Genomic DNA, 1103424 nt, shown 5'->3' with positions numbered 1-1103424 from the left:
CATGCAAGCAAAACAGTTTGCATTTAAAACGGACATCACACGAAATCAAGACAGACTAGAATGCTCGATCATGATTTTGACTTTTTGATTTTTCTTTACTCAGAACATTAAATAGCAAATTAAAAACACCATGACAAGAAGAAAGGAATGGGACAAGGCCCTATTAAGCCCCCCAGGCCCTGTGTCCAGGCATCCCAGCGGGCAGGGAGACTGCTCTCCTCCTGACAATTGGCCTATGTCACACATAACTGACCCACAGCGTGTCTGCAGTCATTTCTTCTGACACTGGTTCATTCGATCATTCACTGCCCACCTTCAGCGTGCCTGGGATGGGACACGGAGGAGCCTGAGACCCAGGTTAAGGGCACCGCAGGCGAGGAAGCCGTAAGTGAAGGTCAGGGGTGGGGTCACAGCTTCGACAGTGCACAGCTATCAAAACCCACATGTTTGTAGCATGGACGGCGCCGGGAGAAGATGGTGTGCGCCCCCTAGAGGACTCCAGGGGAAGTGGCCAGACTGGGTCCCTCACTTCTCTCCCTGGGAATAGTTTCTGCCTGTCACTTGCAGCACCTCTGGGGCTGACGGGAGCAACCTCTAGGGCAGGTCACGTAGCAACATCTGCCATCTACTCCTAGAATGTATCCTACAGGACCCTGGTACACACATGAGAACTGACAGCTGGCAAATGGAGGTCACCTGCTAAGTAGATAAATGAAGGCCTAGCAAGACATGGAAATAAGGGAATGTGGTGAGTCACAAAACGTGAGCAAGTTCTTTTTTTTTTTTTTTTCCCCTCAATACAGGGTCTCATGTTGCCCAAGCTGTCTTCCACTCCCGGGGCTCAAGCAATCCTCCTGCCTTGGCCTCTGAAGTAGCTGAGACTACAGGGAGCCACCACCATGCCTGGCTTGTGAGAAAGATTTTTCTGAACTGAAATGAACCACACCAACTGGCTGTCTGAAGTGGGCTCCTACCTCATTCCCTAGAGGAAGATCGTGGGGCAGGGGTGCAGGGCAGGGAGGACCCCAACAGGGATTGCAGGAAGAAGCTGAGCCTGACCCCAAGCAGTGTTCCAGTCAGGAAGGAAGCAGGGCTTCCGCTGTGCCCCACTGCTTAGTCTTCAGCTCAGGCTGCCAGGCAGATGTGAAGACCCAGGCACTTCTGATTCATGCATGTGCGCACAAAGTAGGCCCCGGGTCAGTCCTCCTAACAACAGGTCTCCAGCCCTGGACAGAGAAAGCACACCGAAGGCAGGGGAGGGAAGAAGCAGAGTGAGTGACCAGGCAGACCGCCTTCCTGTCCAGTACTGCCTGCTGCAATTGTTCAGTGAAAAAGGCATGCACGTGGGTGTACGATTTGACCCAGTCAAGGTTGGAGAACACAGATTTTTTTTTTTGGCTGTGCATACTGTGACTGGAGTGGTAGAAGGGCAAATTACTTACTTTTTCCTTGTCTCCCTTCTGTACGTTCTTTTTTCATTGTCACCTACTCAAAGAGAAATAAAATTACATTAAAAACACATCTTGAGGGTTGAGCATGGTAGTACACACCTGTAATCACAGCCACTAAGGAGATGAAGGTAGGAGGATTGCGGTCCAAGGCTGGCCCTGGGCAAAATATCTTCATCCTATCTGAAAAACCACCAAAAGCAAAAGGACTGAGGGCATGGTCCAAGTAGAAGAGTGCTCGCCCAGCAAGCATGAGGCCCTGAGTTCAATCCCCAGTACTGTGCACACACACACACACACAGAGGGAGAAATCTAAACAACTTAAAATTAAAAAAGCAAATAATCCAATTTAAATATGGGCAAAAAAGTTGGATGGCCGTGACTCACGCCTGTAATCATAGCTACTCAAGAGGCAGAGATCAGGAGGATTGCAGTTCGAAGCCAGCCAGGGCAAATAATTCACAAGACCCTATCTTGACAATACCCAACACAAATAGGGCTGGTGGAGTGGTTCAAGGTGTAGGACCTGAGTTCAAACCCCAGTACCACAAAAAAAAAAAAGAAAAAACTTAGGCAAAGAAACTGAATAGCTATTTCTTCAGAGAAGAAATGCACAGTACCTAGCACGTGGAAAGACTCGCTCAACGCCATTAGCCAAGAGGGAAAGCAAATGGAAAGAAATGATTGTCCCCGGACTGCAGGTCACACAGCTCTGTGACTATCCCTGGCACTGCTGAAATGCACACTTTAATGGGTGGACTGTGTGGTATCTGAATTCCCTCTCAACAGAGCTGCTCAAACAAACCCAAAAATCTGGGATGGAGGATTCAACTCATCTTATTTTGTTTCTGTTTCTGTTTCGTTTTGGGGTTAGTGAACAATTGCATTTGGTTCTTTGTTTGTTTGTTTGTTTGTGAGACAATTTCTCACTATGTAGCCCAGGCTGGCCCAGAACTCAAGATCCTCCTGAGTGCTGGGACTACAGTCATGCGTCACCACGCTTGGCTCTCACTTTATTTTGCTTTGCACATCAGGGTCATGGCTGTGGGATTTAGAAGCTGAGGGACCTCAGAGGCCACAGACTCTGACTGATAGATGGCTGTCCACACAATGTGCTGCTTAAAAACACTATGCAAAACCACACCTACACTAACACGGCTTATTTGTGCCCACAGAACATGGGACCCATCTTCCGGAGTCTGCTGGGCTGGCTAGGCGGGGACACCGCTTCTCACAGTGATGGCAGCAGCACAGGAGGCAATCCCAGCACACATACCCATCAAAAGCCTTTGTTCTGTCACCTCTGCTGGCATTCCCCTAGCCAAAGCAAGGCACATGGCCAAACCAAAGACGATGGTCAGGAAGATACATCAAGTGACGTGGCAAAGTCCCCTAGCACCAGGAGAGGTGACAAACTGGGGACAAAATGCAACCTGTCCCAGTTAAGAAGGCCTGGCCTGCCATGTGCCGGTGACTCACGCCTGTAATCCTAGCTACTTGAGAGGCAGAGATCAGGAAGATCAAGATTTGAAGCCAGCCAGGCAAATAGTTCAGGAGACCCTATCTCAAAAAATACCCAACACAAAAAGAGGCTGGGGAGAGGCTCAAGTGGCAGAGCACCTGCCCAGCAAGTGTGAGGCCCTGAGTTCAAACCCCAGTACCACAAAGAAAAAAAAAATAGGCCTGGCATCACAGACTCAGGAAACGTCCGTGTAAGGTAAGTTGTTGCAGTCCTACAATCTTTTGAAATCATTGTGGTCAGACATGAACAGGCTGATCAGGAGAAGCACAGTTCAAGGCCTGGGTAAATAGTTCAAGAGACCCCAACTCAACCAATAAAAGCTGAGCATGGTGGTCCCAGCTATGTGAGAAGCGTAAGTAGAAGAATGAGGTCCCAGACGGCCTGGGTATAAACATGAGACCTAATCCCCAAATCTTAAAGCACAAAGGGCTGGGGTATGGCTCAAGTGACATAGTGCCTGCGTGGCCCTGTGTTCAACTCCAAGACCACCAAAAATTTTTTTAACCCATAAGACTTACTATTTTTGCCATTTTCTTTTACTTTTTTTGTTTGTTTTTTGCGGTACTGGGGTTTGAACTCAGGACCTCACACTTGCTAGGCAGGTATTCTACTGCTTGAGCCACTCCACCAGCCCTTTTTTTGTGATGTGTTTTTTTGAGATAGGGTCTGTGAACTATTTGCAAAGACTGGCTTTGAACCAAGATCCTCCTGATCTCTGCCTCCTGAGTAGCTAGGATTACAGGCGTGAGCCACCAGTGCCCAACCTGCCAGTTTTTGGTATAAGGTTCAGTGACATTAGTAAAGTCATTTTGCCACAGAGCCACTTATCTTCTGCTCGGAGCACTAGCTACCCAGCACCCTCCCAGCCCCAGGCAGTCCCCATCCTACTTCCCATTTCTAGGAAGCTGACTTCTCTAGGGACCTCAGGTGAGTGAAATCCCACCGTATTTGGCCTTTTGTGACGGACCTAGATCACAGCAGCATGTCCTCAGTTTCATCCCTGGGGGAGCGGATGTCGGAATCTCCCTTTTTGAGGCTGAGAAGCCTTTCCAAGCACGGATTCGGCTGCCCGAACTTGGGTGGCCGTCCCTTTTGGCCATTGTGAATAGTGCTGCTACTAATACAGGTGTGCGCCTACGTGGTGACACACACCTGTGACCCCAGCCCTCGGGAGGCTGAGGCAGGAGGATCCAGAGTTCCATGCCAACCTGGGCTTTGTTGGTAGACTCCGTCTCCAAAAGAACAGAAACAACAAAAGTGCAAATATCTCTAAGATCCTGCCTTCAATTCTTTTGCTTGAGTGTAAGTCACAAGTTGGATGGCTGGGCCCCAGGACAACGAATAACGAATGTTTTCAGAATAGCCATATTGTCTTCCACACAGAAATCCGCAGATCTTAAGGCCTTCACAAACAGCACAGCTCTCCCCGGAAACTCCCAGGGCTCTGCTGCGCTGGCCTCACCTGGTCACAGACAGGGAACATGGCTTTAACATGCAACAGAGCTTGGTACACATCTGTCCGTGTCCCCTGGTGATGGGAGCTGTTGGGCCATGGTGACCCCAGATGCTCGGGATGGCTTCAAGGGGACTGTGTATAGGGGCCTTAGCTGTCACTCCCTCCCTTCATACACCAGAACCATGGCCTAGTGTGTTGAGTGTCCTTCAAAATTCAGCCAGCAGGACAAACCAATGCCCCCAAAGCAGAAAGCTTAAAAATCAGCAGCCTGTGTGTGACACCTGACAGTCATGAGACAAAAGCGGCCACTGTTCCCTGCACTGCCTCCAGGTCTGCAACACAAGATGCCCAAGAAGCCCGGGCTGTGACAGTGCACAGGCCCCCAAATTAAACACAGAGCCTGTAGCATCCACAGGCCACTGCACAACACGAGCACACTGGTTTAGCTGCCCAGGCTATGGAGGCCTGAGTTCAAACCTCGGCTCGCTACCTTAGCAGCTGGGTTCCCCTGAGCCAACGGCGTTGCCTATGGGCTTCCTCATCTGCAGCCTGGGTCTGGTGACACCTGCCCTGGAAGCTGCCAGGAGGAGCAAAGGAGGAGAGGCCAAGCCTGCATTGACCCACGGCACTACCCACGTCCCCAACCCAGAACCCTCTGTGGCCACCCCGTTCATTTCCCCAGCACTTTTTTTTTTTATGCACTGGGGTTTGAATCAGGGCCCCATGCTTGCTAGGCAGGCGCTCTACCACTTGAGCCACTTTCCCAGCCTCCCCCACCACACCCCAGCACCTTTGAGGCAAACTGAGGCATGGGAAACAGCAGGAGAAATTTACAAATAAGCACTGTACTAATAAATGCTAGATTAAACACATAGACACCGCTTTCTTTGCTTTAAGGCTTCCACTCCCTCAACAAGCAGCAACATTTAGTAAAAAGAAAAAACAAAAGGAAAGAGAGCAGTTCTCTCCCTCTGGCCTTGCCCACGTGCCCAAAAATAATTGTGTACTTTTGAGAATCGAGCAAAAATAGCTTAAAGAAAGACACGTATCCTGGGACAGAACTTGGGAGAAGTGACTCTTCTGGGCACAAAAAGTGTCTACAAAGAAAAATACTTATGCTGTCCTGAAGGGAGCATCTGGCAGGGTCCATTCTTTGTTTAAAGGGATGTCCAAACGCCTATGTCTTTGGGTCCAACTGACAAGACAATGTAACAGCAAAAGCCGCTAATTATAGCAGGTGTCAAAACAAAGAGGAACACTTTTTCCTAAGGCAAATTTGAGCCAAACCCCCAACTCACTTTTTCACCATAAGTACCCCTGACGTTAGGGCACTCGTGGCACCTGTTCCCAGATGTGCCCGCACCCCTGTCTGGGCTGTGTACTAGCTTCCTAGCTTTCCTTTGCTTTGCTTTATTAATAAACTTCTTGGGCTGTACTTCCATGTGTCCTAAAATTTCCTTTTTGTGACATCATGAACTCAGTGCCCAAGGGCCAGGTAGAGGCCTCCTCCCTTTTGGCGAGCTCCTCCCTGGTGACGCCTTCACCCACTTGCTCCCTCTGCCAGGCTCCCTGAGCTGGAGCCCATGCACCTCCCCACTTCTCAGATGTGAATGAGTTGGCCCAACCTGTACCTCTCTACTGGTGTGGGTTGAATTGTGCTCCCCAAACGATAGGCTCGAACCCCAGCCACCAGCCCAGTCCCTGTGTCTGTGACCGTACTTAGAAATGGCACCTTCACAGTTCTCATCAAACTAGTACGAGGCTGTGTTCGGGTGGGGCAGGCTTATTTCTGTGACTGCTGTACTCATGGGAAGAGGGGACTTTAGACCCTGAAACACAGAGGGGCAAATGCCATTAAGACCTAGGGAACCAGGGAGAGGGAGGGCACGTGACACGGAGGCTGAGATTAGAGCAACATCTAGAAGCCAAGGAAGGCCAGGAAGCCCACAAACTGGAACCTGCAGAGACGTACAGCCCAAACACCTGCCTTTCAGACCCTGCCCTTGTTATACAGCCCAGGACATGCGTGGCTGCCATCCTGTTCCCTTTCCCCTGTCCCAGGATCACCGCCATCCTCCAGGAAGTCTTCCCAGACTGGCCTTGCCCCTCTCCCTCCCTCTGCCAATTCTGCAGTGTCTGTCCCCATCCCTAGCATCCTGCTCTGCCCTGAAGTGAAATGTGCTAGGTGAGCATCTGGCAGGGGTTCTGGAAGGCTTGACCCTGCACAAGGTCTGGAAGGACGGTAAGTCTGCCAAGTGGCCAAGGGTTTGACAGCTTTGTCTCAGTCACTCACTTCACTTACTTGGTTATATATTCATTCACCAAGCATTTATTGAGGGACTTCTGCACTGACTCAGTCACCAGAATGTGGCCTCTGGGGGTCACCCTAGCCCAACCTTAGCCTGCAAATCCCAGGGATTTGTGGAGGGGGTGGCAGTAGGAAGGGAAAGGCAGAGAGACACCTGGGTCAGTGACAGTGGACACTGTGCTGTGTTCGAGGTGCATGGCTGCGAATACAGCGCTCATTCCAAGTCCTAGTTCTGCTTCTTCCCCAATGGAGTGGCTGGCAAACCCAAGGCACTCTCTCCCACCACCCTCCTTGCAGTGGCAGCGCCAGCCAGCAGGGGGCATGGTGCGGCTGCCTGGGGTCCTTCTCACACAGGACCACGGCAGTACAGTGTGGGGTGAAAAGTGTAGCTTTGCCCGTGGTCAGAGCCTGGGGACTTGAACCTGGTGATGTGCCAGCTCTCACATCACACTCTTACCACCATGCCTTATAGTCAGTTAGTGGAGCTGCTGGTCTTCCTGGACAGGTGGGGGTGACAGACAAGGGCAAATTCCCCAGGTGAAAAGCAGAACAGAGGCCAGAGGCAGGAACGAATGGGCAGAGGAACAAGTCATCCCAAAGGGCTGTCCTGGGGGAAGAGGCCCAGCCAGGAGGGTGGTGAGGCTGGCAGGGGCCAGGTCACAGGGGAATGACATGGTCGGGTCACTGGAGCCTGGAGTTGGAGAAGCCTGGAGGGGGCCTAATGGGAGGAAGGAGACAGTGTGGAGGCCTGAGTACAGAAGGCTCGGACTCTCTGGCCTGCTGGACAAGTGACAGACCCAAAAGCAAGAGCCTCACCCCACTCTCAGTCTGTCTGTCTTGGTGAGCCGGCTGTCTGTCTTGCAAAGAGCAAAATAGTGGGAATATCTGAGCATCCCCCTCGAGCATGGCCACGCAGCCAGCCCTGAGGAAATGGAAGCTGGTTATGAGGGGCCCTGGAGCTCGTCTCTGTCCCCATGTCCCTCTCAGCCACACAGATGGCTACCAGGCCATTCGAATAAGACTAGGGAAGAACCTCACCCCTGTTAGAATAGCCATCATCAGCAACACCACCAACAACAGGTGTTGGCGAGGATGCGGGGAAAAAGGAACCCTCTTACACTGTTGGTGGGAATGTAGACTAGTACAACCACTCTGGAAAAAAATTTGGAGGCTACTTAAAAAGCTGGACATCGATCTACCATTTGATCCAGCAATACCACTCTTGGGGATATACCCAAAAGACTGTTACTCCAGAGGCACCTGCACATCCATGTTTATTGCGGCACTACTCACAATAGCCAAGTTATGGAAACAGCCAAGATGCCCCAGCACTGACGAATGGATTAAGAAAATGTGGTATCTATACACAATGGAATTTTATGCAGCCATGAAGAAGAACGAAATGTTATCATTCGCTGGTAAATGGATGGAATTGGAGAACATCATTCTGAGTGAGGTTAGCCTGGCTCAAAAGACCAAAAATCGTATGTTCTCCCTCATATGTGGACATTAGATCAAGGGCAAACACAACAAGGGGATTGGACTTTGAGCACATGATAAAAGCGAGAGCACACAAGGGAGGGGTGAGGATAGGTAAGACACCTAAAAAACTAGGTAGCATTTGTTGCCCTTAATGCAGAGAAACTAAAGCAGATACCTTAAAGCAACTGAGGCCAATAGGAAAAGGGGACCAGGAACTAGAGAAAAGGTTAGATCAAAAAGAATTAACCTAGAAGGTAACACCCACGCACAGGAAATCAATGTGAGTTAATGCCCTGTATAGCTATCCTTATCTCAACCAGCAAAACCCCTTGTTCCTTCCTATTATTGCTTATACTCTCTCTACAACAAAATTAGAGATAAGGGCAAAATAGTTTCTGCTGGGTATTGAGGGGGGGAGCGGGAGGGGGTGGAGTGGGGGGTAAGGGAGGGGGTGGGGGCAGGGGGGAGAAATAAACCAAGCCTTGTATGCACATATGAATAATAAAAGAAAAATGAAAAAAAAAATAAATAAATAAATGCATAAAGTGTTCAGTGTAAAAAAAAAGACTAGGGAAGAGTTGGGCCTGGCAAGCACAGGGATGGAACAGGGGTGAGTGGCTTCCTGAGGAAGAAACTCTGAGCCCAACAGAAACTTCCCTCCCCTGCCCCGGCCGTGGGACATCCCCTGGTTTATGGGAATGCTTGTGGGATGACCCACCCCGTGGGACAGGATGGTCCTGAGCATTCTGGCCCTCCCTGGCCTTCCCAGTGGCCCTGCACGAGGGACTTGGAGGCTCAAGAAGAAGGGCCTGGGTTCAGTGGCAGATCAGAGACAGCCACAGGTTCTCCACACCCTTCATGGAGGTGGTCGAATGACCAGCAGAACATAGTGGAACGGGTGCCCCTGGTCTCTGGTGTGTGCCTCTCAGAGCGTTTGCCATGGAGAACAGGCTGCCAAAGCCCCGGAGAGGACCTGTGACAGCCCCAGAGCCGGGCTCTCAGTGACAGTAGCCAAGCAGGTACAGGAAGACTTGCTGCCTCAAGCCATCATAGCAGATGTCACACACGGTACAGGTGAGTCATCCTCCCTGCATCCTGCCCAACCTTCAGGCTTGGGAACAGAATTGAATAATGGGTGAAAAGCCATAGGGCGCTGAGTTTTGAGCAGCTTGTTACTCACCAGAACACGCATCGCCCTGCAGCCTGGGCAAAATGCTAAGGTTTTCTGAAACTCGTCTCCTCATTTGAAAAGTGGGGAGTAGGAACCGTGGTGGTGCACATCTGTTATCCCAGCATTTGGGAGGCTGAGCCAGGAGGATCAAGAATTCAAGGCCAGGCCTGGTAGAGTGGCTCAAGTAGTAGTACCAGTGTCTGCCTAGCAGGTGTGAGAACCTGAGTTCAAACCCTATAGAGCTAAGAAATAGAATTCAAGGCCAGCCTGGACTGCATAGCAAGACCCTGTCTCAAGCAAATAAAAAGTGGGCAGAGTCCACCTGGCAGCCCCTGCTGAGGACCAGCAGTGACCCTGAGCCATTCTCGCTCCTGGAGCATGGCCGGGTCTGCTGTGCTCCTGCCCACGGCTGCAGCTAACTCCTAACATAAAGGAGCCCACACTTCCTGGGCAGGAAACAAAGAGGACAGGCCCTAAGGTCTCACACTAGCAAGCTGGCACAGTGTTCAAGGCCAGTTGCTGACTCTACAAAACACACTTCCCCAGGTGGTCTTCCTCCTTTTGTCCCCTTGGGGCACCTGGCAAAGATGAATTTGCTTCCTTTTCCAGAAGCTTCCTTCGGGGATTTCCTTTTCAGGAAATCCCATTTCCCCAAGAATAGCTAAAGCAACCACTCCATCCCCACACTGAAGGGCGAGTGGACAGAACTAATAGCACAGCGCCTCAGCCCAGCTTCCTGTCTGTGAGCCTGCTCCATGGCCCTGCCTCTGCTGGCCTGGGCAGCAGCCCCTCCCCAGTTCGATCTGGACCCTCCAGCACTGTCCTCGCCTGTGGAGGGAGTGTGAGGTTTTGGTGTCAGGACCTGGGCCCTGAAGTGCCTTAGCACTGAGTCCTGCCTGGCAGAACCTGCCGGGCCCACAACCCACTCATCATCTCTCAGACAGGCTACCAGGCTGCGGGCGCACATGTCAGCTGGGGTGAAATCAGCTTGACTCCACGCACCAAAGGCTCTCCTGGGGCTGAGTGCCCACTTGGCCCCTTCACCCTGTGTGACCTGCCCCTCGCTGGCTGGCTTGTAGACATGGGGCTGCAGGCGGAGTTGGGGTGGCAGGATGGGTTTCAGGGTTCCACGTTCACTAGGGCTGCAGGGAGAAACGTGTGGGTGCTGTGCTGGGGACTATGGGGGACAGATGAAGCCACTGTAGGGCTGGGTGGCCTCAGGGAGTAGCAGACAGGCCACAGATCCATTTCTCCAGTGGATGCAGGAAGCCAGACTTGAATCAATTTTCTTTTCAAGGTGAAAAACAGAAATCCTGTGGGGAAGGCAGGCAGGCAGGAAGGAGCCAGACAAAGGATGAGTGATGGTTTTGTAATCAAACTCACAAACAGATGGCAGAAGAAGGCCAGAGCGCTCCATGTAAGGCCCAGCCCCGATCCAGCACGACCCAAGGTCACAGCCGTGAGGGGCAGGAGGGACACAGAGTGGTGCCCAGATGTCAGGGCAAGAGGGCCGTCCCCTTGCTGGGCCCAGGAGGCCTGCTGTGGTGCAGACCATCCTGAGCCTCATGAACCTGCTCCAGAGCTTCCAGCCCCCGATCACCAGTGGCTTCCCTGTCCTTCTCTTGACCTGGGGGAGGGGGAGGGGACACAGTGGAGGGCCTCCCTCTGGACCTCTCCACCCACTCGGGACCAGGCCCTTGCTGTGCTCGGCTCCTGTCCAAATGTGTCTGTCACTGTCTCAGCAGGAAACAGATGGCATGTGCAAACGAGTTTCTGGAAGGCCTTTGGCAAAGCAACTGTTGACAGGTCGAAGAACCGATCTAAGAACCAACGGGGGAGGTGGCACCCTGGAAACAAAGGCCGTCCAGGGTCACCCAGGCCATCAGTGGGGAGCCCCAGAGGGCTTCATCTTGTGTATGACGACACCTGCTGCCGGCGGACATTTTTCAGCTAACATTTTTTCTTCTTCTGGAAAACATACAGGTTGTCCACACCTTGCATACAGTAGGTGCTTCAGGAATGTGGACAGAATGCTGAGCAGATGCCTCACCGGGGGAAGGAGAGACAGATGTGAGCTGAAACCCCCCCATGACTGCATTGGAGTAAAGAGGAAATTCAGGCCAATGGGGTCCTGGGGGGGACGCTGCTCTGATAGGACGAGTGACCTTATGAGATGCTGGAGAGTTCATCCATGCTCCACCACGTGAGGGCACAGTGACAAGGCCACCACCCACCAGCCTCCCAGGAGCCAAGTCAGCCAGCACCTTGACCTTGGATTTCCACCTCCAGAACTGTGAGAGGCAGGCAGTCACCCAGTCCATGCATTTCCTGCACCACGCAGGCTTCTGCATGGGTGCTCACAGCATGGCGGCTGCACCAGCAAAGCAGTGATCCCAGAGCAATGGCATCACAAGGCACAATGTTTTTGGGGGCGGTGTGTGTGTGTGTGTGTGTGTGTGGTGCTGGGATTTGAACTTGGGGCCTTCGCCTTGAGCCACTCCTTTTATGTGATTTTTTTTTTTTTTTTGAGACAGGGTCTCATGGAGCCATTTGCCTGGACTGGCTTCCAACCATGATCCTCTGATCTCGATCTCCTGAGCAGCTGGAATTACAGGTGTGAGCCACCAGCACCTGGCAAGCTACAGTGTCTTGATGTCCTCATGTCATAGGTCACACTCTGTCATTTCCTTAATGTCTTGTTGGTTACGTCGATCAGCCTATTCCGTAAGGGAAGAAACAACCAGGACATGCGCTCAGAGCCAACTGCCACAACGCAACAGTGACATGCAGATGGCCTGGACGTCCCGATCAAGCGAGACGCAAGTTGTTCTGGAGCAGCTGCATTTCATCCGCGTGGCTCCTCTTCGTGACTTCCAGGTCGGCACCTTCTCAGTGGAGACCTCAGGGAGAGCTCTGGAGAGGAGGGAGGGAGTCCTGCCCGGGGGAAGCCACAGGCGGCAGAGGGCACATGTAGAAAATCAGCAAATGCCCAAATATATTGGCCACATTGTCGGAAGATGCTCCTGGCAGGTCGCTGGATTCTGTGAGGGGGTGCAAGGCGAGGGGAGGGGGTGTGAGGCGAGGGAAGGGGGTATGAGGTACAGAAGGGGGTGCCAGGAGAGGAAAAGGCTTTTCAAGGAACTGACATTGAGGCCGAGACCTGGAGACCTAGGAGGTGTTGGGGGGAACAGAGTACCTACAGAGGGGAGAGCATGTGCAAAGGCCCTGAGGTTAAAAGACCTGGTCTTGCCAGCCATGGTGAGGGCTGGGGGAGGGAGGGTTTGAAGTGTAATTAGAGTTTAAATAGAGAAATCTAATTGGAATCCCAGTTCTCACCCCAACCATACATGTTACTAGTGTACTTGGCTATAATGGAAATCCTACAGAGCATAATCTCTGACCCCATAGCACTAGAAAGCAATTATGGATTGGATGCCAGCAACCCATGTCTATAATCCTGTCTATAGAGATTGGAAGAATCACAATTTGAGGCCAACCCAGGCCAAACGTTAGCAAGACCCCATCGCAACCAATGGCTGGGCATGGTGGTGTACACCTGTCATCACAGCTACAGAAGGAAGCACAAATAGGAGAATCACAGACTGGACCAAGCATAAAGCACAAATAGGAGGATCACAGACTGGCTCGAGCATAAAGTGAGACCTTAGGTCAAAAATAACCAGTGCAAAAAGACTGATGGGATGGCTCACGTGGTAGAGCGCATGTCTGGCAAGTGCAAGGTCCTGAGTTCAAATCCTAGTACCATAAAAAAAAGCAACTATAAGATAATACCTCCCAAAAGTCCTGTTTGGAAATTTCAAACGCTGTATTCTCTTACAATTATTTCCATGTCCTTTGTGTATATTCATCTATTTACTCATCCGCTTACCTGTGCATCTGCTATTCATCCCTTTGCTAGTCAGCTTTTTTGTTACTATAACAAAATACCTGAAACAGGTTTTTATAAAAAAGGAGATATTTATTTTGGCTCATGGATTGGAAGGTACAGGTCTAAACAGCACAGCTCTGGTGAGGATTCACCACCCTTGGCTGCATCACCATGGATGACAGGAGCATGCGTGTTTTCCTGTATCTCTGTCAGTGTCTCTCTCCCGTTCCTTACAAAGCCGCTGGGATTTGATCATGAAGGCCTCTTGCTCCTGCTGTTGCAGGCTGGTCTGCCTGCTCCTCACTGTCTGAGAAGCAGCTACTCATGCTTTAGTTGAAGCTCAATTGTGTGCCCCTCCGAGAGGTATGCGTAACCTCCACGGCAATGCAGGAGCTTCCTGCCGGTCACTACAGCTGGAACACCTGCCTCTGTCTTGCTGTTGTTATTGCCTTGCCACAGCTCATTCACAGCACTTCCTCTTCTCTGTGCTGCTGGGATACAGCCTTTCTTATTCAATTTGAGATCATCAGCCTCCAGAAACAGCCTGGCACACAGTAGCTGGTCAGGGATTCTATGAAAGAAGGAATGGGATGGATTGATAGTGCATGGGAGTTGGTTGGATGGATAGATGGAGAAGTGAATGGATGGAGGGATGATGAAGTACAGGTGGGTGGATGGAGGATGATGGATGGACAGATGGATGGCCAGGTGGATGGATGGATGAGTGGATGGGTGAATAGGTTGGTAGGTAGGTGATGAGAGGGTGGATTGCATATAGATAGGTAGAGAATTGCTATAGTTTGGATATGGTTTGTCCCCCTGAACTCATGAAGGAGAATAATCCTCAAGAGGATAGGAAATAGCAGCAAGGGGCACGTGTATGACAGCCCTGGGAACAGCAGGAGTGGGTGGAGGGTGCAGGTGACATTTGGAGTACTGGGGAAATTTCTCTAGCTGGAAGGTATGAGAGGCAGTGAGGAGGATTGGAAAGAAGGTAGGCTTAGGTCTGACCATGAAGGGCTGAGAGCATGGCCATGAGCAGCTAGTCAGCCTCACAGGCAGCAGCCAGAACAGGTAAATTGGGGATTGTTAAGGTCACACCTCACACCTGAGCTTGCCCTGGAGAACCTTTCTTGCTCCTCACAGAACCTTTCTGGAAAGGCCTGGAAAAGGAGGAAAACAGCAGTGGGGTGGGTCCAAACCCCTGAAAACTGGGGCAGGAGAGGAGAGACAGGAAGGCAACAGGAAGAGTCAATGGTGAGAAAGAGGGAGGAAGGGACTGCCATGAGTGGCTCCAAGGAGTGGTCAGTGTGCACACGATCACTATGGTGAGTGTGAAAGAGTGTTTTCAAGACTGCATAAGAGTGAATGTGTGTGACAGAATATGTGTACACTCAAGTGCCCAAGTGCACAAGAGGCCTGTGTGCAGGAAGGAGTGAGTTTGTGAGTGTGCCTGAGCACCTGTGAGGGGAGCGCCTGGCCCCTAAGCTGGAAGGGCAAGGAGGTGACTTGGCTATGAGCCCCGCCTTTCCTGAGCCCTCTGCTGGGTTGCACACGCTGTTCCCCCTGCTGAAGTGCTCTGGGCTGCATCCCACCTGTGACACTGCTCACTTCTGAGTCTTTCCCTCCCCTCAGAAAGGCTTTGCCAGCCCACAACAAATTAGGTCCCTCAGTTGGTGCCCTTTCTCTTTAAGACAGGATGGGTTGGCTAACCCTAACCCTAACCCTAACCTGACAAGCGCAGAGCCAAGCCTCTGTTGCCTTCCTCTGACCCCCAGGAGGGCAGTGTGAGGTGTCATCCTCCAGGACCTAGAGTCAGAGGGACGTGAAGGGAAGGCACTTTTGGGGTCACTCATAACTAGTGAGACCTGGGTTATGTCTTCAGAGCCCCTGCAGCCCTTGACCCTAAACGAACTGTGAAAATACCAATGCTGAGGTCTTCCCAGGTTCTGATTCCACAGTCCAGTGTGGCCACTGCCTGGGCCTGGATTTCAAAGCTGCCTGGGTGATGGGCAGTGGAAAGACCTCCCACTCAGTCCTCTTCGGGAGCCAAAGGGCCCATCCCACTATCTGCCTACCTCTGCCTCCACGTGAAGAACACACGTCTGCTCTGCCCAGTGCTGGCTCAGACTCTGTGACCCTATGAGGAAATCATCGTGTAACAGGAACTTAAACTCCTTTTTCTGAAAGGCACTGACTCCCTACTTGGCCCCAGGAATTAACCATAAGCAGGAGAAAAGCTTGGCATCCCTGCCTCCATTTTGTATTTGTCTTTGCTCTAAGTCATTCTCTCTGCAGTCACCTTGGGTTCAAGGAAGGACAGGACTTACGGACAACATCTTTATGACAAGTGACTGTGAGCCTTGCAGGACATGACAGGTCATCCCTGAAATGACAGTGAGCACCCAGAGCTGGAGTAATCGCCAGCACCCTGGAGCAGGAGTGACTCTCCCCTGAGATAACAGCATCTCCAGCGATAATAGCAACAACAACCTCCCCGGAACCCACCGAGAGCCAGAACTGAGACCACAATCAATCAGGCCACGCTGTGACCAGGGCTGTTTAATTATGCATGCCTTTCTTCCTCTGCCCCTAATCCTTTGTCTATTTAGCCTCACACTCCTGTCTGTACCCGAAGATGGCTGAAGATGGATTGAAGGGCTGTCTCCCTATGATTGCTGGTGTCACATATGCAATAAATCTCCTTTCTCTGCCAAACTGAAGCAGGAGATTTGTGTAGAACCTAGATCGGGTCCTTGTCCTACCAAGCCAGAGAATGAACTTCATGGAGAGTTTATTGAGATGGAAAAGTGTAAAGTGGGACTGTAGAGCCCCCAGAGTTGGGGGGGGAGCCCCAAGAGAGGGTGTCTAAACGACATGATCTGAGGTCTTTAGTCCTTCTCTCCAGGGGTTCTCAATCTCTGTGTTAATTAGGTGTGCAAAAGCAGCCTTTTGGTTGGCTGTTCTTGCAACATTTTGATTGGTCAGTTCTGATCCTCACAGCTTCTGTCCAGCCTTTCCTTCTTTCCACCCTTTAAGGTCACAAGGAGGTCATAATAGCGGTTTCCAGGGGCCTTTCCTTCTCACTTCACAGGTCTCTTAAAAGCAGGCTACACTTAGGGAAAGTTCGGGACTCTTAGGACATATATGACTTACTGCTGTATTTCAGGGTGAACACTCTCATTCTCTGAACCTTTTTGTTATTGGCATTATTTGTTTTGTGGCACTGGGGTTTGAACTCAAGGCCTACACCTTAAGCCACTCCACCAGCCCTTTTTTGTGAAGAGGTTTTTCAAAATAGGATCTCCCAGGCTGGCTTCTAGCCATGATCCTCCTGACCTCTGTCCCCTGAGTAGCTGGGATCATCGATGCTGGCTCACTTCCATGCCCTCCCCACTCATGGATTTTTGCTGGTTGGGAATCATCAGGTTCTTCCCTTCCTATAGGTTGGTGTAGGTTTAAAAGTGCCTGGAGAGAGAAAGGCCTGCCCTTTGTTACCGGCTCCCGCCTGGCTCTTCATGGCCTTATGTAACTCCTGACAGCCCAACCTTTACAAAATCTTGTTATCACCCTTGCTATGTGTCTGTATCCTGCCTGGATGCATCCGTGTGGGGTACAAGAATGTGGGTTTTCTATCTATCAGTGACTATTGCATCTTTATTCGGGGCAAGTGGTCCCATACACCAGTGACCTACAGCATCCCAGGAGTTTGGGCCCAGGGTCTAAAACACTTGCTTCAATTCCATCTGTAAGAAAATGATCTTTTCTATCAAAGTATTTGTTACCCTCTTAGATTACTTAAAAATTCCTCAGGTCACCATCTTAGGTGACCTGCATGTTTTAAGGGTCCTTGGTTCTTCTTCCAGATTCCTGTACAACTCCATTGCCCACCAAACTGCATACCCTAACCCACCCCACAAGCCTTTTAGCTAATCGAGGAAGACTGCGAACCTCTGACCTGGACAAATCCCAGGTGAGGGGCAGGTACGACTGCATCAGGGATGTAAGGAGGAGCCACCGTCAGCCGTTTTGTGCTTGCGTGATGCTTAGCGGGAGTGAGCATGTGCTTGCACCCTCTTGATCAAGAGAAAATTGCCTTGTCAAGATTTGCTGTCTCTTGTGTGTCTGTTTTCAGCACCGGAGGGTTATCAATTCCAACACATCTTCTACTTCTGCTGAGTGCTAGCCCAGCTCTCCACCACCCTGTCCAAAAGGGGTTTGTCGTAGGTTGATGGTATCGCCAGTATTCTGGTCTACTTGGGACCTTAGAATGTGACCTTATTTGGGAAGAGATTTTTTAGATGCAATGAGTTAAGATGAGGTCACACTAGATTATAGAGGCCCTAAATCCAATAGCTGGTGTCCTTATGAAAACCGGAGAGGCACTGACTGACACACAGAGAGGCCACGTATAAAGAGCGGAAGGATGCAGTCAAAGCCAAAGAATGCCTGGGACCATCAGTAGCTGAAAGAGGCAGGAAGGACCCTCCTCTAGCGCCTGTGAATGAAGTACACCTTGACCTCAGGCTCCTGGCTCCCCAGAACTGAGAGAATAAACTTCGGATGTTTTAAGCAAGTTTAGGCAATTTTTTAAAAGACAGCCTTGGGAAATGTAGGGCTTTGTCTGGGTTCTAGAAGTTCTGAGACCTGGTTCTTTGTGGGGTTTTGTTCTTTGTGGGGTTGTGCAGTGGAAGCCATGAGAACAACAGAGGCTTATACTTCCAACTCCTCCCTGCCTGCTTCCTGTGGTGCTCCTAGCCAGGACTGAGTACAACAAGACCGCGAGGCAGGTTCATTCCTGAGAGGCTCAGGGTAATTCTGATGCCTTGCAGAGTCTCCAGGATTGCAGAACTGTCCGGGGTCTCCCATAGTCCCCTTCATCTCTCCCTCCTTCTCCATCTCCTAATAGTTTTACCCACCTAATCTTGCCTCCTGTGAGGACTGCTTTCAGTCCTGCCCCTGCTGTGTCACAGCCACCTGTCCATATGGTTATCCTACTACTGATGCCCAAACAGGCTCAGAGAGGGGATGCAATTTGCCCAGGGCCCCAGAGCTGTCCTCTGCCTCCCTGGGCCAAGGTGTGAGTGGGAGCATGAGGTCTGCACCCCTAAGCTGCAGCTGCCCCACCCCAGACAAGCAGCCCAGGGGCCTCCCGGTTGCCATGGTGCTGGGGAGAGGAGGAGGAGGAGGAGGAGGAGGAACAGATTCTCCAGATACATCCAAAAATACCCCAGCCTCCCTCCTTCCTCATACCCTCCTCTGAATGTCAAAGCCTCCTTTTGTGCAGCCCCAACCAAGGCCACTTCTTCCCAAAGCAGCAGGCAACAGAGGAGGTCAGCAGTCAGAGGGTCCAGGAAATGAGTCAGGTGACCCCACCCCAGTTGGGGGCCCTGACTTCCTGGGCCAAGGGCTTCAGACCCTTCAGGGTCTTTCACAGCCCACAGTGAGCAGCCTGCACCACATATCCAGGGCCCTGCTACTGTGTACTGGACATCCCTCCTCTCCTCTTCCAAGCTGGTGTCCCCTGGCTCCCCCTGAACTCTGCAACTAGCTGCAGTGCGGCCATTCTGGTGGTACCTTGGGGTTATCAGTGAGGACAATCAACCTGCTCTCCTGGGTCAGAGGAAGGAGATAGAGGCTGATGAGATGTAAAACAACCCCCAGTCACCCCCATCTTCTCATACCTCCTTCCACACCTGACTCAGGCACCTTCACTGGTCCTACTTGACTAGCTCCTGACAAATCTCAGCCCTCTGTGGCCTATCAGGTCCCTGACCTAACACAGGTTTCTCCCCTGGTGTCTCAGTCACTTGGCTCCATCGTCCAAGGGTCCAGTGTGGACACTCAGAATGAAGGAATGAATGCCCGCAAGGCCTGTGTTCAAGAGGCCCTCACAGAGGCACACAGGAATCCGAACCTCCCAGGAAAGCCCAATGCAAAGCTTGCGACTTGCTAAGGAATGAAGAATAAGTACTTATCAAGGTCTCACGCTGGACCAGCTCCTCAGTCAGCCCTCAAGGCCACCATGGCAATTAGACTAAAGACTTACAATGAAGAGCCTGAGGGGAGAGAGAGCTGAGGGTTCTGGGGCCTGAGGAGCAGGTGAGACCATGGCTCCAGGTCACAGAGAGCAAGCAGGGGCCCCAGCTTGAGTCGGGTAGAGCCAGTCAGACCAGTCAGGCCCTGGAAACTGTCCACTGCAAACAAGTTTCCCTGTAGGCCCCTCCCTTCCCATAGGTTAGGGTAAATTTTAAAAGCACCTGGGGAAGAGAGGCAACTCTCTCTGCCTCCAGATTCCGCCTGCGCCCACCATGCTCCCTTTGTAATTCCCTCCCTAACTTTTAATAAACTCCATTTCACCCACGTGTTCTGCTTGGATTTTTCCCACAGGACACAAAGAATTTGAAAGTCTTCTGATCACAACACCACCGCAACCACTAACATATGGCAAAGCCAGCCAGGAGAAATGGTGAGTCCCCAGACTCTGCATTTTAGAGAACATTGCTACTCTTTTTTTAATCTTTTCTGCCTTCTGCACAGCCAAGGGAATGGGCTGAGCTCTGCCTTCAGGAACTACAGCTGGGAGACGTGGGTCTTGGAGACCTGAGTTTGGGTCATTGTCTTGTTAAGAGAGACATTGAGTAATCTGCTAGTTCCTGCTCTAATTGATAGACAATTTCTGTTTCAAATTCCCAACTTTTGCTCTGTGAAGCTCATAGGTTTGGGTCTTTGTTTTGTTAAGTTCACTCGCGAAAACCTCCCTGCTCCAGACACAGTTGGTGTTTAGGATGTAGATCACGCTTGGGTAGAGAGTGAGTTAAGCTTCAGAGTGGTGGCTGACTTCACAGCATCCCGCGATGCGACCTGATCTTAAATAGAGATTAGTGGAGTTGGGAAGTTGAATTAAAATGATTTCTTCTTGTTTTCCTCTTGTGGCCACTGCTTATGCCTACCTGCTACCTATCGGGGGACCAGGAACGCATGCCCACTGGAGCTTAGAAGTACCCAGGCACGGGGAGAGACATGAGCCCCCACGAGCCTGCAACCTGAGTCTCTGGCCCCGTCTATCGGCACTAGCCTGAGAGTGTCAGCTCAGCACCTGGGAGGTTTGCAACCCCCGGGGCCGGTGGGAAGGGCTCAAGGGCTGGGATGCTTGTGGCACTGGAGGTAAGGCAGCTGACAGCCCAGATCCTGCCAGCAGCAGTATCAGCAGTGCCCATGCACCCGTGCCCCAGGTCTCTAGCTCTACCTCTCAGAGTGGGTCCAGGAGCCTGCTGCCGCTGTTGGTTGCCATGCAGCCTAGCAGGGCAGAGGACTGGTGCAGAGAAAAAGCAGTGCCAGCACCAGGCACACCCAAGACCTGCCACCTGCTTGGCCCAGGCTCCATTTCCACCGCTCCACTGCTGCCAGTGCATGCACCCAGGAAAGCTAAAGGTGCCACCTCTGGCAGCCACTGTTCCAGGCCTCAGGCTGGACCCCTCTTTCCTGCAGTGGCCATGTGTCCACAGCCTTAATCCTCTTCCTCCCTGTGCTGCTCCCTTGCCTGTCTACCCACCATGCCTCTGTTTTCTCTAGACACTTAGTCTCAACTCTTGCCCATACTCTCCTTGTCCCCTTGTCCCCATGCAGGGGTTGCAGAAGTGCTCACCCTGAGGTCATAGCCCCCTGTCCCAGGAACATCCATAAGCAGCTGGCACCCTTCACTGATGGGATTAATGGGATTATTTGCAAAATTCTGAAGATAGTTTCTAAGTCTCCTTTCCTTAAGGACGCTAACAAGGACTCACAGAATGGCTCAAGTGGTAGAACACCTACCGCAAGTATAAGGCCAGGAGTTCAAATCCCATCTTTGGTTTGATTCAAACCAAATCCCATGCTTTGATTATTTGGTCTCTTCATTGGGGTAACAGTCCGGTTAGCATTCAGGATCAGCATCCAATTTAGGAACCTTCATGCAGGGCTGCAAGAGACTGGCCTTTTGGAAAATGGTAGGAAGTCAGGGTACCCCACTGCTCATTCACACAGAAACATCTGCTGAGCGCCATTAGGGCAAACCAGGTCAGAAGAACCTGCAACTGAGGCTTTCTTGATATAAGAGGGACGCCTTGAGGACCTTGGAAAGCTCGCTCTCTCTCTCTCTCTCTCAAAGGGCAATTTTACTCCTTCCCTTTCCCTCTGTCTCTCCACCAGCCAGCATAGGGAATCCATTCAGGAGCCCTCATGCAGGGGTGGAGGGGTGACCCTTAGGAGAACGGGTCTCTTTCTTAAAGAGTAGTTTACCCCTTCCCTGTCCCTCTTTCTCTCTCTCCACCAGCCAGCATACGGGAAGCACTTTGATCCTGTTAACCTGAAAAAGATGACTAACTCATATGGGCAGTAACACCTGTCTCTCAGGGAAAGTGTCTTATTTCTATAACAGATTGCTAGTCTGAGCCTGCATGTTGCATGTAACATGTCTCTTGAGAGACCCTTTGGAGAGACCATGTGGTCACACAAAGTGGTGCCACCATGATAAAGCCTCCATGTGTCCAGTGCCATCTTGCCACTCTCTCTGCTTCCAGATTCCATCTGGGTCACACCGTGCTCCCTTTGTAATTCCCCTCCCTAACTTTTAATAAACTCCATGTACACCCACGTGTCCTGCCATGGATTCTTCCCCGAGGGACACATGGAATTTGGAAGTCTTCTGATCACAGACTCCACCACCACTGCCAACAGATCCAGTTACAGCAAAGCCCTAGGGGTTGTCTTCCCTCAGCCCTCAACCACATTGGGAAGGCTTCCCACAAGTCAGGTCTGCACCTAAAGGTGACCACCCATCCATCCACTTGCTCACCCACTCCCTGTGCCTGGGTACCGTGCAGAGTCAGGCCACTGCCCCTCCAAAGTTGCCAGTGTACTAGGGAGATAGGCACAGGGACCACACACCACAAAACAACATAGTAAGTACTAAGAGGAATGCAGTGTGGGAGTGTGGCCGAGCCAGCAATCAGGTGCAGGATATATAGAGGAGTGACCTTTGTGTGGGGCCTTGGAGAGTGAGTAGGAGTTTGCCAGAAAGATAATGGCTGGTAAATAGGAAAAGAAGCTGTGGGACTTTAGACTTTCAGGCATCATAAAACTTTGCCAGAGTATTTCATGTTAAGCCCCTTCTCTCCCAATTCCAGTGCTATCCTTTTCAGTTGCAAATTTCTTTTCAATTATAAATCCTTTGTAGTTGTAAGATAGGAAGTCTTGGGGGAATTCTGCCCCATTACCTCTGAGGTAAAAGCTTAAAACGTAAATATTTGTCACACTTCACACATGCAATTAAAATACCCGAGAGCTAGCTGAAGTGCATGCAGAATGCCCATGTTGTATGACAAGACCTTGTCAATCAAACCTGTCAATCACCCTAGCCCAGCCTACAAAGACCGCCCAGATTTTTCCTGCCATTTGCCCTTTCCATTTATGAAGGTCCGTCAAAACAGAGGCTGCACTTCTGTCCCACCTGATAGGAGCCACCGCTGCTTTTTCTTGCGGGGCCTCTCCTCACTTCAACTGTACTGTCAAACTTCACTGTCACTTTCCCTGCATTTAGCGTCTTGCCTGAATTCTCTTGTGGGACCCAAGTGCCTAGGAGTCTTCTGACCGGAGTCTTCAGAGACCTCCCATCCGGTAACAGCAGCAGCAAAAAGAGCCACCACACGGTTATGTGATCCAGGCACCTGGAGGAATTTGGAGTACAGGGAGACGGAAGATTAGGCTTCTCCTTTGGCAATGACTTCGGACTTGCTTGCCTCTGTCAGGACTTTTGGCCTAGGATTCTGATCTGGCAGGCCAGGGTTGTTCTGGACTTCTAGGTTCTCCCTGCCCACACTGGAGATCGAACCCAGGGCCTCACTCGTGGCTGCTAGGCAAGCACTCTGCCACTTGAGCCTCTCCCCCAGTCCAACTTCAAGGCTCTTTAAAAGCTCCCAGCAGATTCTGAGGGCCCCCAGTGTGGGTGTCCACTGCCATATCAAGGACCATTGCATAAGAGAGCAGGAAAGTGACTGTCAGGCAAGATCAGGGCCAAACTGGGACAGGGGCAGTGGGGGTGAACAGAAACTCTGGATCTAGAAATATGGAGGAGGTGAACACAGCGATAACCCTAAGGTCTGGGCTGGGGACAGGGAAGGCACAGGGACAGGCACTTTGCACCTGCAGACTGAGCCCTCAGTTCCTCAGCATGCCAGATCAAAGAAGCCACTGCGGACCCCAGGCCACTGTCTGCAGATGCAGGGCTTCAGAGAATTCTTGGGAGGGTGGCTGCAGGATGGGGTGTCATCACCCAATCCCCCCTTTCCCTTGTCAGAGGCCTGGGCCAGGTGTGTGCAGTTACCTGCATGACCAAGTCCCCAACTCCACAGGGCCCCCACCCCACCCAGGTCAGCCCGGGGTTCAGCCTACCCTGGCTACGGCCCAGCTGTGGGTCCAGATGCCCTCTCTCTTGCACTATGTCCTCCTTGTCCCTCTTCCCTACATGTCTTGTGGTCTCAGGGCTTCAGCATGAGGCTCGGGACTTAGCCTCACAGCAAGCTAGCTCCTACCACGTGTGAGGTCAAATCCCATGTGTGTGCACGCGTGTGTGAGTGTGCCCAAGTCCACGGACACCCATATGAGGGGGTCTGCTTCTTAGATGGAGTCCTGCCTCACAGCCTTTTCCCCTTCCTCACACACCTGGGGGAGACAGGTGAGTTATTCCTCTCCAACACACACACAGCTTTGAGACAGAAGGGTTAAAAGCAGCCCGACTTACTGTTTCCAGACTCACAAATGACAGATGTGGCCACTGGTTGAGTCCCTTCTGGGGCACTCGTGCACCTCCTAATCACACGACCTAGATGAGGTAGCAGGCCAACATCTGTTGAAGCCAAAGGGAAAAGGGGTGGAGCTGAGACTTGAACCCTGGTCACTCTGTCTCCCAGGCCCACTGCCTGCTATCGTGCCCCAGGGCCTCTCTGTCCACACCAGCTGGGGTACGTTCTCCCCAAGCCCCCTTTCAGTCTGTTGGGAGCCATGAGCTGCAATCTGACAAGGTCGTTGTGTCTTAGCAGGATCCTGACAAGGTCAGGGACTGCAAGTGCACCACGTCTCTCACTGGGGTTTTGAGGAAACATGGAGAGGCTCCCTTTGTCTGGAGAAAAGAAACATTAACCTAAAGGCACTTGTTTATGAAAGGTTAGGAAACAGGGCACATGCCCTTCCCAACCAGGCCCGAGTTTTATGTATGTGAAACCAAGTGAAGCTAGGTGAAAACAGGGAGGTTTGGGTGTTGACATTGAAACTAGGAGGGTCCGAGTGTTGCTTGTGAAACTAGGAGATTGGAGCAAGAACGTTGTTTTTCAGGTGGAGGGCATTGTTTCCCAGGCATGGAAACTCTCCTTGCGTTGTGTAACTTCCTACTTTGTACTGTTTAAAAAGCCTGATGCAAAAATAAAAATTTGCCAGTTAGGTCACCAGCCTTCTGGTCACATGTCTCGTCATTCCCTTCCTGAGTGAGTCCTTTCGTGTCTCCTGTCTTCAGACCTTCCTTAGGTCCATTTGGGTCAGGGACCCTTGAGTTCCCAGCATCAGTCCATTCAGCACACCTGGTGCCCTGCTAGTGGGGGTGAGAGGCCCTGGCAGTGCTTGGGGTGCTTCTCTCCAAAGGCTTGGGAACCCCAATTTCCAGTCCCTCCTCACTTCTGTTGCCACCACAGTGAGCAGTGAGACTTAGCACAGGACCTCTGAGTTTCCATCCAGGTGGCCCCTCAGTCCTGTGGGGAAAGACAAGGGGAGGGGTGCTCAGGCAAGGACACACTTCTGAGAGCCTTAGTTTCCTCTTCTGTAAGCAGGAGGGAGGGCCACAATCCTCCTGGATGCTGAGGCTCTGGCCCAAGAGGCAGCTCCCTCACTCAATCCCTTCCAGCAGTTTCTGTGTGCCTATCTGGCACCTTCTGCCAGCTCACTGTGGACTTTCCATACCCACAGGCCTGCCCTACTGCCAAGTAGGAAGAAGGTAATTACACCACGATTACAGACTGCCCTCTCTGACTGCATAGGCTAAGGTGGTTAGGTGAACTGGGACATGCAGGCTGAAGGGCCTAAGGGCTAATCCTGAGCAATGGTTCTCAAACTGGTTTTACCCCCTTGGCTGCTGAATTCTTTGCCTCCTGTAGACACTGAATATAGAAAACAGGTAAGAACTGGGGTCCTTTGGTTGCCATAGTATTGAAGGGTGAGGGTTGGATGTGTAGTTCTGGATCCTGGAGAGAGTGGGGTTGGATTGGGCCTTGCAGTGGGCAAAGGAAGCAGAATGGGGGGCTCTGGGACCCAGCAGCTCTTCACCAGCTGGTAAGGAAGGGCTCTGCTGGCTTAGGAAATGTATGGAGGTGCCACTTAGCACTTCCACATCTTTCACAGTGAGAGGTCAGTCTTTGCAAACAATAGATCCATCCTTAAAAATGTTCCTAGTGAAGGGCTAGTGGAGTGACTCAAGTGGTAGAATGCCTGCCTAGCAAGTGAGAGGCCCTGAGTTCAAGTCCCAGAACCACCAAAACCCAAAAATCTTAGCAACTTGAAGGACTGCCAAAACAAACAAACAAAAAAAACAAGTCATAATAACTTCAACCTGCAAATGTTTCCACAGATTTCTTGTTCTTTTTTTCTTTTGGTAGTGCTGGGGTTTGAACTCAGGGGTTCACACTTGCTAGGCAGGTGCTCTACCACTTGAGCCACTCTGCTAGCCCCTGTTTATGTTGGGTGTTTTCAGAGATAGGGTTTCGCAAACTATGTTCCCAGATCTCTGCTTAGAACCATGATCCTCCTGATCTCTGCCTCCAGAGTAGCTAGGATTACAGGCATGAGCCACCAGCACCCAGCTCAGATTTCTTTCTTAAACATAAAGGGATATTTCTGGGGAATTCTCATATAGAAGAAATATTTTATGTGAATTCAATGATTCCATCAACTCCCCTTTCTTTTCCTTCTATTAAATTCAAATAAATTAAATTAAAATTAGTATCCAAAATATGACTCCTCTGATTTTATAAAAGTGTTTCTCTCCATCTGTTCCTTCATCCACCTTGTTTGTGTGTTTGAGGAGCAAATTGTCTAAAACACTGTTTTCCTAATGCTCGTGGTTATTTCTGGCTGGATTTGGGTGGAGTTTTCACTTCCATCTTTGGGATCTTCTGCATGTCTTGAATGTGCTATAATGAACAGGTCGTGTGAAAAAGAATTTCTGAAGGGTGGAGGTTCATTTTCCTGGCGGTCCTAGAGGCTGCACAGTCTGACAGTGTGATGCTGGTGAGGGCCACCCTGAGGGTGTTACACGATGACACAGAGCGAGCATCCGGCTATCGCTTTTACTTTAAACAGTGATTTGGGGGGATGTTAGGTGTGGTGGCTCACACCTGTAATCCTACCTACTTGGGAAGCAGAGATCAGGAGGTTCAAGGTTCAAGACCAGCCTAGGCAAAAAGTTAGCAAGACTCATCTCAATCAGTAACCAGGCGTGGTGTTGTGTGCTTGTGCCATAGGTAGGAGGATCACACTCTAGGCTGGCCTGGGCCAAAACGTGAAACTCTTTCTAAAACCTAAGCAAAAGCAAAAATGTCTGGATGGCGTGGCTCAAGTGGTAGAGCACTTGCCTAGCAAGCACAATACCCTGAATTCAATCCCTAATACTGCCCTCCCAAAATCGTGATTTTCTTTAAAAAAAAAAAAAATTAAGACTTCTGATTTTTTTCTAATACAGAAAAACTGGAAGCAAACAAAATTATTGACCAGAATTAATTCTGAAAACTGAGTCCTGGGATGATGAATGATGCTTTTTCTTTCTTATTTTTTTACTTGGCATAACTAGGGATTGAATTGATGGCTTCACACTTCCTAGACAGGTGCTTTGCCACTTGAGCCACTCCACCAGCCTTTCTGCTCCGATTATTTTTTAGATAGGGGCTTGCTTTATGCCTGGGCTGGCCTGGACTGCAATCCTCCTCTTTGTGCTTCCACACATGGCTAGATACAGGCACCTGCCACCATGCCTACCTAGTGACTGAGATGGGGTCTCTTGAACTTTTTGTCTGGACTGGCCTAAAACCACAATCCTCCCAATCTCCTCCTCCCAAGTAAGCCACTGACACTCAGCTTACTATTTCTTTTAAACTTTTTTGGGGGAGGGTTGTATGTTTAAAAATTCTAAAAGCAAGAGAAAAGTATTTTACTTTTAAGAGAAAGGCAAAAAAGGAGTCATGGAGATTGTGAAACCAAAGCAGCTGAAAGAACAGCTTGGCAATGAATTATTCATTCAACAAATATTTATTGAACAACTTGATGACAGGTTCCAGTACTTACTGTCATTTTACTACGGTAGGTATTTGGTTGCTACTCCCTAAAACTTTTTTTTCCTTTTCTCTACGCTGGGCCTGCAATTATCCTATCTTGCCACTAGGTGGCAGTAGGCATACTGATATGCTGGGAGGTGACAGGCCTCAGATAAGACTCAGCAAACTACCAGTCACAAATTTATAAGCTCCCATTAATAACATTTTTGCAGTCTAGTTTTTTTCTAAAGATCGGGAATATTATAACTGGTAACATAATCAAGGCTTCCTCAAATAAATACTCAAGACCAAGTCGGGATGAGGAGGAACTCCAGAGATGAAGCCCCCCTCCCTCCAGCCCTCCCCCCAGCTTTGGATGAAGACAGAGCTGAGTCTGAATCTGGTTCCATCGTCATTTCAGCAAACATCTTCAGTTCTTTTGGCCTCTGAATCCTAATCTAGTTACTGGGGCGTTGAATAGAGCATCGAATTGTGTCAAGAACTGAGGAGGTTTCAGCGAAGAAGTCAGGAAATAGCAGTTCTTATAAATTCCTGTTGCTGTGTCCAATGGAGAAGGATGGCCAGGCTGGTCATGGAAGACCCATGTCTCAGTTTAGGCTGTCATAGCAAAGAACCAGCTACTCGTCTTCACTGTTCTGGAAGCAGCAGCCCAAGATGAAAGTGCCAGCAGACCGCTGTCTGGTGAGGCCCCCTCCTGGTGTGCCTGGTATGCCATCTTCTTGTCACCTCCTCTGGGACAGCAGCCTCTATCTTCTCTCTTCTCTCCTCTCTTGTCTCTGTTTTGTTTTGTTTTTTAAGGCAGGATTTCACTATGTAGCCCAGGCTTTTGATCCTCCCACCTCAGCTTTGTTTCTTCTTGTAGGAACTCTAGTCCCATTTATACAGGCCCCACTGCATGGTCTAATAACCTCCCCAGCCTTCACTTCCTAATAAACATCACACTGGGGATTGGGATTTCAACACAGCAATGCTGGGAGATGCAGAGGTCAGTCCATAACAACCAAGCCCAAGTGTCTCCTCCTCCATGAAGCATCCATCAGTGTTCTAGCAACAATGAGTTGTGACTCTTCTGTCCTATTACATACTTACCCATTAGGTTGTCAGTTTTTACGTTATATCTTTTTTTTTTTTTTTTGGTGGTGGTCCTAGGGTTTCAACTTAGGGCCTTTTGCTTGCTAAGCAGGCGCTCTACCATTTGAGCCAGGCCCCTGCCCTTTTTGCTTTAGCTATTTTTCAGAGCGGATCTCACACCTTTTGCCTTAGCTGGCTTCAGACCTCGGTCCTCTAACCTCTATTCCTCCTGTGTAGCTGGGATTATACACCCGTGCCACTGTGCTCAACTTTCCTTTTTTGTCTTTTGAGGTGAATGCAAATCTTTTGTTAAAATGAACCTTTTATTATTTCAAAATATCCCTCTTCATCTTTTAAGGCCAATTTTGTCTGATATTAGTTTAAATCAGTTTCTCCCTGCCTCTCACCTTCCTTTTTTCCATTGTTTCACTTTCGATCTTTCTATCCTGTTTTTTCTAGTATTCTTTTTTCTTTTTTTTTCAATTCAGGATCTCATCATTTGTAGCTCAGGCTAACCCATAAGATGTCACTATTATTACTATTTTTTACTTTTTTTTTTTGGTGGCACTGGGGTTTGAACTCAAGGCCTCACGCAGGTGCTCTTACCACTTGAGCCACTCCATCAGCCCATTTTTGTGATGGTTTTTTTCAAGGTGGGGGTCTCATGAATTATTTTCCTAGGGCTGGCTTTGAACAGTGATCCTCCTGATCTCTGCCTCCTGAGTAGCTAGGATTACAGGCGTGAGCCACAGGCACCCGGCTACTATTATTACTATACATAGTTAATGTTTAGGATTTTTTGTTTGTTTTTTCATTTTTAAGAGTCTTGCTATGTGGCCTCAAACTCTCCACCCTCCTATCTTAGTTTCACAAGTATTTAGTTACTTCTATCTACACATTTACTTTTCTGGGACTCTATTCCTTTCAAAATTATTTTCTTGGGATAATTTTCCTTTTGCCAGACAAACTACCTTTAGAGTTCCTTTTAGTGTAAGTTTCTTAGTGAGAAATCCTGAGGGTTTTTGTTTATCCAAATATATCTTTATTTCATAATCAGTTTGAAGCTTACTTTAGCCTAGTGTGTTAGTTCATTTTTTTGTCAGAGGACAGAGTTATTTGGCTCAGTTTTAGGGTTTCAGTCCCTTGTGGCCCCGTTCCACTGTCTCTGGCCCTGGGTAAAGCAGAGCATCATGGCAGAAGGATGTGGTGGAGTGGAGCTGCTCAGCGACTGGCAGCTGAGACACACAGGGAGAGACAGGAAGGGGTCAGGGACAAGATGACCCTTGTCCTGCAAAGCCATGCCCCCAGAGACCTGCTCCCTCCAACCAGGCTCCATTTCCTGCCACCTCCCAATCATGCCATCAAATCATGACTCCATCAGTGGATCAATTCATCAGTGAGGGCAGAGTCCTAACTGGATCCACCAGCTGCAGACCAACTCTCCAGCAAATGAACCTTCTAGGGAACCTTCATCTCCAAACCATAACAGCTTGTTTAGAATTCTAGGTTGGCAGTGGTTTCAGTACTTTGAAGATACCCTACCCTACTGCCTTCCATCGTCTCTTCGAGAAGTCAGCTGTCAGCTCTATTTCTGCCCCATTAAAGTCTTTTTCACTAGCTGGTTAAGGATGTTCTCTTTGAGCCTGTTTTTTACTAGTTTGGCAATTGTTACCTAGGTGGGATCTTTTTATTCACCTTGATTGGAGTTCTTAAAGTTTCTTGCATTTGTAGCTTAATGTCTTCTTAATTGAGAACTGCATGAGCATTATTTCTTCAAATTTTTCTCTCACTTGTCCTTCAGTGTAGATACCACCACCACCAGGAAGTCTTCTCTGAGCTCAAGGCTGGGTTAGGCACCTTCCTGCACTTCCACAGCCCCCTTGCAGCAACCCTGGATTGAGCACACATCCCACTGACTGCTGCTGCTCCTCTAATTGTTGGTCTCCTGTTTAGAAGCCAGGCAGGGGCTGAGAGCAAAAGCAAGCTGACTGCACACTGACTTGGGGCTCTACATGGACCTCCACACCCATAGGGCCCACTCAGCACGGATGCCCATGGTCCATGGAGCACAAGCTCCTGGGAATGAGCAGAAGCAAAGCATCAGGGCAAGAGGGCACTGGGAAACAGGGAGCTGCGCCAGGCCCTTGCATTGTTTATGAATGACTCTGGGAAGCAAGCTTGAAGGGCATCCTGGCCAGGTGCCAGCTGGCTGCTCAATTTCAGAGCAGCTGCTCAGGAATGCCCAGGCCTGAGGGCTCTGCGGGCCTCCATGCAGGAGGGAGAGCATGTGAACTCGTCTGTGCAGCCAGCATGCACAGAAGCCTGCACAGGCACACACAGGACAGCCCTGTACAGGATCCTGGATAAGCCCTCTGTGAAACTGGAGCCTTTTGCATCTGTATCATGGTCATAGTCGCTACCATTCACTCGGCACTCACACACCGTCTCTTTGCTCAAGTAACCTCATTCCCACCTCCTGGGTGCTGGCAAAACAATCCCCTCCTATGCACATGTACACAGAAAGAGGCGCAGGGAGTTTAATGACTGACCATGGATGAAGTGGCAGAGCTGGGATTTGAACCAGGCAGTCTGATTCTGATCAGTTAGACCTACTCCCAGCTCAGCTGTAGAGAAGGTGCCTAAGTTTTGCTATGTGGGCTGAATTTCTGGAAATAGCAGCTTTTAGACTGGCTCTGAGCTGCCCCTCCTAACAGCCCACCCTCCCCTCCTGCTGCTGGGCTCCTCTCCCATCTCCATCACACTGCTGGTCACCAGGTCACTGCCTGGGGACCCGACATGGAATCAGTCCAAACTTCTCAAAGCCTTCGCCACAGACTGCATACCTCATCCACCACTATAATCACCACTCTTCCGAGCAACACACATGCACAGCGCACACTGACACGTATGTGTCACATTCACACATGTGAAGACATGCATGCGTGGACATGTGCACACACAGGTGGGCATACGTGTACAACAGGCTAGATGGGATGAAGTAACTGGCTAAAGCTATGTGGCTTGGAAGTGGTATGACCAGGTCTTGGGACTTCCTCTAATAAGCCTCCCTGGATTCCTCCTCGGGTTTAATCTGGTGCTGGGTTCTTATCACACGTGGCTGGTTCTTCATCATCACAGCTCATGCATTGTGTGTCCAGGTCATCTGGTATACCTGTCCATCACCCACAATCAGACATGAAGTTCCTGTGCAGAGCCCATCCTGCTTATCCAGGTGTCCCCCATAGTTCTCAGCCCAGTGCCTGGCAAATACTTCTCTGTGACATGGAAGAAAGCACAGAGGAGTCAGTCGTGGAGTGTGGGTTCAAGTCCTGGTTCCCATGTCCTAGCTCTGTGACAATGAGTTACTTCTCTAAGCTGTGGTTTTTCCATCTGAAAAACTACAATAACACTCATCACCTGCATGTGGTAATGTTCAAATGAGATAATCAATAAGAAAAAAATCTGGAGGCAGCAAAGCACTACTAGACAAATGGAAATACCACCTACGTCAGTGTCTGGGAAGGCCTACTGAATCAGAGCCCTCACTAGGGATGAGAGAGAGAGAGAGAGAGAGAGAGAGAGAGAGAGAGAGAGAGAGAGAGAGAGAGAAGCATATCTCTTAAGCCAAAACAACTTGAACATGCCTTGGAAGGCACCCAAAGCAACCTTAACCACAAGATAGCCCACACTCAATGACATGGCTAACAGAGAGCTGGCCAGGATTCTCTGCGTTGTTTTCTTTGGGCCAAACACTGTGTCACCATATTATATATATTAGTGCTTGGTAATCCTTTCTTCCACCGAGGCATGCAGGAGACCTTGTATGGCCTAACAAGTGAAAGACCTGGAAATAAGAGAACCTTCCAACCACGACCATCTAGCTGGGGATTCGCACAAACTTGCTGAAAGAGGACTTGGTTCCAGGCCTGTGTCCTGGCTGGCAGAAGCTAGAAAACCAAGCCTAGCTCAGGGCTGCCTTGAGGTGGGTGAATAGGGACTAACCACAGGTCCAAGGGTCCCAGCCCTCTCTCCACTAGAAATGGCCAGTGTCAAGGCCACCTGTTCATTCACTGCTTGAACACCAACTGTGTGTCAGCATCAGGCTCGTCCAGGAGCACAGAATGGACTCCAGGTCTAGGACGCGCCCAAGACTGCAGAAGCTCTGGGAAGGGAGAAAAGGACATAACCTCTGCCAGCCCTGTGTTGCACACTGTGCCAGCCTATCATGTGGATAGGCTTGATCAGTGTTACCAGTTTAAGGCACAGTAAGATGGCATCAGCAGAGAGCTGCCCTCTTTCCTGACAGGGAGACCCAGTGGGATGGGATCCAATGAGGCAGGAAAGGGTGGGCTGTGGGGCCCTGGTCAAGGCGAGCACAGGCACATGTGCCAACACAGAGACAGAAGAGCCTAGAGCAAGTGCTTGGCACTGGGGTGAGGCCTAAGGTTGGTTAAGAAGGTGCTCAGGTACAAAGGGCCTGAGTATTGGTGACCTGAACAGTGTGGGGCTCACACTTGACACGGGCTCTGAGAGCAGAGTGGTGTCCCAGCCTCAGCAGCATTACACTGTGGGCTGACACCTAGTCTCCTCCTGGCCCTTGTTCTAGAGGCAGTAAGATCGCTCGTGTTGGGCGTGGTGACACATGACTGCAATTCTAGCACTTGGGAGAGGAGGCAGGATTGTGAGTTCCAGGCCAGCCTGGGCTACCTCGTGAGATCCTGTCTCAAAACAAAACAAACAAGAAAAGACTACTGCTGCCCCAGCCGCCACACCAGGTTCAAGGGAGACAGAAAGCAACAGGTCCTGCCAGCCTCTGAAGGTTCCCTGGCAAGGGTTCTGCTCACTGGCTAGACTTGAATCCTAGGGCCACGTGGCTGGGAATCCCAAGAAACAAAAAGTGGAGTGATAATGGTGAAGCAGCCAGAGAGGAGGCTGAGAGGGGTTCCAGGCAGGGGACAGCCAAGGCGAGCATCGAGGACACTTACTCTGGGCTTCCCCATGTGTCCACTGCAAGGGCCCAATGGGGCTCAAGACAAAAGGTACTTCCTCAAGTGCCCAGGAAGAGCTCCTTATTAACCACATGCAGCCTAGTGACTTAAAACAACAGCAAACACATGAGAGCAAAGTAACCCCACTCAAAAACGGGCAAAGGATTTTGTGGGGAGGAGGACTGGGGTTTGAACTCATGCTTTGCACTTGCAAAGCAGGCGCTCTACCACTTAAGCCACACCTCCAGTCCATTTTTCTCTGGTTATTTAGAGATGGGTTATTGAAACTATTTGTCCAGGCTGGCCTTAAACCACAATCCCCCTGCTCTCAGCCTCCTAAGTAGCTAGGATTACAGGTGTGAGCCACTGGCGCTGGTTGGGCAAAGCATATGAGCAGACATTTTTTCCAAAGAAGTGCAGATGGTCAACAAGGGGCTAAAAGGAGGCTCAACATCATTAGTTACAACTTGTAAATCAAGTCCGTGATGACATGCTGCCTCACACCCATTAGCATGCTACTTCCAAAAGAACAGAAAGTAACAAGTGCTAGCAAGGATGGAGAGGAAGTGGAGCCCTTGAAACATGGTTGCAGGTAAGTAAAATGGGGCAGCCTCTGTGAGTATGTGACAGGTCCTAAAAAAAAAAAAAGTTGAGCTGAGTGCTGATGGCTCATGCCTGAAATCCTAGCTACTGGGGAGGCAGAGATCAATCAGGAAGATGGTGGTTCAAAGCCAGCCCCAGGCACATAGTTCATGAGACTCTATCTTGAAAAAAATCACAAAAAAAGGCTGGCAGAGTGGCTCAAGCGATAAGAGCACCTGCCTAGCAAGTGTGAAGCCCTGAGTTCAAGCCCCAGTGCTGCAAAAAAAAAAATCAAGAAGTAGATATATCCTATGACCCAGCAATCCTGCTTCTTTGTTTATGCCCCAATAATTGAAAGCAGGCACTCTAACTCGTGGGAAGCAGCCATCAAGGGGAGCGACCCAGCTGTCCATCTATGGAAGAATGATAGACACAATGTAGAAATGTCCATACTATGGAATATTACTGAGCCTTAAAAAGGCAGGAAATTCTGATACAGGCTGCAAAAAGGGTGAACCTAGAGGATATGGTAAGTGAAATAAGCCAGTCACAAAAGGACAAGTATTGTGGAGTCCCCCTCCTGTGAGGTCCTAGAGGAGTCAGATTCTTAGCAACAGGAAGTAGGATGGGAATTGCCTGGGACTTGAGGGAAGAACCGAGAGTTAGCACTGAGTGGTGCAGTTTGAGAAGATGAAATGGTCCTGTGGATGGATGGTTGTGATGTGGGAATGTACCTAAGCTGACTTGTACGTGTGAAATGGTTAAAATGGCAAATTTCAGGTTCTGCGCATGTTATCACAATTACAAATACTTTGGGGCTGGGGGTGGGGATGTGGCTCAGTGGCGGAGCACCATCTTACATGCTCAAGGCCTTGGGTTCCATCCCCAGCACCACAAAAAAGGAAGGAAGGAAGAAAGACTACAGTCATGGTGTTATCTCCCAGTCTTGTGTGAGGAATTTAGAAAGTGCTTGGCTGGGTGGTTCTGGATGGTTCTGGGAGGTTCCAAATTAAGGTCTTCTGTTGTGCCCTTATGTCCTGGAGGGCAGGAACCAAGTCCTGGTTATCTGACTGACTAACACTGCTGTGGTAGTGCTCTTCTGTCAGGCCCTGGACAACCAGGCAGCAGAGAGGCCCAGGAGCCCAAGGCCAACTGCCAAGAAGGAAGTGCCAAACAATCGCCCCCAAGAAGCCTGTTCTCTCACTGCCAGATTTTCACTTCCAGGGACAAAGGAGATTTCCTTTGCAGGAAATGATACGAAGGGAGGGCTTCCTGTGGGAGCAGACGCAGAAGGGGCTGGGGGGACCACGCTGGAGGCAGGGAGTCCTGGATCCCATCATCCCCATCAGCCTTTTGGGCCTAAGGGCTGTGAAGGGTGGCTAGATACAAGACCACCAACACCTGGCCCATTCTAATCAATCACTGAGTCCTTAAGCCTGGAGGTCAGAAGCCATGACACTGATGAGCTGTGCAACCTTGAACCCTGGTGCATTTGCTTCCCTTTCTGTAAAAGGGGAAGAGCACGAACCTAATGTCCGTAGTGCACTTAGGTGCCAAGTCTGGACCCAGGCCCAGGCTTACCCTAGGTAGCTCCTTGGTCTCCTGGGGCAAACAGACAAAAATAAACTGAGACAAAAAGTAACCACCAATCCCAAGAGTGGGAGTCTACCTCCCTCTGCCCCGTTTCTGCCCTGAGTCAACCAGGAAAGTTGCCAGGCTCTGCCACTGGACAGTGGAAAGAAGCTGTTGAATAGTAGTCACACTGACTCAGGACCAGCAGGACCCGTGCAGCTCCCTCTAAACGAAAGTTTGCTACCACAGGGGAGAGCCTACCCGGCGACAGCCGAGGGAAGCCACCCTGAGGGCCACAAGGGAAGAGAGCCTTGGGGCCTCAGGATCCTTTTTGGGAGTGAGGATGGGCACTGCTGACCCCCTAAGAGTGGGGTCAACCAGCCTCAATGCAAACCAGAGAAGGGGCTAAGATACACCAAGTGGGGGGCTACATGTGGAGTGGGGGGCTAGGGTAGGTGGTAATCAAACTGGTGGGGGCAGGAAGGTGGAAATAGTGGGAAGTGTTTCTGGGTATGGGGAGGGTCTTTTCCAGAGAGAAGGACCAACTGTGTAGACAGAGGGAGGAGGTGGTGGCACACACCTGGCAGAGATGGCAGAGGAGGCAGAGCCATAGACTGCACAAGGAGACAGTGAACACTCAGAAGTGAGTGTCTCCCACCACCCTTCCTTGCAGTCACCCTCTGCTTGGAGCAAGGTGCACAGCCAGCCATGTAGAAGTGAGGACAGGTCAGCAGAAGTGACGGGAAGGAGGGATGTGGAGCCCAGAAAGGAGGGGCAAGCCCAGGGTTTTCCAAAGGGGGCAGATGAGGACAGGAAGCACAGGGGAGCAAGTGTGGAGTTACTGCACAGCTGCAGAACAATGTCCTGAACTAGGAGGAAGACACCCTCATCTCAGGAGTTTGTGATCTCACCACATGAAGAGAAGAGAAGCAGAGAACCCTCCAGGGGAGGCCGCACCAGGGACCTGTGAGACCCTGAGACCCAGTGCTTCCTGGGGTGGGGACTGTCGCTGCTAGTAGGGGTGAGGCAGACCCCTCCATTTGCAGGGGGCTAGCAGCTTCCTGCCTCTCTCACTTCTCTCAGCCTTTCCCCCCACCCCCCAGAGATCTGGTCAGATCATTGTCCCAAGGCAGATTGGGTTGGATGGTGCTCCCCAAAAAGGGGACTTGTTTTCAATTCCTCATCCATGCCTCCTTATAAATATGACCTTATTTGGAAAAAGGGCATCCCAGAGGCAAGTGAAGAATAATCCCACTGGGTTTAGGGTGAGGCTGAAATCCAGTAACAGGTATCCTAGTAAGAGGGTAGGAGGCAGAGGGAAGGTTGTGTGAAGCAAGGAAGGCCAGCTGCCACCAGAGGCTGGAAAAAACAGGAAGGGTCCTCTCCTAGCACCTTCAGAGAGAGTGCTGCCCTGTCACACCTTGATCTCAGACTTCCGGCCTCTGGAATTGTGGGAATAAATTTCTGTCCTGTTAAGTCACCTGTTCGTGGTAATTTGTTCAGAAATGTGTACACCACAGGATGCCACAGCCTACTTACTCCTTGGCCACAGTCATGAGTGAAAGAAAAACAGTTTTCTTAATTCTACCTTGGCTTCCTGGGCCTGGATCTGCATCTGGACAAGTCACAGGGAGTTTCGTGGCAAAGCAGCAGGGCTGGGATGGGAGCAAGGTGACAGCTAAGGCAGCTCCTCAAACCTGCAGACCTCAAGGGGAAGCAATCTGGGTGAAAGCACTCCCTGTGGTTAGGCGGTCGGTGAGGAGGAAGTGGTTGCCTGTGACAGCTGCGAGCAGAGCCATGGCCCTTGACAGAGCTGTGGCCATCGGATGCCCTTCTTCCCAGCCCCACAAGCAGCAGGAGTGAATGTGCCTCAGTCACCAAAGCTGAAGCTTCAGGCTCCCTCTATGCACAGACCCCTTCTAAAGCCCTGTATCCAATATTGTTTTTCTTATAGGGAATCCCCCCAATCGTGGAAGCATTGACCCCACACATCCTGAATCCTAGGGCCACCAGGGTCCTATGCTCGCATAGAGCCAGGACTGTGGAAGCTTCTCTGGGCTTCTGTTGTCTGATCATCCAGCATCCTATTCTTTATGCAGCCATCCACTCTATGTGCATCCATCCTACCAGATGGTAGGATGTCTGCCATGGGCCACACTCCTGCTCTGCAGCACCTCAGTCTTAAGGGCAGGAGAAAAGGGCACACAGGCCAGCAGCAAACCGGCTCTCACACAATGAGATTGCAAGAGGCAAGCTAAGGAAGCACTGCAAAGGAAGTGTCACCCTACCTGGAAGGCACAGCCCCACTAAGGCTGACCTCCTTGCTTGTAAGCATGAGTGGGAATTTCTCATGGGGGGTGCGCATAGCCTGGGCATGGGAACATCTTGGGGAAAGACCTAGGGCAGTGCAGGGTCCTTGGGCACACCAAGATAAAGCTATCTTGGCCAAAAGGGACAGTTGGATGAAAAGGAAATAGTGAGGGCAGAGCCTGGGCTAGACAGCAGAGAGGACTGGGACAGGGAGAGGGAATAATTCAGGGCCCTCTGGGAGCATCAGTTTCTAGGTTGTTTTAACAAAGCACCAGACTGGGTGGCTTAAACAACAGATAGTTATTGCCTCACAGTTCTGGAGGCCAGCAATCTGCAGTAAGGTGTGGCAGGGTCACTAAAAGTCACAGGAGGAGGATCCTCCCACCTCTTGCAGCTTACAATCATGGCGCTCCCAGGGTTGTAGCCACACATGCCACTTTCTGCTCCTTTGTCACAGGTGTTCACGTGTGGCCAATCAGACTAACTTGATCACATCTGTAGAGACTCTATTTCCAAGTGAAGATTCATGGATACTGGGAGTTAGAACTTCAGTGAATCTTTTTGGGGGCACACAATTCAACTCTCAACAGGGAAGAACTGATGGGACTTGCTACTGACTGGATGATGTGGGGGTGGGGTAAGTGGGAAGCAGAGGAAAGAGGAGTCTGTGGCTCACACATGCTGGCACTGAATGGTTGCAGCCAGGAACTAAGTTTCTGACCTGAACTCAACACAGTCCATGGCCTCCAGGAGCTCTCAGTTAAGCAGGGAGGCAGGAAGGAAGACTGTCCCTAGCAGGTACAGTCATTAGCATACCTCGGGGACATAGGGCAGAGACTGTGCCCCAAGTCCCAAGGGGGCAGGACAGGTTCCAGAGAGGTGCCAATACAACCGAGCCAAGAATGCCCGTCATCGCCTGCCTAGCAAACGAGGCCCTGAATTCAAACGCCAGTACCACTGTAACACAGGCTTAAAAGCTGCTTTTGCTGAGGGGCACAAACTCCTTACTTGGGCCCAGAATTAACTATGGGCAGGAAACAGATGACTACTGTGCCCCTTTTCCACAGAAATGGAAAGAATAAACTGAGAGCGGGGAAATGTAACAAGGACCACAAGAGAGGGAGGAAAAAACAAAAACTTTTTGTATAGCCAGCTTGCCTACTGCCCAGTTTATTCTGCTTGCTAATTAGACTGACAATCCTCTTTGTCTACAAGCTGGAGAATCCAAAACTCCCTTTGCTCTTCAAGTAGACCAGGCAGTCTTCTACCCCTTATCTCTCTCTGACTACCAGAGAAGTCACCCTGTCAGTCAAGACTTACAGCTTGGCCGGGTACCAGTGGCTCATGCCTGTAATCCTAGCTACTCAGGAGGCAGAGATCAGGAGGATCTCAGTTCAAAGCCAGTCCAGGCAAACAGTTCACGAGACCCTATTTTGAAAAAACCCCATCACAAAAAAGGGCTGGCAGAGTGGCTCAAGGTGTAGGCCATGAGTTCAAACCCCCAGTACCGCAAAAAAAAAAAAAGAGAAGACTGACAACTTCAGGGACGTGGCACCTGACACCTGGAGAATCAAGGCCAGCAGCCATGGTGAACTGGTTGCGCAGGCAGACATTTTGTCTCAGACAGAGCTTTGTCCTCTTCTTCATCTGACTAATAATACACCTTACTTCCTTTCCCTCAAAACTCTGCTGCCATTATTTGTAAACTACGAATTGCCACTGAGGCCAGAGGACGAATCTTCCAGTAACACCACCACCACAAAAAACAAAAGAATCCTTGTTAGGGTCTCTGACCAACAGCTCCTAGGCATGCCTGTCCAGCCTGGCCTCTCCTCTGAGTTCTTGGCCCACATGTATGCCCACCAACTCAGGCCTCTCAGCCTGCTCAAATTCCACACGTCGTTGCTACATTCATGAGTTCTCCAAATGGCTCTACCTATCCTGGTCCCTGGCCTCTTCTACCACAGCCCTCCCTAAGTCCTGCCACCTGCCATTTGGGCAGTTCCATCTCAGCCTGAGCCTTACAGTGCCCCCTCAAAGCTCCCACAAATCTGGCAGTAGGCAAAAGAAAGCAACCCTAAACTGGCATGGTGGTATACTGCTGTAATCCCAGCACTTGGGAGGCTGAGGCAGGAGAGTAAGTTTGAGGCCAAGCTGGGTTATACAGTGGGATCCTGGCTCAAAAAAATACAAAAGGAAATAAAAATCCTTACAGCTAGTGTGCCTGTGCCAGGCCTCTGCCTGCTCTGAGCCTTTGATTCCCACAGCCCTCCCCTGAGCCTGGGGTTACCTCAGCCCAGAGCTTGTGATCAGCAACTGCACCCCTAGTCCCCTACCCTGCCAGACCCTCCCCACTCCCCTGCCCTGGTCAGCCCCCAGCTGTCCATGAGGGCCCAGGTGAGATACTGGCCCCTCTGTCCATCTCTCTCATCCATTGTGTGCAAGAGCTAAGCAGGGACCCAGCTGCCTGCTGCCTCCTCTTCCTTCTCTCTCTTCTCATTCTGGCAGCTGGGAGCAGACTTGTGCTGGAGAAAGAAGAAGGAAGATGCCCCAAGTCGGCCCTGCACCTGGGCATTGGGCCCAGGGCTTCAGGACAGCTACATGGGAGGGGGGAGAGGGAGGGGCAAATCCCTGGTGCCATTAGCAAGCACATCCCCATAACTCCATTCATAGCAACCTTCCTCCAACTGCAGTGTGTGGGCCTTGTGACCTGTAGGGTGGACTTCATCCTCCAGGACCACTGGTCCCTGACCATGGCAGGGCCCAATACAGACAACTGGGCAACATCTCAGGCTACCTTGACCCCTTAATGGAAGGTCAAGCGTTCACACCAGCTTCAGTTCCTTCTTTTCCATTAGCTGATGCCCTGGGGCACTGGGCATCTCCTCAGCATGTCTTCCCATCTTCAGAAAGAAGGAAGTTGTCCTCTTCACTTTCTTGCAAAGAGTAAATGAGGCAACACATGTGAAGGGCTTAACACCGTTCTGGAAGATGTTACATATTCCACAGGAAAACTATTGTTATTGGCAGGAAAAGCTGCCTCATGGAAACCTACACTCCAGAGGGTTAGATTTATGGGGGCCATTGATTAAAATACACACAGATTTTTGCCGCTGTGGGAGTGGACTTCTTAAAGATTGATGGGCTGAGAAATGGAATCGCAGACATAAACAAACCAGACCATTTGTTACATGAAGCGTTCCTCCCCTTACGATGATCTAAATTTCCTATCACTAAAACCTACTGTGCTGGCTCTCAAATCTAGCCCTCTTTTTGCTTCCTTCTCTCACAGCCTCCATTAGAGTGGGGTAGAAAAACACACACTTAGTGGGGTTTCATGTGCATTGCTGAATCTCATGACACTTACCGTCACCTCTGTTGCCTACAAAGGCTCGGCTGAGATGAGTACTTAGAACAGGCAACATTTGGAGGGTTTGGCCTCACAGATGGTCTGCTCGCTGGATTGGCAAGTTCCAGTCTAGCTTCCTGTGCTGTTGTCACGGAGTTGCCGTTGCCATGGCGTTTGTGTGTGTGAGAGGGAGATGATCACTGAACACTCATCCAGAGCCTCTGAAGAAGGTGGTGGGAAGACTGTGTGCAGAGAGAAGAAAAGAGACTGCAGAGTGTGGGAGAGTGCCTTTCTGGGTGCCCACACCTTGTACAGTGGAGGCTGGGAATAGGGAAATGCCCAGGCCATCTCCAAACCAAAAAAGACATCGACAAATGTGGGCAAGTGCGGCTGCACAGCATGCTGGGGCCTCAGTAGCACAGGCCAGTGGGGCAAGGGGAGTCAGACTGAGAGCATCCACTTGGCTTTCGCCTGACTCTATGCCTGCACACACTCATACACACACACCACCTCCCCGCTAGCCTGTTCCCCATATAGCAGCCCAGATGACATTTTGTTGTTGTTATGGGTACTAGAGTTTGAATTCAGGACCTGGAGATAGCTAGGCAGGCTAGATGACATTTTTAAAACATAAATTACACCATTCTTCTGTCCAACTCCCTTCAGAAAGCCCTACTTGCCTTCAAAATAGAATCTCAACTCTCTTTACAGCATATAGCGCATCACCTGAAGTGAACGCCGCCTCTCTGCTCTCATCTCTTCTGTCCCCCAGCTTCCCTCACTGCGCCCTAGCCAGGCAGACCTTCCATTGTTCCTCACAGATGGCAAGCTCACTATGGCTCACCTCAGGGCCTTTACACTCATGGCCCCTTCTGCCTGGAAAGCTCTTCAAGCCTCCTTCTGGAGCTCCTCCTTGCCTGTCAGCTCTTGGATCCACATGGCCCCCTCAGAAAACTCACAGCCCATACAAAATGCACAGCACGCCCTCCCCTGACCTTACTGCATTTTCTTCACCTCTCCCACAGCTGCCAGTTGTTTGCTTATTACCTACCTCACCTGATGATCACAGCCCACTGGGGTAGGTTTATCTTCTCCATTACTGTCCCCAAGAACCTAAGTTTAAGACACAGAGAGGACATTCAGCCAGCATTCATTAATGGGTTTTGTATGAATGAATGACCACCAGAATTGGACCAAAGTTCTCTTTGTCTCAAAGTCCATGCCCTGTACTCTGGAATGAACAAGATATGAGGGCCTGAGTAGGCTTGCCTAGTCCTCTGAGCAGAAGTGGACAGTTCCATGGGAGTCCTCTGCCATGGTCACCATCTTCTATATTGCCCTAGGCCATGGCCACTTTCCAAGGAGACTTCATTTCTGAGATAAACTCTTTGCTGCTTAGAGTGGCTGAAATCATTGAGCTGGCAGTCAAAAGGAGAATCTTCTAGAACCCTGGCCTTGTTCTTGACAGCAAACACCAAATTTTAAGTTTCTCTGAGAAAGAGACTGTCTTGCAAGCCTGTAACCTCCATCTCTGACCCTCACCTGCTCTTGTCTCTCTATACACTTCTCCACTGTCCAGACTTTGAGACCCAGATTCAGCTATATTCCATAAGAGGGCAGGACTCAGTGGACCCTGGGGAACTAGGGTATTCCATGAGCTGAACTCCAAATCTATACAAGGTGGTCTGTTTGCACTGGGGTACTCAAACTGGTGGTGGCATCCAGGAAACTGCTTTTTAACATGCAGCCTCGGTACCTGATGTGGGTGGGCAAAAGTCCCAGCATCTCAGGCAGTACCAACTGGCATGCTGGCTGAAGAAAAGCCCAGGAAGTGTGGTGGGGTCCCAAGTGAACAACTAGCTGCCAGAAATTGATCAAGAAAAATATTAAGTATAAGCCATGCACTGTGACTCACTGGTAATCCTAGCTCAGTGGGAGGCAGAGAGTGGCAGAACTGAGGTTCAAAACCAGCTCTGGCAAAAGCTCAAGAGACCCCCACATCAACCAATAAAAGCTGAACATAAATAGGAGGATGGTGGTCCAGACCTACCAGGTCATAAATGTAACCCTATTGGAAAAATACCTAAAGCAAAAAGAGCTGGGGGATAGATATTAAAATCTCTGACCTATAAAATTTCTATTGCATGAAAAATATTGTAACTTCTTTTTCTATACCATTACTCCTAAAGGATAAAAAATAACATGCTATCAAAATAAGGGGAGTGGCTGGGGGGCATGGCTTGTAGAGCACCAGCCTAGCAAGTGTGAGGCCCTGAGTTAAAACACCAGTACCACCAGAGAAAGAGAGAGAGAAAATACTAAGTATAACACTATGCCAAGGGAAGGATGTGGGTGCTCTGTACTCAAGTCCAAGGGGTGGGTGTGGAGTGGAAAATTTGAGAAGAGAGGAGATGGAGGAGGCAGGAAGAGAGGTGCAAAGTAGGAGATGAAGGGGTCCGCAGTGGGTTGTGTATACTGGATGGCAGACAAGGATTAGGGCTGGCACCAAGAAGACAACCTCTCTTGCTCACAGAAGTGCACATTTCTTCCCTACTTACTGTTTTCCAGCCTGATGCGCTAAAGACTAGGGAGTCTCAGTCAATGGTAGCATCAGTTCGGAGAGGCAGGTGTGACTGGCTATTCCCATCTGTAAGACAGGAAAGATGAGGCACAAAAAGGCAGGTATGTGTCAAAGATTTCTCAGGGACGTATGTCAGAGCCAGGATTGCAGCCTACATCCATCTGACCCTTCCCCTCTCCCCCAACAAGTAACACTACTGGGATACAAGGATGAACAAGGCAGGAGCCCTTGCCTTCCAGGGGACTTGGGTCCAGTGCTGGTAGCAGGCCAGATGGCACGTGGCACTGCAGGCAGTGGGCAGCGGCTGGCTCAGCTGGGCCTGGAAGGTGGAGGAAATGCGCGCTGCCTGGTGGGCTGAGGCTTCCAGGCAGTTCCTACCCTCCCCAGACCCCAGACCCTGCGGAAGGCCACTTCTGCTGTGCAATCTGGCTTCTTCTCCCCACCTTGTGCTCGGTCCTACACACAGCAGCCTCCGACAGCTAGGTCTCGTCCTGGACCATGGGCTGCAAGGTGGGATCCCCAGGGATCCCAGCCGACAGCAGGGAGAACTCCAAGCAGGGCTAAGGCGGGAGATGTCAGGTGGGGTCACTACGGAGGCCGGGGAGGGGCTCGGCCTGTGGCCCAGGGCCCACCGCGGAGGTAGGAGACCTGCGGAAGGTGCAGCTCGGCTCCCCGGGACGGCACCTCCTCTGGCGTCGCCCACGAGAGCGCCTCGCAAGCTTTCCCAGCCTCCCCTGCGGCTCCCGCAGTGGTCAGGTGACCAGTTCCGGCCAATGGGGGCTGCGGAAGGCCTGGGGGGGGGGGCCTCTGGGAAAGGCGGAGTCGCCGTGGCTAGACAATCCGGGCTGCACGTGGCGTGGGCGTGCGACAAGGAGGCTCGAGCCCCGGGACCAAGGCACAGCGCTGAGGTTAGAGCGGAGAAGAGGGGAAGAGCCTGCGCGGAGCATGCAGGCGTGTGAGGATGGAGACCTGCCCTGGAGTGAGGTCGTCAAGCATCCTGGCTGCGCAGGCTCACCAGCTGGGGCTGGGAGTAGCCTGTGCCTTGGTGCTTGGTGGGGACCAAGCACAGGAAAGCTCTCAGATAGACCCCCCCTGTTGTTTCGATCACCTGTGCATCTCACCAACCCTCGCTGGCACATTTCCTCCAGTGAGGCAGTGGGCATCTTTTAAGAATGGTCAAGGGCTGGCGGAGTGGCTCAAATGTTAGCGTACCTGCCTAGCAAATGGGAGGCCCTGTGTTCAAATCCCACTGCCACCAAAAAAAAAAAAATGGCGGAAAGTCACCACTCTGGGAAAACAACTCTGGCTTTCCTTTCCCTCCACCCAAACTGTACCACTGTTCATCCATCCTCGGCTTCAGGAAGTTAGTTCCAAGCAACAAGGCAGCAAACAGCCCTGCCCTATGTTTGAGGGCAGCTGAGGAACCTGACCCTGAAGTTTTCTCCTTAAATACAGAACAGAAACCTTGACTGGAGGCCCCTCACTGCTCAGCTTCCTACTTACCTGATTTTTAAATCAAACCCAACTAGTCCCCAGTGAAGTATAATGGTGACACCTGATGTGAGGAAAGGAAGGAAGCACTTTCCATAAACCTCAAATGCATTCTTGTTCTTACCACCTCCACTTGAGGCCAGGGACTGCATAGGTCATTGGGACTGCCATTTAATTTGTGAGGGGAGCATTAACTCTATATTTTTACTTTTCAGCTATAAAAGACAAGTGTTTATGTCCTGGGTTAAGATTAAATGTGTAAAGGTCTCTGTCTGGGAATCCATCCCTTTTGCTTCTTATCCCTTTTGTTTCTTATCCCTTTTGTTATATCCCTATTAAGTGCAGGGTTCTGTGCCAAAATCCAGGAAGGTTTTAAATAAAGGAGAAGCAATTAATGCTTGGCTGAAATACAGTCAATCAAATACAGCCACTCGTGGTATAACAATAGGGACATTTTCTAAGAAATGTGTCTTTAGGCAATTTCATTGTTTGCACACATGATAGAGTGTAGTTCCACAGAGTAAGACAGCTGTGACATCACCAGGCAATATTGTCTTACAGGACCACAGTTGTAGACGTGGTTCGTTTGTGACTGAAACATCATTATTTGGCACATGACTGTATTAACAGTAATTGTGTGGTAAGTTTCTATTAGGCGCCATAGTTATTTCATGTAATCTTCTTGTGGACTTTATAGCAGTATGCCTTTGGCTGAAAATAATGGAAAACACACCCTCTGGCTTACTAACAGATCACTTCCTCACCTGACAAGTTCTTCAGAGATCTGTTCTCTAGGACTGTTGTAGTGACTCAGTGACCCAGGACCCAGGCTCCTTCTGCCTTTCTACTCTGCCATCTGTGGTGTGTTGGCTTTTTGAGTGGTTGCTTCAAGGTCACAAGATAGAAGCGTCTCCAAGTTCATGTCTCCCTTATAAATAAGAACAACATCCCCAGCTACTACTAGCAGCAAAGAGATTTTGGAGAAGCATGTATCTTTAGTTGGTCACATTGCCATCCTGCATAGAATTAGAATCAGTTCACAATGAAAAAAGGAAGAATGAATTCTGGGGGAAAAAAAAAACAGTAGTTTTAGCCAACCTATGCAATGAAGATAATCCTCTTACAAATGAAGCTCAGTGATATTAAGTCCCCTGGGCAGGGGACACATAGCCAACAAGGGAATGAGCCCAAACTGGAAAGTGGAGTTGAATAATTCCAGACCCCATGCTTTGTACATTGTGAATTTGGATAACAAAACCATAAAATATATCCCACCAAAGACAGTAGGCGACATGTGTGTCAGGATTTCAATCAGGAATGTCCCTTCAAAGGTTCATGAGAGTACTTAGCACCATTGATGGGTTAATAATCTGATGACATTATTGGGAGGTGGTGGGAACTAGGAGTGGAGCTTAGTTGGAGGAAGTAGGGGCTGAGGGGGGCTCTGGAGAGGCATATCTTGTCCCCAGCCTATTCTCCTACTCTCTCTGCTTCCTGGCAGCCGTGAGGCGAGCAGTTTTCCTCCATCATGCCCTTCCACCATTACATTTCTGCTTTGCTACAGGCTTGAAGTGGTAGGGTCAAGTGACCATGGACTGAAACTCTGAAACTGAGTCAAAAAATCTTTCCTCCTTTAAGTTGATTTCCTCAGGTAACAAACTGATTAATACAGTGTATAGATGCAATACTTGAAAAGGTGTGATCCACATGATCCAGTCCCAGAGTTGTGTCATGACCAGTTGTCCCTTCCCAGAAAGGTGACAGAGTTCATAGACATGTTTGCAAAAGTCCCTGTTTTTTTCCTCCTGTTTATTGCCCTCATCCGTAACAGTTGTTGCATTCATTTTCCAACCATTCCCTACTTCTTCTCTCTCTTCCCTTATCCTTTTTTACCTGAACGTAAAATCTTCAAAGAGCTATCTGGTCAGAGAGGGTCTGCCTTGAAGGGCGAAGAAGAACAATGAACATGCACCAAGTTATAATTCTTCATGAGATGGAGAAAGTGGACAGCTAGGATGACTCATGTCAGTAATCCTGGTCTTCTGATTGCATATATATATATTTTGTGTCCTTATGTTTAGTGTAATTCACTGCAAAACATTTCTAGTCATTTTCCACCACTGTCTTGATTCTACTATAAATGCTGTCCAGGAATTAAATCCTGCTAACTTAATACTGTGACGCTAATAAGTAAATGAATATGTATTTAACAGTCCTTACAGAGTCTTACATGGCTGACTCCTCCACTGCATTCTGGGTTTTGCTCAGAAGTTATCTTTTCAGAGAGGCCTTTCCTGACTTCCTATCCCCCCTGCACCAAGTTTGTTGCCATTACAAGGACCTGTTTTATTTTCTTTGTAGCACTTTAGAATGTCTGAAGAGGTCTACATGGTCTCCAATAGTGCCTATGTAATATGTCTATATCTCCACAGCTAGCGCCATCCCTGGTTCATTGTCAGTACTAGTAATATTGGATGTATACATCAGTGAATTGATTTGTTCTGAAATTATGATAGAGTTTCAGAGCAGGATGGTTAGAGAGACTTTGGAATGTCACCTAGCCTGACTCCTCGTCTGTATAATGGGCATAGAGTTAGTTATCCAGAGAAGGTGACTTTAGGATCCAGGGAGTCCCTGCCCATTCTCACTTCATTCGGGGAAAGCTGAGTCAGCTGGGCCATAGCATCGCTTAACCCCAGGGTACTGCTCACAGTTCACAGAGATGGGAGCGGAGACAAAGGGGTGGGCAGGGAGGCTGTTGGGGTTCATGGGGTGGAACTGGTGAAGGCTATGTCTGGGGGGATTGCTGGGAGGTGAGTTGGGGCTGGGTCTGCCTGTGTCTAATCCCTGCCCTTTCTCTGGGCCTGGTCTGTTTTCCTTGGCTCTGGGCTTATTGGGTTCCCTGGATTGCCAGAACCAGGCCACAGGACAGCCAGGAGACTCATGGCAAGGATGGAAACCAGAGCCTGGGTTGTCCAGGACTGTTTAGCTCCATGGACTTCCTGGTGACTCAGAGTCTCTCCATCTCCCCGCAGCGTCTGCTCCTTCTGCCATCAGCTGGCTTACTCACAGCTGGGTTTCCTATACCTCCTACTTATTCATGGCTTCCTCTTGCTTACTCATAACTTTATCTTCATGTGGCTGTCCTGGCCTGTCCTGCCTCACAGCTTGCTTTCTATGCATCGTTTTAACTCCAGTTTCCACTGCCGATCCCAGGATTCTCTCCATACCTTCCAGTCCAAATTCCTGAGGATGGGCAGCTGGCCAGCTGGTCTGGTTTGGGCAGCTTCTCAGGTGCAGCCTGGTGGCTGGCCATGCTGGCCTATGGGCATATTTCCAAGGGTGGGCCATCCCCACTCTGCTCTCCCCAGCTGGGCCTTTGGTGAGGTCAAAGCCATCCTGCTTGAGGAGCACCTGACAGAGCCCTTCAGAAGAGAAGGACCATGCAGTCAACATAATGGATGAGCCTAGTACCTGCCTTCCGCCGCCTGCTGCTGCAGTCAGCACCCAGCCTGCCTCAGCGCCTTTGCTCAGCTGCTGCTCTTAGAGGCTCTGTCATCTCAGCTCAGGTGCCACCTCCTTAGTGGGATCCTCCCAATTCGCAGTCAAATGCCATCTCTCCCTTCTTGAAGCCACTAAGTCCCTTTATCCCAGTTCCCTGAGCATATCTCATGATACTATTTTTTATTGTTGTGCTGGGTGGGGGTACATTGTGGCATTTACAAAAGTTCTTACAATGTATCTCACTTGAATTCATGCCCTCCACCATTCTCCTTTATCCTCCCCTCCCGCCTGGAATAGTTTCAACAGGTCTCATTTTTCCATTTACATACATGTGTACATACATGTGTATACAGTATTTGCACCATATGCACCCTCCTGCACACTTTCCCACTTCCTACACACTTTCCCACTTCCTCCTCACTTCCACTGGTATCAACACCCCCCCAAGACCTGTTCTGCCCTCCTGTTCTCCAATTTTGTAAAAGAAAGAAAAAAAATGACACTTTTGCTTGTTTGAGAAAGCTACACAGGAAGTTTCTTTGAAAAATGTGGGCCACTTCACGAGTTTGCATGTCATTTTTACACAGGGGCCATGCTAATCTTCTCGGTATCATTCCAGTTTTTGTATCTGTGCTGCTGAAGCAAGTACTCTCATCACACTTTTTCTTGTAGTCATTTTCACGGGTAGATAAAGTAATGGGCCCCCTGCCCTTGAACCCGGACTGCATGGACTACAGATGGCAAAAGAAACTTTGCAACTGTTGCTAATATCTTGAGTGGGGGAGATTACCCTGGATCATCTAGCGCACCCAATATAACTAAAAGCGACCTTCTAAGAGCAAGGCAAAAGGCTCAAAGTCAGTAAAGGAGACACAGTGATAAGCAGAGGCGAGAGTGATAAAAGTTTAAAGATGGAAAAGGGCCCACGAGCAGATCTTCCCTATTTTAGGCTCCCAAGTAGCTAGGATGACAGGCATGAGCCACTGGCACCCAGCAAAACATGTTTCTTTAATGCAGTACAATTTGTGTGTACTGCAAGGAAATGTTACAAAACTTTAAGGAAGTGCCTTGCTTCAATCACACCAAGGCAGTGGTGCTGCCAGCCAAGGGTGGGGACAGCAGCCCACCAGGGTAAGGGTGGGAAGGCCGAAGCTAGACATGGCCCAGACACTAGGAAACAGAGAGACAGGGAGGGCATATATAAGCTGAGGCTCTACTGCTCCCCGAGACTTCACTTACAAAACACAGATCGGAAGATAAAATTAAGAATTTCAAGACGGTTTCTGCCAAGCATTTAGCCCCGATCTTGAACCTGCTGCTGAGTACACATTCCTCTGTGACTGTACTGGCCCCATGCCCAGGAGTCCAGCCCTGCAACCAACTTTGCCCTGACACACAGTCTGTCCAGCTTGATTGCCTGCTTCCTGTGGCTGCCCTGCCCATCCGTCAGGGTGGCAGCAGTGGCCATGCCTGGCCATCCTCCAGAGAGCTCACAATCATCTCTAAGGGCAGCCAATGTTTCCTTGAGCCAACCTGGCCTCAAGAGAACAACCAGGAAGTTTGGGGCCTGGCAGAAACACTCCACGGCTCCAGGTTGAACACATCCCATCTCCACCCCCCCCCACACCAGTTTCCTGGCTGTAACCCTGCACACCTAAAGAATAACTGTGGCCTCGAAGATGGCTAGTCTCCACCCAGAGCTGCTGCAGTGGTCCAGCAGGTCCTCTATCCAGATGGGGGTGTGAACTCAAAGTCTCAGGGCCTCAAAGCTGGAGGTGACTGACCTGGGCCACACCCCAGAGCGGTGGACCTGCAGTGCTGCGCTGGCTCTCCATAGTCCCTTCCCCCTTTCTGTGCTCACAAGGCCATAGCCCAGCTTCCTTCCTGGTTAGGCTGCTGTCGCTGCTATTTTTCCCTTTGCCATATGTACCCGCTCACTAAATTTACATTAATTATACAAGAGAAAAATGAGCATGTGTTTCTGAATAGGTGACACGTGTGCGCATGCTCTACGACATCTGCGCCAGCGCTTTCCTGTGAGGCCCGTTGCTGCACTTGGCCTGCCTTGCTTCAATTTGTAGCTGCATTCTCCCCCTTTCCTCTTTCAGTAGGTTTCCATGTGTTTATTAAATTTATTTGCCATGGCCCATATATTTTCATGTCGTTACTGATTTCCGCCTCCAGCATCCAGACCAGTACAGAGCTGCCCCAGCCCTCCTGGCCTCCCTCAGGCTGCACCCATCTCCCGCTCACCATCACCCTGATCCACAGCGATGGAAGGTTCAGCCGAACCCCGAGCTCCGGAAAGCATAACCTCCTTATCTGTTTCCTCCCAGCCATTGCTTTGCCTTAAAATAGCAATAGGAGGCTAGCACATTGTACAGGCCCCATGCTTGGTGGATTGAAGGCATATTAGGGAACACACAGACGAAGCTAGAAAGAGTGTACAGTGCTGAGGAGTAGGGCATCAGGAGCCAGGACACCTGGCTTCAAACCTTGGCTCTGCCACCTCTTAGTTAGCTGTGGGGCCTGGGGCCAGTTACCCTCTCCAGCCTCAGTGTCCTCATCTGTAACAGGGTTTTAGAACTAACTACGTCACAGGACTGGAGGTAGTTCATAGGTCAAGACTGGGAAAGTGTGTAGCACTTGCTAGTGCTATGCAAAGATTTGCTAAATGAACATCACTTTCTTTTTCTCTCCTGAGTTCTGAACCACATAGGACCAGCCAAATCATGTACCCCAGGAAGAATTAGACTTCCCTCCTGCCCTGGGAATCTCCCTGCATTGCCCCTCACTCTCTGCCAAGGCCAGTGACCAGAGGGTAGAATGGGCCACCAAGGTAAGGAATGGGTGGAGGCAAGGGTGGTCAATGCCACCCTCCTCTCCCCCATTTTATGGTTCTTCCCAAGAAGGGGTGGAAGAGATGCAAAGCTGCCCTGGCCGTCCTTTCAAGGCCTCTTGCGGGGGGCAGAGGAATGTGGGGGAGCATTCCTACCTACCAGGGACCACTAATGGTTGACACTTAGCACATCTCCTGTGGATCTTGCATGTAGCACAGGCTTGGTCCTCACAGTGGTCTTTCAAGGAAGTGTCACTAATCTGCTCTTTCAGATAGGGCAACTGGGACTCAGGTAAGTCAGGTGACTTGTCCAAGGCCACACAGCAGGAAGCACAGAGGAAGCTACAGCCAGCTAGCTGGGACTCTGAGCATGTGCTGTCCCTTACCAGCCTAGCTCTGCTACCCCTGGAGCAAAGGGCAAGTCAGCTATGGCTCTGGCAGAGAGCAGAGGCTGCTGACAGGCAGCAAGTACTGGCCCTTTGCTCTGGAAGAAAGTATGCCTTCATGACACTATCAAGGATCCAGACTGAACCAGGTGCTGGTGGCTCATGCCTGTAATCCTAGCTACTCTGGAGACAGAGATCAGAGGATCACCATTCAAAGCCAGCCCTGTCTCAAAAAAAAAAAAAATCACTAAAAAGGGCTGCAGAGTGGTTCAAAGTAGACCCTGAGTTCAAATGCCATACTTCAGGAAAAAAAAAAAAAAAAAGGATCCAGACCATGCGGTGGAGGGGGTGGTGTCTGAGTGCTGGCTAGAGTAGGCATCCTCACAGGGCCCTGGTCCCAAACAAGCAGGAGAGACAGAGTCCCCACCACCAAGTCCAGCAGGCCCAGGGTGGCAGAAATCTTCTGCCTCTGAGCCCCAGATAGTGGGGCTGTCCCTATTTGAGAGAAAAGGCTAAGGACTCTTGAATCTGTTCACCTTGTGACTTTGCAAGACAAGGTCAGGGGGTGCACACCACACAGAAAACCAGCATGCAGAAGGATAGGCAACAGGAGAGGGGACGGCCAGGGTTGTCTGGTGCCAGTGACAGAATCAGGCTCCGAATGGCTCTAATTCAAAGGCAGGGGTGTATGGGCAGCAGCTGTAGGTCACCTGTCAGAGCACGGTTGGGAGGAGTGCTGGATCATGGCCACCTCCTGCCCCTGCAGTGCCACTGTGGTTTCCACAGACCTTCAGGGCCCCTCAGCACCTCCTTAAAGCCCCTGGGCATCTGGAACCTAAGTGACTCCTGCTTGTTTGCAGGGTAGGTGATTGGTGAATACTTACAGTTTCACTTTTCAGTTGGAAGCAGGCAGCTGCACGTGCAAGGGCTCAGCACGCCAGGATATGTGTGATGACACGGAAGGCGGTGCCCACAGCTGCACTCTCTCTGCCTCCTACCCCTTTAAGGCAACCTGTGTTTATTTGAAGGCGACCTCTCTTCTGGGCACGTGGGAGGAAGGAAAGGACATGAGCTGACACACCCTGGCAGCCCACTGTTGTGGTGACAAGCACACCCACCCACACACTTCAACACAGGCTGCCCCGTTCGCACCAAAGGAATGCTGATGAGCACCCCGGTGCTGGCTGAGCTGTAGCACCACAACACCTGTTCTGGTCCTAACTCAGCGTCCTTTATCACAGGTGCCCTTGCCAGGCCTGCTTTTCACAGAGTATCTGGGGGCCCTGGCTAACCTACAGAAGACCTCAGCTGGTCTATAGCAGCTGGTGGTTTGCAACTTGTTTGCCCTCAAAACTGCCTGCTGCTGAAAGTCAGTCTGTGGGGGCGGGGGTTTCGGAAACCATTGTTCTAAGGCAGACAACGATTTGTTTATTGAGCACCCACTGCTGGCTCTGCGATTGTGTGAGCACAAGGTCCCAGACTCGCCCGTGCCCTTGGAGAGCTGTCTGTGGGGACTGCTGATCACCTGTCACAGACTAAATGTCACCCTTCTGTGAATTCAGTCAACAGAACAGAAAGCAAGACGAGGACAGTAGAGTGATGGCAGGGTGGGTAAGGCTGGGCACAGCTCCATTCCAAGTCTTTTCCCACAAAGGGAGGAGAACTCACCTGGACTTTGGGCAGGGAGCCAAAGAACTGCTGCCCCATGAGGGCTGGCTGAGGTCCAGTTCTTTTCCTGTCCTGGAGGCATAGGTGGCATTTCCACCCAGCTGAGTCACCTGGGATTTTTCCAAGTGGAGATGGTAACTGCCAGCAGGGCGAACCCAGAGCTTCTTAGTCCCCAGTGGAGGCAGCTCTGGGATACCAGTTTAGAAATGAGTCTCTCTCTGTCTGTCCACAAAGACCATTTATAGAACATTGAGAGTCCTGGGCATTCTAGCAGACAGGCTGGATGGATTGCAGACTCTGGACAGGTATTTCTATAAGAATGATGACCACTAACCCACATTTTGCCTGTCTCTTACCAGAGGCATGTCTGTGCAAAGGGGAAGGAATAGGACCTCAGCTCTTTCCTATGCTCATTTTATGCATCTCTCCTGACAACCCTGTGAGACAGGTGTTACAATGATCTCCATCCATGATTCTCATTTTAGGGAGCCCAAGTCATTTGTTTCTTATCCTAAGGTGTTTATAATTTAGATAAGTCAAGAAATACAAAATAGAGCCAAAAGGTCAAAGGTCACACATGTATGTATAACTATGGGTTGAAATGGGTGTTAGTCATTCATCAAACACTACGCCTGGCATAAGATAACCTCACCATATTCTGCCCAGGCATATTGTGTCCCCACCTGCCTCTGTCTAATTTGCTGAATGCCCCAAAACATTTATCTTGCTGTGCCTCAGTTTTCAACTTAGTGTGATACACTGGCTATAACACTGAACACAGCAGTTGTAAGGACAGCTAGATGCTGTCTGCAGATGTTTCTGTCTTCAGGAGAGTGGACATCAGGCTTGTCATGCTAGGTGCAAATGACCCGGAGACAACACAGTGCCTGTCTTCAGGACCGCTCTGGCTGGTGGGGGTAGAGGAGCAGGCAGATCTTGAAAACACAGCTTGATAGAGCACTTCAGGAGCACAGGCCAAGGGCTGAAGAGTGGCTCAAGTGGTAGAGCTTCTGCCTAGCAAGTGTATGGCCCTGAGTTTAAATCCCAGTACCACAAAAAAAATAAAAATAAAAAAATTAAAAAAATAAAAATAGTAGAGACCAGTGTAGAGACCAGACTGGGGAACCTGGGCTGGGAGTTTCTTGGAGGAAGTTATACTGAGCTGGTTAGAGGACTGGCCAGGCCTGGACATTGTTGCAGAGAGGCAGCTGGAAAAGGGGAGAAGTCAGACTTAGGTGGGGGAGTTGAAGGCTGGGGGACAGGAGTCCAGCCTCAGAAGGGCCCCGGTGATAGGTAAGTGGGCACTGGCACTCATGGCAGCTGCTGAATGAAGATTGTGTCCAGGACTGAGGGACTCAAGCCTAGGACAACTCCTGATATTCCTGGACTGGCTGTGGAAAGCCATATGGACACTGGACCAGCCGAAGTAATTTCCGGTCTTCTCTGGACTCTGCCCAGAACCCTGGGTCTGACACATCTCTGGTACTAATTTGCTGAATACTACAGATGAGTCATGTCCCTTGCCTCAGTGGCCCTGTCTGGGTGACCATCCTGGCTACCAGCACTGTTGGCAAGGCTGCTGTGGGACCTTGAGCTGTTGTCTGTAGAGTACTGGCTGTGGGAAGGGGGGGGCAGACCTCACCCTTGTAATTGACTTGCAGCTCAGAGCCTATGAGCCCTGCCCTGTCCCCTTGCTGCAGGATGCACCAAGCCTGTGGGCGATCACACACATTAATTATCTGGTGAAGGATCACTTACTTTGGCTAGATAGCTCTTCAAAGAAGGGCTTTCTCACTGTCATAGTTAAATGCAACAGCATAAGGCTAGAGAAGGGGAAAAAGAAAGTCGCCAAAGTCAAACAATAAATGACATTATAGAAGGAGATATAGAGACCAATGGTTACTTAAACCGACAGCATGTCAGGTGCCATAACTGCTGGCTTCTGTGTCATTGCAGGTTGAGAAGAGGTAGGTGCACAACAAGCCAGATAAGAGGCCTTGAGGCAGGAAGCAAAAGGGTTGGCCCTGGGTGGTCTCTTACAAGACCTCTTTGTGCCTCAGTTTTCTCTTCAATGAAATGGGATAATAATAACATCCACCTGGAAAGTGGTGGTGAGTGAATATGAACTCACAGGCCTGGAATCCAACAGGTGCTCAAAAATTGTAGCTACAATCATTAAGACTCATGGCAAAGGAAGCAAAAAAAAAGTAGGCACAGAATTGACATCCACTTAGAATGAGCTCGTTTGTGGGACTAAAATGGAGCTTTGATTTGAATGTCCCCTCTTGTTTCCCAGGCCTGATTCTGTCATCTCATCAAATGAAACAGCATGTAGGTGACAGTGGTGGACCGGTAAGTATTTAACAGTAGGATCCTGAGGGGAGAGGGAGAAACCCTGATTTGCAGCGTTTCCCAACTCTTGAGCTGTAAACATTCTACCATGGCTGATCTGTAGCTCCCGTGTGACAGTGCTGAATGCAGGGTCAGGAGGGGACTTGTGGTCACTCATCATTGCATAGCTTCTCCACCATATACTGGCAATGGCCAAGAGCATAGACAGAGGCCGGGTGTGGTGGTGTGTGCCTGTAATCCCAGCTCTGCAGGAGGCATAGGTACGAGGATCATGGTCTGAGACAGCTTGGGGCAAAAAAGTGAGACCCTACCTGAAAAATAACTAAAGCAAGAAAGGGCTGGCTTTAGTGGCTCTAGTGATAGAGCACCTACCTAGCAAGCCAAAGGCCCTAGGTTCAAACCCCAGTACTGCCCCCCAAAAATAACTAACACAGATAATAGCAATAAATAGCAAAATAATGAGGAAGTGGTGAGCACGAGTTGTTTATTGTGTTACAAGCATAGAAAATTCTAGAGAGGTGAAGAGGAAAGAGGGGAAGAGACAATGGGAAGATGGAGCTGGAGCTGGGTCTAGAAGGCTGTGGACCCTGCCATATGAAGATGTTCTAGAAGAGGAATCCAAGCTTGGATCCACAGTGAGGTTTGTCTTTCATGACTGCCCTACACCAATCCCTCCTCAAGCTGAGACCTGGACAGGATTTCACCTCCCAACATAGAGACCGAACAAGAGTCTCCCATGCTCCCATACCAGGGTGGAGTCATGAGGCCTCAGCCAGCCAACTGGACGCTCCTGTCTGGGAGTTTCCATCTTTAGCAGGATGGGAAGAGAGGTCTGGTGGTGTGGGTGGGGCAGCGGGTCCTTCCCTAGCCATTCTCCTGCCCGCTGTCTGATCTGCTCCTCCAGCTTCCCTTTGGCTCACTGCGATCCTTTGGAGCCCATGCTTTGGGGTGCCTCCTTAACTTCATTCTTCCCAGTGTTTTTCAGACTTGTGATTTGCTGACTAAAAGGCTTCATTTCCTAGCCTGTCTTGAAGCTGGTATGGCCATATGAGTAATCCCTGCCAAAGGAGTGTATACAGAGGTCTTGGGTGGGACTTTTAGGACAGTGTACCATTAAATCCTCCTCTTCTTCCTTCTTGCTGCATGGCAGGTGGAAGTAATAGCATATCTTGAGAACGGAAGCTGTGCATAGTGGAGCAGGAATATAGGAAGAGGCCAGAGCACTGATAAGCTTGTGGGGTCTTCCTAACAGTTGTCTTCTTTTTACCTCGGGGCTTTGTTTACATGAACAAATAAGCTCCTGTGTGTTTCCCTCTTGAAGTAGGGATGCAAATCCTGTGGAAACGCTTTCCAGTAAAGCCCTTTTTGGCTTAACACTGGCAGGTTGGTTTCTATTGCTAGGGCCTCAGGGAGTCACATTCTTACCTGTTCTCTCATCACGATCTCAAGCCTCACCCACAGGTGCACAAGGTCTGACGCTTTTTGTGGACAGAGAGTTTCATGTGTCACCAGAGCTAATTTCCTTCCACCAGGCAGCGCTGCCCCCAGTGTGTACCAAATACAGGCCTGATCATTAATGGATCATGTCAGACTCGAAGGAGTTTGAATGTTAATGTTGTCTGCAAAATAAACAAATAAATTTATAAATGGGAGAAGAGAGAAATCTGCCATGCAGAAGTGTGCCAATGATGTCCCTAGAGTCCCTGCCCTCACAGTGGGGAGTGTAACTCTCTGTGCCTATGTGTGGTCACAGAGTGACTTCGTCCCAAAGGTTCAGCTTGGAAGGGGCAGTGGGGAGTGGAACGTTGCAGTGTAGAACCCAACAGACGGGACCACAGACATGTGACCATCATGAGTCATGTTAGCATATGTGTCCTCAGTATGATGGGATGACAGTGACATTTATCTCTGGGGTCTTCTTCCCGGTGACCTATAACCTTCATCTTATCATGGGAAGGTCATCAGACAGATTCCATTCATAGATCATCATAGAAAATACCTAACCAGGACTTCTCAAAAACTCACCCACCAAAAACCAAGGACAATCTGAAAAATGGTCAGGGCCAAGAAGAGCCTTGAGGACAAGGTGACGTAAGGTGGCATGCTGGATGGGACCCAGAACAGAAAAAGGATATTGGATAAAGATGAAGGCAAGGCCAGTGCAGGTCACTTACTCCTGTAATCCTAGTTACTTGGGAGGCAGAGATCAGGAGGATCATGGTTTGAGGCCAGCTCAGGCAAATAGTTCACAAGATCCTATCTTAAAGAATACCCAACACAAAAAAGGGCTGTTGGAGTGGCTCAAGCAGAGTTCAACCCTCAGTACAATAAAAAAAAACATGATGGCGATGTGACTACACTCTGCACTTCAGTTAAGGATAACGTATATGTATTTGTTAATTATAGGAAACATGTCACACTAATGACTAATGTAAGATGCTAATAACAGGGGAACTGGGCAGTGATGAGGGGTTTTTCTGTAAACCTAAAAGTGTTCTATAAAATAAAGTTTCTTTAAAGAAAAAAATAATATCCCCAGACCACACAGAGCAGAAGCACATCTCGGAGGGAGGACTTAGCAATGAGCTGTGTGGCCCACTTTTGCACGCGTCGCCAATGACTCCTGGGTTGGGGCAGTTAGCCCCAGTTGCCAGCTCTGGAAGCTGTGGGGGGAGGCAGCACAGTCCCCAGAAGTGAAGCAAGAGGTGGGCCCCAGAGATGCCATGCTGGGATGCAGGGAAAGGCCCCAGTGTCTCTGTAACGCCTCTGTGGGACTCAGTCAGCTGTTGAGGAAGGGGACCATCCCAGCCACTTGGGCCCAATTGTGGGCCCATAGTTACCAATCCCTTTGGCACCCTGTGAAATGTGGGCAGGTGCAGTCCTGGGGGGGAAAGCGGGGTCCTGTTTCCAGAAGGAGGGGTAGGGAGGGATTCTGCTCTTTGTGCTGTTCTGTACTCCTTGTCCCTAGGTCACTAACAGTGACCTCTCCATTTTGTATCACAGTAGTGTGAGGAGAATATTGGTCCCCAGCTCTAGGCTAAGCGTGGCACTGAAGTCGGAGGTCACAGCACATGAGACTTTGGCCAAAGCTACTGGAAAATAGGCAAATCCTGCTCAGGCGGTGCAGGATACAGTGTGTGTGGGCCCAGGATGTTTAGGGTATGTTGCCATCAGCTGGGGAGAACTGGGTAAGCCTGGAACGCGGGGCCAGAGGAAGGAGAGGCCTCACCAGCATGCGTCAGTCCCCCTGCCTGAAGGTCCACACCAAGTTCGTGACGCCTTCTTTTTGGTAAGAATGTATGATTCAGTGATTTCCAGTATACTCAGAGTTGTGCAGTGGCTCGAAGAGCCACTGCTCTTCGATCTCATTTGAAATGGTATTCCTAATAGCTGCATGTGGCAGGTAAAAGATATTTTGTAATATTTAATAACCCCCTTGACTCTAAATTTGCATATATGTTTGTGTGCACAAATTGTGTACATCGTATATGTGTAAAAGTACCCTGTAAGAAGAGGCGGGCCATTTCTCTATGTTGCTACCTGGAAAAACATTGGATACTAGAATGGAAATAATCTTATTATAAAAATTTGAGCAAGATTTAATTATAACTTTAGAACATTGTTATTATTTTTTTTGTGACTGGCAAACTTTTAAAATTCAGTGTTCTGGCTGGGCGCTGGTGGCTCATGCCTATAATCCTAGCTATTCAGGAGGCAGAGATCAGGAAGATTGTGGTTTGAAGCCAGCCCCGGCAGGCAGGTGCTCTACCACTTGAGCCACTCCACCAGCCCTTACAGTTAATTTTTTATTGCATTTTACAAAAGTACGAGTCTACACTGGGTGTGGTGACTCACACCTGTAATCTGAATTTAAAATGGGTTAGAAGAAAAAAGAACTGCTCTCTGGGTACAGATGGATTGAGAGCGTCGCTCTTCACATAAGTTAAGATGATGACCAAAATAGAGAGCATGAAAATGGAGCTCAAAAAAACGCCAAAAAACAAAAAAAAACGAGACAAAGAAATGACAATCTAAAGCCAGTGCTCGTGGCTCTCGCCTGTAATCCTAGCTACTCAGGAGGCAGAGATCAGAATTGCAGTTTGAAGCCAGACCTGGGCAAATAATTCCAGAGGGCCTAGCTCAAAAGAAAACCATCACAAAAAAGGGCTTGCAGAGTGGCTCAAGAAGTAAGAGTAACTGCTTACTAAGTATGAGCCCTGAGTTCAAACCCCAGTACCCCAAAAAAGAAAGAAAGAAAAAGACATGGTAATCTAAGCGCAGTCTGCTTAAATTCCAAAACCTGGAAGCAATCAAAGTGCAAAGGATTCTGCTGAACGTGAACCCCACAGAATTCTCAAGGAAGAACCTCCTCTAAGTGGTATTTAATACTGACCAAAGCTGTGACATTATTCAGAAAGTAGGTTCCAGCAGTGCTGTGAGTGGAGCAGGTGTACAGTGTCTGCTAATTGAAGATGCAGTCCTGACTTGGTCCTCTAGGGTCAGGCACACAGCTGCCCTGCAGGAGTGGAAGGTGAAACAGCTGGGAGCCAGACACCTGCAGTGCGAATCCTCACTCTGCTAGATGTCTGCTTGCTGGGTAGACAACCCACTGGCCTCCGTTTGCCCATTTACAAAATGTGTTTGGTCAGACTTGTGCAGGGGACTGTGAAAGTTAAATGAGATAGTGAATGTTTTGGGGTAGATTTCCCCAGAAAAAGTGGCAACTGTGGACAAACTGTGATTTGAGCCCCTGCTGCAAGTTCCAGACCAAGGACTCATTCAGTCTGTTGCTGGCCTGGACCTGCTGAGCCCTGTGGAGGGGCTGGTTTCCCATGTCTACTGTGTGTGCATGTGGCCCCAGCCAGGGAGCAGTAAGTATCCCAGGACACACTGCAGGTGAGCTCCTTTTGCAGGCCCTTGCCTGCAGGCAGGAGCATGGCACTTCCACTTTAGCTGGGTTTGGAGGAACTGTGCAAAGGGGAGACTCAGAAGAGGCCAGTTAGTGCTCTTATCTCAGAGGGACCTGGAGCACCCTGGTGGGAGATCCATGTGAGCAGGAGGGGCTGGGTGCCCCTTCTTCAGCTGACGGTGTTTCCCCACCTGGGTGGATTGCTCTTGGGACCCCACAAGAGAGGGACAGCCACTGCAGGCTCTGAGGGCACAGCCTCTGTCTCCACACAGAAGGGTTAATAGCCTCACAGCTCTACACTCCCATGCCACATTTCCATGGGGAGCGTAATTTCAGACTTGTAAAACTCACATAAGCAGTCTAGCTACCCTGCAGGCCCAGAACATTCCTGAATTGCGGTGTGTGTCCTCCTTCCCGGGCAGCTGGATCTAGTCTTCGAATTTGAGGGAAGGAGTCTGTCCTCAGATCCTTTACACCGGCCCTCCTTGGGCCCTGCTTTCCCTTGGGCATCTTTCCTGAGTCATCTTTGGCCCTGTTCTTACAGCCTCCCCTTCTCATTCTCCCCATTTCACAAGTGACACTCAGGTTAAGCAGACTGCTTAGGGTCACTGTGTTGTCATATGTGGGGGTGGAACTGGAACCCAGGTCTCTCGGACTCCCTTCTGCCTTCTGCTGCTCTCTGTGCTCTCCTCCCTGGGTTCTTAACATGCAGGCCCAGCATCCCTGCCACTGTCTCCTGGCTCTAACTTCCTCTTGTTCAAGCTTCTCCAGCCAGGAACAGGCTTCCTGGTGCTATCATGTGTGTAGTACACAATATGCATAGGAATGGGGCCCCATGTGTCCTGGGTGACATCAACTTTCCAGCTTCTTTACTGTGAGTCTACCCCAGCCTCAAATGTGTTTCTGCTTCCCCTCCACTAGCAAGCCTTTCTTAAGAGGGGCCCGCCCGGTCCAGGAGGAGCTGCCCAAGGCTGGGTGCAGAGGCTCCACCAGCAGTCAGGACAGCCCTCCTGGGCACTGTCTAGAAGGGCCGACAGTCCATCTGGCCATGCAGGAAGGTGAGAGGCCAAGGGGCAGCTCTCTGCTTGTTTTCATGTAGGGTGACAGCAGCAGGGGCTGTGTGGGGCAGAGGAAGGGGTATGCACTTGAATTTCAGCCCTGCTACCTGACTCACTCCTTTTGTCCTGAGCCACGCTGTCATATCCAAAATAGGGGTCACGACAACAGGGTCTCCATGGCTGGGTTGACATGAGTTCAGAGACAGGATCCATAGGGCGGCCTTCCTGACTGTGCCTTGGTGGTCCTCCAAATATCTCCTCTGCCGTCATGGAAATTATCAGAATCCATGCAGTAAACCCACAGCTAATCGGTCACATGTGCATGCCGAGCTCTCTGCTGGTTTGTGAGGCTGTTGTGTGCTGCTTTTCTTCTACGGCAATCTGATTCTATGCATGTCCTGCAGATGTGAAGAATGGAGGCTTACAGAGTGCGTACCACCTGTCCAGGGCTCAACAGCTGGTGAATGGTGAACTTGAGCCTGGATCTGTACCAGTATTCTTGAGTCCTAAATCTAACTTTTAGCCATGGAAACTACGTCCAGAGATAAGGTTACATTATGCCACTGCGGCCCGGATTGGGGTTCCCTCCTGTTTGTTTCCATGTACCTGTCTCATTTGCATCACTTTCCTGCTTTTCCCCATTCTCTTTATTTATCAAGCCTGGCAGCAGTGGTTCACACCTGTAATCCTAGCTACTCAGGAGGAAGAAATCAGGAGGATTGTGGTTTCGAAGCCAGGCCTGGGCAAATAGTTCAAGAGACCCTATCTTGAAAATACCCATGACAAAAATGGCCAAGTGCCTGCCTGCCTAGCAAGCGTGAGGCTCTGAGTTCAAGCCCCAGTACCACCCAAAAGAAAAAAAAAATCATCAAAGGTGTCCTTCAAGAACAAAAATTTCAAAGGAGTCCAGGAAAAGGGTTGTGTCAGTCATTTCTCCAAAGCCTAGAGGCTTAAAACCACCTGGATTTGATTTGCTCACAATTCTGAGGTTTGGAAATTTGGCTGGATTCAGCTGGACAGTTCTTCACCGGCCTTTGCTGCTGCATGTGGCTGCAATTGGCTGATGGCCCGGCTGGGACTGGGTAGCCTAGTGTAGCATCACTCACATGCCTGAGGCTGGCAGCTTGTTGCCAGGGTGCTCAGTTCTTTTTTAAATTTTTAGCACAAATTAATTGTACAAAGGGGTTTCATTGATATTTCCACATATGCACACAATGTGCTTTGATCAAATTCACCTACCCCCGCCCCCCCCTTGCCCTTTTCCCCTCCCCCCACTTTTTAAACTTTTTTTTATGGGTTTCATTATTCTATTTTCATACATATGTATGAAGTACTTTGATCATATCCCCCCCCACCCTTTCATCTTCTCCCCTACCACTGGTTCCTTCCCCAGAGTACCTCAGATCTCTCCCATGTGGCTTGCTCTTGAGGCTAGCTGGGGCTTGGGTGATGGGGCGCAGAGAAGAGCCACCCGGCCTCTAGTGGCCTGGGCTCTATCTGTACGTTACTAGCGTTCTATGGTCAAAGCTGATCTGTCCTGACTCCAGGGTGTGTTGTTTGGATATGAAGTGTCCCCCCAAGAGGGTCCTTTGTTGAAGGCTTGGTCCCAGCTGGTGGATCCAGTATTGAGAGGTGCTCTGAGCTAATCAATGGGTCAATCACGGATGGATTTGTCATCTGTGGCGTTACTGGGAAGCGAAGTGATAGAAACCTTTGGAGATGGGGCTAGTTGGAGGGAGGAGGTAATTGGGAAATCGTTCTAGGGAGAGATTACCTCTGCTTCCTGGCCACCATGAAGTGAGTAACTCTGCTCCTCCAGACCCTTCCACCATGATGTACTGCTTCACCATGGCCCTGCAACAGGGACTGAAACTTGTACTCCTTCGAGCTGAGTCTCAGATATTTGTCACATTGTTGAAATGTCTGACTAGCACAGAGTGAATAACCAGTTGCCATGTCTCATTGCAACGTGTCAGAGAATTGGTGGCTCTTGTTAGTCTAGCACACTGCAACCCCTTCTCTCAAACAGGTCCTCCACACAATCCCTTTTGTGCCTCCCTCACACCCCATCCTCTTCTGACACTTGGAATTAACAATCTCCCACTTCACATCAGCCAAAGCTTCATTCACTCACTCACAACTATTTATTGTGTGCCAGGAAGCCCCCTAGTGAACGAGACAAAGTCCTGGCTCTGTGAATCTGATAGTCTAGTGGAGGGGACAATGGAGATGCAAACAAGCACACAGTGTTGGGCTGGGGTGAACAATACTTGAGTTTTGGAGAACAGCAGAGCAGAGCAAGGGGGTGGGGAGCATGTATGAGAGGACAGCAGGGTAGTCAATAATACATAGAGTGGTCAGCTGACCTCAGGGGTGAAGTTCCAGGCAGAGCACAAAGCAAGTGCAAAGGCCCTGAGGCTGATGCTGAGACACAACTTTTTTCAATTTTAAATGCAGTACAATACAACAAACAAAACCCCTCAACCTTTATAGTTTCATTAAAGAACAATAAAGCAGAATTTAAATATGGCAAAACCTCGCTAAACAAAAAGATTCTATTGTACCCGATTCCTTTTTATCAAGAGTCAAATCACAGATCTTGAGAATGTAATGGCCAGCGAGCTTCCCCTTCACCTTTCAAAAGGACTGTGTGCTGTCATGCTCCCTGGCTTGTGGTTAGGATCACAACACCATAAAAACGAAAGTTGCCCTGCTTCTGGTTTCACTTCCTACCGCAAGGATGTGAGGGATTTTTTTTTTTTTTTAAAAAGAGGACAGAAATCAGTTATCACTTCCTGCTTAAAACCCTCGGATGGCTCCCCGCTGCCCGAAGAACAACTCCAGGCCTGGAGTCGCGACCTGGAGGACTGCTCATCAAACCATTCTCAGTTTTCAAGACCTCACCTACTGTGGTTCCTCCATCCCAACCCCGCAATGTCGGGTTGTGACCCATGGGTTTGCCAAACCTGCTCTCATCTAGGAGCCCTTTGCTTGGCGCTTGTGAGGCTGGGAAGTCCCTGCTTCCCCTATGACTGCCCGACCTTCTCCAGTCTCAAGGCTGGGGTGGGGGAAGGACAGGGGATCATCCTCTATCTGGTCCCCTTCAAAAGCCCTTTCAGACCACGCCCCAAATCTTGGCACAGCTTAACAGCCTAGCATTAGTTATGATGCTAGTAGAACAATCCTCCAGCCTCAGTTTCCTTATATGCAAAGAGGGCCCAAGAATCCATCTTTCCCCACCCCCCACAGGGCGGCGAAGCTTGGGGAGGCCCGGGCAAGGTGAGGCGTCCAGCTTTCGGAACCCACGCCGGACACCAAGTGGGGTCCTGGGCAGGAAGGGTGGCCAGAGTGTCCGCCGGTAGTCGCTCCGCGGACCACCCAGTGCCGCATCCAGGCGCTGGGCGGTCCGATGGGGGCGAAGTCTGGGTCCGTGGGAGTCTCAGTGCGCACGCGCGGAGCTCGGGGGCGGGGCCTGGCGTCGCGCGGCGAGGGGCGCGCGCTCACTGCCACGGCGCACGCGCAGACCCGCGTCGACTCAGCACGGCCCGAGGGCGCGAGCCCGCCGCTGCCGCCGCCGCCGCCGCCGCCGCCGCCGGCCGGACCGCCGTGCGCCAGGCGTGCGCGTGGGAGGAGCGCGGCCGCCGTCGCCGGCGCCGCCCCGCCGCTGTTCGCCTGCTTCTGCCTCGCGTGCCCAGCCGCGGCCCGGTGAGTGCGGAACGTGGGTCCGGGCTGGCCCCTGTGGAGCGGGGTGCGGGCGGGGCCGCGGTCGGAGGGCAAAGCGGGGCCCGGCCGGCGACGGAGGCGGCCCCTCCCGTGTCCCCGGACGCCCGCGGGAGGAGGGAGAGCCGGGGCTTGGGAAGATGAGGAGGCCGAGGACGTGGGGAGGCCCAAGGAGCTAGAAGCGCCGGGAGGCCGGGGGTTTGGGGAGGCGAAGACGACGGCGAGCCTGGGGCCGGGGAACCCGAGGAGCCGGGGCCGCGGGGAAGGCGGCGAGGCCGGGAGGTCCGGGGAGGCCGGGGGCGCTGGGCGCACGGGGAGGCCCTGGCCGGCGGACCGAAAGCCTGAAAAACAAAAGGGGAGAGGAAGAAGGAAATCCGCGGGGACGGCGCAGCGGCCCGGGCAGCGCTCCGGCCCCGGCCCCGGGGCGCCCGACTTCGGTGGCGGAGGCTGTCTTGGCGACAGCCCGGGGTCCTGGAGTCATTGTGCCGCCCAAGTTTCCTCCTGCCTCAGTCCCCACCCCCCACCTCCCCGGTGCCGCAGCCGGGGCGCTGCCGGCCCGCCTGCTCCCGGGGCTCCGGTTGTACCCCCCTTAGAAGATGGGTGCGCGCTCGGTTTCCTGTAATTGCAAGATTTCGTAGAGAAAGGCACTGAAGATAAAGTTTTTTTTTTGTTTTGAAAGCCATTTCAACAGTGTTGCATTCTTGCATAGTTAGCCTGCAGCTGGGTGTCGGCAGTGAGACTAAGATAATAGTAATACTGTAATAATAACGAGAGCGGCTTGAAATAGGTTCAAGCTGAAGGCATTGTAAGAACTTGGGATTTGTAGTTAACACTGACCGACGCTGAGATCTTTACAGCGTGTAAGCATTTTCACGGTTGTGATAATAGGTCGTTACTATTTAAAGAGAAATTCCTGAGCCCCACCCTTACTATTTCGTTTGTAAAACGGCTAATAAAAATCTCTTGGAAAGACATGAGTACTCTGATCTGTGAAACCTTTGAAACAGGCCAAAGTATGTACACGCTGTAATTAAAAGATGAATGAACATTCAACTTATTTTTTGTTGAGGTACAGTATAGGTATTTTTATACAGTTGTACTATGGAGATAATTTTTAAAAACCTGATATTTAAGCAGTAAACTTTCTGGGGCTGGAACTTGGGGCCTCCCTGAAGCTAGGTCATCACTCTGCCACTGAGCCACACCCCCAGCTCTAACCGGAAACTTTTAAGGACATTTGTGTTCCAGGGTCCTCGTGAATGTAATTGTTTTTAATTTGTGGCCGTTCTGGGTGTGGGACAGCCTAGCTGAATCCATCGTCAGTCTCCTGTGCGCACTTTAGTAAGTGCTCAAGATGAGGATTACATTTTCCTCCCAGAGAATTTCAGGTCACTATCATACAATGCAATTTAATAATGAATGCAGATAAAGAGTTCCTGTCTGAAAGAGACCACGGTTACATTAGTCTTCAGCATAGCACACATCATGCAGAGGCCACACGAGAAGCAAGTGCTCCCACTGTCCTTATGTTTGGGGTTAATACTGGGCCAAACCCCCTAGAGCTGACCCGATCCGCCAGCCTCAGACAGCCACTGCTGAGTAGTGAGAGTTAAGAGTGAAGTTCCCTGCGGCTGCGGTGGAGTGTCGGGAAAAGCGGAAGTTAGGAGGCAGCAGTGAGGACCATTCTCATATCCTTAACTGAGGCAGTTTCTGTAAAGCTCATGCCTGTTGTTGGGAATTGCATAACTTAATCCCCAGGCTTCAAAACCTTGTTCTTGAGCGGACAGATCATGTCTCATTAGGGAGTTGGAGAAATGGTCTCAATGAGACAGTTGTATTGTTAAAGCTAGCCTCTGAAAAATGTTGGTTGATCCTGCAGAAGAAATGATTTTATTGTGTTGTATTTTATAATATAAAAATAATTGAAAAATCCTTTAACACTGGTCAATAACACTGGTTGAAATCCTTTCAACACTGTTAAAAATCCTTTAACAGTGGCATAAAAATAATTTTAAAAGCTGCCCTTTCTTGGGATCCTAATTTGAGTTACAGAGTTAGTATCTTTGTTTTATGGAGATTTTTTTTCCTCCTCTATGCTGTCTTAATTTTGAGGAAATAATTAAAGTTGTCTTAAGAGTTACAAAAGATGCAATTCAAAGTGTTAATGTATAAATCTTTTCAGTTTTGGATGAAACATTTTCAACTTAGGCCAATATTTACCTAGATCATTTCTTGTTTTAAATTTCCATAACATTAAAAATTCTACTATTTTAATATTTGTGAACTTTTTTCTAGTAAAATTGAGAAAATTTTGGTTTCTGTATTTTTTAAATGCTGATACTTTTTTTTTTTTTTTTTAAAGAGACAGAGACTCATTATGTAGCCCAGGCTGGCCTGGAACTTGTGATCCTCTTTGTCTGCCGAATGCTGGGATTACAGGAGTGCCACCACACCCACCCAAAGCTCTATATTTTTAAGAACATATTTTCATTACTGTTTTCCCTACTGAGATTCCTTAAATAATTAGGAATAAATTGCTGTGGAAGTCTTTGATTGTTTTTACTGATGCCTATATAAGTTATTTTATTTATTTATTTAGTGGTACTGGGGTTTAAACTCTGCCTTTACATTGAGCCACTCCACCAGCCCTATTTATTTATTTATTTTTTGCTGTTAGTGGTTCTGGGGTTTGAACTCAGGACTTCTCATGTGCAAGGCAGAGGCTCTACCACTTGAACCACTCAACCAGCCACCAGCTCTTTTTTTGTGATGGGTTTTTTCAAGGTAGGGTCTCCAGAACTGTTTGCCCAGGCTGGCTTCGAACCATGATCCTCCTGAGTAGCTAGGATTATTGGCACGAGCCACCGGCGCCCAACTTTTATAAATTATTTGAAATAAATTTTTTTGGTTAGTATTGGAGTTTGAATTCAGGGCCTTGCAATTACTATTGCTAGCACACTACCACTTAAGCTCGCCTGCCCCTAGCCCTGAAATGCAAAAATTTTAAGTTTGGGCAAAGTAAGTGACCTTATTTGTATTCATAGAAATGTACTCCAGGCAGTGCATCCAGCATTCAGATGTTATAAGGTGCTTACCAGTCCTGAGACTGAAATGTTATTGGTGAGGTGTGATGGGAAGGGCAGGTCAGGCTCTCGGGGTGCTTTTTGGCTTACTGATCTCACCAATCTTCATTGAGAGGTTGTTGTTTGACCTCTCTTCTCAAACTCTGTTTGATGGTGGATTATTTGAGCCCTGTTTTGCTTTCTTTCTCTACCATTATTTTGGCAAAAGTTTGTTTTATGACTATTGGAAAGTACCCTAATGTAAGAGAAATGAAATTTAAATCTCCTAGCATTAATTTCTAGGAATTGTGGCAGATTTTATTTAGTGTTCTTTAAATGTGTTTCTTATCTTAAAGGCTGCATGTTATTATAATACTTTTTTTTTTTTAACTTTTTACTTGTTTATACTAGGTTCTATGATGGAAATAAAATTCAGATAAGCCTATTAGTTCACCTTTCAATTTAAATGGAATTTTAGGAAATGTTTGATCTGCATAAACACTAATGAAGTGGTTTATAGACAAAAGTGGGAAGGAAATACAGGTTCCTGCCTGACTGGCTCTGTTCCCATCTTGAGCAGCTGGAAGCCTCAGAGAAAAACAGTAGCATCATCCACAGTTCACCTCTTTTTAAGAACATGAAGGTGTTTCCAATATAATCCTGAATTAAAATTCACTTAGAGCAGTCTTATCTAAATCTTGTGGTGTACATTTCCATTTACTATGATGTTTCAGAAACAGAAAAATGACTAAAATCATAAGTTGAGTATGACTCGAAGATGGAGAAGAGGAGTTATGGTCCTGGGCTCCATATGTGTACCCTGACTTTTGTTGGTTGCCACTGCCTTTGTGTGATCAGTGAAATATGGGCGAGGCCCTGGACCATAAATTAGGTTTTCTGCCCATCCTATGCCAGACCCCAGCCAGGGGTTCAGCTTTGCCTCCTCTGCTCCCTGAGAACTGTTCAGCTGCAGGTGCTGTTCCCAGCCTCACTGTACACAGGAAGCCCAAGTCACTCACCCAGTCTTTCACAACTTAACCACTCTTCTGAAGTAGGAGTAAATAGGTCACAAGTATGAACTGCCACCTCTGGAAAGTTTAGATAATTACATTTTCTGTTTGAAGCTGACATTTTTAGTACTTGAACTTCTGACCAACACAATATAGGTGTTTTATTGAATGTATCATAATTGTTTAATTATTTGGAATTAATTTAGAATAAATGTAATGTGTGGAGCAGTGATTGATGTGTCTTATTTGCCAAAAGATGTGCTTTAATATTCTATACATTTACAGGTGTTTTGGAGTGGGTATTTATTTATTTATTTATGTAGTGGGGGGGCACTGTTGTAGGAAGCAAGGGAAAAAATTGCATATTTTCTCCTCACACAGACTTGAGCCCCTTGTAGAAAACCCTCTAACACATTGCTAGTCTGTCAGTGTTTCTGAAATGGATGTATTTATTCTCACCACTGGAGACTTTAGACTTTTAAGAGTTGAATATTCTCTACTTCACTATTCGGAACCAGTGGAACCAAAGCAAGCCTCAGAAGAACCTCCGAAGTCCTGTTTGTGGGTTGTGTATTTCTGCCTCTGAATTCTTTGTTAAAATTTCTGTCATTGTGTGGTTTGGTCTCTGCTGTCAGTGTAGGTTCTTGATGTGTTACTACTTTCTTGACCAAAGTACCATGTTTGTATTTGGTGGACTGGTGATGAAAGAGCTTAATTTTATATGATATATTGATTGCATATCTTCTGTGAGGGTATAAATTTTGTTTCTTACACTGTTGCAGTTATGACTGTGTATATTTCAATGTCTGACACAATAGTGCTCGTTGATTGAGTAAATGAAAGAATCCAGATGTATTAATTATTGGAGAACTGTTAATTTCGTTACTCAATTGTCCACTGTTTTATCTCCCTCAGTTAAAAATCTCATTTAAAAAGCTGTCTGGGGGTGTGTGACTCAGGTGGTAGAGCTCTTGGCTTAGCAAATGTGAGATGGCTCAATTCCCAGTGTTGCAAACAAAACAAAACAAAAACCAAAAAAACCCCTAAAAGTTAGGATTGTCCTGTTAACTATTTGAGTGATTAGACTAAACAAACAAACAAAACCCCAACATAGACCCTGTCTCAAAAAAAACACCACCTCTCAAAACCAAAACCATGTAGGGACTTGATACTCTTGATACCAGGGAGAACTTGGAATTATACTCATTTTCAATTTTGTCTTTTTCATTTTATAACTAGAATCAAACTTGGGTCAGGAAAAAAAGTATTGCTATTTCCATTTACAGTTTTGAAATTTTCTTCTTGAAATTGATCTTATATTCATTAGGACTCAAACCAAGGGCTTTTTTTTTTTTTTTTCGGCAGTGCTGGGGCTACACAGGCACTCTACCTCTTGAGCCACTCCACCACCCCAGTTTTGTGTTGAGTATTTTTGAAATGGTAGGGTTCTGTGAACAGCCATCCTCGTGATCTCTGCCTCCTGAGTAGCTAGGGTTACAGGTGTCAGCCACCAGTGCCCAGCTGCCAGGGTTTCACCCTTGCAAAGTAGGCACTCTACTACTTGAGCCACACCTCCAGCCTTCAACCCAAGTTTTGCAGTCAGCATTTACTCAAGGTCTCACAAAACGAGTAGGATTTAAAAGGATCCATAAGCTCTGGATTTATTGGATGCTTCACCAGGGTTTAACTTACGTCCTGAAGCTCTGTAAAAGAACAGCTGCTTCTCCAATACTGTAGCGCCAGTTATACACTGCCATCTCATCCTTGGCCTTGCTGCTGCCTTCAGGTAAACGTTTTGAAATGAACAGGTGAGGGACGTTAGCACCTGAGTACACAGTCTGTCTCTGAGATTTTTCAGATTACTCTTGGTTTTCAGTGGTTATCAAAGTAGAAACAGGACCAGAGGCATTCCTTCAGCTAGCAAAGAAATGCAGGTGCTCAACCCCATCTCTGACTTGTGTTAGACTTTGGGGATAGGGCCGGGTAAGCTGTTTGAACTTGCTGTCTGGAACTGCTGAATGCCTTCTAATGTTTGTGAGCCACCACTTGAGAGGGTTTCAAATGTGCCTCATGATTTGAGATATGTGTATGTTCTGCTTTTGACCACTTAGGTTTGCTAATGAGTTTGCCCTCATTTCAGGAATCTTAAATGTTTTTTAGGACTTTCAGAATCTTGGGAAGAATCTCATAACTGCTTTCATTTAAGGGTTTTATGTTGAGGCTGCTTAATTATTGTTTTGGAGCTTAAATGGACAATTTTGTGTTGAAAGAGCAATGTGTATGGCTTTTGGACATGGGGCTTTTGCAAATAAGAGAGTGTACATGCTGGTGCTTAATGCAAAGTTAAGTTCTCTAATGGTTTTGTTTTGGTGCTGAAAATTTGGCTGGCATAGACTAGAGTCGTCCCAGCTCTTGGCATGACTAATGAAGCAGTATTGTATAAACTGATTTTAGTCCTATGAATTTATTGATAACTAAATTTAATCTGTCTATCCATCTATCTGTCGATCTATCTATCAGTCTACTTTTGGTGTGCATTTGAGACAGGGTCTTGAATGTAGCTCAGGCTGTCCTTGAACTCAAGATCCTCTTGTCTCAGCTTCCCTAGTGCTGGGATTACAGGCATGTACCACCATGGTTTAATATGTTTTCTTTTGTCCTTTTCTTTTTTAAGAGAAAGGTTAAATAAAAATTAAAGAATTTGCAAAGATGAAATTGGTGATCTCTCTTATTTCTTTCATGCATTATGCAGAACTAGGTGCATCTGTGAGCAGATAGAATATTGTAAGCTCAGCAACAAGGATTCTATATTGTTCTTTAGATATCGTTGTGTATTCTATAGCTTCCTCATGCTGCTGTGGTCAGTGGTCAACGAGTAATTTGTTTAATCAGTGAAGAGAAAACAAAAATAACAGAATCGAGACATTCAGAACAAGTTCTTTCTCCCTAAAATTAGTCAAGTAGAGTTAAAGTTTCAACTTCCTGTCAGTTATAGACTGTGACTCTATTGAATGTTCTTCAAAGTACCTGGCTTAGAGAGTTTTTCATCAGTACTAGTACATGGTACTGCTGTGCTTGCGCCAAGAAGCTAGGCTGCCACCCTTGGCCATTCTCTGATCACGTCTTCAGCTCCACCACCCCTTCTCTGCCTGTGTAGTCTGCCTCCTTTCTTACCCTTTCTGGTGGTTTCTGTGGTGTTGCTGTTGTGGTTTTAAACAGCTTTGTCCTGACAAGAATGAGGTTGCATTTACTGTTTCACAAAGTGTCAGTGTTTTTCCATTGGGGCTTCTGTTTTTGTTTCTCCATTGATGTGTACCTTCCTTACTGTATTCAGCAAACAAGTTCTTTGTTGGTTCTGTGTTTTCCCACTGTCTGCTTGCATTCTAGAATGTGCAGTTTTACTGACTTTCTGTGGTGGTTGTGGGCTGTACTGGGGACTGAACTCTGCCTCATGTTCTTTGGCCTGAGCCACACCCCGTCCTTCTACTTCCTAGTCTGTTTTTCAGATAGGGTCTATGCTTTTGCCTGAGCTGGCCTCACACTACGATCCTCTGACCTCCGGATCTCAGGCAGTGACCACCACACTCAGTTTATTTTGGAGATAGAGACTCACTAACTTTTTTTGCCTGGATTGGCCTCAAACTGAAACCGATCCTCCCAAGTAGTTGAGATTACAGCTGTGTGGCACCACACCAGACTCTGTGTTTTTTTTTTTTTTTTTTTTGTGGTACTGGGGTTTGAGCTCAGGGCCTGCACTGTGAACCACTCCATTAGCCCTCTGTGTGATGGGTTTTTGCTGGGCTGGCTTCTCTTAATCTCTGCCTTTTGAGGATTATAGATATGAGCCACCAGCGAAGCTGTTTTTGATGAATAGAAGTTAGGTTTCACTTGGACTTTGTTTATTTGTTTTTTTTTTTTTTTTGGTGGGACTGGAGTTTGAATTAAGGGCTTCGTGCTTGCAAAGCAGGCACTTGAGCCACACCTCCAGAAGTTAGTTTTCATATAGTCCGGTTTCTCAGTCTTTCTGTTAGAGTTTGTGCTTTTTGTGTTTTTCCCTATCCAAAGGTCATAAACTACAGTAAGCCTGCCTTGTTTTCAGATTTATTATCTGTGATTTTTACCATGCATGATGAAAAAATTAAAAAAAAATCAAAAGAAATTAAAAAAAACCAAAAATTTTAAGTACACACATTATATAGTTCAGTTGATGCAGAGAAGCTCTCAGTCAGTCCTGCGTTATTATCAGTTGTGTTTAAATTCGTTGTGTGCTGTGTTGAATGTTTCCCTGCCCTTAATTTTGTGAAAATCTGCCTCCTAAAAGTACATGTTGTCCAAAAAGCAAGGTCAAACTGAAGCGGGAGATTTGTGTAGGACCTAGATTGGGTCCTTGTCCTACCAAGCCAGAGAATGAACTTCATGGAGAGTTTATTGAGATGGAAAAGTGTAAAGTGGGACTGTAGAGCCCCCAGAGTTGGGGGGGGGGAGCCCCAAGAGAGGGTGTCTAAACGACATGATCTGAGGTCTTTAGTCCTTCTCTCCAGGGGTTCTCAATCTCTGTGTTAATTAGGTGTGCAAAAGCAGCCTTTTGGTTGGCTGTTCTTGCAACATTTTGATTGGTCAGTTCTGATCCTCACAGCTTCTGTCCAGCCTTTCCTTCTTTCCACCCTTTAAGGTCACAAGGAGGTCATAATAGCGGTTTCCAGGGGCCTTTCCTTCTGTCTTAAAAGTTACTGTGCTTAATTGAAGGTATAAGGTGACAGTTCTCAATTTGTTGAAAGGCAGTATGTCTTTAACAGAAGTTGGGTGGCATTGTGGGGTGGGGATAATGAATCAAGCATCCATAGTGCGTTGTTGAACTATATGCATCCTGAGCGTTTGTGTTTTTTCCTTAACAGAAGTCTTCTTGGAAGCAAGTACCTGAAATACCAAGGGTTACTGTAATTCATCTTTCTAAATGCTTTATAATTTTGTCTTTCACCTTTAAATTTATAATTAATTTGTAATTGTTTTTTGTGTATAGCATAAAGAAGGGACTTGATTTCTGGGGGTTGAATTCAGGGCCTCACATGCTAGGCAGGCACTGTACTACTGAGCCGCATCCTCCGCCCTTTGTGTCTTTTGTCTTGCTGAGTTGCCTGGGCTCTGGAGTAGCTGGGATTACAGGTGCATGCCACCGTAATTTTGTTTTTTTGACATGTGTATATTTAGTCATCCCAACACCATTTATTGAAAAGAGCGTCATTTTCTGTAATGCTCTGTAGTGCCTGCCACCTTTGTTGTAAGCAGAGGGTCTATATATGAGTTTCTGTTTTAGATTGTATTTAATTCTGTTGGTACTAAGCTCTTAGGTGATCACATTTACATGTCTTTTCTTGTTTTCAGCTCTTCTCATTTGGCTTGCCCAAGGGTGCGTTGACTGTTCTTGAGCCTTTGCAGCACTGTAGATATTGCAGACCTATGTATGTTTTAAAATTAGCTGTCACCTTTCAAGAAAACCCTTCCTGATGTGGTTTGGGACTATGCTGAAGGAATAGATCTATTTGTGGAGAATCGTTTCTAGTTTTGGGTGATGAAATCCCTATGAACATTTTGTCCAAGTCTTTGTGTAGACATAGACTTTCATTTCTTTGGGAGTGATTGGGCAGGCTCCAATGGCTGCATCATATGTATGGTGGGTGTATGTTTAACTTTTTTCTAGAGTGGATGCACAATTGGCATTTCTTGAGTGTTCCTTGCTTTACATTACTGGGATGGTACTTGGTATGCTCAGTCTTGTAGGTTTTAGCCATTTGAACAGGTGTGTAGTGATTTTTCATTGAGGTTTTTAATTTGCATTTCCCAAAAGAGTAGTAGTGTTGAACTTTTATTTTTTTTCCTGTACTGGGGTTTGAACTTAGGGCCTTGTGCTTGCTAGGCAGGTGCTCTACTGCCTGAGTCACACCCCAGTCTGCATCTTTTTCATGTTTACCTGCCATCCATATGTGTTCTTTGGTGAATTATTCACATCACTTGCCCATTTTTAAAGCTAGTTCTTTTATGTGTTGTGGATACAAGTCCATTGTTAGGTACATACTGTGCTTTTCTACCAGGTTGTGGGTTTTTTTTTTTTTTTTCCCTTTCATTAATATCTTGAAAAGCAGAAGTTACAGATTTTTAATTTTAATTTTTTTATAGGACTGGGGTTTGAACTCAGGGCTTCATGCTTAGAAAGCAGGTGCTCTACAGCTTAAGCACCTCCAGTCCATTTTGCTTTGGTTATTTTGAAGATGGGGGTCTCTAAAGCTGTTTGTCTGGGCTGGCCTCAATCTGTAATCCTCCCCATTGCAGCCTCCCAAGTAGCTAGGATTACATGCGTGAGCCACTTATGTTTTGGCTACAAGTTATAGATTTTGGTAATGTCCCATTTAGGGTTTTGTTTTATGGATTTTTTAAAAAAATCATATTTAAGGATTGCCTAATATTAGCCCACAAAGATTTTCTCCTGTTTTGTTTTTTTAAATTCCCCTTCCTAGAAGTTTTAGATTTTTACATTTAGGTATATGATTCCTTTTGAGTCAAGTTTTGTTCATAAGGTACAGGTCAAAATGACTCATAGGACTTGTGAGGCCTAGAATGAAGGTGTCTTCTTTTAGAGAACATTTGTTTTTGCTTTAACCTGTCAGGGGTCACCCTGAACAAATTCAAGGCTTGAGGTTATTTGGACCACCCAGAGCTGTAGTTCTTCTGAAGAGATGATTCATCCTGAGATGGGTGGCCTTTGGAAACCCTGCTTACTGTGGTAGGGTTTCACTTACAGTTGGCCCTCCATATCCATGGATTCCATATTGGTCAAGTCAGCCAACTGTAGGTCAAAAATATTTGTGAAAAAGAATTGCTTTTGTACTGAACATGGACACTTTTTTGATCATTATTTCCTAACAATAGATGAAGGACTCTATAGCATTTACATTAGATGAGAAATCTAGAGATGATTTAAAGTGTAAGGGAGGATGTGCACAGGTTGTATGCAAAACACTTTGCCATTTTATGTCAGGGGCTGAACAGCTGCAGATCTTGGTATCTGTAAGGGGGTCCTGAAGCCAACCCCTAAAGATACTGAGGGACGATTGTGTATATGTGGGAGGACCCAGCCATTGGTTCCTTTCCCTCTCCCTGCTCTTGTAAAAATGAAAGTTGAGAATTTTCAGAACTGGCAGATGTCTTCAGGGCAAAGATGATTTCTGTGTTTGTTAATCTCTTTAGGCTCCTAGTTTTCCTTAATTAAGGCCTAGTATTTCCTTCTTACAGTTTCTGGTTGCTTTTAAGATTTTAAAAATAATATATCCATCTTAGTCTTTTTTAGGGGGAAGAGTTGGACATTTAGGAGAGCCTGGAGTTAAGAAACTTAGAAAAATTCTGTTCTTTTTTGCTTCACTTCAGAGTATAGAGTCTAATTCTTTTTTTTTTTTGTGGTAACTGGGGTTTGAACTCAGGACCTCATGCTTGCTAGGCAAGTGCTTTGCTACTTGAGCCATGGCCCCAGCCCCAGCGTATAGAGTCTAGACCTGGACCTGATGTCTAATATAGCTACCAGTTACATGTGGCTATTTACATGAAATTAATTAAAATTAAACAGAATTTAACTTCCTGTTCCTCAGTCACACTAGCTGTATTTCAGGTGCTCAGTAGTCATGTGTGTCCAGTCTGCCACACTGGACAGCACAAATACAGAACATTTTAGTCATCACAGACAGTTCTAGAGGGTAGATCTGGCTGGATTATAAAAACCTCTACAGGACCTCACTGGTACCTGGCTTTGTGTTTGAGTATCTCTGGTTCCAGTGGTATTTCTGTTTGAAGCTTGGAGTTCTGGGCACTTGTCTGTGGAACAGCAGGACAGACGGTTGCGCCTCTTGATTTTGTAATTGTGAACCTCTTCATCAACTATGGTATGTGTCATCAGATGGCTTTGGTGGTGATGTGAAGCTGTGGTGCACCAAGTAGCAAGTCATTAAGTTTTGATATTTTAACTTAGAAGTAATGGTCAGGTTGAAGTTCCTGATTTAGTGATAGAGTTTATCCTGGGATGATCTGTGTCCCAGACCCAGCAGCTTCCTCCTCTGTCCCTGTACTTGGGTGGTCCTAGTGCTGAGCAAAGCTGCAGAGCACTCTGCACAGCAGGACAGCAATATACCACCTACTCTGAAGAGATAGTAGGAATTAGCTTGGTCAGGGGAAGGATGGGGAGAAGGTCTGGGTAGGAGAAAGCATGGGCCCCTTCCATGTATTGATGGGAACATGCAAAGATTGCTTTGCTGCATCTTCAGTTTGGTTTCCAGTATCTAGGCAGCAGAGCCATGGGAAGAATACCTAAGTCAGGATATCCTGTCCCTTCACGCTGTTTCCTGTTGCTTGGTAGTAGAGAGTTGTGTTAGGGATGTATTGGAACCCCTTTCTAGCTCGAAGATCACCAGTTTTGAGGATATGTCCACAATTGTTAGGAGCAGAGGACATGCCTCAAGTCCCCACTGTACCTTTTGCTTTGGGTCAGCCCAGCAGTTTCTGGGATGTTCTTGGAGCCATTGCCTGTTTGTCTTTCACTCTGGAAGGTTCAGGCTGATCAAGAAGCTGGGTTGGAATTAAGGCTTCTACAGGAAGGGAGGTAAAGACACAGAGCAGACACACATCGTGGCTGCTCAGGGAGTGGTTGTCGGCACTGGTCTACACAGGTTTGGGATCTCAGCAAGCAGAAAGCACTAAGCCTCGCTTGAACTGTACCATGATACGAATTTGAACTGGAAAAACTACCTTAAAATGGTTGGTGCAAGCACCATAGCAGGGCGTTTATAGCTTTAATGCTCATGTACATCACCTATGAGTCTTGTTACAGATATACTTTAGCCCTTCTAGGGAAGGCTTAGATTTGCGTTTCCAGCAAGTTTTTAGGAGATGCCATTGCTGGTGCTTTGTGAGTACCAAGGCAGTGGTCTTCACATTAAGCATGGTAAGGTGGTACCAACTCTTCCTTTGACTGGATAACCTTTGTGTAATGCAGGGGTTAAGGGCACTGGCTTTGGGGCAGAATTCTGGCCCTGTGATCTTGGGTTCATTTGTTAAATTCTCTAATCTGGCTTTCCTTGTCAGTTAAATGGTCCAAATAATAGAACTTTAGGCTGTTGAGAGAATTAACTGATACCTGGCTTTGTTAGCTGCTTCACAAAAGATAACAATTACTAAAAGTAAATGCTTACATGAAAAATGTGCTAGTTTTCAAAGTACTTAATCCTTGTCCATCTTTGCTCAATTTGTAAAGTTGCAGCTCAAAGGGAGTAGGATATTTGCATTCATTTGCCACCTCATACAAAGAGAAAATAGAGGTACAGCTCTCTATCCTTCCTCTCCTCCTGTGAGGGCTGGGACTGTGAGAGCCAGAGGTCAGAGCCAGCCTTCTTACATGAGATGAGTCTAGCCGCTGTCCTTTTTCATCAAACCTGACTGGCACAGGACATGTGTGGTGTTTATAATGCATTTCTTATACACCAAATTTGAGAACTAGGGATGTGGGGCCTCAGTATAGACTTGGAGGACTCAAAAATAAATAACTGATTTCCTTTAGAGGAATTCTCCTTCCCTTCATTCTCCTTCATCACTTTCATTGATGAAAACCTTGGTGTGGGCTTTTAGAGGAGCATTTGTGTTTAGTTGCCAGTAGTAAGGGTGGTGGAAAACTGTATTTTGTAGGAACTTTAAAAGCTACATAACTGAGAAATGATGTGACTTTTCTGTCGAATGGATGTTATATTTAATAATTAAAGTGAAATGATTCTTCAGTTTTATTTTAAAATTTGTGAAATTTTAAAAATCAGAGTGTTGTAATGAACTCATTGTGTGTTCTTCACTTTATTATTACTGCTTAAGTAATATTGCTGACTTCTCAGAGATGAGGGTTGATAATTGAAATTTGACAATACTTGCTTTGGGAACATATGTGCTAACATTGGGCTGATACTGATGGTCCTGCTGAAGTGAGGCAGAACAGTTCATGATGTGTTTCTTTAAAAAGGATAGGGAAGGAATGGTATGTAGCTACTCTGCTTCTCTAAGGTCCTGCCATGAGTAGGTGATGCAGTGAGAGGGGACTGCAGCTGTCTTGTAGTGTCTTAAGTGACCCTGTAAGCTGAACAAGACAGTGGGTCTCTTCACAGACTTGGAACTCTCGGCTAGAAGGTTTTTTAGGTTCTTCCTCCTTCTTGCCTTTTCTCCTCTCTTTTATGCTTGCTTTCCTATATGGGTTCAAGTACTCCTGATTGAGGTATCTGTTTTTTAACTGAGTCAGTAGAATGGAGGAGAAGTGTGGAGGTTTAGCAGAGCAAGATTTAATATGAAGAGGGCTGGGAGTGTAGCTTAAGTGCTAAGACCCAAAGTTCAAACCCTCAGTTTAAACTTAAAAGAAATAAAGGAAGCCGGGTGCCTGTGGCTCATGTCTGTAATCCTAGCTACTCAGGAGGGAGAGATCAGGAGGGTCACATTCGAAGTCAGCCCAGGTAATTAGTTCTTGAGACCCTATCTTAAAAATAACAGAAAACAGGGCTGGCAGAGTGACTCAAGTGATGAGTGCCTGCCTGCCTAGCAAATGTGAGGCCTTGAGTTAGAAACCCCAGTATCACCCTCTACCCAAACCGCCTCCCCCTGCCCCCCCCCAAAAAAAAGGGTATGAAATGTGGAAGGCTATAGATGAATGCTCTGAGAACCTGGAGGAAGGAAGCCCATGTCAGCCTGGCTCAGTCCCCCCAGTTAACACTCTTGGTCAGGGCTAGCAGACCGTATGAAGGGCCACATGGTGAATACTTCAGGATTTGCAGGCCTCATGTGTGGCCTCTGTCACCATGTTTAGCTGTTGTGGTGCAGAAGGAGCCATGGACACAATGCAAAGACATGAACTGGCCATGAGCTAGCTCTGGATTCTGAAATTTAAGTCATGTATAACTTTCATATGCTGTGAAAGATCACTCTTCTGGTTATTCTTTTAATCATATAAAATCTAGAAAACAGCTTGGTTTCTACTCTGTAATAGAGGGCAGAAACTAGGCATTTGTGCACCTCTGTGCAGCTTACAGAGGGCATTCTCCTTACCTTGAAGCCCTGTGTGGTTCCTGGGCATGTCTTCTTTCCTCCTTCCTCAGGGGTGGCTGGGATGACACCACCCCATCTTCACACCAGAGCACTTTGTGAAACCTTAACTGACCTTCCTACAGCCTCCTGAGCTCCTTGTTCTTCGTCTTTTTGCCTTCTGATGTTATTTGTATTTTCCTTATTTGTAATTTCTTTTTCACTTGGCTATGATATAAACTATGAGGACCAAATGTCCTGCTGTTCATTGCTGTACCACCATCATTTACAATAGCAGTCAGACCTGGACATGTAGTTCAATGGTGTAATACCTGGTTTCAATACCAGGACTGAAAAGAGAAAAAAAGCAGTCATTGAATGATTGTAGCATTTATCATTTTCTGACTTTGTATTAACTTTGCCTGTTTTGAACTTTACATGTGTTCTTACATGGCTTGCTTTTTCTCCACTTAGCACAGTGCTTCAAAGACTCATCTGAGAGCTGTATGTTAGTGTTTATTCATTTTCACTGTTGTTTACTTGTCTGTAGTTGATGGGCATTTGGGTTTGTTAGCAGTGTGCTGTCCTGCTGCACAGTGTGACACTGCTGTGAACATGCTCCAACATTTCTATTGCCCATGAACGTGGGCAAGAGAAACTCCTGTTTCTAGGAGTTTCTCTTGCCCATGAACGTGGGCAAGAGAAACTCCTGTTTCTAGGAGTGTGGTTGCTGGGTTATGGGGCCAGTCAGTCTTCAGCCTGACTAGTTACTGCAAAATTACTTTCTAGGTAGTTGAAACAATTTCTGTCCCCACCAATATAATGACTCCTGGTTGCTTTATATCTTGTCAATATTTTGTTTTGTCTGACCTTTTTAGTTTTGCCATTCTGGTGGATATGCCATAATGTTTTATTGTGACTTTACTTTGAATTCTCCTTATTACTAATTACGTTGAGCCTGTTTTGATTTATTTGCCCTATCTGTTTTGCCTTCTGTGAAGGACCTATGACTCTTTGCTTAGTTTTCCCTTTCTTGTTTCTGGGTGTGCGTGTGTGTGTGTGTGTGTGTGTGTGTTTGAATTGACTTACAGCTGTTTTTTGTGTGAATTATAATTCTGTATCATTATGTGTTGTGAATGTTTTGTTTTGGTTTGTGTTTTTTTTTTTTTTTTTTTTAATTCCGTCCCCCCTCCAACCTTTGTGATGTCTTGAAACTAAAGTCCTTTTTTGGCAGTACTGGAGTTTGAACTTAGGCCTCATGCTTGCTAGGCAGGTGTTCTACCACTTGAGCCACTCTACCAGCCCCTATAACTCTTCTTTTGATAACTATTTTATGTATTTCTGTTAAGGAATCTTTCTTTACTAAAGAATTAAGTTTTGAAGCATTTTTGATACTTAGTCCCCTAAAGTGTTACTCTATTCAATAAATATGTTCAATATTTAGACATTTTATAACTTTTATTGAGACTGGGTGATTCATGTCTTGTTTTAACGTTGCTGATTAATGCCACACAAATGAAACTTTTTCAAGATGGATTTATCTCTAGAATTGGATTGTAGCCAGAAAGTGTAGCAATTCTTAAATAGACCCATATTTAAATTTGGCTAAGACCTTCCCTAAGAAATTTTGGATACCTAAAGTGACTTAAACTCCAGCTATACATAGTTGATACCTTGGTTATGAAAACAAGATTTTTTTTTTAAGTTAATAGATTTTCTTATATTTCTTTTCTGTCTTTGGAAATGCTTGTGTTAATTCCTGGCTGAAACTGAGGTGTTACTGTAAATTATCAGCTTTTTAAAAAATTTATTATTTATTTATTTTTTGCAGTACTGGGTTTGAATTCATGGTCTCATGCTTGCTAGGCAGGCGCTCTACCATTTGAACCATTTCACCTGTCCCATTATCAGCTTATGGACTCTGTTCTACCCACGCTGAAGCTTATAGACAAAGACTCCCTTAACTGGCATATTTTAGTCATGCTGTGATCACAGTTGCCTTCCTTTCAGTGGTGTTTGTTAATTAAGCTTTTTATTTTTGTGTTGCCTTCTCAAGGACTGACTCTTAAAAAAAAAAAAAAAAAAAGCCAGAGAGAAAATGTTTAGTTTGTAGTTAATCATAGGCCTTTTTAGACTAGTGGCATTTTGGGTGTCCATTTTATTATTTTCTCCCCAAGGAGTAGTGTTAACTTGAAAATTATCAAAGTTAAATAATGGGCCCGAGAGTAAGTTTTACCCCTCCCCTAGTCTCAGACATTAGTAATTGAAGGTGTCTAGATATTGTAGTTTGTGTAGAGAAGTAGGTCTGTTTAACAGTAAAAGCATTTTATGTAAGAATCAGGAGACCTGAATTTATAAATTCTGGTGCTCTGCCTTGAGTCATGTGGCTTTTGGCAAGCTACTTAGTTTCTGTACTTCTCAATGGCCTTATCTATAAAATACAGTATTTCTGATCTCAGCCTTTGCAGTTAATGTGTAGTTACTATGTAACCCGGTATACAAGTGTGATGGTGTGCCTGTCTTTGACTTACATAGTGTTTTACTATTAAAGCAAAGCACTTGGTGTGTTTCACTAGTGCTTCATTCTGCTAATATATTTGTGCAGCATTTAAAATGCTGTTTTGTTCCTGGCACAGTAGTAAGGCCTAGAGGTATGGATATGGGGGGAGGGTGAAACTGGCACAGCTCAGTGGCTTGCGATAGGGTGTGTGTGGTGGTCATGTTGCAGAAGCTCCGGGGGGCCCACCAAGCAAGTCCCCAATGATGCCTTGGAAGACTTTGTGTTGAAGGCTAGATAGCAAACATTTCAGTCCTTGTAGGCTGCATGAGGTCTGTTCCTATTCTGTTTTTTCCACCTCCTTTAAAAATGTAAAAACATTTTTGGCTTGGGAACCATAAGGAAACTGGCTGTGAACCAGATGTGGTGATGTTTTCTTAGGAGTTAGGTTAGTGGGGTGGTGGAAAGTGGCTCCCGTGCGACATCATGGGGATACGAGAAGCTGGGGTACTGTGGAACTGGGTGTTTTGGTAATTTCTGGAGTAGTACAGGTTGGGGTGGATAGAGGAAAAGATGAGGTTGATACTCGGCAGGATTAAAGCAGTTTGCACTTGCTTCTAATGTGAACTTCATGACCTGGAATGGAGGCAGGAGCAGTTTTCTAGGGCAGGAGGATGGTTGGACTAGAGCTACAAGGCACAGAAGAGAAAGGGGAAGTTGACTGCTGTTGCCTAGGTAGTAAGGCAAAAGGGGTAAAGGTCAGAAGTTGATTAACAGTCCATGTGTTCTTGTGATTATGTAATTATATTGTGCAGATAAACGAAGAAGGCCTTAATTAAGGGCACAGTGGAGGCAATGGAGAGAAGGGATTGCTTTGAAACCTATTTCTGAGTTAATCTACAGGCTTTGACCATGAAAATGAAAAGGTAGGGCTTAGGAGGCTAGGGTAATTCCAGGGTGGCTGCTAGGTTTCTCCTTTAGATACTAGTTTATGAAGTTCTTTTGGCTCTTTTTCACACCTTGGAATATAGCTGTTGTCAAACAATTGCTGTAACTGGGCATGGTAGTGCATATCTGTAGTCCCAGCTACCAGGGAGCATCGAGAGCTCAAGGCCAGTTGGGCTGTGGATGTTGCTTAGTGGTAGAGAGCTTGACCACAAGCCCCTGAAACTATAAGCAGAATTGTGTATGTGTGTGTATGTGTTTTTCCATGGTATGAGATTTCTAGAATGCTCATCAGATCATGATGAGGGAGGGAGGGAGGCCAGCAAAGAGGTGGAGCTGTTTCTTGTTAGATAGTACACTTCTGGTGCACTGTAAAGGTGTGGTGTAAGGGAAAGCCAGTCATACAAATCACAGGAATCTGACTTTAAATGCAGTGTACCCCAAACTGCTAGGTAAAATGCAAACACATGCATCTGTTTCTCAGGTTGAACTGTGTCAGCTGGCAATTAAAGTGTGTTTCCCTGGTGTTCTCTCCTCCTCCCTAAAGGTAAAATAAGACACAGGGTGCCTAGAAGGCCAGCCAGATGTTTGTGACTCCATCTGACGTGGAGTGTCTTCAACATGGTGCTGTTTAACATTAGACAGAGCTAAAGTTTATAGACTGTTAAGTGCATCTTAAAATTCACATGGCTATGAGAGATTGTGTCACCACCAAAAAATGAGTATAGTTGGATCAGGTTAGAAATGTGTAATAGTGAGATGTAAAACAATACCTAGTATAGTTGTGGCTGGAGAAATAGGTTGAGATGGGAGCATCAGGCAGGTTTAATCTGATGTGCTAGAGTCTGTATTGGATTGGCTCATGTTTGATGTTGGCTTTATTATATATAATTTAGGAATTGTAGACTACCGTTAATGGCAGTCACTGCAGAGATGTGAACCTGGTAAGACAGGACTATACCATATAGGTAGAATTTAGGGAGAGATTGGTGATGGGGTTATTCTGAGGTTTCTTCTTTCCTGTTGAGAAAAAATTGTGACTTCCATTAAGGACAGTGTTACAAAATGGCAAAGTATAAGAACTTACGGGTATCTGTGATGATATGGAAGTCAAAAGTGAAAACTTGCCAGGTGCCGGTGGCTCACACCTATAATCCTAGCTACTCAGGAGACAGAGATCAGGAGGATCATGGTTTGAAGCTAGCCCCAGCAAATAGTTCACGAAATCTGATCGCAAAAAAACCCATCACAAAAAAGGGCTGTTGGAGTGGCTCAGGGTGTAGGCCCTGAGTTCAAACCCCAGTACCACCAAAAAAAAAAAAAAAAAAAAAAAAAAAAAAAAAAAAGAAAAGAAAAGCCTGTATGGTTTCAGATTTCAGATATCCACCTCAGATTTCAGGTTGAGGTAGTTGTGATTCCCATGTGGGCAGAAATTTGGAAACTACTTTGCTTAGGTCCTGGGAAAGTTTAACTAGTATTCTGTCTTGAAAAGTAACTTTAGTTGTATCTTAAGGAATTGACTTCAAAAATCAGGTAGTCAGGGAAACTTCGTTTAAATCAGAGTTGTCTATGTGTTAATTTTTTTTTTTTTTTTTTTTTTGGAAATGGGGTCTTGTGAACTAGTTGTCCAGGCTTGTCTCAAACCATGATCCTCCTGATCGCAGTCTCCCATATACCTAGGATTATAGGTGTGGGCTGCAGTGACCACTTTTGTTTTTTTTTGGGGGGTAATATTGGGGATTAAATTCAGGACCTTGCACTTGCTAGGCAGGTGCCTTATCACTTGAGCCATGTCTTTCTTGTTAGTTATTTTGGGTATAAGGTCTTGTGTTTATGCCTGACCAGCCTGAACTATGATCCTCCTCTATTTATGCTTCCCGTGTAGCTGGAATGACAGGTGTGCATTACTGTGCCCGGCTATTTATTGAGATGAAGTCTTGTGAACTCCTATGAGTCTGCCTTTTTTTTTTTTTTTTTTTTTTGGTGGGGCTAGGGTTTGCACTTAGGGCTTCATGCTTGCAAAGTAGGTGCTCTGCTGGGTGAGCCACACCTCCACCCTGAGTCTGCCTATTTTGACTCTGTCATTGGAAAATATGCACACTTTTCCAGTGGGGTTTTGCCCCCTTTATTCTAATTGCTGTACGTAAGCTGGTTTTTTGGGGGTAGATATAAATTTGGGGAACAGAGCTCTTACTTGATTGGTGAGGAGGAACTAGAAGTTATAGATGACCATGTGATGGTGAATTATGCTTGAGAGCTTTCAAAGGAATGTTGATTGTCATGACTTACAGCCCAGCATGAACCTTTTAGCCAGTGAGAAGAGTGCCACACAGTTTATGAAACATAATTTTCCTGTAAATTGGTAGAGAGGAGATTGAAACAATTGACACTATTAACTATAGAGGTGAAAAACAGATATAATTGAGTTTGATGCTTAGAAATTGAAAAGCAAGATACATATATTTTAAAATAAATACTGCCAGTTCTGTCCTTCCAATCAGATTTAAAGGGCTTTCTTGAGGGGCTCTTGTGCTAGTTGATGGAGATTCATTGAGTAAGTGATATGGGGCCCCTACCCCCAGGAAGCTTTCAGGCTCATTAGTGGTTCCGAAAAATAGAATACAGAGGCTTACTAAGGAGAATATTAAAAAAATGCACATACCTGGGGTGATCTCATGAATTATGCCTGGTGTAGGGTTCAGTCACCTGAACTTTAAACTAATGGTTCCTGAGTTTGAGAAACATTGCTATAGTGTTAGTGAAAACTTGTTGTGAATTGTAAAGTTTGGGAGGTCCCCAAGACTACCATAGGTTCAGTGATTTGCAGGAAGAACTCACAGAACTAGAAAAGCCCTTGTCCTCAGGGGTACAGTTCATTGCAGCAAGAGGATACTGACTAAAATCAAGGAGGAGAAGCTCACAGGGTGAGTCCAGGTGAGACTAGCTGTGAGCTTCCCTTTGTTCTCTCAATGGAGCTGTGTGGACAGCACTTATTTATCCAGCATCCAAATGACAGCCTGCACAGACCATTGCCAACCTGGGAAGCTCACTGAGATATGCTGTCCAGCGTTCTATTGGGGGTTGTCATGCAAGCATGGTTGACCACTTGAATAGCTGATGTTAGTCTTCAGCCCCTGCAGAGGCTAGGCTTGGTATTCTGTGCTTCAAGATTCCTAGGTAAATAAGGACAGGCTGGTGAGGCAGGAGATTACAAGGGCTCAGTGGTTCCCTCCGAGGAGTTTGGGCAAAGGGTCCAGCCTTTGTTTGGCCTAGAAGATATAATTTATTTTGTCATTACTAGGGCAATCATGCTCTTTTTGGTAGAAGATACGTTGTGACCACATGCAGTATCATTTACCAGTGAAGTAAAAAATTAAATTGTACATGATGGTACATACCTGTAGTCCCAGCTGCTTAGAAGCTGAGGCAAGAGGATCCCTGGAGTCCAGAAGCTTGAGGCCAGACGAAACAACATAGCAAAACAAAACAACCCTCCGCTCAAACCAAAAACCAAAACATCAGACTTTCTATACACAACTGAGGATGTCTCTAGAAAGAAGTGTGTCCTGTTTGACCCCTGTCCTAACATTTTTGTTAGGGATATGAATAAAGAACAAGAATCACTCCGGGAAACAGCTTATTTTTAGAATTATAATTTTAAAATATTTTGACAAGTTATAATGAAGTGCTAAAATCAATAAAGGAAGACTTGGGAATAAATGTAAAATAGCAACTGAGGAAGTTAAAGGTGATGAAACTTGTCTTAACTCTACCTGTGTGAAAAACACTAGGGTTTATTTGACTAAACCAGTGATTGATGAGCTTTTCTGTAAAGGACCAGAGGTAAATATTTTGTGGACTAGTAGGAAGAACAAGGGTATTATGTGAGTACTTACATAATGAGAGATAACAGATTTTCATTGAGAGGATTCAAAACATACTAATATTGAATGTATATTTTTTGAACATAGGTCTAATGAGAAGAATGGAATTCTCTTTTGGGGGAAGAGGTGGATCACATTTTGTTTAACTGGAGTTCAGAGTTGGGGAGTTAGGGTTCTCTGCCGTCAATGTTACAGGAATATATTGTCTTTTTTTTTTTTTGTGGAACTGGAATTTGAACTCAGGGCTTTTTGCTTTCAAAATAGGCACTTTACTCCTTAAGTCACACCTTTAGCCCATTTTGCTCTGGTTATTTTGGAAATGCAGTCTTACAAACTATTTGCTCAGATGGCCTCAAACCATGATCTTCCTGATCTCAGCCTCCCAGGTAGCTAGGATTATAGATGTGAGCCACATCTATGCACTTGGCGAATCTTTAGTTTTGTTAGATTTATCTTGATATTTGCCTTTTAGCATGTCATTACATTGTAGATGAATCTCTTCCTTTGATGATTAGATGGACCATTTAAAAGGTTTTTGAAATATGTCAGTTTTCTTTGAACATGTGTCAGGGTTTGAAAAATGCTTCTGAAATTGTACTTTTTTCCTCTCTTTAGTAGTACTGGGGTTTGAACTCAGGGTCTCATAATTGCTAGGCAGGTGTCCTACCTCTTGAGCCATGCCACTAGCTCTGGAACTGCTCTTTGACTCAGAAAATATATGTGCTGCAGATTTGCACGGGAATGGAAATCTTCCTTCTTGCTTAACTTTCAACAGCATGACAAGTGTGTAAGGAGTGTGAAGTAAATGTCATGGCGCTATCACCTACCTGACTGCAGTGCAGTATTAATTCCTAATGTAAGCTCTGCTGTGTTTTGTAAATTTAGGTTGAATTCATTAAGAAATGTTATCAAGTCTAGCAAAAACTGATTTCCAAGGCTTTTCAAGTCTTTGCTAACACTGATAACAGGGATTCTTCAGCAAAACTTGGCTCTGAGGTCAGAAGTTCATAATTAAACCTAGTAGAAGTCATTTAACTGGTGTGTGGTAAGACAAAGTCAAGATAGTCAGCTTCTGCCAGGTGCTGGTGGCTCATGCCTGTAATCCTAGCTACTACCCTAGCTACTCTAGAGGCAGAGATCAGGAGGATCGCGGTTTGAAGCCAGCCTGGGCAAATAAGTTTGCGAGGCCTTATCTTGAAAAAAAACCCTTCATTAAAAAAACGCTGGTTTTTCTTCAGATCATATAAATCTTTTGCCCTTTACTAAAGATTTCTGTGAAGAGGAACAATTCTGAGTCTTAAGCCAATTTTTTGAGGCCTTGTCTCGGCAAGGCTAATTAAAAAAAAAAGGGGGTTGGTGGAGTGGTTCAAGATGTAGATTCTGAGTTCAAGTCCCAGTATCAGGAAAAAAAGATACTCAGCTTCCGTTTCTGGTAAAAATTCAAGGAATCAATGATGATTAAGAACAAGAGCTAATGAAGTTCACAGTTGATGCTACTGCCTTGATTACATGAGTTGGGTAGAAGCACTTTCCTCAAAGAACTGATGATAGACTGATGGATAATACAATGAATAACCAGGCTTTAGATATGCTCCCCTTTCATAATCTAGAGATTGTCCAGTTCATCCTTTTTCTGCTCTCCATATATTTTCACTGTCATCAGTGAGGAGATAGCACCTTCCACTAAAGCTAGTGTTTTCTCACCTTCTTTGAAAATGTTCTGCCTGTACATAGTTGCACACAGATTATTCTTACAAGCTAATTTTCGCATCTTTTCAAATTCAGCATTGACTCCTCAAATGAACACCGAGCAAAGTTGGAAACATCTGTTGATTCTCTAACAGCCAAGGAAAACCACTAAAAAGCATTTGACTTGTTCTTTTAACTTACAGTGGATGTCCTCAACTCTTTGAGTGGTTATTCTTAGTGAAAGACTAATGATCTTAAGCAAGTTCATTCTTTTTTTTTTTTTTTTAATTCTTGTGCTGGATGTACATTGTGGCATTTACAAAAGTTCTTACAATATATTAAATATATCATACTTGAATTCACCCTCTTAGAAGTTCATCCTTGATACACTTCTGGCTGTTGTGGTCAAATCTGGTTTAATTAAGTCATCATCATCCATGCAAAGTGAGGGGCATTTAAAGTTTTGAGTGGAGGAGAGGTGATATCTGATTTACACCTGACTGTGGGTTGATGCAGGTACTAGGCCAGCAAGGGTAGACAAGGGCACTGGTCAGCCACGGGCAGCGGGTGGCTGTTGCATTTATTTGGACGAACAGTGGTTGTAGCTCAAGTCAACTTGGGCTTGGTGGATGTTGAGCAAAGTGAAGAGTTGCTGGGCCGATTTGGTAGGAAGAGGGACATTATTTGCTGACAAGATTGGATAGGGAGTGTGGGAGGAAGAGGAGTCGAGGACGACATCTGTTGGTTTTTTTGCCTGAGCATCTAGAAGGGGAGAGTCATTGTAAACTGTGGTATGGAAGACTAAAGAAGATTTGAAGGGGAGGATCAGTGCCAAGGTTTGAGATGTCTGTTAGACTTCTGCCCACTTATCTTTGGAGATGCTGCACTTCTAAGGGATCTGGAGGCTAGTCTAAGTACAGAGTGTGTCCTTCAGAGTTTGGTCAGAAAAATAGAAGCCATACAGACACATTTTAGATACAAAGTATTAGGATCCCTCACCACGAGCTGAATGGCTAGTGAAGGCAAGGTCAGGAAGCAGCTAGGATGTTGAGTGCTACCCAGGAGTGCCCTTGGAATGAGCCTGTGATTGGGACGTTTGGAGTCAACTGCTGCTGGTCTCAGTGGTTCCTCAGGTCACTCAGGCCACTGGGAGGTCTCAGAAGAAGGGTACAGCAGGTCTTAGTTGCCAGAACTTGGTTGAATTCTTTTTTTTTTCTTCCTGCATATTTTCATCTAACCAGTCTTGCAGAAGTGCCTTTTTAAAGAGTCAACTTGGACCCTGAGTTGTAGCTGGTCAAGGTTTCTGGGATGTGGCTCTGGCTTTTCTGTGACAGATGGCAGCCTAGGTAACTGGATTTTCAAGGTGAGAGTTGGGAGAGATCTGAGCTAGCCCTAACAAGGAGACAGCATGTGCAGTGATATTCCTTAGGGAGCAGAGATAAGGGATGGAAGGACAGAACCTTGGGGGATTCTGGAAATAACGTGTATGAAAGTAGGGGAAGGACAGATGAGGGACCAAAAAGGCCTCTCCTGTGAGGTAAGAAAACTGGGAGAAAATGGGATCTGGAAACCAAGAAGGGAAGTAGACGTGATCCTCCCTGTCAGTTGCTGCTGACGGGTCAAGTAGTGTCTGACTCCTTACTGATGGATTTAGCCCTGTGGAGGTTGTTGGTAATCTTGTAGAAAGTTGGGTTGAAAAGAGAACAGAGAATTTGCAATATTGAGTACATTATGTGCTTGTTTATAGGATCATTTGTGTAATAGCTGCTTTAAAGTCTTTGTGGGATAATTCTAACATTTGCGTCATCTTACTATTTGCTTGACTTGATTTTCTTTTTCCATGGGAACTGAGCTTTTCTTGATTCTTCCTGTGCTTAGTATATTTGGATTGTTTTGCATAGTGTGGTAGGAGACTCTGGGTCATGTTTAAATCTGCTGACTTGGTGGTTTGAATTCTAGTTTTTCCCCCTGATTTACTTGCCTGCTGTTTGCTCTTCAACAGCTTCAGCAGTTACTCTGTCCAGGTTTTCTTTTACGTTCCAGGTTGAATGCGCTTGTGTCTCATCACTTCCACCTGTAGCCTTTCACTTTGCAGGCTGCTTCTACTACTCAGGTGGGCCATCACGCCCAAATGACTTTGTGTCCTTGTTGCTACAGGAGATGCCCCTCTGAGTGACTTCTTGAATTGATTCATAGGTAGATGCTTCTTTTGATGTCTCATTCCATAGTGCTTCATTTGAACCCCTTCTCAGGTAGACAGTGTGACCCTTATGTTATATCATGACAACCATTATTTCTTAGTATGATTGATTGAAGGGTGGTCTTGTCTTGAAACGCATTGACTTTGCCCATTGACAAGTAGTTCCGGTAGGATAATGTTCTTTAATATTTTAAGCCTTCTATGCAGTAGCATTTTTGGGGGATATAATTTGCAGTACAGAGTAGAACAGTGATGAAGGGCACTAACTTTGGACGCATTTTGCTTTTAATTTCAGGTGTTTTCTTTGAATCCTATATGGTATTCTCCAAGTTACTTAACCTCTTTAAGTCTGTTTCTTCCCCCATCTGCCCAATCATCTATTAAGTTGAGATTACCATAGCTCTTTTATAAATTGATACATTTAGTTCTTAGTACATGGATAGTCATAAATAATTGCAAACTCTTATTTTTAAGGCTGGATCAGCCTGATATCAGCAAGTGTAGTTCCTAGTCTTGATCATTCCCTGACTCTTATCAATCTGAAAGACTGGAAAGTAGTTTGTCATTTTTCTCTGCATATAAAATGGGCAGCATATTGTTACTGTTAATATTATTTGATTTTCAAAATTCAGTAACTTTTCAGCCTCTTTTTCTTTTAGTGCATTCATTTAGTTAGTGGCTTTGTGGCAGTTGGTGACAAACCCTGTACCAAGCACTGGCACACAAAGAATAAGACACAGTATTATAGTGTCTAGGGCTCCATGAGCGGCCCTAGAATCTAGTTTTAGAATATTTTTGGTTAGGAAATTATTTTGGAGCATAAAGGTTTTTTGTTCACCCAGATGATTTTTATAACCATATTCACATTCAGAAAGTTCCTTCTGACCTGTGTTCTTTGAGAATGCAGGTTATAGCTTATCTAAGTGCAGAGCTCCTGGTAGACTAAGCCTAGAAAGGAAAGCCATATTTTGGAACATTGGAGAACTTCACAGATGACTTAAATTGCTAAGATGTTGCTGGTTAAGAAGCAGTCAGCTTGGGTCTTACTTAGCAGTGAGCATCAAACATACATTTCCTTTTCTGGGGCTTCTCTCCAGCCAGGTAGCTTATGACCTGTGTGTGGTGTAGAGTGCAGTTTAGCTTTGAAAGAGCTCTGCTGTCACCAGTACTCTGGGACTCCCAGATTGTGATGAGCCAGGATTTGCATATCTTTGCATTTCAGATTGCTCCCTTGTTTGCTGTGGACTTTGGGGAACTTAATAACTTTTTTTTTGGGTACAGGAGTTTGAATTCTGTACCTCTTACTTGCTAGGCAGGCACTTTACAGCTTGAGCCACGTCCCCAGCCCATTTTGATTTAGCTGTTTCTCAAATAGTCACATAGGTCCCTGTTGTTCAAATAGGGTCTCTTTGGGCTATTTTTCTCTGAGCTGGCCTGAATTGCTGATCTTCCTATTTTTGTCTCCTGCATAGCTAGAATGACAGGCATGCACCACCATGTCCAGCTTATTGGTTAAGATGGGGTCTGATTAACTTTTGCCTGGCTGGTTTTGAAGTTTGATTCTCTTGATCTCTGCCTTCAGAATAGCTAGGATTATAGGTGTGAGCCACCATGCCTGGTAAGAATTTTAACTTTTTAAAGAGTCTGTTTCCTTGTGTATAAAATATAAATAGTAATTAGAGGATTAATAAGCTAAACATACCAAGCACTCTAGAAATAGGAAGTATTACCATTAGGATTTCTAGGACTGCTATTCATAATAATGAGAGGTGGGTGATAGGAGGCTGTCTGAGTTGAATTGTGCATTGAAGTGGAAGCATTATAAGCGGGGTGGGGTGGGGGGCGCAAGGACATAGTCCATCTGGTAATGAAGCACAGATTTAGTGTGTGAAGAGTAGGAAATTTCACTGTTCAGCTTAGAAAAGGAAAAGAGTTCTGAGCAGCCCAAGCATATATTTCTACCTATCTTAAGACATGCCCACTCATGCAAAAACAGCAGGGAGGGCGCATGTTGCAAGTATCTTTTGAGAGTTGAGAATGTGCTTCATTGAATAGTAAGTCAAGTTTAATTGTTCTTTATCCATCTGGAGTAAAAGAATTTAAACTCAAGTTTACACAAGTTGTAAACTGTCTACTTTAGGCCACATTTGAACTAGTTCATGCTTGTATTTTACTACATGCATAGTTAAAATGCATTGGTTTGTGTTCTTAACAAGGATGTATTAAGGAAGAGTTGGAACATAACGTACATTAAGTTGTCCATTGCTAAAATAGCACACTCTGTTACTAGAATAGAGTGCTGTCACTTGCTTAAATTCTACTTAAGATATACAGTAAAGCAAAAGGCAGTTATCAAAATGCAAGGAAGACACTCAGAATCGATATGTGTGTTTACTTCATTCATTGCCTCATCCCTGCACCAGGTAGATGCTTATTGATTGTCATGTGCTATAGGCATTGTTTCAGATGGAGTGCATGCTACTGGGAATATAGTGGTGAACAAAAACCAGGCTTAGGCCAAGCATAGTAGTGCATGCCTGTAATCCTAGCTATGTGGAAAACAGAGATAGGAAGATCATGGTTTGAGGCTAATCCTGGGAAAAAGACCCTGTGTCTATCAAAAAAAACAAGTCAGGTGTGGTAGTGAACTGCTGTAATCCCAGTTACTCAGGAGTCAAAATTAGGAGAATTGTGGGCCCTGTCTGAAACTGGCTGGGGCAAAAGTATGAGACCCTATCTGAAAAATAAACCAGAAAAACAAAAGGATTGGGGACATGGCTCAAGTCCTAGCAAGCATGAGGCCCTGAGTTCATTCTCCAGGAACACCAAACAAAACAAAATGCCAGGCATGGGAAGTAGCTGGGATAGGTTTTGGGGTGTGTGGTGTGTGTGTGTATACAGTAGCCTTTCTATCCTCCCTCCTTCTCCCCCAGAATGTTCTAGTTGGAATGAGTAGGGGTGAGGAATGGCAGGGAGAGTAAAGGCTTAGAAGGTGTGTTTTGGGCCCCAGATAAATATCTACAGAACAGGGAACACAGTTGGAAAACTGCTGTTCTAAGCAGAGAATTTCTGGTTTCCTCAGGTGGGAGCTATTGAAGACTTAGCAGTTGGCATAGTTCATTTTTGGAAAAGCCATTCTGCTACTGGTGAGGAAGATGAATTGAAGGGGGCTCGGTTTAGAGTTTGTTGAAACAGTATGTCTTGAACTAAGTCCATGACAGTGGGATTGAGAGGAAAGGTGACTTCCAGCATTACTAGAGGTCATGGTTGTGAGAGGTCTAAGAGGTGGAAGAGCTGTGGATAAGAACTCGATTGGTTGCCTGGTTGTGGTTAAGGACAGGAGTTTTGGGGTCTTACCTCAATTTGACTCTCCTGTGAATTTGGACAGTCAGATAACTTTTGTAAGTCTGAACTTCCTGAAATGTGTAGCAGGAATAGTTGAGAGGTTGTTTTGAGGAACAAGTACTCCTAAGAGTCTTAGCCCAGAGCCCAGCACATGGAAGGAGTCCGCTAAGATGCTGCTGTTGTTGACTATTGTGAGGTGTGCGCTCATCATAGGAGGAACAAATGTGGAGTCTATTGGAAGGAGGGATGGGGCTTAAGTTTTGTGCATATTGGTGTCAGTGTGGTATGGTAGAGCTCCTGAGTTAAAGCTGCTCCTCCCACCCCCACTGCTTTTTAAAGTACTATTTTATTGAATGGAGCCACACTGAATAGTTTACGTTGCCAATGGCTGCTTTTGTGCTACAACAGGGAAGCTGAGTAGTAGTGGCAAAGACCATGTAGCCCACAAAATCTCACTAATTACCATCTGGCCCTTTACAGAAGTTTGCTGACCTCTAGCTTGTAGGATTTTCTGATGGACCCGTCCAGTATAGTTAGACATACGTGTTTACAGTTCAATGAGAAGCGTGGCTAAGACATTTAAATTTGGTATTCCTCAGGAGACAAGTAATACTGCAGATATGGAGGTGAGAGGTTACCGGACATACTTAGAGCAAAGAAAAGGGTGCCCTGGAAAGCACTTGCAGGAAAAGCTGGGCAAAAACCCCAAAATGTCACAAACACAAGGAAAGGAGTGTAGACATAAGTGGCATTGGTATACAAGTAAGATAAGGGCAGAAATGTCCCATGCACACTGGTTGCATAAGGCAGTGCTTCCAAGCATTTAACTTGCCTCAGTTCTCAGGGGTTGGAGAGGTGTTTAGTAATTACCTTTTTTTTTTTTTTTTTTGGTGGGGTGCTGGTGGCTCATGCCTACAATCCTAGCACCTTGGGAGGTAGAGATCAAGAGGATCGCTGTTCAAAGGCAGCTCAGGCAAATACATTGTAAGACCCTATCTGGAAAAGACCCAACCAAAAGAGCTGGCTGGGTGGCTCAAGCGGTAGAGTGCCTACCTAGCAAGCATGAGGCCATGACTGCAAACCCCAGTACCACCAAAAAAAAAAAAAAGTTTCCATTTTGTCCCCAGGCAAGTTTAGTAATTGTTTTAGTTCGTGTTTCTTTCTTTTTTTTTTTTAAATCTTCAAACAGCTTACATTATGTCCAAGATTATTTTAGTGAGTATGGAACTTTAGTTGGACAGTTATTTCAGTTTTTTTTTCGAATATTGTTTTATAGTTCTTAAGATTTCTGTTGTGAAATCCTTGGCAAATCTTCCTGATTCTCCTCCCTTAGCTGTCTAACATAACCATAATTCTGATTTAAACCATTATTTGGAGATTTCATTATTCTCATGCATGTGTTCATTGGTAACAGGGTCTTGCTCTGTAGCACTTGACTGGTTTTGAACTCTACATCCTTTTGCTTCACCCTCTTCAGTGATAGGATTACATGTATGTGTTATCATGCCTGGCTATGACATTTTCTTACTTTGTTTTTAAAGTTAATCTCCCTCATCCTTGGTAATCTTAGTTCTTTTTATACCTGTTGTTTATTTTTCTCATGCTTACTAGTAGCATTTTAGTAGATTTTCTACGAAGCCGGTCACATGAACTCAGGTATTTGTGACACTTTAGTTCCAAGACATACGTTCCTTAGATGTGTTCTCTTTGAAGCTGGTTTGCTTCTTAAGCCTCGTGCTGTTCTGCTGTCTGTTTTGTCTTTCTGGTATCCTGGGTCTGAGTTTTCTTGGCTGATAGCTTCATTTTTTTGTGGAGTACATCAGCCAGAGGGTCATCATTTTAAAAGGTGATACCGCATCTTTGGCAACAAGAAGACAGCCGTCAGCATTCTCCTCTTTAGCACACTGCTCCACCCTGGCACTGAGCCCTCATTTTGGCAGCGCCTTTATTCTCCTGGAGAGTCCCTGTCGTCTTCATTAAAGCTCATGTTTTCTGTATATCATGCCTTCATTTTTGTTTATGCTCACATTTTGATGGAGGTCTTTCTCCAGTGGCTTAGGTAAAATTTTTCAAGAGTGTGTTTTACTGGAAACTGGATTGGTTTTCAGTTTGGACATAGAATTCTCAGTTGCCATTCATTTTTTCATGACTGCAGAGATACTGCTCCATTACCTTCTGAACTGAACCTAATTTCGTATCCTTTTTTTTTTCTTTTTTTTTTGGCAATACTGGAGTTTGCACCCAGGGCCTAGCACTTGGTAGGCAGGCACTCTGTTGTTTGAGTCATGCCTCTAGTCCTTTTTGCTCTGGTTATTTTGGTGACAGGGTCTCACTTTTTGCCCAGGTTCTTCTGCACCATAATCCATTTTAGGGTTCTTGACATTGCTGGGATGACAGGAGTATGTCAACCACACTCAGCTTTTTTTCACATTGAGATAGGGGTCTTGCACACTTTTTTGTCTTGGCTGGCCTGGAATCATCATTCTCCTGATCTCATCCTCCCTGTCATTTTGGATGATAGGCATGTGGCATTGTTCCCAGCTATTGGTTAAGATAGGATCTCGAGAACTCTTTGCACAGGCTGGCCTTGAACCCCAATCCTCTCCATGTCAGCCTCTCACGTAGCTAGGATTATAGCCATGAGCTACCAGCACTTGGCCTACTTTCTTATCCTTTCTAAGTAACCCCTCCTCTCCCAATCTTTAGAATTTAGGTTTTATTTTATTTTATTTTTTGGTTTGTTTTTATCCACAGTACTGAACATTGATTCCAGGGTCTCTAGCATGCTAGGCAAGTGCTGTACCCACTTGGGCCACACCCCTTGTTTTTTGAGATAGGGTCTTGTTAATTTTGCCCAGGCTTGGCCTTGATCCTATAGCTTCAGTTCTGAGAGCGTTGTAGAACTTGTCTCAGTCACGATGGTGTGCCATAGTGTAGACCTGCTTTCGTCTAGTGTTCTGCATATTCGGTAGGCCTTTCACTGTGGTAACTCGTATTCTTCAGTTCCAGGAAAAAGTTTGTGATGATTTTGCTTACTCCCACCTTTTGGAAGTCTCAGTATTCAGAGCTTGTCAAGGAGATATTTTCTTTTACTTGCACTCTAGTATATTTTTATTGTCTCTTTCCTTCCTTCCTTTTTTCTTTTTAAATCTACCTTTGGGGAGATGACTTCACTTGTTAGAGTAAAACCCTTGGTTTTTTACTTCACCTATTAGGCTTTTTCATTTCCAAGAAGGAGTGCTTTTTGTTCTTTTTAAAGAGTATTTTATATTTGTTTCATGATTGCAGTGTTGTCTTATCCTAGGTTATTAAAAATTTATATGGCTTGTTTCTTCCAGGTTGCTTTTCCCCCTTTCCCCTCTCCTGTTGTCTGTGTTGGTCTGTCTTCTGTGTTAGAGACTTTTCTCACATGTCTGGTATTATTTCCTTGGGGTGAATCAAAAAATTCTTGAAAAGCTTTAAGCATTTGGGTGGGACCTTTACACTCTGAGTTTTGTGTCAGAATATTCTGGATGAGCCATTTGTTGGGGAATCCCAAATTGGTATCTTAAGTCTTTTTCTTTTAGGTTGATCAGATTCCCCCAAACATTCTAATAGTCGCTTTCCTGCAGTATAAAGATGTGAATACCAGAGTTTTGGGAGCTGAGTGTGTGTGATGGGGAGCTGGAGTTTGTATTTAGTGACTAAATCCTCCTCTGTATAGTACAGTTGGCTAGGTTGACTTCAATTCAGTGATGCTCTGCTTTTTCTGGAGAATGGCCCTCCAGTCTTCGCTTAGGTTGGGGAGAGGGGTCCACATAGACACATGACATTGGGACTCTTGCTACATCATGGACAATCATCACCTTGTCCTCATCTTCCTTGGGCCTCAACCTTCTTCACCTGTGTGTTTGGTTTTCAATTTTTTTTTATATCCCATTGCTATAATTTTAGTGGGAGTGAGTGAAATAGGTGTATATATTCTGTTTGCTATCTTATCCTGAATTTATTAGCTAACTTTATTTTATGTTAGATTAATTTATGCTCATTGTTTTAATAGTTTTCAGGTATTTCATTTGTGTTCTCTTCATTAGCTGTGGTTTGGAGATAGTGATGATGAACGTTTTATTCTTCATTCAAGCTCTAGCAGTCTGCCTTGTAGGCATGAAGATGACCGTAAGGTGCTGAGCCTGCTAGAACTTTAAAAAAGGAGTGAAATAAAGGTGCTTATGTATATATGCATCTTGTTTCTTTCAGGTCTCTTGGACTACTATGGAAAGAGGAAAGAGATTCTAGGAATATTTTTAAAAATGTTACTTGATTTCTTCACAGTTATTGTTGTCCTTTGAGATGTGAGTATAATTCTCTTTCTGTACTGCATTTTGGCTTTTTTCTTTTTACCTTTCACCTTAGAGTCTCTAACATTCAATAGCAACAAAACAGCTGATTTCATAGAGCAGGTGAGGGGAGAACTATAAGTTCTAGATAATTCGTATACTTTTCTGACATGTAATGGTATTGGTTGTTAATAACAATGCTTAGAATATAGTCTGGGTATTAAAAACACTCTAAGATGCAGTTTCTGATTGAATCTTCCCATTAACCTTGTGAGTGAGGCTTATTATTCTTCCCCATTTCACATTTGCCAAAATGAAATACAGAGAGGTTAAAGTTAAAGGTTACTCAGTAGTAAACAACCAGTCTGGCTTTAGAGTGTGGGCTCTACTAGTATCTTATTCTCATGAGTGCTCAATTCAGATTAGCTGCTTATGTAGAGAAGTCGCTCAATTCTCTGTGGGGATACATTCTAAGATGACCCCCCCACAACCCCGCCGTGGATGCTTGAAACTGCAGACAGTACCAGACCTCATATATATACTATGTTTTTTTCCTATACACATAGTTCTGTGACAAAGCTTAACTTAGAAATTAGGTATAGGACGAGACTAATAAACAAGAATAACCAATAATAGAATAGAACAGTGTTATAACTGGTTGTTATAATTATATACTTTAATAAAGGTTATGTGGTTGCAGTTTTTCTCTCTTTCAGAATATCTTACTGTACATTCAGCTCTTCACTTAAAGGAAGCCCTTTACGGCTTCCCTTTGGCATACCTGAATTGTCAGCATCACTACTTATATGCTGTATGCCTCATGAACTTGAATTTCATGGATTCAGAATTTCTGATAGCTTATATATCTATACATTTTTCTTTTAAGATAAAAGCTTTATTTTTTGTGGTACTGGGGTTTGAACTTGGCTTTGCACTTGATAGGCTCTGTTGTTGGAGCCACACCTCCAATCCTTATTTTATAATTTTGTAAAGCAAATTTATAGTAAGCACAATTCATTTACTTTGTATAGAAACAAAATACCTTTCCATCTGCAAAAATTTAAGTTTTACTCTGTATAAAACTGATATGTGCATATTGTGCTTCAACTTTCAAGTCTGTGCAGCTTTACAAAGGACTGTCCTTCAGAAAGGCATCCAGTGTTTACTTCATTGCGTATTTGACACATGACATGTAACCTACATGTACAGTGGAGGGAAGCAAGCTGATACTTTTCATCAAATTTGACTCTGGCAAGTGTTTTGAGTAGGAAACCTGGATCTTTTTTTCCTTTTTTCCATTTTCATGTGAGAGCAGATTCACTTTCTTCTTTTGTTCTCCTTTCTCACGAAATCTACTTTTATTTCTAGGTATTAGGGCAATTATGTTGTGCAGTTTCCATTTATTAGCAAGACCTAGGGGTCTTGCTTCTGTTTCTCCAGTTTCCTCTGCCTGTTGTGGGCTAAGGGGAGGAGGCTGTTCTGTGCCTGTGCTTTTGCCAGGTGTGATTACTGTGTCACAGTTGAGAGGCAGTCACAGCCTGCCCTTCGTTTCTCTTGTGTACCTCTTCTGTCTGTATTGCAATTTTCTTTCTATAAGTAGAACAGTGTGTTCTACTTACTTGAGTACAAGTCTGTGTATAAGGGACCTTGAGTCCAAAGTTGTTACTGCATCTCTGCAATAACTAACTCACAGTTTTCACTAAATGCTGAATGAAGAGTATTTAATTCTTGTCACAAAATACATTCTTTTTTCTAGCAGAACCAAGCAAGAGGGAGAATATCATGTGTAACTGTTTGGCATTAGCAACATTGTCTCTAAAGATGCTGCCCCTTGGTATAGCATTAGATGGTTTCAAGTAGACAGGCAGAATTTTATTTTTACTGTAATGTGCAACATAACACAAGCCTCATGGGAGAGGTGACAAGCCAACACTTTTTTTTTTTTAATTGCGGGACCAGGGTTTGAACTCGGCTTCGTGCTTGCAAAGCAGGTGCTCTGCTGCTTCAGCTGTACCTCCAGTCCAGCAAGTCAGCTCTTGATGTCCCAGGAGCTGCTCATCAGCTTATGGGAACTTTGTAGCACCAGGACAAAACTTACTCATCTGGGTTTGGCATTTTATTTTTCAACATTTGAAAATACATAAACCTAGGAAAATAACCTCATGACCAGTGTTTCATCTTTACCCTACCCCCACACCTTTCTGGACATGATAAGCCATATGGGTAAGTCTAGCTTCCCAACTGGTGAGGTTGTGCCGAGATCCAGGTGTCTGGATTCTACTGAACACCCCATCATGCACTCTCAGTCTAGATGAACTCCTGAAGGATGGCTCTGGTTTTGATCCAGCCAGCCCTGACATAGTTGGCTCTGGGTCCCCACTTTGTTTTCAGGTCTTATATGGAGGGCAGGTGTTTGGGATGGAAGTATTTTAGAACCTCCTTCTTGTAGGAAGCAAATAAGTTTGGGAGCATTTGAGTTGCTATAATCTGTATACAGATCATTTTCAGGTTAATGGGCTGTGGGGAGGGTGGTGGACAAAGGGAAGAATATACTGAAACTCTTTTGTAAAACCCTGTATTTGTGAGTAGAGGCTTTATTTATTTATTTATTTATTTATTTTTAAAGCACCAGGGTGGATGAGCACAGTTGAGATAGATTGGACCTCTGAGGTCTGGAGCTTTTATGTAAAGGGCTGTTTAAGTGTCTAGAATTCCAGGAACTATTCTAGGCCATGACTTTCTCTTATGAATAAAGTAGACATGAGCCTGTACTTAGAAAATCTTTTTTTGGTGGTATGAGCAGTTTATGCAGGCAGTGAGGAGAGAGTATTGAGTTGGTCTGGAAGTATTCATGGGGCTTCATAACCCAGAAAAATCAGCAGAGGCTTCCCAACCCTGAAGAATACGTAGGCACTGGCTCATGTTGAGGAGATAGGCAGAGCAGATGTCACTTGTAAAGAAGGCTTAGAGGTAGGAAAGTTTGAATGTAGCTTACTGAAGTCAGAGCAGTGACCAAACTGGGGAAGATGTTAAGAGTGAAGCTGGAGGACCAGCTGTGGACTGACTGCAAAGGGTTTCTAACCGTGAAGGAGTGTGTGCACTGGCTGAGAACTAAAGGGTGTATTTGTACCTACTGATATAGTTAAGAATTGGGAGACAGAATAGACAAGATTAGGATCAAAAGTGACTTTTTGTCCCCTCACTAACCCCTAGTTCCACTCCATAGTCATGTTTTGGTCTGTTTTTTGTTTTAGGTTTTCTTATCTCCCAGACATGGTGAAACCTTGTCATTTGTGACTTCCCCACATCTCTTCCTGCATCTTTCATTGTTTACAGTTGATGAATATATTTCTTTTAAAAAAGCCTTCTGTGGTGGGTTGGAGGTGTGGCTCAAGTGATAAGTTGGTACTTGCCTAACAAGTACAAGACCCTGAGTTCATACCCTAGAAGCCACCCTTCCCAAAGTCTTCTGTCATTTTAACAATATCTTTCTTTGGTTTGAGTTGTTACTTTATTTTAGAATCTTGATTCCTTTGTTTGCAAGATACAGTATTGCTTTAATGATCACCTCTTCCCTCTCAGCCCGTCTTTTTATTTTTTTTATGGAACTGGAATTTGAACTCAGGGCTTCGTGCACTCTACCACTTGAGCTGTGCTTCCAGTCCATTTTGCTCCAGTTATTTTGGAGATGGGGGAGGCTCACAAATGTATTTGCCCAGCTTGGACTCGTATCTCAGTTCTCCTGATCTCAGCCTCCCAAGTAACTAGGATTACATGCATAAGCCACCAGCACCTGGCCATTTTACTTTTCTGTTGGTCAGTTGCCTCATTTGTTCAACAAATATTTACTGAGCCTTGCTATAAACAATAGCAGGAAAGTGGGGGCATAGTTGAGGTAGTTCTTAGGTATAGGGCTATGTTTTGCTAAGGTAGGGTGTGAGGCCGTCTCCCAGAGTGAGTGGAGAAGGCAGTGCGGGAGTTGAAAATGCACTGGCAGTGGTGAGGGAGGGGAGAGCCGACCAGGATAGAGAGGCTTGTCCTGAGTGTCTTGGTGCAGCTGTGGTTGGTGAGAATTAAAGTGGAATGTGCCTGTTTTGTCTGAGAGTTTTGTCTAGTGCTAGCTCAGGCGTAGTCTGGAAGTAGTCTTAATACATGTATTGAACCAGGGAGCTGATTCTTTCCAGGCTGAGTTATTGGACGACAATAGGAGCTGGTAAAATATTGGTAATTCTAGCTTCTTGAGGTGGAGATGGGGAGGATTGTGGTCTGATAAGATCCCATTTCAGCAAAGCTGGGTGTGGTGGTTCACATCTATAATCTCAGCTATCATGGGAGAGGTATAGGTAGGAGGATCGTGGTCTGAGGCCAGCCCCAGCAAAAGGCTTTAGCTATCTGAAAAATAGCTAAAGCAGAAAGGGCTGGGACATGGCTCAAGTCATAGAAGACTTTCCTAGAAAACACAAGGCCCTGAGCTCAAACCCCAGTAATAGTACCACTACCAACACACACACACACACACACACACACACACACACACACACACACGGTTTGGTTTTGGTTTGAGCTATGGACTTCATGGTTCAATTCAGGAAATATTTGCTGAATTCCTATTAAGTGCCAGCCATGGTTTTAATTGCTTTAAGTAAATAAAACAGGTCAGTTTACACTGAGGAAACCAAATAAATAATAAACATAATAACTACGTTATGTTACGTGTGTATTGGAAGGTCCAGGAAGTGCAATGGGAAAAATAGTGCCACAGCATAGAGTGGGTTTGAGGAGTTTGTTGTTGGCATTTATTTTCAGTGCTACTGGACCTCATGAACTATGCCCCGAACCCTTGAGTTCTAAGTAGAATGGTCACTGTAAGCCTCATTGCCAGTGAAATGTGAGTTAAATATGGTAGATGAGTGTATTATGATTTTGATATGTCTCTTAAGGCCCCTAGAGGTGTCATGCAGGCAGGTGATAGTATGAGCTTGGATGAGAAGACTAAGCAGGAAATAGAAATGAAAGCTGGGGGCAACAGGGGACCACGGAAGTGAGCATAGAAAAAGAGGACTGAGACTGGACTTGTGGGTTCCTTTACTTTGTGAAATGCAGCTGAAAAGTCAAGGTGAAGGTTGGGGTTTCACCTTTGGATTTAGCAAGGTCATTTTGGTGGTGTTTAGAGCAGTTTTGGGAGGACGTAAAAAGCCTGATTAAACTATGGGTTGATGTGGCAGGTTCCTTGTCTGATGAAGGAAGACAGTAGTGACATGACGATTCGTTAGCCACCATCATACTCTCCCACACTTGGGTGCTTAGTCATTCTTAGTGTGCCCTAGGTGCTGTACAGCCAGCCCAGTGTGTAAAGGTACATGATGTTATCATTGTCACTTTGTAGGTGAGAAAACTCAGGTCTTTTTTTACGTGTGGCCTCTGTTGGAGCTGGGAAGTGGAATGTCTAGATCTTAGCTCTCTTTGAGCATGTGTTCTGTTCTTTGCCATTCTGCTGTCTCAGGTGGGCTCTGGTACTTCATTTCCTAAGAGACCTAAAAATTGCAAAGAGAATAGTGCTGTTTAGTTCTGGGGAAGCAGCACTCGGAGCTGTTTGGAGTGCTTCTGCTGTGGGTTCTGTTTTGCTCCTTCATTACAAATCACTCTCGGCGTGGGCTTGTGATTGGAAGTAAAATTGTGCTGAAGGCTCACACCGGAAACAGCAGGCTCTCATCCCTGCCACTGGCTGCTTCCAGACACTCCAGGAAGCTCCTCTGAGCTAGTGCTTCCAGCATTTCCATCCGCATTCCAACAGGACTTGTGTGCTAGTCATTGATGTATCATCAGTCTTAGAAAAGTTATATTCTGAATTCCTGTCAGGGTAAGTGGGGATTTCCTCTCTTACACCTTCTTTTCTCTTACCTGTCTTCCCATTTGAGTCTATAATAATTTTTGTTTAGAACTGTATTTTGTTTCAAATTTTCTTTTTTAAATATTTTAATTTTTTTGGTGGTTCTAGGGTTTGAACTCAGGACCTCACACTTGCTAGGCAAGTACTGTACTACTCTGCCAGCCTTTGTATTTTGTATTCAGTGATTGTGACTGTAAACATTGCTTACTGTTGAACAGTTGCTTACAGTTAATGTAGTAGGATTACCTCTCCATTCTTGTTTGTTTGCATTTTTCATATTTTCTTGGAGTTACAGTTGCCTCATTTTTCTCCCTTTTTGCTTAATATTATTAGATCTTGCTCTTCCTGTAAGCTCTTTCTGGATGTTGTGAGGCCTTCCAAGTGAATGTGTCCATGCCATTTTCCAGGCAACCCCTCCTGTGTCCCCATTCCCTGTTTGCCCTGAGAGCTGCTCTGGAGGCCTGTGAGCATGGAGTGGGAAGAGTCTGAAGGGCTGAATAGATGAGACTGGAGAAGGTGAGACAGGGGAGAATGCTGATTCAGCAGGAGAGGTGATTTCTTCCTGGGAAGCTTATCAGGAGCAGGCCGTCACTGAGGAGGGTCTTCTGGGTAGAGAACAGATGCAAAGAAAAGCATGGCCTTGTGGTGGAGGAGGCCTGTTACTTTGGTAATTTGAAAGGCCTGTGTTCCTGTGACTTGGTAGATTGTGCATACTGTCTTGGAACAGACTTTGTTCTAAACCATTTTAAATAAGATAATGTGGGAAAAGGGACATTCAGGATGCTAAACACTGATGGTGATTTTGTATTGTCCTAAAACCTGAATATAGAGTATATTAGGAACACCTGAATCTATGTGATAATCTTAAAGTGTGTTTCATGTCTTGCTTTGTGAAAATAATCCTTTTAGTACACCTGTCCCAAAAACCTAATTACCTTGGCCTTTGGCTGTCCAAGCCAGCTCACCAGTGCAGGAATCTGTGTTGTAGTGCCACTTCAGACTTCCAACAAGAATAAGGCAAACAACTGGAAACTTAAGGAATTGCTCTGTTATTAGCTCATTTGAGGAGAGGCAATCCTTGGGGTTGGGAAAATGTTGAGGTGTGCAGGCACAGCTTCCATCTACATGGCACACCTAAAGAATCCCAGAGGAAAATCAGCTCAGATACTGAGTTAGTGAAAAGCAAGAGCAAATGGTTTGTTGCCTTTGGAAAAAAGCATTGCTTACTTTGAAATACGGAGGCAGGGTGATTAGAAATAAGACCTGTAAATGGCCTTCCCAACTGTAGACTCCAAGGTACTTTCCTAAAGGTCTGTCATAGATGGTCAGGACCCTCATTCAGTTCAGTGGGGCCACTGTGTGCAGATGTTACCTGCTGTTTGAAGTTTCACCTTTACATTCAGGTTTGTGAGGAGTACCTCTTTCAGTCTTCCTTAACACTTGTGATTCAGGAATTATGGGTGAAAGATAATAGTCATAATCATGGCAGTTATACTTAGGTGTCAGTCATGTGAATTCTAAATTTTTCTGTACAGTAGCCCAATAAAGTGATTTCTGTTCCCATTTTAGAGATAAGAACAGGGCTTAGAGAAGTTTTAAGAAATTTGTCCAAGTTGCCATGAGGTGGTATCTTTTCTCCTATTCTTTTCATCAGAGCTTGGCCCATGGTCTTAGCCAGTGTGTAGGTTGACAGAACAGTGCCATCTGCTGAGCTTCCAATGACCTTCCCTCCTTGCTTGCACTTCCTCTTGAAATGTGTTAACCATGGCACAGGGTTACCATTATTTCTGTAAAGTGCTGCAAGTAGTGCTCATCACTTGTGTTCCTGACTCATGATGAAGGAAAATTGTGGTTTCCTCAGATACTTGGGAAAACACAAAGAAATTTGTGTTCTTGATCCTAGAAGTAAGCAGATAACTTTCCCTAGGATTCAAATGTCTAGAGTAAAGAAGAAGCAGGGCTGAGAGGTTGTGAGTTTTTTTTTTTTTCCTACCTGTCTTTGTACATGGTGGCTTTTAGGGAGCAGACAGTCTTAGGGTAGCAAGAGGCATTTTAGATTTTTGTCTGTTCCTCATGAATTCTAAGTGGCTAATAAAATATACTGACTTTCCCATGTCATCATTGATAAACTATTAAAAAGCATAGGCTGATAAAAATTTCATTTAAAAAATGGCCAAAAGATTTGAAGAGCTATTTCCTCCATTTCATGTGGATGACAGTAAGCACACATAAAGGATGCTCAGTTAGTTGTCGTTAGGAAACGTAAGTCTCAACCTGAGTGAGACAACTGTTGCGGCCTGTTGGACTGGCTGATGTTAAAACCAGCAGGTGACACTGCCAAGCATGTGGAATGGTGAGAACGCTCACGCTTTGCTGGTGGGCGTACAGAATGTTCTAATGATTTTGGAAACAGATTTGGCAGTTATTTATAAAATTGAACATACACTTACCATGCAACCTAGCAACCCTATACCTGTGTATTTACCCAAGATAAATGGAAACGAGTGTCCACAAAGGCCTTTGTGTGAATATTGCTGGAAACAACTTAAACGTTCATCACTTGGTAGATGGATATACAGATTTTGGTACACTTCTACATTGGAACCTTGTCTAGCAATAGAATTAAGTGTTGATGCAGATAACAAAATGGTTGAATCTCAAAAAAAAACAAAAACCCAAAATGGTTGAATCTCGAAAGCAGTTTGGTAAGTGGAAGCACAAAACTGCACTGCACTGTATAACTATGATTCTGTTTATGTAATACTTGGTAAAGGCAAATCTGTAAGAACAGAAGTCTGTGGTTGCCTGGTTCAGGGTAGTGAAGAGACTAGAGACAAAAGTACACAGGGGCACTGTTGGGGTGAGGAAGGAATCTGTCCTTAGTGTGATGGTTACTCCTTATCCAAGCATGCTTGTCATGTGCACAGAACTGATTGGTTTTTTTTTTTTTTTTTGGGTGGGAGGGCAGTACTGGGGCTTGAACTCAGGGCCTTGTATTTGCTAGGTGGGTACTCTGCTACTTGAGTTACCCCTCCACCTGCATAGAATTGATTCTACCTCAAGAAGCTAAACTTTTCTAAAGGGAAGAATGCTGTTTATGTGTACACAAACAGATATACAGACACACAAGCATTCACATAGACACAATCATTTGAGCTTAGTTTTCCTTTCCAGTTGGATTAAGTTTTGTTTTTCTGTATTTAGTATCATGGAATTTGTGTTGAGTACCTTTCAGCATAGATAATACAACTTGCAAAAACATAATCTTGGAGTATTTGCTTGGTTTATGTAATCTGATTTTTTTGTGCCTTTCTTCACATACTAAATGTTATGGAGTCATAACATTTTGTACTCTCACCAGCAAAGGCATTTCTCTTATAATGAAACTGAATATTGGAGAGGTTGATGATTTACACAAATTGTAGGTGTTTCAGAAGTTAAATTTTTAGGGTTCTCCCATGTCATTTCAGCTCTTATAGCTCTGGAGAAGTTTTACCAGCTTTGTAAGTTAATAAAAAATTAACTTTTGTGGTATTGATGAGACAAATTTAATTACATAGTTATAATTGTAGAGTACAATTGTATTTTAACCTGCTAGGAATAAGAAAATGGACGGTAAATAACGGAAAATACTTCTTACTGAATTTAAGGCTTAATTATCATTGTAGATTGAGTTTCTTAAGATTATGTTTGAGAGTTGCTTATTTTCGTTACTTGTTTGTTGTTGCTGTATTGGGGATTGACTTGGCTACTCACCCCAAGTCCTTTTTGTTTTTAGTTTTTCACACAGTTGTCCTGCATTAACTTTGCCCACCTGGCCTTGAGTTGATCCTTCTGTCTTCACCTCTTGAATAGCTGGGATTACAATGTTCACCACCATGCCTGGCTTTTTGGAACCCTTTGATCGTCCGTGGAGTTGTTAGCAAATTTTCCCAATAAACTGTGTCTTAAATTGCCACATCAGTAGGTGGGAGGGGAATTAAAGTACAAAATGTGTGCGTATAATGCAGTTTTCTTTTAAAAATCAATTCTTTGACTTTAGGAGATCAGAAGGCCATTATTTTAAATAGTGAGCCCTTCCTCCCTCTGTAATCTGTGGAAGCACTGTAATGTGTGGTGATAAGAGGGCTGATGAGGTGCCCTGAGAGGGTTTCCTGGGCGGGTTGTATTTCCCCAGTGTACGTGCTCCTCTGGGTTTGCAGCCTGCTTTACTGTCTCCCGCAGCGCATTTCTGATGGCAGCTTTGACATAGTACGTTTATATGGTGAGCACATGTCTGAGAGTCTTCTGAACAGTTGGTGTTTGGGAACAGAAGAGGGATTTGGGGATGATCTGCATTATACTTTTTTATTGTCTTTTCCCACTGAGATACTTTTCTCTAGGAATCTTTTCATTGACCTTTGTTTTGAAGGCTTAAGAGTGCTGGTGGGCTTCTTAGAATTGATGGCCTTCCTAATATCTTTTTCAGGTGGTGGTCATGCTGCAGTAACTGTAGCTGCATGGCACAGGGTGGCTGGGCACACTGCCTTCATTCTAGTTGGATTGGGTGTCACTGTTGCACTGCACATACTGAGTTAACGGCATTAAAATGTCTTCTGCTCTGTTTAATCGAGAAGTTACTGCATATGCAGAATAGCATGGAAATAGAGGTGGAACATACATTAAAAAGAATTTAGTTTTGCTTATTTTTCTGTATTCTTAGAAAGGATATTTAATAGGCCTTAAAACAGAATGTATTAAAAGATACAGTACAGTGCTTGCCTACCATGTGGAGGCCTCCAACTCCAGCATTATAAAACAAACCAAAAAGATACTAAACTCACTTGTAGTTTTTCTATGCCTCAGGACCCTTAGTGTGAATAGTTGTGATTTCAGTATGCAGGCTACACAGCCTGTGTCTTTTCCTCAGTGCTGGTCCTCAGACTTCCAGCATTCTTTGAAAACTGTTTTCGTTTGTGGAAAGGCACAGGAACTAGAATAACAGTAATTCATCAGTCATCATGTTTTGTCATCAAAACAGATCTGTGCATGCAGTCTGTCTTTCCCCCGTTCATTTGTTGTATAGGTGGGATTCTTCCACCTTCTTTTTAAATTATTATTTTTTTCTTTTATTTATATGTGCATACAATGTTTGGGTCATTTCTCCCCCTTCCCCCCACCCCCTCTTACCCCCCCATCCCCTCCCTTTCCCTTCTTCCACCTTCTTGATAGTTATTTTTTACTTCTAGCATTTACATGTGTGTCTTACATCTCTTATACCTAAAATTTTGGTTCCTAACATTAGCACTATTATGTAGTTGCTTCATTATTCATACATTTAAAGCTATGCGTAGTTTCAGCATAGTAGTACCATACCACCAGCCACTAGACCTGAATACATTTGAACACAGCTTCTTTGCTTCACCTTGGTATTATTTCTATAATAATTACAAACAGTTTGGATTTCTGTACAGTTCCTTGTGTTCATATGGGATGTCTTGTACCCAACCATGTACAGTCCAGTTGCCCTGATGGCTTTTAATGGGCTTGTTTGCTTCACTTTTGCTTTCGTCTATTAGGGTGCAATGAGGATCTCATACCATTGGTAGGAGTATTAATTTGGACACCTGCTTTGGACAGTACCTTTTCAGTGCTCAGAGTCTGTGACCTGATAATTCCCAGGGCATACACAGTAGACAAGTGTGTGTACGTGTACCAGGAGACATGCGGTGGAGATTGGCCTATGCCATGTGTGGGCTTCTCCTGTCACTCCCTGCAGAGCTGGGAGTGGCCTGCCTGTGGATATGGCTGTCTTTCCACACATACCCTTGTATTCAGGTTGTTTAGAACAGAGCTTGGTGTATCGTCAGTGCTCCCTAAATAATTCTCACTTGAATGAATGGAAGAATAACCTTTTCCAGCTGGCTTTTGGATGATTGGGAATGGTGCTGGACTTAGGTGTACAAATTTTATTAATCAAGGAATTTGGGTTTGCAGATGCCAAAACTCACTGTAGCTAATGTAAGAAAAAAAAAAAAAGATCACTTTATATAAATCGGGATTCCAGGGGTTGTTGAATTCTGCTGTGCCGGAGATCAAGGTTTCAGATATTTCCCTTTTTCTCCTCCCTGAGACATGCTTTCCTCCCTTCTTCTCCCCCTTGCCTTGGGAGGATTTTCCATTCCTCTCCGATTTACTGAGGCTTCAGGACTAAGTCTCTCCAGCTGAACCACGTGCAGGGTGTGATGGGGAGGAGAGGTGCACTGTAATGAAATGCCCCACTGCCATTATGCTGCAGAGAGGTCCTTTGTAGGAGTGGAGTGTTGTTCCTGGACAGAGAGACCAGACACTGTGCAGGCCTCGTCAAGCCTGCCAGGATGCACAGTGTGTCACTTAGGTGCCTGGCTTTTTACTCTTAGGAAAAGAAAATCCCTTGTATGCAGGGTATATGCCCCTTCTACAGAAAATGCTTAAGGAGTTGAGGCAGCTTAGTTGCAGGTCACACTGTAAGTTTAGAAGCTACATTTGAATAAAATCATCTTAACTCTAGGAAACATGGGTTTTCAGTTATACAAGTTACTTATTTCAAATGTTATGTCAAATTATGCACTGTAATTTTAGGAGGGATTATCATTATGGCTTATCTTAACAATTATTGTTGTTAAGAAAAGGGTAAGATTTTTGTCCAAGGAAGACCTTGTTATTTGCCAATGTTTGATTTGAGGGCGGTAATACAAGAAATTATTAGAAACTAGTACAAAAGAAAACATCTTTCTAAAGAGAGAGTTGTTTTTAGAAGTGAACTTTACATGCAGAAAATAAGAATCAGTCTGTAACAGATGGTCTAAAAATTTCACCAGTATTGTAGCAGAGACTTAACAGAATAAAGACATGGCAAATGCTGTGGGTTTAGAACTTGGAGAGCTCAGCCGGGAAGTTGGAGAAGTGCCTTCCTGTGGGAGGTTCCAGAGCCCTTTGGGCATGGCAGGCCATTGTAAGGACACTGTGTCCTAAGTGAGGTGAGGGCTATGGGATGTTCTTGAGCTGAAGAGTGCCTCAGTCTTTAGAGAAACTTGGAGGATGGAGTTGCTAGTTACTGATTTGGGAACCCTGTCTGAAGCTTAGCTTTTTTTTTTTTTTCCTTTTTTGTAGAAAACTAATGGTGTATTTACATTAAAAAAATTTTTTAAGTAAGGTTGAAACAATTATTAGACACAGTTTCTTTTCTATAGTACTTGTAGCTCTTTTAGGAATTTTATTTATTTGTGTCTTTTTCTTGGTTGATTTTCTAGAAACTTGTTTTCATATACCAAATGATGGCTTTTAAAAACTACATATGTGCCTGGTGCTGGTGACTCACACCTGTAATCCTAGCTACTTGGGAGGCTGAGATTGGGAAGATTGCAGTTTGAGACCAGCCTGGGCAAATAGTTTCAGACACCCTGTCTTCAAAAAAAAAAGAAAGAAAAAGCTAAACCTGCAGCATAACAAGGTGCCAAGGTTGATTACAGTGCCCACTGCACAAGAAAAGCCTAAAGGACAGAACATATGTGTGTATGTGTATACATATGCCTTTGTGGGACTGGGGTTTGAACTCAGGGCTTCGCACTTGAGCCACACTTACAGTTCGTTTTGCTCTGGCTGTTTTGGAGATGAGGTCTGGCCTTGAACCGCAATCCTCCTGATCTCTGCCTCCCAAGTAGCTGGTATATATGTGTGAGCCACTGGTGCCTGGTTATCCTTTAGCTTTAATCCATGTATTTTATGTTTAACTTATCCTTTGCCACTGCTTTTTAGAAGTTTTGCTCTTAGGTTATTTATTTCTGCTTAAAAAATTTTGTTTTGCAGTGTTGGGTATCAAATGTCAGTACTCACACATGCTAAAGCACATACTGTACCACTGAGTTACACCCTGAGCTGGATTTAGTTATTTTTTTAAATACTATACAAATCATCTTTAAAATGGTATAATTGCCACTATCTACTATGGAATGTTTCCATCACCTCAGAAGGAAACTCCATACCCACCAGCCGTCACTCTTATTCCTAGCTCCAGCCCAGGGAGATCAGTAATCTACTTTGTCTTATTACAGATCTGTTTGTTCTGCATGTTTCAGAGAAAAGCAGTCGCATGGTCTTTTGGGTCTGGCTTCTTAAATTTAGCTTGTTGTCTTCAAGGTTCATTCTTCTTCATTCCTTTTTATTGCTGAATAATATTTGCCATAAATATCCTATATTGCTTTTAGGCTTAGCTGGCCAAAACCTTGCGTGGCTTTTCTGTCCTCTGAAAGCAATTTTTTGTGGTTGCAGAGTCCAGATTCTCAGCCTCCCTCTTGTTTCTAGACTTGGCAAGTGAATACCAAAGGTAAAGAAGCTGCAGAGGATTCTGTGGTTCTTCCCAAGTCTTCTCACCTCTTCTTCTCACTGCCTTAGCATCTCTCTGCTTCCTTCCGTCAAATGACGTTAGTATTTTATTCACTCTTCTAACTTTTCTAGAGGAAGTGCTGTTCTACTGCCAGCTGTTGCCTCTGCTTGGATTCAGAAATCTCAAGACTATTTTTTCATTACAGTTGCTAGAGGTGAATTCCTGACTAAAAAGGGGCAAGGTGGTGGAAAGGAGGGCTCTTTTAATAAGGCAGTCATTTACCAACCCTCTGGCTCTTCATGCCCCAGAGCGTGGATTGAGCCACTGCTTTTAGTTGGTCATCTTGGACAGAACAACAGATTAAAGATGCGTGATACCCGCTGTATCACAGGGCATGCAAATATCTGTAATTTGAGCACTAATTTTACTAGCAGGTTTTTACAGCCTTTCTTCTGTAAGTCCAGTTTTTAAGTCCAATTGACTGGACTGGTATAAAAAAGTGCATTATAGGTTCAGGGTCACAGGGGGCATGGGGGCATAGCTCAAGTGGTAGAACATCTACCCAGCAAGGTCCAGTTCAAATCCAATTCCACAAAAAAAAGTACATTTTAATTGTTTTACTTAAAATGCTAAGTTGAGGTTACTGAGGTCCTCGGTCCGTGAACAAAGCAATGTTAAATATCTTTATTTTACTCAGTATAGGGTGATTTATGTTTAGTATACACAGGACAAGAATGTTTTTGGATTCACAGACACCCTAGGGACATGCCCTGGGTGTGTGTGGGGGTCATGGGATTGAGGAGGATGAGGCCGTTGAGGGAAGAGTGGAGTGTGGGCAAAGCTGGGATTAGGGGGTGAGGCATTTGTTGCCAAAAAGACACCTCAGTGATTAGCATAAGAATAGTTTAACACAGTGGACTTAAAAATCAATGAAAACAATTCATGATGAACAAGATCCCAATATTTGAAGTGTATCAGGACCAGGATTACTTATCTTTCCTTCTGCCTCATTGTCCAGCATACAGCACTGTCCCTGTTTCTGTCTTTACTTCTGATTACTTTGGGGTTGATTTGTTCATGTGTTTCTGGCTTCTTAAGGTCAAAAAATAGACACTTGCTGGTTTTCTTTTTAATTATATGAACAGTTATCAGTTCCTCGCAAGTGCTCTTTCAGGTGCATGATAAAAATGATGTTGGTATATATTTATCATTCTGTCCCAAGCATTTCCTAATTTCTTCTTGAATTTGTATTTTTGACCCATGTGTTATTTAGAAAGGCATTGTTTCACTCCTAAATACTCCGTATTATTTCTTTTCACATAGTTGCCTCTTGTGTTAATTTGTTGTTTTGAACAGAAAGTACAGCCACATTGTATAAAACTCACATGGATAGGCATTAAATCATGACTCCCCGTCTCTTAACCTGACCTTTCCCCACCACATTCTCTCTAGATGGAATTGTTCTTCATCATGGGTTCTTTGCATATGCCACACAAAGAGGATGTGGATGTAGTTTTCTTTTGCTTTATGTCAGCACACCACACTCTGCACTTTTCTACACCCGTTTAAAAATTACCTAAAATTTTATCTTAGAAATGATTGTGGCTTGGGATGTAGCTCAGTGATAAAAACACATATGCCTAGCATGCACCAGCTTGTGGGTTTGATTTCCTGCACTACAAACACACACACAAACACATACACACCCCCTTGCATTTTAGGATCGGGAGCTAGCTTATTCTTTTATATGTTACTTTTTTCATTCATGAGCATTTTCTAATATCAATAAAAAGTTTTAGAAAACACCACTTTTTTTTAGATTTTGTTTATTTTATTTTTTTCTCTTCCCTCATTTTTTTTTCTTTTTTTAAAATTTTTATTGTTTTATTATTCATATGTGCATACAATGCTTGGGTCATTTCTCCCCCCTGCCCCCACCCCCTGCCTTACCACCCAATCCACCCCCTCCCTCTCGCCCCCCCCCACCCCCCTCGATACCTGGCAGAAACTATTTTGCCCTTATCTCTAATTTTGTTGAAGAGAGAGTATAAGCAATAATAGGAAGGAACAAGGGCTTTTGCTAGTTGAGATAAGGATAGCTATACAGGGAGTTGACTCACATTAATTTCTTGTACATGTGAGAAAACACCACTTTTTACTGCTTGTGTGTTTACTTGCTTTGATGTTCTAGGCTGTATTTTTTCCCCTCCTGTTGAACCTGCAGGCTGCTCCCAGTTTCTCTTATAATAGCCTGTGAATTAGGTAAGCCTCATACTGTCTTAAAGCTTAAGGGTGATTTGTTGGGAGGTTTACTAGGCCAATGCAACAGAATCTATAATCTGGGGGCGCTCTCTGTGTCTGCTTCTGATAAACTGTGAATGCCTCAGGGGATAGGACTCTGTTTCATGGTTTGAGGTCCCTAGTGCCTAGTTCATTACAGAAGCACAGAGGATGCAATCAGCAGTGCACTCACACGGAGCCTTATCAGGTACCTCACAGCCCTTAAGTCCATAGTTAGGTGTTTGGGGCCCAATGAGAAAACTGTTAAGAGTTTTAAAAAGAAAAAGAAAAGTGCCTAAAGTCACTCATCTCCTTGTGGCTAAGTTTGGTATTAGATGAATACTTGAAGTCAACTGCATGGATCTTTTAGATTTAAGGAGGAAGAAAGGTAACGGTTGTATGATTTTTCTACTTCACCAAGCCCAATGCTGTCACAAGACTGACATTCCTAAGCTTCAGTTTTCTCTTTCTTGGGAATGATGATGTTTACTAATATCTTACAGGTCTTTGGGGAATTAAAAAATTTAAATGCTGTACACAGAGCACCTCTTGTACAGTGCTGGGTCAGCATCAAGTGCTCAGTCAGGGCCTGGCCAGGGCCTCTTTCGTGCCTCTTCTCTGTGTATCTTTCCCTCATGAAAGTAAATGTGATGTCAGATTATAGGCTTCTTGTATAAATGAAACTAATTCTTGTAAAATGGCTCAACACTATGAAATTTTAAATTGTGATAAAAATAAACACAGTACCACAAACAGAGTTCTCCAGGCTTAGTATGCAGTGTCTTAGTGTTAAGTACCTTACATTTTGTGACCAGATTTTCAGAATTTGTTCGTAGTGAGAAGTAGCGGTGCTCTCTCATTGACCAAGTACTGTTTCCCTGCTCCAGCTTTGCTAGCCAGTCTTGTGCTTCATCTTTAAGATTTTGGCTCCTAGCCGGATGCCGGTGGCTCAGCCTGGAATCCCAGCTGCTCAGGAGGCAGAAATCAGGAGGATTGTGGTTCCAAGTCAGCACGGGCAAACAGTTCACGAGACCCTATCTCAAAAAAAGGGATGGTGGAGTGGCTCAAGGTAAAGGCCCTGAATTCAAGCCCCAGTATCTCAGGAAAAAAAAAAAAAATTGACTCTTAAGGAATACCTTGTATACATGGAATTATGTAGTATTTGTCCTCTTTCACTTTGTAGTGCATCCTTAGGATTCAGTCATGTTGTAATACATGTCACGATTTTCTGTCTTTGTGAGGCTAGATAATAGTTCATGGAGTGTGTACACAATATTGTGTTTATCTGTTCTTCTGTGGGTGGAGACTTTGGTACTTCCTCTTTTTCATTATTATGAACATGGATGTGCAAACACCTCTTCCAGGCCTGGATGTATGCCCACAAGTGGGATTGGTGGGTCTAATAGTGGGTCTAGTTTTGTTTTCTTATTTATTTATCCCATTACTGGGGATTAAACTCAGGGCTTCTTGCTTGTAGACATGTGCTCTACCACTTGAGCCATGCCACTAACCCTTCTTTGCCTTTAGGCTTTTTTTTTTTTTTGGGAGAGGGTTCCATGTTTTGTTCTGTTTTTTTTTTTTCCTTAGGCTGACTGTGATCCTGATCCTCCTGCTATGTCTCCCATGCACCTGGGATTATAGGCATGTGCTGCCATACCTAGCTTATTTTTTTGAGATGGGAGTCATGCTAACTTTTTGCCTAGACTGGCTTTGAATGATTAGTCTCCCAATCTCTGCTTCTTGAGTAGCTCAGATTAAAGGTGTGAGTACTGTGCCCAGCCTCGTTTTAATTGTTTGAGGAACCTCCATATTTTTTTCTATAACAGCTGCACCATTTTACATTCCCAGCAACAGGGTGTGCAAAGACTCCAGTTTCTTCACATCCTCGTCAACCTTTACTGTTAAAAGAATAGTAGCCATCACCAGTGGGTATGAAATTGGTCCTAACGTTTTTATTTTTTTTGCTGGTACTGGGGTTTGAATTCACTGCCTCCTACTTGCTAGGCAAGCACTCTACCACTTGAGTCACTCCCCCAGCCTGGTCCTTACATGTTATAATGAGAAAAGATTTTAGGTAAAATTGGACAAGTGAGTCCATCAATTTCTTGGTAAACTGGAGTCCTGTCTATTCATACCAGTGTGAAAAAGTGAAAGCACAGAGAGGGGGAAGGGACAGAGCCACCCAACTACTGTGCAGCTGTGTTGGGAAGGAGGGATGCAGCCCACCTGAGCTTCTGTGCCTATGGCAGGGCTTCACCTGTGCTGGGTGGTGCTGATCAGTCCAGATCCCAGCATGAGCTTGTTTCCCCGGGTGATTTACAGTGAATGATGGTTTCTCAGTCTTCAGAGCTGAAAGACGTAGGTGAGAGGGATTGACATTCACCACAAGAGGTCCTCCTGACTCCACTGGGCCTTCTTGCTGTGGCAGTGCCTTTGCAGCTGCAAAGCCGTTTCCAGTCTTAGTGTTTCTCATGCTTCCGTTTCCTGACTTGGAACAGTACAGTTGTTCTTATTTGCCCAATAAGTGGGTAATCAAACTCTGGATTAATTAGATTTATAGGATTAAAAAACTCTTGGTGATGAAGTAAGTTGGATGTTTCAGTGCACTTGTTTTGAGCAGTGTTAACATGAAGTAGCTACTTGCTTGCCTTTTGATATTTTATGTTAAATATAAGCAAAAAATCCCTCTGTTTTAGGACATGAATGGTTGAAATTTTCATGTTTTGGTGGCCAGCTTTTGTAACATCATGTTTCAGATTTCAGGAGCCTTTTACAAATTGATTGCAATTAACTTTCCATCAGTTTCTAAATCTGGAATTTCACTTTGATCTCCTGTATGGCAAAACAAAAATAAAAAATAGCCATTAATCAGTTGAGCCTGTGGAAATACTGTATCTAGTTTAATATTCCATAGGTTAGTATTAAATTTAGTATTAGTTCAAAGGTTTTTTTCCCTTTTTAGATAATGAAAAGAAATGGTTATTATATCATGCATTTTTGGAGATACTTGAAAATACACATTTTGAAGACAGTGTCTTAATGGACAGAAATATTGAATAAGATTTTCTTGGTAAGAGTTGAATTCCCCCTCTATTTTATATATTTCAGTGATGCTTACTTTGGTGGTTATATTTTACTTATTTTCTGGTGATTCCGATGCAGCCCTCAAGTCCCAGCTGCATGCTTCTTGAGGACTGTGTTGGCTTTCATCTGAGTTGTTCTGGGCAGGACTGCTGACTTCCACGAGAGGGTTGTCCCACGAGCCTCCAGGTGCCGTGAACTTGGATGTTGCAAGGCTGAAGCAGGGTAAGCCCTGGTCCTTTTGGTCTTCACAGTGATTCATTCACCCTGGGCAGGCCAGATGGGACTGCTTCCTCTGGAAACGTTTGCACTTCGGGAGGTAGGTGATGTTCCAGGTGGTGGTTTCAGTGTGTTCTGCCTGGTGCTGAGTGCCTGGTGCAGATCACAACTCTGCCGTTGACCAGTCAATTGCCATAGGAGGTGTGTTTCCCTCCTAATTTCCCTGTTCAGTTCACATGTCACAGGTGGGTTGTAACATCATCTTTGTTGTAGGAGGTACTCAGTGAGAAGACAGGCATAAAGCAGTGCCGCAAATTGATGAAGAACACAGACGCTGGAGCCAGATTGCCTGGGTTTGGTTTCCAACTTTGCTGCTTAAAAACTGTGTGGCCATAAGTTACCTGGCCTCTCTGCTTCAGTTTCTTCATCTGTAAGATGGGGTAATAGTATCTGCCTCCTGGAATGGGTTGCTAGTGAAAACTAGGTGGGTCAACATTTTACAAATATTTGGAGCAGAGTTTGGCACACAGAAGCATTAACTTGGTGCTGCATTAATGTTGCTGTTGGACTCTTTTGTGGCTGGCTGATGGTCAGTACTTACCAGATGGGTATTTGGTGTCATTGTCTTTGTTCTACAGATACAGAAACTGTGGTCTTTCTTTGTTTCACAGGTAAGTGGGGCTCCTTTTCATCTTCCAGTCACCAATTCAGTGCCTTCCTCAGCCTCTCCCCTCCCCCCAGGTTCCTCCAGCTACACGAAGGGAGGTACAGGAATTGTTACAAAACTCCACAGATAAAGTGAACAGCAACAATACTGCCACCTTTGGGAGTTTGTTGTAGTGTGAGACCTGTTGTCTCTTTCAGAAGGCGATTATATCCTGTATTACCACTCATTACCTTAAAACCTCTATCAAGCCGTTGTTTTTGTATATAGACTAAAATTTTCCTAAAAATTATTTGTTTTTATGGTGGAAGCAGTGAGATGATGACAGAAATGAAAATTAGTAATCTTGCTGGAAGTAAGTTTACTGTAGGGTACCTAACATTCCAAAGTTAGTGTGTGTTATAATTATCGGTTGTTAGAGTTACCATATTGTAAAAGTGTTATAGTCCTTTAAATTTGTAATTCCTGATTAATGCAGCATAAGAAAAATAAGAGAATTGGAAGTATACATGTATACTATGAATAATATTTTTCTTTTATATTCCTCCTACTGACTACATAAAAGCATTTCTCAGTGCTTTACTGTTATATTGCCTTTGTATTTGGGATTAAGATAAACAAAAACCACGGTAGATATGTGACAAATGGGAAAGTCAGTGTCAAATTTTCCTGAACTACTTTTGGTGAGCATTTCACTTCTTAAGAGTTGATTCCCAGTGACCTCACCATTTAAGACCAGTTTTCTTTCTCTTCTTAAATCAGTACTGGGGATCAAACCCAGGGCCTTGGGCATGCCATGCAAACACTTAACTGCTGAGCTACTTCCCCAATCCTTAAGACCAGGTTTCTGTAGGTAAACCAAATGGGTAAAATGGTATGTGGCATTTGAAGGGTTTGAAATCTCTGCTTCCTGATCCTGCTCACAGCAGGGAGGGTTGGTGTTAAGGAAACCAGGGGATTTGAGTTGATCAGACTGAGAAGAGGGCGTTACACACGGGAGCTGTATCACGAGGGGCCTTATAGACCATGCTAAGTATGTTGGCTCCTCTTCTGGGAAAATTGAAGAACTCTTGGTGTGGTCTGAGCAGGGGTGTGGAATGGTGTGATTGCTGTTTTGAGAGCATCAGTACCGGATTGAGAATAGACTCAGAGCAGATCAGAGGCTGGTAGCTGGGCCAGGATGTGGGCGGTAGAGGGATGAGAAGTATGTGGACACTGGCTGTGTTCTGAAGGCTGGAATCATGGGCTTTGCTGATAGATTTCATTGAAGTAGGAGGCAGAGACAAAAGATAAAAGAGTGACTAGGGAATAAGATTTCAGGTTTCAGCAAATAGTAATACCTTCCTTATAAATTGTAATTGAATGAGCTCACTTGTTAAGTAGGACCTAACCAGAGTTACTTTTAATTGTGCTGATACTGAAAGAATTTGATTTGAATATCACACGTTTTAATGATTGTTGGCTTTTATATTAATACAGCATTTCATAAATAAGAGAGCATAGAGGATTTTAAAAAATCTTCACTTATGTTGTCTTTAACTGTGGTCTTTTCAAGAAGTCACTGGATTAGAAATTTAAAAACATAATGTTTTTTAATATTTAGCAAGAAGAAAATAGGAGTAATTATAATCAGCAGCTAGCTAGTACAAAGCAAGTTACTTGATGTCTCTCAATCTCATTTTCCTCTTCAGTCAGCCCGAGGAAACAGCGACTTCTTTGGGATTGGGTTAGGGATTAAATGCAACCAACTTTAGGTATAACTAGTTTATTCCAGTTGCTCTGTACAGTTACAGGTTATTCCTTGTTGCTTCATCCCCTCCTGCTCTCCCCAGCTGTCCTCTGGTCTTGCTTCTCAGCAGCCTGATGGTGCCTTAGGCTTCTGTAGCTGCTGCTTCAGTCCAAGTGAGCACTTAGTGGCCTACTATCAGTCACCTTGCTCTCTGGCCTGTAGGAGTTCGTGCTCTTTCATATCTGGCCTTTCAGTATCCTCAGGATCTTGCATATTTGGTAAGGATATTTGATTATTGAATAAATTACAAGTTACTGGGAGGATGGCAGAGAAAGCCTAATCCATAGGTTAACGTCAGAAACTGGGCTCATCCCCCTTCCCCACCCCAGTCCACAGCCTCTCCTTTCAAAGTTGTCCTGAGCCCTTCATTCACTGCCATTGTCCTCTCTCCAGCCACATTATCCTCTGTCCAGGTGGTCTCAAGGCAGTTATTTATTCTGACTCAAAAATACTTCATGGCTGGGGTATGGTGCTGTGGTGTGGACTCTTTGTTCTGCCAGGATACTGTCTCCAGTCTTAGTTTTCTCATCATCAAAGGGATGGAGTGAAGATCACTGCAGCCAGCTTAAAGTGCAGCATGTAGTAGGTGACTAGGAAGGGCAGCTTCATTTGTTTAGCTTTTGAGAACCATAAGCTCCAGAGACTCACAGTTGGCTTGGATTATTTATTGGTGGGTGGCTCAGGTTGAACTCCACACTGTGCTCCTGGGGTGAGGCAGATGGCAGTCTTGCTTGGTGTTCTTACTCCTCCTAGGACGGCAGTAGTCCTCCATGGTCCTGCCTTTCTGGGCATAATAGAGCCGGGGATGTTTTCTGTGAGTTCTGATTGCTCTTTGTGTGGGTCTCTGTCTTCTAGCTTGTTTGCTTGTGTTTTTCTGGAGCTCCTTTCTTCCCAGTGTTGCCTGGGGTCAGAGCTCACGCTGGGGAAAGATGTGTTTTCAGTGAGGCTCAGCAGAACTCACTGGAGCTCTGGCTGCAGCTGTGGCTGGAGCTGGAGCCCAGAGACAAAGGCATCCATCGTCAAGAGTGGCGCTGGACTGGAAGCCCACTGTCCTGAGCATTGCTGGGCACAAACGTGCCTCTTACTCTCCTCAACCTTTGTTCATCTCTTTTCATCATTTGGATAGGCAAGGGAAGTACTTGAGTTTATGCTTAGTTTATGGGATAAAGTCACTCATATATTAGGAGAGCTAGAACTGTTTTGAGCCTCAGTGTGTATTACATGTGCTCAAAGAACAAGGCTCCAGGAGCCTAGTTACTTGTCCTGGTGCGAAAGTGCAGTGTGTTCAGATAGCTGAATTTTTGTCATGACCTTGACTCTTTCTCAGTTTGAATGGAAAAAGTAAGTAGTTTTGCATTTTTTTTTTAAAGTTGCTGATGCAGACTGTGAGGGTATTTTTCTGTCCTACTTCTTCAACCTGAGTTTATTACTCACTTATCTTTAGAAGCTAGAACAAGAAATCACACATCTTGGATCTCGCAGTGTTCCTTAAGTGAATTTAAAAAGAAACCAGCCATCTCAGATACTTAATTTTATGTTTTCTAGATAGTTTTATAAATCTATAGACTTATTATCAAAGAATCATCAGGAAAAACATTTTACTTCAGAGGTATTTTGGTTCCTCTAGACCTTTTAAAGAACTTATTTTTATTGTCAATCAGGATTTTGAACTCTAAGGTTAGAATTAGGTTGGAAAATTGCCAAAGGCATAAGTTTGAAGGCAGAAATGGTTTAGGAACCATCTATAGACATGATCTGGGTCAGACCTGATTTGCAACTCACTCAGTTTTGGAGTCAACTGTCATTTTGTAAACAGAAGTCTGCCGGATGAATTGAACAGAAGGGCGAGATTAGCATATTCATAAGGTGCTGGCTACTGGCTTTCTTTTCTCCTCCCTCCTCTCCTTCCCTTTCTCTCTCCTTCCCTGAATGAGTCTAGGAACACAGACCTACAGGGTCGCATGACTAGCTGGTTTCATTATGTTCAGCGGCTTAATCTGGCCAGGACGGTCTGTGTTTCAGATTGCGGAAGCAGAAGATTCGGTAACTGAGAGGCATCTTTCGAGCTGCTGGAGTCTATTACAGAAGGAACATCTCCCAAATTCGGCTTCAAGCTCTGAAAAGGAGCACACAGGGGAAGCTTAGTCTTGCTTTGGATCAAGCAAATGCTGTGGGAGCGGTGAACGGGGACTTTGTGTGCGGACTCCTGGCTTGATCTTGATAGGATTGGGTGTATGTTGGTGGAACTGGCAGGCCAAGAGGCCCTGAAACCAGCAGGTGCCATCTGTATGGAGAAAAGCGGCTGTAGTCCATTTCCAGTCTGTTGGGCTAAAGGTATAAATAATTTGAAAATCTTTTCAGTTTATATTTTAATTTCATGTTTTTCATTAAAAATGTAGAAAAGGGTTTCTTCAGAATTTATTTTAAGTGGATTTATAATTAAATTTGAGGAAAAATGGAAAGTGATGTATAGATTTAAACTATTACATAAAACTTTTTGAATAGTAAAAATATTTTTTGCATTTTAAATGAGTTAAGCCATCTTTCTGTGCTCTGTCCTGTGTCTCTTAAGAGGTTTTTTGTTATATGTTTTCTTTTACTCCCTACCCCTTCTGTGCTATAGAGGTATTCAAAGAATAAAGCGACTAATTTTAACTTTATAGGACTGTAGGAAAAAAGTAACATGGATTTTCTTACTTAAAAGTTGGTTTCCTTTACTCTCTATAAAAATTGTATATTTAATTTAAAGCTCTATATTATTTTAAGATGGGTTTGTCACCAGCAGTCAGGAATGCTGTGAATAAACAGTTTCCATTTTGGTGTTAGTATTTTTATTCATATAAAATGCAAATATAACATACAACATTTTCATGGTGACATTCAAGTTGGTATTTGGAAAGCATATTGAGATGTTAAAAATGCCTTACTATTAGTGCATGACCTGAAACCAAATTCAGCTATAAGTAGTTTTGCTTAAAGTAGTCGTAAATATTTAAGCCAATTAATGTCCTTAATGAAGAGTGCAATGAAATGTCATTATGTACACATATTCACATACTATGCTAATCGACTTAGGAAGGGTTTTAAGAGGAGGAACCTGCACTTGGTAAAGTCAGAGCTACAGGGCTTACTCAGTTTAGTTCTAGGTAAAAATTCCAGTCAGTAGGGTACTGAATATGTTAACACAAAGTTGCAGTTTCAACATTAAATTTGTTTTCATTGGTTGAACCGTCTTTGTCATCTGTAACTTCTTTTTTAGTTTTATACATAAAGCGTGTGATATACAAGAACTGTTTTAGTATGAAGGAAACACCTGTCACTTTATTATGTAATGGGATATTCAGAGGAAAGATTTTGCCAAGTTAAATTGGAGCTCTTGAATTTTAAAGGACATTGACTTATTAAAATTGCAGGTTCTTGGCATCAAGGTCATATAATTGTGAGCATAACTAATTACTATCCTTATTGAAAATGACGATCTTTTTGTAGATATGCTGGGGTTTGCTTGCCTTCACTGTCTGATAGCACTGATCATTAACAATAAGGCTCTCTGATTTCCCTCACAAAGTCTAGCTAGATCTAAGATCTAGAAAACCCAGTAACAACAGGATATTAACTAGCTACTGGATTTCTTACTCAAAGTGACTTTAGAAAGGTGAGCTTTGACAGAAAAGAGGCAGTACTGTTTTGGTTCCCCACAAAGCATTTGATCAAAGCAACTTATTTTTTGAATATGATTTCAGGCTGTCAGAGAAAAGGAATACAACTCTTTAAAACTGAAACATGCATTTTGATACAAGGTGGCGCTGGGCAAGGGGAGCAGATCTCTCAGTGCAGAGGACAGGAAGCAGTAGGAATTGTCAAGGGCCATAGTCAGTCCATCTCTACGGATCCCCTTAGGAGGTTGGGTGATTTTGCTCTGGGCTTGTTCCCACTCAGAGCTTGTCCTTGCCCATTTAGAGTTGAGCACCCGCCTCCACAGTGATCGCTCAGTGCAGCTATCTTTAAACTTTCTCTCTGCCTGCTCATTTTACTCTCTTGTATCAGAACTGAAAGGAAGGAGACCTGCTTTATGCTTGTTAATTTTTGTCTTTGTGATAAGGACAAAGACGCTGGTGTGAATTGCTGGAATTGTCTGAATTGGTTATTTCAAGTATGAGAGTTACAACTTGTAGATAAAAACAAAGTAAAAAGCTCAAATTCAAAGAATATACAAATCTTTAGCTGCAGCTAGACATTTTAAACCATGCATTTGATTATATCAACCACATTAACCTCAAAAAACATACCAATGTCCCAGTTTTAAGAAGACATACATTTCTTACCAGGACAGGCTGAAAATAGAAAAACAGACCTATATTTGTATGCTTTGAAATGAAGCCTTTAAGATATCCTTAAAACACTTGAGGTCTTTTCGTTATATAACAGTTACTGTATTGGTGTACAGAATCTTCTCACCTGAGAATATTGCATTTTAGAGTATTTAAGAAAGATTTTGATGTAACATGTTTAATTATTTAATAATTGCATAGACTTAAAGATAGTTTTATGGTTCAGAGTGTTAAATGTTTGCAGTACTGTTAGGTTAAGTGTTGATTGTGGGAAGCCGTACTTGTGGAGTCTTTGTATCATACGTATATTGTTTGTTCAGTCTGTTTGAAAGGCTAGGAAGCGTTAAAGAGGTGTTAGAGATTTGGTTTTTAGGGATAAATGTTTTCTGATTTCTTCTATTTCTTTCAGTAGTCGATCAAGATTAAATATACTAGTAATAGTTTGTGTAATTCTGGCTTTTGTGGTTAAAGTCATGTTTATTCTATATTAGAATTTTAAGTTCTGTCTTTCCATCTGTCTATGCAGGTAGCTTTCTGCATGGGTCATCTTTTTTTTTTTTTTTTTTTTTCTGTTTTAGACTGTAACGGTCAGCTGCTTCATGGTATCTGCATTTGTATTATTCCTCTCTTCCCTAGCTTAGTAAGCACACTGGACCCTGTCCACTGAGTTCGTGCTCCAGATCCAGTACACCTCTTTGACACTTCCTTCCCTACATAATGAACCAGTTGTCTAACCCTGATGACTCACTCTCCCTCCAGCAAGCATCTTAAATTACTTGTCTCTTGTTCTGTCCACTCCTGGTCCATGGAACCCTGGATTATGGGAATAACCTCCTGTTTGGGCTTCCTGTCTTCACACATGTTAATTCTCCAGCTGTCTGTTAGAGTGATTTTTGTAAAAATACAGATCTGATGTTAAAACTCCTCAGTAGCTTCTCATTAGACTTGGCTAAAATCCCACATCCCTATCATGGCCTGATCTAGTCTATCCCTTTCTCCTCCAGCTTTGGACTGTCATCCTCCTGCTCATTAACACGCAGTTATTTTGGCTGGTTAGTGCCTTGAGCACTGGACACTTCCTTGCATGTCTGCTGTTGACCTTCTTGGAACTGTCTTCTCTGCATTCTCTTCCTCCCCCATCCTACTTACTTTTTAGGGCTTTGGTTAAAATAGCTCTCCTCTGTCAGTCTGAGTCTTCTCCAGGGTTCCCACCATAGCTAGTGCTTCTGCTTTTGCACAGTGTCCACTGTGCTTGATTTTACTTGGATGATTTCTGTTCTCGTCACTAGCCAAACTTGACAGGGATGATGACAGGCTTTTTTTCTGCTTGGCAAATAGTTGGCATAATGGATATTACTTTAATGAATGAATAAATTCTGTATTGGGTTAACTTTATTTTTAAAATAAAAATAAAAGAAAAATGAATGCATACTGTTTTATAGACAAACAGCTATTGTCAGTTCCTATAGATTTGCTTCAGTATGTCACAAAATGTTTTGAATAGTGCTTTACCTCAGTTGGTGGCATTTGAAGAGAGAGCGAACGAGCTGTGCTTCTTGTAATGAGTTAAACTTGATTCTGCAGGCACTGCATCTATTCACTGTTCTGAACTTATTGTGCACACAAGCACGTGCATATTGGCCCATTTATTTCTCACAAAAGTCCTTGAGGTAAGAATTAACCAGCACCTAGTTTTGCAGATGAGCTAATGAGGCACTTAGAGTTAAGGAACATGGCAGCATTTGCCTTGCCCATAAAAGGCATAGCCAGTTCTGAGCCATTTAGGAATCTGACTCCAAAGTATGTGTGTGTGCGATGCACATGCATGTGTCTGTATTTTTTAGGGTCTTGTGGTTTTGCCTGGGGCCAACCTTAGACCACAATTCTAACTACAACCTCCCATGGTGGTGACAGGCGTGCACCACCGTGCCTTGCTTATTGGTTGAGGTGGAGTCTTGCTAACTTTTTTGCCTCTGCTGGTCTGGAACCTCCCAGTCTCCACCTCCTGAGTAGGTGGGATTACTTGGTGTGATCCATTGTGCCCAGCCAATGTGTATATTCTTGTGTTAAATACGTCGAAATGGAAAAGCAATAAGATAAAGAAGATAGACTTGTTTTCTTTATGTGATTTTTGTGAGTTCATATAAGAATCTTGCCTCAGTTTTGTTTGAGCACCATTCATTCATTCAACAGAATATCTACTGAGCACTCAGTGTGTGCTGAGCCCACTGTCAATACATGGCAGATGCTGAGTAAAGACAAAGATTCCTACTCCACGATTCAGTTTTCTGGTGAATAATAAAAAGGATGAGTCAGTAAATTGCCTGGTGTGGTTGAAGATGCTAAATTATGGTGAGGGTGCAGTCAGGTGGACGCACGGTGAAGCTAGAGTTCATCAGCAACCTGAAGGAAATGGAATTGGTGTAATAGGAATCTGGAGGAGGAAGGTTCCAAGCAGAATGCATGGGGAGAACTGCAACCTGGTGGGAACAGGGTGACTGGGTGAGGGCTTCCTTCCCAACCCTTGCCTGCATAGTTGCTGTTCACCAGAGACACAGGCATGGGATGAAAGGCTCACCAGAAGTGAGCCACAGTTGTAGGTCATTTCTAATCCACTTTCCTTAAAAGTAGATTAGTGAGAGTTTCCCTTGAGGAAGTTTCCCCTGAGGAAGCACGTGGATTTTGAAGACTATGATGTGTTTTCCCTTCTCATTTTTATTTTGAACATTACTGATGTCAAGCCCTCACGCAGAATTGTGTGGTGGGCATTAGTGTTTCTCCATATCATGTTCCTTCCCTTCTCCTCATTATTAGTGCCTGCAGAACAGGGTGTTAGTTTCTCTCACCCATCTCCTGCTGACCTTCTTTGGCAGGTACAGTAACCTCATGCCCCAGTGTGTGCTTACTGTCCCAGTGTTCCACCTGCTCGCACCCCCACTCTCAACCAGTTAGTGTCCTGCTTTGGAAAATAAACTATATGGAAGCCCAAACTGTATTGTTCTTTGACTACCCTACTTAAAGTGGGTCCACCCTCCTGCTATTACCACATTCCCCATCTCTACTTTGTGATCATCTAATGAACACTGCTGTTTACTTGCTAGTTTGGGTTGTTTCCTGTCCCTCAAGTGAAGTGCACACTTACAAGGCCAGGAACCTGTTTTACCTGCTAAAGGCTGCATTCCCAATGCCTAGCACATGGTGGACTTTGGTTGAACCATTGAGAGGCTAAAGTTTCTTGCCTACGAGGAGCAGCAGAGGTTCAAGTCATGAGAAGCAAGTGAGGATAATGGAGATGTTCTGGAAATTTAAGAAAATGCTTTTGAATGCTTTATTAGCCAATGACACTGACTTTTAAAAAAGTGTTTACAAACCTTTGATTTCAGATTTATTTATAGTTTAAAAAGTAAGGCATTTATTGTAAATTCAACAGTTTTGTGTATTCTTATTTTTATTTTTTGGCAGTACTTGGGTTTGAACTCAGGGCTAGCCTCACGCTTGCTAGGCAGGTGCTCAACTACTGGAGCCCCTCCCCCAGCCCTGTATTTCTTAATTTACCACTTTTCCATTAGAAGAGAGAAATCTAACTTTAAAGCAGTTATCACAGGATATTTGCATTTAAGTGATATTTGTGTAGGTTTTTATAATGTGGCTTCTGGAATTTTAGATTTGACTGAAGGTGTATATTCTTCAAGGTAGAAAATTAATATATATTTGTATTTTTCTTTTAAATTGTACCTTTTTCCTGGTTGTATAAAATGAGTCATTCTGAGTTTTTATGACTTTAATGCCGAAAAAAAACCAATGGTAGCATTTTTCTTTGAGTAAGAAGTAGTCAGAACTTTATTCCATTTTGTAGTTTGTGTAGCTTAGGTTTCTTTTCTTCGTTCAGGTTCTTACAGATAGAGGTTGGCTTGTTGCCTCCTGTTTACAGTACTGAGTTGACCTTGTAGGCATATGGGCAGGAAGTCTTAACAGTCACAGCAGTTTCTAGAGTGGAATCTCTCCTCACTGTTTAGAAATTGGGTTTGCATTGAATCTTATGGTCAGTTTGGGAGAACTGACTTGAGAACAACCGGCATTGAGATCTTTGATTCCCGAACATGGTCTGTCTTTCATATTATTTCAGTTGTCTTGTCTTTAATTTCTCTTAGAGATGTGTAGTAGATGTTTTTGGTAGTACCAGGGATTAAGTTCAAGGCCTTACGAGATAAGTCCTCTACCACGTGAGCTCTGCCCTCAGCCTTTGTTTACGTTTTTTGTTTTGTTTTTGAGATAGGGGCTCGTTAACTTTTGCCTGGACTGGTCTTGAACTTGTGATCCTCCTGCATCTACATCCCTGTTACCTCAGATAATAGGCCTGGGCCATGACAGCAAGTCTCTGTAGGATGTCTTTTGGTAATATAACAAATGATATTTGTGGGCTTAAATTTTCAAGTTTTTGGCCTAGTATATAGAAATTGATTTCCTTATCTCTTGGCCTTAAATTCACTTAAGGGTTCTGGTGGTTTATTCAAGTAAATGGAAAATGGCAAGAAGTCTATTACTTATAATCTTTAGATAACTGTTCTCCTTTCCAGTATATCTTTACATGTCTTTGCCTTGTCTGAGACCTCCGCTACACTGTTGGGAAGTATAAGGGAAGATGTCCTTGTCTTGTTTTGATCTCAGGAAGAAAGTGTTCAGTGTTACATATGATCTTCTAGTTCTGTCTGGTTTTTGTTTTTGTAGATAACCTTCATCAAATTGAAAATGTTTCCTTTTAACTCTTCATTTCTGTATTTTTGATTTCTTATTTTACCATGAGAGTCTTACATTTTGTCAAATGGTTTTTGTTCATCTATTCTTCTGTTTCATCTTTTATAATGTGATGTATTATTATTACTTTATAATGCCGGGAATTGCACCCAGGGCCTTGTGCGTGCTAGGCAAGTGCACTGCACACTGAGCTGTGCTCCCAGCCTCTCTCTCACAACCGTGAATTCCTTTTTATATTGCCAGCTAGAGTATTGCTAGTGTTTTGTTTAGATCATCTGTGTGTCTGTGTCCATGAAGGATATCAACTTGAAGTTTTTTCTTGTAATCATTTTGCCAGGTTTTTGTTATCAAAGTGTTGGTGTGTTCATTAAAGTTGGGAAATGTTTCCATGTTACCAGAGTATTGAAAGTTTCCAAGTAGTGGTGCCCATTGTTCTCTAGCTTCCTCCTTGGACCCTCTCTCTCACCCGCCAGCACTCACTAGCTGCTACCTGTTCTTTGTAACCTTTAATGCAGATGTGATGTCATAATTGTTTTATTGGGGAAGGGGGTACTGGGGTTTGAACTCAGGGCTACACCTTGACTCACTCCACCAGCCCTTTTTTTGTGAAGGGTTTTTGTTCGAGATAGGATCTCACGAACTATATGCTGGAGCTGGTTTCGAACTGTGATCCTCCTTCTCTCTGTCTCCTGAGTAGCTAGGATTACAGGCATGAGCCACTGGCACCCGGCTTATAATTGTTCTTTACAGCTCCTATTGCATTGTTGCTTGTCTGTCTTTCCTAACCCCAGGCTGAAAACTCTTTTAGCATAGGACTACATCCCTTCCTTCCTCCCTTTCTCCTTCTCCTTCTCCTTCCTTCCCCACCTGTTGCTGGCCTGGACTGTGATCCTATCTGAGGCCTCCTGAGTAGCTCAGATTATAGGCATGCCCTACCATGCATGGCTTATTTGTTGAGATGAACTTTTCTCCCTGGCTGGCCTTGAACCACAATCCGTTCATCTTGCCTCCAAAGTAGCTGGGATGTCAAGCATGAGCCACTGTGCCCAGCAGGATTTTATCCTTTTTTTTTAAAATTGGGACTAGGAGTAAAGCTCAGTGGTAGAGCATTTGCCTTTCATGTGCAAAGCCCTGGAATGTATTCTCAGCTCTACACACAAAAAATTTTACCTTCTGTATATACTTACCTGTTATAGTACCTAGCATAGTAGTGGCTCAGTACATACTTTTAGGATGAATCTGAGGGTGGTGTGGTACATTCTTTTTTTGCCTACAAGGAAGAAGCAAGAATTAGTAAATGAGACTGTAGTAACACCTGTGGCTGGCCTTTGGCGGAGGCAGTTGGAGTGGTGCGGGTTGTGAGGGCGGGAGTCTTACCCCGCTGCATGTTGCTCGTCAGCCTTGGGGAGTGCTGGTGACAGACGGTGTCTTGGAAAGCCAGCAGGGCATAGTGGGCAAGAGCAAGGGTTATGGAGCCAGGCTTCCTGTGGCAAGACTGATCTGCGTTCAAGGGGTGCAGTCCCTTTTCTGTTCCCGAGTCTAAGGTGACAAAAATAAGGTCCTCATAAGGTTTGGATCAGTTTTCAGTGCTCAGAACACTGCAGCATAAACCATTATTTGTTTGCACACCTGTAGAAGTCCAGGTCCAAACTTGAAGCTTCTTTTCTCCTGTGCAGCCTTCTGTAGAGTGCACTCTCAGCACTGAAGGCAGAGTCCTCAAGTTCACGTGCAATCTTTGTCTTTGATATTGTAATGTGTTCCCACCAAAGCGTGAACCACGCGAGTATTTTTCCAGTGACTTCTCAGGTAATTTTTCTTCAAAGGCTTTAAGAGCTCCCCCCAGCAGATGTGCACCTCCTCTTTGCTGAGAAAGCTTGTGCAATTCCAGGCTGCTTTCTCCCCTGCCCTCCTTCACTGTGGTGAAGTCCCCCTTCCAGATCAGCTAGCTCAGGCAGTAAGGCCTGTACAATTCATGTGGAACAGCGCTTGCTCTTTGCTCACCCACCTTTCCCACTGAGTTGCCTAGATAAGATGGCTGCTGACTCTCTCTCCCTTGGCCTTATTTATGCAGTTAAATCAGTCCCTGTCCTCTTGGCTTTTTTTCTAGTTCTCAAATCTCACTACTTCTCAGATCGCAGTTAGTCCTTTGGATCATGGCAGAAGCCTTCTTATTAGACTTCTTGCTAGTCCTTGACTTGCTTTCCTGCCATTTGAATTAAAGCCATGTTGGCTTTTTTATTTGTGTCCTGGCTTGTTCTCACCATACCTGTAACCATGCCTTTTTGGGTATGACTTTTCTTCATTCTTAAAAATACCTTTCCCCAGCTTTGCACCCTTGCATCATGCTTGGAAGTCTTTTGTGGGTGCCAAGGATCAGAGATGACTCCTTTTTCCCTGTATGCCCCGATGGCCTGCTAACACCTTGTACATACTACCTGAGAGCTTTAATAGGCCATGGGGAACAAATCAGCAGACAGAAAATAAACAAATGTAGCAAAGGTGATGGTAATAAAGCCTAATCGTTACAATACAAGTCACCCAGTGCAGTGGTTTTCAGATTTGTGATTTTCAGATGTGGTGCCTGTGTTGCTGGGCTGTGGACCATACTTGGAGGAGCAGAGATCTAGTGTGGGGCTGAAATGGACTTTGGAAACAACACAAGTAGAGTTCATTAGCTGTGTAAACTTGAATGAGTTACTCAGCCCCTCAGTGCTTCAGTGTCCTTATTTATAAATGAGGCTACTAATAGGACCTACCACATGGCCTTGGTGTGTGGATCAGATGAACGAAATGAAAATTAATAAAACAGTTGTGCCATACAGTGTTTGCTGCTGAGACATTGGTGATACGGTACCCAAACATATTTTTACAGCTAATCCTTGTGATAGTCCTATGAGATCAGGGACACAACTGCTGTGCAGGCAGATTCATAGAGTCGGGAAATGACTTGTTGAAAATGTGAACGGTGAATACTTGTGGACTGACTGATATCTTCAGTATCACAATACCACTGTTATTCCTAACTTAATTTTTAAAGGCTAAGCGCTAGGAATTAATTTCAAGAGACTAAAATGTTAAGACTACCATCATTTTTCTTGTTAATCATGAGCCATCAAACAAGACTAGTTTAAAGAACAAATGAATTAAATTACCTAAATGCCCACAAAGAGCTCCATAGATAACGTAGAACTTTTTTTTTTTTTTCTTTTTTTGGTTGGGCTGGGATTTGAACTCAGATTCATGTTTGCAAAGGAGGTGCTCTGCCACTTGAGCCACACCTCTAGCTCATTTTGCTCTGGTTAGTTTGGAGATAGGGTCTCAAGAACTATTTGCCTAGAGTTGCCTTGAATCTTCATCCTCCCAATGTCAGTCTTCCAAGTAGCTAGGATTGTAAGTGTGAGCCATAGATGCCTGACCCATAACTGTGGACGCCTGCAGTCCTGGCAGGGTCTAGTTGTCTGACTTTCTTGTCCTCCTGGGTCACTCAGCTTTTCTGGGTTGCTCTCTCTGTCCTACAATCCAGGATTTCCTCCTGTCAGAAAGCCTGGACATGGTCGGTCTTCACTTGGTCTCTTTCCCTGCTTCAGTGGCCCTGGTGTCTGAAAGTAGCTGCTCCTCTTCCCCAGTTGTTCTGTTGAGATTTCTAGTTTTTTGTACTGTTGGATTGGTCCAGACCTGTTCCTCCCTCACTTTTTAGCCTCTGTTCTCCCCTCTTGTATAGTGGGGCTAAGTGAGATAATGTATATAACACATCTGTTTTAGGTGCCTAATATGCTATCACTCTTCCATAAAAGGCTTCTTGTTTTGTATGGTTGTAGTACTTGACTTACTTTTGCCTTATTTAATAGAGTTAAATGTATTCTGTCTTTGGTTAAAGTAGTATCTCCCCTCCTTACATTTGGAAAGAAGAGAGGTTAGCAGAGAACATGGCAGAAAGGACCAGTTCAGTACAAAATAAAGTAAGACTGTGTCAGGATGTCTGATATCTGTGTCTTTGGGAGGGCTAGTTAGATTATCTGATTCTATCCTCTGGACTCAGTAAATTAAACAGTTAGTTGCCTTTAGAATAACGGAAGTAGCAGAAAATATAAAATCTACTTATTGTGTGTAATTCCTCCTGGAATATTCCCTTATCTTCAACGGTATTTTTAATAGAGGCCTCAATCCTAATAACGTAATCTTTTTAAGATGTTATTTCACATAAATCGGTATTATTTTGCTATGCTGGATATCAAACACAGGGCCTTGCCCATTCCAGGTAAGCACTTTACTACCCTGAGCCCCACCCCAGCCTGCCGTCCATTCTCAGTGTTAGTTAAGGGTGTCTGAAGAAAAATACCTTTTGGTTTTTACAGCATGCTGCAATTTGTACATAAATGAAGAAGGACCTTGTGACAAAAGGATGAATGAAATGTCCCTGGGAAGGAACATAGCAAAAACATTTCACCTTAGAGGACCTCTTGGCAATATCTTGCAGCAAGACAAGTACAGCCGTAGAGCAGTGGGAGCCAGCACAAACTGAGGAAGGGCATGGCAGTTTCTAAGGCATAGGGAAGATGTGCACACCATATGAGAAGGACAAGAGATCAAGTGTGCTTCGAACTACTTTCAGTGAATTGTCTTATGGTCCTACGCCACTGTGTAGAGTGAAGTCTACTTGTCTTTTGTGTAGTTTCATGATGTATCAATTTTCTATTGCTCTGTACCAAGTCATCCCAACATGGAGTGACTTAAAATGACAAGAACTATTATTTTTTTCCTCGAATCTGCTGGGTTTTTTTGGTTTTTTTGCCTCTGTGATAAATTACTTGTCAGAAACAACTTAAGGGAGGGAAGATTATTTTTGACTCATATTATTGGAAGCTTCACTCCATGGCTAATTGGTTCTGTTGTTCCTGGGCCACGGTGAAGCAGAACATCATGGGAGAAGGGTGTGGAAGAGCATTGTTGCTCTCCTCAAGTGGCCAGGAATGAGAGGGAGAGGGAAAGGGAGAACGCTAGGAAGAAGTCGTGGATAAGGATATCTTTCCAAGGCACACACTTTGCGATCTGCTTTTTCCAACTAGGCTGCACCTCTGAAAGTCTCCATCTCCCCCCAATAATGACATAAAAATATAAATCCATCAGTGAATTAATTTAGTTATTAGATCAGAGCCCTCATGAGCCAGTCACCTTTAAATGATTGGATCTACAACTGGGAATGAAACCTTCAACACAGAAGCCTTTTTTGGGGACACCTCTTATCTAAACCATAACACCTGCCATGTGGCACGGCTTGATAAGGACACCCAATTTTACTTCAGATATTCCCACTTTTTATTTTAATTCTATCTTTTATCTTTTCTCTCCATGTGGTATTTGCTGTGTAACACAATTGAGAGCCAAAGATTCACATTCAAAATGGTGCCCTCACCTGCCAGCAAGTCAGTGTTGATGTCAGCTGGAAGCCCAGCTCAGCCTTTGGGTGTTTGGCCTCAGTTATTCTTGAGTTGCCTGTGCTTCCTTATAGGAGTGTGGTTGGCACACTGGTGTTGGTGCTGCAGCTAGGTTAACAGCCTAGGATAAGGTAAAGGTGGGAATTTACTGTAAGCAACTATAAACCTTCATAGTAGTTTTCCAGTAAGTTTATGTTTACTGACTCTAATGATAGAAGTTTGGTTCTTGGCTTTTATATCTTCTTAAACTTAATTTTTCTATAAATTATTTTTCATTGTATACAAGAATCAGTCTTACATGCTTGGAATTGAAACAGAACTGATCCTTCATCACAGTTTGAGGAATATTGGCATAAGCCATGGAAAACTAGTTTCAGGTTTTTAAATCTTTCATTTCCTCTGAGAAATTTTTGAAAAAGATACACTGTAGTGGGCAAAAGTAGAAGATATCTGTGATTGGTTAATCTCTCAAAGTTGTAAAGGATAGAATTTGAGGTGTATACTGGAGGGCCACAGGCATACACAGAACCCTGTAAAGGACTGCCTCAGGTGGGGAAGGTGGAAGGAGATATTTGGAGACTTAGCAGCCCTAGTTCAGCTTTAGAAGAGGTTCAGAAACCAATGCAGAACCACAACACAAGACAGAGTGGCCTGTTAATTAGTAGATACAGACTAGCAGAAAGCAGCAGGGACTTCTCATTCTATAACTGAGAGCATCCCTCCAATTGATTATACAACAGTGCCTACCCAGCGAGGGAACCCAGATGCCCAGATAGGGCCCCCAGACCTGCAGAAAGAGACATGAATGGGAGGTCTGGTAGCTGTAACAAAATCAGGCCCAGAACCATCCAAAAGATTTGATGGCAAAAATGTTGCCTTTTTGACAATTTATAGCACAAATAGGACTTTGTCAAGCAGGTAAGTCATTAAAGTGCAAAACGAAGTTACATTCTGTTGTGGAAAATGGTTTCACCCTAGTAACATTGTAACAGAGGTTCATCTTTTTTAAAAAAAAAAAATGTTCTGGCCTACTTTTTGAAGACCATGCAGGATTTTGCTGTGGAGTTTTGGGCCACAAAGGTGTATTCAGATTGAATCATTTTTGGTCTAGCTTCTTTCAGGATTGCTCAGTATTATATGCAGTGCTTTTTGATTGCTAGTGTATCTATATCTCTGACCATGCTTTTTTTGTTGTTGTTGTTTTGAAATGGGGTCTCACTGTATTGCCCAGGTTTCAAACTCTTGGACTCAAGCAATGTCCCTACCTTGGCCTCCTGAGCCTCTGGGACTATAGGCGTACTACCATGCCCAGCTTCTCTGACCACTCTGGGGCTGCAGTACTTTTTGTTTCAGTGGTATATATTATGCTTTGTTTAGTTGTCCTTAGCAGTACAGTGGGGAAGCAAAAGAGATAGCTAAAATGATCAGAAATATACTTGGTTTTGCTAAATTCATTTATTCCAATCATTTATCTATACATTCTTTTAGATCTTCTTCATAAATAATCATGTTGTCTGTGAATAATGATAGTTTTATATTTGTCCTTCTCACCCTTTATGTCCTACTACTTCCCCTTTTTACCTATGACATTAGCAGTGACTTTCAAAATAATGTCATTTAGAGGAGTTAATGGTATGCCAAGCATGGTGACTCGTGCCTGTAATCTCAGCTACTTAGGAGACAGAGATCAGGAGGAACACAGGTTGAGGCCATCTTGAGCAAAAGGTTAGAAAGACTCCATCTCAACAACAACAAAAAATTGTATGCCTGTAATCTCAGCTGCAGGAGGCATAGATAGGTAGGAATATCATGGTTTTGAAGCCAGCCCCAGGCACAAATTACATCCAAAAATAACTAAAGCAAAAAAGGGCTCGAGTGATAAAAGCACCTGTCTAGCAAGCACAAGGCCCTAAATTCAAACTTCAGCTATAACACCCCATCCCAACCCCCGCTCGAAAAAAATGCAGTTTCGATGCAAACATGTTATTTTTAGTCTAGGGAAGGGGAGTTTTTCCCCCACTGGCAATTGAGTTTCATGTTGATATTCTTCATCACATTAAGGAAATTCATTCCCATTTCTGCTTTGCTAAAAGTTTTTATCATGAGTGGTTGGCAAATTTTATTAGTGGCTTTTCTGCATGTATCAAGATAATGACGACTGTCCCCTTTCTGAAAATGTGAATTATATTGATCTTTGAATTTATAATCACCTGTGCATTCCTGGAATAAACTCCTTTCAGTCATGACTTACTTGCTGTAATACTTTGGTAGAATTTTTGCATTTTAAGAAAGAGTGACTTGCATCCTTCTTTATATTGTCTTTGTCAGGTTTGGGATCACCGTTTTACTGGTCTTATCAAATAAATTGGGTAGTAGTTCTTCTTTGAATTTCTGTAAGATTAATTTGATTTCTTTAATTTGTTAAGTTAAAAGGTTTCCCCAAGGGTGTGTAGAAGTACTACCCCAACACTTCCTGCCCTTTCCATCTTGGTCTCCCCACCCCCGTGTGTCTAACCTCACTTCCCTCCCCCCCACTTCTACTTTTGAGGAGAAATGTTTTGCACATGCAGCAGATTCATCTATATTTACTTATTTCTTTTTCTTTGATATGAAGGATGCTCTTCAGGTATCACTTACACTTTGAGTTTTGAATTTAATTGGTTATAGGAATTTCCTTTTTCTTCCCCTGCCCTCTCCCCAACAGATTCCTAATACATCACTGTGGAAATGTACTGCAGTCTACTCAGTTACTGTCCTATGCATGAGCATTTAAATGTTTTCCCAGACCGCACCAGATTCATGCATATGTGTTGTTTTAAGTACATGTCTTAATCAGCTTGTGCTGCTGTAACAAAATATGTGAACTGGGTGGCTTACCAACAATAAGCTGAGTCCTCAGTCCAGGAGCCAGCATGGGTGAATTTTGATGACAGTGCTCTTTCTGTTGCAGACTTAGTAACCGACATGGTGGAGAATAGAGGGAGGAAGCAAGGCCATTGAACTCATAATGGGGCCCCACTCTTAAGATATCTGATTTCCTCCCAAAGACTCCCCATGGAGTACTGTCACACTGGGGAGTAGACACCAACATAGGAATTTCCATAGGAGGACATGTTCGGCATACTTCCTAGCAGTGGAATTGCTGGGTCAGTAATGGTAGTTTTGTTTTTTTTTTAAAACACATGTAGTTTTGTTAGGTTTTGCCAAATTTCCCTCCAGAAAAATCATATTAATTTGCATACCCACCAGCAATGTATGCCATTCCCTGTTTCCTCACACCCTTGCCAACAGACAGAGTGGTGTTAGGTCATTTTGTTTTTGTTCTTAAAATCATCATACAGGTTTTTTATATGCCTGTGTAAAAGTCATTTAAACCACTTTAGAGTGTACAGTTGAGTTCTTTTCATTCACAGTGTGTGTGGCCATCACCACGGTTTCATACCAGAACATTGTCTCTATCCATCGCCTGGCAGCTGGTAATGCACTTTGTCTTTCTAGAGTTGCATACACTGAACTTTCCTATAAGTATAACCATACAATTTGTGGACTTTTATGTCTTGCTTCCAAGGAATAATGTTCTTTAGGTTCATTGTGTTAAGGCACGTATCAGTATTTCATTCCTCTTTTTGTGATCAGTGTTTCGTTTTGTCTGTGCAGCTCATCGGTGATGGGCATTGGGATTATTTGTATGTTGTGGCTGCTGTGAGTTATGTTGCCAAGTACACAGGTGGTGAAACCGGCTCATAGGGTGGTTCAGTTCAGCCTTTTGTGGACCGCAGAACTTCTTCCATCCTGGCTGTGTCACTGTACTTTCCACCAGCATACCTCGTGTTCCACATCCTTGTTGCCACATTACGTCTTGTTAGTGAATTCTTTATTTGTGTCTTTTGCCCACGTTTCTGTTATTTTCCTCACATTTTAAAGGGTTTCCAAATACATTAAGAATATCAGCTTTTTTTTTCTTGCTCTGATAGATGTATGGTGAATGAATTTTTTTCTATTTATTAGCGTAAAATAATTTTATGGGGGGATACATATGTGCTTACAATATATCTTCACTAGATTTACCCTCTCCATCATTCTTCCTCAACCCTCCCCCTTCTTAGAACAATTTTAAGAAGTTTTCATTGTTCTATTTTCATACAGAAATACAAAATAAACCCACCATATGTGCCCTCCTTTACCCTCTCCATTTACCTTTACCTCTCCCACTGGTACCCATACACAGACAGGAGTTGTTTTATCTTCATGTACTTCATTTTTAAGAACTGTATATTGATTTTAAAGGGAGTTTCATCTTGATATTTTTGACGTGTGTATCATGCTTTAATCAGATCAATCCCTCGATTACTTTCTCTTCTCTGTTGCTCTGATCCCTAGTTATTCAACAGCTTTCATTGCATTTCGTTATGCTGTCTTCATATAGAGATGTATTGCATTTCAGTATTATTTACTGTCATTCTCTCTTCCTCTTCCATCTCCCCATAGTTCCCTCAGACAGACCCACTAGTACAATCATGTGCTCTCTTTCTCTGTGTATGTGTGCTCATTTGTCTTATATATTTTCCACAAGGGAAAACATACGATATTTGTCCTTTTGAGCCCGGCTTACTTTGCTTAACATGATGATCTCCAGTTCCATCCATTTACCTGCAAACAACATAATTCCATTCTTCTTCTTTATGACTAAATAATACTCGATTGTGTATATACCACATTTTCTTAATGCATTCAGCAGTTGTAAAGGAGCTCACCTGTTTGCAGAGCTTGACTATTGTGTGTGGTGCTGCAGTAAACATGGTGTGCAAGTGGCGCTCTTGTATTGTAGCTTACATTTCTTAGGGTCATATCTTGTATTGTAGCTTACATTTCTAGGGACATATCACTGAATCATATGGTATAGGTCTATTTTTAGTCTTTTGAGTAACCTACACATTGCTTTCCATAGTGGTTGTACTAATTTACATTCCCACCAACAGTGTAGAAGTGTTCCTTTTCCCCGAATCCTCGCCGGCATTGGTTGTCTGTGTTACTAATGCTAGCCATTCTGTTGAGTGAGGTGAAATCTCAGTATTGTTCTGACTTCCATTTCCTTTATTCCTGAGAATGTTGAGCATTTTTTCATGTGTTTATTGGCCATTTGTACTTCTTCTTTTGAGAACTGTCTGGTCAGTTCATTCACCCATTTATTCAATGGCTTGGTCATTCTTTGCCTGGTTACTTTTTTGAGCTCCCTTTGTGTTGTGGTTATTAATCCCTTGTTAGATATGTAGCTGGTGAAGATTTTCTCCCATGCTGTAAGCTGTCTCATCAGTCTAGTGTTGTCGAGCATAAGCCTTTTGGTTTGATGTTGTCCTGTTTGTCAACCCTTTTTCTTAACTGCTGAGCTATTGGAGTTCTGTTCATAAAATTATTACCTACTGCAATTTGTTCCAGTGTATTCCCTGTTGTTTCCTGTAGTAGTTTGATATCTTATAGTATGACCTTTGATCCACTTTGAATTGATGCTAGTATAGGTGAGAGACTGGAATCTAGTTTCAGTCTTCTGCAGGTGGATATCCAGGTTTCCCAGCCCCATTTGAAGATTTTTGAAGTCAAAAATCAAATGGCTGTAGCTGCTTGGGTTTGTGACTGGGTGTTCTGTTCTGTTCTGTTCCATTGGGCTTTGTGTCTGTTTTTATGCCAGTACCATGCTGTTTTTACTGCAATGGCTCTGTACTGTAGTTTGAAGTCAGGTATTGTGATACCTCCCGCATTGCTCTTTTGTCTCAGGATTGCTTTGGCTAGTTGAGGTTTTTTGTGCTTGCATATGAACATGAGGATTGATTTTTCTATCTCTGTGAAGAATGACATTGGAATTTTGGTGGGGATTGCATTGTAGATTGCTTTCTGTAGCATAGCCATTTTCACAATATTGATTCTGATGATCCATGAGTGTGGGATGTTCTTGCATTTTCTAACGTCTTTGTTGAGTTCTTTCTTCAGCGATTTATACATGTTGAATTTTGTCAGAGGCTTTTTCTGCATCTATTGAGATGATGAGGTTTTTGTGTCCTTGATGTATGTGCTGTATTACCTTTATTGATTTGGGTATGTTACACCATCCTTGCATCCCTGGGATGAAACCTGCTTGATCATGGCATATGAGCTTTTTAATATGTCGTTGGATTCTGTTAGCAGGTAATTTTATTGAGGGTTTTTACATCTGTGTTCATCAGTTGATATTGGCCTATAACTAACTTTCTCTCTCTTTCTCTCTCTCTCTCTCTCTCGATGCATCTTTACCTGGGTTTGGTATTTTGGTATTAGGGTAATACTGGCTTAATAGAATGGGTTTTAGCGTTCCTTCTTTTTGTATTTTATGGAATAATTTAAGGAACATTGGTGTTAGTTCTTTAAATGCCTGGTAGAATTCAGCAGTGAATCCACCCTGACCTGGGGCCTTTCTTGAATGAGAAGTTTTTGTTTTTAATTACTGTTTCATTCTCATTACTTGTTATAGATCTATTTAAGTTGTTAATGTCCTCTTGGTTCAATTTTGATGGGTCACGTGAATTGAGAAGTTTATTTCTTCTCGATTTTCCAGTTTGGTAGAGTTTAGGTTTTCACAACTCTCCTGCATGATCCTCTAAATTTCATTGGTGTCTGTTGCAATATACCCTTTTTCATCTGATTTTTATTAATTTGGATCTTCTCATTTCTTTTGGTTAATTTGCTTAAAGCTTTGTGCATTTTGTTTTTTGTTTTTTTTTTCCAAAGAACCAACCTTTTTTTTTTTCCCCCCAGTGATTTGTTGTACTATTATTTTGGTCTCCAATTCATTGATTTCTACCCTAAGCTTTAGCATTTCTTTCCATCTACTACTTTTTACTACTTTTTTTCTTCCCATGGTTCTGGACTTTGAATGCAAGGCTTCATGCTTACAGGTACTTTACCACTTGAGCCACTACCCCAGCCTACTTCTACTACTTTTGAGATTTGCTTGTTCTTGTTTTTCTAAGCGTTTGAGTTGCATCCTCAGATTGTTTGAGATCTCTCATTTTCTGATGTGGCCCCTTAGGCTATAAGCTTCTTTCTTACCACTGCCTTTGTTGTGTGCCACAGGTTCTGGTAAGTTGTGCCCTCATTTTCCTTTGAATGTAGGAATTCCTTAATTTCTATCCTAATTTCTTCAGTGACCCACTGATTATTCAAAAGTGTGCTGTTCAGTCTCCATGAGTTTGAATGGTTTTTGTAGTTTTTCTCGCCATTGATTTCCAATTTTATTCTATTATGGTCTGTTAGGATCCAGGGGATTATTATTATTGTTGTTGTTGTTATTATTACTGTTATTTGTTAAGATTTACTTTATGATTTAGGATGTGATCTTTTTGGAGAAAGTTCCATGGGATGGTGAGAAAAATGTGTAAATCTGCTGCTGTAGGATGGAATACTCTCTAAATGTCTAAGTCCATTTTGCCATGATATTGTTTAGTTCTAGGGCATCTTTGTTAATTTTTTTGTCTGGAAAGTCTATTGAGTTGTGGAGGGTGTTGAGATCTCCCACTATTATTATATCTGGATCTATCTGTGCCTTTAATAATCTCAGCAAAGTGTTTGTTTTATGAATGTGGGACCACTGGTGTTCAGTGCATACCTATTTAGAATTATTGTATCTTCTTGCTGGATTGTGCCTTTATTAGTATGTAGTGATCTTCTCTATCTCTTCTGACTGATTTTTACTTAATATCCTCATCTGATATGAGAATAGCTACTGCTGCTTGCTTTTAATTTGCACATGCCTGGTATGTCATTTTCTAACCTTTCACTTTTAGTTTATATGTGTCTTTGGTTGTAAGGTTGTTCTTGTAGACAACTCTTGTGTCTTTTGATTAGAGTTACATCCATTTACATTTAGAATTATGACTGAGCTAGTCACTGATTTCTGTGTTGCTTTTTTTTTCCAGGTTGAATCTCATGTTTATTGTTCTTTCATTTTAGAATTATTCATTGTCAGGTTTTGCTGGTTTACTCAGCTGATAATGCTTGCTACTTGCCAAGCTCTCATGGGTTCTTCACTTCCCCCTTTGAGTTTTATTCTTTCTTGACTTCTTGTGTTTGTGATTATTGTTCTTCCTCTTTGGTATGAATTGTTTGCTTGAGTATCTTTTGATTGTGACCCAGAGTTTTTGTATATTATAATCATATGTATTCTTTTTTTTTTTTAATTTGTGATTGTTTGCATGTGATATCTCCTCGATCTTGTCCTCCATCTCTGATACTTTCTTCTTTTTGGTCTTATCTGATGATAATGCTATCCACTGTGCTTTTTGTTTGATTTATTGACGGTTTCATTTCTCACATCTGTACTTGGTTATTTTTATAGTTTCCATTTCTTTGCTGAATTTCTCTGCCATTTTGCTGACTTCTTGTCTAGGTCTTGGATTGATTTCCTAACTTCATTTACCTGTTTATTTTAATCCTCTTTGAGGCCACTGATTTTTTGGGGGAGAAGGGGTGGGACTGGGGTTTGTAATTACAAACCAGGTACTCTACCACTTGACCACACCTCCAGTCCATTTGCTCTTGTTATTTTGGAGATGGGGTCTCTTTAATTATTTGCCCGAGCTGGTCTTGAACTGTGATCCTCCTGATCTCAGTGTCCCAAGTAGCTAGAATTCTAGGTGTGAGGCACCATGCCCAGCTTGTATGTTCCTGAATTTTTAAGACATTTTGGCCAATTTATTATCTTTGGATTCAAATGTTGAGTTGTTGGGGGTGGGGTTTTATAGGAGAGACCTTGCCTTGAGTTTTCACATTTTAATTTCTATGCTGTGATTTGCACATCTGTTGGAGTAAGTTTCTCTTTAACTTTCCTTGCATAAGCCAAGAACCTATTGAGATGGAGGCTTTGACCTACCCCCCTAGTTTTGTTTTTTTACTGTTAGACCATGAGGAGCCTGGTCCCTGAATCCAGCTCATCAGATGCCATGCTCCAAGTGTGGGAGGCCTCTTCTCTGTCCCCAGCTATTCTTCCTGTAAGCCACGGAATCCTGGAGGCTGATTTCTGTGTCCTAAGCACCTGTGCTGTTCGAGGCTTCCTCTCAGTTATTTCCCTAAGTGGACACCCAACAGAGTGTGACTCAGTCTACACCACCTGTCTTGCCAGGGTCCCAGGTGTCTCCTGAGGAAACTCTACTAGTGTCTCTCTGGCTGTGGGCTGCCAAGGGCCCTGTGGGAAGAGGTGACTGTTAGGACTCAGTTTCTGTTTCATCTGTGTCACTACATTGCCCTAGGTGCCCCAGAACATCTTTTGAGCTTTTCTTTTTAAACTGGATTTTTGGACTTTCTTGATGGAAGTTTTAGTCTTACTGAACTACTATTATCCATCACACTTGAAGAAATGTAGTTGTTTATGCTTCTTAAGGGGTTTTGGTACCAGATGTTATGTGTCTGACTTGACTAAGTGGGGGACCTGGTTTTGATTATTGTTTTTAATCTCCGTTGTCTGATATGTATAAAGTCTACTCAATTGAATTTTTTTTCTATGAAGAAAGACCTTTTCTCTCAGGAAAACGTTCTCAGAACTAGGCAGCAAATTAACATTTAGCTTTGCTATGAGTTTTTCCACAAAAGTAAAAACTGAATAAAAAAGGGGAGGATTGTTAAGTGGCATTGTTTATAGATAACACAGTGAATTTTTGACATAGTTAAAATAGGAGGGCTGGTCTTTTAACACATATGTATTTATGGTGGTGTAAGACAGATGCTTTCCTGGGTCTGGAGGGACACAGTAATCGTTTTGGTGGGTTAGTTCCTATATATACCTCCTTGGTGTATATGCTGTATCTGAAGAGAGGCTGGAGAATAGTGTTGACAACATAAATGTTAACATCATATTGTCAATAGTAAATTCCAAATAGTGTACAGTGAAAATTTTTTTTTCTTAACAGAATATGACAGATACCTAGCATCTAGCAAAAGAATGGCAGCTGCTTACCTTGATCCAAACTTGAATCATACACCAAGTTCGAGTGCTAAGGCTCACCTGGGTATTGGCATGGAACGTTCCCCTGGTGCAATGGAGCGAGTATTAAAGGTCTTTCATTATTTTGAAAGCAATAGTGAGCCAACCACCTGGGCCAGTATTATCAGGCATGGAGATGCTACTGATGTCAGGGTGAGTACCTCTTCCATGTTATGTCTTTAATGCATATTTAGGTTGTTTTAATGGCATATATGAATTTTAATTAATTTATGAGTTCCTTTCATATTACAGAGAAAAACCTTTTTTAAATTATGGTTCATTTATTCAATATATGACCGAAGGGCTTGAGACTATAGCTTCATGGTAGGGCCCTTGCCGCTCATGTGTGAAGCCTTGCTTCCATCCCTAGCCCTTAGTGGGGAGGAAGGACATTGGTAATATGTGACTGACCAGAGTTTTAACTATAAAATTTCTTAGGAAAATGATAGCTTAATCTCATTTTGGTCATAAAATTCCATTTACTCGCCCTTCTCCACTAATTTTTTTTTTTAAACTTGGAAGACTACAGGGAACCAAAGTAATTAAAATACCCTCTAATACTTTTAAAATGAGAAAGTAATTTTTAGAAGGCATAATTTTGCCTTCTAGTTTGAATAACTACAGATGTGATAATTTCTATAGAAGCTATTGAATATACGATGTATATCAAACACTATGTTAGGATGTAAGGATACGAAAGGTCTGTATTAGTCAGCTTTCCGTCATGGTAATGAAATTCTTGGACCAGTTAACTTAGAAAAGGTTTATTTTGGCTTACGGTTTTGGAAGTTCCAGTTCGTGATAGAGTGGTCTCATTGTTCTAGACCTCTGGTAAGACAACATAAGAATAGCAGGAGTGCATGGAAGAATAAACCATTTACTCTCTGAGCCAGGAAACAAAGGAAGAGACTGGTGTCCCACAGCTCCCTTCAAGGGCAGGCCAGTTACTGGAAGGACCTTCCACTAGGTGTCATTTCCTAAAGGCCTACAGTTCCTCCCAGAAGTACCATCTTTGGACCAAACCTTTAACATATGGCCCTTTGGGGGACATTGAACATCTAAACCATAGCAAGGTCCTTTGAAAGTCCTAAATTCTTACTTTTACAGCTTAGAGTCTGTTAGGAGGAGAGATAGCCATGGCTTCACTGGCCACACAGTACAGAGCACTGCTCTGGAGATTGACCCACATGCTGGGAAGCTTGAAGGCATAGCAGCTAAATGGAGGAGGTAGCCATTGTGAGAGTCCTTGGGTTTGCAAGGGGAGTGAGAGCCAGTGATAGAGACTTGTGGGGAAGAGCAGGCAAGGCAGAGGCGATTGGGTGTTTCCAGAAATCAGGCGTAAGCAGGTTTCACTGGATCTCAGAAAACCGAATTCCATGTGGATCTCTGGGAAATGCTGGCTTTTGTGAAGTGTTGAAGGAGCGTTTCCTTCTCCCTGCTGTGCACATATCTGTTGTATTCAGCTTTAGGGAGCAAAGAGGTCCAGTGATTAGGAAACTTAGCTATGTCAGTTTACCTTACAAAGATTATAGAATGGTGTGTCATGGTTTTAGTATCACACTTTCTACACCTGAAAGGCTTACCACTCTACAGAGGGCCAGGGTTCACTACAGACACACTAGCCTTTAGTCAGCATTAAAAACTTACATCAAATATAAGTACATAGATTATGTGAACACATATATCAAACTTTTGTGAAGGTCAGCATGAACAAATTTATTTGGCCAAAAGGCAGCTTGTTATATTTCACAGTAATTGCTAAATGTTTGAAATTATTTATATCAGTTGATTTGCACCAGAGGCAGAAGAAACATGACTAGCATTGAATTCACACCGCCCTTTCCTGGGGTAGCATGAAGTCTGCAAGACACCAGGTCACTGTGGCGGAAGATTGTGTATTCTTCATATCCCATTTTCATGAAATGTTTTCAAGCTGTGACATTTGAAAATATACAGCATTGTGGTTGCAAATTAATGGGTGGCTCTGCACATCTGAACAAATAGCACTGAAGAGTGTGTCCATGACATCTTAAGCTTATGAGCGCAGAGACTAATGTATTGGTAGGAACAAATATGAGGCATTGAGGGCCTGGTTACTTAGAACAGAAATGTAAAATGGTCAGTTAAGAATGGAAGTGTAGTCTCTTTGCAGAAGAAAACAGGCAATATTAGCAAAGGGAAAGCTATGCCAGCCATCTTCTGAAACAGTATGACTTTGTGATGTCCAAAGTTACTGAATAATTGAATCAGTATCTATAGCTACAGTGTCCGTTCTGCTAGCCTTGTCTGTTGTTGAGCACTTGAATGTAGCTAGTATGAATTGACATGGGAAGAAAATGTAAAAAACATACTCCAGACTACAAAGACTCTGTAAAAACGGCGCAACTGTCTTAACGATAGTTGCTTAAGATTGCACGCTGAAGTAATAATACTTTCGTATGCATTTGGCTAAATTGTACAAGTTGCCCCAGGCTGCTCTGGAGGTAAGTGTGGGATCAGTACAGAATAGCTAAGATTGACCCATGTTGGTCAGTAATAGAATTGGTCATCCAGAAACATTGTAGTGATACTGGAGAATATAGTGACATAAGGAAAATTCCAGATCATACCCAATAAAGAAACCCCTGCCTAGGAGAAGGATGCCATTTACATCAGTTTTTTTTAATAACTGATACCAAATGCAAGAAAAATCTCACAGTGTCTTCAAAGGGTTCAGGAGAATAACTGGTAACTCATAAGCCAAAAACCAGATAAATAATCAGTGATGGAAATACACAATGAAGGTGCTTGCAAAGAAAGAGTGATGTAGAAAGTAAATACCACAGGCTCTTTGGAATAACATTTAACTGATGTATTGGAGTATAGAAAAAGTGAGTCCAGGAGAAGAGCGACATCCTGAGGCCTTGAGTGTGCTCTCCCTTGTGCCTTACAGTGTCTTAAAGTGGCAGTCATGCCATAGGCCAGTGCTCTGTCTGTTCCTTACCTGTGCTGGGCTCTGATTGGCTTCCTTCTAAGTTAAAAATCTTGGTGCTGCCTAGCTGTCATGCTGCGTCTTGTCTTATTGCCTCCTCTTACTGTATCTTGTCTTATTGCAGCCTGCCTCCCCTTTTCCCTTCACCTCCCTTTTTTTTCTTTTTTTTGGAGACAGGTTCTCACTATGGTATAGTCAGGCCTGCCCAGAACTTGCTCTGTAGCCCAGACTGGCCTTGATCTCATGATTCGCCTGCCTGTACCTCCTAAATGCTGGGATTATAGGCACGACCCACCATGCCTGATTGTGTGTGTTCTGATCGTTCTACCAACTGACCATTTCCTGTCTTTCTCCCTCTCTCTGGCTTCCCTGTTCTGAAGTGCATTAATACTGAAATTATATCAGTTAATAATCCTACAGTGTTCTGTAAGTATTCACGTGAAAGCAAGAATTATATATCTCTCACTTTAAGTAAAAAACTGGAAACGATTAAGCTTTGTGAAGAAGGCATGTCAAAAGTCAAGATAGGCTGAAACTAGGCCTTCTGTGCCAAATAGTTGTGTTACACATGCAAGGAAATGAAAAAATGCTACTCCAGTGAACACATGAATGATAAGAAAGAACAACAGCCTTATTGCTGATATCAAGAAGGTTTTAGTGGTCTGTATACAAGATTAAACGTTACATTATATTCATATTCAGATAGATTGAGTATTTTTCATTCTCTTCTATTTTCTTCCCTCTCCTGTCTCCTGTAGTCATCTCAGATAGACCCACTAGAACAATCTTGTTCTCTTACTGTGTATTATGTGTGTGTACATATATGGTCATTTTTATATATACATTTAACTTACAGGTCTAGCTTCCACATACAAGGGAAAACATGCGACCTTTGACCTTTTGAGCCTGGATCATTTTCCTTAACATGATGTTCTCCAGTTCCATCCATTTACCTGCAAACAGCATAATTTCATTCTTCATGGCTGAATAAAACTTCGCTGGGCATATATATCACATTTTCTTAATCTGTTCTTCAGTGTGGAGGCATCTGGGCTGCTTCCAAAGCTTGGCTATTTGTAAATAGTGATACAGTAAGCATGGGTGTGCAAGTGGCTCTACCATATCCTGGAGCACATTCCTTTGGCTATATGGCCAGGGACAGTGTGGGTAGATCATATGGTAGGTCTATTTTTAGTCTCTTAAAGAACCTCCATATTACTTTCCACAGTGGTTGCACTAATTTACATTCCCATTAACCATGTAGAAGTGTTCCTCCCTCCCTCCCAGCAACCTCACCGTATTTTTTGTTGCTGTTTGTGTTATTGATGAGAGCATTTTGACCAGGGTTAGGTGGAATCTCAATGTAGTTTGACTTGCGTTTCCTTTGTGGCCACGGATGTTGAACATTTCACATGTTTATTGGCCCTTTGTACTTCTTTTGAGAACTGTCTGTTCAGTTCATTTGCTTGTTTATTCAGTGCATTGTTGATTGTTTGAGGGGTTAGGATTTTGAGCTCCCTCTATACCCTGGTTGTTAATCCCTTGTCAGATGTATAGCCAGCAAAGATCTTCCATTCCTTAGGCCGCCTCTTCAGTTTGGTGACCATTTCCTTTGCTATGCAGAAGCTGTTTACTTTCATGCAGTCCCGTTTTCAATCCTTTCTCTTAATTGCTGAGCTATTAGAGTTTTATTCATTAAGTTATTACTTATTCCTGTGTGGTCCAGTGTGTTCACTATTTTTTCCTATTATTTCACCATTTTAAATCTTATATTGAGATCTTGAATTGGTGCTAGTACAAGGTGAAACTCTGGAATCTAGTCTCAGATTTCGGCAGGTGGAAACCCAGTTTTCTCATCATTTTTTGAAGAGGCTGTCTTCTCCCCAGTGCATATTTTGGGCACCTTTGTCTAAATCAGATGACTGTAGTTGCATGGATTTGTGTCTGGGTCTTCTAGTCCGTTGGTCTTCATGTCTGTTTTTGTGTCAGTATCATGCTGCTTTTATTGCTATGGCTCTGTAGTATAGTTTTTTTTGGGGGTGGGGTACCGAGGTTTGAACTCAGGGCCTCATGCTTGCTAGGCAGGTGCTCTACCTCTTGAGCCATTTCATTAGCCCTTTTTTGTGTTGAGTATTTTCAAGATAGAGTCTCACAAACTATCTGCCTTGGAACTGTAACCCTTCTGATTTCTGTCTCCCAAGTAGCTAAGATTACAGACATGAGCCATTAGCACCCAACTTGTAGTGTAGTTTGATGTCAGGTGTTGTGATACCTCCAGCATTGCTCATTTGGGGCAGGATTGCTTTGGCTATTCAAGGTCCTTTGTGCTTCCATATGAACTTTAAAGATTGACTTTTCTAGCTCAGTGAAGAATGTCATTGAATTTTTGATAGCTATTGCATTTAACATATAGATTGCTTTCAGTAGTATAGCCATTTTCACTATATTGATTCTATTTGTTATTTTTTTTTGGGGGGGGGTGGCCCTGGGGCTTGAACTCAGGGCCACTCCACCAGCTCTTTGGCATGTTTTTTTTTCTTTTTGAGATAATCTGCTTTGAAGATGTGTATATTATTGAAATGCCAAGGATTTAGAATATTACATAAACTTAGTTGATAATGCAGTAAAAGGGTTTGAGAAGATTAACTACCATTTCAAAAGAAGTTCTCGAAGGTAAAATGCTGTCAGACAGCATTGAGTGCTCCAGAGGAATCTTGTGTGAAAGAAAGAGTGACCTGCTCTGATGACTTTATTGTCTTTACTTTAAATTTTTACAACCACCCCATCCTTCAGCAGTTCCCATCCTGAGCAGTGTGCACAGTGGGCCTGCCTCCCAGCAGCCCTAAATATTAGGATTCACTGAAGGCTCAGATAATTACCACATGTTTTAGCAATAAACTATCTTATAAATTAAGGTATACAGGACTGGATATATAGCTCCATGGTAGAACGCTTGCCTAACGTGCACAGGGTCCTGGGTTTAATACCTAGTACCACAAAAATAAGACAAATAATGGCATATGCATTGTGTGTTTTAGACATAATGCTGTTGCACATTCATAGATTATAGTGTAGTGTAGACATTACTTTCATATGCACTACGAGACCAGGACATCTCAGAGACTTGATTTATTGTGGCATTGCTTTTATTACAGTGGTTTGAAACTGATCCCACAGTGTCTCTGAGGGATGCCTGTCTTTCCCAGTTCTGTACTCTTAGAGAGCTGTTCCACACATTCTCCATTTTCTCTGTTCTCCAATACTTGAGAGCTCTCATATGTTCTGCCTTCCCTTTCCTCACTGATCTATAGTTATTTCTATAACTATATGTATTCCTATATATAAAATATGTGTAATATTACATATTTATAATATATATAGCTATATATATATTTTCTATAACTATATGTATATTTCTATAAGTGGCTCCAAAAGAACCTCTCAATGCTTCAGACTAAGTCCCCCATCTTTTAGTCACTTAGGTCCCCTGGAATCATCTTTCAGTCCTCTCTGCTCACAGCCTGTATCCAGTATGTTAGCTAACTTACTGAACATCATCCTCAGTTCATCCTTTTTTGGGACCTCTGCTGCTGCAGTTTTCTTTGACCACTTTAAAAATGTGTCTAACCTTAGAAGTTACAGCTTCAATTAAATTTTAAAAACGAGTGATGATTTTCTTTCATAGACTTTTTTTGGTGATACCATTATCATTTAAAAGAGCTTTTCTTGGGTGCTTTTCCTGGTATCTACAAGGCCCTAGGTTCAGTCACCAGCACTACAAAAAATAAATACATTAAAAAAAAAAAAAAAAAACTTAGTCACTTGAAAGACTGAGAGCAGTGGGTTGTGCTTCTCACTGCTCCACGTTAAAGGCAGCATGTGACCTGTCATTCCTATGTGACTTTCCCACACAGCTGCCATTGGATGACATTCTCTTAGGGTCTTCCTCAGCAGGCCAGGTGCAGGGCCAGAGTCAGTTCTGAGACTTACCTCCCACAGTCTCAGGAAGGAACTCCACCTTCCCAGGTCACCTGTTCCAAGGTGCTTTTGTCTGAATTCTTGGGGCACATGAATTAGAAGCAGTAGATACGGGTATATTTTAGGTTGCTGTGTACTAATCTATAGAAAACAGACAGTAGAAACGTGGTCAATTGTATGTTCCTGACTGTATGCTTTTGGAAGAAAAAGTGATGTTAATGTTGCACCTGGTGTTGCATAATATGACCTCGTGGGTCTAGTGCTCAGCCACTGGAGGACGGCTGATTGCGCCCACAGCTGGGGAATGATGTGATTGGAGGGTGATGGGAATGGCTTTTGAAGTTTATTATATATCTGGTATATAATATAGAATTCTCATATCAGTAAAGAATTGGGAACAGCATCTTTTCTGTATTTTTTTTCTAAAGCTTTTCCTTATTCATAAAAATACTACTGAGATTCCTCTATATGGTTAAGTAACTTGTTTAACTCAATGCTCTTTTATCAAAGATTTCTGATAATTAACTGGAGACACAGTTTTTCTGTCTGTAACAGTCATCTCTGTGGGGGTGTGTTCTAGGGCATCATTCAGAAGATAGTGGACAGCCACAAGGTAAAGCACGTGGCCTGCTATGGATTTCGCCTCAGTCACCTGCGGTCGGAGGAGGTGCACTGGCTCCACGTGGACATGGGTGTCTCCAGTGTGAGGGAGAAGTATGAGCTTGCCCACCCACCAGAGGAATGGAAGTAAGATGCCAACCCAGCATGGGGTGACCACGCTCGATTTGCTTTGCATATTAAAAATGTGTATGCTTATTTCCCCACTGCGTGTCAGTGTGACTCCTATACAGGGAAGTAGACAGTAATTATTGCGGTCACCTCACCGAACTTCTGCCCTGTCTCCTTATGGGGCAGTAGTGACTTTCCATCCCTTCAGCCATCTGGCTTCCTTCTGTTGTGATGGCCTTGCTAGTCACTTTTTTCTTCAGTGCTGCTTGTTTCCACCTCTTCTCTATCTTGAACTCTAAGTTCTTACTCTTCTTGCTTTCTAATCCATTATTGACCTTTCACGTAACAGGGCTTGATGTGCCCACAAGGAGACCATACCTGATTACCTTATTAATGGATTACATAGCTGACTTCCTGTGTCCAGTAATCTACCACTCAAAAATAGAATGGGTGTATGATATTCGCATATTACATTATAATTAGCTAGTTATCTCTTAGTCTTTTAGAAACATTAATGAAACCGAAATTGTTTCAAGGAGAATTAAACAAATTCCCTGTGATTGTCCTGTTTCTGGTTCTCTGCTAATAATTTTTTTTTTTTTTTTTTTTTTGGCTATTAAGTAAATCAGAATGTTAGTTGGGAATTAAACATCTAGAATATTTTTGCAAGAACTATGCCTGTAAAAATGGGCTTTGTCCACAGGGTTCCTGTTCACATATGTTTCAGAAATGAAGATAGAGGCTGAAGAGTGCACATAGGGTACCAGTAGCTTTTAGTCAAGGATCTACATCAGTTGGGTAGACATTTTAAAAGAAAAATAGGCATGTTTAGTGGAATAAATCTGAAGTTGAATAAAATCTTGTCTCAGAGAAATATAGTTATATTTTCAGATTTGTCAATTTGATTGTTTTACATCAATAGCCAGGGAAGATTTGACTTAAGGTTAGCAATTAAGTGTTTAAAAACTAAGAATATCTAAAAATCAGATAAAAACCTACAGATATTTTATTTAACAAGTTCTGTTATCTTCTTCATGTCACAGGAAAACATCATTCTAATGATATCCTTAGTGTTCAATAAAATACTCCGTGAATCTAAATCTCTTGAGGATAATAGTTTTTTTAAAGCCAATTAATTTAACCTTATTTCCAGTAAAGTTGAATGTGATTTGCTGTTGATAGCAGATTAGATGGAGTAGAAAGCTAGTAACTATATAGGTGGAGAGTGTTGAAAATACTGTTTGAAACATGGCCCAGAGAGATGTGCAGAAGAAATGTGAAAGTAAGTTGACAGAACATGGAGAATAATGCCCAACACGTTTCTAATAGTAACTCTACAAGAAGCCAATATCCCAAGAGTTAATGGCTGTGAGAGTATTGTAGACTGGACAAACGACACGAATCCTCAAATACAGACTGACATAAAATCCCAGAGTTAAGTAAGACCTGACCTTATGCTTTCACGGGTTGTAATAAAGTAGCTTTGTAATGGTAAACAAGACAGGATGTTAAGAATATCCAGAGAAAAATTCAGACTTCCCAACAGTAACAATAAATGTTTGGGCAATAGTGGAAAAAATGTGGTCAAAGGCAGTAAGAAAAACCAAGTGGTAACCCGTAATCATTTGGCCACTCAAATTGCCATTTAAGAAACAGGTGACATTTACCTCAAGAGCATTTGCCACTGAGGGAGAAAGGAAAACGATCTTTGAAGGAGAGTTTAAAATGTAAGAACAAAAAATTGGTTAGAGCTAAACATGCATTGGCTCCAAAAAATGAAAGTCATGAGAAGAACTGATTTTCAATGGGAAGATCTGTAGCCTAAAACATAAGTAGAATGGGAGCAAAGTATACCAGCATATAATAACCAGGAAAAAGCAATTGGCATTGTCTTGTTAATTTCATTATTAGAGATAGAGGGCAGCGATGTAATAAAAAAATAAAGCTACTTCACCATATATTTAATAATTAATCTTCACTTGGCTTCCCTGATGATGGCTGTTCTGATTTTCCTCCTGCATCAGTGACCTTTCTGCTCTTCCCTACTTAGCCTTCACAGTTTGGGGTGCTCTAGTAACTTCTCTAGTTCTTCCCCAGACTCGCCTTTGTCATTAAGTCCACATTGGATGGAGATAGGAAAATCAGTAAGCAAGCTTTCAGTCACCTGGGCAAACCAACTAAAGGTGAGAGGGTAGGGAGCAGAGGGAATGGTGGGAAGTGGAAGACTGGGGGAAGAGGGGATCTCTCTATCTTAGAAAATGCTGAGGGATGTGCTGGGAATCCTTTAGAGTATCCAGTTATATGTGTGAATTATTTCTGTATAGAAACTTCCAGTAGCTTCTCAGCACACAGGGCAAACTCCAGAAGTTCTCTTGCCCTCCTCCCTCCTAGTCCTGCTGTTGTAGCTCTCCTTCCCCAGCTCTAGTGAAGTTGGTCCCTTTGAAGTTTCACTTTTCATTTAAGTCTCTAATGTAGCCCAGAGCTGTTTTTATAAATACCGGATTGGCATCTGTGTAGGTAGTCTTTTGTATCTTGTTCCCTTTGTTAATTTATTAATTGGTGTATTGTATAGCCCTCTTTCTCAGCTCAGGCTTCCTCTGTCTCACTTCTGTTTTGGCCTTTGCCTTTTACAGCTTTTCACTTACTGACTCCAGTTCCCTGGCTTTGTCATTGCTCTTGGCCATGCTCCTCCTGCTGCCCTTGGTGTGACAGCAAGTATGTTCTTTTATACTTACCAGCCAGGCTTAGGCCTCTTTTATTCAGGGCAGGTACTCAATCATCAACACTTCCCCATGGCCTTTATATTTGTTCATCTTTCTCCCTCAGGGACTTTTTCTTATTCATCACTCTAATCCTGGTATAGAATAGTATCCAGTAAGACTTTTTAGGAAAATGGAATAAGTTAATACATTGAAATTGTAATTATTTTCATTATCAAAAATAATATGATGGTGTAGAACCATGTATTCAACTAGGAACCAAGCAGTTTTAGTTTAAGGTAATGAAAATGAACTTGCTTCCATTCATTCATATTTGCGGATGAATTTATTTGACCTAAAAACTGCCATGTAAATTTTGCTTTGGCTGTGCTCCATAATTTTGATAGTCTTCCTCATCAGTGGGTGTGTTGTAAATGCTCTAAGATTTCCCCTTTCAACCACAGGATTATTTAGTGGTATGTAGTTGAGGCTTCAAATATGTGTATGCACTTATAAGATATTACTGGTTATTGATTTGTTTTCTTGCATTGTAGGAGAACTTTTTATGATGGTTTTTTTTTTCCTTTTTTTTAATTTAAACCATTGAGGTGATTCTTTGAGCCTTAAGTTTTTGATCCCTTTTTGATTGAATGTGTGTTCTGTGATTATAAAGAGGTTAAGTATGCTTCTGTACATTTTCAAGCTGGTTTTATTATTTGAAGGATTTATATTGTTTATGTTTTTCCTGGTTAAAATATGACATGTTGCTGGGTGCCAGTGGTTTATGCTTGTAATCCTAGCTATTTGGGAGTCAGATCCCCCTGGTATCTGGGTAGAAGGCAGCCCAGGCAAGTAGTTTGAGAGACCCTATCTTCAAAATACCCAACCCAAAAAACAAGGCTGGCAGAGTGACTCCAGTGGTAGAGCTCCTGTCTAGCTAAGCCTGAGGCCATGAGTTTAAACTCCAGTATTGCAAAACAAACAAACAAAAACTGACATGTTAATCTATCCAACTATAATTTTTGATTTACTTATTTTTTGAGTGATTCTCTTCTAACTCTTTGTATTTAAGGCTATAAGTTAAGTACATCAAGGTTTATGATCATAATATCCTCTCCTATACTTCTTGTTACCAGTACACACATTCTTAAATGCATCTTGTCAAGAACATACTGTATTTGAATTAATGAATTATGGCCCACTTAGAGGTGTTCTGAGAATGTGATTCCTGTTGATGCCTCCACAGGCAGCCAGACTCCTTACTTTAACATCATCATTTTCTTGCTTTTTAATGGAAATGTTCTACTTACGTTGTCTAAGTCTGAGATCATGATCATTCATTACTGGACTCTTACTGGACAGCCTTGGCAATCAGTGATAGTCTTCCTGAGCAGAACACACTATTGATAGTATATGAAGTTCTTGAAAGCATCCAGTGTAGCTGTTGGTCAGCTCCAAGAGGCTGCAGTGACTTGGCATTAGGTGCAGAAGCATGGTGAGATTGGGCTGCTTGGAACTGGTTGGCATTTGGAATCATGTTCTTTGGAGTCTGTTTATGTTTGGCTGAACTGGAGAAGGAGCCAAACTAAGAAGAAGCCCTACTTAGTTGACCTAGAAGTGCACATCCATTGAGGAACATTACCAGTTGATTGATTAAAGATGCTGTAGAATCAGTGTCTGTTGAGCCAGTGGCTTTATAACTGATATTTATTGACCTAGTTGGTTTAGAACTTATTTTGATGGGTATTTACTACCACACCAGACAGTTACCTTTCTGAGTGTGGGATTTTTAAGAGTCACAGTATGTATCTAAAGTAGCAAATAATAGTACCCAGAAGTCCTCTGTACTCTTTACAAAGCTTCTGTAAACGTGTAAATCTTGTATAAACCTAGTACAGCTGTTAAAGCCAGAAAATTAGCATTGATGCAAGTACTTGATCTACTCTACAGGCCACTTCCACGTACCGTGGTTGTCCCACTTGCTGCCCTGAGAGTACACAGAGCCAGTTCACTGTCATATTTCCTTTAGTCTTCTCCAGTCTGGGACATTTGCTCAGTCTGCCTGTGGTATTCATGACTTTGACACTTTGAAGAGTACTGACTAGTTTTTTATGCTGTGCTCCTCGACTTGGTTTTGTCTGCTGTCTTTTTTCATGATTTTATTAAGGTTATGTATTTTTGGCAAAACTACAATCAAGATGCTGCACCCTTCCCCCATCCCCCAAAAAATTAAAAATTAAAAAAAAAGATGTTGCACCATTGTTGTATCATATCAAGAAGGCTATAATGCCAGTGACTCAGTTTGCAGGCGATTGTAGCTGGCCTCATTTGGTTATGGTGATGGTAGCTGGCTTTCTCCACTGTGAAGGTAGTTTCCCCTTTGTAATTAAGAAATAACTTCTGGGGGAGATACATTGAGATTGTGCAGATACCCTGGTTCTCATTATGCTTTCCCCCACTAATCTTCATATTAATTGGTGGCTCTGTCTTGGAGTGATGTATTTCCTTTTCCATCCTTCTCAGTTTTAAAAAAAGATTTATTTATTTAGTTGATGGAATTAGGGTTTGAACTCAGGGCTTCACATTTGCAAAGCAGGCCCCCTACCACTTGAGCCATGCCTCCTGTCCATTTTGCTGTGGTTATTTTCAGAGGTGTGTGTGGGGGGGGTCTCATGAACTATTTCCCATCCTCCCGATTTCAGGCTCCCAAGTAGCTGGGATTACAGGAGTGAACCACGGGTGCCCGGCCCATCTCAGTTTTTTAAAATGTGAAGTTTATCATGAGAATGAGCTTGTCCACACTGTGTTGTTCATGAGCATCATTTGTGTTGCTTTGTGAAATTGTACTTTACTTCGTTACACAGACTGGCAGGTAATCCATCTTAGCACCAGGGTTACTGGATTTTTAGTTCACCTTGGCTTTTCTGAAACGCTCTACTGCTCCTACCACAAGCTGTCTAGCTGGTGAGTATCTGAGTGCTTGTAATTGGCCATGAGCTCAAGGAAGCTAGATGACAGTGGTACTTACAGGAATGGCATGCTCAGAGCAGGAGTAGCGGGTGATTTTATTTGCAGCATGTTCTGTTTGGCTGCTTTTTGAGACTTGCATTGTATATCATGATACTACCAGACTCTTACTGCAGTAAACACGTAAAGACGAGGGTGTGCCTCATGAAAGAGAGGGTATGACAGGGCTCTTGTGGGCAGTGGAATGTGCATGTTAAGGAATAAAGACAAGTGATTCACCTGGAATTAAATCAAGCCACTTTGAGCAAAGTTCCAGAATGGGTTTGTATAAAATATGCTGGACTCCAGTGTGTTGAAGCAGGGATGGGAAACCTTACCATGGTCTAAAGGCCTTACCTACCTACACATACCAAGCTTGATTTAAGTTCTCCCATGTTTTAAGTCACAGGTGCAATCTTTTCATTTCATTCCCCCTTTGGATGTTTGTGCATGTTCTTGCTGAAGAGGAATCCTGTGTTTACTCCTTTTTTTCTTTATCTTTTTTTTTTGTTTGTTTTTGTGTGGTACTGGGGTTTGAACTCAGGGCTTCATGCTTGCTAGGCAGACACTCTACCACTTGAGCCACTCTTCCAGCCCCCTGTGTTTACTCCTTAATAGGTGGGAACCTTGGGAAAATTAGATAATTCCCTACAGCTCTTTTATTGGGAAAACAGGATGAATGTATACCTGTTATTGTCACTGAGCCTTTGCTGTTGGCTCCTAACAGCACCCTGCTTCCTCCTTTTGCTCTTGTTGTTGTCTGTTCCCTGTAGTTTAGTCTAGTTGAGAGAAACATGAATTCTGTGATGTCACTGCTCTGCTCAGCCACACTCCACTGGCTTCCTTTCTGACTGAGAAAGAGCCCCATGGTCATAACTTTCGAGGTGACTTGCCACCTCCTAACCTTACCTTCTCTGAAGTCTCATTTCTACTCATATCCTTGCTCGATCTACTCCAGCTTGGTTTGTCTTCTTGTATCCTCTAGCCCCAGGTCTTTACATAGCCTGTTCCATTCAGTTGGAATTCTTTTCCCTATGTGTTACTGCACAGCTCCCTTCTTAAATCTTTGTTCGAAGATCACTGTGTTGGAATGCCCTTCATCTACTGCTCTTTGTGAAACACTGCTTTCTCACTTGTCACTTACATATTTGTCTTTTTAACATTTATTCCCGCCTTACTTAAATTCCTATTTGCTCTGACCTGAATCACAAAAGCAAGCTTTTCAAGAGCTAGCAGCTTGCCTCTTTTAGAAGTATTTGATGAGTAATGACTAGCTTAATTAACTTTCCAGGCCATTTATTATGCTAGTGACTATTCTAGGTATCTTCTGTTTACACTCAGTTATTTCTCCCAACTTTCTTATGAGGAAATTGAATCTCAGAAGGGTGATGGCCGACGGTGACATGAACACAATTGGAATATAGGCAGAGAACCCACATTCTCCTCATGAAAAGAAGCATTGTAAAATGCTTATTGAAATTTCTGTCAGGTGCTACGTGTACACTAAATACTTGGTTGATATCCTTTACTGCATGCTTGATATGGCACCAGGCTGACCATGTTTGATTTTGGACCTCAGTGTCCTCATCTTTAAAATGGGTACAACATTACAGTGTGTCCTGAACATGGAGCCCTGGCACCGACTCCTCATTTTTTCTGAGCATTGACTCCTAGTGTGCAAAACTCCAGATGAAAAGAAGTAATTAAGTACCTGCTAAGTCCTAAATTCAGACTAGATGAAATCTGTTATGCTTCTGTAAATAGTTGAACACATGTGGTAGCCAAAGTGAAATGAACCCAATTGTGCAGAGAATGAACCGGCGTTTGTGTATTAGTCGGTGGGCCAGCGTGATCCTTGGGCTGCAGGCCCTGAGTTCTCATCATGCTGGCCTCCTTCTACAGCTCCTGGGCTGTAACACTCCAGAGACGTATACATGTTTTGTGCTGAAGAGTAATCTCAAAGATTGCACTTGATCTTATTTTTAAAATCATAATTTGGAGACGTAGTATTACACTTGTAGACCATAAATTGAGAAAATCACTTTTTTGTAATTATTCTATTTTGTGAATTATTTTTTAGATATGAATTGAGAATTCGTTATTTGCCAAAAGGATTTCTAAGCCAGTTTACTGAAGACAAGCCAACTCTGAATTTCTTCTACCAACAGGTATAAAATGCTTTAATATACTTTTTTGCATCTTATATGTTACAAATTTCTAATTAGAACTAGATTAAATACAAATTGATCAGTGTAACGTAGTGAGAATCTTTAGCCAATGAAAAATTATGAGTTTTTGTACTTTGTGAACTTTTATAAGCTCAAACAATTCCTAAAAGATGCTTGTTTTATGTGGAGTCGCTAAGTCCACAGCTCTTGTTCTGTTTTTACTTCAAGTACAATTATACCTGATTATAATAAATGTTTCTTACGTAGAAATTTTGTCAAAGTGCACTTTACCTATATAATCTTGGTAATAATTTGCTTATTAAAGCTATAATGGACTCTTTTTGTGAAGGGTTTTTTTCAAGATGGGGTCTCATGGAACTACTTGCCCAGGCTGGCTTTGAACCGTGATCCTCCTCAGTGGCTAGGATTACAGGCGTGAGCCACCAGGGCCCAGCTAGTAGATTGTTTTTTCTTCCTTAGTCAACAGATATATGTGGCATACTAAGGTACTAAGATGATAGCATAACCAAATAAATGTTACTTGTTAATAATGCTGAATACCCCCAAAAAAGACTGATGAATATCAAGGCATTTACGTATATAATTTTGTCTTCAATGTACATATGCATTGAGTGTCTATTATGAATCAGGAATGCCAAAATTATAATTTGCACTTCCCTCTGTCTTGGGGAAAATTCTTAGTTTCCCTGTGTTGGATCCAGTCATGACTGACAGGACTGCGTGTAGAAAGGCCTGCTAGCCCAGAAGTCCACCTTTAGATCAGGAAGAGTTGCACTTTCTCTGTAGGAACAGGAAGGGGAGAGAGAAAACATGTTTAAGTGTGAGCTAAAATTCTATGCTAAGAAACAAGAGAGATGTAAATAGAGTAACAGAGGTTTTCTCCTGCAGGTTATTGGGAGCCATTTAAACCATGTAATGAGGCAGTGCCTTAATCAGAATTTTCACATTTTTAAATGAGACTGCCCTGCTTTGAGAGTGACGGAGTGGATTTGTAAAAGGCTGCACACATGTTTGGAGGCTCTTTAACTATTCCAACAAGAATTGTAGTGGATTGATTTGATACGATCTAGCTGTTAAGCTAACATGGATCATGCAAATGAAGAAATACCCTTGTGTAAATCTAGGCATCTAGTACCAGGATAAAGCAATAATGGATTACATTCAGTAGAGGAGATAAGACGGTAAACATGTTTTTCTTTATATGGTAGATAGCAGTAGATGTTTCTAAGGTTTCACAGTGAGAGAGCAGGAAGCTAAGGAAGTTTCCAGCTATTGGGAGTGGGTTGGTCTCTGCTCTCTTATCTGTGAGATAGAATTGTATATACAAAATTTAAGATGCTAGGGAAGGGACTCATGGGAATTTGGGGCGGTTTGTAGTAATACAAAGTTGAATGAGAGAGGGAGTCAAGTTGGGCAGAGTGAATAGAGAAGGCACATTTAGATTCCACTTGAGATTGTTGGAGTTTTACCCAAGGTGAGGAAGTGATTTCCAGTTTATAAACAGGTTCTTAATTATTATATGTAATCCATTAGCTATCTGCTGAATTTCATACTGTGGTGAAGGTGGTGGCAAGAGAGTTTAATTAACTGGCATGTTTTTATGGCTTATGCATCCCTCATCTGAAGTGTTCCTATCTAACCAGAATTGTATTTTGATCTTGGAGTATTTTCAGGTATATACCAAGATATCTTGGGATGGAACACAAGTGCACACACAGAATCATTTATATTTCATGTATACTTTTGTACATAGGCCAGAGGTGATCTTATGTAGCATTTTGAAATACTTTATTTTCTTCTTATGTCATCATGTTGGTACTCAAAAAGTTTTGGGGTTTTGGAGCACTTTGGATTTCAAATTGTCGGATTAGGGTGCGCAACCTATATTGTGTTTTTCTCCCTGCTAGATCACCTATATTGTTATTGGCATAGTTTCTTTGAAAGAATCTATGTACTAAGGAAATGCATGGCTAACTTGGTGACATTAATTTCCAGAATGCATCATACAGGTCTGAATAGCTCACTGTAACTCCTTTTATAATTTCTAGGCTAACCTAAAAGTTGACAACCTTTTGTTCCTTCACCCTAGTTCTGGGCTGTCCTAGTTTTTCCTTTTTGATAAACTTTGTGCTCAGCAGTTCCCAGTGTGAATGACAGTGGGTCCAGATCTCCTTTCCCAAGAAGAATCCAGTTGAATAGTCTATAAAACCCAGAGAAAGCAAAGCACAACACACACTGAATACTCTTGTGTGCCTGCTGTGCAGATGGCAGCTCTGTGACCTGAGGTACTTTTGATTCTCTCCTGCTTGTTGTCACATCTACTGCCATAGAGTCAGATGGCACCTACCCATAGGATTGTTATGTTGATTAAATAAGATAAAGTTGTCTGCAATGTAATTGTCCAATCATCTTTTGAAGTTTGCTCTGCAGACAGTGCCAGGCAGCTGAAGATTGAGCATTTACTATTTGCAATCAAGATGCAAGTGTGAACCACACACTTGGGATGGCACATGCCTCTGTGTCTCCTCCCCATGCCCTCTAGGACCCTGCCAGCTCTCCTCAACAAATCTGTTATCCATTTCTGTTTCTCTTCTTTACCCATTTCCTTTTTAAAAATCTGTTAAATCACATAGCACATTTTTAGAAAGGCCAGAAAATATGCCAAAATACCACGTAAATCATCTCTGCTATCACATTTCTTTTGTGTGTGCTTTTATAGTAGTTTCACAAGTGCACACCTTTTATAAGAAGTGCAGATGTAGTTAGAGTCCTGCCCTGTCCGTGTTGATTGCTAGGGTCTTAGGCTCAGGTGACAATAAGTAGAAATTTTTGAGGGCAAGATGATGCTGCAGCCACAAAGAAGAGGGGAAGAAGGGAAATGTATGAGTTCTCAGCACAGACGCATCACCATGTCTCCTGAGTCTTCAGCCTAGGCCTGCCCTGCGAAGCACCCAGATCAACATCGGTATTTTGAAGTTTATTCTAAAGAAGTGACAAGACTCACACATTGGTCTGTCTGTAACAAGGGCACTTAGGGACATTACAGAAACAAGGAGATTGGACACATTGCACATGTCTGTCAGGAGGGAAGTTATGCTGAGTTTCAAATCTGTGTATCTATCATAGGCTGTTGTTTAAATCAGGCCATGAGTGAAACTTGGAATTCCATTTGTGTGAAAAAGTGTATATATTTTTTATTTGTGATCTAACAAAGTTTTGAGAATATTTCAGCTTTTCATTGCTAGTTTGGCAATTTATTAGGTATTTTGGGTTCTTGTGTTAACATCTCAGTGCAGATTTAGGCCTGGGACGGGCTTTCCAATTCCACAGCCATTACAGAAAAGCAATCCATATGCTGCCCTATAAGGCAGTTCCCAACTCGAGTACAGGCTTAATTGTAAAGTTGAAAACCTGTTAAGAATTGAAAATGTTCTATTTAAACAGATACACGCACAGGTGCACACATGGAATAAATGAATAGGCCCCTTAAGCTCTTTGTATCCAGTGAGAATGCAGCTGGAATACTGTGTGAGAACTTGCTGCAGAAAGTGTCACTAAACACTGAGATGAGACAAATCATGACGAAAACATAGATGTATGTATATACACACATACTTTCACTGAATTAACTGAGCTAACTCAGTCCATTTTTAAGGAGCCCAGAATTTGATGACATTAACTATTTTTAATTATTTACACTTTGTAATATCCAAAATGTGTTTTCTTTTGTAAGAATGTCCTGATGCTTCCTAGTCCCATGTTCCCCCTCCCCATGTCTCCCCCTCCCCCACCCTCACATTTTATTTATTATTCCCCTGCTTACTTTTGTTGACCACTTGTCACGTTTTATTCTATGTGTGTTTCATTCCTACCTCTAAAGTAAAAGTTGACTCAACAGGGCTCTGCATTTCTATCATTGGCATGAGCTTACTCTTGGCTTTGTTTGTCTCCAATTGATCGAAGCACTGGAGAAGATTAAACAAACACTCTGTTCAGCATTTCCAGTTGCTTTCAGTGAGCAGATTGGTTAGGACACCTGATTGGTAGAAATAGAAGTGAATATCCAGGAACTTAAAATTTTATCCCTTTTGGTTCATTTAAAAAATAACTCTGCATTGTGATTAGAGACTGTAGTTCATTTCATACTGATAGTTTTAATTTTGTTTAGATTTGTTTCATCATCCGGTATGTATTTAGTTTTTGCAAAAGTTCTGGTTTTGCTTAAATGGAATGTTTCCTCTAGTTATTCAGTGTGGGCAGTTAACACCTGTTCATTCTGTTGTTCAGATCTTCTTTGTCTCTAATACCCCTTTTCTTGCCTGAAGAGAGCTCTGCTGGCTGTGCACGTGAGATAGTCAGTGATTTTCTCTTGGTGCTCCAGCAGTATGTCTTACTGTCTTTGATTTCTGTTCTGGCCATGGAGAAGTTGGCTCTGATTCTGTTACTTTGTAGGTGATCTGTCTTTCCTCTCTGGCTGGGTCTAAGCTCTTCTTTTGTTTTGGACTGTGTGCAGTTCCATTACAAAGCAGTTGTGAATTTCCATTTTCTGCTTGATCTCTGTTGTGCTCTTCATGCCTTAGGTTCAAGTGTTTCTCATTACCTCTAGATATGCCTTGATATGGTTCAGATATGACCTCAGTTCTTTGTTATTCCTTCTGGGGTTTCGGTTGCCATCTGCATTGGAACTCTCAGTTTATCTCTCCATACTTATTAATTTCTTTTTCATATTTATAGGTCCTGTCTTTTCTGGGATGTATAATTCAAATGTATCTGGCAGATTACCAGCTCTCCCCGGTTGTGACACATTTTGGTTTTATTTTACTTATTTTTTAACCTTTTATTACCGTTCAAAAATTATCAGACTATGTTTTATCACCCTTATTATTTGCAGTCTGCCACGTTTCCTTTTCTCCCTCTCTTCCTTCCTCCATCCAGGCTTGTGCTTACTTGCAGGCACTCTATCCAGCCCCAGCCCTTTTTTTTGCTTTAGTCATTTTTCAGATAGAATCTCACATCTTTGCCCAGGGCTGGCCTTGGACTGTGATCTTCCTACTTATTATCTCCCATGTAGCTGGATTATAGGTGTGCACCACCATGACTGGATTCATTCATTGAGTCTCACTAACTTTTTCCTCTGGGCTGTCCTTGAATTGTGATCGTCCCCATCTGTGCCTCCTGAGTAGCTAGGATTACGAGTGTGAACCCCTTCACCTGGCCCTAGGATTCATATAATCTGTTGGAGAATGTGAGCAATTTTTATATTAAAACTTTAATTCTACTGCAGAGTAAGATGAAAAAACTCCTATAAATACAACATTTGCACAAAGGAGAAAACCCAACTCCATCCTGGGATTTCCCCATTGGTGCTGATGATCCATCGTAGGGCCTTGCTCTTGCTAGGCAGATGCTCTTACCACTGGGCTACCTCCACAGCCACTCCCTTACTTTTTAAGCAGAAAATTGACATGGAAAAAATTAATTAAAAACAAAATACTTTCGGGGGGAGTTGCGCACATGCACGCATGTATGTGCGTGTGTGTTTGTGCGTGCACGCATGTGTGGTGTCCTAGAGATGGAACCCATGCTAACCAAGTGTTCTCTACCACCAAGCCACATCTGAGCCCTCAGAGGTCTTTTCTTAAAAGGATCTTGCAAATTTGCTGAATGTGGAGTGATTCCAGTTGAAAAGTGAAAACAACATGATGCCATGAACCAGGAGATTGATGGGAAACCATTGGGCTATGTCGTGAGGGTGCAAGGGTAGATAAGGTGTTGGTCCTGCTACTCCATTGCAAATGCCCATACTGTGAAAGTTCTTGAGAAGATGTAGGTACAACCGAAGCCCAAATTTTAAGGGACTAGTAAATCTGGGTTTTAAGTCTTGTCTTTACCGCTTGCTTATGAGACTCCATGTGAATTTAAAAAAAAATTCTGATCTTGTATATACAATAGTACTAGTAAATTCTTACCTTGAAGAATTGCCATAAAGGTCAGAAATGATGGGTGTAAACATTTGGGGTAGGGCCTGGCCCCAGGTAGATGCTTCTCAGGTGTCAGTAGTTGCTCTACTATTGTCTGGAGCCTTCTCTCCATGCTTGTTCTTAGGCTCTACAATAGGGATGGCAATAGTTCCCTGCTCACAGTAACGGTGCAAGGATTCAATAAGATGCTACTTCTTAATTGCCTTAATGTGGTATATATACTTCAAAGTATATACGCTTTAAAGTATAATACAGTCACATGTCATTCATTTGTAGCTATAGGACACGTTCTCAGTAATGCTTTGTGAGGTGAGTTTGTCATTGTGCAAACTTCATCGAGTGTACATGAACAAAGTAAGATGGCTACAGCATAACCAGACGATTCAGTCTTTGGGATCATTGACATACATGTGGTCACATCATTGATGAAGTGTCATTATGTGGTGTGAAAATAATTCTGGGAGTATAGGAGAGACAAGTCATGAAATATTTGATAAGGAAAATGAACACAGTGTGGAGAACCCTGAGTTGTACAGCTCTAACTGTGGCTGTGCTTAGTGGCTGCAGAGAGCCATTAAGGGAAGCTAGAGGACAGGCAGCCCTGTGACACTTGAGTGGATGTGTTTTCTCACCATAGTAGAGGGACAGGGGGTTACAAGTTCTGTTTTATTGGCCTGTTTCATATAGGGTCAGTGCCCTTTGCAGAATGCAAGGATCGCTTTAGACCACGACTGGATTTCAGACTGTGGCTATGACGCACTGTCAACAGTAGCAGATTGGAACTGTAGGAAGTCACTTGGAAGTCATTATCCCTTCATGCAACTAATTTGAATTTGGTTTTGTTGATGAAGTAGAACACTTGATTCTGTTTTCCCAACTGTGAATAGTGTTTCAAATTCACAGCAACTAATCTTTCAGATATTTTCACAATGTATGCTTCCTTCTGCAAGTCCTTAAGGGTCTGCAGTGGCTCCTCTGAAATCTGCCTCAGGTGACAGAGCCACTGTCGACTTTCGTGCTCCTCTGTCTGCCCAGATACCTGTCTCTTGTGTTCAGTGAGAAAGCTGCTTATGATAACAAAAACTGAGTTTTAAAATTTGGACCTATTACTTGTTTTGTAGAAGATAGAACCAACATAGGTGTAAATAAAATGACTCTAGAGCTAAAGCTTTTTATTTAACCGCCTGAATCTAATTTGTAACCCAGCTCCAGTCAGTCAGTGCTGAGTGGCCACTGTGTGCCAGAAATAAAAACTTTTGTTGCTTCTAAGTTTGTTCTATGAAGAATAACACTTACATACAGAGATACCCAAACCCTGACATGATGGCTGTTTATCTGTTCTCCCATTTGCCTTCTCATCCATTTAATAAATATGTATTGACCACCTAGGTCTAGGTGTCAGTGCAGAAATTAAAGCAAAGATATTGAGAGGAAGTAGTGGTCAGGTCAGGAACGGCACATGTTGTCCCCTGCTGGAGAGGGGACAGTTCTCCTGTTGTAAGAGAACAGAACGAGTAGATGACAGCATGTGCACTTCAGGTGCTCCTGGTAGGTTGATGAGAATACTCCCATCTCATGTCTTCCGTCTTCTCTGTGAGAAAGATGTATGGTACGCTGACTGCAAAATTGGTGTGTTAGGAGAACGCCATAGGCAAGCATTGTTGAATTTCCAGGCAGGGTTAGCTGAGGTTTTTCATAAAGTGTTTAAGGTGAACTGCTGATTTCTGTATTTCTTCAGCTGTTTAGCAATATGCAAGGGAGGAAGGGTGGCTGGCTCAGTTTGGGTTAGGTTTACTGAGCAATTAAAATAGACGGGTAATGGGATATAGGGTACTTGCGGGGGTCTTTGTAAGGCAAGCTCATAATGATAGACCATCCATGATAAGGTTGATGTAGATTGGTGTGAAAGTAAGTGGTTAATTAACAGAGTGGAAATTCTTGAGCAAGGAGCTGGATGGCTAGAAGATAGAAGATAAAGGTGTTTGAAATTTTTTCTTGGGCAGACTTTTTTGTGTAAAGGGAGCTGGAGAGTTAATGAGTTACACTTTGAAGACCAAGAAACAATTTGAAGGCATTATGAAAGTAGTTACATAGCAAGAGAGGAAACAAATTTACATACATTCTGTATTTATGACATTCATAATGCATTTGAGTATAGTTTTCAGTCATAGATGTGGTATGAGGAAGGCAAATAACACTTCACTTGAGGTTCACATTGAGTGCCCCCATCCTCAAAATTAATTGCAAATGTCGCTCTCTTAATGCTGAATCTGTAATGGGATGTGGTACGGATGTTAACTCTGAAAATGTCGTCACGCTGATGGGTACTCACAAGTGTTAATGTCATTCATCAGCAGTTTTGGTTGATTTATGTTCATTGAGTAAAGGTCTTTCTTGTATTAGCTTCCTTTCTTTGTATTAGACTTTAAGCGTGTTACTGCTTTTCAGATTAATCACTTACAATCAGTGTTTAGGTGGAAGCACTTTGGATTTTGAAGTTTATAAATTTTCTTGGCCTTTGTATTTGGGTCCCCAAAATACTTTGGGAACAGTTCTTGGTGCTCAGAAAACACATCTACTGCAAGTGTTCGAGGAAATGGAACTGTCTCTGCTTGTTTTCACTTCTGACCACCTGGGAAAAGTATGAAACAGCTTAGCATTGCTATAATGCAATGTGTGAGCTGTTCCTAAATTCCCATGTAAAAGATTATAGAGCTTTTCTTGGTGGCAGACTTACTTGTTTGGTTATTATGGTATTACTCATATTCTGCATAATTACTAACACAGTATAAACATATTTGCCAGGTACTCAGCAGGCATTGACTGACTGGCTGCATTGCAGAGCTTTGTCTTTAAAACAGCACTGTTTCCTTCTCGTGGCAGGTGAAGAGTGACTACATGCTGGAGATAGCTGACCAAGTGGACCAGGAAATTGCCTTGAAGTTGGGTTGTCTGGAAATACGGTAAGTGACAACTGTACACTTAAGTCTTCGTTCACCCATATTTTTCATTATCTTTGAAAAATATCCCTGTGTTTTCCTTTCCCTGTAATGTTATCAGTGAACTCTTAAGTGGACTGTGAGAAAATTATGAATTATTTGTTTATTGTTGGGGTAGTCCTCCTGTCCACACACACACCTAATGTCTTCCCTGATTTAGGCGGTCGTACTGGGAGATGCGGGGCAATGCACTGGAGAAGAAGTCCAACTATGAAGTATTAGAGTGAGTATCCGCTCGAGCTCCACCTGCCCATAGTCACGGGCAGTTTCCTGCCTTGTCTTCACTTAGAACTAAATGTTGCTGTCTCTAAAACTTTCTTATTTTGACAATTCCTGATGGCATTAATTTTGTTAGCAGACCTTCAGATTTCTTGATAAATTTCTTGTGAGGAAGAGAGAACACATGATACATATAACATGTTTCTGTCTATAGACTTATTTACACTGGAATGACATTCTATTTTACATTGAATTCCAGAATTGCATATAAATTACTCAAATCAGTAGTTTTCTCTAGTTTATTAGGGATCTTCCCCCCACAAATTGACGTACGGTGGTTACTCATTGCACCCGTATCAGAACATTTAGACTATCTAAGGGTCTGGGCATGTCCTGCCTGTGATTCCGCCTACCTAGGAGGTAGACTGTGGTCCAGAGCCAGCCACAAGCAAAATTGTGAGGCCCTGTCTGGAGTGCATGGCTCAAGTAGTAGAGAACCTGCCTAGCAATTGTAAGGCCCTGCATTAAATTCCCAGTACTGTCCCATCCATCTTCCCCCCACCCCCCAAAAAAAGAAATTCAGATTATCTAAAACTTGTTTGGTAATGAAATTAGTTCACGTATTAGTGTGTTACATTAGATTGTTTAAAATACATTTGAGCCAAGCTGGAGCTTATGTCTTAGTATCCTAAGAAATCTTACTTCATCTTTTTCAGTAATTAATTTAGCAAAATATAATTGCTATTTGTTATAACCTAGTAAAGATCTGATTTACTTTTATGTTTTTCCAACACTTCCTCTGGCTGTATTATTATTGAAGTTCTTATGTGAGAGATGGTTCTAAAACAAAGGGAAAGGTTCCCCATAGCTGCTCTGCTGTGATAAAGACTCACATGGCTTTAATTTTGTGTGGGCTTTCTAGGTCAGCCCACTACTTTCACACTGAGATTTAACATCCCCCATTTTGAAAATAGGATCTTGTAGCAGAGGCACGGTCACTTAAAAATAAGAGTAGCAATAAACATTTTTGGAAAACATTTACAAAGCCAGGAGAATCATTTCAAATCAGGACTGATGGTAGTAGATGGTAGAGAGTAGTAAGCCTCCTTGAGGCCAGATTGTGAAGTGTGAATTTGTGTATCCTCACTTCAGAGTGCTGAAAGCTTAATGCCACTCTGTTGCATTGGCTTCTGACACTCTGTGAACAAGGTAGGCACTTAGCAGTTATTTGTGATTGTGTTTATGAAGTTATCTGTCACCTATGTTGAGCCTCTTAACAGATTAGATAAAGACAAAAGAAACGTTTTTGTTTAAATCAAAACTGTTAGCAGCCACGCTTCAGTGTAATTCTAGCTACTCAGAGATCAGGAGGATCGGTTTGAAGCCAGCTCAGGCACATAGTTGCAAGACATTATCTGGAAAGCATCCAACACAAAAAAGGAGTGGCTCAAGGGTAGAGCACCTGCTTAGCAAGTCTGAGGCCCTGAATTCAAAACCCTAGTGTCACCCCCCCAAAAAGAAAATTAGGTAGCAATTTGGTGGACACTGTGGCTCAAACCTGTAATCGCACCTTCTCTGGATTGGGAAGAGTGCAGTTTCAGGTCAAAAATTGTTAGAACCCCATCTCAAATAATAGCTGCATGTAGTGGTATGTGTCTGTCACCCCTGCTATGCGGGGGGGAAACATAAAGAAGATGATCATGGTTCAAAAAGTGAGACCCTACCTCAAAAACAAACAATGCAAAAGGGCAAGTGGAGTGGTTCAAGAGGTGCAGCACTTGAATAGCAAGTGCAAGGCCCCGAGTTCAAACCTCAGTTGGGGATTTAGAGATCAACTAGGGTATCTTACTAGGCGGAGTTGTTCTTAGTAGAATCTTTCCTGTCCTTCAGTGGTAATGGTGACACCATTACTTACATTAAAAATTCAGATTCACTCACTGTGGCTTAGAAGTTTTATTTAAAAACTGCCGTATTGTTTAGACTGAAAGACTCTCCTTGGTGCTTAAGATGCAAATTGCCTGAGCCTCGGGAATCACTGAAGTTCTCTTATCTTAGTACTGTTTTTGTCCTCATTTCAGGAGGAGGTTCAAGAAGAATAAGAGTAGTTTCAGTCTGTTTGGTGATTTGCTTGACTATCTGTTTCTTTATCCATAATCTCTTTGCTTATTCATTAACTCATTTAACAGTCATCATTGAATACCTGTTGACTTCTTGGTAGTTAATTGCTAGAGATTAAGAAATTAATAATTAACTGGAGGCCTGGCTCAAGCAGTAGAGTGCTTGTTTTACAAGCATGAAGCCCTGAGTTCAAGCCCCAGTCCCACAAAAAAAGAAAGAAAGAAAGAAAAAGAAATTAATAATCTTCCTTAGAAAGTTATGGCTAATAGGCAGGATCTTAATAAGTATACAAAATTATAAAACAGTGTGCTAGAAACTAGCATGGAGTCTCTCAGTGGTTTCACAGGAAAATGCTGTTCAGCTCAAGGCTCAGCGTGTGCAGGTGGGCTGGGCCAGAGAAAGGAAGCAGCCTCTGCAGAGGGCAGGTGAGGGGGAGCTGATAGATAAAGTTAAGAAGCTGTTGCTGTGGTGGGAAGAACACCAGGCCTATGGGAAAGAGCTGTACTTGTAGGCCATGCCGTTAACTCTGCAAGGGTGTCTGGCCTGGGCTCTTGAGTATTGCTGACTCCTTGAACCATTTTAAGCAGGACAGTGATACCAGGAGATTTGTGCTTTGGAATATTCCATGCTCATTAAAGTGGATTTCTTTAAAGGAAGGTTAAAAACAGAATCAGGAAACCAAATAACCATTGACTTCATTCCATGTGAGCGGTATGGAGGCTCTGAACACGATGGAGCAGCGGAGTAAGAGTCTGTGTGACCTGTGCTGGTCACCGTGAGCCACAACTGGAGGGAACGCATTCAAGGTGCCTCTTTGTTCTCTAAATGGAACCACTAGGAGCACAGTTACAGAAACGGAGCATGCTTGAGGGGAAAGAGGATAAATTGTTTTGGGAGCATGTGGATTTTTAGTTCTGAGGGAACATTCATGCTTTTCAAAATACTTTTGTTTTCAGAAAGAACAATGTTGGCTTCTCTTATGTGTTACAGAGTCACTAATCACAGCAGCATTAACAAGCTCTGATGGTACCTCGTGTACAGATCATACTTTCTAACATCATTTTTTAATAAAAGAAACTAGGGACTGGGCTTGGTGACAGGTCTGTAATCCCAGCACTGGAGAGGCAGAGGTAGGAGATCAAGAGTTTGAAACCAGCCTGGGCTACATAGTAAGAATGCCATCTCACCCCACCCCTACCCCCCAAAAGAAACCATGGCTCCTTCCTGCTTCTCAGGAAGGAAGAGGAGCTATGAGGTGAGCCTGGAGCATCTTACAGTGCCAAAAAGAAGGAAAGCAAACCAGAAAGCAAAAATAATGCAGCTGTGTCAAAAAGACACATGAGCCAACTGAAAAATCCTCCCAGTAATGAAAGCTGGACCAATTCAAGCAACAAAATAAATAACAGACTTGTGGCCCAGTGTTCAAAGTAAATACCCACAAATCCATACTAATGTGCACTGGTACCTTCTAGACAGAAGAATTCCAAATGATTTATGTAGCTATTTGCCCACCAAAGGTGATGAAGTGTAAACCCAACCCCGCCCCCGTGTGGCTCCTTTCTTCAGAGTATAGTATGGAAAGGGAGTGTGGGCAGAAAGTAAGGTTGCTGTGTTTGCCAGTCAGATCTCCATGGTCAGCGTCAGTAGTGGCACATCCTGCTGATAGTATGCATCGTTGGTATGATGTGTCAAGAAGGGCACTTCACCATCTGGTTTTCCTCCCCAAAATCCATAACCCAAGTCTAATCATGAAGGAAACAGCAGACAAATCCCAGTGCAAGGACATTTTACAGAATACTTCAGCATTGCTCCTCGAAACTGCCAAAGTCGCCAAAGAACCGAGGGAAGTCTGGGAAACTGATACAGCCAGGAGGAGCCTAAAGAGATAAAGTGTCTAAGCCTAAGGTCTCCTAGATAAAGTCTGGAGCAGAAAACACATGAGGGGAAGTGATGATGTTAGAATAACACGGTTTGTTAATATACCAAATATTCATGGTAAAACACAGTATGAATAGCAGGTGCACCTGGGTGTGGGGTATATGAGGTACTGTTTGAAACTGTTTTATAAATCTATAATTACTCTAAGAAGCTTAACCCAATTAAAAAAATCTGGTGGGAGAATCGAGGAGGGAAAAGCCAGGAAATGTTAGAGATGACAGTCTGCCAAAGTACAATGATGTGAGTAGTGATTTGGGATCAGGAACCTAGCAGGGAGGGTCACTGGTGAAGCCTGCACTAGTGCAGTGACAGGGACAAGAATCATGGAAATTGTCTTCTTCCCTGTCTCTCTGAAGTCAAGATAAGAAAGTGGAAGATAGCCAGAGGTATCCAAAATGCTATGAAAAGGATGCAGAGACCCAGGAAGGTAGAAGCCTAAAACCATCTTTGAGGGTGCTGTGTGGACATATGTTTATAGCATCCAGAACAACCACTGAAAAGAATGATAGAGCATCATTTGTATCATACAACAGAAGATCTGTGAAGGTAGAGGATAAGGATGTATATTGAAAGCTGTTGAAAAATGGGGGGTGGGGAGGTAAAGAGGTGAGGGAGAATGGAAGGAGTTGAATGGACCAGAGTAAAGTTCACCCATAGTAGGCATACATTGAGAAACTCCTCTGAACGTAGGAGGAGGAATATAAAGTAGGTATAGTAATGTGTGTGTGTGGGGGGGGTACTTGTGGGAAGGGGAAGGTGAATGAAGGAGATTAAGGTGAGGGAGTATTGTAGATAGACTTCATATATCCATATGAAACAGAACTAAGAAACCTCTTGCAATTGCTTTAAGTGGGGCGGGGAGGGGGTTGGAGGGGAGAGACTATGGGGGCAATGTAACTAATGTACAATTTAATCGTAATTGTCACTATGACTCACCCCTCCTGTATAAGGAATATATTTTAATTTAAAAAAAAAGAAAGTGAAGAAGCAGGTGTTCATCAGGTGAAATGGCAAATGGTGTGCTTGGTTTGGTACAGTATGTTTGGAGAGAAAAGTTTTAAGTTCCTAAGTTTAAGATCTAAGTTTCCAAGAATGTTAATTTGAAGTGAGGGTCAAAGTCTTCCCTACAGTTGTGTAAATTTGGCTTCTAGAAATTATAGAAATTCAGGTAATGGGAGAATGGATGAATAGAAGTGGAAGAATTGGGGTTTTAATCAGTGCCTTCAAACCTCAGTGTTTTTGTCAGTGGTTAGCAAAATGGGCAGCATGGAGATAAGGACCTGCTGTTCCTGTCACCTGAAAGCAGAAGAGATAGACAGCATGTGGTTGCAAACCAGCTCCTCCTTGAAGGATGTGGCTGAGGGGTGGAATGAGCTGTTGTTTTGAAGAGGCTGTTTTAGGTCAGCTTGTGTATTGGTAACAAGTAAGTGAATGCGGTAGTTAACAGCTGAGGAAGGGGAACGTGCAGGTCCTGGCAGTTGTGGGATTGTGCTGTGCTTATGTTACTGCATGTTCTCTGTAAACCACTGTGCTGTTGCCCACCAGTGAGTCTTTGCAGTTATGTCACTATGAGTTCCCTCCCTCCCTCTATGAGAGGTGGCGGACAAGTGGGCTTCTGCCTCAGAGGGCCTGGCTTCAGGCCTAGCTCCTGCATGATAGCTCTTCCACATGTTGCTGGGGTTCGAAATGCTCTTGGTGTCTGTTTCCAAATCAGCACAGTAGTGATCATGCTGATACCATGGTGATAAGTATAATGATCCATGTCAAGAGCTTTACATCCTGCCCAGCACTGAGTACATGTGGACTGTAATTATCACTATCCCTAGGGCACATGGTCAGTTAGCACAGAATCAAACTCTGTAGCATTCTTTCCAGGTTCCTCTATTGACATAATTTCAATCCCTTTTAAGGGGATTTTAGCTCGTTTTAAAGGTAGTAATACATTCTAGTTAGAGAAAATTGAAACTACGTTGGGAAGAGCATCTTCAAATCCCACTACCTGAAAACCCCATGGTTTCAGTTTTGTTCTGTATGTGCTCTCCCTGCACATAAAGGAAATGTGTTGCCTTCTTTAGATTAGTGGTGTTTATATTTTTCACATTCAACTTTTTGTCCTTAAACTTTTTAGATGTATCTCTTGTAAATACCATAGAGCTGGATTGTTTGGATCTGGTTTGTCAAATCTCTTTAAAGTGATAGGTTTAATATATTTATGTTTCTTGGGGTAGACAATACATGTATACTTGCTTGTTGTATTTGTCTTCATTTCTGGTGTACTAGAAGTAAATATATGTGTATGCACTGTTTATTTCTTAGTTGGTCTTCTTGTTTCAGTTTTCATCTCTAATGAGTTGGAAATGTATGAACTGCCGGCACTCTTTTATTAGTTACCCTTACATTTAACCTTGTGTATTACCATAGCAGCATCTAGCTGTTAAAATTAGCTGCCTGTCAAGCAGTGCCAGGCTTAGAACCCTTAATTTTGCAGAGCTTCTTTCTCAACATGCCTTTTCCCTGCTCTTTCAGTTCTGCCTTTTCCTGTTTAACCCACAAATAACAAGACATTCTTAGACTTCCTCTATACAGACATTGTTATTTGGCTGTCCTGCATGTGAACCAGTTCATTTCTAGAGTGTCTTTATTTGTGCCTCAGACTACCCTCTGGCATACTGTTCTTCAAATATATTGTCCAGACTGTTGTATCTTCTCAACATTGTTAAGACAACATTCTGTTTTGACTGTGGACAGTCTTTTAGCATTTCTCATTTCTTCCTTGCTGCTCTTTTAATTGTCTTTATTTTTCATCTTTTCTAGTTTTACGCATGTCTTGGGCTTGGATTTCTTTTTATAAATCTACTTGGAAGAAGATATGCCTTGTAACTCTGTGGATTCATGGTCTCATCTGGGAAACGTCTGCCATTATGTCTTTGTGTCTTACCACTTCTCTTTCTGTCTGCTGTTCTCAGTAGCAGTGTGTGTCATTTTTTGGCTTTGTCTTCTAATTCCTTCTCTCTTAAAGTACTCTCTTTCTGTTAAACCTTGTCCTGAGTTTTTCATTTTACTACATGCACTTTTCACTGGTAGAAGTCTGTTTCCTGTGACTCCGTGTTTTCATTCCTAGTACCCGTGTGCTCATCTGTGTGCTTGTGTGGCTGATTTCTGCATGCTTTTGTGCAGAGCTCTTTTATGCTCTGTATTTACAGTTACCTTGGAGTGCCAGAGTTAGTCGGGGTCTTTACTTCAGCCCCTGTGTGGGCCATGACCGGGCCTGCTGGGCTCAGGGGCTTTGTTTCTGCTGCAGCATGGGTTTCTGAGGAGAGCCAGGGCGTGGTGCCACTTCAGCCTCCCTCAGGTCCTGGCTCATTGTCCCCGCCTTGCAGGTGAACAGCACCCCTACAGCCTCTCACATGCTTTGTGTGTATATGTGGGCATCCTGCAGACCTGCGTGCTTAGCACTGCATCAGTTAAACATTCTTTTGAGGGGTGGAATTGGGGTTGAACTCAGATCCTTGCCCTTGCTAGGCTAGCTGTCTGCCACTCCAGCCATGCTCCTAGTCCCACTTAATCATTCTTTGCTGTATCTTTTTTGTTTGTCCTTGTGACAGAGTCTTGCTCTGTTGCCCAGGCTGGCCTTGAACTTGCCATTCTCCTCCCTCAGCCTCCCAAGTAGCTGAGGTTATGGGCATGGGTCACCTTCATGGGCCTCATTCCTCTCTCATGCCCTCCCTTTTTGCTTTAGTTTGTTTTTGAGAGGGCTCTTGCACTTCTGCCCAGGCCACCCTCAGACTGAGTTCTTTCTACCTTCATCTTCCAAGTAACTAGGATTATAGAAGTAAACCACCACTTTTGACTTATGTTTTGAGATGGGGTCTTGCTAACTGAATGTCTCAAACTGACTGTCTCCACTTCCCAAGTAACTGGGATTACAGACATGTACTAACATGCTAGCCTGTTTCTCTTTCTTCTTCCTTTTTTTTTTCTTTTTTTTTTTTTGGTGGCACTGGGGTTTGAACTCAGGGCCTCACAATTTGCTAGACAGCTGCTCTTAATGCTTGAGCCAACCCACCAGCCCTTTTTTTGTGATGGGTTTCATGAACTGTTTGCCTGGGACGGGCTTCGAACCACGATCTTCCTAGGGTTACAGGCGTGAGCCACCCTGGCTCCATTTCTCTTAAATTATATTATTTGTATGTTTTTAAATACGTAGTTATTGTTGGTAAAATTGTATTTTTGTAATGGTTTTGGATTTCTCACTTCTTTTCAAGGTAGCTTTATTCTGTTAAAGATAAGCCACTTGGTTCTGTCTTTCACTGTGGATGTGACCGAGCCTGAGCCTGGCAGTGGGAGTGGTGCTGGCTGGAGTGACTCCGCTTGCCCTTCCGGCCTGTTCAGGACTTAGGGATTGGGAATCAGGGCCTGGGCCACCCTCAGCCCAGGGGCAGACTTGCCATTACTTTCGTCTCTTTTTTTGCTGGTAACCTTGAAACCATTTAGAAATTTACTTAGTTTTTCAGAACAGAAAACAGTTACACATGAACACAGAGCATTTCTTGTTCCTTACCAGTTTCAAGGTTCGCCTTCTCTTTGGCCACATGAAGAAAGGCCATTGCATAATCCAGTAATCGATTAAATTTTAGCAGAGAATTAAAGACAAGTTTGATGACTCACAGCCTGCTGAAGAATACCTTCACCTTGACCATATTTCAAAAGAACTGCTTCGAAGTATGTTTCACGTAATGAGGCCCAACTTCTTATGGCGGGAGAAGCATTATCTAGAAACAAACTAAAGAGTCCATTGGTCTTTCCTATGTTCTCCCAAGCCTGGTAGAGTGAAGATGCCTCTTTTGTGGCAAAGGGCAGGTGACATGGCAATGAGGCCCAGCCCTCCCCTGATACTTTACACTTCAAAGGATCAGACTGGATAGGAAACAGGTAGTATAGTGAGAGAAGACAAGCACCAAAAGAGGTCAGATGTTTTACAAAAATACTACTGTTTGGGTTTTTTTGTTTGTTTTTTGGTGGGATTGGGGTTTTAACTCAGGGCTTGGCATTTGCAAAGCAGGCGCTTTACTACTTGAGACATATATCCAGTCCAGAAAGTAATTTTTTTTTTCAGCCTTTAAAACAGCATTGCTAACTAGGCCCAGTGGTTCAGTCCTGTAATCCCAGCTACTTGGGAGGATCTTGGTGTAAGATCAGCCGAGGCAGAAAGTTAGTGAGACCCCCTTCAATAAGCAAGCTGTGCACAATGGCATACACTTGTAATCCTGGCTACCTCAGAGTCATAGGTAGGAGTATCACCACTGAGGTTGGCCTGGGCAGGAAGTTTAAGACTCAATCTGAAAAATAAATAACCCAAACTGAGAAAAGGGCTGGGGGTAGGGTTCAAGTGGTAGAGTACTTGAAAGAATCAGTCTCTGAGTTCAAACTCCAGTACCACCCACCCTCCAAAAAATAAGTAAATAAATAAGGTGGCATTGGTGATAGTGACAGATAGACCAGTGCAGTACTGGGATGGAGGTTCCTCGCAGGCATTCTACAAGGGAAAACCTCACTGATGGTTAGTGTCCAAACAGAGAAATACAGTGTGAAACAGTGCTCAACCAGCCACTGAACTTTTTAGCTCTGCTCATTTCTTCAGTGAGTGGTTTCCCCTTTTTTAAAAATTTGATTTTAATCACCTTTGCCTGTAGTTTGTTTGTGTAGTTGTCGCTCCTCCCTAATAGGTTGTGTGGTGTAGTGATCTACTGGTATTTACCACACTTGACAGAGTATCTGACATCTGTTAGGCATCCCCCAAGATACTTCTTGAATGAGGTGTAGGGGCTACAGTGTAGCTCAGTGCTAAGAGTACTTCACAGCATGTGTGAGGCCCTGGGTTCCATCCCCAGCACCACAGAAAAAAATCTAAAAATTTCAAAAAAATCAACTGAGGTTAGTCATATCTGTGCTTTGTCTTCCTTTCATTTTTTTCCACTGCCTTTCCTGAGCAGATAATCCAGTGCTGTCCTTAGTTGCCTGTAATACTCAGAAGAAAGGAAGCTGATGATGTGGCTGCAGTTGGTGGTGCCCACAGAGACTCACTAGAGCAAGTCCTAGACAGTTTGTGGTCCTCGGTCACTGAGCCCAGTCTCCTTCCATCTTGCCTCCTTAAGGCCTAGGATGTCTGCCAGACTTCACCCATCCCATGGACATCTACACACTCACTCTCTCTCTCTCTCTCTCTCTCTCTCTCTCTCTCTCTCTCTCACATTCTCTCTCTCTCTCTCTCTCTCTCTCTCACATTCTCTCTCTCTCTCTCTCTCTCTCTCTCTCTCCCCTTTAAGAGATCTTGCTCACCTCGCTGTAGGAGAGCTGCAAGTACAGTGCTGTCTGGACCAGCAGATAGTTTTCACTGCCTAGCACAGCAGGAGAGTGCAGCTGGAGGAGTGGCTCAAGTGGTAGAGCACCTGCCTAGCAAGGGTGAGGTCATGAGTTCAAACCCTAGTATGGCAAAATAAAAGATTTTAAATATTTGTCCTTTCTAAGAAGCTTCTGCTATAATTTTGAAGTTTTAAGTCTTTCAAACTAAAGACTCCATTTTGAGAGTTTTGGAGAGAGGATAGGATATGGATGCTGTTTGACAGTGCACACTTCAGTTAAATCTTGGAAGTTGGTTTTTGTTGCGTTTCTGCCCAGGCTTTAAATACTGGAAGAATTATGTTCACAGAGTCTCTCGGCCTCAGACTAGGCCAGAGTTTTCTCAGAAGTGCTGCCAAAGGGCAGGTAGATTTATCCTTGACATAAAAATTCATTGACGTGCTTAGTTCCTTTTTAATATCTACGCAGTGTGTCTTTTAGTCTGAGGCCTATAAAAGCCTGCTGCGTTGTGGTTTGTGGTCATGGACACACATGTGTAGGATTAGGCGACAGGCTGCAGATAGCCCAACAGTCCTCCAGAGCACTGTGAGGGGATGTAGGTGGAGGAGGAGCCCTTGCACGCTGCCTCTCTGTCCAGACCATACTGGGTCAGTGTGATGTCGCTGGGGAAGGTGGGGAACGTGGGAGGGCCTGGCTGTCCCAGCATGAGTGCACTGAATGCCAAAGATAAATGGGATTTTGACATATAACAATAGGAAAGAGAAAGTAGACCCCATCTGTCAGGAGTGTTCTAGATATTTTCCTTAAAGGACCAAATTAAATAATAAGAGAGCTTTAGTTTAAAATTGGTCACAAAAATAATTTTAAGTCCCAGAGACTCTAAATCTCAAGTGCTAAATTTGTTGGTTTTGAGCACTTGTTACCTTATAGTACCTTTTGTGCTATAGTATAGTTGTTTATCTTACCATGTCCCTTGGGGAAAGGGAAAGTACAGGACAGACATGGTGGTGTACTTCTGTAATCCTATATTGACAAGGCTAAGGCAGGAGGATTGAGCATTTGACACTAGTTTGAGTTACATAGTGATTTCCAGGCCAAGCAGCCTCATGGAGAAGACCCTGTATTAAAAAACAAAAACACCTTTTTTTTTTTAAAGGAAAGTGTTAGAGTGATTTTTCTGCCCTTTGGTGTGCCTTGGTGCTATCTTATCAGACTCAGTGAATAACCAGATGAACACAGGCTCTTCTGTGGGTTCAAGTCAAAATAATCTGAAAGTTGGAGAACAAATTCTTGGAGCTTTCTCCACTAGTCCTGGCAGAAACACAGAGAGCATAGCACTCAGAGACTCCCTGCTGTGCAGTTCAGGTGGCTCTGGTGAAAGGTCCTGACCTGGGACAGCTCCTGTTCTGCTGCTGCACCGTGCTGGTGGGTGCCTTCCTCACCTTGCCCACCATGCCTGCTTCTTGCAGCCTGCAGACGAGTGCAGGATTCTTGTGTACTCGTCCCCATGGTAGTTGCCTCTCCAACTCAGGTCCACCACCCAGAGCCTCGAGAGCCTCCAGAGTTCTGGAATTTGTCAACATGACTCTCCACTTAGGGTGATGGGAACACTCTGGGTCTGCCCTGTCCAGCTTGGCAGCCATTACCCACATGGGACTTCTGAGCGCTTGGGAGGTAACTTACAGACCAGGAACAGAATTTTACATTCAAAGTCAACTAGTTAACTACAAAGTAGACAGCACAGTTGTAACTTGTCATTTGTCCAGGTCTCTTTGGACTGAAGTGGGAACCTAGTAAACTAAGGTTTGGCACTATTCTAAAAGCTTCCTCTGAGCTAGTTGGTTTCTTTATGAGTCTAAATGCATTAAGGGTGAACAAAGGATTCACCCTTTGGCAGTTAAGAATAAGGAACTAGAATGAAGAATAGTAGTTAATTTATGATGTGCAAGTAGCATTTATTGTTTTAGTCATGTGAGAACAGCTGGTAGAGTTTGGGCTCAGAGAAACCTGATACTGCACAGGGAGACTGCTGCAGAGTGACTAGTCCCGCTAAGCCAGGGCCAGATGCAGCTCGGAGAGGGGCAGCCTCTATTAAAAGTGGGACGACCTACATGTCCCTGCATGGTCTCCTGAGAGAAGTTTAAATTTAGTTACCTATAATAGGCTCTTCCAAAACTTTGAACATGACACCACTCGCTTCTCAGAGGGCCTGACTGCAGAGCCTATAGCAGGTTGGCTCGCTTAAGGTAGTGCTGTGGAATTTGTCCCGTGCTTTTCTGTGTGTTAGCCTCATTTTAATTTTTTCACCTGACAAATATCTAAGAGTTCTAAGAGCCAAATAAATGTTACAAAACTCCTTATTAGTCAGAAGGATCTGGAAAACAAATTGCATGTGTACTGTGAGCATTGGCCTCTAGCTTTTTAGATGAAGTCATCTCCATCTTGGAAGTACCAGTAACATTAACAGTCACTTTCATAAAGAAATACACTCTCTGTCATTTTTCTGGAAACAGAATCCTCTTGGTCCATCTTTAGTTTTTTACTGTGACAAAAATAAGTATGATGAATTCTTTCTCCCCACCTGGTTCTGGGAAAAATAGATGTATGACTGACTGGACTAATGGAAGTTGACAACCTCACTGTGAGGAGAGGCCATCACTGCCCTGTCATTCCATCCATCAAAGCCAGACATGGCCAGCTGCCTTGTGGGTTCCCAGCAGGAGGTCACATGCCTGGCCCAGGCTAACATGTCCAAATTGGATCTGTTGGTACCACCAACCTTCTCCACCTTAGGCAGAATGTCAGCAGTCCAGCCCTGCTCTCTGTTCCACAGTGTCTCTTGAGTCACACCCCTTCTCACCACCTATGCAGCCCACTCTCTGCCAACAGCGCACATGCAAGTTCACCCACACACAAGTCTTTCTTTGCTGTCACAGTACTCTCTGCTAAACAGGCGTAAAGATTGTACAAACCCAAAACTCTCTTAAGAAGAAGGACTTCAAGGGAAGAAAGGAAATTGCCCCACAGAGTCCTTTTAACTGTGTGTGTGTGTGTGTGTGTGTGTGTGTGTGTGTGTGTGTGTGTGTGTGTGTGGTGGGGGGTCAGGGCCTCGTGCTTGCTAGGCTGGTGCTTTGCTATATGAACCATACCTCTATCCCTTATAAGCACATTCTTACTTAATCCTCAGCGCTGCTACAGTGCAGTGGGAATTGGCAGCCCCAATTTGAAAGTGGATCACCAAGGTGCTCAGGTATTAATACCTAGACTCAGCCTATGGCAGAGTCAGATCCAAATCCACAACTCTGATGTGAAAATATGTGCTTTTTATTATGGAATAGAAGTCAGGAATAATTTCCTAGAGATTCTAGAGTGTTTGTTTTTCTTTTATATGCAGTACTTACCTTTTCCTCCCCAGTACTACATAACATCAAAATTCTTAACATGCAAAGATCCTAGGCCAGGTACAGTGACTGACTACTGTAATCCCAGCTACCCTGGAGGCAGTGATCAAGAGGATCACAGTTCAAGGCCAGGTGGGGCAAAGTTAGTGAGATGATCTCAACCATCATAATAAGCTGGATCTTGTTTTGTATACTTTTAAGTGTACAGATGTCATTCCAGCTATGAGGGTAGTATAGGCTGGAGGATATGGGTTCAGGTTGGCCCTGGGCAAAAACATGAGATCCTATCTGAAAAATAAAACAAAAAGGACTCGGGGGGTGTGTGGCTTAAGTGGTAATAGAACACCTGTCTAGTAAGCATGAGGCCCTGAGTTCAAATCCCAGTACCATCACACATAAAGCAAAGACCCTGTGTTGTGGGGTATTTTTTTGTGGGGGAGAGGTACTGGGTTTGAACTCAGGGCTTTGTGCTTCCTAGGCAGGTGCTCTAGTGTTTGAGCCCTTTTTGCCCTGGTTATTTTGGAGATAGGTTCTTGCTTTTTGCTCAGGCTGGCCTGGACCATGAGCTCTTTATTTTATACTCCTGCCATTGCTGGATGATAGATGCACACTACCATACTCAGCTTTTTTTTGTTTTTTTGACTGAGATGGGGTCTCATGAAATTTTTGCCTGGGTTGGATTCCTCCCGATCTCTGCCCCTGCGTAGCTTGGGCTGGGATGACAGGTGCACACCCCTGTGCTAAGCTATTGGTTGAGATGAGGTCTCACTAGCTTTTTGTCCTTGCTGACGTCAAACTGTGATCCTCCCAATCTCAACTTCCCCAAAATCAGGATTACAGGTATGAACCACCAGCATCCAGTTTGACTCTTTGTGTTTTTTTTTTTTTTAAAGGAGGAAACAAAAGGAACAACTTGTGTAGACATTTTTCCTCTTGGTATTCAATAATCAAATTAAATAATACCAGTTCTGAAAAGGTTAAGAATGGAAGTGACAAATCAAAGTGGTTAAAGAGAAATGGAAAAACCAGGAGTTGTGTGATGGGTAGAACCAGTGAACAGTGTATCACAGAGCCAAGAAAGAGATGTGTAGGTTGTAGTGAACATAATAACAACAATAAAAAAGAGGAGAACTGAGACAACTGTGGGTTTAGCAAGGAGTTCATTTTTTTAGATACTGCCAGTTAGACTAAGGAATTAAAATGTAGAATCAGCCATATCACCTCTGACATGATCTCTATGTTGTTTGTGAATAAGCTATCTTAATTATGGCAGAATTGATTTTTCCTGATGTCTCATGTTCATCTTATTGTTTCTTTATGTGACGGAAAACTGAGCTCTGTTTTGCTTTTCTCTTTATTTTCTATTTTCCCTGGTCTGACTGCTTATGTCCTCAGAGTGTTTTGTCTTCCTGGTTCATAGGGCCATCTAGTGGCCCAGGCTGGGTGAGTGAATGCCCAAGGTGGTCAGAAAGCAAGAATGAGCTGTTCTTTCAATCTGTGATCTTGGTCAAGTATTTCAAGGCTCTTACTAATAATGACTAATTTGATTTTGTAACTTGACTTAGAAAATTGCTGAGATTTCTCCTGTTTGAACACAGTCAACTTTTTACCAGGACCAATTGTTTTCCTTATTTGAAAATTAGATGATGAACTGATGAGGTAGAGTTCCTTAATTTAAAAAATTTGAAGAAAGTCAACGTTTAAGATAAATCCAAGGAGCTTGTTTTATTTTAAACTTCAGGACAGTACCCTGCATCTTGTCTTAATCAGGCCAACTCCTTTCTCTCAAAATACAGTATACCCAGTTGGGACTGATTTGTGTAAGGATAACCTGAAACAGTTTTGTTATCTGGAAACAGTTTTGTTATCTGAAAACAGTTTTGTTATACATCATGAGTTACAAGTAGGCAAGATATTAGAAGGGTTTTCAACAGCGAGGGTGGAAAAAACTGAAGGCTTCTGTTTAAACCAGTTGTGTTCATGTTTTTATACTAACTAGAAAACAACTCACCTGGCTCCCTCCATGAATGTGTTGGTAAATTGGAGTCTTGTTTCTTTTCTACTTCTGATAAGAAGTTCTTGCAAGTATGTCATTAATTAATTTGGTGATGTTAATTGTTAATATGCTTCTTTTTATATTTCAGAAAAGATGTTGGTTTAAAGCGGTTTTTTCCTAAGAGTTTACTGGATTCTGTCAAGGTAATTAGAGTCTCCTTTATCATAATCGAACAATGAAATAATGATGATGCCTTTTCCCCAATGATAAGTTACTTTTTGGGAAAATAAAATGATACAGTTTTCTTCCTTATATGTAAAAGTTATATTGTAAAAATCTGACAGTTATTCTGTTCATATTAATGGCAAGTACTTTTATATGTTCAGCTTTCTCCCATAAAACCATGACCTCACTTCCTAATTATATTCGATACTTAAGTACAAAATGAAGAAAAATCATATGGTTTCCCTGCCGCGTAAGTCTTTTAAAGTATTTCGTATGCAGAAGCAAAGGAATATTGTCAAAAGAATTGTGTAGGGCCGGATGCAGTGGGAGATAGAGATAGGAGGATCATGTTTAAGATCAGCTCTTACAGAAAGTTAAGGAGGTCAAGGACAAACTGGGTTTGGTAGTTTGTGCCTGTTTTACCAGCCACACAGGATGTGGAGGTAGGAGGATCACAGTCCAGGGCCATCTCTAGGCAAAAAGCATGAGGCCCTATTTGAAAAATGACTAAAGCAAAAAGTGGTAGAGCGCCTCCTAGCATTCTCAAGTCCCTCAGTTCAAATTCCAGTGCCATCACCCCCAAAAGAATTGTAGTAGAGTCACGAGGGGGGGTGTGTACGTATGCTCATGTATGCGCATATTGGGGGACTCGTGTACCAGTGTGTACTCTGTGTGCAGAGCAGTGTGTTTTGTGTTTGTGTATATTAGTGCATTCTCCTGACTCGTGTTCCTTTCAGTGGATTCTGTGTATGTACATGTGTGCACATCAGCGCATTCTGAAGGCTTGTCTTCTGATTCTTGTTGTGGGTGATTTCCGTGTTAGTAACTTTGGCATCTTAGTTCTCTTTCCCCATAGTTCCCATCACAGAGGGCAGATCACTCTGGACAGGTAGAAGAACTCTGAAGTGTGTCCCAGACATTAGGTGCAGTGGGAAGACACAGATTTGGGGGTCAGGACAGGTCCAGTTCAAATGAACTCTGCCATTTCCAAATTCCCAGTGTGTGGCCCTGTCTTCTTATTTCCACAATGAAGAAAATATTTTGTAGGATTGGTGTAAACATTTAACAGAAAAACAAATAGATTTTACTTACCACAGTACCGGTCACATAGCAGTTTAGAAACAAAGGCCATTACTCTCTGGGTTTTTTGTTTTGTTCTGTTTTAATTACTATAGCATCCTGTCTGTGAGGCACACACAGGATAAGTTGTGCACATAAGAGAATGTAGCATAACCATTCAGAAACCTGACCCCAAAGCTAAAATTGCCTTGGTAAGAACCCTGGCTTCAGTGGAAATTGCCTGTGACTTTGGACAAGTGGCTTCATCTCTCTGTATGTCAGTTTCCACACCTCTAATGTGGCTAAAACCAGTTTCTGACACAGAGGGTTCATGTGAGGAGTAAGCGGGTCAATACAGGTGAGGTCTTAGAGCCTTGCACAGAGAACGAGCACAGTAGACGTGTAACATGGGAGGAAGAGCAGCACTCTCAACTTCCACCCATGGTGGAAGGCGAAGGGCTGCACTTCGTAGCACGTGACTGAGATTCGTGCCTACAGGTTTCCTGGCACAGTGCAGTGTGCTCTCTCAATGTGGTCAGTGCTGCTTGTGGGCTGTCGCCAGGTCACAGTGTTGATGGGGTTTATCGAGAGCAGTCTGTGACAGCCCTGTGTTCAGACCTGGGTCCTGCCAGTGTGAAGCTCATTGAAGTAGGACTGTGAGGTCTAATCTCTGCTCTGTCCCTAAAGCCTGGGTGGGAGGGTGGGGGCAACTTGTTACCCTTCCTTACCCAGCTGCTGGGGATGCTGTAAAGAGAGCTCACCGAAGTGCCTGTTTAAACTGTCAAGGACTCTACAAATCCAGTAAGACATGCACTTAAGAGGAAAGAAAAACTCACCTTGTTTCAGGCTCTTTTTCTTTTAATACTATTCTACTTCTTCAGAGCTCATCTGTGTTTCTGATCCATTAGTGAGATGCCGGGACAGGTTATTAGGGATCCAGCTCTTTCTGAGTCCCTCTGCTTAGAGTCCACTCCCTTCGGTGTGGAAGAGGTTGAGAGTGCAGACACTGTCTTCAACTGCACATCGGCTGCAGAACCCGAAGGCATGTTGAGTTGGTGCTAAGGGAAGTTTAGCATGGTAGAAGTGGCTTAAGACAAAGTCCAGGATCCCCAGGGTCACCACAGAACGCCTCCTGTGTCCCCCAGAAGGGTTGGCAGCTAGGGGCTGGCCACACTCCTGGAGTTGGGAGAATGGAGACTCGGCTTGACTGGGATGTCTCAGGTGTGAGAACCGAGGCAAGGTGAGAAGACCTGGAGTAGGAGAGGCCCATATACAACAGCCTACTGAGTGGCCCTGGAAGGAGACCTTTCAACAAGAGCAAGCCAAAGCTCAAGTGACTTCATATTGCTAAGGGATAGAAGAGTGCTCTATCCATTATTCAGTAAATAGCTGAATCATACTAGTAATGTCAACCAGTGATTCTCAGTGAAGCCTCCTCCATGGCCTCAGAGTTACTGCAAGATGTCTCACATCACAAGAAGTATGACTGCAATTATACCCAGAACAGGGAAGTGTGGGCACAGGCGTGTGATGTGAGTGGGAGGCAGTTGTCCACAGAGACTCAGTAGAAGCCTGACCCTGCCCTCTGTGCCTCATTCTTCAGACCTCAGCTCCAGTCTTCCTCACTACCCTCAGTAGAAATGGAAAAAACACTTTTTTCTGTCCTAGGACCCTGCTCACTGTCTTAAGCACTAATTTTTCTCTCTCGATTTGTAATTAGATGTATTTACTTGTTTGCATTTGCCTGCCTGTCTCCACTGTATTCTGAGCTCCATGAGGGCAAAGTGTCTGGGATGTCCTCCACACTGTACGCTGGGCTTGGGTAGCACCTGCCACATAGTGATATTTGGTACATCTTACTTAAATGAAAGATTGAAAATCTTTAACAGCAACTTGAAAGAGGAATAAAACTAGAGAAGAGTCCAGAGAGAGAGTAAAATGTGAAAAAAGGCATGAAGGTAGTTAAGCAGGACATCGAGAAGATGGTAGATTGAAAGTTGGTGAAGTTTGTTGCCTTGGGTATGCTGGCTCCCCTGCTGCCATTCCCAAAGAGAGCCTTGCCTTGTGCAGTCTCCAAATCCACTCTACATGGCCTCCCTCCTCCTGGCAGACTCCCTGTACTTTGTACTGTAATTATGAGGTGCACCTGGCAGTGTGGAGCAGAGTTCAGGCTGGAGTGGGTGGTTGTGTTGAGTAGTCAGTCTATGATCACTATGGCCATTGCTCTGTGTAAGAGGCTGGCAGGTCTTACAGCAGGGAAGAGAGATGATCACTGTTTGATTTTGGAATATAAATCTGATAGCACCTGGAGGACACATGGGAAGCCAAAGGACCGGAAGCAGAAAGACACAAGAGTGACAAGGTAGATGAGATGGCACTGGTCAGGGCCTGCCGGCAATAGGGACACCTGGGGGATTTGAAAAAGACTTTGTAAGAAACAGAGTGGTTGTGCTTCTTCAGCAGTCCTATTGCTGCTGATTTTGATGTAAAAAAAAATTAGATACTGTTAGTTACATATTCATCAGATTCATGGAGTATCTCATAAAATTCTCCGAACTGATTTCTCACATGCCTGCTTTTGGGAGGAGGCATTACTGGGGTTTGAACTCGGGGCCTTGTACTTGCTAGGCAGGTGCTTTACTGTTGAGCCATATCCCCCATCCCTATTACATGGCCCCCACTATTATTTTTATAAAAAGTAAATCATTGTAACTTCATAAGCCAAGTAATGTTTATTTGACCTCTTACGTAGCATAATCAACAATTTATATGCTTAGGACAAGGTTTCTTTACCTTGCATGTAAATTCTTTCAACTGCAGGAGAACTGCTTGCCATCAGACTTTTGTGAATATGGCACTGTTGTCAGGCCACAGGGCATGCACAACTCCCAACACAGATTAGCTATTCAGATAGCCTTCTCCAAGAATTTTGTTAGTAAAACTTACAACAGATTCACATCTGGTTTCTAATTTCTTCTGGAATGTTCATAGTTAGGTCAGTTAATATTTGTTTTTCTATAAACAGGCTTTATCTATACACATTGGTACTTTCCTTTATATGCCTTTTCTCATTGTATTTAAATGTGGAAAAGATTATTTGTAGTTAACATTCACATTTGAATTGTTGAAAGATTATCATAGTTGGTAGAACTCGAATTAGCTGTGATGAATGCCAAAAACAGAAATCCAAATATATGCCAAGAATAATTTGCAAGATATTTAAAATTTCTATCTCTAGTATTAGTATACCAAAGAGACCTCTTTCAAATCACTATGCCTGTAACATCAGTAAATCAAATCCAAATCCATGAGCACCATACAAATTCAGATCATTCCTCATCAAAAGCATCAAGGTCATGAACCATAGGGAGAGACTAGGGGTTGTCTCTGCTGTAGGAGGCTAAGGAAATGTGAAGCTTGCATCAGGTTCAGAGAGTCGTGTCCTAACGACGCCAGCACCTTGGTTGTCACAAGTGTGTGCCACTCTGTGATGGGCAGGGATAGTAAGTTACCATCTTGGCACCCTTACTGTAGTCCTAAAATTAGATAGCAAGACAAAGCATCCAGATTTTAATTTATGTTAATACAAGTAATGGTAGAATCTAGTTTTAGAACTAGCAATGTTAGGCAGTAGTAATTCAGTTTTTCAAAGAATCTGTCCAGATTCCAAGAAATGAAGTAAAATGGTTTCCTAGAGTACCATGAGGAATTCTTAAAGCAAGCAGCTTGGTACAGCACTGGGCAAGGTGTTCCTGGCATCTGCAGTGGAGGGTCAGGGAGAGTGAAGGCAATAATAATATGTGTGTACTGAGTAGGGGGAGGGGAGTAAGTTATTCCTTAATAATATTTTCTCAGCATCTTACTGCTTTGTGTCACGTTCTCTTTAGTCTTACATTACAACTCCCTCATCTGAAAGCCCTCGAGTCTGCTAATTGCTTGCAACATCTGATCTTAGTTTGACTAATATGAAATTACTTGTTCAGTGTGGCTGAGCAGTAGCACTCTCTGATGGTTCATCTACTAATACTGCTCATTTTGAAGAAGCACTACATTTTTAGTAATTTTCACTCTGAGAATTGTATTAAATTTTAAGTGTACATAGATTAGGTGACTTACTTCCTGAATCTGGACAAATACAAAACAGATGCTGTAATGCACAATGCTTGAAATGCACTATAAAATAGTCTTAATGCTCCTGTTGGCTCTACAAGTGTATTGATTAGCGTCCAGAAACTCTGGATATCATTTCCCTTCTCACTGCCTGAGCGGACTGATTTTACTGTTGTCTGTCATTGTGACTTCTTGGTTTTTAGCTTGGAAATGTGAACACGCAAGATGAGCCAGTTCAACCAACCTGCAGAAAACTTATACTTTTTTCTCCACATGCAGTGGAATGAGACAAACAATACACTTGGAGCTCAGCCCATCCATTTTAACTGCATCGTTATTATTTTCAAACACACTTGCCATTACTCAGGAATTTTTTAGTAGGTTAAATGATCAAGATGAGCAGTGTAGTTCTTCACCACTATACATATTTTTTTCCCAAACATGTTCTAGATAGAAAAAGGATCAAATGGATTCACTTTGGCCAAAGGCTGATAGCTTCAGGCTCCATTATAGGAAAACTGCACACAACCGTACTTGTATTTCTTAGTCATCAGGAGACACAACACTGTTCCAAAGAGACTCTATGAAAGCTGAATTTAAAGGAGGCAGAGAGGAGAGAGTTGGTGGCTGCATTTGAAGGTAGAACATCTGAAGGACTCAGCTGTCCATCTCATGGAGGATGGTGATGGAGGAGAACAGGTCCTGGCCTCAGACTCCTGCCTCAGACACTGAAGTGCTCATTAGTGATATGTCAAGATATAGACTATTGAGTTTGGAGCACAGTTGGGTGGGACTGACATTGTTGCATATGTTGAGCCACATAAACGCTGAGCTGGAGATTTCTCAAGGCCATGGAGGTCAAGAGGAAGAGTGAGGAGGGTGACTGGGCTCGGCGTGGTGGAGTGCACTGGACTGGACATAGCGAGTGTCAGGTCTGGTCAGGGAAGGCTGTCAGCACGTCAGATTTTAAAAGTGTGGGAAATACATGTACAGCTGTCAGGGGCTCAAGGAGATAAATGAGTCTGATACTTCCTTGACTTCTGTCCTACTATACCATAAGTAATGCAGTTTAGATAGTGAATTTTTAAAGGCATTAAGCGGGTAAGTGCATGGTGCTGTTGCCAGTAGTTTATAAACAAGCAGCTGTTTGGGAATTAGGCTTGTTTACATAGCTTTAGTCTCTGCATTTCATTGCTCATCTGAGCTAAAATGCTTCTCGGTGTCATGAATGAACATACTAGGTATTAATGAGAATAAGAGTGATGTGTCATTAATGAGAATAAGAGTGATGTGTCATTGTGCTCTGGTCTCTTTGCTCATATGACCTCCCCCCCCCCCACCCCATATTTTCTGATCTGTTACTTCACACTTACCAGGAAGGAGTGGCTAGGTACTCAGGGCCTTTGCTGGACTCTTTCCTGCTTGCTGATGGAGATGTTTCTAAACATTGGAGGAGCAGCCTGTTGGGGCAGCATGCTCTGTGACAACATGCTGACACTGAAGAAATCCCCACCACCTTCCCACTTACATGTTGGAAAGCGAAGCGGCATTCACTTCACTTACAAGATTTTATCCAGTTGGTCTTAAGGTTACCAGAGTTCAAGTTGTTGTAGATTATGTTCCTCCCCACACATAAGCATGTAGTTGAGTTTCAGCTTTGCCTCGCTGTCCTTTCTCAGAGGAAGTGAGATAACTCAGGCGCCCTCTTACCCACAAGGATCTTACACCTAAGTGCCTTGTTGAAGACCGTAGAATGTAGAGGTCATTAGAGGAGACGGTGCTTGTGCCGATTTAAAACCTGTGAAAAGACTTATGCAGTCTGGGTCCGAATCCCAGCTCTTCCCCAACCCCCTCACCTCCTGACCTAATCTTTCTGAGTCTGTTTGCTCACAATCTATGAAAAGTAGTGTCTGTTTTGCTCAGGTCACTGTGGAGACATGGAGTTCATGTCCCTGGAAGATCTTCAGATGTTTTTTCAGGTGCCATTTTTATGTGTGTGCATCAGTGCTACCCAGCACTGTGCCCACAGAGTCTTCAGCGCTTTCTGTAGCTATGGCTGCAGGTCAAAAAACTCTTTCTCTAGTTGCACTGAGTTTCTGTGGGACAAAGTATCTGCTCAGTTCTTTAGTATATTACGCTGTCTTCAGAAAGGCATATCAGTTCCCCCTCAGCAGTGCCAAGTATAAGCACTTAGGTGCCTTTGCCCTTGCCCCTTCTGGTCCAAGTGCATCCATGGCACATGTTTAACGCATGACTTTGTGCCATGTATTCTAAATGCAAATTGTTGCCTTCAGAAAATAAACTCTATACTACTGAACTGTACACTTAAAAATGGTTAAGATGGCAAATTTTACCATGTATATTTTACCGCAATTATAATAACTAATGCTCTGTTAGTTACTTGGCAAGTACGATTTTGTAGTAATGTGTAGGTAGTATTAAATGGGTAGGAAATAAATCTTGTCATTATTGCTGTTGTCTTTTTTTTTTGCCAACTCTAAAAACATTTTTTTTGTAATTTTATCATGTAGGCCAAAACACTAAGAAAACTGATCCAACAAACATTTAGACAGTTTGCCAACCTTAATAGAGAAGAAAGTATCCTAAAGTTCTTTGAGATCCTCTCTCCAGTGTACCGGTTTGACAAAGAGTGCTTCAAGTGTGCCCTTGGGGTAAGTATAGGATCATGAGCATGGAGACTACTTTGAGTTCTCTGCTTTTTCTTAGTCTGTATGTATCTACATTTCTGACTGAAGGAAAACTAATGTGTCACATTTTTAAACAAATGAGAATATTGTCATTCTAAAATGGGAAAAATGTAAAAAAGAAAATTTATTAATATAAGAATAAAGCCACCTTTTTAAACTTCGTGCCTGTGTTCATAAGTAATGTCTTCATTGTGTAGCTGTTCTGGATTCAAGGGCTAGTTTGCCTATTCAGATAATCTTCCAACATGTTGGAATGACCAAAGTGTATCTCTGTGTTCAGTGGATTGTAGGTCAATGAAGTTAGAAATATCTTATTTTACCACCCCCTCCCCTATGCACCTTGGTCTTTTAATATATCCATGGCTTTTATTCTAAAATCTTTCTTTTTCTTTCCGGTACCTCTGTCCTCACATGTTTGATCTTCCAAAGTCAAGCTGGATTATATCAGTGGAGCTGGCAATCGGCCCAGAAGAAGGGATCAGCTACCTGACAGACAAGGGCTGCAATGTAAGTCTGCTCTTGTGATGGCTCTCGAATTTGACAGTAGGCGAAGAGGAGTCAGATTAAGACATGATTCTGCAGTTAAACCTTCTCAGTGCCTGGTGCTTGGAGACCTCAGTTGAGAGTCTTTGGAATTCTTTAGTCTTGGAAGGAAATGAATCATACAGAGTGTGTTTGTGTGTTAGTGAGACCTGGATAGTACTGTTTATCTGGAGAGGATTTACTTATTTATTTTATTACTTATTATTTACCTTTATTATTTTACTTTTTACAGTGTTGGGGCTTGAACCCAAGGCCTGACACATGCCAGGCAAGTGCTCTGCCACTAAGCTACATACCCAGCCTTAAGTGTAGTTTTTACTATGTTCTGTATGTAATTTGAGTATATTTAAACTGATTTCTTATCCTTTAAGATAGACTCTTCAGAGTATTTTTTTAGAAAAACTTTTTCCCTCCATTTATAAATCCCTATTGTCCTTTACTGAGGAAAATGCCCATTAGAGGGAAGTCCACGCTTGTCCCCTTCAGCCTGTTCTTTCTTGGGAATATAGGCTTTTTCCCTTGTGCTCCTGTCTCCTGCTTGCAATAAGTATTGCTGCACACCTGCTTGTGCCAGGCCCTGTCTGGAGGTGTGCAGTATAGCAAGGAGTAAGGAAGACAGCAGCCCCTCCTGTGAGGTATCACACAGGCAGGCATGCACAGGAGGTGTGGAATGCACTGTGCCACGTGATAATGAGAGGTACTGGGATGAACAGCAGAGCTGTGCAAGGGTTGGCATGCTGAGAAGGCAGGCTCCTGTAGGCCTACCCGAGCAGAAATGCTTTTCCGCTTCTTTAGTTTTGTGATGTAAGCTTTTATACCTTTATCCATACAATTAATTTTGCATAAATGCGACCAAACATTATCAGGTCACACTGCTCTTCCATGTGCACACCTTGGTGTCTGTTCCCACTTTGCTTGGCTCCTGTCCCACAGTTTTTTTTTCCTTCACCCATCCCTGCTCCCTGATACTTACATGTTAATGACCCAGCAACTGTTCTGTGCTTTTCTCCGTACTCTTGTCTGTTATTTGATGAAGTAGGTCTCACTGAGCACTTCATTTGCATATCTTTCTATGTGCCTGGAGGGTAGAGGCCTCATCCAGTCCATTCCACACTGCCCATTTTCTCACCAAGTGGGGTCACTCACTAAACTTTCATATTTCTACTCCAAGACAATGACAAAGTAAGGATTCTTTCACATAAGTTTTCATGCACTGCTGTTTTCTTCTGATGAAAGAGATTCATAGGGATAGAACTGGAGAACCAAATCAGATCATTTTAACTTTAAAAGAAGCTGCCAGGTTCCATCTCAGAAAGGTTGTGAATCTTCTCACTGTTGCTGGAGAGTCCTGTTTTCCACTCATTGACATCAGTACTTTTCATAGCTCTTTAATTCTTCATCTAAGAAGTGCTTCTTTTTACTCTGGCAATTTGCCGTGCAGCAGCATCTAGTAAATATAAGCATATAGTCCTGCTTATACCAGCACTGTTGTCTTTTCTCTTCAGTTGTCTCTTTATGCATCCAGCAAGTCAGTGTTTTCTTCATGTTTGTTAAAATTGTCTTATCTCCAAATCTCATATTGGCTGTTGGTTTCAAACAGACCAGTCTTGAAGCCCCTGAGTTCCCTCCTGCCCCACTCTAGTCACTACTAATGCACCCCACAGGTGACTCTCCTGGCTTCTGCCATCATTGACTTGCTTTTCAATAAGCATGCTGGGTCAGCTGAGTATTCACAAAGGAAAACAAAATGGATTTTGACCCCTCTTTCCACTATGACAAGAATCAATTCCAGATAGAGTATAGATCTTCACCTGAGAGGTAAAAATGATAAACGTTTATAGGAAAGTAAAAGAGAATGTCTTTGTAACTTTGGCATGGGCAGATATTCTTCAAGTGAGACATAAAAAATGCTAACTCTACATGGAAATTTGATAAATTGGACTACACTGAGATCAAGAATTTCTTTCATCAAAAGATGGAGGGAAAGTAAGCCAGGTGTTTGCAATAAATATATATGACAAAAGCTTATGGTAAAGAATGATTACAAAGAATTAGTTCAGTAGATGATAGCTAGGGGATCAATAAATAAATGCAAAAGTATCTTCAGAAAAATGCAGTGTGAGTGATAATGATATCACCTCCTAGCATGGCAAAAAAGGAAAAGACAAAGTACCAAGTGTTGGTGAGACTGTTCTGCTAGTGAGCATGTCAGGAGGTGTAGCCTCTTTAGTAAACCCTAGCGCTAGCCATTATGTAGTACTTAGCACTTTTTGAGTCACTGTCCTTGTATTCAGTCTGTCGTTACTTATGTTTTCTTACAGGGGAAATACAATTCTCTTGCAAGAGAATTAAGTACACTAAGAAACTGAAGTGTTTAGATCATGGCCTGTTGCAAAGTAAGCATTTAGAAAATATTAGCTGTTAGAGTTATATTGCCCATATTGCAGGTAGGTGGCTAGTTCTGTCAGCTAACTACTTGCAACATCACTTTGCTTGTCTGCTCCTGGTTCTCTCTCTGGTGCTCTGATCCCAGTCTTTCTGCATCAGCACTGTACTGGTGTAATTAGTATAGTTGGTGCATCGTAGCAGTATGTTATTCGTATATCATTCTTCTTTCAGTTCTTGGTCACTTAGTTCTTCAAAACCAAAAAGTTGTTTACAGTTTTGCAGCTTATTGTGAATAAATTTTTTTCGGGGGAAGGGGGAATTTCCAGTTTAAAATACGTGTATGTCTTTTTCAACAACCTTATATTCATTAATAGATCTTTTTTATTAGGATATTAGATTTCCAAGGTTTATAATCACGTAACCAGCAAAAAACAAGCAACAACAAAAAAGCCAAAGAATTGTTTTAATTCTTCCTCCCCACCTATACACATTTTTCCTGTGTCCACAAGAACCTTAAAGATCACATTTCATAATGAGGTGGTAGAGGATATCCCTATTTCATTTTGGTTTTTAATTTTTCAATTAAAAGCGTTTTGTTAGGTTTGCAGGTATGACTCTCAGTGGTGGAGGCCGGGCTGGCTTTGAGCCTTGGTCCTCCTGATCTCTGCCTTCCAAACAGCTGGGGTTACAGGCAGGAGCCACTGCCACTCAGCTTTGTTGGTGAACTTCACTAGTGTTTTTACTGCTTTAAAATTACTCTGTTTGATCTTTTACTGAGATCCTTACTACAAACACATCCTAAATCTAATGAAGGAACTTTCAGCCTATGTAGATGACATGGGGTGGGCAGGTAGAAAGCGAAAACAGGTGCAGCACAGTATCTGGGTACATTTCACCAAACATCCCACTATACCAATGGCTTGGATCCGTTGAATACGATTGAGGCTACTTCTTGGTAGAGTTGTCAGGAGTCCCCAGCAATGACCCTAGCAAAGACCCTCCCAACTCAAGAGGTTAGTCAAAGGCCTCATCTGTATCTCATTGTAGTTGTGGTTTCATACATGTACCTCCCCTCAAATCCCCATCTTGGCTACAGGGGTTCTTGGAAATGCCACAGTTATGTCTGTACCTTGGCACAGTCATTAAACCCTATCCATAAGAGTGCCGAAGACTGCTTGGTCCTGCTGCCTGCCCTCAGTTTCCTGTGGTGGAGACAGCACTTCATGATCACTCCTGCTTTAATACATGTGCTCTGCAGGAAAGTAATGTGAGTCAACTCCCTGTATAGCTATCCTTATCTCAACCAGCAAAACCCCTTGTTCCTTCCTATTATTGCTTATACTCTCTCTACAACAAAATTAGAAATAAGGGCAAAATAGTTTCTGCCGGGTATCGAGGGGGTGGGGGAGAGGGGAGTGGGTGGTAAGGGAGGGGGGTGGGAGCAGGGGGGAGAAATGACCCAAGCATTGTATGCACATATGAATAATAATAAAAAAAATGTGCTCTGTTAATGACTCCTGTGTGTCCACTGTGGAATTCTTTTTTGGGTAAGACCAAGAACTTGCCATCCGTCTCTCCTGACAGATAGGATCCTGGTTTTCCCCCTTCCATTTCTTACTATAATACATTGTGTTAGCTTATATCCTAATAATGAGACACAAAATAACTCCTTGTTGTACTATATTATTCTCAGGAAATTCTAATTTGCTATATGTGTATATTTTTTTTTTGGCATGATCATGACTATATTTACTATCACCATTTCAAGGTTTTTAAATTATCATTATTATTATTATTATTATTATTTTATTCACATGTGCATACATTGTTTGGGTCATTTCTCCACCCTGCTCCCCTCCCCCCTTCCCCACCCTCTCCATGTATTTGTTAATTTGTCTAAATTTTGCAACTATTTGTGAGATTAGACTTTTATTTAACGTCATAAGGATATGGTATTAAGTAGTTAATCAGGTGAATTAGAGTCTTTTCTTGACTTTTTAACCCCCATGATGCTGAGGATTGAACTTTTCATAACTTTTAATGGCCTTTCATATTTTATTTGAATGGAATTGTGTGTTCTTTAAAAGTTACGTAGAACTGATATATGCAACAATGCTGCATTTTACTCTCTTCAGTAGAGATAAATATATTCAGTTTCTCAACTACTTGTATTAGTTTTGATAAGTCATATTTTGTTAACATGTTTTTTCCTTCTTTACACCTTCAAATTGCTACTGTAGAGTCACATTTCATATTTCTTGTAATGTTTTTCTAGTAAATTTGTGTCTATTTGGGTTGGCTCTTTTTCCAGACTCAGAGTGTCTGCTGTTCTAGTTGTCTTTTGAAGGACAAGCTAAGAGACATATTTCTGCATTTATATTCATTTTCACTATTTTCTTTATTATCTCCTTTTCTGTAGTGTCTGTTATTCTTGTCCTTTTATAATGCTCTTCCTTTTAAGTACGTCTTCAAAGTTCATTCTTGTTTAATTTGGAGGCATTTTCTTTTTGTACATCTTCTCATTTCTCTTCCTGATTCAGGTGTGTGGCATTCTCCTTAATCCGTTTCTATATAGTTTGATATTTCAGTTGTCCTTCATTGTAGTGTTATTTAGGTGAATGCTACTCAATTTTTAAGTTGCTTTGTGGGGTTTTTGTTGTTTTGCTGTTAACATTTATTTCAAACCAATTTCATATTGATTTATGGGCAGATAATGTAATTTAAAAATATGTTAACTATTTGAAATGTGTTAAAGTCTGGAATGGCCAAGCAAATAATTGATTTTTGTAAGCATTCCATGAGAAATGTGTGTGTTTTCTACTTGGCTCTGAGCATCTCTGTGTGTGTGAAGTAAGAACTATTTCCAGCTGTGTAGAGTAGAAGGTAAGGCAGGAGCAGTCCTGCAGAATCTCTCAGCCCACAGCAGATGTCCTTCTGCTTGCCTCTCTGCTGGCACATCATGCTCCTTGTCTCCTTGTGCCCTGCCTTGTGGCTAAGACCAACCCTCAGCACGTGCAGTGGCTCTTGTCCAGCTTGCTGATCCCGTCATTCTTTCATTTTCTCCTTCTGATTTGCATCAACCAACATTTCCAATGCATTGAGCCATTCCTTTCAGCATAGAAAAATAGATAATTTCATCCTAAAAATGCCCTTTCTCACTCCCATTCCCCTTTTTCTCTCCCTCTCCACATACTTCCTGCTTTAACTCTTTGCAGTATTGCAGATTTTTCTTGACAGACTGTTTAATTGCACTGCCTACAGTTCTTCCCATTCTCCTTCAACTTACTCCACCCAGACTTTCCTTGCCTACAACCGCCAGTCACTTTCCACAGTGACCCACATAGGTCCAGGCCGGCTTGGTGCTTCTGAGTCCTTTTTTACTTTACTTGCCTTCTCTGGCACTGTCCAGTAGCATCATGGCTAATACAAGCTTCACAGGTCATTTAAAATTTTTAGTTATTTCATTTTAAAAAGTAGACAGGTAAAATTAGTTTTAATACCACTTAATCCAATACATCCAAAATATCATTTCACTATATAATCAATATAAAAATGACTGAGCTGTGTATCATTCCAAGTCTTTGAAATCTGGATGGCATTTTACATTTCTCCGCGCTTCAGATTGGATGAGCCACAGACCACCAGCCGGTGCTTAAGAGCCAAGAATGGTTCCTACCCCGCACTGGGCGGTGCGGCCCTGAGCTCTCTTCTCCTGTGCCTTGCCTTATGTGTCACCCCATCAATTTGCAAGTGTGCTTTGTGCAGCAGCTTGGCGCTACGCAAGGGCTCATCTGGTATTCACATCTTAAGATGATCTCTGTGACCCTGACTATGATGCCCAAGTCTTAATCTCTTTCCTTAGTGAAGCATTTCCTAAGGTCCTGTTTTTGTTAGAGATTTTAACATGACCCCATCTATTACTTTGTCATAATCCTTATTGTAATGGTAATTTAGTGTTTACTTGCACAGTTATTTACTTAATGTATAATCCATGCTCACCACTGTATCCCTAATACTTGGCACAGAGCCTTGCACCTAATAAGTTCTCAAAGTTCACTCAGTCTCATGCCAGGTGTGGTCCTGCTTCCTTTGACATTGTGGTGGACAAGATGAGCATGGTATTCCCACCTTCGTGGGGCCTTCCTTCTGGTGTATGTAGAATGGATGAAAGGAAATAAGCAACAAAACTGATCTGTGATAAAAGGCTATAGTAGGGTGATGTGTGAGACAGTGTCTGAGGGTCTGATTTAGAGTGGATAGTCAACCCTTCTGAAGTCTGTCCTTTTTATATGAGATATTTGTTAATATCCTTTTGCTGTCCTAAAATTCAAATTACATATAATTTCAAAAAACCTTTCAAACGCTAATGTTCATCAAAATACATTGGAAGGCATTATCGTCAGGTGCACTTCTTTAAAAATTACTTAATTTCAGAGAAGATAACCAGAGTCTTTCCATACAAGAAGTATAAGAAAGTGATAGGGAAGAGAAGTTGTGTGACTAACCTTGGGGAGTATCAGAGACAAGCAAAACAACAGGTTAAAAAAAAAGAGTAAAAAGATAAGTTCAGCTGTAATTTCTATAACCAAAACTTCTTATTGTACTTTGGAAATGTTTTTAAAATTTGATGGACTGGGAATGTATTTCAGTGGTAGAGCACTTGTGCAAGACCCTGAGTTTGATCCTCAGGGAAAAAAAAAGAGAGAGGTAGCAGTAGCAGGAGCTGAGCTCCTCCTCTTTTCCTCTTACCTGGAACTGCCACTAACTTAACAGTGCTTGGCTGTGCACCTGTTAGGAGTCTCAGGGTTCTGCTACACATGCACATGCAGTTGCTACAAATTTGAGCTGTCAGTGGCTAGAATATCACAGCTAGCCTTGCCCTCCATGATGTCATGTGCCATGGAATGCCACAGATAGCACAGTGTGTCATAGTAAACTATGCTTCACTTTGAATTTGAATGCTTCCTAAACTGGAAACATGTTCTTTGGTGATGGGGTTTGAACTCATGGCCTTGGACATGCTAGACAAGCACTCTGCCACTGAGCTACATCCACAGGCACCCCCACCCCCACCCCCACTTTCTTTCTTTTTTTTTTTTTTTGTTGTTGAGCCAAGTTGGCCTAAGATTTGCAATCCTCCTGCCCCAGCCTCCTGAGTTTTGGAAATTACAGGCATTCACCATCACACCCTTCAGTTACACATAAATTGCATTCCTGGAAAATAAGTACCGACCATGCTTTGTTTTAAATGTTTTAAATTCTAGGGTCATATCTCTCACTAACATCTACTTACCAAGGGATGGGAAAGACATTTAGGACAGCTCCTCACGCATTGTGAGGGAACTTCACACATAGTGACCTTTAGCCACTCTAGCCATCTTTCATTCTTTGCTCTTCTAGTAGTTGGTCACCCACTGTGATGATTTTGCCCAGCAAGACTAGAGCACATCTCGGGGAAAGATCACAGTAGGGAATGAGGTCAGAGAGACAGGGAGAGGATGTCTCGCCACACAAAACACATAAGATATTGTGCTTGCTTTGTAGCTTTTAATGTAGGGAAACTGGCTGGACTTGGTAACTTGCCACTGTAATCGTAGCTACTGGCGAGGCAGAGATTGGGAGGTACACATTACAAGACCTCCTGGACAAAAAGTTAGCAAGATACCATCTCAGTCAATAAACTGAGTGTGGTGGTATGTGCTTGTAATCTCAGCTACTCGCAGGAGGCCATAGGTAGGAGAATTGAGGTCTGAAGCTGACAGAAGTTTGAGAGCCTACCTGTAAAATAGCTTAAAAGCAAAAATTGCCAGGAGTGTGGCTCAAGAGGAATAAAGCAGAGAAATAATATGATCTGACTGTTTTGGGTTTTTTGCAGGGGTTGTTTATTTTTGGGCCAGCCTGGACCACTATCTTCCAGGTAGCTGAGATGACAGGTACACACCACCAAGCCCAGCCACTTGTTGAAATAAGGTCTCATGAACTTTTGTTTTTGACTAGGCTGACCTCGAACCATAATCCTCTTGATCTCCACCTCCCAACTAGCTAGGATTACAGGCTTGAACCACTGTGCCCGGCTCTCGTGTACATTTAAAGTATCTCCATAGCTGGGCTCCAGTGGCTCACGCCTGTAATCCCAGCTACTCAGGAGGCAGAGATCAGGAAGATTGCGGTTTGAAGCCAGCCTGGGCAAATAGTTCAAAAGACTCTATCTTGAAAAAACCTTCACAAAAGAAAAAGTGGTGTGTGGGGGCTGGTGGAGTGGCTCAAGGTATGGGCCCTGAATTCAAGCCCTAGCACCACAAAAAAAAAAACGAAAAAAAAAAATCTTCCTGCCTGTAGGTAGGGTGGTGAATTATAAGGGTCAAGCACAGGTGATAAGAAACCAGATGGAAAGCATTGCAGTTTTCTCAACATGATGTATGCGTGGCACTGGGTGAGAGCGACACCTGTGTTGGTGAAGTGAGTGCATCCTGGGCATCTTTGCACTGAGGGTGTGAGGACTTGTTGAGAGCTGCGTAGATGTGCATGTGAAAGAGAGGAATCGTGACTACACGGTCAGCAATCTGGTTAAATATGATGTTTTTTACCAAGTGGGGAATCCTGGAGGCAGAACATGGCTCGACTGTGTTAAGTTTGTAATTTTTTTGTTTAGAGCTGTCTTGTAGGTTGTTGGGTGTGTGAGTCCAAGTTCCAGGGAGATGTCAAGGCTAGAGAGGTCACCTAACTCTGTCAGACTAGATGGTATGGGGCAGCTGGAGGGGAATGGAGAAGCCGGGCAGAGGAACAGTGAAAAGGGACCAGTATAGTAAGCGGACACCTCAAGTGCGAAAGATGGCCTGCCTGGAGGTCAGGAGAGTTGAATGTGCAGAGCATCCATGCTGCAGAGAAGCCTAGGACCTAGAAACTACCTGTGGTCTGGGGAAGGTAGATGGCGCCTGAAAACAAGGAAGGCGCTTTGCTGGGAAGGACACTGGTTCTGAGCCCAGACAGGCCCAGTGGCATCTTCTGTCTTCTGTGGGACGTGGACATGCTAATACCTTGTACAATGCTAAGAAAGGGCTTTAGGCTGGCAGTGTGGTTCAAGGGGTAATGGTAGAGCACCTGCCTAGCAAGTGCAAAGCCCTGAGTTCAAATCCCAGTACTCTCTCCCCCCAACAAAAAAAAAAGTGGCTTTAAGTAAACTCATTGTTTTGGAAGAAGTGGGTGGGAATCAGCACATGCAGAATGATTTGTGGTGGTAAAACCCAGGAAGATGGAAGACACATGTATTTTTTTTTTCTAAGAAGAAAAAGTGGCATTTAATCTAATGGAAAAAATGACCGTAGCCTCTCCAGGCAGGTCCAGAGTTCAGTCTGTGCAGGATGGGGCCTGTGCATACCTCCTGCCTCCCTAGCTCCATCGTAGTGTGAAGCTTCAGTCCACTTGAGAATTTAGTCAAGCACAGTGCAGGGTCTGTGAGAACGGGAACAGTGTGTCCACTACAACCATGAGTTGCAGACCTGGCTGGCAAGTGGGTCACAGTAAGGGTTCTTTCTGCTTCCCTTCTTCTTCCCCCTCTCTGGAGAAATTGTGCTTTGCCTACCCCCGGAGACGGTTGCACAACTGCTCCTTTGTGCGCTGTGTGGAGACCCTCCAGTTTGGGGAGGGTGCCTTCAAGAGAATTTTTGGGGTCGGGACCTCAAGCATCTCAAAGAACAGTTAACAGAGCCAGCGCAGCAAGACTTCCACCTGTGCTCTGAGCATCTTGTCTCTCCTTTCCAAAGCCCACACATCTGGCCGACTTCAACCAAGTGCAGACCATTCAGTATTCAAGCAGCGAAGACAAGGACAGGAAAGGAATGCTGCAGCTCAAAATTGCAGGCGCGCCTGAGGTAAGGGGACCCACAGCCACGCAGAAGGGAAGACCAGAAGGTGGTAGAGTTTCTCATACATGAAAGGGCTACATTGCAGACAGTAGTCCATGTGCTCCCAAATAGGATAGGAGACCCATTATAAGAATCAGCATTACTGTGAAGATGAAGAGGTTGTTATGAATGCTGCTTCCCGAGCTCTGCTGTGTGCGTGGGCAGTAATACTTGTGATAGGCCATGTGACACTCTCACAACCAAGCAAAGTAGGGACTTTGATCTATTTTGGTTAACTCCATTGTGTAGGTGAGGACTGTGGTAAGGCCGTGGTCATTGGTAGAGAGGAAGTTCACACGCTAGCAGTCTGGATCCATAGACTGTATTTTCAGTCACTGGGCAACAGTACTAACAGTGCACACCTGTAATCCCAGAACTCAGAGGCTGAGGCAGGAGGATCATGAGTTCAAATCTAGCCTGGGTTACATAGTAAGACCCTGTCTTAAAAAAAAAAAACCATCAACTACAATGAAAAGAGAGACAGACAGAAAAAGAAAGAAGTGGCACGAAAAATTCCCACTTGGTGAGTATGTCGTAGCAAAGGAGGCCCACCTTCCTTACTTGCAGATTTATTACCTGCGGTCTTGACCAAGCCCAGTCAAAATAATAAATACATACATACCAAAGACATTTCTAAAACAAACATTTTTAATTCTCTTGCTTGCATCAGACCTCTTAGCATGCAGAGAAGCTCTCAGTCTTGCATTACCGTCAGTTGTGTTTGAATTGTGTGCTCTGCTGAGTGTTTTCCTGCTCTTGATTTCATTAAAATCTGCCTCTGAAAAAGCACATGTTGCCCAAAGAGCAAGGTCAAAGTTACTGTGCTTAATGAAGTGAGAATTTAAATTTGTTGAAAGTGGCATGTCTTTAGTGGAAGTTGGGTAGTGTTTTGGGAAATTAATCGAGCATCCATAGGACAGTGGTGAACTCTAGGCCTCCTGAGCATGTATGGCTTTTCCACGGTGGGTCTCCTGTATGGCCACTCTGGAAGCAGGATAGAGCACACTGACAAGGAAGCCTTGGGTGGCACAGTTTTGTGACCATAAAGCACCCTGTCTGGAGTTCCTGTCCCATAGCAGTTGCAGCATTTCTCACTTTGTCACTTGGTCTGCTCTGTGATCCTGTGACTTCGGTGATGTCTGAGGCTCTAGGAAATGTGTTATTGATCACTACATAATATGGAAAACTTGTTACAAATCTAAATTTCCTATACCAGTTTCAGTAATGAGGTTCCACCTTCATTTTAAGTTGTGCTTTTATTTTATTTATTTATTTATTTATTCTGGAGGTAGGGTCTTGCTATGTAGCCCAGGCTGGCCTTGAATTCAGAATCTTCTTGCCTCTGTGACCCGAGTGCTGTGATTAACAGATCTGAAGCACTACACCTGGTTTATTCTTTCACTTTCGTATTCACAAAATAACACTTAGGGTGACACAGGTGCGAGAAGTCATTCATATGAAAGGAGATTAGGGATAGACACATGAGTTAGGACATACATGTTTATATTTGAAAATAAAATCGTTTTTACTGTCTCTTGGTTAACAGACATATCTCATAGAAGAACATGCTTGATGCTGAGAGAGTAACGTTTAAGCTTCTGGCCAGAACATGCTATGCATGCTAAAAATAATGAAATTTTATCATTGTTCTTTAATGCTGTTTTAAAAAATAGTGATGGATAGTTGATAAAGATTTACTCCACGTTAGTCTCACTCCTAAAACAACTTGGGCCTTAACTTACTGATTAAATTCTTCTCTTAGAGTGTGTTAAAGGGTGAGACTTTTTAATGAAAATAAAAATCTCTTTCCTACCTCCTTTTGTTTAAGTGGCTTTCTTTTTTCTCTGAGTTTGTCTTTCATATGTCCTGGAAGTAATGTTCTTGAACATCAAACTTCCTTCCCTCAAATCTTCTGACAGATCTTGTTTCACTCCCACTTTGTTTCCAAGTGTTTTTAGAAGTCTGATGTCATGGCACAGCTGTCCTTTTGATTACTGGGAAGAACAATAATGTCTCTTTCTTGGTCTTTCCCATTTAGCCTCTGACAGTGACAGCACCGTCCTTAACTATAGCAGAGAACATGGCTGACCTGATAGATGGATACTGCCGACTGGTGAACAGAGCCACGCAGTCCTTCATCATCAGACCCCAGAAAGGTGAGGCTCTGTTCTTCATTTCTGTAATGGTGTAAATGTGAAAGCTGGGTGATTTGCTCAGCCCCTATCATCTGGATGCTTGTTTTTCTGGGGACAGTGAACGAGGACATCCAAACCAAACACTGGCTAGAATAGAGTGCAAAGACAACCTTGTCTGTGTTTATAGTATCATGTTTTGAGCAACTTAAGAGTGTTTTTTAAGTTGCCATTAGTAGTTTTAAATAAACTTTTGAGATTATAGTCTGAGTTTTAAAAGGTGCCCCTTGTAATTTACATTAAATAAGGTCTCCTTATTTTTCCTATATATTTCAAAAGCTTAGAATAGTAGAAGAAAATAATTTTAAGTCATTATGTGAAATCAAAGACTAGTGTGAGTAAATATCCTAGAAACAAGACTGTGTCACTGCAGAGCAGACGTGAGGGAAGCTTGCCAGCATAGAGCAGAGGGTGTCACTGACAACCTGGAGTTCTGAAATAATCAAGTGAAGGTGTCCTGGCAGGACACGTGTGTGGTGGGAAACAAGAAGAGCGTGGAAATTGGATTTGATCAGTTCATAAGCTTATATTGTGAACCTATTGGTGCTCCTGTCTGTAAACTCCATAAAGTAGAGATCAGCACTTGTCTTTTGTGGAACCAGAATACTTAAAGTACAGAAAGGTGCTGGCAGCGCAGGGCTCAAGCTCATCTGTGCTATATTGTTGTTGTTCCCCTTGTGTCTCCTGGTGGTGGTGAGATCGTGACACACTCCATCAACCTTGACTTTGAGTCAGCTCTCACTGTGCAGGTGGACCCTGTGTACATGCAGTTTGCCTCCATTGCTGAGGCCCCTTCTTGAGCTGACCTCGGTGACCAGGGTGATCATAAAGATCCTCATACCCTGGGTGATGTGTGTCCAGCAAGCTGATGACCAGGGCAGAGAGCTACATGAGGTGAAACAGATGACAAGGGCTGGAAGCCCCTACCAGGCAGGGAAGTGCTGTGGGGATGGACAGGGTATGGAGTAGGGCGTGTGCACATGAGTGTGGGTGAGTGTTTCAACCTGAGTCGTAGGCCCCTGTGTTTAAAAGGTGGTGACGTTGTGCTCTGAAACCACAGCCACAAGTAACTCATTGACCACCTTCTGCATGGTGCCAGGAGATGGAGCATCAGGCAGAGTGTTTTCCCAGTAATGCCTATTTGGTTTTTTCTAAAATGTACATGTACATTTTTGTTGAAGTTTTCTTTATCTGAAATGTCATGATGAAATCGCTTTCAGAAATGTCTGAAGCTCCCCTCAGTAAAGCCTTTGAGCTGTGAGCACTTGATTTTTCACTTCATGCTTTAAACAGGAGTACCTTGCAAATGTCACTTAAATGTTTAGAGAATTCCTACAGAAAGATAATGCTTTGGGGCCCATGTTAATGTAGCAGATTGCCTGTCTCCTTCTTAATAAATAATTCTCTGAATGTCATTCTAATTTGCCAGTGTCCTGTATCAGTATATTTTGTGTGCTCTGAGCCATTCCAAGACTAAAGCTCAGCCTCCCCTTGTGCTGATTTCACAGTTCTTTAGCTTTCTGCCCCTTAGGGAGAATCATTTTACAAGTTCCTTTCCCATGGAAGAACATGAGTGCGAATGTGCTGGTCACGAAGTCCAGGCATTGATTGCTACCAATTTTATACTGTTTTTATACAATGAGTTATTATGCTTGATAGATAGCTTATTCTGAATCATAGCAATTTTGTATATTACATGACTTTTTTTGTGGTACTGGGGATGAAACCTTGGACATTATGCATGCTAAGTAAGCTTTTTACCCCTGAATTACATACTTCGCCCTGTTTTTTTTTTTGGTTTTTTGGGGGTTTTTTAGCACGACTACTTAAGAAAATATTAGAGTGAAATATTCAAAACATTAAAAAGTATAGAATAATGCAACAAAACTTCCCCTGCCCTCCCTCATAGCCTCTGTCTTTCTTTCTCCTTCCAATAAAGAGTTTTAGTAGAACTGTGGGTATATTTTTAAAAGTTTGATACATAACATACTTGAGATTTCATTTAGGGTGTTTCACAGTCTCATGTATAGGATACTTACTTTGTGGAAGTTTGCTGTCTCACAATCCTTCAGTTGGTTGTTCCTCATTTACAGTCTCCTTTTGCCCACGTCTGGCTACTTAGGAAGGCTGCGCTATCCACAGTGAAATAGCCGGTTTCTTTCTCTCTCATAGGAAGTAGAAATTTCAACAAAGAGTAATTATCAGTGTTAGGTGTCAGATGGTGGTGATAGTGTTGGAGGGATAATAAACTTCACAATCAGGCTTTTTCCATTATGTAAATTTGGTGTTTGTGGTGGGGTTTGGTTATGTTCCTTTTGTAAACTGGGAGTCTCAACAGCGAGCAGATGCACTGGCTTACACGCCTGCAGCGTTATCTAGGCCTTGCAGTGACACCTGCACATTTAGTAGTAGGACCTGAGTTGTATGTGAGTAAACTGTGATCCAGAAAGAGTAAGTCACCTGGGAGCCCCAGGCTGATTGGTACTTGGTAGTGAAGGAAGAAGATGCTTCTCAATGGACTGTGAGCCATCTTAGGGACAATGCTGAGCAGATGAGCAGTTTGTAATAGTCTTCTGTGGCTAAATGCCACAGATAGGGCCCCTGTAGATGGTGCGCTTGAATTAAGGTTCAGAGTATTGCTAAGAAGGAATGATGTTTCCACATTTCAAAAAGCTACTTTCAAGGTAAGGAGGGTACCTTCAGGGAGGTGTGGTGTCCAGTAGGACCTGGGACTAGCAGAAAGTGGGGCTTGGAGGGAAGGTTCTCAGCCAGATGCCTCATGGGCTCATAAGGTGGTTGTTGAGCACCTGCCCCTTTCCGGGCTCAACTGTACAGAGGCCAGGTTGAAGCAGCCAGCAGAAGGGAAATGCCACGGGGGTATAAATAGATTTACAATAAACAGAATAAGTAAACTAGTAGACAAATATATATGTGTGTGTATATGTGCAACAAAGTATATATTGTATCAAGAGGTACTCAGATGTATTGAGAAAATCAAATAGCATTTGAAATGTTAGAAACCAGGGAGGGCTCAGTGTTTACTGGTTCACAGAGAGAGAGATGGAGAACACAGCTTTCTAGTCATTGAGCAAAATCCTGAGATTTTCTGGGATTGAGCCCACAAGACCTAGTCACTGTGGCCAAAGGGATGGAGCTGTCCTCAGCTAGAAGCCACCTGCACCTTCCATGGATGACTGCCTGCCATACTCTGCTGCCTGGTTTTGCCTGATACATTAGTTCCTCTGGCAGCCCCCACACCTGTGCTTCCTGCATAGGTTTTGATGGTGTTGGTAGTGAATGGGTTTTTTTTGGGTTTTTTTTTTTTTTCAAACCATAGTTTGTTAGGGCCTTTGGCAAGGCATGTTGCTTGGGTTTTAAGAAATCCTTCATGTTTTAGTCTCCTGGGAAAGAGATCTTTGCTCTGTTTGCCAGTTCTTTATTATGATTCTACAGTACCTTTTAAACAATATGTACCTAACAGCTAATGTTTTCTGTGAGTATTGGACATAGAGCCATAAAGGGCAAGACAGAAACCGTGCTGTGGCTTCTATAAGTGATTTTCACTAAAGTACCAGAGCAAGGCTCATCCTTCCTACTGGACTTACATGCATAGTCTTCTCAGAAGAAATACGAGGAGCCTCACCTCTCTTTCTCCTTTCTTTCCCCCAGAAGGTGAACGGGCATTGCCATCAATACCAAAGTAAGTGTTACTTCATGCATATATTACTCAGTTTGTTTGGAAATTTTAAGGATGCCATTGTACTTTATCATTCACTATTCTGAAAAAAAAATTTCTCTATCAATGATTAAAGACTTAGAAAAATAAATAATTCTAGAAAGAAGTCAAAACAGTTATAAATGAAGGATTTAATTTCAATTAAAACATTTTAGGGTGGGCATAGTGGCTCATGCCTGTAATCCTCACTACACAGGATTCAGAGATCAGCCCAGGTAAAAAAGTTAACACAATCTCATGTCAACCAATAAGCCAGGTGCAGTGATACATGCCTGTGGTCCCAGCTATAAGCGGGGGCTGTTGTAGGAGAATTGCAGTTCAGGCCATCCCAAACAAAAACCCTACCTCTAAAATAACTAAAGCAAAAAAGGGGGGAGGGGCAGCCTGGATGCTTGGCTTAGGTAGTAGAGTGCCTAGCTAGCAAGCATAAGGCTCTGGGTTCAGGCCTTAGTACTGCCAAAACAATTCCTTTTATATCATTAACACGGACCTTTATAGGAACCTGAAAATAGGTACCATTCTGGCTATTTTCACAAGTAGGAAAATTAAATAAAAGTAATTTAGGTGATGATTTTACTTGTTTATGTCACAAATTCATAGTAGGCATGTTAGTCTACAAAGTTAAGTCAAACAGTAATGCTGAAAATTTGTGCTGTTGTTTCTGTGTTCTTTGCCAGCGTGCTAGGATCTGAGGGGCTAAGATAAAGAAGTTAAACTCTAGCCATTCAGGCACACAGGTGAGGAAATCATGTGGGAGGTGCTCACAGGTGCTCTGAGTGCTCGAGGCACTCGAGGAGGAATGGTGACGTGGAGGCATAGGGTTGAAAAGAATCAGCTGTGTTTGGTGGCACACACCTGTGATCCTCACTGTTCATGAGAGGAGGCACGAAGGTCACAGTCTGAGACCTCCTAAAGGATCAGTGCCCTAACTCAGAAACAAAACACAAAAACTGAAAAGGACCTGGAGTGTAGCATAGCTTATGAGGTAGAGCACTTGTCTAGTGTAGGTGAAATCCTGGGTTCAATACCCAATACCAAAAAAAAAAGGCTGTCAAACTGGGGCTCATCTTTGTACTCTCTCCCTTCTCCAAGGTCCACTTTTGCTGCCTTTTTTTTTCCTTGTGGGACTGAGGTTTGAACTCGGGGTTTTGTGCTTGCAAAGCAGGCACTCTACCATTTGAGCCACACCTCCAGTCCCGTTTTGCTCTTGTTAGGTTGGAGATGGAGGTCTCACAAACTGTTTGCCTGGGCTGGCCTTAAACCTCAATCCTCCCTATCTCAGCTGCCCAAGTAGCTGGAATTAGAATAGTGAGCCACTGAACTCGGCTCACTTCCACATCTTAAATGCACCAGATCATGCACATCACCACCTTCTCGTTGTCACCTCATGGGGCCACTCTAGTATATCCCATTTTGGGGACCCCCAAGACCACCTAGGTCCAGCAGTTCTCTAGAATTCCAAACTGAGTGTGTGGTCATGTGCACAATTGTGATTTATTACAGCCAAGGGCAAGAATATGTCCTTGGAGTCCAAGGAAGCCAAGAAGCAAGCTTTTGAGGGCCCATTGCAGTGGCGTCCCACAGGCATGCTGAGGTCTCCAGCATGAGTTAGGGACAGAAGCATGAAGTTGTTTCCCATCCAGACTTGGTGACCGAGGGTTTTAGAGAGGCCGGTTGCATGCGCACCTGTACCTGGCATGTACTGGAAGGCCAGCCTCCCAGAAAAATAGCAGGAGCCCAGCATAAGCCACATTGTATGTGAGCAGTTTAAGCCCATCGAGCCACCCTTACCAGCCAGGGGATGGTGGAAACTCCTCCTCAAATCCAAGTCCCCAGGCCCTTGCTAAAGCCAACCTTGTAAGCAGGTTGTCAATTCATGTCTGCGTACCTCCTGCTATACCTGGAGGCTGTCTAGTTCTGTTCATCATTCTGTCCTTTCTTGATACAGTTCCAGGGACTGTTTGAGTTAAAACTCTTGGCTGACTTGCTGTGCTCTTTGGACAAGTTCCAGCATCCTTCACCTAGCTTGCAGGGGCTTGCCCAGCTGTTCTCTGCTCACTCATCTTGCCTTGAGCAGTTGTTTTTTTTGTTCCTGTAACATAACATCTGCTCAGTACTTACCACGCTTTGAAAATGTCCTCTTGGTCTGCACACCCTCCACTCTTATGGCCATGGAGCTCCTGTGCAACTCATGCAGGCATTAGCAGGATGCGTACCTGATCAGTGTGCCAGAGATGTGAGGGAGAGGAAGGGATGGGCACAGCAGTTTCTCCTGGCTCTGAGGAAGTGAGTCACACTCAGCACTGTCGGAGAGACACTGAATGGTGTCTCACGTCTGGCCAGCACCTTGTGCTTGCTTATGGTATCTTCAGTTGAACAAGTTAGGAATGATTTGGGAAATTATGACACAGGAATCATAAGCCTAGATCTAAAAATGAGTGAAGAAGGCAGTAAGTTACAAGTTGTTAACACACTGGAAAAACTAAGTAATAAAGTAAACTTTAAAAGAATGGTAGTTTCACAATCTTTGAGCGGCAGTCAAGCTACTGATGAGCTCAAGCCAGCTGGGAAGACTGGTGGTAGTGACAGCAAGAATTCTGTGTGGCCAGGAAGACCCAGTGTTTAGGCTACAGTATACAGAAGCAATCAATGTAGTCCCCTTATAAGGGGGCACCATGACAACTCAGTGAATACACCTCAGTGGTGGCTGTGCTAAATCTTATAGCCACAATAGGAGAGAAACTAACTTGTTAGAAAATAACCTCAGTTAAATTTTTAAAGATAAAAGATTTCAGATATTTGCAGGATTTATTAAAGTACTTAATTCTATGCTTTATGTTATTATTAATTATAGAGGTTTAGTAGTTTCATGTAGAATATTTCTAGTTCTCAAACAAATCTAGTATTTCAAGTTCAGATATTTCCTATTATCAATTCTGTGTTTTAGGAAGAATTTCCATTCAGTACTTCTATGGTAAATGCTGTGGACCTAGGTGAGGGTTTTTTTTTTTTTTTTGAACTCAGGACCTTGTGCTTGCTAGGCAGGCACTTTACCACTTGAGCCACTCTGACAGCCCCTTAAGTGAGGTTTTTTTAATAAAAAAGACCAAGACAATTAACATTGAAAGCTTACGATGTTCCTTTTCAGTGTGTTTGTGCTTTCCAAAAAAAAATTTAAACTCTGCTTGCATTTTTTTAAATGTCACCAAAATTTTTACCCAAAATTATTTTATGCAAGTAAATACATAAAATAATAATATCTTTGACTCATTTCATTAACCAGCTATATTAAGATTACTTTTTTCAGTCCGTAAACAATAATACATATTAATGTACTTCCTGACTTTTTTTTTTACATGCTATAAGTTTAAGAAGGACCACTCATGCTATATGGCTTCCATATGTTTTAGAGAACAAAATTCAGTTCCAGGTGTATGGCTTTTTCTTTTAACTTGTGTGCAGTCTCTTTCAGCCTAGCATTTAGAAGCAAAATTTTGTATAACCTATATACACCATTGCATGGTTTAAGTGACTGTTGTGAGTAGCTTTCTCAGAGCACTTCATCAGCTCTTCAGTTGTCTTATTTTTGTAATTAATTGATTAGCTTCATTTCTTTTGCTAGTGTGGAGCCCCGTGCTTTGCACACGTTAGGCAAGTGGTCTTCCACTGAACTGCACTGCACCCACATCCCAGTTGCATATTTTAATTTCTGATCTTTGAAGCATTAAAGCAGCCTGTCATGTTAAGTACCTCAGGAAGTAGAATCCAAATTTAAAAATATCACATATGGGCTGACAGGATGGCTCATGTGGCAGAGCACCTGCCTAGCAACTGTAAGACCCTGAGTTCAAACTCCAGTACTGCCAAAAAAACTAAAAAACTAGCTAGCATTTGTTGCCCTTAACGCAGAGAAACTAAAGCAGATACCTTAAAGCAACTGAGGCCAATAGGAAAAGGGGAACAGGTACTAGAGAAAAGGTGAGATCAAAAGGAATTAACCTAGAAGGTAACACCCACGCACAGGAAATCAATGTGAGTCAATACCCTGTATAGCTATCCTTATCTCAACCAGCAAAAACCCTTGTTCCTTCCTATTATTGCTTATACTCTCTCTACAACAAAATTAGAAATAAGGGCAAAATAGTTTCTGCTGGGTATTGATGGGGTGGGGGGAAGAGGGAGGGGGCGGAGTGGGTGGTAAGGGAGGGGGTGGGGGCAGGGGGGAGAAATGACCCAAGCCTTGTATGCACATATGAATAATAAAAGAAAAATGAAAAAAAAGAAAATAAACCATATCTCCAGTGTAATTTTTGCGGGTGATGGCATTGGTGTCCTAGTCCAAGGTTGTCATCCTTGCGAGGATGGTCCTTGGAAGGGCAGCACTTACTTTCTCTCATCTGTTGCAGGTTGGCCAACAGCGAAAAGCAAGGCGTGCGGACACACACAGTCTCTGTATCAGGTAAGGGCTCGGAATAGAGATCTGGAGCACAGGGACAGGAACGTCACGGATGTCCCTCCATTTTAGTATGATTGCTTCATTCTAGAGCAGCTTATAAAAGATTTGCATGATTTACCATCAGATAGTTTTTGAGTAAATTTTAATTTTAGAAGAGACATATGTGAAATGCCAGATTACTCACCAGTAAATTATGTAGAATTTCAAGTTATTTTTTAATTTAACTGTCATGTTAGTCATATTTAGAATGAAAATTTTAACTTTTGAATTGCCATTATCATTTGTCTTTGTAATTTAGCCAGATTTAACAGTGTATACTTTGTTTATTGGTTTTTGTAGTTCAAGTGTAAAACATTTTTAAATGGTGTTTGGATATTATTTTTTAATATAGTTAAGATACTTACATAAGCTTTTGTCTTAACTATTTTACTTTTCTTGGTATGCTTTCAAAATATATGTGCCTTTTTTCCATCTAAAAATGTTGAAGATGGAGGAAAGGAAGGTTGAGGAGAAAGCATCTTCCAGGGGCCCAAGCTGGGTATCTTAACATACATATACTCTGCTGTTTATACACGCACATGTGTCCCCATGTACGTCTGTACTCACACATGTACGTCCTCTGTTCTTAGGTACATATGTGAATATGTAAGTTGTGTTTCTAAAATAATACCTTCTAGGTAATTTTGTATCTGACTTAGAAAGGATTCAATTCCTGTTTGAGTCAGCTTTTGCTGAAATTTAGTTTTGTGCTTTGTTTGGCCTCATTGATACTAGATTCTCTTTTAGTGTCCAACATAAAAACATAACTACTTGTTTGTTTGTCATGTACAAACATCCCACAGATCCGTTCTGCAGAAGTGTTTATGCTTGTATTTACACACCTAGCAGTCACACTTAGCCGTGCATGGTGTGCAATAGTGTGACAGCTTAAGGAGTCATTGTTTGCTTCCTGAGACAAGCTTGCTGGTCTGACCAGACAGCATCAGGGTTGCTGCTTGTTCTCCAGTACGTATTAATCATCCACAAGTATAGCCCATAACTTATGGAGTAACCTGAGCTTCTAGAAGAGATGCTGGGCACCTGTAGCCCTCTGTGTTTGTACTTGTTCAGTCCACAGCAGGTACATGTACAGATTTACAGAGTTTATAATCTTGTGGAGAGACCAGCCACCACATCTCACAATGGGAATCTAGAGTCGTTCACAGGCAGTGCAGTTTATCCTTAACACCAGCCTGAAAGGTAGCTTTGGGGATGAGCCCGGGAACTAGTGACTGCCCTAGCTATGTACATGCCACATACATTCCCCACATCACCCCAGGCATGAGAATGAGCTGGAACGTCCTTCTGAAGCCCTATTTCTGGCATCTATCTTTAGGTGGCACAGCAAGCCCTAGTGAAGCCTTCAGACTTCATCCATCTGTTTTGCTAATTTGTATTCATCAGCATCCGCCATTCCTCAGGTTTCTTTAGCAGTTGGTCATCATCAGAGCTCTGCATTTTCCTTTCCCACACAGCCCTTCCTTGCTGTTTCCCCATTTCCATCTTATCTCAGAAGCCCAGGGCTGGCAGAGTAGCTCAGGTGATGAGTGTGCTTGCCTAGCAAGGTGAGGCCCTGAGTTCAAACCCCAATTCCACCCAAAAAAAAAAAAAAATTTATTTCAGAAGAAAGTGGCTGGTCTTTAACGAGCACTGTGAGGAGGCACCATTCCCAGCTCTGTAGATTATTAACTCCTGTTGTCCTTACAGCAGACTGACGAGATTGTTTCTCTTAATGGGTAGAGAAAGAGACTAAACCCCAGAGAGGTTATAATTTGCTCATGGTTGCACAGTTAGCAAAGGCAGAATTGTTGCTCCAACCGTGGTATCTGACTTCAGCCCCTGTCTTCTCTTCTCATGATTCTTCCCAAAGCACCTTAATGAGGAGGTCATACTCCTTCTCTCTGTCACTTCTTTGATGGCTCTACGCTAATTTATATAAGTAATCCTCTGGTCAGAAACTTTCAGTAATAATTTAGTACCCATCAAACTGATTCTCAGGCTGTAGTTTAGCCATCCAAGGCCATCACCTGCTTACAGCCCACCTCCTGTTTCCCACTCTTCCCTCATCCACATGAAGCTTGTCCCCCTCCCCTCCTCTCCTCTTCCCTCCCCTCCCCCAGGCTCCCTTACATCTCTGCTGGAGCTGTCCCATCAGCCCCATTCGTTCTTTCCCTCATATGTCCTAGTCTCTTTGTTCTCCAGAACTGATGATACTTTGATACATAAGTGTGGCTGGGTGATTTACAGACTCAGGCATAGAGGAATTATCAGTGTCCAGTGCACAGTTAAGATGTTTCTAATGTTGAGAATCCTGTTGATCCTTAGTCATGCCACCCACAGCTTGTTCACCTAGATAGAGTCAGGCTAGCAAGAAAGGTCTGTTCTGTCTTCAACAAAGACTGTGAGACATCATACCTGACTGACCTGTGCATTTAGTCTAAGAGCTGCTATTTGACATTTCTAGGAAGGTCTTTGTTAAGCCTAGAAGTCCAGTACTATTAACATATCCTGAGGTTATTTCTCTCTCCTGGGGGTGGGGTGCTGACACTATGGTTAGGACCCAGTAGACCCTGTAGAATTCTGCATCTGTTCCCCACAGTAAACCTGTTCTGTCTGCAAGCTGATAGGAAGAGTTTGCAGCCCTGTCGGCTGCACAGATTCTCTGCTTCATTTAATCGTTACAGACTCTATAAGAATGACATCATTCCAGTTTACATTAACCCATGCAACTAAGACCACCCAATGCTTGTTGTGTATCTAGCACTCTCCAGCCTCTATTTGGAGGGTTTGCCTTTGAAATTTGGGCAATTTCTCCATAAAAAGGAAATGAACAGAGTTTTACAAAAATATGTAATAGAATGATGTTTTCCTGAGGATTTAAAATATTTTTTAGGACTAATTATTAAGCCTATCGTGTCACTTGGGTAGAGCATCCACCATGTCAGGGGCCAGGGTTGCAGGCTTATCTGGGAGATCCTTATGTGGCCACTGTGGTTGGGGTGTGTCTGAACGGCATAGATGTGGAGAAATGGCCCAAACAGGAGGAAAAGTGCATTTCATAACAAGCAGTGAGAAGTACATGTTGGTTTGCTATTCCATTATGCCCACAGTGCCTGTTCAATGTCTGTGTTATACATCAAAAGAACCCTAGATTATCATTGATCTCTTTTTCTTTAATCCGTGTCATGAAAATGAATGCAGTCACATTTTTTACTAGAACTGTTTGGCTTGCTTATCTCTGCTGAGTGCTTTGTGCTAAAAGACAAAGGTATCACTTTGGGATACTTTTGAAGTATTACTACTAATTTAAAACATGAACACATTATTTTAATTTGGTTGTTTGATGCAGCATACTTTTCTTTATATAAGAATACCTTTAGGTATTTCAATTTAGTGACTGAAAATTATTGTAAACTACTAATAAAACATTTGACAAAATAAATGTCAATTGTACCATTCTGCTTTACTACAAATTTTTAAAAATTCATACATGCAAAAGAGGATTATATACCATAGGGGTCTGTAAAATATGAGGTGAGGTGTACAATACTCATTCTTTTTCTGCTGGACTCTCACTATTAGGCCTGTTGATCCAGTGCTCTGCCACTGCTGTGAAACTGCAAGTCACTTTGCATTCTCTTGCTTAAGCCTTGGGGCAGTCTTCATGATACTTCCACTGTAGATGGGCTGAAGTGGCTAGTGAGTAATGGGGTCCCAGACTGTGGACTCTGAGCTTCTCTTTTCACTGGAAAAGATGCATTCCAAAGCTTGATGTGTGTGGAGGGGGGCAGGGGCACTTCATTGTAAGTGTGGTTCCATTACAGTTTTTTTTTTTTCCCATTTAGCAAGAATAATATAGTACTGACTTTTCTGTTAAAGTGCAGAAGTCTGCCCATTGTTCAGGTTTGAAAGACGTACTCATGTCTGATTTTACACTCAAGCTTCAATTTTGATAATGCCATGTTTTCCAGGTAGTCTCTTCAAGTACTTGACCCAACTGCTAGCTTTTCAGAATTTAAAGGAAATAAAAACAAAACCTTGTCCTAGTTTTGAAGTATTGTTACCTAGTACATAAGAAGTTCTCTCTTGTAAATTGCATGTGTTGTGAGGTAATCAGAATGCTACTAATAATTGTTAGGGGCACAAAGTCGCATGGACTGAATATTACAGATATGCTATGAGTAGCTGGAATAGTGGAGCTTCTAGGTCCAACAGTCATGGCGAGTGTTTTGTGAGCCATCTGCTGTTAGGAGAGACTGAGCTATCTGACATCTTACAGACCCTGGCTGGTACAAGCAGATGTGAGTGATTGAAGTAGCCTTACTCGTGGCCCTCCCTCCTCCACCTTGGCATCATTTGAATCCCACTGGCCACTAGTGAGATTTGAGGGTGTTACTCTTCTCTCAAGTTTCTGAAGGAGTTGAATACTTCGAAGACACAGGCATTAAACCACCAATATCACAAGATGTCAAGTAGACTTCTAAGAGGGCCCAGAACCAGAATTACCTCCTCTTCCTCTTTCCCCTAAAATTGAACTTCAGCTCTGTACAGATAGTACAGATGAACTTTCAGGCCTGCCTTGGGAGGTGGGGAAAAGGACAAAGGAAAAGCTAAGCAATGAGGACTTTTGTTTCTGCAGGCTATAGTGTCTGCAGATCTGTAACTTCAGTCCTGTGGATTTTGCTTCCAGAGTAGACAGTATTTGGGTACACTTGGCTTATGGACATTCTAAACTAATGATAAACACAGTAATCAATAAATTTGAATAATCTTTTTAAAAATTATTGACTAAAATGCAGGAAGCCCAAGCATCATCATAATAAATATTGCTCACATCAGAGGGCCTTGTTGTTTTTCTGTTGGCAGAGGAAAACTGTTTGGAACTTTAGAATGTGGCTCTAGAATTTAACCAAGTGAAGAGTTGGTTGTAGCATATGGTGACTGTGCAGTCACTTTGGGTTAAATTTAATCTGTGTGAATTGAGACAACTACAGAAATGGGCAAATACTACCAGTTCTCACTGTGGGTTATGCTTTTGAGTTTCTCTCTCTCTTTCCCCTCCCCCCCTTGCTTTCTGTTTATTTGTTTGTTTATTTATTTTGGTTACGCAGGCACTCTCCAACTTTAGCCACTCTGCCAGCCCTCTTTAATTTTTTTAATTATAGAAAATTTCAAACATACGCAGAAAAGAGAGCAGAATTGTATAATAATTTTCACATACTCATTACTGAAATTCAGTGGCCAAAAACTTACCATCAATTTTATTTTAGCTTTGCTTCCAGCCACTTACACAGATACATAATCCCTACTGATTCTCTTAAACCAACTCTAAGGTGTATTTACTTATAATGATTTCTAAAAAATAAAACGTTTTATAAAACAGTATCAGTCAGTGTTCAAATTTTCCTGATTGCTCCACTTTCAATTTTGATTTTGTTAAGATAAACGAGTTAAACAAGTAATACTGTTGAATTTACTTACTACCTCTCCTGTGTCTGTTAGCTAGGCTGTCCTGTTTTGTTTGCTTGCAATTACAGTTTATCTGTAGAAGAAATGCTGGCACTTACCTTGTAGTTCCTATATGGTGGATTTGGCTGATTACATCTCTATAACATTGTTTTTTCTTAATCTTTTCATCTCTGACCCCTTTATTGTGTGCTAGATGTCAGGATCTAATGAAGTTAATCTAATTCAGGGTTGATACTTACCCCTGCAAAAACACTTCAAGACAATGTGCATCAGATTGTGTCTTTCTGAAATTATGAGTGCTCAGTGAGGCTGGAGTCCTTGGTCCATCCTTTTGTAATTCCCCATGAGCATCTCACCTGTTTCTTTAGCAGCCATTGACGTGCATGCCTCGCTTTCATCAGAGGCACAAAGTTGGAGGCATGCAAAGTCTGTCATCTCCTCCATTCTTTGGAGGGAATATTTCTAAAAGATACTGGACCTTATCAGCTGCTTGGTTACTCTAGAGAACCATTGCTGTTGGACAGAAAAGAGAACTAGTAACTGAGGAGAGATGTAGCTCAGAGGGAACTAGTGATCCTCTTGATGTATCGTGTTCTGCCTTTATCCTCACTTGTGCTGGTTCCTGCAGAGGCCCCAGACCCTTGTTGCCTCTGCACATCCCCTGCTCTTGCCCACATCTAACGCCCTTCACCTGAGCCTTCCAGGACTCCTCTTCTCTCAATCTGCAGACTGGCCTTGGCCCTGAGGACATTGGTGCCCTGTAGTGCCCCTGCAAACCATGGGTGATGGCTCTGGGAGACATTGAAGCCCTAAGACTGGAGGTGAGGATAGTGTCTTTTTCTTTTCATTGTCACTCTCTCAAAAACACTAGCTTTGAGTCCTATGTATTAGTTAGACCCTCCTATATTCCTCAAAGTTCTGAACCTCCAGCTTGGTGTTGACTTCCCAACACCCACGCCAGTTTTGGAGGATCCCAGTTTCATTGTCAGCGATTCATCTAGTGGCCTTGCCTCTACTTTCCATAGCCACTTACTGCTGTGGTGTCTCCACTGGGTCTGGAGAGCTAGCCCCACTGCAGTTTTACTACTAGGAAACCCTCTCTGACCACACCTGTCAACTTGTTCCTTGAGTACCCACTTCCAACAACCCTTGAACTCAACCAGGGCCCATTCCAAGGGCCCTGTTACCATCCCATTGTCATATCATACTTCTCATATCCTCCCTGGCTAAGCCTCAAAGCCCTGCTGGGTGATCCCTGACTGAGCCCTCCTCCATTTATTCATGTCTGCTATAGCACAGCTGAACCTTGACAGCCAAACACACACAATGCTTTGGCCTCACTTGTAACTCCTGACCACATACCTTGCTCAGGTGCCACTGGCCTGTCCATTTGCTCTGCCACTGTCCTGCACTCACGTGACATCTTCCCTCCCTAAAAAAGGCACATCTGTGTGTCTGGCCTATGTGTCCCTTCCCAGATACCAGCATAGCTGCTGCCTCTCCTCCTGGACATCTTTGCAAATGACCTTTTCCTTCCACAATCACTCTAGAGTTGCAGCTACACATGGAACATCCCCTACTCCCTTCTGCTCTGCTTGCCCCTATGGCACTTGAATGGGGATATACCACATCAATTATTTTGTCTTTCTCCCATTCTAGAATCTAAGTTCAATAATAAATTCAGAGTTTAAGGGTCTCTTCTGCTCACTGCTATAACCCCAGCACCTGTGTGGTAGGCCTAATTTATGGTAGGTGTTCAAAAAATTGTAATTAAAATAACCTTGAAAAAAATGAGCGCCCTAAATACTTTTATGTTTGTTTTTCTGATGCAGGGTACTCATAGTATTACTCAAGAGAAGTTTTACTTCTGTTTTTAAAAGCTCATTTGGTTATAAGTCAATATAGATAATATTTAGCTGTTTAGAAACAAAGGTAGAGAAATGAGAATAGTTGGCATGTAAATGTGGTCACTGTGGCCACCGGTACAAGGGAATCCTCCCTCAGCTCTTTGAGGCATCTTCTGTCACTGCCCCATCGTACAAGTGAGAAAACTGAGAAATGGACCACAGGTAATGTTCCCAAGGTCAAGGTGAGTAGTGAAGCCAGTGTTTGAATACAGACTGTCTGGCTCCAGAGCCTCACATTCTTTGTGGTTTTTATTTCTTCATAGGGCCATTCTTAGAGAATGGCTGTAAGAATAGTAAGATATATTCTTACATCTTACCAAATCCACATCCTTTGTATTTAAGACTAACAATATCATCATATACAATCAGTAACTAAAAAACCAGGACATTTAATACTGACAGAATGCCCTTGTCCACAGTCCATATTCTTTTTTGTTGTTTTGGTTTGCAGTACTGGAGTTGAATTCAGAGCCTCGCGTTTGCTCGGCAAGCGCTCTACCGATTGAGCCACATTCCAGTTCCACAGTCCGTGCGCTTTCATCCCAGTAACATCCCACGTAGCTCTTGCCTTCCAGCCCAGCCCCACAGGCTACATTCACTTGTTGAGTTGGGCCATCTTCTTCCCCTATAAGCTATCTTGTAGGAAGTCCGGAAGTTTAATATGTAATAAAAGGAGCATTTCAAATCAAGCAGTAAGTTGAAGTAGTCAGTGTCATTGGACTCAAAATATGTCCTTTGAAAAATTACTAGCGTGTGCACTTCAGTTCTTCTCATGTCTGTACCTTCTGTGTTGATACTGTAACTGAGACAAGATTGTTGCCATTTCCATAGCCAAACAGTCCTGACCTTCATTCTCCTTGGACTTTTGACAGTGCCCTGTGTATCTGTGCATACCTGTAACATTCATGTTGCATCTTCTACATCAAGTCTCCATCCATTGGTAGAACTTTACTTTGACGTATGTCTACCACTTCCATTGCCATACTGTAATTGTCGCCTCTCAAATGAGTTTTGAGCAGAATGAACAAGGGAATAAGTATATGATTCAAGTTTTGAACCGGTGTATTAGAACATCCTCATTGCCAGTTTTTTATGTTAAGATACTCCAGGTCAGTGACTCTGTCTGCTTATGATTTGGAGTATATTGCCCATTAAACTCGTCCATTCGTCAAGGTCTGCTAGTTTTCTGCATTTTATTTTCTGTATGGTTGAATGTTAAGTGTTCATAAAGATATTGAATGTTCTTTTTTTGTTGGGTTTGTTGGTGGTGGTAGTTTGTTTGAGGCAGAGTCTCACTATCTAGCCCATGCTATCCTCAAACTCTCTGTCCTCATGCCTCAGCCTCTTTAGTGCTAGAATTTCCAGGCATGCACCACCACGCCTAGCTGAATGTTCTTAATTCTTAAATTATTTATTGGTCTTTGTTTTGTTGTTTGCTTCTTTTCAGTTTTGTTACTTACAGAAACATACTTTCAGTGGCTGGCTATGTAGAGCTGGGAGAGTTTCAGTATATCTTCTTTCTGTATCTAATGCTAATCTTTGCTAAAATAGAAAGTTACTTCTTAAAAATATTAATTTTTTAAAACAGTTAAGTCCATAGTAAGAGATAAGATATGCTAACTAGTCAAATAAAAGCATTGTAATTTTGTGTTTGTTCTTATAGATGTGTTTTAAAAATGTAACAGAGCTTGTTTTTCTGTTGAAATAATGTGTTTCTATTTTTCTCTTTCCTCTTCTTGCCTCTTTATAAAGGAGTCAGTCACTGCCAACATAAAGTTAAGAAAGCTAGGCGCTTTCTCCCTTTGGTCTTCTGTTCTCTTGAATCTCCTTCTACCGGTACTGCACAGTTTGCACAGGCTCTCCCATTAACCAGAGCACCCACAAAACTAACCAGTCAGATGCTTGTAGATTGTCCCATGCACATGACAGCCTCATTGAACGTGTGCGTGCTGTCTCCTATCCGAAGGTGGTGGTTCAGGGAAAGGTGTTGTGTCTCACGATCTTTGGGATGCGCTCTTGAAGAGAACACTTTTTGTTTGCCTAACTAGTTTTTAAATGCATGACAGGGCAAGATATAGCTTCCTGGTTTCATTTCTGTTGTCATGAGTGTTTTCCCACAGGGGTTGGCAGGACTATGTTTTTTAGATTATGGATTTCCTAATATAGTATGCAGCTGAATGAAGGAGATGATCAGAGTAAATCCTGGGTGTCTGTTTTCTGTACTTTGGGAACAGATAGATGTTCAGTGATGTTACAGAGATGAGACTGCCATGCCATTTGGAGAGTTTCCTAGGAAAGCAAACGATACTTGATAATATTGAAATTCAATACTTATTGAAATAATAATTTGTCCAAATGAATAAAATTTGTTGTTTCATACAAATTTAAATGTGAGCCTTATTGTCAGCAGAGCTTCAAGTACTGCCCACCCTACAATTTATAGTGAGGCGTGGCCTACTTCTACAAGTGGATCTCACTGTCTAGAACCCTTGCCTTGTGTGCACAAGGCCCTACACAGGCAGGGGTGGGAGAGGGGAGGATATAACAGGAATACCGAGGGCTTATTCCCCAGCTTACCATTTAATGTACACGTTAATGATGAGTTTGTTTTCAGTTTTATCTTAGGACACAGATTCTCTTTGAGAGAGAACCATTTGTAATATTTAAGTATGGTCAGAACTAATTTAAACTACAATATTGCTGTTTAACTTTGTATAATATGTTGATAGCTTAAAATTTGGCATAATAGGTTTCAATTCAAGCAAACATACTACTAGTCTTACCTTTTGAATTAGAGCTTGGGGTGATTTTGTTATTTTTCTTACACTTTGATTTGCTTGTCATTTTAATAGTGTGTTTCCCCTCTTTCCCTCTTCTCTTTCCTGTCTCTCCTTCCCTCTGTTCTCTACTCCCCCTTTCTTTGCATGCCACCTGGATCTGCAGATGAAATTAGTGGGGACGGTAATATTTATTTTCACATTTGTGTTATTGCTATGCGATTATTTATGTGATGTGTGTATAATAATTCTTAGTCTAAGAATGAGGTAGTAAAAGAAAAAATGAAAGTGGTTTTTAAGAGTCATACAACTAATTAGGGAGATATCAGCATTATTAGGATAATGATCTTTTTCTCAAACAATTAATAGCACTTAATAAGCTAGGAATTTTTAAATCTTGTCTAGTGTCTTATGCTTCACTTTTATATCATATGCTTCTTCATACCAGAGGAGTAAGATGTTTCAAACTAAAAATGAAGGAAGATGTGCGTTTTTTTTCTTGTGGTTAAGTAACAGTACTTTCACTGAAGCTTTCACCCTATTCATTTTGTGATATACCGTAGAATGATGGAAGCAGTTGCAGCTGCAGTCAGAGACCTTAACTAAACAGGACTTGAGGAAAGTGCATGTTCTTCTTGGGATTAGGAGCCAGACTGGAGCCTTGTGTCTAGGTCATTCCATGGTGGTAAATAAATGAGCGGTTGCCATTCCCAGGGAGCTGCTGTGTGCCAGTGACTGGCCTGTGTGAGTCCTGACACGCCCAAGTCATCCCAGATGTCACTAAGTGGCAGTTTGTTTTACAGATGAGGGAAGTGATGATCAGAGGCCAGTAGTCAGGTCTCAGGCTCCAATCTCACACTGTCCGCTGCCCCACCCTGCTACCAGTTGACTCCTGAGATCTCCAGCAGATTGCTTACTCCCAGTTACTGCAAATCAGACTGAACATCTCAAAACGAATTCTCCAGACGGACAGAATTCAGGCCCTTCTGTGTATTCTCCCACATTTGAGTTTCCCAGGGCTGAGTATGCTCACCACCTTACAGGTCAGCAGTCTTAAGGGTCCACTTGCTTGGTCTTGGGCAAGGGTCCATAAACTTAAAGACCAACTGTTCTTATTCTGCCATTGAAGTATCAATGTTTTTATGGCTTGAGGGGAAAATATCAGAAGAAAACCAGTATTTGTGATATCAGGACTATATGAACTTCAGATTTCAATGTCCATAAGTAAAGTTTTGTTGGAACATAGCCCTGTCAGCTTGTTGCCGTCTGAGTACCTATCGGCAATGATTTGAGTAGCAAAGTTGAGCAGCTGCCACAGAGACTGGATATCTAGCACAGCCTAGAACGTTTCCTGTCTAACCTATCATAGAAAATGTGCCAGTCCCTATCTAGGTCACATATCTCATTAACATTACAGAGCTATGTGGGCTCGTCTTACCGCCTAGAACGCTTTCTACTGCTTCACAGTTCATGGCACATGGTGTTATCCAGGTTGGATAAGAGGCTGAAATTGGTTAGTATTCCTGAATTGCCTAGATACCGTAGTCGTTATAAAGACGTTAGTGCATTGGATTGATACACTAACTTATCAAACTTCTAACACACCTCATCCCTCTGCACAGCAGCAGGGAACAAGTGGCCAGAATTGCTTGTACCCATGCCAGCACACATACCACCAGCAGGAAGGGGAGAGTTGTGGGAATAAAATCACACTGTCTGCCTCATACATGGGAAATTCCACGTATTTCAGTACCTATGAAGTTTTTGAGCTTAAGGCTTTTGTGCAGCTTCTTTTATTTACAAACTAAGGGATAGTAACCATTCTCCTCTAATACATCCCTCCCAAGTGCCACACTGACTCTCTTCAGCTCCAGAGCCATCAGGCCTTTTAAGTCACAGCAGTAGCCTATAACGTCACCTAAGAAAGTTGATCATTTCAGTAGTGACTTCATGTCATATCTCTAACATGAGAACATCTCATGTGGTAACGTGAGAACATAGAGTTTTTCTCTCCTGTTTTCTGAGCTATCAGTTTCTATATTTTTAACAGGTCTTCCCATCTTTCTAATTTTAACCACATATTTGTGATGCTGTACCATTCAAATTGCAGTATACAAATTTTAGAAGTCTCCTTTTTTAATATTTTATTTATTTATTTTTTTGAAACTGGGTCTCACTAAGTTGCCTAGACTATATTCCAGGCCCAACCAATCCTCCTGCCTTAATCTTCTAATTGCTGGGACTACATGCACACTATGACTTTTGATGGTTTTTTAAAAATCTTTCACTCATGGTCCAGGCATCCTGAAATGGTCTTCCAAGTTTGCACATCTAGATGAGCTTTCTTGAGAGTTCCTTGTAGCAAAATTGTGCCCACGTTAGAGAGAAAAAAAATCTGAAAATATCCCTAGTGGAACTTTTGATAGTCCAAAAGCAAAAGGTATCTCCTTTCACAAATACAAATTAAATAAATTTTGTGAAGAATGATAATGGATGGTGTAAGGTACTTCGAAGCCCAGGTCTGTGGCTTTGGAAGCTAGAAAAAGTTTTCTCTCTCCTTTGTGCCTCAGCTTCCTGCACATGATACAGAGATGGTAGTAGCAATGCCACCACGGGAGAGTCTGCTGAGGGAAAAATGATGGTGCACATGTGCACATAATTGTTGAGGACACCCTGACATCCTTAAACCTGCAGTCCTTGTCACCATCCTTATTTGCAGAGTATGTAGTTTCCTTTCCAGATCTTTGAGCCATTTTCTTTTTTTTTTAGATTTTCCTCTTGTAATACCATTATTTATGGGAAAGGGAGGCAGTTTCTAGCTGGGCTCTCATATTAGTGTCATAGTGTCCCACAGTCCTAAGGATAAATGAGCCTTCACAGTTGCGTGTACCTTCCACAGTGTCACTTTGCACTTTAAGAACCAACCCATGAAGTTCATTCTAGTTGCATCATAGTACATATTTTTACCCCAAATATTATAAGTGGTTCTCAATAACAAAGAGGTTTTATGTAAAATTCACATAGTTTTTTTTTGTTTTATTTTTTATTCATTTATTCGCATGTGCATACATTGTTTGCGTCATTTCTCCCCCCTGCCCCCTCCCCCACCCTCTCCCTCTCTCCCCTCCCCCCCACATAGCTTTTAAAAAAAATTATAGACCTATTCTTGTAATTGTGTGAATTAATTAATCAAAATGTATGCAGCATAATTTTTTACAAGTCAGTGTTGCATGCTAGCTTGCTGTATATTAGCCATTTTAATATACTTCTTTAGAATTATCCTGGGCTTCGATATCTGTCCTGGAGGTTTTGTAAGACAGTCCTTAAAGGAATTAGTCACATCAAGACTGACCAAAAGATTCAGCACACAGGGATGGCAGCCCCTCAGCTGCCAGGTCCTCTCACAAAGCACTCACACTTCACAAGCACAGCAGCAAGAGGAGCTTCCATTTTCCATCACCTGTTACGTGCAGGGCTACGCCTCACCTTTATGTGAATCTCCAGTGGTCCTCATACAGGTGTATGCTGCTTTCCTTGCACACATGAGGTCACAGCTGCATCATAGTCAGGTGAAGTGACACCCTGAAAGTCACATGTGCCTTGCACAGGTACGGCAGGCCTGCTGGTCACTGTCTATGCCACCCTGAACAAGTTTTCATGTCCTGTGCCTTGGGGTCGCAGGGATGCGTTGTCCCTCGCCGTGTTGGAGCAGTGCATCCAGCCTTGTTGCTTAGCAGTATCTCCTGAGCGCCTTCTGTGTATCAGGTTCAGCTCTGGAGAACCCAGGGATGAACTAGGTGCATGAGGGTTCTGCCCCAGTGGGCACTCTGTTCTGGAAAGGTGGGAAGACAGGTAATAAGGAAACAAACTAATGCTAGGCAGTTAGAGGTGATGATGACAATAAATTGGGGAATGTGATTAAGATCAGGGGAAAATTAGTTTGAGGAAAGGACTCAAAATGAGGCAGTGCTTTGGCTGAAAGCGTAATTGGCCTGAGCCCATGTGAACTTTAGCACCTGGTAGGCCTTCAGCAGAGATCCCTGCCATTGCTGTCATGATTGCTTTCATCATCATCATCCTCACTGGGACTGAGAGATTTGACTTCTGGACAGACTTGGTGTGGTCCCCTGCACCCCTGGGAGGCTGCGGTGCCTGTGGGGTGTTCCTGAAACAGCTGCCGAGTCCCAGGGCAGCATCCCCTTGGGTCAGTCAAAGGCATGTGCTGTGTCACTGGAGAGGAGGCCTGAGTGAGGGTCTGGGGCTGCTCTTAGTGGAAATGCACACTTGGTTGTATTCGATATCTGAGGGGGCCATAATATGGAGCATGCTAAATTATGGAATGCAAAGAGAAAGTGGTTGGCAGATGCCCTTCTGTGAGTTGCCTGAGCTGTCAGATTCCTTACCCCTTAGTCCTTGCTGTTAACAAGCATTCGAGCAGCTCCTGTGTCCCCAGTCTTCTTTCACAGGTCCTTTGATAAGCCATCTTACACAAAAGCAAAGTTCCAGGTCTTTGGACACCAATTTTCTGTTCTCAGGGTTCACTGAGAACAGGAGAAGAGGAAGTATGGAAATAGGAGAATGTAAGGTTTGGAATAGATTTTTTTTCTTTAATCATGTAAGTAGTAGTATAAACATCTAAGAATAAGAATAAGATAGCATACCTGCCTGTCATACAGGACTTAGGAATATTTTACATTTGATAAATGTCTTAAACAGAATCAATGTATTGACTTTGGATTCTGCCATACTTCAGTCACTTTTGGTGATTTACATATTAAATACAGTTGCAGCTTTAATGTCATTCCTTCATGTGGCACCGTGTGTCAATCCTTCCTGTGGCACCGTGTGCGCTGATTAACATCTTATTGTAAAGGACACACATTCTCTACTTTCCTTGGCTTCTGTGCTTTTAATCCCTGAGTGCGGCCCTAAGTGGGCCACACAGTAGAAAGCATTGCAGCTGTCAGCCTCCCTGGGGCTGAGTGCAGGTGTCAGCCAGCTCTCCCAGAGCTTTATCAGAAGTACTGCCTGTCCTTGTTGTGACTGTAGGAATGGACTGGCAGGCTCAGTGCTCACACATGGAGTGGTGGAGGTCTTTTTCCAGAAAGAGTAAAACAGACTCAGTGGGTTTTCAACATGTGTTATTCAGTGAGTGGTGGTTTTCTCCAGAGGAGTTTTTTCTTTATTTCCCAGTAATAGGGTGGTACATTTTTTAAGTTGGAATAAATAGAAAGATTGGAACTTCTTGACATATCTCACAAAAGAACCCATTTTAATATGCTCTTTGTTTTGTTTTGGTTTTTTTTGGCAGATATTTTGCCTTTGTAATATTAATGTATACTCTGCAAATATCTGGGTGAAAAAGCTAAATTCCTGGGTTCCGGTTTTCTACCAGTCCAGTTCATGTCCTCAAAAATTAGGCCTCCATTTATTCTCTGAAAGAGAAATTTGAGATCATGCTTTGAGTCTAGTCATTAATAAAATCAAGTACTGACTGGGCTTTGGAGATGTTGACTTTGTTCAAAGGATTTCTTTAGGGAAGTCTCAATAGACCACAGTGGTTTTAAACATGCCTTTGGTGTAGGTGAGGGAGAGTTCTGTGGGATAACATACAGAGCTATTTCACAAGGGTCTTCTGAGGTAAACAGGACTGTGGATTGTAACATGTTGAGCAGTGGTGTCACTTTTATTTCCATAAATTACTTGTGCGTGAGCAAAATTTGAATGACAGCATTTTAAGAGTATTTAAGCATAGTTGGGATTAGGCAGGTTATTTGCCTTTTCAGATTATCTTAAAGGACAAAAGGAAAACACTTAACCTCTGCCAACATCTGTTTGCTTTCATACAGAGACAGACGATTATGCGGAGATCATAGATGAAGAAGACACATATACCATGCCCTCAAGTAAGTAGACGTCCCCTTCTTCCCTCTCTCAAGTGCCTTGAGCTGACAAGTTGTTGATACTTATTATCACGGGGAGCCTTACTTACTGAGTACTTAACAAATACTCTTCTTCAGCTTCTGTATGTGCCCGTTCTAAGGTCAGAAGCCTGTAACGCAAATGGCTCTAATTTAGTTTAGTTACAGAATTACTATAATCTGTAATAATGCAACCTTCCATATTTCCTCTGTAGAAAATTTGTATTGTGTAAAGGTTAAATACACACATTCAGTCATGAGGGTGTAGACACACTCTCTCACAGACTCACAGTTCCCCTTTGAAATTGTTCCTTATTGCTGTTGACTGACCAATCTAAATGGCTTCTAGCCTTTAGTCCATTCAGCCCTGTGGAAGGTAGGGGACACAGAACCTTGGAGGAGCTCCTCAAAGCCTGGAAGTGTCAAGGCACTCTTCTTCACAGTGACTGTGTAGCTTGGTGTAGAAGAATCTAGAAACCCAGGTCTTGCCTTGGAGTATATTGTCGCCAGATTTTGAAATTTTGTTTTTGTACAAAATTTTTTTCCTCTGGCTCTTAAAGAGGCCTCAGAAGCCTTACTAATTTTCAGTCTGTTCTGATTTCAGTAGACTTCAACAGAGCTAAATATTTTAGCTACTTTACTGTATTGTGTAGTATTTAAGAGATGTTTTCATTTGGATTTTCTGTATACATTGAGAGACATTACCAAAATGAAGAGTTACAACCAAGCCTCTGAGGCATGCATTTTCTTGAGCATACCACTTTCTTTTTCGAATTCTTTTTATCAGAGTGTTGGGGGGTGGGGGACAGCCCCGGGATTTGAACTCAGGGGCTCACCATTGCAAGGCAGGCAGTCTTACTGCTTGAGCCACACCACCAGCCCCTTTATCACAGCGATTGAACCTGACCCAAGAGCAGAGACTTAGTGTGTACATTTTGACTGCCAGCAGCAATTTGGGAAGATTTATAATTTCACTTTTTTGTTTGTACATTCCTACAGAGAATTCACATCTGCAGTGGTCTATTTATAATTTGTGCATGAGTAGTAAATGTCTAACATGGCACCTTTTACCTAGACCCTACAAAAGTGAGGTATACATTAGAAATCTGTGAGGTAGAGATTTAAAGGCATTGCTTAAATAACACTGAGTTAACTTAGGGCTGTTTGTTACTTGCTCTTACTTAGTTCTGTTTTTTTACTCATTTGTGTTTAAAATACTTAATAAAGTAAATGTTAATGAGCGTATTCTCCAAGTTTGTTGTTGTTAACCTAATTGCTATTAGTTATTTCTAAGCAAGAAATAACTAATTTTTTCTCTCTTAATTGCAATACAGAAAGCTATGGAATAGATGAAGGTAAAGGATTCCTTTGACATACTGCATTTGCTTGCAATTGCAACCATGGAATGAGGCGGGATGTTTCATTTTCAGTTAACTTTTAAACTGTTGGACATTGTTTTACTCATACTGTTAAGTCAGTGAAATTATTAGCTAAAGTGATTTTAAAGAGGAAACAGCTACCTAAACTGTGAATGGGGTGTTCTGTATGACTTATACTTTGATCACCCAAGGGAACAATTTTAAATATTTGGCCGATGGCTTGTTCTACTGGTGATTACACTAATGGAATGCGTGCAAGTATGGGTTATGGGGATGTAGTCCACACTTGAAATAAAGCAGAGTACCAGGTAGTTGATTGAATTAGTACTCAATTTATTATGGTCCTAGTGGGCATTTTTTTTCTGTGTGCCTCAACAGCCTACTAAATCACTGCCTTTCCGTAACTCACAACTTAATGTGTTCATTTGTGGCACATACTCTCAGTTTATGTTGATGTGTTCAACCTTGATTCTAAGTCATCTAATTTTGAAATTAGTTTTTAGGAACTACCTCTTTAAACTCTTTTAGCTCTATGAATAATATAGAGATAAGATTATAATGAAGTGGAAAACTCTTAAACTTTCAAAACATAAGGTTTGGTCAGCGACACAATTTTTATGCTACCTCTGTATTTACAAACCAGCTATTTGTAAAATAATTACTTCAAATGTGTTTTATGATCTGCATATATTAATAGCTAAACTAATAAGCTGTTACCAATTAAACATATTATACTTGGAGCAATTATTTAGAAAACTATAGATACCAAATAAATCAGAGAGATTCAAAAACTCCTAGGAACAGCATGATTAAAAAGTCTACCTTTAATAGAGCTAATTGTTTTGGCACTTCTTCGATCCCATAACTCACACAGAAATTCCTTTTAAAGTAATGTTTAAGAGAATTCCACTCTATTTAAAACATTTTTATTATATTGTGCCTTGGGTGAAATTTGTGTTTGTAAGTGTTATTGAAATGGAATGTGTGTATCAAATGCTATATCCAGTTGTGAAGTATTGCACATAAGTATGTATGATGAATGGCTCATGTTTTGCAGCCAGGGATTATGAAATTCAAAGAGAAAGAATAGAACTTGGACGCTGTATTGGAGAAGGCCAGTTTGGAGATGTGCACCAAGGCGTTTACGTCAGTCCCGTAAGTCACTGTGATGCAGAATTGTGTGCTCGGTTTGACTGTTTAAATTGCCTCTTGTTTTCATGAGTCCTCAGTGCTTCTAGGCATTGTATTTTTGAAGCTTATTGTTTTTCATGTCACCTTACTTGGTGTATTCAGAAATCAAGAAAATTGGCAAAATTCGCTCATGTGGGTCCAGGTCCGTCTTGATTAATTTCAGCATTCTGCCTGTGTCATCAGCAGCAGAGTCCATAGGTGACTGATCAGTACCAACAACAGTTAGCTGGTACTCCCACTTACTACACGTCCAAGAAAAGGATGTTAATTTGCCACAATTTATCCCCAAAAGAGCTTAGAGAGTATGCATGACTTAGGACTGCTTAGTGTTTTCAGAGTCGCGCAGACATCACCACAGTTTTAGACCATTTTATTCACCTCAGAAACCTATTAGCTGAGCTGGGCGCAGGCGGCTTATGCCTGTAATTCTAGCTACTCAGGAGGCAGACATTAGGAGGATCATGGTGTGAAGCCAGCCTGGGCAAAATAGTTCACAAGACCCTATCTTGAAAAAAAATACCACAAAAAAGGGCTGGTGGAGTGGTTCAAGGTGTAGGCCCTGAGTGCAAGCCCCAGTACCACAAAAAAAAAAAAAAGTTAGCAGTTACAATCCATCTTCCAACCTCTCCATCTCCTTTCTGTCTCTTCAGTTTTCCTATTGTGGATATCTCATAGAAATGTAATCCTAATATGTGGTCTTTATGCCACTCTTTTAAAATCCATTCTTTAGGTGTAGAACATCTGGATTGTTTTTAATTATTAAAATGCTTCTGTGAACATCATATATAAGCATGTATTCATATGGTTCTTTTTTTTGTATATACGCCAATGTGGAGTTGCTTCCTCTTATAGTAGCTATGTTTAACTTTTTGACAAACTACCAAACTGATTTCCAAAGCAGCTGTTCAGTTTTACATTCCTAGCAGTCATCACTTTACCAGCACCTGCCATCATTTCTTTCTTTTTTTCTTTTAAATTAGATTGGTGGTTTTTAAAATGAAATTTTAAAATTACACTCTGCACTTGCTCAAGAAACCTTTCTAAAAACTAGAATAATGCTGGTGGTATGGCTCAAGTGTAGAGTACCTGCCTAGGAAGCATAAGGCCCTGAGTTCAAGCCCCAGTACCTCAAAAAAAAAAAAAAATCTGAATGATAACAGGTGCTCAAAGTTGTCTGTAAGTGAAGTTAGAACGTTGCAGAAAACTATAGCTCACTTGCTTCCCTGCTCTGGACACTGCAGGCAGTGTTCTCCCATGGTCTTCCCACTAGTGCATTGTAGTAGTGAGTGACTTTGCCATTACAGCTTTGTGCTTATATCAGATTACATGGTTTATTATTACTTATCTGTTGCTTTCCCTTTTCCCATTAAAAAAATATATATATCAGTATGTATCTTCCTCATTCTCTTAACTCTGCTTTTTGAGGCAAAATGCTTTAGAAAGAGCACTGAATCTAAATTTAAACATGGCTGTGTTCAGCCATGAGATGTAGAGCAGTGGGGCTTCTGGCCTCTGAATCATTGAACCAGATGACTTTAGCCTTTCCTTCCATCTCTACACTTCCTAATAGATCAGTGTTCTATGGTTCCCAGAGTTTAGTGGCTCACCTGGTTCATATAGCTATTAGCAGGACTGGTGGACTTTAGTTCATTCTTTCTTTCTTTCCTTCTTTTTTTTTTTTTTCTTTATTTTGTAATCTTGAGCGTCAAACCCAGGACCTTGCACCTGCTAGGAAGGTGCTCTATGACTGAGCTTGCCAGTCCTCGTTCACTTCTTTTAAATGAATCCATTTTAGCTGTGAAATCCTAGAGAGTTTTTAAAAATATTTAATGTTTACCAACTAGTTATTGAATGAGTCCCGGTCCCCAGAAAAATAGCACTCAGCATTTTGTTGAATGCCTTTCTGATGTCTTCTGTAACAGGAGAGAGTTGATAGCAGTAGATGAAGATAAGAGATGCAGACACCCTTAGGGAGAATTGGGCCCTATTAGATGAGCCAGTTAACATTTTAAAAATACCTCCCTTTTGCCACCTAGTTAGTGCAATCAGTAGAACATGAGACATGTCTTGTGAAGGCAGGTTAGGGTTGGAACAAGGAGGCAGTCACCACTCTGCCTGTGGGGCTTGTGGTAAAGTGATGCAATTACAGCAGGAGTGAGGAGGCCTCACTCTCCTGATTCCTTGCTTCTGATTAATTGCTGTAGTAGGAGCAGTAGGTCCCACTCCCAAACTATAGAGCGTAGAGGGCAAGTGAAGCAGAAGAAGCAAATACAGTGTCTAGATTGTCTTCCTTGAATAACTATGTGAACACTGTTTCATAAGAGAGGTGTTGAAGACTGTGGGGAAAAACAGCTTTCTTCAGAGGCAGACCACCAGGATCTGTGACAGACAGATTTGCTGTAAGGAATTGGCTCCTGTGGTGATGGAGACTGACAAGTCCAAGATCTCTGTTTGGCAAGCTATAGACCAGGAGAGCCTATGATCTAGTTTGGTCAAAATCCTAAAGCTGAGGAAATAGAGAGTGGTTTCAGCTGAAACCAGAAAAGATCAGCATCTCAGTTCCCTAATTCTTGTGGGAGGCCCATGGGTGAGGCCCACCTACTGAGGGCATTCTGCTGACTTAAATGTTAAACTCACTTGAGTGCCCAGAATGGTGGTGCACACCAGAGAATCATGAGCTCAAGTCCAGCCTGGGTTACATCGCAAGACCCTGTGTTAACAAACAAAAAGTTAAACGCATTCAAATATGCCCTCACAGAAACATCCAGAATAATGCTAGACTAAATAGCTGAGTACCTTGTAAACGCTGTCAAGTGGGCACATAAAATTCGTCTTTTTGGTTTGATGTCAGGAGTTATGTTTTGGTCAACTCACCTTTAAAGTAACTTTTCCAACCGGGTACCAGTGGCTCACACCTGTCATCCCAGCTACTCCAGAGGCAGAGGTCAACAGGATTAAAGTCTGAAGCCAGCACAGGCAAATAGCTTACGAGACCCTATCTCGAAATACCCATCACCAAAAAAAGGGTGGGTGGAGTGGCTCAAGATGTCAGCCCTGAGTTCAAACCCCAGTACCACAAAAAAAAAAAACAAAAAAAAACAAAACACAACTTTTCACATCCAGGTGAGGGCAAGAAATTGGTAGTTTCAGTATGTGAATCTTGGCTGAAAGGGAAGGTCAGGATAAAAGGTGCCAGTTTGGAAGTTGGCATTAAGTGTGCTTGAGTCCTTTTGCCCTATATGGGCTAGCGTACAGTAGAGGTGAGCCCAGGACTGAATTCTGGTGTCCCAAAACTGAGAAGATAAGAGGTAATGCCGTGTCTTCTGTAGTTCCCCAGTGCTAGTTTTTCCTGCCTGTGACTGACATTTATGGGAATGCCTCCCCTAGTTACAGAGCAGGAGGTCTTCAGAAAAAGCTCAGCATGACCAAGTTCATTCACACTCAGGTCATTAACTATGGACAGCGTTTCAGAACCAAATTCTGTGACAAGTAGACACTCCATCCTTGCTGGGGACAGTGCTTCCTGATCAGAATGAATACTGTGTTACCAAGCTGCGACCACTGTATGCTACTTGTCACAACTATGAATTGCCCTGATTCACTCTTAACAGCACCTGCTCCTCCTGGTAGCATGATGTGGGCTGCCACCCTTCCTTCAGCTTCTGTTGACTAATCTTTAGTACATACATCCTAGGTCCTGTGTACCCTTCATTCTCAAGAATAAGATAATGTAGCTGGGGCCAGTGACTCATGCCTGTAATCCTGACTACTTGAGAGGCTGAGATCAGGAGGATCATGGTTCCAGGCCAGCCTAGGCCTGTGCATGGTGGTGCACGCCTGTCATTCCAGCTATCATGGGAATCATAAGATAGGAGGGTGGAGGCAGAAAACAAGACCCTGTCTCCAAAATAACCAGAGCAAAATGGGCTAGAGGTGTGGTTCAAGTGGTAAAAGCACCTGCCTAGCAAATGCGAAGCACTGAGGTCAAACCCTACTGTTGCAAAAAAAAAAAAAATTAAGTAACATGGTCAGCCCAATGAGAAAACCTACATAAAGGGCTTAAAAATATTCAAAGCCTACTGAGAAAATGGAAAACAGATCATGTAGCCCTATCAGGGACCAAGTAGCTCAGCCCTTTTCAAGCTGTGTGATGATGCCACCTGGCAATTCCCAGGGAAGGAGAGGCGTACAGAGGTAGTAAAAAGGATTCAGAGCAGCACACCCACCATGCCTCTCCCTGCTGAGCTGTGCCCTGCCTGATTGATTCATCCACATTTCACAAGGAGACTTGGGAAATTTTCTTTGAAAGGAGTCTTAACAGTAGTGACAGCAGGCTTGCACCATGACTCAACACTTGCTAAGCTTTTACAAATTCCTCATCTACCCTTTTCTCTCCTTCCCTCCTCTTTCCCTCTGCTTTTTTGCCTTCATAACAGATTGTTAGGCACCTTAAAAATACACAGCATGAAATAAGTTGGATAGATGGTTCTGGCAAAGCTAACATTAAACCCAGGATAAGATAAGCACACACAGGACCTAAGATAGATAAGCTATCTAGGACCCATGGTATTCTGTTGATGAGCATATAGTGACAAATCATTTCTCATATGTTTCCCCGAGAAGTATTCTCAAGTATTTCTTGAACTCTATCTTTTAAGCTTGTTAAAGAAAAGACAGATTTTTTTAGTTATCATATTATTGTGTAATTATCCCCATATATACTGGAGATATCTTGTGACATTTATAGAAGTTCTTACATAATACCATAGTTAAATTTACCCACTCCATCAGAAAAGACAAACTTTTTGGCTTCTACGACAACTCATTTTGTTGGTTTTTCTCCTGCCTTACTGGTCACATCTTCCTAGTCTGCTTTGCCATTTTCTCCTTTTCTTCTTGACCTCTTCATTATTGCAGAGCTCTAAAGCCCAGTCCTTGGGCCTGTCTCCCTTGATGACTTCATGCAATTCACCCATCCAGCTCAGGCATCCCCCTGAACATAGATACACTGTCCTACTCTCCACTGCTCCTTGGCTGTCTCACCTACATCTCAAGCTTACCATGTCCAAAGATGAGCACAAGGTGTTCACCTGCCCATCTTCTTGCCAGTATCTCTGGCCATAGTCCTGAACTTTATTCTCATTCTCTACCCCCCACCCCAGCCCACTAGGAGCCACCTTTGTTCAACCTTCAGAACATACCCAGAAGCTCAGCCTTCCTCTACACTGCCACTGCTACCACATTTGCCAGAGCCACTGTCACCTGTCATGCAGGATTCAGTGGTAGCCACCTACAGAACTTCCCGTGCCTGACCTTGTCCCCTGCAGCCATCTCTCACACCTAACACTCCTTCTGACCCTTAGACCAGGCCACACCCTGACTCCCCATTCCACTTGGAGTATTAGCTATGCCTTTGTTTTGGCCTGGAAGGCCCCATTTGGTATGGCTCCTCCATTCCTCTCATGCCATCGTTCCCACCCCCATGCATTCTGCTTCAGCTTCACTGGCTCACACACACCCCATCCTGGGCCACATGGTTAAGCATGGGTGGTGTCCTTTTCTTGACACTTTCATACCGTCTACCAAGTGAGGTCTCCCATATCCTGTTCTACTTCTCTGTCTCCCATAGCATTATTCTTCTAACGCATTAAGAAACTGACTTTACTGGACAAGAGCAGGGACCACTGCTTCTGTTGTTCACTTGTATCCTGGGTACTGTTCTAGGCTGTTCTGAGTGGGGTCTGAGCAGGTACTCTGAACATTTGTAATTTCACATGCATGTCCATTTTTCTCTGGGGATTTTATGTAGCACATCTTTATGTATCTCTTATTCGTTAAGATTTTGTAGTTCTAATTCTGTCTGATCCAGAATCCACATAGTCGCAAAACGAACAGCTTTTCATGAATGTGCCTATTGACTAATATCAAGAACTTTTTTGCATGTGTGTGTGATTCTATAATTTCCCTAACAGGAGAATCCAGCTTTGGCAGTTGCAATTAAAACATGTAAGAACTGTACTTCAGACAGCGTGAGAGAGAAATTCCTTCAAGAAGCCTGTAAGTTTCTAGAATTTCTGTGGAACTCAATATAATTTTTACCTTGCAAATTAATGTCTGCATTTGAACAGGCACATGCATACATTTTTCTTAGGTAAATGTGGTGTTTGTAGTGTGAGGGTAGAGGAGAGGCTTTCCCTTTGTGGTTTTGCCAGTGGCTTCTGTCTCAACTCTTTCATTTGTACAGAGTGCCCAGGCCAAGGAAACAGAACACATCAGTCATCAGTACCTAGCATTCTGTCTACCTTATCTTTGGTGGGATTCTTGTGCATAATATATTTTCAAAATCACAAATTTTAAAAATGGTTGAATAGTCGATTGTGTTTTTATAGGACATTGTTAAAGAAACCGTTTGTATAGTTTTGGTTAACTAACTTATTTATGTATGTATTTAGTTTGGTAATGCTGGGGATTGAAGCCAGGATCCCACGATTGCCAGGCATGGGTTCTGTTACTTGAGCCATGTCCCTAGCCCACTTGTATCATTTTCTTGGAGTAATCATGTCAGACTGGCCTGGTTTTCTTCTTTGATAGGATTACTCAACTGCTACTTGAGGAAGTGTGCAGGTGTAGTAGTTGAACTTATGCAAGGCTTTAACAAGCAGCACGTAAGACAGGAAACCTGACTTAGCTGAGGGGTTGCTAAACTCCCCTGTAAAGGCCAGAAAATAAATATCTGGCTCTTTAGACCATGCAGTCTCTGTCCCGAATATCCATCTCTGCCATGGGGAAGGCATCCATAGACAGTGTATAAAGGGATGAGCAAGACTAGGTTCAGTAAGACTTCGCTTGTAAATTAGGTAGCAACCTTGTAGTTAAAGATTAGTCTGAGCTTCTCCTTGGGTTATTGGCTCAGCATTTACAGAGCTTCCAAAGGCCACAAACTCTTGCTCTTCGTCTTGTGCTGGGTAGTATTTGCTGTAATTATTTCAGAACAAATATAAAAGTCTTAAGTGCCATATGTGAGGATCACATAAAACCAGAAGTGGCAGTAAATAGTCACTAGCAGTAAATTGAAAATAAGACTAAATACACTGGGTGCCAGAATATTTATCCAAAAATAAGCCTACTTAAGCAAATGACATGAACCTGACAAGGTGAAATTTGATGGCACACTTTGGAGTATGTATTTTATGTAAAAACAAAAACTAGTAGTTCCTATTCTAACAGTATGTGGGGGAAATCCCCACAAACATTAGGGATTTATGTCAAATGAAGGTGAGGCAACTGTGCAGGAAACTAATAGGACCTCCTGGACATTGCTAGCCATGGTGGCTATACACTTCAGTGACTCTCTTGACAGAGCTAAGAACACCTCCTCTGACGGACAGTTGGCTGTTTAGTCTAGAGAAGACTCCAGAGGAATATGAGTGTAGGCTTTGGGGTTTTAATGGACTGTCCCTTGGATGTGATCATAAATATTTTTTTCCAAACAAAGTAGATAGGAAAAATTGAGTGGAAGGTAATGAAATCATTAATTAGTGAGGAACCATGGTGCACACCTATAATCCTGGCACTCCTGGGCTAGAAGTAGGAGATCCCATTCTGGGCTACATATTGAGACCCTGTCTCAAAAAACATCTGAGCAGTAGTTCAGTTAAAGAATGAGGTTAGCCCTGTGTTCAAGGCCATAGAGCAGACCTGCTCATAAGTGGGTACAAAAAGGCACATGACTTATTGAATAAGGAAATCAGCAAAAATTCTAAAAGGTATACGAGTATAGGGAATAGGAATTCCAAGGTGGATTTTATTTTCCCATAAGCAACTAAGTTACATTTTTATGGACAAGAATTAAGTATATATTATCAGTTTTCCATAACTTAGGAGTAGTAAAATATGTGAATGACCTAGGCAGAATCCACACTAATATTTTCTGGCTCGGTTCAAAGTCTTATACAATCTTTCCTAACAATATTTACATTGTCAGTTATTTCATAACATGTTGGTGACATTATATGTTGGCAATATTTTTAAAAATTACTTCTGTTTTTATAGTAATGTCCTAACTTGGCATCATAGTAAGCTGTTTTTCATGTTATAGTCTATGAAGTCTTGGGGTTTTCAGAGCCACTGGAGTAGGTCACCTTAAAGTTCCTTCCAGTTTTTTTAAAGCCCTGTGTTTTTCTGTGAAGTTGTTCTGTGTCTTCTGAGTCCTAGCATATGATAAAAGTGACTTAGAAATTATAAACAAACATGAGCTTCACCTAGACATGTTAATGTGCAGTGCCTTGGGATCCTGGTGAGTCAGGCAGGCAGGCAGGCAGGCAAGCCCAGGTGGCTTCCACGAACCACATTTTACATTGGACCTTTCTGACAGCAGTTTAGGGCTAAAATACAGCACAGCATCAGTCTCTTACAAATGTCTTACAGCCATCCAAGAGCTAGTCTTCCCATGCAGAGGGACAAGACCACAGTGGTAGATGCAGGAGCCACTCATGTCCAGTATAGAAGTCCATCTTGATAGCCCTGTGAGCATGCCTTCCAGGGCCCTTGCAAGGAACATGCCTAGTTAACCAAGGTCCGCATCCTCAAGGAAGTGTCTTTCTGTGGCTTTCTACCAGGGAATTGTAGTCCCTTCTGCAAGTGGTTTTCACCATAGGGGATGTTGCTTGATTAGATGGATTGCACAATTCTACTTTATCAGATTTCCAGAGGAAAATCTGGAAAGTTAGCCCAGGGTCAACTTTGTCCAAAGAAGGAAAGAACAGGCTTTCTTGACCCTTAATACACCTTGTATTCTCTCCAGTGTGGGTCTGCTGGGGTGGTTATCTTACGTCCCAGCAGCAGGATATGCCTGTTGGTGCCCATTTACGACAGGATTGTTCTATGGCATTTAGCCTTGCTTTCTGTCTGCATTGAACTTGTCTTTGGAAGAACTGAAAGGATTTTCAAATGAGTAACTGGGAACCACTTTTTCCCTAGTAACAATGCGTCAGTTTGACCACCCTCATATTGTGAAACTGATTGGAGTCATCACAGAGAATCCTGTCTGGATAATCATGGAGCTGTGCACACTTGGAGAGGTACCGAGATCCAGACCTGTCTGGGCCTTTGACAGACAGTAGTCTCATGCTTCATAATCATTTACTCTGTGCTTGGTGTTTGATAGCCTTTGCTTTTAAAATAGAAGTATGTAATTTACATCATGGATTTTCAAGAGCAGTCTCACTGGGCATTATGTGTGCATTTGATTTAGAGAATATGTGTATAAATATCTTCATCATTGAGCTGGGCACAGTGGTGCACACCTATAATCCAAGTTTATAGAAACAGTGGTGTCCTCCCCACCCCCCCAGCACTGGCTGCAGTGTCTTTCCCATCCAGATGTTTTATCAGGATAATGGCAACAGGTGACCAAGCATTTTTTTGTTTGTTTTCTTTTCCCCTCTTTGGTTCCAAGTGATTTGAGGGTAAAAGAAAGTGTGGATAAATTAATGATGAGGTTAGGTAAACAAACATTTCTTTTTTTGGTGTTTTCTTTTTTTGTAAACCTAAACATTTCTTAATCTTTTTAAGAATTCATTTGCCGTGGCTTTCAGACACTTTCAGACTGCTTTTGCTCACAGTTTCTTTGAAAAATATGAGTAACAGAGTATCCACTGCCCTGTCAGACATTCTCTAGAACACAGAAACTTACCAGTCATCCACCAGTAAGCTAAGATGGAAATCTGTGAGCCCCACCCCAGCCTGCTGAGTCAGACACTGGTGGGGAGGCTCCCAGATGTCAGCTTTCACCAGCTAAGTGGTACCTTCTCCCTCCATCCTGCATTGCCCAGTCAGATGGAGAGTTGGCGTAGACTTCTTGTTCACAGCTTTTTTCTGCTTTTGCTTTTAGAGAGTTTACTTAATTCTTCTAGCTTGAAAACTATTGCTGGGCTGGCAGAATGGCTCAAGTGGTAGAGTGCTTGCATAGCAAACTTGAGACCCTGAGTTGAGACCCAGTACTGCAAAACAGAAAACAACAACAACAAAAAAAAACCTACTGCTAAAATTTTTCTTTTGTGGTAGAATTAGGGTGTTAATAAATTCATGTGCCTTTCTTTCCCATGTTAGCATGTAGCTGAATTAATGGTGTCAGTGATAGTCGGGACTAAGTAAGTCCAGTGGGGTGAACACCCCTCATGTGACCATTTCACCCTTCTTCGTTCACATTGATCTTCACACCTTGCCTGAGACGCAGTGAGGTTTGCAATACAGGCAAATGAGCTGGGTTTGGGCGTTCAGGTGTGTGTTTGAACAGCAGCTACATCTTCTCATTCTCCAACTATTACTACTTATCAGTGCTTTATGCTATGCTTTTATTCATTCCCCTGAGGCATATCTTTATTTTTTAAGAAATTTGTCTATAGCCTGGCACCTATAACTTGCGCCTGAAATCCTAGCTACTTGGGAGGCAGAAATCAGGAGGATTGCAGTTCGAGGCCAGCCCTGGCAAAAAAGTAATACCTCCCAAAATTACCCAGCACACACACAGTAAAAGAGCTGGCGGAGTGACTCAAGTTATAGAGCACCTGCCTCACAAGAGTGAGGCCCTGAGTTCAAAGCCCAGTAATGCCAAAAAAGAAAGATATTTGTCTATAGTCATAAATTTTACAATAGGATTTCAAATTTGATTTCAAATAATGATTAGCTGTAATTTCTGTGTTAAAAATGTTTCATCTGTTAAACCTGTTTTTAATTAAAGGAGACTTGTCCTTGTATAATTAAAAATGCATTTGGAAATGCTCACATTGTTGAGTATGGCTTTCTTACTGTTGATTTCTATTCTCTGTTTTGATTATTTCTCTTTTTTGTCTTGACCATCATTCCAAAAGCTGAGGTCATTTTTGCAAGTGAGGAAGTACAGCTTAGATCTGGCATCTTTGATCCTGTATGCCTATCAGCTTAGTACAGCGCTTGCATATCTGGAGAGCAAAAGGTTTGTACACAGGTAAGATGCAGTCATGAAGCTGCTAAGTTGCCTTCCGAGCAAGGGCAGCAGGAGGTTGGAAACAGGGAGGGAAGAATTACTTACTGTGCCCCCTGGACACTTTTGTGCCATTTAAGTCTATTGTGCAGTCATTTGGAAAGTCATACTGTGTTACGTCCTCTCAGAGTGAATGGCAGTGGCATGTTATAGTCACTAAAGGATTTTTTGTGATGTTTTTGTGATATCTGTTCCTTCCATGAATACGATCAAGAGCCTGTACTTGTCACTAGAGCAGTAAATGTGTGGAGATAGTCCCCAAAGCAAGATAGCCGTCCTGGGGCTTGGCAGGACTCCACCTTGTTACGAATGACATGCATTGGCATTCTTTACAATTTCTGTTTGAAGTTTGCAGCTCTGTAGTTTGAATATAAGTTAAAATCTTTATGGTTTCTGTGAAGTATTATGTTAGTTACTATTTTATTTTCCAGTGTTGACCAAGCTGCAAAGTCTTTCACAAGTGTTTAGGAGATATCTTTGATTTCATTCAGTAAGATCCTTTAGTAATAGCAAAGTTACAATCACAGTTATGCTTTGCTATCAGTTTAGTGCAGATGATACAAGATTTTATGAAAGTGACAAGCATTTTCATTACTTGAGAATATATTTTGCCATCATTCAAAGTAATTTTCAATGTGTTCATGAGTGGATATGTACCAGAAGGAATGCATATCAGGTAAATCTGTTCTCGTTATATCTAAACTGTTTTTCAAAGTACCTGTTGGTACAACTTTATATAATACAGGTGAGTGTGGGATTGTTTTTATTATACTAAAATTTATTATTCCCAATTATTTTTTATCAGGGACATTGCTGCTCGGAATGTTCTGGTGTCCTCTAATGATTGTGTAAAATTAGGAGACTTTGGATTATCTCGATACATGGAGGACAGTACTTACTATAAAGGTAAGAAACCAGAATGATAACTAAGAAACTCCAAGCCTTGGATGCATTTTTTAAAAAGGAATGTTCAGTGTGCTTTCTTGAGGTGTAGAATCAATTCAGTGAAAGAAGTATAACCTTGTCAGCAAGTGGTGCTGGAAGGGGTGACCCCACCCCAATCCTCTCCCCACTATAACTCAAGATGGATCAGATTTAATTACAAAACATGCACCTATAGCACCTTTAGAAGAAGCAGTGTTGTAAATCTTTGTAACCTAGAGCTCAGCACAGGGTTTTGAGGCTTGTCACCAAAAACAGGATAAAGAGCTGATAGAATGACTCAGATGATAGAGCAGGTACTCTAGCAAGCACAAGGTCCAAGTTCAAGCCCTAGTACCACTGCCAAAAACAAGGATGAAAAAACTGGAAAGTCAGAACATATTAATCTTTTCTTTTGTTCTGCAAAAGATTCTTGAAAGGATGAAAAGACAAGGTACGGAGTAGGAAAAAATTGTTCCCAACCCCATAGAATGTACTTACAGTAAGAGCACAGATACAAACAGGCATTCACTGAAAAGTAATAGATGGATGGAGGTGAGCACATGAGGTTGGTCAATGTCTTTATCCACTAGGGAAATGCAAATTGAGACCACAATGAGTTAACACTACACACTCACCAGAATTTCTATGACTAAAAAAATAAGCAGGGGTTAGTGGCTCACACCTATTCCCCAGGTACAGTGGGAAGTGTAAACTAGGAGGACCATGTTCCAGGAGAGTGGGCAAAAAGACCCTATTTCCAAAATAACCAAAGCTAAAAAGGGCCAGAGGCAGACTCATATGTGTTAGACCTTCTGCCTAGCAAGTGTGAAGCCCTGAGTTCAAACCCCAGTATTGCAAAAAAAAAAGTAACAACATACAATGCTGGCAAAGACACTTAAGTTATTCATACATTGTTGACGAGGATTAAGCCAGGAGAGCCACTCTGGGAAGTATCTATCTTTTTAAAAATATTTTTAAAAATAGATATGCAGCTGCCATAGGACATAGTAATTGGATTCCTGGGCATTGATCCCAGAAAAATGAAGATTTGTGCCCTTATAAAATCTGTATTCAACTCTTATTGCTGTGTCATTTTTGATAGCCAAAAAGTGTAATTGGGCTGGAGGGATATCTCAGTGGTACAATGTTTGCCTGCTATGCATGAGGCCTTACCCCAACCCCAGCACTGCAAAAGACAAATAAAAAAAACCTTGCTGTTAGCCTAAGGTTCTTCAGCCAGTAGACAATGCCACCTCGTAACTATTCTCGTTCCATAGCCTTTGTGTATACTATAGCCTGAAACTATTTAAACCATGATTCTTTGATACATAAAAAGAAAAATTGTTCAGTTCTTTGTATTGGTTAGTCATTTAACTGAGAAAAGACCAAATTAGTTTTTCACTTGTTTTTGAAATTCATTTCATATCCAACTCAAATCTTAGCTTGTGCAAGTCCTAGAGTTCTAATAAAGAATTTAGTCCTTAGTATGATTGCCAGGGTTTCACATAATTTAAACAACATTTAAAATGGACTGTTGACAAATTCATGAAGATATTATCATCCCAAAGATCCTACTTATGTATAAATTCCTTCAGAATAAAGTCCAGAGTCCTCTCAGGGCGGCCCAGCCACTCCTACTCAGTCCTTTGAGCCTGTGTTCATTCCTGTGCCCACTCTTTGTTCTTCCCTGTAGCCTTCCTAGACTGTCCTCCCCAGTGTTTGCAGTCTACTCCTTGGGCATTTGGTACCTATTTTGTGTCTCTCTTAAACGTTGTACCATATTTGAATATGCTTTTGTCTCTACCTGGTAGAGTGAGAATCTCTTGAGTAAAGGTTCCCTGGATGCTCATGCTAGAAGCCCAGCAGGGAAAGGAATATTAGTGAGACTGTGGATTACTTGTTTCAGTGGCACAAACAAAAGTTTTTAGGGCTGATTTCAGGCTTTCCTGAAATCCTTTTTTACTCCTTTGCCCCTTCCTGCACATAATGGTGAGATGTAGTCAGTCCTGACTGTATGTGGGTTCCAGATTTGTGCTTTCACCCGTTTGCTAAAGTTTGTAGCCCCCAAAGTCAGTACTTGAAGTGCTTTTGTAATCATTCAAAGATATGCATAGGGCATTAAAAAACTTACACATGGCATGTACATCTGCAGCCAAAAGCCAACAAGGGCACACAATCCCTCTTGTCTCAACCAGAGGATGGGATCAGGAGGAACTGCTCATTGCAGAGCCAGCAGCTCTGGCTTGAGTCCAGCTGGATGGTTTTAAATTCCACCTCTGGCACCTGTTAGTGGGGCATCTTCGGGCAAGTCACTGAACAGATCTGATCCTCATTTTCTAAAGAAAATAGAACCTATGAGTTGTTTTAGGAATTAAGATTATAATCTGTATGAGATGCATTTATTTGTGTACACAGTTCCCCTAGAAGTACTGGTTTTTTATCTGTGGTAACATAGAGCATTTTTGGAACCAGTGAGAACCAACTGTTCATTCATTACTACCGGGACATTTGTAGAACAAGGGTCCCAACCTGTAGATAAGAATCTGTCCTAGTAAATTGTGAAACCTCACAAAATGGCGCTGCACACTGACACTGCTAAGTGGGTTCATTCTGCACCCCCTGCTCCCCGCCTCACTCTGTTGGGAAGGACATCAGTGTTTCATGTCCATACCACAGTCCCACTCCTCATCACCCCAAATAACCTCAAAGCTTCAGTGACGTGAAAACTTATTCTTCTAAAGAAACAAAAGTCCAAAGAGTTAAATAGCTGAAGGTTTTCGTTTTGATACTGTAAGTCTCAGCAAGCTCTGTTAGGTTCTCAAACAGATAAAAGGGAAAATTTATTTTATAAAATTAATCTTCTAGCTTCCAAAGGAAAATTACCTATTAAATGGATGGCTCCAGAGTCAATCAATTTTCGACGTTTTACCTCAGCTAGTGACGTGTGGATGTTTGGTGAGTATTTTTTTTAAGTTTTGTTTTTTAAAAATTATATATGATATTTCTACAAAATAAATAGCTTTAATCTCTTCAGCATATGTGAGATACTTTACCTTCCCTAACTTGACCCTTTCCTTTATCACACTTGTGTTGGGTCACTGCACAAGTAGCTTCAGAGCAAATGCTGCACACCAACCTTCAGGCACATTTCTGTAATGCTCCTTCCTTCTGCCGTACATCCTGCCTTCACTATTCCCTTCTAATCCCCTCCTCTGTCTCTTCTTACCCCACAGGGTGGTGTCATGTCTGTTTCTTCTTTCTCTCCTCCCTCCTTTGTCATCTCACTGCCTGCGAACACTTACGTTCTTCTGGCTCTGATGTGGCCCCTGCAGCCCAGAGGTCTGGACTTGTACTCTACCTCCTTAGTCTTCTTGTCTTGAGACTTGAGAACTGACCATTTGTTTTCTGTAGCTTCTCCTTTGATGTCTGGTCTGTCCCTCCTACTGCTCCAAGGTCAACCTGCTGCTGCTCTGTGGATTATTGTAATACCTCCCAGCTGGTGTAAAAGTTGTGACTCTAATTCGTCTACCTAATGTAGTACACTACTTTATCCGCATCATACAATGACTTACTCTTCTTGATATGGATTGCACTCCTGTCCCTCCTTCCTTGGTGGTTTTCCTTCTACCTGATCCTTATTCTTACACCCTCTACTCCAGCTGACCATCTAAGTTTAAAGGTCTCCTCTTCCACGAAGCCTCAGGTAGCAGGTATCCTGACAGGTACTGGCCATCTTTCCCTATACTCTCCATACTTTCTCCCTGTACAGGACACGTGTGGATCTGTGAGCAGTCTTGTATACACATTCTCTCTGTGAGGGTAGAAACTGCTTGAGAGGAGATACCCTGTTAAATTTATGTCACTTGTTCTACAAATACAAATACCTATATGTATACCAAATAAATATTCTTACTGTTTCCTGATAACGATTTAAAAAGTGCCATAATTGGTAATTATGGAAAGGAAGGAAAGGACTAGAAAGGGCCTGGAGCCACTCAATTGGGGGTGCAAATCTAAGCCTCTACCTGTGTAAACCACAAACAAGTTACTTATCCTCTAAGGAAACATCACATTTCCAAGATTAAAAAATGTCCCTTTTTTTTTCACATATTAACATGTCTAGAACCGGGAATATCTTAAAGACAATGGCATTTTGTAGTTGGTATTACCTAGGGGCACTTTTTTTTCTGCAGTTGTACTTGCCTGCATTCATGTGGACTTTATAGATTTTGTTCATATTCATGTCCAGACGTTTAAAAGAGCTCTTCTCTATGTGAACCTCTAATTGATAAGAAAGGATTATATCTTAATTAAGTTGGCAGCACCCTCTGTTTTGTCATATAAAATAATGACATTTCCTATAATCAGTGGCATAGTATTTGTTTTGGTAAAGTGCAGCATTTAAAGAAATACAGGGCTGAGGATGTGACTCAGCAGGACAGAGCACCTGCCTGGCAAGTGTTCAAACCCCAGTTCTGCCAAAAAATAAAGGGAAGGAGGAGGGGGTAGATTAAAGGTCATGCATGTAAATTTGAAAGAAAGGCACCAGGGACATATTCAGCTCTGGAGAAGTGAGAGCTAGTGGTGGTGGTGTGATTACTCAGCATGGTATTGTGACTCCTGGTGAAGAAAGCAGCACCAATGCATCATTTTGGTTTGTTTGTGTGTTTTTCCAAATATTCTTTGAAATTATGGAAATTACTGGATTTGAGTCTGATTTCAAAATGTAGTTCCTGTTAACATGTAATTCAGCTTGCCCCCTTCCAGGCAGATTTCATTCTACAAAATCACACAATTCCTTTCCTTAGGACACCATTTGTACAGTGTGCATTTTTGCAATTTTATGATAAAGTAAACTTGACAATTCACAGAAGAAAGTCAGGAAGTGCTTCATAGAAGAACTACAAAGGGCATAGCACACACAGTGTAATGCCAGCAAAGTTGAGCCATGGTACATCAGGAGGCAGAAGTCCAGAGTGGCCAGAGTGCAGAGTGTTGGTGCCAGGATGCTGGGAGAAGCCATCTACCCTACCACCAGCTTCATGGTTTCCCTTTCATTGCATTTCATTTCACTGTCCTCAGCATCATGGATGTTGTGTTTGTTCATCTGAAAGGTGAATACTTTGGGATCATCAGAACATGGTAGGACATTGTTTGAGTTCCCAAGGGTAGAGTGCAGGTGCATCTTCTGAGGTCAAGTTGCATTTGTGGACAAGATTGCTACAACCCAGGAAGTCCATCCATACTTTGCTGTGGGAAGGCAGCGAGTGGGTAGAGGGTAATGATTACAACAATAATGTCTTCATGAACCTAGGCAAGGAATCGGAGCTTTCTAAAGCCCAAGACTTAAACTGTAGGGTTTTTGTTGTTAGGTCTCACTCAGGTCAGCTACTCTAGTTATAACATGTTATTCCAAAGTTGGAGGTGGATCTAAAAGTCACTTGGGTTTCTTTGCACTGATTCATCAAACTAGGAAGTGTCACTGTAGCTGGTGAGCCATTTTGTAATATAACATTTTCAGAAATAAACCCCTGACAGAAATGATGACTTCAGGACCTTTTCCTGGTAATAATTCAGCACTTCCTTATTCGCACCATACAAGGATTGCTGTTGTCACTGTGCTGGAGTTAACTGAATGCTGCTGTGGCTAGATGAGCTGCCCCAGATCTCACAGATGGTTCTCTAGTCCTGGAACCTGCCGTACTCTCCTTGTGCTGAGCTCACTGCTCTGTTTTCATTCCCACTCCACAGGTGTATGTATGTGGGAGATACTGATGCATGGTGTGAAGCCTTTTCAAGGAGTGAAGAACAATGATGTGATCGGTCGAATTGAAAATGGGGAAAGATTACCAATGCCTCCAAATTGTCCTCCTACCCTCTACAGCCTTATGACGAAATGTTGGGCCTATGACCCCAGCAGGCGGCCCAGGTTTACTGAACTTAAAGCTCAGCTCAGGTAGGAGTGGGGCGGAGAGGGCCGGGGCGGGGGCAGGTTGTACTGCTTCTCCTCCTTAGCAGTTGTAGCATTCTGAGGTGGTTTTATCAGTGTCTAAGGCTGAATTTTTTTCTTCTGCAAACAGTTACTTTTTAAATTTGATTTGCTTTTCTTTGTACCTTACTAGTGCCTTTCATGAATTGTTTCTTAAAATCTCACTAATGTTCTGATTTTGATCAGATCTCCCGCTCCTTGCTTCTGACTTAGCGTGGCTGACATTTCGTCCTGCTTCCCTGTCCAACCTCATCTCATACAATCCTTCACCTCCCTGGCACTTTGTGCTCCAACAGTACCTAACTGGGGGTTAGTCTCCTAACCCAGCTCGCTGCTTTTCCACACTCCACATTCCTTCTCCACCTTTGCCACCCAGTGAGCTCCTGTCCAGTCTAGAATCCTGCTCAGATGTTCCTCCTTCGTGATCCTTCCCTAATCAACACTGTCGCCCAGTGAGATAGCCTCTCCTTTGGCACCTTTTGAGAACTTCTGCTGTCATATTGAAAACATCCATTGTTTATTCAGGTAACATTTTGTGGCTTCCACTTTGGGTCAGTCAATGATAGGTCCCAGACCTCTTGTAACTCCCAGTCCCAGGGAGGATTATGTAGGTACCATATTTGCAATGGTTACCTCAGAGAAAGGTCTGCACAATGTGCCTGCCACCTGGCCTAGAAAGACTTGGGTCGCTTGTCTGTGTTCCCAGCTCAGCTCAGAGTTCCTGATGGCCATCACTGTGCCCAGGCATGTCTGTGGTGCAGTGCGATGCTGAGCTTAGGCCTGGGCTGCATGTAACTGCCTAATGAAAACTTGGTGAACTGAATTAAATTAGTGTCTAATTTACATTAAGACCTAATACTTTTGTAAAGCAACATGAAGAGTTAACACCATCATTCAGTGTGTGCTGTGCCACCTGCTGTCACCTGGGTGACTTCCCTAAGTTTATGTGAGTTGCTTATTTGTTACTAGATGTATTTTGTTCTTTTTCAAAAATACTTCCAAATGGACTGGAACCCCCAGTAGGACTCAGCACACCTTTACATGCTCTGCCTGCTAGGGAAGCTCCTTGCAGGAGTCTCAAGGCAGGTCTGGACCCTCAAGAAGAAGTATGAAGTGTTTGCCAACTATGTTTATGTCCCTGCCCCAGATAGCTGAATCCACAGTTTGGGAGAAAGTGGGGTCACCAGAGATGGCCACCCTCATTTACAGTACAGTAAGACCTACACTTCTAAAGATCAGCTAATCTTGATCCCCCTCAGTCTTCCCCAATAGCCTGGCTCCCCCACCCTACAACAGTACTACACTGCCTTCCACGTGTAGGCCTTCAGCTACTTCAGAGACCATTCTTACCTCTTCTCAATTTTCTTCCAGTTGAAAATCTCCAGACTCTCCATTCATTCTGTTGTTATTTAATTATATTCTGTCACTGTTAAAGCTGAGTTTTGAATGTGCTTTATTTCAAATTTTGCTCAGAAAATTGTTTCACTCTTTTATGATCTTTCCTTAGAACTTGATAGATCCTGTCCTTGAAATCTCCCACCTTTTGGAAACTTTTCCATCACCCTACCTGTCTAGTACCCCCCTGCCCTGCCTACTTCAGCACTTTACCTGCTGATGGTTGCTGACTTGCTATCCCTCCACCATTTACTATGGATTAGGCAGGTCTCTGCCCTCTACCTCTTGTGTACTGTCAGTACTGTTCCTGATTCTCTTGCTCAATAATGGTCCCTGTCTGTCCTCTTTAGCTTTGGTCCTGCCTGCTCTTTTCTCACAAGTCTGAAACCTTCACTCTGAATGGCCAGCTGGACATCATGTTATTTCAAAAGCAAAGCTGTCACCTTCTCCCCTGAGCCAACTCACTTTCTCCTCAACCTGCTCCTCCCCATCTGTCTAGCCTAACTGCATAGACCATCTTCTTGGACCCTCACTGGAAGAAAGTAACTCTGCTGCTCAGAATAACTTCCATTGGCTTTCTTTCTGTGACCTTTCTTGTCCTGGAAAAGGCTAGCAGGGTACATTCAGCTCCCTTCCTTAGAGCCTGAGAGTGCTTTCCACCCCTTTGTCACATCAAGGTCAAAATCCTTTCCCCCACACTCCACCACGTACACCTGGGATATGTCTTCCACCTGCAGAGCCCATCCTATCTATCTTGACTTCTTTCCTGCACTGGCTTTTCTGTGACTTCACAGCTGCCAGCCTCAAGAGTCTCTGTGGCTCTGTGTTCTTGCATTTCCCCACGCTGGCACAGACAGCTGCAATCCACATTCAGTTCACTTCCACAAATGCTGTTGAGCCTGGTGCTGGTCATTGGGGCACAGATGACCGAAGCACTTTTCCTGCCCTCGAGGAGCTCACAGTCTAGTATGTCTCCTCCCTACTAGACTGAGGCTCCTTGAGGACAGGGATCGTCATACTCACCTTGGTGTTGCCCGACCTCCAGCCAGGAGCACTGGTGTACACACGTGCCTCTACTGTAGTCACAGTGTCTTGTGCACGTTGAGCACAGGTAATTGAGCATTCGTGTACCCCAAAGTGTTCTGCTTCCATCTAAAATGGAGTTTAACTGCATTTAGAATGTTAATAGTTTAGCTACCAAGTAGGTCAATGAAATTTAACTTAATAGTATAATCTCTTGCTTGGGTTGTACATGAACAATACATCACAATAATTAAGTAAGTTCTCTTGTTAAGGTTTATTTCATTTTTATTATACTCAGGGTTTTAACAAAGAAAAAATGAATATTGGGTAGCCCTTATCCACACCTAGGTATTCAAGTGTGTTGCCCAAACCCATTCCAGTGATGAGCACATTCCCCTCACTGCACCTCCACTCTTCCTAACCTGGTCTCTCATTGGTTGTGATTGCATGATTTGAGGAAAGTGACTTTGGCTTTTTAGCATAGGATAATTACTTGGTCAGACTTCCCTGAGTCACTAGCTCTCTTTACAAAGGAGCCTCCTTGCGTTCTATGTCCATACTCATGAGAGTGCATGAGCAGAATGAGGTTGGCCTGTAGATGGCTCACATTGAGTATAAAAAGATTCCTCAGGGGGAATATTTTAACATGGTCAGTACTGAGAATCATCATACACTCTACCATTTCCGTGCTTTGTGGTTGACAGATTATAAGAGTGCACTAAGTGTATTTTAACGCAAAATTATTTAATCCCCAGTTAAGTGTAGTTCATTCTTTCTTAGGACACATAATAAACAGCTTCTGGGACTTCTGTTCAAATATAGCATTTGCTGGCAGGAGTCTCCTTGTCTACAGTGTTTACGGCACTGCAGTGAAGAGCGTGAGCACGCATTCAGCTCACACTGAAGCTCTCAGCTCCGCCACGGAAGAGTGAGGGCAATGAACAAGCAACGTCTTGGGCCATAACTTTTTAGTGAAGCATAATAAGCACACCAACACTGAGTGAGCAGCTCAGTGGCTTTTCACAAAGTGGACACACTATTTAACCAGTATCTGAACAAGAAAACAGCAGCCCAGAAATCCACCAAGTAGGCCCTTGTCAGTCACTTCACCTCCTGTGCTGGCTGCAGATTGGGTCAGATTGTTTATGTACTTCATACATAATGAAGTATCAGCACCTACGTAATGCTTCATGTATGATTTACTGTGTTCGTCATTTGACTTGTGAGTGAGATTAATTGTCGTTCATGTAATTGTACTTCATTGTCATTGCTGTATAATGTTCCGTTCGTGAGCACGCCTTCTGCTGTTGGTGGAGATTTGGATGCTTTCCCGCTTGGGGCTGTTAAGAATGTTGCTCCATGAACATCACAGTAAGTGCCCCTGAGCACCTGTCTGCCTTTCAGTCGTGTGTGTACCACGAGTTTGGGGTGTGCATGCGTCTAGTTGATATTGACAGCTGCAAAGTAGATAGACCACTTTATGGTGCCTCATAGTGAGCTCAATTTCCAGTGGCTCAACAGTAATTTTTCAGGTTTTTTTGTTTTGTTTCTTCTGAGTTCAACCTTTAGAAATTACTACTTTTTTTGTTTTGTCTTGTTTTTGCGGTACTGGGGCTTGAACTCAGGGCTTCACACTTACTAGGCAGGCGCTCTACCACTTGAGCCATTCCGTCACCCCTTATTGCTTGTTTTTAAGCAACCCATGTTTCTCATGAAGCTGAAGTAAAAGGATACAAGTGTATGTACCTGAACTTTCATGTTCTAATGAGCACTCACCCCATTAGTATCATCTTAGAATTCTGACTGCTATGTTTTGAACTGGACTCTCTCACAGAGCTCTTTAGAAGCTCTTTAGAAGCGCCTGCTGCATTGACAACAAGTCTGTCTCCTCTGTAGTTAACTTTGCTAGTTACAATATGAAAAAGTAACAGTTACTGAGCACTTTTGTGTTTCCCAGAATTGTGCCATGAACTGTTGTAACAGTACTTGAGAGGTAGGTGGTATTGTATCTGTCAGTTGAGACCAGAAGTCAGACTGTCATGCCCACTGCACAGATGTCAGTGGCTAGAACACCAAGAGTGCCGTCTTCAGATTTGGACTGGAGAATATGTTGTTAATGTTGAAAGAAGAAAACTGTACTATGACACTGAATTTGCGCAACTGGCTTCCTTAATTGTTTGAGTAGCAAAAGGTATGGCAGCATCACCCAAGGGTTTTCTAGGTGTTATCTGGAAAGTATTGGTCCTACTGGCTGTACGGCAATTTTTGACAAGGTGATATCTCTGCCAGCGTAACTTCAGGCAGGCTTTAGAGCCAGATACACCAGCAGGTGTCATCTGGAGTCCTCTGTGGGCTCACACCATAGACAGGTCTTGGCTGCTGTAGATTGTGTTTTGAGGGTTTATGGTTTTGTGTGTGCATCCATAATTTTGTCTTGGGGGTTTAATTGTTTTAACTTTGTACTGTCATGCTTTGTTGCTTAACTCAGTCATACAACACTGGCGTTTGGGAAGATCTGTTTGGTTAGAGCTAAAGCTTAACTAAGTGGCTACAGACACAAATTTCTTACATTTTTAAATCTTGTATCTCATTGTCATGCCTAAGTGAAGTTACAAGGCATAGCAGGAAGACAAACTATGTTTCAGTTGATCTGTGAGGCTTCTGGTCAAAGCTAGCAATACCTTTAGAATTAATGGTGGGGGATGACCTTAGCAAGTTACTTAGCTTCCTTGAAAGAGCATGATCACAAACACTGCACACATGCTGGTTTTCAGGATTTAACAAATTTCATACAAAATGCCTTCTCTCGTACATGGCACACACCATTAGCTGGTCTAGTGGTAGTAATGACAAAGTAACAGCAAAGCTCTTTGTGGAGATCCAGAGTTACCCACAGTCTCCTTGTTTGAATTTAATTTTAAGGTAAGCAGAATCCGAACTGCATAAACATTATGAGCTTTGTCATCATACAGACCTGAGTTTGGGCCTGGCCCAACCACCGACTGTCCCTGAGCCTCCCCAGCAGCTTTTCCAAAACAGGGATGACAAGCAGCTGTTTTCCCGGGCAGTCTCAAGGTACACAGGAAGCAAAGTACGCAGCATCCTTGCATGCATGGAAGGCGCTTTAAAAGTGGTAGCAGTTCCTACCGTGCAGCTACCAGAATGCCAAGCCTGTTGTGTTGGTACTTCATAGAGGTTTTTCAGAGACATGGATTTTAACAGTGCAAACTTTAAATCAGAAGTTGCACATTTGATTGGTGACATGAGGTTGCTTGTACTTCTTTGTGTATGTGTGTGTGGTTTCTTAAGTAGTGTTGTATTTGCTTCCAAAATTCCTTTTGAAGGTAGTGTCTGAGTCTCCTTAGTCCAGTGTTTTCCTCCTGGTTGCCATCCTCTTGGCATCCTTAGCCTTTTTAGTAATTAAAAAGCAAATAGCAAATCTAAATTGAATGGGAATTTAATGTAAAGTTGTAAGGTGTTTCAATAAAAATTACGTTGTGACTATTTCTTAATGTAATTTCATTGGATCTGAGCTTTGTGTATACACATTGTTTCACTGTTATGGCTCCCCAGTGTGGTTTTGTGTGCAGCAAGCACGTCTCTGGTGAGAGTTGAACTTGGATTTCATAAAAATTACTTCCTCATACTTCCATGTCCTCACAGGTCACACTGTCATAGGTATTACCTTCTTGGGATTTCATAGCTGCTCCAAAAGATGAATACTGAAGCTTAGAAGTCACATGGCTTGCCCTAGGTTACACAGCTCACAAATGGCAGAGTTAAGGTTGTGGGTCCCTCCTTTGCCCCCAGAATCTGTTTCCTTTCTTGTCTTCCACAGTGTGCCCCTTCTCACTGGTGTCACCATCCCTTGTACTCCCTGCTCTGCTCACTTCCCCCCACCACCACACACCTGTCTTTATTTGTAAAGGGAGACCTCTGACCAGATGACGTTTATCTCCTAGCCAGCTGTAATGCACATATTTACTACTTAGGGCCTGAACCCATCCTCGGAACCCACAGTGAGGTCATCAGACTTCCCTGCCATAGCTACCGTTATTTTTCCATCAGTTTCATTTCTCTGGCTGTTTTCCTTCTCCTCCCATTGTGGGTTTTTGTTGTTGTTGTTGTTGTTGTTGTTAATTTCTACACGCTGGATTTTTGTCTCCACGTTAGTGCCACTAAACACATTAAGTATGAATGGAGTGGACATGAATGTCTCTTCCTCTCTGGAAAGTGAAGTGTCTGTGGTTTTAGGTGCCTCTTCTACTTCAGCTGCAGACAGACAGGTACAGAGAAGTGCAGGAAACAGGTGGAGCATTGACTCCACGTCAGAAACCAAACTAAGAGCTGGGCATGGTGGTACATGCCTATAATCCCAGCACTCAAGAGGAGACAGGAGAATCTCTTGTACAAGGCCAGCCCAAGCTACATAATGAGGCCCTGCCTCAAAAGAAAATAAAACAAAACAAGAAACCAGATTCACTGTACCTAAAGTTGAATAGAAGAGAAACATGCAAGTCCTCTGTAACCAGAGTACCAGTTCTTAGCCAAGAGGAGTTGACACCTTGAGGCCAACAGCTTCTTCCACCCTCTTTCTCTTTCTCACATTTGGGTTTTTTTAGTGCTCTCCCTGGGAACTACAATGTATATATATAAGTTTCCACTGTCTGCTTGAGGTTTCATGGACTTGATAAAATGTAAACTGCAGTCATCACCTCAGTCCTTCAGGCCGCAGGTGCCATTGGGTGCCATTGAGATCACTTTCACATATGCATTAACCACCCAGGTGTCACATTCGAAAGAAAGCAAGGAGAGTGCTCTGTCTTTATCTCCATACTGTGGCCTATGCCTCCTGAGGGTCTTACTCCATGTGACTCTTCATCAGCCTGAAGCACAACGTTAGCATTTCTTTTATAGATCTGTTGGTGGTGGATTTTATTAGTTTAATTTTATCCAAAAGTGAATTGAACTTAATTTCACTGAGTATAGAATTCTGGGTTGCCAAAGTGAGTTTATTTTTTCCCTTTACTCGTTTTAAAGATGTCCTTGCATTGCTGTCTACATTCGTATTTAACGGAAAGCCAAAGTTCGTTCAAATAACTGCTTCTGTTTGTGGAATGTGTCATTTTTCCTTAGCACCTTCTGTTATCTTCGTTCTGTCTTTGGTTTTCAGCACTTTAAGTAGGATGTACTGGGGTATGGTGTTCTCTGTATTAGTCATGCTTGGGGTTTAGTGACTCTCTTAAATCTGTAAAATTACATCTTTTGCAAAATTTGGAAAAACTTTCACCATTATGTCTTCAGGCATATTTTCTGTTTTAGTATTTCTCTTCTCCTGTGGAGACCGCAAAGGAGTCCTAGAGGCTCTGTTGCTGTTGGTAATGTCCTCATCCTCTCCTTTTTCCTCTCAACCACCATCCTATTTCCTGTGTCTTCAGATTTGACAGTTTTCATTGACTTATTGTCAAGTTCCTCAACTCTTTTGTCACCTCTGTTTTGCATTCATCTCATCATGTATAGTGATTTGTTTTTGTTTTTTTGGGTTTTGTTTTGGTGGTAGTTCTGGGGTTTGAGCTCAGGGCCTTGCACTTGCTAGGCAGGTGCCCTATCACTTGAGCCATGTCATCATCCCTTTTTGCTTTGGTTGTTTTTGAGATAGGGTCTCACATTTATGCCTGGGTATAATGGACCACAGCTCGGTTGACAGGAGTGTACCACTACATCCAGCTTTTATTGGTTGACATGGGGCCTCACAGACTTTTTGCCTGGGCTGACCTTGAACTGCAGTTCTCCTGATCTCTGCCTCCCAAGTAGCTAGGGTTATAGGCTTGAGCCACCACGCCTGGCCTCAAATACATTTTTCAGTAGCAGAATTACTATTTGTCTCTCTTGTGTATTCTATTTCTCTACTTAAATTTCCTATCATTTCATTTATTATGAACAATTTCTATTCTCTGTCTTTGGTTACAGCAGTTTCTTGGAAATCATTGCCTGCTTACTCCATCTAGGTCCTCTTTGGAGTCAGCTCCCTCTAGAAATTTTTCCCTGTTAAGAGTGGGTCACATTTTTCATGTTTATCATATCATGTTTATCAAATTATTTGTATTTCAAATAATTTTAGATTATATCCTAGACATTGTGACTAATAGGTTGCAAAAACTCTAGATTGAGTTACATTCCTCTCATAGTATTCAGAGCTAAAGAGAGAGAGTGTGAGAGAGAGAGAGAGAGAGAGAGAGTGTGTGTGTGTGTGTTAGCAAACAATTAACTCTGATCTCAGATTGCGAACTCTCCTGGTTATGGGCAGCAGGTCTGATCTCTTAGCTGGCATGCTTAGAGTTGACCCTATGTGTGCATAGTTCCATAGTCAGCCAGAGATTTGAGCAGAATTTATACTCTGAAACTGAGATGCTCCCTTGGTAGGATTTTCCCCTTTGTTTTCCACCATCTCTGGTTGCTCCAAAGTCAGTCCTCTGATTCCTCAAGCCAGGAAGGCTAGGGTCTGCTTTCTAGCTAATGGCCATTCTAAAGTGGGAATTCATCCTGTGCCGCTCTTCCTTCTCTGGCTGGTGGCTGTTCTCCTGAGCTACCACCCAGCTGATTTTTACATCCAGGGTTATAGTTCCAATCCGTAAGAGGACAGGTCAAAGAAGAGTTAGAAAACATGCCAGAAATCCGGAGAGGTCACAGTAAAAGTAAGATTTTAGTAGAAATCACTTAAAAAAATAATAATAATAATAATTTTGAGATGGTTAGCACAACAACCAAACAGCAGGGCTTGTTTCCTACAGTTTGAGATACACTCCTAAAAAGGAATGTGATTTCAACATATGTTTGGAGCTGGATGTCCAGAAGGCTGCATCTGTACACAGGGAGAGCAGAGGTGCCACTGTAGCTTGGTGACTGTGGCAAAGTGAGCCTCCAGTCCCCCCATCCCAGATCTGCCCCCTGGCTTACGCCTGCAGACTTGTTTTCTGCAGACACCAGGGAGCTTGTTAAAGGTCAATTCCATTCCTTTGTGGTGAGGCAATGTTGAGTAATTGTAAAGAGATCCTGTTTCAAAACCAGCATTCCCATGAACTTGCCAGATCAAGTTCTTCCCTCTAACTTTTTCCTTTAATCTATTGCTGTTCTCTCTCTAGGTATTTTCCAGATAAGTCCAAGTAACTACAAACCCACACCAACTTTTTTTCTCATAGGCCCCAATTTGTAGCTAACAGAACTTGTGTTCAAAAAAGTCATTTTTTGACTTTTTTGAGGAGTGTTGTGCTCCTTATGGAGAACACAGTCAAAATTAGAACTCAAGCCTTTTCCAAAGTGCATTCTTTTGTGTGTGTTCGGCGGGGGGGGAGGGGGGGGGGTGTTGAACTCAGCTTCACAATTGCTAGGCAAGAGCTCTACTACTTGAGCCACAGCCCCAGCTCTTTTTGCTTTAGCTATTTTTTGAATAGTGTCTTGTGTTTTTCCCCATCCAGCCTAGACTACAATCCTCCTGTTTATTCCTCCCACATAGCTTGGACCATAGGTTTGAGCCATCATACCCCAGCTTACTGGTTGAGATGGGGTCTCGCTAACTTTTTTCCTTGGCTGGCCTCTAAGCAGGATTCTCCCAGTCCACTTCCCAAGTAGCTGGAATCGCAGATGTGTGCCACTGTACTTGCCCCAAACTCAAGCGGATTTTATGTCCAAAGCAAATTTTGTGATATCATCCCTTTGTTTTGGTGATCAAAGTTCAATCTTTTTGTAAACATTTTTCCTGACATTAAATAAAGAGTGTTTTATTTAAAAAGATAAATGTTTTATAATTTCAAAGAGAAGAATTCATAGCACAGTCACTCTCAGAACAAATGCTACAGAAATAAGGATTTAGGGGTACAGCTCAGTGACAGAGTGCTTGCTAAACACGTGTGAGGCCCCGGGTTCCATCCCTAGCACTGCAAAAAAGAGAGAAGGGTGGAGGAGAGGGGGAGAAAGGAAATAGATACAGTTTCTTCCTTGTGGCAGTAAGGAAAGTAGAAGTACAGAACCAGTCTACATTTTCTTAAAGGTTGTTCTCTTTTTCACACCCTCTGTTTCTTCATGGACACAATATTCTCTTGCTGTTAGCAGAGGGACAGGATTGCTCAGCGAGGTCTTTTGTACTGCAGATCCCCACCAGGGTGCAGCTCCCCTGCAGGCCTTTGTTCTAGGGCCACCCCTCAGGGGCGGATACCAGATTTTGCACCTTATCTCCATCCTGAAAACAAGGGACCTGACAGAGCACCCTCTTGCTTGCCATCACACTCCATACCAGTAACTTCCATTTTGTTGCTCCAAAAGGAAATTTTGTATACCCTCCCCATGCCAGCCCGTGGGGTTTAGAGACTGAGTTTCACAGGGGATGTTGCAAGCCAAAAGGAGATAACAGCAGCTCTCACAAGTTTTGATGTCCTTTGACTGAGAATTGGCTAGTGTGGTGACTTTTCTTTTAAACTGGGTCAAAAATAAATTCAACATTAGACAAAGTCTCCCGTTCTTCATGATTCTCTTCCAAGCTGGGACCTGTGAGTAAACAGACTTACTTAATTGTCACGTGTGATCATGTTTGCGAAATGACAGGTCTCAACTTTTTCATTTCATCCTCTTGCAAGTTTAAAACTTGGAAACTACCATCCAAAGAAAAAGCATGAGGGCTCATTGCCAGTTCACATCAGGCAGCTAAGAGCTTTCAGATGGAATGTATTGCTACTAAAAATATTGGAAGTTTGGGAAAATATGCTTCAGCCTGACCTCCATGACCTTGTGCACATTCTCGTTTGCTGCCCTGGGTTCTTCAGCAGCTTCAGCAGAACAGCGCAGCTGGCTCTCCTGTACCTCCTCCTCCTCCATCTATGGACTAGCACCCATTGTAAAAACATATTTTATGAGTTATTTGTATTCCTGAGCTACAAACTGTGATTTCTCATAAGCATTTTGACACACTCTATCTGGTATCCAGTGAAGGTCTTGCATTGAAAGAGCTTGCTTCCTAATTGTCCTTGCTTTCTGTGAGGCACAGACTGGCTTACTCAGTCAGAGAAACGTGGGTGCTCCAGTGTGGGAAATTGCCAGCCATCAGAAGCTTACCCCTAAGTCCCCCAGCATTCCTATGTGTAACTCAAGGCCAAAAGGAAGATTCACGATACATTCAGAAGGTTGGGGTAACTGGGAGGAGTCCAGGCAAGTGGAGACTGAGAGGGTCTGGCTTATAATGAGGAAACCTCAGAGGACCTATTTTTAGGTTGAAGGGAGACATTAGCCTTAAGATCAGCATGTCTCATTTCACAAAAACCCATGTGAAATAAAATGGCCTAACAGAGTTCCCGCTACCTGAAAGAAATGTCCCACTTAGCCTCCTCATATCTCACCTGTGTTTTAGTTATTTCAAGAAGTAGAAAAAAGGATTGTTAAAATTAATTTTGTTGATTTCCCCTTAGTTTTATGAACTTTTCATTTAAGCAGTCATAAAGTGTGGACTTAGGGTCCATTAGTCATTTTCAGTATCAGGTTATTGACAGCAGGAATCTGAGAAATCATAGCCAGGATGTGTTCCTCTCTGAGGCCAGTAAGGGCTCCTTGCTGTGATCTCACACTTGACTCTGGTCCCCCCAGTGGCTACATTGAAGAAATGGGCCAGGTGTGAACCCTGGCTGCTTGTCAGTGTGCTCTTCTTCACTAGACTGCCAGCCCTCTCTACTCATGGCCTTCACTCAGCTCATCACCTGGCATTTATTCCTTCATGGTATCCTTCATGGCCTGTGCCAATTCTGGACATGGGAAAATGGGCATTTATGTGACAGAAGTCAAGCAAACAGACATTGCTTTTTTCTTTTGCGGTACTGGGGCTTGAACTCAGGGCCTTCACCTTGAGCCACTCCACCAGTCCTATTTTTGTGAAGTATTTTTCAAGATAGGGCTTCACAAACTATTTACCTGGGCTGGCTTCAAACTGCGATCCTCCTGATCTCCAACTCTTGAGTAGCTAGGATTACAGACGTGAGCCACCAGTGCCCAGCTGCAAACAGACATTTCGGATGAATTTCAACGGGATTTAAATCGAGTTAAGCACTAGTTCTTTGAGAACAGAGGAGAGAGCAAGATAACTCAGCCTCAAGAGAGCTGGGAGCATCAGGGAAGACTGTGGAGAAAGTGCAGTCGGGTACATGAAATACTTGCAGAGTGGGCCAGGTAAAGAAAAGAAAGGTTTTCCAGGCCAGGTGTAAGCATGGCAGGAACCAGGAGCTTCCTTGGGCACAGAGGAATAGGGGAAAGGAGGAAAGAATGCTTACTTTAGATGTGGGCCACTCTAGAGTATACCTTTTCTTGCCCTTCCTCAGCAGCCCTGGGGGTTCTGTGATCTAGAAACCTAAGAGGGGTCTTTATAAGCTCCCACCACTGGTGAATGAGCAGGACCTGATGACATACACTGTATCAGCTCATGCCAAAGTCTCCCTGTTGGTGAGAGTGGTAATAGGTTCAAAGGCATTGTGTATCAGTGACTGTGTTGTAGCACAATGTGTAATAGTTGTTTTGCAACCTTCAGTAGGCAATTGGATGAATTTGCCAAAAGATGTGACCTACTCTTTTGTACCTCAAACTCTAATTGAGTTTTAGCTCATTTGAAATACTTGCATTGCAGACCCTTGTAAGAATGGTAGCTGTTAGGTGGAGCAACGGGGCACGACATTATTTGATCGGGGAATTTGTCTCTCTTTACATTTTTAAAAGCTTATTGGGTTTTAGATCTCTTTATAGATTGTCTGTTTCATGTATTCTTTACAACAACTCTTCAAGGTAGGTGGTAGGGAAGCAGCCCATTTTGTAGGCGAAGCGTGGAGGGATAAACTTGTCTGTGGTCGCATAGCCTGTCTGGCAGAACTTGAACCTGACCTCAGCCTGACTCAGCCCATAAGCTTCTTCACTGTGCCTCACTGTTTTTCCCCACTTACTTTGTTCATCACTGATGAACTATGACTCTTCTCAGCTAAGCCACCTATTCAGTGGGTCATAGTAACGTGCGTATCTTACCCACATGCTGTAATGATTGCTCATTCAGCCAATAGTTAAGTGTCACCTGTGTGCCAGGCACTATTTTATCCTATGTCTGTAGAGTTATAAATTTAATAAAGACAATTTAAAGGCATTTATTTTCATGCAAAAAGTGGACAGGGAGCATTGTTCTACTTCTGGCATGTACTGCTTGTGTGTTGGAATGGGTTTGTTATTGCAGCCTGGTGGAGGCCTTCTTCCCTAGTTCCCTCCCTAGTGGCTGGTGGTGCTCCCCATGGAGCTACAGATGCCTCAGCAGAGCCCTTCTCTTCCCCTCTCTTGTTGACACTAAATCAGGTTTCAGGTTTTCAAGTCTTTGTTTGCCCTTAATCAGAGGGCCTTGAAGACCAGGCACCCTGCACCAAGCAGATAGTTGGCAAATGAATACCGAGTGGCTGTGTCTAAAGATCACATGACCACGGCCACAGCATGTGCGTCTCGAATATTCTCCTGGCTGACTGTAGAGCCTGTAGGTGTCTGCTGCCCCCCCATACCTCCCCAGGCACATCCGTGGCCTCCACCTGCACGAGTTCACCTCACCAAGCTCACCTGAACCTTACACATGGGCCAGGTGCCCAGCAGTGCTGTTGTTGAGCACATTCTTTCCTCTATGAGTCTGCCAAGAAATTCTTGGCTGTTCGTTTTTTGTGGTGTTTTGTTTTGTTTGAAGTGCTGAGGTTCGAACTCAGCCTCACTCATGTGAGGCAAGTACTCTACCATCCAAGAACTTTTTTTAGGTTTGTTTTGTTTATTTATTTTTTTGACAGTACTGAGGTTTGCACTCAGGGCTTTACCCTTGCTGGCAGGTGCTCTACCACTTGAACCACAGACCTCTAGCTCTTTTTGCTCTGGTTATTTTTGAGATACGGTTTCACTTTTTGCCTGGGCTATGATCCTCCTGTTATAAGCATCCCACTGTAACTGGGATGATGTACCCAGCATTCTCTGTTGAGATGGGATTTTATGAACTTTCTGCCCAGGCTGGCTCAGAAAGGTGGTCTCCTCTTCTCAATGGCTAGGATTACAGGCTGAGTAGCTAGGATTACAGGCATTAGCTGCTGGGCCCTGTCCCCCCCCCAAACACACACACAAGAAATTCTGTTTTTGAAGTAGTAGGGCTTGAACTCAGGGCCCTACACTTACTAGGCAGGTGCTCTACCACTTGAGCCACTCCACAAGCCCTGATAAATTCTTAAAAGTTATTAATTCATCTTGGTGTTTATTTCCTCTGCCATAATTATTTAACTGGAGCAAGAAGGAAACAAAGTCTTCTTTGTGGAGGGGATGGGCTCTCAAAACTGAAAGCTTTTCTTTAAAGCAGTAATGGAATTTTTTTTTTTTTTTTTGAGGCAAACCATCACTTTCCTTTCCCTGGAAAACATCCTTACCATTTGCAAGTGATGGCTTGCTGACTGGGAAGTTATGAAATGAATTTTGTCTGTCTTCCTGATTCAGAAAGTGACTGTACAAGGAGCAGGCTCCAGCCTCCAGCCAGCAGGAATGTCTTTTTAAACAGTCAAACAGATTCCCAGATTAGGAGTCAGTGATGTCACTGTTTCCTGAGTAATTCTGGGTGGTTATTTACTGCATCTGTCTGCCAGGGGCTACAAACTTTGAATGAGCCTCATTATCGGGAATGTAAGTTGCAAGCATGTAGGAAAGAGCCAGTTACTGCCATAGCTAGGAGGAAGGTTTCAAAGACCTTCTGCCCGCTGAGCCCCGGGAAGTCCGTGTGGAATGGGGAACTAGCTGAGTCTCGCTTGCCTGCGTTCTGAGGCGTTTACAGGATGGCAAACAGCCAGGACTGAGAAGCCGCCCAGGGTAGCTGTGGAGCCATGGCAGCCATAGCGACATTCAGGACTTCACTTAGCCGCTGAGCAGCCCAGCGGTGGTAAGTGCGGCATTTCCAGCTTAGAGCAGACAGTGTTTTCAGAAGTGCCTGTGAATGCTGTTGCATTCTTGTTTCTTCATCAGATAAGATGCAGACTTAGCTGAAAGTTGGTGCCAGCGCTATACTCAGCAAGTTGGGGAGATCATTGGCCCTGCTACTCAGCCACATAATGTGTGGTGAGGCAGGTCACACAGGAGCCTGTGCTCCTGCGAAGCTCTGCTGCTGACGTGCATGCTTGGTAGAGATCTGCTTGGGGCTTCAGGGTCATCCTGCTCTGCCCAACCTGTCCTTCCTTTTCACCAACTTTCTCTTAACCACTGTCTGTTTCTTACCTGTGCTACTGCTTTAAATGGACGTGCCCATTGAGACCACAACTATTTTAAATCATTTTGTGAAAAATCAGAAACCTGATCCTTCCCTCTCCCTGTGTCGCGGCTCCTTTCTCTATGGTTATCTTCTACTAGGAGCCAGCTGGTGTCCTTTGGATGAGTTGGGGTGGGGTCTAATGTGAGACTCTGGCTGTTGGCTTCCTTTCACATGATATGTTGTCTCTCTAGCACAATCCTGGAGGAGGAGAAGGTGCAGCAAGAAGAGCGGATGAGGATGGAGTCCAGAAGACAGGCCACTGTGTCGTGGGACTCTGGAGGGTCTGATGAAGCACCACCCAAGGTAGCCAATGTCCCCAACCCAACTTCAGGGTGGGTTCCTCTTAAACCAGCTCCTGAGCTCTGTGATGTAGACAGCACTTCCTATGAGGAGGAAATCGAGTTTCAGGTTAATCTAAGACTATAGTTAACAACACCAATTCTTGCTTGCTCCTCCTGTGCAATCATTTTCCTATTTGCATTTCACTAGACTTTATCTTAAAGTGTTCTTCCTTGTCCTCTTTGCTTTCCCTTCACCAAGACAGAGGCTTTAAAGAGTCCAGTTCCATCTGGCCATATTCCCTTTGTTTTTGTTCTGTTGGAACTGTCTGTGTATTTTCTGCCTTTTTTTGGTCTGTGGCTGTTTGCTGGATCGTTGTCAGGGAGAGAACACTTCTGGCACAGCAGTCTGACCCCTTGCCCTTCCTACTTAGTTCCAGGCCCTTCTGTGTTCTTTCCTGGGTGGCTGCAGCCTTTCACACCATCTGGGCTGGCCTACGCTGGGCAGTGGCTGGGGGTTTTGAACCAACATGGTCCTTGAACACTTTCTTTAGAGTAAGAAGTCTTTAAAAACCTTTTGCTTTTGACAGGGTAGTAGTTTTACACACTGGCTTACTTGCATGAATAATCCAATACACACTTTTCTGGAAAGCAGCTAAATGATATTTAATTAGCTAAAACTATAAGTTTGAAAAGCATTCATTTTCTTTTTAAAAAATATTCATCAAACTCTTAACACAAAGAACTATTGAGTATGGACCAATTTATTTATCATGATGCTTGAAAACTTTTCTTCTTGATCACCGTGTTAAGCCATGTAGCAGTAACCCTGTCACGCACTGGAAGTGAATGTAGGTAATGAGCACAGTTCTGCAGAAGAAAAGGTGCCTTAGCCAAGCCCTGCTACAGAGGAGGAAGACCACACCATCTACAGGTGTGTTGCTTTGAGCCAGGCAGTGAAAAACTAGAACATTCCTCTGTCATTCCTAGTTAAAGAAGAACAACAAAAACCTTAGTCACCCACAGAAGCATGAGCTCCTCGTTCTGGCACCTTGGGCCCTCTCTGTTGTGTTTACCTCTTTGCCTATGTGTTAATGTCATGAGAGCTGCAGACTTGTCTCAGAGTGGCGGGCAGCAGAACCTCACTGCTAATTTCTCAGGCCTTGAATGAAGCAGGTCTGTTCATCTCAGGTTCTGCTGTTCACAGTCTGATGACTATAGGCACCTCACGTCCCTCTTGTAGACTTCACTTTCCTCATTTGCAATAATATGACGACCTTAGTGTTCCTACGTCCTGGAGCTGTTGGGCAGTACTTCATCATACAGCACTTCACTTACTTCACAGGAGTGTGCTGCCCCTGCGTCAAACCGGCAGAGGCAAGAAAATGTAGCCAGCTGCCTGGTCCCATTAGCTGAAGTCTCACTGGGACACAGCTTCAAGTGTTCACATGAACATTGTTGAAGGGTGGTTCCACCCTACAAGGGCAGCACTAAATAGTTCCTGCAGGGACACTGTGGCCCACTAAGCTTGAAATGCTTCCTATTTGACCCTTAGAGAAAACATTTGGCAACACTTAGACCTGTAACCCCAGCCCTCAGGAGGCTGAGGCAGGAAAATCTTGACTCAAGGCTAGCCTGTGCTACACGGCAAGACCCTGTCTCTAAAAACCAAGAACTGGGGATATGACTCAGTGATACAGTGCTTACCTAGCATGTGCAGGGTCCTGGGTTCCATCCAAAGCACTGAAAGAAAGAAAAAAAGTAAAATAGATACTCAGATAAACAAGTAGCCTGTTGTTCACCTGTGCCAGTCAGTCAAGGCCTGAGTGCGGTTTTACCTTCCATTGTCACCTGTAGGACCAGATTCTGCATTTGAGGCCACAACAGTTGCCTGGTGTAAATGGGCCCATTCTTTCCACTGTGGTAAGCCAGAATTTCTTCAGGCAATTTAGTCCATGAAGTGGGAATTCTGTAGATTCTTGTGAATGTTCATAATTCCGTGTTTATATCCTGGGATTAATAAATTTCACTTTGATTTCTTAAATTCAAACAGAATCTTTTATAGATAAAGTAAGCTTTTGTAGATAAATTTTTGAACATAAATTTTATGTACTAATAAATGATGGGGGTGTACTTCACTGGTAGAGCACTTGTTTAGCATGCGAGAGGGAGAGAGAGATACACATAGGTCCTTCCCAAGTCCTATACTTGCTCTTCAAATGAGAACAGAGAGAGAGAAGAGAGATGAGAGAGAAAGGAAAGACACCTATGATTGATAGATAGATACATACGTACATAGAAATGCCTATAATCCCAGCTACTCAAAGTAGAGGCAGGAGGATCCCAGGCAAAGTTAGCAAGACCCTGTCTGAAAAGGGTGGTGGCGGGGGTGCTGCTGGCTGGGTAAGTGACTCAAGTGGTAGAGCACTTGCCTAGCCGGCACGAGGCCCTGGGTTCAATGCCTAGTACCTCTTAAATTTAAAGAGAGAGAGAGAGAAAGAAAAGAAAAGATGTTTAGTGTAGTTTCATTTGTTTTTTCAAATGAAAAAACTTTTATCTCTGCCATTCAAGACTCAAATTTAAACGTTTAGTTGTATTTTATGGTAAAGGATTATAACCATAAAACTAATTATTGAAAATAGTTTCCACCAAAGTCAGGCACAGTGTCCCATTCCTGTGCCCCAGCACTTGGGAGGCTGAGGCAGGAAGATGATGACTTCAAGGCCAGCCTGGCTACATAGGAAGACTCTGTCTCTCTCAGGAGACAGAGATCAGGAGGACTGTGGTTCAAAGCCAGTCTGAGCAAATGTTTTGCAAGATCCTATCTCAAAAAACCCATCATAAAAAAGGGCTGGTGTAGGCCCTGAGTTCAAACCCCAGTACCATGCTGACAGTGTGGCTCAGGGGTAAAAGCATGTGCTTACCATGCTTCAGGTCCTGGGTTTGATCCCCACCACCACCACCACCACAACAACAACAAGAAGAATTCATCACAGTATCATCTTTTTGTGCAGTAATAATCTTTGGGGCCATTTGACTAGAAAGTCTCATTGATGCTATTGTTACTATCCTGCAAATTACCATCTGGCCAATGCAGAGCCCTGGGGGAAAATGTCTTAGGATGACCACTCAGGATTCTTTTGATTCTGGGGTCCCCTAGACCATTTCACCAGCCTAGGAAATCAGAATTCGGCTCCTACTCATGGTAAAAGGTTATGGTCCCTTTCCACAGTGTCAGTGTTTACACTGAGAATTACTGTCACAAATCTAGCAATATCACCAGACTACACTAGTCGTTACCACATTCTTTATCCCATGCTCATGCAATAAGAAAAATGCCAATTCATGTAAGAATGACCATAAGATGTTTGAGCATGAGACGTGGGAAGGGCATGCGGAGACCCCATGTCTGTCATGAGAATGTGCCATGTAACTGAGGTGTGAGCTGAACTAGACACTTTTCATGAAGGACCAGCCTTCCTTGAAAAAACAGCTGGTAGGCATGCTGTTCAAGTTTGGTGAACTTTTTCTCAAAAAAAGAAAGAAGTGAAGCTGTTACTTCAATGAAAGCAACTGATAGTATTTGTTGCCAATGATGAAGTTTGAGTTTTCAAGCAACAGTTAGGATTTTGATAAGCTTATCACCATGACCTTGACAGCTTCCCAGTTCTTCAGCTGTTCTGCTAAACTAACGGTAACATCAATAAATGGATTTCTTAAAAGTACATACTGTTTACTCGTGTGTGCCCATACCACATTGGGAAGGTCTACATGACTCAGTGAGCCAGCGCTCTCTAGATGACCAACAGGATGTGACATAGTGGAAGAAAGAGCCAGGCGCTGGTGGCTCCTGCCTGTAATCCTGCCTACTCAGGTGGCATCAGGAGGATCACGGTTTAAAGCCAGCCTGGGCAAATTGTTTTATCTCAAAAAAACCCATCACCAAAAAAAAATAATAATAATAATGTGACACAGTGACTCAAGGTGTTCAAACCCCAGTTACCACAAAAAAAAAAAAAAAAAAAGAAAAGAAAAAGTGGAATAAAGAAGCCAGGCTCTGTAGGGCGCCTCACACCTGTAATCCTAGCTACTTACAAGGCAGAGATCAGGAAGATCACGGTTTGAAGCCAGCCTGGGCAGACGGTTCCCAGAACCCTATCTCGAAAAAATCAATCACAAAAATGGGACAGCACTGGTGGAATAGCTCAAGGTATACACCCTGAGTTCAAGTCCCAGTACCGCCAAAAAAAAAAAGAAGCCATGGTGGTACACATCTATAGCCCCAGCACTCTGGAGACTGAGGCAGGAGGGTCACAAATTTGAGGCCTACATGGACTACATAAACCCTATCTAAACATAAATAAACTCATAATGTATACCACACCACAAGATAAGAACAGTGGATTTTAGTATAGCAGATAATTATAGAGCCCAGATTCCACATTCCAACTCACCTTAAGAAACTACCATTTGGCTGGGCACCCATGGCTCACACCTGTAATCCTAGCTATTGGGGAGGCTGAGATCAGGAGGAAGAAGGTTCAAGGCCAGCCCTGGCAAATAGCTCACAAGATCCTATCTCTAAAATGACCAGAGCAGAATGGACTGGGGATGTGGTTCAAGAGGTAGAGTGCCTGTTTCATGTTTGTAAACATGAAGCCCTGAGTTCAAATTCCAGTCTTAACAAAAAAAATTACAGTTTGGGTGTAGTATCAAAAAACATTATTCTCAGTTGTGTCAAAAAAAAAATGTAAAAAGTACTTTTCACCAGACTCTAGTGGCTTACACCTGTAATCCTAGTTACTTAGGGGTCTAAGAGTGGGAGCACCACAGTTTGAGGCTAGCCCAGGCAAGAAGTTTGGTGAGATCCCACTTTAATCAGAAGCTGGGTGCAATGGCACAGGCCTATCATACCACGCCATTCAAAGCCAATCAAGACAAAAAAGTTTTCTTTCAAGACCCTATCTCAATAGAAAAAAGCTGGGTATGATGGTACACACCTGCCATTCCAGCTATGGTGGGAAGCCTAAAATAGAAGGATCTCAGTCCAAGCGAGCCTGGGCAAAAAGGGAGATCCTATCTACAAAATAACCAGAGAAAAAAGGGCTTGAAGCATCACTCAAATGGTAGAGGACCTGCATTGCAAGTGCGATGCTCTGAGATCAAACCCCTATACCACCAAAAGCAACAAAAACAAAACCTCCTCCCAGGCTGAGGATGGAACTCAGTAGCAGAGCATGTGTGAGGCCTGGGTTCCATACCCAGCCCTTGCTGATGATGCTCCATTTCCAGTTGCCTAGCTCTGTGAGGCCTGGTGTTCTTCACAGCAGCTCAGCAGTTGCTGTTCTTTACAGTTGACTGATAAGCTGTGATACACAAAATGTCATTTGTGTGTTAATATGCCAAACGGCCGGTTGGTCCTAGGCTCAGATGATGAGCCTAGGTTTTACCTACCTAAAGTTGAGAGAGGTGAGGAAGGAAGCGCTGTGGGGTGTAGCAGTGTCTTCTCATCACCCAGAGTCTCCCCAACCTGGCCTCCACCCTCCTGCCAACCAGTTCCACCACCTGCAGCAGCATCTCTCAAGGGAGCAGCGCCACCTAGCTGAGAACCTCAGGCTTTAACTGTCTCGTTTTCTTTCTTTCCCTCCTCACTTGGGAGGATTTGGCACAAGTTCACCTGGTTCCATGTTTGCTGTGTGGAAACCCAAGTTTGTGTTGGAGGAGGAGACACAGAGACCTGCTGACCACGGTGCTCAGTGGCAGTAACATATGTAGCAGGTGGCCCCCTCATGTCCCGTTTTCTCATTGGCAGTCAGGAAGCGTGGGGCATGTGGCCCGATCCTGCCTTGGCATCTGCTCTCCATAACACTGGGCGTGGGACTGCCTTTGTGTGCAGTTACTTTGTCTGTCCTATAACATAATTTTCACTTTTTTTTTTTTTTTTTGCAGTACTGTACCGACATTTGAACTTGGGGCCTCATGCTTGATTGGCAGGAGCTCTACCAGTTGAACCTACCTCCAGGCCTTTTTCTCTTAACTATTTTCAAGATAGGATCTCACTTTTTGCCCAGAGTAGCCTCAGTTCACAATCCACCTATACTCCTGAGTCGCTGGGATTACAGGGATGATCCCACTGCCATGCCTCACTTGTTCTTTGACATAGGATCTTGTTAACTTGCAGTCATCCTGTCTCTGCCTTCCACATAACTGAAATTACAGATGTGGGCCACCAAGTCCAGCAATATTTTCTCCTTTTTTCCTGTTACTTTTACTTTGAAATGGCAAATGGAGCATATCATTTGGAACAGCAGCATGACTAGAAGGAACGTGCTGTCATCCCACAGCCCCCCAAGGCAAGGGTCTGGCTCCATCCCAGCCCTTCCCACTACCCTGATGCTTGAAGTAACCACCTTCTTTTTCTGTGGGTTTTTCATACTTACTGACAGTGAAGTTTCATTTTGCCTATTTGGGAGCTTTTTTTCTTTTAAGACATGGTCTTTCTGTGTAGCCCCATACTGACCTTGAACACAAAATGTAGCCCAGCTATGTATGCTGTTTAATTGTATGATTTGTCATTTGATTTCTGGCCTGTAAAAAACTGTGTGTGTGTTGAATATGTACCTCATATCAGGTAATTGATTTGCAAGCATTTTCCTACATCCTTTAGCCGTTCTCTTCACTCTTTTGGTGGTATCACGTGGAACACAAAAAGTTTTAGTTTTGATAATATTCAGTTTATCTTTTTTTTTTTTTCCTGTTCCTTCTATTTTTGGTGTCATAGCTAAGAAACTGTTGCCTTACCCATGGTCGTTTCAAAGATTTACCCTTATGTTGCCTTTATTAGTCATAGTTATGGATTTGTTTTTAAGTTAATTATGTGTGTGTTCTGAGGAGGAGCCAGACTGTTTCATATGTGGAGACCCAGTTACTCAACCTGTTGAAAAGACTGTTCCTTCCCCAGAGAAATGTCTCAGCATCCTTTTATCAAAGCTGTATTAGAGAAACAGCTTGTAAGTTGTAGATTTACCAAAGTCTAAAAATTCATTCAAATGATGCTCTCCTGATTTGTTCACAGCCCAGCAGGCCTGGTTATCCTAGTCCGAGGTCCAGCGAAGGATTTTATCCCAGCCCACAGCACATGGTCCAGACCAATCATTACCAGGTAGGTGTACAGGTCCTTACAGATATAGATGTTTTATCTGACCTATCAAATAAGACATTGTGCTTATTTCTGTTTCCTTATTTGTTTATTTATGGTGGCAAGAAGAAAGTTACAGAAGCTTCATGGCTGTATCTCCACCCTGTGGAGAGAATAGTCACTGGTCACACCGTCTCAAAGTAGGCAGAACAGTGCAGCCCACAGTTCTGAGGCTCATTCTTTCCCTCCTGTTCTTGAAAGAGGCCAGGTGGAGCCAGTGACCCCACACTGCAGAGGTAATACCCAATTGCAGTTTCTCTAGAAGGCAAAAGGACTGGAACAGAAGCCAGCTGAGATGTGTAGATGAATGTGGAAGGGATGCTGGATGACTGGCAACCATCCTCTCCAATTAGAGCGAGCTGACCTTGAAGAAAGAACCTGAAGCAGAGATTATAACTTTGCTATTTAGGCTAAGGTATTAGAATGTTTCTTTTGAAGTATAATTCACTTGCAGTGAAATGCACTGGTCTTAGTTTTGACAAATGCAAGCACCATTGTCCCCATCCCACATCAGCCCAGGAAACTCTTGCGCCCTTCCCAGCTAGTCACCCCAGTCCCAGAGGGAACACCCCTTCTGATTCTTTTACCTACGGCGGGGGAGGGGGGTGGATGTTAACTTTTGCCTATTGCCAAGTCTAATACAATGGAATATGGTGGTGTGCCTTGGGGTTCGCTTTTTTGATTCATTATAAGGCACATGAAAGTCGAGTGCTCTTGAGGGCTCAGTCCTTTCCTTCCTGTTCTAAGGGTTACTGAGAACAAAGTTAATTTAAGACCTTTTAGGTATGAACAGAAATTCTTAGTTGTTGGTACCAGGGTAACAGGAGAGGAAGGTAGGCAGTATATCTTTCTAGAAAAGAAAAGATTGCAAGTTTGTGGTCATTTAGGACAGTGGAAATGGTTCTGTATCTACCAACTCCGGATTCCTGTATACTGTTTCTGAAGTGGAGCTCAGGAACTTTACATTGCTAACACACAGTCCCTGTGGTTCTCAGTGAATGACTTGGATCCTGTTTTTTTGGAGACACTGCTCTGGGATGACCACCTGCGTCAGGAAGAAGGGTAGATCCCTTGAGCTCACGTAGACTGTTTATTCATCCACTGTCCAGGCACTGGGCACGAGACCACTCCTCATGGACAGCACATGGGCCTTGTCCCAGACAATCAGTGGTCAATGTAATGACAGATGTGTGGCTGACACAAGAAACCCTAGGCTCTCGTAGGTAACGAGCCACCCAGGAGAGAGCCTCAGGGTTGGTGACTGGATGCACATGAAGTCAGCTGGCCCACCTCCTGAGACAGCTGTCAGCTGTTCTATGTGGCTTAGCAGGCTCACAGGAGGCCTGGCCAAGGCAGGGGTGCAACCCAGCCCTCTTACAACTTGGGGCTTGAGCACTTACATGTTAGTAGCTGGCTAACCCCACAACATTGGAATCCCCCGACAGTGAAGACGGCTTTCTACTTTGTTGAGTACTTAAATCAGTGTGGAAATAGAGAATAGTTAAAGTTTTTTCATTGACAAAATATATGATTCATCTCTCCAAGCCCCAATTTCCTAGCTTGTACATGAGACCAGCTATAGGAAATTTCCTGATGTTAACTCCAAGGTCCTTTTTAGCCTAAGCTGCCCACTGATCCTACCACATGCTTGCATTTTAGAAAGCTGCGATAGATTCTTCAACACCTCTTCACCAAAAGTTCTCTGACAGTATTGTGTCACTTTTCACAAATACAGTATTGGTTCAGCATTTTGTATTTAGTAGCATTTTATTAATATTTTCCATTCAAATAAACTCAGAGAGGTCTCCACATATATTCAAAATGTATTAATTAGATACTTCCCATATGGAATTTTATTATAAATCAATGACCAGAGACCCAATACACATGCAAAACCTTTGCTGAAGGTGTTTGATGTTGATGTTTGAAAATGTGGGTTGGCTGTGCTTTATCTCATTTAAAGAAGACCTGGAAATCCCAATGAATTCATGGGGTGGTGTGGAAACAAGCCCTGATTCTGCTCACTCAGCCTCTCAATTGAGGCTAAATGTTCCTCTGTGCATTAGTTACCGCTGTCATAAGCAGAAGGCATGCCTGTCCCACCATCAGCCCCTCACTCACTGGAGGACAACACTTGGGGTTTCTTGAGCAGAGATTGTTGTTTGCTTAAGACAGGGTCTCGCTATATAGGCCAGACTGGCCTCATACCTACCTCAGCTCTTGAGTGCGTGAGCTACCATGTCCAGTAGGGGTTTTGTGGGGTTTGTGGCTCTTGCTGGGAATGGTTGTAAGATGGGCAGGAAAGGAGTTCTGGAGCTGAGCATGGCACAGCTGTTTTTGTAGCTTCCTGTGGCTTTTGCATCCAGAGGTAGTCTGCTCCGAGTATCTCTGTAAATGTAAAATTCCTCAGTAAATGATTTCCTATCTTCTACTGTATACTTGCATTAGTTGTATAATGAAGTTATGTAATGATTGTCCTGAGGATTTTGTTGAGAATCTATTTCCTTTTCCTACCACCATTCCTTAGCTCCTACTTTCCTTAACCCAAGTTCAGAGCCATCAGTGTTGGATCTCTCTGACCATTCTGCTTAAACCCTGCACTTAAGACTCCTTGTCATGGTGTTGGACCCACTCAGATTTAGAGTCCTGTCTGCCAAGTCAGAAAACAAACTCGGATATTAAGGGAATTAGAACTTGACATGGGGCAAGGGTACTGTTCTGCCTACCACAATGTTCTCTGTAATTTGAATTACTTTGTGTCACTTGCAAAGCAGAACCTTGTGGCAGAACCTTACCTTGCCTCGTAACTCACTTGCAGGTCTCTGGCTACCCTGGTTCACATGGAATCACATCCATGGCTGGCAGCATCTACCCGAGCCAGGCATCTCTTCTGGACCAGACAGAATCATGGAATCATAGATCTCAGGAGATATCATTGTGGCAGCCTAGTGTGGAGGTAAATTGGGTGTTCTTGGGTTCCACTTGCTAACGTACGAAGTGTGGCTTAAGGCACCCTTTATTTGTAAATCTAGATTGCTTGATTTTGGTGACTTAATTCTAACATCAAGACACCTTTCTACTCAAATGTTTTCTGGCCTTGTGATTTTTTTTTTTTCTTTTTAAACGAAGAAAAATTCCCAAGGAGAAATGCTACAGTCATAATCTATTAATTTGAAAGACAGAGCCCTAGTCAGCATGCACATGAGATCAGAGTGTAAACGGCCATCGGTTCTGACCACCTTGACTTTTACGAAGTCTTCCAGTAAAACAGAGACCCAGTTTTATAGTATTAAAAATTACTTGAATGAAAGAGCATCTGAAGTAGTCTGTTACTCATGATCTTTTCCTTGGAGTACATGTTTAATGACTTTAACACTCTGTAATTATATTATGTATGTGGTATATTTAAATCTGCTAGTACTTTACTTACAGACTATTTCTATATTCCTACTATAAGTAATGTATTACTTGAACATCTTGGTTTTTTGTTTGTGTGCGGTGCTGGGGATTGAACCCTCTAGCTCTTGAGCTGCAGCCCCAGTCCTTTTGGGAGTTTCGGGTTTTGTTGTTTTTAATTGTTTCTTTTTTGGGGCGAGGTGGTGGCAGTGGGGTTTGAACTCAGGGCCCCATACTTGCTAAGCAGGAGCTCTTACCAGTTGAGCCACTCCTCCAGCCTTGCTGTTTGGCTTACCTGTTTTGAGTGGCACACAGTACAAGCAGAAGCTCATGAGACTGGACATGCTGTTGCCAATCCTCCTTCCAGGACTCAGCGGCCTTGGACCTGCGAGGGATTGGGCAGGTGTTGCCTGCCCACCTGATGGAAGAGCGGCTGATCCGACAGCAGCAGGAAATGGAAGAAGATCAGCGCTGGCTGGAGAAAGAAGAGAGATTTCTGGTAACCATGCTCCAGAGCAGTTTCTTCCATTTTTTTCAACACTATTAGAATCTACCATATTACGTGTGATTGCAAAATTTCCTATTTCCAAAGCAGGAGAGTTGGTTTTATATCTGGTCCCTAAAACTTACTTTTCTTAATTATTTTTTAGGGGTCATTTTCCAAGATTTTGTAGTGCATTAAGGCTCGGAGTGTTTTTGCGTATTTTTTCATTACCACATTGTGTACACAGAAAGGACTCCCTACTTAATTGTGAGCTTTTACTTAAAAGATTGCATCTTGGTCCCGTAGGACGTGTTATAAAACTGCCTTTCTGGTGTCACTATGCAGTGTGGGGTCCCCCAGGTACAAACACCCCCTCCCGCATCCGGATTCAGGGATGGGAAATATCTTCCTTCAGGCAACCGTTCAACAGCTCTCTTCAGACAGAAGTCCTTAGGGCACAGAGAGGAAGTGGCAGGACGGAGAAATCTTGTGTGTTCCTGCACCTAAAGGTCATTTTGAATTTATTTGTGTCATCAGCATCAGAACTGGAGCCTGTGAGAACTTGCAGCCTATTCCCCTCCAGACCTGGAAAGACCTGTGGCTGAAGGGAGTCAGGATTCACGCTGCTTTCACAGAATCTTAGTACATGGGGAGTCTACATGTGGTTCCCTGAGCTTTGGTTCAGTAGCCATTCACTGACACCAGTTCTGTGTCGCGTCACTCTTTGCTGAGAAACAACACCCCACAGAGGGCATGAACCAATCCCTGCTCCTAACCTTCTTCAGAGCCTTTTCAACAACAGTAGTAGTGTAAGTGGTTTCAAACTGCATTCTGCAGGATTCACTAAGGTGTGACTCTGACTTCATTCTTTGTATGCAGTTTTCACTTCTTACATTGTAGTTTAAATTAACCAAAGCAGTGTTTGTGCTTAAGGTGGAGGCCATGGAGTGCACATGTGGGGATGTGGAAGCAGTGGCACTGGGCAGCACTCTCTCAGTGTCCTTCTAATTTAAGCCTCCGCCTTCATTACTCCAGCCCCACAGAGCAGTGCACCCTCACTTAGCATCACCCTTTCACAGCGAAGGACAGCACAGTAAACAAGAGCAGCAACATTGCCGACAACCACGATATTTCCTACATGTTTTTCTCTATGAAGTCATTCCATCTTCACTACCACCCTGTGAGGAAGAGACAGGCTCGAAATCCTTTGTCCTGACCTGTAAGGACCTATGTGATACTTGCTATATATTATGTAATACTCCGATAGCATCCTAGAGTTAAAATGTTAATACTTCTACAGAAAAATATGAATGTTCACATTAATGAGGAAATAAAGACAATAATGCCTCACATCAGGTCAGGTTTTAGGGAGAAAGGCGGTTAACTTTTGGTTTTTGTGTGTGTGTGTTACTGAGGTTTGAACTGAGGGCCTTGTGCTTGCTAGGCAGGTGCTCTACCACTTGAGCCACTCCCCCAACCCTTTTGTGTGGGCATTTTTCAGATGGAGTCTTGCTTTATGCCCACACTATCCTGGACCACAGCCTCCGTTTTATACTTCCTTGTACCCATACAGGGCCTGTGAAGCAACCCCGCCACCCCGGGATGACAGCTTCTGGGTATTAGCAGGTCCAGCAGCACTAACCCTGTTGGTGTCATCCTCACATGGATTTCCTGAGGTTTTAGAAATATTTGGACATTGTTACTGATTCATCCTGGGAACAAGTTCCATCATATACTTTCAAAATTCTAAACTAATTGAAGAAAGGTAAATCTTGAAATTGTGAGGCAAGTTGCAAAAAAAACAGTTATTTACTACTATTCTGGATGAATCAATTTGGAGATTTTGACTCTGTTCTTAGTTAGAATACACCAGTTGTTCCCTTACTGTACATCTTAAGCTTTTTTTACATCCAGACAGCCTCTTTGCCCAGGCAGCATTTAAGAGTAGATGATATGAATTCTCCAAACTGGAACTGATACATTTCAGTCTGGTGTGGAGCATAGGTCTACACTTGAATAAAGAGGTGTGCTAATCATGGAGTGCCACTGCCATGTGGCCCTGACTGAGGGACATGCGGTGAGACAGAAGAGGAGTCTGGAGTGCGGTGGTGTCCGGGAGGCAGCAGAGTCCAGACAAGGTATGAACCAAGGCTCAGGGAAGAATGGATTTGCAGATCAGAAAGGCTCAAAAAGTCCATTCCTGGCAAGAGGGAAAGGCATGAGAGATGACATAGGTCATGAGATTGGCCAGGACGGACCTCATTTCTGGGGAGCTGGAGACTGAGTCCTGACTATGTTCTCTCCCAGTTTCTGGGGGACTCAGGTATTCCTGTCAATACACCTATGTTCTGCTCAGATTATTTACATGTGCTGGATCACACAAGTTGCACAAGTGCTTAAGTCCATGTTGTGGGCAGGGTGCATCCAGCCTCCACATAGCTTCTGGTGTGTGTGCACACCCATGTGTAAAACTGGATGACACATCCAAGGGCACTCTGCCCAGGGCTGCAGGAGTCCACCAGCACCCGACTGCCTTGCTGCCTTGATGTGCCTCCCTCCCTCCCTCAGGAGAAGGGGTCCCCAGAGCAACTCGACCTCTTTAATTTTCCCTGTACACCTTTGGTAATTCTCTTTAAGTACCTGACTTAACTCCCTTGTTACATTAGTACCCATTTGTGTAAAAGTTTCACGTGGGACAGTACCTCACCATCAGTGAGCTCTCCAGCTGTATATTCTGTATGTGCAAATGCAGTTGTTTTTAGGAATTTGTCTCATATTTTCTAATAACTTGTCATATGAAGGGTTTTTTGTATTGATTGGTTTCCTTGGATTTTGTGAAGGTGCAGCTGAGTTGCTTTTTCTTAATTTCTCCACCTTCATTTTCAGTTCTTATAAAACACATCTCTCTTGCCTGCTTCTGTGTTTCTTTCCTTGCCTTCTTTTCTTGCTTTTGTTTTATAGATGATGTTTGTTGCAAGTTATGAGGTAGCACCTTGTCTCTCCACATTTTAAACATACTGTGCATTTTGAGGAGGAAGCTCTGGGAGGATCCTCCTTCTAGAACTCTCAGGCTCTGTGGAGTGCTTCTTTTTCTTGGCCTCGAGCCAGATAATTCCCTACCTGGCTATGACTGGTGATTTTTTAAACTGTGGTTTGTTTTGTTTGTGTTATTTCATTCAGAATTTAGTATTGATGTGCGTTAGTGAGAATGGTTTATTCATTGTCATTGATGGTTTCAAGATCAAAGCCATGTTTGTTTTGTAAAATGATCTGAGTGTTCCCTGCCTGTCTTTTAAGGTGGGAATTTACCTTCTAGTCATCCTCATTTGGATGTTTTATTACACATCAAAGGCACCGAGTACAGAACTGAATTCATAATGCTCCCTACCAAACTTGACTCCCCATCATTTTCCTGGTACCCCACCCGCTGTGAGAAACTGAAGTATTGTCCCCCTGACACTTCCACTGTCCAAACACTCAGCCCAGCTGTCCCCGTGTTTCCCTGGGCACATCAGCCTCCTCACCCAGCCTCCTCCATTCCCAATGAGCACTGCTCATCAGACAAGAGTGAATAAGACTGGTGCAGCTCTCCCACCCCACTCACATGGCTTACCTACAATGGAGAAAGAATCAAAAACCAAGTCCCCTTCAAGGGTACTGTGAGGAAGCAGTGGATAGAGAGGGAGAGTAGTAGTCTGAAGAGAAGCTGAGGAAAGGAGTACATTCCACCCCAAGAGAGGCAGCCCTCAACCTGGTTCACTGGGCCAGAGACTTGGGTTTCATTCTCAACATGGTAGGAAACCATCAAAGCCTTTAAATAAGACAGCATGGACGTCTGCTGTTTTGAAAACCTACAGGAATATGTGGTTCTGTGTGGAGTATTCTGAGAGGCAGGAGCAGGATTGGAAGGTCATGTGGTAGGTGGGCAGAAGGGAAGGAGCAGTCAAGACTGGGGGCTTCTCCCATGAGCTCGGGTGGATGGTTATAACTGGCCTGAGGGAAACAATGAGGAGAGGAAAGTTGGATTGGAGACAAGAAAATGTAAGGATTCTGCTGGGGTATTTATTGGTAGTAAAGGAGGTAGAAAGAGTTTTGTAGAGATAAGGGAAAGGCATTACAAAAAGCAATGGTGGCTCCATCTGGCCAAGCGAGAAGCAGAGAGAGAAAGAATTCTCTCTTACAAAGTATTTTTAAAAGGTCACTCTATGGCTGGTGGAGTGGCTCAAGTGATAGCATGCCTGCCTAGCAAGCATGAGGCCCTGAGTTCAAACCACAATACCACAAAATAAATAAACAAATAGATAAAAGGTTGATATATACCCTTGTCAGAGAGGTAAAACCGGAGCAGTTTATGATCACCAATAATCTGTCAGTGGGAAGGGGTTTTGATGGTTCCTGGACTAGGGTGGGGATTCAAGCTGTCCTCAGGGCTAAGGTGTGGATATTCTGCACATATTTGCAATTGAAAAGAAGGGAGGGAGTGAGGAGAGGGGAGAGAGAGATGTTCAATTTGAAATGCAATATCAAGTCATATATTTTAATAGTCCCAATTTTGTTGAGGCCTGCCTCAACTTCCCCTCTAAGAGAGGGAAGATCTGCTTGAGGGTTGACCAGGGGCTGCAGATCATCCTTACAGGGATATTGTTCCTCCTACCACTATTTCTTCGGACTCATTTAGTCATCTGATGGCATCCATTGTAGAGATCTTTGTCCAGTTGGATCAAGATTATTCTTGGGAATCTTATCTATTTACAGAGATCTTGTACATCTGCAGAGATTGATAGCCTTGTTGCATTACGATTTGGATCCTAAAGGTTTTTTATTCTGGAAGAGATAAATCTGGTTGACAAGTTTATCACACATGACTAGAATATGAGCACTGATAGAAAAGCATCAGTAGGGGATTTTCCAGGTGCAGTAGCCAGGATGTACAATTTTTTAAGTCTTAAACCATTTAAACAAGATCATTTTTCTAGGAAAAAGATACAGCCCATCTTTTTTAGCTGTCAGAGGATCTTTTTTTTTTTTATTTTGAGAAGAGAATGCCATCAGAGAAAGTGGTTACTCCTTCTGTAAGTGTCTATACCTATAGTTATTGCTAATCCAATTAGGAGGGAGATGAGTTGGGTGCTCTTTGTCAGTGGGGCAGTTAATGGCTGATTGTTTGGAGTAATATCCACATTAGGGGCCAGGTTTACCAGGGGGCAGCAGCCAGTGCTTTGAGTGGCGGCCTGCAGCAGTCTGGGTGAGAGTACCTTTGACTCCTGGTGTGCCATCTCTCTAACAGGTTGTTCCCGAGCTATGTCCTGGACTCCCCCACCATCAGAGCTTCCAGAATATCCCAAGTAAGCGCAGCAGATCCATTCTCTCCTCTTTCCATGACAAATATAGCCGGCATTGTTCCCCTTACTCTGGGACTTCCAGTATCGCCTACCAGCAATCTCACAAACCTGAGGTGTATACAAGCTGATGTAACATCTGAGCTGTTGATGGGTGTATGATACAAAGTATGGCTGTGTGGAGGTCCCAACATTCAGTACATGGGGGGAACCTCACAAGGGCCAGTCCAAATAGTAAGAGTCCAAGTGTGTAGAGGAAAATGGGCACATCCCATTTTTGAGCTTCCACTGTACGTAGTCAGCTTCTGGAGTGTCTAGAGCAAGATTGTTGTCTCATTGTTCATGGTCCCCTGTTGTTTCCTGGGAAGTGGAGTCCTGCCAAGGGAGGGTGCCGATGTTCTGGAGGGTGGTCTTACACAGAAAAGCCAGATCGGGGATGCACTCCCACTCGAGAAGCTGGCTTGACTCGGCTGCAGTGGATCCAAGGATCTCTCTCTGCTACCTTGACTGTGATAGGGGTAGACAAAATAACAACAAAGGGCCTCTCCAATGAGGTTTAATGGTTGTGGACATTCCATTCCTTTACCCAGACATCATCCCCTGGCCTGTAAGGGTGCAAGGGAGTTGTCAGGCTGGCAAGAAGCCTCTCCTGGACCTAGTCATTGATCCTTGGGAGAGTAACTGATCATTGATCCAAGGGCCCACATCTGCTGCCTCAAGGTAAGGTGACCTATTTCCTTAAGGCCCCCTCTTATGCCCTTGATTAAGGGGGTTGGGTGTCCATAAAGGACTTCAAAGGGTGAGAGCCCTGTCCATTTCGTGGGACTAGACCTACTACTCATTAATAGTGTGGGGCAGTAATTGATCCCACTGCAGATGGGTTTCCTGACACAGTTTTCCTAACTATAACTTCAGGGTTCTATTCATGTGTTCCACTTCTCCTGAACTCCTGGGAGTGGTAGGCCGTGTGCAGCTTTCAGGTGAATCCTAAGCACTTAGCCATTAACTGTACTACCTCGGCTACAAAATCTGGCCCATTTTGCAACCCAATAGACACAGGTATGCCAAACCGAGGGATGATTTCCTTTAACAGACATCTGGCCACCTCCCGGGCCTCTTCAGTCAGTGTGGGCAAGGCTTCTACCCATCCTGAGAAGGTACAGACACCAACAGATATTTGCATCCTTGAGCTTGTGGCTTTTCAGTGAAGTTCACAATCAAGTTTTCAAGAGGAGTTCCACCAGCAAGAGGTGCTCTTAGCTCTTGTCTGGGGTTGTTTTTGGCCCATAAGGCACATCTCTCACATACTGCCTTACTTATGCTGGAGAGCTTGGGGACATAAAGATGATGGGCCAGGGTGGTCTCAAGGGCTGTTTGCCCTGAATGAGTTCCTCCATGGAACTGCTTGAGAAATGTCGGAGCCAGTGACTCAGGTATTGCAAACTTCCCCGTCGGTTTGGTAGAAAATTTCCCTCCTCGGTCTTAAACCAAGCCTGTTCTTGTGGAGTGTACCATGGGTCCCATTCAGCTAAGGGGCATGGGAACAAGGCAGCCGTCAGAACAGTTGGGGCTGGTCCCCTCATGAGGGCCACTTGTTTGTCCTCTTTGTCAGCTTTCTGGTTTCCCCCAGCAATTGTTTCATTTCCCTTCTGGTGTCCTCAGCAGTTTATGACTGCCACTGATTTAGGGGCCCACATAGCATCTCTGCCAGTGCCCTTCCTGACAACAGTAGGCACATTGATTGTGTCCTAGTTCCTCCCCAGTGCGGTGGTGTCCTGGGAGCATTTGTTGCCATCCTCAGGGATTGCCTCTGCCTCTACCTAGATTAGCTCACTGGGGCCCATCTGACTGTCCAGCAAGGGCTGCTGCAAGGAGGTCCACTTTTTTTCTTTCTGTTATCCTGTTTCCTAGCCTCCTGATCTTGATTGACAAAAATCTTTGGGGCCAACTCCAAATGCTGGCTAGTGTTCATTCCAGTGAACCCCTCCAGTTTCTGCAATTTTCATCTGGGCCTGGCCAACAAAAGTGGCGTTGATCATCCACTGGTTTTTAGTGGCTTCTGGGTCATAGGGGGTGTACAAGCAGAAGGCCTCACACAAGCACTCATAGAACTGGCTGGGACTCTCATCGGCCCTTGGAGGAGCTCTGATGTTTTGCTCACATTCATGGCCTTTCTCCCTCCTTCCGTCGTGCTTCCCAGTAATGCCCCCTGATATTGTCCAAGTCTCTGGTAATCTCGGCTCTTATTGGGGCCCCATGGGGGTCTTCCTCGGGGAACTGGGCCTGAGCATATGCTTGGCCTTTAGGGTGCCCTCAGGAGCATGATCTTCTAACCACTTTAGAGCTGCCAGTGTTACATGGCGTCGCTCTTCGGTATTAAACAGAGTCAGAAGAAGCTGTCAGCAGTCTGTCCAGGTGGGTTTGTGAGTCTGGATGATAGACTGCATCAAATCAATCAGGGCCTGGGGCTTTTCCATAAAGGAGGGGATGTGATGTTTCCAGTTGAGGAGGTCTGTGGTGATAAAGGGCTGATAGACAAATACCTGTCATCCTTGTATTTGACCATCCTGGTCATAATACATGGGGCTCTGGGCTTCCCTCAGGGGATCTGCAAGGGCAGCGGGAGTCTGAGGAGAGGAGGGGTCCTCACAGAGACTGGTTAGATGTTCCCGATTGAGTGGGGGGTATGGGGTGAGCACTGGCAGACTTGAAATGGATATGAAGTCCGTAGCACTTGGGGTTTAGAGGAGTCGAGGTTCCCAAGGCTTCCAAGTCAGATTTTACAGGTGTGACTGTCCCTCAGCTTCATTATCCTGGGTCAGAGGCAGGGGTGCAGAACTGGGCACTGGTGGCAGAGGTGGATAGAGTGGCACATGGGACATGGTACCTTCTCAGGTTCCTCAGCTAGTACAGGCTCCTTTGCTTTTTCTCTACACTTGGAAGTTGTGACCATTCCAGCTACCATAATTCTACAGGCCTCTTCCAGGTAAGGCCTTAGCCATGTGAGCCAGCTGAGGACAGCATCCTGCCAGCAGTCAGTATAGGGAAATTATTCTGAGTGCCCAGGCTTTCCTACAATTACCCTATAAACTTCATTAACCACAGTTTTATGTAGTGACCCTTCTGGGGGCCACCCTACACCAAGAGCAGACCAGTCTACTTCACAAAGGGCCTTAAGCTTGTTAGGCATTAACACCATAGTCTCCATTAAATCCCTTTTTAAAGTTTTTAACCATACACTCTGAAGGGAATGATTTACTCTGATTTCCACCCATCTCCTCCCATTACCAGACAGCAAGACAGACACAGGGGTAGGGGTTTTGGAAGAGAGATAAAAGGGGACCTCTTCTCTGACACACAAGGGAGAACCCCTTATGGGTGACTTGGGTGCAGTCGCCTGGCCAAGAATTGCACCTACACAGGGTCCCCACTTGCTTTGTCCTTCTCCAGCCGCTCCCCTTGTGAGGATTTAGGTGTCTCGTGGCCATAGTGAGTCCATATAGACCCCGGACCAGAGGCCCTTTTAGGGTTCACCCTTGACCATGTGAGTTCACCGTGGACCTGTGGATTGGGACTCCACACTTGCTTCTCAGCTAGGCTGCGTCTCAGGCTCACGCTTTCACACACACTTACACAGCACAGTATTTCCACTCTGCTCCCTGAACCTGAGAGGCATGATTTCACCCCAAAAGGTAGCTACTAGAGTGTTTCACTGGGAGTTGATCAGACCAGACTCTCCTTCTGCCTCCTTAGGCAGGCCTGCATTCAAACCCAGGCTCTTACAGGCAGTGCTCCCCTCACTGGTTCCCGCACCTTACCGGGTTCCATTGTTCATCCAGGGCCCTCACCCAGACTCACCAGGAGGACAAGTCCCTCCTCTGGGTCAAGCTGTCCATTGGCACCTGGTGGGAGCTTCTCTGGGTGGTCCAGGGGATGTACCCCAGGGACAAGGGAGGTGAGAAAATCAGTCTCTGCAATCCCAGCGTTGAGTCCCCAAGAAATGTTACAGGAAACTTGAACAGAGATACGAGACTCTGAGGCAAGGAAGCAATGCTTTATTGTGCCAGCACAGACTCAGTGGACTTGTGTCCAAAGGCTGAGCCCGAAGAACAAGGGGTCTCTACTTATATAACCTTGCAGGCAGGTTACAGAGGCAATAAAATAAAAAACAGGGTTTAACCCATGTATTTTTATATGCAATTCTATAGGCTACTTCACCGTAGTGCTAAGTGCCCTTCTACCCCTAGCGCTATGTGACCCTCCTCATGTTTGGATTCTTCAGATTTTATCTCTCTGCTGTGCCATCCCTTCCCCCCTGCCACTTTATCAGAACACAGGGCTGTCTGTTTCTCTTCAGTCCTCCTCCCTGCTACACTAGAAGCCTGGAAGGCTTTAATACCAGATAGTACATGCATAAGAACCCCTTCTTTAAACCTCGCAGCTTTGGTTACTTTTACAGGTCTGGCATAATTGACTCCATCTAGATTCAGAGTCTTCCCCTCTTTTGTGTAGTCCTTTTAAACTGTTTCTCTGAACAGTTGCTTCTGAAGATTTTGCCGATTGGGCATTTTGGTCCTCTGACACTGGGATTCGCTTTCTCCCAGAAAGTCTGATCTGGTTCCACATTGGAGGGGAGGTCTACTGGGGCATTTTAAATTGAAATGTTCTTGAAGTTTTATCCCCTCCAAGCTGTGTTGCACACCATCTTCACAGCAATATGTGTAAAAATGCAGTCTGGTCCTGCCTTTCTCTGAATTAAAGTACACCAGTGACTGCCATATAACTCCCAGCCTTGCTCAATCTTGTGAACCAATTCCCTCATTCTTCTCTCTCCTGGAAGCCATCGTGGCCCCATAGCCTCCTCCCTAGTGCTCCAGGCCAGCCCACCTTGCCTGCCCTCCATGTAGAGCATACCTGCCTGCCTAACCTGCCTATTGCCTCCTGGGCTTTCTGGTCTCACCCTGAACCCCATCTCCTGAAAGCCTATCCTTACACCGACACCACCAGAGTCTCAGGAAGGCTCTCCAGGTGTGTTTCCACAGCACTGTAAGGCACTTACACATTTTTGGGGGAGAACAGTTAATTCTGCTGTGGAAAACTAGAAGGCAAATAGAAAGTATGAGGTAGAGGTGTTTGTGAGACATGGAGTTTATGACGTGGATTAAATATAGGAAGATGAGCAAGCAAGAGTGTTACTTGGAGACCAGGATTCCCTGTGGACATTTGTGTTTTCTTGTCCTGTTCTCTGTAGGACAATCAGCAACATCCCTGGCCTCTACCTGTTAGGTGTGGAAGTGCCCTTCCCAAGTTGTGACAACTTAAAGTGTCCCACACTGTTCTCTGGGGGCAGAATAGTGAGCAGTGAGAGTGGCTGTTGTAAATGGGTATCACTGGGGAGCCGAGGCAGCAGAGAGAAGCCTGTATAACCCAAGCCTTGGCAGTTATGGCCCCTCCACTGTTTACCACCTGTTTTTGTTTGGTTCTTTTGGTTTGTTTATTGGGGAGAACAGACATTTGGCTTGTCTGTTTTTATGCTGGAGATAAAACCCAGCGTTTTCCTTTGGTCTTCAGGCTTTCTGTGGAGTGACTCGGAGACGGTCTGCCTGTGCCAAACATGGAGGCCATGGTCACATCAAGGCAGTTGCTCGCCGTAGTGCCTTTCTTTCTTAGCGCTTGTAGTGTGGCATTAGAGTTTTCAGATTGCTTTCCCTGCCAGACTGAGGGCTCCTGGGGCTGAGTCCGTGTCTTTCCTGTTCACCATTCAGTTCCCCCAAGCCCAACACAGAGAAGATGTTGGGTGGTGGAGTGGGTGAACGTCACTGGCCACATGCATTTTCTTGTACCCACTGCAGCTATCCCTCCTACTCGTACCCCATGAGTCTTTCTATAGAATGCCTGTTGTTCTTGACAGCTGTCTCTCGTCACTTTTCCGCACGCTGGATTCCTCAGGCTACATACAACTGGCATTTGGGGCTGAGTAGCTCTTTGTCGTGGGAACTGTTCTGTGAATAGCAAAAGATGCCAGCAACACCCTGATCTCTGCCCGCCGGCTGCCAGGAGCACCTTGCTAGGTGTGGAGCTGGATGCTCTCCCCCTCCTTCTCTCTCTTCCTAGAGTGAAGGCTGCTTGAGGGCAGTTGCTGGGACTTAACTATCTGTCCTACTTTATTTTCATCCTTGTATTTAATCGCTGGCAGCTTCTCATTTACTGTTCAGCATTTCTCCACTAGGCTGTCAGCATCATAAAGATGGGCACTTAGCCCAGTGTCCTCCCCTCGGCCCCTATGGTGGTGCTTGGCAGTGGTAAGGTTCAGTCAGTATTTGTTGAGTAAATGCATGTGTTCCTATACAGTGTCTCACATATCAGGCATCTAAACATTTAATGTAACATAAAAGCAAATGTTGCAAGAATCCTATGAACATAGACATCATAGTTAGTTTACAGATGAATAACTTAATTATGAGATGCATAAGAATCACCATGTAATTTGTAAAACTCAGCTTGCAGGCCCTGAGGTTGAGCTGCAGAGAGCACCTTTTTGACCCCAAGGCATGTGGTCCCAAGGTCATACTCCAGTCTTAGGCCCGGGAATAGTCTTGGGCCTTACTGCCCAGTTAAGTCAGGGCAAAACTGAAGATGCAGAGTTCCTTTAGGAAGTCTGGCAGTCATTCAGGTAAATGATGGCAGAACCTGAGCCGGAAGAGAGAAGAAGGAAAAAGGATGGACGTAAGTGCTGTAGATGGAAAGGGACAAGATTGAAGCAGGTGAGGAGGAAGAAGTACTGCAGGATAGGATCCCAGCTTTGGCATCGCTGGCCACCAGGTAAAGTGAGTAATTGTCCCTTCCCGGAAGCATGTAGACTTGAGGTTTGGATACACAGAGTAGGAACATGTGGAGTGGGCTGCTGGCCTTGTGTTTGCCCAGCTGACAGCTTGCAAGTAACCATGATAAACTTGTCTGAAAGCTATTCTTCATTTGGGACAAGGTTTTATGCAGAGAAAAGCTGCCTTGGATGACTCGTGAGTTTCCAGAAAGCATGCTTTGCTTGCCTTTTCTTTCCTCACTTTTGTAGGTCTCTGAGTCACTAGGGTTTCTACCCCACAGGTTGTGTCCCTTTTACCCAGGCCTCCTTCCACATCTGAAGCAGGACAAGGATACAGTCCTTCTCGGTAGGACAGCAGTGTACATTAAAGAATGCTTTCCCAGCTGGGCGCTGGCAGCTCACACCCATGATCCTAGCTGCTTAGGAAGCTGAGATCTGGAGGATCTCAGTTCAAGGCCAGTCCAGGCAAATAGTTCATAAGACCCATCTCCAGAATAACCAGAGCAAAATGGACTGGAGGTGAGGCTTAGTTGGTAGAATACCTGCTTTGCAAGGCACAAAGCCCTGAGTTCAAATCCCAGTCCCACAAAAAAAAAATAGATGGCTATGGGTGGCTGCTATGCCATTCGGCCCTTGAACCAGGACACGTCTGTCATGTGTCTGTGAAATGCTTACTCCCATGGGCTCATCTCTGAGTCATGGACATTCCCATGCATCTGGTGCCACCTTAATAGTCTGGGCTCAGGGAACAGGGGGGCCATTCCATCTAGATTCCCCTCCAAGGGCCCTCAACTGAGGTTCAAGTTCTGGTACCTGCCCCTTTCTCCCTGAGCTTGAGCACATTGCCTCTCTCGAGTACAGACGGTACTTTGGAGGGCAGTAAGGATCAAGTGTGGTGACATGGAAGAGAGTAGCGATACCCTAGTTTGTCTGCAGAAGGCTTTAGCTTTGCCACCCATTCATTGCATTGAAGGGACTCTTCAGGAGCCATGGGCATACATTTGTGTTTGGCAGAGTCCATATGGTCCCAAAATACCTTTGATCACTCCTTGCCAAAGATTAACATGAGGGCGGGATGCATGGCTCACAGAGTAAGTGCCTGCCTAGCAAGTGTGAAGCCCTGAGTTCAAACCTCAGTACCACCCAAAAAAAAAAAAAATGCCTAGCATGATACACCGGTTAAGTTCATCTTGGCAAGGACAACGCAGAGAACTCCTGGAGTAGTTTTGCTGTTAGAGCATCAAGACTGGGCTGTCTGAATGTGGGTGTTTCTCTGAAGAGGCTGCGTCTATAAGAAGTATGGCTCTTAAACTGAGGGCTTTTCCAGTCAGTGCAGGGCTTCTCAAGTCTCCACACTATTGTAGATTGATACTATAAAGAATGATCAACCAAAGATTGATTATCTTTGCAAAATGCAGACCAAGCTTCTTTCTTTTTTTCCTTGCTACTGGGGTTTGAACTCAGTACCTCACACTTGCCAAGCAGGCACTCTTCACTTGAGCCACTCTGCCATCCCTTTTTTGTGTTGGTTATTTTTTAGGTAGCATCTCAAGAACTGTTTGCCTAGACTGGCTTTGAACCACAATCCTCCTGATTGTTGCCTCCTGAGTAGCTGGGATTATACGCGTGAGCCACTGGCACCCAGAAAGTCAAGCTGCTTTATTGTGAATTCTAGCAATCTAAAAATTGCTGCTCACACTGCTGTGGAAACATCTAAAGATGTCCACCATCTGTTATTTGGAAAAATAACTTGTTCTGTCAGTAATGGTGCCCAGGTTTTTTCTACTGTATTAGAGGAAATGCCTCTTGGATGTCTTGTTTTCAAACCTCACACCATTTTTTATGGTTGCTGCTATTAGCTGAGTCCCTTCCTGAATCAAGCATCTCTCCTTATGTTCCTCCACTACCATGACACCTGCACAGGTTGATTTTGGTGACAGCAGCCCCAAGGCTTCTGAACAAGATCACATGGCCTCAAGATAGTAAATGCTTTCTACTAAACCATGTTCCTTTTCCTGTCGTGATCTCAACTCCGGGCCTTTCTGGGGCAGCCCCATGGTCTGGGAATCCATTCCCATAAAAACTCTTACAAAAATGTGACTACTCTGCCAGATTATGCCCTGGCAGCCAGGGCATAGCCTCAGTCTTTGGAAAGGGCTTGCTTTCCTATTGGGCACTGGTTAAAAATAGAGTGACTTGGCTGCTTTTATTACTATACTTTTAATGCTAAAAAAGAATTTTAAATTTAAAATGAAACAGTTTTGTCTATGTAGATCGATCCTATTTGTGTACTTCCCAGAAAAAAAAAAAAAAGAAACAGTGGAGCTATTTTTCCCTCACAAAGCAGACCCAGTCAGTCTGATGAAAGAAGATGCCAGGCCACAGCCCTCCTGCCAGTTTCCAGGGTACAAGACAGCAATCTAGTCCAAGGAAATAACATATCAGGTCAAAAGCCTTAAGTTTGGAGGTTTTTTTTTTAAGAGAGATAGCAGCATGTCAGATGAGTCCATAGCTAACCTGTTTATGCCTGGACCTCAGGAACTTGAATCAGTACCTCCCAGGCACAGGCAGCAAGGACCCTCCCCTGCCTGCCTGGGTCCTGGAGGGAATATGTCTTATACTATGTCTGGCCTGAGGGAATTGAGTGCAGAGGCCCACTTGTGAAAATGTTCTCATGTCTGCATTTAGCTGTACTGGCAGGTACTGGAAGTTACCTACACGCCACTGCAGCGAAGCGGGTGGGCATTCACACAGTGGAGCCTGTACAGTTTGAAAGAGCAAACCTGCCACACACAGGCACAGAACAGTTGGTGAGGTTCACTAGCAGGCGGGAGTAGCCTTTAAGGCTAGAACAGGAGTGGATCCCCTGTACAAATTCAGGGAGGGAGACTGGTGCCTGCTCTGTGTTAATCCAGGTGGTGTTCTATGCCTATGTGCACAAACAAAATGTGTTGGGTGTACTCTTTATGTAAGTTACAATTAAATTTTTTTTAAAAAATGCATATTCAGTGGGGAAGATAATCAAGTCACCCCAAACATTCTTGTGTGTGTGATCCATTTGTGTGAGATTTTAAATGTAAATTATCTCATTTGATCATCCTCTCCATCCAGAAGGATCTGTGAGGGGGACAAGGGAAGATTTAACCAGGAGCAAGAACAAGCCGGAGTCTGCTCTGTGAATGGCCATCTTTGCTTAGAGGGTTCTTAACTCCCACACATGGTGTTGTCTTGGCATTCGGACAGGCTCTATGTAAGGAAAGAGCTTAAATATGTATTTGAATCATTTTCATGAAGCACAAGAGGTCTTTAAATAGACCGCTTTCATTTTAAAATTAAAATCTTAGTCTTTAGGAAAACAACACTAGGGAATTATGTACAAAATAAGTAATTTTCTGTGAGTTATATAGAAAGAAAAATAGATAATTCATGTAAATACACTAACACAGTGCCTTATTCTATAAGCAAACAATAAGTATGAGTTGGTTTTTAAGTAAAAAAAAATAAATAAGCTGGACATAGCAGCTCATTGGAGGCAGAGATCAGGAGGATCATGGTTTAAGGCCACCCCACAAAAAAATGTTCATGAAACCCTCATCTCAACCAATAAAGAAGCAGAGTATGGTGGCTTGTACTTGTCACCCAAGCTAAGTGGAAAGCGTAAATAGGATCAGGGTCCAGGCCAGACTGGACACAAATGCAATACCCTATTCAAAAACTATCTAAAGCAAAAAGAACTGGAGGTATGGCTCAAGTGATAGAGTATACTTGCCTGGCAAGCACAAGTCCCTGAGTTCAAACTCAGAACCACCAAAAAAAGTGAGCAAAAAAATTTTTTTTCTTCCTGTTGGTATTGGAGTTTGAACAAAAGGCTTCATTCTTGCTAGGCAGGTGTGCTGCCATTCGGGCCATGCCTCAATAAAGTATCTTTTGGGTAACTGGTTGAAGTCAGCCCCTTTTTTGGGCAGTGGATGTGGGTGATTGGGGTTTGAATTCAGGCCTTCACTCTTGCCAGGCAGACACTCTACCACTTGAGCCATTCCACAGCCTTTTTTGGTGTTGGGTATTTTTTGAGATAGGGTCTCACAAACTGTCTGCCTGGGCAGACTTCAAACCACAATCCTCCTAATCTTTGCCTCCTGAGTAGCTAGGATTACAGGTATGAGCCACTTGCACTGGCTCACTTCCTGTTTTCTTTTTCTTTTTCTTTTTTATAGCTGTGTTGCCCAAGCAGCTAGTTCTGTCTCTTTCAGCTTCAAATTCCTTACCTGTAAAGTATCTTTTCTGCATTATTGGTGAAGCATTCCTTCAAAACGTATTTATTAAGCATTCACTGTTTGCACAAGACTACTAAAGCACTTCTTTAGTTCTTGTGTTATTCAGGTGTTACTCTGCATGTTTCACAGGTGAGGAATGGGTCTGTATAGGATACGTCCTTTTCCAAAGGGGCTTGCACTGCCAATTGAAGGCTCTTGTTCATCCTACCTGCGGTCCAGCGTCCTCTCAGGTCACAGAGCTGCAGTAGGAAAGCAAGGGGCCCCATGGCCTGTCCTCCTGGGACTCAGCGTAAGATAGAAATGGCCACCTGATTAGGAAAAGGGAGGAGAGCAAATTCCAAAATGTTAAACCCTTTGATTCCATAATTCGTTTTTTAGAAATCTTTCCCAGGGAAGTAACCAGGGACTTAATCTAAGATGCAAAAGTGTCCACAGCCTGTTTATACAAATGAATTTTTTTCAAATAACCCAAATGTCTAGCATTAGGAAAACAGCTAGCACTCACACTAACCTAGTGATTTTTCAATATTAGCTCATTCACTTAAGCCTAACCATCCTGTGTGTGTCACAGTTGCTGCTGTGCAAACTCTGGTCACAGAGTTGAATTCAGATCGGGTTGAAGCCTGATCTGAGCCCAGGCTGCCCTGTGCCTGAGCGCATGCCCTTCACTGCTGTCTCCACCTCCTGGCGACATTGTCCAGCAGGGTATTGTGCAGTCTCAACGCTTCGCATTGTTTCCCGTGTAGATTTTATGTGAAGCAAAGGACTACACAGCATGGCTACACTTTTGTAGGCATATGTTGGCATCAGAGTGGTAACCAATGATGGCAGCTTACAGGTGGTGACATTGGTGGACTTACTCTGTTCAGTTCTTCTCAGTGTCTTAATTTTTCTTTCTTTCTTTTTTTTTTTTTTTTAATGGTGCTGGGAATTGAGCCCAAGGCCTTGGGCATGCAAGGCAGTCACTCTAACATTCCAGACCTTAATTTACATATAGATTATTAAATAATAGCAGACTTTTAAAACATTCTCCAAATGTGCAGTGACCACATCCTACATTTGTCCTGCTGGGTGTTTTGTTTTCTAAGATTATTGTTACACTTGTGTCAAACCTGTCTCCTCTGAGGCTACGGTTTGAGTGTATCTCCCATAGTTTATGTGTTCAAATGGTTAATTCCTTGCTGCCAGTGTTGGGAGGTGGACCTAGCAAGAGGGCTGCAGGATATAGGGTGGCACCCTCACCATGGGCTTAATGCTGCTGAGGGAGTAAGTCCCTTTTCTCTTAGGCAAGCACCCACTTGCCATCCTGCTTTCCACAGCAACTTGGAGTGACACCAGAAACAAACAGATACTGGTACCGTGCTCTTCGACTTCCCAGCTTTCAGTACCATGAGCCAAACTAAACCCTTCTTCATAAGGCAGTCAGTCTCAGCAACAGAAAACAGCCAAGACATCCTGCCTCTTCCAAAGCCCTTCAGCACGGCTTCTGAGCAGACCGGCTTCCTACTGATCTCACACTCGAAGGGCAGAGGAAGAAAGGTATAGTTTCAGATGCAGAAAAATGGTCACAAAAATAATGCAGAGAATTCACCAGACTTCCTGATATTAACACTTGACCATAATTGCTTTTTATTTAACATCCTTTTGTGTTTTTTTCTGAACCATCTAAAAGTAAATAGCAGGTATAATGCTCTTTACTCCTAGAAACTTTAATATATCGTTCTAAAAGTCAGGCTGTCTTCCTGCCTAGCATAGTCCAGGTGCCCAAAGGAGGCAGTTAACAGTAGGACAGAAGAGAGCCTAGATCATGAATCTTGGGCAGGTGTCCAGTGCCCTCAGTCTGCCTGACCCTGAACAGTCCCAGCCTCTTCCTGAGGTTTTTCCTGACCTTGATGTTCACATTAAGTAATAATCTACAACCTCTCCAGCACACTTTCTCACAGTCTCTTATGTAGTGGAGTCTTTTCCTCACTGTGTCCAGAGTTGAGGATCACTGCCTACACAAAGCTGCCTCCTCATTCAGACTGTGTGTAGCACTACTCTAGGGATTGTCCCTCCTTCAGCTGGGATCAGTGACTGGCGGGTGTTTGCCTGGTGTCCTTGCTGTCTGTCTCTTCATGTCTGTGCTCCCGCTAGAGAAGAGTCTAGTGGGGACACCTGCCCATGAATATTTCTTGAACGTGTCTCCCACTCTGCACAGCTGTGCGGGTCTTCTGAGATAGTCCTTCCTGATAAGACAGCACACTGTTCTGCCAGTGTGCTGACTGCAAACCTCTGGGTTGGCCTCACCTCCTGATACTAGGTTTGTGTGTCCCTGCCATCTGCTGGAGGGACTTGTTTTCGACACTGTCAGTTCCCAATACTACAGCGTTTGCGCAAAGAACAGCGCTATGCCTCCAGAACTTCATCAGAGTTACTCTTCACAGTGTCCAGAATTCTTCTGGTTTCCTTTCTTAATATGAGTGGAGGATTTAGGTTGTTTCCCATCTATATTTAGCTGGGTTTTTAGGTTAATATTTTTCCATGAAAGGGAATGTCTTTTACAAAGTAGCTCAGAAGTTCCCTCAGTCAGTAGTATATGGAGTGTGCGTCTGTGCTGACTGGGAATGGTGGGTGCACCAGAGATACAGCAGTTATGTTACAAGTTCTGTTTAGTGGACAGGAGACAAGTACGATGTACTCGCACCTTCTTTGCTCACATCCTGCCACTGCTGCCAGGGCTTAGGAGCCTCTGGTTATTAGAACAGTTTCCACAGGGGAGCTAAAATGAGCAGCACAAGTTTCAACCCTGCCCAGGGGACAGCCCTGAGGACACTCACAACTGTCCCCAGCCACAGGCTCTTCCCGATGAGTCATCAGGAATACCATCTCCTTGCACTCCGTGTTCCTAGACCTCCATGTCCCTTTAGGGTCTGCCGCATCCCCACCCAGAAGAGCAAGGAAGTGGGCAAAGGACAGTGTGGACCCTGTACTAGAAAGGCGTTTCCTCACAAGCTGCCAAAGAATCAGTCTGACTTCAGTAGGGAAGGAGTTGCAAGGCTTTGTGCCACAACAACATTTCTGGGCTTCAGGAGTACAAGGCCAGCCTGGGTAGCATAGTGAGACCTCATCTCAAAAAGTGAGGGTGCTGTGCATGGCAGTGCATTTCTGTAATATCAGCTCTGTGGGAAGCAAAGATAAGAGCGTTGCTGTCCGGGCAAAACCAGAAAATAGCGCAAGACCTTATTTGAAAATTAAAGCAAAAAGGGATGGAATAGAGCACTTGTCTAGCAAACACAAGGCCTTGGGTTCAAACCTCAAACCCCAGTACATACATGGATGCATGGATGGATGGATAGATAATTTTTAAAGTAAAATAGAAAAAGCCAAGATACACCTAAAGATCAATGTAGTGACTCAATTATGGAGCACTTTCTTGGCATGAGCAAGGACCTGGGTTCCATCCCCAGCACCAAACAAACAAACAAACAAAAAAGAAACTTGGGCTTTGTCAGTGGACACCTGTCAGGCATTTAGGACTGTGGAGCACAGATGCACTGTAACGACCCGGTGCTTCATTCTGAGATGGCCAAGTGCAGAGACAGGACGCAGGTGCTGCTGGAGGCAGGCCACAGCAGAGGACACATGTACTGCACACAGAGGAGTTTAATGTTATAAACTGTCAGGAACTGTCAAATGAACATGAATGTTTTGATTGTGTTTCAATTTTTCTAGAAACCTGATGTGAGGCTCTCTCGAGGCAGCATTGACAGGGAGGATGGGAGTCTTCAGGGCCCGGTGAGTACCTGCCCAAGCTGTCCCCTGGGCTCATTTTCAGACTCTGCTGTGCAAGGGCCAGCAGTGTTGTGTTCTAAGATACCCAAGCATACAACTTGTGATGTGCAGTAGAACAATCCATTCTATAAATATAGTGAACATTCTAGAACATTCTAGCTATACTTATTCAAATAGGCCATATGCAGAATTCTTACACAGATAGAGAAGTTTCCTGAGTCTTTTTTTTTTTTTTTTGTTTTTGTAGTAAGCCAGGCTCTCTGTGACCTAAATAAATAGGTATGCACATTAATTGGTTGCACACAGATCGTTGTTTGGTAACTTTTTATACTCTTAGTGTGTGATGCTAAAGGTTTCCATGGTCACATAAAATTTGTTCAGGCAAGATTTTTTTCTTCAGTATATTGGGAGAGAAATGCCCAAAATTCTCTTCAAAGAACTAGCCTATAATTGTTGCAAGTGTATGTTTAGCTGCCTAGAAATACTTCTTACTGTTTAGAGGGAAATGGCTTAAAGTATTTGTTAGGATTTACACCATCAGATGTCTGCTTAAATTAATGAAGACTTGTATGAACACCTGCTACACTATCAGGAGCAAACTGACAAGTCCTCTCATAAGACTTCTGGGTAGAAAGAAGCTGCCCACTGGACTCCTACACATGTGCGTGTATACAGCTGCCAATGCTTACCCTAACGTTTTCAAACAGTTTCTCACCCAATTTTGAAATAACAGTGTGCTGACTGTTTTCTGGATATTTCCACAATAAGCCTTTTCAGATGAACTGTAGCACCAACCTCAATCAAAATTCCATGTTCCAGGCAGCTCCAAGGAACATGTTACGGGATGACCCTACCAGGAACTCTTCCTAACCTGTACCCTAAAAACTTTCTTTTGGTGGCACTGGGGTTTGAACTCAGGGCCTCATGCTTGAGCCACTCTGCCAGTAACCCTAAAACTCTTCCCTGGCACCTACAAGATGTGCTCAGTTGCCACTTGTGAAGGTTTACCATCTCTCATCAGCCTGCACTGGCTCAGTGGGTCTGCAGATGACACAGGTCAAATGTTCATGACATTTATGAACAAAGTCCTGTTATAGCTGTTTAACACCGAGAGCTGGGAATGTGACTCAGTAGTAGAACACGTACCTAGCATACATAAGGCCCTGGGTTTGAGCTCCGGCACTACAAAAAAGTTATTTAAATCTTCGTAGCTGAGCTCCTTATGTTGAAAAGACTAAGGCATAACAAGCTGTCCTTACTTGTTAAGAAGAACTGGGCATCAGTGCAAAAATAAGTCCTCTTCAAGAGACCAACCAGTCAGGACGTTGCAATAGAAAATGTGTTAGAAAAGGAAAAATTCTTTGTGTTCCAGTATGTGGCATATAGAAGGTACTCAAAAAATCTGTAGAAGAACAAGTGGGTATGAAGATAAATAAAAAATACTTTATTAACAAAACTTGTAAGACAGACTGAGCATGTGGCAGGCTCACCTGTGATCTCAGTTTCCTGCATGCCAGACCTAGGTAATAATACTGACTGAGCACTTGCTTTGTATAATGCAGGATACTGTGCTGTGTGTTCTCATGTCTCTCTTGTGTTAGGCTGGAAGAAAACTTGGCCCAGGTGCTCTAGTACAGTGCCAAGTGCCAGACAGCACACTCATATTCAACTAGCCTGGCTTGCAGGCTTTCTTCACATCCTTTCTATAATCTGGGTTTTGTGGGGTGTTTTTTTTGTTTGTTTGCTTTGTTTTTTCTCTTTGGGCCTTTTCTAAAGATAACAATTTAGTTTTGATCCTTCGTTTGTTTGGTTGATTTTGTTTGTTTGTTGGGACTGGGGTTTGAACTCGGGGTTTGAACTCAGACATTCGTGCTTGCAAAGCAGGTGCTCTATTGATTGAGCCACACTTCAGTCCATTTTGCTGTGGTTATTTTGGAGATGGAATCTTGTGAATTCCTTGGCTGGGCTGGCCTCAAACTGTGATCTTCCCAATCTCAGCCTCCCAAGTAGCTAGGATTACAGGCATGAGCCAGCAGCTTCCAGCTTGACCTGTGTCTTAAAACACTTCAGCTTCAGCATTTCTGAAAATGTTGGACAGTGTTAGGGAGAACCCTTAGGCTTAGAAAGTAAATGGTTGTGAACTAGTTAACAGACGCAAATAACTAACTAGCATACATGAGAAGTAAAATTCTGTTTGGACTTTACGTGCAACTTGACAGCACATCAGTTTTGCAGCATCAACCCACTGTTAGGTAAATGTCCTCCTCAGTTGACAAAGGGAAAATCAAGGCTCCCAGCAGTCATGTGAGCTTTCCAAGGTCCACAGTAGATGTTCAGCAGGGCCAGGAGTGCACCTGGACTCCAGACGTGTGGCCCAGCAGATGTGTGGAGCAGGGGCTTTCCTTCCTGTGCCTGCCTTTGAGACAGAACCCACACCAGTGGCTAGTGGTGTGTTTAGCACATGTGCACTTTTGTTAGGTGAATGCAGAATGTTCTGAGAGCAGGTTTTTCTAGTTTCTTGAACTTGGAACCTGGAAGGCCTCTATGTTTTAAACCTGTCAGAATGTGTGGATTTTACTGCTGGCTGGCTGAGTACAGCATAGCCAACAAACACCATTGTTAATATTCTCTCCATGTTGCCCACTCCTCCCTGCTCTGGCTCCTCCCTTCTACACAGGCCATCTTCCTGCTGCTCTCCAGGTATTCTCCCACTCTGAGATTACTGCAGGGCTCCACATTCTCCAAAGGCCTCACCTTCACCTTCTCTTCCCCCAGCCAGCTGCTCTCTTCACCGGACACGTCTTCTAGCGGACTGTATCACATACTGTGATGTGTGATCTTTATCTACTTCCCTCCACTTCACTGCAGCTCCACAACAGCAGAAGCTCTGTTTGCATGAAGAATAGTGCCAGGAACAGAGCAGGGACTCCATGATCCTTGTGTAATAGATAAGCGTGGTGTGATAGATGGCACGTAAAGTGGAAAGCACTGTAGAAAAGCAAGTTGTTAGGGAATCACTCTTTCGACCTCAAGGTGTGAGGGTTTGCAAGTGTTTGAAATCAGCATAGGGGTTGGAGGTATACCTCAGTGGTAGAGCGTTGCTGCACACACATGAGGCCCTTGGTTTTAACCCTAGCACCACAGGAGTTTAAATAGAAAAAGGTTTTGCCAGGTGCAGAGACATGCACCTATAGTCTCAGTTACTTGAGAGGCTAAGGTGGGAGGATCACTGAAGCCCAAGTGTTCCAGGCCATCCTGGACTACATAAGATCCTGTCTTTAAAACCACACAAACCATAAATAAATAAGAAAATTAATTAATTAAAATCAGTGGTAAATGAAATGGTGAAAGCAACTATGGGTCCTGGGGTGTAGAGCAGTTTTTATTACATTGCTATTTCACAGCCCTGTATTTTCAAGAAGTAACCACCTTTCCAGGAGAAGATAAGGCACCTTAAATTATGTTTACAGCCAGGCGCTGGTGGGTCACGCCTATAACCCTAGCTACTCAGGAGGCAGAGATCAGGAGAATTGAGGTTTGAAGCCAGCCCAGGCAAATAGTTCTCAAGACCCTATCTCAAAAAATCCCTTCAAAAAAAAAAAAAAAGGCTGGCGAAGTGGCACAAGGTGTAGGCCCTGACTTCAAACCCCAGTACAGCAAAGAAAAGTTATGTAAACAAACCAGCTCATGATTAAAATAAGCAACAAAAGTCTCTGTAGCAGAACATGGTTCTAAAAAGATCTTTTTCCATTGAGTTAGACTCAGATTTTTTTTTTCTAAAGTGTGGGTATTCAGCCTAGAGCCTCACGCATGCTAAGCAGCAAGCACTGTACCACTGAGCTATACCCTCCACCAGATAGATTATTTTGAATGCAGTTTCAGAAGCTGAGTATTGTGGCACGCATGTGTAATCCTACCACTCAGGAGGTGGAGGCAGGAGGATCAGACGTTTTGAGTCCAGCCTGGGCTATATAGTAAGACCCTGTCTCAAAAATGAACAGCGCTCACTTCAGCACGTATACTAAAAGTGAATGAATGCGGCTTCGGACATAACGACCTGAGGAAGCCTGGTCTTAGTAGCTTTGTCTTTTCTCTATCCCAGGGATAGACATTCAGAGTCATATTTCAACTTCTCTGACTTGGCTCCTGCCCTGACCCAGAACTGGTAGAGGTGTCACACCAGACCATGACATGCACAGAACCTCAGGGACGGTGACAGCAGGGGCCCATGGAACATATAGAAGTCCCCTTTTTCCCGGGTCTCTTCTCACTGTCATTATTTTGACTGCTCAGAGTGGTCGGAGGGATTGTGCAGCAGAATGAGCAGCAGAGACATTCTGGGAAGGCCTGGGACTTTAGGTCTGTAAAGGTAACCTGGAAGAAATTGTAAGTGATATTTGTGCTACCAGAGAATCCTGTGCTGGCTTCTGCACAACCTTTCCCATGCCCCCTTTGTCATTGTTTGTTACTTTCCTACTCCCCACCTTACTAAGACTGTCTATCTTGGGACCCCAGTGTCGTGCCGAGTTACAGTGGATGGATGGTCAGGCAGGAAGAAAGGTCATTATCCATTGCACACAACGGCTCATTGACTGAACTTTTCTTTTCTCACAGACTGGAAACCAACACATCTATCAGCCTGTGGGTAAACCAGGTCAGTGAAGAAATGAGTTGTGCATCACAATGCTTGTATAATTGGGCAAGAGCAGGGTTTAATGTGTGATGTCATGGCTTTGGGATGCCCTGATGATTTTTACAGTCTTCCCTCTGCAGACCACAACAGTGTGTGTGTACCACATCTAGCAGTGCCTAGAGTACTGGGAAGCAGAATGTATTGCCATAAAATACCAGACTCCTCCTTAGAATACAAGCCTAGAGTCTATTGAATAGTTGAGGGGGGGGGTCTAGTAGTTTACTTCTTTTCATGAATGTTCATCATGGGAATCATTCCACTTTTCCAGATCCTGCAGCCCCACCAAAGAAGCCACCACGCCCCGGAGCCCCCGGTCACCTAGGCAGCCTTGCCAGCCTCAGCAGCCCTGGAGACAGCTACAATGAGGGTGTCAAGGTGTGCATCTAAGCCCGGGCATCACCGTCTGTTCTCAGGGCTGGTGGAGCCCCTGAGCCCTCAACAAGTGATGTCTGTTGTAGAGTGGGGCAGGGACACTGCCAAGGGGGTTGCAGGAGACCCAGGAGTCAGTGAGCCCCTGCTGAAGCCTCCAAGAGTAAGGAAAGTATGACATAAACGCCCTCCTGATTTTCTTTTTCTCTTTTTTTTTTTTTCCAGTACTGGAGTTTGAACTGAGGGCCTCACACTTGAAACACAGGCATACTAACACCTGAGCCACACTTCCACCCTTTTGTGCTTTAGTTATTTTTCATATAGGTCTCCTGTTTTTGCCCAAGCTGGCCTTGGAGTGTTATCCTCCTACTTATGACTCCCACATAGCTGGGATCACAGGCACATGCCACCATCCATAGCTTACTGGTTGAGATAGGGTCTTGCTAATTTTTGCCCCAGCTGGCCTCAAACTACAATCCTCCCAAATAGCTAGGATTACATCATGACCAGTGACTTTTCTGGTTTTCTTTGAGCATAGTAGATTTTAGGAACTTAGTCACATCCAGACTTTCTGGCAACATCCTCTCATCATGCAGATGTGTCTTTGGAATAAATGCTATTTCTGGTTTTAAAAGCTAATTAAGCCATGCTAGGCATCATGGCTTACACTTATAATTCCATCTACTTGGGAGTATTGCAGTTCAAGGATAGCCCAGGCAAAAATGTTACTGAGACCCCCATCTTCACAAATAGCTGGACGTAGTGGGGTATGCCTGTCATCCCAGCTACACAGGAAGTATAAATAGGAGACTCAGCCCAGGCATAAATGGAGATCCTGTCCCCAAAATACCAAAGCTGAAAAGTCTAGAGGCTTAGCTTAAATGGTAGAGAGCCTGCCTACCAATTACAGACCCCTAAGTTGAGCCCCCAGGACAGCCAAAAAAGAAATTTAAGCCAGTATGCCCAGGGTAAGTGAGGACATGTGTGATCACTGTCCCCAAGTGTATAAATATGGCCTCCCTCTCAGGTCAGTCAGAATTCTGTTTGTAGAAGGACTAGCAAAGACTTCGTTGGACCAGCAACAGAGTATGACCAGGCATGCTGCATGCTTCCCCTTGGCTGGGGGCTCTTCAGTCTCTGCCTCCCCAGGGGTATGCAATCAGGCACCAGTGTCCAGTTCTTCCAGGTCCCCTCAGTCCCTGTAAAGGGCTCAGAAACTCTCCTCTGAGGGCAGGAAAGAGGGGCTCTCTCTTCCAATCTGCCCACTTAAAGAGATGGGATCTCTTAACTTTCCACATGAGGTAATAAACTGTCTCTCTAACTACCTCCATTTCTCAGTCTGATACACAGTGTTTTCACACTGTAATCTCTCTCATATAGAAATGGCATTTTTTTTCTTCCTTAGTTTATTAAAAAAAAATTAAGGGTTAGAGGAGTGGCTCAAGTATCTTACTCTATAAGCAAACAATAAGTATGAGTTGCTTTTCTATTTAAGTAAAAAAAAGTAAGCTGGACATAGCAGCTCATTGGAGGCAGAGATCAGGAGGATCATGGTTTAAGGCCACCCCACAAAAAAATGTTCATGAAACCCTCATCTCAACCAATAAAGAAGCAGAGTATGGTGGCTTGTACCTGACACCCAAGCTAAGTGGAAAGCGTAAATAGGATCAGGGTCCAGGCCAGACTGGACAGAAATGCAAGACCCTATTCAAAAACTGTCTAAAGCAAAAAGAACTGGAGGTATGGCTCAAGTGACAGAGTACTTGCCTGGCAAGCACAGGCCCTGAGTTCAAACCCCACTAACACACACACAGGGGGGAAAAAAGTGTAGCAGTGGGGAGTGGTGTTACATAGCTGTAAACCCAGCACTTGGGAAACTGAGGCAGAAGTTCAGGTCCAGCCTGGACTACATAGAAAAAGAGGTGCATGTCATAATGGAAGGTGTCTTAAGTCTGGTAAGTATGGAACCAGGTTAGGATCAGCTTTGTTTTAGTGAGACCCTATCTCGAAAGCCAAGTGTTATAGCACACTTCTGTAGTGCCTGCTGCTTGGAAGGTGGAGGCAGGAGGACCACAGCTTGAGCCCAGCCTGGGGCAAGACTTTATTTGAAAACTAAACTAAAAAAGCAAAAGGACTGGGGGAGTGACTGAAGTGGTAGAGCACTTGCTTCCGTGAGGTCCTGAGTTCAATCTCCAGTACTGCAAAGCAAAAGTAAAAATTAAAAGAAGGATGTTTGTTAAACTTTGTTTTGTTCTTAAAAAAATAAGCTCCCAAGCTCTTTAGATATGCCACCATCCCAGAGTCCTTCTAGGGTGGTGTGACTGAAGGCAGTGAAGATCCCAAGGACCTGAGGAGCAGGGCATGGGCACTAAGCATGTGCAGTCTTCTCCCACGTCCTGTGGAAGTCCCCGGCACATTCCTGTGACAAGCATGTCCTCCTCTGTCACGAGGAGCTCTTACTCTCTTGACTCTTGCACGGCTGCCGGCTGCCCTCCCAGGCTTTGCATGCTGTCCTGCTCATTGATCTCATGGGAATGAGGCGAGCTGCATGGCAGGGTTCCAGTAACGCGGAGAAGACTGCAGACACAGCCACTCACAGGCCTCAACCGCCAGTAGGCCGAAAGTGCAGGGCAGGCTTGCAGCTCAGGCTGGGTGTTCTGTTCTGCTCATGTATTGGATGGGGGTTATCTGCTGCCTTATTAATATTGTTTTTCTTTTTTCCCTTTCTCTGATAAATTCCTTTAACCTTTCCTCACCTTCCATTCGACAATAGCCATGGCGGGTAAGCACATCGTGTCTGTGTGTCTGTCTAGCTCTCCATGTCACATCCAGCTCTTTGCATGCAGCTCTGGGCTAGCAAATGGGAATTTGGGTGGAGACTACTGTTGCTTGGTTTCTTGCCTCTTGTGATTGACAGATGCCAAAAACAGCATTTGCCTTATCCAGAGACTAAGTCATGAGCATCTCTGCAGTGAAGGGGTTACTTTTGACCTTTTCTAATGCGAACAGTTTATCTGTTCCAGTCTGCCTGAACCATAGCACCTGAGTTCAAAAGCAGACCCCTGCAGGTTTAGCCTAAGCTCCAGTACCAAGTCCGTGATTATGCAGCTGTTATGCCGCAGTTTAGTCCTAGCGCGCGCGCGCGCGCGCGCGCACGCACGCACGCGCACACACACACACACACACACACACACACACACACACACACACACACACACACACACACACACACACACACACACACACACACACACACACACACACACACACACACACACACACACACACACACACAGTCCTTTTTGTACCTAGTGTAATTCTAACCACCTTGGGTCTTTTGTTTGGGGGTTTCATTTGTTGTTTTGCATGACACTGGGCTTGAACTCAGGGCCTCGTTACTTTCTAGGCAGGTACCCTAACACGTGAGCTACTCCACCAGCCCCAACTTGAATCCTTAAACACTACTGAATATCTTCTGGAGGTCCATGTCACTCCAGTCTCAGTGCTCAGGTTATCATAGGTAATATTTGTACCCAAGCCTTAAGTGGGCATGTTTACATCTGGGGTTTCATCTGTCCTTCATTGCTGCTACCCAGCCAAGGCCTGCAGGCCCGTACACCCACCCAGCAATCAGCACAGAGCTGGCCTGTACCCCACCCCACTACTTGGACTTGTAGCTTTCTGCAAGATGTCCACTTAAAGCAGACCCATGTGTCTCTACTTTTGTCATTATGAAAATACATTTCTATCAGGTAGTTTGAGGGCAGCTGAGCTAGGCCATGTAATTTTTACTGCAGAACTTAAACTAGTAGAAATGTGTAGTGTTTATGTAGAATGTACACTTATGCAGCAAGTAAGTAGCTTTCTCTAAAACTTGGTAAACATTTAGCGATGTCAATTAAATAGGTTGTTTCTCCTGTGGTAAATGATTTTGGAGTCTGGGGTCACTGAATCACTTCTTTGAGTCATCTTTACTGTACTAAGTATTCTATCTCATTTCCTTTAACTGAGCTCAGAGAAGTCACTGCCTCATTTATCTGTCATTTGGATGAATTAACTTAGAGACGTCCTTAAACAGAGCTATATCCTGTACAAATACAAAAATTCATTATATTCTGTGATCTGCTTTGAAAAATGACCAGCTTCTGTATTGTCTGTCAGCTTCAGCCCCAGGAAATCAGCCCCCCTCCCACTGCCAACCTGGACCGGTCCAATGACAAGGTGTACGAGAATGTGACAGGTTTGGTGAAAGCTGTCATTGAGATGTCCAGCAAAATCCAGCCAGCCCCACCGGAGGAGTATGTCCCCATGGTGAAGGTAAAGTGCAGTTACACAAGGTACTGGCAAGGATGGTCTCGTGTACCAGGGGAGTGGGTACAGCCATCGGACATCTCAAGGTACCAGCAAAGTCAGCCTGATACCAGCTCTGGGTGTGAAGGCACCAGGTGATTACTATGAACTGCTATGCCTCTCTTGTTTCCTCCCATCAGTGAACACTAGGATGAGAGTATCCTGAAGCAATAGAGTCTTGTAATAATCATTACTCACAAATAGTCTTGAGTAAAGAAAGCAAGATGCAGAAGACTATGGCTAGTATAGAGCATTTATATAAAGTAGAAAAAAGGTGGGATTCAGATGTGGTGGAGCATGCCTATAACCCTAGCTACTTAGAAGGTAGAGGCCATAGGAGGATCGTGGCCAGCCTAGGCAAACGCATAAGACCCTATAAGATACAAACTAGAGCAAAAAGGGCTATGATGTGCCTTAAGTGGTAGAGCTCTGGAGGCCCTGAGTTTAATCCCCTGTACTGCCAAAAAAAAAAAAAAAAAAAAGTTGAAAAAATGCAAGCCAATCAATCCTCTATGAGACTTTGGGAGACATATTAGACTGTCCATCTGAGGAGGAGTCATGGGGGCAGAAAGATTGCCTGTATTCCTGTATTGTTTTTCCAAAGCTAAAGAATGGGTAGGTGAGTGTTGGTTGAATTTTAAAAAAAGGAGGATAAGCCAGGCCTAGTAGAGCATGCCTGCAGTCCCGGCTACTCAGAAGGCTAAAGAAAGGAGGATCGTGTGAGTCCAAGAGTTCTAGACCAGCCTAGGAAACAGAATGAAAGCTCCTCAAAAAGCGGGAGGACTGGAGGCGTGGTCAAGTGGTGGAGCACCTGCTTTGTAAGTGCAAAGCCCCAAGTTCAAACCCCAGATCCACCAAAAAGAAGTAGCTAAATAATACAAAAATAAAGAATGGACAAAGACACATGAATAAAAATACCATGCCAGCTCACTTAATATTTTCAGGTTGTGTTCAATGGTGTAGTGTCCTGGAACATGGCTGCAGATGCTCTCTGAACAAGGTGTGGTTCAAGGCAGGGTCTGCATTGCCCTTAGGGAGCCCCACACCAGCACACCACTGTAAGAGGTGCCCTGCATTCCAAGAGTGGTCTCTGACTCTGCTCCCCAGCCAGCAGTGCTGACGTGCTGGAACTCACTTCCCTTTTCCACAATAGGAAATGACAGGGACTTTATCATGCTTTTTGTTTTGGTTGGTTGGTTGATTGGTTTTTTTCTGGTGGTACTGGGACTTGAACTCAGGACCTTGCACTTGCCAGGCAGGCGCTGTACCACTGGAGCCACTCCACCAGCCTAAGCTTTACCATCTTAACAACATTTGGGTATGCAGCTCAGTGGCATTGAGTGCTTTCCTTGTTATTGTGAGCCATTCCCCCCAACTGAACTTTTTCTTTGCAAAGCTGAAACTTCATCGGTTGAACACTAACTCTTCACTGTTCCTCCCTCAGCCCTGACAGTCACTGCTCTACTTGTCTGTTTCCATTTGACTCATGGTGCGTCATATAAGTAGAATCATACGGCATCTGTCCTTTTGGAACTGGCTCGTTTAACTGGGGATAATGTCCTCAAGGGCCATCCGTGCTGTGGCTTGTGACGGAGTCTTTAATGCTGTTCATCTTCAGGGCTGAGCGCATCCTGCCCCTTTCATTCACCCCTCACCCAGCTGCAAGCACTTGGCTTCGTCCACCTTCTGCTGTTCATAGGCCTCTTCAGGGCCCTTCTTTGAGCTCTGAGGGTGGAATTGCTGCTGTATATGGTACTTCTGCTGAGTTCTCTGAGGAACTGCCGTACTGTTTCCACGGCAGCTGCGCCAGCATGCACAAGAAGTCCACTTTCACCATCTCGTGTGATTCTGTGTGTGTGGCTTGTTTGCTTTTCATGGTGATAGTTCTCGTGTGTGAGGTTATACCCCATTGCATTGACCTGCATCTTTTTGTCTGTCTTCGGAGAAAAAATTATTCAAGTCTTTTGCCCATATTTTCACTTGGTTTTTTTTAATTGTTGAGTTGTAGGATTGAACACACTTTTAATGTACCTTTTAGCAATCTTTGACACAGCTGCATGGATCACGTCTAGAGCACTTGCTCTGGGTTCATTCCCCAGTACTGCAAAATGAGTAAACAAAGACTAAACCGTGCTCTTATGACAGTTGTCACCAAAGTTCTTATGGGTGAACATGCATGAGCCAAGTTTGGAAAAGCAAACAATCAGTATTAAACAAAAGCACTCAGATCTTATGCGTGTTAAGATTTTACAAGTTTGCTTTATAGTAGCTATTTTTAACCATATTACAGTCACGCACAGCATAGCAGTGTTTCAGTCAGTGATAGACTGCTTATAAGAGGGTGGCCCTGTCCAATCACATCACCTAGGGACATTAGAGCTGCATTAATTTGTGCAAGCATGTTCTCTGGTGTTCGTACAGTATGAAAATCACACAACAATGCACTTCACAGAGGTCTGTCTCCCTATCTTTGAGCCAGACCTGACTACTAATGGTGCTGATGACACCTCCTTTGCATGCCGATTCAAGGACAAATATCTTCCTGGATTTATTCATAGTGCATAAGTAATTTAGTGTCTTAATTCATTACATTTTTGATCTTCATAAGAATGACAATAAAAATTCAAAATTTAAGGTCATGACTTAATTTAAAATTTATGATGATTAAATGTAAGAATTAATTGTGGTTAGGCCATTTTCTTTATCCCTCACATGTTTTGGATAAAGTATAAGGTTCAGAATGGGCTCCAGAGTGAGGCCTACCTTGCCTATGGGCAGCAGGAACATCTCTTTGGCCGGCCTTAGGCCAGATTGTGTACATACAGAAGTGGAGAGGAGTAGCATTTGTTCTAACCTGAGTTGGCAGGGCCTGCTTGTTCTAAGGTACTGTAATCTACTTAGAAACTCAGATGAGAAGCAGAGGAGAAGGCCTGATGTCTTTGCCTGACATGTGCAAGACAGTAAGGACAAAGGATAGTCAGGGAAGATTCAGTCATCACTAAGAAAAGCAAATACACAAATTTTCCTTAAAACTGGAAGAATGAAAACAAAAAAAAACAGACCTGAAAAAAAATGATCAATGTTGTTGGTATGAAACTTCTTTGTTGTGTTCTAATACTGGCTGTGGTTCTTGTCTGTTAGGAAGTCGGCTTGGCCCTGCGGACATTATTGGCCACTGTGGATGAGACCATTCCTGTCCTCCCAGCCAGCACCCACCGAGAGGTAGGGCACAGTGCTGGATGGGGTCACACTGGACATGCTCGGGGGCATCTGTGATGCTGCGTTAGTCAGTTTTTTGTATGAGATAAATAACTTGAGGGGTAAGGTTTTATTTTGACTTGTGATTTTAGAGATTTTAGTCTGTGGTCACTTAGCTCTGATGTTTTTAGGTCAGGAGGAAAGATAGAAGGGCCTGGCGACAGGATACTCCTTTTAAAGGTTCAAAGGCATGACCCTCACTGACCTGCTTCCTACCGCTAGAGCCCACCTCCTCTGAACCATCATTGGATTAATCCATTGATGAAGTTAGTTTCTTCATAATGATCCAGTCACTTCAGCACCACCAGCTGGAGAGCCTTTTGAGGGAACACTTCATATCCAAACCACAGCAGAGGCTGGTTTTGACTGCCCTGCAGGGGATGGCTTCTCCCTGACACTGACCCCAGCAGGACTTGGCCATTCAGTGTAGAGAGCAGCACCCACTCCAGTTTTAGAGCCACTGTGCAAGGTCCTCACATGGGACGCAAGGTGGCTGGGAGCACCCTCTGGACAGAAGGCCAAAGAAAACAAGAAAGCATCCCAGTCCCCTGCCTGCCTGCTCCTTCATAAAGATCAGTGTTTGCAAATGATATAAAAATCTTTAAAGTTAATAAACGTCTCCAGAAATTTTTCAACAACTTAAATTCACCCAGAATTACTGTGTGCCAGCAACAGTCTTCATTTTTCACCACTGTTTGGCAGTTCTGCCTCATACATATAACTCACAAATGACAGGGCGCGTCTGCATGTTGTCGCTGTGCCCTCAGCAACCCCAGCTCAGCAGCGTGCACTGTGCTGGGGATCTGAGGACAGAAGGTACGTTCCCCCAGAGTTACAGCTGCAGCCCTGCTCTCCTCATGCCTCTCCCTCCACCTCCAGCTGTCCCTTCCCTATTCTCTCTAGAGTAGTGTGCACTGTCCTTCGAGCTAGTCAGCACAGGGTTTTGATTTTTACTCTGTGCTTTGAAAGGATTTCAAGCTTGTAGAGAAATTAGAAGATTAATACAGACCTTTACCCACCTCTTAACACTTCACCACATTTGCCTTCTGCTTCCCTGCCATCCATCTGTGTGTCTGCACACGTGATGCACTGTTTGTGAGCATTTGAGAATAGTTTGCACATATGTCCCCTTTATCCTTGAACACATCATTGGATATTTCCTGGTAACATGGCTGCCCTCCTGTGTAACTTCCCTGCAGCTGCATACTTTGGGCTTCACGTTGCAGGAGCAGCCCTTCCTCTCTGTAGGGCATACTCCCAGCCCATCACCTGTTCCATGGCTTTCTGTCTAGTGCAGGATCAGCCTCATGATTGTATGTCACATGTGACATTACACATTCATCTCTGCAGCCTCCCTTCTTTGTCTTCCACACGTTGACACAGGGCTCATTTACTTTGAAGACTGTTCTTGAAGTTGGGCTGTGGGATGTTTCATAAACATAGATACTTCCCCTAATTAGACATAGGCCTTTTGTATCTGGCTCAGCACTGCAAAAGGAACGTTGAGTCCTTCTTAGGCCCGTGTTGGAGACACATGCCGTCCATGGCCAGTTTATCATGAGGAGCCAGCAGGACCCTGAGGGGCAGGTGAACCCTTCTGCAGTTGGTGGTTCGTCTGTAAATGGGAAGAAGCAGAGTGCCTCTGATCAGTCCACGGTGTCTCTCTGACCACAGCACTGTGTGGGCTCACCCTCTTTGCCTTGTGCACTGGGGCTCTGATTGCTTTTCCATGACAAGCAACCATCTTGTCAAAAAGTACCATAGGCAAAACAATGGTGTCCTCACAAGGTGCTGACCATTTGTCCTACCTACTCCAGTAGACGAAGCCAGAAGTCATCTCTACATCTCCCTGGCTTTCCTCACAGAAGCTCTTTTCTTAATTATTCAAGTTTTATGGAAGAGGACCCTCTCTCTGGTCCTACTTCACCTTTCTCCTGCCCCTCTCCCGCCTGCTTACCAACTCCCCCCACCCCAACTCCCAGGGTCAGAGCCTTCCTCACTCCCTCCTCCAGCCCAGGTCCCCCCCCGCCCCCCACACACATACACCCGCTGCCGGCTCTTTTCTGCTGCCATGAGTGTGGTCATCTCCCAGGTTGATGCCACCTGCTTTTTAAAGAATACTGTATGCCTTGACTAGTCTCCCCGCTTTCATAGATCAAGCTGATTGCAAGCTGTCTGCTGGGTGATGGCAGAAGCAATCTGCTCTTCCTCATTTGCTTCCCTCAGCAATGGCACTGCTATGCCCATGCCCCATCAGTGCCCTCTACATACTCGCAAGATAGACAGTATCCCAGTATTCCGCTCACCTTCACAGCACCATCACTCCCCTGAGCATCTGTGATGTCTTGTCTCCCACCCATTCTTTCCATTCCGCCTCCATCCTACCACAAAAGCCTTCTAGAACAGCTCTCTAGATTATGTCATTCCCCATCCTTGAAATCTCTTATGCCACTCACTGCCATGTTCAGCGAGGCAGAGGTCATCTTGTATAGCCCCTCACAGTTGAAGTTTGTGCAGTGTAGGGGAAATTCACACTCTCCTCTGTGGAGTCTTTCTGAGACAGAATGGCTTGCCCTCTCTCTGTGCATTTCTGTTGGGGTTTATTCCTGTGGGCTACAGGTGGCTCTGTATGCTTCTTCCCACCCTGGACTCTGAGGCGTACAAACATGCCTAGCTCCTTCTTGGGTCTGCAGGTCAGAGTGCTTCATGCATGGTAAATATTCAAGAATCACTAAAAGAGGCTGGCAGAGTGATTCAAGTGATAGAGCACCTGCCTAGCAAGTGTGAGGCCCTGAGTTCAAATCCCATATACCATCAAAAGAAAAAAATAATCACTAAAAAAACAAATGGCTAAGTTGGTTGAAACAAAAAGTGTTGTGAGCCTCCAGCAGGCAAAGCACTCTGACCTGCAGGACAGCATTTAGGTTCCATGGCTGATCACAATGGAGTGGCACTAGGAGACTCCTGACATCGACATACCATCTCTCCTGTGGCTGGGAAAGGTCCTTAGAGAGAGTTGACATAAAGCCAGTGCCAGATCCTGGTGTTTGTTCTGGGTCAGAGATGAGCTAGCTATGTGACCTTCACCAGGTCACTTTGTGTCTCAGTTATCTACACTGAAGTGAGCATTTGGACTAAGTGATCTCAGAGGTTCTGTTAGGTTCTGTGATTCTACTATAAAACTAGGAGGTTCCCTGCCAGATGCTAAGTTATAAACAGCAAATGCAGAATGGAGAGAAAGTGAGCTGTGGTGACAGTGAGGGTATGAATGAAAGGAGCACATAAGGTATGCACAGTCATAGCCTGCATATGCGCAGGGTCACTACAGCGGCTCTGTTTCTAGAGGAAAGATTGATTTCACATCCTGTTACTTGTAGGGGAGATTTATTTGAGAGACAAAATTTTCTTCCCATGGAGCTGCCAAAGAAAGGCTTATGAAAAATCCCTAGAAGCAGTCTGCTGACCCTGTCTTGTCCTTACAGATTGAAATGGCACAGAAGCTTCTCAACTCTGACCTGGGTGAGCTCATCGGCAAGATGAAGCTGGCGCAGCAGTATGTCATGACCAGCCTGCAGCAGGAGTATAAAAAGCAGATGCTGACCGCTGCCCATGCCCTGGCTGTGGATGCCAAGAACCTGCTTGATGTTATTGACCAAGCCAGATTGAAAATGCTGGGGCAGACGAGGCCTCACTGAGCTGCCGCCACCCCTTGGACATGTTCTCTAGCCTTCCACCAGCAGCGAGGAATTCACCCGGGTCCTCGGTCGCCAGCACTCAACAGCTCCAACTGAATGACAGCTGGTTGAAATCTCTAAGCTTTACCACGTTTTGATTTGGGTCAGTTTTGGTTATTGTTTTTAAATCATGATATCCAGAAACGTCTGGGATCCAAAATGTGGCATTTTTCTGAGAATGAGAATTATACACTAAGAAGCTTTGAAGAATCATGAAGGACAATTGGTGTTGGCGGTAAGATGTGTCGCGTGGAAATGGCCTGGGACCGTGGTCATCCCTGACCCACCTTCGCTGCATATTGAAAGAAAAGCACGTGCAGGAAAATTCAGAAACCAGGAGGCTGGACTCCTTCCTGCCAGGGCTACTGCGCAGGCCCAGCTGCAGTGTGCTAATCCATTTACAAAGAGAGATACAAAAGCTATATTTTGAAGACTCCAGTCATTTGAGAAGAAAAGCTACCACCCTTTCTGTCTCTCCCACCTTTTCCTTTCATGTGGACATTGAAGCCTTGGGTTGGGAACTAGCTATAGAACATAACTAAAACTCTTTCTTGTCTTTTTTCACCAGAATTATGTGCCAGTTTTTTGTAGCAATGTAATTTCTCTTGGAAGCAGAAATGCTTTGTACCAGAGCACCTCCAAACTGCATTAAGATGTTCCAGAACCATCCCTGTTTTCCATTTTTATATAATTTATAAAGAAAGATTAAAGCCATGTTGACTATTTTACAGCCACTGGAGCTAACTAACCCTTCATTGTGTCACTGTCTTCCCAGGAGCAAATTCAGCAGAACAGAGGGATTTGGGTCTCTTTAGATGTCTGGTTATTCCACCACCCATTCTGTTAGATAATTTTGAAAACTCTACCCTCCCTTTAGTTTGTTGGGGGATATAAATTATTCTCAGGAAGAATATAATGAATTGTACAGTTACTTTGACCTATTAAAAAGGTGTCACCAGTAAAGTTCTTGTTGCAGTAGCCTCTCTTGGTTCTTCTTCAAGTCACTTCAACATTTTCAGGAGGCTTGTCAGGTAGAACACAGGGAAGCTACCACCGTTTCTAGTTTCTTTCCTCCCCTGGTCTCCTGAGCAGGTGGAGATGCCACGCACAGTGCCTCGCACATGTCCACCTCTTTCTTCTGTCTTCACTCAGGAAATAGGAAGCTTGAGGCTCCTGACCATGGAGAATTTGTTTGCAACCTTGGTATTGTGGTAGCCCATCCAGACTTGAGGAAGCTGCTTGTATGCAGGCCACTTAACAAGGGAATTGTCAACTTGGGTCTCCCAGCCCTCCTTAATCTGGCTAGAACCTCTCTGAGCCAGAAACCAGGAGTGAACAGAACTGGGATTCACAGCATTGGCACTGTGGGAAGGAGGTCGAGGAACACAGACCCCACCCAACCCCCAGAAGAGGGATCCACCAGGACATTATCAGATGCAAAAATGGTTGTCTTTGGATATGTAACATTTAATTCATCTAGAGAAAATGTCAAGGATTGTCATCCTAAGGTTTTGTTTATTTTCTGGCATTCTTAAGTCTGTTTTCTCATCTATAAGATAGCGATTATGGCCCAGTGTCAGTGGCTCATGCCTGTAATCCTAGCTTTTTGGGAGGCTAAGATCAAGAGGATCAAGGATCCAGGGCAGCCTGGGCACAATAGTTTGCAAGACTCCATCTCCAAAATAATAGTTTGCAAGACTCCATCTCCAAAATAATAGTGCAAAATGGACTGGAGATGTGGCTCAAGCAGTAGAGCTCCTGGTTTGGAAACACAAAGCCCTGAGTTCAAACTTCAGTCACAGAGGAAAATAAAAGTGATTGTGGGCTGAGATGCAGCTCAGTGAGTGGTACAATGCATGCCTAGCATGTATAAGGCCCTTGAGTTCCAGCCCCAGCACTGCAATAAAAGGAAGGGAGAGATGAAAAGAAAGAGAAAGATGACAGATAGACAGACGAGAGAGAGGGTTGGAAAGCTAGAAGGCAGAAGTGTAGACAGATGGTTACCATGAGGGTTATTATTAAATAAGTCCACTGTAAATGCTTGTGACCATGGCCAGGACATCCTGTACATTACGAGACATGTAGCAGCTCCCTGCCCTCCCCCAACCCAGAAGCCAGGGAAGCCAGGAGCGCCCCCACAGTTCTGGCGATGCTAATGTCCCATGTCAGGAGGCAAAATAGACCAAGCTCTCTGCTCTTAGACTGCCTGAGAGTGAGGACTCATTGCACTGCACCCTTTGCCTTGGAAGCCCACTCTTCAGGTACCCCTGCTCTTTCTCCAGTGCTGGGAGTCAATGTTGAGTCTTAGACCTTGAACACCAAGAAAAAGACCTTGGTTGTGAGAACAGGTAAAAAGGCAGGTAACCTGGCAACTCATGGGCTAGAGGATAGAGGTGGGGACTGGTCCCACCAATTCAAGTCTCAAGACACAGAAAAAAAAAACAAAAACTCACTTGAAACTAAAATGTAACAGTGAGAGCCTCATCAGGGTGTTGTCATTTCCTTGTCCTGAGTGCCAGATTACAGGCATGAGCCACCAGCGCCCAGCTTTTACACCATTTTAATTAAAGAGCAATTTAAGAAGGCCTGCAGATCTAAAGTTTATTGAATTATTCAAAGGGGAAGGCCTCCTTGTAACTGCCAGGTTAACAGCAGAACCACCATCCTGGTTGTCTTTATCAGCAGTAGAGATCTAATTTCCATGCAACAAGAACCATAGTGGCTGGGCGTAGTGGTGCACACCTGTAATCTCAACACTCAGGAGGTGGAGGCAGGAGAGTCATGAGTTCCAGGACATCCTGAGCTACATAGCAAGGTGTGACTCACAAGTGGTAGGGTGCCTGCAAACCCCAGAACCACCAGAAAATTAACCTGAGTGTATACGTGGGTGATTTTCTTCAAATGGATGCATCCAGTGACCTGTGCCAGGAGGAAGAGGACAGGGTCACTCAGGAGGCTTCCTTTCCCACTGGCTGGCTGCTGGACTCCAGTGCTACAGGTCACTCCTGGGGCCGTGTTGTGTGCACTCTCATTTCTGGCTGCTTTCACTCAGAATGATGGTTTTGAATATTTACGTTACCATTCTCTTGCCCTCTGTCAGATCTGATGATAAGCAGGACCACGGCAGTTTTCAGATTGAGAATAAAACTGCACGGAGGAGCGTCGTACAAAGACAAGCTTGCATTTCTCAGGCATGTCATCTAGGGAGCGAAACTCCTGAGGCGAGCGGTAGAACGCGTTTGACTTCGTAAGAACTGCAGCTTCTTCCCAGTGGAGTCGTGCTGTCTTACTGTGCAAGCACTCCAGGTGCTGCACACGCTCACCAGTCTCTTTTGGCACAGATACTGGGGATTGAGTTGAGGGACTCAAGTTTGCTGGGAAACTAGCAAATAGTTGCAACACACCCCCAGCCCTTTTTTCTTTAGTTTTTCAGATAGGGTCTCACGCTTTTGCCAGGCAAGCCTCCTGAGTAATTGGGGTGTGCACCACCACACCCACCTGTCAGTGTGTGCGCTTCAGACTTTGCAGGCTGGAGTACTGTCACGTTTTGATCTGTGTTCCCTCAGTACCCAGTAGTGTGGACCATCTTACGCTTTTTAGCCATTTGTCTACTGTTCTTGTGAAGTATTGGCTCAAAATTTTTGCCCTTACTGAAGTTGATAGGGCTAGGGATGTAGCTCAGTGGTAAGGCACCTACCCAGCAGATGTGAGCCCAGGTTTAATCTGTTGTTTTGTCAGAGCACAATGGGCACCAGTCTTCTCCACACTGGTGCATTGTTCTCCCTGTATCTTCTCTTTGCCTGGGGCTTGACTGTTCATTTTCCTAACTGTATCCATGTGTTCTTACTTGGGGATTGGCAGAGGGGTTGTTGTGGTTGGGATTTCATTGAATTTATAAATCAACTTGGGGAGAACAGACATCTTGACATGTTTCCATCTTTTCAGAAACATGAATTTAATGGGTCTTTTTTGGGATGTGTTTTTGCTACATTTTGTTTTTGTATGTGTGTGTTTGTAAGAAAAGTGATCTCTATCAAAGTATTTGTTACCCTCTTAGATTACTTAAAAATTCCTCAGGTCGCCATCTTAGGTGACTTGCATATTTTAAGGGTCCTTGCTGCTTCTTCCGGATTCCTGTACAACTCCATTGTCCACCAAACTGCATGCCCTAACCCATCCCCTAAGCTTTTTAGCCATCTGGGAAAGACTGTGACTCTTTGACCTGGACATGGTGTCAGCAAGGGAGTTCTGGCCTCCAGAGAACAGATTTCTGGTGTCTTACGCTGCCCAGTTTGTGGCTCTTTGTTGCAGTTCAGCAGCTCCAAAAAACGAACCAAGCCATAAACCCTTCAGTGTGCACCGCCCAGTAGCCCGGCCAGTCACCTCCCCCACAGTCAGGAAGTTCAGTGTTCAGTGGTGCGAGTCTGCCCATAATGTCCTTACAGTGTGTCCCCAAATCCAAACCCCACCCCAGGACCTTACATGGCATTTTATTTTTAACTGTGGTACTGGATCACACATAACGGGTGCCCTCTGTCACCAAGCTGTGCCCCAGCGCTCTGCATGGTATTCACTTGTCCTGTTCCTTCAGCAGTGCTGTTCTCAGCAATTGTGCAAACTGTCAAACAGCTATTGTTAAAAACAGGTGACATGCCCCATGCTCCCTCTTCCCGGTTATCATAGTATGGGTGTGGTGGCAGTAGGGAGGATGGTTCTGTGCCTGCCCCCCTCCCCAGCTGTGCCCCTTGAGGTCATGTGGACAGCTGGAGCTCACCAGAGTGGCAGTTTTTACCCCATGGCAGTTGGCAAACTAAATCAAAGCTTTCTTTCCTGAGAAGTTGTTAGATGTTGGGCAGCAATTCCTGCTCCACAGGCTCCTGATCTGGAAGCTTCTTGGTCACCTTTGGTCTTTCATCACATTGTATTCTTTTGTTTTTCAGTTTTTTGAGACAGGGTCTTCTCTGTAGCCTAGGCTGGGCTGGCACTCGCAGTCCTCCTGCCTCTGCCTCTGGAGAGGTGGAATTCTAGCTGTGCAAAGTGGCCCTGCTGGGGTCTGCCTGGTACTTCCTTGTTGTCAGTTCAGGGTGACCCCACCCCACTCATCCCTGGAGAAGACTGGGGGTAGAGACCACACACCTGTCCCTTGGGCTTGGTCCACAGTACATTGGAAAGGTTGGCATGGACCTGGTGGCCCTGCTTCCTGTGCCACCCGGCTCCCCAGCTCTCTGGGGTAATGTGGCCTGCAGGAAGATAACATGCTGGTCACCTGACATTCACTCCCACAAGGTGTTCGTGACATGGGCCTGGTTGCCCCACCCCATCAGGTGTCATCCCCCACATTCCATTGATTTGGCCGGTCAGGGTGGATAGCTGGGTGTGGGTGCCCCCACCTGCTGTAGGGTGGGCATGGGCTGAGGTGCTTCTCGCTAACCATTCTTTGGGGTCCATTCTTCAAGAAGGGAACATGGAAAAGCCACCAGCATGTAGCCCAGAGCAGCAGAGATGCCTGGGGAGAAGACTTTCAGGTGAGCTGAGCACATCACTTAGCTAACGCTGGAGAAATGAGAGCGCTCAGCCTTGAACTGGTGATCAGGTGTGCACTATTACACCTGGCTTTGGCTTTAGGCGTTTTCGGTGTTTCTGTATTTCTGGGGTTGAACTCAGGGCTTCGCTTTGTTAGGCAGGGCTGCGCTGCTTAAGTCAAACCTCCAACTGTAGTTTTTTATACCAAGTATAAAACAGCAGTGCAACTCATTAGTTTTACTGTACTCATTTCAGTATCTTAAAAAATATTTGCAAAGAAAACATACATAGTATTTTGTGTTGAACACATTCTGTATGTCTCTGAATTTTAATCTCTTTATAAAGAATGGGAATGGTAGTGCACACTAGTAATCCTAGTACTTCGGAGGCTATGCTGGAGGATCACAAATTTCAGGTCATAGAATGAGGAGTATGGCTCCAGTGGGGGCCTGTGTCAAGCTCAAGGGCCTGAGTTCAACCCCCAGCACTAGAGGAGGGGAAAGTAAGCTACCTAGTACAAATCCGAGACCAGCCTTGGTTACATAGTAAGACTCCATCTTTAAAAAAAAATCTTTTCAGGCAGATTTCTCATGAACTACCTCAACTTAGTTAACTAGGATCCTAGAAATGTTTTAGTTGAGAGGAAGACAGTGCCATCATTGGCTGTGGTAAGGTAGGTAAGACATTTGAAAACCTGCATCTTGTCTATAGCCAGGCATCTGCTCTACAATGCGAGTGGCCACTTGCGGAGGCCAGAAGCCATGGGCTTTAGTTTAATGTGAAACTTTGGTTTTCTTTCTCTTTCTGTTGGGCCTGGGGCTTCACACTCGCAGAGCAGGTGCTCTACCACATAAGCCACTCCTCCAGTCTGAAACCTTGGTTTGCAATTTGCCGTTTTCTTGAAACTGCTCGGTGAGCAGGAAGGATGGCCAAGGAGAGGCCTCCTGATGTGACGGATGGGACCTTTGGTTGGAGACACAGTGCAGAGAAGGAGGGCACTTTCAGGGGCAGGAACACTAGTCACTATGCCAGTGTCCTGTGACCGGGTCCTATGGGGAAGTTATTGTAAAATGAACAAGAGGCCAGGATTTGAGAGCTGCTGTCAACAGTGGGCCCCTTCCCTGGAGGGGGAGTGGTGCCGAGTGTCCACACAAGCCACCGGTCCTGGGCATTCGGCCCCAGAGAGGGCCTGAGGTGTGACTTAGAGGCCTCTCTGGTACAAGAGATGGCTCCAGGTTTCTGCTCAGGAACTTAGTGGGGGTGACAGACCAACCTCACCCTGGCTTCTCATAGACAGAAGGCGGCAGAATGATGTCCCCCAACCGCCCTGTACATCTAAAGCAGGGCGACACCCTGCTTCCTTAACCCCTCAAGATCGCGCAACCAAGCCCAGACCTCTGTACTAAGGCAAGTAACGCCCCCAAGATCCACAGCCTAAACCCCAGATCTTGTGAAGGTTCCCTCGTGGCAAATTCGGGGATTGAATTGACTTGGGGTGATCTTGGTAGGTCTGATGTAATCACAAGGGTCCATGCGAGAGGCCAGCAGAGGGATGGCTGACTACAGAAGCAGGGCTGTATGTCTACGGAGGCACAGACCGGAGTGATGGAGCTTCCCGAGCCAAGGAACACTGGCAGCCACCAGAGGCTGGAAGAGCCCAGCCACAGCCAGGAGGAACCAGCCCAGGCCACACGTTGACCTCAGCACAGCACGCTGATTTTGGACTTCTAGAACACAGAACACGTGCATGTTGTAGCTTTTGGGTGGCACAGCAGTCCTAGGGGACAACCACAGCTCTGCCTTTTGAGCCACCTCTGGCTGAGCTCCCCTTGCTCCCTAGACACTCATTCTCCTTGAGCACAGCAATGAGCCTGATGTGTTCAATGGCTGCTGTGTTCTCTGTGGCCCTTGGCTGGGGGGCGTTGTTGGGGCATGGGTAGGGACAAGACAGAGGTGATTCATGGCGCAGTCATGACAGGGCAGTACTTCCCTCACAGGCAACACATGTCAAAAGCTGGCCCTTCTCTTGGGGTGACGTTAGAAATAAAGTCTGAGGTCTTGGTATTCCCAAACTGTAATCAGAGAAACACCCGAAAGTTGCTCAGCAAGACCAAAAGTTTTACTTCTGCAGAAGGGTGTGCGACAGACCGCAGGTCTGATCAGAAAGCACACTGAGTGGGAAGTCCCACGGAGTTTTTATCCCTAATGCAACCCTACCCCTCTCAGGGATTGGTCCACACTGGGTTCACAGCTCTTCATGATTGGCCATTGTTTGGGTTAAGGGAGGGTTGACATTTACGGCTCAGCAAGGAAATGAAACTCAGGGCTCCAGGAATATGAAACTTAAAGTGTGTGTGACTAAAATGCTGCTGACTCAGGATGGCAGTGGCTTGGTTAAGCTACTTTGACAGAAGAGGCAGATCCAAATCCTACACGTGGACCCAGTGCTGTGCCTCGCCCGGCAGAGGGTGCACCTCTCTCCCACCATCTTGTCCCATGCCACCAGCCCTGTCCTCATCCCTGCCCTCCCAGCATTCCTTCTGCCCTTTGACTTGACCCTGGGTGGGTTCAGGTCATGGACAGCCCCCAGCCTGCAAGCTCTTCGGGGGTCTCCCAAAGGCCTCCTGCATCAGCATTCTCAAGCAAGACCCCAGTCTGTCCCTCGTCCTCCTTGCCCTCCACACCGCACCCCAAGCAGCTGTCATTCCTGTGGACAAATGCTGGGGCCTCAGCAAACACCAGCCTCGCACGCTGGCAGCCACCTCCCCTGCCCGAGCTTGTCTGTAGGACCCTGGCTTGGGCCTTTCCTGAGGGTTGAGAGTGAACTGGTTCTGAGGAATCTGCTAAAGAAGAAGTGAGGCGTCCACAGCGATCTGCCACCATCACGGGAAACGGGACTGCCAGGAGCACTGGGCACCCAACCCCACCAAAATGTCTACCTTAGGGCATCAGCCTCCGTGGTTACAAACCCGAGGCCTGCTGAGGGCGTTCCCTCCGATCTCCTCCTGACAGGTACTTTCTCAGGACCCAAAGTCCCAAATCTTTTTTGTGAGGATGGGAGGGAGTGCAACTGGGATTTGAACTCAGGACTTTGCACTTGCAAAGCAGGCACTCTGCCTCTTGAGCCACAGTTCCAGTCCAGTTTGCTACCATTATTTTGGAGATTGGATCTAATGAACTATTTGCTCGGGCTGGCCTTGAACCTTGATCCTCCAAATCTGTCTCCCAAGTAGCTAGGATTACAGGTGTGAGTCATCTGTGATTGGCATCTGTTCTTTTTTGTTAGCAGTTACTAAGGTGGGGTTTGAACTCAGGGCCTTGCACTTTCAAGGCAGGTGCTCTACCGCTGAGTCTCACCTCCATCCTTTTACTTTACTTATTTTTCAGATAGGATCTTGAACTTTCGCCCAGGGCTGGCCTTGAACTGAGAATTCACCTACTTACGCCTCGCTTGTTGCTGGAGTTGGAGCAGAGTATTGCTGCCTCTGGCTTGTTCTTTGAGATGGCATGTTGCTGATATTTTATCTGGACTGACCTTGAACCACAGTCCTCCCAATCTGTCTCCAAAACAGCTGGGATTACAACCATGAGCCACCACACCTGGCTTTTTTTTTTTTTTTAAAGTATTTTAAGAGTAAAACAAAATCAACTTTTCTGGTTCCCAAATCCTCCATTACTTTTAGTATGTTATGTAGCTACAAAATTCCTCCCTGGAGTCTCTTTTCTAACCCCAATGCCAAGCCACGTCCTGTCTTGCTAGGTACACACCCTGGGAACTTCCCTTCTCACAGTTCTGAGACCCCGTCCCCCTGTTGTGGCCACCACCATTGGCCTTGACTGATGACAGCTACATCCCGTAGGGTTGGAGGCCCCCAGAGGTCGCTCTCCAGGACGCACCCCCAGCAGGTTTGCCTTCCCTCGCAGGCCATCATCCCCGCCTGGCTGCTGGCATCTGCCAGGGCAGGTCTGCAGAGCTGAGCCTGAGGGTATCCAGTGCGCAGCTCTCCCAGGGGCTGCGTTCCAACAGGAGGTCCCAGTGCAGGTGAGAAGGGACCAAATGCACATCCCAGGTCCCCAAAGCCAGAGCGAACAAGGCCCAGCCTTACTATGGGGAGCAGGCACATGCAGCAGGGTGTCCAGGCCCCAGAAGAGCCTGGCCAATTCACTAAGGCCAGGAATTCTACACTGGGGAATGACCTTGGCTTTGCAGCTACCCCCTGATGCAAACATCCTTGATTCCTGACACAGCACGTGTGGTCAGGATGGACTCTCTCGGGCCTGAAAGGGAACTCCAGGCTCAGGTGCTTTATCCTGCAGTGTGTACTCCAGGCCAAAAGGCGGAGTGTCACAATCCTAGGCACGAGGATTGGTGGGGGGGCGCTCTGGGGTGAGGGGACAACCCTCATCCCATCACAGCATCACCTGGAAAGCAGCCCAGGCAGATTGAGCCAGGTGACAGAAACCCTGGCAGCTCATCTTAGGGATCAACTTGACCAGGCATGAGCCAGGGTGTTTCTTGGGGGACACTGGCTTAGAACTCTGTGCGCTGGGAAAGACCCGCCATGACCCCATGTGGGCAGCCTGCCCAGCGCGCCCCGGAAAGGTGAACCCTCCGTCTCCCTCTGGAGCTGGGGCCTCACAGTTCCAGCTTCTCACACCTTGGCCTGTGAGTTCCACCATGGGCTCCTCCTCACTGCCCGCCTGGACACCAAGGCTGCAGGCCCCATAAGCCCCTTCCTCTCTCCAGATGGCCTGTGTCCTGTTGGCTCTGTTCTCCCCGAACGCGGGCGGTCCAATACCCGCGTGCTGTTGTAGGGTTCCCGCCCCCCATCCTGTCCCAGAGGCAAGTGCACAGGGCCGGCAGTGGATCAGGGGCTCCCGGAGCGGAATGAGTGCTAATGGTTACAGGGTTTCTGGTTGCGGTGATGAAGCAATTTCGGAACTAGCTAGAGGCAATGGTTGTGCCATTTTTATTTTTTGAGGCAGGGTTTCAGTCTGCGACCCAGGCCAGCCTGGAACTCACAATCTTGCCTTAGCCTCCTGAGTGCTGGGATTACAGGACTGCACCACCACCCCTGACAAAAATTTTATCATGTCCAAAGTTTATGGTTCAGCAGTATGAAGTTTTAAGTTTAAGTTAAGTATTAAGTTTGCCATGTTGTACACTGAGCCACGCGAGGTGGCGGACACCTATAATCGCAGCCCCGGGGCCCTTTCTCTACGTGCTTTAAGACTCACCTCTCTCCCTTTCAGCCCCACAAAGCTAAAGTCTGCATCTCCCAGGGGAGGTCCCCCCCCATCCTCGGTGATGCAAGGTCGTGGGTGCAGTCTGTGGCACAGACCTTTGGCAGGCAGGGAATGGCAGGGCTGCCTCTGAGGCACCCCAAAACTTGCTAAGGATTTGAAGACCCCTGCACGGCCGGGTTCCAGTGAGCGGGTCCACCAGCGCAATCCCGCGCTTGAGCGGCCTCTGGCCCGCTTACCAAGCAGCTTATTTGTTGATGGCACTGGGGTTTGAACTCAGGGCCTCCCAATTCCTAGGCAAGCACTCTATCACCTAAGCCAAGCCACCAGCCCTTTCCACTTTATTTTTCAGATAGGGTCTCACTTTTTTCTCAGGCTAGCCTGGGACCTCAATCCTCCTATGGTTATGCTGGTAGCTGAGATTACAGATGTGAGCAACCGTGCCCGGCTGTTTTGGTTTGGATTGGGTTTTTTGGTTTGTTTGTTTGTTTGTTTTGGTAATACTGAGGTTTGAACTCAGGGGCTTGTACTTGCTAGGCAGGTGCTTTACCACTTAGCCAGGTCTCCAGACCTTTTTGCATTGGTCATTTATTTATTTAATTACTTTGGTGGGACTGAGGTTTGAACTCAGGGCTTCATGTTTACTAAGCAGGTGTTCTATTGTTTAAGCCAAACCCCCAGTCCATTTTGCTCTGGTTATTTTAGAGATGGGGTCTTGTGAACTATTTGCTGAAGCTGGCCTCAAAAATTGATCCTCCTGATCTCAGCCTCCTGAATAGGTAGGATTACAGGTGTGAGCCACTGACACGTGGCTCTTTGGTTATTTATTTATTCATTTATTGCATAAATGGGTTTGAACTCAGGGTCTTCATTCTGAGCCACTCCACCAGCCCTTTTTTGTGAAGGGTTTTTGAGATAGGGTCTCGAGAACTATTTTGCCCAGGCTGGCTTCAAACTGTGATCCTCCTGATCTCTGCCTCCTGAATAGCTAGGATTATAGGCGTGAGCCACCGGTGCCCAGTCTTTGGTTATTTTTCAGATAGAGTCTCTCATTTATGCCTGGGAAGGCCTGGATCATGATCCTCCCTTTTATATTTCCTATGTAGGTGGGATGACAGGTGTGCACCACCACACCCAACTTTTATTGATTGAGATGGGGTCTCAAGAACTTTTTCCCAGCCTGACCTTGACCGTAGGTCTTCTCAATCTCTGCCTCTCAAGTACCTAGGATTATAGGCATGAGCCACCATGCCTGTCTGCATCTTGTTTCTCAGATGAGGTCATGATATCTGTGCTTCAGCTGGCCTCAAACTAGAGATCCTCCTGTTCCGCCTCCCGGGCACCTAGGATTATAGGCAGGGATCCACTTTTGTATATCTGTGAGATCCTTCCTCACCTGCCCAGATCCCACCCTGGGTGCCTGAGCCAGGCCTGCCCATAGCTGCTGGGCCTCGGGCCCCTGGGCTCCCTTGTAGGGACGGTCTGACTTCGGGGCAGGGCTCACCCCTCCAGCCCAACCCAACAGGCATCGAAGAACAGCCTGGAGGAGATGCGTGAGCGACGCAAAGACGTGAGTCAGAAATTCTTAAGCCCCAAACCAGCCCTTTTAAAAGAATTCTGTCTGTCTGTCTGTCTGTCTTCATCATGACAGGCATGTAGTCAGGTGAAAAGAGAGAGCACCATTGAAGAGCCAGAACAGTGACATCAGTGACCAGGATGCCCACATTTAACTGGAGCCTCTTTCGGGGACTGTCACATTTTTCAAGATGAAACCTGTCTCTTTCATATTAGGTGTGCGTTAAGTAAGGAAGCGGTGGGGGAGGGGAGAAATGACCCAAACATTGTATGCACGTACGAATAAAGTAAAAATTAAAAAAAAAAGAAGTGGGTGAAATGGAGGTCATCGAATCTCCAGTAAAAAGAATGACAGGCAAGCGGCCAGAATGATGGCTTTTGTTGTTGGTTGGTTGTTTTGGTTTTGGTTTTGGTTTTTCTGAAATGGTTTTGCTATGGAGTCCAGCTGGCCTCAAACCTACTCTGTGGCCCCAGAGTGGTGAATTTTTGAGCACTGTGTCCTTTCTCTTTCTTTAAATTCATAACAAAGTCTGATGATAGTGTTTAATAATAAAATGAGGCCAGCTGAAGCACAGATATCATGACCTCATCTCAGAAACAAGATGCAGACAGGCATGGTGGCTCACGCCTATAATCCTAGGTACTTGAGAGGCAGAGATTGAGAAGACCTACGTTCAAGGCCAGGCCGGGAAAAAGTTCTTGAGACCCCATCTCAATCAATAAAAGCTGGGTGTGGTGGTGCACACACAAGCTAGATCTGCAGTTCTAACATGTATTTAAAGAAGTAATAAAACTGTTTTGTATTTTAAATTTTTGTTGGCAAAGGTATAATTGAATGAACAATATTTTTATATCCCCCAATCTTTTTGAACATATTGGATTAAAATTAATGTCTCTAAATGAATGAATCATAGAAAATGTCAGCCTTGGAGGAGTCGCTTCTAAAAATCTAAGTAAATTAGCCAGGCACCGGTGGCTCACAGCTCTAATCCTAATTACTTGAAGGCTGAGATCAGGAGGATCAAGGTTTGAGGCCAGCCCAGGCAAACAGGAGATCCCTGTCTCCAAAATAACCAGAGCAAAATGGACTGGAGGGGTGGCTCAAGTGGTAGAGCTCCTGCTTTGCTAGCACAAAGTCCTGAGTTCAAACCTGAGCCACAGCAAAAAAGAAAAGATCTTTTCTGTATTGCATAGCCTTGGTAGCTTGATTGAAAATGAGTATATATAATATATTCAATATATAAATATATTAATCAAATTTTATATATAAGCTCAACTTTTTCCTGCCATGCTAGGGATTGGACCCCGGGCCTTAGCACACGCTCGGTGGTCGCGCTGACCGCCCAGGCCTGAGGTGCCCCTTTGCCGCTGAGAAGTGTGCGGGGAGCTCAAGGAAGCTTTCAAACAGAAACCGTTCTTGCAGAAGATTAAACAGACACGTGCGTTCCGCGCACAAGACGCCACGCGTCTCCGGTGAGGAGGTGGCTCCTGTGCCGGGGCATCAGATCCATGTGGTATTTCTGTCCCATCTGGCTACGTTCTTTAAACCGACACGACAGTTTCATTTTTAAGTGTCAATATTTACAATACGCCAGAAGTTGTACTCTTCGTGACTGTTCAAACTTGCGTGGTGTTTTAGGTGTGAACGGGTAAGGGGGGCGAAATATTTCAGCTCATGGAGCGTTTGTGAGCAAAGCTGTTCGATTCCTGATGCCAACAGCACTCACTGGATGTTAGAGTCAGAAAGAACCCAGAAACCAACTACAAAATCCCTGCCTGTGATGGCCCCACTCCCGCCTGGGAGGTGTCAGGTGCTATAGACCGAGCAACAGGTTCAAAGCCTGCTGTGTGATCCCTCTACCTGGGCTTCTCCTGCCGTAGGACGAGGACTGGATGGGCAAGTATGGAGGGCTGCACAGCAGCTGGAGGCTGAGCCCCAGCCCTCGGGCGTCAGGAAGCTGCTCTCCTGAAGTGCTCTCACTTGGCCTTGCCAGGAGCGAGCTCCTCCCTGCTCAGGATGACAGCCCAGTAAGGGTGTCTTAGTCCATCTGGGCTGCTGTGACAAAATACCACAGACTGGGTGGCTCAAAACACAGAAACCAGGAAGCCAGGCACAGTGGTGCTGCTCGGACCAGCTCCCCAGGAGGCTGAGGCAGGAGGATTGCTTGAGCCTAGGCAACATAGCGAGACCCCATCTCAAAAAGAAGGAAGAAAGAAAGAAAGAAAGAAAGAAGGAAGAAGAGGAGGACTGTGCGTGTGCATGTGCATGCGTGTGCATGCGTGTGCATGCGTGTGTGTGTGTGTGGTGGGGGGTGACGGGGGGGGGAAGGGGAGGAGGAAGGGAAGGACTGGGGCTGCAGGTACCACCCAGTGGTAGAGCTGCCTCATCCGTGTGCGGTCCTGGATTCAGTCCCCAGCACTACAAAAACAAAATCAAGAAGAGAAATTTATTTCTTGCTGTTCTGCAGGCTGGAGGGGCAAGATGAAGAGATGGTGTGCAGTGAGGGCTGCTTCCGGGTCGCAGCAAGGTGCCTTCTTGCTGTGTCCTCACATGGTTGAAGGGACAAAGCAGCTGTGCCAGGTCTCTGTCTGTCTGTCTGTCCATTTGTTGACAAAGAGTCTTGCTATGTAGCCTAGGTTGGCCTCAGCCTCCCAAGTTGTGGAACGACAGGCCCAGCTCTCTTAGGCCTCTTTTATGAGGGCACTGATTCCATTGATTAAGACTCTGTCCCGTGGCCTGATCACCTTAAAGGCCCCACCTCCTAACCCACGGGTGAGGACTTCAGCTTATAAGTCGGGGCGGGGGGAGGACACATGAATTCAGAAGGGTTTGAAGCAGCAGCTTCTGCCACCTACTGATTCAAATGTGCTGCTGTGTGACTGCACGCATCCAGATGCCCTCAACGGTGACTGCCCTCTTCTGCGTGCCCTCCTAACAGAGGACATGGGCGAATGTTGGACCCCCATTTACAGAGACCCCACTGGTGAGCCAGGCCTGGAGCTCAGAGCTTCCAGAATCCACCCAGCACCTCTCAGGAGCAGTAAGGTCATCCACCTTTGTCAAGACTGTGCATGGAGCCCAGGCGCCATGTCTGTGTCCGTGTCCACCAGTGCCTGTCCCACTACTGCTGGGAAGCTGACCTAAGGCCTGTTGGTGGTGTGCCCCAGCTTCCTTGTGGTTTAGCTTTGCCTGACATCCATTAGCTGTGGGCTCAGGGCACTGTAAGGACAGTTGATAGGGGGCAGATGGCACTGCCCCAAGCTGGGCTGTGGCAGTGTCAGAGGCTGTTTAGAGGAGGTGGCTACATTGGAGTCGGTCTTGACCCTACAGTAGCCATATGGCACAGGAAGTTTGGGTATGGAATGACACAGACAAATGTCCTTTGAAAAAAGTGGAGACTGGACCAGAAAGGGCTTGGGGTGGAGTTGCCATTGTCGGAAGCCATTTGCAGCAGACTGGGCAGGAAAGATAAGGAGAGAGGCGTGGATGACCAAAGTGCTTAAGAGGTGGTATCAGCGGACATAGGTTTGGGTCACTGGATCTCTGTCCCGACATTAAAGACCCTCCAGGAACCAGGTCTGTAGTGGGTGTCCCCTTGTGACCGTCCTAAAATACCTCTCTCCCTGACTGCTAATGAGCCCTGCACCCTCCTCATGTTCACTGGCAGTTTCAGTTTCTTCCCTGAAGTGTTTTCCATTGTATTTCATTTTTCTTCCTTTAAAAAAAAACCCAACTCCCTTACATATTCTGGATATATATACACACACATATAGATAAATATAAATATATATATATATTATATCTGAATGGTGCAAATGCCTTCTTCCACTCTGTGGGCTGTTTTCCACTTTTTTTTTTCTTTTTGGTGGGACTGGGATTTGAACTTGGGGCTTCCCACTTGCAAAGCATGTGCTCTACCACTTCAATCACATCCCCAGTCCATTTTTCTCTATTTTGGAGATATCTTGGGAACTATTTGCCCAGGCTGGCCTCGAACTGCAATCTTCCTGATCCCAGCCTCCCAAGTAGCTAGGATCACAGGTGTGCACCACTGGTGCCTTGCTGTTTTCCCCTTTTTTGATGCCTTTCCTTAAAACTATTCATGACGGAAAATTTGAAATGTACACAAAAATAGAAAGAATGATATCCTGAGCCCCCAGGTACCTAGCACTGGCCTTCTTCTGCCCCAGGACCCACCTGCTCTCCCCACTCTGAAGCAAGTTCCAGCCGTCTTATGCGTGATGGTTGGAACCTCCCCTCACAGGCTCATACATCAGGGCCTTGGTTGCCAGCTGATGACTGAGGGCCCTGACCTGGTCAGTGGCTCAGTCCCTTGCTGGATGAGATGAAGGCATTATGGGAAGCAGTGCCTGGCTGGAGGAAGTGGGTCCGGGGGTGGGTCCTGTCCCCTGCCCCTTCCTTTCTCTTCGCTCCTGTTTGCCATGGGGTGAGCTGACTTTCTCCACCACGCGTTCCGTCATGATGTTCCGTTTCATCACAGGCCCCCAGTGACCGAGCAAGCCCAGCCTTGAAGCCCTGAAATCATGAGCCGAAATAAACCTTTCCTCCCCTTCGGCTGTTTACCACATGTTCGTCACAGGGAAGAAAACACCTGGGGGACTCAGTCTCATCTCATTGTCTGAAAATACCTCAGAATGATTCTGCAAAGGGTAAGTGCGCCTTTCATGTTGACGTCCCCAGAACACAGCACGGCTAAAAACTTAACCATCCCTTCCTTAGTGCCATGTGCCAGCCAATCAGGAGTCAAATTTTCCTTACCGTCTCATTAAATCTTTTTCGTTTTTTTTTTTTTAATCCAAATTCAAGCCAGGGGTAATGGTGCACACCGATAGTCCCGGCACTCTGGAGGCTGAGGCAGGAGGATGGAGAGTTTAAGGCCAGCAGGGGCTACACAGGGAGACCCTGTTCCCCCAAAAATCTTCAAATCCAAATAAGGAGACTACAGTGTCTTTTGTTTTTTTCTTTTTTTGTGGTACTGGGCTTGAACTCAGGGCCTACACCTTGAGCCATTCCACCAGCTCCCTCCCCCTTTTTTGTGATGGGTATTTTTGAGATAGGGTCTCGTGACCTTTTTGCCCAGGCTGGCTTCAAACCACAATCCTCCTGATCGCTGCCTCCTGAGTAGCTGGGATTACAGGTGTGAGCCACCAGCGCTGGGCTGCAGTGTGTTTTTGACAAAAAGTTCTTAATTCAACAAACTGTATTTTTTCTTCATTATCTTTCTTCCTGGTAGTGCTCTTTTGTCTTATTTAAGAAATCTAGCCAGCTAAGATGGCTCACACCTGTAATCCCACTTACTTGGGAGGCTGAAACAGTAAGGATCACTGTTTGAGACCTGCCTAGGCAAAAAACTTGTGAGACCCCATGTCACCCACTGGCTGGGTGCCATGGTGCACACCTGTCATCCTAGCTGCATAAGGAAGCACAAATAGGAGGACTGATGGACCCTATCTCAAAAATAACCACTGCCAGAAATGGCTGGGGGCGTGGCTCAAGTGGTAGAGCGCCTATGTGGCAATAGTGAGGCCCTAAGTTCCACACCCAGTACTGGCCTGGCTGTGCGTCTTAGTGGCTGATTCCTTGCTCTTGCCGGGTCGTACTGTAAGGTCTGGACGGGCCACAGTTCCTTTGATCACTCACCCATCAAAGACTAGCTGGTTGTGTCCAATTTGGGGCTGTCACAAACAAAGCTGCCATAAACACGAGCTGTGTCGTGGCTGCATGTTTAGGTTTCTGAGGTTGTAGGGACAGTCCCACCTGCAAGGCGGGAGGAGTCCCGTTTCTCCAGTGTTTGGTGTTGTCACTACTTTTTATTTTAGACGTTCTGGTAGATGCTCGTCGCTCCCTTCCTGTGGCTTTGGGCTGGCGTCCTCAGGGAATCGTCTTTTCGTGTCTGTGACTCCTATTCTCACCGGGTGCTCTTTGCCTGCTGACTCTGTGGTCTTCTGTGTCCTGGGACCACGCGGATACAAGATGTGCCAGCATTTTCTGCCCCGTGGTAGCTTCTCTTTTTAGCCTCCTTATGGGATCTCTCATGGAGCAAAAGCTTTCGCGTGGATGAAATCCAGGGTATCAAGTTTTCCTTTACGAATTGTGCTTTGCGGTCCAGTCTAAACACTGTTTGCCTAACCTCAGGAGCTCAAAGATTTCCTCCTACTTTTTTTCCCTAAAAGATAAATAGTTTTATATTTGACATTTGATGGGGAGTCAACCTGGAGAGCTGATTCCTCAGTCTGCCTCTTAATGACACCTCAGCTCTTCTCTCCTCATCAAAGAAAGGGAAGGACGCCTCCTGGAGTGCGGGGTCCCCTGGATCTACATCGCATGTGGCCCACTCCTGCTCTACTGTCCCCCACATCCGCAGCACCCCGGGGAGCCCAATGGACTCAGCGGCGCCCCCTGGAGTGGGGCAGAGAGCACTGAGTATTCAGGACCCTGAAGTAGCCAGTGGGTTCACAGAATGACAAAGTGGCTTCCATCTCACGGTGGGTCCCCACATAGAGGTTGCTTAGATGTGAGTTTTGTTCTATGATGACAGATAATTGTCAAGTCACAACTATGTTCTTGAGTTTTTGATTCAGAAAAATAAGCAATACTTTTATTCGGAGACAGTTAGCATGTGAAAGTTGGAGTGTGGCAGAGATCTCTAACTCAGTGTGGCCCAAACTTGCCCCTGGCACCTCTCAGATTGGTAACAGGCCGCATTCTGTCTGCTGCGGTCCAGGGTCTGCTCCCCCTAAAACGTAATCCACAGTTCTTGGAGGTGGTGCCTTGGGGAGGTAGTCAGCATTGATGAGGTCATGCCTCCACGTTGGCATTAGTGGTTTTATGAGCTGTGAGAGGAAGATCTGGCAGCCTGTTCTCTCACCACGTGGTGCCCCCTCCCCCGTCACGCCTTGACCTGTGCCAGCGCCATGCTCCAGGCCCACGAGCACATCAGCCTCTACTGTGAACTCCAGCTGCCGGATCCAGTTCTGGCAAGAGAACTGAGACAGCAACCCCACTTCCCTCCTCTTTGCAGAAGCACCATTCTTCATGCCTTGGTAACGCATCTGAGAAGGCCTGCAGTCATAAGCTTGTCTAGCGCTGTTGGACCCAGTATTTCTTAATGTGTTTAAATTTCACACCCTCTTTTATCATGTGCTGAGCGCGTTTTGGGAATGACTGGTTTATTCTGGTGCCCACATTCCAGTCTTGAAGGAACTAAGAGACCTCAAAGTTGAGAACTGTGCCAGCCATACAATCTCAGGAGCGTGATTTGGGCATTCCCCTTGGTCTCTCTTTCCTCTTCCCTGGGACACTTTTGCTCTAGACTGGGTGCGGTCAGTGTGCCCACCTGTGGACCAGCCTGCCTCTCTTCCCTGCTTGTGATGGAAGCCCATGGCATTTTGGAAGTACCAGGATCCCAAATACAGCACAAGCGCTGGGCGAGGCCCGGGGAGGAGGGTGGGGGGAGAGGAGCAGTGAGGACTGGGGAGGTTCTGGGCATGAGCGGATTAACTGGAGTCCCTGGGAGCAGGACCCTGCAGGCCGAGGGAGCTTCAAGCTCATTTGGCCGATGGGAGCCTAGGTGTGTGAGGAGCAGGTTGGGAGGAAGGGCACCTTGGAGCTCCAGGCGTAAGCCGTCTTGGGGTGGGGGGTGGGAGATGAGGTCATGGCAAGGGGCGGGGTCAAGGAGAGGACGGGCTACCTAGGAAAAGAGCTGGCAAAGAACACCCGGCGCCATCCATCCAGAGAGAGGATGGTGATGGCGTCCCTTTGCCAGCAGGGGGCGGAAAGTGTCCGGTCTCAGCAGAGAAGTGACACAATGAAGCGCGTACTGCTAGGAGACTGTGTTGCCCTGCCTCCTGGGAAGGAAGCTTAGCAACCAAGTTTCCCAGTAGCTGCTCCTGCCTCCCAGCCTTTTCCCAGGCTCTAGGGTTCAGCAGCCAACAGCAGAGCACCCAGGTCTCAGGGATTTGGGGCAGAGCCCTTTGTTTGTTTGTTCTGTTGTTGTTTTTGGCAGTACCAGGGTTTGAACTTCATGCCTTCTGCTTGAGGCAGGGGCTCTATCACTTGGGCCACAACTTGAGCCCTTTTTTGCTTTACCTTACTTTTTCAGATAGGATTTGGCATTTTTGCCTGGGCTGATCTGGACCACAGCCCTTCTATCTACAGCCTCCTGCATAGTTGGGACCACAGATGCTGCTGTGACACCCAGATTGTTGGTTGAAATGGGGTCTTGCTAACTTTCTCATTGGGCTGGCCTGGAACTGTGATCCTCCCAATCTTGGTGTGCTGAGTAGCTGGGATTGCAGGCTGGAGCTAATGTGACTGGCCTTGGGCAGGGGCCTTTCATGGATGTGTGAGGGAGCCAGAAGCAGAGCAGTGAGCACCTGGAGATGGGGGAATTTGTGAAGTGTTGTGCATTCTAGACAAGCTACAGCTTACGGATGTTGCAGATCCAACATGCTGGCTCCCTGAAGGGTGTAAGTTTAATTTCCTTGTTTGGGAACCGATTTTTTTTTTTTTTTTTGAGACAGGGTCTCAGTATAGCCCAGTCTGGCCATTGCCTCCCACAGGCTGGGATAACAGGCACATACCACTTTTACAGCTGGAGTCCTAGGGAAGAGCTGCGGGCTAGATTGGTGAGATGGTAAGATCCGCAGCTCCTGCAGCTCTTAGCTGCTGTGTTCTCCCTTGGCGGGCTGATTCCGTTCTGCAAGCACAATGGCTCCTGTCCTCTTCCACCGCTGTGGGTACCCCGTGGAGTCCAGGATTGGCTGGGTTGAGGAGTAACATGTTCTCTCCCACCTGGACTGCCTGGTGCTCAGAAATAGGTTTCATGATTTTTTTTTTTTTGGACTATATTGTTTGGACTGGTGTAAGACTCCTGGATCCCTCAAGCGATCCTCCTACCCTGCCACAGACTAGCTGGGACCACAGGCATGTGTCACCGCAACCAGCAGTGACCCACTTGTATCAACCCCTTGGTGAAGACTGATGTCCTTTTGAGTGTCTGGAGGGAGTCCTGGGTCCCTGCACGTAGGGGTGTCTTTTTTTTTGGGGGGGAGAAGTTTGGGGAGGGTTGAACTCAGGGCCTAGCGCTTGCTAGGTAGGTACGCTACCTCTTGAGCCACACTGCCAGCCCCTTAGGGGCTGAGGCCAAGAAGGAATAACCCTATTGGATACGCAACTCTTGTTTATCCTTCTGCCTAGGCCACCGCCATGGGCCGTGCACTCTATCAGCAACTGCTTCAGGTTTACAGGGTGAGGAATGGAGCCCGCAAAAATGTTAAAAGATGAGCAACGGATCGCGTTTCCCCTGTCTTCTAATCACTCACCAGTTAGGGGAGGAAGGCGGTACCCACTGTGGCTTCCCCAGAAAAGGCTCCAAACAGCAGCTGGACTAGGGGGACCTGAAGGGCCCGGCGCACCGGGGCAGGAGCAGCGCATTGCGGTAATAAGCGGGGAAGTACAGCAGTGCGTGGAGGGGCGCGAAGGGGTCCATGAAGCCAGGCGAGGGGGAGGCTGGGCTCCGACCGCTGGAAAGGGTAATTGTGGCTTTCATCGGATCCGTGACAGCGGCTACAATGTACTAAAAGCCTAACAGCACTCTTCAGGCGCTTCACACGGCTTATCTGGATTCTCCAGCCGCGCCGGGAGGTGGCGGTGTGGTCGCGCGCAAGGGCCGCGCCGCGCTCAGGTTCCAGCTCCGGGTGGGGCGGGGAGCTTCCCGACCTCAGGGTTCGTTAGCAACTTAAAGAAAGAGCCTGGCTGAGATGCTGGGGCGGGTGTCGCTGCCAGCACGCGGGTCCACGCCGCGCCGGCCCGCACCGGGGCGCGGCCAGCAGGGCCTGGTCTCCCGCCCGGGCTCGGGGCGCAGGGCTGCGCTGGCCGCGCTCCCCCGCGCTGGGGATCGACGTCGTTTCCCCCCCGGTGACAGCCAAGGGTCCCCGCGGGGCCTCGGCGTCCCACGCGATTCCCCCCGCCCCCCTCCCCACGAAGCCCGCGCGCCCGGCCCCTGACGCTGCCCCGCGGGTGCGCGCGCGCCTCCCGCCCCTCCCTCCTCGCCTCCCCGTCGCTCCTCCCCCTCCTCCCCCGCCCTCCTCCCCTCCCTCCCGTCGCCTCCCGCCTCCCCTCCCCCTCCGCGCCGCCCGCCGCCGCCTCCGCCCGCCGCCCCGGCCGCGTCGCGTAAACCTGTTTGGCTAGGCGGCCGCGCCGGGGCGGATCGTGCGGCCGGCGGCTCCCTCGCGGCTCGCGGCTCGCGGCGTCGGGGCCCGTGGCGCGCGCGCGGCCGGCCCTCGGCCCCGGAGCCCCTCGGCGGCGCCACCATGTACTCGGGAGCCGGCCCCGGTGAGTCCTCGCGCTCGCGCCGCCCGGCCCCTCGCGCTCCTCCGCGGGGCCGCGGCGGTTGGCGGCCGGGTCGGGTTCCTGGGGTCGGGGCGGGGGTGTTGCGGGGGTGGGGGGTTGGAAATCGCGGGGCCCGGACGCCCGTTTCCTCGGCCTCCGCCGCGGCCCCGCGAGTGTGGTCGGGGCGCCCCGCGCGGCCTGGCCCTGCCGGCGCCTCGGGCCTGAGTCCCTGCCCGGAGCCCGGCGGGCGGCGAGGCCCGGCCCGGCTGGACTGGAGTGCGCCGTAGGCCCGAGGCTCGCCTCGCCCGGCCTCCCGGCCTCCCGGACGGACGCGGGGCTCGGCGCCGGCCGGGCGAGGACGCGGCTGCCGGCCCCGAACCGAGCCGCGGCGAGCCTGGGGTGCTCGGTTTCGGTTTTCTTCCTGCCAGCGCTTCTGCGGCGGCCCTTCTTGAAAAGAAAGTCTGGAAGCGCTGAATTTGGCCCTTTGCTGTTGGTATTTAGGACTGAGGGCTGCAAAGGCTGGGAAGCCGTACCCCGAAACCCCAAAACTGCGTGCGCGACTCATTTCCATTCCACACACGCCGTCCTCTTATTCAAGTGCTAATTGCCCTTTCTAATTTACTAAAGCGGGAGGCGATGGTGGTTTCTTGAGCACCGCTCCCCCCGCCCCAGTCAGTCTTTCTTTGGAAAAGTTCCAAAAAAACTTAAAGCAGTAACACGTTTTCCCCCGTTTTCATTGCGGAGTGGGAGGGCGGGTTACTTCCCGGGCTAAGGAAACAGTCGAGTGTTCTGTGCGATTTCGCCCTCTCCCGCCAGGCACGTGGCTCCTACATTTCCCGGTGTCCCTACTTGGATGGGGCTTCGCCTGCCCCCCTTTGTCCGCCAGGCTCCAGCCCGCCGGCCGCCCCGCCATCCTGGCTTGTCTACCTGGCCCAGGGCTGGGTGGGTCACACCCCCGGTAGTATGCAGACCTACTGTAAATTGTGGGGTCTAGGAGCTTCCCTGATCCACTTGGGTCCCGTGGTGGTGGCCCAACCGTTGTGTCTATGCCTGGTGAATTCTGAGTTTCTTTTTTTTTCCCCCTGATGTCACTTAGCTTGTCCAAGGCTGTCTGATTTTAAATCCTTAAGAGGTTCTCAACAGTTTGGTTCAAGAATGGTTTAACCCTGCATCTGGAGATACCAGGGTCCTACGGCAGATGTTGGCCTCTGGAGACCCTAGGCTGCCTCCCCACGCCCTGTGAAGTGTGTAGTGAGAGTCCTCCAGCTCAGCAGATGTTAGCCAGGAGGCTGTATGTTTTTGTTTTTGTTTTTTTCCTTCAGATTATCAGTTTAAAAGTTGGAATCCCAGAAAAAAAGTGAAGAATCTTGAGGAGGAAGGTCAAACTCTCCTCTTGTGTTTTATGCGTTGATCCATTCACTGAGGCTCAGAGAGGTTAAGAACTGCCAAGGTCATGGAGCCAGCTAGCATTAGGATAATAGGACTCCCCTCCTGAGCTGATTCTCTGTACCCTCATTAGAACAGTGGCTTTCCTTCCCTTTTGACCTTGACCCACAGTAAGAAATACCTGTTAGGTCTAGACTAGACCGACCCATGCCCACACACTGAATTTGAAGTAACAGTTCCAGGAAGCAAGACTGAGGCTGGCGGTGTGCTGTGCCTTGGATACTGGCCGGCCTCTTGCATTTTAAAGACTGCTTGAGCCACCACTGGATGTCCAGGTTCATCTCTGTTCACCAGCTGCTTTGAAGATGGCTGCTGTGGTGTCCGCCTCTGCTTTGTGGCCTGGTGGGAGACAGTCCCTTTTAACCAGGCAGCTTTGGTTTCAGAAAAATGCTTGTAGGATAATTCCTGGCTAATGGCAGGATGGGAGTGAACCCAAATTTCAGGTGTATGAATGTTCTGTGCTTGTAAGGCTGGGTACCGTTCAGTTGTTTTTCTACATGCTGAGGCTTTTAATTTTGTTTAAGAGGAGTTTTGGAATAGAATTTCTTCAATGAGGCGCTTTATCATCGTATTTTCTAATTTAGAATAATGAAAAGACATTGGATCCCAGTTGTGGAAAAGTCACAAATAGTTTTGCTGCTTCTAATCATAAAATTTACGAGGCAGCTTACTATGTAAATTAACTTTAAAAACATAGTTCACAGTAAGTAATCCTATTAGAAGTATATTATGCCTGCTGCAAACAAATACTGTTGCATATTTAAAATGAGTGTGTTGGCACTGGAGTTAGGAATTTTACTTTCTTCATGTTTCTGAACTGCTGGGAAGTTAGTGGTTTAAGATAGGTGGGTTTTCCACTCACCCTGAAACTCCAGAGATGACAGTTTGTTGTGGTTTCTTTGTTTCCCCTAAAAGGTCTTAAACAGTATCTAGGGGGATTGTGGCCTCCAAGGGGTTGCTTCTCTGGGTTTGCTTGCTCCACTCCTCTCCCCATTTGCTACAAAGTAACCAAACTGGGTTGCCAGTTGTCTAAATTGGATTGTGACTGAGAATGCCACCTTTATTATGGTTTCCAGTGCTACTTAACTCCCCCTGAACCCTCTTTCTCCCAGACCCTCAGTTTCTCATTGAAGATGTGGTCAGTTCTCCCAGTGACAGTGCCCTGCTGCCATGCAGCTTATCAGCCTGTGCCCGAGTCAAGCTGCTGAGGGTGAGAAGGCATGGCAGTGTGGCTGGCTGTGCAGAATCTCCCCAGGGTCTATCATAAGCCTTGGGGAAGAAAAGAGATGTAAAAGCTTTGACTCTTTTTAAGCTGTACAGTTTTAAGAAGCATCATTATTTGTGGTCCTGGGGATGGAACCCCGGGAACCCTGCTCCTTGCACATGCTAGACAAGCGCTCTACCAGTGGGCTACCTCCCCTTCCCCTGCCCAGTCTTTTTTAACATTTAGTCTTTGTATCAAAAGCTTTACTATCGGCTTTAATCTTTGAGTTAAGTAACTGTTGGAGCATGCCAGTCTGATAAAATGTTTTTTTGTTTGTTTGTTTTTTTTACTTTGTGAATTGTTATTTATTGTGAACTTTGAAAAGGTAACACTTTTTTTTTTCTTTTTTGGTGTCATAGGGTTTGAACTCAGGGCCTCACGCTTGCTAGGCAGGGCACTCTGACTCCTTGATCCACTCTGCCAGCCTTGGTTGTGATTTGTGTGTGTGTGATGGGTTTTTCAAGATAGGGTCTCACAAACTATTTTGCCCAGGCTGGCTTTGAACCTCAATCCTACTGAACTCTGCCTCTTGAGTAGCTCAGTTTATAGGTGTGAGCCACCACATAACCCTTGTTTTTTTGTTTCTGTTAAATAATTTTCAAAACAGGAAAGTGAAGTAACCAAACCCAGCAGTTACTAGCAATATCTACCTTGGCTTCTAAGGTGCCCCCTTTGTGAACATTTTCTAAAATGGACTCCAAACCTGTCATTTCATCCCTGATACATAAGTGCATGCAAACTGCAGGGTTCTTGTTTTTTTTTTTTTTTTGAGATAGAGCCTCACTGTGTGGCTCAGACTGGCCTTGAACTTGAGCCTCCTGCTTCAGCCTTGAGTGTTTGGCTTACAGGTGCGCCCTGCCACGTCTAGCTAGTGCAGGACCCTTGTCACACCAGGTGGTCATCAGTTCTCTCATCCTCAGAAATGAAAGTATAGTTATTTTTATTTAAAATTTTATTTATTTTGCAGTGCTGCGAACCAGGGTCTTGCACTTGCTAGGCAAGTGCTCTCCCACTGAGTATATTCCCAGACAGGTGTTTTAAATCCTGGATTTCACACAGGAATTTGGGTTTCTTACTCTTTACCAAAGCCGTGAAAGTTAGGCTCCCTGCTCCCTGCGTTCATTTTCTTACATTTAAGTGTTTTGGTTTTGTTTTGTTTTGCTTTGTTTTGTTTTTGTGATACTGGGTATTGAACTCAGAGCTCCATGCTTGCTAGGGAAGACATTTAACTTCTTGAAAGTCTCTTTTCCTCAGAGTAGGTGTCTCTCTTGAAATTTTTTTTTCTCTTATTAGTTGTTCTAAAAAGAGCCTCGTTCAAAATCCTTCCTGGGTGTCTGTATTCTGTTGACGGGCTGATTGGGGACCCACTTGCTCCTGGTCTTGGTTCTGCTAAACTTACCCTAAAGGATCTCTTTGGACAGGTCACTTTGTGACTTTAATTTACAGGCACTGCAGCAGCCTGTGTTTCTCTGGCACCCTTTCAGCAAAAGTGACATAATGTGTAGAAAACAGGAATGCTACTTGTGGATGTTGTGTGGTTTTCCCCTTGCAATTATTAAAACAAGATGAGTTTTTTCTGTCCCCAGGCTTGGGCTCAGGTATGAGAGGGGAGCCAGGTTCTGTCCCCCACTCACCCTCTCCCTTTATCTCTTCCCAACCACTCTGCACTTTGCCAGCTTTACTATCTCTCCCTCGTTGGGGATGGCTGGCCCAGCCCCCACCTGGCGAGTGCCTGCCGCAGAATACTGTTTGAATTTCTTCACTTTCCTCCCCAAAAGTTGAAGAACCTGAGCCCACTATGGTCCCTTACTTTTTTGTGACCAAATAACCATGCCCTTTTAGTTTACCTGCCAGTAGGGCTGTACCCAGTGCCTGTCCAGCTTATTATCTGGACCGAGAACTTCTAAAGTAAAATGGGATGATGGTAATTAGTTTACATGCAAGGACTGGCCACCTTGGGACTGCTGACCTGTGACTGAAGGCTGGTGTCGGGTTCATTAGTAGGCTTGGACACTTGTTTTCACTCCTGCAGTCCACAGGGTCCTCATGTCTGAGGGCGGGAGTGTGCTGTCTTTGATGGTTGTACCGAGGGGTGCCATCGCAGTCCTGAGCAGGGACCCCACCAGTCTGAGGTAGGCCACCAGGCTTCCAGGTGTCTGCCGAGAACACAGCACCATCCTGCCCTGGGGGATGCGGGACTGTGATCACAAAACCTCAGCTCCCACCTTGTTCTCATCCACCTGTGTGGTGTGGGGCATTTGCCCTCTGCATTTGTGGGTCAGTTCCTCATCTGTGATAGGGACTGTGACCCAGATAGCTCATGTCCCCTGCATCTGTGGGTCCTTTGATTTGGATGCTGCTCTCTCCCCTTCCCACATGGCCATGGCTGTGGTTAACCAAAACAAGGAGTAAGGAGGACCTGCAGGCTGTGGGGAGGCAGGTGGCAGACAGCACTGTGTTGGTCTGTTGAGTTGGGGTGCTGAGGGGCAAGACCTAAGGCTTCTATGGTCAGGAGAAGGAGGGATGGGGACTGTGGGGGGCTGCCGTAGGGTTGTTTATGTTTGGTGTGCTCAGTAGCCCAGCCAGGCCCTGGCCTGGATGAACCTGGCAGAGGATCCAGAATTACCTCAAGGTCTTTGCCCCTGAAGACCTAGGGAATGGATTGTGTCTGTGTGTCTGTGTCCCAGGTGGACACAAAGCAGGCCAGAGCAGACCTCAGGGAACAGACATCAGGGTGGGGCCAAGGGAGGAGCCCATGCCAGAGACCTGGAGGACCACCCCAAGAGGGAGTTTGCCAGCCCCTGGGGACACATTTCTAGGAGTTGGTGAGTTGGGTGTCCTAGAGAGGACCGTGTAATGGACTAAAAGGAGTTAACTGTGGCTGTCTCCCGCAAAGGCTCAAAGGACTGATTCAGTGACCATCCTTCCTGGGGGTGACTCTAGGTAGTGGTGGTGACAGCGTGTCCACTCCTTCACAGAAGGGACCTTGCAGGGTTATCACTGGGGCTCAGCATGTGCAGTGGAAATTGGGCTTGATCCATCTTTAACCACCTGTAGCCAAAAGCAGGCAGAACTGTAGCAAGGCTTAGAGACAGCCAGAGTTGGGCAAGGTGGCTCCTGACCCAACAAACTTGTGAGAGTCCTTCTGCAGCAGTGACCAGGACAAGATTTTTGCTACTTTCCAAGTCATTTCTGGGCATTTCAACTCTGAATTCTAGTGTTTATGCACTTGGAACTAGTATAGAGAAGGTGGTACAGCAAACCTTGCCCTGACAGTTGCTCATGAAGAGGTCAAAGTCATAACCTCTGCAGGTCTTTATCAGTCTTGACTCACAAAGGAAAATTATACAGCCATTGGACTTTTAGCTTCACAATGTCAAGCCTGTGTGCAGGTGGAGGAGCTGGAACCCAGTGAGCCTGAGATGGTCTGAGGAGCTGCTGGGAATTCCTGCTTTGGTTAGTGGGTTAGTTCTTATGTAACTGAGCTTACACAGGGGTCAGTGCTAGTGTAAGTAGGGTGCTCTTGGTGTATACTTTGGGGTTATTGCCTCAGTCACAGGTACAGTGATTGCTGCTCCCTTTGTGTCACGCTTGGGCTTCTCAGGGTCTTTGCCAATTCCCTCCTGGGCACAGCCCCACAACTGTGCAGCGGCAGCAGTGCCTGAGGAAGCAGAGCCAGGCTTTCAGAAATGGCAGTTTCCCCGGGTCTTAGAGCTCGCAGGTGGTGACATAATTTATATTTTTGTGGAAACAAAGGAATTAATAGATTGATACAAGTAAAAAGTCCAAGGTGATGAGAGCGCTAACTTGGGACAAATCCAGAGTGTTGGTGCCTGGAGCTCCTGGGAATTGTTGGGTGTTGCTGTGACCTGTGAGCTGCAGGCTTGATGGTCCAGGGCAGGCCGGTCTTCCTTGCATCCTGGCTGCAAGGTTGGGTGCTTCACTTCCCGCTGGGATTCCCCAGTTCCCTCTTCATGGAGACAAACACTTGACCACGTGAGACAGCACAGACGCTGTGCAGCCACTCTCCGTGTGTACGGCCCCTAGAAAGTGCCAGCTAGCCATCACTGCTTCTCCAGCTGCCAGGTCCCTCAGATTTCTGCAGGTGCGGCAGAAAGGTGGGGAGATGCTTCTCTTCCCTGACTCTGTTGACCTCTGGGTCTTTACTTTGCAAGCAGGGAAGGAAAAACATTTAGGAAGCCATATCCCAGACAGCTTAGTGTATTGCCTGGTTAAAAAGACCTAAGGCTCTCTAGTAGGAAATCTCTGGAAAAAAAAGAAAATAAACAAATAAAAACCAGAAGGACCTAAGGGATCAGGGTGGAAGCAGGGAGACCTGCCTGGTGGGAGCATTCCAGGGCCTGAAAGAACATGCCCTTCCCCCAGCTAGGATGGTGTGCTGTGGTTGACCTTGTTCTCCCTCGAGCCCTGGTCATGTTTCTGTCCCTTAGTGCAGGCTCCAGCTCTATCATTTTATTTACAAATGTTCTGGAAGAGAGCACTGTGGGGAGAGGGTGTACGTGGGTCTGTTCACCACCCTCAGAATGAGGCTACCACCCTGTTAGCAAGCAGCTGAGGGGACACTCACTGTGGCCACGCAGCGTTCAAGTCACCCTGATTGTGGTTGTCACGTGCTGTGGATGTCCTGTGGACTTCCTCTGGATGGCACTAGGATGCAGGGACCTGCAGCTTTCTCTGTTTTGCTCCCTGGCTGGGTTTGCTATCATGTGTCCTGTAGCCAGGACCTGGCAATTGCATGCCTTGGATAGAGTGCATGTATCCCTCTGTCCTGTGTGCACCGTGTGCTCCTGCCTGTCAGTGATCATACCTGTGGGTGGCTGACATGGCTCTGTTTTCCCGCTTGCTTTGGCAGCTGCCTTGCTGCAGGCAGGGCTGCCAGGTGTTGCGCTGCTCCTGCTGTTGATGGCCCATCCCTGGGTGCTGTTGATTCATCAGAGCTCATTGCACACGGATGTTCTGGTTCTACTTCTACAAGTGAGCCCTTCCCTGCTCGGCCATTGGGTTTGGGTGTATTTCAAGGGCAGGAGGAGGGCTAGTGAGTGGCATGAAACTGCACAGGTGTGTGTGGATGCAAGTGAGGCTGGAGGATGCAGTGCTGAGGGAGCCACTTGTGGCTCTGTGGGCAGTGGGGACCCAGGGTGTTGGGCAGGTAGGTGACAGGCCCAGCCCTGCTGGCCATGCCTAAGTGGAAGCAGGGGGAGGGCAGGAGGCTCTAAGGAGGGTGGAGGCGAGAGACTGGCCTCTGGGTATAGTGGGAAGGTTAGGGGCCTCAGGGTGCAGGCAGGATGAATGCCAGGGGATTTTTACGGGTGCAGGAGGAGAAAAGCCATGGGGTTCACTTTGCATATTTTGGTACCCAGTGTGTTTTGCCCTATGGTAGCCTCTGATGTCTGCCTCCTTCCTGCTTCCTCTGGTTGTAAGCTCCTTGCTTCCCGGTATCATCTGGGTTGCCTTCTGTCTACTTACCAGAGTCTGCCCTTAGTTTAAGAAATGCACTAAAAGGGGCTGACGGAATGGTTCAAGTAATAAAGTCCTGCCTAGCAAGCGTGAGGCCCTGAATTCAAACCCTAGTGCTGCCAAAAAAAAAAAAAGGAATGGATTAAAGGGTAAGAAGTTGATTCTGTGCATTGAAACTTGTTTGTGCTTTTGAAGAATCCCACAGGCACCTCCCCCTCACCATGCTTTTCCTTATTGTGGTCCTTCTTCCAGTGTTGTCTAGGTCCTTGGTGGTGGAAGTGGTGGCTCTCCTCTGTCCTGCTGTGTGGGATGGGAGGCACCATCTGTCCATCCTCACGGTGAGCAGGGCCATGTTAAATGTTGTGGAATGACATGGACCACGGTGGCCTCTCATGACAGTCCTCACTCAAGTGGGGAGTGTATGGACAGGACATAGACCTCAGCGGGCATATGGTAAGATGGTGCTTGCCAGGCTCCCAGCCTCCACCTCTGTGTGGGGAGCAAACCAGCAGTAGGTGGGCTGTCCCTTCTGGGCTGTGCAGCTTGAGAAGATGCCCTGGCCTGTTCTGTGCTCAGTGTCCCTTTGTGTAAAATGAGGACAAAGATGATGAATTCAGGTCATAGTGTTCCACCCAGTTGGGCAGTAGCAGACTCTTGGTCCCGTGACCTGCTCTGGATGTGACTTGGGGACTGAATAAGGATTTGTGGTTTCCCTGAATAGGGATGTCCTTTGATAGGGAGTCTGGTTTTTCCTGAGGCTGGTAAGCCACCTGCTTCAAAGGGTGAAGTTCTAGAAGTGAACTAAGGAAAAATTGGATGTCTTGGGGGGACGACAATTCTTGGAAAAAATGAATGCTGCAAAGTAAATAAAAGTGATGTTCAGAACCTGTGTGGCACTGCGTGTGTATGGTGGGTGTGTTTAGAAGCAAAGCATCAAGCTGGGTTGGCCTTTGGAGGGCTTTGAATTTCATCCCATTGGGTCATCTCACCTGAGGTGGTCCAGGCTTCTTGGTGAGGGCAGTGTGAAGAGTTTATCAGTGTCTGCCACAGAGGGTGCAGAGGTGGTGCCCTGGGTGCCTGGCTCTGCCCTCCTGCAGACACAATTCAGGATGACGTTGAAGGTATAGGTTGTAAGACAGCTCTCCTAAGCTTTGCCCATGGACCAGGTGTAAGTTTATGAACATTATTTGAAGAGTGGCTTTCATTTTATTTTTATACCCTTTTTAATCAAAATAAGGTATTTTTAAGTTCAAGTTCATAGAATAACAATTGTTAAGAACCTTGCAAAGTCACCTTTCATACTGACTAACCTCAAATGGAGCTGTGGATGGCTTTCTTCACTTTGATTCGCCTCCTCAGACACAGCCCCTGTGGGAAGGCTCTTCCTAGTCTTGACCTCTAGCCTGCTGTGTATGTGGCTTGTGTGGTCTGGTCCAGCTTGGTCTGCATCATTAACACAGGGAGAAGAAAAAGGGTAAGTGTTCCACAGGGAGGAAGTTCTTCTTTTAAAGTGAAATTCAAGTCCCATACCATTTGAAAGTGAGCAGGTGCTGGCATTTACTGCAGTCACAGTGTGGTATAACCATCACCTTTACCTGGTTCCAAAATATTTCATTGCCCCAAAAGAAAACCCTGGGCCAATTAAACAGTCACCCCTCCCCCAGCCTCTGGAAGCCATCAGTCTGGTCTGTTGCTATGGATATGCCTGTTCTGGATATTGTTATGAATGGAGTCATGCAATATGTAACCTTTTGTGTCTGGCTGCTTTTGATTAACAGTATGTTCTCAAGGTTCAAGGTTTTGCCTATATCAGAACTTCATTTCCTTCTTTCTTTTCTCTCTTCCCTCCCCTCCCCCCACTTTCCTCTTCTCTCAGCTGGTTCTTTCTGTGTTACCCAGGCTGCTCTGGAACTCTTGGGCTCAGTGATCTTGTGGCCTGAGCTGCCCCAGTAGTGGGGACTATAGGTGCATGCCACCACGCCTGCTCTGAGCTTCAGTTCCTTTTTCTTGCCCAGTATTTCTTTGTATGGACACACCACAACTTATCCATTATTCCTTTTGGCTATTACTAATGATGCCCCTCTGAACATTTGGAAACAAGATTTTTGTGTGGACACATTTTGTTTCTCTTGTGCATATTCCTGCCAGTGGATTTGTTGGGTTATATGGTAACTCTGTAACTTTTTGAGGAACTGACACACCATTTTTCTTCCCACTAGCAATATACAAAGGCTTAGTTTCTCTACATCCTTGCCAACACTTGACCTCTCAGCTTTTCAGAAAGTGAAGCTCTTAAGTAATAAACAATTTGTGGCATATTGTATTAGTTACTAAACTGGGGGAAAATGTTAGATTTATGTGTGTTTCCCCCAGAATGATAAGAAATATAAGGTACATTCATTCCTTTATGCCAGAATGTAGAGTTTTTGGAACCAGGATAACTATACGAACACAGTAAAGGTAAACATAACTTAAGAGGCAGAAAACAAGAGGCCAGAATTCAGATTCAGTCCTGGGGGGTCTAATGACAGAGAGGGCAGAACTAATTCAAGTTCCTGCCCTGTGCTGGGTGGGAGTCCTTTCTGCTGCTGGGGAGAACTGTGAGTGCAGGCAGACTTGGCTCCTGCTGCCAAGCTCACTGAGTTGTGAATACTGGTGAGAGCCAAGTGGTCACTCAAACCCATGGAATATTGCAAGTGTCTCTCACAGGGCAGGTGGGGTGCAGGGTATAGTCTGCTGGCTGGGAAGGGAAATTGTGGGGCGGAGCCTGCCATGGGCCCTGCGGCTCCCTCCAGAGTGATGATGGGAAGCCAATGAAAAAGACAAGCAGGTGCACAGTTGTCTGTCATATGTGTCATTTGTCCAGGATTGAGAAAGACAGATGCAAGGGGTGAGGGCAGATGTTAGGAAGGCGCTGTGGGTTTGGTTTGAATGGGTCCAGTTCAGTGAGCGAAGAGACTTACCAACTTAGAGAAAAAAAATGTTTTTTTGGTGGCACTGGGTTTGAACTCAGGGCCTCATGCTTGCTAGGCAGGTACTTATCAGTTGAGAACTCTGCCAGCCCTGAAAAAAAATTTTGATGGACTTTTTATTGTGGAAAAATTGAAATATATAGAAAAGTAGAGGAGAAAATATGAGAACCCTTCCCATGACCATCAGGCTTCAGGAATGAAGTCCAGCCCCGTGCAGCCCTTCTTCATGTTGTGCAGCATCAAAATTCCACTGAGCTACACCCCAGCCCCATAAGCATTGTTTTAATTGCTCAAAATGATTTCAGACTTAGGGACAGTGGTCAGAGTGGTCCAAAGTTGAGCTAGCTCCCCAGAATGTCACGATTTTGTCTAAATCAGGACAGTTTTGGAAACCGGGAAAGTTCAGAAAGTTCATCTTGCTGCAGTGCTCTGACCTCATTTGCAGGTCGGATGCACATTTGGCTGTTTGTCCATCGCCTGTTTTTCTGGAACCCTTTCCAATATGTTGCCTGTGTTTTGTCTCTTGTGACATTTACATGAGAGCTCTTTATCTTGATGCGCCCACTGGAGTATTTCCCTTCTGACTACCAGATGTTTCAGGCTCATCCTGCATCCTTCCTGCCCCTGCCCATTTTATCAGTGGAGAGTGGGGATTAGAAGCCAAGAGCTGGGGCACTGGGTGCTCATTGCTGCTTGGATGTCCTTCTGGTTCTCTCGGTGGCCAGAACTGGGAACCATGCATAGGAGCATCCCATGCACACACACATGGGTATGGGTATCGCCTGTGTGAATATTAAAAACCATGAGCCATTCTAGCCTTCCCCCTTGTTTATAGCCTCCTTATCAACTGGTGATAAGTCTGGCTGTCATTACTTACAATGTATTTATTTGTCTATATGTTGCTGGCCCAGATCCTTGTGTGAAGCAGCACTGCTGCCCCGAGCAGTGACCACTGCCTTTTGCCTGCAGTGCAGCCATGCTGCAGCTTTCCAAAGTTGCCTTGGGCTGGTTCCCTTCTCTGCCCACTTCAGGGTGGCGGATGCACTGCCCCAGATGCTCTCAGATGCTCTCATGGCCCACTGTACCCCTTACTTCTTTTTGTGCTCCCTTCTCTCCCACAGCTGTCCTCAGCCTGCACTTTGCATCCCACATATGCCATGTGGCAGAGCATTACTGTCTTACACATCTTACATGTCTCGTGCCCTAAGTCCCATTTTTCCACTGTGTGACAGACCCACTGCAGTGTTTGTGGATGTGAATAAGTAGTAGCAAGTGAAAATGAGGTTGTGAACCAGTTTGAGGAGGCTCTGAGCCCCAGCTCTGTCTGGCTGGAGAGTTGTCACTGGTGCTGCCCACTAAGGGCTAGAGGTACCTGTAGAGTCACTACCAGCTATGGGTCAGAGCCCAAATGGTGACTCGACAACAGTTGCTGCCGAGGGCAAGGAGCGGCCGTTTGTTACATGTTGATACACTGTTGTGCAGTTAGGATGGCTGGTGCTGTCCTGGTCTCTGCATGGCACCGATAAGGCCCTGGGCAACTCTGGGGTAAGAAGCCACAGTGTTATCTTAAGAGGAGGGCACTCAGCCCTAGCCCTCCCCACCCTCCACAGTAAGCTTGTCATGCAGTTTTCTTAAGAGTAAGTGCTGTGACTGTAACCAGTTTTGTCTTTGATTCACAGCATTAATTTCTTTTTAAAATTGTTCTTCATGGTAAAAAAGAATGCAGGCTCATTTCAGAGCTTAGAAGATCATTAAATAGCTGTTAATATCTACGCATTTCCAGACTTTTTTTGTAATTATGTATACCTTGGGGTAGCCTTCACTTACGGCTTTGTCTTTTTTGCTTACTATTTTGAGCATTTAGGGTGCTGTTTGTTTTTCATGGGGGAGCTTGGTTTGTAGCAATTTTGGCCTGCCCCACACTCAGATCAGATGGTGGGTGCCCCTGGGTGGGGTTATGGGATGGGCCACTGTGAAGGGCGTGCATCATCAGCCTGCTCCTCCCTGTGCCTCAGTTTCCTTGTGGTGAGCTCACAGGGGCTTTTAGGCATAGCTGATGGCAAGACGTGTCTGTTCCCTAAGCCATCAATCACAGAACACCTTGTAAGTGGACTAATGCTGAGCGCCCACAGGCGGGGTGGGGAGCGAGAGGGGGACAGACCCCAAGTGGAGTGACAAGGAATGAACTCCTCCACCCTTAAGCAGTAGAAGTTTTGGGGCCCTGGAGCCACCCCTGGGCTACACCATGGCCTTGCTCATCATTTCATCTTTCTGAGTCTGTGTCCCTTTCTATACAGCGGGGGGTTATAATAGTGCTGGTTATTGTCATTAGTTATTATAATTAATAACTGTTAATGTAAAGTGTGTATCACAGCTATCAGCAGTTAACATAATGCATTGTATTTTCTCTGTGTATAGAGTAACATTTATCAAGTAATTGTTGATTGTCATTGTCTGATGGTGTAATTACATAATGGTTACGACAGTTGTATTGTTGCAGTGGTCATACTAAGTGGGTATTGTGTGAGGGAAATGTAAGTTAACTGTGGAAGTCCTGGTGCATAGACAGGGCTTGGTGGCTGCTGTGGTTTATTATAATGACAAGTGTCTAGTGGGGGAAAAGTATCACGGCTCCCTTGAAGAATGCCAGTGTTGCTTGGATGAGGTGGGGTTCTGGTGACTGTGGGCTGTGGGTTGTAGGCACCAAGGATGACTCAGTGTGAGCCCTATTTTGTTCCCTTAAAAAACCCACTGAGTGAGCGCTGTGTGACACGCATGCATTGGTCTGTAGCATTTTCCTTCTGAGGAAGGCTGGATTGCAGATCGGAGGTTACAAGCCGCTGTGCATGGGTGATGTAAGCATGTCTGTGCCCCGTGAGAAAGGGAACAGATGTCTTTGTTCTTCTCCGTGACTTTGCCTTGGGACCTAGTTGTTTGCTCATATGTTGTCAAAGTTGTTTTCTAAACAAAGCCACAGAAGAAACTGAGCAGATGCATGAGTGCTGTAACTCAATAGTGTTTTTTAATTCAAGCCAGACCTTGGACATGGTCTGTGATGGCACAGGAGGGGACATCATCACCCCATGGAGAGTGCTTGAGATCCACGTGTGCAGGAGGGCTGTCCTGTTTTAAAAGGAAAATTGCGCTGAGTGGGGAAGAATTTCCCTTACCCTGGTTATCCCTGACTCAGAGGTGGCATTAGCTGTGCGGGGGCTCAGCACAGGCCTCCAGAACTTTGTAAAGGAATTCTCTAAAATAGAGCAAACTTTGTGAAGGACGAATGGAAACAAATGCTGTGGAACTTGGTGGGTTTGGATTTTCCAGGGTTTTAATTAAAGAACAATCAGTTGAGTGGGTTGTTTTAGGGTGCTGTTTTGAGTAAGTGAATACTCCTGCTTTTGTTTTAGTGTGGATTTCTGAGGCTGCAGAGCCCCCTGTGGGGAGCTCTGAGCACTCTGGGGTGGAGGTGGGGGTGTCTCCACCAACTGCCCAGCCTCCCTGTGGTCAACATTCTGCTGTTTTCTCAAGCTGCTCCTGACTCTGGCTGGTGTCGGAAATGCTCCATGTTGCTTTCTTGAGGACAGTGGCACACTTTTGGTAATAGGATAAAAACCCTCTGAAACCCAGCCCCTGGCTCTGTCATTTCCTCTATTTTACCAGAATCCAGGGATGCCCTCAGGAGGTGGCCAGGACCAAAGCTGACAGCGGGTGTTGTTGGGCCGCTGGCCTCCACTCCTGTGGCCACCCTGGGTTGTGCTCTGCCCTTTACTTTTCAGGTGACAATTGCAGCCCAGCCTGCATGGGTGTGTAGATTCAGTGGCAGGCTCTTTTTGTTTGTTTGACATGCTGTGATCAAACCCAGAGCCTCCTGCACACTAGGAAAAGAAAAGCGGATCGTGGCTTCCTGAGAGCAGTGTGGCCTGTGGTATTAGGTCCTGGCACTTGGGATGAATGGTAGGACTGTGAGGGGCACTCACAGCTCTGCAGCCGGTGGGGAGAGCTGTTTGCTCATTCAGGGTGGGGCACCTGTTTGCTCAGCTCTCTTCCCTTGTGTAATTTTATGTATTTTGAAATGAACAGTGTTTGTTGTCTTTTGAGTTGAGCACTTGGTAAATAGTTGTTTAAACTAAAGTAACTGGATAAACTTGATAACATGATAATTTGCCAAGCTTCCCCCCAAAATAAAAAGTTCAGGCTCTGTCAGTAGATTCTGGGATTCTGAGGTTCATTGTTTGCCCAGACAATGTATGCCTACCTCTTGCTCCATTCTGTGCTATTGCTGTTAGCAGAAAATAGCCCAGGGTTCCCATGGACATTTGCAAGTTGGTTTAAAGCCCCAGGCAGGCGGTCCTGGCCAGCCATTGAGGAGCTGTTGGGCTGTGATGCCAAGCTCTCCCTGTGTGGCCCTTCCCATGCTGCTTTGCTGGGGAAGATCCTGGGCACCTTTCTTGTGTCCCACGCCCTTGCTCAGCACATTCCCGAGGTTGAGTTTGTGTCTTTCGGTCTCCATGGCCCAACATGCTCCAAGGAGCCTTGTAGTCACCTTGACACAAAGCCAGTGGCCCTCCACCAACTGAGCCACAGTGCTGTGGTCCCTGTAGGGGCTGGGCGAAGGGCATTTCCACAGTCGTCCTCCTAGTTGGACGTCTGTGTGTGTCGCTGGTGGCCACCATATACCTTTGTTCTTTTTTTTTTTTGATAAAGACAAAGTTCTTTACTGGTTATTTATTTTAAAGTACAAAAAAATAAAAAGCATGGTCAAACAGAGTTTTTAATTAATCTTAAAGAATATTGCTTGACAGCTATTTTACTAAAGCTTTTCATAAAGAAAATGGAGCTGAAAATCAAGATATTAGCTATTCTATGGTTATTCATGTTTCCATTTAAATACCAGAGTGACCTTGCCAATTTCTACAAAAGTATTGCAGAGATTTTTATTAGAAATGCACTGAATATTATATTAATTCATGGAACATTAATATTTTATTTAATTTTCTTTTTATTTTATCATTTTTACATTTACTCACTTGTATGCATTGTTTGGGCCAACTTCCCCTTCCCCCCTCCTCCTCTTCAGCTTCTGCCCTCTTCTTCAATTTTGTTGAAGAGGAAACATAAGAGATAATAAGAAAGACATAGCATTTCTGCTAGCTTGAGATAAACATAGCTGTACAGAGAGATTCCTAGCATTTCCATGCACTTGTGTATTACACCTTGCATTGGTTCATCTCTACCAGACCTCTTCTCTACTTCCTAGTCCCCTTCCCGCAGTGGCCTCTGCTGGTTTACAGGGAGCACATCAACCGCATTCAAGTTTTAGATTTCCTTCCCTTTCCCTATTCCTCCCGTGCACATCTCCCCTTAGCGTGTGACCCATGTCCAGTAATGTTACTGCATTACAGGCGGGGCTGTTGTGTTTGGGAAGACTGGATGACAATCACAGCCACAGAAAGGTAGGTTCACAAAAGGCCTAAGAATCTCTTCATGTTCTTCGGTTAGGACCTTTTGTTTTGTGTGTTAGATCAGTATTTATTGTGTTAGATGTTAAAACTGAAAGGAGTTAAAAAAAAAGCATTTAAAGCCAGGCACAGTGGCCCACAACTGTAATCCCAGCACTTGGGGAGACTGAGGCAGGAAGATCTTGAGTTCAAGGTCAGCCTGAGCTACAAAAGAAGATTCTGTCTCACAACAACAATAAAAACTACCCCCAGCATTTAATGTACTGAAATAACAATAATAAACCAAATATGCATTGCTGTACGTATCATGCTTTTATGAAAGACTGTTTTCTAAAAGAAATGCAGTGAGGGGGTAGCCTTGTAAATTTCTTGTAAATCACTCAGGGTTTGGCTCAAAACAGCAGACGTGGGCTTCTGCGTTCCTTCTGCTGGGCTGCGTTGTTCTGGCCTCACACAGATAAGTAGCTGGAAAGGAGAATTATTTTAGTACCCTTTTCAGGTAATTGTGCTTATTTTTGTCTACTACACCAAAACTCCACAAATACACCTGTATTCTGGAATTCCAGAATCGGAAACGTTTTTGAGCTCTGATGTGGCATCACAAGTAGACCTTGTGACAGATTGTGGTCAGAATGCAAGTGTACTAGAAGAAACACTGTGTAAGACTACCGTTAGGTTGTGTGGCGAAGGGGCCATGAAGTGTTGGTTGAATTTCACGTTTAGCCTTGGGTCCATCTCGAAATACCTCATTATACGCTTGCAAATCACTGCAAATCACGAGTGCTACTCCCCAGCATTCCCCGTAAGGGATATGCAACCCACAGTGGCCTCTCCTCCTCCTCCTCCTCCTCCTCCTCCTCCTTTCTTTTTTGTTTTTGAGACACCAGCTCCCTATATAGCTCAGGCTGACCCTGAACTTGGGATCCTCCCACCTCTGCCTCCCCATTGCTGGGATTGCAGGTGTGTACCACCATGCCCGGCTTCCATAGTGGTTTCTTAAAAGTTGGTTGCAGTGTGGAATGAGATGACAAATCAGTTGCAGCTTTGCGGGGTGGTCCTTTAGCCATGTATGGTTTTGTTATATCGGTTTACTGAATTACACAGACTGCCCAACGTTGACACATTTCAATGCACAAGGTTAAGACCATGACATCACCAGTGGCTCCATCACAGGTCTCCTCAGTATTTGGAACCTTTAAGCTCATGGTGGCAAGTGTAAGTTTCCTAATTTACATCTTAAAGCTTGAGTCTTGCAATTCTAACAAACACTGTTTTGGTCTCTTGAAGTGGTAGGTTGCTTTTTATTTATTTATTTTTTGTATTTTTTGGGGGGGTGGTGGTGGTACTGGGGTTTGAACTCAGGGCCTTTGCTTGCTAGACAGGTGCTCCATCCCTGGAGCCATGCGTCCAGCCCTTGGCTCACCTTTGAGACAGTGACTGTCCAGTTCCCATCCTGGTCTTCTCAAAAAAGACCTAGGTTGGCTCGCAGCTCGGCATGGTGTTCTTCCCAGGGAGAGGGGCAGCCTTTCGACACTGGAATTGGAGCTCTCCCAGTCCCCAACAAGAGTGACAGGCTTGAGTTGACGTGTAACTACGTGAACTCAGTTCTGATTCACTCAGAACATTTTAAGGTAAGTTGGCTTTTTTTGTTTATTTGAGTCAAGGTCTTAGTGTACATGTAGCTCAGGCTGGCCTTGAACTCATTATGTAGCCCACACTGTCCTGAACTTGACCTTCCTGCCTCAGCCTCCCGAGTGCTGGGATTATAGGCATGGCCACCATGAATGGCAAGCCTAGCTTTTTATGGTGTCTGTGGTATATTCTGGTGATAAGCCTAGTGGATGAGAGTACAGTGGGCTAAGTCCCCTGCTTTGTGCCAGTGCACCTGCAGTGAGCCATCAGTGCAAATGTCAGAACAGGACAAACACAAATGGTTTACCACCTAGAGGACTGCTGAATTAGAAGCACCGTAAATTCTGCAGAATGATCCGTGTGTGAGAGTGAGAACTCTTGGTCCTAGAGTGGTGTTTTTTGTTTGTTTTGTTTTTTTAAAAGGCAGCTCTGGGGATCAATCCAGGGTCTTGTGCATGCTAGGCAGGCAAGCAGGTACTCTGCCACGGAGGGGCATCCCTGCCCCCAGATGTGTTCTTCACTGGATCTGTGTCCTGATGTACAAACACAACCTTCAGCATGATTTGTGGTCTCTGTTTTCAGTTGTGCTGAGTGAGTGGTTCCTCCGGCGCCGAGTTCAGGAAGGATTTGGGAACCCTGGGGGCTATGGGAGGGAAGGCCCCCACATCTCAGGAGATCCTCTCTAGGCTAGGGTGAGGGAGCTGTGTTCTGCCCTTGTCCTGCTGACCTCTGTTTGAAAACTGCTTTAGTGAGGAGTAGATTCATAGTGCTGAAATTCTGCAGTAAGAAAGCATCTGCTGTGTGCGCAGGCAGCTCACCCCTGTGATCCTAGCTACTTGGGAGGCAGAGATTAGGAGGACTGTGGCTTGAGGCCAGCCCGGGCAAATGGTTCATGAGATGTCCGTCTCCAAAATAACCACAGCAAAATGGACTGGAGGTGTGGCTTAAGTGGTAAAGCGCCTGCTTTGTATGCACAAAGCCCTGAGTTCAAACCCCAGGCCCACAAAAGAAAGCCTCTGCATTTCCCCGGTAATGTGGATGGTGTTTCTAATAGTTGAAGCACACCTCGAGTCGGACTGTTCATCTGAAGGAGGTTAGCAGTCTGAAAGTGCCCTCCATTGCTTGCTGTCACCCAGAATGGACTTGTAAGTTTTTTGTGGGTGATGGAGAAAGACTGTCTTCCCTGCCCTGCCTGGCTCTCATTTCTGCAGTGTTGAAAAAGACTCTTTAAGTGTTGCTGGGCTCTGGTGGCTCACACATCTGCAGTCCTAGCTACTCAGGAGGCAGAGATCGGGGAGGATCAAAGTTCAAAACTAGCCTAGGCAAAAAAAAAAAAAAAAAAAATCCTATCTCAAAAAACCCATCATAAAAAAGGACTGGTGGAGTGACTTGAGGTGTAGGCGCTGAGTTGCACCAAAAGGAAAAGGGAAAAAAGAATGTGTATTTGCCATTGCGTGATTTTTTGCTGGTGCTCCTCAAAATGTGGTGAAAACCACACTCACCACTGTAGCTGGCTTCCAGAGCTCCTGGGTCTACATGACATGGGTCCAGTGAACGTGGTCTGATTGCTTCTGTGCTGTTGGCTGCCTGGCTGAGCCTGAGTCATTGGAGGACCCCAAAGTGGCAAGGCAAAGCCATGAGTGTCCAGCAGGTGCAGCAGAGCATGCCCTCCCTGAAGTCTGGAAACCAGCGTAGGTGGCACTCCCACAGAACCACAGCGTGGTTGAGCCTCACAAACATCCTGCAGAGTGAAGAAGACTGGCGTAGGTCCCTTGCAGGCCGTGTTCAGGACAGGCAGAGCTGTCGAGACAGATGCAGATTAGGAAGGAGGGGTGACTGCCTACTGAGCCTGCACTTTCTTTGTGGGGTGATGAAAATGCCTCAGAATGAGAGAGCCTGTAAGGCTGCACAACGTTGTACACTTTGAGACGGTCAGGATGGTGTATTTCAGGTGACCTTGAATAGGAAGAAGAACCTGGCCTGGGTCACTCCGTGCATGGTTATCAACCTGGCTTCCAAGCCCAGCTCTACCTGGGGTTTGCAGCACCTGTACTATTGGAGTGTGCAGTTGTGGTTGGCTGTTCCATGGTGACATTTGGGTTCCACCTTATGAAAAAAGATAGTTCCAGCCCACCCCTCATGACATGTGAGAACCAGTCTCCCAGCCTGTCGCCCTGGCCTGGCCTGGGCTGGTGTGCAGAGGGCCATGGAAACAGGAGTGAGGTTCTTACTTTCCATCTCTCAGGAAGCCATAAGTGAAAGCTAAACCTCTGACTGGAGCTGGCCTGATGGGAAAATTCCATCATTATGCCATCTATAAGATAGCAGTCAAGCTTTGTGTCCACCCATCCGTCTGTCCACACAGTTCATAATCCAAGCCATACAATCATCATTCATTGTTCTTGTTATTCTGAAGAACCTAGACTACAGCTTCAATTTACTTTGACTTGTGAGCTCAGCTCTCTTTTGGGAAGGAATCGATTAAAGAAGCCAAAGAGTCCTGGGGATTTGATCTGCTTGATTTTCAACAATTTACTCCTAATTAATTATTCTGGCTAGAAAAAAAATTATAACTCTGCGGGATGCCAGTCTTTGGAAGTGACATTTCAAATATCTGGATGGACAAATTAGGGAAATTTCCACTTCCTGTCATTTGTTAAATTTGTTTTTAGTGTCCCCTAGGGGGCTGTATTCACTCCAGCTACTGAATTAAAGTGGGATTGCGTTCTGTTGAATGCAGTGGGACACAGCCACAGGTGTTGGCTGCTGAGCCTTGCTAAAGCTTTCAGGAAATCTCACTTCACAAAGCCAAGCTGGGGCCTGTTTTAGTTCGTATTTTCATTTATTTACTTCTTTATCGTTGTAGGAAACATTCTGTTTTCTCATTTCCTCCCTACTTCATTCTTTTTTTCGGTGCTGAAGTTGGACTCCAGGGCCTTGCACGTGCCACACCAGCACTATACCCCTGAGTCACACCCCATTCCTACTTTCTGGGTTTCTTCTGGAAGGAACATTCTGATGTGCTGTATGTACAGGTTGCTGTTCTTTGTGCGCCCTGTTTTATTGGCATTGAGACTATTTCCCTTCACAGTGTGTAGTGATTCTAATTGAAGGTAAGTGTGAGAACATTCTTGCAACTGAAGGAAGATCTGCCGAGTCGAAATGCAGGCTTCTGTCCGTGTCATATACAGGACCCTAGATGTTCAGGAAGGTGTTGCAACCAGGGAGTGGTGTTTTGGGGTAGTTGAGGCTCTCAGAACAGACAGACCCTAGCAAACATGAAGACTTCCTGGGGTTCCAGACCCTGATTTCCCTGCACAGGAGTTCCCCAGGTGTGTGGGCCTTGGTGCTCTGCTCCACGCAAGGCAGCCACCAGGGATTCAGCCGACCTCCTGCCCAACACACATGTGACCACCAGGGGAGGGGGAGAAACCTTTCTTACTCCCCACACAGGAAATGGTAGTAAAGACTGGGCAGATGCTATTTTAATAAGGCAGAAGCTGTGACAAAGAAGGTGACATTTGAACAAAGACCTGAGGGATGAGTGAGCAAGCCACAGTGATCTCAGAGGTGTTCTCACCAGAGGAAATGGCAGGTGCAAAGGCCCTGGGATGGCAGCTAGGAGGAGAGCTACAGGAGGTGAGGCCTGCAGGGGCCTCGCCAGGATTTGGAGTCTTAACCTGATGATGGAATGTCACTGGAGGGTCTTGAGCAGAGGGAGGACCCTTAGGGCTTGTAGTCATTCAGGTGTTAGAAAATGATGGTGCGGACCTCACTGTAACAGTGGAGACACATTCTGGGCTCATTTGGCATTAAAGTTAGGGCCAGTGGGCTTGGCGTGAGCAGATGTGAGATGGGATAGGAGAGCCAGTGATGGCCTGAGCAGCTGCCTCAGCCTCCTCACTAAGATGAGAGCACAGGGCATGGGCGAAGGGAGTCAGGAGGCTTTGCCTCATTGGAGGGGAAATGCAACTGTCAGGCATCTGTTGGGCATCTCACAGGAGACTCGGGACGTGGGAGCTGGAGTGCTCCGTGTGTGCGACCATTGGAAGCCACAGGGACAGGCATGCTTTGGGCAAAGCTGAGTGATGGCGACCAATCCTGCAGACTCCTGGAGGGGCCATAGGAAGCACCATCCCTGATGGGCGGAGGCACATGCTGCCAGCAGGGGCTGAGGAGGGGGAGTGCCAAGCAGGTGAGGGATGTGGGATACAGGAAACCACCTACTGGGCAGTAAGGGGCCAAGGGATCCAAGATTTTGTTCTTTAGTGGATGTCTGGTGCCTAGCCTGGCATTTATCAGAGGACATCTTTATCTTGATTTTTTTTGGTGCTGTGGCTTGAACTCAGTGCCTTCACCTTGAGCCACTCTACCAGCCCTATCTTTGTGAAGGGTTTTTTTGAGATAGGGTCTTGTGAACTATTTCTCAAGGCTGGCTTCGAACCAGGATCCTCCTGATCTCTGCCTCCTGAGTAGTTGGGATTACAGGCGTGAGCCAGCGACGCCCAGTTTATCTTGATGTTTGAGAAAAAGTTTTTCTAGTGCACACTTACGTGTAGGTTGAGTTATTTTCTCTTGCACTTGGGTGATATTATCCTTCTGTTCTGCTCAGGCGCCATTGCTGGTGCAGTGGACTGACTGACTGATCATTGTGGTTTGTCTTTTTGTTTGTCGTTTTTAAGGTCTTGGCTTGCTTGGTCTGACTGTTCATTTAGAGGGAGGATTGCAATGCCTGAGCTATTGGGGATGGTCTAGTGGAGTGGGCTGGCATCCTTGTCGGGGAGCTGGTCTGTGAGTGGAGGGCTGATCCCTGCTCTGGCACTGCCAACTCCCTGCAAGGGCAGGTGACAAGGCACAGGTAGGGCAGGGCAGGAAGGCTGGGAGCCTCATGGAGTCAAGCAAACCGGCAGCTGAGAGGACGATGCTGGGGGGGTAGCCTGGAGAGTAGACAGTGTAGAATGCTGGTGTGCTTGAGTGACCAAAGGAGGTTGGTGGCCACACTAGTAACATGGCATCAGTCAGCAGGACACAGGCTTAGCTTCAGACCAGCATGGAGTCAGTCTGACCCCACGGAGTCGGCCTGTCTGGGCTCATCAACTCGGTTTTGCTTTCTTTCTGTCCTTGGAGAGACCTCTACCTGTGGACCAGGCAGTGCATCAAACCCCCTGCTTCGTCCAGGGCTTAGTTGCTTTGTACAGGGAGATATATCTGTCTTTCAAGTGTCCAGCTGACTGTGTGGTTGGAGCCTGTGACCAGGGGATTTAACCACCTGCCACATACCCCCATCTTCTTGACTGGGCACGTGATTGGCAGACTTCCCCAATCTCACGAATGTCACTTAACTCGTGCTGTTTCTTTCAACACGCACACTTGTGGCATGTTATGGAAACAGGATTGGATATCTAAATCATCTGTATGGAATCACATTGAATCACATTGTTGGTGTGGCACTACAGAAAAGCTAGGACTGGTTGAGCATCCCTAACCTGAAAATCTGAAGTCCAAAAATCCTCAAATCCAGAACTTTTTGAGCACTGTCACATTGCCAAGGTGTAAAATCACAGACCTGAACTCATGTGCCAGGTCTCAGTCAAAATGCAGGCACCCTAAAAAGGTTATATAAGGTTCTCGTCAAGCTGGGTGCCTGTGGCTCATGCCTGTTATCCTAGCTACTTGGGAGGCTGAGATTGGGAGGATTGTGCTAAGAGGACAGCCTGGGAAAATACTTCCCAAGACCCCATCTCTAAAATAACCAGAGCAAAATGGACTGGAGGTGTGGCTGAAGCAGTAGAGTAGCAATCCCAGTACCACCACCACCAAAAAAAAAAAAAAAAAAAAGTCTGCAATCCAGAGCACTTCCACCCCCAGCATTTTGGATTAGGGCTGCTCCTGGCTGGGGTTCACTGGAGTTACTGCTGCGAGGAGTCCTCCAAGCTTGTGGTGGGAGGCAGCAGCCGTTTCTTATACTGTGGTTCCTGGGAGCACTGTGGGAATTTGGAGGAGCAGTGTGGTGTGGCTCAGCTCCATGATGCCTCTGCGGGGGCGTGGAAGGGGTGAGAAATGCGCTTGTTTTCGGCTGGAGGGATCTGTAGATGTCTCTACACGCACATCTGGTGTCAGGCTCAGCCAGGATGATTGGCCAGGGCCTGGCTTGGGCTTCCGGGAAACACGGCAGCTGGGTTCCTAGAGAAGTGGCTAGACAGCAGACCTATCGGGGACAAGGTGACCCATCCTCATGCATTCCCTGCCGTGTGGATCACAGCCCCCAGGTTCAACGGAAAGGCTCATAGGCCCTGCCCTTTAATAGGAAGAGTTGTGCTGTTTAAAACCACCATACTACGGTCCTCCCAAAAGATGTGACTAGGAAACTTCAGGTTTAGCAGCTGAGTTCCATGGCTGTGGTGTGGAAGGTGGTCATTGAATTTTTTTTTTCTGTGACCATGTGTGGAGCTATGGATGCTGTGTGGCTTTCAGGCACTTCTACACCGATCATAGTGACCACTGAACATGGTGGCCACAACCTGCCTGGCTGAGGTGGGGACAACTCAAGTAGGCAGTGTGCTGTCCTGGTAAGAGTCCAGTGCAGAATCTGAAGCCCGAGGCCCAGCCCTGTGTCAGCTGGTGGCTTTGAGCGGGTCACCCATTCTTCTGAGTTATGGCCTCCTCTTCACACTAGTGCTGACCACGACCTCTCAGAGTGCAGCAAACATCAGCTGCCTGGTGCCAGCCCTGTAACACCTGGAGGCACACATGGGGAGAAGTACACCACAGAGCTCCACATGGTGCCTTCCTACAATGTGACATGAGGTGACCACACAGAGCCATATGTAACTTGGCTCTGAACAAGCAAGTGCCCTGCAATCCTGACTGACCAGGGTTGCTACAGGGGCAAAACAGTGCTAATAGCAGAGGCATTCCTGAGTGCAGGACTAACTAAGGGAATTGTCTTCCAGTAGGTGGGGTTTTTGTGTGTTTGTTATTTGAGACAGTCTTGCCTTGTAGCCCAGCCTGGCCTGCAACTTGCAACCCTCCCACCTCAGCCTCCCGAGTGCTGGGATTGCAGGCATGCACCGACACACTCTCTTCTAATAGTTTCTTAGTTTATCTCAACCCATTTTATCTACAAAGTGGAGAGGGAGAGAGACTCCATAGAATTCTTCATGCTAGTTTAGAAGGCCAGTGCTCTGCTCCCAGCACACTGTAGCTGTCCAGCGAACATCTTTTTCTGACACTGGCTTGTTGGGGTTGCAGGGCAGGTGCTGTGTAATAGTTCTGTTTAAGTGGGCTCTTTCCAAGCACATCGACCTGCCAGACACTAGCATAGCACTGAGGAGCTGCCCCTGTGTGCACTGGGCTCAGGATCTAATGGGCACATCAGCAGCTCTGCCTCTAAGCTGTTGGAAGACAAGGTAGAGTGGACTGTCATGCAAGAAGTGTGAACTGTGTGGTGGAAGCAACAAGAGAGAGAGGTGGATTTGGAGAAGTGTGCGTGCGCTGTCCCCTTCACTGCTTGAGTAGAGGCCAAGGTAGCAGGATGGCTGGCCCTGTCTAGAGGCCATTCCGCCAGGAGGTGGTGCGGTATGGATGTCTCCAAGAGCTGCTGGGTTTGGAGGAGAGCTGAGGTTTGCTGCAGCACTATGCCATTTAAGTCAGCTCCCTGCTCACTGTGGGTGTCTCACTTCCAGAGGAGGCCACGGAAGGTCAGCATCCCAGTTCTTCATCTGGGGTGTGGGCAGGTTGGGAGATGGTAGGCACTGTGGCCTGGCTGGGTCCACAGTCAGCATTCAGTGGTGCTGGCTCGTTTGCTCGGGATGTGCAGAGTTTCATTGCCTGCTACTCTGGCCTGGGAGCAATGGGGAAGGAAGGGCAGGGGATCATCCGGGTGATGATAAGAAGATCCCATGTTAAACAGGAGGCAGTGCCTCGCTCTGGAGAGACCTCAGCAGACCCTTGACAGTGAACAGGACAGCTGTGCTAGGGTTGTCCTGCTGCCTTGCCCAAGGCAGATGTTTTTGGTGCAGCAGCACCAAGACATCTGACACCCACAGCAGGATGTGGTTCTCTCATGTTCTGTGCTTATTCCCATCACGGTGGTGGGGACTTTTGTGGATGTGTGGATGTCCTCTCCCTACCTACATGGCCATGGCTGTGTGGAAGGAACCCTTGTCTCCTTTGGGCAGTTAGGTCTGTTCCCTCCTCTCTTTCTTAGCCTTCAGTGTTAGATCACGTAGAATGACAAGCTCGGGTGGACAGGGTGTCCAGCGAGACATCAGTAACTGGGGTTGCTGCCTGCCTTGAGGCCCTGGGCTGCAGGGCCACCTGCCAGCTCTCCGGGTGGTAAGTGACGCAGTGGCCTTGCGTTTTATCAGGGGAGTGAGAGAAGTTCCTTGGTCCCTCTGCCTTACTGACAAAAATAAACATTTATTCTTTTCAAGGCAGGTAGAGGGCTAAGGTACGGTAGGAGCTCTGTGGGCTTTTTTTCATCCTTTTTTACCCCACTCTGTGCTGGGGATTGAGTCCAGAACATCACACATGCTAGGTAAGTGCTTTACAACTGAGCTGCACCCCAGATCCTTGTTTTTCATTCTTTTATTTTAAGAGAAAATATATTTTAAAATTTATTAGCATAGAATAGTTGTACGAGAGGGATTCATTGTGACATTTCCATATGTGCTTATAATATATCTTAATTAGATTCACCCCTCCATCATTCTCCCTCAGTATCTTGTACTCTTTTTTTCTTTTCCTGAGTCTTTTTCTCTTAAGATTCATTGGACCTCACATACACAAGTTACACAGATAGCTCTGACACAGGCAGACTGGAGTTAGCTAGTGCACCTCAGTTCAGCTTACTCTGGCCCATTAAGGATTCAGGCTTGAGTTCAGGACTTGGTCCCACGGGTAGGGCCCTGCTCCATCTGGGAAGCTGTTGGTGGCCAGTGGTGGCCATGGTCTTGGCCCATCTCCATCACTGTTGGTGGATGTTGCAGAAAAGCCATTAGAGTAGCAGCAGCCTCTAATGGCGTGGTGAACCACCACTCATGGTGAGAAATCGTCTCCTGCTCCTGTTGTTCACATGCAGGTATTACACAGGTGAAAGTTCACAGGCTGCATCATGACTCATTTCTCAGCAGGAGAGATGTGCCATTGGAAACAAGCAGGACAGGGTCTTGGCCTTAGCTGTGGCTTCATGTGCTGTCTGTCTGTCATTCTGTCATTGCTTCCCCCAGCCTTAGCCAGCGGTGAGGTCCCTGGAGCCAGCCTTCCTCCTGCTGTTTGGGGTGTATGAAAATGAGGTGGTTTTTCTCACCACCTCAGAAAGTAATGCTGGGCAGGACATGGCACACTTGCAGTCCCAGCTACTTGAGAGGCAGAGGTAGGGGGACTGAGATCTGAGCCTGACCCAGCAAGTTTAGCAAGACCTATCTCAAAAACAAAATATCAAACAAAAGGGTTGTGGGTGGCCCTGGCTTCAATCCCCAGTACTTGGTGAGTGTGAGTGTAATTGAGCCCTGTGAGTGCAGGGACCACTCTGGGTCAAGGAGTGGGACCCTTCCAGGCTGAGGGAAGGTCCAGAACCGTAATGCACAGCAGACTTGCTGAGCTTTCCTCTATCTTACAGCTTCGGTGTGACTCACCCTAACTGAAGTGAACCCAAATTGTGGCCTGTATCCTTCGTTTAAAGTATGCCAGCCGTCATGGCAGAAGAGCAGGACATGCTTCTGTACTGTCTGGGCTGGATGGGGCCCTGGTGCAGCCTTTCCAGGGCTGGTTGGCGCAGGGGACTTCTCTGGAACAGGACACAGTGACAGCTTGTCTGGTAGGCTCTGATGGGCTCTCCCGTGCTGGCTACCTGCCCCTTCTCTGCCACCACCTCCTTGGTCATGGCATCCGTAAGTGTGAGGGACTTCACTGTGCACCCCATGCTGTCATCCACAGTGTGTGCCGTGGGACAGGCCCACTGTGGGTCTCGAAGCTGGCATGCATAAATGGTCTCTCTGGACGTCAGACTCTGCTCACATCTTAGCTTTTTGTCTTTAACTTTGGAAAATGTCAGAGAAAAATGAGCGGGGTGTCAGAAACACATTTATCCTTCTCCCAGAATTGCCTTTGTAGGCTTTTGAAGAATAACTTTGTTGCTATTTTTTATAATCCATTGGAGAACTTCCCTGCTCACTGGTACACCCAGTGTGTGTGGGAGTACAGGCAGAGGGGATTGTGCCTGGCACCAACTGGAGCTTTCTCCCACTCACCAAGCCATGGAAAAGATGTGACAGATGTTCCCTCGGCCACTTTCCTGCTTGTGGACGTTCAGGTGAGGGCAAGGGTGCCCTGTCCACGTCTTGCCCAGGACATGGTCTGGAGGTCAGGTTTCTGGATTGGAGACAGCGATCTTCAACTGCTGTGACACAGACTGCCGTGCTGTCGAGCAGTCCTGAGAGTGGGGATGCTTCTCTGCTCTTAGCCGCACTGGTGAGGCCAGAGGCCGTTTGCAGCTTTACTTTATGGCCCTTTGGTTAAAGGTAGACGTAGTGTGTTATCGGCACCTAGCAAGCATTTCTGATCTGTACTATCTGTCCTTCCCTGCCCATTTCCTGTGTGTGTGGGGTTTAGTCTCCTTATTAATTCATATAAACTGTATGTTTGCATTTGTATTTTTAGATCTGTGACTTTATGTTGTCAGAAATTTCCCAATGTTGTCTGCAATTAGAGAAGTTCAGAAAGCTTTGTTCTAGGCTGAGGATGTAGTGCAGTCAGTGGTAGAGTGCCTTCGCAGTATGGGTGGGGCCAAGTTCAACCTCCAGCACCAAAAAAAATAAAATAAAGAAGGCTAATGTTGATAAGTTTGTCTTTTATGTTGCTGCTGCCTTTTTCTTGTTTGCTTCCTTCCTTCCTTTTTTTTTTTTTTTTTTTTTCGGTACTTGGGTTTGAACTCAGGGTCTATACTCTGAGCCACTCCACCAGACCTTTTTTGTCTTTTTAAAAAAACTTCCCCTCCTCTCCCCTCCCTCTTTTTTTTACAGTACTGGGGTTTGAACTCAGGTCCTCACACTTGCTAGGGAGGTGCTGTACTGCTTGAGCCAATCCACTAACCCCTGCCTTTTGCTTTTGAGAAAGTATTCCCACCCCAAAATTATAAGAAGTTGGTAAATTTTAAAATACTTCTGAGAATGTTTTTATGTTACTTAAAAATATGAACTGTTTAGTTTGTGGGCTGGTGATGTGGCTCAAGTGGTTGAGTACTTGCAAGCACAAGGCCCTGAGTTCAAACCTCAGTACCACTAAAAAAAAAAAAAAAGAACTATTTACAGTTTTATGACCATTTGGAATTTATTGTGTAATAAGATGTGGGAGGTGTGGTGGTTCAGGACTATAATCCCAGCTACTTGGGAGGCAGAGTCAAGAGGATCTCAAAAACAAACATATAAACAAAAGGGTGAGCTCAAGTGGTAGAACACTGGGACCTCAGTTTAATCCCCAGTGCTGGGGGAAAAAAAAACCTAGGAGGTTGCTCACCTTATCTTTTCCCCTTGAATATTCGGAAGTGGTTTTGACCATGTTCTTTCTTCTCTGCCTCAAGATGTGCTCTGATATCACCTGCCCCTCCCTCCCTGTGAGGCTAGGCTCCTCGCATGGGGCTTGGCACAGCCACTCTCAGCACCTTTCAGCTGCCGTGTGTTTTCAGGGCTACCTGGGTGGCTATCTGAGGACAGATTATCACGCACTGCTAGTTCCCACATCTCCTCTGGTTGGATCCAAGGGGTGCGAGGCAGCCTGGCCCCGGGGGCAGAGCCCATGTGCTTGGGAAGGTACAGAGCCCGCTAGCCAGCTTCTGGATCCCTCAGCTGTCTGTAAAGCGGGGGATCCTGTCTGTTTTACTGTGGTGCGGGTTCAGTGAGATGACACAGTGTCTGCCACAACAGTGGGAACCATTACTTCTTAAGTTATTGGAGCTTAATATTTGAAGGGAAGATTAACTGTTTGTTGTAAGCATTGTGAAGCACTCAGTGCCCAGGAGCCAAAGTAGTTTTGGGAACTTTTCCCACTGTAGATGGGGACACAAGGGAGATGGGTCAGGTTCTTATATGTTTGAGCGAAAAAAGGATTGGCGTTTGGGAGAAAACTACAGACCACACCATCTGGGCTTTTGTGACAGGGACTGTGATTAAGCAAGGCTAGCACAGGGTGAGTTGGGAACCAGATGCTTGCCCTGCAGTCTGTCACCAGGAACTAGAGCTGTCATCTGGCCTCTGTGATGTGAAGACATATATATGAGAGGAGGACTTGAGAACAGGCAAGGTGTGAAGCCTTGCACCTGGCAGGTGGCAAGTGCTGTCTGCCTGAGGAGACAGCACAGACTGTTTGCAGAAAGTGAGGTGATAGTCCCCCAAAACACTTGGCATTGGGTTATAAGTCAGTAAGGCATATTTTACTTTGAGTCACCTTGATGTCAACAGTTGTGCAGAAAGGGCCCACCCCCTGCAGATTCTGTGCTGTCGGGAAGGCACATGCCAATCAGGATCAGAGAGGATGCTGAAGTCGGCTCTGGGAGGACTGCAGGGACGCCCGGGAGAGACGTGTACACATGCACAAGACTCTCACATTGTCACTGAGCCTGGGTCAAGGGTTAACAAGTGCTCAGTGCATGGCTGGGCCACCCTGATGGTGTGAGAGTGATCTCTGGTTGTGAGCGCTCCCGAGCGGCATATGCCTGTCACATTTGCTTCCTTAACTCCTTCTTGTGTCCAGTGTACTATCTCCAGTACTGTGAGGCAGGCATGCTGGATCAGGGAGCCTGTCTTTAACTTGCAAGGGGAAATTTGCTCAAAATTTATGAGACTAAAAAGTTTTCTTTCTAAAGATCCTGGGGGTGGCTTTGGGGATCATTTCTCAAAGAGAGAATGATGGTTTGAGTTTTAGGTTGAGCTGCAGAACTCTGTTAAGAACCCCACTGCCAGTGCAGCCATTTCCACTGCGATGAATATGGGCAGGACTGGCGTCCTGTGCCTGGTGCGGCTGCATGTTTTTACAGTTAATCCTAAACTGTTAGGTGTGTCGTGTGCTCTTCTTACGCATGCGGCATTGCTGACTAAAATAAGGTCAGAATATTTTTAGGAGATTACTCATTCACCCCAGAGAATGGGGCCGCATGAGTAATTGTAGTAGCACCCCTGGCACTGATCCGGGGAAGCTCTGCCTGTGGCACCGTGCCCAGACCCTGGCTTGCGGGGGTTCCGGCCAGACACCCTGGGGGTGGGGGGTTTCTCTGCCTCCCTTGCCCAGCCCCTTCACACCTCGGGGGAATATTCCCCTGTTTAAGACCCCCCAGGACCTCTCTCAGTGTTTCCCCAAGCCATCTGTGACAGATGGGAGATTCCCAGAGAGAGGGTTTTTACCTGGGGAGGACAAAAACCCAAGGCTTCCAGGAACTGTGACCCACTTGTGAAAACGACACATTTCTAGCGAGCAGTTCTCTGACCTTCCCTGCAGGGCCATCCTCCCTGTCCCATCTGGGCCCAGTGTCTGCACAGGGCTTTGTGCACCTTCTTTCTCCTCCCTTCAGTCCTGAGCTGGAGATGCTGGTTCAGCCTCTCCAAGGACCATGAGAAGCACTTTTTTTGGGGGTGGAGGGATGTCCTCTGTCCCCACCCCTCTAGGAGAAAAGAAAGGTCACTCTTAATTAGGTGCCCACATGGTTCTTAGGCTGTGTTGGGAATCTGTCATCAGCAATAAGGGACCCGGGTTTGGCTAAAGGCAGTGTTCCCTGTATTCCATTCTGAGCCTCATACCCTGGGCTACTTCTTATTTACCTCATTCAGAAGCCATGGTGGTACCAAGTGGCACCTGAGGACTGGTACCCCTCATTCCTAAGTGAACTGATAATGTAGTTTCTAGTAAGTGTTGATTGGTGCACACCTCCTATCCATGCACTGGAGTTAGGAGCAGCCTTCTGTGTGGGGCTGTGAATGGTGCCTAGCAGGCTGAGATCCACTACCCCTTTCTGCGTGGGAGAGTTTTGTCTGCTTTCTCCCCAACATGTTTTTCAGCCAGGTTCTCCAGGTCCAGGAGCTGGGGCCCCCTTCTCCTCCTCCAGTTGTATTTTACTTTCCATGCATCCTTGTGTACCTGGGCAGCTTACAAAATCGCTTTTGCCAAAGTTTGGGAGTCGAAACTGGGACAGGGAGGTGTCTAACTACAGATGCAGCTCTGTGTGAACTGTCCTTAGCTGTGACTTGTTAGTCCAATGTGAGCCAGACGTGAGAGTGAGTGTCCCTGCCTTGGCAGTGGCCACACCAAAACCTGTTCCCCTGGGGTGCTGGCTGGGTTTGTATTGCGTTCTTTGTTCACAGTTAGCTGAAGATGCCATGTAGCCGTCATGTTCTCTCTTGAGCTGAAAGCACATGTTGGCTCCATTCTTCCACACATTCTGTGTGATTTCCCTGTTCACTTCTCCACAAAAGATTTCCCTGTTCACTTCTCCATAAAAGCTGCTGTGACTGTGTTTAATGCAGTTCAGTCAACCTGGGTGGCTGTGAGTGAGACTCTCCTGGGTTGATGACAGGTGAAAGTTACTGTATGTCTTGGGTCTTGCTTGATGGCACCTGCTCTTTGATGCAGGATCCACCCTGTCTGGAGCTTAGACTAGCAGCACAGGCCTGGGTGGCAGTCCCCTTGGTGATTGTCTGACCAGGAGACCCAGACAACTCACTCAACTCTGAAGCCTCAGGATGTCCCCCTTACAGGGACAACTTGAGGCATAAAAGAGACGGGGTCCATGTCTGGCTTGGCCCACAGTGGACACAGAAGTTCAATAGCCCTGAGCTATTTCTGTGGTCTTCTTAATTTCTGGACAATGCCTAATAAGATAAAAACAGATCTAGAAGGAAGATGGGTACATGGCTTCAAATGCTGCTTGCTTTGTAAAGCCCAAGGGCTTTACGATTGCCTCACGTCACTTGGGTGGCAGTCTCTGAAATGTTCCCTTCTCCCCACAGTGCTGGGACTGGGTCTGCCTCCTGGATGAGAGATCTGGGGCCCCCTCCATCCCTGCTGCAGACCCCGGCTTGCTGTCAGAACCAAGCTCCTGGCTTAGTGAAAGACTCTGTATGGCTTTGATTTTTCTAAGGAGCCTTAAGTCACCCAGAAGTGAAGAGTCATGCAGCTCCTTCTCTTTTTTAAAGGTCATGTGAATCATACTAAGACGTGGTATGCGTGCTGTCTGCAGGTAGGGTGGTGACAGGAAGCTGTGTAGAGATGATGACGCAGGGCAGGTTGGGGAGGCTGAGTTCCCCTCAGTTTCCAAGGTGACTTTGGCTCCATGCTCTGATTTATCACATGTCATCTGTGGTCAAGGACATGGTCCTCAGCCTGGTGCTGGTATACAGTGGCAACGACATTTCCGCTGTGTTCATTGCACAGAAGGTGGTTAATAAAAGCTTGGCTGTGTGGGGGTGGGATGAGGTCGCAGTGAGTTGTAATCTGCCCACTACCTAACATGTTCAGCAGTCGTTTTTAGAAGTTCAATTTCACATGCTTAAGTCTGTAGAAAATAGTGGATATCTCTGGACAGTAACACCCGTCTTTGTGTCCCTGTGCTTTCTCCACTGGGGTTGGGGGATGGTGGTGGTTTATATCTCATCTCAAGGACCCGGAGGAGCCTTGCCTTGAGTACCTAGCATCAGGTCTGCAGGCTGCGTGCTGGGGCATAACATCCAGGTGTTGCATCAGGCCTCCGAGATTTCTGCTTTCTGATTCTAGCTCCTCTGAGCTTCACCTGTGCCCAGGCGCCTGGGTGATGAGCCAGATGGAGGAGAGCCTGGTTGTCATGGCAGCCAGTAAATTGTGGACTCTGCGCACATCAGCGCAGCCATGGAGACAGCAGAGTCCCTGCTGGGCCTATAGGGTGTATCCTGCCAGGGCTGCTTCAGCCTTAGTACCACAGGTGACACAGTGCCCTGCCTGCCCCTTGATGCTGGGAATGAAGGCAGGTCTGGGTGACGGTTTTGGGAGCCTAGACACTGACTTGTGCTTTTAGAGAGGAGGCACTCTGGCTCTGACAGGAGATGGTTCTCAAACATCAGCTTGAGGAACTTCTAAGGGATCTGTTTCTATAATAATGCTTTTCAAGGACAAAACAAAGTACACAGGTTGATGGACAAAGCCTGTCATCCTGAAATATGGCCCTCACGACAACAGCCAGCCAAATACCTGACATCTGATTACGAGGCCCAGCAGCAGGTGCTCTGAAATACCCTGTAGTATTGATAATGACTGTTGCGTGACATGGGGACAGCGAGGCCCCCTGTGAGGACACATATAGACTACTGCCTTTCTGGTTCCTTGTTCCCTGCTCAAGTTTGCTGACCCCTTTAGTTCTTTGCATGGATCCTGGGGTGAAAACTACAGCCATTGGTACATGAAGATCCTTTGTCAGGGTTGGCCTCTCTGGTCTTGCAAAGGCTAGATGGGCTTCTCACCACCAGGGTACTTTAGTCAGGACCGGTACTGGATGGAGAGGGCTGCCAACCTTCCTGGCAGCGGCATGTGGCTCCAGGCTTTGTGCAAGTGTTCATCCCAAGGGAGGGGTGGGCCAGAGAGTCCATTGGTTTGTCAAAGGAGCACAGGACATGAAAAAAGAAAATCTCAAAACCTTGGTGTGGATCAGTGGTACAAGGGGTAGTGGGGCTGGGGTGAGGGGGCTGGAGGGAGGCTGGAACAGGCTACAGCCTCTGGTTCCTGCTGGGTAGGTACTGGGTAGTGCTAACAATGGGTGTGGGCTGGTCTGCAGTGGGGCTTCCAGCATGGGGGTTGCCCTGGCCAGGGACAGACTCAGAGATTAGTTGGTCAGTGGGACCGTTAGCCTGGAGTCTGAGACGCTTCTGATCACAGGGTACAGATATGTCTGGAGGTCGTGTTTGCATGGCAGGATGGAGGGGCGGTCGTGTGCCATCTTGCCACCTGCATTTCTGTGTCATGTGGCATTGAGCTGGGGCAGGGTGGGAGCTCAGTACTGCAGGATGGTATCCTCTGAGCACCCTAATGTGGGTGCAGGTTCCCCTTCTCAGCCAGAGATGGAGAGGCTCCCACAGGGCTTCAGCACAGCATCTTTGTTGCTCAGAGTGAGTGTGGGAAGGTAATGGCTGAACAAGAAATGCAGTGCTAAAAGAAGCTAGGAGAATGTTCTGTGTATACAACTGCCTTGTGCCAAGCCAGCCCACATGCAGACATGACAGAGTGCCCAGGAAAGTGCCCTCTACCGGGCTTGCTTCTGAGGACTGGCATTTCAGGCAGTTCTGTTTGCTTTGGATCTTTCTGTTTTCTGTAGTAAGTTTTGATCTTCAGGGTTGAAGAAGCTGCAGTACATGACAGCAGTCACCTTATCACATCTCCACCATGGGTGGGGAAACAAGACCCCTTTCCTTGACTGGGAAAACTCACTGAGCCATGCAGAGCTCTAAGCTGTATGGGGCAGCCCCACTCTAGCTCCCAGTTCTGGTGCGTCCTTAGCGAGAGAACACATGTGTTCTCTTGGAGGGCAGCAGGTGACCTTCCCTGTCCCTGGGAGGAGCCAGGCAGTAGGTTGCAGAGGGGACGACTGCCCCACCCACTTCCTGACTGCTTTGGGAGGAGTGAGCTGGGCACTTCCACACAGCACTGCCTCCTGCTTCTTTGGGGAACAAGCCCAGAAAGCATTAGCTCTGCCTTCATTCCAGGGCTGTGTGTAGAGCAAATGACCTCAGAATGTCCACCCTGGGCCTCCAGTTCCCAGTGGGAGAGAAGGGGGTGGTGAGGTTTTAGCTGGTGCCCTGTGTCCCCAACAACGTGTTTCCTGCAGGGCCTGGGCATCTTTTCCCAGGGACCTGAAAACTGGATTGTGTTTAAAACCAGGAAGATCTCCAGGGTGGGCCTGGCCCTGGCCTTGCTGAAACCTACCTGTAGCACACCCACGGGGACATGGTGGGGGCACATGCCCACCTGGCCACTCTCGCACACCTAGTCAGCTTCGAGGCAAGAAGCTGTGGCCCTTCTAGCAACGATGACAGTGTCTGACTCTTGGGACCAGGCCTGTGCTAGAGACCTTGGGTGCCCTAGGTTGGCTGACCCACATACAGGTATCTTGCAGGTCGTGCCTCAGGACCTTGTGTGTGATTTCCCTTCTTTTTTTGCAGGCGGGGGGGGGGGAGGGGGCACTGGGGTTTGAACTCAGGACTCACACTTGCTAGGCAGTTGTTCTACCACTTGAGCCACTCTGCCAGCCCTGTTTTGTGTTGGACATTTTTGAGATGGGATCTTGTGAACTGTTTGTCCAGGCTGACTTTGAACTAATATCCTTCTGATCTCTGCCTCTGGAGTAGCTGGGATTACAGGTGGGAGGCACCAACACTTGGCTCATTTTCCTCCTCTTGACACTGGCACTCACCTCTGTGTCCCCTGGTCATCTTGAACACAGTGGCACAGTAAATGCTCCCAGTGGTCAGCACTGCTGACATGTTTGCATCATTAGGACCAGGGCACGTGGCTACTTGGGAAATGAGCTTGCCAGCTGTCCCCTCATCCTTACTTGGAGAGCAGGGTGTTGCCACTGGGAAACGGCCTTTAGGGGCAAGTGTCATAGTTGCTCTGAGGAGCCCAGTGACCCCACTGGGATTTTTAGGAGCCATCTCCTACTATGGAAGACTTTCTCATAGGCACCCATCTTGGTGTCTGCTATGAACACTGAAACTTTTGGTTTTAACTTGTGCCACGTGTACCAAACCATGCCTCCACTCAGTTGCTCATACAGGAAGCTATTCACAGTGTTTCCCTTTCACTATTGAGATGTGGCTCCAAAAATGGAACCTTAAAACAAATGTGCTAAGTGATCAGCAAGTCAGAAACACCCAGTGCTGGCTCTGTCCTTGGCACCATGCTGGATTTGGGCCTTGGGAGTCTCCTTGCCAGGGAACCATTCTAGTGAGGGATCCCCAACCAAGGGCTGTGTCATTAAAAGGCTGAGGGGCAGCACTGCCCTTCCCTGAGCTGCTGAGTCCCCGTCTGGATTCCTGGGTGGAAAAGTAGGATCTGCTGTCCCTTTCCCAAGGACTTCCAGGGCTAAGGCAGACACAACTGGACATTTAAAACGAGCCTAGGTGACTGGTTGCCAGGTGAGTAGAGAGTCTGTGCTGCTTGTGGTCAGGGCAGGAAGGCGAGTGGGGTTTCTAGGGACAGGGTCTTGGGGTCTTGTGGGGAACCTCAGTGGGCAAAGCCATCTGATGTTAGCTGTCCTAGATGCAGGGCCAGAGTCGGGGACTGGGTGGGTCCTTGTGCCAGTTCTGTCTCTCTGGCTATTATCTGGGCTTAATCGTTCATCAGAGAGAACTTGTATGTGAAACTAGAATTAACCTGTAGGGCCATCTGTGTCAAACATGGTGGACATGTGTGTGCTTATAAATCTTTCCTTGACATCTTAGGGCATGTGATTTCTGCCTTGGCACATGAGTCTGCATATCCCAGGAATGGCCAGCTCCCACCATAGGCTCCATGTGTGCGCCTCTCCCCCCAGAGCCCTGCGTGCTTCTGCCGAGCAAGCTGCCGCCTCTCCAGGGGTTTTGTTGTGCCCCTCCTGCTTGGTTTGGTAGCATACACTTGGGGCTCTCTGAGTGATAAAAAGAGGCTAAGGTCTCTTCCGATGCCAGTGCTCACATCACTCAGAAGATCCCCTCCCGGGGAGGGTGGAAGGCTGAGTTCATCACCTCTGCCTGTGGTCCTATATTCCATGTGCCTTCTGGTGAAGTGTCAGTAGTTTCATTGCTCCCCAAGAAGCACTGTGGAACCCCACACTTTATGCATATACGGCTTTCCCTTCCCCACACTGCTTTTATGCCCTCATGTTGGCAGCATAGGCTAGACTGCGGTTTGTCGTGGGAAGGAATGTGACTTTCTGGGAGGCTCCATGGGACAATAGGGTTGACCTGAGAAGTAGACCTGGGTTGTGCCATCGGGTCTGGGTAATGAGGACCTGTCCAGGTTGGGGGAACCTGGGCCATGCACTCCACCTGCGAGGTGCTTTTGTGGATGCTTCACTTTTGGTGGCAAACCCTTTGCCCTGGGCTGGCCAGGTTCAGGTTGGCAGTACCCAGAAGCGCTTCATAAATTGAGACCTGCCCAGCAAAAGGGGATTATTTTCCTGGGTGTGGAGAGCATGTGCCTGGACGTTTCCTGAGAGGCTAACCTGTGTGACTTAACTGTCTACCTTCTATCTAAGTGCCTTCGTAAGGGTCTGTGGTGGAAGAGCCCCATGTGGCCTGCTGCGCTAATAAGAAGTGAGGAAACTGCCTTCTGTTGCTGGGTTGCGAACCCAGAGCTGCTGGAGAACATGGGTCATTTCTGTGTCTTTGGGGCATGGGAAGGGTGCTGCTGAAGGGTACACGTGTGTTAAAGATCTGTAAGTGTGTCATCTCCGGAGTCACGGTAGCACAGTGCAGAGAGAACTGAAAGCTTCTGGGTGGCATAACTTGGTGTGAGATTCGTAGCCTTTTAAGCATATTCATTTTCTCACTGAACACACACACAAAAAAATGACATCAAGTCACGAACTCTCTGCATTCTCATAGGTCATGAATGCTGTGCGAGCAGCTCGCCTGCACTTTTCAGTACAGTATTTGTTTCCAGTGGGTGTCAGTAGGGATTAAAGTATGTGGGCTCTTTTTATTTATTTATTTATTTATTTATTTAGTGCTGGGGATTGAACCCAGGACCTCAAGCTTGCTATATAAGTGCTCTACACTTGAGCTGAATCCCTGGAATTTTTTTTTCTAAATGTAGAGGGTTTATGTTTTGAAACAAAGACATTTGAGTGTAAATTAAAAGTAGTCTATCATTGACCAAGTATTTGTGTTTTTTTTTTACTAAATTCAGTTTGTACTTTCCCAACCTGGATTCCTATGAATCTGAGTTGAATTTATGTTTCTTTTCACTGAATTTCTGAGTCAGTTTAGTGATTGGTAGTGAAGGAGGGGGACAGATGGGGACGCTGTCCTCACAGGCGAGGCTTGTCCTGTGGGCCCTGATTGCCCCGCTGGTCCCTCACAGTACTCCATCCTCCAGTTCCTCACAGGCAGTCACAGATCAGAAGTGCACTTGGGTGTGACAGCCCAGGCTTACTCTTGACACATCTGCAGTCAGTAATAGGGCTAACGTTGAGATGCCTCCTCTGTGGAAAGATGGTTTGGGTTTGTTGCAAAGACGAGGATTTTAGGATGTGGTTGCCAAAGGCAAAAAGAGTGCATGATGTTTGAGCACTTTTGTGTACCCCACATAGCCAGCTGAAGCCACGGAATGGGCTAGGTGTGGCCTAGTGTGTGTGTGAGCATTGACGTCAGGAAAGTTGGACTTTCTTGGCTGGGGATGTCCTAAATATCCTCCTTGGTGACTTTAGTTATTGCAGAGGACATTTTCTGGGTGGTTTGGAACCATCCCATACCTGTCTGAACTTCCTGGAATATCGGTGGAGGGGTGGATCAAATTTTTCTGGGTTCTTACTCTGCCCTATCCAACTGGGTAGATGGACAGCAAGCAAGACGGTGGCACAGCATAGCAGATTTACACTGGCTGGACTACAGTGAGTGGAAATGGAGGGAGAGGCTAAAGATGCCTGCGCTGGGTCTGAGACTGTAGGACAGGGCTGTGATGTGTAGGGTCTAGAGTGTGAAAGGCTGATTGTCACGACTGGGGACGTCCTTAGTGCGTGAACCATAAGCCTGAGACTAGATCTGTGTGCAGCCCAGGGCCTGGGGAGGCACAGAGGCATTTGCACCAAGGATGGTCTGGCACTCCAGCCTGGTGGTGCCTGGAAACAGACCCCCGTCCACTGATAGTGCTGCAGTGTAGGAAGGAGCCCTGAGGGGGTTCATGCAGAAAAGGTGGACAGAGAGGATGGCCTCCAGGAGAAGGCTGCACAGAGGAAGACTATCTCAAGGATCCGACCAGAGCAAGGAGAGGGCCAAGGCAGGTACTTTGGGAAAAAAGGGAGTGGTAGTGTCAAAAGCCACTGATCCATCAGAGACGGACACATGCAGAGGGTCCCTGTGATGATGTGGTCTATGCAAGTGGGGGGGTGGGGAGTGGAAAGTGAAGGAGCAGCTCCCAGGAGATGTGCGTGGACGTGCCGAGTTGGAGGGGTGTGGAGCTCAAGTGCGAGGGGCGTGGCAAGGTTGGGAGCTGCTCAGGCCACCAAGGAACAAGTGTGCAGTCCCTCCTAATGGACTTCTCCCTCTGTTTTCCAGTGCTTGCGCCTCCTGCGCCGCCCCCACCACCCATCCAAGGATATGCCTTCAAGCCTCCACCTCGGCCCGACTTTGGGACCTCTGGGAGAACAATCAAACTTCAGGCCAATTTCTTTGAAATGGACATCCCCAAAATTGACATCTATCACTATGAATTGGATATCAAGCCAGAGAAATGCCCAAGGAGAGTTAACAGGTATTCTGTTCCATCCTTTATTAATTTTGATTGTGGCTGGTCTGTGTGTGCAAACTGAGTATCTGAAACTAACCAACACATCCTCTGACTTTCCCGTGGTTTCTGTTGCATTTGTTTTTGAAAACGGTTTTGTATTGGGATATAATTTCAGTACAATGAAATACACACATAACTACCCCAGCTCCATGAGGGTTTGCGTTATAGGGTCCTGTACTGGCTAGACAGGAGCTCTGCCACTTGAGCCCTGCCCCCAGCCCTCAGTGAGAAATGACAGATGGGTATACACATCACCCTTTTCTACAGTCTCCCAACCCTGAAGTGACACAGGGTTCTGATTTCTGTTACCATAGATTATTTTCCTGACCATACAAACCAAGCAATGAGCTAGTATCCCCGTGGTCCTGACTTCCTTTATTCTGCAGGTTTTGAAACTCAGCTGTATCATTCTGCACATTGTAGCTTATTTTTATTGGTAAGGAAAATTGTATGTTTTGTCATTTATTTTTTCATTTTCCTTTGAGATACTGGGGTCTAGGCTTTTGCCATTTGAGCAGAGGTGCTGTGAATGCTTTGTCATCTTTTGTGGACACTGCTTGCATTTCTCTTTGCTAAATAGCCAAGAGCAGAGCTGCCCAGTCCACAGGTATGGGCAAGTGTGTGTGCGTGTGTGTGTGGGGGGGGTGGTTCACTATCTGTGAACCTGTTCAAGAGGTGCCCAGACCTGCTGTTCCCTTTGTCTCCATCAGCCCGTGGCCTCATAGCATTAGCCATGGTCAGTCTTTTGTGATTTTGGCTACTTGGCTGGGCGTGGAATCATTTCTCATTATAACTTTAATTTTCTTTTCCCGAAAAGAAAGGTGCTAACTGAATAGTTTAGCACCTTTTTGTGTGCTTACGTTTATGTGTTATATTCACATATTAAAGAGCACCCTGTTATTTCTAGCAAAGTGTCTGTTTTTCATGTATTTGTCCTCATTGATTTATAGGTGTGTTTGATAGATTATAGATGCAAGTCTCGGTTTTGGGACTGTTTCCTCCCTGAAGTTTGCTCTTTCTTTTTCATGTCTTTTTGCAGGCAAAGCTTTTAGTTTTGTTGAAGTAAAATTTATAAGTTTTTAGAAATGTCTGTTAGATTGTGTATCCACCCTGGGAAGTCTATGCCTACAGAGGCTGTAAAACCATTCTCCTGTTTTCTTCTTCTTGTTAACTGTAGGTCTGTTTTGTGGTGCCGGGACTGGAACCCGATATGCCTTGTGCATATCGGCTCATGCTCTACCCCAGAGCTGTGTCCTAATCTCTTAACTGTAGGTTATGGCAAGGCTTGATAGCTGAGTCCCCAGATTTGCCCTTCAGAATTTTTTCAGCTAGTCTAGATCCTTTGCTTTTCCAAAAACTAAATAAGTAAAACTTTTAAGATAGAAAAATAAATAGAAACAAGTGGTCATTTCCTACCAAAAGCCCATTGGTATTTTACAATTGTGGTTGCTCTGAACCTAAAGTATGTCATGTTCTTTGATGCTGTTGTAATTGTGTAAAATTGTATTTTTAGGAGCAGGCATGACAGCTAAGGAGTAAGGAGCTTTTTTGGGGGGTGATGGTTGTAAAACTCAGAATTTGAACTTAGGGCCTTGCACTTGCTAGGCAGGCGCTCTGCCACATGAGCCCTGCCCCCGGTCCTTTTGCTTTTAGTTACTGCTCAGATAGGATCTCAAGTTTTTTGCCTGGGGCTGACCTGGACTGCAGTCCTCCTACCTGTGCCTCCTGTGTAGCTGGGGTTACAGATGTGCGCCACCACACCTGGCTTGCTTGTTGAGATGTGGTCTCACTAACTCTTTGATAGGCTGGCCTTGAACCGCCATCCTCCTATCTTCACATCCAGCTGAATTATATACTCTTTTTTTTGGGGGGGGGGTGTTGCTGGGATTAGACAGGCACATAACACTTGAGCCCCACTTTCAGCCCCTGAATTACACACTCTTAGTGGGTGAGTTTTATGTTTATGTGAATGGGGGTCTCAGTAGTGATGTTCCTATTGTTTTCATTACTTTTGAGTGAAGATGATTTCACTTTTCTCCTGCTTAGCATGCATTTGGGTTTTTTTTTGCTCGCCTTAATGCTGTGGGTTGGAAGCCCACTAGAATGTTGACTAAGGGAGGTACACGTGGGCATCCCTGCCCCGGTCCTGTCTGGTTTGTAAGATGCAATGCTGTGGGATGTTCAGAGACCTGTCTAGGTTGAGGGAGCTTCCACCCTAGTTACCAAGACTCACCCCAACACCAAGCTAATTCTGCCGAATTTTTTTCCTGCATCTGTTGAGTAGATCATACTTCCACTTTATTCTTACTAATGTGGTCAGTTGTGATGTTTTTTCCTGGTTGTTAGATCAACTGTGCATTTCTGAGAGTCGTGGTGTATTCAGTGTAGTGCTGGGTTGAACTCGTTAGTGTTTGAGAGCCTGTGTGTGTTTGGACTCTGATCTGTGATTTTCTTCTCTTGCCAGGTTTTGTTGTCAGGGTTATGTAGCATAATTAAGTAAGCTTCAAGGTGTTCCCTCCTGTATATACTGAAATTGTAAAATGTAACGTTTGTGTAATTTCTTCCTTACGTGTTGACTGAATTTGTCATTGAAGCTATTTCGCCTAGAATTTTCTTTGTAGGAAATATTCCATACAATTGAATTACTTTATCAAATATCAGGCTATTCAGCTTTTTCTATTTCATTTTGTGTCAGTTTGGGTAGTTGTGTCTGCAAGGATTCAGCTCTCTTCCTCTAAGTTACTGGATTTATTGGCACAGAGGTTATAGTGCTTTTTTGGTGGTACTGGGGTTTGAACTCAGGGCCTTGCCCTTGCTTGGCTAGGCAGGCATTCTACCCCTTGAGCATGCCCCCATAGTATTGCTTTAATGTCTGCAGGGCCTGTAGTGAAAGCCCCTAGGACCAGTGCACACATTTTAAATTCATGTTTACCCTTTTCTTTCTTCAATCAGGTATGCTATGGGTTTTCAATTTACTCATCTTTTCACAGAACCAACTTTTTATTACTTTGTTGGGTTTTTTCCTTCTGTTTTTCTGTTCTGATCTTTATTATTTTCTTGCTTCTGTTCACTGTGAGTTTTGAACATTTAAGATGTAAGTTTCCCTCTAAGCCTGGTCTTAGCTGTCACATGCAAGTTTTGGTATATCTTGTTTGATTTTCATTCAGTTAAATATTATCTCATTTTCCTTGGTGATTTCTTTATCGTGGGTTTATAGATGTGGGTTTTGCTTTCTTTTTGTGAATGTTTTGTTTTTAGTGTTCTTTGATAGTGCTTGGGGTTTTCACTCGACCCTTGTGTTTGCTAGGCAGGCACTCCCACCTGAGCCACGCCTCCAGCCTATTTGGGGATTTTTGAAATATGCCACTGTCATTGATTTCTGTGACCTTGGTGGTCACAGCAGAACTCCATGATTCTGGTCTCTTGAACTCTTGGGACTGTGTTCTGGCCAAGCCTGTGCATTCTCTGGATGAGCAGCCCTGCTCAGAAGAGGCTGTGCTCTGGACTGGCCAGTGTGGCCGGGTGCGTTGTTGGGAGCCTGTCTGGTAATTTGGTTGATAGTATTAGCTCAACTTTTTTTTTAACTCTTTTACCTTCAATTTTTTTGTGTAAGTATCATGTGGATTTGTTTATTTCTTTTATTTTTTATTTTTTTGCATTACTGGGGCTTGAACTCGAGGCCTACACGTGTGAGCCAGTCCAATAGCCTCTTTTTATAAGATACGTTTTTTTGACATAGGGTCTTAGGGACTTCGAACCAGGATCCTCCTGATCTCTGCCTCCTGAGTAGCTGGGATTACAGGTGTGAGCCACCGCTGCCTGGCTTGTCCCTTCCTTTGGTATTTTCTGTTTATGTGTCATGTGTTTTGAAGCTCTGTTAATGGGTACATACACATCTATCTATACTTGTGTCTTAGTGATAAATTGACCCTCTTATCTGATAATTCTTATTTAAAAGTGAGTTTGAGAACATTTTTTACCTTACTGTTTTATTTATATTTCCCATTACTGTATTTCAGTGTGTCTCTGGTAGACGTCATATAGTTGGGTCTTTTTTAGTTGGGTCTTGCTTTACCTAATTTCTTTTCTTTTTGAGTTGTGGGGAATTGTACCCACCATCATACAATTTCTGCCTTTTTGTTGAAAGTTAAGTTTTGGGATTTGTTGTTTCTTGGATTTGTATGTTGTAGTCTCTCATGATAAATGGGGAAATACTGGGCCTTTGTTTCTTCACATTTTTTCTCTGCCCCATTTTCTTTTTTCCAGAATTGCCATTCCATGCATGTCAATCCATTTGATGCTGACTTCAGGACAGTGAGGCTGTGATTTAAATCAAAGCCACCCTCCCTCCTTTTTTTAAAATGCATTGTCTTTAAGAACACTTTGTCTTTTTTTAGCCTGTTATTGTGACTGTTTGGTGACTTTTCTTCATGTAGCTGCTGTTCTTTTCAGTTCCAGAATCTCCATTTCTTTCTTTCTTTCTTTCTTTCTTTCTTTCTTTCTTTCTTTCTTTCTTTCTTTCTTTCTTTCTTTCTTTCTTTCTTTCTTTCTTTTCTTTCTTTTCTTTCTTTTCTTTCTTTTCTTTCTTTTCTTTCTTTTCTTTCTTTTCTTTCTTTTCTTTCTTTCTTTTCTTTCTTTTTCTTTCTTTTCTCCCTCACAGCTTTACGTTCTCGGATGGCATCCCTCTGTTCACTTATCACTTTCCCTGGACCACCTCGACCGTCTTTGTGTCGAGAGCTGTTTAGCATTGCTGCAGCTGGCTGTGCCAGTTACACCCCGTGGGTCATCTCATGGTCTGCTTCGTGACAGCCCTCCCTCAGATGACAGATGACATGTTGTCTTTCTCATTTACTCCCACACAGACTGTTTGTTTGTTGGACGTTGTGAACGGCGTGTTGAAGGAATCTAGTTGCTGTCTTTTCTGGCTCTCTGTCCTAGAAATTTGCGCCTTTTCTGCGGCCCTGGGCTCCACTTTTGTCTCTTGGGCTGGCAGGACCATTGCTGTGCAGTGCTCCCAACCCCTGCTTGTGGTTTGGAAATTGCTGCAGGGCTGGGGTGCTGGAACATGGGGCCTAACTGCCTCTTCCTCGCAGCACCAGCCTGGTTTCAAAGCCCAAACCACCTGTCTCCTCTTTGCTCATTCTTTTCTTTTCTTTTCTTTTTTTTTTAATTTTTTTTTGGGATTGGAGTTTGAATTCAGGGCCTTGCTCTGGCAAAGCAGGCGCTCTACTGTTTGTTCCACACTGCCAGTCCATTTTGCTCTGGTTATTTTGGAGATAGGGTCTCTCAAACTATTTGCCTGGGCCAGCCTTGAACCTTGATCGTCCCCATCACAGCCTCCCAAGTAGCTGGGATTACAGACGGGAACCACCGACACCCAGCTTGTTTCCTCCTCCTTTACAAATGCTTGTGGCAAGAGGGTACGTGAAAAACCACTTACCTCGTGGGAGAGCAGTGGCCTGGGCACGCTATTCCCTGGGGACATGGCACTCCTTGCTACAGTATGTCATCCTGGTTGCACCCTCTGGGAGAGAAGGAATGAGGGAATGAGTGTCTGAGGGATGCAGTTTCTTTACCTGTCCAACTGCACAGCTGGATTTGTTCACTGTGCCCAGAATGCATGGAGAGTTACAGGAGAGCCTTTCACATATACTTCCTAAGAAGACTGTTTCTGCAGACACTAGGCACAGCTAGATTAGACAGCTTTCTTCACCCAGATCTTTCCAAGTGTCTGGTTTGTTGTTGGGCTGTGACTCCACACATGGGTGTGTTGGTTTACTTTCTGCTTTCCTGGGATGGAAACCTGCATCTCTGTGACCTGAGCTGTACTCTCAGTATCTATTGTGGATGGAAAAAGGCAGGCGTGCTTCAGGGCTTTGGTCTGGTGTGTTGGTAGTTAGGCTTTGTTGTGCCAGCCTCACAGTGTGCAGGATACCTTTGCCAAAAGTAGCACGTGGCGAGGGTCTTGTGTCTGGGTCAGAAGGCAATGGTGATTGGCACGGGATGTCTGCAGCCTCTACTGCTCCAGTCCTGCTAGTGTCAGCTCCGTGAGGTGCAATGTTACCTGTGCTTAGGGATACCCAGAGGTGGGCGTGAGCAGGCCATCAGGTTTGGAGACAGTGAGAGTTGCTGCCTTGTTAAGTCCCCGGATATTAATGCTCTTCGCCACCTGACTGTTGGGTCTGGTGTATATCAGGCAAGGCTCAGTCTCAAGAGTCCGGTGGGCAAAGCAAGGCAGCAGGGGTTGGAAGCAGCAGTTTTGTGCCAGCAAAATCCACATGGTAGGCATGCCTGTCTAGCAGGTGTAAGGCCCTGAGTTCAAACCCATGCGCCACCAAAACTAAACACAAAGCAAAATCCATGTGCCAGCCTCTGGATTTTGCTGCCAGCCACCATTTATGCTGTTGTGTGGTGGCAGCATGTCCCTGGATACACACCTGTCCGGAGTGGAGCAGAATGCTCCATGGGCGATGGCACCCAAGCTCAGCCTGGCAGTGGTGGGCACAAGGAAGAGGAAAACAGTGCTAAGTTAGCACAGCTCTGCCTTGGTGGCCACACCCCATCTCTGCACCTGTGCCTTTCTCCTGCCACACTGCACCCTCTCTAAAAACAAGGATGGTGATCCCAAAACCTCATGTCATGCACGTGGTACATGCTAACTTAACATTGAGCCTTCACTGAAGGCCCTGAGGAGAAACTGTCACCTCTGTTACCTATGGGGTGCTTCATTGACCCCTGTTTGCCTCAGTCTCCAGCAGGTCACTCACCCTTGTGCTGGGTGATGCCTTGGGTAGGAGTTCCTGTAAGACCAGCCCTTGACTCGGGAGGTGTCAGTGTGTCTGTGACACAGAGATGGTCATCCAACATAACTAAGCCTACCTTTGCCTGAGAGCACAAGGCTTGTCTCACAGGAGTCTGTACAGGATATTAACTACAATATTGTAATGGCCGAAAAGAAAAAAGAAAAAAAGCTCATTGGTAGAGAATGGTTAAATAAATGATATGGTTAAATGAATATTCTGTGGGATTCTTTGTGACCCATCAGCATCAGTGACGTGGGGTTCAGAGTGGCTTTTAGTAAGGTATTGGAGTATAAGATGAAGTCCATATTTGTAGGCTGTGTGGCAACACTGTATACAGTGACAGGAAAGATCTGTAAGCCACATAGGATTTGTTCAGTGGGTTGAACATATAAGCGTGCTCTGAGAAGGGATTGGGAAGAGGAGGCAGTCCCAGTAGACTCTTAACTTGGTCTTACAATGAGAATGCATTGACAAAAACCCAGCATAATTACAACTTAAAGAAAGAATGACTTTCTTGAAAGAGAAACTTTCAGAACAATGGGGAAAAGTACATCAAGCTGATGGGGAGCCTGTTGCCTTCACTGGGTTAGTGATTATGTCCCAGTTACCACAGGGCGGCTCCCGTAGGGGCGAGGAGCAGGCAGGCCACTTGGAGAGAGGGCCTGGCTTGCCTCTCATGCTGCCCTTGCCTGTGCAGGTGGCTTTGTGCCTCGGTGTCCCATGTATAAAATGGGTATAACAGTGCCAGGTATCTAGTTCATGACAGAGAATAAGTGCCAGTGGGTTTGTCATTGTTGGCCTGACTCTGGTTTAGTGTAGGGACCACCCTGGCCAATACTAAGGGTGCATGAGGCTGACAGAACATGGATGGTGCTCTTAGGGTTCTTGCTGTCTGAGTAAGGTCAGGGGCTAAGCCTGTGCGTATTTCCAGTGCAGGGTTTCCTCTGGGGAGCCATGCTGATGTTATGCAGCCCCTTGCCTTCCTGATGTAACGAAGATGCAAACTGGGGACTCCAGGAATAGCGACCCTCAGGGTTCCTCCCAGGTGTTTCTCTGCAGCTGCTCTGCTTAGGAATAGGCAGAGGGGCTGGGGGAGGGAGGGAACTAGAGGTGAGGGGTGCTGGGGTTGGGTTTGGGAAGATAAGAAAGTGCTGGGAATAGGTGACAGTGAAAGATGCACACCTGCAGGAATGCGCTGATGCCACTGACCATGCACCTGGGTGGTAGAACCACGAATTTTATGCTAACCTAGACCTTACCATGATTTAACAAAAAGAAAGAACAGAGTTCCTGGGCGAGTACATGGGAGTTGGCTGGGCTTATACAGGGCAGTTGCCATTACAGAACTGGGCAGCTGAATCGTCACCCTGCCACAACAACTAAGCATCTTTCTCCCGGGGGAAGCAGCCTTGGAGCCACGTGGATCAAAGGGCTCTCTTGGTGGGCGGGACTGTCTGCTGGCCCCTTGGTGGGAGCGCCTTGTGGCCCCTTGGGACAGTGTCAAGAGTGAATGGCTTCCTTCTAGTATGTGCTGCTGTATGCCTACCACAGTGCCAGGTGCTGGGTGATCAGGATGGGTTAGCTCTGACTCCTGCCATGGCACCAACCACAAGATGGTATCTGAGCTGGGTCACACTCAAGAGCTGAGCTGGCCTCGGGACAGTAAGCATTGACATGGATGATGTTCCATGTGGCATGGGCTTGCATTCTTCCCCTGAAGACTGATACCTGGTTGCTAGAAAGTGTCTGCTGTTCATTTCTTCCGCTTCTGGATATGTGAGCTGTCCCTCCATGCACGGGTCTGTTCTGAGCCTGCTTGTCTGCCTGCTCCAGCTCTGCAGTACACCTCTGACACATCTCAGCTCTGCCAGGCTCATTCACAGCTTGCTCCGAGTGCACTGGCTGGCCTCTATCCTTGGTATTTGAAAGTAACATTTTAGGGTAACTCTGTTGGTTCCATCAAATACACCAGCCTCCAAAGGCAAAGTGTGCCTGCTATCCTTGAGAGGGTGTCTCTTGTCAGGTGCAGCTGACCTAGCCTGCAAGATGTTGCCAGGAGACTTCCGGGGGCACTGACCAGGCTGCCCATGCTGGGGGCGAGCTTGGCTGGCCCTCTGGAGACTTATCTGTGGCTAGTTGAACGTCAGTCGGGTAAAGTGGGTTTTGGTAAGCAGTATCTCCTTCCGAGCCAGCCTGCCTCCTGTTCTGGGAAGGAAATGGAACAGTTGCTAGATTGCTGCTTCCCGAGGGATGACCAAGGCTCTGCCTTGAAAACCACTGCTCTGCACATCTGACCTCAAGCAGGAATCTTTCAGACGTCCTCCCATCTTCCACGCTGGCAGCATCGGCCCTCTCTCTTTACCACAGCCTCTGAGCATCTTTTCCTCACCAGGACCTCCCGGGCAGGCAGGATTGAGGCTCTTGTGTGTGAGAGACAGGTCACTGGCGAACTGAGCTGCAGTGGTCAGGAAGGAGATGCCAGGAGAAGAAAGATCTGGAAAGATGGAGGCACAGACAGGTGTTGGGTGCTAGTCCCAAGCCTCAGAACCAGCTGGAGAGTCAGGCCGCCACAGCCATTGGTAGAGTGTACTCTGGATGACTCTGCTGGGAGATGGTGTGGGGTACGGAGAGGCTCCAGTTCACTGCAGTGTGGAGCAACAGAATAACTTCTTGGTAGTCATCAGGTTTCTGCTGCGCTAGTGCCCAAGAAGCCAGTAGCACGAAAATCTCAGTTGCTTACAGCAACAGCCCTCCGTGTTACACCCATGGCTCTGCAGGTGGGCTGTGGTTTGGCTGGGCCAGCTGGGTCAGTCTGGATTGGGCTTTGAGTCAAGTTCAAGTCCTTCATGCTGTAGCCCAGTTGGAAGGGGCAGCAACACCCAGGCACATTCTTCTAGGGATCCTAGGGGCACCAAAGGCCAAGCCTGTCACATAGGCCCACAGTGACGCTACTGACCATGTCATCGTGACAGCATAGTTTGTGCAGTGTGGGGGCCTGCAGCTCCATGGAAGAGGTATGAGGTATCTGTCTCCCACTCTAGAAGGAGACTCATCAGCGCCACTCTTCAGTACTCCAGGAGTCCCTGTCACCTGTCGCGTGTCACCTGTTAGGAAGTTCTCCCTCGTTTGCATGCCCAGTGAATAGCATGAACCCACTTAGGGTCCTGGGTGGATTGAGAAGTCCTGTCACTAAAAAGGAAGCTCAGATTCTACAAAAACATGCCATCCCTATAGGCCCTTCCCCTGATTTTACTGACATTTTGCCTGAATTCTGGTTTTGTTTCAGGGAAATAGTGGAACACATGGTCCAGCACTTTAAAACACAGATCTTTGGGGATCGGAAACCAGTGTTTGATGGAAGAAAGAATCTGTACACGGCCATGCCCCTTCCGATTGGGAGGGACAAGGTAAGGTCAGATGCAGTGCTGTTTCCCCTGGGAGAAAAGGGCAGCTAACTGGCTGTGTGCTTCATCCAAGGTCCGTAGAAACTGCCTTCCACATGGTATGGTTTGCAATGATTGTGCAGAAAACACACATAGACCATTACCCTTCCTCTCCAAATGCAAGCCACAAACACCACCTGTCAGGTCTGTGGAGACACATGCTCCCACAGGTGTGGGGGGTGAGTATGCTGCTGAAGCCAGCACCTTATCTGACATCAGAACGTGGATAATTAGTCAACCTGGAGTGGTCGTTATATTAAAATGTTGACCTTTCTTACTATTCTTATCCTGGTTTTATTTAAAAAGCAATAAAAATTTCTTCCTAGAAGTTGTCACTTCTTGGTACCATCCTTTAACATCTGTGTGTTCCAGGGTGATAGTGGGGATGTTTGTAAGTAGAGGAGGTGCAGAGACCGGGTCAGAAGTGATGCTCATGCATCTGTAACAAACTCAAGGAAAAAACAATGCCCCACATACTTCTCACCTTGAGCCAGGGGTTCCTGAGAGGGAGGATAGTCTCGGGGTCTCGTGCTGCTGGCAGGGATATATTTTAGGAGAGGTAGCAGAGCTGCACATTTTCTACAGGCATGAAATGTTTGGGCTTTTGCGTTTGCACAGTAATCCTAGAATGAATAAGCAACTTCGTTTCTTTCCACCAGTCTGTATCTAGCAGGTACAGGTGGGCTCAACACCCACTGGCTCTGCTCCATGTTGCTACGCTGGCAAGAGAGACATGCATTGGGGTGGGGTGAAGGCCTGGTGGCCATACATAGCTCTGTACGACGTGGTGATTCCTGCAGTCACCAGTGGTGCGTGTGTTGTCGTTGCCTCCCAGAGTGATGGGCAATGGGTTCCAAGCAAGAGTGATTTCCAGGATGGGGTGCGAATCACCCTTTGCAGATGAGCATGCTACAAATGTGAGGTTCATTAATCTTAGAGGTTTGTGTTTCATTTGCACATTTGTTTTTGTTTAAAGTTATATAAGAAAGAAAAGCATAAGGAGCTTGTTCACAGTTTTGTTCATACGTATTTATAATTAGACACTGGGAGGAGCATGGAAGAGTCTCCCTTAAGGAATGTGGAAGTCTGGTGCTCAAATTCGAGACATGTTATGGTGGAAACAAACAGCACAGGCCTGGGTTTGCCCTTCCTAGTGATAGGGTCTAGGGCAAGCCACCTCCCCTTCCAAGCCTGCAACCGCCTTTCGTGCAAAATGGAGCAGTTGTGATAGGAGACACACCAGGCACACACCCACTCAGGGCACTCCATCTTTGTCATGTGTGGTGTGCTCCTGGGCCTCTGTTCCAGGGCAGGCTTTCTCTTCCAGGCTGGAGGCTCTGCTCCTCTCATCAGCTCTGGCCAGTCCCCATACCTCAGGGTGAGTAGTGAGGTCTGTCAGCTCTCTGTCCCATTCATGGGGGTGGTAAGCACCTGGCAGATCCTGCCTGCAGGAACCGTCCCTATCCTAGACTGTGTCCAGAGCATTCTGGAGAAGCCCAGTGTCCGCAGCAGTACTTCATGAAACCTAGTGGGTGCTTGGCATCCTAATTGAACCGTAACCATCCTTGTCCTTTTGTCAGATAGCAAGCTTGAGTCCTAGAGAGCTATGGAGCCATGCAAGTTGCTCAAAAAGTGGGGCTTAATTCCTGGGCCCCTTTTCTCAGAAGTACAGCATGATGCATGTCGTGCATAGCTCTCGAGCCTGGGTCTCCCCCTTCCAGTGCTCACGGGAGGTTGGCAGCCTCCCTGGTCAGAGACCAGTGAGTGTCCCCTCCTTAGATGGAAATTAGAGGCACAGTTCAGATGATGACACACCCTGACTGCCTAGAAGCAGTTTTATTGCAGGGGAGCACAGCCACGGATGGGATCTACTGCCAGTGAATTACCTGGCTCTCCTGCCCGTCCATCTCTTTTTTCGCAGCTTAGCTATATGGGGGCCAGCCACAGGTGCACCTGCAGGTGCCTGCTGACCTGGAATGAAGGTGTCCATTAACCATGAGGCCCAGTCCTGGCCATGCAGGGCTGATCTTCCATACTGGAGACTTAGGGAGGGGAGGCGGTGGAGGGGTCATGGACTTCACAGGAGGTCCCCACGGCATTTGTTCAGGCATCTGTGTGTTCAGGACATGTTGCTTAGCCCTGATTGGACTTCCACCCTAGACTTGTCCCATCACCTATCAGGGTGTCTCTGGGCTCCCAGGACACCACACACATGCACTGGCTCACACTGGTTTTGATACCAGGTGTTTGGAGGGTCAGTGACTTTTCCAGAAGGTGGGTTGCTATACAAAGTTACAGAAGACCTTTAGATAGCAGCTTTCCTGGCACAGTGAAATAGGGCATGACCTACACACCCCCCTCTGGAAAGGAGGCAGGGAGTCCTGCAGCTCCTGCTCTGACCAAGCCTGGCAGGCACAGTGGGTGTGACACATTCTCTGGGGCCCAGGACAGTCCTGGCAATGCCCAACTTGTGCTGGTGCTGTGGCTCCTTCACTGGCGGCGGGGGCAGGGCCCCACAGCTGAGCTATGGGCAGGGATGCCTGAGACGCAGCTACCTCTCTATGTTGCTGTCTCCCAGGTAATGTACACAGTTTCTGTCACTTCAAGGATTTTCAAACAGGTGCCCTCCATGGTGGGCATGGATGCTGTGTGTGGGCTGGCTTACTGCCAGTCCTGTCATGTGTAAAAGGGGCCTGGTGGAGCCAAAGGTCAGACCATAGGGGCCACAGAGCTGCGCTTTCACGTGGAGCCCTTGGGTGTTGTGTGATTGGGACTCAGACACCGAAGGGTCCTGGGGTATGTACAGCAGCCTAGACACAGACGAGTCCTGCTCTTCAGCGATCATGGAGCTCCCCTCCTAGGCCCCTGCACATCTCTCTAGATGCTGTGACTGGCAGACAGCGTTGGCGAGCCTGGGCTGTGAGGAGGCAGGACTAGAATATCCTTAACAGTGCAACTGCATTTGATCTCCCTCAGTTCCCATCACAGAGGCATTGTAAGGGTGACATCAACAAACATCAAATCAACACTACTTTTCTGATTCGCTCAGCTACAAGGAGCTGTGTTTGGGCTTGCTGTCCATCCCCCCTGTCATGGGTATGTTATGGAGAGACTGGCCTGGTTTCCACTCAGGTGCTCACTGCCCTTTGTGCACCAGGCCTCCAGGGCCATCTCTGTACAAGTGTGACCAGTTACTTTTGTTGTGTGAACTAGGTCTCTGCTGGTCCAAACTGAATCCCCCTCACCCTCAGCCTGGCCAGGCCACAGGCACTGGTCATGTCACAGGCCAGACTCCCCGGGATGGGCACGCCTCTTCTGCTTTCACCCTGTGGTCTGGGCACCTCCTTTGGCCACTGTAGATCTCAGGTGCCTTGACTGAAATGGAAGTGGAGTCCAAGGTGGGGAATAATGGGTTATTAGGTAAGTTATTTGTGCTGTGTGAAGTACTTTTTGTTTTTGTTGCTTTTGCAACAATTTTATCAAGAGTAATAAACGCCACATTCCTACCATGCACCCTTGCCCGCTGCTCACTGTCCTAACACACATTGACCCACTCCCATCAGTCCATGGAGGTTTGCCCATGGTGTGCAGACCCCCTCAGGTGGGTGGATTTGCACTGTCCTGTTTATAGATCTAGAGGGAATCACACTGCAGTGCCCTTGGCTTGGTTCCTTCTCTCTGTGTTGGATGTTTGAAGTCCACAGGGCTAGAGGCACTCCTCCTTATTTATCCTCACTGTGGGTGGACATTGGGTAACACTTTGCCTGGCTTCAAGGCTGAGCTGGGCTGTTGAGGAGGGCGCACTGGGGCCTGAATCAGGAAGGTGTTCCAGACACACAGTGTGGGAGTGGGGTGAGTGACTGGCACCCATTTGTGGTCACACGTGTCACTCCCTAGGTGATGGCTTCAGCCCTGCGCTGAGGTCCTCAGATGCTGGGCGTCCCATGCCGAGTGGAAGAACCTTTGGTGATAGGCAACCCTGTCCTAGTGCTAGAGTCTTGGGTGTCCCAGTGTTACGTGTAAGGAGGAGGTAAGCCTCCCTGACTGGAATGTTTGGGCATTTAAGGGTAAAGTCCATGACCTGTGAGATCGCTGTTCCAGAAACATGGGGCCATTGTCAACAGCAATAGTGTAGTCCACTTCCACCATCACCCGAGACGTTTGTGTGCCACAGTCCAAATGTACCACATTTAATGGTGATCCGACTGCAGCTGTGAGTGTGGATGGGTGGCCCAGAATCATGGGAGCAAGGTGGGCTTGTGAATGAGGGGTGATCAGAGGCTGTTGGGGGTGTCATTGATGCATTTGTGGTAAGGATGACCACTGTGCATATTTAGACCACCATCCAGCAGGCTGGTGTCTAGCCATACATGGCTATGTAAACGTGCATTCATCCAAAATAAGTAGAGCTGAAAAATTCAGTTTCTGACTCTTATTTTAAGTACTCAGTAGCCACATGGGGCCAATGGATAGACAAAGGCCTGCAGTGAACTTCCCTCACCCAGCTGTGTTGGAGAGCTGACCACCACCAGCCTGTCCTCCAGTGCTTCTTGGGAGGGAATTACTTTGTGTTGCTTTGGAACCCACAGGTGGAGCTGGAGGTCACGCTGCCTGGAGAAGGCAAGGACCGCATCTTCAAGGTGTCCATCAAGTGGGTGTCCTGCGTGAGCTTACAGGCCTTACACGATGCACTTTCAGGCCGGCTGCCCAGCGTCCCTTTTGAGACGATCCAGGCCCTGGACGTGGTCATGAGGCATTTGCCGTCCATGAGGTGAGGCAACCGTGTGGAAGCAAAGGTCTAGGAGCATCTACTTCTGACCAGGTGTGGCCAGGAAGTGTGAGACCTCATTCCAGCAAGGGTGGAGCAGGGTGGTGACAGCCTGTTAAGTGTTCTGTGGGGAAAACATGAAGCAATGCTAAGATGGAAAGACCTTAATACAAAAATCGACTCACCAGCATCCTCAACTGAGCACAGGAGGACCACCTCCCTGCCTACCCTGTGTGGGCAGCACTTTGGTGTCCCCTGCCCTTGCCACGTTTGGCACCTCCCTGTCGTGCTTGGCTGAATGTCCACCCGGAGGTGCCTCCATAGTTTTTCATGACAGAGGGCAGCACCAGAGGTGTTCAGACTTGTTTCTTTCTAGGGAATCACCTTTATGCCCCAAGTTGCCACTCTTGACATTGCTGGGAGAAGGGGTGGGTGAACATTTGCACAGATCATCATTTGCACAATTGCTGGGCAGTAAGTTGTGCTGACTTCTGTCAGACCAGAGCCCTCCGGTGTCATGTATGTGTTCACAGCACACACAGACAAGCTCAGGGCACAAGTCAGATCTTAGGAATGAATGGTGGGACTGGACTAGGGGAGAGCAGAAGCCCCCAAACTAAAATCTGCATGCTGAGTGCTCCCAGGACTGACCAGCCTCTCTGAGGAGAGGTCTGAGAAGGTGCTGAAGCCAGGTGTTAGATTTAGAGGGGCCGTGGAGTTCAGCTTTAGATGTAAGTAGAGGTGGGCACATCCAGGACCAGCTGATAATCCTGGCAGGGCCTGGACATGTAATCTGTCAGTGTTTAGGAGGAAGACTGACAATCAAGAAGGGTAGTTGCCAAAGTGTGTCTGTCTTTTTAATTGAATGGCAGGATTAGCATAGTTTTTCTTTTCTGAATTCCCTTGGATTATTTACATTCATTTTTGGTCAGGGAGGAAATTTCTGTTTTCATTTTGGAAAAACCATAGAAACAAAAGGAGGATTAACATATCTCAGTAGAAAGTGCAAAGGGCCATCTACATGGTAACACTAACAAGCAGTGCGACTCACACATGATAACATTTTTCCTTTGAAGTTGTGAGTGGTCGCATGTCCTTAGTGGCTGGATACCAAGTGCTGGTGCAGCCTGCAGATGAAAGGGCAGTGGAGAACATGTCCACTGTGATGATGTAGGCTCCGGCTTGGGTCAGCCACCCTGCATAACTGTCCTGCAGAGGTGCATGGGTCTTACCACTCCAACCTTACACAAGCTGAAGCTCCAAGGGCAGTTAACTCTCTGCTGCCTCCTGTGCCGTATGCCTAGAGACACCCAGAGAAAGGAACTGTGTGGAACAGGAAATGAGTACTGGCTTGGGTCAAGTCGTACTTGTCTGCAGCCTTCCTTAGCAGCTGTGCAGCTATGCAGCAGCAGAAGGGTCATACATTCCCCCAGGTCAGCCATGAGTGCAGCTGGAGTGCACTGTAGTGAAAGGGATTTTACATAGAGGAACTGGAATGATCCCTGAGCATGTGTCTGGGCTGATGGGAGGGGCAGGCGTGGAGTCAGCCCTCCCGTCCTGGCTGTGTGTCTGATCAGGAGAGTCCTCTCTGGATTTCAGGTACACCCCCGTGGGCCGCTCCTTCTTCACTGCATCTGAGGGCTGCTCCAACCCTCTTGGTGGGGGCCGAGAAGTGTGGTTTGGCTTCCATCAGTCTGTCCGACCTTCTCTTTGGAAAATGATGCTGAATATTGATGGTGAGCAAAGCCATGGGGCCTCTTGTGCTGGGTTGGAGTGGGGAACATGGAGAGGGTCCAACAGCTTGGAGAGGGCCTTGTGGCCAGCTCTGAACATGGCCTCTGGCCCAGTCAGAGATGCAGCATTGCAGCATGGCACCCAGCCTGTGCCATCTGCATGGTGTCTGAGGTTGTGGCAGTGGTTCTCAGACAGGTGGTGTCAGATGCCCCTGGAAGTCAGGGGCTGAGGTGGTCTGAGTTGCTACCTCTGCCAGTCCCCTTGTGCTGCTGGGTGTGCCGGGCATGTGATCCAGGCTGCATCCCTCCCCTTCCCACACAGTTTCACAGTATCACGTGTTACTTCTGATTTCAGGGTGGGGCAGCCTTCAGGGGCTACTGATGTGGCCACACTGTTCACTGGGTCTTCTTCCACATTTGAGTGTTCCATTAGTCAGCCTTTTTGTTGACTAACAAAAAGATACCTGAGAGAAGCAGTTTAAAGGAGGAAAGATTTATTTTAACTTATGGTTTCAGTCCACAGTCAGCTTGCCTCATTACTGTTAGGTCTATAGTAAGGTAGAACAACATGGCAGGGAAGTGTTCTGGAGAAGAGCTGCTCCCCTTGTGGCAGCCAGGAAGCAGAGAGACATGAAGGAGCCAGGGACAAGATGTACCCTTCAAAGACGTGCCCCAGTGACTTACTTCCTCTAACCGTGCCCTGCCTCCTATTTCTTCTACCTCTTGGGAAAATTATGGACCCATTAATGAATTAATCATTGATTAGGTCAACTCCCCAGGATTCAGTCACTTCCTAAAAGGTCCACCTCTGAGCATTGCGTTGGGATCACACCTTCACTACAGGAGCCTTATGTGGTAGATCACTTCATATCTAAGCCATAATAGGCACCGCTGCCTCCTCTCTTTCTCCAAAGACCGTGTGTTGTGCTTTATGCTAGACCACTACTTCCCTCTCTGCCGGAGACAGAGACAAGAGTGGCCGGGCACACAGTTTATGCCTATAATCCTAGCTACTCGGAAGGAGGACATCTGAAGGATCACAGTCCAGGTCAGCAAGGCATAAATGTGAACCCGAGGGCCGTTCAAAGCATAACGGAGGCCAGAAGGCCCGGGGCATGGCTGCAGGGGTATCTGTCTGGTAAGCGCAGGGCCCCTAGTGTATGGAAAGAGGGAGAGGGGAAAAGAGAGAGAGAGATTTGGTAGTTATTACAAAAAGTTGTATTAGGGCCTCCAAACTGTCTTCTCAGATGCACATGTATTGGAGACAATCTAGATGTACTGGCAAATCTCAGAAGTGTCTGTGCCAGGAGACAGAAAATACTCAGAATCCAAGGCTTATGGCCATCTTATGATCTGTTGGGCTTTGTTCTTAAACACTAGTTTTATTCTTAAAGAGTGACTTAATCTTTAGACTCAGCTGACCCCTTATCATCCAGGCCACAGGGTTCCAAATTTCCCTTGGACTTTAGTACCATTCATTCTGGGTCTCAAAGACCAAGGGTGAATTCTGCAGAGTTGTCCTCCTCCCTGAGTCCCTGGGCCAAGTGGCCTGCAGAAGCACTCCAGATTTGGCCTGTGGTTCACTTCACAGGGCACCACCAAACTTTTGTCTTGGCCTCTTTCTCTTCCTACCTACAGTGTCAGCAACAGCGTTTTACAAGGCACAGCCAGTGATCGAGTTTGTTTGTGAAGTTTTGGATTTTAAAAGTATTGAAGAACAACAAAAACCTCTGACAGATTCCCAAAGGGTAAAGTTTACCAAAGAAATTAAAGGTACGAGCCATCAGCTAAGGGTGTAGGTGGCCTCTCAGTCCCCTCTCCCATGCACTGTGGGTTCTTGCTCCTCTGCCAGGGGGCATGTGAGTGGAGAGAAGAGGGAGTTGGCAGATGTGTTAGACTGTCGTGGTTGAGACCTGTTCTGCAGAGGGGGAGTGACAACTTCCTAAATAAGTGCAACCATTTGTGTGGGTGGAACAGGTGCACAGATCAGTGATGCCTGAGTCACAAATGTGAGGACTAGAAATGCCCTCTGAGCATGGTGGTACCATGACGCCTGTGACTTACTACACTCCCAAAAGCCAAGCACTTTTCTGCTTCTGGGCCTCTGTCTGCCCTTTCAGTCTGGGCTTAACTTCAGGAAGCACAGATCCAGGAGTTGTGGGTTTGTGTCAGGTCCATCGGCCTGTAGCACAGAACTGCCTGTCCTCTCCTTTTAGAAGGCCATTGAAGGCCAGCATCAGCCTGGTGTTACCACAGAGACAGGCAGGGTGCACAGATGACTGCACTCTGCTGAGTCCCAGGGCCTCCATGTATCTGCAGATACCCTGTCTTGTGGCCATAGCCAAATAACTCAAGTCCAAGATTCTCAGGGAAAAGGCATCTCTGTGGGCGATGTCCATCCAGCCATTGTCCTGAGGGCAGGGTCTAAGTGTTGCCATCCCTTGAGGGGTCCAGCAATGGCTCCAGACACCCCACTACATCTGTAACTGTGGCTCCCATGAAAACTGACAAACCTGGAGCTCAAACTGCAGATGAGCGTAGATTGAGTGGGGTGCTGAAACCTGCTGTCTGTGTTACCAGGTCTAAAGGTGGAGATAACGCACTGTGGGCAGATGAAAAGGAAGTACCGAGTCTGCAATGTAACCCGGCGGCCTGCCAGTCACCAAACGTAAGGTGCTATCTTTTCCCTTTCAAACTCCTGAGGACTCAGTCCCCCTCCCCTCTCTATCACTTGCCCAAATTTCTAAGCACTTGAAGCCATGACTCTGGACAGGATCAATTCATTCTAGAGGGGGGTGGGGTGTGTGGGTGGGTGTGGGTGTGGGTGTGTGTGGGTGTGGGTGCTGGACAGATCTAGGCCTCTGAGGATGCCTCTGCTGCCTGCGTAGTCCACCTGTCTTCTTTTGTGTTGTCTCATGACTCCAAGAACAGTTTGTCACAGACTGTGTCATCCATTTGCCTGGCTGCAAGAATGCAGTGTTTGTCTTAGTGGGAGTGTGATAAGTTTGGACATAACTTTGGACCCTGTGCCCGATTCTGAGTCTGCTGGACCAGTGAAGACTTACCTGTTTATTTCGTGGTCATTCATGGAAAATGCCCAGCCCATTGCTGGGCACTGGAGAGACCAAGGTGCCCATGCGCTCATCAGACAGCAGGGAGAGATTAGCCAGGTCTGTTCCCTGTCACCTCCAGAGTCAACACATTGCCCGACAATCTGCATGGGACAAAGGAGTCGGCGCAGGAAAGGCATGGCCATGTGGCCTGTCCCCCACTGGGGGCCATCTTTTCTGAGCATATGAAACACAGAGCTCTCCGCTGTTCTACTCTCAGGCATCTGCTCCTGCCTCAGTCCCCACACAAAGACCACAGATCCATGACCTGCAGCTCCCATCCTGGAGCTGTCTTTGAAGGTCTAGGTCCCCTCTGGGATGATCTGTAACCCAGCATCATCGTGGTCTGCTGGACACGCACAGGCCTTTCTGGATTTGTTTCATTTGTCCTGAATTCATGATAGTCTCTGTAGGTGTTGAGGGTAGTTTACAATTGTTGCTTACCTTGTGCAGATAGAGACCAAATGAGAGTAGAGGGGCTCTGCAGTAGTCCAGATCACCCACGGAACAGGATTTACTTTTTATTTCCATCACCCTAGCAAAGGAGATAAAATACACAGCCCTGGGGATGCTGTGCACTGGCTCAGCTGGCCATTCCAGGGAGCCCTGCGTGTTCTCCCCTGACCTTGTCTTTGCTCCCCAGGTTCCCGCTGCAGCAGGAGAGTGGGCAGACGGTAGAGTGCACAGTGGCTCAGTACTTCAAGGACAGGCACAAGCTGGTTCTGCGTTACCCCCACCTCCCATGTTTACAAGTTGGACAGGAGCAGAAACACACCTACCTTCCCTTGGAGGCAAGTGGCCATCTGCTACCGTCACCTCCCTGAGGCATTGGGTTCCTAGGTGGGAGGAGAATGGAGTGGGAGTGTACCTGAGAAACAGCAGGTCCCAAACTTCATTGTCTTCCACTGTGGGATTTCTGGCTCGCTGGTGGATATTGCTGAGCCCTGTGACAGGATGGGATTAGCAGCTGTAGTGGATTGGTGTGGGAGTGGAATGTGACCTGGCAGGTACCTGTGCTGACTCTTCACCTACTTCTTGTCTAGCATCAAGGCTAACTGATGCTTGGGAAAAGATGGAACAAATGCGTCTTAACTCTTCTCCTTGAGTGTTACCTTTTGATTGCTCAGTTGAGACTTGGCTTTTCCAGTATCCTGGTCCAGGACTTTCTTTTCTTGGGAAGCCCATTTCATCCACTGAGGAGCAGAGAGAGAGCCCTAGGAACTCTCAAGTGGAACCCACCTCTTCACACCTGGTGGACTAGTGCTAAGGATGCAGGATGTGTGTGTTTGCGTCCTGCTAACTTTGCCTAGAGGGCTTTCTGTGATGAGTGCTGTCATGTGCCAGGGCGCAAGCCCTAGTGCTCGGCCTCTGAAATGTCTGCATCTTCTTTGTAGGTCTGTAACATAGTGGCAGGACAGAGATGTATAAAGAAATTAACGGACAATCAGACCTCAACCATGATCAGAGCAACTGCCAGGTCAGCGCCAGATCGGCAGGAAGAGATTAGCAAATTGGTGAGCGCTGAGTTTTGAGATCAGTCCGGGGTGGAGAACCACAACAAGGAGGACGTACTCCCCTCCGCCCCAGCTCCCCCACGACTTTGGACAGACATGGGTGCTAGGAGTAACAGAGGCCCTGTCTGACTCCTGCCTTTTTCTTTCTTCCCTTTTCAAGATGCGAAGTGCAAGTTTTAATACAGACCCCTACGTTCGTGAATTTGGAATCATGGTCAAAGACGAGATGACAGATGTGACTGGGCGGGTTCTGCAGCCGCCCTCCATCCTGTATGGGGGCAGGGTAGGTGAATTTGTATGAGACACTGTGAAGCAGCAGTGTTCATTCCCCTTCAGCTTCCGAGCCTCATCTGTGATGTTGACCCTGGTCAGGGTATGGATTCCTTCTGCTCTGGCCTGCACCTATAGCCTTCTTTCTGAAAAGTTTCAGAATTAGCCCTAATGTTTTCAGAAGGTCCCTGGGTCCCATCAGAATTTAGAAGGCACCATTCTTCCTTTGATGACACACTCTACCAGGGCTGAACTGTTTCCCAGAAGCTTATACCTTTTGCCTTGCAGGTCCTTGGTGGACCAGGTATTTCCCTTTCCCAGTGGGACCAGCTTTGTCTGATCCGACTACAAGTAATAGAAAAGCGATAGACTGAGGGCTCCATCCTCAGCCTGTCTGCTCTCTGCTCACTGGCCTTCCTTTTCTCCCCTGGCAGCCTCGTTGATGGTAGATCTGTGTCACGGGGCAACATTTCACGGAAAAGCAGGCTTTCCTGTGGCACCACAGAGGGCTCTCTTCTCTGGAGGCTGGATGGATCTCTGAGCCCTCCCTGCTCTCCTTGCCTTAGCCTCCATCCACCCAACTCCTTTAACCTACCTCCATGTACCCATCTACTAATGCATTCATTCTCCATCCGCCTTTCTGCGAATGTGCACAGGTTCCCTACAGTGCTAGTTAGGTGGGGGGTGGGAGACAGCATGCAGGTATGTTGGGGCCCATTGTTGATTGGGGTGCCTACAAAGGGTGACACGATCCAAGGTCAGAGTACTGCATTTTCTACTTTTTTCTCACTCCAAGTTTCTTGCTATTTGCAGAACAAAGCGATTGCCACCCCTGTCCAGGGTGTCTGGGACATGAGGAACAAGCAGTTCCACACCGGCATCGAGATCAAGGTGTGGGCTATTGCCTGCTTCGCGCCCCAGCGCCAGTGCACGGAAGTCCATCTTAAGTAAGCCCATGTACAAACCAGAGCACCTGGCCTTGGCTCTGCTGGGCAGGCAGGGGTTGGTGACCAATTGGGAGACCAACTTTGGCAGGGTGGGGGGGGTGTGTGTCAACTGGGGTTCTGGTATTGGTGGACATCATTCTTTGTTCCCTAACACAGAGGATTTGCCTGGGGTGGGCTGGCCTATGCCTTTGACTCTGGGGTCCCAAGATGAAGCCTTAGGGTCTGAGCCTCGAGGTTAGAAGTGCAGGCGGACCAGGACATGGAATACATGCACCTTTGGTTCCAGAAGCCCAGGAGGCCAAGGCAGAGGATTGCTTAAAGCCAAGAGTCTGAGGCTGCCTAGTGAGACTCTGAAATGATTAAGTGCAGGGACTGGAGACGTGACTCAAGTGGTAGAGCACCTGAGCCCTGCCAGAATCAATAAATAAAAAGAAATAAGTCTCAAATAAAAAAAAAAATAGAAGTACAAGCAAAAGAGGAATTTGGGTTCAGTGCACTAAAATTATTTGAGGTGGGGGGGAAGTGCTTCGGGGTTTCTATAAATTGAGGAGAAATGAAGGCAGAATGAGGAAGGGATGGTATGGTGGGAGGGCTGGGAGTGTCCCTTCCTGCCTTGCCTCACAAGGCAGTAACTAAAATGAGGGAAGGAAGCCTTGGCTGAGGGCCATGCCACCTGTCCAGTGGTTTGTGTGAGATGGCTGGCCATCTAGGAAGCCCAGGGGCCTCAGAAGAGCTCTCCCCTTCTGAATCAGTCCAGTAGCAGGCCTGACCTTTGTCAGGAGCCACCGTCCTGTGACTCATGCTTACGTGTCAGTGTTAAAAGGAGAAGTAAATCTTCTGCTGCCTCCTCTCTGGGGGTGTGGGGGAAACACCCAAAGCCTTTGGGGTGTACTTTGGGTGTAACTGATAACTCCACCATCCCAACAAGGGGGCTGTTCTGTGTGGCTGCCCCACCAGCAGCAAGACGCTGTGGTCCATTGGAGGCCACCTTTTGCCTGAGCTGCTGACAGGAGCAGGAAGCCCAGAGGGAGGGTTTGGGAGACAGAGTTGGAAGCTGGGCATCTCTTTTGCCCATCTTCCATCCTTGGCCCCCTCTTTCTGCCTTCACCTGGAGCCGAATGTCACTGAGGCACATTCATCTGTAAAAGAAACTGCAGGTGCACACACCTGTGTCTCCACCTGTACTGACAGCTGGTGGATAACAGTCTCCACACCCTAATGGCTGACAGGAGTCTTAAGTAAAACATAGAAGCCATGGACCTGTCTCCTTGCCCAACTGAGTCTCAAGGCCAGCCAGCTTGGCTGCCAACATTGCTACAGCTGTGGGTTCTTCTGTTTCCTCCTGTGACTATTGATGAACCCAAGTAACCCACTTAAAATAACTGGGAAAACCCAAAAGGACAGTGAACTGGTGTTTGCCTCCCATTGTGATGGACCTGACTTAGAGCTGCTCTGGCCTGCAGTTTAGCAGCCGCTGCTGCACGCTGCCCTGAAAGACTGCACTTCGTCACTGCACACTAGGTGTTTTGGCCCTGGTGACCGCGTGCTTGCCGTTTTATCTTGGCACAGCTGCCACAGACACTTCCAGTGGCCTCTGAGGATGTTTAGCTTGTTCATCCCTCTCATTGTTCATTTGGTTTCTAGCTTTGTCTGGGACTTGAAACGTAATTCTAGCCCAGTGTGGGGGTGCATGCCTGTAACCCCAGTACTCAGGTAGGCTGAGGGAGGAGGATGGAGAGCTTGAGACCAGCCTAGGCTATCCAGTGAGATCCTATCTCAAAAAACAACAGAAACATAATCCCGATCTGCATAAGTGTGCCTTTGGCCTTGGTACACTTGTGCCCTTTATTCGGGGCCACTGGTTAGTTGGACACCTTGTCATTTACTGTGCATTTTAGTCAAGTGGACCTTCTCCTTCAGGTCCTTCACGGAGCAGCTCAGAAAAATCTCGAGAGATGCTGGCATGCCCATCCAGGGCCAGCCATGCTTCTGCAAATATGCCCAGGGGGCGGACAGTGTGGAGCCCATGTTTCGGCACCTGAAGAATACATACGCCGGCCTCCAGCTGGTGGTGGTCATCCTGCCTGGCAAGACCCCTGTTTATGGTAGGCATCTGGTCCCTCTCTGCAGGGCCGTGGGAGTTGTGGGCATCTCTGTGGATGTGGCTGCCTAAGCCTCTTTGAGTTTTGCTGCCCTGAGTAGTGTTTGTTTGTAGCCCAAAGAAGGGGCGGCTCTGATCACCCCAAGCCACTACTCAGGGCCAGCCTCATTGTCTTGTCTGAAGCCACAGTCCTGGGACTCCAGCCCCAGGTGGCACAGAAGCTGGCCTGAGGGGAGATGGAGTCTCCCTAATTCGTCAGTGCTCAGTTCAACATTTGTCATCTCTGTGCATCTCAGATTCTGGGTGTTCCTCAACGGGTAGTTACACATTCAGCCAGCTACAAGGGTGATGGCGCCCCCGCCCATGGAGGGTACAGAGAATATCACACACAGCCCTCCTTTTAGGAAGGCCCCAGATAGTGGGGAGATATTGTGGACAGGTGACTTTGGAATGGAGATGTGAGAGTAATTTGTACCATAGTGGGGAACCAGAGGCTCTCAGGAGAGGGGTGTCAGCGTGAGAGCCTGTAGTCCAGAGGCTGCCATGGGGCAAAGGTAAGCAGCTGGGACTTGGTGGTAGTCACCAGCAGGATTCCCTATCTTGTCAAATATATTTTGGACATGCAGAAGCTACACTGCTCTCCTCTAAGTTCCAGCTCCAAAAAAGAAGGAACCAGAAAGCCATTGGTGTCAATGTGCTATTAATACTTCCCTGGGAGTTATGTTTTCTATGGAAGTGCCCTGGAGCAGTGACCAGCTGCTTTGTGAAGAATCCAGGGATATAAAGTGGAGGCTGGGCCCAAAGGGCTCTTTGATGTCAGGTCTGCATATGCCAAGCAAGGCGTTTGAGGAGGATGCCAGTGTTTTTATTTTTAACTGGCCTGCTGTTTACTATAATATGAAGTGTCATTCCTGATGATGAATGCCAAGCTCTCTATTCTAACCAGACTCTGCCCATCCTGCCTGTGGCCCTGCGTACGTCATATAAATTGCTTTGGTTCACAAATTGGAGGAGTGAGAGATGCCCACCCAGCTTCCCTTACTGATGACATGAAATAAGCACAGGTGCCTGGCACTGCCAAAATAGGAGTTGGCCAGGAGCTTGGCCCCTCCAGTATGCCGGGGACCCAAATGCCCAGTGCAGCTGCTTTGGTTCAGCACTGCACCAGTGCAGCTCCAGTGGGGACTGGAAATGGCTGCCTGCCCAGGGGCCAGCTAGGCTTTCAGAAGCCATGATGTGTGCACCTTCACATTCCACAGCTGAAGTCAAGCGTGTAGGAGACACGGTGCTGGGGATGGCCACGCAATGTGTACAGATGAAGAATGTGCAGAGAACCACGCCGCAGACCCTGTCCAACCTCTGTTTGAAAATCAACGTCAAACTGGGAGGCGTCAATAATATTCTGCTGCCACAGGGCAGGTGAGGCCAGCCCTTCTGCCCCAGTGGGGAGTGTGGCCCACTGGGTGGTTTTCTGTGATATGTGCAGGGCACAGCAGGTAGATTTCCTTCACCCCAGCTGAGTGCCATCTCAGACACAATAGATTAGAGAAGTCAGACATCCTGCTGCCCACAGACTCTCAGGGACCAGGGACATCTGCAGGAAGTAGAGGTTGTGGGACAGTACAGGCCCATCACAGGTCTTCCTGGGCTACGGCCGGTGGGACACATTTGCAGTGGTGAGGAGCTGGTCTTCCCCGGTTCATCTCCTGGACTCTGGAGAGTAGCTGCCATGGAGACCCCAGTATTTCCTGTGCTTCCCATGCCAGACTCGTAGCAGGCACTGCTTAATGCTGTTGTCTGAATGCGTGGGACTCAGACACTGTACTGTAGGTGGAGCCCAGGCCAGGGCCAGAAAGCATAGCTGAGCGCTGCCTGTCAGCAAGCCCCTGGGCCTGGCATCCCCTCTAAATGTTTCAAGACAAGGCTGAGGCTAGCATTTGTGGGCCTCTGATACAGGCAGAAGGGGCTGGTGCAATGACAGGTGTTGTCATGGAGATTTTACTGTTAGCCCCTGTAGTGTCTTCCAGTGGTGAAAACTAAGAGTTAGGCTGTTCAGTGAATCAAACTGTCTGGGTGTAAAAGGGTCATCATGAAGACTGTAGGTGATCGTTGCTTCGCTTGTTGAGTTGGAAAACACTCATGGAGAAGCAACACATGGGCAGACTTCTAAAAACTGGTCATTTTGCTAGAAGGAAATACATGAGGCTGAATACTATAAGAAGAAAACGGGGAAGGTCACACAGTGGGAGGACCCTGAATTCACTTTGTAACAGCCCACACTTAGAGTTGTTTACCCATTCCTGCCAGACAGGCATTAGTCCCTTCCAAGGGTGGTGCCTCAGGGACCTGACCATCTTCCCTAGGCCCACCTCACACTAGGAACCAGGCGTCCAACACACAAGCCTCCGATGGGCACCCCAAAGCCCCCAACATTCTCAGCTCTGAGCCAGTGTCAGTATTCTACAGGCTTGTTAACCAGTGTGTGACCGGTAGGTCAGGAGTGGGCCTGAGAACTCCCACTCCTGTCAAGTTGCCCCACAGTTCATTTGCTGCTGCTGGACAAGCCACACCTAGCCACAAAGCTGCTCCGGTCACTGGGCAGAGCTGTTGAGCTGAGGAGGTGGTTGTGTGGTGGTTCTGGAGCCTAATCCTGGCTCTGTTGTGCAGGTAGCTCTACTCTCACAAGTCCATAACCGTAAACAAGGTCACATCCACAGAAGATTGGGAACTTGGGGTGCTGTTCTGTCAAGCAGCAGATTCTGCTGTGCATGGGGAGTTGTGCCATAAGCACTAAGCACAGAGACCAAGTTTTAGGTTCCTAGTGAAGGGGTCCACACAAGAGCGGTCCATAAGGAAATCACACCTGATGCACAAGTGATTGGTGTTGCCCTGGTGGAGGGATGAGCTCAGGAGAGTGAGGAGTTGGGGTTTCACTTATGCTAGGGGGTCTTCCCTAGCAGGTGGCATGTGAGCTGACCACAGGGGCCAGGGTTGCAGGTGTGTGCAAGAATACTCCAGCAGAGGGTTTGAGCAAGAACCCCACAGTGGGAGCCAGCCAGGAGTGTTTGGAATTACCCAATGAAGGACTGAGTTGCAGAGTACCACACTGAGAGTGGTGGAGATGAGGGTCTGGGGCCTACTTGACCTGTGTTCTGGATGACCAGCTGTGGCTCTGTGTGGAGAGGGGCCTGCTGACTTGGGCCAGACTCCAGGGCTTACTGGTCTTCAGGATTTAGGCTGTGAGCTGAAAGAATGAAAGGGAAGAAGCAAGGCTGGCTCCAAGGCCCTCAGTCTGTGCTCCAGAGAGACCCAGCTAGCATTAGAGATGTGTGGCCAAATGCAGGATGAGCAGCTTGGCACAGGACAGCTGGAATCCGGCCTCCACAGGATGCGTGCACAGAGAGGATGAGGACATGTGAGAAATAAGATTCTGGTGTTAGAGATGGAGTTTGAGACTCTTTCATGTACAGCAGGTATTAAAAGCCACAAGGCTTGATGAGGTCCGTTGGGATGAGTGGAGAGAGTCAGCCCTGGGAAGAAGTTCCAGTGTAAAGTTCGTGAGAACACTGGCAGTGGAGACAAGGAGAGACCGGGGAGGAAGGCAGCGGGAGTCCTCTTTGTCACACAATGCTGGACAAGTCCTGGCATCTGTCTGTTGGGTTGGGTGACGTGGAGGCTACTGGAGACCTTGGAAAGAGGAGTCTTGTTGCATGGCAGTGTGAAGTCTGGCTTGGGCAGCCTGGGAGACAGCATGGGGTTCAAAGCTGAGGGCGGGTGTGGTTTAACTTGTCACAGGGGAGTCACACCTAACTTTGTAAATGAGGGTGCTGCCAGCGGCCCTGGTGGCAGCAGAGTGGGGTGGACAGGGAATGCTGAGGAGCACTGGGATCAAGGTCGTGATTAGTAGGACTGAGATGCTGTCCTGTACCCATATGGAGCTCATAGCTATGGGATATGTGATATTCTCAGAGTCTTTTCCCTCCTTGTAAGCAGTTAGTCGGTGACAAGGATATGCAGGAAGCAGCCAGCTGCCTGAAGTGCCTGTGCCCTGGCAGGGAGTGGCCAGCAGGGCTAGGGCTAGACACCTGCAAGGCAACCCAGAGAAGCCAGGGTGCATAGCCCTCACGGCTGGACCCACACCACACTGGAGATGGAAGGGGAACTTGTCCCCTGTCATGGGTACTGTCGTGTGGGTGTGCCTTACCTGAGCAGGAAGTGGCCACAGTGTGTTCTGTAGTGTGCTTGTTGGCACTTCTGTAGCTTCTCTGCATGGCAGCCTGCCTGGGAAGCTTGCAGAGAACTCACGGTGCCTCCGATCACCTGTCCCCTGCAGACTCTGGCCATAGGCCCTGTGGCATGTATAGGTGCCAGTGTCTAGCCTCGTGGTTCCACCAAAATCTCAGTCTTGCCCTCTCTCTTGCAGCCTGCTTTGCATAGCACACCTCAAGCCAGCAGTCTGCTGTACGTACTGGGCAGAACTCCACGGCTAGCCTGCTGTCCCAGCCATAGAACATGGGCAGGGTTGGGACAAGCACCTGCTAAGTAGTGCTGTGGAGGCTGAGGAAGATTGAGTCTGTGAGGTCCTGAGCCAGCCCTGACTTAGGGTCACCTCATCCCAGGCTCCATGTCCTGAGGAACTGACCCCCACACACTGGGAGGCAGAGATACTCTTCTGGCTTCCTCTCTCTGTCTGTGAGTGCCAGTGCCCTTTAGCTCTCTCTGGATAGTCCCATCCTACCCTTTAGAAGAAGAATCAGGGCTTTTTGGCACCAACGACCACCTAGGCAGTTGGTAAGAATTATAAGATGGCAGGTAGGGATGGACCCTAGCCTGGAACCCCTTTCTAATGGCCACAATGTCCAGTATTCAGCTGTAGGGCAGGGAGATGGCAGCCACAGGCAGAGGTGTGACATGGGTCTCTGCTCTTGTTATTTCCGGGAAGAGAGCCAGCATTGTGCTTCCTGGTGCCCCTGTGTTACGGGCCCAGCCATTTAAAAGAACTTGACAGGTCACCAGGAGGTGAGAATGAAGCCAGCTGGCACCTAATGTCCTTAGCTGAAATGTGTGGCGTTGACAGAAGATAGTCTGGGATGTCAGGACTCGGGGGCACTACTCGCATTTGGTGGGTGGGGCCTGAGGATGCTGCTCAGCCTCCTTTCCGGCTCAGGTCAGCCCATCCCCAATAGAGTGGTGGGAGAGTGAGGAGCCCTGTGGTAATAGCAAGTTGCAGGTTGAAGACTGAGTAGCAAGCCATAGAATTTGGGGGGAGGGGTTTCCAGGCCTGTATGAAGGTAGAGGAGGGCAATGATGAATTTCCATGCTTGACCCTAACTTCACAGCATCAGTACCCAGCCACTCTAGTGTGGAATGTACACCGCTCTCCCCTCCCTCCCTGGTTGCTCTGAAGCTTACTTCAGACTTTGTATTGCTTCACCTGTAAGACTTTTCTGTGCAAATCTTTAAAGATAAAGATTCTGTTATAAAATATAGCTTTGCACCCTTACCAGCCAGAGAGGAGCTCTGGTAACTATGTCATCAGAGCCTCTGCCTCTGCCTCTAATGCCTGCTTCCCCCACAGGCCTCCAGTGTTCCAGCAGCCTGTCATCTTTCTTGGCGCTGATGTCACCCACCCGCCTGCTGGGGATGGGAAGAAGCCTTCAATAGCTGCTGTGAGTGTCAGCACTTTCTTCTGGGCCAGTGACATGCCACTTCAGGGGGCCCTCAGTGGACTTTCTTCCTGAAAGGCATGGGAGTTGGCTCAGATGGTGAGATCAGGGCCTCAGAGCAAGCACGAGATTGGAGAGGGTGCTGAGGTTGGCGTGTGGAGGCTCTGAGAAGCCATTGTCGTGTGAGGGAGCATTGTTCTCACAAGGGTGTCCTGTCACAGCCACCTTTCAAAGGGCTGAACCAACCACGAATAGTGAGGCTTTAAACGTTAGAATGCAAAGGGCATTCGGTGTTGTCTTTTGCTAGACCCTAAATATTTCTGTAGCTGAGATGGCTGAGCAGTCCCCGGAAGCCTGAAACCTTCAGAGCGTCATCCCCTTAAGTGCCCCAGGCTCCCTCGGAGAAGTGTCTCAGGGAAGTGCTGAGCTGCTGGGAGGGGATTAGGAGCCTTGGCTTTGGTGACCCCAGTACCCTGCTCTGAGCAGGGAGGCGCTAGCCTCAGCCCTGAGCCTGTCATGGCCCCAGATTTTTTTTGCTGTTGGTCTCACTTATCTGAGACAATGCCTGCCGACCTGCTGAGAGTATCGTAAAGTGGTCTGTGTCGTGATGCCCTGGCTCGGAGTAGGTGCTTAGCAAATGACCTTGACAAGACCTTCAGTTGCAAGGCCAGCTCCCTGGTAGAAGGAAGCTGCTGTACTCGCTGTGCACGTGTATACGGCACACACAGAGAGTGGGCCTGTTAGGCAGGGGCCACGCTCCCTTAGCCAAGTCAGCGTCCTGTAAGTAAGGCCATTCCTGCTGCTTGGCCCAGTAGTGATAGGTGCCTGCACCTCCTGTGTGAGGAGTGTTTTCTCATTCTGCTGAGTGTTCGTGGCTCTTTTCTTTGATCTACAGGGAGCACATCAGCAGGTTACTTGGCGTCCCTGTGCTCTGGCTTGCTGAGGAGGAAGTGGGCTCAGGAGGAGGCCTGGGGGGCTTCGGGGGCTCAGGGGACTTTGGCCCAACAATCTTGCCATCACCTGGTTCTGTTAGCGCCTGTTGTCTCTGGGTTTTGGAGGCTTACTTAGCCATGTTTCTGAAATTCTCAGGAGCAGAAATGTGTTTTTCCCAGATGCTCACAGTTCTCAGTTGGTCGCAACATTTCAGGGTCTATTTATTTTCAGTTCGTTTGAGTGAAACATTGTAGCCCCAAGCAAACAGGACCAGGAATCTGGGAGAACCTGAGAAGCAGCAGGTGGCCAAGAACCAGGGTCTGCCTTCCAGTAGCACCAACGACTTCAGCAGCACTTTCATTGTGGAAGCAGCTGGTTGTTTGACCTCACAGGACTCCCTCAGGCCCATGAGCAAAGAATCCTGGTGATCACGGGCTTGCTTTCTTCATATTCTCTCTGGTTGACACCTATAGGAGACCCTCACACAGCTGACTTACCTTGGGAGGCTCTGTCCTTCCTAAGGACCAGTATCTGAGGTATACTGTGTGTTGACATGCAGGTGACTCTTTGAAAAAGTTCACCTTAGAAAACTAGGGACACTCCTTAGTCACTGTCTTTGGATGGATGAGTTCACCACATCCAACCACAAGCAGCATAAGGTGCTAATTGTCCATTTTTCTTGTGTACCTGAGGTGAGCTTTTGTTCTGTGGAATATACTTGGACACCCAAAGAAAGCAGAGACACCTTTCCAAGGGGACACTTCTCCCCACCCTCTGGCCACTCTCCCAGTACACACTGGAAGAGGAAGTCTGGAGAACCCTTGCCCAGTGCTCACTGAATTTCCCTCCAGGTGGTGGGTAGCATGGATGCACACCCCAATCGCTACTGCGCCACTGTGCGTGTGCAGCAGCACCGGCAGGAGATCATCCAGGACCTGGCGGCCATGGTACGTGAGCTCCTCATCCAGTTCTACAAGTCCACTCGCTTCAAGCCCACCCGCATCATCTTCTACCGTGACGGGGTCTCTGAAGGCCAGTTCCAGCAGGTGGGCCGCCCTCCCAGCACTGTCTTTCCTAGGTGGCTGTGATTCCTGTTTCCTCCCCACTTGCTCATGTGAGGACAGACCACCATTGATCTGATCACAGGGTGGAAGGCTGGTCAGGTGGATGCTGTGCGACTTGGGGTTGTTCAGACTCTGGCCTAAATGGGTTCATGGTGTGCAGGCAGGACGGACCAAGAGAAGGAGGTGCATTCTGGAGGCTGTGCCAGGTAGTTTTGTGCACTTTCTAATTTTAGCCACTTAGCCACAAAATCTGGGTATCCTTGGCTCCATTATGTAGGTGAAAATAAGGGGTCAGAAAGGCAGAGTCACACACTGAGCAGCTTGCAGATCTGGGCAGCTCACCCCATGTTTGTTCAGTAGTACACATTCTAGGCATTCGTTTTCAGCAAAAGGCCTGGGGGAAAAAGGCCCCTGAAGCAGGTCCCTCCTCCCCACTCCCTGCCTAGGTTCTCCATCACGAGCTGCTGGCCATCCGCGAGGCCTGCATCAAGCTGGAGAAGGATTACCAGCCAGGGATCACATTCATCGTGGTGCAGAAGAGGCACCACACACGGCTCTTCTGCACTGACAAGAACGAGCGGGTGAGTATCGCGATGTGGCACAGCAGTGTGCTGGGGAGGGAGGCTCTCCCTTCAGCCCTTACTCAGAGCCGTGCTCACAGAGGACCTGCCAGCCACAGGGTTGCTGTCCCAGGTTTGTGGGGGAAGGGCCCTGGCTTTGATGAGAAGTCTTAACTTACAAATTTTGTAGATCAGGGACTGATCTAGGCATGAGATGTCATTTATCCACAAATGACCAAAAGAGGCAACTCTGAGAAAGAATTAGTCAGAAACCAAAGCTGTAGGCAGTACAGCCACAAAGAATGGTAGAATGGAGTTGGGCTGGGGCCCCTCATGAGAGACAGTCTGGAAGCACTGGAAGGTGGTTTTCGGGTGTTCGTTCCACAGGCGTAACCACTAAGAATTCTCTACAGCCAAAGAAAATAGAAGTCCTCTGGTTACAAGTGTCTCATGTGCCCCTGACAGCACACATTTTCCTGCAGCCTCACCTCAAGGCAGCTGCCTGAGTTAGACACGGCCCTTTGGGTTAAGACCTCAGGCTGACAACCTCAGATTTGGAACTGGTCACCATGGGGACAGACACTGGTAGGCCAGGATCCCTTCAGTGCCGAAGGATGGTCACTCTGTGTAAGTGAAGACAAAGAGAGCCAAGGGCTGTCGTCATGAAAGAACAGTTCACCAGCAAAATTCAGCAGCTGTGGTCTTGAACGTACCCAGCACCATGCCCAAAATTGTATACAGGAAAAAGTAAAGAGAAAGCTGAGAATTTTGAGGGGAAGGTGACCAAGCCACCTTGGAAGAAGGACATTTTAACACACTCTCAGAAATTAAAGCAGGCAAAATGTGAGTGAGCATGGAGAATTGGAAGAGTGGTCTGAGGACATGGATGTAATAAATCCTGCCCACAGATGGCTGCATCCACATGCAAGGGGGTGACAGCTGTCCTGGCAGGATAGGGAGTCTCAAGAGATTTCCAGACCTCTTGGGAATTTTTGGTCCTTATACAATTAAATTTATTTATTTTAATTTTTATTTATTCACTTTTTGGCAGTATTGGGGTTTGAACTCATGGCCTCTACCAGCCCTTTTTTGTGTTTGGGTATTTTTGAGGTAAGATCTCTTTTTTGCCTGGGCTAGCCTCAAACTTCAATCCACCTGATCTCTGGATTACAGGCGTGAGCCACTGGTGCCAGGCTTACAGTTAAATTTGAAATCAACAGTAGGAGAAGCGAAGTTTAAGACCTTTCACTGCTAAGTAGCACATACATTAAGTATGTCATGAAAATAGAAACCAAAGAATTTGACACCAGATCTTATGCAATGCAGCTAAAAAGCATAGTCTACAGACTTAGGTGCCTTCAAGACAAGAATGAGAACAATAATGAGCCTATAGACGGAAAGGGTAGAAGAAGAGCCTAGGTCCTCAAGAGTTGAAGGAAAGCCCTGGAGCCCATGGCTTGGCTCCTGCCCCCTGCTCGGCCCCCAGGTCTGTGTCGCCAGAAGGCAAAAGGGCTGAGGAGGCAGCTGACTCCTGCGAGGACTACATCCCCTTCCCCTTCCCAGAATGGAAAGTAATGAAAGCAGAAAATGAAGAAGCAATGGAGGAGATTAAAGCCAAACCTGCTTCCTTGAAAATACAGTAGGCCACTCATTGGCAGATGTATGACACAGTTGAGACCAAGCATGGCCAAATAGTCGAAAGAAATTTTAAGAACAATTTTAAATTTTTGTGTGTGCACTCCACAGCTCAGTCTGTGAGAAGACATTCTGTCTGTCAGATCGGTGTCGTCATCAGTTGCATTTAAAATCTTGCGTGATAGGGTTTTCCTGCCCTTCATTGTGTGAAAATCTGATTCCCAAAAAGCAAGGTAAAAGTGAATGTGCTTAATTTCAATGATGAAGTGAAAACTCCACCTTGGTTGGGAATTGGCGTGTCTTTAACAAAAGTCAGAGGTGTTACGTGAAAATGAATCATGCACCCTCAGTTCTGAACTCTGTGCATCCTGAGCACACGTGGTTTTCCCTCAACGGGTCTTCTTGGAACTGTATCCCCACGATACCAAGGGTCTGCTCTAGACCTAGAAGATGCCGCAGAAGCAAGAAGACACTCGCCTCATTGCCAGGAGCAGAACAGGAGCCATAGCTGCTGGAAGAATAAATGTCATCAAATCAGATGGAATGGCATTAACAACTTAGGCCAATAAATTTGGAGACTTAACAGAAACAGGTGCAGGTATTTGTGGAAGTGTATAAATCTTCAAAACCAGCTCAAGAAAATAGATCAAACAATCATTCTTATAAACCTCCCACCCCAAAAGGTTTCAAACCCAGAGAGCGTCAGGGAAAAGCTTCAAACCTTCAGCAGTAGATATCCTATAGTGTTACAGATGTGTGGGGAGTTACTTATTTTATGAGTTTAATTGAGAGATTTTCACAGGTAGTTTTCACCAAACCTTCAAGGACAGACTGTTGGAGAATAGGAAAGGGGGGATTATTCACTGGCCTCACGAGGCTATTCAGTGCTGTGTGTCAGCGGGTGTTCGTGCAGTGTTGAGTTAAGGGTGCACACTGGGCCTGCGGGAAGAGCACTGCCTTTAATTCATGCATCTTCCTGAGGTGCAAAACACAGCCCAGTGCAAGTCAGACAGTTTCTTCAGTGCGTCTTAGATTTTGTTGTGGTTCTTCCCCTCTGAGCCAATGCATTTACCAGTTTAGAAACCTTGCATGGGTCAGTGCTGGGCAGGCAGCACACAGCGCTGTCTTGCTTGATTGTTGTCTGTTCTTCTCACCCACCCTATATATGATGAGACTGCTGTGTCCCTGCAGGTTGGGAAGAGTGGGAACATTCCAGCAGGCACAACTGTGGACACGAAGATCACCCACCCGACCGAGTTCGACTTCTACCTGTGTAGTCACGCAGGCATTCAGGTATGGACAGGGCTTCCCTTTGGACTGTTCAAGGTCTGCTGCGCCTCCATACAGCAGCAAGCCCTCACGCTGCCGGTGCTGGGATGTGGTGTGAGCAATGCTGACAGAGCTCCATCCTCATGCTGTGGTCAGGAGAGAGGCAGGGTCCCACGCTGGGAAGGAAGTGCTGGAGCACCACAGTGTGGGCCTGCCTAAGGAGGTCTCACTGAGGGCCAAAGCCAGGGTGCTTGCAAGCGGCAAGGTCTTGTGGTGGAGCTTAGTGAGTTACAAGCTGGGGCATCAGTGGTGCCCAGGCTGCCAGAAAGCTGCTGTGGTGGGGCATGGAGGGTCACCCTGGCTGACCCCCACACACGCTCCCCTCCACCTGTGTGCTCCCCTCCATACACGTTCACTGGCCAAGCCCAGGCTCCAGTTGAGTGCTGGGCATCAGGAGAAGGTCGCCGTGTTGGTTGAGGAGACACACATCCATCCTCAGAGTTGATTTGGTGGCTGTTGCAGGTCGCCTTGGGGCAGGAGGAACCTTGGCTGTGTGCCTTCTCTGCTCTAGAGCACAACTGTATAGGGCTCTTGGTTCAAGTCAGGACTTAAACACCCTCCCAAAAGGATTTGAACCTAAAATCTCAGAATTTGCTGTGCACTTTCTACTTTTAATGTTCATTTAGAATATAAAAAACATTCCTCATATGGCTTGGGCCATAACCCATCTGTAGCCCATTTGCTGAGAATGGTCTTACATTTCTGAAGAGTTTTTTAAAGGGAAAAAGAAAAGAACACGCAATCGAGAGCATGAAGGTTCTGGTGCCATTTTTTGATGGGAATCATCTCTGTCAGAGTCTTCTTCTGTCAGGGCTGGTGGAGGCCACATGGGATCTCAAGCTTTGTCTTCTCTGTGTGTCTCCCTTTGTGGTTTCTCTCCTGGTGAGGGAGCCTCACCTTCCAGGGCCTCTTTTGGCCTATTCTGTCTGGGAACTTCCCAGTGGGGAAACATCTATGGCAACACAGATCTCCAGGATCTCGGTCCTGGAGGGCTTGGGAGGTGATGCTGCGGTGCTGTTGTGTCCTGGGGCAGATCCACCTAGATCCACCCAGACCCACCCAGACCCACCCAGATCCACCCAGACCCAAACTTCGCCCTTGGCCATGGCAGCCATAGCCTAAATGGCAGGACAGTGAAAGATCCAGGATGTGTGGTGGTTCATCAGGAAGAGAGCATTCTCCCACTCGTGGTGGCTAGGGGCCTTGACACAGAACCTACATTAAACAAAAGGATCTCTCAGGCGGGGGTGACGCCATAGGTTGGGTGGGCCGCCTTCTGCAGCATTGACTGCTGTGGGTGCCCCAGGTGGAGGGACCACCTTTTCCTTCAGGGAAGCCATGCATAAAGTAGTACTCATGTTCCAACCACCACTTTTAAAATGTTCCTGATAATATGCACCTTTTATTAGGAATTTTTTCTTGCCATTATAAATAAAACATTATGGAATACTTAATATATCCAGACAGCACTGTTCTCACTTCAGCCACTTTTAAAAATGTGTTTTGGGGGAGTTTTGTTGGTTGATTGGTTTGGTTTCTTTGTTTTTTGGTGGCACTGGGGTTTGAACACAGGGCCTCACACTTGCTAGGCAGGTGCTCCACCACTTGAGCCCCTCCTCCAGCACCAGCCCTTTTCTGCTTTAGTTATTACTCAGGCTGGTCTTAAACCATGATCATCCCTGTGTCTGCCTCCTGAGCAGCAATAAATGTTTTTATTTTTAAAACATGTGTTCTGCAGTGTGACGTTTTAACACATGTATGCAATATATACATGATCAGATCCGGCTAACTGGCGTACTTACCACTGCAGACATTTATTACTTCCTTGTGTTCAGAACACTCACATTCCTCTCTGCTAGCTTATTTTGAATTATGACCACTGGGCATAGTGGGACGTAAATCCCAGCACTTGGGAGGCAGTGGCAGCAGGATCAGAGTTGGAAGTGTGGTAGCTCACATGTGTAGTCTCATCCTGGGGGGCAAGGGCAGGAGGACCATGGACTGAGACTAGCCTGGGCAAAAAGCACGAGATCCCGTTTGAAAAATGATTTAAGGCAAAAGGGCCGGGGCATGGCTCAAGTGATAGAGGCTTGAGCACAAGGCCCTGAGTTTAAAACCCACTGCACACACAGAAAAGGTCAAGTAAATGGCTGTGTTGCATGTTGTTATTGTTAGGGGTTTTTTGGCATACTGAGATTTGAACTCAAGGCCTCACTCACACTTGCTAGGCAGGCAGGCGCTCTACCCCTTGCACCACTCCCCAGCCTGTGTTTTTCATAACATAAATGCCTTTTGCATGGAATGTTCTTTCACAGTACTACTGTTTGTGACAGTTTCACGGTGAGTGAGCAACCCTCTGACCTGCTTCTAGGGGACAAGCAGGCCCTCCCACTACCATGTCCTTTGGGATGACAATCGATTCTCCTCCGATGAGCTGCAGATCCTCACCTACCAGCTGTGTCACACCTACGTGAGGTGTACGCGCTCCGTGTCCATCCCAGCACCAGCGTACTATGCTCACCTGGTGGCCTTCCGGGCCAGGTACCACCTGGTGGATAAAGAGCACGATAGGTGAGTGTCATCATGTCTGGCCAGAGGTCACCAGAGGACTTGTTTCTGGTTGGGGCTTTGGCGGCTACTTGTCCAAAGTGGGAACCAACTGGAGTTGACTGGCACAGGTGTCACTGAATGGTGGCCCCCTGTTAGCTGTGTAACCATGGACACACTGCTCCCCTCACCACATGTTTGGTGCATTGTCCTCACTCCCTCCCTCCCCTCCTATGTCCCTGCAGTGCTGAGGGAAGCCATACCTCTGGGCAGAGCAACGGGCGAGATCACCAGGCGCTGGCCAAGGCGGTCCAGGTCCACCAGGACACGCTGCGCACCATGTACTTCGCTTGACGTGTTGTGGTGTCAGCGATTGTGGACCGAATTGGATTCACACGAGACCAGCTACACTCAGACCAACAGATGCCCAGCCCTCAGTGACAGCAGCATTGAACATGAGACGCCATTGGTTTATTGGATTCTCCATTTCCAGAATGCCTTCCGTCCCGGATTTCAAACTTGGATTTTGAACTGCAGACCTGTATGAGACCCCATTGTCGTAGGAAATATGGTTTGCCAAAATCTATAAGCTGCTTATTAAAATAGAGTCCCGTGTTTCCTAAAAATCTCCTAAAACCAGTCTATGAACTCAGGGCTTTAAAACATTTTTAATTTATTTGGTCATTCAATTTACTTGTTTTTTAACACATGATTCTCTGTGAAATTGATGGGCTCAAACTAGCTGTGAACATTCTGAGAGTGAAAGCAACACAAAATATGATGGGGGTTTTAAAGCCTTGAGCCTTCTGGTGGTGTCACTAGAGTTGAGTTCCAGTGCGTTGTGCTCCTGGCATGGCTGCACAGCTCTGCGGCCCCAGGGCAGGTAGCCGTGTGAGGTGTCCACAGTTGCCTCTCGCCCTGCCAGCACCTGCCCTCGCGGCCCCGAGCTAAGGAGGAGTGACAGAGGAGGGCCACATGTGTTTACAGCAGTGACAGGTCCAGAGAGGTTGGCAGACAAGTGCCATTTTAATAAAAGTTTATTTAAAAAGAGAAAAAAGATAATATACCGACAGTCTAATCATAAGATTTGTCCTAGAGGACTGTGACATTTATTTTCCAAAGTTTTAAAGAATACGGGTCTGTGGTGGTAAATACAGTACAATCCTTTTTCACTGTTATGTCATTAATGTAAGAGAGAAATATATATATCTGGTTTGCAGTATTAATGTGATAGATGACGCTGTTCTCCTTGTGTTGTGACCTGTCTCGCATACCAGGAGTGGCTTGCAGCCTGGGGATGGGCCACTGCTTGCGGCTCTTTGTGCTTAAGAACAGGAGTATGCAACTGACTTCAAATGGCAGCAATCTGCTCCCAGTATGGACTGTGTCGCCTGTGCCTCCCAGAGGGCCGCTGCGCCCCCAGTCCCTTGCCACCCTCCCACCACCTCATCCCTGTGTCGCTCAGCCGAAGAAGCACAAATGGAGTTCATTTATTCTTCCGTTGCTGGGAAACAAGTTCATGTATCAGAGTGCACTCTGTCACGCGTGGCTTTTCATAGGATCTATGCACTGAAACGGATCGGGGTGGAGCCTGAGCCTGCCCTGGGAGTCCCCCAGGTCAGACCAGTGGAGGGCACAGACTGCTCTGGCAGAATTTGCATTTGGGCCTGATATGGGTTGACAGGTCTAGAAACCATTGCACTAAGAGTGACGCCATGGACAGTTTTAAAGGAGAGCAGCAGACCTTGCCGTGTGTTGTGTGTGGGCTCTTTGTCCTCGTACCCAATTCAAGTAAGAATCAGATCCATGTTCCACATAGAAGTTGAAGGAAGGAGACAAGCCTTCCCCTATGCTGCTCTGTGCTCTGTAGGTTTGCCCTCTCCCTGCTGAAGTCCCCTCCCCAGCCCTGTGTGAAGTTACCTCCCTGGCACTGCGTGGCATGAGGGTCTCATCGGTGGTGCCTTGTGCTGGAGGAGGCACCACCTCTGCCCTGCCATTCACCAGCATCAGAGCTGTAGAGAGTGGCGGTGAGCCCCACAGGCAGTGCTGACACTGCACCTAGACAGGTGGCAGTGACCTATGAAGGTGTGTCCTTAAAGTCAGGGGTGTGTCTCTGTGTGTGTGTGTGTGTGTGTGTGTGTGTGTGTGTGTGTGTGTGTGTGCGCGCGCGCGTGCATGTGTTACTAATGACATCAGTCTCTTCTTGCTGTGTCTTTTTTAAAAGTTCTTGAGTGATAAGCCTCCAGTCTAAGAAGCACTGCAGCTGCCTATTACCTCGTCAGCAAGTGGCACTTTCTCAGACTTGCCAGAAGGATATGATTACACTGAGGAGGACTCACCAGGCAGGCAAATTGAAGAGGCAATCTTTGACTAGCAAAAGTTCAGACTCTGAAGTTAGGTTGGTTTCAGCCAACCTAACTTGGAACCCTGTGTCTCAAAGTTGTGTCTGCCCCACTTGCAGCAGGGGCTCAGTGGTGGAGGAGAGGTTGGCCTTGTTAAAGTGCATGTTCCCAGGCCTGGACAAACCTCCTGGGTCATGTTCTCAGACCAGGGCTGCTTCTGCATCTCTGGAGGCTCTGTGACTCTGGGCACGGCTGCTTGGGAGTCAGCAGGAGGGACTCCACAACAAACCAGTAAGATGGCATCCGAGCTAGTGCCCAGGAAAGCGTACAGGCTGGCAGAAAATCAGACCCTTTAAGTTTTGTGGTTAGTTTTTTCATTTTGTTTTTATCATTTTGAAGGATGAGTTTTTTTTTCAGTGGGCCAATTGGGAAGTGTACTTTTTATAGCCCTCTGCTTGTTTTGTTTTTTAATTACTGTTAAAAAACATCAGACCAAATGTCCCCTGTTCAGTTAGCCACGTAGCTTTGTACACGTCTGATGATGCAGAGTTCAATGGTTGTAGTTTCAATTGCTCAGGTAAATAATTGTTTTCCCCATTTTCTACCAGGCTCCCCTGATTAGCATGAATTTTAAGATAGTGCAAGACTCAGACTGCAGTGGCCTGAGTCCAAGCCCTGACCTGTGGCAGCCAAAAGTGGCACTTGCTGTCCTCTGCCTCCTGCACCATAGACCTAGCTCTGCTGCCCCCAGAGGGGCACCTTCCTCCTCCTAGGTCTCTCACTGGCTGGCTTTGTCCCCACCACTGTTAAGTAAGGTGTGCCTTGCTGTAAGCAAACTGAATGTGAAAATTATGATGTGGGTATCTGGATTCATTGGAAAAAAACTAGGATTTGTTTTACCTCTTTAAAAGACGCCTCCCTTGGGGCTGGTTGGGTGGCTCAAGTGGTAAGAGCGCCTGCCTAGCAAGTGTGAGACCCTGACTTCAAACCCCAGTGTGTCCAAAAAAGACAGAGTAAAAGAGGCCTCCCAACTAGATTCTCATACTGGTATTCTTGCTCATAGGTTGTAAAATACTCTCTCTTTAGAAACATGAGTGAGCCCCCATCCCATTCCTTCACCACTGTTACCCTAAGCTGTAGAAGAGCCCTTGGTAATGTTAGCAAAGACTCCATCTTGTTACTCGTGTATCACAGGCTCAGATTTTCCTTGTTGAGATCAATTTTGTAGAGCTGACAAGCATACTTGGATTTTTAGAAAGGGGTTGATTGGTGTTGGCTTTGATTTCCTGTTCTGGGGAGTCTTTACACACACGCTTTTGATATTGCTTTAGGGTCTGCTTTGTCTTCTCCAGATTTGGTTGTATGTGGCCTGCCCCAGAGGCAAGGCCCAGAAGAGAGCCCCGTGCTGTGCAGTCTACAGCTGACTGGAATACTGCTGTTCCTAGTGTTTACTCCATACTGAGCGCTTGCTGCGAAGACAGTTTTACTTCAGTCCTGCAGGGTGGGGGCAGTTTGATTGTTGTCATACATTATTTTATTGTTTTTAAATGCAAATGTTGCTATTTATTTTTTTTTAACCTTCCTTTCTTCTCTGGTTCGATTTGGCTAGCGTGGATATTCCAGTGCATGTGGTACCTGATGGGTATGGTAGAGATTGTTTCCCGACTTTTGTAAATCACCTAATGTTTACCTTCACGTTTGCTGGATGATTTATCTTTAAAAGCCACAAATGTAATTTTTCTGGATGAATTGTGTTTCTTATATATGCAGCAGTGTGCTTTTGCATTGATCTGCAGAGTGACTTAAATTTTATTTTTGCAAGGCAGTTTTTTCAGTCAAATTCTATATTTGATACAATGCGTTAAGGGTAGACCAGCCACACATCTTGCAGTCCCAGCACTGGAGTGTCTCCAGGACGCCTTTGGGGCTGGGGCGGCTTCTCCTGGGAGCTGGTGTGGTGATAGCCTCGCTGGTTGCAGGAGCCTCAGGAAGTGGACGTCGTCCTTCAGCGACCTTGACCCATGGGCGGGCTGGAAGGATTTCCCATGGGCATTTCCTACTCCTAAGGCAGTTCCATTAGGAGGATCTTTAGAGGTGACCTAATCCAGACAGTGGACAATCGGTGGCCCAGACAAGCCATAAGAAACCTTGCTGTGACCTCTGACTCATCTCTCACGAGCAAAGGAATGTAGGTAGAAGTAGACCCCTTAGCGTTCCCGCGCCTCACCTGCAGAATGCAAATGCTGTATGTACGTTCTCCAGCTGCTGCGCCAGCAGTCCCGCTGCTGTGACGTGTTCCACTGTTGACAGTGCATGTGTGACTTCTTGTCACGGGGCGTCCCTGATACACGCATGCTGGCTCTTCTGTAAGGAAAATTTTTCAGCTCAAAACAGTTGCACTGATCTTCTGATGACGTCTTTTTGTTGTGTCCAACTTTGCATCTGCTGTACGTGTCTGAAATGATTGATTGTAAGTAGATTGATGTAGTAGCAGTGAGGGGAACATGGGGATGTCACCTCCGGGCAGCAACACTGCCACACGTTTCAGTATTCTGTGCCGAAGCCATGCAGATGTAGCTCCATCTTGTTCTTCAGCCTCGTGTCTTGACCACTGTGAAGGACAGGCTGTCCTCATTGTCTTGTTTTCCTGACACAGGAAGTTCTCCCTGTGTGGGATCAGAGGGTTTAAATTGAAGAGAGCTAACTAAAACTCTTTGGGACGCGTGGTGGTCTGTTCAGTTCCTTGTGCATTGCCAGGTTCCCCAAAGCACTTCATTCTAGTTCCATCCAGCCTTGGACAGCTGGGATAGCAGGTGTCTGCTTGGGCCAACCTGGCATCTCTTTGGCCAGTGGTCCATTAAAAAGCATGAGGTCACTGTCATTTGTGGCACATCCATGGATGCCAGAGAGACCCGAAGCCTTGTGTGGCCTCACGTACCTTGTGATTCTGCTGAATTGGAAGTCCGTGCTGCCACCCCCACCCCCACCCCTGTCAGGACAGAAAGCTTTTAAAACCTAGACTGCGTGTGCCTGTGTGTGTGCGTGTGTGCACATGTATGTGTATATGTGTGTGTGTGTCTATCGTCTGTGCCATCGCGGTGCCCTCGCTTTGCTTCTTTGAATATGTTCGCCATTTTATTGTCTCAAGTGAATGTATTGGCTTAGCCAAATCACTACAGAAGGTGGTTCTAAATACCTTTTAGTTAAATGCAGATAAAAGCTACCTCTGAAGTCTCAATAGGTTTGTTTTGCTCTTAAGTGTAGCTATCCACACTGAAAATAGCTGAGGTGTTGCCTAAATAAACTGAATTGTGACCATCTCTCTGTTCAGTTCTGGCTTGAAAACTGTGTGCCATACTGTGATCCGAGGGACCTCTGCACTGCCAGCCACGAGATTCTAGCTTTCTGAGGCACCAGTATGATCCGAGCAGCCCCAGGCCGGCTGGTGGTATGCAGGCAGCATGGATGAGCATGGCAGCAGCCTGGCCCTGCCTGCGCTCACTTTGCTGTTGAACAGAGGAAGGCGCTTTGTTTCCTGCTTCCTTCTGAATGGGTTGGAGGTGGCTCCCTCTGCTCTCTCCTCCATGTTTGCACACTCTGTAAAATCACAAAGGTGCTTTAACACCCACCTTCCCGCGCAAGTGGTGCGTCAAGGCCATCCTGTAGTCTCAGAAGGCAGTGCAGGCACTGTTGCTCTTTGACTTTGGAACTTTGAGTTACTGTCACTCCCTTCTTGAACATGAACTGTTGTCAAGCAAAACATTCTGTTCCAGTGTAGGGCCCTTTGTTGTCAGAAACGTGTTGCTCATCCCCTGCTGCCCCCAACGCTGCACTGAGGACCATTGGCATCCCCGCCTCTCACTTCTTTCTGTAGGTTCCTTGTGCTCTAATCTTTGGAAGGTCAGCAGTCACTCCAAGACACTTCCGGCGGTTGACTTTGGAAGTCTTGAGGGCCAGGCATTTTCATGACTGTAGACATCTGGGTGTGTGACGATGGTTCTGTTCACCAGACGTTGACCTTGGCCCCGAGGGTTCTGGTACATCACTCCCTGGAGGGACTGCCTTTCACACTGGTTTGGGTTCTGGTACCACATAGTGTACTTTGATTCTGAGAGCGCTCAGTGACCTTCATGGTCTTTCTTGGCGTGTTTTCAGTTCTACCAGCATGCTCACTCTTCTCCCCTGAGAAGCACACGTGTACAGGGCCCTGGCCTGCTGCTTCACTGGCTGCGAGGCCTCTCGGGACGGCTGCAGGTTTTCAGCCAGAACCCAGTGCAGGGCATTTGAGAGGCATGGTGCAGGGATCTGAGCCAGAGACCTCAGATCTGTCCAGTAGCCATCAGCCTGGGCAATGCCATCCTGGAGGTGGCCTCGCCCCCTTGATACCGATGAGGAGGTTTTCGTGAGAGAGTGCTGAAGACTGCTGTTGCTTGGCCTGACACTTCTCTTACTGGCTGGAGTGAGAACACATGAAGTCTTTGATCACCCTTGGAGCTCTAGCTGAGGGGTCAAGTCCCCTCATCACCTGCCCCTTTTCTGGGGGTGGAAGGAATCTGCATTATCTCATACTTAAAGCCTCCTTGGATTTAGGTCGTTCAGAGTTAAAGCTAAAATACCAAATGTTAGCCCCCCCAGTGTCCCCAGGAGGGCAAGACCTTCCTCATTCAGTTCTTTCCAGTCTTTAAGGTCCTCAGCATTGGTTAACACCCACCAGTGAGTGGCACGAGGCTGGCAGAGCAAGGTGTGCACAGGGACTGAGGCTCCTTGGAACCCTGGGAACAGTCTCCATGTTGGGGCAGGGCAGACCCTCCGTTCCAAGAAGCAAGTGGCCCCAGTCCTTTGGGCCATCTCTGAGCGTGTTTGGGGGTTAGTTCCAGACTCTGTGCCTTTACGGTGTGGTCCTCAGTGTCCTTTTGGAATCAAGTTGGGACTGACCCATTCGTTCAACACATCAGTCACTGACCCCTGCCTTGGAAGCTCCTTCTGCACCATTCCAACTACAAACTGTGACGCTGCCTAGTAGGCTACAGCTGTGAGACCACCCTCACCTGCCCCATCCTGGGTGCCTCTGCACCCTGATGTGTATTGCACCTGTGCTGGGCTTTGAGGAGCCAGGTGCAAGGCTTTGGTTTACTGGGCATTGACTAACCATCATTGCTGGGGCCCCCCTCTTAGCACTGGCAAGAACATCTGTGCAAATGGAAGTGGGTGATTAAAAAGGGATGCAAATCAGTCCTTGTAAAATGTCTGGAGTCCTCAGGCATAGGGGGCTGTTCAGTTCTACCCTTATTTTGCAGTGTTTTTCATCGTCGTTCTGTTTTGTGACATTTGGGGAAGCCGCTTGCCTAGGTGTGGTGTCACTTGAGGAGGCACACTGGACTCCAGCTTTGCCGGGACTGACACACAGTTTTTTTCTATCTTTACAGGCCAGGCAGCGAGCAGTTTCTTGGCTGATGGTTTAATTAGAAACCACCCTTCCCTGCCCTATCAAGGGACAATGTTGTTGGTTCTAAGCAGAGAGGTAATCCAATGGATTACTTTTTAGAATGTAGAAAAAAGGCCTTTCCCTCAGGGGTCATTAGCAATCTTGGTTTCTCTTCAAAGCCAAATAGACACCTGTGATGAAATCTTAACGGAAAGAGTTTAACATTCAATTGAAATTTGAATCTTGAGTTAATAGTGAATTTTAATATAGTTGTTAAAAGTATGAGTTTAGATTTTATAACTGTAGAGACAGGTTGGGTTTTTTTTTTAAAGTTATTAAAAAAAAGAATTTTAAGATTCCATGCAACAAGTGACTAATGACTCATTAAATCTAGGCAGAGAAGGTGTATGTAAGTCTGCTTCCTCTCCTCAGCACTTCACACTGCTTGCTTGATACATACTGAGGGGTCACCCCTTCGTGCTGTCAGTTTTTACTTTTATTTTTATGAAATAATTGAAAAAGAACCAAAAATGAATGAATCCAAAAGTCCCATAGGAGATCTTGCCCCTTCTTAATTTTCCCCACTCTAAAATATTTCGGAAGACATTTTGAATCAAAATGTATTCTGGCCATTTAAAGTTTACTGTTTTCTGAGAAGTCAAGCAGCTGACAGGACCTCGTTCCAGGTGGTGCTCTGCGTGGTGTCCCTGTACAGTGGATCAGTGTGGCGACGTCTTGTGTTTGCAGTGTAGAAACCACAGAGTGCTGTCTTGTAAATTGACCGTTCCTGTATAAACTATTATTTCTATACGTTGGCCTCGGGCTGTGTATACAGTTTTTCATTTGCTACATGGATTGTATAATTATGAAATTACAGTATTCACTAAATCCACATCTGAGGCTTCATGTCATTGTCTTTGTTTGATACCATTCTTTGTGTCCTGAGGAGGTCCAGTGCTTGCATGACAATAGGTGGTACTTCCACTTTCAATTAAGCCTTAATCAGATGTTAAATTTGTGAGTTTCAGAGTATGCAAAAACAGTAGGCAGGGTGAGTTCCACCTGTTCAGATCAAGATGTTAATAGCATAACCTAGCAAGTCTCTGGAGTTAGAAAGGAAGTCTCCAGGGATCCACCTCTCTCCCTCACTCTCTCTCTCTCTTCTGGTCTGGCTCGGCTGTTGCCCTTGATTGGTGAAAATGGACCATTGTGCATGTCTGTGGCAGTCAGGCAAAAAGACCTGAGACTTTCTCAGGGTCACATGTAAATGTCTGGTTTCTTTCCTCCGGTCTGAGGTTTGTTTATGCTGCTGGGAATATGATTTGGGTGTCGGTCCTACTTACAAACTTTCTCATGACGCTCTAAGCTTGCTTCAGGTGGTGCCACCTGACAATGCTTCTGCATACGATTAAAATGGATTTTTGTTTTTGTAAAAGCATCTTCAATTTTGAGGTAAAATGGAGGGGACCCAGCTTTCTTTACAATGTGGATCTACCTCAGTTAAACAGTTGGGTGCTATTTACTAAGTCTGTCAAATTAAATTGGAAAGTTACCAAACCGTGAGCTATAACTCCACATGAAACTTGAACTCGTAATTTCCGTTTATTTAATAATATTTTTATTTATTTTGTGCCTTTTATGTTGAACCCTGATGCATTAACAAAACCAGAATAGGATCCACCTTTTCTATGACTGCAGGTGGGGCGAAGAGTCCAGTTGACCATGGCCTTGATAGGTTCCACAGACAACTGCTACAGTATGTTGGGATCCCAACTACCCTCTTGTAGAAAGGAAAAAATTATGTCCAAGAGCAAATTCAGCATCCTAAAATATAAATTTCAAGCTCTTCTATGCATGTATTTATAGCTATCACTTCATTTTCTGTGCCAAAGAAGGGGCGGCCAAATTAAACAAAAAACAAACAAAAAAAAAAAGAATGACAAGTACTTTTTCATTGCTTTTTTAACCATTCATGCCCCTCTTCTTCTGGCGTATTTTATAAGCGTTCGTTTCATAAGCAGCAAAGGGACTGTTGTCGAGTCCATCTCTCCTGATCTGCCTGGTGGAGGTGCTCGTGGCCGTGGGCAGAGGGCCGGGTGAGCTCGTGGCTGGTGGGAGGCCTGTGCTCAGCAGCAGCCCCCCAGTTCTGGTCACTAGAAGGCATTCCGACCAGTAAGGACATACGACAGGAGATCGGTGACTTCCCGTGCTTTTATATTTGGCAGTTTACAATTCTAGACTTTTCCTACTATGGCAATCTTTTTTAACTCAATTGTTTGGAGGTAATACAATATTTTGGAGTCTTAAGAATTTGATTTTATACCAATAAGAAATAAAAGTTTGGGATCTTTCCTGTAGCGTATGGTTTTACTATTTTAAGGAACTCTCTGGATTTTACAAGAGAACCAACATTCCTTAGTGGCAAAACTTCGCAAGTTGATTTGAGAGGCTTATTGCTGCAGGATCTCAAAAAAAAAAAAAAAAAAGAAAAAAAAAAGAAAGAAAGACAAGAGAGATGATTCTAGTTAAATGTTTTTAATTTTTTAACTTCCATCAGGTCGATAACTTAAGCTATATTTTATAAAGAGTAAATCATCCTTTAGTATGCTGCATATAAAGACCGGCGATGTTGCACTTTCTCAGTAATGAATAACAAGTGCCCCACGATTGACTCGCCAGGACACAGATTTAACCCACCAAGAGCACTTTGGGGCAGGCGATGAAATTTATAGGTACCTCAAGAAAAAGAACCTGCGTATGCTGCATTTTGTTTCTTTAGCTTTTACATGTAGCATTTTGTTTTGCTTTTGTCCTTTTGTTTACATCTATGCTTTTTGGACCCCAACAGACTGTTGAAAGGAAACTTCAAGTTAGTGTCCTTCCTTTTTTTCTTCTTTTCTCCTTTACCTTACTGCAGTATCTGGCTGCAAGGTGGCCCTGCGTTAGAACACTTTAGCAAGCACACCCGAGGGAAAGGGTACTTGGTTCTCAGCAGACAGTGACGTCCCCAATCCTTTTGTTCATGCTGCTCCCTCGATCCCTCCTCCCTGTCACCCAGAGGGTGGGCACCTTGCTTCTGAGCTCAAAGCTAAAAGTCATGGCATCGTTTAAACAAGCCAGACCTCATGAGTTCCCGTTGAGTGAGTGCCATCGAGGCTGCAGCCCTCAGAGGCGGCAGCCTTCACGTGTCTCTCCCTCTCAGCGCTCACCCAGCTGACCCGAGGGGAGGGGGCGGGCTGCATGGACGAGACAAGTGGTGAAGAAAGCTAACCGCTGAGACCCCGAGCATCTATTGTCGTGTTTAAGCTTAGCTGGGTCCTTTGAGTTTGTTTTTACAGCTTACTAGATTTAAGTAGTTTGCACTATTTTTGCAATAAATTCATGGAAAACCTAACAGTTACTTGTTTTGTTTCTTACCGTGTGTATATAAACTAATACTAAAAGTTTGGCGTAGTGTTTTTTCACCTCCTTACGTAACGCTAACATGCACAGAATGCTGTAAATCTGATAAAATACGATGTGAATGATATTTTATAAAGTTATTTTGTATGGTGTCAACTTTGTTTTGCCTCATAGTATGTCAGCAAAAAATAAAATAAAAAATTCCTCATTTACAGCTGTCTCTTCTGGAGATCTCCACTTATTCCTGCTCTGCAGGGCATTGGGGCGGGGGGCCCAAAGGATGGGCTTGGGTGTGAGAACCACAGGCATGAGCTGGACAAGAGTGAGAACAAGTGTGGCACATGGGTGTCCCTGCGCCCATCAGGAACAAGGTCCTGAGCTCCATGCCCAGTGGGAACCGAGCCGACCACGTCCTAGTTCTTGGCCTGGCTGGCGCCTTGGCCCCTCTGCCCTCATCCGTAGCTTTGCTTACACCAGTGCTGCTGGGAAATCCTGACAGCCTCTGCATCGGCTGTTTTTGACTTCCGCTATCTATCCTGAAAAGCACAGGTGGTGCCGGGAGAGGGAAGGAGGGGGCAGGTTAAGGAAGCCAAAACCGCTGAGAAAACCCCCAGGATGTCCGAGGTTGCTAAAGCAGACCCAGTGTGTCATTTGTAATCACAACGTTAATAGGTAATTAATTACTCATATCATTCTGGTCTATTACTGATCCAATCCTTTTTTTTTTCTTTCTTTCTTTCTTTGGTGGGATTGGAGTTTGAACTCAGAGCTTTGCCTTTGCAAAGAGGGCGCTTTACTGCTTGAGCCACACCCTCCAATCCATTTTGCTCTAGTTATTTTGGAGATGGGGTTTCATGAACTACTTGCCAGGGCTGGCCTCAAACCATAATCCTCCTGATCTCAGCTTCCCAAGTAGCTAGAATTACAGGCATGAACCACCGGAACCTGGCTTTTTTTTTTTTTTTTTTTTTTTTTCCTTTAACACAATCAAGATTGGTGGTTTTCCTTTGTTTGGGGCATTACTGGGAGTTGAACTCAGGATCTTTCACTTGCTAGGCAGCCTCTCTGCCACTTGAGCCACTCCATCTGCCCTGATGTAGTTATTTCTTACTGTAGCTAGAACCCTGAACTACTTCTTGGTATCCGAAACCACAAGCATCTTTGTACACACTGGCGGGGATGTCCTAGTCAAAATTAAGAGGACTATTCAGGAGCTGGTAAGAGATCGCAAGAACATTCTTACTGTGCCTGACCTTGCTATGTTAGTCGCTGTCGTTTATTGAATGGTCAGAAGCAGGCAGGCGTGACTGGTTGCAGAGAAGGAAATGTAACAACAGCGTTGATGAGAAGGATTCCTGAGAACAGCTCCTTGACCTTGGGGGCGGGAGGGATTATGACTGCCCGTGCTCCCGTGTAGGATAAAAGTCCCCATCAGCAGGAAATGAAGGTTGATGCAGGAAAGCCTGGAATACAGGGTGACGTCAGCATCAAGGGCCTCAGTGCTGAGCAAGAATTTACCCCCCTGCATGGAGACCTTCCATTTTTTTTTTTTGGTGGTTCTGGGCCTCACACTTGCTAGGCAGGCAAGAGATAGGGTCTCACAAACTATTTGCCCAGGATGACTTTGAACCACAATCCTCCTGAGTAGCTAATATTACAGGCATGAGCCACCGACACCTGGCTGTTTCCTTCTTTGAACAATGTGGTCATTTACTTTGTAGACTATTGTGAGGATTCAATGAAAACACTGAAAGACTGATGAAAGAGAAGGTTTTTGTGACTGGGCCTAGCAAGGAGTTTTTAAGGCACAACATGGTCTGATCTTTAAAGACCTGATGGAAACAGTACACTGGACTTCTCAAAAGTAAGAGCTCCTCTCCGAATCATGCAGTTAAAAGCCCAAGACAAGCCATGGCTGGGAGGAAATGCTTCAAATCATCTGTCAAAGTGCATGGGATAGCCAGGTGCCAGTGACTCATGCCTGTAATCCTAGCGACTCAGGAAGCAGAGATCAGGATTGTGGTTTGAAACCAGACCAGGCAAAATAGTTCATAAGACCCTATCTTTGAAAACACACACACACAAAAAAGGTGTGTGTGGGGGGGGAGGGGTGGTGGCTAGTGGAGTAGCTCAAGGTGTAGGCCCTGAGTTCAAACCCCAGTACTGCAAAAAAAAAAAAGAAAAAACCTGGGATATATAAAGTTCAAAATGCAACAAAAAGTGACACCAGGTTCTGCATGAGATGCAGAGCAAAGCAACTCAGTCACTGCCTGTGGGAATTGTGAGCTGTCAGCCACTTTCGAAGGCAGTTGGCAGTTTCTTATGAAGTCCGCTTCCTCTCACAGTCTGCTTAGGTGGCGTAAAGTTCTACGAGCACACAAAGCTCGTACGCGAGCGTACAGAGGGCTGCTTTGTCAGCTTCAAAGTGGGAAACACTCCTGAGGCCCTCTCTATGCTCCCGGTACATCCATACAATGCACTCCTACTCGGAAATGAAAGGAGCTGTGCATCTGTCACCCACAGCCACACGATGAACACCAAGCACGTTGTGCTAACTAGAACTGCCAGACTCCTGCTACGGGGACTTCTGCCTCTGGACAGATAGGCAGCGTTTGCAGCGCTGGAAATCAAAGCCTTGATGCTCTACCAGTCGGCTACATCCTCAGCGGTATTTACGTTCTTAAATGGTTCAAGAACATTAAGAGTATTTCACGACACGTGAAAATTACATAAAATTTCCGTGTCCAGAGATCAAATATGATGCAAACACAGCCATGCTTATTCCTTGACCTACTACCTATAACTGGTAGCTGTTGCAATGGCGGAACAGCGGCTATAGAGCTCACAAACGTTAACACAGTTGCAGTTAGCCCTGCACAGAGTTTGCTCTTTCCTCCTGCTGTTGGGATAGAGAACTGGATGGCTGCCAAGATTAAGTGGGAATGGATGGAGATGACCCCGAGTGAATTTCAGAGGGTGGTAGAATTGTCATTTTAATTGTGGCTACATTTACATTTGACAAAACTTGTAACTATACACCAAAAAGTAGATTTTAGAATACTTTATCATCTTTTAGTAATTATTTAAAAGCAAGGCAGAAGAATGTCAGTGGTTACCAGGGGATAAGGAAGAGATTAGCTGCAGGTGGCACAAGAGTACTTGGGGGCTGAAACCGTCCTTGTATGTTGACTGGTTACAAAACTGCACTTACAGCCAGCACAGTGGTGTGCCCAGACAATCCCTGGTAGCTGGGAGGCCTAGGCAGTAGAATTTCAAGGCTGGCATATGCAACATAGCAAGACCCTGGTCTCAAAACACAAATCCCATTTGTCAAATTCCACAGACTTGATACCAAAAAGGATGGCTACTTCCCATCCCTCCTGTGGTACTGGGGATCCAACTCAGGGCTTTGTGCATGCTAGGCAAGCTCTCTACCACTGAGCTGCGTCCCCAGGCCCCCCCCCCCGACTTTTTTCCTTTTTTTAAAAATACTGAAAAGACAGGAGTCAAACATCCACCCTATGTGAAAAACAAGGTTTAATGGTTTTTCTCCTGCAGACAGTAAAAACACTCAGTTTAAAGAACAGAAACATGAGACTATCTTCAATATACAATGTTTTTAAAGAATACCATCCTTCCTTATGCAGAGGTAATATTCCTTCTTGTGTTTCACTTGATAACTTGACTTTTGATATTTTCCTCTGGGAATAAAAATGGGTTTTGCAGTTATTTGGAGCTAGGGATGGATCCCAGGACCTCCCGCATGCTAAGCACACACTCTACCATTGAGAGCTACATCCCCAGCCAGAAATGCTCACTTCTAAATTTCACAAAATTCTCAAGTAGAAAGTAAGAACAGAAGGCCATAAATGTGCTTTGATAGGCGTTTTACTATAAAAATATGTGCAGACCTTTAATAGAAAAGGAAAAAGGTATTTCTTTATAATAAAAAAATTTGAATAGTCAGATTTTTCAAAATACAAAAAATTCAAAGATTTATATAGCTATAACCTACATATTTAGCTAAAACAATCTCGTTGTTTACAAGAACCTTCAGAATATACATACAAACATGCATAGTGACACCAGGACACTATCTGCACGTTAAAAGGGAAGCTCCGGTGAGCTGCAGCCAGCCATCTGCTGCTTCCTGAAGACCTCAGGCTGCAGGTGAGCCACGCATCCCCTCTGTCTCTATAGTGTCAGTGCAGGATATGCCGCCTGGGCGAAGAAACAGTACGACTGTTGCTGGAAGTCTCAGAAAGCCAGAGACTAGAGCTGCATAGCAGTGTCCACACTTCAGAGCCACTGCTCCTCCAGGAGTGTCCTCACCACCGACATTTAAAGCCCTTCTCTGGGTTTAGGCCTCGGCTTCGTCATTGCCACTCTCCTCATCGTCGTTCTCGTCCTCCTCTTCCCTCTTCTCTTTCAGCATTTTCATGTACTTACTAGCCAGAATCTTCTTTGGCAGTATATCTTAAAAACATAACACGTATGTCAGCAATTACTTACTGGAATACAGCAGTACAAATTTCAAAATGACCTCTAGAAAAGGTTCCAAAACAAGATGGAATCCCTGCCACACTTCGGGTGAACCATCACGGAACTGGCACTGTTCCCCTCCCACTGCCTGCAGGTGCGTCTAGGCACCGTAACTTGCTCAACCTACCTGAGGTGGCTGGGTGTAAGCCCCAGGGTAGACTTAGGCTTTCTCCTGGTGACCCTGATCCACAGCAGCACAGTCTTAAGTTTCTGATTTTTTGAGGGGGGAGGGGGCAAATAGACTGCTCTGAGTTTCCCTTCTGTGGGGGGGGGGTGTCTGATCAGCCAACCAAACATCTCGTTCATGTTGTTGACTTGGTTTCTGTTCTAGGTGAACCACGTAACAGACTAGAAATACCTCCCTGGGCCAGGTCATGGAAACTGTGGCACCTGAAGAAGGCAGCAAAGCAGCTAATTCAGTGAAACCAGAACAGGAAGGGACAAAAAAAGAAAAAAGCTGGTTTAAAAGGCACTTTTAAAACCAGAACATTTAAGATTATGTACCTGCAAGAAACTGGAAAGTTTCTGACTCCTCTGCAGCATTCGCCAAATCACTGTACGTCAGTGCTTTCTTTTCTTTCCCAGTGCCGTGTCTGTAGGAATGCGTGGCTAGACACTGAACAAAGAGCTCCTAAAATAAAATGAAAGTCAAACAGAAGGTATGCTTATAGGCTTAACTTTTAAAATTACATTAAATGTAAAACATTTACATTAAATTTAAATTTGTATTAAGACTTTGGGTTATCTTGGTTCCTCAAATTAAATGACAGGAAATTACGTTACAGTAGAAAAGAGAAACACCCAAAGTCAGAAGGAAAGTGCTGCTGTGTCAAAGCTGGAGAGGAGGCAGGCATTTTCTAGGCTCTAGTTTAGGTGTGCAACCTAACAGTACAAGTGATTAAAAACAATGAATCAGAAATGTATAAATGTTTAATGACCAGTCTTTAACTTTAAAAAGAATCAAAAGACCAGGTTGGAGGTGGAGCTCAAGCAGTAGAGTGCCTTGCATTCAAACCCCAATAACACCAAAAACCCAAACCCAGCAGCAACAGACTATTCAAAAACCCTGTCTGAGCATGTATGGTTGGGCATGTCTGTAACTCCAGCATTGGGAGGCTGAAGCAGGACAGCAAGTTCTAGGCCAGCCTGGGCTACAAAGGAAGATCCTGTCTCAAAAAAACAATCCCCGCTCCCTTGACAAAAAAGGGCTGGGGGCATGGCTCAAAATTCCACTTTGGGACTGGAGACGTGGCTCTGGTACAGCATTCCTTAGCACATGTGAAGCCCTGGATTAGATCTTCTGCACTTAAAAAAAAAAAAAATCTGTTTGAGGAGCACATCTTTAACCTCTATTTGAATCCCTTGTTTGAAGGTGGTTCACCTACAATTACCATGGAAGAAACAACCTGAAACTGAAAACTGACAGACATCCCGTTTCTGCAACCCTCAGACTGTCCAAACCGACTAAACCACCAGACTCGACGTTCGTCCAGCAGCTGGGATGGGAGGGCGGGAAGGGCCTGTAGCTCCTACTTCTGTAATGCTACAGATAAAATTGTTCAGAAAACGTCCCAGGTCCACACCTGAACAACCACAGGCGCCTCTGCGGTTTACAGCAAGGGGGAGGCCTGGACACTGAGGGGGTCTAGAACCCAACCCCGCAAGGACCCCGGTCCACTTAAGCACAGCTCTAGTCCAACACATTGTCTGGACACTATAAGGGCTACAAAACAGAATCAACAAAGTTACATGGCCCGGTCTCCAGAAAGGAAGACTCCTGTCATCTATGAAGACCACATCTTAAAAAGCAGAACAAGCCGCTCACCAGTGGCTCACGCCTGTAATCCTACTACTCAAGAGGCAGACATCAGGAGGATCACAGTTCGAAGCCAGCCCAGGCAAACTGTTCACGAGATTCTAGCTCGGAAAAAACCCATCACAAAAAAGGGCTGGTGGAGTGGCTCAAGGGGTAGAGCGCCTGCCTAGCCCACTGTCACCCCCCCAAAAAAAAAAAGAGAAAAAGAAGGCAGAACGACCTACTCAGGACCCTGACCAGGGCTGTCCTGCAGAGATGTGGGGCAAGGTCTGGAGGGCAACGCCCCGAGCCGGAGTCGCACCGGGAGCAGCACCCGCCACCCTCCCCTCCAGGCTGCAGTGGGGACTTGGGTGTCCCCTAAACCGCTAATGCCAATTTGCGCTAGCACCGCGGGCGGGGCACCGCGGGAGCGGAACGGGTAGGCGGAGCTACAGGCGCGCAAAGGACTACGGGAGCGGCGTGGGTGGGCGGGGTGAAGCGCGCGCGAGGGACGGCGGGAGTGTTGGGGCGCCGGACCCCGGCAGGGCAGCTAGTGGAGTGCTGGCCGAAGGGAAGGGCAGTGCCATGGAGCCCGGTGGAGTCGTTAAGGGCGCCTGCGCCCGCCCCTCACTCCGCTCCTGCCCGGAGCGCAGGCCGCCTCACCGTGGCCTTGGCCGTGAGCACCAGTGCTTCCTGGTTGATGCTGGACACTTCAGGGGAGCTCTTCATGATGACTCGGATGCGGGACAGGGGCAGCGAAACGAGCCGCTGCTCCCCGCACTTGTCCTTTCCCACGGTTACGTCCGCCATCTTTCTTCTCCTGAGTACCGCGTCGGCCCGCGGGAGGCCCCGCTGCCCCATGGGAGTTGTAGTGCGGCCCTGAGCGCACGCGTTCCCGTGATGCCCCGCGCGCCTGCGCCTGCGCAGACGCCGCCCGAGGACCCGCCCCGCGGGGGCAGCGCAGAGCGTGGGAGGCTTGCCAGGAGTTGGGCACCCGCTCTTCGCAGGCGCCTGAGTTGTGCGTTAAACCCTGGGGTTAGAGTGTGGCCCCTAACAGGAGGGGACGCTTCTCCTTTGCTCCCAGCTGGCCAGAGGCTGAGGCGGGCAGGGTGCTGGAGCTCTGGGGTTCAGGAAAGCTTGAGCCGGTGGTTCAATCTTAACTAGTTGGGAAACTGAGATCCAGAGGATTGCGGCCAGCCCAGTCAAATAGTTTGAGATGCCCTACCTCAAGGGGAAAAGTGGGTCGAGCTCCTGCTTTGCATGCGAAGCCCTGAGTTTAAACACCACTTCCACCAAAAAAATAAGGGAAAAAAGGCTGGGTGTGGTGGTGTACACCTGAAGCCCCAGAACTCAGAGATAGGAAGTCCACTAGTTCTATGCCAGCCTGGGTTACGTATCAAGACTCTATCTCAAAAAAGCAAAGTTGGGCTGGTGACTCAAGCCTGTAATCCTAACTACTGGGGAGGCTAAGATCAGGAAGATCAAGGTTTCAGGTAGCCTGGGCTTCATGAGACCCCCATCTCGAAAATAACTAGAGCAAAAATGGACTGGAGGTGTGGCTCACTAGAGCCCATGCTTTGCAACTGCAAAGCCCTGAGTTCAATCAAACCCTAGTCTCACCAAAAAGAAAGAAAGAAAAGCTTTCCTGAGGGTCACATTCTGTAGGGGAAGATAGAAAGCACACAAGCAAATATCCACCACACTGTCTGGCAATGAGACTTAGCTGTGAAGGAAAATAAGGCACTGTGGAAAGATACAGAGGAACCAGGGAGTACTCTTAGCCAACCAAGGCTGTAGAGAAGAGAGAAAGCATGCCCTTCTCATATCCAAGAAATAGGAAACCAGTGCAGAAGCCCTGAGGCCCATCAGGAAGCTCTCACCTATAGGGAGCCAGGTTGCTGGATGAGGTCCTAGGGGAACTAGGTCTTGTTGGGTTGCATTCTAAGAAAAAATGGGAGTTTGTTGGAGAAGAAATGATGGGCTGTGTCTTAAATTTTAAAAGATAACTCTGGCTGCCAATTGTGCATTGGTTGGGCAGCTTCAGAGCAGAAGCAGAGAAACCAGACCATTACGACCACACAAGCAAATGCTGATCAGGAGGCCCATGTGCTAAATAAGTGAAAGAAACTAAGAATGCAGGAGGTTAAGGGTGCCAGGTGGGGCCTTAAAACCATAGAATTCTTTCCCAATGAGTTTGGATGTGGAAGAGTAGGGAGGTCAGGCATAACTTTTACAAGAATCATGGGAAGTGGAAAATTTGGATCTAATTTGAAGAAGATCCCAAAGGACTTGCTAATGTGATGAGTATGAGTGGAAGAATGGCAATTTATTACTAAGATGAGGTCCTGGGGGTGAGGTCTTGGCCCAAGTAAGTGACCTTGGGTCCTGGCCCAAGTAAGTGAGCCCATAATATATTTGTCCCTCAGTATGAGTATAGGGGATTGGTGCCAGGGTCCCTCACATATGCTGGAATCTGCACATGCCCAAAGCCCCTTACATAAGATGGGGCAGTATTTGCATGTAGTCTGTGCACTGTCTCCTTATGCAGCACTTTAAGTCATCTCTAACTCACCACATGCAATTGACAAGATAGAAAGGTCTGTATGTGTTCCATCAGTACAGGTGAAATTTTTTTCTGAATATTTTCTGTCTGAGGTTGCTGACTTTATGTAGGTGGAACCTGTGCTCTATGTTCATGTCAGGCACTGCCAGGCCAGTGAGCAAGACAGCCATTCCCCCTGCTATCACAGAGCTTACTTTCAGGCCAGAGATAGACTGCAAAATTAAGTAATATCTCCAATGGTAAGTGCTGCAAAGAAAACAAAACTGCATGGGTGATACGCTGGCTTCTCTGAAAAGTAACATCATGTACTCGGGTCTGAAGAAAGAAAAGGAGCCAAACATGCAAAAGGCTAGGACAAGATGAGTGTCCCATCCCATCCACCCCTGCCTGGGATTGAACCCAGGGCCTTGCACACACTAGGGCTAAGCTACATCCCCAGCCCAAGATGAGCTTTCTAAACCCAAAGAGGAAGAGGATGTAGCATTTTGAGATGCTGAAAGAACAGTGTGGTTCTGAGTATGTCCATGTCTAGGAGATGTGGTCAGTGAGGCAGGAGGGACCACCCAAGGCAGGTCTGTGAGAAGTTTGTCATTTTCTGAGAATAGCAGAAAACCATTAAGATTCATGAAGGAAAGCCAGGTGTTGGTGGCTCATACTTACAATCTTAGCTATTTGGGAGGCTGATGTTGGAAGGATCATGGTTCAAGACTAGCCAAGCCAGGTGTTGGTGGCTCATACTTACAATCTTAGCTATTTGGGAGGCTGATGTTGGAAGGATCATGGTTCAAGACTAGCCTAGGCAAACATTTTTTGAGATCACGATTTCCAAAAATAACCAGAGCAAAATGGACTAGAGGTGTGGCTTAAGTAGTAGAGCTCCTGCTTTGCAAGCCTGAGGTCCTGAATTCAAACCCACCAAAATAAAAAGTTCTTTAGGAAGGCAGCTGATAAGTTTAGAAGTCATCCTGGTTGTCCAGTAATGACCCTCTGTAGGCAGAGAAAACTTCTGTGGATTTGCAGGGATGAGAGAGATGCTGTTTCTCCTCTAGTTCAGCTCTGAGCCAGGAAACTCCTTTCCTCTAACTGGAGAAGGTATTTGTTTTCTGTCTGGGCAGGGGAATGCTCAACAGAAAATAAATACCTTTGGTCCACACAAGAAACAAGCTATGAAGTTGACATTTTAAAAATCCCAGATGTATTGTTTCTTTGCATAGCTATTTTTTATATGGCTTATCTTTCTCTTGAGTATACTTGAGAGCAGGATGGGCTGAGATGAGGGAAGAAAACAGGAGGAAGACAGTTGGAAAGTTATGAGAAACACAAGAACTCACAGAGAAGAGGGATGAGAAGCCCAGATTGTGGATGTGTCAGTGATATTTACAGTCAGTTATTTGGGAAGTTTGGAGAGAAGCTACAGAGGAAATCTTCTGACTGGAAAAGATGGAATGTGCCTACTACTTAAAGAGCTTCAAATCATTCAAAATTGAAGGACAAATAAAACCTTCCATGAGTAACAGAAACTAAAACAATACATGGCCCTAAACCAACACTCCAGAAGATACTCAAAGGAATCCTATACATACAAGATGAAAGTAAGTATCCATGAAAGGATGGGAATTACTAAATCTCAAGAGAAGAGCAGATAAGCAGTTAGAGGGTAGCATAGAATTAATTGCACACACACAAAACCTTACATAACAAAAAGAACTAAATGACAGGAATGATCACATACCTCTCAATATTAACACTGAATGTTAGTGGTCTCAACTCCCCTATCAAAAGACATTGATTAGCAAACTGGATTAAAAAGGAAGACCTGACAATTTTTTATTTACAAGAAGACAAACTGACTTAGGGTGAAAGGGTGGAAAAAGATTAACCAAGCTCATGGCCTCCAAAAACAGGTAGGAGTAATTATTCCTATATCAGATAAAATAAACTTTAAACCTAAATTAGAAGAGACAAAGAAGATTACCTCATGCTACTAAAAGGATCAATACATCCAGAGGAAATAACAATTGCTAACTTATATGTGCCCAACTTCATTAAACATACACTACTGGACTTAAAAACACAGTTAGACCCCCTCAACACAGTGATAGTGGGAGACTTCAATACTCCTCTATCACCAATAGATAGGTCATCTGGCAAAAAAAAAAAAAATCAACAAAGAAACTCTAGAATGACACCAAGGATCAAATGGACCTGACAGATGTCTACAGAGTATTCCATCCTGCAATAGCACAAAATACATGCCCATGGAACTTGCATCAAAATAGATGTTATTTTAGATCACAAAGCAAGTCTTAACAAATATAAGAAAATTGAAATAACCCCCTGCATACTGTCTGACCACAGTGGAATAAAACTTGAACTCAACAAAAGAAACAGCAGAAAGTATTCAAAACACCTGGAGACTGAACAACACACTGCTCCATGATCAGTGGGTCATCAAACAAATAAGGGTAGAAGTCAAAAAGTTCCTGAAATTTAATGAAAATTAAAGCACAACCTATGGGCACAGCAAAGGCATGTGCTAAGAGGAAAATTTATAGCCTTGAATGCATATATTAAAAAACACAGTAAGATCTCAAACAGCCTAATGCTGTATCTCAAACTCCTGAAAAACAAGAACTAAACTCAAAACTAGCAGAAACAGAGAAATAATAAAAATTAGGGCCAAAAAATCAACTATATATATATATAGTACTGGTAAGAGTGCCTGCCTAGCAAGAGTGAAGCACTGAGTTCAAACCCCAGTACCACCAAAAAAAAAATCAATGAAACAAAGATAAACCCATAGCAAATCTGACTAAAATGAGGAGGGGAAAGACCCAAATTAATAAAATTAGAAATTAAAAAGAGGAGATCAGAACAAACACCAAGAAGATCCAGGGAATCGTTAGATGCTACTTTTAAAAACCTATATTCAAATAAGTTAAAAACTGTAGAAGAAATAGATAAATTTCTAGACACATATGACCAACCAAAATTGAACCAAGAGGACATAAATAACTTAAATAGCTCTATAATAAACAATGAAATTGAAGCAACAATAGTCTTCCAACAAAAGAAAGTCCAGGATCTAACAAATTCACTGCTGAATTCTACCAGACCTTTAATGAAGAACTAATAACACTCCTAAATCTTTTCCATGAAATAGAAATGGAAGGAACACTGCCAAAACAATTCTATGAAGCCAGTAATACATTTATCCCAAAACCAGACAAGGACACAACAAAAAAAGAGAACTATGGGCAAATCATTTTAGATTTGCTGGAAAAACAGGATATCCACAAGTAGAAGACTGAAACTAGACTTAGATACAAAAATTTTCAATAAAATACTGGCAAACTGAATTCAATAACATATCAAAAAGATCATACACTATGATCAAATCAGTTTCATCCCAGGGATGCAGGGATGGCTTGACACACACAAATCATTAAATGTAACACAACACATTAACAGAAGCAAAGACAAAAAAAAAAAAAAGATCATCTCAGAAGATGCAGAAAAAGCTTTCAACAAAATTCAACATCCTTTCATGATAAAAAGCTCTAATGAAACTAGGAATAGAAAGAATATACCCCAACATAATAAAAGCTATATATAACAAGCCTATAGCCAACATCATACTAAATGGGAAACAACTGAAACCATTTCTTCTAAACTCATAAATGAGACAAGGATTCCACTCTCTCCGCTCTTATTCTTCATAGTTCTGGAATTCCTAGCCAGAGCAATAAGACAGGAAGAAAAAATAAAAGGAATTCTAATGAGAAAGGAAGAATTCAGACTATCTCTATTTGCAGATGACGTGATCTTATGTATAAAAAACCCAGAAAATTCCACCAAAAAAACCCTCCTATACATTATAAATAATTTTAGCAAAGTAGCAGTATACTAAATTAATTTACAAAAGTCAGTAACTTTTCTATATATCAACAATGATTAAACTGAGGAAAAGAATAAAATAAAACAATTCCATTTACAATAGCCTCAAAAAAATCCTGGGAATAAACTTAACATAGGAAGTAAAAGACCTCTACAATGAAAACTATAAATCATTGAGGAAGACTTCAGAAGATGGGCAGATCTCCCATGCTTGTGGATTGGCAGAATCAATATTGTGAAAATGGCCATATTACCAAAGGCAATCTATGTATCCATTGCAATCCCCATAAAAATTCCAATGACATACATCAGAGATTGAAAAATCAACCCTAAAGTTCATCTGGAAGCACAAAAGACCAGGGAATATCCAAGGCAATACTGAGCAAAAAGAGCAATGCTGGACATATCACAATTCCTGATGTGAAACTGTATTTCAGAGACATAGAAATAAAAACAGCATGATACCAACACAAAAACAGATATGAGAACCAATGGAACATTAGAAGACCCAGATATGAATCCACGCAGCTATGCCCATGCAGCTATGCCCACCTGATTTTTTTTCCTCACCTGATTTTTGACAAAGGTGCCCAAAACATAAGTTGGAGAAAAGACAGCCTCTTCAACAAATATTGCTGGAAAAACTGGATATCCACATGTAGAAGACTGAAACTAGATCCATGTCTCTCACTCTGTACCAAAATCAACTCAAAGTGGATCAAAGACCTTGATATAAGGCCTGAAACTTTGAATCAACTACAAGCAATAGTAGGAAATACACTGGAACATATGATCATAGGCAATGACTTCCTAAATAGAACAACAAAGGCTCAGCATCTAAGAGAGAGAATGAGCAAGTGGGACTGCATCAAACTAAAAACTTTCTGCACAGAAAAAGAAACAGTCACTGGGCTTAAGAGACTGCTCTCAGAATGGGAGAAAATCTTTACCAGATATTCATCTGATAAGGGACTAATACCAGAATCTACAGGGAGCTCAAAAGACTCAACCCCAAAAGAATCAACATCTCAATGAAGAAAAGAGCACATGAATTAAATAGGGCATTCTCAAAGGAAGAGGTACAAATGGCCAGTAAATGCATGAAGAAGTGTTCCACTTCCCTGCTATAAAAGAGATACAAATCAAAACTACACTATTATTTCACCTCATCCCAGTTAGAATGCTCATCTTCAAGGGCAAAAACAACAAATACTGGTGAGGATGCAGCAAAACAGGAACCCTTATACCCTGTTGGTGGGAATTCAAATTAGTACAACCACTATGGAAAGCAGTATGAGATTCTTCAAAAAGCTAAAGATAGAACTGCCGTACGATCCAGTGATACCACTCCTGGTATCTACCCAAAGGATTCAGAAGACACACCTGTACACCAATATTCATCACAGAACTATTCACAATAGCCAAGCTATGGAAGGAACCCAGGTGTCCTACAACTGATGAATGGATGAAGAAAATGTGAGAGACACACACAAACACATATACATAATGGAATTTTATTCAGCCATAAGGAAGAATGACACCATGTGGTTTGAAAGTAAATGGATGCAATTGGAGGTCATCATGTAAGTGAAGTAAGCCAGGTTCAGAAAGACAAAGGCCACATGTTTTCTCTCAGATGTGGAAGATAGATACAGAAGATAAAAATATACACAAAAGTTAACATGATCACATATAAACTCATATGTAGAATATGTTTGTAATGTTGCAGGAGGGCCCAGACAGAGACAGAGAGGGCACCAAAGCTTTTGGGAAGCAAGTTTATTAAGCAGGCTGGCAGTGACTCAGCAGACTTGAGTCCAAAGGCTGAGCCTGAGAGCAAAGGGGCCTTATACACCATTTAGATCAGGTTACAGAAATGGGGGTACAGCTTGTCCCATACATAGTCATATGCTATTTCATTGGCCACTTTAACCTCTGAGGTGGCGTGACCCTTCTCTGGTCTTGCCCCAGGTAATGGTTTATATTTGTTTCACTGTAGCAATCATTATCTCCCTTCTCCCTCTCTTCCTTCCTGCCACATTCCCCCCTTTGATGCTCAGACCTACTTTTGGGTCAAAGAGCATCATCTTGATTTAGGGGTTTATATTTTCATAGCGCCATTACAGGAGCAGCTGTTTTTCTTTCTACAGTGGCTTTTGTAATGGCACCGAAAGACCCCAGTACCAAGGGGGAATAGGTTCCATGCTCCTAAGACAAGGAACATTGCCCCTATTAAGGTCTTGAACCCACCTAGGGCTGGGAACCAGCTCCCAAAGGGGTCATTGGGACTCCATCCTTTCCAGGTTTGCACAGGGACATGCTTCTTCATCTTGTCGGAAATCTCTTCAGTTACCTTTCCCTCATCATCAATCTGCAAATAGCAGTTATTCAGATTGAACTTTTCACATACACCAAGGCTAGCAAGTAGTCCAAAGCCAAATGGTTTTGGTAGACGGCATTGCGTACTTTAGTTTGTTGTTTGGCTAATACGTTGAGGGCTTTAGCTGTTTCATTAGTTTTAATCTCAACCACTGCCTGAAGCCCAATGATGTGGTTAAGCAAATAAATTGGGGTGTGACAGCCTCAGGAGGCATCCTCTGCCCATGTAGTGGGACCATAATATTGAATGATCTGCTCTGGAGGCCATTCATCATTCTCCACATCCCCTATTTGTAGGGCATCTCACTTTTTCCTGTTTATCCTTTCCTCATATATGGAGACTCCTAATTTTTCGCCTTGTCTGAGGAGGAGCAAGAAGAAAGAAGGCTGGATGGTGCCCAGCACATAGGATCAGAACCACTAGCCAGATTTCATTAAAGGGCTCTTGTGGGTTTAGCTCTTTTGCCTCCCATAGCCAATAGTCTCCCTCACACACATAATACAAAGTTAAATTTGGAGATTGTGCTATGGACTCAGCTTGTGAGAGGAACAGGTTTTTGGTTGTAACTGAGATGGGAAACTCACTTTGTATCTCCTCGTAAAAGGAGTGAAAGGCCTGGTATGAGGAGCTCTCATCTGTGATCATGATGAGTTGAACTTACAGCAAAGTACTGGGGTCTGTTTCCTTTTTAGAGATTAAAATGTCAAACTTTTCCCCAACTTTCCAGCCTCTTTCATTGAGGTTGAAAATAGTGAAATTTACAGGGTTACAGGCACCAAGAGTGCAGTGTGGGGTTGCTTCCCTTTTTGTAAAAGAGCAGCAGTCCCATGTGAGGTGTGGACCTCCCCTTTTAAACAAGTTATCCACCTTTCTCAACCCCAATAAGGGCAGTAGGGTTGTTCATAGTACACACAACCAGCTGTCCCACTGTCATCTTTTGGGCATATATACTTGTCATTTAACCTATAGGTCTTTTCCCAGGCTCGCTCCCCACAGTTGCCCAAAGGCCTGGTGTTTTCAGCTATTGTGTACACACATCAAAGTATATGGACACAGGTTGTTGGGGTCATTAACCTGGGTGTGGTTAACAAGCTTCCCAGTGCTGGTGAAGCTTCAGACCACTAGCCATTGCTCCTGAGGGTGATAGATGGGGTTAAAACAGACATACTGACCATCATGAAACCACACTGAGTAGGTGGTCAGGGATGCACTCCCATTTGGGGGAAGCTAGCTTCACTTGGCTGTGGTGGATCTGTTGAACAATCTCTGCTACTTTAACTGAAGTGGGGGGTGGACAAAAAAGGGCCCCATTCTTTTACCCAAACAGCATCCCCTGGTTTATAAGGGTGCGTGGGAGTTGTCAGACTAACAGGGATGTTCTCTCTTACTCAGTCATTGATTTTTGAGAGAGTCAACCCAAGGGCCTGTATCTGCTGTCTCAGGGTGAGGTCACCTATTTCCTTAAGGTCCCCTTGCAGGCCCTTGACTAAAGGGAGTAGACAGCCAGAAAAGAATTTCAAAAAGGGAGAGACCCAGCCATTTTGTGGGGCTTGACCTAATCCCGAGCAAGGTTATGGGCAGTAATTGATCCCATTTTAGATGGATCTCCTGGCATTGTTTTCCCAATAGCAATTTTACAGTCCATACATTCTACTTTCCCTGAACTCCAAAGGCAGTAAGCCATGTGTTGCTTCCAAGTTATTCCTAATCCCTTAGACATCAATTTTACCACCTCAGCTACAAAAGCCAGCCTATTGTCTGACCCAACAAATATGGGTATTCCAAATTGAGGGACAATTTCCTTTAACAGGCACATGGCCACTTCTCAGGCTTTTTCAGTTTGAGTGGGGAAGGTGTCCACCCATCATTTGCAGACAAACACCAGCAAATACTTACATCTTGGCCCTTGTTGGGGATTGTTTCTGGCACACAAACTGTACCTCTCACATACTGTCTTACTTATGCTGGAGAGCTTGTGGACATAAAAATGCTAGGCCAAGGTGGTCTCAAGAGCTGTCTGCTCTGATTGAGACAAATGTGGGAGCCAGTGACTCAGGTATGGCAATGCAGCCATCAGTAAACTTCTACTATCAGTTTGGTAGAAAATTTCCTCCTTCAGTCTCAAAACACACCTGTTTTTGTGAAGTATACCATGGGTCCCATTCAGATAAGGGGCACAGGAACAAGGCAGCTGTCAGTGAGGCTGAGGTTTGTCCTTCTGTGAGGGCTGCTTGCTTGGTTTTCCTATCAGTCTTTCAGTTTCCCTGAACAGCTGTTGTCCTCAGCAGTACATGGCTACTACTTGCTTAGGGGCCCATCCAGCTTCCTGCAATTCCAGAATTTCTTGTCCATATTTAACACAACATTTAAAATGTTGCTGAGTTAATGAGCAACATTTTCTTTATATAGGGCTCCATGGACATGAATAGTAGCGAAGGCATATTTAGAGTCCATATAGATATTTACTCACACTCCTGCAGTGAGCTGGAGTGCCTGCATGAAAGCAATAAGCTCAGCTTTTTGTGTGGATGTCCTGACTGGTAGTGGTCATGCTTCAGTGACAACATCCAGAGTCACTACTGCATATCCAGCAAAATGTGTGCCATCCTGGACAAAGCTACTGCCATCCGTGAAATATTCAATGTCCTGAAGACCAATGGGCTGGTCAGTGAAGCCTGGCTGGCCAGAGAACACCTCATCCATAATCTCTAAACAGTCTTGCTTCAGGGGGCCTGAATCAATTGGTAATAGGGTGGCTGAGTTTAGAGTTTTAACCACATCTTGCAAGATACACAGGTTGTCACATAACATGATTTGATATTTGATCATTTGGGAGTTTGCTAACTAATAATTTTCTTTATATTCCATGAGAGTCAAAACAGAGAGAACTCGAACTGTGAGTTCTTGTCCCAAAGTAAGTTTGTCTGCTTCAGCCACCAAGGTGGCAGTGGCCACGAGGGTGCACAGGCAGGGCAGCCAGCCTTGGGAAACTGTATCAAGTTGCTTTGATAAATGGGCCACTAGGCAGTGCCAGGAACCTAGCAGCTAGGCCAAGACTCCTATAGCTGTCCCCAGTCTTTCATGTACATATAGGAAGAAGGGCTTCATCATATCTGGCAAGCCCAGAGCAGAGGCATTTGTGAGTGCCCTCTTAATTTCTTTTCTTTCTTTCTTTCTTTCTTTTTCTTTCTTCCTTCCTTCTTTCTTTCTTTCTTTCCTCCTCCCTCCCTTCCTTCCTTCCTTCCCTTCTTCTCTCCCTCCCTCCCTCCTTTTTCTTTCTTTCTTTCTTTCTTTCTTTCTTTCTCTCTTTCTTTCTTTTTTTTCAATACTGATGTTTGAACTCAGGGCCTTCACCTTGAGCCACTCCACCAGCCCTACCTTTGTGATGGGTTTTTTTCAAGATAGGGTCTCATGAACTATTTTCCTGGGCTGGCTTTGAACTGTGATCCTCCTGATCTCTGCTTCCTGAGTAGCAAGGATAACAGGTGTGAGCCACAGGATCCTGGCATTTTCTTTAGAGGCCTTTTCTTGCTCCTCTCCCCATATCATGGGTTCCTGCTCCCCCCATTTTGTGGCTTTATAAAGGAGTTTTGCCAAGAAAGAGTAATTGGGGATAAGGAGATATGTGGTGGTGAAAGACTGGTAGACAAATGTTCACCTTCTTGTATCTGGCCATGATGGCCATAGTATATTTGACCCTGGACCTCCCACAGGATCATCTGGTGGGTCCCGGGGGAGAAGCTAGCCCATATTGAGACTATTCAAATGTTCCTGGTTGAACTTAGGAGCCAGTCTCACAGGGAGATGTGGAGTGAGGACTGGTGGGCTCGGAGTGAAAATGAGGTTCATGGGGCCTGAGGAAGGTGGGGTTGTTGCAGTCTCAATAACTCCTGGGCTCAGCCTTGTAGGAGTATTTGCTGCTGGGGCTTCCCCATCAGATGCTGCTTCCCCTTCTGAGGGTGGGGGCAAAGAGGTGGATGGTGGTGGCAAAGATGGGAACAGTGGCACATAAGGGGGTGGGGTCCCCTTAAGGTCTCCTCCTAATATGGGTTTCTCAGGCTTTTTACATTTTTCATTGCACTTGGAAGTTGCTGTCACCCTGGCTACTTTAGCCACGTGGGCCAACTGAGGACTGCATCCTGCCAGCAATCCATATAAGGAAACTGATCTGGGTGTCCAGGCTCCCCTACAACCACTTCAAAAACTCTATTGACTATGCCCTTACCTAATAACACCTCCGAGGGCCATCCTAGACCAAAGTAGGCCAATCTATTTCACAGAATGTCCTAAGTTTGCCAGGAGTCAGTTTGACCCTGTAATCTCCAGCAAGTCCCCTCTTAAAGTTCTTAAGCATGCATTTTAGGGGCTTGTTCTTACAATGACCTCCTCCCATTCCTCCTGTTTACTAGACATCAAGACAGAGACAAAGATGGAAGGGATGAGGGCTGTGGAGAGGAGGTAAGGGGTCCTCCTCTCTGGCTCATAGGGGAAAACAAATAACACCACTTGCTTCATCTGTCTCTGGCCACTCCCCTCATGGGGATTTAGGCATCTCTTGGCCATAGAGAGTCTGTATAAGCCCCGGACTGGAGGCTCTGTTGGGGCTCACCCTAGACCATATGAGTTTGTCATAGACCTGCGGATTGGGACTCCACACTCACTTCGTAAGCAGGCTACATCTCAGGCTTGCACTTTCACACTCTCACACAGCACAGTACTTCCACCCCACTCCTTGAACCTGAAAGACATGGTTTCACCCCCAAAAAGTGGGTTTCTTGGGTGCCTTTGGGAGTTGCTCAGACTCCCCTTCTGCCTCCTGAGGCACGTCTGAATTCAAACTTGGGTTCTTACCGGTCTCATGCTCAGTGCTCCCAAGTTGGTTCCCAAGGTTTTCCAGTTCCTTTGTGCAACCAGAACTCACCTCCTTGGATCTCCAGGAGAGGGGCTCCCTCCCCTCGATCAACATGGTTACAGTGGCACCTGGCAGGGGCAGCCCTCCTGGTGGGCTGGGATGCTGAGCCAGTGACAAGGAGGTGAAAACACCACCCTCCGAATCCCAGATGATCTCACAGAAATATCACAGGAGGGCTCAGACAGAGACAAAAGGCACCAAAACTTTTGGTTAGCAAGATTATTAAGCGGACCGGCAGTGACTAAGTAGACTTGAGTCCAAAGGCTGAGCCCCAAGAACAAAGGGGGCCTTCCTTATATACCATTTAAAGCAGGTTATAGATATGGGGGAGTACAGCTGGTCCCATACATAGTCACATGCTATTTCATTGGCTGCTTTAACCTCTGGGGCAAGGTGACCCTCCTCTGGTCTCCAGGTAACATTCCCCAACTCCAGTTTTTGTTTTACTGTAGCACTCAGTGTCTCCCTTCCCCCTCCCTGCCTTCCTGCCACAGTCACAGTGGACCTACTCTATGGAAAGAGGGAAAGGAATATCAAAATACACAGCATCCATGAAAGTAGGGTATATGGCCACGCACATTGAAAGTTGTTGAATAATGGGGGTGGCAAGGGAAGAGTAAGGGAGAGTAACAGGAGGGCTTAACTAACCCAAGTAAAGTTTACTCATGGAAGGGACACACCAGGACACCCCTTTGAATATTTGCTTTGGAATTAACAATGAAAGGCAGGACTGTAATATATGTACAGTGTGTGTATGTGGGGGGGTACTTGTTGTGGAGGGGGAGGGTGAAAGAAGGATATTAAGGTGAGGGAATATGGTTGATGGACTTCATGTGCCTATATGAAATAGAACAATGAAGCCTTTTGCAGAGCTTTAAGTGGGGCAGAGAGGGGGTGTGGGGGGAGAGATGGTGGGGGCAATCTAACCAATGTACCATGTAAGCCTATTCAGAATTGTCATAATGAATCTCCACTGTACAACAAATATATCCTAATAAAAATGGAAAAACAAAAAAGAAAGAAAGAGCTTCAAACCCAAGACAGCAGGAGAATTAAAGATTAGAGTGTGGGAACTTCCTTGCACTGGAAAAGACACAAGTGATTCCAGTTGTTCTGTTGTCAGCTCCGCCATCTCTAGTTCACTTCTTCATGACTCCTGAGAGGCCCTCTCTGCACCATTCTCTTCAGAGTGGAAGTCCACTTCACCTCACTCCCCACCCTGCCAGCTAGACTCTGTAGGTTCTGCCAGGGGCAGAAGCACTGTCAGGTGTTGGTGCAGTGCGGTGAAGGTGGTGGGGAGTTGCAGTAGGCATGGCCAGCTAGGTAAGGGCTTGAGTGGGAGCAGTTGGGTCCTGGTTCTGTCCAGCAGCCCTGGAGCTGGAGTGTGGGCCCCTGGGGCTCAGATTGAGTAGTACAGGTCCTGACCTCTAGGCAGCATCAACTCCTGCCTTGGACCACACAGACCCTCCCCATTTCCCACTCTTGCCCCTCCAGCACTTCCAGACTCTTGAAAGCAAATCTTGTCCTGAAGTACCTCTGTTTGAAATATCTAAAGAGGTTTCTGCCTTCTGGATTGAGCTCTGAAATGCGTCCCTGGCTTAGCCTTAGGAAACACACTCACACAAACAGGAATCTGGGGCTGATTATCCGAATGGATGCCCTGGTGCCTGGAGATGGTCTCCATGACTGTTTGCCCTGGCTAAGCCATTCCTTAAGTGGCTGCTAGTCATAAGGTGGACTGTCCACTGAAGGCCAGCTGCCACAGTGATCACCACAGTAGGAATGGTGCCCACAGGCCTGTGGGATGTGCTAGCTGCTTCTGATTGCATTAGAGAGATTTCAGAAAGTAAAAGTGCAATCTGTAAAGTGTCAGGTCAGACATGTTAGAGAACTGGTTTCTCTGATGGCGCAAAGAGATTCCCTGATCTTTTGCAGCCTTCAGGTCAGAAATTCAAGACCCTTTAGCCCCAGTCCCTCTGAGCCTGCTTGTCAGCGGAAAGGGCTGGCCACCTCCTGCCTGTCCCTGTGTGACTGACTGACTAGAAGGCAGCCACTTGGCTGGAGAATGGTGTCCCCTCATTGACTGCCATTACTGGGTCAGATCTGGCATGCCCCAGAAGAGCAGGTCAGTAGGCTGATGTGGGAGGTGCTTGCGCACTAAAAGAAGTAGAGGGCAGGAATCTGTGTTGACAGCAGAAGCCTGGAGGAATACATGGGAAATACTTTCCGATACAGTCAGCCCAAGGTTGGTCAGACAGAGCTGGTCACAGAGCCAGCTTTCCCTCTAGCAATAAAGGAAATGCAAATTAAAACCACACTAAGATTCCACCTCACCCGTTAGAATAGCCATCATTAACCACCAACAACAGGTGTTGGCAAGGATTCGTGGAAAAAGGAACCCTCTTACACTGTTGGTGGGAATGTAAACTAGTACAACCACTCTGGAAAAAAATTTGGAGGCTACTTAAAAAGCTGGACATCGATCTACCATTTGATCCAGCAATACCACTCTTGGGGATATACCCAAAAGACTGTGACACAGGTTACTCCAGAGGCACCTGCACACCCATGTTTATTGCGGCACTATTCACAATAGCCAAGTGATGGAAACAGCCAAGATGCCCCACTACTGACGAATGGATCACGAAAATGTGGTATCTATACACAATGGAATTTTATGCAGCCATGAAGAAGAACGAAATGTTATCATTCGCTGGTAAATGGATGGAATTGGAGAACATCATTCTGAGTGAGGTCAGCCTGGCCCAAAAGACCAAAAATCGTATGTTCTCCCTCATATGCAGACATTAGATCCAGGGCAATCACAACAATGGGATTGGACTTTGAGCACATGATAAAAGCGAGAGCACACAAGGGAGGGGTGAGGATAGGTAAGACACCTAAAAAATTAGCTAGCATTTGTTGCCCTCAATGCAGAGAAACTAAAGCAGATACCTTAAAAGCAACTGAGGCCAATAGGAGAAGGGGACCAGGAACTAGAGAAAAGGTTAGATCAAAAAGAATTAGCCTAGAAGGTAACACACACGCACAGGAAATCAATGTGAGTCAATGCCCTGTATAGCTATCCTTATCTCAACCAGCAAAAACCCTTGTTCCTTCCTATTATGGCTTATACTCTCTCTTCAACAAAATTAGAAATAAGGGCAAAATAGTTTCTGCTGGGTATTGAGGGGGTGGGGGGGAAGAGGGAGGGGGCGGAGTGGGTGGTAAGGGAGGGGGTGGGGGAAGGGGGGAGAAATGACCCAAGTCTTGTATGCACATATGAATAATAATAATAAAAAAAACAGAGCCAGCTTTCCATACAGATGGTCTGGGCTCTGTCTTTGTGCAGATGCTGGAGCGGCTTCAACATTTTGCTTAACTGAGCTGGTGGAATGGGATGTGGACTGCAGAGTCCTGTGTGGCTGGTGGCTTTGACACTGAGACAGTCCTGACCACAGGTGGGTGTGCTGCTGTGACCCACTTGTTAGAAATGCTGTTCTGAAACACTGATCAAAGAAACACTCAGGATTCGCTCAGCAAGGCAAAAAGAAAAGTTTTACTTCTGCAGAAGGTGCAGCCACAGACCATAGTCTCTTAGGTAGAGCACACTGAGTGGGGAGTCAGCTCAGTTTTTATCTCTTTGCTCCTCACTCTGATGGATGGGTTTGGCTTCACAATCTTCTTGATTGGTTGCTTAGGAAAGTGGGCACGTGGGGTAAGGGGACCTTGAAGCAGAAGAACTAGAAAATTCTTTTGGGTAATAGTCATATTTAAGTAAGCAGTGTGAGATTAGGACATATGGTGATAAACAGCTCTTTGTTTGACCACAAGAACCTTGCAAGGTTGAGCCACATTTCACGAAGCATGTAGCAGCAGTTCGGAGAGGTTAGCCGGCTTCTGCACAGTGATAGTTTACGTTAACTCCTTTGACAGAAGAGAGCTGACTTCAGTTGATTCTCACACACTGCCACTCAACTCACTTCTCTGCAGCAGGGAATGCTCTTGAAAGTCTGGCAGGTCCCAATTTGAGAGTTACAGCACAGGCAGGCTCCTCGGGCATTGAGGTAAACACACACCCTCTCCTGCAAAAAGTATCCACTCCAGCAGCAGATTCGGATTTGCCACAGGCCAACTGCAACTGTGAGACCCCAACAGCATGTGTGACCTAGCTGGGTGGGACCTGAATAGGTGGGGCGGTCCAGGGAGCCATATGCCACTCTCCAACATCAACGGCAGGATAGCCTCGAGCAGATCCCAGGAACACAAGGAGGACGAGAAAGAGGGGGGCTCAAGTTCCCCTGATGCTTCTTCCCAGCTCCATTCCCTCCTCACCCACCCTCACAACCATGGCTGCGTGGGGACTCTGTGGGCTGAAGAGAGCAGAAAAGTGCAGACCTGGTTAGCAGGTTGTTTGGTAAGTACACCCAGCAGGGGAACCCTATAGCCCAGCAATCCCTCCAGACTGTGCCTGGACTCCAGTGGTCAGGGGTCCAGGTAGATGGGAAGCCAGAGGTATGGGCTGCGCACCAGTTCAGGGACGGATGCCAACCGAGTGCTGAGGCCCAGGAACCAGGAAAGAACAAGTTCGAAGACCCACAATCAAGCGTAATCGGGAGGGCTATTTGGATGACCCTGTCAGAGTGGAAGGGGCGGTGAGGGGTTTTCGCCCATGTGAGCACTCATCCGAGGCACTGTCTACACGGACGGACTTGACGAAGTGGAGGACTCGCCTTGTGGATATCGGTTGATTTCTTTCCGGCCATCTTATGTACCGTGCTGGTGCTTGGTCCTTTTTGCTTAGGTACAAAGTGGCCACAGCCACATCTGGAGCTGTAGAAGCCAAACCTGGAATTGATGCTGCAAGGATGTCAGCAAGGACTCTGGATCTTTCTGCCTTTTTACTTTGCATTCTCGGCATGTTGGTTTTAGGTCTCATGGTTTCAAAATCTGCTGCTGTTCCAGATCTCATGATTGCATGAGTTAAGAATGAGGGCAAGGGGAAAAGGTAATGGCAAAAGGCTCCTTCTTCAGTAGGCCTCAAGGCTTTGTCTTTTTATGAAGGAAGGTCTCCTTAGCAGCCTTCTTCTTACATGCATTTGGCAGAACTGGGTCATTACCTCACCTTGAGGCTAGTCACTGACCAAAGGGAGTGAGGTTACTAGGACTGGCTTATACCAGTTAGGATTTATCCCCCCCCCCACCCGGGCTGTCTTCTTGAGCTGAAAGCCCCATAGATGGAGGGGGCTTGGTGTGAGAGTTAAGGCAAAGAATGTCTAGACAATAGCAGTTACCTGCTAATGTTATCAGCATTTAAATTTTCAGAGATTTCACTTGTGAATCCAAATAAAGGTGGGAATGGAGACCAGTCGCCCTGCTCCCAGCACTGTTGAGCTGTGAGCACTGGTGGGGAAAGCCCTGGGCACGGGGCTGGGAAGTGACCGTCTTCCCCAACAAGGACAGTAACCTAGAGTGACAGGGACCTCAGATGGATGTAGGAAGAAAGACTTTAAAAGCGAGACATCTTATGCATTGCACAGCTAGAAGTGCTTAATAAATATTTAATAAGGATCATTTAGCTCGTAGAATATAATTATACAAACTGTGAAAATAAAATTAGGCCAAGCTGTCATTACAATAATGGCCTAAATACAGGAGGAGCGAGGGGCAGGATGAGCATTGCTGTAGTCCCACATGGGACCAGCAGCCAGGTACATGGTGGGGGGAGTGTGGGCCCCAGGAGAGGCTGGTGAGAACAGACCACAGAGAGCCTTGTGGTCCAGGATGGTGGAGCCAGAAGTTTTCAGAGAGGTTTCAGCAGGATGGTAGCAAGAATTGCTATGTGATTTTTTTTAATGTATTGTGCCAAAATATACATAACCTAAAACATGCTTTTCTAACTATTTTTAAGGGTAGAGTTGAAGGCCATTAAATATATTCACATTGCCAGACAGCTGTCATCACCATCCATGTCTTCCCCCAGTCCCAGGCAGTCACCTTCTACTTTCTGTCTCTATGAGTCTGACTGCTCTAGGCACCTCATCTAAGTGGAATTGTGCAGCCTTCGTCCATCTGTGTTTAGCTTATTTCACTCAGCACTCATCCATGTTGTATCCTGTGTCAGAATTTCATTCCTTTTAAAAGGCTGAGTAATATTCCACCATACAGACATACCATGTTTTGCTTATCCATTTATCCATCATGACAATTTATCCATGATTGTTTTTGCCTACTGTAAATAACACTGCTTTGAATGTTGGGATACAAATATCAGTATCTGCTTTCAGTTCTTTTGGGTAGATATATAGAAGTAGGATTTCTGGACCAGTGGTAGGTAATTCTAGTTTTAATTTTTTTTGGGGGGGGGCAAGGGATTGAACCAAGGGCCTCATGCATGCTACACAATGCTTTATCACTGAGCTACATACATCCCAGGCCTTGATTTTAATTTTTTAAGGAACCACCATACTGTTTTCCATAGTAGCTATATCATTTTACACTCTCATCAAAGCTCAAGGATTCCAGTTTCTTTCTCTATATTCTTTCCAACACTCATAGTTCTCCTCCTCCTCCTCCATCTATTCCCCCTCCCCTCTTTCTTCTTTTGAGACAGGGTCTCCCTATGTTGTTCAGATTGGCTTCAAACTTGAAACCCTTCTGCCTCCATCCTCATGGGTGCTGGCATCACAGGGATGGTGGCACCATGCCTGGCTCTGTTCTCATGGTGTGACATGTACCCTATTGTCCTCTCCATCTGCATCCCCTAGTCCGCAGTGGTACTAAGCACTTTTCACATGCTTCTTGACCATGTGTGCATCTTCTTTGGAGAAATCTAGACCCAAGTCCTTTGCTCCCTTTTAAATTGGGTTGATTTGTTGTTGTTCTTATTGTTTTCAGTTTGGGTGGGGTTTTGTCCCTACTGGGGTTTGAACTGAGGGCTTTGTGCTTGCTAAGCAGGAGCTTTACCACTTGAGTCACGCCCCCACCCCCGATGCTGAGCATCAAGTTCTCTATGTATTCTGGGTGTTACTCCTTTGTCAGAAATATTTTCCCATTCCATGCGTTGCCCCCTTACTTTGTTGATAATGTCTTCTGATACTTACGTCATTAGCCTATTTTTCCTTTTGTTATTTGAGCCTTGGGTGTCTAATGAATCACTGCCAGATCCAATGTTGGGAGGCCTTTGTCCATGTTATCTTCTGAGATCTTACAGATTTAGGACTTCTTTTACGTGTCTGATCCATGTGGGGTTAATTTTTTGTATGGTTTAGGGTAGGAGTCCAGCACCATGCCTTGGCATATGGATGTACAGTTTTCTCGACACCATTTGTTGGAAAGACTGTCCTGTCCCCATGGAATGGCCTTGGCCCCTTATGGGTAACCACATACTCAGGGGCTGATTTCAGGGCTGTCTGTTCTGTCCCGACAGTCTGCATTCTGTCTTGGTGCCAGTGCCACATTGTTTTGATTACTGCCTCATTGCAGGAAGTTTTGAAATCAGGATGTGTGTTTCCTCCAGCCTTGTTCTTCCTTTCAAGATTGTTTTGGATGACTCCAAAGAGTCCCTTCAAATTCCATTCCGATTTTATGATACATTTTTCTATTTCTGCAAGAACCGCCATTGGCTGATATGTGACTTTAACTTGAGGTGTGATGGGTGTGGAAGGAGGAGGCCAGTGAGGAGGCAGCATGGTCAGAATGGGGGTGATATTGGCTATAGTGAGGCTTAGAAAAAGTAAGAGGACTTGGATGGTGAAATCAACAGGATTGAGTGATGGCTTGGATGTCAGTGAGGTATAAAAATAAAGGAATCAAGAATGATTCCTCAATTGAAGAATGGTGGTACCCACCTGTAATCCCAGCCTTCAGGAGGCCAAGGCATGAGGATTGTAGATCCAGGCCAGCATGGTTTTTATGGTTCAAATGTCGCCTGAAGGCTTGTGTGTTGAAAGCTTGGTTGCTAGTCAGTTGGCTTTGATTGGATCATGAGAGCGCTCACCTCACCATGGATTAATCCATTGATAAATTCATAATTTGATGCTATATTGAGAGGTGGTAGATCTGGGGAGATGAAGCCTATGGGGGGAAGTAGTCATTGGGGCAGGCCCTGCAAGGGTATATCTTGTCCCTAGTGCCTGTCCACCACAAAGTCCCCCACTGAGAAGCCTCTGCTACATCTCCTGCCACCATATTCTGCCTCACCTTAGGTCCAAAGCAATAGAGTCAGTCAAACTTGGACTGAAATAGCTAAAACTGTGAGCTGAAATGGACCTGTCCTCTTTTGTGTTGATTTTTCTTAGCTGTTTTTCCTCCTAATGGTCAGGAGTAGAAACATCAAAATACTTAAGGACAGATGAGAAGTTACACGGGGCCACATGCCACGAGTCACAGCCACCTGGGTGGGTCTCAGAAGCTTTAGGCAAAGGAATGGAAGCCAGACCCAGAGGTGTGCATGCTGCAGGACTCCACTGAACAGAATTCCAGTCAGGGAAACAGATCTTGGTGGCTGCCAGCAGTGGGGGTGGCGCTGGCTGCTGGGGGCATGCTGGAATGTTCCATGTCTTATTGTGGTGATGATCACAGAAGTATGTACATTTGTCAAAACTCATTAAAGTGTACATTTAAAAGGGACACCATTTACTGTTACAGCATGATGAGGTTGATTTAATACAAAGACATCATCACTGCTGTCTTGGAGCTGGGGTGATATATAAGTCAAGTCATGACAGGACTGCATGTCAAATCTCAAACTGTGGTGTCATGAAGAAAAGGTACAGGGCTCTGAGGACACCTCACAGAGGACCCTCCAGGTTAGGGCCAGCTCTCCAATTGAGAGAAGGAATATGAGCTGACATTGGTTTGGCAAGGGTGGAGGACAGGTGGAGGGAATGGCCTGTACCAGGCAGGTGGGAGCCCCAAGGAGCAAGACTGCTTGGGGGAGCAGGGAAAGTTTCACAGTAGAGAAGAAAGCTGACCTGGGACTGATTGCTACCATCACTGTCATCACCATCTCCTTATTTCCATCTCCACCATCACCACCTCCATCAACACCATCGCCATCACTACCATTACCACCACCACCATCACCACCATCTCTATCACCACCACCTCCATCACTTCTATCACCATCACCACCACCATCATCACCACTATCACCATCTACATCATCGCCATCATTATTATCTTCATCATCACCACCTCCATCACCACCATCTCTGTCACTACCACCTCCATCACTGCCATCACCACCACCACCATCACCACCACCACCATCACCACCACTGCCATCTATATCAACACCGTCTACATCATCCCCACCTCCATCATCACCCTCACCATCTTCACCATCACTATTAGGGCCATCTCCATCACCATCTCTTTCATCACCATCTCCACTGTCACCATCTCCATCATTACCATCACGGTCATCATCTCTATTGTCACCATCTCCACCATCACTACCATCACCACTATCACCATCTCTATCATAACCATGACCACCATCACATCACCATAGTCACCATCTCCTTCATCACCATCTCCATGGTCACCATCTTCATTACCATTATCACAGTCATCAGGAATAACTTTCTTACCTCTTCAGTTGTTCTTGAGCACAGTATAGAAAACAAATGAGAAAAAGCAGGCAAAAAGAAGAAAACAAAGGGATATGGCTCAAGTTGTAGAGCTTCATGTAAAAGCATGAAGCCTTGAGTTCAAACCCCAGTACCACCACAAAAAAAGAAAAAAGAAAAAGAGGAAAATGAAAAACCTCATGCTTCTGCCATGTCTTGCTCACACAGGTTTCTGTGTATCCCTCAGTTCCTTCCAAGTGAGCTGGGACTTGAAAGGGAAGCAGGAGTTAAGAGGAAGGGAGCATGGGTGAAGAAACAGCCAGCATGAAGGTGGGTGTGAAGTCAAGTCCAGCCTGCAGGACCCTGGCATCCTGCTGTCAGTACAGCATGGTGTGAGTTAGCCCTAACCCGGGGAGAGGGCTGCAGAGATGGGATGGAGGCCTCATTCCTGATGTGGAGTTGGGGGGAGGGAGAAGCAGGGATTCAGGGATTCAGCTTTTGGGAGTTGGTGCTGGGGATGGAACTCCAGCTGACCAGAGCTCTTATGGCATTTTTTGGAGGGGTGGGTACTGGGGTTTGAACTCAGGGCCTTCACCTTGAGTCACTCCAAGTGATTTTTTTTTGAGATAGGGTCTTACAAACTATTTGCCCTGGCTGGCTTAGAACCTGAATCCTCCTGATCTCTGCCTCCTGAGTAGCTAGGATTATAGGCATGAGACACTGGCGCCTGGTTTGTGGCAATTTTTGATGAGCTCAACTAGTGACACAGATGGAGACAAAGCAGCCATTCCTTAGTGGTCCTGGCTTACTGGGCAGGGCTCTTGTTTCCACCCTGAGGGGCCTATGTAAACTGCACTGACTTCTAGGAACCTGCTGGGAGTTCAGAACCAGCACCTTTTAAAAAGGCTCAGCCTGAGGCCTGGCTAAGAGGCTGTAATCCCAGCTATGAGGGAGGCACAGGTAGGCCAGCCTGAGCGAAAACAAACACCAAAAAGTCCAGTAAGACCCTATCCAAAAAATAACTAAAGCAAAAAAGGGCCAGGGGTTTGGTTCAAGTCATAGCACCCCTGCCTAGCAAGTGCAAAGTCCTGAGTTCAAACCCTAATATTGCCAAAAAAAAACCCCAAAAAACAAATAAACAAACAAAACCAGGCTTGGCCTTTGTTCCAGACTCTGGGAATATCTCTAAGAAAACAGTCAGAGATTTGTGAAAAGCGTCATGCAGAAAGATGTTCACGGCAGCCTTAATGGTCTTGTTGAAATCTTTTTTTGAGTGGAAGAGCTGATTGGATTGATGTTGGGAATAAAACTTTACGATAAGGAATTAAAAATGATGTTTACACATAACTTTTAACGGCGTGGAAAATGCTGTTGTTTGTAGAAAAGCAGGTCATAAGGCCATATAACACCACACTGCAGCCACATTAGCTGGAAACTCAGGCCAGTGAAAGTCTGAAAAGGCTTTTGAAAGACAAGTCTGCCCAGGTCTCAAGTTTCTACACTCCATGCAAGCAAATCCCAGACAGCCTCTGCTCCGGCCTGTCTTTGGAGGGCTTTTCCGTAGATGGCGGCCTTGAGAGTGGACAGTCATCCATCTGGAGCAGAGGGCAGGGCTTCCTAGTGGCCAGCAGAACAGATGCCTGGGGCAAAGGCATCTTTGTGAACCAGGACTTTCCTGAGATTGGGATTCCTCAGCTGCCGGAGGGTAGCATACACCCGTCATGGCCACCCGGCCCCCGGACCTGGGGACAAGGGCTAGTCACACAGCCACAAACTCCCCCTGACGGTTATGCTGTGGATAATGAAGTCCTTTGTTTCTGACCCACGAGTTTTGTGTTTCCTGCCAGCATTCAGTTTTGTGAGCCACGTGTTAGTTTGTAAACAGAGTGAGATCTCAGACCTCCATGAGCACTAGAGCAACATTTTAGTGGTGGTTGAGCCTGATTCTCCCAGATCTTTAGTCTTTTCTCTTATTCTGTCTGGGTTTTGTTTGTTTTGTTTTGGGTGCTGAGGATTGAACTCAGGGTCTCCCACGTGCTAACCACATGCTCGCTCTCTCTGAGCTACATCCGCAGCCCTAAGTCTTTCTACTTTTTCAGAATTTTTATCATTCTTTGCCTAATCAGAGTGTACTACATACAATCAGTCTTCACAGGTCCCATGTTTGTACATTTCACCGTACTTGCTGAAGTTTATCTGGAGGCCACATCAGTGCTCCATGGCCTGTGGCGCTCACTCCTGGACCCACGCCTGTGTAGAGCACTGGAGATGTTGAGTCTTTTGATGAGCACTTTCCCAGTCGAGGTGGAACACAACACGGTGACACTGCCATCTCGTGCTAACTCTCACACTGTAAACAAACATCCTTTTTGCAGACATAGGGCCATAGGTTTTGCATTGTTGCGCTTTTTGTGGTTGACTGCTACTTAAAACGGATCCTCAGCGGGGCACGAGTGGCTCATGCTTGTAATCCTAGCTACTCAGGAGGCAGAGATCAGGAGGATCGAGGTTTGAAATCCTGTCTCCAAAATACCCATCACAAAGGGCTGGCAGAGTGGCTCAAGATGTAGGCCCTGTGTTCAAGCCTCAGTACCACAAAAAAAAAAAAAAAAAAAGACCCTAAGAGCAGTGCTAAAACACTGTGTAGAGTTCTCGGGGCCGGAGGCTGTGAAGGGCCTTTTGGAGATAGACTCCATTAACCTCAAGCTAGCCAACATGTTACCGTGCTGTTGACCATGCATTCACTGTGAATAAGTTAACAATTTTAGTTTTTGGGTTTTTTTGAGACAGGGCCTCAGCCTTGCTCCAGGCTGGCCTTGAACTCGTGATTCTCCTGCCTCTGCCTCCTCAGTGCTGGGATGAAAGACATGTTCCACTACAATGGCCTAACAATGTATTTTTAAATAAGGCATCTTTAAACAAAAACACACACAGAACTAAGTTATTTATTGAGCAGCTGACACACATTGCCACCAGGGGCTGTCCCCAGACTAACCCTGGATCTCCCAAGAGCAAGAGTTGGGCATTTTTTAATTGGATGAGTGCAGTGACTGTTAACTACTATTCACTATGTGCTCTTGTGGCAAGCAGGTTGCAAGCACCATCCCACCGGTCTTGGGCGCCTTACTATTTGTGATCCCCCTGACTTCTGTGTCAGAACCACTCACTTGTCCTGCAGGTGTGCATGTCTGGGCACATCCCTTGAGTTTTGTGACTCCTGGTAACCTCACTTGTAAAACAATAACCCTGCATACTTACTAGACAACATGGAAACCCCTGCTCCGTGCCTTACTCCGTGCCTTACTCTGCTAGGTATCCCTGCTACCATGTTCCCTTCAAAACCGCGGTCCTCTCCTTGGCTGTCACCCCCCATTCTAGAGATGGCAACAGGGAGCCTCCGAGCAGCTAAACAGCTTGCCCAGAATCCCATAATGAAAGAGAGGCAGGAAAAAGATTCAGATTCAGATCTCGTCAGCTTTCTTTTCCCCACAGATCCTACCCAGCTGAGTCTTCTACCTCTTTCACAACTCAGAAACTTTGTTCTGTTTAACTTAGTCCTTTCTCATAGCTAGTATCATTACAGAAAATTTGGAAATCAAATGTTCTATCTACTCTTCCACCCCAACCTAACGACTCACAAATGCAAATTCCCACCCAAGTCTTCTCAGGGACAGACACACTTCACCCATTGCTCTCCTGCTCCTTGTCCAACTTGGCATTTCCTTTTTTTGGGCAGCACTGGGGTTTGAACTCAGGGCCTCACGCTTGTTAGACAGGCGCTCTACCGCTTGAGCCACTCAGCCAGCATCAGCATCTGCTTTTGCTATCATTAAAATACTTCTCTGTGTCTGCTAACGGTCCTCACCGTTCCTTCCAGTAGTGGGGGAAATACACTTTATTGCTAGCAGTGGTTGTGTTACAGCAGCACGTGTCTGGAATGTTTTGCTTCTTTCTCTCATTTTTAGATTAGGTTTAAGATAAAAGTATGATTCAGATGACAGCCTTTTCTAGTTACTGAATCCTTATCCATCTTGCCCCAGCTCATCCCAGGGCTATGCTAGCCTGTGGCACATTGCTGAGAAAACCCTACTGTCCACCCCATGGAGGACACACTGGAGATTTTCATCCTGAAGGGAGATGAGTATAAATTTTACTCATGTTTAAGAGAAGAAAAAGTGCTCTGAAAATTAGGTGGCTTGTTGATGGGATATTATGTTCATCTCCCCCAATACATTTCATAAATACATAAGGCACCCTTGAGTTCCATTTTCCTTCCTTCTTTCCTTCTTTCTTTCCTTCTCTCCTTCCCTTCCTTCCTTCCTTCCTTCCTTTTGGCAGGTGCTCTACCACTTGAGCTGTGCCCTCATCTAAAACTGTAAGTGGAACAATATTCACCCATTTCTTTTTTTTCCTAAGTTTTTTTTTTTCTTTTTCTTTTTGGTGTTACTGGGTTTTGAATTTAGGACCTCACACTTGCTAGGCAGGTGCTCTACACTTGAGCCACACCCCCAGCCCAAGTAGGAACCATTTTTTGTTTGTTTCTCCAGCACTTGGCAGTGGACCTGGCTCATAGAAGCTTAATAAATGTTCTGTGTATAACATTTATTCACTCGACTGGGGTGTGACTCACCCCAGTATGTGTTTAGTATGCACAGCTCTGGGTTAAATCCCCAGTACTCCCCTGCTCCCCAAAAGGAAATGTTCCCTTAATTAAGACTCACAGTGACCCAGGGAGAAGGATCTTTGGACTCATCACCAAGGGGTCCAAGTAGAGAGAAAGATAAGTCTTTAAAGTTGATGGAAAAAGCTCTTTCCATCAACAATCCAGTGAAGAAAGCATGGCCACAATGCAAAAGAATGTTCCTCCTTGAGTTCTTCAAGCAGATCCAACTGAGGCTGCTTTAGAAGCCCTCTCCTCCCTTATGACATCAGCTCTACACCTCTCAAGACACAACCTCTGTCATGGAGATGGAGGGCTCTGGCTCTGGGGACTCTTCCATGAGTGTCCTAACCTGAATCCATAGTGAAGACACCAACTCAAATAGATTGATAAAAGTGTAAATTTGCCTGGACCCAATTTAGGAGACCTGCGGCCCCTCTGCTGTGGAGTGTTCATGGCTATCTAGATACCTGGATTTGAGTGTCTTCATGCCCTGTCGTCGGCTGAATCATGGCCCCAAAGATATCCCTGTTCTAATCCTAGTGTCACTGGAACTGGTGAGGCTCCAGGGAGGAGATCTCCAAAAGGGAGGAGGCTTCCACCTGGCCCTTGGGCACCAAGGTTGTGATGTTGTCACAAAAGGAATTTAGGACACACTGAGGTAGAGACTGAGAAAGTTTATTATAAAGCAAAGGAAAGGAAAGATAGAAAGCTAGAACACAGCCCAGACATGGGTGCGGGCACATCTGATAACAGGTGCTGTTGTGGGAGGTTGCTAGCTAAGATACAGGACATTGAGGCAGTTGAGCAGGAAGCAACGTTTTATTGTGCCAGAACAGAGCCAGTGGACTCGTGTCCAAAGGCTGAGCCCTGAGAACACAGGGGTCTCACCCTATATACCCTTGCAAGCAGGTTACAGAAGCAAAAAGCAAGGCCTAATCCATAGATGGTTATATTTAATTTTATTGGCTACTTTACCCTAGTGCTACGGGACTTTCCCCTCCTGGTGCTACGTGACCTTCCTCATGTTCAGATTTTTCAGGTTTTATCTCTCTGCTGTGCCATCCCTGCCTCCCTGCTGCTTTATCAGGACTCAGGCCTAGTCTGTTTTCCTCTGATCTTTCTCCCTGCTACATTATTCCCCCTTTGATACTCAGACCCACCTAGGGTCAAAGAGCATCATCTTTATTTAGGGGTTTGTATTTTTATAGCATTATTACATGTGTGGCCATTTTTCTTTTTATAACGGCCTCTATAATAGTCTTGATAGACCTCAGCACCAGGGGGGCCAGGCAGGCAGTGTTAACCATGCTCCCAGGATTAGGCCCATTGTCCCTATCAGGGTTTTGAATCCACCTAAGGCAGAAAACCACCCTCCAAACAGGTCATTGGGATCCCATCCTCTCCAAGTCTGGACGGGGACATGGGCAAGCGTCCTCATTTTGTCTGTAATCTCTTTTATAACCCCTTTTAAAAATCATTAATTTGTAAGCCGCAGTTGTTTAGGTTAGATTTTTTTTACACATTTTTCCCTCAGAAGCCAGCAAACAGTCTAAAGCCAAGCGGTTCTGATAGCTGGCATTGTGCATCTTAGTGCTTTGTTTTGTCAGTAAATCGAGAGCTCTTGCAGTTTCATTAGTTATAATTTCAACAACAGCCTGCAGCCTGATGATGCGGTTGAGCATATATATAGGGGTGCGATAGCCCCAGGACCTGTCTTCTGCCCAGGTGACAGGACCATAGCACTGGATGATTTACTCAGGAGGCCATTTGTCATCTTTTTTCCAAGCCCATTGGTTTTCCATGTTGATCCCCCCACAAACATAGCATGAAGTGACACTCAGTGTCTGGGCTATAGACTCAGCCAGTGAGAGGAACAAGTTTTTAGCTTTGGCAGAGATGGAAAATTTACTTTCCATCTCTTTATAAAAGGAGTGAAAAACTTGGAATGAGGAACTCTCATGGGTAATGGCTACTAATTTGAGGTGCATCAGACTCCCAGGGTCAAGACCCTTTTTTTCTATTTTTATACTAATTACTTTTCCTCGTGTTTCATCACATTGCTTAAGTACAGTGAGATTTACAGGGTTACAGGTGCCACAGGTGCAGTTAGGGGCAGCCTTCCCTTTGTGAAGATGGGCTGTGTATTTAGCCCTTTGTTAAACCAGATCGGGAACGATAGATAGTAATTATGCATCCTGTTCAAAAGAGATAGAAGAGAGCAAATAAAAACCTTTCACTGTGAGTCCAATGAGCGGGGTGGTTTCTGCCAAGCCTATGGCAAAGACTAGGGTGAGAACGACAGCAGCAGAAAACAACCCATTTGTCCCACTGGAGAGCTGACTCCTCAAGCTTCCGTGGTACGTAGACTAAGCTTCCAGGAGTGACTAGAGCAGGGCTGTTGTCTCTTTGTTCTTAGTCCCCTGTTGTTTCCTGGGAAGTGGAGCCCTGCTGAGGGAGGGCGCTCAGGTTCCATTGGGTGATCCTACATGGTGAAGCCGGATCAGGGATGCACTCCCACTCGAGTTAAGAAGCTGGCTTGACTCGACTGTGGTGGATCCAAGGAGCAATCACTGTTACTCTAACTACTTTTAACTCCCAAGTAGTAGACAAGATAACAACAAAAGGGCCCCTCCAATAGGGTTTTAATGGGTGGACTTTTTTTTTAATCCAGACAATGTCTTTTGTTTTTTCTTTTTTAACTGAGTAGAATTACCATGGCAACAATCAGTATGTATGTCTAAGAGAATGCATTTTTTAAAAAAAGTTAAAACCACCATCTTTAAGTATCACAGAACATGTTTAGAGTCAGTAAAAATAGATATTTTGTCTCTATTTAAGTAGAAGACCCTGTCTAAAAATATGAGTTTGTGTCTAGAAGGGCTTTAATGCCAGATGACCACACATGCAAAAGAACCATTTCTTTAATCCTCTCGGCTTTGGTTATTTTCAAGAGGTCTGGCACCAGTGACCATTGGAACTTTGATGGCATTCCCCCCTTGTCTCCAAACCGCTTGTCTCTGAGTGGTCTCCTCTGAAGATCTGTCTCCCATCCAAGTACTAACCAGGTCCAACCCTGCTTAGCTTCTGAGACCAGATGAGATTGGATGCGTTCAGGGTAGTATGGCTGTAGACTGAAGATTTTTCTTGATTGGTCACTCTTTCCTGGATTTTGTTTGTTTGGTTGGTTTTAATCCCATGTTGGGGGGAAATAATGAACAGATCAGGTGGGAGTCAGTGCCAACTAGACCCTTTTGGCCAAATTTAATCAACAAAGAGGCTTAGAAGGAGTGGCTCTTAGGCAGTGGACTTCTAGACAAGGATAATACAAAACAAAATATAACAAAAGCAGATGTCTAAAAAGCTAACCTGGGTGACACATAAGTAGTTATTAGAGTCATTTTTTACAGACTTGATTGTAAATGCCCCAGAAGGATCAGAACTGTAATGACAAAAACTTAAGAGTTGTGGTTAAAATTTTGATGGACCATTTGGAACAGTATATCAGTACCACTAACATTTTGTTACCATATTTATCTAAATTTTGTATTTTAGAAGGCTTGATATACTTGAAAAACATAAATACATTTAATATATAGGAACCAGCAACAGCATCACAACTCTATAGAGGTTATATATACATATTAGTTTAGTTGTTGCTCTTGAAGTAAAACCTTAGATTTTTATCAGTTGTAGGGGAAAGAAGAGTTTTAATAAACCCAAATAGCCCAGTCACAGACACATATAGGACACCAACTGTATTAGAATCACCCAAGACAACAGTTGTTTAACCATGAGGTCTTCTAGAAAGTTTTATATAAACTGTTAGAAAATAACAGGCATGAAAGAGGCAGAGAGATGGCTCAAACACCAGCACAGGGCTTATTGTTCAGGCAGAAACCCTATGGAGGGAACCCTAGCAAGACAGCTGGAGCCCATTCGCTTACACAGGCTTGGGCTATATATAGGGGGCTAGTAGAAAAGTACCAGGAAGGTCACTAAGGGATATTGTTTCTGGGCAACCAAGAAAGGTAAGTTGTAGTTAGGTCACTGTCTGCCCAACTGTCCCTGGCATCTATCCAGGATGATAAAGGTGAGCTATCTGCACAGGGGAGGGGTCTAGTCCTAACATGGCTGTCCTCATTGTTAACCCCAACATAAACCAACTCGTAAATGAACGTGACGCAGTTACCTTAGTAGTTAAAACCCCAACAAAAATCACCACAGAACACAGGTAAATATTTATGGGGACTAACTGTGGAGTTAGGAAACACAGTGGCCAAGAATCATGGCTCAGATGTTGATAAGGGATCACATCCCAGATTGTTGACATTTACATATGGCTCATGACACACAGAAGGATCCCATCAACCTGTAGTCAATGGAGCCCCCCTAAAATAACAGGCCCAATCTGGACACCCCAGGCCAAAAATTTTCTTTGCCTGTCATGTGGAAGGAGTAGACTCTGTTGAGTCTAATAAAAACTGGAGGTCTTTTTTTTTTGTATTCATTTATTCACATGTGCATACATTGTTTGGGTCATTGCTCCCCTCTACTGCTCCCTGTCCGTCCCTCCCCCACCCCACTTCCAGGCAGAATCTGTTCTGCCCTTATCCCTAATTTTGTTGGAGAGAAAACAAAAGCAATAATAAGAGAAGCAAAGCATTTTTGCTAATTGAGGTAAGGGTAGCTATACAGAGAGATTGCTAGCATTGCTTCCATGCACCAATGTGTTATATCCCAAGTTAATTCATCTCTTACTGACCTTTTCACTAGTTCCTGGATCCCCTTCTCATGTTGAGCTCTGTCACTTTAAGTTTCCTGTATTAGTTCCTCTATAGTAGGGACATCAAATACTTTCATGTTTTGGGTTTCTTACCTATCCCCATACTTCCCGTGAGTGCTCTCCCCTTAGCGTGTGACCCAAGTCCAACTACATTGCTGCACTTGCTCTAGATCTAAAATCTGCATATGAGGGAAAACATATGATTTTTGGTCTTCTGAGCCTGACTTACCTCGCTCAGAATGATGTTCTCCAGCTCCATCCATTTACTTGTGAATGATAAGGTTTCATTCTTATTCATGGCTGAGTAAAATTCCATTGTGTATAAATACCACATTTTCTTAATCCATTCATCAGTATAAAAACTGGAGGTCTTGACTTCTAGTGTAGTGCTCCTTTTTGAGGTTTTTTTTTTTTTACCAGCAACAGTTAAAGTTGCTCCCTTTTTTTTTTTCCACCCTATTACATAGCTTCTCCCTGTTTGTGCTCCCTAGAAGTAATGGTGTCAGCAAGTTCAGTATTTCTGCCACATTTTTATAATCCTAAATTGTTTTCTATTTACTTTCTATTTTTAAGACATAAAAACTCAACTGAAGGAGTGTATTAAATCTTTCATCCTTTTCTGTCTCCAAACATTTTATGACATTTCACTTTTTCTCTCTCTTCCTTCTCTCTCTTTCCCTTCCTCATTTCATTCATGAAGACCTCATCCCAATTTTGTTTCCGTTCCTCCATTTCCCTCTCTCCACATTCACAACCCTTCTGCAACATTCCTTTTCTTTCAAGTCTGACCAGATCTTATGTATCAGTGAAAGTCCATCCTTCATGTGTTAATTTTTGTAAAAGCTCAGTTAATGCTGAGACTCAGTCTTCCTTCAGAATGCTCATTTTGGGTAAAGATGTGCAAACTGGGGAACCAAAGCTGCCCATCAAGACTGAAAGACTGATTTTTTCTCAGTCTGCCCAATAAATTGGTACCTGAATTTAAATAAACAACAGAGTCTGGTTTTTGAAGACCAATTTTAGCCTCTTGGCTCTTCCCATTCTCCTGGATTTTAGGGGTTTTCTTACAATTACTCTGTAAACTTCATTAACCACAGTTTTATCTAGTGATCCTTCTGGTAGCCATCCTACACCAAAAACAGGACAATCTACTTCTCAAAGGACCTTTAGCTTGTTAGGAGTTCACTTAACTCCATAGTCTCCATTAAATCTCTTTTTAAAGTTATTAATCATATACCCCAAGGGAGTGTTTTTACTCTGATTTCCACCCATCTCCTCCTGTTACCAGACAGGAAGACAGACACAGAGTGGGAGGGAACTCCTCACTCACTTCACAGCTAGGCTGCATCTCAGCTCACATTTTCATATGCTTTCATATAGCACAGTATTTCCACCTCACTCCCTGAACCTGAGAGACACAGCTTCATCCCCAAAAAGGTGGTTACTAGTGGTCTCTGGGAGGTGATCAGTCTCCCTTTCTGCCTCCTGGGGCAGGCCTGAATTTGAACCTGGGTTCTTACCAGTCTGATGAGTGGTGCTCCCCTCCCATTGCTGTGCCTGCACCTCACTGGGTTCCATTGTGCATCAGAGGTCCTCCCCCTATCTCATCAGGAGGATGAATCCCCTGGATCAAGCTGTCCATTGGTGCCTGGTGGGATCTCCTCCTGGAGGTCCGGGGGACCCACTCCAATGACAAGGGAGGTGATAATTCACCATCTCCACAATCTTGGATGAGCACCCAAGAAATGTTGCAGGAGCTTGCTAGCGGAGATACAGGACTCTGAGGCAGTTAGCAGGAAGCAACATTTTATTGTGCCATCACAGATTCAGCGGACTCGTGTCCAAAGGCTGAGCCCCGAGAACAAAAGAGTCTCACTTTATATATCCTGGCAAGCAGGTTACAGAAGCAAAAAGCAAGGTTTAATCCATATATGGTTATATTTAATTTTGTTGACTACCGTACCCTAGTGCTACGTGACTTTCCCCTCCTCAGTGCCATGTGACCTTCCTCATGTTTAGATTCCTCAGGTTTTATCTCTCTGCTATGCCATCCCTACCTCCCTGTTACTTTCTCAGGCCTACTCTGTTTTCTTCTGATCATCCTCCCTGCTACAGTGCAATGAGTCCTCTAGTGTCAGGGGTACTTATGGTGAAAAGGTGGGTTGGGAGTTTGGCTCCAGTTCACCTTAGGATATATGCTCCCGTTTGTTCTGACACCTGGTACATTTAATCACTTTTGCTGTTACATTGTTTTATCAGTTGGGCCCAAAGATTTTAAGGTTGGTCCACTTATTAAATTCGATCATAATGACATAGATGTTCGAGCATCCTTTAAACAAAGATGGGTTCTGCCAGATGTGCCTTCAGGACAGGTGTCCATCTGTGGGATAACTATTTTCCTTTTGTAGACACTTTTTGTGTCCAGAAGAGTCATTTTACCAAGAGTTTCCCCCCAGGGTAAGTGTCTTAAGATATTTTTGCTCATGCGGGCACCAGTGGCTCATGCCTGCAATCCTAACTACTTGGAAGGCTGAGATTGGGAGGATTCTGGTTCAAAGCCAGCCTAGACAGATAGTTCTCAAGAACCGCCCCCCATACCCTGCCATCTCCAAAATAACCACAGGAAAATGGACTGGAGGTACAGCTCAAGTGGTAGAGTGCTTGCTTTGCAAGGGCAAAGTCTTGAGTTCAAACCCCAGTCCTACATATATTTGCTCAGTTCCCAGAGTGCACTAATTATTTAGGCAAGTGGGCAAGGTCAGAGAGAGGGAGATGCTCTTTTTTGCTTGTTTTTTCTTTTTGCTGAATGTTGCAGCTTGTGAAGTTTAAAGCAAAGGAAGCATCTGTATGCTTTTAATCAAGCCATTTGTTAGTACAATATTTCTCTGTGAATTCCTGGCTGCTGATCCCCATGCCTCATTTTCCCAGATCTGTCCTGCCTCACTAGGTGCAGTGACTATGTTAAGTTGCATGGCAGAGGGGAACTAAGCCTGCAGAATGAAGTAGCATTGCTAACCAATTGATGTGGTTTATTTTGTTTCATTTTGCCAGGGTCTGAGTCTGTAGCCCTGGGGGCCTAGAACTCAGGATCCTCCTGCCTTAGCCTCTGAGTGCTAGGATCACAGGCTTATGCCATGCCACCTGGTTCTCAATTGACATTAAAATAAATGGATCAGTCAGACGCAGGTGGCTCACACCTATAATCCTAGCTACTTGGGAGGTAGAGATCAGGAGGATCATGGTTCAAAGTCACCCTGGGCAATTAGTTTGTGAGACCCTATCTTGGTGGTAAAATACCTGCCGAGCAAGCATGAGGCCCTGAGTTCGAAGTCCAGTACCACCAAAAAAATAGGTGGATCAGCCTGGATCATTGGTGTGGGCACGGTGTAATCACAAGGGCTGGTAGAAGTGAACAAAGGAAGCAGGGGAATAGAGTCAGAGGGAGATGTGACCATGGAAGAGAGCAGTGATTCAGTGTGAGAACAACTCATAGGCTATTGCTGGCTTTGAAGATGGAGAAAGAGGCCACAAGCCAAGGAATTCAGGCAGTTTCTAGAAGCCACAAAGGGCAGGAGAACACATTCTCAAGCAGAGAGAACTAGACATAGTGGTTTCACCAAATGATGAATATATTAAAAACCACAGAATTGTACACTATACAAAGATAAGTTTTATATTATGTGAATTTTGTCTCAATAAAAAAGGGAAAAGAAATAATCATGATAGAAGCAATGCTTTTTTCCCCTGCCTTTGGGTTTGATGTATAAGAGTTTGGTGAATAAGGGTGTGATGCCTGGAACTACTGTGATTATCATGCAGCCATGAGGGACTCTGGACACACAAACAGCCAGGCACAAAGGTGGGGCTGGAGGTGTAGGTCAGTGATAGAGTGCTTGCCTGGCATGAGCAAGGCCCTGGCTTCAATTTCCAGCACCACAAAAAAAAAGTGAGAGGTACTGGGCTCCTGATAAGACCCTTAATAACCTACCTAGCTCCTGACCTCTGTGTGTATGTGTGTGTGTGTGTGTGTGCGCACGCGCATGCATATGTGTGCTGGGGATTGAACTCAGAGCCTTGTGTTAGCAGGCAGTATACCGAGCTCAGCCAAAGCCCCTTTCTGACTTCTTGAAATGTGTTGTAACCCAAGCTCCTGGTGAAACCAGTTAGTGGTGTCGGGCTCAGAGCCTGAGCACTCTGTGGGCTGTCAGGGTCTGGAGGAAGTGCCCAGCTCCGATGCTTTGCTCTTGTGCCCTCTGCCCTCAGGCTCCTGCCCCAGCCGCACCTCTTGGTGGTCCTTTCTGGTCTTCCACAGGCCTCTGCTCGGGACCCCTGCAGCCCTGTCCCCAGGGCATCGGGATTGGTCACCAGTCCTTCACTCCCTTCCTGGAAGCAAGCCCAGGGTTGAACCATGAGAACTGTCAGTTCTTTCAGGGAGCCCAGTTCCAGCTCTGGCTCTTAGCAGTTCCTCCAGGAACAGCTTGTTGAATTGATCAAAGAGGTGAGTGCGATTTTAGTCAGCTGCATGGGATACGATGAACTGGCACAGGAGGTGGAAAGACCATTCAAGGAGAGACCTACTGTGTGCCAGACCCCATAGTGGAGTGGTTTTTTTGGACAGTACTGGGGTTTGAACTCAGAGCCTCACACTTGCTAGGCAGGCACCCCACCACTTGAGCCACTCCTCCAGTCCTTTTTTTGTGTTGGGTATTTTTGAGATAGGGTCTCGCAAACTATTTGCTCAGGCTGATTTCAAATCATGATCCTCCTGATCTCTGCCTCCTGAGTAGCTAGAATTATATGTGTGAGCCACCGGTACCTGGCCCAAGGCATTTAGTCTTCGTGACTGCCCCTAATGTCAGCCTTGCCTCTCCTGAAGATGAGTAAAGGAGGCTCAGAAACTGCGGAACCTTACCAAAGGTCACACAGCTGCTGGGTGGACCTGTGGGATTTATGATCGGTTCTGTCTGTCTCTGATCTTTGTAACAACAGCGAAATAACAGTACCAGTGGAGCCTGATTTAGTGGTCACTCCTTCTGATTGCTACTTGCTCCACCCTACAGTTCTGGAAACCAGGTCTGAAGAAGCTGAATCCCATGGCTCATAGAGGGCAGCACTCAGCACTGGGAGGCAGTGGCTGGCTCCTGAGTACCCATTCTAACCTCACCATAAGCACAGCTGTACTCCGGCTCTGGCTCACAGCTTGGCACTGACTAAGGCCTGGATACCATCAAGGGCAGGTGAGTGTGACCACAGTGCGGGGGAGGACAAACAGTTCACACAGAAGTCTTACTTCATAGGGTGTTCATCTTCCAGGCCTTGCTCTGGGATGGCAGAGGAGGTAGAGGTACTTGCCTGTCCCAGGGAATTCACAGGCTGATGAAAGAGGCAACGTGGTACCCAACCAGAGTGCTGTAGGGGCTGGGGTGTGGGCAGGGCAAATGGTGACACAGATGAAATGACTAGGCTAGTGAGAGTGGGTGTCTCAGGCCAAGCACAGAGAGGCCCTGGACAGAGTGATTCGTGGAAGTGGCAATTCTGAGCCTGGTGGGGACCAGTGACAGAGCATTGCTTCGTCCTGCATGCTGGCCCCAATTTGTACTTTGGGGTGAGTCACTGTTTTCAATCCCACCCCAATCCTCACTGGTCACAAACTATAAGACCTCTGCATAGGCTGCCTGAAGTGGCAAAGAGACTTTACAGGCATGACTAAGGTCATGGACCTCAAGCTGGGGAGATGACTCTGGATCATCCAGGTGGGCCCAGTGGAATCCCACAAACACCTGGAGGAGGAGGAGGGCAAAAGGATCTGTCAGAGTGAGCCTCTGCATATGGGGAGGAGCTGGCCAGGCTGTGCTGGCTGGAAGGACAGACAAGGATGCCTCTAGGAGCGGGGGATGGCCACTGACACCAGCAAGGAAATGGGACCACAGTCCTACAACCTCAAGGATTGACTTCTGCCCACAGCATGAATGGGCTCTTCCCTGGAGCCTCGGGGACCTGCACGTACAGAACTGTAAAATGGTCAGTTTGTGCTGTTTGAGCTTGTAGGTTTGCAGTAGTTAGAAGATGCAACACTCCTCTCACATCTTTCCATGGGGTCGAGGGCTTGGTTCTTATCACGTCCTTGAGTCGCTTTGCAAGTATTGGGTTCCTGGGCAGCCCTCCTGGATGGATGGGATAGGCCAGGCCATTTCCCCACATCTCTGTCCTGAAAACGGGCAGGAAGGTGGGGCCTGCAGGAGGCCCTGCTCACTTGGCTGCGTGCCCAAACCAAGCTCTGGATACACGTGCCCTTGTCTTTTTATTTTAAGCCAAGTGCTGGCCCACTTTTCCTGACTCTCTGGCCCGGACATGTCTCTCCAAAAGGAAATTTATTCCAAGTCCATGCTGGGCCTGGGGCTGGCGTCACCCATCTTGATTGGAAGGAGAAGGACTGAGGGGACGTCTCCAGGGCTGCTGTTCAACATCAGGTCATGGGGAAGATGCTCCACAACTTGTGTGGCCTGGCACTGGAGGGGCTGAGCTAGAGTCTCTTGCATGGCACATGGCCTCCTGGGCTGTGACTCTCCTGTGCAAACCCCACCTGCCCAGGCTCACTGCAGCGAGGCTCACAGCAGCCTGGCAAGGCACAGGAAGCCTTCAAGGGAAACTGCTTTCTGCATGCCACAGCCCTGAGCAGGTCTGGTTTGGTCCAGGTGGCTGCTGGTCACTTTCAAAGGTCCATTATTTAAACCACTCAGTATTTTGCTTTGGAAACTCTTACCTAGGTGACTCATATACCATGTATACTTTGAAGACTTCCAATTCTCTTCAAAGTGTTTGTGACAAATAGTTTCTTCCTGGGCTGAGAGTACCAGGGAGAGAGAGGAGGTGGACCTTGGGCTCGGTCAGTTCCTGCTGAAATTCTGGCTCTCCCCTCACTAACTGGGGACCTCATGCTGAGCCTTAGTTACCTCATCTATGAGATGGGGGCTGTGTCCCTTTCCTGTTGCTACTGTAACTTGCTTGCTTAATCAGCATAAATTTGTTATCTGAAAGTTCTGAGAATCAAAAGCCCTAAACCCAGTGTGTGCAGGCTGTGTTCCTTCTGGAAGCTGAGGGGAGAATCCATCTCACTCTGTCCAGCTTCCAGAGGCCCTGCCGTCACTAACTCCTTCCGCACGACATCTTCAACTCCTTCTGACCTCTGTTTCTCTCTCTGCATCTACTTTATATTCTTTTTCTTTTTGGCAGTGCTAGAGTTTGAACTCAGGACCTTGTGCTTGCTAGGCAGACACCACGCCCCCAGCCCAGGTGCTGGCATCTTTGGGAGCCATTATATTGCTCCCCACAGGGGAATTATGTACACGTTAAAGACTGTTGGAAGTCTTCTAAATACACATGGTACCTGAGTTGCCCAGGGTTGCCAAAGCAGAATACTAAGTGAGTTAAACAGCACAGGCATATTGTCTGTGGCTGGGGCTGAAGTCCATGCTCAAAGGTCAGCAGGGCTGGCCCCTCTGAAGCCTCTTCCCCTGACTCGCAGGTGTCACCTGTGTTCCCACATGGCCATGCTTCTGTGCATGTCTGTGTCCCAATCTCCTCTTCTGTGACACCCAGCATATTTTTTCCCCTTTGGTTGCACTGGGCTTGAACTCAGGACTTTTCACTCACTGTACTGCTTGAGCCACAGTTCCAGTCCACTTTGTTCTGATTATTCTTAAGACGGGGTCTCGTGAAGTATTGGCCTGGGTTGGCCTTGAACTGCGATCCACCTGATCTCAGCCTCCCAGGTAGCTAGGATGACCGGTGTGAAGCACGGTCCCGACACCTAGCATATTGGTCTAAGCTAGTGACCCCCATCTAAACCTCATTCCCTCTTCAAAGGCCTTTCCCCAAATGCAGTCCTCTTCTGAGGTGCTGAGAGTGAAGGATTTGGCAGAGAACACATAGTGACATAGTTTGGGTGAATTGTTCTGTTTTATTGTTTGCTTCTCCCAAAAGACCACAGGACTCCCTCCAGTGGGGATCAATATCCACCCATCTCACTGTTGTGTCCCCAGGCTGGGCTTGGTGAGTGTGTGCTATGTGGACAAGCAATTCCATCTCCTTCCTTCCTGGGAGACAGGAGCTCTTGGCAGAATGGTGCTGCCATGTGAAGCTTGGGCTGTGGGGAGGTCCGCTGGGACGTTGTGTTGCAGGGGAGGAAGAGGGAGATCCACAGATCATGCATCTGGTTTTTCTCCTTAGTTTGGTCTGTCTTGTACTTTACGTAAATGGAACCTCTGGTACTTGATGTGAACTCTGCTCTCCGGTTTTGGGTCACAAGCATGTTGGTGAGATCCCTCCATGTTGTTGCATTTATCGGTGGCTTGTTTATATTGCTAAGTAGTATTGCATTTTATGAGTGAATATACAACAGTTTACCAATTTTCCCATTTATGGCTAACTTGTTTTGTCCAATTTTTGGCAGGTTTTTTTTTTGGCAGTACTGGGGTTTGAACTTAGGGCTTTGAGCTTGGGTGAGCACTGTACTGCAGTCTGTGAACATGTATTTCATCTTAGATAAATATCTAGTGGTAGAATTGCTGGGCCAAAGGCAAATGTATATTTAATTTTATCAGAAATTGTCAAACCTTATTCCAAAGTGCTTGGATGTTATTAAATTGAGTCAGAGTTTCATTATAGCCCAGGCTGGACTCAAACTTGCAATCCTACTGCCTTAGAGTTTCAAGTGCTGGGATTACAGGTGTGTGCTATCACACCTAGTCTGAACACATTATTATATAAGTAAAATACACTCATTTTAAGGGTATAATGCAATGAGGGAGGATGAATATATGTACTTGTGTAATATCACCACTATCAGGTATGGCTATTTCCATCACCTCAAAAAAAAGTCCCTGTGTGTTTTCCCAGACACAGCAGAGAAATTCACATCATGGTGGCCAGGAATCAGAGAAAGGGAATACTGGAAGGGGCCAAGGCAAGATATGGCCCCAAGGACACACCCCAAGTGTCCTACTTTCAACAACAGGCCCACATCCTACATTTTACCACCTTTCCGTAAATCCATTGATCAGTTCAGAGTTGTCTGTGGAAGCACCCTGTAGTTAACACAAGAAGTGAGCTTACTGATTTAAGCATTTCAACTCATCCAAGTTGACACCTAACTATCACAGCTGGGTGCTGATGGCTCACGCCTGTCATCCTAGCTACTTGGGAGGCTGAGATCTGGAGAATCACCATTCTAGGCCACCCTGGAGAAAGAGTTCTCAAGACCTCATCTCCAAAATAACCAGTGCAAAATGGACAGGAGGGATGGCTCAAGTGGTACAGCATGTGCTTCACAAGTGCGAAGACCTGAGTTCAAACTCCAGTCTCACCAAAAAAAAAAAAAAAAAAAAGACGACCCATCATAGTGATGAGGGAACACGTGGAAGAGCAGAGCTGTTTTCCTCACATCCAGCTGGAAAAAAATCTCTTAATGAATCACATTTCTTTCTTTTGGCCCATGCCGGCCTCAAACTCTCAATCCTCCTGCCTCACCCTTCTGAATGCTGGGTAGATGTCTTTTCAAAGTTACTTTATGGATTTTAATTATTTTCTTTTTTTGAGGGATCTCTGGTTTTGGGTTTTGAAGGTGTAATGTTAAGGACCACTTATTCACAGAAATAAATGGATGTGCAAGAACAGAAGACACTGTGCTTTCTGAACTTTTTCTTTTGTGTTGCTGGGGATGGGACCCAGAGCCTTGCTTGTGTTGGGCAAGTGCTCTACCACTGGGCTATGCCCCCATGCCAAATTCTCTGAACTTCTGTTAAAATCATAAGATCAAAAATATTTTTTGGTGATTTATCAACTGGCAATTCAGCAGGTCTTCTTTCAATTATGTTTGAAAGAAAACCACTAAAACCTGTTAATTTGCAAATGATTTTGCAAATTATGGCAACTTGGCACCCTGAGTATTTTCTACTGAAGGAAACTGAGGAAAGTAGAGAGGCAGAAACACCTCTGATTGACTTCCTCCTCTTCTCCTTAAAAACCACGCTGTGTTCTGCCCATGCTCATGAGGTCAAGCAACCGTAGGTTGAACCCTCTGAAACTCCACGGTAAACTAAATCAACCTTGCCTTTAGCTGTTCTCTCAGCTACACAAAAGTAACTAGTACACTTTTCTTCTTCCTTCTTTCTTTCCTTGCTCTTGCTTTGTTGTCCAAGCTGGTCTTAACTTCCAGGCTGATGTGCCCCTCCTGCCTCAGCCTCTTGAGCAGTTGGGATAACATCACCTCCAGGTTGTGTTTCCGGCCGTTCTGTTCTCAAGGGCTCTGTCTCACTGGGTGAGAAGACCCTGATGCTTCCACTGTGCTGTTACCTGCATCAGATTCATTCTAGAAAAGGGAACATGTGGAAATTGGGATTTTAGGGGGTATGAGTCCCCAGTGAGACAGCTCACATACTTCTTACGGTAGTGTCCAATATTGCATGAACACAGTAAATGATAGTTATTAGAACATAATACAAGAGGGAGGGTTGTATTAAATGCCTCCTTTGGAATGTGCTACTTTATCCTTGGAGATCCCTGAGGTTCTTAAGCTGCTCTCGCCAGCCCAGGGTTCTGATCCTAGCCTGCCTTCTGGGCTCTATCCCTACCCCATCATCATTTCTCCCCCTGCTCATTTGACAACATGCCCCGAGGTCCTGACCCTAGGCTAGTCCCTGTCTAGAGAACAGCATGGGGGTCAAACATGAGACTAGTCATTCCCAGGGCAGAGAAATGGAGAGGCAGTGAGCCTTGAGAATGGAGTAACCCCTTGGCTTGGGGAGTCAGGAACGGCTTTGCAGAGGAGGAAGGACTTGGATTAGGATTTGAGAGCCAGCAGAGTTTGTCAGATGGACAGGGTAGGAAAGAGAAAGGCACTGCTAGAGCTGGGCAGTGTAGGACGCATGACTGGTAGGGAACAGTTCAGCAAGGCTGAATGGAGCATAAGCTGGGGACAGTGGGTGGGGGGAGGCTGCACTGGTAGGCAGGGAGCAAGTTTTCTAAAGCAACTTTACCTAGATGTGACATGCCACACAATTCACTCACTCAAAGAACACAAGGCATTGGTTTTTAATATGTTCACAAAGGTGCATGCAGGTGGACTTCCTGGGGCTTCTGTCTTGGCTTATAGGGGCATGTGGGTACATAAGAATACCTGGGGAGGGCTTGAGTGCAGTTAGATCCAGGTGGAAAAGAAAGAGGGTGGCACCCCATGCCCTGAGTTGAGTACAACTGCAGCTGCAGCAGGTTTCTGCAGACAGGAAGGGTGGAAAGGAGGCTCCCACGCCCGCTCTGCCACAGGCCACAGCTCTTGTAACCTTTTTTTTGTTTTCCTTTGGAGACAGAATCTCACTATGTAGCCCAGGTTGGACTTGAATCTTCCTGCCCCAGCCTTCTGAATGCTGGTATTACAAGTGGCTGCCACCATGTGTGTTTGTACGCCGATATCAGTCAGAACAAAGGGAATCAAAAGCACAAAGTGTGGTCGTGGACTTGGCCAAGACTCTAGAAGCTTCCTTTCACAGACACAGAATGGAGGCCATGTGTCCCAGTGCCCACTGGAATAGTGAATGGGGAAGACATTCTCAAAGTTCTCAGGTTTCTTGTTTAAAGTGGTAGTGCTTTTCTTTTTTGGGGGGTGTGACTAGGGTTTGAACTCAGGGCTTTTGTCTTGCAAAGCAGGCACTCTACCTCTTGAGCCACACCTCCACTCCATTTTGCTGGGGTTATTATGGAGATGGGGTCTCGTGAACTATTTGCCCAGGCTGGACTTGAACCTTGATTCTCCTGATTTCAGCCTCCCAGCTAACCAGGATTACAGGCATAACTCACCAAAGTCTGGCTTTTTTTTTTTGAAGTCGGAGAGTAAAGGCCTGTGTAATGGCAGAGATGAGATCAGTAGAGGCCGGATTTAACAAGACAATGTGGACTTAGCTGCCCGAGAAGGCTCTGGACCACAGGATGGTGAGAGGCATCCATCTGTATACATAGGCCATTCTTCTGCCCTCAGGCTCTGGGGGTCAGTGGCTTCTTCAAACCTAGCTGTGCTTTTAAAATCACACATTATCACTGCCAGCCACACCTCCAGTGTTCTCATTCAGTATGTCTGAATCCAGCCAGGAAATCATGGTGTATTTTTAACTTTTTTTTTTTTTTGGCAGAGTCTTACTATGTAGCTCATGCTGTCCTCAAACTTGTGATCCTTCCATCTCAGCTTTCTTAGTGCTGGGATTATAGACATGCATTACCATGCCTAGCATGGTATTCTCTCTTTGATAATTTTCAAAACAATTTCTAAGTTAAGTTGCAAGTACAGTACACATAATTTATTTACCTGAACCATTTTAGAGTAAGTGACTGACCTGGCGCCCCATTGTCACCCTGAAGAGTATAGTGTGTTTTTTCTACAAAGATCTTCTATATAGCCACCATGCAGCCAGCAAAATCAGGACATTAACATCACTGATACTTTACTGCCATGGATCCTCAGGCTTATTTGTTTCAATTTTATTGTTTCAGTACTATGTATGTGTGTGTGTGTGGTGTGTGTGTGTATTTTTTTAAAGCAAAATGATCCAGTTTGGAATCACTGGTGACATTTCGTTGTCATCTCTTTAGTTTTACTTAATCTAGAGCAGTTCCTCAGTCCTCTTGAGTTTCATGATCATGACATTGTGAGTACAGGCCAGTGGTTTTGTGGAATGTCTCTCCTTTTGGTTTGTCTGTTTTTCCCTCATGATTAGAGTGCAGTAATGCATGTCTGCAGGAACACCAGGTGATGGTGTGCTCTCTCTGCTGTGTGCTAGAGAGTGGGCCCCACTCAGATTTTTCTGCTTACCTTTGATGTTCAGTGAGATCTGAATCCTCTTTATCTGTTGCAGAGAGAGAAGAAAGGAACAGCAAGGTCTGGATAACCGAAAATTGCACACACACACACACCCCAATGCCTGATCTATGAACATAGAATTATATCACTTGAATTAGAATTACTTGACATACATACAACAAATATATCCAATGAGATTATTATATATTACTGAATATGTAATATACAAGATATGCAATGTAATAGAACACACTAGAATGTAGTAACTTGAATTCTTAAGACACCGACTCAGGAATTCAGGCATGCCACGTCAGTTAAATCTTTCTTGTTTCTTCTCAGCTTTGGTTTTCTCTGATTGTGCCCAGAACTCCCTGACCTGGGCTCCCCTGACAAAGTGACAAAGTCCTGGGTTTCAGAGGCAATTTGAGGCAATTAGATCCTAATTCAGTCCAGATGTGGGTGTTTTTTCCAGGCTAGCTGCTAACTGCTTGTGGCATCTGGTGGTCACACATGGAAGTGCAGCTTCTCTAATTAATCCTGGTCAGGATTTCTTTCAGTTTCTAATTCTTTTTTTATTTTGAAATGTAAAATGCAAATTTCTTAAAATTGGATATAACTTATTTCTACAAGCCTTCTGGTTCTACAAGTGGCCACCTTGCATTAGTGAGAATATTTAAGCACTAGCTGTTCAATTACAACTTTTCAGTCTTGACAGTTTGTGAACCTCTCCATTAATTAAAAAAAAATTGCTAATATATGATAAGCCCACACACAGAATGGTAAGTGAGGCAAAACTTAAAACTTCTCGTGACCGTGGATAAAGAGTGTATGAGTTCCTTTTACAATTCGTGCACATTTTCTGAGTTTGAAAGTAAATACAGGACTGGGCATGTAGCTCAAGCAGTAGAGCGTCCGCTTTGGAAGCACAAATATCCTGAGTTTAAACCCCAGTCCCATCAAAAACAAATGAAAAATAGACTTTTGAGTATAGACTCTCTCTCCTAGGAACAATTTTAAAAGCCGGGTGCTGGTGGCTCACACCTGTAATCCTAGCTACTCAGGAGGACTGAGATCAGGAGGATCTCTGTTAGAAGCTAGCCTGGGCAAATAGTTCACAGACCCTATCTGGAAAAAACAAAACAACAACAACAAAAAACCACTACAAAAAAGGGCTGGTGGAATGGCTCAAGGTGTAGGCCCTGAGTTCAAACCTCAGTACTGAGAAAAAAAAAAAAGTAAATATACACAAGCCAAAAAAATTGTTCCTGAAATAGGCTTTTTGAGAACGAAGAAGCACTCCTTTAGAAATGACTTTTAGGGGTGAGTTTAACTGATAGATTTTAAGAACTTCTGTAAGTGTCACAATGTATCCCCAGTACAAGAATATCACAATAAAAAATGACTTATTTATCATGATGCAATTAAGGTATAATTTTTTTTGAAGGAAATAAAATAGCGCTGGAGGTGCGGCTCAAGAGGTAGAGCACCTGCTATGCAAGCGCAAAACCCTGAGTTCAAACTCCGGTCCCTCTCCACCCCCGCTCCCCCCACAAAAAAAGTTTATTCTGAGCCAAATGAGGGACCGGATTCCAGCTACCCTGAATGACAAGTCTCTGTATGTTTGCCTTTTAAGGAAAACCGAGGAACTGAAGAAAAGTCAAAGAAAGCGCTGTCTGGGAAGAGGGGAGGTCACAGATGGCCAGGGGGTGTGGAACGGACAGGAGGAGAGGGTCTGCCCCGAGGCCGGGGGACAAGCACGAGAAATGCTGAGGCCCTCCCTGGTGCCAGCCTCCACCCACTTGACCAGGGGCTGAATCACCGAGAACATATAAAAAATTCCTTCCCACGCCCGAGGGCGTGCTCAGTCCCCAGCTGCCCGGAGCGGACCAGGCAGAAAGAGCAGTGACGCACGCGGGACGCAGGCTGAGAGCTCAGTTGCCAAGGCAACAAGCTCCAGTCCTCCCTCCTTCCGCTCGCGCTCGCGAGCCCCTTCCGGTCGCTCCCCTGTTCTTTTTGGCCTGGTTAGGCATTGGTTCCGACGGGGAGCTTGGGGCGGGGGAGGTTTTGGGGAAAGGCTGGCCAAAGCGAGCTTTCTGTCCTACGATTGGAACTGTGTCCGAGGTGGGCGGAGGCAGGTGGAGCTTGGCTTCCGTTCCTCCAACCAATCGCTTTCAAACCTGCCCCCTCCCCATACCGCCTCCCTCACCGCGGGAAAGTGATGTCTCAGTGATGCCTGCAGCGGAGCATGCGCACTCTCGCCGAGAGAGTAGCGGATCTAAAATCCACTACTCCGGGATTTCCACACAGCTCCAAGGAACCCTGAGGAGCAGGCGCGGGACGTGGTCGTGGGGGCGGGCGGATGGGCGCAGGCGCTGATTGGCCAGTTGGAATCCCGCGTGGGGAGCCTGGGGGCTGACTCCAGTGTTTCATTCATTCAAGCGTCCATTCACGGAATGGACGGGCACGCTCCAAGATTGCTAAGTACACTCTCAGCGCTGGGGGTTCACGCACACAACCCCTGTCCTCGAGCATCCCACGCTTTGGCTGGCATTGCGGTGTCCCTTCTCTCTTCTCAAGCCCGGTTCTTGCCAAAGGAGCGGACACCAAGCCTCCCTCCCTCCAGGGACCTTCTCTGGTGGCCCCACTTCTCCCAGACAGCCGTTGAGTTCTAGTGGCATCTTGCCTTGTCGCTTAATGACCACTGAGCCCCTTGCATCCCTTTACCTTCTTCGCCTCCGGAAGAACACTATAGCCGTCTCCAAGAGGGATTTTGAGCTTTAAAGTGAGTTCAGCACTCAGCTTGGGGTTGGTTAAAGTGTTAACTTCTGTCCATCGAGGGGAGGTTGCTACCCATCACTGGCTGGAACTAGAGTCTGAGTAATTCTAAAGGGAAGGATTTAGTAAACTCAGCCCCAAATTTTGGCTCCAGATCCAAAGCTCCCTCCCCCAATATGTTGACAATAAAACTGACATTGTCATTTCCATCCTCTGATTCCTGTATCTTATTTCTCAATTGTTCCCTTCATTGAGGAAGGGAAAAAAAAGGTGTGATTGCTCCTTAAACTAAAATGACCCACCTTGTACGGTCAGTGGGAGGATTAAGTGACAGCTAGACAGCACTTTGCACATTACTTGCCAGGTAGGAGAGTCACATAAGTGGCAACTACCATCACTGTTTTTTTTTTTTCCCCCCCTTGGAGGGAAGAGATGTGGAGGCCTAACCAAGTGGCTTTTAGTGGTGTTAAGTAAATGCAGTTAAATAATTTCTTACCTCGGTCTCTGATCTAGCAAGTCCAGATGGGACATGGCTCTGCAGGTGAGCGTCTGGTGGATTTCACATGAAGAGCCCTGCAGCGTGGGCAGGAGTAAAAAAACCCCTTTATAGTGCCATGGAAGATTGAAGCCTTCAGAGGTGATAGCTTTTGCCCAAAGTAGGTTGGTTGTATGTCTCACCTGACCAGAATATTCTTAGCCAGGATAGCAGCCATAACCCAGGCAAACAGAAATATATGGTCATCTTATCCCAAAGCTGTGTAAGTAGCATGTGACAGAATTTGCCTTACTCTGTCTCACATTGCTTTCTCATAGCTCATTAAACCCTAGTAGCAGCTCTATGAAGTGATTACCCCCATTTAATAATGATGACATTGAAGGCTTGTAGTTAGGAAGTGATGAACTGGGGGCTCTGACCTGCACTTTTAAATTGTGGCTGGGGTGTCGCTCAACCCCACCAAGGCTCTTTGGGTGCTGGCCCTGTTCTTTGAGACCTCCTGATTGAATATTTCAGGAAAGTACATTCTGGCTTTTTTTTTTAACTGGTGAATTTTCTTTTGTTTCTTCCTCCCCGGCTCCCCCCCACCCCAGTGCTGGGGATTGAACCTAGGACCTTGCACATGCTAGGCAAGAGCTCTACCACTGAGTTACATCCCCATTCTACAGGGAATTACAAACTGAATGTGTTCCCCCAGAATTCCTATGTCAGAATCAAATTCCCAATGTGATGGTTTTAGAAGGAGGGGCGTTTGGCAGGTAATTAAGTCAGGAGAGCTCCACCTTTGCCAATAGGATTAGTGCCCTTCAAAGAGTCCAGAGGGAGAGGTAGCTGGCTGTCAGTTCACTATCAGAAGTCAGCAGTCTGCAACCCAGAAGATGGCCCTGTATTGAATTTTCTGTAGCTAATAACAATACAACTCCCAAACCTGGAAGAATTGTGAAGAAAAGAGGTTTATTTTGGCTCACAGTTCGAGAGGTAAAAGGCTGAGGGGCCGCATCTGGTGATGACCTTCTTGCTGGCAGGGGCCCATGGAAACACAGAATGCCATAGGAGACAAGGAGTGTACTTGTACATGTATGTCTGTCTGGCCTCTCTCCCTCTCCTTATAAAGTCAGCAAGATTTAACCATGTGTACTCGACACTGAAGACTTTAATCCTAATCACCTCCTAAAGGCTCCACCCTTGAACACTGAGGCCAGATGAAGTTTCCACCCCCTCAGTACCACTCAGCAAGGATGAGATTTCAACCCATGGAGGCTTGGGGGACTCTCCAACCACAGCAAGGGTGCTGGCACCCTGACCTCAGCTGCGCAGCTTCCAGAACTGTGACCAGTAAATGCTTGTTTGAGCATCCCACCTATGGTCATCTATGGTCATGTGTTACAGCAGCCAGAGCTAAGGCAAAGAGCCATGACACCCAAGTCTTTCATTCTATTAGGACCTGTGTAGAGGGACTGGTGTGTGAGGGTGGACCTGATTATTGTAAGGTCCCTTCTAACTTTGGGTGTCCATAAATCTTCTGTGGGCAGGCCTCAGATACTATTTGAATTCCTAACATTCAGAAGAGGCCATGGGAAATGCTAAAATTAGTGAATAGCACAGTCTCAGGCCCAGAGAGAGCTGGATCTGACCTGGACATGCCACTTGGTGGCCTGGGGCCTCCTTTCTCACTAGCAAAGATGCTAAGTAGCCTTTCCCTTCCTTGGCCACAGACTGGTGGGGACAGTGAAATGATAAAGTGGGTACATTGTAAATAGAGGAATGCTGTACAAAAGTAAGCAACGTGTCCTTTTGCCAGTTTTCCGTTTATAGACAACTAGAACAGAAAAGAACTTTGAAAACCCACTGCCCGAAAGTTAGACAGCTCTGGATTTGAATTCTTATGCAGCACCAGCCACTTTCGTGACCCCTGGCTGCCAGGTGGTAGATCCTTTCTGGACCTCGGCACTGGGGACAGCTGTGGATCTGTGAAGTCTGTAAGGTAAACATGGAGTCTGGCTCCTGGCACACAGACTTCCACCTGTAGTGGCCTTTCAGGATGTCTCTGTTCTAGGTTCTGTAACTGTGAACTCCATGTACTCTTATCACCATAGGCCATCTGGGTAGCTTTCTGTGTTACTTGGTAGACACCCTTAGCCCCCATAACTCTACTGAAAATGATCCCTGACACACTGGAAACCACCTCTACCTGTTTTGCCCTGAAGATGTGTTTTGTTTATAAATGATTCCTGTTCATTATGAAACAATTCAATAAAAACTAATTGGTTTCCCACTGGCCCTGGGTAAGGATGGGGGAGATAGTGTATTATTATTTTATAAAAATATATGAATAGTAAGATAAGTCATAAAGCAGGGCACCCACATAGCAGTCAGTAAATCTTACTAGCTTAAAGCAAGTAAGTGTTGGCTCAGGCCATTTTCCTTGTGCTGCTGTGCCCGCTGAGAGTACCACACCTGTCCTTTATTACTGTTTTTAAATATCTTTCAACTGAAAAAGAAATGCATGCATTTGGTTAAAAAAAAAAAAGATGTTAAAAATAGGCAAGGGAGAGAGTCTTTGTCCTCTCTGGAGATCGGTGTTAAGAATTCCTTATGTGCTGCGCTTATTCTAATCTCAGAGTATTGCTTTTCTACCCTCTTTTAAAAACCGTTCTGGACTTAGGTGTAAATGATTCAGCCTCTGCTTAGTCCTCCTGCACACCTCCCCCTCCCTGCAAGAGGCTCAAAGCTCAGAGGCCTTTCTGCAGATGGATGGCCAGGGCCCTCAAGCCCTGATCTCCTGCTTGGAGCCACCTCCAAGGCTCTGCCACTCTGAAGATAAAATATGCCTGGGAGGCAACAGTCCCCAGCCTGTAGAAGAGGTGAACTGCCAGTGCGGTGGGGCGCTGCACAGCCTGACACGTGTGTGCGCGCGTGTGTAAGAGAGAGAGAGAGAGAGAGAGAGAGAGAGAGAGAGAGAGAGAGAGAGAGAGAGAGATCAGGTGATAGGGGTTTTGACTCAGTCATAGGGGGTGAAATTTCACCAAGGGGGTGAAATTTGAACAGTGAGCCTTGGATGGCCCTACCCCCTGGGTGAGGGTGTGCCACCCCAGGAGCAAAAGGTTTTCTCTCCACCTGTGATCCTCCCACTCCTGTCCCTTCCTCCTCCCCCTCCCTCCCCCACTCCTCTTTTTCCTCCCCCGTCTTTCCATCCCTCCTCCCTCTCTCTCTCTCCTTCTCGGTCCTCCTCCTCCTCCTTCCCTCCCAGTTCGCTCTCTCTCTCCCCCTCCTTCCCTCCCCCGCCCGCGGGACCGGAGTCTCTTGGAAAACCCGGAGCGGATCTCATCCGGGCCGGATCTCCGCGCACGCGCAGAAGAGCGCCGGTCAGCCGCGGTCGGAGGTTCCAGGCGGAGCCGGGGGAGCGGCCGCACAGGCTCCTTCTCGGGGCCCGGGGCCACGGGCTGTGTAAGTGCCTAGGCGGGCCGGGGTCAGGGGTCAGGGGTCCGGGCCAGCCGGGGAGGACCGAGGCGCGGTCTTGCCGTGGCGGTGGCCGCTGGGGGGCGAAGGGGGGTTCGTCCAGCCGCACCTGCCCGGACCGGGTCGGCCACACCTGCCCGGGCTGCCTGCCCCGCCCGGACACTTCGCACCCTTCGCGGCCAGGAGCCCTGCCTGGCGCCCTTGCACACCTGTCCAGGCTGTGTCCCCACCTGGGGACCCCGTGCACACCTGTCTTGCGCCCGGCCCCTCCGGCTTCCCCTCTGGGATGCGGGCAGCGCCACGCCCCCGGTCCCGGCTGGGCTGGACCCCGGGCTGGGCAGGACCTCGGCGCCCGCTCACGCCTCAGTCAGGCTGTGGGATGCAGGCTGGGTTTCCAAGGGAGCTCAGCCCAGGGTTGTCTCCTTCGCTGGCCTTTGACCTTCCGCTGTCAGTGCCCCCTCGTGCCCTCTCCCAGAGCCAATGCCTTTGAATTCAAGTTTTGCAGCGTGTTGTCGTAACGTGTTTTTGCCGATGAAGGCAGGGCTCGGTTCAGTTCACGGGAGCTGGAGGTGGGGGCTGTGCCACACCCCCATCTAAACTAGTGATTCTCGCAGGCTGCTATAGCACCGGGAGCGTGGAATATTGCAGTCTTAAAGTTCTTCTGACAAGGCTTGTTTTGTTTTTTAATTTGTGCAGCATATTGGTAGTGTAAAGGGAAAAATAGTTGCCAGAATTTTTTTTAGACTAATAGGCCAGGCATGGTGGTTCCGGACTGTAATTCCAGCGTCCCAGCACTCTGAAGGATGAGGCAGGAGGATCAGGAGTTTGAGGCCACGGTGGACTGACTACGTAAGCAAAACCCTGCCTCAAAAATCCAAACCAAACAAAAAATGTTTATCGAGACATTGTTCACCTAGAAGAAAATCCACATGTTTGAAGATTACAATCCAAGGATTTTCAGTATATTCTCAGTTGTGCGACAGTTACTATTCTAGGACATTTTTCTTCACACCAGAAAGAAACTGAAGCCGTTAGCAGTCAGTTCTCCTTACCGTAGCTCCAGGGCCATGAATTCACTTTCTGTATCTCTGGATTTGCATTTTCATATTCTTGGAATTGTAAAATGTGTCCATGCAGCACATTGGACCTTTTGTTTATGAATAATGCTATCAATGCTTACAGACAGGTTTTTGGTGTGGCTATGTATTTTTCAGATCTCTGGGGTATATAAAGGAATAGAATGTTGCTTTTTTGGTTACTGTATGTTTCACTTTTTGATTTTTTTTTTTTGTGGTATTGGGGCTTGAACTCAGGGCCTTCACCTTAAGCCACTCTACCAGCTCGATTTTTGTGAAGGGCTTTCCAAGGTAGGGTCTCACTATCTTTTTGCTGGGGCTGACTTCGAACTGCGATCCTTCTGATCTCTGCCTCACATGACTAGGGTGGAAACCATTGCCTGTACTTGCTGGGCATGTACTGTACCACTGAGCTACACCCCCAGCACTAGTGTTTTTTGTTTTTGGACTTTTTTTTTTGGTGGTACTAGAGTTTGAACTCAGGGCCTTGCACTTGAGCCATGCCCCAGCCCTGTTTTTGACCTTTATATAAATGGAATTGTAGGGTTCCTATAGTCTGCAACTTTGTTTGCCCTTATGTTTTTGAGATTCATCCATGTTCCTGCAATATAGCAGTAGGTCATTCATTTTCATGGTTCTGTAATACTCTGTTGTGTTAAAAGACCACTATTTAGCCATTCCTCTGTTGATGGACATTTGTGTTATCTCTGGGTCTTCCTTCTGTGACTCTTTTGTAGCCTTTGGTTTCTGTCTCCTGCTGTCATGTTCCTGGCTTCTCCTAAGAGGAATTGCAAAGCCTTGGGATCTGTATGTGACTGTCTCCCCACACCTGTATTGGGGATTGAACCCAGGGCCTTCAGCTTGCTAGGCAAGTGTTCTACCACTTGGAGCATGCCACCAATCCTTTTGCTTTTAGTTTTTCAGATGGGGTCTTGCCTTTGCTTTCTGAGTATCTGGAGTTATAGGCCACCATGTCCAGGTTGTTTTTTTTTTTTTTTCCTTTTTCTTTTATTATTCATATGTGCATACAAGGCTTGGTTCATTTCTCCCCCCTGCCCCCACCCCCTCCCTTACCACCCACTCCGCCCCCTCCCCCTCCCCCCCCAATACCCAGCAGAAACTATTTTGCCCTTATTTCTAATTTTGTTGTAGAGAGAGTATAAGCAATAACAGGAAGGAACAAGGGTTTTTGTCCAGCTTGTTTTTGAAATAGGGCTTTGCTAAATTTTACCTAGGCCGAGTTCAAATCATGGTCCTACTGTCTTCAAGTTGCAAGTAGCTGGGATTAACTTTTTTTTTTTTTTTGTGGGGCTGGGGGTTGGACTCAGGGCCTTGCACATGCTAGGTTACATTCCTAGCCTTTGAGACAGTCTTGCTGTGTAGCTCAGGCTGACCTTGAATTCACAGTCTTCCTGCCTTTGGCTCCTGAGTCCTGGGATTACACGTGTGGCCTGGCTCACATACCACCTTTCTGTAATGCCAGATGATTTACAAAATAGATGTACTAGTTTATGCTCTAATCTGCCAGAAAGGAGAGTTATCTTTGATTTACAGCTTTGCAAACACTCAGTGTGCAAAATTTTAAAATATTAAAATTTCATACTTAATTTTTTGTCTGTATACCTGTGCTTGTAGCAATGGTATTCACAATAGCCAAAGAGCAACCCAATGTCCATCAGTGGGTGAATAAACAAAATGTGGTACCTGTATACTGTGGAATATTATTTAGCTTTAAAAAAGCTGGGGATTCTAATGCACGCTACAATGCAGGTGAACCTTAAAAGGCTTTCTTGAAAGTGAAATAAGACTCTTCCCAGAGGAAAAGTAGTACACGAATCCACTTACAGGAGGTGCTTCCAGGAGTCAAATGCATTGAAAATCGAATGGTGCTGTGGGGAGCTGTGTGGGGGAATGGGGAGCTAGTGTTTAGTGGGTATAGAGTTTCAGCAGTAGAAGATGAAAGACTCCTGGAGATGGATGGTGGCAATGACTCATAGCAACGTGAATGTGCTTCTCACACTATGTGTGTTTTGCCACAACTAAACCTTTTTTGTCCTGCTGGATGTAAGCTGGGCTTCCCTAGTGGTTTTAATTGCATTTTCCGGATTGCTGTTGAGGTGGACATCTCTCTGTGTGGACTGGCTATTTGAATTTCCTTGTCAGGGTTGCCTGTTGGAGTATTTTCCATGTCTGTTTGGGGTAAGTGCCTCCTTCCTCTGGATTGCCCGTTGTCCGGAGCTTGTTGTTGGAGAGCCTGGCCTTTCCTGCTGGTCTGCGCCACTGCTCCCATGTTTCAGATTTCCTGTCTGTGTGGGTCTGGACCTGGACCTGGGCCTGGTTATGTTCCTTTGGTCTCACTGTCTCTGTGTACCTGTACTGTCTGCCTGTACTCCGCCTGGTCGTCCATTTCTTTTATGGCTGCATGGACACATAGCCATCATTTGGCATGCCAGGTTGGCAGGCTAGTAGCCTCAGTGTATTCACAGAGTGAGCCAGACAGCATCACCAGCCAGTTTTATGACATTTTCGTCATTTCTTGGAGACGCCATACCTGGTCTTGCTGCCTTGAGGGGCAAAAGCCTCTCCCTGGTGGTACTGGAGGAGCTTATTAACTACTCTGGACATAAGTTAGCGCCTTGCACTCCATCAGACATCTGGTAGAACTCTAGTCAGACCTACACTGAGTCTGTAGATAAACTGGGAGAATTAACATTTTTATGACATCAGCTCTTCCTGTCCATGGATGTGTGCGGGAGCCTGTCTTTCCATCTGCACAGAGCCTGCCATGGTGGGAAATGCTCACTCAATGTTGGGTATGTGAATGATGAGATTTTTGTACATGGTTAGTTGTAGCTGCTGGCTCTCACAAAAAGGAAAACTTGGTGAGTCACTTGTGGTCACGTCAAGTGATAGCCAGCATGGAATCACCAGCCCCAACTGGTGGACCTGGTGTCAGGTCCTGGGCTTCTTGCCTGCCACTGCTAATAGGACAGCAGCCTAGACTTGGCATCCCAGGGCAGTCCAGCCACTGCCAAAAGTGTGCTTCTCAAAGCCTGGCCTTTTCTCTTTGTACAGGGGCTTCAGGATGAGTGTGCCTGACTACATGCAGTGTGCTGAGGACCACCAGGCCCTCCTGGTGGTGGCACAGCCTGTGGGCATCGTGTCTGAGGAGAATTTCTTCAGGATCTACAAGAGGATCTGCTCAGTGAGCCAGCTCAGCATGCGCGACTCGCAGCGGGTCCTCTTCATCCGCTACCGGCATCACTACCCGCCGGAGAACAATGAGTGGGGTGACTTCCAGACGCACCGCAAAGTCGTGGGCCTCATCACCATCACTGACTGTTTCTCGGCCAAGGACTGGCCTCAGACCTTCGAGAAGTTTCACATGCAGAAGGAGATCTATGGCTCCACGCTGTACGACTCCCGGCTCTTTGTCTTTGGGCTGCAGGGGGATGTGGCCGAGCAGCCACGCCCCGATGTGGCCTTCTACCCCAGCTACGATGACTGCGACTCTGTGGAGAAGCGCATTGAGGACTTCATTGAGTCGCTGTTCATCGTGCTCGAGTCCAAGCGTCTGGACAGAGCCACAGACAAGTCCGGGGACAAGATCCCCCTCCTCTGTGTCCCCTTTGAGAAGAAGGACTTCGTGGGACTAGACACAGATAGTAGGTAAGTTTACCTGGAGGCTGTTTACCCATTGGCCCCAGTGCCTTGGTTCAGGGTTTGAGATACTTCCTTATGTAGAAGGGAGAGCAAATGATAGTTATTGACAAAGAGTACAGAGGCATGGTCCAATGGTTTTTCAAACCAATGACTTTTCAAAACAGGAACAGGTTTGGGCAAGGGGACCGCCTTAGGGGCAGTGAGTCACTCACTCCCCTTTGTCACAGGTCCCTTGTGGAACTCCAGTGCAGCAGCCACTGCCACTTGTGGCTTTAGAGCACTGGAAACAGGATTGATGTGAGTTGGAATGCACAAAATGCTCAAAGCCAGACTTTGAGACTTTCTGCTGAAAAAGAGCATAACATACTCACTAGTAGTTTTTACACTGATTACATGTCAGATAAAAAGACCTATTACTAAAGTCTATTTCAACCGTTTGTTTTTACTCTTTAAAATATGGCATATAAACATAAGTTAGCTTCTGTGGCTTGCATTTGGTTTCTGTTGGCTGGCGCTGCCCTTTTAGAGCCCAGTTGGAAAGTTTTATTTAGTCTTATCACCCTGATTTAGAGAGGAGAGGCAGGGGGTAGGCCCTGGATGAGCTGGGGCTGGGCACTTTCTCATCTGACAGCACAGCCATGTCAGAAACACTGCCAAGGAGCCCCTAAAGAGTCACTGATGTAAGTGGGAAGTGTATGTGCACTGTGTTCAAGGAGGGTTGCTGGAGCAGGAGAAAGTCCCTTTATCCTTCTTTGGACTAGAATTGCAGATCAGCTTTTCTTGCCATTTCTTGCCCTCTGTCCCCTTCCTGTTTTACCATCTGCTGCTGTGGCTGATGGCAGGAAAGGCAAAATGCAAGCTCAGGTGGCGGCCTTTGTCAAGAGAGGGTCCCCATGTACCACCATGCACCAGGCTCTGCTCTAGGCCCTGGGAACAGCAACTGGGGAGAGTGTGGTGTAGCTGAGTAACTAGCTGGCTTGGTCTCTGGCACTTCAGTGTCTTTTTCATCTGTGGGTTTTGGATCCCCAGATGAAGACCACGTGGTGAAATGTGCCTGATGCACAGTAGTGTGCTTCTGGATTTTATCTACGGCCACACAGTAACTTTTCGGCTGGTGCTAAGTCTGAAGAGAAAATGTCACAGAATTGGGAAAAGTAGGCCCAGCTCAGCCATAGGAGTTGGAAGCACCCAGTAGCCCCAGTCACGCTGTGGGTGGTGCCCTGCAGGTCTGGAAGGAGTCTTGATTTCCTCACTGAAAGAGTGTTTTTGGCTTAAGGAATGTGAAAAGCCTACCACAGGCAGCTCTGTGTTTAATCCTTGAAGCAACCCTAGGAGCTCATGGACTGTTCCCTTTGAGGAGGACTGAGGTAGCAAGGCTTGGAAATCTGAGCCAGGTCTGCCTAGGCCTTGTTGCCTCCTGCTGAGTCTCCTGTACTTGTGAGGAAGCCACACTGCAGGAGCTGCCCTCAGTGACTGGTTGCTGTGGCGTGCCCAGCTGTGCCCACCTCTGTGCATCCTGTTCTAGTGCAGCCTTGCACCATCTGCAAGGGCAGAAGGGACTAGCTGACTGGCTGAAGCCTTAGGAGTGACCTGGGCAAGGAGCTCTGCTCCTACCTCTTGGTCAGTGTCTCTCTCCTTTGTCACATGAGCCACCAGGGACATTTGTCATCCATCAGCTTCCACAAGTGACACCAGCTCCTGTTTCCTTGTGAAATCCATGCTCAGAGCTCCGTGGAAATGACAGAGCATGCTGAGATGCAGTGCCTCTCAACGCAGTGGCTGATGATAACTGACAAGCGTTTACCCAGAGCCACCGTGCGCCAGGCTCTGCTCTAGACCCTGGAAGTAGCAGTGAACGAGATGGCCCTCGCGGCACGTCCGTTCCTGTATTATAAACGCTCAGTCATCCTTCAAACATCAGGGAGATGACAATGCCGTGAACTGCAGCCAACTCCATTCTCTGGTCACTGCTGATCTGCTGGGTTCACAGATCCATAGTCTATGATTCAGTGACTTGGAATGCAGACGGAGCCTCACTCTCCTGTACCTCCTGGTAGTGTGAACGTGTGTCCAACTGAAATGACTGGTACCTGGTGGCTTGAGAGGAAATGTCTGGATGTAGTTTAATTTTAGTTTTGGTTTAGCACACTGACCATACTGGTAGGCTCTCTGACCAATAAATAATTCCATCTCTAGTTCTGGCCTTCCCAATAGCGCTGGGCTACCTATATTTTACTAACAAGCCTCAGCGTACCCTGCTCATCAGAACATGGTCAGTTCTTGTACGTGTAAAGTTGTAGCTGTCAAAATTATTTTTGTTTTTGTATGTTTCTAATTTTGCTTGTTCCTCTTTCTTTTCTTTTCTTTTTTCTATCATACCGCCATGTGAGTATGTTGTTGGGTCTGAAAAGGTAGGCTGTGAATGTATTGCTTTAAAAATAGCTAGAATTCCCTGTGTGCTCTTTTCATGGCCTGCCTTGCTTTAAATGCATAGATCCATATGTTTTCTGAGTAATGTTCTAATTTTTAAATGTTTTTTAGTTTTAGCTTTTTTAGCACAAAACCCATTGACATTTGTCAAAATACTTGCTTTGAGTGACCTCGTTTGGTCTTTGGTATTTGGTGACAAATGAGCTTTTACTAATTTTTTTTTTTTTTTGAGGAAGTGAGATGGCAGTTGACTTGATGGCTGCAGAGGTGCTTTTCATGGGCTGTTTTAACTGCAGAGACCACGACTGTGCCTTGCTTGGCCTCAGCTTCTCAGCAGGAGAATTGGCATAAGGTTGTTGGCTGTGGCTGCAGGATGTGCATGGTGGTGGCAGCCGGCGCAGGCCTGCGCTGGGAGGGGAGCTGCACCGCCTGCATTCTGCTTTGCTTTCACCTTGAACCTGCATTCACTTTTCCTGTGCCTCAGCCACTTCCCCTGTAAAGGGCAGAGGCTCTTCTTAAACTGACAACAGTCTGTTGCCCCTTTGTCCCCACAAAGGAAAAGATGCCTACTGAATAGCTTATTCACTTGGATCTCGTGGACACGAGGGCCTGTGTCACTGACCACCATTTTGGTCTCTGCTAGTGAACACTGGAGTCAGCGAGGGGCTCTGCTGCACCCCTGTGTGGCCCTCCCTGGGTACTTCCGCTCCTGTGTGTGGGCAAAAAGGCCCATCCTGCATTGAAATCCACTGCTGATGGGGCAGCACTCATTTGTGTCACTGATCCAGAACATCCAAAACTGGCGGTCAGCCCTGAGGGTCGGTCCTTGGCTGGCTTAGTCCCTTTTGTTCCTCATCCTGGTTCACCTCACTGTAGGGAGGTTTGTGTTCTGTGTAATGCTGCCAGCGCATGCTGCCTGGGAGCTTTGTTTCTAGCCAGGTGTGGTGGCGTTGGCTGATCTGGGAAGTCAGGCAGGTGTGTGGGTACTCAGGTAGAGGCATCTGGGGGCAACTGGGCTTGAGTTTGTAGCTTGGGCGATGGGTGAGTTGTATCTAGCCTATATTTACTTTTTTTTTTTTTTTGGGTGGTACTGGGGTTTGAACTCAGAGCTTCCCACTTGCTAGGCAGGTGTTCTGCCACTTGCACCATACCTCCATCCTTTAGCCTATTTGTTTAAAACCCTGGGTGATGTGGAGAGTCCATGGAAGTCCAGGAAAGTCCTGGACTGACTCCTGGCTCCTGGCATGACCAGGAGTGGTAGGAGTTTGGACTGTTAGGGCAACTGCCATGTGTCTCACAGGTGCTGGGTGTGTGGAGTGCTGTTGCCTGAAAGTCTGAAGGGAGTGACATAGCCAGGTTTGCATGGTGCAGAGAGCTGTGGTGGCTGAGGAGGGGGGCTGAGTGGAGTGACTGGGTGGCAGTGGGGAGGATAGAGTTAAGTCCATCCTCAAGGGAGGGTCGATAGGCATGATCACGGTGGCATTCCCAGATTGGTTAGGATATTAGAGGAGAGGGGATGGGGAGTTGGGAGAAGGGCTGTTGCATGGTTCAGGAATAGACTGTCCCCCAAATAGACTTCAAGAAACAAACCTCTTGTGGTAGGGATAGAGGTGGGTGGGGAGGAAGCCGTTCTTGTTCATCCTTCTAAGACCCTGTACTGCCTATGTACAAAGACGCTAGGACAGTCTGTTGTCAGAGGCTCAGCATTTCCTGGGGAAACATAGAGGCTGCAAAGTGTGCATGTGTGGCAGCATGATTGAATGTCATGCCCAGTTAACCACCCTACTGGCATAGTCATTCATGTCACTCAGGCCATCCCAGGCCAGGGTACAGGGTGGGGGTGGCGTGGCAGGCCTATTTTGCAGAGCAGGAGGCATTCTCAGAGAGCTTAAGTAACTGGTGCAGCATCACACAGATGAGGTAGCAGGCCTCAAGCTTGGGCTGGCAGACTTTAAAGACATGTTCTCTCAGAGTCTGTTTTTTTTTTTTTTTTTTTTGCAGTACTGGGGCTTGAACTCAGGAGGGCCTTCACCTTGAGCTACTCCACCAGCCCTTTTTTTGTGATGGGTATTTTTGAGATAGGGTCTTGCCAACTATTTTCCCAGGCTGGCTTCGAACTGCGATCCTGCTGATCATTAGGATTACAGGTGTGAGCCACTGGCACCCAGCTCTCAGAGTCTGTTTTTCTGGGGAACTTGGAACTGTGAAATAAGCCGATTTTGGAACTTTCCAGGAGAAATTTCAGACTCCTCTCTGCGTCAGTGCCCAGGTTCCCTTTCACACCCCACAGGAACAGGTTTCCTTTTACCTCTGCAGTGACGTAGCCTCAGATAATGCACATATGCAGGCTAAAACACAGACACTGCTACACTTCTCTTTCTTTTTCCTTGGAGGTGCGGATGGAACCCAGGCCTTGTACATGCCAGGCCCATGCTCCACTGCTGAGCTGCTCCCCAGCCCTACTTTTGAACTTTTAATGAAGACTCTTCACTTTTCCCTTCTCTGAGCACAACATAACAGCAGCAGGGTGAACCTAAGTTCCTTCTTTTTTTTTTTTTTTTTTTTGTGGGACTGGGGTTTGAACTTAGGGCTTTGCAAAACAGGCACTCTATTGTTTGAGCCACACCTCCAGTCTGTTGGTTATTTTGGAAATGGTGTCTTGAGAACTATTTTCGTTGGCTGGCCTGGAACCGTGATTCTTCTGATCTCAACCTTCCAAGTAGTTAGGATTACAGGTGTGAGCCACTGGTGCCCAGCTTCTAAGCCTCTTCTTTACAGAGTGATTTCTTTATTCTGGCAATACTGGGGTTGAATTCAGGGCCTTGCACTTGCTAGACAGTTGCTCTACCAGCCCCACAGTGATGTTTTAATACCTAACTTAGTATAAAAACCAATACTAATAATTTATCTTCAGTTCTTCACATGGCAACAGGCAGCCCAGGAAGCACGTGGAATGGAGCATAAACATTGCCGTTTTCACTTTCTGTCTAGAGCTCTCTTACAGAATGCCGTTGCCTGCTTGGGAGCTGTAGCTCTGCCCCCTGGGCACCTTGTGAGCTACTTATGTGATCACATTTACATGGCGATGTTAGCGAAAGGCTCCTCCACTGCAAAGTGCTCCAGTGCAGAATTTGCAGACTTCTACATCTGTGTCACACTCCCCCATATCAAAGATTGCCTTCCTCGGCCTCCATGGAACTGTTGCAAACTGTTGTTGCAGCTCTGACTTTTCTTTGGTTTGAACGTACAGATTTCTTTGCATGTCAGCTGGTTTGTGGACTGGAACACCAAGTTCTTGTTTTCCATGAGCCACACGAGTGGTACCAAAATCACAAACACTAAACATTTCTTTACCGATTGAATCATGAGTGTAGTACAGCCTGTATGTTTAAGTGGAATTTTCTAAGATTTAGTGTTATTTTTGATTGTAGTGCTAGAGACCAAACCCAGGGCCCCCTACATGCAAGGCAAGCCTCCACCACTGAGCCACATCCCAGCCCTCTTTCACTGAATGTGAATTGCTGGTAAGAACAGAGAGGAAGCGGCTCCATCTGGGCCCCCAGCTTCTAGACAGGATGCCTTTCCCTCCATCTGTGCATATGCTTAGCCCTGTGCCTGGGATTAGCTGTGAGGGATTTTGGACTGTTTTGAATTAGGGGATTATCAGGTCCTTTTTTGGGGGCACTGAGATTTGAACTCAGGGCTTCATGCTTGCTAGGCAGGAGCTCTACCACTTGAGCTATGCTCCAAGTCCTTTTTGCTTCATTTATTTTTCAGATAGGGCCTTAAGTTCTTGCCTGGGTCTTGTACTGTGATCCTTTCTACATAGCTGGGATTACAGGTATGCCCCACCATGCTTGGTCCCAGTTACCAGATTCGTGTTGATTTTTCTATGAACCCTTTATTCCAGTTCTTTTAACCCCTGTTTACCACTTAGTAGGAATAGTGGAGTAACGTAAAGGCTGCTCTTTGAGGCATGGATCATGTGCCAGGCTTCTGTGGTAAGCCCTACTGTGTATGGCCTCGAAGTTCACCACTGGCCTTAGAGTTTACAATACATTAAGAACTTTTTTTTTTTTTAATATTTGGATTTTGTATTACCTTAAAACTTATTTCTACTGTGGCTTCATGCTACATTTTTCTTTATTTAACCCTTATTACAAAATAGTTATTTTAGCTCACTATACATATATATTTTTAACATAGTTTCTTGTGTTTTTCTCCATATTCATTAAGCATATTCAATGGTTATAAAATTTAACAATTCAAATAATTTTAAATGTAAGAATTCAGGGACTGGGCACTGGTGGCTCATGCCTGTAATTCTAGTCACTTGAGAGGTTGAAATCAGGAGGATTGCAGTTTGAGGCCAATACAGGCATTAAAAAAAAAAAAAGTTTGAGTGATCCCCATCGCAATGAAAAGCAGTTGGGCATGTGGAACACACCTGTCATCCTAGCTACCAGCGATGGCAGGAAGCCTAAAATAAGCGGGCGTTGTTCCTGGCTGGTATGGACAGGGTTGGAGGTGTGGCTCAAGTGTGCCTGCCTAGCAAGTGTAAAGCCCTGAGTTCCACCAAAAAAAAAAAAAAAAAAAAAAAAAAAAGCAGAACTACCAAAAGCGATTTGAAAATTGACATTTTCTTTCAAAGAAGAAAGAAACGTTGTCTTTTTGAAAATCAATTGAATTTTGGTGAGAAAGCCTGTATTCTGAATTCTAAAAAAGTTGGCATAAAATTTTTAGTTGTTTATCCCTACCATAGCTAACCAGAAATTGAATCATCTTGATTCTGACATCTATTTCTTACTGCTTTCCAAAAGATTGTAACAGAATTACATATAGTCAATCCAGTTTTGAGTTACAGAGTACTCTGGGGGTTAGGTTTGATAGTATATGTCAATTCAAAGTAGAGTTTTGTTTGTGTGGTATTTGTAGACTTCCCCCAAAGTATTACAGGTCTTTCTAGTCTTATATAATTTATTTTTTGAATTTTGTTTTATCATTTTTATATTCACTTACACTTATATACGTTATTTGGGCCCTTCCCTCATCTTGTATAATTTAAAATAGCTTATATGGTTTTATTGAAACGTTGTGAATATTTATAGGACTTCTTGTAAGTCCTGTGTTTTCAAAACAGATGGCTTCTTACTGTAACAGTTGTACTTTTTACCTTTGAAAAATTTTGTGGGGTTACATTTTGCTGCAGTAAGTGTGTACTGTTGTTAAGTTCATATGAAGATGTATCACTTACTTCTTTAGAAGGGTGAAGGTGCTACAGAGCAAATCTTTGCCTAATTAGGAGTGAAGTCTTTTTATTTTTACTTTTTTTTTTTTGTCAGTACTGGGGTTTGAACTTAGGGCCTTGCACTTGCTAGGCAAGCACTCTGCCACTTGAGCCACACTTCAACCATTTTTGCTTTTAGCCTTGGATCATGATCCTCTTCCTTCATAGTTGGGATTCTAGGCATGCACCATTACTCCCAGCTTGATAACTTTTTTTGGATGGTCTGGCCTTGAACCAAGATTCTCTTGATCTTTGCCTCCTTAGTAGCTTGGATTACTGGCATGAGTTCCTGACTCCAGCTTTCAGAGTGAAGTTAGAAGCCTAGTACCATGGTGTAATTATCACGTACACTTATTCTGGGAGTTGGCAGTGGATACTAGAGGAGGGAAAGGTCCACTTGGATGCTGCCTTCTCCACCAGGTTGGGACAGGACGACATACCAAGGACCTGTGGTTGGGGTGAGGGCTGCTTTGCTGTGAGTTGGGTGTGGTACCACTCTTCTTGGGTTCCTGTGCAGCTCGCCTTAGTCCCGTCTCTTGTTTAATGGGTGGACATAGAGGATCCTTACACAGTGTGTTAGGTTGATGGAGGACAAGACAGTTACAGTGGTTAACCTCTTTCCCCAGAGGCCAGTCTGGAGGCAGCTGAGGTGGCTCTGACTCCCTGAGAGGAAGGGGAAAGCTTGTAGTTAGGGCTATCTTAGCATTGCCTTGTGGCCAGGTGAAAACCAGCCAAGGCTTGTCTGCCACCTCTTTATCTCTGCCTATGTCAAATCTTAGTTAAGCAGTCTTTAGAACTAGAAAGCTAAATTCCAGGGTAGCCAGTGTATGTGGAACTTGGTAGTGTTTGGTCTGACAGAGGTCAAGTGCATTGGGACCCATTGGTCTCATTCAGTGGACAGGAACATCACCTCTTCTGGACCCCTGGGGTGGCTTGCTCTTCATAAGACTGCTTTCTAGGTGAGGGAACTTTTAACACAGCTGCTAGTTTCCTTTAAAAATCAAGTCTTTTAAGAAATGTAATATTCAGAAGATTAGGGATGTTTTCAGCTTGGGTGCAGTTGCTTTGGATTCTGAGCGGATATGGAGTTGGAACCCTTTGCATTATTCAGTAGCAGTCCTTGCCAGTGTTTACAGAGCCACAGTGAGCTTTCCATCCCACACTGAACGCTTTATTAAAGTGCGCTCTGAAATTGTGAAGATAAAGGTCCTGTTTGTAAAACCAAGTGCTTGGCTGTGATATGCATCATATCACCCTTCATCAAATAATAATAGGTTTGAAGAAGGTGGAAGATAATTGATTTTTTAAAAAGCTGAAACATAAACTTTCTTGTGCTAATGTCACAACTGGAAAATCTAAGAAGAAAAATCCAACTCAAATATTGTCTAAGTAAAATACGCAGTAGAAGCTCCGTGCACCTGTTACCCCTAACAAATCAGTGGCAGTAACTTTTTGAAGTCGGCACCGCCTCCCTCCTCACCCCCTGCCCACTCACACACCTGGCAATGAGTGCTGCTAGCTTTCAGCATCCTCCAGCAGCAGGAGAGCTGAATGGGTCAGCCCGTGGATGCTTGGGTGGAGTGTGCAGTGATAATGATACATTTCTGCTCTGTTCTGTCTTTCAGACATTACAAGAAGCGCTGCCAGGGGCGCATGCGGAAGCACGTGGGGGATCTGTGCCTGCAGGCCGGGATGCTGCAGGACTCCCTGGTACACTACCACATGGCCGTGGAGCTGCTCCGCTCAGTGAATGACTTTCTGTGGCTGGGGGGTAAGATTGTCTGGCCAAGATGATCTCATATGGAAAAGGGGTCTGAAAGGAAAGGGCCAGGGAAGACTGTCCGGCAGGTCCCCAACCCTGGCCTGGCTGCAGCCTTGGAAGAAGGCTGGGCCCCTCCGTCCCCTGTGCCTTCCTCTACCTCAGGTCTTAGCGTGTCTCGCCCTCTGTTGCTGTTGCTTGCACCTTTGCCTCTCACACCCATTCTGCAGTGCCTCCTCCATGTGTCCTGTCAGGTGGTAGATAGATGTGCCCAGTGTGGACTGCACCTAGGTGGGGTTTTATTCAGCAATGAGGGTGAGTGAAATATGGGCACCAGAGTGCCCAGGCAGACCTTGACAAGGTCATGTTAAGACCACATGGTTAAGAAATGTCCAGTATGGTGAACCCATAGAAACAGCTGGTGGGTCAGCATTGCCAGGAAATGGAGGCTGGGGTGGGAAGTGATTGCTAATGGGAGCAGGTGTCTTTCTGGGGTGATGAGAATGTGCTGGCATAAGATTGTGCTGATGGTCCCACACTGTGACTGTACTGAAAACGGCTGAATTGTACTCTGTAAGCAGGTGAGTTTTATTATATGTGAGTTATCTCAGCTTTAAAAAAGTAAAAGAAAAAGAGCATAAAGCCTTCTTGGACGAACAGCATCTTCTATCCCTGGGCATTGGCCCAGACCTAGAGCCCTCACCCCTGGGAACTGTTGTTGTCTGGTAGTGCTTGTCCACGTGCTTTCCCCTAAGGATTGTCTCCTGGGTGTGTTGTCATCCAGCATGTTGTAGGTGTCCCATAAATTCCTGTTCAATGAATGCTGCAGAAGGACTGCAGAGCTCTTCCTTGTGGGTGACAGTTTGGTGGAGAGGCTTTCAGTCACTAGATAAAACAGGTCAGAACGAAGTGTTGAAGTGCCTTCTGTAATGGAAGTTTAACAAAGAACACCTTCAATATAAGACATTTTTAAAATGGACTTACGGAATTCCATAACTTGGGTTATTAAAGAGAAGAGAGAATAAAGAGAGAGAGAGTTGACCTGGAAGAGGTGGGAGAGAGAAGAGGAGCAGGTGAGGGGTTGGCAGACAGAACTGAGTCTCGGGAGCAGTGCTGTGAGGACCTGCAGCAGCATGAGGCAGAGGGGATGGGGCCTGCTCATGCTCTCCTCACACTCTCGAGGCCCTGGGTTGTCTCGAGGCCCTGGGCTGTCTCAGCGCAGAGGCCAAGCCACACCTTTGCCTCCTTCCCCATTAGTTGCTCCGAGGGAGGGGTGCAGTTTTCCACAGGCCACAAGTCTGAATTCTGAATTCTTAAGCAACCAAGAGAATCAAGCTGGCTTAGAGTAAATCAGATGCTAAAAAAAAATTTGTGAAAATGTTAAACAAAACCATTCTTCCAGTATGCACTTTTTGTTTTGAGGAACATTCCTCATAAAGATTTTTTAAAAACATGTTTTCATAAAAACATTAACACATGACTGGCTTATTACTTCTATAGCTTATTACCACCATGAAGAAGTTAACACCTAAATATTTAAGTCAAAGGGGAAAACTCAAAAAAGTCTTGGTTTTATTTTCTAGTTTGGTAATTATCTATAGCTGTAACTCACATTAAAAAATGCTTTTTGTGGTTCTTAGTAATCTTAAATGTGTCAATTAGGTTTCTTTTTGTTTGTTTGTTTTCCTTTTTGAGGTACTGAAGGTTGAACTCAGGACCTCACACTTGTTAGGCAGACACACTACAACTCCAGCATTTCACCAGCCCTTTTTGCCATTATTTTTGAGATAGAGTCTCACCTTATGTGCAGGCTGCCCTGGATCATATACCTCCTATTTGTGCTTCCCTGCATAGCTGGGATGACAGGCACCTAGCCATTGGTCCAGATGGGGTCTCATGAACTTTTTGTCTGGGCTGGCTTCAAACTGGAATCCTCCCGATCTCTGCCTTCTGAGTAGCTGAGATTACAGGTGTGAGCCAGCAACCCAGCTGTCAAGGAGTTTTGAGAACAAAGTTTAAGAACCACTAAATGATAGAGATGACAGTGGTGAATATGGGAGCTTTGGGATCATGAGGATATACCCCCTAGTGAGAACTGGAAATGCTGCCTTTTCAGAGATAGGTCTACACACATTTGCTACATGGAACAGGTGCATGTACGGTGTGGGGGGTGGAAAGGTATATATGGTGCTGCTTTGGTGGTTACTTTAAAATATTTTCCTTCCTTCCTCCCTCCCTTGCTCTGTAGTTCCACAGTCTGGGACCGCACTTGCCACACTGTATATAAAAATGCCAGGCTCATGAATGAATGAATGAATAAATGAAAGTTTTACCTACATTCTCAGTCCCTCAGTGCATCTTTGAGCCTCATGAGTTTTCAGTGCAGCCCACCCTGTCATAGAACTGTGAAAGATAGGTGGCAAGTGTCTGTGTGCAACAAAACTAGTGATTTTTTGCTTTGATTTTTGTTTTGGGGACCATTGGTATTTTCAGATAAGCCAATTGTTTAACTCATTCTTAGCCAGTGCAGTTTGAGCTAATGATGGATCACTAACTTTGTATCTTTTATTTTTTCCTGCCCAGCTGCCTTGGAAGGGCTGTGTTCAGCTTCTGTCATCTACCACTATCCTGGTGGAACTGGTGGTAAGACTGGGGCTCGAAGGCTCCCAGGCAGCTCACTTCCTTCTGAAACAGCTAACAGACATCGGCCAGGTGAGCTTGCTTTTTCCTCCAGTCTGTGCTTACTGCAGTGTTTAAAGAAGCAGGCCTGACTAATGCTTACTTAGTACACGTCTGAGTGAGAAATCTTGTACATGAGATGTTTTCTCAAATACTTACTGATCTTATTGAGCACAGTTGATGGCATACAGCCGTCAGTTGATGTGGTGTGAAATTGTATGGTGGAGTAGACTTGAAGACCTGTGTCTGGCCTTTGTTGTCATTCCTGGCATTCAGTGAAGCTGATCCCAGTGGTCAGTTTTAGCAGCTGGTTGGTGTTTTACTTGTTGATGGAGCGCTCCTTGTGAGTTAAGCTTGATTTGCTGTTTTGAAATGACTTATTTGGAAGAGCAGACCCACAAATGCTGGAAGCCCCTGAACATTTATGTTCTCACCTGGTGAATGAACTTGGCTTTGCTAGTCATCGTGTTGCATAGGTCATGAAGGTCTGAAGAGTGCTGACCTCAGGGCCAAATTAAACCATGAGGTACTCTACGCTCTATGAGACTTTTTAGACAGCCTTCCCCACAGAGGGAAATGTGTGGGGATGGGGAAGTCAACTTGAATTTCTTCTTCCCTGAATTGTATTACTCCCCCTCCCCGACTGTCAGCGTGAGATGGGTTCTGCAGCAGACCTCTGAGTTCTGGGTGCTCTATGTGGGCTGCTTAGATGAAGCCACCATGGTTTGTGATGATATTTTATCATTCTCGGCGGAAAATCCCATCTAGTGGTATCTAAGTGATTGGAGAGGAAAGTGTAGCAGGCAGAGCGGCAATATCCAGTGTCTGGGTGGAAAGAGGGGTGTGTGTTCTCCTGTGCTTTGCTGTCACCTGAGGTGGGCCTCCTGGCTGCACCTCCTGTTAGAACCGCTATCTTCACGGTGAGCTAACAGTCTTTTAAGTATCACTATTTTCTCTAGTTCTCCAGCATGGAAAGGTGAAAGCAGGTTCTGTTTTCTCTTTAAAACAATGTCTTCTCAGCTCTGGTGGAGTGGCTCAAGTGATAGAGTGCCTGCCTAGCAAGTGTGAGGCTGTGAGTTCAAACCCCAGTACCACACACACACACACACACACACACACACACACACACACACACGTCCCAAAACAAACTACTCAGAGTGATTTGAGGGGAAAAGGAATGTTTTGTACTCTCCAGCAGTGCCTTCCCAAGGTTATTGTTATTACAACAATATTATTGTTATAATAAATTTATTTATATTAGTTGTCTATCTGTTGATTGTCCCACTGATGTGATTAGCCAGACTAGAAATGTCTTAGGGCAGTGTTTCATTTTTTCCCCTTGTAAAGAAGTTGAATGGCTGTGCTCTGTGCAGTAGGGGAATGTCTTTACTTAGCTTCGTGTAGTGGAAAACGCTTGGGAACTTTTTACTGGGTGAGACAGTGGGAGAGCCACTGCTCCGCACCGCACTGAAGAGTTCTGGGGGACTGCAGTCCTTTGGACACAGGGCAGCATGCAGACCTGTCAACAGCTTCGGGCTCGTGGAATAGGAGTTTAATCTCAAGACTAGCAGTTTGCAGTGGCTGATTATTTCACACCCTGCCTTTGAGTCCCCTCCCCAGTGCTAAAAGGGCAGAGACACAACTGTCAGCATCAGTGAGCTGGAGCAAGTTGGTTCATCTCTCCGTGCCTGTTTCCTCATCTGTACAGTGGAGAAGATGGTAACAGTCCCTGCCTCACAGGCTGGTTGTGAGGACTGAATGAGATGCACATGTGAGTTAGGACCTAGCATTTGATGATGGTAGCAGCTGTTAATACATCAATATTACTATCGTTAATTATCACATAGGAGTATGAGTACTGTTGAAAGAGCCAAGATATCTTAGACCCAGATGGCATAGTTTTCAAGCACAATTCCTTTGAGAAAGGAGATTTTTTTTTTTACTTCTTAAAATGAAATTATCTTAGCTTAAAAAACAATTCTGAAGCTGTGTGCCAGCAGCTCACACCTATAATCCTAGCTACTTGAGAGGGTGAGATCAGGAGGATCAAGGTTCGAGGCCAGCCTGGGAAGGAAGTTTGTAAGATGCTACCTCCAAAATAACCAGTACAAAAATGGACTGGAAGTGTGGCTCAAGAGGTAGAGGACCTGTTTTGCAAGTGTGGAGCTCTGAATTCAAATCCTAGTCCCACACACAAAAAAAGTATTTTTTCAGTTCTAGGTAAAAAGCAAAATGTTTAAGAGGCACTGTTTTTTTTTTTGTCTTTTCTTTTTTTGGTGCAAGCGCTGCACCACCAATCTGCATCCCAGCCCACACTATTTGTTTTTTAAAGCAACAACTATATTAGGATTTTATTGTTTTTTCCTAATTACAAAAGTAATATATACAAAGTTGTAGAAATTTTTGGAAAAGTGGAAAACTATAAAGAAAAGAAAATTTCAAGTTATTTTGCTCAGTTTATTTATTTATTTTAAAAACATTTTTATTAGCGTATATGGTCGTATGGGGAGATTCACTGTGGCATTTCTGTATATGCTGACAATGTACCTTGGTTAGACTCATCCTCATCGTCATTCTCCTTCATCCTCTCCCCTACTTCAAATGATTTCAGCAGTTTCATTGGTCTATTTTGTAGAAATACATGAGTGTATGGACCTTATTCACCCTCCTTTATTCCCTCTATTCCCTTCCCCTCCCACTAGTACCCATCGCCTAACAGGATCTGTCTCACAATCCTGTCCTTCTTTTTATAGGCTGTGTTCATTGTTCACGGTGACCACCCTGTACATGTCTCTCCTTGTGGCCATCCCTGCTCTTTGGTCTGAATCTGGTCATACTAGGCATCATCACCAGTGTGATCACAGTGGGACTGGGGTGTGGCTGGTGGTGGAGCGAGTGCTCATCATTGCCAAAGACACCATCAAAATGGCTGTGAAGCCTTTGTACCCCAGTGCTTTGCTGTGGCCCCTTCACAGCAGGCATTTGTGGGTAGGACTACCATGCCTTTTGCAGGGAGTGGACGAGGCCAGGTGACCTGCCCCACATCATGCAGCTGTGGGCGGCTTGACCGCCACGTGCGCTTTTAGTCCTTCCTGTACCAGCCCTTCCTGGAGTGAGGGCAGCTCCTGGAGCACAAATTTGAGCAGTCTGAGCCTCATGAGGCCTATGAGAAAGGGGGGGCAGTGAAAAAATGAGACAGGGTGGCATAGATTAAAACTGTGCCTTGTGACTAATGTTTTGTTCTCAGCTAAGTTTTTTGTTTTGTTTTGTTTTTCTTCAACTTTGTAAGCACCAAGCCCAGTACAATAAAAATAATTCCAGTGCAAAAAAGAAACCATCTCTGGAGCTCCTTAAGGCTGTTGAGCTCCCTAAGTTTGGACCCTGTTGTATGCTTATTAGTGGGAGGCCATTGGTGTCAGGACAGAGCCCATTTTCTCAAGTTCTACTGAGGTGTTGGGGAGCAGCTGCTACCCTGAGCTATGTGCCTGAGGCTGCTCTTCCTCCAAGGGTATGGCTTTAAAAATCTAGCTGTTAATGACTTACAGTTTGTTTTTTCTAGTGATGCTTGTTGAGAGAAGTTATAAAGACTGAGTTGATTTTAAGTAGGCTTTAATATGAAGAAAATGTTCATTAAAGTTAGTGAATTTTCTTTTTTTGTGGGAATGGGGTTTGAACTAAGGACTTTGGGTTTGCAAGGCAGGTGCTTTACCCCTTGAGCCACACCTCCAGTCCATTTCGCTCTGGTTATTTTAGAGGTGGAGGTCTCCTGAACTATTTCCCTGGGCCTCAAGCCACGATCTTCCCAATCTCAGCCACCTAAATAGCTGGAATTATAGGTGTGAACCATCGTCACCTTGGGAAGTGAATTTAGTTGAATATATAAATTTTGTGTGACTTGACTTGTCATGAAATTAGGATGATGTCACTTACCTAGTGTAGTTGCAAGAGTGATAAGCCACATACATGCACAAAGTACACTTGATAAAAGTTAACTGTCACAATGACAGATCAGTTAGGAGCATCAGCTTTGAATGATGAAGCCAGTGGTTTCTTCCTGATGCATATTGAATACCTATAGGCACATGGCATTTCTGAGTGTTATTTAAAGTAGTAAGGGCCTGCTCTGCTGTGTTATCCTCTGCTCTCTCTTTGTTTTTCTTTTCTTTTTTTTTTGGATAAGTCTCATTAGTTAACCCAGGTTGGCCTTGAACTTGTAGACTTCCTGCCTCAGCCTCCCAAGTGCCACCATGCCTGGCTATGATTCTTTTAATGTAGTATGACATTTTGATGAAGTCAGTGTCATTCTGTTAAGATGGGGGCAGGTAGCCAAAGAACTTGAAGATTGTTTGTACAGAATGCATTTTTACAACTCAGAATCCACATTGCCATACAATCATCTACAGAAACCTTTAAATTAACTAAGAATTTGTCATTCAGAGTTGATCATAGCTGTAAAGTTAAGAAGAGTTGACATTGAGCTATTCTAGGGAGTAAACTTACGTCTTTTGTGGTTGAAGAAAGATTTGCTTTTTTTCCTGCATCCCCTTAATAGGGTACAAAGGTAAAAGTGTTGATTTGACATGTGTCGCTTTTCCCCTTATTGAGGAAATAGAAGGGGATGTCATTGAATAGATAATGCTGTGTTAATAAGTGTGCAAACACTTTGTGTCTCAACACAGTTGTGGGACTTACAGTCAGCAGCCCTTTGGGAGGCATTGTGCAGATGTGGTGGACCAGTTGCTTTTGGAAAAAGCTTAGCAACTGACTGCTAGAAGGGCAGATTCCCTGTGCCTCAGCCTCCATACCTGTAGGAGGAGGTTGGACTGGATTGGAGAGCCCTGTCTGCTCTGGGACTACTTTCTGTGAGCTGTCTCTTTTGTTTATACTCAGGTGCATTTCTGTTTTTGCATTGATTACTGATTCCACCCCCTTCCCTGAAGCAGAATCCAGTACATGCCAACTTAGCTTTTAGTTATGGTCTCTGAGTATCCTGTTTAAAAAGCCTTACTGGTCCTTCCTTATTATGTAGGCTTTTCCTGGATTTGCCATAGGTGGCGCTGTTGCACCTAGTTTTGAAATTAGTAGTTTCCCTGTTTGTGGACAAGGACTTCAACAAGGTTCCTTTAATCTGATTTCTGTATTTAATGCTTCAGAGTAGCACGGTGTCCATTATCTGGGTATCTGGAAAAGTATTTTAGTTATGTCTTATTTTTGGTCTGTCATCATGGTGTGAAAATCTCAGGTGTGCTGTGAGAGTGGTGGTAAAATGGGGCTTTCTCCAATGCTAGGCACCACTGAGCCATGACTTTGTAGGAGAGACAGGCACCGTCTGTGCAACTCCTGAAAGCTGAAAAGAGTTGAACTCCCTCTTGGATCCTTGTTGCATGTTTATCACTGGGAGGCCATTTGGTGTCAGCTAGGTTGGTTGCTCATCTGTGATGTGGACTGCTCATCTCTACCCTGCACAGTTGTGAGAACTGGAACAGGGTGTATCTTGTCATTTCAGCAAAGATCTTACCTGTTAGATCCACACCCATTAGTTATTATTTTTTATGGTATCATTGAGGTGTTGTTGCCTTTTGTTTTTTGTTTTGTGTTTTTGAGGCAGAGTCTGGCTGTGTAGCCCAGGCTGCCTTCAAACTCTCAATCCTTCAGCCTCCAACTACTGGGATTATAGATGTATGTCATCACGCTCAGCAACTCTGTCCCTTTTTTTGGGTTTGTTTGTTTTTTGATATTGGCTCTGGGGATTGAACCTAGGGCCTTGGGTGTGCTAGGCAAATGCTCTACCACTGAGTTACACCTCAGCCTGAGTTCACTTGTTAATCAGAATACCTGGGGCTTAACCAGTATGCTTAATTATAAGTGTATGTTCGTCCAATAATAACACTCTTATTTTTTTCTATCAACAAGTTGAGAAATGAGACAAAGGTATAGAAGGTAGAGGTCGAAGTGTTGCCTCTATTACTGATAGTCACTTTCTCCATGAGCTTCAAGGTTGCAGGACAAGGGATATCTTAAGGCTGTTTCCCACATCTAGACAGACTGACCCAGTCTTGACAGCTCTGGACCACATGGAGCCTTCCTGAGGGGCTCCTCAGCCTTGGATCAGAGCATCCTGAGGCCTGGAGCCAGCACCAGGGGAAAGGAAGGGCTCAGACTTGGTACTCAGTACAAAGCATCTGTTTTTTATTTTTATGGTAGCTTCCAGACTGCAATGACTTTTAATCTGTATTTAAAAATAGAGATTGCTATACAGATAGTTCTTAGTACCATAATTATGTGTAAATAATTGAATAAATATGTTATTTTAGTAAGAATACATATTTTTGGGACACACCTTTTTGAACTTTGTTAGACAGTTTAAAAATGATGAAGACTTGGAATCAGTAGCTTCTGGGATGTGTTCTGTCATGATGAGAAATTACAGTCTGCAGAGGAGGCTGATTGGCTTTCACTGATATTTGGGTAGCTTAGCAGATGATGAGGGCTTAGACAAGCTTCTTTTGTGTGTGTGTGTGTGTGTGTGTGTGTGTGTGCGCACTGGGGTTTGAACTCAGGGCCTCATGCTTGCTAGACAAGTGCTCTACCACTTGAGCCACTCCACAAGCCCTAGACAAGCTTCTTGATTGTAATGGAGTTAATTGTTTATATTTTAAACTAACTGCAAAGCCACCTTGTAAACATTAGAAGTGCTTTACTAATGAAGCATCCAGTAATTCAGTGTGTGTGTGTGTGTGTGTGTGTGTGTGTGTGTGTGTGTGTGTGTGTGTGAGAGAGAGAGAGAGAGAGAGAGGAGGGAGAGAGAGAGACTGAGATTAAGAAATGGAGCTTGAATGATTGATTTGAGGGGAGCAGTGACAAGTCTCGTATTGCCTTCTGGCACTTTTTCTCTCCCCATCTCAGGTGCTGACATATATTTGCACAAATAATATTTCTTTGTCACTGTCTTATTTGTGGAAATAAGAAATTCTCATACTTAGGAGCATAAATTTAGCAAGGGAAAAAGGGAAGAAGTAAGGAGGCTCTCTACAGTTTATGAATCACTTTTCTTTTCTTTTTTCCTTCTGAAGCATAAAGGCACTTACTTGTAAACACACTGTTACTCAGAATTGCTTTTCTGACCAGATACAAGCATCTAGATTCTTCAAGGCTAAGTGAATTGTGAAATGTGTTTTATCATGAACAGTGGTTTTGTTTTCCAAATAAAAGACCATGATCTGTTCTTTCTTCCAGGGGCACAGGAAGTTCTCATTGATCCAGGTACATCATCTATGTGCTTAGTTTCTTTTGGTTATATTTTTTTAAGTGCTTGTTTCATGGTGGTGTGAATGAATGGTTAAAATTTCTGCATTGTGATCTTTGGAACATTCTGATTTAAGTAACTTTAAATCAGAACTGTTAAAAACCTGATTGTCATTTGGTCCTTGTTTGATGGGGCACTGTGTTGTTTTACGTTGCCTGTTTGGAGAGGAAAATTCTCACCCTGGCATGGTTAGGTGAATGACGTGCCTTGAATCCTCCGAGTGCACTGAGCATGCTTTTCCTATTAATTTTGCATTCCTTCCCAGTAATGATTTTGCTCTGACTCTGTGGCTTATGTTCCTTTCTACACAAGTCTGAATTCCCTACCGCATTTTGTGTATGTGTTCTTAACAGGGAAAAATTCTGTATATTTTATAGAGGTGGGTTTTTCTTTCCCCTCTTAATACCTTCTGTAATTAATACAGCAAAACCCTGGTTACAGTGCTTAATTATTTTATGATGAGCTCACTTATTTTCTGGCTTGATCAGGAACAATGACAGAGTAAGTATAGAAAAAGGGCAAATTCCTTCCTTTGAAGAGTACAAACCAGGCAGCTGTGCTCACAGGCTGTGTGCTGGCTGCCCCTTCTACCTTTACCGTGAGTCTTGTACTGGGGGACTCGCCTCAGGTTTGCATTCTGGTGCTGTCATATTTGTGTGTAGCTCTTTCTCTGTTCTGGTGGCGAAGTTTCTTGGTAGGGGTTGGGGAAAGTGTAGAGGAAGGACATCGGAATACTTCTTTTGCTTTTGGGAGACATGAACTGCTGAAGAGAAAACAACCTGAGGGCAGGGCTTCATGTGACTGGTGAAAAGATTGGCAAGCTAGGCGTGGTGGTGCATGCCTGTTATCCCAGCACTGGGGAGGGTGAGAACAAAACAAAACAAAGCAAAACAAAACTGAAGTTGTCGTTGGATGCACAGGTATTTAACCAAGAGATTACTGAGCCCATTCTGGCTAGTTATGCCTAATACGAAATACTGAATTTCACTGAGTTGGTTATATTACTGTAGGAGAATTAATTAGATGTGCATACCATGTAGAAGTACTGTAGAGCCAATTCTAAAAGTCAGGGTTTTCTTTTGATAAGAAAAACCAGTTATTTGATGAGAAAGAAGAATGCTTTTTACATTTCTGAAAACTGTCAGAATAAGGTTGGTTGTGTGGAGGGCTGGGAGCGGGCATGGGGATGAGTGTGTGGGGCTGGTGACTCATGGCTGCGATGGTCCTGCTACAGAGGGGAAGCCTCCAGGAAGGGAGGCACTTGCACAATGGTCCCTAGTGAAGGAGAGCGGAGGTCCTGCTCTTTCCACACTGGTCCTGCCTCACAGGCACCCCAGCTCCTAGCCCCTGCCAGAGCCTTGGCCAATGGCCTTTTGGGCCTCCTTGGCCTCTTCTGTCAGGCCCTCATGGGGTATGCTGGTGCCTGTGTGGGAGGGAGGCTCCATGCTCCAGAGAGAGGCACTGGTTCCCCACAGCCTGCATCTAAGTAGCCAACATTTTCTCAGGGGTGATAGGATTGTGTAGTCCCACAGAAACACATGCACGTGACGCCGTCATGTTGTGTACTTTGGTTTGAGCAGGAAGTTTCTGAAGTGTTTGTAGCTGCTGTCCCTCAGTGTTTCCAGCTAGGAGGAGGCACTGTGGGGGCTCTTCTGCCTACTTCAAGAACTCAGCGTCTCTCTATCCCTCCTGTGGATCAGCCTCTGGGCTCTTTGCTGCATCTTAGGTGGAATGATTGGTGGTCCAGACTCTTCTTCTTTCTGAACATCTTGTGTACATTCAGCAAGTACTTAATTCAAGTAAAACAGTCTTTTGGCTAATTTTACTTGACTCACATTTGCTTTTCCCATTTTCATGTTGAGAGGAGTTTTCTTCCTCTAATAGTAAAAATGAGATATTTGCACTTCTCTTGTGAGAGTGGTGTTCTCAGGTGCTTTGTAATTTTTTAGAGCTCTACTACAATTCACCCATTTTAAGTTGACAGTTTAGTGGTTTTTAGTGTATTCAGAGTTGTGCAACTATCACCACAGTCCATTTTAGGGTGTTTTTGTCACCCCAACCAAAAGCTCCTGGCCCACTTGCAGCAGTCATTGGCTTTCTTCCTCTGTGGACGAGCCTGCTCTGCACATGTCACACAGATGGCAGCTTACATCTGTGAGGGTCCTTTGTGACTGGCATCTTTGGTTCGTGTTTTTGAGGTTCATCCTTGTTTAGTCATGCTAGTTCTTTGTTTCTTTTTGTTGCTGAATGAGATTCCCTTCTGTTGGCACAGCCCACTTTGGTTACCCAGTCTGTCAGTTGACGGACTGTTTCTACTTTCTGGCTATTATGAGTAATGGTGCCATGAACAATGTGTGCAAGTTTTCGTGTACACGAACTCTCCTTTGTGTGCAAGTTTTCGTGTATACAAACTCTCCTTTGTGTACATCTGGGAAGTGGAATTGCTGGCTTATTTGGTAACTCAGTGTTTAACTTCTTGAGAAATTGCAAGATTATTTTTCCAAGTAGCTGTACGATGTCACCTTCTCACCAGCAGGATGAGTGAGTTACAGGTCCTGTTGCCTTTCTGAATAGGAGGTGTGGCTCAGTGGTAGAGCACTGGCCTAGAAAGTGTGAAGCCTGGCAAGTTTAAGTCTCAGTACTGCTAATCAAGAAATGTTCAAAGCAGTTCTTTCTGTTTTTGGTGGGCCAGGAGTTTGAACTCAGGGCTTTGAGCTTGCGAAGCAGGTGCTCTACCATTTGAGCCATTGAGCCATACCCCCAGTCCATTTTTTTGGAGATGGGATCTTGAGAACTATTTGCCTGGGCTGGTCTCGAACATGATCCTTTCTGGTCTCAGCCTCCGAAGTAGGTAGGATGACGGGTGAGCCACGAGCTCTGGCTAGTTCTTACCTTTTTGATTCCTGGTGAGTGTATAGTGATATCTGACTATGGTTTTGATTTGCATTTCTTTTATAGCTAATGAACATTTTTTCATGTGCTTACTTGTCATTGGTATTTTTACTTTGGAAAAATATCTTTTCAGAGCTTTTGTCCATTTTCAGTTTTTTTTTTTAAATACTGGGAGATTTGGGCTTAGAGCCTCACACTTGCTAGGCAAGCATACTGCCTCTTGAGTGACACACCCAGTCCTTTTTTGATTTAGTTTATTTTTCAGGGTCTCACATTTTTGTCTGGAGCCAGCCTCCAACCATTTAGCTGGGATCACAGGTATATACCAGTACACCTGGCTTACAGGTTGACATGGAGTCTCACTAATTTTTTGGTTGAGCTGGCCTTGAACTGTAATTTTCCTAATTTCTACCTCCCAAGTAGCTGGGATTATCTTTTTATTATTGAGTTCTAGCAATTCTTTTTCTATTCTAGAAGAAGTCTTCCTGACTTCTGTGCAGTTTCATGCCTCTGTGTTGAAAAATTTGCTTTCCCTCTATTGAGCTGGTGTCAGTTAGAGTACATCTAGGGCTATCCATGTGTTTGAAGTTGCCTATCAAATGTGGTTTCCTTTTGTTCTTTGGTTTTCCATTATTCAGTTAGGATTTTGGAGAATGAATTTGGTTTGTACGTTATATAAAATTCCTGAGGAACGGGATGTACTTATACTTTTAAGTTTTCAATTTGTGAAAAGCTTAAAGCTTAAATGCACTTTTTTTTTTTTGTCAGCGCTGGGGTTTAAACTTGGGGTCTTGCCCTTGCTGGGTAGGCGCTCTACCATTTGAACCACTCTGTCACCCTGCACTCTTTTGTCACTAGGTATTTGTTTAGTTCTTTATTTTTATTTTTTTCAAGGAGTAAATGGTTAAGAAGAATAGGTTGTTGCCAGGTGTGGTGCTACATGTCTGTAAATCCCAGCTACTCTGGAGGCAGATATAGGATGATCATGGCTCGAGACCTGGTCAAAAGTTACCAAGACCTTATCTCAAAAATAAGCCAGGCAGAGTGGTTCACACCTGCAATCCCAGTTACTAAGGAGGCAGAGGTCTAAGGCCAACCTGGGCAAAGACCCTATATGAAAAACAAGCTAAAAGCAAAAAGATGAGCGGGTAGGATGTAGCTCTAGTGGTACAAAAGCCCTGAGTTCAATCCCGCCCCTTAAAATTTTTTTCCTTATTGTAAAGGTAATGTGCAATGTAGAGAAGTTAGGAAATAAAGATAAGTCATAGTAGAATTTATTCCTTTTTTTTTGGGTAGTACTGGGGTTAAATTATTTTCTTAATTTTATTTTCATTGAAAGTGTACACTTAATTTTTTTGCATACTGGTCATATATCCCACAACCTTTGCTGACTCATTCATAATGTTTTAGTGGATTCTTCAGGCTTTTCTATATCAAGGTCTTGTCATCTGAAAATAGAAATGGTTTTATTTCTTCCTCTCCAGTTTAGATGTCTTGTCTTTTACCATTAGGTCCGATACTGACTGTAGGTTCCCACAGTGCCCCTTGTCAGGGTGAGAACATGCCCTCTGTTCCTGGTATATTGAGTGTTTTTATTATGAAGAGTGCTGGGTTATCAGTGCTTTTTCTGTGTCTGTTCTAACGATCATGTGTTTTTGTCCTGGATTCTATTCACTTGGGTATTATGCTAATTAATTTTCAGATGTGAAGCCAACCTGACAGTTCTGAAATAAATCTCACCTGACCGTGTTATATAATTCTTTTATAGCTGCTGGATTCGGTTGGCTGTACTGTGTTGCAGATTTTTGCGTCTGTAATCAGGAGCATGTGTAGTTTTTTGCTTTGGTGCCCTTTTCTGGTTTTGGGATCAGGACAACATGTGCTCATAGAATGAGTTGGTTAGGGTTCAGTCCTCTGATTTTTTTTTTTTGGGAAGAGTTTGTGAAGAATTGGTGGTGTTAATTTGTCCTTAAAAGTTTGTTAGAATTCAACATTGAAGCCATCTGTACTGCCTTTTTCAGCTTGGAATTTGTTTATTTATTCAATATCTTTATTTATTTGGGTCTATTCAGATTTTCTTGAGATGGTTTTTGGTAGTTTGTATCTTTCTAGGAATTTGCCTATCTCATCTGGATTATCTAATTTATTGGCATGCAGATGTTCATAGTACTCTCTTATTACCCTATTCATTTCTGTAAATTTGGTAGTAATGTCTGTGTTTTCAGCTCTGGTTTTAGTAATTTGAGTCTTCTGCCCTTTTTTCTCAGCCAGTTTGTCAATATTGTTGATAGTTTTAAAAAACAACTTAGGTTCTATTGTCTTCTCTATTATTTTCTAGTCTTTATTTCATTTATTATTTCCTTCCTTTTGCTCACTTTGAGTTTAGTTTCTCTTCTTTTTCTAGCTTCTTAGGTTACTGAGTACAGATATCCTTCCCTTCTTCCTTCCCTTCTTTGCCTTCTTTAAAAAGAATAGGTATTTATAGCTATAAATTTCTGCCTAAGTACTGCTTGTGTGTTTCATTTTTGCCACCTTGTGTTTTTGAAAGTGTTTTCTAATTTCCCTTGTGATCTCTTTCTTTGACTCATTGTATTTTTAGGTGCGTGCTGTTTGATTTCCAATCATTTGTTCCCCAAATTTCTGCTGCCATTGATTTCTAACACAATTTTGTTATGGTCTGAGGACATAGCTGTATGATTTTAGTTCATTTGAGACATGTCCTGTGGCCTTGTATATGGCTGAGAAGGATGTGTGTTTGTTCTGTATTAGTGGAGTCTCTGTAGACATTGTTGAAAACTGCTGTCCTTATTTTATTTGTCATCCTTCCATTGCTTTTAGCTTGCTTAAAAACCTATAGTGTTTCTTCCCAGGTCAACTTACCCTTAGCTCTCTTGATGAAACATCTTCAGTTTCTGTCCACGATTTTTATTTCCTTGAGGGAAAGTAATCAGATACTGATTTGATTCTTTAGTAAGAGTCTGGAAGTTATCAGCAAAGAGCAAGTATGGTTTGTCTCTTATGTTCCTGTTCTCATGATGCCTGATGGTGATATTTAAGTAACAGTGCACCCTGCTGCATGGTGGCTGTGCCCAGCTGGGTGCTTGGCAAGTAGGACACATTACCATGGTGTTACAATGAAGGAGTTGCTCATTCTGCTCACAGTCTGGGATCTTAGCTTGTGCCTGTACTTCTCAACTTTGATTTCATTTACATACCCAACTACATATGTTTTGAAATACATCCTGTTTTTAATAGTCTGGTTTTAATATTTCATGGGTTTACCAGAGTTCTAATTTTTTTTTTTGAGACAGGTCTCCGTATGTGCCCCAGGTTGGTCTTAAACTCCTGATCCTCTTGCTTCAGACTCCTGAGTGCTAGAATTACAGACATGCGGCACTACTCCTGGCCTCAGAGTTGTAATTTTTTTAACCATTGATTTTGAAATGATTTAAGATGTATAAATCTTACAGAAAAGTTTAAAAGTTCAAGAATATTATAAAGAACTCTGTTATACTCTCTATCTAGATTCAGCTATTATCATTTGCTTTATTATTTGATCTATATGTTTTTTTGTTTGCTTTTTTGAGCTCTTTGAAGGTGAGCTATAGACCTGGTGTCTACCCTAATGCCTCAAGGACAAGGCCATCGCATAAACAGCTCAGTGGCTAAAATCTGGGACTTTAATGTTGATGTGACACCTTGTTTGCATGCCACCAAGTGTCCCCACAGAGCAGTTACAGCTCCTGACTCAGGATCCAGTATAGGACTGTGAACTGTGTTTCATTTCCACATTGCTTAGCATCATTTAATCTGACAGTTTCTCAGCCTCTTTGTTTTTCATGATAAGTGATTCTTCTGAAAACTGCAAACCATGCTTCTTGGTGATCAGGCATTGTGGCTTAGCAGGTGAGGGTGGTAAGTGATGTGGCTGTCAGGTGTCATGTTAGCTCTCACATGACATTGATGTGTCCCACTGTGGGCTCTCATCACTCAGGTTATTGGTTTAAAGTGGAGGCTGCTATGGTTTTCCACTCTAAAGTTACTGTTTTCTCTTCAGAATGAGTAAGTAATTTGTGGAAACTGCTTTGAGACTATGTAAATATCTTGTTCCCCATCAGAGTTCCCCACTAATCTGGTATTCAGTGAAGAGTTTTACCTATACCAGTTATTACTTTGATGGCTACCAAATGGTGATTTTGTAACTCTTTCATTATACACTTACTAGTTAGCATTCTGATATATAGAGGGATTTTCCCTCCCCCTCTTCCTCCCTCCCTTCCTCCCTTTCTTGTTTCATTCCTTCCATCCATCCATCTGTGGCCTTATGGACTTACAGATCTTTCTTTTTTTGTGGGATCTTTTACTTTATAGTTCATTGTCTAGATTTGACCAATGGAAGCCCTTTGAGCTGGCTCTTGTGCCCTTTTGACATGTTATCCATTTTTTGTAGTTCAAGATATTTTGGGTTCATTTGTACTTTCCCTGTCCTAACTCTGGAAGCAGATATTTTCCTGATGAGTTCCAGTTCCTTTTGTTGGAGAATGGTATTGAGAAACCAAGGTCTGGACAGTGAGTGCGTTCATTGCTATGAGGTTCACTGCTTCTATGTGCTTTGAGATGTTCAGACTGTGAACCAAGTCTGTAGTCCCCCACCAATCCCAGGGTTCTTCGTGGTATTCCTCTGGTTCACATCTATACCTTCCTTCTCAGCAGTCATTTGCAGTCCTACAATATGTAGAAAGTAGTTTTAGAATTGCTAGCCATCATCACTGCAGGAGCACCCATGCACACAGTTAGGCTTCAAGGACTGTTGGTGCTTCCTGTGCCTTTGTCTAGAGGATGAGCTTGAGGCACTGAACCAGAAGCTGCTTGGATCATCTGATGCTGCCTGTCAGGGGATTACCTCATGAATTTGAAGTATAGCTGTTTCTATCCCATTAGTGTATACCCTGTCTTCACTGATTTATTTTTTTTAGCCTACAAAATGGTATCATGGTTCCATAAGTTAAAACTAAACAAAAAGGTGTGCCCAGAGATGTGTCATTCCCTCTGTTCCCTCCATCTATTTCCACCTATCTTGTAGGTAACTTAACTACTTTTATTTGTTTCTTGTGGGCTTTTTTTTTTTTTAATGAACAGATTGATGTTTTTATTTTCTTGTGCAAAAGGTGAGATTTTATACTGCTCCGTACTGAGGATAGAACCCAGGGCCTCACACATGCTAGGCTAGTACTCTGCTACTGAGCTACACCTCCAACCCTAGATTTTTCTTTTATAAATTGCCTACTCATCTCTTTTGCTTTTTTTTCCCCCATTGAATTTTTAGTTTTTCCCTCTCAATTTTCATGACTTCTTTATGTATTAGGGATATCAGCACTTTGTGAAATATGTGGCAGATATTTTCTCTCAGATTATTGTTTATGTATTACTTTGCTTATTTTTTTGTTATATTATTATATAATTGAATATGTAAATATTATTCTATTGCATTCAGATTTGAATCATGAGGACCTTTTGCTTTATCCAGGATTTAAAGGAACCTATCCACATGTTGTGAAGTTCTTTGAGGCTTTCTGCCTATAAAGAACTTCCGGAGCCATTTGGAGTTTGTCCTCATGTTGGTGTGAGGAGTGGGTTTGGCTTTACCCTTTTCCAAGCAGTCTAAGTCCTGTCATTCAGGTGCTCTCTCAATGCTAGAGGACTATGCTCTACACTTGCCCAGCTTTACTTCCAGGTTTGTGGGTGCCTGTCTTTCTGCTAGTCCTCTGTGAAGCACACGTCCACACTGTGGGCATTGTTTTGTGTTTTAATTGGCAAGCAGGCCTACACCACCTGGTCCAGTGTTGCATGTTGGCCTGGGCTGGAATTATTGCCACAGTAGAACTTGTCTAAGTCCTTTCATTCTCTCTGTATGGGTTTGCCTTTCTCTCCCAGCTGCATTTGTGTCTGCTTTTTTTTCCCTCTTTTTACTGCTTTGTGTGTTTGAGTTTCCAATTTTGTGCCTTATGTATAGTCTTGCACACAATAGGATCTTGTAGCTATCTTGTGAATGATTGGCTTGAGAACCTTTGTGGTGGTGTCAGCCTCCCTAACTCTTCCAGCTCTGTCTTTCCTCCACCCTGGGCTCTGGCCTGACCGTGGCATTGATTTTCCTGCCTATGGTCCAGAGGCTGCAGGTTTTGATGACTCTTGGTCTTACTGGCTCACAATAGTGTTACATGTGGGCTATGAAAACTGTAGATGTCAGGAAAGATCAAGTCTGCTATGTGTTAGTGTTTTTAGAGCTTGTTACTCTTTTATCGAGGGAGATGAAATTAGTCTGGACCAGTAGGCTGTCCTGAGAGCTCTGCTCTGTTCCCGTCCTGCAGATTATGTTCTGGGTTGCTTTGTTTGCAATGTTTCCTCCAGCATTGGCATTGGAGTTAGGTCAGTCACTCAGGGGACCCTGGGGATGAATGCTACCTTTCTCTCCAAGGGGAATGAGCATCTGGGGACCCTCCCCTCAGGCTTGGAGCCTGTGCTACTGAAGAGATAGATGTGAAAGACTCCCCTCTCACACCCATTCTGAACCCCATGTCTCTTCTTTCCTTTCTCTAAGGGCAAAAAAGTAAAATTCAGTAAGGTAAAGGTAATTGATTAGCAGTAATAAGATGTATGAACTCCCTATCATTTATTAAATACTAACTTGTACCAGAAACAGAAGACACAGAATGCCCCACACAGGACCGTAGCTCAGAGCACAGGCACAAGTCGAGCCCTTAAGACAGCAGTTTATGGTCTTGAGAGGCTGACTGCTTAGATGTCTGTCCCTGGGCCACCTGGGCTGGAGATGACATCCTCCTCATAGGTGCTGATGTCCCCTTTGCAGGCTGTTTTTGCCATGAGGAGCCTGGTGACTATCCTCATACACTCTATGCCCCAAAAGGATGCCTTGGTTCTGTGGGTTCTCAGGGCTTGTGGCACTGGTCTTGCTGGTTTGAATTTGCTCTTTAAAAAAGTAATTATTTTAAGACTTTTCTTCCAAGAATACCTTTTCCTGTTACTATTTATAGTTTTTCCTTCTCATTTCTTGCTGGGATTTTCACAAAATCCATAGGAAACAAAATCTCAAGCCACTTGCCTCTTCACAGTCCTCTGCTGTAGTTCTTTCTTATCTGGCTGGAAAGGGGACTTTATGGGTCTGACATTTTCCTTGTTCCCCATTCTGTAGAGTCTCTGCCCGTTTGTATGTTGCCATCATCTTTCCACTCATCTGTTCATTCTTCTTCTGCCTTGTTCTAAAAAGTATTTGAATAAAAACACGGAGGTGAGAAACTTGGACCAAGGTTAGAAAGCGACCTTGCTTTCTTGTGCTTGCATGGATGAGGACAGTGTGCAGTCATTAAGACCAGCAGTGAGTTCTCCCCTCGGCCCCAGCAGACCTGGGGGCAGCGGGATTTGTGGGAGATTCTGCTGTCTGTAAGATAAACACATGGTTTAGGACAAGCCCGGGTTCTCCTTTTACCAGGGCTTAGGAGAATATTTTTTTGAGTGTTCTATGAAATCAATGATTATTTCATCTTTTTTTTCTCCTCACTAGAGTTCTCTGTATAGTTGGTTAGATTCTGAAAATGGAAATTTCTCTAAAATTCCTTCCCCATGTGGGTTTAATTGCAAGCAAATTAGGCAGTTCTGCTTATTGACAGGAGTTGGTTAGAAATGGAAAATGACAGCCATGGAATAAATATTTATAGGTTTTTAAAATGCTATATGGTTCAGAAAATGTTTCACATAATCCATCTCCTGCGAGGCTACAGCGTAGCCCTTGCTAGCATGCAGGACTTCAGGCTGAGAGGGAATGTCATTGTCTAAGACGGCAAGCAGGACCTTGTAAACATGCTGCTTTTTTGTAATGCAATTCATGTTCTTTAATAAAAAGTTTCAGCAGGGAGCAAAACTTACTCTGAGTTCATTAACATTTAGTACAGTGCTTTTATGGTAAGACTATCATATGAAGACTTTAAATGCTGCTTCGTTATTTAGGACTCACTTGGCCTTGTTTAGGTTTCATGCTATCCACACTCCTCTTTAAGCCCACAGAGAAACAAGACAAAGTAAGCAAAACTATCTGTTTCTTTCTCTTGGTCTGCAGGTGCCCTCACCACCAATGGCATCAATCCTGACACTAGTGCTGAAATTGGACGAGCTAAGAACTGTCTTAGCCCTGAAGATATAATTGACAAGTATAAAGAGGCCATTTCCTGCTACAGCAAGGTGATTTTTATTGCTTTGGAGACTTTTTTTGCATGATTGTGTTGTTTGGATCACAAGTTCCCTTTTTACATTGTTAATGGCATAGTTACTCTTAATTGTGTTTGTATTGATCTGTTGTTCTCTAATGCCTGAACTATGTACCTAAAATGTTTTTTTCTGATTTAATTGTATTAAATATTGTATATTTAATATAATAAATTTGGAAAAAGGAGACAAAAACTATCATTGCCCCACTCTTCAGAGATAAAATTTGTTAACAGTTTTACGTCTGTGTCTGGTGAGCATACTGTACTTACTGTGGAATGACCTACATTTTTCATTTGACGTACCATATGCTCTTCTATGTTATTAAATCTTCTGTGGCAAGATTTTTATGACCTGTGTGGCCTTCTATCTTATGGATGCAATGTTCTTTTTATGTTGGACCTAATTTTTTTGAGGTGCTAGAGATTGAACCCAGGGCCTTGCACATTAGCAAGTGCTCTACCACTGAGCAACACCCAGCCTAATTTTTAAAAAAATTCCAAATGTTCTTACTAAAACATTGAGAAAGAAAAGCTGTTTAGAATAGTGGTACCGAGAACACACTGGTGCTGCTTTCTCTCCCCTTCTTTCCCAAGTGAGTACTAACCATTTGGTGACTTTTATGCCTGTGAAATGCACACACAGGTTTCGTTTGCAGAAATGAGTTCAGCCTGTATGTGCTGTTCTGCAGATTGCTTTATCCTCTCAGCAGTGCATCACAGATCATGGATGTCCTCCCACCTCAGTCTTGCTCAGCATTCCTCAATGCTGTGAAGAGGTCTGGTACAATGTACTCATAGCTGTCCATTCCTCATGCTGTTTTGTGAGACACTGTCAAAGGCAGCACCTGGAGTGAGACGAGACACTGCTCTTACACAGTTCATGGCTGGTCGTAGCCTACTTAATTATCCTTTCATTAATGGGCAATTGGGGGTTCTCACTTTTCCACTGTTAGAAAAGAACATTCTTATGCATACGTTCTTGTGTTTTTGGTGTGAGCACTCCTGTAGGTTAGGTTTTTTTAGACATTTAATCACTGGATATGACATTTATGTTTATCGTAGGTTATTTTCAACCTATTCTAATTCCTTCTCCAATTGCAAGCAAAAAGATAGAAAATTATTTATTTCAGCAATCCTTTGTCGCTGATTATTATTTAGTTTTTCTTTTTTTTCTTCCCACTGTTGTAAACAGTGCTCTCATAAATAGCCCAATAGATAAATGATTTTGGCATTATTTTTTAAAGGAGGTATTTCCTAGAAGGGATGGTCAAAGAGTAAACATTGTTTTAGAGTTAAATATCTCTATGTTGTCCTTCAGAAAGGCTGTTAACAATTATCTCTCCCACAAACACTAGCTATTAGCCTTTTAAAATGTTCACCAATATGAATGGCAAAAGTAACTTTTCATTGTTTTAGTTTGCATTTGATCAACTGTAAGATACTGAACATTTGTTACTTACTATTTCATTTACTTCAGTTATCATCCATCTGTGTCTTTTGTACACATGTAAGTTTGGGTGCTTTTCCTGTCCTTTCCTTTGTCATTTTTTTTGAGATGGGGGTCTTTCCTAGGTTGCTCTCAAACTCACGATCCTACCTCAGCCTTTTAAGTGCTAGGCTTACAGGTGAGCACTACCATGCCTGGCTTTAGGCTGCTTTCCTTACTGCTTTGTAAGAGCTCTTTGAATATTATAAATATTAATTTATCTATCAAAGACATCGCAAATATCCTCTCTCTCTCTTTCTCTCTCTCTGTCTTTCTGAATTCCTAAAGAATTCTAAAATACTTTAAGGTGAGATTGGGTTGGCATTTGATGGAGCTTGCAATAAGTTTTAACTTACTTGGGAAGAAATGTTATCCTTACAGTGTTGCATTCCTTTACAGAATATGGAACATGCTATTGTCTCTAGGTCTAGGACCTCCCCCACTTCCCCTTGCTATTGAGGATTGAATTCAGAGCCCTGTGCTTGCTGGGCAGGTGCTCAGCCACTTGAGCCATGTTTCCAGTCCTTTTGCTTTTCAGACAGGGTCTCATGCTGACTTTGCCCCTGCTGGCCTCAAGCTGCTGTCCTCCTACGTCCACCTCACTTAGACATCTCCTACTCTGGGCATCTGTGTATCATCATAGTTTTCTTCACGTACAGCATGAGAATTGCTTTGAATCTTATTCCTAGTTATTGTATTATTTTTATTTTGTGAATAAGATTTCTTTCCATTATAGTTCCTGACTGCTTAAAGCAGTTGTGTAGAAAGGCACCTTGATTTTTTTTTTAATGCTTATTTTGTAACTACCCATTTAAAGTTATATTAAGCACTTTTTTTCAGAGCTCTTTCCTGGTTGTGTTTAAAAATTGGTCTTCAGCAGCTAGGCAGATGGAGAGAGGTGCTGTGGCCTGCATGTGTTCCTGAGTAGCTGAGTGGTCACCCCTATTCTAGAGAAGCAAGACTTAGGTTGGACATGTGCAGACACCCCACTCCACTGCTAGCACGGGAAAGCCTGTGGGCATGGAGTCAGGTGGCCCTGTCCCAGGAGCAGCCCTGTCCAGGAGTGCAGAGGACACCAAGTAGTCAGACAGCTGGGGGTGTGGATAGAGCTCTCTTCTGCTGTTTGTGGCCATCTGACTCCAGTCAGGTCTGTGGCCTTTCTGAGCTCCAATTTTCTCCTCTTTCAAAATGGGGAAATTAAGGGCTGCTGCATGGAATGCCTACTCAGGGTAAGTGATTTTATGTATATAAAATGCCTAGTACAGTGACAGGCTCATTAGTACTGCTCAATAAAATGCTGGTTATTGCCTCCTTTTCCTTAGTTTAGTAGTATCCTACAAGGCATCTGGGGGAAAAGCCAGCTCCTTATATCTATGTAATGCAAGTAGAAAAAGAAAATTGAGGCCTTGCCTTTCTCTGGTTGTGTTTTGATTCCTTTGCTTCATTTAGCTCTTTCTCTTTTTCATTCTTCTTTTTCCTCCTTCACTAAAGGAGCCAGAGTCTTTCCAGTGCTACCAAGACCCCTGGGCTGGGATTTCCTGGAAGCTTGGTCCATCACCATGAAGTGACTGACATGCAGAATGCGTTTACACCTAGGAAATTTGAGTGTATTTAATTCGCACATGTGCATGCAGACATGATGCTACTTCCTACTGTATATGAGTGAGAATCACTGTCACTTCGTTTTCATTCTTGGAGGCTGATGGCGGAGTCTCTTCAACAGACTCTTGCCTGACTTCTGGAATCATTTCTTCCTGGGTGTCTGTTTTTTTTTTTTTCCCCAAGAAATTCCCTTGCCTGAATGTTCAGCTGAGATAATGGGTCATTGTACTTTGAGTTGGAAGGAACCTTGGATGGCATGTAGCCTTAACCTTTCTATTGCTGTCGGGAAACGGGCTCAAAGAGGTCACGTCTTGAGCACAGTTGCACATGAACATAATTTGGATGGGTCTTCATCACAGTGTGCAAACAATAAGAAGGCAATGGTCGGGGAGGGCAGAGGACCTGCCCACTGTGGTTTCTGTGCCTTGGCAGAGCCCTTAGTGCTCAGCTGTCGTCACAGCTGGCCACTGAAGCCTCTGCAGAGACGTTCACTCTCCCAGTAGACTAGGTTTCTAACCAAGAAGGAGCTTGGGTCACTCATACTTCTCAGAGCTTTTTTACTGACTTGCCTACTTTGAGAATAAGTCCTGAGAAACTCTTGGACATAAACCCCTTATTGGTATCTTTTTTCCCAGCCCCACATTAGTGGGCTGCTGCCTAAGACTAGGGCAGGCAAGACCTGAACAAAGTGGGGGTGACAGTCTACAGTGCTGTCACTTCTCCCTGTCCCTAATGGGAGAGCATTGCAGCTTAGGTTTGAGGTCAGGCAACCTTGAGTTCAGTTTCTGCCTCACCAGCTACTAGCTTTATGACCTTGGGTAAGAAACTCTAATTCTTGGATCCTGTTTTCTTTATCTGTAAATGGGGATAATATTTATTTTAGAGATTGTGTTTTAGACTTGGATAAGATAGTTCCCTCATTTATTCATGAAGTATTGATTATGGCTGTTGCTGGGACCTTGGTAGGCAGTTACTAGACACTTGGAGGCGAAGACTAGGGATGTCGGAGGTTTTCACTAACTGCCCATTCCTGTCCACATCCCTGTTGAGTCTGTGGATCCTCCTACAGTGATGTATAATAGATTTCAAATAGTTTTTTTCATGATTCTTTTTTCAGTCTTTGTAATATCATTTAAGATATGTATGTTCAACCAGAATATGTGAAAAAGAATCCTTGAGTTGGCATTTGTTCTCACTTAGAAACTGTTTTAAGATTGTTGAAGGAAAAGTAGTCATTTTATTTCAATGGAATCAAGTTTCTGTAATCAAATGGCATATGCCACTGGTAGATTTTTGGTGTTGGTGTGTAGGTAAGTATAAACAGCTTCTTTTTTCTGATTATGTTTCATAAATTGCATGCAGTATGTCACAGATTACTTTCATGTTGCAGGTATGGAAGGGGAAGAATGCGTACTGACTCTTTTTGGCACTGTAATTACAAATCAGTGTTTTTTTTTTTTTTTTTTTTGTCAACTGAAAGTCACTCTCCAACTGGGATAACTAGAAAAAATTAAAAATAAAAAACTTTGGAGTAGAAAAGGAAAACTAGCATGGGGGGAGGTTGGAACCTTTGGGGAGAGCAGCATGAGGGAGGGAGCGGGGAAGAACCATGCCTTGGGCTACCACACTTTTCTGGCCAAGCCAAATTATGTGTGAGCTGCTGCGGTGGCTCTTGTGGACTGAGCTTGGAACTAGGGTGAGGTTCGAGAAGGGCTCCTCCAGCAGCTAGTGCATTTGCACTTCATCTCAGGAACTATAATGCCACCAAAGAGGTAGGAACAAGAAGCACTGAGACAGAGACTCAGGGGGTAGGGTGCTTGCAGCACAGTGAAGTGAAACTGCTGCACTTAGAGGGACAGGCATGGAATGGTAAGCAGGAATGGTGTAGGCTGAGCATCCCTGACCTGAAAGTCCAAGATCTGAAATGTTTCCAAGTGTGACTCTCTTGTTGGTAAGGAGTGCTTAACCTGTATTTTGAAATTTTGTGAACTATCAAGCTATAGTGGTGCATTGTTGTAATGCATGCAAATATGCTGATATGTGCAGTCATAGGTTCACTCAGTCCCATTAGCCTCTCTTGCACTCATAAAGGACAGACTCAGAAAGGCCTTCTCCCTGTTGGTGTGGGAGGCCCTGGAGACCTAGCAACACCTTCATGATTTGGCAGAAACCTTTGCTGTTTTTCATGGCGGTGCCTCTTTGTACCCTGCAGTACAAGAATGCTGGAGTGATCGAGTTGGAAGCATGTGTCAAGGCTGTGCGTGTCCTGGCAATTCAGAAGCGCAGCATGGAGGCTTCAGAGTTTCTGCAGAATGCAGTGTACATCAATCTTCGGCAGGTGAGTGTGTGTCTGCCTCTGTGGAGGAGGAGACACAGTTCTTGGGGGGATTTATCACTTCTCATCCAGCCGATTTTGCTATGCTAGATTGCTTCAGTCTGGCATGGTGAAAATTAGAGAATTGTAGCCTGAGAGCTAATGAATGTGGTTATTTGCGCATTTTACTTTTTTATTTTATGGGATTTCGCTTTCCAGATTTGAAATTTGCTGCCCTCCTGAAAGTTTTTGATTGGAGAAATAATTTTGCCTCCTGCCAGCTTCACAACTTTGAGCATGCTTCATAGCTCTTGCCTTGATTTCATCACTTGTGAAGTGCCTGCCATTTGTAACCCTGTGTGGGTTGTTGGGCTTATAAAACATGAAGTTTGTGGAAGCATTTTGTATAGCTTCTTTTACACAGTAGGTATCCACAAATGTCAGTTAAATTAGAGTCTGAATAGGCTTTTTTTGTGGTGCTGGGAATGGAATCCAGAGCCTCATGAATGCAAGGAAGGTGCTACATCCCCAGCCCTTGAATTGGTTTTTAATAAAATGAAATCATTAAAACATTTAGCTGTAGCTTGATAATGCACAGTCCCTAAGCTGATGATCTTCAGGAGGATTTTAGCTGTGCAGCCATGTGGGGACCAGTTATGAGAAGCCTGTGAGAACTTGACATAAGCACAGTTGTGTTCAATGATCTATAGGCTGAGTTTGGCATGGCTCCAGCCACAGAAGAGAGCAAGAAGGAAGACACAGCACAGCTGTTTTTCCTAAGTTGTTTACATTCAGAGAAGTTGGAATGCAGGTTTCTCTTGTTACAGTGTCACACCCCTCCCTGAGTACTGCTGCCCCACCTCCTCCTTTACCACTGGATATAAAAGACTGGCTGAAGGAGGATGGGAAGTTTTTTGATGGGGGTTTTGATGGAGGGTTTTTTGATGGGAGATTTTGATTGGCTGCCACTGCTGCCGCTGGCTGGTGTGTCTCCACCAGAGCAGCTTTCTGCACTGACAACATTATAGGCTTTAGAAAAGCTAAGCTAAAGAACAGCTAAAGAAAACATGGGACAGAGTGAGTCTAAGGAAAGAGACTTTAAAGAATAGAAACAAAGCAAGGTTTTAAAGAATTGTAAAGAAGTAAGGCCTTAAAGAATAAAGATAGAGAAAAGAAGCAAAGTACAAGAAGAGTTAATAGAGAAAAGAAGCAATGAGGCTGTTGTGTGTCTCCATCCGAGTGCCCAGCACACCTGGCCCCAGCTTTCTGCATGTCTGTCTTCTATTGTTTGTCCTTTCTGCATCTCCAGTTGTCCCCAGTTAGGTCAGGAGAACAAGAGAGTGCAGGAAAGCTGTCTACACAGCCAGGCTGACTAGAACCCTCACAAGGAAACTGACTGCAGCATGCTGAGCTGTTGGCTGAAGGGCACTGTGGCTGAGCAGATACTGTGCTGGGAGGGGCACAGAGATGAGAAGCAGGCTGCTCCTGTCCTTACCGAGTGACAGTTTTGTGGGGAAGGTAGGCATTGAATAGTGGATGAGTAGTGAGTATGGGGGTATAGGGTGTCAAGAGGACAGGTGGCCAAAGGGGCAGGCTTAGTGTGTGGCAGAGAGTGGACCATTGAGGCTGACTCTTGAAGGATGAATAGGAGATTTTTAGGTAGGTGACGTCGCTGGAGTGATAGTCTGAAGTACAGGGGTGGTCCCAGGCAGAGGGGTGTGACCAAATGGTGAGAGAGGGGCAGAGGAGGAGGAGGGGTGAGTCCCAGGAGGACGATGAAAAATCTGTGGTTTGTTCTAGGAGAGTGGGTTTTAGAAGAAAGGTTAGGGTTGGTAGGTTGGTAGAATACCTGCTTAGCAAGGCCCTGAGTTCAAACCCCAGTACTACCAAAAATAAATAAATAAATAAATAAATAAATAAATAAATAAATAAAACAAAGTTTATCAAAGTAGGGGAGCACAGGGTCAGATTTGTGTGGAGGAAGGGTAGAGTTGGGGGAGGCCTGGTTTGGAGACCCTACAGTCCAGGAGAGCACAGTGGTGTCCATGAGGGTGAGGCTGTCAGTGGGAAAGCAGGCTGAAAATGTGGGAAGAGTTGATTGACTATGAGAGGGTCAGGTGGAGTCACATGCAGGTTTCTGCTGGATCCGTTAGGTGGCCAGTGGCCAGGCTGGACTCTGAGAAGAGCAAAGGACAAAAGGTGTGGGGAGATAGAGAGGAAGTGCACCTTTGGACAAAAAAGACGAAATGAGGATATGTGGGTCTGGGACTTTAAAATCATTTCTACTTGAACATGTAAAAGTATGACTAAGCAGGGAGCCTGTGGCTCATGCCTGTAGCCCTAGCTACTTGGGAGGCTGAGGCAGGAGGATCATGGTTCAAGGCCAGCTGTGGCAGCAAGCCTTGTGTTGCCATGGGGCCTATGAAGTGGCAAAGGGAGAGACAAAGCAGAATAAAGCCAGGAAGCCAAGAAGAAACAAGCACACAGATAAAACTCCACAAATGTCTGCAGGGCATTTAGTGTGCAGGAAAGAATACCACAGGGACCTCAGAGTCAGTGGTGTGCTGTGTGGTTGGGAAAGGGCCAGGAGAGGTTGGTGTCTTGCGGTTTGTCCTGGTTTCCAGTGGCAAGGGGCAGGAGAAGCAGAAACCTGGCGCTTCAGCCTGGACCCTTCAGTTACCTGGGAAACTGCTCAGAGTGAGGCATCCGTGCCCAGTGATGCTGGCGAGTGAACCTGAGGCTGAGTTTTATTGCACATTTGACTCTACTTTTGTGTGGATTGCTCAGGGTTAAGCACTGTGCCAGGCTATGGGTTTATGGGGATGAGGTGTGTGCTGACGGAGATTCACCTCCGTCCTTCTGTGCTGAGGGATGACCCTGTGAGGAGAAGGAAAGCGACCCAACAAGGGGGCCAAGGAGCCTCTGAGTAGAGGTGGCAGTGCCTAATTGGGCTTGAGCTTTGGGAGCTAGAAGTAATTCAGGGGGTGGACAGTTGGTGGGGAAAGAGGACAGTGCTTCAAACACAGGTGCGGTGAAATCCTGGCACCAAGCATGCTTGCAGGTAAAGAGTGCTGAGCCTCATCAGGCAGGTGCAAGAGGGCCCTGGCAGGCTTCAAGCTGGGGAGCATGGGGTGTTGAAAACAGTCAGGTGGGCCTAACTTCAGACTCTGCCATTGACACTCGTTAGCTGCATGGCCAAAAGCACAGCCACTCTGCATTACTAACTCTTGATATGCACCTGTAGAGGGACAGTGTACAAACTCACCATGATCAGGAGGATTTGTTTACATGAGAGACTCCAGGTCCTGTGCGTTTTAGTGCCTGCCCTCTGGAGGGACTTGGCAGGTGCTGTTGTTACCAGGTTGGAGGGCTTTAAGGGATGGCCTTCGTGACAGAGCAGAGGGGAGCTATTATTCTGAAGCAGACCTTCAGAGGCCCGGAGCTGGAAGAACTGCAGCCATGATGCTGGCAGCCAGCACTGGAGGACTGGGTAGAGAGCTCAGCTACAGCCCTCCCAGTAGAGCTTTGCCTCTTTTTCTTTTTTTTTTGGTGGCACTGGGGTTTGAACTCAGGTCTGCACGTTTGTTAGGCTGGGGCTCTACCACTTGAGCCACTCCACCAGCCCTTTTCTCGTATTGGATATTTTCAAGATAGGGTCTCACTAACTATGTGCTTAGCTGTCTTCGAACTGTGATCCTCCTGATCTCTGCCTCCTGAGTAGCTAGGATTGCAGGTATGAGCCACCGGGGCCTGCTAAGAGCTTTGCTTGTTTAAAACTTGGGGTTCCTTCACCACTGCGGGTGCTTTTGCAAATCAACGTCCAAAACTTGAGCTTGCTGCAAAGTTGTTTTCACAAGTGGGTATGTAAATACACAGATTTTACAAAATAAAATGTTTTCACTTAAAACGTTTGGCCATTTGTTGCTGTTTGGCCAGCTCTGCCTCTGGTGTTGTTCGTCTCCCACTGGGCACTAGAGGGCAGCAAAGGCCCACTGCAAGGGTGGCCCCACTGTGGCACTGCCAGCGTGTTACTGGGCCTGGTCTTTTCCCCAACAGGACGCTCTGCTGTAGTTGACTCATCTTGATGTTTGTCTGCCAGAGGAGCAGGCAGCAAAATAATGAGTTCTGGTGGGATTTTGTAATCACAACAAAAAGAAGGGTCTGTAGTTTTTCTGAAATAGAACAGGCTTTTGGTTCTTGATCAAGTGTACTTTGTTGTGGAGTTGGTAAGTTAATTGTGTGTATTCCTGTGAAATGATGTGGGCAGATGTGGAAATTTTAAAAGGCACTAAGATATGACTATTGTAGATTCCTCTGCCTGCAGGGATCCTGGAAGTAATGCATCTGCACTTGCAGTGGTGGAAAGGGCCTCTGACAGAATTGAATGAATCCTCCCTCATGTCAGAGACGCCGATCCATCTGTCTTCTGCAGTGGTTTATGATAATTACCTAGCATTAGCAAATGCTGGCAAGCATCTCATCTGATGACTGGCTGTGTACAGATCTGAGTGTTGGATATAACGTTTGTATGGGCACGTGGTGACGGGGAGGTGAGATCAGAAAGTTTAGAACCTTGGTCATCACCACAGGATATAGAAGAGTTATGTAACCTCTCTGGCTGTTTCAAATCTGTAAAACTGGAAGGCCAATACTCTCTTCTTCTTGGACTTGTCAGTTGTAAGTGATTCAGTGTGCACACAGGCTGCTAGCCACCCTCCTGGGCTCAGGCAGGGCATTCCAGAGACACGTGTGTCTCAGTGGCACACGGCACGCATCAGGGGAAGAAGGTGACTCAAGTTGGTGAAGACCTATGGCAGACACTCCTGAGTTTTGAATTTGTGTTTTTCTTTTAGTCCTTAGAATTGTGTGTTCCCAGTGTAGTTATTCCTGTTTGCAGAGAGGAACCTCAGGCTAAAGGTAGGTAGTGTGGCTTGCCCAAAGTCAGACTGTGATTTAGAGGTGAGGGGCTTCCACTTGCATGGTTCATAACAGGCTGTGTGCTGCCTGCCTGCCAATGAGTACCAGACAGACTCACTCTAGCACTTCAAGTCTGGATGGGAAACGGGTTCTAAACACATAGACACAGAAGCACAGAATTCCCAATTGGGTCAGTTCTGCAGATGAAGAGAACATGTCAGTGCTGCTGTAATAGTGCTAATCCCAGGAAGCTAAGCTTTGTCACCAGAGCAAAGCCTCTCTCTCTGCTGTTAGGTAAGCTGAAGCTCATTGGCAGCAATCAAGTGGTCAGCACACTGCAGCCATTGAACTCATGCTTTACGGACCTGGCCACGGGCATGGTAGTGACTCCTTGCTGAGGAGTTTGCAGCGGGCTTTAGAAATGGGTGAATGGAGAACAGGGGCCTGGATGGTCCCAAAAAGTCCACCATTGGCATTCAGATCTTGTGAATCGGGATTCTGACATCCACTTCATCATGTAGGAAGCCCCAAACAATCCAAATGATTGAGGGTCATTTTCTTTTTTCAGTAGAAAATAGCAAGTGACAGTATGAAGAAGTGGTAGCAAGGGATTGTTTGGCCTTAGCAGATCTAAGGTTAAGGAATGATTCTGAGTTGTTTAAGAATGTATTGGGTTATGACACTATTGACTAACACCTGCAATCTCTTTGTCTTTATCTTAATTTCACTTCAAAGCCATTCAAATTTTATGCTGGCTACTCTGCTCAGATGAACAGCCTTTTTCCATTTTTGGATGCAGTTCCTTAATGAAGCTGTTGCTAAGGAAACCTGCAAGAGCCTGGAAGACAGGCACACAGCCATTGCATCCTCAGAACTTTGTGTGGATTGAGGCTCGGCATCAGGGATGGGAGATTTGGGAAAGGCTCTGTGACAGCGAAGGGGAAAATGTAAGAATGCAGCTTAGGTGAGGCTGTGAAAGCTCAGCGGTAGCCAGTAACCTGCGGGGGCTGTGGCGTTTGGACATGGTTTGTGGGGAGTTTGAGACTCTCACAGGGACCCTGTTGGATGGGGAGGGAGAAAAGTCAGGTTCCCTATTGCGGGAGGGTAAAGAGAGGGAGCTGTGATATTTCTGGTTGAATAAAAGCCTGGGACATGGCATGTCCCTCTTAGGGGCAAGGCGTTTCATGGGAAACAGCCAAAGAGGGAGAAGTCATAGCCGTGGGGAATGAGCAAACCAGATGGCTCTCTGCCACCCTTCCAATGAGGTGCATTTCGAGAAGTGGACTTTGACCCAGGGCTTACCCTGGAGTTTCACATCTCTATTTGTAGCCCGACAAAGCACTGAAGAGGGAGAGGACTAGTGTGAAAGGAAAAGCCAGAGATTGGAGAGTGAGCGGGGAACTTGTGCCCATGTGTGATGGCTGTGGTGGTTGACACAAGCTATTGAGGCTGAAGCTCAGTGCTGAGGACATGCAAGCAACTGCAGAAGTTCAGTCATGGGCGCGGGCACCCTGCAGCTTATTGTATTTCTCCTTTTGCTTTAGCTGTTAGGAACCTTAGCACTGAATCCACATGCACTTCTCCCAGTTCCACTTACCATGGCGAGCACTTTTGTGATTTAACCTCCCCCTGGTTTCACTTAATCACAGTCCTCATTTTCTCTTCACCCTGATTTTTATCTTTTCGTTGTTATTGTTGTTGAATTATGGGTGTTGAAGAAATTGATTTTAAATCCTTCTTTGGAATGAGGCAGAATGTAAATAGATGCATAAATGGAGCATACCACAGACACTGCTTTTAGAAATTCTCAGCTATTTACTTTAGGAAGTTAAAGCTGAGCTGAATATTAAAGCAATCCACTTTTAATAGGAAAGTTTGGTAATGCATCAGACTCTGCAGCAGAGGCTGTGTCTTCATGCCTGTAATCACCGTGTCAAGCACAAAGCTTGTCAGTGACCAGCTATTATTAATACCTGCTGGATGCATTGCAGCGGAGTCAGTGCTGATGCGTGGCTCAGCCTGCGTGGCTCTCCTTACTGTTGCCTGCTTGTCTAAGCAGCAGTGATGGCAGGGCCGTTGTGGATGTGTAAAACATTGTGTGAGAACTTTTTAACCTCATTTCTGCACTTCTGCACTTAACCCATGAGACTCCTGAGAGGTTATTTTTATTATTTCACAGTTAGTATGTATAATAGACTTTACTTTTATTTGGAAAGACTTCAAGCCTTGAGGAAAGTTGCAAGAGCAGCACAATGAACGCTTGTGTGCCCTCCACCTAAAGAGTAGTGTCTTTTGTGTCTGGCTTGCTCACTTGGCATAATGTTTTCAAGATTCCAAGTGTGATAATATACACTCTTCTCAGCAGCCCATGGAACCTTCTCCAAAATAGATCATATCCTAGGGCACAAAGCAAGCCTCAGCAAATATAAGAAAAACAGAAATTATACCATGCATACGATCTGATCACAATGCAATAAAACTAGAACTCAACAACAAAAGTAAAGACAAAAAATATGCAAACAACTGGAAACTGAACAACTCATCACTTAATGAACAATGGGTCATCAATGAAATAAAAGAGGAAATTACAGTTCCTGGAAGTCAATGAAAATGAAAACACAACCTACCGGAACCTATGGGACACAGCAAAGGCAGTCCTGAGAGGAAAGTTTATAGCCATGAGTGCATATATTAAAAAGACCGAAAGATCCCAAATCAATGACCTAATGATACTTCTCAAACTCCTAGAAAAACAAGAACAAGCAAATCCCAAAACAAATAGGAGAGAAATAATAAAAATAAGAGCTGAAATCAACGAAATAGAAACCAAAAAAACCATACAAAGAATTAATGCGGCAAAAAGTTGGTTCTTTGAAAAAATAAACAAGATCGACAGACCCCTGGCAAACCTGACTAAAATGAGGAGAGAAAAAACCCAAATTAGTAGAATCAGGAATGCAAAAGGGGAGATAACAACAAACACCATGGAAGTCCAGGAAATCATCAGAGACTACTTTGAGAACCTATATTCAAATAAATTTGAAAATCTTAAAGAAATGGACAGATCTCTAGATACATATGATCATCCAAAACTGAACCAAGAGGAAATTAATCACCTGAATAGATCTATAACACAAAATGAAATTGAAGCAGCAATCAAGAGTCTCCCCCAAAAGAAAAGTCCAGGACCTGATGGATTCTCTGCTGAATTCTATCAGACCTTTAAAGAAGAACTGATACCAACCCTCCTTAAACTGTTCCACGAAATAGAAAGGGAAGGAAAACTGCCTAACACATTTTATGAAGCCAGTATTACACTTATCCCAAAACCAGGCAAAGACACCTCCAAAAAGGAGAACTACAAGGCAATCTCCTTAATGAACAATGATTCAAAAATCCTCAACAAAAACCACTTGATCATCTCAATAGATGCAGAAAAAGCCTTTGATAAGATTCAACACCATTTCGTGATAAAAGTTCTAAGAAAACTAGGAATAGAAGGAAAGTACCTCAGCATTGTAAAAGCTATATATGACAAACCTATAGCCAGCATAATACTTAATGGAGAAAAACTGAAACCATTCCCTCTAAAATCAGGAACCAGACAAGGGTGCCCACTATCTCCACTCCTATTCAACATAGTACTGGAATTCCTAGCCAGAGCAATTAGGCAAGAAGAAGGAATAAAAGGAATACAAATAGGTAAAGAACCTGTCAAAATATCCCTATTTGCAGACGATATGATCCTATACCTTAAAGACCCAAACAACTCTACTCAGAAGCTTCTAGACATCATCAATAGCTATAGCAAGGTAGCAGGATATAAAATCAACACAGAAAAATCATTAGCATTTCTATACACTAACAATGAGCAAACTGAAAAAGAATGTATGAAAACAATTCCATTTACAATAGCCTCCAAAAAAATCAAATACCTAGGTGTAAACCTAACAAAAGATGTGAAAGATCTCTACAAGGAAAACTATACACTTCTGAAGAAAGAGATTGAGGAAGACTATAGAAAGTGGAGAGATCTCCCATGCTCATGGATTGGTAGAATCAACATAGTAAAAATGTCGATACTCCCAAAAGTAATCTACATGTTTAATGCAATTCCCATCAAAATTCCAATGACATTCATTAAAGAAATTGAAAAATCTACTGTTAAATTTATATGGAAACACAAGAGGCCACGAATAGCCTAGGCAATACTCAGTCAAAAGAGCAATGCTGGAGGTATCACAATACCTGACTTCAAACTATATTATAAAGCAATAACAATAAAAACTGCATGGTACTGGCACAAAAACAGACATGAAGACCAGTGGAACAGAATAGAGGACCCAGATATGAAGCCACACAACTATAACCAACTTGTCTTTGACAAATGCACTAAAAATATACAATGGAGAAATAGCAGCCTCTTCAACAAAAACTGCTGGGAAAACTGGTTAGCAGTCTGCAAAAAACTGAATCTAGATCCATGTATATCACCCTATACCAAGATTAACTCAAAATGGATCAAGGATCTTAATATCAGACCACAAACTTTAAAGTTGATACAGGAAAGAGTAGGAAATACTCTGGAGTTAGTAGGTATAGGTAAGAACTTTCTCAATGGAACCCCAGCAGCACAGCAACTAAGAGATAGCATAGATAAATGGGACCTCATAAAGCTAAAAAGCTTCTGCTCAACAAAAGAAATGGTCTCTAAACTGAAGAGACCACCCACAGAGTGGGAGAAAATGTTTGCCAGCTACACATCAGACAAAGGACTGATAACCAGAATATATAGGGAACTTAAAAAACTAAATTCTTCCAGAACTCATGAACCAATGAAGAAATGGTTCATGTGAACTAAACAGCACTTTCTCAAAAGAAGAAATTCAAATGGCCAAAAAAACACATGAAAAAATGCTCACCATCTCTAGCAATAAAGGAAATGCAAATTAAAACCGCACTAAGATTCCACCTCACCTCTGTTAGAATAGCCATCATCAGCAACACCACCAACAACAGGTGTTGGCGAGGATGCGGGGAAAAAGGAACCCTCTTACACTGTTGGTGGGAATGTAGACTAGTACAACCACTCTGGAAAAAAATATGGAGGCTACTTAAAAAGCTAGACATCGATCTACCATTTGATCCAGCAATACCACTCTTGGGGATATACTCAAAAGACTGTGATACAGGTGACTCCAGAGGCACCTGCACACCCATGTTTATTGCAGCACTATTCACAATAGCCAAGTTATGGAAACAGGCAAGATACCCCACTACTGATGAATGGATCAAGAAAATGTGGTATCTATACACAATGGAATTTTATGCAGCCATGAAGAAGAATGAAATGTTATCATTTGCTGGTAAATGGATGGAATTGGAGAACATCATTCTGAGTGAGGTTAGCCTGGCCCAAAAGACTAAAAATCGTATGTTCTCCCTCAAATGTGGACATTAGATCAATGGCAAACACAGCAAGGGGATTGGACTTTGAGCACATGATAAAAGCGAGAGCACACAAGGAAGGGGTGAGGATAGGTAAGACACCTAAAAAACTAGCTAGCATTTGTTGCCCTTAACGCAGAGAAACTAAAGCAGATACCTTAAAGCAACTGAGGCCAATAGGAGAAGGGGACCAGGAACTAGAGAAAAGTTTAGGTCAAGAAGAATTAACCTAGAAGGTAACACACATGCATAGGAAATCAATGTGAGTCAATGTCCTGTATAGCTATCCTTATCTCAACCAGCAAAAACCCTTGTTCCTTCCTATTATTGCTTGTACTCTCTCTTCAACAAAATTAGAGATAAGGGCAAAATATTTTCTGCCGGGTATCAAGGGGTTTGGGGGGAGAGGGAGGGGTCGGGATGGGTGGCAAGGGAGGGGGTTGGGGGAGGGGGTAGAAATGATCTAAACATTGTATGCACATATGAATAAAAAAAAAAAGATTCAAAGTGTGAATCAGCACTTCTTTCCTTTTTATGGCCAGATAATATTCCACCGTGTGGCAGTACCAGGGTTTGTTTATCCATTTGTCAGTTGATGGATGTTGGGTCCTTCCCATCTGTTGGCTACTATGAACAGTGCTGCTGTGAATATTCATGGACAGGTTTATGTGGCAACATCTATTTTCAGTCCTCGTTGGTATATGTCTGGGAGAGGAATTCCTGACCTATAGAACTATATTTGGCATTTGAGGAGCTGTGAGATGGTTTTCCAAAGCAACTGCACCATTTCACAGTCCCCAGCAATGTGAGGCCTCCAGGCTCTGGGTGTGCTCATCAGCACTGGTGCACCTATCTTTTAGTTATGGCCATCCCAGTGGGCACCAAGTGATACCTCGTTTTGGTTTAGATTTGCATTTCCCTGATGTCTAATTGTGTTGAACATCTTTTGAAGTGCTTACTGGCTCTTTGTGTATCCATTACAATTCTTTGCCAATTTCTGTGTGTTTACTTTTGGTGGGGGATGGAACCCAGGGTCTTGAGCTTGCTAAGCACACACTGAGTTGCACCCAAGCTATAAATCCTTTGTCAAATTTTAAGTTGGGTTTTCTTTTTATTTTTGGATTCTAGTCCCTTGCTTTGCAAAATTTTTCTCGTATTTTGATGTTATCTTTATCTTTTTGAGAGAGGGTCTTTTTTGGTTGTTTTTTGGGTAGTACTGGTGTTTGAACTCAGAGCTTCACACTTGCAAAGCAGGTGCTGCACCATTTCAGCCACACCTCCAGTCCATTTTGTTCTGGGTATTTTAGAGATGGGGTCTCGAGAATTATCTGCTTGGGTTGAACTCAAATCAAAATCCTCCTGACCTCAGCCTCCCAAGTAGCTAGGATTGCAGGAGTACTGCCCATTGTCCTGGCTAGTCTCGAACTCCTGTGGTGACATTTCACACCTCAGCCTCCTGAGTAGTTGGGACCACAGGTGTGGGCCTCCACACCTGGCTTTGCTTTCTTTCTTTCTTTGTTTTTTTCTGACTTTTAAGTTAGTGCATATTAAATGTACGGTGTATTAAAAGGAGTTACACCATGATGTATCACACATACATATATAGTACACTGATCAGATTGAACCCCCCATTGCTCTGTCTTCCTCTTTCCCACCTCCATTTTCAGTAGCTTCCCACCCTCCCTCCCTTCCTCTCTACCTCCCTCCCTCCCCCCTTCCTTTTTTCCTTTCTTTCTCTCTTTCTCCCTCCCCTCCCGCAATCTCCTTTCTGTGGGCTGGAGAATTATGTTTTATTTTAAAATTTTATCTGTTTATCATTAAAAGAAAACCCTAAATAATACGTACGTTTGGAAGATGTGTATTGATTTCTGTTTTGGCAATAAAAATTCTCTCAGTACCAGTTCCTTAAAAATGCTGCTTAAGAGACAAAAATGTTTCCCCCCCATCTTTCAAAATGCATAGTAATTGTCAAGAAAGTAAGGGGAAGTCCTCAGAGGTCAAAACAACCAAAGGAAGAATTGTGACGGAATAAGCTCCAGAAGCCAGGAAGGGCCTGACCCATCCATGGTAATATTGTTTTAACCACTTTTGTGGGATTAACCTTAGGCCTGTCTAAACTTGGAAGTTGGATGTCAAGTCAAGACTCACCAAAGGAAACACGTTCAGTAAAAGAATGGAATAGAAAACAATCCCACTCCACAGAGCAAGAAAAGAAGGAAACTCCTTGTTGTTGATCTTGTTGGAAGGAAAAAAATCCACATAGGATTTAGTTTATCCTGGCCTGAGAATGGTCACCAACTCCTTGCAGAAGAAAGTAAGCCCTCTTGGGATGAGCAGCTGTATTCAGGATGAATCCGTGTGAAAAAGGGCCACAGAGGCTCTGGATCACAATGTGGCTACCAGCCCCTACCCTTGCCTTGTCTCTTCTCTTCTGAGGCCTCATTTATATACGAGGAAAGGAGCCTCAGCCCCAGTCATATCTGTTGACACTGCAGTGTGCTAGGAATTCAGGGTGAATTGGAAACACCTCCTTCTGTATGGAGCTCACGTTCTGTGTGGGACACAAGTCTGCAGTGTTTTGTGTGTATAGGCAGAGAGGCATTAGCCTGCCGCATCAGGCAGGAGAAGAGATTTGGAGAACAAGGATGACATTTTAGCTTTGTACAGTCTTATGTAGCTGGCTTTTAATTTCAGTCTCCCTGAGTTGTCATTGAGGGAATAGATTTTATGGTGGATAGACTAACGGAGGGTCAGGACTCCCCAGTATGGAAAGATGAATGTGGAGGAAGGCTATAGTCACAGTGTAATCATCAAGTTTACATAAACTTGCACTCACTAAGCCCAGAGAGTGCCCTCCTTCCTTCCTTCCTTCCTTCCTTCCTTCTTCCTTCCTTCCTTCTTCCTTCCTTCCTTCCTTCCTTCCTTCCTTCCTTCCTTCCTTCCTTCCTTCCTTCCTTCCATCCTTCCTCTCTCCTCCCCCTTCTCTCCCTCCTCCCCTTCCTCCCCTTCCTCCCCTTCCTGCTTCCCTCCCTTCCTTCTGTGATTGAGTCCAGGGCCTCTGAGCCATGCCCCCAATCCTTTTGTTTGTGTTTTCTTTCTTTGAAATAGGGTCTCACTGACTTTGCCAGGTTGTCCTTGAACTCTTATCCTCCTGCCTCTGCTTCTTGAGTGCTAGGATTGCAGGTATGTACTGCCTAGTTGGGAGCTGATTTTTCAGGTTTCCCAAGAATGAATTAAAGGGGACTGGGGTGGTGGGAGTCAAGCTTCAGTTCTGCCCTGGTTCCTTTTGGTTGGTGCACACATCATGAGCAGTGACTGTTTAGACGCTTCCTTCCCTCTGTAATTCTTGTCAGGTTGTTGAGTGCACCTCATTCTCTAGGAGTCTCCTGGGCATTCAAGGGCATGGAGCATAGCGTCCCTGGGTTTTCCTTCTTGCCACCATCTTTTTCCCAAGCACTGGGAAAACTGCAGACGATCCTGGATGGTTTTGTCTGTTTCCTCACCTTGTGTACCACCAAAGGACCAACTCTTATTTAACTTTTTCTTTCATTCTTCCCTTTGAATGATTAAAACTGCAAATTAATTCCATTACTTTAGATAGATGTTTCATTTTTCTTTTGCGGCACTGAGGTTTGAACTCAGAGCTTCATGTTTGCTAGGCAGGCACTCTTACCACTTGAGCCATTATATATAAAAATATAAATTTACATATATATAAATTTTTTGGTAGCATGCTTGCTAGGGAAGCACTCTACCTCTTGAGCCACTTGCCAGTCCCTTTTTGATAGATATAAATGGAAAATTTTATTTTATTTAAGGAATTTATTATTATTATTATTATTATCATTTTCTCTCTCTTTTTCTTCTTTTGGAGAAGATCTTATATAGTGAAGGTTGGTTTGGAACTTGAGATTCTCCTGCCTCAGTCTCCCAAGTGCTGGGATTACAGGGGTGCACCACCATGCCTGGTCATATTTATTTATTTTTGAGACAAGGTTTTGCTGTACTTTTCAAGCTGATCTTGAACTCCCGGGCTCAAGCCATCCTCCTACCTTAACCTCCTGAGTAGCTAGGGTTGTGCCACTACAGTTGGTTAACTGGAAGTTTTGTGTAATTTTGAATATATATTTTCTCTGTGTAATTTTGGCTGGAAATAGTTGTGGAGAGAGATGGAATGTGTTCTCCAGACTGGTTTTCCTTCTTGCTTTTCTCCATAGGCAGCACTCGTGTGCTGTCACTAGACTGTCCCAAAGCTTTGCCACTGCCTTGCTCTTCAGATCTGTACAAATTCCTGTGCTTTCAAAGGCTAATGGGGGCTGAGGCATTTTCTCCAGCATCCCTGACTGGCTAATTTGGTTAGAGCCTGTGTTTTCAAAGGACTTAACCAACAGTGATCTTTCTCATTTCTTGAATACCTGCTGAAAGTCTTAGGCAGAGGCTGAATGTACATATGATTTCATTCAGTCTTCCAAGACCAGGATTAGGCTTGACCACCCCTTCTGTGCATGTGCTGGGCTTGCCTTGGGCACTGTTGCTGTGCTGCCTCACAGGAGAGCCAGCACCATGTCTATGGCTTGAGTTTTCCACTTGTTAACACTTTCTTTTGTGTCTGCAGAACAAGGTGGGTTGGAACTCACTTTCCAGCTGAAAATGGGATGGTTAACTAATATTAGAGTCTTCCATATGTGTGACTTGTGAGTAAGGCCTCTTGTCTTGAGAAGTCTTCCAGTCACGTCTTCTGGAACTTTGAATTGACATCTGGGCTCTGGACCCAGACGTCGTGACTGTGCAGCCTGTTGAAAAATTAAAACAAAGATGTGCTGATTAATGCTTCCTAAAAGAGCTGTGGGTTGGAAATGAGTTGGGGATTTGATTCGTTTCAAGATTTTGTAAGGATCCTGGCCAGGCATTTTGCTGGGGACCATTTCATATTCCCCCAGATCCTTGTGCTGTGACTGTCCATGTTGACTGACAGCTTTGTCCTGAGGCTCTCAGGGCTTGTGCTAACGAGAGGCTTCCTGGTCACAGAGCTGCCTGGTTCTGGGGACCAGTTGTGCCCAGCTTTCTCTACTAGGTTGGCAGTAATCTCCATTCCATTTGTAATATGCTCTTTACCATTTGCTGTCTTAGTATTGTCAAATGATAAGAAGAATGGTGGAAGAATATTATTGCTAGAGTATCATAACCTTTCATTTAAGTAAGTTCTATGAAAGGCTGTATGCTCTGATGGTGGAGACCAAGGCTTGAGGTCCTCCCTTGGCTGTCACCTTTATTTGGATGGTGGTTTCAGCACGGCCACTAGCTGAGATTACTGTTTATCTCCCCCAACATCTCTTGTCATCTTTGTCACACAGTGGTAGAGGTGAGGGTCTAGGAGTTTCTGGGTGTGAAAGGGAAGTGTTAGGCCCCTGTCAATTCTGGCCATGGCTGCCTCTTTCCTACAGCACCCCACCCCCGCCAGTCCTGACTGATACCCTCACCCAGGAGTTTTTGTGCAGCTGAGCTGCACATGCCCAGGAAGCAGGGGTTGTATCTTACGCAGCTCTGAGTATCTGTGGATCATAGACGAAAACATAAAGCTTCTAGAAGAAGATATAGGGGAATATCCTTATGACCTCGGATGAAGCTTCTTTTAGACAAGGGCACAGGAAGCACTTAAACAGAGGAGAAAAAAATTGATAACTTGAGCTGTGACGAAATGAAATGCTTCTGCTTATCAAAAGACTCCCTGAGGAAAATAAATAGGCAGTAGATGGGGAGAAAATATTTGCAAAAATGTATGACCAAGAACTTGCATTTGGAACACAGAAAGAACCACCACAACGCAATAAGACAAATGACCCAATTTTAAAAACCATGAGAAGATTTGAACAAGCACTTCACAAAGGAAGATACACAAGTGGCCGGTAACCATATGGCAAAATGTTCAACATCATAGTTATCAGAGGAAATGCAAATCAAAGCCAGCAGAATGGCTAAAATAAAAAAGACTGACACCATCAACTGTGGTGAGCACACTGAGCCACAGTGGTACACACTCATCAGCTGTGGGAGTGCAAAATGATGCTGCCACTTTGGGAGGGTCGGGCAGTCATGGGGGATTTGACACGCACATGAATAATGCAGGAGAGAGCAATGGTGCTAGAGAGTCTGTGTGGAATAGAATTTATGGAAAGAAGCAGCAGCTTATAGCCCAAGGGCATGAGCCAGGAGCTTCTGGGAGAGAGAGGACGATGGGATTGGAGTCCTTGGAGGGGAGTCTAGAGGAGGGGAGGGAGACCCAGAGAGCCTGTGGTGTACCAGAGCCTATCTGCTGGTCCAGTCCTGATGATGCCTGTCTTCACTCCGGCCTGCCCTTTCAGTTGTCATTCATGGCACACAGGCAGTTATTTTATTTCTTTGGTGGTGGTTTACTGTCCTCTCCATCTCCCTACTGATTCTGAGCAAGTGACTCAAGCATGGAGGCTCCGAGGGAGGGGTCTTTGCCCATTTTGCTAACTGCCATGTCCTCAGTCAGCACAGTGCCTGGCACAGAGGGAGCGTGCACTGAGTGTGACGACAGTTGGAAATGAGGCTGTCCCATTAGCCAAAGGTGGGCAGTGGCACTGGAGGTGCACGGCAGGGTGGGCTGATGTGGAGGCCCGGCAGGCTGACCTGTCTGGGCTGTATTTTGTGGTACCAAAGGGTTCCTGAGCAGGTTTAAAATGGAGGTTGTCTTAATCCTTTCAGAGTGCTATAGCAAAATACCATAGATTTCTTGCAGTTCAGCAGGCTAGAAGTGCAAGACCAGGGCACTGGCAGATTTGTGTGTGAGATGAGGGCGCTTCCTAGTGCTTAGGTACTTTGTTCTCACATGCAGAAGTGTGGTGGTGCTTCTGGGCTCTCTTTCATAGGGCGCTAGTCCCATGCAGGAAGCCTCCACTATTAGGACCCAATCCTCTTCCAAAGGCCCTACTTGCTAACAGTGGTACTATGGAAAGTAGGATTTTAGCACTTGTATGTTAGCAAATATTCAGTTTCTGTCAGGGACAGTGTCTCTTGAGTTGTGAGGCAGGAATGTTAATCTGGCTGTGTACAGGTTAATTAAGGAAGGCAGAGGAAGAGGGAGAGGTCACTCAATGTGTTCTGAGGTAAGAGGGGTGTGACTTGGGGCATTGGGGAGGGGATTAAAGGCACTAGTTGGATAGGGTTTTCTGATATGGGTCTGTCCCCACAGAAATATCTGGAAACAGATTGATTATCAGGGTCAGGATGAGAGAACCAGCTTCTCAGGTAGCAGCATGAATTACCTGCTTTCTTTTCCTATGGTAGCAGCCAAGGTGAGGGCTGGGCAGTGAACAGAGCTCCAGCCCAAAGCCAGATCTCATCTCTGCAGTTTGCTGGCTGTGTGACTGTGCAGGTTGTTAATACTGCTCTGAAGTTCATGTATGGATTGCTGTGTTGATTACGGTAGACTAAGTTTGCTGGCATATAATGGGTACTTAGCTAGAGAAGTTATTATTACATCACAGCATTGTTGGGAAAATCTAGCTAGGTCTGCTGTAACCCATGAAGTCATTAACATTCATTTTCTTTTCACATGGTTCTCTATTGTGTTCTGAGAAGTTTTGTGTTTGAACAAAGGCCCTGTCCAAATCCTGTTGTCTTGAAGGGCTCTTGTTCCTTTTCTGAAGGATGTCTTATGCGGTGCTTAGCATGTGCCTCATGCCAGAGAACCTGGGCCTTCCTGTCCCAAGGCCAGAATGCACTTGGAGCTGTGGCTCCCAGAGGGTCTCGGGTGTCCCTGGAAGCCTGTCAGAGCTTCTCAGTGTTCTTATGTCATGGTGCTGGTGACCAGGCTTTCCCTCTCATCCTGTCTCAGCAGGCCTTTGTTTTATAAAAATGTTTTATGTATGTTTCCTTTTTCATTAGAAGTTTCTTCAAAAGCTTTTTGCTTTCTTCCTGTGCTCCAGCTTTCTGAAGAAGAAAAAATCCAGCGCTACAGCATCCTCTCCGAGCTTTATGAACTGATTGGCTTCCATCGCAAATCAGCTTTCTTCAAGCGTGTGGCAGCCATGCAGTGTGTGGCCCCCAGCATTGCAGAGCCTGGCTGGAGGGCCTGCTACAAACTCCTCCTGGAGACGCTGCCTGGCTACAGTCTGTCACTGGACCCAAAGGACTTCAACAAAGGTACCTGACATCCTGGTGCTGGAGGTGCAGCCTTGTTTTATTTCTGTTCATCATGTGCATTTTAGCACCTGCTGGATATGATGGACTTTGTAATGGGTGCAGGGGACCAAAACCCTGTCCTGTACTGGGTGCTTACAATAATAACAAAAAATAATGGAGCTCTTCTTGGGGGCTTCCATTCTTTTGTTTTGTTTTTGGCAGTACTGGGGTTTGAACTCAGGGCCTTGCACTTGCTAGGCAGGTGCTCTATCACTTCAGCCATGCCTCCAGCCCAAGGGGGTCCCATTCTTAAATCACAAAAGGGGGGTCATTGACCCCTTTGTGCTCAGTGACATAGTGTATCAACATAAAATGCTTGAAATTTCCTAATGGTTTTTATGTACCTTATATAAGTTAGTTAAGTTAGCAAACATCAATGAACCAGAAAAAAATATACTTGGGTACACGTGCATCCTTAACAGTTGTGTGTTTTATGGTAAATTCTTACTGTAATATTAATTCAAAGTAAACATATTAAAAATACTGCCATAAATCCCATAATATGTATACACAAATATAATGCTTGGTTCAGGCAAAACTGATGAGTAGGAGGAAAAGCCTCTGTTGGTTCGTGTTTGGTAGGGAACATAATACACTTTCCTCCAGCTCAAATCTAAGGTTAGTGAAGGTAGGGGCATCTAGATAGGAAGGAACTGAGATGTCCTACCAGGGCACAGAAAATCCCCAGTATCCCCAACATTCCCCACATCCAATCGCAAATCACATTCTTCCTTACTTTTACCTGCTTGTTATCTACAGACTACAAGGACCCTGCCGATGACTTGTGGTACACTGGCCTGTGCTTTGAGCAGGTGTGCTTTGAGCAGGCAGTTCCTCACGTGTGAACCCTTGGCACCTTTGGAGCCTACTTGTCTCTGCACATCTCTGGTCCTTGTAACCCCCTGCCCAGACTCTTCTGGGGCAGCCGTTCACTGTGGTTGTGCTGTCCCTGTTCAGCGAGATTCTCAGGATGGGGCTTGGGCAGTGCAGGGCAGAGATCTGTAAAGGGCTATATGCAAAGTCCTTCAGGCTGGGTGGGCCATATAGTCTCTGTTCTCTGCAGTTGTGTGAGAGCAGTCACAGGCAGTCTGCTAAGCAGTGATACTTCATTGGCAAGAATAGGTGGTGGGCCAGATTTGCCATGCTGACTGCAGTTTGCCAGACCCTGACTGAGGTCTGTCTGTCTGTCTGTCTTTCTATCTATTTTTCAATCATTAATCTAATCTTTTTTTTTTTGACAAACTTTCCCTAAAATGTTTTAAAAAATCTTTGAGAAGGGGGCACTGGGTATGGATAAAGAGGGGAGACTGTAGCACAGTAGGACAAGGGGCTTCTGAAGCAGGGGTGAAGGGATAGAAGATGGTGGGGGCCATAGCACAGCTACCTGTCCTCTTCCTCTGTTGAGGGAAGAGACCTGGCCTGGAGAGGGGCCACTTGAGGTCACGTGGTCACTTGTGCTCAGGCTTGAAGCTAGGTAGGGGTAGCTGTGACCTAAGGTCCCATGGGGATGGAGAAGCCCTTGATTTTTGTCTTCAGGGCCTACGCTGTCCTGGCATGCCTCTCTGCAGATTGGGCAGGCAAGTGTGCTTTTTAAGTCATGAGGCCTACGCTCCGCTTTTATGTTGGGCTCACAGAGGATATATCCTTGCCCATGGCCTTGCCAGGTCTTCCTCCTGCATACCTGCTAAAAGGTGTTTTCTTTTTTTAAAATTAAACATGGGACTTGACATTTGTCTGTGCTCGGTATCATGTCTGACTGTGACTCATGGTGGTTGGGGTCATGCACATATGTACATGTAACGTATATATCTTATATCTATATATATCTATCTATACATGTATATAAAAAAAATACGTGTTTTTAATTGGGTCTTGCTGTGTATCCCAGGCTGGCCTCGAACTTGAAATTCTTCTGCCTCAGCCTCCTGAGTACTCAGATTACAGTTTTGTACCATCTCACCAGGGGTCATAGGATTTGGGACCATTTCCAACAGATCTTGCGCTCTGCAGAGATTTCTGAGCTCTTGCTTGGTGCTGGACACCAATGCAGGGTGTCAGGGTGACAATGTGGATACTGTGAGCTCCTGTCAGGTCCTCAGCTTCTTCGGGATCCCCTCAACTGCATTCCTTCTAGATGGGATTCCACTGTCTTACCCAAATAGATACCATGACAGCTTTTTTTTTTTTTTCACTTGCCCTTTTACCTGCTCTCCTTTCTGTAAATTTTTTCTCCCCTCTGTGTTTCCCTAAGAGATGGGATGGAATCTAAGGCTTGTTGAGTGGCACTTTGGATGGGGTTAATGTATGTACATCAATCAGATGATCCTGAGCTCTCTGTCTTTCAGAGATGAGGGGCCTCGTGACAGCCAAGAGGCTGTGCTGGCTTCGGCACAGCCCTCTAGTGGCTTCTTGGGGCTGCCTCCACTGCTGGAACAGTGGCCTGTGCGTGAGTTGGCCCCCCAGCCCTCTTACTTCCTTCCTACACTGGAGTCCAGTGCTCCTGCTCCTGGAGGAGGGTGGATATTATTCAGGGGTTGTTGAGGCCTTGGGACAGGGAGGGCTCTTGCTGAGTGTTGTGTTTTGGGAGCCCCACTGGTAATGATGGAAGGCAGGGCAGCCTGTAAGAGGCTCTAGATCCAGGTTGACCATAAAGGTGGAAGATAGAGGTCAGTGAAGGAAAAGGGGCCAGGGAGATGAGTGATTAAAAGGTTGCTAGATTTTGGGGACTCAGGGTCAGACCAAGCAGGATGAGGAATTTGGGACCTAAATAAGATTAGCCGTTGTCCTTGTGCCTGGTGTATTTTATAGGGAGGTTAGCTGGGATCAAACCTGCAAACAGGGTGAAACATAACATGATTTTCCAGGAGAGCATGGATCTTTTATTCTCATTAGTCTGAGTTTATAGTGTTTTTATCCATGGAGTGCTCAGCGTTATGGGACTGGTGCCTATGGTGAGCCATTCCTGAATTCCTGGCCTCCTCATAGCCACCCTGAGGTGCAGTTGTAAGCACTTTTGTACTTTTTGGAAGAGAGAAGTGGAAAGATGAGAACAAAGCTTGTAAACTGAATGGCACTCCCATAAATGTGTCGGCACTGCCACAGCTTGTTTTTTAGGGTGCATGCAGCAGTGAGCTAGAAGAAGATGAGGGTGTTTGCTTCTGGTCTACCTCACATACTCTTCCAGCTCCAGCAGGCAGCTTTCGGGTCCTGTTTCTAGGTGGTACATCGTGGGCTGACAATGACCCACAGCAGGAGAGGTGCAGCTGTGTGTTTTGTGGTGGGCCAGTATGCAGTCCCAGAGCGTGTCCCAATGTCTAGGCATCATCTGCTATGTTTAGTATACAATTCTGAAGCAGGGATAGCAGAATTATTTATATGTTCACATCATCAGCATCTTCAAAGAGTATTCACTCCTGTTTTTAAAAAGTACAGATCATTTGAGACTTAATTTTATTATTTTCTTTCCATCACTTCACTTTCTCTTGTGGCTTTATTAAAAAAAAAATAGAGAACTTTTAGGTTCTTAGCAAAATTGAATGCAGAGTATAGACAGTTCCTGGATACCTCAGAAGCACCGCTGTCCCTACTGTCAACATCCCCTTCTAGGGTGGAACATTTGTTAACAATTGATGAATCAGAAACTGACATGTGACCCTGCTTCAATTCAGTGAGAGACACTACAGTCTCAGGAAGGTTTAACCTGAATTTCACCATGAGGAGAATAGTAAGACAAATCAAAACTAAAGGACATTCTTTAAACAACCGACTTGAACTCATCACAAACGCCACAGAGTGACAAAAACACAAAGGTGGGACGCTGTTTTAGATTAAAGGAGACTAAAGTGCAGTGTGTGGTCCTTGAATGAATCTTCAATTTGAAGCATGCACAAGTGCTCACTTGCACAGCAGTCACGCGTAATTGAGGCATTCAGCTACAGAGAGTGGAGAAGCTAGCGTTGTGTCATGCTGACTTCAGGAGCTTGCTAAAGATATGGAGATTTTTCTGGGAGAATATCCATTTTCTTAAGACATATGTACTATTAAATGTAGGATTGAGGTGGCCTGATGTTTGAAACTTGTTTTCCGTCAGAAAAAAATCCCACAAGCCATCAATAGTCAGTATTAGCATATTATCTATAGCTGGCTTCAGGGTCACTCTTGGTGGTGTACTTTTTTGGGTTTTGACAAATGGGTAACAATAAGCACCCACTATCAAACAGAATAGTTTCATTGCCCTAAAAATCCTCTGCTTCAACTTCTGATCCTCCCTTCCCTCTGCCCCTGGCAAGGGTTGATCCTTTATCTCCACAGTTTTGCCTTCTCTAGACTGCCACATAGTTGCAATCATACAGAATGTCATTTTTTTAGATTGGCTTCTTTATGTCTTTTAATGGCTTCATTTCCTCACACATTGAATAATACAGCGCAGTTACACATTCACCTGAAGAATCTTGGTTAACATCTTGGTTGCTTGCAAGCTTTGGCAATAATGAATAGAGCAGCCATAAACATTCATGAGCTAGGTTTTGTGTGAACAGACATCTTCAGCTCATCTGGGTAAATGTCAAGGAGCCTGATGGCTATATTGCCTGGTGAAAGTGTGTGTAGTTTTGTAAGAGAGTGCCAAAGTGTCTTCCACAGTGACTTTTCCACTCTGAATTCCCACCATCGGCAAATGAGAGTTCCTGTTCTACACTCCTTCAGCACTTGGTATTGTCAGGGGTTTAAATTTTGGCCACTCTGATAGGTATGTAGTGGTTTCTCGTTGTTTTAATTCATACATGATGTTGAGTGTTTTTTTCATGTGTTTGTTTACCATCTAAATACCTTTTTTAGAGAAGTGTCTATTCAGACCATCTGTCCATTTTAAAATCAGGTTCTTTGTTTTCTTATTGTTTGAGCTCTAAGAGTTGTATAATTTGAATAACAGTTCTTTATCAGATGTGTCTTTTACAGATATTTTTTCCTAGTGTATCTTGTCATCTCATTCTGTTGATAATGTCATTTCCAGAGCAGAGGTTTTTAATTTTAGTGACATTTGGCTTGTCAGTTCTTTCTTTCATGCATGATACCTTGTATCTAAAAAGTTATTGCTATACCAAAAGTCACATAGTTTTCTTCTATATTAACTTCTAATGGTTCTATAAACCCGTCATAAACTCCTAGAACCTTCCAGAGGCGATTGCATTTTGCGTTTAGGTCTGTGATCCATCTTGATTTACTTTTTTGTGAAGAGCCCAAGGTCTGTGTCTAGAGTTATTGTTTTGCTAGTGGCTGTGCCCTTGTCCCAGACAACCTGTTGGGAGGACTCTTTGCTCTGTTGGGTTGCATCTGCTCTTTTGTCAAGGATTAGTTGTACTTTTGTGGGTCTATTTCTGGGTTCTCTGTTTTGTTCTATTGATCTTTTTGTCTGTTCTTTCACCAAAACCTTGATTACTATAGCTTTGTAGTTAGTCTTAAAGTGGGGATATTTTTATTTATTAAAAAGATTGCCTTATTGGATGCTACAAAAATGATTGTTCACAAAAGGTAATTGTTCACATTTAATACACTACTTCCTGGTACTTTCAGTGATGGATCTAGAATAGTTGCCATGCTGTGCAGGTTACTGCCTGCAGAGGCAGCCTGTATAGGGCTGCTGGGCCACGCTTGCCTGGCATCTGCCTGGCTCATGGCTGGGTGAGTCTCTTCCCTGCCCCATCTTCCCACCTCACCAGGCTTCACACCTATGACTGTGCAGGCCCAAAAGGGCATCTGTGCATCTATACCAGGTTTAACTGTGGCCTCTTAGTGAACGGTTTCACCTAAGTAGCATGTTTCACCCAGTTCAGTGAGAGGGACTGTGAGCTCCCCGTGACACACAAGAGGACAGAGGCTTGGGCAAATCACTCGATACCCTGTGTCTGTGCAGTGGGGACTGGCTTATCTGGAGGGAAAGATGTTCTTAGGATTGAATTTCATGCCATTGAGGGGCTTAGGATGGTAAGGTCTTCTGATCTGAGCCAAGTGTTCTTTCCAGATCTTCTCTGAGGCCAGTGTGCACCAGGGTAAAAGATGTACCATGCACTGAGGGTTGAGGTCTTGCAAGGCTGGTGCTATCCAAGGAGAAGTGCGTGTGGCTGGCCTGACCACTCCCTGGTGGTGGTAATTGGAGTTAAGGACAGAAATCTCTAGACAAACCCTAGAAACTTGCAGGATATACATTGAAAAGGCTAAGAGTTACTGCTGGAAGAGAAGAGACGAGATCCCAAAGCTTGGGAGGGAGAATTGAGTGTTCCAACTTACTTTTTTTTGTATTCTGGAGAAATTTGTTTGGGCTATGGGCTGGTTTGGGAAGACAGAAGACAGAGTTTTTAAAGCAGTCACACTATCACTTTATAGAATGCAAAAGCATATTTTAGAGGTTTTTATGTGTCCCGTGAATGGAATCACCATTTGGTGTACTTCTGAGGGACTCCAGGAAAGACTGAACTTACCTTTCATTTACTTTTTTTGGGGGTATGTTTTGACTACAATTACAGGCTGGCTTCAGGGTAAAAGCAAGGCACAAGGGTTTTGTGCAGGTTCCACAAGGAGTTGTCTTAGTTTTTTCTTTCTATACCAGGGCTAGATGTCTATTGTCTTTAAGAATGCATTAGTCTGAGGTCTTCCTTTGGCTGTTCCTTCTCCCAGGGATGTGTCTCCCCTGCTCCTCACCTGTCTGACACTCAGTCATCCTTCGGGTTGCAGCTGGTCACTGTTTCTTCAGAGAGCGCCTCTATGGTCCCTTCCACCTTAATAGAATCTTTCTATTTCTCTCTTACATTGAGTCCTGTTATTCTTCCTCGTAGCACTTGTAATTTGTAAGTATATTTAAAAACATTTGTGCCAATTGGTTAACACCCACCTTCCCCAGCAACCTGTCAGCCCACGAGAACAGAGGTTTCTTTGTCGTCTGTGCTCCGTTGGCCATGGAAACACCAAGCAAACACCTATAATGTTGAGCCAAACCTTGTGAGCAGATTTGGTGTTATGTCTATGACTGTTTATTGAGCAGAGTTTGTTTCTTGTGATTAATTTGTAGATCTGATGAATGAAACATCAATAAACAAACATGTTTGCCAGTGATTCTGTACTTTTTACTTGGACTTTTGTTTCAGGAAGGGACATTTGCCATAATTTTATGAGAGAGGTCAAGGATAGAGGGTGAGGGAGTGAGATCAAATAAAGTAGAAATGGTAAATGTCATCTGGCTGTATTTTTAACTAAGAATAACAATCCCTTTAAACCCCGTCTCCAGTGTTGCCTTGGACCACTTTAAACATTTCTTAGAAAATTAAATGGAAATCTACTAAAGCCCTGTACTTGTGAATACAAGGTAGTTGGTATTCTCAGGTCCCTAAATGTATTCTGTCTCTTTCTTGAAGCAAACATTTTCACCAGCCTAGTGTAGAGGGTTGGGTTAGAACTCAGTGGTGTGCTTTGTACATTTGCTGGCCTAGAGGACTGATCGTATTTGTGCTGTGTATGTGAAGAGTCTCCATTGTGCTGTTTGCTCAGCCTTTTCCTGAACGAGAGATGGCTCAAATGGGTCTGTTTAAACGTGTGACTCGTTTAACCACAACACTGATTCTTAATCCTTTAGAAATCTCTTCTTTCCTTTTGATATGTGGTCCTGACTTCTTTTGACCACATGGAAGTGCCGCAGGAACACATCTTACTCTCCCTTCCCTTCTTGTTGCATCAAGAGTGCTACCATTTTATATTCCAGGAGGCTTCTGGAAGAAGAACTGCACCCTAGTATGTAAAGTATGGGCCTTTGTGTGTGCATGTGTGTTTAGTCAGCTCCAAAGATTTCAATTAATAAACTACTATGGAATATCCTAAATATATAAAATTTAGAATAGTGCAATAAGCAGATTACATTGTTTCTAAGTTTTACCACGTTGGCCATCTTTTTGCCCCCCCCCCCCCCCCCCGCCTTTTAACCTTTATTCATTCCTTGTTGAGGTATTTTAAAGCATATTCCGGAAACCACATCATTTCAGCCTCATGTGCTTGAGTATGCATAGCTAAAAAAATGGGAATTTTCTTTCATCAGATTTCTATCGTGACCTACATGCTAGTTAAGCACTAACTGTGCATCAGGCCTCCTGCTAGGCATTAAGGGTCCCTAGATGAATAAGACATATTTCTGGCTGCCAAGGCAATGCAATGAAGGATTGATGGAAGAAACAAATTCATGAGCCTATAAGTGCCTGCCTCACTGTGCCTGTGTTGGCTGAAATTTGTGCACGCTGCAGTGCAAGTACAGAAAAGGGAGAGGTCAGCTGTATAGGGCAGGATTGGAGTAGGGGTCATATGTGGAGGATCCCTTTGAGTGGAATATTGTAGGCAAACTGATAGAAGTTAGGTTTCAAGAAGGAGTGATGCATGGTCCCTGAGAGATGGGAGAGGCTCCTTTCTTGTTCTACCTGCTCATTGATTGAGTGCATAATTCCATGCCTGGCTCTATTCTTGCAACATAATAATAAATAACACAGTCTTCAAATGCAGGAACTGGTAGCCTGAGTGGGGATTTTGAACACAAACAGGTAATTTTACCCAATAACTTCATCAGTGGAGATCTGATAAGTGAAGGGTTCATTCTCAATGAAACAATGGAGCAAGTGATACCATTATTCATCACTCAGCTTGAGTCAGAGGTCCTCGTGCGTGTTAACCACACTGTTCACTGTGTCATCTTAGTAGCATTTATGAACTAGCACTTACTGGGAAATTAAGATGAACAGCTAAGGCACCCTAACTGGGTCACTCGCAGCTCTGATGGGCACTGCTGTTGTCTCCTCTTGTGGTTCTGCTTTGCCACCTTGTCAGGAAAGCCTCCCTAGATGCTACCTCCTCGCCTGCCTGTCTCAGCTGTTGCTGTTGTTATTGGTGTCCTCACAGCACTGGCAGCTTGCTTACCTCCCAAGGGGTAATTGTCAGGCTCTACCCACAAGAACGCAGGTCCCCTGAGGGTAGGCAGTCTGCCTCCCCACTCTCTTCCCGTGCCTTGCCTTGTGTTAGGCTCCATGAATTCTTGATGCCGACTGTTGTGAGCTATTGTAGATTTTCTGTGAACATTCATTTTGTTTGAGCCTGGGTGCATCTGTACGTGTTTGCATGACTTAAGTTTAGATCAGCAGGATCAGTGATACACCAGTCTGGTTGATGATCTGGGTGTCTAGGACTCAGCTCACCTGGCTTCCCTCTGGGTATGCTGAGAGCAGCTGTTTAGGGTGTTGTGGTAGGTGCAATCTCTTAAGCCTCCACCTGTGACTCTACTTGTTCCAGCGTGGGGACCTCTGTAGTGGAGGTCACCAGGCTTCCTGTGGAGTCTCCACCAGGGAACATGGGTCCTAGTGAGGCTGAGGGAAGCTTAGAGGTGGTGATGTCTTTGCATCTGACCTACCCCTACTGAGACTTGTGTTTGAAGTCATTTTCCCCAAGCCTCTATAGCCCTGGACTCACAGCACAACACAGCACAGCACAGCACAACACAACACAACACAACACAGCACAACACAACACTACACTACACTCCGGTTGCTATTACCACATCTTCATGAATGGTTTTTAGGTGGAAAATACTCAGATGCCAAAAGGGAAGTGGAATCAGTGACTGTACACTTCTGTGATCTTAAGGAGAAAGTTTTCTGCTGGCTGTGCACCTAAATTTCCCACCATTACTTTAAAACACGGAAGACTGTTAGGGAGGGAGCAGCCATAAAAGTCAGTAACCTCGTTATCTAGCTAACGATCTACTTTTCTGAATTTTTTTCTTATGCTGTAGAGAAATATTGTACTCTTTTTTTTTTGTGATACTGGGGTTTGAAATCAGGAATTTGTGCTTGCTTGGTAAGTGCTATACTACTTGGCCACACCTCCAGCTCTGTACTTTTTGATTTAATATCCTTGGTTGCTGATAATGAAACCTTATCAGACATCAGCATTTTGAGAAAATGTATGTCTGTAACTCAAATGCATGCTGCTGAGTACAATCTTGTAAGCTTACCAGAATTATTTTAGTGGTTTTTTTTTTTGAAATTATGTCTTTGCAGAAGAAGTAAGGTATAATTGAGATATTTTTAACGTTTGAAATGTGTACCTCTTTGGAGTTCTTTTCCAGGATAACCAGACAGGAGAAATACTTGTCATGGAGAGTTCAAATGTTGATGCTTTTGTTTTTGAGTTATCAGATTTCACACATGACATTGAGTGTGTTTCCTCTGTGACACTTTGTGACTTTTGCCACAGGCACGCACAGAGGCTGGGCTGCTGTCCAGATGCGTTTGCTGCACGAGCTGGTGTACGCCTCCCGAAGGATGGGAAACCCCGCTCTGTCTGTGCGGCACCTGTCCTTCCTTCTGCAGACCATGCTGGACTTCCTGTCAGACCAGGGTGAGTGCATTCCGACTTCGGTTCTTTGCAGGGAGACATGGGTCAGAGCACTCTGGATCTGCTTTATGGATAACCTGGGTTGTGCTTTGGACTCATGGTGTTGCTTCACAGTCTTCTGTTGAGGGCAGGTACGAGGCTCTGCCCTGCCCTTGTCTGTCCTTCCCTTCCTCACCTTTTGGGCACCCAGGCCACTGCCCCTTGCTCCTCTGTGCCTCTTCTGGTTCTCCCCATGCTCTTCACCCTGCCCACAGCCCTTGGCCTCCTCCTCCTCAGCCTCTGGCTTGGGTTTCCTTTCCTTTGTCTGTACGGCATAAAATTTATGTGCCAGAGTGTGACACTTATATAGAGAAGATCACAGCTCCTCACGGCACAGCTCAGTAAGTTTTCACCAAGTAGTCACTCTTGTAACAGCATCCAGATCGGAAATGGAGCAACCAGAGGCCCGGTGCCCCTCTGGGCCCTTCTGGTCACTGTTGCCCAGGATGCCTTCTGTCTGGTTTCTAGAGCCACACGAGGCTACTAGTTCAACATCCTCTCTGCCCACACCCCAAGTGGCTTTCCTCTTGGTACCTCTGCCAACCCTGTGTGGGTGTCACCTACTGCTTGAGTTTCAAATACACATAGTCTGTGTGTTTCAACCCAGCTGTGCTTACTTTGTGGCACGTTGGATACCTCCAGTGGGGCACCCTAGCACTTGGTTGTCAACGCATCAGAAACCTGTGCCCTTACCCACATCAGTGTTTGTGGGAGGTGGCTGGGTTCTCAGGGCTGCATCCTCTGCCATGGAGGCTGATGTGCAGGAAGCTCATTGGGAAGGACTCATGGCATCCATGCTGGTGGGTAGAGAAAGAGGTGAGATGGAGCACTGTGTTCTTTTTTTTAAATTTTATTTTATTGTTTTTACATTTGCTTACATGTGTATACATTGTTTCAACCCCCCTCTGCCCCTTCCCCTCCCCCACCGCCTCTGGGCAGAACCTGTTCCATGCTCTTGTTCTCCAATTTTGTTGAAGAAAAAACATAAGATAAAAGGAAAAACAGCGATTTTGCTAGTTTGAGATAAAGATAGCTATTTAGGGAGATTCCTTGTGTTGTTTCCATGCACATATGTATTACAACCCACATTGGTTCATCTCTTCTAGACCTCGTCACTACTTCCTAGTCCCCTTCCCGTAGTGGCCTCTGCCAATTTAAGATGAATACATTTTCTCCTCTACAGTAAGCATGTTGACTACATTCAAGTTTTAGGTTTCCTTCCCTTTCCCCTTAGTGTGTGACCCATGTCCAATAATATTACTGCTTTTGTTTTAGATCTATAATCTGCATATGAGGGAGAACATGCAATTTTTGGCCTTCTGAGTCTGACTAACTTCACTTAAGATGATGTTCTCCAGTTCCATCCAGTTTCCTGCAATTGACAAAATTTCATTCTTCTTTGTGGCTGAGTAAAATTCCATTGTGTATAGATACCACATTTTCTTAATCCATCCATTTGTAGTGGGGCATCTTGGCTGTTTCCATAGCTTGGCTATTGTGAATAGTGCTGCAATAAACATGGGCGTGCATGTGCCTTTGTAATAACCTGTGCCACATTCCTTTGGTTATATCCCTAGGAGTGGTGTTGCTGGATTAAATGACAGATCTATGTTTAGTTTTTAAAGAAGTCTCCATATTGTTTTCCAAAGTGGTTGTACTAGTTTACATTCCCACCAGCAGTGTATGAGGGTTCCTTTTTCCCCGCATCCTCGCCAACATTTGTTGTTGGTGGTATTCTTGATGATAGCTATTCTAACAGGGGTGAGGTAGAATCTTAGTGTGGTTTTGATTTGCATTTCCTTTATGGCCAGGGATGAGCATTTTTTCATGTTCTTTTTGGCTATTTGGACTTCTTCCTTTGGAAAATTTCTGTTTAGTTAAGTTGCCCACTTTTTTATTGGTTCATTGATTTTGGGGGAATTTCGTTTTTTGAGCTCCCTATATATTCTGGTTATCAGTCCCTTGCTGATGTATACCTGGCAAAGATTTTGGTCTCCTCAATTTAGAGACCACTTCTTTTGTTGTACAGAAGCATTTTAATTTCATGTAGTCTCATTTGTCAATCCTTTCTCTTAATTGCTGAGCTGTTTGAGTTCTACTGAGGAAGTCCTTGCCAATACCTGTTGCTCCCAGAGTGTTCCCTGCTCTTTCTTATACTAATTTCAAGGTTTCAGATTTGATATTAAGGTTTTTAATCCACTTTGAATTGATACTAGTACAGGGTGACAGGCATGGATCTAGTTTCAGTTTTTGCAGACAGATAACCACTTTTCCCAGCAACATTTGTTGAAGAGGTTGTCTTTTCTCCATTGTATGTTTTTGGTGCCTTGGTCAAAAATAGGGTGGGTGTAGCTGGGTCCTCTATTCTGTTCTACTGGTCTTCATGTATGTTTTTGTGCCAGTTACATTATTATTATGGCTCTGTAGTTCAGTTTGAAGTTGGGTATTGTGATACCTCCAGCATTGCTCTTTTTTATCAGTATTGCCTTGGCTATTCTTGGTCTTTTGTGTTTCCAGTTGAACTTTAGGGTAGATTTTTCAATCTCTGTGATGAATGTCATTGGGATTTTGATGGGAATTGCATTGAGCATGTAGATTGCTTTTGGTATTAAAGCCATTTTTACTATGTTTATTCTACCAATCCATGAGCATGGGAGATCTTTCTACCTTCTGTCGTCTTTGTTGATCTCTTTCTTCAGTGGTTTGTAATTCTCCTTATAGAGGTCATTTACAACCTTTGTTAAGTTTACTCCTAGGCATTTGATTTTTGGGGTGGCTATTGTAAATGAAATTATTTTCCTATATTCTTTCTCAGTCTGTTCATTGTTAGTGTATAAAAAGGCTACTGATTTTTGTAAGTTGATTTTGTATCCTGCTACTTTGCTGAAGTTGTTTATAGTTTCTGGGGGTTTTTGGGTGGAGTTTTTAGGGTCTTTAAGGTATAAGATCATGTCATCTGTGAACAGGGATAGTTTGACTACTTCTTTACCTATTTGTATTCCTTTTATTTCTTCTTGCCTTATTGCTCTGGCTAAGAATTCCAGAACTATATTGAATAGGAGTGGGGAGAGTGGGCACCCTTGTCTTATTCCTGACTTTAGGGGAAATGGTTTCAGTTTTTTCCCCATTAAGTACGCTGTTGGTTACAGCTTTGTCATATATAGCATTTATAATGTTGAGGTACATTCCTTCTATTCCTAGTTTTCTTAGAAGTTTTATCATATGGAATTGCATCTTATCAAAGTCTTTTTCTGCATCTATTGAGATGATCAAGTGGTTTTTGTCTTTGCTTCTATTAATGTGCTATATTACACTTATAGATTTACGTATGTTGAACCACTCCTGAATCCCTGGGATGAAGCTGACTTGGTCATGGTGAATGATCTTTCTGATATGTTTTTGGATTCAGTTTGCCATTATTTTATTGAGGATTTTTGCATCAGTGTTCATTAAGGAGATTGGCCTGAGTTCTCCTTTTTGGATGTGTCTTTGTCCAGTTTTGGGGTGAGTGTAATGCTGGCTTTATAGAATGAGTTAGGTAGTGTTCTTCCATTTGTATTTCATGGAAAAGTTTAAGGATGGTTAGTGTTAGTTCTTTAAAGTTTTGATATAATTCAGCAGAGAACTCATCAGGTCCTGGATTTTTTCTTTTTGGGAGACTCTTTATTGCTGCTTCAGTTTCATTACATGTTATATATCTGTTTAGGTGGTTGATACCCTCTTGGTTCAGTTTTAGATGGTCATAAGTATCTAGAAATGTGTCCATTTCTTCAAGATTTTCCAATTTATTTGAATATAGGTTCTCAAAGTAGTCCCTGATGATTCCCTAGATTTCCTTGGTGTTTGATGTTATTTTCCCTTTTTGTTTCTGATTTTACTAATTTGGGTCTTTGCCTTCCTCATTTTAGTTAGATTTGCCAGGGGCTTATCATCTTGTTTATTTTTTTCAAAGAACCAGCTTTTTTTTTTCTTTGTTTATTCATATGTGCATACAAGTCTTGGTTCATTTCTCCCCCCTGCCCCCATCCCCTCCCTTACCACCCTCTCCACCCCCTCTCTCTCCCCCCCACCCCCTCAATACCCAGCAGAAACTATTTTGCCCTTATTTCTAATTTTGTTGTAGAGAGAGTATAAGCAATAACAGGAAGGGACAAGGGATTTTGCTGGTTGAGATAAGGATAGCTATACAGGGTATTGACTCACATTGATTTCCTGTGCGTGGGTGTTACCTTCTGGGTTAATTCTTTTTGATCTCACCTTTTCTCTAGTACCTGTTCCCCTTTTCCTATTGGCCTCAGTTGCATTTAAGGTATCTGCTTTAGTTTCTCTGCGTTAAGGGCAACAAATGCTAGCTAATTTTTTAGGTGTCTTACCTATCCTCACCCCTCCCTTGTGTGCTCTCGCTTTTATCATGTGCTCATAGTCTAATCCCATTGTTGTGTTTGCCCTTGATCTAATGTCCACATATGAGGGAGAACATACGATTTTTGGTCTTTTGGGCCAGGCTAACCTCACTCAGAATGATGTTCTCCAATTCCATCCATTTACCAGTGAATGATAACATTTCATTCTTCTTCATGGCTGCATAAAATTCCATTGTGTATAGATACCACATTTTCTTAATCCATTCGTCAGTGGTGGGGCATCTTGGCTGTTTCCATAACTTGGCTATTGTGAATAGTGCTGCAATAAACATGGGTGTGCAGGTGCCTCTGGAGTAACCTGTGTCACAGTCTTTTGGGTCTATCCCCAAGAGTGGTATTGCTGGATCAAATGGTAGATCGATGTCTAGCTTTTTAAGTAGCCTCCAAATTTTTTTCCAGAGTGGTTGTACTAGTCTACATCCCCACCAACAGTGTAAGAGGGTTCCTTTTTCCCCGCATCCTCGCCAACACCTGTCGTTGGTGGTGTTGCTGATGATGGCTATTCTAACAGGGGTGAGGTGGAATCTTAGCGTGGTTTTAATTTTCATTTCCTTTATTGCTAGAGATGGTGAGCATTTTTTCATGTGGTTTTTGGCCATTTGAATTTCTTCTTTTGAGAAAGTTCTGTCTAGTTCACTGCCCAGTTCTTTATTCCTTACTCTATCTTGTATCAACTTAGAGTTTGTGGTCTGATATTAAGATCCTTGATCCATTTTGAGTTAATCTTGGTATAGGGTGATATACATGGATCTAGTTTCAGTTTTTTGCAGACTGCTAACCAGTTTTCCCAGCAGTTCTTGTTGAAGAGGCTGTCTTTTCTCCATCATATATTTTTAGCACCTTTGTCAAAGACAAGTTGGTTATAGTTGTGTGGCTTCATATCTGGTTCTTCTATTCTGTTCCACTGGTCTTCATGTCTGTTTTTGTGCCAGTACCATGCTGTTTTTATTGTTATTGCTTTGTAATGTAGTTTGAAGTCGGTTATCGTGATACCTCCAGCATTGTTCTTTTGACTGAGTATTGCCTTGGCTATTTGTGGCCTTTTGTGTTTCCATATAAATTTAACAGTAGATTTTTCAATTTCTTTAATGAATGCCATTAGAATTTTGATGGAAATTGCAGTAAACATGTAGATTACTTTTGGGAGTATCGACATTTTTACTATGTTGATTCTACCAATCCATGAGCATGGGAGATCTCTCCACTTTCTGTGGTCTTCCTCAATCTCTTTCTTCAGAAGTGTATGTTTTCCTTGTAGAGGTCTTTCACATCTTTTGTTAGGCTTACACCTAGGTATTTGATTTTTTTGGAGGCTATTGTAAATGGAATTGTTTTCATACATTCTTTTTCAGTTTGCTCATTGTTAGTGTATAGAAATGCTAATGATTTTTCTGTGTTGATTTTATATCCTGCTACCTTGCTGTAGCTATTGATGGTGTCTAGGAGCTTCTGAGTAGTTTTCTGGGTCTTTAAGTTGTAGGAACATGTCGTCTGCAAATAGGGATATTTTGACAGTTTCTTTACCTATTTGAATTCCTTTTATTCCTTCCTCTTGCCTAATTGCTCTGGCTAGGAATTCCAGTACTATGTTGAATAGGAGTGGAGATAGTGGGCATCCTTGTCTGGTTCCTGATTTTAGAGGGAATGGTTTCAGTTTTTCACCATTAAGTATAATGCTGGCTGTAGGTTTGTCATATATAGCTTTTATAATGTTGAAGAGCTTTCCTTCTATTCCTAGTTTTCTTAGAGCTTTTATCATGAAATGATGTTGGATCTTATCAAAGGCTTTTTCTGCATCTATTGAGATGATCAAGTGGTTTTTTGTCTTTGCTTCTGTTAATATGGTTTATTACATTTACTGATTTTCTTATGTTGAAACACCCCTGCATTCCTGGGATGAAGCCTACTTGGTTGTGGTGAATAATCTTTTCGATGTGTTGTTGAATTCGGTTTGCCATTATTTTGTTGAGGATTTTTGCATCAGTGTTCATTAAGGAGATTGGCTTATAGTTCTCCTTTTTGGAGGTGTCTTTGCCTGTTTTTGGGATAAGTGTAATACTGGTTTCATAAAATGTTTTTGGCAGTTTTCCTTCCCTTTCTATTTCGTGGAACAGTTTAAGGAGGGTTAGTATCAGTTCTTCCTTAAAGGTCTGATAGAATTCAGCAGAGAATCCATCAGGTCCTGGACTTTTCTTTTGGGGGAGACTCTTGATTGCTGCTTCAATTTCATTTTGTGTTATAGATCTATTCAGGTGCTTAATATCCTCTTGGTTCAGTTTTGGATGATCATATGTATTTAGAAATCTGTCCATTTCTTTAAGATTTTCAAATTTATTTGAATATAGGTTCTCGACGTAGTCTCTGATGATATCCTGGACTTCCATGGTGTTTGTTGTTATCTCTCCTTTTGCATTCCTGATTCTACTAATTTGGGTTTTTTCTCTCCTCATTTTAGTCAGGTTTGCCAGGGGTCTGTCGATCTTGTTTATTTTTTCAAAGAACCAACTTTTTGCTTCATTATTCTTTGTATGGTTTTTTTGGTTTCTATTTCGTTGATTTCAGCTCTTATTTTTATTATTTCTCTCCTTTTATTTGTTTTGGGATTTGTCTGTTCATGTTTTTCTAGGAGTTTGAGATGTATCATTAGGTCATTGATTTGGGATCTTTCAGTCTTTTCAATGTATGCACTCATGGCCAGAAACTTTCCTCTCAGGACTGCCTTTGCTGTGTCCCATAGGTTCTGGTAGGTTGTGTTTTCATTTTCATTGACTTCTAGGAACTGTTTAATTTCCTCTTTTATTTCATTGATGACCCATTGTTCATTAAGTAATGAATTATTCAGTTTCCAGCTTTTTGCATGTTTTTTGTCTTTATTTTGTTGTTGAGTTCTAGTTTTATTGCATTGTGATCAGATCGTATGCATGGTATAATTTCTGTTTTCGTATATTTGCTAAGGCTTGCTTTGTGCCCTAGGATATGCTTTATTTTGGAGAAGGTTCCATGGGCTGCTGAGAAGAATGTATATTGTGTAGAAGTTGGATGAAATGTTCTGTAGACATTAAGTAGGTCCATTTGATCTATTGTATATTTTAGATCTTGGATTTCTTTATTGATTTTTTGTTTGGATGACCTATCTATTGATGATAATGTGGTGTTAAAGTCTCCCACAACCACTGTGTTGGAGTTAATATATGCTTTTAGGTCTTTCAGGGTATGTTTGATGAAATTGGGTGTGTTGACATTGGGTGCACATTAAGTTGATAATTGTTATTTCCTTTTGGTCTATTTCCCCTTTTATTAGTATGGAATGTCCTTCTTTATCTCATTTGATCAATGTAGGTTTGAAGTCTACTTTGTCAGAGATAAGTATTGTTACTCCTGTGTGTTTTCGGGGACCATTGGCTTGGTAAATCTTCTTCCAGCCTTTCATCCTAAGCCTATGTTTATTTCTGTCAGTGAGATGGGTCTCCTGTGAGCAACAAATTGTTGGATCTTCCCTTTTTAATCCATTTCGTCAAACTGTGGCTTTTGATGGGTGAATGAAGTCCGTTAACATTAAGCGTTAGTACTGGTAGGTATGTGGTGATTCCTGTCATTTAGTTGTCTTAGTTGTTTGAAGGTTTGATTGTGTGTACCTAAGTTGAGGTTACTCTCTACTGTATTGCTTTTTCTTTTCCTGTGGTTTGGTGCTGCCTGTCCTTTCATGGTTAAGTTGGGTTTCACTTTCTGTGTGCAGAATCCCTTGAAGAATCCTTTGTAGTGGTGGCTTTGTGGTCACATATTGTTTTAGTTTTTGCTTATCATGGAAGACTTTTATTGCTCCATCTATTTTGAATGATAGTTTTGCTGGGTAGAGTATCCTGGGGTTGAAGTTATTTTCATTCAGTGCCCAGAAGATCTCACCCCATGCTCTTCTTGCTTTTAATGTTTCTGTTGAGAAGTCTGCTGTGATTTTGATGAGTACCCTTTGTATGTAATTGTTTTTTCATACAGCGTTCAGTATTCTTTACCTAGTTTCTGAACTTGTTGTTTAATGATAATATGCCGTGGGGTAATTCTATTTTGATCTGGTCTGTTTGGTGTCCTGGAGGCCTCTTTCATCTGTATGGGAATATCTTTCTCTAGATTTGGGAAATTTTCCCTTATTATTTTGTTAAATATATTACGAATTCCCTTCGCTTGCACCTCTTCTCCTTCTTCGATGCCCATGATTCTCAGGTTTGGTCTTTTGATGGAGTCGGTGAGTTCTTGCATTTTCTTTTCACAGGTCTTGAGTTGTTTAATTAATAGTTCTTCAGTTTTTCCTTTAATTACCATTTCATCTTCAAGTTCTGAGATTCTGTCTTCTGTTTGTTCTATTCTGCTGGATTGGCCTTCCGTTTTGTTTTGCAGTTCTGTTTTGTTCTTTTTTCTGAGGTTTCCTTTGTCCTCTGTCATTTCATCTTTAATTTTGTCTATTGTCCTGAGTTCATTTATCTCTTTATTAATCATGTTCTCTGTTTCACTTTGGTGTTTATACAGTGCTTCTATGGTTCCCTTTATTTCTTTTTTTGCTTTTTCAAATTCTTTATTTTTGTTGTCTTGGAATTTCTTGAGTGTTTCCTGTACATTTTGGTTTACCATATCCAGTATCATTTCTATGAAATTCTCATTGAGTAATTGTAGTATATCTTCTTTTAAATTATTCTTGTGGGCTTCATTGGATTCTGTGGCATAGTTTATCTTCATTTTGTTGGAGTCTGGATCTAAGTATCTGTTTTCTTCATTTCCCTCTGGTTCCTCTACTAATTGTTTGCTGTGGGGAAACTGGTTTCCCTGTTTTTTCTGTCTTCCCGTCATTGCCCTTGGTGTTGTTATTGTCCCTGTACTGTGTGCAATTAAGTATTTTCTGGCTTGTAATAATAGCGCTAGTGACATTTAGAATGGAAGGGTGAGAGGGGATGGAAAGCAAAGAAGTTAAAGGAAAAGGGCATAACAAATAATCAAGTAGAAGAAAAAAACAAAACACAGAAACAAACAAAAAAGGTTTTAAAGATATAAACAGGGAGAGACCATGTACTAATCAACCATAAGCTGAAAAGGCATCAGAGAGACAGATAGGATTGGAAATAAAAACTAAAAAGGATAAAGATAAGAATAAAAATAAAAAATAAGTAAATGAAAGAAAAAAATTATATAAAAAAAAAAAAAGAAAAAAACCCTCCAAGTTCAAATGCAATGAAGGTTCAGTCTGAATAATTTTGGTGTTCGTCCCTCAGTCTCCAATCCTGGACATGGTGCCTCAGATGTTGTTCTATAGTTGTCTTATCAAAGGGGAAACATAAAGTAGAAGAAAACTGCACAAAGTAAAAAACAAACAAGAAAAACCAAAAAACCCCACAAAGTGTCCCAAGTTCAAATGCAATACAGTTTCAGTACGTTTTTCAGCATGAAGGTGTGGTTCGGTTGTTTTCTCATCAAAGGTAGGGAGAGAGAAAAAGAAGAGTCTGGAGACATGTCTGTGAATGGCTATCTGAGGCTGTGGCTTGCCTGCCCGCTGCTGTCAGCCTGCTGTTGCTGGTGGCGTTATTTATGCAGATCTCTGGGGTGAGCTTAGCACTCACCTGGCCCCGCAGGCTTCGTTTACTCAGAGTTCTCCTGTGCATGAGCCACTGCTCCAAGCTTTCCCCTTTCCAAGCACACTGGGGGAGGTGACCCTGCACCCGCTTTCTCAGGCCTGCGTGTTTGTTTACAGCTCATGTGGGAAGTGGGTCTTCCCCCCTCTCCTGTGGAGTTTTCCTCCCTCCGCCACTCTCACAAGCTCTCCCGCTCCTGGTTGCTGGGCGCGCCCCACTGCTCCCGCCCTCTCTGGCAGGCCTGGCTTGTTTATTTACAGTTCTGGGAGGGATTCCCCTCCCCACCTTTGGCGCTTAGTGCGCCCCACCCTCTTTGCTACTTTTCTTTATTGTTCTTATTGTTTATTACTCAGTTTCCCTTTTTTTCCCTGGGTGGGGGTGGTCTGTCCTGGGAGCTATGCTGATCTGGCTCAGGGTTGTCTGTGGGAGTACCGCATACCGCTTGCTCACCTTGTCCACGTCTTCCCAAGCCGTCTGTGTGCGGGAGTCTCGCAGCCCGGGGGCCCTCCTGGTTTCTCCATTTAACGTGAAGTGGAGATTCTCTGCGCAGGCTGGAGGTGTGGAGGGGTCAAAGTTTTGCCTCTTCTCGGTGGCCTTGCCTGCCAGGTGTGTCTCCAGTGTCTCTCCAAGATTTTACTTTTGGAGGCTCACTTTCTGCTTCCTCCCTCTAGCTGCCATCTTGGAATCTCCTCTTTTTTTTTTCATTGTGTTTACCAATTAAAACTCTCTGTTTTTTTCAAATTTTTATTTATTCATATGTGCATACAATGTTTGGGTCATTTCTCCCCCCTTCCTCCACCCCCCCTTATCCCCCAACCTCCTCCCTCTTCCTCCCCACCCCCTCAATACCCAGCAGAAACTATTTTGCCCTTATGTCTAATTTTGTTGAAGAGAGAGTATAAGCAATAATAGGAAGGACTAAGGAATTTTGGTGGTTGAGATAAGGATAGCTATACAGGGAATTGACTCACATTGATTTCCTGTGCATGTGTGTTACCTTCTAGGTTAATTCTTTTTGATCTCACCTTTTCTCTAGTTCCTGGTCCCCTTCTCCTATTGGCCTCAATTGCTTTTAAGGTATCTGCTTTAGTTTCTCTGCATTGAGGGCAACAAATGCTAGCTAGTTTTTTAGGTGTCTTACCTATCCTCACCCCTCCCTTGTGTGCTCTCGCGTTTATCATGTGCTCATAGTCCAATCCCCTCGTTGTGTTTGCCCTTGATCTAATGTCCACATATGAGGGAGAACATACGATTTTTGGTCTTTTGGGCCAGGCTAACCTCACTCAGAATGATGTTCTCCAATTCCATCCATTTACCAGCAAATGATAACATTTCATTCTTCTTCATGGCTGCATAAAATTCCATTGTGTATAGATGCCACATTTTCTTAATCCATTCGTCAGTGGTGGGGCATCTTGGCTGTTTCCATCACTTGGCTATTGTGAATAGTGCTGCAATAAACATGGGTGTGCAGGTACCTCTGGAGTAACCTGTGTCACAGTCTTTTGGGTCTATCCCCAAGAGTGGGATTGCTGGATCAAATGGTAGATCGATGTCCAGCTTTTTACGTAGCCTCCAAATTTTTTTCCAGAGTGGTTGTACTAGTCTACATTCCCACCAACAGTGAAAGAGGGTTCCTTTTTCCCCGCATCCTCACCAACACTTGTTGTCGAATTGAAACTCTTTTACCTGAAGTTCTTTCAAGTCTTCTGGCTGTGTTCCTATCTCTTGGGCTTTGGTTTTCACTGAAACTCTGTTGGGCATTGGTGGGGGAATAGTGTCCTGGCAGTTGTGAGGTGAGATGCTAGTTAGGTGGTTTGCCCACGGTTGCCTGGTTTATCAGGGCAAACCTAGCTATCACTCCTAAGCCAGTTAGTGTGTTCATTAATGAGTATGAAGGTGTGCTCTAAGGGGTACCTTACCCCAGGTCATATGCACCTGCTGTAGCCGGCCTGCATGTTCCCAGTCTGAGGCTACAGTATCAGGAGAACCTGTGCTAATCATTTTAGGACAGTTCTCTTTTGCATGATTTGAAATTTGAAACCGCTGCTGGCATTCTGAGAAATGCATTTAGCTTCCAATCAACACGCGTGAGTTTAATGGTGGTGTGGTGCTCACTGCACTTGGCATACACTGGGTACCTTTTTGTTTGTTGACTATTACCAGTGCTTTTCCATTTCAGAGCCTCCTCCCCTGCTAATCTATAACAAAGCTATACCCAGTCCTTTACCCATTGGTTCTGGCTCTTGTAACCAGAACCAGTGGGTAAAGGTCTTCTCGGTACCTAGCCTTCCTCCCACCTTTCTCTTCAGTGGAATCCTGACTTTTCTCCCAGGAATGCAGTTTTGAGGAATTGACCTGTCCTACAGGGCCATTCCATAATTCCTCTCCTGATAAGTTATAGAAGTCGGCCAGTCAGGGACAGAAAGTCTGAGTGATGGGACTTGAGTCTCAGCTACCTGGGAAGAAAGGGCTTTCTTCAGGCCACAGCATTTGGTGGAAAAGTGTTAAGCCACAGGAGCATTTGCAGCCTCCCTGGGTCCTGTGGAAGGAAAGTCTAGGTGTGGAGCACTGCTGAGGACTGGTGTGTGTCCCGGGCAATGCCTGGTAGGTTCTGTGAGTCAGCAAAGTCTCCTGAGAACAAGACTGAACCTGTGAACCCATACAGGCTGGAGGACTGGTGACTGGGCAGCTGTCCACCCCACATGTCAAGTGAATATGTCCTGAGCCCACATGAGGCTGCTGAGGTTCCTCTGCCTGCAGATTACATGTGGTAAACTGGCTCACAGGGTGGTGTCCTGGAGGTGGCCTTTCAGCTTAGATAACTAACTGGACATGGGTGAAGATTTTAATTTCTGGTGTGAATCTCAACTCCCTTTTCAGGAAGCAGGAGATAAGACCTCATTAAGAAAAGGCATTTCTTTTATTTTCTTCTCTCTCTAGCATATTTGATATTTTATCATTTAACATCTGGGGCAATTTTTAGTTTTGTTTCTTCTTGGGAAGTCTATACTCAAGGGTTTAGATGGGTAGACAGGAATAATAGTAATGCCAGTCCCCCTTACTACTGAAAAATGCTGATCTGATGTTGTGTGGTGCCTTCTGAGTACCTGCGAATTGTACTGTAAAGAAGACAAGCAGTTGTCAGTCCCTTCTGTGTGGGAAGTAGGCAGACTGTATAATGAGCACAACTCCAGGAGACCTTGGGGATCAGACGGGGTGTATGGGTTCTGGGAGGGCCCTTCTGATCATGGGACGAGGAGGGTGCTGAGGCAGTAGAGGAAGCTCTCTTGCTTCTCTTTAATTTCTCTGAAGTCAGAGGCTGTCGTAGATCCAAGTAGGAAAGGAAGTGACCTTAGGCCTGCTTCCTAGAGTTCAGGCTGCACGACAAGGCTTGGTAGGCATGGTTGATTCAGGCTGACAGCTCACAGCAGCAAAGGCACAGGGTGCATTTGTGCTCCTGGTGTTCCTGGGCACAGTACTGGTGACACTTGTAGCTTTGTGGGCTCTGGCGCTTAGTAGGACATCCTGCTGTCTTGAGAGGCCCAGCAGGTTAATGCAGCCCTTTGTATTGAACTGAGGTGAGGATCAGTCCTGGAAGCAGGCACAAAGGGAGGCTTCTCAGTGTGGAAGGAAGGAAGGAAGAAAGGAAGGAGGAAGGGAGAGAGGAGGGGTCTGGGGATGAGCTGGAGATTGGTTTGGTCACTTTGGGCTGTGGAACCAGGGCATCATGGAGAAGCCCAGGCTTGCTGCCTTCCATGCCCATCCCTGACCCTCCAGGTCTTTAGGTGGATCACTAGGTTGACATTTGCCACCACCCTGCTTATTTTGGGTTTGGATGCACAGATTATCACTTACGTCTTTGTCTCCTTAACATATCCATTAGGCCCTGATGAGGTCTTTTGAGTTTGCCCTGCCCCAGGACCACACTGCCTCTTCTACCTGCCTTCTGGGATGACTGAAGAGGCAAACAAGGTCTCTCAGGTCCCTTTTACAAGGATACCAATCCTGCTCATGAAGGCGTTACTCCTCCAGGGCCCGTCTCCTAAGGACTGCACACTGGGGATTAGGCTTTGACAAGAGTATGGGCACACACATTCAGACCATAGGAGGGTGTGTGTTCAAACTCAGGACAGCATGCATTCCCTCCCCTCTGTTTTGCATTTGGAAGCTGGGCAGCTGTTACCCTCTCTCTCCAGCCCTCCTCCTTTTTTTCCAGATATCACTTAGCTGGTTATAGGTTTTGCTAGTTTGTTCAAGACTTAGTCCTCAGGAACAATACTTACATTTTAAAGAAAGTGCTCAGTGTTTATAGTACTAGTTCCAGGCTTCACTCTGGACCTACTGGGTTAGTGTTCCTGGTGCAGAATGCAGGAATCTCCTGTTCACCTGGACTCTCATGTGTAAGGTTTTTCCCCTGAGCTTCATGTAGCAAAGCATAATGAACCACAGTGTAAACTCTGGCCCAGAATGAAGAGTATGGTTTTTATGTTCTTAAGGCAGTATGTAGTTTTTTTCCTTGCTGTTTTCCATTCCAGGCATACTTTCTTGCCCCTTCATTTTTCTCATGCATTGGGTATGTAGATTCTTTGGGAGATTTAATTTGCCATCTTTCATTTTCACCTGGATGGGGGAGAAGGGAAGATATGCATATGAATTGTTATGCTATAAAGAATCCTGGTGGGAGTTCTTCAATAAAGGGATATAATTTGTTTCTATTGCAATTTTTACAAGCCCTTTTGTTTGTTAGAAATAGGCAGAAGGGACTGAATGAAACTCAGCAGAAATGAAGGGGCACTTTGGACTTCCTGTTACTTGTGTGTTGAAGAGGTAAATGGTGTGCAGTATAGCATAATAGGTGCCGTCTAATACAGTGCATTCTTGGTGGAGAGACTACACGTGTGAGATAACGAGGTGAAGAAAGACTATTAGTATGTCAGATCCCAAATACGCTCATGGATTTACTAGTTAGGGAAAATGCTGATGTGTCGAGTTTTAGGTGAACCAGAATAGAACATCCCAGGGTGCTAACAGCTTCCTACAGCTTCTCAAAGGGTTTCGTGTCCGTAGGACCTCGGAGAGGCTGTAGTGGTGGAGTTGTGGAGAACAGTCCTGCTGTTCTGTTTGCTGGTCATTGTCTGCTGGACAAGTACGGGGACCCCATATCCTCAGGGAGCTCCCTGCATCTCAGGTTCCCCCTTTGTTGCTCATGCTCTGCCAGGTGATGAAATGATCCTCCTAGAGCATTCGGCTCAAATAGCACTGAAGCACCCGTGTCCTCGGAAATCAGGTTTGGAAGCAGCATTTCTCCCCGTCTGCCTGTCTGTCTTTAGCAGCTGCTTTTCCTAGGACGGGGCCTCCACGTCCAGCTCTGTGTGTGTCTTCAGGCTTCCCACCATGTGGGTTGGCACTGGAATCTTTCCTGGACGCCCTTCAGGTGGTAAATATTTCTTTCTTGCCCAAGAGTTTGCCCCACATGGATGTCACAGTGCTTGTCACATTGCACATGAGTAATTAGTGCCCATGTCTTTTTTATTTATTTGCTTTTTATCTTTTGGTGGTACTAGGGTCTCATGCTTGCTAGGTAGATGCTCTACTGCTTGAGCCACATGCCTAGCCCTTGCTTGCTTTTGGCTCTTTTTCAGGGAGGGTCTCTTGTTTTTGGCCTGGGGCTGCAGACTGTGATCCTCCTACCTATCTTCTTGCATAGTTGGTATTACAGCTGTGTATCCAAATGCCTGGCTTACTGGTTGAGATGGGTCTCACTTTTTTGCCTGGCAAAAAGTTAGGAGAACAATGATTCTCCTGATACGCACCTCCTGAGTATCAGGGATTGGAAGCCTTACCCGTCACACCCAGCCTTATTTTTTCACTTTTTAAACCCCAGCCTAGCACACAGTCTCGCTCATGGGGGCTCAATAAATGTTTGTTGAGTGAACTTGCCTGGTTTGTCTCTGTTTTTATTTTATTTTATTTTTTTTTCATTTTTCTTTTATTATTCATATGTGCATACAAGGCTTGGTTCATTTCTCCCCCTTGCCCCCACCCCCTCCCTTACCACCCACTCCACCCCCTCCCGCTCCCCCCCTCAATACCCCGCTGTCTCTGTTTTTAATTCCTCATCACAGTGGAGTATTGGTACCTGTCTTCTTGCCGTGTGTGAGTAGAGACAATGGCTTTAAAGAGCCTGACACAGAATGTAGACCCAGAAGGACTCAGAAGGAGCAGTGTTGCCTTTGCCTATGATGTCCCAAAGAGCACTTCAGTACATGCTGCTCTTAAGTGAAGTCTCCTGGTTTTCTGCTTGTATGCATGTGCCTGTCCATCATGGGTGGTCGAGTGACCTTGGACAAGATACTGCTGTATAGAAAGGAGACAGGGACACTTGATTCCAACAGAGAACCAGTGCGTGGGCTGTGCTCTTCAGATGCAGGCAGATCTGGCTTTGTTCCTGGCTGTTATACTTATTAAATGTGACCTTTGATGATTTATCGACTTTGCTGAGCCTGATTTCCAACTGTAAAGTTAAGAAGTTCGCATCTGGTTAGCTGGAGGGTTATCAGAAATAATGAACGTCCACTGCCTGGCATAGTGCTGCTCCCGTAGGGCTCAGCAGATGTTGGGGACTCACTTATTTCACCAACTGGATAGGGAGCTGCTGTCCCACAAAGCCCCCCAGCGCCATGTCTGTAAGCTGTTAGTGGGGATCACTGAACATTAGAGCAGCAGAGTAGCCAGCAGAAGGTGTAGAAGATGCTTCCCACAGGGCTGTCAGTCAGGTGGCGACACATGGGGGTTTTTATTTTTGGCTAGGCCTGACTCTCATCCTTAGCTGACCAAGTTTCTTTAAAAGATATTTATCTCAGTGGTATACTCATTTATTGCTCAATGTGGCTTAAGTGACAAAAATGTAGGTATCTCTGTATCAGGAATATGTCACTGTAAGACAAGCGGGATTTCTGGATGTTGAATTCAAGCCAGCATGAGGTAGGTGGTAGGGTCTTCACTTGGAAGTACTGATTCTGAAAACCAGAAGCATCTGGAAAAGGCTGCACAGGTATGGGGGATGGGAAGAGGAGGGGGACAAGGGAGACTAGGACTGTGGTCTTGCTCAAGATCTGCTGTGGTTTTCTAGACAGAGGACTAGAGGAAGATTCTGGAGTGAGGCTTTATCCTCATTATCCTTCCGTCTGTGACCTTCTTGTCTCTCTGGCCTTCAGTTTCTTTCTTGTAGCAACATAGGAGCTGACTTAACACCACCAGGGCATGTGTATCCACTCACTGAGTAACCTTGTGTTAGATGCTGAACCTCAGATCTGATGTAGAATCTTGAGTCTGTTCATATTTGATGTCACTTCCACGAGAGACGTTTAAGATCCACTGCAAACATTTACTGAGCACTGCTGAGGACTCCTAACCTGGGATTGTTACAACCTTGGCTTTCAAAGAGTTTTAACCATGACCTGTAGGAGAAAATACGCTGTGTATACAGCCAAATGTTTCATGCCGCTGAATGGCGCCCATTCTGTTGTGTGTGACATGCTGGGTAAATCTGCTTAGGCTGTGGAAGCAAAGTGCCATCCATGTGCTGCTGGCTTCCTAATAGACATTTGTTTCTCCTGGTGCTGGAGGCCTGGAGCTTGAGATCAAGCTGTCACCAGAGTTAGTTCCCTTTGAGGCCTTTCTCCTTGGCTTGTAGACAGTTGGCTTCTCAATGTGTCCTTCCTCTGTGTGCATCTGTGTCCTAATCACCTCTTTGTAAGGACATCAGTCACATTGGATTAGGGCCTATGCTAGTGATCTCATTTAACCTTCATTATCTCTTTAAAGAGCCTGTCTCCAAATATGGTCACAGTGTGAGGTACTGGGGTTTGGACTTCAACACTTGAATTTGGGGGACACAATTTAATCCATTCCATGTACTATAATATGGCTTATTCCTGTTCTGTGCTGGCCTAGTCTCTCACACCCACCCTGTCCCAATCCCATTCCATTCATGGGATGCTCGTCAGTACCATGGAATTGATTTTTTAAAAATTTTATTCATATGTGCATACAATGTTTGGGTCATTTCTCCCCCTCCCCCCACCCCCTCCCTTTGGAATTGATTTTTGTGTCCAGCAAAGAGGTGCAGTGTGTTGCATCCTTGCATTACTATTTTCTTTTTCATTTTTAATTAATTTTTTCCTGGTACTGTGGTTTGAACTCAGGACCTTGTGCTTGCTAGGCAAATACTCTAGACCTTTTTTGCCCAGGACTAACCTCAGACGGAAATTCTCCTGTCTACGCCTCCTGCATTGAGATCACTGGTGTGTGCCACCACACTCAGCTTGTTTGCTGAGATGGGAACTTTTTGTGAGGTTGCCCTCAAATTGTAATCCTTCCAATCTCTGTCTCCTGAGTAGCTGGGATTAAGTGTGAGCCACCGCCCCAGCCCCTGGCCCCTGCATTACTGTTTTAGAAGTGATAGTGGAGTTGGAGTGGAGCTGATGCATTTGAAATGAGTCAGAGCGCACCTCACTAGTCTCTCGTGAACCTGGCCCCTGCTTCTTGACTTCGCTCACATGGGAGGCGTGCTGGCAGAATGCAGTTGGTTGGCCCATGTAGTATCTGCTCCAGTGGTCTGAGAGAGAAAGAAGGCTGCTTAGGCTCTCTTGGATGTCATTAAAACAAAGATTGAGGCTAATTAAAATTAATAGTATTTTAAAAAAAAACTTCTAAGCGTCAAGGATCTATTTAAGGGGAAGAAATGGCATGTCCCTTGGTAAAACAAGACCTGAAGCCTCTCTTTGGAAGGCCTGACTTCCTTTCTTTGACTATCTGTACAAATGAAGAAGACTTGTACTTGGTCCCCACATGACTGCCCTGTGCCTGGAGGCCTTTCCAGAATACCTGTGCTAGACTGCAGAGGGCCAGACCTGGTGAGCTGGCCTTGGCTGTTTGTGAACAGCCCTTAGGTCCCTGGTATGTGGCAGATGTCAATCTCCCTAGAGGGCTGGTGTGAGGAGGTATTGCGTGGCTAATGCACGAGACTGGCTAGCTGCCTGTGCCTGTGGTTTCCATGGCCCCATACTCTCTGTCACTGTGAAAATGAGATTCACGAGGTGTTTAAGGGCTTGCTTAACAATTCAACCAGATTTTAGGCATTTTCAGGGAGGATTTAGTGGAACTGGTGGAGCTGCAAAAATCTAGGGATGTCTGACTTTGAAGACTTTAGTGTGTGTTTGAATAGTCCCAATGGTGGTGTAAGAGGCAGGTCAAGAGGTATGAGGAGAGTTCTGCTTGTGGCTACAGATGGATTTAGAAGAAAGGGAGCCAGTGTCAGTCTCATCAGAGTCCCCCAGAGGTCAGAGCAGGGAGTGCAGAGGCTCATAAGGCTGGGATTTCCAGCTCCCACAGGCCATAAGGTCACTTGTGAGCCTGGAGACAGTGCAACAGGAACAGAAGCAGCATGTCACCTGCTCAGTGACTAGCCTTGTTGACTCTGACATGATTGAATGACTTGGGCAGTCATGCTCTGCTCCACACTCCACGCTTCAGGAGCTCTGTTATTAGCTGCCTCCTTATCACACGTCTGGCTCCCTCTGTTCTTATATTGTGGTTTTGATTAGAAGTTCACACAATGCTTGCCATTCACTACATTTTGCCCACAGTAAGAGTCTCAGAACTAGTGGATCCTGTGCACCTACTGCTTGCCCCTGCCCCTGCCCCTGTGTGTGTGGACCTGGGGGACTTGGCCATGTGCTTTCCCTTTCCACCTCCTCTGTTCTCAGCCTAGTCTGCTTTCTGTGGCTCCTGTGTCACAGCTCTGGCATGCTCAGCTTGATTAATTAATTTTCTTACTTGTCCAGCTAGTATTGTATTTATCTTTTGAAAATTATTCTGTATTTCTTCAAGTGTAGCATCTTTGAGATGCAGGGTGAAAATGAGCAGCCTTTGCCTTGGGCCCATGAGTCAGGAGAATGCATGCCAAAGTAATTCTTCAGCACCTTCTGAATGCCCAGCCCTGGTGTATATACTTTGATGTGCACGGATGACATTCTCCCTTTCACAGTTGTCAGATGTGGGTGGCAGTGATGGTGAAGCTTACTTTATGGGGACAAAGGAGAATTGTTAACATGCCCTGGCCCTCATGAGTGCCTGGAGGAACAGGGATTCCACCCTGGCCACCGTGCTCTGGAGCTTGGCACTGGAGCTGGTGTCCTTGTCCACTGCCCTTGATTGTCTGCAGCGGGCCAGCTGTACTCATTGGATGTGGGATCCCATTGCCTGACAATGACAAGAGCCAAACTCACCAAAGGCTACGTCAGCTGGCATTGGCTGCCACACCTCTATTTTGTCGCTGCACCAAGGAGGTTATCTATCAACTCATATGTGGTTATTTGTTTGAAAGATGAGAATTGGATGAGATAGAAAATGTCAGATTTAATTTATTCAGCTACTCCTTCATTTCACTGCCAGCTCATTACTTTGCTACTCAGCCCAAAGAAAATGCATTAAAAGTTTGCCATTCATCAGTGTCACAGTAGATGGGTAACTGGCCGGGTGACGCTGTGTTGATCTTAATGAAGTGGACCTCAGTGTCTCATTTCTTGGGGCTGGGGAGGCAAGATGTGAAAGAAGTGGTACATTTCCACATACTTCAGTGGTCCTCTGTCTTGACATTGCCCGTCTCTCTCTCCCAGCTCCACACCAACCCTCTGGTTAGCTGTAGAGCAGAGAGGCGTTGCCAGAGGCCAGTAGGACTGGACAAATCCAGCTGGATGGCAGCTGCTCCTAGAAGTGGTAGAAATATCTGTGGGCAAAGTATTGTAGTATTGCAGCTTGTGACCATCATGTCTTAACATCAGAAAGGTCTTTCACTGTAAATGCTAAGTACCATGACTTCAGGGACATGACTCGGGAGCTTGCTTATATCACTCATGTCACCTTAGGGAAGGAAACTGAACAGCTGGAAGAGAAGTTTTGGTTTCAGAAAAATTATGAAATTAGTTATATATCCAAGATAATAATTTGTTATGAAAAAGGTTATTAAAAACAAATTATAAAAATGGTCAATGAAGACATAAATTTAAAATACTCCCCAAATAATGTATACATTTTCTTAGCAAATGCAGAAGCAATAAAATAAAATAAAGAGAAAAAATGTCATGCAAGATGACATTTGTAAAAAAAAAAAATTTAATTCTGATAAAAAATACTCTTTCAAGAATTATGGTGAGGATTTAAGAATGATGATCTCAGGCCATTCAAAATATGATTTTTTGCTGATGAGTTTATATAGTTAGACTTCCATTCCTGAGCTCTGGGCTTCAGCTTCCAAATGAAGACTGGGTTTGCCTCCTGAATGTCTCACGGGGTCTGAAAGACACCGCTGCCCTTAGTTGAATTCATTATCTTTCCTCTTATTTAGGGGTGTCATCATTTTCCTACTCTTATTTATTTATTTAATTATTCATATGTGCATACAATGCTTGGGTCATTTCTCCCCACTGCTTACAACCCACCCCTCCCCACCTTGCCCGGCCCCCTCGATACCCGGCAGAAACTATTTTGCCCTTATCTCTAATTTTGTTGAAGAGAGAGTATAAGCAATAATAGGAAGGAACAAGGGTTTTTGCTAGTTAAGATGAAGATAGCTATACAGGGAGTTGACTCACATTAATTTCCTGTGCGTGTGTGTTACCTTCTAGGTTAATTCTTTTTTTTTTTTTGTTTTTTGATTTTAATTTTTTATTATTCATACATGCATACAATGCTTGGGTCATTTCTCCCCGTGTCCCCACCCCCTGCTTTACCACCCACTCCGCCCCCTCCCTCTCCCCTCCACCCCCTCGATACCCCGGCAGAAACTATTTTGCCCTTATCTCTAATTTTGATGAAGAGAGAGTATAAGCAATAATAGGAAGGAACAAGGGTTTTTGCTGGTTGAGATAAGGATAGCTGTACAGGGAGTTGACTCACATTGATTTTCTGTGCGTTTGTGTTACCTTCTAGGTTAATTCTTCTTGATCTCACCTTTTCTCTAGTTCCTGGTCCCCTTCTCCTATTAGCCTCAGTTGCTTTAAGGTATCTGCTTTAGTTTCTCTGCGTTGAGGGCAACAAATGGTAGATAATTTTTTAGGTGTCTTACCTATCCTCACCCCTCCCTTGTGTGCTCTCGCTTTTATCATGTGCTCAAAGTCCAATCCCCTTGGTGTGTTTGCCCTGGATCTAATGTCCACATATGAGGGAGAACATACGATTTTTGGTCTTTTGGGCCAGGCTAACCTCACTCAGAATGATGTTCTCCAATTCCATCCATTTACCAGCGAATGATAATATTTTGTTCTTCTTCATGGCTGCATAAAATTCCATTGTGTATAGATACCACATTTTCTTAATTCATTCGTTGGTGGTGGGGCATCTTGGCTGTTTCCATAACTTGGTTATTGTGAATAGTGCCGCAATAAACATGGGTGTGCAGGTGCCTCTGGAGTAACCTGTGTCACAGTCTTTTTTTTTTTTTTCATTTTTCTTTTATTATTCATATGTGCATACAAGGCTTGGTTCATTTCTCCCCCCTGCCCCCATCCCCTCCCTTACCACCCACTCCGCCCCCTCCCTCTCCCCACCCCAATACCCAGCAGAAACTATTTTGCCCTTATTTCTAATTTTGTTGTAGAGAGAGTATAAGCAATAACAGGAAGGAACAAGGGTTTTTGCTGGTTGAGATAAGGATAGCTATACAGGGCATTGACTCACATTGATTTCCTGTGCGTGTGTGTTACCTTCTAGGTTAATTCTTTTTGATCTAACCTTTTCTCTAGTACCTGTTCCCCTTTTCCTATTGGCCCCAGTTGCTTTAAGGTATCAGCTTTAGTTTCTCTGGATTGAGGGCAACAAATGCTAGCTAGTTTTTTAGGTGTCTTACCTATCCTCACCCCTCCCTTGTGTGCTCTCGCTTTTATCATGTGCTCATAGTCCAATCCCCTCGTTGTGTTTGCCCTTGATCTAATGTCCACATATGAGGGAGAACATACGATTTTTGGTCTTTTGGGCCAGGCTAACCTCACTCAGAATGATGTTCTCCAATTCCATCCACCTACCAGCGAATGATAACATTTTGTTCTTCTTCATGGCTGCATCAGTGGTGGGGCATCTTGGCTGTTTCCATAACTTGGCTATTGTGAATAGTGCTGCAATAAACATGGGTGTGCAGGTGCCTCTGGAGTAACAGTCTTTTGGGTATATCCCCAAGAGTGGTATTACTGGATGAAATGGTAGATCCATGTCTAGCTTTTTAAGTAGCCTCCAAATTTTTTTCCAGAGTGGTTGTACTAGTTTACATTCCTACCAACAGTGTAAGAGGGTTCCTTTTTCCCCGCATCCTTGCCAACACCTGTTGTTGGTGGAGTTGCTAATGATGGCTAGTCTAACAGGGGTGAGGTGGAATCTTAGCGTGGTTTTAATTTGCATTTCCTTTATTGCTAGAGATGGTGAGCATTTTTTCATGTGTTTTCTGGCCATTTGAATTTCTTCTTTTGAGAAAGTTCTGTTTAGTTCACGTGCCCATTTCTTTATTGGTTCATTAGTTTTGGGAGAATTTAGTTTTTTAAGTTCCCTATATATTCTGGTTATCAGTCCTTTGTTTGATGTGTAGCTGGCAAATATTTTCTCCCACTCTGAGGCTGGTCTCTTCAGTTTAGAGACCATTTCTTTTGATGAGCAGAAGCTTTTTAGTTTTATGAGGTCCCATTTATCTATGCTATCTCTTAGTTGCTGTGCTGCTGGGGTTTCATTGAGAAAGTTCTTACCTATATCTACTAACTCCAAAGTATTTTCTACTCTTTCCTGTATCAACTTTAGAGTTTGTGGTCTGATATTAAGATCCTTGATCCATTTTGAGTTAATCTTGGTATAGGGTGATATACATGGATCTAGATTCAGTTTTTTGCAGACTGCTAACCAGTTTTCCCAGCAGTTTTTGTTGAAGAGGCTGCTATTTCTCCATCGTATATTTTTAGCACCTTTGTCAAAGCCAAGTTGGTTATAGTTGTGTGGCTTCATATCTGGGTCCTCTATTCTGTTCCACTGGTCTTCATGTCTGTTTTTGTGCCAGTACCATGCAGTTTTTATTGTTATTGCTTTGTAATATAGTTTGAAGTCAGGTATTGTGATACCTCCAGCATTGCTCTTTTGACTGAGTATTGCCTAGGCTATTCGTGGCCTCTTGTATTTCCATATAAATTTAACGGTAGATTTTTCAATGCTGGCTATAGGTTTGTCATATATAGCTTTTGTAATGTTTAGGTACTTTCCTTCTATTCCTAATTTTCTTAGAGCTTTTATCATGAAATGGTGTTGGATCTTATCAAAGGCTTTTCTGCATCTATTGAGATGATCAAGTAGTTTTTGTCTTTGCTTCTGTTAATGTGGTTTATTACATTTACTGATTTTCGTATGTTGAACCACCCCTGCATTCCTGGGATGAAGCCTACTTGGTCATGGTGAATAATCTTTTTGATGTGTTGTTGAATTCGGTTTGCCATTATTTTGAGGATTTTTGCGTCAATGTTCATTAAGGAGATTGGCCTGTAGTTCTCCTTTTTGGAGGTGTCTTTGCCTGGTTTTGGGATAAGTGTAATACTGGCTTCATAAAATGTGTTTGGCAGTTTTCCTTCCCTTTCTATTTCGTGGAACAGTTTAAGGAGGGTTGGCATCAGTTCTTCTTTAAAGGTCTGATAGAATTCAGCAGAGAATCCATCAGGTCCTGGACTTTTCTTTTTGGGGAGACTCTTGATTGCTGCTTCAATTTCATTTTGTGTAATAGATCTATTCAGGTGATTAATTTCCTCTTGGTTCTGTTTTGGATGATCATATGTATCTAGAGATCTGTCCATTTCTTTAAGATTTTCAAATTTATTTGAATATAGGTTCTCGAAGTAGTCTCTGATGATTTCCTGGACTTTGATGGTGTTTGTTATTATCTCCCTTTTTGCATTCCTGATTCTACTAATTTGGGTTTTTTCTCTCCTCATTTTAGTCAGGTTTGCCAGGGGTCTGTCGATCTTGTTTATTTTTTCAAAGAACCAACTTTTTGTTTCATTAATCCTTTGTATGGTTTTTTTGGTTTCTATTTCATTGATTTCAGCTCATATTTTTATTGTTTCTCTCCTTCTATTTGTTTTGGGATTTGTCTGTTCTTGTTTTTCTAGGAGTTTGAGAAGTATCATTAGGTCATTGATTTGGGATCTTTCAGTCTTTTTAATATATGCACTCATGGCCAGAAACTTTCCTCTCAGGACTGCCTTTGCTGTGTCCCATAGGTTCCAGTAGGTTGTGTTTTCATTTTCATTGACTTCCAGGAACTTTTTAAGTTCCTCTTTTATTTCATCAATGACCCATTGTTCATTAAGTAATGAATTATTCAGTTTCCAGCTGTTTATATGTTTTTTGTCTTTATTTTGTTGTTGAGTTCTAGTTTTATTGCATTGTGATCAGATTGTATGCATGGTATAATTTCTGTTTTCTTATATTTGCTGAGACTTGCTTTGTGCCCTACGATATGATCTATTTTGGAGAAGGTTCCATGGGCTGCTGAGAAGAATGTATATTGTGTAGAAGTTGGATAAAATGTTCTGTAGACATCAAGTAGGTCCATTTGATCTCTTGTATATTTTAGATCTTGGATTTCTTTATTGATTTTTTTGTTTTGATGACCTATCCATTGATGATAATGGGGTGTTAAAGTCTCCCACAACCACTGTGTTGGAGTTAATATATGCTTTTAGGTCTTTCAGGGTATGTTTGATGAAATTGGGTGTGTTGACATTGGGTGCACATTAAGTTGATAATTGTTATTTCCTTTTGTCTATTTCCCCTTTTATTAGTATGGAATGTCCTTCTTTATCTCATTTGATCAATGTAGGTTTGAAGTCTACTTTGTCAGAGATAAGTATTGTTACTCCTGTGTGTTTTCGGGGACCATTGGCTTGGTAAATCTTCTTCCAGCCTTTCATCCTAAGCCTATGTTTATTTCTGTCAGTGAGATGGGTCTCCTGTAAGCAACAAATTGTTGGATCTTCCCTTTTTAATCCATTTCGTCAAACTGTGGCTTTTGATGGGTGAATGAAGTCCGTTAACATTAAGCGTTAGTACTGGTAGGTATGTGGTGATTCCTGTCATTTAGTTGTCTTAGTTGTTTGAAGGTTTGATTGTGTGTACCTAAGTTGAGGTTACTCTCTACTGTATTGCTTTTTCTTTTCCTGTGGTTTGGTGCTGCCTGTCCTTTCATGGTTAAGTTGGGTTTCACTTTCTGTGTGCAGAATCCCTTGAAGAATCCTTTGTAGTGGTGGCTTTGTGGTCACATATTGTTTTAGTTTTTGCTTATCATGGAAGACTTTTATTGCTCCATCTATTTTGAATGATAGTTTTGCTGGGTAGAGTATCCTGGGGTTGAAGTTATTTTCATTCAGTGCCCAGAAGATCTCACCCCACGCTCTTCTTGCTTTTAATGTTTCTGTTGAGAAGTCTGCTGTGATTTTTGATGGGTTTACCTTTATGTAATTTTTTTCCTCTTACAGCCTTCAGTATTCTTTCCCTAGTTTGAACTTTTTGTTTTAATAATGATATGTTGTTGGGTAATTCTATTTTGATCTGGTCTGTTTGGTGTCCTGGAGGCCTCTTGCATCTGTATGGGAATATCTTTCTCTAGATTTGGGAGATTTTCTGTTATTATTTGGTGATTATATCACACATTCCCTTTGCTTGCACCTCTTCTCCTTCTTCAATGCCCATGATTCTCAGGTTTGGTCTTTTGATGGAGTCGGTGAGTTCTTGCATTTTCTTTTCACAGGTGTCGAGTTGTTTAATTAATAGTTCTTCGGTTTTTCCTTTAATTACCATTTCATCTTCGAGTTCTGAGATTCTGTCTTCTGTTTGCTCTATTCTGGTGGATTGGCCTCCGTTTTGTTTTGCAATTGTGTTTCGTTCTTTTTTTCTGAGGTTTTCCATATCCTGTGTCATTTCCTCTTTAATGTTGTCTATTTTTGCCCTGAGTTCATTTATCTCTTTATTATCTCTATAAAATTCTCACTGAATACCTGTAGTATTTCTTCTTTTAGATTATTCATGTGGGCTTCATTGGATTCTTTGGCATAGTTTATCTTCATTTTGTTGGAGTCTGGATCTGAGTATCTGTTTTCTTCATTTCCCTCTGGTTCCTGTACTAATTTTTTGCTGTGGGTAAACTGGTTTCCCTGTTTTTTCTGTCTTCCTGTCATTTCTCTTGGTGTTGTTATTGTCCCTGTATTGTGTGCAATTAAGTATTTTCTAGCTTGTAATAATAACAATGGTCATATTTGAATGGAAGGGAGAGGAGATAGAAAGCAAAGAAGTTAAAGGAAAAGGGAAAAACAAATAAACAGGTAGAAAAAAAAACAGAACAAAGAAACAAATAAAAAAAGTTCCAAAGATATAAACAGTGAGAGACAGTGTACTAATCAACCGTAAGCTGCAAAGGCATTAGAGAGACAGAGAGAGGATTCAAAATAAAAAAAAAAAAATGAGAAAAAAAAAATCTCCATGTTCAAATGTAATAAAGTTTCAGTCTTAATAATTTTGGTGTTCGTCCCTCGGCCTCCAATCCTCGAGATGGTGCCTCAGATGTTGTTTTGTAGTTGTCTCATCAAAGGGGAAAAATAAAATAAAACAAAACCACACAAAACAAAGAAAAAACCCACAAATTGTCCCAAGTTCAAATGCAATACAGTTTCAGTAAGTTTTTCAGCATGCAGGTGTAGTTGGGTTGTTTTCTCATCAAAGGTAGGGAGAGAGGAAAAAAAGAGTCTGGAGACATGTCTGTGAATGGTATCTGTGGCTCGCCTGCCCACTGTTGTCAGCCTGCTGTTGCTGGAGGCATTATTTATGCAGATCTCTGGGGTGATCTTAGCACTCACCTGGACCCACAGGCTTTGTTTACTCAGTGTTGTGTGCACGATGCCACTGCTCCAAGCTTTCCCCTTTCCAAGCTCACTGGGGGAGGTGACACTGTACCCGCTTTCTCAGGCTGGCGTGTTTATTTACAGCTCATGTGGGAAGTCGGTCTTCCCCCATCTCCTGTGGAGTTTTCCTCCCACCACTGCTTTTACAAACTTTCCCGCTCCTCGTTGCTGGGCGTGTGCCACTGCTCCTGCCTTCTCTGGCCCAGCTTGTTTATTTACAGTTCTGTGAGGGATTCCCCTCCCCCCCCTTCGGTGCTCAGAGCACCGCACCCTATTTGCTACGTGTCTTTATTGTTCTTATTGCTTATTACTCAGTTTCTCTTTTTTTCCCTGGGTGGGGGCGGTCTGTCCAGGGAGCTATGCTGATCTGGCCCAGGGTTGTCTGTGGGAGTACTGCGTACCGCTTGCTCACCTTGTCCACATCTTCCCAAGCCGTCTGTGCGCGGGAGTCTCATGGCCCGGTGGCCCTCCTGGTTTCTTTTCCTACTCTTAACTTAAAACTTGTGGAATCATCCTTGTGTTGTTCTGCTTATCCTGTTCATTACTTAGAATGTGTGTTCTTGTTTCTCCTCAGTGCTTTGTGTTTGCTGGGAAGTGCTTTACCATTTGAGTCATACCCCAGCCATTTTTGCTCTGATTATTTTTGAGATAGGGTCTTGGTTTCTTGCCCTGGCTGGCCTGGACCTTCCCTGCATAGCTGGGATCATAGGCTCAATTCACCATGCCCAGATTTTTCCATGCAGACTCAGTCTTGCAAGTATTTTTGCCTGGGCTGGCTTGGAACCATGATCCTCCAGATCTCAGTTTCCTGTGTAGCTGGGAAGACAGGTGTATGCCACCCCACCCATTTATTGGTTGAGATGGGGTCTTGCGAGCTTTTATTATTTTTTTCTTTGCCTGTCCTGGCCTAAATCACAACCCTCCCAACCTCAGCCTCCCAATCAGTAGGATTATAGGCTTGAGTCACCACATTTGGATTGGAATGTCCATTCTAATGGTTGAGTTTATCTCTTTGGAATTCCTTTTCTACTTTTTTCAGTAACAGCCCTTGTTCAGTTTTTAAGTTTGTTACTTGGATCAGTGCAGTAGACTCTTAACATCAGGTCCCGTCTCCTGCCTTTGCTCCCTCCAATCCTTTCTTCGGATTGAAGCCAGAATCATCTTCTTGGCATGCAAGATAAACAGTCTCTTTAGAAGCTGCAGTGAGTGCCCCTGTCTGTCTGTTGAAGTCTCAGCTCCATCCCAAGTACATTCATGATTTGATTTACACCATCCTTTTAGCCTACTTTTGTACTTTCACCATCTATATAATCTATGTTTCATGTATATTGGGTATGTTTTGTTCTTTAGACCTATTGTCTTCATGCTATTCCTGTTGTAGTATGCTTTGTTCTCATACTGTCTGTGTCCTTGGCTATTAAATTAATAGCCTTTTCTTTTTCATGTTCTTCTTGTCTTACTTCTCATCATTTTATTATGTTGTGAGAGCAGTATTCCTATCTTTTCCCTCACGAGATTATAGACTCCTTGAAGACAGGGACCATGTCTTACTTGCTTTTTTCTTTCATAGTCCGCAGTGCTTTTATCCTGAGAGTGGTCAGTATGTGTGGAACTAAATTTATTTAACATTGTGTTTTTCTAGATTATTTTTAAAATTGTATTAACCAAGACCCCTCCAGACAAAGAATGAGAAAAAGGAATAAGAAGTCTATACCAGTATTCTTGAAGGGATGGGAAGCCAGCTGAACAATGTACGATGAGGATGGATGTTCAGTATTTGCCTGTTAAGTAAAATATGAAGCAGTGTTAGAAGAAAGAGGGGTGCTGAGCCCCTTGCAGCTGAGAGGCTGTGCTAGAGAGGTGACCGGCACCCAGGACCAGAGTAACTACTTCTGGGCTTCAGTTTCCTCCTCTGTAGAACAGGGGTAACAAGGGCTGTTGTTAGCCTTACTCTATAGAGGTAACTAGCCTTGTATGGTAAGGTTCGGGGATGACTTAGTGACGTGATGTGTGTGTCTGTTGCTGATGAAGCTCTTGTTTCTGAGCACTGCCAGGAACATCTGTGTGACACCAGGAGAGGCTGCGGATTGCTTTACCGTAAGCTACTGCCTCAGGGACATGAGGGAGCCCCAAAAGGTCCTCGCTCCCCTGACATCTTGTAATACTGTGCTCTTCATTCACAAGGAGATGTACAAACAAACCTATGTACTTACACAGAGACTCCAAAAGCACACATCTGGGCAAGGACACTCTCTTTAGTAATTGGTTCTGGGAAAGCTGAATGTTCACATGTAAAATGATGAAATAGACCTTTGTCTCTTACCAGATACGAACATCAACCCAAGATAGATTAAATTCTTAAATGTAAAACCCCAAACTGTAAAACCATGATAAGTAAACATAGGGAAATGCTCTGTGACATTGGTGTGGGCAAGAAGGACTTTTTGGATAAGAACATGAAAGCAGGGACAACAAGAAATAGAAGATCATACCAAACTAAGAAGCTTCTGCAGAGCAGAGGAAGCGACTCCCAAAGTGAAGGGGCAGCCTGCAGAATGGGAGAGAAATTTGCAAACTCTCCATTCAAAGAAGACTGAAACCATGATTTTTCTTCTAAAACTTTTTGGAAATTCAGTTTTATGTAATTAAAAATTATTTTTATTATGCAAATAATGTAGGCTCCATTTAGAAATCTTGGAAAACATAAACAGATAGGGGGATTATGCATAATACTGTGTTTTCTTTTGCATTGTGTTTTATTCTTTTTAAAAGCTATATTCATTTTTAAAAACTGAATTTACTTGGGAAATATAAATTTGTACCCTGACTTTCCATATGATGTGACAGACATTTTCCATGTTATTGAAGGAGTTTTTAAAGTATCGTTTTAAGTGACCTTGTACATTTATGCAATGTGCTGTTGTTACATGTCCTGGTTTACCTGACCATTACCTCTTAGTTGGATGTGCAGATTCTATTTACCAAGTCTTTACTTACCTTTTAGGTATGCTTTTAAGACCTTTAGAGATGTTTAAAATTTTTCTAGGTAGTGTTTTAAGTGGATAACTATATAATGAGCTGCTGGCTTAACATACTTGCCTTTTATTTTGGTAGACTGTGTTTGTATGCTTGAGCGTAGAGAAATATTTCATCTCTGGTCAACTTGATTGGTTGCTTATCCGGGACTCCAACCTGTCACTAGGTAAATTAAGTGAAGAACATATAGAAAGTAATATCCACGGGAGCAGTTGATGTAGCTCACTGTAAGTTTATCTAAGTTCACAGTGTTCTGTTAAGGAGAAGGTTTATTTTCTTGTTTCATGACAGGTCTTAGATACCTCTTTGTCTGTGACACCATTGATCTTTATAGTAGAGGCAGGTGACTTTTCCATTCTTTGCAGGTGGACTATTATGCTACCCAAATGTAGATATCAGGGGAAGAAAAGCTAAACCTATTTTTCTTGCTGTGTCAGATGCTCAAGGCAGGTGTGGTGGCTCATATCTGTCATCCCAGCACTTGGGAGGCTGAGATGGGAGGACTGTGAGTTTGAGGCCAGCCTGGGCAACGCAGCAAGACCTTAATACGGCAAGGTGCTTAACTTTCTTAACTTTCTGTACGTATTGGGATGGCTATTTCAGGATATCTGTGCCTTGCTTATAAGTCGGGGACAGTCTGGGTGGGTAGTGTGACAAAATTAGAAAAGCAGAAAGTTTGAGCTCAGAGATCAGAGTTTGAATGTAGTGTGACTAATCTCAGGAAAGTCAAATCCTTAAGTTGTCCCTCTATAAAATGGGCACTGTGACACCTAAGGAGTTTAGTCTGTACAGTAGAACGAGCATTTGGATTGTGGCTGAACTCTGAGCCTTCTTACTCAGTGTGACTTTGGAGAGAACTTGGTTATGGCAGATCCTCAATTTTCTCCTCCCCACAGTGGGCCAATGATCATGTCCTACTCCCTGGGTAAATGTAGGTGCTCAGTCAGCCTGTGTAGGTGTGGCTCTGACTGCATGCACTTTACACGCCACTTGCCACCTCAGGGCCAGCACCCTCCACCCGACCCCATTCTCAGCTTGTTTCTCTTGAGGATCACAAAGGACTGCTTACCTCGAGAGTGTGGCCACCCTAGGGGACCACCCACATTTATCCTCACCTCTCCTTTCCAGAAGAGCTCCTCTCCTGGCTTTCCAAGGCTCACCACAACCTTGTAGCATGTTTCAGACCCACTTACTAGTCCCTTCTCCCTCCCCGCCCTTTACCTTGGCGTTTCCCCAGTGTTGTCCTTGACCCTTTATTTTTCTTTTCTCTCTCTCTCACACTTTACAAAATGTTGTCTTTGCTGATTTTCCTGGGACTCAGGCATCTACCCTGTGCTCAGGGTGATGAGTTTCCCATGATTGCTTAAAAAGAATTGGTATTCCTCCAATGATGAGTATAGTGCTCCGTAAATGTCAATTAAAGGAAGATGTTTGCTAGTTTGTTCAAATCTTCTGTATCCTTATTGATTTTTTGTCAACTTAGTCTTTCAATTATTTTAGCAAAGGTTGTTAAAACTTCCAACTTTAGAAAAATTTTGAATCTCTTCCCTACCTCCGTCCCTCCCTTCCTCCCCTCTCCCTCCCTCCCTCCCTCCCTTCTCCCTCCTTCCCTTCTCCCTCCTTCTCTCCCCCTGCTTTCTCTATCTTTCATATTTAGGTGATAATGGAGGTTTGAACTCAGACCCTCATGCTTGCTAGGCAGGCACTGTACAACTTGAGCCATATCCCCAGCCCTGTTTTTAAAAATACATTTTATTGTACGTATTTGAGGCTTACAACATGATATTATGGGATGCATGTGTCTGTTTTTTTTTTTTTTTTTGGTGGGATGGGGGTTTGAATTCAGGACTTTGCACTTGCAAAGCAGGTACTCTACTGTTTGAGCCACACCTTCAGTCTGGTAAAATGGTTACTGTACCGAAACAGATTAATATCTCTATCACTTTACACAGCTACTTTTCTTGTGCCCAGAGCAGCCAAAATGTGCTAATTGAGCAAACGTTGCTTCTCATGTCGTGCATTGTCCCTCCTGTATTTCTGCTGCTTTGTGTCCTCTGACTACATTTCCCTATTTCCCACCCGTGGTAGCCACGGACTCATTCTCATTTTTGTGTCTTTGAGTTCCTTTAAAAAACATTCTACATATCAGTAAGACTATGCAGTATTTTTTCTTTGAGTTTCTGGCTTATTTCACTTTGGATAATTCCCTCCAGGTGCATCCATGTTGTGGCCAATGACAGGGTCTTTCTTTTAAGGCTTGATAATATTCCAGTACATTTAGTGGACATTTAGGTTATTTCCACAGCTGATTGTTGTGAGCAGTGCTGCAGTGAACATGGGAGTGTGAGGTCTTTATGCAGTGCTGCTTTCCTGCCCCTGGGGTTCTTGTTGCTTAAGAAACCCCTTCCTATTTGCTGTGATGCAGTTCCACTCTGTGTTTCCATGGATGATGTTCCCTGGTTTCCTTTTCACCACATCCTTGCCAATGTCACTATGTTGAAGGATCACCAATGTTCTCATGAAAGCAATTCAGGTGTCAACTCTGGTTTCTTTTCCTGTAGTACCAGGAAAGTGTAATTTGATAGAGTCACATATGTACTTTTCCCTTGGTATTCTTTTTCCTTTTTTTCTTTTGCCCTTAGTTCTCCCTTCCCCACCCTCCACCCCCCAATTTGGAAAAGAAACCAAGATGTATGTCTTTCTCCTCTTCCTGTTCTCTACCTGTTCAGAATACCATAACTGACTTAATGCAAACGTGGCTGTCTCAGGCTATTACTTAGAAGCAATGAGAATAAACTGTGAAATTATTCTGTTCTGGTGTTCATGCCAGTGTCAACTCTTGAAATGCCAAATGGCCCATGAATTGTTTACAATCAAAAGTTTTGCTGATCACATTTTCTGCTTCTGTAAAGAATGTTATAATTAGGTGACAGCTAGTTTTCATTAAAAATGTTCTCTTGTCTGCAGACTTCTTTAGTTTCTGGGGTAGAAAGAATTGCTCTCAGGGGCATTAGGTGCTCTGAAAGCATTGTTGGAAATGCTGATCAAGATGAAATGAGCTATATTGATTTTTAGTGAAATAAATGAAGGAGTTTTTGCCTCCCATTGACCGAATCATTTACTCTAAGAGTACTGGCATTTATCACAGCTTTGTGTGCCACATGGAACAGATGGCAGCCACACCAGGGCTTGTGTTCTTTTACCCGTGTTGTGATAGTATGGAGTACCCATGGTCAGGCCTCTTTTGCTGGGTCAGGAGGACCTGGTGTCCTTTGTTCTTTAGTGTAACCTTGAGAAAGTCATCTCATGACCTCAGCAGAGGCTCTGCTTCCTTACCTTGCTACATGGGGGGTGAACTTTCCAACACAGGAATTCTGGGGACACACCACAGCCATGGCTAAAATGAAACTGTATCTGACAGGAGTCGCCAGGTACAACAGGTAAGGTGTGCCCTGCTGTAGTCATGGGGACAAGTGAGTATTGAGGTTCCCTACCTCCTGAAATCCTAAAGTGCAGTCAGAAGGACCCCTGATAGAAAGGTCCAGTGAGTTGCTGTGTGCACCCAACTGGTCAGGGACACACCCCTTCCTCCCCAGCAAGGCTGCTCACAGCTTAGGCAGCTTACATGCTGTGTGACTTCTCTGCTAACTTTGTGAGTGGCATCACACACACTTCCCTCTCCATTCATTTCCCTCTCCATTTTAGCAGTGTTTTCTGAGAGTGTGGATGGAGCTGGTATAATTCAAGCTAATAAGACACCTGAGCCCTAAGTGTTCTACCCAACATTAGGCAAATTAGATAATTTGCATGTGATCAGCTCGAGTCCTCTGGGAGACTTATCATCTATAAATTGAAGATGATTTGATTATTTAAAGAATTTTTCATATTGCAGGTTTGCATTACTGTGATGTATTTAAAAGTGATTTTGCTCACTTTCCTGTTCCCTAATGAAGGCTGCTTAGGCAGAATATGCCAGCCGCCTGGTTTCCAAGTCAGCCTGTGCCTGAGGTCTAGCAAGTCCTTACTGTGATCTCTGTTGTCTGTGGTCTCAGCCCAAGGGAAGTTCTGGGCCCATTCTGCAGCACTTATCTATCTTCTATCCATGCCCTGTGTTTTCTTTGTTTTTTTTTTTTTTGCCCAGGCTGACCTGAAACTAATGATCCTCCAGATCTCAGCCTCCCAGGTAGCTAGGATTATAGGCATGAGCCACCAGTGCCCAACTCTTTTCTTAATTCTCTAAAATACCTGAGTGAGAGGACCATAAACATTAGGGCCAAATGAGGAGCTTCAACAAGCCACTCCCTTCACTTTGTCTCAGATTTTTCATATGCAGTATGGGGACAGTACTGCCAGCTGTCCTGAATTCTTAATTGCCTGAGACTACACCATGAACATTAGGCAAACATTGTCACTACCACCTATGCCCTCTGTGCTGCCCCCATCCCCTCAGCCCACTGCCTGTGATGGAGATGGGCGAGGAGCAAGTGGTCGAATCTTCTCATGCTCTATATTTGCATCAGAATGTTGACCTGTGATTATTGCTTCCCTGTCTGTCATAGCTACACTGCAGTTCCCCAGGGACAGGTCCTGTCACTGTATGTGATGCCTAGTAACTGCTGGAAAGATATTGTTATGAAATATATGGACTAGGAAGCCCAGCCTACTGACTTTCTTGGTGTGGTAAGGATTTATTTTTTTCGGCAGATGGATACCTCCTAAGCATAGTAACAGATTCCATTCATGTCCATAGGCCCTTTAGGGGAAAAGTGCCAGTGATTACTCAGATAAATGGACTAAAGCTTTGCATTGCTGTTGTTCCTGCTGGTCACTGCCTCTTTGTTTTTGCTGAAAGATTGGCTTCAGTGGACTGGCATGGATTGCTCTGAATTTAAAAAAAAAAAAAAAGAAAGTTGTTCACTTTGGCTTTTCTTTAATCACCCTGTTTTGTTTTTATTTTCTCTTTAGAAAAGAAGGATGTGACTCAAAGCCTGGAGAACTATACATCCAAGTGTCCCGGGACAATGGAGCTCATCACTCTCCCAGATGGCCTCACGCTGCCCCCGGTGCCCTTCACTAAGCTGCCTATTGTCAGGTGAGACTGCCGTGTTGTTGGTGGGCAAGGCACGCCGTGCTCCAGGGGGCTCTCCTTGGCTGGATTCTGCACAGCGGCCTCTGGGGAGCTCCGTTTCTGTTGGCTGCCTCTGACTCTTGACCTTGTGGAGCTGACCACATTCCTCAGAACTGTTGGTGCCTTGTAGTTGGTGCCTATCAGATGACAGAGCTAAAGGCAAATGTGGGCTTTCTGTTCCATGTGCGTTGGGCCACCAGGCTGGGCCAGTCCATGTCCCTGTCCCCTCAGAAGTGCTCACTTACCTCTCCTCTCCTGGGCTCCAGTGCCAGCTGCCCAGAATGGGCGGCTCCTTTCCTGCTTGCCATCTTGCTTGCCTCTCCTGACTGCTGACTGATGCCCACTCACTGTTTCATGGTCCTACTGCCACTGGGTTTCTGGGCCCCGTTCTGCCACCTTGGTGTGAAGCAAGTGCTCTGGGACCAGTGGTGCTTCCTTCCCACACTGTGGCTGCCAGTGCCACTGGCTCTCCTAACAGCTGTGGTAGTTCAGAGAATGGAGTCCTTTGGCACAGGCAAAGTGGGTACTTACAAGAGGTTCTTGAACTAATCTCGTGAAGTGATTTCAAATCTCTGGAAGATTTGTTTGAAGGCTGAGAGGAAACAGTTGAAAGTTGGCATTTTGCTGTTGAGTAGAACTGCTGTAACTCTAGGGTGCTGTGAGGAAGGCCCTAGGCCTCTTGGCAATGTTGCTGCTTGGCTGCTGCTTCCCAGGCCCCTCAGACCTTGTGATGGAGGGGCCTGGGCTCAGCTCACAGGCCTGTTGCCTTCTGTCACAGAGTCATTCAGTCTCTCTGGTGTCAGTTTCCTTATCCCTTCCCCCATCAAAAGCTAAAATCCAGGGCATCAAGTTATTCTGAGAATTCAGTGAAGTACAACATGAAAGCATGTGGTTTTTTTTTTGGTGATACTGGGGTTTGAACTCAAGGCCCCACATTTGCTAGGCAGGTGCTCCACCACTTGAGCCACTCTGCCAGCCCTTTTTGTTTTAGTTCTTTTTTGGATGGAGTCTCGAGTTTTTGGCCAGGGCTGGCCTTGGATCACAATCCTCTGGATCTCTGCCTCCTGAGTATCTAGGACAATAGGCCCATGCTACTGGTCCAGCCCCTTCTGTGATGCTTAAGGAACGCTAGCTTCCTTTCTCCCTGCACTTCCTTGGAAGTGCACTTAACGTACAAAGTATTGGCACACGAAATGTCCATGTTGCCAGAGTGAGAACTGTAGGAGGGCTGCTGGGCACAAGAGTCCCTGGCAGGCTATGCCTGAGTTTTAAGATGTTAAGAAAGGGCTCCTGGGGCTGCTTATCAGACAGCACGGGCAAGGCTGTGGCTAGGAATGTGCTCTGCTCCTACCTCTACTGCTCTGTGGAGTGTCCCAGGCGGCCTCTCAGGACTGCTGCATACCACAGCATAATCCCTGCTGCTTCCATACCCTTGACGTGAGCTGGAAAGGAAAGGGTTCCTTTTGCACTTTTCTATGAGTAAGACTTGTAAGTGGAATATATATGATTTGGGATTAAGGGTATGATTCATTTCTTTTTAAAGGCTTGAAAAACCTTTCTTAATTATTTTTTACCCACATCATGACTTGGATCATTTTTAAATTTAGAAAGCTTGTATAATCGAACATTCTGAACTGCATAGAACATTCTGGGCTTCCAGTGCTGATGCGGATGTCTGAGTGTTTGGGCCTTTGGTCAGGGAAGCTGTGAGTATAGTTCTGGAGCCACCACAACCAAGCAGGGGAAGAACTGTCCTCACAGGCTGGAGGCAGACGGCTGCTCACTGAGGCAGCCCTGCAATTGAACTTAGGGTCCTCGGGTTTGTTCTTCACTAGCTTGTGACCCTGGGCAAGGACATAGCCTCTTTGAGCTTCGTTTTCCTCTTCTTTAAAATGGGCTTAAAAATCATTTGCTCTCAGGCTTGGATTGTTTTGTTGGAGCTGAGGTTATGTACACAGAAGCTTGGAGTGCAGCCTGGCACACAGCAGGCACTTAACACATCTTATTGTTCTTCCTGGGGACATTTTACACCCACATTTTCAAACATTGCCCCAAAAATACTATGACATTAATGTTTTCAGCCGTTAGCTATTTAAAAACATAAGCTATAGTAGCTTGAGTAAAAGTATAATAGTTAACATCGAGGTAGATGTCATTTGGTCAATTTGTCATGGTTGTCCTTCTCTGCCACCAGGTCTGCTCCACCTGCTGGGGAGCTGTCATGTCAACAGCCACCTCTGCCCAGCCTTCTGGCACCATTTCTCTTGCCTGCTGTGCTTACTGATTGTTTTCTTTTTTTATACGCCCGTGCACCAATTGTTTTCTAAAGCCTGACTTTATGCACTCCCCACTGTCTATACAGGTTTTGAAGATGTTTATCTGGAGAAGTTAGCCCCATTTGTCCTGGTGCTGGCCCATTGTGTGGTTCATGCCTTTTCTGATGCAGAACTGAGAGGAAGCTGGGCATGAGACAGGTGTGGGTTCCAGGTGGATGAGCTCCTCCATCCGTGGGCCTGCCGGTGCCTGTGGCAGCAGAATAGAGCTTGTTTGCAGGATCCAGAAAGCCAGGGCAGCTCACAGCCTGTGTGCACCACTGCTGTGGCCTAGAGGCTAGCTTACTGGCTTCATGCATACTTGGCCTTCTGGGCCCCACTCTGTCTCCAGCCTTGACTGTCAGCCCCTCGCTGCCTGGTCCCACAGCCCCAGGTAGACATACCCTGCTCTGGGCCCTGGTCAGCCATTTCTCCAGAGAGCCCAATACTTTTCAGTAGAGTGTAGAAGTAAGTTCTGGGTATGCTCACTGCCATTGGAGGTCACAGTTCTTAGTGCACAGGACAAGGCAATCTGTGTGCATCTATGTGTTCACACCACAGTTGTGTCTGCATTTCTTTCCATGTCTGTTTGTATGCATTAAAAACCATGAATGTTTATGGGTATCTCCAATTCAATCCAACATAGTTTTCCCATATCTGTAACTTTCTTCTCCAGCAGGAGGGAGAAGTCTTTCTTTCTCCCTTTCTTCTTCTTTTTTTTTTTTTTTAATTCTCAAGGATTAGTTTTTATTCCTAATTTTCAGGTGGAATCATACATTTGTATTTCCTACCTAGGTATTTCCTCCAAATTGCTGACTTGTATATTCTTTTTTTTTTCATTTTTCTTTTATTATTCATATGTGCATACAAGGCTTGGTTCATTTCTCCCCCCTGCCCCCACCTCCTCCCTTACCACCCACTTCCCCCCTCCCTCTCCCCACCCCAATACCCAGCAGAGACTATTTTGCCCTTACTTCTAATTTTGTTGTAGAGAGAGTATAAGCAATAACAGGAAGGAACAAGGGTTTTTGCTGGTTGAGATAAGGATAGCTATACAGGGCATTGACTCACATTGATTTCCTGTGCGTGGGTGTTACCTTCTAGGTTAATTCTTTTTGATCTCACCTTTTCTCTAGTACCTGTTCCCCTTTTCCTATTGGCCTCAGTTGCTTTAAGGTATCTGCTTTAGTTTCTCTGCGTTAAGGGCAACAAATGCTAGCTAGTTTTTTAGGTGTCTTACCTATCCTCACCCCTCCCTTGTGTGCTCTCGCTTTTATCATGTGCTCATAGTCCAATCCCCTTGTTGTGTTTGCCCTTGATCTAATCTCCCTTTCTTCTTAATCTAGTTTCTTATCTGGCACATTCCCCTGTTCTTTACTGATTGCTGTCATTGCCAGTGCCACTCCCCACTTGCATCTCTGAGACCGTGTGTCCCCCAGGGATCCTTCCTGCCGTGCTCAGGCTCTGACTCCTGTGCCAGGCCTGCGTCTGCCTACCTGGCTTTGCTCTTCCTGGGTATTAAGACAGAATTGTTAGAGGCAGGAGGAAAGGAGAGAGACACCTTTTGATCTATTTTGACCAATAAATACGCTTGTTCTTAGGATCTTTGTCTAGTATGAAATGGACTCATCAAACATTTGCTTCAAATAATGTATGGGTACAATTTTGCCTTATTTCATAAATATTTGAATATTATGCTAAAATAGTTGCAGCAATAACCCACTAAAGGGAAAGCAAGAGTGGGGTAGGAAATAGAGTAACAAGCTCTGTTAGTGCATAGAAATCATAAGATCCTGTGTGACAGCTGGAGATGGGAAAAGGTGTGATTTTGATACTGCTAACAAGGAGACATGGCTGGCTACAGGCCCTCCGTCTCTCATAAACAAATATGGACCATTCAGACTGAGGAAATGCACCACTTTGTGGTAAGGGGGCTTGTGAGAAACTCCTCATAGACTCTCCTGAAGAGAACACTGCAATACAGGGAGTGACATCCTTAGCAGCTTCCCACATGGGTCCAGGCAGGCTTCCCGTAGTTGTCTGCAGCTGTGTCACACTCAGCAGTGCAGCCTGAGGGTGTAGGGACAGAGCATGGTAGAGTTCATGTAATTTTTCAGAGCAGTGTGGTCCTTTGTTGTCTGGCTGCTCAGTTGCACAGTTGAGAATGTCACAGTGACCGGAGGACTGCTGAGGCATTGGTGTTCCTTCATGAGTATAACTTCCTGTCAGGGAGCTTTTGGCAGGAGTTACACTGCAGAGACTCAGAGCTGTGTCCTTGGGCATCAAACACTGGTGCTCCAGCAGTACCTGGCACACATCAGGCCTTCAACAATTGGTGTGGAATGGTGTGGGATTGACCCTCCAGATAGGGTTGTCTGTATCTTTCAGAATCTCCTCTCCACCCAAAGGGAGGCCCGTGTAGAAGCCTTTTCATAAAAACAAGTTGGGGACTATTTGAATGTAGTACCAAATACCTCTTGTGTTAGTCAGTGTTTTGTCACTGTGACAAAATACCTAAAACAGTTTAAAGGAGGAAGATTTATTTTGGCTCATGCTTTAAGAGGTTTAAGTCACTTGGCTCCATTGTTTCTTTGGTCAAGCAGTATGTCATGGTGAGAGGGTGTGAAAGAGATAAACTGTTCGCCTCATGACAGGCAGGAAGGAGGGTAAAAGGATAGGAGGGTGGAGACAAGACGCATCCTTTAAGGGCATACCCTGTGCTCCGCTTCCTCTAGTCAGCCCTCCTCCTAAGAGTCTGTTCACCTGTGAATTCATCGGTCGATGATCCATTGACGAAGTGAGTGCTGTCATGATCCATTGCCTCTCAGCACTGCCGTGAGGCTGGGACTTTAACACATGAGCCTCTCTGGGGACACTTCATATTCAAATCATGTAGTCTTCATATCTAGTACCCTGGGACATGGACTTTTATTATTTTAATATAAAAAAATGCAAGGCAGGAGTTGAAAGTCACCCCTGTAGACAGAGGAAGGGGTCAGTAATATGTACATTTGAGGACTAAAGTTCCTTGTTGTGGCACAGAATAAGCCAGTTAAAAAATCTGTGTCAGTGAGTCACAGATTGAACTGTTAGATACAAGCTAATTTGCCATCATTTAACTGTAAGTTTTTGTTTTAGAGTAGATGGTAAGAACAATCTTCCTTTTCATTGAAGCTTTCTTAGTTCTTGATAATAAAACCATTTTAGCAACTTACAGGAAAATACTTAGCTGTTCCCTGAAGCATGGGAGCATGAACTAGGCTCACCCTAAGTAGTTTCAAATAATTATGATGCAGGATAATAAGAAAAGGAGCCAAAATGTATCTCTGTTTAGTTCTATTCTGAAATTCAATTAGTCAAATGTGTACTGAGTACCCAAGATGGGCCTGGCCCCAGCTAACTGCTCGGGGCTGGGGGATGGTCAAAAATGTTCTCATTGCTGGGAGGCAGCTGGCCATCACCAGACCCTGTGCCTACAGTACGGCAGAGGGCAGCTAATTAGAGGTGTAAGGGGTCTTTTTCATTCCTGCAGACTTTTCCACAAAAGGATGGCCAATTGTAGAATTTCAGGCCCCCAATAGCCACGTTGTGGATTGTTAAAGAAGAACCTGGGATTTCTAGCTAATCAATATGTGTTTAATTTGGGGGCAGCAATATGGGGAGTCAGGGAGTCACTGTGTTTTGAGCTTCTTCAGCCTGTAAGAGAGCTTTGGAATTAATGAATGTGCTTAAATTGATAAAGGTCTAAGTTCCAGCCAGAGTGAGCTTTTGAGTAGCGTAGGTACATTTCAAACTTCCAACTTTTAATTTTATTGTTTGAGGATAAAGTAGTATAGGCATTTATTCATAAGGGGACTCAGAGCCTCAACATTCTGGATAATTTTCTAGTCTCTCAGGCACTAGTTAGGGTGCAGCCTCCATGGTCTCCTCAGGCTCAACCTGTGGTCCAGATGTTCTCTCATTCTTGGTATGTTCTGCTGGCCATAGCCTCCCCTAAGCTTTTCTTACACCAGAGCTGCTTGGGGATGATGGGTAGTAGTGTTCAGAAGTGAGGATGGCAGGTCTTGCCTTACTGACTTGTCAGTATGGTTTGCCCTTTCTAGCAGTTTAGGCCCTGTCAGGGTCCAGAGCAATGTGACCTCCATGTTGTTCCAGTATGGGGCTGACTTAGATTCTGTCACTGTCCGTCTGTTAGGAGATGTCCACTAAGTGCTTAGATGTAGTTCCCCTGGAAATAAGGCTGGGAAATTAAAAGTCAAGGAGGAAAAGTGAGTTGTTCCTGTCATCCATTTTATTTTGTAACACTTTCCTAATTAGCATTCTACCATTGCTTTTAGCATGGTCCCAAGAAGATTTTTAAAATGTCAGTGATTTCCAAATGGAATCTATAAAATCAATCCTCTCTGGACCCTTTCTCCCTGGAACTCTGCCTCAGTAGCAGTGGTGTCATAGGATGAGTGCATATTCTTCATGCTACAGCAATATCTCACTAAACAAATTGTTTCCTTTAGGTTAAGTGCCTTGAACAATTGTTTTTCTCAGGGGGGGACACCACATTTTATAAAGTGACATTTGATGCAAAATGTTGAGTCCTGAATGAGTGCCACAACTGTTTATTGGGTCACCTTTTAGGATGACCATGCCTCAAAAATTTTTTTTTTTTTTTTTGCTACATAGATACTCATTTTATTTGTGATTTTTTTTTTTTTACAACATATCCCCCAAATCCAAGGAAGAAATGGGTAAATTTTTGTTATTTGTTTGAGACCAGATTACACTATGTACCCCAGGCTGCCTGTAACTCAACATCCTCCTGCCTCTCTAGTGCTGGAATTACAGAGGTGCACCATCATGCCCAACTGAGGGTATGGGTAAATTTTGTTCACCATTGTACTCCTGCTGAAGAAAGCAACAATGAGAGTTCCTCTGGCACATCTGAGACCTGGGGAGTGAGGAGCAGGTTTTCCTGGAGGCAGAAGTGCTCAGTCGCAGAGCAGAGCCAGTCATACAGGTGAGAGGAGCCAGGGCCAGGTCCCCAAGACAGAGGCCATCCTCAGCAAGAGTCAGAGAAACCCAGTCAGGCAGACCCTCACCATTTTCTTTTCCCTGGGATCCAGTTAGTCTTTCAGTTTTTTCTTTTTTTTTTTTATTCATATGTGCATACAATGTTTTGGTCATTTCTCCCCCCTCCCCCCACCCCCTACCTTACCCTCAACCCCACCCCCTCTCTCTTCCCCCCACCCCATTGATACCCATAAGAAACTATTTTGCCCTTATCTCTAACTTTGTTGAAGAGAGAGTATAAGCAATAATAGGAAGGAACAAGTGTTCCTGGTTGAGATAAGGATAGCTATACAGGGAGTTGACTCACATTGATTTCCTGTGCGTGTGTGTTACCTTCTAGGTTAATTCTTTTTGCTCTCACCTTTTCTCTAGCTCCTGGTCCCCTTCTCCTATTGGCCTCAGTCGCTTTTAAGGTATCTGCTTTAGTTTCTCTGCGTTGAGGGCAACAAATGCTATCTAGTTTTTTAGGTGTCTTACCTATCCTCATATCTCCCTTGTGTGCTCTCGCTTTTATCTTGTGATCAAAATCCAATCCCATTGTTGTGTTTGCCCTTGATCTAATGTCCACATATGAGGGAGAACATACGATTTTTGGTCTTTTGGTCCAGGCTAAACTCACTCAGAATGATGTTCTCCAATTCCATCCATTTACCAGTGAATGATAACATTTCGTTCTTCTTCATGGCTGCATAAAATTCCATTGTGTATAGATACCACATTTTCTTAATTCATTCGTCAGTGGTTATTTACAGTTCATGTGGGAAGTGGGTCTTCCCCCATCTCCCGTGGAGTTTTCCTCCCTCCGCTGCTTTTACAAACTTTCCTGCTCCTGGTTGCTGGGCAGTGCTGCTGCCGCTTCTGCTTTCTCCTGCCTGGCTTGTTTATTTACAGTTCTGGGAGGGATTCTCCTCCCCCCTCTTTGGCGCTCAGCGTGCCCCACCCTCTTTGCTACGTGTCTTTATTGTTCTTATTGCTTATTACTCAGTTTCTCTTTTTTTCCCTGGGTGGGGGTCGGTCTGTCCAGGGGGCTATGCTGATCTGGCCCAAGGTTGTCTGTGGGAGTACTGTGTACTGCTCTGCTCACCTTGTCTGTGTCTTCCCATGCTGTCTGGGCGCGGGTGTCTCGTGGCAGCGTGGGAGCCCTCCTCAAAATTCTTTCATGACTTTAAAATCCTTTTATGTGATCTTCCATTTCTCTGCCTGAACAATGGATTCCTTGGAATCCCACGTGGCATCTTATTTTCAAGTGGGACTTTGGTGTGGTGAAGAAAGTGCCTCATGTTCTGAGAGAACTGAATGGTCTTAGACTTGAGTGAGTGCTCCAGCTCTGAGACACTGTCCTGTGTGCAGCACTCACAGCAGCTCAAGTCGTTGTGACTTTGCTTCCACCCATGTCGGTGTCTTTGTTTCATGGATAAACGTTGTCTTAAACAGGGGAAGAGAAGGGAAGGCTTCACTGACGTGCCATGTGTCTGCTGTCGTGATAGGTGCTTCACAAGCATTACCTCACTTAGTTCTCATAGTGCCCTGCTGAAGTTTGAAGTGTCTCTTTTCTGCCTGAGTTTGGAATCGACAGAAAGGAACGCCTGTCTCAGGCAGATGGAAGGCAGAGTGGTTGGCAAGGTTCATATCTGGCTGGAGGGTTGCCCTGAGTTAGCTGGATTTTCATTCAGTCCTGGGCCTGGTTGGGTAGCTAGAGGCCTCTTTCATGAGGAGAGGCCCAGGTTTGTACATGTGGAAAGAGGAACCGAGCACACATTCTCTGCAGGCAGGCAGGCAGGCAGCAGGGGACTGAGTGTATCTGACTCCCCTTCCCAATCAATCTGCCTCCTCCTTCTGGAGGGCAGAGGGAGGTCGGGGTGCCTTTCTGATACATGGGGGCCAGCAAAAGGAGGCATCCTTGCAGTTAAACACATTATCAGATGCCTCTTCCCTTTCCTCTTTTACAAACAAAAGTGTTGAGCTTCAGGCAGATAAGTGATGTGTGCAAGTTGTGCAGCCGGGGTCCTGCAGAACGTAACCAGGTCTCTCTACTGTTCCTGGACACAGGCCAGACTGAGTGCTGTCCATGGCAAATCCCCAGGGGTGGATGTGTACACGAGGCTTCTCTTTCAGTAGTAAGTAATGAACTGCTTAGCCTCAGTACCTAGCTTCAGAAGATTAGAAGCTGAGTCTGAAGTTCAACTTTTGGGTCCATTCATTCAACATTTACTGTTAAAGTGTTGAATCAGGTACCAGGCAGATAAGTCTTGGTGTCCCTGGTCTCAGGTGGATGGTGGGATGATTCTGTTTGTCTGATAAACATGTAGTGAAGGGGGCACACAAGGAGGAAGTAGACTGGGAAGCTGTGATGGACATATCATTGGTACAAGCACTGCCTGCTGCACGGGCTCTTGTGAGCAGAGGATGTGATTTATATATTCGACCCTGACTTTGCCAGGCTGTTTGCTGAGTGCTATACAGGACACTTTGCATAGGACAAGACAGGATTGCAATAGGTGTCTGGGATCCCTGCCAGTGGAGAGAGGGTGTGTCAGCGAGTATGCATTAGGCAGTGCTGAGGCAGAAAAACTAGCCCTGAAGTCTCAGTGATTTCTACAGCAAAGCTGTGTGTCCCACCCTCCAGGTGTGCTGTGAGTTGGTGGTGTTCCTGGGTTGCTCAGTGACCCAGGCCACACCATCTTGTGTTCCAACTCCTCATCATCTGGCTTCAGGGCAGCCGTGAGGTGGATGGAGCGAGCTGGCCCATGCATCGCTTGACTGTTCTCTGTCTCAGAGGGCCCGTGTGGCTTCCGCTAACAGCTCCCCACTAGAGTTGCCCATGTGGCCTTGCCTTCCTGCCAGAGGCTGGAGGTGGGAGTAAGGAGCAGGTGGATACTGCAGGATCAGTCAGTGTCCCCACAAGACTTTCCAGTCTTCTGACTCCTGCCCTTGTCCTTTCTATCTCCTGACTAGGAATAGCCCAGATCTTAACTAACATCTTTACCTAGCTGGCCACAGAGGTGGTCTCACAGTGCTGGCGTTTAAGGGCACAGTGTCTCTTGTCCTCATCAATACATAGCCTTGGACTTGGGACAATGCTTCATCATATTTACGTTAATGTCCTCACTGGTAACATGGAGACAGCAGCTGTAGGACTCACGGTAAGAAGGTGCTTGAGTCAGTGCTTGATGGACACTGCACAGGAGGCAGGTGGCACGGCACTGAGTGTGCTCAGCCTCCATGGCTTATTCAGCTGTCAGTAGACATTAGTTGCTTGGATTTAAATGGAAGTAAGGGCTGTGTTGATGGAGAAGCAGCTGCTCCCGTTAACAATTGTAGTAGCTTTCCCATTTGGCACCTTCTGATTGTATGGTTCAGGCTCTGCTTTTCTCTTGCTGTGGAATGGTCCTTCAGGAGAGGGGGAGGCATGAGCAGTGGGCGCTGTGTTTAACCACGCCCTTAACCCAGGTCCCTGAGGGAAACACTGGCTCCCTTTGCATTTTAGAGACAGGAATCTACCTTTGTCCTTGGGAAAACAAGGCCCTTGCCCACAGGCATGCAGCTGGGGAGTAGTGCGGGTGTATTTTTTTTTTTTATTATTCATATGTGCATACAATGCTTGGGTCATTTCTCCCCTCTCCCCCTCGATACCTAGCAGAAACTATTTTGCCCTTATTTCTAATTTTGTTGTAGAGAGAGTATAAGCAATAATAGGAAGGAACAAGGGTTTTTGCTGGTTGAGATAAGGATAGCTATACAGGGAGTTGACTCACATTGATTTCCTGTGCGTGTGTGTTACCTTCTAGGCTAATTCTTTTTGATCTCACCTTTTCTCTAGTTCCTGGTCCCCTTCTATTGGCCTCAGTTGCTTTTAAGGTATCTGCTTTAGTTTCTCTGCATTGAGGGCAACAAATGCTATCTTTTTTTTTTTTTGGTGTCTTACCTACCCTCATACCTCCCTTGCTCTCGCTTTTATCATGTGCTCAAAGTCCAATCCCCTTGTTGTGTTTGCCCTTGATCTAATGTCTGCATATGAGGGAGAACATACGATTTTTGGTCTTTTGGGCCAGGCTAACCTCTCTCAGAATGATGTTCTCCAATTCTATCCATTTACCAGTGAATGATAACATTTCGTTCTTCTTCATGGCTGCATAAAATTCCATTGTGTATAGATACCACATTTTCTTAATCCATTGTCAGTGGTGGGGCATCTTGGCTGTTTCCATAACTTGGCTATTGTGAATAGTGCCGCAATAAACATGGGTGTGCAGGTGCCTCTGGAGTAACCTGTATCACAGTCTTTTGAGTATATCCCCAAGAGTGGTATTGCTGGATCAAATGGTAGATCAATGTCTAGCTTTTTACGTAGCCTCCAAATTTTTTTCCAGAGTGGTTGTACTAATTTACATTCCCACCAGCAGTGTAAGAGGGTTCCTTTTTCCCTACATCCTCGCCAACACCTGTTAGTGGTGGTGTTGCTGATGATGGCTATTCTAACAGGGGTGAGGTGGAATCTTAGTGCAGGTGTATTAAGCCTCTGTTTCTGAGTCCAAACTGCCACAGGGCTCAGTTCATGACCTGCAAGGGGTTTGTGGCTGCTCCCCAGCCCTGAGAGTTCGGAACTCTTCCTTCCCTGGGCCCGTCCTGAGTGTGCATGCCACATTCTGCCTCCTTGTCCTGCAGAGCTGAATTCCTTCCTTTCCCTCCATTTATCTTCTATTTGCACTGATTTGTTCTTTTTACTCCCCCATGGGTTTGGATAGCTTGCATCCTGAAATCAAGCTAACTAGGCTGCTGGTACTTTTGTGTTCTGTGTGAAACGATAGGCGTGTGAAGCTGCTGAGCCTCCCTGCCAGCCTCCGGCCACAGAAAATGAAAAGCCTGCTGGGTCAGAATGTGTCGACCAAGAGCCCCTTCATCTACTCGCCGATCATCGCACACAGCCGTGGAGAGGAGCGCAATAAGAAAATAGGTAGGCCCTTCAACCTGGCAGTCCCTGTAACCCTGCGTCTAGTGTCCAGTGGCTCTTTGGATTTTTAGGACAGAATTTTGGGTGAGTTCATCCACATGTGCATATGCTGTTTTGTACATGCACAGATATACTCAGATAAACTTATTTCATGTGGCTCCCTTTGTCTGGCAGTTGCCTAAAGATCTGATTTTTAAAAACCTATTGCATAAAAGGTGATTTCATGGAAGTTCTAGAAACAGAAAGACCTTGGATATCATGTGGCAAAGATGGGCTAATGTGTGTACACCTCTTCTTGTCTGTGACCCCCTTCGTATAAAGCCAGCCCGATGACTTTATCTAATCCTAGTCTCCAAAGGCCCCCACTGCAGCTGGATGAAGTTTCCACCCTCTTAAGAACTTAATTTATTCCCGGTGGGGTTGGATGTCAGCCCACTCTAACTGTATCCACCCCATGGCCGCACTCAGTGAATTCCACGAGATGCTCAACAGTCACTATAAGGCAGGCTTTGTGTTGGGTGAATCTGCTGACTATAGGTGATGTAAGCATTCTAATTTAGGCATGGGAAGAGGTAGACTGGGTTGCACTAGGATGTTTGGTAGGTGAGGTATATCAAGTGAATTTTTATTTATTTTTCAGTCTTCAGATAGGGTCTTGCTGTGTACCCCAGGCAGATTTTGTACTCACTGTGTAACCCAGGCTGGCCTTGAATTCATAATCCTCCTGTCTCAGCCTCCTGAGTGCTGGGATTACAGGGGTGTGCCCCCCATGCCTGGCTGGGTGAGCCCTTTCCAGGGCTGTCAGGGGCTGTCATAGTCCTGGCTGCAGGCTGGTTCTGCAGCTCTTGCTTCCTTCCTACCATGTGGCCTTGGACAGCTGATGTGCCATGCTGGGCTGCAGATGTGCCACATATAGTGGGAACGTTAGAAGCTGAGATCAAGTCAGAGGGTGTCTGTGGGGCATTTGTGTGTGTGTGGTGGTCCTGCTCAGAGTGGTGCTGACACAGAGCCTGGGCCCCATGAGCGCGATGTTAGTAGCTGCTAATTCCCATTCCCCCATTGTTTTCTGGGGCAATACCAAAGGCTACTTTGTTGTGCAAAGGGATGGAAAGGGGATTACCTCCTTCTTTCAGGCAAAAATAAGTTTTCATATAATCATAGATTTATCTTAGGCACCTTTAATAGACAAGTATAAAGTATTCCTTTCAGCAGCACTCCGGAAAATGATTTAAAAATGATTACTTTTTGATCATGACAGAGAAAACAATCTTTAGCACAGGCATATCAGTTTGTTTAGAAAAACAACTTTCATCTGTGGTGAGGAGGGGGTTGGAGTGGCAGGACTCTGCAGACTCTGTCAGCTGAGGGGTGCTATAGAGGACGGGCTGGAGTGTGTGCGTGGCATGCTCTGGCTAGTCATTGTGTGCAGGAGGAGGGACAGTGGCCCCCTGCGTGCTTGAAGCTTCTCAGAGGCTGATGGCCTTGGGGTGGGGGGAGGAGAGGTGGGGGACAGATGAATGAGATCTGAGTTTCCAGAGAAGTGGAGCCAGACAGACTTGACTTTGAATCTTAGCTCTTCCATTCATGAGGGCTGCAAGATGGCAGGCATTTCAGCCTGTCAGATCGAGTCTTTTTTTTTTTTTGTAGAGTGAGAATAATACGTACTCTGTTGGGCAAGTGAGTGTAGTCGTTTATTGCATGGTCCACAGGTTCAGATAAGCTGTGAGGGTGTTTGTAAGTTAACCTGGTGGGCTCGTCACTGGTTCATGCAGTTTCCAGATGCCAGCCCTGGGTTACATGTCATGGGTTTGGTGTAACCAGTCATAATCTCTGCTGAGGGTTTTCAAGCGTGTCTTGAAAACATGATTATGGAAGCTAGATGAAAGTTGGAGAATTCTGGCTAATAAATCTTCTGCCTCCTTTAGAAAAACCCTGAACTGCTCTGTTACCCACCATGTCTGGGTTGGATACTGACGCCCATGTCACAAGGCAGTTAGCCTGCTTGAGAGTGCCTCACACTCAGCACATGCCTAGTACTGGTTGGCCTCAGAGTCTCTCAGAGAGTGGAGAAGGACTGTAGAAATGGGGATGGTGCCCGCTAGTCTTCTGTAAGTGGCTCAAAATGTTTTTTTACTACTTGTGTGGGTCAGGAGTTTCAGCTGGGCCTGGGGACTCCTAGGCTGAAATCTGGGTGTCAGCTGGGCCCTCATTTGGGAGCTCTACCAGGAGGAGGTCTATTTCCAAGGGTCCTCAGATTGGTCTTCCACTCATGAACTTGCAGTTGCATAACTGAGGGCCTTGGTCCCTTACTGACTGGCAGTGGTCCCAAGGGCACCGATCCATGTGCCAATGCTGAAGGATTTGGCTCCCCTTATGGGCTCACCGCAGATTAGGCCTAGCTAGGAAACTCTCCCATTTGATAACTGACAGTCAACTGACTGGGACCCCTCATCCCATCTGTACAGTGCCTTCTGGGTCCTTACACAGCATCACCTAATTACCATGTGGTTACTCAAACACCTGGGGTCAGGGGCTGGGGCTGATTTCAGAGTCCTGGGTGTGGGCTGGGGGAGGAGGAGCTGCCCTCTTTTGCCAGTCCTAGGACACAGGGAAGTCGTGTTCTATGCCTCTTGCCAGTGACCCCAATGTCATCTGCCTACGTTGGCAGCCTCTGGGCCAGTGAGGTGCTGCTGCTGTGTGTGGCTCTACACCAGGACCTGTGCCGTCCAGATCAGCTTGTTTCGTGAGGCTGTGTGTGGCAAGCTGGCCCAACACCACGAGAGACATCGTTCAGGGGCAGTGACGACTGGCTTTGCTGTGTATCAGAGTTGGCAGAAAATCCAGCTTGAATTGTTCATCTCAGGATGAGCGTCATACCCACTGCTGTTTCACAAAGCTGAAGCCCTGTGAAAGGAGCACGGGCACCACTAACACATGCTGCTTTCTCTGTGTTGTAGATTTCCAGTGGGTTCAAGGAGATGTGTGCGAAGTTCAGCTGATGGTGTACAACCCGATGCCGTTTGAGCTCCGTGTGGAGAACATGGTACGCCCAAGCAGTCACTTGGCCTTTGTGGGCTAACATTCACTTAATATTTGACATGCATACCCTATGATATATGTCTGTTTTACTAAAGATTACTTGTGTATTGTAAGTGAAGACCAAGTCTTGTAATTCCTGTGTCTTTGTGCTTGGGACTTAATAAATGTTTGAATGGACGAGATGTGGCTCAAGCACTAGAGCACCTCTTTTATTAGCATGAAGCCCTGAGTTCAAATTCTAGTCCCACCAAAAAAAAAAAATTACCGGCCAGTCATTGGTAGCTCATGCTTGTAATCTTAGGTATTCAGGGGGCAGAGATCAGAAGGATTGCAGTTCAAGGCCAGTCTGGGCAAATAGTTCTTGAGTCCCTATTTCAAAAATACCCAACACAAAATAGGGCTGGCAGAGTAGCTCAAGTGGTAGAGTACCTGCCTAGCAAGTGTAAGGCACTGAGTTCAAACCCCAGTATCACCAAAAAAGTTAGTTAAGTGACTCTTGGGCTGGGCTGTCCCATTGTGTTCTGCCTCCTGTTCTAGGCAGGGCATGATAGACATTTAGAGAATTTTCTCCAAAGTAGTTAAAGTGTCAGAGGTCTGCTGCTCCTTATTATGCTTTTCTTTGTCTTTAAAAGTAGACTTCATTTTTATCTGGCTTAAAAGGAGTATGTGCTTATTACAAAAAATTGGAAAGACTGTAGAATGAAAATAAAAATCTCTACTTGTTGATACCTACAAGTCATGGTCAAAAATTTAAAAACTGAATTGTGAAATATTTTAAGCATGAAATATTACAGGGAGTCATAACCACTCATATACCCACCATCCATATCGTTTTAGCTATTTTAAAAAGAAAAAAGCCAGGCGTCAGTGGCTCACGCCTGTAATCCTAGCTATTCGGGAGGCAGAGATCAGGAGGATCATGGTTTGAAGCCAGCGCAGGCAAATAGTTTGCGAGACCCTATCTGAAAAAAACCATTATAAAAAAGGGCTGGTGGAGTGGCTCAAGGTGTAGGCCCTAATAAGTTCAGGCCCCACTACTGCAAAAAAATAAAAATAAAAACAAACAAACAAACAAACAAACAAAAAACTCCAAAAGCATAAATGCCAATACATTTGCCTAGGGACAGAAACCATCCAATGGCCTTTCTCCTTCCACTGTGTCTGTCCACATGGGATCAGTTGTCAGCTTTGCTAGAGCTGGTCTCTGCCACCATAGTGCCTTTGCTTGTGGGTGCTCTCTGAAGATAGAGTAGGGGAAAGTATGCAAGTGTGTCTGTACACATGGACTTATACTTCTATTGGTGCACAAGATACACACCTCTGCATATACATGCACACATGCAGTTACACTTTTGTGTGCACACAATCCTCTGCACACATGCATATAAGTACTTGCAATGCACAATAGACATATATGTTTCTACATGCCCATCTCTGTTAGGTTCTTTCCACTCCCTTCTCCTCTCAGTCTTGGGGTTCTTTCTTCCCAAGTGAGAACCTGGGCTCACGGCATCAGCACGTTCATTCAGGTAGATGCTCAGTGCTTGGACCTGTGCACTGCAGAAAGCACTCAGTGGGATCCAGGATTTCTTCCTTCATTGGGAGTCTCCTTTACTTTATTTTGGCAGTGCTCTACAGCTATTCTGAAATCTCACATATCACTCATCAAATTTATTCCAAGACAATTGATATTTTTCATCACTTATGAATGGTCTGTTATAAAAACATCTTATTTTCCACTTGTTTATTGCTAGATTATAGAAACCTTTTGGCTTTTTTTCTGACTTTGTCACTTTGCTAAAAATATTTGTCAGTTTAGGTTTCCATGTGGATTTAATAGAGCTTTCTGTGCTCATGGCTTTTCTTTTCTTTTTTTTTTTTTTTTTTTTTGGTTGTACTGGAGATAGAACCGCACATGCTTTGCACATGCTAGGCAAGTGCTCTACCACTGAGCCACATCCCAGCTCTTATAGCTTTGCTTTTTGTGATAATCATCTATATGCCCTTTCTTTCTGTTCCTTGCCCTGTTGAATTGAGTGGGACGAAAAGTCCCAAGTCCCACATTGCCACCTGTCACCGGGTGGCTCCTTGTGACCGGGAAATTGCCTGTTCATAAGCAAAGCTTAGTACCTGGTACACATGGAATGAAACAGTGTGAGGAGAGGTCCTCACTGACGCATCTCCACATTTCATGTTGTTTTTCTTTTTTGTTCATAAGGAAAATATTTTTTTGAGTTCACATTCCTGTTTTGGTTAAACAACAAAACAAAACAAAACAAGTATCAGCAATACGACAACCCACGCTAACACCAGGTGTGATCCTTGTTTATCTCCTGAGTGCCTACAGTGCTTTGAGTCTATATTTTGGGTTACCACATCTTGGTCATCTCTAAAGTTCTCTGGGTTTTGCAGAGCCATCAGCCTTTTCATTCTGACAGTTCGAGTGTACCTGTTGTGGTATCTCAAGGCCTTTAGGAAGTGGCCATGTCGTGTGAATTTGGGCTGAGTCTTCTCACAGTGCCCTTGGCTTGCTTTAGGGGCTTCTCACCAGCGGAGTGGAGTTCGAGTCTCTCCCTGCGGCACTTTCCCTTCCAGCAGAATCCGGTCTATATCCAGTGACACTCGTAGGAGTTCCGCAGACGACAGGAACCATTACCGTGAATGGTAAGGAGAGTTCCTTGGTGGTGTCTGCTTATGAAGAACTGTCCTTCTAGTCCTAACCAATGAAGAGATAGTGAGACGATGACATTTCTTTGGGATGTGACATGGAGAAAAACTGGTTTTGATGTGTGAAGTGCTGGCACCTTGCCCCAGTCAGCTTCTTGGAAGCCATTGTTAGCTCCCTCATGTCTATCCCTGCCCCCCTACCCCTCCACTGATGCTCATGAGACCAGTGCTTCTTTCTACCCTTACAGCCACTTCCCATCAGGCAGATCATGACTCATGCAGGGCTTGTCACAAGAGTGCAGGACTGGTCTTCCCACCTCCAGGCCTGCTTGCTGATAAGTCCACCTTCCATACCAGAGTGCAGGGTTGCTCCTGTGCCTTGTTGCAGGTGGGGTTTCTGAGCCCTGTGGGACCCACAGCTCTGTGGTGTCTTCTTCTCCCTCCTCTCCTGCTGGTTTGTGCTTGGATCTCACCTGACTCCCTCCCACTGGTCTGGCAAGCAGTCAGATCCTTCGCCTGGCCTCTGATCCAGGACTTCAACCCTCTTTCTCCACCTCGGCACATAGGCTGCCTTCCTTGCCTTGTTCATGAGTGCATTCCACCCCATGGCGCTGAGGGTGCTGTGAGGTGGGTACCTTACTGACCTTGGCCTTACTGGCCTTGCCTGTCTTGCTGAGTAGTATCCTCAGTGCCCAGCACAGAGCTTTGCACACAGGTCTTCAGCATGCCCTGGTTGCTGGAAGGGCTCTCCCTGTGGGGCTAGTGAGGCTGGCATAATTGTAGAGTTGCTGCATTGCAGCAAGTGCTGGAATGGAGCCCAGTGTGCAATGTATGGAAGTGAGGGGCAGGCAGGGACCCAGAGGGGAGGTGATTGACAGAAGCCTGTCATAGCAGGTAACCCTAGGAACTTCAGATTAATGAGGGTGAGAAGTGGGGAGCAAAGAGCCGGTAAATAGGGATTTCAGCAGAGAGAATAGGTTGTCCAAAGATGGTGGCCAGAGACACCAAGGAGCATTTGGGAGAGCTGTGAATGGTCAGAGAGGTGGTCCTGGGCAGAGGGAGGTGGTGATGGGGCTAGAAGATACACAGGCAGTCCTGGGGACCTTGGAAATCACTCTGAAGGGAACAGGCTGTCTTGTGGTGTCAAGAGTGCTGCTGCTGAGTTTGAACAGAGGAGAATCTGACCACTTGGGTCTTTGGAGCAACTTACAGCTCTTAAGTGGGGCCTGGGGAGAGCCAGCATCAAACCTCAGAGACAGTTCAGGTGGAAAGGATGAAGGAGGCCATGACTGTGGCAGGGGCCCAGTGAAGGAGGCAGAGGAAGAGTCAGGCCTGAATGGCTATTCTAGAGGAATTGGACAGTAGTCGCTGTGGCACAGGTGGGTGTGAGTAGACATCTTGAGTTAATCCTCAGTGCTGATCACTTGCACTGCTTTATGACTGTGTACTACAGTTGGCACCAAACATTTGTCATCAGACAGTGTTGATGTGGGGTTGCTTTAAACAACAGAAGTGTTTTAAGAAAAGGAAAAGGACATATTTTAATAAGACTTATAGAATGATGGTTGCTTAGCAGACAAAACCACATTAGGCTTTACAGAGAGAAAAATACAGGGGTATTGGTGCTGGGGCCTTCAGGGAGGAAAATGTTTTCCAGTGCAAGAAGCCTTTAGGGAGTTGCACAGGGAAAGGGGGAGTCTGGAGGCCAGGGCTGGGGGTGAGCAGAGGGGGCTGATGGCCATGGTTTTGCCCCTGAGGGGATCACAGCTCCCCCTTTAGGATGTAGTAGTTCCATGTGAATGCAGAAAAGTTGTCACTCTAGGCGTCTAGCCATCGGGTATTACTTAATTTTGTTACACAGTACATGTTTATAATAATTATCTCTTGAAATTTCAAAAGGCATTTTAAAGCTTTGCTTAAACAATTTCAAGTGCTTATCTAACCAACAGACTTTTTTTGCATGGGGAATTTGCTGATCTTAAATTATAGTTCTTGTACGTATATCACAGATTTGCCATATCACGTAGCAGCTATAATCACAGTAATTGGCTCCTGAACTTTCATCTCTCAACAGAAGGTTTTGAAGCATTTTTCAGATACTCATTAAGTCATATTATGCCCCAGAAAGGATTATTAACTGTCCTTCTCACTTTAGAGATGGGTAAATCTGTAAAGCAAATTAGTAAGGGGATGAGCTGTGGATGACCAAGCTGTGTGGACCGTAGTTTGCAGGACTCATCACAAAGGCCCTTCATTTGGGCCTGGTCAGTCTTGAGAACCAGTACACAGGTGCCGTTACCAGCTCCATTCTGCTGGAGTTCATAAAGGGTGTCTGGGGTGTGTGTGTAGGGGCATTGGGAACCAGCAGCTGGTGGGTCAGGCCTTCGGGAAAGGAGGCTTGTGTTTTCCTCATTACCTTGGCCTGGACATGTGACCAAAGCCTGACCAGGAGATATGAAGACTGTTGCCCTGTGTTCCAGGTTACCACACTACAGTCTTTGGTGTCTTCAGTGACTGTCTGCTGGACAACCTCCCTGGAATCAAAACTAGTGGCTCGAGTGTTGAGGTGGTTCCTGCCTTGCCGAGACTGCAGATCGGCACGTCTCTGCCCAGGTAGAGTCCCCCGGCCGTGCAGGGCTTTACTGAGCGCAAGGAATAGCCTTATCATTTCTAGTTCTACATTAAAAATACCAGGAAGAGGTAAGTCAATCTGACATTTGATGACCAGAACATTGCTAAGAGATTTCCTAAGATAATCAGTAGTTAACATTCTCTGCTGAAAGTGAATTGGGACAAAGTTGAAGTCTTTCTTACCAGAGCAAATGTGAAATTAGATGTTGGAATCATAACTTTGAAGGACAAGGTGTTAGGGCATTTAAGAAGAATTCTTCTGTTTTAAATTTTTTTCCTGGTCTGTATGTAGCATTGTAGGAGAGCATGAAGAAGAAAGGGAATAAATCTGAGGAGGCCCAGGAGCAGAGCCATACATGCTCTGTGGTATTTCTTTGCTGTGTTTTATCCATCTTTAAAAAGTACCTATTTGGATAGTGGAGGTCATATTAGAGATGCACTGTCAGCTGTGTCTATGGTCTCTTTTGCCAATTGGCTGGTGGTGTGATGTGTTGCACGAGGCAGGGCCCGGAGAAGGCAGCCATTAAGTATATGAGAGTTGCTGTGCTCTGGGCCTGGTCAGTTACTGCTTGGGTGTTTTTTGGCATTGCACAGGTGGTTCAGGACAGCCAAGCTCCCTGCTCATGGCTGCTGTTCTTGTGCCACGCCCTGAGGCACATCTGCTCTGTTGTGCTTTGTCCTTCTTTCCCTCCCTCATCCTTTCCATCCTCTATTCCTTTTTCCTCCCTCCCTCAGGGTTGTGGCCCCTTGTCTGAGACATCAAGTGGTTAGTCTCGGCTGTGTTTCACTCTCCCAGTACCTTCTCCACAAGCTCACGTTGCTTACATGCAGCTTTTACTTGAGGACTGCTTGCTAAAGGATGGAAAGAGGTCATTTGGAGTGAGGTCATGGGTCAGTTTTCCTTCCTTAAGCATAAGTCCATTTCCTGACTCAGAGGAATTCACCCAGAACCATCTGCTCTTAGTTCCTGAAAACTTGGTGTGGCCATCAGACTTCCCCTACTAGAATGTGGCACTGAGGCCCCAAGAATGCAGGACCAGCTCAGCATGCCTCTTGTTTTAAGCACTGTTTCTTTACTTGGACACCAGAGATGTGAGGCTATTTCTACCTGGAACATTCTTTTCTGTCCTCTGGTCTAAGTAGTGTGGCTGTGAAGCTCTCCCGTGTCACTCTGAGCCTGTGTGCCGTGACCAGGGCAGAGTTTAGAAAGTTCAGGACATCCGAGGCTGGTGGATGGTGGACAGGTGATATGAGTGGGGCTGCCTGGTTGATCCCAAGTCCACTTCTGATTCCCTTAATAGCATTAGCTCATGTGTTGTAGCTAACTCTGGTTCTCAGCTGGAACCCTTCAGGAGTGAGGAGGGAGGTGGTGGGGTCCTAGGCAGACCCTGGGGTCCTGGGAAGAAGTGGTGGCCTTTCCCCTTACGGTGTCTTCTAGTACCCCCGCCCTTCCCCTTGTGGCCACACTTCTTCAGAGCTGTGCATCTGTTTTACCCTTGCCTACTCTGCACTCATCTTCTGGTTGCCCGGGAGACTTTTGTCCTGACTGTACTGTCCTTTTCTGTGGGGGCAGTGGCCTCCTTGGGAGGAGAAAGCAGGGTAGTCAGCATGTGGATCCAGTGAAGGTCAGCAGAACCTGGGAAGAGCTTAGAGTCAGGGCATTAGTGCAGGATTCTCAGGGAGGCCCTGGACGCCAGGTGGCATTGGCCCACAGGGCTGGGTGCCTGGATGTGTCCTGCGAAGAGGGCCTCGCTTGAGCTGCATGAGCACAGAGCTCTGGGTCACTTTGGAAGTTGGTGGCAGTGCCCATGGTGTGTACCTTGGGAATGGGGTCTATTTACATTTTTTATTTCTCTTTGGCTGCAGTCTTATGTTATCAGTGAAGTGGTTCATACAAGTTTTTCTCTCGAATCCGTGGATTCTACAGGAAAGTTCTAAGCACGAGAGCAGTACCCTCATGGTTCATTTGAATTAATTCACTGTCTAGCTTTTGCCTCTACATCTCAGTAACTAAGTATTTTTATGCTTCACATGTGCATGAGAAACCGAGGTCAAGTGGAGCTGGCCAGGTTTAGGACCATGAGGTCCTTGGCCTTGGCAGGCGGCTGTGGCTTTCTGCTCCTGACGGCCGAGCCCCCGGTGTGAATGATCCTGATGTTCCATGGTTTCTGCACGCTCTGCTTTCTTGCTGAACATGTCATTGTTGTTATTGTTTGTTTCAGATCTGCACATTCACTGCAGCCTTCCTCTGGTGACGAGGTTTCCACTAACCTGTCCATCCAGCTTTATAATGGAGAAACTCAGCAACTCATCATTACCTTGGAAAACATTGGAATGGAGCCACTAGAGAAACTGGAAGTCACCTCAAAAATTCTCACCACCAAGGGTGGGTAGTGTGGGACTGTCTGTGTCATTTATAAGAAGACACACTCCCCCTCATCCCCGTATTGGGGCTTGAACTCAGAGCTTCATGCTTGCTCAGCAGACGCTTTACTACTTGAGCTATGCCCAACAACCCTTGTTTTAGTTACTTTTCAGACAGGGTCTAGAGTTTTTGTCTGGGGTCGACCTTGGACTGTGATCCTTCCACTTGTGCCTCCCTTATAGCTGTCATTATAGGTGTGTACCACTATGCCCTGCTTGTTGGTTGAGATGAGGTTTTGCTAACTTTTTGTTCAGGTTGACCTTGAGCCTTGAGCCTCAGTCTTCCCAGTATCCACCTCCAAGTAGTTGGGATTATAGATGTGAGTCACCATATCTGGTGCAGAAGACACACTTTGAATAACTAATATCAGTTATTTAGTGCACTGAATTTCATCCTCTTTGTCCTCCCATTTTTGGGACCAAATACATGCAGTAGGTAGGAAATGTCTCTAGTACAAAATACCTTCAGGTGATACTCTGAGTTTAAATAAGTAGGTTATGGGGTTTGGTTGATGTTTGAACAAACGTTGGTATTGATGATAGAAAGTTGCAGTCTCCATGGTGAGATGTCTTTACCGCCTGTGATTGACCTTGCCTTCACTGTTCAATAACTACAAGATATTCTCTACTTTTGCCAAATAAATGCAAATGGTAATGAAGTAAGTGGCCATTATTCATTGCAGACTGCTCATTCTTCTGAGATGCAGTCTCTCCCCGCTGGGAGTTCTGCACCTACCATCCCTGGTGTCTGGGGCTCCATGTGGACAGAGCCCCATGTGGATGGCAGCCCTGCTGTCGCTCCCCTTACTGTGCACTTACATTTGTCCTGAGTGGTCCTTCCCTCCATCTTCCACTGTGGATCAGCCACTTGCTCTCCTGAGCTCTGCTTGCTAGCCTCTGTTCCTCCTTTTGTCTCCTCAGCTTCTGCCCTTCGGGTCTCACTGAGTCAGCAGCCAGACTCAGGAGCTGGGTCCTTCTTTGTTGTCTCAGAGCATGCTGTATTGCTCCTGCAGTACCACTGTCACCATGCACCATCACTTCCTCTTTTCTGGTCTCTCCAGCAGGGCAGTGAGGATCTCAAAGGCAGCGACAAGGCTTTCTAGTTTATTTCTAGGGTCCAGCACAAGAGTAGGTGCTCAGTCCTGAGGGATTGTTGGTGACAAGCCATTTTCACATCTACAGAGTGAGGCTAATGAGACTATGCATGTCTTGCTCGTTGGTTGAGAGGGTGAAATAAATAAGTATGGGAGCTGCTTTGAAACCCCGTGGCTCCCCTTATTACCACGATCTCTGCCTCTGCCATGGCCCTGTGCTCTCTCAGACCTTTCTCCTTCCTGGAAGCCCTTACCAGCTTCTGTGTCCTCCAAGTGCTGCTCAAGCAGGTCTGGCTTCTGTTCTACCTTTCTCAGTTTTCCCGGCCTGCAGTGATCCTTGGGCCTTTGAACTCTTCTGGAACTTGTTCTTTGTAGCACCCCTCTCTCCCCACCCTCTTGTTAGGAAGCACTCCAATCAGAGGAGCTGAAGGGACTCCATAGTGAACACTGGAACCTTACAATTAGCATTTTGCTATATTTGCTCCATTTCAAGTGTGTCTAAGCCTCCTGGTCCTCCAGTAATCCATCTTATTTTTAATGTTGTTTAAAGTGAGTTGCAGATTTCAGGAATTTTACTCCCAAATGCTTCAGCATACATCTCATTAATTAGAGTTCATTTTTTGTAAAATGCATGTGCAGTGAAATGGACACATCTTTAATGTGATGAGTTTTCACAAATGCATATACTCGGAGAACCTATTCTCTCATTAAGATGTAACATAGCATTAGGCCTCACTTGACATCACTTAGGCCATCTTAAACTCTGACTCTAGATTTGTTTAGCTCCTGTAGAGATGGGCCCTTCAAGGGAAATATCTTGTTTTCTAACACCTGTGCCAAAACACAAGTTCCTTGACTACCCCCAGCAGCATCCTGTTTTTGCCCTTGGTCCGTGACTGAAATATCCTGTTTCCCAGCACCTGTAACAGGACACAAGGACCAGTTCTTTGACTACCCCTAGCAATGGACAATGGACAAGCCACTGTGAAAACATTCCCTCCTCTCACCAGGTCCTTCCCTGCCTATAAGCCCCCCAGTCTGTAAGTGGCAGTGGGCTCTAGCTCTCTTGCTGGAGACCCCCTCCTCAGGTTTCTTCCCCTGAATAAACCTGTGCTGGTGGTGAACCATCTCCTTATCTCTCTGTGCTTTTCAGTCTAACACATAGACCGTTTCTATCACTGAGAAAGTTCCTTGTGTTCTTTCTCGTTTATTCCCTGCTTGACTCCCACAGGTAACCTGTCTTTTCCATTTACCTGGTTGCCCAGCAAATACTGACCAATCATCATGCAGAAAGTTCGGAACACTCCTGGCAACTAAACAGAAGCCCAAGGGAGAAGCTTCGGGCAGTGGTCCAGACTGACGCTTTCAACATAGGCACCTCCTCTTCCTTGTGAACTTGCCATGATGCCTTGCCCAGGCTTCTCCTGGCATCTGCTGGGTCCTTTCTCTGTGCTTGTCTCTACTGGGCCCTGGGATGAATGGGGTGGGTGTTCCTGCCTACACTTTATGGCTGGACAGTGAAAGCAGAAGAGGCTTCTGACCTGTCTCAGGCCATGTAGCAGGTTCATGAGGAACCAGGGTAAGAACCCAGGTCCCTGAGTTCTCAGCTCTGATGTCCTCACCCTCAGTCATGAGGGAGGAAGAATAACAGACATGAGGTAGATAGCATGGCATAGCCATTTTATAAACAACATGGTTATAACTGAAGAACTAAAGTCCTCATTCTTTTTAAAATCACTGTCCCAAGCTGCAGTGCATTTGCATGTAGAATGAAATCAACAGAAACAAACCACCTGGTTCCAAAATATACAGAGTTAGTAATTCCTGCGACTTGTGTTCTACGGTCCTGAAATGCTGCCAACATTAGCAGATGATCTGCTCCGTGTGAAGAGACGAGCAAATGACTTTGGGTAGCATCGTGAGCAGAGCCAGGACAGTGGGAGAGTCAGTTGTGGATGTTACGTACCATCTGCTCTGATCCTGGTGTTACCTGTACTTGAACCCTCGTGTGTTTAGCTTCTTTAAGGTCCCTTGTCTGTCTGCCCTGTAAACTTTGCCACATGGAGTTCAGTCTGGGTCCCCATGCTTTTCTTTGTTTTTTTACCTTTTATTTTATCATTTTTACATTTACTTACATGTGTATACATTATTTGGGCCACCCCTTCACCCCCCCTCCCCACCACTGCCCCGCTTCCGGGCAGAACCTGTTCCACCCTCTTGTTCTCTCATTTTGTTGAAGGGAAAACATAAGAGATGTTAAGAAAGACACAGTATTTTGCTGGTTTGAGTTAAAGATAGCTATACAGAGAGATTCCTAGTGTTTGTTCCATGCACGTGTGTATTGCAACCCACATTGGTCCATCTCTACCTGGTTCCCTTCCTATAGTGGCCTCTGCCAGTTTAAGATTACTTTATTCACTCCTTTACAGTGAGCACATCAACCACATTCAAAGTTTTAGGTTTCCTTCCCTTTCCTTATTCCTCCCTTGCGTGTTCTCCTCTTAGTGTGTGACCCATGTCCAATAATATTACTGCATTTGTTTTAGGTCTGTAATCCACATGATGGAGAACATGCAATTTTTGGCCTTCTGAGCCAGGCTAACTTTGCTTAAGATGATGTTCTCCAGTTCCACTCATTTACTTGCCAATGACAAAATTTCTTTCTTCTTTGTGGCTGAGTAAAATTCCATTGTGTGTAGATACCACATTTTCTTTTTTTTTATTGTTTTATTATTCATATGTGCATACGAGGCTTGGGTCATTTCTCCCCTATGCCCCCACCCCCTCCCTCACCACCCACTCTGCCCCCTCCCACTCCCCCCCACCCCCTCAATACCCAGCAGAAACTATTTTGCCTTTATCTCTAATTTTGTTGAAGAGAGAGTATAAGCAATAATAGGAAGGAACAAGTGTTTTTGCTAGTTGAGATAAAGATAGCTATACAGGGAGTTGACTCACATTGATTTCCTGTGTGTGTGTGTTACCTTCTAGGTTAATTCTTTTTGATCTAACCTTTTCTTTAGTTCCTGGTATTCTTTTCCTATTGGCCTCAGTTGCTTTTAAGGTAGATACCACATTTTCTTAATCCATTCATCAGTAGTGGGGCATCTTGGCTCTTTCCCTAGCTTGGCTCTTGTGAGCAGTGCTGCAAAAAACATGGGTGTGCAGGTGCCTTTGTAATAACCTGAGTCACATTTCTTCGAGTGTATTCCTAAGAGTGGTATTGCTGGATCATATAGCAGATCTATGTTTAGTTTTTTTTAAGAAGTCACCATATTGTTTTCCAAAGTGGTTGTACTAGCTTACATTTCCACCAGCAGTGTATGAGGGTTCCTTTTTCCTCGCATCCTCGCCAACATTTGTTGTTGGTGGTGTTCTGGATGGTAGCAATTCTGACAGAAGTGAGGTGGAATCTTAGTGTGGTTTTGATTTGCATCTCCTTTGTGGCCAGAGATGGTGAGCATTTTTTCATGTGTTTTTTGGCCATTGGACTTCTTCTTTGAAAAAGAAGATCATTGGATCATTAATTCTTTGTTATGCAGTCAGTGTTGTTTTTTTTTGTAATTTTTATTTTTTTATTATTCATATGTGCATACAATGCTTGGGTCATTTCTCCCCCCTGCCCCCACCCCATCCCTTACCACCCACTCCTCCCCCTCCTTCTTCCCCCCACCCCCTCTATACCCGGCAGAAACTATTTTGCCCTTATCTCTAATTTTGTTGAAGAGAGAGTATAAAAAATGATAGGAAGGAACAAGGGTTTTTGCTGGTTGAGATAAGGATAGCTATACAGGGAGTTGACTCACATTAATTTCCTGTGCGTGGGTGTTACCTTCTAGGTTAATTCTTCTTGATCTAACCTTTTCTCTAGTTCCTGGTCCCCTTCTCCTATTGGCCTCAGTCGCTTTTAAGGTATCTGCTTTAGTTTCTCTGCGTTAAGGGCAACAAATGCTAGCTAGTTTTTTAGGTGTCTTACCTATCCTCTTATCTCCCTTATGTGCACTAGCTTTTATCTTGTGATCAAAGTTCAATACCCTTGTTGTGTTTGCCCTTGATCTAATGTCCACATATGAGGGAGAACATACGATTTTTGGTCTTTTGGGCCAGGCTAACCTCACTCAGAATGATGTTCTCCAATTCCATCCATTTACCAGTGAATGATAATATTTCGTTCTTCTTCATGGCTGCATAAAATTCCATTGTGTGTAGATACCACATTTTCTTGATCCATTCGTCAGTAGTGGGGCATCTTGGCTGTTTCCATAACTTGGCTATTGTGAATAGTGCCGCAATAAACATGGGTGTGCAGGTGCCTCTGGAGTAACAGTCTTTTGGGTATATCCCCAAGAGTGGTATTACTGGATCAAATGGTAGATCTTTTTAAGTAGCCTCCAAATTTTTTTCCAGAGTGTTCCTTTTTCCCCACATCCTCGTGGTGTTGCTGATGATGGCTATTCTAACAGGGGTGAGGTGGAATCTTAGCATGGTTTTAATTTGCATTTCCTTTATTGCTAGAGATGGTGAGCATTTTTTCATGTGTTTTTTGGCCACTTGAATTTCTTCTTTTGAGAAAGTTCTGTTGAGTTCACGTGCCCATTTCTTTATTGGTTCATTAGTTTTGGGAGAATTTAGTTTTTTAAGTTCCCTATATATTCTGGTTATCAGTCCTTTGTCTGATGTATAGTTGGCAAATATTTTCTCCCACTCTGTGGGTGTTCTCTTCAGTTTAGAGACCATTTCTTTTGATGAACAGAAGCTTTTTAGTTTTATGAGGTCCCATTTATCTATGCTATCTCTTAGTTGCTGTGCTGCTGGGGTTTCGTTGAAAAAGTTCTTACCTATACCTACTAACTCCAGAGTATTTCCTACTCTTTCTTGTATCAACTTTAGAGTTTGTGGTCTGATATTAAGATCCTTGATCCATTTTGAGTTAATCTTGGTATAGGGTGATATACATGGATCTAGCTTCAGTTTTTGCAGACTGCTAACCAGTTTTCCCAGCAGTTTTTGTTGAAGAGGCTGCTATTTCTCCATTGTATACTTTTAGCGCCTTTGTCAAAGACAAGTTGGTAATAGTTGTGGCTTCATATCTGGGTCCTCTGTTCTGTTCCACTGGTCTTCATGTCTGTTTTTGTGCCAGTACCATGCTGTTTTTATTATTGCTTTGTAATATAGTTTGAAGTCAGGTATTGTGATACCTCCAGCATTGTTCTTTTGACTGAGTATTGCCTTGGCTATTCGTGGCCTCTTGTGTTTCCATATAAATTTAACAGTAGATTTTTCAATCTCTTTAATGAATGTCATTGGAATTTTGATGGGAATTGCATTAAACATGTAGATTACTGTTGGGAGTATTGACATTTTTACTATGTTGATTCTACCAATCCATGAGCATGGGAGATCTCTCCACTTTCTGTAGTCTTCCTCAATCTCTTTCTTTAGAAGTGTATAGTTTTCCTTGTAGAGGTCTTTCACATCCTTTGTTAGGTTTACACCTAGGTATTTGATTTTTTTTGAGGCTATTGTAAATGGAATTGTTTTCATATTTTTTTTTCAGTTTGTTCATTATTAGTGTATAGAAATGCTAATGATTTTTCTATGTTGATTTTATATCCTGCTACTTTGCTGTAGCTATTGATGATGTCTAGAAGCTTCTGAGTAGACTTTTTTGGGTCTTTAAGGTATAGGATCATGTCGTCTGCAAATAGGGATATTTTGACAGTTTCTTTACCTATTTGTATTCCTTTTATTCCTTTTTCTTGCCTAATTGCTCTGGCTAGGAACAGTCAGGGTTGTTTTATATCTCAAAAGTAATGCAGCCTTCACTGTTCCACAGTCTTTGTGCCCAGTGCTGCCAGGTGCATGCACTTGACATCATCTTTTCTCCTTGTCACCATGAGAGGTTGTTATGGGTGGGTGGTGGCCTGTGTGTTTTACTGCTGTGGCTTTGGCACTTAAGGGCTAGGGACAGTGTGGTGACATTCAGTAAGTGTGAGCACTGGTACCCTCTGCATGAGCTATCCTGAGGACAAGGTGTCCATGTGGGACATGGGAGGCTCATGGATAATCTTGAGCACAGTACTTCATTCATGTGGGCTTTGAGAATTATGTTTGCTCTGGGCCTGCCTCATGCCCCGTGTTTGTGTGGGTGCTGCCTGTGTGCTTGATGCTCCGTCTGGTGGCTGGTATGTGGAGCAGCCTGTCTGCAGGCCCTGGCCTTACCTTCACCTGTCTGTGATGTCTGGAAGGCAGTGAGAGCTCCATCAGGGCCACAGTCTCTGCACATGTCCTCACTGCTCTTTGAAAAAGACTTTTCCTTTAGACATCAAGTGTTAAAGAAAAATTTCTTCTTTTGTTCCCTTTCCCATCTTCCTTGCTCTCCTGAGCTACTTTAATCTGTAGTGTTAGAGAGACCTTTAAACCCTTTTGCATCTGTGATGGTTAATTTTTTTTTTTTCTTACAATTCTGGGGATTAAACCTAGGGCTTCACTCTACCAGTGCAAGAGATTAGAGAAGCACACCCCTAGGGGTGACTGTGAAGGCTGCTCCAGAGATGGTTAGACCATGAGGTCTTTGACCTAATGAGTGGACTAATCCCTTGATGGATTCATTATATGATGATGTTTTTGGGAGATAGTGACAGGTAGGAGGCGGGGCCTGATTGGAGGAAGTAGGTCCCTGGGGGTGTCCTTGGTGGCTGTATCTTGTCCCCTTTGTATTTCTTTTTGTTTGGTTCCTGACCACCATGATGTGAGCTGCTCTGTTCTGCCATGCCTTCCATGCCAAGGTAGACTGACACATCTGAAATCATGAGCTAAAATTAATCCTTCTTCCTTTAAGTTGTTTTTGTCCGGTATTTTGATCACAGCAAGGAGAAAAATTAACTAACACAGCATCCTAGGTGTGTGATAAGGATTAATGACCTTTGTGGATCTCTCAGGGGGCTAGATTGTCATTTAGGCTTTTGTAGGCGTATGTCCCTGTTCACAAGTCCTGCGCCGAGGTGAGCACTTAGAATTCACTGCATCTGCAGAGGACATTTAGCCATATCATGTCATTGTTCTAGCTACAGATCACTTGCAACAGTTCTTGTGGACTGTCACCTATACTTAAATGAGCACAGATTTCATGATAACAAAGCCCAAATTAAGAAAAATGCATTGGCTTTTTCAGAAATGTTGTAAGCTCTGAGTATATGTGCATACAAATACACAAATACATACAAATACATTGTTCTGGATGGAGCTCAGTGGTGGAGCACTTGCCTAGCATGTGTGAGCCCTGGGTCACATCACAAAAAGCATGACTCCATGTGCTGTTATTCGAATTTCATGTTTTGATTGGGGTGAGAGCTCTTTTGCTGCTTTCTTTCCTCACAAATGTTGTAGTGTAGCATTTCTGCAATTAGAAACAAGCATTAATGACTTCTCATTGTCGAAGGTCTGTAGCAGTAACACTTTCCAAACTATTCTCAATGTAAAATAACCAAATTTACTTGATAGCATTAAACTCTAACAGTAGGATAGTGATCTAAAATTAGTTCTGACACTAAATTTTACAGGGAACAGTTAGGGGCATAGGCTGCACTTTTGATGGACATGTCTCTTGTCCTTCCTGACTGTATGTTGCTGTGTTGGATTTTGAAACACCCTTGTAGACGTTCCATTCTGGAGCACAGTAATGAAAGTAAGAAATAGAAAGAGAAAGGCCCACTTCTGAGGTATGAAAATTTCATTAAATTTCAGCTTGGTGCTGTCTTCTGGCTGCCCAGAGCCCAGCTCTTCTTCCAAGTACGGTTTCCAGAACTAGCACACACATCTTGGGAGTACCTAGTGCTGAATGTGAATCTGGTAGGCAGGTGAGTGGTGACCACTGTGCTGCTGGTCGTGTGTGTGTGTGTGTGTGTGTGTGTGTGTGGCGGAGGGGGGTTAGCTTTTCCAGTGTGTGTGTGTGGGGGCAGTTTTGCTTTTCCAGTCTGTTGGGTCCAGGAACCAGAATACCAGGGATTGTTAAGACTTCAAATAAACAATACATGCCCCACTGGAGGAAGACAAGTGTCTTTGACCAATTTCCATCCTATTTTGATCTCTTTTTTTCCCTAAGATATTTCAGAAACTATCTCAGCCTTTTCTCCTTGTTCTCAGACCTTTTCTAGAATGTGAAATTTGGCAGTTCTCTTGATGAGTGAGGGCATACTGTCTTGAAACTGGCACATCAAACCTAGAGACCACACAGTAGAGTCCTGCTCCATATGCGGGGAGGAGGCCAGGAAGGCAAGAGTGGGAAGCACCTCGGGATGCCGATGGCTTTGTGGTGGAGTTGACTGGCTCTTTTGTTCCTGACATGGGAACCTGTGGCCAGTGCAGTTTGCCAGACCCAGGGGTCCAGTAACGAGCTGGCTGCAGTGCCACACACACGTCATCCTTCCTGTTGAGGCACTAACTTCTTACTTGGTCTGTTTCTGAGTTTTATGCTATTTTTATGTAATTATTGTTGCTTAGCATTATGGTGATGCAGAGCAGAACTTTAAAAACAATTCTTGTAGAAAGTGGTTTCTGTGTAGTGTTGTCCATATGTGAAGTATTGTGGGGAGGGAGAGAAAGGACTTGGCTTACCTGGTCCTTCCTTCATTAGCATGCCAAGCCCCACTTAATGTCTGGGTGTAGAGAGAAGTAGACGTGGAGCTTAGGAGGAAGCTGCTGTGAGAAGCGTCGGGCAGGAGGGATGCCTCCGAAGGTTAGGCTGTCCTCAGTTTTAAACGTAGTGATTATGGTCAATGTTACAGTCTTTAGAATCAGGCCAGCTTGGCTTTGGATTCTGGCTTTGATACTTAGTGGTCAGGTGACTTGTACCAAGCGACATGCTTCTGTGACAGCTCTGTCCCTCATGGTAGACATGGTTCTCTGCCATTCTTCCAGTTGTCTTAATATGTGTGAAGCACTCAGAACAGTCCCTGGATTACCAAGAGTTCATTAACAGTAGCTTATGGAGACTGGGAGGATTGCAATTTGAGGCCAGCCCAGGCAAAAATGTGAGTCCCTATCTGAAAAATAAAGCAAAAAAGAGTTAGGACTGTGGTTCAAGTGGTAGAGTGCTTGCTTAGCAAGTGCAAAGCCCTGAGTTCAAACTCCAGTACCAACCAAAAACTCCTCAAAAACCAAACAGGAGCTCTTCTGTAAGCTGTTATTATTATCTTGTAAGATGTTACTTTATCACCTTCCTTAAACATTTTAAAATTGTTTTTTCTGTATTTGGTTTCTTAGCCCAGCATTCTTATTTATTTACTTATTTATTATTTATTTTGTGTGTGTGTGTGTTGTTTAGATTTGAACTCAGGACCCCATAGGCCTGTTGGTCTCTTGGTCTCTCTCTCTCTGTCTCTCTTTTAGCTTTGCATTCACAGACACTCGCCCCATGGCTTGCTGCTGCCCTGTCCTGTTTTCTTCTTGTTTTGCACAACACTTTGCTGGCTCAGATACTGTGCTTTAGAAGGAGCCCATCTGTAGTGATCCCACCCTTCTGAGGCTCTGAGTGTTGGGGTAGAGCTGGACAGTGAGTAGGGCACAGGTCATAGGGTACTCTGCTCTCAGCCGACCTTTGTCACTGCTGACTCCTCTGCTTCTGCACTTGTCTGTCTCTGGCATCAGCTGTTTAGCCCCTTGTCCAGCCACTCTGCAGGCCTGTGCTCAGCAGTTCCCACCCCTGGCTGTTGTGCTGGGCACTGGGGGCTCCAGACCCCCAGCTCCAGGCCTCTCCCACACTTCCAAGTACCCAGGACCTTGCTAATCCCCAGATGTTCTCTGTGCCTCTCCAGCTCTGTCCCTTGTCCCTAGCCCTGGCTGCCTCCTGAAGGCTTTTCCTACTCTTTCCAGTAGGATTGCTTATGCCAGTCCTGCTGCACATGGCCAGCCAACACCGTGTTGCAACAGCACTCACCTCACTTGGGTTTGTGTTCTTCAACAATTAGACATTTGCATTACATTTATATGCAGTCACTTTTCGAGTGCATGAATAATGCATGAGTGCTATCCCAAGGAGCTTGCAGATCAGTGTGGAAGTCAGTCATCCTCACTGGATTGTGCTGTGCTCTGGCTGCACAGCCTGTGTTGTTTCTGCTCTGTGTGACTGACCACAGAGAATACACTTGCAGGTGTACCTGTTTAGAAGACTTCAAAACTCCCAAATGACTAAAAGCCACCCCACACGATGCTCGTATGTGTGCAGGATTGCAGTGGCTTTCTCAGATAGCTCAACATTTCACACCATTGGTTCTGGGTCATGCTGGAGAATGTAAAAGACAAGGTGACATGCCTTTCAACCAGTGCTTTGAGAGAGTGTGTTCAGCTCGGAAGTGTGGATGCAAAAGAAATGAACAAGACAAGGGAGGGCAGAAGAAGATAGGATGTCTGGCTCTGCAGTTTGGGAACCTTTGAATATTAAATTCCCAGTGAGTTGTTTGGGGTCCTTAGTGGTCATGCCTATGCAAAAATTAAAATGAGGAAAAAAGTACCCATTCAAATTGAAATACAGTACTGTTTCACAGGTTTGTTTATAATAGTCAACAAGTGAACTTATGAGGGGCATCCTGCCTCTCCTCCTTACCTACAGTGGGAACAGTATGCGGCCCAGTTAGAGAGACACGGTGCAGGGGCACAGCAGTGTGCTCCATCCTCATGGGTGTACCCTCTGTGCCAAGCTGTATGGAGTGGCTGTCGAATAGCAGTACCTGGGATTCACCTGACACACACAGTCCCTTTCTTTCTCTTGGATTGGGTGTGGCAGGTGCCCCCACCATCCAGTTGAAATCACAGTGGATGGTTTTCCTCCAAGTTCATACTCTGGCTGGCTGTTCACACCTGCAGCCAGGGATCCTGGGAGCCTGGGGGACCTCCACTGTTCATTTGTCCCTCTACTGTGAAAAGAAAATTAGTCCAAACAGGCACAAATAGTGATGTTATGGTTTTTAATTTAGTCCCCCTGCCCTGCTTAGCTAGAGTCCTGATTAGCTAGAATGAGAAAATTTTTTCTTTCATACAGATCTGGGACCAACCAGGACACTGAGTCTTATTTTAGTTCTAGGCTATTAATTAATTTGACAGACAATTATTGAACTGTCCTATGTGCAATGGTGTGAATTCTTAAGAAATTTTTGGATTGAGAGAAATGTCATCTGGTCTGTTTTTGAGGATTTCTCCTGTCCCCTCTCCTGGTTCTTCCTGGGATCAAAGACCCTCCAATGCAGGCCTTGTCCTCATGAGAGCAGGGGCCACAGCTTGTTTATCTCTTTGTCCCCAGAACCTAGCTTGGTGTCTGATGTGAGGATGCGTACTGACTGTGCAGTGGGGTATGTGGGCTGAGCAGTAGTAGAGCAGGAGAAGCAGAGCTTACCATGGGGAGCTGGAGCTCATAGAGGCCTTTCTGTAAGCTACCCAAGAAGTTCCTGTGTGCCACACTGCTGTGCTGAGATGTTACATGTCTTGATTTACCTTCACAAAGTCTAATACTGTCTCCATCTACTTCCATCTACTGACGGGCCTCTTGGGGTAACAGAGGATGTGGGACTGCACCAGATCAAGGATCAAGTGAACAGCAGTGCTGGATTCAAGGTCAGGTCTGTCTGGCCTAAAACTCATATGCTTGAGTAGTATGTTTTGTTTTCTACCTTCTCCCTTTCTCGCTCTCTTTCTCTCCACCTCCCTCCCTCTCTTCTTCCCTGCCTCCCTCTTACCCTCTCTTTCTCTTTGGCAGTACTGGGGTTTTAGCTCAGGGCTTCATGCTTGCTAGGCAGGCACTCTACCTCTTGAGCCACTCCTCCAGCCCTATTTTTGTGAAGGGCTTTTCGAGCTAGGATCTCCAGAACTATTTGCCCGGGGCTGGCTTCGAAACCCGATCCTCCTGATCTCTGCCTCCTGAGTAGTAGGATTACAGGTGTGAGCCACTGGTGTCTGGCTCCACCTTCTCTTTCTAGGGTATTATATGGCATCACCTCCATATAATGCTAGTTATAACATGCTGAGGTTAGTGATCACAGGTGAGGGGAGAAGCAGGTGGTGTCATGGGATGAGCATGGCCTTGTCTGTCCTGTCTCTGGCTCTTGGTAGCTGTTTGTGAGTAAGTTGCTTCAACTCTCTGAGCTTTAGTTGCCTCTTTTATAACATGGGAACAGGTAGCTGTCATGGGAAGTTGGAGGGCCACTCCTGCCTGCTTCTTCCCAGTTGCCTGTCATGCCCAGTTAGCACAGGTGGTGTGAAGGAGGCGGGGTGTGTCTGATTGGTTTGTGTTAGCTTTTCCTTCTCCTGACCAGATTTTTTTTAGGCATTTGTCCACCTGCCATTTGCCTGACTGCCACAGAGTAAATCCATCACTTCAGAGAAATTTATTCAGCTGGCAGTGTGGAGACCCAGACAGTGACACACATGTGCTGCCCCTTCACATCATTTCCTGATATGGGACACCATCAAAGACATTGCCATTGGCTCACTTTGGGTGGACTGGTCTTCAGCAGGGTCAGCCTTGCACGTGGATATGTGGGTCAAGTTTACAGGGCTGTTCTCTGTAGTAAATTGGAGGGGTCCGGGAGGAACCCAGACTCCAGAATGATTTGTTAACATGTTTTTTTTTTTTTGGTGGAACTAAGGTTTAAACTCAGATACTTGGGATTGCTAGGCAGGTGCTTTATCACTTAAGCCACATCCCCAGCCCTTTTTTGCTTTATTTTTCAGATAGGGTCTCATGCTAGGGCTGGTGGGAGACTGTGATTCTTCTACATATGCCTCCAGAGTAGCTGGGAAGATTGCATGACGTGCCATTATGCCTGGCTTGTTCTTTGAGATAGGGTCTCACTAACTTTTTGCCCAGGCTGGTCTTTTTTGGTGGGACTGGGATTTGAACTCAGGGTTTAAAGCTTGCAAAGCAGGCATTTTAACAGATGAGCTACTCCTCCAGTCCCAGGCTGGTCTTGAATTACAGTTCTCTCAATTTTCACCTCCCAATTATCTGGGAATACAGGTGTGAACTACTGCCTCAACCCTCATTTATTTATAAAGGTATAATATATGATCATTGTGGAAAATTCAGAAAATGCAAAGCAATTTGAAATTACTCATGATTGTTGGCTCAAAGAAAACCAGTATTAGCAAGATAGGTGTGTTTTTCCCTTTCTGTGTGAATCTCTCTGTAGTTGGGATTACATTGAACATTCAGTTGTTGGTCTGCCTTTTTTACATAGTTTTTCCCATTTGTTTTAATTACAAACTCAAAATGATGTCTTGGCATGCATGTTGCAGCTCCACATTGTATACTATGGAGTGCCTACTGGGTGCCAGGTCCTGTTAGTCCTCGAATGTGGAGAGATGGTGACAGTTACCACTAATGTGTATTTCCTGAATGCCCAGAGTTCCATACTCTGCAAGTATTATTTCATCCTCACCCAGCTCTGGCGAAGGGCTACAAGGATTATCCAGGTAGGAAAAGGAGGTTGGATCTCAAACGGGGGAGGAATAACTAGCAGTGGTTGAGTGACTCAGGCTGTGTTCCAGGCACGTGATTTTCATTAACATGTTGATTCTGCATGGCGACCCATTTTATGGATGAGTGAACTATGTACACACAAGTTTGGTGACTTACTGAAGGCTATCTAGCCAGAGCCAGGGTGTGAACTCAGGTCTTTTTGTCTGGAGAAGATGTCCTCAGCCACATGGTGATTGCCTTTGCAGGTGGTGAGAGTCAATGGCAAGGCCTGGCCCTGCTTTCCCCTTCTTTACTGGTGGCAGTGACACCACTGGAAGCCCGTGATGCTCCATGTGGATGAAGAACCCCAGCAGTGATGTGGGAGAAGTGGCACCCCAGGAAAGGAGCCTTCAAGCTGACTTTGAAGGCTGAGCAGGAATTCCCAGTGTGAGAAAGCAGAGGGAGCAGGGCATGTGGAAAGGACCTGGGGGACAGTGAGCAGGGAAAAGAGTGGATAGGGGTGGGGCCGGAGCACTCTTGCTGAGGTCCCTCAGAACACCAGCTGGCATAGCAGGTGAGATGCCTGTGCCCTCTCACCTGCTTCAGCAGGGGATATAGCTGTGGGACTGGCCCTTGTGCCTCTGTTTCAGAGATGGCCTGATGGGTCTTTGAGATAGAAAGCCTTTGCAGGACTTGAGTGTCTTAACTGACATTGGCAGTTTGTATAGTGGTCAGAGCCACTATAACAGATGGGCCATGTAAGGAAGTTAGCATACACTTCCTTTGTTCTCAGGGCCTTGGATATGGCCCCAATGAGTACCCCATTGGTATTTCATCTTGGTTTTATGTAGCCTGGTGTCTCCTTCCCATTCCATCCTGAGTTGCTTTACTGGGTTGGAAAGCAAAGAGAAAGTAGAACTTATTAGTCTGTGTTAGACTCCTGGGTCATTGAGAGGATGGTGGCCCTCTAGTGGCTTGGGAGTGAAGGCCATGTCTTCCATTTTGTAGTCAGGTGCTGGCAAAGGATCCGGAAAGCCAAGCAGCCCAGCAGGACTGCAGGAAATGTGCCCCCTTTAGTCGGTGCCCTCCAGATTAGGTAGTGGCACATTCTTGATGAATAGAATGACCATCAGCAGACACAGCTGTGCGGTTCTGTAGATTATTAGGGAAGCAACCACAATGGGAGACATTTTGAGTATTATGCCAACATGTGAAAACAGAGTGAGAAATGAGCCACTGAGGTTTGCCTTCCAACAGCCTGGCTTGGCCTCACCCCCTGAGCCTGTCTGAGGCACTGTTTTCAGGCAGTCTCTCCACACTCCACACAGGGCACTTGTGTCTGTGGTTTGCTGTTAGATTCTAAGACTGACTTGCTCTGCATTTATACTTATACTGTGCTGTCTTCATGTCCAGTTTTCTGCCTAGTTACTGTCCTCTGTCAGGCCACAACTCTTGGGAGAGCAACTGTTTGCCCGTTTGCCCAGCAGGTGTTCTCTGTGCCTGGTGTGGAGTGTGGTGTGCAGCCGGTGCTCTGTAAATACTTACCCTGAAGGACAAGAGGCAGAGTGTGCCCCAGGGGCCTATGCTTCCTTCCTGTGTGTGGGCATCTGGCCTGGATTGGCCTGAAGGCACACATAGATGCTGGGAAGCTGGGGGCCCAGGGTGGGATGTCATGTATGAATCCTAGGTGAATACCTTGGACCTGGGCAGGAAGAATTTGGCAGGAAATTCAGCTGGGTAGAGAAGGTGGGGGAAGATATTTATGGCAGTGTGGATGTGACTAGACCCAAGGAAAGATGTGGCATGCCCCAGGCCCACTGGCACTGGGCTTTCTTGGGTTGTCCCCCATGTCAGCCTTGCCTTCCTCTGCTGTGCTGCTTGATCATACAGCCATGATCCTTTGCCTCTTGTTAGACCAAGGTGGGTCTCACTTGTTGCTAGAATGGCTGAGGGCCACTGAGAAGCATGGAAAGGTGCTGGAGAGCTGAGAATTCTCTTCTTAGAGGAGGCCTGGTGGGCACGGGAGCTGCTGCAGGGAGAGGAGGGCTCAGCTGTCTTTTGAGCTGGCTGTGAAGGATGGAGTCCAGGGAATGTGTGGGAGGAGGGGCAGAGGGATATCTTGGCGTTTGCTCTTAGGAAAGGCCCTTGGAATTCCTTAATACCAGTTTGTTGGTTTCTATCATGTGGCCACTGAGCATATATGAAGATGAGGGAGATACCAAAGAAATGATGTGAAGCTTTTTTTTTGTGTGTGTGTATGTGGGATTGGGGTTTTAACTTAGAGTTTTGAGCTTATAAAGCAGATGCGCTGCTGCTTTAGCCACACCTCCAGTATAATTTGTTCTGGTTATTTTGGAAATAGGGTCTCTCAAACTATTTGCTTGGGCTGGCCCCAAACTGCAATCTTCCTGATCTCAACCTCCCTAGTGCTAGTATTACAGGTATGAGCCTCCAGCACCCAGCCAATGTGAGTTTATTGCTCTGTGCCGAGACTGACAGTCAGCTGGATCCTCTTGCCCTGCAATGTGAACTTCAGACAGTGCCTGGTGCAGAACTAGACTTGCACACTTGAGAATTTATTAGGGTGATCTCTCATGGAGTCACTACCATCCATCTGTTCTTGCCAAAACCAACAGCTGGGTGTAGTGTGCATGCCTCGCAGAACCTGGGAGGCCAAAGTGGGAGAACCATGAGTTTGAGGATAGCTTGAGCTATATACTGAGACCTTGGCTCCAAAAACAACCAAATAAAATAAGATGAAATAAAAACCACTCAAACAACCACTCCTTCTCCTCCTAAAAATACCAAGTGCTTCTAGAAGATTTATTGTGCTCCAGTGAACACACTCTGTGTGCTTTGGCTCTCCCCAGTGGCCCACCAAGTAGGTGGTAAGCCTCCTCATTTTACCAGTGAAAGTGATATACCTGAGCAAGCTGAGAAGGGGTTGGAGCTGCTGTGCCTGCAGCCACAGCACAGTAATAGGTTAATAGGGACATCAAAGGCCAGTTAGTGTTGAGGGCCTTCAGCTGGTCAGTTTCTCTGGGTGCAAGCAGGAGCGGGGGTGAGATCGCTCTGGGTGCTGGTGGAAAAGCCCAAAATGAGGAGGGAACAGAGTCTGAGAAGTTGAGAAGGGAGGCATCTCCTGAGCAGAAGGGAGGAAGCAGTCACCCTTGCAGCCATGAACCCAGGTGGCCTCAGCACCCTGAAGGGCTGAGGAGAAAGGTCTGCTCAACTGGCTGCATGACTTCAGGCCTGACTCGTTCCTTTTCCTTTCTGTTTCTCACCTGGCAGATGGCTCTGAAGTCTTTTGCAGTTTGGAGCCAGGTCTCTGCTTTCTGTGACTGAGTGCCTTACTCTTCAAAGGACAGAGTGCACGCAGAAGTGTCTATGCACACATCCTCTTGCACCCAAGGGCCTTGTGTTGTACTCTGAAACAGGTTTCTGGACAGGTGGTTCTGTCACTTGGCAAAGGATTTGGTGCTTCATGCCCTTTTCTGCTTCTCCCCAAAGCTTTGGCTGAAACGTTGGATTCTCGTCCTGTAATTTTAGTGGTTCATCTTGAGTGCAATGTGCTTTCTTTTACATGAGGTTACTACTCACCTCTCTCACCTCACTGAGACCTGGTTGATACTTGCCTCGAACACCCATTTCTGTGCCTTGGTTGCTGTAAGAATCTCTTCTGCACCAACAACTTCGTGAGACCATCTCAGCCTGAGGTGACTAATCCCTTGCTGTCTTATGCCTGACTTCCCTTGATCTGGCTTCTCAACTATCCAATCATTTCTTCTCCAGCTGTGCCCCTTTCCCCTGAGGGTGCTGAGATAATGTGCTAATAGCAGTCTATGAGATGTTTGGCGCCTCATAAGGTGATGGGACTGGCATGCTGAAGGACAGCTGGTGTCCACTGAGGTTTGTGTTATGTGCCAGGTCTGTTTCCTAGACCATGACCTCAGGCACATTGTCCACCTCCTTGCTTTTCAGCAGGGACACTAGCAACTGTCTCACTGGTTATTGGGAGGATTAAGCACGGTAACATGTAGAAAGAGGTGTTCAGAAAATAACTGAATGTGATGTGAATTCTAAACCTGCCTTTCAGGGACACCATCCCATGTCTGCTACTGTCTGCAAGTCTTCCTCTTCAAGGAAGCAAGAGAAATGAACATGGCGTATTATACGTGCTCCACCTAGAGTGCAGTTCTGTGGGGACTGGGCCATGCTCCAGCTCCCTCCTGACCAAGGAGACAGACATGACCTATTCTACATTTGCAGCATAGTTCAGCCTTGAGCTCTTACAGTTAGCAAGCCTCATAGGCCTATGCTCTTTCATATGGACCTTGGTGGAGCTTTCTTCCCCTGGATTCCTGTGAGGTTGATTTCTGGGTCCTCAGACCGGGACTTCATATTAACTCTACCACATGGTACCTTCATGCAGGAAGTGAATGTTACGACTCTGGGATCATTCACATCTAGAATTACAGGTCTTTCCCTTTGTCTGTGACCATGGACAAGTTATTTAATCCCTCTAAACCTCAGTTTCTTTATTCGGGCAGTAAATTTCAGCATAGAGAGTTTATTCCCATATACTATGCTGAAATTTACTGCCCGACAGCACAGCAGGGCCTTAATGGTGGCAAAAGGGACTGGTTTTAATGACCTTTTATGTGCTTCCCCCACCCCTTCGCCCCTCCCCCCTGCCACCCAGTTGTGAGGAGGAGGAATTCTTATCCCTGGGTATGGGGATAGCCAATTGCAAACACCTGACGCTGAGTGGATGCGATTGGCAGCAGTTTATAGTCACATACTCTTATAAGCCAGGTGAGATACAGTGCCCCATGGGGGCCTCACTGGGGAATGAGCAGATGACCACTCTGGGGCTGTGGGAGCAGACTCCATGGGCTCATTTCAGTCTTTCTGAGGCTGGCAGGGACCTTGGAGCCCTTGCTCAGGAATAAGCAGTAATTGTGTGTGGCCCGGTGAACAGGACAGCTATTTGGCTGGGGTCTCAGCTGGAGTCTCATCTGGAGGAGAGTTGGGAGGAGATTCACATGAGGACATTTGAGGTCCTCCCAGTTTTGCCAGGTGGTAAACATTAGGCAGTCTCTAATGTTGGGCCTTGATTTTAGGTCTTTGCCCCCTAGATGTTGAGAAAGGACAAGGGACTGCCTAGCAGGGGCTACCTGGGGGTGATGTGGATTCCTCCCAGGACCCAGAGCTGGGTCTCCCTCTTGTCCTCTCTACCTCCCACAGGGCATAGACACCTTCTTTCAGGGTTCCCAGCCCAGGGTCTTGCCTTTTTGGTGATTTGCAGAGATTACTTTGTTTAATCTGTATAATAGTCCTGCAGTACAGCAGGCATTATCCCATGTTAATCCCTTGTGTATAAGCACAAGCACCTTGACTTGAAGGAGTCATTCGTCTCCACAGCACTGAAATTAGTGTTAAAAAGGCGGCAAACCCAAGGCTGTTTTACTCCAACACCCAAGAGCTTTGAAGACAAAACCAGGGGAGCGCCCCTCCTCCACATGCCCCTCCATGGAGCTTCCCTTAGTTCTCCCGTTTTTTACTCATCAAACATTTCATAGTTTTTTAAATTTTTATTTTATTTTTGAATTAGCATATATTAATAATACAAGGGGATTTCATTGTGATAACTCCATACATGCGTACGTGTACCTTGAACAACTTCACCCCCTCCATTGTATTTTCATCCCTCCTTGTCAAACAGGGCTTCATTATGTTGCCTTCCTAAGTGTGTGTGCAGTGTACTTCCGTCCTCTTCGCTCTCTGTATTGTGTGCTGTCTGTGTCTGAGGAGGATCCCTGTAGCCAATTCGCTTTCCCCACTAAACTTGGGTGTTTCTCTTTAGTGTGATCTGATACAGAAAGTACTTGTGGAAAAACTTAGTTTGCTTCTGATTAGTTTCTATGAGCAAAGTGTTTACTTTATGGTGAGATGGAGCTGCTTATTAGGAGTAATAATGACTAAGCTTGATGCTCAGGGCCTCTAGTGGTGACCTGCCGTCCTTCTCTCCTCCTCTGTGTGCCTTGTCTATACACAGAGCCAGTGCCTTGCAACACTTCTTTATTTTTTGGTGGCACTGGAGTTTGAACTTAGGGCCTCACGCTTGCTGGGCAGGCACATTAGCACTTGAGCTACTCTGCCAGTCCACACTACCTCTTGATTCGGTAGTTTTCTTGGCACCTGGACCTGTCACATTTAAGTGTTTCATTTGTCCTTGATTTTGAGAATGTGACAGCATTTCCTAGGGGGACTGGTGAATCTCAAGTTGCTTTATGTGCATCATGTTTACCACTGTTCCTATCATTGCAGAAAAGTTATATGGCGATCTCCTGAGTTGGAAACTGGAAGAAACTCTGGCCAAGTTCCCTTTGCAGCCCGGGAAGGTGGCCACTTTCACCATCAGCATCAAAGCAAAGCTGGACTTTTCCTGCCAGGAGAATCTTCTCCAGGACCTCAGTGATGGTGAGCTCCCCATTCTGCGCCATGTTCTCTGCTTCCCAAGGCCTGCTGGGCAAGCTTTGTAACTTGCTGGTCAGTCATGAACCCAAGCTGCCTGAGACCTCTCCTGGGTGCTTTGTTAACAGAGTCACTGTATGTGTCCGAAAGTGAATTAAGTAAATCTAAAGGATTTCCTAATTCTCACTCTTCACTATTTTGTACTCATTTCCAGGAGGTCACCCCAAGTGAGTGGAAACTAGGAGTTGCTGCAGTTTTTTTTTTTTAAATTATTCATATGTGCATACAAGGCTTGGGTCATTTCTCCCCCCTGCCCCCACCCCCTCCCTTACCACCCACTCCGTCCCCTCCCTCTCCCCCTACCCACTCAATACCCAGCAGAAACTATTTTGCCCTTATTTCTAATTTTGTTGTAGAGAGAGTATAAGCCATAATAGGAAGGAACAAGGGTTTTTGCTGGTTGAGATAAGGATAGCTATACAGGGAGTTGACACACATTAATTTCCTGTGTGTGTGTGTTACCTTCTAGGTTAATTCCTTTTGATCTCACCTTTTCTCTAGTTCCTGGTCCCCTTTTCCTATTGGTCTCAGTTGCTTTTAAGGTATCTGCTTTAGTTTCTCTGCATTGAGGGCAACAAATGCTAGCTAATTTTTTAGGTGTCTTACCTATCCTCACCCCTCCCTTGTGTGCTAAAGCTTTTATCATGTGCTCAAAGTCCAATCCCCTTGTTGTGTTTGCCATTGATCTAATGTCCACATATGAGGGAGAACATACGATTTTTGGTCTTTTGGGCCAGGCTAACCTCACTCAGAATGATGTTCTCCAATTCCATCCATTTACCAGTGAATGATAACATTTCGTTCTTCTTCATGGCTGCATAAAATTCCATTGTGTATAGATACCACATTTTCTTAATCCATTCGTCAGTGCTGGGGCATCTTGGCTGTTTCCATAACTTGGCTATTGTGAATAGTGCTGCAATAAACATGGGTGTGCAGGTGCCTCTGGAGTAACCTGTGTCACAGTCTTTTGGGTATATCCCCAAGAGTGGGATTGCTGGATCAAATGGTAGGTCAATGTTTAGCTTTTTAAGTAGCCTCCAAATTTTTTTCCAGAGTGGTTGTACTAGTTTACATTCCCACCAACAGTGTAAGAGGGTTCCTTTTTCCCCCACATCCTTGCCAACACCTGTTGTTGGTGGTGTTGCTGATGATGGCTATTCTAACAGGGGTGAGGTGGAATCTTAGTGTGGTTTTAATTTGCATTTCCTTTATTGCTAGAGATGGTGTTGCTGCAGCTTTCAAGTGTAACTGCTGTGGCCCCATGGATACCTAACTAGCTATGATGACAAAGTGCCCCCAGGGCCTGGTAGTTTGTGTGAGGAGACTGGTCTAGGAAATGGGAATTTGTGTTTGTTGTAACTGTATGACTAGCTGAGTAGGGAGAGATTTCTTAGATTACTTGTGCCAAGTTTTGAATCATGGATTCCTACCTTCACTTGGGCGCCATTGTGGGGTATATTAGTCATTGCAGGCTGCTGTGACAAAATACCATGGACTGTGTGGCTTGAACATCAGATGTTCATTCCCGGTGAGTCTGGGGATGGAGGTTTGAGATCGAAGTGCAGCATGGTGGGTTTCTGGCGAGGTTCTGTGGACAGCGGATTATGAGAAGCCTATGAGAACTGGACGTAAGCAAGGTGAGATTGCTTTCATCTGTAGTCGAGATAGGCACAGCCCCAGCCACAAATAGGGAAAAGCAGAACAGCCGGTCTCCTAAGTTGTTTGAGTTCAGAGAAGCAGGAACACAGGTTTCTCCTGTTACAATGTCACGCCCCTCGAGAGCCACAGCTCTACCCTGTATTGCCTTGGCTATTCGTGGCCTCTTGTGTTTCCATATAAATTTAACAGTAGATTTTTCAATCTCTTTAATGAATGTCATTTTGATGGGAATTGCATTAAACATGTAGATTACTGTTGGGAGTATAGACATTTTTACTATGTTGATTCTACCAATCCATGAGCATGGGAGATCTCTCCACTTTCTATAGTCTTCCTCAATCTCTTTCTTCAGAAGTGTATAGTTTTCCTTGTAGGGGTCTTTCACATCTTTTGTTAGGCTTACACCTAGGTATTTGATTTTTTTGGAGGCTATTGTAAATGGAATTGTTTTCATACATTCTTTTTCAGTTTGCTCATTGTTAGTGTATAGAAATGCTAATGATTTTTCTATGTTGATTTTATATCCTGCTACCTTGCTATAGCTATTGATGATGTCTAGAAGCTTTTGAGTAGAGTTTTTTGGGTCTTTAAGGTATAGGATCATGTCGTCTGCAAATAGGGATATTTTGACAGTTTCTTTACCTATTTGTATTCCTTTTATTCCTTCTTCTTGCCTAATTGCTCTGGCTAGGAATTCCAGTACTATGTTGAATAGGAGTGGAGATAGTGGGCATCCTTGTCTGGTTTCTGATTTTAGAGGGAATGGTTTTAGTTTTTCTCCGTTAAGTATAATGCTGGCTGTAGGTGTGTCATATATAGCTTTTATAATGTTGAGGAACTTTCCTTCTATTCCTAGTTTTCTTAGAGCTTTTATCATGAAATGATGTTGGATCTTATCAAAGGCTTTTTCTGCATCTATTGAAATGATCAAGTGGTTTTTGTCTTTGCTTCTGTTAATGTGGTTTATTACGTTTATTGATTTTCGTATGTTGAACCACCCCTGCATCCCTGGGATGAAGCCTACTTGGTCGTGGTGAATAATCTTTTTGATGTGTTGCTGAATTCGGTTTGCCATTATTTTGTTGAGGATTTTTGCATCAATGTTCATTAAGGAGATTGGCCTATAGTTCTCCTTTTTGGAGGTGTCTTTGCCTGGTTTTGGAATAAGTGTAATACTGGCTTCATAAAATGTGTTTGGCAGTTTTCCTTCCCTTTCTATTTCGTGGAACAGTTTAAGGAGGGTTGGTATCAGTTCTTCTTTAAAGGTCTGATAGAATTCAGCAGAGAATCCATCAGGTCCTGGACTTTTCTTTTTGGGGAGACTCTTGATTGCTGCTTCAATTTCATTTTGTGTTATAGGTCTATTCAGGTGATTAATTTCCTCTTGGTTCTGTTTTGGATGATCATATGTATCTAGAAATCTGTCCATTTCTTTTAGATTTTCAAATTTATTTGAATATAGGTTCTCGAAGTAGTCTCTGATGATTTCCTGGACTTCCATGGTGTTTGTTGTTATCTCCCCTTTTGCATTCCTGATTCTACTAATTTGGGTTTTTTCTCTCCTCATTTTAGTCAGGTTTGCCAGGGGTCTATCGATCTTGTTTATTTTTTCAAAGAACCAACTTTTTGTTTCATTAATTCTTTGTATGGTTTTTTTGGTTTCTATTTCGTTGATTTCAGCTCTTATTTTTATTATTTCTCTCCTTCTATTTGTTTTGGGATTTGCTTGTTCTTGTTTTTCTAGGAGTTTGAGAAGTATCATTAGGTCATTGATTTGGGATCTTTCAATCTTTTTAATATATGCACTCATGGCTATAAACTTTCCTCTCAAGACTGCCTTAGCTGTGTCCCATAGGTTCCGGTAGGTTGTGTTTTCATTTTCATTGACTTCCAGGAACTTTTTAATTTCCTCTTTTATTGCATCGATGATCCATTCTTCATTAAGTAATGAGTTATTTAGTTTCCAGCTGTTTGCATGTTTTTTGTCTTTAGTTTTGTTGTTGAGTTCTACTTTTACTGCATTGTGGTCAGATAGTATGCACGGTATTATTTCTATTTTCTTATATTTGCTGAGGCTTGCTTTGTGCCCTAGGATATGATCTATTTTGGAGAAGGTTCCATGGGCACATGTATATTGTATACACATGTATATTGTGTAGAGGTTGGATGAAATGTTCTGTAGACATCTACTAGGTCCACTTGATCTATTGCATATTTTAGATCTTGGATTTCTTTATTGAGTTTTTGTTTGGATGACCTATCTATTGATGATAATGGAGTGTTAAAGTCTCCCACAACCACTGTGTTGGAGTTTATATATGCTTTTAGGTCTTTCAGGGTATGTTTGATGAAACTGGGTGCGTTGACATTGGGTGCGTACAGATTGATGATTATTATTTCCTTTTGGTCTATTTCCCCTTTTATTAGTATGGAATGTCCTTCTTTATCTCGTTTGATCAACGTAGGTTTGAAGTCTACTTTGTCAGAGATAAATATTGCTACTCCTGCTTGTTTTCGGGGGCCATTGGCTTGGTAAATCTTCTTCCAGCCTTTCATCCTAAGCATATGCTTATTTCTGTCGGTGAGATGAGTCTCCTGTAAGCAACAAATTGTTGGATCTTCTTTTTTAATCCATTTTGTCAAACGGTGTCTTTTGATGGGTGAATGAAGTCCATTAACATTAAGCGTTAGTACTGATAGGTATGTGGTGATTCCTGCCATTTAGTTGTCTTAGTTGTTTGAAGGTTTGATTGTGTGTACCTAACTTGATGTTACTCTCTACTGTCTTGCTTTTTCTTATCCTGTGGTTTGGTGCTGCCTGCCTTTTCATGGTTAAGTTGGGTGTCACTTTTTGTGTGCAGGATCCCTTGCAGAATCTTTTGTAATGGTGGCTTTGTGGTCACATATTGTTTTAGTTTCTGCTTATCATGGAAGACTTTTATTGCTCCATCTATTTTGAATGATAGCTTTGCTGGGTAGAGTATCCTGGGGTTGAAGTTATTTTCATTCAGTGCCCGGAAGATCTCACCCCACGCTCTTCTTGCTTTTAATGTTTCTGTTGAGAAGTCTGCTGTGATTTTGATGGGTTTACCTTTGTATGTTACTTGTTTTTTCTCTCTTACAGCCTTCAATATTCTTTCCTTAGTTTCTGAACTTGTTGTTTTAATGATGATATGTCGTGGAGTAGTTCTATTTTGATCTGGTCTGTTTGGTGTCCTGGAGGCCTCTTGCGTTTGTATGGGAATATCTTTCTCTAGATTTGGGAAATTTTCCATTATTATTTTGTTGAATATATTACGCATTCCCTTCGCTTGCACCTCTTCTCCTTCTTCGATGCCCATGATTCTCAAGTTTGGTCTTTTGATGGAGTCAGTGAGTTCTTGCATTTTCTTTTCACAGGTCTTGAGTTGTTTAATTAATAGTTCTTCGGTTTTTCCTTTAATTACCATTTCATCTTCAAGTTCTGAGATTCTGTCTTCTGTTTGTTCTATTCTACTGGATTGGCCTTCCGTTTTGTTTTGCAGTTCTGTTTCGTTCTTTTTTCTGAGGTTTTCCATATCCTGGCAGTTTTCTTCTTTATTGTTGTCTATTTTTGTCCTGAGTTCATTTATCCATTTATTCATTGTGTTCTCTCAGGAAAGAGGTTTTAAGCAAGGTTTTAAAGAAGACTTTAGAAGCAAGGTTTTAAAGAACTGCAAGGAGTAAGGCCTAAAAGAGTAACGATAGAGAAAAGAAGCAATGTGGGTTGAGCATCTCCACCCAAGCACTCAACACGCTTGACCCCACTTTCTGTCTGTGTCTGTCTATCCTGTATCTTTTCTGAATTTCCAGTCACCCCCAGTTAAGCCCAGTTAGGCTTGGTAATAACCAGGAGCAAGAGAAAGTTTGCTCTAACAAAGGGAGAAAGAAAAAGCTCCCTCTAAGGGTCCTCCTCTTGGCTTGTGCAGGTCTTCTGTCTGTGACATCCCAGAAAGATCATCTCTCTTTGCAAAAAGGCCTCAGAATATTGCATCAACACCCTGGCCTTATGACTTCATTTACCTGTTACCACTTCCTCATAGACCTTGTTGCCAAATATAGTTACGTTAGGTGGTAGAGTTTCAACATCTGAATTTTGGAGGGGCATAAACATTCAGTCCACAGCATGGCTATTGAGACAGTCTGTGGGTTTTATCTCTAGAACTTACCAGTTATGTAACTTTGGTTAATTAAATTAACTTCTCTGTTTCTTCATCTCCTAATTTATGAATGATAATAACCCTAGTTGCTAGGGTTTTTGTGAGGATTGGCACATCATTTGGACTGTGGTGATCTAAGTGTTAGTTACATGAAAAGTGGTTGGAACACCCTGAACTCAGGAATATGACTTGGATGCTGCTCACTTGTCTGGTAGAGCCGTGTGTAGGGTGCTTGACTTAGGCCTGGACCAGAAAGTTTCTCAGGTAAAGTCAAAAGAGTGAGCCCCATAACCCAAGGGGGAAGCAGGTACAGTGTCTCAGAGACTTGATGTCTGTCTGTCTTTCTCTTTTAGAATGGGATTCTGCCTTGTGGTCAGTCTCTCTTAGAATCCCTTCATGCTCAGAAATAATACTGTCATACTGAATGAGAGACAGTGAAAGATAAGTTATGGGTTTTGTTTTGTTTTTTGTAACGGGAGTTACCTTCCAGACCTTGCCTTCCTAGGGAGTCTCCTTGTACCAAGTGCACCCAGCCAGTTTCTGCCAGGCCCTTGCCCTTTCTTCCCAAATTGCTCTGCTCCACAGCTCCTAACACCTGTTCTGCAAACCCCATTTCAGGTGTCACCTGTAGTGAGTCCAGTCCTGACCACTTTGGCAAAATTAGCTCCCTCCTTTTCACTCTTATTTCTCATTCTCTGTTACTTATTTCCAAGCACTGGTTCCCCAGAAGTGTCTTCATCCCTCCCCCGCCACCGCCACTGCTGTACCCTCCCACTGCCTGGCTTTTCTCCTTGCTTTAAAGTAGAGAATAAGGACCCTGTCTGTCTCTTTCCATCCATCTCCTAGTGTCTAGACTGTGATGGGAACAAGGGTGTCATGTTTTGTGGAATGGGTCATGAGGGCCTCTTTCCCTGCTCCTCCCTTCAATGTGTGTGTGTGGGTCCATGTTATATTCCTGTTCATTTTTGTGAGGATTTCCCCTCCTCTTTAAGGAGTTGGTAAAGATCCCAACTCTTTGTGCAGGGATTACAGAAATGAGCTGCTGTGATAATTTTTTTGGTTATAACCGTGGCTATATTAAGATCCAACATGCTATTCTATCTTAATTAGCTTGGACTGCTTTAGCAAAATACCATAGACAGAGCAGCTTGAATAACAGACATTTATTTCTCATAGTTCTGGAAGCTAGGAAGTCCAAGCTCAATGTGTCAGCAGATTTGGTTCCTGGGGAAGCTCTCTTCCTGGCTTGTGGACAGCCACTTTCTTGGTGTGTCCCCATGCAGTGGTGGATGGGAAGCTCTGCTGTCTATCTTGTCCTATGAAGGCTGGGCTCCCATCACCTCATCCTTCCGCATTACCCCCCAAGGCTGCACCTCCTAGTACCCTCACATTGGGGATGAGAGCTTCCACCTGTGAACTCAGTCCTACCACCCTTCCCAAATTTCCTCCCCTTTTTTCTGCAGTGTTTAAGTGCCACCCCAAAGGTCTATGTATAATGGTGGTACTCAGTAAAATAATCTTTTTATATTATTAGCGATAGTAGGAAAACAAGTTTAGTGTTGGACATGTTAGAAACTGAAAAGGTCAGTGGATTTAACATTATACCAGGACTTAAAAATACCAGATTAAAAAAAAAATAAGCTTTTGGTTGGAAGTGTGTAGTGCAGTGGTAGAGCAGTTGCCTACTATGCACAAGGCTCTGGATTTGATCCCTAGAACCACAAAATAAACAACTAAACAACAACAAAACAAAAAAATCAGATGAAATGACTTTTTTCCCCTCTTGTTATTTGCCTTATCCCACCAAACTGCACTCTTCTGTCAGTAGACAGAGGGCCTACTAATGCTCTGACTTCTTTTCCCCAAGAAGGGAGTTTGGTAGAATAAGTGGTGGTCAGTCCTGGAAACCTGTCCAGACAACTGACTCTGGAGTGTTTGGTTGGATATTATCCTGGGGGTATGCCTTGGCAAGTAGAATCCCAGCTGAAATTACCTTTACGTGAGAGTGAGGGGCTAGAGGGTGGGTCCTTTGCTGCTTATCACAGCCTCACCTGAATCCTGAAGCGATGTAAACCTTTGCTTTCTGTGTTTGGGTGGCCATTTGAGTCTGTGTGTTCCGCAGACCTATTTGGTTATGTGATTGTGTTTCTGTCTTTGTTACAGTGGAGTGAGGCATTCTCTCTGCCCTTCTATGCTGAGAGCAAAGTCTCAATTTGGGTTTGTAGTCAGGGAACTGTCTTTTGTCTTTTAAAATAGAATCAAATCAGAATTAGAATTATGGTTTCCAAGTGGTTTGTAAATGTAAGGCTGACCTGATTTCTGGTCAGATAGGTGTAGCACGTACGTGAGACAGAACACGGATATTAATCAGATACCCTCTTTATTGATTCCGGTTAACACAAGCTCTTAGCTGGTGTTGATATAGCACATTGGTTGAATGAGATGGGAAAAAGGTGGACACAGAGGACCCTTACAGAGTTTGACTCATGGATGGCACATTACTATGTGCAGTTCAGTCTGAGAAGTCACGAAGTCATCATTAGGCCCTTACTTTGGAGATGCCCCCATCCCCTGCCCCCACCATGGCTCTCAATCTGATAGTCTCGGAATCAAGGAACTGAGTTTGTTTTCCAGGCATGTGCTCATGTTAACTGTGGTTACTGAAATTAGATGCCACTTTTAAAATACAGCCATTGAACAAATTAGGGTTCTGGACTTAGCATGGCTAGAGATGGAGGAAAGTTAGTGTCCATTGAGCATCGTCAGGTAGTGTGTGAAGAGTGGACTGGCCCATGTACGTTCCTTATTTCTACTTAATCTTCCTGACAGTTCTATCCAGTAAAAATTATTACAACTTCATTTTGTAAAAACAGATAGGAAGACTATGCTAAAGGAGATGGAAGAAATATGACAAGTGCTCTGCCTGATCCTTAATCAAACTAAGGACATTTTTGGGATAATTAGGGGAAATTGAACATGTACTATGTATTAGATAATGTTACTGCGTCAACAACAACTATATCGAGAGAAGATAATGAAATTGAAATTATAGCAGAATGTTTTTCTTCTTAGGAAATTTATTCAGACGTACTAAAGGGTGAAAGATACAATTATGCCTGTACTTTCTTTGATAGGGTTCAGGGAGAAAATCCCATGTGACTGTGTATATGGAGAGAAGGAAAGTAAATATGTCATATTGTTAAAATAGTGGCTTTAAATAAAGGGTATATGGGTACTCATTTCTATTCTTATAAATTTTCTGCAGATTTGACACTTTTAAAAATAAACAATAGGGATGAAAACATGCCTCTGTAGGGTACTGCTTTGATCTATTCTGTTTTGATTTCTAAATGGTTTCTCAGAAAGCAAATAATTTCCTGTATCTTCAGATTCTTGGGCTACATTTCTCTTCCTCTAGGGTAAGAGAAATCAACCTTTCACCTAGAAAATGGTATATTTTTCCCTATGATTCTGTAATACCCAGGAATCTCTGACTTTTTGAAATTTCATGTTTAAGATTAGAAATCTTAGAAGATGGTAACAAACTGTCTCAGGTTTTGATAGCTCCGAACTATCCAATGAAACAGACTGCATGCACACTTTGGATAGGAAGGCCAAATATCTTCAGGTAAAATATGCAACTAAGCTGGATAACACTGCATTCCCCATAGACCTCAAAAATAAAAGCAGATGCAGACAAACTACTGATAACTGCAGGGCCTCAAGAGGAGACAGGAAGTCACTAGGTAACTGTGACAGAGACCCGGGAATTCCCAAACAGCCAGTGGGCACTCACTGGACAGGTCAGTGGCCAAGTCAGGAGTGGCATCTGAGACCTGTGAAAGGTCTTACATGCTCCAGTAGCAGACGAGTGCAAATAATTCTTCTGAACAAGGACCCAGATGAGGAGAAGCCTACTAGCAGCAGATACAGGGTAGCAGAGCAAAGGAGATGGAAGGTGCAGCTACGAGCGGAGAGACGCACCGTGCTAAGTGGTGTGGAATGTAAGCTTGCATCATTTGAGCACCACCAAAAGCACAGAATAGAGTGCAGAGTTACCAGAGTCAGAAAAGATTACCTGATCATCTCTCCCAAAAGTCCGTGTAAATGAATCTCGTGTAAAGATGGCCTATAGAAAAGGATCCACTCATGTAAAGTTATGATGGAAACATAAGGAGCAGAAGAATGCACCAGTGCGGTGTGAAATCGTGCCAGAGGAACGTGCTCAAAACTGAAGAAAATTTAGAAAACATTTCAGAATGAGATAAGAGACATTGAGAAATGATATAAGTTATAGAAGAACACAAATTCAAATGAGAAAACTAAAAAATGAGGTGGATAGAACTCAGGATAGAATTCAAAATACAAGAAAAACTTCTTTCACTAATGTAGTCTTTCGTGAATGAATATGCCTAATGCATTTGTCAAGGGAAACAGAACAAAACGAGGAAAAACAAAAAAGAATTAAGAGAGAAAAGTGACTGAAGAGGAAAATGACATATTTAGAAGATAGGCAAAGAAGACCTAGCATATGCATGTGTGTATCACATGTATAACCATCCATATAGAGCACCTGCTGGGAGACACCAAAAAAAACCAGAGCAAAGGAGTGCCAATAGGCTCAAAGCTGGAATTCAAGAAGATGTCCTAAATAAAGAAATCCTTGAAACTCTTTACTGAATTCACTGTGTACCTGAGAACATTGACCTAGAAAGACCAAGACAAATCCTAATAAAATTGCTAGACTTGGAAAAAATTTTGAGGCCTTTAGGCCAAAGTAGCAAGTGATTTATGAAATAAAGGAAATCAGATTATCATTGGACTTTTTGACAGCAACAGTAGATGTCAGAAGTAGTTGTAGATGCTCATGTAATGCAAACGGGAGCCAGAGGCTTATAGCTCCCACTGTCCTGTCAGGTTTCAGGGACCCAGACAAATTGTTATCAACAGGCAGGAGTGCAAGAATTATGTTCTTATGATTGCTTTTTAAAGGGAAGGATCATGAAAACAGCTACAGAGACGTGGTCCTAAGGACCACGGTGAGCATCAAGCACACACGCTTGTATAACCGAGACCCGGGGAGTGCAGAAGGGAGCGTATACACGATGTGTCACAGCCATGCTCTCTTACAGTGCCCACCCAGCACTCTAAGTTAAACAAGTAGAGACCAGGGGAAAGTTGTAGGCAAAAGTGATTTTGAAGCAGATTTTAATAATTATTTGGTGAAGATAATGTTGGTATTGGTAATAATATTCTGATAGTGTGCATTAACATCGAATAGAGTAAATGATTCACTTTGTGATACTCTGATTCTACCAACAGAGTCTGGTCTTGAACTAGAATTCTCCTGTGGAAGATTGGAAGGGACTGATGTAGAATATGAGGTTAAGTAAAAATCTGTAGTCTAGAGTTTGAATTAGAAATATCAGTAAGAAATCCTCAGCTATTTAAAGCTCAGTCAATCTGTCAGTCAGTCACCTGTTTCCTTGCCCCTTCATTCACTAACAAAGTCTAGGAGCCGACTAGCCCAGCAGCGGTGGACATTCCTTCATGCCATGGCATGGTGTTGAGACATTCCCACTCAGGGAAACCGGAGCATCTTGAAGAGTGGTCTGGAGCTGGACATGGAAGAGCAAGATGATCGTGGAACAAGTCGTGAAGTGCACAGGAAAAAGTGGTCAGAGGACCAAGATGATGTGTGAAGGAGATGGCCTGAGGAAGCTGCCATCAGTACCTTGAAGACAAATGAAAGATAATCATTGTTTTGATCCACAAGTTCATAATGGTGCCAAAAGAAATTGTTCACCTTGGAAAATGATGGTGGAACTGATTTGTTATCTTGAAAGTGGTAATTAATGAGTATTCATTCTGTGTTTCTACATACTGTACCATTGGACAGTCTAATAGTTGGGGAGGCAGTTCTTGGAATAGAGGTATTCCAGCTAACAACTGAAAAAGAGAGGGTAGAATTACAATGTCATCCATCCTTTTGCAATCCCTAATACATGAATGGATAGAGGCAATGATCACCCAAATGACAAATAAGGGACATCCACACGTGGTGTTCCTCCTGCTACCAGAATGCAGCACTCCTATGAGTTAGCATTGTTCTCAAGTCCCATCTGAATCTGATGAGCACTCTAGGTTTGACCACTAACTTGCTAGACTCTGAAGACACGAACACTTGTTAAACTGCACTGTGGGGATACAGTGCAGAGTACAGAAACCTTTTTGGTAAATGAACAGTTTCTTTAACAAGTAAATCCTAAGGGAAGGGCTGGCAGAGTGGCTGAAGTGGTAGAACACCTGCATAGCAAGCATGAGACCCCGAGTTCAACCCCCAGTACTGCCAAAAAAAAAAAAAAAATCCTAAGGGGAAAAGGATGGCCACTGAGGATGGCCACTGAGGATGGCCACTGGAAATGGTCAGTGGTGATGGTTACACAATATTGTGCGTGTACTTAATGCCACTGAACTGTCCTCTTAAAAATGGTGATCATGGTGAGTTTATATTATGTATGCCATACACTCCCTAAAATAAAACAAGAATGAAAAGGTTTATTTACAGGTTTATCTGTAGCTTAAAAGAGATTGATTCTCATGTTTGAGAATAAATGGGCACAGTTAAACTATAGTATCCAGGGCTCTGTGCTCAGGGAGTGAAGTGATGAGATAAGGAGCTTGCTGACCTTGGGGAGGGATGGGGGTTTATGTTGGGATGAGGGAAACCGAAGGCAACTGGGTGACTGGCAGAATTCTGTTTCTGGGCCTGTGTGTTTGCGTCTTCAGAATTCATTAAGTTATGCTCTTATTTTATGTTTGCCTGTAAGGGCTATAGTTGACAATAAAGAACAAACAAGTTAGAAATGTCTTGGTTATAATACTTTTGCCTAGCAGACAGCTTTCTCATCTGATCAGATTGAAAAGTTATTTCTATCTGAGAAGTTTTTCATCAAGGTTTATCTTGAGGATCAAGCCTGGCTGCGGTGTGCCCCTTTTTCTCTGGGTGACACGCTTGTGCACAGGGAGCTTTCAGTGGGATCGATATATTAGTGTTTTACTTTGTTGGGATTGATGCTTTGGATGAAAACAGCCTTCAGGGTTTGCCATCTCTTGACAATGGAATGGAAACACCCAGCTTTTGGTTTTCTTTTCTATTAATTATTTAATTTGATTTTTCTTTTCTCTGTACTTTTTGGCTCTTGGTTTTATAAGAGAAATGTCAGCTTTCCCTGCTGACAGTTTCTGTTGGGCCTGGTAATTAAATGTGGCATTTCAAACTCAATGTGGGAGGAGTGATCCTTAAGAATGGACAGACTGCAGACGTCATCTTGTCTAGTCAGTTTATTTTACAGAACAGGAAGCCAAGTCCCACAAAGGTGAATGCTTGTCTGTGGCCTCACATGGCAGCACCAGAGACCTGCGAGCACCCGGGGAGTTTGTCTTACTGTTCTCTCCTCCTCCTCTAAGTAGGGAGCACACAGGACAGTGTTTCTAGTGCATCTGTGGAGTATAGAGATAAAGTGCTGGTGTGCTGTGCCCCACGTGTCTAGTACAGTACCATGGGCAAGTGGAGAACTTGGTTTTTAATGGAGTGGTGATTCCCCATGGGAGGGGCTTTCTCTCCACCTTTGGTGGAAGGAGGGTGAGAGGGTGAGCCCTGTGCCTCAGATTACCTTCTGCCTTTGTACTTTGACAAGGGCATGTGACTTTGGTGGGAAGCACTCATGAAATCTCGTGGTTGTAGTGTGTGAAAGGAATATTGAACATTTGTCTGCATCATAGGGTTCTCCTGCTGCTAAACACTGATTCATTCATTTGAAAGTATAGACAAGCATGTGCCTAGTTGTGGGTATTGTCAGTGTGCTTTCCTTTTCAAGTCCACTCCATTCCCCACTCTTGTACCCCTTCCTCTGGGCAGATGACCTCTTTCAAAGGTAGATGGAGGCCATTAGACCTCCTTTGTCCTCTCCATCTGGAAAACATTTGCATTTCCATCTATTTGACCCTAAAGATGGATTGATTCTTTCTCTCCAGCAGCCCTGTGTTCTCTCCTCCTTTGCTTTGGTATACACGCTAAACATCTTTTATTTGAGCCATTACAGGTGCCTAGAAACTCATCTTCCCATTTCTAGACTTGCTGTCTCTAATCTGTCTTCTGCTATATCTCAAAAAAAATTTTTTTTAAAACAAGGCCCTATATAACCTGACCCTAGCCTCCCTACCTTTCTCTTCCTGTCTTCCTTTATAAGCCGTACTCCAGCCATTCTGAAATACTGCAATGCTTCCACGTGTTCACTGCCATCCCACAGTTGCAGGCCTTCATGCATTCTCCTCTCTCCACTGTCTATCTGACCTTTGCCTGCCGAGCCCAGCTTTAGTCACCTCTTTTAAGTCCTTGCAGGTTCTGTCCCCAGGGTTTCCTGGTGGCAAAGGTGGCCCTTTCCTGGGTGTCACTGTAGTACCTTTGAGTCCTATTCCAGTTTTCCTACACTGTTTTCCTCTATGCAGTCTGTTTCCAGTACCTAGCACAGGGTCTGGCCCAGAGACTCCCAGGGAATGCTCACTGGTGGAGAGGGATGACAGCAGCCATGAGCCTGGTTGAGCACATGGAGGAAGAGGGGTGATCTGTGCTGCAGCCATGAGCCTGGTTGAGCACACAGAGGAAGAGGGGTGGTTTGTGCCGCTCGCCAGATGAATGTCCTTGAGTGGGGCATGACTGGAGATGAGCTTGATGCTTATGCTTGCCCTGAACAAAGACCAGTCTTGGTAGTGTGGAGGATTGGGACTAGGAGGAGACCCAGGTCACAGCAGTGCCAGGCAGGCCATGGGAGACCTGGAGCCACAAAGGCAGTTTGGTCTTTATTGGAAGGTCACTGGGAGCAGTGAGCTAGAAGTGAATTTTTCAGGAGGCAAGTTTGAGAGAGACTCTGTTTGAAGCAGGTGAGCGGGCTGGGCTGGAAATGTCACCTGGGGTTCACCTGGTTGTGGCAGGGTACAGGTCCAGTAGTTCAAGGGTCAGGAAGTGTGTTTCTCCAGGGCTCTCTGGCGGGTACCAGTGCCAAGTCAGAGCAGTGGCATGGTGGCTAGGCCTTGTCCTCCTGAGAGGTGTCCCTCCCCACTTTCCCTGATCATGGTCACTGTGGGATGCTATGGGCTTGCAGAGGGTGTTCAGTGTCAGGATGGGCCATCCCGGGAGCTCCTGTCAGAAATTGCTGTGCTCCTTGTGGACGTGGACAAGTGTGTTTCTTCCTGCCATTGCCTCCCAATGGACAGACTAGAGATAAGCTGCTGTGGGAGTGGAATCAGTACAGTTCTTCGTTCAGAGTTAGAGCCTGTGTAGCAAAGCCGTGCTTCTACAGGGCATTTCATTTTGTGTCGTTTCCTCACAATTTAGTGGCAACTGAAGCTTTGCTTCACTGCTGTGACCAGTGATTGATTTTGTTTGAGAGCTGTTGCTCTCCAATATGCTGTAGTCACTCTCATAAATACTGTCCTCTGAATTTGGGATAGTTATTCAGCATCTTTGTCCTAGTCTACTGCTCCCCCTTAAAGTTTGGAATTCTCAGTGACTCATCCTGAACCACCCGGAAGTCAGAGATGACCGTGACTGGAATCTTAACACCATTAACACTTGTGTTTTTCTTTGCTCCTCCTAGATGCCTGAGTTTTCCATGTACATAATTATTTTTAAGAAGTCCAGGAATTCTAGTGAAAGTTGGGTTTTTTCCCTGAGCCTACTGAGTGTGGGGACAGAAAGAACAAATTCGTATTAAGAGCTTACCACACTCTCTGTGGTGCTGTTCATGCACTTCCTGTGCTGTTTGCAGGGTTTTCACTTGTTCTCCTGGCCTACACCTGTGCCAACACCAGTGCCCGAAAAAGATGCCTGTCTGCACTTTTGATCGTTCTTCTTCTTTGTGCACGTCTCTAGGGCCAGGGTCTTGTCTCCTAATTCCCGGTGCCTGTCTGCCCATTGCTTGCCTGCTCCAGGCCCTTGCCTTTTCTGTCCTGGCAACTCTTTGTCATTTTCACTTGGAGATTCTTCTTTTCCTCTTCACCAGTAGACACTGGGATTCCTGAGGGATCCATCTAAGGTCCTCTTCCACTTTGTTCCCAAGCCCCATCTCTGAAGACTTCTTCATCTGCCATCTGGCTTCATTGACCAACTGTGCCCCCACGTCTGGCTCCATACTCTGTGGGTTTCAGTTTTTTGGGGAGGTAGGAGCAGCTGGTCTGGCTGAGGTCTGCTTTTTGACTGCTCCCTTCCCAGCTGAGTTTCCATGGTGTCCTGATGCTGTTCAGTCCTTCTTTTCTTTGCCCTGCTTTGTTTTGTATGGAACCAGGGCAGGCTGCCACCCTCTCCCAGCCAGCTCTAAGGAGAAGCTTTTTCAAGGCCTTACCTGCCCAGTGAGCTCCTTGCTGAAAGACCTATGAGGGGCAGAAGGCCCTATGCCTGTAGTGCCAGGGCCCTCACACTCTGGCCAGCCCCTGCTAGGCCTTGAGCAACTCAATGGACCCTTTGAGCTGAACTGTTCTCTGGGCTTGCCTGCTGGGGTAGCCATGATGGGCCTGCTTCCTCTGTAGGCCCCTCTCTCAACATTTCAAGTTAGTTCACCATGACTTCTGTCCTCTGAGAAGTCAGAGAAAGCCAATTCCCAGTTTATCCAGCTCTTCTCATCGTAAGGGTGGGAGCAATGCTTTTGCCTACTTTATCCATCTTCAAGCTGAAATTCCTAGTTTATATCTTACATATTAATTCAGACCTGCAATCATTTTCAGATTGTATTGGCCATTGATCATATTATATACTGCTTTTGTTTTGGGTTCAGTGGGTTATCTTATCTGCTTTTGTTCTGAAGGAAAAAGGCTAATGATGCACTGGACAGCCTGCCTATTGTTATATTTAGCTTGTGCCACCTACCCACCTTCTGACTCACAAACAGTCACTTCACAGCACGAGGCTTAGCAAATGGAAAGGTCAGCCTGCCCCTGCCTCCCTGGAGCTCTCAAGAGCATATCTCTGTAGACACAGACAGCTTCACAACACCCCCAAGCTGAATTCTTGTCCCAGACGTCTGTTTAATAACCTACGAAGTGCACTTTTATCCCCAGGTCCCTGTTTGCCCAGCAGGTGGGGAGGTTGACTCAGTTCTTTGATTTAAATTCAGGTTGGAAAATATGTTCCTGAGGCACCAGGATAGAATGGGGATCCAGGTGTTTGTCATTTATCAGCAACAGGTGATCCTATGGCAGGGAACCAGAGCTGCAGCCTTCTGGACCATTGATTTCACTGTTCTCATTGTCACTTTTCCCAGCAAAGCTGGAGATGACTCACTGTGAAGCAAATTTGGGAGGTGCTCAACAGAGAGGATTTAAGAGTATCTTTGTCCAAAGAGGACAGAGATGATGTCTGTGGAGCAGTGCTGTTTGCTTCACTGTTGGCGCATATGTGGACTGCGCCAAGCCCCACCAGTGTTGTTTTATGAGTCCTCCCACTGCTCCTCTCCATGTCTGCTGTGGTTCAGGTCCTTACCGTTTCTCATCTTTACCATTTTTGTCATCTTCTCATTGGTCTTCCAGCTGCTACTTTGCCCCTTTCTACACTGTCGCCATGGTCCTGTTTCTAAAGCAGTGCATCTGATCATGCTCCTCTTTTGTATAACTGGCTGTGGCTTTCCAGTGCCCTCAGGGCAAAGTCGCTCCCATGCTCACACAGCTGGCCCTTGTGGCTGATTGGTCTTACTGCCTGTCCTCCTCCCTCGTTTAGTTTACATCCCAGCGCACTGAAGTACTTGCATCTCTCCGATTTGCCATGCCCTGGTGTTTGTGGCCCACAGTGTACTTGCATCTCTCCGATTTGCCATGCCCTGGTGGTTGTGGCCCACAGTGTAGACATTGGCATTTTCTCTCACTGGAATCACCTGGGATCTTTTAAGTGCCGTCCTGGTTCCCTCCCCTAGGCATTGTGATTTAGTTGGCATTAGGGTTAGTAAAGGCACCCCAAGTGCTCATAATGCACAACATAATGTAGGCTGTCCTCCTTCTGCTCATTCTTGAAGAATGCTTACTCATTTTCCAAATCTCAGGTCAGTTGTTCCAAGTCCTGGACTATTCCAGGTGGCCCAGTGGCTGTTTTTCCCTGTTCCGTGTGACACTGAGCTTTGAAGTCAGGTAGGCCAGATGATCAGATGATTGTTCTGGAGCCATTTGGATGTTCTTTGCCATTTCATCTTCCATATCAATTCTAGAATCAGTTTGTCAGGTTTCTCAAAGGAGTCTCTTAGAGTATTGATTGGTGCTGCATAAAATTGATAGATCAATTTTGGAGAAAAGTGATTTTTCTTAAGATATGTAGTCTTCTTATCCATGAATATTGTGTATGTCTTCATTTGCTTGTCTTCTTAATATCTTTCAATAATATTTTATAATTTCCTTTATAAAGGTCTTACATAGTAATTCCTAGATATCTTATTTTTATTGTGTATGTGAAGTATTTTTTTGAAGTCTTTTTTAATGAAAGTCTGACACAGTGTAATGAACACAAATATTTACCTTACTGCTTGATGAATTTTTATTTTTGTGCTTATATTGGTCTGTGTAACTTGTATCCAGATCACAACATGAATAAATTTCCAGCTCTACTTTGGTTCCCTGAGTCCTATTGCTGTTGATAACTCCCTGCAAAAATAACCATTATTATAACTTCTGCCATCGTAGGCTAGTTTCACTTGTAGAATACCAAATACAGCATTCATTCTTTTGTGTCTTTTTAATCATTTTTGGGCTTAAGATGACACAAATGTATTTTTTTACATTTCTGGGGGGTCAGAAATTAAAAATAAGTGTGTGTTATTACCCACCCCCCCACACATATATGAGAGTTATGCAAATGGTTTATGTTGCATTTTTTTTATTCTGTGGAATGAAAACACTACAGTTTAGCCATTCTACTTCTGATGAACATTTGGGTTGCTTTTATCATTCAGCTATTATGCATGGCTCTGCTATAAATGTTCTTGTGTCTGTATTTGGTGGACATAAGCACACAATTTGTTTGTTTTAGGAGATCTACAGTCAAATAGATGTTTTCTTTCTTCCCTATCCTTCCCTTCCCTTTTTTTTTCTTTTTGGTGCTGGGAACTGAACCCAGAGCATCACATATGCTGAGCACCTACTCTACCACTGAGCTGCATCCCAGACCTCTGGCAGTGGTGATCTTGATGTCCACGCACACTGGCAGTAGGTGCAGTCTTTTTCTGGTTGCCCTCATCGTCACCCCTTGGTGCTGCCAGCCCTTTACCTTGCAGCCATTCTGTCCACGCAGAACGTGGGAGAGGTTGCTCCCTATGGTCTGGTTTTCTCTTCCAAGGTAACTAACACTGTTGCACACCTTTCATGAACATCTGTTACTAGATATATATTTCTGTGAGGTGCCTGCTAAAATGTTTTCCTCATTTTTTGTTAGGTTATCAGCTTTCTTCTAGTTGATTTATAAGAGTACTTAGCATATTTTGGGTATGAATATTGCAAAGATCTTCTTAAAGCCTGGCTGTGGTTTTTATTCTTTCAATATCTTTTCATGAACAGAATTTCATAATTTTATTATCATTATTTTCCTTGTGGTTAGTGCTAATTTTTGTTCAGAAAATCTTTGTCTCCATGAAGGTCATGGCGGTACTATCATGTTTTCTTCTAGACCGTTTTTCAGTTTTTACATTTATGTGTATGAGCCATCTTGAGTTAATTTTTGGATGATGCGTATTAGACACTCACAAGGATTTGCTGACTAGGGAGCAACACTCATAGACTATTTGGGGTTGTGTCATACGGTTTTAAATTTAATAATTGATCTTTTCCAATCATGTGACACTACGCAAATATCCTTCATTTTTCTGAGTTTTTCAAAACGGCTGTGTAGTCTAGCAAAGCAAGCAGCTGTAGCTCCTTCTTTTCCCTCTCTCCTTACAAGTACTGAATATGTGCCTTGTCCCAGGCGCTCCCCACCACCTTGCCATTGCCTGAAGTGTAAAGTACAGTGCAGTCTCTTCCCTCAGACTGGGGCCTAACCCTACACTGCGTGCAAAGACAGCTGCCAGCCATGTGTACCCCTGGGCACTTGCAGTGTAGATGGAGCATCTGAACATCAAAAGAACTGATTATTGACTTTATTTCATTTTAATTACTTTAAATTTAAATAATTTCTCTAGTGACATATCTAGCAGAAGAGAAAAGCAATTTCATGAATAAATGAAAAAATTATTACTTTGCTAAATGTTAGCTATGAAAAGAGTATGACACTGTGAGCATAAGGGTCTGACCTAATGTGAAGGGTGAGGGAAGGCTTTTCACTGGAAGTGATGGCTGAGGGAGAGTAATAGAGTGAGCAGGACTTAGATGAAAGAGGGTGGGGTTAGGAGAAATAGGTTTTCATGCATATGCTAAAGCCCATGGCAGAAAACAGTGAAGCAACTGCCAGGAACTTAAATGTTTTTTGAAAAACCTGTGTGTGAAAGAGAGAGAGGGACAGGGGAGAGAGAGAAAGGTTCTTAAAATGAGTTCTTAAGAGACTTAGGCCATAGGTATTAATAACTAATTTTTGGAGAACAAAGATCGTGTGCAGATTACGTGAGCTTTTTCTTTTGGTAATTTAAAAACATCAGTGCTCCGTCTTGGAGCTGTCAGTGTTGAGACTTGGCTGACTGTTTCATGGGGAAACATTGACTCTGCCCATCTTTTCAGGCTGTGTGGTGCTTTAGGACTGCTATGCAGAATGCACAGAGCACTTAGCTTGTCCTTCCAGTCTCTCCTTTCTGAAGGACAACAAGCACGTGCCCCATGTTAACCCTTTATCATCTTATGAAAAAGTTATTCTACTTTAGTCTCAGACTGACACTGTGGTTTTGTTTCTCTGATTTGTATCCTAAAATACCATATGGCAGTTGAACTATTTCTTTGGAGAATTGGTGTCCATTTATTTGTATTTCTCTCCAGTAGGAATGGAATAACATATGTAAACAAGATATAAAAGATATAAACCCAGGGAATGGAAGCATTCAAGGAACACAGTATTAGCATTGTTGGGATCATGGCTGTTGGCACTCAGTGACATTGACTGTCAGCCCAAGGTTGGAGGGGCAGGGGTCGGCAAGACAAGCCTTTGACTAGTCCGCTTTTTAGCAAATTGCTTTTGGTCACATTTGGGATTTGACTCCAGTCCGCCATGCCTCCTAATCTTTTGAGATGTCATGTAGCAACTCTGCTCTGTCTCGCTTTGCTCTATGTGAACAGGGAGGTGACTTGGGTAGGGTGAATGTGTGGTTGACACTGGAGCTGCTTAGAGAAAGAGGGAGGAAAGGATGAATGCAAGTCAAGCTACCTTGAATGGGAGTCCGGTTACCCCAGTTTCTCATCTCTCCAGTTGCCCCTCAAGATCTTGGTCAAAAAGATCTCAGTCAAGAATTTACCTACCTTATTTTTGACTAGTTGTGGTGACAAGGAACTCACTACTCTTCCAAGCAATCCATACTGACTCTTATTCTACAAAGAAGTGATTCATTAGCAGTTTTTACAAGATAATCTTTGTATTATTTTGTAATAATACAAGAAATAGCCCACTTTTCTTCTTTTCACTGAAAAGATGGTGACTTTCTTATTTATTCCTGGTTATGTATTCACAGTATCATCCATTCATCTTCTTTTCACTGGGTGCTTTTCAGTGAGGTGTGCAGTTCCATGATGGCATACCATACAACTTCAGGGAGGCCTGCCCTGGACCACCTGCATGTGTGCCAGGCAGCATTTCTCATTACACAGTACCTAGGAAATGCCTTAGATGATTAATTCATCCAGAAAATTCCGTTCTCCATATTTACTGTGGCAAACCATTACTGTTTGGACATAGACTTTGTGTTCAGGGTTTCTGTTCCCAACACCACAGTCTAGTAAAAGATACTAACAATGCACTATTGTTAAGTGCCTGGATCAGTCTGATCTGCTTGGTCAGGTGGACTCAGACCATCACCCATGTCTGGGAATTGTCTGCTTCCCCTAAAGATTACTGCAGAGGAGAAAGCAGCACTTCGTCTGGGCATAGTCTTCAGGGAACTGTGCCTTGTTCCCTGATCCTTGGCTGAGTTCTCCTTGGTCCTCACTGAGTCAGTCATAATTGTCTCTAGAGGGGAAGAAGACACAATACTACCCTTATTCTGACAAGATTATTTGATGGCTTAAAATCCCTTTATAGTTGGTTTCCCTTGTGGCCAGTAACTCAAATAGTGTCACTGTCCAGCAGAAGCGATCGTTAGGATGAGCAGCTTCAAATGAGAACTGAATTGGAAATTGGCTCTTGGAGCATATCTTACACTCTGTCCATCTTGGGTAGGCCTGCTGCAGCACGAATTTTCACATCTGCCCCTGAGGTGGGATGTAAATCACACAGGGTGGGTTCCCTGTGTGATTACTGTGGGGACATGTGCATCTGGGTGCATGGCCACATAGAATGTATCTTCATGTTCCTTTGTGATCTCGGACATCAGAAGGAGATCCCGTATGTGGATCTGAGGGCTCCAACTTTAAAGGATTTTTCTGCATATGTGATGTTGCCTTGTATGTCATGGAGGCCAGCGGGGTGGTGTTGCATTGAAATCAAGCTGAGGTGGCCCAGGCACAGTGTTCAGATATATATACTTGCTGTATTCTGTGTGTTCACCATTTCTTTTTGCATCTGACCTTCCTTCTGAAACTCTTTTCTATGTCCCTGAAGTGTGTCATTTAGAAGTTCCTGTGGAGGATGTGCTGGGAATAAGTTTTCTCAGTTTTTGTTCAAAAAGGTCTCTGTCACCATTATTCTTAGAAAATAGTTCTTCTGTGTACAAATCTAGTTGAGCAGTTACATTTTCTTAAAAGAGCTTGAAGATGCTTGGAACCATCCACTGGCTTCTGTTGATCTTGAGAATTTAGATGCTGGTCTAATTGTTGCTCATTTGGATATAATTTCTCTTTTCCTTTATTTTTTTTTTCCCTGAAATTTGGTTGTATCTAAGAAACTTGTACTACTGTTTTACTTTTTAAACAAATCTTTATTGAGGTAGAATTCACATACCAAGATTCAGCACTTTTTCATATATTCAGCATTGTACAATCATCACCTCAGTGTCAGTTTAAAACATTTCCTGTGTTCAGGTAGTAGTTAATGTGAGCTTGGCAGGTGAGCTTGGGCAGAAGAAGTCTGGTTCCAGCTCATGTGCACCTAGCAGAGGCTGTGTAGGGCCAAGCTGCCCATGGAAGGCTGCTGTTTCTGTAGCAATTTTTTTTCTTTCTTAAGCATGTTCCAAAGTTTCTGAACAAATGAGCATGCTTTCTCTATGGAAATTAGAGATGAGTGTTGCCTAGTTTTCTTAGCCAACTGCTTCTACTGCTTTGGTTTTCTGAGGATATTTTATGATAACCAGATGGGCTTTTTTTTGGAACCAATGGATTTTATGAATAAATGAGAAAGCATCTTTGAAATACACATTCTACCTGCAACAGCATACTCCAGCGAACTCCCACTGACAGATTTTTGCCTTTATAAATGTGTTTTATTCCAGTTACATTTTATTCTAGGTCATTTTAGGTGCCTGTCACAAAAGAGGAAAATGTATACTCAGCTTTTCTCATTAGCATCTTTCCTGGAAGTGTGCAAAAATGGACACATTCCCTGAGCAGACCCCATCACTGGAGCACATCACTCAGCCATAGTGCAGGGTCTTTTCCAGGGGTTGGGTAGGAGGCGTGATATATGGTTTTGACCCCATGATGTACTGCAGAGCAAACTGAGGTTCTGTGCTCTTGGAGATCCTCAGTGATAGGACTGAAGTGTGTGATTTTGTACAGTGTTTCTGTGTGTGACAAATCTGATGGTCCTGAGTTGTAGTTTTGTCTGTGCTTCCAATGGGCTGTGTAATTTTGAGCAAGCTACTCACCATTTTGGAATCTCAGCTTTCTCATCTGTAGAACTGATAGAATAAAGTCTACCTTGCAGAGATGAGGAGTGAGTTAGATGGCATGCACTAAAGCCCAGTGCAAACCCAAGGACGTTGTACTCCATGATTGTATCAGCCAGGGTTCTCCAGAGACATAGGAGTAATAGGATATGCGGGGACACACACACACACACACACACACACACACACACACACACACACACACACATACGAGCAGGAATTTATGAGGGGAATTGCCTCACATATTTATGAAGGCTGAGAAGTTCCACAATAAGCTGTCTGCAATCTGGCTCCTGGAAAGCTGAGAACATGGCTCAGTCTGAGGCAGAAGACCTGAACCCGGAGCAAGACCTGGGTCTGAAGGCCATAGAGCCTGGAGTTCTGATGTCCAAGGGTTGGAGAAGACAGTATAAATTGACTTTCCACTGTCTGTTTTGTTTTACCTAGGCCCTCAGCCAATTGGGTCATGCCTGCCCATGTGAAGGGTGGATCTTCTCTGTTCAGACAATCAACTCACATGCTGGTCTCCCCTAGACACACCCTCACAAGCACACCCACAAGCAGCACCCTCCCAGGTCTCTCAAGTCACCTTGTAACATAGCTATTCTTTATTGTGACTCTGCTTTTTCTTTCCACTCCACATACCTGCATTTAGCTTTCAGTTTTGCGATTGTTATTATGATTTTGATATTCAAGCTGAATTTGAATGAAGCATTATTTCAGCACACAAAATTGTATCTCTGAATAGTCCACAGAGATGCTCTTAATAGAAAAATTGAGCACTATAAATAGTAGCTGTGAAGTTCTCTCTACAAGCTCACTTTTTATTCATAAAATCTACCAGACTCATACCATTCTTACATACCCTCTGTCCTGATGAATCCACTAAACTCTTTGGTTCTGCCCTCATCTGTTTGTAACGTTTTTGGTCTTGTCTTCCTATTAATTGTCAGGCCAATCTGTTCTCCATTCTATTTGCGATAGCCTCTGTTGGCAGAAAAATTGGCAGAATGATTGAGCATAATTTTATCCCTCCTACCCCAGCTGGAGAGGGTTCCTTTACAGGCATTCCCAGTGAGTTGTCTTCCTGCCCAGACAGCTTTTTCCAGCTGATCTCTCTCACCACCCTTCTGCAGCTGCACTGTCCCCTCTGTAGCTCTGTTCCATGCCTGGACTGAGTGCTCATCTTGCAAGCACTGGCTTCTATCCTCACCTGAGCTGGAAACTCTTGCCTCATTTGTGATGTATATGCTACATATCTTTTCCATCCTCAATTGGAGAACAGAATTCCTTAGTCTATAAAGAAGCCATAGAATGGCTTTCTTAGTATTTGTCTGAGCTTGAAGATCATTGGTTTCCCAGGTTTCTTTGAGGCTTGCACCCCAAAAAGAGGCAAGTTTCACAAGGAAAATTTAACTTGTTTTTGCAAAGTGCCTATGTTCCATATCATTCCAGCTTCTCAACATTGCAGATTTGTATTGTCCAAAGATTTTTTTTACAGCATTTGTTAAGTCCCCTGAATAAGTTTCCTATGCCTACCCTCTGTCTGCATATAGGGTATCAGGTGGTAGGCAAAGAGAAGGCACTGGGGCTCTGAGGAAGGAGGAATTGCTTTTGGTTGGTACAAGTTGGGGAGGCATTGTGGAAGAGGTAGCATCTGAACTGAGATAGAGGTTTGGGACTATCAGGGTGTGCAAAGGTGGTCGTCATAAAAGTGAAAAAGCATGGGGCAGGACAGGACAGGGAGCTTTTTGGTAGAAAAGTTGTTCAAATACAACTGTAGACATTAACCTGATTCAGAGTTAAAAGTACTTATTCAAGATAATTTAGCATTAGAAGATTTGAAGGCTCTAAAGAGAAAATTATTTACTACTTCTTTATTGATCTTGTTTTACATCTTGAAAATTGAATTACTAAAGGGAACATACCTTAGCAAATATGTTTAAGAGAAGTTTTTCTTTTCTTAGAATCATGAACCATTTCTATTATGCTTGGTTAATTATATGGTTTTTGCAAAAATGTTTTAGACATAAGCCTTTGGGTCTAAGTGATTGGGAATTTGGAAATACCTGTTTTGTATCAATTAAAAGTAAATGCTCTTCATGTTATCAGAAGAGTTTGTTTGGAATATGTAGCCATTTTAGTTTTCTTTCTCAACAACTGTGTTACATTGAAAAGACATGAGGATTAGAATAGAAAACATAGAGTTTGAACTGTAGATCTGCTTCCTCCACCCATCTACCCACTCACCCACCAATCTCCTCATCTCCCCATCTCATCTTCCCTCCTTCCCTCCCTTCCTTCCAACTAAACTTGTTAAATGTTATTTATGCCTGGTATTTGCTTCAGATTAGTTATTGCCAGCATGACCTTAGATAGGTTGCTCGTTTTTCTTTAAAATGGGGTCAAGTTTATAAAGTGCCATAAAGATAAGAGTTGTCAGCTTACTACCCTTGCTGTCTATCACTTGCTCTTTCATTGGTATTAACTTTCAGCTCTTGCACAAGTTGCCTCTGGTTGTTCTCTTGACTTGGCTTACACTGGAAAGCTGTCATATTTGGCATGCCAGCTGGTTTCTATTAGGTAACTTAAGCTACTTAAAAGTAATGTATTAGGAGACAATTTCTTTATGTTCTTGACAATAATAATAAAACTAGAGTCAGATAACACACTAATTCAGCTGGGGTCTTCTCTTCAGTTGGTTGGGAATTAGAGGGTGACTAGAGCCAGATCACACCATGGCCTGTGCAGACTTTGGCATTTCCTCTTGAGTTAAGTAGCATCATGGGAGGGCTGTGTTATGGTTTACGTTTTGGTGGGCTGCCTCTGCCTATTATGTGGACAGAACATGGTCATGTAGCAAAAGCGACACAGGAGAATGGCCAGGAGGGAAGGGATAATGACTCAGACTGGGTGTTGGTTGTGAAGCCGAAGCCCCTGAGAGCTGATGTTGGGCATGGCTGTGAGATGAAGGTTGCTGAAAAGATCAGTGAAAGAAGTGAGGGGTCCTCAGGGGGCTAGCGAGGGTCCCGTGGCAGAGAAACCTGGCTCCTGGAGTTGGGCAGCAATGTGGCATTTAGACTAATTTGCTATTGCGATGGAGTGACCACATGAAGGGAGGGGAGAAGCCTTCCAGCCCGGGGGAGCAGCTTCTGTGAAGGCCCATGGGAGTGGAGGTGGCTGGACAGTACCGTCCTGAACAGGTGCTGTTCAGGGTGTGTATGTGGATACTGCAGGTGGGCGGTGTGACTGATGCTCACGGAAGAGCCACAGGCATTACAATCAATCCAGGACAGAATCGTGAGGACAGAGATGGGGGCCTTCCTCCCATTACTATTTTTAAAAGAAAAGTTCTCACATTAGAAAAGAAATGTCACTCAGGATTTTTTTTCTTGTTTCCTAGATGGAATCAGTGTGAGTGGTTTTCCACTCTCCAGTCCTTTCCGTCAGGTCGTTCGGCCCAGAGTGGAGAGCAGACCTGCAAACCCCTCTGAGGGCAGCAAGGCGGGAGATTCCAGCCACCTGAAGGTGAGTCCCCTCTGCAGAGGACCAGGCTGCCAGGCCTTTCTTGGTTTCTGCAGCCTTTTCTGAGGTAGTGTTTGGAATATTTTTTCTGAAAGGAAAGGAAGCATGCAGTCAAAAGTGGTTTCTTGTATTTTCTGTCTTATGGAATGTTCTGGAAAGCAGTCATGAGGAACTCAGCATCTTGTGTGTGTGTGTTTTTCTTTAATTTCAAAAATAATTTTACTTACTTTTACTTAAGTCAGATACAGAAGAGCATGTATTGTTTGAGTCCATTCATATGTAATTCTAGAAAAAGTACATGGACACTATAAAGACAGGAGATGAGTGGTTGCCTGGGGAAGGTGGGAGAGACTTACTGCAGAAGGGCACAAGGGAACTTTATAGGGTGGTGGGAGTGCTCTGTAGTTTGATTGTGGGGATGGTAACTCAGTTGCAAACATTAGACAAAACTCATATGTGTGTGCAATCTATTGAATATAAATGATACTTCAAAAAGTTGATTTTTAAAGTAAAGACAACAAAAGGTAAAACCTATACAGTCACGTGTTGCTTAATGATCTGATACCTTCTGAGAAATGTGTTAGGCAATTTCATTGTACAACATTGCAGAGTGTACTTACACAAAGGGGGAGGTCTGTGGCATCACTAACCTTGTGTTTTATTGATGCAAATTCTTGTTTCTTTGTGACATGGGGACTTGGAGGGAGGGTAGGCTCAAGGAGGCCAGTGATTAGATTATTTCTTAGCTTTTCTCTTTTTATACATTTATTATGCAGTGACTCTCAGTTTAGTTGGTATTTTTTCCTCATCCTTTGGCAACTCCTTGGCAACTGTTGGTTTATAGCCCACAGGTAACTAGTAACAAGGGTCTGTCTGTACAGAGTTAAGATGCTTGGCTCTCTTGGGCCTGCAGGAGCAGAATCCACTGGCTCAAGGAGAGTGTAAACAGGAGCAGGGACCACTAAGACTGCACAGGGGTAGAATGTGCAGTGGGATATTTCAGGTCTCAGAGCTGCAATAGGTAAAGGCACAAAGTCACTCTTAGCGAACATGTGCTTAGGACCAGCCTGTGGAGATGCTGTTTACAGTCCTCATGCCAAGCATTGGCTGATGGGGCCACTGGAGAAGCTTGGCCTGGATGTCTTAAGTGAGACACAAGGAGTGGTGCTGTCCTGACCAAAGCAGTGTGGTTTGGGGGAGAGGTGGGAAGGTGCATCCTGGTGAGTCCTGGCAGGCGGGAACAAGCTAGCTGTGGTTCACGGAGGCTGAGCCGGTGGATGGAAGTTACGTGGGGCTAGTTTTCTGGGAGCTTTCACTCCACTGAGGCCCTGCGGTGCACACAGGTTGGACCTCCTCACTGGAGGCTCCCGTTGATGGCTGCAGGTGGGGCTCTGGTACTAGACCAGGGGTGGGTGAATATTCCCACTATGGGGAGCAAAGATGCAGCAGGAAGCAACTCATGCTTGTGTAGGGTGTAGACTGCTGTTGGGGGCACCTGCATCTGCAGGGAGAGAGGGGAAGCTGGAGGGGGTGCTTTCTTGGGAGCTCTTGGGCTTCACATCATTCCTGGCCTTTCTACAGCCTCGTCCTAACCGTCATCAAACTCCCATTTGTGTTCATGCTCTTTAGTTTGTCAGCTTTGTCACTGCAGCTCAGCTACGTATGGATCTGCTTTCTGTTCCCTTTCTGCATATTCTTGTGGATACCCCTAATGCCACTAAGAGCTGTAGGCACTACTGCAGGAACAGAGGATGACTTTCTGGAGCAAGGGCTGGTGGTTGAGGGTGGGTTGTATTACATGGGGTCCTGCTGTACTACTTGCTGCTCATCATCAGATGCTGTCTGGTTTGGGGACAGTGGAGCAGTGATTTGTAGCTGGCTTGGCAGTAGAATATCCATTGTGAGCAAAGGCTATTCATATTCAGAAGGATGAGAAACACCCTCAGGAAAGTGGAGGCCAGCATCTCCTTCAGAAGTGGCTTACTTAAACCGTGAAAGGACTTGATGTAGATGTTCCCAGTAGCTTAGCAGTGTTCCTTGCCATGGAGTGGTCTGGAGTTCCATTGAGTCCAAGCATGAGTGAGTTTCTCCTTACTGTCACAATCCCTAATCCCTATGACATCCCAGTGTTATGCCTGCAAGAAGATATTGTCTATTAGTTTAGTCTTAAAGAATAGTAGACTGTTCTTAAAGTTCCTAATGCTTTTACATTTTAGTAATTATACTTAAAATGGACTAACCAGGAGAATCTACAAAGAAACTTGCGAGCAAGTGTATTCAAGTTAAAAATCCTGTATGGTATGCAAAAATAGCACAGTTTCTTAATTAAGCCAAGTTCCAATTAAAAATGGTTCATATGAGTCTTTTGCAGTTACCATCAGCTGTGCAGAGAGTTGTATTATATCTTTATTCACAGGGCATTTCCAGAACACTGGTGTGTGGCAGGCACCGTGGTGCCTGCTGCCTTGGACAAGCCTGTGGTGGAACTTGGGAGAAAGAGGAGAGAGGTGGATGTGAAAGCCCTTCACTGGTCTGGGATTAGCAGAAGGGGTGCTGCCAGTTCTCCTAACTGCCTTGGAATGGGCAATACCTTACTTATCTGTGTATTCTAAGGTCTTAGTGCAAGATTATTTGCTGAGGGAGTGAAGGGGCTTGGGAGAGGAAGGAAGAGGCAGTAACAGAGGGATTGGTCCCTGAGTGGGAGAAGCCAGAAAGGAAGGCTTCCCCAGCAAAGGCCATTGGGCCTGTCTAGAGTATGGGGTGGGACTCACTGGGCAGACACAGTGACACGGACATCCAGACAGAGTGGAAGAAACAATACCTGGAGAGTGGCAGAGCCACCACAGATACCTGCACTTTGCCTGGTACTCTACCTGCTGTCACTGTGCATTCTTACTGCTACCCAGGAGGTGTGTGGGGCTGCCCGCAGTCTTCTCTTTTCCAGATAAAGACATGGTGGCTTGGGCATATTGGTGGCTTTCCAGAATCAGCCTCCTAATTGTGTGGCAGAAGCAGAATGGCCCCTGGATATTCAGTCACAATCTTGAGCTCCCAGCCCTTCCTGCACACTGGTGGCTCAGGGAGGGCAAGCCCTTGAGCATCCAAGGCCGAGAGAAGCATGAGAGAAGCAGGAGCAGGCAGAGAGGCTCTGGTGCCCCACAAGGGGGATTTACCACTTTTAACGGTCTTGACAGATTCCTTCCCTCATGACTGCACCTGCACATTACTCAAGGGGAAATGATCAACCAGCTCAGAAAGACTCAATAATATGTCCAAGGTCAAGCAGTTACTAAGGACAAATTAAAATCCAAACCCAGACGTGTCTAAATCCAAAGCTTGTGCACAAAGCTATTTCACGACACCACACTGTCTCTGTATGTATAATGTCTAAGTTTCCAAACTTATTATGGGATACAAAGCATTCTCTATTGATTCAAGCTGTATTTATAGAGCAGCTGCATATAAGCTTTTTGGCCTATCTGACCTCAGTTTCCACTCCGTGAAAGGGAGATAGATAACACAGTTCCCTCCTGGCTATTGTAAAGAGGTAAGTGTCTGCTATTAGCCCTGGTAGATAAGAAAAGCTTACAAAATGGCAAATCCAATTCAGTTCCCAATTATTTCTAATCTGTCCCAGTGATAGTTATAGAGACAGGAAATTTCTTCCCACAAAGTTTAAGCAGAAAAGCTTCAAAGGAATCCTTTAATCGGCTCAACAGTTTCAAAACGTAGTAAGAAATTTATAAGTAAGTGATGTGGAGTCTGCTGCCTTTGGAATTCTAAAACAAACACTGGGGAGTGAATCCCAAGCAGCATCTGAGCTCTGCGATGCCTGTGACCATCATGTTGGCCCGAACCTTCTGCAGCCCTTCATCCAGTTCACTCACTGGATAGATCTGGGAACCACTAATACATGCCTAGTTGTGGACACGGGCAACGCAGCGGTGATCTGGCAGAAGAGCCACACAGTAGACAGTGGATATCAGCTTGTGCTCAGTGGAAGTGTACCAAAACAGGAAGAACAGAGAAGCTACTACTTGCCATTGTAGGGAGACAGTCAGTAGAGGCCTCAGTGCAGATCCTAGCTAGGTGAGGGGATGAACAGGTGTGGGAAGCCCCTTCATGCTCTGCCAAGGTCAGGGCATTGTTTGAATGTTAGCATCAACTGCCAAAGCTTTAAGTTATTTATATGCCTGTTTCCTCCAGTAGATTGTGAGCTATTTAAAGCTCGGATGATACTGTACTAATCTCTGCATTTCCAGCATTTTGTATGGGGTTGATTAACACACAGTAATAGGTCTCAGCAAATGCTGAATGGATGAACCAGAAAGAAAATGGAACAGGTTCCAAAGACTCCTGTTCTCTCTCTGGTTGATTCCTAGTGATCTGCATCTCCTCACACCAAGCCCTAACCCAGAGGTGCGTGACGGTCAGCGCCTTCTGAGTCATCTGGAGGCTCCTATGCCATCATGCTTGCCCCATCCTCAGAGTTCTCATCGTGTAGGTCTGGGATTTGCATTTCTAACAGGTTCCCAGGTGAAAACCTCTTGCCTTTGGTCAGCTTTGTCACTTGGACAGTGCCATTAACTCATCTGTGAAATGGAGGTGACCCTGCTGGTGTGGAGACCTCATCTTGGGAGCACAGTCTTGGGAGAGGGAACATTGTCCATTTTGTGTTGACATTCATTGTCTGCAGGACTAGCCTGTAACAGCCTTAGGCTTCTGTAGCTTTCTGATATGCCTCACAGAGAAGGGCATACGGAAAGCTCTCAGTAGCTTAGTTTGAGAGACTTTAATGACGGGATTGACAGTACCTGGATGTCTGAGAAGGAATTCATTAACATTTGTGATACCTTAATATGAGTATGCAATTAAAATTAAATCTAGGCATTAGAGTCCTAATTTGGTGGGGGGCAAGTCTAGAAACACCTGTATAGGAAATACAGGTCAGCCCCAGAACATTTCCACAGGTGAGGATCAATGGCTGCATAGCACAAAAACCCTCAAGTCTTTGAATTTGTGTCCTTGTTGCTGAGAGGTGCTTTATGGCTCGTCCATGGGATCTCCAGGGATTCTGAGGCACCTTCTCAGTGTCAGGCAGGTCTTGTGAACTGTCACCATGTGCCAGCTTGTCCCACTGCATTCAGTGTGATTGATCTGCAGACAGTGGGGAGAAGGAAGTTCAGACATTGGAAGAAAATGTGCACTTTTATTGCATTCTTGCCAAACAAGAAAATTAAGTTAGGTCTGCTATTCAGAATGACTGAGAAAGCAAATATGTTTGCTTTGGGTAAGGGCATTTGGGTGACATTATTAGTCCCTAAAAAATCCAAAGCAGTTTAGAGACCACATCAAGACAAAATAATTCCATCCCTGCCTCTAGTAGTATCTCCGTAATCGAAGCAGGCAAAACAAGAGTGAAAAACCTCATGTTTATTTGGCATCAAACAGACTTGTGATGACTCTTGCTGTTTGCCAGTTTTGTTACCACAGGTGGTTCCTTCAAGTCATCTGTGAAGTGGAGGTGACCCTCAGTATGTCATAGGAGTTCCAACAGTGAGGTGAGTCACACAGAAGCCAACTGCAGAGAGTGACCAGGCTTCCTGGTCTGCAGGAATGAGCAGATTCTGGGCCCCTACACAGAATGCACAGGGAGCATTCTGCACATGCTCCCTGTGCTCTCTCACCAGCATGTAACGGGGTTGGTTATCGGCCATTTCCCTGTCTGTTGTCCTGTAAACCCCAAGCTCCAGGAAGGTGAAAAATACCATTTTCTCATTTTCCCCCATGTCTTGCTGAATGTCTAGCAGTGCTGGGTATCAGTAAACAATTGTTCCTAATAAAAGGATCAGAGAGAATAGTGAAGGAGGTGGGTGAAAAGATGCTGTCAAATTCCCTTAGCAGAGACTTGTGGGAAGGCAGTCCAAGTGAGAGACCAGCCTAAGCCAACACAAGGGAGAATGAGCTACTTTGTACATATCTGGAGCAGTTCTGCTGAAGAGTGCCAGTAACAGATGAGGTAAGGAAAGATGAGACAAAGCAGGACCACAAGTGAGGAACCCTGGCTGTATAATGTAGCTATAGACTTGCTTGAGACTGTAAGGAACTGGAGAAACCCACAATCTACCCTGACTCTGAGTTTTTTAGCTCTGTCCACCCAAACTTGAATATCCTGTGTTTTCTTTGTTGCTCTGCCAAGGAAGACAGGAAACAGAGAATTACCTGATGTCCATCCCAGATTAGACACAAGACATTCTAGTATACAGGAAATTGTTGCTTTATAAATAACACCCCCTGAAGAAAATTCGAAGATAAGAAGCAAGAGAGAAAATGTTAGAAAAGATGCAGAGAAAAGATGTAGAGAAAGAGTCAGGTGCTGGAGGAGAGGCTTGACTGACTTTAAAAACAGTCTGGTTATGTAGAAGATAATAATTTTACCTTTCTCAACTTTATGTTCATAACTTTGGTAGAATTTTCTTTTTGTTGTCATTGTAGGACTGAGGTTTGAGCTCAGGGTTTCACACTTGCAAAGCAGGTGCTCTACCACTTGAGCCACACCTCCAGTCCATTTTGCTCTGCTTATTTTGGAGATGGGGGTCTTGAAAACTATTTGCCTGAGCTGGCCTTGAACCTTGATCCTCCCAGTTTCAGCCTCCCAAGTAGCTAGGGTTATAGGCATGAGCCACCAGCACCTGGCTAAGAATTTGTTTGTGAAACAGTAATGTGGGCTCGATTTCTCAGATACTTTGTAGATGTTTGAGATGATTGAGTGTAGTTTCATCTTATTATGTTAATATGATGACCTACATTGCTTAGTTGTAACCTAATCAATGGTTTAGTCAAACCAACCTAGCATTACTGGGCTAAACCTTACCAGGTCATGCTGCAGCATCCAGCCTGGAAACATGTGAAGTGCTTAAGAGGGACTCGAGAAGTGAAGGATCTGAGCATGAGGTAGTCATGGGATTGTGGAAGGGAGGACACAGTGGCTGCATTTCAGTGGTGTCTCCCAGTAATGCTACTTTGGGATTTGAATCAGCATTGAGTGTATAAAATGACAAGAGTGGCTGCAAGGTTTGGGCAGATGTGTCTTTGGTACTTAGGATGAAGAAGGGAAGGGGAGAGTGGTCAGGGTCCCCTGTGTACTAATCATGTTGCACAGACTGCCCTGGTTGCCTGTTGGATGGCAGTTACACAGAATTTAACAGGGCTCCTTTTACATGTGTTATTCTCATCCATCTCCTTGACTTACTCTCTTTGATTTTTAAAACTGTTCATGTACATTCCTGATTTAAAAATCTCTTTTTTTCAAATAGCCTATGAAGGGGCAGTCTTCTGAGAATTTCTGTTTAACTTAAAGTTGTTAATCTTCTGATATCTTCTTTATCACAGCACTTAAACATTACTTCTGCATTAATGAGTTTTATCTAGTGCTGTCTATAAATGATGCTTTTACTGATGGATGTTTCTGATCTTCTGAGATATCATAGTTTTTGGTACCTATTCTTGCAGAGCTAGAAGCAAACAACACATTTACTGTACCTTCATGACATGGGTCTTGCATGGTGTGAACCCTTTTCTTTGATAGGTTTTGAGTTGGAAGATGTTTTGTTCTTATCTTTTTATAATCTTTGTGTCTTTTGAAACCTTATTTAACTCCTGGTGATACTAAGAATTTCTGAGGCAGAATAATTTTGATATTAGAGTTACAGTAATAGAGACTTCCAAATTACTACCTCCTAAGATCATGCTGCATCTACCTTGGGTATTCCCTGTTTTTTTTGAATTAATATCTCCATAGATGATCTTCAGATTCCTTGAATGAACTCTATCTGTGATTTTTATTCACTCTTTTCTCCCTCAGTGGAACCTTTTAGCATTTGACTTAAATCCTCAACGCTGATGAAATTATTTTCTCTGAGATTACCTGTGAACTTTTCTTTTGTTAATGAAACCCAAAGACCTTTTTCTCACTGCTTTCAGTCACCTTTCATCTTTTTGCACAGCTCCACACCACCTCTTCAAGTCATCAGTGTGTGATGAGGCCTTTGGGTTTTCTTTGTGTTTTGAGTCCTTGAAGTTTAATACCATGGCCTCATACAGGATCTTTTCCCACCCATGGCACCCAGCTGTCAGGAGCTTACAGTTCACCAGATACCTCCCACAGCCATGATTAATGATGCATCCTCACACACCAGGGCCAATTAGCACTGCCACTGTCCTGGGCGCCCTGAGAGGCTCTGTGAGGTGAGCATGAGACCATTTCAGGCAAACTAACAACAAACACTGATCAGCACAGTAGTGTCAATAAAACTAAGTCCATAACGCAACCAAAATAAATGAGAGGAGTGAAATTTCACTTTCCTTCTGCCCAGAGATCACTAGGGTGAAACCAGAGGTTTAATGAAAATGCATTCATGAATACCTGTTTGTGTTTCTCCTAAATCTAAATTACATCATTGCAAATGCTGTTTTGTAACTTGCTTTGTTCATTGTCTATTTCAGTATTTTTTATTGCCTCTGATATGCAAGTATTATTCCCCAATAACAATTTAGCCCACACCAGTAGACAATCCAGGACCACTCCTTGCATTTGGTCACTATGTTGCTTGTTAGTTCTAAGATAGCATCCTCTTTTTTTTTTTTTTTTTTCTTTTTTCTTTTTCTTGACACCAATTTGTGGAAAAGACCAGGCTGGTTGTGCTGGGAAATTTTCTTCCTTCTGGATGTGTCTCATTGCATCCTCATAGTGTTACTTGATTTGTTCTTCTATCCCTTGCTTTCCCTCACCTTGGAAGTTTATATAAAGGCTTGTTGGAGTCAGGTGAGATGTTTTTTGCCTAGAATCCTTCATAGATGATGTTGGTGCTTCAGTTTGCATTGTGTCAGAGATGCCAAGCATCTGGTGCTCCATCATCAGTGAGGCCAAGACTGGCCCCTGGATGGGGCAATGAGGCTCTGAGCCCACCACACTCTCCTTGCACTGGAGAATAATCTGGGTGTTGGGTCTTTGGCAGTGACACTGACATATCACTCATGCCTCCAATAGCCTTGACTTAATTAACCATCTTTGCCTGACTCAGTAATGTCACCATAGTTTTTTTTTTCTTTTATTATTCATATGTGCATACAAGGCTTGGGTCATTTCTCCCCCCTGCCCCCACCCCCTCCCTTACCACCCACTCCGCCCCCTCCCTCTCCCCCCCCTCAATACCCAGCAGAAACTATTTTGCCCTTATTTCTAATTTTGTTGTAGAGAGAGTATAAGCAATAATAGGAAGGAACAAGGGTTTTTGCTGGTTGAGATAAGGATAGCTATACAGGGCATTGACTCACATTGATTTCCTGTGCGTGGGTGTTACCTTCTAGGTTAATTCTTTTTGATCTCACCTTTTCTCTAGTTCCTGTTCCCTTTTTCCTATTGGCCTCAGTTGCTTTTAAGATATCTGCTTTAGTTTCTCTGCGTTAAGGGCAACAAATGCTAGCTAGTTTTTTAGGTGTCTTACCTATCCTCAACCCTCCCTTGTGTCACTATAGTTTTATAGAAGGATTTTCTCTTTGGGTCAACTTTTATATGGTGGCCATCTCTTGGAAATTACTAAAAGTTGAATTTTTAGCTCAACTACTGGGGTTATTTGTTGCCCCGAAATACATGGCCTTGTAGAAAATCAGAAACAAAAGGTTTCCTTTTTTGTATTTTGTGTTACAACTTCAAAGCTTCTTCAGAGGGTGGTGTGCTTACACTCCCCCACCCCCATTTTTGAGCATTCCAGTGGACTTGTGGATTTTTGTTGATTCAGTGTTATGAACCACTTATGGTCATTATTCTCATTGCTCAAATTGTCAGTTTGGCCAGAGGGAGCTTTCCTAAGTTGGCTCCTGTGTCCTTTGGCATGCTACTAATCTTTAAAGGTTCTTTGCCTTTTGTTTTAAATGATAATTACTCTTTTTATCTCACTAGCAACCTACAGCGTGTCAGTATCCCTGTTTGGAATGGGGAGGCTTAGAACAGATACTTATAACATTTAACACTGCTAGTATGTGCTGTTTTGTGCTAAAACTCAGGCTTGTCTGACTCCAGAGCCTTTCCCACAGTGCTGGAAACTTCCATGCTATCCTCGTCCACCATGCCATGGCTCTGATCGTTAGTGGAAGGCCCTTCCACTCCTGCTGGACATGGGACTCTGCCATAGGCACTCGTCTGTTTCACCTGCAGTGCTGTATCCCCAGGGTGATGCTCACCTGCATCTTGGCTCCCGAGCCTCTTCCCATCCCTGCTGCCTGTTGACCCAGGCAGTGGGAGTCATTGCTTAAGAATGTCCTGGCATCAAAATGACTCAGTTGAAGTATGACTGTGTTTTTAAATTAAATATCAAGACCTGTCATCTGACAAAATGTATAAATGACGGTGAGATGTAATATTTGAAATTAGAGCTGCTCCAGGGAATCAAAGATACTCTGTGGCAGTGTATACAGTAGGCATTGTGGAAGTGAATGAGGAGGAACACTGTTTTCTGGAGAAGTTCAAAATAAAGTTGTCAAATATCAACTCAGTGCTTTTTAAAAAATCAACTGAGACATCCTTGGAAAATTCCAAAACTTTTTTTTTTTTTTTTAAACACCAAGTCAGATGGGGAGGTTAGCAGTGTTTACCAAGGAGATAGAAGATAGGAACCCTTCTCTGAAGAAACTTGATCTATAAAAGTACACAGTCTCTGGTACTAATTAATGCCCCAAGTATGCTTACGCTAAATAAAAATCTAAATCTCTATCCAGTATCTTTTCTTAAAGGAAGCAATAGGCCCTGTGCACAGGAAAGGTCAGCTGTAGGGTTCTTGGGCCAACCAGCTCTTTAAGAGCATCAGCACCAGTAGCTGCTGGCAATGTGGACTGGTAGGTCACACTGCAGACCTCCTAAGCATGCAGTCTGCCTTCTTAGACCCCAGGTGTCTCGGATGCACAATGGCTTGGGAAGCCCTACTTCAACTGTCCTGGAGCTCCTCACTTTCCTGTGCTGGCCTCTCCTCCAGGAAGCCCTCCGCTTGCCTCCTCACACTGTGCTCTCTGTTGCAGCATTTAGCCTGCTCTGCTGCCATCCCCTGTCCCCTCTGTCCTTTTCACTGACCCATCCTCCCTTTTGGGCATAGTGTCTGGCATATGGAATGTACTCAGTAAATATTTGCTAAGCAGGAGAATGTTCTTGGTCCTTGGCCAGCTCCTGAGAGTGCAAGAGAGGAGAAAAGTAGTTCTTGCCATTCAGGGACTCTCATCCTGGAGGGGAGGCAGACTCACAGTGGCCAGGCTGTGAGTGCCCCAAGGAGGGACACAGACTTGGGTTCTGTGGAACAGGTGCTGCTTAGCTGAGCGCTGGGGTCCTTTTTGCCCATGAGGCACTGAGCTTCCTCCTCACCCCTTTGCTTAGGCATCCAGGGGGAGCTGAGGTCTTCTTACTTCCCGAGGTCAACCTTGGACACATTAGCAGGTGGCAGCCAGTTCGTTGCAGGGGCCCTGTGTACTTCTAGGAAAGACCCTCCAAGTTCTGAGGGCCACCTGCTTTGCCTCTGTCTTTAGCTTATGCAGAATCCCCCATGGCAGATCTGGATTGTTTTCTTTGTTCTGTGCTCTTTTGTTTTATATTCTGTGCTCTTGAAGAGATATGGCTACTTTAGGAAGCAAAATGAAACTCATTAAATGAAATATCCCTGAGGGTTAGATTGTGTCCTGAGTGTCAATACATACCTGGTAAAGAGAGAGGAAATTAAAACCCACATCAGTGTATTTATCTGGATAGGCCTTGATAGCAAGGCAGCCATATCACATAGCAAGGCGGCATCCAGTGCAAATAGCAGGAGGCCCCGTGGGTTCCATTCCTTTATTCCTCTTTCCTATGGAAAGTCACTGTGCAGATTGGGGCCTCAGCCTCTCATCACATGCTGGAGGGGTGCGCTGCTTCCCTCATAACCTTTTATAAGGATCCCAATGAAGCAATGCAGGTGTTTTTAATGGACTGCAACACTCTTAATATTAAATAAAATTATGATTATCAGGTGCAAAGCTTATTCCTAGTGTATTCCCAAAATTTTATTCTAAGTTTGTCCCAAGGTTTTCTCTCCCTCTTTTTCCATTTCCTGCTTCTCTTCTTCTTCGCAGCCCTCTCTGTCATCCTTCCCCTTTTCTCCCTTGCCTTCGTCATCCAGTCTCTTGATTTACATCAGTCCTCCAGTTCTCTGGGATGGACTCATCCGGTTCATGCCCATTCCTGTGTTTAGTTTACGTTCTCAGCATTACTCTGTTCCTGGCAGTTGCTCGGTTTTGGGGATACTAAAGGTAAAACTGTGCTTTCCCAAGGAAGTTCCTGTGTAAATTGATAAGTGGTATTACCATATGGAGGTCCTGCTTGGGGTCCTAGAGATCTAGAAACTTCACAGAAGTTCATCCGTATTGAAGGAGGAGTGGATTTTGGGGCCTGCAGCCAGTGAGTGCCCCAAGCAGAGAGCTGGGGGTAAGCTTAGTGCATTCAGGGGCTCCAGTTACTTCATGTGGGTGAGGTGTGTGAAGAGGTGGGGCCAGGAAAGGACTGAAAGTAGTTAGGAGGTCAGAGAAAGCAGAACAGTGAGTCTTAAGGCTGAAGAGACAAAGAGGCCTTTGCCATACTAAGGAGTTAGGCTAGTCATGGGGGTTGTTGACAGGGGAGCAGTCTGGATGGAGTTAATTTTCAGAGTGTTCACTCTGGTGGCCTCAGAGTTAACTGGGATTAGAATATGAGCACCAAGCAAGCAATGGAATTATGATTGAACCCCGTGTTTTCTGAGTCCACTTCTTGGATTTTCCCCAGACCCTAGAATGTTACCTTATGCAAAATGACAAAACACTTCAGCTTCTGCATATTGGGAACCTGCTCTGTGTGCTCTGTGCTGAGTGCTTTTGGCACTTTTCCTGCCAGCATTGAAAAGTAAGTATTATGATATCATGTGCAGCAAGAATCTGTTTACATCACTCAGCTGGGAGGTGGCCTGACTGTCCTCAGAGCACAGGTAAATCCATGAGCATGGCCAGCGTCTTTCTGCATCTCTTTAGACTCTTCAGTGGACATCTGGCAGTGAGCATGATGATCAAACATGCAGTTTTCCCCCTGAAAGTCCAGGTTCCTTCTGCTCTTACAGAACTCTGTGGGAAAGTGTCATTTTATCTCTTCTTCTGGCTCAAATCTCGATTTCTTAAACTTGCTACTTGTATAAAAAAATAAACAGTTTTGTTCTGGAGGGCTTTTCAGCTCAGTTTTACAGATTTCTGTTTGACTGACTCAGGTAAGAAGTGAGCTTTGCAGGGTCTAAGATGAAACTTCTCCCTTTTCTGAAGATAGGTCACTCTGTTCGGGTCAAGTTTGTGTTCCCAGTTTTTAAGCTGAGACCTGCAAGAACCTGTGTCTTAGCTCTGGGTGTATGATCTAAGTTTGTCCCTGGGGGATAGCCAGTATGCTCATTAGAAACTCATTTTGGAATGTATTTCTACATTTTAGATAGACAAGCCACAGATTCAGAAGATTATCTATTGAGAAAGCTTCTTCCAAGCAACTCAGAAATGGAAGTTCATGTAGAGAGCTGTTTGTGGCCGCTCTTCCTACTGTTTACCTTTGTCAGATTCAGATAGCCATTCCTTGGAAGTTTGTAAGAAACTGCTAAGAAGGTGGATTGGAGATGATAAGTAATTTAAAGGACCCGTGTGGAAGGTTGGTGTTAGAAATGAACACAGCATGTTTAGTTCTTGATTAACCAAAGCCCCAAGACATTAACATGTACAGGAAGAGAAGGGATGCTGTTTTTCCCAGACGCTGCTCTGTGCCGAGGAACATCCACAGGCTTCTTTAGTCTTCACTTCCGTCCCGAACGGTAGACACTTATCCCTTCAGGGACACTTGTCAGTCATGTAGCTGGATAGGCAGGCGAGGAGGTTCACACTAAGCATCTTTGCTCCCAGACCTGGGCCCCTTCCACTAGACTGTGGTGACAAGCCCAGTAACATCTTTTTGTGGACAGTACGATGTTGTTGGAGACCTGGGTGCATGTTCACTGCTCCACTACTGTCAGTGTCATCCATAGGGAGCCTCAGTGACTTTATTTATAATTTGTGAATCATATAGACCTCAGAGTTCTTATGGGAATAGAGAAAAGACACATGAAAGTGTGTGGCACACTGGGTCCTCAGTGAGAGTTAGTTTCTAAGCTCCTAGTGATCAAGCCTAAGCTCACGCACTTGTGCGTGAGGCAGGTGACCAAAGTCTGAGGATATGGTGACCCCTTCCCTCTTGTAAGTCCTTGCTATGCACTCACTTGTCTTCTCTGAGAAGCCTGATTCACAACAGGTAGCAAACTTGAGCTTCCTGAATGGTGCAGCATTGGACATGCACTATTTACCTGCCACAAAAGCACACTTTCGTGCTTTGAAGGTTTGCTTTACCCTGTGCTAACTTCCGCTCTAAGTACCTCACTTTCCCCTTTGGTAGAGTCTGAGCAGCAAAAGTGAGTAAGCTCTTGAGTTTGCCAAGAGGACTTTTAAAAATAAATTTCTTAAATAGCAACTTTCTAGAGTGAGGCAGGAGGGAGAGAAATGACAGATCAGCAGCTAGCAGTTTTTGTTCTCTTTGGCTTTTGGCTTCCTTCCTTTGGGACAGTCTTTTGTGTGACAGCATGAGTGCTTTTTCTTACGGAGGGCGATCTGGCTCTGCCTCTGCACATGCTTGGTGATGCACTCCCTCTGGAACAGTTGATACCTGCTGGTAATTCCACTGCCCATCTTTCCTAATGCTTGACTGTTCCCTATAGAATTTTATACCTTTCACTTCTGGTTTCTGTCTAGAGCTCCTGCTATCTGATAATGATCAGCAGGCACTTATCAGCTTTGATATGTGCCTTCTCAGTTCAGTTCATCAGACCTTTCTGCAAGTAATTGTGTTTCAAAACATACCAGACAGGGCTGGCAGTGTGGCTTAAGTGGAAGAGTGCTTGCCTAGCAAGCGCAAAGCCTTGAGTTCAAACCCTAGAACCACCCTAGAACCAAAAAAGCATACTAGACAGTATGGTGATGTCCAAGATAGACAAGGATCTGACCATCACCCAGGACCGGCGTGTGTGGAATGTGACTGAGGAGGGACGGCTCATGCATGCGAGGTGTGGAGTAAGGGAAAGATGAGACTGGGAAGAAACAGGAACTAAGTGGGTACTGAGAGCTACAAGAGTGAAGCAAGAGATTTTGGAGTTTGTTCTTCTATTTGTCCTTATTTTTTTCTTATCACAAAAGTAATCGAATGCTCCTTGTTACAAAGAAATCTGGACGTCCAGAAAAATGTGGAGAAGAGCAAATATTCCTCATGGTTTGGCTGTCCAGAAATGAATGCTAATACCTTTTTAGTGTACATTTTTCTGGGTTCTCTTTATGCATACTATTAGGCAAGACCATTACCTGGTGAACAATTCCCTGACCACTCTGTTAAATCACAAACATTTTCTCACCTCACACAGGCATATTTTAAAGTTGCTGCTCTATGGAGCTATTCCATGATTTATAAAAAGACTCCCCTCTTGCTTGATGCTGGGTTTGCTAGTTTTTCATGGTGTTAGCACTTTGCTGAGAAGTAGTCTTAGGCAATAGTGAGCTGGCAGAAATTTTCAAGCAGATCTTCCTTGAGGGCGTCACTGGCGGTATCAGGAAGGTGGTCCCTCATGCAGCAGGCAGCAGGTGCACACAGGCACAGCCCTTTAGGACACTGTGGATAGGTGCTGCAGGTTTGCAGGAGGTTGTCTTAGGGCAGTAAAGAGGAGGGCCCTGATGTGAGAAGTGACAGTGTTTGGGTGCAGCGTGGGATCTGGAAGCATTTACAGTGTTACTTGAGCCATGTGGCAGATAGCAGAGCCATCCCTGGGCTGGGGATTCTAGGAGGAAGGCAATTTCAGAGGCACGTAGGAAATTACCTGCAGGGCCGCTCCTTGGCCATCTGGGTGATGGTGCTACTAAAGGAGTAGAGCCCAGCTGCGATTCTGGAGGGAGGTCTCACTGCTGGAATCAGTGAGGGACCATCAGCTTTTGGACAGAGGTTGGGTTGTATGTTGCTTGGAATAAATCAGGAGAGAAATGGAGAGGATCGAAGGTTGATCCCTAGGGAACATGCGTGTAAGGGCCATGAAGAAAGTGAGCAGACGCTGGAGGAAAGAGTAGTCACTTGCCCACAAGCGAAGACAGGAGCTCTAAAGGGGCTTTGTACTTAACAGCAGGGATGCTTGGAGGGGCTGCGCTAGCAGGGCCGCAGGTGTAAGAATGGAAGTTTGGCAGGGAAGGGATGCAGCAGAGGCACAGGGATAAGCTGTGCATGGAAGTGATTGTGCCTCAGAATACAGAGTGCGCACTTCTAAAAGCAGTGTCGACAAGCAATGTTCATCTCACCTCTATGGGCTCCTAGTCTTGTTTTCATCTATTTATTCATGCCTGTGTTTGTGCATTGATTTTACTTCTGTGTATGGTCTGCACGTTTTGTGTACTTGTAGGTATCAGGGGTTGTTTAAATTCCTGAAGGCAGTGTGCTGTCACTCATTTATGCTGGGGAAAGTTCCCAGCCTCCACATTTCCTCCGCTAGTCAGCTTTCCATCACTGTGACAAGAGATGCCCAACTTAAAAAGAGGAAGGGTTTGGAGGTTTCAGTCACGATCACTGAAATTAGTACTTTGGGCCCGTGGCAAGGCAGCATATCATGGTGGAGAGTGTGTGGTGGAGTACAGCTGCTCATCTTGTGGCCAGGAAGCAAAAGAGAGAAGAGGAGGGGCCAAGGTTCCCCGAATGACCTCAGGACCTCCTAGTAGGCCCCACCTCTTAAAGGTTCCACTGCCTCCCTGTAACACCACCATAGGGACCAAGCCTTTAACACATAGGCTGTTAGGGGGGACATTCAGCATCAAAATGACAGGATCAAAATGATCCTGTTGAAGTGTGTTGTGTTCCAGACTGGCTTCTCCACTCAACTTCTTTCCATTCAGCTTTCCTCCTCTCACAATCTCTGAGAAAGACCCTTTTTTCTTCCCTGTTCCTGAATCTTTTGGGGAGCAAACTGGGATAATGGGGAGAGCCAAGGAGCCTAGAGAGTCTGCAGGTGAAGGGAGCTCAGCCCCCAGTGCTGTGTTTGTGGCTGCTGGCTGGAGGCGGCATGAGCCCCAGTGAAGAATGGGTTCTGTGAGGACGAGTCACAAGGAGTCGGGGCCAGAACCATGGGGACCATGGCCTGTGCTGACAGCTTCTTAGCAGAGTATTGTGCAGAGATAAGGACCCTGTGAATACTGTGGTCATTAAGATTACTTCTGTTAGGATAATAATGATGATGCAACACTTAATTTTGGTATGGGCTTCTTTTTTCATTAGCCTTATTGGTTTGCTTGGTTCCAAAAGCAAGGAAACATTTTGGAATGTTGGCTTTAATTTTCAGTGTTAAAGGTAATTATTAAGGAACCTGATGATTCTGCAAATAATAACAAATGTTTTATTATTCGTACATTCTGATTCTTGTTGTCAAGATCTGATGACCTTAACATTCTTATTTTTCTCTGCCTGCTTTTATTAAGAATAATGTAGGGACAGAAAACTGCATTTTTTAAATGAAATATACAATCAAGAAGAAAAGGATAATTGCTTATATTAGAAATATTTATAAGCAGTAATGTTAAATGTAAGTATTGTAGCCATTTAATAACTTTAAAAAGCTTTATTTTAATTGACAAATAATAATTATGCATATTTGATATCAGGCACAGTACAATGTTTTGATACATGTGCTTGTCTAATTGTCAAATCCGGGTGATGAATATATTATCACTAAACATTGATCATTTCTCTGTAGTACCAGCATTCAGAATCTTCTCGTCTGGCTATTTTGAGTCATACAATGCATTGTTATTAGCCACAGTCACTGTGCTGTGCAGTAGAACACCGGAATTTATTCTTCCTCTAGGTGACTTTCTACTGGCTGACCAACATCACCTCCTCCCCTTCCACTCTGTGTTCTCAGCTCCTGATAACCACCGTTTTTACCCTCTGTTTCTAAATTCACATATAAGTGAGACCATGCAGTGTTTGTCTTTCTGTGCCTGGCTTATTTCACTTAGTATCTACCAGGCTCATCCATTTTGTCCCAAATGACAGGATATCCTTTCTATATGGCTAAGCAGTATTCCATTGTGTACGCACATTGCATTAAAACAAGTCTATTCATCTGCACTCAACAGTGATGGACGCTGTGATTGTTCCTATATCTTGACTTTTGTGACTAATGCTTCAGTGAACATAGGTATGCAGAAATATCTTTGATATTCTGATTTCAGTTCCTCTGAGTTTATACCCAGCAGTGGGATTGCTCAGTTGTATGGTAGGTCTGTCTTAGTTTTTTGAAGCAATTCTGTGCATTTTTCAAAACAGCTGTACTAATTTATAATGCATTAGCGTTCCTTGTTCTCCACATCTTCAATTACACGTGTTGTCTTTTATCTTTTTGATTATAGCAAATATACCAGTCTGAGGTAACATCTCATTATAGTTTTAATTTTCCTTTCTGTGATGATGAATGATTTTGAGCATTTTTCATATGTCTGTTGGCCTTTTGTATATCTTCTTTTGAGAAATAAATGTCTATGCAAATCCTTTGTCCCTTTTTGATAACGTTGCTGATTTTCTTGTTATTGAGTAGTTTGAGTTCTTATTGTAGTTTGGGTATTAGCCCCTTCTCTGATGTGTGATCTGCAGGTATTTTCTTCACATACTGCAGGCCGTCTCTCTTCACTGTTGATTATTGTGTTTTCATTTCATGCAATCCTGTTTGTTTTTACTATCATTGCCTGTGCTCTTGGGGTCATATCCAAGAAATCGCTGCCATGAAATGTATGTTTTCTTTTAAAAATTTCATAGTTTTGGGTCTTAAAGTCTTTAGTCCATTTTGAGTTGATTTTTGTATATGGTAAAACAGAAGGGCCTTCTGCCTATGGATATCCTGTTTATCCAGCACCATTTATTGAAGAGGTTAACCTTTCTCCATTACGTATTCGACATCTCTTCATGATAAAAAGTCTGTCAACAAATCAGGTATTTAAGGCACACAACAACACAATAAAGGGCACATGTGACAAACCCACAGCTCGTGGACTACCCAGAAAAATGTTGAAAGCTTTGTGTTGAAAGGTCTGGAACAGGACAAGGGTGACTGCCTTGCCACGTGTATTCAGCACTTGCATTCAGTGCTGAGAACCCTAGCCAGAGCCGTTAGGCAGGAGAGGGAGAGAAAGGGCATCTGAATTGGAAAGGATGAGTTAGTGTCTGTTTGCAGATGGTATGATTTTATGTAGACAGACTCTATAGACTCTACCAAAAACTCTGTCAGAACTAATTAGTAATACTGTAGGATACATACTCAACATGCAAAAGTCAGTGGCTTTCCTATACACTTTTCAGTAGCAAAATATCTGAAGAAGAAATTGAGACAACAATATCATTTGCAATAGCTACAAAAATATTTAGGAATAAATTTAACCAAGGAGGTGAAACATCTGTACCCTGAAAACTATAAAATAGTTATCAGAGAAATTGAAGAAGACACAAATAAATTAAAAGCGATCTCAAATATTGTTAAAATGTCCATATTTCCCCAAGTGATCTACAGATTCTTTATAATCTCTATTAAAATATCAACAGCATTCTTTTTTTTTTTTCGTCTTTTTTTTTGTGTGATACTAGGGTTTGAACTCAGCTTCTTGCACTGGCTACGCAGGTGCTCTACCACTTGAGCCAGGCTCCAGCTCTTTTTGTTTTAGTTATTTTTCAAACAGGGTTTTGCATTTTAACCTGGGCTTGCCTGGACTGTGATCCTCCCACGGATGCCTCCTGTATATCTGGGATGACAGGTGCACACTCTACCATGCCCAGCTTACTGGTTGAGATTGGGGGTGGGGGTCTCACTTTTTGCCCAGGCTGTTCTTGCTTGAACCACGATCCTCCCAATCTGTCTCCTGAGTAGCTGGAATTATAGGTGTGAGCCACCATGCCTGGCTATCAATGGCATCTTTCACAGACATAGATAAAGCTTTCCCAAAATACGAATGAAACTACAAAAGACCGCAAGTAGCCACACTCTTGAGCAAAAAGAACAAAAGAGTGGGCATCATGCTACCTGATTTCAAAATGTGCTACAGAGCTGTCGTGATCAGAGCAGCATGGCAGCGTGCAAAACCAGATAGGCACTTGGACTTGTAGAGCAGGACAGCAGGCTTACAGGTAGAACCACACGTGTGTAGCCAACTGCTTTTTGACAATAACATTTAAACAAAGAAAACATCATTCTGTTAAAACAAGGAATAATAAAGGTTTATGAAATTACAAGGTCACTTACCTCTTGGTTATAGAAATTCTTTACTAGGGTTCTTTAAATTTGTGTTTAAATTGATCAGGTTAAATGTGAGAACATGTTTTACTTTGAAGCTTGGGTAGTGATTTTTACTTTTCCCAGGCTTTGTATGTCCTTTGTATATTGGGCCTTCACAGCAGCCCATGACACTAGCTTTTGGGGATTACCGGCCCTATGTTGAGATAGATTGGGCTCAGAGGGTGCCTTCTTTGGCAGCTTCACCTTCTTTCTCAAAGAGTAGCTCCTGGCCTCTGTGCCTGGCTTTCCCTCAGACTCCACAGCAACGTCCTAACTGCTCTGTGGCAGTACTTTGTCTCTCATTTAGGGCCACCTGAGCAACTTCCTCAAATGGAAATTGGTTTGCACCACTGCTCACCTTGCATCCTTCCTACCCTCCCTATCAGCTTTGAGAGAGTGCCAGGTATGGTGTGGCAAATGTGGCACTCTGCTGTGCAGTGCCTGCATCCCTCTAGGCAAAGGGTGGCCATGTGGCTGACTGTCAGTGCCATGTCCAGGAGGCAGGCCATGTGAGGAGGACTCTGTCTCTTCCCCCGGCTGGAAATGCCACAAGGCCATAAGCTGTCTTGCTCTCTGTTGATTAGGCTACACACTGGGGTTGGCAGAGCAGCAAGGCCAAGGTCTGTTCACTTCCTGGAGCTGTGACATTAGCTCTGACCTGCTAGTGTGTGGAGTGCTAAGGGCGGTAGAGCTCTGTGCACATTAGTCCCTGACACTTGCTTTCTTCTGTGTGTCACTCTTCTGCTGCCCCACAGAGCCAAGGACTTATCCTTATTCTGTCTGTACATACTTAGATTCATAGTCCTGTGGACTCTGGGAACCTGGGGCAGGGGGCATTAGTGAAGGACACCGTCATACTGGTGCTGGCAGGTAGCCCTGTGTCCTCCGAAAGGCCTGGAGTGTGGGCACTCAGCATGGGTTGTGACCTCTGACTGTGACACACATCAATCGTGAGGCAGAACTGGGCTCTGTTGGAGAAAAGGGTGAGACAATCACTTTTGACCATGTGAGGGCTTCTGCTGTCTGGGTGCGAGGTAGCTCATGCAGCACTCAGCAGTTCTTCCATTTTCAGTATCACTTTTGCACAAGTCTGTAATTTTGTGTTGGAGGTCAGGAGAGAGGTTGCTTTGGGGAGGGGTAGGCTTGATGACAGGCATGGGCAGTGTTGGGTCCTGGAGTGTGGCCATGTTCTCTCTTGGGCTGAGCACTGGATTTAGATGTTTGCTTTATGACGATTCATGGAGTGTACACTTATATTTTGGGTGAGTTTCTATATAGTGTTTTACTCCATAATAAAAATAGCACTTAAGAGGAGCTAATTCTACTGATTTTCACATATGAAAATGGTTTACAAATGAGCAGTCCTCTGTCAGCTAGACCTCACCAGTGTTAACAGTCTTTTTCCTTTCTATGAGTATCTCTTTTAAAAGAACAGTGTCGCACTACTTTGGTGTTTTTTTTTTTTTTTTTTTTTGGTGGTACTGTGGTTTGCTTTGGCTCTTACACTTGCTAGGCAGGCATTCTACCACTTGAGCCAGACTCCCAGACCTTTTTGCTTTTTAAATTGTTCTTCAGATAGGATCCTGTGTTTTTTGCCTGGGCTGGTCGGAATACAATCCTCCTTCTTACACCCGCTGAATAGCTGGGACCACAAATACACATCGCCTTGCTTAGCTTACTGTTGAGATGGATCTCAGTAACTTTTTGCCTACGCTGGTCTCAAACCAAGATCCTCCCAATCTCTGCCACCTGAGTAGCTGGAATTCCAGAGAGAAGCCACCATACTTGGCCAGTGTAACACTTTAAGGTGGAAAAAGAGTCATGTACCCTATCTTGGGTAAATTAAGGTAGTCTGTATGTACATATGGGAAGGCATTGTCTGAGACACCTCTAAGGCCCCACATCCACCTTGCTGAGCCCTGTCCTTGTCACCCTGCTTCTTCCCAGCCACGGTAGCACTTTGTCCCCACAGCCCACTCCTGTGGGATGCTGCTGTCGGCCAGCCCCCTAGGCCCATCACGGGGTGGAGGAGGCTGGGCTCACATAGTTGGTCCATTTCCTTATGGTCCCAGACATATGACTGTTTTCCTGCTTGCTGTTTACTTAGGAGCCTTCTTCCTTCACCCTTGGGCTGTTAGAGCCACGGCACACAGTGAGAAGAGTTACACCTGGGGTTCTGTATTTACTTTTAAATATTGTTCAGCTCTCTCCTAAGTCAGTTCTTTTCATTCTGTCATTGGACTTTGATGGCCTCTCTATGCCTCCTTTCATCTCTGTCCATTTGTCTGTCTGTGCCTCTCCTCCTCCCTCCATTTCCCACATGTTCAGTAAATTGTCAGGAGCTGGAATGTAGAGACGAGAGGGACCAGTTTTGTCACACTACCTCTGCAAGCAGATCTCCTAAGCCAGCCCGCTCCCTAGCTAGGCCGAGCACACCTCTAGGATGGTCTCCAGGTGGCCACGTTAGTTGTTATTTTCTTCCAGTGCCAAGCACCGTGCCTGCCACCTACAAGGCTCGGCACATGCTTTCTGTATCAAAGAGTGAATGAAGGAGAGAACTGGGGAAAACAGGACAAATTCAACAGCATTTCTTTTCCCACAGCACAGAATTTTGTGTGAGAAACCAGTGAGGTGATGGATATGGAAGCTTCTAGTTTATTCTGGAAGGCACTATTGAGCGGCACAGGGACACAGACTCCGTGCCTTGGGAGGGAAAGGCCACCAGCCCTTGCATTGGGAGGGCTGCTGAGGAACTGGCAGCTTGGCCATGGTTTGAAAGGTTGTGACGGGGCCTGGTATGACTGTGTGTGGCTGAGGGGAAGGGTCAAGGCCAGGTCAAGGGCCTGTAAGTAAGCCCTTAGGATTGAATAGTCAAATAGTACAAGGGTTTGTTCTACCAGCAAGTAATATTCTGTTCTGGAGAATGAAACGGAGGGTGCCCTTAGCAGAGTGGCTCTGTTGAGTGGGTCACTGCGTGCCAAGTGTCTAAAGCCAGTTTGAAGGTGAGCTGTGCGGTTTAAGAATTAGCAGACATTAGCCGATCAGTTGGGAAGCTCTTTTCTGTCTGTTGAGTAACCACTTTGGGAAGCTGTTCTCAGAAATTTTTGTGAAATTGGATTTAAAGTAGTGAGCAGTTATTTTTGGAAGGCAGCATTCCTAAGCCATATTTCTTTTGATTTAGTTGAAAGATGTAGAAAATAGACTAATGGACCAAGTTCTTGGGGCAAAGACAGGCTTCTGAAATTTGCCTGATTCAACTCAGGGATTCAACAATTTATAGAATTTTTTGATACATGTATGCACCAGAGACCTGGAGAGCAAGCTTTCTAGGTGCCTGAAACAAAGAAGTTCAAAGTCTGAGTGATCAGTGATTAATGGAAATGAAGCCAAAGTGAATCCTTAGGATAAACCTTCCCAGCCTGCACTGGGCTTTGGGGCCGATAGGGGAGAAGGGAGTGCAGGCTGCAGGCCTGGCCCTGAGTCCAAACGACTTCCCTAAAGTTGGAAGGAAAGTCTGCAGCCCAGACTGGGGATTGTTAGGGGATTAGCCATGGCCCAGCACCATGGAGTGGGATTCAGTGCCTCCCTGAAATCTACAGGGAAGCCACACCAGATATAAACTCCTCTGTGGAGACCCTTTCCTACCCATGGACACATGGAAATTCCACATGAACGTGCAGAGGATGAGGTGCAGTAGTTTACCATAAACTATGCTTGGAGACACAGTCACATCAGGGAATCGACAGCAGCAGATGGGAGAGCCTCTGTCTCTAATGAGAGACCTGCAAATGATTCCATTTGAAATGCCAAAATGGCATCAGAAGAAATGAAACCACTATTGTGAAACAAAAGCAGGCCAATGTAAGGAAGAGTCACATGGAAATTCTAAAGTTTAAAAAGAAATGCTGTGTAGCTATTGAGGTAAAAGGTAATTAAAAACAGTGGATGGACTAAAGAGGAGGCAGAGAGGGTAAGTGAATTGGGATGCAGCTCTTTGGAGCCTCCTAGGATGGGTTTCAGTGAGACAGGTGGAAAATGTGAAAGCATGGTTATTGGATCCAATACAGGCTCTAAGATATTCCTAGTAGGAGTTCCAGGAATACAAAGCTGAAAAAATCCTGGAGAGAAAAGCATTCAGAGGTTGTGACTGAGAATTAGCTTAAGAAACACCAGCCCTTAATCTGAATAAGAACATCAAGGTTGGGGAGATTCCAAGATGGCGGCTAGAGGTAGGAAGCAGAAAGCGACCCTCCTATAGTGAAATCTTGGAGAGACGCTGGAGACACACTTTGCAGGCATGATCACTGAGAAAAGGCATAACTTTGACCCCCTCCACATCTCCAGCCAGTGCAGAGAATCTCCACTTCATGTTAAACGGAGAAACAAGGAGGGCCCCTGGGGCCGCCAGTGGCCGGCGCCCATACGGCTTGGGAAGACGCGGACCAGGTGAGCTTCGCGGTACCGCGGTAGCCCCACAGACAAGCCTGGGCCAGAGCAGCATAGCCCCCTGGACAGACTGACCTCCACCCGGGAAAAAAAAAAAGAGAAACTGAGTAATAAGCAATAAGAACAGTTAAGACATGCTGGAAAGCGGGTGGGGCGCCCTGAGCGCTGAAGATTGGGGGAAGGGAATCCTTCCCGGGACTGTAAATAAACGAGCCGGGCAGGCCGGAGAGCCTCTGGTGGGAGCGGGTCGTGCGCCCAGCAACCAGGAGCGGGGACGCTTGTGAGAGTGGAGGAGGGAGGAAAACTCCACAGGAGAGCAGGGAAGACCCTCTTCCCACGTGAACTGTAAACAAACATGGCGGCCGGCAGGAGCAGCAGCACCACCCAGTAAGCAGGAGCAGGAAAGCTTCTGAAAGTGGCAGTGGGAGGAAAACTGCACAGGAGAGGGGGGAAGACCCACCTCCCACATGAACTGTTAATAAACACGCAGGCCTGACAACGGCGGGGGCAGTGTCACCTTTCCCAGTGCTTGGAAAGGGGAAAGCCTGTAGCAGAGGCTCCTGCACAGGAGAACTCTGAGCAAACAAAGCCTGTGGGACCAGGTGAGTGCTAGCTCACCCCAGAGATCTGCATAAATAACGCCGCCAGCTACAGGCTGAGAGCAGCAGGCAGGCAAGCCACAGTTGCAGATACCACTCTCAGAACTGTCTCCAGATGCTTTTTTTTCTTTTTCTCCCTACCTTTGATGAGAGAACAACCGAATTACACCTGCAAGCCAAAAAACTTACTGAAACTGTATTGCATTTGAACTTGGGACACTTGGTGGGGCTTTTGTGTGTGTGTGTGTGTGTGTGTGTGTGTAGTTTTGTTCTACTTTATGCATCCCCTTTGATGAGACAACTACAGAACAACATCTGAGGCACCAACTCCAGGACTGGAGATTGAGATGGACACCTAAATTATTAAGACTGAAACTGCATTGCATATAAACTTGGAAGTTTTTTGGTTTTTTTTTTTTTTAATTTTCTATTTTCCATTTTATTTTAATTCATTTTTATTTATAGATATTTCTTTCATTTACTTATTTTTTATTTTTTTATCTTTGATTTTCAATCCTCTCTATGTCTCTCTAATGTCTGTTCAGCTTACTGTTGATTAGTACACTAACACTCCCTGTTTATACCTTTGAAACTCTCTTGTCTGATACCTTGTTCTGCTTTCTCCCTCTTGTCTGTATATTTGTTTTCCCCTTTTCTTTAACTTCTTGCTTTCCATCTCAGCTCACCCTTCCATTCGAAATATTACCATTGTTATTATTACAAGCTAGAAAATACTTAATTGCACACAGTACAGGGACAGTAACAACACCAAGGACAATGACGGGAAGACAGAAAAAACAGGGAAACCAGTTTCCCCACAGCAAAAAATTAGTACAGGAACCAGAGGGGAATGAAGAGAACAGAAACTCAGATCCAGACTCCAACAAAATGAAGATAAACTATGCCAAAGGACCCAATGAAGCCCACATGAATAATCTAAAAGAAGACATACTACAAGTACTCAATGAGAATTTTATAGAGATGATACTGGATAGAGTCAACCAAAATGTATAGGAGACACTCGAGAAATTCCAAGACAATAAAAATAGAGAATTTGAAAAAGCAAAAGAAGAATAAAGGAAACCATAGAAGCACTTTATAAACACCAAAGTGAAAGAGAGAACACAATGAATAAACGGATAAATGAACTCAGGACAAAAATAGACAACATTAAAGAAGAAAACTGCCAGGATATGGAAAACCTCAGAAAAAAGAACGAAACAGAACTGCAAAACAAAACGGAAGGCCAATCCAGTAGAATAGAACAAACAGAAGACAGAATCTCAGAACTTGAAGATGAAATGGTAATTAAAGGAAAAACCGAAGAACTATTAATTAAACAACTCAAGACCTGTGAAAAGAAAATGCAAGAACTCACTGACTCCATCAAAAGACCAAAGTTGAGAATCATGGGCATCGAAGAAGGAGAAGAGGTGCAAGCGAAGGGAATGCGTAATATATTCAACAAAATAATAACGGAAAATTTCCCAAATCTAGAGAAAGATATTCCCATACAAATGCAAGAGGCCTCCAGGACACCAAACAGACCAGATCAAAATAGAACTACTCCACGACATATCATCATTAAAACAACAAGTTCAGAAACTAAGGAAAGAATATTGAAGGCTGTAAGAGAGAAAAAACAAGTAACATACAAAGGTAAACCCATCAAAATCACAGCAGACTTCTCAACAGAAACATTAAAAGCAAGAAGAGCGTGGGGTGAGATCTTCCGGGCACTGAATGAAAATAACTTCAACCCCAGGATACTCTACCCAGCAAAGCTATCATTCAAAATAGATGGAGCAATAAAAGTCTTCCATGATAAGCAGAAACTAAAACAATATGTGACCACAAAGCCACCATTACAAAAGATTCTGCAAGGGATCCTGCACACAAAAAGTGACACCCAACTTAACCATGAAAAGGCAGGCAGCACCAAACCACAGGATAAGAAAAAGCAAGACAGTAGAGAGTAACATCAAGTTAGGTACACACAATCAAACCTTCAAACAACTAAGACAACTAAATGGCAGGAATCACCACATACCTATCAGTACTAACGCTTAATGTTAATGGACTTCATTCACCCATCAAAAGACACCGTTTGACAAAATGGATTAAAAAAGAAGATCCAACAATTTGTTGCTTACAGGAGACTCATCTCACCGACAGAAATAAGCATATGCTTAGGATGAAAGGCTGGAAGAAGATTTACCAAGCCAATGGCCCCCGAAAACAGGCAGGAGTAGCAATACTTATCTCTGACAAAGTAGACTTCAAACCTACGTTGATCAAACGAGATAAAGAAGGACATTCCATACTAATAAAAGGGGAAATAGACCAAAAGGAAATAATAATCATCAATCTGTACACACCCAATGTCAACGCACCCAGTTTCATCAAACATACCCTGAAAGACCTAAAAGCATATATAAACTCCAACACAGTGGTTGTGGGAGACTTTAACACTCCATTATCATCAATAGATAGGTCATCCAAACAAAAACTCAATAAAGAAATCCAAGATCTAAAATATGCAATAGATCAAGTAGACCTAGTAGATGTCTACAGAACATTTCATCCAACCTCTACACAATATACATTCTTCTCAGCAGCCCATGGAACCTTCTCCAAAATAGATCATATCCTAGGGCACAAAGCAAGCCTCAGCAAATATAAGAAAATAGAAATAATACCATGCATACTATCTGACCACAATGCAGTAAAAGTAGAACTCAACAACAAAAGTAAAGACAAAAAACATGCAAACAGCTGGAAACTAAATAACTCATTACTTAATGAAGAATGGATCATCGATACAATAAAAGAGGAAATTAAAAAGTTCCTGGAAGTCAATGAAAATGAAAACACAACCTACCTGAACCTATGGGACACAGCTAAGGCAGTCTTGAGAGGAAAGTTTATAGCCATGAGTGCATATATTAAAAAGATTGAAAGATCCCAAATCAATGACCTAATGATACATCTCAAACTCCTAGAAAAACAAGAACAAGCAAATCCCAAAACAAATAGAAGGAGAGAAATAATAAAAATAAGAGCTGAAATCAACGAAATAGAAACCAAAAAAACCATACAAAGAATTAATGAAACAAAAAGTTGGTTCTTTGAAAAAATAAACAAGATCGATAGACCCCTGGCAAACCTGACTAAAATGAGGAGAGAAAAAACCCAAATTAGTAGAATCAGGAATGCAAAAGGGGAGATAACAACAAACACCATGGAAGTCCAGGAAATCATCAGAGACTACTTCGAGAACCTATATTCAAATAAATTTGAAAATCTAAAAGAAATGGACAGATTTCTAGATACATATGATCATCCAAAACTGAACCAAGAGGAAATTAATCACCTGAATAGACCTATAACACAAAATGAAATTGAAGCAGCAATCAAGAGTCTCCCCAAAAAGAAAAGTCCAGGACCTGATGGATTCTCTGCTGAATTCTATCAGACCTTTAAAGAAGAACTGATACCAACCCTCCTTAAACTGTTCCACGAAATAGAAAGGGAAGGAAAACTGCCAAACACATTTTATGAAGCCAGTATTACACTTATCCCAAAACCAGGCAAAGACACCTCCAAAAAGGAGAACTATAGGCCAATCTCCTTAATGAACATTGATGCAAAAATCCTCAACAAAATAATGGCAAACCGAATTCAGCAACACATCAAAAAGATTATTCACCACGACCAAGTAGGCTTCATCCCAGGGATGCAGGGGTGGTTCAACATACGAAAATCAATAAACGTAATAAACCACATTAACAGAAGCAAAGACAAAAACCACTTGATCATCTCAATAGATGCAGAAAAAGGCTTTGATAAGATCCAACATCATTTCATGATAAAAGCTCTAAGAAAACTAGGAATAGAAGGAAAGTTCCTCAACATTATAAAAGCTATATATGACAAACCTACAGCCAGCATTATACTTAACGGAGAAAAATTAAAACCATTCCCTCTAAAATCAGGAACTAGACAAGGATGCCCACTATCTCCACTCCTATTCAACATAGTACTGGAATTCCTAGCCAGAGCAATTAGGCAAGAAGAAGGAATAAAAGGAATACAAATAGGTAAAGAAACTGTCAAAATATCCCTATTTGCAGATGACATGATCCTATACCTTAAAGACCCAAAAAACTCTACTCAGAAGCTTCTAGACATCATCAATAGCTATAGCAAGGTAGCAGGATATAAAATCAACATAGAAAAATCATTAGCATTTCTATACACTAACAATGAGCAAACTGAAAAAGAATGTATGAAAACAATTCCATTTACAATAGCCTCCAAAAAAATCAAATACCTAGGTGTAAGCCTAACAAAAGATGTGAATGACCTCTACAAGGAAAACTATACACTTCTGAAGAAAGAGATTGAGGAAGACTATAGAAAGTGGAGAGATCTCCCATGCTCATGGATTGGTAGAATCAACATAGTAAAAATGTCTATACTCCCAACAGTAATCTACATGTTTAATGCAATTCCCATCAAAATTCCAATGACATTCATTAAAGAGATTGAAAAATCTACTGTTAAATTTATATGGAAACACAAGAGGCCACGAATAGCCAAGGCAATACTCAGTCAAAAGAACAATGCAGGAGGTATCACAATACTTGACTTCAAACTATATTACAAAGCAATAACAATAAAAACTGCATGATACTGGCACAAAAACAGACATGAAGACCAGTGGAACAGAATAGAGGACCCAGATATGAAGCCACACAACTATAATCAACTTGGCTTTGACAAAGGAGCTAAAAATATACAATGGAGAAATAGCAGCCTCTTCAACAAAAACTGCTGGGAAAACTGGTTAGCAGTCTGCAAAAAACTGAAACTAGATCCATGTATATCACCCTATATCAAGATTAACTCAAAATGGATCAAGGATCTTAATATCAGACCCCAAACTCTTAAGTTGATACAAGAAAGAGTAGGAAATACTCTGGAGTTAGTAGGTATAGGTAAGAACTTTCTCAATGAAACCCCAGCAGCACAGCAACTAAGAGATAGCATAGATAAATGGGACCTCATAAAACTAAAAAGCTTCTGTTCATCAAAAGAAATGGTCTCTAAACTGAAGAGAACACCCACAGAGTGGGAGAAAATATTTGCCAGCTATACATCAGACAAAGGACTGATAACCAGAATATACAGGGAACTTAAAAAACTAAATTCTCCCAAAACTAATGAACCAATAAAGAAATGGGCACATGAACTAAACAGAACTTTCTCAAAAGAAGAAATTCAAATGGCCAGAAAACACATGAAAAAATGCTCACCATCTCTAGCAATAAAGGAAATGCAAATTAAAACCACGCTAAGATTCCACCTCACCCCTGTTAGAATAGCCATCATCAGCAACACCACCACCAACAGGTGTTGGCAAGGATGCGGGGAAAAAGGAACCCTCTTACACTGTTGTTGGGAATGTAAACTAGTACAACCACTGTGGAAAAAAATTTGGAGGCTACTTAAAAAGCTAGACGCCGATCTACCATTTGATCCAGCAATACCACTCTTGGGGATATACCCAAAAGACTGTGACACAGGTTACTCCAGAGGCACCTGCACACCCATGTTTATTGCGGCACTATTCACAATAGCCAAGTTATGGAAACAGCCAAGATGCCCCAGCACTGATGAATGGATTAAGAAAATGTGGTATCTAAACACAATGGAATTTTATGCAGCCATGAAGAAGAACGAAATGTTATCATTCGCTGGTAAATAAATGGATGGAATTGGAGAACATCATTCTGAGTGAGGTTAGCCTGGCCCAAAAGACCAAAAATCGTATGTTCTCCCTCATATGTGGACATTAGATCAAGGGCAAACACAACAAGGGGATTGGAGTATGAGCACATGATAAAAGTGAGAGCACACAAGGAAGGGGTGAGGATAGGTAAGACACCTAAAAAACTAGGTAGCATTTGTTGCCCTTAACGCAGAGAAAACTAAAACAGATACCTTAAAGCAAATGAGGCCAATAGGAAAAGGGGAACAGGTACTAGAGAAAAGGTGAGATCAAAAAGAATTAACCTAGAAGGTAACACCCACGCACAGGAAATCAATGTGAGTCAATTCCCTGTATAGCTATCCTTATCTCAACCAGCAAAAACCCTTGTTCCTTCCTATTATTGCTTATACTCTCTCTACAACAAAATTAGAAGTAAGGGCAAAATAGTTTCTGCTGGGTATTGAGGAACGGCGGGGAGAGGGAGGGGGCGGAGTGGGTGGTAAGGGAGGGGGTGGAGGCAGGGGGGATAAATGAACCAAGCCTTGTATGCACATATGAATAATAAAAGAAAAATGAAAAAAATAAAAAAAGAACATCAAGGTTTAGGTTTTTACATTTATGAGAATAATGAACCCTCAGATCCAGGAAGCTTAGTAAGCCCCAGCGGTGATAAGCACAAGGAGAATCACACCAAGGTACATCAGAATCCAATTGCTGGAAAACGATTGGGCTGAAGAAAGTCTTTAAAGCAGCCAGAGAGCTCAAATAGCCAGTTTGAGACCAACCTGAGCTACATGACAAGACCCTATCTTAAAAAACAAAACAAAACAACAACAAACCAAACCAAGAAATAAACATACACACAAAGAAAGAAAGAAAACAACTGACCAGAGAAAAAGCAGACGTTATGTGGGAACAAAGATAACAATGATTGTGTGTATCTTTTCAACACACATACAGCTTTGAGACAGACAATGGAATTTCGTCTTCATTTGGTGTAAGAAAATAGCTGTAAGCTGAGGTTTCAGTATCCAGCAAGAGTATCGCTAACACATGACGTGAAATACAGGCAAACGTGGAGAACTCACCTCAAGCAAACTGGCTCTTCAAGAGTGCTTCAAGGAGTTTCTTAAGGCAAAGAAATGATGCCTCAATATGTTGGGAATATGGGTAAACATAAGAATAATTTGCAGGGCCAGGTGTGGTGGGACATGCCTGTAATCCCAGCTGCTTTGGAGGTGAAGACAGGAAGATCTCAGTTCAGGAATAGCCCAGGAAAAAAAAAGTCAGTGAGACCCTGTCTCAAAAGCAGGCCAGATGTGCTGGTGCATGCATGTAATCCCAGGCAAAAGCAGAAGGATTATGGTATGAGGCCAGCAAAAGAGTACAAGATGCTATCTCAGATTATACTAAGGATTGGGTGTGGTTCTAGTGACAGAGTGCTTCCTATCAGCTGGGAGGCCCTGAGTTCAAGCCTCAGTGCTGCAAAAAAAAAAAAAAATTTTCATGATTTTTTTTTGAATTTTAAGTTTTCCTTAAAAGAAAATTGACTACATTTTAAACAAAAATGCTTTTAAAACATACGTGAAGTAAAAAATATGACAAGCATGGGGGAAGGGGGAAATAGAAATGTGTGGTAAGTTCTTGCACTGAGTGTCAGGTTATAGAGATAGTACTTGAAGATAGTTGTGATAAGCTAAAGTGCATATTACAACCATAGAACAGCCATGAAACAAGAGTTATAATACAGGTAAAACAGAATCCTGAAGTGCATTTACCATAAAATAAAGGAGAAAAGAGAGATGGGGCAAGTAGCAGGTGGTAGAACTAAACCAGACCACATCTATTGTTACGTTAAATATAAGTGGGCTAAAAACTTCAGTTTAACTGTAGAGACTACCATATTGGATAAAAAGCTAGACCCTGTTATATGGTATTTGTAACAGACAAATTTAGAATATAAAACATGGGCAGATTAAGTATAAAATGATGGCAAAAGTGCACCCTGCAAACACTAATAAGAAAGCAGGAACATGCTTGTGTAGATGCTATAGACCAGGCATCTTCTCAGCAATAACAAGGGACATTTCCAATGATGAAAGGGTGAATTCTTCAAGAAGATGTAGTGTTCTTAATTAGGTGTGCATGCACCTAACAGCAAGGCTTCAGAATACATGAGACAAAGAACTGACAGTACTGAGATGGGAAGTGAACCAATCCAGAAATTGGGTAGGGGATTTCAACACTGCTTTTGTGGTTGCTGATGGAGGAAGAAGAATGTCACTGAAGATGCAGAAGATGTGAGGGGCACTCACCACCAGCTGTATCCAGCTGACGCTTACAGATCACACAGATCACTCAGCAAGAAAGCAGTCTTCACTCTTTTCAGATATGTTGAACATTTAGCAACGTAGTGACCGCAACAGACTCAGATTAAAAATCAATAACAATAAAAGGTCTTGATAATTCCAAAACATTTGGAAGTTAACTAACACATTTCTAAATCACCCATGCTACAAAAAAGAAATCACAAGGATAATTTGAAGGCATTGTGAAAACATGGTGCATTATAAATGGTGTATGCAGCTGAAGCATTGTCCAGAAGGAAATCTGTAGCTCCAGATGCTTGTTAGGAAAGGAAAATACTTTAAAATTAATGAACTACGTTCTGCCTTACAAACTAAAGAAGGAAGAGATTAAAGCCAAAGTAACCTGAAAGGAGGAGAAAATGAAGTCAGAAACTAGTGAAATTAAAAACAGATGAACAGCAATGACAAACCAGTGAAACCAAAATTTATTCTTTGCAAACATCAGTAAAAGGCAAAAAACTATAGCAAGACTGATTGAGGTAAAAAAGAGAGACTACGTGAAGTGTTAACATCAGGAATGAGAAAGGGGACAGGGAAAGGCAGTAAAGTGACTTAAAGGGCACCTTCATGTGAGTTAAGTGGAAATACTTCTTAAAGGACACTTCACTAAAACTTGAGGAAAAAGAGTCTGAACATTCCTTTGTCAAAATACAACCAATTCATTATAAAAAATATTTCCCAAATTGAGAATATGAGCCATATGGTATCAGTAATTTTTGTCATATTACCACAAAGAGGAATCACCAATTTTTATAAAATATGTCTCCAGAAATTGGGAGGGAAACACTTTCTAACTTATTTTATGAGGCTTGTCCTATCCTGATACTGAGATCAGGTAGAGACTTTACAAGAAAACTGTAGACCATTATCTTCCATGAACACGTATGCAGGATCATTAAAATTAGCAGACAGAATCCAGGAAGGCAAAGAATGTGACAATATATAAAATGGGTAATTTACCATGATCCAGTAGTATTTATCCTAAGAATATAAGGTTTAATAAACATTCAAAATTCAATCAGTATAATTCACCATATTTACAGAATAAAGGAGAATAAAACACATGAGCACATCGGTACATTTTGAAAAAGCCTTTGACAAAATGTCTGACACATTTATGACACCAAAACTTTCCTAAGTGGCCTAGAAATGGAAGTCCACTTGCTCCAGTTCTTCATGGGTTCCTACGGAGAATTTATAGGTAACATTGCACTTAATGGCGAGTGCTGTTCTCCCAATGCTGGCAAGAAGGCCAGATGTTACCTCTTACCACTCCTATGTAACATTGTACCGGAAAGGTTAGGTAGTGCCATAAGAAACAAAAATGAAAGAAAAGTGCCCAGATTGGAAATGAAGAAATAAAACTGCTCACAAAATAGTACCATGTACATAGAAAATATTAAAGATTTACAAAAAGTCTACTGGAATAATTCATAGTGACAAGATACATATTATCAACATAAAAATCACTTGTTTTGGGCAGTTCACTCTATTTAAAATTTTTTTTATTGTGCTGGCTGGGGGTACATTGTGGCATTTACAAAAGTTCTTACAATATATCAAATATATCATACTCCATCCTTATTTCCCTATATTATTGGTGGATATTTGGAAAATGAGGTTAACAATACCATGCCATTTGTAAAAACATATACAAGGGGATACATTTAAGAAAAGCTGTGCAAGTATTGTAAATTGAAAATGATAAGAGATTGTCTCCAGAGAATAAAGACCTAAATAAACAGGAATGCTTCATACTGCTTTCCATAGTGGTTGTACTAATTTGCATTCCCACAGTACATAAAGGTTCCTGTTTCACGCTATCCTTACCAGCATTTGTTGTTATTATTAACCTTCATTATGGCCATTCTAACTGGGGTGAGATGAAGTCTAAGTGTCGTTTTGATTTGCATCTCTTTTATAACCAGGGAAGATGAGCACTTCTTCATGTATTTACTGGCCATTTGTACCTCTTCATTTGAGAATTCTCTGTTTATAATTCACGTGCCCATTTCTTCATTGGGGTGCTGATTCTTTGGGGGCTGAGTTTTTTGAGTTCCCTGTAGATTCTGGATATTAGTTCCTTATTAGGACAAATGATACTGGAAGTACTAATTATCAAAACGCAAAAAATTAACTTTGACCCTTACCCCATATTCATAAAAATCCCATTGAAATGGCTCATAGTTGTAAATGTGAAAGATAAAGGCAGTGACGTTTCTGGGAGAAAATACTGAGGAGAATTTTCTCAACCTGGAGGGAAGGGTGAAGACTTCTGAGGAGTTAAGCATGAAGCATAAAGGAAATAATAAATTAAATTTCATCAACATTAAAAACTTTAAAAGTTTTTAAGGGAATGAAAAAGCAAGACTCAGCCTTGAAGTAAATATTTACAAAACTTGGATTTGTTAAAGGACCTGTATCCAGAATATACACCAAACGCTCACAACCCATGACAAGATGAAGAACCTGATCTTAAAAACAGGTGAGAGGTTTGAATAGCTGTTTCTCCAGAGAAAAAACATGGAGGGCACATTCAAAGACACTCAGTGTTACATATGGTAGGGAGATGCGAAGTAGGCCCTAATGAGATGCATTATAGAACATCAGGATGAGTGAAATTGAAGAGTGACCATTCTGAGTGTTGACAAGGCTGTGGAGGAACTGGAACTCTCATGCATTGTTAATAAGACTATAAATCAGTATGATGCTTTTGGATAACTGTCTAGGCACTTCCTATGAAATTAAACCACTCCTTGCCTTAGGACCACCAATTCCTTTCCTAGGTATTTACCCAAGAAGAATGAAGACATAAGTTCACAAAGACACGAGGGCGTTCCTAGCAGCTTGATTCCTAATAGCTTCAAACAGGAAATGAGAACACACCTGTGAACAGGTGAATGGATAAATAAAGCCTTAAGATGTCCATAGAGCAGAATGCCCCTTAACAGTAGAAAGAAACAAACTACTGACAACTCACCAACACACCTGACTCTTAAAACCATTGTGCTCTGCCACAGAAGCCAGGCACAAAAGAATGCATACTGTTTGATTTTGTGTAGATGGAATTCTGAAATGTATAAAACCAAACTGTAATGCTAAGGAGCAGGTCATTGGTTGCTGGGAGCTTCAGGTGGGGCATACGTTGGCTTTCCCAAGATGGAGGCATGAAGGACCTTTACAAGTGATGGAGTAGCCCGTGTGTTACATATGCTTAGGGTTACACCAGTGAATACATTTATTAGCGGTTGTTTTACATGTCCTTAGTGACAGCATTTCAATGCATGTTAATTATTCCTCAATAAAGTTTATTGAAGCACCATTTCTACATTTGAGAATTTTTTTTATTTTTCCTTAGTATTCAACCCGCTAATGTGAGTTCAGGACATCTGTTCTCCTCTGTCGTGTCGCTTAGGATGCACTGAGTTCTAGTTGCTTCCTTTCCTGCTCTCCCATGTGAGACTCCTGTTTCTTAAGAGCAAGGGTGTCGTTTCTGTGTGTATCACACAAAGCAGAGCCCTGGATTGCTCATGGATAGTCCTTGCTTTATAAGCATGTATTTAGTGTATAGCTTCAATTTACTGATTCCTTACTATGTGCCAAGGTTAGGGGAAGTTGCGTTTCTTTTATTATTTCTGATCCTTAGTAAATGTTTGTTACAAAATGAATTCTGGAAGTCATTGTAGCGTTATCACACGCTATCATGAAGCCTAGCACCCAGAAAGGCTGAAATTTGAGTGATTTAAACACTTGCTTGGATCATTGAGCTCATGTCTCATGGCATGTTAGGATAGAACTCAGGGAAGGTATCAGATTCTGGTGTGACACATTCAGACCTTCAGCTCTGTCTTCCTGTATTGAAGACTAGGTTACTTTTCTGTTTTGAGAATTGGTCTTGCCAGCAAGTATAGGTTACTTTTGAGATGTGAACCTTTCTAACCTCTTTGATATCAGTTTGTTTTGTTTGGGCAAATGATTTAAACTAGGAAACATCCTGGAATCAACTATCTTTAGAACTTGGCCAAGTATTTAAGTTGAGCAGCAGGGCTTGCTTAATTGCATAATAAACTAATTAACTATGCAACAGAAGCCTAAAGCGCTCCTGTGACAACTCTGATGCCAATTTCTGCTTGTTCCCTTTCCTTAAAGAAAGCATAAATCTCTTACTGACTCAGCAGAATGGAAGTTCATAATTCAAAAACCAATTATTTTGGGAACTAATGGATGAATTTTCTTTGGTGTCCTTTTGTTAGTTGATTCTACTGTGCCGCGTGTGCTATTTCCATAGAAATGTGGTAAGTGGTTGTCTGTTGAAAATACACTGCCTTGAGTGGATTTTGAGATTTGATGATAGAAAAGAGGCAATACCAGAACAACTGCCATCACACTTTTTTAGTCTAATAAATTCTAAGAGATTTCATTAAATAAATTTAATAAATCCTAAGAGATTATAAAATATCTTAGACATGGTTAGATTTTTTTTTGAGAAAAGCAATCTTGGCCAGGTGCAGTTGTCATGCCTGTAATCCTAGCTACTTAGGAGGTAGAGATTAGGAGGATCACAGCTCTAGGCCATCTGGGACAAAAATTTAGCAAGACCCCAATCTCAACCAATAGCTGGGCATGATGGTGAGCATCTGTCATCCCAGGTATGTGGGAAGTGTAAATAGGATCATGGTCCAGGCTGGCCTGGGCAAAAGGCAGGGCCCTATCCCAAAAATAACTCAAGCAAAATGTACTGGAGATGTGACTCAAGGTAGTGTCTGCCACCAAGTTCAAGGCCCTTAGTGCAAACCCCTGTACCACCAAAAAGCAAAACGAGCAAATAAACAACAAAACAATCTATGGGTGTATTAGAAAATAGTTCAGTAGTTCCTCCAAGACTAAAAGTGAGTTCTGACATGACCTAACACTTCCACTCTTGTCATATATTCAAGAGAATTCAAGATATATTCCCACAAGAACTTGTGTGTGAATGTTCACAGTGTTATTCATGTAGCTGGACAGTGGGACCCCCAGACGTCTGTCACTTGATGAATGGCTGAACACACAATTCCATTTTCATGTAATAGAGTATTACTGAGCCAAAAAATGAGTGAAATACTGACACATGGAACAGCATGGAAACTCTTGAAAACATTGTCAGAAGTCAGACACAAAAGGCCACTCGCCATGATGCCATTTACAGGATATTTCCAGAATAAGTATTTCGATGTGACAGAAAGCAGATTGGTGGCTGCTAGGACATTGAGGGAAGGACTGCTAATGGGTATATGATCTTTTCGGAGATGATAGAAATATTCTGAAATTAGATGGTGACAGCTACACAATTCTGTGGCTATACTAAAAGATACTGAATTATACATGATTCTGAAAGGATGAGTATTATGTATTTATGGCAAATTATACCTCAGTTGAAAAACTCCTAAAGCTAAACCCCTTTTCTTCTTCTCTACTTCTATTCTTAACCTTGATGTACCCCTCCCCTCAAACTTACATCTTCTGAATAATAATTATAACAACGAGCTACCACTTACTCAAGTCCTACCCTGTCAGCCACTTACGGTTTGCCATTTTGCTGAATGCGTGCAGCACCCCGCTGTGAGATGCTGCCACCCTCAGAGCTTCTTTGAGACACTTACCTAATTTCATGTCCCAGTGAGCAGGTGGTGCCAGGTCTGAAGCATGGTCTGTCTGACTAGTAGATATCACTCGCTCTCTCTTCAGTGTTCTTCTACCTCATCAAGAAATCTCAGTATGTATTTTCTGTGAGTGAGTAGCTAAGTTTGTTCCCTGCCTGTGACATATTTTAGACTAGGGTAGCAGATGCTGTGGGAACAAGTCGACCCACTCCTTTCCCGTCCATGCTAGAGGTGTGTGAAGGACCAGAAGATCCATACCCTGTCTGGAGGCAGATATGTGTAGCCCAAAGGCCTGGCCACAGTTCCCCTCTGCACTGTGCCCTCTTTGCACTCTCCTTTCTTGCATTTGTGAACTATTCATCAAAATCATATTGGGTAATTGGTTGTGCATAGATCAATATAAATCAGTAAAAAACACAGAATGGAGATAACAGCATTATCTTCACCCACCAAGGGTTGGCTGTGGCTCTTCAGTGCCTGCCTTCATCACTGCTGACACATACCTTAGGTCCTCTGGTCTCTAGCTTTGACTATTCTGCAGGCTTTTAACTGGCCTCCAGCCTCTGTTTTGTCCCCTCCAGTCATTCTTCGCCATGTTGACAGCAAGGATGGTGGCCCAGAGACAGTTTCTGCAGTCAGGCTGTTGGACCCAACCACTTGGCTTTGACCTTGATTGAACTGATCTTAATCTCACTGTACCTTGGCTTTCTCCTCTCTAAGACTGAGAATGATAGTGCTTTTCTTGTAGGCTTATTAAGGGAGTTATTTGTAATAATAGTAATAGCTAACTTACTGTGTGCTTGCTGTGTGCTGGAGACCTTCTAAATTCATGTAAAGCAGTTAGCACAGCGCAAAGCATTTCTAAATGCTTAGTAAATGTCAATTGCTATTGTTATTATTCTTATTATGTCTCTTAAGCTCAAATCTAATTAGGCTGTTCCTTTCTTAAATCCTCCTCCATTATTCAAAGGTGGTTCAAACTGGCATCAAAGCCCTTTTTCAATCAGATAAATCCTGCCTCTTCAGTCCGTTTCTCATGGGTGTCTCTTTCTTTCTTTACGGAATACTATCCTGTAAGCTTGCTGTGATCTGCTTGCTGTGATCCAGCTTGCTGTAGTTTAAATGTGCTCATGTTTCAGGCCTAGCTGGTGACATGCCCTGACCCTGCCCTTGCTCTGCACAAGGAACCTGTCCTTCCTTGTGTGTTCACTGTGTATGCTTGCATGGTGGTGGTCGGTGTGTTCATTCTCTACCATTAGTTTGCCTACCCTTCAGATGCAGACTCAGTGACCTGTGTTTTGTCTTCAGAGGCATGATGGAGAAAGTTGGCAGTTATTCTAGTTGGGAGGTTTAGGGTTGATTGCTTTTCTTCCATCTGCTGTATCGTGGTGATCTGAACCCCTAGTAAAGTGGGGAGGGATTTGGGGAAGTACAGCAAGCTGAGGCATAGCTTGGGACTCATGCACTGGCACTGCTATCTTTCACTAGAGGAGGAAGAAGGCTGACTGGTGAGTTGGTACAGCTGTAGACACTGGCACCAAGAACCAGCATTCTGCATGCGTACTTCCTTCCTCCTTACTGCACGTGACCTTCCAGGCCCTGCCTTCATCCCTGTACTTGGAGTTGTCACACATGCTGTGTCCCCCAGACAGTGACATGACCCAGGACTGATTTCCCTAGAAGCAATAGTTACTGAAACTTGCCCTTTCTTATACCATCCAGTGACTGCGGTGTCATAGTACTGTGTTTGTTTTAAACCCTGATCCCCTTGGTGAACTTCGAGCTCTCCCACATACACATTGAGGCCCACAAGCTTCCTCACATGTCTGCCATTACTTGTTCTGTTCTCAGTCCTGTGCCAAGATAGGGATGGGGCTTGGAGGAGTGCATAGGTCAAGCAGAAGTTAGGAGGAAAAACTTTTAAATCCGTGTTGCAGTTGCTACACCAGCAGAATTGGGCTGGAGGAAGATTATGTCTCTACTAGGAAGTCGTCTTGTTCTAAATTCCTGTCTGGAAATTGGGGTAATGGCACTGTGTCAATGCTCTACCAAGTCGCCTGGAGAGGGAGCCATCCGCCTGAGGAGCAAGGGTGATCCCATGGTGGTTGGTTTTGGCTGGCTTTCTGTCTTGCCTGTTGGGTGTGATGGTTACCGTCACCCCACTAAGGTGTCCATTCCACACCAGCTTGTCCTCAGTGGACATGTATAAGAAGTGCTGTGGTTCATACTGGAAGGGGAAGTGCATGGTGTGGACAGTGAGGGCTCCCTGGGGAGGATTAGTTGATGCTACAGGCATTGGGCTTGAACTAGTAGAGTAGCAGTGAAGGTGCAGAAGGGGAAGTGGTTAGGTCTTGCCAGGTTGCACATTTGGGGGATGAATGGTGAGTGATGATACTGGCATGGCTGGCAGAGGTGCTGGCAAAGTGGCTGATGGCACGGTCTCTGGTTCAAGTTGTGCTCTGCTACTGACATGTCCATGGACTTCAGTTTCTTCATCTGCCAAATGAACACCCATTTCCTAAAGTGGATCAAGGATTGCTTCATTTATCCATTGAGGCATTTGGTACATGTCCTGGAGCACAGTATGTACTGTAGTTACTTATGCTTAACGTGTTGTCTTATTGCTACCAGTAAGACCCACCTACATAGGTGCTTTTTAATTGCCTGGCCAGTGTCTGTGTGTTGGCAAATGAAGAAATGTCCTTGGAAGAGGTGGGAGAGGAAGAAGGATAGGCACAGAAACTAAAAGATTATACAAAAAGGTGTAAGTGATTCATAGCAGGCAGATCCAATGGGAAAACCAGGCAATATTACCAGCTGGACTTGGCAATGTGGAAGCTGATGACCTTACCAGCCATTAGGAGATTCTATAGCGTATGCAGGTAGAAGTCAGATTTTGTGTTGAGGAATCATTGGGTTGAAATGAGTAAGCATCATGCATAGTTACTCTTTTACCAAGTTTGCTGGTGAAAATTATGAGATAAATGAGTTTAAAATGAGGTGTGGATCCTAAGTATCTTTGTGTCCCCACTGCCCAGAACTGCCTAGCTCATGGCAGGTGCATGCCACATTTGCTGCATAGATGTGCACGCTGTGTGGCTGCTCCCCACCTGTCTGCCACATACTTCCATAAGAAATAAATATTTAATCTTTCTCAGTTCCCCGTATCTTGTGTTCATTAAGGATTTTAATTAGCAGCTCTTTTCTTTGGTATTTTTAGTTTCTCAAAATATCTTTCTTTTTGTTTGTTAATTAATCCTATCTTCTCTCTAAATGTAACTTCTAAGCTAGTTCTCTTTGACTACTCTTTCTGGGACTGAAATTAATAGACTTTTGCATCGACCTTATCTATTCCTGAGATCTGAATTGGAATTGTATTCTTAGCGTCCCTCCACCTCCACCACTTTCTCTTTGAAAAGCAATTTATTGAGACAGAGGCTTTAATAACTAATGGAGAATCTTGATGTATTCTATATGGATAGTCAGACTGATCTGGTTTTAGGACTCAGACAGTTCCCCTGAGACTGGCTTCCATTTAAGCCATGCAGCACAGCTCTGGCCTTGCCACCTGCCACCTCTGTAGCTTCCTGACATCATCCACTCAGCAATCCATCACTCATTTGTTTGTTGATTTGGCCCTGAAATGGCATCAGACTTGGGTCTCCCTGGTGGAAAGTGGCATTAATATGATCTCTGCTCAGTGTTACTAAATGGTTCTGGTGCAGCTCTGGGCAAGGCTGTGGGGTGGGAAGGGGATAGTTCCTCTCTTTAAGGAGTGCACAGCCCCAAAACTCAAGAAATTTGCAGTTGGAAGTCACTGTGAGGTAGATCAGCTGGTGTGCTGAGGGGAGGAGGGTCCATAGCCCCCAGGTGAGGCTGTGGCAGGGCTCTGCTGCAGCTCCTGCTGGTCTGGCTATTGGCATGCTCTCTGTATTTCCATAGCTGCCACCTGGCTGCAGGAAGGAGGCAGTTCTGCAAGGTTGAAAGAGGATCGACTGTGCTTTTAAAAATTATTTTTAACTATTGTGGCAGAATATACATAACAAAAAATTACTGGTCACCAGTTTTAAGCGTACGGTTCAGTCTCTGAAATGCACTTACATTGCTATGTGCCCATCTCCACTGTCCACCCACAGGACTTCATGCTTTGGTTCTACCTTCCTCTTCCCAATTTAATTACTTTGCAGTGATGGCAGGCTACATAGTGTTTGATTATTCTTCATTTGTTCATTAAATATTTATTGAATGCCTGTGTACTAAGTCTTGGACTCAGTCCTGGGACTACAGATCAAATGAGATAGGGACTATCTTTAAGGAACTCAGACTCTTGCCAGGAGTGCAGCAATGACAATCCAATACTGGACTAGATTAGAGCAAATGCAAAGACTTCCCAGTAACTGCATGTGGAGCAGCACAGAGGGCTGGAGCAGCTGGCAGCTTGGAGACCACGAGTCCTTCAATGTGGCTGAGCCCAGGGTGTGAGACTGAATGTGGGCTCATGGAGGAGGTTGGGGTGGGGTTGAAGAGAAGATAGCAGGCTGTGGTTGTGTCTCCAGTCTTCTTTTGAGTTTTTTTTACACAAAAATCTGACCGTTTCTGTTATTCTGTATTTCATTTGATTCTGTTGGCATAGCCCAGTGCAGTGTGCCCTTACAGTGACAGTGATGGATGATGACTTGTGGCAGCACTGGTGTCCTAACAGAGGTCTGGGGCCACCTGTATCCAGAGAAGGAAAGACAGAGTGGTGCAAAGAACACCTTTGCCTTTAGAGTCTTCACTGCTGGCTTGGCCTCAGGAGGTGTGTTGTGTCAGCATCAGGCTTTCTGTGCAGTGTTTGTGCTGTGCATTGCTCTGAACCTCCTTGCAGCCTTTCTGATAGTGTTTGCATCTGCCTGCCTCTCTCCCCCCCCCCCCACCTCCACCCCCGGGGGTGGTGGTGCACTGTCAGGTTTTAGATGGCTGTGTCTCTGTTGTGGCTGTATGATTACAGTTGAACCAACAGTTGCATTTGGAGCAGAAGCACCAGAGAGCAGACCTTGTCTGCTACTTGCTGGCCCTGTCATCAGGGGCAAGTCACATAATCTCTTTGAGGTGTAGCTTCTACATCTGTCAAACTGGGATTAGATTTACTTTGGGTGCAGTGTGAGTAGAGGTAATGCATACAAGATGATGGAAGCACAGCGAGTGCACAGCAGATGCCCATGTGTGAGCCCATTCCCAAGGGGAAGAGAGGAGGGGTTCAAGTTCTTGTTTTCATGGAGGTACATGGGTTCCCTGCCCTGTAGGGCCAGCAGTTATTAGGTGGGAGACATCATAGCAAGTCATCAATCTCTGCAAGCCTCAACTTGCCCATCTATAAATTAGAAATAGTAACAGCTGCTCCTAACTTAAGCGCTGGCTACATCAGAGGATGCACAGCCAGTGTCAGTGGTCAGTGGTGGGTGCTTGTGTGTGTTTGTGGCAGTGGTAGTATTTTTTTCCTCTTGCTCTCAAAACTCAGGTAGTCAGCTTCATTATATCTCTGTGCCTCGTCAGCCATTAAATAGGGCAGGAACTTCTCCAATAGGGGCCAGTGAGCTGACTGTTAGTCTGTCTTCTCTGGCATGAGGAAGGGGACAAACGGTGGTGCCGCAGGCAGGTGACGTAACACACTGCAGTTCATCCATTTCACCACACGGGGCTGCCCTTCCTCACAGAATGTTTAGTTACATCACAGTCTATGGCACCTTCTAGAAGGATTGTTGTGAAAGAGGATCAGTCGTTCTTCACTCCTCTTTTCACGCAGTGTTTGATTTTCCTTGGATTTGCGGAGCGTGAGCCCCGACCTCCTCGTATTGTACATGGTTTGGGTAGATTGTGGGGAAGTTCTGGCATTAGCTATGGAATACTCCTTATCAAAAACACAAGAAGTACTTGTTGAGGGCCTGCTGTGTGCAAGCCATCCTGGGCCTAAAGGGGGCTCCGCCCTCGTGGAGGCTACCTTCTGGCCAGGGCAATACCTGTGTTTTGGTATTTAAAGTTTAAACTTAGGTGGGATTTCAGGAATTGGGGAATAAAAGAGGAAAAGCAGAGTAGGGCAGGGATCTGGCAGGTGGTGGAGGTGACCAAGGGAGGGAGTGAGTGGGCCTAGGCTCCCCCCTGGCTCCTTTCCTGCTTAGGTCACTGGGATAGAAGCTCCATGGTCGGAGACTGCTTTGTCCATGGCTGCATTTCTAGTGCTGAGAACGTCAGGGCTGGGGGACATTGTCGAGTGAGGGACTGCGTGGGTAAATGCATCTGTGACGAAACTGCTTCCTTGCCATCTCCAGCTTGTGCAGAACCTGCGGCTCGTGGCGCAGAGCCCCTGCTCCATCTGTGGAGCAGTGTAGCATCTCCACCCCACAGATTCTCTTGCCTCCTCTTTCCCTCTGAAGAGCCTTGTGGTAGCATTGGGAGCTCCCTACCTCGTCGTCCTCACTGGTCACACACGAAAAGTCCCTTTTGCATTTTAAGGTCACATATTCACAGATTCTGTGGGTTGAGATTTGGATATCAACAGCCATGTATAAATTTTTGACCCAATTTACCTTAAGGAAAAAAATGGGCGAATACACAAAGATGTGGACTAAATCCTTTGTCACAGCATTATTTATAATACCAGAAGCAGCATAAATGTCCAGTAATAGAGAATTAGTTAAATACATTACGATATCTTCATGTGATACATCACCATTAAAAATGAAGGTCTAGAAGGATATATTTTAACACAGAAGAGGCCTATGACTTGAGAAACAAAGGGCAAATCATAAAACAGTGAACACTATGATACCATTCTTATAAAAATATGCCCTCGCCATCTGCATTGAAAAAGTTTAGAGGAACAAATGCAAGACATGAGTGAGGCTTATTCCATGCCATGGGGTCAAAGGCAATCTTCCTTTTGCTCCCTACTGTTTCCTAATATTTTGACAGTGAAGCTGAAGGAGTCTGATCAAAAGAACTCCCTCCCTTTAAAAAAGAAAGATGACTGAATTTAGTGGGAAGGAACACTTAGATCCAGTGCCGAGCTGGCAATGGAGACTTGCATTAGTTTTTGTTTGAATTGAATCCTTGTCCCCCAGCTGGCTGGCAGCTCTTGCGCAGCGCTTCTGAGTGTTGCATAGTCTCCTGGCACTTCTCTAGAATCTTCCCATACTGTGGTTCATGGAGCCATCCATCATGTGGGCTCCTTGTCCCTCCCTCTGCCCACCTGTCCTCAGGGAGAAGGAAAGGACAGTTTGTGAATGGAAGAGTAAGCTTTCCCAAGCCTTGCTGCATCATAGTGGTTTTATTCCCATTTCATGTGGACCTACATTTTTAAAGCGCTCTCCTTACTTTTGAATTTTTTATCATTCTCTCTGCTTTCACACTTAAAAAATTTATTTTGCATGTTTTCCTGGCCATACTTTCATTCTAGAGATTCTGTGACAGTCCCCTTATTCTGTCAGTGGCTGTGCTCCTTTCTTGGTGGTTGTAACTTAAACACAGATCCTTGTCCTCTGTGACTGGAGAGGGCACAGAGGGAGCTGGTTGGTCCTGGCCTCTCAACTCTCCTCTGGCATTGCACAATTCAACTGGGCTCCTGCCGCAGATCCAGGTGGCTGCCAGATTTCTATCAGGGACCGTATGGTTTTTTTCTCGTGTGATAGGAGAAAGACAGCAAATATATAATAAACATAATTTGGTAGGGTCATATTTTTGCTGGCAGTAAGAGTAGCAGAAGCTTCAGGCAGCATTGGTACCCTCTTTCACTGGAGCCCCACCAGAACCCACTGGAACCATGGCCGGAGCCATGGCTAGAGTCAGCATTGTTTTGGCTTTGCAGAGGCAGAGCTGTTGCTCCTGAGTTACAGTGAAGGCCTGGGTCTCATTGCTGCCAGCTGCCTATGTGTTTTCATTGTGTCAGGGAGATTGGACAACAGGTGACACAGAGCACATGTCCAGGGTCTCTTGTATATCAGACCGCATCAGTGTTATTCTCCAAGCACTCTTGTGTCTGTTGACTTTTACCATTTCTATTTATCAAGGAGTGAGCTGAGGCTCAGAGTGGTGAATAAAGTTGTCCTCAGCCACATAGCTGGTGTGCTAGTAGCTTTGGCTGTTCAGCTCCAAGCCTCTCCACTCCCTTCTCACTCCACCCATTCCTTGTGGACCAGGGCTGAGGTACTGACTCCTGTGGTCACTCAAACAAACATCAGTGGCAGTGCTCAGATGAGCTACTTTAGAGGGCTGCAAGTATCTCTGAAAACATGTGCCTTTTTTTTGTTGTCATTAGAATATAACCCTTTCCCATCAGGCATCACCAATCAATTCGGCAACTCTTACAAGGTCCAAATTACACGCTCAATTGATTTCGCTCTCCTGCTTTTTTGGGCATTGATTGACATCTTGGGGGGGCAGTCATATCATAGACCCAAAGAAGTTTATCTGTTTTGGCTGAAGGGTTATGTGTTAAAACAAATGAGACTGCCCTTTTAATTTATGAAAGTGATTTCTGAGGCACCAAGGTCTGCATGCAATCTGCCTGGGAACCTGCAGGATTCTCTCCGTTGCTGTGCAGGTCTTCTCTCTGCCTGTCTCCCTTGTTCCTGATTGCATCTCTGCCAGGTGCAGGGGTTCGTCCCATGGCATGGCAGCAATGGCTGTGCCTCATCTTGGTCATGTCCAGTGCCAGGAGTGCAGGCTCTTCCCTGGTTGCTACCTTACACCTTCCCCATCGGTTGAGGCCCTCTCTGCCGCAGCCTTGCTAAATCTGTGCTGGTAACACCTTGCCCTGAGGAGGGCCTGGCTCTTCTAGGCCTTGCTGTCTTTGAGCTAAATAGCCTGGGTCTAGAAACCCATCCAAATTCTCCTGACCCCTCTGTTTGCCAATGAAAAGTTTAGCTTTTTTCATGGTAGTTCCCAACATGTACATGTGAACTGAGTGTGTCCTTCAGTTATGTGACGTTTACTGAGCATTTGCTGAGTGGCAGGGCTGCAGACATGGAACTCACAGTCCCATGGGGGAGATAGGTGGACAGAGAGCCCATGAGACGTGCCAGGACACTGACAAGGCTCTTTGGAGCCATTTCTCCCTGAGAGGCGTGGTGAGGAAAGGTCTTATTTAACACAGCATGGACTAAGTGCCTGCTGGGGGCCAGCCACATGCTGGTGCTAGGGACAGGATGCCAGGGCTTCTTCCCCCACAGGGCTTATCGTCTGTAGATGGAGTGATTCGATTCACATGAGGTTTACTTCAAACTGAAATGAAAGCTCTGGAGAAGAGGGACGTGGTCCTGTGAGTCCATAGACCAGCTGAGAGACAAGGTTGCTGGTCAGATTTTTCTGAGGAGGTGATGTACAAGATGTACAATCTGTGGTCAGAAGGATGGGTAAGCACTGCCAGGCAAAGGGAGGAGAGGCGGCATGCTCAAAGCAGGAGTGGTGGAATGAGCCAGAAGATCTACACACGCAGCTTCAGGGCCACCATGAGCGTGGCATTTGTTACCGAAGGAATGGAGTCTCTGGGCCTGTGGGTGGGGAAGGCCAGAGGAGCAAGCTTGTGGATCTGACCCAGCCATGGTTTGAGGAGGCCAGCAGGGGGCCAGTGGCCAGTGAGGGGCTGCTGGCCAGATCAGGGGCAAAGCAGTGATGGCTGGGAGTGAAGTGGAGACTCGGTGCCAGAGAAGTGGGTGGATTTCAGAGATGCTGAGGAACAACAAAGAGTGACACTTGGTGATGGAGGATAGAGAGAGAGAGGTGATGAACTATGAATGGCTCATGGGTTTGGGCTTGGGTGTTTGGATGGACAGTGGAGTCTTTATTGGGCTGGGGCATGTGGGAAAGGGAAGGTATGCTTCTGAAACATCCAAGCAGAGGAGATAGTTGTGTGAATAGATCGAGAGCTCTAAGACAAAGCATGAGTGAGCCCTGCTGAGTCAGAGGAGTTGTGCATGGTGACATTTTGGGTGTTTCACAAAAGATGGGAATGGAGAGATGTGAGGCTGGGGTAGGTGGTGGAGAATCTTTTGTGCCTGTTAAATGTTGGTTTTTTTTGAAGGGTATCTGTAGCTCCTCAATGATTTTTAGTAATTTTGAATATTATAATCAAATTTGCACTTTAGAAAAATCACTTTGCCAGTAAAGTGAAGGATCAATCCGATGATTAACTCATTCATTCATTTAACAGTGCCATACTTGATTTGCTAAGGCTTGTGTTAAATGCCATGAAAAAACGATCAGTAATGCAGAGGCAATGCCTTTAATGAATTAATTGTCTGTGGGAGAAAGACAGACCCATAAAGGTAACAGTGGAATGTAACCTGGAGGTCCTACAACACACATGCACACAGATGTTGGTAGCACAGCAGAAGGGATGCTTATCTAGACTGAACTTTGAGGAACTTTCCAAGAGAAAATTGTACAAAATTTTGAAATATTTATAGGGACAAATGAGTCAACATGGGGATTTCATTTCAAACAGAAGAGACAGAAAGAACAAAATCATGGAAGGAGGAAGTAGCAGAGTATGTTAGGAAATAAATCTCAAGTCAATTTGTTGCAAGAGGGCAAAGAGCAAAGCAAAAGTGTTGAGAAGTGAGGATGGAGAAGTAGGTGGTGGGGTCCTGAGCTTTGTATTTTAGCAGGGTCACTTTGGCAGCTGAGGAGAGGAGGGACTTGCAGGCAAGGAAGTGAGAATCTTGTTATGGCATAACAGGAAAAAAAGTGAAACTGAAGCCTCATTAGGAATAAAAGTGAATTTCTAGTTAAGATCAGGAGGAAGAGAGGTAGCTCATTACTCTTACCATTCCTATGCAGTGTCCTATAGAACGTTCTCGTTCAGGTCATTGGGCCAAGAAGTGAAATACAAAGTTCCCAGTTTGGAAAGAAAGAAGCAACATGATCTCTATTTGTGGGTAAGATGATCTTGTGTTATAGAAAAACCTAAGTAACTCACTGAAACAATATTAGAGCTAAAATGAGTTCAGCAAGGTGGTAGGAGACAAGATCTGCACATGAAAATCAGTTATACCTCTGTACATTTACAGTGCACAGTCAGGAAATGAAGTTAAGAAACAATTTTTATGATCGTATCAAAAATAATAAAATGGTTTCAGATAAACCTAACAACAACAAAAAAAAAAGTGCAAGGCTTATATTCTGACCCTCATAAAACATCACTGGAGGAACTTAAAGAAGCTCTGAGTAAGTAAAAAGACATGTTCATGAGTTGCCCAAATGGGCATGCAGTCATTGCATCCTCTACCTAAACCCCAGCTGGCATTACTGCACAAATGACAAGCTAGTCCTAAAATTCAAGTTTTTCTGGCATGAATTCCTGGGAGAATGGATTTATGCAGCCGTAGTTGGGTAAGTAGTTGACACACACACATACACACATGACATGATACTGTCTCAGGCATTGCTTTAATGTTTTTATATGAATGAACTAATCTTTATAAGGAGGCTGTTAATTGGATTGATAGGTGAGGAAATGGAAAATAACTATCTACAGTCACTTAGTTGGGAAGCAGGGCAACTAGGATTCCAACCAGTCATACTGGCCCTGAGTCCATGGAATACTTCCTCCTTCCTGATGAGACAGAGACTTCAGGAACTGTATGGCCATACAGAGTGGGAGGTCTCTGGACACCCGGTGGAGGTGCTTAGCTGGCAGCTTGCTTCACCTCTGACACCCAGGGTGAGAACTAGGTGTGTGGCAAAGGCTCATGCAACACTGACCAAGAGGCAGTTGTCCTCATCACGGGGATAGGAGACCCCAGGACAGGATGAAGAGCAAGAAGAGCAGTGGCTGACGACGGGCACATCTGGCTTAGGGGAATGAGAATGTTATGGTTTGGACTGTGTCCCTCAAACCTAGATGCTGAACTGTTAACCCCCAGTACCTCAGTGTGATCTTACTTGGAGACAAGGTCTTTCTACCAAGGTCAAGTGAGGTCCAGTTCAAGTGAGGTCCTTAGGTGATCCAGTGTGTCTAGTGTCATTCTACAGAGGGAACATTTGGAGGTAGGCAACAAAGGGAGAACACCATTGCACATGAAGGCAGCCATCTGTAGGCCAGGGAGAGAGACCTTGGAAGTAACCAGTCCTGCAACGTCTTGATGTCAGACTTCCAGCCTCCAGCACTGTGAGACAGTAAACTTGCTTTTGTTTCAGCCACCTAGTTTGTGGTCCTTTATTTATTACAGTCCCAGTGAGTCAGTGCCGAGAGGAAGGGAGCATGTTTGATAGTGAGACTATCCAGTGCCATATTCACCAGGGTTTGGAGCCCAGACCTGCCTCGAGGTCTGAGTCAATTCTAGGTTCTGAGGTCAGAACTTTGCAAGGGGCCACCTCAGTGCTGATGTGGCTGAGGCTGTGTCCCTGCTGAGTCACACTCCTGCCCTGTTTAGCAGAAGTGGAGTGTCACGGACCCCTCTCTTGCTCTGCCTCCCTCACCTGCTGTCAGTTTTACCTTCCACATCTCTGTTCCTGTGCAATTGATTTTTTGAACCTAAATATGGGAGCTAGATGAGTTCTGGTAAATGTCATCCTGCAGGTTTTGTTTCCGTGTATAAGCTAGTAATCTCAGCTGTGCTACATTTCAGGAGTGATTTCCCTACATACTCATGGTGTCCACAGAATCAAAACAAACTCACTCTTTTGTTCTTATTTAAGTCACTGTAAGAGACAGTGCCAAAGGGACAGCCCAAAAGGCCAGAGCCTGCCATGGCCTGGAGCCTGTGTTGAGTCCTTCTCCCCTTGGCTATGGGCCCCTCATAGACCTGCTCTTCCCCCTGGGTTCCTCTTCTTCCCCTGGTTCTTGAATGTGGGTGTTGCCCAGGGTCTGGTTGTTACCCACCTGATCTTTGCACCCTTCCTTCTTTGTTTCCATGGTCTCATCTCCCTGGCTCCAGTTTCTGCCTGCTACTCTCGATGCCTCTTTGGGAAAATGCCTTGGATGCAGTTAGTATCCATTCTAGTGACCTCTTGGGTTTTGGAATCCTCCTGCTGTGAGATGAGGATGATGACACAGATCCGTGAAGTCAGAGTGATGGCAAATGATGATCAAGCAAGGAACTTGGCAACAGTGCCTGGTGCATGCAGATCCCCAGGATCTGTTCATCATCAGGACAGCCACTGCACCACAACTGCCACTGTGATAGGTCACACTTCTCAGAGCTGGCCCGTGGCTAGCTCACAATGCTTTGTTACTATGTGGCAACCCACAGATGTCTAGTTCTGGCTGAGTAGCTCTTCTGCTTCCTTCTCTTACCCAACCTGGTATATTCTGGACTTTAAATAGAGCACTGATGAAGTCATCTCATCATGTAGGTTCCTCAGGGCTTTATTTGTACTTCATATATTGGGTCAGGTTGAGTAAAAACTTGAAGGAAATGAACAGGGAATTATTAAGTAGTTGCCAGATACTATGGCAGATGACTTACATATTTTAATCAGCACAGTCCCCCTGTGTGGTAGATATTTGGTCCCTATTTCAGAAACGAGGAAACAAAGCCACTCTCTAATCCCAAGCATGGTCTTATTCCTGTGTGAGAACCTAAGGAGCCTGTAGTTGCTTTTGGACTTCTGAGTCTGTTTAGGATTGGCCAGCCATCTAAGGCCACCTGATAATGCCAGTGGGACTGTTAGTTACCTGCAGGGAGCCTAGGGTAGTGGGATGAGATAAAAAGGATGACACCAATGCTGTCAGGAGTCCTGCTACCTGGAAAGCATTTTCATAAATATCTCAGTTAACTTTACAAGACAAATTATAGATTGAAAATGTAAAAGACCTACCTGTGCTCATTTCTGTTTTACATATAGTGAACTGAACAAGAAGACCACTTCTAAATAGTTGAGCTTCTTCAGGAAATGTAATCAGTAGAACATGACTGTAAATAGTATCTGTAAATTAAATTTGTAATCCCAATAAAGTATGAACAGATTGCAACAATAAATAGAAAAAAATGAGCACAAAAATGAGAATAACTCTCTCCAAGGTATTCATTATATCATTCATCTTGTGCTGAGAGCTGTGAACATCCAGTTTCAAGGAAGTTTTTTGTGCCTTCTGTTGCAAGGTGAATACAAACATTGCTGGATATGACTGCACCTGAATTGCCTGGAGTTTTCTCTCAATTAGCAAGGTAGTTGCCTTTATACACGTACAAGGAAAGCCTTTCGGGGGCACCTCATGGGGTTGGGTAAAGGGATATGAGGCTTCAATGAGGCATGTTGGGATAGTGGGACCGTCTGCTGAGGAATCTGAGCATCCTGGCTTTTCTGTGACTTTATGGTCCCAGGACACATTGAGGTGACTCTGGGTGGTAAGGATGAGAGAATGAGTGGACAATTCCCACACTTCTTTTCAGATGGCGAATCTGTGAAGGACAGTGGGAATTTCCTCCTCCCTGACAGCAGAAAGCCTGGCATAGAAGAGTTCAGTGTGACAAAGCCAAGTCTAGAACTTGGGTGTGACAGTCAAGGGACCTGGGGCTTATTCCTGTGGTGGTGAGTGGGAGTGGGTTCTAAAGCACATGCTAATGACGGAGGGAGGAGCGCTTGTGAAAATGACCCAGGTATGTAAGTGCACAGTACCCAGAATATGCCTGACTCCCTCTGGCAGTCTGAGGCTTTCCTGGTCCCCATGCATTCCCCTTGTTTGGCCACACACTTCATTCTGTTGGCATTGACTATTTGTGTGACAACTGAGCATACGGTCTTGAGGGCATGTTTGCTGGGTTCTCAGGACTTGAGCCAGCACCTGGCACACAGTAGGATCACAATCCATGATGTCTCTCGAACAGAGGAATGACAGCATAATTGCCTGCCTTCTTCTTTGTCCATGTTCCCATGGGGGCTGGTATGTGCTAAACCCCTGCAACCCCATAGTGGCTGGCACAGATGCCTGTGGCCTGGGCAGTGATTCCATGCACATCTCCTAAGGTGAGTCTGGGTCACTGCCATAGCCACTGTCTCCGCTTCAGTGTCCTCTTCTGGAAGTTAATTCTCTGCAGTTTATGCTGAGAATCAAGTCAAACAATGCATGTGAGGACATTTTCAAACCATAAGGTATTGGTGGTTAAGCTGTTTGTCTGTCATTGTAATTATGTTCCTTTAGGTCAGAGTGATATTCACACTTAAGATAAAAGTGATCCTAATAATGTTAGTAAGTTCTGATTTAATCTCTGATTTCTCATCTTCTTGCCCTGAAGTTATCAGTTTATAAGTAAATGTTATGACTACTTTATGACAAAGGAATTGAAGCCTAGCTTCTTATCTGACACAGACAACTTATCTGTACAACATGAGCCAGTGCAATTCAGAGTCTCCTGTGACCGTTGGGTATGCCTTGCCATCTCATGCCAAAACAAGGCATCAACTGAGAAATCTAGACATTTATGAGATAGGAAGGTCTGCCTGTGTTCTAGAACATATGTGCTTCTCTCACTAAATAAAGCAAGTCATTTAAATATATATTAAATTAGAGGTGCCCAGCGTTATTGACACAGGAGAAAGATTCAGACATTAAAAAGTGTCATGTCCATGCTCTCCTGGGCTTTCTGCGTAAGTTCATGTGAAAGAGGGTGTCACAGGTAGGCGGAAATTGTATAAGAGAACCAGGAAGAGGCAGGGACAAAGTGGGCATTAACCACTTAATATTGTAGGACAGGGTGAAACATGGGGAATGGGAACATGAGCAAGGGGGAGGCAGCGATGTGGAAAAGAAAAGAAGAAATGGATAACTTGTACAGAAATGGAGGGAACTAACCTTTATCGAGTGCCTGGGTCATTGGTATTTTCATATACGTGATTATATTTAGTTATTAAAATCATACTACAAAGTGGATGCACTTACCTCCACTTTCTCTCTAAGAAAACTGAGGCTCATAGATGTTAAGTAACTTGCCCAAACTCATAGAGTTAAAAAATGACCGAGCCAGTGGTTTCAGAGCCTGACCTGTGGGGAGCTGTGAGAGTTGTGAGTAAATACCACTCACTACAAAGTGCAAAGGCCTTGTGACAGGAGAGGTGGCAGGAACTGTATCATTAAGGCAGAGCTAACATTTTAAAAGAAAACTTAAACTCAAGTTATTTACAAAATATGGTTAAAATGTTTTTTGAAAATAGCTAGTTCTCCACACAAGGAAGGTATGGGGATAGGTAAAACACCCAAAAAACTAGATAGCATTTGTTGCCCTCAATGCAGAGAAACTAAAAGCAGATACCTTAAAAGCAACTGAGGCCAATAGGAGAAGGGGACCAGGAACTAGAGAAAAGTTTAGATCAAGAGGAATTAACCTAGAAGGTAACACACATGCACAGGAAATCAATGTGAACCAACTCCCTGTATAGCTATCCTTATCTCAACTAGTAAAAACCCTTGTTCCTTCCTATTATTGCTTATACTCTCTCTTCAACAAAATTAGAGATAAGGGCAAAATAGTTTCTGCCTGGTAGCAAGGGGTTAGGAGGGGTATGGGAGGGAGCCCGGGCCGGGGTAAGAGAGGGGGCTGGGGGAAGGGGGGAGAAATGACCCAAACATTGTATGCACATATGAATATTATAAAAAAAGAAAATAGCTAGTTCTCAGGGGCATGCTTTTTTCTTTTTTCTTTTTTTTTATTTAAATGTGGGTACTTACAGTGTCTGGAACATAAGCTGAGTTAAGAAGTGTGCACATATGCTCACTTGTTAGCTTGTCCCTGCCCCTCTCCAGAGTTTGTCCACATGTACACGTGGAACCCATCAACACACGCTCCTTGGGCTTAGAGGATAGGAGTCAGTTCTTTGCCAAACGCTGCTTGGGTTCTGCTCTAGCACAAGTAGCTGTGGCCTCCGGCATGTGTACCTCCAGAGCCCTCACAGCTGGCTCCGAGGGGACAGCATTGCGCAGTACTTTTCCACAGCATATAGAAGAGTTAAGTAGCCAGTAAAGAACTTAGTAATTTATCCACACACACTCTTTAAATATATAACATTTTAAACTCTTTACCCTCGAAAAATCTTGGTTTTAAAAACATTTCAGGAATTTGTTAATTGGGTTGAATCAACTACATTATATGGCAGGTGTTCTAGCAGGCACTTTTGTGTACATTGTCTCATGTAAGGTGATAAGTAATGATTTTTAGGTAGAGACTTGCAAGAAGAAGAGGTGATAGGATGGAAATGTGCAAAGTGCTCTGGCATGGGATTCCAAGATGGCCCAAGAAGAACTTAGGCACTGACAGGCAAAGGACTTAGGCACTGGCAGGAAAAGTTTAAAAGGAGAAAACCATTTAAAACATTAAAAAGATAAACAATTCAGTAAGTATTTCTACCCAGTGGGTAGCTGGGTTCAGAGCCCCAAAATTTCACTGGTAGCTAGGATTTAGTACAATGCAAGAAACAACCAAATAAAATATTGATCAAAATCTTCAGGAAATAAAATGAGTAAGATGCCATGAGCATGCAGTGTTTAATTTAAAAAATGCAAAGATGGTCATCTGTCAGTATTGCATATCATACTAGAAGATCAATTGAGGAAAAAGTACAATAATTTAAATAGTTACAGAGTAATTCAAGGAAATTCACCATATTGAAGGTGAACTTGTTCAAGGTACACTCTTTCATGCGTATGGAATTATCACAATGAAATCTTCTTATATTATTGATATGTGATCATTCAAAAATAAAATAAAAATCACCATATTTGTAGTAACACCTCATTAAACACCTTACCTTTTAAGTCATGAATAAGATAGGGACGTCTGCTATCATTGCTTCTATTTGAAATTGTCACAGTGCCAGCTAACATAATAAGGAAGGATAAAGATGCATGCTGTATATGAATGAGAGGGGAATAAACAGAACTGATTTTATTTTTAGATGTGAAGATTCTCTGTGGAAAATTCAATACAAGCTATGAAGAAACTGTTGGACAGTTCAGGCTTTCTTGATTCAAGATAAAAACTTGATTGCATTCCTTTGTATCAATAGAAAACAATTAAGAAATACATCTAAAATATTTCTAGTCACAAGACATCAGTACTCTAAGGTATCTTGCAAACAAAAACCTAATGATGTATGCAAGATCTTTATGAAGGATACTATAAAACAATAATCATACAAAGCATAAAAGCAACTAGAAATAGCCAAATACACCATATTCATGGGTGGAGTACTCATCACTGTGAAGATGTAAACTTACCACCAGATTAACCTGTAAATTGTGTGTAACTCTTGGCAGAATTCCAACAGGAACTTAAAAATAATCCTGAAAAGCTAATTTTAGAACTCATATAGTAGAAGAATATGTAACATAAACCAAAGGGTATGACTTGAGTTGCATGGTCTTGCCATATCAGATACCAAGGCTTATAAAGGAATAGTAATTAAAACAGTCTAATAAATGCACAGAGTTAGATAAACAAATTGAAGTGAAGAGAAAGCCCTAAATCAAATCTGTAGTTCTAGAGGAACTACATTTTCTGTACTACATTTTATTATCTTGGAGAAGCTCCTTTGTTTTTTCTCTGAAATACAAATTCCTCTTATAGTTGATGGTGCTAGTCAGATGGCATACCTAACATATTTTTAAGAAAGCCTCTGATAACGATTTTAGAGTGTTAGACAATTTTCAACTGGGAGAAATAACTTTTTCATAAATGGTGCTGGTACCATTATGTGTATGAAAAAATGGAATTCCACCTACAAGACCAGCATCATGTAGGATGAATATGCTTTGTAACCAAGCAGCATGTTTTACATTTTAAAGACTACATGAGAGACCATCTTTCTAAAAATTTTATTTATTGATTGATTGATTACAGTACTGGGGTTTGAACTTGGGGCTTTGTGCTTGCTAGGCAGGCTCTCTACCACTTGAGCCACACCCCTAGCCCAACATAGGAGACCATCTTAAAGACTGGCAGGGAAGATTTTCATAAGCACAGCAGATGAACACAACCCAAAGGGAAAAGGCCGATTAGATTGATAGGACACTCATCATTTACAAAATCATACAAAACCTACACTGAACAAAATGTAAACACTAAGTCACATGCACACTATGTGCTATGTATCTTTCTGTGTACATGATAAATCCTAATGAAGAAAAGTTAAGAAGATGGAAGAGACAATCCCAGGCAGGGGGAAGATAAGGCAACACACCTACCCAATAAAGCACTAGCTGAGTGGCGTCTAGCCTGAGTGATTCTTGCTGATGCACTGGTCAGTAAGGGGAGGTTAGCAAAACAGATGACAGAGCTGAGCAGCCTCACCCTGGAGGGGAAGCCTAGTGAACTGGGGGAAGCTTGTACTGCTGTTGTCTGTGGTGTGGTCATGTGGGCACTTGGGTTGATGAATGCCTGTGCCCCACCTGGCGATGAAATGTTTTTAATAATGCTCTTGTAAATACTGAGCAGGCAAATGTGTGTTAGCATGCTTCAGAGGCATAGATCCTTTTATTTCCTGCCCTGGCCTACACTGTCCCTGTGTCACTTCACTGGCTCCCTGGTAGCTGCTTTTCTGCTGAGCCCTGTGCTCTGTGGACCCATGGTTTTGGTACTGTGGCCCTGCCTTCAGAAGGTTGCAGTCTGGGAGTGGGAACAAAGGAAGGAAACTCACAGGCTGCATACCTCCTGTGCTGGGCACCATTCTTTCCCTCTCTGATTCACTCCTTGCAACAGCCCTCTGGATTAGCCATTTCACTGTTCCTCTTCAGAAATGAAGGAGGGAGGTTAATTTGTTTATGTAAGTAAAACAATAATGTGGCTAGCTGAAGTTCAAGCCTGCGATTATCTGGCTGGCACTCCCTGCATAGGTGGAAAATAACCTATCTTTTGGGACAGTGGATGAGGTATTGGGAGCACTGATGTGGGGGGACCAGAGATGACTGCATGGATGAAGTGACCTGTTAAAAGGGCTGCGGCGTGTGGTGGGAATTGGCCACCCTGTGCTGGAGGCCTCTGTTCAGCCCAGCTGTCGAGCTCCACATGGGGCCCCAGTGAGTGTGGTGTGCGGAGCCTACAGTGCCATCCTGCCATGTGGGCACTGGGCCACCATGGCACCTGCCATCACCACTGTCAGATCTCGGCTGTACATGGTGGCCTTCTTGGTTTTGGGGACTTCTTTCTGGAATATTACAGTGCAGTAGGAAGGTCATAAAATGCCACGTTATCTATTGTGTACCTCCAGTATTCAATTGTTGGTGCTAGGGAAAAATTAAAACTCTCCCTGTGCATGTGTGAGCGTGTGCACAAAATGCAGTGTTTCTGAGGACATGTCTTCAAACGCAAGTTCGGGGAGCTATTTTTAGGGCCCCTTCCTCCCAACAGTGCCGTTTAAAGATTCAGCTCAGGCTGCTAATAGGGATATTTATAACCGTTCTGTCGCGGCCCCAGCATGGATGCTGCTGCAGATGATGCTATTCTTGGAGGCAGTTGCCATGGTTACCATTAACCCTTTTGCTTTGGAAGAGTCTGTCATTTGGATGCTTTGTTCCCCCCCAGGGTGCTCAGCATTTGAAGGCACAAGTGTACTTTGAAATAGAAGTAAAAATGAGTGCATTTTATGCATAATAAATAAACTCTGTAAGTGAATGGACTGCACTAGTAATTAGTAACAGTAGAGGTCCTCCCCCCTTAAAAAAGATAACAGTAAAGGTAGCTTTATAACTGTTGCATAGGCATGCTAAAAATCATGTTTTGAATTTGAACATAGACATACACATCCCTTAAGATACATTGTTCCTGCATCCCTCCCTGTGATTTCTCTTAATTTAGCAATTTAGGAATTTTAAAACCTCAAGTATTTCCTTCTGACATTCATTCATTAACTGGAACTCCAGTACAGCGCATTCTGGAGCCAGTATCCCCAAGGGTCTGGCTTGGTCCTGATTTATCTCCAAGGACTTATGCATGAGGGGTTCAGAAAAAGAGAACAGAGACACAGTCCAGCAAGCGGACTTCTTAATCCCCAGGAACCCTTAGCAGGAGGCATGTGGGCTCACAGAAGTGGCTGGTTTTCCTACCCACATGCAGCTTACCATTGGAAGAGGAGTTAAATATGTTAGAATGAAGAACAAAGTATTATAAATAGATAGCAGAAACGTTCTATAGAAATGTAGAAAAGTGACCATCTGCCCTGGACCTCACAGACTAGCAGTGATTGGCGTAGGTGGAGAAAGTAGAAATGTTCCTCTTTTGGGGGACAGCTGTGACACACAGCCTGTTGGGGCAGTGGCTGGGAAGATAACCTGAGCATAAGAAGCCACTGAACAGCCACCAGAGGTGTTTGGGAAGAGCTAACTCTATCAACTTCTGTTTTATAAAGATCACTGTGGAAGAAATGGGAGAATCTCTCATCTTGGGATGTCAGGCGTTTCTGGGTGGAATCTGAAAAAATGCATAGATTTTTATATCTTAATTGGAATATAGGAGGATGAGGTTTTGAACTGAATTGTCTTTCATTCATTGGTTGGTGCTCACAGGAGACATTTTCATGCTTTTGTTAAATGCTAGGCATTCTGGGGGAAGCAAGGGATTAAGTATGTAGGCACAAACACACACACCAGTGGGAAAGCAGACTTGTCTCACCCTTTAGAGCCTCTCACTTAACTGGAAGACCTGTAACTCAGGAATGAATAGTCTGACAAGTTAAATGTGTAATATAATTTATAAGCATGGCAGGAGTGGTTGGAGGATGTAGCCATGGGCTGCTGTGGGGAGCAGGATATCTGAATTCTAAGTCCAGCACATTAGCTGGACTGTTTCCCCTCATATGTTAAATGAAGGGGAAGGAGAGTAGCACTCTAGATCCAGAGGGTGACCTGTGGGAGCATGGAATCACTGCAGGAAGTCTCATTTGCTCCCTGTCCCTGCATAGAAGCGCCGCTTGTGGTGGTGTCTCTGCATGGTGGCGGGGTGTGGTGGTGACCACTGACTTTTTGTCCTCCTCACCCTTTCTCTCCCCCCCCTCCCACATCAAACCATATATTCCTTAAGGGTGGAACTGGTCTGGTCTTGGTTACCTGTGTCCTTCCATGCCCAGAGTGAGCCTTTGCTTATGATAGAGTCTGGTGAGCTCGAATGAATGAATGAGCAAGTGAAAGTGCAAATAAGACACGAATAAGGGCTTTGTGGTGGAGTAGATTTTTAAAAGAATTTATTGAGATTTGTTTGACACATACTGAAAAGGTATAAGGAATATACCTATTAATTGTGCATTTATCACCCAGCTTCAGGGATGGTTGTGTTGATGGCAGTGATGGAGTCTCTGATCAGATTTCCAAATTCCTTGTGCCCCACATGGAGGAATCCATGGCAGGACACATAGGTGTAATGGAGTTTAGTAAAAGTTAGGGAAGGGAATTACAAAAGGGGCATAGAGGAACCAGGTGGAAGCTGAAAGCAGAGAGTCTTTCTCTTTTCCAGGCACTTTTAAAACTTATGCTAACCTATGGAAGGGAAGAACCTGATGATTCCCAACCAATAATAGATGAACGGGGAGAGGCATAGGTGGTCCCTTGGCCAGGTGGGGATTGTTTGAGTTGTCCTTAGGCCAGGGTTTGAACAATTTGTACATATTTGCAATTGAACAGAAGACTCAGAGAAAGAGAGGAATGTTCAACCTGAAATACAGTATTAAGTCATATGTGTTCTACGAGTCTGAACTTTGCCTGAGTCTTGCCTGCCTCAGATGGGTTCCTCTGAACCCTTTGAGGTCCCTGTATCTGAGGACCCCATCAGGGCTTCCATTCTCCACAGCGGTGAGCCACAGTCCCTAGCTGGGTGCCCACACAGCTCCCACCACTTCTAAAAACCTAGTGCTCACTCAACTATATCTGTGTTGATTTGAAAGTTCCAGCTTTTCATAAATGGAAGTGTGTGAGTCGGAGCAGAATGTGGAGAACATCTTCCAAGGCAACGTCAGGCACATGTTTGGAGAGGGCGTGGGGGACAGGGGAGGAGTCTCGCCACCTCAGCACATGGCAGGAAGGAGTCTGGGAAGAGAACAAACCCAGCTCGGCTCCCTGACCAGGGTTCACATAGCAGTTACAAAACACTTTCCTTCTCATCTGTATTTGAGAACTAAATCACGGAAGATACAATTTTTATTTTGTGAATGAGGAAACTGAACCTTAGGAATGTAATAACACAGGGATTTTTATCAGCCACACCTAAAAGCATTCCAGAAAGCCATGAGTACCAAGAAAGGGCAGCAGTCAATTCCGGGCTTTCTTTGGGCTCTGACTTGGAAGCAGAATCCATGAGCTCCACTTATGCATGTTTATTCCTAAGCAAATTAGATGAGTCAGGCTTTTCAATATTGTTTTTCTTACCACAAGAAAAAAAATCAGCATATCATTCAATAAATCCAGTATTGGCTAATAAATCTTTTCTTATCATTGAGCACACAGTGGACCGGTGTAGATTAGATACCAGCTGTGTATTACACACCTGGAGAACCTTCCAAAAAACTGAAGAAAAAATGCAGTTGTTTCTCAAAAAATGTCTTCTCAAAATAAATGGGCCATGAGATGAATTACATTCTCTAGTTTTAAAGAGTTGCCTAAACTGGGCATGGAGGTTCATGCCTGTAATCTCAGCAGTGAGGAGGCTGAGGCAGGAGGATCCACACTTTGAAGCCAACCTAGGTTGCATAGTGAGACTCTGTCTCATAAAACAAATGAGTATATAAATAAAGGACTTTATTGTCTATATACTTCATTTTATTTACATACTAAATTGTTTGCTGTCAGCTGCCCAGGAACTAGGCAATCAAATTGACAAGCAAGTGAAACCAAGGGGAGGGTTCAGGAGCAACGTAGCATTCTTCCAGTGAGTGATCATAAGTGCCTTTGCTGGATAAGGATGCCATTTAAAAAAACACTGTGTGGTCCGTAGAGAGACTGCTGTCAGTCTGTGGTTGTGGGTTTGTGTGTGTTCTTGTCAGCCTGTTTACCTTTCCAAGGGGGATTTTACTTTATTTTTAATACAGGTTTTGAAAACATTTTTATTAGCATATATTAGTTGTACAAGGGGGATTCATTGTGAAATTTACATATGTGCTTACAATGTATCTTTTAAAAAGTTGTTTATAGATTTATTCATGTATATATACATTGTTTGGGCCATCTCTCCCCCTTCCTCCCCCCACCACCCTCTCGCTTCCAGGTAGAACCTGTTCTGCCCTCTTGTTCTCCAATTTTTTTTTGAAGAGAAAACATAAGAGGTAATAAGAAAGACATAGCATTTTTGCTAGCTTGAGATAAAGATAGCTGTACAGAGAGATTCCTAGTGTTGCTTCCATGTGCATGTGTACTGCAACCTGCTTCCATCATTCTCCTCCATTCCCTTCTCCCCTTCTTAGAACAATTTCACAGGCTTCATTGTTCTAGTTCACCAGTATACAAAGTACATGAGCCATATCTGCCCTCCTTTTACCTTCTTCCCTCCCACTGGTACCTGATTTGCCTTGCCTTTCATTTTTTAAGTGTATGTTGATTGTTCAAGGGGGTTTTGTTAATTAGATTAAGCTCTTCTATTACTGACTTTTTATTGTCCTGCTTCCCTATTATTCAAGAGCTTTCAGTGCATTTTGTTATACCATCTTCATACACAGATATAACAGATTTCAATAAGATTCACTCTTTCTCTGTAGCCCCCTCTGACAGACCCACTACCACAACCATGTTCTCTCTCTCACACATTGTCTTTCCAGGGGAGATTTAAAATTCCTATGTGTGTCTTCTGTGCGAATGGCTTGGGGATCAATCTTTTGTTGAAGTGGTAACTCACAGAGGTCAGAGTGGGCAAAAAGCAGCCCTTGCCTTTGCTATGGCATGTCTTAGGCAGGCCTCTCATAGTGGGTGGGCTTCTCTGTCATTTCAGCTTTTAAAAAGGGAGAGGTGGACTCAGTTTTAACTTAGCTAATAGTACACTCCCAAATTCGAGATCCTCTTGCGGGCTGGGATTACAGATGTGAACCATGAACAACTTGAACCATTTTTTTAAAGACAAAAGCCATTCAATAGGCTTTAATTTTGGCAAATATTTTAGAAGCATATGAACACATGATCAAAGAAAACAAATCTTTGCCATATTGGCAGAAAGTTGATACATATGGACTTCTTTAATGGGTCAGTTGACAAGAGTCTATAGGTTTCCTGGGGAAACATTTCTTTTTTTTTTTTTTTTCATTCAACAAGTATTTATTGAGCCGAAACCTTTCTGTTAGTAACAATAATCTCTTTCATTCCCATGGGTCTTTTTTTTTTTTTTTTTTTTACTTTTTCTTTTGTTATTCATATGTGCATACAAGGCTTGGTTCATTTCTCCCCCCTGCCCCCACCCCCTCCCTTACCACCCACTCCGCCCCCTCCCTCTTCCCCCCCCCAATACCCAGCAGAGACTATTTTGCCCTTATTTCTAATTTTGTTATAGAGAGAGTATAAGCAATAATAGGAAGGAACAAGGGTTTTTGCTAGTTGAGACAAGGATAGCTATACAGGGCATTGACTCACATTGATTTCCTGTGCGTGGGTGTTACCTTCTAGGTTAATTCTTTTTGATCTAACCTTTTCTCTAGTTCCTGGTCCCCTTTTCCTATTGGCCTCAGTTGCTTTAAGGTATCTGCTTTACTTTCTCTGCGTTAAGGGCAACAAATGCTAGCTAGTTTTTTAGGTGTCTTACCTATCCTCACCCCTTCCTTGTGTGCTCTCGCTTTTGTCATGTGCTCATAGTCCAATCCTGGGGAAACATTTCTTGGGTGAACCTCCCCTGCGTCTTCAGAAAAGAAGATATGAATATCTATATTGTTTTATTAGAATGTAGTAAAGTATTTTTATAAGAAAATTATTTGGTTTTCACTCATAATCTTGTATGTAAGAAAATCTTTTCTGTTCTTGATTCAATAAAGTTTCCAAGAAGTTACTGTTATTATTTACTAAATTAACTCCTTTAGCTTTGCTTGCTGTCTGCATGATGGCTCAGCCCTGTACCCTCAGACACAGGACCACCCCAGGCCGCAGACAACCCCCAACCCCCTGCCCCAGCTTGGAGCAGCTGATGCTGCTGTGTGTCCCCGCACAGTCCCTCCTCCTGTTTGTGTGTCTTTACAGAAAGCTCCCGCCATCAACCTACTTGCTTGTTTACCACTTGCCTCCTCCTCCTTAGAGCATAGCACAGAACACTCTGACATTCTGTGTTTCGCTGATGCTGACACTGAGCTGGCTAGGCAGCATGTGCCTGGTGTTTTGTGCTACTGTCCCTATATAGGGTTGCGTCAACTAAGGAGAGAAGCTGGCCTCACCCTCTGGGATCAATCAGGCCTGAATGTGACCTACCATGAATTCCAACAAGCACAGAGAGGAACCTGGGGGTGCACTGGGAACATCTTGCTGGAGAGGGCAGAGCTGGAGCAGCACCGTTTTAGAAAGCACTCAGGGACATGGGTGGCCTTTTTGCCTCTCCAGGTCCCTTCTTAACCTCCCTAAGACAGCAAGAGATACTGTGTGCCAAACACAGGGCTCCTGACACACAGCTAGAGCTCCCATATTATCTACTGTTTTTATATAACGGTAATACTGACTTGAATTTGCCAATCTCTCGAATTTCCCATTCAGTTGTACTAGCTTTGCTTTCTCTAATGTATGTTATCTTGTTGACAAAATATAATTGTGTGTATTTGTGAGTTAAAAAGCAAACATACCTGCATCTGTATTGGACAAAATGCACATGATCCCCAACCCTTGGCGTTCCCTGTACTGTGTAAGAGGGAGTCACCAATGTCTGAGGCACAGGACTTCGGAAAATTTGTTAGCAATGTTTCTGTAAATTTTAGCATATGAATCTTCCATCTTGGGTTAAATTTAATTCTGGGTATTTTGTTTGTTCATATGCTATTGTAAACAGATTTGCTTTCTAAATTTTTTCTCAGATTATTCTTTTTTGTCATGTAGAGATGCAGCTGATTTTCGTGTACCCATCTTGTACCCTGCAACTTTGCTGAGTTCGTTAGCTCTAGTAGCTTTCTTACATATTCTTTGCAGCCTTCAGTAGATAGGGTTATGTCATCTGTGAGTAAAGACAGTTTTATGTCTTCCTTCCAGTTTGGGTGCCTTTAATTTCTTTTTCTTGTCTCATTGCTTTGGCTAGAACTTCAAGTACAATGTTGAATAGCAATGAGAAAAGTAGGCACATGCTTTCTTTTTCCTGACCTTATAGAAAAACCTTTTAGTCTTTCTTTCTTGAGTATGAGATATCCTTTATCATGTTGAGGAAATTCCTTTGTATTTCTATTTTGATGAGCTCTTTTTAAATTATGAAAGGGTATTGGATTTTTTAAAGTGTTTTTCTGCATCAATTAAGATGAGTTTTTCCTTTATTGTATTAATATAGTGTATCACATTGCTTTTTTATTTTAATGTTGAATCATCCTTATAGTCCAGAAATAAATCCCATTTGGTTATTGTATATAATCCTTTTAGTATGCTGTTTCCTTTGACTTCCTAGTATTTTCTTGAGAACTTTTGCATCTATATTTATCAGTATTGTAGGTAGCATTTTTTTTTTTTTTTGATGCCTTTGTCTGGCTTTGACAGCAGGGAAATTCTGGCTTCGTAGAATGAATTAAGAAGTGTTCCCCTTACATTTTTTGGGAGTATTTTAGAAAGATTGGCTTTAATTATTCTTTAAATGCTTGGTAGAGTTTACTAGAGAAATCATCTGGTCCTCTGCTTTTCAAAGTTGAGAGAGTTTTGATGATTGGTGCTACTCATGCTCTCTCTTGCCTGTCTCCAAACCTTAGTACATACTGCTGGGTCCTACATGGAGGTTCCTCCCTGCCCCCTGTTTCTCCTCCCCCCTCCTCATTATTAGCTTCCTCAACCACCATGGCTTTTTGCATGTCCTCTGAGGCCATTAGTATCCCATGATTGTCCTGTGACTTGCCCGTCTTGCTCACTAGAGCAAGGTTCAGGGGCCAAGTTCCTTCCTGTTCCTCTTGGTGCCTGCAGCTTGAGCTGCCTGGGAGTAAGGCACACTGTGTGCTGGAGATGCTGCTGGTTGTGTCCTTGTGTCAGCCTCTGCAGTGGTGGCTTAGTGAAGTGATGCTTCAGTGGGAACAGCAAGGCCCTGATCTCATTTCTCAGTGACTCATAGCCAGACAGGGAGGACAATGAAAGCTCCTGAGACTCAAGTATGCACGGGCAGAATAAAATAATATGAGAAAAAGTTATACTGTTAAAAAACATCTCTGGCAAAGAAAAAGATCCTTGGGTTTCAAGATTAGAAGTGAAGTCTTAGGTGGTTCCAATCCCTTTTTAAATGGCCTTTTCCCTTTTCTGAGAATTAGTACTTCTTACAAAGCAGAGTGCAGGCGTGCACGGTTTGGAGGCATGAGCCCCTAAGTGTAGGCAGGGTACGCTGGGACAGAGTGTTGCTGTGCTGGACCTGGGGTGCAGGAAGGAGAAAGGCCTGTCCATCGCCCACCCTTGTGTAGCAGAAGGGCAGTGGTCAGACAGCCTTCTAGTTTATGGAGTGGGAGAGACGTCAGAGGTGTGGTCAGGGAGGGCCTGCAGGGGCTGGCCAGAGCTCCTGGGTGGAGGAATGAGAGAAGCTCACAGACAGGCCAGTTGTGAAAGATCAAGCTGTGTCATGAGGGGCAGACTCAGGGGTCAGTCCCTTCTGAAGGACTTAAGGCTAGACTGGAACTTTGGGCCAGAGTTTGAAGAGCCTTGGTGGACTGGACTCTGAATTGTGGGGTCAGTGAGATGCTGTAGAACATGTGAGGGGGCAGCTTATCCTCTATGATCTTCTGATTCCACTTCTCCTAAAAGACCCTAAGGAAAAACATCTGATGCGTTCAAAGATTTGCAGACCAAAAGGGGTATTGGAGTATTATTTATAACAGGAAAAATTGGAAATGGTCTTAATGTAGAATAATAGGGGAGTGGCTAATTGAGTTATTGAACACATTTGCAGTGGAATAATATGCAGTCATTGAGAAAGTTTAAAAAGTGCACTATAAAATATTTTTATAGCATAATTTCAGCTTATTAAAAATCTATTTATAGAAAAGGAACTGGAAGGCTGTACACAGAATTAATGGCAGTTGCCTCATGATGGAATAATTATTTTAATTTTATTTATTTTTATGATAAATATTATGTTTAGCAAATTTTTAAAAATTTTGAAATAATCATACACTTTCAGAAGCTTCAACCATAGCATGAAGAACTCTCATTTTCGGCCCAGTCAGTTGCGAGTAGGCTGCTGACTCTAGGCCAGTACTCTTGTGTTCTTCGCTGTGAGTTTACTGCAGGCTAGGTGTTCATTGTCCCCACAACCCTGGCATGGCCACCAACACAAGGATGCTGTCATCCAACCCCCAACATGGCATGGCTGCCAGTAGTGGTCTCTGCAGAGAAGGGTGCCTTCAGAGACGTTTGCTCCTTCCTGGCCACATCACCTTGGTCTGCCCCTCCTATGCTCTGGGGCAGTCCCTCAGGCTTTCTTTGCATGGCTGGTATTTTTAAAGATTATGATTCAGTTATTTTATAGGATGCGCCTCAGCTTGGGGTTGAGGTTTTTGCGTCATTAGATACAGTTCCCACAGAAATGGTGCTGCATTCCCATTGTAACAGTCAGGTGTGGCACAACTTCTGTTTGTCCCAATGCTGATGATGTCACCATAGCCACAAGAGTATGCTGGCACCTGCAGACTCTCCCACAGTGAAACTGCTCTGAAATTAATAAGTATTCATAGGAAGGCATTGTGACACTGTGTGAAGACCTTGTTTGACTTCAGACTTTCATTTCTTCATGGCCCTAGGAATGCATGGTCTCATTCACTTAGCAGGTTATAGTCCATTACTGCTGTTTATTTCGATGTCCACGTTGTCTGAGACTTGGCCGCTGGGAGGCTCTTTGTGACGTGTGTCCTGTTCTTCCTCACTTTCTGTCATACGGTGCTCCGAGCAGCTCCTTTCCCTGCTCTACCCTGTCCCCAGTCATTTCTCCAGGGGCTCTGAGTCTTTAGAAGCCAATACTGGATCTACAGTGTGCTTATGGCTCCTGGAGTCACTTCTTCCAGGCCCTTGCAGTGGACAGATTATTTCTGTATGCATGTGAGCACACACATAGACACGTTTGCATCTCTACTTTTCTATTGCTCTCTAGATATTACAAGCATGAGTTGTCATTCCAGTCCAGTCCTCCTAGATTTATCCTAATTTTTTTTCTCTGTATTTATAACTTCCCCTGTCAGGGAGAAGCCTGGTCCTCATTGTTGTCACATGTGTACTTGTTCGGCTTCCTTTTGTGCAAGCAGTCCCATTGTCGCTGTTGCCCCTGCTCTTGTGTGGACACCCCTTTCATCTGCTTGGTACACCCCTCATCCTGGATCACTCTGTATATAGCTTCCCTATGTTCCCCTACCTGCTTCTGATATCCCTTGCCAGTTCAACCTCCCCCGGGGTCCTCTCCTGTCCCCACTGGGGCTTTTCTCATTGAGCTGTTTAATGAGTCAGTTCTATGCTAGATTACCACCTAGATATCCTTACACCAGCTCGGCTTCTGAGACTCCACATGTAGACACCACATCACCCACTTTGGGCTTTGATTCACGGTCCGAAGTGCCCTTGCTGGGTGCTACCCACTTTATCTTGCTTGAGTTCTGACACCTCTCAATTGGCTTGCTCTCCTATAGATGCCTTCCTGTATAACCTTGTAACTTCAGGACTGAATGGCTCAAGAATGGGGTGAGACACCTTCTCTGTGTTGTTAAAGAAACAGATTTAGAGGTGAACTGAGGTTGAGAAAGAAGGGCTTTGCCTTCTGCTGACTAAAAGTCTCCATGAAAATCAACCTCTGTGGCAGAACCTTAAAGATCTTCAGAAGGAGCCTTTTTGCAGGGGAAGTTAAATGACTGTGAACTTGTGTCTTTGGAATCAGCTTCAGTATCCCCCTGTGTGCCGACCTTTTCATAAGATGCACCAACTCATTATTGGAAGGGCTTAGCAGAGGTGGAACAGACAGGTGGACATAGTATTTGTGGCTGAGTGGGCTTGGTTCCAGAACTAAGCTCTGCCTTTTGCTAGCTAAGTCACATTGACCCACCCTGGGCAATTCACATGCTTCTTGAGCCTCAATTTTCTCTTGTATAAAGTGCAGTGCTGTTAATCCCTGCCTCACCAGATTGTTTTGCAGATCTACAGTACAAGGAACATAGTTGGTATTCAATTAGTGCTACTTCTGTTATACTCCTCTCAAAGGAGTGAATTTTCCTCATCCAGACTTTCAAGACAAGATTGGGAACAATTTATATCCTAGCATTTGTTCCCATCATTGGTCTTTAGCTAGCACAGCAACCTCAGTCCTTTAGTCATTGTATCTTGACTAAAGCCCTTGACAGGAGGCCGAGGGCTTCCCGTGGTCTCTGAGGGTACTGACTGTCTCCCGTGGACAGCTTGGACAGCTTGCTTGTGCAGGAGTTGCTGTGGGTTTCCATGAAAATTCATATATAGCTGGGAATGGTGGTGCATGCCTATAATCCCAGCACCTGGGAGACTGAAGCAGGAGGATTCTGAGATCAAGGCCAGCCTGGGCTACATAGGGGGATCTGTCACAAAACAAAACAAAAGAAAACATGTCTTTTCTCCCCTTTCCCTCCTTCCTTCTTCTGTTTACCTACTTACTTACCTACCTGTCCATCCATCCAATTCTTCTCTTCCAAAGGAGAAGGGGCCACACGTGTAGGCTGTCTCAGTAGCAAGTGTAATCTCAATTGAACTATACCATGGTGCTCTGAACTGAGCTGCTACTGATAAGCCATGGGAAAGTAAGATGAACATTTCTTGCCTTTGGTGTTGATAAATAAATGAAATCAATGGTAAACCCTAACTTTTGTGTATGCTGCTGTCTGTCTAGTCTTTGTTCTTAGCTGAAAAGCCAATTTAGCTCTTTGTGAATAATTTTGGTGAGTCAAGTAGATGCTATCTTTGTTGGTTTATAACTCACCTGCAGAAGTTATAATATTACATACACTTTCACAGTAAAGGTGAATTTGGGCTTTATGATTTATGACTTTGGGTTAATATAGTATAAGCATCTTAGTTCATATATTCTCGGGGCCTCATTTTTGGCAAGAATCTGGCAGAGCAACAAAGAAAGATTTGTTTTAAACTCAGATTTTGTTCTCATCATTTTAGATTCTCACTGGTTTATGTATAAGTATACTGCTTTGGGATATGCTAGATACTTTCTCCGACGGGAATGCCTTTATAACAAAGAACAACCTTTAAGTGTTCATTGAGGAAATGAAATGACTCTGGAATGTGTGTGTGTGTGTTCCTTCAATGAAGTCTGTGGCTTTGCAAACAACCCCATATCCTTAAAGTGATTTGTTCAATTAAGAAGGCCAAAGATTCTAGTTTATTTTGCTCACAGAGTGTTCACTGAGTATCTGTCTCCTCCATACCAGATGCACACCGTCCTGTGGGGAATGTGGTCATGTGTGAAACATGGCCATTGTCCTCAAGATGCTTGGCATGTGGCTGTAAGGACCGGGTGATGCCACTGCATCTCATAGGGTGTGACAAATGGTGGCCATACTTCCTCTTCTCCTCCAGCATCTAACTCATTGCAAAAAACTTAATTTTGTTTCTTAGGTTTCATCCCACTGTAACAGACTTGGCTGTGTATGCTTATGATGCTGTTCATTTGTTTGTTCAGTCAGTCAGTCAGTCAACAAGGAAATGCATACTGAGCCCCTGTCTATCACCAGTAAGCAGCAGACCTGGTACATGCCTCCCAAGTTCTAGTCGATCTTTGTTTCTCCTAAACCTGCCTGTTTTAGAGAAGCACCTGTGCAGCATCTGCTTTCAACAGGTACCATACTAAATGCCTGTCTGCACATCACCATTTTAATTTTCAGTGCAGTGGGAGGGGGTTTCTCTCTCTCTCTCTCTCTCTCTCTCTCTCTCTCTCTATCTCTCTCTCCATTTACAAGTAAAGCAACATGACTTTGGGTGCCTAGGTTAGGGATGATGAGTGTGGCTGTGGAAGAGAGGTACACCCAGGTTTGAGGCCCACTCTGTGCCTGTCCCATGAGCCCTGAATGGCACTCCATCTGGGAAGGCTTGTGTGCGGATCGGGACACAGAGCTGTCAGTGGTGTTCTGCGGTAGCATGGGCACAAAATCAGTGATATGTTCAAACACTGAAGGTCAGGGCCCCTGCAAGGTCAGGTGCATTCTGAGGGCCTGAGGGTTCCCCTTTGAGTTCCAGGTGCCGGCAACTGGGAGGCAAGCCTGGGTGAAGGTGAAGCTGGCCAGACTGAGCTTCTACTCTTCTCTCCTCTGCTGTGGTGGAATACACTGTCCTAATTGAATGTTTCTTTTTCATTTAAAATTCCACAAGTGAGAAAGCTGCTGTTTTGACAGATGATGCCATTTAATTCTAGGATCATTGTGCTCCTTGTATTCAACTACAGACTAAATTGGACCCCACTGCAGAGCTTGTACAAAGGGTATGTTCTTACACATGTGACAGTGCACTGAATTCCCTTCTTTGAGAGGACTCCTGGATGTGGGTAGGGATGGGGGAAGTGGCTACTGAATTGGTGGGATGGAACCTGATGCCTGGTGAGTCTGGTACAGAAATGGACCTGTTCGTTTGCATTTGTTTGGTGGCCACAGGGTGCCTCACATTCAAAGGCTTCAGTGGAAGCCACCATTGCCCTCTCCTCTAAGTCTGGTTCTCTTCCTTGCTCATTCCAGTTGAGGGACTGAGAAGGGCTGTGAGTGGAGAGTGGCTGTTGCTTCTCTCCTGTTTTGCCTCCAGGTCTCCTTGGCAGTCTCTTCCTATCCCCGTTACTGACCTGTAGCTTACACACAATGAAATGCCATGCTTTAATTGCACAGAGGATGGCATCAAACAGCTGCAGTCACCCAGAAGCCACCACCAACACCAAGACTGCATTTTCCCCACACCCCTGCTCTGTCAGCCCTTGCCCTATTTCAGACAAATAATGTCACACTTCTGAATGTGTGTCCGAGACTTGTCTCCTCCACAGTTCCACTGAAGAGAGCAACTCTGTCCTTCAAACCAATGTGAGCCTGGCATCCCGGTATGGCTCTGTTTCTGGTTGGCCACAGTTCTTGTGTTTCTTCTTGCGTTGCTGTGGTTGTCTTCCAGCCGCCCTCCTCCCTGTGTCCCCCACAACTGCTAGACACCACCCAGCTTTATGGCTTCCTTTCCCCTCTGCTCAGCTTCTTTGGCTCTGGGCTGCCTGCCACCTGCTCACGAGCACTTCTGTGTCCCCATTACCGCTCTAGGACACTGCACTCTCTGCTTTCCCTCCTGGCTCCTCTGAGGAAGCGGTGAAGGAAGCATTGTCTTCTCTGTTTCTAAGATGTGGAAAGCAGCACCCTTCCTGGGTGCAGCAAGGCTCTATGTCTTTACCAAGAATGCACCTTTGGAGGACAGGAGCTTTTCTGCTACAGATAGCAAGATGTAAACCCGAGGACACCGAATGTCGTCTTTGCAAGCTCTGCACAAGTCAGAACTACAGAACCCTGAGAGCTCAGTCCAGAGTCTTCTCCAGTGATCAGCTCTTTGCTACCACGCATGTACTGTCCCCCAACTCCACTGACTTCACCCTTAGCTGACAGATTGAGATCCTTCCTAGGTGGGCCTGGGTTCCCTTCCATGTGGATGTCAGGGTTGGCCTTGCAGCTTGCTTTGTCCTTGTAAATGGGAGAGGCATGTGGTATGGGCAGTAATACTCTCCCAAAGCTGTACTCATCCTTAGACTCTGTGAACATGTGACTAACTCAGCAAAAGGGACTTTGTTGATGTGACTAAGTCCAGGACCCTAAGATGGGGAGGTAATCCTGGGTTATCCAGGTAGGCCTAATGGATCATCAGAAGAGAGAGGCACAGAGGGCAGAGACAGCATGTGGGATTACGGAGGCAAGTGGGGAGGTGATGCTGAGAAGGGGCCCAGCCAAGGAGTGCTGTGGCCTCTGGAAGCTGAAAACGGTCAAGAAATGCATTCTCCCTGAAGTATCCGGAAGGAAGGCAGCCCTGTGCCTTCTGTGACCTTAGCACTGCTGACTTCTAGAACAGTGGGATTATAAATTGAAGTTACTAAATTTGTGGATGCAGACTTCCAAGCAGAGGTTTATAGAGCAATGTGAGTATTTGTATCTTTCTTTTGCCTCCAACCTGAGTCTAGCAAGGTCCTGGGCAGGGATGGCTGCATCAGCTAGGCCACAGTGGAGATGCATGTGCACCAGGGAAGAAATGAGATCTGTGGGCTGTTACCACCTTACTCCTGCATTACTTTCCCTAATAGAACCCGCCCACACCCCTCACAAGAATCGAAAAAGACATCCACCAAGTGGCAAGTGCACTGGAGCGCTCTTGGTGGCCAAATGTATATTGGCTCTGATATGAAGCAGGCAGCAAATGGACGTCAATCACTATTTTTCTTGGGGAGTTTATAGTCTAATTGGGAGGACAAAAATAAATAACAAGTACACATGTAATTATAGTTTTGCTGAGTAGTATTCCAGCACTCCACAAGATGAGAAAAGGAATGGAATGGCAGTGAGGGTCTTTTACAGAGGACAATAATGAAGCTGAGACAGGACTAAAAAACCCAGCATACAAAAGTACGGTAATTGTAGACAGCAGAGGAGACAGTTCACCAGAGCCCGTGGAAGTACCTGGCCCAGTGTGGCCACAGCTGGGCACAGGGAGAGGGTGGGAGCTGAGGTAACTCATCTAGAGCTCCAGGACTGTCTTACAGAAGGCCTCTGACAGTTTCTCCCAAGGGTCTGGGTTTGACTGAGAGACAGGAGGTGTCAGGGATGGTTTTAAGCAGGAGTAAAATTAGCAATTTCACCTAAGAAAATAGCTGTTTTGGCTGGAGTTTGAAGAATGAGTTGAAGAGGGCAGACGTGGCCATTGGAGGCCAGCTGGGGCAGCTGTGAGCCTCAGGCAAAACTAAGTTGAGGTATCTCAGCTGTCTGTGTGGCATTGGGCTTTGTTGTTACTGTTGTTGTTATGGCTTAAAAGTACATTTCCAAAGGACAAATAGCCAGACTGGCTGTGGGACAGTAACCAGCAACAAGGTAGACGGGAGGGCCATTAACTGAGATGGGAACATTTGGGTAAGGGTCAGGTTCAAGGGAAAAATAAGGCAATTCAGTGTGGAGACCTGTTAAGGTTGTGGTGTCTCGTCCTAGGGGAGATGTCAGATGGGCAGCTGTGTGGATGAGTCATGCTCAATACGTAAAATAAAAGCGAAGCCTTAAAGGGCTCAGGAAAATGTTTCCATGCACGCGTTGGGCAAACATCCAGTGTGTGCACTGCAAATAACATTTTGCTCAGCTTGGCTTTAGAGCTCAGTGTTCTTGACCTCAGCCTCTCAAAATTGTTCCTGTCTTTCAAGACCAGCTCAGATGCCTGTTTGAGGGAGACCTGTGAACTTTAGCAGGAAGTACTTGCTTGCTGCTCTGCATTGTGCTGGCTGTTCTCCATGGGGAAGGGGCTTTGTTCTGCCCATGTCTCCCTGCTCATTTCCAGGCCTTTGAGGTACAGAAGAGATACTGGATTCCTTTTGGTGTTGGATCTACACATAAACTTTTTAAGAAATGTGGTTTTCATGGAAACTCCAGGATCTAGGCATTATTCATCCTAGAAAGGGAAATGAAACTTTGGAGAGCCTTCGTAGCTCATTGCAGGTCACAGAGCTAATAAGGAGGAGGGGTAGGAACTGAGTATGTCTCTCTCTTCAGGACTTCTATTCATTCCTCCTAAATGTATTAGTTATCGATTGCTTTGTAATAACTTCACAAGCATCATGGCTCAGAACAACATACACTTAAGTTATCACATGGTCTTTATGGGCCTGGGGTCTCACAAGACTTCAATCAAGATGTTGCTATCTGGAGTTCCCCAAGGGTTAAGAGAGAGACTCCAGCAAGGTAAACACTTGTGCAGTCACATATATCCCCCTTACCTCTACCGTGTTGGGTTGGAGAGAAGTGCGTCACCCATAGTCAAGAGGGGCAGATCCCACAGGAGTGTAAACACCAGAGGGTGGGGACTGTGGGAGCTACCTTGGGAAACTGTCTGCCACACAGAGACAATACTGTGTCATATCTCACTTCCACTCCTTCTAGAAGGAGGCAAAACTTTGTAGTGGAAGTCTTCAGTAAATGACAGGTGAAATTTAAACCACTGATTTTCCAAGAATTTATAGTCTACAGTAAGTAGGATAGACACTTGATTTTTGCCTTTGGCAAGAAAATGAACGTATGTCTCTTGAATCCATTCTGCTGTGTCTGGTGCTGCTGTGGCAGTTCCTGCCCTGGCTGGACCCTACCACTTCAACCCAACACTGTGGTACTCCAGCCCTGGTCTCCTGCCTTGATCAGGTCCTGCCATCTGTCTTCCCTCCCTGCCAGAGTTTCCTCCTCATGAAAATCTAATTGTTCTTCCCAGTGGCTTCAGCCTTAGAATCCAGGCTCCTTGGCTACACCAAGTCCTCCCTGGTCCTCTCCAAGCTCCAACAGTGCTGGCATTAGCATCCCACCCTGCCCCAGGCTTCTGCCTTTGTTGCCACAGTGTTCCTCCCTGTACCTCACATACAGATCTGTGGCAGAGTGAATTCCTACTTCTCTCATGTGTGATCCACAGGTTGCTGCTCAGAGCAGCCTTCCCCCACAACCTCAGGAAAAGGCCACCTTCACAATGCTTTACTTTGCGGTGCTGTGTACACCTCTCTCACAGAGCTCTGCATTTTGCATAGTCATTTGGTTTTGTTCCTTGACTTTTGTTTTGCTTTGTTCTCGACATCCACCTCTATATTCTCAGAATTTTCCACAGTACTTGTTGATAGCATGTGCTCCATATATTTTGATTGGATGGGTGGGTGGATGGATGGATGAGGGCACTGCACTGGAGCTGTGTGGAACTGAAAATCTTAAAAGCAAATCTATTTCAAATTCCTCTCTGAAAGAAGCACACTGTATTGTATTAATTAACTCAGAAGCTCACAAGTCGGGAAAATGCTAACGATCTGTTTTTCCAGTTGCTGAAGATGGGAGCTGGCAGAGGACCTGTTTCATTCATCATTTTCAGCTTAGGTCTGGCTGTGCTTGTTATTCTGGTAAATAAGGAAATGAAATTATGCCATACTTTGAGTAGAAGGGATTTTCACTTGAAGTCTGGAGTTGCCTTAATTTCTAGTTTGTGGATGCACATTGCATGTTATCTAATTCAAGGCTATGGCTGTGTCATCTCCTTTTTTAGAATCTGCCATAGTGCCTAGACCAGTGGTGAACAAATACACACAAAATCCTGTGGGGTTTGCTGGGCAAGTGAATCCTGAGCAAGAATCTGGGTCACATGCATCCTTGTCCATCTCCTGAACACTTACTGACTGCTGGTTTTATGAAACTGTCACTTTCAGGGTCCCAGGAGTGGACTTGTGGGGGTTAGATGTAGTGGAAATTGCTGGAAGATGTTGGCAGAAGCAGATATTCCAGGAAGCACACAGACAGGTCTGTGGGAACCTGGCTGTGAGGAAGTGGTTCTTTTCTGGCTTCCATGAACTTGGAAGGTTTTAGTAGAGAAACTGATGTTTGGGCTACTCCATGGTATGAGTTGGTAGGATTTGGGGTCAAAAGACCTGCCTAATTTGTCAACTGTTCTACTTTGGAACAGGTGCCTGACCTCAACTTGCTTCATTTTTTCTATTCCTAGGATGGGAGAGGAATTAGTATCTCGCAAGATATACAGGTGTGTATGGGTGATGATCAACTGTATGAAGGGCACTGAGTGAGTCCTGACAGGATGTGCAGAAGGAAGAGCACCACTGGCAGGGACCAGACAAGGCTGGGATGTGGACGAGACTTCTTGCTCGACTTCTGTGTGCAGTGTGGGTGGAAGGGAGTTGAGAAGAACCACTCCATGGGCTCATTTTGCTGTATCACACATTGATACATAGCTTTTTTTTTTTGGTTCAGCAATTCATCATCCTGATCACAGTTTTCTTAGGCTGTGACTAAAATTAACTTGAGTTTCCTGAACTCGTTCCAAGTGTCAACCCTCTAGCACATATGTTATGGGCTGCAGGATGACAGTGCCTGGGATTGTCCGGCTGGCCTTTTAGCCCCCACTGTGTACCCTGGCCCCTAACTTCTCCCTTTGCCTTACCTTTCCATAATACAGTTGTGCCCATCTGGGTTTCCCATAGTCTCTTCTACTTTAGATGGCTTTGATGTGGTGTTAGACTGCATTTGGAAGAGCCTGTCGAAATTAAGGCTCTTGACTATACTCAACACAGTTGTTTTCAAGCTCTCTTGAGCAAAAGAGGTAATGTACTGGGGAGAAACTTGGGAATGTCTTGTGGCAGAACCAGGCTGCAGGTGTGACCATGGGCCTGAAAGTCCTTGAACCAGCCTGCCAGCCTTTCAGCTCCAGTGTGCATTCTCTCTCTCTCTCTCTGTGGTTTCTTGTCTCTTTGTCTTTTCTAGTCACTGGCTTCCCTGCTTCTTCATACTGTGGTCCCCAGCAACAGCTACCCAAGTCCCCAGCTTACATCACTACAAGTGATACCAACAGCCCTGACTGACCAGAACCTCTAGAGTCAGACCTAGGCTGAGGCCTCTTTTTGGCCCAACTTCTATTTTATGTCCTTTCCTGGTCCTGACACCTGCCAGTGTGACCTGAGACCATTAGTGATATACATGGCTACCAGTGGTCTTTCCTGACAAACAGGGCAGTTTCCAAAGAAGAAGCCCTTGTGGACTGGGCAGAGACTTCAGAGTGTGTCTTTTACGACACTCAGAGGTTAGAGATCTTTGGACTGCTAACCTCGAACCCATGGACCCCTGTGGAGGCCTTAGCAATTATAATGGTGGACATGCATTCACTCATCATTGATTAATCATCTACAGTGGTAGGTGCTGCTGCACTCTGTGGGTGAAGTGTGTGTCTCTCTAGCTACTCTCTAGGAGCCTGGTACTCTACCTTCACCTGTACTGAAGCTGTGCTTTGGCGGTACTTGAATTTACCATCTGGTTCCCATTCCTGGCTTCTGACTATTCTGTGGGCAAGCCGCCAACAGGGTCCCTGCTCCTTGGAGGCAAGGCATGTGAGTGCATCTCACAGCGCTTGCCCAGAGTGAATCTTGATTCCTGCTTTATAAAAGAGGATGAATGTGTCCATCTTGCAGAGTTTACTTGAAGTTTTCTGGGACAATGTTTTGCATGAGCTTTGTGAGCCCCATGATAAGTGTATAGATATGACTTCAGAGCCCCAGTGGTTGAAGGTGTAGGTGGTTCAGTCACCAGAGATGCAAATATGCTGTTGCTCTCTGCAAGTCCTAAACTCAGGAAGAGTAGTTTTCTACTTTCTAGATAATATGCATTTGATGTTCTATCTCTTAATACAAATATCGTGCTGAATCAGAATTTATTTTCCAAATTCTTTGTAAGAGAAAAAAATGTCACCCTTTACTTTTGCTCCCCACTGAGTACTGTTATGCAGCATGTTAGAGGCTCACTGACTTCTGCTTAGGACTAAATAAAAGCTGCCATCATATTCCTTGCTATGGTTTGACTATTTGTCCCCTCTAACTCATGTTGAAATTTAGTTGTCATTGTAGCAGCATTATAGTGTAATAAGGGAAAGTAATAGGTGGTCCTGTAATAGGCATCTAGGCCACGAGTCTCCACTCTCATGGGTAGGCTTTCCCATCATGTGGGAATCCAGTGTTCCCCTCCTGTCTGGAGTATACAGTGTGCCGGGCATCATCTTAAACCCAGATAAGGCAGGTCCGAACCTGCTAGGGCACTGAGCTTGACTTCCCAGCATAGCTGTGACCCAGTATATTTGTATTTCTTATAAATTACCAAGACTGTGGTATTTTATTATCGCAGCACAAAGCTACTGTGTACTGAGCATTTTATATCCATCCTATTGTTTTTCTCTCTGTACAGAATCCATTATCTCCACTTTACATATGAAGAAGCTGAATCTCAGTACAGTTGGCTTCATAGGTTACATTAAGATCCTCAGACTCTAAAGACCCTCTTCTTACCCCAGTACCACCCTGGGGAGGGGGTGTCAGAGCTTTCCCCCTTCTGTTCATTTGGAGTCTGATGCCATCTGTTGCCTTGGCTGTATCTAGGTGGTATGGGGCAGCATGAGACCCACCCCCTGGGCCTGTGTCCTACCTCCAGGGAGCCCCCTTGGGCACCTGTGTATTCAGTTGGAAACCACAGATCCTTCACTGTTCTGTGCCTGCCTGCCAGCTGCTGTGTGAGGGTGCACTCCAGACCCGAACACAGCTTGGGGGATCCCACACTCAGCCATAGCAGGCATGCATTGTCTTTTTTTTAAATTTAATTTTTATTAGCATATTCATCGTACAAAGGGGTTTCATTGTGATATTTGCAACATGCATATAATGTAACTTGATCAGATTTACCTATCTATATTACTCCTTCTTAATCCCCCCTCCCTCCTTTTTAACAGTTTTTGGTGGCTTCATTATGCTATTTTCATGCATATATATATATATAAAACGTACTTCATAATCTTAAAAAACATGATATTAAGAATCAGTTTTACTGTGTAAGATATATAAGTGACTATAATGACCCCTAAAATCTGTAAATTGCAGGCATCAGTATCCATAAGTAATGACAATGCCAAACAGGTGACTCCCCATCTTCTCTCGGGTTCTGCATGCTTCTAACCTCCTCTCAGAAGGTTGACTGCCTCGCCGGATTGTTCTGAGATCTATGACAGGAGAGACCATGTCATATGTAGAAAAAGACTACCTACTGGGAGCGAAGACCATTCCTTTAGGGATGAGTTTCCTGCCTCTGAAAGTTGGCAGGCTTGTACCAAAGATGTGAGATTAAACCCTCTCCATCTTCCCAATAGCTGCTTGATGCTCTTCCGAAAATGCTGTTACGAATGTACCTCACCCCCCGCCCTTTCATTCATCACCTTCAGAATGAAAGGTCATACCCTTAGGCCTGCAGACATGCCCTCTGCCCTGCCTCTCTTTATCATGCCCTATGAGCTCCTTCAGACCTTTGCTCAGTGCTGTCTTCTCTGCGGTCTTTCCTTCTTCAGTGACGTTTGTGCTGTACACCTGCCTGTGCCAGTGTATAAGCACCGTCTCCTGCAGTCTTCACAGTTCCCTCAAATGGGAGCTACTGCTGGCCTTTGGTGGAGAACAGGGGCCCACAGCCCATAAGTGAGGGGCAAGTTTATAAACCCAAGTCTGATTCAGAAGTCCATGCTCCCCTGCTTCCTCCAGGCTGCTTCTCAAAGACCATTAACCATTCCCTTCTCTGGGCCCTCATAGTACTTTTTATTGCTAGTTAGCCTACTGCCTGGCCACTTGTCATTTGCAGATCTGCCTTCTCTACTGGATTGTGGGCTTTGTTCCAGCAGGAGTTTTGATTCTTCTCCTTCCCTCCATGCCTAGCACAAATGTAGCTCTTGGGAGGTGGTCAGAGGATTCTGAGATCACTGTACTCTCCACTTAAGTCTTCCACTACTCACATAACTGGAAGCAGCACCACTTCTGAGTCATCGGCTCTTCCATCCCTCATCTCATCTCTTCACTTTGCCTTCCTTCCTCTTCCCAAGGCCTTTTCTATTTCTGCCCAGGCTTTGTGTGAACTGGCCATCCTCCCTCCCTCCCATCTGCATTCTCTCTCCAGCCATTTATTTGTTCTTCTAATCATAGGCACTTCACCTTCTTCCTCCTCCTTTGTCTAAGTTTTCGATGTAATGGCCCAGGGCCTAGCAGCAATTATAGAATGATTGCATTGGTGATGGATGGCCCCATTAGGATTCCATCTTGTGCTGGGATTAAAGATCTTACCAAGAAGTGCCAAGGATGGTTACATTAATGTTGTCTTTGTGATCAAGCTTAACTCCAATTTTTGTTTGTGAGGCAGAGAAAAGGATGTCTCTCCCCAACTGCAACAGAGAAATAACCACCCAACATATTTCTGCTGCTTTCAAACAGTTCATCCTATCATATCAGGTGTCATTTTGAATTCCACACATCTGTGTCCTGGTCAAATGGAATCATGTAGATCTCCCTGGCACTGAGCTTTTCTACCTTCCCAATGTCATGCTTGGGCTCAATGTCTTTTCTGTCAGTTTATCCCAAAACACGCCTGCCACAGCCCCATTTATTGTCAAAGGCCTGCCTTCTGTGTCTTGATACATTACTGATGTTTGTGCTGGACTTGCCCATCCTCCTGTCAGTGTGAGAGCAGGTGTTTACCTCCAGCCAGCATGATGCTTTTTCTCATTCTTCCTAAAATCTAGTTCCTTTTGGGCAGAATCCAGGGTCCTATGTCGTATTTCCTTCCCTTTTCTTACCTGTTTCTCTTTTGCACAATAGTCCTGGGTAGGACTCAACCCCTAAAATAGTCTTTGATACTTGGATACTTAGTAAATGTCTAATGAATGAATGAATAATTAATGAGTAATGAACAGGTAGAGGGTATTGTGGAAGAATTTTTAAAAATTATCTTTTAGGCATCAAGAAAAGAGGAATTTAAGAAAGAAGACAGTCTCTAGAACACGGTGGGCCACTGTGGAGAGCTGTGAGCCCTCAGCCACATGATGTGGTCCCAGTGTGGCTCGTGACCTACAGGACTGCCTAGTAAAGATGGGGCTTTGAGCAGGGCTTCCTCACGGAGAATGGGGCATTCCTTCCACCAGGTGTTGGGAGGCTGGGGGATAACGGGTTCCTTCTATGGAGACTGAGAGCTCAGAGAGCTGTTAAGAGGATTAAAAATCACATATCACACTGTCTAGCCCATTCTTGACAGGATGTAAAGCTTAATATATGGTAGCTATTATTGTCACCCAGAGTTCTCGGCTGCCTTCCTTCTGCCTTCAGGCAAGCCAAGCCAAAGCTTCCTCTTGACTCCAGCTCTCTTATTACTTCTCTGGTTATGGAAATAGCTACGTTGATAAAGGAGAAGGGCTTCCCAAAATTGTTCTTTTCTAGAGAGAGCTGTGAATATTTTATGCAACACACCACTGCATCCTAGCATGACGCTCCCGCTGAGCTTCCTGTAGGAGTCACGTTATTAAAGTGTCCCCTTTGATGGAGTATGCTAACATGTGCAGGGAAAACTTGCTTCTTTTCAGAATTATTTGAAAGTTACAAATATTTTAAGGCGTTTTATCTGCCCACTGTTTTCTGTATATTAATCTATCACATAGGCCACTCTTTCTAAACAAAATATCTTGCCTTGTTCTTACTAGGGAGTCACAAATACTTTTGTCAGTGTCTTTCCTTTTTGTTTTGTCTTAGTTTTAAAGCAAGTATCCTTGTCCTCATCCACACACTGGGACCCTTGTGAACTCCTGTCATCCCAACGAGGCAGGTTCGGCATGTGAGGAATGTACAGTTGCGTGTTTTATCTTTTGATGGGCATTAGTCTGTGGATCCCTAGTGCCTACCACCTGCCAAGGGCTGCATTCCCGCCCTTCCTTCTTCCAAGCTCTACAGACTGGGAAGAGGGGGAAAGAAGATTTTAGAGGGTGGCTTCTGAGCTTCATGGACTAGAGGGCTATGCGGTTGACTTCTCTGTACAGTGCCTGTCATGTGGTGTGCACACACTAGGCCCAAGACCCAGACCCAGGAGCCACTGAAAAAGAAAGGGGCTTTCAATGACTGTAGTCTTCAGGGTTCTCTCAGGAAATAGGCAGCAACATCAGAGGGGGTGGTTGGGAAAGGCTGAACACAGGGAACCTTTCCAGAAGCTGAATGTATGTGGGGGAAGCCAGGAGGCATGGTGAAGCAGCCAGGGCTTGTGGCGACTGGGAGCCTGCAAGCCTCCGGGCAGGAGCCAGATAGAGCTGTAGGGAAGGGACTGTTGCACAGGAAGACGGAGCTCAGCTCAAATTGGTCAGGATCTGACAAATGCTCTCTGCTCGCTCATCTCCTGCTGGTACCTCCCAACAGCTGAACTCAGCTGGGAGCAGAAGGTGCCAGGATACTGTGGATGCTGTCACCTGAGCCCTCTTCTTGGGACATGGGGCAGGGTGGAGGCAGGTCGGAGGAACACTCAGAGTACATTCAGCATGAAGATTTTGAGTGTAAATTTTTACAAGACTTCAGTGCTGAGTCTACCAGGCTTCTGATGGACCCTTCCAAGTGTTCATCAGAAAGCAAACAGGCCTTGGTGTCCCAGGGTGGGACATATGGCTGTATCCATCATCTGTTTGGAAGCTGTCAGGTGGGAGAGGTTACAGGTTGGCAAATGAGGAAACAGATGTTTTGAGAGGCTTAACAACTTGTCCAACATCCCACAATTTTTGTATATGGTGGAGCTGGATGCCACCTCCCAACTCAGTTCCTTCCCACTTTACCCACCACTCTCTGTGCACCTAGGGTATATCTAGATTAAGCTCAGGATGTCTTTTATTATCTAATCCAAACCTTGTGGGATTGATTTTTCTCTTTATCTTTTATTTCCTAAGTGGCAGTCTTTTTGGCTAGGACTTGACCCAGCCTTCCTGATGGTCATCGTCCATTTTGACTAGAGGTAACCTTGCATTCCAAAGCCTCATTCTAGTTTTTACTAGAGTGACCACATAGTCTGTGTTGTCCAAGACAGGGCCAGTACACCTTTGGTTTTTGGAGTAATCATTATTAGTGTATCCTGCAATTTCACAGATGTCCTTGAGTCACTCAGGTTGTCCCCTGGCATTCCTCAGATGAGAACTCCTTAGGTGATCATGCTTCTGCCCCATTTGTGTCTGGGCTGGACCCTGCACAACAAGAGACTTTGCCACCCTCACCACCCCTTGGCCTATGTGGCACTGCTGTCATTATGTAACTTTGATATATTTTGAATATGTTCTTAGAGGCCTTTCATAATCACATTTTTTCTTTCAGAATTGGAAAAGTAAAGTATTTGGGGTAGTTACAAATAAATCACCTCTGTTTTGGTATTTGGAAACTCCATATACATTGTGCTGTTTTTCAGTAAGCAAAAAAGGTTCTTGAAATATGCAAAGAAAAAAATAGCTACCCTCTGGATAGTTGCTTTAAATTTCTTGGTAGCTAGGGATATTTTGTCATTTGAAACCTTCACAGAACCCTCAATACAGAGCGGGCCAATGTCGGGCTGCTTGGGGTGAAGCAAAGCAGTGGATTATTTGGGCTATGGGGTGCATTCAGTCAGTTTATCCCATGCTTTTTTGCTGCAGGTCTGTTATGTGCCTGGTACCAGGATACATGCCCAGGAAAAGGGCAGATGAGAGCACAGCTTGGGAATGGTGGTGGTGTGGAGTGTGTTCTAGGCCAAGGGCACTGTGCAAGCTGGATCTTATGGAAAATACCAAGAAGCCAAGTGCATGCATTCACTTCAGTGCCTGCTCTGGGTCAGGCACTGTAGGAGCACCAGAGTGCACTAGGTAATTAGGGCAGGGTTGAAAGACTACAGTGACTCATGCAGATTGACACTGCCAATCTAGTTTGCACAACCATCAAGGTTCCAAGGTGAGTAGCAAAGGGATGGGCACTGGAACAGCTGAGGACCCAAGACTGCCTTCTAATTCTGGCTTTCCAAATAACCAAGGGGCTGATTTGATAATTGTGGAGTTAGCTATTTACCCTCTCTGGGACTCACTCGGTTTCCTGGTTTATAGGAATGGAGGATTGTACTGGACTAAATTCTTGACCTCCCCACTTCCAGATTCATCCTTCACAGATTTGTGAATCAGTGATTTTTAAGTTAGTTATTACAACTTATATATGATACTTAAGTACATATATATGCACACATTTCTGTATATATATGAGCATATATATATATATATACATATATATATACACACGCATGTATATATATATATATACACATACATATACACACAGATACTCACACATATATGTGTATGTGTCTGTCTTTTCCTGCACATTTTAGAAACTGAACACCTCACTCTTGCCCCTTGTAGCCTAGTCTGTGGGCAAGATGAAGACCTTCGGATGCTTCAGGTCTTCCTTGTCTCCACTCTGAACAACTTTAGTGTGTGTGTGCGTGTCTCTGTGAGCCCCCATCAGAGTGGTCTGTGCATTGCCAATCTTGCCATTTTATCTTCCCCATCACTCTCAGAATGCAGTCCACATGCTTTTTCAGGCTTTCATGCTCTTTGTACCTGGCCAGCCCCATCTGTGCCTGTGGTTCCCATGTGGTCAGGCCAGAAGGAAGCCAATCCCATTTTCCCTCACCTGTGAATGCTTGCATGTGCTTATCTACCACTTCAGATGCCCCTCAGTTCTCAGCTGTCAGTCCTCCTGCCTCTTGGCAGCCTCGCCTCTCCCTTTCCCACCCTAACATCCCCTTGGTACTTCCACAGAATCCTTGGTTCCCTTGTAATGACTTTACAAATCTCACTGTAACCCTTCATTCACCTGGTGTGTCTTTGTTGAGGGCACAGCTGTTCCACTGTGTTGCTCTTCTGGTCTCAGCACATAACACCTTGCCGGGTCTTTGGTAGGAGCTGGACTGAGTATCTAATTAGCAAATAAAGGAAAGAATGGCTGTGGATGGGACTTCCTTTTCCATATCCCCTTGGGCCTGAGATCCCACAGTTACTGTGCACCCCTGAAAATAGTCATGGCTCTAAGGCCTCAGAGGAGGGATTCAAATGACCCAGGGCTTGACAGGGAGAAATACGTATGCCTGATACGGTTCTGGCCAGGGGTGCAGTGGTTCTTCATGTTCTGTGGGCCGAGGACTCCTCTGAGTCTGTAACAGCAGCCATGGCCATTTCCACAGAAGCTCTTGTGCAATGCTTGGAGGGTCTTAGCAACCTGAAGCCATGGAGCTTGGGATGAGAACTCCTGTTTTGAACAGTGTCTGTCGAGAAAGATGTGAACTTCTGTAAATGCTTATTCAGACTGTACTATGTGTCAGGCACTTTGCTGGTTGCCAGGGTTACAGACAGGTAGTGTTAAAGGAGGAGGGAAAGAGGGCAGGGCTTTACTGTTTTGAACATCTACGTAGAGCCAGTCACTGTTAAGCTCTTTAGGCGGGTTACCTTTCTGGATTCTCATAGCAGTGCTCAGAAGTGGGTATTCCCTCCTCCCCCTTTCTTCATAGTAGGACATGGGGTCTCAAAACCTGAGTTTTTCCTCCCCTTCCACTTCCAAGGAACACAGCCACTTTCACTCTCTGGCTCTCTCCACCCACAGTTACTCTGAGGAAGCTTCCTGGCAACCTCAGCAGCTGGGCATCGACTCACCCATTAGGGCTTATGTGGAGGCCTGGCCTGACTTGCTCTCTGCAGGGACAGCTGCTTCACTGACATGTCCAGTGAACATCATGCCCTTTGCAAGCATCATGTCCACTCTTCAGATAACTGTGACCATGGGAAATCCCATTCCTGTCTCAAAATCCATTTCCCAAGCACCTATTTGTTAGCAGATTTTCTGTTTTTTCCTGAGAGCCACTGTGTGTGTCCAAACTGCAAGTCTGGTGTTCAGTTCCAGGGACCCAAGCTCTGATGGTATTATGGCCTTTGTTCAGGGCCCAAAGAGGAGGCAGAGTGAATCTCAGAGAGGTGGCACTAACCTTGACTTTGTTCTGAAGGTTGAGCTGAGCCCTGAGTGACTCATCAGCCAGCACTTTGTCCTTGGTGTTTGTTTGATCTGGGCACTAGACCTTTTTTTTTTTAAGTTGTCATTACAGAATCTACAAATTGCCAAATCAACTTGGCAATTTAACTGCTTGGGTAGACTTTGGCCTTTCACTGGTCTTTTCCAAGGACAGGTGGGAGTCTGCCCTCCTGCCAGACAAGGCTGGTGTGATGGAGTGGTCAGTCCTGAGCTATTGTGCTTGCTATCACTGAGGACAGATTTGGGCTAGGACAAGGACCATGTACTGGCTGGTTCCTTCCTGGAGCCTCTCTCCACTTGGTGAGCTATGTCACCAAGATGTGACTGAGGGACAGAGGTGGCACTGAAAGGCCTAGAAGGAGAAAGGAGAGATTGCACAGCAGAGGTCTTGTTGAAGTTATGTCTGGAAGGAAATGAAGTATGTACCAGGCAGACAAGAGAAAGGTAGATAAGCTTATTCCAGGAAGGAAGCCTGGATGTCCAAAGGAGGGAGGCATGAAAAGACAGAGTGCACCAGGAGTATTTCTATCCATGGCTCTACAAAGCTTATATCTCTATGAAGTATAGTATGTCTTTCTGTCTATGAGATAGGAAAGGCCAAACAGTACCAGAGAAGACAATGTACCTGGAACAGGAAGGATTGATCTGATTGGCTCTGGAAATCACATCTAATAATCATGGGAAGACAGATCCAACGGCATCATTTGAGGTCTCATGAAGAATAAATTAGCAGTCCATTTGTAATTCACCATGTTTATGTGTCAGGTGCTGTCTGAGCACAGCCGTCCTCTCCTTGGAGGCGGAGCCTGGGGGCGATACCACTAATTGCAAGGAGGAAACAGGAGCCAAATACTTTACTGCCTTGGTTGGAAAGGGGGTTGCAGAGGAGGGGTGGGAATGAGATAAGGTGCAAGAGAGGAGTATGAGGGGGCTGTGTCTAGTGCTTCCTGTAAGCTGTGTCCTCACTGTCTGTGCAGCACAGTCTCCTCTTGCTACAAAGGTGGTGTTGACCACATCTGTGCTGTGTGGTCCCTTATGTGACTGTCTGAGAAACTGCAATTCAACTTGCTGCTTATGGGTCGGAGCCCTGTCATGTAGCATAGATAATGACGGGAAGGTTGGGGCAGAGTTAGCTCAGGGAGCTCAGACTCCTTTGGTGTGGCCATTTAGCACTGTTCCTCAAAGGGCTAGAAGGAGGGTGCTGTGCTTCTGTGCTCTTGAGCAGTTCTGGGAATGTGACCATGCTGGATGTTTACGAAGTGTCCATGTCAGTGCCACTCCTTCTTCTGTCAGGCAAAGCAACTACAACTGGCCTGGGCCCTGGTGCCTGGGCCCTCTGGAAGGTCAGATACTCAGCTGTTTTTAGCACCTGTAATGCAGCATCCCTGGAGCCAGCAGAGCTGTCATCTGCCTGCCTCAGAGCTGGTGTGTTTTGGTCACCTAGGCTGCAAACATCAGGGATAACATGGTCCTTCTCTCTTTTCCCATAGCCGCTTCTGACCCCTCCATCCTGCTGTCCCACTTCCCATGATCTTGATAAACCCTTTCTGAGTGTCCATTTATGTCTAGCCAGTGCAAAAGCCCCTAGCTATCCTGAGGATCTTAGTTGTCTATCTTAATGGTATTGCATGCTTCTTCATCCTTTCCCCTTCCTGGAACATCCTCCCTTTTTGATCTGCATAGAAAATGCCTCATTCTTCAAGACCCAGCTCAGAGGGGAAGCTTTCCTGGGTCTACTGACAAAGCTTTGGGCTGACTGCACACACCCCTGGCATGCCATGAGGCCCTTGCATTACCCTGCCATTCTCGTTTACAGATCACCCCCTGCCAGTCTACTGTTTCATCCCTGCATCTCCAGCTTCAGGTATAGGACAATGCTTGGTACACAGGATAAGCGCTTGGCAAATGTTGAGTGAACGAATAAACATGTGAAGCAAAAGGTGGTCCAGTGCCTGAATTTAGATGTGTTACTAAACTGCTTATTCAGATACCTTCATTTGTACATTCATAAGCATGCACTTTTGTAGCTGATGTGCTTGGCATACACAGCCTGTTTTTCATAGATGCAAGAGCATAGTAGTAGAAAATGTACAGATTCTGGAGTGAGACTGCCCAGTTCAAGACCTGGATCACTTACCAGCTGGCTGACCTAGTCAGCTGACTCTTGGAACCTCAGGTCATTCAACTGTAAAAAGTAGCAGTAGTAAACATCTCAGAAGGCTGTTGTGACAAGCTGTAACATGCAGCTAACAGTGCTTTGTGGCCATGACGCTATCACTAATATTATTCTATGGGTATTTATTGGCACCTCCTCCATCAGCACTGCTCTAGCACTTTAGAGCAGGGTTTCTCAATAGCAGCACCACTGACATTTTGCCTGGGTAATTACCTTCTTCATGGTGGGAGCTATAGGGTGACTAGGTGACTTGACTTCTGTCTGCTAGATGCCAGTAGCACTGTGCTCTCCATCAGTTGTGACAATCTGCATGTCTGCAGATTTGGCCAAACATCCCAGGTGGAGAAAGAACCATCCCTGTGGACAGTTTCTGCTTCCAGGAGCTTCCCTCTCAATCACGATTCTCTGTTCTCTTCATAGTCTTGGCTTACAAAGGAGGAAACTGAGGCATAGGTGACAAACTGCTCAATTCAAAATGCTTTTGTAAGAAAGGAATGCTTTCTAAATAAAATTTCTCAAGGGTTCAGAAGAGAGAGATTGATAAGGAAGGAGTCACAGGGTGAGCACAAGGAGAGCTCCCGTTCACCTTTGCCTTGAGCACAAGGAGAGCTCCCGTTCACCTCTGCCTTTGTCCCTGGCCTCTCGTGCCCTGGGAGAGGTGCAGTGGAAGTCCTGATTGCTAGCTTTCCTTCATCTCATTACTTGCCTGCATTGAGTTGTTGTCCTGGTAAGTCAGACGCCATCTGATCTCTTAGGAAACATTTCAGCTGGGTGTGTAGTGTGGGTCTGTGACTGCAGTTACTCAGGGGGTGGAGGAAAGAGAACTGAGGTTCAGGACCAGGCCAGGCAAAGTTATTGAGAGACCCTGTCTCAAAGCAAAAACAAACCAAACCAAATGCAATCCAGACTTGTGATATGGTTCAAGCAGTAGACCACCTGCCTAGCAAGCCTGATGCCCTGAGTTAGTGAAATCATGCCATTGAAATGGGAACCAGGGACATGGGGTTGAGCATGTTCTGCCCAGCACCCTCACTCTGCACATGGGCAAAATGAGAGGCATAGATGTGAAAGGACTTGCCGAGAATCACTCAAAAGATACACGTCAAATGCAAGACGCAGCTTTCACTGTCCTCTGAGCCCACACCCCACTCCTGCTAACTTTCGCATCCTGGTTTCCTGGGAGAGTCCTCTCTGCTCACTGTCTCTGTGTCTTCCATCCACCCTTGAACTCACCACCCCCCATCTGAACATGGAGTGAAGTAGGCAGGAGAAAACCAAATCATACCAAGAGCATGTGCCAGTTTGACAGCCCATGAGGAAGGTGTCAGGGAGCACTCCTTTCCTCCTCTAAGGCGGTTTTGTATTTTTGGCATTTTATTTATTGAACAAATATTTATTTGGCACAACTATGTGCTGACTTAAGGCGTATATAAGATTTTCAATTTCCCAGAAGCACAGTCTAGGATTTTCAATTAAATTTACATATGTCTGTTACATGTCTCTTTTATTTCCACGTGAGTAATCAGGAAAACACATTAGATAGATTTTTAAAAATTAAAGTTAACAGAGTGTTGTAAACTTTGAGAGAAGCAATTATTTTAAATTATATTAGTAATCAGTAGCAACAACTCTGAATACCACCTCCATCGTCTTTCAACAAGTGTTCTATTACTCCAGTTGATAGTTTTAACTACATTCTATTAGACTTTTAAGTCTGGTAACTAGGCATTTTGCACATCAACAAATTAGAATATAAAACTCCACAGAACAAAAAGAAAACTACTCCCAAACAAACAGCTCTGCAGGACCCACTTTGAGATGTAACTAAGAACAGACATTTCACATTGCAGCATTGATATACAAGAATGTCATGAAACAAGCATTTTCCCCAAGTCTGTCTTCATGCAAAATTCACCAGAAAAAAAAAGGAGAAAAAACAAAAACAAAAAACCTCACAAAACCCATCGAAACTCTTAGTAACTAGAACTTTCAAATATTTGTCTATAAGTACTTAAAATGTATTTCAAAATACTCACTTGGTGGTTGGGGAAACAGCTCAGTGGCAGACCTTGCTTAGTATGCCAGAGGCCCTGGGTTTGGATTCCCAGCTCTGTCAATAAATAAAATAAAAATGCGATGGGGTAAAGCTGCATAGCTAGAGCTAGAAGAATATGAACAAACAAGAAAATTTAAATGGTTCAAAAAGCCCTCCTTGTGTGAAAAGGTGAGAACTTTTCATCTTTTGGGTAGAAATTAATACTTTACTGTTGAACTCAGCACAAGAGGACTAAGACAGAAGGGAAGAAAAATGGAGGGGATGAACCAGTTCAGGATACAATACACATATGCATGGAAATGTCATAATGAAACTCTCTGTGTAGAGATCTTAAACAAAAGTGTCTTTTTTTCTCTCAAAAAAACCAAAGAGGTGGGTGCCCATGGCTCACGCCTGTAGTCTTATCTACTCAGGAGGCAGAGATCAGGAGAATTGCAGTTCGAAGCCAGCCTGGGCAAATAGTTCAGAGACCCTATCTCTAAAAAAACCGTTAACAAAAAAAGGGCTGGTGGAGTGGCTCTGGGTGGAGGTCCTGGGTTCAAAACCCCAGTACCACAAAACAAAATAAAATGGAGGACAGGAATGTAAATCAGGTCCTGTCTGGGGGTTGGTACTAATGGGAGGGGGAGGATATAGGGAAAGAGTTGTAGGAGGGTGAATATGGTGCAAATAATATGTACTCATGTATGAAGATGGACAAATGAGACCTGTTGAACCTGTTCTAAGAATGGGGGGAAGAGGGTAAAGAAAAATGGTGGAGGGGGTGAATTTAAGATATGTTGTAAGCACTTTTGTAAATGTAACAGGGTACCCCCAGTACAACACTAATACAATACAAAAATTTAAAAATAGGTATGAAAATAACTATTAAATAAATTATTGTATATATTAACATAGCTGAAATAAAATACATTTTATACTCAAAAAATTTTAATACTTCACAAATTTCCCTCCAAGGAGCGCTCGGAGACCTTGTTGCTAGTCCTTTTAAGTTAATAGAAAAGCGCCGGAACAGAATATGAAATGTTTCAGCGTGTAGTCCCCCCCGCGGCTTCCGCAAAGGGCACACAGCCCGTATGTGAATACACACTGGTGGTGTCCGTGGTCGAGGAGCACTGACAACTGCGGTGTTCATTGTGTGTGTGCAGCATTATCACAAGCCCACACTCCATGGCTCCTAGTAGCACAGAGGACCCTTACCTCCAGCGCCCTCCCCTTTCAAGTGTGCAAATCCACGTGAAAGATCACAAATGCTGCATCTGCTTCTGATCTGGTATAGGGACTCGCCACCCTGGAGGATGTTGGAGTGGCACCCGGCAAGGGAGGGCTCATGGTGATGCTTAGCGTGGCAACTCCCAGATGCACCTTAGGAGCCAGGCATCCTTTTGAGGACTGCCTCAGTGCCGCTGCACACCAAATACCTAAGCTGACGTTCTGTGGACTGAGCAACAGTGGGGCTGCGCGCTAATAACCCAGTGGAGCATCCTTACCCTCTGGACTGGTGCGCCCTGTGTGGATGTGCCCTGGGCACCTGGGCATCGCACAGATGTCCTTATCCTATGAACCATCAATCCCGTGCAGCTGCATACTGATGATGACTTGGGCGGATATCTTTGCGCTATGGATGGTGCCACACGGAAGGCAGGAGCTGATGACCCAGTGGAGCGTCCTTACCCTGGGGATGGCTGCCCTTTTGTACCCAAGCACCGAGGGCTTGGGCTGAAGTTCTTTTGCCATAGGCTGCCATAGAGGGCGTCCTTACCCTGCGGACAGCCGTACTGCCGCGCCTGCGCACTAAGAACTGGGCGGTCTTTCTAATTGCAGATTGCGTCACAGCCACTTCTGCACAACAAGGACGTGAGCAGACATTTCTGTCTTGCAGACTGCGGCAAGACTGGGAGCTGGACAGATGTCCTTACCTTGTGGACTGGAGCACATTGGAGTCGTGTGCTGCTGCGACCACGCACCGAGGGTCTGGGCGAATACCCTTACTGTGGGTACGGTAGCCCATCGGTGCTAGGAAGTGATATTCCGGAACGACCTTGCCCTGTGGACCACCGCACTGTTGCGGCTCGCACAGATCTAGGAGGACGCCTTTACCCCGAAGATGGTGGTACAGTGTGGCGGCGCAGTGATAACAGCCAAGTGTTTTTGACGTGTGGAGCATTGCAGTGGGCGGCCATGCTCCCAGGACCTTGGAATTTGTACAGCGGAGCTGCGAAGTGATAACCGCAGTGGAATGTATGCTCTCAACAGGTGCATTGCCGTGGCAGACACTAAGGATCTGAACGGATTTTCCCCTGCAGACTGTGTATGGTCTCGTGTGCTCTGCACACCTAGGAGCTGGGCGGGTGTTTTCACCCTGAAGACTGCTGCACGGCTGGGAGCTGGGCGGACATCTTTATCCTGGAGTCAGTAACGCATCGTCTGGTGTCCTTGCCCTGGAGGTAGCTGCATTGCGGTGGTTGCGCAGTAAGAACCTGGGCGGGCTTTCTAACCCTTCAGGCGGCGTCACAACTCCACCCGCGCATCTAGGACCTGGCGAGCATTTTTATTCTGCACGACTGGGAGCTGGGCAGTCATTACCGTGTGGATAACAGCATGTTTGTGGCTGCGCACTACGGTCTTGGGTGGGCCTTTTAATCCTGGAAATGGTGGCACCATGGTAATACACTGACATTTAATTAGAGCGTCTTTAGCAGAGAGCTGCATTTCTGCGCATGCGCACTCTGGCCTTAGGGAGCTGTCCTTACCGTGAGGAGACGGCACAGCACAGCCTGCAATAATGACTCAGGAGAGAGTCCTTATCCTGTGGATACCGCATTGCAGCGACTGCACACTAAGGATCTGGACGGATGTCGTTCTGGGGACCGTGATAAAGCAGTGTTCTTACCCTGTGGATGGCCGCATTGCGGCGGCTGCGCACTAACGCTAAGGATCTGACCGGTCTTCTTATTCTGGGGTTCTAGTTAAAGTGGAACGTCCTTAACCTGTGGATAGCCACATTGTGGCGGCTGTGCATTAAGGATGGGGGCGGACCTCTTTTATTGTGAGTTTCATGGTACAGCAGAATGTCTTTAACTCATGGATAATCGCATTTCGGCGGCCACGCACTAAGCATCTGGGCGGGTCTCCTTATTCTGGGGATCGCTCAGAGCGGTCTTAACCCTGCGGATAGGCGCATTGCCGTTGCTGTGTACTAAAGCTCTGAGTGGAGCTTCTTCTGGGGTTCATGGCACAGCGGAATGTCCTTAACCTGTGGATAGCCGTATTGTGGCGGCTGTGCACTAAGGATATGGGCAGATCTCTTTATTCTGGGGTCTGTGGTACAGTGGCTCATTCTTCACCTTGTGGATAGCTGCATTGCGATGGCTGCGCACTAAGGTTCCGCGCAAGTCTCCTTATTCTGAGCATTGTGGTACAGTGGAGCGTTCTTACCTTGTGGCATAGCCGCATTGCAGCAGCTGAGCACTAAAGATCAGGGTGGATCTTTTTATTTGGGGCATCGTCCTACAGCGGAAGTCCTTACCCTGTTTTACTTGCACTGCTGTGGCTCCTCACTAAGCAACTGGGTGGATATCTTTATCTGGGGACTTTGGTACAGCATAGCGTCCTTACTAGATGGATGACTTGTCATGGTTGCACACTGAGCATCTGGATGGATGTCCTTATCCTGGGGATAATGGTACAACAGTGTTCTTACTCTGAGGACAGCTGCATTGCCCCTATTGCGTGCTAAGGATCCGGCAGGCATTCAGACTGCGTCACAGCTGCAACCGGCACCCCGAGGACCTGGACAGGCGTTTTTACTTTGCAAACTGCAGCATGACTAGAAGCTGCATGGATGTCCTTACCCTGCAGACATTGGCACAGTGGAACCTTGCACTGGTAGCCCGGCAGAGCGGCCTTACCCTGAGGACAGCTGTATTCCCGTGGCTGCTCAGTAAGGGATCTGTCGAGTTTACTAATCCTCCAAACTGTGACACGGAGGCATTTGCATATGAGGATGGGGCAGGTATATTGACTTTGCGGACTGTGGCACACACAGCTAGTGGCCGGGTGGACGTCCTTATCTAGTTGGGCGTGGCATAGCAGAGCCGTACACTGAGAACCCAGCGGAATGTTCTTACCCTGTTGATAGCTGCACTTTGGCGGCTACTTACTAAGCACCAGGGCGGGCTTTGTAATTCTGCAGACTGCATCATGGGTGCACCAGCAAATCCAAGATTTGGGCTGACATTCTGCACTCCAGATGGTGACACTGCGCAGCCATGCACCGATGTCCTTATCCTTATCCTGTGAACTGCTACACTGGCACTGTTTCCGAGGATCTGGTTGAAAGTTCTTTTTCTGGGGATGATTGTTCAGCAGAGCAGCACACTGATAAGTCAGCTGAGTGCCTTTACCCTGTGGAACCGAGGACCTGGCTAGATGTCTAGTCGGGTTGCTGTTCTCTGCAGATGGTGGCACTGCTTCCCTAGGCACCAAAGACCTGGAAACATTTTTACCCTATGGACTGTGGCAGGGCTAGGACAGGTCCTGTCCATGCTGCCCTGCAGAGGGAAGCACAGCAGAGCTGTAGCTCTGATAGTCCAGCTGGTTGTTGTTACCTTGTGGATGGCTCTGCCAGGCACTGTGAACTTGTGCAATGTCCTTAACCTGAGGATGGTAACACAGTGGAGCTACACGCTAATAACGCAGTGGGGTGTCGTCGTTCTGGGGAAAGCTGTGGCTGCCTAGGAGTGCCTTGGTAGCTGTAGAACAGAGCTCCATACAGATAAGTCAGCTGGGTGTCCTTCCAATGCCTACGTTTGTCCACACATCAAATTGTCTGGGCAGATGTCTGCTGGACATTGTGGTACAGCAGAGCTGTGGGCTGAAAAGACAGATGCCTGTCCTCACCCTGTGGACTTCCACAGTGATGCTGCAGCTGTAAGAATCTAGCTGGGTGTCCTTACCAAGTGAGACTGGCATGCCTTTGGCTGTGTACTAAAGTTTTGGGCAGGCTTTGTAACCCGTGGACTGCATCACAGCTGCACAGATTACCTGGGCTGGCATCCTGACCCTGAGAACCATGGATCAGCAGGGATCCAACATGACTCCAAGCCATGACCTGAGGACGTGGGCAGACTTGAACACCTCACCTCTGGAGAATTCCAAAGGCCTTTTCTTGTTGGTTCAGGCTTCCAGAGGCAACTGTTATGTGGCTGTGAGGCACTATGGGTGGAGTTACAGTACCCATTGTTCTTGGTTTCTCAGTGTGAGAATTGCCTGGTTCTCTTCTCTCTGTTCTACCTTTGCCAGTGATCTCATGGCTTTCAGTACCGGATGAAGGACCTTCTGCAACTCTTGAACTCCAGGGTCTTGGATCTACTGCTTGCTCTGCTGGGTGCACCCCTGCTCCTTGTGCCTGCTGTGCATCCTGCTCATAGTAAATTTAGAAATGGACTCAGCATGTACTCCAGACCTGCTCTACCCACTTTTCCCAGTCTCTGTGGATGGCAACTCCATCTTTCCAGTGGCTCAAGCCAGATACCTTGGAGCCATTCTTAACTTTTTTCTTTAAACTCCATAGCTAACCCTGCAGCTACTTTGGGTTTATGTCACTAATGGTTCACCATTAGCACTCACTATAATTTCCTAATAAGTTTCCAGCTTTTCTCCATGCACTCTGCTCTGTTTTCAGCCTGAAGCAAAAGCAATACTGTTCATACCAAAGTGAGGCATGCCACTTCTCTGCAGTGGCTTTCTAGCTGCTCATAGTAAAATCCAGTCTTCTTCAGTGACCTGACAAGCTATGCAGGACCTGTCCCCTGCCCTCTACCCCACTACCCTGCCTCTTTCCTTCTCTCCTTTTTCCCTCCTTTTGGCCTTTGGTTGCAGCCCACCTTAGATGAACAAGTGGAGAGAACATGTGGGCACATTTCCCTTATTGTCTGTGTAGAGCCTGTTTCTTCCTCCTGAAATGCTCTTCCCCCAGATCCACAAGGCTACTTCCTTACCTTCCACAGGTCTTTGCTGAGCTATAACGTTGTCAGTAAAGCAAAGCATATAATGAGGCCCCTCCCTTGCCTCCCAGCATGCCCTTCTCATCTCCTCTGCTTTTCATTCTCTTATACCATGTCATATACTTACTTATGTCTGTTGCTTGCTGTCTTTCTCACCTTGTTGGCAGGTAAGCTTCTTGAGGATGTGGTCTTTATTTTGTTTATTTATATATTCTAAGTGCCTGGTACGTTGTACCTGCAATAAATAAACTTTATAAGTATTCTTCCTAATGAGTGTGGGGAAGTTTTTTGGTGGTGGTTTTTCCTTCATGGCACACACAAGATGGGGAAGTTTCTTAAGTCCTGTCTGCAGGCCTAAAGCCCACACTGAGCTTATGAGGGGCAGGACTTCCTTCTTTTACTTCTCTCCCTCCCTCTGTCTCATTCACTCCCCTCTCTTTGGGAACCACTGCCTGATTAACATACAGCTCTTAATTATTTAATTGATTCAGAATTATAGATTTCTGGCCAGTTTCACAAGGAGGTGGTGGGAGAGCTACACTCTAGTGATGAGAGATTAGCTCTTTTCCACCCCAGCCCAGAGAAGATCCTCCCATGTTAGCCATGCATTTGTCAGGTGGATGTTTTGAGATTCTCACCATGATGGGCCCATTTACTTGGCTACATTAGCTCCTAGGAGCAGCCAGCTATTATGTTGAAGATCTGCTTGAGCCTCTAGCAGACAGCTGTAGGTAGATTGCATGTCTGGGCTCAGAGCTCAGGGCAACCTCGTTGCCTCTGTTGCATGATGTGTGGTTATGACAGACGCTGTGGTTTGGAGTTGAAGAGACCCGGTGTTGTGGCATGACACTGGTGTGGGCTTCTGGTGGTCCGATTCTAAGCTGACTTGCTCTACTCTGTGGATTCACCATTCTAGTAAAGTGCATATGGATGGGTTCAGGTATCTGCTGTAAGTGAGAAAAGGTGCTAGATATAATTTGCATCCTCATGTGATGTCATCTTAATAGAGAGCCAGACAGGTAGACACGTGATCCCTGCTTTGTGAGAGAAGGAACTGAGAGTCAGAAAATGAAGGAAGCTACTTAGCCCTGTCCTGGGCTTCAGCTTTGGAGTACAGGCTTTGTCCAGATTGCTGCATAGCCAGCCTAGGCTCAGTGCTTGAACAGATAGGAGTGCTTATAGGCAGTCCCTGTTCTTCATACCTTCCCTTCCCACATGTACCTGTTGGGCCACTGGTAGTCACCAGGCGTGTTGACTACAGGGGATGAAAGTGGAAAGAGAAGCTGTCACAGTACCCATGTAGTTGGTGTTCAAGCACAGGGCATTTCACTTCTAACCTGTCCTTTGGTTGTGTTTGATCCTGGGTGGAGGGTGGAAAGGGAGCTTTGAGGGGGTACTGGGTTTGAAGTACAAAGTGACCTGCTCATATCTCTGCCACACATGTCCTGGCTGTTTGACACATTGGTAGAAACCCAAGCATGTGTTTTTCATCTGACAGTGGAAGGGAGCCTCCCTTGGGCTTCCAGGATGGGGTCAACAGACTTGTGGTACAGCCCCTGCTGGTTCACTCTTCCGTTACTCTACCCATCACCACTGTCTCCCAGCTTAAGACTTGGCAATTCTAAGTTCAGAGTGGTAGGTGTATGTCAGCAAACCAACCCCCAGGTTGAGACTGGTCCAGAGAGAGTCTGAAGCAGAATGTGCCTCATGATCATGAAGGGAGATGAGCAAGGCTGGGCTCCTCCCTGAGTGCCTTAGCTCAGAGGAATGTTAAGTCATGTGGGAGAAAGGCTGCTGGGATGTCCTGGAGGGAATTTCCTGGAGTTCATAATCTGTGTAAGTGTGGACTCTCAGAGAATTCTGTAAGGAAAACAGGAACACTAAGGATGACCAAGGGTCAGGGAGTTAGACACGTGGCCACACTTGGCGTTCTAATTCTAGCCATGTGAGTCATATTGGCAGATTACTTCACACAGGTAACCTCAGCTTCTACCTCTGCCCCTGTGGCTCCAGTGTGGCCTCTGGCTACTGTTGAGCACTATCCAGGAGCACTTACATTTCTCCATCTATGGCTTTGCTTAGAACTGTTGGACTTGAAGAGCTGTCCTTGAGGCAGCCATTTGCTGAGCTTCATCTACCTTCTCCAAGATGGAGCAAAAGCACAGATTACACTTCAGTCTCCTGAGGATCCAGTAGGGACTCCCTGTGCAGGAACTACCTGTAGAGAATGTGCAAAACATGGAATCTCTACCAAGAAGTATTGTGGAATGCTGGAACAAAGCCAGAGGGAAAGGTTCTCATCCCAGGTCCGAGGACCCCAGATGGCCCAAACTATGGAAAATTGGATGGTTTGTGTACAGGTTGATGCTGCCACAGGGAGAAGAGCAGGGCATCCATGATGCACTGGTAATGGTTATAGAGCAAGGCCTTTTCCAGGCAGTGTTCTGAGTACTTTCTATCTCCTTCCCAGATGATCTCATACTGACCAGGACGTGAATGTGCAGTCTCCACTGAACAGATTAGGAAAATAAGATGTACAGTTCAAGTGGCAGAGCGAAACTCTAGATCTTTCCTCCTATTCCCTTACATTCTATGTCTCTTACAAAAACAAAGCACAAAAAAGGAGTATAGAAATACGTAAAAATGTTTCCAGTCTTTCTGGTGCCAAAAGATGATTTCATTTTGAGAGAGTTTTCTCTTCCTCATCCCTCCTTGGCCAGAAGTAATGTTTGGTTGTAGTGGAGTCAGTCGTGTAGTCTAATTAGTTATGTGTTCCTGGGAAGGTCACTCAGACTCTGATGTTTCTTTTCTCAGTTGATACTGAAGAAAAGGTGGAATAGAGTGCTGTTTATTGAAGAGTATGTGCCCCATTAATGGCAGCTTCCATTGGTGTCTTGGTGAGGTAGCTGTCTGTGGGGGCCTAGAGCTGACTGTAAGAAGAGGGCGGCAGAGGCCTGGGTCAGTGCTGTGCAGAGTTCTGAGCTGGATTATGGGGTGGTGTGTGGGGGTTGGTGGGAACTGGGTGTGCAGAGGCAGTATGGTGTACCATTAAAGGCCTTGAAAGCTGTGCTGGGGTTGACCCTATCCCCAAGCAGTGGGGAGTAACTGACAGTTGAGCGGAGACTGCTGGGTGGAGTAGTCCCGGCTGTGGAGTTTTCGGTTCTCTGTTATTTTTATAACTTAATCGCAGCAGGCGGGATGGCAGATCAGAGCCCTTTGAAGCTGACTTCAGAGGCCCTGAGCGTCCCCTGTGCCCGCCAACTTCCTTCCGTCTTTCATCTCTGTTCTTATCTAGATCGTCACAGTTAATTATTTCCTGCAATATTAACTCTCTCCGTGACTTCATACTGAGATTTTCCATCATCTTCTAAAGAGAATCTCTGCATTTCTGTAGGAAACACCTTTGGTAGCAAGGTTTTGGGATGTACCAAGTGGAGCAGCAGGGCAACTGCCCTTGTTAAGGAAGGGCCGTGAGCGCTCTGTACTTGGTCTTTCCCCTGAGGTGGTCAGTTCCCTTCTCTCCCCACCCTGGGTTGTGGAGGGGGCACTTAGGGCTCTGGAAGCCTCCGTCTCCCTCTCCCCAGAGCAGGGAACAGAGAACCCCCCCAACCCCAGTCAGCTCATCTTTCCACCTGCCAATTCCTCCCCAGGCCATTCAGTCTTTATACATTTTAGGTCCTGGTGTGCGGAAGCCAGCCAAGGCCATCACAGTATGACAGGGGCAGTGACAAGAAGGCAAATGCCACAGGGAGATGTGAGGTCAGGGACAGTTGTGGGATGAGGGCAGGGCTAGGAGAGCTATCTCATTCACTGTGTCTCCTTTGATTGAGAAGGGAGTGCACTCTAATCTGGTAAAATGAGCTCTTTATGACTTTTTCTGTGCCACATGTTCTGTCAGCCCTTACAGGCTGGTTTTTGGTCTTTCAAGGACTAACCCTTCCTTTTCTTAGCACCCAGAGCACCTGCATCTCAAGGACAGAATCACTCAATGAAGTTCCTAGAACCAGTCCACTCATGTTCTCCAGAAGTGGGGTTCATGTGGACCCCAGCAGCTTGATGGCTTTCTCCTCCAGGAGTGGAGCCACTGCTGGCAAAGCAGACTGTGAGCTGCTAGGTGAGGCTGAGATCAGAGTGGGAGTCAGTATGGTATGCAGCCTTTGCCCGCTGGATCCTCGAATGGTGTGCTATACTCTGTTCTGCACTGGAGGGGGGGGTGGCAATTCTCAGTTCTCAGGGTCAACTGTGAAGCATGCAGAGGGTCTGGCACAGAGCTTGGCATAGCCTGGGTGTCTGGTAAACATGGCATTATTTGGATTAGTCCAGTCCCCTGGTCTCAAGGGAAACTGGAAATGAGTCACCTGGTGACACAACCTGTGGAGGTAAGATGATGAGGATATATTTTTTAAAGTGGCAGCTGTTTAATGTCAGGTGAAAAACTGGAGCTTGCCCTCAGATGCCATGCAGGTTTGCTAAGCAGAGGACAGGTGTGTGGAGAGCCTAGGCCTCCCAGCCTGTGTTCTGAGCAGGTGTCGCCCAGCAGGAGGCCTTTGGTAGCAGCTGCTGCCTGGGGTGGAGTGCTGACAGAGTGTGGAGCAGGGGCAGCAGTGTGCTTACAGATGCACACGATGTCAAGGCATTTCCAGATCACAGGCTGAGCCTATGTTCACCTGGTAGCCCACCGAGGGGCTTCAGTTTCAGACCCAGTCAAAGCAGGTTCTAGCACTGACTAGGGACAGCATGGTGACTGTTGTATCAGAGCTGTGCAAACAGGGCCCGCTCCATGTTCCTAAGCATGAGCTCTACGGGCCCCTCGCCTGCTCATTTGTAATGCTTTTGGGCATGTCTGGTGACCAGTCCTCTTTGTGGTCAGGGATCTGTGACAGGAGGGTGAGTGCCCCATCCTGCAGGACCTCACCTTTCCTAGGAGAGCCAGCCCACAGGGCAGCTTTGATGGAACTGTGGCCCTTTGCCTGTCTTCCAAACCCTGATAGCTCCCAGAAGAAAGGCTTCTCCTAATGAAGACAATATCCAAACAACTTTGGCAGTGAAATGTGACTTGGATTTGTGGGAGGCTTTTTAGGGTCTGTCTTTATTACACTCAGAAGGACGTTTATACTTGTCCTCTGAGACTTTGGGTCTCATCACAGGGTGCTTTCTGGTGTATGGTGTGCACAACCAATGGGTTTTCTAACATCGAGGAGCCTCATGGGCTCCAGACAAGAACATTTTAATGACTTCTGAAATGGGGAGGCGCCAACTCAGGGATTGTGTTGGGAAGGCCTCAGGGAGCAAGTGGCCCTTGAAGGAGGCTAGAGGGTAGAGAGGAATGCTCCCTGGAAGGAAAGGGAAAGGAGGAGGAAGCAGCTCTGCTGGACCTCAGCAGGCTAGGTGGCTCTGGGCAGAGCCTGTGCCACTGCCCTGAGATGTTGGCAGCTGAAAAGGACGGGCAATCATTTTGTTTCCCTGTTGTTGGTGATTTTTTTTTTTTTTTTGGGCAACTCTCAGTTTGAACTCAGGGCCTCATACTTGCTAGGCAGTTGTTCTTACCCAGCCCTCTCTGTTGTTTTAAATTCCAAACATCACTATCCCTCAGGGAGATGCAAATTAAAACCACAGAAAGGTGCCACCTCACCCCAGTTAAAATGGAACTTACCAAATGTAAATGTTCCTTAATAGATGAATGGATAACAGCAATGTGGTGTACACTGTGGAATACTATGCAGCTACGGAAAGCCAAAATCCTGTCATTTGTGACACATGGATAGACCTGGAGGATACTGTGTGAAGTGAATAAGTCAGGCACAGAAGTGAAATGCCTCATCATCTCACTGATGTGTGATTTGTGGAATCTAAAGAAGTTGATCTCATAGAAGTAGCATAGTCACAGTTAGGAGAAATCAGTTCCAGTGTTTGGTGGCACAGCAGGGTCAATGTAGGTAATATGAACTCATTGCATGTCTCAAGGCAGAGTGAAGAGAGTTGTTTTGGTGGGGCTGGAGTTTGAAGTCAGGGATTCATGCTTTCAAAGCGGGCAGTCTACCACTTGAGGCACTCCTCCAGTCTGAAGAGAGGATTTAAATACCATAAAGAAATTATTAAAGTTGAAAGCGATGGATGTGCTAATTACCCTGATTTGATCATTATTGAGTGTATAATTTTAACATTCCGTAAAACCATTACATTTTCCCTCATGAGTATGTATGCATCTAATTAGGAAAAGAAAAAGCACAAGAGAAAGTTATACAGAAGGAGGCATTGTAAATCTAACTACCCAGGAACAGTTGTTACTGACATTGGGAAGTCTGCAGATGCTGCCCTGCCCTTATGTGTACACAGAGAGTGGGGCAAGAAGGGGTGCCCTCCCCTCAAGCCACACCATGATACCTTTGGGTTTTTTGTGTGTGTGTGTGTGATGTTGGGGTTGAATTTAGAGCCTTGCGCTTGTTAGTCAAGTACTCTGCCACTTTTAAGCTATGCCTCCAGCTTTTTCTGCTTTAGGTTTTTTTTTTTTTTTTTTTTCAGATAGGGTCTTGTGCTTTTTGCCTTGGCTGGCCTAGCACCACCATGATCCTCTGCTTCTTGAGTAGCTTGGACTACGGGCATGCCACCATGACTTTCCCATAATACTTTTAATAAAACTATTCAATTTTATTTTAGTTTAGTGTACTAGAGGGAAAAGAAATAATGGTAAAATTTCGGAAATTGCTGAACTGGTATGTTTACTCATGAGAAGATAAATTATTCCCTCTAAGGTCCCCCGAAGATGAAGAAAGAAGATCATGAAGAGATTTTTGATGACTAATTTCCTATAAGGAAAAATGAGGAAATGTATACTATTTTACTTTCTACCACCTCCCCACCTCACCCTTAAATCTTGGCTATTTCTTCCTTGTTAAGGTTCATGCACTGACATTCTGTTCTCAGATCATATGTTCAGAAGGCATTTAACCTCGTGCATTTAATTGGATGTGCTCTTCGCTTTGCAGAACATTTTCATTCCCAGGCTTGTTCTTTGTCCCTGGGTTTCTTGGATCTTATCATCAAGAATGTTTTTGTTTGAGGATGGTCATGAATATTTCGTGTTTCTGACAGGACCAGTAAATGGTTACTGAATGACCTCTATGTATAAGACAGGTTTTGAGGCACTGAGCATCCATCAGTGACCAAGAAAGAGTTCTGCTTTCAAAGTCATATTCTAGTGGGGAGAAGGTAAGGAGTGAATGTGAGCGCAGGTGAAATGATTTCTGAGAGTTGTGGTTACAGGAGGAGAAGCCAGCACACAGTACAGGAAGACGGGCCTGCATTAGCCAAGGCGAACAAACAGAAGTCCTTTAGGCAGAAATAGTAGCCATGCAAAAGCCTGCTGCTTTTGAGGAGCTAGGAAGGCAAACTTCTACCCTGGGAACCCAGCATCCTGCTGGCTGGTGGGATGGGAGTAGGAGGCTGAAGAAGTAACAGAGAAGCAGGAGGAAAAGTGGCCACAGGAGCCAGGAGCAAGGCCTGTGTCAGAACGAGATGCTGCTGAAAATGTCAGGGAAGACAAGGGCATCAAAGTGCCTTAGACTTTGTGTTTGGGAGAAGGCATTTGAGAGAATCAGGAGGATGGGACCTGGTAGCAAGAGCAGCCGGGCATTGGAGATTTCCATAGTAGGAGGGATCAGAGGAGCAGCCTATGGCTGCAGGGAGGTGTGAGATAAGGTGAGGATGAGTACTTCAGGGGCATGAGGGCGATGACAGCATGAGCATGTGCCACTGAGAGTGATGGGCAGGCCAGGACCAGAGTGCCTGAGAGCTGGGAGCAGGGTGCTGGTGAAGATAGGGCCTCAGGGATGCTGCTTCCCACATCATTGTGAAGGCCCAGCAAGGGGTGGCCATGGGGGGCTTGGAGGAAGTGGTCATGCAGTGCGCCCTTTGTGGCTGACTGCCTTGCCCCTCTCCTTCTTTCTCCTACCTTCTTTCCTACTCCTTGTCCTTCTCAGCTCTTTGCACCCTTCTTTGTCCCCACTCCTTCTCTTCCTGTCATCTCTCCCTGTCTCCATCTTCGTTTTTGGAGATACTCTTGTGCATCCTTTCTGTTACTGTGCCCATGCCTCACCATCTCAGCCATGGCTAGTGCATGTTTCTAGTTTGTCTGTACTTTCCTAGTCTTCAGGAGGATGAACAGTGTGACAACTGCTTCTGGAAGTGAAAGTCAGAGCTAGAAATAGAGATGTCCTTTTAAAGATGCATGTGCAAACCAAGTGGCTTTGTTTTATTTCCTTCTATCATTTTACTCTTACAGGAGCCCAGTAATTCCAGGGTAGGGTGGGTAGAATGAAAGCCGTAATGCAGCAGCCATCAGAGAGAGTGCTGCCAGAACTTTGAGGAAGAAACATTCTTTCTAAACCATGGACAGGAGTAGTAAAAGCAGTGCACTGACACACAGGGTCTGGATGCCCAACTGGGAGCCACATCTGGGCACGGCTGGCCAGTGGCAGTGCTCAGCTGCTCTTGTATGGATGAGGCTAGACCTCCAAGGAGCCTTGTAGTTGGTGATGTGGCCCTTGCTTTGCTAAATGGACAGCAGAGCAGGACAAGATGGCCACTTTGAAACAGTAGAATTGGTCACCTGCTGGCATCTGAAGCTCTGTGCCCCCTTGCCACGTGCCTCCAAGCCTGTGTCTGTTCAACACAAAGATCTTCATGGAGAAAAAAGGAATGACTATATTTAAAGAACTATTTTATCAGGATGGTAAACACAGGTCAAAATTTTTATTTTTCAGTCTAGTAGTTTCTAAACTTTTTTATAAGCAAACAAACAAACAAAAATCACACCATCATCATTCTTTCTGCAAACAGAATTATTCAGAGGGAACCCAAAGCATGGAGGGATCACAAGTGGTGTGGCACTGCTAGAAGTGAGCATGTGGATTCTGGGAGCCTTCATCACATGGTCTCTGTGGTTCCTGAGAGTTGCACACAGGGTTCGTGAGGCACATGCGCACAGTGTGGGTCATGGTGCATGCCTTATGTGTCTCCACGAACTTATCTCTGTGTAGCTCTGTTTTCTGTGTGTCTGGGCGTGTTTTCTCTGTAGATCACCCAGACAAAGCTGTCAGAGTGATGGGCCAAGTGTCTACCCCAGCCCTCATCCCAGTCCTGTGACTTGGGTGACTTTCCACACCTCTCCAGGCACCAGCTTCCTTTCTGTAGGATGGGAGCCATGATGTGCCTCCTTGACGGACTTTCTTATGAGAGATAATAAAAGAAGATACCCGATGAGTATTTTGCCCTGTGCCTGGCGCTAAGGGAGGATGGTTATTGGTCTTATCATGTAAGGTTTTGGCCCCAGACCCAGGATTCATAGACATGCGTCATGTGTTGGAGGACAAGCAGGGCTTTTCCAGCCATAGCTCACTGATGGGAACCTTGGCAGTGCGCATCCCTGCCTGCGAGGGAGAGAACAGCCTGGCCTTGGGCAGTTCTCAGGCACTGAGTCTCAGGACTTAGAAGGCACAGTTAGCACTGGTGACATGCTGCATTCTGGTTTTCATGCTGGCCTTTTGCAAAGGTAGGTGGGGACCAGATCTTGAAGGCCCTGATGCATCCTGTGGTGAGCTTGGATATCGTAGTATAGGCTGCTGCTGCTGTTGTCTCGTAGCCAGACAAAGGCTCTGCCCAGCAAGTGTGCTGCTGAGGTAACCATTATATGCAGATTAAAAGCAGCCTGGGCTCCTCTAAGGCAGTGGTGATTGTGAAGGCCATGGTGCTAATAACATTTTTATCACCCTATCCATTCAGGATATTTTAGTGTACAATTTTAGATTTATTGAGATTTATTTTTATTATAGCAATATAACGTGTTTACTATAGAAGATGTTAAAAATGTAAAAATGTTAGACGAAAAGAATCAGCTGTGGCTCTGCTGCCTGGGCTCAATCATCATGTATTTTTATTCTCTTTTCTACACATAATCATAATAACACCCACCACCTTTGGAGTGCCTACTAGATGACAGGTATTATTCTAAGCTTTTTATTGAAACAGCCCTGAGGGTTGGCATTTCCCTGTTTTGAATATATAGAAATGAAAGGTCAGAGAGGTGAAGTAGTTTGCCAGATCTTACAGCTAGCTAGCCCTGTGTGAGTCCTTGCCTTCCTGACTGCAGGGTCCTGCTTCTTTCCATATCATTAAGTTGTAAGTGCAGTCTCCTGCTTTGCTTGACGTTGACACAGAAGCATTTCCCCATCTCCTTCAACATTCATTGTCACTGTAATTTTAAAGGTTATAGGTGATGATACCAAACCATTCTAAATGCACTTGTCCCCAAATGTTGGATATTTAGGCACTGCCCTTTTCATAAACACTATTGTGATAAGCACCATAGTCCTCTGTGGGAAGATATTGTCTAAATTCCCGATCACCTTCTTGGGATGGGTTCCCAGAGGCAAAGCTCCTTAGTCAGAAAGTTTGAACATTTTTTAAATCCTTCAGTACCTGCCGTCAGGTTGCTTTCCAGGAAAGCACCAGCTGTGCTGCAGGGTGGCTTCTTTACCCGTGCTCTGCAGCAGCTCACATTCTCCTTGCAACTGCAAGCCACTGTGAACTTAGCTGAGATACATGTAAATGTGTGGTCTTGAACTAAATCACACCACTTTGATTTCTTTTGTTTAACAAAAGGGGAAAAGAATGTATTTAGCAGTCTTTTCCAAAAGCTTTTTTTTCTAGCAGAAAAATTAATCTGAGTATCAGACTGAAACAAATATAAAATTACTAATAGTTTGTTAAGGACTGGGCTGTTCATAGCAGCATTTTCAAGTTTAGTAGGTTCTAGTCCTTACCTTCTGAACCCCTTTTCTTTGGCTCTGTTACCGCCTTAATGTTAACTAGGCTATTAAAATGCATGGAATCATCACGATGTGTGGACACTTTTCTCTTTCACCTGTCTTTGTTGTTTGGAAATAAGAGCTCCTGTCCACCGGTGCTCCATGCAGTTGTCTTTCTGTAGAGGAAGTGATTCACAACCTTGCTCAGCACGGTTTTCCTCCTTGGAAGACACATTTCTGTCTAATGTGATGCTTTAGAGTCTTTCTTCTTTAAATTCTTAGAAAAAAAATTGCCTCTGGGCCCAGGTCATAAAACATGTGGCTTTCAGATGGCTGCTGGCTCTGATAACGGGAACCTGTGTCTTTCACATGGGCTGGATAAGAACTCACATTTCAGATAAGGCAGAAGCAGGTCAAAACGTTTTAAAGCTTTTTCTTCCACTGACAGCAGCCTTTTCTTGTTGAGAACTCTTCAGTTTGATTCTATCCCCAGGCTTGTCTCAGGACATGCTGTGTGCAGAGAATGTGGAGTCTGAGGAGTCAGGGCTGACATGCTGCTGCGGTTCCTTGGGGACAGTGCTCAGCACTGTGTGTGTATCAAGCACCGCTGAGTCCCATTCCAAGTTCATCTGGGGCCAGGCCCTGGTTCGTGTCAAGGACAGAAATGCATCAAGTAGCACACATCTGAGAGAGTAGTGAACTGAAAAGCACACAGCTTTATCTTCCTAACATCTCCTCACCTCCAATCACACACAGACCCCCACTCCTCTCCAAATGTCTGTGTGACCTGGCTTATGGAGAATCAGATGTGTATTTTTCTTCCTTCCTTCCTTCCTTCCTTCCTTCCTTCCTTCCTTCCTTCCTTCCTTCCTTCCTTCCTTCCTTCCTTCCTCCCTCCCTCCCTCCCTCCCTCCCTCCCTCCCTCCCTCCCTCCCTCCCTCCCTTCTTCCTCCCTCCCTCCCTCCCTCCCTCCCTCCCTCCCTCCTTCACTCTCCCTCTCTTTCTTCCTCCCTCCCTTCCCTTTCTTCCTTCTCTTTCTTCCCTCTCTCCCTTCCTTTCCAGGGACTTGAGCTCTACCACTTGAGCCACACACCCAGCCCTTTTTGCTTTAGTTTTTTTTCAGGCAGGGTCTCACATTTTTGCCCAGGGCCAGCCTCAGACAACTGAGATCCTTCTACTTCTGCTTCCCACATAGCTGTGATCACTGGCATAAGCCACCATACTCAGCTTATTGATTGAGATGGAATCTTTCTAACTTCTTGTCTAGGCTGGCCTCAAACTGCAGTTTTCTCTATTCCCTCTCCCAAGTACTTGGAATTGCAGGCAGATAGGTGTTTCCTAACACATTCGATTTTTCACCTAGACTGTGATGGGGTGAGTCTGAGTTCTGTCTGCCATGTTCCTGGACACCATGCCCTCCTGTTCCACACTATTCCTTGGAAGACAGTGTGCTTTGGGTTCTAAGGTGTCTTTTGGTGTGGTGTGTGGTGGTTGCCATTCCTGGATCAGGCATTCTGTCCTGGTGGCTCAGGCTTTTCCCTAGAAGGCCTTCACTCCTTTTCCCTGTAAAGAGAGCCTTTTCAGCCCATCAACTCTTCACCTGTCCCTGGCTGTCCCTCCCATCCCCAGAGTCCCTCCACATGTCACGGACCCCTGTCTTCCACCCAGTGTGGCTCCTGCTGGGGCAGAGATTTAGGTGGGTCAAAGGTGCTGACAAGCTTGGGTTTGTCTCCAAGCATAGAGACAGACAGTATCCTCCTCATAGTATCAAGAGATTCCCTGTCACCAGGTGACTGGCTCTTTTGCAATTCACTCATTCTCTCTCTCTCTCTCTCTCTCTCTCTCTCTCTCTCTCTTTCTCTCTCTCTCACTCTCTCTGTACTTGGCCTCATGCTTGGCTCTATCTACCACTTGAACCATGCCCCAGCCCCTTTTGCTGTAGTTTTTGCCCAGGCTCATGTGGATTGCTGTCCTCCTACCTGTGCCTCATGTGTACTTGGGATATGTATCACCATGCGCAGCTTGTCCACTGAGATGGGCGGGGCTCTCACTCACTTTATACCTGGGCTGGCCTCAAACTATGATCTTCCCAATCTCCCCTCCCAAGTAGCGGGGATTGTGTGTGTGAGTTTCTACTCCTGGTCCCACTTTTTGTTAACATAATTTTTCTTTAAAAAAGTGGTTTTAAAATTCAATAAAACTTTGAACTCTTACAAGTGATAGTGTAGGGACACATTAAGGGAAAGAAAGCAGTGAGGGGATGCTTCAGGAGAGGCTTGTCATAGTTTGTAAGCTGACTGTGGGATGGTATTGACATTTTCTTTGAGTGAAATCCCCAGTTAGATGACTTCGAAGGTGTTTTGTCTGCCAGTGTTTCTACTGCAGTTGCTGGGCCTTTTTATGCTTCGTATCTAATTACTGTACTGAAGTGCAGGATCAGGCTCTTGGTTCTCTGAGCAAAGCCCTGTTCTCTTGTAGGAGCAGGGGGAGTACACACGTTGGGCCCCTCTCTCTATCTGAGGTGTGGGTCCTGTCTCAACTGTCTTCGAACCTACTTCTCCCAGTCGGAAGAAAAGAAAGCCAGAAGCCATTAGATTATGTTTATTTTCATTCTCTTCTACCAAGCTATAAGCACACCCATTTATTCAGTCACTCAACAACCTGATGGAGTGCTCAGACTTATGGGAGATGTGTGCTCAACACACAGCCAGAAAAGTGTATGTTATGTTATATTCCCTATCTGTACATGTTATCTATACATATTGTACATATATACAAATGTGTTAACTCTCTGTCACTGAAACATACCTGAGATGATCCACTTGTAAGGAGAGATGGTTTTGTTTGACTGACAGGTTTGGAGGCTCCGGTCCATGATTGATTGGCCCATTGCCCTGAGGCAGCACGGCAGGGCAGGAGCATGTGGTGGAGTCAAGCTGCTCCCACAGTGACCATAAAGCCTCCCGCTGGGCACCGCCTCTTAAAGGTTCCACCACATCCCAATATTGCCAAGTCGGTGATCTTTGGGAGACATGTCAGATCCAAACTATAGCATATAATTACAATCATGCACATGACAAGTTTCAATTGTGACAAGTATATCAATTAGTTGGTCCAATGGCTGAAATTGTAGACTGACAACTTGGTTGTGGTTGTGGTGGGAAACCAGTGCTGGGCTTGGGGTGCCTTAGCTGATCTTCAAGACCATATTAAGTGGCCAACCTTAAAAATAGGCGTTGCTACCTCTGAGTTGAAAGGGGCACCGAGGAGCCCAGAGGGAACAGGGCGGAGGAGAATGGCTGTTCTCAGGGCTCTTCCTTTGTCTTTGCTTCTTTTTGATTGCAGATCTTGGCTGACTCAATAATCATGAGGCCACTTCTGCATTGTAAGCTTGCTGGAGTGAGGATAAGACGCATATCGCAGATAGTGTGGTTGGAGAGTGCTCATGACCCGAGCCCACCAAGGGGCAGCTCTGTGTGCAGAACAGCGGGGATGGTGCCAGACCTGCGAGGAGGTTCTGGGGAGCATTGTCTTGACAGTCATGTGTGACATGATGGGTCGTCCTTCTCCCCAGGAGCACAAATCAACCTTGGCTCAATGCAGAGTCCTCACAGTGATACAACACTGTGTCTGTAGGCAGTGCTTGAGAGGGTTGGGTCCTTGCTGCCTCTACCTCCTCACTGTGCCTCAGGGCCTGCATGAGGTGTGTGAGGGTCATTTGCTTATGTGGCTCTTGTTCCAGAATCACCCTTGTTGTTACTATGTTAGAAGTGGCTCTTGTGAAAGACTTTGCTCCATACTTAGTTCACAACCAGAAACTACAAAGGCTCCTACACAGAAGTGAACCGAAAGGGCCCAGGCCCAGCTTCCAGTTAGGTTGTGGGATGTGACAGTGAGGGGATTCCAAGGCCTGCCAGGGTCTTTCCTCCTGGAGGAAAGTGGTTAGGAAAACTATGGTGTGCTGGTGGTCGTGCTTATCTCACTGCCCCGTGCGTCTCCAGGAGCTAGGGCAGGTGGAAGAGAGCAGAGTGTGGAGGGAGGTCCTGGCTGCTTATGTGGTGGCAAGGACCACTGAATAGAGTCCTGTTGTCTCCTCACAGGTGAGAGACAGTGCTCACTTGCCCACACAAGGTGGCCATCTCCTTTTGGAGGAATGAAAGGAACTGGGATCTTTATCTGCAGTGACCGAGCCTCAGTCTCCCCATCAGTGTCAGCTCCTTCCTGTGGCTGGTCATCTTTGTGTGCATGCTACTGTGACTGAGAAGAACCACTGCTGTCTTTGCTGACCCTCCCCCAGTCAGAATAATTAAAACAGCATTTATTGTTGTGATAACAACGATGTAGTTTCTCTACACATAGTTTTCTATATACATCTCAGCACTAACTTCCACAATGGTCCAGTGAAGTAGGCCCCATTAACTCTGTCCTGTAGATGAGGGGCCTGGAAGGCAAGGGATAGAAGTCATTTTCCAGAGTCTCCCTGTTCTGAGGCCAAACCCTGTCTCTGTGGCTCTGAGGGCCACCTTCTTGACAGGCACACAAGGCCCCTTGCCATTACAGAGAGGAGATTGGACCCAAGACAGAGACCTGGGTTTAAAATCTCTCTAACGTGAAGACTGGGCTTGGGAGGCCATGTCCCTGTCTGGCCTCATCTGAAATATGGGCTGACCTCAGGTGGGACAGTGTGTAATGAAGCAAGGGACACAGCCACTTGCAGCAGTCACTGCTCTTCTGTCTCTCCCATCACTGCCCATGCCGGATCCCCTCTTCACAGCACCCCAGGTGCACAGAGTCTCTTGCTGCTCTTTAATCCTTCCCAGCCCCATGGCACCTGGGCTCCTCTGTGAATTCCCTGGGCTCCAGGTGGCTGCTTCCGTAGTTTGAGTTCCTCTCTCTTCTCCTCAGGAGTGGCCCTGCCACAGGGGTCTCAGACACCTGAACCATGCCTGCCTGACAGTGGGAGCCCAGTAAATGTTTGTTAAATGAAGCTCCATCAGCAAGAACCCAGGTGTCCTCTGACTCATGCCTTCCACACATCTTCCTTCTTCCACTGGGAAGGTTCAACCTGCTTTAGTAGCACGTGTTGGTGATGTGGAGGAGGGGTGCACGTTTCCCAAGCCAAAAGTGAAAGCCTCACTCACCATCTCTTCCAGGGGACCTGGTTTTTAGGAGGGCGCCTCCCTCGACCAGCTCAGGGAGACAGGAGCTGGAGCTTTATGTGAGGGCTGGGTTGTTGGGTGTGGATTGGGGACATTATGCCCTGGGGAGTGAGAATAGCTCCCTGGTGTGGCCTAAAGCTGGGGGCAGAGGAGGGAGGGACAGTCTTGTTAGGAAGGCGCACGGACTGCTGTCCACCCTCTGTGCCTCTCTGTCTTGCTCCACTGAACTCTGTTGCTTTCTTCCCACTGACATCTTCTGGACTTGCTCCATGACCCAAATCACTACTTGTTTATGTTTGCTCAGCAATTGTGTGTCTTAAAAGAATTTATTACAGGAAAATTCAAGCATACAGAAAGAGATAGAGCAGTGTAAGGAATCCCAGTGCATCCATTAGGCAGCGTCTGTAATTGTTGGCTCTCTGCCATTCCTTGTCAGCTCTTCTTCACCCAGCCTGTCCCTCCCACATTGAGCTATTGATGATGGCAGTGACATGATTTTCAGTTACTGTTTTTCAAGGCAAACTTGAACAGTCAAGTGCACACATCTGAACTCTGTAGTCTTGATGATGGAACCACTTGTTCCTTGCGTGATAAGAGAGCACTGCCAACCCCCTGGGCAGTTCTCTTTTGTCCTGTCTCTGTCAGTTCTTTTACCTGTATGGGAGGTGACTTCTCTTCCTGTTGCTTTCACCCATGCCTCCCTTACAGTGCCACAGAGCAGGAACCACATTGCAGGTTCACTCTTGAGCCTGGCTTCTTCTGTTGGGTGTAGTGTTGGCGAAGATAACCCATGTTGTTGAATCAGTAGTTATTTTTTTAATTGAAGAATTAGTAATCCATTGTTTAAACGTATCACAATTTGCTTATCCATTCACCGTTGATAGACTTTTGACTTTTTTCAATTTTGAGCTATTATGAATAAAGCTGTCAGGAACATTCTTATACAAGTGATGTTATGGGCATATGATTTTATTTTCCTTGGGAATATTGGTAATATGGAGATACTGGCATTTATCCGAGAGAGGAATTGCTGGGTTATGTGCTAGTACATGTTTAACTTTATGAGAATGATCACAGCATTTTTTTTTTTTTACAAATGTTTACACCATTTTCTATCCTAGCAGGTAATGTGTAAGAGTTCCACTTGCTCTGTGTCTTTATGTATAGCAGGACCCGATGCTGAAATGTCAGTCACGCTGTGATTATCTTATCATGTTACACTTTGTGCTTTCCTGGTTCTAATGACATGGAGTGCTTTTTCATGTGCTGTTGACCATGTGTACATCTTCCTTAAAGTGCATCTTCTAGCCTTTTGTCCATTTTATAGGTTGTTTATATTTTATATTTTTATTGTAGGGTTTTTTTTGTATATTCTGGATCTAAATCACTTGTCAGACATATAGTGAACATAAATATACACACATATAGGTACATATACATGTACTAGTGGTGAAATTCTCTCTCTGTGTCTCCTCCATTTATATAGCTATAGATATATATGATACACACACATACACACATACAGTGAAGGTAGGTAATTTTTCCTCCTAGTCTATGACTTGCCTCTTTAATGAAAGAGTCAGATTTGTTGAAGTATGATTTACAGATGTTAAAGTTTACTGATTTTGACCAAGGTTTTGTGGGTTTTAGCAAAGTCATGCAGGTGACAATGCTGCCCAGATCACAATGCAGAATAGCGCCTTCCCTCACAGGTTTCCTGCGTTCCTTGGCAGGCAGCCCCAGGGCCTCCAGGCTCTTGGCACCCAATCTGCTCCATCCCTGCAGTCTCCTCCAGTGCTGCTTCAGCAGCCCCTGAGGCGACCTGGCAGGTTCTGTTCTTTGTTTTCTTGGTGTGCTACAGCACACTGGCTGATCTCCTGTGTCGGGCCATCCTTGCATCCCAAGGATGCATGCCACCATGCTGTTTATGTCTTTCCCTGCCTACTGTTCAGCATGGAGCTCTCTTAACTGCTTTCATCATAACATTTCCTCACAGGCTCATTTTGTCCTCGACAGAAAGCAACCACTACTTGTAGAGCCACCAGGCACGATGAGTACATAAGTGGTTCAGCCTTCGCACACCTATGTGTGAACACATCAGTGTTCACATCTGTGGTGCATGAAGGTTTCAGAGGTCAGCCCATTGCCTCCAGGCAGGCCTGTGTGAGTCCAGGGCAACCCTTTGTCCAGCCTTCAGGCCTCCCAGGACATGGAGAGTTTTGTTAGTGTCCTGCAGTCACTTTGAGGCAGAGAATCTCTGCACTGGAGCCTGTTTTTCTCACTCATCCAGGGCAAATGCTTGTTGCCTGCTCACACACTGCTGGACCCCTGTTGGTGGTTAAAGGACAAAGTACATCTGGTGCCTTGAGGGAATGGAGGTGGGATGCGCATAAGGAGCTGTAAGTGCTGAGGGCCAGTCAGTAGAGGCTCTGGGACTTCAGTGGCCTCCATGCAGCTCAGTCATCAGGTAGAGTCACCAGCTGAGGTCAGATCATGATTGTGAGGTCATCCAGATGTGAGTTTGAATCTGACTCATCATGTTGCATGAACTCTCTGAGGCTCAATTTGTTTTCTTCTGTTATGCTGCCTGAATCAGGTGTTCCCTTCCTGCTGCTCCTGCATGGGTTTCACCAAGGCCTGTGCTCTTTGGTCTCTCTGTCTTGCAACTCCACCATAAATTTTTGGCTAAAGATATAGAGGTCTGGACAGGCATGCCAGGGTCTCAAACCCTTTAGGAGTTATTTCCTTGGCCTGCACACTTGTTCATATTTGGCTGTGCTACTTGAGAGTCTGTGCCTGGGAGAGGCTTCGGGCAGCCATGCTACATGCCATCTTCCCTGTGAGTGACCTGATTGCTCCGTCTCCAAGGAGCATTTCCAGGTAAGACCCTTCTCATCTGCCATGTAGGAAGAGTCCTGTCTCACATGGAGCAAGAACAGCTAGGTTTATCTGAGAATTTTTTTCATGGTAATTGCTAACTAATGTTGGTTATTCAAAGAAAAGTTCACATAGCTTTGAATCATCATTGCGTATGCACATATGTATCGCATCTTTATACATATACATGTGTGTGCTTTTTTATATTAAGTCCAGTGCTAGCCAAAGGGGTAAACTAATTCACTCACATTTCTCTTGCCAATGTAAGTTGGTGTAATCCCTTAGGAAGGCTGCATACCTTCACTTACCATCTGTATTGTAATGGCATCCTTCACATTCTCCTTCAAGTAATCTCAAAGGAGGAGAAAAAAGGCATGTATGAAGATTCCTGTTCTTGTTTTATTTGTATTAGCAAGTTTAAGAGCAAAATGCCATTCAGTAGGAGACATTTTTGGTAGATTAATGGTCCAGTTAACTGATGATACATTATGAACTCCTTAGAAGATGTCTTGGTTTGTTTTCTGTGGCTATAAAAAAATACCTGAAGTTGGGTCACTTAATAAAGTATAAAGGTTTATTTGACTCATGATTTTGGTGGCCAAATGTCCAAACAGCATGATACTAACATCCTGATGAGGTCTTACAGCTGCTTCATAACATGCATAGAAACAAAAAAGGATCTGGCCATATGCAAATGGGGCCAAGCATGTGGGGTGGCCTTGCTTTGTAACAACTCACTGTTTTTTTAAAATCATTTTTACATTTACTCACATGTGTATACATTGTTTGCTCCACCCTCCACTTCCTGGCAGAACCTGTTCCACCCTCTTGTTCTCTGACTTTGTTGAAGAGAAAATATAAGAGATAATAAGAAAGATAGCATTTTTGCTAGTTTGAGATAATGATTGCATTGCTTCCATGCACACGTGTATTGCAACCCACATTGGTTCATCTCTACCAGACCTCTTCACTGCTTCCTGGTCCCCTTTCCGTATAAACTCTGCCAGTTTAAGATTACTATATTCATTCCTCTACGGTGAGTACATCAGCCACATTCAGGTTTTAGGATTCCTTCCCTTTCCCTATTCCTCCTGTGTGCGTTCTCTTGAGCAGAGAATTCGCTCCTGCACTAACTCACTCCTGTGAAGCTCAGCTCACTCTGCAAGACCAGCATTAATCCGTTCATGATGTTGGAGTCCTCAGGACCTAATTCCCTCTAACTGGGTTCTACCGCTTCAACACAACCACACTGGGGACTGGCCTTTCTAGTATATGATCCAGTGAGGGATAAGCCATATGCAAACCCTGGCAGAAGGTATATGCATGTAAGTTATCTCAGTTCACTCAGGTCACACCTGTTTCTAAGTTGTGTGCAAGTGGACACAAACATAGCCCAGGAGGCACCACAGTAAGGAATAACCAGGCCATCTCAGACTTCTTTGCCAAATGCTTGCTCCCTGGTGCTTTGTCTGTATTTGCTAAGTCCCCACCCTGACTACTGAAGGGGGACTCATATTCGCCCTCCTTTGGAGAGGACAAGAATGAGGCTGTATATTTCTGATCTGCTCAGATTTTGTAGCACTAGGTGCTGATGTGAGGTTTCACTGACTTCCCCTCTGACTGGTGTCAGTGTTGTGGTTACCCTGGGTGATGTTGGAGAATTTTGAAACTGGGCAGAATTTTTTTTTTCTGTGCATTCTTTAACAGTTACGTGAGCTCAATGGCTTCAAGTGGGCATCGTGATTCTGGTTTCTTCATCAGTGTGACTGCTCAGAACCTGAGCCTGACAGACACCTGTTTGCCAGTCAGTTCATACATTTCAAACAGCAGTTTTCTCAGCATCGTTTTAAAATCTTCATTTTCCTTCTGTTTTTAAAAAATTCCCCAATATGTTGTGGGTGCAAGGGAAACTATAGGGTGAATTCCTCCATATAGTAACGTAGATTAAATAACCAAATTTGCATTGGCTCCAAAGGGTTCATGCATAATTCAGGTAGTTAAGACTCACTGATTTAATTTATTAGGCAAAGCTACATTGTTGTGCCAAATGAAGCGTTGTTACGAATGAGGATTAAACAGGTGTCCTCAGTAGTGCTGTTTGTGGTAAACTAATTAGACTCTGATTGCTGCCTGCAAAATACGAATGGACTAATTAAGCTATTTTGATTTAAGAATTTCCTAATATAGGTGATCACCCCTTCTTGCTTCATTCAGTGGCCTGATTTCATTAGGAGGATGGCTGAGTTTGAATTGTTAGTTTGAATGAAGAATGTTAATGTTGGAAATGTCTTTGGAAGTAAAATCTGTTGAATTCATAATTATACAAAATTCCTGAGTGGAAGTCCTCCCTGGATAGAAAATCTTCTCTCCCTTGGGCTACCTGCATGAATCTTTTTGTGTAGTGACCTTGGTGTCCCTCATAGTCCTACCAGGGGTTTAACTGGTCTCCTTCAGGTTGCATTTGGTATTGGTAACTTCAGGACCATGCACAGCTGCAGAGAGCAGATCCTACCCTTCCTTCCCTCTGTCTGCTCTCCACCCTTCTGAAGCTATCATTGCTTTCTGAAGTGTCTCCAATGTGGTTCTCCATGACACCTTTCCTACTTCCACAGACCGCTCTGTTCTGTTGTGCAGTGCCAAGTCCAGTACTGGGGATGTGCAGACCAGTGATGTAATCATTGCTGGAAAGAAGCTAGGATAGGCAAAGGGACTGACAGTTTTCACATAAGGTGATTCATTCTCTGTCTCTCTACCCATGTAAGTGCAAAGTTCAGAATCAGTACAAGCAGCCAAAGAGATAAATGTACATAAATAAACATGCATTTTATTTGCCCAGTGAGAAGACACTTCCACACATACATACAAAGCATGCCTTCTTAGGTGTTCGAGGTGCGGGCCAGGCTAACTTCTTGGAGCCAAGTGGACTCCTTGGTTTCTCTTTTGGCAGGCAAGCTTCCTTGGCACTTTTTCCTCTCTTTGTTTTTTTTTTTTTCTTTATTTATTCATACGTGCATACATTGTGCCATTTCTCCCGCCTGCCCCCTCACTCTTCCCCCACCCCCCCTAGCTTCTAGGCCCTTCCTCTCTTTGTGTCAGCTTTTTCTCACAAACTTGTCCTTCCTCTGCAGGGCGGATTAGTTTAGATTAATAGCACCTGCAGACTTAAGTAAAATGGAACTTTTGCATTTTACACTCACCTCCTTCCCCATGTGTCTGTTGTCCACTTACCTCCTGACCATCATCAAGTTGCTCTTCTCTGGGTTTTCATCTGCAATATGAAGAACATGGAGAAGAGACTCTCTAGGTCTGTACCTAGTTCTTCCCTTTGCTTAAGTTTGCCCAAGACCACACCTGTCTGCATGTAAGTGCATGTGGATAGCAGTTGCACAGGCTTGACGAAAATATGGATGGACAGCCTTTCACAAAGGACCCAGTTTCACCATTTACAAACTTACACGGTGAAATTCGAAATGCAAAGGGCTTGAGGACCTACCTGCTATCTGGTTTGTGACCAATGCCAGCTCAGCTGGATGGATGTGGGAGTGATGTTTCACAGAGAGGAAATGCTTTTTGCCCAATTCAAGGTTCCTCTCACCTGTCCTAGATATGTTCCCAACCATGTACCTGGAGCCAGGAAGAGAAGGACTACAGTGTCCCCCCATAATCAAACTTTGTGCCTGAAGTCACCAGGCCCCGAAGTCACCATGCCCCTGGCCACTGCCTTCGATTATGTGCAGTCCTCCCTTGGTTGCTCTGGGGATTGGGTCCTGCCTCTCTGTGGATGCCTAAGTCCCTGTATAACCTAGTGCGGTATTACACAGAATCTTCACAATCCTCCCTGCGCTTCTCCCTTGATGACTTCAGATACCTTATACTGTACAAGTACCTTGTAGATACTCGCGAAGCTGTCCTGTTTAGGAAATAGTCTGTGTAGTTCAGTATAGACACACAGTGGGCTGGATGTATGGATGTGGAACTTGAAGGTATAGAGGCCAGCTGTATTCCTTTGGGTTGATACTACGTACTTTTGATCTTGGGTTCTTTTCCAGACTTAAAAAAAATTTGTATACACACAGTGGGTGTTCTTGAGATGCTAGCTTTGTGTAGGCTCTGCACATAGTAGGTGTTAAGTTAATTCTTGGCAGTTTACTTGAGAATTGTGTCCTGCATGACATTACAGGATTTTCTTTTCCTTAACATATTTACACACTGTAATATTAGGGCAAATCTAATAAAAAATTCTGTAAGTATTTTTCTTGGGGAAACATCCCATTTTGCCTGTTTTCTGGAATTCATGGGTCTTGTCCAGCACATATCAACTTAGTTCAGTACAATTCACCGCATTGAAGTGCCATTCTGTGCTGACTGCAAGGGCACAGTCACTCTTTTGTGGAGCCCAGAGCCATCTGGAGATCATTCCCCTCTTCCAGTCTGTCCTCACAGCGGCCCAGGTCTCCCATGGACTAAAGAGTGCTCCTGTGACATCTCCACTCCTACCACTCTACCTCTCTCTCCTGTAGCCAGTGTTGGACTTCATCGACCAGAACCCAATTTCTGCCGATGGTACACCTCTACCAAGAGCCATGTATTGAAGAGAGTTCTGGACTCCTGAGGAAGGCCCAGGGCACTGAGGAAGGGACCTCACTGGTGCCAGACATGCACCGTGCACAGCTGCACAGCCCTCTTAGCGCTGCAGCGTGGTGGGAAGGCAGCTCCCTGGGTGAGGAGGTGCTGCTGGCAGTGCAGACAGAGAGGGGTGGGAGCTGGGTTGGTGGCAGGAAGCTTTCATGGCCACAGTCTTCCCCATTGTCACTAGCTTAGAGGCCAGGACATTGGACCACCTCCTCTTCAACCCACAGGCAGTTTTGAAAGGATTATGGCTTTCCAGGACAGCCAGTCCATGCTGCTACTGAATCTGTCAGCATCCTGATTTTATGCAGGCTTTCTCACTTCGATGAAGAGACAGGAGTTAAGTACTGAAAAACCCAGGTGAGTCCACAGTGGCCAGAAATGTTGATGCAAGTCGTATTGACCATCTGTGTGCGTCTTTGTCCTTTTCATCACAAGGGGCAGGGCGCCCCTGCTGCTGGCACTTCCAGCCTTTTCCTCTGGCCTCTGTGCTCATTAAAGGGGAGCTAGCAGTGTGTAAAGACATCAGGATTCTTCCTTCCTGTGGTTGGAAGATGCACTTGGGCATTCTCTGTTTCAGGGACTCCTGCACCAAGACCATAATACTCTGTTCTCTTTCCTTAATCTGCTGCCCTCACCATTTCCCAAGTAACACTTGAAGGACAGACTGCAGGAGGTCCACATTTTCCCCAAAGATGGCAATTAGCCAGGGAGAAATGCTCCCTCTCCTTCCCAAGAAACACCTGTTTGTGTCAAAATCTTTGTGTGGAAACACACTCCTCCCATTGGCAATAAAAAAACCATAAAACCTGCCATCCATCCCTACTCAGGGGACTACTGGTTTCTGGGTCCTGCTGCATGTCTCCCATATGACTTTCCTTTTTCTTCTCTACAAATAAAACTTCTCTGATTGTTACTGCTCGGAGTTTCTGCCTTTAATATCTATCTGTCTTTAATATCTATCTGTGAGCAGAAAAAAGGACTCTCACCACTGAATAATCCCAGTGTTTTACACCTTATGTAGATCCAGAGCTGGCTTCTCAGACTGTGTGGCCAAGACACCTAGACCACTGTTTGCAAAACTCCCAGGATAACGATCCAAGAGGTTGTGTTCTCTGTACAGCTTTCAGAGAGCCACTCATGCCTCCAATGGTATGTGTGTCAGTTTCTCCTGAATTTGTCAACTCTCCTAGGCCCTAAGACTGGGCTGAGCACCATGCCCCATATTGGTATCTGCACAGCCAGGTGGACAGGTGCGTGGCCAGTTGCCCTGCTGCTGGTTTCCTGAGTCCTATGTCTCACCAATTTAAAAACACCTCTTTGTTCCTCTTTTTTTTTTCCTTTCTTCCTTTGATCCTTAGAATTGCAATCTCCAACTCATAGTACACAGACTTCTAGGTGAATGTCACTTTATGAAACAAGAAAGAGTAAAGAAAGTTGTTTTATGTAATCCATAATTGTGCAAGCACAATGCTATTTTTCATATATTCCAGAAAAGGGTCTTGTGGGTTAGTGCTTAATTGGCACAGGGATTTGTTACAGCTGCCAAATATACCAGTTGAGTTGGAAAATCAGTCATTTGCATATGCCATTCAAATGAAAGGTATGGTGTTTTGATGCATCCAGTTAAAAAGCCACAGTAGAAGAATGGCAAAGTGAAACATGCGGGCTCCACAGAGGAGAGGGAACTCAGTTTTTGCAGGAGAGACTTCATGGCGGGACTGCCATTTCTGCAGGGCCTTTAGAGGACGGGAGAGTTGTGGCTGATGAAGAGGGGACACAGAACCAGCTGCAGTGTCGGCTGTGTCTCAGGAGAGGGCTTCAGTGCTCCTTAGGTTATATGGGTGGGGTGGGGTGGTAGGGAGAGGGCAGAGCATAAACTCAGAAGGGTGAAAGGGCACTGGCTTTCAGGCGCCATTGTGTGTTTATGAAGTGCATCAGACACCATTGTGTATGTTTACTGAGCGCCAGTGAGTGAGTTCCAGGTGCCACTGGGTATGTTTATTGAGCACTACTGTGTGCCAAGTGCCACTGTATACTGGGGATGAGGCAGTGACTCAGCTAAGGTTGTTCCACCTATGGAGCTTGTCTTCCAGTGGGACAGCAGACAGTAAGCAAACACATGGAAAGCGAGAGCATGGCTGGTACTGAGTGCTGTGAAGGCTGTAGCAAGGTCACAGGAGGCAGGGAGAGGCTCTGAGGCTTCTTCACCATGTTGAGAGCCTCCTGGACCCAGGCCAGAGGTGTCTGGGGGCCAGAGAGACTGAGTGGATGGTGCATGGCTGGGAGAGTTCCTCAGAGGAGCCCATGGCCAGGGCTTAGAGAGGTGAGGCATGCATCTGACACAGAGAAGAACCAGGGAAGGGGATCTTGACAGTAGGTTTATGTTCTCATTTAGAGGCTGCTCATTTGACCCCAAGAGTATTTGGGACTCACAGTGCTCTTGCTCACTCACTCCCACCCAGAACCTTATCTATTAAAGATTCTGAGGAGTGACTGGGAGAAAGGAAACTAATTTTCCATCATCACCAACTGATTTCAGTCTGATCTCATTTTAAAGGCTGACCCAAGAATCTTCTAGAACCAAGGGGAGCAGTCTCCCAGAAATCAGGGGCAGACATGCCCTGTGAGCCTTGCTTTTGCCTGAACTTACTGTATGCATTGTGCTCAAGAAAATGAAAGCTTCCAGGCAACATCATCCTCCCCTCCGGGTGGTGTGACATTGCCTAGGGCACAGCTCCATACCTGTCTTGCCAGGTACCAGTTTCATTGCTGCACATAAACATTTCTTCATTGTGGTATGAACATTTAACAAGAGAGCTACCCTTTTAACAAAATTTTGAGTGTGTAATACAGTACTTTTTTTTTTTTTTTTTGCAGTACTGGGGATCAAACTCAGGACCTCACCCTTGCTAGGCAGATGCTTTACTGCTTGAGTCACTGTGCCAGTCCATGCGTATTCTCAACTGTAGGAACTACAAGGCCCATAGTACAGTTGAACAGCATGTCTCTAGATCATATTCATCCTGCATAACTAGAACATGCACCTGCTGAATGGATGAATGGCGGGTCTCTGTTTCCCTTCCTCCAGCCCCTGCTAGCCACCATTTTACTTTCTGCCTCTGTGAGTTCAAACTCATGTTTTACATACCTCATCTAAGTGGAATTATGCAGTGTTTGTCCTTCTGTGTGACTGTCTTTTTGTCTTAGCATAGTGTCCTCAAGTTTTATCCATGTTGTAGCATATAGCAGGATTTCCTTTTTTAGAAGACTAATTACAATTCCATTATATGTGTATACTGCATTTTTTTCCCTTTGCTTTTTTCCTCTCTCTTTCTCCCTCTCTCTCTCTCTCTCTCTCTCTCTCTCTCTCTCTCTCTCTCTCTCCCTCCCTCCCCTGCTCCCGCTCTCTCTCTCTTTTTTCAGGTTCTGGGGATTGAACTCAGGGCCTTGTGCTTGCTAGGCATGTATGCTATCACTTGAGCCACACCCCAGTCCTTTTGCTTTTTTTTAGATTGTTTTACATGTGGGGTTTCACACTCACTTTTCCCTTGCTGGCCTTGGATTAAGATCCTTCTGCCTCTCTCTGCCTGAGTAGCTGGGTTCAAAGGCTGTACATTTTGTTTAATCGTGTGTCCATGGACAATAAGTTGATTCTGTATCTCAGCTCTTATGAATAATGCTTCAATGAATACATTGAAGTGTATCATTGTATCACTTTGTGATTCCGACTTCATTTCTTTTGACTAAATATCCATAAACAGGATTGCTGTTATTCATCTTTCCCCTGTTGTCTTGCTAATACCCACTTTCTGGGTGAGGACCCAGCTGGGGGTACAACAGCGCACTTAGTTGTTAGGTCTCCCTTTCTTTTATCCTGGGGCAGTTCCTCAGTCGTACTTTGTTTCATGGTGTTGATACTTTTGAAGAACAATGACCAGTTACTTTTAAGAATGTCTCTCAGTGTGAGCTTGTGTGATATTTCCTCAGGATTTAATGGAAGTTTTGTATTTTAGGCAGCAGTAGCTCAGTGTGATGTGTGTCCTTCTCAATGTCTCACTTTGGCATGCCTTGTTCCTGGGCAAGGTCACCTTGGTCACCTGGTCACCTTGGTCCACTGAAAAGTTACTAGATTTTCTTTTGTGATTAGAGAGATTCGAGAGCAGAGGAAGTTTTTTAAAAATTTTTTTATTATTCATATGTGCATACAAGGCTTGGGTCATTTCTCTCACCTGCCCCCACCCCCTCCCTTACCACCCACTCCGCCCCCTCCCTCTCCTCCCCACCCCCTTGATACCCGGCAGAAACTATTTTGCCCTTATCTCTAATTTTGTTGAAGAGAGAGTATAAGCAGTAATAGGAAGGAACAAGGGTTTTTGCTGGTTGAGATAAGGATAGCTATACAGGGAGTTGACTCACATTAATTTCCTGTGCATGTGTGTTACCTTCTAGGTTAATTCTTTTTGATCTAACCTTTTCTCCAGTTCCTGGTCCCCTTCTCCTATCGGCCTCAGTTGCTTTTAAGGTATCTGCTTTAGTTTCTCTGCGTTAAGGGCAACAAACGCTAGCTAATTTTTTAGGTGTCTTACCTATCCTCACCCCTCCCTTGTGCGCTCTCGCTTTTATCATGTGCTCAAAGTCCAATCCCCTTGTTGTGTTTGCCCTTGATCTAATGTCCACATATGAGGGAGAACATACGATTTTTGGTCTTTTGGGCCAGGCTAACCTCACTCAGAATGATGTTCTCCAATTCCATCCATTTACCAGCGAATGATAACATTTCGTTCTTCTTCATGGCTGCATAAAATTCCATTGTGTATAGATACCACATTTTCTTAATCCATTCGTCAGTGCTGGGGCATCTTGGCTGTTTCCATAACTTGGCTATTGTGAATAGTGCTGCAATAAACATGGGTGTGCAGGTGCCTCTGGAGTAACCTGTGTCACAATCTTTTGGGTATATCCCCAAGAGTGGGATTGCTGGATCATATGGTAGTTCGATGTTTAGCTTTTTAAGTAGCCTCCAAATTTTTTTCCAGAGTGGTTGTACTAGTTTACATTCCCACCAACAGTGTAAGAGGGTTCCTTTTTCCCCGCATCCTCGCCAACACCTGTTGTTAGTGGTGTTGCTGATGATGGCTATTCTAACAGGGGTGAGGTGGAATCTTAGCGTGGTTTTAATTTGCATTTCCTTTATTGCTAGAGATGGTGAGCATTTTTTCATGTGTTTTTTGGCCATTTGAACTTCTTCTTTTGAGAAAATTCTGTTTAGTTCACTTGCCCATTTCTTTATTGGTTCATTAGTTTTGAGAGAATTTAGTTTTTTAAGTTCCCTATATATTCTGGTTATCAGTCCTTTGTCTGATGTGTAGCTGGCAGATATTTTCTCCCACTCTGAGGCTGGTCTCTTCAGTTTAGAGACCATTTCTTTTGATGAGCAGAAGCTTTTTAGTTTTATGAAGTCCCATTTATCTATGCTATCTCTTAATTGCTGTGCTGCTGGGGTTTCATTGAGAAAGTTCTTACCTATACCTACTAACTCCAAAGTATTTCCTACTCTTTCCTGTATCAACTTTAGAGTTTGTGGTCTGATATTAAGATCCCTGATCCATTTTGAGTTAATCTTGGTATAGGGTGATATACATGGATCTAGTTTCAGTTTTTTGCAGACTGCTAACCAGTTTTCCCAGCAGTTTTTGTTGAAGAGGCTGCTATTTTCTCCATCGTATATTTTTAGCTCCTTTGTCAAAGCCAAGTTGGTTATAGTTGTGTGGCTTCATATCTGGGTCCTCTGTTCTGTTCCACTGGTCTTCATGTCTGTTTTTGTGCCAGTACCATGCTGTTTTTATTGTTTTTGCTTTGTAATATAGTTTGAAGTCAGGTATTGTGATACCTCCAGCATTGTTCTTTTGACTGAGTATTGCCTTGGCTATTCGTGGCCTCTTGTGTTTTCATATAAATTTAACAGTAGATTTTTCAATCTCTTTAATGAATGTCATTGGAATTTTGATGGGAATTGCATTAAACATGTAGGTTTCTTTTGGGAGTATAGTCATTTTTACTATGTTGATTCTACCAATCCATGAGCATGGGAGATCTCTCCACTTTCTATAGTCTTCCTCAATCTCTTTCTTCAGAAGTGTATAGTTTTCCTTGTAGAGGTCTTTCACATCTTTTGTTAGGCTTACACCTAGGTATTTGATTTTTTTTGAGGCTATTGTAAATGGAATTGTTTTCATACATTCTTTTTCAGTTTGCTCATTGTTAGTGTATAGAAATGCTAATGATTTTTCTATGTTGATTTTATATCCTGCTACCTTGCTATAGCTATTGATGGTATCTAGGAGCTTTTGAGTAGAGTTTTTTGGGTCTTTAAGGTATAGGATCATGTCGTCTGCAAATAGGGGTATTTTGACAGTTTCTTTACCTATTTGTATTCTTTTTATTCCTTCTTCTTGCCTAATTGCTCTGGCTAGGAATTCCAGTACTATGTTGAATAGGAGTGGAGATAGCGGGCATCCTTGTCTTGTTCCTGTTTTTAGAGGGAATAGTTTCAGTTTTTCTCCGTTATGTTTAATGCTGGCTATAGGTTTGTCATATATAGCTTTTTTTATAATGTTGAGGTACTTTCCTTCTATTCCTAGTTTTCTTAGAGCTTTTATCATGAAATGGTGTTGGATCTTATCAAAGGCTTTTTCTGCATCTATTGAGATGATCAAGTGGTTTTTGTCTTTGCTTCTGTTAATGTGGTTTATTATGTTTATTGATTTTCATATGTTGAACCACCCCTGCATTCCTGGGATGAAGCCTCCTTGGTTGTGGTGAATCTCTTTGATGTGTTGTTGAATTCAGTTTGCCATTATTTTATTGAGGATTTTTGCATCAGTGTTCATTAAGGAGATTGGCCTGTAGTTCTCCTTTTTGGAGAGGATGTTTTGGACTACATAAGTATTCTGCTTCTCTTCCTCCTTTCTTTTGGAATGCTGTATTCAGTGACAATTTGTACTCTTGACAATTATTCCTGTCATGTTTGCCAAATGGTGATTTTTTTTTTTTGCACCATTCCCCCTGGGGTCATTTGTGGGAATCCTAATGTAGGAAAGACGTGGCTCTTTTCTCCATATACTTACTAATGTTAGTAGTGAGTCCTTGGCATTCATTTTATTCTATGGATTAGGATCCACTACTATCATGTATTTTGTGACTTCAATCATTCCACACTTGACAATTAGGATTTTGTCACTTTCAAAAAGACTGCTGGACACTGTTGCCTTCCAATGAAGGGAAATAGCTTTGTGTGCATGTGTACAGACACACGCGTACGCTTTCACAGGTTACACTATGTGATGCAACAGCTTGCATATTCTATATTTGCTATGGTGATTTTGAATTAGCATTATAAGCCTTTGAGTTGGAATGCTAAACTCTGCAAGCTTCTTTCTTGGCCCTGCTGCCTTGCCTGCTGTCCCCTCTACTTGCGTTGGTCACTTTGCCAGCATTGGCCTGTGCACCTTCATCACCATGCTATGAATACTGGCACTGGAGAGAAGCTGCAAGTGGGAGAACGCCACCTTTTCCCCACACTTCCTCCTCCTTTTTTTTTTGCCTCTGTTACCTGATTATCATGGGGGAAAACAACATGGTGGACACATTTGGATTGGAAACACGTTTACACTCCACTGCCTCATCCAGAATGGTAGAATGTTCTGCCTAACCATTCACAGGCTCTGTGTGTTTGACCATATGGCTCAGCCAGGTCCGCACTCCTCTGGGATCTTGTTTCTACAGCAGAAATCTCAGAGAGGTTTTCCAAGGATAGCAGGGCCTCCTGCTGGAACTTTGTTCCTTCTAGCCATTGTGGCAGAAGCCCCAGGTGGCAGAGAGGAGGTAAGAAAAGAGAGTGGCCTAGTGGCCCAGCTCAGGCTCCTCTTGGCCTGCCCTCCCGTGCATTACCATTCTTGTCTCCTAACATGAAGTCCGAGAACCAGCCACTTCAGGTTCCTTGTCTTTACCTGCCATGTGGGGACTGCTCTTCTATTTCATGGAGGGGGATATGACTGCCCTGCCTGTCATGGAGGACCAAATGACTCTTCCTTCTGGGAAGAGTTCTCATGGGAGGTGGAGAGCACCAAGCAATATTCAGGAGCAATAAGACCAATAGACTTGGGAGCAGTCCATACCAGGGTCCTCTGGGAAGAGCACCAGTTCCTACCCAGGAGTTTTTAGGGCAGAAGGTGGGCTGGTCATGCTACAGGATCTCCTTGCATAGCCTAGATTCAGCTCAAATTGTATTCTGAAAGGATCTCTAAGTGTCTTTCTTCTCTGGTTAAAATCCTACCATTGTTTTGAGGACAGCTGATTTATGGAAAGCTGATAACAGTATAACATTAAGTTCAAATGGTGGGCTTGGCAATAACTGCCTTTCATTTTTCTTACTTAAATAAAATAGTGTTGACTCAGAAAAACCGTTTGGCAAACGGGTGAATTGAGGAACACAATCGATCTTGTGCCCTGACTTTGAAGTGGAGCTGGGAGTGCTTTCCCTGACTTCAGGTCCCTGGAAGCTCACACAGCTGCCATCATCTTGCTTAGGACACTAAGTGTTTTCCAAGCTGCAGCAGAGGGAACTGACTTGGGTTTAAGAATCCCACAGTCCTTCTCTCATTTACTGCTCCCATCTGCAGGTGGATGAGCATTTACCATCTCTTTGCACAAAGGAACCTGAAGTGAAGAGACCAAAGTTGTTGGCCCAGGTCTCAGAGAAAAGTGCAGGTCTGATGAGTGACCTTGGTCTTCAGACTGTTTCGTCTCTTTTCTCTTCATCTTTGGTGGAGGTAGAGTGACTACAGGCAAGGGCCCAAATGAAGCAGGAGGTCAGATGCCTCAGTGGCCACTTAGCCCTTGTTTTGGAAGTGAAGCTCTGTGCCTTCATTCTGCATTCTTGTTTTGTTTTAATACTACTGATTCCTTGGGGTGACTTACTTTTCACTAAGCCTAGCTTACCTCCGGCTTAATGTTTTCAGCTGACATAGAACATTGCTCTTTTGTAAGTTATATTATTTAGCTATTCTTAGTCTTTAGAGTGAATGTTTTAGGTGAGTGAAATTAGAAATTCCTATTTAAGCACACGAAGGATAATTTCTACTTTCACAGCTGTGCATTAAAAAAAAGAGTCTGCAGGACTATAAGATTTCCATTTATAATAGGGTCTTATCCTCACAGAAGCAAGAAGCCGCAATCCTCTGAAAGCCCTGAATATCAATGCTGAAGGTGTTTTCTTTCACTCATTTATTTATGCAGTAAGTATTTATCGAACTCCTCCATTGGGCAGTGTGCCAGGCTCTGTGCTGAGTGCCAGGGGCACTGCCAATCCCTGGAGGAGCTCTCAGGAGAGGGGTCCAGCAGTTAGATAGGTTATGGTGCCTGCTTTGACATAGAGCCATGACTGTGTTGGTAATGCTTCCAAGTTGGGCATTCTGAAACCTGGAGGGTTAGTTGGATAAGTTAAAAATGCAAGATGCAGTTTCTTTATTGGCCCATGAGAAGCTGTGGAGGGTAGTGGTCAAGGTAATACAGGAAGTCAGGGCCAGAGTATAATGCTGTGTCCTGGTCCTTTGCAATTTGTGTTTCCGGGGTTATTATAGTTCTGCTGGTTTTGGCACAGAGTGTTTGGTATGAGGTAGATGCTCTACAAGTGTTTGCAAACAGAGGGTGGCATCTTGAGTCAGGCTTGGGTTTGATTGTGAACCCTGGTGTGTCTTCAGCGTGGAGAACAGGGGTTCAGGGCACCTTCTCATGTAGTCTAAGTTTAGAATAACTGACAGGCATGCACTGGAGTGGTATGAGTTATTTACCTACTGAGCTGGGCTGGTCAAGCTGGGACAGGTAAGGCTTAGCCTCACCCCATGGTAGAACTCAATGCATCCAACCATGCAGTCCTGGGCAGAGCTGTGGAACACAGCTATACCTGTTGGGTAGGCCTAGGGCTCTGGGCAGCCTGGAAAGGCTGCTGGAGCAGAGAAGGAAAGGGTAGAGCTGCATGACCCTTTCTTTTTCCCATCCCACCGATCAGGGAGGTTGTCCTTACCTCACTATTCAGCACAGTGGTTCTCAAAGTGCAGCATAGGAGCAGCAACTTTAGCAACCTGGGGTCTTCTTAGAAATGCACACTCTTAGGCCCCACCCAACATGTAAATCAGAAACACTGATCTGGAGGCCAGCACTCTGTTTAAATGAGCTCTGCAGATGATTATGGTGTGAGCTCCAGGGCAGAGGTTCTGGTCAGTCCATGCTAGAACACCCCAGAATTATCCCTCAGGTCTCAGGAAATACAGAGGAGGGTTGGGATAGCTGGGGGTGGGGTGGGGTTTGGAAAAGTACCTCACATGCAATCGGAAGAATGGAGGACTGGGTTCATTTAATCTTCATTAAACCTCATTTTCCTCACCTGTGAAATGAGGCTAACAAGCTCTTTTTTCATAGGATTGAAGGATTGTATCTTAAACCACACAACAGAAAAAACAAAGCTGAATTCATTGTATCCTAAGTGTTCAATACAAAGCAGTTTCCTTCCTTGCCCTCTTCCCATTGGCCTACATAAGATAACCTAGAAGTTCACACAAATGGAAGAGCAATTCATAGTTGGGAAGAAATTCCAGCCTCATTTATTGCAGATAAAATCCCACAGAGTGCTTGGAATAATGCTTACTAAGTCCCAGCCACTTACTGTTCATCTTGGAGGTGGGGACAGTGATGTCCATGGAAAAGCCAGGACAGATATGCTCCAGCTCTTGCCCTCTCTGCCAGACAAAATGAAAAATAATTCTGTAGTGCAGTTATTAAATTGCTTCTGTGGCAAAGACAAAGGAGCAGAGGTTTGAGGAGAGTGGATGTTCATGTGGCCGCCAAGTTAGGAGCAGAGTACCCTTGCCAGTGCATTGAGTAGAAAGTTTGTTTTCTGCTTAAACAAGGAAGTTTACTGGAATGAGGAAGAGGCAAATGCTAGAAAAGTCTTTGAATAAGTGTTAAAATCAGTAGAAAGAAATGAAATCAAGAGCATGTCACAATGAAACTCCCTGTATAGCTATCTTAAATAAAAATGTCCTTTTTCAAAAATGGAGATGAAGATAAAACAGGTCCTGTCTGGGGGTTGGTACCAGTGGGAGAGGGAAGATATAAGGAAAGGGTGGAGGAGGGTGAATGTAGTAGAAATATTATGTACTCGTATATGAAAATGGAAAAATGAGACCTGTTGAATGGGAGGAAGAGGGATAAAGGAGAATGATGGAGGGGGTGAGTTCAACTATGATACATTGTAAGAACTTTTGTAAATGTCACAGTTTACACCCAGTACAACAATTAAAAAAAAAAAAAGCAGGCCATCTCTGAGGACGCATGCCCTGTGTGGCAGGAGGCTGTTTAGCCCCCGCTGCTCTGTAACTCATGCATTCTTTTCTGGCATTGGCAAAGGGCCCTGGATCAATTGATCTGACTCTCCACACAGTTCCTATATTTAAGGGGCACGGGTGGATAAAGAGCAGGGTTTGAGAGCTGGAGTCTCGCTAAGCTTTTCAAAAACCATGTTCTGGTGTTGGTTCTTTATCCCTGGCTGAGCCCCATTTAGCTCGATTCAAAAAGGAGGTCCTGATACCCATGTTGAGGTTCTCTTGGGAAGATCAGAGAGCTTTAGAAAAAGCAGTTGGAACCATTTTAGAGCATTGTGTCCTCAGCGAGATTGCTAGAGTATACACGTTAACATAGTTTTAGTTATTGTCAAAGTCAAAGGCCTTAGCACACTTTGTTTTTGTTAATGACTTCTCTAATGTTTTGTTTTGAAATATTTCTAACATGCAGTTGCAGGAATAATATAATGAAAATCTGTGCCCATTCTCTTCCTTCTCTCTTTTCTCTTTCTGTATACATATATTCATTCTCTCTGTCTCTCTCATACACATGCTGTTTTTTGGTGCCCTGTTTGAACGTAAGTTTCAGGCTTGATGTTACTCCTATTAAATATGTCTTTACAGACCTCCTGAGAACAATGACATTTTCCTAGGTAATCACTGTCATACCTATGAACTTTGACATTGGTGTCGTAATTGTATCTAATATTCATTTCATACTCAAATTTCCCCAACTGAAGCAGAATATTGATTTGTTGATCATCTTTTCTTCCTGTTTAAGGAGGAAGTGCTACACACCTCTTTCTCCTGATACAGCTTGTTCTATGATGTCTTCTCTGTTTGCTTTCATTGTGCTTCTCTCACAAGAAGCTGGAATATCTCTTCCTGCCATCCTGAGGGACCTTCCAGGGTATGTGACATACGAGGACTCTTTCCATCCCTTCACAGGGATTTGGTGTAATAGGAAGACTGGGCATGGGCACCAGCCTTGGCCATGGGTCCAGGGCAGTCACCTCTTCGTTTCTGGACCTTCATTTCTCCAGTTGAAAAGCAAGGTTACTGACTGGATTGTGTCTCACATTCTTGGCTGAAGTCATTTGAGGAAGGACTCCAGAGGTCACCTTGCCATGCTGTGTAACCCCTGACAGCTATATGCTGTTTGAACACCTGAACTTTTGGACAGTGCATTGTTTTACAGGGCTGTTGGGATAGTTTACTGTATGTGTGTATGCTTTTCTCTTCTGGGTATGGTATATGAATAGTATTAATTACATGCAAGTCCTCTGACTGCCCCTTTTCAATGGAAGTGGCTAGAGACAGGACATAGACCGTGCTGGCATAGCCCTAAGTCAGGGAATCTTGTTCACTGAGGGCTTATTTTCCTTTGCAGTTGTTGGGGCTGGCCATCCTTGCAAGCTGAATAGATCATGAGGCCTAGCATACACATGTCACCAAACTTATACTAGGAAACTAGCTTGATAGTAGTTGAAGGTAGGGCCAGCCTCAGCTTCAAGGATTCCTATGTTTGTCTATCATATCTTATCATAGTTTTAGGAAACCTTGGCCTCCTTGTAGCCAAGAGTACCTTCCAGAGTAGGGCACACTTCACCACTAGGATGTCATCATAACCAACTCCCTCTACACAGTAGGTAATATACTACTGTATGATAGATGTATTTGGGGCGGGGAGATAGAAGAGAGAAGGCCTTGCTAGTGTGCTGTCATTAAGCTCAGAGATGACTTGGCCACTTGCCCACTGACATTGACAGTGTTAGTGGATATGGGGATGTAGGGATGTTCTGGGCAAGGCCAGAGGGACCATGTTCCATTTTCTGAGAAGCATTGCTGTTGTGCAGTGTGGTCCTGAGTTCCTCTTCCACACCATTGTTGTTGTAGTCAGTCTTGGCTGGAGGGCTCAGAGGGTAAGCAGTTAATGGTGAATTGGGCATTACTGGCCATTTCGAAGGAGTGTTCATGCTTCTGTAGTTTTTCTCCTTTATATACAAAAGACTGTCAACAGAAGGGGAAGGAAGAGATAGTGACTCGTTGACTCCCTGCCTCAAGATTCTCAGGGTAACTATGGATCCCATAACATTCAGTACTAATGGTACTCAGGTGATGTTGGTGGGTTCTTGCTTCTAGAAGATGGACATGGGTTTACCATTGGTCATTGAGTTCCTGTGTACAACCCTGAAGGTCTCTCTTAAGAGTTGCCATGGGTGTAATCATAGTTGAACATGCAGACCATGTAGTTATTCAATGAAGAAATCAATAAAGAAGTCAGTGTAGATGTCATTGGTGACCACCCAGCTAGTTTTCAAGAGCTGAAAGCAACTCTAGTGATCAGGTACTTCATATAGTCTGATTCATATGCTCTGATTTCACTATGGTTCCTAGAGAGGCAGCTGGTACCATAGAGGAAGACTTGGGCACCTGCTGGATAATGGAGCAGAGGGTCTCCACTCTGAGCCTTCTATTCACACAGTTCACTGTCACAACCATGTCTTCATGTCAGTCAAGGAGGAAGTTAAGTGCATTTTATGGTTTACTGACTCAACACAGGTTCAGATTTCAATACAGCTAGCATATTAACTATTTAACTGTTGGGCACATTAAAACCGTCTGTGTGTAAGTTTTCTTACCTGTAAAAAATCACATGATTCAGAGAAATACATGGTGTATTTCTCTGGAAATACATGGTGTGTTTTCTGGAAAACCTTTCCCCTATTTATACAATATACTTACAGCTCCCGAAAATAAGAACCTTGCTATTTACTCAGAGTTAGTTAACAAGAAAATGTCCTTCTGTTTGAATTAAGCCTCCTGATTCTTGAGCATCTCTTGGGTGAAGCCATAATTGCATCTCAACCGTTTGAGTAAATGAACTCCATGTTTTCAGTCCTGGTTAACAGACCTTGTGGCCCTGTACCCATCAAGTACGCAGTGTGCAGTGAAAGTGGACTCGATTGTGCTTCTAGACTCTGAGGCCAGACTGCTATTAGAGATTTAATGAAGGTGTACCAGCCTTAGGGAGGATTCCTGGGCCAGTAAGGTCAGAGACAGACTTGTCATCACAGATTTACCCTGGATGGGATCTTGTCTGTCACTTTGCAGTGGGCTGAGATTCTAAGATGTGGGGTGTGAGCTCCTATGCCCCTGCCTCCCACAGCTGTGTGCCATACTCCCCCATGAGCTCTAGATGCCCAGGTCTAAATGATGAAATTCCATGTGCCTACCTCTCTGGGCATGTGGCTGGGGCACAGGACTGTTCCACTGTTCCAAAGCAGCCATGTGTATCTTAGGGAGGAAGAGCAGGCTGATGCATGCCTCTGAGGAGGATACCTCTCACCTGGCCCGAAGGTGGGAACCATCTGGACATATGGACCTGAAGGCTGAGTGTGCAGATATCAGCAACTTGATATCTGCTCAGTGCTCGACTCCCTCTCTCAGTGTTTTCTTTGACTCTGGCCGCTGTCACGCCTGCACTGGGCGTTTCTGAATGAGGACAGATTTCTTCCCTCTAATTCAGCTGCTGTGTGCCTCGTTTTAGTACTGCAGTGTGGGTGAGACCAAGATCACACGTCCACCCATACACACCCTGGGTTTGTCCATTCTTTGCTGGAGATGTTCTCCATGTGGGCTCTTGGTGACCCCAGATGGATGGAACATAACCTGTTAGTTCCCCATGTTAATGCTCTCATCTCTTCCTCCCTTCTACTCATGCTGCTGACTTGAAGCCCAGTTCAGGCTGTAGCCTATAGGAATATCAGGACCTACTCCAGGTGCCAGAGGGATGCAAGGCCCCTACCCTTGGAGCACTGAGGCCAGAAGGAAACAAAGGAGCACATTGAGTTAGCATTGGAATGGCTGCTGCGTGCCAGGTTCCTGTTCAGTGACGATGGCCCCCTGTGACATGGCCCCCCTGTGACATGGCCACCTGTGACATGATTACTGTTTTCCTTGCCATCATGCGGTGATGGTGTGCTTGAGTGGAGTGGAGACAGGTATGGAGGCAATGACAAAGGACAGAGAGGCAGTTGGTCCTTGAACTGAGGGCATGGAGCTCTGGGGAACAGGCATAGTGAGGATTGTGTCAGTGCTTCTGGACCAAGGGGAGAGCTGGTTAGGGCAGCAAGCAGTGAACACTGCCCTCAGGCTCAGGATTAGAAGGGCTTAGGGAAACTGCTGAGATCAAAACCACATCTGAGTGGTTGTGACCAGTGGTGGTTTTTTAAGTAGGGGAAAGATAGGGAGATTTGTTTTCTTGCTCTTTATTGTACTTATGATTTGTTTGCTCCAAGTAACTTACTTTCTTTCTCACTGTCAAAATACTGACTTAGTAGTAGCAGTATTAGTTGTGTTTATAGCACTTCTTCTAAATGCTGGGACCTGCTCTAGTTTTTCTAACACCAGCTAGTTTTATCTTCTCGGTAACTGGATCAGAAAGCTGCTGCCATCACTTGCTTCAAGACATGGCAGGAAATGACAGCTAGGTCTGAGCCAGGCGGTCTGCTTTTAGAGTCAGTGCTAGTCACTATTTTACTCTCTGCTGCTTAGGATACATTTTGTAGAAATGTGAAATACCCCATATGGCAAATATTTAATAACTAGCAAGAGGGCTGAAAAGCCATGTGATGGAAATAATTGTGTCATTGTAGTTTGCTTCTCTATCAAGGACTCTGAGTATCAAGGTAGGGCCTACCCTGTCTCTTGCTTTCTCTTCCTGTGAACTGTGTCTGTCCTTGGGCTCTACAGCCATCCTGACCTGGGCATCATCTCTCCTACTCTTGCTTCTCCCCATCACTTGGGACTCATGTATCATACTGTCTAGGAGTTGCAACTTTCATATATCCAAAAACAGTGTCTCCTGTATCTTGTCCACAGTGCCCCGCCCCAGTGTCCATCACTTCTAGTTTCTCCAGTGGAAGATCCTGATGACACCTAGGACTCCCATTTTCCTTCCCACTCTGGGGAATTCTGATGCCTTCTTGGTCAATTCAGATGCCTCTATCTTTAGTATGTCTGCAGAATCTGAAAGTGTTAACCCCTCACTGTCAGCCCTGGACAGAGCACCATTTCTTCACCTGGACAGTTACATTCTCTCTCCAACTGTCATGCTCTCTCTAGCTTTGTCTTGCACAACCTGCACCATCTGCCAGAATGTTACAAAGGCATCTGGACCATGCCTTCGCATGGACTCCTCACAAGCTTTCTACTCCATAGGAGCAAGCGCATCCCTTCCCCTTGCATCCTGTGCAGCCAGCTCTGCACCTCAGAGCTTTGCTCCATCCTCCTCACCCTTGAGCTCTGCAAGCACCATGCCTATGCAGTTTCCTGTTTGGAACATCCCTCCAGATACATGCAGGACTGGCCTCCTGAGCTTTCATCTTTCCCTCCGCTCAGATGCCCTTATGTGGGAGGCTCATGTGAAAAAGCCTTGCCCACCATTTTCTCACTCCTGTAACTCGCTTTCTGTTTTGCAGTGCTTGTCACCACCTGTCGTGCTTGGTTGCTTGCTGTCTGTGTTTTGTTGGTAACGTGTTCATGAGGATAGGCATGCTGACCATTCTGCATCCCCAGAATGTATTATGTCTTAATCAGTGTTTGCTGCATGGCTGAACGCATGGGACATTCAGCGAGCACAGTTAGCACTGTGATGCAGAAAGGGTGTAGAGGTTGTTGGGTCCAAATCCACACTTCATGAGTGAACATGTTAGTGCCAAGAAGGGAAGAGTGACTTTCCTTGGTTCACACCTTGCCTGGTGGCCAAGCTGTGACCAGACTTCTGGATTCTCCTGCTTGGAATCCGCCTGCCACTCTACCTGCTGTTACCACAAACTTGCATGGAGCAAGGACGTCAAAGTCCCTTCTTCAGGCTAATTTCTAGTGATTTTTAGAAGACTCTGTCTTAATCAATGGTTTTCAAAGTGTGCTTAGGGTCAGGCAAATGTGACTTTTGAGGTCCGACACACAGCGCTCTATCTCTGACTGGTGTGAGAATCTTGATTAATGCACCCGGCACCAACAAGCACTAAGTTGTGTTCATGTGCACCCCTGCTCTGCCCACTCCCCCACCCTGACACAGGACAGTGGAAGTTCTGAGGGGAACAGAGTATATGTAGTCCCTGGCCTGGTGTTGGGTCCTCCCTCAGGGATACCAGACCTAGTCTCCAGGGCAGCAGCAGCCTTTGTGCATGGTCCTCTTCTTCCCCGTTTGCTTTTGCTTTCCTCTGAACCCATGCTCTGCTAGAAGAGCAAGACCTTTAGAGTAAGACAGACCTGGCTTTGAATGTTACGGCAGTCTTCATTTCTCTAAGCCTTTGATAACAGTAAGTTTTTTTAGTAATAATGTCCTGTAACTTTGTGATAAGATGCAGTTCCTTCAGCATGGTGCCCAGAGCATAGCAGGAGCCTAATAATGCAGGCTTTCTTATTTTTTTCTGGGATTCTTAAAGATGCTGTTACTGTGTTGCACTGAGCACATCTGTGTGGAGCACCTGCCCTCTGAGGCTCCAGGTGTGCAGGGCGAGGGCCCTGCCCTAGGAGAGCTTTTGCTCTGTTGCAGGGTCCCCTGCTGTAGTGCCATGAGCAATAGATGCCATCAGAAGGGCTTGTGCCATGGCATCACATGAGTGCAGTCAGCCTTTACCTTGCAGGGCCTGAGGTTCCCTGTGGTGGGAGTGGTATGCAGAAACCTAGTGACTAAGGGGGATTTCCCATGTGGATAGGAGTGTGAGAGGTGGTGGCAGCTTTGTAAAGCAAGGTTCAGAAAGTGTGGAAAACCATATGTCTATTAATAAAACTACAATCTGCCCATCTGGCAGACACTGATACAAAATTAATGTCCAAGTTATCAACAAACCTAGTTCCACACAGCAGGCATTATTGAACACTTGCTGTGTGCCAAGTCTTGTGACTTTTGAGAAAACTGACAAAGCCAAAAGTTAATTATTTCAAAAGAATAATAATGTTGATACCTCCCAGCAGACATATAAAGAAAGAGAGAGAAAATCACAAATGATCAACATCAAGAATGAAAAAGGAACGCACTACTGATCTACAGATACAAGAGAAAGAATTCTGAATAGCCGTCTAGCAATAAACCCAACTGCAGCTATGCACAAGTTTTCTATTCTAGCTTTTTGCAGATTCCCTGGATATAAGTTGTTTTGGTTTTGGTTTTTCATGAAATTAATTTTTTTCTTTAATGTGCCATATCTTTGATGCCTCTGTGAGTGCTCTGCCTATGCCAAGGCAGAACATACATCCTCTGGGGCTCTGAGAAGGGCTGGTGTTTAGAGAATAATTCAAGGGCGTATGGGAAAGATTTGGCTTTATCTGTCTCTGTACTTTTATTCACTTGTTCTGTGTTGTGTGTTGAAAAGACTAATTCGATCGTTTAATTGCCTTCACCCTTGGTCAAAACTCAATTACCTGTATCGGTGTGGGTTTATTTTCAGAATCATTATCCTCATTCATTGATTTACAAGTTCTATTCAGTGCAATAGGTGAGAGAGAGACAGAGAGGGAGACACACACACACACACACACACACACACACACACAGAGAGAGAGAAAGAAATTTCAAAAAGCATAGATACTAGAACTCAAGTAATAAAAGTATCTTTCTGCAGACATGATTTTGTATATTCAGTGATGCCCTTAATAGATAGGATTTCCTCGGAATCTCTAAAGAAGAGACTGACATGTCAATAAAAAAATGCTGAAAAGATATGAATATCTAACACAAAAGGCATGAAAACAGCCTAAATGTAGGAAGAGATGTTCAGCTCCATAGTAATGAAACAATGGTGAAACAACACTACTCTTGAGTATTTAAACTCTGTCACACTGTCAACAAGCCAAAAGTTGGTCAACATATTCTGCTTTCAAAGTTTAGTTTGGTTTTGTGGTGCTGAAGATGGAACCCATGGCCCTGGGCATGCTAAGCAAGCACTCTCCCCCAGCCACAGCCCTAACACTTGCTTTCAGATTTTTGAGCAATGAAGTGCTTTCAAATATTAAAATTTAGAATTTATTTTTATTATCATGTATGAATTATACAAAGTAGGGGTTTCAGTCAGACATGAGTAAAATGCACTTTGATCATGTTTACCCTCTGTTATTCTTTCTTATTCTTCTTCTCCCTTTTTTTTTTAGTTTCCACCTCTCCAGTAGTCCCCCTTTTATTTTTATGACCTAGTTTTTTCTTTTGTTTTCCCCTGGCTTTCACAAATGAGAAATACAAAAACAACAACAGCAACAAAACCCCATGTGATACTTTGTCTCTTAACATGACAATCTGTAGTTCCATCCATTTTCCATCAAATGACATAATCTCATTCTTTTTTGTGGCTGAGCAAAACTCCATTGTGTGTATCTATCACATTTTCTTTGTCCATCAATTGATGGGCACTGAGGCAGGTTCCATAATTAGCTGTTGTGAACAGTGCTGCTATAAACATGGTTATGCAGGTGTCTCTAGTAAGCTGACTTTGATTCTGTTGAGTATATACTCAAAAGTGGTGTGACTGGATCATATGGAAGTTTCATTTTTAATATTTTGTGAATATTCGATACTGATTTCCATAGTGACTGGACTAATTTACATTCCCACCAGCAGTGGATAAGACTGCCTCTTCCCCTACCCCCACGCCACTAGCATATGTTTCTGACTGGGGTAGTTTTGATTTGCATTTCCCTGATGGTTAAGGATATTGAACATTTTCATGTATTTATTAGCCATTTTTACTTCTTCCTATGATAAGTGTTCAGTTCCAGTGCCCATTTATTGGTTGACTTACTTCCTTTTTGTTGTTTAATTTTTTGAGCTCTTTATTCTAGATAGTAATCCCCATCAGATGTCTGTATGGTAAAGAATTTCTCCCATTCTCTAGGTTTGTCTCTTGATTGTGGTATTTGCTGTACAAAAGCTTTTTAATTTTTATACAATCCTGTTTGTCAGTTCTTGCTCTTATTTCCTGAGCAGCTGGAATCCTATTCAGGAATTCATTACCTATCTTCAAGAGTTTCCCCTATGTTTTCCTGTGATAGTTTCAGGTTTTCAGTTTAAGGTCTTTGATCCATTCAGAGTTGGATTTTTTGCACAGGGTGAGAGAGATCTAGTTGCAGTCTTCTGCATGTGGTAACCAGTTCCCAGCACCGCTTGTCAAAGAGGTTGTCTCGTACCCATGTATGTTTTGGCATCTTTGTCAAGAATCAGATTACCTGCTTGGGCTTATTTCTGGATCTTCTGTTCTATTCCTCTGGTCCATGTGTCTGTCTGTGTGCCAATACCATGTTGGTTTTGTTACTATGTTATAGGAAACTTGAGCAGAGACATGGCGGACTCGTGTCTAAAAGCTGAGCTCCCAAAACAAAGGGGTCTCACCTTATATGCCCTTGTAAGCAGGTTACAGAGACAAAAGGCAAGGTCTAACCTGTATGTAGTTACATGTAACTCTACTGGCTACTTCACCTCCAGTGCTATGGGACCTTCTTCATGTTTTAGATTTTTAAGTTTTATCTCACTGCTATGCCATCCCCTCTCCCCCCCAACCCCTGCTACTTTATCAGAACACAGCCTGTCTGTTTCTCTTCTGGCCTTCCTCCCTGCTACAATGATAGCTCTGTAGTGTATCGTCCCATCAGGTATTACAATTCCTCTAGCATTGGTCTTTCAGATATTACTCTTAACATGTGAAAGAAGTCAACATTCAGTGAAGGACATTTTGGTAGAGCCTATTAAAATTACAAATTTATTTGCATTTGACCCAGAAATCCCCTTTTAGAAAATATATTTCAGAAATATTAGTGTATATAGAAACCAGCTTGCTCACATGATTATTGTGATGTTCATAATAACAAAATAGGGAAAACAAGGAACAAACCAAAATGTTTAGTTTATAACATGTTCTGTAGCAGAATACCACCATGCCTACCAGTTATCTAAACAAGAATATTCTACAATGAATGCACTCTTCAGACTGATAAGTAAAAACCTCCAGGATATATGAAGTGAAAAATTACACAGCAAGGTACACAGGTAGATCATTGTCTATTATTTTTTGGTAAGGTGGGCAGGAGGAAATGTTTACATTTATATTTCCTTGTATCTGCCTAACCAAACACCTGGTTACACATTAATAAAAATAATAGAAGTAGTTACCCCCTGAGATGGGAGTGAAGCATGGTGTGGACGTGGGGGCCAGGTGGGAGAGAGCCATTTGGTGTGCATGCATTAGGTCTAGACCATATAAACATATTTCCTATTGAAAGTACAGTGTGATAATTCCATACATGCATACAGTGTGATACCCTTTTATTATTAATGCATGATAATTCAAAAAGTTAAAAGTTCTAAAAAAAGAACACGTGTCATTTCCTGTGTGATATGTGCCAGGGCAGAGCAAGCCTGGGGTGTTTGTGTAGCATGTGTTAGAGTGTGAGGGACTGTCTGGGGAGGCTTTGCACAGGCTTCTTACATGGCATGGAATTTAGCTGAGAAATCTACATGGGGGCACAGCAGCCCTCTGCTCTGCGAGGGCTTGGGCTCTTCAGTTACCTTCTGTTTACCACCAGACAGGTGGGCGAAGGTCCAGTCTAGCCCGTTAGTCTCTGACCTCCTGCTCTCCTTTGTACCAAAAACCACACTGTTGGTCTTTTATGAGTCTCTAAACACTGATCCAACCTCCTTCTGGTCCTCCTGTTCCACCTTTTCCCACCCTCCATGCGACTGGTGGGCTTCCTGAACAGGAGCTGTTTTGATGACTGCTGTGCTCCAACAGGCTTCCCCATCACTGTGGAAGTACCATGTAATTTGTAGCTACTTGGCATCTTTAAGGCGTAATTAACACTGAAGAGATACTTTGGCCAAAAGTGCTAATTAACTGGAAAGTAATGGTATGGCTTTCATTTGTATGTTTCACTGGCCTTAAGTAAACTGCTGGGATGGTCTCCTGCAGATGAACCCAGCATCTGGTACTGGGCTTTTGGCTTACTAAGTGGACTGCAACCCAACTATTGATTTTACATCATATCACAGAACTACAGCAGAAGGAAATCTGCAGTGACAGGTTCAATTGGGGTCTTTAAAAATTAGAGAGCTACTTACACTTTTTAATTGACTAGGGTATACAAGAGGATCATTGTTTTTCTCTGGCAGTAGCCTCAGTTATATTAGAAACTGCAACATTTGATTAGCAGTACAGTATGAACAATAATAGTTCTTAGAAGTGCTGATCAAAATCTCAGGCAATATCTGTCAGAACTCTCTAATTTTGAGCGAGGATATTGAGCTAGAGGAATGACACAACTTTCCCAAGGTTATGTGACGTTTTAATTATTGTCTGGTCATAAGCTTGTTCTGTTGTTTCTGCTGTGTAGCTTGAGCCTGCTGTTCTCTACCTCGAGCTCCTCCAGGTACCACGTTCATCCCACGTCCATGTGGTCCACACTGTAACTTGGAGTCTTTTCTTTAATGTTTACAAATGTTAAAACTAGAGAATAAAAAAAATTTGCTATATTAGACATCAAAACAGAGAACTTTTTAAAGTATTTATTAATTCCCTTAAAATAACATCAATAAAGTCATCAACAGTAATTATAAGCCCTCTGTGCGTTAAGATAAAAAATACTTTGTTGGAAAGAAAATATATTTTCCAAATTAAAAAATAATGATAAAAATTAAAAAAAAAAAAAAACCAAATGTCTCTTAATAGAGTCAATTTCCAAAATCAACTTTACTGACGTGTAACTTGCGTTCCGTAAAATGCAGTCTTATGAACCATAGTCTGTTGAATCCTGGCAAATGCATACCCCATTGTGGCCACTGCCACCACTAAAATACCCCCTGAAGTGTCCCTGTCTCCTTCACAGCCAACCCTCTCCTTCCCCAACCCCAAGCAACTCTAGTCTCCATCTTCTCACGAAAGAATGACCTGCGTAGTATCCAGAGTCCACATGACTCTAAGGTATCTGGTCTTTGGTGTCTTGGTGTCTGGCTTCTCTTAGAGAGAACATTGATATCAAGATTCTTCTGTCTCTTGGGGTCCATGGTTTGTTCCATTTTGTTCAGAGTAGTGCTCCATTTCAGGGAGATGCTGCCATTTCTTCATCCAGTCATCCTCCTCTTACTGGACACTGGCTGAGGTTATCTTCAATTTGGGCTTATTATGATTGAAGTATATGGTTTTATTTCTCTTGGTGGGAGTTGCATTGCTGAGTTGTAGTATGTTCATTGTAGATTTAAGTTTATGAGGACTTGCTTAGTTGTTTTTGAAGCTACTTTATTATTTCACATTCCCCTCAGCAGTTTTTGAGAGTTCCCATACATTTCTTAGGTGTTTTTTTTTTCACATGATCATGTTGTCTGTGAACAGTTTTACTTCTTTTCCCACTGTATGCCTTTAATTTCTTGACATGTTGTACTGTATTGATAGAAGTGATACAGCTGCATATTTGCCCTCTTCTGGATTTTTAGTTGGAAATATTCTGTTTTTACCATTCAATATGGTTTTAACTATAAGTTTTCTATGGGTGCTTTTCACAGATTGAGGGTGTACTTTTCTATGCCTACTTTGCTTAGACTTTTTACAAAATTATAAATGGGTTTTGACTTTTCCCAACTGCTTTTTCTGAAACTATTGATCATATGGCTGTGTTCCTTTCTGTTAATAGCATTTAGTGCAGTGAATGACATTGATTGATGCTCAAAGGTTAAGCCAACCTTGCATTGAGGAGATAAGATGTGGTCATGATGTATGATCCATTTCACAACGTAATGAATTTGATTCATTAATATTTTGTTAATGACTTTTACATTTAATTTCTCAAGGGGCATAGGCCTCAAGAGTAGTTTTCTTGTAAGCTCTCTATCTGATTTTGATATATGGGTATTACTGGTCTGATAAAGAGCATGGGGAAGTTTTCTCCATTCTTTTTGTGAGGATGTTTGTATACAATTGTCATGCTGTCAAACACGAAGGTTTATTAAGTTTAGCTGAGAGGCCTTCTGAGCATGGGGTTTCTTTTAGGAAGATGTTTTACTTTATGACTCCAGAGCCTTAAATTGACAGGAACCATTTTGGGTTTTCTGTTTCTGCTTGATTACATTTGGGAGTTTGTGTCTTCCAAACCTAAATTGTTGAATGTATTTGCAAAAAAATTGCTCACACTTTTCCTTCCTATCCTTTTACTGTCTGTAAGATTTGTACCAATACTTGTTTTCATTCCTTATATTGGCAATTTATTTCTCCTTTTTTTCTTGCTCAACCTAACTGAGAGGATTGTCACCTTTATTTAAAATTTTCAAGAAGTAAGTTTCAGGGTTTCATTTTCAATTTAAGAATGGCCCCATACCACCCTCCTTATTAATTTGCTCTTCCTTTCTGTCCAGCTCTTGCCTCCAAGGCACGCAGTCTTTTTTCTTGCATCTTTACCCATCCCAACACACTTACCCATGATCTGGCACGGCCCAGTTCACCTTTGAGGTATCTGGGCTTGTTTCTTTTACTAAACCCGAGCATGTAGAGGATGACATCGTGTCTCCTCCTTCTCAATTGCCATAGCCCCTCAATTGTCAGTGAGTGACAGTGAGGTGAGGGAGGGGACACTGCTCCCAGCAGTACCCTGAATGGAAGGCAGTTCTGCATTCATATTCTTCACCCAGCTGCTCAGAGCCTTGTTTATGACAACAGCACACTCTTAGGATTATCACAGTCAGAGTGGACAGGTTACCAGTGTACTGTTGCTTAGTAAGAGGTAACCACTGAAAGACCTTTCATTGTAGCCTGAAAAGTTGGTTGTATGCCTAGAAAATAAATATTTTGCTTTTAGCTCCTTGCTCATTACTAATTTTTGTAGTAATCTTCCAAGGTAAGGACTGAAAAATGCTCTCAGAAGGCAAAGTCTTACAGGGAAATAGTACATTGCTTCTCATTATTTTGGTGGGAAAAAAGCTTGAAAATCTGGTGTCTTTTGCCTTATCAGCTAGCTTTATGGTTTTATTAAAATATTCTAATTTTACCAAGCTCAGGAGGGCTTTTTTTTCCCCCTCTTAATCATTAGGAGGAAAGGCAGTAATACTCAATTTCACAAAACCTTTTCTGTGCTTGATTTTCATAAATTAGCTATTTCCTCCATAATGTTACCTTTCTCTGGGTTCTCTACGGAGTAAAGAAATAGTCAATTCCAAGAAATTAGAAAGTGACTATTTCTTTTTTGTTATATGTCTGTCTCTCGACCGTGACCTATCTCTCTGTATTTTTTTGTTCATTTCCCAGGTGCCTTCTCCTACATCACTCTCTGGAGGTGACTTTAAGTTTACTTTAAGAAAACAAAAACAACCAGAGTGACATTTGTTGTTGCTTCACAAGTCTGCCTTTTCAGGGCCGTTGTGAGTCCTACAGCTGAGAAAGGGGCTGTGTTCATGATAGATGCTGGGGTTGGCTTGTTTGTTCCCTTGCTTGTTTGTTCCTCATCATTACTGAGCTCTCTGCCAGCACAGAGTCTGGCACTCAGAGGACAGCTAGGAGTGGCTGAAAGTGTCACATGAGCCAGAGCAGCTACATTCAGAGACTGATGAGTGGGCAAGAGAAAGGTGGCCAAAGAAGAAAGTCCTGACTCATGTTGAAACAGGGATACACCTCAAGAACATTTTGCTGACTGAAATAAGACATTCATAAAGGACAAATACTGTCTTATTCCACTCACTTGAGGATCATACAGTGGTTGAATCCGTAAAGACTGACAGTAGGAAGTTGCCAGGAATGGGAGAACCTGGAAGTAGAGAGTTGGTGGCTACTGTGTTCAGAGGTTCTGTTTTTCTGCAAATGGATGATGTTTTATCAACAGTGTGTGTATGCTTCAGTGCTGCAGAGCTGTAGTCTTAAAAATAATTACAGTGGTAACTTTTGTTGGGTATATTTTCCCACAATAAAAATGTAAAAATAAAAAAAAAGTGATGGGACTACAGCTCATTTCTTCTGGTTCTAAGCTGTAAGGTTGCAGAGGGAGAAAGGAATTCATGTAATGAGTGCCCCTTGTTTTGCCAGCATGCTTTCTCACTACAGTCAGTAAGATCATATTAACTACTGTCCCCATTTAACAGTTGAGAAGCAGGGCTGAGCATGGTGAGATGAGGTGCCTGAGATCTCACAGAACCACAATGGCAAACCGGGTTTTACTGGCGACCATACCTGCTGTTCTTGCACCATACCAGGCTGCTCAGAAGCTGCTTTCCTATCCTTGTGCCCTTTCTATGGCACCATGACAACATAAAACCTGTTTCATTTAGTTTAAAATACTTCTGTAGCTGTGACCACCTCCTCTTTGGAGAAAAGTAGGCCAATAAAAGCAATCACCCCAGGCTGAGTGCATCCTGCCAGGCAGGCCCAATGCAGTGTGACTCTGGAAGCTTAGGGAGGAGGGCAGAAGGCAGGGGCTCAGCCTTTCTAGCTTTGTGGAAACATGGCTTCCCATTGCACTGGCCAAGTGAGAGTGAGCACTCACTCCTGCATCTTAGCACTTACTTGGAGGCTCCAGCTGGCACTCTTAGTGCCAGATCTGCTACTCTGAGCTCACACACTGTGCCCCAATCTCTGTCCTCAATGTTGTTTCTGGAAAATGCTTCTATTCCAGCCATTAGTGACCAACTGATTGCCAGATATGGTGGATGCTTTCTCAGATCTAAGTGGACATGTGGCAGCGGGTGTCATGGGCCCAACCCCTTGATACTCAGCTCCTTGGATTTCCATGGTATCATCCTTTCAAGCTTGTTGCCTGTGCTTTTGATGCCATGTCTGTGAAACCACTGCCTGATCCAAGGTCATGAAGATTTATCCCTATGTTTTTCTCTAAGAATTTTATCTGCAATTTTTTTTATGTGGGGGCCCATATAGTAAATATTTCAGGCTTTGCCAGCCATGTAGAGCCTCTGTTGCATATCCTTCTGTGTTTTATTCTGTTTTGACTTATCCCGTTTACAAAATGTAAAAGCTGCTCTTAGCTCCCAGCCATACAAATACAGCCAGTGATCAGTTGGTCCAAAGGCCACAGTTGCTGAGGCCCATTTGGAAATGAAGGTTGCCTCATTTAGTCAGGAGCTAACTGGGCTGGGATTTATTGTTTCCATGGTTATTCTGGGTGCCCCACAGGCTCCTATTCCTCCAGAGTTGCCTGTGCTTGTGGGGAGGATGCTGAGGTAAGTGGGCACTGCAAGATGCAGCTTTTCCTGTAATGTTTGTCCTCCCCACTGAGTTCTCCCTCCCTGTGAATAGCACCACAGGTAGATCTGTCCACATCTGTTTTATGTCAAGGCTTGTGGCAGGGCTTTCCTGTTGTCCTAGCCTCTCCTTAGTCTCGGTTGAAGCTGTGTATGTAGGCCCTGCCCTGGGGCACTCTCAGCACTTTTGCCTCTGTCTCTGCCCATCCTGTGGTGGGTGCTGGGCGTGAACTTCCAGGGCAGCGGTGTGGAGTCCGGCTCAGGACCCTCTCTTGTCCTCCCCACTAGAACAGGGCTTTGCCTGTGTAAACCTTGTCTGGTTCCCTGCAGCTTGCCCACGCTGTTGGCCTATACTGGCTGTCCTGCATTGCCCTAAGGTTTCACTTCACAGGAAAGTAGGGTTGGGTGTTTTCCCTTTCCTGTGGTGGCAGCCGACTGCTTCCTCCATGCCTGCATCACGCAGGGAGGCCGTGTCTGCTCTCCTGTCCACTCACCATCCTTTGTGAGAGCACCCAGGAGAGACTCCTAGAGAAGAGCCTGGAAGAAGTGAACACTTCCCCCCTGTCTGGGCTCCTGCACGGGGGTCTTCGCTGTCATTTAAAACCCTACTCAGCCTTTAACAATTCACTACCTTTGTGCTGATCACTTCCTGCCCACTTGGGTGGTGTATGGCACCTCTTTACCTTGGGTTCTGCTGTTGGTGGGGTGGTGTCATACCTATCCTTCCTGGAAAGGCTTCTATTGCCCTGTGACCTCTGTGTTTAAGAAGCATGGTGAGGCCAGGTGCCTATGACTCATGCCTGTAATCTTAGCTACTTGGGAGGCTGAGATCAGGAGGATTGTGGTTCAAGGCCAGCCTGGGCAAATACTTCACAAGACCGTATCTCCAAAATAATCAGAGAAAAATGGACTGGAGGTGTGGCTCAAGTGATTGAGTGCCTGCTTTGCAAGTGTGAAGCCCTGAGTTCAAACCTCAGTCCCACTCAAAATAAACAAAAAGCATGGTAAGTGTGAGTCTGTTGAGTAGCTTTTACTCACCGTAGCCTAGGAATAAAGCTCACATGCATCTCCCTGATGGAAACTCACCCTTCCCCACCCACTACCTGATATGTGTGTACTCACTGTGGTGTTTTTTCTTTCTAAAGAGGTGCCTCCATCCACAGAGTAAATGATGGAACCCCTTCCATTTGTACATCCAGCCTGAGTATTGTGCAGGCATTGGGTGTCATAGAAAAGACAGTGTCAAGTGCCAGAGTGGGAGTTGTCCGGGGTTTATAATTTCACCTGCTGGAATGGTCTTTAGACTCTTCCTAAGTCCAGCCCACCTCATGATAAGAAGCCTTCACCAACTTGGGAGTGCTGACTTATGCCTTGTGATGTTTCTTTTTAGACTCTGGAAGCTGTCCTGAATTTCAAGTACTCTGGAGGCCCAGGCCACATTGAAGGGTATTACAGGAACCTCTCACTGGGACTGCACGTGGAAGTTGAGCCATCTGTATTTTTCACCCGAGTCAGCACTCTCCCCGCAACCAGGTAACCAGGCTATTGCACTGCAAATCTGACGGTACTGCATTCATTTCTGTCCCATCCTATGGGATTTACACCTCAAGGCAGGATGCTTAGGGCTGAGGCTCTTCATTAGCAGGCAGGTGTTTCACAGGAACAGCCTCTTAGGTGTTGGTGTGGGAGTGGGATGCTGGACTTCTCATGTGTGATCCTCCTGGTACAGGCACCTTTCTCTGGTCTGACTTGCCTCTCCTCTTAGAAGGAGCTTGGCAGAGAGCTGCATGTCCTGGAGGAGCCCAGCATCTCTCTGTGTGCTGCTCCTGTGTGTTAGTACCCAGCTGTTTGAACAGTGCTGTGAACACCGAGCCTTGACAGGTCATTCTGCATGGGGAGCACTCCTTGCACGACAGTTCTCTCTGCACCTGACACTTATGGGCCCAATTTCCCTTCACGGGAAAGAAACAAGCTGGCTTGTGAACTTCAAAGTCAGCCATGTCAAGAGATGCTGGGGTATTCTTCTTCTCTCAGATGGGAGGGTGATAGTTCTCACCCCACAATTTGACCTGTGGTGAAGTGAAAGCAGTAAGCTCTGAGTGGAGCCCCAGATGCTTGCAGCTGCCCGATATGTGCAGCTTCTCAGAGCCCATGCCAACCACCACTGAGCTTGACGTCATTCTCGAGCCCAGAAATGCCTCACACTTATGTGGGGAGGGTGGCTGGGTCAGTAGTATTTATTCTTAATAGAGTTAAGCAGCAGCAATGACAAATGTCTAGCTATCTATCCTTGAACATGAGGCAGGCTGGAGGAGAGCATTGTAAGGAGTGCTCCTCTCTGCCACCTTCCCTGTAGAATACACAGTGTAGAATAGAGCTATGTTCTTGCTCATGATAACGGTGACATAAAAATCTATTTAAAGTGATATAGCCTCAAATAATAAGTGTGGTTTTGCTTTATAGGAAAGACTATTTTTCTTCCCAGCCATTGGTGAATGGCTTCAGCAAGAATTAATGGCTTAGCTGGGCCTTTTAGCATCACATTTCATCATGTATCACTTTTTAAGTCCTTGGAGTAATAATCTTGCTGTCAAGGCTTGCCTCTGTTTCAAATTTGTATAAACCATTAAAGTGCTTATCTCTGTGGAAGATTTGACCAAGATGCTGCTAGATGATGTTAGAGCATGCTGGGCCCCTTTTTGCATCAGATCTGCTCCATCACAAGCCCACAGTCTTTCTTCCCTCTTGGATCCTGCTACTTTTGCTGCTGTAACTGATTCTCAGAAGCAGTGAACTCTTTTTATTCCCCACTGAGAACTGGCTCCCACGTCATAACCCCTGCAGCTCCAAATGACAATTTAAGGTGAGAAAAATGCTGCCACGTGTCAACACAAAGCAGATTTGCAAGAGTTGGTTATTAGCTGAGTGTAGTTGGGTCCTCACCTCTGCCCATGGCCCTGGTTTTCTTTTCTTTTGACCTATGCGTTTCTGATCCCTACTCTTGGGGTTGAGAGCTGGCTTTTATGCTTCCTTTTCTGTTGTCTCAAAATATAATTGGTCACCAAGTCCTCCACATTCAATCTCTAGCAATGTCTCCTGACTACCCTGTGCGTTCTGCTGCGTTCTCGTCACTGTGGAAAGAGTTGCCCAGTTTCCCCCTGCCTCCAGTTCTGCTTTGTCTCATTCTTTAAATACAGTGTTCTTCTGTCCTCCCAATCCTACACACTCTCTTGGTATTTATGAAACAAAGTCCAGATCCTTCCTGTGCTATGCAAGGTGTTTAACCTCCAACCAGACCTTCCTCTTGGCATTGTTGCTGCCCTCACCTTCTGTGCACTCTGAAAGCACCACTCTACTCCTTGCATCACTAGCATGTGTCAAGCAGCTCGCTCTCTGGGGCTTCCACTGCATCTTTTTTCTAAAAACTTCTTTTTCTCAAACTATCATTCTTTCATTTAACCTTTTGGAAAATACCTCTTTGCCCTTGAGGTCTGTGTTACCATTCTTACAGAATTTTCCTAAGCATGACTCCACAGAGTGGACTTTTTTCTCTGGGGGCTCCCTGTGCCTTCCTCATACTTCTAATAAAGCACTCACCAGACTGTGGGAATATGTTCATTTGTGCTTTAAGCTGACACCTTCCAAGTTCCATGTGCTGTATTAAGTGCTCACTGGGGTAAGAGGTGGACAGAGCAAGTCCTTGTTTCTCAGCAGTCAGATACAAGCTCATCAGGAAGAAGTAGGATGAAGTGAACACGTGAATCTACACGCAGGAGTGATGAACCCAATTAATAGTAAACAAATGAAAAAATATATTTGTTCCCCCATTTCCTAATTTCTTTAAAAGGCTATTGGTTGATTAAAGAATAAATAATAACATTTAATTCTGTCTTATATAGTATATATACAAGTAAAATATGTAACAAAGAAATGGCACAAAGAATAGGTGGGGAAATAGAAGTTCTTATGTTATACAGAAGTATTACAATGCTATGTGATATTAGAGTGAAGTAAACCAAAGATGCTCACCTTGTAAACTTTATTACAATATGTTATAAACTCAAAAAAACCATTTAAGATATGAATAATAAGCCAGAAGTGATAAAATGAAATATTAAAAATACTTAATCCAACCAAAAAAGAAGAGGTATCAAGAAAGTTGGAGAGAAGAATACAGAGCCTGTGGTCAAACAGAAAACGAGTAGCAGCATAGTAGACTTCAGCCTGTTGTATCAGGATTGCACTAAGTATGAGTAGATTAAACTCTACATTTAAAAGACTGCAACACAGTAATATGCCAACTATAAGCTTCCTACAGGAAATTGACATAGTATAAAAGTAAAGATGGGGTAAAAACTTATTATACAAACACCAATATTGAGAAAGTTGGTGTGAATGTGTTAATATTAAACAAGTACACTTTCAAGAGAAAAAGAGATAGAACAATTTGTAATGATAGAAGGATCAAGTTATTGAGGGTCCTAAAAACAAATGTATTTAAAAAATAAGTTCAAAATGAAGCTGATATGCTAAAGGAAAAAATAGACAAATGAACATTATAATTCGATAATTCAACATCTTTCTTTCAAGTATTTGATAGAAAAAGTAGATAGAATAACACACACACACACACATGCACACACACACACACACACACATGCACACACCCAGACCAGGAAAACTGTAGCAAGCTTAGGTAGTTCTGTTAGCCAACTCTACTTAAATGCTTGTATCAGAGAATCTGAGTGGTGTAAAATCAGTGACATAGCTTCTGTCACTGATTTTAGGTAAAATAGAGCAAGCTATGCCCAGAGCAAACAGACGAGATTATGGAGAGAAGAGCAGGTATCAATGAAACAGAGACTGGCAGTAGGCTCTTTCAGATGGTTAATGATAAATTAATAAATTGTAACCAGGAAAATCAGGAAAACATGAGAAAACACAAATTACCAAAAGTGGAATGAAAGAGGTTACATTCCTGTGGGTTCTGCTGTGGTTGAAAGTATAACAAGAGGATATTGTGAAAAATTGTATTACAATAAATTTGACAACGCAGATGAAATAAACCAAAGTTTTGAAAGAGACAGAGTACTAAAACTGACACAAGAAGAAGCTGAGCACATGAATTGTCAGACATGAATTAAAGAATTTAAGATCTTAATTAAAATCTTCCCATGATACAAACTGTAGGCCCAGATGGCTTTACTGTCAAGTACATCATGATTTTAAGAAAAAAATCATATCACCTTTACAAACTCTTTTAAGCCAGCATGATGGTGCTTGTCTGTAATCTTAGCACACAGGAGGCAGGAGATCAAGAGGTCAAGATCATCTTGGTTGGCTATGTGGTGAGACTGTCTCAAAAAGCAAAACAAAATGAAAAAACAAAAACAGCCTAAAAGAAGGTGAATAAACAAGCAAGGAGGAATCCTTCTCAACAATTTCATGATGCTAGCATTACATTTCTGTCAAACCCACACAGAAACATCACAGGAAAAGAAAACTTTATTACAGCAGCTTCATGTGTGCAAATTAAAACTAGGAAAACACAATATTAGTCAAGTCCTCTTCAGCAGTGTGTGAAAGGCATGCATAATATAGCAAAACCATCCATGCTCAACTCAGAAGTATAAGGTGTTTTGTTGTGGTTTTGTTTTACCATTGGAAAACCAGTCATTGGAATTTACCATATTAGCAAAATAAGTGAGAAATAATCAAGTTGGTTGCAGAACAGTTTGACAAAATTCAACACTTACTGAACTAGACACTCCATAAACTAGGGTTAGAAGAGAATTCCTCAGTTTGAGAAAGGCAACATGCAGAAACCCCACAGTAATGTCACACATCAGCGGTGAGTCTGATCACTCTTTTCTATAACAACTAAGGTTGTTGTTTTTGGCTGTCCTACCCAGAGAAATGTAGCAATTTAATTTCTAGAAGTTTATTCAAGAGAATATAAATCTATGTCCACAAAATGACTCCTATAAGAATCTTCCTAACAGCTTCATTCTTACTACCTCCAGCGTGGAAGCAGGCGAGTGCTTAAATAAAATAACTTGTAGTACATCCATACAGGGAAACTACTTGGAAATAACTCCTGGGACAGGAACCGGCATGATGCTGGCTGAAGAAATCTCATTCCAGAAGAACACGCTTAGTCTCTCCATTTACTCAGATGTCTAAAACAGTAAAACCCCCTTTATGGGTAAAGCCACATGATCAGGGTTGACTGTGGGTTAAGGTGGGTTGGACAGGGACTGATTGGGAAGGAGTCAGGGTTACAAACTAATCTGGTTTGCCTGGGATTTTCTAGACTTTAGCCCTGAGGCTTCTTCACTCTGCAAAAGCCCTCAGTCTTGGGCAGACCAGGACAGTTGGTCACCTAGAAGGAAACAAGGCTTTCTACCTTGATGAGGTCTTGGTAGGGGTGTGGGTTCCAGGGTTGTGACCCAGTGTTAAAACTCATCAGTCTGTATAGTGTTGATTTGTGTCTTTCATTGCATGTAAATTATGCCTTGTTTTAAATTTTTTAATGCTTTAATATAAAGCTATTTATACAACTGAAGAGAGCACCTAATTTTTACTTGAGAAGTCAGGACAGAGACCACAGGAAGTCAAACATCACATTAACTCTCCAGGAATAAGTAGGATTTCCCCACCCAGCCCAAGGGAGTCGTGGGGAAGAGCACTGTGTTTCTGATTCCATGTAGACTTTGCATTCTGCAAAACCTGGAGTCAGGCTGATGTTCTGTTTTCCTAGAGATTACAGAATTAACATGTGTTTTGTGTACTGAGCATTCACAGTTACTGAAGCAATGTGGCCAGTGCAGTACAAATTCATTGTTTTTCTTTTTGCTCTCAGGTGAAGAGTGTTCTGTTAGAATCCTGCTGTGTTAGATTATATACAGCCCAGAGATGGGCTGTTTCAACATGTTTGCATTACAGATGAGGCCCCTGGAGGGTGATTGAATTGCCTAGGTTCATACAGCTAGCTTGCTTGTGACAGTCCAGCATCTCGACATCCTGACTTCCAGGCCATTGCAGTGTGCACAACTATATAATCACATACATGTCAGTTTGAGCCTACATGGATATTTGAGCTGAGTGTAGTGCCAACAGAAGCCAAATATATGTCACAAATATATGGCACAAATAGACAAATGTATGTCACAAATAGACGTATAGATTCTGGGATGCAATAAAAAAATGAATATAGGTTATCTGCTCCTGAAATGGTCTGTGTGTCTGCTCTCCTTCTTAGTATTGATAATTTTTGCAGTTTTTCTTATTGTCAATTTTTTAAGCTGTAGTACTCTAAAAGGGAAAGGTGAAGGAGAAATCCTCTGTATTCCAGGGAGTGTCTATGTGCCTGAGCTAGGGCTTCTTTGCACCAGGCTGAGGCTTTTAGACACATTTGTAGGAACTGGACATCCACAGACCTGGGCTCTGATTCCTTTATGCTGCTACAGACTTCGTGAAAGACTGTAGCTTTGTCTCTCCTAGTTTCAACCTCTTGATCTCTACCACAGGGATCATCTTTTCTGTGTTTACTTTGTCAGGGTTCTAAGAGAATCAAATTGAACAACAGTGGAGTACATTTTTCCTAAATGCCATAGCACAATAGAGATGTGGGGTGGAATTCTCTCTCTCTCTCTCTTTTTATCATTCTTTCTCTGGGGTATACATAGGTCTCAGCTGACTTTTTCTTTGGAAGATCCATTACTGCTGAGGTTCAAATCTTTCCCAGAGCTGCCTGGTAATGCTCTTAGGGATGGTCAGGCCATGCTGTCCTTGTCCGAACACCATGCTTCTCTCTCTCCTGAGGAGCAATTTCTTTCCAGCCAGTTATAATAAATGATCCAATCTTAGACATTTCTGCTCTGAGCTATTGGAAAATACACTCCTCAGAGGAGGGCATAGGGCGTAACAGGTATTGCATTATTGATAGAAACCATACCTCTTGAGACACCATCATGCTTGCCCTCAGTCATTTAGAAAAATTCCATTTTCCCCTGCAGGGTAGGGCCAGCTGAACCCTGTAGGGAGCATGTGCTTACAATATGTAATAAAGGCCCTTTTAAGGGAGACTCTTTATCATGGTAGATCTTTATTAAGTTGCTATATTTTTTATTAAATTGGTTTTAAATTTAATAAGAATTTAGAATTCTACTGAGTAACAAGATTTAGAAACAAATGTGCCCATATCTGATTTCACATTTTGACTCTACAGCTTATTTGTTCTGTGGGCTTGAGCAAAGCTTTTAGATTTCTTCAGGTACCATTTTTCTTTCATCTTGAAATGGAGACAACATTGATCCTAAAACTCCATGTGTAGGAGTTGCCTATGAACGGTCTAATGTAGCCCCTGACACACGTAGATAGGTGAGCACTGGGGCTTCATTTTTTCATGTATGGTGCATGTGTGCACTTTCTTACGCCCTTCATTCCTTCTTGGATTAAATACATTTTCAGCATATTCTGTGTCAAAGCGCAGACACTCAACCTGTCTGAGATAACTCAACCCACAGGGATGAGTAGCGTTCAAGCTCAGAGAGTTCATATTTCAACACCGAGAGACAGGAAATAAGTGTAAATATTCAGGGGCATTTGCCTCAGTGTAGGCAACAAATGTGCATGCACTATGTGATGAGTACCATGCAGAAAAACAGTTGCGGGGGGAGCAAGGGCAGAAGCAAGGGCTGCCAGGGGGCTGCCGTGACCACCCTGGGGTGGCAGGTGGAGGCCATGACAAGTGCTTGGTCATAGACATACTTTGAGAGAACAGTGCATGGGTGAAGAATTGCTCTTACATAGGAGATATGGCAGTGTAAGGGAAGACTGGAGGAGAAACAGATTCTAAAATCTTTTGCCAATTTAGCAATACAGAGTATAAAGCGCTTTCTCCATTTACCTTGTTGTGGTCACACACATACTTTTTTTCCTGCTGGTTGCTCATCGCACTTCTTACATACATGATGAATGGAGCTGCTGCCCATTTTTCTGAGATACTGCAACAGTGTCCTGGGTTCTTATAACGGGAGCTCTGTGTTGGCAACAGTAATGGTACTACCATATCAGTTGGCTGATCTGCAGTGGAAGTGGGGTTCTGTTGATGCTTTGCTGAAATATTAAGGGCAATATAAGTACATTTCTGCAGAGAGAACCCCTTCTAATCCCCCCATGCGTCTGAGCCTAGGAAATAAGCACAGAACTTCTTTCTTCCTCTTCTCCTCACATCCTGAACATAGCAGTGGTTTTAAATCCTGTTGGTTCAATTCAGACCCATACCAGGTTTTTTTATTTTGAAATAATTCCAGATTCACTGGAAGTTGGGGGGAGAAAAGATACACAGAGAAATTCTATGCTCCTTAAACCTAGCCTTCCTTCCTGGGATGTGGCGCATTCAGGTATATGGCTGGAATATTTAGAAAATAAATACCGAAAGGAATTATTTTAAGTGCCAGATTAAGACCCCTTGGTGGTATTTTTAAATATGATCAGCGTTCCATTCTTTGAAAAGCACTGTGTGTTTATAATGAGAAGTCAGACATGGACAGGTGTGGAGGGCCAGGAGGCGACTGGCAGCAAAGTGAATGCGACTGCAAGGAGTTGTTGCTCTGGTGACCACATGTGGCACTGGTGTCCCTGCAGTATAAGTGAAGGGGAAAGCAGAGGGGCGGGTTGTCCTCTTCTCTCATGGGAGATTTTATAATTCAGACAGCCATAAATGGCTACTTCATGCTCCAGAATTGTCAGGAAGAGCACTCTATGACAGGATTCTAGGCGAGTTGCAGAGACAGCCTGGCAAGTAAGTTGGCTCCACCCTCTTTCCAATGGTCACCATCATGGGAGGCTGTTGAAGGCGCCCATGGAAAACCCAAGGGTGCTTTTGTGAGTGAGGCTGGAAGACTTGTGTGAACTAGTACTGCAACCACACATGACACCCACCCCATCCTGGAACTGCCTGCTCTACTCAGTCCCTTCATAGGCTCTTGGGTTAGACAGGCACTTAACCATGGTGTGTTTGCTTCACTCTACCCCTCACTTGTTGGCATGGATCCTCTGAAGGGATAAGCATGACCTTTGTCCCCTTTCCCGTTATGAGCATTGTAGACCTGCACAGGCCAGGCGCCAGGGCTCAGCCTGCCATGAGCAGGATCAGGTAGACCACCTGTAGGGGTTGACATTGACTCTAGTTAGCACTTCCTGGCTCTAGGTGTCAAGTAGATGAGATCCTCCTAAGGGTAACTGCCTCACTGCCTCACATTTTTCTGTCTTTGCTCATAGGTTATCTTTTCTTTCTTCTTTTTTTTTTTTTTTTGGTGGTACTGGGGTTTGAACTCAGAGCCTCATATTTGTTAGGCAGGCACTCTACCACTGGGTCATTCTGCAGCCCTCATAGGTATATCTTGAAGGCACCTGTTCTGTCTCTTACTGGTACATATTGCTAAATTATTAAGTGATCCATATTTTATTTCTAATTGATATATTATTAAAAGTTATATGTTAATGTTCATTAAAAATGCTGTTAATGTAATTTAAAAACAGATTGAAGTCTTTTCTGCTTAGCAAGTATTATAGCTAGCAGAGTATTACAATTGAGAGTTTGACTCAAACAGATGGATGAAGCATGCCCCTGTCCTTTTTGTTTGGGGATTGAGTGTATGTTGACAGGTAGATTATTCTGCATCCAAAATTGGTCAGTTTCTTTTGGAATGTCTTTTCAGAATTCTTGCATTTCACTTTTTTAAAGTTCTACTGGTTTATTTGTTTAATCATTTTAGAGTTTAATTTCCAAACAATGACACATGAAGCATATTTCAAGTTGTCACTTGTAAGTATGTATTTCCAAATATTTTCTTATGAATTGGATTGTTTCATTCCCAGAAATGAAAAGCCAAATTGGATATAGTCATCATTGTATGTCATGTTTTCAACATTGTTTTTTATGCATTACAAATGAATTGTGATTAGATTAGCACAACTGGCAGACCTGGTGACAGCCAGCCAGAGGCACAATTGCAGAGCCATTTTTTGTGTCTCTCATTAGTGTGTGCTCTTCATGGCCCTTTGCTCTAACCAGTGGCCCGTCGTGGGTACAAATTAGGCAGCTTAGCAGAGTTTCAACAGTGTGTCCATCAAAACCACTGTGGGACTGCATGTTCGTTGGCTGAGAGCTACCGTGGTAATGTGATTAAGTCCTAAGCATCTGCATCTGAACTCCAGCACCTCCTGGGCACTTGTACTTTCTCTGCATTCAGGATCTCAAATGGTTCATTTCTTTTAAAATAGTTTTGTTTGGGTTTTTTTTGCAACCAGGCATGGTGGGGCACACCTGTAATCCCAGCACTCAGGAGGCTGAGGCAGGAGGACTGTGAGTTCAAGGCCAGCCTGGGATACATAATGAGATCCTGTCTCAAAAAAAACCTTTATTGAAATATAATTTGTATAACTGTATAATTTACTCAATATAAGTTGTACAATTATTCTTTCAATATATTCACAGAGTGGTTCAACCACCAGTACAATCTAATTTAAGATCTTTTCATCATTCAAAGAAACCCTCTACCCAGTACTGGTGTTCCCTGTTCCTCCCCTCTCCTTCCCATCTCCAGGGAACCATTAATCTTCTTTCTGTCTCTATAAATTTGCTTATTCTATATGTTTCATGTAAATGGAATCAAATAATATTTGACTGGCTTTTTGGTTTTCAAGGTTTACCCACAATGAGGTATCAGAACATCGCTGTTAACTGCTGGATGATATTCCACTGCATCGACAGTCCCATTTTGTTTGCCCCTTCACTAGCTGTGAACATTTGTTCATCCCACTTTTTGGGTGTGATAAATAATGCTGTCATGAACACTCACAAACAAGTCTGTATGGATGTGTGCTTAAGTTGCTACTGTTAACCCAGGAGAGGCATTGCTGGATCACATGGTAAGCCTGTGTTTAAACATTGAAGGGATTGCCTGGTGATTGTGTTTGAGTCTTCTGACATTTCTGTTTCTGCACATCCTTGCTAATATTACTTATTGTGATTATCAGTCATTTTGATTATTGCCTTTTCAAATATTTCTCTTAAGGGGAAAATTTAAAAACAGTATTTAAAAGCTGGGTACCAGTGGTCACACCTGTAATCCTAGCTACTTGGGACATTGAGATCAGGAGGCTCATGTTTCAGGGCAAGCCTGGAGCAAAGTTTTTGAGTTCCGCATCTCAGCATAAAAAAGCAGGGCATTGTGGCACACGCCTGTCATCCCAGTGATTACAGGGAGTGTAAACAGGAGGATTGTGGTCCAGGCTGGCCTGGGCAAAAAGCAAGACCTTAACTCCAAAATAATCAGAGCAAACAGGACACCTATTTCAGTTCACGTTCCCTGGTTTTACCACACTCCTGGCACTGTCAGAACATCAATCTTTTGGCCTAGGTAGGCCTCAGAGATCCTGACCAAGCTCAGGAGCCCCATTCCACTTCTTGTCATGAAACATGGCTCTCAGGTGAACGCAGTCCTGGGCATGTGAGGTTCTTGCACTGATTTTTCCCTCCATCAGTACTGCGGAATCAGCTGGCAGGTTTTGCTGCTCCGTTGATGGCAGCCAGGGGACGATAATCTCTGCCTTCCAGTCTGCATGGGGTTCTACTCTGGCTTCTGCTCTCACAAACCACAGTCACTTTCTTTTCCCAGTGGACCTCCTAATCATTCTGTAGCACAGGCATTCTGATCCCTGTTGGGATGCTGGGGAAACTGAGACTCAGAGAAACCGAATGGCTTTCTTGCAGTGTCACAGCCACTAAGCCCTCAAACTGGCATTGGGGTAAACTTTGTGCACTGTAGCCCTTTGTATTCATATGGTGTTTGTTTTTTAACCCCATTAATTAATTTTTTAAACTAGCATGCAGTAAAATTGATCTAGTTGACATACGTGTAGAGCCATATATCTGCCTCAGTCAGGATGACCTGAAGAACTTCGTCCTCTTGCCCTTTTGTCTTATACCCTGCAACTGTTCTGGTGGCCCTTGGCTACCACTATCTAGTCCAGTATCGCCGAGTGTCGCAGGCGTGCAGCCATGCCATGTGTTGCTTTTTCAGTGATGCTTTCACTCCACATTGTGGTTTTCGCATCTGTCCGTGTGGCTGGGAACGTCAGGCCTCTTTACTGCAGTGGCGTTGCATTGTATTGTGCTCTGTTTGCGGGCCCTTCTTCAGTTGAAGGACATTGGCTGCTCTTGTGACTGTGAACACAGTGATCTTTTTGGGAATGTGAATTCTCATGTCTCTAAGGTAAATATGTATGAGAGGGATTTCTGGATTGTTTGGTCAGTGTGTTTTTAATTATTTAACCTCATAAGAAACTGTCATCCCTTCCCTGTTGGCAGTGCCATTCTCCACTCCTGCTGACAGTGTTTAAGTGTTCTCTTTGCTCTGTTTGCCTATCAGCATGGGGCAAGGTCTGGTTTTGTTCTGTTTAAATTTTAGCCATTTAAATAGGTTTGTGGTGGTATCTTATCATGGTTTAAATTGCATCTCCCTTGTAGTGAATGATACTGACCATCTCTGGATATGCTTTTCTGGCTGTCCTTGCAGCCTTCTAGTGAAGGCTTTTAAAGTCTTTTTGTCCAATTTTAATTGTTTTCAAAATTCACCCTTTGTCTGGTCTGTAATTTGTAAATATCCTTTTAATCTCTTTAAGTGTCTTTTTTATAAGCATTTTTTATTAGTGTATATTAAATGTGCAAAGGTGTTACACCATGGTGTTTCACACATGTTTATATTACACATTGATCAGACTAACCTCTATTCTCTCTTTTCCTTATCCTTCCACGCCTTATTTTTCAAGAGCTTTGGTGAGTTGTCTTGTGCCACCTTCATACATGGACACAATGTATTTTGGCATTGTCCCTACCCCCATTATTCCCTTTCCCTTTTACCCCTCTCCCTTATCCCCCTAGACAGTCTTGATTATAGTCATGTTTTTGTATATCTGTATCTACAGGCAGGTCTAGGTTCTGCATATGAGATAGAACATGTGACCTTTATCCTTCTGAATCTGGCTTACTTTGCTTAACATGATGATCTCTAGTTCCATCCACTTAACTGCAAACACCATTAATTCCATTCTTCTTTATGACTGAATAATACATCATACTACCTCAAAGAAATTGCATAGTATTATTTAATTTTGAACTATTTGATAGTATTCATCAGAAAATGATCTGGGCCTTGAGATTTCTTTTTCAGAGATTTAAAAATAAAAAAAATTCAATTTATTTAATGAGTATAAGACTTTGCAGTTTACTTATTATTTTCTTGGATGGATTTTGGTAATAAATTGTCATATTTTGTGATGAGAGCTCTTTGTATTATTTCCTTATTATGTTTCTATATTTGGTAGCTAAAGTGGTATTCTTTCCTTTGTTCATGATATTGGTCATTGTTGTGATCTCCCTCCCACACCCTTTGTCCTTATAGCTAAATTTTTAATCAACTATATTGATTTTTTAAAAATGGGTTTTAGTTTGTTGGTCTCTGTTCCCCTGCTTTCATTTTCTTTGACTTCTGCTCTCTATCCCCTCCTATGCTAGCTTTGAGGCTTTGTCTTACTGCCTTGAAACCCTCTCTTCTATTGAAATAGTAAATGCTAACCCTTTTCCTCTAAGCTCTGCTTTAGTTCCATTCTAATGCTTCTGATATTTTGTACTTTAGGTTTTCTTTTGACATTTGTATTAGCACATTAGTTGTTGAGGGGAATTTTATTGTGATATTTCCGTATGTGCTTGCAATGTGTCTTAATTTGATTCACTCCTTCATCATTCTCCCTCATCCTTTTCTCTACTCTCTTCTTAGAACAGTGTCAGCAGGTGTCATTGTTCTGTATCCACGCAAGAATATGAAGTACATTAGTCATGTCCACTCTCCTTCGTCCTCTCCTTTTACACTCCCCCTCCTGTTGGTACCTACCCCTGAACAGGACCTGTTTTTCCTTCCTGTCCTTCATTTTGTGAAGTGTGTATTGATTGTATTGTATTATTTTGACTCCAAATGTTTTTATAGTCTATGTTTGGATTTATTCTTTGACCAGGGGCTTCTTTTGAAGTGTATTGGTTTATTTCCTTACTTCGGGTTAATGGTGCCTTGGTCTAGGAGCATCCTTGTATGCTTGTACTCTTTTAGGTGTGATAGAGGTTTTCTTTCCTATGGCTTAGGACCTGGTCTGTCCTGGTGGCTTGCTGTGCACTTGAGAGGTAGGTATGTGTGCTGTGTATTTGTTGGGTGGAGATTTCAGTAAATGTCAACCAGATGCACGTGGTTATGTCTCCTTATTCTTATTGATTTTGTGTCTGTGTGTTCTAGCAATTACTACAAAAAGCATGTTGCAGTCACCAGCCGTGATTATTTCTTTGTCCATTTATCTTTTGAGTTCTCTGTTTTCCATTATGAATTTGAAACTCTAGAGTTAAGAGCACACACATTAAGAATTATTGTGTATTCTCTGCTGGTAGGAATGTAAAGTAGTACAACCACTCTGGGAAAAAATTGGAGGCTACTTAAAAAGCTAAACATTGATCTACCACTTGATTCAGCAATACCACTCTTGGGGATAGACCCAAAAGACTGTGACACAGGTTACTCCAGAGGCACCTGCACACCCATGTTTATTGCGGCACTATTCACAATAGCCAAGTTATGGAAACAGCCAAGATGCTCCACCACTGACGAATGGATTAAGAAAATGTGGTATCTATACACAATGGAATTTTATGCAGCCATGAAGAAGAACGAAATGTTATCATTCGCTGGTAAATGGATGGAGTTGGAGAACATCATTCTGAGTGAGGTCAGCCTGGCCCAAAAGACCAAAAATAATATGTTCTCCCTCATATGCGGACATTAGATCAAGGGCAAACACAACAAGGGGATTGGACTTTGAGCACATGATAAAAGCGAGAGCACACAAGGGAGGGGTGAAGATAGGTAAGACACCTAAAAAACTAGCTAGCATTTGTTGCCCTCAACGCAGAGAAACTAAAGCAGATACTTTAAAGCGACTGAGGCCAATAGGAGAAGGGGACCAGGAACTAGAGAAAAGGTTAGATGAAGAAGAATTAACCTAGAAGGTAACACCCACGCACAGGAAATCAATGTGAGTCAACTCCCTGTATAGCTATCCTTATCTCAACTAGTAAAAACCCTTGGTTCTTCCTATTATTGCTTATACTCTCTCTTCAACAAAATTAGAGATAAGGGCAAAATAGTTTCTGCCTGGTAGTGAAGGGTAAGGGAGGGTAAGGCAGGAAGTGGGGGCGGGGGGGTAAGGGAGAGGGCGGGGAGAAGGGGGGAGAAATGACCGAAACAATGTATGCACATATGAATAAAATAAAAATTTTTAAAAAATCATTGTGTATTCTCAGTGAATTAATGCTTTCTTCAATATATAATGCCCCTGTCTATTGCTGCTAGTTTCTCCTGCTCTGATGTGGACTCTGGCTTATACTTTTAATCATGAGACACTGTTTAAGTAACTGAATAAGAAGTTATCTTTAGCTGGATTCTTGCCATTTTGTTGCTCTCTTGTCTTCCTCACATTCCAGGGACCTTGCAGAATCACTGCCCTTTTCTCTGAAGGGTGTGCTGGGGAGTGACTTGCTTGTTTTCTTCATCTGAGAAGTCTTCAATGCTTCTTCATTCCTGGAGGACATTTCCACTGCATGTAGACTTTGTTGACATGTCTTCACTTTCCACACCTTAAAAGAGTTTCACTTCTTCTTCCTTCCTGGTCTATGGTGTGACATCTTTCCTTTGGAAAGTCACTGTTTCCGTTGCACGAAGTGCGTTTTTGGCCCCAACAGCTTTCCGATTGCTTCTTTCCTGTCGCTCTCTGCGCTTCACAATGATGCTTCTAAGCAAGGATTTACTTTTATTTGCACTGTTTTGAGTTTGCTGAGCTTCCCGGATCTGTTTGTCTTTTGCCAAATTTGGGAAGGGTTTTCAGCCATTATTTCTTCAAAAGCTGCATGCTATTTTTTCTTCTTTGTTTCTGAATTTTGTGTGATATACATAATTTTCAGTAATGTTTTTTGATGCATGAGATTATTTTTTCCAATTTTTTCCCTTCTCCTGTTTCTATTGGAAGATTTGTTAATCTAGATTCAAATTTACTAGTTTGGTTTCTTTGTAGTCTCAACATATACTTTGTATGGCTCCTGGTTTTTTTAGAATTATTAGAAGTTTTTTTCTGCCTAGCATGTGGTTGCTGGCAAGTGTGTGTCCTCTTGGGGGATGTGAGTGCTCGGCCATGTTGGGTGGGAGTTGTGTGTGCCAGTCAGCCCCAGGTGGTCAGTGGTACTATGTGTCATTGTGTCCTTTCCGGCTCCTTGTCCTCTCAGTTACTCAGATGACTCACCCTCCCATGAATGTTTCTGTTCAGTGTCTTTTTAAGCATTGCTCTCTGATTCTTCTGTATGCTTTTTTCTTTCCTTGAAGATTTTCTCTCTTCATTTGTCTCAGGTGTGTCCACTTGCACTTCCTGGACTCTGTTTAAAGTCTTTTTTGTACAAGTCATCTTGAGGCTTTTGTCTGTTGATTTTCTTTTCCTTTGGGAGTTGATATTTTCCTGTGCTGAGTTGTTTTCGATGGTATTTTGGATATTGAATTTAATGTTATGAGACATTGGGGTTTTGTTTGAATCCTGGGGAGAATGTTAAATTTTTGTTTTAGCAGTAGTCTACAGGGTTTTGTTTCTTTCTGTTTTTTTTTTTTTTCACAGAATGCAGTTTCAAAGCATTTGTGGTGCTCTGTGTATCAGCCCAGCTGTTTGACCCCCAGGTTTGCTTCCCCAGAGCTGAGGGAGCCAGCCCCTGGTTTGTTAGTCTGATCCTGTGTAGTGCCCTCTGCAAGTCCAGTAGTTCATGCATAGCTTCTTCAGACTGCACTGTTAATCCCTCTCCTACCCCAAATCTCTTAATTCCATGTGCGTGCTACACAGCCAGCTTTCATTTCCCCCTCTGTGTGTCTTGTGTGGGACCAATTGGCCATTGGCACTAAGAAGATGATGAATGTGATGGAGAGGTGGCATTGTGGCTTGGGGACCTTGGCTCCTGGGCCTGGAGTGGCGTGTGCCTGTGCAGCCCTGACTGCTATGATGGCACTGTAGCTGCCTCATGGTGCTGCTTAGGGGCTGGGCTGGGAAGACAGTGAGAGAAGGGAATGGAAAACCATGCATTCTCCTACTCTCTCTAGCCCTTCATGGAACTTTTCCCATTGCTCAAACCAGCAACGGATGCTTCTGTGGCTCTTTCTGCTGTGCTCCTGCCCACCTCTGAACTCCGGGTGCAGACCTCTGAGCTCCAGCTCCAGGCTGCATTTTAGTTTGGGTCAGGGACATTGGAGGGAAATAGAACTCACTCCCAAGTCAGAACTTTGATTTCTGGTCTCCTACTCCAACTTGCCCTCTACGGTTTACTTTTTGCGTCTTCGGCTCCATCCATTGTAGCTATGATTTACAGATAGCGTTCAGTTGAAGTCAATAGGAGAGAAAGGGTAGATTGTGCTTACACCATCTTTTCTAGAAATGGAACTCATCATCATTTCCCCTGCACAAACCAATTCATGTCACTCATCTGCTTAAAACTCTCAAAATAGCTTCCCATCATGCTTAGAATAAAATCAATATTTTCCTTCGACCTTTCCTCTGTCATTAATCTTATGCCACTCTCTTCTTCACTCATTCTGTACTGTGATCGCACTGTGCCTTAAGATTTTTGCATTAGTTGCATATTCTCTCTGGAAAGCTCTCCTCCAAGCCCTTCTCAGGATTGCTTTCTTGTCATTTGAGTCTCAAATAAAATGCCATTTATTCAGGGAGATCTTCCTTTGCATCAAATCTGTAGTGATTTTTTAAATCTCTGTTGATGTTTTCAGGAGATGCATTTAATTTTTCAAAACTATTTGTATCTTCAGAGTCTTGTGTCCTGCTGCATATCACAGTGTACTTTTCACACTAGTCGTTGCCATGGCAATGGGATTTATGCAGGTGTAATGGGAGAGCACTCACCTCATCAGTGCTCAGCATCTCTTCCTTTCTGGACTATTCTAAATGCCTTACCTGAGGCTACAGGATTGTGTGGTCATGGGTACCCACTCTGCACGGTGTAAGCATGAAGTGTGAGACCTGACCTCCTGAGGGAAACTTGACCAGAGAGGGCAGAAACTATCCCGTCTTCTGTATGCAAGTGCTCAGTTATGAAGTAAAGTTCTTGCAGTGCCTCATAGGGACTAGGAAATTGGGCCCCAGGTGCCCCAGGCCCCTCCCCCACTGCTCAGGCCCCTCATGCTGGGCTCTCTTCCCCTTTTCTCAGGCTCTGCTTTGTGGGTAGGACTCGGGCTAACACACTATTTCTAATTGACTTTTAAGTGTTTTCTGAACAAAATTTAAAAAATGTTATTAGCATATAAATAGTTGTACAGGGGTATACATTGTGATACTTACGTATGTGCTTACAATGTATCTTAGTTAGATTTATTCCCCGCCCACCATTCTCCCTCTTCCTCCTCTTAGAACAATTTCAAAGGTTTTATTCTTCTATTTTCATATATCGATACAAAATACATTCACCATATTCACCCTCATTCCCCCTTTCCTTGTGCCCACCCACCTCCCACTGGTATCCACCCCTGGCAAAGACTTTTTTTTTCCCCCTCCTGCTCTTCATTTTTTAAAGGGTATATTGATAGTCCAAGGGGGTTGCTTCTTGGTACTTTAGGCCTGTATATATACATGATATATGTATATCGTGCTTTAACCAAATTAATTCCTCCTCCATTGCTTACTCATTTTCTGTTACCATGCTGCCCTAATATTCAACAACTTGCTGTAAGTGCACTATATTATATTCATATATAGATGTGCTGTTTTAATGTTTTTCATTCTCTGACATTTTCTTTATCTCTCTGGCTTCCTGTAGTCTCCTCAGACAGACTCACTAGTATACTCTTTTTCTCTTCTCTCACTATACATATGTGTGTGTATGGGTATATATATATATACAGGTCTAGCTTCCACAAATTAGTGAAAATATGCAAACTTTATCTTTTTGAACCTTACTTTGCTTAACATGAAGTTCTATTAATTTACCTGCAAAGAACATAATTTCATTCTTCTTTATGGCTAAATAAAACTCCATTGTTCATATATATATATACACATTTATATATATATATATATATATATATATATATACACACACATATATATATATATATATACACACATTTTTTTAATCCATTTATTGGTTGTGGGACATCTGGGCTGCTTTCAAAGCTTGATTGGTGTAAATAGTGCTGCAATAAACATGGGTGTACAAGTGGCTGTATCTTATCCTGGAGTACATTCTTTTGGATATATGCCTAGCAGTGGTATTGCTGGATCATATGGTAGGTCTATTTTTAGTTTTTTGAGGGACTTCCACATTGCTTTCCATGACAGTTGCGCTAATTTGCATTCCCTCAACAGTGTAGAAGTGTTCCTTTTCCTCCACATCCTTGTCAGCTTTGGTTGTTGTTTTGTTATTGATGAGAGCCATTCTGACTGGAGTGATGTGGAATCTCAGTGTAGTTTTTATTCATGTTTCCTTTATGGCCAGGGATGTTGAGCAAAATTTCTTCATATATTTGTTGGCCATTTGTACTTCTTTTGAGAATTGTCTGTTCAGTTCATTTATTCAGTGAGTTGTGGATAGTTTGAGGGGTTAGGGTTTTGAGCTCCCTCTATACTCTGGTTATTAGTCCCTTGTCAGATGTATAGAGGCAAAGGTTTCCTCCTGTTCTATAGGCTCTCTCTTCAGTCCGGTGACCATTTCCTTTGCTGTGCAGAAGCTGTTTACTTTCATACAGTCCCATTTGTCATTCCTTTTTCTCTTAATTGCTGAACTATTAGCATTCTATTCATTAAGTTATTACCTATGCCTATGTGGTACAGTGTGTTCCTTATTTATTTATTTATTTACTTACTTATTTTGCAGTACTGGGGCTTGAACTCAGGTCCTACATCTTGAGCCACTCCATCAGCCCTTTTTTGTGATGGATTTTTTTGAGATAAGGTCTAGTGGACTATTTTCCCAGTCTTTAAACTGTGATCCTCCTGATCCGTGCTTCCTGAGTAGCTAGGATTACTGGTATGAACTACCGGTACCCAAAAATTTTGATCTAGATTAATTTCACCATTTCAGATCTCACATTAAGATCTATAATTAACTTTGAACTGCTGCTAGTACAGGTGAGAGACTGGGATCTAGTTTCAGCCTGATGAAAGTAGATATCCAGTTTTCCCAGCACCACTTGTTGAAGAGGCTGTCTTTTCTACAGTGCATGTTTTGGACACCTTTGTTGAAAATCAGATGGCTTTAGTTGGGTGGGTTTGTTTCAGGGTCTTCTATTCCATGAAGACATTCCTCTTCATGTCTGTTTTTGTGTCAGTGGCATGCTGCTTTTATTACTATGAATCTGTAATATAGTTTGAAGTTAGGTATTGTGATTTCTCCAATGTTGCTTTTGTAATTCCAGATTGCTTTGGCTATTTGAGGTCTTTTGTGCTTCCATATGAACTTCAACATTGACTTTTCTATCTTAGTGAGGAATTGGAATTTTGATAGGGATTGCACTGAACATATAGATTGCTTTTGATAGTGTAATCATTTTCACAGTATTGATTCTGTTGATCCATGAGCGTGGACTATACTTCTATCTTCTGATGTCTTCATTGATTTTCTCCTTTAGTGATTTATAATTTTCATTGTATAGGTCGGTCACCTCCTTTGTTAAATTTATTCCTAGGTATTTTATTTTTTTGAATGTATTGTGAATGGTATTGTTTTCCTGATTTCTTTTTCAGACTGATTTTCATGTATTGATTTTGTATCCTGCTACTTTGCTGAAAGTGTTTATGAGCTCTAAGAGTTTTTTGGTTGCATTTTTAGGGTCTTTCAGGTGTAAGAGCATATCATTTGCAATTTTATTTCTTCTTTCCCTATTTGAATCCCTTGTATTTCTTTCTTCTGTCTGATTGCTCTGGCTAGGAATTCCAGCACTATGCTGAATAAGAATGGGGTGATTAAAGACCCTGATTTTAGAAGGAATGCTTTCAGTTTTTCTCCATTTAGTATGATGTTGGCTATAGGTTTGTTGTATATAGCTTTTATAATGTTGAGGAATGTATCTCTATTCCTAGTTTCTACAGATTTTTATCATGAAAGGATGTTGACTCTTGTCCAAGGCTTTTTCTGCATCTATTGATATGATGATGTGGTTTTATCCTTGATTGTGTTTATGTGTTGTACTGCATTTATTGATTTGCAAATGTTGTACCATTCTTGCATCCCTGGAATGAAACCTCCTTGATCATGGTGTATGATCTTTTTAATGTGTTGTTGGATTCTGTTAGCACATAGTTTATTGAGGACTTTTGAATCTATGTTCATTAAAGATAATGGCCTATAACTTTCTTTTTTTGATGCGTCTTCACCTGACTCTGGTATTAGGGTAAACTGGCTTTGTAGAATGTGTTCAGTAGTATTTCTTCCTGTTGTACTTATAGAATAATAGGAGGAGCATTGGTGTTAGTTCTTCTTTAAAGGCTTGGTAGAATTCAGCAGTGAATCATCAGGACCTGGGTTTTCTTTGTTGGGAGGTTCTTTATAACTGTCTCGATCTCCTTAAATTTCTAATGACCTCTTTGTTTAATTGTCATATGTGTCAAGAAATTTATCTATTTCTTCATTTGACAGTTTGCATGAGTATATGCTTTTAAAGTATTCCCATATGATTGTCTGAATTTCATTGGTGTCTGTTGTAATATTCCCTTTTTCATCTCTGATTTTATTAATTTGGGTCTTCTCCTTTCTTCTTTTAGTTAATTTAGCTAGAGGTTTGTTGATCTTTTTTTTTTTTTTTAAGAACCAGCTCTTTGGTTTCTTGATACTTTGTATTGTTTTTTTAATCTTCAATTCATCAATTTCTGCTGAGATTTTCATAATCTCTTTCTCTGTATTACTTTTTGGGTTGGCTTGCTCTTGTTTTTCTAAGAATTTGAGATGTATCACAGATTATTTGTCTGGGATCTCTCTCGTTTTCTGATGTGGGGCCTCATGGGTATAAACTTCCTGCTTAAGATGCCTTTGCTGTGTCCCACAGGTTCTGATAGCTTGTGTGTTCATTTTCATTTGAATCTTGGAATTCCCTAATTTCTTTTCAGATTTCTTCAATGACGCAATGATCATCAAAAGTGTATTGTTCAATAATCTTCATGAGTTTGATTGTTTTGTGGTTTTGCTTGTTATTGCTTTCTCATTTTATTCCATTATGGTTTGTTAGGATACAAGGGATTATTTCAGTGTTTTTGTATTTGTTGGGGTTTGCTTTATGACCTAGGATGTGGCTATTTTGGAAAAAGTTCCATGGTCTGCTGAGAAAAATGTGTACTCAAAGTCATAGAATGAAATACTGTATAAATGTCTGTTAAGTCCATTTCATCCATGGTTTTGTTTAGTTCTAGGATATCTTTGCTGATTTTTTTTGTCTGGATGTCCTTTTGAAGAGAGTGGGGTATTGCGATCGCCCACAATTATTATATCTGGTCCTACCTGTTCTTTAGCTCAGAAGTGTTTGTTTTATGAACATGGGGCCTCCCATGTTCGGTGCATATATATGTAGAATTATTGTATCTTCTTGCTGGATTGTCCTCTTTATTAGTATGTAGTGTTCCTGTTCATCTCTTTTGACTGATTTTTTGCATAAAATCTGTTTTGTCTAATATGAGAATAGCTACTCCTGCTTGGTTCTTTGCTTATTTCCTCTTAGCCAATTTGTCTTGTTTGACTGTCTCTCTCCTTTTTTTTAATTCTCTATTTTCCAGTTATTAATATCTAGAACCCTCTCATACTGCTGTCTTTTACACCTCCTTCCGCTTCTTCCCACTTTCCCCCTTCCCTTCTCCACTCCCATCCCACACAATGCGCAATTTCCAATCCTTATACCTTTCAACCAGTGTTAAGCTCCCAGATCATTCTAAAATCAGAATTTTGCCCCCGTACAATCTTATTGGAAAGACAGATTAGGGCTTCAATTGTTCCTTACACAATCAAATATTTGATTTATTTCTGAATTGTTTACTTCACTTCTACAGTAGGTTCTGTACTCACCCAAGGAAGTAAAAGGAATATTAGACCAACAGATGTGCAAAAAACAATGTGCAGAAATTTAAATATGAAAAACCAAGGCAATGGCTGACCTCCAGACTTCCACCTCAGCAACTCAACATCTGAATCCACAGATAATGAATTGACCAAAATGTCAGAGAGACAATTCAGAAGCCTACTGTTAAAAATGATAGAGAACTTAAGGCAGACTCCAATAAACAGGTATATGAAGTTAGGAAATCAATCCAAGACCTTGACAAGGAAGTCAGCAACATGGAAGAGAAATTCGCAAGGAAATGGAAATTGTGAAGAATAATCAAGTTGAAATGTTAGAAATAGAAATCTTAATAAATCAAATACAAACCACAATGGATAGTATTATCAGAATCAAACAGAAGAAAGCATATCAGAGATGGAGGACAAGATTGAGGAGCTATTGCATTAAACAATCATTAAACAAATTAATGCCCATGAATGCAACATTCAAGAACTCTAGAACATGATCAGAAGACCAAACCTAAGAATTTATGGAGTAGAAGAAGGAGATGAAATACAAACTAAAGGCATAGGAAAACTATTCAATGAAACCATAGCAGGAAATTCCCCAAATGTTTGTAACAATATAGACACCAGTGTGTATATTCCAAACTCCCAATAGACATGATCAGAAAAGAACAAGCCCATGACATACCATAACTAAAATGCCAAATCTAGAAAACAAAGAAAGGATACTGAAAGCTTCAAGAGAAAAATGCCGGCTCACATACAAAGGTAAACACATAAGAATCACATCAGATCTCTCAGCATAAACTCTAAAAGCCAGGAAATTTGTAAATTTGTAAATGGTGACTTTAAAAATATGTTCCCATCGTTGTGGTTATTACATCTCTGTGCTTATTTGTCTTCTTAATCATCACTGCATGAAACTCTGTGGTATTCTACATAAACATCTTGATACTTGTAATACTTGCTGTATGTGTATTGTGAGCCAAATTGTCACTAAATATTTTCTTAAAAATTTCTTGTAATTGTTTTTGGTGAATATATAGGTATGCTACTGATTTTGCATGACTTAATGCTTTATTCAACAACTTTGAACCTGTTCTTTTTAAATTACAATAAGGGACTAATTTTTTTTTCTTAAACCTCTTTCCTCTCTGTACCACAGTATAATCTGGGTGAAAGCAGAGGCCCTATCTTTCTTATTCACTTCCATATCCCACTGACACATAGCAGGGGCTCAATAGATATCTGCTCAATGAAATCATGAATAAACTCCCAATTCTGGACAGAGAAAACAGTGCATGCACAGCACACCGAGGTTGCCCCTCATACACTGCTGTCTGTGGGCCTGTGTGCCACCTGGCAGCTGGATCCCCTCACTCAGCTTGGCCCCCAACTCAAATGACTGTGCACTTCAGTGCACTGGGCCTTTGCTCTCTTCTCTCTTCCAAGCCAGGCAAATTTTATCTGCCCTTAAAGGTTTGCTCTGATCTCAGTCCTTCTGGGAAGGTTTCTTGGACTTTGATGGATCCAGACAAACAAAAAGAAGTAACAAACAAGAATTAAAAGTAAACTCTGTGCTCAAACGGAGCATAAGCCTAAGGGAAAGCACCTACAGTGATGTGGAAATATACACAGAGCAAATGGTATTATGGTGGGCACAAAGTGCTCTTGCAGTCTCGGAAAGGGAATTAATTTATGAGTAACAGATAGAAAACAGAGACCCACCAATACATCATCATGTCAACAATCAGGAGGAATAGAAACACTAGATCCAGCCACCCCCACACTCAAACAGTGAGTCAGAGAAACAATGAGGACAACGCTGTGTTGTGTATTCATGCTGCTCATTCCTGTGCAGTTTCTGAGGTGCTGTGTTTTGTGAGTGAAAGCAACATATATTTGAGTCTTTTATTCCAGAGTTTTAAAAATCACTTCTGTTCCCCCCTCTGAGAAATGTTTTACGAGTTCCCATTTCTGATGAACGATTTTGCTGTGATTAAAGATTTCATGAAGTTATGACAAAGCAGAACAGATCTTCATTCTCGGAAGCTCATTTTCCTGTGAGCTGAGTAAAGAGGCCTCTTGTAGGCAACTGTCAGAACTAATGAGTATTTTCCAAGTGTGGAACCTCTGGGGAAGATACTCCCTCCCTTCCTTCCTCCCTCCCCAAACCCAGAATCAGCTGTGTGAACCTGTCACCTAAAGATGTGTAGCACCATGTCGACACCAAAGTCTATACCAGACCGGCGATGGTGACACTTGCCTCTGACTTCCTCGCTCAAGAGGCCACACGTACGCATGACCTTCCAAAGGGCATTTGATTTCTTATGTGTTTTGTCCAAGAGGGAGGCAAGGATTTGCTGATTATTGGAAAAGCCAAGGCAAAGGAATGGAGGTAGGAGGGCAGTCATGCCAGGTTCCAAAGCTGCCTGCACTGACGTTTCAGATACCCATGGCCCTTGAACAGCATCTGAGTCTTTGTGTATCGATGGGTGTGAGCTCTGAGTGTGCCCCTGCACTACCTTGCACATCAGTTCCCTTCTCGGGAGGAAGCAGAGGACAGAGGTGGCCTTGGAGCCCAGGTCCCCATTTGCTGGGAGTGTGAAGCATCTTGAGTTCTGAGTCTGGAGACTTGAGCACCACACCAGAATGTTGGTCCTCTTTTGGACTTCCCTCCCTTGGGGCAAGTGAGGTGGCCATGGCAGGACTGGCAAGAGGCTGCACCAAAGTGTAGGCAGCTTTGGAACCTGGCACGTCTGCCCTCCTACCTCCATTCCTTTGCCTTGGCTTTTCCAATAATCAGCAAATCCTTGCCTCCCTCTTGGACAAAACACTCAAGAAATCAAATGCCCTTTGGAAGGTCATGTTTTGAAGTCACACCAAGCTAGAAATGACCAGAGTATAGATCTTTGTTTCTGAGTCTCTCTCTTGCCCCCTAACAAATGATTTACCCTGCTCCTTCAAGGACAGTACTCTGTTGCTGTCCTCTCTGTCTGCTTCTGTCATGAGCATGGCTGTTCTGTAGCTCTGCAAATGTTTATCAATTCCCTGTCATGTGTTTGCTGGGATCTGGGTATTTGGAATACTGTATTTGTTTTAGGCAAGCATTCAACTGTAATGGAAACCTAACAATAGTGACTACACAAATGAAGCATGTGTTGTTGGCTTTTTAAAAATATTTCACCCATGTAGCTAAATCAGTTTAGAGGGCGGAGGCATTGTAGGGCTGCCATAGCTGTCCAAGGATGTCCCAGGTTCTCCTGCTTCTCCTGGCCCAGCCATCTGTATTCTGTGGTTTTGTCATCCTTGTCTCTGAGTGGGATTGCTCAGCCCAAGGCACCTCCTAGGGAAGAAGGTAGGGGAGGAGGGAGGTTGAAGGGTAGAAGCCTCTACCATCACAGCATTGTCTTATCTGGGGTAGAAAGTCTCCAAAGCCTGTGTCTTCTTGGCTAGAAGTTTGCTACACCAACTACTCGCAGCTGCAAGGAGCAATAGAAACTTGGATATTAACTATCCCTCTCTGCAGCAAACAAAGGTGTGTGTGGGGGGGTTGGGTGGGTGTTAAGTACCTGCCTAGCTTGAAGAGGAGTGAGGTGGATTCCCCCATCAGAAAATCGTGGGACAGTTAGAACCTGCTTCTTCACCCTCCAGTGCCCAGCATCTTCTACAGGGTCTGGTAGCTGAATCAGACCTAGTCTTTATTGAGTGACTCTGTATACAAAATTTGGATGATCTTACTAAAGAGTCATCTGTTCTAGACCTCATCCCATGCTGAGGTTAGAGAATTGAGTTACCTTCCAAGGCCACTGGTTTGTAAAGGGCATGGCTAAGTTGTAAGCCCATGTCTGGGGGCATTTGGCATTTTGATAAATCACACTTCTGCACATCTTCAAATAGTGGAAAACCCTTGGAGAGGATGAAAGGCAAAGTTGTTCGTCTGTAGCAGAAGGAGGGATTCTAAACTTCCTTTTGTTTTTTCACACAGTACCCGGAGGTGCCATCTTCTCCTGGATGTCCTCAACTCCACGGAGCACGAGCTGACGGTCAGCGCCAGGAGCAGTGAGGAGCTTGTCCTGCATGCTGGCGAGTGCCAACGGTGAATGTTCTGGGAAGGTGGGGCAAGGCCAGGGTGTGGTGTGTCTCTGAGGCCCAGAGCTTAGTATGGCCAGAAAGATGCAGAACCCTGGGATGGGCTCCTGCCCTCCACCCAACTGGGTCTCTCCCCACACCAAGAGGCTTTGCCTCCAAGCCCAACCTGGGTTTTAGTGGCATTCACCAATACGTGGAATTATAGATAAAATAATAATCTTTATTTTTAATTGCAAAAACCTTCAGAGTATACTTGTGTTGTGGATTTAAGCTTTTTGCTATATTTGCTTCAGATCTCTCTCTGTGTGTCCATCTCTTTCTTTATTTTACTCTGTCTTATTTTAAGGATATAATTTATTAAGTAAATAGCTGACGTTAAAGTTAATAGTTAATGGGGGACTGCAAATCCAAACCACAATGCCACTCCACACTCATCAGAATGGTCAGAATACAAAAGACAACAGTGAATTCCTTGAGAATGTGTAGCAAGTGAAACTCTCCTGTTGACCGGAATATGAAATAGTGTAACCACTGTGAAAAAAGTTCTGGCACTTTCTTATAACACTAAGCATACATTTATCTTTTGCCCAGCTGTCCCAGCCCTAGTTAGTTATTAAAAAAATTAAAACAAATGGTCACAAAAGAGTTATTCAAGAATGTTCCAAAGCCAACAAACAGAAAGAGCCCTGGTGTCCCTAACAAAAGGATGGATAAAGAATTGGTATTATTTCCTACAAATGAATATTACCCCACAATAGAAATGAAGGAAACACTCAGGAGCATTATGGGGAGTGAAGACAGCCTTTACCCCCAAGGAGCAAATGCTATGTGATTCCATTTACTTCAAACTCTGGAACGAACCAAATCAACCTCCAATAGAAAGAATTAGAACATCTGTTGTCTCTAGACAGGTTGGGATGGGATTTGACCTGGAAAGGGCTGAAGGTTGTTTTCTAGGCAATGTTCAGGTGGGGTAACTTGATAGGGGTTTGGGTTACACAAGTGTATATATCTGTTAAAACTCAGCACACATTCACTTGAGACTTATAAATTTCCCTGTGTGTCAATTTTACATCAAAAGAAAACACTGCAAACAAATGTTGAGCTCTAGTTCAGGATCCACACACACAGAAGGATTTGGGGTTTATGTAGGGCGTCTGCATTAGTCTCAGAAGTGCATAACTAATCAGATGGATTAATGGATGGGCAAAGGGACAGATCAACGATGAAGCAGACAGATGCAGTGCAGTGTCAGCAGTAGCACTTCCCAGTGAGCACATGGGTGTTCATTCTTTCAACTGTGTATTTGAATTTCTTGATAAGAAAAAAGCTAGATGAGTCCTATTCCCTCCCTCTACATGACATCTTTGTCTTGCCTTCCTCCTCAGGGCGACTCTTGTCTTGGAAGTGAAGATGCCACTCAAATTATGGGACACTGCTGCTGTTGTGTATACATAGATCCAAAACCAAATGTTGCTTTGAGAGTTGTTTTTTTGTTTTTAAACAACACAGTGCTTCCTTATCATGTATGTCTTTTTGACTTAAAATAAGCATTACACTTTGGAGTTAAATATAAATCTGATTCTTTTATTTTGACTGCTATTAATATTTCATTGCATATATATGCTACCTTATTCATTTCTATGCTAATGCACTCACTATGAGGTGGCTTCCAATACATACATATTTAATGTGATTGTTAATGACATACATGAACATAAGGTAAGGCACCCTATAGCAAGACCAGTTTGGGTGATAGTTGGAAGCTAGGGAGACCCAATGTCTTGGGAGACGTTTATGGTCTTCCTGTGAGAGAAGCCAGAAAACACTCTCAAGACCACCTCATTCTTTTCCCCTGGACAGGACTTGCCACCTGGCGTATGTGCTAGGACCCCTGAGCTCTTCACTGTTATGTGTCATGGAGGCAGAGTGAACATGTCATCTGCCTCCCAAAAGGACAGGTACTTTCCCAGGGCACTGATGCTCCCCAGGGCTGGCCTCCCTAATCGTGTGGAGATCTGTGAGCCCTCTTCCCTACCTCTTGGTCTCAATGTTTTGATGTAGCCCAGGATCTTGGGAACATAAATGTGGTCTTCTTATGACACCACTGTGAAACACTTTTTAAAATTATAAATTGCTGAACTTATTCTGTGGAGTAAGCATGAATCACTCTTGGCAACGCAAGGCTGAGTGATATTAACAACTTCAGCGGCAAATCATTGCAATTTGGTTTTGTGCTTCAGGCTTCTTCTTTATTAAGCTCTTCGCTTAACTTCTCATTTCTGAATGCTCCTAACTCATATATTCCTTTTATTTATTCATAAAATATTCATTCAATAAATATTGATACTTTGAGAACTTGCTATGTGGTAAGCCCTACATTAGGCTCCAGGAGTGCCAAGATGAATAAATAAGGAGCCAGCCTCACTGGGGAATGGCAGCACAGTGGGACATTGGAGTGTTTAACCAACCTGGGTGCCCTACCCTAAGGGTGCCTTGCTGTCCTTGGTGGGGTGGGGAACAGTGGGCAAAGCAGAGGCCATGGCATCACATCTCCTTTAAAAGATTTGTCCTTGGTGCTGGCCCCAGTTACTCCACTGCTGAGGATGTGCCCTAGCCTGTGGGGACTCTGTCATAACTCCCTGCTGGATAGTACCAGCCCCAAGGCCCGGAATGCAGAGAATCACTTCCCTTCCTTGGGTCAGGTGCATGCTGAGCCTCCATGGAGGGCTTTGCTATTTTTTGGTGCCCTTGAGGCAGTGCAGGTGGAAAAGGCAGAGAGGTAGTTATAGTCGACAACGGTAGGAAGGGCCTCAGAGACCTTGGTCTTGGACATGCTCCATACATCCGGGATTTGCCTCCTCTGTGCCCTGTCTCTTCCTAGACTTGTGAGCACAGTCCATCTCCAGCCTCCCCTTCTCTGTGAGGAGCCTTCCCTGTTATTCCTTGGGCTTCACAGATGCTGAAGAAAGCTTCCCTGTGCCTCTGAACTGGGGAGGGAGCAGACTCTTCCTGCAGGTGTTGGCAGGGATGGAGCAGGACATATGAAGGCACAGAGTGACAGCACAGCCTGGTCTTACAGGAAAGAACCAGAGTCCCACTAAGGTGGCTTCCGTGATGCTCATTTCAGAGCCACAGCGTTCAATGGTGGCCTGTGATCCAAGAGAGAGACCAGCTCCAGTTAGGTGTTGTGGGGCTTGCCTTTTTTTCTCTCTATTGGTAGAAAGAGGTCATCTCACATTACCTAGCACAAGAGGAACAGATATAAACACATTTTACTTGTTTCTTCTCTTCTCGTTCTATGCAGTCTGTGCTAAGTTGTGGTCATCTTTGAAAATTCCAACTGTAGTCAGCAGATGAAAGGGCAAAGAGTGTTTTAGTGAGTTTTATGCAACTACAGTGAGGTACCTGAGCCAGCTAACTTATGAAGAGAATTGCCAGAGAGTGCCATTCATCTGCTTTGTGAGGGAACCCCACCATGACCCAGGACTCATGGGAGCCTCCACCTCCCAGAGATTCCATAACATTTCCTCATAGCTCCACCCTGGGGACCCAGCCTTTGGCACTAGGGACCCTTGGGAGGCACTTGGATTATATCCAGAGCAAGGAGACTCAAACTGGATCCTTGGCTTCCAGGGTGTTCTTTTACCCATTCAATGGGCATTTCCTGAATCTCTGCCAGCGGCCAGGCATGAACAAGAGTTAAGATGGTCAGCAACTGTGGCACTGCTTATCTTTTGGTAGGGAAGGTAAGGCAGCTTGGGGAGAACTGACAGTACATATGAAGGCACCCAGCCCATTCTGGGGGACAGAGAGCTAGCTAGGAAGGCTTCCCAGCATAAGAGATGCTAATTCAGAAGATGTCTTAGTCCATTTGTGTTGCTGTAATAAAATGGCATATACTGGTGGCTTGTAAACAATAGGAACATATTTCTCACAGTTCTGAATGCTGGAAACCTAAAATCACCTTGCCAGCAAGTTCTTGGTCTGATGAGGGCTGCCTTCTAGACCACTATATTTTCTCTGAAACCTCACATGGTAGAAGGGGTGAGTAGTCCCCTCCAGGGCCTCTTTTATAAGAGCACTAGTCCCATTCATGAGGACTGCACCTTCAAGACCTAATCCTCTCCCAAAGATTCCCCCACCATGGTAACATCACATGTGGGTTAAGAGGACAAACATTCAGACCGCAGTACTCTACTAGCTCCTTCAAATTTATACCCTTCTCTCTTGCAAAACCCATTCATTTCATGCCAATAACAACAAAATCTTAACTATTTCCAGTTATGAAAACATCAACTCAAAAGTATAAAGTCCCGTCTCACCTAATATCTAAATCAGATACGGGTGAGCCTCACAGTGCAATTCATTCTGAGGCAAATTCCTCTAGCTGTGAGCCTGTGAGATCAAATGGGTCATGTACTTCCCAAACACAAGAGAACTGTAGTCATGGGCTAGATATCCCATTCCAAAGGCTGCAGAATAGAACACCGAGGCCACGGGATTAAGAAATGCTCAAATATTCAAAATAATATTAAATAACATCCAGCAATAAAATTGGGCTCCACACAATTAAGTACCACTTTGATGATTCATAGGGTTCTTTGAAACGCTTGAAGGAACTAAGTGAGAAAGTGTTAGAGACAGTCAGGGGGTAGAGCCAGATATTTGCGTCTGGGGCAGTTCTCAGCTTGGATAAACAGAAACGTGCGACACAGCAGAGTAACCCCCAGGAGATGGGACAGCATGGAAGTCGCAGCCTCAGTATCTACGTGGAGGAGTTTCAGGGTAGCCCAGTTGTACACTGGTCCTCCTACACCAGTGCTGTTCTGTGATCTGTGTGGATGAACTGGCAAGACAGAACCTCCTAGCCATAAGGAAGGAGTTACAGGTCCCAAGCTAGTTCAAAACCCAACAGGGCAAACAACGTTAAGGCTTGTGAACAGCCCTTTTCAGCTTGATGCTCCTCCTTCAGCTCTATTGGGCAGGGATCCCCCATTTCAGATCATCTCAGGTGAGAGTCCTGCCCTCCAGACACAGTAGGCCAGCACCCTATAGCTTCATTAGGTAGGGGATTTGTCCCCTAAAGTTCTTTGGGGTCCCACCCCAAAGCAGCTCTGTGTCTGTGCTCCCAGAGCTAGACACACACTGGTGACTTCCCTGGGTGGGCGTGGCCCCACAGGTGCTATCTGGCCCGTTTAGAAAGGGCATCCGTGGCAACTTCTGGGTTGCCTTGGGGTCATTCCTCTCATGTCATGTGTCCTGGCCTCAGCTGAGATGACTGATTAACCTCATCCACACTCATTGGCCGCACCCTTCATGTTTTCTCCCACCAATGTTCTCTCTTTCTTCTCAGCGTGGGCAGGCTCTGAGAATGTTATGAATCTTTAAGTTCTGTTTTTCTTTTGATTTTAACAATTCTGCCTTTAAATCTTTTGTGTCTTCTTTCATTTTGCTGTAAGAAGCCAAGGGGAGCCAAGCACCTTTGCTTAGATGTTTTCCTCAGCCAAATATCTAGCTTTGTCACTCATAAGTTCTGCCTCCCAGGCAACACTGGGACATGAACACAAGTTAGTCACATCCTTTGCTACTTCATACCCAGGGGGCCCTCGTACTGCTGGGCCATCACATGTTACTCATTTTCACCTGAGACCTCTTAGGAATGGCTGAGGCCATGCATGCTGCCATCGTCCTTCAGCGATTGCTTAAGAAGATGGGGTCTCGTGGCAGTGGAGAGGCTGTCTCCTGGTGCACACCTCAGAACCTTTCAGTCTCTGCCCATCACCCTCTTCCAAAGCTGCTTCCATAGATTTAGGTATTTGTTAGGTAGTGCCCTACACTAAGGGCAGTTTCTGTCTTAGTGCATCAGGACTATCCTAACAGTCCCACAGACGGAGACTTCGAAAGAATGGAAACTTACTTGTCACAGTTCTGGAGGCTAGAGTTCATCATCAAAGCACTGGCTTATTCAGGCTGCGGAGGACCACTTCCTGGTTTCTGGCTGGTGGGTTCAGTTGTGCCTTGCATGCTGAAAGGGGTCTTCCTTGGGCTTTTGTGAAAAGGGCATTAATCTCACTCAAGGGGATTCCTCGTCATGACCTAATCACCCCCAAAGGCCCCACCTCTGAATGCCATCACCTTGAGGGTTAGGGTTTTATGAATTTGGAGGGGATGCTCACATTTAATTCACAGCAGAACATGCCAGACAAAGAGGGTGGCAGGGGATTCCAGCATGGGCAGGAGGACCAGTATGGTGTGCGGGGTGTGTGTGTGTATAGGGACTGGTATAAAAGACTTGTTCATAGACTATCAACATTTGAGTTTTTAAAAATAAGAAATACCACCACTCTCATGTCTGTGCTTCTTAGAGATATCTTTTTAGTCTTAATTTAAAGTTCAGTATTTCAGTAAATAAGGTATAGAGAGTACTTTCACTTTCCTGATCATCTTTTCTTTAAAAGGTCCTTTGGAAGCCAGTGAGTCATCTCTGAGCTTGCAAGTCTATATGACATGCTCAATGCATCAATTCTGTAATTAAGGACTGTCAGTTAACTTCACTCTTGCCCAGTGTGATTTGTGCTGCTTGGTCTGCAGTGATTACATTTCCTGGACTCCACACACCATTAGTCATGATGTTCACAGCGCGGTCCCCAGTTGTGCAGACTGTATTAACTTCCATTTTTATCCCTGGAGTGGTGTCACTCATGGTACCACTTTCACACACTTAGCTTCTTTAATCCTTAGAGCAGTTGTTCAGGCTGGTCTCTGTGCCCATTTCTCCCCACAGGTAAGTGGTGTCAGGACTTGTAAGGGTCACTCAATTGTCTGGACCTGAATCTCAGCTTGGGCCGTCACCCACAGGCCTCTTGGCAGCAGCCAGCTGTGGTGACCCACTGTGTTCTACAGAATAGGGCTTCTCTCCCAGTCCCAGAACAGGGCTTCTTTCCAGTCTAGCTTTAAGCTGTAGAGGGCTTTTCAGAGAAAAGAAACAGCACAGACTTTCTTAAGAAAGTACAGGGTCACCAGCAGCAAGTATACTGGAAAATTAAGATATGATAATTATTGGGTTTTTGCTTTATTATCAAACCATTAAAATTAAATTTCACAATACCCATGATTTATGCATAAAACTCTTTCTAATTTATGGTAATAGATGTTATCTTATTACATGCTTCAAGATCCTGGGGCTTCATTCCACCCTCCCTTGCTGCAGAAGCACTGCAATGAAGCATCTAAACACTGTCCTCATGGGAGAAATTATGGCTGGGAGGGTGGGAGTGGGTCGTCCATCTTGTCAGTTCATCCACACAGATCACAGGACAGCACTGGTGTAGGAGGACCAGTGTACAACTGGGCTACCCTGAAACTCCTCCACGTAGATACTGAGGCTGCGACTTCCATGCTGTCCCATCTCCTGGGGGTTACTCTGCTGTGTCGCACGTTTCTGTTTATCCAAGCTGAGAACTGCCCCAGACGCAAATATCTGGCTCTACCCCCTGACTGTCTCTAACACTTTCTCACTTAGTTCCTTCAAGCGTTTCAAAGAACCCTATGAATCATTAAAGTGATACTTAATTGTGTGGAGCCCAGTTTTATTGCTGGATGTTATTTAATATTATTTTGAATATTTGAGCATTTCTTAATCCCGTGGCCTCGGTGTTCTATTCTGCATCCTTTCTGAGTTACAGGTGATTTTTTTTGGGGGGCGGGGAGCTGGATTTTCTACATGTTTAGATTTGGGATCTGGAAGGAAAATGGGTGACTCTTTCAAAGAGTTAGCTTCTAGAATCAAGTGGATGTGTCTTGCTGTGCTCTTCCCCTTCTGCTGAAGTGGTGCCTGAGACTCAGATTCATTTAGCAAGCCCTGCAGAAGCTGTTAGAACCCAGGTTTCCCAGTCAGTGCCCTGTCCGGCACTCTCTCTGCCACCCCAGACTGCCTCCCTGCTAATTGGAAGCTTCCATAGTTTTCCTGATAGAAACCTCCATGGCTGTTGGGTGGGTGGGAGTCTCCCAACAGTAGGCAGAGCACAGAGATGTCAGAGCTCAGCCAGAGAAGCCACTGGACTCAGAGACTCAGTGCTCCAGAAGATGCAGCAGCATTTGCTGACTCATGGCAGGAAAAACTCTTTTTCTTTTGTGAGCAGGAAAATAAAATGGCATGATTGGGTTTCCATACACTTATGTAGATTTTCAGTTTTCAGAAATCCTAGGTTTTCCTTCTGGGTTTTTCTCTGTGCAGTTCTTTGTGGCTTCTTTAGTGAGGTAGCGCCTAGAGACTTCTCTCCGTGTTTGGGAGGCAATAGGGGCCCCACATTCACCCAAGGTCCACTTTTGTCTGCAGGGCCCTCTCAGCATCTCACTGTCATGCAGAGATTGGTGGTGTAAGCCTGGAGCACATCATACAGTTCTGGCCAGGCTCAGCCACAGCTATGTAATTACCTTGGGCAAGTCACTTGGCCTTGTTGAGGTCCCAAAGACCATTCCATGAAATGGGGTGGCAGCCCATGTCCCAGCAGTTCTAAACAGTGAAGCTAATCCTCGTCATGTGCTGACAGTATGTCTGATGTGTGGCAGGTGGGGGACAAGGAGGTGATTTTTCAGCACCCCTTTGTTATACTCCTCCAGCAGCATGCGAGCGGGGACACTTCATGCCTGTGTGAGGGGCGTGCATCAGAGATTATGTTTCCTTTTTGTGGAGATGATGAGACCAGGTTTTTTGCTCAAGTCAATAGGTCTCATTTGGGGCCTCATCTGCCTGATTTCTCCCTCATCTCTAAAGTGGGGACAGAAAGTTCTGTCCTCATCTGCTGGGAGTGAGAAACCACAGTAGTTATTTACCAAAGGAGATTTAATATCAAGAACTGCGAGTGAGTCAGCAGCCCACGCTGTGTTGCGCAGGTCCAGTGGCAGCTGCAGAGAGCAGAGATCCAAGCCAGTGGCTGAAAATATCAGGGCTGGAAGTCTGGGGAGCATGGAGCTGACAGCCCCCCTGGGGAAGGGACAAGAGAGGCTCTGTTTTGCTGGGTGTGCCTGTGGGAATCACAGGCAGACAGGACACTCTCAGGGAGCCCAGGAAGCCATGGAGCAGAGCAGTCCCCTTCTTCCTCCTGTCATCCTGTAGGCTCCTTCTGGGATACCTGTGCTCCTCTGTCCAGCACCTACTGGTGCTCTAGGAAAGTTTGGTGGGTGAGTGATGAATTAGCACAGCTCTGCTATAGCAGCTGGCCCTTTGCAAGGGTGCCTCCACCGTAGAGAGAAATGTCTGCAGAGCCTTGGCTCACAGACGCTCAAGCTCAGTCTTTTCTAGTACTTATGCCAAGCTTGACTTGCACAGAAGGTTTTAGGGGAACATGGTGGTGTTTAGCAGTCAGGTCACCAGAAGAGGTAACAAGGACAGACGCCAGTCTTATGTTGTCTTTGGGGATTGCATTTTGGTCGGGGCTTATTACCAGAACCCCCAAGCTCAAGTGTTTGTTCCTTTAGCCACAGCACTCCAGTGGATCTGGGCACCAGATTTCTTCCTCTTCCTTGGGATTACAATCTGATTTCTGAGCCCATAGCTCTCTCAGGTGAAGCTACCCCTCAGGACCTCCAGTGTCTCTGCCCACCTGTTATAGAAAAAGGAACATACTTGGAACAAGCAGAAATTGATGGCAATTCCAGGTCTGCTGGTTCTTGGTCATGACCTTGACCATTCTTCCACCTTTTTGGAGTTCAGCTCATCTGTCCAATGTGGAGAAAGAATCCAGCTGCACTTGCCTTTGGGCTGGGCAGCTTCCCTGCAAGTACCAGAGTGATAGGCCAGTTGCAGCATGGTGTAGACACATGAGCCATTGTTATGCATTCTTTTACCTTAAAACCTTATTATGGAGGATTCAAATATATACAAGTGTGCCAGAATAGCACCTTAAACCCCCATGTACTTGTCTCCTGCCTTCTGCAGTGGCAGTTCATGGCCAAGTCTTTTCATCCCGCCCCTATGCACTTCCCCATGTCCCATGTTATTTTGAAGCAAATCCAAGGACCCATAGAACTTTATCTGGAAACATTTTCACATCTCGTGCTGGTACTCTTTTAAAGATTATAATATGATATCATGCTTTCAAATTAACAATTCTTCATTATCATCAAATATCTAGTCACTGCTTAAATTTCCGGTAGTCTTGGTGTCATATTATGTAAGATTTGTTTAAATTAAAATGCAAGAAAGTGACGTTACACAAATCCATTTTTAACCTGTGAGTTTCCCATGCATCTCTTTATCTCTTGCATGTTTTTCATTGAGTAAACAAGGTCCCACAGTTGGAACTTTGCCAGTTGCACACCTGTGGCAGTGCTTCACTTGTCTTTCTGATTTCTTTCTTTTTCTTTATCTCTGTAAGCTAGCAGTAGCAACTAGGTTCTCGGTCATGTCCCACTGGACATGACCTAAAGCTACTTCAAAGGTGCTGTGTGACTGTGGGAAGGCACCGAGTACTTGGTTCCCAGGGTTGCTCCCTCATCTAGCCTGCACTCCAAATGCCCAGCATGGGAGCCTCATGCCTCATGCACGTGTTTTCATCCCTGGTGGCTTTGTTGACATTAAGAAGTCCCCTCACTCTTCCTGCCATAGCTCAAAGTGAAGTACAAAGGTCTTGGTGTCTGGGTTTGGAAAGGATGGATGAGGATACATACTGTTGGTCTAGATCAACATGTCCTCAGACATGGCAGCAGGTGGCCTGAGAGGAAATGGGGCAGTGCTGTCACTCGTCAGGGCTCTCAGGACTTGGAAGGTTTCCAGCAGTTTGGTTGGCTAATGCTGCCCTGAACAGAGGATAAGTGGTTCTGGGAATGCCCAGGTGGGGCAGGTTGTCACCATCAAGGGAATCACAACATCCCCAAGCTCTCTACAACCATGTCTTCAGGGGTGGAGGAGAAGACGGGCAAGTTGAGTTCAGAATGTCTGGGTCTTTCAGCACAAAGTAGCTTTAGCAGGGCCTTGTGTATACTTCCCCTAAAAATGACCTGAGCTGGTGACTTCTTGTACTTACTATCCCCATCTGATGGGTCAACTTATGAAAGCCTGGGGAAGGGCTAAGTTGCTGGATCACACAGCTAGCTTGTTCCCAAGATGCTGACACTTGCACCTGGAGCCCTCTGTCCTGGACTCCATGTCGCCCTGTCACCACTCCTTGTAAAGAATGTGGAGCCAAGGATCAACCTCACCTTCCTGGTACCTGTGTGTTTGTGACCCCCAGGCCAGTGCCACTGCAGAAGGCAGAGAAGCTGGGTGGCCTCAGAGCTCTCAGTGACTGGAAAGTCTTATTCATGTGAGTTTCAGGTTTGCCCTGCAGGGGTGTGCCAGGTGCCTCCTGCAGTTTTACCTGCATGGCCCTGCTATTGATGGTGCACACTGATCTCATGCAAGGAGACCTCTGTGTGAATCCCTCGTGCATGTTTTTCACTCACTTGGTAGTGGTCTTCTTGAGTTGTAAGAATTTTTCATGTATTGTGGTTATAAGTCCTTTGATATGTGATGTGGAAATTTTTTTTTCAGTCTACGACTCAGCCTTTTGTTTTCTTCATAGTAAGCAGGCATTTTAAATGATGAAGTCCAATTTATCGGTGTTTTTCTCGTATAAATTATATTTTGGCGTCATATCCAAGAAACCTTTGCATAGTCAAAGGTCAGAGATATTTCTTTCTGCCTTCTCTTCCACAAGTATTATAGTTTTAATCTTATATTCAGGTTTGTAATCTGTTCTGAGCTGGTTATTTGGGGTAGCACATGTGGTAAAAGCTCAGGTTTGGTTGCACATGGCGGTCCATGTGTACAATGGCACAGGTTGGTCTTGTGTAAGCTGTACATGACCTGAAATCCCACCCACACCTTGCCCTACAGCCACCTCTGAGGCCAGCCTGGCTTGAAGGGAGGAACACGTTTGTCTGAGTGAACTGTGCAGAGGTGGCATTTTGCACCTGTCCATTCACAAGGCAGGTAGCTATGTGCCTGCAGTCTTGGGCATGCCCTCCAAAGTTGACTTGTACCCCTCAGTCCTAGCCTGCTCCTGAGGGAAGCTTTGGCCAGAACCAGGATGAAGTGGTCTCCTCTACAGAGCTGCTCCTCATTCATTGTGGGGCTTACCCTCCTCAGAGGTAGGCCACGAGATGTGAACAGAGAGAGACAAAGTGGCTGTCCCCTTTACTGCCTTTCCTTACTCCCTGCTACAAGCTTTCGGTGGTGGCTTGTGGGCATGGGGGCTCTTCCCCTCCACCTTGCCCAGTGCTCTTCAGCCCAGGAATGGGGCTCAAGTCCTGCTGTAAGATGGAGCAAGGGGGAAGACGAAGAAGGATGTTCATTGGGTATCTCTGTGGGGACAGCTTGAACACTGGTCCTTGGCAGGGCACAAGCCAGCCAGAAGCCTTGCTCTCTGAGGGTAGCATCTTGTGGTAGGCATTCTATAGTTTGTCAGCAGACTGGTTATGGCCCAGAAAAATTGCTGTGTCTTTCCTTGGACTGTGGCTTACACAACATTTTTCACATAATGAAAGAAATTCTTCAATGCTGAAAACTGGCTAGGAACTTGGACAACAAGGCAGTGTCATAGAGCAAAGTGCTTGCCTGTTAGAGCTGTTGGTGGTAAAACCAAAGTGAAATGGGGCTGACATAATGGAGTCATTTAATTTGTGTTAGTTCGGAAAGTCTCTGAGAAGTTACATTAACTCAGAAGACCTGTTTGCCACTGGAACCCACCCAAGACAGACACAGTAAAGCCAGCTATGTCAGAGAGGAGCATTTTTGGCTTCTGGAGCTTGATGCTTAATGCCTTCTGGCATTGGACAAGGCTTATTGCACAGCTTTCTGCACTGACCATTGCTTCATACTATGCAAGTTCATGTCTTATAGCCCGGTCGTGATAGCAGGAGGTGTTCAGATCTGTCTTGCCAGCTCCGTGATCATTATCATATCACACCTGCCTGCCAGTGAGGAAACTGAGGCTTGTCAAGATCAAGCAATGTGCCTGAATGGCACCAGAGGCCTGAGATACATAGTATGATACCCACTGAGACACCTCCCATGGCTAGTGAGCTCTGTCTCACTAATGACTTCCTTGTTCCAGTAGAGAATCAGGTTCTTACTAGGAACCATGACCTGTGCCAGGCACTGGAGATCAGATATTAAAGTATAGCAGCATTGAGCCTCGAAATCTCATTGAAGGGGAAGGCTATATGACAGAAGGCACATATGTGTCACTCAGGGTGGACAGACATTGATTTGATGCCATTTGTCTTCTCAAGCAGTGACACCAAGTCATCCCATGCCTGTTCCAGCCACCTTCTCGGTTGCGTTTTCAAATCTTCCAGTTTGAGAGTAGCTGTACGAGACAGGTGCGGTAGGTGTGCTGTGTATGTGTGTGTGTTCAGTGACAGGTGGGTGTACTTACACACACCTGCACACAAGCGTAAAATGCTGAATATTATTCTTTCTATCCCAGAGTATGGGTGCTCTAGCGTAGGGATTTTTCTGAAGTGACAGTCTCTCCATTTATGAAATCAAAGAGGACCACAAACCCAGGGCTCCAGAGAATGGGCTAGAGTCCTTCCCTACCACATGTATGTGCTGTGCATTTGGGACAGTCTCCTAACCCTTTAAGCATTGTGTTGAAAGTGGATGGATGAGCGTGCATTGGCAGTTGTCCACTAGCAGTACAAGCCCAGGTTGGTCTGGTCCAAAGTCTGTTGTCCCCTCTGACCTTGTCTTCCCAGCAGATTTCAGTATTGTCTTATCCCTGGGAACCCTGGGATCCCAGAAGGATGAGAGGCAGGGTGTGCAGCCCATCTTGAGGAGCATCAGACTATTGATAGTGGCAGCCTGTTTCCAGGGCTTGTTAGGGACTGGGGATACATCATAAGGACATGAGCAGGCAGCTGTGGGCACAGACCGCAGGTGTTCTGGTTTCACATTAACAAAGAACATGTACTTTTTAAAGCCAAATCCAATGGATATTTTTTTAACCACTTCTGTCCACTGCTTCCAGTTATTGTTCCATGGCAGAGGAAAAAGAAGCAATCCTGGAGCAAAGCAGCATGTGGTGCTATAGTACTTGGGACCTTGTTCTTCCTCTCTGGAGGCTTTGCCCACACCATCTGTGTCTCTACCTCCTGGTCCTTTAGACTCCTCAGGCTTCCCAACTGCATGGCCACTGCATGCTCCTACAGCACTTGGCCCACATGTCGGTCTTTACACATCTCACATGTAGTATAGAGATGCATTCAGATACCCAGCTTTCCATTGGCAGGGACCTTTACCAAGGACTCTTGTCTTCCTCATCTCTGCTGGCACCCAGCCTCATGCCCAGCATGGTGGGAATAGATGGGAATGGAATTGAATCCTGATCTGGATCATCCTCTTTAGGATAGGTCATTCTACAGGAACAAATGGCCCAGAGCTCCATGACTTACAGCAGCAAGAATATTCAGTCTCTGAAACAGGTAGATTCTAAGGCAGAGGAAGAAGGGAAGGGGAAGTACCACACGGGCTCATGACATGCTGTCTACAGTGGCCCATGTCACTTCCGGGCACTTTTCTGTTGGTCAGAACAATACAGGACATTCTGGAAGCCTTGGGACAGGGTGGATGACCATGTAGGAAGGGACACTGAGGACTTTGCACAGTAATGTAATCTACTTCCCTTACTTTGCATGCAAAGCCAAAGTACCATATTTCTTACAACCTTCATATTTAACTTTTGCCCTGTGTAAACGGTACATGTTTTTCCTTATCCTGTCAAGCTACTCATGGAAACTCTCTTCTTTCGTACCTCTTGTATTCATCTAGAAGACTTTAGTGGAGCACCTGGTGGGTGCTAGACAGCATGGCAGATATAGTGCTAAGATAGTCACATAGAAATAACCTTGGACTCATGCTGTGACATGCACAGCTCTTCTCCATGGGTAAATGCAGCATTTGGTACGTTAATGGGAGTTTATTGAGCACCTACTAGCTTCAGCCTCTGTGGCTGAAACAGAAACATAGCCCCATCTGTGCTCCCAGGAAGGTGTGGTAGTGGGACCAGAGAGGAACTTAAATTTATTGACACTCAGTATGTGCCACATTCTGTGCTCCCTGCAACCCCAGAGGACAGGCAGATTTATGCCTGTCTTACAGACAGACTGAGGCTGAGTAGAATTAAAAACATCATCATCTTGTGCACAGCAGGATGTTCTGTAAGATCCAGCATGGGCCCTTGGGTTCTTCTGCCCACACACCCTATCGGAGCAGAGGGAAGGGCCCAGAAGTGAGTGGGGAGGAGGCCCTGCCAGGAAGGGGAGTTCCTGCCCTGTCCCAGTTAGACACAAGGATAGGTGAGGCCTGGAGGCATCCTGTGCTTCCCACTGCGCTGCCCAGGAACCTGGCAAACTAGCACTTGGGTTAGACTATGTGGCATCTGGTCTCCTGCTGTAGGGTCATGTGACATGACCCTCTAGGGTGAGAAGCCATCAAGTCTGGACACTTTTCCTTCTATCCTTGAGCCCTCACCTCTAAGGCAGTGGCCGGGAGGAGGTGCTCTGTTAGTATTGGCCAGAACTCTTTATGGCTTCATAGTATGGTTGCTTTGTGAAACTAGTAAGACTTAAGTGCTTTCCCCTTTAAAATCTGAAGGCATTGGAGTGTATGCTACCCAGGCTCTCAGATGCCAGTCCACCTTGCTTTCTTTGCTGCTGTTCATTTCTGATTAGGCTAAAGGAAATTCTTTTATTTCGAATTAGTTATCCCGTGTGAACTTGCTCCATATGCAGCACACAGCTTGCTGTGCTTGACATGGAGCTGCCTCTCTCCCCTTGTGATTATTCTCTATTGTTAAAAAGAAGTTGCATTGTGTGTGTTTGCTGCTTGTGTTTGGGGAGGCCTTTGGAACAAGGAAGCAGAGGTCACTGCTGATGAATGCTAATAGACAGCTCCTTAGGGGGATCTTGTTTAGCCATGTCAGCCGTGGGCTCCCAGAGACCAGGAGGTGAAGCTGCTGTGCCTTGGAGACGTTGGTTCTTTGTTCTTGATAAATTTTTGGATTATTAAGAATTCATGAATGCAACATTTTCTGCTAAATGGGATCTCAAGACCACTTTGTAGGTTCTGCATTGGCATGCACCGGTATGCCTTCTGACCCCACCTGAAAAGGGTGTTCAGGCTGAGTCTGTAGAGGGGCCACAGGAGCTTCTGCAATGCTGGGGTGGGGGTGTTACCTTGACAAAAGGCAAGCTCTTAAGGCTGCATGTGGGCATAATTTGTACCTCTGAGAGTTGAATAAGGCCTAGCATTTTAGGTACCAAGGGCACATTCCAGAATGCATATGAGTGTTCTAAGTGACCAGTGATTTCTGAATGCCTGAGGTGTGAGCCCCATGCTAGGGGCTGAGGTCTGCAGCTGAGGGAGCTGCCTTCATTGCCTTGTGGGTAGGAGTGGTGTAGAAGGGACCCCTGGCCAATGGGACTAACACAGGTAGTTCACAGAGGGTTATAGCCACAAAACTGACTTGGCCCGGAGAGCCAGTACTTCCCTTGTCCTGGGAATAGTATGTCAGCATTTGCTATGGAATGCATTAACTGCCGTTTGGCTCAATTTACAGACAGCATTCCTCTCCAGCTTTCATTGAATAATCTGCCTGTGAAACGTGGACTAGGTTTAATTTCACATGCTTTTCTGTAAGATACATGGGAATAGGTTGTAATACTGTGTTTTCTGCACCCTGTGGGTCTCAGGCTCACCTTGAGGACCATTGTACTAAATCATCCCTGAGTAAGTGTAGTGATGTCATTAGCCAGCTTCATCTTTGTCATCTCTATATGTAATGTGGTATTGCCATAAAACCCAGGGTTTCTTCTTGGTGGAATAGCACATCTGCGGATAACTGTACCTAGTAACTGCTCTGGGCTGAGTGCAGTCAGGGTCATAGAAATCACTCAGCAAGGTGTCTTGCCCTGAGAGGCTTACAGTCTGGAGGTGGAGACAAAACAGATGCACATGCTAGCACTATTGTACATGCAGAGAGGCTGACAGCTACCTGGAAACAGGCACTGGCAAAGACTGTGGTCCCGAGAGGCAAAGTATGAATTTGAACCTCATGGTAGCATTTGACCATGGTGTTGTGAGGTGGTAGATCTCACCAGGCTGAGATAAAAGGAAGAAAGGAAGAAAAGACATTGAGCTTTAAAAAATGAGAATGTTCAGTAGTAGGAACAGAGACATACTCATGCTGGTCCAAAAAGTGGAAGCATCTTGTGGTGATAGGTGTGGAATGTGGGATGATTGGAGGGCTTGGGATGACCACTCTTCCCTTGCTTCTGTCTCTGTCATTATGATCATAAATTCCTCCCCATGAGCTTCTTTTATGTGGTTCAGTTTCCTCAACTGCCGAGCATCTGACCCAAAGCAGTGAGTCCTTCCAGCTCAGGTCCCCGTCAGACTCAGTGAATTAAGTTCCATTCATGGGTCAGTCAGCTACCATCTGTCACTCATGATCTTAAAGGTCTTCTTGCAGGACTGTGAGTGGAGGGAGCAGTTGGCAGAACTGTGTGATATGTCTGAGATCAGAAAATAGATTGAATCTATTTGAATTCAGGGTCTTTGGAGAGAAGAAAGAGTGGCAGCTGTCTGTAGGCCAGGATCATGGGCAGGACTTCCAGGGCTGGCTGACTACTCTGCTGGTGGTTCAGCCTGAGGGGAACAGAGTGACTTGCATTTTGTAGGGCTCGATGCTTTGTTCTCTGTTCAGCCCCTTCACTATGGCCGTGCTCGATGCCCACTCTTCCTTGCCAGGGAACGTGACACCTCTTTGTCTTTCCTCTCCCTGAGTATATGTAGCTAGAGATAGAGAGAATGCAGCCCTAGTTCCTGAATACATATGAGCCAGGCATCACACACACTCCCGACATTTCCTGGTACAAGCTCTGTCACTTCTATTTTATTGCTGGGGTAGCCAAGACATGGAAAGGTCCACTAGGTTCCAGCAATTGCAATGCAAAGGACCCCCAATGACCCCACCTCTGAAGACTCCAGAGTTCTTATTCTCTCTGAAACATACCCACATGCTTTAATTATTTGGAGGAAAAAAAAAGACTAAATCACTTGCTAGAGGGTTAAGGGTTGCATGCTACCCACCAAAGACAGATTTTTGGAGATGACATCTTGAGTCACAGCTTTAATGCTACTCCCCCTGCCCTCCTCACCCCCACCCCAGTGTAGTCCATTGCCCAGGCTGTTGCAGTCCCAAGAGGCTATGCAGGGAGATACCACCATGTGTCCTTGCCCATGGTGCCTTCCACACTGTGCTGTTTCCATGGCAACTCTCTCAGTCTGGGCCCAAGTTTCTATGGATAAAAGTGGTTGTTGCTGTTGGGACTAAGCAGAATCGTGTTAGCTATTTTTAGCTCCTGTGAGGAAAATCTTCTGACTGAGGAATATTACAGGATAAACTATTCAGAGTATGAAATGCCCTGTGTGGAGTGTGAGCCATCTCTGAGCAATGACCTTTTGACAGAAGTGCCCCTCAACTCTCCCAGGTTTGCTTCATCTCACTCAGCTCCTTAAACCCCGTGCAGCCTTTCTAGGATATTTAGAAAAGATAATGGCCTTTCTCCAACTGTCAGTGATTCTGACAGAGCTGGCCCAAAGGCAAGGCACCCTCTTGCAAAAGGGAACTACTCTATAAGGCAGGGGAGGATAGAAGATGCATGGCTGGTTGGAGGGTCCACAGTGAAATAGTGCAGCACCAATGCTGCAGGGGCTGGTCCAGTGCCAAGGCCACCATGGGGCATGCCCCTGAACAAGGGCTCATGCAGATGTGGCCAGCCTGCTGGTTTCAATTTGGAAGATGTTGGGGTCACCGTGATGCCTCAGGGCTCTTCCCCAGTCCTGTGCCAGGTTTGCTGGGCACGTATGGGAAAGCCTTGAATGATTTCCAAAATTCTACTCTGGGTGGAATTATAGCTGTGATGCAGAGTCCTATCTCCTCTCTTCCTCTGATCTTCTTGTGGCCATGGTGTTAGAAGGATCCTCTTGGGTAGCAGAGCTCTTGCCCTGGTTAAGATTGGCCATTTTTCACTAGGACTGTGGCAGAAGCCCCCAACTCAGCATCCTACTTCATGCTTACCAGACCCATCACACCACCCTGTCTCCACGTGCTCTGATGGAGCACAAGCTCATGACAGCATGCCCTGTAACACCTGTGCTGGCCTCACATCTTACAGGTGAATATTCACCAAGACCTGGTTCTCCTCCCACCTCTGACCTCATCTGCTCAGCCTTCCTTCTTCCAGAGCTTCTGAAGTAGCCAGCAAACAAAATAGCCCTCTGTCCTCAACACTTCTGACAAGCAACAGAAAGTGACTTTCCCAATCTCAAGCAGTTCCTACAAAATATACTCTATGCCTGGAGCACATGAGTGAGAATGGAGAGAGGCCAGGCAGAGGCCCCCAGGCCAAGAAAAGCCTCTGCTAGAAATGGCTGGAGATAGCACTACAACAACAGACCATGTAGAGTAAAATATAAAATATATGAAAAAAAGAGCAAAGTGTTTTGCATGCACCAGGAGTGGTGCCTCCAGCTTGAGGGATTCACCTGCTCTCTGTGGGCTCAGCAGCCACCTTTCTGAGCCAGGTAGTGGGAGAAGGAGTGAGGGAGAAAGGAGAGCCCAGCCTGGACCTTCCCTCGGTGCTGACTGTATCCGAGGAGGTCAGGGACCCAGGGAATTATAGCACAGGCGCCATCAACTGCAGACATTCACCAGGTGGTCATGACAGGTGCAAAAGATCTTTGAGTTTCTCCTGAGAAAAAAATATTTTGGCCCATTTGGGGATTTCTTGACTTCACTGGCTGGTGAATGTTAGTACGGATCTTGAAAATAGGACACTGGAATGGAGGCAAGTCCAGCAGACACTAGATTTCAGGACAGATTTTCTGATTGCTTCCAATGGTCCTGGTTAAGCCTCTAGTTCTGTTGTTATTTTCCACTTACTTCTCAATGTTTACAGCTCTCAGATGGCTCTGTGTTGCCCTTTTTGGTCTAGAGTTAACCCTCCTGTCTGGTCTAGAGCAGTTGTGACAGTTGGAGCCTTCCTCCTTTTTCACATGAAGCGGTGGTTTCAGTGTCTGTATTTGTGGATGCTGAGCATGGGGTGATCACTTGGAACCAAGTTTGTTCTTGGGTCCATCTTGGAGGCCCTTGGAACCATCCCATGGTTCTCCAAGAGGGTGGGGCTGGTTCTGTGGGTCATGACACTGCAAGAACCCACAAGAAAGCAATCAAGTTCCTGACTTGGACCTTCAGGGTTGTTTTTGCAGAATCACTTCTTGTCCCTATAGTTCCTTTGTAGTTATAAGAAATGGAGCATGTGAGGTTGGAGGTAGTCAGGGTGAGTGATGGTCATGTGTTCTGTGGCAGAGGATTGGAAATTTCCTCCCTTTGAAAAGAATCCATGTTTTGATCCTCTCTGTTCCTGTAACTAATGCTATAATAAAGTGATTTAAATATGCATTAACATAAAATGCAATACAGAATCCTTATGCTTATACCACATATGTTTGTGAAACCACTTTCTAAGTTATATACACGCTAAAATAAGACCCATTTAAATAAAACCTGACACGATGTTTTGGTGGAATTAAATTGCTAGTAAGATTGTGGACATGAATGTGAGTCAACTCCCTGTATAGCTATCCTTATCTCAACCAGCAAAAACCCTTGTTCCTTCCTATTATTGCTTATACTCTCTCTACAACAAAATTAGAGATAAGGGCAAAATAGTTTCTGCAGGGTATCGAGGGGGTGGGGGGAGAGGGAGGGGGAAGAGTGGGAGGTAAGGGAGGAGGTGGGGGCAGGGGGGAGAAATGACCCAAGCCTTGTATGCACATATGAATAATAAAATAATAAAAAAAAGATTGTGGACATGATTTTGACATCTACAGACCTGGCCCTTTAATTTTAATATGTGTGTGTGTGCAACGAGACAGATCTATATCCTCAGCATTTGTCTTTATTCGAGCCAAGGCAAAACCTTCACTGGCACGGCATGATGTCATCTACGTGTCAAGTGGGGTGAGTGCCCCTTTGTTCTTTCACTGCTAGCTGGAGACAGTAAAACAGTGACAGTGCAGGAGCACAGTCGCACACAGTGCTGGCACAGGTCCTTAAAGCACAGCATGCACTGATTTATAACAGTTGGCATAGTCTGCCTAGGCAGCCATAACAAAACACCAGAGAGTGGGTAGCTTTGGGTGCATTCATTTTTCACCATTCTGAAGGCTGAAGATCTGAGATCAGGGTGTTGGCAGGTTTGGTGTCACTGAGATCTGTGTTCCTGGCATGCCAATGGCCACCTTCTTCTTGTGTCCTCACATGGCACTTCCTCACTGTGTGCACGTGAAGGGAGAGGAAGCAAGTGCCCAGGTCTCTTTCTTATAAGAACACTAGTACCAGCATAGAGACCCCACCCTCATGACCTCCTCCAACCTCAGTGATCTCGCGAATACTGTCACATTGGGAGGTCGGGCATATGAGTCGTGACAGGACACAGACATGCAGTTGTTAGCAACAGCTTTATTGAGGCCTAACTGGCACACAATCAACAACACACATGTAAGAGTGTGCAATTCAGGCATATGTTCATACCCAAGAAACCACTGGACAATCAAGACTGTGAACCTATTAGCGCACCCCCAATTTCCTGTGCTCCATCTTCCTTCTTATCCCCTCAATTCCACTTCCCTACCCCCCTGGCCAGGTAACAAGCTGTCTGCTGTCTGTACATTTTCTGGGGTTTTATTCAAAGGGTCATATAGCACACTCTCTTTTTTGTCTGACTTTTGTTGTCCAGCATAATTGTCTTGAGGTTTATCCATGGTGGTTAAGAGAATCAGTGCCTTCTCCACACCTTCACCTACTTTCCCCAGTCCTTCTTATTGTAGCCATCCTAGCAGGCAGGTAGTGGCCTATCATCATGTCTTGAACTTGAACTTTTTGTGTATTTATTTTGTGTAAATTTTCTTTAGCGAGATGTGTGTTTGGGTGCTTTCTTTATTTTTAGGTAGAGATCTTTACATGTTGTGGATACAAGTTGTCAACCAGACAAATGATGTGCAAGTATTTAATTCTTGTGTGGTTTATCTTCACCAGTGTCATTCCAAGAGTAGAAGTTTTTTGTGCATGAGTCATGCATTTGGTGTTGCTCCTAAGAAATCTTGCTAAGAACCCGAGGACATAAGAGTGTTCTTTCATGTTTGCTTCTCAGGTTTGGCAGTTTGAGGTTTCACATGTCGAAACACCCTTCTGAGTTCATGGTTGCAGATGGTGCAAGATGAGGGCCCAAGTTTGCTGTTTTGTGTTGTGTAGCCGTTGTCTAGCACATCCCCCGTGCCTAGGCTCGCGGTGCTCAACATCGCCCCCTTCTGTCCCGCAGCGCATGGCCATAGCATGTTTCCTCCTGGGCTTAGACTGCTTGGGTTCACGTTCAGCTCTGCCGGTGACAAGTGTGGGGCTTGGAAAGTGATTGACTCCTTGACCTTCGGTTTCCTCATCTGTAATGGTGATGGCTGTTGTGACATCTGACTTAGAGAATGCACTTGTTGCACTGGTGCCCTATGTGACTCACATAATGCAGTGTTGGTATGGTGACACTGCTGTTGTGACAGCCATCACTAGCCTCATCTTCTTTCTCAGTGCACTTCCAGACCCCCAGTCCCATACTCTAATGTGCCACCTTGTCCTGTAATCACTCGTTCTCAAACACGGGCACCCCAGAATCTTCATGTTGCAGTTATTTTATGTCCTCTTGTCCTGTTTTCGTGGTCCCTTGCTCCCTCTTGTTCCTTGAGCTGGCACACTCTTTGCTGGGCCTTTGTTCCCTGCTCCCAGGGAGAGCTGCTCTTATGGAGAGCCTGGGCTCCTGCAAAGCCTTGCCATCTTAGGCCCTATTTGACTTTGTCCTTCCCTAAGAGTCCAGAGAATTAGTGTGGGACCTACTGTCAGATAGCCTCAGCTTCGCACTGTGATTTTGTTACTTATTTAACGCTTCAACATAGGCAGGTTACTTAAATGCTGAGTTTTCCTCAGTTAATAATAAGAAAAAGAGCAGCTTCCTGAGATTATTGTGAAGGTTAGATGAGAGGCTGAACACAAAACTCCTTCCGCAGTGACTAGCACACAGTGGTAGTTAATTCACACACCACAGCGTGTGAAGGAGGAAAAGCAGACATTTTGAGACCAAATGTAGCAGCAGCGTTGTGCGTCTGAGAGAAAGCCAGCTGTCTCAAAGCTTAACCTTGGAGAGGTGGTTCTTCTTCCTCTTATTCCCTAGAAAGGAGAAAATTAGAAGAGAAGGTTTATGCTTCACTGAAATATCAGTGTGGGTAAGCAGGATGAACAAGTGACTGAAATGTCCAGTTTGGGTGACAAGACATCTCCCTCTTGACTGTGCCTGTTATACCTGTGTTGGTGATACGTGCTCACTTGCCATGGAGCTATAAAGGTTCGTGATCTTGATTTATGTTATGGCTTGAATCTAAAAATGTCCACTGAGCCAGGAGTGATGGCATATACCTATAATCTCAGCCATGGCTACATAGTGAGCTCCAGGCCAGCCCAGGCTATATAGCAAGACCCTGTTTCAAAATACCATAAATAAATAAATAATAAACAAACAAATGAAAATGTCCCCTGAAGGTCATATGTGAAAGGCTTGGTTGCCAGCTGGTGGGCTTTTGAGAAGATTTTCGACCATGAGTGCGCTAACCTAATCAATGGATTAATCTGTTGATGAGTTCGTAGCTGAATAGGCCAATAAGAGCTGAGGCCTAATTGGAGGAAGTAGGCCACTTGAAGTTGATATATTCTTGAAGGGTATATTCTGTCCCTGGCTCCTTCCTGTCTCTCTGCTTTCTGGCTGCCATGAGGTGAGTAGCTTTGCTCCACCAATTCCTTCCACCATGATGCCCTGCCTCACCACCATCCCAGAAACAATGGAGTCAGCTGACCTTGGACTGAAACCTCTGAAACTATGAGCCAAAATAAACCTTCCCCTCCTTTATGTTTTTTTCCTCAGGTATTTTGTGACAGTGACAAAAAGCTGACTGACACAGTTGTGTTACGGTTGAAGTGACTGACTTGTTAGTACCAGTGCTCTGGGTATTAGGTCATCTGTGTGAGCCCTCTTTCCTGTCAAGAACCTTGGTACAGCTGGGTGAGGGGGTAGAGGGTACATACCTGTCAGCCCAGCACTCAAGAGGTTGAGGCAGGAGGATCAGAGTTCCAAAACAGCCTGGGTTACATAGACAATTCCAGGCTAGCCTGGGCTACCTAGGCTAGATCCTTGGCACAAACTCAGAGATCAAGTGAACGTGGAGCTGGCAGTCACATAGCGGAGGAAGCCAAGTCCTGCATTTGCATCCATTGTGGTAATTTTGAGGTCTTTTGTAGATCATTTCCAGGGCTTAGTACCTTGCACTGAAAATGGGCATTTATTCTCTACACAAGCAGCACGGTATCCAATACCTGTTGTCCTCTGGGACTGTCAGTTCAGTGGTACAGCAGAAGAGAACAATGGAGGCTCAAGAGCTTTGTAAGTGATTTGAGAAGAAGGTGAAGGTGGGGCAGCCCTTATGGTGGCAGTGCCGACTACTGCCCCCAGCATATGCCTCCTGTTTCTTTTCTCCGTTTTTAACCCTCTTAGTATGGGTTTGTTTTTCACTGTTCTAAAAGCTAAGGTAACAAGAGAAAATGGTTGGTTTTAGCCAGGCTGACTTGTGGTCCCAGTCATGGAGACACAGATTTGCGGCCACCATAAGGGAAAGAAGCTGCATAGGACAAGCACTGTCTGTGCCGGGTGTTAGGAGAGCTTGCCTGTGTTTCGAGTTTCCTTTCCACTCTATTCTGTGACAGGCGAGGATGATCTTCTGAGTTCTTGAGATGTACAAGTTGAGTTCAGAGAAGCAGTATCACTAGCCCTGGGTCCCAGGTAAGGAAGTGGTAGCAGGAACATGCCTGCCTGGCTTTGGCCACCTCTGGAGTGTGAACAGAGGGAGGTGCACTGTTTGCCATGGATTTGTCCTGCTGGACACATTTCACCTCCTTATACTTCACTTATTTTGAGTTTAAAATGGACACTCTGCTCATTCACTCCCAGCCAGGGAGCCTGCAGCCACAGGCTAATATATTTTGTTGTATCCACAAAGGACAGCTGGAGCCCAGCATCCCCTGAGGGCTTACTGTTCAGGATCCCTGCTTTTGCTTGTAGTCCAGTCCAATGGTCAGTTGCCACATTTGTTCCCCGGTGTTTGTTAGTTAGAAACTGTTGATTTCTGTGTCTCTATCAAGAAATGATGGGGCTGTGGTAAAGGGTTGGTTCATTCCTGCAGTCTTCTTAGAGGTTGCATTGGTTTGTTTTGTTTTGTCCCTTTTATTACCCATACCTGGAAGTCCAGTTGTTGGTGCAGCCTCTTCAATCTGATGCCTGTTTGTGCTTCAAGCAGCAAATTAAACTCTTACCCTGTTGAAAGGCGTTGGCTGATTGGATGTCTTGCTTCATGGAAGTCACTTGTCTGTTACTAGTTATGAAAGAGCAGTGCTGCCCTGGAGGTGTTCCCTAGTCACCTCTTCCTGAAATCAGAGGAGATTCATCTGATGAAGATCAAGTTGCAGATTCAGATTCCACTTTTCATACTAATCCTAGATAGCCTAAATGTAATTTACAGAGTATAAAGGATTTCCATGTATTATCATTTTTAATCCTTACAATAAAGCTTGAGGATAGAAGTTGGTGTCTGCACAGAAGACAGTTATTCAGAGCTTGGTCTTTGGAACAGGAATCCTGGTCTCTCCAGTGCTCCATTGTCATCCGTACTTCGGCAGCTCTTGCAGTTACCTCGGCTGGGCCTGTTGCTCCTTCTACCATCTTGAAACAAACTCTCAGGGGTGGTCCTCTGTCTTTTTAGGTGATTTTATGGACGTTTGTTCTGTGGGGTGTGGTATATAGGCGGGATGTTTGTATAAGGGGAGCACTATATTACATCAGATGGATAGGATCAGTAACCTTTTTTTATGTAGGACCTTCATTGAGATATAATAAGCATGCCATACCATCACCTCCTTACAGTGTATAATTCAGTGTTTTCTGATGTACTTCACAAAATTGCCAAATCAATTTTAGAATATTGTCACCCCTCACAAAACTCCTAAGTTGTCATCCCTCCATCCACCCAGCTACCCCCAGCTGCGTGGCCCTGGGCCACCGTGGTTCTACTTTTGTCTTTGTAGATTTGCTATTTCATATTTGAACACATATTTGGACACACTGTGTGTCCTTGGGTAGCTCCTTTTATTAGGGTAATGTCTAAAAGGTTCATCAATGTTGTAGTATGCACCAAAACTTCTTCCTATTATTGGTAAATTCCATCCCATTGTATTGATGCAGCACACTTTATTTACTAGTTTATCAGTTGATAGACAATTACATTGCTCCCCCGCTTTTGGCAATTATGAATAATGCTGCAGTAAATTTCATACACAAGGTTTTGGATGGATGTGTTTTCATTTTTGTGAATGCATACTTAGGAGGAATTTGTTGGGTTATATGGTACTACTGTGCTTAGCTTTTAAATTTTCTTCTTGAATCAGCTTTGGTGAGTTATATTTTTCCCTTTGGGAATTTGTCGATTTTATCTAAGGTTTTAAAGTTAATTGGCAAAAGTTATTAATAATTTTCTCTTCCTTTTTTACTGTCTTAGCATGTGTAATGGAGATAGGTTTTCTTACTCTTAATATTCTTATCTGTGCCTTCTCTCTTCTTGTTTTCTTTGATCATTCTCACCAGAGATTTCTGTTTTAATTACTTTGATATTGTCTTTTTAGTATCATGGTGATCAGGCATGGTTGATGAGCCCCTCCCTGATAAGGGGAAGGGTACAGAGACAGAACACCTGTGGATTAGGTCTGCTCTTAGCTGCACTGTCATGGTCAGAGGATCAGGATGGGTGTAATTGGACCCCTCAATAAAGATTTTATCTTTGAAATGGAGAGGGGGGAATTCCTCAAGGAAGGGCTGTAGTATTGAGAGGAAAGTGGGGAGGATGGTGTTGGACCACCACACACGCACACATATACATACATATACATACACACGCATACACATATACACACACATATACTTACACACACATACACACATACACACACATGCACATGTGCACACATACACATACACACACATATACACACATACACATATGCACACACAGGTGCACACACACATATACACTCATATACACACATATACACTCATATACACACACATACATACACACATCTGTGGTTTCTCCTGCTTGCCCTGTTCTAGCTACATTGACTTTCTTGATGTCTGGCTCTGGTTGTGTCTCTTTCTCTCTCTCTCTGTCTCTCTCTCTGTCTCTCTCTCTGTCTCTCTCTCTGTCTCTTTCTCTCTCACACACACACACACACACACACACACACACACACACACACACACACATTTACCATCCATCTTCACAGTGTAAAGAGGTCTCTTTGTCAAACTTCTGCTTCCTAACATCTAAAACACTGCCTGGCACAAGGTAGCTACGGAATAAAAACATTAAACTTAAACCCTGTGCTATGTCTCATTATTCCCACTCTACATGATGAGACTGAGGCTTAGAGCTGTTAGATAAGGTCCTGCAGTTACTCTGGGGCAGAATTTGGCTTAATTAGACTCCAGGTCTGTTTGAATCAAGCTCCTATGTTCCTTATTCCAATACCTCCATATACCATGTTTTGGTCATAAAGGATTTTAAGGGATAAAAGAACTTTATTCTACTTTTCAAGGACAAAATAAATCTTTATTTAAATGAAAGAGAGACTTTGAGATATATAGAACAAAGCTCCATTTTGTTCCTCCTTTGTCCTTGTTAGTTGGTTATTCCCATTTCCTGAACCCCAGAGGCTGAGTGCCATCCAACTTTGCTCTCCCCACTCCCCTCGTGCTGTTGAGGACACCAACAGCTTCATTTCTTGGTGAGTCTGGTCTTGTGGCATGAGGTGCTGTATGAACATGGAGGAGGCCCATTGCTTCTACCTGTAGCATTCAAGAGTTTGTGGGAAACAAAGATGTGAGTAGTTAATTTCCTTTGTTAATATTTCACTAATGATGCCATCCTGTTTTGCTACAGCATGCCAGGTATTTGACTTGCCAGGTAAACCTTGTGGGAACACTACCCTTTAATTACAAACTCATCTTGCTCCATCTCCTCATGCAGGGTGTTCAGCCCCTTCTTTTCTCAGCCAGGACCTTTCTTTTAGATGCAGGGTTCTTGACACCTTTGTTATCTGACCTTTGTAGCGCTGGGTTGCCCTGCTGCACTGTGACGTTTCCTGCTGCTTTCCCTCCATCCTCACTCATTCTAAGTAGCACTGCTAAGGAAAGTTCAGAAGCATAGCTCCCAGCACATCACTGGTAGCTGACAAACATTAGTGCCTACTGTATACCAGACTTTGAGGTCAGCATCTGACATACTTGGTCCCTTTCATTGCCAGTCAGTGCTTCAAGTACACGCAATTATTTGCCCCATTTCACAGATCAAACTAAAGCCTGCAGAGCTGAAGAAAGTCCTCTGAGAGGAATCTGATTAGAGCAAACAGTTGGTGTGCCTATCTCCAAGCCCAGCTAGCCTGTTCCTGTAACCCAGTCAGTCTTCAAGCCTGTATTTGCTTAATTTTTTCTTTACAACAGGGATTGTGGCTCTTCTTGACACAGAAAGGTTGGAGAAATGCTGCACAGCACTTGCCCTCTTTTGAAGATTTCCAGGCTCAATTATGTCTTAAGAAAAAGATGTAGCATTTAAAATTTTTCAATTAAAATTTTAAAGCATACAGAAAAGTTAAATTCTACCATTAATATTTTGTTATACTTGCTTTAGTATTTGTCGGTTTATATGTCCATCTTTTTAATCCATCAATTAATCTATTGGATTTCATTCATGCATTTTAAAGTAAACTGTAGGCATCAGTATATTTCTGCCTAAAAACCTTGGCATGTCTATCGTTAAAGAGAGTTGAGTATTCTCTGCATGGTTGCAGGGACTGAATGCATTAAGACTTGTTTTATGTCTTGGCATCTGGCTCATTGTGGTGAACCGAACGCCTCTCCTGTCCTTGGGAAGATGTGTGTCTGGGGTTCTTTGCTACAGGGCTCTCTGTGTACCGTCTCTGCATTCAGCTGTGTCGTTCTCATATTTGTCTAATTGTCTGTCAGTTGCTGAGACAGGGCTACAAAACTTGCACCATGGTGTGGAGTTGTCTGTGGCTGCCTTTGGCTGCAGTCGTTTTCGCTTTGTGTATTTTGAAGTTCTTTTCTTGAAGCCCTGTGAGCTGATGACTTTTATGTCCTGCTGATAAGTCCTTTCCTAACCATTGTGGACTTTTCTCCTCATCTTTAAAAGTGTTTGTCTTGAAGTGTCTTTTGTGATGTTAACGTGACCAGACTAGTATGGTGATATGTCCCAAGACATACCTTTTCCAATGCAGACATTTTAAACCTACCTAACTTTTTATGTTCAAATGCATCACTTTTATACTTAAATTGCAACAACGTATAGTTGAATTTTGTTTTTTATCTGTGATGGTATCTGCATTTTAATTAGGGTATTGAATTTATCAATATTTAAAGCAGTTATTGATATCTGGTTTGTCTGCCATTTTATCTTTTCTTGTACGTCTATGCTATTTTTGTTCCTTTATTCTCTTTCCTTCCTTTCTCTCAATTATATGGTTATATGTGATACAATGTAATACAATATGTAAGGATGTATTTATGCATGGGTTATACATCCATTTATAAATTTACTGTCCATTTTTTAACCTATCTTCTTTACATGTTTTAATGGTTGCCATAGAGATTATAATATACAACCTTAATTTTCATCTAAAGTTAATAATTGTGCCATTTTTACACAAAAGGTAGAAACTTCATAACCATATATTTTCTTATGCCCTACCCCATCCTTTAAGTGATAGTTACCATATATATTAAGTCTCTATACGTTATAAACCACGTAAGACATCATTATAAAAATTTGCTTTAACAAGTGCCTATGTATTTAAAAGAATTTAGAAAAAAGTAATTGATGTTGTTCAAATGTTAACTATATCTGATAGTCTTCACTTTTTACCTGTCTATTTAACTTTCCTTTGGGCACTCTTTCCCTTTAACCTAAACGAATGTCATTTAGCATTTCTTGTAGCGAGGTCTCTCAGTGACAATTTCTTTACTTTTCTTTCACCTAAAATATTGTAATTTTTGCTTTGGTTCCTGAAGGATATTTTTGCTGGATATAGACTTCTGGTTAAGGTACTATGCTTATTATTATTATTATTATTATAAAATTATGGCTTTCATTATTTATGATGAGGCTTCATGAGTAGTTCTTTGAATTGAAATTTCTCTGGTTTATAATGTGTCATTTTTCTCTGGCTGATTCCAAGATTTTCTCTTTACCTTTGGTTATGTCATGCTTAGGTACAGTTTTCTCTGCATTCATCCTGCTTGGGCTTTACGGTTTTTGAGCCTGTATTTAATGTCTTTCACCAGTTAGGGGAATGTTTGTCCTTGTTTAAATGCGTGTATTTCTCAGCCTCCTTCTTTCTTTCCTTTCCTTTTGGTACTCTCTAAGTATAGCAGTGTTAAAATGTTTTACATTGTTTCACAGGTCCCTCAAGCTCCTTCCATCCTTCTTCCTAACCATCCTCTCTCCCTTCTTTTCTTCCTTTTATTCCTTAATTTTCTTCCTAACAGTAAATTACTTCTTTTGATTAAGCTTGCATTCTACTTTCTCTTTCCTCTGTCAGTTTCATTCTTCTATAAGTGCATCCAGTGCACTTTTAACCGAAGATATTCTTTGTCTCGGTTTTGGTTTTTATGCTTATTTTTAATAATTTTTATCTCTTCTCTGAGTTTTCTGTCCATTCTTTGCCAAAATATTTTCCCTAATGTCTTGAGTACAGTTTTAATAACTTAAAAAAGATTTTTGTTTACTTATTGAGACAATTATCTTGTATCATTTCAAGACTGATATAAATTTATCACTTACCTTTTCTCCTGAGAATGGGTCACATTCTTTCTTTTTCATGGGTTAAATAATTTTTTATTTTATGCCAGATGTTATAATGTTATGTTGCGGAGCCTAGATTCTATTCTGTTCCTTTGAAGAGAGTTGATTATTTATAAATTATTATTTAGCAGACATTTTATCTTTGTTGGACTCTACTTGAAAAGTCTATCTCTTAGACATCTCAAGTTTCAGCTTTTTTACTCTTTTATACATAGGTGGACTTCATTGAGTCTGCTCCATGTGGACTTGGTTTGGGAGTAGTTCAAAGGTTTGGGCAGAGCCTAGACACATTTAGCACTCCTGCCCTTGGGCCTCTGCTTTCCTGCATTCCCTTCCCCTTTCCCTTGCTGTGGGTGCTCTAAACTCTGTCTTTGGCCAAGTATGGCTGATTCTCTACCGGAGTTTTAGTTTCAGTATGATGGTGACTTGGCCCATCCTCAAGCCAAGAGTCTTAAAGAAAGGATAATTAGCTCCATACTGTTTCTTTCTTCACAGTGTCTGTTCTTCTCAACAACATGCCTGTGTTTCTTTGTTCTCTAGTTGCTGTAATTTATTTGAAAAGAGTTTTCCAGAATTCATAGCTCTCATTTGCAGGGACAGTTGGAGCTTACCCAGACATACTGGAACTTTTCTACTCTTCAGGATTTTATGTTTTGCAATTTTATCTGATAATGCAACTCTGGACCCAAGAGGTGGGTCCAGAAAACCAAGGTGGCACCTCCCTTACTAGGAACAAGCCACATTCCACACACTGTTACTGCCATGCCCTGTCACAGCCCACAAAGTGCTTCTATGTTATTCAGCCCAGTTCAAAGGGTAGAACTCAGTGAAATCAGTTCTCTAATTCTGCGTATTTGTCACTTGAGACGTTTCAGACGTTAAATGACTTAATGGAGGAGTTGGCTTCAAACCCAAGTCTCTCTGATTCTCGAGCCCAGATCTTTAAACATCTTTGACCTACCTGTACTTCTTGCCCAATAGCCTTCAGAAGTGTTTCTTTGGGTTTGCAGAGCTGTATGGAAACCCATGCTCTGAGCATTTGTGGGCCAGAGATGGGGCCCAGTGTTGTAGAGCTGCACCTATCATCTATCCCTTCTGACTTCTGCCTGGCCTGCCTGCCCTGAGGCCTTCAGTAAATGATCCTACTGGGGACCACTGGCCTGTCTCAATTCCAGCCATTCTTTTTTGTGCAAACCAGATTGTCACAGCTGTGCCTGGCCTAGAAGATGTCTTTCCTTATGATGTGAAAAGGTGCTGTGGTATTATTGCCAGATGTGGTTTCTACCTCCCTCTGTCCAGGGCAGGTGGGATGAGGTGCTGCCTGCCTTCCTGCTCAGCCCTGGCCTGTCCTCTTGCCAGGCAGTCCACTCTGTGTGCTGTTGATAACCTCCATCTTTGCTTGCCCTTTGTTTTCCTGTCCCTGGGGGTCCTGGTTGTGGTGGGTATGGATTGCATATCCCTTCTTACCTGGCAGCCTCCTGTGAAGGGCTGAGGAGCAAGAAGGATACTACTATCTCTGAGAACAGGCTGACAACCCCCGCCCTGGGCTCTGTCCCAGCCCCCAGTCTTTGTTGCACTGCCCGAATTTGCCTATTCCAAGGGTCTAGTCCTGCCTGGAAACCTATCTTGCTGGTCCTGCCTTGGTCACCTCCCAGAAAGGACATTGATGGCAGGTGCCATCCCAGGGCCCATTCACTGGCTGCTGTAGGTACCCAGCCCAAACACTTAGCTTTTGTGGGTATTTGGGGACAGTCTCAGCCTCGACCCCTTCCTGGACTCCCCTTTACCCTGATCCTCTGCTCAACCTGAAGGGGAGCAAGTGCAGCACCTTCTGTACTGCGAGGGCAGCCTGAGGCACTGCATGTCCTCATTCCCAAAGCTTGGTGTAGGTGTGGGGTTGGGAATGGAGAGGGGCATCTTCAAGGTGCTTGCCCACTGTCCCTGGCTGGTGCGGTCACTACTTCTTAGAGAAGGCACTCTGGCTGATGATGCAGCTGCCTTGGCCTGGCCGGAAGGTAGCCCCTCCACATACCCCCAGCACTAATGGTCCTCCAGTTGTATGCTTTCTGCAGGGGGAGCAGGTATGCTCTGACTGGGTGTCGGATTCATTTGCTTTTAATTTTTATATCTTTCCCCATCTCGTTATGATGTTTCATTTCCTTCCATCTGGCACTGTGAGGCTCTCACAGCATGAAATTTGAAATGGAGATGGTGAAGATGATAATATTGGTGGAATAGAACATAGCAAACTTTGCCATTAAAATAAACTTTAGTATTTGATTTCCCCCCTATTTCTCTGTCCGATAATTTGTGTCAGTATATGGGAGATGATAGAGCAGATACACCAAGAAGAACTAGGGTAACCAAGCTGCTCAGGTAGAGAGCAACTTGTCTGCAAGCAAGCTTCTGTGCCTGAATCAGGCCGTAGCAGGCCCCCCAGCAGGTGTTTAGGGGTGTGCAGTGGACAGAAGAGGGCATGTGCCAATCAAACAACCCATCAGAGAGTTCTAAGTGTATGCCTGCAGTCCAGTTCACAGATGTATTTGGCCTGCGTAGTATGAAAAAATAAAACCAATTGAGCTGTCATTTAAAAAATATAGAAATTTCAGATTCTATCTAGCTTCTATTTCTCTTGGAAAATCAGAACAATACAGTCCTGCAGCTCAGCTGTGTGCCAGAGCTCAGCAGCTGCTGTGGGTCCTCTGCCATTCATTGTTTCCTCCATGTTTCTCCTGGATGGCCTGTCAGCTACTGCCCTGCTTCCTCACCGGTGACCCCACTTCCTGAACCTCGGGGGCATGCATTTTTCTTGTCACTTTGAACTTATATTTCCTTCCAGTTCTAGATTTGGGATTTGAAAATATTTGGAGCAATGCCAGTTATGCTGTTATTAGATCTGATCAGGCTGTTCTAGTCGGTTTGCATGTATGAGCACTTCCCACAAGCACTTGGGGCCACAGAGGCCCTAAGGAACTGCAAGACACACATCAGCCCCTGAGACAGGTACTCATGGAATTTGAAGGAGACACCACTATGGTGGGGCTGGGTGGGCAGAACAGAGCTCACCCTGAAAAGGGGCTCTGAGGGTGAATGGAGGGTTTGCACAGGCAGAGCTGTCCTCTCACCTACCCGATCCCTTCCTTTTGGGTCCTCAGGCCTCCTTCCCAGGTTCTGGCACCTACCCTGCATATACCTGACTAGGTGCTGTCCACTTACGGTGCAGGTCTAGGCTTGTAGGCATTCTCACCGCTTTAGGCTTTGGGGCCCAACTGAGACATTTCCTCTTCTAGAGCCTTCCATGCCTCCATCCAGGCTTCCGACCATTCTTTGGCTCCATGACTTGTCCCCCAAATAGAGCCCTTGTCTGTCTGTCTGTTTCCCCCTGAGTTGTCTGCAAGTTCTTTGAGTGCAAAACAGTGTTTATTTTGTCCACGCCTCCCAGTACCTTCCAGAGAACCTGGAGGACAGGTAGGCATTCCTGAGAAACAGGGCAGGGAGAAGAGAGAGGGCCAAGGCTGCAAGACTGTATCAGTCATCAAAAAGTAACCTGCGATAACTGTGCCTGAAGGAATTGTGTCGTGAAGAGCTTTCACGTAAACACAGACCATTTTAAATGACCTCTCACTGTGTGGTTTCCCATGTGATTTGGGTATAGGGAGTGCTGGATTGACAGGTAGATGTTGGGTGGGGGGATGGGGGGGACCAGTGTGCAGCTTTGCTCAGCTTCCCAAAGATTTGTCAGGCAGTAGGATGGGGAGGTCACTGCTTCATTGTTTCAATTAAATTGTCTATAATTGCCAACTCCATATTGCTCAAGACTCTTTACTATTCATATCTCAATAGCTGTGGCATTTTTAATATTCAGCTAGATTCCTGGAAGATTTTTCTAGTTAAGCTGATCTCCCTCAAGGTTGACTTTTCTGTTTTCAAATCCTGGAAGATGCAAAACAGCTTAAGAAGTGTATCTTTCTCTGTGTGTCTTGCAACATGTTTTTCCCCTTGTCTGCTTCTCTGAGCTGCATCTGGCACTGAGGCAAGCATCAGGGCCATGGTGGCTGCTACGCAGAGATGGCCTTGTCAAGTGCTGGTCAGAGAGAGCTTCATCACCCGTGCTTAACTCGATTAGAACCACGGTGGCAGCGGTAATAATACGTGACATTTATGTTAACATTTCCACTTCACACTATGCCTTCCACGTGTTTTTATTCGTGGCCCTGCTTGTCTGCCAGGAGCTGTTCAAGAACTGCCTCTTTTTAATCATGTTCCCTCTCCAGTCCTCTCTGTTTCCTGTGTGCTTGGTGCTGGGCTCTTTTTGTTTGCTCACACTGATCCTCCGTTTGCCATGACTGCTCCAGCCCCTGCTTGCCCCATCCCGTCCTGGTCTCCAAGGACTCAGGCTAGGTTTTGTGTTTTCATCCTGAAGCCACCTGCTGCCATGACTGCTACCGCTAGTTTCCCTGGAATAGGATTCTTTTCTTCTGTGAGATAACATCAATTACCTTATAGAAATAACATATGTTTGTATTAGCAGACAAAGAACAGTACATAGAAAGTAATTTTTAAATTGCTCTTAATCCTACCACCCAGGGGTAAAACCTCACCATCCAGACTCTCATCTTATCAATATTTAAGTCTAAAGCACTTCATTTATGCAAAACAGGGATTGTCCTGGGTTCACTCTTTTGTAGTCTGCCTTTCCCTATGGTATGACAAGTTTTTATTGTCATTCTTCAGGAACAAATTTTTCACTGTCTGTCAGTATCCAGTAAATACAGGTAGCATTAGCAGGCAGCTTCTGGGGGCATAGTATGGTGTGGTCTGACCATGTGCACCTTCTGGCTTTACCTCCACTTGCTTTCTGACTGTGCTTAACTGCTCACTCATCCTGAGCCTGCCCCAGGCTCACTCTGGAGTCTTGACCTCACCATCAGCCTGGGAGCCCCTCTCTACTTGAGAAGGTCAAGTTGTATGTTTTTCATGGGACCCACACTGAGTCTCAAACCCCATTCTGCTATAGGGTCTGTTCCACCTTTGCAGACATGCATCTGTCTCCTGATGGCAGGAGCTGCATTTCATTGGCTCCAGGCTTCTGCATGTGTTCTAGTACTTCTTAGGGGGAATGGCTCTGAAGCTGTAGTTCTGAATGAATAAATGCACTTCCCCACTCAAACATCACTTTGGAAGGGGGGTTCCTAGAGCAAATCAGTTGAACTCAAAAGAGATACAAATCTCTTTTTAAAATTGCAAAGTCTGAAGAAACATTGCAGTAAGGACACAGATCTATCTAAGAAGTGCTTTGTTCACATTGTGTACCCATGTCCCAGGCTCCAGTTCTGGGAGGAGACCAGACACTTTTGTTTCCACATGGCATGGAAGGTAAACTCATAGGCCCTGTGTTGTTGCTATGCTAGACATGTAGTCCATTTTCTGTCATTAATTCTCCTAAGAATGGTTGTGGAATAGGTTCTTTGTCTTATTTTCAGCACAAGGCAATGGAGGCCTGTAGAGTAAGGACACTATCCAAGGTTTAGAGATAGCTATCCCCTGTCCCCTGTGAGCAGGTTCTCTGTGTACAGAGACTAACACAGAGGACGAGCCTTTCTAACTCTCCTTCCCTCTCAGCATTTGCATCCACAGAATTCTCCTTGCAGGTTTCTAGGATGGAAGTTTCTGGGTGAGGACCTCTGCTGTCTTCCCTTTCCCACATGGTGCTCTCATGGTTCTTCCTTGTCTGGTCCCCACAAAGCTCCTGTGGGATGGTTTATGGGGAGAAGGCTGGAATCCCGAGAGATGAAGTCTCAAGTTTTCTAGGGAATGCCTAGAATTCTTTCTTCCTTCTACTCAAGTTGAAGTCAGGATTCTTCTCCTCACATCCTTAGTGAAGAAAGTTCACCTTAGAATCGTCTTTGGTTCCACCTGGGCCCAAGAAGCTGTTGGCACCACAGTTGCTCCAAACCCAAGTGTGAATGTTCCAGGTCAGACCATCTTGTTCTTTGGCCAGCACTCTGTCCTTCTGGAGTTGCATCCCTGTCTGCATGAATGCTCACTTGCTGCAGCAGAGGAGGGGCTTCTCTGGTTGGCTGTCTGGGGTGTGGTCATTTATTTAGCCTTGCAGTTTCTGTGGGCAGAACAATTAAAGAGAATCACTGAGCCCTTTAGAAGGGATGGTTCAGACAGGTGCTGATTATTAAGTAAAAAACTCTACACTGTGAGTCCCACTCTCATAGCACTGGAATGGTGGTCAGCCAGTCCAAGAGAGATTTGAGGGTGGAGTTTATTTATTTATTTATTTAAATTTTTTATTTTATTCATATTTGCATACAATGTTTGGGTCATTTCTCTCCCCTTACCCCTCTTTCCCCCCTGCCCCCCCCACCCTTCCTTACCCCTCGCTACCCGGCAGAAACTATTGTGCCCTTATCTTGAATTTTGTTGTAGAGAGAGTATAAGCAATAATAGGAAGGGTTTTTGCTGGTTGAGATAAGGATAGCTGTACAGGAAGTTGACTCGCATTGATTTCCTATGCATGTGTGTTACGTTCTAGGTTAATTCTTTTTGATCTAACCTTTTCTCTAGTTCCTGGTCCCCTTCTCCTATCGGCCTCAGTTGCTTTCAAGTATCTGCTTTAGTTTCTCTGGATTGAGGGCAACAAATGCTAGCTAGTTTTTTAAGTGTCATAGCTATCCTCATACCTCCCTTGTGTGCTCTCCCTTTATCATGTGATCAAAGTCCAATCACCTTGTGTTTGCCCTTGATCTAATGTCCACATATGAGGGAGAACATACGATTTTTGGTCTTTTGGGCCAGGCTAACCTCACTCAGAATGATGTTCTCCAATTCCATCCATTTACCAGCAAATGATAATATTTCATTCTTCTTCATGGCTGCATAAAATTCCATTGTGTATAGATACCACATTTTCTTAATCCATTCGTCAGTGGTGGAGCATCTTGGCTGTATCCATAACTTGGCTATTGTGAATAGTGCCGCAATAAACATGGGTGTGCAGGTGCCTCTGGAGTAACAGTCTTTTGGGTATATCCCCAAGAGTGGTATTGCTGGATCAAATGGTAGATCGATGTTTAGCTTTTTAAGTAGCCTCCAAATTTTTTTCCAGAGTAGTTGTACTAGTTTACATTCCCACCAACAGTGTAAGAGGGTTCCTTTTTCCCCACATCCTCGCCAACACCTGTTGTTGGTGGTGTTGCTAATGATGGCTATTCTAACAGGGTTGAGGTGGAATCTTAGTGTGGTTTTAATTTGCATTTCCTTTATTGCTAGAGATGGTGAGCATTTTTTCATGTGTTTTCTGGCCATTTGAATTTCTTCTTTTGAGAAAGTTCTGTTTAGTTCACGTGCCCATTTCTTTATTGGTTCATTAATTTTGGGAGAATTTAGTTTTTTAAGTTCCCTATATATTCTTGTTATTAGTCCTTTGTCTGATGTATAGCTGGCAAATATTTTCTCCCACTCTGAGGCTGGTCTCTTCAGTTTAGAGACCATTTCTTTTGTTGAGCAGAAGCTTTTTAGTTTTATGAGGTCCCATTTATCTATGCTATCTCTTAGTTGCTGTGCTGCTGGGGTTCCATTGAGAAAGTTCTTGCCTATACCTATTAACTCCAGAGTATTTCCTACTCTTTCCTGTATCAGCTTTAGAGTTTGTGGTCTGATATTAAGACCTTTGATCCATTTTGAGTTAATATTGGTATAGGGTGATATACATGGATCTAGTTTCAGTTTTTTGTAGATTGCTAACCAGTTTTCCCAGCAGTTTTTGTTGAAGAGGCTGCTATTTCTCCATCGTAATTTTTAGTGCCTTTGTCAAAGACAAGTTGGATATAGTTCTATGGCTTCATATCTGGGTCCTCTATTCTGTTCCACTAGTCTTCATGTCTGTTTTTGTGCCAGTACCATGCTGTTTTTATTGTTATTGCTTTGTAATATAGTTTGAAGTCAAGTATTGTGATACCTCCAGCATTGTTCTTTTGACTGAGTATTGCCTTGGCTACTTGTGGCCTCTTGTGTTTCCCTAAATTTAGCAGTAGATTTTTCCATCTCTTTAATGAATGCCATTGGAATTTTGATGGGAATTGGATTAAACATGTAGATTACTTTTGGGATTATCGACATTTTTACTGTGTTGATTCTACCAATCCATGAGCATGGCAGATCTCTCCACTTTCTATAGTCTTCCTCAATCTCTTTCTTCAGAAGTGTATAGTTTTCCTTGTAGAGGTCTGTCACATCCTTTGTTAGGTTTACACCTAGGTATTTGATTTTTTTGAGGCTATTGTAAATGGAATTGTTTCCATATATTCTTTTTTAGTTTGTTCATTATTAGTGTATAGAAATGCTAGTGATTTTTCTATGTTGATTTTATATCCTGCTACCTTGCTATAGCTATTGATGGTATCTAGGAGCTTTTCAGTAAAGTTTTTTGGGTCTTTAAGGTATAGGATCATGTCATCTGCAAATAGGGATATTTTGACAGTTTCTTTACCTATTTGTATTCCTTTTATTCCTTCTTCTTTTCTAATTGCTCTGGCTAGGAATTCCAGTACTATGTTGAGTAGGAGTGGAGATAGTGGACATCCTTGTCTGGTTCGTGATTTTAGAGGGAATGGTTTCAGTTTTTCTCCATTAAGTATAATGCTGGCTGTAGGTTTGTCATATATAGCTTTTATAATGCTGAGGACTTTCCTTCTATTCCTACTTTTCCTAGAACTTTTATCATGAAATGGTGTTGAATCTTATCAAAGGCTTTTTCTGCATCTATTGAGATGATCAAGTGGTTTTTGTCTTTGCTTCTGTTAATGTGGTTTATTATGTTTATTGATTTTCATATGTTGAACCACCCCTGCATTCCTGGGATGAAGCCTACTTGGTCATGGTGAATAATCTTTTTGATGTGTTGTTGAATTCGGTTTGCCATTATTTTGTTGAGGATTTTTGCATCATTGTTCATTAAGGAGATTGGCCTATAGTTCTCCTTTTTGGAGGTGTCTTTGTCTAGTTTTGGGATAAGTGTAAAACTGGCTTTATAAAATGTGTTAGGCAGTTTTCCTTCCATTTCTATTTCATGGAACAGTTTAAGGAGGGTTGGTATCAGTTCTTCTTTAAAGGTCTGATAGAATTCAGCAGAGAATCCATCAGGTCCTGTGCTTTTCTTTTTAGGGAGACTCTTGATTGCTGCTTCAATTTCATTTTGTGTTATAGATCTATTCAGGTGATTAATTTCCTCTTGGTTCAGTTTTGAATGATCATATGTATCTAGAAATCTGTCCATTTCCTTAAGATTTTCAAGTTTATTTGAATATAGGTTCTTGAAATAGTCTCTGATGATTTCCTGGACTTCGATGGTGTTTGTTCTTATCTCTCCTTTTGCTTCCTGATTCTACTAATTTGGGTTTTTTCTCTCCTCATTTTAGTCAGGTTTGCCAGGGGTCTATCGATCTTGTTTATTTTTTCAAAGAACCAACTTTTTGTTTCATTAATTCTTTGTATGGTTTTTTTGGTTTCTATTTCATTGATTTCAGCTCTTATTTTTATTATTTCTCTCCTTCTGTTTGTTTTGGGATTTGCTTGTTCTTGTTTTTCTAGGAGTTTGAGATGTAGCATTAGGTCATTGATTTGGGATCTTTCAGTCTTTTTAATATATGCACTCATGGCTATAAACTTTCCTCTCAGGACTGCCTTTGCTGTGTTCCATAGGTTCCAGTCGGTTGTGTTTTCATTTTCATTGACTTCCAGGAACTGTTTAATTTCCTCTTTTATTTCATCAATGACCCGTTGTTCATTAAGCATTGAGTTATTCAGTTTCCGGCTGTTTGCATGTTTTTTGTCTTTACTTTTGTTGTTGAGTTCTTCTTTTATTGCATTGTGATCAGATAGAATGCATGGTATAATTTCTATTTTCTTATAATTGCTGAGGCTTACTTTGTGCCGTAGGATATAATCTATTTTGGAGAAGGTTCCATGGGCTGCTGTGAAGAATGTATATTGTGTGGAAGTTGGATGAAATATTCTGTAGACAGCAACTAGGTCTGTTTGATGTATTGCATATTTTAGATCTAGGATTTCTTTATTGATTTTTTGTTTTGATGACCTATCCATTGATGATAATGGGGTGTTAAAATCTCACACGACCACTGCATTGGAGTTAATATATGCTTTTAGGTCCTTCAGGGTATGTTTGATGAAATTGAGTGCATTTACATTGGGTGCATGTAGATTGATAATTGTTATTTCCTTTTGGTCTATTTCCCCTTTTATTAGTATGGAATGTCCTTCTTTATCTCCTGTGATCAATGTAGGTTTGAATTCTACTTTGTCAGAGATAAGTATTGCAAGTCCTGCCTGTTTTCAGGGGCCATTGGCTTGGTAAATCTTCTTCCAGCCTTTCATCCTAAGCATATGCTTATTTCTGTCGGTGAGATGAGTCTCCTGTAAGCAACAAATTGTTGGATCTTCCTTTTTAATCCATTTCGTCAAACGGTGCCTTTTGATGGGGGAATTAAGTCTGTTAACATTAAGTGTTAGTACTGATAGGTATGTGGTGATTCCTGTCATTTAGTTGTCTTAGTTGTTTGAAGGTTTGCTTGTGTGTACCTAAGTTGAGGTTGCTCTCTACTTTCTTGCTTTTTCTTTTCCTGTGGTTTGGTGCTGCCTGTCCTTTCATGGTTATGTTGGGTTTCACTTTCTGTGTGCAGAATCCCTTGAAGAATCTTTTGTAGTGGTAGCTTTGTGGTCACATATTGTTGTAGCTTCTGCTTATCATGGAAGACTTTTATTGCTCCATCTATTTTGAATGATAGTTTTGCTGGGTAGAGTATCCTGGGGTTGAAGTTATTTTCATTCAGTGCCCGGAAGATCTCACCCCACGCTCTTCTTGCTTTTAATGTTTTTGTTGAGAAGTCTGCTGTGATTTTGATGGGTTTACCTTTGTATGTTACTTGTTTTTTCTCTCTTACAGCCTTCAATATTCTTTCTCAAGTCTCTGTATTTGTTGTTTTAATGATAATATGCCGTGGGGTAGTTTTATTTTGGTCTTGTCTGTTTGGTGTTCTGGAGGCCTCTTGCATCTGTATGGAAATAGATTTCTCTAGATTTGGGAGATTTTCTGTTATTATTTGGTGATTACATCACACATTCCCTTTGCTTGCACCTCTTCTCCTTCTTCGATGCCCATGATTCTCAAGTTTGGTCTTTTGATGGAGTTGGTGAATTCTTGCATGCATTTTCTTTCACAGGTCTTGAGTTGTTTAATTAATAGTTCTTCAGTTTTTCCTTTAATTACCATTTCATCTTCAAGTTCTGAGATTCTGTCTTCTGTTTGTTCTATTCTGCTGGATTGGCCTTCTTTTTTGTTTTGCAGTTCTGTTTTGTTCTTTTTTCTGAGGTTTTCCATATCCTGGGTCATTTCCTCTTTAATGTTGTCTATTTTTGTCCTGACTTCATTTATCTGTTTATTAATCATGTTCTGTGTTTCACTTTGGTGTTTATGCAGTGTTTCTATGGTTTCCTTTATTTCTTCTTTTGCTCTTTCAAATTCTCCATTTTTGTTGTCTTGGAATTTCTTGAGTGTCTCCTGTACATTTTGGTTGACCCTATCCAGTATCATCTCTATAAAATTCTCATTGAGTACCTGTAGCATGTCTTCTTTTAGGTTATTCTTGTGGGCTTCATTGGGTTTCTTGGCATAGTTTATCTTCATTTTCTTGGAGTCCAGATCTGAGTATCTGTTTTCTTCATTTCCCTCTGGTTCCTATACTAATTTTTTTGCTGTGGGGAAACTGGTTGCCCTGTTTTTTCTGTCTTCTCGTCATTGCCCTTGGTGTTGTTATTGTCCCTGTACTGTGTGCAATTAAGTATTTTCTAGCTTGTAATAATAACAATGGTGATATTTAGAATGGAAGGGTGAGAGGAGAATGAAAACAAAGAAGTTAAAGAAAGAGGTTAAAACAAATAAACAAACAAGTAAAAAAACATAAACAAATGAAAGTTTCAAAGATATAAACAGGGAGAGATAGTGTACTAATCAGTAGTAAGCTGAACATGCATTAGAGAGACAGAGAGAGGATTGAGAAAATAAATTAATAAAATAAAAATTTTAAAAATTTAAAAATCTCCAAGTTCAAATGCAATAAAGTTTCAATCTTAATAATTTCGGTGTTAGTTCCTCAGCCTCCAATCCTGGAGATGGTGTCTCAGAAGTAGTTCTATTGTTGTCTCATCAAAGGAGAAAAACCAAATCAAACAAAACAAAAACAACACCACAAAGTGTCCCAAGTTCAAATGCAATACAGTTTCAGTAAGTTTTTCAGCATGCAGATGTAGTTCGGTTATTGTCTCATCGAAGGAAGGGAGAGGAAAAAAAGAGTGGAGACAGTTCTGTGAATGGTATCTGAGGCTGCGGCTCATCTGCCCTCTGCTGTCAGCCTGCTGTTGCTGGCAATGTTATTTATGCAGATCTCAGGGGTGAGCTTAGCACTCACCTGGCCCCGCAGGCTTTGTGTACTCAGAGTTCTCCTGTGCAAGATGCCACTGCTCCAAGCTTTCCCCTTTCCAAGCACACTGGGGGAGGTGACACTGCACCAGCTTTCTCAGGCTGCTGTGTTTATTTATAGCTCAGGTGGGAAGTGGGTCTTCCCCCATCTCCCGTGGAGTTTTCCTCCCACCGCTGCTTTTACAAGCTTTCTGCTCCTGGTTGCTGGGCGGGTGCTGCCGTTCCTGCCTTCTCTGGCTGGCTTGTTTATTTACAGTTCTGTGAGGGATTCCCCACCCCCCTTCAGTGCTCAGGGCGCCCCGCTCTCTTTGCTGTGCGTCTTTTTTGTTGTTATTGCTTATTATTCAGTTTTTTTTTCTTTTTTCCCTGGGTGGGGAGGTCAGTCTGTCTAGGGGGCTATGCTGATCTGGCCTAGCATTGTCTGTGGGAGTACTGCGTACTGCTTAGCTCACCTTGTGGTCCACGTCTTCCCACACTGTCTGGGCGCTGCCGTCTGGCGGCGGTGCAGGAGCCCTCTTGGTTTCTCAATTTAAAGTGAAGTGGGGATACTGTACGTGGGCTGGGGGTGTTGAGGGTTCAAAGTTTTGCCTCTTCTTGGTGGTTTTGCCTGTACGGTGTATCTCCAGCATCTCTCCAAGATTTTACTGTAGGAAGCACGCTTTCTGCTTCCTCCCTCTAGCCACCATCTTGGAATCTGGAGGGTGGAGTTTAGAGAGCCCAGGTTTTCCTCTGTCTGAAAAAATTGTCTTCAGTACCCATGAAATATTTCTCATTATTGCTTCCACTGCTCACATCAAGGGAGACACCCTCCCTGCAGCCTGCATCTCTGTACATTTTTCTACTGTGTCAGTTAATTGCATCGCATCCCTCCCTCCATCCCTTCCTCCCTTCTCTTTCCCTCTCTCCCTTCTCTCCCTCCCTCTTTCCCTCCCTCTCCCTCTCTCCCTTTCTCTCCCTCTCTCTCCCTCCCTCTCCCTCTCTCTCCTGCCTGTCTTCCTCTCTCTCACCTTCTCTCCCTCCCTCTCACCTTCTCTCTCCCCTTCTCCCTCCTTCTCTTTCTGTGGCTGTACTTTAAACCATAGACCCAGCCACATTTACCTAAAGCAATATCTGTCAATAAAAAGCATTTGGCTGAATGAATGAGTGAAGGCAGTGACACAGCTTAATCTGTGTTGTATTTTGGATATGTTTTCAAAAGTGAATTCTGCTAAATATAACTTCTCTTGTAGACTTGTATAACTATTAGCTAAGGATGAGCAAATACAGAGAGGATGCTATTATAATCAGATTTACAAAAAATGAGGGATGATACCTGACACCTGGTATTATCAGCCAATACCATGGTAGATGTCTTCTTTATTTAAATCACACACATATTATTATTGACATTATTATGGAGAGAAGAAGAAATAAGAGTTCAGATAGGTTATGTAATTTATCTGGGCTCACACAGCTACAGGAGGCGGATCTGGATTCTATCAGTCTGAAACCAATTGTGTACTTTGTGTGTGTGAGGGGGGTGGTGTTGGTGTTGTTGGTTTTTATTTATGGTGTCGGGGGTGTAATCCGGGCCTTACACCTATGAGGAGGCACTTTATCACTGAGTGTGTCCCCAGCTAGTTGTGGACTTTGATTTGATCTCAAATATGTATGAATTGATGTATAACTTGGCACAAGAAGATCAGAACCCAGCCTGGGTCACCTAAGAGCCAGGATAGAGATTTTTCAGCAAGTACAAGCAGATGAGTCCACATTTGAGATGCAATCAGCTCTGGTCCTTAAGGAGGCAAGACCTGGCCATAGCATGGCGAGGACTGAGTAAAACCATGAGAAAATGTCCAGCCACTGCTGGAGGTTGGTGGCCGGCATTATCATGTACACAGAGTGGCCCTGTTGTTCTCGTTTCTGCTCTGAGTTCAGTCGCAGGTGTGCATCTGGTGGTTCTCCTTTGTTTACACCATGCACACATGGATCCATGGGAGGGAGGAAGTATTTCCTGCTGGAGAGACGGTCAGTCACTCGGCAGCGTGGTTCTTAGGTACCACCACTTATCATGTAGTTTTCTTTTTCATACTTTAACACATATGCATGTTCTAATTGGGCCATATTTCTTAAATGCTGGGAGAAATCTTGGTTATGGACTTTCCTGTTTTAGAGAGAACAAGTAGTACAAACAGGTACAGGATCTGGTAAGATTTAGAGTGCCACTCCCGGGGCATATCCTTGAGGGATTATCCGGTTAGTAGGAAAGAAACAGCTTGGTCATGCAGAACCATCATGTAAAACTCAACACAAAAGACTGGTGAAGTGCATGGGTGTACAGATGAGGGCTTCAGAGCTGATGAGAGAAAGTCAGCTCCTGCCTGGGGATGAGAAGATGCTTCTGGAAGCAGTGCCTTTGCTCTGGGCCCTGAGCAGTGAGTACTCATGTGCTGGAGAGAAGGTGCAAGGGTGTTCCAGGAAGAAGTGCTGTATGCTTTTTCACTGGCTTGGACCATGATAACAGACTATCCCTGAATGTCAGTGAATTAAAGCAGAGGTTGACAGCTCACATTGCACATCATGGAGGTTGGCTGAGGCTCTGGGACCATTCTCCACAAGCCTTTCCCATCCTAGGACTCACTTACCCTCTACTCGTAGCAGGGAAGAAAGACATAGCCAGGCCACACAATGATCCAGTGTGCTTTGGGTCCAACCCAGAATGTATCCCCCTGCTCGGTGGCCAAAGCAACATCTCTGAGTCTGACATCCTTGAGGCAAGGGCCTCCGTCTTCCATGGTGGCCATGCTGCATGAGGCCTGGTAGTGTGAAGGGTCCTATGTGTCTCAGTTTGATGGCTGTGGGGGACTGCCTCAGGGGTCCTTCCCCATGTGCAGTACTTCTAAGAGCCGAATTGCTGACTTTGGAGCCAGACTGGTTTTGTCATGCCTCTAGACTTCTTTGGACTTTCCTTTCATTTTGAATTGTGTTGTTGCTCTTAGGTGCTGCTGTAATGCTTGACACATTTTCTGTGAATAAGGGAAAAAATTGAAGCATAAATCACCCAGAGAGTAGCATTTTCTAATTTGGGTGTGTGGCAAAACAACTCAGGGTGATTTTTATTCTTTATTTTTAACAAAGTTTCTCTGACAGGTCATCGTCAGCTGCTATAGAGCAATAAATCAGAGTCATATTTTCAGGGTGAAATGGGTTTAATTTCTCATTGTCACACCCATGTTTCTCTCCCTCCTCTACTGCATGGGGCTTATAATGCTTAATGATGCTGTGGTAAGATACGATGGCCAGAGCCTCAGTCTTATCAAGATGGGCTGACAGATTATAGCTATCTGTGTTCCTTCTGTTGCTTGCCTCTGCTGAAATGAGGTGGATGCAGTTTATAGATAGCTGGTGGAGAAAGCAGCTCTTCCTAGACTGTGAGGCTCACACCAAGAGCTTTGAGTGACTTTGAGGCTTGGGTTTATTTATTTAATTTATGTAAGAAGAGGATTGGACTAGATGGTCTGTCAGGTCCCTCTCAGCTGTAAGATTCCTAATGATGAAGATAAGAATGCCAACAGGCAGCTGTGTTAGAGTGTGTGCCAGGCCCTGTGGAAAGGAGTGTCTGCCCTTTGTAGGGCTTAGTCAAACCTCACCTGAGCACTGCCACCACCCTCACTCTCCACCTTTGTGAAAGAGGGATCTCACACCCATCTCTGAGGTGGGTGTGAGAACGAAGATCTAATGCAGTTGGCATCCAGTAACAGAAGTTCTCTAGTGTTACGCAGGTTGGGTGAGTTCCCAGTACTCTTGTACTTTCAGGTTGCGGAGAAGGGGTTAGAACCCTCTGGAAGTTCCTTTGTTGCCCGTGAGGCAGCCTGGGAGGGGACAGTGTGAGAGTCAGGACCCTGGGCTTGCTTATGCCCAGGACAGAGCTCTTCAGGGACAGGCTCTGGTGCTTGAGGGCTGGCTCAGGCAGCCTGAGGGAGGACCACCTGCTTGGACGACAGACTGAGCACAAGATGAGCTAGCACACTTGTCAGTGCACCTAGAGCATTCAGTAACTCTGCTGTTGGTCATGAGTTCACCCTCCAGATAACCTTTGGGTGAACACTTCTGGGCCTCCTTCTTCTCTGAGTCCTCCTCCTGGGTCTCAGTTATCAGTGAGACAAGGTCTCCAAGGGCCTCCAGCTGCAGGCCAGTCACTAAGATTAGTTGACAGTGAAGTTGCCTTACTAGTAAGCTAGTAGCGGGGTGGTGGGGAGGGTGTTGCATTGTATTTGAAGGTGGAGACTACCTTTGCATATTAATCTGTCACTGGCACCTTTTTGTCATTTTAATGTCTTGGCTGGAAGGAGGGGGTGGATATAGCACAGTCTGTTTCCTGGTGGGCTGCTCCCCATGCCCTTCTGTGAATGCAAAGCAGAAGCTTATTTCCAAGACTTTTATCTAGTCATTAACTCATTGTCTTCCCAAGTAATTCTGAGCCAACCATCCATCCTACCTACACCATGGTCTAGAGAATCATTTTGTGTGCATTTGGCTCTTCTCCCTGTTGCTCACTTTACATGTCAACTGAGGTTGGCTGCAGCTCCAGGGCCTGCCTCACATGTCTGTGCCTTCCTTGGGGTCAGATGGAGGGGAAATGCATGTATAGGACTCAAGGGGCACAGCCCTTCTTAAGTATTTTCCCCTCATCTATCACGTCTAAGATACCCAGAAGATCCCAGAGGGAGGGACATGAAGTTAGGATTGTGCGACACCTACTATGTGCCACACAGGATGCTAGAAACCTTTTTGTCACCTGTGCATGGCAGAGAAGTTTAGAGAGGCAGCAGGCACACTCACAGCAGCAGATGTATACTGGGTGGTTTTACTTGTATAGAGTGCTGCTCCCAGAACTGGAGAAACCCTTGCCTACAGTGGGAGGTTACCCCATTTCTTGGACAGTGTGCCTGGTTTGGACCCTGTAGGATGGAACAGTCTAAAGCAGAGAGAACCAGCTGGAAGGGTAGTGATGGTGCATCCCAAAGGCTGGGCCTCAACTCAGCTCTGGCTCAGCCTGCTCTGCCATGGCCTTGAACACCCTTGTACACCCGTATAGACTTGCTCAACCAGGATCGTCAGCCAAGGTACCCCAGAGCCCATTCCTCACACACCCAGAGGTTGCAGGGCCTGTGCAGAAGTTTGGCCTCTGAAGGGTCACCTTATTCTTGTTCTGAAGTGGCCGAGGCCTGTAATTTGGGAAGGAGAAGTAAGCAACCCGATGACTGTGTCGGGAGAAACACCAGTGGCTGCCTGAAGCTCAGGAAAGGGTGAGCTTTACCCCCATCTGAGACTAGTATCAGGCCTGAGAATGACTGGGTCCTAAGGCTATTATGTAACTAAAATCTACCAGCCTTTATATTTCCTTACGATGACACTGAACTGTAGGTACATTCATCTGTGGTCACCTGCTTTGTGCCATGCTGTGAAAAACTCAAGAGTTCTTATTGCTTGATGTGTGACAGACATGGTCCCCATGGGGTGACTGCCAGGGAAAGCAGTAAGAAAGAGAATATCTAAATTTTAGATATTAAAAATGTGTTAACATTTTTAAGTGAATCACTTTTTTACTTTAAGCAAATAGAACTAATGATAATTCCCGAGTTCATTAGGCTCTTGTTATTCACAAATTTTCCACAAAATGGAACTGCCATTCCATTGGAGTGTGGCTTGTATGTCCTGTTGTGCTCCTGCCTGCATCAGTGGTTTGTAAGCAGTGCCCATGAGGGCCAGTCAGGACTGGGGAGATTGAGCCCTGGGTACAGTCCTCCTCCCAGGTTCTTGGTTCCTGGAGATGTAACACCAACTAGCCACCATAAACACCATATATCGGGTTTGGGATTCAGAGGAAACAACTTGAACAAGGGTTGTGTTATCCAGTGAGAGGGTTCAGAGCATTGGAGCAGGTGTAGGATGGATTGACCTTGGCATGGTCACAAGTCTTCCAGCTATGAACTTGCTCAGCCTCAGGAGGTGGGTACACAATGTGGGCGTTTCTGTTTCACACAAAAAGAAAGCTGAAGACAAAAGTTCAGTCTTTTGCCAGACCTTGGTTTGAGTCCTGGGACTAGAAGTTGGGTTTTGTTAGTTTTTGAGGGAGATGGTTTGGGGTGGTACATTTACACTGTGTATCTTTTGGTGCAACTTCATAGCAGGATTATTGAGGTATAGCAAACTGCATGAGTTTAGAGCATGCGACTTAGCCTGTAGCCCCAGCCCTGGGAAGGCAGAGGCAGGAGGACCGCAATTTGATGCCAGCCCGAGGCACACAGGGCATCCCTGTCTCAAAAAGCCAAAAGTTAAAAATAAAGTAGATAATTTGGTCAGCTTTGACAGGTGCATACGCTCAAGGAATTTCCAGCACATTCCACATAACAAGTTTTTCTGTCACCCCCCAAGTTTTCAATCTTTTTCAGTCTCTCCCCAGGCAATCGCTGCCCTGTCTTCTGCCACTCTCACTAAGTACTATCACTAAGGTTATGTGTTCTAGAATTATATAAATGTGATGGTGTAGTGTGGATTCAGGTTTGTTTGACATCAGTTGGCATGTAGATGTTGAGATTCAGCCACCCTGTAGGCATGTAACCATAGTCTGTCCCCTTTTGAGGCTGACTAGTGTTTCATTGCTTGTGTGTCCCTTCATCTGTAAGTGGATGCTTAGGTTGTTTCTACTTTTTTGGCTATTTCAGTGAAAGCTGCGGTGGCCATTTGTGCCTGCTTTCATATGGGCACATTTTCATTTTTCTCAGTTAAGTACCTGGGGCAGGATTGCTGACATGCATCAAAGCTTTGTGGATGTCTGACTAAGAAATGACCCAGCTGTTCTGGTGGCTGTGGTGTGCTCTGTCCAGCTGACTGTGTGCGAGGCCCAGGTCTTCGATGTAGCTGCTGGAACTTTGGAGGGTCAGCTTTGGTCCTTATAGCCGCCTAGTGGGCATGGTCATCAGTGGGATTCTCAAGCGTACATCTCTTTGGTGACTGCCAATACTGTGCATCTTCTCGTTTGCTTATTGGCCATTCCTTTGCCTCCTTTCATGAAGCATCTGTGTAAGTATTTTGCCTATTTTATTCTAAGTTGAATTGAGTTCTTTATCTAGTCTGATGGCTTGTCTCTTGTGGAGTCTCCATGTTGTGATTCCTCTTAGTCTGTGGTTTGCTTTTGAAGATTGAAGTTGGATGTTTTGATGAATTCCAGTCTCGGTGTTTCTGTCACCTCTGTCCATCTTCAGGTGCACTTGCTCTTTCCTCTGCTATCTCCACTCAGCCGTTGAGCATATCAAGTGAAGTGATGTTTTTTAGTTCATTTTATTTTTAAGTTTCAGATGTACATTTCCTATTTCTCTGTCTAAATTCCTTTTTAAAAGTTCATTTGAAATGTTCTTTTTTGACTGCAGGTTATAATGGCTGCTCTAGAGACTTTGCCTCGTAGCTCCAGTGTTTGTGTCAATTGGGGTTAGCATGCACTGGCTCTTGGTTGCTGACCACATTCTCTGCTTTCCATGTGTCAGTTTACTTTGCATTGTGCCATGGACATTGTGGGCATCATTCTTGATGCATCTGGGGTCTTGTTGTGTGCCCAGAAACACAGTCTTGGTTGATCTTGGTAGGCCATTCATCCAGTCAGCCTGAGCCCTGCTTTGCCTTACTTGTGTGTGGGAGTTCAAATCTTAGCTCTTTGAGCTCACTTCCCTACCATCACTGCCCTTGTTTTAGGTCTGTCCAGTGGTGACCTGTAAACCTTGAACAACCAATCTTCAATTATGTGCCTACTGATCTCTGTAGGACACAGAGATCCCCTCTAGTCAGTTTCAAGAGATGGACACGATATCACTGAATGGAGAGCTGGGAAATGCTGGTGGCTGGCTCTTGAGAACTGATACCAGTTTGCTTGAGCACACTATTGGGTCTGTTCACCCATGTGCCCCTGGGGCTCAGGCTGGGATGCTGGTATGTGAGCTGCATATCTCAGTCTACTTCTTCAAGTCTCTGCTTTGTCTGCCCAGTGTATAACTCAGAGATAAATCCAAAACGTGTGTGTGTGTGTGTGTGTGTGTGTGTGTGTGTGTGTGTGTGTGTGCAGTTTGGGGGATCAAATCCCAGTTCTGTTGTCTGTGCCTTTGTGCTGCTGAGTTGGACCAGTCCTCTCAAGGCTCAGAATTAGAAGGTCCCCACCCATCTCCTTGACTCTCATTGCCCTACATGCTATAGCCTGAAGGTGCTCCACCTCCAGTCCTGGGTTTTCTGGTGGGAAGATGGTACTTCTATGGGAGTTCCAGCCACAGTGTGCTCAGCTCTCTGCCTATAGTCCCACTGGGAGGACAGGGCCAGCACCTACTGTGTGGGAGACAGTGCCACGTGTGCAGAAGGTGAGGACACAGTGTGTCTCTTCCTGTGCAGTGCTCTACACATGCAGTGCTGTTCTTATTTATGAGCTTGTCAGAGAAACGTCTACAAGGCCAGAGGTGAGAGGGAGATGGGGAGCGGGTGGGATTGGCAGGGAAAGGTGGGGTCAAAGCCCGGGAATGGTAGGAGTGGTGTTGAGGGAGAATGAGCAAGATGAGGTGCAAGCATGGGACAGTCACATGTGGGGCCAGCGTGGAAAGTGGCAGGTGAAGCCGCCCAGGGAGCTAAGTAGCTCTGAGTTGCACAGACAGGTGAGGAGTCTTGGCCATCTTTGTGAAAGCTCTAGTGCTGTCCTCTCAAGATCTTCCCCAGAGTAGCTCACCTGTACCCTTGTCAGAACTAACAGGCTTCTCTGTAGTGAGGGCCAAGGCCTCAGCATTGGACCCCACATTTCTGTGTCCCTGCCTCGAGTTCAGGTCCCACAGTCTTTCCTGGTGCCTTACACGTCTCTTCCTGCCTTTGTGTGGTCCCGGCAGCCACTTCTGTAAGGGAGCACTGAAGCCCGGCTCCTCCCTCTGGCTTAAAACAGTCTCTAGTCCTGCCCAGTGGCTTCTGTGGCCATGTTATGTTCATCACTCTGCACTCCAGCACCACTTCATGATCTCATCTCTGCCTGGCCTGCAGCTTTCTGCTGTATACTTGTGTCCAGCTTAGGGTCTTAATCGAGGCTGGACTGGGACCACCTCTCCTCCACCACCACCCTCCCCACCTAACTGCTACTTGCAGGGTCTTAAGTTTACAGCTACCACTGACCCATCTGCTGTCCTTCCTAGAAGAGCTCTTTGGGGTCCTTGGTTTCCTCAGCATTAAAGTGGGGCAGCAGTGCATGCCTCTTGGGGTCTCCTGAGGGTCTTTATTGACCCTTGGGGGTCAGTGAAGTTAACAATGTAGTGTACAGCCTGGTGGGCTGCTGTTCTGTTACCCTGAACCCCGTGTGAGGGCGATGGCTTGGAAGCAGCTGTTAGAGACCCATCAGTAGAAAGACCCCCGGAGTGTCAGGTGCTCCTCCTTGTTCGTTCTCATTCCTCCCTGGCACTGTGCCTCTGAGAATGAATGTTGGCTTTCTGGAAACAAATTCAAAATTGTATTTTCTAAATTTATATCATTTTCTTCCATATATGTATTCTATAAATACATTTGGTATTTATGCTATTTGTTGATGGTGGCAAAAATGTTATTTTATACACAGATGATAATTAGGCAGTTTCCAATTTGTAAATCCCTTTGAGAATTCCGGAACTTGTTATATTTTTGGTTTCCTGAGGGGCTGCTGCAAACTCTCCAGACTGATCTCGATATGGATCTTTTCCCTGTTCAGTGCCCTCATATGTGCAAGGCCTTTGGAGTCTGCACCCACATTCCTTACACCCCCACCAGGCTGGCAAAGCACATAAGTGACCTGATTTCTGCTGAAGGGAAATGAGCAGCTGCCAGGTAGAGAGGACCAGCAAGGGGGAGGCAGGAGCTGGGAGTTACTGTGACATTGCCTTTATATGGCTGCAGAGGAGGGCACCTGCACTGGGCCTGGAGAGGGCAGGTGGGTAGAAAGCAGGTCCAAAGTTGTGAGATGTGGCAGGGCAAGCACACATGCCTGGCTCCTGCCTGGTCCAGGAGGCAAAAAGATGGAGCAGCCAAGGTGGGTCATGCAGGGCTGGGACACACAGAAGGGACAAGTTTCTGGAAAGAAGCAGGCTTGGGAGGGATTTTATGGTTTGGGTTGATGTGTCCATGAGAAAATCTGCTGGAATAATCAAAAGCAGTAAAACAACCAGAATCTCTGAAAGGTTTTCTTATTAAGAACACACTGCCTCTATTAAGTCGCCCCATCTCTGCTTAGGTGGGTGTTGTGTTTACCTTACAGGTGGACAACCAAGGCTCATGGTGACCAGGATACTTCCTCAGGCCATAGCCGCATGGCAGAGTCAACCTATGATGATCCACATACATCTGGGCCTAATGCTGGGTACCCAAGGTACTGTCAGCATACAGCTGTGTGTCTTAGGAGGCTCTGCCCACTGGACACAGGGCCGCCTTTGCCTTGGCAAAGTTCACGTGATCCACCACTCACTGCTTCTGTGGCCACGTGCAACAGAAATGCTGAGTCTCAGTTTCATCTTCTTTTGGATTCAGGCCATGATGGCAGGGTGGGGATATGAGAATGCTGGTGGAAACCCACCATGGGGGTTGGTGATGATGCCAGCCTCTCTGGAGGCCCCTGCAGACCCATGGCACAGGTGTAGCACAGGTCTGGTGGGCCATGGCCTTGCCCAGCCTGCCCTGCACTCTACCACTGCCCATGAATGGCAAGAGGCTAAACTGAGGCAGGCTGGCATCCTGCAGGCAAATTCACACCCAGCACAGAAAGAGTTCTGTCAAGAAGGATGGTGTGACATGGTGATCTTTTATAGGTTCAGCTCTGCTTAGCAGGGAAATTTTCACACTGAGGAATTTTCCTTTCCATGGAGGGAGCATTGTGGAGGCCCTGTGGGCTTTCAGTGTTTCAGTCTGTTGTCATTTACCTTTGGAACTGACATTGTGCCAAGATCCAATGCTGTAGGTTGGTGGAATTACCAGTCTGACCCATCTTAAACCCTGGAGTCAGAAGTCTTCCAGGGATCATGCTTGCTTCCTTTTTTCAGGGTCATCCGAGGGAACAGACTGCCAGAGGCACTGGGATCTTTTCTCTCTGTGATTTCAGCTCCCTAGGTCTGGAATGAGAAGATGGGCATTTGTCCATGAGCCTCAAAAGAAGCTTGCCTTAGTTGGGAAACAGACCCACGTCCTGGCTCCAGCCACCAGACAGATCTGATGTCACCTGGAATAGAGAGAAGAGGCAGGGCTCACTGGATGCCCCATACGCAGTGGGCCTCTGGCTGCCCTGACCATGAACCCTATCACACCTGCTGAAGGCTCCATGAAAGGAAATTCTGTGTGCTCCATGAAGACATGACTCCTGGCAATCATATTACTGCCCAAGCCTCAGTTTCCTCATCTACTTTGTGAATATATATCTAAGGATTAATCTTGGAGGGAAACAAAAGCAAATGAGTTGACATATGCTTTCACTGTGAGGGCTGAGTAAACATTCTCTCCTTCTGAGGTTTATTTCCTTTTCTTTCCCATCTTCAGTAGTTCCTTGTTATGTTGCCTTTTCTGATTTTCTCTCTTCTGAGAACTAGCCTTGGCATTCACATTAGTGAGGGCCTTATGCCCGTCAGCCTAGATGTCTACTGGGCAACATGAGCAGCAAAGAACTTACGGAGGCTGCCGGACCTTTATCATCTGGCCCCTACTTGCCTCTCCTGCTGTCGCTCCCTATCCCCTCTGTCCTTCAGACTGTTCACCCAGGTCCCTAGCTGGCCTGTGCACTCTGTCACAGCTGTCTTTTTGCAAGTGATGGGTTGACCTTTCTTCCCCTGTACCCCTCCTGTGCCAGCTTCCCCAGCCTTCTCGAAGTTTCTCAGGCAGTGTCAGTTCCTTTCTATTCTTCTACAGCATCTGAACATCCTACATAATAGCATTTATCTCCATCTCTGTATGGCCCGTCTCTCCCGTGGGACTCTGTTTCTCCTGGAGTGAGAGGGTCTTGTTCCCGATTCGAACCAAGTCCTCTGCAATGAGACAGCTACCCTTGAGTGCTGTCAAGCTGCCTAGCCTGGGTGGCATTCCTGCTTGAACCACGATGTTACTGACCCATGCATTTTCTGGTGGGATAGCATGGTTGGTGAGCCAAGCCTCAAGAGACAACAGCCAAATGGTCCCATCATATTATACTTCCCTGGGTAGTCAGTGTCATCCCTGCTGTGAAAGGGCCAAAAGAAGTGAGGGTTATGGAAGCTGCCTTGGTCCCATGCACCTGGCTAGGTGACCTTCAGCTGTGGCTCCTTCATCATCAGAAATGAACTAAGATGGTAGGGTAGCCTTGTAGCAAACCTGCAGAGAAGGAGCAAGCTCTCTTTTTGCCACTCCTGACCCTTGATCCCCTCCATGAATCTAGCCAGTTAGTTTAGAAAACTTGAAACAGAGAGAAGGGAGCCTGGGGCTTGATAACGGACCAGCTTTTCATTAGGGAAACTTGGAGCCATCATACATCTATCCCACTGGATGCTACAGGCCACACCTGAGCTCCAAACCTAGGCTCTGGCTACCATAGAGGCCTTCTCAACATCCTGTGAGCTCAGCCAGCCTCTTTGAGAAAATGTGGAAGCACTCAGGCCTACTTGGTCACACAAGGATGAGGAACTTCAGAACAGTGGATTTTCTGTGATGACTCAGGAAGCAGGAGAGGCAGCCCTGCTGTGCATTAGCTGTATGCCCTGGCCTGGGCCTTATTTAGAGACAACTTTGAAGGAAGTAGGTCCTTCCTGCATAGGGGTCTGGTGACCTGCCCAAGGCACAGTGAATTAGAAGTAGACCAAGGCAGGACCCAGTCCTTCAGACTTTCAAATAGAAAACCTGCAGAGCCTAGTAGGCATTTCAATCTCATTACGAACGCCAACACTGTCAGTGAGCAGAGATGGGGAAACCCCAGAAACCCACTCTTACAGCCAGAGCACATGTGGAACAGCGCAAGGAAGATTCCATGCTCACCAAGGTTTTGGCCTGTTGCTCTGTGCCCAGGTTCTGTGGTTGGGTCGTGGCTACTGCATGCAGGCTGCCCTGCTTGTGTGGTGCTGGGGTAATACACCAGCACCCAAGTTGAGAAAGATGGCTTTGCCTAACAGAAGCAAGGATACAGTGGGAGACAGACACATGACACTGGCTTTGGTGAAATGTTGTTATGAGCACAAGACAACGAGGGAAAATAATACAGAGACCCACCAGCACTTATTTGGCATTTTATGTCTCACTAAATGTCTTCATAAAAGCATCACATTTGATCTTTACTGTAAGTTCCTGTAATAGCCGTAATGTTTTATAATAGCAGTACTGAAATATGATTTACATACCATACAATTCATGCATTTGAAGTTCACCAACTCAGTGATTTCTAGAACATTCACAGAGTTGTACAACCACAGTCTGTTTCAAAACATTTTCATTACCTCAAAAAGTAACAGCTGTAATTTTTTTTTGAGCACTAATTATGTGCCAAGTGATTCAAGTGAATTCTCCCAGATCCTGTGGGATGTCCGTTTTGCAGGTGATGAGTCTGAGGCCCAGGGACTTTCATTTGGCTGCCTCTGGTCAGGGCTACTATATTGCATGGCCTGTAGTCCAATTTATGAGGCCCTAGATCTCTGTTCCTCCATCCACACAGCTCTCTCCACCCTGTGAGGCCTATCTGTGTGAGATGGTCCTGGTTTGACAGCCTGTCACACACTTAAACTCCTTCCCACCCCTCTCTTGTTCAAAAGCCATAGGAAATGAGGCCCCAGGCCCTGCTCCCTGCTGTACTGGGCTCTGGGCTCATGACCATGTTGGCCTGCAGACCAGCAGCCCTGCTCAAGGGGAAAGCCACTGCCTTGGGGGTCTGTGTGGAGAGAAATCAATTAAAAATGACCCATCGTGCAGCATCCCTGACCTTCTCTTGGGATGGACATACCCCTGGGCAAAGGTTCACACTGCCACTCTGTAGGAGTCACCTCAATACCCATGGCCCAAAGAAACTAGGTGTGCCTTTGGTGTTGGCCATGTGTACACTCACTCACTCCCCTTTTCTATGTGATTTCAAATTATTATTATCATTGGCAGTTCGGAAGTTTGAACTCAGGTCCTTGAGCCACGCCTCCAGTCCTTTTTTCATTTTAGGTATTTTTCAGGTAAAGGTTTTGTAGTTTTTCCCAGGCCTGGCCTCAGATGGTTATCCTCCTACCTATAGCCTTCTGATTAGCTGGGATGACAGGCATACACCACTGCCCCACTTATTTATTGTGATGGGGCGCCTGCTAACTTTTTGTGTAGGCAAAATGGGGGGGTGGCATTACTTGTTTTTGGAGTTGACCAATCTGAGCTGGAATCTTGGCTCCAGGATTTGAAGCTGGTGGCCCTAGGTCAAGGGCTCAGTTTCTTGTCACTGAAGAAAAGGGGTTGACTTTGGGATGCTTCCCAGGTTGCCATCCAGGGCTGCTGGAGGAGGAGTCCTGTTGTAACTGGGACACACTGGGAGTGGGCCCAAGCAAAGGAGAAACAAATCAAGAAGAGTGTAGACAGAAGTACAGCCTCTGCTGGTGCCCAGCTTTGTGGTACTGGCTAGGTGCTTAGGTCCCAGAGCAGGGTCCTCTTGCCCTGGTATGTGATACAAATCACAGCCATTCCTGATGGCTATATGTTAATAGAATGAATGTGTGTACACAACCCCTAGCACACTGTGTGGCACATAACGAGTGCTCTGTACATTTTATTCTCTCCCTTCGTCAGCGCCGTGGGCATGCTTGGCTACAGTTCTACTAAGGTTGGAGGTGGATAACATAGTAAGATGCTTATATAACCAGAAATGGCTTTAAAGGCACCCCAGATACTGAATGTCACACAGTGGCTGCAGTGTCAGGGGATGCTCCAACTCAAGGCGGTTGCCTGCAGGGTGTCTTTCCCGCACATGTCCATAGAAGAGAGCCAGTGCTTGGGGGTGTTTGCAAACCCAGTTGAAAGATGAAAGGTATTACTTCCTTTTGGGTTGTCAGGCAGTGGCCTTTTTAGTGTCACTTAAAAAATGTCTGACCTTTGGTTTGAAGATAACACTAATTTGCTTCCATCTACTTTTGGGGTGGAGAAATAAAAGGAGCTTTGGTGGGAATAAGAAGTTCCCTTGCTTCACATGGGAGTGGCTTACAGAGGGAAGAAGACATGTGGTCTGTAAGGTTCTGAAAGCGTTCAGCCTCAGGGGTAGTCAGACTTGCACATTAAAAGCGCAGCCTGTTACTTGTAAAGACTGAAAGTTGATCCTTGCCAGTGTTGGCAAGGCTGCAGAGAGAGGGGGAGGTCCCGCTGCACTGTGTGGGGAAATGGATGGACCTCTGTGCCAGTCCAAGCAAGAGCATGGTGCTCTGGATCTGAGCCTGGAATGGTTCCTTCCTGGATCAATCATGAACTTCTAGAAGTTGGTCCTGAGAGTCACTCGTCAGTGCAGGCAACATTCATCAGAATGTTTTTACAATAGTACTTTTTTAAAATTAGGAAAAATCTGACAGTCCAAAAAATAGGGGAAATGTTAAGTAAGATTATTGTATCATTTTTATGCTAATTTTTATGATGTGAAAATGTTCCTAGTACTGTATATTAAGTAAATAAAGGAAGACTTATGTGTACGTATATATTTATGTGTGTACATATGATTTATATACTGATATATACAATGATTTCAACCATATTGAGATACACATACTACATGGAAAGACTATGGAATTAAGATATTAATGTTAGAGTGTTAGATTCTGAGTTCTTATTTATTAGAGTATTAGCTTCCTTTTTATGCTTTTCTCTGTTTTCTAACTTTTTGTGATAACTGTCTACTAAATGAATAGAAAGAAAAGTGTAAATGTAACTTTAAGACGTTTTCTTGCAGCAGAAGTGCTGTGTACACAACAGCAGTGCCTGTGCTCAGGCAGCCAGCCCCGACATTGTGCTCCGGGCCAAGTGTTACAGGTTTATTGACCTTGCAGCCACTCTTGCAGCTATCATACCTCCCGAGACTGTGTCTTTGGGTATAATCTTGTGTCTGTATGCCTCGGATACAATTCCTCTTGGGATAGCCACAAAGGCCATTCGAGCAAGGTTTTGCTGAGGATCTTGGCTACAGCACAGTCTAGCAAGAATGCAAAACACCTACTTTTACCCATTGACTAATTTTTAGTTGTCTTTCCATTGGAGCCAGAGCTTAGTGGTCCTCTTAGGAAAAAACCCTCTTGTACCCACTCCCCCTTCATCTATCCATGTAATGCTCCTAAATTGAGTGTCAACTGAGTGCCTGACAAGAGGAGGGATGCCCAGCATCAGGAAGCCAGACCCTGTCTGTGTGACTATGATGGCCCAGTGGGGACAGGCCACTGGAGAGCACTGAAACATGGCTGCCTCCTTCCACAGGCCAGGTCCTGGGCTGGGAAGTGGGGACATGTACAGGGGCCCAGGAGAGTAGCAAGGAGGAAGAAACGGTGACTTCTTGTATCAGGGAAGGCTTTTATTGTACTTCATTTATTCAGCTGATTGCTTACTAACTCACTGCTTTATGCTCAGCATTATTTTAGACCTGGGGAGAATGGTGACTGAGACAAAGTGGATCTCTGCCCTCAGGGAACTAAATTCCAGTAGAATCGAGAGACGATGAACAAATCCAGAGCTAAATCTTTAAATGCACATAAGTGCTCTGCAGAAATGAACGGAATGGTGCAGTAGAGAATAAGGCAAGGTCTGAGAGAAACTGCAAATCCAGCTGGCCTGGGAGAGGTTCCTGTCCTGCTCCAGCCTCAAGGACAGGAAGGGCCCAGCTGAGCCGTGGCACAGGAGAGCATTTCAGGGGCAAAGGGTAAGGCAGGGAGAGGCTGCTGCTGTGCTCTAGAAACCATCAGGACAAGAGGGCTGAACAAGCAACAAGGGGGCTGTGTGGAGGAGGTAGGCTTAAGCAGAGGCCCAAAGAGGAGGGCCTGCAGGGCCTGGGGCCCAGAAAGCTGCAGTAGGGAGTGGAGACTGTGGCAGCCAGGGACATGAGGGCAGACTGGAGAGTCCATCTGGTTAGAGGAGGAAGTATATGATGGGGAGATGGCTGAGGGAGCTCAGGGGATGGAAGGGGAGTTCTTGTTGGGCCTTTGTGGTGCCTGAGGTTAAGTAATTGCCAGTATTTTCTATGATTTTCCAGGAGGGAATTGGAGTCGTGACCGAGCCCCCTACCTGGGCAGCATGCTAGGTCCTGCCTGCCTAATCTGTCACAGAATGGAAATCCTCGTCTGGGCGACACAGGCGTCAGAGTTCCACATCTGCGACTGTGTCTCTACTTCCAAACTGTGTGTTGCACCAGCCCTGCAGTCAGGGCCACTCGGGAGTCTATTATTTCATCTTCTTGGAATGAATCCGTTATGAATTACTAAAGATAATGATTCATTATTCCACCTCATGCTGGCATGTGCTGACTCTCCAACAGCTAGCAGAAGAAATTGCTCCACTGATTAATTCTCTGCTGTTTTTTTTTTTCTTCTCTTAGAATGGCTATTCAAGTGGACAAGTTCAACTTTGAGAGTGTTCCAGAATGCCCTGGAGAGAAGGGGCAATTTGCAAATCCAAAGCAGCTTGAGGAGGAGAAGCAGGAAGCCCATGGCCTGGAGATCAACAGCAAACTGGACATCAGATGGAGAATCATATCCTTTCAACATGGCCCAGTCTGTACTGGCCACAACCTGCTGGGGGCCGACAGGGCTTTAGTGTAGAATTTTAGCCACGGAGAGCTCCAAATGGGTGGTTGCCCATTTTAGGGGCCCCACTTCGAAGATGTACTTATTCTATATAGAGGAAGGTCTTCTTGAGGCTGGTGGTGGCATTGATTTTGGGACATATGTTTCTTGCCAGAGTTGATATTCATGTTAGTGACAGTCCTAATGGCCAACTATCAATGCTGGACTGAGGAGGTGCAAAGACTGACAGCTGCTAACATGGATGCAATTGTCTGGGAACTAAAATCGGATTGTGCTGTTTAATGAGGCGTAAAGATGCCGTGTGAAAGCAGTGAGAGACTTTTAGGAGTCTATAAGAGGCTATAAGAGGCATTCCTAAAGCAACTGAGCCTGCTCTGAACTTGGACTCTTGTCTGGTTTATAGTAGGCATTCAGGTAAATGAGTGGGTGCTCTGGAGAGACCCCAGGCTCACTTGTTTGCTGCTTGTTCCAAGTCTTTATAGAGCACCCACAAAGTAGGTCAGGTATTTTGTGAGGCACTAAACAGGCTGACCTGCAAAGACCAGGTCCCTTTGCAGGTGTGCTGCCTGGTCAGAAGTGGAGGGAGCGTGAACATAGAGCGCTATGCCCTGTGCTGGAGGTGCAGGGGATGTAGCCGCTGGATGGAGGTAACCAAGGAAGGCTTCACAGAGAGGGGAGCATTTGAGTGGGTTGTGTGTGGTGGACAAAAGTTTATCAAAAGGCCAAGTGTAGAAACTGCCCCAAAGGTCCTGGGTTTAAGGGTGAGGCTTGTTCAGAGTGTCGATCAGGAAGAGACACCTCTGATATGACTTCTGCTATTTGTTTCCATCAGCATGGGTTCTGTGGCTGTAAGGATGGTCAGACAGCATTGTCTGGACCAGATAATTCCAGACAGCTTCTCTGGATTCTGGAAGTATCCTCTATGTACTCGTGGCATAGCTGGGACCTGAGGCAAATTCCTTCCTTCAAGCTGAAGTGAATTAGACCAGGTAGATGGTCTATAGTGAGTTACTGACAAAATAAGCACTTTGCATGTTGCTAGAAGGTTCTGTGAACCTATAAAGTATATGGGTCTAGCAGTGAACAAAGTAGTCCCATGGAGTCACAGCTGTTTATCTTCAGTACAGGGGAAGCAGAAGGCAGGGACGACAGGGTGGTCCTTCTCAGCAGAGTTGTGGTGCCATCCAGTCTTGCTGACTGAAGGGGCAGAATGGGCAGCACAGCAGTGAGGCAGCCATCCATGCTCCACCCATGCTCCAGGCATGCTCTCATTTTTTTTCTGACATCTGACTGACACTGCAGTTTCCATGAGGCCACCAAACCTCCACAAAGTGAACCGATTCAGCTGTGGGCCAACAGTCAGCTGTGGAGCCAGGGGTTGGTGCAGGTGATTTTGCCACAAAACACTTGACCCGAGTTATGGTTGTCATGGGAGAGGGTTGTACAAACAGCACACACTGTGTTCACAAGGAAAACCCAAGGCCAAGGCCCTCACCCCCTGGTGTCTTGCTGTGCGGCTGGAGCCACAGAGCCACTTGAGGATGAAGGGTGCAGAGGCTTCATGGCTACTGACTGTGGAAGTGGCCTTGTGAGGCTGCTCCCCTGGCCACAGAGCTTCCACTTCATGTGGGAGCCCTAGGCAGGCCAAGGCAGGCCTGGATGGGTCTGGCTCAGCCGGGCTCTACACAGCAGCACCCATAAAGAGGCGGCATTGAAGGGAGGGATTCATTCTCACGGGTGCTCCTTCTCTGGGCACAGATGAAAGCAAGAAGCATGGGGACAGATGGAATTGCCACCCCTGTCTGTCCCTGCCCCTCAGAGTGGCACTGCCCTTATTAGCTCTTCAGTGTTGGGCACATGGTAACGTTGCAATGTCTTGGTAACCACTTTCTGGGTGCTGTACTGGTCCAAGTCCCCTGTCTTCCCAGCTCAGCAGCCAGGATACATTTGTTAACCTGTCTTGCAGCTGACAGAACACAACTCAAGCTCACGTTAGCGGTAGTGAAGCCAACCCTTGAACCCTCCAGGCCTGTGGTCCTGGACCATCAGTGTATACTGCCTCCTCAGGGGTCCTGTTGGCCAACTGAACCTTCACCTTCTTGGAAAATAATTACCAAAAAGTACAGGAAATGTCTTTGTGTGTCTCTTCTTCAAGGCTTAACTCTTTTTAAGAAGTTGACTTCCCTGTTTTCTGCATTTGCTTAACAATTCATGTGACCAACATTTATTGGATGTCCACCAAGTGCCACATACACCTGCCCCACAAACCTGCTGGCTTGAAATGTGTGGGAGATTGTCTCTATCGGGCATTTGGGCAAAGAGAGCTATCACTAAGGCCATCCTCTCTCTGTCTGTCTCTCTCATCTGCAATGGCATCTGCCATGGGAGGAGCAGGCGTTGATGTTGTAACCCTGAATTCACACAGATGAGAAGACCAAAGATTGAATGGGCTAATCGTTTCCTAATGCATTTCTTATTTTCTAAATATTTAGACTATAAAAACTTTAAGCCTATTCTGAAACCCATCTGTAGTTATAAAAATTCCCATGTGTAGCACATAATACCAGGTAGACATGTCTTAAAGAAAACTGGGGATTTTGCAGTAGGCACCTGTCTGTGCAGTATCTATCTGAGGGCCTTTCACCTCAGGTCTGTGGTGCCTCCAAGTGTGCCAACACCAGGGGTGGCCAGCACTTTGCCATGTCCCTGCCCTTCCTGCCATCTGTTCTATAGAAGAGGAGGACTGGATTTGTCTGTCACAAGAGCCTGGGACAGAGAGATAGTGAGGGGGTCAGAGCCCTGGGTGCTGGCCTTGTGCTCCCTAGCCTCCTGGTCAGGCTTTGGTGGTCCCCACAACTGCATTCCTCAGACTTCCTGGAGAGGACACAAAGACCCCATCTCTATAGGGACAGAGGGACTTCCACAGAGGAGGTGGCCCAGGGCAGTCAGCCATGTAAGGAGTGGTGAGCTGTGAGGGCCTGGATGGTGTTTTCTTATACCAGATGGAGTTTCGACCCTTTGGCACTGGGCTTAACTAGATAAGCCAGCGTGTTAGCTAGTGCTTGTCCTTTAAAAGATTACTTTTCTTAAACCCTATTTGTCATTTTTATTGCTGTTATGACTAGGAAGAACTGCTTCTTGTGCTCCTCCCATGTGTTGGCTTTCAGTGTGTTGTCCTTACTACACCCCACAAAATCTGCAGTCCTGTGTCTTATGAGAGACTGAGTGATACACCAGCAATGCAGGAGCCCAATTGAGCAGTCAGGCATTCTCATCCACTCCACACCTCTTCCTGTGCCACTGCGACTATGCCTTATTCCTTCTTTGCTTGTCTGTTCTCATCCTGAATTGGGGCTTGTGTTGGTCCAGTGAGTTCCAGTTGGTCAGAGTGCCAGCCCTCTCTGTGCTATCTCCCTGTGGCATTTTACTTACTACACTCAACCTGCAAAATAGGTAGTCTCTACCCCTTTTTAAAGAACAAGGGGATTTCGGAAATTCAATAACCATAGAGACTGCAGCCAGCAGGATCACCAACACATCAAACTCTCTGACCCTCGGAGGTGTGAGCACTTGTGAACCCCACTTTCCACTGGAAGCCCTCAGGCCACTCTACAACCTGTCCTCCCTCCTGTCTTGCCTTGGCTGCTCGTCCAGCTCCAGGGCTTCCTTCTCATTTGTTATAGTCTTTAAGAAGTGTAGAGTAGAGTTTTTTTCTGATGACCATCTCTCTTACCAGATAGTGCTGAATGAGGTCAGGTGGAAACCCATTCACTCAACAGCTACTTATTGGGAGCCTACTGTGTGCCAGGGATTGTGCTAAGCACAGATACAGGCCCTACCCCAACACTAACTCTGATCCCTGGCACATAGGTATTAGAACTATTTGTTGAATACAAGTTTTCATTTTCATTATGTAGCCAAGAAAAAGGTTAGAGCCGAGGTGGCTGTGTGAAAGGAGTTTGTAGCAGTGAGATTTGTCTAATTCGAAATCTAGCTCCTTCTCCAGAGCCCACAAGGATCGTCTGCAGCTGAAACAGGTGAGGGACGAGCACTGGGCCAGCTTTCAGTCATCCTGCCATTCCTGTTTTTGTTGCAAATCTCCTTTCAAAGTGCCTTTCAGGAATTGATGAGAGACTTGCTGATTGCTTAGAATCCAACCTGCACAGGTTTAACAAGCAAGATCTGGGGGCACCATTTGGCTGATCCCCACAAAGGCTGATGGCCTGAATTGTCTGGGCTTTCTCTTCCAGGCCCCCTGGTAAATGTCTGTGTCTCCTGTTCAGGTTGGAGAAGCAATTTTAACCAGTTTGGCTGCTTTTTGAGTGAGGCAGAGGCTCAAGCAGCCCACTGGCAAATCAAGCTTTAGGTGCCTTGCAGTCTATGACCCAGACAGGAGATCGAATGTCTCCTATGGAGGCCAAATAAACATCCATGACTTAGACAATGGAGGAAAGTGGAACAGGGCAGCTGCTGTCTCAAGTGTAGGGTCTCACATCCTAGAGGAGCTCCTTCTGGGCTGAGTGTAAGGACAGCTCATGCCTTGGACTGGGTACTGCTGAACGTGTCTGTGCCAGCCTCACAGTCCCAGCCCCCCTGGGCAAGCTAAGAAGTTTCCAGTGGCTGAGACACTTCCTGCACCTTTTACTGGGGTTTCACAGCTCTCAAGGAGTCATCATGTCCTGGATTTGGCTGATCACAACCAGGACAACCCACCTGGAGCCCACACTTGGGCTCTGTCTCAGTTTCCAGGAGGGCGGAGCTGCCCTTCCTGACTAGTCCTCCCTTCAGTACAGAGGTAGGTCGAAGCTGCTTGCTCCGGGTGGTTTAGGTTCCCCCTCTAGACCCTCTAATTGGTTTAGCGAGTCTTCTCCAAGATAATTCTTAGTGGAGCTCTGTCTTCTTGTCTCCTGAAAAGAATTAAATCTCTTTAAATGAGACTCTTTTAAATCCCAGCACACTATGCTTTTCTAATAGTCGTGCTTGCATTTTAATACAAACAGCTCCTGTCATCAGTGCAGCTGATTCCTTGATCATCTTAAGTAAAATGCAGGGTTGCATTTTGTATCTGCCTTCAGGGAATTTGGCTTTTAGAGCTGTTTGTAATAACTTCGTTCAGAGGCCTTTAATCTCTCATGGCACGGAAGCTTTGCAGCCAGAGAGAATTGTTGCACCTGGCTGGCAAGGCTGTCAAATTGTCCTGGCCTTTGGCCTTCAGTGGGCAGGGGAAGGAGGTGATATGGACACTTGATTTGATTGCTGTCTCCCCTCCATCCAAATTAGGTGGTTGTGCACACCTTAAAATTATGTGGAAGGGAATCAGGGTTGACACATGGAGAGTGCAGATTTCAGGGTTGACTGGCTCAGGAGCGTGGGGAAAGACATTTCATGCACAGCATTGCTCAAATCTGTGTGTGTGTGTGTGTGTGTGTGCACGTGTGCGCATGAATTGATGTGCATTGTATGATTGGGTGCATGTTGGGCTTGTACACATCCTGTGTATTTTTGGTGTGGTCATTGTGAGCATGCATATATTACATAATACTCAATATCATAGGGCATAAGTAACAGCCACCACCACGTGGCACTTACGAGGCGCCAGGCACTGATCTGAACAATTTGTAGGGATTTACTCACTTACTTTTCACAATAACTCTCTGAAGTCATTTTCACTCACTTTCTATAGTTGAGTACACTGAGGTATGGTGAGGTCCTCTCACTTGCTCCAGGTTATCCAGTTAGTAAGTGGCAAGCTGGGACTTGCACACAGCTAGCTGTTTACCCTCGGAGCTGTGCTCTTTGCTGTGTCTAGGAGTAGTGTATGGGCCTCTCCCCTTGCCCTGGTCTTCCTATTAGTTCCACTTTTCAGAGGAAGCCTATGGAGATGGCTACATTCCTTGACATTGATGATTGGTACCTGCCTCCCACACATATCTCTGTTCATTTCATCCTCTCTCCACTGTAGGACTCTGTAATGTTCTCTGCCAAGCAAGACTTGCAGACCTCCCCTGCGGAGCACGTCTCTCTGCAGGGCGGTTCTGTCCAGTTGAGGCTCTGACAGTAGGAGCTGCACTGAGGTGCTGGCGCACTTACTGAGACGGGCGTGACAGCAGTGTCCTGGAAGTGCGTGATGATGCAAATGAGAAGGCAAAGTCACAAGAAGAGGCTCATTACTCATCCAAGGCCGTCTTCCCACTAGTGTAATTTCTATCTATGACAATTTCCTAATTTATTTGAGCTCAAGTATGGCTGCTCTGAGTCCCTGCACCTGTAGTCATTCACCCCAGAGCTGGCACCTGGGGACAGCTTGTCTTCTCAGTGCTGAGGGAACCCAAGTGAAGGGCAGCACCTGCCCCTCAATAATATCCCCCAAGCCAGTTTCAAGACCTCTGCATCTGCTTCTGTCATGACAGACTCATGACCGAAGGCTCAGTAGACCCTTCATGATACTCAAACACTGGATGATATCTAGGAGCCCCAAGCTTGACACTTATTTCTCCCATGCAGGTTCAGGGAAGAACCCCCACTGAGATTCCTGTTTCCAAGGACAGAGTGAATTGAACAGTCAGTTCCTCGAGAATATCAAACTGGGTCATTGGTGAACTTCAGCCACATAAATATAGACAGGATCTAAAAAGCTTCTGGGTTGGTTGCAAATGCTGTGGTATGCTACCAAGTATTACACTGTTGGTGCCTTGAGGACAGTGTGAGATGGAAGGTGTTTTATTTGCCTTCAGCATTTTATTTGCATCTGGCTGTGTTTTTAAAGATTTGTAAGCAAACATTCATGGCTCCCAAGATTAACTGAGATCGTGTGTGAAAATGTTTGTAAAGCAAAAAAGCTCTGCTGGGTATGGCAGTGCACACCTGTAATCTTAGCACTTGGGAGACCCGAGGCAAGAGTCAAGTTTGAGGCCAACCTGGGCTACATAAGGAGACCCTTTGTGGCTGTCAAGACTATCAAATTGTCCTGGCCATTGGCCTTCAGTGGGCAAGGGAGTAAGGTAATATGGACACTATTTGAATGCCAAGTATTTCACTGTTGGTGCCTGGAGGACAGTAAAAAAGCTGTATACAAATATTGATCAATTAGATGTAATAAATAATGATGAATGGCTAATAATAATGCGTAGGATATAATGTTTGCACAAGTGACTGAGCCCTATGAAAGTATGAGGGACTTTGGTCTTTTCATTCTTAGCACGCATGGCAGTTATTAATAAACCAGGCACTCGGAGGTGCAGAGCTGAGTGCACATAGGCACAGATTCAGTGCTATGCACATGGCAGGTGCATGATGGATTCTCGCCAGGGTCCTGGTGAGTACAGGAGGAAGGAAGGGCTGGCTTCTGGAAGGGAGAGGTATCTAAGAGGTTGTCCCAGATAGGGTAGTTCTAGAAGATGGGTGGGTGCTCATCAGAAGGATGAGGCCAAAGACTGCTCCAAGCAGAGCAGAGCAGGAGCAAGGGCTCAAGACAGCAAATGGCCTGTGTGATCTGTGGGAGGTGGGGTAAGGAGTTCACCATGGCCGCTATACATATGAGCACATACAGGGAGGTGCAAGGGCCGTGAAAGGGAAAACAGGTCATAGGGGAGCTTGTGCATTGTGCCAGGTGTTAAGGAGTTGGGGCTTGTGTCCTAAGAGCAATGGGTGGCCAAGGAAGGTTCTGAGCAATACAGTGATGTGCTGAACCTCACTTCAAGGAGCAGCTCTGACTGAGTAATGAATAGTCAGAGTATTCCCTGCTTCTTGCTTGGCACGGTGTGTCTAGGACATGCTTGGTCCTGCATTGTGGGATTGTGCTGCCAGCCTTTGGGAACCAGGTACAAGAATCTCTAGGAATGCACAGGACAGTACAGGTCTGTCTCCGCTTCCTCCTCTGCCTCCTGTACCTCAGCTCTTGGGGAAGCCTTTGAGGGATGTTGTGTTGGAATGGTATTGTGCTGCAGGTGTACTGACTTGTGAAAAGGTCTCAGAGGGAAAGCAGGGCAGTGGGACCCCTAAGCTCTGCTGTATGTGGAAAGAGTAGAGAACAAGGCCTCCCCAAACTTGGGGATTTCCTAAGACAGTTCAGTGTATGTCTTAAACTTGTAGCCCTCTCTCTCTAGCCAGATTTTAAGCTCAAGGAAGGGACTAAGCTATGATCCCAGACAGAGCAGGCTATATCACATTCATCACTTATTTACTATGACATATGCAACTGTTATAAGCCTCAGTTTCCCCCTGCCACTGGTGTGCTGCATGTGCCCAGAGCCTCTTGTGTGTGGTGGGTGTGGAACACAAGTGCGGAACTGTATATAGCATGGTGTGCTGCATGTGCCCTGTGCCTCTTGTGTGTGGTGGGTGTGGAACACAATCAGAACTCAGGAAATGCTCACCCACTCAGACTCGCATGGGTGGTAACACAGTGCCCTGTGTAGGCAGAAGCTGAAAACTCCTGCGCAATTCGTTCTGAGACATTCCTGGAAAAAATTCACTCATCTGGTTGATTTATGCTGCCTAAATTAGAGACTCAGAGACAGTCAGCTTCTTGCCCTCTGGGTGCTCACCGTGGTCTAGTTTGGGAATCAGTCATGGCAGCAGATATCTGGACCCACGGATGCCTGATGCTGCTGTGGGCATGAAGCAGAGCCTCAGAGCCAGTGGGTACTGTCTGGGTGTGGTGCTGGAACTCTCTGCTAGCCAGACATGGGGCTATCTTTTCCATGTAAGAAGCAGCCCCTTCTGTGACCCCACTCACACATGCCAACCATTCCTGGGGTTAGACACTACCCTCTCACCTGTGCCCTTCAGGGATTTCAGCCAATAGTGCTAGATGGATCTGGGTCCCCATCACCCTCACATCCTGCCCCAGAAAGCTTCATGAATTACCCCCAGGAGGAGAAATGGGTCCTTTGGGTCAAAAGACTCTTGCCCTCATCAGTGGCTTACTGTGGCCCCCAAGAGTCTCTGGTTCCTTGAAGGCAAGTTCCTGATCTGTCACTCTGATGTACTCAGAACTTCCATCTGACTCAGTGGCCAAGTGGCTGTCTGGGAGGACTCTGTGCAAGGAACAGACTCTGCTCCTGAGTTGGAAGCCTCACATTCCCTTTCCTGGCTGTGTGGATGGGAATGTTGCTTAACATTCCCAAGATGGCTTTCTCAACCTGACATTGTTGTGAAAACCAAGTCAGATAATTAACCATGATTGGTGCTTAGTAAAAAAGCAACAGGTATTTACAGAGCCTCTCCTGCATGCTAGACATAGTGTTGGTGACCCAAGACACCATTTCATGCCCTCTAGGACTTAGAACTAGCGGTCCTTGAGCTCTTTCCTTACTAACTCTGGGGTTTTGTTCTGTGGAGATAGTAAATAGTATATTCCACAGGAAAGCTGACTTCTGGGACAGCAGGCTGCTCGTTCTTTTTTTTGTTGTTGGTTTTTTTTTTTTTTTTTTGGTGGTATTGAGGTTTGAACACAGGGCCTCATATTCATTAGACAGGAGTTCTACCACTTGAGCTACTCTGCCATTGCAGGCTGCTCACTGACCTTGTGGTTGAACAGGGATGACAAAGGAAAATTACACTGAAGCCTCTGGCCCTCATGGCCCTCTGCCTCCGAAGGCCTGTGACCAGCAGGAAGTGCAAGGAAAAGTAGTGGACACCAGGTCACATAGCCATTACTCCAGGGTAGAAGGTAGCCAGCTCCAGGGGCACAGTGAGCAGAGTTTGTGCTTCTATGCAAGGGTGTTAGAAACTGCCTCCCAAGGTGAGAAAGTGGGTTGGGACTTGAGATTTCTCCAGCCAGGCGCCTATGATTGACGCTCTGGAACAGTGGGTGTGGCTAGGAGAGTTTTGCAAAGCCTGGGTGAGCACCAGCAGGGACTTCAGTCCCCTGCTTGGGGTGTCATTGTCTCTACATGGGCAGAGTCTCAGAGAGGAGGCCCTTGAGGGGGTTTGGAAATGTGATCTAGGCATCTTGGCCGGCTGACAAGCCTTGCTGGGAGTGTGCCTCTTCAGCACCATGGAGAGTTCTCCATAAGGCTTTCCACTGGGCTGGAAGGGACCATGGCAAGATCCAGCCTGTGGGCAGCAGAGTTCTTGCTATCAAGTGGGTTCCAGGTGAATAGTGAGGAATTGACACCAAGTATCCAGGAGTTCCTGAAGTGGGATCCAGAATGAGGACTCTAGGGTCACACTGCCTAGTTCAAACTTGCATCCTCCACTTGGGAGCACTGGTAGCTTTCCTGTTTCCTCCATAGGCCTGAGAGGTTTCTGTTTTGTTTTAATCTTTGAAATGGAAATAACAGTACCTATATCTCATACCCAGCACCTTTTGAAGACTTCATTTGAAAATAATTTCAAATTGAGAAGATAAATGTTAACTGCAGGGCCTCTCCCATGGTCCTTGGGAACTTTCTCTATGATAGCAATAGTGATAGGAATTACTATTGTTTTTGCTATTATTTATTCACCTCTTCCCCAAATGCCAGAAAGTGTGCATCTAAGAGTAGTAGCCACTGCCATCATCACTACAACATTGTATCATGGGCTGTGACAGTGGCTAACTAGTTGTGGGCACAGGCACAACTGTTTTGGTGACTTACAGGGATACAAGGGAGGAGGCTGTGTGTGCAGGTAATTAGTTTTGTTAGCTCAGTTGTATAACTTGATGGCCCATGCCTCAAAACAAATTGATAAAGAAATATGCTATTGGGATGGTTCTTCCTCAAGAGCCTGGCAAGAGTTTTTAATAGAGCGCAACGTGCCACATTCTGAGGTCTTAATTTTATACAAATGAAAATAAACCTTGGAGATAATCAGAAAAGAAAACATAGAGAAGCACACAAAAATGTGCATTTTAACCCCAAATTTATGGATGATTTGCTTCCCCGGGTCCTCTCCTTTCAGATTGGTGAGGACTCTCTTCAGTCCTACTGCATACACTGCCTGGGTCACAGGTGACTCAGTGTTTGTTCTTAAGGCTGTTGGTGACACTGTATTGTTCATTGTTGTAAAGCAATGTTCACGTTGTTTTAAGTATGCACACATGTCCAAAACTTCTAACAAATACACGTGCCATGCTTCCTGTTTCCCTACTCCCAGAGTGCCTACTTTTATTTATTCCTTGTATAAACTTGCAGAATTTCTCTCTGAAATGGTAAGTGCCAGCCAGTCTTACTTTTTACTGTAGTGTTTTTTATCCAAAAGGTGCCTCTCGCTTTCTCGCTTAGGACATATCTTAGAAAAATTTACTTCACAGAGAACTCTCTCTCCCCTTTCCAGCTGTGAAATGAGACAGCAACATGTGGACTTGCCTGTGGTCCTATGGCCTTGCCTGTCAGGAAAGTGTGCCTTTCAGCATGGGCTTTTGCCAATCTACAGACCTGTGCCCGTGAAGCAAGCCATTTCCCCTTCTGGAGGTACTTTATTGTGGGAAACAGAGCAGGAGTTCTGGGGCAGGAACTACTCCTTCACCAAGATGCCTAAGGCCAGGTTGCTGAGCCCTCTGGCTTCCAGTTATTCACCCACTAGAAAGTCACCATCACAGCCCACTTGATTAAAGGGAACATGTAAAGCCCTTGCCATAGCATCTGCCACCATCAGAAATGTCCCATCATTGGTGGGTCTGAGGCTTCAAATCCCCTCTGGGAGCATTTCCTTCCCTGGTAATTGGTCACCAATCAGAGAATGAGTTCTGCGTGGGCTATGAGACCATAGCTGTGTGCACAAACCAAAGGTAGTACAATTGGGCTCATTGGGCTCATTTCCAGCACCTCACACCATTGCCACTTCCCCTCTGTCTCTGGGTAGAGTGAATCACAGTATGCTTAGCAGAGATTCGGTCATGAGCTAAGGAAGGGTAGGTTCCATGGTTCCATGTCTTTATTTGTTTCTTTCTTTTGGTGAGAAAGTTTCTGCATTGCAGAATGGTTGCAGACTGAGCGTGACCCATTCTGTGGCCCAGAGTTCTCATAGGGGGTGGCTTCTGCCAAGTTGGGGGGTCAGAGCACCACAGCTATGGGTTCCTGGGCAAGGTAGTGGGTAGAGGATGGGAGAATGACTCATAGTCAACCCTGTCCCAGGAAGGACAGCACCCCGCCAGGATCACCAAGCCCTGTGCACAGTGACCATGGTTGCCTTGGGAGCCATTGTAGGCTGGCAGCCTGGCTTCCCAGCCTGTCCCTGAGCCCTCTGCTAGAGAGGTTAACATCTCCCACACTGCCAGCTGAGGGTCTTGCTGGTGTACTGACTTTGAGCAAGTTTGCATCTGCCCAGGCCCCTCCCTGCAGGGAGACAGGCTTTCTTTAGCCAGAAATTGCAGACAATTCCAATTGGTCATGACACCGAGCAACGTCCTGCAGTTCAGTCCACACCCTACTGAACAGTGACAGCTTTGTGTGAGGGGCCTTCATCAATCACCTCCTAGCAATGCTGAGTGACAGTGACGGAGTTGCTGCTTTCTCCTCCTAGAGATGAGTATTGTGGGTGGTGTAGACCAGGGAAGGTCAGTTTTTGATGAAAATCATCCATTCCTTTATGCCTACACTCATGCCATTTACATGTATGCTTTATTAAGTCATTTAATTGGAGTTTATTGAGCTACTGTTAGTCTTAGGCTTTGTGCAAGACAGTGGAATTGTAGAGATGATGGCTGTCCTTGTGCCCTCTTGTAGTAAAGGATTCAGGCAGGCAGGACATCCACTACAGTGTCACTGGATCATGGTCCTGAAAATCATGGTGCAGAGCTGCCAGGGCTGGATGGGTGCTCAGAGGAGTGTGGTAGACTGCTCTGATGGACACAGTTGTGCTAGGTGTGAGAGACGAGGGTGCTCCAGGCACAGAAGAGGAAACTGGCACAGAGCTTGGGAAGGAGGGAGCAAGGTGCCTATTACATCCCTACCCATAAGACTGGGCAGAGGTCCCTGGGAATACTCAGGAGATACAGGTCCCTTCACCACCATACTCCTGACTCAGAGCTGAGAAGTAGGGACACAAAGACTGGGAAAATCCATGGTCAAGAAAGGTTCTGCAATTTCCCTGGCAAGGATCCCATACGTCCACATTTCTCACCTTGAGAAATAATTTAATACAGTGCATTGAGTATTAAAATCAAAATATTCAAATCTGTGAGTTCAAAAGAAGAAAAAGAATTCACTCATTATCCCTGGAAACTAAACCCTGAGTTCTGCCTTATTCATAAAGATAGGGCCTTCCGAGTCAGTAATACCTGGCAACTCTGTGTAAGGAAGCTACATTTCCAGGAAATTGGGTGGCTGCCACTTCCTCTGGAACCTGGCTATTGCATATGTGATATTACCTGTGGGCTACTGCCCAGAAACAGAAATGCACTAGCTTCCACTGTTGTACAAGAGAGTAGTGTCATCCCTGGCCCAAGGGCCGTCCCTCTTGGCAGCCAGTTAGCCCATCACAGACAATCACAGTTATTCCCCAGACTCCACTATGGACCTAAGCAACCCAAACCAGGAATGGGGATACTGGCAGACCAAGTTTATCTAGGAGTACAGGCCTTGGGGAAAACAGCTTTTGCCCTCCTCAGTGAGAAAACAGGCCTGGAAGGTCTGTCCTACCCAGCCTCCAGCCTGCTCACAGCTCTGGGGAGGAGCCTGGAGGACATTTCCTGATGGCCTCCTGAATCACACCCTGAGCAGTATGATCCTTCATTATTAAGGGGGCCGGAGTGGGATAGAAATAGAGCCACCAATGACCCGTTAATCAGACAACAGGCAGCAACACACTTGATCAGGGAAAGCTGCCTCCAAGCTGGGACTAGAAGGAGGTGGGGAAGACCTGTGGGGGTCTGGGTCAGGAATTGGTCCTACAGTCGGCTTCCTTTGAGCCTCAGTTTCCCCTTCCATCTGACAGAGAAGTCCCCCCTTGCTGCTGCTCTCTCATCTTCTGTGCCCTTACAGGCCCCTCCCTCTCCCAGCCTCTTTCTAGTTCCTTCCTGAGAACTCACTCAGATGTGCAATTCTTAGTCTCTGCCCCTGGCCATACCTCCCTCAGAACTCCTTTTTCTAATTACAGGCTTCCTTCCTTAAGTTTGTAAAACTTGCCTCTTAACCACATTTAAGTGTACAGTCAGTTGTGCACCGTCACTGCTATCCAGCTCCAGAGTGTCTCTCCTCCCTGAATCTATCCCCAAAAGACCAACTCCACCTCCACCAGGCCCCCGATGACCAGTTTCTTTCTGTGACTTGGACTCCTTAGGCGCCTTGTAGGGTAGCACTTGTCCTTTTGTGACTGACTTTTTCCATGTAACTGTCTTCAAGCTTCATGCACATTGTAGCATTTGTCAGGATTCCCTTCCTTTAAAGACAAAACAATATTTGAATGTATAGGCAAACCACATTTGTTTATGCATCATTGGGTTGTTGCAACCTTTTGCCTGCTGTGAACAATACTGCTGTGAATGTGGGCTAGAAGTATCTATTTGCATCCCTGCTTCAGTTCTTTTTGGGTACACATGTGCCCAGAAGTGGGATTGTTAGAGGTCAGCATTCTCACACTGCCTGTGAGCTCCTGGGTTCTGGTCACAGTGTTAGCTCAGTATCCCTAAATGTCTGCCCAGTCACTCCTTGCTGAACTAATGAATAAATCCTAATTCCCAGGATTGCCATAGGACCAAATAAGAATATGTATCAATAATAGCAGCAGCTCAACAAAGATGCCCTGGGTGGTAATGAGATGGAGAAGATGCATTTGGAAGATTCTTCTTAGGAGAGAATTGTCTGTGGAAGAAACCTTACATAAATGGCTGCAGAAGACTGAGATCCTTCAAGGTTTTTTAGGAGGTAAACCAATAGCTGCCTCACTGAAGCAAGGGCAAGAAGTTCTGCCCAAGAGGAAGTGAAATGGGGAACCAGATGTTTCCTGGTGCTTCTGCGTAGTCCTCAGGACACCCTGTTAGGTTGAGGTGCTCTTGTGCCCATGCTGCAGATGATGAAACAGACCCAGGGCATTAAGTTGGTTAACCAAAACTCATGAGTCCTGGTGCAGGATTCAAACACCAAGCCCCCGTCAGAGCAGGTGCTGTTTTCTCTGGGGTGCAATGCCTCCATACAATCCCAGAGCTTCAGAAACATCTACGAAGCTCTCAAATTCGCAGGTGAAGGGTGGTGAGGGAGTAAAGGACTTAAAGGATGAATAAAGTAAGGAAGGAGAAAAGAGCAGGGGGAGCATCTCCAGGCAAAAAGCACCACCACGACATGTTGAAAATCCAGAGTGAGCACAGGATAATTTGGAGGAGTGGAAGAAAGTATAGAATAGTTAAAGTCAGGCTCAGGGATATGCCTGGGTCCCTGGGCACCCTGGAGGCCAGCATGTCATGGCCTCAACTGCTCTGGATGAGGCAGATGCTGGGGGCCAGGGAAGCTCTCTCTGGCTACCCTCTGGTCTGTGCCACTCTCCCTGGGTGCTTGGTTGAGATGTGTGCTGCAAATGTGAGCTAGCTGGAGACCCAGGAGCATGTGTCCTGCTGGTCTTGCCTCACTTGCTCCAGCTCCCATCCTTTGCCCCACTGAACTTCTTCCTGGAAGGGCTTTGTTCCCATACCAGCATCCCCAAACTTGGAAGATGTGATTCTTAGCTTCTTAACTGTCTTTACCAGAATGTGAACCTCTCAACCTCAGGGATCTTGTCCCACACCTCTGTCCTCAGTGCTTCCCAGCTGCCACACCTGCCTTGCCCCAGACACACTAGACATGTTTGTTGAGTGGAATTAATTCCCCAGAAGAAGAAAGGAGTGGATTTTTCCTCCAGTTGCCAATGTTTAGAGAATGTCAGAAACTAAAAATTTCCTATTCAATTGCAACTTTGGTATGGTGTCTTTAATTTCGCTGGAATAGGGAAGGAGGTCTACTGACTTTCGGAGAGCCACACTGGATGTCTAATATATTGCCTGGGAGACGTCTGTTGTCTGCCTGTCTAAGCTGGTTTTTCCCTCCACTGATACTTGCTGAGAGGCTTTATGATTTCCTCGATTATGAGCTTGAGTAAGTGAGCCCGTTTGCAATAATATATGTAATTACGTTGAGATGTATACTGTGACAAACACGGAATCAGCGTGACCCCAATACATGTTGAGAAACGTATGGTTGTACTGAGCAGTGAACCACAGTTTGCATGTATTATTAAAAAAAATAACCTCCCAGTTTTTCTTTACTTCCCCCAGCAAGAATAGTTGTTGGATTAAAATTATCTCATTGGATTTCCTTTCCTTACTTAACTGTTGCTTAGGTGAACAGACTTAGGGTTGGGGAAAAGAGACACTTATCTGCTGTGTTTCTATGCCCTGATTCCATGGTCTCAGGGTGACATCTTTGTGGTAAGTTAGGCCACTACTTGAGCAGAAGGAAGACATGTCTGCTGTAGGAGATTTTTATCTGGGAGCAGTGTGGAATCTTGTAGAATTTCCATCCCAGAGCTCAGCAGGAGCTATGTTTTCCTTGACTGAGGCCCACCCCTCTCTGAAGCGCAGCGGTGAGGCGAGTGTGGAAGGGCTTCTGAACCAACTTGTCCTGGAGCGCCTGCAGCTGGCCCCCCTGCAGTGGGGTGAGTATCCCCGGCTGCCCTTGATTCTGGGTAGAGGGGCTCTTTCTCTAAGCATGCAAGCTCTGATGTGGGGCAGCTCGAGGGCAGGGAACCCCAGAGATTGGTACCTGCTGAAGATCTTCTTGGGAACCCTTTGGGGAAGAAGCTCACGCCACTGAGCAGTGCCTCTGTATGTAGCAGCTCAGCCCCCAGAGAGTTCTGCCAGCCCCAACTCTGAAGGTGTACTTTCAGAGCACACCTCCACAGTCACCACCCTCCAAATGGCAGTTGTGTCTGGATATGTGGGTTCCACAAACATTGCTAGAGCCTAGAGCGATGTGGGTGGCGGAAGAGAACGAGAACATGGTTTCCTCCTTTTTTGGATGCCATTTGCTTAGGCTGGGCTTTCTACAGTGTCCCACACTGGCATGTAGACGAATGTATGTTCTGTGAACACCTTCACTCAGTCTGGTGGTTGGCCTACACGAGGTCACCATCACTTATCTGGACACTTGCTTTTTTGCTCCCCAGGACTCTTACCACCCCTGTGCCTTTCTAAATAGTACTCTCGGGTAGCTTGCTCAGAAATAAGCATAGTGTTTCCTGTTGAAATGAGAATCTTAACTGTACTTTGGAAGTTCTTTCATCACCTTGTCTATTTGGGATGAGCTGCAGTCGGCTACTACCATATGTATCTTCTGCTTCCACCAGTGAAATCTCTGGATTAGGAGATCTTCTTTGATCCAGGATGAGCTAATTAATAAGTTTCAGCCTAACTCCCTTCATCCTAAGCCCCCACGCCTGCAGGATGCCTCCCCTCTGTTGACCTACTCCTCACAGAAGGGGTCCTTCGTAGGTGACCACCAGAGAAGCTGGGAGCTTCTGTCATGTGACTCTGCAAGGCTCTGTGTGGTCTCAGAGGACATCCTAGCAAGCAGCATGGTGTTAGTAGGGTGCTAAGTGAATGTGGCAGGAGGCAGTGGGGTACGGGACGCATTGTTCGTTTACTCCTCACCACAGCCCACTACTTTCAAGCAGGAAAGTGTGTGGCAAGCCACCCTTTGCAACCAGCTACGGTGGGGTCTCAGCCCCAGCCCACCTGATCACCAGCCTGGCTGGTAGGATTTCAGATGAAAAGAATAAACGCCTTTCCCAATCATTTTGCCCCTCTCTGTAAAGATGTGTAGTGGGGAAGTCAGGGAAACAATGGATATTACAGCCAGGACTAGGAAGTTAGGCGGCCCTGAGATGCCTCTCTGTGCAGAGCAGCCTGGAAACTGGCAGACGCACATGGACGAGGACCTGCCGTGAGGCCGGAGCTGTTGCTGGGCCAAACCCTGCCATGTTGTGCTGCTGCCTGTTTCCCTTGGTTTCCTTCCCATTTTCATGGAGGGGTTCGGGGAGTGCTTTTGTAAATTTCTTACCTTATATAGCTTGCTGGATAAGATAGCCCTGACTTCAGATCTCCGTTCTGTCATGTATTGACAGTGTGATGTTTGATGATTCACTTAACATCTCTAAGCTTGAGTTTTCTCATTGATGGAATGCTCAGTGAGTCAATGTGGAGCTTATAGGAGATGATGTCTGGATTTTCAGTCTGGGCAGGGGTTGTCCCTGCCCTTACTCTCAAGTATTTCTGCAAAGCTCATCCCTGCCTCCTCACTGGCCCCCTTCCCTGTAGGAACATGGACCCTGATGGGACCCTTGTGGACTCAGGATGCAGACTGGGCCACAGCAGTCATTCAGTGCATAGTGTGAGATCCTGTCTCACTGATGCCACTGCCCTGGTCTTTCCTGCACGCTTGCTTTCTAGTGTGATTGGTGTAGCAGAGGCAGGTGCTGGAGCTGGGCAACCTGGGGCTCACCTGAACAGATTATGGCACTGAGCCTCTGTCTCCTTGCTGCGTGGAGGCATGGACACCTCCCACAGCCACCTCAGAGCCTTACACCAAGGGCCAGAGTCAAAAGAAGTGGGCTCTTGTAAATGTGTCTGGGAACCCATAAATGCCTGCTGGCCACTGAGCAATGGTTTATTACACTCCCTCGGGAGTTATTCCTGGAAGATAGCTCAGTCCTGAGAGCTGTGTATTCAAGCCTTGGTGAGGCATTTGAAGGCACCCCTGTTAATCCATGTGTTCATCTCACATTCTCCTCGGCCCTACCCCAGGGCCTGGGCAACAGTTGGATCCCTTCCTGGCCCACACAGGGCTGGGCCACCTTCAGAGGGACATTCCAGGAGTTCCCCCAACCCAGGCAGCCATTGTCCCCACTAGTTCTGGTCAGAAGGACAAGGGCTTGCTAAGTGAGGTCAGGATGGCAAAGGTAGAGTGCATGTGGCACGTGCCACCATTAGGTAGTCATGCTTCCCCACTAGCGCTGAATCAGAGTCGGCCCGAGAGCTGCCGTCTCTCGCTGTCTAGAGTGCTTGAGGCAGTTGTTGGGTGCCATTTGCTTGGCAGAGGCAGATGGCTAGCAGTTTGGATGCTGATTTTTTTTCACAACTGGAGGAAGTTCAAAATGTCATTCTTAGAATTTGGTTTGTGACATGGTGCATTGAAACTGGAAGGCAAGTTCAAGGTGTGGCCCTGTGCCCCTCCAAGCCCATTTGCTGGTATCTGGGACTGCAAAGCCTGTTTCACCAAGTTCCTGGGCAGCTCAGGTGGCACAAAGATGGGAAGTAGTCAACAAATATTAGGCTCTGGCAGTAGAGCTGGAATGGGCAGGTTTTAGAAACTGTGATTGTTAACAGCACCGTGTATTTTTGTCATCCTATTAAGGTTTGGGCAGAAAATCCAGCTGCACCCAATGTGAGTTGGAGTCCCCCAAATGGCTGATGACAATGAAGCAGAACTTGGATTCTAATCATGTTAGTAAAAAAGAGTAGATTCCCCACCCAGGGAAGGAGTGCCTCCCCTAATGTGAGCTGAGGAGGGCCTCTCCTGCCAGAGACCCCAGAAGGGGTCTTGCAGTGGGCGAGGTTCCTCACAGGGGCATTCCTTTTCTTTGTGGCAGTGTTTGGGTTGAGTGTCATGGGCACAGTCCAGTCAGTAAGCAAAGACTGCAAGTACTAATGCATTCTTTCCTAAAATATTGTGTGATTTTTAAAAAATAATGCTAAAACCGAAAGGCAATTATGCCTCCTTGGGAGGACATGACTGCCCCTGCAGGAGACCTGCAGTGGGCAGCTGGCCCTGTGTGGTCAGTCTCAGGGATTTACATATTTGACTATTTATAATGGATATCTTTCTACCCAAAGTTTGATTTCTCTGACTATCCCAGTTTTCTAATTGTGGTGTTACTAGGTTAAAAGATGTTAGCTTTTTGAAGGACCTTGAGGTGTTTATTTGTCAGATGAATGTGATGTGGACATTGTGGGGACCTGGATTTCTGAGGTGACTTTGTCGTCCTGTAGTGGGCAGTGTGGAGTACTGGGGAGGCAGCACCAAGGTGGAATCAGGTCCTTAAATGTGGTTCAGTGGGCCAGGCCCTTCTTCCCAGGTCCTGAAGCACCAGAGTTGAGTAGACAAGGTGGCCCTTGTGCCTCTAGACCTCACCAGGAAGGCAGCGGTCTTGCCATGGCCACCAGAGTTTCAGCACTTTCCCTGCACCCTGCCCCTTAGAAGACCCCCAGTGTTGCTCCTCTGGGAGCCCTGTGGGCTGCCCTCACACCCCACACTGGTGTCTGCCCAGCAATATCAGAGCAAACACATGCTGGGGACGTCTTCTCCCAAGGCAGCCACGTGCAGACGGTCCATTCTTAGCAGAGTTTCTTCTCTGAGCCTCTTCACACCTTGTGTACTTACGGATTTGTATATGTGCAGAGTAAAGGAAACAAACACCCTGGCATGTGACTCCATGCTGGCCACTGAGTGCAGAGAGGGAAGCTGACAGCCCAGAGAAGGACTGGCTGCCAGGCCTCATGACCTGGCTCTTGGTCTGGAAGGGACAGAAAAGTCTCCCGAGCTCTGGTCCTCTCTGGGAAGTGGGGGATGCAGCCAGCATGCAGAGCTGTGGAGACAGGTTAAAGCATGCTGACCTATTCCTTCCTGCATGACCAGCACTCATTGGCTGAGCGTCGTCCTTTCTTTATCTCCTCCTCTCAATGGGCTCTCAGCCTGGTGGGGAGAGCTGCCTGGCATCAGAGCTGCACCAGTAGCATGGGGCACTTGGTGGGACCCTCTGTGGAAGGAACTCCCAGTTCCACAATGGGCAGTCTGGACAGGAGGGGTCACTGTGAGGGGAGGGGCTGGGTGGCATTGTGGAGGGGCAGCTGCCCAATTGATCTTGGAGGGGTGAGTGTCAGGGAAAGGCCAGGTGGTAGACTTAGGATGTGGCCAGATATGCTGCATGGCAGTGCAGGAGAGGAGGACACAAGCGTCACCTTTCTCCCCCACTGGCCACCTTACACTCTCTGCCTCTCATCCTACCATGGCACAAGGTGGTACAGGGTCTTCATATCTGGCCTCAGTACAGCCATCCCCTTTACCTGTGGGAGATACCATGTCTTGATCCCATGGGCTCAGACCTCTAACTAGAACCTTGGGGCAGCCTTAGCCCTTGCACCCCAACCCCCATGACTTGGGTCTCCCTAAGGAGTCTTCCCTAGTTCCCTTAGAGGATGGACTAAGGCTACAGCAGTACAAGAATTCAGAGGGCCTGAAGGAGTGCAGATCAGACCACACAGGCTGCCTATCCTGGGCTCAGCCCTCCATCCCTAGCAGGCCAATCTTTAGCTTCCAAGTGTCCATGTCTTTGGCCTGGACAGCCTGATTTCTTCTCTGACTTAGAGCAGGTTCCTGCAGTCACTTCAGAATGAGAAAGGTTGTTATTTTTAAGTAACCCCTTTTCAAGTACATATCATACCTGCTGGGAAAGGAGTGAGGAATTTATTTTGTTACTGGTGAGCTCCCAGCCATCCTGCACCCTTGCCTTTCCCTTCTATAAGGGAGGAACTGCAGCTCTCCAGTTCCATGCTGGTCTCACCTGGCCCTGACAACTGGGAGGGAACAGATCCAGGTTCACATGATCTTCTCACGCCAGAATCTTGATCTTTCCCCTGCATCACTTTGTGAGAGTCATATATTCTCATGGTAGAAAGTGAGAGAAAGTCAGGAAACTTGAACAGAGAAAAATTAGCCCTTTCTTATCCTCAAACAACCTTTATTTTATTTTTGTACATTTCCAAGTCATTTTGTGATTGCCCACTTTTAATTTTGTTCAAAGAAATGGCCATACTGTGATGGTACTTCTATGTCCTTTTTTACACTTTACAAAAGCATCAACATTTCCCATATTCTAAATAATTCTTACACATTTTGTTAAAGGCCAAGCTATATCTCATCAAATGGATGTAATACTTGTTCTGTTGGTGAGCATTTAGATGTGCTCAAAATGTTTAGCCTTATAAAAAAGTTATATACCCAGCTTGTACCTAGACCCTTTTCTATGTGATGACCAGCATGGATTCCCAGAAGTTACTGATGCTTTATGGGGTCTTGGTGGAGAGCGAAGTCATCAACCTTTGCCTTTGTTGGGGACGGCAGTTGCAGGGCACCGACAGGCATGGTATCTGCTGAGCCAGCCAACTTGGGTTTCTGTCCTGGCTCTGCTACTTCCTGGTGAGTCTTGGCTTGGGCTCATGGTAGATTCTCTGAGCCGTGCTTGTAAGTGCAAAGGGCACCCCATCCTCCAGGAGGGAGGAAGGAGTGCTGTCTTCTCAGTGGAGAAAAGCTGTCTGTGTGCTTAGTGAGCCCTGGGGTGGGGGTGGGGGCACTGGAATTATGGTTCCTATCTGGTTGTAGAGAAGGAAGCCGAAGTTCTGGGGCATGTGTCCAGGACCCAGCACACTCCTTCTTCAGGGCAGGACTCCAGGTAGGCAGAACCAGTACTGGGCCGGAGCTTCTGAAATACTTCCCATCTCACGATGTCCTAGTACAGGGCAGGGTCTGAGGTATTACATGCTCCTTCTGACCCTGTCCCCCGGGGGACAGATGAGGAAGAGGGTCGGGCTGCTCCCTAGCTGTCTACTTTGAGGCCTGTCTTCTAGGTGTTTCCATAGTTTCATGGTGACTGATGGGCTAAGCTGTCTGCCACACTGATTGGAATGTCCCACCTTTGTGCCACCTGCTACTTCATTCTTCAGCTGATAATGCCTTGCTCTTCACAGCTCTTAATTTCCTCTGAGTCACATCAATGATTGGTCTGTGCTGTCTTTCATAATACTCCAGCAAACACAGATAGGTCTTTGCTACATTGTGAAGTGGGTATTCTCAGTGCACCTTCTCCAGTAGTTAACCAGCAAACCCACCTGTGTGCTCAAGTTCTGAGCTATAATATGAAGTTGACACTTGTAAGAAAGGGGTAGCACTAGTCTAGGAAACAGCGGTCACATGGTGTCTCAGGCGATGGACCCTCCCCTGCCTTGTCTCAGAGCACACAGCTTCCTACATTTCAGGAGCACAGGTTTCTTCTGATCTACACAAGTCCATGAGGTTAGTATTATAATTCCCTTCAGATAAATTGAGAAATGGACTCGGGGTGGTGGGGGGAAGGTTTGCCTAAGGTTTCATGGACTATATTGATTCATGGGATGCTGGATTAATCCATCAATTCAATAACAGTCTGTTGACCATCTGCTCTGTACCAGGCTCTGTGGCCCAAGCTCTTCTTCTGTCTAGGAGACACTTTCGGTCTGCTAAGGTTTGGTGGCCTGGGTTGGTCCCCAGACCATTTGTCCCCATCCTGGTGTGCACCAAGCTGGGAGCTGGTGCAAGTATTCTGGAAGCAGTAGAAAGAGTCAGGACTGGAGCCTGATTCCCAGCCACCCTGCTGGGCGGGAGCCAGTCCTGTGCTTGGGATGTGGGACAGAATCTACAGACACTGACAGAATTCTTGGGCCTCCCTGGGGACAGAGGGGCCCACCATGCCTGAGTGTGGCTTCTTCCCACTCTCAGGCATTCTGCATTTGGCCAGCTCCATTTAGCATCCTGGATCTGGGAGTAGCAGGTGGTCTGAACTCTCTCCAGTGTCTCTGAGGATGGGCTGCATCCTGGGGCCTCCTGGCATCCCGAAAGGAGGCATGTCTCTGCTCCTGCAATGTGTACTCATCAGATCACATTAGGGGGACATCTTGCGCGTGTTTCGTTTGTTTCTAACATAAGGCTCCTGTAGACTGCTGTTCAGAACTGCCTGGCAGAAGTATGAGAGAGGAACTGACTCCCACCACACAGGCAGCAGCCGCAAGTGGCCATGTATGCCTCAGACCCCACTGGCAGCTGTCCTTGCCCATTGACCCCTTCTTCCCCCTCTCCAGGTATCTTAGCGACAGCACTGATTTTCTCCAGCACAGCCCACACTTCTGTTCCCCATCCCATCTGAGGCCCAGAACAGGCTGGCTTCATGGGGGCAGGCCAAATGGGTAGGTTGGGTGAGTGTGTGAGGCTGGCTGGCCTGGGCTGAGGACTACTTCCCTGGCCTAGCCATGGATAGTGCCCATTTAGTCTGAGGGCCTTTTTTCTAGGTACACACAATGAGGACCATTCCTTTGCTTTTCTTTATAAAAGTAGTGACATTCTTTTTAAAAGAAACAAAAAGTAAAAATCAAAAACTCGTACAACCAAAATCCCTAGGCTCCTTACCACCCCATGGTGCCTACCCCAGCCCAACTCCCCAGGAGACCTGCATCTTGGGGTGATGGCCTCTCTGTGCTGGGAGTCCACTTTGTGCTGTGTTCTGCATCCTTGTAGAACCTGAGCCTGACTCATTTGATTGACAACAAGCAGAGAGCTGGCAGCTCACACTGTCAGGGGCCACACTGGCTCTGAACCCAGGGTGTCTGGCTCCCAAGCCTGCCTCCTTCATTCTCCTTGTCTCTCCCCTCCTCCGTGCCCTCTTTGCCCACTGTGTTTGCCTTAGTCCCCAGATCTTTATTTCAGAATACCATCTGGGAGTCGGCTTGGTCCCAGGGCTTTCTGTACTTGCGGCATGGCTGGTGCAAAGTGCTTTCATACTGCATAATGGGAATCCAGTGGAGCAAGCATTAGCCTGCAGTTTCTGAAACTGCAGGGTGAAAGGGCTACGCAAGTTGTCCCCACCTCTGGTCCCTTGTGCTCACTAGTGTTCAGTGCAAACTTCTAAAATGTGACCTGATTGTGTCACTAGTCCTCCTGTGTGGAAGGTAAAGGTTGTAGCATTTCCCCATCCTTCTGGCTCATCAGGCCAAGGCAGGCATCCTGCAGTCAGAGTCTGAACCCTGGCTTGACACAGCAGCATACAAATGCTGAGAAAGGCCCAACATGAGTGGTGTTTTTAAGGATGCAGAAAAGCTTAGAGAAGTCTGAAATCTCTATAGAGTGGTGGGTGCCAGGTACCAACTGCTGCCCAAAGTGGGTCCAGGAATACTGTACCACAATGCCAAAAGCCATCTCAGTCTGTCACCAGCAATCAGCACAACCGCCTACATTGTATGTCCTGTGTGACAGGGACTTGGTTTTGATGTAACTTACCAGGCCTCACACCCCCTGAGATAGATGAAACCACCCTTGTCTCACTGAGGGGGAACTCCAAAATAGGGAAGAGCAACAGTCACCAGCAAGAGAGGCAGTGCAAAGACTATTTCAGGTCTGGCTGTAAGAGGAGGCTCCTGTCTGTGCTGCCTGCCCCCAGGGAAAGAAAGCCCTCTTCCCTTGTCAGGCACCTTCTACGAGCCATGCGTTAAGCGTCTGTGTGTTTTTTGGTTGTTCTTTTTTTTACAAAGATGAAATGTACACAAGGACACTTCATAGTTTAGGAAGTGCAAGATGATATGCCATGAAATGCCCCTTCCTGACCTAGTCCACAGCTCTGCTGTGTCTCTACACCGGTGCCTATGCTCGTCTCCTCCTCAGGGCTGGCACTGGAGCATCGGCCACTGGTTTTCTGTTTTCACTGATGATGTGTGGTGGCCGTCATTCCACTTCAGTTCTTATCTGTACTACACCTGTCGAGGGACTCACAGTCATTGCTGTTGTAATCATTGCTGCAATGAATATCCCTGCAGGTATGCTGTCCGTCATGACAGAGAGTCACACTGCAGGCCATGTACTTCACATTTAGAAATCACTTAAAAATACCTCCTGTTTTTTAAAGCATACTTAGAAAGACCTTGCCCATTAGATTCTACTTATTTTTTTAAAGTGTGTTTCTCCTATGTTTAAAAATGTTTTCTCCTAGTATTTCCAGGGACTTGTTCATTTTAATATTTAAATCTTTAATTATCTGGAATTTATTAAAGTGTAGTTGTGGTTTCACACTTTATTTTTCCAGAAGGCTTCCTAATGTATCCAAGTCAGTTAATCAATACTCTGTCTCTCTAGTCATAAACAGTTCCACTTTCCTCATATGTTTAGGGCAATGTTTGGATGCTTTTTCATTGATCTGCCTGTCACTGGTGAGGCAGCACCACCCTGTAGTTGTTACAGCTTTATGGTATAATTTCACACCTACTCTGGGTAGTCTTCCTCAATGCCATTTTGTGCCTTTCTTATTTATTTAGATTTAAAAGACCCACATGACATAAATCTATCATCTCAACCACACTTCTGGGTACAGTTGAATAGTGTTAACCATACTCACTGCTGTGCCATGATCTCTACACGTTTGTAGCTCGCAAAACTGAAACTCCATTGAACAAAACTTCTGTGTTTCCATTATTTTTACGTAAGTTCAGAACTTGTCTAACTCATTTGAAAAATAAGCATTTTTACCTGAGTTTTTACCTGTGATTATTTCTCCATTCGTATCTTTTATTTCCTTCTTCCCCCCCTTTTTTTTTTTCCAGTAGTACAGGGGATTGTTGAACTCGAGGCTTTGAACTTGCTAGGCAGGCACTCTACCACTTGAGTCACTCACCAGCCCCCTTTTTTCTTAATTGAATTGAATCAGGAAAAGATTATCAAACAGATAATCTATTTTATCCATTAATTCTTCCTTCTTTCTCTTTTCTACTTCAATAATTGTTGTTTCTGTTTTTATTCATTTCTTATTTTGTTTTACTTGGGTTTCCAGAATTGTTTTTCTCCCCTCACATATAAGTTGAATAGTTGATTATTGATTTTAAGTTTTCTATTAACAATGTAACTAGTTAAGGATATAAATGGTCACTACTTCAACTCTACTTCATGCTACAATTCAGTAGTCTCATGTTTGACATCTTTTAGGCATTCTGCAGTTTTAGTTCATCTCTGTCCTTAGAGGGTTGTTGTTTTTTTGGTAATGCTGGGGTTTGAACTCAGGGCCTCACGCCTGCTAGGCAGGCGTTCTACCACTTGAGCTACTCCATGAGCCCCATAATGACTTTTTTCCCAAGAGTTTTTTAAAAGATAGTTTCAAAACACTTCTTGTATTTAGTTTTTCTGTTAATACAACAGTGTAATAATTGGGTGCGTATATGATTGACTTACACGACTGGAGGTGGATGGTCAAATAATGGCTGTCTGCATACTGGAGAGGCAGAGGGCATGTTAGCTGCTCAGCCTGAGAAGCCGAAAGCCTCACAATAGGGAGTTCCATGACAACAGCCTCAGTCTGAGACTGAAGGCCGGGAGCGCCCTGGAGAATCACTGGTGTGAGTTCATGTTGAAAGTCTGAAGAAGCTGGAGTCTGATATACGAAAGCCATGGCAGCAGCAATAGATGTAGTCACTCAGGAAGAATGGAGCTTGCACAGGCTGGCTGGCTTTTTCTTTCACTTTTATCTTATCCAGGCCCCCAGCCTGTGGAACAGTGCTGTTTACATTCAGGGGTGGTCTTCCCTCACTTGTCCCACACCTTAGTCCTCTCTGGAAATGCCCTTGCAGATGCTTTACCAATCCCCTAGGCATCTCAGTCTAGTCAATTTGACAACCAAGATTAATTATCACATCAGGTCAGTACTATCTTCCTTTTGGAATGAACTGAGGTTGCTTTGTGCTGCATTTTTTTGTGACTATTCCATGGACAAGCAACTGAGGTTGCTTTGTGCTGCAACAAGCTATAGTCCTTGACTTAAATGTGTTGAGTTGCTAGGTTAGCTGTATTTTATTAATTATATTGGTCATGTCTTTTTTTTTTTTTTTTTGGCGGTACTGGAGTTTGAATTTAGGGATTCATGCTTGCCAGGCAGATACTCTACTGCTTGAGCCATTCTGCCAGCCCCCTGGTCAAGTCTTTAATATCTTTGCTTATTTGATCTACCATGGACTGTAAGGGGTAAAATACAACCACCACTAATGTGGGTCCATTTCACCAGGTGTGACACATATATGTCCTGTAGTGTCTGCAGTATGAATGTTTGTGACCTTTGATGCATAGATAGGCATAATGTCATTATGTGTTTTCATGTCTCCTTTATTTTGCCCTTATCCCAACCTGGTGTGGTATTTTGACGATTACGCCTGCTTCCATTTCATTTGGCTGTCATTCTCTTTGCTTATCATTTTATTTTAAACATTTTTGGAATCACTTTTGTTAAATGTGGATCTTTCGGCTAAAGTATCACGTTGGGTTTTACTCTGTGACCCAGCTTTCAGTCTCTTTCATTAAGTGACTCAGCACATGTTACTTGGTCTCAGCTCTGTTCTGCTTCTGGTTTTATGCTTTTTAATCTTGGGTTCTGTGGTATGTATTTCCTTGGTTTTGTTTCACTTGATGACTTTCTTTTACATTCCTTTTCTTCCTTTCTAAGCTCTCCTCTTCTCTTACCTGATTTCCCAACTCTCATCTCCTCCTAAGGTCTTAAATGCCTTATTTTTTCACAATCCTTTTATTTCTCTGGAATTTCATTACACTGTTGTGAGCATAACGTTTGGTCAGTGATGGATGGGTCACATATCTGACGATGGTCCCATAAGATCGTTATGGAGCTGAAAAATGCCTATGCCCTAGCCCTTTCACCTGTCTTTATGTCTAGATACAAAATACCATTGTATTGCAATTGCCTACAGCATCCAGTACAATAGTGTGCCCCACAGGTTTGTAGCCTAAGAGCAATACACTATACCATATAGCTTGAGTGTGTTGAGTGTATAGTAGGCTAGACCATCTAAGTTTGAGTAAGTACACTCTTCATTGTTTACAAATGGTGGCAAAATTGCCTAACAATGCATTCTCATCATGCACCCACATCATTAGGTAGCACACCTGTCTATGCAGATTTGGTTCTTATTTGTCACTCCACCCATACCAGAGTCTAAGCTCCATGAAGGGCAGAACTGTTCCTCACTGTCCTCAGAACCTAGAACTGTCTCTGGAACATGTAAAATGCATGCTTAATCAACATTTGTTGAAGAAATTAGTAGTGTAGACTTTACAACACCTCTCTGAAGCAGGTACTTGTACTCCTGTGCTTCTGGTAAAGGAAATTGAAAGAGCATACAAGTGGTTATTCAGCCTGCAAATCTAGGACTGGGTCATACTTGCTGTAATTTCAGCAACTATGTTTTTCCAGAATATTGAACTTCCCAGAACCACACAATAAGATATCAGCTTGCAGCTGGATTTCAACCCCTGGTCAGCTGACTTACAGCCAGATATTCTATCACACCATACTTCAAGAAAAAAGAAGAGAGGTGTTAGCATGTGTGAGCTCACAGAAAAATTGCAAGAACAATAGTGAGGATGGTTTTTCCTCAAACACTTTAGAATAAGTGGTTAACCTGTTGCCTCATCACCTCTGAGTTATTTAATGTATATTTCCTATAAGCAATGACATTCTTTAATGTAACCGTAACACAGCCATCAAAATTGGGAAATTATCATGAAAACATTACAGCCATCTAACAACTGAGATCCCATCCAGATTTCTTTTGCACTTTGCGATGTACCAACTAGTAGTTTTGTAGAATGCTGCTTAGTTTAGGTGCACGTGATGAGATTCAGTTGCTGCACATTGGGCAGGAATGTCATCTCAACTGTGCTTGTCCTTCCCTTTGCATCTTTCAGGTGGTCCATGGTTCTCATTTGTTCCATTACCAATGGTGGTCATTGTCCATTTGATTAAGGTTCTCCACTATAATGTTACATTGTTCTCTGTGTAATTATTAAGTACTTTGTTGGAAGATGATTAGAAATTATGTACATATCCAATTCCTTCTAAAACTTTCCTTTGTTCATTTACTTATTTTTATATGATCATTTCCTATTTTGTTCATTGGGTTAAAGTATGGTGCGGTCTTTAATTATTGTGATGCTCACATTATTACAGATTGATGCAGTGGGAGCTCTGAAAACTGGCCTCTGAGCCTCCTTTAGATTCATTTTAAATGTCAGCCCTGGCACCACCATTTCTCTGAGGATTTCAGTTCCTTCTGTGAAACTAGGACTTAGAACTAAGATCCAGACATTGGGATGGTAGGCAGTGTTGCTCCCAAGCCTTCTTGGGGCAGAACAAATGCAGACACATGTGTAACCTTCTGTCTATCTCTGTATATTTGATGGCCACCAGTCCACACTAAGACCTCTGCTTTATTTGTGGATTTATTACACGTGGCTTCAAATAAGTATAGTCAAAATAATTTTTAAATCAAAAGAAATTTCAAAAACAAAAAATTTAAATCCCCAAGCTCATGTTCCACAACTCATTTGATGTGGAAAAGCTCTCCGTCCCAGGTTATGGTTAGATGTGTCTAAATCATTGTGAGCTGCCCAGTGTTTCCCTGCTTAATTTTGTGAAAATAGGCCTCTCAAAAAGCAAATGGTGCCCCAAGGCAGGGTAAAAGTCAATGTGCTTAATTTAAGTAATAAAGTGAAATTTTTAGATTTGTTGAAAGCCAGCATGTATATAGCAAAAGTTGGGTGGTGTTATGGGGAAAAATGAATCCAGCATCAGCAGTTCAGCACTGAACTCTCAGGGGTGGGCTCCATGAATACCTAGGGTCTACTGTAACTCCAGTCTAACACTTGTAGTTCATCCCTCGTTGCTCCTGGCCCTTCCTTGTTCCTTACTTCCTTAGCTTGCATTGTCTTTAATGTAATTCCTGATTTATCAGTCCCACTCTGTGTAACCAGGCTCCCATCTCCACCCACCCTTGCCCCACACTCCTAGGATCTCAACCAAAGGAGCTGACCTCTGTGGGTCTTGCCTCTTCCTCTGCTATGCCCTGCCATCCAATCCAGGCTGCTCTCTGTGTGGACACTAACTTCCTCTGGAATCCCATACAGGTGCATTTCACACAGGGGCAGGAGGGGGAAGGCCAGGCTGTGCTGACAGTGGTTGCATGCCTCTGCCTGCTATGTTCCCATTCCCTGACAAGTCTTCCTTCCCTTTCTTGGTGAGTTCGCTCATGCTTGTTCCAGGACCACGTAAGGCTATGGCCACTAGTCCCATTTTGCTTTGCTTGCTTCACTCTAATCCCTACCCCCACATTGGCTCTTGCTGACTCTCCTGTGACCTGTGTCCATATCCCATGCTCTGTGAACCCACAGCACAGAGTGATACAAGTAAGTGCTATTGAATGAGTGGTAAGTAGTAAGCCTTCAACAAATACATACCTTGTAACTGAATGGATGAGAGAAATAGTTCTTTGTTGGAGAGAAAGGCTGTATTCCTACAGACCAGAACATATGGGGCTGGGCTTCCTGTGTTGAGGGAGCCATTCCTGCTGGTCTGTGCAGAGTAGGTTTCCCAAGCTGCTTATCAGACCTCGTGGGGGACAGTCTTAATTGTGATGACGGCTCCTCTTGCTGGCCCTCCTTGAGTTTTTCCTCCACAGCCACCTAATCACAGTGAAATCAGGGGAATTTAGACTGCTGGTTTGAATTGGTGCTAATTAGTGCAGATATAAATCAGGCCCAAGTCTTTGTGGGCTTCTTAGTTCTGAAGTTACATGTGAGCTTCCAGGCAGAGCACATAGACATGCTTCCTACGTCATCCTTACCCCTTAGCCTGGTGATGTTTATTTCCAGTGGCCTTGGTAGCTGTATTCTTGTTCCTTTCATGTGCTTATGTCCCCAAAGAGCAGAGGACTTCAGGCAGGTGAATAATTGCTGGCACAGAGCACCTCTGACCCAAGCAGAAGGAGCAGGCCTCCTGTGGGTAAATGGCTTGCCCCAATCCAAGGTCAAAGGCCCTTTCCATTTTCTGAGATTTCCTCTCCAGAACCAGGAAAATAGCCCTGGGGAGAGTGGCCCGTGAGCAGCTCCTTACACTGGCCCCATAAGGTGAGGTTTCTGGTGGGTCAGCTTTCTCCAGTTTGTGCAGCTGTTGGAGCTGCCTGGGAATGTGGACACTGGAGGCTATTAAACATGGCCTTTTTGGAACCCAGCACTCATGTTCTACTAAGGACATGCAAAACAACTGGAGGCTTTGAGTGGTAAAAACATCCATCTTGTAAGTTACATTGCAATGGAACTGGAGGGAAGGTGATGGCTGCCCCACGCCCTCCTCTGTGAGGCCCAGGCGTGGGCCTTCTTTCTCCTCGGTATGTTGTGGAGGGTCTGTCTGCTAGATGGCCTGTCTCTCTTCCAGTCACCCAGCTCTTTGCTGCTTCCAAAAGATCTGACAGTAATGGCCCTTCCCAGTCCCAGGTCCTGCATCACCATGTCACCTAGGATAAAGCCGAAGGCAAGCTCTGGGCCCTGCACTCCTGGATCCCATCCCACAGAGCTGTTCTCTCCCTGGACCCCACTCCATCCACCTCTGTGTGCTTCCAAGGATGCCCTCCCACACCTGGCAGGACACTGCTTCCTCTGCTGAGGATGTCCCTATATCTGTAGGTGAAATTGGAGTGCAGCACTGGGATGAATCAGGAGGAAGGAAACAGATCTGGAAGCAAATGAGGCCCACCACACTGCTGGCCTCTGGCCCCATGGCCAGGCCCAGGGGTTCTTAGCACCCAATGGGATGAGATGGTGAGGCCCCCTCCACCCACAAGACTGGGATAGAGTACCATAGCTCTCCCAAAACCACGCCCAGGGCCCACCCCTGTTCCACAGAAAGGGGTAAAGACCTGGGCCAAGATATGGATTCATGTAGGACACCTTTTCACTGTGCAAGTGCAAGTGATCTGTCAGAATGTCAGGCCATGGGCTCACTGAATCAGAGGAGCTGGGAAGAGACACAGGCAAGAATGTAAAGAGGCAGTCAGCAGCATCCACTCCTTTGTGACTACTGGCCTTACTTCCCTCACCCCTACAGTAGACTCAGGAGGCAGCTGACCTGGCCTCGGGTCTTAGCTTTGTGGCCTTAAGTTTGCATCTTGGCCTATGACCCAGAGATGACTCAAGGATTAATAATTGTCAAAAGTTAGGTCCACAGGCATCTTTCAGGGAAATAAGGTGTGTTTTTAAGGAGCTCAAATCCCAGGCCCTGGGTACCTGTGGCAGGACAGCAGACTTTGTGGTGGCCTGGCAAAGCAGTGCCAAGAAAGATGGGGTGATTAGGCAGGCACATGGTATTTCTGCCACCCTGGGGGGCATCCCCATGATACATGGTCCCAGTGCTGGCTGCCACAGCTTCCTAGCAGTTCTGGGTGAAATCTACTGCAGCCACCCCCACCCCCACACCCCCAGTTCTGTTTCCAGCCTGCTGTGGAGGCCCCTCCCCGGACTCTTCTCCACAGGTCATTGTTTAGCTGCAGCTTTCAAAGGAAAACTTCAGGCAGGCAGACAGACAGAAGGGCAGAGGAGAATGACAGTGGTCAAGATGATCTCTGCCTTCCCTAAGCTGATGTGTTCTGTGAACACATCACTGAGCTTTTCTAGATGGGAAGCAGGGCCTATTCCAAGCCTGTGTGCTGACAGGGTACATAAATGGGGAGCAGCACCCTTCTGGGGCCTGAGCCTACCCCAGTCCTGCTGGAGGAGGAGCCTCTCTCACCATCTCAGCACCCGTCAATGGGTGCTGAGATCCTGCAGGGCCTGACTGTAACGCAGAAGAGCAGTGATTGCTCTTAGACACCAGAGGCTGGCAGTGTGACGAGAACTGAACCTGATTTGTCGCATTTGCTGCACCACAATGTCACCTGCAGGCACAGAGGGCATCCCTGACAGAGGAACAGCATCCCATCAAGTGTTGGACAGAACCCAGCAGTGCAGGGAGTGTGGGGGCAATTCCCCTTCTGTGTTTCCCTGAGTCAGGGGGGCTCTTGTGTCCTCTTCCCCCACCATGTTGCCCTGGACATGGTCCCTGGTCCTCTGTGTGCTCAGGGCTCACTCTGTTAGTCCTGGGAGACAGGTTGAGCAAGTCAGGTCCCCACACTTAACAGGAGCCTAGGGGACCCGAGAAACCATCTCCTTCCTGGGTCTGCCCTTTGCACTGAATGTAGCCAATTCCTGGGGCTTTTTCTGCTGGAGTAAAGGAGCCAAGTGAATTTTTGTTGGAAGTTTTGGAGCCATCTGCTGAGCAAGAAATAGCGAGTGGGACCCTGCCTCAGAGTTCTGGGGTTTCCATCAGAGGAGGGAGTCCAGGGCTGCTCTTCAGCCACCTTGCTGGTGGATGGAGGGGAACTGTGTGTTGAGTGCATGGAGACTGGAAAGTGCAGTCCAGGCCCAAGGGCTCATAGCAGCATAGGTGCTACCTAGTTCTGCCTGACACCTGGTGTGGGTCAGCTAGGACTCTGTCAGAGGATGGTTCTGGGCCTCCCCTTACCTTATGCTCTTCCTTCGTGTCTGACTTATGACACTTAGAACATTCTGACATACATAGAGGAGGTGCTCAATAGAGGGTTTTAAAGTTAAGATGTCTAACTGAGGAAGGACAGATTTGGAAGCAAATGTGGGTCACCTAGGCTACAGTGTTGGAAGGTTTGTGGGGAAATAACTTGTTCCCATGTGGGGAACCCACAGAGGAAGTGACCCTTGAAGGAGCACTGGCGTCTGGGCCACTTTGAAGCCAGACCTTGAGCCTGACAAGATACTTCAAAGGCTCAGCCCCTGGCGTTTCCCTGGCAGCAATGACACATACTTCTCCCCAGGCCCAAGGTTGGTCGTCACTGGACGGTGGCTCCAGAGCAACAACTGGAAAAAACCAGCTTAGCTCTCTGCTTGGCAGAGGACGGGCCCCTTAACTTGAGCCAAGTTCCCCAGGTCTCCCCGATGGTGGCACATGCACAGGTCCTAGTGGGTAAGAAAAACACAGGATATTGCGCCTCTTCTGGAATAACAGAAGCCTAGGAAGAGTAGAGGGCCTGGCTTCCCTCCCAGCTAAGCTAGTTTTGCTCTGTGGCCTTTACTTTGTGGCGCCTTGGCTTCTGAACCTATAAAATGGGCGTAATCCCACTTCGTGTGATAGTGGAGAGGAAGTACTACATGTGGCATGCAGCCAGCATGAGCACCTAGCATTACATTCAGATGGGAGTGGTGCCAGGAGCCAGGGCTCCAGACACAAAGTGATCTTCAGGTCCCATGGCCATGTCGGGGCATCTGGGCTCAGACTCACGCAGTTCAGTTCAAGTCAAGGCCACTTTCTGAACTGTGACTGGACCAGCACCTGGAGGACAAGCAGCCTGGACAAACCTGAAGCATCAACTTGGCCGGGCACTGCTCCTAGCCTTGAGAACAAGCCCTGTCTGAGGGAAATGAGCAGAATTCATGGGTGAAGTAACATGTCTGGAGGTTTGAAAGCAGGGCACTCCACCTGCAGAAAAAGAGTGAAAGGTTTTAGGGAGGCGGTGAGCTGAGTGAGGCCACGGGGTACTGAGAGGGTGTTTCAAGGAACAGGTTTGGAGGGGGCTAGTGCTGCACACTGAGCCCCCCGAATTAGCAGCCCTGGGTCACAGGCCACTCATTGGTTCCAACCTTGACCACACCATTGGTGCTTCTCGAATGTGCAGAGCACTCTTGTTCAGGGCTCGAGTCTCTCCATGCACAGGTGAGGTCATAGATGCAGTTCCTCACGAATGAACTGGCCAGAGTCAAGCCAGGGTCCTTGCTCCTCCATGCCTCTGCACATACCTTTCATCTGCCAGGAGAACCCAGCACCTCCCTATCCTTTCCAAACACTGACAGCCAGACAGCTGGAGCCTGCGCCCCATCCCCTGGGGTCCAGAGTGTCTGCTGTCCTCTATTGCGGCACATTGGTCCAATTCCTCTCACAGGTGGCAGCCCCTCCTTGAGAGCCCTCTGTGCCCAGCTGAGCATTATCAGGTAGATGATAGTTGCACAGACAATACTGGATTGAAAAATGTGCACATGGAGGAATGGACGGCACTGGTGTAGAAGAGGGGATGGGTGGCTACATGAGTGAAAGAATGAGCACATTCTTTCTCCACCCTTGCTGGCTTTGCCTGTACTTTCTTCCCTCTACCACCTCCCTGATCCTCACCAGGCTTTGATGTGGGAAGGACTGAGCCCTGAAAGCAAGCTGTCCGTATATACAGGGGCAGTGCTAGGTCTGCAATGTAGTTGTTCTTGGGAGAAGAACCCACGGTTCACTTGGCCGCTTGCAGTCTGGCTGCTTTGCTGTTGGCCTGTGCTCTTTGTGGGTTCAGGGAGGCTGAGGTAGGCCCAGGGGAGGAGTGTAACACACACATTCCTCTCCATGGCCATGTCTCCTCTGGGACCCCCTGAGAGTGGTGGCATCAGTCCTGGGATGACTCCAGGCAGACTTAGCAATAAAATTGGGCCCACTGCCGCACCCTAGTTGAAATTTCCCAACTCAGTCTTTGGTCTGCAGCCCTCCCCCCACTCCATCATCTGTAGACCTCTTCTCCAAACTCCCAAATCTTGAGGTGCCAAGGATGTAGCAGAAGGGCTGTTCAAACTGGAGTCTGGAGTGAAAGCAGAGACGTTCCTCGAGTCTGTGCTAAGTCCTTGCTCTTTGCATAGTCACCATCCCCCACAAACGAGAGGACTGAGACTCATGGATCTGCGGTCACCTGCTCAAGGTCTGACAGCTTGCAAGAGAAAGATCCAGTTTTGCCTGACTAAGAATGTGTGTGCTTTAGCTGGGCATGGTGGCTCATGCCTATGATCCCAGCAACTCAGGAGGTGGAGACAGGAAGATCTCAGTCCAAGGCCAGCCCAGGGGGAAAAATAGGAGACCCTTACCTAAAAAGAAAAAAGAAACTAAAGCCTGCTCAGTGCCAGACCCCATCACTTCTGGTTCTGCAGCCCTGAGGGGCAGTTGTTATTATTAAAATAGAGGGCTGAAATGAGTTCAGTCTTTGCCTCCAGGAATTGCCCAGTTTAGGTGCTTTATAAAGCAAGGGGTTGCCCTGAGTGTCTAACTTGAGCAGGGCATACCAAGAGGAGGGAGTACATTTGCTGAGAAGCTCTTGGTACACACCTGATAGGACTTTTCGTCAGTGATGACAGTTGACGGGTGCTAATTTAACCACTAAAAACATACCTGAAGACCATCAACACAGGGATTCAGACCTGTTGTTCCCCCAAAATTCTTATTTTCCAGTTCAAGAGGGGAGTCCAAAGCTCCAACATGGCTCTCACGATAAGCCCACTGGACATCTCTCATCATCTCAGAGCTCCTCATAGACCTGACACACTGCTGATGCCGTTATCACTTGCAAAGTGTTGAATCTGAGGTTCAGAGGAGGGAAGTGCTGGTGAGGCCACATTGCCAGCTAGAGCCCCAGCACTGGGGCTAGGCGGGAGTGGGCTGGATTCTCAGAAGCAGGTCTGGAAAGCCCAGGCTGTCACCTAGTTACTGGGGAAGACAAACATTTGTCTGCTCTCTATTCACTTCCCACCCCCACTGGACTGACCTTCTCAGACAGGGAATTTGGGGGCCTGTCTTATTTGTTTACTTGTCTTTTGATCTGGACTTGGCTGCTAGTTACAAGGTAACCAGGTAAGCCCAGTTGTCTTCCCAGGAGGTTTGTTGAGGAGTAAGTCTCCTGCAGCTCCCAGACATGAATGAAGGAAGGTTTAATAATTGACGTGCCTAACCCAGGAGCTCAGTGCTAGCTGCAAATGAAGATTATTGATCGCCACAACTGAGGAAACCAGAGGGCCCACCCGGAAGCCAGGAAGGGGAGATAGCCAGGCCAGGGTGATTTCAGGGGTGTCAGCAATCCAGCTTGTGTTCTGGGCAGCCCAGCATTGGCCCCAGTGCTTGCTTGGCTCCTCCTGTGCTCATTGGAGAATCTTTCACTGCCATGGAGTTGGACTTGGCTGGGGGTGACTGCCAGAAAGTCTGCAAGATTTGACCAAGAGAGAGAAAGAAAGGGGAGTTAACACTAGCAGCATTTATGACAATGGTACCATGTGCCAGACATGATGCCGAATGCACGTGGGGTAGCCTCTGTGAATGCTCCTACTACCCTTGTCATCTCACTGAGGCTCAGAGAGGTTAACACAGCTAGAAAGGAGGGAAGCCAGGTCCAGCCAGGGTACTTGAAGTGCTCCCCTTTATGGAGGATGCTGTTTGTACCAGATCCTGTGCTGGGTGCCCCAGGGCACAGATAAGGACACTGAAGACTTGACCAGCACCCAGCTTCCACCACTGGCACAAGTAGAGTGGACTGTGACCCAGGCTGGCCCCAGCACGGTGCTCTTAGCTCTCCCATCCTTGTGAGCGGAGGCTAGATGCAGAGCCAGCTCTGCCGGTTCTGACTCAGACAGAGTGAGCCCATGTCAGTTCTTGATGTTCCAGAGTCATGTGGGGAATCTTCTGGAATTTCCCAGAGAAGATTCCAGAGTGTTGGTGAGGCTCAGCCTGCAGAGGTTTCTGAGCACAGTAAACTGTCCTAAAACCCTCCCAGAGTCTGAGAATGTGATGGACGATGATGAGCTCTCTACCGTAGCATGCTCAGGCACAAAGCATGAGCTCATGTGTTGACTTCCTGGTTTTCTTGTTTTACTTGGATGACCCCTGCAGTGAGACCACTTGCCTTAAGAACTAACACAAAACAAGATTGAATGACATTTACATATTACATCGTTATATGTATATGTAATTGCAGTATACATGCATGGGTATGTGAAACTTGAATATATGTAATATGATAGTAAAAATATTAACAGCTTACATATTTACTCAAAAAAATTACAAAACTCCAAACCAGAACTAGAGCCCTTTGAGTCCTTTTGTAACATTGCCTACCCAGGCCTTCAGGCCCCCACCCATTCGGGCCCCTGTCCAGCTCTCCTCCATTCCTCCCAGCAGGCATGGATTTCCATACTTCCTGCCCCCCAGCCCCCTCTCCGGTTCCTGACCGTGACTGGTCTAGAAAGAAATAAAACTCATGGTCTCATGGTACCCCTGCCTCCTATTTTCTGGAGCTTAGAACTAAATCCCATCATGTGGGAGGCCAGAGTTGGAGCCCTGTGTTTTTGATATTCTCTCTCTTGTTTGTTCATTCATTCACTTGTTCATGAAGCATTTACTGAGCACCTGCCCTGTGGTGCCCAGCTGCTGATCCAGGGTGAGCAGCCCTGCCCCTTTCTCTCAGACTCTCCTATCTTGAGGCTGATGGGTATGCAAGTTCAGCCCTGTGCTGAACACTATAGATGGATCACAGGGCCTGTGGCCACACAGAGGGATTTTCTAGCTCCTTCCAAAAAGGAGAAGGTATTTGGAAGGCACTTCTAAGTGACTATGTCACTGACCCCTTACTTGTTTTTCATGAGGATTCTGCTGCAGAGGGCAACTGGGTCCCCAACAAAGTGGATATCCAGTAGATCCACACTTCTGATATAGTTACCTGAAGGGGGAAGCTGGAATGAGCTGGAACAGGGCACGTCTGTGGACAGGGGTCTTCCCTGAATGAAGTGTGGCATTTCTTTGTGCTCACAATGACGGGAGTGCCTTGGTATCACCTTGGAACACTTCTCAGAAAGCCAGGACACAGAACCATTGAAAGAAGAAGCAAAACTCATTTCTGAACCAAGAACAACATGCACCTAGGCCAGTGTGCACAGATGTTCTGCCCACCCTGAGAAATCTGTCCACTGATCGTTCTTCAGGCCCACGCAGAGTTTGAAAGGTTATCTTCAACCTGTTCAGTGAAGGATGAGGAACCAGTTTTTTTCATGGTGTTTATCAAAAACACACCTGTCACTGGAGCTTCTGACCAGCCCTGGGTAACTGATGTGACCTCATCTGCCCAGACGGGGCAGATGTGATGTTGTCTGCAAATTGTTCGGCCTGGTGAAGGATAAACTGATGATTTCAATTGACTGTCTGAAAAATTGAAAGTCATTACCATTAACACCATTAGTGCCTCCAGCATCTCCAGGCAAGAGCCATCAGCCTGACTCTGCTCTGTCATCATTCCTGTTTAGAAACTGTACCCAGGAGAAGCAAGTTCATAAGTGGCAGAACCAGGATGAGAGAAGAAAGTAGGTGCTGGTGTGGGTTCCCCTGCCTGCTAGGCACTCTGTGAGGAGCTGGTGGCTCCATGGGGGATGGGCAGCACCAGTGTCTCAGTGCTTGGGGAGGGCATAGGTCAGATCAGAGAGATGGTCTTTGTTTCCCCAGTACCTCCCAGAGTGGGAGGCCTATGTCTGTCATAGGCCTCCAGGGATGACTTCAGGATGCTCATGTGACCTGCCTGTTAGCCACATCCAGTGTCTTCTCCATCGCCCCCTTGCTGGACAGAGCCTAGCCAGCCTCCTCCAGGCAGCTACTCTGTTTGCAGCCTAATGACTTGCAATCTTGCTCTGATGCCAACTCAGTATTTTGTGCAGCCCACCATATATATATATATATGCTCCAAAGATCATTAAGTGTAAATGCTTCCAACAAATTCATAGGAAGTTAGGAAGTCCTTCCTTTCTTCCTGACTCATTTCCTCACTGAGTACTCTCCAGACTTCCCAGGCTGCATCCTTCTTTCCAGGCTTCCCCCACAGAACCAGCAATGGGGCACAGCTTCCCTGAGCCCTGCATCCCAGTACATGGATTTTCCAGGAAAACTCCCACTCACTTCACCTTCCATGGGGACTGGGGTCAACATGGAGGAGCAGTTGGTAGCATCTGGGGTCAGCAATTCTATTTTATGAGTTGCTGTGCTCTTGAGCTCCTCAGTTGTTATTGAAAATAGTATGGTAACATGAGAAAAGTTGAAAATAGTATGGTAACATGAGAAAAGTCATCAGTTGGATGGGCAAAAAGGATACATGTGTGAATGGCTAATGAAGGCTTAGGTGGCTGTATGCATTTGTGAATGGTTGGAAGATTCGGTTGCCCACCTTACTGAGATAGCACAAAATCTTCCTCCTATGACTGAAATCCCCCCAAATGGCAAACTGTATGGCCAGCCATTCAGACCTTTTGGCATGTATGCCAGTCTCACTCTTTCCTCTAACAGTGATGATGACTTGTGATTAAAACGTCACCTTGGGTAACCTGCTTTCTCCCAGGATGAAGGTGATCTGGAGTGACAGTGGCAGAAAGAGTGGCTGGGAGCTCCCACCCCATGAGGTGCACTGAGCTTCAGGCTGAGTGGAAAGAGCCTTGAAGTGCCAGCAGCCCTGGGTTTTGCTGTTGCTTGGGTGGCTGTCCAGCACAAGAGCTGACTGCTATACAGAACTGAGCACTGGCTGAGGTCACCTACATAAAATTGTCCCCCTGTAACAGGCGTGCTGTAGGCACTCAGAAATTTTAACTTGGACTTCACTCCTTCTAACTTCTACTCAGTCCTCTGTCTGTACTTATAATGTGCAGCAGATGAGAACATAGGTGCTAGGGCATTTTGACAATGGCCCAGACCCCAGGGGAAGACAGGGAAGGGAGCTGATTTGCCTACTGCCCAAATAGCAGAAAGCCCTTGGGAGGCCTGGTCATGGAGGGCAAGGAGTATGAGAGCATCTAGCCACAGAGCAAAGTGAACTGGGCCTGGGGTCAGACAGCTGAGATGTGAGTCTCAACAGGGAGATGGTGAGGAGGCCATCTCACCTCCTGGAGTGTTTCACCCTCTGTAAGAGGAGCACATAAATCCCACCTCACAAGGCAGAGGGCACAGAGCATTTAGCTTAGTTCCTGGTCTGGACCCTGTCCAGAAATGTGCATGCTTATGTTATTGTGATAGTTACTAGATATTGCATACTATGATATATAACCTAGAATGCATGATCTAACCTTATAAACACAATATACTTGTGGTATGCAGTTACAATTATTTTGTGGTTCCCTTGCTGTTTAAAAAATTCTTGTTGCTCTGACAAGGAACATGATGAAGCCTAAAGCCAAGGTGGGGGGCAGGGTGCAGAGGGCAGTGCTGCACTGCAGTATCTGCTATGGTTCCAAGCATACTGCACTGCAGACTTCCCCAAATGCAGCTCTGACTACTGCTGACACCTGAGCAGGGCAGGCAGGTAAGGGTTCTCCCTGGCCTGGGAGCACAGCCCCTGTCTTGGGTGAAGCTCCCCTTGTGGCCAGGCTCCATCCTAATGGCCCAGCCCTACAGAATTCACTTCCCATGTGCTCAGTGTTTCTTGCTGTAGCCCTTTAGGTGTGTTTTGGAGGTCACAGGAGATCTTTTCTCCAGGTGTCCCAAACAAAGGCCTGAGGCAAAATGAGTTCCAGGAATAGTCTGGAGGACACTAAGCACCATCATCTGACCCAGGGACTGGGAGGCAGGGGCATCTGTGCTAACTCACAGGCAGAGAATAGGAGCTCTCTGGGTTGGTATGCTGAGAAGCTATATTGAATATTATGCACCGACCAGTCAGAAGCCTTCAAGATGACTTCCATTCCACTTCCGATGTCTGCAAGATGCTCTGTACTCAACAAATCTGTCTCTAGACTTGTGTGGCATGGTCTGTCTAGACAGTAAACCCCACCCGCAGCAGGACTTTGGCTTGTGAGGTCACATCACCCAGAATTGAAGAAGTAAATGTGGAGCCAAGGGAAGGCTGCTGAAGGGAAAAGAGAGAGGAAGGGAAGATACTTTTAGTGTAGAACACAAAGCACATGGAGCTCTGGGGTTTCTTTTTAAACAGTGTGATTTGTCTAAGTATATAAGTTTGTATTTCAGGGACTTGGAGATAGATATATATATATTTACACACATGTATATTTATATGGAGCAAGCAGTACCTATACATTTGTATGTCTCTATATAGAAAGTGAGCCAACTTGAGATATGTGCACACAGATTTTGCATATATATGTGTATGTATATTTTCCATATATCATCTCCTGGCTCCCTGGCGCATGGTGCAAATGTTGCCAGCTCTCCTCTCCTGGGTTGTTTTCTGTGGGCAGTCACCAGCCTGTGAAGTGCCATGGTGTGCAGGCCCACTCTTGCGTGCATGAGTGTGTTTTGTCTGTTTTCTATAATCATTAAAGGAGCAAGGTGGGCTTTGGGGTCAAGAAGACCTCTGCAGGGTGGTTGGGAAGCTGACAAAGGAGTGAACAAAGTGTTGCTGCCTATGATCACGTGCTGTGCCACAGGACCAGTAGCTGACCAATGTTTGTTTTTGGCCCCACAGTCTTAGCTGTCTCAGGGTAGCCCATCACCTGCCATGTTCCTCATATCCTGATCCCCCATGCATCCTTGCTCCTCCCAAGGCTTCTGAGAAACTCTTGTCTCTGACAGGGAGCAGTGGTGCCCCAGCAGAGGGTGACTGGGGACCAGAACCTGCAGACCAAAGTCCAGGTCCCTGAAATCCTAAGGCATGGCTTGTTGGCATGGGGCACACACTTTTTGCCTTGGAGGGGTCTAGCATACTCCTGCTGTCTCCAGTGGCTTCACAGGGAGGGAGATACTCCTGCACTTCCCCAGCTAGCCTGAGGCAGAACTGGCTCACAGTTTCCATGTTGGCCTTCAAGTGTAATACAGTTTGGGTAGAGAGTTTGATCAGTTGGCTTCAGGGACAGGGTGTGTTTATAAGTGACCTTCATTCTGGCTGAATCAGTCGAATGGGTTCCATTCATTTTTAGCTCGTGCTCCTGAGCTGTGTGTGCAACAGTGTGTGGCTCTGCACTGGGATATATGTGGGTTCCTGTGTTCAGGAACCTCAGGTTGTTTGTTCCCTTTGTTCCTTTGTTACTATACGTCAGCCTAACAATCAGTCATCTTTCCTAGCCCTTGGATTTGGGATACCCGTAAAATGTGTTCCTTAGTTGCACTCTGGTTCTTCTTCCTGTTGTCATAGCTTTGTTTTGCCTTTGTACCCAAAGTGCCTGGCACTTGGGGACTCCACAAGGCAGGTGGCCATGTGCCCAGAGCTCATGCACAGCCATCTCAAAATCAGCATCATTGAATGAATGATTGAGAGAACGCATGCTCTGATTGACTGGAGCAGACAGCTCATGTAGCTTGCTAATGACTTTGGATAATCAATGTGGTGATAAAGAGAGCTATTGATCTGGAGTGGCACTGGATGAACATTAGATTCCCAGCCTTGGCTACTCACCCTGGCTCTGTCAGTGGACATGGCTCTATAGCAGCAAGAGCTGTTTTGGCAGATGGGAAGCTGCTTCCTCAGGTGCAGTTTGGTGCTCACCTATGAAGCTGTTTGACGCCATAGCCTGGCATCTGTCAGACTTCTGAGGCATCAGTAAGTTTCTGGCGTGCTGAGAATAGTGTTTACTGGCACAGATTAACTTGGGCTCAGCAGAGCAGACCCATTTTCTTTCAGACATCATTAAAATGGTGTGTGTGTGGTATGTGTGTGAATTTTTCTCAAGTAGTTTGTATATCTATGTTAACTACTCATATTTCACTTCTGAAATAATACATTGTCTACCTCCAGCTGGCGTAGGATACATTCACCTCATCCTGCCAGAGTCTGCAGCAGTCTGAGCCTGAACTCTGTCTGAAGGCTGGTGCAGACTTGGCAGGACTGGGCCATCGCTGGGAGACCGCAGACAACTGAGCGGAAGTGTTATCCTGGCTGCCTCCCTTCTGTGGTTCTGCTGCTGTCAGGGAGGCGGAACTAAGAGCTCAATTCAATTTAGGATTGATCATTGGCTTCTGTAGGGAGCCCAGAACCCAGGCCAGTCATTAATTCTCACCAAGAAGATTAACACAGTCCCCCACTGCTTCCCTGCAGCCCGTGCTGCTTCTACAGTGCAGGGCTGACCAAGGCTTCTCTGGGCCTAGCTGTTCAGAGGCATTCCTTCGCTTTCTTCCGGATGTTCAAGCCCACAGGCACTACCCTGATGCTGCTTTACTTCTACCTCAGCCTGCAGCACTCACTCCCCGTCCTTTCTCTGCATTCCCTCACAGGTGCCTCATGTCATCCCCATCTCCATGCCACCTTCCTTGATGCCCCATCTTTAGTGCTTCCTCATCAGAGTGTTTTCTCTCACTGTTCAGACTGCAAGCCCTTTGAGAACAAGGAACCTGTCTGACTACAAAGGGCAGAAACCCCCAAACTATAGTAGCTTCAACAAAGTTCATGTCTCAGTCATGTAGAAATCTCATGGGTGTCAGCCCAGAGTTGGTGTGACATGCCCAATTTTGCCTTGCCCTGCAAGACCCCAGAATCTTTTTTTTTTTAATTCATATGTGCATACAAGGCTTGGGTCATTTCTCCCCCCTGCCCCCACCCCCTCCCTTACCACCCACTCCACCCCCTCCCTCTCCCCCCACCCCCTCAATACCCAGCAGAAATTATTTTGCCCTTATTTCTAATTTTGTTGTAGAGAGAGTATAAGCCATAATAGGAAGGAACAAGGATTTTGCTGGTTGAGATAAGGATAGCTATACAGGGAGTTGACTCACATTAATTTCCTGTGCGTGGATGTTACCTTCTAGGTTAATTCTTTTTGATCTCACCTTTTCTCTAGTTCCTGGTCCCCTTCTCCTATCGGCCTCAGTTGCTTTTAAGGTATCTGCTTTAGTTTCTCTGCGTTAAGGGCAACAAACGCTAGCTAATTTTTTAGGTGTCTTACCTATCCTCACCCCTCCCTTGTGCGCTCTCGCTTTTATCATGTGCTCAAAGTCCAATCCCATTGCTGTGTTTGCCCTTGATCTAATGTCCACATATGAGGGAGAACATACGATTTTTGGTCTTTTGGGCCAGGCTAACCTCACTCAGAATGATGTTCTCCAATTCCATCCATTTACCAGCGAATGATAACATTTCATTCTTCTTCATGGCCGCATAAAATTCCATTGTGTATAGATACCACATTTTCTTAATCCATTCGTCAGTGGTGGGGCATCTTGGCTATTTCCATAACTTGGCTATTGTGAATAGTGCCGCAATAAACATGGGTGTGCAGGTGCCTCTGGAGTAACCTGTGTCACAGTCTTTTGTGTATATCCCCAAGAGTGGTATTGCTGGATCAAATGGTAGATCAATGTCTAGCTTTTTAAGTAGCCTCCAAATTTTTTTCCAGAGTAGTTGTACTAGTTTACATTCCCACCAACAGTGTAAGAGGGTTCCTTTTTCCCCACATCCTCGCCAACACCTGTTGTTGGTGATGTTGCTAATGGTGGCTATTCTAACGGGTGAGGTGGAATCTTAGTGTGGTTTTAATTTGCATTTCCTTTAGTGCTAGAGATGGTGAGCATTTTTTCATGTGTTTTTTGGCCATTTGAATTTCTTTTGAGAAAGTTCTGTTTAGTTCACTTGCCCATTTCTTTATTGGTTCATTAGTTTTGGGAGAATTTAGTTTTTTAAGTTCCCTATATATTCTGGTTATCAGTCCTTTGTCTGATGTGTAGCTGGCAAATATTTTCTCCCACTCAGTGGGTGTTCTCTTCAGTTTAGAGACCATTTCTTTTGATGAACAGAAGCTTTTTAGCTTTATGAGGTCCCATTTATCTATGCTATCTCTTAGTTGCTGTGTTGCTGGGGTTTCATTGAGAAAGTTCTTACCTATACCTACTAACTCCAGAGTATTTCCTACTCTTTCCTGTATCAACTTTAGAGTTTGTGGAGTCTCCAGAATCTTAGATGCAGCTTTGTGCCAGCTGCTAGCAAGTATCAAGGAGGAAAGAGAAGGGCAACCCTTCCCTGTCTGAGGAGACTTCCAGGTCCTGCACAGCCTTTCTCCCCTGGGGAGGTGGCTAAAACTCAGTCACAGCACCACACCTACCTTCAAGGGCTTTATTAACACACCCAGCTAAATACTTAGGTTCCACATCTGTACAAGGGGAAAGTGGATAATAGGAAGCCGTTAGCAGTGTCTGCCACTCCAGCACGTTTCACTTTTGCAAGCTTCGATGGAACAAACTCACATCAACAGGGGCCTGGGCAGGAATGGAAAGGAGCAAAGGAGTGGCAGGGACACTGCTGAGCTCCTGCCTTGGCCATCACTATCCTATAGGTCTCTTGCCCTCCACTGAGTCTCCCATGCAGGGAGAAAAAGCGATGGAATCTATCCCAGAATGCAACCAGTAAATGGGGAGTCAGGAGCACAGGCTGGCACTTTCTTATTGCAAAGGCTGCATTATCCCGCCACACCTCCAACTGGAGAAGCAAACTAAACAGGTCAAACAAGTGCCAGTCGAGTGGTGGAACACAGAGAAGATGCAAGGTATCTGGGCTGTCAGGGAGAAGGAAGCTGGAAGGTGCCAGAGGAGCCAGAGGAGCTAATGTTATGAGCCAGGCCCTGGTAAGCTGGGAGCATTGTGACTGAAGCCTTCTGAGCATAGCTGGCCAGCAGCCCCCAGTAGCCACCAACGGGTCCCAGGCAAAGGCATCTGCATTGCTATACAATCCAGAGGGGCAGCTCTGACAAGGCAGGAGACACACTCCTCTGGGTAGAGATGAGGAGGATTGCTTTCTGCAAAGTGAAAAGCAATTGTTTGTTTGCTTGCTCTAACTTGCACTCAAGCCCATCATGTGAGGGTGTGGCAATCCTGCTCTTTCTCCTTTGCTCTCTCATTTTTCTCTCCTAATTTAAGATATAAAATGTGGAGTTTGTGCTTAGTATCAAACACAATGATGTGCCGGGGGACCAGACCTCCCCCGCTCCTCTTACATTCTTCTGCATACAGTCCATCCCCAGGAACTGGAGATTCATTTTTTCATCACTTGCCTTTCTGGAATATTAATGGCCCCTCCATTTTTCACAAAAAGGACAATGAGGGAACATTATGCTGAGGCAGAAATGCACCATCTTTTCATCTGACCACACGTTTTTTTAAGTGGTACTGGGGTTTGAACTCTGGACTTCGCACTTGTTAGGGAGGCATTCTAGCACTTGAGCCATGCCTCCAGCCCCGGTGATGTGCTTAAGGCCTCAGTTGTTTTTAGGTGGGAGGGAGCCAGCCTGGCTGGGCCTGTTCTCAGTGCAGACACTCTCAGGTGGAAGAATTGTGGCACTGTCTGCCACAGTCCTCACAACAACCAGATGTGATGTCAGTCGTTCCATTTTACTAATGAGGAGAATGAGGCTGAGAGGCACTGGGTCAGGGCCAGGGTCTGAGATCCCATTGCTGTTTTTGTGGTCCACAGTCCTTCTTGGATGGAAGGACCTGTAGTTTTGCAAGGTGCAGGATGTAGGGACAGATCTCTTTTAGAAGTGGTCCATATGGGAGATCCAGAAGCCATGAAGCCTGATGTGGTGGGGAGGACTGTAGCTCCATGCCTGATAGAAATGGGGGAAGGGTGCAATGTATGCCCCTCCCAGGTTGCCCTGGGACAGCCAAAGAGAAACCAGGGCTGTGGGCTGCACCAGGTGCCTGTGGCCATGCTAACAATCCCTGCCAGGTGAGTAGGTGAGTAGCTTATTCCCATGCAGTTCTGGAGATTAGAGTCAGAAGTGGGCCTCATTGGCCCTCCTGGAGCAGGGTTTCCCTGAACCCCTTGGCTGGTATCCCTTTCCACCTTCTTGCCAGCAGTGTTTCATGGTGCATTGTGCCTGATTACTCTTTGGTCTGACACTCACTTGGTCCTTGTCTTCATCCTTCTTGTGATGAAGTGCCACTGGGTAGAACCCACCCTCTACCTTTGATGGGGTGAATGTTACCCGCCGTTTTCACTTTTAAGAACGCTGGTTGTTATGTTGGGCTCCTGGATAATTCCAGCTCCACTTCATATCTTAAACCAGCAACTTGGTCCCCTTCACTACCCTTTGCTGTGGAAGGTATACATGCTTACTGGTTCTGGGGATCAGGATCTTTGGGGTCCATTATTGCACCAGTCACACCTGCTTATGTGTTTAGCTCACCCTGAGAGCTTTCTCTATCTCATGCTGTGGAAACGCAGAACCTCCAGAGCTGGGAGCTGGAGTAGGCCCAGGTTCTAGTCCCAGTCTTACCACCTGCTGACTATTATTTGATGTCTCTGAACCTCTTCATTGTTGCTTCCCGTGACCATCCTGAGGAGATACTTGAATACCTGTAGCATGCTTCTCTCTCACCAGTTCCACGCTTGACTTTGTCTTCCTTGTGATGAGGTGCCAGGCACAGTGCTGGGCACTGGGCCTGAACAAGACGGGCTAGTTTGTCAGATTTCCAGGTTTGTCAGAAGCATCTGGTACAGCAGGTCCAGCCCTGCCACAGATCTATTGTTTCACTTCCCTGGGTCTCAGGTTCCTCATCTGTGAAATGAAAATACTCAGAGCCACCTCCTGAAATCACAGGGAGGTCAAGTAGAGACCTCACTGGGGCCTTATGGGGCAATGCTCCTTGTCACTATAAGTGTAAGACTGGGGAGGATCAACCAGCTGCCTGGGACCTCTGAAAACTATTGATGGGCAGGATAGCAAACCACAGGACCAGAATGGTGGCCGGATGTCTCTGCGCTGTATTGTGCTGTGCTGTGCTGGGAGATGGCTCAACTGTTACTTCCCTCGGCAGCCAGTCCCCTGCACCCAAGCCCACACACAGCATGCCACCCCTTTGTTGGGAGTCCAGCCTCCCTGTTCAGGAGGAAGCTGTGATCATGGCCCTGGGCAAGAAGGACAGAGAAGATGTTGGTTCCACTTACAAATGTGATGGAACACCCGCTGACTGTTTATTTGCATGCCTGCTGTGGAGCTGGGGCCAGTGAGATGTCTGTACAGATTGAAGCGGTATCTGCTTTCACAGGAATTAGAAGGTGGGCTTGTTTTTCCCTTAGAAAGCCTTGCAGTTCACTTTGAATGTGGAGTGTGAAGGCCTGCCTGGAGGGCTTCTGCTTAGGACAAAGAGATAGACAAGCAGGTCTCTGCATGTAGGAAGTCCCAGGCCTGGGCTGTTCTTTTAAAGAAGGAGCGAGAGAAAAACCCCAAGGCCACACTGCAGCAGTGTTTCAGTAGGCAACGAAATTAGTTCTCTCTGCAGTTACCAAGATAGAGGTTGTAAATTGGCTAGGTTGATGCCAGAACAATCTCTTAAAAGCACAGTCCTGACTGGTGGCCAGAAGTCCAGTCCAGACTTCTTTATTTCCAAAGCAAGGTCCTCACAGACTGGCTACTATTCATTTCTGCCTCCTTATATGGAGCCCTTGCCCAGCAGCTGTATTCGGGTCTGTGTTCTCCAAAGTAAGCAGGCTTACCTCTGTCCCAGGTACTCATTTCCTCAACCCCTACCTCAACTCCTCCATAGCCATTCTGCCACTGGCTAGCACATCCTGGAGCATTCATGTCAAACTGGGAAGCACCCTCTGTTATGAAGTGTGCCCTGGCTGCCCCCCTCTGAGAAGGTAGCTTCTCCCCTGGGCTCACACATCAGACTGCCTGGCTCCCTCCTGGCACTTACCATATGGCCTGAGGCCTTTTGAAGGGCTGAGTTTTCCTCTGGCCATTGAGTTCCTTGTGGGTGAGCACTGAACCCACTGTGTGTTTTCCTGAATCCCCATTGTGAACGACATAGGTCCTGGGTGTGTTGCCTGTCTCAAGAGTCCCTACACTCACAAGGAAACCATCAGCAGCACCATCTTCCCTGCCTAGCCAGCCCTGCCCTGGATGGGGACAGATTATGCAGGAGGAGGACACACAAATTGCATTCTGCAGGTATACTGACCATCAGCAGCACCATGCTAGTGCTGGGTAACCTCATAGGGCAAGCAAGGAGGGATCCTGGGAGAGACAGGGTAGAAACAGGGTCCAACAAGGAGGCCTGCTGGTTTAGAGCAGCTGGCCCCTGCTCACCCATGTGCCAGGTAGGATGGCCCCCTCTGAGATGTCCACCTCTTCATCTCAGAGCCTCACGTGGCCAGGGGAAAGTAAGGCTATACATGGAATCAAGGTCACCATTCCACTGACCTTAACACAGGGAACGGAACCTGGGTCATCAGGATGGGCCCAGGTCATCACGGGGGTCTTTAGAAGGGGAAAGGAGCCATAGGCAAAGTGTGGGCAAGTAGAGGCTCTTTCCAGAAGTTTGTGGAAGGAATGGAGCCCCACCAGCATCTTGATAATAACCGGGGAGACCCACTTTAGGGTTCTGATCTCCAGAACTGCAAGAGATGGATCTTGGTTGCTTCAGTCCACAGTAATAGAAAACAAATGCATCCCATTTGTACCTTCCAGGCCCCAGGCATCAGATCTTAGCCTTACAAGCCACAAGGGGTGGCTGGATGACCAAACCACTGCTTCCCAAGGCCAAACAGGAGCATCAGAATCAGGCAACCACAGGAGCAAGTGGCAGAAGATTCTGACCATTGGCACAAGGGATGGAGAGCCAGATGCTGCCAGACCTGTCTGAATGACACTGGGACAGTGGCCTCCGACAGTCTGTGCACCTCTGACTTGGCACACCTGAGTCGGGGAGAGGCCTTGTCAAGAGTCACACAGTACAGAGTATGGGCTGGACCATATCACTTGCGCGTTGCCAGGGTATCAAGTGCAGAATGTCCAGTGGCTTAGTCAAGGCTTCTGAGATTTAGACTCTAGCTGCAATTCCAGTATGCTCTGTAGGAACACACCACCCTTTCCTACCACCGCACTATAGGCCATGCTGATTCCTCATGCACACCCACCATTGCCAAGCCAGCTCCTTGCCTCTCTCCTGGCCCCTCTCAAATGTTACCTTTTCCATGAAGACTTAAACATTTGTGCCTGAACTAAACCAACTTTTTACCCTCAGCAAAGTAGATAACAGAACCAGTTCTACTGGAACAAATGGACGCAGTGAGCAGGTGCATCAAAGTAAAGTAGTCACATGCTCCTGTGTCCACATCTCTCCTTTGACATCTGAGAAGACTGCCCACGACCAGCCACCTCCTTGTGCATACGACTGTAGGGCCCCAAAACCACAGTGTCACAGAGGGGAGTGGCAGTAATGAAGTGGACTTCAGTGTGGGCTTGACCCTCTGGATCTGCCTCCTGCCAGTCCATAGATGGATTTCTCAGTTCAGAGGAATCTGATAGACTGATTCCAGTGGGTGTGAAAGAAAATACCAGAAATCTGTAGCTTAAAACAACAGAGATGCATTCCCTCCCAGATCTGGTGGCTAAAAGTCTGAAGCCAAAGTGTCAGTGGGCTGCAGTCTCCTATAGGCCCAGGATAGAATCCTACCTTGTCTTGCCCAATGTCTGCTGGCTCCCAACCATCCTTGGCATATGTTGACTTGCAACTGCATCACTCCACCCTTTACTTCTGTCTTCACAAGGCCTTGTTCTTCATGTCTCCATCTCTCCTTTTCTTACAAGGACATCAGTCACTTACGGCCCACCTTTGACTCGGAATGATTTCCTCCAGAGATCCATAATTATTTATGTCTGTAAAATCCTTATTTCCAAATAAGGTCACATCTTGAGATTTTGCATAGACATTAACTTGAGGGAATGCTCTGCACCTCCTTCCAGTCTTTGCTTACAAGGATACAAGTCACCAGATGCTCTTGTGAGGAGGGCAAAGCCAGGTGCTGATGAAGGGATCTGCATGGGCTTCAGGAAACAGGAGGCCTTGGCTCTGATCTTGAGTGGATCCCATGTGAGCAGGCAGGCATGTTGTGGTGAGAGGGAAGGCCAAGGAAAGCAGAGTTTGTTCAAAGAAGCAGTCTAGTTTCTTAGTGTTTATAGGTCTGAAAAGTGTGTTTTCCTGAAAATCCTCTGGAGGCCTCAGTTCTGTGTTTCCTGTGATGAAGGAGAAGGAGGGAGGATGAGTTCGCTCCCAGCCAGCACTGAGCAGGTGCTCTGTGAGTATGTGTTGAGGAAATAAATGACTGAGCACTGAGCATGTGGAAGTCAAGAGCACAGCATCAAAGAATTCAGAGTACTCGGGGATCCCCAAATGCTTCCTTCCAGCTCTCTGCCTTGGGTTAAATCCCTAACCTTTTGGACCAATGCCTGTGGTGACTCATTCACTGGGATATGATGGCTCTGACTGCTAGACTCTTATTTGTGGTGGTCAAAATTCCCCTTGCTAAATTGAACATGTTTGTGCATACCTATAATCCCAGCACTGAGGAGGTGAGGCAGGAGGATTGCAAGCTCGAGATAAGCCTGGGCTACATAGCAAGACCTGTCTCAAAAAAAAAAAAAAATCCTCTTCCTACAACACTGAAGGTAATGCCAATGAATGGCCCCTTGGGGGTCTGCTAGTTCCCTGCCCCAATGGAGCTAGTGCCTTTGCAGTATCTCCCCCTTCATGTGCAAACTTCACGTTGGTGTGGCTGATTACATGATTGTCTGGTATAAATATAAATAAGGCGGCCTTGTAGTAGTTAGAATCTTGGACTTTATGAATCGCCTGTGTCACCAGACAAAGTCCCATGACCAAGCTGACTCTCTACTGCCACATCCGTGAGATAGAACTCCTTACATTGAACTCTCAGGATGGATGTCAGGACAGAATGCATTGGGAACACAGACGGGTAGGTGTAAAGACTGAGCCCAGTGCCCAGAAAACAGCCAGGAAGTGGTGGCTGAGCTTGAATGCAGCTGTGGCCTCCAGGCTGTGAACAGAGCTGATCTGTATTTCCCCGACTCCTTACTGACTGAGACCCCAGGCCAGGAAGGCAGAACTTTTACCTGCCACCAAATCCCCACAAGCTAACCTCAGTGAGGGGCATTTGAGTTAGACACTACAGAAAGCAGGGCTTGGATCGTGTGGAAAGGGCACAGGGGATCACTGTCTGTGAGGCTGGGGCTCCGAGGACATCCGTGTCACATCCTCACTCAGGGCTGGGGCACTTCCTCCATACTACAGGCTTACACAAGCCCATGGGCTCACCCAAGGCCACTCCCTTGCCTGGATCAGGGCCAAAAGTGAGCTCAAAGACTGTCTCATGCCCCCATGCCCATGTTTCTCTAGAACCTGGGCAGTTTCTGGACATCACCAGCAGTTGCTGGAGAGAGCTGCCACCTACATTGGGGCACCCAAATGCCAGAAGATTGTCCCTAGTGGTCACAGGTGCTGGGGGAAGTTGGCTAAGTAAGTGGGAAGGTATTGGCTGGCATGAAGCACTCAAACTTAGAGGATGTTAGTGCCAGAGTCCCTTATGAAGACATGCCTTGCTATACAAACTGCTTTCCCAGTGATTGTGGCTTCCGGGTTCTCAGTGTTCCCTGTGGATGCATAGGCATTTCCTGTCAGAGGAGCAGGAAATGACACTGGCTGAGAGGGTGCTGAGACCCCCCACAAGGCCCAGGTCATCCAAGAACAGGCAGGGGCTAGGAATTCCTGGCCAACGCCAAAGCAAGTGAGGGTCATTGTTACCTTAGACTCATAGGCCCTGCAGTCTTGCACTAGACGGGCCTTTGAGAACAGAAGCACCCAGCAGGATCTGGAGCACCTGGACTTTCTTGGGAGCCATACAGGGTTGTCACATCAGTCACTGAGAATCCCTATTCAGAGCTGCTCTGTTACCACGACTACAACATTGTATGGGATTAAAAACCTGATAAATGACAACTAACACCTTCAGTTATTTATGCAGCAAATATTTACCTGTTGCTGTCCTTAACCAAATCCTGGTTATAGAGTGGTGCTCAGGTCTGGAGATTGTTCCCCGGTCCCCAGCTTGAGGTCCTTTGTCTCTGAGGTTCTCCCAGGTGGGAATGGAGACTGGGAGCCATTTCCTACAGTTCTGAGAGGCCCAAGTTCAGCTGCTCAGACCTACTACAAGTGCCATTAACTGTGTTCTTGATGAAAAATAGCAACCTTTGGTGGCTCTTACTGCAGAGCTACAGTTTCTTTAGCATTCAGTTGGTCAGAAAATGAAGTCTGACGGAGACAAATAATGCCATAAAAATGTGCATCCTGGAAGGGAGGAGCATTAGTTTTTATCCATCAGTGCAGTGTCTGTGGAGAAATAGCTGATGTACATACAGAGCATAATTGTGAGTTACTCTCAGTGGATCTTCTGGGGTCTGCTGACTCCTTGAGGACCATCCTTGAACCCTGCTATCCTGACCTTCAGCATGGACTTCACTTGCTGAAAGCCCCTCCAACCCCAGCTACATGGCCCCTCTGCCCAGGCTCCATCCTGCCATCTACTCTGCCTGGCTAGGTGTCCTGCTTGAAAGTGGCCTCATGACAATACACAGTGAGCCTCACAATGCAAACACAGGATCAAGTGCATGGAAGGTACTCAGTGTTTGCCCAAATGTATGAAGGAATGAGCTTCTGAGAACAGGCCTGAGTCGTGTCTTGCACAGGCATAATCAGCCAGACAGTCAAAGGTGAAGAGAGCATTTTAGGTCAAGGTAACACCTTGAGCAAAAGGCCAGGGGCTGACTCATCATGCAATAATATTTGGCATTGCATTGTTTGGTAAACTTTCCTACTGAATCTAGCTGCCCCTATGTAAAGGGGGATCCCCCTCCCAAACACCATGTACACTTTTCTCCTATATATGCTGGCAGAGCCCAGACCCCAATACACATCCACCTCAAGTTGGCCTCTCCAAGTCAGGAGCTGGAGGAGAGGGTGATAAGAGAAAGAAAATTGATGTTCAAGTTCCTAGGCAACCACTGGACATCAAGCCTCATTTAGAGGAACCATCTGTCGAGGCAGCCATAAAAATACCTTTGAGGGGCTGAGAATGAGGTGGATCCTTTCCTTTATGCAGGCAGAACAGACTTCCTAAGTGACCTTGGCATGTCAGTCCTCACAGCCAGCTGTCTCACCCAGGGAAGCCTGGCCTACAGAATGAAGCAAGCAGGCTCCTGCCTGGTGCTCCTGAGGCTCCCTGTTTCTCTTCCTTTTGCCTTCAAGCAGCTGGTGAAAATGGTGTACACCAGGAAGGACCCTTCTATGGCACTTACTTGCTTTCCTGCTCAGTGCCCTGCATTGTTCATTCCCTCATGCATTTCTCTTTGCTTGTGCACATTGGCTTCATGAGCATTTGGGATTTTAGCAGTAAGCATGATGGGTATGGTCCTGTCCCTACAGAGCTTACAGTCTAACAGGGAAGAAAAGCAATTAAATCTGTAAGACCAGTGACACAGTAAGTGCTAATCAGGAAGACTGGTAGAGGTAGACTTGAGTACCTGGCATGGTGGTAGGGAATAGCCCCAGGGGAGGAGGGATTTCAGCTGAGACTCTAGGGAAAGTACCAGCCCCCTGGATACTCACGGAGGGCCAAGGAGAGCCATTCGTGAATGGAGAGCAGACTGTTGGACATCCTGGGACATAGTGTGTGGTTTTGAGGGACAGAAGAATCCACAACAGAGAGGGAATAGTCTTAGAGATGAGGTGTGTGGGTGTGTCAAGCCCTTTAGACTCTGTCCTGGGATCGGGGGAACAGCAAAGGCATTTGGGTGCCATGATCAGGCACCTGTGCGTCCCAGAGCTGTGGTGACCAGGAACCAGAAAACCCCAGGCAGCTGTGCACCCGGAAGCTGCACGTCCAGTTGGTGTGTTCACCCTGTGAACCTGTCTCAAGGAATGTCACAGAGCAACATGCTTCCCCTGCTAGTGTGGAGGCTGCCCCTGGGAGGATTCTGACATGTATGTCACCATGATCGTAGGGACCCCAATCTAGTTATTGGCCTGCCATAGGCCTCCCTATGGGCAAGTGTATGGTCCTGAGCCTTAAAGGACATGTAATCTTTTCTGTCCCTTGCTTGCTAACCCCTGTGCTAGCACCATGGCTGGTGAAAATTAAGGCTTTGCTGTGAGCTTCTCAGGTCCTGGGTCCCTGGCTCAGGGCCTCGCAGCCAGGTGGAGCTTGAACCCAGATCTTTAGGCTTCAAGTCCATGTTGGTTTTTTTCAATAAGATACACACGTGTGTGTATGTGCGCATACATGTATGTCTACAGACAGAATTTGTGTCAAGCCTTTCTGACTTCCTGGGGATGGTTGTCCAATCATATCCCAAGGGTTTTCATCAATAATAGCAAACATTGAAGTTTTTGTTAAAGATTGTATTCTTTAGTTTACAGAATAAAATATCTCCAATTAGAAGCATCCTTTAGAAAGACTTTCTTCTGTTCACAAAGGACATGTTTGCTGAGATTCCTCAGAGCCTTGATCTCTGCTTGAGGGGATTCAGCAGGGCTGGTCTCTCCTCAGTTCCCTCTCAACTCCAGAGAATTGGGAGTTGTCTGTCTGCCTCGGCTGTATCCAGAGTTTTGAGCTTCCCGTGTGCTGCAGCAGCTCACTGGACTGAATGCAGGAACAGCAAGGGGCCACACAGGCTTGCACTGGGCCCTTCTCACGGCCCCCTTGGGCTTGGCCTTGGTAAGCTCTTCCCCACCAAGTCCATCTGCCTGGCCTCCAGTGAGATGGGGAGGAATAGGCAAGGCAGAGCACAGGGAGTGCCCAGCATAGGGAAGAGCAAACAGGCAGTCACCAATCTGGGGGGACACACTTCCCTTTGTGCTGTGCCAGCTTTCCATGGTAAGAAACATTGCCCATGGTGGATATGTAGCTGACTGAATGGATAGTTATAGGTACTTGTCCAAACAACTGGTAAGGTTAGGCCCACCCTAACCTTGGTGACCTGAGACAGTAGTCGGGATGTGTCGCTGGCCTCTGCTCCATCCCTTTGCTTCTACTTCTGTGAGCTTTCCAGGGAAAGTGTTTTTGTTTTTTTAATCTTCATTTTTCCCTCTCATGTCTCAACAAAGCAGTGAGGCTTGGAGTCTCTTCATTTCACTCTGACAGCTCTTATCAATCTCTCTGTTAATTAAAGAAAGCAGACTTGGCAGCAGCGCCTCTGCTCTGCATCATCTGGGACTCGATGGGTTTACAGCAGCGGCACTGATCAGCCTTCCTGCTGCCTCCCCTAACATCCCCAGGGCTATCAGTGAGGACATCTCAAGAATAGAATCTTAGATGCATAGACAGAGAGGTACACAGATGTACGTGGATGGGTAGATATATAGACAGGCAGGCAGGGGCGAGTGAGCATGTGCACAACACAAAGGCACCGGCCCGAGAAGAGAGGCTGGATGTTTATCTGGCTCAGGAGCGAGAGCCAGGAAGGACCTCAGGGCTCTTGTGCTCAGTGGCTTTAGAAATTTATTAAGCAAATGCAATGTTTGCACAACCCAATATATAAAACAAATTAAAAGCAGCTCTAGTCTGGTGAAGGAGGGCAGGAAGCCAGAGGAGCTAGCCAGGTGGGTTCACTTTATGAGCCAGTGCTCTAGTCCAGACTCAGGGAGGAGAGGTGACTTGCTCAAAGTCACATCAGTCCCAAGACCCTCAGCAGTAGAAATACCCAAGCACTGTGAGGGCCAAGTCCTGTCCCAGCTGGTCCAGCACCTACTTCACAGGGGATGCCTTGATCTTTGAAGCCTTCACCTCAGCATCCTGGCTGCCCTGTCTGTGTGAGTCAGCAGTGAAGCAGAAGTCTGCAGCACAGGAGCTCTGAACCAGCACGCTGAATGGCTGCAGCGGACTAGTGGGCCGAGCGCCAGATGTGGAACCCGCTCAGACACCAGCTCTGCAGCTTGGGCCAACAGCTCATGTTTTCTGTGTTGTGGTCTTATATCTGAAACAGGTATAGGGTGGCAGTACCTGCACCCTTTGGAAGTGACCCCCTCAGGACCTCTTGCTATACTGATTAAAGCAGAAGACATCAGCATGTGGGACCAGACACATCTAGAAGAGGTAGAAAAACCAAGAAATTCATACCTTCCAGGTATGGGTCCAAGTTCAGGCTGTTCCACTGGCTCCTTGTTGAACTATTGGTGAGTCAGTCTCTGGCCTCTGCAACCTCAGCCATGAGAGAAGGCAGCAATGGCGTCCGCTCTCCAGTGGCCCTGGGAAGCAAATGCTTCCTTAGCATTTGGCAAACATCATGCCTTCCCTGTGTGTGGTCTAGTGGGTTTGCCACATGTCCTGCAGTGTCACTGTCCCTCTTCCTGAGGGAACCACCTCACCCCTCTTGGTTATGTACATCATGGAGTGAATGCATATACAATTGACCTAGGCTGTTAGGAATCTCAAACTAATTTTTCTGTTCCTCCCAATACCAGTCTGTAGACAGAGAATTGTCTAAGGTTTCTGCTATTGGCAAAGACTGTAGTAATACCCCATCTTGACTGAGATTGTTGTCTGGCTGGGCCTTGTAGACAGGACTAACTGTGACCAGCCAACAACAGCACTGTTTACAGTTACTTTGTGCCCATTCCGGGTGGAGCTTGTTGGGTGCTAGGTTCATAGAACCTCACTTTGTCCCCACTACAACTCTGTGAAATGTGTATTTTTCCCCCATTCTAACTGAGGCCCACAGGGCTCCATGACTTGTCCAATGTCACATGACTGGAAGGTGTGGGGCCGTGATGTGCACATGGTTATTCTATATAAGAGCCTGCATGTCTCTAACCTTCTCACAAACGTCACTCACATTTCTGATCCCTGTTGGTTCATAGCAGCTCTGGAAGTGGTCCCCAGCTGCTTATTGTACCTACAAATGATATCAAGTGTGGCCTGTCTCCCCTGGTGTCACCAACCAGGTTCTTTGGGACCAGTTGGACCATCATTGGGAAGGCAGAGGGGAGCACCACCCACCCAGGAACGTGCCAAGCCCAGCACACAGCAGAGGAGTCTCAGGAGAAACTGAGGCATGGGGCCCTGCTGGTGGCAGGATCTTAAAGTTAGGACAAGTTGGCTAGGGTAAGGGAGCCTCAATCTGCCAGAAGGTTCCCTGCTCAGGTATCCCAAGGCTAAAATCAAAACATGTGTCATACCTGGAGGCACTGGGGAAAACCTACTTCCAAGCTCACTCTTGTTGGCAGAATTCAGGTCCTTGTGACTATGGGAGTGAGGCTCTGGTCACCTTACTGGCACCATCCAAAGCCACTGTCGGCTCCTAGAGGCCACCCCAATTCCCTGAAACATCTCAAACCTGCCATGGTGTGTTGAGATTTTTCCTGTGCTTCACATCTCTGACTTCATTCTCTGAGATCAACTGGAAAAAATCCTTTGATTTTAAAGAGCTAGTCTGGGTAGGTTAGGCCTACCCAAATAGTTCCTCTTTTTCCAGATAAAGAACCATAACCAGGGGAGTCACATCTATACTCATAGGTTCCCTGCACACCCAGGGCAAGGACATTACTTAAGGGAGAGGGTCATTGAGGGCCTTCTTAGAACTCTGGCTCTTGCAAGAAGGGACACCTGATCCAACCAGGGAGTCAAAATTGCTTCCTTGGGGGCCATTCTAGTCAGAATCTTGAAAGTTGAATGACAACTGCAAATCAGGAACTTTCCAGCATCAGCCTTCCCTTCTGCTCACTCTTCTGAGCCTTTCTGTACCTTTCTCAGAACATTACACCTGTGCTTAGCTCCATGCTTGTGGAGTTGGAGGAGTGAAGCAGGTCCCGCGCCCCACAGGCTGGTCTCACCAGGATATCTGCATTATGTGGCCCTGCCTTGTCAGTGTTAAAAGCAGACTCTGGGCTGGATGGCAGTCAGATGTTATCATGCAAATGCTGCCATCTTTTTGTCTTTTCAGGAAGGCCCAGGAAGAAAGGGCAATTTGGCGCTTTGATTAGAAAATGTGCTCACTCAGTCTCATGAGACTGGTAGGTCTCAAAGGGCCCAGAACCCTTCCCAAGGGAAGCTCAGTGCCAGAACACATCCCTCTCCCAGCTGATTCCTGGCATCTAAAACAGCATGAAAGGACAGGCACTAGTCACAGGCACCTCGGAGGCAGGAAGCGGGAACCTGGGGAGACAGGTTAGTGGACACCTCACATGGACAGAAAGGAATATTGAGTCATATGTGTGTCTGACACAGAGTTAGGATAGCAAGTGCTGTTCACAGAATGGTGGTGCTCAGGTGGAGGTGCTAATGAGGAGGCTCCCACTGCAGGCCAGACCCCTCCAACAAACAGGGGAACCTGCTGTCTACGCTGACAGAAATAAAGCTTTCTCTGCCACAAGCTTACGTTGCATAACAAGTGAGACTGAAGTTAAGTCTCCTTCTATGTGATACCTAGTTGGTAACAGAGAAAAAAGTTAATTACTCCAGAAAATGAAGTTATCTGTGTGTGTGCATGCCTGTGTGTGTATGAACATTTGTGAGTATGTTTGTGTGTTAGTACATGTTGTCCACACATGTGCTTGTATGTATGCATGGGCATCCAAGTGTGTGTATGTATGTAAGTTGTGGTTCTCTTCCCATATCCTGTTGATAGTTGGAAGTCCCCATATCCACCCACCCTCTTGTCCCCATAGATCACAAGGCAGGTCCTCCTCAGTGTTAGCCAGACATGCAGGAAACAGTGGATCAGAAGAAGTCCAAGTGCAGTATGGGCGGCCGTGTTCTACCCTGCACACATCCTACAACACAAGGCTTAGAAAGTGAACTTCCGGAGCTCGAGAGCCTGAACTCCATTCTCAGCCCTCTCTCCTGTTTGCCTACTGCAAGCCTGCAGAAGGCCCTTTCTGTCTGTCAGCCTCTGACCTGTCTGAGATGGGTAAGTGATCCCACCTCTCGAGGGCTACAGGCACTGAAGGCAGACCAAGTGTTCAGCATAGGCTTGATGCAGGATTATTGGGCAGTCAGCACTCTTGGTGATGTGATTGTCATTGCCTTCTTCGTCACTATTACTAAAACCTGATGTTTCAGCTTCCCAGCCTGTACTCATGTCTCTCTTGGAGGGCAGGGTGGTGCTGGCATCCCCTGGGCAAGCCTGACTGCTCTTAACCCCACTAAGTTGAAAGTGGCGGTGATAGGGACCACATGTCATGGCTGGACCTTCCCTTCATGGTCTTCAGCAGCCTCGCTCTCCACAGGAATGACGTAGACCAGCACTTGGCATTGGCCAAGTACATCTCCCTCAGGGGTCTGTAAGAGAATGGAGAGAATCTATGTGTATATGTGGGTGTGTATACGTGTATCTGTGTGTTGTGTGTACATAGGTGTTAGGAACTGTGTTGCACTTCCCCAAATTCATATGTTGAAGTCCTACCCACATCCCTGCCAGAGATATGACTGTATTTGGAAATAAGAGGTAATTCAGTTAGAATGAGGCTACCTAGGTGGACTCTAATCCAGGATGACTGGTGTCCTTAGAAGAAGAGGAAAGACCACATGAGGACACCGGGAAAAGATGCATCCTGCAGGTCAAGGGGAAACCAGCCGCGTCCTCGATCTTGGTCTTCCAGCTTCCAGGACTGAGATGATAAGACTCTCTGACGTCACCCATCCTATAGAACTGACTGCGTGGATGCATGTGTGCGTGCATGCATGTCTGTGTACATGCACATCTGGGCTCCCCCAGCCCACCCCACCTTGCTGAGGTGTTGCTGGCAGGCTGTCTTTCAGTACCTCTTCAGGAGTATTGCTATCTTTAGCTGACTTCAACTTTTCCAAATGGTAGATGTGTTTGTGGTCATTCATAGCCTCTCTCCTGTCCCTCATTCTCCTCACTGTCTTTCCCACCTTTGTGGATACGGAGGGACAAGTCCCCCTGACACAGGTAATGGGAGGTACATGGTCTCTGGGTTCCAACCTCAAATCTGTCGCTCACTAAGCACATCTCCTTGGCCAGCCTTATCAGCTCCTAGAACCTCAGCCTTCTGAATTATTTAATGGGGACACTCAAGCTAAGGTTTCACTTGTGGGGCCTGAGGGAGCATTTGGTAGAGCCAGCCTGGCACCCTGTAGCCAGTCAGTCATTGGACATTTGTCCATGCAGACAATAAGGAAATAAGTCCAGTCTTTACATACTTTTTCTTCCTTACCTGCCCCTTAGGATACACCATTTTCTGTCATGTCTTGTCGTTTCAGAATTAAAACCATGAAAAGCAAAAAAGCTAGTTGGGACCTCCCAGCCTCAGTGCAGGAGCTTGTGTTCTATCTCCCACAGTGTCCATCACAGGCACTTGTGAAATTCAGACTGGTGACATCTGTAGGTTGATAGAGATGTCAGTCCTTCTGTCTGTAGTTTCAGTGGCCTGTGTGTTCACATGCAGACAGGCTAAGAGGCTGGGTTCTCCTCCCATCACTATGTGCAGCCACCTCGTACAGGGTGATAGAGAGAGGCTCCAGGCTGCTTGAGAAGGGGAACTGTGTTTCAAAGGCTTCCCCATGTTCTTCTTTCTCTTGCCTTGCCTGGGTGGCTTTATGTATTTTTTTCTTTTTTCATTATTGCTGTACCGGGGGTAACATTTACAAAAGTCCTTACAATACATTGTAATTGAATTCTCCCCCTCCATCATTCTCCTTTACTTCCTCCTCCCCCCATTCCTGGAATAGTTCAACAGGTCTCATTATTCCACTTACATACATGAATACATAATATTCCACCATATTCACCCTCCTACACCCTTTCCTTATATCTTCGCTCTCCCACTGGTACCAACCCCCAAGGCAGGACCTGTTTTGCCTTCCTGTTCTCTGTTATTGAAAAAAAAAAAGAGACATTTTTATTTGTTTACGACAGCTATACAGGGGGTTTCATGATGATGGTTTAGAAAGCAGTGCATATGCCAAAGTAGTGACTGATCACTAAGTAGAGAAGGAAGACTTTTTACCCTCCCAGGAATGCCTCGGTGTTTACACATCCTTACACAGTAGTCCACCATACACAGGTCTACCACAGTCAGAAGGGACAGTCTGTCCATGTGAAGACAAGATTCAGACAACAGCATGGAAGAGGTTTCTGTGCTTATCTGTAGGATCTTTAAGCAGAAGATGTGTGGGAGGAAAAGAGAAGTTCTTTTCTAAATGTTGGCCATACAGTTCCAGCAGATAGACTGCCCCTGCCTTGGTAGCCGATGTAGGCTTTGGTGTAGAGCGACACACACTCAGTAGAAACCATGCTCTGAATTTTGAATTTGGATCCTTCCTGGATAGCAATGTGTGGCACAACACCCTCTCGATAGTGGACAGCCACTGTGACCCACAGATCTCAACTTGGCTGCCATGGGAGAGGAGTAGCTGAGATTCTGCAGTGGATGGAGTTGGTAAGCTGTGGTGTTTGGTAGAGTAGGCATGTTACGTGCAGATTGATTGATTGATTGATTGATTGACAGTACTGGAGTTTGAACTCAGCCTCACACTTACTAGGCAGGTGCTCCAGCACCTAAGATATTCCCCACAACCTTTTTTACTTTAGTTATTTTTCAGATAGGGTTTCACACTTTTGCCCAGGACCAATCTCAGACCATGATCCTTGTATCTACTACACTTTTCATATAACTGGGGTGGCAGGTGTGCACCACCACACCCAGCTTATTGATTGAGATGGGGTTTCACTAACTTTTTTGCCTAGATTGGCCTTGAACTGTGATTCTCACAGTCTCTGCCTCTTGAGTAACTGGGATTTTAGGCATGAGTCATCATACCTAGCTACAAATGCATTTTTGACTGATGATATTTTCCATTCATGAGGATGTATCGGTTAGAACCCCACTGTAAGCTGGGGAGCATCTGTAGTTGGGTTTTTTACCTGACTTTATTCAAATTGGTCTGCCATTTATTGGGTAAACTCTCCCTTGGTTTGCCATGTCCTTGTGTACATATTGCTTATCTGTTATTTATTGTTTTCCTGCTGAGGTTCAGACACCTGGCTTTGGGTGACACGGGGACTACTGACATGGTCCTTCGGTGCTACCCCTCATGCCAGACAGACTGGGCAGTTTTCTCCAAATTGCTTTCTGGCCATCAACTGCATGGAAACAAAGTGATAAGTTGTCTGTCCTCATAGGTCTGATCTTTACAGAAAGTGATTTGCCAGGGTCAGACACCAGGGATATCTCAATCACTCTGTATTAATTTCATTTCCATCCAGCCCCAGGCCAAGAGACCCCAGGCCTGTCTTCAAAACAGTGTTTGCGTCCCTCTTCCCAGTGGAGCCTGCTATTTGATCCACTTGGTAGAGAATTTTAATGATTGTCTTCAACTGACCACCATCAATGAGCCTTGGGCCACATTGCCCACCTTATCTCAGGATAATGGGTAATGTGCTTGCCTAGATTAGCTCGAGGGGATCAGAGATGGCAAATAGACCAGAAAAGAGAGTGCTAAGGGACAAACAGCTGCCCTACAGGCATAGAGAATACTCAGTCCTGGGGCCCTTCAGACCAGGCCAGTAGGAACCATGTGTGCCAGCTGCTGCTCAGCCCCCAGCAGATGGGATCACATGGGCACACAAGGAGCATGTCATGCTGGGGAGAAGCATGGAGCAAGAGGAACACAGCTCTGCACCTCAGGTGCTGGAAGAAGCTCCTCTCCTCCCTCTTGCTGCTCCCTTGGCTGACTCTGCCAGACCTCCCAACCTCCCAAAGCCTCAAGTTACTTATCACTCAAGTGCAGGTGACCAGTCCTTGCACATAGTACCCCAGTCAGTGGCAGGCCTGGGTTCAAAGGTAAAGCTGAGCAGCTCACTCTTTGTGCTTGTACTCTAAGCTCTGGGGAAGCCAGTGGTGGCCTTTGTAGCTGTCCCCTGGCCCCTTTCAGAATGCCACCCTGCTTCATGCCCCATCTTGTACCTGCTAGCTCCCATTCTTGCATGACATCTTCAAATCTGCAAAAAGATTATAGGGTCCACTGTAACTGAGCCTTTCTCTGTCCTGCACACAGCAACACCAGCAATGAGATTAAGAGACTACATGACTTACCCTCAGGCTGATGAAACCAGTAGGAACTATAATTCTCTGAGATCATTGACTTACAGTTTTAAATGTACAATGATGAGGTTTGCACCAGGTATCTCCTGTAGCTCCTTTCCAAGTCTTTGACCTGGCCTGGGACTGGGTGTGTTTGAGATCAGATGCAGTTAGAGCTCAGGCAGAAGGACCGTTAGGCAGCCCCCAAAGTTCTCAAACAAGGCACTTACTTCCCTGGACACTTTTTCTTTTCTGCTGAGCAGATACAGATCTGCTAAACAGATGCACATTTTGTTGCCAGTATCAAGTGTTGGCCATCAATGTTGGGGCTGGGCCTTGCTCACACCAGGAGCATGCTCGAAACCTCACGAGGTCTGGCAGTACCCCCGTCCTATCAACTTATGCCACCCATCATGCTCTCACCTTCAGAGACCATGACACTCATCATGTGCTCCTTGTGATTGGCTGGTGTAGAAGGCAGAAGAGCCAGAAGGCCAGGGTTCTTGCTTTTCTCCTCTCTGGGAGCATCTCATTGGAAAATGTGGTCTACTGTACACTGCCTGGCAGCAGAACCTCCCCTGTGGTGGAAGTCTCTAGGGGTGGCCTGAGGCAGCTCTGGAAGTCAGAGGATATGTAGGCTGTATTGGTGACCCCAGAAAGTGGCACCTTTTCCTGAGGCTAGGTTACCTCATGACCCAAACTCTGGATTGTATAGATGGATGGTTGACTTGTAAGGTCCCTTTCCTTCTCCAAAATGCTGATCACTTCAGGTGAGGATGAGTGGACAGGAGAGCAGCAAGGCTATGGAAGACTTGGTAGGAGAGGTTGGATGGGCCATCAGCTTCTGTGGCAGAGGAGGGACAAGGTCCCATCTTGGGTGCTACCTTCTCTAGGACAAGTGAAGCTCTTCCCCTGTTGCTGGTCACCTTTGGGGTGACCAGGGACAAGGGAGGATGGTGCTAAAGACTGGATGTTTGCACACACACCTGCTCAAATTACATGTCAGGGCCCTACGTGCCTTGTGGTTATATTTGGAGATGGAGCTTCTAAGGAAATCACTAAGCTTAACCATAAGGGTGGGGCCCTGCCTGATTGGATTGCATCCTTACAAGCTGAGACACCAGAGAGCTAGTGGCAGGACCCTTCCCAGACCCTTGTCCTGCTAGCTCTTGATCTTAGACTACCAGCCTCCAGAAGCACAAAGGTCCACTCTGCTGCTCAAGCCACCCAGTCTGTGGTGTGGCTGCCTGAACTGACTGAGACAGGCAGGAGCAAGACTTTGCTCATATTCCTGTTACCAGGGCCCCACGTTTGAGGGCTGCTGGCACATACGTGTATACGTGTGCTCAGCAGGCTCCCGTGGTGGGTGACAGCCCAATCCATCCTTCCTCTGAAGTTGAGGCAAATGCTCTCCTGCCCATAGATCTCTTTAAACTCCTCTGCTCCTGGGGGCTGTCTCAGCACCCAGCTGACTTGTGGCCCTGGATATGTGCCCAGGTAGTGCTCTCCTCATGTGCCCAATAGTTGTAAACACAGTTGCAGCATCCCTTCCCTCCCCCCACGCTCCTGAGCAGCATGGACCCTTCTGCACCTGACACCTTGCATTGTTCTCTCAGAGCACATGAGTTCTTGGCACCATTAGCACCAGAAAGCTGCTATGCTGGTCCTTTGTGTGCCCTGGACCTTTTGAGTGGGATTTACTTAAGGGGCAGCATCCCCAAATTATTCCCTTGTTTGCTCACATGGCCTAAGGAAAGTCACCTCTGCATCCCCAAGGCCCAGCACAGGTCAGTCCAGCTCAGCCCAAAGAAGGGGATTTTAATTGAGTTGGATGAACTGAGCTGCTCAGAGCCTCAACGCTGCAGAGCTGTTGGGGACACTGAGTGAGGGCAGAAACCTGGAGCTCTGTATAGCACTCTATGGCCTCTAATAAAGGCATCCTGACTGCTGGGGCAGAAGCCAGGCCACTGTACCAAGAAAGAACTCTCAACTCTCTCTTCTTTATTACTCAGCCGCTTAATAAATTCTCAGAGTGAGGAACAGTTTGGGCCCAGCCAATAGCCAAGCATGGCACTGCGATTTGTCTTTGCACTGCCGAGCTCCATGGGGAGAGCTGCAGCTGCTGCCTCTTTGATTCCTATTTACCAGGCTGTTCTGGTGCTGCGGATCTGCCGATCTCTCCTCAGAAGCCCTAACAAGCTCACGGTCCCGTAAGCAATGATAATGGTTATGCCACTTAGCAAGCCTAGCCCTTGCCATGGTGTTCAGCCTAGAAAGCACTTAAAAACCACTCATTACACTTTTTAATTATAAAAGTAATCCCTACTCATTTTAAACTAGTGAAATAATAGAAAGCAGTATAAAATGTCTTCCACTTCACCGCTGTCTCCCTTTCCAGGGAGGAGAAACCCAGTCCTAGCACCTCAGTGATGTCCTTCTACCCATTTTTCCAGGCTTAGATAAGCATGTGCAGATGGATATTTATATATACAAAGCGCATTTGCTTTATAAAATGAAATCCTGCTGTTATTGATTCATGTAAGATCTATGCTCTTGACATTCAGTGCACTCCCAGCTTGCATCCAGAGAGACCACAGCAGCTGTTTATGCGCCCATCTGCTCAGCGCCATGTGCTAGCCTGTCTTCATAGCCTGCAATCCGGTGGGCAGAACTCATCATTGTTGCTTTAATTTGCCTTTCCCTGACTCCTTGTGAGCTTGGGCATCTCTTTTGTGTTTACTGATCATATGGATTCCTCTCCTTGGTTGCCCTAGTCACATTCTGTGCTCATCTACCAAATTGTGTGTCTTTTTCTCATCCATTGGATAAGAAATTGTGCCTGGGATAGGAACCTTGCCTGCTGTATATGCTGCGAGTACATTTCTCTCGCCTTGTTTCCTTTGAATTTCTTTTGATGGCTTTGCCATATAAAACTGAGTCATTTTTCTGCCATCTAATGATTTCATAGGAATCTCTCCCCCTACCAGACTGGATACATGCTCTCCTAATTTCTTTTATTATTTTTTTTCCATTTAAAACATGAATGTATCTGGAATTTATTTGTGCATATGGCATAAAGTAAATCCTTATTCTGTTTGATTAGGTGTTTAGTCAGTTACAGCAGGGCCATTTTATTTTAAAAGCCATCGTCTCTTCTTGGAATTAACATGCCACTTTGGTAATACACTGAGTTCCTGTACACTCATGCATCACATAATGAGAAGGGTGTCATCAGGCAGTTTTGTCACCGTTGTGGCTTGGATGTGAAGTGTCCCTCGAAGGCTCATGTGTTAAAGGCTTTGTTCCTAAAGCAGCTTGTTCAGAGGTGAGGCTTTGGGAAAGCGATTGGATCATAGGACTCTGACTCCATCACTGGGTTAATCCATTCAGATGGCTTCATAATTTGATAGCATTATTGGGAGATGGTGGAAGCTTTCAGAGGTGGGACCTAGTTGGAGGAGGTAGGCACTGGGGTCATGCCCTTGGGGGAATGTCTTGTCCCCAGCCCCTTCCGCATCCCTGTCTTTGCTTCCTGCCTGCCTTGAGGTGAGCAGCCTCCTCTGCCACACACTCCCGCCGCCCTATGTTCTGCCAGCTGACCATGGACTCGGACCTGTGAAATCATAGGCAAAACCAAATTTTCCTCCTTTAAGTTGTTTTCCTCAGGTATGTGTCCCAGTGACAGAGTACAGACTAGCATGGCATGTGCTTACACAGCCTAGGTACATGTGGACTATGTGGTATGTATACATATGTGGTGTAACCTATTGCTACTAGACCATTATGAACAAAACACGAGATTAGTCGAGTACAAGAGAAGACAGTGCAGTCATGAGACATGGTAACGGGATGTATGAAAATGCTTCTACACTGCAGCACACTGTTGCAATGAACTTTGTATACAAATAGAAGGAGTACACTTGAACCACAAGAAACATAGTGCAGTAGATACATAAACCAGGAATGGTTGTTTTTTTGCCATTAGCAAGTATAGCTGTGTTCTGAACTTTTACATAATGGGCAGTGTGGCAGGTGTGATTACACCAGCACCCGTGTATAAGCCATGCACTGCATTGTCGCTGCCTGTGCCCTCACCAGGTACCAGGACCTTTTCAGCTCTGTTACACTCTCAGGCGAGGACCCCGTCATAGTGTGACCAGTAGTGGACCAAAATGTCACAGTGTAGCTTGTGACTGTGTGAATGCGGATCTGTTTCTAGAGTCTCCTGTCTGTTATGTGAAAAAGACCCGTCTATTTCTGTGTTAGTGACATGGCTTTTTATCATGATGGTTCTAGTAAGTTTCAGTACCTGGTAAACCAAGCCCCCTTCTCACTGATTGTTTTTACATTTTTTTTTAGTTATATGTCCATTTTGAGCCAGTTAAAAATTAGCATTCTGTTTGGAAATATTAAAAATGTATATGGTGGAATGTTCTTTTGTAAACTAGTTCTTGTAATTTAAATAGTTTTCTTCTATTCCTAACTTTTTTTCAGAAATCTTTGCATTTGTTAATCAAGTAACTTTGGGCATTTGTGAACATAATCATAGCTTCTCTTTCAGATGTTGTAATGATTTAGCTGGTAGATATCTTGATTTGGCCCTCTTTGGACTAACCCAAATTATGATGAATTATTCTGTTATGCCCTTCTGGACTTGACTTGCTAGTGTTTTCCTTAAGAGTTTTTGCCTCTGTGCTCATAAGTGAAATTTAGCTACAGTTTTCTCTAAAAAGCTACTGTCTTCTGAATTGGCCCCCTCTGTGCACTGAGTGAGGTTGTCTCTGTCCTCAGGGGGTTTCAAGGAACAGTGAAAATGCTAGGGAGTAAGGGTGATATAGCAATGTAATGGACCATTGTTTCCATTATATTGACCAGAGTGATGATGTCTGAGATGTCAAGCAGAGCTTTCTCCAGCATTGACCTTTGAACTGGTTCCTACAGAATGAGTAAGAACAAGAAGACTGTCCAGGCTATGCTCAGGCAGCTTGGACTGGCTCACATTTTGGGGGATTTGGGAAGTCAGTGCACATAACATTGATGGCTAGAAGTCATCATGGAGGGCAGTATTCTCATGTTGACAAACATGAGATATCACATTTGCCTGCCGACTGCCCTGCTGCCCCTCTTATCTCACCCTCGGTTCCTCTTCAGGCCCTCCACACCCAGGACAGAATGATGCCATTCCACATCTGCACTAGGTCTGGCACCTGGATAGGAAGCATAGTGAAGCTATTCAGAACACAGGCTTTGGACTCAGAAAACCCTAGGGCCGGTCACTCACCAGTCAGGACACGTGACCTCTAGCCTCTTGAGACTCTCTTTCCTTGGCTGCAAAATAAGGGTCATAAACCTTACACTCCTGTAAGGTTTGCTTTGCATATACTACTACAAGCATTAGCTTAAAAATCATTCATACCAAAAATTTCATACTGAAATCATGCACATTGCTTAACTCAGTACATTCTGTGATTCTCCTATCTGTCTCTGGGGACCTTGAAATGGCTTCATTAGATATAAATAAGTGTGTCCCTAGTCCAGAGGTGTACTGCAGGTCATGCTGTATCAAGTCTCATCCTTGGTCCAGGAGTGCAGGTCCTGTATGGAATGCTCTGCTGTTCCCACAGTTTTGAGGTAGTCCATGCAGTTCCTTCCCTTAAGCAGTGGCTTTCCTACCATCTGTGTCCTGGTGCATTGTTCAGCTCAGTGTCCTCCAGCAGTGAAGGAACCCAAAGTAATTTGGATGCTTGCAGAGGAAAAATCTTCTCGAGAGAAGGCTGTGCTGTGAGCAATGGCATGGGCTTGGGGCCTAGCTTGTCTCCTGACTGCATGTCCACATGGCACCTGCAGCCAGTGAGCATGCTCGCACCCTGAACCTGAGAATTAACAGGGTATGGGCTGAAGGCTGTGGGCGGGGAGCCCAGGGGGTGGAGGAGCCTCCCCTGTGTTGTAGTAGCTTGGTTAGTTTGTTTGTTTTGTGACACTGGGAATTGGATCCAGGGCCTCATGCATGCTAGGCAAGCACTTTGCCAATTGAGCCATACCCCCAGCCCTTTTGTCTTTTTTTGTTTTTGAGAGAGGGTCTTGCTAACTTTACCTAGGCTGGTCTTGAATTTGCTATCCTCCTGCCTCTTTCTCCCCAGTAGCTGGGATTATAGGTGTGAGACTCCACATCTGGCTTACATTGCTCATTTGAGAGAAGTGAGGCCCCACTATGGGTCTGGCTGCCCAAATATGCATGACACCACATGGTCTCCTTTCCTACCTGGTCCTCCTCCTAGGAGTTTACCAACTTCCGTTTTCAAGAGACCACAACTATCTCCCCCCGACACTAAATGAGATTTTAAGCTAGAACTTGTTACTCATGTAGGTTCCCTGAACAAGCAACCTAGCCTCTCTGAACAGCCCTTGACCTAACTCCAAACTGGGTGCAGTTCCACTCAGAAGGGTTGGGGGTGGTGGTGACTGTGAACTGGTGTCCATGAAGCACTAGGCCCTAGGTCTGGCATCCCTGAGTGCTCAGAAAACAGTGGTATGTGTGTGTGTGTTCATGTCTGTCCTTACTGAAGGATGGACCTAAGTTGTTTATAAGGATTGGCAAACAACACAGGTAACGTGTCTAAACTAGGGCACAAGAAGATAGAAGGGAAAGTGGCCACTAAGAGGAGATAGAAATAAGGCTTAACTGTGTGTCACAGGGGTCCACATGCACAGAGGGGTTCATGTGTTTGGCTCTGAGAAGCCCATGGGAGGAGGGAACACGGTGACAGCTGGTGACAGTTCATGGTTCTTAGTGGTGGGGGGAGGGCTTTCTGGGAGTTTTCTAGAATATGAACACACATACACTGTGTAGTCTTAGCCACTGTCCTCCTTTTGTTTTTGCTAGGCCATCCAGCATAGTGTAGGGGGAGAGCTTTGAAATCAGACTTGGATTCAAGTTCTAGTTCTGCTACTTAGTAGCCACATAGACCTGGCAAAGTTGGTCTTTCTGAGCCTCACTTTCCATCTCCCTAAAAGGCAGTGTGAGACCTAACCCTGGACCACAAGTCCAGCTCCTGCTGAGGCCTGAGTGGAAGCCTCTGGCAGTACCCTGTTTGCACCAGTGACCTTCCCAGTAGAGACAGGAAAAGGGAAGCAGAACATGGTTGCCATCCAGCAGTTTGCTCAAAGCCCCTCAGCTGTGAGCAAGGGAAGGAGTGACTCATCTCAGAGGAGCAAGAGAACTGGATGCCACAGGCCACCTCCCAGAGCCTGTAGGCTCCTTCAGGAAGCAACAGCTGACTCATCCCATATCCCCAGCACAGCATAGCCCAGGACTTTGCTCACAGCAGACCCCATGAAGTTCTTATCCTGACCTGAGCATGGCTGGCTGAGCCCCATCGGGGCCAAGTGCAATGGGGCCCAGAGGGAGCCATCAGACCTCACCCCAGGCCCTGACCTCACTCCGCTTGGGGCCACGGTGAAGACAATGGACAGTGCTCTTGGAGGCCACTCGCCTCTAAGCTTGGTTCTGCTGAGCCCCAAGTCTTACCCTATTACTGCCACAAGCTCTGTCACCAACTGGCATCCGTTGCCCTTCTGAAGGAAGGTTCTGAAAGGTGTCTCCACTGCAGAGCACAATGGGAGAAGTACAGAAGCATGTGGCTAGTGGGACTGGAGATGCCTTGGGCTGGACCCTGTCACTCACTTTCACAGGATCTTCACGTCAGCCTCACCATTGGCACAGTCACGGCAAACTTGTAGAGGAGAAAACTGGTGCAAGGGGCCAAATGACACACACCAGGTCAGAAGATGTGAAGCCTACTTGGAGTGGGTCCCAAATGCCATCTGCCCTCTGATTCTCTCGATGGGCTGTGCTCTTCTTATGTGAGGAGATGAGGAGATGGGTGGAACTTCCCAGGCTCTAGGTCTCTGTGCTGGGGGATAGCAAGAAAACCCACTCATGAAGAACCTCTTGTGGCCAGGGATGGAGGCCTCTCAGGGCAGCCACCCAGCAAAGTTTCTGGCCAACCCTGCATTGTTTCATTAGTCCCCCGCAGCCGTGGAGGGTGGGCTGGTTTGCCTGTCTCCTGGATGAGGAAGCTGAGGTTCAATGCAGCTCCGGCATGTGCCCTGGAGGCCCAGCCCTTTCATGAAAGCAAACTCAGGGCTCAGACTCCATCCCTGAACTCTAGGTGTGTGTTTGGGAGTACAAAAAATGTTCATGTTGATTTAAGACTATTATTTCACTTGCTAGCATAGTCCTTTGGTGGTAAATTTTCTGTAAATGCTTTGTTATTCACAGTGATACATACATACATGACTTAAAAGCCACTCAACTCCACAGCTGTGTCATGGAACTGGCCCTCTTCTCTTCCCTCTCCTCCTCACTCAGGCTGGATGCTCAGAAGCTCTTCTTCTAATGCTCAGCTGTTGCTCCTGGTATTTAAGAAATAGGACTGAATTGATGCTAAGTAGCGTATACAGGTCTAACCTGACATTTTGGTGTTCTATGTCATCCATTGACTTCTTACCTCTCCCCCCGCCCTGCTTGCTTCTTGAGCTGTCCCAGTTTTTGGTAAATCATTACATAGTCCTTGAGTTTGTTTTCATATGACAATGTGACTATTTTTGACAGCTAAGCCAAATACATATTATAATTACACTTCCCTTCCTGTACAACTTATTTTTGCTCTTATAGAATGAATAATTGCCTGATTTTTACTATTTTTTTTTTATGAACTTTACAAATTTTTTTTGGCTGTGAAATATATTTTATTTATTTATTTATTTTATTCATACATGCATACAATGTTTGGGTCATTTCTCCCCCCTTCCCCCACTCCCTCCCTTAACCCTCCCTCCCCCTCCCTCTTCTCCCCACCCCCTCGATACCCGGCAGAAACTATTTTGCCCTTATTTCTAATTTTGTTGTAGAGAGAGTATAAGCAATAATAGGAAGGAACAAGGGTTTTTGCTGGTTGAGATAAGGATAGCTATACAGGGCATTGACTCACATTGATTTCCTGTGCGTGGGTGTTACCTTCTAGGTTAATTCTTTTTGATCTCACCTTTTCTCTAGTTCCTGGTCCCCTTTTCCTATTGCGCAAAAGGACATTTTCTTTTATGAAATCTTTACACTTTTACCTTCCTTTTCCTTTCTTTCCTCTTCCAGAATGCCTGTTTCTTAGAGATGGAACCTCCTTGGACTGGTCCTTTAATTTTTTAATCTCTTTTTCTATCTCTTAGAATTTTTATTCTGCTTCCTGGGAATGTCCACACTTTGAATTCCAGCCAGTGTATTAAATTTCTTTCATTTTTAATTCTAAGAATTCATCTGTGTTCTCTGATTGTTCCTTTTTTTTAGTGTCTTATTCTCTTGTAATAGATGGACCATCTTCTCTTATCTCTCAGAATATTAATTATAGCTTTCAAAGTTTTCCTTGTTCCCTGCATCATTTCTGTTTCTTTCAGGCTCTTTCATTTCAGAGGTTGTCCCCAAATAGCTATACTCCTTGGCCTTTGACCCTGAGAGGGAGGCCCAGAGACTGGGAAGTGCTGAGGTTGGTGTAGAGCTGGGCTGGCTGCCTGGAGGGCTGCTCACTATGTATAGTGACACACACACACACACACACACACACACACACACACACACACACACCCCGCCGCCAGGTGGCGGGGACCCTTCCCACTGTCCCAATCTTCATCTCTTTCCTCTAGGGTAGCTTCCTCAGAGAAGGTCTTGGAGTGTTCTGAGTAAGGCCATGGTCCTTCCTGCCAGCATCCCCTGACCTGGTCTCGAGAACGGGCTGCTGCTCTCAAAATTAGTGTCTAGACTTTGTCCCCATTTTGTGGGCTCTTGAGTTCAGAGGTTCCTGGGCCAACCTCTACAGAGAATAGAAACTGAGCGCTCCCGGACCAAGGTCCAGTTAGTCTTGGCCATTTGGAGTTTATAAGCATGTTATGCCAGAAACATTTTAGCACTCAGCTCTTGGGGGAGGCAAAAGCCCTGTTGTAGCATTTGCTGGTTCTGAGATATAAACACTCACAGTGACCAGTTTCAAGCTACTGACCCTGTGTCAGCCAACCTGCTGGATCCCTGAGGCTTTGTCAGCACACTGGACCCAGATCACATTGTCCTAGGGGCTTTCAGCTGGCACTCTTTGCTCACCCTGCTGTATCCTCTGCAGCTCCTGGTTCCAGTTCTTGACCCTCCCACCTCCAGGTGGGTGGGGCCTGGCTCCTCATGGCACTTGCAGCCTCTGCTACTCTGTTGGCCAGTTGCCATGCACACATACCCTTTGCTTTCCCAGAAACCAGTTGTTCTCCTTCTGTGGCTGTCGAGCCTCTCTTTCCTTGGGGCATCCAGCTTATCTATTCCATCACTGTCTCTCTGTGGGTTTCTGGAGAGAACAGAGACAATGTGTTTTATGTCTGCTTGGCTGAGCAGACCTTCCCCACCTATACGGTTCTGTTTACCTGGTTATTCTGCATCAGTCAGGTGTGCTGAGATACCAGTTGTGTCTGTAGCAACCCCTGCTTTTAGAGTTCAGGGAGGCAGGGAGAAGTGGCGGGATGTCCACAACCGGGTATACAGAAGTGCCTTGCAGACACAGTGGCTGGCATGTAGGCTGCATCTTGTCCCTCGGCTCTGTGGGTGACTTCTGTGGTCCTAGCTGTGGGATTGAGGTGGGGGTTGAGGACCACTGTTGTTACAGAGATGATAGAGCCTTTGGGGGCAGTGCTGGCTGTCATCCGGGGACTCCTGTGAGAGCCTCTGTGGAGAAACAAAAAACAAAGGGAACGGGTATCAGCAGGTCTGGGTTGCAGAGGCCCCAGGTGGCAGTTGGCAGTTGCACTGCAGTGGATGGAGACTAAAGTCAAAGGTGGCTGACCAGGACTCACTCAGCAATGAGATCCGCACCAACTGTCGCATCTGCTGGGATGATTTCATAGCTGCCTCAATCAGCCAGGAAACGGCCTACTGGCTCTGGGAAGTTCTGCAGCAGTCAGCTCCAGGCCACTCCCTACAGCACTGTCAGCCGATGCCCATGCTTAAAGGACACTGCTTCCTTCTAGCCTTGGTCCCCATATATGTACCCTGCACCCTGCTGACCGTATCGTACAGTCCAGTCTAGAGATGGCTTCTGGATAGGCTAGGTGGCTCTTCTTCTCCTTCCTGTGATACATGAGCCAAGTTCAGTGGATGGCCTTGGCTTGGCATTGACTTCCTGGTCTGCAGAAAGTTCATTGGTCAGCTATTACCATCTATAGGGAATCTGGCATTTACCCTGGTTAGAACCTCTGTCAGGTGCAAGGTGGAAAGAACACAGAGGTTTAGAGCCAGGCACGTCTACTCCTACTCAAAGAGAAAGGGAATCTTGCATGCACACAAAACCCATTCATGGGTGTTTATGGCAGCATTAGTCACAATAGCCAAAAAGTGAAACCATTTGACTTAAAGGTCAATCAATGGTTAGATAACCAACATGCAATATATCTATGTGTATAGTAGAATAATACTCAGCCATCAAAAGAATGACTTACTATTGATATGTGTTGAAATATAGATGGATGTTGAAAAGTGTTCTGCTAAGTGAACGAAGCCAGACAGAAAAGCTGCATATCATACTTCTGTCTGGGTGAACCATCTGCACTGTGTAAGTCCGTAGAGATATAAGCAGATGACAGTTGTGAGAGGGGTGGGGTTTGTCTGTGACCTAAATCAGCTTATGCTTGGATTCTGTGCTGCTGCTAGAGTTTTATGGGTCCTTGGGGTCATACCTTCTGGGTTCCAAGTAGAAACAACTGGGTGGCCAAGTCATATATCTTCACTTTGGCTGCCAGGATGGGGAGAGGGCCAGGAAAACTCTGTTCCTAGCCACTGAATCAGCCAGGACCCACACTCCACTACTGCCAGTAACCTGAAAGGGAAGCCCACCCTGCCCCGCCACAGGCAGGCACTGGGATCACACAGAGAAAGTGGTGGCTCTCTTTAACTGGAGGTGGTCAGTCTGTCTCTCTGAGCCTCAGGTTCTCCCTGTAGCCTAGGAATCAAAACGGCCATGTCAGACAGTAACAGGTTTGTGTTTGGACTCTCGCATGATTCCTAGCACAGAGAAAGCTTTCTGTTCATGCTCTGTGTTACATTGCAGCCCCTGAATGTTATACTCCCAAGGGTCAAGTGCTGGATGGTGCTGGATGCGTTTTCTTTGTGAGTGACAGAACAAAGAAACCAAGGCTCTGGCATGTTCAGCCGTGCCCCCAGGTACACAGCCAATGAATGGCAGGACTGCTGGGTCTATGGACTTCTAACTGCTGAGTTTGCCCGGCCCTTGGCCTTGCTGAGGGCCCTATACTGGGAAGAGGGCAGACAAGGTGGTAGCAGTGCCTGGGTACAGCCTGGCACTTTCAGACTCTGGGAAGCTTGAGAGTCTTGAGTTCACTCTGCTCCTGCTCTCCCCTGCCACCAGCCCAGAGCAAACCCACTGTCACTACCACGGGAACACATGTACTGGGGATGTCTGTGCCACAGCTGGCCAAAAGCAGGAGCACTGGCCGCCTGGCAAGGCTCAGGGGAGCCTCTGGAGGGTTTGGTGAGGGAAGGAAAGAGCGAGCTTTAGTCTGGTGTCCCCAGCTGCCCCAAATGACACACAATTGTAGATGCCTCACTCAGGCTCCATCACGCCTCTGGGTCCCCAATCTTAGGACCCTTTCCTGAGATGGGCTGAGTGAGTTCTTGGTGGGACATACTGGTGTGGCGGCCTGGGGATGTGCACAGCTGGGCTGCTAGAGGATACTTAGGCTCCAGATCCTCTGCCCTTCTGTGAGGGTCAGGCCACTGCCTAGGGCAGTGCACTCCCCACAGATCAGGTGGTACAAGTCAGGCACCATGGTGAAAGACCATGGGCAGAGCTGTGGCTGCTACATTATTAGTGGGAATGCTGTGCTTCCAGGCCTGAGGCCTCCTGGGGAAGGTAGATTAGGCAGCATGTTGGCTTTGTTTATGGTGACCTCCACTGAAAGCACCAGAGCCCATTTAGAAATCATTTATACCCAATGGCTGCCAAAGGCTCTGAAACAGGTCCAACCCAGGCTGGTCCTCCCAGGAAGCAACAGCCCAGTGGGATAGCAGGTTCTGAAAAAAGATGGGAAAGTCTCCTCCCACCTCCCAGCCATAGGGAGGGCACACCCCTTTCCTTGAGGAAGTTGGATGTAAGTTCTTTGAAAAATGTCCCACCAGGAAATCAGTAAGGAGATGAACACTTGTTGACACTCTAATTTGGCAGGTCCCCAGATTGAACAATAGGAAGATGCAGCATTCAGTCATTTTGGGTCCTTGTATGTGTTACCCCAGGCACTGTCTTGGATGGGCAGAGACACACACAGAGCAAGTACTCACATACACAACACATGCACAGCACACTCAGGCATTCTGCGTTCCACACCCTGCAGAGGTTCACTGTGCAAAGCACCAATTACCAAGTTAGAGGCCTGCTCCTAATCTTAGCGATAAAGACAGCCATTTCTTCTAAAACAGCATTCTGCATAGAATGCATTCCTGTCATCACCATAAGTAAATATAGTTGACATCTTGCCTGTAAGAGAGCCTATTACTCAACTTTCTGTAAGCACCGTGCAGGATCGATAGATTGTAGTTACTGTGCTATTCCATCTCACAGCAACCCCCGGAACTGGTTAGTACTGTCCCAGTTTAAAGATGAAGAAACTGAGTCAGAGGGCCACTAGACCCCAAGGCCTCACTGGATGGTGGTAGGAGCCAGGGCGGGCCTGTTTCTCTGACCATACTTTTGCCCTGTCCCAGTACCTCTTTCAGGGCCAGGATCTCGAGTCCCTGAGGGACCCTTTTTCCCTAAACACAGCTCCTCTCCTTGTTTCCCCTTGACCCCACATTAAGAGCCAATCCCCTGGGGCCAGCAGATATGGCTGAAAACAGTCACCACACTTTCTTCCTGTCTCCCTGCCTGTGATTAGCTGGCAGATGGTCAGCAAGCATTTGTGCCTGGAACTGACTTTTGCTGGTACCCCACCTGGCACAGAGAGGGCACCCAGCACTGAACTATGTGGGACAAAGAGGGGAGGGGAGGAGTGGGCAGGAGGAAGGAGCCCCGAGCTAGATAATAACTTGACTGATTCCTGCGGGGCTCAGTGCCTTGGAGCTGGTTCTGCTGAGTACCCAGGTAGGAGAGGACTCTGGTACCTTGAGGGAAGGCAGCAGATGTTTCCCTGGGCCCTGGGTCTCCCTGGCAGGCTCTGCTTGCTGATTCCGGATTAGAAGGCACTAAGATGCTACTTCTGCAACAGGCAGAAGCAGTGCTTTGGTATCTGTGTGCTCAGCAATGGGACCTGAGAGGTTTACAGACAAAGAGTGGCTCTGGGGGATGAGGTTGCATGGCATGGCCAGGAGGGCTGTCTCTAGTTCCTGTGGCTCCCACCTATGGCTAGATCACTCAGACCCAGAACTCTAAATCTATGATGCTTCTTGACTGGTACCCTGAACCCCCTCCTTTTACACTCCCTTTCACAGCTCACTGTTGGAGCTCAGTGTCTTCATGTCTTCACCTCTGCCCCCTTCACATAACATGGAACACAGCTGGGGGGTGGGTGGCGTACACAGGTGCAGGAGCTCCTACAAATGCCCCTGTCCCAGTAGAGCCTCCCCTATGTGCATGTTATCTGCATGCATGTTGTAGTCCCTTGGTGGCATGACTGCTGGCTTATGGGTCCCCTTTTACAGCCTCTTCACTGTGCCAGCCAGCCTTGGAATTGGGTTTTCTGGATCCTATGGAAGGATCCAGGACCTTGTCTAATCCATTGCCTGTCCTGTGACAATTAGGTGAAATTATGATTTATGTTGGAATTCAGAGCCAGGACAAGCTCTGTTATCTCCCAGATAATCAGCCTGTTGCTTCTGGTGTTAGGAAGTCAACCCCCATTTGGCTTTTCACCTCCACCCTGGGCCCCAAGAGGCCCCAGAAGTTCACAGCCGAGACTTGGAGCTCAGTGGTCTTCCTAGAACCAAGAGCATGTCCATACAGGACGGCAGCTCACGGAGGTCTGCCCCTCTGTCAAGTTGGTATGTTTATTTCCCTTTATTTTGCTCACGCCTCCACGCAGAATGTATGAGGACAGTGGGTTGTCTGCTTTTAGCCACTTTGTATTATGGCATCCCCAGTAACTAGAATAATGCCTGGCATGCAAAACATAGGCAGTGTGTGTATTTGTCAAAATTGCCAGACATTTCTTTACTGTGTTTCTGCCTGTATTTCCATGTTGTGTTTGTATATTTGTATATGTATTTTTACAAATTGTTGCGTGTTGCCCTCAAATCTTTGTGTAGTGCTTACACACACTTTATTACAATGTTCCTGCCTGGGAGCCCCTCCAGGGGAGACTTGGGGCCCCATTCAGCAGCCTGCAGAAGCTAGGGGCAGCAGAACAGCAGGCAGGACAGGGAGCAGCTAGCTCCACGGTCTGAGTCTGCCAACCGTTTGCAATGCAGTCTGGGCCATACCTGTTTTGTTCCTTTTGTTTTTTCATTTTTCTTTTCAAATTTTGGTGACATCCACACAACCACTTATGTTTAACCATCGTTGGATGTACACTTCAGTGTCACTAAGTATATGAACATTGGTATGCAGACGTCACTACCATCTACCCACAGGACTCGTCATGTTCCCGAGCTGAAACTGTGTCCCCATTAAACACGAATTCTCCCTCCCCTCCCCAGCCGCTGGCACCCACTGTCCCACTTCCTAACTTTGGCTCTGACTCCTAGGGACCTCATGTGAGTGGAATCACACAGTGTCTGTCTTTTTGTGACTGGCTTATTTCACTCAGCAGAGTGTCCTCATGGTTTATCGCTGCTGCATCAAGTGCAGGACTTCCTTCATTTTCTATGGCTGAATAGCGCATGGATGGACCAGCTTTTGTTCTTCTATTCACCTGTCACAGGACACTTGAGTTGCTCCCACCATTGTCCCACACACTTTCTCTGGCTTACTGAGGGCCTGCTTCTTTGTTGGTATTCCCTCTGATCCACGTGAAGTAAGGTGGACTGTGAAACACATGGGAGTGGACAGGCCTGTGGGACTCTAAGGCGTGACATTTACCATTCATCTAATGACTGCTCTGTCAGGGGGTGACTTCACAGCTTCCTCTAGAACTGCTTCCAGAGAGGAGGGGCTGGCCCAAGGGTCATAGCCGGGGCGGGGCGGGGTGGGGGTGGGGGGTGGAGAGGCTCTGGCTTCCCACAGGAGATGCAGTTTTGTGGCCCTGAGAGGAATTTATTCCCAGACTCAGCACTCCTTTATTGCTTTTATGCTCTGTTCTTTGAGTGGAGTTAGCAACTGAACTTTTACTTCAGTACTCCCTAACTCACATCCTGGTCCACACAGTAGAGCAGACCCTGACTCTGACCCTCACTGTGTGTGTCCACTGTGCACAGAGAACAAGTACGTTTTATGCTCTTGTCATCCTTTCACTTATTAATTCATTCTTCCACCATAAATGAGGCACCATCTGCATGCCATAGATGTAGCAGTGAACAAATCAGACAAAATCATACTCTCTGGAGCTCACTTCCAGTGAGGATTCAGACCAGAAGTGCTAAGGGAACAATAATAGTAAAGACAAGTGCGAGGGATGTGGCTGAAGAAGGACAGGGCACCTCTAAAAAGGGCATGGACCTTGAGGAAGAGGGGAAGTGGCCAGCCACTTCCCCAGTGGGTGTTTGGGGAAGGGACATTACTGACCAGGAGGAAGCTTCAGGGTGAAGCAATAGGTAGTGTCAGAGGTAATGAACAAGGGCCTGGAGTCACTGAGGGCCTTGGAGGCCATTTCAGAATCTGGGCTTTTGCTGTGATTTTCCTTAGAGAGAAGCAGAGTGGACTTTGGGCCCTAGGCTGAACAATTCCTCTATGCCAGGCTTTGGAGCCCTGAGAGGGCTCAGGTTTTGGCCCAGGGAGACAGGAGGAAACGGAACCAGCCCAGGCCCAGGGAGGGAGAGGAATGCCTACAAGCTTTCTGGATAGTTCTCCCCAGGCTTGACAGAGACGATCAGGCAAGGATGGGTGCTGTGGGGAGTTAGGGAGAGGTGCTTCTTGGTTTGCCCAGTTGCTTGCCTATGGACTCCATGGTCTCACTGGTCTCTCTATGCCCTACCTTCCTCATCTGGGTGTGAAGGTAACAGCTGGTGCCTACTGTATGAGGATGGGTTCAGTGCATGACATGGCATGCTCAGCCAGGACTGAGTGAAGCTCCATGAGCCTTGGCTACTGTTGTCTTAGTCATCTTGTACTTGTTAATAGAACCATCAGCTGTAAGGTGACCTTTGCCTACTCACTATGGGAATGAGCAGCCCATTTGTTACCAGATGGTCTAGTAACAAATTATGGTGTCCCAGGGTCCCTCTCCCCCATGCACCAAGGCCAGCCTGAGACAACAATTTCAGTGAAAGCCATCACACAGCAGTAGGCAGAGGACTTTGTATACAGGCACCCTAATGGGCAGAACCTCAAGAGCTTGCCTGTCTAGTACAGCGCTAGGTCCACTCTGTGGCAGCTATCTAGACATTTGTGGGGTTTGAGGCATTGTTTGCTTGTATGTTCTATCTGTCCATGAGATAGCTTGGCTCCAGCTCTGGTAACTGGTCCTCTCCCATATGTATTTGTATGAGTTGCCACCCTCTGAGCCCCTCATCATTTCTTTCTCTGAATTATAATGGCCGATTTTCTTGCCCATCTTGCCCATTAATTTGAGAAGCCTTTGAGGGCAGCTGCTAGGTTGTGTTTGCCTCAGTGTTCCTCTGCCCAGCACAAAGCCAGGCCCACTAAAATTTTAATGAGTGACTAATAGTTCCAGCCCACAGAGCTGCAGAGCTCCTGAAGGCTGCCTGACCCACTCTTTCTACCTTCAGTCCTAGGCAGAAGGTTATTCTGGCTGTTGTTGGAGGACAGGTCCATGGGACACTCTGTGCTTTGTGCCAGAGTCTCAGTGTGGATGGGAGCCAGTGAAGAGGAGCGGGCTGGGCCCAGGTTCATGGTTCAGGGAGATGAGAGGTCGGTGTTTGGCATGTGCTTACGAGGGAATCAGTCTCCAGAGTTACCCCATCTGCACAAAGGGCTCTCCTTATACCCATGTCCTCACCCTGTGACTTTAGGCTACTACCTCCTACTACAAACAGGATCTTTGCAGGGGTGATTAAGCTAAGGAGTTTGAGAGATGGAGATTACCTTGGATTAGCTGGGCGGCTGTAAATACAGTCACGTGTATGATAGAGGGAGACTTTCCACATGTAAATTCAGAGGCAGAGACTGGAGAGGTGTGGTGCCAGCCAAGGATGACACTGGCCATCAGCAGATAAAGAAAGCAAAGACTGACTCTTCCCAAAGGCCCCCCAGAGAAAGGGCAGCCCTGCCAACCCCTTGACTTGGGCTCCATGGTGCTAATTCAGACTTCTGGCCTCCTGTTGAGGTAGAATAAACTCCTGTTGCTTCAGCTTACCCAGTTTGTGGTCACTTACGACAGCAGCCTGAGAAACTGATCCTGGAGTCCTACTCAGATCCCACTCTGTGTTCCACGCTGACTCACAGTCGTGATGGCCAGGACCCAGAGTGAGCACTAGCTCATGCCAGCACAACTGGAATCCATTTCATTACCCCGTGCTGAGCTGATCCCTTTCAAAGCATAGGTTCTGGAGTAGACACAGGTCAGGCCACCCACCAGGCCTTCCCACCACCCTGCCTTTGAAAAAAACAACAAACCAACAGGAGCAACCATTGCTGCTTAGGCCTCACCTTCTTGTTCTGGGCCAGCACCATAGCACCCTTCCAGTCTCTTTATCTCCAGAACCTTCTCTCAGGACACACAGTAATATGTCTATGTCCCAGCTCTGTTTTGTAGTCTCTATTGCCTTATGAGATCGTTATATAAAAATCAACTCCATTTCTATACACTAGCAATAAGCAACCAAAAAATGGCATTAGGAAAACAATTCCATCTATGATGGCTGCAAAAAAAGTATTTAGGAATAAATCTAACACAAAAGGTTCAAAGGTGCACTGAAAACTATAAAATATTGTAGAAAGAAAAGTTTAAAAATTTAAATAAATAGAAAGACATCCTGTGCTCACAGAGCAGTTTTCATTTTATTAAGATACCAGTGCTCTCCAAATTGATCTACAGACTCAACACAGTACTGGTCAAAATCCCAGCTGGCTTCTTGGTAGAAAGTAACAAGCCAGTGATTCTAAAATTCTTATGGAAATTTAAGGGACTCAGACTAGTCAAAATAATCTTGAGAAAGAACAAAGTTGGACAATTCTCACTTTGCAGTTTCAAAAGTTACTATGCAGAGCTGAATAATCAAGTATGATGGTGGCACAAGGATGGGCATAATAGATCAATGTAATGAAACTGAGTGTCCAGAAATACACCCTTGCATTTATGGTCAATTGATTTTCAATAAGAGTGCCAAGACAATTTAATAAAGAATTACATTTTCTACAAATGTGCTGGAACAACTAGATATCCATATGCAGAATGAAGTTGATCAAATACCTAAATCTAAAAGCTAAAGTTACATAACTTTTAGAAGGAAACATAGGGACAAGTCTTTATGACCTTGGATGTGACGATGGCTTCCTAGATTAGATACCAAAAGAAGTATAAGCAGAAAAAGAAAAATAGATAAATTGGACTTCATCAAAATGATAAGCATTAGTGCTTCTAAGGACACCATTAAGCAAATGAAAAGATGGAATGGAAGAAAATCTTTTTAAGTCATATATCTGATTATAGAGCCTGGTGTTCAGAATATATAAAGAATTCTTACAAGTGAATAATAAAAAAGACAAATAACCCAATTTAAAAAGGGGCAGAGAGCTTGAATAGACATTTCTCCAAAGAGAAACACAAATGAGTAATAAGCACATGGAAGGGTGCCCAACTCGATTTGTTAGTCATTTGGGAAATGCAAATCAAAACTATAGTGAGATCCTACATTTTACCTGCTAGGGTGGTTACGGTAAAAAAGTGAGACATTAATAAGTGTGGTTGACCGTGTGGAGAGAATGGAACCCTCATGCACTCACTGCTGGTGGGATTGCAAAATGGCGCAACTGCTTAGGAAAGAACCATGGCAGGTCTTCAGAGTTGCCATATGACTCAGCAGTCCTACTCCTAGATGTATGCCCCAAAGAAATTAAAGCGTATGTTCACACAAAAACTTGTGCACACATGTTCCTGGCAGCATTATTCATAATAGCCAAGGAGTGCATGCAGTACGTGTGTCCATCAGCTGATGTGTGGCATACCCATACAAAGCCGCACTGCTGCTCATAGAAAGGAATGGAGTACTGATACATGCTGTGACGAAGATAAACCTTGAACACATTATGCTGAGTGGAAGAAGCCAGTGCAAAAGCTAACAATTTATGATTCCATTTATATGAAATGTCCAGAACAGGCAAATCTATAGAAACCTAGTTTTGTAAGTGGTGCTGCCGGAAGCTGGCGATTAGACTGCTGAACTCACTGCTCCCGAGCATTGATCAAATCACAAACTAACAAGAGCAACCACTGCTGCTCAGGCCTCATCTTCTTGTCCTGGGCCAGCACCACAGCCCCTCCAGTCTCTGCATCTCCAGAACCTTCTCTTTGGGACACACAGTAGTATTTCTACATCCCAGCTTTGTTGAAAACTCTATTGCCATATGAGATTGGCATACAAAAATCAACCCTATTTCTGTACTAGCTTTGCTGGGTATCGGCCAAAAGTATACAGATGACAATAGGGCCATTCTCCTCTGTTGGTATAGACTGTGAGCCCAGCATCATTGAGTGACATGCCCGGGCCCCCACAGTCAGTGCAAAGCAGCGTTCTGCTCAAATATATTCAAGTTTTATGAATAGGTTTGTGAATACCACGGAGAGGAAGTGTTCTGTCCCTCCTTCTTTTCCATGTTCATTTCATGCTTTTGCTGAGGGTGTCAGATTCTTAAAGACAGCAATTTGAGCTTGACCATCTTCTCCATATTGTATTTGCTCCGTGTCTGTTTGCCATGGTCTAATGACCCTGAGTACTTGCTCACTGGGATCCTGGTTCCTCCCTGTGCCATTTTGAGGCTCAATCTCAACACGGTAATTGGCTTGTGCTTGGCTGGGTTTCAATTCCAGAGGTCCACCCCACCCCATCCCCCAGCTCTGGTATCTCACCAGCCCAGGAGAGCATCCTGACACCTCTGTTGTTCTCTCACCAATTTAATTGTGTACTCTGGGGTTTAGGTTAGTTTTTGGATCAGTTTTCAAATAATTGAAAAGGATGCTTTCAGATGCTAGATGTGGTTATAAGCACTCATCAAAATGTCCACTTTCTGATGGCTCCACTTCTCCCGTCGCCCCCATCACCTCTCCCTACCCAGCTTGCTTACAGATCCTATCAGCAGCACTGCGTAGCAATTAAGCCATGTGTGGCTCCAGGGGAAAAATCTGTGTTTGGAGTATAGAAGCCTGGGCTGCTGGAACTGGGAGGGTCCCTGGGGATCCTCTGGCTTGACTTCCTAACTTACAGACCGTGTTTGGAGAGCTCCGTGTCCAGGGGAAGCACGTTGCTGACCATGAATGCAGCATGGCTGCCCGGCTTTCCTGGCTTCTCAGCAGTGCCCTGCCTCCCAGCATGATTGCCGGATGAATGGGGTCAGGGCAGATTGCAAATCTTGCAAAGGAGGACAGGATCTGCATTGATCCAGGACACCTGAGCTGCGTCGTCCCTTGGCCTATGGGAGACCTGGGCCAGGTGCTTAACTCTCTGAGCCTTGGGGTTGCATAGTGTTCTGTGTGCCTGTCCTTCCTTTCCTGCCTACCCCTTCAGCTCTCCTCCTTTCCTCCCTGCTGGGTCATTGCAGCCTCTCTCTGCCCACTCTTGTCAGTAAGTGGCAGACAGGTCTCAAATGTAGACACTGTGATTCTGCAGTAGACACTAGGTCCTGCCATACTGGGTGAGGTGGAGATGCCTGCCTGGCCACCCCTCTGTTTCTCCATCTGTGTGTAGCCTTGCTTAGAGCTGTGTTCATCTGCACTGCTGGCCCAGTGCTTGCTCATAGAACACTCACAAGGAACAGTGATATGTCTTGTACAGCCACCTCCAGAGCTGTGGCCATTCACCTGTAGGTGGTTAATGATTCAGGACAGATTGGGCCCCTGGTGTTGCCTGGGCCACAAAGCAGCCCCTTTCATCAGGAGCCACATGTTGCCTCTAGTCTCTTGGAGCCTGGGCAGTTCTCGCTAGGCCTGGAGCTTCAGAGAGGGAAGGACAAGGCAGGGTGGGCTCCTCAGAACCCAGGTTGTAGCATGAGCGGCTCTGCCCCTCACTCACTCTTTCTCCAGATGCCCCTCAACCTCAGCTCTGGGCCAAGAGCTGAGATGGTGCACTGATGCAGAGGCGCCTGGGACTCTGTCCAGGCTGCTCAGCATACTTGGTCCAGAGCTGCACTCACAGGTGATTGATGATGACAACCCAGGTGCCTGGTTCTCCCTGCTATCGGCACAGGTACAGTGGAGTCCCATGTTCACTCACTCCCCTCCAGGTCATCCCTTGCTGGAGAACAAAGCACCCTGGTGGTCTCATTTATTCTTAGATTGTTTTTTGAAAATCTAGGCCTTGCACAGTTCAGAACTTCTGAATCTGATTAGCAGAGCTGCGCTCTTTGGCAATAATCATTAGCAGAGTGCTTGAGTTTCTGTTCAAACAGGGCTAAACTTATCTTTCAGAAAATAGACTGTTTTTGAGGTCTAATCACAGGCATTAAAGCCATTAATTAGTGATAAGATTCAATTTCCCTGTGTCCTTGCCCATGTGTGTCCTGATGTAGAGATTGTGCAGCGAGCATTTTCCACAGATGCATCGACAAACACCTGCTATTCCAGTTGGGCAGCAACACGTCGTAACGTTCCCCAGCCTGGCCAGGCCCCAAATAACCCCATTACTGAAAAGGGAGATCCACTCCTAATGTCTTCCGCACAGGTTGGGGAGGGACAGGTTGAGGGGGAAGGTGGGAAAGGCAGCCAGTGAGTCCTCCTTAATCAGATTACTGATTTCAAATGTTCCAGCCAAGGCCTGTTAATCAAATGGATGTGCTGGTCACTGAGTGGAGGTGTCTACTTCCTATCTATGGCCACTGGCTTGTCCTCCCTTGACAACAGGATTCTTTCAATTTTTCTGAGCCTCCCCACCCCTGCCACCTGCCTCCCCTGGGATGCAGCTTGCTTCCAGGGTCTCCGGTGTCCTTACCCTTCATGCTAACCCTAGGAGATGCAGGAGTCAATAGCCAGGAGTAAGTGGATAGCTGAAAGAGGGAGCCTGGGTACCTGGGCTCCAGATGCTGCTGCCCCACCACTGCAAGCAGGGTAGGCAGCATCAGATTCAACCAACCCTGTCTCAGTCCCCAGGATGGGCATGAGGATCCTGATGTATTGCCAAGTCACAGGAACTAACAGCCCTAAAGTTCTGGACCTATAGGCAGTCCTTGAGAAGGCCCATCCAGTCCCAACACAGAGTGTGGTTCTTTTTTGTTTGTTTGTTTTTGTTTTGTGGTACTGGGGTTTGAACTCAGGGCCTACACCTTGAGCCACTACACCAGCCCTTTTTTTGAGATAGGGTCTTACGAACTATTTGCTTGGGCTGGCTTCAAACCGTGATCCTCCTGATCTTGCCTCCTGAGTAGCTGGGATTCCAGGCATAAGCCATTAGCACCCAGAATGTGGTTCTTCTACCAGGCTGAAATGTAAGTAGCCTTAGGATGAAGCCAGGTCCAGCCAAGTATGTGACAATGGTCCGTGAGGCCACTGTGATGACCAGTGGTGGCCATGTCGACAGGGCACTGTGCACACCCTGGGCCATGTCCCTGTTGCCTCACCCATGGCTACACAGCCCCAGACCTTGGCACAGTCCATGGGACCCCAGGTCCCTCCCTTCCCTGTGCTCAAGGCAGGCATGGGTCCCCCCTACCAGCCAGAGCTGTTTGGGCCCCTAAGGGAAAGGAGGAGATGGCAGCCAGCCTGTGTGGAAGAAATGCTCAAGGGAACAGGGCACTTCCTAGCAAGAGCTCCAGACCAGCATTTCTGGTGCATCTTGTATAGTTTTTGATATTCAGATTAACATGTATGCTGGGTTTGGCTGCACTGTGTATTAGTTCCCTACAATTTGTTCATATCTCAGTGCATACAATACTCCTTAGATTAGAAAGAATCCAGTGCTTAGTTGGGTTTTTTAACTTTTAAAATCTTTTTAATCTGCTTGGTATGACCTGCAGAGTATTGGCAGAGGACTGCCAGCCTGGCCTTGATATCTGCTTTTGTCCCTAGAACACCTGGAAGCACTCCATCCAGCCCCAAGAAGACAGACAGCTTTGGCCATTGAGTGTGATCTGTTGGCCATGGTGAATTGACTTGTGTCTGGAGAGAGACATTGGTATCTTCGAGCATCTGTGGCTCAAAATGACCTGAGCTTCCTCCCCTCTCTCTTCCTGCTCCCCTAGCTGCAGACTCAGTTCTTTTTCTGAAAGGAAGATGGGTAATGGATGGACCCCCGCCCAGCAGAGGCCCAGGACCCGCAGAAGGGGCCTGGGGGGTCCTGGTGTACACACACAGAAGGTACCAGCACCAGCAGCCACATGTGCCATTGTTGGAGGAGCTGGGATGCACTCCTGCTTAGCCCTGTGCCGACTGGATGCTCAGGAGAGGCTGTGGACCTTTCTGAGCCCTGTCTGTTCCTGAAGGTGGAGTCACAGTGACTCCCTCACGAATGACTGTGTAGAGAGAGGTGGGAGAACAAAGCCATTGACCCAAAGTGGCATCAGACACAGGGGGGCTGTCCCAGTCTTCTACAGTTGTGGTAGCTGTCATGAGGCATTTGTGTGTCCCCTTCACCATGTTCTGGCGGCATTGCCAAATGGCCACCAAGGTTGCAGAACACCAGGCTATCCTGGCCAGCTGTGCTGGGGGCATGGACCTGGGAAGATCCTGCTTGGAGCCCTCCACAGTGGATCCTGCACTCCCTCCCAAGCAGCATCTTTGCCCTGCCTGATCGTTAACAGTTTTGACAGGCCAGGCTATTTTTAGAAACCTGTTCCCACTCCTTCTCCCTGTGGGAAAGGGAGAGCAAGTTAAATTTTAGAATTAACCCAGCTCCCACCCTCCTGCAGCAGGCACCAGCACACACACCAGTCACTCCAGAGGGATGGAACAGGAGGGGCCAGGAGAGGTATGTGGGGAGAGCTGCCATGGGCTGTCCTCATGGTTGTGCTCTGCAGTCCTGTTAGGTGAGAAACAAGTTCAGAGTTGGAAACTGTTTGCTAGACCATAGCTGGGTTGGAATCTAGGCCTCCTGGCTCCCAGGCCAGCATCCTTTGCGATACTATAGGTGGCCACTTGGTCACCAATGAATGGCTGGTGGCATATGGGACCTGATGGGGGTAGGGGTCAGTGCCCACCATGGGCAAACTCTCCTCACACGCTTTCAAGGCTCTCCCACACCCCAACCAATTTGGCTCTGACAGTGGCCCTGGGAAAGAGGTCTGATCCAGATCCTCGCCCCCATGTTACCCAGAACAAGCTTGAGCAGCTGGTGATGAAGTCAAAGACCAAGGTTACTCAAAACCTCACCCCTTGGAGTGGGCTTCCCATGGGGGTGGAGGGTGTCCTGTGGTCCCTGGTCAGAAACTGGCCCTGTATACATTGGCAGTAGCACCTGACGCAGCACAAGAAGCCTGAGAAAGAATTGAGACAACTTGAAAATAAAATTTAAACTCAGAGTAAATAATCACCAATTTTTAACAATTAGCTTGATAAGGACTTAGGAAAAATGTAAACAGTTATCAAGTATCTTCCGCTTGATCTGTTTACATGTAAGCTTTGAATAATGCCCTTTCCTACTTCTAGGTGTGACAGTCCCCCTCCCTCTGAGGCAGTCCCACTACCCCAGCTCTGCCCCTGCAGCCAGGCCTCAGGCCTAAGGAGGAGTTCCTGACCCCAGGGCTTCTGCAGGCCTGAGGATGAACTTGCTGTCCAGCAAGGACCCACCATCCCCATACCCTCCCTCCCACATTGCACAGTCACCTCTGAATAAGACTTTCCTCCTCACACTCAAACTAGGCCGAGACCGGACTTCTCCCCAAGACATCACACCAGGTGGCCCCATTCACTCAGTCATGCGTTTCCATTTCGTTTTTTTGTGGTGCTGGGGATTGAACCTAGGGCCTTGTGCATGCTAGGCAAGCACTCTGCTACCTAAACTACACCCCAGTCCAGTTCATTGCCTTTCTGTAGAAAGGCACATCGCCTCTGTATACTGATCATAAGGAAAGTAAGCATTGACATGCCATGGCTGATTTGGTGTCTGGATTGTCTCAGTGCTTGGTTGTGGTCTAATTTACACACAATAAACTAAACACAGTTGAAATATATAACCTTATAAGCTTTGACAAGCCTTTTCACCCGAAACCCCCACCACAATCAGGACAATGAGCTCTCGGTCTCCCCCGACTTTCCTTGTGATCCTTTGTATTGGTTCCCTCCTCTCCTCCACCCCTTCTGCTAACCACTGATCTCCCTGTCACTGTAGCTTAGTTTGCACTTTCTAGAATTTTATATAAATAGATGGATGCATGCTCTATATACTCTACTCAACTTCCATGCCACATACTTATTTGGGAATTCATTTATATTTTTCTTTTTTTTTATATTTGTTATATACCTCAACACTTTTTTATCCCCAAGAAGTGTTCTCCTATGTTCATATACCATATTATTCCTCCCCCATTCACTTGATAGGTATTTGACTTGCTTCTAGTTTGGTGCTGTTATAAGTAAAGCAGCTATGGCCATGTGTGTACATGTCTCTAGATATGTGCTTTCATGTGTTTGGAGTAACTACCTAGGAATGGGCTCCCTGGGTCACATGAGAGGGGTACATTTTTCTTTTTAGGAACCTACCAAACTGTTCTCCCATGCGACTGTACCATTTTACACTTCTCCAACAGTGTCAGAGCCCCAGTTCCTCTACCTCCTCATCAGCACAGGATGGGTCAGTCATTTTTAACATTTGCTGTTGTCGTGGCTGTGAAGTGGCATCTCACTGCAGTTTTTAGTTGCATTTCCCTACTGACTCTTATGTGATGCACTCTACCTTATGCTTATTTTCATCCATGTTAACTTCTTCAGTAAAAATTCTAAACCTTTTGTCCAGTAACTTTTGAAAATGCTTTATGTATCGTGTATAAAAGTCCTTCACCAAATATGTGATTTGCACACATCCTCCCACAATGAACCTTGTCTTTTCATTCTCCTGATAGTGTCTTTAGAGAACAAGTGTGTAATTTTAAAGTCTGGCTTACCAACCTTGTCTCTTAGGGAGAGTACTTTTGGTGTCGCATCTAAGAAATCTTGGCCTAGCTCAAGGGCACGAGGTCTCCCCAATGTGATCTTCCCAAAGTTTTATAGTGCTGTGTTTTCCAGTTAAGTCTCTGGTTCATTTTGAGTTAACTTTTGTATATGGCACAAAGTATGGACTGGAGTTCACTTTAGCATGTGTATATTCAATTGTTACAGCACTGTTGGCCAAAAAGACTCTCTCCTTGACTAAACTGCCTTTGCACATTTGTTAAAAGTCATTTGTGGGTCTATTTCTGGACCATTTGTTCTGCTTTATCGATCTGTTTGTCTGTCTAGAAGCTCATTCCACACAGTCTTAATTATTGTAGCTAGATGAAAACACTTGAAGTCAAGTGGTATTTGGTGATTTGGGGTCATCTATCTATTTCTACATGAGGCTCCTAATCAATGTTATTTTTTAAAAAGCTTGTTAGGATTTTAATTGTATTATGTTGAATACGTAGACGAATTTGGGGAGAAGTAGCATCTTAATTGAGTTTCCTAACCATGCTCAAGGTACATCTCTGCACGTATGTCTCTAAGCAGTGTTTTGTAAATTTCCAAGTAGACCTTGCACATCTGTCAGTTACCATATTCTTATGCCACTGACAATGATACTGTATTTTAAATTTCAATTTGCAATTATTTGTCCCTAGCATATGCAAACACAATTGACTTTTATAGTCCATCTTATATACTGCAACCTTTCTAAGCCCACTCAGTTCTAATAGCTGTTTGTATAGGTTCTGCTGGATTTTCTGCAAAGTCGATGATTGTGTCATCTGAGGATAAAGACAGTTTTAGTTCTTTTCCAGTCCTAATACATTTTATTCATTCCTTCCATAGAACTACCCAGTACTACCATTGCAACTAAGCAAGTGCATATAATCAGACATTTTGTCCAGCTCCTGACCTCAGGACAAAGCACTGAGTCTTTCACCATTAGCTGTGATGTTTGTAGGTGTTCAGAGATCTGGTCAAGACCATCTCTTCTGCTTCTGATTTATTAGGAAGGAGTCCTGGACTATGCCAAAGGCCTTTTCTTCCTGGATCGAGATGATATGGTTCCTTTTTTTTTTTTTTTTAATGTGGGGAATTACACTGATTGGTTTTCTAAACCAGCCTTGCATTACTGAGATCATCATCAATAGGTAATAATGTATTATTCTTTTCGTGTATCTTGGATCCAATATCCTAACTGGATATGTTTTAAACCTATATTTATAAGAAATAGTTGTAGTTTTCTTGTAACTGTCCACCTTTGGCATTGGAATAATGCTGGACTCATAGGATAAGTTGGGAAGTAGTCCTTCTTTGGCTTCCTGGAAGAGTTTGTGAAGAATTGGTATTATTTGTTTCTATCTTGTTTAATAACATTTACCAGTGGAATTATCTGGGCCTGGTGTTTCTTTGTGAGAAGGATGTCAGCTATGTATTTAGTTTCTTTAATGATATACATTAAGGAATATTCTGGTTGTCTGTTTCTTCTCTAGTGAGCTTCAGTAGTGTGTGGTTTTCAAGTAATTTATCTATTTTATCTAAGTTGTCAGATCTAATGGGATGAAGGTTTTCATCATACTCCCCTTTTTTCCCCTTAATATTTATGGAATCTGTAGTGATATTGTTCATTGTTTCATTGCTTGTATTGATAACTTATGTTTCCTGCTTGGTTTGGCCAGAGACTTACTAATTCCATTGAACTTCTCAAAGAACCAGCTTATGGTTTCATTGATTTTTCTCTGTCAATTTTCTGTTTGCTTTATCATTGATTTCCACTTTGCTGTTCATTATTTCCTTCTTTTTCCCTTTACTTTGGGTTTAATTTGTTCTATGCCTAGTTTCTTTAAGTGGAAGCAGAAATCATAAATTTGAGTTGTTTTTCCTCTAATAAGTAAGTGTTTAGTGCTATAAATGTCCCTGTTAACATTGCCTTAGTGGCGTCTCACATAGTCTGATATGTTATGCTTTTATTTTTATTCAGCTCAAAATAATTTTAATTTCCAAGTTAGTTTCTTCTTTGACTGGAGAGTTATTTGGAAATGTCTGTTCAGTTCCTAAATGTTTGGAGATTTTCCAGCTATCTGTCTGTTATTGCTGATTTAATTTCATTGTAGCCAGAGCATACTTTGTGTGACTTGAATTCTTTTAAAGTCAAGAAAATGGTTTGTGTGAATATTCAATATGTACATGAAAATTATGTATTCTACTGTTGTTGGGTAGAATAGTGTATAAATATTAATGAGCTCATTGTTTGATAGTGTCATTCCAGTCTTTTGTGCTGTGGCTGATGTTTTGTTACCCTTTTGTGTCAGCTGATGAGGAAGAGTATTGGAATGTCTAACTGCCATTGTGAGTTTGTCTCTGGTACTTAGCTGTATCACATTTTACCTTATGAATTTGGAAGCTCTGCTGTTATGTATATAATTTAGAATTCTTACATCTTTTTGATGAATTGATCCTTTTATGGTTAGGAAATAACATTTATAACTTTATAACATCTATGACTCTAATGTAATACAGCCATTCCAGCTTTCCTTACATTAGTATAGCACGCTATAACTTTTTCTGTGCTTTTAGTTCTAACCTTTTTGTTTCTTTATAATTAAAGTACATTTTTGTAAGCACTTGCTTTTTTTCTAACCATTTTAAGTCCATTTAATATGACTATTAATAAGCTTAGGCTTAATTAAGCCTATTATCCTTTGTTTGTTTTCTGTTACTCTGGTTTTTTTTTTCCTCTTTCCTGCTTCCTTTTGGATTTATTAAGTATTTTTATGATTACATTATTTTTAATAGACTTGATTTTTTTAAGATGACAGCAAAACTGAGCAGAAAGTGCTGAGGTGTCATATGCCCACTACCTTGTGCCACACACACACACGGAGACTCTTGGACTCCCAATACTGCACCCTAGAGTGGCACATCTTTTACAATCAGTGGGCCTCCATTGACAAATTGGTATTGCTCTCAGCCCATAATTTGCACAAGGGTTCACTCTTGGTTTTGTACATTCCATGGGTTTGAACAAATGAATAGTGACGAGTCTACCATTAAGGTTATCATACAGAATATTTCGACTGGTCAAAAGTCCTTTGTGCTCTGCCTATTCATTCCTCCTTCCTTTCCAATCCCTATGGTTTTGCTTGTTCTTAGAATGTCATATAGTTGGAGTCATTCAATGCATAGCCTTTTCAGAATGGTTTATTTTAGTAATTTTTAAGTTTCCTCCATACATTTTCATGGCTACATAGCTCATTTTGAATAATACTGTGTTTTGTACATGTTCTACAGTTTATCCATTTACCTATGGACATCCAAATTGCTTCTAAGTTTCAACAATTGTGAGTAAAGCTATTATGGTAGTCAGTTTTCCATTGCTGTGACAAACTTAAAGGAAGAAAACATTTATCCTGACTCAGAGGTTTCAGTCCATGTTTGGTTGGCTCCACTGCTTTTAGGCCTATGGCAAGACAAACATCATGGCATAAGGGCAGAGCAGAAGAAAGCTCTACTCAGAGTAGAGGCAGCCAGAAAGGGGCCATGGACACAAGAGCCTTCCAGGGCTTGCCGCTGCTGCCTTCTGCCTCCAACTTCCCCACCTCCTAGAATTTCTACCACCTCTCAATAGCGCCACCAGCTGGGAACTAAGCTTTCAACACATGAATCTTGGAGTCATTCCAGATCCAAATTATTGTATCTACTGTAAACATCCATGTGAGGTTTTTGTGTGGAAATAAGTTCTTCATGTTGTTTTAAGTAAATAGCAAGGACCATAATGGTAACAGTAGGTTCATTTTTGTGAGAAATCTCCAAACTGTTTTCCAATGAGTTCCCACCAGCAATCAATGAGAGTTTCTATTGCTCCACATCCTCACCAGTATTTGGTGATGTTAGCATTTTAGGTTTGGGGCTTTCTAACAAGCACGTCGTGATTTCTCATTGTTTGCAGCTCCCCAACGACATATGCTATTCACCATCTTTTCACATGCTTACTTGCCACCCTTTACTCTTCTTTGGTGAAGTATCTATTCAGGTCTTTGACCCATTTTTTAAAATCAGGTTGTTCATTTTCTTATTGAGTTTTTAGACTTATTTGTATCTTTTGGATAGAAGTCCTTTATCAGATAAATCTTTGAAAACTTTTACTTCCAGTCTGGGGCATTTCTTCTCACTCTCTCAACAGTGTCTTTCACGAGCAGAAACTTTAAAGTGTAATGAAGTCTAGGTTACCAATTCTTTCATGTACCATGCCCAGGTAGAACGCATCTTAATGGACCATGCCTTTGGTATTGCAGCTGCAGTGTCATTTACCATGTACTAATGTCCAGATTTTCCTCTATGTTACAGGAGTTTTATAGTTTTGCATTTTATATTTAGATCTATGGTTTATTTTAAGTTAATCTTTGTGAAATATATAAGGTCTGCATGTAAATTGTTTTCTTTGTTTATGTATGTCCTGTTTTCCCCATACCATTTTTTGAAAAGGATTTCTTCTCTTTTTCGGGGTTAGGAGGGTGGCACTAGGGTTTAAACTCAGGGCCTCACATTTGCTAGGCAGGTGCTCTACCTCTTGAGCCACCCCACCAGTCTGATTTCTTCATTTTATTGTCTTTGTTCTTTTGCCAAAGGTCAGTGACTTTTACATTTGTGCCTTTCTGAATTGTCACTTTTGTTTCCATTGATGCATTTGTGTATTCTTTCAGCAGTATCACACTACCTTGACAATGTAGCTTTATAATACTTCTTAAAGTAGGTGAGTGAACATTGTATAACTTTTGTTCATCTTAATATTGTGTTAGCTATTGTAGGTCTTTTAACTCTACCAAGACAGTGAGCTGAGGTAAACACAGGACTCACTTTATTTGTGTCTTGTGTCTCACTGTTCTTTGTTGCCTAATGGCAAGTGTCTTAGATACCATTGTTTCATGTATTTTGTCTGTTCCAGGCACCAGGAAAATCTGTCCTGTTATTCCATCTTGGCTGGAAGCCGACACCTCTTTTCACACTGGATGGTCTGATGTGATTTTGTTTTACAATATGCACATTAATATGTGAGATGTCTCATGGCCAGAATTAATAATTCACCTAGGAAATCCTTATTGTTGAGAACAGGACCATTCATTCATCCCTTTGCTCATTCAGAAAAGTTTTACCTCATCTCCACAGAGCTTACTTGGAACCAGACATAGGGGAAACTTAAGAAAAATAAAGCTTTGTATCACTCACTCATCAGATATCTACTAGGCACCCAACATCTGCCAGACCCTGCTTGTAGCTCCCCTGAGGAGTTTGACCTAATACAGGTGGTTGTACAACAGTCAGAGAACTTTGTGTTAAATTTGAAGTGGAAGTCCAAGAAAAGAAGACCATGTTGAATTTTGACTATGAAGTACAAAGAGAACACTCCCCAGGGAAGGTGGCATTTGGATGGACTCTTGAAAGATGATCAGGGCAAGAGGACATGAAAGGTGATGGACTTAGGTGATAAGAGTGGGAGAGGCTATGTGGTTGGAACCTGATATTTGGGACAGGTCAAGGATGAGGGGGTGGGGGTCATAAGCCTGGACTGATATGCAGGAGCTGATGGGTGAAAGACATGGCCCAGCTCCATCACTCTGATTTAGACAAAAGCAATTATATTGTCATTGAATATGAATTCGTAGGCACAATGGACTTATGCTTTTGTTGTCTCAAAACCACTTCTGGTTTTCCCGAGGAAATATATTTACTGGTTTCCCCAGTAAAATGTATAATTACTTTTGTTGGCTTGGGAGCCAATTGTATACCAAACTCTTGGAGCCAGCACACACTTGTCTTTCTATGTGTGAGCACACACACACACACACACACACACACACACACACACACACACAAATTCGGGTAGGTGATAGGGCCTATAGACTCCAAGCTGTGGGACAGAAACTGCATCGGGATGGGTTTAGGATACAGCTGTGAGGGAGGCCTTGGTGCAGCTGGGTTGCTGTGCCATCCCCATCAGGTAGTCCATTTTGTAATGAAGTTCTGATTTTCTGAGTGAATTGCTACATATCCCTGTTCTATAAACCAACTGCGCCAACCTGAAGGTAACAGGCATGTGTCTTCACCTTTGTGCCACCCCATTTTTTCTAGTTCACCTTGCCCTCTCTTTGGTCACAAAAGTTAGACCTGTAAATATTATACTATGATGAGGTGGATGGTGTCACATAGCAGCTGCTGCTCCCCTGTATGGTCCTGTTGGCTTTACCTTGTGTCCCTGAGTTCCTCTGTACACTGAGTCATCTGACCCAGGAGGTTCTTGTGCCTTGTGCCACCAGGAGGCCTGTACAGTGGAGAGAGGCCTGGCTCTGGGACCCAAGTCCCCTTAGACAAGCACATGGCCACAGCTGAGGCTGCCCATCCTTGTCCTTGGTAAGGAAGTGTCTGGGCTGGTGGCTGCCTAGAGGCCAAGTTGTCTGGGGCAAGAAGAACAGATGGGCATGGACAATAGACCACTTGCCTTGCCTAGGGTCAGGCAGGCCTCTGAGGCACCAGAGTTTGATCTTTACTCCATGGGGCAGTGGGGAAAAGGGAGCTCCAGCTGCTGAGACGCAAGGCCCTGACTCCATGTTCACATCATGGCAAGGCCAGGTCATATCCATGCTGGGGACACCATGTGACCCTCTGATCCTCTCAGGAAGCCCTGGGCTCTCCGTGCTCTGAACCAGCCTGCTTCCTTCAGTGAGGTCTCGGCCCCTTAACTTGCTCGCACCTTGGAAAAGAGGTTGCTGATTTGTAGCACTACACAGTGAGCTCCATGTCCAGCCTGGGCCAAATACCCTTTTCTAAGAGTTTCTGGGAAAAGCAAATTTATCAGCTTATAAAAAGGGAAAATGTTTACAGGAATTGAAGACACAAAGCAAATGAATAATCACTGCCCAGTTCTTGATCCCCAGAGACCAAAATTCTAGTCTTGTTTACTGTTATTAGAGCAGTGAGCCAGGGAGAGCTGAGCCAGACTCTGGGGACCTGGAGTCACTCCTCAGAACCTTCCACTCATCAGGCCTGAGCTGTTCCTCACTATCTCACTCTTTGTGGTAGGGCACCACAGTACACCTGAAGTGTGGGTGCATGGGTACACAAGAGAGTGGGGGGAAGGGAGAGAGAGAGAGAGAGAGAGAGAGAGAGAGAGAGAGAGAGAGAGAGAGAGAGAGAGAAAGAGAGAGGGAGAGAGAGGAGAGAGGGGGCAGAGAGAGAGAGAGAGAGAATGAATGAATGAAAGTCTGTACCCATGCCCTTCTGGGAGGCCAGCCAGGCAGGTTTGCACAGGCCTGCTCCCTTGACAGCCTCCATGCACCTCCTGGTCTGTGCTGGCCTGGAAGTTCTCTAGGAAGAGACCCATGTTGTCCCTTAATTGCAGCCTTCTACCAGCATTATACCAAGTGATGAGGTCACATCATCCATATGCATCTGCTCTGTCTTCTGGTGACTTACAGGTGTGTTCTCCATCCCCAGGCATCCCAAAAGTGTGCACTGTGCACGGAGCCTGGACCTGATCCAGGAGAGCTGAGTCAGCTCCCAACTCTGTCCTGCACTTGTCCATGGGAGATCCTATTTCCTTACTGAGCCTCATGTCCTGTCAGGATTAATACAGGAATGATTAATGATGGTGTCACATCTCAGGTGAAAAGAAGATACCCTTGTTCCTTTGGCAAATGTTACCAAGCCCTACTTCTTGCCATGTGCTGTCTGTGGCTCTGGGGAGGCCAAGGAAACAAAGCACCTCTGCTAATAGGGGTGCGTTTGGAAACGAAAGATGGGGAGTGGCTGTCTTTGCCCATAGGAAGAGGTAAGCTAGCTGGAATGATGACATGCTTCAGTGGATTTAAGGCCATGCTGGATGAGTCTGGGTGCAGAAGAAGGAGAGCTCTCTGCCGGGCACCCTTACAGGACTCAAGGCTGGCCACTGTCACCAGCTGGGACACACCTGCAGGCATGATCCAAGAGAAAGGGGAACCCCATGAACAGACACCTGGGAGCTCAGGCAGAATGTGGGTTTTCTGAACAATAATGTGGACACGGTGGAATGATGGGGTTTGGGGTGTCAGACAGCAACCTCACAACCTGTCCTGGGCTGTGTGATCTTTCCTCATGCCCACTGTCCCCTAAGAGCCAGGGCTTCTTGGCTGTCTCCAAGCTCTGAAGCCTCAGCATATACCAGGCAGGTGAGTGATCTGTCTCTCTTGAGACAGGACACTGAGGCTGCTCTGAGAGAAAGTGGCCATCCCCTCACCCTTCATTCCCTTGGCCCCCATCTTAGCTGGTTGGCACCTGTGGCCAGTCCTCAGCCCTGGGCTTCCATTCCCATCTGTAAAGTGGGTAATCCTCTCTGTTGCTCTGGGCCCTGGAGGGAAGTGAGGTGACTCATACACAGTGCCAGCACCACGAAGGTGCTCAGTTGGGGTTCTCCCCTCCCCTGCGATTGCCTCCTTAGCCACATGTGCAAACCCGCTCCTCCATGTTCACCTGGCACATACATGTAAGCACATATACATGTGAGCCATTTGGCTTGGTAAACGATTGCTTTCCATTAGAACCCCAAGTGATTTTGTAAGTAGGCTATATATGGCCTCAGATTGGCAGGACAGATCCATAGGCATTAGCCACATTTAGGCAGCTAGCACCCCTTCCCTCCTTCTGAGCCAGGCTGCAGCATAATTAAATTTCCTCCAAAGGGCTGTCACCGTTAGCTGAATCATCTTCCTGACAACCAACCTAGGCAGCTGTCCGGATTTGTGCCAAGGGGAAGATTCTCCCTGCACCCGCTCTGGAGATGCAGAGGGGGATATGGAACCATGTCTGCTGGCTCCAGTGTTGTCTGACGGTCCTGGCTCAGAGACCAGAGGCTACATGGGCAGGGTGGGTACAGTCAAGCCTGTGGCCCAGCATCTGGGCTATCTGCACAGACACAAGCTGAAATGGTTGGTTACTGGACCCTGCTTCATGCATATCACAAATGGCCCTGTGGTCCCCTGAGTGCCCAGTGAGCTTCAGAAGCTAAGGCTCTGTCACATTCTCTACTGCAGTTTTCAGTGCCCACCATGGCATGGCCCTACCACCTGAAGGAACTCACCTGTTAGCTGTTGGATAAATGATCTGGTCTTTTATGTATGTCTTCCTTTTAAAAAGGCATTTTCAATAACTTATAAAATATCAATAGAAAAGTAATTCATGCTCTACCTAAAATATAGCAAATATTCAAAAACATTAGGACCCCCCCCACCTCTTGTTTGTCCCCCATGTAAGATCTATGTTACTGTGTTTGCATTTAACTTTTAAACCTTTGGGTGTTTATTGTGTTATTTAATTTTAGTTTTATTCTTAATTTCATTTTTTATTATATTCTGTATTAGCATAGTTTTTTTTTTTTTAGGAAATGGTGTTAGAACTCAGGGCTTCGCACTTGCAAGGCAGGTGCTCTATCTCTTGAGCTACACCTCTGTATATATTTCTTTTAAAGTCTCTAGATGTGTTAGTTGGCTAGAACTGCCACAGAGTAGGGGCTTGAACAGACATCAACTCTCTCTGTTCTGGAGGCCAGAGGTCCAAGATCAAGGTGTTGCAGGGTTGGTTTCTTCCAAGGCCTCTCTTCTTCATTTGTAGGTGGTATCTTCTCCCTGTCTTTACATGGTTGTCCCTCTGTATGTGTCTGTATTCTAATCTCTCCTAAGGACACCAGTCATACAGGATTTGGGCCCACCTAGGATCTCATTTTGCTGCAGTTACTCTCTTGAAGCCTCTATCTTTCTGAGGTACTGAGGGATGGGCTTCAACCTTTGAATGCGGGAGACACAATCAAGCTAACAACATCAAATGTGACATATGTTAATATGTCATAGTACAAGACTAGAATAGACCTGAGCTGTGAGCTCTTTGCTCAGACAACCCCTGCTGATAAATAAAAATGAAAAAAATTCATGCTTCTGACAGAAAAGAAACAATCATAGGTGAACCCAAAGAAGAAGTTGAATCTTACCAGAAATCCCTACCATCCAGAGATGACAACTATTTTTTTTTTATAATTGGTCCCGGTATTTTTTATTTATTTATTTTTTTATTATTCATATATGCATACAATGCTTGGGTCATTTCTCCCCCCTGCCCAGAGATGACAACTATTAACAAGCAGGTATGGTATATGGATTATTTCCTGGGTGTGTATTTTGTGAGACTGAGGCAGAACTGAAAGGATAAGTCTATAAGCACACTTTCTCTTAGTTTTCATCATCCATATCTTTGCATACCAAGGGCATATGTAAATCATGATTTTTAATGGTTGTGTAATGTTCCCCTACATTCACATTCCACAGCTTGCTTAGTATGCAGTTTACAGTTTCTCAGTGTCATAACTTAAACAGGCCCAGACTAACAAAGTTCTAGAAGTGCAATTGCCGAGTAAAAGGGTCTATATATTTTTGAAGGCCATTTGCTACTTATCATGAGATTGCCCTCTATAAATATTATAGCTGTAAAAAAAAGTCTCTAATCAGCCATCTATGAAAATATCCATTTTCTTTGACTTTTGCCAGCAATAATTTTTATTTTCTTTAAAGATTGGTGCCAGCCTACTAGGTCATGAAGGATGCACTGGAGTCCTTCAATTTGCATTCTTTGATTACTGGCGAGGCTTGGTTTTATGCCAGGCTTGGTTTTATGCCATGTGTTTATCGGCTGCTGTGTTTCTTCTGTATTGAAGCACCCACTCGTCACTTTCATTACTCCCCTTGTTCCTGTGCGGAATCTGGATCCAGCCAGAAAGGCCACTTAATGTAGCGCAAATCCACCTTTCTACCTCTGTGCCACGGTGATCATCTCTTTCCTCCATCTGGAATACCCCCACCCGCACCTGCACCTGCCTGAATTCTCCACCTGCCTCCATTTAATCTGGCTTTGGAGGCTCTCCCTCCCTGCTGTCACAGATGGGACTCACAACAACAGGGCACTTCCTGAGGTCTGAGGGCCCCAGGGCACTGGGCCAGCTGTGGTTGGTCACATTCCTTGAAGCATTGTGGGAATAGAAAAACTAAGCAAAGCATCCCACGATTGGATTGCTTTGTGCATTGGCTGTTCTGTCTCTGAGAATCTCAGTCAGCAGTTAGTTTCAGGAGTTCTGGTGACTGGATTCAGGATGGCCCAGAGAGCTGGCGAAGTGTTCCTTCAGGTCAGAGCCACCCTCACTTTTCTGTGCTCCACTTCCAACTTGTCATTGCCTGCTTTTTTCACTGCCTCTTCTGCTCACTGCCATCCCAAGGAGCTACACACTGCAAGTCAGCTCCATCTCTCCCTCAGCAAAACCTCAGATAGAAAGTCCATGTCCAGCCCTGTTCTCGAAGCCCCACCAAGTCACCACTCCTCTGTGTATGTGACACTTCTCTAATTGTGTGCTCTGTTCCAGCCACAGTGGCCTTTGCTAGACTCAGCCCCTCCACGTGCTCACATGTAGTTCCTTGCCTGGAACATGTTTCCAAGACGTCCATGTGTCGAACGCCTTCAATTATCTGCTTGAATGCTGGCTCCCCACTGAGACCTTCCCCTACATCTTCCATGAACAGCCTCTGCCCCCATCCTTCTCTGTGCTGATTCTCTCTTGATGTGTGTGCATGTGGGTGTGTATTCATTTGCTGATTTCTTCTACCAGAAGTAAATGGGAAGCCAAGGCTTTGTCTTGTTCTTAGCACCAAGCACAGTTGCTGGTACACAGTGGTGGTTTCGTGAATATCTTTCCCATTAGCGAGTGAACAAAAATACTCTCCCCACAAGAGAAGCCTCATTCCATCAGATTTTCAGAGTTCCTCATGGCCCAATGAAGGCATTTCAGTGAAGAATCACTTTCCCATAAACCCACTGGTGTGTTTCATTCTTCCCACACACTGGTCCTTACTAGGGTCAGGGGGAGCTTTCTATCACACAGATCCTTGTTTTAATCTCAGTTCTGCTCCGTGGCTTTCATCTGGTTGCTTAGCCTCCTGAGCCTTGATGGAAAGGCTCGCTGGTAGGGCTACAAGGAAGACAACAGTGAGTTCTTGAAAGAGGCCTGTTGCTGTACATAGCACTTACGTAGTGCTCAATCATGGCCCTCAGGAAGGATGACTCTCTTCACTAGTCAAAGAATGAAAATGTTGGGGCTGGACATGTGGTTCATGTGTGTAATCCCAGCTACTCTAGAGGCAGAGATAGGAGGACTGTGGTCTGTAGCTGGCACAGGCAAGATCTTGAGGCCCTATCGAAAACCAAACTCAAAGCGAAAGGACTGGGGGTGTGGCTCAAGTCTAAGGCCCTGAGTTCAATCCCACTACCACCAACAAAAACAAAAAAGAATAAAAATGTCTCAGCAAGTCCCATAATGGAGACCCATGCCCCACTTTGAGGAAGCTGGGCAGTAATGGCCCTACCCACTTGTAGCAGCAGCCTTCATGCCTTACACCTGGGCCCACACCTGATGAGGATGCAGGCTCTGCCCTGGTCTGCTGTTGCTCTACCTCTGGAGCCCAAGGGCTGTGAGATAGGCAAAGGGTGAAACAAGAGGCCAGAAGTCCCGTATCCAGGGACCCAGATGCCCCTGCATGCTTGGCTACCTATTTCCTAGCAGATGTGTGTTTCAGGGCAAAAGGTGTATGTGTAGACTGTTGAATTGTTTAAAAGAACAGACTGTTTTCAGGTACCTCAGTTGTATAGTATTTCTTAATATGCTAATTAAAACCATTCTCAGATCTCCACAGCAAACCTCTTTGAAGCTGGTCTGTTGTGTTGGATGTATCTCAGAGTTGCTCCTCAGTCAGAACAGGCAACCCACAGGGGGTCTTCTTCCTTCCTCTGATTTGCCTGCTCTGAGCCTTTGCTCAGAGCTCAGGCATGGAGTATCCCATGGCACAGTGACCAACAAGACTGGCTGAGCCCAGGAAGGACTATCCAGGCAGGGTAGGGCCATGTTTCAGAGGGACATCTGGAGATCCAAGCATGGCTTTGCCTACACCCCCTGCAAAAGCTCTGCATTTCTCTCCATCAAGAGTCTTCCTTTGAACTTGGTACCAGAGCATGAACAGAGGAGGTGCCTAGAAGGAGGCAAGCAAAAGAAGCAAAGTATGCACTTGTGGATAGCTAGGCACATTGGGAGCAGAGGACTGTGGAATGAGCAACACTGAAAAGGACATTGGGCTTGGGTTAGGGGCCGTGTACTGGAATGGGTGAAGAATAGGGTAGTGATTATCCCATGGGCCATCCCTGTTGGGGCCATCTACCACCCAGAACCAGGGAAGGAGGGACTGATCAAAGGTATTGTGTTGGGAATATGCACTGGCAGGATACCTGGTGGAGGTGTGCTGAGGTGATATGGCCTCAGGTTTGGGGTCAAAAAGAGGGTCTTAATACAGGAAAGACATTGGGGTGAAGAGAAGGTAGAACCCAAGGGCTAGGGACAGATGCTCCCCCATGTGGTCACCTTCTTTGTGGTCACCTTCTAGCCCAGAATTCTGAGGGATCCAGAAATTCTCAGCTTGAACTGGGCCTTCTTGATTGTTGTAAAGGTAAATTTGCCAAGTTAGGAGGATAAAATCAAAATCATGCCATGGTGTGTTGACACTATCAGTAGCTCATGTATATTTTGATGTAGAGCTCATGTGGTAGTGTTACGTTGAGCCTAAGTCACATAGTGGTGTGGGTAGGCTCTTCTGGCCTCATGTTCCCTAGACAAGTCATCCTTAAGTTGTTTCATGTGACAGCAAGCCATTTCCAAGTTGTTTCAAAACACCCAGTGCCCAGAACACAGGAAGTCAGCCCACAGGTGCCACAACTGCACTCCCATTTAAAGCCTGTGGCACTAGGAATGGCCCCAGGATTGCTACAAGTCCCATCCCTAGAACCTCCAAACTCCACAGCAAGCCCTGCAGACAAACCATGCCTCAGAGCACCTTCCCCATAAACCACCCAGATCCTGGGTCTCCGGTTCCCTACAACAGGACTTCATCTAATTGCTGTCTCGGGCTGGTCCTTTGTCTCTAGCCATTGAGATATGAGCTAGAAAGAAGGCTGAGCTCTTGGGTCTCTGATTGAAGAGTCATCTGTATTTTCTGGGAATTCCTCAAGGTGGACTGAAGCTTGGCGTTGGCCTCAAAAAGTGCTGATTTCTGTCACGTTTGCAATATGCATTGTTCCTAAACTTTGTCATTAGGAACCCTCTGCAGGCACATCTTTTGCTCTAGTTCCATCCAGCCCCAACCTCAGGAACCCAGCCAACTCTGGGTGACAGTGTCCTAGGCAATGTCAGCCTTCACCTCTATGCTGGTACTTTCTCATAGGTCACAGGGTTGTTGGAGAGCCATTATGTGCTTTGCTCTGTAGGGACAGGCCTTCCCTGAGAAAGGCAGTCCATGGGGACATAGGACCCTGTGCAGGGAAATACACAGGGCAGACGCTGGATCAGGCAACAAGAGGAAGGAAGTGGAGTATCCAAGACTTGCCCAGCTGGAGGACAGAGGCAAAAGAGGGAGATGCAGAGAGGTGGCTTAGAAGCAGTTAGAAAGGCATTCAGGGCTTCCATGTGGAGAGCACTGACTTCTTTTGCTCAGGTGCTGGGTTAGGGCTTCTGGGTGCAGCCCATTCTTACAAACAGCAGACTAGGTGGCTCCGTGAAGACCAGAGTGGGCCCTCAGGGAACCCAGGGGATGAAGGATGGCTCAGGATGTCAGCTCAGGTAGAAGCCTGCACTCCCCATTCTGGGTGGGATGGCAGAGAGGGCAGGGCAGGGGCTGAGTGATTCAGGCCATAGACAAGGCCTCTCCAAGATCAGCCAGAAGAAACTGGGATCCAGGATCTTCACTGCATTTTCTTGGCCTCACAAGAGCCTGAAGCCCTAATTAAATATCCTGGTTGTCAGGTTAGGAGCCCCCTCTCTGACTCCCCACGGAACAGACTGTTCCCATAAGCCTGTCACCAGCCTCCAAGCCTGATTAGACAGGACTAAGTGGCCCTTGGCAGATGGTAGTCCCAGGAGTCCAGCTTAGGTGAGCAGATGCACACCAGCTGCTGGAGGGCAGGCAGAACAGGCGGCTGCTCACATGGCTGCAAACCCTCTCCAGTGCCTACTGTAGGCCAGGCCCACTTGGGCTTAGCAGTGCATTCTTGCCCTCAGGGAGCCTGGGAGGATAGAGGCAGCAAGCAGGTGTGGAATCTTCCCATCGGGTGGCACGGCCTGGCCACTGCACTGGCTTCTTCTTATCTCTGGGGGCAGAAATGAGGAAGTAACCAGAGAGCATCTACCAATACCTAATCCCACCTCCACATCTCTCCTGCCTCTCCAGGGACATTTTTGTTTTTCATTTTTTATTTCCAATTAATGAGAAGCCAGTGTGTAAACGGCTGATAAGATCTGCCTCCATTTTATGTAGTTTGCCCTGATTTATTGGGTTGGGACTGGATTCCAAAACTATGTCTACTTGAGTTCCCCAAGCTGTAAACCAGAAGCTGGGCAGGGACACTAAAACACAGGCTAGAGAGTGGAGAAGACAGTGGCAGGGATGTGGACCATCCTTGCCAAGTGGAGAAAAGGGCCTCAAGTCAGAAGAGACTTGTGTGGGCTCTCTCCATTCAGCATCCTGGCTAATAAGGAGGAGAAGCTCCCATTCCCCAGAGCTGAGCCCCATGTTCACGTTGGCCCTAGCCTGACCCTACAAGAGGTCCTATCACCCAGCGCAGACTCCAGGTGGGTGAGGAAGCCAGCAGGGGGCTAACTGGGCTGGGTATGACCTGCTCAGTGAGATACCTGCAAAGTGTGGGGGACAGATCCAAAGAGGCTGCCTGGAATAGGGAGCTAGGACATGGAACCTGAGGGCCAGAAGGATCCTCCCTCTGCAGCCAGAGGCCCTGAAGACACATGAACCCTTGTTAAAAAAAGCATTCTGTAGGACACTTGTAGAAAAGCAAAGTGGATTTTCCTCAAGAGGTTATGGGTAGGTGTAGGTTCTACTGCAGAGGGTCCTGCAGTGGGGGAGAGAGAGAGCACAGTACCAAGTCACTAAGGAAGTCTTGGGAATTACACCTTGCACATGTTCATGCATACACACACAGTACCCTACACACATACACATGCCGGTGCACACACGTGTATGTACATGCAGCACACACTCTGTATCTAGATGAAGACTGAGGTCAGCACTGCAGTGACAGGTCTGGGAGTCCAGGGACACATATTTGTACAGGTAGCGCTGGAATTTGAGCTCACCTGTCCCCACAGAGATGGCTAGATGGATAGCTGGTGGACGCTGGCCTGGGAGTTTGTGTTCAGGACAGTTACAGTGCTGGCTATCAGCAGGCACAGATGCTGGGCCCCTCTTCACATCAGGCATGGGAGCTGTCTTTTGCTTCCACACCTGGCAGGACTGACAAGGGGAGGGTGAGTGCTGGTGGCAGGCCTCCAGGGAGCCTTTGAAAGGCAGCTGGATCCAGAATTTGTGTCCCTCCCCAGGGATCTCGGCTCAGCCTCTGCCAGAGGCTGGCATTGCCCAAGGGAGGTTGGCCTTCAGAAATGTTCACAGCTTTTGTTTAGAACAGTTGCTCATCCATCTCAGCTGTGGTAGAAAATGCACCAAGCTCCCTCATACGTTTTTCCTCTGCCAGAGGAGACAATACAGCCCTAGGTCAGGAAGCAAAGCTGCCCTGGCCACATTGTTCTGGGTCTGTGAATTCCCACGCGGGCCGTCGGCATCTCAGTACTACTGCTGGGTGGTGGCATGATAAGAACAGACCACAGTTGTACCTGTTGTGCCAGCCCTCACCTTCCTCATGAAGACGGTCCCAGCTAAGGACTGTGGCAAGGATTCCAGGGGACAACAGCTGTGAAAAGCCAAGTGCGGTGATGAGAACACGATGACTACTTAATAAATGGCAGTCCCCATATCTTTGCCTTGAAGTCCAGCTCTACCACTTGCTCTGTCTCAGTTTCCTCACCCATAAAGTAGGAACTGCAGTAACTCCTTGTTGAGAGAACGTTGTGATATTGGGATAGTTCCTTGCTTGTATAAGCTCAGGGTCTGTAGCACAGTGCCAGTGTTCATTCTGGGTGAGAGTAGAAGGAGAACCAGGTACATGCACATGGATGTGGTGTATTGGGTTCAAAATTTTGGGAAGTCCATGACTGTCCTGCCCTTAAGCCCCCATCTGGCTCCAGAGATGCCTAGGTAGGAACTGTAGAGGGAGGGGTGGAAGCAGCACCATTTTTGGCATCAGAAATCCAATTCAGACTCACCAGCCATGGCCTTGAGCCACCTCAGTACCTCACTCAGCTGATCTATGACATAATCTAGCTCTTCCACCTCTCAGGCTCATTCCCTGTTGCTGCCTTCCCACACCGAAAGTTCTGACGACACTGCATACCTCATTCTATCATCTACTCCCTTCCAGGCAAGGTTGTCTTGCTCCATGCCTTCCCATATCTGGGTCCTCTTGTCCCAAGGTCTCCACCCTTCCTCCTCCAGGAAGCTTGGCACATAGTGGATGCTCAGTCAGTATTTTTAGGAATGAGTATGTGAGTGAATGGGCCATGTGTTCCTTGTGCTAGTGTCTTTCCAGTGCTCACAATTCCTGTTCCCACCTGGCCAGCTGCACTTACTGAGTACCTACTAAGCATAAGGACGGTGGGTAGTTCAACCAGTCTAGAAGCTACCCAAGTTCTCTGTGCTCAAGATCACTGGGCCCTAACAACCCAACCTGGAAACCTCTCTCTGGATGGTACTACAGGATATGGATGAGAATGGCCACCAGGATACTCCATGGCCTGCTTCTAGGGCTGGCCCACCTTGAATCCAGGCCTCCTGCAGCATGTTACCCCAACTCACAACCATCTGATGGACAGGGCTTGGTTCTCTAATCCATCTGGAGTGTTTGCTCTATGTATTCCTAGTTCACTGATTCACTGAGCACAAGGTCACTGAGGACCAGCATGTGCTTTGTGCTGTACAGTGCTGTTTCCCCCATGTCTGGGGACAAAGGCCTTTATTCCTAAATGGTGTCCACCATTGTCTGCCCCCTGGGCAACTTAAGCATCTATAGTCTATGCTGATCCACCAGGCCTTGACGAATTAGGCAGCTGAAACCTGGCAGTCAAAGAGAAAAGAGGTCTAAGGTTTGTCCATTGGACTGCCTCATCTTACAGAGCAGGGACCCAAGGCCCAGAGAAGGTCAGGCTTCTGCTCAAGGTTTCTAGGAATGGAAACAGGGCACAGAATAGCCAGGGTGGCCTTGGATGTCCTGAGTTGACTGGCTGCTCACATGGGTCGTGCAGAGCCAGTATAAGCTCAGAGCATTGCTGAGTCTCCTCTTGCACTTCTTAGTTCAAGGTTCAGACTTGCCAAGAAGAAGTCAGTTCAATTTTACAAATGTTTCCTAAAAACCTACCATGTGCCAAAACACAGGGTTGGAACACACAGACACCATGTTTGTGCTCCAGCTGAGAGGACAGTGAGCAGAAAACTAGCTGTGATCCCACAGCTGTGGTGCAGACTGAGGAAAGAGGGAGACAGTGCCCCATATCATGGGCTTTCATCCTCATTGTCACCCTCAGTCTTAGTCCAGGTGAGGAGTCCGGGACTCCTAAATTGCTTGCCAAAGGATGAATAGCTAAGGAATGGTAGACATAAGGCTTAATATGGCCTATTCAACTCAGGCAACCAAGTAAAGGTACCACCAAGTCCCTGGGGAATCATGGAGAACTCTAGGAGGAGCAGGGAAGACCTGTGGCGGTATGGTTAGTAGATTCAGGCCTCAAAGGATAGGTGAGCTTAGCAACACTGGAGGTGCTCCACCTGAGGGAAGAACAGGACAAATTGTCAAAAATGGGGAAATGGAGGGAAGGCTATTTAGAAATCTGATGGAAAGGGACCAAAGGGAGAGGGGATAGAAAGGAGGGCTGGCTGGATGGATGGTGACTGAATAAGTACATGTTGAGTGGATGAGTTTCTGATAGACAAATGGATGGATGATGTGTAAGTGGATGGGTAGAAATATAGAGGATAGAAGGATAGATGGGTGAATGGAAGGACAGATGCTGAGTAGATGATAGATGGGTAAAAGAATGAATGATGGCCAGGCCTGGTGGTACATGCCTATAATCCCAGCACTTGGGGGAAGGTGAGGCAAGAGAATCAAGAGTTTGAGGTAAGCCTGGGTAACACAGCAAGACCCTGTCTCAACAAAACAAAGCGAGGATGAATGGATGAGGGATAGATGAATGGCGGGTGGATGGGTGACCTGAAGGCCAGTGTTGGCTGAATTGGTGAAGGCAGAAGAGGAAATATACAGATCTTTGTTCTGAGGTTGGAATGAAGCAGCCCAGAGAGCTAGATAAAAGCCTAAAGTGTAGAGAAGAGGAGCTGTGTGGGGCACCCTAACTGAGAGCACCATAAAGCTGAGGTCACAATGTCAGTAAATAGAACAGGGATCCCAATGGGATACCAGTGGCCCGAACCTGGCGTCGGAAGCAAGTGGGCAGTGTGCAGAAACAGAAACAAGCAAGGCCAGGCATGGACTTGTGGCAGGAGTGCATGTGGGCAATGTGGTTTCTAGAAAGGTCAGGTTTATCTAAGAACCAAGGCTGAGGTCAATCCCAGGTGCTAGCAGCTTGGCTGATGGGCATCCCTGGCCTCCAGTCTCCTGCAAAGATGCGTTCTGTTCAGTTCTGGCTGCCAGTTTCTTCACAGCTGAGAAATTCACTGTGGTTTCCAAACTAACACCTGACTGAACTGGGCCAGAGGTTTCAGACACATAGCCAGGTGGGCTGACTGCATTAATCACCCTGATCTTTCTCCTGGGCTGGGCTGTGCTCATTTTAAATAGCATATTGATCACCTGGAATAAGGATCAGCCAGCTGTTCCTCAGGATGACCCCACGGCCTGCCAGCCCTCCTTGGCACTGCCTGTCCTAATGCTGCCTCTCCACACGTGGCTGTCTGCACCCCCAGAGGAGGCTGGGTCTTGGCTGTACCAGCTGGCAGTGAGTACAATCTCCCAGCTCTGGTGCTACAGCCTCCTTTGGTTTCCTGTGTCCATGGGTGATGACCTGCCTGACAGTGTCACTTGCTGCTGCTGCTGCAGGGAAGGAAGGAGCCCTTGGAGATGCAAGCAGTCAAGAGTGTGATCTCCGCAGGTGGAACCACAGCCTGGCAGGAGCCCCTGTCACATAGCCGAGCTATCAGCGGCTGCAGTGGTCAAGGAAGGACTCCAGGATGAGGGGCATGCTGCCCGGGGAGCTCTAGTGGTCTCCACCATTATGGGAACAGCACATGCAGCAGCCTCACACACCTCTTCAGAGCTTCCTGGCTGCTGGTGGCCCCTTCCAAAGCCCTGGCTCCTAGCCCAGCAGGAGGTGTTCCCCAGGGGCACAAGAGCAGCCTTTCCTCATGGCCAAGAGTCAAGCTCTGCCACCAAAGTTCACGGTCCACTCTGGTGTCCACTTTTGTACCCGTGTCCTCCCTGACAGGTTTGTGTCTGCTAGTTTCATGAGAGCTTTGTCCGTCTCTGCTGCAAGAGTCCGTCTGACCCTATAAATGTACCAGCACCAGGGAAGAGTTAGCTCTGGGCTCTGTGAGTCTACCTTTACTCTGTAGAAAGAAGGGTATGGAGTGTGGACCTAGAGGGGCTAAGTTAGGGATGAGAACATGCGATATTCAGCTCTGAAGTCATCCAACCTATCCTCTGCAACAGGTGGGCAAACTGAGATTCAGAAAGATTGAGTACTTTTCATCACCACACAGCAGGCCATGAAAGGGTTGAGATAATTTATTCCCTTGTCCATTAGTGCAGAAATGTACCCTGAACCCCTGTACTCAGGTGCTCACTGGTATCAGGACCAGTTCTGGTACAGAACTGGCATAGGTGAGATGTGGCTTACGAAGGCTTCTGGGAGCGGGTGCACCTTCAGCTGGGTTCTGCAAAGGCAACAGGAGTCAGCAGCTAGGGAGGTACACTCCCAAAGAGGCAATTTGCAGCCTGTGCGGAGCCTAGCTATGAACCTGACTGCTGTCTCTACACCACTTGGGCCACCATGCTCCTCCCCAGCCCACAGCTCCCCTTTAGGAAAGAAGGGCCATGACTTCTCTGAGTTCTGCACAGTGTCTGTGCATGGGATGGGGAATATGAGAGGGCCTGAGACTGGAGTGACATGGCATAGTGAGGACAAGAGCTGGTTGCAGAGCCACTCACAGGAGCAAGTAGAGGGACCTGCCTGGGTAGCAGGCATTTTTGCTTTATTTTGATAGGCTTGAGAGAAGATGAAAGATGAGAGAATGAAAAGGTAGAGACATTGCTCAGGGACTTGGGAGTCATTTTAAATTCTCTGCTGTTCTCAGAAAGGTGTCTTTGCATAATGCTACCAGCCAGCAGGCATATTTTCCTTCCTTTTCTTCTTCTGGTTTATCTTCAGTAGTCTGAAGTGCTTGTCCAAAAAGAGAAGGCTGATGGGGAAGGACTCAATATAGTCACAGTCTCCTGAGTCAGTGTCCTGATGACAATGCAATGTGTTTCTGTCCAGATTGGGAGGAAGGGGACTGAGTTCCAGTGCCTCTGCTGACCCCATTCCCTCAAGCATGAGCAGGTCACCTCCCTGCTGGGCCCCGAGTTTCCTTCTGACAGGGGAGGCCTTGGTGAGAAGAGCTGTGAAATGTGGACATTCCCGCTCAACACTGTAACAAACAGCCCGCTTCCAGGGACCTAACACCTCAGCCTTCTTCTGTGTCTGTGGTTCTTGGTGGAGGTGTCTGTTTGAAGCTCAGAGACCCAGGCTCCACCTATCTTGTGGCTGGCCACCGTGTGACATCCATTGTGTGTCCCCACCCACCCTGTAGTTCCACTCACCACTGGCTGGGTTCGTCCCATGGCTCCTCCCTTCTGTCCCTCAGTTTCTTGAGTTCTTCTCTGAGCCTGGAGATAAGCAGTTGCAGGAGGGATGTGCTTATGGGTCAGGATGGGGGATCATTTCTCTCCCCTGCATTCTGTCGACCAGGACTGTGTCACATGTTCACAGCTCACTTCCAGGGAGGTTGGGCTGCAGTTTGTCTGTGACCAGGTGGTAAGAAATGGTTTGAGGAGTACCCAGTCAGCTTCTGCAACCAGCACCTTCTCAGGAGAAGATCAAGGAAGGCCTCCTGCAAAGGGGACTTCTGGACAGGGCCTGGAGACATAGAGCTGGGGTGCCACCAGTGAGGGAGATCTCAGGAGCCCAGCACAAGGCAGGGTGGATGTGTTCTGAGCACAGAGCCTGGCGGAGGGGTTGCGCACAGGCTGCGGTGCTAGGGAGAGTGGGTTCGAACTCTGGCTGAGCCCTTATTCTCTTTAAGCTGAAGTGGCCTGATCTACCATGTGAGGAGGGTGATGCCCCACCTGGACTGCTGCTGAGAACATTAAGTGAAGCCATGTTTGTGTGCTTGAGGTAGACTTAGGCAGCTGGGCTGTTGTCTGGTGACCTGTTGACTCCTATGCCATAGATCTGTAAATGTGAGCTTAGAGGGGCACAGTACCAGCTATAGGCCACTTGTGACACCCTCTACCCAGGAGCTTCTGTATTTCCTCTTCACTTAGCTGCCCTCAGCTTTGTTGATCCCAAGGGGAGCTCTGGTTATACAGCACTTGGTTCCCCTCGGCAGACCAGTGTTTGCCCCTGGCCCAGCCTAGGGGTTGCCCTGCTATTTGTGCCCAGCTGCCTCAGTTGTCCCTCTGCTGTACAGTGGTCACAATGCTGCTGCCTCATAAGTGACACAAGCTTGGCCTGGTTTAACTCAGAGCTTCTCAGCTCTCCTGGGTGAGTACCCAGGGTCTCTAGGCCTTGGGCCCCTCTGTCGGGCAGTTCTCTCTGGCCAGGCCTATGAGCAGCCCTCTTTCCTCACACTGTTCCCATCTTCAGCCATCCCAGTCCTGGACACAGTACCCATACTTCCTACCTGTCCCATAGCTGGGATGAGCTCTGTAGGCTGAGAGAATGTGGGTTTGTGTGTGGTACTGGTGATGGATGTCTGAGCCCATAGTTTGAGGCAGCGGCGGACAGTGGCTACGGCCATGGCCCCCAGCCAGTGTGAGCACCAGGACATGGCCGGAGGCTGCTGTCCAGTGCTCACCTCTGCACTTCCCAGCCCTCCACAGCTGGAATGGGACAGCCTCCCATGAGAGATCTTCAAGCCACCCAGGCCTCCCTCCAACTCCAGCTTGCCTTAATTTTAATTTAATTCCCTTTAATCTTTAATGAAAAGTAGTAAAAGTAAATTATTTACCCGGGAGAGGCTTCCTGACTTGAGGGTAATTACACATGTGGGTCTCGAGCAGCCCCCACACCGGGGAGGAGGCATTCTGGTTTATGAACTAATTAGCTACTCCAGTAACTGTTAAAAACGCATGCCATTTTGCGGATGGAGCTCACAGCACCAGCTTCCCAGAGGCAGGCCCTGGCAGAGACTGAGGGAGGAAGAGCTGCACTCCGGCCTATTCAGGTGACTGCTAGTGTGTCTTGGAGATGTCTGAGGGCCTGCCTGCCTGGCTCCAAGAAGCAGCCCACTGAGGCTGGGGAAGATGGGGTGAGCCCTGCCCTGTCCTTCATGCCATAGCCCCACCTCTGAGCCTATCCTGGGCTCCAGCACACTCACAGAGACCCCAGAGACCCCTTCCCAGCAACCAGAGGCTGGGAGGGTATGGGGGAGGTACAAGTGAGCTGTGTGCTAACACCTCCTCCCAGGCTGGGCACTGCCTCTTTGCACTGGACTCTCCCATCACCCTTACCCACCTCCTGGGCATTATCCATGCTTCTCACCTCTTCCCCAAATTCTTTCAACACACAATAAGGTGACGAAATAAAATGCAAACTGTCTGGGCCAAGGGAAACCACATTTGGCAGGGTTGGTCAGGACTCGGTATGCTGGGAGTCTGTGTGGGGAGGGTGCTCTTGGGAACTAAAATACAGCTACTGGGGACCAGCATGGTGCTCTCAGTTGGTACATGTTGAGTTTCAAGTTTGCTAACAGTCAAAGTGAAAAGGTAGACCTCTTAGTTTTTAATTGTTAAAGATGAAGCCTGCAGGGTTGGGTGACTGAGTACCTAGCAACAAGCAGCACTGGCATTAGAGGAAGGGGGCTGGATTTTTCTGGATAACTGGAAGATACAGGATTTTACCAGGGCTTCACCCAGAGGCCAGCTGGCTGGGTGTTTTTGAAGAGTGTAAAAGAGGCCAGCCTCCCAGGAACCCTCAGCATAGCTCTTATCTCACATCCCAAGGCTTGGCTATCTTTTTCCATATAAACTTCTTTTGAATGATGAAATTCCTTGCTTAATTCCAAAGCCAACCCTTTCCTGAATCAAATTTGTCTCTAAAACTTAGTCCCTCCCAAGATTCACAAGAAAATGTGAGTCTTCTGGAGCTTAAAATTTAAATATGCTTGAGCAGGAGCAGGCTTGAGAGGGTCTGAGCCCCTGACTCATTCTGACTGCATGTCTTCCTATATGCCTTTCTTATATCTGCCCTTTTACTACCAAATATGAATTTTGCACCTGATACCTGCTTAGTGGTCACCTCTTCTCCTGGTCACCATAGGCAGGAGAATGGAGCTGCAATGAGCCAGAGGACAGGCTTGCTAGGATCTGTAGCTCTGGAGGAAATAATCTCGCCTGTGTGTCAGCCTTGGGAGCAGATGCTATGGTCTCCCACCGTCTCCTCTCCCACGCCTCCCTGCTGAACAGAAGTGCTGTGTGTCCATTCAGTGGGTCTGATCAGCTGAGAAGATGGAGCACAGATGAACCCCAGAAGCACTGGGCTAAGTGAGAGAAGCCACCACAGGATCTGCTTGGCATGTGACTGTTTATCTGAGTCCACAGCAGGGAGATGCACAGAGACAGAAGGCAGGTTCCCATTGCCTTGGAGTGGAGTGTGTATGGACTGATGGCTGAAGGATCTGGGGCTTCTGTGGAATGTGAAGAAAATATTCTAAAATTTACAGTGGTTGTGCGTGTCTATGAATACACTGAAAGTCACTGAGTTGTACACTTCGAATGGGTGAGTTGTGTGGCATGTGAGTTACATCTCAATACAGTGTTTGGAAAAAACAGCACAAGCTGTGGAGCCCAGGACTCCCCTGGGAACTCAGAGAGCCACTCAGCCTCTTTGCATCTCATGGCTTCACTGTAAAGGGAACAAGGATGGTGCTCTCCTAACAGGGCTGCTGGGCCCTGCTGTACCTATAGCACCTGGAACACAGCACTTCATTACAAGCCCTCCTCCACTGAGGAGGAGGGAGCTGGAGGGAGAGGAGGCGAGGCAGGGCAGGCCCCAGTTCTCCACCGCCTCCTGCGGCTCCTTAGGTCATGGAAACCTCAGGCTAGAATCCTCAGCACTGCAGAGCAGAGGAGGTGGCAGCTGTCCACCCCTGCCCTTGCATTTCTGGTGACCTGGCTTCCTCCTAGTAGCACTTGTGACACCAGCAGGGTCCTAAGCAAGACAGCCCCAGTCCCTCCTGGGTGAAAAGTAGGAAACTGAGGCTGAAGGGCAGAGCCCTGTCCAGAAGTGGGACTCTAGCCCCCATGGCCGAGTCCAACAGGATTGCTGAGTACCAGTCAGGCCAATGCCCACCACTCATGCCAACTGAGTCATATGGAGTCCCTTGCACCTACTTCCCAGGAACCCAGTCTCCAGGACCAGGCTCTAAGCCTGCTCCCATGCAGCAGCTCACATCCTGCTCTTCACCTGTGCCCTATGCAGCCACCGTGGAAGCTGTACCTTGTCCTCCTAGGAGGGTATGAGGTGTGTGTGGCCAGGCCAGGCATGTGGGACCACATAAGACACATTGCCTTCCTGATGGCACCTTGGGCCAACCTCCTTCTGCCCAGGGTGCTACCTCCCCCTGTGGCCACATGTAGCCAAGGCACCAACTTGGTGTCCTTTCTCCTGGGGTCCACCATGGTGGCCCCAGAGCCCTTGCTCCACCCGTCCTCTATTTATAGCCTGTGTGCTGTGGAGCCAGCTGCCGTGCTCAGCGTACATACAGTAGCCACTGCAGGAGAAACTCTGGTTCAGACCATTTAAGTCCGTGACTCTGGCTGGTATTAAAGTGAGGGAGAAGCCAGGCCAGCAGGGCAGGAGGGAAGATGGTCTGTGATCCGATTTAATGCTTTGAGAAAAGATACATATGCTCCCAGGAGAGTTGTTACAGCAGACCGTCCTGTACCACCCATGTGGCACCAGAATGGGACATGGCAGATGACTCCACAGTCCTTTGTGTGGAAGGCATTTCTAGCTCTAGTCCCCTCACACTACAGGTGGAGTGTGGGATGGGAGCTGGAAGGGGTCCTGTGTGCCCACAAATATTGGAGCTAAGATTTGAACTAGGTACTCATCCCCAAGGTTTACGAATTCTCTCACTGACTTCTCTGCTCATTCATTCAGCAGTCAGAGCCTGGCTGTTCTGGGTGTTGGGGACACCATGTTGAACAAGATGGGCAAGGGCCAGTTTTCCCAGTGCTTCCTGGGAAGGAGGAACACTGAAAAGCTAATGATTAAACAAATAGATAGACTGGATGCGTTCAGGCAAGATCATGAGGGCCATGCAGAAAGAGAGAAGAGTAGCTGGCATGGGTAGGAAGTCCCCTTGCAGTGTGGTTAGGGTGGCATCTGTGGGGAGAGGGCTAAGGTGACCATTAGAAAGGAGGTACAGTTGAAGAGCAGAAGGTGCAAAGGACCTGGGCAGGGATAGTGTGTTACTGAAATCACAAGGACAATGTGAGTGGGGAGAACACAGCCCCAGCAATGGAGGGGATTCTGAATCAGGCTCACAGAGGACTGCAGAGACTAGAGTCGGGGTCAGATCCTCCAGCTATCCTCAAAAAAATCCCTCTTGAAATGGTTCTGATATGATCCCATGAAGAGATAAGGAAACAGGCTCAGAGAGGTATGAATCTTGGAGAAGTGACTCACACCCAAGACTATCAGGGGAAGCCAGGAGCCCCTGCTACCACATGAGGCCCACCCTACTCTGCTGAAAGAGGTGCTACCAGGTGCCAGGGCCTTTTGTGGCAGGTCAGTGCCATAGATCAGCCCCATTTGGAGATGAGGAAATGGAAGATGACAGGAGCCCTGGAAACCAGAGAGGGGAAGGCCAAGCCACCCACCTGGGACAGCAGGCTCAGGGCGTCTGTGGGAGCAGGTAAGCTTCACTCTGGGGCCCTGGCAGGCTCTGTATGACTGTGCAGAATACCCTCAGGAAGGTGGAACTGCCACACAGCACCAGGGCATACTCCACTGTCTGTCCCCAGGGGCTAGCCACCGATCTGCTGTAGTCCCAGAGATGTCACCTTGCTAGGGCTCCTGGTTTGGCTCACCTTGCCTGACTGAGCTGTGGGTCCACACTAGTCCTTTGCCCCAGCTGAAAGCTGAGGGGTTGGGCTGGTGGCCTTTTGGGCCACTTCTCTGTCTGGGGCCTGCCTGGGGAGTGTGAGCCAGGGCTTGTGTCACTGTTGAAGCTGGACCCTGCCATGAGCTGCCTGCCCTGCAGCAATTTTCCACTGCACAGGACTAGCCCCTTCCTAGTCGGTGCATTGAGCAGATTCTCTCCAGTCTTCGCTGCTCCTTGCAGCCTTACTCAGTGGGGGCTGCACACAGAGGGGCCTCCAGGAATCAGGCTCCCAGGCTAGGATGCTAGTGGTGCAGCCCTGGGTGAGCGCAGCCCTACTGCATGTGTTCACCCAGCCACAGCAGCTCCATCACCATGGTTGTCACTTCCACCAAGTTCGTGAGACAGTATTCTGTGAGTCCCATGGGAGACAGGCCTCGGCACCCTTCGAAATTCAGGAGTAGAGTCCTCTCTGTGGAAGACAGGTCTCTGCCATATCATAGAAAGTTTACTTCCTTCCCAGTCAGTGCTCTGGGAAGGCAGGGCACACATATGCCTGTATCCAATGTACTAGAGCTGCAGGAGCTGCCCAGCCCAAGAGGGAAGATGGATGCACTGCATGTTGAGATTTGTGCACTTGACAGGCAGTCACTGTGTGTGCCAGACACTAGGGTATGTGACCAGCCATCCAGTGTGGCTGACACTGAGGGTTCCCTTGCATATAGGACAGCCCAGGCAAACCTGGGTGATTAGTCAGCCTAAGGCTGGGGGCAAAGCAGAGAGCAAGGGCTTTCTGGAGTGTGGTGACAGCTTAGTCCTCTCTGACCTCACACTTCACCTAGGCCTTAGAAGGTCAGGATCCTTATGGCAACTTCTTGGAAAAGGCTCAGGTGCACAGAGGGCCTCTCTCGGGATGACAGGACAGAGGCCAGTTGAGACCCAGTGTAGCCTCCGCTCAACCAGAATCCAGCCCTCCTGCTGCCTTGGTTTGACCTTGGACCCAAAGTCCCTCCTCCTCCTCCTAAGAGAAAGGGGCAAGGAAAGTATATTGGGAGCTGTGTCTACCAGGAAACCAGTCACAGGGACAACCTACTCCAAGGTCTCACCAGTCCCTCTTCCTCAAACTGTGTTGAGGTGGTTTGGGAGGGTTAAGGGAAGGTGGTGGTGGCCAGCAGAAGAGCCACCACCTGCAGGCTGCCCGAGCAGCCACACAGTTCCCTGCAAAGACAGAAAAAAAAGAGCAAAAAATGTAATGAGCCAGTTACCCTTCACTGATTTACACATAATCATATCTTTCTCTTAATGGAAGCAGCCACAGAGGCCATGCCGACATCTGCTCTCTCCACTATCCCCATTTTATTTAAGAAGTCCACACTACTCCTGGTCAGGTCCACGGTTCAGAACACATTTGCCAAGGTTGGGCCTGAGTGGAGCGGAGGTGAAGGAGGGAGAAGAGCTGAGAACTGACAGGTGTCTCATGTCACAGGGAGAAACTGAGATTGGGACAGAAGCCTCTGTGCTGCCAGTGCCGTCCTAAGACTTGAGCCTCTCAAACACTCACAATGTGCCAAGATGGGACACTGGTGATGCTGCAACTGTGCCCCTCCAGAAGGGCCTCTCTAGAACCCAACTGTACCTTTCCCTCCCTCTGTGACCCATGGAGCCCTGAAGCATGACAGTTACATTATCTAGTCAACTGTCAGCTGCATCTGACAGAAGAGAGCTGAAGCTTGGGAGAGAAAGCAGCAGACAGAAACAGCCATGCTTCGGTCCTAGCAAAACAACATGGTTGATAGAACAGCCCATCCTCATGCTGTGCTGTGTGCCACTGCTGCCAGAAGTCCTCACGTGCCCTACAGACAGACCAGCTGGCAGGGACTCGGGACCCCAACCTGATCCCAGCCTGGTCACCCAGCAGAGAGTGCCTCCAGCCCTCCACATCCAAAGGTGTGGGGTGAGCAGCAGATGTATTAAAAAAGAGAAAGGCATCCTGTTCCTCCTGACGCCATCCCCTGTGCCTGTGTCAAGTGAGAGGCCCCTCCTCTGACCCACAGTGAACACCTGCTGAGTGCTCCATCACTGCAGTCTCAGCATGGCCCAGTTCTTGACTGACATCACTTGCTGTCACTGGATTTTGAGCTATCTCAGTAGTGGACGTGCTTGACTCCGTGCTCTGCATCACTGTGGCTGCAGGTGTACTGGGGACTGAGAGTAGCTGGTGGTAAATGCTGGAATGTGTTATGGTACTGAGTGATTTCTGCAGCCCTTCCTAGCTCCAGCACAGTGGTGCTCTTGGGACCTGGAGAGAGATGGGCTCAGGTCCAGCAAACTGTGTGACTGTGGGTAGTCATGCGGTGGGTTCTCCACTTTGGGGAGCTTGAGGATATGGCTGGGGACAGGCCTTGGGCCACCTCAGGCCCTGCAACCCAATTCTGGTGTCTGTTCTTTGCCTTTCACTCTGCCATCTTCCCCCACCAACCTGGGAGCTCCTGGGCAGTCTCAACATCTGCTGATATACTGAGGGAGCACTTGACCCTGAGCAAGTGGCCCGGGAGCTGGGGCAGGGGAGCCCATGACCCCCATAAGGAACCAGGACTTTCCAAAGCCGAGCCTCACCTCCTCAGGCCTCAGACAGCCCTGTCTGTTCTGATGGCCTGGTTCCTTTGAGTAGGTAGAAGGAGACTGTGGCACTTCTTAAAGTTTCTGAATCCTTATCCCTAGATCCAGTCTTCTCCAGGGATTCTTGAGCAGGTCATTCTGTCCCTGGTCCACTGTCTCCTCCCCTGACCTCAGGCACTGTAGGCATCAAGAGGTGTGTGTGGTAGGGCTCAGTCAGGTGGCAGCTGCCCCATGGGTCACCTTCCTGGGAGCCCCACAGTCCTGCCCATGGTTCTCCCCTCTTTTTCTGTCCTCCACCTGGACAAAAGGGAGCACTAGCAGTGCTCTGGGAGCCATGACCAGAGCTTACCCTTCCTGGTGAGCAGTGGCAGGAATGCCTGAGAGGCCTTCCCAGATCCCACGTGACCCCGAGCCCTCAGCCCCTCCAGGGTGACACAGACCCCTCTGCTCATAGCTCTGGTCCCCATGCCTATCCCCACCAGACCCCACTGCAGGAGAGCAGGGCCCAGTTACATACATGTGTCCCCAGTGCCCAGGTTGATGGGAAGGGTGGGCGGGAGCTTGGTGAGTAAGGAGGGAAGGAATGAGTGGAAGAGGGGTCTCCCCTGACTGTCTTGTATTCCTTGCAGATGTGTTGGTGGATGGGCAGCCCTGTGACTGTGAGGCAGCAGCGGCCTGCCAGGTGGGCGATCCTGTGAGTCTGGAGGTACGGCTGACCAACTGGAGCCCCCGCAGCGTGGGGCCCTTTGCCCTCACTGTGGTTCCCTTCCAGGACCACCAGAATGGCGTGCACAACTATGACCTGCAGGACCTCATCTCCTTCGTGGGCTCCAGCACCTTCTATCTGGATGCAGTATGTAGCAGGGCAGAGAGGTCTCGGAGCCCCCAGTCACACAGCTCAGCCCCCAAAGTCATCAGCTCCCCTCCTTGGGTGGTGGGCTTTAGGATCGGCCTGGTCGGGAGATCTGGGCTTCTCTCATTATGTGTTAGCACTTTGCCCCAAGAGGGACTGAGGAGCGCTTATTGTGTCCCCACCCCTCGCCCACCCACACACACCTACCTCATTGGACATCAGCACAGCCTCACGCTGTCGCACTGCATTGCCCCACGCCTGGTCTCACTGACCCCCCTGACAGTTCAGGGAGGGAAGTGGTAGTACCTTTAAAAGATGAAAACCGAGACTCATAGAGGTACAGCAACTTGCCCAAGGCAGCAGAGCAAAGAAGCTTTGGAAGGCCTGGGGCCAGGCCTGTTTGGAGGTTCCCTGGTGGCTTTGAGGTTTGGTGCCACTGGTCCAGGCTGATGCCTTTTTTTCCTCCTGTCTCAGGTGCAGCCATCGGGCCAGTCAGCCTGCCTTGGGGCCCTCCTCTTCCTCTACACTGGCGACTTCTTCCTCCATATCCGGTTCCATGAGGACAGCAAGAGCAAGGAACTGCCACCATCCTGGTTCTGCCTGCCTAGTGTGCATGTGCGTGCCTTGGAGGCACAGGCCTGAGCCTTCTGGCCCCTGATCCTCAACACAGAGAGGGACTAGCCTGACTTCTCTGCCTGCAGTGGGCAAAGCCTCCCTACAGCCGTCCCCTGCTCATACTGCTCCCCGCCTCTCCTTCCTGCTTCTGCAACACCTGCTGGGCTGCACAGGAGTCCAGTGGACCCTTACTCATTGCCCACTCTGTTCCTGACCCGCTGTGGCTGATTAACTGCAGACCCATACAGGCCCATAACCAGACCCAGCCTCCTGGCTGCTCTCACCCCTTAGAGGGGCTTGCCTGCTCTGCCACCTCCCTTTGGCCTTAGGAAGAAATGGTGAGCCAGTTGAGGTAGGCGCCACTTGGGGGTCTGGGGAGCCTTCCCACTCCTGCCTTGGCCCACAGAGTCCCCAAAGGCTGGCTCTTTTTCCAGAGACCACCGTGGCAAACCCAGGCAAGGGAGGGGACAATATAGGTGCCCAGAGTGCTTTCTGTCCGGCTGTGCTTTGGGTGCCAGGCCTGTGTGTCCATGTCACCACGTTCTCCAATAAAGCTCCTTCCTCGTTCTCCTCCATGCTGCTGTGTCTACTTGCTAGGGAGCCCAGGGCTGGCCCCACCCAGCCCACCCCTGCCAGGTGAAAAATCTAGCTCATGGGCCCTGCTTCGTGGCCAGCAGGGTTGTCCTGCATTGTCTGTGCCTGAAATAATGGGGACTCCCAAGTCAGCTTCCCTCACACACTGTTTTCTCTCTGGGCCTGGCTTGCCAACCCCTCACATGGTCCTCAACCACTCAGAGCTCCTTGACAACTCTGTCTTCCTCTGCTCAAGAGATCCACTGGACATTGGCCTCTTCTTCCTGTTCCACACAAGTAGACATGGGAACAATCAGTGCTACAATAACATCCAGAAGCAGGTCACTTGTGGTTCTCCCTGAGAACCACAAGTGGCCATCTCTCTTCCTTCGTGCTCAAGACCCCCTTACCCACCAGAGGTGTAAGGGGTGCCCCTTCTGCCAGGCACTCTCAGGCTTTTGTTTCTAGTGATCAACACTCCCTCAGCTGAATTTGGGAGCCAAGTGCTAAGTGGGTTCAGAGAGCAGAAGGGCCTGAGATGCAGAAACACAGGTGGAGCTGAAACTGGAGGCATTTGAGGTTCCTGCGTCCCCATTTCCATGAAACCACGAGCAGCACAGTGGGGCACTGACATACACCTGCAGGGGATACCAGGCATGCTTCAGTGGCCAAGGCCCTTCCGTCCATTAGAAAGAGTGTCCCTTCCACTTGAGAGACCATGCCACGTCCACAGGGTACTGGACAGGTTTCATGGGGCACTGGCCTGTGCCATGTGCAGCCTGGATACTTTGTCTCCCCAGCATCCTCCAACAGGGCCTGGGCTCAGAGTGGGGCATTGCCCCTGTTATAGATGGGAACTGAGTCTCCAAGGGCCTGAACACTCAGCAAGAAGTGGTAGAGAAGGGACTCAGTTCCACCCAGGCAGGCAGATTGATCCCTCCCTCCTGCTTTGGCAGAGGCAGCCTTCACTCTTGGATAATGGTGTAGTCCTTTGAGTGCTTGGGGTGCTAGCCAGGTGTGAAGATGTGCCCACCATATCCAGGGCCTGAGCCTCACCATCCAGGTTGCTACCTGTGGCTTTGAAAGCTCTTTGCCACACAGGGATGCCCAGTGGCAGGGCTGGGGTCCAATCACGTGTTCTTGCTGAATTTTGGCCCCAGGTTAGGGGTCCCTTTTCAAATTGCACCAAGGTAGTAGGTAGGCCATGGTGGTCCTGTCTCTAGGCCTGGACTCCCCCCTCCCCTGCTCTCCCCTCTTCCTCAGCCTCTGCCTTGCAGGCTGTGCTTCTCATAAGGTCTGTTCTTAACCAGCCAGGAGGGTAAGAAATACTTGGCCCAGTGCCTGTGTGTGGACAAAATCAAGAGCGGGAGCTCCAACAGTGCACTGATGCTACTTTTACTTTTTGGATTTTTGCCAAAGTAGGAGCATCAGTTTTCTCACCTTTACAAAACTGGAGGAAACAAGGCTCAGCCCAAGGCCCACACTGGGACTCTAGTAGAAAACTGTTCTCCATTAATTTAGGAGGCAAATGATTGCACCTTCAGTAAAAGGTGAGTTGAAATTACTGTCCTCTTACCCTACCTGGACGGTGGAAATAAAACTACCCTGCTTTACCCTTCGATTTCCACCCGAATTGGAAGTCCCAAATCACACTCCCTAAATAACTGCTTTAGACCTCGGTTTATTTGTTAATTTCAGAAAGGTTCATAACTGATAGCTCCACGCCCCCAACCCCTACCCACGTGCGAGACATCTTACAGAAGCCAAAGTTGTTTCTGGAGGAATCCACTTTTACCTCAAAGCTACAGGGGTTTCTGTGAGGAAAATTAATAATTCAGAGTTTAAAAAAAACAAAGTCATTAACTGCACTAGGAAACAATGCAGGATGTGTGGGAAATAGAGGAAACAAAAATCAGATATTAGACTTATTAGACACAGCAAAATAACTTGATATGAGAAATGAAAAGTATTAAAATGGGAAGGGGCTAGACCATCATAAAAGAACCAAACGGAGCTCCTACAGATGAAAAATAGAACTGGAATGAACAATTAAACAAATAGATTGTAAGCCCAGTTAAAGAACTAGGGACTGGGAGAGGGAATGAGTGACATTATTTTAAAATGAAGCCAAGAAAGACCAGAAAATATGAGAGACTTAAGAGAACCTGGAGGAGAAAATCAGGTCTTCTGTATGTAATGAGAGTTTCTGGAGGAAAGGACAAGGAGCGTGGAGGAAAGGAAGTATGTGAAGAAATGACAGAACATATGATAGCTAACAAGGACGAAAGTCCACAGATTGAGGAAACCCAGTAAATTCCAAATGGAATAGCATTTAAAACACACGATCAAGGGCTGCCGGAGTGACTCAAGTGGTAAAGTGCCTGCCTCCAAGTGTGAGGGAGTCCTGAGTTCAAACCCCAGTACCACCAACACAAACAAACAGGAAAACCCATGATGTGTCAATCAACATATCATGATCCAATTTCCAATTAGATGGAAAAGGAGGACCTTAAGCAAAGCGAGAAAGACAAGACATTGACCTTCAAAGAAGTAGCAATTTGATTGACAGCTGACCTCTCACTGGCAAAAAGTCAGTGAAAATCTCTGAGAATGTGCTGATAGCAATACTTTTCAACAGGTGAAACAATGACAATTTTAGCAAAACAGTTTTCCACCACCAAAAATCCAATAGAGAATTCAAAAGAATGAACTACAAGCCGAGAAAGCTGATACCAGATGAAATGACACAAAGAGGAAGAACAGAGCAATACATTTGTACCTCTGAGCAATGGAAACCTAAACCTGTATGTCACACAACACAATGGAATAAAGTAATTAAAACATGATGGAATTAACAAATACAGTAAAATAACACAAGAACTGGTGAAGGAATGACTGGAATCAAAGATATAAATCAGGTGCTTTGATTTCAGTTTTAAAGATTTCAAAGAGAGTAAAACTAGTGTTTAATTTCAGAGTTAGGATCAGTGCCTGTCGAGTTTCAACTTCTGGGGTAACCATTAAGAAAATGAAAAATAGCACAAACACCTTCTAAATTAACCCCCAAAAGTTGGGATAAGGAAAACTATTCAGCCCAAAAGAAGGGGTGAAAGAAAAAAGAACTAAAGGACAAGCTAGAGGGCAGGAGGTACAGCTTGGCAGCAGAGCTCTTGTCTAATAGGTGCAAGGCCCTGGGGTCAATCCCCGCACTACAAAATATAAATTAAAAACAAATAAGTAAATAGAAATGGTGCAGCAACTAAAACCACAATCATAATGGTGCTGTAAAATAGTAATACTTATAATTAATCTACGACTAGGCATCAGGTATCACAAGATTATGTGATATATATGTCATATATAATCTTCCTTATTAAATATTTGTATACTATAAAATAAATATGCTGCTTTCTTTTTTCTTTTTTATTAGCATGTGTTAACTGTACAAAGGGTTCTCTGTGATCCTTCCATACTTGTGTATGACATACTTTGATCAAATTCATGCCCTCTGTTACTCTCCATTGTCTCGCACCTTTTCAAACAACTTCAACAGGCTTCGGCATTCTGTTTTCTTGCCTGCATATGAACCGCTCTGCCATATTTCCCCGACTTCACCCTCTTTTACCACCTTCCCACTGGCTCCTCACCCCAGCAGGTCCTCCATTTTATCCTCATGCCGTTCTTTTTCCTGCCAGACTAGATTCCACAAATGAGAAAACGTGATCTTTGTCCTTCTCAGTCTGGCTTATTTCACTTAATATGATAATTTTCAGTTCCATCCATTTTCCTGCAAATGACATGTTTTCATTCTTCTTTATGGCTGAATAATACTCCATACTCAACTTTTTCCTTATCCGTTCATGAGATGATGAACACCTAGGCGGATTAACATGGTGTGCAGGTGTCTCTATGTGTGCTGACTGCATTCCTTTGGATGAACGCCCACGAGTGGCAGAGCAGAATCACATGGCAGCTCTATTTTTAGTGTTTTGAGGAAGCTCCTTACTGATCTCCACAGTGGTATACCAATTTACATTTCCACTAAGAGTGTATAAGGGTTCCTTTCCCCCATCCTCACCAGCATCTGTTGTTTGTTTTCTTGATAAGTAAATATGTTCATAAGGAAGTCTTTATTCATGACTTACAGGATACATATATCAATTATTTTCCTCAACTGCGCAAGAATCCTTACAAAGCCTTTTAAGTAATGCTATTCTTATCCACACATTACAGCTGAGAAAAAGTGAGCAGTCAGTTAGTAATAGCTAGAAAGTAATCATAAACAAGTTGTAGAAACAAATTAAGTGGACCAGTGCTACAAGAAATGAACAAACAACATTGCAGTGAAAGATTAGACAAACCATAGGATCAGGGTTATAATGTTTACAAAAGACATTAAAAATGTAAGAAGGCAGAAATAAAATGGTAAGAAAAGACATGTCAGAAAAATCCAAGGCAAAAAATAAATTATATCTAGAAATAAAGGCTATGACATCATGGTGACAAAGCAGTAACTCACCAAGAAGCTATAATAACCCCAAATACACAAGCAACCAATAACACAGCCCCAAATAGATAAAGCAAAACCTGACTGAACTACAAAGAGAGACAGAAAAACCCAAGCTATAGTAGGAGATTTTAATACACCTCTCCCAGCAACTGGATGATCCTGAAGACAAATATTGGGACTGGGTATGTAGCCCAGTGATAAAATGCTTACCTAGCGCACAAGGCCCTGGGTTCCATCCCCAGTACTGCAAAAAATAAAAGACAAATATTATTAAGACTGTAGAAGAGTTGGTTGTCCATGGTGGTGCATGCCTGTAATCTCAGCCCTTGGAAGTGAAGGTAGGATCATGAGTTCAAAGCCAGCCTGACCGGCATGGTGAGAATCTGTCTCAATAAGAAAAGAATATGGAAGATTTTTAAAAATCCAATGAACGAGAGTGGCTTGGTAAACATTTATAAAAACATTTCCTCGATAGCTGCAGGAAGATGTTTTTTTCGAGTACACGTGTCACTGGTTTAAGGCCAGCATGCAGCACGGAGGCACCTGCTCTGTATCCAGAATGTCGTCGTTAGAGATCAATAGAAAGATAATCACAGCCGTCTCGGGGCAGCAAGAAGCGCTTTCGAGGGCTCACAGGCGGAAGAAGAAATAGCCATGGAAAGCAGGCTGTCGAAAATGACGGAGCACAGAAGTGTTGGTCAACACTTTTTGGTGCAGACACGGCCGTACTTAGTGGCGGGGTTTGGAAGCGTAAATGCTTGTAATCAAAGGGGGAAAGTGTGAAGGTTAACGAGCTGGGCACCGTCCCCAGAAACCAAAAAACCAGGCAGGAAGATGAAAGACAACGGACGAACATAAAGACTAGATCGTGAAAGAATAGAAGAGGAAAGAAACACACAATAGCAAAAAGCTAAAGGGTATCTCGTGGGAAACCTGATAAAAAAGAAACGTCCAACTAGATTAATAGAAAAGAAAAAGTACAAATAGCCACATTACAAATAGAGGGGACATCAGAAACAGAAGACAATCATGGGAGGACATTATAAACGATAAGAGGAAATGATGAAGTTCAGACCAATACACGCGAACACTTAAATGAAGTCTAAATTTCCATAAAATATAATAATACAAACTATGATAGTAAAAACTAAATAGTGCTAAAACTACTAAAGAAATCAAATTGTAGTTAAAAACCTTTCCAAAAAGAAAACGGTGGGCTTCCATGGCTTTTAACAGTGAGCTCTGATAAGCATTGAAGGAACAAATAATTACAACGTCTATGCAAAGCGGCTCTCCATGTTGGAAAGAGTAAGTGTTCAAGCATGGTGATGAGGCTTGAAGCCTAACAAAGACTATGAGAAAGGAAATTTCGGGGTAAGCAGGCTATCAGTGTAAGCACAAAGCTTCCAGAAAGGCCAGCAGATTCAGGGGTGTGAGAGATCGGGAGCGCCTCCTGAGCAGGCTGTCTTTATCCGGAGAATGCAAGGTTGGTGTCATGTTAGAAAAGCTATCAACGAATTACTGAATTAAAGAAGAAAAGCATGTGACCCTCGTTACAGAAAAGGCAATTTTCTGACAAGAGTCCAGAAGTCCATAAAGAACTCTTTGCAAGCTGGGTCTGGTAGGTCTAAAAGGGCATTTCCTTACCCCGGCAAAAGTGTAGCTACGAAATCCGCATACGGCTAACCTCATTCTCATAGCTCCAGTGTGACAAGCCCTCTCTGTAAGATCGGGAGAACAACAAGGATGCTCGTTACCCCTTCTCTGATTCAACATCCTGGAAGTGATCCACACCAGACAGAAAGGGAAGGAAAATAACAAAAGGCATGAAGTCTAGAGGAAGAAAAGAAAGCTGTTGTTAAATCCGCACTTTATACCACAGATAGCATAAAAAAATCCTAAAGCATCTTCATATTTATTATAATTAGTAAGTGTTTAGCAAGGTTGTATACAAAATCAACTTATAAAAATCTACAGCATTTTTGTACCACTTCTAAAAATTAAAATGAGAAAATGTACCATTTATTAGAATGACAAAATATAAAAAGGGTCCATGGTAGACAGAACAAGTGTCATCCCAAAGATGTCTCCGTCTTATTTCCCAGAATATATTGGAATGCATGGAAAAGGAGAAGCACAGATAGCATTAAGGTTGGAAATCACTTGACCTCAAGCTTATCCAGGTAGGGCACTCTTAGAAGGAAGAGGGAGGCAAAAGAGAGACAGCTGCCATTGGGAGAATTTAACTTGGTGATCTTGGCTTTGAAAATAGAGAAATGGGCCATGAGCCAAGGAACCCTGCAAAGCCTAGAATCTGGGAAAGCCAGGAGACAGATCTCCCCCACCTCCCCCCACACATAAAGAATTCACAAAGAACACGCTCCTGCCAATGCCTTGATTTTGCCCAGTCGGACTCATTTCAGACTTTGAACTCCCAGAACTGTAGAATAATGAATTTGTGTTGTTTTAAGACAAAAATTTTGTAGGAATTTGTTACAGAAGCTATAGGAACCTGATACAGAACCCAAGAATGAATCTCTTCCTTAATGTGCAAGACCTTTAAGGAGAAAGTTATAAAAATTTATTGAAGGACGTTAAAAAAGACCTTAAGTAAAAGACTCATAACGATGGAAATTCTTGCTAAACTGATCTATAGATTCAATGCTATGCCAATAAAAATCTTAATGTTTTTGGGTGGCGTTTGGCAAACTGCTTCTAAAATTTGCATAGAGACACAAAGGTCCAGTCACAGACCACGTGCTCCTGAGGAGTAAGTCAGCACGTATTGAACGTAGAGCAAATGGACAGCGAGGCGTACACAAGCCACAGGAGGTTCATAGGCCCAGATGGGCACCTTGTGCATGGGCACTGCTGTCGATGCCAGCGGGGAAGCGGCTTTTCTTGATGCCAAAGCAAGTGGCTACAGAGAAAGAGACGCTGAACCCTACTGCACACCACAAACAACAAATCTGTTCTAAGTCAAAATCTAAATGTGAAAGGCAAAGCATAAACCATGTGGAAGACGTCAGTAGACGTCTTTATGATCTTGGCATTGAAAGTGGATATCCTAAATGACACACAAAAAGCAGAATCAATAAAAAATGATAAATTAACCATGTAAAGAGTAAGAATTATCATTCATCAAAATATTTCGTAATGATGGTGTACTTCAAACCAAAAGTAATATGAGGAAGGCCTGGCACTGTGCCTTAATCTGGTTTCTATTTCTATAACAAAATACCTGAGGCCAAGTATGTTTATTTAGTTTGACAGTTTGGGAGGTGGAGGAGGACGGTTGGCACTGGTGATAGCCTTCTGGCTACATCACAGCATGGCAGGTGTTGTCATGGTAGGAGCACTTTCAAGAGGGAGAGAGCATAGTAAGACAGGAAGCTGGAGACCAGGGAGGAGCTGCCTTGCTGTTTACATAACAATCCTCTCTCAAAAGAGCTGACCACTTTGCAAGACTAGCATTCATTCCTTCTGAAGGCAGTGCTCGTATTACCTAGCCATCCTCCACTAGGCTGGAACTCTTACAGGCTCTGCTACCTCAATACTGCCATGCTAGGATCATAATTGCAGCGCATGAAACTTTGGGGGACACACTCAAACCCCATCTAAGCCCTTGCATAGTGTAATGAGATTATTCAACCTGGAAATGATGCACGGAGCAAAGCTGGTCACAGGGTTCACCTGACTGCAAATGGGGCTCGGTTCCCAGAGGGAGGAGTGAAGAATGGGATTGAGTAAGCAGCAGTCACCACTGCCAGTACAGCTGGACTGGCCACATGCTCCGGGCAATAATTCCAGGAGTAGCTGCCTTCCTTCATGGAACTCAAGGTCTTGTGAGCATGGGGTTGTGGTCCAGGTGCTGAGAGCAGAACTGGTGATGATGAAGACAAAATCTACATGGCACGTTGAGAATGGAGTGAATAAACACATTGCAGCCTCCTCACCTAGCACAGTGCTACACAGGGGAGCTTACAGGAGGGCTCATCTCAAAACCATAATACTGAAGTGATGAGACAGGAACATGACTGGATCATACATGAACATGCATGATTATATGAACATATAGCGAATATAAATATATGAACATGCATGAGTCATACATGCAGCATGACTCCAGTCAGACAACTCAAGGTGTTTATAAAGGATATTATGCAGGTTTAAAAAACCCAAAAAATTATCGAGACAAACAAGTAAGTAATGAATACAAATTTTAGCTTACTGAGAAAAATAAAAGTGGGCCTTCAGGAATCAAGTAATGCTTCATTTCTTCATTTGGAAACTTAATTCTGTGTCCCTGTCCAAAAACTGAGATTTGAGTTCAGATGAAAAGAATTATCACAGACATGACTTTTGGAGAGAAGGAAGGAGAGAAATAAAGGAAAGAAAGGAAGGAAGGAAGGACAGAAAGAAAGGAAGAATGGATGAATCTTTAGCATTGACTCAGCAAACTCATAAACAATGCTTCCTTCCTTCCACCTTTAGAATTTAGTTCATTTCAAACGTGCTGATTAATCGATGTGCTCCTGGAAGTGACCCAAGCTAGCTCCTCCAGAAACAGTGAGGCAGGAGTGTCTTCAGTACCATGGACAGCGGCACACAGCTGGCTCCGCAGAGAGGAGCCATGTGGGTGGGCATCTCAGACCATCTGAAAAGTGCACAAACCTTAGAGGCCATAGCCCAACCTCCCAACAAGCTGGCAGCAAAAAATGAAATAGAACCCAGGTCTCCTGAGAGCTGAGCCAGTGCTCATCTCACTGCTCCTGGCTTTGGATAAAGGGTCTGGAACTCTTTGTGAACTACAAAGCTTCTGCGTGTTTGCAACTGGGCTCACCAAGTTCACATTCAGACTCTACTCTCAACATCAAGTGCTCTTGGAAGTCACTGCCCCTCTCCAAGCTTCTGTCAATTGTTCTCACCTCCCTGTAAAGCCGTTGGGAAAATTCAGTGATTCTTGGTATATGGCATGCTCAGACAGTCACTGGTGCAATTAAAAAACAGGAAATTTCCCCTAGCTTTCCTTTCTTTCAGTGGATTTCAAATCAGAAAGGAATTGGTTTTATGGAATATTTAAAAGATGCTGAAACAATATTTTGTTTTAGAGTCTTCTTTGGAAATAAACCCAGTAAAACTTCCATATTAAATCTTGGCATTTCCTAACAGCATTAAGCACCATTGTTGTCTCAGTTCTGTCCAGTCCTATCCTCCTGAGACTCTCAATGGACTAGTGATCATTGTCTAACATGTCCTTCTATCTGTTATGCCAAGGGATGCTGGGAAAAAAGAACAATATGCCTACGAAATGTCCACAGGGCCAAGGGTCCTCAACCACACGTTGAATTCCCAGAATAAACCTATAGAGGGCAAATGTGTTATTCTTTTGATAGGTTGCTGGATTCTATCTGCTAGTGTTTTATGATTTTTCATCTGCATTTCCAAGTGTCACTTTTATGTAGTTCCCATTATTTTATATTATTTGCATTAAAGTTATTCTAGATGCACGGAATGAATGAGAGTTCCTTTTCTCTCCTTTTTCTCTGACTTAAGATAGTTCAAACGGTGCTGAACTGACTGGTTCTTTAAAAGTTAGGTGAAACTCAACTGTGAGCCCATCTGCTCCTGGTGCCTTCTCTGTGATAGATATCTGATGACCTTCTAATATCTTCTATGGTAACTGGGCTCTTAAAATTTTCCATTTTTTCTTGGATTGATTTTGGTAATTTACTTTTATTTAAAAAGTCATCCATTTCCTTGAGCTGTTCGGTGTGTTATCACAGAGTTGCACATAGGATTCTCTCATTTTTATCTTCCCTGTATCTGTAGTTGTATTGGTTATGTCTGTCTTCTCATTCTAACCTTACTCTCTCTCTGTCTCTTTCCTCATTCTGTGTAATTGGACTCACGAGGATTTTTTTTTCTATTTTATTAGCCATTTCAAAGAACCAGCTTTTGCATTTATTTATTCTTTCCACTTTTTGAAGTTTTCTCTTTCATCAATTTCAGTTCTTATCTTCATGGGTTCCCTTCTTCTTGTCTTTTTTGTTGTTTCTTTCCTAATTTCTTGAGATAAGCATTATAAATGAAGCTATTTAAGTCTTTCTTCTTTCCTAATGAAGGTGTTTGCGGCTGTGTGCTTCTAGTGTTAGCTTTGCTCCTTATCTTTAACGTAAAGCATTCTCTTTGTCACTGTCTTCCACATAGCTTGCAATTTCTCTGATTTTCCCTTTGATCCAAGGGGTTTGTTAGTATGTTTATTCCAGTAAAGCTTTACTTTTTTCAAGTAAAGCCCTCTTTTTGTTATTTATTATAGTTGCATGGGATGGAATCAGAAGACATGGACTGTGAAAAGCTTTGTTCTGTGTCTTGCTGTTTTCATTATGTTTTAGTTCATATAGGTTCTCAGAGTGGTTTTTTAGAAATATGAAGATGTGCTCTCTATTGTTTATTGCATAATTCCTACATTGTGTTTTCCATGTCTGTTGTCATTAGTTTGGGTTTTATTATTTGTTGTGAAAGGTTCAAATGTACAGTAGAGTGACAAGTGTGTCATGTCACCAAGAGTCCCTAACTATGCAATTCTGCCATGTTTGTTTTCCACGCACCTCATGGCATTTCACTCCTAGTTACTTTAATAAAGAAGGAAACTCCCTCACGTTGCATCATAGCACAACCGTACATAAAAAATCACAAGGATGGTCCTTGGTTTTGTAAAACTCTTTTTCTCTGAGTTAAAATGGTTTAAACACAGCTGACCTGATTGATTTTTTAAAAGTTAGGTAAGACTCAACTGTGAGCCCGTCTGATCCCAGGTGACTTCTCTGTGATAGATACCTGATGACCTTCTAATATCTTCTATGGTGATTAGGCTATTAATTTTCCATATTCAAATTTCCATAGTTGTTCCTAAAGTTACTTTTTAAATCTGATTTATTCAAGTTATGACATAATCAATGGCCACATAATGCATTGGACTGCTTCTTTATTAATTTTGAAATACTTTTGTCTATTTATGATAGACATGTGCAATTTTATTATTATCAAATTCTTTTTTCTTTCCTAGTGCTTTTTCTTTCCAATTTGGCTCCTATTCTTTTTTTCATATAGGCTATATATTGCTGCATTGTATAATTATTACATTCAAATGTATTGGATCATTTTTGAAATAGATATTGGAAGATTTCAGTTCTTTCCATTTAGAATATTAACCTTATTTATTTAACTAGTTTATTTGAAGTAGTTCCCATAGTATTATAGTGTTGATTATTTATTTTATGTCATTGCTTCTTTCTTTCTATTTTCCTCATTTTTGAAGGCTGGATTCAGTTGGTTTTCCTGCCATTTTTTTTTTCTTAAGATGGAAGTCTCCACTAGCCCCTCCCATTGCTGAAAGACTATCTCCTCTCCCTGTTGATATAACTAATTGACTACTCTAGTTAGAAACAAGATACCAACTATTTCATAGGCAAGATGTTCTATTTTTCCCCTAATCATCCTTTCTTGGTCCCAAAAGATGACACTTTCAGAATTCTTCCAGAATTTATTTCCTTCCTTTCCCTTCTCCCTCAAGGAGGAGATCTTTGTCGTTTCCTAGAGGGTGCTGAGCTGTGAATTTTACAGAGACTGGCATTAGAATTTCCCTTCTGTTTCAGGAGTGCTTACTTAGCACTTGTGTTACACAGTCTGAGACAGGTCTACCCTTATTCATTTTGATTTAATTTATCCATGTATCAAGGTCTGCTTGCCCTTTTTTATATTTCTTCATTTCATGAGCTCTGTTATAGCTCATTCGTTCTTGGATTTGGGTCTTCTTGTAAGACTTTGCCTCATATGTGGATGGGGTTGACATGCAAGGATTGTGTAGCTCAGATATCTCCCTGTGCCTCCTTGGTTGAGTGAGAGCTGGTATGAGGGCAGGTTGCTGAGTCACAGTCTTTGCTGGGCATGAGGTCGTACTGCCCACCTCAGGCTTGCCATGCGGCTTGTAGAAGTCATGCGATATGATGAAAACTGATGCTGGGAATGTGTTTTTACAAAAAGGTCAGCGAGGCCAGGTGTGGTGGCCTGAGTACTTGGGAGGTGGAGGCAAAAGGATTGTGAGTTTGAGGCCAGCCTGGCTTCATAGTGAGACCCCATCTCAAATAAATGAAAGAAAGGAGAGCAGAATGGAAGAGAGGGAGGAAGGAAGGAAGGAAAAAAGGAAGGGAGAGAGGGAGGAAGGGAGAAAGAAAAGAAGGAAGGGAGAGAGAGAGGGAGGGAGGAAGAGAGAGAGGGAGGGAGGAAAAAGGAAGGAAGGAAGGGAGGGAGAGAGGAAGGAAGAAAGGAAGGAAGGAAAAATGGAAGGGAGAGAAGGGAGGGAGGAAGGAAAGGAAGGAGTGGGGAGGAAAAAAGGAAGGACATACAGAAGGGGAAAAGGAAAGAAGGAAGGGAGGAAGAGAGGGAGGGAAGAAGGGAGGGAGGGAGGAAGAAAGGAAGTAAAAAAGGAAGAGAGAGAGAGGAAGGGAGAGAGGGAGGAAGGAAAAACGGAAGAGAGAGAAGGGAGGGAGGAAGGAAGGAAGGAAAAAAGGGAGAAGAGGAGGAAGGGAGGGAGGGAGGAAGGAAGGAAGGAAAAAAAGAAGAGGGAGAAGGGAGGGAGGAAGGAAGGGAGGGAGGGGGGAGGAAAAAAAGAAGGGAGGGAGGGAAGGAGGAAGGAAGGGAGGGAGGGTAGAGGGAGGAAAAAGGAAGGGAGAGGGAGGGAGGCAAGAAGGGAGGGAGGGAGCAGGGAGGAAGGAAGGAAGAAAGGAAGAAAGGAAGGCAAAACAGAAGAGAGAGAAGGGAGGGAGGAAGGAAGGGAGGGAGGGAAGGGGGAGAAAAAAGGAAGAGAGACAGGGAGGGAGGGAGGCAAGAAGGGAGGGAGGGAGGGGGGGAGGAAGGAAGGAAGGACAGAAGGAAGGGAGAAAGGGAGGGAGGGAGGGGGGAGGAAGGAAGGAAGGAAGGAAGGAAGGGAGGGAGGGAAGAAGGAAGGAAGGGGTTGGGGACCAGTGGTTCAACCTGCCACCACTTAGGAGATTTGGGGCACAGGGTGGAGGAGAAGGCCTTTCCTGGAGCTATGGAAATCATCTGGTGTCCACCAGGCCTGTCCCAGGCATTGGCAAGTGGATAGAGTCAGAAGATAAGACAAGGACTTCACCAAACTCACTCCTAGTGGCCCCAGTCCATGGAAGAGGTCAGGAGTCAAGGGACACCCAGCTGTGTCCTCTGGGACCCCGCAATACTGTACTCCAGTTCAGTCATTAGAGCTGGAGTCATTGCTTTAATTGATTACCTGTCGCAGGCGGTGGGCTTTTTTTTCCTTCAGAATCAGGAAAGCTGACTCAGAGAGCTCCCCAGACCCATCTCCACAGATAGTGGCAGGATGTGGTTGCTAAGATCCATGTCCACTCACGGAGGAGCTGACATCTTGGCTCTTCCTCCACAGGAAGCACAGTGTGGATTTCTGTGAATGAGCCAGGGAAGTCCAAACTCCTTCCCATCCCACCCAGAAGCTGCATCCTCTGGGCCCATCCTCCCAGGCCAGACAGGCCAGACCTCTGAACTGTCTTGCACCTATTTTCCCAGGGCCCACATCCCCAACTGCTTTCTGTGCTTCTGTGAACATTCAGAACTCCTTCCTTGAGCAGGGCCTTTGCATCAGTTGTTCTCTCTGCCTGGACTCCCTCCTTCCATGGCCACAGGTGTCATTCAAGTCTCAGTTCAAATGCCCCCTCTTCTGGGCCTCTTTCTTGCCTGTGACACTGAGCCACAGCGAGCCTCCTCAATTCTTTCCTGGTTTGTCATCCCCACGTGTCTCTGGCTTTATTCTGCTGGTCACCTTGGTTATTGTCCAATATGCTATTAGAATGTCCTTTCCAGGAGAACAGGGAACATGTCTGTTTGCTCTGGGTCCCCAACCACCTTTAGGGGAGCAGGAGGCAAAAACTGAAACCTTGGGATGGCCTGGGCCTGGGCTTTGGAGTCTGGGAGAGAGATAGTGTTGCAGTTATGCCAACAATTAGCTCCATGATCTTGGGAAGTCTCTCTAGTTCTACAGGCTGGGTGAGGCCCCACTATGTGCCACACACATGCTAGAGACTCAGTGTGCCTAGCAGCCCTGAGGCCTGGCACTGGCCCTTTCTGCACCTTGAGTGAAGGTGCAGGCTGAAGTCCCTTTGCTGAGGAGCCCCCTGCGACACCTGCAATCTAGGCCGATGTAGGCTCCTGCAACCCCCATGGAATTCCATGGGCCTCTGCCTTGTGACTGCAGCCACCCTCCATTTTGTCACCAGCAGGCAATGTTGGGTGTAGAGGACAGCTCAGAGGTGGGGAAAGCCCACATTTCAGATGCCACCCAGGGTCAATTTTATTTGGTAAACTTTTCCCAGCCTCTGCTCCATGCTCTGTGAACTCTGTGCCAGGTGCAAGCAACACAGATGGATTGTACACAGGCCCTGTCTTTTGGAAGATCCAGGCCTACTGAAGGGGACAGTGACAATTGTGTTGACAAAGGGGTTGTTTGAAATGGCAAATGCTTAGGGCCATGAGTCAAATGGAGCTTGGGAGTTCAGAAAGGCTTCTTGGAGGAGGTGGAAGAGGAACTGGAGGCCAAGAGGCCTTTGGGACCCTCTGGAAGGATTTGATTCTCTCTTTGCTTTTCCTGGGTGTTGACAGCACCCGTAATGATACAAACGATACACCTGTGAGTCCCCAAAATAGCAGTGATGTGTGCAGGGACGCTTCATCATGCTGGGAAGTTGTCGCCACCTTGGCTGTGTTTGCAAAAATACCTTCTGCCACACAAAGGTGAAAATGGCAGAGGCGAGAACCAGGCTTCTGAAAAGGAAAATATTTAAACACCTTCCACAGGGATCTGTAAACTCTCGGCACAGGCACAACTAATGCGCCATGTGACTGGGCTAAACTTAGCTCCCAGCAGGCGGGAGCTGGCTGCATGGTATTGTCTCCACTGTGTGCATGTGGCAGCTGGCACCCTCCCTGGCTGGCGGGCAGTTAGTGGAGACAGGAGGACAGCAAGTCCTCCTCAACATTGGCTGAGCACTGCTAAGTCTTGGGGTTTCTGCCAAGGATTTGCTATGCTTTGTTTCTCTTCATCCCGGTGAGGATCAGCTTCCTCCCTTGTTGTACCCATAAGGAAAAAAGCACGGAGAAAGTCCCTCTCTTGCCAAGGTCACACAGAGAGCACATGACACCATAGGAGTTTGGATCCAGGCTTCACTCAGAAACCATGCGTACTCCACAGCCTGACTGCGCTTCTGGGCTCCATCTGGGGAAAAGTGACGATTCCAATGATGGAGAATGGCCACCTTGAAGTATGCACTTTAGGGACAGTCTGGCACTTTAGGGACAGCAGGCACCATGGAGTCCTTAGGCCTGCGACAAGTCCCAGCTCTGCCTCTAACTCTTGCCGGACACTCTAACTCTCGCCGGGTGGCAACAGTTAGTGGTCTCAGCTCTGTAAGGCAATCCTATGTCATGTCCAAGTTCAAGAGGAAGGAACTTGATTGGGTTTCTTCCCCAGGTCTCACAGTGAGTTCTCGATCAATTATTGCTTTTGTGTGTTTATTTCTAAGAGCAGAAGATTTTTATTTATATTTTTTGGCAGCACTGGGGTTTGAACTCAGAGCCTCATGTTTGCTAGGCAGGCACTCTTACTACTTGAGCCATTCCGCCAGCCCTTTATTTGTAATTGATGTATTTTTGTGTATTTATTTTTAAGAGGGCAGGAGACTGGGGTTGAACAAGTGTCCCTTTACTATGGATGTCTAATTTTTTCTAGCACTGGATGGTGGGGAGGTGATGAGGAGAAAGGTCACCAAAGCCATCAAGAAATGGCTAACCAGTATCTCAACTGTTCCCATGTTCATTTCATTAATATGGCCAGCAAATGCCCAGCAGCCTCTGTTCTGGCCAGGAGCCAGATACCCCAAGTGTAGGCTGGGGCAGGGATGCCTCCTGCTGCCCAGGAGACCCATCTAGCTCCTGGCCAGTAATAGCCTATGAGTGGGAACACATACTGCCCTCACATTCCCTCGGCCCAGTTTTAGAACAGTGTCCAGACCCCACCTGTGCAGCCTGTTGGTGAGAAGCTCATGATGGGTGCCCCTTGTGGGAGCTGTCAGCCTGAAGAACCTCTGCCGATTGTCTGATCGATCCTGGCTGCAACTGGGCTCTGTGGAGAATGTGGTGCAGTCATCTGTGGGTTAGACAGCGGTTCAGGCCACATTAAGGAGGCTGAATTCTGGCCAGGTTTCCTCTGCTGGAGTAAGGGCGTGGATATGCAAGGAGCACTGCGGCGTCCCTAGCTACCATGGACAGAGGCTTGACTGGGGACTGACCTGGCCTGGCTCTGCCTCTGGCCACTTCCCTCATTTGCCAGGTGACCTTGTGTTCCACGGTGACTTGCTCATCCTCTATTACAATGAAGTTCCCACTCTTAAAATTCCCGTAACTCTGGAGTTTTAAGATCCACTCTTGCCCTAATTCTGTCTCCCAACCTTCCCTGTCACGCAACAGTTGTGCGAACTATTCTAGCACCTATGCCCATGTGCCCACAGTTGGAGATTTCAACTGAGAGGTTTGAAGCTCAGAACACCTAGGAAGACCCAACAAGGCTTTGCATGTAAGGAGAGCACTCCAGCTTGTTTTCCACCTACCAACATCCCGGAAAGCCAGGGGTGTCTGACAACTCAAAGGTCATGTTCCCTAAAGCCTCAACCAGGCCCAGCCTCAGTTTCCATCTTCTGTCACTGGCTTTGCCTCTTGTGTCTCAGAAGCGCTAAGTCACATTGCTGCCCGTCACCTCTCATACTCACATTGTCAGGACCAAGTCCTAACCAGAGAGCCATGAAACAAGTTGGAGAACCTACTGTGTACCAGGGGCTGAGATGCCCCCTCTTCCTTCCAGTCCTCTTGTCCACACACGGGCCTAGGCCCTTGTTGCTGTACTGACTTCCCGCCTGCCCCTAGGCCTGTAGTCCTGGCTGGCAACCATAGTGAGTGCATGAGTCTTATCACTTGCTTGGGATGATAATGATGGTCTTACAGAGTTCCCACGAGGAACTCTGTTTAACCTGGTGTCCTTCCAACTGTGTAGCCACAGAACACACTTGTTCACATCCCAAAGAAGTTTGGGGGGCCCTGAAAGAGCCTGCTGTGCTATTTGGGGGTGCTTTTCTCTGGAATTGGATACCATGGGAGGTCTAAAGGGACCACCTGTCCATTGGGCTCCTTGATGCCTCACCATCTCCATCTGTGAGCTGGGGATTGATGGCTCTGCACCCTCTACCTGTTTTAAAGTTGTGGATATGAATGTGACAAAGCATTAATTATATCCAAAGACTCAAGGTGTCCTGGGAGCTGCAGACAGCTCTGGCTTCTTCCCAGTTCACAGAACCTGCCCTGAGCCAGTACCGGCTTCAGCCTGGGGCACCTCGCCCAGAGTGCTATGCCTCCCTGCCTTCCACTGCAGCAGCAGAGCTGTTTTCAGACATGCAGTGGTGATGTGGGAGAACGGCCTGGAAATCCAGTTCTCTCTTTTCGTTGTAGGGTTGTAGGACCCAGATAATGCGTCCACTGGCCTCCTGGGAAAAGGACCAGGGGAAGGGTTGCAGACATGTCCACTGGGTGTAAAGAAAAGCAAACAAGTAGGCAGTAGAGTACAAAACCATGCTGTTCTTTATTATCTAAGAAGATGCATCTGTTTTTACTAAAGAAGAAACTGAGGCAAGAAGGGCTTGTGGCCCTACCTGGGGGAGGGCTCTCATTGATTCGGAGGTGAACGGTGAGCCCAGCCCATATCTGTGGTTCTGAAGAATCCTGGGCTTTAATTGGCCACACCTGAGCTCTGCATCCGCCTCTAGGCAGGGATGGAGTTATGACTCCCAGAACCACAGGTCAGTGAGGGACGCACTGTCACTAGCCTGACCCTGTCTGGATTGTCAAGTGGCATCAACCCACAGTGCTAGCTGAGCAAGTGTCTTGGGGCTGGGTCAAGACCCAAGGAGCTCCCTCCCATTCTACCTTCAGTGAAGACCCATGGAAGAAGTCGCGTTGGTTGGGTGTGGGATGGCTAAAGAGGCGGTCCCCTTCCCGCAGTAGCTCCTGTCCTAAGGCCCAGCTTCCTGGGCTTGTTGCTCTTGAGCCACAGGACAGTAGTTCTAAGGGGCAGAAAAGGGAGGATGGACGTCGGGAGCTGGTCTGTGGCTGTTCATGGTGTCAGAAAGCCGCCGGGGTCCTCCAGGGAGCGCCGCGCAGAAGCCAGGGAGGAGGGGCCATGCTGGTTCTAGATGGGAGCTGCAGTGTGACCGGGACAGGTTATCCTTTCCTGTTGGACATCTTCCCATCTGTAAGACAAGAGCTTGGAGTAATTTAACTCTAAAGTCGCTTTCCGTTTTCCTAAAAGGCAGCTCCGTAAGCGGGATAAAAGTGGCTCTGCGCAAAGCGTGGAATCTGTTCGCCAAGTGCAGCCCATCCCCGCGCTCCCGCATTGCTTGGGGACAGCCTGGACTTCCCTGCAACGCGGTCGGCTCAATGCGGGACGGACCTGTGGGTCGGCATCCAGCGCCCCCTTGTGGCACCACCGCTGGCCCTTTCGGACCTCGCGGAGGCCCCACGGCTGTGACTCAGGGTGGCGCCGCTGCCAGGGCGGCGGGAGACCTGACTGGGGTTCCGTCGTGGGCTGAGCCACGGCGCAATTAATTACCAGCTGCTGGGAATCCTTGTCGCCCGCTCGCGGTGACTCACTCAGCAGCCAGGCTCACTTGCCTAGCGCGCGGGGGCCTCGGTTTCCAAAATGAATCCTGGGGAGAGCACTTGCCAGGGTGGGGCTCCCCATCCCCATGCCGAGGGGACCCAGCGGGGACCAGACTGTTCAGACGTAGCCCACAACGCGGACGCCCCTTCGCTGCTGGGCACCGAGAGCTCTGGAAGTGGGGTGGAGAATGTCCCAGCTGAGCGCCTCAGTGACACACAGGGGTCACAGACCCGCTGGGCCCTGAATTTCTGCAAACAGGGGGCCTGAGCGCCGCCGGGGGACCCGACTGAGGGCAGGGCTCCTGAAGTCTGCGCACCGCTCAGTTGCGGCTGTTCCTCAGGCTACTTCAGTTTCCTTGGCCAGAGACTCTTGCACCGTTACCAGGGGCCACTAGGTCTCCATCTCTTCCATGGCTGGAATCAGAGGAGGTAGAGGAGAGCCCTCGGGGGGGGGGGGTCTCCACCTAGTTCTAAAGCTTTTGGAACCCCACCAGTATAGGCTGAGGGAAAGCCCCTGGACGACCTAAAGAGAGATGGGGGAGGGTGATCCAGAAGGCCTAAATGGGTGGAAGAAAAATGCCAAATACCGGGGCCTTTTCTCTGGACGCAAAAAAACAGCTGCGCCCTGGCCTGAGCCTGGTCTTCCTTCCCCAGACTGTTCGGGGGAGCGTCGCCACACGGCCAGGGAGGGGCAAGGCTGCTTTGGAGGCGCACCCAGCGCTCAGCTGTGGGGAACCAAGTAGTGCTTCTCAAGAAAGCAACAGGGAAGGTTCTGGGCATGGGGAATGCGACAATTTCCCCTGCAGTCCCCACTCTACAGTGGCGGCCGCTCCATCCTTAGCGTTCTTAGGGGAAATGGCTCAGGTCAGCAGGTGCTGGCAGCACCGCTTCAGTGGGCTGAGGAGGTTCCCAAGACCCCTTTGCTCCAGGAGGCGGTGCCCCCATCCAGTGACATACTTCTGCGCCAGGTGGCTGGCGGTAGGGGCGGGGGGAGGGAGAGCGTGGCTGCTGTTGCTGCTTTGCCAGGTGCCCATAGCCCCCTCCCCTTTTGCTCCCCACTCTCTGCCTGATCTCTCCTCTCTCTTAACCTGCCTGTCTGCTTTCTTCGGTTGAACCCCATTTGTCTCCCTCCCCCTTGGGTCCCTCAAATTCTCTGCCCGCCAAGGCTGTGTGCGCCCTTGGGTTTGCAGATCTAGAAGGACCCAAGCAACTGGGTTTATCTTTCCATTCCCAGCCAAAACCCGCCGGTGGCTCCGCCCCCAACCTCCACCCTGGCGGCCCCCAGCCCTCAGTCTTCCCCCTCCCCTTTCCCCTCCTTGGCGGCTCTGGCCGCCTCTCCTGGGCTCCCTCCGCGTGCGCCCTGCGCCGCGCTTGGTCTGCAGCGGGAGCTGCTAAGGCCGCCTCGCCAGCTGGCTGGGGACCAGGCGGGAGGTGGCGCGCCCTGGAGGCTGCAGGAGGGAGGGAGGGAGGCCCGGCCTCCGCGTAGCCTGGCCCCCGCCCCCCTCGGCCCTCCCGCCGGAGCGGGGCTGTCAAGCGCAAACACACACACGCGCACACACATACGAACGCACACTCTCGGGCTCCCTCCGGCGCGCACGCACGCCGCGCCTGGGGCAGATCAGAGCAGCAGCGGCCTCTCAGACGCCTGGACGCCAGAGGGTCCGGACCCCCGGGCGGCTCATGCGCCAGCGCCCGCGCCCGCCCCCGCCCCGCAGTTCCTCCAGGCTCGCGGGACCCCTCCCGCCGCCGCCGCCACCGCGCCCGCCGCCCCCGGAGGAGCTAGCTGGCCGGCTGCAGTCGCGCAGTTCTCTGACTGCCCCCGAGGTAGCTGTGCCGCGGGCTCCGTCTTGGGACTGCTCCTCGTTCCTGCGACTCGGAGGCTGAGCAGAGCAACTTCGCAGACCGGCCGACGCGCGGCGGGCACCCCGCGGTGCCCCCGCGTGCCCAGGTGGGCGCAGGGCGTTCGGACCTTAGGGCTTCGGGCTGCCTCGCCCGCTGCACCTGCTAGGTTCCCTGTCCGCTTACAGGGGACTCCAGAGGCGCCACCACTTAGCAAACTTTTCTGTCCCCCAACTAAAGGGGACGAAGACGGGTAAAAGGAGGAGACCCCGCGGGGCCATCGCAAAGCTGGAGGGTCTTAGGCTGGCGCCGCCGCCCGCGAGCGGGAGCCGAGCCCGGAGGGGCGCGGAACCGCTCCCCGGGCTGCCCTCCATCATCTCACCAGACCCCGCTGATGCCGTGGACAGGGACGGGGTACAGAGGGCAGCGGAGCCGGAGCAGAACGAGGATGAGACACCATGCATGGCCCTAGACAGTGGGACGGGCTGCCTTAGCCGGGCCTGGCGCAGGGTGTCGAGGCTCCAGGACGCCTGGCCTCGGCGCTCCAGCAGCCTCCTGTGCCTGCCCGCCTTCTCGCCTGACCCCGCGCCACCCATGGCCGGCCGGCAGCCTCAAGATGAGGAAGACCCCGGCGAAGGCACCTCCTCCTCCCAGCCTTCCCGACCCCAGCCTCCCGGCTGCTGCTGCTGCTGTTACCAAGGCTTACAACTTGGAGGAGGCGGCGGCAGCGGAGGAGGAGGCGGCGGCCGCGGGGCGCTGCAGTGGGACGCGCGCGGCTGCCAGCCTACGGGACATGCCCCCCTTGCCGGCTCCTTTTTGGCTGCCATGAAGCGGCAGAACGTGCGGACTCTGTCCCTCATCGCCTGTACCTTTACCTACCTGCTGGTGGGTGCCGCCGTGTTCGACGCCCTCGAGTCGGACCACGAGATGCGCGAGGAGGAGAAACTCAAAGCCGAGGAGATCCGGATCAGGGGCAAGTACAACATCAGCACTGAGGACTACCGGCAGCTGGAGCTGGTGATCCTGCAGTCCGAGCCGCACCGTGCCGGTGTCCAGTGGAAATTCGCTGGTTCCTTCTACTTTGCCATCACCGTCATCACCACCATAGGTAAGGAGTCCCTGAAGGCGCGGAGCGCGCGGCGCAGGGCTGCATGCAGGACACCTGGCGGGTAAACGCCTCCCCTGGGAGCCCTGCCGCAGCGCCCCTTTCTTATGGGAAACCCCCTTCTTTCCCGAGCCCCTTGCGCCTCGCTCCTTGGAGACCCCACTTGGTGCTCTCCACCGCGCGGGTGTCTGGCCCAGGCGTGCGAGCCCGGAGAGAATGTGCTGAAGCTGGGAGGGCGGAGGCGCCACTTTTGCGAAAAGAGTGGAGCGCTAAGAATAATCCCATAGCAGACACCCACCCACCCACCGCCCCGGCACGGGCTGCGCCGTGCTGCGCGGGGTTCCAAACCTTACACTTTACTACCTCTCCTGGAATTGGAGAGAGCTGGCTTGGCACCCGAGGTGCCCAGACAGCTTGGGTGCAAAAGATTGCTCCTGGGGCGTGGGAGGCATTGATCTTTCATAGTCTGGGGTCTGTTCAGTTTTCTTTGAGGTCAGATTTCAGCCCTCCCCCCTCCGACGGAGGGCTCCTTTTCTTTGAGTTCTTGGATGGTCAGGCTTCTGGAAGGAGGGAATTTTTCTCTTCCTAGCTCAGGTTGGGGATAGCAGCAGGTGAGCTGCTGTGGGATCCAAGTTGATGGCAGGGCATGGCAGCTCCTGTCCACCCCCTGGGCTGTCACTGTGGGCAAGGTAACTCAAGATGTTGCTCAGAAACTGAAAAAGTTTAGCCCCCTCCGAAGAGGGTCCAGCTGGTACAACGTGGGGCCGTCTGTAGATCCTACACCAGGGGACTGTCCACAACAAGCAGGGTCTCTCTTAAAAGCCTAGGGTAGTACCTCACTGAAGTTGGGGGTTGGGAGAGTTCACAGACATTCTAGTTTGAAACCTGTGGGAATTTGAACAGGTCATTTTGCCCCAGTGGATGTGGTGGACACCCTGCTGGCAGGATTCAGGGTGATGGCTTTGTGGTTGACCACTTGTCCCAGTATGGCATGCTGCCTCACTAGGTAGTTGTCTCCTGGGACCTGTCAGGGTCAATACGTTGGATTAGGGCTCTTTCCTGTGCCTCTCCAGTCCTTTCTGCCCCAGCGCACTGAGCAGAAGTTCCTTTCCATCTTTCTCTCTGGCTCTCTTGGCTTGCTTCCCTAGACCCCCTCCTCTTATTTCCCCTTGATATTTTTCTTTGTCTTGGAAGGCTCTGCATGCTGAAAAAACCAGGATTGCTGCGTGCCATATGCAACAGGAAGCGCCGGCATAGGGCAGCCTGTCTTTCCTTCTTGCTTGAAAAGACTTTTTAGAGAGTCATCATGTTTGAAATGTTTAATTCATTGGTGCAGGTTTTCATGTTTGGGGAAGGAAGTTGTCCTTCTGTCATCCACATAATCAGCTCTGCCCCTGTTGGCCCCATGCCCTCACCTAGCACCCAAACACAGAACAATCCTTTCCTCCCTGCTATGTTTCTGTCGTTGGAGAGGGCCAGTTGGTCATTGCCATCATTTCTGTCTTTAAACTGCAGTGGTGACACGCAGATGTGCAAGTCATTGACATTGGGGGAGAGGGGCCTGTTTGGGGCAGAGCCAAGGGGCAAGAAGTGTGCCTGTGAAGCTAATCTCCCCAGAGAGAGAAAACCCATGATTCCCCAAAGATGCCTTTTCTGATCTAGACCCCAGCCAGGTGACATTGGCCAGCAGGCTGGCTCCCAGGAGTAAAACCAGAACCTGAAATGTTTGGCTCAACCCAAGAGGTGAGTGACACATTGAAGAGAGGGTCAGAGTTAAAGGCAAACCCAGAAATGTTCCAGTTTTCCTTAAAAAATAAACGGATGAGACTGATGAAGTTCTTATTGAGGTGGGCTTCCATTACAGATTCAGATTCATCCTTCTGGACGTACATCTCAACGCTAAAACCCCAAAGAGAAAATGTCAAGGGAAGGGTCGCTAAATGCAGGGTGTTGCTTTAGTCTAGGGTGGGGCCTTACACCGGTATAGGACCAGGGGCATCTGAGGAAGATACTGACTTTCTCACTTCCTTTATTGAGTTTCCCGTTAATTTTCTTTAGAGAAAGGTTGGGAAACACACACATATGTACACACACACGCATGCACATACACGTCTGTCCCAACACAGTGCCCTTTAGTGGAAAGATACTGATTGGAACCCACACACCTGGCTTAAAATCTGAATCTTGCCATACTGTAAGACTGCAGGGACATCATTTCCTGACTCCTGACCTCAGTTTCCCCACCTGTAGAAGGGCCTTTACACAGAAACCGCCTGACAGACTGACATTGAGGGGCTAGGTGGGATCTGCCTGCCCCCAGCTGCCAGGCACAGTGTAGCTCTCAGGAGGTGCGAAGTCCTGCATCACCTTCTCTGGCCTAAGAAACTGGTTCGAAGACGTGCTCAAATTTACAGGAAACAAAGCACCTTTCCAGTTAATTCTGTTTGTTTTCTTCTTTTTAATATAAATGCAAATTAAGGTGCTCTTAGGACTAGAACAAAAAGGCCCCAGCCATACCCTCCAAGGAGTTGTCTATTGGACAGTGATATTAATGAGTCAGGTTATTCTTCATGGGCGCCCTTATTTTTAATCTAACCTTGAGCCATTTCTTGGGTGTGCGTCAACTTTGCACCCAATTCTGAGACTGCGGTGGGAGCCCTTGGCTCTGGGCGTCTGCTAATGAGCGCTGCTTCTCAGATGCAGTTATTAGCTCATTCTGTGAAATGGATTTTCAAAACATATATAATTACCACTTCGCGTTGAATCTGTGGCCGCGCCTTCGAGAAAGGCTTTGGAGGTTATTACATTGACTCTCTCCGCAGCTCTCAGGGGAGCCCTGGGCACAGCGACCATCCTAATAATCAGGGAAGTGCGCCAGTGCAGCCAGCTCGCAAAGGGCAAATGCAGTTACGTCACTTACCCGGTTCTGTTGTCCATTCTTCCCAGTGGCTTTCATGTCACTGCCACTTGTAGCTCTTCCAAAGAGATTTGATTGTTTTCTTCTAAACTTGGGAAGCCCAAGACCTCTGGATGGAAGACCTTTATTTGTACCCTGCCCAATTTGACTGATTAGCAGGGCACCTTGATCCCCCCTCCCCAAAACTGTTGATGGAAGTGGAGGAAGTCAGCAGCACCGGGAAGGGTCTGGACAGGGTACAGATGCTCTATGTGAGTTCACTCTGCTTGGGGCTGGGGGCTTGGTTCGTGTGTAGGGATTCCTGGTGCACACTTGTCACCTCTCCACAGTAGGTGCTTCAGGCTAAAATGCATCCCACAGTCGTCCTCTTCACCTGTTACAACAGAGCTGGAACGCCTATGACACTTCTTTTTTTCAACTTAACATCTGTGATTCAGGTTGTTACCACTTTTGGATCATTAAAAAAGAAGAAACCAGATCTCATCCGAACTGCAGAGGACAATTTAAAACGCGGTTTGCAGGGGTGGGGAGGGTGGGAGATGCTACAGTAGGGAGGGAAGAGAAGCACACGAGAAGCTGGAGTTCCCCTGGCTCTCTGGGTGCATCTGAAACTGGGGTGACTGCCCTGGGAATTGAGCTCACTTAGTGCCCATGTCTGCCAGCTGGAGGTAGGGCTCCCATTCAGAGAGAAAGCCTGGGGCTCCTGTTCTAGGTAAACACTGGGACCCCTTCCTTTTCTAGTCCTAGAAGCAGAAACATGGATAGACTTTTCATGAAATGACCAGAATTTTCCATGCTTTCTGGCACTCTCAGGTGTACACGGTTGATACGTGGTTCACGCTTTTGTGCAGCACCTGCCCTGCCTTGTCTTTGCTTGCTGCTTCTGAGTCTCTGGGGACCGTCTAGATGACAAGATAAGGCCTGGCCTTGCTACAGGGAGCTGGAAACCCAAACAGTTGTTGCCATCGAGCGTAAAGTGCAGGGACAGCTAAGCCTCGTGACTGCCTTCACTTGTCCTGTGCCGCTGGGTTCAGCACACACACGCGCACACACACACACTCTCTCTCTCTCTCTGTCTCTCTCACACACACATACACACTCCATCTCTCTCTCTCACACACACACACAGACACTCCCTCTCTTTCTCATACACACACACACACACACACACACACACACACAGCATGCTCCTTGGTTGGCCTTATAGATCCTGTCCACCAGGAATTCTGCCCAACCTTTCCTTCCCATTGCTTCCTAAGCTGTGCCCCTGCCCTCCTTGCCTTCTGGACTCCAGCCTCATTGCTCCCACACGTTCTGCTCCAGGCATCTGCAGGGCCTGGCCCAGTGCTGGGTACAGAGCAGCTCTCTCGTGAAGGATTGCACAATGGCGGCTGGACCAATGGAGTTGCCAGGCTGGTACCACTGGGAGCATGTTGTTTGTGCATGCGCATACACACACACACACACACACACACACACACACTTCATCCACAAGGCTGGTGGGAGTACTGCCCCACTTGATAGGTGAGGAAACTGAGGCAGAGAAGGAAGTGCACATCAAGATAGAGGGCGCTAAGCTCCAAAATGCAATTAGGATCTCCCATTGGGTTGACCGCAGGGAGTGGACTGCTCCTTTTCACTCTGTGGCCCAACAGGCCAGCTCAGCCAGCCCCAGGGAAGGGCCCCCCCACCTAGAGCATCATGGGCTGATGCCAGAGGAGTAGGGTCTCCAGATTCCTGGCCTGGGTGGTGGCTGCCAAGCAGAGGTTCCGTGAGATACTTATGGACAGTTTCTCTTCACTGGACCCTTCCTGGCCCTGCCTTAACTCTGGGCTTATTCCATTTAGCATGAGATCCTCCAACAAACAACCTGCTTACGGATGTCATAAAGGAGGCAGAAAAATGGGGCAGAAGTGGGGTGCCTTCTGACTCAGGGTAACTAACATAAAAGAGACACCTCTGCTTAGGAAATGTGGAGACACTCAGCCAGCCCAGTGAACAAGAACAAGTGAGACCAAACCCAGGTATCCACCGCCTTCACTTGCTCTATCCTGGCTCACCTGTTTAAGGAAGGTCAGTACAGGCAGAGCAGGAGCAGGAGGCGGGCGAATCGGGCCATGTAGGACATCCCTTTCCCCATGCACCCGCTCTTCATGGCTCTCTCCATCCTGTGTGTTCCCTCCCTCCTCATGCACATCCGTCCACACACCTGGGCAATCATTCAGCCAGCCACCACTGTCCTCTGTGGATCTGTCATCATTCACAGCCTTCCAACTCAGTACTTGCACCTGTCATTCACTCCTCATCTGCCACTGTATCACTCAGTCCCCCCGCCCACCTGTCACTCATTCCCCATCAGCCATTTTATCACTCAGTCCTCCATGCACTCGGGCATTCAGTCTGTCATCCACCATTACATCACTCAGTCCAGCAAGCACCCGTCACTCATCCCCTCCTGCTGAAGTACACGGTACACTCCTCACCCTCGTTAGTCATTCACCAGTTGACATGTGTCATTCATCTTCCACGAGCCTATCATTCATTCCCTAACCTGACAGTATCACTCATTCCCACACAAACCTGTCATTCATTCCCACATCGGTCACTGCATTGCTCAATCTGCCACGTACCCCCCATTCATCCGTTCCCGACACGGAGTACCTCATTCCTCCATGAACACGCTCTTCGTTGCCTCGTCCACCGCTGCATCACTCCCTCCTCTATGGAGACATCGTTCATTCCACCGTCTGACGTTGTATCACTAGTTCATGGCAAACCTAGCCTTCATTCCCTCACGGGACTTCATCTCACTTAGTTCTTGAGCACCTGCCCTTCACTCTACCACCTCCATTGTGTCACTCATTCCTCCAGGCTCTGGTTATTCATCTCCCCGTCCACCAGTGCACCACGCACTGCCTCGTTCCACCTGTCCTCCTTCCTGTCTTCCGCCATTGTTTCACTCGGTTTTCATGCACCTAACATTCATTTCCCTATCCACCCTTCCATCTTTTTCATTTTTTGAGGCAAGGTCTTGCTATGTAGACCCAGGATGGCCTGGAACTTGCTTTGTAGTCCAGGCTGATCTCAAACTTGAGACCTTCCTGCTTCAGCCTCCCAATGGGCTGGGATTACAGATGTGCATCATCACACCCAGCTCACCATTATATCTTTTGTTCTTCCACACACACGTATTCATTTCCCTGTACACATTCGTATCACTTGGTTCTCCCTCCAGCTGTCATTCACCCCATGTGGCATTAATCACTCAGTGCTATACTCACTCAGCCCTGCCCACCTGTCATTCATTCACCATCCATCACTCAGACCACTGAGCACTCAACACTCATTCTTCTGTCTGTCCTTGTAACTTTCATCCATCCACACACTTGTCATTCACTTCCCCGATCCCCATTGGATCACACAGTCCTTGACCTACGTCTCATTGTATCACCTGTCATCCATCCCTTCACCTGCCACATGTCACTCAGTTTCCCACAAACCTGTCATTCATTCTCCCATGCACCACTGTAGCACTCAGTTCTCCATCTGCCTATTAGTATTCCTTTGTCTACCACTGTATCTTCTGGTTATTCACATACCGCCTTTCTTTCCCCACCTGCCACTGTGTCTTCCTCCATTCAGCTGTCGCTCATTCCCCTAACATCAGCACGCCATTGGTTCTCCATGAACCTGTCCTTCATTCCCCTTGTCATTCATTACTCGGTCTGCCATTGTATCTTTCAGTCATCCACCCACCTGCCATGCTTTTCTCCATCTGATGGTGTTTCATAAGCCCTCCGTGCAATTGCCATCATTCTCCCGTGACCCCTGTGTCACACCATGCTCTGTGCACCCCATTCCCTGATCCACCATCTCACTGCGCAGTTTTCCACGTGTCATTCATTTCCCCAGCCATCACTGCTTCACCTGGTCAGCCACACACTAATCGTTCCTTCCCTATTTGTGATTGTCTCATTCACTTCTCTGAGCCTCCACTCATTCTCCCTTCTCCAGATATAACACTAATTCTTCCATGGCCCACCATCCGTCCTGTCAACTGCCTTGTACCACTCGGTGCTCCATGAACATACCATTCATCCCCATCCTTCTTTGTATCACTCATTCCTCCACCTGCCATTGTAGCCCTCAGTTTTCCACACACCACTCCTCACCATCCACTCACCGTCGTATCCCTCAGTCATCCTGCACGCCTCATTTGTCTCCCCTCTGCCCTTGTCTTACTCAGTGCTCATTGCACCTGTCCTCCAGGTACACTTCTGTTGTATCACTCAGTCCTCCAAAACCTGTCATTCACTCCCCCATCTGGTCTAGTGTCACTCAGTTCTTCATGTACCTGTCATTCTTTCCCCCTTATGCTATTGTGTCACACAGTCCTTAAACCCATCGTCCCTTCCATCCTCTGCCATTGTATATTGTAGTCCTCACTGCTTCTGCCGTTCATGCCCCCATCTTCCTGTGTGTCACCCAGTCCCCCCTGCACCCCAGTGTGTCACCCAGTCCCCCCTGCACCCCAGTGTGTCACCCAGTCCCCCCTGCACCCCAGTGTGTCACCCAGTCCCCCTGCATCCCAGTGTGTCACCCAGTCCCCCCTGCACCCCAGTGTGTCACCCAGTCCCTCCATGCACCCCAGTGTGTCACCCAGTCCCCCTGCACCCCAGTGTGTCACCCAGTCCCTCCATGCACCCCAGTGTGTCACCCAGTCCCTCCATGCACCCCAGTGTGTCACCCAGTCCCCCCTGCACCCCAGTGTGTCACCCAGTCCCTCCATGCACCCCAGTGTGTCACCCAGTCCTCCTTTGCTATTGCATCACTCAGTTCTCTAGGCACTTGTCATTTATTCCCCCCTCTGCCATTGCATCTCTCTGTACTTTATTCACCTGTCATCCATTCCAGAACCTGCCATTGTATCACTTACTTCTCCCCATACATTTCACTCATCCCCCATTTGCTGTTGGTCAGTGTATGCCTGTCATTCATTCCCTCACCTGCCCTGTGTCACTCATTCCCCCGTGACCCTATCGTTCTTCCCCATCTCTGTATCATTCAGTCCCCTACACACCTGCTCTTCACTCCCCATCTGCCATTGCAGTAGCATTCCTCCTTGAGCCTATCTGCCACTGCATCACAAAGTCCTCCTTGCACCCGCCGTTCATCCCACCACATCAGGCAGTGTATGTCGATGGCTTCCCTGAACCTGCCACTCATCCTTCTTTGGCCATCTTGCAGTTCTTATGCACCTATCATTCACCCTCACCTGCCGTGTGTCCAGTTGTCCAGGCACCTGCCATTCATTCCCTTATCCTCCTTTGTGTACAAGATCTCTATGCACTGGTCATTCCTTCCCTTATCTGCCATTGCATCGTCAAGTCCTTCAGGCACCTGTCACTCATTCCACCATCTACCATTGTACCAGTCAGTCCTCCATGCACCTGTTCACTCTCTCCTCCTCTGTCATTCAGTCACTCTGTCCTCCACCTCCTCTCATTCCTTCTCCACCCACCATTGTATCACGCACTCTTCAACACACCTGCTCCTTCAGGTGTGCCTTCCCTCACCTCTTGTCATCCACTCACCTCTTCATGACCTCCCTTGGTCCCCCATTTCTATATGCATTTTGCTATTCGGTTGGCTGGATTTTGCCTCCCTCCTTCCCTGCACTGGCAGGGGGTGGTCCTGTGCTGGTGTGAAGCCCCCCGTAGTCAGTATACACAGAGCCCCAAAAGAGCTTTGTTAATCTCATTGCCTGGGCTGCCTGAGAGTGTCTGAGGGCAGAGGGGTTCTGCAACGTATAAACTTAGGGGAAGGTCTTTCCCTGCTGTGTGCACCTCTTCCACACCCGCTCTGAAGGACGAGGGACTCCAGTGTTCATTCTCTCAAGGGGTTGTGTCTTGAGGGGCTTTTTCTCTCTCTGATTCCACTCTGGAGACCTCTACTTGTAGAAAGTTCTCCCTTTCCAGCCAAGCACATCCACTGGAAGCTTGCAGGTCTCCAAAGGAAGGAGCTTGGTTTACCTCCCACCCTGCAATAGGGTTTAAGGATATGGAGAGAATCCTGGGACCCCTGAGTGTCTTGTAGTAATGTCCTTGGAAGCCTGCTCCTTCTCTCTCAGCTGTTTTGATCTGTGTGTACTTATCCATGTTCATTCTGAACATTCAGGAAGAGTAGCCATCACCTCCCTTTATCTAAGTGATACACTTCTATTGATGTGTCCAGTTGGTGCACTAGCTTTTTGGGGTAGCCCTTTCCTGCATTAGCTTGTTTTGTGCACACAATCTTCTGTTGCTTGCTCCTATGTAAAAGTTTCCCTGTCTTGGATTGCTGTGGGCCTGACTTGATAACTTGAGCACAAAACACAGTGCTGTGGACTGAGAGGGAGGAACGGGCCAGGGAAAATTCACAATGGGGAACGAGGAGAAAATTTAGAACATCCATGAGTGTGCTGGCTTGATTTGTCAGGACACTGCCAGTAGATGTCAGCCACTGGGCCTGAGAGCTCCCCATGTGATGGTTGATTGGCTTTAGCCCAACCATTCCCCTACCTGGGGTCTGGGGGTCAGGCAGACCCTGAGTCATGGCAGAGCCTGACTGGGAGCAGTGGCTCGAAGGTGATGCCAACCCAGAGGAGTGGACCTGCCAGAACCGACTTCATCCTCATCAGCACCGGTGGGAGCCCTGGGGAGTAGGGCTGTGGAGGGCACTGGAGGGGGTGGGCTGTGGCTGGGGAGAGATGGCACTCATGGACTGTGGGTGTGGAAGGAGGAACAGACACTGGCCAGGCATGGGGGTGGGTGGGTGGCAGGTCTCTGCCCTTCCTCTGACCACTTGGAATGATTGGATTGTGATGCTGCCTGACTTCTGGGCAGAATTTCTGGGGCTCCTTTGTAGCCTTGCTGGTGGCCCTGCACAGAGCAGTAGGGTGGCAGGAAGGCTTGCGGTTTACAAAGTCCACATGGGCCTGGCTCCTAGGTCAACCCTGGAGGTCCATTCAGGCCTTATGTCTCAGTTTGCTCTTCTGTGGGAAGGGCATGAAGCTTAGCACCCTTGACCTTTCTTGCAAGGGCAGGGACAAGAGTGTCACGGGTCTCCTGGCCCCAATTCTAGCAAGGGCTGCCTGAGGCTCACTATGATCTAGAGGTGCCCCCTGGAGATGGAAGAGCCTGCGCTGCCCAGTGGAAGGAGGCTGTGATGGTGGGCAACAGGCTGGAGTCTGGGAGACACAGGTTCCATTCAGAGAGGCAGATTTTCCCAACTTGGTTGTCAGGAAAATATGGCTTCCTGGGACCTTGCCATCCAATCTGCCATCATAGAGTCCTTCACAAAACCTGTGGGTGCCATCTTCCTCTGCCCCCGCTCCCTTTGGAGTCACACCCTGGTCCTCAGCCTGAAGCCTCATTTCGTGTGCCTCGGTCCTGTGTCTGCCTTTCTGCCCTGGCATCCTGGCGAAGTGTTGCACTTCCTCTTTTCCCCAGTGAGCTTTCTGTCCTGCTCTCCAGCCAGCTATGTCTCAGTTTCCCTAGCAGACGTCTGCACCCTAGGGTAAGGGGGGGCTTCCTGGTCTCTGCCAGGGTCCAGCAGGGGCTCAGGGTACTTGCTTCCCCCAAGGAAGACAGCTTAGAGTCCTGTGGCTTAGGATGGCACCTTTCTGCTGGGCTTGCTCCTGGGCTGCGGGCAGGTGGAGGTGGAGGCTACAGCCTTTGGGGCTGGAAGCTGTCACTTTTCATGGGAGATGACAGGGTGAGACCTGTTTTGCCGAATGTGGAGCTTCTCACTCCTGGACTTGAATGTGTGATTTTGGTTCCCAAGGCCAATGTAGGTGGCAGGTCCATGAGAGTCCATCAGGCACCTGGTAGGAAGAGACAGCCATCTTTGAAATGGCCTTTGAGTGTCATTGGCCCTGTCAGACATGCAAAGTGCCACCCACTTGGAAGGAGACAAGCCTTTGCCTGTGACTGAGGGCACTCAGCTGTGGTCAAGATATGTAGCCATCCATTCAAGTCCTTGGTTGGCCTTTGGGCCCCCTCCACTCCTCCTTCCCCACTTCTTGTCACTTCTCTGTCACCCGTGGGACACTACTTGTATGGGTTCTAGCTCAGAAGTGCCCCAGTCCAGCTTGGCACAGTGTGTTCACATGGTGTTGAGGCTGTCCTCATGCCTGTCTATTTGCACTGGTCAGAAAATGATGATGGGTGCCTGTGCTGCTCTCATGAAATCCACTTGAGGGGATCCTTGTCAGCTGGCACATGCAGGGCCCTAGATGGTATTTGCTGATTGGCTCGTGAAGGTTGGAGATGTTTTACTGGGGACCACGAACGTAAATACATGAAGTATGAGCAATGCCTGAGGTCCTCATGGCCAGGGAGCTCAGAGGCAGGAGAGTACACATGCATGTGGTGCGAGCCTCTCAGGTGGGCTGGGTAATTCTGCCAGGAGAGGGGTAAGCCACTTTTGAGCTGCCCGGGTGAGGATGATGTGCACCTGCTTGGACGAGATTGGGGTGAAGTGAGGATGAGCAAAGATGCTCATAGGTGATGTGGTGAACCTGCCCAGATGAGATTGGTGTGCATCTGTTTAGGTGAGCCACTCAGGGGATAGTGTGAGCACCCACGAGGGTGGAGTGAGCTGGGTGGCATTGAGAAAAACCCTGGGCAGACACTTGTTTTCCACATTTCAAGCAGTAGCCCTATGTGGTGAGCTTGCTGGGTAGCCTGGTGCATGGTTACACTGTGCTCTGGCCATGGCTGTGTCTGGAGTTTTTATATTCATAATGGTGGATGCTCTCTAGGTTCATTTATTTTCTCCTAGCTCTGTGTGATGGCAATCACCAGGCTTTCATTTTTCTTTTTCTTTCTACTTTTTTTAAAAAAATGAATGTACTACAGGCTATGTGTTTTCCTTTATGTGCTGCTTTGGCTGCCTGCCATGGATCATCATGATCAATTATTTGTAAATAATTTGCAAATAACTTTATTTTTCCTTTAAAGAGCTATATGAAGTGTGTGTGTTTTAAAGTCCACACACACACACACACACACACACACACACACATTCACACATTCACATAGTGATCAGAGCATGAATTTTGGAGCCAGACTACCTGGCATTTTTCTGGTTTGGCCATTTACTAACTGTGTAACCTCAGGTTAGTAAATTAGGTATGTGATTAAACCTCTCTGTGCCATCTATAAAGAGGGAGAAGATAATAATAATAATAGTAGTCAATAAGGTTGTTGAAAAGGTTAGGCTCACATTGCATATTGCATTCCAGACATTTAACACAGCTAACATGTATTGAGTAGTCACTATCTATGGGCATATTTCAAATACATAATTTCTTTTTTTCATTATTATATTATCATTGTACTGTGGGTACATGGTGACATTTACAAAAGTTCTTACAATATATCATAGTTAAATTCACCCCCTCCATCATTTTTCTTTGTCTCCCCTCCCCCTGTTTCTGGAATAGTTTCCACAGGCCTCATTTTTCCATTTCATACATAAGTACACATTATTTCCACCACGTTCACCCTCTTACACCCTTTCCTTATATCCTCTCCCCTCCCACTGGTACCAACCCCAGACAGGGCCTGTTTTACCTTCCTGTTCTCTATTTTTGAAAAAAAGACATTTTTGTTTGTTTATGATATCTATACTGGTTGTTTCATTGTGATACTTCCATGTATATGTGTATTGTGTCTCAAATTGGTTTATCTATTTTTTTCAAATACATAATTTCTATATTTTAAATTTTCTTGGACTTTGTAGCTAAATGGTTACCTTTTTATAGGATCCTGCAGTTATTTGAAAAGAACATTTATCTCTTTGTTGCATGTAAAATTCTATACAAATGGGTTAAATCAAACTTATTGATGTTATTCAAATCCTTTGCGAGGGTTGGAAACTAGTGATTGCTGGCTCAATCAGCTACATGCACATTGGGTTTAGCACTTGCAGTGTCTTAGCTGTCACCCTTCTGTGAACTTACATGCTTTGACCAGAGCACATGTTCTGTCCAGCTCACCATGACCCCAGCATCATCACATTAGATCACTTCATTCATTTACTTTAGCCATCTGGCTCTATGGGTTTTTCAAGTTGTGTTCCTTTCTATATTGCCTGTGATTACTATTATTAATCTACTTGATTTCTGAGGAAGACCCACTAAGGTCTCATTCAAAATGCATTTCATCACTGTGTTTTATCAGTTTCTCCTTCTGCTTCTTTTTTCTGGCAATGCTTGCCTTATATAATTTGAAGCTATGTGGTTAGATGCATAAAGGTACATGTTTGTTATTTTTCTTGGTGAACATAAGCTTACTTGTACCAAACAAACTTCTTCATTACATGTGATGCTTTTTGTCTGAAGCTCTTTTCTCCCCTCTAATATTACTGTGCCTCTTTTCTTTTAATAGCATTTTATATGAAGGCTCACGTTTTTAGCTTACCTTTATACCTTCCTTTTCTTCTAGGACATGGGGAAAGATACAGGTTTGAAAGTCTGGGGTTTAGGGATGGCTCATGTACACTAACTGTTATAGTAGAGGTTCACATTTTATTAGAGCTCTCTAGCAGAAAGGGCAAAAATGAAACAAATGCTACAGTTGCTATCATCAGAAATTTTGGCATTAAATTTCACAAAGGTGTTTTTGTGGCTTCAGTGGAGTTTCTTTGAGTGGTACTGAAGAACATGTGGCCCTGTGGAGGATGTGTGGAGGCCATGGAGTTCCCAGAGGATGTCTGAGTGGAATGTCCAGTGAGTGATGTCACTGATCTCGCTCTAGTGTTCACTGCCCAGGGCTACTTGGAGTTTGAGCTCCTTTGGTTTTTCTACTTCATCTGCCTTCCCATTTGGTCTTGTGTTTGTGTCTATCACATCTTTGCTTCAGGCAGGAAGAAGAAGGGGGAAAAGGCCAGAAGGGTTATGCCAGCTGAGATTATTAATTTGATAAAGTTTGGTGGAAGCCTCACCCAACATTTCTGCCTCTACCTCAGTAGTCAGGGTGGGTCACATGGCCACATTTAAACCAATTATTGTCAGTTGACTAGGAGAAGGGGGTGTGGCCGTGTGTCCCATCTCACACTTGCCTGAGACTTAGGGTGCATCAAGTCCAGACTCCTGCTGGCCTAGTTAGTGACCTGTCACAGGAGGTGACCGAGACAGCTCTCTGAGCTCCAGTCAAGAGCAGCTACCACCTCATAGGCATATTTACCTTTTTAAAATCTGGGCTTTAGTGTCCCTTAGTATGAAATGATTCCACAGACAAAGTTGGCTATTAGGTGATAGAAACTTTCAGACCTTCTCTTGAAGACAGAGACTACCAGTTGTTTTCTTTGACTTCACAACATGTCCCAGGTGTCTCCTGTAAAAGAATGGGAAGAGATGATGGAGCTAAAAGGGAAATGTTGCTAACAGGGGGTACCCATGAGTGAGCAGAGCAGAGGGGAGGAGAGGCGAGCAGGGAGAAATGGTTGATAGGAGTGGGTCATCCTTTCTCTGGCTGTTTCTTCTCCATCTGACTTCTAGGCAACTGCTCTTTACCCAATCCCATGGGGGAGGAGTCACAGCTGGCAGGACAGTGTTCTCATTTTCTTCAGCATTTGTCCTTGGCACAGTGATCTCCCTTCATGAGACGGTGTGCTCAATGCTGTGTTACCCCCATTCTTTCTCCTCCCTACAGGTGGCATTTGCCATCAGCTGAGATCTTGCCTTCTCTGTACATTAAAAGTGCTGTGTCCTTGCCTGGACCCTGCTGCTCTGGACTGAAGTCCTGCTGTTTCCAGATCCAGGAGACATAGCTGTTGGAAATGCTTTGTTTTCTTTCCTTTGGGTTTTGTTTTCCAGTTCAGCCTAGATTCATTCTGAGTACATGGAAAGGCCCTCTCTGATTTTTGGCTTCCTATGGTGATGACCTAAGTGTTTCCTTTAAAGGGCTGGTGGGGGGGCCACCAGCATTATGCAACTCTGCATTGTGACAGCGCTCCCTGCTCCGCCTTCTCCCGGTTTCTATGGCTGCTCAAGACCTATGCTGCCATGCACCAAGCTGGCCCTCTGCTATCAGAGCAGATCAAGTCACTCCCCTGCTCCAAAGCCCTCAGTGGCTTCCTGAAGCCTAAGCATACATGCATTGCTCACTGTGGTCCTTGCTTTTCCATGTGCCCCCTTCTGTCCCTGACCCCCACCTTATACAGATTGAGTTACAGGTTCTGGCAGTCATCCCATGCTACTAAAGACCCCTCCTCTGGACAGCCTGCTTTCACTATTAGGTGCTCCTCCTGTGTTTCTCTGCAGCTCCAGGGCTTCTGCCAGCTCAACAACTGTCAGCCTGTGTCATGTTTAGTTTTTCCAGAGCTGGTCTTTGTCCTCCCCCCCCAACCCCAGCACCTCTGGGCAGGGACCATCTTCTTCACCTCACAGTGGCTGAGGTGTCCACCCACCAGTGTCTGGCACCAAGCAGGCCCTCAGAGAATGTTTGTTGAATGAACATAGGCATATAAATGGGACAGCTTTCACGAGAGCTATATTTAACTGTTCTAGAATATTCTCTAGGTCTTTCAGAAAAGCAAATCCTTAAAAAACACAGCACCTCACGACTCTGAACAGCAGGTGTTTTCAAGAAGTGGTGGGTGGTTTAGCTGGGAGGCCCTTCCTGTTTCCCAGTGGGCTAGGGCTCTCCCTGAGCCACCAGGCCTCCCTGCACAGCCCAAGGTGCCTGCTGGCCTTGATATTTTTTCCTCCAAATCCAGGGGCACCTGGGACCTAGCCTAGTCCTGTTCTGCTGCTGTAGCTTCAGAAGGGGGAGTCCACGGAAGGGGCCCTTCCTTTCTCTACCTGGGCCTGGGCCATGTTTCCAGGTGGCCCACTTCCTGAGCTCTGGGTGTGGCTTCCACTGACCAGCTGCCAGAGCTGCTGGTTAGTTAAATAGCAGTGTCCATGTGCTGACATCTCTCTCAAGTAAGATGAGTCTGGGGTGGGGAAGGCTGGGTATTCACTTGAGGTTGCCCAGGGAAGGAGATGGCCTAGCTCTGGCATTACAGAATGAGAACACATAGGACTTACCTGTAGCTTCCCAGGAAGGCTGGTCCCAGCACCTCCTGGGGCTCTTGTCCCTTAGGGCAAAGGGGCATCCAGTGGCCACTTATGGCTGTGGTGTCTGCCAGTGGCCCCTCCAAGTGGATGAACTTCCTCACTCAGCGACTCTGTCTCAGCTCCCAAATCAGGGGCCCCAGGAAGTCTGAAGGGCCAAGTCCAGATTTGTGAGATGTGTGTACCTCCCTGCTTCTAGCCTACTGTTTCCACATGTAATATGGGGAGAGAAAAGCTGCTTCCTAGAGGCTTTGTGAGATGAAATGAGATAATGTGGGTGGTAGGCTTGATTCGACCTGGCACGTAGTGGACAGACAGTGAATTGTATCATCATTTTTATATGCTATGCTAGATGCTGTGGTTCAGAGGCAAATAAAACAGACACGAAGGCCACATATGTGCTCAGGGAGGCAGATGTTGACTAAGACACAAGTCTGAAGCCAGGAGCTATGGGAGGAGGACTGGGGTGAGGCTGGAGAACCCCCTCTCCAGCAGGTGAGTTGGACCTTGGAGGCAGTAACTGGGAATTTGGGTTTTGTCCCTGAACCTTGGAATTAGAGACTGGCTTGTCCATTTGCCGTGGGTGCCCTGACAAGTTTCCCTACTGCCATGTGGATGTATAAGAGGGTCAACCTCAGAGAGCTCAGTGTGGAGAGGAGAGTCCTAGTGAAGAACTTGGCACACTGCGATTGCTCATCTGACCTCTAGTAAACTGTAATGACAGCTGGCCCATGGTGCCAGTACATATGAGAGTCCTTGCTGCAGGTGACCTGTGGGCCCCAGGGGAGGTGGGGAGGGGATGGGTGGCAGTGGCCCTAAGGTGGAGGCTTCGTATGAGGTGGTGGCTGAAGGGCCAGGCAGCAATCTCTTCTGATCACCTTGGGAAAGCTCTTTCCTCCTCCAACCCCAGAATTGTCATCCCTTGGTCCCTCCCAAGATGTGCAGGACCCACTGGCCCTGGGAGCTGCAACCTGCACAGTCAGGAAAGTGGCCCCACATCTGATTTCTGGGGGACGTGAAGTGGTAGGTGGGGTGAGGAGAGTGGACAGGGTGCTCTGTGGCCTGGACAGAGGTTCCTACCCTTCTATCACCCCTGAGGACACAGACCCTAAACTTCTGGTTCCTTTGCACCTGCTGCTTTTGGCCAAGGCTGTTCTATAGCTGCCCTTGGTAGGTCTGGGCAGGGGTGCTGCCAGCCAGAAAAGAAGCTGTCAACCTTGGCCACAGCTCCTGAGTCCCTGGCAGGATGGGGTGTGAGCAGGTAGTATAGAGAAAGAACAGGGTGAGGGCTTTAGGCCTGGGAAGATTTTGTGCAATCCACAGAGGGGTCACCTCTGCCACACAGCTGTGGTGTTACTCAGAGGGTGCTGGAGAAAGCCACTCTGGTTGTGGAAGTGTGCACTCCTGGCCAGGGAGGAGGCAGAGAGGAGGCTGAGCCCACTTCTCCATCACTGTGGGCCCTGACTTGGTGCTGTGCTTGTTCACTGTGGGTTAACCTGGAGCCTTGCTCTCCTAGTGCAGGGGAGCTCTCCCTCTGTCTCAGTCTCACCTTCTGTGCAGGAGGAACCTGGGCTTCTTTGAAGAGACCTGAGTTTAAATCCTAATCCTTTTATTAAGCCTGGAGTGTGTTCTGAGCATAAACTCATATTCCAGGTAACTTTATTCTGAGAAATTCTGATGTGTTCATCACATCAGCTCATGCTGTAAATCCCCAGCTAGGGGAATAGAATGGGTAAGTCTTGGGTTATGGTTGTAGTTCTGTCTTTAGAGAGCTCACAGACCAGAGAAAGAGAGTAGGACACAGTTAGTGAGTGAACAAGAGGACTGAGCCCTAAGAGGGGGAGTTCAGGGAGGGAACCACCACTGGACTCTTACTGTTAGGAGTAGAGTGAAGGATGTGTATTGGTCAACATAGGCCTAGTGTTATAACAAACATCCCCCAATTCTCAGTGGTTTAACAGGATGCAAATTCATTTTGCTCTTATATTGATGCAGGTCACAATTGAGGTTCTCCTCAACAGGTCATTCAGGCCCCAGGCTCCTTCCACCCTGTGTCTCTGCTCTCCTTGAGGGCTCTGATGTCCTCGCCATTCAGGAAGCAATGGGGAAGGAGAAACTGCAGTGGTATGTGGGATGTTTTTCATGAGATTGGCCTGGAAATGGAGTATATCATTAGTGCCCACATTCTATTGGCCAGTAGTGGGTCACATGATCCTACCTGACTGCAGAGGAGTCTGGGAAATGTAGTTCAGCTATGCGCTTAGGAGAAACTATGCACAGGAGAAAGTGCTCACAGGTTTGGGGGATTGGTGAGCACCAGCAGGGCCTGTCACAGGAGGCTTCTAGGAGAAGCAAAGATTGATTTTGTTGTGAAGAGGTGGGGGTGAGCGAGACACACATTCTCTAGGTAGGGGTCAACTTGGGCAAGGTGTGGATCTTAGTTCAGGCTGCGGCAACAAAATACCAGACAAGTTGTCTTATAAAAACCAGATTTATGCTTCACAGTTCTGGAGGCCAGAAGTACATCAGGGTAGTAGGCTGTTTCTTCTGAGGGTTCTTTTCCAAGATGCATTATCCCCACATAGGGAAGAAGGGAGAGAGAGGGAGAGAGGGAGAGAGAGAGAGAGAGAGAGAGAGAGGAAAGAGGAGGTGTAGGAGGAGGAAGGAGACAGGAGAGAGGGGTTCTTATAAGGCCACTAATCCCATCGTGGAGCTCCACCGTCATAACGTCTTCTAACCAGAGGCCCCATTTCCATATACCATCATATTAGGGATTTCTTTTTATTTTCTGTAGCATCTTTATTGAGATCAGCTCACATACCACGCAACTTCCTTGTTCAAAGTGTACAGTTCTGTGGCGTTTAGCATACATAGCTGTCTCTACAGTGTTCAGGACATTTTATCACCCCCATGTCCTTGAGCCATGCGTGCTCCAGCCCGAAGCATCCACAGCTGCTTTCTGTTTGGTCAGGAAAGGTCTTGAGTTTGTGACTGCTGTGGACAGTTAGCTCTCCAAGTCCAAGGACCGAGGAGCACCTGCTAGCCCATTGTGCTCTCTGCCAGGGGCCCTTCCCAGCCTTTACAATGTTCGCGACTCCCCAACTATGGATCCCAACCCTTCTTCGCCATGCTCTGACAAATTTCTCTTGAGAGGAAGCAGAAGTGGAGGCTCCAGGGACCCCTTTCTGCCCCAAGTGGGACTTCTCTGTGGTCAATGTCCTAGAGAGGCTGGGCCAATCCACCTCCCAGGCAGTCCTCAGGCCCAAGGCTGTTGCTATGGGAATTATGTACTGGGGTTTACTTTGAGACTATCTTGTAGTGTGATTTTTAAATACTGTCTGGTGCTGGCTGTTGGTTTTTCTGTTTTCCCAAGTGACTGGCCAGAGAGTTTGGACTGTTTTTGGTTCCAGATGTTGCTCTGCCCAGAATATTGTCCCATTTATTAGCATATTAGCAACAGGTAGCAGGGGTCTTTGGGAGGATTCTCTTTAAAGACTGTGCTCCCTGGCTGCACTGCCAGTGTGGAAGGCAGGTGACTAGCACCAGTACCCAGGCCTCAGCTGCTGTGGAATGCCCCCATTCCTAGGGGATGGTGCAGGGACAGATGTTTTCCTGCCAAACTTTGGCACTCCCAGCTGCTCACTCACCTGTTGGCCATGCCTGTCCTGTGTGCAAGGGGTAAGCGAGGGGTGAATGCACCAGGAGAGGCAGATGTGCCCAGGGGAGAGGAAAGGATCCTTCAGCAGAAGGAACATCATAGAGAGGGCTGGAGGTGGAGGTGCTTGCTGTGTGTGGGTGCAGGGAATGCAGGGAGCTGTGGGCTGGCGGAGGCACAGGAAGTTGTATCTGGCTGAGAGATGGCACCCAGCAGGGGGTCCATTCACTGCCCCTTCGGGTTCAACCTAAACCTCCCTGGCTGTGTCAGGAGAAGGGTGGCACAGAGGGGCCTTGAACTCCACAGCGCCACTAGTTTTATGGCTGAGTGTGGGCAGAGGTCACCCTGCTTGCTCCTAGCCTGTCTCATTTGAATTTCTCTTGTGTGCTCTTCCTTCCTCCCATCATGCTAATGTGGAAGCCAAGACTCAGTGGGTTCCAAGGACTTCCCCAGGCCTGTAGCACTGCCCTGCCCTTCGCGTGCTGCAGGCAGAAATCCTCCCTTGAATGCTGTCCTCTCCTCCAGGATGCCTTTCCTGACTGTACTGGGTGGCCACTGCGTTGCCTCTCATGCCCCCTAACTCTGGCCAGCAGAGCCCCAGGATGAGGGAAGCCCACCTGCATGGGCACCCAGATGTGGCTGTGGTGGTTGGCCACATCTGCCTGCATTCAATTGTATGCAAATTTCAGCAGTTTCTTCCCCTCTCTGGAGCTCGCTTTACTTACATGAGACATGGGTATTTGTTGCAGAGTGGACTCATCACCTGCTGATGACCGTGAAGGCTCCCCACACAGGGTTCAGCACCTCTCAGTTCTGTCTCCTTCTTGAGGCAGCAATACCCCTGTTATCTTCTCACTTAGACCTGGTGGGAATCACAGCCCCTCACACCCCTTCTGTCCCCTCCCTTCCCCCAACTCAGGGCCTAGAAAATCTGCCTAGTCAGGCTTGAATAGGGGAGAGCCAGCCAGCCAGCATGTCTGGTGGTGAGAGGCTATTTTGGGAGCAAGTCAGGGAAGGAGTGCTTTGTTTTGTTTGCTCCTCGTGATTACCAGAGGTGGCAGAGCTCTGCTCTTCTCTCCTGGACACTGAGCTCTGAGCGAGAGACAGAGCAGGGAAAGAGATTGACTGTCAGACTGCCTGACAGCCAGAGGCCACGTGGGTCTTCAGCCTGACCCCCATCCCTTGTCACTGTCAGCTTGTTCCCAAACAGTGTCTGAGAAAAAAAGGGGCTGGAGGAAGGGAGAGAACTCAGATTCTGACACATCAGAATTATATTTCCAGCCCTACCATCTGGCCGTGCGTCCACCCATCCACCCACCCATCCATTTCCAATCAACCTTCTTCCCACTATCATTCACCCATTTATCTACCCACCCTTCCATTTTGCCATTTAAAACATTTAGTTCGCCATCTACCTATCCATTCGTTTATCCACTTATCCATCCATTTATTTGTCCATCCATCTTCCATTATCTACCCACCCACCCATCCATTTTCCACTCATCCATCTATCCATCTATCCATCCATCCATCCATCTTCCACACATTCATTCACCTTCCATTCATCCTTCCACCCATCTTCCACCTACCCATCCATCTTCCATCCATCCACCCATCTTCCGTCTATTCTATCCATCCATTCATTCATCCATCCATCCATCATTCATGATCTTTTCATTCATCCACCATCCATCCATCCATCAATCTTCCACACATCCATTCACCCTCCATTCATCCTTCCACTAATCTTCTACCTACCTATCCATCTCCCATCAATCCATCCATCTCTCCATTCAGTGACTCACTCATCCACTCAGCCATTTCCCACCAATCATTCTGTCACCCATCATTTATCCAGCCTTTTCCCCTCCCCACCCACCACCCTTTTGCAGCTCATACCGTGGTACTCTATAAATCTGTGTTTGCTCTTATACTAGGTCCCACATTAGAATGGTAAATAAGTCTAGTGCTTTCTCCACTAGAGCCCACCACTGAACAATGCTTATCTGTGTGGATCTTGTAATATTCTTAGGTGCTTGGAAGGATATGAGCAGGGTGCTGTGTGAGAGAACCATATAGGGACTTCCTGGAGGAGGTGATGTTTCAGCTTCAGCCTAAAGGCTACCTAGGAACTGCCTGTCCCCTGCTGTCAGCTAGCCGAGGAAGAGCCTGGGGAGATGCCCCAAGGTGGAAAGAGTCTTTGGTTTAAGAAGGACCAGCCAGAAAGTCAAGGATCCAGAGTTTAATGAGTGGTGGGGAGTGGGACAGAGATGATGAAAAGGGGAAGCAGGTAAGGGTAGGGTGGGTCAGGTAACAACAGGCCTGGGACAGGAGAATGTCTGTTTGTCTGTCTGTCCAAGGACAGTCCATGGGTTGCCTGGCAGGGTCTGGATGCTTTCTGAGGCTCATTTCCTGTTCAGCAGCTTTTCTTCTTAGCCACCACAGGTAAAGGGGGCTGAGTGCGGTGGGACCCTGGGCAGGAGTATCGGGTATTGCTTTACATGCAAATGTTAGAAACACTCCCAGCCTGAGAGGTAAATTCAGGTACTCATCAGCCACTTCTAGGTTACTTCTGGTTTGAACATTTCTGTTTTCTTAAGTGATAGTACCTTCCAGAAAGCTCTGTTTCTGAGGCAGTAATAGGGACAAGGTCTTGGGTACAAGGTTAGGCTCATCCAGGCCTCTGCATAAACTTGCAGTGGCCTCTGAGCCACTGCCTTGCCCACTTTTGGCCTCTGTTTCCCCCCTGGGTGAAAGAAAGGCACTTAGGGGCTTAGCTCTGTCCCCTTCTGCCCTGAGGCTCTGAGGTTTAGAGTTTGGTGTGGGTGGGGCTTACTGCAGTCTGGAGCTGAAAATTTTTTGGGAGAGAGCTGCCTGAGAAAGCCATGCTGGCTGGTGTGGGGTGTGAGCTTGACGCAGGCCTCTGCACAGGGTAGAAGGTGGATTTTTCTTGAGCTGATAATGCTGCCTCATGTTTGTAGAGTGATTTAAGGGGTTTGAAAGCATTCCCACATGTCTTCTGATTTGAGTTTTGAGTATTGGTTAAACAAGCTGTTGCATAGAGTAGGTCAGGTGAGGCTAGCTCAGGTCCTGGGGTGAGGGAGGGGACCTCAATTTTGCTTAGACACAAAGCAAATATGGTGCAAAGAAATAAAACATTTCTGGTTCCCTTTTTATTATGCTATGATAAAGGCAAATGTGTATAAAATATACCCATAACATTTTCCATTCCTGGTTGTAGATTTGTGATAACTTATTATAAAATATTTTATAAGAGAGGGATTTCTGCCCCTTGGAAACTCAATTTTAAACCAGAGACTGACAGAGCTGGTGGCTTTCGTGATGGCTCTTTTTGACTTTCTCAATAGACACAGCTAGTGGGTACCAGGCACTGTGCTAGGCACAGGGGCTCCATTGCTTCTGCTCCCCATCACGGATAGTCCATTGATACCTGAGGAGAGCTTGAGTGGGGCAGGAGGAGGGCCCTACATGGGGCATGGGGCACAGCAGCAAGTTGTGACTATAGCACACATACCCGCGTGGGCTTCAGCTTCACCCAGCCCCTGAAATAGTAAATCCTGACTCCAGAACAGAAGGTGAGGACAGAGCTGGTATAGGAGCCCAGATGGTGGCTCTGCCTCTACCCAGCTTGGTGACATCAGGCTTGAGACCCCCCACCTCCATAGGGCCACTATGATCTGGACACCCAGGTCTGGGGAGTTACCAGACCTGGTCAGCAGCATTTGGCTATACAGTGCTCTGTGTACACATGGACCCATAAAATATTCAGCAATCATCATGCAGCATGTTTTCTCCTGAAATCTCACTGGAATTGTTCTGCCTCCATTCAGAAGGTAGAACAAGTAACCATTCAACCTACCTCCAGATCCCAGCATGAGAGTTCTTCACCCCGCCACCTCCCAGAGGATTGCCAAGAAGCCTCTCCTACTCTTACAAGGAAGGGGGCCTGGTGTGAGACAGTAGCAGGCCAGAGCAGAGCAGCAAGGACCCCTCTACTTAGGTGCAGATCCCCCACCATACACACACCCACACACTATTGGCCAGTGCGTTCCTTAGATGTACGGACAGTCCCAGCTTATCATGATTCAAGTTTATCATGGTTCCAAAGAAATATGCATTTGGTAGAAACTGTATGTCAAGGTTTGAACTTTGATGTCATCTAAGACGGTGATATTCAGGCTAGACGCTGAGCAGTGGCAGTGGCTGCAGCTCCCAGTCAATTCAAAACAAATATGCATTTGGTAGAAACTGTACTTTGAGTTTTGAACTTTAATCTTCTCCAAGGTTGATGATACTCAGCCTGGGAGCTGGGCAGTGGCAGTGGCTGTAGCTCCCTGTCAGCCAGCTCTCTACATGTGCTGTATTGCTGAGCTAAGCTGTTTAGTAGGTGTATTAAATGCATTTGTGACTCTTAATACTTTTATCTTATGTTGGATTTATTGGGAAGCAACCCCATTATAAGTCAAGGTGCGTCTACGTTCAGCAGAGAACAAGGGCACAAACTCCTGGAGGCATAATGGGCTCAGGAGTGAGAGTGAGGCTTGAAGTCCGGCAGCCTGGAAATGGATCTGCTTGGAGCAGTGTGTGTGTAAAATTAAGTCTTAGGCAACTGTGTGTGCTGGATTCTGGGCTGTTTGGGTCACCTGTCTGGTGGGAGGGCTTTGGTGCATTTTGGAACCTCTAGGGTGGAGTGTTTTATTGTGCCTGCTTATGCTGTGTTTGGCTCGATTACATGTCCCAGCTCCAGGAACACTGCCAGTGAAGACATTTGAGACTCATGCTGGTAACACAAGGCATTCACAAGGTGGGGAAGTTTAGGAAGAGATCCGATTTCTTATGGTCTGCGGGCTCATACCATGTTGCCAGAGAGGAAGGCCAGGTGTTTCTCTGTGCAGTGAGGCTGTCACAACTGATGGGTAGGTCTCCTCTCTGGACTCAGGCCAAAACATTTGACATCCCATCCCACACAGGTCTCTATGGCAATGGCCCATGGGCTCATCAAGAATCACACTGGTGTCAGGGTGCCGAGCAGCTTGGTGGCATCGGCTCTGCAATTCATGGAGGGGGATATCTAGCTTCAGCTGATTGAGGGAAGTATGGGACACTGGATTTCTCTGTGACAACAATAGCAGGAGCTCTGGAGGAGGGGAAGGACCCCCAGTGACATCTTGCAAAGAGCTTTTCCTTCTCAGGACTCTTGGTTGTTTGAGGCTACTCTGATTCAGCCTGCAAACCTTCTGTCTCCTTTGATCCAGGGTGCTTGGGGACTCCGAGATGGGGAGCGGCTGTGGGCCCCACGTTTGCCTGTCTTCTCTCCCTCCTCCGGGTCTCCTTCCTACAGAGAGGAGACAGGGAGCAGGTAGGCTGGGGGACAGAAAGCTGCCACAGGCAGTGAGGCAGGCACAGGGGTCGCAGCTGCGTTCAGCTACTGTTTCAGGTTAGCATTGCCTAGCTGGTCCACCCTGTTTGGAACTTTGCCAGTAATCATAATGGATGCCTAATGAACCACCGACTGTGCCTGGCTGTTGCAGTGGTCAAGGGGAAAGGTGAGGGAGGTGTGGATGTCCAGGCAAATTCCTAGTGTCGGAGACAGGCGAGCTAAGGCTGCGCTTGTGTTGACAAAAAGTGCCCCACCTTGCCCTACCATCTGTTCTTTGAACAGCAGTTGGAATGAGCAGCTAAAAATTCAAGTCAGGTTCACTGTTTTGGATCTTATTCTGGGCAAATGAGAAGCCACAGGGACTTTTGAATGGAGTTCTTTCTGTAGCCACAAGGCCCTGTGCAGCCTTAATCCATGGCTATTTCTGCCACATGCTCTTTGCACATGCCTCTTCTTCTGTCTGTGGTCTCTTTCCCTAGATAGCGCCTGACTGGCTCCCTTGCTGACTTGGGGGACTTAGGAACAGAAGGCCCTTCTTGGAGCACCCCTCCCCACATCCCCTCTTTCCTCAGGGGTTGTGGAGTTCCTGTTTGGCCACAAATAAGGCTGTGGCTGTCTCCAGGAAGGGATGAAGAATCCACAGCAGGAGTAGGGAGCTGGAGAAGGACACATCTGGGGGTGGATACAACCCAATGCAATCATGCAGTGACTTTTGTAAATCCATTCTACCTACACAGTGTCTGCCTGCTGCCAACTGCATGTTGCACTGCCCAAGCTCACCTCTAGGACCACTGTCTCTGTCTGGGCCTCAGGATTTGCCGTTTACATAATTAAACACAAACTTCTGACTCCCCAGAGGACCAGTTATCCAGATCCCATTTACTTGAAAACCCTGTCATTTTCCACCAGCTGAGTTACAGTGAAAAGGACAATGTCACCAGCATCCATCCATCTTCAGTGGAAGTGAGCAGTTCTGCCTGTCCACCAGGGCTGGTCCTGTCCTGCAGAGCAGTGTGTGGGGCAGAGGCCATGGTGCCTGGGTGCGAGGGGGCACATCTGGAGTATAAGCATTAGCTCTGCTTCCTTGGCTCTTTCTTTGCTTTTGAGAGAGGGAGCATTCAGAGAAACGAATTATGAAAAGCAACAGAAATGATTTCTTCAGCTTCTGTTGGCTGTGTTCCCTTTTATGTGTTAGAATCATTATCTGGTACGGAGGAAATAGAAGACAGAGATTAAAAACCAAGAAAGAGAGGGGTGGGAAGGAGGCAGAGTTAACATCAGCCCAGTCCCCAAGATGCCACCAGCCGTCCCTGTGCACTATGGGCACATTGATGGCCAGCATCATCCCATGTCACAGACAGCTAGCCTATCACAGAGTCCCTTTGGGACTCGATGCTGAGCTTTTCCAGGGTAGGGGATGTGTCCTTGTGCATCCATAGTTGGGAAAATATTTTTCAGTGGTGACTCTGACTTGTGCTAGGTGCTGGACTGGGACAGTTCCTTGGTGAGGGGGTGGCTCCATAGGGGATTTGTGATCAACAGCAGTGATGAGCCAGTTCCCAAATGTGTGTTCTGAGCTGGTGGCCAGCTCTTCAGTCCAGGTAGACATGGGGGCAGACAGGAGGCCCCAGCAGGGTGACCTTACAGTGGCTACATTTTGCATCTGAATCATTGTGGTAGCCCCCTGCACACATCACACAGAATTAGCTGTTGTAAAGTGTCAGGGCATTCAGTACATTCACAGTGTTGTACACCACATTGCTATCTAGTTTCATCGTATTCCATCACTCTGAACTAATACCCCATTCCCATTAGCAGACACCTCCAGCCCTTCTCCTCAGCCCTGGCAACCACTAATCTGCTTCTGTTTCTGTGGGTTTGGCTCTTCTGGACATTTCTTATAAATGGACTCCTGTAATATTTGGCCTTTGGGGTCTGTCTTCTTCACTTAGCAGAATGTTTTGGAGGCTCACACAGGCTGTAATTTGCACAACCACTTTGCTCCTTTTTCTGGCAGAATGATGCTCCATTGTAGGGAGATACCATGTTTTGTTTATCCCATCTTCACCTGAAGGAGTCTCAGGTTTTTCTAGCTTTGGGCAGGAATGGTGACTGAAAACTTATGGGCTCTACTCAGATGTCAATGAAGGGATGAAGGGATGATAGGAAATGGAGAATCTGTGGTGTGGCTGATGCCAGGGTCTTGCTCCATTTTGCCTGGGCTGGTCTCAAACTGTAATCCTCCTTTGTCTGCCCTGAGTAACTGGGATTACAGAAGTATGCAACCATGCCTAGCCACTTTTTTTTTCAGTGCTGGGGATCAAATCTGGGACTTTGCACATGTTAGCTACAGTCCAGTGCTTACCTGTTCCTGTCTTTCAGCACTTGGACCATTTACTCCCATTGGGTTCTGGCCTCCGTGGTTTCCAGCGAGAAGTCACCTGTAGATCTTATTGATGAGTTGGCATGATGGGTTGCTTTTCTCTTGTTTCTTTCAAGGTTCTTTGTTTTTCACTTTCAATTGTTTAAGCATTATGTATCTAAGTGTGGATATCTTGGAGTTTAACCTTTTAGGTGCTTGTTAAGCATCTTGGATATTTAGATTAACATTTTCATTGAATTTTGGGAGTTTTTGACCATTATTTCTTTAGATATTCTTTCTGCCCCTTTCTTTCATCTCCTTCCAGAACTCTTATGACATTTTTAATCTTTTCACTTTCTTTCCTTCAGACTGGAAGGAAAGATAACCCTAGATCCCTGGGGTTATCTCAAGTTCATGAATTCTTGTAGCTCAAATTTGTTGTTGAGCACAATAGTGAATTTTCACTTTAGTTATTGGACTTTTCAACTCCAGAGTTTCCTTTTCACACTACTTTATAGATGGTTGAAATAAGAAAATCTGTATATATTTAATGTACAGGCAGTTTCAGTGTTATTGTTATTGTTTTCAGTAAGCATGCTGGGGGTATGGTTTCTAGTCACCAGGATGCTACCCGTCACAGCTGCTGTGACTGGTGAGCTGTTGGTTTTCAAGGATACCATGGAGCTGGCAGAGAATGGGACCGACACACATGAAGACACCAGTAAGCTTTCCATTGTAAACTGAGATGCACTTGCTTCTTATATAAATGCCTCTCAGATTCCTGTGAAACTTAGTTTCAGACTTTGAGAAAGTTGTCTTCATAGTGTCACCAGTGTTCTCCTGGCTTTGGGGAGGAGCTGATTCTTGGAGTCTTGACTCTGCCCTTGTGGAAGGTGGCTGAAGGTCTGTGACCCCAAGACACACATTAAGATTGGGTCCTCAGCAGGATTCAGGACCCACCTCTTCTGAAGGGAAAGGGCAGAAAGAAGGGGAAGAGAGAGGTTTTAGATCCCTCTAGGCACATGGCTCAGGACTTATCCTGGGGTGCCTGGTGGCTCCAGTTCTGGCTGTGACCATCCACATACTATCATGAAAAGAGTTGACACTGTGGAGCCTGAGAGCCAAGGGTGGTCACTTCAGTATCACCACTTATGAGCTGATTGACCTCTGAGTGCTTCTTCACCAACGAAATGGCATCAATTCTCTCTAGCAGCTGGGTGCTGTGGGAAGACAGATCTCACTGTCACTTGGACTTGGTCCCTAGGAAAAGGACCACAGAAGGGTCTTCTTCAGCCTTGAATTGCTTGCAGCACCTGGCTCAAGTCCTGATACTTAATTAGTTTCTGGTCTTTATACATGGAGTGAATAAAATCTCAAGGGTCAGAAATGGTATGCTTTTGGTGAAAACTCAAATGGTTATTAGCAACAGAAACAAATTGGAGTAAGACAGATTCCCTATTTAGTCTATTTAGGTGAAGAAATTATGACACATCTACTTGAAGTTGACTAATCAAAAATGATGTTTATGAAAAATTTTAGCAGCAATAGAATAGCATAAGCATTTTCTTGTAAGTAGGTGAAAGCAGGCTATATAAATGCTTATATACAATTTCCTCTCAGCCATGGAAGATGTATTTAGGAAAAGGATTCAGGAGATACAAGAAAATGCTCTTAGATGGTGTGAGATTATGAGTAATTGTTCTTGCTTGTCATATTTCTTTTTTTTAAACCTTCTGATTATCTTCAGTGAGCAAGTATTATTCCTACAATCAGCAAATTGCAAAATTGAAAAGTAAAAGGCAGAAAGCTAAATAAAGAAAAGTAGTTGGAAGTCTGACACACAAATTAACAAGGATTGGATTGGAGTGGATTTTTCTTGTTTTGTGTTTCATTGTCTTGGTCTCTGTGTGACTTGCCCATGGTCACACAGCTGAGACACAGAGGATGTCTACCAGCACCCCGGTTGTCTGTGACCATCATTACAGAGTAATTATGACCACCATACTTCTCTTTGGCGATGCTGGCCTGCCCCCCTCACTGGTAGTGTCTGATGCTGCCAGTTGATGGGAATTGGCAGTGACAGATGCAGGAGTGTGCACCCCAGCAACTGTCACCCTTGGCTTTTTTGGGAAGGGTATCAAGGGCAGTGATTTTCTCCTTGTGGAGCAGGGGCCAGGAAGCTTAACTCTGTAGGTATTTGCCTTTGGGGATCTTCTTGGCTTCCATCCAAACCACATGGCCTTTGGGAATCCAGTTAACCTCCCACCCCACAACGGGACCAGAAGTGGGTGCCACACCCCAAACCTTGCCCACCTTAGGACTGTAACTCTTGAGCCCAGCTTAGATGGATCTGTAATGAGGATTCCGGGGTACCAATTCTCTCTCTGTGTGTGGAGGAGGGGCTGGAATCTCTATTCTGACCAGCACCTGAGGGACCCCCATGTATGGTGTGTGCCACACTTTAAGAAATACCCAAGTCAGGAGTATGTGAGCAGCTCATGCCTCAACAGGAAGGGTCTTGGGACATCACAGAAGGTCATGTGGGTGGCTCAAGGTTGGCTTGAGAGAGAAGGTGTCCACAGGCAGGATTTCCACAAGTTTGGGACCCAGCTCTGTGTTAATGCACATGAGGCCCCTCACAAGGCCATGGAGAGGATGGCAGGTGTCCTTTACCTTGCACAGGTAAGGAAATCAAGGCTTGTGGCTCAGGGATTTGCTCACAGCCACGTGGCCAGTGTGGGCATTACGCTTGAGCTTCAGATCAGCTGTACAGGGCTTTCCCGAATTTCCCCTCCATCCTGTCAGAAAAGGGGGGGAAGACACATGGGTGCCATGAGGCTGGTCTGGCTTGTCCTGTAGCTCCTCCTATAGGAACAATGCTTTAGAGCCACAGAGCTCTTTCAGTGAAAGCACTTACCAGCTCTCTGGGGAGGAGGGATGGCCTTTGGGGCACTAGAGCAGCCCTGTATCTGTTAGTGTGGCTGGATCTCCAGGACCTGCTTGTGTCCAGAAAGCTGGACCAGAGAGGGTGGCCCTGCATGCAGTAAGGAATAAGTTGGCCACCTACACAACCACACTGTGCCAGATGGACTGGTCAAAGCCTGAACCCGGGGGAAAACAAGGACCCTCTCAGCTCTGTTGGTGCTGCAGGTTAGCCCCACTCCTAGCTTCACAGTTCTCTTCACAGGACAGCATAGACAGCACAGGAGGCAGAGAGTAGGGTTTTAGTAGACACTGACCTTGCCTGTTTCCTGACCTCCATCAAATTTTTCCTGATGAAACTTCTCTAACGAGTCATGTTTCCGGGGATAGGCACTTACCCAACTTTGAACTTGGCACACCAGTCTAAGGGAACCAGGGAGTAGGAGGAGCTCCTTGCTTCAGCCCCAAGGGTCCCTCCTGCTCAGCAGTCCCAGCCTCAGCCTGAGGGACAAGTAGGGAACCAGCAGGTGAGGTGTGGCTCAGTAGGGTTCCGTGTTCAGGCCAGTGGACAGCATGTGCAAAGTCCCAGGGGGAAGAGACCACAGGGAACAGGAATCACACACCAACATCAAGCTTGTTTATGGCATTTACAGGATATCCTAGACACCAGAAGGCAAAAGTTGATGACCAGAAACGGTCAGGGAGAGGCCCCTGTCTTTGGGGAGGTCTATGCCACTTTGTGTTTCTTACCGTCTTTGTGTTTTTCAACATTATAAGATTTAGTAGTATGATTCACCACACTTACAGGCTCAAGAACAAAAACACACGTGGATTATCTCAGTGTTTCCTGTGTACTGTGCTTTGTTTTGTGTTTTCTAGTTTTATCTTTAACACAATCTGATTTGATCATTCCATATTACATACATGTGACAAAACACGAAAGTGTTATCTTAAGGTTGACAGCAATCCTTGGGGGAAGGCACCGTGTCTGTCATTCACAACTGGAGGCCAGGGCACAGGGCACAAGGTGCCGAAGTGATGCTCCCAAAGCCGCACAGATCAAGAGTCAGGCCAGCTGGTCAGCTCAGCCTGGGTTTTTCCACTCTGCTGTGCAGACACAGGGATACCTCAGGTCGCTGTTATGTAAGGGAGAGCCTGGGAGAGCCAGGGCCCTGAGCTGTGTGCCTGTCAGTATGCCACTGAGTGTGATGTATGCACATCCGTGCATACACGTGTGTGCTCTCCTGTGGGTGCTGGGGGGAACATTTTTAGCAGCTGAAGATTGCCTGTGTTAGTGTGTGTCCTTGTACAGGTGACATGGCTGGAATCATATCCTCTTGCCAATTCCAGGAGGCCCTCACAGAAAGATCAGGTTCTTGCATTTACCGTGTGCTTACTGTGAGCCATTATGCAGAGTGAGCCAGGTTTCTAACATCCTTTGGTGTTACCTTGCTTCTTTTCTGTTACTCTCCAACAGTGTCTTGGGCACAGGGGTATGTGTGTCTCCATGTGAGTGGTGTATGTATGGTTACATGTGTGTGTCTGTGTGTGCACATGTGCATGATAGAATGGGGTGCAGTCATAGGCTGACAGCCATGCCACAAACCTCAGCCCTCTGCTGATGGAGCTTCCCTGAGATCACATGGCTATCTTGACTGAGACCCAGTTTCATTACTTGCCATGTGGACATGCCTGTCCCATCCTTAGGTGTGGGAATTGGGTACAAAAGCATTTTGTCCACCTCTGCACCAAATGTGGATTCTTAAAGCTGGTGGAGTGGCTCAAGTGGTAGAATTGCCTGCCAAATGTGGATTCTTCTTGGGACTTTGTTAACAGGATGACCTAAGAGTGGGTGAGGACAGTCTGTACCTGCTTGCGCTTCGAGGTCCACTTCCTCACTGATAAATCTCTATTATTACTGAGCACTCATTAGGAGCAGAGGTGCAGCCCACACATCCCTGGGTGGTTTTGGGGCTCCTTCCAGACCTTCTCAGCATCAGGGCAAGCAGCCACCCAGGATCCACACAGCAGCAGGGCGCTATCCTCCTCTGGGCTCTGAGTCCTCACCATTTGGGGAACAGGCATGAGAGAAGAAAGGACATGCAAATTAAAACCACGCTAAGATTCCACCTCACCCCGGTTAGAACAGCCATCATCAGCAACACCACCAACAACAGGTGTTGGCGAGGATGTGGGGAAAAAGGAACCCTCTTACACTGTTGGTGGGAATGTAGACTAGTACAACCACTCTGGAAAAAAAATTGGAGGCTACTTAAAAAGCTGGACATCGATCTACCATTTGATCCAGCAATACCACTCTTGGGGATATACCCAAAAGACTGTTACTCCAGAGGCACCTGCACATCCATGTTTATTGCGGCACTATTCACAATAGCCAAGTTATGGAAACAGCCAAGATGCCCCAGCACTGACGAATGGATTAAGAAAATGTGGTATCTATACACAATGGAATTCTATGCAGCCATGAAGAAGAACGAAATGTTATCATTCTCCGGTAAATGGATGGAATTGGAGAACATCATTCTGAGTGAGGTTAGCCTGGCCCAAAAGACCAAAAGTCTTATGTTCTTCCTCATATTCGGACATTAGATCAAGGGCAAACACAACAAGGGGATTGGACTTTGAGCACATGATAAAAGCTTTAGCACACAAGGGAGGGGTGAGGATAGGTAAGACACCTAAAAAATTAGCTAGCATTTGTTGCCCTTAACGCAGAGAAACTAAAGCAGATACCTTAAAGCAACTGAGGCCAATAGGAAAAGGGGAACAGGTACTAGAGAAAAGGTGAGATCAAAAAGAATTAACCTAGAAGGTAACACCCACGCACAGGAAATCAATGTGATTCAATGCCCTGTATAGCTACCCTTATCTCAACCAGCAAAAACCCTCGTTCCTTCCTATTATGGCTTATACTCTGTCTACAACAAAATTAGAGATAAGGGCAAAATAGTTTCTGCTGGGTATTGAGGGGGTGGGGGGGACAGGGAGGGGGCGGAGTGGGTGGTGAGGGAGGGAGTGGGGGGCAGGGGGGAGCAATGACCCAAGCCTTGTATGCACATATGAATAATAAAAAAAGAAAGGACATGTAGAGGGGAAGTGGAGAAGTGAAGGGAAGATGATTCATGAAGCAGTGCTGAATCATGTGGCCATGTCTACTTGCAGAGGACGCTGTGGGCCAGCTGTGTGTCCAGGAGTGGGGGGGTGCAGCAGTCTGCTTCTGTTGCTTCCTGACCAATAAGTTCCCCTCAGGCTGGAGGCCCTGCGCTGGGTTCACTACCTCCAACTCCAGAGTGTGGAACTGCGGACACAGAGTGAGCTCAGTTGCACCAGCACAGGACCGGTGTCATCCCCTCAGGCTGTACATCACCTGGTAAGGGTCAGATCTTGTGTGCCTATTGGGACCCCATGTGCTCAGTGTCATCCAGAGGATGTCAGGTGAAGTCACGCTTACAACGCCTTGATGGTTTGTGTCAATGCGCCTTTCCCCTGACTTCTCTGTGCCACCCACCCATGGGCTTGAATCCCCCGCATGTCACAGGAGGCACACAAAGCTGGTGTCAACTCCTGAGTGCTTCCTGGGAAATCGAAGTGAAAGGAGGATGTTTCTGAAGTTGGGCCCTGAGGGGGGACATTTGTTCTGGGTGGGGAGGACCCCTTCCCACCAATGTCTTGCACGGTGGGGCTGTGGGATGCAGCTGTCAGGTTGGGCTGGATCTGGGTCAGAGTCACTCAGCATTCCAGTGGCGCCTGGCTCTTCCTGTCCAGCTGATCGTTTTGGTTCAAGTCCTCCTCATGCTCTTGGAGGTAAACTAGCCTTAAAGGAGAACCCAATGGTAATAGCATTGAGTTTGAAAATTTTTGACTTGTTTTTACTTCTTTAAGACAAGATATATCAATAAGTATTTGGCCCTAGGTTGATTTTTAATTTTCCTGTTCTACCATAGATGTTTCAGATGTCAGCCAAATCTTCTGTTATTTTTCCTATGCATCTTAGGTTTGTTTCTCCACATTTTCTTATAAGGTTTTTTGGTGGGGGAGGTAGATGGAGAGGGAAGGAGTGAATAGAAGAAAGGGAGGAGAGCTTTCCTGGGACACGATGAAGGAGACAGCAGGAGGACCAGGCCTATGCTCTTCCACAAGCTTAAAGGCCCGGTCCTCACCCATTTGTTGGGTGTGGCCGAGAGCAGACTTGATTGGAGCCTAGATCAATCTGACTCGGGGGCTTTCTAAGCCCCCAAGGTACCACAAAGCTTTCACACTTTGCCCAAGGATACAGACGTCCTCTCACCCTAGGAAGAAAATACCACTTACCTTGCCAAGGATGTCCTCTTTTCACAGAGTAAATGAGTCAATGAGTGGAAGCTCCTTAGTTCAATTCCTGTCACTGCAGAAGCGTTCAATACATGGTGGCCATCATTGCTATCGTTATATTTTGTCTATGCCAAAATGCCACAGATTAACAGTAGTTTCTGAGATAAAATTCACCACATGACTCATGCTCTTCTATGAAAAGGTTTAGTGACTTCCTTTCCCTATCCCAGGAGGGAACATGGGCAGGTGTGGTCCCTGTGCAGGCATCTGTGTTCTACAACTGGCCTAGCAAATGCCCACCAGAGGGCGCTCTTGCACCTCTGGTCACCAGTGGGCACCTGCATTTCTTGCTGGGGCCTGGGAAGATATGGGCTAGGACTTCCACCGTCCTGTGGCCCATTCAGCTCCTTGTGGGCAGCATTTTCTGAGCCTTTTGCAAAAGCAAGCTCGTTTGGAGGATGATGACCTCCAGCCTCTTCCAACTGCACTGTTGGAGACAGTAAGATACGTGGCGAGTGTGTCCCATCCAGTCCTCCTTGGTGTCTTTCTTGAGCTTGCATCACAGTCTGGCACCCACTTGGTGGCACCTGAGCACTGTGTGCAATGGGGTTGTGCTGAGTGTGTGTGTGTGTGTGTGTGTGTGTGTGTGTGTGTGTGTGGTTTTTCCCCTTACAGCAAAAAGGGAAAGGAAACTAAAAGTGAATTAAAGTTCCTTTTGGAAATTAATAATGAAGTCTATGAGGGAATTGCTCTTTCATTAAATAAAATGCAAAATCTGCCAGAGTTTCCTTCAGGGAGCACAGAGAGCCAAAGTAAGAGGCCAGGGCCTCTGAGACTAGCCAAGGGCCTGGGACTCAGATCAGAGCTTCTGAGTGGACAGGAAGATGAGAGTGTCACACCCTGCCTGCCCTGCCTGGGCCACATGAGTAGGGGATGGTGGCAGAGCCTGTGTCCCCTCCCCGCCATGCAGAGGGTCCATGGATCTTGTGGGAAGGGGCCTTAGTCTAGGCCAGATGGGGAGGTGCCTTTGCTGCTTTCATTTGTGGGTCTATGAAAGCAGCCAGCTGGTTGTCCTGCCTCGCAGGGGTCAGGGAAGGTGGAGATGGTGGCCAGTGGGTGGGGAGCCTGGCATTTTACCAGCCTCTGTCTTTCCCCCTTTCTCCGTTTCTGGCGCATATGTGAGGTGTGTTTTAAACAAACACTGGTCTGGTTGATCTCCCTCTGTTCGGCCATCTATCAGCATGTTTAATTAGACACAAATTAGATCCCACATTTTAAGAAGCCTTATTTCCAGCTTCTTTTTAAAACTGGAGATTGAGTCACCCCAGCCCACAATCCTGGCCACTGAGTTCCTTGAGAGGACCTGGCTGTTCACATGGCCACTGACCTGGTCACTCCCCAGCCACCTCCCTGCACAGATCTGAATTGGCTTTAAGAGGCACCTTGTGAAATGCGGAGGCGTGAACTGCAAAACACTTTGTTAGCAACACTGTTACTCCTTATTTATAGTCCTGCTTGAGTGTTACTCAAAACAGTAGTGGAATCCAGATTTACTGGGGGGACAGACTGAGATAACTGGGAGTAGGCCTAACTGTAGGATGGACTCACATGCAGGGACAGAATGGCTTCCTCATCTTTGGGATCAGAGACATTTTCCTCATGATGGTAAAATGACTGTAGCTGCACCAGATCATACACTATGGTGCCCTTTAAGTCTGGCAGGAAAAAATAAAAGCCTTTGTTCCAGCAAAATCCTCATTGGTTGAGGGCTTGACTGGTGATCCGGTCAGAGACCATGAGAAGCACTGTTCACTCTTGGGTAGAATAGGAGACCTGGAGATAAGCCAAGCCCATGAATGGCATCAGTAGAAACTGTGAGAATGGTGACTTGACATGGGGCAGCTGTGACCACTGACAACCCTTGCAGATGAAAGAATGAGTCCAGGAAAGCATTACAGACTGTAAAGTGCTGTGTAACTGGAGAAATTACTTCATTCTTTTAATGAAAGAGAAAGTCAAGGTTCCAGAATCCAGGTAGTTTGCCCAAGGTCATGGCTGTATGTGGGAAATGGTCAGACTCAGAACTTGGGACTCTCTGATGCTGCACAGGAGCTTCCTGATGGTCCTTCCTGCCTACCCTCTGCCCTCCACGCTGCACAGGGCACATGAATCATTTTCCTTTTCGCTGTTTACAGACACCTGGATTTTAGTCATGCTGAGCTCATTCAGGGGCTCACGCAAGGTCAGCGTTTGTGGGAGGATGAGTGGGATGGATGCTTGCTGCGGTACCAAGTGGGAACCAGCCAGGAAGCTCCAGGGGCCGAGGGCAGCTCCCTTTTCCAGCAAGCTCCTTCTCAAATCCTCCCGGAGTCATTCGTTAATGGAATTTGAGCTTATTTTAATTCTCCCCAGCACAAACCTCAGCCTGTCCTTTGTAAATTTTTCATTCTCTCCCAGCAACAAATTTCCTGAAGCCCAAGGGCTTGTGTGGCCATCTTCTTCTCTAGACTGGGTAGTCTGTCCCCTGGCAGCTGTGGGCTGCTGGCGGCAGCCATGACTTCCCTCACCTGGCACCAGGCTCCCTGGCTGGGGAAGGGGGGATGGTCATAGTAAACATGGCGGAAGAAGGAGGCTGAGGGAGGGAGGTGACTGCCCATAGTCCCTAGGTGGCAGTCTGAGCTCAAATTCATTTGGCCTGTTGTGGGGTAGGGAGAGGCAATCTTGTCCATTTGGTGACACTGCACTGTAGTGTGAAGTCACAGCAGGGCTTGATGGATTCTGGTGGAGGCTTCAGGGTAGGCTTTAGGGAGAAACACTGGGTGTTGGGAGTGAGGCTGGTCCCGATCCACCTTACACAGGCTTCCTTATTCATCTTTTTACTGTCAGAAGAGCTCACTGGGCACTACAGTGTCTTCAATGAAATATAGCTTAGCATGGCGGCCAGGCTAGGGGGCTTCTTCCTATTGGCTCTCATGCTTCTGGAAAACCTCATAAAGCAGTGGAGAGTACAAGACAACTGGTGTGGGAGCATTTTCTCTTCACTCAGCTGGTTCTTGGGGGAATCCCAGATCCAATAAAAAGGATGACTTACTTTTATTACCCTCCTCTTCTGCCTGTCTCCACTGTGGGAATATGGAGCCTATTCACTTTGGTTTATTTTGTTAGCTACTGCAGCAGAGAGAAGAGCCTCTCTCTCTGCATAGCCACTCCCAGGACAGAGCAGAGGGATCCACTAAGCTCATTCAAGGGGCCATGAAAAGCAGGCTGGGTGAGGCTGCCCCTGGGTCACTTTGGCCTTTAGGTGGACTTGGAGCTTGGCCAGGACTACCAGGAAGGCCTGGGAGGATGGAAATTATTTTGCATAGTGAGGCATCTCTCTAGGCTCCAAGGACCTCCTCTATGCTGGACCCAGAGCTGTATCAGGACTGGGCCCCATTCTCTTGCAGCTCACAGACCGACCAAAATCGGTGGGAGAAAGAGAAGGAATGACACCCTCTCCCTCAGATGATGGTCTGGACCATAGTGGGCTCCACCTTGACTTCCCAGTGGGTCAGTAAGCATCCTAGGAAATTTATTAATGTTGATGGGCCCTTAGTATTGACAGTAGTTGTCTCCCACACCCTGTCATGCACATGTCCCACTGAGGCACATCACCAGTGAAATGGGCCAGTGAGATGTCCTGTGGTGCCAACACATTCAAGTTCTTCTGTTCCGTATCATGACAGACTGGGGAACAGCTATAATCCTGAGATGACATGTGCAGGTGTACCAAGTCCCCACCATGTGAGGGCAAACTGCTTCTGATCTTCACATACAGGGATGGAGGTGGTGCTGGCACCTGGTATGTAGGTTTTGTCCCAGAAAACATTGTGTTGATTTCCTCCACTAAATCATACCCAGAACTCTTAGCATTACCACTTAATAGGTTTCTAACCACCTCCTGTTGTTCTCCATCACCCATCTGGCTTCTGCATCCGCTCCACAGGTGAGCTCTGTGGAAATGTGGGTTTCCACCTGCATGTTTTATATTTACCAACATTTTTACCACGATGTGCCTCATTCTTTCCTGAAGACCTGTTTCCATCTGGGATCCTTTCCCCAAGGCACAACTTCCTCCAGTCATCATGCCTTGCAGATCCACTGGTAATGAATTTTCCCAGTGTTTTCAATCTGAAGATGTCTTCATTTTGACTTTACCCTTGAAGGTTATTTTCTTTGGATATAATGCTTGTTTTTTGGTTGTGTGAAGACATGACTCCACTATTTCTCACCTCCTATTGTTTACGATCAAAAGTCAGCAGTATTTGGCATGCTGTCCTCTGCAGCATGTGATGTTACCATTTCTCTCTGGTTCATTTCTGGTCCATCTTTGGCTTTCTGCAATTGGACTGACGTGTGGTTTTCTTTGCATTTACCCTGCTTGAGGTTCACTGAGCTTCTGGATTCTATAATTTATTTGCCTTTCATCAAACAGGTATGGGTGGGGGTGGCTGGCACCTGGTGTCACTAAATATATCACACCCAGAACTGGTTAATTTGTTAATTTTGGCCATCATTTATTTTTATCTTTTCCTGTTTCATTTGATTTTTTTCTTTTCTTTTGGAACACCTTCTGATACTATTCTCAAGGCCCAGAGACTTATGTATTTCTTTTTTTTCAATCTTTGTTCCTCTCCAATCTTTGATTAGATAATTTTTATTGAAATATATATGGATATTCCTTTCAGCTTCCCAGTCTCTCCATAATAATCTCTGGCCTGGTTACAATTTCGGGTCATGCCATTTCTCTTGTTTTGTAAGGCTGTGGAGTTTCTGAGGGCTCAGAACACACTACTGGCTGAGGTGGTGGGATTGAGGTCTAAGGAGGATGAGGAGAAGCCCTCCTGGAGAGACTAACAGATTGACCCTTACATGAGAGACTCCAGAAAAGGAGCACTGACTAGAACAGAGACTGTGGCGGGCAGAGAGCTCAGGTCAGGTAAGTTCCTACTGAGTCTTAGGTAGGGTGCTCTCTGGATTCAGCAGATCCACCCAGAAACCCTCCTTGGAACACTGTTACCCTACATGTCAGATGAAGAAACTTGAGTTGGCAGAGGTTCCCCAAGGCTCAAGATAACAAAGGTGTTTAAGTGACTGTGAGCGTGGGATCTGGGACAACATAAGCAAAGCCTTCCTTGATGCAGCAGGAATTGAGATGTTGTAAGACCAGGTCTATCCTCCAAATTGTCAGTCTAAACACTGCATGATCTAGGTTTCTTTTGGGCAGTATTCATTCTAGAACTTGAACTAGAACCTACAGGGACTTGCATTCTTTTTGTCATGTTATGTAGACCCAATCCTGGCCCTGGCTTATCACTGGCCAGATGAGTGACCCTGGAAAGCAACTTCACCTTTCTTGCACCATTGTCCTCATCTGAGTGTGAGCACATGGGGCATTGACTCTGCTAGCTCCTGAAGGGGCTCGGTGAAGTGACAGGCTGTGAGGTTGCATTAGGAGTTTCAAAAGTTCCTACGTACATGGGGTCTTTGAGGATTGTTTTCTTTTTTACACCAAGGCTTCATTTGCACAGTGGCACAAGTTTATACATTCCATTATATTCTTGTGTATCTACACAAGATACAGCAGGGAACAAAACAGGTTGAAAAAAATCTTACACTCATGGCGTTTATGTCCCATTACCTCTCTTCACTCAAAGTCTTGCTTTTGGCCTCGTCTTTAGTGGTTGAAAACTCTGGGCTCAAATCCCAGCTCTGAAGAAGTCAGGTTACCCTGCTATTAAGTCACTAACTCTGTTTTCTTACCAGCGGGTTTGAAATCATTATGCCTCTTTTATAGGGTCATGAGGTGGTTAGACTGAGAAGATGTGTGTAAAAAGAGTAGGCATAATGCCTGGCACACAGCAGTCATTCTTCTTTGAATATTCACTCTTCATGTGGATCCATGGTGGGCATATTTCATTCTCTCCCTTGGGTTTGGTACTTTTGTAGTTTTCTTAGTAGTAAATATGCTGTTTCCTTTTAAAAATCATATTGCTTTAAGAACAATGTGAGTCAACTCCCTGTATAGCTATCCTTATCTCAACTAGCAAAAACCCTTGGTCCTTCCTATTATTGCTTATACTCTCTTTTCAACAAAACTAGAGATAAGGGCAAAATAGTTTCTGTCTGGTAGTGAGGGGTTGGAGGGGTAAAGGGGGGGAGGGGAAAGGAAGGGGCCAGGGGAAGCGGGGAGAAATGACCCAAACATTGTATGCACATATGAATAAAAAAAATCATATTGCTTTAAGAACATTGAATTGCCCACACCTCCCCAATGTCAAACAAATGACATTCCTTGGTTGGAGTCTTCTCTGCCTCCTAGGTTATGGTATAGATTGAACACTCTTTATCCAAAGTGCATGGTACCAGAAGTGTTTGGGAATTCTGGATTTTTTTCAGATTTTGGAATGTTTGTACATGCATCATGAGATATTTTGGGGATTGGAACCTACTCTAAAACATGAAATTCACTTATGTTTCATAAATATCTTAAACATAGAAACTGAAGTTAATTTTATATAATATTTTAAGTAAATTTGTGTATGGAACAAAGTTTCATGGTATGGAATTTTCCAATTGTGGCATTATGTTGGCTCTCAAAATGTTTTGGATTATAGGATTTTAGATCTGGAATCCCAATCCATTTTCCCACTGCACCCCAGCTGTCATGGGCCTTTAAAAAAAAAAAACTTGTTCTCTCTCTTTCTGTCTCTCTCTCTCTCCACCCCTCCCCCCTTTCTCTCTCTCTCCATCTCTCTCTGTCTCATTTTTTAGGTGGTATTGGGGTTTTAATTTCTAGCCCCACACTTTCTAGGAAGGTGCTGTACCATTGGAGCAACTCCACCAGCCTTTTTTTTGTGTGTTGGGTATTTTCCAGATAGGGTCTTGCAAAGTATTTGCCTAGGCTGGCCTCCAACCCTGATCCTCCTCATCTCTACCTCCTGAGTACCTAGGATTACAGCCACCAGCGCTGTCTTAACTTGTTCCCTTGGTTTTTTATCCCTCCTTTCAAGAGGTGGACATGCCCCAACTCCACTCCTCTCCAAGCCAAACCTCCCAGGATGGTTTCTGACCACTGTGCCCGTTCTTCGTCCCCTCTGCAGGTTATGGACACGCGGCACCTGGCACGGACGCAGGCAAGGCCTTCTGCATGTTCTATGCAGTGCTGGGCATCCCCCTGACGCTGGTCATGTTCCAGAGCCTGGGCGAGCGCATGAACACCTTCGTGCGCTACCTGCTGAAGCGTATCAAGAAGTGCTGCGGCATGCGCAACACCGACGTGTCCATGGAGAACATGGTGACTGTGGGCTTCTTCTCCTGCATGGGCACGCTGTGCATCGGGGCGGCTGCCTTCTCCCAGTGCGAGGAATGGAGCTTTTTCCACGCCTACTACTACTGCTTCATAACGCTGACCACCATCGGATTCGGAGACTACGTCGCGCTGCAGACCAAGGGCGCCCTGCAGAGGAAACCATTCTATGTGGCCTTCAGCTTCATGTACATCCTCGTGGGGCTGACGGTCATCGGGGCCTTCCTCAACCTCGTGGTCCTCAGGTTCCTGACCATGAATAGCGACGAGGAGCGGCGGGAGGTGGAGGACAGAGAGTCACTCCCCGGCCACCAGAATAGCGTGGTGATCCACGTTTCCGATGAGTCGCAGCCGAGCCGGTCCCGTCGGTGCAAGGGTGGCGAGGGCGGCGACCTGCAGTCCGTGTGCTCCTGCTCCTGCTATCGTACCCGTGCCAAGCTTGCCCCCCAGGCCGTGCACTCCATCTCCTACAAGGTTGAAGAGATCTCGCCAAGCACCCTGAAGAACAGCCTCCTGCCGTCTCCCATCAGCTCCGTCTCGCCTGGGTTGAACAGCTTCGCCGACAACCTCAGGCTGACCCGCCGTCGGAAGTCCGTCTAAGTGTGGGGAGGGGAGTAGGACGGAGGAGTCATTTGTCATGTGGATGTAAGTTCCATTGGCCCAACTCGTCTTTCCCTCCTTATTTATTTATTATTATTATCTTTTGTTGTTATTATGGTCATCACCATTACTTTCTCTCCTCGCTCCCTTCCTGGTTTCATTTCTTTCCCACCTTTCCAGCCAGGCAGAGCAGTCCAAAGGGAAATAGAGGCCCATCCTCTCTGAAACTCGCACCTGAGCATGAAGCATGGATTTCTTCCTTCCTCCCCAGCAAAGTATGCCTTACATTTCTCCCCCACCCTGCCCCCTTTCCTGGGGTGGCTTTCCTAGGACAGGTGTGAGACCAAGAGCACCGAGACAGAGCTGAGAGGATGCCCAGGCTGAAGTTTCTCACCAAAGCTGGGAGCCTTTGACTGCCCACCCATATTGGTGTCTCTGACCTAACTCCTTTCTTCCTCCCCAAGGACTGGGTGGCTGCGTGTACACGTGTGCCCTAGGAGTGTGTGTGCTTCTGTGTGTGTGTGTGTTGTGTGACAAGATGGAAAGTATCAGGTATTCACTCCCTTTCCCCTCTCACAGTTTTGTTAGTAGCCTGCTTTAGGCTGCTTCCAAACAAAGCCCATGAAGTTTTTGATTTATCATCTTGCCAAATCTTCTTGTTCCATAAACAGATGTATCAGGACCATAGTTCCTAAAAGCTAGGTTCTAAATTGTATTAACGTTTGTTCAGGGGGTGGATGTGTAAGACGAGATGGGTCAGTTTAGCGTGCCAGTTTAAAGAAATTTTAAAAAAGTATGCACTTTGTGAAACTGGTATGCATTATTAACACAAAACAGATGTAGCAATGGAATAATCGAAGGTCACTAGTATTAATTTATTCAAGGCATTTTTAATTTGATCATCTCCAGTCCAACAATTTACTGTGCAGCTGGAAGTGTCAGGGGAAACAGGAAAATTGTTGGAACCGCAGAGTATCTATTTTATTATTTCTCTCTTAGTGATGACGATGACGTTTGACCATTTTGTGCAGCATCTATCTGCATGAATAAGAATTATAGTTTTGGAATGCTTGGATGAGAATGGGTATTAGTACATGGATGTGGTTTCTTTTCCTCATAAAAAGTGACAGGGCATTCCTCGTTTAAAAAGAAAGAATATATATATATTTCAAGAAAGATTGTCTAATTGCATTTGATCTGTAAATAGGGAAATATTCATGTTGGTCTCAGGAAGAGTTTAGAGGCTGTATCTTGGCCTACTGGGAACTTGTCAATCTCAGGGGATGCTTTTGTCTAGGTAGTGGAGAAATTCCTCCCCACTCTAAATAGGGATGACCCCCAAGGGAAGATATGCTAATCTCTTAGGGGATAGTTTAGGCTAGAGAATATGGCACATTGCAGGCCCTTATGATGGCAGTGACAAAGGACAGTTTGGCCTCCACATTCACTGAGGGACTCTAATTTCTCTCATCGTCATCCCTGCCATTTCTTAATCTCACCCATTCACTCATCCTCCCACTCCTTCGTACACTGGAAGTTCCTGGCTCTTGGATGGAAATGAATGGTCCTTGGCCGCACTACTCAGAAGGAGCACGCTCACTGGTCTACAGGATTTCTTAAAGGACACAGCACCCAAATGCCACAAGTCCCAAGCATGTGGGCCATTGGGCTGAACCCAGGAGCATTCAAGACTCCTCTGGAAAGGCTATGCATGCACTTTAATGCTACACCCTGTGTTGAAATGTCCCCTTCGTCTAGGACACAGGACCTTCAGAAGGAGTCTGTGAACCTGACTCTCTTGGCCAAAGTTGACAGTTATCAACCTTCAAGGTCTTTATCAGTTCACTTGTTTGAGATTTCGTTTTATGGAATGCCCACCACAGGGCTCAAAAGTCTGTTCAGAGAATAGAAGCAATCGCTCTTCTTGAAATTTTTTCTCTATGAAGAGATTGTTGGCTCTAGGCGGTCATAGGCATGACAATACCAATGCATATCTGCAGAGTACTTTATGCCTTGGAGGACTGCCTGGAATACATGTAGAAATCACCCCCCTGAAAACCTTTGTAAGATTTGCCCTCAAATGGGGGGTGTGTGTGATCACCTCTGATCTGTACATGGCACTGAGGCACTAAGAGGATGACAGAACTGAGACAGCAATCTCAGTCCCGACCCAGAAGGGTCCAAAATGCTGACTTGCCCACACCAATGTGTCCTGACTCAGCTCTCCAATGAGGGACCCTGCTCTGTGTATCCACAGGGGCAGGCATAGGCCCAGAAGTCAGCCAGAGGGACATAGGCTCAGTCTCCCTTCAGAGCTGGTTTTCCCACTGAAATATCTGTGCAGAGTGGTCATACAGTGACCATTGTGCTTGAAGGCTTCGAGTGACAGGGAGCACCCCTCTTCCCAGGGAGATATAGAAAACAGTATATTCTCACAGAGTCAACTCCCTTCCTGTAGGATTCAGGACCGTAGGATAAAGTCTTTCTTCTCCTCATGTGATCACCACTGACCGAAACATGTAAGGCAGCCTGCACTTTGTCTTGCTTCTGTAGCCTTCTGATCTTTGCTGCTATTTCAGTCTTTGAAGGATGAACACTGAATCTTCTCTTCCAAGGTTCAATGTCAGAGTGCTTAGGGGTGGAGGTGAACCCTGGCTTGCTTCCCTTTGAGTGGAACTTTTCCAGTGGTCCATCTGCTACCTAGAATGGGACCTGACCAAGGTGTTCTCTGGGCACATCCAGTGAAGTGCTCTTAGGATAAGGGGAGGGGGAAGTCAAGGTCTCCAGGGCTCTTCTCTCTTGAGAAGACAAGAGTGGGTTGTCTGTGGAGAGCTCACAATGCAGCCAGCAGGAGAGGCAGAGAGCCTTCTAGCCAGGGTAGCTCAGGTGAGTTACCCACTGAGCTCCATCATTTTCAGAGGCTGAGACTGAGGTCCAGGAGAGCCAACACTTGTTTGAGGTCATGTGGCCAGAATCTAGGTCTTCACTTGTTACTCCTTCTGCTGTTGTCCTGGCTGCTTGTGTTGTTGCAATTGTGTACAGCCTTCCAAAGATCCCTATTACTGGACTTTTTTGTGTCTCTGGCCTAGGCCTCTCTTCCTCCCTTGTACACTTGGCAATATCTTTTGGCCAGGTGCTTGTTATCCCTTTCTCCAGTTAACCATGCCCATTCAGCAAGGGAGGTGAACTCCACCAGGTTGTTTGCATATGGGATTCAGCTTCTGCTAGAATGAACCCAAGCAGAGCTGTGTTCTACCAGGAACACTGGAACTGGCTCACCATCCAGTTCCTAGAAGCCAACATGCCTTGAATATACTCAATGAGATCTCTGACTCACTTGAACTCTTTCCCGTTAAGTGATCTCCATCTTTACTCCATCACAGACAGGAGGAAATGTGCAATGGTGTGAATTAGCCCAGAGCCCTGGGCTCACTGCTTCCTAGAAACCATCCCATTTTGATCTTCTGGGTACCAATCTCAGGTGTAAGGTGCTGTCTCAGCTTTTAGCCTGTTGGACATTTTACATGAGAATGAACTACCCTCTCTGGGCTTTGAGACTCCTGGGTAGCCCCACAGTGGGGGCCAGATCTGTTTTTTTTCTGATTGTACCACTCTGTCTTGAAACCAAGGAGGCAGCCCAGGAAGCTCCATTTGCTCTCAGAAGAGCTGTGTGTTCCCTCTGTACCTCATGAACGAGGGCCATGCCTGCGTTCAGCATGGTCACAACAGATCAGCTTATTTGTTTGTTCTCTGCACGCAGGGATCTGGTTGAGAGAACATCTGGAGAGTAACTAAGAAATCCACAGATGAGTGGAGGAGGGTTGTTTCTCTCTGCCTCATCCATATATGAAAGTCTTATGGGTTCTGATTCCTAGCAACAATCACTTGCAGCTGGAAGCTGGAGAGAGCATTACTCAGAGCACTCAATTGTCTATGTTCATTGGGAGGGCAAGGGAGGAGAGAGAGAGGAGGAGAAAGCAATCGCTCATCACTGAGACTTCTGGCCCCATTTATTTCTGTCATAGTCTTTTGAAAATGAATTAAGATACCCATTAAGAGAATCCACAGAAGTGTGAAATCTGAGGGATATGCTGGATCGTGTCCATTTTACCACCATGATGGTTGCCTTAGCCTGTGAATTGTGCCTGAGTTCTGAAAGCGGTGTGACTTGGCATTCGAACTTCTAAAACATGTTTCATCTGGAGTTCAAGGTCTTTGTGGGCCCTGGAAGCATCCTAGGTGAGGAAAGAGTGGCAGAGCAGGATCTGTTTCCTTATGTCTTGTTTTACTGGGCTCCTGGAAGTCATTTCACTTCCTGGGCCTCTGTAGCTTTCTCCTGAACAGGACAGCATGGGTGGAATTTATGAGCACTTAGCACAAAATGAATTTGACCCACAAAGACTTTTGGCCTGGATGTTCTGGTCACTGGGCACATTTGAAGGTTGAACCACCAACAAGAAAGCCAAAAAATCATTTGGCAGGATATTGGGAGATGGAAAGATGAATAGACACAAATAATGGTAGAGAAAAATGGTCCTCACACAGACCAAGGCCTAGTGCATTCTGGCTTTCCCAAAGTGCTAGGCATAGATTCACTTTATGTGGTTCCATTGTGGCCACACCTTGATAGAGGCTGCTGCTTCAAGAAAACAAAAGTCTATGACCATGATTCACCCCCACCAACTTTCTGTTTTGAAAATTTCAGTTAGAGGAAAGTTGAAAGAGTAGCACCATGAGTCTCCCTTACCTCTCACCCAGACTCTCCCAGCCTCAGTACCCCCCATCCTACCCCCTGAAACACTCAGAGATAGTTGGAGAATAAAGTCACGATGTCTACAACTTTTAGGTGGTTCAGCCAAAGAACATTGTATATCTCCCATGAACAAGCCCATTCTCCTACTAGTAGTGCCCTTGTCACACCCAAGGAATTTAGTATATACAGTATTATCTAATATAACCTGTATGCAGAATCCCCCAAGTGTCCCAAAAATGTCCTGCAGAGCTTGTTTGTGAATCTAAGACGCCATCCAAGATTACGTGCCACACCTGCTTGTCTTGTTGTCTCCAACCCCCCCCCAATTGAGGGCATCTCCCTCACTGTGTTTGTCTTTCTTGATACTGATATTTTTGAAGAGTCCAGGCCCTTAGTCTTGTAGAATGGCCACAATCTGCTTTTGTCTGCTCGGTCCCTCAGGTTGAGGAACTGTTGGCAAGAAGATGATGTAGCTGATGTCCTGTAGCTGTGACTTACGCATTTGATGTTTGTCTCTCTGGGAACCTCTGTGGTTACTGCTTTTATTGTGAATAAATAAGTCATAGTAAATGTTGTTTTCCTCTGTTAGGGGACCTAACTGCACCGTCAAGAGAGGCTTCCATGGATGCTGGGTCTCCCTGCAAAGCCCAAGCAGGCTTCAGATTTCTGACCTCTCCCCGGGACCTCTTCCACGTGGGGCGAGCGTCAACCTAAACTCCCCAAACAGTCCTGTGGGGGCTGTCCAGCTATACCTAGACAGAAAGCACAGAGACATGCTTGTCACAGGGTCCCCGTAAGCCCCTGGGGCAGTACCTCCGTGAGTGCAATAACTGCCACGCCCTTCCCCTCACTTACTATCCTAGAAATGGGAATTGTTATGGCACTGCACCTGACCACCAAGGGCTTTAATTTTTTTTATCTGTTTTTGTTTGCTCTGGCAAGTTGTAGAGCACAGGCCTCTCCATTCTGATCTCAGAAAGTGTGCCTGCCATGATTATGTCACCTTTCCTTTCGATCAGGGAAATATGCCATGCAGGATTCCATCACCTTGAGGGTCTCCCCGTTGCTCTGCAGCAGGGAGGTGGAGCTGGAGTACCCCACTCCTTTCAAAGCCCCTTTTGCCCCCTTGTGGACTTAGTGATGTCCTCCTCTGGACTCCTGCAGGCCTTGTTTCTCTCGCGGATGAACACACTGGGAAGCAAACCTCCTGGGGCCCAGCCTTAGGAGCATGGAGTGTGGGAAGCCCCAAGAGAGGGGAAGGCAGCCACAGGATCAAGGTATCTCTTGCTCCAGAGGGCCACGCAACACCATAATCAGGTCATACCTTAACTTGCTGAAGTGGGCACAGGGTATTTCTACGCAAATTCCTGAAAGCCAATCCAAATCCATGTGATGAAAATCCATCATGGCACTGGCTGTTCAGTTGCCCTTAGCTGGTTCACTGAGTGCACCATATTCACCAGGAGCTATCCATAGCTAGGAACTTCCTGCAAGGTGGGGTTACTACATCTTCAGATAGAAGTACACCTTCACCCTGTAGTAGGTGGGCCCTGTGATGGGAGTGTCACCAGGGAACCAGATTGGGTTAGACCTATTTTTTTTTGTGGGGGGAGTCAGTACTTCTGGTGGAGGCTGAGTGGCTGTGGGAACATGCACAGTGCATGACACAGGACCCTGAACCTCAGCAACCCTATATCTGCCACTTCTAGCTCTGGGGTCCTGAGAAAGGCAAGAACACTCTCTTCTTGCCCTTATAGGGCAGCATGGTGGAGTGAAAGTTTCTTAGGCCTGGCATCTTACATACCTGGACCAACCTCTGCCATTAAAAGGTGGGTGGTGGTTTTTCCTCTCCAAGCCTCAGTTTCCCCATCTTCTGGAGGGATTTGGAGATTATAAGTAGCTCTTTCTGCACATGAGCCTGTGAGAACTAGATGTGATGACATTTTACTGGGAACCTGCACTGTACCAGCCACTTGCTATTGTTCTCTTTGCTTCCTTGGAGAGTGTATGTCCCCTCCAGCCACAGAGGCCACTCAGCCCTGCATAGGGCCTCATCTCAGGTCAACTTGTCTTTGCTGTGCTGGAGTCCAAACCATGACTGGAACTCCAGACCTGCACCATGCACACAAAGCCATTACATGTCCCACTGTATACTTGTCTACCTGCTGGGTGGGGAAGGGGGGAGTATGGGGGACAGCCAGAGCACCTCCATTTGGCAGGAGAGCTAACAAGGTTCAAAAGTGGCAAAGCTGGAACTCGGAGCCAGATGTCCAGACTGCAGACTGCAGAGTGCCTGTCCTCAAGCACGTGGAGAGGACCAGGGCCTTTGGATGGCCACAGAAGATAATACAAGGGCATGGCTCAGGAGGAGGAGGGAGGGGTCATCATTCTCTCCAGGTAAATCACATGGTTAGGGGCTTGTGCTACTGGGGCGGGGGGCGGGACCTTCAAATGGGTGGGTGTTCGGAGAAACCTCCTGGCCATCCAGATGGTATTTGCTGAATTTGCCAGTTCCCTTGCCTGGTTCACAAGGCCACTCTGTGCTAAGCACCTCAGACAAATGCCAAGATGGAAGCCAAGTCCTAAGTGTTTGATTGTTATTACTAACCATGCAGACCTTCGTCCTCAGGCATCTTCTCCACAGAGTGCACTGGTGGGCCCACGCAGTTGCTGTGGCAACGCAATGCACGGGAAGGCATCCTGGAAGCCTGTGTGGCCTCTGCACAGGACAAAGGACTTCCATTGGACCCCTCCAGGCCTACGCTGTGTGACCCTTACAGGTGTCTCTTCCTGGGAGGTAGAATGGAGAACAACTAGAAGATGGCTCTGCTCAACCCTGTCATCCTGGCACATGTCCCCCATCTCATTGAGTCTTTCTTCCCCTCCTGGGAAGGAAGAATTTGGAAGGGTGGGATTTTTCTGGAAGGATGGGGTGGGGGGAATCCTATCCTGCAGATGGTGGTGTGGCAACCCTGCAGAACATGGGGCTGGGAATCTGCCCCCAGGGGTTGCCTTAGGTTTTGTCTGAAACTGTGTGAAACATGCAGGTGGGCAGGGAAGTGGGGGTGGGGGTGGCTTGGTCTTCCTGTCACCCACCTTCCTTGACATGGTGACAGGTGCAACAGGGTGAAGGGCTCTGTGGAAAGGGCAGAGGAAGGGGAATCAATCTGGAGGAAGGCAGAAGGAGAGGAGTTCAGTCTGGAGGTTTGAGGGGCAAGGAGATGTACTTTTTATGAAGTTTTTTAGTCTTCATATTTTCCCATTCACTTTTGGGTCATAACTCTGGCTTCTTTGGAGACTCCAGTCCAACTGGAGATCCATGGATGCAGAGATCCATGCTTGATTTGAAGGAGGGGTGGTCTTGTGAACTTCAGCGATAGCCTTGGCTCTGAAAGCAGAGCCTCTCGTAGCTTGTCAGGCAGTGGTGGTGGGAACCCTGAACACCTTCCTGAGAGCCAGCCCTGGCTTCCTTCCCCTTTTCATATATTTCTGGATCAAAGGGCCTTGGCAAGTCTGTTCTTGTCTTTTTCTCCAAAACATGGAATGGCCAGGTGAGAAGCAGGTGTCTCCCAGATGAGATGAAATCCATGTCATTGTGCTGAACTCTTTATTGGCACTTCGGTGGGAGGGCAGGAGTGGGAATGGTAAGAGGAAGGCCGAGGCCAAGTCTTCCCAGGATGGGTTCCTAAGTGTGAGTCCATTCCTGTCTCTTGGGGACCTTTCATTTTCCAGATCGAGTCATTCTGTGGATTTCCTCTCACTGAAGAACCGGATCTCTACTCAACTCCTTGAA

The 1103424-nt window shown here is 45.5% G+C and overlaps 5 protein-coding genes and 2 non-coding genes across 34 annotated transcripts; 5 read left to right on the top strand and 2 right to left on the bottom strand.

Annotated features, from left to right (window-relative positions):
• Positions 1 to 49617: 49617 nt before the first annotated feature.
• Positions 49618 to 49724, bottom strand: LOC141422020 (U6 spliceosomal RNA). Its single transcript, XR_012446689.1, has one exon. It is a non-coding gene; the product is annotated as a U6 spliceosomal RNA (small nuclear RNA).
• Positions 49725 to 65887: 16163 nt separating this feature from the next.
• On the top strand, positions 65888 to 318036 carry Ptk2 (protein tyrosine kinase 2). Of its 22 annotated transcripts, none has more exons than XM_074069292.1 (34): positions 65894 to 65992; positions 99964 to 100058; positions 146764 to 146990; positions 154367 to 154533; positions 162301 to 162388; positions 171274 to 171353; positions 171550 to 171612; positions 187570 to 187624; positions 195347 to 195487; positions 195953 to 196030; positions 206218 to 206325; positions 208397 to 208514; positions 212220 to 212250; positions 216693 to 216745; positions 227101 to 227118; positions 232784 to 232840; positions 234190 to 234210; positions 235292 to 235389; positions 241398 to 241482; positions 244405 to 244505; positions 246297 to 246412; positions 247254 to 247354; positions 250238 to 250327; positions 253124 to 253328; positions 269295 to 269406; positions 276457 to 276543; positions 279398 to 279535; positions 280343 to 280474; positions 300610 to 300672; positions 305284 to 305323; positions 305631 to 305737; positions 309893 to 310048; positions 313223 to 313303; positions 316822 to 318036. In XM_074069292.1, the coding sequence occupies exons 3-34, from the start codon at positions 146796 to 146798 to the stop codon at positions 317032 to 317034; spliced, it is 3198 nt and encodes a 1065-aa protein (XP_073925393.1). In that variant the 5' UTR covers positions 65894 to 65992; positions 99964 to 100058; positions 146764 to 146795; the 3' UTR covers positions 317035 to 318036. The 22 variants fall into 22 exon arrangements, with proteins under 22 accessions (XP_073925394.1, XP_073925393.1, XP_073925401.1 ...); XM_074069302.1 differs by lacking the exons at positions 65894 to 65992; positions 99964 to 100058 and adding exons at positions 122523 to 124644; positions 225910 to 225993; XM_074069293.1 differs by lacking the exon at positions 99964 to 100058 and having other exon boundaries at positions 65888 to 65992.
• Positions 89712 to 89827, top strand: LOC141421968 (U5 spliceosomal RNA). The gene has a single exon (XR_012446637.1). It is a non-coding gene; the product is annotated as a U5 spliceosomal RNA (small nuclear RNA).
• Positions 318037 to 339688: 21652 nt separating the features above from the next.
• On the top strand, positions 339689 to 430323 carry Ago2 (argonaute RISC catalytic component 2). Of its 2 annotated transcripts, none has more exons than XM_020157031.2 (19): positions 339689 to 339772; positions 380286 to 380481; positions 390607 to 390727; positions 395353 to 395534; positions 397131 to 397267; positions 398903 to 399037; positions 399845 to 399932; positions 401018 to 401165; positions 401769 to 401888; positions 402049 to 402171; positions 402972 to 403105; positions 405026 to 405210; positions 406466 to 406625; positions 410785 to 410875; positions 412657 to 412851; positions 413316 to 413450; positions 416256 to 416357; positions 418765 to 418964; positions 419186 to 430323. In XM_020157031.2, exons 1-19 carry the CDS (start codon positions 339751 to 339753, stop codon positions 419292 to 419294), a joined length of 2583 nt encoding a protein of 860 aa, XP_020012620.1. In that variant the 5' UTR covers positions 339689 to 339750; the 3' UTR covers positions 419295 to 430323. The 2 variants fall into 2 exon arrangements, with proteins under 2 accessions (XP_020012620.1, XP_073925383.1); XM_074069282.1 differs by lacking the exon at positions 339689 to 339772 and adding an exon at positions 379694 to 380011.
• A 3305-nt stretch (positions 430324 to 433628) lies between these two features.
• On the bottom strand, positions 433629 to 437315 carry Chrac1 (chromatin accessibility complex subunit 1). Of its 2 annotated transcripts, XR_012446459.1 has the most exons (4): positions 437110 to 437315; positions 435156 to 435282; positions 434779 to 435041; positions 434448 to 434585 (listed from the first exon to the last, which is right to left on the bottom strand). XR_012446459.1 is itself a non-coding variant. In XM_020156783.2 (3 exons), exons 1-3 carry the CDS (start codon positions 437254 to 437256, stop codon positions 434470 to 434472), a joined length of 390 nt encoding a protein of 129 aa, XP_020012372.1. In that variant the 5' UTR covers positions 437257 to 437304; the 3' UTR covers positions 433629 to 434469. The 2 variants fall into 2 exon arrangements, 1 of the variants encoding a protein (XP_020012372.1); XM_020156783.2 differs by lacking the exon at positions 434779 to 435041 and having other exon boundaries at positions 433629 to 434585; positions 437110 to 437304.
• A 51349-nt stretch (positions 437316 to 488664) lies between these two features.
• Trappc9 (trafficking protein particle complex subunit 9) lies at positions 488665 to 1029989 on the top strand. Of its 3 annotated transcripts, XM_074069278.1 has the most exons (23): positions 488665 to 488784; positions 492948 to 493541; positions 502878 to 503023; positions 505595 to 505723; positions 512927 to 512953; positions 524020 to 524141; positions 529468 to 529593; positions 547887 to 548103; positions 558421 to 558564; positions 594625 to 594751; positions 606972 to 607117; positions 610072 to 610157; positions 612691 to 612817; positions 615301 to 615433; positions 617674 to 617837; positions 638750 to 638902; positions 666187 to 666311; positions 816992 to 817134; positions 843786 to 843896; positions 905081 to 905234; positions 921749 to 921839; positions 1028578 to 1028801; positions 1029276 to 1029989. In XM_074069278.1, the coding sequence occupies exons 2-23, from the start codon at positions 492958 to 492960 to the stop codon at positions 1029441 to 1029443; spliced, it is 3447 nt and encodes a 1148-aa protein (XP_073925379.1). In that variant the 5' UTR covers positions 488665 to 488784; positions 492948 to 492957; the 3' UTR covers positions 1029444 to 1029989. The 3 variants fall into 3 exon arrangements, with proteins under 3 accessions (XP_073925379.1, XP_073925380.1, XP_073925382.1); XM_074069279.1 differs by lacking the exon at positions 512927 to 512953; XM_074069281.1 differs by lacking the exons at positions 488665 to 488784; positions 492948 to 493541 and adding an exon at positions 495912 to 495946.
• A 20737-nt stretch (positions 1029990 to 1050726) lies between these two features.
• Positions 1050727 to 1102671, top strand: Kcnk9 (potassium two pore domain channel subfamily K member 9). Of its 3 annotated transcripts, XR_012446458.1 has the most exons (4): positions 1050727 to 1052239; positions 1094073 to 1094923; positions 1101851 to 1102028; positions 1102261 to 1102671. XR_012446458.1 is itself a non-coding variant. In XM_074069277.1 (3 exons), exons 1-2 carry the CDS (start codon positions 1051594 to 1051596, stop codon positions 1094876 to 1094878), a joined length of 1452 nt encoding a protein of 483 aa, XP_073925378.1. In that variant the 5' UTR covers positions 1050727 to 1051593; the 3' UTR covers positions 1094879 to 1094923; positions 1100221 to 1101813. The 3 variants fall into 3 exon arrangements, 2 of the variants coding, with proteins under 2 accessions (XP_073925378.1, XP_073925377.1); XM_074069277.1 differs by lacking the exons at positions 1101851 to 1102028; positions 1102261 to 1102671 and adding an exon at positions 1100221 to 1101813; XM_074069276.1 differs by lacking the exons at positions 1101851 to 1102028; positions 1102261 to 1102671 and having other exon boundaries at positions 1094073 to 1100199.
• The last annotated feature ends 753 nt before the right edge of the window (positions 1102672 to 1103424 follow it).

The sequence above is a fragment of the Castor canadensis genome, chromosome 3, assembly GCF_047511655.1.
Source record: "Castor canadensis chromosome 3, mCasCan1.hap1v2, whole genome shotgun sequence".
NCBI classification, from domain to species: domain Eukaryota; kingdom Metazoa; phylum Chordata; class Mammalia; order Rodentia; family Castoridae; genus Castor; species Castor canadensis.
This window is presented reverse-complemented; position numbering and strand designations above follow the sequence as displayed.

Excerpts from the sequence above, each read along its gene's own strand:
- Ptk2 (XM_074069302.1), top strand. The coding sequence starts at position 124,545 with ATGTTGGTGGAACTGGCAGGCCAAGAGGCCCTGAAACCAGCAGGTGCC. Across the intron at positions 171,613-187,569 it reads TCCAACTATGAAGTATTAGA|AAAAGATGTTGGTTTAAAGC; the intron begins GTGAGTATCCGC and ends TTTATATTTCAG. Across the intron at positions 196,031-206,217 it reads TGACAGACAAGGGCTGCAAT|CCCACACATCTGGCCGACTT; the intron begins GTAAGTCTGCTC and ends TCCTTTCCAAAG.
- Ago2 (XM_074069282.1), top strand. The coding sequence starts at position 379,912 with ATGCAGAAAAGGTGGACAGAGAGGATGGCCTCCAGGAGAAGGCTGCAC. Across the intron at positions 401,166-401,768 it reads ACACCTACCTTCCCTTGGAG|GTCTGTAACATAGTGGCAGG; the intron begins GCAAGTGGCCAT and ends TCTTCTTTGTAG. Across the intron at positions 402,172-402,971 it reads CCATCCTGTATGGGGGCAGG|AACAAAGCGATTGCCACCCC; the intron begins GTAGGTGAATTT and ends TGCTATTTGCAG.
- Chrac1 (XM_020156783.2), bottom strand. The coding sequence starts at position 437,256 with ATGGCGGACGTAACCGTGGGAAAGGACAAGTGCGGGGAGCAGCGGCTC. Across the intron at positions 435,283-437,109 it reads TGCTCACGGCCAAGGCCACG|GAGCTCTTTGTTCAGTGTCT; the intron begins GTGAGGCGGCCT and ends ATTTTATTTTAG. Across the intron at positions 434,586-435,155 it reads AACTTTCCAGTTTCTTGCAG|ATATACTGCCAAAGAAGATT; the intron begins GTACATAATCTT and ends TATGTTTTTAAG.
- Trappc9 (XM_074069278.1), top strand. The coding sequence starts at position 492,958 with ATGAGTGTGCCTGACTACATGCAGTGTGCTGAGGACCACCAGGCCCTC. Across the intron at positions 524,142-529,467 it reads CCATTTCCTGCTACAGCAAG|TACAAGAATGCTGGAGTGAT; the intron begins GTGATTTTTATT and ends TGTACCCTGCAG. Across the intron at positions 548,104-558,420 it reads CCCAAAGGACTTCAACAAAG|GCACGCACAGAGGCTGGGCT; the intron begins GTACCTGACATC and ends CTTTTGCCACAG.
- Kcnk9 (XM_074069277.1), top strand. The coding sequence starts at position 1,051,594 with ATGGCCCTAGACAGTGGGACGGGCTGCCTTAGCCGGGCCTGGCGCAGG. Across the intron at positions 1,052,240-1,094,072 it reads CACCGTCATCACCACCATAG|GTTATGGACACGCGGCACCT; the intron begins GTAAGGAGTCCC and ends TCCCCTCTGCAG.